Source organism: Apteryx mantelli, chromosome 2 (assembly GCF_036417845.1).
Source record: "Apteryx mantelli isolate bAptMan1 chromosome 2, bAptMan1.hap1, whole genome shotgun sequence".
In the NCBI taxonomy this organism is placed as follows: Eukaryota; Metazoa; Chordata; class Aves; order Apterygiformes; family Apterygidae; genus Apteryx; species Apteryx mantelli.
This window is the reverse complement of record NC_089979.1, coordinates 25,826,479-26,979,911: the sequence shown is the minus strand read 5'-3', so window position 1 is coordinate 26,979,911 and position 1,153,433 is coordinate 25,826,479. Positions and strand designations below refer to the sequence as shown.

The 1,153,433-nt window shown below is 39.6% G+C and overlaps 11 protein-coding genes and 1 long non-coding RNA gene across 19 annotated transcripts; 9 read left to right on the top strand and 3 right to left on the bottom strand.

The window, feature by feature from the left end:
* Positions 1 to 116,790: 116,790 nt before the first annotated feature.
* On the top strand, positions 116,791 to 124,037 carry ZNF706 (zinc finger protein 706). Its single transcript, XM_067290375.1, has 4 exons — positions 116,791 to 116,876; positions 119,952 to 120,088; positions 121,288 to 121,395; positions 122,028 to 124,037. The coding sequence occupies exons 2-3, from the start codon at positions 119,954 to 119,956 to the stop codon at positions 121,381 to 121,383; spliced, it is 231 nt and encodes a 76-aa protein (XP_067146476.1). The 5' UTR covers positions 116,791 to 116,876; positions 119,952 to 119,953; the 3' UTR covers positions 121,384 to 121,395; positions 122,028 to 124,037.
* Positions 124,038 to 209,339: 85,302 nt separating this feature from the next.
* Positions 209,340 to 237,176, top strand: YWHAZ (tyrosine 3-monooxygenase/tryptophan 5-monooxygenase activation protein zeta). Its single transcript, XM_067290374.1, has 6 exons — positions 209,340 to 209,420; positions 211,966 to 212,269; positions 228,418 to 228,541; positions 232,355 to 232,518; positions 232,611 to 232,706; positions 236,121 to 237,176. The coding sequence occupies exons 2-6, from the start codon at positions 211,976 to 211,978 to the stop codon at positions 236,178 to 236,180; spliced, it is 738 nt and encodes a 245-aa protein (XP_067146475.1). The 5' UTR covers positions 209,340 to 209,420; positions 211,966 to 211,975; the 3' UTR covers positions 236,181 to 237,176.
* A 37,836-nt stretch (positions 237,177 to 275,012) lies between these two features.
* PABPC1 (poly(A) binding protein cytoplasmic 1) lies at positions 275,013 to 292,187 on the top strand. Of its 2 annotated transcripts, none has more exons than XM_067290373.1 (15): positions 275,013 to 275,730; positions 280,901 to 281,094; positions 281,196 to 281,311; positions 283,116 to 283,246; positions 284,555 to 284,649; positions 286,228 to 286,365; positions 286,472 to 286,567; positions 287,054 to 287,326; positions 287,503 to 287,593; positions 287,788 to 287,898; positions 288,801 to 288,955; positions 289,408 to 289,492; positions 289,731 to 289,861; positions 290,176 to 290,271; positions 291,746 to 292,187. In XM_067290373.1, exons 1-14 carry the CDS (start codon positions 275,538 to 275,540, stop codon positions 290,266 to 290,268), a joined length of 1,902 nt encoding a protein of 633 aa, XP_067146474.1. In that variant the 5' UTR covers positions 275,013 to 275,537; the 3' UTR covers positions 290,269 to 290,271; positions 291,746 to 292,187. The 2 variants fall into 2 exon arrangements, with proteins under 2 accessions (XP_067146474.1, XP_067146473.1); XM_067290372.1 differs by having other exon boundaries at positions 283,116 to 283,255.
* A 9,701-nt stretch (positions 292,188 to 301,888) lies between these two features.
* SNX31 (sorting nexin 31) lies at positions 301,889 to 333,485 on the top strand. 2 transcript variants are annotated; one of them, XM_067290370.1, is made up of 14 exons: positions 301,889 to 302,041; positions 302,112 to 302,186; positions 308,674 to 308,788; positions 310,006 to 310,070; positions 318,666 to 318,776; positions 322,179 to 322,269; positions 324,005 to 324,092; positions 325,973 to 326,042; positions 326,589 to 326,681; positions 327,311 to 327,514; positions 327,988 to 328,083; positions 329,315 to 329,392; positions 330,422 to 330,481; positions 333,212 to 333,485. In XM_067290370.1, exons 1-14 carry the CDS (start codon positions 301,976 to 301,978, stop codon positions 333,305 to 333,307), a joined length of 1,308 nt encoding a protein of 435 aa, XP_067146471.1. In that variant the 5' UTR covers positions 301,889 to 301,975; the 3' UTR covers positions 333,308 to 333,485. The 2 variants fall into 2 exon arrangements, with proteins under 2 accessions (XP_067146471.1, XP_067146472.1); XM_067290371.1 differs by lacking the exon at positions 326,589 to 326,681.
* Positions 333,486 to 335,195: 1,710 nt separating this feature from the next.
* On the top strand, positions 335,196 to 357,104 carry ANKRD46 (ankyrin repeat domain 46). 2 transcript variants are annotated; one of them, XM_067290369.1, is made up of 4 exons: positions 335,196 to 335,271; positions 348,578 to 348,920; positions 350,230 to 350,388; positions 355,000 to 357,104. In XM_067290369.1, the coding sequence occupies exons 2-4, from the start codon at positions 348,610 to 348,612 to the stop codon at positions 355,214 to 355,216; spliced, it is 687 nt and encodes a 228-aa protein (XP_067146470.1). In that variant the 5' UTR covers positions 335,196 to 335,271; positions 348,578 to 348,609; the 3' UTR covers positions 355,217 to 357,104. The 2 variants fall into 2 exon arrangements, with proteins under 2 accessions (XP_067146470.1, XP_013797404.1); XM_013941950.2 differs by lacking the exon at positions 335,196 to 335,271 and adding an exon at positions 335,542 to 335,755.
* A 59,448-nt stretch (positions 357,105 to 416,552) lies between these two features.
* LOC136991254 (uncharacterized) lies at positions 416,553 to 424,512 on the bottom strand. 2 transcript variants are annotated; one of them, XR_010883277.1, is made up of 2 exons: positions 424,430 to 424,512; positions 416,553 to 417,676 (listed from the first exon to the last, which is right to left on the bottom strand). It is a non-coding gene; the product is annotated as an uncharacterized lncRNA (long non-coding RNA). The 2 variants fall into 2 exon arrangements; XR_010883276.1 differs by having other exon boundaries at positions 424,426 to 424,498.
* Positions 424,429 to 483,253, top strand: RNF19A (ring finger protein 19A, RBR E3 ubiquitin protein ligase). 4 transcript variants are annotated; one of them, XM_067290364.1, is made up of 13 exons: positions 424,431 to 424,511; positions 426,672 to 426,730; positions 426,833 to 426,987; positions 427,302 to 427,458; positions 461,426 to 462,182; positions 466,871 to 467,079; positions 470,080 to 470,224; positions 470,786 to 470,948; positions 475,265 to 475,379; positions 477,471 to 477,632; positions 478,812 to 479,025; positions 480,426 to 480,569; positions 481,000 to 483,253. In XM_067290364.1, the coding sequence occupies exons 5-13, from the start codon at positions 461,587 to 461,589 to the stop codon at positions 481,688 to 481,690; spliced, it is 2,439 nt and encodes an 812-aa protein (XP_067146465.1). In that variant the 5' UTR covers positions 424,431 to 424,511; positions 426,672 to 426,730; positions 426,833 to 426,987; positions 427,302 to 427,458; positions 461,426 to 461,586; the 3' UTR covers positions 481,691 to 483,253. The 4 variants fall into 4 exon arrangements, with proteins under 4 accessions (XP_067146467.1, XP_067146465.1, XP_067146468.1 ...); XM_067290366.1 differs by lacking the exons at positions 426,672 to 426,730; positions 426,833 to 426,987 and having other exon boundaries at positions 424,429 to 424,511; XM_067290367.1 differs by lacking the exons at positions 426,672 to 426,730; positions 426,833 to 426,987; positions 427,302 to 427,458 and having other exon boundaries at positions 424,444 to 424,511.
* A 12,491-nt stretch (positions 483,254 to 495,744) lies between these two features.
* SPAG1 (sperm associated antigen 1) lies at positions 495,745 to 538,483 on the bottom strand. The gene is made up of 18 exons (XM_013941968.2): positions 538,344 to 538,483; positions 537,581 to 537,740; positions 536,613 to 536,738; positions 532,167 to 532,234; positions 529,910 to 530,028; positions 529,229 to 529,334; positions 523,649 to 523,779; positions 522,871 to 522,977; positions 521,661 to 521,823; positions 516,697 to 517,122; positions 516,206 to 516,305; positions 513,148 to 513,300; positions 507,253 to 507,428; positions 504,155 to 504,296; positions 503,120 to 503,246; positions 499,537 to 499,704; positions 497,165 to 497,542; positions 495,745 to 497,014 (listed from the first exon to the last, which is right to left on the bottom strand). The coding sequence occupies exons 1-18, from the start codon at positions 538,481 to 538,483 to the stop codon at positions 496,883 to 496,885; spliced, it is 2,922 nt and encodes a 973-aa protein (XP_013797422.2). The 3' UTR covers positions 495,745 to 496,882.
* Positions 538,484 to 554,239: 15,756 nt separating this feature from the next.
* FBXO43 (F-box protein 43) lies at positions 554,240 to 558,171 on the top strand. Its single transcript, XM_013941908.2, has 4 exons — positions 554,240 to 555,711; positions 556,652 to 556,754; positions 557,643 to 557,831; positions 557,923 to 558,171. The coding sequence occupies exons 1-4, from the start codon at positions 554,240 to 554,242 to the stop codon at positions 558,169 to 558,171; spliced, it is 2,013 nt and encodes a 670-aa protein (XP_013797362.1).
* A 15,909-nt stretch (positions 558,172 to 574,080) lies between these two features.
* On the top strand, positions 574,081 to 633,311 carry RGS22 (regulator of G protein signaling 22). Its single transcript, XM_067290014.1, has 26 exons — positions 574,081 to 574,101; positions 574,589 to 574,651; positions 583,058 to 583,279; positions 587,073 to 587,158; positions 588,882 to 589,047; positions 589,398 to 589,569; positions 592,608 to 593,280; positions 593,748 to 593,909; positions 594,813 to 595,002; positions 596,620 to 596,759; positions 597,279 to 597,384; positions 599,283 to 599,408; positions 600,980 to 601,081; positions 607,706 to 607,900; positions 612,119 to 612,211; positions 612,729 to 612,895; positions 615,791 to 615,953; positions 616,580 to 616,738; positions 618,589 to 618,651; positions 620,631 to 620,792; positions 623,662 to 623,841; positions 625,386 to 625,547; positions 629,243 to 629,350; positions 631,020 to 631,122; positions 631,645 to 631,755; positions 633,245 to 633,311. Exons 1-26 carry the CDS (start codon positions 574,081 to 574,083, stop codon positions 633,262 to 633,264), a joined length of 3,915 nt encoding a protein of 1,304 aa, XP_067146115.1. The 3' UTR covers positions 633,265 to 633,311.
* A 13,672-nt stretch (positions 633,312 to 646,983) lies between these two features.
* On the top strand, positions 646,984 to 653,048 carry COX6C (cytochrome c oxidase subunit 6C). The gene is made up of 4 exons (XM_067292307.1): positions 646,984 to 647,167; positions 647,969 to 648,096; positions 650,012 to 650,150; positions 652,922 to 653,048. Exons 1-3 carry the CDS (start codon positions 646,999 to 647,001, stop codon positions 650,129 to 650,131), a joined length of 417 nt encoding a protein of 138 aa, XP_067148408.1. The 5' UTR covers positions 646,984 to 646,998; the 3' UTR covers positions 650,132 to 650,150; positions 652,922 to 653,048.
* Positions 653,049 to 655,737: 2,689 nt separating this feature from the next.
* Positions 655,738 to 1,145,053, bottom strand: VPS13B (vacuolar protein sorting 13 homolog B). The gene is made up of 62 exons (XM_067290363.1): positions 1,144,974 to 1,145,053; positions 1,144,108 to 1,144,285; positions 1,136,524 to 1,136,667; positions 1,093,933 to 1,094,056; positions 1,088,758 to 1,088,925; positions 1,086,628 to 1,086,809; positions 1,083,696 to 1,083,870; positions 1,071,273 to 1,071,544; positions 1,068,395 to 1,068,490; positions 1,067,921 to 1,068,043; positions 1,061,542 to 1,061,679; positions 1,060,054 to 1,060,141; positions 1,054,308 to 1,054,499; positions 1,053,499 to 1,053,668; positions 1,048,572 to 1,048,766; positions 1,046,804 to 1,046,928; positions 1,027,080 to 1,027,264; positions 975,247 to 975,381; positions 974,211 to 974,384; positions 916,294 to 916,403; positions 905,033 to 905,180; positions 893,456 to 893,583; positions 885,808 to 886,042; positions 877,382 to 877,602; positions 872,346 to 872,552; positions 858,137 to 858,308; positions 856,973 to 857,087; positions 854,775 to 854,916; positions 852,539 to 852,947; positions 846,667 to 846,778; positions 820,987 to 821,190; positions 812,144 to 812,270; positions 810,359 to 810,502; positions 776,233 to 776,932; positions 765,889 to 766,026; positions 754,233 to 754,640; positions 741,857 to 742,056; positions 738,797 to 739,004; positions 738,296 to 738,480; positions 718,902 to 719,098; positions 712,448 to 712,629; positions 710,289 to 710,638; positions 704,033 to 704,194; positions 694,276 to 694,431; positions 692,668 to 692,931; positions 692,419 to 692,502; positions 692,076 to 692,251; positions 691,405 to 691,575; positions 689,666 to 689,867; positions 688,436 to 688,624; positions 687,877 to 688,023; positions 686,504 to 686,787; positions 684,808 to 684,935; positions 683,998 to 684,197; positions 681,292 to 681,410; positions 679,237 to 680,060; positions 674,873 to 675,049; positions 673,787 to 673,957; positions 666,881 to 667,057; positions 664,235 to 664,337; positions 663,342 to 663,591; positions 655,738 to 658,131 (listed from the first exon to the last, which is right to left on the bottom strand). The coding sequence occupies exons 2-62, from the start codon at positions 1,144,252 to 1,144,254 to the stop codon at positions 657,886 to 657,888; spliced, it is 12,105 nt and encodes a 4,034-aa protein (XP_067146464.1). The 5' UTR covers positions 1,144,255 to 1,144,285; positions 1,144,974 to 1,145,053; the 3' UTR covers positions 655,738 to 657,885.
* Positions 1,145,054 to 1,153,433: the final 8,380 nt, after the last annotated feature.

Sequence of the window (1,153,433 nt, the reverse complement as noted above, 5' to 3'; positions counted from 1 at the left end):
ATGGGCTGGCCTACAGCCCATGTCTAGCTGTTGTCAGGATGTGTGGTAGCAGGAATAAAGCTAGGAGGGGCATGTCTACATACACCAAAATCACTCCATTATTTTAGCATGGAGATACACCTTAAAGATTGAGGATACTTGGGGCGTAAAAGGTGCAAATTCCCTTTCAAGGGATCAGTTAAGTTCCTAATGATTGCCAAATACTTTTCAGTTGTTTTATGTTAAACAGTGGTAGGTGGTTAGGTATCTTAACTTAACATACCTGAGAACATAACTTATAGGTGTGTAAGGATGAAGGTAAGAGCTAGATTTCCCCAACACTTGAGCATTTATTTCAAGACTAAACTTCAGATGACCTTTAGCTTTGCAAAATCTTTTTTCCCAAGCTGTTTAGTACAGATTTTCTTGTTTGTACCAGCCTTACATGATTTGCGGTCTTTGCTCTTAAGAGAAGAAATAGGTAAGATTTACAGATTGATACCAGTTACGGTGATTTGGCATCTGGTAAAATGATATTTTTGAGCTTATTTTAAGATGAAGGTTATGGAATTTTATAAAACTAGATATTATAAGAGTAGTGTAGAAATAAAGATGTCCAAAACTCTGGTGCTCAGTTGGTCTCATTTCAGTTACTGCAATACAACACAAGAAGGACAGCTACATTGTACAGTACTCACTTTACCATCCTAAAGTCAATAAATAATTGAATGGATGTGCTGGCATTTCAAGTCCTTCTTCAGATTTGAGATAATGAACTTTCAACAGCCACCACTTGGGGCTATAAAATCCCACAACAGGCACACGCTCACATGACTTGATACAATTTACAAATTAACTTACATATAATCTTAAATATACATTAATACATTCACAAACAATGGTGAAAGAAGGCAGCTCTGTGATTGGAGTTTGCTTTTTACTCAGGAAGAAGATTTCCTGAACCTCCTCCCACCTGTCCATCTCTTTCAGCCAATTTTGGTGCGCATGAGCCTTCTGCTGGATTTGCAAAGCTCATGCAGTCCTCAGTCTCTTTGCTAAATCTGCCACTGAACGCAGAGTACAGGGATGCAGCTGTACTGGTGGAATCCAAGTACAACCCATTGATTTAACATGAGGACCACAAACACCCAAAACAAGAACCCCATTCATCTAGGCATGAATCAAACCACAAGGTTTGATGCATCCCTCCTTCCTTGCCTATTAATAATTGCTAGTGCAAGACAAGGCCCCCAAATATGTTGACATGTGAAAACATCCTTAACATGAATGCATGGATGGACCCAGACACAATATAGCTGGGAAACTGTGCAGTTATCCTACCCTCCTCCATCACATGCTCAGCATAACATGCCATACCATTTGGTGCTAGCAGAGAAAAAATCCACTCCTTGTCCCCCAACTTTCATCTTGCCCAGGAAATCCACCCCGAAACACATAATAGACTGCTGAAAGTGCAAAGCCGAGCACCAAGCCCAGACATTTTCTGGGGTTTGATTGCTTGTTTAGACAATGCATTTGTTCTTTTAACAAACTTTAAAGAAAAAAATTGTAAAAATGGAAATGCTCCCTGCATGTCACCACAGACTTCTTCATCCCTGGGTGATGCATCAGTAGCATTGAAAAACAGGACTTCCCCCCTTCCGGTGCAGGCCAAGTGCTGAGTGGGAACACACGAAGCAACATGTGTTAGACAGCAGGAGAACGTGAGGATTCCCAGTTCGCAGGTTACAGCCCAGGCCTGAGCCTGCCTCATCTTAGCCTGCGAGACAGGAGCGCCAAGCATGGATACTCAGCGTTCTCTGTGGAAAACGCAGCTTGGCTAAAGACCTGGATTGTAGACCTGTCTTTTCACAGTGAACTGTGCAAACTCTTGGTTGATTAATCTTTAAACTGTTGCTCCAGGAGAGGAGATATGAGGCTTTGGTCCACGCTACTGTTACAAAGCACACATATGTATTAACACCAGTCAAATAATTGGAAAAGGCAGGACAGACTCCTGTTTTTTTGGCTCCCATACTAGCACATCAAGACTACAGGACACTTTTATCATACAGTTCTCTTTTGTTGGATGATACGAAGATGCTCAGATGATACAGGGCACCTGTCTCCAACGTGGAAATCCAAGGTGAAACAGAAATTTTAGAGTGAGATGATAGCCAAAGAGGCTACTTTTATATTACTGTGTAGACACGCACCATGTCACATTCTGGGTTTCTGATCCCTTAATTGTACAGATCTGAGACCTGGCTGAAGTATGCTGTGATTTAGTGTGCTATGGGAAGAAAACCTGCCCGCTTAGGTGTCCCTACAGTGCAAAATAACGGGCAGGGAATTTAAAAATGCCAGTATTTCACTTGGTACGACACCAGTAGAGTAACACTCTGCCACAACTAAGATTTGGGAAATGCTTCCTCTTCAGGTTTGACATCAGAGAGCAGAGTGTGACCATTTACAAATGAGTGGTTCAATAGCTCTAAAACCCTCTGTAACAGTTTAGTTTTCACTTACACAATTCTCTGTGCAGCTATACGGCTACTATAAAACACATTTAAAACAAATGTTCCTACTATTTGTCTTACAACTGATGTTGTACATATGAACTCACAGGCACAAATTAAACTACTATGACCATTTAAAAAGCAGCTAAAGGACAGATCCCATAGAAGCTGGGTAAGTTTAACAAAATTTAAATTCCAGATCTTCACTGTCTGTCTGTGCTCATCATACAAAGAGCCGTAAATCAAAGCTAGTCTTAATTCTCCCAGTGCTTGAAAGCATCTTGGATTAAAGATTCTAAGGTTAGCCCAAATCTACCTTCCGCATACTGCTTTGCCAAGGCATCAAATTAAAATATATATATATATATGTCTGTCTCACAGCAGGTTTTCATTTATTTAGTTTTTTAAAAAAAGAAAGTTTAGACTCCTCAGTATTTATTCCCAAACTTACAATTGAAAAGTCAGTAAAATCTTTGCTTCAGTTAGACAATAGTGTTCAGTTAAAACTACAAAAGAGCATAAATATTTAACAAACAGGAAAATAATGGCTCTTGTGTCTTGGTATTTTATCTTTCATAGCCCAGAATTCCATCTTCCCCAGGAGCATGAACAGGTCTCCAAAATGCACTTAGCCAAAGCCACACAAATGACGAGAGTAAAGTGAAATCAAAACATTTAGATCACCAAGAAACCAGAAGATAAGATGTCCTTTGGCCCAACCAGCAATCCATACCAGGGAAAAAACTCCCATTAAAGAAGTAATTTTGCCTACTAATGAATGCAGGTTTGGGACTCTTGCAATTTTGGGGCAATTATTCTTTTTGAGTGCAATGACAAATCTGAACAAGATCAGACATGTTAAATGATTAAAATATAATTTATTTTACCTTCACAAAACAGTCTGAGAGGAAGTAAATTATACTGAGAGCAGAAATATTGAATAGTAAAACAGACTAATTAGACAATTAGATACCTACTAGAAGTTTTATTTGTTTTTACTCAGAACCAAAATAATTTAAACATGTAATAATGATTAAAAAGATTAAAATAAATAGATGATTCATTAACCTTGACAAAAAAATATTAAGTATGTCAAAGTGGAGTTACAAAAAAGATTAAATACACACAGTAAATGACTAGTGAGGGTATCTCAGGCAATCAATTACTCATCTTGAGACAGACTTTTTATACCTATGATTTCAGAGACTGCTTTGTTTGACTTTTAATTAAAACTAATTTCTACCAGACAATCATTTTTATTAGCATACTGAGTATTCTGCCCTTTTTCACACTTTTACAAAGCAGAGAACAGTCTCAAAAAAGGCAGGTTTCAGCATATTTGTAAAACAAAAATAAAAACAAACAAAAAACAACACTGTGACATCTCCTCAGAAAATGAGATACTCTGGAGCTCACAACATATCTGCAAAGGCTGACAGCATTGATTGGCATTAGCAGACACTGCAGCAGCTGCAGATCAGGCCGCACCCCGTTCCGCTCAGAAGCGTGCTTGCAGCATGCATAGCACACACGGTTGTTTTAGCTGACTTGAAGCAGCTAGCAGGAGACTTTAAAGTTAAAAGCAGGTCATGACAAAGCTTCCTGAACTTGCTGCAGTTTAACCTGACCCTTCACCCCGCAGCCCTTGCTCATTCATTACTCCCATGAAAGTTAATGGAGATGTAACAGTTACTGCACTGATAGCAAAGATTGCTGTTCTTTTCAGAATAGGAAACCTTTTCCACAGTCAAAAGAAAAACACAAATTCAACAACTGAACAATCCTGGGGGGTCAAGATTTTCCACAACATTAAAAATGGCACAGGAATCCAAAAATATACTTTACAGAACAGCTAAAACACATAAATACAGAAGATGCCATTGTCTTCCACTGTTATGAAAATTAATAAATCTATGGATAGACGTAATCTTTAACATTAGGCTCATATTCTCCAGTTAGAGGTATGTCACAACATTTGACTTCTCCACAGTACACAACACACTTAATATAGTTTCATTAGTTAAATATTTCATAAGTAACAACTCTTTATGAAGTTGGTACAATTAAAGAAGAGCATGACAGTGTCCCAGGATGCTAGGACATCTGAACTAATTAGCCATTTTCTTTTAATTAGCTACTACTGTCCTAATCACTAATTAGAAACTAATGAAGATTTATCCCATGATGAATTCCTAGATCAGGATTTGAAAATGCTGGTGGGGGCAAGAGGTATGTGTATACACACACACACGAGCACACACAGGGCAGCTCTACTGGCTGCTTCATGATCACAGGAGAAAATATTATATTTAAGGAAACTATCAATGGTCTGCAGTGAATTAGCATTTCTGAAAAAGACAACAAATGTCAACTGATGTACTATCGTTTCCCCTTCACATGCCCCTGCCAAAACAAGAATGATGTCCCTACTGATCCTTCCACAGGGAAGAGGTTATGTGATCACTACAATCAAATAAGTGGCCTGGGAAAACGCCCTCCCTCCTCTTCTGCTTTGATCTTTGGCCTGCTCTCAGACTCCAACATTAGAGAGACATCAGTGTTACAGCCAGACGTGATCGTTTGATACCCTTAATTCCTCTCAGGTAAGTCTGTGGTAAGTTCTCTGAGGTACAGCACACTGACTTCCACCTCCCTTGTACAGAGATAGACGTTTTCTGGGGAATATCCAAGACAGCAAGTCTGACATTCAGAAAGTGCAAGCACTGAACATCACTAGTTCCTCTGTTTCTCCATCCATTCCTAGATGAGTAACACATTGGAAAATTCAGCTTAATGGATGCCCTAAACTGGACATTCAGCAGGGTTAAAAAAAAAAAAAAAAAAAGAACTGTGTAGTGTGTGGCCTAATTGTCACTGAACATCAGCTGATGGGGAACATATTTGGCCTTCAAAGAAAGAATTAAGTATAATTCACAAAATCACACTGTGAGTCATAAATACTTCTGTTGTTATACTATTGGATGCTTAATTTAAATATTATGGAAGCAGCAACTACATTTACATAGTGAGGGAGAAATATGAAACCAGGGCAAAATTACTCTGTGTAGAGTCCAAGAAAGACTTTAGTCACAGACACTACCAAGTAGCAAGCTGGATGTGAACATGTCTACACTGACAGAGGGGAGCAGGTCCGAACTTCTTCCCACCTCCAGACTTGCTCTCCACTCACTTATTTACTCATAAGCACATGCTCAGGTGTGGACCCAGGTTCCCCCCAAAACCTCCTTAATGTGGTCAGCCTGAGCATGTCCCAGCCCCATCTACCTGGTGTCCTGAGTAGCTCTTACACATCCCGGAGCTGTCTGGAGCCTCACTAGCCTGGCTGATGGTCAGGCATGTGGCTGGCCAGCTACCGTGAGAACCACAGGGATCAGCACGCTCAGGCCTGTTCCTGAGCCGGCTCTGCACGCAACTTCAGCCCCAGCCCACATGGGATTCACGGCCTTATGCAACACAGAGCAGAGGGGACACACACTTGTGGCATTTACCAGGCAGGTCACAAGCATTGCACAATTGCTGCTCCTCATTCACAGGAGTAGCAGCAGTCTCTAAAACACTGTTTAGTGCCGTAAGTACTGAAGCCATAAAGTACTGAGCTTTACTAATGCACTAGACCCATCAATCTGGAGTTCTACAAGCGATACATAAATTACTTCTATACGCTACAGCAAGAACAAAACTTTTCAGTTTATAAATGCCAAAGTTAACCCTGTAACCCTTACATCCTGCAAAGAGTGGGACTCCCTCCTCCCTGCCCTATGCCCCCGGCAACTATTGCATCCCCAAGGTCCTCTCATGATGGCTCTGGGAATTGGATGGTAACAGGAGCAGCTGCAGCCCCATCTGAACTACGGAGCTTTGAAACATTCATAAAAAAGCAAGGACATGTGTTTCTTTCTGCAGAACCTCTAGTTTAAGCAGTTCTGCCTCTAGCCATTGGCTTGCATCCCTTCTACTGCACTAGAACATTGCAGGATGGTATGATGAACCCAGACCGATGAAAAATACACACTGAAAATAACCTCCAAGGGGAGACCGGGCTATTCTCAGCCCAAAACTCCTCTGACCCAGTTCTCTAGCAGCACAAACAGCTCTATTGACACAACTTGGGGGGGGAGGAATGGAGGCAGGAACAAGTGGTCACAGCCTGCTGAAGTCAGTACTACACCTGAAAAATGCATGTGAAATCATGCCTTATCTCTTCTGACTGATAGCAGTTTGTGGAAGAAAGCAGGCAAGACTGATCTTAAGCAGAAGAGCTAAAGACAGGGAGATACGCACAGTATCTTAAGGATAATCTCCCCTTCCAAGCTCCTCAGTCAGAATTAGAATCAAATGACTTATTCTTTAGCATTTTCCCCTAAATGACCACCTTCCTCCCTTAAAGAGGAGGGTGCAGGTAGCACTCACAGAACCCACTGGCCCAGCTCTTCCTTCCTACAGAGGGACACTGCATCCTGGGCAGCACCACGGTGCACCAGGGCACACCACCACTCCAGAGCACAGGGCAAATCCCACTGTGAGATGAGCAGGGGAGATAGTTTTCCATGCTTTCTATACTCCACTGCTGCTACCTTCTCTGCTGATGTAGAGAATTTCCCTAGCACAAACCCCACAAAAACTTGTCCAATGACACTGACAAATTAACTGACCTCGAAATAATGAGCTTCCCTACCCAGTCTTGCCCGTAGGGGAGATTTGTTTTTAAGTAAAGGAAAGGCCATGTGGAGGAGAATAATGTACTAATCTCCAGATTAGGTTTTAATTGAATATAATTAGAACCCAAGAAAAAAAAAAAAAAAAAAACAACTTCCCAGGCAAACTCACTCCCAATCTGATTTCTCATTCCACCTGGTCATCTTTCCTGAAAACGAATGTATTTGTCTCTTCAGGTCTACGGAGGCCAAGGGATTTCTTCACTTTTGATTTCCTCTTCAAGCTTTAGGCTACCACCTATCAGTTTTCTAAGCACTTCTAACCAGAAACCACTGCATACCTGCAGTGGGCTGTTACTTTGGGGTATATGCTCTACAGGGCTCTATGTGCTCTTATGTTCTTCATAGCAGTAACATCAGCAGGGCTACACAGAGCAGGGAACAAAGAGCATTAATCCATTCCCGCCATACTGATACTATGGGAAAGGACAGATAGTTTAGTAACATCCTAGACCCGGGAGAGGAACACCGAAGCCCTAGTTTCCAGTCATGCACACAAGTCAGGCTTCCAACTGCACTGCTTTTCTGCTTCAGAGCTGACTGAGGTAGAGTTGCTCTTTCCCCCCCCCCCAGATTTCCCTCTCATTTCCACTAAGTGTGCTTGATGTGCTGCAGCCTAGTTTCTGACCCTTTAATGAAAGTACTGGCAACTATGCTTGGCCAGGAGAATAACTTAAGAGCCTCTTTCACCTTCTTACGGTTCTGCAACTGCCCATTGCTTTTGGACACACCTCTGCCCCTGAGCTCTTTTGCAGCTCGTCTGGCTCCCCACCTAACTCAATGACTGCTCTTTCAGCCGCTCCTCCCTGCCTCAGCAGTACCCCTCAGGGCTCTGTCCTTATTCCCCTCTTGCATTTAAATCCTTTACTGCTCTTATCTGGCCCCTTAAGGCATTAGTTCCCATTCCCACTCAGATGAGCTCCCAAGTTCCACTTTGTTCCCAACTCCTGCCATAATCAGTTTAATTTCACCTCAGTAACTGCCTTTGCACTATCCCACTGTCAGCTCGTGTTTGAAAAGGCCAGGACCAAAACTTATCTTTCTCCTCCGGACTGTCCCTTCTTTTCCCTATCAGGGCAGTCAAACCTCCTCTTTTCTTTTGTCAGATAATCTCTTTCTCTCACTCCTTGACAGGCGGGCTGTCACCAAGCCTTTCAGTCCCTCTCTCGGGCCAACACCTCCCGCATCGGCCGCCTCCTCTCCATCTCCTCTGCCTCAGAGCCAGAGCCGAAGCCGGAGCCGCAGCGGGAGCGCAACGCGAGCGGCCCGCGTGCGAGCAGCAGCGAGAGCTCGTTAGTGACCGCGGCGCCCACCCATGGCCAGAGGTTCAGTAAAGCAAAACAGCCGCCCCCCGCCCGCCCCGCACGGCGCCGCCGCCCGCGGGCCCTGCGCGCCCCTGGCCTCGCGCGCAGCCTGCGCAGCGGCGCCGCGCCGCGGCCGCAGGAGCAGCCGCCGCGCTGCGCACGCGCTGCGGCGGGAGGCACGCGGCAACGGAGGGAAAAAACAACAACAAAAAAACCCAGCGCACTGCCGTCTGCCATCAGCGCGGAGCTGCCTGAAGCTCAGGCATCCCGGAGCAGCACGATAGGAGCAAGCCGCGACCTGCGAGCCGCGCTGCGGCTCCCGGCGCCTCGCCTGCTCCGCCGCCCCCGCCCCGCGGCCGGGGCCGCGGCCCTCACGGCCGTGCCCGGCGGCGGAGCCCGCGCACCGCGACGAAGGCGGATCGCCCGCTTCGGCCCCGCACTTCCCCGCCGCCGCCAGGCCCCGGCCCCGGCCCGCCGCGGCCCGGCCTGGCCGCACATGCCCCGGGGGAGAAGGCCGCCCGCCGCCGCCGCCCCCCGCCGCGGAGCCCCCCGGCGCCAGGGCCGGGCGAGGCGGCGGCCCCCGGGCGGCCCCGCGCTCCCGCCGGCCGGGCCCGCGCTCGGGGCGGCAGCGGCGGGAAGGGACGGCGGGGCCTGTCGCCTCCATTCCCTCCTCCGCCGACATCAGCGCGGCGCGTGTTTGCGCTGCTCCAGTGCTTTTACTGGGGAAGTTACTTTTTAACCCCGGGATCGCGAGCGGGCGGGTTTCTAGCGAGCCGCGGGCCCGCCGAGGCATCCCGTCGGAAAAAAACAAGGCCACCGCCCGCAGGCAGCGCTGAGCGGGGCGGCCGCGGCTGGCAGGTGCCCGGGAGGCGCCGGGCTCGGCCCGCCCCAGCCCCGTCCTGCGGCGGCCCCTCCGCGGCGGGCCGGGCCGGGCCGGGCGCGGGGAGGGGAGGAAGATGGCCGTGTCTGATCCGATATAAAAGCTCTTTGTTGCGCCAGCACAAAAGCCAAGAAGCACTTTTCGTCCGGGGCCTTCGGCGAACGGAAGCCGCTCCTCTCTTGCAGGGCGAGAACTCCCCCCCCCCCCCAAAAAAAAAGAGTCCCTCGAAGTGAGGGGGAAACAAAAATCTCAACTAAAAGGGAAATTAGAAAGAAAAAAAAAAGCCCAAACCCCCACAACCAGATCAAAAGCGAGATGGGGGACGTTAAGCTGCAGCTTTGTCCTCGGGAGCTCTGGGAGTTGCTCTGCCTACTCGGTCTAGTGTCTTTTTATCAAGGGAGAAACATAATCCCAGCAGGTCCACATCCACCACCAGAGAGGGGAGAAAAAAAAACACAACAAACCAGTCGGGCCGATCAGCCCCAGAGCAGCAGGAGCAGCAGCATGTCTGTGATCACTTACTTGTCCGTCTCTTGTGACATGTTTGATCCAATGAACTCTCTCCCCTTTTCCTGGTGCCTCAGTCTCTCTGGTGAAACTGGACTTTCAAGTCTGTGCAGGTGAAGGTGTGTGTGAACGCCCGGGACGGCAGAACCAGAGCTACTGGTAATTCTGCTTTCCTTCCCCCCCTCTCCCGGCTCCCGCAGCCAGCCGCGAAGGTAGGACAGGTAGAGCCCCCTCCCCCTCGCATGTGGGGAGCGGCGGGGCTCGGGCGGCGCGGCGGGGCGCAGCGCGGCGCGGAGAGCGGCCGGGCCGGGCGCGCACAGGTAACTTTCCGAGCGGCGCCGGATTCTTTCACTAAAGGACCCGGGCCAGAGGGGCGAGCCGCGAGCTGATTGGGCGGCGCGCGCGCCCAGGTGAGCTGCCATTGGAAGAGGCGCGCACAGGTAAGGCCGCCGCCGAGCTCCAGGTAACGCATCTCGGAGCCGCGCCGCGCTGCGCCGCGCTGGGAGGCAGCCGCGGGGGCGAGCCCCGGCCTGGGCCGGCCCCGCCGGTCGCTTTCCCGTTAAGCAGTCACTTCCTCCCCCTGCCGCGGACGGAGCGGCCGCCGAGGGAAGAGCCGCCGTGGGCTGTGGGCAGGCCGCGGCGGCCGCCGTCTCGTGCGGCGGCGGTTGGCGGCCGGCGGTTGGCGGCCGCGCGGGGCCGAGGTCGAGGCTGAGAGAGGCCGCGCGGGACCCGCGTGGCGGCGGCGCGGAGGAGGCTGCTGCCGCCCGGCCCGCTCCCCGCGCGGAGGTCGGTTAAGGCAGACGGCGGGAAGAAATAGCCGCGGAGGCCGCGGGCAAAAGCCCCCGCGCCCCTTCCCTCGGCCGCGGCCCTGCGGCGGTGCGGGGCCCCGAGCGGGCAGCCCGGCCCGGCCGCTCCCGTGGTGTGTGCGGTCCCCGGGGAAGCGTCGGCCTTCGCAGGACGGTTTTGTGGTGGTGGAAGCTGGACTCTTTGGCGGGTTTGGGACTTTTTTTTTTTTTTTTTTTTGACCTTACCACCCAAGGTTGGGCCGGACCGGGTTTGACGTCGGTGAATGCCTCGGTGCAGAAGGCGGTTCGCGGCGGAGGGATGCAGTCGTGCCGGGAGATGTCAGCCGTGCTCGGAGCTGAGTGTGGGGGCGGGAGTCTGAGGGTCTGCCCCATCAGCAGCGGACAGCGAACAGGAAAACTGGAAAGCTGGAGCGAGGTGTTTGTTGAGCAGGGCTCTGTTACACAGAGGTGAAGCAGGTAAACGACGGGGACATTACATTGTCACACTTTAACCCTGTCACACTTTAACCTTGTCACACTTCAGCTCAATACACCCGGCTGTGTACTTTGCCTGAAGACCTAGGTGCTGTTATAAAGGACAGAATCAGGTTACGTGGGCAGCATCTACTGCAGCCTTTTTCTGATGGGGGGGAAAGAGGGTGTATCCCCCCAAGAAGAAGGAAGAGGGCTTAAGCCCCAAAATCAGGTCAGTTTGAGAAGAGGGAGTAGAAAGGTAGCAGAGAGACTTCCATCTGCGCTCACCCACCCATTCTCAGTCCCGCTTCCTCCTCCAGGGACAGGACCGGACCCCACTCATTCTTCCTGCCACCATATTCTTAACCCCCGTCCTCCCTGAGGCATCTTCCTATCCTAGGAATCGAACTTCATCACTGCTCATAATCTCTGCTTTATGAACAGTGCCATATACATAAAATGTAGATCATTATATGGGGTAGATCACTCTATCACTTTGTGATCTTTGTAAGAAAGTTAACTAGCTGAAAGAGGAAAAATACATCGAATTTTTAGTGTCCTAGGTGAAGGTACCTTCTATCTTTGGCTTCATCTGGTGGGGCAATGTAGTAGAAGGCATATTCAGAGAAAGATATATGACAATATTGTATTGCATTCTTGGGGCCCAGTTCTCATCTTTCACCTCCCGCAGTTGAAATCAAACTTGGCTCTATAAAGTCTTTGGTATTATGCTAGTATAAAAGTTAGCGTGGGATCACAATCAGGCACAAATACTTGTAACTGAGTCTCGGGCCGTATCTGTATTCATAGTAACTAAACAAATTAAGTCAATTCACTATAAATCAGTTTTAAGTCAGTCTAAGCATAACCCCAAGAAGATTTCCATCATTTTTAACTAAACAGAATTAGAAAAATATTTCAGCTAGATTACTGGAGCTTTGTTTGAACATAACATATTAGTTAGCCTTTCTTTTCCTCCATTCCACAATCAAAGGAAAGAAACATTATTATGCTGTCAGTCCTATCAAAAGTTGTTAATGCAGCCTGAACTTTGAGTAGCAAATACTGATACTGAAATTTTCAGTCTGTAGGCCATTATTCATAAAATGCTAGTATGAACTGTTTTATTGTTTTGTGTAATACATTTTGAGGAAGCCATAAGGCTTCATAAAACAATGAAGAGAAATAGAATAATTTATTTATTACAAATAATGCTGTCATTTTGAATGCAGAATTACTATGTAATCTTAAAACAAGTTGAGCCTCACAGGCACATTGGTACTGTGCTTTTTTTGGAGAAGTAATGGTAGAATGCTGTAACAGTTTAAGTTAATGAAACCCTCTTGTTAATTGCAGTAGTGCTAAGATTTCTTCCCAGATATGTGTGTTGTGCTGAAAGAGATTTTGAAACCCAAAAAAGTTACTTGTAATAGAACAGTAAATAGGATTAACCCCAATTTGAGTATCCTCTTTTTAAAATATTTTTAATTATGAGAAACATTTGGATGTGCTTTTTTGTTTTTACCATATGAAATATATAGGAAGGAGCAGAGGAGGATCACTGATGAGCACTTTTGAAAATGCCACCTTCCCCAAGGTAGAAATGCTGCTGATGTGTGATTTTTTTTACAGGAAAAAAGCCAACATTTGATGCCATCTGCAGTCCTGGATCAAACCCAGACTGTAACTCAAACTGAAGTGGAGTTTTTTGTTCTAGTATTGGGTCAAATACAAAACTGTCTTTAGCAGCCTGCTCTCAGGAGAGATTCTCTTAGAATGAAGTAGTCGGGAGACTGAATTACTGTTCAGCGTCAGAGAAAGTGTTCCAAGGTCAAAGTTAGGAATATAAGTGGAAGATGCAGTAATGAACTCTTCTGATTTGAAGTTGTTGGAGATGACAACTGTTACTTAGTTGGGACTTAATTTAGATGGAGAATATACCCTGAAAATTATTTAACTAGGTAGGTAGGTAGGCAGGCAGGCAGGCAAGGTGCTCATAGTTTTCCAAATAAACCTTTTGCTTCAGACTGCAGATTGAAATCAAATTAAAAGTTTTGGAATCACCTTTAGTTGAGCAGGTCAAACAAGCCCTACCTAATCCAACCTGATGCTCATTCTTCATGATCTACAAGATTATTATAAACTAATCTGTTAGTCCCTGAAAAATCAGCCAATGTTATTTCTGACCGGACCAGCCTTGCTTCTTGTAGAAAACAGGCTGTGTAGAGCGAAAAGAAAATGGTCATGTAATACACTATTGAAAATCTAGAACTTGTCTTTGGAGCTTACAGGAACAATTTGCATGTATTTTTCCAGTAAACTACTATTTTTCATACTGTGTTTGCTTGTTTGTTTCACAGTGGCTGCTGGTTTTCTGTGGCATTGCTGTTGTAAGGATTCAGTGTAGAATTCAACTGTCTAAATCTTTACCTCATATTTACATTATTTGCTCCATAGCAGCTAGTATCAATGTTGTTTGGACTTGCCAGCACTGGGCAAGGAAAATAGAGTGTGCAAATAAGGTTTAACTAGGCTTGCTAATTGCGATAAGTGCCTAAAATGACTTTCAGAAAACTATTAAAAGAAGTCTATGGGATAAAAGATGTTAGAGATATATTTATGTCAAAATAGTGTTGTAAAGCAGTTCACTGAGAGAGCAGATGTTTGAAAACAACTGTTCTCAGTAGGCAAGGATTACCACGTATTTTTATTTGTATATTTCTATCTCATTGATGGCTGTTGATACAACATGCACTCTCTTGCAGAAAGTTCAAAGACAACCGCCTACCTACTAATTTTGTGATAGGTAACATTTAATGTTAATCTTCCCCATAGACCTTCCTTTGTAGTAATCTTCTGTATCAAACTATATTTATTTGTTGAATTTGTGCAGACCTTCATCCTTTGCTGACTTAAATGAAGCTGTTGTGTACATTAGCATAAGCTTAACAGAGATTTTAGTGCAACCCTCCTAATACCCCAAGTGGATCCTTTTTATGCTCTAGTAACAAATTACAGCATTCACTTTTAACTGTAAGAAAGTAATTTTAAGTGATCAAAATCCTAATAACAGTTTACTTTTAATGTTTCACAATAAAACCATAAAAACGTTATTTGAATAAAAGATGTCATCATTAATAGCAACTACTTGTGGATTTCTGTCATGCTACCTGAAAACTGCAACTTGTGCTCCCCAGGCAGGTCTGCTGGGATCCCTTTAGTGACCTCAAGCTCTCAAATGCCTGCAAATCACATACGACAGTGGCAGTTCAGCAGTGTAGAGGATGATGGAATATCAAGCATTTCCTGGCCACTGGGCAGGGTGTGGAGCTTAGCATAGCACTTTCTATTTGATATGCTGATTTGCATTTCTTTTAGACTCATCAAAGCAGTATGGAAACATGTAAGAAAAAATGAGGCGCTTCATTTGTTTTCATTTTGTTCATTATGAATATAGAAATCGTGTTTCTGAAAGATGGCTGAGTATCCTCAGAAATATTATATGTATCTGCAACTCCAATCTTAGGCAGCAGCAGTGTGGCACACAGAATGCTGTCTCAGCCTGAAGGAGTCATATTTAGTGGTGAAACTAGCTCAGATCACCAAAATCTTTTCTGGAGTGAGACACTGAGACAGCTAAGAAGGTGGTTAAGTCTGACAATAGACTGGAATATTAGGTTAACACTTGATTAGCAGACATTAGACTACCAGTCTATTTCATAGCGATTACTCACAGTTTTGGAACCAGTTCAATAGAATTTAATATACAAGGATAACTTTTCTGTAGATGCTTTGATCTATGTGATAGCATTTTTTAGTGATTCACCCAAGCATTTGAAACATGGGGAAAATATAGTTAGGTCACCTAATGACTGTAATTCTGTTTTAGTGAAACTGTAGTATTGAAAAAGAATAAAAAAGCATCTCTGAAAGACAGTTTAATGTGATGTGGGATCAGGAACTCTGGAAATACCTAAAATTAAAATTCTGTGATGTCATTATGGGGCAGAGCTGGAGCACCTAAGCAATCTGACCTGTGAGAAGAAAGTTTCATGTCTGCTTTTCTGCAGCTTTGTCCAGCTTCCTGTGTTAATTTACAGAATCATTGCATCATCAAGAACAAATCTGCAAATTCATAGACACATTTTGAGTAATCCTAATTTGGGCTATTTTGGGATGAAGATAAAATGCTGTTAGTTGGTTTAGATTGTGAACAGTTCCTGGGAAGGTTCAGAAGAAAGTTGCTCTATAATACCTATCTATCCTTTTCTTCTTTAGTTACTGTAATATTCATAATTTGTTTTTTAATTGACAGTAGTAGTTTAAAACCAAGTCTTTTTATTTTTTCTTCCAAAAATTAAAGTTTTTATTTTTTATGTCACAGAATCCCCTCAGGTGTACACATGAGTCGACAGTTGTTCCTGGTGCTGCAGTGGGTGCCTGAGGGAGCTGGGCTGGCCTTCCCAAAGCTCAGTGGAGGCCCAGGACTAAGGGGCTGTGAGTGGGGAGTGGGAATGGCCCAGCCAAGGTTGGCCACTGAGACTGCTGCTCCCTGCTCATCTCCTTGCCTGTTTGACAGGCATCCCAGCTGCTTATCAGTCAGCTCCTGAACCATCGTGATTTACAGTGCATCATTTTAAAGGAATCTGAAATAGGTTTTCCACATGTTGATCATGTCCCTGAGAGCTTCAGATCTGCTTGCACAAGTTATAAGGCTGTTGAGAGTTTTAAAAAAAATCAGAAAAATCCATAGGTCTAAAATATTGCATTGAGATAATAAGCATTCCAAAACTAATGAAGAGTGTGTCTCTTTTTGCTCTGACAATTTGCCCTAAAATAGGTGCGAGTGTTCCAGCATGCAGAAGGTGAAGGATAGTGTATAAACAATTGCTTGTTTACTTTTCCCACACTCGGGAACCAGAGTAAATGCAGCCCAAAGAATCCCTAGAAACACTTTCCAGTCAGGGCAACAGGAACTGTGAAACAAAGCTTTGGACATTATCGTCCTGTTCACTTAAAATCAGTGCAATTATTTCTTAAAATGGATCAATACTGTAATCAAATAGGAAGGTACTTAAGGAATCACAGCAAATGGAAAAGGCTGCTTTCAGGATCTGTTGGGTAACAGGGGTGACGTTGATAGCCCCTGGGCTGTTGCTCAGTTATCCTTTCCGCTGCCCTCAGGAGCAAGCAAATGTTATTTTATTTGAAGGGCGTAAGATAAAGAGAATTGTCTGGTGGCACAAAAGGAACCAGTGTGGGAGCCAGGAGATCTCTGCTGTGCCTTGTTCTATTGAAAGGTCACCAGACCATGTGTCTCTGTGTTTCTGTCTAAGCTTTGTCAGCTCTGGTTTTACAGAGAGGTGTAGTGGTGTCACTTTCTGCTATTTGTTGTTGTTTTCTTTTGAGGTAGAGGAGCATTTTGGAAGAAAACACTCCAACTGATTTTCTTCCCCTGGATATGTAACATAAAGGTAGCACATAACCTTACTCCACCAGGCTTTCTGGGCAATGTAGGATCAGAGCTTGCTGGCATAACCTTGCCCTTTCTAATTGCCTGGGTTTGGTTCTTTAGTGCTCTGGAGTTTCAAAAACATTTAGTCTGTGACTAGGGGAAGACCCCAGTTCTAGATCCCCTGCAGCTGCTTCGTCAGCCTGTCCTATCTGATTCATCATCTCAATGATACAGTGTTTATACAATGCACACACCCTGCATGCACCTACAAGCCTGCTTTATCTCTACTCACACACAGACTCTGCCGTGAAAGTAGATTTAGCTATTCCTCTCCCACTGGAAAGACTTCCTGACACCCAGGGAGACATGGTAACTACTCTGCCTTGTTCCACCTCAGTGTCCTGGGACCGCTGGGCCCAGGAATCCGACTCATGATGCATCAGTTCAACAAACTGGCTCCAAGTTCCTTTGCATCTTGTTTTTCTTTTGCAGTATCAATGTTACCTCTGTGCATTATTACACTGCCTAATCCAGTACTGATTTTTTTCACTTTTTTTAATGCAGATTGGAATTACTGGGTATTGTCTGTTGTAGCTGTACTCCATGGCTGTGGCATACGCCACTTTATAACCCTACCTTTGCTTCTGAGTCCCTTGTTTAAGAAACATTCGTGTTTTCTCAATTCATTCAGGATGCTGAAACGTCTTACTGTGTCATGCCTTAGATGCTGTATGTAAATAGGAGTTGCACTGCAGTTTTGCTTCCTTCAGTACAGAAAACAAATGTCTCAGAATAAATATATTTATTACATCTATGTTCTTCCCTAAATTATTGGTTTCTTCTTTTTTTCTAGGTACCTGGAAATCTTAGCTTCTCCATAAGCAAGATGTAAGTATTCTGTATTGAAGAATTCTATACTGAAGGCTCCAGCCATAGCGATACTGTTTGTTTGTCTCTATTTGACTTGAAAACAGTACCTGGAGATGACTGTTTGTTTATATGGAGTGTTTGGGTGTGAGGGGCAAAGCAGGCAGATTTACATTTACATTTCTTTGCTGCTTTTTTCTCTAGCTCCCACACATAAGCAATAGCCCTGCAGGGAAGGGTGGGGTGAGATGTGTATGTTGTTCTTTATTTCACCATAAACTTTGCTCTGAGTACTAAGACTTCTCAGGAGAAGGCAAACTATGCTTTACCATCACTGGGGATATGCTCTGCATAGTTAATACCAAGGTTAAGATGCTTTGGAAGGAAGGCAAAAACATATACTTTGAAACATATACAGTGTCATTGCAGAGTGAACTAGGTGTGGGAGGACACATTCAAAGACTCAGGAAATCTGCCTAAGAGGGAGGCCAGACTGACATCCTTCAGTCTCCTAGCCTGAAGGCAAAGACATTATTCGACACCATGGTAAAGTTGCTGAAACTCACACAGCCCAGGTGCCAACTGCCGGAGACAGTTTCTGACCTGTGCAACTTTCAAAGTAGATACACAAGGCAGATGCTGGGAGGTAGGTGCAGTACCTCTCCATTTTATGTATGAGGTTTTCAAGCAACAGACTTCCAAAGGTTATGTGGGTAATCTGTGCAGAGCCAGGAATTTATTACCTCTTGCCCAAATCTCAGGCTGGTGCCAGAAGCAGACAGGTAGAGCCTGACTCCTGGAAAGTACTCCTGCATTCCCAGTGAAACCAGTGAGTTCCCCAGTTCATAGTATGTTTATCTTTAAACTGCACAGACAGGGATTACATGTTTTGACAAATTAGTGCCAGCATGTCGAGTGCTTTGCAGTTTCTGTTCCCTTGAAACACCATCATGCCTAACTGCTTGTTAAACCTGCCACCAAGCAGAATCTCTTAGCCTTTCTGTGGGCTCCTAGGCAATCCCTGGGAGAATGCAAGACATCTTTCTCAGTCTAGCCTTGCCCTTTTATGCTTAAATCACTAGCAAAAATGAAGGTAGAGTTTATAGGGGGAAAATAATTCAGGGTAAATTGCACTCACAAAATAGACAAACTGCATTTGAAATGTAGGATTTTAAACCCAAATGTCTTCATATTGTTTTATCAAAGTCAGTCAGTTTAGCAGCACAGGTTAAATGTAAGTGCTGCAGTGATAACTCTAAGATGACATTAGTGTTTAGACAGGACAACTGAGGATGCAGGATCATACTTGGCTTCTAGTTCAGGTCTTACCTTGGGCATAGTGGAGTCCATCCCCACGAGGATTTTATAACCCTTGGTAAAATCTTTCTAAGTTTATTTCTCTCCTGTACTAAGGGAACATGCTAGCACTGAGCCTGACACCACAATACAGTGGAGTAGGAAGTAATCTCTTAGTGGAGATTTCCCTGGTATCCCCAAGGTTGTAAAGATGAGCATGTAGCAACTTGGGTGAAAAACAGTGCACAAGAGAAAGGTGGAAGGTCCTCTCACCCCGGTTCTCCTGTGATCTCATTTGTAAGGTGAGCAGTGAGAATGTGTTGTATAACTGCATGCTTCAGCCATCCTTCTTATGGCAAAGTGGAGTAAAGCAGGGGTTTTTAGATTTCTAGCAGATAAAAGCATTGAAGTCACCACTGGTTGGCATAAGCCAGCAGAAGAGCATGTGGCTTCCAAAAGGGGTTTTCTTTCCTTATCCTGGGTCATGCATTTCTGCTGTCTTGTGTCACAGCAGCAGCCTTGATCATTCATCTACCTGAAAACTGATGTTTTTTTATAAGGTTAGTTTTTAGGCCATAAAGCTCCATTACCAAGCTGCAGGAATGCTGGAGCCAAGAAAAGGAAGGGGACAGAAATACACAGAGACAGTGGTGTAGGGAGGCCCACCTCTTTTGGCAGCAGCCTGGTTTTAGCTTGAGTTAAAGTAATTATAAAAGTGCACAAGTGGTAGTCTTTTCTGTTTGGGGTGAATAAAAGCCTTCCAGGTGATAAGCATGGGAAATTAATTACAGCCTTTGTATGGCAAGTTCTTCTGGAGTCACACACGTGGCCAGCTCACACAGTGTCTCTTGGCATTAGAGAAACATGGCATCACCAGCAGCTTTGGGAGCATCTGCTTCTTGAACGTTTGAGCCTCCACCACTCCAGAGTGGTGGTGAATTTCTGCAAGTGCAAGACAAACTCTCAGCATTAGCATCACTCTGTAGACCCAATGAAGCTATTTTAATAGTTTCACTGTTCATGGATGTGTATGTATGAACACAGCTATCTGATCAACTAGGTATTCTGTAAGTTGCAGGCAAAATGACCATCTTGTCTTTGAAAGGTATTATGTATGGAAGGTGCTGTGCCTAGTTCTTACAGACAGTACAATGCAGAATATTAATCATTTAAGTTGCCCTTTGCAGTGCATCTTTCTTGTTAGTTTTGGAAATGATTTTGCAGTTGGCTAGTGCTCAAATTGTGTTAGCCCCCAACAACCCAGGGGTTAGATTAGATGCTTTGACCCTCCAAACCAAGCCTAGCAAGATGACATGGAGAGGCAAAACATTCCTTGGGATCTGTGCTGTTCTCTTTGGGTTCCAGAGCTTCCATCAGGGCGGGGAGAGGGGAAGGGAGACCAAAGAGATCTGAAAATCTTCAGTGTAAACAAGGCCAATTAAACACACATCAATTACCTCAGTGTCAACAACTAATCAAAGTATAATGGGCAGAACCTTTGGAGCCGGAGGAGGGTGCTTTGAAGTGCCTAAGCAACCTTTGTTCAGAGATTGCTTATTAATGCAGAGAATTGCACCAGCAGCAGCTGTTGGCTCTGTTGAGTATAGCTTGGTGGCAATGACAATGGAGCTGTGTAGATTGGGAGTTGGAGGTCTGTGATATGATGAAATTCCAACAGCAATGGGGCAGTAGCCAGTGGCAACCTGGCTCTAGGCCTGCCTGTGTCAGCCAATACTTATGAATGATGGCAATGTGAAGAGAAGGCTTTTTGTTACGTATGTGTGTAGTCATTGGATTTGTATCCAGAAAACTGCCTGGCATACACGTTGCTGACTGGTCACGTTCACAGTAAGTCTGCAGCCTCTTTTGAGTTTAGGTCTCTCTAAGCCCCAGTGTAATTCTCTCCTTAGAGTTATACCACTTATTCAGAAGGCCTGATCTTGTGGCCAGTGGAGTCCGCTGAGGATCTTTCTAATTTTTTTGTGAGCTAAGATCAGGCCCTATAAGGCTGAGTTCAGTCTGTTGTCTGCAGGTAAATTCTGCTATCTACAAAATCCTGAGGGCTGCAGCAGCTTCCCCAGCCACAGTCTGCTATAGAAGAGGAATTGAACAGAAGGATTTTTTTGCACATTCTTCTCCCCATACCCCATGCTTGCTCCTGTTGTAATGTTCCTAAACATTTGCTGTATACAGCTCTGGTCCTGTCTGGGATTGACCTGTGCTGGTTTTGCCCTCCTACACTCAGTAGTGCTGCACAGAGGCTACTTCCTGTAGACCTGACATATCTATGCAATAACGGCAGTCATTTAAACCCTAGCTGCAAAAGTGGATGACAGTTTTGTAGCAGTACCTGCATGATTTCTGACATATCCTGAGAAAGAATACAAGTCATACCCAGGTTAACATAAATGTATCTCACTCTCAGCTGGGAGGAGGATTAAGTCAGTTTAGGCTGATGGCTGCCAAATAACAGACATGCAGATATTCTTAAGTGGGTTTAATTTATGTCATCCAGCCCTGACAATTGGAAGAAAAGATAAATATACACAAAGTTTTCAAAGCTTGAGGTGTTATGATGCTAATTGGAAAGTCACCAAAGAAATCCTTAATGATGTGTGGGAATCCTAGTGCATGGGATTAGTGGCTAATTAGTGGCTGAGAGCTAGAGTACACTTCTCCCAGCTATCTCACACTGAGAATACGCAGCTCGGCCCATGCAATCAACTCTTGCCCTTGATAGGTGCAGTAAAGCCACTATTGTGGGCAACAGACGTGTGATGATAGGAAGAGAGAGAAATAGTCTGCGCTGTAGCAGGCTCCCCAAACATGCACAGAAGCAATGCCAGAGATATGACTGTCTGGGTGACTTGCTGTGTCCTGAGCCACAGCAAACATACAGGCATTTGAGAACTGAGTTCTTTCTTTTTAACGAAGGCACAAATCTTGTTTTTGTGTTTTCTTGTTTTTTATCTGGCCTCTTCCATGCCATGTTTGCAGCAGATGACAGAACACACTCAGGAGGCCCTGAGCTTCAAACCCCATTTTAGATTCTGAAGTGCAATGCATACAGGCTACCACCCCCTTCCTTGCATCATGTTTAAGAATCGTCACATTTGAAAAATAGAGGTTTCATCTGTCTGTCAGTATCTCAGTATTTCCTTTGTAAGCTTTTCTCTGGCATCTGAATGAGGCATAAGAATCAGAGATTAGGAAAAAAATCTGAGAGCTTGGCCTTTAGGAAAAGTGAGACTTGGGATAAAAATTCAGGAGTTGTCATTGATGCATCAGTGATACTGCTGAACTAATCAGGGCTGTGTTTAATTAGGCACACGTCTATTTTTCTGAATTGTTTTGCACTCATTTGGAAGAATTCCTTGTATATTTTTCATTTAAGAAAGCTGTTCTGTAAGTCTTAAGAGTTGCATATTTTCTTCCTTTCCCCACATTTGCATTTCTAAATCTGAAGCAAGTGTAAACACAGCTTTAAGGTGGAACTGTTATGCACCAGCTTTGATTAGATTAACCCGTATTAAACCTTACAAAGGCATAGAGTAGCAACACCAGGCTGGTTCACTTCTGAACATTATAGCAGCTAAACAACTTTCTTCCCATGTTACCAGTTCTCTATTTGAGTAATTTTGCTCATCAGATGTGGGATAATGTAAGAAGCCCATGTTCACAGTCAGTGACCTAGGACTACTTGAGCTTGCAGTTGTAGAATCAGCTTTTCCAGCAATCAGTTAAGTGTCACTTCCAGTCCAGTTTCCTTAACCCTCCAGTCAACCTGCCCTCTTCTCTAGCTGCTGAAAATAGCTAGTGCATCCATGATCTCCCCAATAAGAGTTAATTACAAAGCAGGCATACTTCATGTAGCAGTAATGTCATTGTAACAGTGTGATATGGGGAGAGGTAAGGTTTGTAGGCAGTGCTTATTCAATCTTATTCAATCACTTACATAGCTGGGAAATGTAATGGACTTTCGGGCATTAAAGTTCTTCTACAAGTATGAAAGAGAAACCTCAAACTCCAAGGTAGTCTAGCCCCCTCAAAAATCCCATAGAGAGAAGAGACGTGACAGCCCTGTCCAGTCAACTGTGCTGTTGATAAGAGCAGTAACTTATCTTGAAGGCAGATCATTCTGACTAGCTCGCAGGGCAGCCCAGAGAACCCAAGTGGTCCAGGAATCTTAATAGCCTATATGGAGAAACAGATTCCTGAAACCTTGCTCATGGTTCAGTAAATGTTTGTCAAAACAGGAATGTTTCCATGAGAGATCCAGGAAAAATCAACATTTTCTGGCCCAGTTATTTCCAGCTGGTTCTAGGTGGGTTTTAGTAATACAACTATCAGTTTTCACGTGATGGTTTAAATGGACATCCTTTGCATTAGTAATCTTTTAAGATATCTTTTGTTTTATGCTAAACAAAATACCTGTGGGTACCATTACTGATGGCTTTGGGTGCTACTGGACAGTAACATAAGCAGCTAACAAGTGGAAGCTGGTCAATGCAGTGACTGACACAACATGGGGAATTAGGTGACAGTGCTACAGGCTGAAAGACACTCCATGCTGGAGCCTGGCAAGGAGTTAGGAGCAGATAAGACATCTGTTTAATAGCCCAAGTACACTGTGAGGAAAAAAGGAGGAAGAATCCCAAATCAAGTATATTCAGCTCAATGGAGCTTGTGAAGGAACCTCTCTTTGTTTGAACAGCTTTTGAGAGGACTCTCCAGCCTGGCAGACAGGTTCCCTCTGCTAAGGCGCTGTTTCCTATTCCAAGCCACAAGACAAAACATTTGCCCTTCCTGCTGGCAGAATCAGAAGACCTGCTCCTCCTTCCTTCCTGCCCCCTGCCATGTTCTAGGTATCTCCTGCTGCTAGACGGTGGGCAGCAGGGCCAACACTCACTCTGCTTTTACACTTTCTATCTTGAAGAACTCTAGGTTTGTCTTCATGTTCTTCGCTGTGTCCATTTAAAGTCAAGGCTCGATAATGGCTGTTGGCCTATGGGCTTCTCTTCTCTTGGGAGAATGACCTTGTCACAAGGGCATGTTAGCAGCTCCAAATATTCGGATAATGCAGGTGGGCACCAGCAGAGCTCGAGCAGTCCAGCCATCTCCCCAGCATGAGAAGGAGGCTCTGAGAAGGGGGGGAGCGGGCTGCTGCCCTGTGTTTGCAGTCCTTACAATGGAATAACTTCTGGATGCTCCATCAGATCAGCTCCTGCATCACTGAGAAGCTTTATAGGGTGCAGTGGGCTCTGTGTGTGTGAGGCGAGAAGGGAGTTGTGGGGGGCCCTGAACTGGAGGAGGGGAAGGCAGCAGAGAGCACAAGGGAGTGAAATGGGAAATGCAATCAGCTGCTGCTTCTGATGGCAGCAGGAGCAGGTAAGTGACTAAAGCTCTGCCAAAACATTCCCATTCCTTGCGGTTGTTTCAGCCTGTGTGTTTTCTTCATTTAGGAGGCCTCTGGTGACCACTGTTGGTCTCTAAGACCAGATTCTAACTCACAGCTCTGCAAGGAGGCCCGGACCAGTCCTGAACCCCTGCCAGCCATCCTGTGGAAGACAGGACTCCCTTCAGCAGAGGACATAGGATCAGCACACAAATCTCCAAATGTCTTTCCTTTGTCACCGAGGACCAGACAGTGAAAGAGATTCTCCCCTGGCACGAGGACGCTTCTTTTGCATTAGTTCCTCCCATAAAGAAACTCAAGCAGCTGCTCTTCCATCTATGGCTCGCATTTCTCAGCAGACTGAGATACAGGCGGGTCTGGTAAGGCCTGGCTGTCCCTTTGGAGAAAGTCATTTCTTTCATCCCTTTGCAGGACATCCGTTCTCTTGCAATGTTTTCTTTACAGTAAAGAGAAGAAAAAGACGGAAGGAACAATAAATAAGGGACTAAGAAGAGTTTATAATTCCTGTAGGAATCTGTGCATGCCACGCTGGATCTGCAGGAGCTCAAAGCTGTATTCAGCCCCATGAAATCTGATAGCTCAGCTGTAGATCCCAGGATCTCTCCTCATTTCTGAGCCAAAATCCCTCACCATTTAGAGAAAGTTGAAGTTGTGCAAGCAAATCTGATCTGATATCAGCTAAAAAACACTAAAAATCAGCTTAAAGCACTAGCCTGTTCCAAAGCAAAGTGCTAAATCTCAATCTGGAGCCTCTGTTAAGTTAAAAAAGTATATTTAAACCCTTTCTCAAATAAAGTAGAAAAGTCCTTTCCTTTTTCAAACGCGCTAACAACTGCAAAATAAAATTCACTTATATTCTAAGACCACATGTGGGAAATCTTTAGAAGTCTGGTTTAACTGGGGTAAAGCTGAGGTGAGATGCAGTCAAGCTTACCATTGAAGCTATCTGCAACCCTTGTGGAGAAAGATTACCATCTTGCTGGGGAGATCATGTTTCTGTTATTATCAATAACAATCTGGTTAATACCATTTGCTCTCCCCTCTTTGTTTGTTAGAACAGCTGGAGGACTTCACTCAGGGTGAAGCCATGATGAGACTGAGTATTGCTATTTAATCAGAAGTGTCATCAGACCATATCATGGATTGTAAGAACATAGGTATCATGGTCCTTGTCCCAAAGCAGTTATAGTCCAAGCCAGAGAGTTAGTAAGATGTGGAGTCATAGTAATGTAGGGACATCTGTGCTATTTTTAATGTTGTGATTTACAGCTGTATTTTTGACATAAACTCCATTTTCTATTTTAGTGCATTTTGATGTAGAAGCATATGAATTTTTACAGATGTTACAGTAAGAGCAGGCTTGCCTTTCTGTGTGCATTTATGTCTTTTCTTTGAAATTAGCCAGGAAGGAGCTTCACGAAGGAGCAATTTGGTCAGAGACGAATTCCCTTGCTGGCCTTTTCAGACAGTGCTAGTAGTCTTCACAGACTTGGCAAACAACAGTATCAGACTGCTGCCCATGCCTGTGTGCAGAGACCTTCCTGCTACCCACAAGCTGATCTTGTTACACTCTGCGGAGCAAGTCTGAACTGGATGAAATGAACAGGAAATGCCAGTTCCAGCCCTTCCAAATGGCTCTGGGCTGCTTTGTACACTAACTTTTTCAGCCTTGGGAGATTTTACATATTAATCCCTCACCATCAACAAGCTACTTTTGGATCAGTGTTGCACTGCAGGGATCTTTGGAAGCCACCTCACCAGCGTGATTTTGGAGACATTAGCTACACTGTGTTTACTGAGTTGCCTGTTCTGCTCTCCTGTTTTGGTAATCCTCTGCTCTCCTGCAGGTATTGACATGTACAGGAAAGCTTCGTCACAATAAACAATAGCCAAACACGCTACTTTTTTTCCGTCCATCAAAGATACCATCATACTTTTAAATTGGTCCTGGTGAAAATCATCGGCGGGGCTGCAAAAAGGTCAAAGGTTTGCTGGTTTAGGATTTCGTGGGAATATACGCTTGTTTGGACTTGGCCCAAGAGCTTAGTTTACCTGTTTGACAGGTAACAATTAGAGAGTAATAGCTTGGCGGGCTGGAATGCGGCTGCCGAGGGCCGCACGGCGCTGGGTTACCTGGTGGGCAGGTGTGGGTGCAGCGCCCAGATAGGTATGTGCATGCACAGCATTCCTGGGAATCAGCTTTCCCTTAAAGATGCAGCGATGACTGCAGGGCACAAAAGGGCTGGGCTTAGCCCAGGCTCGAAAACGGTAAGCTCTTTGCAAGGTAACTTCTTTGCAAGAAGTAAAGTAAATAGAAGAAGAGAAGACAAGCTGAAGGAAAGACTGTGAGAAGCAGCTATCCCTTTTCTTTCTTGTCTGGGGAGAGGGGAGTTTTTCCTCTTTCCCCGAGAATCTCAGGAATGGAGAATTCAGTGCAATTACAATGTTGTGGGAGCTGAGATAGAGTAGAGAAGATTTGAGGGGAAGCACGTGTGTGTCTAAAAGCTATGCTAATGGATGGTTGGCATGGCTCAGGAGGCTGCTGAAGGAAAGGTCTCTAAGGATTTCATTGTGGATTGCTCCCCAGCGGCAGCCCTGAAGTGGGTAACAAGCGCTGGCATAGTAGCAGATAAAAGAGCTGGTAAGCTCATTTGCATGGTGTAAATGTGAAATGCGGAAACCATATATCAATTGGTTTAGCAATGGTTAAACAGCTTATGTGCAGTTACCCTCAACTCTGCTACCAGCAAGAATCCAAGTGCTAATGAGTTGATCAATAAAACACTTCATCGGTGGCAAACAGCCCCATTTTCAACTCTTACCAGCAGTTTGGGAAGTTTCCTGCATCAGCCCCTCCAGACAGTCAAGTCCCTAGAGGGAAATCTGTGATATAAATTATATAGACAGGAACTTAGCAGGTGTTTTTAAAATGTTCAATATTTCTTCATCACAGCAGGCACCCCTTCTGTTCTAGCAACAGAAAGATTTGCTCATTCTTCTCATATTTTGTTCCCATTCATGAACAGGCTTTTGTGTTTGTGTATTTCCACTTACATGTTTCATACTTGACAATTGAACTATTGTGTTACTTTGAACAAGACACATCCTCTTTCCTGGTCTCTGTATTTTCACCTGTAGGGTTAGAATAGTGATCTCATCTTGTATTCTATGAGAGACACGGATGATAAGTACTGCTAGTTATATATACATATGTTATTATAGATATATATTTATTTATATCACACAGTAATTTATTTGAACCTTACTTCATGAAGGTTACAAAGTATTCTTCTACTGTTAACAAAAATAATGTCTTTATTATTTATAAACTGCTTCCCTGGCCAAAAGAACTTTATCCCTGGTCTACTAGTTGCTGTCATTTGAGTAAGAAGAAATCCAAGTATAATTAGAGACTGTTTCCCTTGATTTTAAAGGACTCAGCATCACTGAACCATTAAGCATTATTTGTACCCTGCTATGTAGTATGATCTTCATTAAGAGGTAGTCTCTTTGCTCAATAGTATATGGGCCAATAAATGGTCATTAAGCGTGGTTATTAGCTGACACAATAGCGAGGTTTGTATTTGTTCTCACAAACTCCTCAGGAACTACAGGCAAGTACTACAAAAGCACAGAGATATTTCTGTTTGCACATGCTGGACCAAAACAAAGCAAAAATACAACCCTCTCCAAAAGTGCTGTTGTCCTATGGCCATGATAGCGCCCACCGTTGACACTGGGTCCAGTGCAAGCCACAGAGACCCGGCAAGGGGAGTGTCCCACGTCACTCATTCACCAGCTGGCAGAGACATGCGAGCACGCAGCAGCCCCAGTCCTGCCACAGCGGCATCCCCGTTCTGCTCCTGGGCTCTGTGCTTTCCTCCTCATAAAACCAGTCCCCCTCAAGGAAAGCGGGGAGGAGGAGCAACCTGGAAAAAGGAATATGGGGTAAAAAGCCAGCCATGTAAACACATAGTACTGGTGTGTGTGAAGAACCTGTATCAAATGAATGGTGTGACTTGTCCAGGTAAGGATCTAACTATTTTCTTCATTATGCTGACTGGGTTGATGAGAGAAAGAGAACGAAAGAGAGAAATCAGTGACAAGCCCCTTCCCCCAGCCCACAGTCACAGCGTAAGAAGGCACAAGTATCTGTCATGGGTGGGAGCAGAGGCTCACTTGGTGCAGTACCACCTCTGGGAGCCCCTGCCCCAGGCTCTTTGGGACAAAGCGAGCAATGCTTTTGTGCTCTTCTGCTCTTCTCCTTCAAAACCTTTTTCCACCTATGTTGGAGGGACTTCCTAAGCTGGAGCTTTGATCCTTGTCTTTGAGCTTCAGACCTCTCAGTCAACATTTTCTTTTGTGAATTGATCTGATCACTGTTTGAACCCCCTTATGCTTTTGAACTCCTCCTCCTTTTGACATTATGTAGGCATGAGACCCACAGGTTATGAGGTACTTGAAATAGTATTTTGTTTGTTATAAACCAGGTGTGTGATTGTGGCATTTGGTGCCTATGGTACTGTGTGAAACAGAGAACAAACTGTTCTTTCTTTCTTTCTCCCATTCATTGTTTTATGGATCTTTCCATCCTGAAGGGTCCTGCTCATTTTGGTGTATCCTTCTGTGATTGCTGTTTCAACCTTGTGACGTTTCTGATTGCCTCCCTTTGGACATGGGACGACAGGAACTGTACACAGTGTTCAAGACATGGGGCACCCCAGTTTTGCACAGTGGCGTAACAGTGCTTTCTGGTTTGCTCTCCACTCTGTTCCTCACCATTTCTGATGGTCCTTTGACTCTGCCAAGCATGGGAGCAACACTTTCATCAGACTTTGCAGTCATGACAATGCTGCATAACAATGACACATAAGCACAAATGCGTCAAAATCAAACAAAAAACAACTTTTCTCCCTCCTGCATAGTTCTGCCTACCTTTAGATTTAGTCGCCCTATGTAGGCTTGATCACCATGCCATTTAAAGTGAGTGCAAAGAGTTCTCTTGATTTCAGCAAGAGACTGGGAATCCTGTTAGCATCTCTTGCTAATGTGAAGGGGAGCTGAATGGAAAAGCTGAGCCATGGTTAGTACTGAATGGTATGCTCTTCTGGTATTTGTGAATGGGAAATTTCATGCTTGTAGGCAGACCAGACTCATTATAGCAGAAGAGAAATGAAATGGAGCACCAGTGGCATCCCTGTGAGAGAGCTTTGCTTCACCTTCATTTTCTTAAATATTTTCTGTGAACACAAAGAATTCAGTCTTTCAGTCTGGTTACTGCTGCTTTCTGCTATATCGGCACTTTAGCCAGAACAGTTATAAACATTTAAGAGTGCAGTCAGTTAGAGGTGACTCAGGAACAAATGTGAAATGAAGAGGAATTTGGAAAGACTGGAAGAATCACCAGTGTAACAAATGCTTTTCACAGTGGATGCCTCAAGGGATGAAGCTACAGAGAGGATGGTTTCAGAGGCAACCTTCTGGCTTCAGCTATGCAGTTATGGAGGTTAAAAATGCCACTTGGAAGCACACACTGTTTTGGAGGGGCTTCATGCCATAATGGAATGAAGCTTACATTGAATGCCCCATGGCCTGTTAAAAGGCAAGAGGACTCCACCTGCTATTAAGGTTCTGCAAAAGGCTAGAAGTACTACAGGGTGAGTATGCAGACTCTGGAGAATATGGCAAAGGCTCTGTTGTTCACTGGTAACTACCAATAAAGGATCTAGTAGATAAAAAGTGGGTCATAAATGGCATGTGAAATAGTCTTTTTCCCTAGCAAAACATATTCTAGGAGAGCAAGGTAAAAGAAGGACCAGCTCAAAGGAATTCACCACCACAGATTATTCCCAGGCAGCGCCACGCTGCATAAGGAGGAGCAAAAAACACATGACCTTGTTCTCTGTTAAGTGTTTGTGAAGTTTTTGTCACCATAGTACTGAGTCACCAAATACATACAGGTCTCTCCTGTGATTCATAACTGAACCCAGAGTGACCTTTGCTGTTTGTCGCAGTTCTCTTCGCTCTACCCAGTGCGTAATAGCTGAATGGAGCACTGCTGGACGCTTACAGTCCTTTCCATCCTCCCAGCACATTGCAAACAAAGCACTATCCACAGCAGAACTTCATGAACTTTTCTGGGTAGGTGAAAGAGGAGATTGTTCTGTGGAATATGTTCTGGTATCACCTGCTGTTACCAGTTTAAGGATACACAAAACACTCCACATTGTAAGACCTTAAGTTCAGCTGCACATCACCAAACTTGACCTATTTGGGCAGAAGTTTTCTGGAATGATTATCCACTTCAGGCTTAGGTATTTGAAAAACTTCAGCCAGAATGGTTCTACTGTTTCTGACAGTAAGGCTAGAGAAAAATACAATATTTTATCCATCATAAAAATTGTTGATTTCATATTTATGAACAGCTCTACCATTCCCGTACTTCAGAGAAAGATGCTGGAGGTTAACACAGCATCAGGAGAGGCAGCAAGGGAGAAAATACCTGTTTCAGGAATCTGTTGAAAATCCCTGCAGATGTCACAATTCACATATGCTCAATAATAACATTCTTAATTTTAGCAGCTAAATATCGCTGGGCTTCCATCCACACCAAACACACACCAAACACCACAGCTCTGGGCTACAACTCACCCTGATGCATGGCCTGAGAGGAGGAAGCCTCTGCCTCTCCTGAGCTCTCCTCCTGGGCCAGGCACCCTGGAGGAAGAAGTTCCCTGTTTCAAAGAATTGCCCTGCAAGTGAGACTTTTTGGAGTTGGGGCAGAAGGAGTGGATGATGAGAAGGAGCATAGGAAAGGAAGACAGGGTCTGGAGGCCGGGAGGGTGGAATAGGAAGGCTGTGCCTGGGAACCAGAGTGTTGGGAAGACTGGATGGCATGGGTGAGACCGGAGAGTGGAGAGGGGACCTTGATGCACAGCAGTGACAACAGGGCAGGCTGAAAATGGACACAGAGGTATAGGGAGACTAGGACTGTTTGAACAAGAGACAGGAACTGAGAAGTAATAGAGCTACAGGGAAAAGTTGTGGGACTGACCTGAGGAGAGCAAGGGCTACTGAAGTCTGAGTGCTGCTGGAGGCCAGAGGACTCAGTTTGGACAAGACCAATGACCGTGGCCTCCTGCATCAGCCACTGCACCTGCTACCTTCTCCTGGTGCTGGATTGCCCAGAGGTCTCAAAGTTACTGAAGGGAAATACATTTCCAGGAATTGTGTCACTGCAAGAAACTCACTTCCCAGATGTAAGCATGCCATTTGTAATGGTAGAACTAGACATTTTGGGTGTGACAACAACTAATTTGTAGGGGTGCTGATCTAAAAAGCAGTGAGGACTTTCTGTTTAGGAGAGGAAGTAGCTAGCAGGTTGATAATGTCTGTGAAAGGGAATGATCAGACTGGAGTAAGGTTGTTGGTGAAGTATCACAGGGGTTGAAATCCTGAAATGGAGTTTTAATTTTTACATTAGTAATTCTGGTACACAAATTTTGAGCATGTTACTATGCAGGTAACTCAAAGGTAGGATGCATCATCAATACAGAAGATAACTGGAATATGATATGGAAAGACTTAGATACAAACTTGAGAACTGGAATAACAGAAGTGGGTGTATTAGTACTGTATTAGCACAAGATGTGTGAGCTCTTCAAATGGAGATGACAGAAGAGAAAAGAGGTCTGCTGTTTTTCCTCAATGACAGCATAGCAGTGAGCAAACCACTACAGTGCTGCCACGAAAAGGCATTTCCAGCCAAGAGAAAGAAGTGCTAAAGCCGTTGCAGAAGGAAGTGGTTAGAGCCCATGGAAATGCCCTGCCTGGTTCAGCCAAACTTGAGGGGAGCAGAGTTGGGCCCCTGTGATGACCAAGAGTTTGGAAAGTCTTTGTTAGGAGGGTAACTGAAACTTGTGCAGAAAGCAAAGGCTACAAGGAGGTACAAATATGTCAAGGAAGTAACTACCAGGAAGCAGTTAGAATGATTGAAATTAAAGGACAGTGTTGGCACAAGGACAATAGGTTTTAAAACGGTTTTAACATATTTAGGGAGGTAAAGAAAGGACGGTATTTAACCAGGTGAGAAGTGAGTTTCTAGAACAGATGGCCCAAGAGGACCAGTGGGAACAAGGGCCCAGGGAGTTTGGGGGTGCAGTTTGGTTGGGAGGCTGCCAGGATTGTCCACAACAACCCGAGCTCGGGCGTGGTGGGCCAGGTGAGCCCTCCAGACCACTTGCTTAAGCAACTTCTACTGTGGCATCTCCTGATTTTGAACTCTCAAGATCAGTGTTCTGTCAGGACATTTGGGGCGCATCATACTGGGTCTTCCGCAGCGTTAGCTATTTTATTGCAAAGAATAAGGTGGCTCACATATAGGCCTAATTATGTACTAGTAATGGTAGTAGAAAAAGACAAACAGAGAAAGGAAGCTATCTGTATTTAACAAAACTGATGTGCTACCACCAGTGGTTAGGTCCTGGCATACAGAACTTCTTGGCTCACACAAGACTGGTTGGGACAAAGCAAACAGTGCATTGTTTAACTACAGCCCAGCTAGTGACTGCAAGCCTTTGTGGAAAATAAACCACAGTCATCATATCCGAGTAGACTCTCTCCCTGCCAGGTATAACAAAATTTAAGAAAGATGAGAAGAAGCATCCATTGGATAATCACTGAACTTGCATAGTCTCTCCTTCAGGTGGGGGAAGATCAATATGAAGTAATAATGCCTTAATGGGAAATCTTTTGTGATGGAATAACTTGGAGCATAAAAAATTTGTTATTTCAAGTGACATACATAATTTGTTAAATCTTTTTGATTCTGTGAAACAGAGAGCAGTCATGAGTCCCCACACCCAAGCAAACACACAGACAGGTTCTTATGCAACTCCACCCCCTGTGGCTGCTTTTTGCCAACTTCCGCAATGACTTAATTTAAACAGAATCCCAGGACAGACGCGCACTCAAGAACACTTCAACGTAACCTCAGTCTGAGCTTCCTTTTAAAGTGACAGAGTCCTGGGTTTTCCTTAAAACAGTATGCGTGCTCATTAGCATCACACATTGTCAAAGGGAGGCTAATGAGACTCATCTTATTTTGATAGTTGTGTTGGTCAGGAGAATAGCTGTGCTGCTTCGGACTGCCTGTTGTTTTTTCTTTCTTTCTAAGAATAAAAGGAAGGCATCTGTGGATCAACACTGTCCCCTGTACTCCTTTCTTCCCTTCCCTCCCCACCACAAGCACTAAACACACTGTACACACAGATACAAACACAACCTTTGTGTTCCACAGGAGTAATATCCAGTGCAATGCAGCGCAAATAGATTGCTAATTGAGAATTATTATACCATTGTTAACCATAGTAATAATGCTTTCATAAATTTCCCTTATATCCATGAGCAGTGTACATAACTCTGTATGAGGTTTTAAGCCCAGATCACAAATATCACAGATTAATACCTGTACCTTCCAGATCATCAAAATGGAAAGACCAGTTGACAAATATTTCCAACCCTAGTAACTGCCCTTTCCTTTGCAATTCTAATACACTGTCTCCCTTCCAGGGTCTTCCAGGCTTCCTCACTGTGCTTCTGCAGTGACTGCCACGATGCTTCTTATTCAGTGAGTGCAGAAGTCCATGGGAGGCTTTCAGTAGTCATCAGCAAGGTTTAGGAGCCCTGCCTCAGGGACAGTGGAGAGACTGCTTTTGCCTGAGATCCGGGCCAGCCTGGAGCATGGTGAACGGGCGCCGGTTGGAAGGCACAGAGAGAGATGCCTCCTCTCTGTAGAAGACTTGGTTTGTTCTCAAAAAGGATTGGTAAAGTCATTTTCCTCCCTTTACCTCAGTTTTTGACTTTATAAAGAGAGGAGGATTATTATCATTTATTACATAAAAAGACATACAGGGAGGTTTAATACTGTGCTGTCTCCGAGAACAAATACCAGATGCTATGGAGTCTCAGAAGTATAAATTTTTCTAAAGAAAAGATTGTATCCTTGTCACAAAGGAAAAATAAATTGCATGTTTTTAAATAATGTCACCACTCCACTCTTGGAATATCATATTAAAATGCAACTTGTAATTATGTTGCAAATACTAAGCTGAAAGAGTCAAAAATATTAGAGCAATTCAACCTAAAAAGAAAGATGTAATGGTGGAGCTGATCCAAGAAATAGGAGTGTGAGTCTGGCCTATTCTTAGGCTACTGAAGTTGTGATCGCTAAAGAACCAGAGCACAACTAAGCTTGGGCTGTCAGTGAGAGAACTACATGACCCTGTCCAGAAATGTGTCTGCCGCTGTCCCATCCCACCCTATCCCAGCCATAACACTGGGAGAGGAGCAATAGAGCAGCCTGGCCTGAAGGAAGGTGGATTTTTTTGTAAACAATTAGTGGCATAACAGTGTCTCTCTCAGGAAGGAGGAGTGAACTTCTTAATGCTTTTCTGTCGAAGCCAACAAAATAATAATAAAAAAATCACCGAGTGCTTTGGGTAATATTCAGCACTTCTGTCAACACTATCCAAATTACCAGAGTACTTACCATAGGGGCAAACCTTGGGAAATCATGTCAAGTGTTTAGTAATCAGTGATCTCATAGTTTTTCTTATTTGAGCAGTATGGGATGAAAGCCTCCTATGAAGCCTCAGCAGACAGCTGACATGATCCAACCTGTTTCCCTTAATGGCTAAAATAAGTCATGGCAGACATTTAAATAAAATCTCCCTCCAAATGTACAATTATCTTTGGAACCACAGCAGGGGATGGGATAATTAGGTTGTCCCCATGGGCAGCCATCACAGGTAGGAGTGATATTTAAGATCCAATACATTCCTTTGGGTTTGGGGAACAATTTAGTTTGCTCTTGGAATATCTCATTGCACTCATTTAGAGGAGAACACTTGCCCAGGACATCTGATTTTGAAGAACAAATGATTTTGCACAGGTTAGCCCACCAAGGAGATGGCACTTAGAGAAGGAAAATCCACCTATGTTTCTTTACAGTGCTACAGAGCCTTGTTCTCCAAGTCCTTCTGAGCCTCCTTCTCTGTCACACGTCAAGCCCCAACATCTATGCGAAGATAGGGATTGCAAAGGAGAGTTATGTGAGTGGAGTTATTAAGAACTAAACCAGGAGCCTCTTATGTCACCAGGGACCCCACAAAACATGCAATACAGGATTATCAGGTTCAATCTCTACTCCAAAGCCAATAGGAACGTGATGCCCATCTGGTTAATGTCTCTGTAATCCACTCCTGCCTTTTCTCAGATGCTACTGAGTAAATCAAGCTTATAGGACCTGTGAACTGGAGAACATACTAACCCATTTTAACTTCATTACCCGTTAAAACTTTTTTTTTTCTTTTAATAAATACACTCTGTGAAAGGTTGAATGAAGCAGGAAGGGAGTTAAAAGGAAATTTGCCTTTCTCTCCCAAAGAACTATCCTGCTGATAACTAAAATAAGCTCAGAAAGTCACTTCCAGAATATTTAAATCTTTTTTTTTTTCCCCTAATCCACAGGCTGGAATTATTTTTAAAGAAATGTTTTTATTTCAGTGTAAATAATTTCCCATTAGCACAACTTTCCTTCATAATCTAGTGATTCAAAAATCCTTAATGAAATGTTGAATCTTTTCAGACAGATTTTGAAAATAATTTAGAACTAAATCTGTTTAACTCTTTTTTTTTTTTTGTCCCAGGAGTATAGCCAGAACACTGAGACACCCTGAAAGAAAGTTATAACTCTATGATTGTGTAAAAAAAAAAAAATCAATGTTATACTTCACACTTATTTACAAGTGCATAGAAGCAATTTAAAAGCTGTAAAATCTATCACTCACCTCATTTAATCTCACCCTGTGAAAAACATGCGTACTAGTCATTTCTTTTATTACCTGCAATGCAATGATTGAGTATTTTAGAGCTTGTTAAGTAGGTTGGGTCAGATCCTCAGATGGTGTAAATCAAACTTCTGTAGTTACTCCAGCACATCTGCGGTCACAGAGGGCTTTCTGGAGTCATTACGCAAGCTGTGCCGCCCCAGAGAGCTGTTACATCAGGTGCAACCTTCATTAGCTTCAGCAGCTCTAATCTCCTGCCACCAATATAGTGGCTCCCCTCTCCACAGCCACGGTGAGGACCTGGAGGTGCTGGAGAAAAGGCAGAGCTGTTCTGACCCCCCCTGTCAGCCGGCTGGGCTGACGTCTCGGCACTGTGCGGAGTCAGCCCCAGGCTTGTCTCTTGAAGCCTCCACTGGAACCTCTTAGTCCAATCTCATCCAATTTTCGTTCCCTTAACTGTTGTAGTGTTACCTTCATGGTCATGAAAATAGTATCTCTAAAGGGATTTAACCAACAGTGAAGAAATAAGCATTTTTAGGGGAACCTAAGGATGAGACTAATGGCTGGAGCCTGTTTCTTCCCACTGGGAAGGGGAGGAGGAGCTAGAGTTTCTGGCAGCAGGTTGTGTTAGCACAATGCTTTAAGATGACTAAATAGCTCAAGGTAAAAGGGTGGTGAAGATTTGATTTGATTTGCTGTCAACTAAGAAAATGTTCTTATCACAGACTTCTCCCACAGTCATGGAAAGAGCCTGTATCTGAGCTACCAGCAGTGCCCAATATTGCTCCCTCTGCATCCAGCTCCAAACTTCCACAAAATGGGAGTGTCGAAGGAGGTGACGCTTCAGCCACCCTGTCCTCTGGCTGAGCTGGACCGAGAGGCAGTTGGACACAACCTGCAGCTGGATCTTTGTCTCCTGAGAAGCAATGCAAGTCATAAAAGCTGCTTGTGGGGGTGTTATAAAAAGCACCTCAGCTATTTCTCACCACTTTCAAGGTTTCATTCTCTCATTATGGATAGCTCTACCAGTATCATCCTCACTCTTGAGGGGCCAGGCTTTTACCCATCAGTGTCATCAGTGCTCAGAGATGCATCTCAGTAGGTCCCAGGGTGAGCTTTCCCAGAGTTGCCACAAGGAGACTTGGATGCCTTGAAATGGGACTCGCCCCCCAGCACACTAATGGGGAGGTCACTTCATGCAGTCCAGAGAAAACATGGAGAAGGACCTGCCTTAAATCTGTCTCTCTGGGGAAGCTGGGTGCCTCCCTCTGCCCAACCTGAAACAGTGCCTCTGAATCTGCAGTTTACTACCTCCTTCCCAGGCATTCATAGCAGTTTTAAGCAATGTTCATAGGACACAGCTTTCGGAGTTACAGACACAACCTGCTACCGAGTGATGTTGAGGTAATTGGGAGGTGCCCCGCTTCCCACCCTGGCCTGCACATCCCCCTCAGGATACCCATTCTGCGGTGGCTTGGTGGCAGCTGTGTTTGCTAGTTCTGGTTGTGCTGTGGCCTGGGATCGGCTGCTCTGATGGGGTTAACGTCTACTGGAAACTTGCTCAGGCAAACAGCTGAGTCAGAGCTCTGCATCTTCTGGCTTCTTTCTGGAGAACGTTTCACCTACACTTCACAGCATGGCTCTGTCCTATGACCAGGGTACACTGCTATCTGCAACCATATTTTCCCTGTGCATACAACACTACTTTCATATGGTGGTGGCTGTTACTGAGACCCCACCTCATGCTGAGATTTTTGCTTTATCTGTCTCTGTTAATCTGCAAACCTTCAGTGACTCCAGCTTCAGCTTGCAGCAAGTTGAGCAGGCTTGTTCTCAGCTTTCTCTTGAACAACATCACAGGTGACAACTCTTGCTGTATGTGTGCCATTTAGCCATAAATCCAAATCAGAGTCTGACTCTGCATCTTCCTTCATGGATATCATCTCCCAAGTGTCTCTTTTCCCAGTAGCTGAGGGACAAATGGCATCAGCAGTTACATGTCTAAACTTTTGGTCATCATTCTTTGGCCAGTTATCAGACACTATACATCAAGTAACTGTACCTCATGACAGTGGATTCGGTACACATGGCCTCCTTTGAAGCTGCAGTATCCTTCAGTCATGCTATCTCAAAGAATGTGCGAATACATGAATGATGCTTGTGTAAATAACCATCTCGAACAACTAGATGTTTTCTTCAGCTGGCTCCCCAGATCTGCCTTTACCTTTGCTCCAGAAGCCTCATTTTCCCTTGTTTCCAGTATGAGCTCTGTCACTCGGTCTGCATTTTAGGTGCATGCTGCAAGCCTATTGCTTTCTTCAGTGCTGCTGGCATTTATCTCAGATTTTACAGTCCTGAAATGACTTCCATGTGTCCTTTTTTTCTTGCTTTCACACACTCCTGCCTGATTCTGATGGTACAGAGCATGATAGGCTTTTGTGTTTAATTTAGTTTGAAATGCACTGACATAACTCTGGCCTTTGCTCTCCATCCTATTGTCCAGGGCACAAGGGGCTTCTTCACCCACCAGTCTCTTCCAAGCTGTGCCTGATTTTCAAATAATGCATTAGTAGTTAGCAGTATCCTGGGAGGGCTGGAGTTTGTCTGCAAAGCTCCTTTTGGCAAGGAGACAGGGAGCTTACAATTGCTGCCAATTAACACAGTTCTCCCAGCAATAAAAAATATGTAACTTTTTTCACCTCTGGACTCTGAAGCAAGAAAGATGATTTTGGCTGCAGTGCGTTACATGAATTGGATGAGTGTCAGCTACTGAACTGCTGTGGGATATATACCCACCCCTTCTTCTGTTAACACAGTCTGATAGGCTATGGGACTGTGGCATGTTTTATGTCAAAATAATAATGGGTACTTGCATATACATATGTGCAAAGTCTGCCAGGATATTAAGACTTTAGACATATTTTAGGCATCTGGAAACAAGGTAAGATAAACTGCTTCTAGCGAGCAGAATGTGAGACCACTGTGGGTTCCTATAATGTCACAGGACAATAGAGCGATCTTTGGATGAAAGCTGGTGACAGACTGACAGACAGGCTATTGCTGCCTGTCCATCTCTCTGAGCATGACTGACATTCTGCACAACGCAGCAAAAAGTACAAAGCTCTTGCTCTGAGCCACTGGATGTGCTTTCCTAGGAAGCACCTCAGCAGCACACAGTTTGTCAAAGCTTCGCTGGTAAATATTTTTGCATTGCTTCATGCCCCAAATAATTGCTTAAACTCCCCTCCCTCCACCCCTCAAAGGCATTTTAACTTCTGCCCCATCCTGCTTGCCAATTTTCTTCAGGCCTCATTATGCAAAATGGAATTTCACATGCTGCAGCATGGTGCTCCCAAATGTCTTGTTCCATCTCTTCCCCCTTTGGGAGACTCGCTCCCATTTCCCAGCTCCCTGTTTGCAGCGGTATCACTCGGGCCATGCTGTGGTCCTGCCAGACCAGGCTTGCCCTGCCAGCAGCTCGGGGTGCGTGTGGGGTTGCAGAAATGCCATCAGACCGTCATGTTGCAGGGTCTTGCCTGCCCTGCCCAGCTGTCTGGTGGTTCTGACTTGCTCGTGTGCTAGGGAGAGCTAAAGCTATAGCCGAAATGGGGGCCAGGAAGGACATCCCTATCCCCAGTTGGATCAGCAGGGACCATCACTTTTCTTGTCTTCACCACCACTTCCAGCTGGGCATTTTCACCTACCACATGCTTTGCTACTACAAAATACGGGGACATGGTGGGCATCCTGCTCTCCTGTATCACCCTGTCTTCTTGTTTTTCCTTCTACTCTTTTACACCAAAGAGCATAATTTTGTCACAAGGTGTTGGGGGACAGACAGACATGAGACTGCTCTGTGTGGGGACAGAGAGCTCTCACCATATGGACAGGAGCTGTGCTGAGCCCCCTGTCCCCACGTCACAGAGCAGACCCAGGCTCATTTTATTCACTGGCAGTGACACAGGCTCCCAGCTCCCGAGCTGCTGCGCATGTGTCGGGAATGTGTCTGGGCGCAGTACCCCAGACTATCCTTCCCTTCCTGAATTCCCACAGGCCCCCGTCTGAGCCAGGACTCCCCTTTCCCACAGTAGCACCAACTAATTTGTAGGTTGCCTGATACTCCCAAATGTTGCCCGTTGTTCTTTGTTGCTGATAATCTTTGCCAAACTCTAACTGTTTTGAGCTGAAATTGTCCTCCTGGGTACTGCAGCCAATATTAATGAAAATGTTTAGCCATTTCCAGGAATGAGGAGGGACAAATGTAATAATGCTTTACCCTGGTTAAGAACGCACAATTTTAGCACCTTTCCCTTGAGAATTTCTCATGTTGTTTTTGCACCTCGGCATGAGATGTGTCAGAGAAGTGTCTTTTCCTCTTCCTGGGAAAATCTACCAAAACCCAGGCAGTTTATAAACCTTCTAACATGTAGTCCCCATGTACACAATGAGCTTGATTTCCTATGGGTTTGCATGTTGTTACTGACTGGTTTGGTTTCCAGGAATGAGTAAGTGCCAGCTGAAGGCTTTTTTGTGGCAGGAACATTTGGAAAACCACTAGCCACTTTTTCCACAGTTTGGGAATTTATTGTGTCTCTTTCCTCTCCCTACTGCCTTATTTTTGTAAATTCACTAATCTCTGTGGGGGACTTCTGTGCTAGTGGCAGGAGCATCATAGAAAGCCCCAAGGAAAAGGAATCCTGAGTTCAGAGCAGGGTTTGAATAGGGAGTTATAAATGAAGCAGGGGGCTACACACGTGGAGTAAATGACTTATAAAATGGCAGTATGGGGGATCCTCCACTCTTCCTTTGGGATCCCATGGAAGCGGATATGGATGCATCATTGAAAAGGGACTCCTAATGCATATAAATGCAAATAAGGAAATAAGGGAAATTAGAAAATAAGGAAAGGTATAAGGAATACATATAAGGATATATACAAAATAAGTAAAATAATCAAATAAAGAAAATTAATTTTTCTGCCATGATGATTACGGTAATCTCACGCATAGCAGAGAAGGCTCTGCTGCCTGCAGAGGCTGTCCTTCCAAACATGCTGTTTGTTGCTAGGTCATCCAGTCATGGTGCAAAAGAACATAGCTTTTACATCCTTAGTAGACACAAAGCCACAGAGGCCAACCAAGGCAGCCTCTGCAGCATGAAGTGACTACAGAGCATGCAAAAGATTCAGATTCATTTTGGTCATTGAGCTCCTCTAGGACTGATTGAAGGGAATAATCACGATTTGGCAGCCAAGGCAGAACACAGACAGTGGCATAACCTGCAGTCTGCAGCTACAAGAAGATATGACTTAGTCTTCGGCAGTTGCCTGCCTGCCCGTTGCAGCTGTGCCTGAAACCCTACAGGCCCAGCTCCAGATTCCCAGGTTTCTTTGTGCCAGAGAAATGAAAATGGCTGGCAAGAGCAAGGAGTAAAGCAGAGGCTGGCAAAACGTTTTCAAGGAGTTCTTGATTGCTTCAGACTCACAAGTGCTGTGCAGGCAAAGCTCAGCAAGCTTCGCATGTGCTAGCAAGAGACCTGGAAGGGGCCTCACCATGTCCATGTGCTCTTGTAGAGCACAGGAGGCTGCCAGTGGTGGAGCAATCCTCTCTGCGATGCTTTTCCTGCTTGAAATAATAACAGTTTTAGTGTGAAGGGGAAAGGGCCAGAAGCGCTGATGGAAAATGAAACATCTCACTTTTCCCCATAGCACATGGGGAGGCCAGGGTAGGTGGGGAGACAAAGGGGCAGGCGGAGGCAGAGCCCGTGCTTGGCGCTGAGGTGCAGGGCTGGACAGGTGCCACCAGCTCTTCCCAAGGGCAGGTGAGGCTGGGTAGGCAAGCCCAGGGAGCCGTGGCAGGGCACTTCTCGGGGCTGGACACTGCTGCTGAGCAAGGGAAAGTAATGTGAAGAATGAAGAAAAGGTGCGTATGAAGAAAAGGGGCATATGATGTCACCACAGCCAAGAGGAGTTTAAACCAGATGAAAGCGGAAGGCCTGGATGACACCAGACCATCGTCATCTGGTAGGTCTCCAAGCCCCAAGACCAGGAACACCAGGAAATCTTTATGCAAATCAAGAAATCTCATGAAAATGTTTCCATCCTCATTCTGTGAGAGTTGTTAAAAGGCCCTGGTACTGCCTGCCATAGCAATGACAAGTGTTCAAAGCTGACTGTGATGGGCTAAACCAGGAGCTGATCTGAACCCAGTCTATTGAGGAACAGGGCTTTAGGATTTACTCTCAGGCAACTTCTAATTGAAGAGAGTCTAGTAATCATCAGCAGATGAGATTTGAAATGTGGATAAAGCAACTGTTTAAGCAAGTCAACATTGCAAAAAAATACAGAATCCACACAAGAACATTATTTTTCTCAAGACTGAATCAAAGCTCCTCACTATACTGGTAATGTGCAACAGTGCTAGTTTTTTTCAGAAATGCAATTGTAGATGCTCATGCTCCAAATAGGGCATTGCTCATATGTAGCAAGGCACACAAGGATCAACTTTTAGTCTGAGCCAAGATTAATCATGGAGCAAGGTCTTTGTGCTTGGTTTGTGTTTAGCTATTGCTGACTTAATTCAGAGATACAAGAGCAGGAAACTTGTGAGCAGCCCTTTATGTATGAATATGCTTTCACATTTAGAAGGCAGTGGAGCAAAAACACACTTGAGTCATGGCTGAACACACTTGATGGGGGAGACACTGATGTATTTCACTATTTATAGATCAGCCTGGGTCATCTGAAAGAGCATAAACAGAAAAAAAAAGAAAGGAGCAAAGAGAAGGCATTTTCTTTCATAAGAATGTTAAAGAGTAATCAGAAAAAAATGAGAAGGGCCAAGAAAATATTAAACACTTACTTTGCATCTCTGGCTACAAGGGAACAGATAATTTCTTAAGCAAGATTCTGATTACTGGGAGCAGATGATGAGGAATTAGGAAACCAGGAGATAAGATCAGAAATAGTTAATAAAAAGCTTGGGATCCTTAAAACTGTTAAAAAAAGAAAGCCCATATGCAGAAATGCTGAAGGAAATGGAAAAGAAATTAGAGACGCTTTAGCAAGCCTTTTCAGAAGTTCAAGAGAAATCCCTTAGGACTGGAAAATGTAACAAAATGCAAGTGCTGGGGAAAAGCAGCCTGGAGGGAAATTAAAGCTACATCTAGTCAGTTTGAAATCTGTTGCTGGAAAGTCTTGAGGCTCTTTAAAAGATCAGTTTGGAGAAATACTTAGAAAAACATGGCCTACCCAGGCAATCTCACTAAGTTGCTTGAATTACTGAGATTGTCACTGGCAGAGCAGAGCAAAGTAGTATTACATATTTAGAATTTCTGAAACTATATCTGGCTTGACAATTATTTTTGAAAAGAGAAAATGAGAGAGATGATACCTGAGTAAAAAACAGATGTCCTATGCAAGAAGAGAAATATGCGCCACTTGTCCTTCCAGCTTCAATCCCTGGACAAATCACATGGCAAATCCAGGTGTTATCATGACAGTTTTGTAAAGCAGTTACAAGTTGTGTTAAAAATTACAAGGCTGCATATGACATTACAAAGACAAACATCCACATCCAACCCTATGTCACATGCACAAATATTAAGCTGTTGGATTTAGTCATACATGGAAAAAAGATCCATGGTCTTTGCCTGGAAGACAGCAGGGGTAACACAAAACCAGTAACAAAAGATTGCAAGAGTAATACAACTGTAATATCACAAAAAATACTGAAGGAATATGCTTGCATTGCTTTAATTAAGTAAATGTTAGTTATTAACTAATCAGAATAAATTTAGAAAATTCTGATAATAGAAACATAAACATAAAGACAAAGATAACATAGAAATGAAAACTTAGATTATAAAAATATTTGTAAAGAATTTTAATATTGGTTAAATATTTAACTGGGTGATATTATTTTGGCGTTTCTATCTAAGCTCCCTAACCAGGATCAGTTCTCAGGAAGTGACACAAAGTTAATGCATCCTTAATTTCTACTGGTTTATTTTCTATGCTTTGTGCAATAGTCTTTCTATTTAGTTTTAATTCTTTTAAAATGAAGTGCCACAGCTTATGTTCTTGATGCTACTATTGTGCGTTGTAACTTCTTCTGTCTGTGCTAACACTTCAGAAGTAGCTAACTGGAGAAAAAAAACTACTATCAATGTTACAATTACATCCATCTAATTAGTTAGTGGCATCTTACAGAACAGAAAGTATCTCTCTAGCTGTTTTATCAAGATAGGGGACAAGACCGGAGAAATGTCTCGCTACAAAGGAAAAATCATGCGGGTGGCCTCGGGAAGAAGGCGAGGCAGTGGGGCTGAGGTGGGGGGTGGCCCCGCGGCACAGAAGACACCAGCTGACATGAGGACAGGGGAGTGGGCAATGTGCCCCTTCAGCCCATGAGCACTGGTGCTGGGCAAAGCCCATGGAGGAGCTGTAGCGGGGCTCAGCCCTGATGCTGCCAGCTCAGGAGCTGCAGGGCAGCCGGAGGAGTCTGCAAGGGATTTCACTCTCCCGCTGCAGCAGAGGATGTCCAGAGATCTGTGCGAGGAAAGAGCTTGCATAAAAAAAAATTTAACAACCTAGAAACAGAAAAAACTCAAATGTAACTGGGGAAGTTTTCAAAACACAAGGGAGAAGAAGGAGACAGCAATAATAAATGTCTGAGTTTTAAAAATGGCCAGCCTGTGAATCAGCCCGCATGGGGCCAGGCAACACAAGCTACGGCGGCAGTTGGGAACGTGCAGGCAGTGAGCCGCCAGGCTGCCGGGAGCCCCAAGAGCGGCACATCACTGGAGGCTTGGAGGAGGTGGCCAATATGCTTTGCATGAGCGCAGAGACACTGCAACATGGGGCAGGAAATGAGAGCACTCATAAAATGCTCCACCTCAAGTCCTGAAGTCAGAGGTGAAAAATTACAGGCAGCTCTGATAACAGGAACAGTAACTGCAATGTTTAAGGAGCTGCATAGATTGCTTTTCAGTATGAGGAACTACTGTTAAGAATTGCATGCTAGTAAGTTGGCCAGCGAAGGGCTGAAGGAAAACATAATGACCACCCATACCAATTTCTATATGTGCATCATCTATGAGAGTGCTCAATATCCAGGAAGGATTTTGTTTCCAAGAGAAAACAAAAAAAAAAAATCAAAAAGCTAATTCTTCCAAATCATGCAATGTGTGCAGGGATAGAACTGGAAAACCCCTTAACAGCCTTGTTAGTGGCACAACATACCCAAGGATACAACATAGTAAGCAAAATACTTCAGCACTAGCATCCCCTTATATTCCTCTCTCTGGAAACTAAGTAAGCTTTGGAGCTCACTGGGGACTCATCTGCAACCATCTTTCACCACAGTGTCCAGGGGAAGACCAGGGTCACAGCTCCTGAGGCCATTATCAGACACGTATTGAGACAGTTCTTCATTTTCATGCCACTCCCTCATAGACTCTAATAGAAAGCAAAGAGCAAAAATCAAGAACGTCCACTTTGCTTGGTGCTTATCACGTGTGGAGTACTGAGGGAAGGCTTTATAGTGAAGACATAGCTATAAAAAGATTGAAACTGTAGTAGGTCCCGTTTTCTGTGTTATGGTGGTGCAAATCCAGGCAAGTCCCACATCTCCAGACAAGCACCAAGCAGAAATGGTCTCTGAGATGTGGCCAGTTCCCAGGCGTAATCCAGCTGTTTCCCTGAAGGGCCACACCAGAAGTGGCCAACACCGCTGCCAAACTGCTCTCCACAGGGCAAGAGTTACTTTAGCTGTCAGCATCAGGCAGGAATGCTTCCCACAAAGAGCCTGCACCATGCAGGAATCTGTCACGTCAGTCTTGGTGCTGTCACCATGAGAATCCACAGGAGCATTTTGTTGGTCACAGCAGGGTGTGGACTGGATTATCATACAAACTGTTTGGAAATCCTACTCACAGATTTGATGTCTGTGCAACTATCTCAGGTAAGCAGGTAATTTTCTTTACTGAAGTAGGTAAAAGCACTAGGCAGACGAAGTGATCACAGTAAAAAAGGTGCCTTATACCAGAATAGCTTATTTATCCTCTCATGTGAAAAGGTTGTGGCAGAATAATCAACTTTATACTGGTAATTACATCTATGAGATTTGTACTATTTTATCTGTATCATAACATACAGTTAAAAGGGAAGACTTTTCTGTGTGAGTCCATAATTATTTTCTATACACTGTGTAATTGAGAAAACTGCCTCCTGGTGCACAGACTTGCACGGCTTTCTGCTTCATTGGGTTTGGGTTTCTCAGCTAAACCCAGAGTGCATTGGGCTCTCTATTCTCTTAGGAAACACAGAGTTTATAAAATCTGAAGCCAAAGTGGAAGCTCCAAGTAAAATAATTTTATGAGAGAAAGCTGTTTGGGATCAGATCTGCTCGTCCCATTCGCATGAAAGACAGCCCCCGGACTCTTGACACAGTTCTTCAGGAAAGCCTTCCTAAACCCAATTGTGGGTCATTTCTGGTGAACTCTGGAGAAAACCCAGGCTCCATTGGAGGGTATTCTGCAGAAACCCCATCCTGCTGGGAAAAGCTAGGTGTAAGAAATCAGGGTCAGGCCAATAGATAACGATAAAGGGATGGTCCCTCAACTGCATTCATGTGTGTTCAGTTTTTTCATAAATTGAAATCCCCTAGATTTGGCAAAATAACAGAAGACTCATAGGGTGTATGTAGTTCCAGCATGGCCTGCCTCTGTTGGAAGAACTCATTGAAATAATTTCTAGAGGTCTGGCGCAGGGGCATTCTGAGGAGATAGATATTACACCTTTATTGCTTTCTACATAAAAAGGGAGTGATTAAAAACCCAGATAAGAACATGCTCCTGTATGGAGAAATACAAATGCTGATCCCAGTTTTGTAGTTCAGCCCCAAAGGGCATCTGGAAATGAATCTCTGAGAGAAACAAGTCAATGGTTTACGGAGATCTTCCACCTTCCAGCCTGCTGCCTGCAGCTGCCACAGTGCCTTGTTGGAGGGAGCAGCGGGCACTGCTCCCCTTGTCCCTCCTCTCTGGGTGATGGAAAGCCACTGGCACTCAGCAGCACCTCTGCGTCAGAGCAGCACCTCTGTGTCGGAGCACAACTGCTTGGCTGTGTCCCTGCTTGTGTGGGCAGCCACTGCCACCACACAGCCCACGGCACTCGGGCCATTTGGAAGTCCAGCTGCCAACATGGTAGAACCTTTGTGGTACTTAATTGCAATCGTAAAGCAAAGGATTTAGAAGGACTGAAGAAGCTGGTCACTGTGCAGGTGGCTCAGGACTGGCCATGCTAGCAGAGCCGGACAGCACCTCTGTATCTCTCTTCTGTCCCCGAAAAGCACAAGCTGCTCCTCAGGGTACCTCCTTTACCTCCCCATCCTGACTCCCAGCTCCTTCCCGCCAAGGCAGGGGAAGCACCGAGTCTGCCCCAAAAGTTGCTACAAGCAGGGCCAACAAACGGCATTGCAGTTCCCCTTTTCTCTCTGAGCTGACTGTGGTGCCCAGGAACCATTTCTTCTAGATCCTCTGCCAGTTGGGGCTTTACAGAGCAAAACCACAACCTTCAACTCCAAACACAGCAATTCTCACGCAAATCATGGGGCCTTTAACTTCAGAAGCAGCACAAGATATACGTGTTAATTTGTGGTTAAGGCCTATTTATCTGGAATGGCTCTGGAGGGTGGCTTGGTCTTTCCTGTAGCATAACAGTTAGAAATGCCAAAAGAAAAAGACATTAAAAGTTAATAAAAAAGTTTGAAACATGCTCATTAAAATACTTGGAAAACTTCACAGTTTGGCTTCATACTGTAGAGAGAATATGTGAGTACTTGACCGGGCTTGTCTGCCTCCCTAGCAGACTGTCTTGACTTAATGCTTTAAAAAAAATCACCTGGCACCTGATGCAGTGTTAAAAAGCCCCTACCATGTCAGATACTGCTGTAATTTTCCCTGGACATGCATCTGAAGCAAAGGAATGCATGTGCACAAGTCCCGAGCTCAAACAGGGGGAAATACTGACTGTTATACAGATCAGTGGTACAGATGGTATTTTATTTATTTTAACCCTGAGCCCTATGTTTCAGGGGCTGATAACTTCCACCCCACTCTGGTTTGTCTGACCTCCGGATAGACTGATACTGCAGCTATTGCTCCCAAGCAAGGCTCTTTGGATACCACAATATTGAGCAGCCTGGCCATATCTGGAGTCATTTCAAGGAAAATCCAGCCCTGTATTTGACCTCATTCTTCTATTTACTCACCACACTAATTAGGTCAGGTGGAGAGAAGGCCAACAAGACAGGTAAGATGGACTATTTGCATAGCTGCAAGCGGTTTCTATCTGATTGAGTGGAGTGGATTGAACCATAGGTGGATTGTGGGTCAAGAGGTTGTTTGAGTTTCACATTCATGGCTGCACTCTCCACAACCCATGTTTTTGTTATGCCGCTCCACAGCACTCTGCATTGGCTGTGAGGTCACGAACTAAGGCCTCAGTCTCAGGCAGCTTTGAGGATCAGGACCTAAGTGGTTATGCATCTGTGTAGCAGCAGCTGGAGAACAAACCCTACAGTGGTTTAGTGAAGGCTGCCGCTTTCCATCTCCAGCAATATGGTCTGCCTGAAAGCACGATCTTTAGTGGATTTAGAGTCTCTGATTTATCAGCAGCTGAAGCCTTCTCTGATCTAATATTTAGTTCTAGGGTAAAAATTAAAAGATTTGTGAAGTACCGGTGTGGGATTCTTGCCTAATCCTTGTCCCTCCCACCTCACACTTCCCCCAGGGTGCAGAGACTTTGGCTAATATTCCACTATTACTATCACATTTGAGATTATCCTGCAGAACATCATGTTTATCCTGCTTCATTCAAAGTGGAACAGTTACCTTGGGACCAGGATATGGTATTGCATTTTGCACATCTCACCAGTTGTTTGTAGCTGAAGAAGTATGTGCTAAGCAGTTCTTTGAAATGTATAAAACAGAAATACTTAATGAATATTTGTAATGAAGTGCTTCCTTATTATTTATTTCAACTTCATCTTTGGAGTTGTCCTCCCCAGCACAATCAGACAGTACTCCTGCCACCCTCCAGCACTTGTCCTGCAAGTTCCCTAGTGGTCTATCATCTTCTTTTCTCTACACGAGCTCCCAAACTCAGGTACAACATATGGAATCTTATGGCTGTTTTATGCTAGGGCTTTTTGTAACTGAGGAAGATTAGTTAGTACTTTTCTTTTTGCGTAGGCCATATTGTGGGTCTGTGATTACACAGCACTTCTTCAGCTCTGGATTGCTGTTCCCAGAAACGTTTCCTTCAGGGGCCTGTCATAGAAAACAGAGCTACACATTCCCTGTCCTGCAATATCCCAAAGTAGGGCTGTGAGAATCAAAATCTCTGTGCAAGAAGTACCTCTTTTTAGCATCCCTGGATGGGAATGACTGCTCTTAGGACAGTCCTAGGACAGTCTTAGAACAGTCCTCAGACCCTGGAAGCACAATAGCATCAGATACGACCTGCTCCCAAGGACTTTATAAGAAGGAGAGATCCCTGGCAAAACCAAGAGCAGCACACGCCTTCTCCAGATCCCTTTGCTCTGGTTCCTTCCCCTATGGATCATACTTCTTTTCGTGGAAGAGGGCAACATTATGGGAAGCTCCCTGGAAGAATTCTTGGTATGGAAGGGACATTGCTGAAGGGATGAAAAGGAGCCCACGCAGTGGAAGGTATGCACATGCTTTCCTTCTGCAATTCTTCTATTATCAGTAAAGAACAAAGAAATAGCAGATGTATATCTGATGTGTTTACATGAAAGCTGCAGTATTTACTGATGCTTTTAAGGCCATATTTTGCCTCAGTCAAGCTCTGAAAAAAAATGTAGAGAATATCTTGTAGTTAGTTAGCTAAACACATTTTTCCGCCTTTGGATTGGGTAAGACAGATACTCACAGTAAACTTTATCTGGGGGCCAGTTCAAGGAACTGGCAAGAGAGTCCAAAATCCACTAACTCAAGGTCACTCATCCACTCAAGGAGTTCAGGGTGGCTGAGCAGTGACCGTAAATCATTACATTTGACACTGACTTGGTGGCCTAAGTAAAATGTGTGCGAGTCTGCACACAGTTGCTATGGGAGGAGCATGGTACCACAACAGCTGCACTCAGAGGCAATAACTGGCTGATTCTATCAAGAGGTACAGACTCCATTTGATATGGAAAGGTAATTTTTCCTCTAATCACTGGGGGTTATAGTTGAAGCATGTATATACATAGGAGTGTGGTCAAATCTGTTGTCAAAGCCCATTTTGATGGAGCTACAAATCCAAGAAATCACAGTCTTGAAAATATAGTTAGGAGACACCCCAGGTACTCCTGCCATTACACAAAGTCCTACCGGGGGACATAACATTATGGCGGTTCCTCTTGGCATCCTAATAACTTTCTAGGAGCTATCTGGGCACCATCACTACAGTTTCCAAACATTTCCCAGAGCCCCAGTGAGACAGGAAATTTTACAAATAGGAAACTGAGTGACAGCAAAACTGAATTGCCTAAGGTTTCATTGGCAATCTATCATTCAAGACAAAAAAATAATTTTGGTCTCTTGAGTCAAAGTTTAATGTCATATGCATGGAAACACCCTTACTAGCATACCAGCTCCTAGACTTAGTAGTTCAAGCTACCCACTCACTTGTGGGGATGTCAAGAAATTACATGTATGGTCAAGTTCCTCCCACAGTCAACTCTGAAGGATATGGCCCTGGTTGCTGTGACAGGCAGAGTAGTAACTAAATGCACCATTCTGATCCAATACAGCAATTACTACACCACTTCAAGCCCTTGGGGAAAAATTAGGACAAAAAGCGGACAGTTCCTTCTAGTCCTTGAGAACAGGAAACCTAAAGTAATTTTGCACTGTTGTATCACCTGTTATGGCTCAAGACTGTCCACAACATAAAACTTATGATGTATCTTGAGCTAGAGCAAAGCTACTAATATAAAAACAGAAACCTCCTAGAGCAAATAAAATGAGTGCAGTGCATGGCCTAAGAAATATGTGAGAGAGACTGCTTGTAAATATTCTCTGCAGCCTGCATAGGAGTTGTATGGAGGCAGCCTGAAGACCTCCAGCAGCAAAGAAAGTAGATAAATGGGTGTTTATTAGGCTGAGCTTCTGGAGAGAAGAGCTTTAATATGTGGTGGAAGGAACTGGGCATTGAAGTTATCAAACTTTGCTGTGGTGAACTTAAATTATGAAGGCCTTAGATATGCACTGCTGCCCTGCACAGCCCCTGTCCCATGGGGAGGGTGTCAGGCAAAAGCATGTTTCTCGTCAGATCTCTTCTCTCTTCACCTGGCTTCTTTCTGTGCTTCTTCAGCTAAAATCTCAGAGAAAGGAGTCACAAATTTACTGTATGTAGCAAACTTCCTCTGGCTGGAAATGCCCTTCCCTGTTGAGACACTCCATAAAGTATTGGAAAAATAATTAAGCCATGTAAACAATAGTCTTGAGTTTTGCCCAGTCTGGGCAAATCCCAACCTTGGCCTGATAGCTGTTCTTACAAGGGCACAAACGAGTTTTGCTGCGTGAACGCACGTGCACACACCCAGATGCATGCATGATAAGCCGCACTGGTAGCACCTTCTCATTACAAAGGCTGCTCCACACTTCCCCTTAGAAGGGTCTCTTGCAGCCCTGCCAGAGTCTACCTCTTTGGGCTGAAATTTTTCTCTGCTGCCTCAGGCTGTTTCATTTGCTTTTTTATTTATTTGTGTTTTATATTTTCAGCCAAAAAAGTTCAAGGGTTACCAAGAATGACAGTAAGAGGGGGAAAGAAATGTTATTTCATCTTAATTTTTCCAAATTTTCATAAATGTGGACAGATTTTTTATGTTGTGACTTTTCTGCTTTCTTATTTCTCCTTCCCACCAATACTAAACTCTGGACACTCCAATGCTTTACCAAAGACAGAGAACATGTACTTTTCACTAGCTTTTATTTTATTTTTTTAATGGTTCATAGTTCCCTGTAACAATTTTTTTTTTTCCAAATGACACTAAAGCTAACACCTAGGATGAAACAGTTCAAATAAAAAGCCTTATATTTGACAAGGGATAACTAACCAAGAACAGAATTCATAAAGAGAAATTTCAGGCATTTCTAGACATTCCTCACAAAACAATTAGTGACCAATACAAGGCCCACCTGTCTTAGAAACAGGATTGAATAAATTTAAGCAAACAGTTTAAATCTACTGCACCAGTTTATTTTGTGGAGTTGTCAATTTTTGTAGGTTAAGCAGGTCTGAAAGTTAGTGAACATCGTCCATTAAATCTGAACCCGTCGCCCTGAGGCAAATGTCTTTGGTTACATTTCATCTTCATTTCTGCATGGCATGGTGAGGACCATCGCAGAGGAGTGGCTGGCTGGCAGCTTTACAGGCGGCTGGAGCAAAGCAGCTGGATTGTTCTCGTTTGTATGGAAGGGGCCGGGAAAATCAATGACCACAAGGATCTCTATTTTGTGTGGGCTAGAAATGGCCCATCACTCTAGTTATGCTGATACTGCGAAACCTGCCAAGCATGGGCGCAGCTATAAATAGGCTCCTTAATAAAATAATGGAGCACTTTTATGTTGCCAGTGTAATCATGTTTCACAAGAACCACATCTTTGACAGGTTCATTGGAAAGCTAGTCCTTACTAATACCTGCTAGGATATAGCCAAGTAAGCACACATACCTTCTCTTATTCTTAACTGTGCTCCATGATGCCAATTTCACAGCAAACCTTCCAGAGTGGGCAGCACTGGTAGGAATATAAAAAAATGGTATCCAGCACAACTCTTATCATCAAGTTTCTGGCCTTGAGCAGGCCTATGACTAACAAAAGTCTCCTGAGGAATAGAGCAGTGACTGCAGTCCACCTGCGTACTTGCAGAGGAACACAGTAGTCTACTTGCAGCTTGGGGTCTGCTAGCACGGTAGTCTACTTGCAGCCCAGGTCTGCCAGCAGTAGAATAACTTACTTCATGAAGCTCCTTCCCACTTCTGTCTGCCCCAGCTGGATCACTGCAGCTCTACTTTTCCAAAATGCAGTGCATTGACCTCAATTTGAGAAGGATCATCAGTCATGCCTAGTTTTACAATGCACAGAAGGATTTCCCCTGCCACAATAACCCCTCCTCCCCAGATCTTTGGACATTGATTTCCATTGCTCTTCTGGATCACACATTTGTCTCCAGGGTGGACTGGAACTACAGGCCGTCCTGGTGTCAGCATGGGCATTGCCAAGGAAGCACGAGAACATCCTCCTGGGCCACAGTGCACTAACACCCATGATTTAATTGCAACAATAACTTCACAGTGGTGTCTCCAGAAGGGGAAGTAGGATCATCCTTGAAACTATAACGTAGACATATTAAATAAGGAGTGTATCTACATTTGAACATAGACATGCCCTCCTCCCACCCCCATGCTCATTTTGGATGTCCATATATAAAAACATGTATGCACACAAAGACACTTGCACAGCACATGTACACTGTCCAAAATGGGACTTCAGAAGCACCAGTGTGAACATGTACAAGTACTGGTATGGAAAAATATGTATGTTCTTCCTTCCTCTTTCCTCAGTGCCAGTTTTACTGCTGGAATGGCATTCCAACATGTACAGGACCATTCTCACCCCCCGCACATCAACATGCTTGCATGCATATACATATCCAGGAGATGGCACTGGCTGAAGCCTGGATAGGATTTATGAATAAATGGCCATGTGACTCCTTCAGTGACAGTAAAGCAAGAGATGCATCATTTCCTCCTTGCAGTTGTGTCACTCCCAGGGACTTGTGTGCTTCACAGCAGGAAGGGAAGAATATTTCTCAAATTTACTAGAGGACAATTGAAAGCTGTGCTTGCTTGAAATCTCACAGCTTCAACATGTCCGATTGAAAAAAATAGCAACTCACAAAGAACTACAGGATGCAGGGCAGGAAGGGACCTCTGGCCTGAGTCCTGTCCTCGGTTATCACAGGTAAGCACATAGTACAAACTCTCACAAACAAATGAATTTCAATTTAAAACATGTTAGGTATGCTTTCCCCATGCTTCTAGCAGAAAGCAACCCTGTGGGGCTCCACACCTGCTAATCTGCAGTCTTCATGATCTGTGGCCAGCTTTGTCCTTTACCTTTGTCCTTACCTTACCTCTGTCTAGGCTGCTAAATGCCCAGATGCTTTGATGGGCAACAGTTGTATTCCCCTCTACTCTTCCTGCTAGCTGAAACAAACCAGATGCTTTTGAATCTCCTCTTGTAACACAGGCTTTTCCTTCCCCTGCTCATTTGCCTGGCCCATCTCTGCAGCTGTTCCACCTTGAATGAATCCTTTGTGAATGCAGGTGAACACCAGATGACCCTCAAAAGAGCCCTGTACCAGGGCGTTAAACCTGCCCTCTCTCTGCTGTTCAGTCTTAAATTTTATACACACTAGAGCTATGTTTCCCATATATTGGTGGCTCATAGTCATGCTGTGACTGACTAATGGAGCATGATCCAGCTTGTGTACCAGATCCAGCCCAGTACACACCCATTCAGCCAGTTGTCTTTTCCCCACAAGAGTCAGGAAATGGCTGTTTTGGTAGCAAACGGTGCTCCAGACCTGAACATCTTCCCCCTTACACCAGCTGGCTTATAGCCCACAGTGGCTGCTTCATCCCTGTGCATGGGAGAAGGAATTAGGAAAAGGCAATACCTTCTCACAGTGCCTGCCTAGAGCTTCTGCCTTGTCCTAGAGAGAGAAGGAGCATCCAACAGAAGCTGGAGCTCCTGCTATGTCCAGCTATTATGTCACAACCTATGTTGTGACTGTTATTATAACAGTGTTGTTCACCACACATGTATCGCCCTTTGCATGAACACATTTGCAAGAGGACAGGCTGCCCCAAGGTCATTCTTCTTCCCCATGATTGGACATGGTTGCTGAGATTGGACTGCCCAGGACTAATGCATGCACAGATCTTTTCCCCCTCCCAAGCTCCCATTTTCAGCTGAGAAACATCTAGCTTACAGCCAAACTTCCTGACAGAAGTTCTCAAATCAGGACCTATGTTCCAAATTATTACATTTCACCTCATTTCTCTTACTACCCGCCATTGCTCATTGCTCAAACCAGCACGTTCTTTATGGGTAGCGTCTCCCACGCACCACTACTGATAATGCCTCCCAACATTGTGTCATAAGCTAATATCATTGGCACGTTTCGACTTCTTGTGTCACAGCTGGGAATGAAACATTAAATAAAATCAATTCAAAGTCTAGTCCTGGAGGAATTCCACTAGTAACTGCTTCCGGCATATTCATTCTCATTCCATAATAACCTATTGTGATCTTCCTGTTTGTCAGTGCTTCCCTCACTTTAAAATCCATGTGTCTCATGTATCTTCTCCAGTGTAAGAAATAACTTCCTGGTGTTATTTTTAACTCCTTAATGCAAATTGGCATCTCCCTTGTCTGAAAAGGTCAGTTATAAGAGAAAGGCACCATGGTAATCTGGCATGATCCACCTTGAGCAAATTTATATTGTATTTCATCCCATTCTCAGTTATCTCCTGTCTCTTTCCTTCAGCATGTTTTCTATGTCCAGCTGATCAACATATGTCTCATGTGTGAGCAGGGTGGGGGAGAGAGTTGGTGCTTGTGCATGCTTGATTCCCCTCTGTGCTCTGCTCTATGATGTCTGTGATACTGCAGCTGCTGGAGTCCATGCAGTCACCCTAAAGCAGAAGGAAAAAACCAAGGGGTCAAATCATGAGCTCTCCCATGGAGCACGGACTGTGCTTCTGTCCTGATAGAACCTGTTGCCTCATGAAATTCGGAGCTCTAGGGGCTAAGTCAAATATCTTAGATGAAATGCTAGCAATTATTAAAAGACAATTAAAAGGATTATCTTTCCTCATACTCCATAAACCATTCAGTAGCTGGGCTAAGAGGTGGGCTAAGAGGAGTTTGTGAACTCCTAGATTTAAGAGCTCTAGATTAGGTGCACATTGGCCATCATCAAGAGAAGATATCACTGTAGATGAAGCATTGCTCTTCTCCACTAGGGCTATGGCTGTATCTTCATTATAACCTCCACAGCAGATCTCCATTGTGGAGACACACTGTTACTGGGGTGTGGATACAGTTTGCTTTCCACATACTGCATTTGGAGAGCATGAGAAACTTCTTGTGCAAGCTCCAGGCCAAGCAAGAGTGTGCCTGTATGGCATGAGTGCTGTGTTTGGTGAGCAAAGGGGCTCTGTATCAACTTGTTAATGCCTTAAACAAAGGATGTTGCCTATTGATTAGGTCATGTAGTCAGATGAACAACAGACATGGAGCTGGATTTAAGGTTCTGCAACTCGCTGGGGAGTGGCATGCTTGTGAACATGCACCTGGCAGATGTGCTGAGTGTTTAACCACTCTGCACAGCAGTACAGCCCCAGTGCAGCAAATAACACAGGCAGGCCCTCTTCACTCTGCCCCTCAGGCATGCAGGCATGTATTAGGCACAAGCAGAGCAGGGAACCGCCAAGACGGCAGGCGCCGGTGGTTGGCACACCACTAACTTCACCAGAGCTGGAGGAGCCTGGGGCTGGGTGTTTCAGTAGGGGGTGCCACCCAAACAGCCAAACCCTGCCTCCTACTGCACGCCCACAAGTGGGGAAGTGGTGTGGGGGATAGCAATCATCATTACCTGCATTTCCCCACTGCCCCAACAGTGCAGAGGAGAATCTAGCCTTACAGGTACACTCTCGGTCTGGTTTACTGGCCTAGCTCTGCTCTGGCCCCAAAATCTTGTCCTGCCTCCCAGCCAGTTCCCCCTTCCAGCAGCCCCAGGGGATTTTAGGAGACTGAGTAGAAGCTGCTGAAGGGAGGGAGAGGAGAGGTCTCAGGACTCAGTGTGGGAGGTCTTTTCTCCAGTGGACACAAGATCCACCAGTAGATGGTGTCTCATCTGCTTCAGGAATCTACCTTGATGCCCTGTATTGGCTACAGATTTTGGTGAGCTAAAGATTCAGTTTTTTAAACTAAACCTTCAGGGTCTGTTGCTCTGAACCTGACTTTGCCCCTCTGAAACGGTGAAGGAGGTAGGAAAACCCTCACAAGAACACAATGAGTTCCCCACCCCAAATCTCCACCACAATTCAGAAAGGTGCTGCCATACTACAAGAAGAAGAGGGCAGGCCAGCTGATGGAGCAAGAGGCTCTCAGAAAGAGTTTAATGGACTGAAGCGGGGAGGGTAAGAGAGCTAAGTGGCCAGCACAGTCTCCCAGCAATGGGAACAGAAAGGTGGAAGACTGAGAAAGCAGGACAAGGGAAAAGCCAGCCACTGTCTTGCCAAGCACGACCTACCCCAAGCTGCCTCACACTGCGCCCCGCAGAATGCAGCCACTCAGAGAAGTACTGGGGTGCAAAGCTCTGTGTGAAGATAGAGGAAGCACTGAGCACTACCTCAGACCTCTAGCCCTTTCTGCATGACACACTGCGCCAATCTCTGCTGGTTCAGAAATACCCAGCCCTCCCACCAGCTGCTGAGGCAGGAATTTGGAGAAAAGATGATGAGCCTGCTCTGAGGCACCTCCTGGCTGCTGGTGAAGCCAGGTCCCCTTCAGGGAATGGGCCCTCGGGAACAGCGCAACGGCATCCTCTCATCCAACATGTTTCACGTTTCTTAGTCTCAAGCCTTCTGCTCCGTGTGTGTTCCGTGGACTGCAGTGCCCTCCCCCAGGGGCATACTGTGGCACTCAAAATGCCTGGGAAGGGGAGTTTAAGAGTGATTAGCCTTTCAAAACTACCCCACACCTATTTATCTTGGTACTGTTTTCTAAATTGACAGGACTTGCCATTAGTGCAAATCCTTCCAACATTCACTTAACATCAACAATAACACAAACAAATAAAAAAACAGTTCTGACTTAATCTTTTTAGGACCTTGAATTTAACAACTGACTATCACAAATCACAGTAGAACCTTTGAGCACTTTTTATATTGGATAATCTATAAACCTTTTATTTAGACAAAGAAAACCTAAAACGTATTGAGAAGAGAATATTTTCATTCCTCGCTGTGAAATTAAAGTTCTGGCTCCCCCATGACAAAATGGAAAAGAAATATAAAAATGCTTTTGCCCAAATGCTGGTTTCTCTGTCTCACTTTGTTTAGCAGAGCTGATACATCACTCATGGTGTTCTCTTCAAATAATGTCAAACAATAATGAGGCAGAGCATGCAGATTTCAAATAAGTCAGGACAATAATACTAGGAGAGCTCTTGTATAATAAAACAATTGGCTCTGGGTTCCTTTAACATTTCTCTTCAAACAACCACACTGAAATCCATCTCAATTTACCAGCTTTTAAACGAAATGGCTGAACAAACAGTCCTGCAACTGTTGACATTTTGACTATGACTTTTAGAAAAAGAACAGAAAAATGCATTTATCTCTGTAAAGATTCATCTAAAACGTCTTGAGAGCTCCCTCACTTTATTTCAGTTTGTTCTAGTCCCTTAGCAATCATGACTTAGCCACTTCATACAAATTATGACTCCCAGGTTTTAGATTTTTTTGTAAGAAGATCTTGCCCCAATAGATACTGTGTACAGTAGCAAGGAACAGTCCCGTTTTTCTGAACATTCTCAATGGCTTGGCATTTCAGGGAAAAGGGGCTAGCTAAACAGCTAGTTAATAGGCTGTGAATGACCTGGCAAAGAGAAAGAACATGAGAATAAAGTTCTCATAAAAATCATATTTATATGTGTGAGCTTGGGTAGATTGAAAAAAAGGATGGAAAACAGTGTGGAGTGGCCAAAGCCCCCATCCAACTGCCTTCAGCTTTGCTTCTGCAAGCTGTCAAGCTTCATTCTCATATAGAAAAGCGTTACATGGCCAGATCTTAGCTTGGTACTTTTCAAGAAAGCTGGTGTCACATGATGGCCACCCAGAATGCCAGACTCCAACACACAGCCTTAATTTCAGTGATGATCCCCAGTCTATGTGGATCACAGCAATAGGAGTTTCTCCCAGTACAGTATTTGGTGGCAAGAACAAACTATGTCTTAATTTGAAAAGACTGAAAAATGGAATCAAGCATATGGAGGAAAAACCTTTGGAGAAGAAAAGATGACTGAGACTGGTCAGATCATTCTGGCCTGCTACCACTGTTTGAGTAAAGAACATGCTCTTTCCAGAAGATATCCTATCTTAAGTCCCTGAGGACTTAATTACATATTAAAATTTCAGAGACCAGATCCTCAGCTGGTAAAAATTGACAGAATTTTATTAATTGAGCCAGCCAGAGCAGGAGACAGTTGAAAACCTAATCCCTGGTGCTGTAAATTATTTCCAGGTTATTTCTTTTCTTACACTTCGCTGGATGAACGTGCATCCTTCTGTCTGACAGTCATTATGTAAGCCACAGAATGGTGGGTTTTCCCCTAGACATGTTTTTCCACCTGACCATCTGAAGAAAGAGTTGACAGGGGCTTCAGGAAATCAGCTAGCCCGTCTTCTATCCTGCAGCAGAATTAGCTGTACTTACAGTGTAGACTTGTTCCATATTGTCAGATCCCACAGCCTCTGGATATTCCCAGGAGGCTTCTTTTTCATGTCTGGGCAATTTTGGCCACAGAAAGCAGAGGGAATCTGCAAAAAGCTCCTCCTCGCCAAGATCCTGCCAGAACATCAGAGTAGGATTGGGCTGGGGAGTAGCAAGGAGGCCAAACTGCAAACCCAAGGACCCACTGATGGCATATTTTCAAATGTGCATGTGCAAGGGAAGCAAATAGGCTCTAGCTGCTGGCATCAGTGATGCTCTGGAAGCTTGGAAGAAGTGGAAGGTATCCTGTGCAGTGACCCAGGCAAAAGATTACTTGGATTCATCTGATATGCAATGATGGCCTAAGGACTCAACGGCCCTCTGAAGCTGTGAGCCCCTGTACCCTCTGCATGGGAGTTTAATAATCATTCTCCATTCCTGTGCATGCTGTAAATTGTTTGTTACTCCAACTATCACACATCTGTCTGTCAGCTCCCTCCAGACTACCTTGTCTTTAAATGTGGCAATATGTTCCTGATGGATTCATTCAGTGATTTATCAGGTACAAACTAGCCACAAGGATAAGACTGGGATTTATGAAAGATCATTTCTTCAAGCAAAACCTATGAAACTGAATTACTGAATGCAGAGAGTCCTCTGGGGAAAGTGTTTCTGTGCAGGAGAAAATAATTGCCATTTTTCATTCATTCTACTGACTTTTTTCACTTAGACTCAGCTACAGTTTGCACACCCATATCAACACAAAGACACCAAACCAAGTGTCCTGACCATCCTGCAGCACCCTTGCACTAACAAACCCACAGATGAAAAATAGAATCCAACATGCCAATTGCACTGAAGACAGAGAAACATAGACCAAAAAAGTTCTTCTCTCCATTAGAACCACTAATCATATGCTTATTAATTTACTCTAAATTCACCAAATCACCCTCCAGTAACTCTTAACCTAATCTAATCTTGCTTGCCTTTTAACACTCAGTTAAAAAGATAAATACCACAATAAGCATAATAAATGAACCACCTTGCAGCAGCACCAACACATAAACACATCCGCAAGCCTGAATGGGGAATAACACCTGACAGAAGTTCTCAAGTTGTGTTCTCAAGATGGTGTTGTGTGCCCTTCACCACAGTAAGTACTTAGTAGAGATATTTCAGTGGGATTGCTATCCTTGGGGATGCTTGGGGACTGTCTTCCTCCATCATGTAACATGGAGAGTGACTGTCTCAGCTGATGCTAATATGATAATTGCAGCCCCTTTATCCCTATTTCTCTTCATTCTAGTAAATTCAACTCTCTCCAGGCAATCCTTTCCCAGCAGAGGACGCATGAACTGTTCCTTCTTTTCTTTAGCCTTTCTGTGAAATGTCCAGAACACTATGGCTTAGTTTATCCTAGTGAACTAAACAGGTTCAGGGCTCAAGCCTGACCACTGATGTGTGATCATCCACACTGCAACACTGTTGACATGGTTTAAAATGTCATAGTTTTAGTATATGCCATGCAGCACTGCCCTAGGCAATGCCCAGAGATGGTTTAGAGTTTAGGAGTAGACAGCTTGAATGTGGCCATCCTATTTTGGGAGGTAAGAGAGCTTAGCTATATGGATGCATGCAAAGCTTAAAGCCCAGTCGCAATAAAACGTGCTAGCAGTGCCTTGGCAGTCCTCTCCATCGGGCAGGACCCCACCTGCTACAAACTGTCTTGGAAAAGAAACTTATGACACAAGCTGTGGATGTGACAAGAGGTTTAGATATGCTAAATCTGAACTGATTGCCTCCAGCTCAGAAGGCTGCTTTGGCAGCAGGGAAGAATCTCTTGGCTAGCAGGAAAGAGTAGGCTTTTATTAATGGGTGACAATGGTCTGGAAATGATGCAGACATCTGCATTCTCACTGTCTTCTGAAAAACAAACACTGCTAGTGAGGTGCAGCCTACTGCGCACTCAGGACCTGCATCTGGGTGTTTGTGTGAGCATGTACATGCTTGTGTGTGGAAGAAGAAGGCATATAAAGTCAGAAAACAACATAACCTCTCAAGACTCATTCATTAATTTATCCAGCAATTACATGAAGTCTAGAGCCTTAATTAAAATTAAATTAAACTAGCTCTAAACTGCTGACCCATCTCAGGAAAGAGAGCCAGCAGCTGCCTTCATGGGGTACTATCAGAGCAGACAAGGGTTTCCTATACTGCAAGGGGTCAGTTGGAAGGGATGTGGGCAGTTCATGGATGAGCACACCTTTAACTCTTAAGAGAGGTTTTCAAAGGCATAAAGGAGACCTGGATGTCTCCACCAAGTAGAGCCTTCTCCATTACAAACTATATACATCTCCGCCACAGCCATTCCTCTAGTCTCACATTAGCTGAAGACCTGGCCAGGACCACCAATATTTATTACTTATAAAGCAGTGTACTCCTCTCTTGGTGCTACAGAAAAAACAAATATTACCACAGTAGCCTATAAAAGCTTCAGGGCACCATCAGTGTAGCAGGATCCTGTTCCTGCTATGTGACATTAATGCAGCTAGAGGGGTCCTGACTCTGCACCATGGCACTCATGAGAAGACTGCACTGCAGTACAGGGGCCCTGGGGCCAGCCTGAGAATTCACTGCTCAGCATCCACCATAGGCTGTGCAACACCTAAAATGTGTGTGTGCCCAGGGCCACCACTGACCCACAGCATCAGAGTTCAGTGGGCAGGCTCCTGGTAGGGTCAGTGGCGGGAATGGGGCATCTCCACACGTGATGCAGTGCTCTCATGCTCTAAGCAAGGATTGCAAGGCACAGCCTGAGCTCCTGCTCCTCTCCTGTTCTTCAGCTGTCATCTTGATGTTCAGAGTTTTCTCTTAAAGGATGCACCTGGCTGAGCAGCGCTCCACTTTCCCCCAAAACAGCCAAGGAAGGAGGCAGAAGTGACCATCACCCCCTCTTACATGCTAATTCAGTGACTGGAGCACCTACCAACAAAATGGGAGACCACCTGTCAATTCCCCCTCCTTGGCATGACCATAATCCAGGTCTTCTTCCACCCACCTATATATATGTTCAAGTTTTCTCTCTTTCTGCTCCAGATCTGCCTTCTTCTCTGAGCCCAGCTCTCCTTCTGCTGCCCCCTGTCCTGGTGGTTAGAGAATATAAATGGAAATGAAAACTGTAGGTTTGAATGCCCTCAGGCTGAGGGGAGCGTTGGATCCAGGATCCATGGCTAAGCAAGAGTGCCAACCATCGTGCTAATTTCCAAGAGGCAAGCAGAAGTGTCACCGTTATGGGTCACATTCTTAAGATACTCTTAAGAGCTGCAGTGCTTTCTGTTGAACTCAGTGCTAACCGTATGGAAAAAAAATGTGCTGAAAGTTGGTGGATTTTAGGGTTCTTCATGCTAAAAGTCTAGATGGTGAGGGGAGTTTACATGTGCTTACTTTCTCAGCCCATTCCCTTAATTTCCTGCATGCCTAGGGAACTAGGGAATATAAGAAATATAGAACATTATGCTTAGGCTAGGCTGGAGAGGAGGTATTTCAGATTGCTTTCTGGGACTAAGGCACCTACATATCACTAAAATCCATTTTCAAGCACTCTGAATCTCACTGCAAGTTACTAGTAAAACAGATACCCAAGAGCTTTATGTCACAATAAGAAGTGGAAACTTAGCAATAAAATGTCTTGGTTTATTGGAATAGGAATTAGAAATGGAATTAAATGGAATTTCAAATGAACCCAAGCTAAATATGAGAAGATAAATATTGTAATTCTTGCAGTGTGCTTCAGATCGTGTATTTCATGCCTGGTTTTAAGCCTTGGAGCTTAGCTGTTAAAGAGGAAAGTAACCATTGCCCCAGGACAGCTCAGCAAATCCCTTTTTCAAAAAGTGGTTCATATAACAACATAATTTAGTCCTGGTATAATTTTGCTGCTTTCAGTCCCAAGAGTTTATTTTGCTTACTGCACATCTCCAGAATGGGGAAAGGCTCAGGAAACAGTATGAAAAAAAGCCTTTCCATGTGAAGGAACAGCACCTCTCCATGTCAAAGTCCAGGCATATCCAGGAGTTCTGTGGCATATTTGGTGTACTGTGGCTTAGGAAACTATCTTTCAAGGGAGCTCCCTAGATCAAGGCTCAAAACATACTATGACCTTGGGAAAAGCACTTAGTCTTTCTCTGGCTAGGTCTGTATCATAAATTAAACTCTGCCAGCGGATGTTCTGGGGCACTGCAATTCAATCCTCTATAAACTGTTGACATAATCCTTGGCATGAGCTTCACTGAAGCCAGCTGGCAGGGTCCCAAATAATTCCCAGCACAGTTCAGGAGTTAGCAGAATCCAGGGCCATTCCCAATAGACACATAGAAGGCAGCCACTCTGGAGGGAAACACAGTGAACATAGCCCATTCCATGCCAGTCAGCTTCTGTGCCCAACAGGGAGCTTGGGCATGTTTTGTTTACTAGAATAGACACAAGCAATGCACCTAAAATGGGGATAATTTCCTTCACAAAGCACTTTGTGATCCAAAGATGCAACTACTGTTATAATTCTTGCAGACACATAACTGGAATGCCTATAAGATCATTTGAAAGCACATGTAAGTATAGGTGTCTTTTCCATCTCAGAGTACCATATAGGGAACAGCTGCCAGAAAGCACATCCTATAGGAAGCTCATGCTCACACCTGCCAGTAATGGCTGACAGAAAAAGCAAACAAAAGGAAAGCAGCATGGTGGTTCATGGAGGCAAGTTTTCTAGTTTTCTCCTCTTTGTAGGCACATGAGAGAAGATGCTCATGCATTGCTCCCCCTCCACCACCCCATAAGGAAACATGGTGGCCCTCTCCTTCTCCAGAGATCCTTTGCTTTAGGTGATGTTCCCTACCCCACCAGAGAATCTTGCCATGACCATAGCAGCCAGGCTACCAGTACTCGTGCGATGGATGTTAGCCCCTTCAGCTGGGCTCAAAATACAAGTCATATTTCATCCATCATATTTGAACCCTCAGTGAAATGTAGTCACTTCCAGAATGGGATGCTGGAGCTTTGTAACAGCACATACTGATATTACTTAGCAGTCTCCATGGTCAAGGGATACTTTTTAGCCAAATGGACACAAAAATAACTGCAGACAGTGAGACTCTTCCGTTTGTTCTTCCTGAAGAAGCAGTCTCTTCCATCACTTTCCCATACTCCACCTGCCAAACAGAATACTCTTAATGACAATTTGTGCAGCTTTAAAAACACATACCCCTTCTAAAGAAAAATTCATACCACTTACTAATGTAGGATAATGTACTGTACAATATGATACTGACACATTCTGGGTCAACAAACAATCCTATTTTACTAGTGGGTTATTTCTGAGATTTTTGTTCATAGCAGCTTATACATAATTTCCTTTGGAGCTGTTAGCCCACACCTTCATGCAGACTCTATGTGCAGGTGCATTACAGCCCATAGCTAGAGCTGTTTTGTATGTAATATTTTCTGCATAAAAAACAATAGAAAATGGAAGTGGTGATAATTATTATGTCAGCCCTTCTTTTTTAAAATTTTGGAAGAAACCAGTCTCTGATGCAGGAAGAGATTCAGCTATGTTTTCACCCCCAAAGCAGTTGCCTAAGTGTTCATTCCTGCATATTAGCCTGTTTTACAGAAGGGAAGTGTTTGCAAGAGGCTTTCATCCTGGAACCATGCTCTCTGCATAGATGATCCTGTGGTTTTCACCATCCGCTGCTCTCCTTTCTCATCCCTGAATGAAGGAACAAAAATATACTTGCATATTTTCTAATAGAGGACCAACTTTCAGCCAAGCATTACTGCTGCAGAGAAGACACAATGGCTCAGCTTATAGAGAATTGATGGATTGGCTGTAGCAGAACTTACTCCATTATCACATCTCTCCCTCTCTTCTGATGACAGTATACAAGTAAATAATGACCCTAGAAGAGAGCAGTTTTGGTATTAGCTTTGTATTAAAAAAAAATCAGTATGCTTCATTGTTCTCAGTAATTATTAAATAGAGCATTAGCTACCAAGCTACATTTTTAAAGCATTCTTTAGGCCAAATGCAAGTCCTGCAAACTTGTCAGGCTCCTAAACCCTCCTCAGTATTCCCAAAACTGTGACTCTTTTACAGCTTTTACAGATAGCTGCATTTTTTAGGAAAGCAGGAATACTCTGAAATTTAGTTAAAACACACTTTGGTTACATCTACCTCAGATGTTCACAGGACTCCAGCACACTTTGGTCACATCTGCCTCAGATGTCCACAGGACTCCAGCCTCTTTCACCTCTCAAATGCAGTTGTTTTTGACTGTGATGGCACTTGAATCCACACCCCTGATTCAGCTCTTTCCACAGCCAAATCACTGTGCAGGTACATAAAACACACAGCCAATTGGCACTAGCTCACTTCTGCAGTGATCTGTCCTTCAGATTTCAAGGGAAGTAACTCCCACTTCACACTGTTCAGGTCCTCTTTTGTTCCCCTTCTTTAATCCTGCATCCAGCCATGGGCTCATCTGAGTCCTAAACCACTGTCAACAGCAATGATGCCACTTGGTAACATTCACAAGACATTCAGCACCTGCAGGCTGAAGCGATGAGTCAAGAAAAGCAATTATGGGAAAGTAATTTATGCACAGAGCAAGAAAAGCAAGTAGCAATATGTAAGAGTATACTGAATAATTTCAGAGGAAAGCCAGTGTGGTGAGGACAACTGGATCATTTAAACAGATGAGCAGAAGGGAGAGAATGTAAGTATATGGGCTAAAAACAACTCCATTTTTATTCTTAAAAAATCATGAGAAACAAAAATGCTTTTTTCAATTTTTTTTCATGAAAAAAGACACTTGGTCCATTCCAAGTCACACTATTTTCATGAAGCATGAACATTAAACTACATGTCTTGTTTTTAATGAACAAACTGTCTCAACTAGCTGTTGAAGCAGGCAGCCCTGGTGGGTGAGTTCAAGGCAGCTGGCCTGGCTGGCCCCGGGGGTTGCCACCTACGGGGTGCAGCTGCAGAGCGTCCCCTCAATTCACCAGGCCCAGCCAGGCCCCGCCTGACTTCCCACTACAGCCTGAGGAGGGCCAGACTGAGGCAGGGAACGAAAACTGCTTGCTGAAGGCAAGGTGGAAATCTGAACAGATCTCTTGACTTCTGGCTCCTTGTTGGATCCTCCAGCCTGCGCAGCCCCGGGGAATCGCAGGCAGATGGGCCGCAGGAGCACGACCCCCACGCCATGCCAAGGAGGCAGCCGAAGGCTCGTGCACTCCCCCCAGGCCCTCGGGGGCTCCCCCTCAGCCCAGACAAAGCCCATCCCTAGGATTTCTCCAAACTCTGCTCCAGGGAACCTGCACATAACTCAGCAGCCGCCTGTGAAGCACTCAGGCTTTAAAGGCCGCGTGTGGCGAAAGGGGCCGCGAGCGCTAGCTGGCCGCAGCCAGACCGCGGGGCTCGCAGCCAGCCCGGCCCGCCATGTTCGCCACAGCGGCCGCTCGCTCGCTCCCGAGCTACTCCCGGTTATTTTTAGCACCAGCGTCTCCCGACTGGCATGTGCGCAAGGAGTGCGCGAGCCGGTTTGCAGCACTGCGTATGCCTCCCCCCCTTCCCCCGAAGCACCCCCTTCTCGCCGAGCCGGCGGCAGCCGGATCGGGCCGTCGCGCGGCGTAAGGCCGCCATCTCGTGGCTGGCAGCGCGACACGTCGCCGCCGCTGCCGGGAAAATGGCCCCTGCAGACGCCCGGCTCCCGCTGACGGGAGCTCTTCTCACCCAAAATAACTCTTGGGAAGCGCCTGCTTAAAGCGAGCAGGGATTAATCAGGTACCAGGAAAAAAAAGAGGGTCTAGAACAAAGGAGAACGAGAAGACGCAATGGTAAAGGACAAAAAAAGTGCTTTGTTTGGTCACGGGTGCCAGGTGGTAAATAATAACGTGTTTCAGAGGTAGGGTTGTGCAGGCTGCCTGGTATTTGTCGTTCTCATGAGACAAAGAAATTGGCAGTTCCTCAGAAATTAGTATCTTCCTGGAAAATTTAGTAAGGGGCTTGAATTGAAAAAGGTGAGGGAAAATGCCAACAAAATAAAGGAAAATCTACAATTTGATGAGAAGAGGAAGGACTTTCTCCATCTCTGTTGGTTTCATAACTGCCAGATACATTCTTGTTTTATTTCAGAGCTTGCAAATAGAGTGTAGAGCAAGGGCTGCTCCACCCCAGTTTCCTGTAGAAAAATCTCTCCCAAACTTCATTTATTTGAAATTTCTCATACCACTTGTCTGCCTCAGACTGAACTTCATCTTGACGTTTTCCTAAAAGTAGTTCAGCCAGCACCAGAACTAGCTGATGGTGAAACACTTGTTCTTGTCTGTGTGAAAATCACATACAATCATTTTGTACAAGTTTGCACAATCGCACCAAGTTGTACAACCAGACCAGAGTGTCTCCATGCATTGAGGCGTGGCATTTGGCAAGGAGCCAGGGATGTAACCATAGCTCAGCCTATTAAAACATTAAAATCTGTATATTTTAATGTCAATTTTAATGTCAATTTAATGTCAATTTTAATGTCAATGAGAGCAGAGCCACATTGGCAACTTGAAGATGAATGCAGAGGACCACGGGGCTGTGGGTGGAAGTAACAGGGTGAGGAAAGAGGCATGGGATGGATGGCTCAGAGAGGTTTAGACTGAGAGCAGAGGTCCAGGGTTTGACAAAGCAACCTGTGGGATGAAACCTGCAACTCAGTCTGCATGGAGATGAAACTCCTTCCCAGAAGATCTGCAGCCACTTCTCTCCTGGACCTGGAGCATGACCGGAAGTCACCAAATAACTCCAGGTGATTCGTGTGCCTTACTTCCCTTTGCAGGGGTTCACAGAGAGGGTGGCAGCTCCCTGCCACCAGCTCAGGCAGCATTATCACTTACCCAGTCAGCTTGAGGAGAGAGGCAGGTATCATGCTGTGTATGTCCCAGTCCCACTCATGACATGTGCAGGCATAAATATGAGGCCATGTGGTAGATTTGTTTTCCATTTGCTTTTTTAAAGCTTGGGCAGTTAAACATACACAAACTTAATAAAGAATATTAAGAATATAAAGCTACATAAACTGTTCCAGAACATGGAGATTGACCCTGCAACCCTCATTCCCCCCATCATGCATGTGCATTAACATGTGTGTCACAAGCCTCTTGCCTCATTTGGCTGCAGAGGTTGGGTGGGATTTGTGTAATGGAGGAGGCTGCTGTCTCTGTGACCAAAGCTGCTGTCTCAGTGACGATAGCCTGCAGTGTTGGAAGCTGTGTGCTTTGCAAGGCCAAGAACTAGAGCAGGAAAGGCAATAGACTGGCTGCCGCTGACTTGCACAATTGACTTCTGTTCTGCCTTCACCACACAGCTGTGTCACCTACAGCAGAACATCTCGCAGGCAGCCTTCATTTTGACAGTTTCTAACTGGGGAGGGGCTTGGATTTTGCAGCCTGAGCTGTGTTCTGTTATGCTGCAATTCCAAGGGCAGAGACAAGCTGCCCAGGAGGGGTCAGCAGACCTATTAGCATTGCCATGCTTTAAATCATTCTGACATAGGAGGGTTTAGGTCTTGTCCTACATTGTCCAAAAGTCCCTTCTGCCCCTCTACCTTAGCCCCTGTGTGTCATGCTCCCTAGCATGAATAATTAGGGAGCCAATACCCCAAATTACAGACAACCTCTTGGAGAGTCAGCCAGGAGGTAGCAGTGCTCAGCCCCATGCAAAGCATCTGGTCCACCCTGGCAGGTTTACCTGTAGTGTGCCAGACTGTGGGTCCTGTACAGTCTGCCAGGGATTCATGTCTCCGTGGTACCCTCGGCATCACGATGACAGAAGCCTGGGGCATGTAAAGGTCAGCGCTATAGCAGGCCAAGTGAAACAGAAATAACAGGGCTGGAGAGCTGTACAGCTTAGTACTGTTCAGTGACTGAACTTCAGGAACTCAGTGTGCAGCCAGAGCACAGTCCTGCCTTTTGATAGTTGGGCATGACTCCTTCCTCCTTGGCTTGGGAAACTGGTATTCTCCATGTGTGTGAGCAGGACAAATAACTTTGCAGGCTGTAGGATGTCAGACGTTCACAAGCCTAAGGTATGCACTAAGAACCCCCTGTTTTCTGCTGTTAAATAAACCGTGCATCTCCAAAATAAAAAAGGTCACTGTAATTGATGTGAAACTGGCCTTTATTTTCAATTTGCAACATGCTCTGCACTGAGACCTCTGTGACTTGTACTCCAGGACATTTAATTTCTGTTGGGGGATCCAGCTTTCACCCACTGCAAGCACAGAGCAGTAAAGCCTTAAACGCAGGGATCAGTCTATCTCATGACTTTTCTCTCATGACAAGAAAGAAATCGGACACCTGCAAGGATTTTCCTTTTTCAGTAGTAAAGCCTGCTTCAGCCTGAGCTGCAGCTGCAGAGGAGCTTCCTTCCTCTGCGCTGTTGGCGACCACCACCTGCTGGGGGGCTCGGCTCAGTTCTGCCAGAGCTGCTGCTGCTGCAGCCACATGTCCTCGCCTGTGGCCCTTCTTTTTCAAGCTCACGGCATTTGCAGCCACATCACACAATTTCCGTATGACCGCACAGCAAGCAGTTCTCTGGTGCTAACAAATGCTCTGTTTGTAGCTGACAGCACACTGCTTTTCTTAGCCCGATCATGCACTGCCGTCTCTGGCAAGAAGCAGGAAGAGACTAGCTGTTACATTCAATCAGTTTTCCTTACCACTTCAAGCCATTAGTTCTGAGGACTTCTGACTAAATTTATGTTGAAGGAATCCTTCCCTTCCATTCCTTGTTGTATGCATTCAGGAGATTCATCCATTCATGCATTTTTTAAAAATGTTTCTGTGGTGGTTTTGGAATTCACAGGAGACGTATATGTATCAGACAGAATTGCTGTACCTCCAACAGGGAAACAACTGTCTGGAAGGTCAGGAAAGTGAGGGAATGCCAAGGCAATGAAAATGAGCTGCTCTTTGTCAGTGGAAATCTTACAGGTTTGGGAAGTGAATAAACTGTGTATTTCGGGGAACTGCTTTGTGTAGACAGATAAGAAAAAAATTTCAGTTTGTGTGGGGCTAGAGATGGACAAACTGAAAATGATAGCAAAGCTCTGGAAAACCTCTGGAGTGGGTCCTTTATATGGACCAGCAAGGTGGAGAGTGGACCCAGCAGATGGCGGAAACAGGTTTGGCTTCTGGAACTGATTATGCCATGAACACAGTTAGGAGATGCTCTTTCAGCCTGCAGGGACAGAGCTCAAGCCCTGAAACGCCAGTTCTTAGTGAGCTGCAGGTTTTCTTTTCTATACAGACATAAGGCACATGAAAACACGTTTGGGGATTCAAGAATGGATTAAGTTGTGAAGATAGCCCAAATATGCATCATGGGCCATGGAATGAAGAGCTTAATAATCCTATATCTAGAACAAACTGACAGCTGAGAAAATGCTGTCAGTTGACCAGTTCCCTTTCAAACAAATTCATATAATCATGTTACCATGGAGTCCTCATGACAAATCAGTTATAAACTGTGGCGAGAGCTCCTGAGAGTTGTCATCCTGTTGTCTGTTCAATAGCTCAAAAATCTTCTCCCTGGGAGCACCCAGGGCTGTAGCCTGAGACTGGCTAGAGCACAAGGCTTCCAGAAGAAACTGCTGCTCCAGGAGGTCTCACTAATCAGCTACCCTAGCAGAGTAAGGCTTTCTCCTTTACTTTGTTTTCAGTGAGATTCAGGAACACTCACGTGTCAGCCAAGGCTCACTGAAAGGAAGGCCAGGAACATTTTAACTGTCAATATGCACTGATTTTTGCACTGATTCTTTCCTGGACCCACAGGATATAATTTCTGGTCAGCTGCAACCTTTCCTGCATGCCAGCACCTGGCACACTTACTATTGCCTTTCTGCCTCTCTCTTTGAGACCCTTAGGTTACAATTTATAGAAAAATAAACAATTTCTCATTCTCCCTTTTACAAATAAATCAATAAATAACCAGAGCTCCAATGTTAGGCATTGCTGTGCAGTGCCCAGAAGGCTGACCTGGCAGTAGGGAGGATGCCTCAGTTTTCCACCTGCTGGACTCATTTCTCCTTCTGCTTCTGTTCTCACCTTTTGCTCTTCTGAATGTAAAATCTTTGGGGCAGGAGCTGACTCTTGTCTGTGTTTGTCCCATACCCATGGCAAAGGGATTCTGCTCCCCAGGTTTAATCTAAGGGGCTTCGGATCCATTAACATACTTGAATAACCCCATGCAAACTTTCAAGCCTAGCTGGGGTGAGAGGTGCCACATTACCAAGGAGCCTGCAGGCTATGTGATAGATAGTTTATTGGCCCAAAATGACAGGATGAGCCAGGCTGATCTGAGCCACAGCCTGCTGCTGTATTTCTAGGCTGGAGGTCCATGGCATTCATTCCAGACTTACTGATTTGCTGGTTTGGCAGGGTTTAGCTCTTATTGAGAAAATTTCAGCCCCAGTTGACAGACTAAAGCAAAATGAGGTTAAAGCAGGCCAGAAATTATAACTGAAAATAAATGTTGTCAACCCTGAAATAAATATTGATTTTAATCACTGTTTTTTAATAAAAGCAAAGTATTGAATTCTACTCCACTTTCCAACAGGACAGCTAGCAAGAATCAAAATGGCATGTAACTCGGACTAGAGATGAATGTGCATAGATAGGAGCCAGGTACTGAGCAATGTTCAGTTTATATCCCAGTATCATGGAAGCAAGTTTTCAGTTAGGGCCTCAGGGTACTGCTGTAATGTAAATCAGAGGCAATTACATTCCATTTGCACCATAAGTGGTAAGCCATGGAAGCAGTTCTTATATCACAGCCATAGCAATTGCTAAATGACAGACATCAGAGATCTTTTCTTCTCTCTCCAAATATGTGCTTTAATAATTTTGAAAAATTATAAAATTTGCATATGCATTTGTAAACGATGTATGTGACTAAGTTTCACAAAACAAGGCATTTCATCATACTGGCTAACGTTGTATTTACATTACAATATTACTAGAGCTGTAGGGTTGTGAAAGATTGACTTTACAAATACCCTGTCTTCATTCATGTCCTGTGAGGACATGCAAAAACATCTCCATTACCTAGTTTACAAACATGACAAATTAGTGTATAAGTATTTTCCATGGTTAAGTAATCTTATTATTCCATGAGCAGGAACCATGTGATCTTTCTTATATTAAAATACAAGCCTTTACATACCTATTTCACTTTTATGCCCAAAAGATGTTGACTCCATTGTAGAAACTAATATATTTTTAGCAAGCCTTTTCAAAAGCATCCTTGATTTCTGTTCATGACCCATTATTACAAAAAGCCTTTATATAAACAATAAGTATCTTAACAAGGACACTTGACATTGCAAGCTCCAGCAGGCTCGCCCATATATGCATGAGGTGGGCTCTTCTGGTAAGCTGCAGTGTGTTGCTTGCCAGTGTAAATCTCTACTACTCACTGTGACCACCCAAGTCCTGGTATTTTTTTAATCTGGGTGCTCTCAGGAATTCCCTCTTGCTGTTCAGTGCCTTGGGCCTTAATGAAGCATGCTTGACTGAGGAACAAACCCACAATGGCTGTAACCAGTGGTGTCACCCTGTAGCCTGCACACTGCTAACAAGAGGTCACCTATGACAGTGCATTTGGTCTTGTCACAGTCCCTTTTTATGTGTCTCCAACCCCCCCCCCCCCCCCCCCAAATAGAGCATGGCACATTAAGCAATCAGCTGAGCAAATTAGGCCCAGGAGTGCAAGAGAACATACGGCAGATAAAGACAGCAAGCTGCTGGGAAAGCTGCCTGTGTGACCTTACCCAGCACTTGGCCTTTTATGGCTGCCTTTGGCCCGTATTGCTCTCTCATGAGCACTGCTGCACATTGACTTGGGGGTCAGTGCTGCCACTGGAATACTGCTGCTGGAGCTAATGGACCCAGTTAGGAAACTCAGAGTTAACTTCAACATTTTGCAAAACAGCTAATGCATTTGTAGTCAAATACACTGGTAAGGACATCCAGCTAGTCTGGATATACAAGACTTCACAATACACACACTTTACACAGCCAAAGGTTAATAAAGCTAAGGTACAAATTTAGATTTGCATTAGTTCTTAGAATAGTTCATCAGCTGATGCAATTTTCCACCCAATTAGCAACAGATGATTTATCAAAGATCTGTTGCTTTATCTGACATAAAACCTACACTTGAGAAAAGGAGGAAGCCTTTACACCTTGTGAAGATACTAGACTTGGAACCTGATTTGGAAGCACTGCTATCTCATGGTTAATCAGCCTAGACAACAGATCAATACAAAGTGGAAGTGCAGAATGCCCTTTTCTAGCACAAACTCAGATTCAGCCAGAACACTTGCCCTAACAGTCTTTGCTGAGCTCCCTGAACGCTAGCTGTAAGAACACTCAGTGAGTACAGAACATGGAAATTGAGTGTGTGCATTTAAACTACTGTGTGCTTTTAGGAACCTCTTACAGTGCAATTAGTAGCTGGATAAGACCCTGTCTGACAATCCAGTACGTTTCCTTGGCACCAAACAGGCAATAATACCTGTGCAAAAGAGCAGGTAGGTAGTTCTGTTCAGTTCCAAGCAAGTAAAAAGCACTCTGCAAACACAGGATGCTATTAAAGCCAAAGGGAGTTTTGCTCCTGACTTTGACAGGCACAAAAGCAGACCCTTTACATGAAAGATTCACTCTATAGTGAAAAGAAAGAGACCTCCTCGCCCTCCTGCTGTCCCCTTTTGGTAAATCCACATCTGTGTGTGAGCCTCTGCCTCTTACCCTGCCACAAACTGAGGGCTTTAACTAAACAGGGTTTTACCTTTAGTCCCTGACATTAGTGCTTCCTTGGGTACTTCACTAGTAGCTTCCCTGGGGTTTAATGTGCTATCTTCAGCCTCAAGTCAGCAGGGCTCCTCAGTTCTCTCTTGAAGTCCAACAATATGAGAGAGTTGTATATATTTGTAAAATGTTATGGTGCTTTAGCTAAGTGAAAAAGTGGGCAGAAAAAAGTGGTCCTGTATGTAGCACTATCCCTGCCTGATCATGTTTCTCTTTTCAGAGGGAACCTTGCAGTAGCTTTTGTAAAGTCATGCAACCCCAAAGCTAAAGGAATACTTCCTTTCCCAGTGTTGCTAGACCAGAAGATGAGACTGGGATGGCTGGCTGGAAAAAAGATAGAGACACAAGGAATAACCACAGGTGAAGTGGGAGAGAAATTCAGGGCATTTAGTGTGTTCAGACTGAGGAAAAGAAATAAAATCATCTACACTGAGAGTTTTTAAGAACTGGCACATGAAACTACTGTTCCAGAATCAGGGATTTTTTAAATCTCTTGAGCTAGGAGTGCTCCCATCTGACAGCAGAACAGTAGGCACCATACCTATGCTTATTAAGAAGACAAAGATTATCTTGGCAGTCAGAGACTCATCAGTCTTTCTTCAGTCGTGGGCAATCTTTAGAACAAATTTTGAAGAAAAGAATAATTAAAACATGAAGGTAAGTAGAAAATTTTATAAGACAAAATGATTATGACAAGCTCAGCTGGTATCTCTTGTTTATTTTCCAGGCATACCTCATCTACCTGGACTCTTAACCTGACACACTAACTTGCTAAACGATGTTGATTTGACCACCTGCCTTGGACTGGATAAGATACCACTAGAACTGGACATACAAAGTGGATAAGGACCAGCACAGGTTAGCTTGGGGGAAGCATGGAGTGTGAAGGAAGTTTATATTGGAATTCCTCAAGGTCTTGGGCTTGATCCTGTTAAAGATTTTCATTTATTACCGTGGCACATGCTAATGAAGTTTGGAGGTATTGTCAGCATGAAAGAGGAATTGAATATGAAAGTACTGCCTGGCACTGATACTAGAGCAGTGGAAATAAGGTGGCATTTCCTAGGGTGGAGTACAATCCATGTAGTGATGGTGGGAGCCATTTGGATGTTAGATGTCAAAACCAAGCCAGTTATCAAGTCTTCTTTATCACTAATATGGGAAGGCAAGCATTCTGGAAGGCAGTTCATTCTTGCTACTTCAGACAACTATCTGGAGTGAATCACCTGTGGGAGGTGTCTCTCCCCTCCCACCGAAGAGGTAGCTGGGACACCTACTATTTAGACAGCTAAAGTTATGTGAGATTAGTCCTGACCTTAAGAAGAATGTCTGCTCCAAAAATGCAGCCCATAGCTCTGGGAGGACTGCAGAGGGGAAGGAAGAAGGGTACTAGCTGATCGTATCATGACTGTGATGGGCTGGTCATGAAAAAAGCAAATAGATACTGTATGTATCACAAAAAATCTTTCTAAAACAGAAAAGTATTGGTGTATACCCAGGCATGTATACCCAGAACTCTTGTTTGTGCAACTCAGGGGACCTGTGCTCAGGAAAGAGGAACTGAAACTGCACTAGGTGCAGAGAAAGCTACAAAAGTCATTGTGAGAATGGAGATTATATTTTATTGACAGCAGCTAAAAGAACTGGGCTTGTTTAGCCCTCACAAAATGAAGGTTGAGGGGGACTCTGTTTCCCTCTTAAATGTATCTGAGCAAAGGAAGAACTTTTTAAATTCTTAACATGATACTGGTAAAGAAACATAATCGCATTAAGAATACATTTGGACTCCAAATGTGAAGGTGCCTAATTATCATATCATTATCAGTGGGTATTGTCCAGCAAACATGTTTAAAATGTTTCTTGATAAATTTGTAATCCAAGGTTTTTCTGGTTCAGGATTTTTCTGAGTTAAACATCACAGTGAAGAGTCCTACAGAAACAAGATTTTTTCACTATTAATAAGACCCTCATAAAATCCTATCCTCTGCATTTCTGGTTCAAGCTTCAGTCCTGAATGCACTTCAGAATGTTCTCAATATCATCCTATCAAAGTAGTTTTAATTGTAAAGGTTGTTTTCTAATAATGGATCCAAAACTGCTAAACTGTCAGCCTTGCCTGAGAAATACTTACCAGTGGTTGGCTCCCAAGAACTCCTCTGTGCATAAGAGGCAGGATATCAGGGGAGTTATGGTGTCTGGACTACACAAATAGAAAGGTGACAGACATTAGAAATACTCTCTAGGGAATAAAGTGATATTTTTCTGTGACAACATAAATGTAAGGATAAACTTCAAATCAGTTTAGATTCTCCTTTACCCTAACAGCCTGGAGATGCTTTACAATTAAGCATGTGTTGAAAGCTGAATGAGTGAATGATGCTTCTTGACTGGTTGCAAACATGCCAACTTGTGGCTGTCATTAGAAATCAGCCCCACATCATTACAGTCTGGCTTTGGTGTGTAAGAGCTACTTCATATTGCGTTGGCATGTTTACAGCATTCTCAGATGGAAATTTGCAAGTGCAATTGAAGTGTAGGGAAGAACAGAAGCATATTAAAGATTTTGGATCTCAACTGCAACTGAGTCCTTTGCAGGAGCTTTTAAAGATCTTAATTTCAAAGGTAAAGTTACATATTTGAGCAAAGGTGGTACCTAAACTAATGTTTAGTTAAAATCAAACATATAAACAAATGACAGTTGTGAATTCAAAATGGTTGCCACAGATTGGGAAACCAGGATTTTGCTCTCCCAGCAATACAGGCCAGTATTGCCCTGCTTGTGTGGGGAAAGACAAGGATTTAAAAAGATAAAGAGGGTGGAGCCAGACTCTTCTCATGGTACCCAGGGACAGGACAAGAGGAAATGGGCACAAATTGAAATACAGGAAATTCCACTTAAACATAAGAAATAAGCATTTTACTGTGAAGGTGGTCAAACACTGGAACAGGTTGCACAGAGAGGTTGTGGAGTCTCCATGCTTGGAGACACTCAAAACCTGACTGGACACAACCCTGAGCAACCTGCTCTAGCTGACCCTGCTTTTAGCAGGGAATTGGAGATGCTCCCCAGGGGTCCTCAACCTCAGTTGTTCTATAATTCTGTGAAGGGTAATCAAAGTCCTAGATGAACCAGGTTTTGCTGCGGAGGCAGGTGAGACCAGTGTACATTTAACATGAATTACTTTCTATTGTTCAGTGACAGTATATTGCTACCCTCAGTCCTATAAAAAAGAAACAAAAGTCAAATGTCCAGGGAACAGAGCAAAGGAGTTATGTGGCTTCAGAAAGCTGAATCCTATCTGCATCTGCTGAGGGATTATCTACTGCCAGGCAGGGTGTCAGGTAGATACTCAAGCAGCGTTGTTCTCGCCACCCCCAACACATGGGCCAAAGCAACTGGTATGTGATAGGACTGTTCTGAACCAACTCTATATGTGCCAAGGGTAGTAACAGGGTTTTAGGAACAGCAGCCAGGTTCCTCCATCTTACTCAGTGATTACCTCTGAGCATAACTCATGTGGGTTGAAAATCTAGCAAATCCAGTGTTGGGGACTCTTCTTTCACTAAATTTTCTTTTGTTTCATCCCCTAAACTGCAGATTAACTTGCCTTTAAATGAGTGTGTTTACCTTCCAGGGTAGGAGTAGAGGCTCTTGCATCCTTCAGTTCCCATCCCTGCCCTTATAGTAAGCCTTTCACTGACTCGGGGAGCAGAAGAGTTAGGTCTTTAGGGGGAAATGCAATAGATTTTTTCTTGAATTCTGATAGAATTCTGGATTGTTTTGCTATAACTAAAAACTCTTATTTGAGGACCAGATTGCTCTGAAAGGAAGGGTGAGCTGCACAGGGCCCAAGAGAATGAATCAGACAGTCCACTGTTGTTGCCCCATCACGCTGGTCCCCAAGGACCATGGAGATGGGGGCATGTGTGTTTTGCCACCTGAGGGATGAAAGCCTGCAGGTCAGGTCACATGAGAGAGGCATCTAAATGCTACCTACATCACATTTATGGGTCTGACTATATGAGAAGGAGAGGATTTAACACAGTTGTGGAGCACAAAGCCATATAAAGGCTGGGTTCTCAGCTTTTAAGTATTGTCCTTAATGGGTTTGTCTTTAATCCCAGCTGCTTCTCTGGGTATATACTGGTGGGACAGGGACAGAGCTTGGCCTCTGAGCAGTAACAGAGGGCCAAAGTGGAGATCCCAGATACTTTTACATCCTCTCTGCTTCATCGTTTTCTCCACAGAAATATAAAAGAACGTTCTGCCTGTTACACTCTTGTATGACTGACAAGTTTCAGATACACTTCTTCCCCACCACACACAGCCCAGGCTCAGTTCTTACTCATGCAAGGAGGAGTGCCAGTGAAAAGCATTGTCTGTCATCTTGAGATTTTTCTTCGTATTGCGGATGACTTAATGAGTGCTATGATAGTGCAGGTTGCTCAGAATTGCTGTTGGGGGCATTATGAGAATGCAGTGAACTTTTGCAGCTTTCCTAGAAAGTAGGACAGGAGCAAAGAAGCAGCAGTATGCAGTTCTGCAAGGCAGTAAGAGGTGTGAGACTCCTGTGCGAGGGCTCTTCCTCACTTACTCATCTGAGAGCTGTACTCCCACTTTTCATTTGAAAATGAACCTCTACCCCCTCCTGCAACTGTAGTTGTCCCTTCCAGTGGTGGCATCACTTCTACACCTCTTTCTCTCACAAGCACGTGTGGGTGGTACTAAATTTGCACATGAAAATACTGGGACACAGTCAGCACTGATCTTTCATTCTAGTAGTGGTCACCATTGAATACACGTTATCATTTATACTGTCAAAATGTTTCCACCATAGGAAACATACAGATCAAGACTGCTGCCTAGGTGAGTTACTCCTCCTACAATATAGTAACTAACACCAGCCAGCAGAGCCACTGGTTGAGGCTGTCTGCTCTGTATTGCTAGCAGCCGCCTTGCTATTTGTTGCCTTTTAAACTCCTGTGAGAGACGCTTTCATTATACATGAAATGAATCCATCAAAAATGGTGAATGAGGAACATGGATCAAACTGCCAGATGGAAGAAAAAAACATACTTGCAGGACCCCTTGCTAGTGATACTGAACATGTCTTAGATGTATGTTGACTCAAAGGAGGAGCTGCTTTTCTACTGTCCTCCACACAAGTGTAGTGATAGTGACAACATATTCCTGCCCCCGCTGGGTGGTAGCTCTCTGAAACAGGAAAGGAAGCAGTAAAAAGATCTGGAAGTCTGAATTCTCCTGCAATTACTTACCCTTAGGTTAATTCAGTCCTTTACCTCTCTCTCAATTGTACTTTTTCCATTGCCTTCCTCAGGACAGGGACAAACACAGTCTGGTTTATAGCTGAATATGAGGCAGGCCATATGTAAGCACCCACTTGATAAGAAATCTCTTCTCAGAGCCTCCCCGTCTGGAGCTATTCAGAATTAAAGGTCTGAGTCTTCAATCCTGACAGCAGATGCGTCATTCGCAGGGAGGGCCTTGGTGTGAAGCACCAACCCTTGGAAAGGTCCTGAACGGGGCTTAGCCTTGATGCTTTGAATCCTGTTCAGAGAGAAGAAGCAGAGGTTCAGGGTGTCTCTGAAATTACCAACTCCTTCTTCTTAAAGGCCCTTTGCTCTTAGACAGAAGGGGGACACAAGGGAGCTGATAACAAAACTCAGCCCCTCACTCCTGCACAAACACGATGTGGCAGCAACACACCCAGCGAGGTTTAACAACAGCTTACCTGAAAAATGAGTCAACAGATCAGCATCTTGAGGAGTGAGTGGAAATTTCCCGTTCCCAGGACAACAGCACTAAGCAAGGCTGAAAACTAATGTTTTCTATTATTGCGGAAATGAAGCACTGAGGATGAAGTTGGGCTGATTTCAAAGTTGCAGGCAGAGCTGACTTAAATGGTAGTTTAATATCCTCCTCAGTTACTATTGTTGCCCCGGTGTTACTTCACTCTGGCAGGGATGTCCCAGCCAGTTCTTCTCAAGCCTGTCTGTCACCCTCAAAGATGAGCCTCCTTCAGATATATTCACTGCAAGAAGTGGCATCATATATAAAGAACAAGATCAGAGTTGCAATATCCAGAATTAAGAATATCCAAGAACTCAGTGGTAAATGGAAAGCTATTCCCCGCCACAAATGTTTCATGAGTGTTTATTTTCTTTAAACTAAAAAACACAGAGATGATGTTGAAGAAAAACCTGCTTGTTTCAGGCAGTGGAGGAATTATGCGACAACAATTAGCCTTTATGCATTAAGATTAATCCTTGAACAGAGAGATATGAGTCTCTTAATACTGCTTGCCTTTTCCATAGGAGGTTTTGTATTTATAAGTGACTGTTCCTGCTCACACAGAAAACTTCTCTTTCTTTAACTGCGTCCCTGGAGACTTCTGAACTTGTCATCAGCCTGATCTCCCAGCCAGAGGAATACTTCCCCACTGTGCAATGAAAATTTATCAGCTTGTCCTTCAGCATGTCTCAGCAACTCGGAGATTATTAACTCATCTTTCAAGTGATTAATACTCCTGGGTGTTTGAGAGGCATAACTCCGCTGGTACTTGTGAGGTGCTTGGAGTCCTGGGGAAAAAAGTCACAAAGGGAATACAAAGTGTCATGGTCTGGATTCGAGAGGCAAACTAACTCCACTCTTGCTTGAGTCCTGTGCGCACCACATTTGGGTCCCATTTTGGCTGGCATCTCTAGGCCCCACCACAACACAAGCAGTGAACAGCCCTTTTTAATCTCCTTCCTTTTTAAGAAAATCAAGATCTGCAGATTCTCGAGGGAGTACATCTGAGAAGAAGCCAATTCACTTAGCACTGCCTAATTATAGCCATGTTGACAGTCAGAGTTGTAACTCCTCTGCTAAGAGATTTTTAGTATTCATCAGCAGATTCCTCATTGGTGGCTGCAGAGTACCTGCCAGTCATGATAATTACTAATTTGTTTTAACTTGCCTTGGAAGCATCCTAGAATTTATGGTCATGCTGTGAGTTGACACAGGCCTTGTTATTCTAGCTTTGCCTTGCTATTACGGCAGGGGAATGGCATAAATGCAACATATATATAAAGTCATCATGGCCTGTCTGTAAGACAACTGATGCACTGAGAAAATGCATGACCGTAGTGCATATTTGTTTGTGCCATCTGAAGTGCAAGCAGAGATTTCAGCACCTTACTATTAAATCATTCCTGAGATTGCTCTTGTGGCTCTACCTGAGTGTTAAACACACACATTGGCTGGTACATGCATATAATCTTCCAGAAGAGCTGGTCTGTCTGTTCTTGCACACATGGCTGAGACAGCTAATAGGGCTGCAGCATTCAAAAAGGATCAGGCCAAGCGAAAAAGGAAAGGGAAGAGAAAGGATAAAGACTGTATTTCACAGTTAGCCAGGCATGGGTCCAGTGCTTTTGTCCCATAGCTCTCTTGTGTCCAAATTAATACCAGAGATTTGCTGTATGTGCGGGAAACTCACATCGCATGAGGCAGCTGGCAGCCCACTACCTGTTTCCGAGCCATGAGCACCAAGCTGTACGCTGCAGCACAACTGTTCATGTAGTCCCACATCTTTGCCCCCCTACAAGGCACGCTGTGGTGAGGCAGGGTCATAAGCGCTGGCTGAGCTTAGGCTACTTGCTCAGCTCTCAACCATTAATCGGCCCACCTAAAACAAGCTTCTGTGTCCACCCTAATCAGACAGGTTTGCTCAAAGTTCCTTCAACAGTGGTTTGAACTGACTTTGCACTGAAGTGGAGTAGGAGCACGCACACACAGCTTCTTACAGCTGAGACATTGTTTCTTACCACTTTCCTGCTGTTACTTTTTGCTTCTCAGTTTGTGTTTTTGCATAGATTGCTGCAATAGAGGATTCAACCAGTATTATGGGTTGTCTCTTCCCTTTTTGCCAAATGGATGCTGATCAGTGCTCATCAAGGAAGATTTCTCTCCTTGTCCTCACAGCTGACATTATCAGCCCCCCAAATCACAGAATCACAGAATGGTTGAGGTTGGAAGGAACCTCTGGAGATCATCTAGTCCAACCCCCCTGCTCAAGCAGGGTCACCTAGAGCACATTGCACAGGATTGCATCCAGGCGGGTTTTGAATATCTCCAGAGAAGGAAACTCTACAACCTCTCTGGGCAACCTGTTCCAGTGCTCTGTCACCCTCACAGGGAAGAAGTTTTTCCTCATGTTCAGATGGAACTGTCTGTGTTTCAGTTTGTGCCCGTTGCCTCGTGTCCTATCACTGGGCACCACTGAAAAGAGTCTGGCTCCATCCTTTTGACACACTCCCTTAAGATACTTGTACACGTTAATAAGATCTCCTCTCAGCCTTCTCTTCTCTAGGCTAAACAGGCCCAGCTCTCTCAGTCTTTCCTCATAAGAGAGATGCTCCAGTCCCCTAATCATCTTTGTAGCCCTTCGCTGGACTTGCTCCAGTAGTGCCACATCCCTCTTGTACTGGGGAGCCCAGCACTGGACGCAGCACTCCAGATGTGGCCTCACCAGGGCTGAGTAGAGGGGGAGGATCACCTCCCTCGACCTGCTGGCAACACTCTTCCTGATGCACCCCAGGATACCATTGGCCTTCTTGGCCACAAGGGCACATTGCTGCCTCATGCTTAACTTGGTGTCCACCAGCACTCCCAGGTCCTTCTCGGCAGAGCTGCTTTCCAGCAGGTTAACCCCCAACCTCTACTGTGCATGGGGTTATTCCTCCCCCGGTGCAGGACCCTGCACTTGCCTTTGTTGAACTTCATGAGGTTCCTCTCCGCCCACCTCTCCAGCCTGTCTAGGTCTCTCTGAATGGCAGCACAGCCTTCTGGTGTATCCACCACTCCTCCCAGTTTTGTATCGTCAGCAAACTTTCTGAGGGTGCACTCTGTCCCTTCATCCAGGTCATTGATGAAGAAGTTGAACAAGACTGGACCCAGTACTGACCCCTGGGGGACACCGCTAGCTATAGGCCTCCAACTACACTCTGTGCTGCTGATCACAACCCTCTGAGCTCTGCCATTCAGCCAGTTCTCAGTCCACCTCACTGTCCACTCATCCAGCCCACACTTCCTGAGCTTGTCTATGAGGATGTTATGGGAGACAGTGTCAAAAGCCTTGCTGAAGTCAAGGTAGACACCATCCACTGCTCTCCCCTCATCTACCCAGCCAGTCATTCCATCATAGAAGGCTATCAGATTGGTTAAGCATGATTTCCCCTTGGTGAAGCCATGCTGACTACTCCTGATCACCTTCTTATCCTTCACGTGCTTAGAGTTGGCCTCCAGGATGAGCTGCTCCATCACCTTTCCGGGGATGGAGGTGAGGCTGAGTGGCCTGTAGTTCCCTGGGTCCTCCTTCTTGCCCTTTTTGAAGACTGGGGTGACATTGGCTTTCTTCCAGTCTTCAGGCACCTCTCCTGTTCTTCATGACCTTTCAAAGATGATGGAGAGTGGCTTAGCAACAATGTCCGCCAGCTCCCTCAGCACTCGTGGGTGCATCCCATCGGGGCCTATGGATTTGTGGGTGTCAGGTTTGCTTAAATGATCTCTAACCCAATCCTCCTCAACCAAGGGAAAGTCTTCCTCTCTCCAGACTTTCTCTCTTGCCTCCAGGGTCTGGGGTTCCTGAGGGCTGGCCTGAGCAGTAAAGACTGAAGCAAAGAAGGCATTCAGTAACTCTGCCTTCTCTGTATACTTCGTCACCAGGGCACCCACCCCATTCAGCAAAGGGCCCACATTTTCCCTAGTCTTCCTCTTGCTACTGATGTATTTGAAGAAGCCCTTCTTGTTGTCCCTGACATCCCTTGCCAGATTTAATTCCAAACAGGCCTTAGCCTTCCTCATCACATCCCTGCATGCTCTGACAACATTCCTATATTCCTCTCAAGTGGCCTGTCCCCCTTTCCACTTTCTGTATACTTCCTTCTTCTGGTTGAGTTTTGCCAGGAGCTCCTTGCTCATCCATGCAGGTCTCCTGCCTCCTTTGCTTGACTTCCTACTCATAGGGATGCACCGCTCTTGAGCCTGGAGGAGGTGATGTTTGAATATTAACCAGCTCTCTTGAACGCCGCCCCTTCCTTCTAGGGCCCTAACCCATGGGATTCCTCCAAGTAGGTCCCTGAAGAGACCAAAGTTTGCTCTCCTGAAGTCCAGGGTTGCGATCCTACTTAGTGCCCTGCTGCCTCCTCGCAGGATCCTGAACTCCACCATCTCATGGTCACTGCAGCCAAGGCAGCCCCCGACCTTCACATCTTCAACCAGTCCTTCTTTGTTTGTTAGTACGAGGTCCAGCAGCACACCTCTCCTTGTTGGCTGCTCACCACCTGTGTCAAGAAGTTGTCACCAATGCTCTGCAGGAACCTCCAGGACTGTTTGAGCTTAGCTGTGTTGTCTTTCCAGCAGATATCAGGGTGGTTGAAGTCCCCCATGAGAACCAGGGCCTGGGATCATGAGGCTACTTCCAGTCGTCTGTAAAAGGCCTCATCAACTTCCTCTTCCTGATCAGGTGGCCTGTAGTAAAAACCCACCACAATGTCACCCACGCTAGCCTGCCCTTTAATCCTTACCCATAAGCTCTCGACTTGCTCTTCGTCCACCTCTAGGCAGAGCTCAATACATTCCAGTTGCTCTCTCACATAAAGAGCAACTTCACCACCTTGCTTTCCTGGCCTGTCTTTCCTAAAAAGCACGTAGCCATCCATGACAGCACTCCAGTCATGTGAGCTATCCCACCATGTCTCTGTAATGGCAATGAGATCATGGCCCTGTGACCGCACACAGATTTCTAGTTCTTCCTGTTTATTCCCCATGCTGCGTGCATTGGTGTACAGGCATTTCAGAGAGGTGATGGAGCATGCAGGTTTCCCAGGAAAGAGGATCCTCCATAGCCACATCCCATGCGCACTTCCCTGGCTGCATTCACCTGCTGGAGGCGTCCCGACTTGAGCTGTCTTTTGCCAACTACCCTGTCTCTATAACTCTCCCCTTCCCCCATCTTTCCTAGTTTAAAGCCCTCCTTACCAGGTTGGCCAACCTGTTGGCAAAGACCCGCGTGCCCCGCCTCGTGAGGTGGATCCCATCTCTCCCAAGCAGTTGTTGATCTTCAAACAGGGTCCCATGGTCGTAGAAACCAAAACCCTGTTGCCAACACCAGCGGCACAGCCAGTTATTAACTTGGGAAGTCCATCTCCTCCTCCTCTCATTCATCCCCCTCACTGGCAGGACTGAGGAGAAGATGACCTGGGCTCCCAGACCCTTGACCACCATCCCCAGAGCTCTGAAATCCTGCTTGATGGTCTCCAGTTTGCCCTTGGTGTCATTAGCGCCCACATGGAAGAGCAGCAGTGGGTAATAGTCTGAAGCGTGGAGAAGCTTTGGCAGTCTTTCCATGACATCTCTCACACGAGCCCCTGGCAGGCCACAAAGCTCTCTAGACAAGAGGTCAGGTGGGCAGATAGGTGCCTCCGTCCCCTGCAGCAGGGAGTCCCCCACAACAATCACCCGCTGCTTCTTCCGGGTGTTCCTGCAAGGCACAGGGTCTGTTGTCCCAGTTGCTTCCCTTGCAGCCATGCCCATCTCCTCCTCATCCTGGAGGGCACTAAACCTGTTCTTCAGCTGCAAGTCTTCGGGAGGAGTAGGAGCCTTTCTCCTCCCACGAGCAGTGATGAGTTTCCAGCCTTTTTCTACGATGTTATGATGTACTGTTTCACACGGCACAGAGCCCTCTGGCAACTCCACTGCTGTGGGGGGTTGGGACTCCCGAAGCTGCACAGTCTCCGAGAATACCCTGTCTATCTCTTGCTCCGCTTCTCGGATGCTGTGCAGCCTACTGACCTCCTCCCGTAACTCCCTTACCTGACGACACAGCTCGCCAACAGCAGCACACCTCCTGCAGGAGAGCTGGCTGCCAGCCCAGGCCTCCCGGAGAGGCCCCAAGCACTCCCTGCAGCCTGAGACCTGTAGAGCTGCATCTACTGTCAGAGGGTCGGTCTGGGTCGCAGCCTCTGACACAGCTGACGCAGCAACTCCAACAGCCACTGGGGAATGTGCTCTGCGGTGTGTCATGACCATACCTGAGGAAGCATACACTACAGGGATCAGAAACAAAGGTGCCTTTGTGCACCCTGCTGCGCAAACTGCTGCACAGACTGCTGCGTCTGTTCGCTGCCTCTGTTGGCCGCCCTCTCAAATGATGCTGACAGCCTTGCAGGAAGCACAGTCAATTCATGAGGTTCCGGTACCCCCATTACAGTGGGGCATGTCCACAACACAGCTTTATTGGAATACACTGGTGCCAATAAAGAGCACCCAGATCAGTTTAAACACAGGGCAAGAGTAACATGAAAACAATATGTTGTGCTCAAATAAAGGCCTAATGCCCTAATCACAAAGTCAGAAACAAAACAACACTGCCCGCCCACCCCCATAATGCAAGGTAAGCACAGACCGTGCTTGACCCTAGTCTGCATCCCATGACTCCTCCATGGCACGTCTCTGCCACGGAGCTCAACAAGCCCCCAGTGACCCCACTGATTCCTCTCTACCAGCACCCACAGGCCTGCCTGGGCCATCCCTTTTCTGTAGCAGTCCTCACAGATACTAGTCCTAAAGTCCGAAGTACTCTAGCCAATAAGAACTTCCAAGTTTTAAAGATTCGGTAACTGTGCTGTATTACAAATATGTTAATAATTATTTTGGATAAGTACCTAAGAGATAAGACTCTGCCGCATTGCCTTCAGGAGGAAGCTGCTCGGTCACACCGCTCTGGCTTTTGGCACTTGTTGTTTTAACTCATGGACCTGTCCAACAATCAGTTCTGCTACTAGTCCTTGAATCCAAATAATCTCCCTTCCATCAAATAGAAACTTTAATTTGATGAACAGACTGATGTAAAAAATGTGACTTTTCCCAAGGTGAAACACTCAGTGGCTATATTATTTATTGGTTTTCAATTTTTCCACAGGCAGACATTCCTTTTCTGTCAGGGAGGTTAAACAAGAAGATGTTTAAAAATTCATTTAAGTGCAAATGCAGTCCCTACTACTGTAGTAATTCTTTCTCTTAACCACACATAAAAAAGAGCAAGATGTAGTTATAGTGGAGGATAAATGATAGCTTGTCTGATGCTGGACTGACAGCTTGTAGCTACCCACTGTTGACTGGATGTTCAGCTAAATGGTCTCCAGCTCTTTCCTCCAGCTCACCTGCTATCCATCTGCTCTCCTAAATTGGGCTAAACTTTCCTTTAAGCATGGAGTACCTCTGCCTCATCCTGCAGCTTAGGTCACATTCAGTGCCGTGGACAGGATCTGACCTTGGTCTGCCTTTTCCCTCTGCTCCAGTGTTTGAAAGGTGGCTTAAAATACAGCCAAGGCCTCTTTGAGTCCTTGGCAAGGAGGCTGATGAGAGGTGCTCAGCTGGGGGGAGCCTTGCAGAGGCCTCTGCCGGCGGCATGGGGTGGGGAGGGGGGCCATCTCCTGCCAAGGCCCAGCAGCCTGCTCCGAGGCCTGGGCAGCCCTGACAGAGCCGTGGTCACTTCTTGCTCTCCTGCCAGTTTTGTTTTGGCATCTGGCATTTTTCCTAGAGCCCCAGCTTCTGCAGTCTCTGGACTGGTGGCGTTCACCAGGGCATTTTTAGTGCTCCTTGTCACAGAAAAGGGCTTCACAACGCAGCGCGAAGCTCCCCCAGCGGAACAGATGCCACCGTGCCATTGGTGGGGAGTCATTGCTCCCGTCACAAGCTGGTGGACAGCAGAAAGCACGTGCTCTTGGGTCTACACCAGGTGCCAGTTCCCCACGCTCCCAGGGCTGGTTTCTGCAGTGGCATAGGCAGCGGAAGGCAGTGGTGCTTGACGCCTGTGTCAAGGGAGTGGAAAAGGGAGGCTAATGGCCCTTGCCTTTCTTGTAAATTCATATTTCCTCTTAAAAGTCACAAGTTGGGAGGCAAATGAAAGAACTAAAAATATATTCCTGCTTTTAAAAATCTCAAGACTTCTAGGCTGTTCATTTTGGAAGTGTTGCCAGCTCTTCTCTCCCTCTGGGTGGGGAGCTGAAATGACTCTGGAGTTTGCATTCAGACACATTTCACCTAACTCCGAAGGATCTTGATAACTAAGTGCAGCTAATTCACGTGATTCTCTTCTCTTCTTCCAGATGGTGTCAATATACCAATGTAACTTAAATTTTTCCAAAGACTGGTTAAACAGTAATTCTAACAGATGCAAAGAAAAGCTGGTGGATTATGGCAAAGCAGAACAATTTACTGAGAAATTAGCTTATTTGATTGGAAATAGTACATGGTATGCCCAAGTGAATCCTTCAAAACTAGAAAAATGTGCATGAATAATGTAAATAAAAACAGCATTTTGTACTCATCTTTCTAGGAAAATCAGTCCTGACAGCTTGTTGGATTTGCCTTTTCTGGCTATTTGCGATGATAACTTAGAAACTGTTCCTGATTGACTGTTCAGTCAAATAAAAAGGAAGAATAAAACCAGTGTAGGCTCTTACATTTCTCTTACAAAAACTGACAGTGCCTGGTCCTAACGCACTGCATTACTCTGAAGCTATTCTTACCAAATCAAGCCGAGGCCCCTGTGCAGGCTGAGCTGCCTGAGCTCTGACTGCATGTGCCTTTCTTTGATTTATGCTGTGCAACAGAGAATCATTAACATGTGTTGAGGAAGTTTCGATTCCTTCATAACTGGGAGTAATCACTAACACAGGATAAGAAGAGTAAGTAAAAACTGCAGCCAAAGAGATAAAAATAGGCTGGCTGAAGCACTGTGGGGCTGGAAGACAGAGCCTGGGGCTGCAAGAGCAGGACCTCAGGGTGTTCTTTCTATGCCTCTCACACAGGCATTTATTGTCTCTGTAAAAAGTGGCATTTAACACCCCATGCCACAGGAAACGGGGCTCTGCACCAATAGAAGGATTTTTCCATGAGTTTCCAGGCCTTGCTAGCAAGGGCAGATCTAACAGCATTTGCTCTGTCACAGACAATAAATTCCTGTGTGGGAGGCATAGAAAGAGCACCTTGAGGTCCTGGTCTTGCAGCCCCAAGCTGCTGCTGCTGTCCCACGTACACTGTATTGCCTTGACCTCCCTTGAGAGGGGCCAGCACGGTGCCAGGCAGGGCAGATGAGCCCCAGTCTCACATCGGAGGAGCAACAAGCCCTCCTGGCTCCTGCCACATCGCAACCTGTGGGACAGGGCTGGTATTCACAGTCTGCAGGGCAGCACTTGGGCTCCTCTCTTTGTCAAAGCCCTTCTCAGACACGTGACATGAAGGGCCATTCCCATGTGTGCCCAGAGCCCACGGCCTGCTGAAACCCCATGGCACCGCTATGGCCCACACTGCACCCCAGGTCCACTGAAGCCAAGTGCTGCGAGCGGCTGTGTGGGGACTTCCCCAGACACAGGAGAAGCACCTGGCTCTGTGCACTGTCAGTGAAATGGGCCAGCGCAGGGCTGGGGCTGCCCACCCTGGTTAATGGGGCATGGAGGGTAATGGGCATGGCAGACACAAGGACTTCCAAATCTTTCTAGTTGTTTCCCACACTCATGACATGGGTGTGCAGTGAAGCAGATTGCCCTGCTATTTTTCCTCTCCTATGACCCTGGCTGCAGTGCAGAAGTGCAATGCCCATGATATACTCTTATTACCATAGTAACTCAGCCAGGAAGCTGATGGTTGCACAAGCAGATGCTGAAAGGGAAAGATTGCCTCGGGAAAGAAGCAGCTCTCCCTGCTACCTGGGTGCGTCATCCCTGTCCTCCCTGGATGCTGCCTTTGAAGGCAGTGGGATCCCTCTGGCATGTAGCGAGAGACAATTACAGCTTAGGTCCAAGTCTGTGCTTGCAAGGCATCCTTACAGGGCAATTTTCCCAAAAGATCCAACCATTTTATGTCTAAGGGAAAAACAACCCACCCCTTGTCAGAGGAGGCTACTGTTCAACAAGGCTCTGCACTGGTGGGGCCTCTGCACTCCTCCCATTCCCTCTGAAGCAGGGATCCTTGGTGCAGCTCGAGCTGTCTCACCTGCAGTAACATGGGCACATCTGCAACCACCTGAAATGGCAGCTGCTCAGCGCAAAGAGGAGGCAACCTTCACGTTTCAGCATGAGTGGGAGCAGCAGGACCCTCCACATGGGCTGCCCTTGGCCTCGCAGAGCTCAGTGTCCAGGAATGCAGAGTCTCTCTTGGTACTGAAACTCAGTAATCTCTGCTGTAGCTCTGATGCTGGGAGTGATACAGCCTTTGAATATACTGTGCTGATGAGGCAGCCTCTTGCCCCAGGGTACACTGTCTATCTGAAAACCCTGTAACAGCAACTAATACGTCATGCATTTACCTTCACAGTATCCCATGAAGTGTGAAATCAGTGTTACACCCACCAGACAGGCCAGCAAGATATCAGGGCCATTGAGGAGATCTGTGGCAGGGCATGAACTTGAAACTTGTGTCTCAGGTTAATATAGTATGGGCTCATAGGTGGTCTCAGGGTCACCTTTCTTTACCTAAAGCAATAAGATCAAGGTGAAATATTCTGTGTAAGAGTACACTTCTCTTCTTAGATTTCCTATTAGGCAGTAAGCTTTATAACAACATTAAAAATGCTGTTCCTGTAACATTCACTACTCCTGTTCAGGGGCCTAAACTTCTGCACTGTATCCAAGGGTACATCAGGATGCAGAGGAGCAGGACTAGACTATTTTGACAGCCCTGGACACCAGGACTCTGTAAAGGCCCCATTATGTAGTGGCACCAGGTGAATCCTTTGAGCTCTGTCTTTTCCCAGCAGCCCAGGAGACCTCCCTTGCATAATGCATGAAAAAACATGACTATCCCTGACATTGCACAGTGGTTGTAAGTAGCAAAGTCCTGCCACATGGTCCTGCCTTGCTGCATAAAAATGTTTCAGGAAGATTTTCATAACCTTTCTGCTCAGTGCTGTTAACAGCTACAAGGGCCACGGTCAATTACGTAAGGTTTCCACCTAAAATTTCTCCCTGACCTAGAAACCTGTGAAAGAGAAACCTTATCTGTGCAGCAAGCTTCTCTCAAATACTGAAACTACGTAGAAAACAACAATATATATATATATCGTGGAGGGGAACATAAAATGTAACTCATGTGGATGAGGCATATATGTGTGTGTGTGTGTGTGTGTGTGTGTGTGTGTGTGTGTGTGTGTGTATATGCTTATATGTGCATATAAATCCTGAGAAAACTCTCCCCTTCCACCCTGCTGTGGAAAGCAAGCCCTTGTCCTCCTGCTCCCCCAGGGCTAGGGACACCCCTGTCCCCATCTCACAGCTTCTCACCATCTGTGGCTAACAGTCCCAGGGCCCAGAAAGGCATCTGCCAATATTAACGTCCTGTTTGAGCAAAACAACCAAAATGCTCTACTGGGAGGCCAGAAGCAAACTTAAAAAACCCTGCTGTCCTGTCTATGGGTTTTCCCCCACTTTACCAGCAGAGAGCAACATCTAGCTCCGTTCTGCTCCTCCAGCAGTGGGGTTGTTGCCGGTGCTGCTGCTCTGGCCGTAAGCCAGGGCCGGCGCAGTCTCTACATGTGCCAGAACAGGCACTGGCTACGAGAAAGGGTAAGAGGGAAATTTTTTGCTTCCAGTGCTGGTTAATCACCAAAACCAGGGCCAGTCGGCCAACACACATTGCTGTTAGTAAGACATGGCAGAACTGTTGTGGGGTGGAGGCCTGTTCCAGGTTCCGTGCTTGAGGGCAACCCGCAAAACTTCCCCCAAAGTACAGACTATGCTTGCTCCTGGCAGGCGATTTACAGTCATGCTGTAAAGATATGCTTGGCCAGAGTAAAGACTGCCATTGCAATGCTGTCGTTGCAAAGAGATATTGCAGTGAATAAGGTGGAAAATAAAGGAGTAAGCTGAAAGAAATGTGGGCCTTTCATTTCCATTGTACCTGAGCTGAAGGAGGATATTTCTAATTAAAAGGGAAGTGAATAAATTAATGAGCTGCTCCCTCTGTTGTAGGAAAAAATAATAGTGTTGTCACAGATGTCTCCACATATCCCAGTGACAACCAGGAGGAACTATTAGCATTTGACCTTTCTTGTCTAATGTCTGTTTCTAGATAGCATACACAGCTGCCTATGTGCCGAAGCTTGACAGATCACCTACCATGCAAAACATACCAAAAGTAAAGCATTTTCAGGAGTATTTAAATCCCATGTTAACCAAACTCAATGAAATGAAGAAGGACACAAAACTTTTGACTGAGTGTACAGCTTGCTGAAATAAAGGGGAGACGAATTTTATCAATCTGGTCTGTGCTCAGATCAGAGATGCTTTTAACAAAGATTTCCGTTTATTTTACCTCCCTCCTCAATAGACACAAGCCTATAGTCTCTTGCCATTCTCCTGAACTCTGAACTCTTTTTTTACATACCCTAAATTTCAAATGCCATTGCATCTGCTATGCTGCAAAGAGGGTTTGTTTCATACAGGCACGCTCCAGAGCACCAAGATGATCTGGACCTGCACAGAAATAAATTTACACAATTTCTATCAAACATAAAACACCATCTCTTAGCGCTTATTGTTCACGGTTGAAACTCAGTGGTGAGCCACTGACCTACAGTGTTCAAGAGGTGATGGCAGGTGGGGGCAGACACTCGTAATGGCCATGGCTGGCTTTTATGGCAAAATCTGAGAGGAAAATAGCCATCACCTAAGTAAATGTGGCAGTGAAGAGCACTCTTGGCCTCTGGCAATACAGCCTCTGTGATGGGGGAATCTACCACCATTGCTAGGACATCCAGTATTTGATCCCCAGACAAAAACAGACAAGTGACTTTGAAAGTTAATGCCCTTTCTTACCGCTCTTTTCTTGAGAAGCTAATGGGAAAATACTTGGGGGAATGCCTTTATTTCTAAGGCTAAAATATAAATTGGAAAAGTTGCTTGCAAGCATTTGAGTTGCCAGAGATGGAGCCAGGCTGACCGATCAGCTTATGCCTCCAGTCCTGCTGGGGGTCAGGCCCTAAGGGGCGCTGAGCATGTCCAAACCATCAGTGCACCTGAGCCCTTCTCTTGTGCAGAAATCTCTTTACAACAGAATAAATTGAAAGGTGATACTTAAGTGCCAATTTCAAGCTTGCTTCTGAATTACTAATGGAAACGGAAAACAAGGTCAGAGACAATGCTATGGCTTTGTATGTGACAGACTGCACTTAAGGAAACAGACTGGAAAGAGTCCAGGGCAGAGAAAAGATGAAAAGGAGAAGAAGCGGAGATAAAAGTCAGTGGAGCGGCTGGAGTGTTGTGCTAACTCTGGGGGAGATTCTGCAGCTGATGACAAGATGACAGTGTGTACAGAGATTAGAAAGTAAAAAGTCAAACTGGAAAGCCAGATGAAAAGTCAGAAAAGGCAGGTATTGAAGTGTGTGTGATCATGGAGAAGAGGCTGGAGAGAGAAAGAAAGTGAGAACGGCAGAACAGAAAGATTTCCTGAAAGGAGAAGTTACATGTGTCATGTACACTGCCACCAGGCTCAACGAAAAGCCAAAGGAGTCACTGCCATTGCAGCCATCTCAGTGCAGCAGGTGCCTTGCAGGCTCTGTCACCAGCTGCAGCTCAGGGGAGCCACAATTATATGCAATGAAGTGGAATGAGATAGGTCAGCGCATTACAGCGTGGTGGTGCCTAAAAGGTTGTCTCTAAATCCATCTAGGAAATGGTCCTCTGATCTGCAATGAAAAGTGCACTCACATTCCTGCAAAGAAGAAAAAAAGAGCTGCAGGTTTACTATATGGCAGTAAAACATTTAATACTGGAGTAGCAGGGGAAAGTGTTTTCAGCCAGAAGCTGTGGTTTCCCAAAGTGCTGGGGTCAGTGATGGAGACAGATCCAAAGTGGGAGTCAGCCTCCAACCCCAGACCTTGTGCACTGGGAAGAGAGTGGCTCACGCTGGAGGCAACTTATGTCCATCTGCAGCCTTTGGCCTCACCACAACTGTAAAATCTTAAGTAAAGGAGACAGATGATAAGTTTCAGTACAGTTCCTGAGAGCCATGAACAGTGCATGTGGTGCCCCATGCATGACTCACAGATTCCTGAGAGTCCTGATGGTCTAGTTTTACTGCATTACAGGAGAGTCCTCATCACATTTGCAGGCTCTTGAAGGCAAAGAGGGAGCATACCTCACTGTGCAACTGGCCTTATGCAAGCACCATGAGTCCCTGATCCTGCCTACAGTTTCATTCATCAAACAAGGGATGTGCCCCACTTTGTGTGCCCACACTGCTCCTCCTTCTGTCTTCCACCATACACAAAACTGGAGTTGTCTTTACTTTTAGGGCAAGGGCTGCAATTTGGCCCAGTCTCAAAGCACTGGAAGAGCATGGGAAGAAGCAGGAGGAGAGAGGGGTCCTGGGAGCATTGCTGCTGCTGTAGGTGCCAATGAAGAGCACTGTTCTGATAAGAAAATGGAGGGATTCATGGCTTTTTTGCATAGAAGACACAAGGATGCTTCAAGGAACAAATCCTGCAGCTGGCAATCCTGGGGCTTCTCACACCAAACTGCAGGTGGCACAGCCAATGCTCCTGAGCTGCCTCTGGGTCTCCAGAGACTGCCAGCTCCTGGTCCACGGCCAGGCAGGCATACAATCCCAGCAACATTGCTGTCAGGGTAGGCTTCTTAGGAGTCATCTACTTCACAGGTGTGTGGGCTTTGAAATCTCCACATTGGTGTTTGCAGGCTGTTTTCTGGGTAGCAGAGAGCACTGAAGAGTTGTGCGTGTTTTGTCTTCAGCAAGGCAGTCTTACTTTCCTCTGGTGTGTAGAACTGGTATTTAAACACTTACCCCCTCTCTTAGCATATCTCTGGCATTAGCTCAATCAGTTGTCCCTCGCTCTCTGTTCCAGTCCAATATGAGAGGGAATCCAGCCCTCAACATTTTTCCTGGCACGGAAGTACAAAGATACAAGCCTCAGGCCTGCGCTCTGCTATCTACAAAGGGCCTGTTCCCATTAAAGCCAATAGCCAACTGCCCTGGGGCCACACTGTGAACTTCCTTATTCCCTTTCTATGTGCACCTTGTGCACACAGCAGGCTGGGCTCAAACTTCTCTTGCTTTGTCTGGGGATCAAATACTGGATGTCCTAGCAATGGTGGTAGATTCCCCCATCACAGAGGCTGTATTGCCAGAGGCCAAGAGTGCTCTTCACTGCCACATTTGCTTAGGTGATGGCTATTTTCCTCTCAGATTTTGCCATAAAAGCCAGCCATGGCCATTACGAGTGTCTGCCCCCACCTGCCATCACCTCTTGAACACTGTAGGTCAGTGGCTCACCACTGAGTTTCAACCGTGAACAATAAGCACTAAGAGCAAGAGAAATTTGAGCCCAGCCTGCTGTGTGCACAAGGTGTTTGAGAGTGAGGCACCCACATCCCAGGCTGTTCCTGCAGGCTCAGCAGCTGGGCAAGTGGTGACCGAGCAGCACGTGCAAAAGTAGAGCTGCTGCCAGGCAAGCCTGTGGCTGCCCTCACTCTCCCTTCCACAGGACACAGAAAGGCAGGGGCAAATCTGCAGTAACTGGCTGCTGCTAGCATGGTGTTATTGGACGCAACACCCACTGGCTGCTAATCAGGAGTCCAGGATGTCCAGGCTGTGGCTTCACCACCTCCAGGGAGAGTAAAGGAGACTGAAATGAGATTCAACCCTTAAGGCTGAGTGTGTTATAGTGGCCAAACCCAAACAGGACCCATACCCCAGCCTGCCAAAGCAAGCAAAATGATCAGTCACAGTGTATGGTTTAGATGCTCACGCTACAGCCTGTGCTCTTTCCATGAGGAGCCAAGACACCCCAGGTTCAGGTTTCCCCATCTCAGACTGCGAGCAGGATGCTGTTGCCTGCTCTCCTGGAGAAATCAAAAACTCCAAGAATACTGCATTACCTGCATACTGGCACCATTTACTGATGTACCAAAACTTCCCATATATATAAAAGAAGCACAAAGCCTTAAAAGTATGAACAACAGGAGCCTAACAGTATGTTCAAGCACCCTTGCGATCTAATAGCATATGAGCAATTGTTCCTAAGGCTCTAATAGCCAAGTCCCCAACATGAATAGAAATATGCTGAATTAGTTATATTTGCTTTGTTTCTAGTAGTTACGTGACAGTACCCACAAAGCAATCAAATAGCTTTTGCAAGCTGCTATTTAGTTGCTTCACCCCGGTAAAGACTAGTTATACTAGTCCTAGGAAGTTTACCTACATCCTTTCAGCTGTTATTATCATGCCAAACTGGAGACTGGGGCCAATCTCATGCTGGTTAGTTCTTGCCCTGTCTTGTTTCATTCAGCTGGCACTGTAGCTCTTTTTTCAAGGATTCACATTTCATTTGCATAAGAACATTAATAGAGTAATTTCACAAATAACCACCCAGCTTAACCCTACCATGCCCTTAGGAAAAGTTCTCTCCACTGTGAAGACATTCTGGCATTTCCCTTCTTTTCCACTGGCTCACAAAGGCATAAAAGAGAGAGAGAAAGATTCTTCTTGTACCACTTTCAGAAACAGTGGCTTTGACAATAAGAAAACACAGCCAGTGTTTGTTATCTGTCTTCTCCTAAATTTGTAAATCCTCTTTTCTAGACAGATCAAAGAAGAGTGAGACCAGAACAGGTAGAATCTCATTGCTAGCAAACCTCTGGGATGTGAATTCAGTGACCATGGTGTTTAGCACATATGGCTGAGGGCAGTGCCACATTCAGGGCCCTGTTTGCTGGGCTCTTTATACATTTCACATTAGGCAATAATTGGAATTTATAAAAAATTACCAAACCTGGAAGTGGAAAATCCCAAATCTCCGCAGTCCTACCAGTGGGATACAGAGCCAAGCTCTCCTGTGTTTCTTCTTTTTGATCCCTGTAATTTTTGCATTCTTGGCCACACTGTAGTGTGTTCCCCATTTCATCAGAGAAAGAGTAGAAAATGCTTCTTTCTCCTGGAAATAGTCTGTAACTTGTTGGTTTCTCCCAGGAGATGGGAGATGTGTGTTTGGACCCCTCTGGGTGAGCAGAGGGATCCAAACACAGAGAGGGGTACATTCTCCAGGTATACATTCCTTGCACCAGACACCACTCTCCAGCACTGAAGAGAAACCAGAGCCTGTTTCCTCTTATCCCATCCTTCCTGCCCGCTTTCTCTTTTACAATGAGCTGTGCAGAAAGATTGTGCTTTCTCAAAGTTAATGAGATATTTATTCTACATTTGATCTCTGTATTTAAAGCTTAATTATTGCCCTAGAAAGCTCCAGTCCTTGGAAACCAACACCTTTGTGTAAGGAGAAGATGGAGCCCTCAGCTATTTTACACTACATGAAAGGAGTGCCATGTCAGTTCAGGTTAGGAGGTAGCTCCATTTATTGTGAGCCAGTCAATCATATGTTTTCCTCAATTGTTCTCTATCCCCCACTCTCATCTTCCTCCTTCCTTCTTATTCCCTTTCAAGCCTCTCTCCTCCCTTGCTCCTTAACACACCTGTGAGGACACAGGGCTGGGATGCACGGTCTCTGGGCCTTGAGAGATCCTCCAACTCCATCAGGGAAAGATTTCCTTTCTGGGACAGCACTTCCCCATTTGGTTTACAGTTCCCCTCCAGAGATGCTCCCAAGCCATCTGCATGATGTGCTGTCCCTTTAGTGAGCACTGTCCATCCCCTGGGTCACTTGCCCATCTCTGCAGAGGCTGCCTTCCCTGGCACATAGCTATGGGCCTCAGGGGAAACAAAGGAAGCAGGCCCAGAAACCCCAAGAGAAGCAAAAAGGAGCACTGCAAGCACAGTGCAAACAGATACCTGCTCATTTAAGAGTCAGGAGTCCAAACATCCTGACCAGGATTAAAAGACGAGGTGTCCATACTCCGGAAGAGGGTTGGCAGGACCAGAGAAGAACCAACCTGCTGATGAAGCAGGGGGCTCAGCTGCTCCTGAGGGACTGTTAATGGTCACCCCATCTCTAGTGTCTGCTCCTAGACGCCCCCAGGAGCCAGCCTCATGCTCATCCTCATGCTCTCTTCCCTCTATCTGCACATGGAGAAGAGAAAGCGCAGTTCTCAAATATTGCAGTCAGCTCAAGTTTCAAGAAAATGCAACTTCTGGGTTTTTGTGCAACCCAAGACTGGCTGATCAATACCTAGAGCACTCTGCAGTGGGGCAGAAGGAGGACCAAACCCTGGCATCTGATCCCAGTCCTCTCCCCTCTTTGCTAAATACCTTAGTTGATGAATTGTGAGAGGCAGAAGAGGACCAAAAGTTAGCCCAGACCTTTCCCAAAGATGAAGACTACCTCTCTCCAGAGCACATACGCACCATTCTGCAGGAACTTCCAGATATGCCAACCTGGCTTAGCACGAGCTGGGATGTGGGGAAGGTTCGAGCCCAGCAGCTCCTCTGGCAGGAGCCAGCACCCCACACTGAGGCACAGTAATGAGAAGGCACCATCTTCTCTGGCACCTCCTGCCAGCCCAGGTAAGATGGGAGTGCCAAGACCCCACGCCATTGAGTGAAAGGTACATTTGAGCAAAGAGAGCAAGTAATACATCAGATCAAAAGATTTCTGCCAGGTGGGATACTAAGCAGCAAAGGCCAAACTTTCTGACTGTGTCAGCAGAGAACGTTATGCTGAATTGCACTAATTATCATCCTGAAGAGAAACAGCATCAGCAGGATCGAGCTCTCTCTGAATAAAGTCTCTCTGCAGGGACCTGCTTGAGCATCAGGCCTTGCTGCAGGGATTGCAGCAGCTTCCAGTTTTGGCTGCAGCTCATTGTGTTGGCCTTCTCCCACACTGAGGTCAGACGTGGTTGGCAGGCACCTTCTCCGTTGCTGAGTAGAGCGGTGGGGTCACTTGGGCTGAGAATCCCAAGACTTGTTGGGCAGGAAGTTGAATGTTCTTCTGGAAACGCTCTTCTTCTGGGCCATGTGATTTCACGAGGAGGCAGAGTAAATGGGTCACAGGGAGGTGTAAAGAGTGACTGTTCAAGTGTCAGCTCCACTGGGTTGTATTTTTGAGGTCAGGCTTATGTATGTTCTTTGAGCTTTATATAGTCATTTTTGTAAAGAGAAAAATATCCGTATGTCTAATGCATTTTAACATTTTAATAAATTTTTCATCAGAGAGTTTCTCTGAATAATTTAATAAGGTCAAACCAATGTTTTTAGCATGACCCATGAGTATATAAACATAAAATGGTGATGTAATAACCAAAACACTAGGACTCCATCAACAAGTCTCGTTCATGGGTCTTTCCAATGTACTCTGAAGTTAATGGAGTAGTTACAACTCATCAAACAAAAATAGATATTACTGTGGCCAAGACAAAACTTTCCTAAATGTAGCTGCAGGCCATAGCTACATTTGATTTAAGAGAGGTGAGTGATTTAAAAGAGGTGAGTGTCCATCCAAAGCCAATGCCACAATTACAGCTATTCAGAAGGAAAAAAATACTCAACTACTGCATATCAGTTTGAGATAACTTGGTGAAAGCATATCCAAAGAATATGCATGAGTCAATTTTGCAAAGCTTGATTTTTAACATTTATTTTAATATACCATAGCTGTTCTTCTAGTGGTCACTTAGCCCAAAACAATTCAAAATTTCCTGGTTTCCTAAAGAAGTAGTAAAGAAAACAGCAGCCAGCCCTCCCCCAGCATCACGAGAAGGGAAGAAAGCTATTGGGCTATCCATACTGACCTGTTTTCCTCCCAGTACAAGATTACTCACTACTGTACCTTTGTGTTCAGGCTAATCAGAAGAGCCTCAGGTTATGACACTCTATAGTTCCTGCTGAAAACTCCTCCACTGTTGGAAAAAAACTCTCTTTTTTAATGTTTATCTTAATTATCTTTTGCTGTACTATACTATTAGCACTATTTCCCTGAGCCATATCATTCTCAGCATCTATATCCTACAATAGCTGGTGTCAAATCCTACACATTTAATGCAAAGAGAAACAAAAAGCAGTAAAAACTGCTTTGAAGTCTGCTTTTAGTCTTATAACCTATGCACCTTCCCGTCTTCCATATTGCTCAAATGTAGCTCAGCTGAATTATGCTTAAGTATGAGGTTATGGCAGAGCTGTGCGGTCTGGTTACCTGTGAGCAGGTGCTCTTTTCTCTCTGCAAGGAATACTACCTGTGGCAAACTGTCTAATCCTGGGTCTCCTTTCCCATTCCTTTCTTCTGCCCACATATGACTACCGCCTTTTTCATAACGATATTTCATTCTGTCTTTCTTTCTTTTGAGAGCAGACAGTTATATGATATTAAAAGACAGCCCACAAGAGTAGAGGGTCTGATTACTAGTGAGCCAGCTGAGGAGGTTTAGGCCTGAACTTCCAGAGCTTAAGAGCACTGTGCAAAAGAAAGCTGTCATCTCATCCTCCAGCCATGCTTTTTTTATTTAGTTTGTATTTCTGCTTTGGGCTGAGAGGTAACATTTGCTTTTAAAAAAAGGAAAGAGAGCAAGCTTGGTTAACTCTTGAGCTTTGCCTGAGGCAGCTCAGTGGCAGCTTTCTGGGGGTGACGGGTCCAGTAGCTGCAAGCGTCTGGGTATGGAGCCTCTCACAGCTTTTGCTTGGTAGCCCAGAGTAAGGCAGTGATTTTTTTTTTTTTGTGAGCCTTGCATGTAATAAATTCAACTAAACTTCTAAAAAAACAAACAAACAACAATAAAAACAAAGCAGACTCTCAGATTATTAAACAGAAGATTATTCTGTTGCAATAACAAGGTTAAATCATTCAAAATGTAATCGCCACCCTGAAAGGTGCTTCTGCTTAACGACAATTCTGACACAAGGAGGAGAAACTCCTTTAGGAAGTGTCAGGACATGCCCAGCAGTGGCGATGTGTAACATTTCCTGTTATCATAGGATCTTCCATTAAATGTGATGGGAAAATAGCATAAGTCCTACTACAAAAGCATCCATGTTACATGTACTCTAGCTGCAGCCCACGAGGTGGCAGAAGGAAGTGGGTATCATGGTAGGCTGCACTGGAGCCTGTTCAGGCTGCATTTCTCTTTAAGCATTGATATTTTGATTTTAGAAAAGGAAGGCAAATGAAAAAACAACTGAAAAACAGAAGCATATTTAAATTTCATGTATAAACTTCCTGAGGAGAACAGGATAAGCTACCATGGGTTATTTATATACATTAAAAGCAATCAAGAGAAGTGCAGAACATAAACAGAATGTGTGAGCTCCTTTTTAGCACTACGTATTTCAAAGAGGTAAGTCAGATAACAGCAATGACCAGAAATTACTTTGTCTCCTCATAAAGCAGGGTCTCACAAGAAGATGCCCACAGATAACACTGCTTCATACAGATTGCCACTTTATCAGACCAGCTCCCTACCAAACCCTCCCATCCTGTGTGTCTGCTGGCCTACTCTAAATCTGGTGGGAATTAGTTAAAAAATGGAGGGTGTTCAGCTCTTCAGTCTATTAATAAATATCCTGAAGGAAAACAATACATTGATTTATTCAGAAATATTTAAAATCAGCCTTTTTTTGTCTCAGGACTTCATACAAGCTCCAGAGAAACCCCAGGTCCCAATGAAACTTCTGGGGAAATCCCACCACACAACTTACCCATACAGACAACATCTCTGAGCTTCCCTCTTTAGAGAAGACGTAGCGATAGCATTATAGAATGGCATCACCTATAGCCATACACTTTGGGTATTTGCTTCCTAGCAGAACTGTGCCCAAGCAGAAGGATACTATATATACCTTAAGCTTCTGGATGTCCTTTTGCTAGACACCCAGTGTGTCCTGCTTCTGCTGAAATCATCTGCTGAAGGAAAGACAGCTCATGCAAACACACAGCCTCATCCTACATGACAAAGGACTAAACTACCATTGCAAGATACAACTTTGCCCAGTTTGTTATCTCAGCAACATAGCTTTACTACTAGTTCCTTGGAAAACTACAGAAAATAGAAGAATAATCTTCTAAAACTCCCCCCCACCCCCCTTGGAGGGGACATGAGCTCAACTCTTACTAGACAGCAGAGAACCCATGCCAAAGACCCTCTGTGTGTCTGTTGTCTATACAACACTATGTGTGCCCCAAAGGGAAATTGCTGATTAGCACTCACACTGTTGAACCCAACTACAAAGCACAAAGTCTGAGGAAACCCAGTTTCATTCAGTCTGCCCCTCATTCTTTCATAAATTACTTCTTGGCTGGGGTCATGTGTTGTATTTCCCAGATAAAAGTGAGTGAGGTCAGCTTAAACTGTCTTTATAGTAGATCTTAATTAGGCTGCCTGTGGAATATGTCTTTCCTTACCACCATTGTTGTGACTAACTAGGCTTAGTAGCAATTCCCTGAGGAGTTTTGCTGGCCAGTCAGCAGGGCAGCAGCTCCCAGGCCACAGGGACAGGGCAGAAAGTGCCTGGGATGGCTCTTCCTCATCAGGGTCAGCTACCAGCAAAACACCATGCTTCACACCAGCTCTGGCGATGGGGCAATTAACCACACAGATTTAATGTTTGGGGACAAAGGGAAGTCTTTAAAGTCACTGCATTATTTCAATATCTAGGAGCAGAACCACCTACTTTTCTTCTCAGCTTTTAACCAGAGCAGTATTTGGAGTAAAGTCAACCATAATGAAGTAGCTCCTTGTCCCTCGTGCTGTGATGGAGCTGCCTGCAGTTTGGACTCTCTTGATTGAGGGCCATCGTGCATGGTGCACACCAGCTCACTCTGTGACAGGTGGTCCTGCTCACGCAGCTTCCAGAAAGCACTGGAGGAAAGGGGGCCCTTTTGCTATGAGGCTATTGCAATATTTCTGCTCTTTATTTGCTTCACTTAAATCTCCATAAGGCTACCCCCCTAGCAGACCTAAACAAACTCCTCAGGAACATGTGGTGCTTCTCACAGATCCAGTGCAAGCATCAAGCAACCACTGCTGGTAAATGTTCTCATTCTGACACTCTTGGGTACCATCCTGGTTTGTTCTGCCTTTCAAAACTATAAGGCTTTCCTATTGGGGCCTGCCTGGTGCTGTTTTATCACTACAGAACACAGCACATTTATAGCACCACTGCTTAATTAACAGCTGCTATCACTCGCTGATGACAGACATCTGCTCCAATACTCATTTGTTTCTCTTGTGCTGAAGTTCTGGGCTAATGCAGATAACCCCAGCAAAAAGGAAACTAGAAGTTCATTTGTACCTGAGAGTTTAGATTTAGTGCCAGTGCTCTCAGATATAAAAAAAAGTCTTACTCCAAAAACTTAAAAAACAGTTGAGCAGCAGAGCTAAGAAAGCCTGTTTTCCCCTGGATTTATAATTGGATTCTCTGGTGCCTAGCAAGACACAAACTCCCACCAAAATTTGTGTAGGTGGGATGCAATATGTCTTCTGCATAGATTCTCAAGTGCCTAAGAGAGTCGCAGTGCAGCTTCTGGGGCCCTGGGTGGATGCTTTGTTCATAGACAGCTGCCTCCTCTGGTTAACGATTCTCTCAGATTTTGACTGAAATCAGTCAATCAGCTCAAAGTCACTAGTGGGACAGACTGGATGGTTGTGTAAGCCTCCTTTCTTTTTGAAAATGCTCCAGAAAAATATATGGCCAGAGCAACTGTGTGCATGTAGCTAACTGAACTGAATAAGCCTACCAAGCCAATTTACCTCAGCCAGTCTAGTCCTGTCAACAAAATGTAACTATTAATATAGGAAACATGCCAATAAAGCCTAAGTAGCTCTGATAACATTGTGTATGAAACAGAAAGGTTAAGATAAAGTCAATGGAAAGAATTTAAAGCCTGGTGAGATCTGAGGCTGAAATGGAGCCCTGGCTTACCCTGAGAGCTCTGATCTCAGCCAGGTTGTTCCTATTCTGTTTCAAAAATACCCTTTGCACTCCTAAAGGTGTCCCCTGAGAGGAGAGATTGATGGTGACCAACCACAGGGTGCTACATTCCTCCTGAAAAGAAAGCCCTTAAAAATGCAGTCATCACCTTAATTGCTGCCTTTGTTGGCAACAGAAAAGAAATCAGAGCTACTTCTGAGTTAGTGAGATTACACAGGCTGGGCCAACCTACTAGAGAGGCAACACCAGCGGATGTTCTGCTAGAAATAAATTGGACTCTACAGCTTGAATAGATGCCAAGGAGCAAGTCTGATCTCCAAAACAGCAGCTAACAGACCATGAAGAGAAGTTGGCAGGAAAATCTAGCAATCAGCTGTCGAGAATTGTGACATGTTCTGTCAGTGAGGAGCTTGAGGCCTAGTACTGCATCCTCTTACGACATGCAAACTGCAAGTGAACAACTGCACCTCTTTTGAAATCACTTGTGTGCCTTCTGGAAAGTGTCAAACACAGGCAACAATATTCTTACCAGCAGAGGTGGGGTGGATTTCTCCCAGTATTTCTATATAGTATGTAAGACTGCATTAAACAGAGAGCAGAACCAGACATTAAGCCAAGTACAGCTGTTGTCTGAGTATTTGCAACCCACCTAATGCTAATGGAGCTCTGCATGTCAGTGCCAGTGAGGAATGCAACCCATAGTATTACATAGGATTATCTCTTTTTAGGAAGCTTTGCAAGCAAATCAAAGTTCAGAAATTCTTAGTCTCACCTTCCTTAGATATTCAGGAATAATGTTATTCACAGCTGACATTATCTGTCACGATACTACTTCTTTCCTTATTCAGACTAAGACTGGCTAAGGCTAGTTTGTGACATGTGTCATTTGATTGTTAGTAGACTCAAAGACAGTGCTTGAAAGGCAGCAGGGAAGACTTCACTAGAGACCAGCTATACTAGTGGGATCTGGGTTTAACTTCTCTAGATTCTGCTACATCTGCACTAGAGGCTTTTGTAACACATTGCAATGTGTTGGCTAACACTGGGCTTGTCCACCGTGGTCTCAACCCTTTCTTTGAAGAATATCAAATGTTTTTTATGGATATCACATACTTTTTGAGGATTACTGATATTGCATCAGATATCATTGCTGCGGTCTTCCTGTCACAGTATAATGGAACAGCTGTTTCACCCTCGGGGTCTGAATAACAGAATCTTGAGACCTTTTCTAAAAGCCACCTGACACTTTTGGTCTGAACGGTCATTACTAGACAGTGCCAGGGCAAGTAACCTTAACACTATAATCTGCTGTCCCTCTCATCAGAACCAATATAAGAGCTGCAGGCACTCCAGAGCACCCAGACTTTCTACTGTGTGATCAAGCTGTTTTTTTTCTCCTCCAGTAAATCCCACCTAGAACACTTCACTGTAAGATTAGATGAGACATAACATGCAAGTATGTTTGCTGGTTTAATATCCTCTCTCCCTCATGCTTTGTCCTAACTGCTAAAAGCAAATATTTTTGCAGTGAGAAAGCTGCTGGTTGAAGTGATCACAGTGGATTTGCCCAGGGCACGATGCTGATGTGTCAGGATCTTTATGTGTTGTACAGCACATCCCAGACCACAGCCCAGCATCCAGTGCTGCAGCTGAGATTTAAGAGTGTAGATGTCTCATCATAAGACAGCCGAGGGCAGTGGATCCAGAATCTGAAGTTGATGCACTCTAAAGGATCAGAAGAAACATAGGTGAGAATAGCGAGCTTGGTAACCAACTGTGGCCTTCTCTGATTCTTTAGCATTGTCATGTAATTCTCCCCAAAAGCCCTGAACAAATTCACAGAGAGTCAACCAAAGCCTTTTCTCTTGGCTGGGCTGCCCTTAGCACAAGGGTGGCTCCTTCCACCTCCTCCTATTTCCCAAGACAAACATTTCTACCTCCTTTACAGCCGGGTGTGGTAAAAAGCCACCTCCAGTGCTGAGCCAGCAAAGCTATACGTTCTTTCCCTTATCGTCACTGTTTGCCCAAGCACCTCGCCCTCTATAGTGCCTCTTCAAGCAAGGAGAGTGATGGGTCCTTGTACTGCATAAAGCACAAAGGTCATTTCCGGACCCAGCCAGAGGCCTAATTAATGTAGTTGAAGAGCTGCAGTGCCTGTAAGGAGAGTTAGTCAGGAAGGCTCTGTGCCAGTCCAGGACTAGGGAATCAGGGCTATGAGAAAAAATGGATTTGAGCTTCAGAGAAGTTACATCAGTCTGAGCCCTTCCATCAGTCTGTTTTACATGCACAGCCATATCTGGGTACTGCTAGAGGCTCCCAACTAAAAGATGGAGTCAAGATGTCCACAGTGGTTAGTAAACATCAGGTTCTGTCTTTTTCTTTATGGAAATTTTGCCTGAGTGGGCAAATGGGAAGGGGCATCCAAAGAAGGATCCTGGAGAAGTTCTCCAGGACTTCTGGGCATCCAATAAATAAGTCAGGACAATGGCTCTGAGAGGCCTGCTGGACATCAGCAAGACCTGGGCCAGATGGCCACACTGTGAGGAAGGTTGATTCTGCCGCACATGCACACCAAGCCCTGTGTGTCCAGGACACAGTCCAAGAAAGCCAAGAAAGAAATACAGGTGTCCTATTTATACAAGCCAAGGGAAAGCATGGGATCAAACTGTATGAAATCTCAAAAAGTAATTGTAAATGAGAAGCCATCCTCAATGCCAGCCTCTTTAGTAGTGTTGGTCCCACAAGAATCTGTTCTTAACAAAACACCATTCAATACTAGTTCAAGCTCTTTGGTTTATCAGAGAGGGGGTTAAAAATGGATCTGATCCTGATTTTAAGTATACATGGAAAAGATTTCTGACACCAAAGAGCTCTTTATGGTCAGAGAAGAATACAGAAGCAATGAGGCTAGGAGGTTATTTCCAATCTAAGTTCATCTTGCATAAGGGTGCACATTTTTAAATAGGGAGCATAAATCTGTCACCAAGCCCTCAGCAGTGTCCTGAAGAAGAAATCTCCTTTACCACAAATCTTGATTTAGACTCTGTCTGTTTTACAGGATACAATCTAGAGCAGTCAGAAAGGAAGGGTTTGACACAGGACTTGCCAGGTAAAAGGCCTGTGTTATGCAGGAAGCTTCTTTAAGCCATGGCTTTCCATCACGGGTGCTCTCTGCCCTGTACCAGAGAAGGCAGATGAAGTAATAAGCTGTAAATTCCTGCCTCCCAGCCTCCCGTGATCTCTGGCTTGCTGCTCCTAAAGCTGTAGTGTGCAAGGGCTCAGGCTGTGCTAGCAGGCTTTGGTCTGCGCCTTTGCAGTGCTAGAGTTATTTTTTACTGTGGATATTGGGACAATGCAGGTAAGTGTTAGAGAGCCTGAGACAGCTGGTTTTCGGAGAACGGTATACTGGACATGGAAGAGTAGTGAAGGCTTAGGTAAAGTACGGTAGGGGGTTACAATCTAGATTTAGGGATTGGGAGAGAGTGTGGCAGGCAGGTGTTGAAGCTGCATACCTGCCTGAGCATGGACAGGACCAGGTCCTTCTTTTCTAACCTGGTCTTTTGGCCCACGGCAGCCCTGTCAAAGTCAACAGTTCCCTACTGGGACTGATGTACAAGTCTCTGGTACCAGACAGTTCTTTTTCAGTTCATTATAATTTTTTAGCTAAGTTACAAGAGTACAACTTTTCAAATTAGCTTTACAGACCAAGAGTAAGATTAAAATGATTTTTTTTTAAATCAGGTAATTTAAATGAGATCTCTGATGTATTCTAGCCCAGTAAATATTAATGTGTAAAGTCTGTACCTAATGTTACCTCATAACCAGCTCTTGTTTCTTTTCAGCTCTAGGATTCTCCTTTAAGTGTTACTCTGTCTTTCCTGACTAGAGATGCGCGCTGAATGTTTTCACAGAAGCATAATTTATCCTCTTTGGTTTCCTTCTGCAGTTTCTATGCAAAAGCCAGATAGAAGGAATGTGAGGCTAAAGGACAGAGTAAAAAAGCAGCCTTTTGCCTGTGCTGCTCAGACATCTGCCATATAACAGGAAAGAGGATTTTCATTCCTCAATCCCATGGCAGACTGAGTATCTTAAGAGTAAACCTATGAGCATTTAGTGAGACATGACTGTGTCCTTTGTATATCCCTGTTAAGTAAGCTGCAGTAATTCTGACAAGCAGTGCTTACGTTCCACCTCACTGCCCTACAAGTAACGTCTTTTGTCTTCACATAGCTGCAGTCTTGGCATTGCTGGCTGCTTCCAGAAACGTGCTTTCTGTTCTGTTCCTGTATCCCACAGCGTGTTGCTCCGCCACTGCACTTCATGCACTCTGGGATCTTTTGCAGAATGCAATAGGATCCAGTGGACTGGTGCAAACTAAATCATTCCCCTGATTTCTCTTGCCAGGTCCCATTTATCCTTCAGTGTTTTTGAGCCAGACCTTACTATGTTCAAAGCACTGTCAGCAGCTGGCAGGAAACACTGGCAAGCAGAACAGTCCTCACAGCTCTCCTTGCAGCAGGCTCTTTGGATTCCTGCCTTTAAGACATGCGGTGACTTCAGAACCATGGTAATAGGGCATCTGAGAAGGAAAAAGTTGAAAGCCAGCAGATGTTTCTCACTGATCTCTTTCCGAAGCAGGAGATTGCTGGGGTTAAGCCAGCACTGCAGACCTGGGAAAATCAGCAGTGTGTGTGGCACTGTAGGATGTCCCAGGCTGCTTTCCTTCAACAGGGTACGTTCTGCAGCTGCAGAACCCATATCTGAGATGCCCTTCGGGGTGGAGGATGGTGTGGCTGTGGTGGTCCCCGCCACTCACTGCTACCAGGCAGTAGCGTAGCAGTTTAGAGCTAACAGCTACGCTATGGCAGTGCAGGTGGGCACTGCTAGCAGTAAGGCACTTCTCCCAAACACTGCTGGCCAAAAGGCCAAGCTTTACAGGAGAAGGTATTAATGGGTTTGTGCTTGGCGCTTGCTCTGGCACAGGGGAGAGAGCAAAATTAGTTCCTCATTTCAGCCTGTCCTGACCATTCTCCTACTCTGTTGTCTTTCAGAGACCTCAGTCCTTTCCCCTTATAACTGATTAGATCTAACTAAAACAACCCAATGCAATAGTTGCCCTGGACAGAGCAACTAATTCCCAGCTTTTCCTTCTTGCTCTTCATGGATTTCTACCACTTCCAACTCATGGCATTGTATTTATCATCTTGCCATTGCTTTTCTTAGCAGGAATAGAGCATTTCCTGGCTCTTCCTCTCCAGGGCAAACTTCAGTTAAGCTGTCATTCCCCAGTAGCTTGCCAGCTGGGTTAACTGCACTTCTCAGATACACGGCTCTCAGGAGAGGGCATTATTTTATTTCTTCCTGGCTTGTAGGCTCCAACGGACTACCCACTTCTGTGTGCTGACTCTTTGTTCTCATTCAGGGATGTCTCATTCCAGGACGTGACCTTGCCTTCTGCTTCCTTGTCCAGCAAAAAATTTCATGTGCTATCTGGATAGCAGAAAGAACTTTCCACTCTGCCCTTAGTGGTTTTAGAAAGGCAATGAAATCTGCAAGTGGATGACTGCGATGAAGAAGTTGGCTGTGGATAAGAAGTAACTGCCCCTTTTGTAAGGTACAGCAAGCAGCTATAATATTTTCTAGTACAAGGATGAAGCCTTGCAAATGGGCTGAAGAAGGAAGCAAGCCGAGCTGGCAGATGTTTTGAGGAACCTCAAGGAAGAGGCATCTTTTGGATGTGCAATCACTCAAAAACACAGATGGGGGGGGTTTATTGACCTCCTCCAGGATAGAGGCAAGTTGTAAACAATATCTGTGTGTTTTTGTGAGATTTTAATTACAATTGCTGCACACATTTTAATCTGCATGTGGCATGGTGCAAGGATTTTTTTCATGTTTCATACATATTTTTCCAATACTGGCTGTGGGGAGGGAAATCTTGGTATTCTGAATTAACTAAAAATCTACAGGTATATTTTCATGATAAAGCAGGACTTGAACATGTACGAGACTCAAAAGCATGAATGGAGGGCACACACAAAAAAGGAATGAATGCATCAGATTAATTTGGGTGCATTTAAAAATAGTGAGTGTATGTAATGCTGTGCAAAGCTAAAATCTATTTTTAAATGTTTTTATAAAAAGCCTCTATAAAAAAAACGGAAGCCTATGTTCTCAAGGTCTCCAGTTTGTCTATGTGGGTTGGTCAAAAAAGTTGTGACATGCTGAGAAAGGCATTTGCACCTTGTTGTTTTTAGCAAAAGTCACATCCAACAACAGGGATTTAAAAGAGGAGAGACTGCAAAATACTTACAGGTCACAAGGCAATCTTTGACCATGCTCTCCAGGAGGTGCCTATGCCTTGCCAACCACTGAGCAACTGAATCTGTGAGCTTGTAACTGACTCCCTCTCACTGTCATTCTTCATGAACCTTTTCCTCATGCCCTCTCTTTTTTTGTCTCTTACAGGATGTGGGCAGCTCCATGTCACATCCTCCCTTGAATGCTTTTTTCCCCCCTCCAATGGAAACTAAACCAGTGTTCACTCAGGCAGCTCTGTCCATGGTTGCTGCAAAGGGTCAGGAGCTATAGGAGGAAAAAAAGGAGAGAGAAAGGACAATTAATTGTAGCCTCTGTGCCAGCAAAACCAAAACAACACCTTATGACCAGCTTTGGGACACCTTTTCCCTGGGATTGTCAGATTTTAAGGTTTGGTAGCAAAAGGATTTTCACAGGCTGCCCTGTTGCACAGGATCCTGGGCGCAGGGTAAGAGTGAGGTAGGTGGAGATGACTGTGGTATCTACTTTTTGGCAAAGGTTAATGAATGCCTAGGCACCTGGCAGGCTGCCAACTCAACTAGGTGTGTGGAAGAAATGGGGATTGTCCAGATAGAAAGGAAGAAATCATGTCACTCTTACTAATGTGCCTCTGAAGTCTCCTGATGGGAGAGCGAGTACAGAGAGCAGCACAGGGAGGCTAGCAATACTGTGGGCATTGACCCAGGCGGTCCTTGTTCTGGAGGATGACATCCATGGCGTGTCCCCAGAACAAAGACTGTGTTCAGAAAGGCAGCAGGCAAACTAGGAAAAGATGCTGCAATGCTGCTTACTGGGGTGGTCCTTCAAAGCTAATAGGGAAGTGCAAGGGTACTGCAAGTCTGAGGAGTCCTGCCAAGAGAGCTGCATTGCTGTGCCAGCTTCATTCCAAAACAGAGCATGGTTTTGGCTTTCCTTCTCACTTTTGGTTGTTCTTTTTTTCTTCCTTCTTCTTTCACTTTTTAATGCTTGTGGATCAGCATACCATGCACTACAAAATACCTAGTTCTGCAGTAGCATGCAGAAAGATGCATACCTTGAAGTGCCTTAAAATATGTCTTTCTTAAGTATTTATGTATTGTGATTTGACATCATCTTATACCAGTGCAGAGCTAAGAATCTAGTGAACTTGTAAAGCAAATAAATGATTGTAGATCTCTCTCTTTTTTTATATTTGCCACAATAAAAACATTGTTCAAACCATCACCTTGTAAGCCCATAAGATGCCAACATTCAGGCTGTGGAAAAGTAGCACATAGCAATCAGAGACAATGGTGGGACAGGAGTTAATATTACATCAGAGAGGCATGAACTGGATGTATGAAAGCTGGAGCACTGGTTGTGAAAAACACATTTATAGGGAAAAGAATGGTATGTTAACACATGGAGGAGGGAGGAGGTAAAAAGTCCAGAAGGAAAAAAAGGGGAAATCAGCAAAATGCTATCCTGTTTGGCCCCTGAACTATGTCAGGTACTGTTGCATGATGGTTTATATCAAACAGTACTAAATACAGAGGATTTCAACCTGTTTAGGTTTCTGCTGGCAGTCATGTCAGTCCTGTCCCTGAGATCCAGAGGTACTGAATCTGATCTACCATTGCATCTGTTTCGAATATCCTTTCAAAGGATATTGGCTGTGAAGTCCAAGACTTACGACCTTAGACTGCAGAGCCAATCTCTTGCTGTTCTTGTCAACAATGATCTGGATCCAAAAAATCTAGTGAGAAGACCTCTATCACTTACAGGGCTACGGCACATCCCCTTCCCATCGCTTGTTCAGACATGCTGAGGAGTCATGGTGGGGCATAAAATATAATCATTCAATAGGCACGCATATGACATCAGCATGTGAACTCACCACAAGTGAATGACAAAGGGCAGCACTTGGCCACATGCCAGCATTTGGCTGGTGAGATGATGTTTGATTGACAAAACACTGGATCAATAGCAAGCACAGAAGTAAACAAGCAGGAAACAGATGTGGTCAGTAAACATGGCAGGGAATGTCAGTGGGAGGACTTGGCAGGTGAGCAAGAGTTGATTCAGCAGGGAGATGCAGCCACACCTATTTGGTGATGAGCAAACTCATCCTGCACCTCCGGACAATTGCTTCTGGATTTAATAACATACGTCAAAATGTCAGATGGTTCATAGCAATGAACTGTGCTGAGGACACCAGTCGCTTTAATGTGAGATAGTTCAAATTGACTTGCAGCAAAATTCAGTGCCAACAAGTCACTGGTAAGCAGAACAGGTATTTTGATCTAATGACAGAAATTGCACCTATGCGCCTGCCTAGGAAATGATGGAGAACTAGAATCAAAAGAAATGGGAAATAAGCATGAGAAAAACTAACAATCAAGACTGTTTAAAAAAACCTAACAAATTATCTCACCCTACATCATTCCTCCTTTACTTATTATCCTTATCTTGAAGTAAAACTGTAGTAATAGATTTAGAATTTCTTCTACTTCTACCATATATAACTTTTACCCTCATTTTGTGAATGATTCCAGTTCTTTTCATTTCATTCACTTTTTAACCTGTTCTTGCACCTTCCAGTAGTTTTTCCTTTGCTGCTTCCCTCCTGAGTAGCACCTGCATTTTCCTTTTTCTCATCATGTTGTTCACAACATTCATGCTTGGCCTTAAATTGGAACCTTAATTCTGATCAATTGTGATATCATGAGAAGATAATAATGCCTTTTTTATTTTTTACTTTGGACTATTCTTAGTGGGTCCACAAAAACTAAAATGCTTTAGTCATAACTGTATGGAGCTGTGATTTCTATATATATAATATCATTACAGATTTCAGTGAATTGTAACCATCAAAACATTTTTGGTAGGTTTGGTTTGGATGTGATGACAAGCTTCTTGCATTTGGTCTACCTTAATTACTGAGAGGTACTCTGATTTTTACTCTATTTTATTGAAGAATGTTAATATCAGTGGGACTTTTGAGTTGTTTTTAAATAAAAAACAACTAGAAATGCAGAAAAATGCTGCAATATATTTATAATAATTTGAAGATATGATGTTTCAATTTAAAGCTTGTTTTTATTTTTCATTTTAACTTTGTTACTTTCATTCATATTCTCTGACTTGCTTTACCTCATATAGGAGCAACACAAAGCAGATGGAGTACATGAGACAGATAAAATGCAATTACAACCAGTTTATTTTGTCAGTGCTATGCAAAACATCCAGTATGCAGACCAGCTTTGTCTCTCTACCTGTTCACCACATCATGTCTCTTTCTGCTAACCTGTCCCTGCGCATGGAAATATCCCCTTTGGTGTGACAGATAGGTTTCAGGCACCGAAAAAATTTTGAAAAATTATTTAAGAGTGAATGGTAAATTGCCCTTATTATCTTTATCCTTATTATAGAAATTCAACTGCAGGGGCCTGTATTGTTGTTTCACAATGGGTTCTATTTCCTAACAGTCTCTCTGGAAGTATCTGAACTGCAGAGCAATGATTTGGACAATATTGGGATCCATGCTGTGACCAGGGGCTACAGCACAAAGGGATAAAAGACAAAGCAGTCAGAGGGAAGGTCATGGTCCTCTGTCCTGCAAGGAGATACTTTGTTCTACTGAAAGCAGAAAAAGAAAATTCAGAGATGATCCAGGGCTCAACATGCCTTCAAGAGATCCGCTTTATCTGAAATTCTCTTCCAGCCAGGTGTGTGTGACAACAGGAGCCTAACAGAGCCATATTATAGGGACATAATCCGTGAAAGTGCAGTCTCCAGTACCATAACTAAGGTCAGCGCTCTTTTCCTTAATCAGCATCAGCCAGGAAAAAGGCTACTTTTTCATTTGACAATCTTCTCTCTGATCAAAGAGAAACTCATTCTGAAAGCCACCTGCTTCCAAGTGCAAAGCACAAAGTGCCCACCACCCCCACAGGCCCACAAGCATGTGCACATGCACTTTCAGTACTTTTTTATAGTTGTCTAGTTCCATAAAGTTCAGAATCTATTGATGAGATTATTTTAATGCAGTGTGGATAGCATTGCCCAGATATAATCATTTTCAGTATTGTCAGTTTAATGTGGAAGAGATCGTTGCAAACAGGAATGCTGGAAAAAAAATATAACTTTTTTATCACAGGCTTATGTTTCACTGTCTTAAGAGGTGTTGTCACATCTAGACCTACTTCCAGTAACTTAAGTGTCAGAAATCTGCTACACAGCTCCCCTACAACTGCTATTGTGCTAAGGGCTCAGCTGTAATTCAGAATGATGACCTGAAGCATTCACCATATTGCTTTGGAGATTTTTTGTTTTTCCTCTCACCAGAAAGGAACACTGCAGTCATCTAGCCTGACCCTTTATTAAATGGAAACCAACACCTAGTAATACCACTAGCAAGCATATTACTGTTGCTGTTTTGGCCCTGACACAGAACTGTTTCAGGACTCTAGGTTTATTTTAAAACCACAATTGCTCAAATTGTGGCAATCCTATGTTTGAGCAGAAGACACAGCTGCTGCCTCAGTTTCTCCTTTTTCTAACAGGTGTGCAATTTGAGGAGGCATAGACATTCGGCCTTCCTTTGTGATATATGAAGTTTTGAATACAAAATAAAGCACTGCCCTTCTCTATTAGGCCTGACTATATCTCTATTCATGCAAGCTAGTATCTTCCAAATCACTTACACTGTGAATACAGTCTGCAAACGACTTCCTCTGTGGTCCTTGCCTTACATGCCAAAACAAGATGTAGTGCGCTTTCAACTTCAAACAAATTCTGCTTCTCTCATCTCAAACAGTTTCCTTTTGCTTTCAATTCATTTAAGTTTTTTAGCCTCAGTGTGGGTCTTGTCCGTAAACTGTTATCTGAAGAGGATTTCATCCCCTCTGGGATTCCAGTCTGGCCTTGTCTCAAGCCCTGTTCCTACAGTCCCTCCCAAACCATTTTTCCGGAACCCACTGAGGAGGAACAGATCTTATTTTTAGGCTGCGTCTGTATTCTAAGCACAGAGGAATGTGACTGCGAGCAGAGCTTGCCGGGAAGAGAAGAAATGGTCTAAGGGTATGTGCATACTGCAGTCACAGAAGCGCTGCAGCACAGTGTTAGCGATAGCCCAGCAAATTTTAAATGGTATGAGAAGTAGCTCATTAGAAATCTATCTGCAGCATCGTGGGGTTCAACAGGCCTGATTTCTCCTCATTCTCACAAATAAACTGTCAAAGCTAGGCTATGCATTCCAGGTGTATCTTTGCTACAATGCAGTTATTTCTATGATTGCAGCATTGTCATAACTGCAACCCTTGGCTTTTTCTGAGCACCATAAAGCATAACCATAAGGCTTTATTTTAAAGGGACTTAGCCGATAATGAATATCAGCATGCATCTGTCTCAAAAGGGAGCATAATCTTTTCAGGGCTGAGGAAGAGTTGCTCGATTTAGAATTGCCTTTGTCAGCAGCATGGACAGGATGGTGACTCATAACCCCAGGCACCTGGATGCGTACAGCCGAAACCTTCAGCTCTCGGGGTGAGCACAACAGGAAGCATTCCGCTGTCTGCATCCACAGTCGGGAAAAGCCGGCGGCCCGCTGCAGCCCGCGCTTCGTGCAAATCCCGCGCAGCCGCCACCTACGCCGGCTCCTCAGACCCGCGTGCTGCCCGGGCCCTCTGAGAGCCGCTGCAGGGGCGGTTGCGCTCTGTGCCCACTGCTGCCCCGGAGCACCTCGCCCCGCCGGGGGGCCACGCCGAGGCTCGAGGCTCGCGGCGCCCGCGCCCGCGAGCCCTTCCCGCCCCGCCGCGCCGCCGTTAGGGTCATAACGGCCGCTGGCGCCCCCCCCGCCCCCCCGCGTTATGTAACAGGGAGGCGCCGCCATTGGCCGGCGGGGCCGGACGCGGCGCTGGCGGGGCCGGCTCGCGCCGGCACGCGGGGGCGGGGCGGAGCGTGCGCAGCGCCGGCGCTTCGTCCCCCCCTCCCCCCTCCTCTCGGGCAGGCGGCGGCGGTGGCGGCTGCTGCTGCTGCTGCTGCTGCTGCTGCTGCTGCTGCTGCTGCTGCTGCTGCTGCGGGGCCGCGCGGAGCCTTCCCCACCTGCTCGCCAGGGCCGCCGAGGCCGGACTCCGAGGCCGGGTGAGCGGCGGGGCGGCCCCTCACGGCGCAGAGCGGAGCGGCGCGGCGGGCGGGGAGGCCGCGCGGGCGAGGCGGCGGGCGGGCGGCCTGGCGGCGGGGGCTGCGGCGCGGCGGGGCAGGCCCGGCCCGGGCGGGGGGCGACCGGCAGCGCTCCGCTTCCGGCCCGCCGTGGGCGCCCCCGGGACCGGGGCTCCGCGGCTCGAGCCCGCTTCCCTCCCTCGGCCCCTTCGCGCGCGGCACGTGGCGGCTCTGGCCGGGCTGCGGCGGGCCCCTGCCGGCGAGGCCTGGCCCGAGGGCCCCGGCGCCCCGCGGCCCCGCAGGCCGCGGCCGAGCTGCGCCTTTGGGTGCCCCCCGCAGCGGTGCTGGAGGCGGCTCCTGCGGCTCGTCCTCTCGGCAGCCTGGTCGCCAGAGCTGGGCTGCTCCAGGCTGCTGTTTGTTTCGGGAAGTGACAGCGGAAGCAGCTGTTGGTGTCTAGTTTTAGGACTTGAAAGTATCTGCTGGGGTTCTGGGTACTTACAAGGAAATGAGCCTGTGTGAGGCATTAACATGCTGTAGGTCTAGTCACACTGCGCTGTAATGCATGTGCCGTTGCTATTATGATTCGACTGTAAGTTCTCATGTGTTGGTCTATTCTCGTGCGTTAGGTTTCCTGTGTGCTCACACACTTCTATTTCAAAACACCAGGCCAGTTTGCTGAACTCCTGGAGGGTGTGCCTGATAAAGAAAACGTTTATCTGTGTTGTGCAAATAAAATGCAGCTGTAGCCTTGTAGATGAATTCAGTTTTCTCTTCATAACAAACTTTGGGATAGTCTTTGTCAGTTTGTCAGTATACTCATAGTTCAAATGCTCTTAACTTTCCAGTATTTAGTGCTCTGTGTGTTTCAGTGGCATTAAGTGTATTTTGCAGTATTTAAACACTGCTGATGTTTTGGTCCCAGGCATCATATGAAAGTTGATATTTTTTAAGCGGATGTTTTTGTTCGTATTTCCTTGTTTATGCCTTAACTAAAACAGCAATTGCCCAATACATATGAGCTCAGTGTGACTGAGCTTTTGCAATGTATTAGTTAACAAGCTCTTATCAAGGGACTAAAATACGTAGTAATATGCAGCTGCTTTATTAAAATCTGTTTCTTGTTTGCTGTATCTGAATATATCTTTTCGACCAGGAGCTCTTTGACTCTTGGAGGATTGCTGTGATGCTAATAGAACTCAAATAAATCTACATTTCCTTCTAGTATATGTAAAGCTATTGCCAATAACTATTGTTTCTTTTTTTTAAATGAGAATGCAGCGTTCTTGTTAAGCCCTGCTCTACATAAACAGTGTGAGGCCCTGGCTGGGATGTTTCAGAGTAATAGTAGCATCCACTGAAACTGTTGACAGTGAAACACAAACTGGTATTTTTAATCTATTAACATTTGATGCTGTATCTCATGGAAACTGTTGAATGCTAGAAACTTCATGTATTTCTGTATGCTTAACATTGAAGACAAGAAAACTAATTCTATTACTAGCCATATTAAAGAATAATAGTTATAAAATTACTTGGACTGGTAAATTTTCGCCTAGAGAAATTGATAGGGGAAAGAGGAGGGAACATTCAAGATGTAGCATGATACCTCTACAGAGTTGCATGGTGTGGTTATATACAGTGAGAAAACTTGACTCTGGTCTGAGAGGTGCCTTTCAATCTGTGTGAGCTCTTTGGGGTCAGGACCATCTTCTTGTTTAAGCGTTGAGCACTGTGAAGCTATGTGTCTAGAAATTCTTGCAATAATACTGAGTTTCCAGGTGCAGTTGACATTTCATGAAAATTTCATTTTTATGGTGGTTCAGAGGACTTTTCATAGGTATTCACTGGAGCTCAGTCTTTGTCTAGATAGGCCATTCTCCTTGCAGTGGAAGACTGTTCTTGTGGGAACGACTACATGACAGACCTATTCATCTGTGCAGTATATTTTCATGAAATACCAAACTTGCTGCTAAACTACAAGTTTCATATAGGGACAATAACCAACAAACCAGCTTCCTGGCAACATTAGACTTTACTAGTCGTCCTGGAAACAATGAATAATAGCTGTCCTGTGCTTGCTTCTGGAATCTAGCATTTCCAGGAGAGCCGCACAACTGGATTATGTGTGGGATGTAAGGGACTGTAAGAAAGAGGATAGCTGAAAGTGGGCTGCTGGATTATGTAATCACATTTTGAAGTCTGCTGTGTTTGTGTTCCTGAATCCTGCCTGACATCTGCTCTGGGGGTGGGATGCAGGCTGGGTTGGATGTCCTAGTAGGCTGCATACAGGTGTCTCTGTAAAATACGTCAATTTGCTGTTCCCTGAAATGTGTAGTATCTCGTTTCTTTTTATGGTGGACCTTCTAATGGCAGGTGGCAACAGGGTCTGATTCCTTTATGCTTCTATTTTGTATGGACTAAGGGCTTCTGATGGAGGCAGTTTTACTCCTTTTTTCAAAAGAATAAATGTATGTAAAGTCAGCTGGAAATCACAGGATGGTCTCCTGTAAAAGCAGCCTTTAATAAAGAAAGCTGGCATGTTGTTCTTACTGTTCCTGATTCCAAAGCAAATCACAAGCCGGTACACCAAAAATGTTTTGATTTGTCTTTCTTGGAACGTGTTTTGGTTTCCAGAAATAAAGGTTGAGTCTTAAGTTTAAGCGCCGCCCCCCCCCCCCCAAAAAAAACAACAAAAAAACCCTAAAACTAAATTTTACTGTACCTGCAGAAACAGAGAATAAGTTTCTATTAACTGCAGAGGAAACAAATTGTTTTATTCATTGAAAACACCTTTCAAAGGTAGGCCTTGAAGCTTTGTAGAAGCAGAAACCTTAGAACGGATTAAATCACTCCAGTGAATGTTTTTAGCAAGATACTAAAACTGGAGGGTCTTCACAAAAAGAGCTTGAACAGATGTCTGTCGTATATGAATTATGGGAGTTGTAGGCCTTATAGAAAGAGCGCATGACTGCTTATGTTCATAGTTATGGCTTCTGAGTCAGCTAGCAGCAGTAGTTTCTCATATGCGTAGACTAAATGTCTTCTTTTTGTTTGTAGATATGGCTCGTGGACAGCAGAAGATTCAGTCGCAGCAGAAAAATGCCAAAAAACAAGCTGAGCAAAAAAAGAAACAAGGACATGATCAGAAGGCTGCAGCCAAGGCTGCCTTGATATATACCTGCACTGTCTGTAGGGTAAGAGGAACTGAAGGCAAACTATTATTGTAGGCAGGGCTTTCTTGCAGCTTATAGCAGAACTTGTTAGAAGATGATATAGTGGAAACTAAGTAAAATACTTCTAAGTGGCTGACTAACTTGTTGCTATAAGCATTTGTATCCATTATGTATCTCATATAAAGTTGTGACTTGTTGACAGATTACTTGGCTGTATTGATAACTTAGATATAAGAAAATCTGTGAGGACACGTGCAGATCTGTTTTGTACAGCTAGTTATCCTGCTTACTGAATTGCAAGGGTCTGCATGTGCTGTTGATGTGTCATATAAAGTTTAAAAGGTTTGAGATCACTTCCTGTACAACCCCAAATGAAAAGATGGTTCCTTTGTGCTGGAACTGGCCTGCCTTGGGATCACTGGTTATTGATGTTGATGAAGAGAGGAAAAGTGTTACTGCATGGTGCTAAAAGCTTTAATGTAGGTGTGGTATACAATGCCTTCTACTAGAATGGGTGACTTGACAAGAGAACAGAAATGTGAGCACTAATGAGACTATACTTTCCTTCTGGCTGATTTCCTGAATGTGCCAGTTTGGGAGCTGAAGGATAAACTTTCATTTTTCACCCAAATAGCCAGTCCTAGAATAGATTTGTCACTTTTAATGTTTTAATGAAGATTCCAAATTAAGGACTGCCCACTTAAGTACTCGTAACCAGCTCTTCTTTTTGTGAAATGGGCAGTTAATGCCTGCAAGTGTGTAGTGGCAATGGTTTTAGTTTGTGCCATGTAGAAAATCAGCCTGTGCTGCATAACTCTTGAGCCTTTTCATAAACAGAATAAATACCTTTCATAAAGATCTGATTGTGAAAAGGATAAACATTTATATTTTTGTGTTAAAAAGGAAAATGGTAAGGAGATAAGTTTCCCACCAAAGCAGCATGTTAAGTACATAAGAGCTGCAGGGAGGTTTCTATTAAGAATAATATTGTTGATGAACATGTCAAAAGTGTGATACTAATGCTTAAAAGTGACTCTGATTCAGAGGTTAAATATTCTTAATCTGCAGCTAAATTAATGGTACTTCTATCACTAGGGCAGTGTAACTGAGGAGATTTAATTTGCTTTACCAAGAAAAAAAAAACATAGTGGGAGAACAGTTTTTGTAATATCATTTAACTCTTATACCGTGCATAAAGTTAAATGTCTCTCTTTAATCAGACACAAATGCCGGACCCCAAGACCTTCAAACAGCACTTTGAAAGCAAGCATCCTAAGACTCCGCTTCCTCCAGAATTGGCTGATGTTCAGGCGTAAAGTTGTCTACAGGTCATTACATTAATTTCTAAATAATAGTCTGAGAAAGTTGTATTATAAATCAGTTTTTTCCCCCAACCAGCTGAGAGTTGGAACTTGCTTCTTTTTCTCTAATATGAAAACTGACTATAGTTTAAAGTTATACCCCTGAACTGTTACACATGAGAAGCAAGCTAATACTTATGTAAGTGAAAGGGCTGTGGTACTTCACTATGTAAGGATGCTGTTTTAAAGGGAGTGAATGTTATTTGAAGTGATTGTTCTTAGTTATAAGAATACATTATTTATTAGTTTTTGCTTTGAAACACTAGTTTTGCTTTGAACACAGTATTTGTAATAAATACAATCTGCCCATTGCTACAAAACATGTAACAGTTGTTTAGCATGTCCAATGATTGAGCCTTTTTTGTTCCTGAAGTTATGCAAGTGAAAGAAGATTTTTCTGCATCCAAGCATAAAATGTTACCTCTGTATTAACTCCTAGAAGAGATTTCCCAATAGCCGGTTGTTAGGCTGTGTCTGAAAAGGTAGTTATAATGAAAAAGGCTGAAATAAGGTAAAAAGTAGTATTACGGTATTTCATTCACTCAAAGTAAACATTGTCTAACAGTTCAGCTTAACTGAGTTATTCTTGTTTTTTATAGGTGAAGTCATGGCACCTATTGACTCTTCTACTGTCAGATCTTACATAACAAACCTGCAGCTGCTTTTCTAAAACTGTTGATCAGCAAAAATGAAGGGGCTACAGAAACATTCATATTTTTATGCTGTTCCCTCTTGGGCTTCATGCAAAGACAATTCTGTGTAAATGTACAGTTGTGCCCTATTTGGAAATCCTGAAAAATCAGTCCATACTTGTTATAAAAAATTTTTTACAATTGTAATTATATTGATGTTCATATTGTGTAAAATAACTCATTTAATAAAGTAGTACTTTGATTTTACAGTATCACAGATTAAATGCTTGTAGAAGTTCTGTTTCAACTTTCTGCATTATCTGCCTTATAAAATCCTAAAAAAGACAAAGTGGAATCTTCCCCATCCTGCCAAAACTGAGCAGTATCATTCCACTGAAAGTAATGTACATTACAGTAAATTAATCTCAAGTGAAGGGAGAAGCTGCTAAGATTTATTGTTCAGTGCGCTGCGTGCATGAACTCAGTCACTAGTGTTCAAGTTCTTGGCTCAAGAGGCAAAGTAAACTCCTTAGAAGCTGCATTAGAATCATGAGACTTCCTTCTACATGTTTTTGTTCTGCATATGAGAGTCTAGTACTACAAGCCATTTAGAACGGGATCCCTTTATTGCAAGGGAGCTTGTTCCTTGGAGTCGTGCACTGGAGAGACTCTTGTTAGACAAGTGATCCTTAATGGCTAAGGAAGCTGAAAGATGATAGAATTTAATGCTTTTGGGCATGGTGACTTGAGTAATGCTCACAAGTATTATATCAGGTTAAAGTAACTCTGCTCTTAGTTGTAAGATTGATTTGAAAGATTTTTAAAGATACTTGAGCAGTCAACCACACAAGCTCCCCTTCAGATGTATCTGGTTATTTCAGTAGCAGCTCTTCAAGAAATATGTAAAGTAGCCAGCTATTAATGCCCTTACCTCACAACCAGCTTAAAATAAGCCTATTGGAATAGAGCCAAAGTAACTAAAATCATATGGCTAGTTTTAGGAAATCAGATGTGATTAAAGTTTCATTGTCAGGAAAAAGCTGGATAATAGCACTCTGGCCAAGAGCATTTGAGAAGCTAAATGTAATTAACCTTAGTGTTCTGGGCACAGTTCTAATCCCAGATGTACAGCACAGAAGTAGTAGAAAACATCTGAATTGTGCTAAAAGGTCTCCCATCCTCTGCGTTTGGAGTGGGCTTGTTTAAGAACTTTAGTTTTAAAGTTACAGTAAGAAGCAATACTAGAATAGCGGTGGTTATTTATTTTGGTTACAATTGATGCAAAATAATTTTGGCAGTCCAAGTAACCCTTGCTTCATGGCAGGACTGTGTATATCTGACCTTCAAATGGCTTCCTGAAATCTAGGACCATAGTCTCAAAGACTCATTCACTTAAAAGAATGCACTTGGTATTTTATTATATAAAGTCAAAGCCTTTGTCCACTTGTTTGCTCTTTAATGAACTACTTCTGTGAGATTAGCTTCCTGTCCTCTTTACTATGACAGTTATCTCTGTAAATACTCACTTTGGCATAAAGTTTCTCTGTATTATAGTCACTCTGGGATAACCTGTATACCACTTAACTTTTATAGATAAAGTTGTTTTCCTCTGGGAGTAATCCACTACTGCACTTGTACACTTGACATCAGAATGTAACTCTTCATTTATTTTTTTATTTAATGTTATCAGTAAGTATATCCTGACAGACTGGCTCCCAGGAGACAAGAAATCTGCTCTCAACCTTTGTGCTGGATGGGGAGGGAGTACTTAAATGTTCCATTGCTGTAGTTTGTCTAAAAATATTCCCAGTGCCAATTGATTAAGGTATCTCTTGCACTTAACTGGTATTTGGTAATCTGATTTTACTTTGGAGAATGTTTGGGATGCATCCCTATAGTTCGATCCTAAGGTGAAGTATATGTTCCTTCCGTTCAGATTGTGTAGCATTAAATAAAAATATTTTGCTTCATAAACAATCTCTCTTAATGAGCACTTAAGAGCTGGAAAGCTGTATCACTTGTAGGATGGATGAATTATGTTAGAATTGTTATATTTTCAAAACTGTATGATGCTCAATTCAAAAATACCATATGAAATGATGTTTTTTATGTAGTAGAAGGCAAGGGTGATCCTCAGTTCAACAAGACCCCTAGTTGCAGTAGTTGTAATCTAAAACAGTAACAAATTAAACCTGAATTGCTATAAAGGCTTTATAAGTATAGTGGGAATGCTATACTAAATGGGGGAATTGTTATCATTTAGAATATTTGCAATACTCCTTGTACCTAAAAGTTCAGAGGAAGGTCTAGGAGTTCTCTATCATCTCTTCCTGATCTGAAGGATGGCACCCTGTTATCTGGCTAAAGACACAGTTGTGCATTGTAATGTGTCTGATTAAAGAGAATTAAAAAACTAAAATGTAAAATGTGATATTTCATGCCTGCTCTTAAAAACAAGTATTACTTCACTTCTAAAATGCATTTTCTAGCTATGGACAGTCCTGGAGCTTGAAGCTGTCTAGAAGGAAGAAAAATAGGCATGGAAAAATTCCCATGTTCTCTTGGGAAAGATTCAGCTTTGTACAGGGACAGCTTTTAGGTTAAGTATTCTGGTATTGTCAGTATGGTTGTCAGCTGTGATGGATACTTGTGGAGCACAATTTTAAAATGTGATTTTTGGACTTTCAAAAGCCTGTATCTCTTCTGGGGTTCTCTTTAAATATCATCTAAAAATAAGAGCAGGACCTACAAGCCTTTGAAAAAAAAATTCTCACCTTAGATCCCAGAAGAAGTTAGTATGTATAATCATGATTAGGTCATCTCAAGGACTACTGAATAATCAGTCAATAAGAACAGCTTTACAATTTGTCTTAATCCAGACTTACTGAGTAAAGTAAAAGTACAGAAACTTGCCTATATCTAAGAAATATTGTTTTCTTGCTATCAAAAAGCTGTGTGAAAAATATGAAATAGAAATGGAAGTTGGTTGCTGTGTAGCCTTAAGGAAATAGTTAGCTTTATACAGTGCTCTCAAGTAGTCCCTGGAGACTATCCCTTTTGGTTATTTGCTGTTAAGCTGAAAACACTTCAGCTCAACTAAAGGTAATGACCAGGGGCTGTTTGCAAACCACATAGTAATGAAAGAATTTGTAGCATTTTGGTTAACTATATAGAACTGTTTTCATGTCTTGATAAAGTGAACGAGTAGGATTTCTTTTATCATCAGACACTGATAGGATTGATGTCTACATTTGGTTTACCATTTTCACAAAAACAAGTTGGAGAGTATTAGGTTTTACTGAAACTGTGGTCTTTCTGAGATCTGACCAGTGAAGTTGATTAGTCATGCAGAGTTCACAAAGAAAGTAAAGGTCAGCTTGCATTTTTATCTACTCGGCTCCATTCTGCTGAGTATAATTCTTAGACCTTTAATTTACCTATTTAGAACCTTAAAGGTTTTGCCGTGGACTTTGAATTCACCTCCAAAACTCAACTTTGGACTTGTTTGGTTTATGATCTTCTATATTCCATAACATCATCAGAGAGGTTGCTCAAGTCCAGACAGTGGGAAGGTAATGTAAATGTAAAGAATGTAAAGATCTGTCTGTGGAATTTTGCTATCAGTACTTTGAGTATTTGGAAATACTTAATGTATTGGTGTTGTTTTATGGCTTTTGGCGTAGATAAGATACCCTAGAGATTTCCTGAGGGAGTTGCATTATTTGGGTAGCTTTCAGTAAAAGAATAGGTTGGATGTATGTTTTGAAACTCTTTGACATGGCTTTTAGCCCTGAGGTTTCTGGGAAGGGAGAAATTTGTATCCATCCCAACATTGTTATCCAGCATGGGTCTGTTCAGCTACACAGCTTTCCTCTGAAAATTACTGTCCATTTAATGTTTAAAGTTAAGTTCTATACAGTGCTTTGATGGTGCAGCAAACACATTTGTATGTTCTCTATACTTAGCTGTTACAAAGTCACAAACATTATGGAAGACATTGCTATATGCTGGAGATCTTTCAGAGAAAGAAAGGCTAAAGAAAATCTCAAGAAGTTATCTAGTCCATTGCCTTGCTCCAAAATCAGATCTGGCAAGACTGTGACAAGCATTTGTCCAACTTGTTTAACAGCTTCCCGTGAAAGGGATTGCATGACCCTGTAAGCAGTGTGTACCAGTGTTGAACTTTACAATTGGGAAGTTATCAAAGCAAAATTTTTATCCCTGCGAGTTAAGTCAGTTACTTATTGTTCTTACAGGCAAAAGACGTGATGAATAGTAGCCTTATGTGAACAGTGCTGTCTTGTCCTTTTGGTCTTCTCTTTTAAGTAAACACAGTTAATTCAATCAGTCTTCATAGATCGGGTCTTCTAATCCAGGATTTTTTGTGCTCCCCTCTGGGTCCGCTTCAGTTTGACTATGTTCTTAAATTGTATTGCCCAAAATGTGACCCAAAGTGCTGGCTGAGGCTAGTGCAGAGTAGATAAAGCTATTAACTTCTGGGGCTTACATATATTAGTTGCATTAATACATGCCAGAATTACATTTGCCTTTTTGCAACTGCATCACATTGACTTGCATTCAATTTGTGGCTTGCAAATGCTCCAGATCCATTTCTGTACTACTACTGTCCAGCCTGCTGATCTCCATTTTGTGTCTGTATTCATATTTAGTGTATGCATACCTGTCTTTAATGGATCTTGGACCAAATTTATCAAGATCAGTGTTCTGTTCTTGTCTACTAAACCATTTGCAACTCATGCAAGTATGGCATCATGGGCAAGTCTTGCAAATGTTCTCTTCTACTCTATAATCTGAGTTGTTAATGAACATACTGGATGGGATGGATCCCAGGCAAAGCCTTGCAGGACTCCACTTGAGTATCTTCTCAGTTTCCCAGTAAGCCTTTAGTAATTGCTTTTTGAGAGCATTTTTTACAATTGTCATTCTCCTTGTGATTGGTATGAATTGGAGCTCATTATTTCATCTGTGAGGTTTTCACATGGTTACCATGTCAAAAGCCTTTGCAGCAACAGTGAGATTTCTGCATCTGATGCTCCTGTAGCCACTAGGCCAGTTTACACAAAGAAAGAAATGAAGATTAGTGTGGTGTGGCATAGTTTGTTTCTGGCAAATCTATGTTGGCTGGCCTTTGTCAAGTTATTTTTTCACATGCATTAATAAATATGATTTTTTTAAATTATTCTAGCATTTTTCCAGGTTTAGGTTGAGTGACATAATCCCTTGTTTCTTTTTATATTCCTTGTGTTTTCCTTCTGTTCTCTTGGACTCTTTTCCAGGCTCTGTGAGTTCTCAGAGATGATCATTAATGGTCTGCACTAATCTAGCTAATTACTGGAGTATTTTAGGATAAATTAATCAGCTATTGCCAACTTGAATACCATCTAAGTCCTCTAAATACTTTTAATTTATTCTTTCCATTTCTTAACATGCTGCTATCCTCTTGTTGAATCAGTTATTAACTTCTTTTGTGGACTTAAGTCAAAAATACTTTTTTTTTTTTACACTTATTTGTAAATCTTATCTTTCATTTTCTTTCCTTCCCTGCCAAGTAATGGGCCTATACTTAACTTTATCTTTTTCTAGATGTTTATAGACCCTTTCCACCTGCCTCTGTTTCCCTGGCTGGTGTTTAACTGCAAATAAAGCTGTTACTGTGGCTTTTGAACCATCTAAAACCAAGTTATCTGGTTTTCTCTCAGAATCAACCCAAACTCTAACTAAAACATACTACAAAACTACTGAGGCCAAGTCTCTGAAAATATTTTTTTAGTGTTGCTTGGCCCTCTGCAGGGGAAGTGACGGGCAGACAACCTGTGTAAGATTAAGCTGAATTGGTGTTCAGCCACGGTTCCCAAGGCCTAGCCATGAAGCAGTGTGTAGACAAGGCTGCGCTCTTAACACAGCGCCCTTGAGTGAGGTCTGACAAACCAAAGCAGCAGAGCAATTTAGCTTTACATCTCTTTTTTTTGCACAGTTTGTTCAATGTGAAGCTATCAGAAGCTATATATACTTCATCCTGATAAATTCATGGTCCCAAACCTGTTAGAGCTGCAAACTTTCTCATTAAGGTTTGCACTGTGCTATGTATTTACTTACCCTCACATTGGCTATGGCTTAATTCCAGCATGAGTACAGCAGTGTGAGAAATATATTATAGACCAGGCTGACTTGTTAAATCTCTTGAATGTGCAATAGCTGCTTTACTGTATATAAAATTATATAACATTAATTAGAGCAAGCGTGATTGAGTTATTTTCACCAGACATCATTCTGAGCATTTCTTCCTCTGATTTTTCAAGACTGTTCCTAAACTTTAGCCGTTGCTATCTATCCTTCTTTTTCATATGGATGCTTACGCCATCCGGCCCATTCTGGGAGTATATTGTATCTGTGTTCTTTACTTTTTGTTTGTTGGTAATGGGGGCAATCAAGCCTTCTTTTGCGTCTTATATAGTGCTTAGCAAAATGAAAGTACACCTGGAAAACAAATGCATGTTTATTACACGGCATACTCAGCCCAACAGGATGGGCCTTAATCTTTAACTTTTTATTCCTGATGTGCCTTAAAGTTCCAGCAGCCATTACCTGCTAAGAATTTTAATTCTACTTTGGTGTACATGGTTAAATCTAGCTGTAAATGGTCACTGCATATTTTGCAATAAAAAGTTCACTTTGTTTTGAATTATTTGTGGATCTTTTGAAGGGTTTAAAAATGGGTATTTCTTTCCAATCAAAAGAATAACTGAAGAATGATGTCTTCTGAAAAAAAGTCTAAAATGATTGCAAATGTCTTGCTGATGTTTAAAATTCTTTATGGTTATTACAACTAACTGTTACAATAATGCATAACACAATGGCACTTTCTGTTATCAGGTGATACAATTCAGATTTCATATCATAGGACTATGAGAGCCAACTAAAATAATTTCCTGTGCAATGGAACTCCTTTTTCTCTCCATACAGGACTTGAGGGAAAAATTAATTTGCATTTTTTGACTAGACTTCATTTGATGAATTTATTTAGAAAGTAAATTTTGGTTGTTTCAGTGATTTTTAAAAATACTTAACTATTTTTAGATATATTTTGCAAAGAGATTCTGCTGTTTCTGTTAGCTCTTACCAAACTAATGCTAAAAGATGACAGTTTTCTTGAGGTCTAAGCAATACTATTTATTCAAGACCACATTAAGAAATACTACACAGCTGCTTTTTGCTGCTGCAGTAAATCATTCAAAGAATTTGCTATTAAATTCTTTTATGCATCTGAAAGAATGGGTCTCTGTTGGGATCGTAACTTTGCCACTAACTAATGAGGAAAACTTTCCAGCTCCTGGACTGCTTTCTAAATGGACAAAGCATGCCTATATTTTTCTCAAGTGAGAGTTTAATTCTACATAACTGAATTTGGTAGAAACTTAGTCTAGTAATTTCATAAACATTCATCTCCATGTGCAGCAGGCTGGTACCTTGAACATCTGTAAAATATATGAATCGGGTATGTTACTAGAATCATTTTAGCTGACCTCATTACCATAAGAAGACAATTATTGTGTGTATATGAGATACGCTAGTCTATCCTAGAATATATACACAGTGCTGTACCAAGTAGCACAGTGATGATAAGGCAGACTTCACAAACCATAATTCATAAAGTCATAAGATGTTTTTGGACTACAGCCACTGTCAGTCCTCAATTTCTTCTGGCCTACCCTGCCATTTTATCATAAGCCTTTCAATTGGAAATGCTGTGTGGGCAGTATGACTCTATGGACCTCACAGATGCTAGTGTCTCACAGAGAGAAATTTGGAAACCACTGCCTTAGACACTTCTGAAATTGTCTCTCTTTACTCGCTTATTCTGTGGCTCCAGGCATTTTCTCAGGACCCAAACATTTGTGTTGTCCCCCCCTCGCACCCCCCAGCTCCCCAGCTGGTGTAGGGGTAGGAGTGGAATCATATAACAGCAAATTTGTCCAGTGTGAAACTATTAACTGTTAATGCTGGTTTGGTTGCATGATCTATTTTTAGTTGGTGATGGCCTGACTTCACCTTTCATTAGCATGAAGAGACAGAAGCAACGAGACATTTGCAGATGTGCTTTCTGTGACTTGTACTCCTGAACACCAGCCTGCTTTTCTGTTGAAATGAGGCTTATGCAGTTATGCTGTCTAGTTATGTCTGGATGTCCCCAGACTCTAACTTTAAAACCCCTTGGATGACTACAGCCAAATTTGGCAGAAAGGGATGTATCTTAAGGGCAATTTTGTTCCTATAAGCTTTTTAAAAAGAGGCAGATGGGTAGCAGAAAGAGACTTTGTCCTTGCAAAGCAGGATTGAGAGCTGCAAAATAGCCTCACTCAGTGCTGGGCACTGGAGAGCCCCTCGGAAAGAACATCAGTAAATGCCCAAACTACAAGACAAACTTCCATCAGTGCTTGTATCTCTTCAGTTGGGAAGGAGAATTCAGATTCAAACACTCACCTGATAATGAGTGCCTACACCCAACACACGCAAGGGCAGAGCTCTTTGCCAGCTTTGGCTGCGGCTCTGTGGGCAGCTGAGTTGTTGCTGGGGCTTGCTGCCACGGGAAGAGGTAGGTTGCCCTTCTGCCCTCTTCCCTGCTACCAGCTGTGCAGCTCAGCATCAGCCTTGCCCCAGGTCAGGTATTTATTGGGCACTTTCATGAGCTAAGCCAACCCACTAGTCCAACATAAAATGATCTCTTTGCCGTGGCAGTGAGCTGGTGTGTTGCCTCGTCTTGTGAACTGCAGCCTTGGATGCCCCAAATCATGTACTGGTGCTAAAAATCCTGATGTTGTATTTTGAGCTGCTGGGGGACAACTGTTAAGCTCAGACTGCTTTCCAGGAAGTTTATATTTCTGCACAAGCTTTTCCTTGATAGTTGTCCTGCTTAAGGGAAGGAGGAGAGTGGGAGAGGTTAGATCCCAAGTAGAGACTGTAAGTACAAGTCACTCTGAGCAGTTGCTTACATGAAATGTTTGCTTTTAAACACTTGAGGCTGGTTCAGAGTTGATTGATTGTTAATGATGGTCAAGGTCCATTGAAAGGCAATAAAATAAAAGCATCTCTAAGAGACTATGCTTTATACAGCACCTGTGGCAGATACTTTGCAAGTACTGACGCACCATCCCTCTAACTAATGAGGTAATGGAATGACGAGGCATTTGAGTGATTTTCCCACCACCACCACTGCTTTTCATTCCTTGTTGTGGGTGTATCTTTCCCAGACCACCACATGGTGCATTCATACTTGTCCAGATACTCATCTCTCCAGTACTCTTGAACAGGCTTGTTTGGAATTGGTATCTCGGGAAGGAAAAATTGCAATGAGGGAAACTAACTAAACTAATGATGAGACTCCATTGTCAGCAGGGATGTTTATAAGCTGTTTCTGATGAGAATTTAACTCCAGCAGATCACATGCTGTACAGCTGGCAGGGCCAGAAAGAGAAAGGCCTTCCATTTTCAGTGAGCTACAAGGGAGGAAATGAAGAAGAAAGTTTAACGAAGCGACGGGAACACCAAAAAGAAGTACCAACAGAAAGAGCAAAGATCAGCCATGAACTCAACAGCCAAAAAGAGCATTTCTTCCCAGAATTTATTTACAAATGGCTCCAGGTCTCAAGCAGATAAAAGCTCTACCAAAACTTACTTTATTGCTAAAACTGATTACAACAAAATATTGAAATGTTATTCTAGCTGAAGGTTAGTTGTCCAACCTCTTGGAACAAAAAAAACTGTTAATGTCTCCCTGGGGAGTGAATGGAAGCTGATTATAATGAAACAGATGGTGTAGAATTTAACTTAAAATCGAGATTCTTCATTATTGAGACTGATCTATCTCAAGTCACTCTTCAAGCAAATTGGTGGATTAAGAGGTATGTGGAGACATGAAACAATCCCAGTGGTACCCTCTGTTAAATCTCTTGTTTACTGAATTTCATATCACATCACTTATTTTTATCTCTTGTTTTTGCTAAGCTATAATAAAATCCACATATTCTTAAGAATCTATCTCCATCTGTAGTTATTTGTATTGTTTATAAACAGTCCATCCTTTAATTTGGAAGTTATTCCCAAAACAGTATTATTTATATTAATTTTGTCTTCAAATAACTATCATTTTCCAGTCTCTCTAGTCCGCAGTAGACTCTTCCTCACCCCTATCTCCAACCAACTTTATAGGACAGTTGTTCAAGTCTTTCCTCTTCAAAAAGCTGATGCAGCTACTTTTTTTTCCCAATAACTTCCCAATCTACCTCTTTACTCAGCCTGTCTCTTTGACATTTCCACATGAATGTCTAGCCAAGAGCTGTAGCTCAGTAGAGCTACAAGAAAGCTTTTTGCCTTCTGCCCACAGCTCTTCCCCCACTTCCTCCTTTCTCCATTACTGCCACAATCCTGTCTTTCCCTTTGGGCTGAAGGTGGGTTCTTGGCTTGGTTAGAGTCTCCATCTAGATCCTTTTGTCCAAGTTACATGAGTCCTGCAGGGTCGTCTGCCTTCTTTAGCTAGCATTTTTGTCCAGGCCCTTGACATCTCATCTGTGCAACATCCTTTCCACTAGCATTTGCGTGCTGTCTGGCCCTGCCTGTAGCTTAGAGAATAGCTGTCCAGAGAGCTGCCCAAAAGATCATTTTCTTTATTTCTTGCTTTCCCATATTAGCCTCCTCTCTGAACTTTTCTCGTGGGGTCCCCAACTCTGCCTTGCCAAAAATATGCAGGTTATCAAGAATTTCAGACCCTTTCCTGGCTTTCATCCACCACACTTGCCATTTTTCGGTAAGCCATGGGAGCTTATTCCCACCACCGGTCTGTGACAGTAGTCTCTATTTGTCTTCAAGAGTCACATTTCCAAATAAGCACAGCTGTCCTTCACATGTGGGTTAGATGCTCTCTAAACCTTACTGCTTTCCTTCAGTTCCCTCCACAAAACCCTGGTTTGTCTGGATGCTTCCCACAAGTCAGTGACAGCTATCAGGTTGCTACTGCTGTTCTCTGGGTCACCCTGTCCTCATTATTTTCTCACACTCCCCCATCTGTCCGTATCCATTTGGCATCTTTGCAGCAGGCTCCATCCGCCCACTCTAGTCTTGAGCAGCACCAAGCACAGTTGGTCCTGCTCCGTGGCCAGTGCTCTTTGGCACCTCCCAAACACACACCTTTTGCAGTCACATAGTCCTTTTTCTCAGTTTACAGTGAGAAGTCTTTCCCGTACAGAACAGGTGCCTTGCTTTGACAGAAGTTGTCACATCTGCTAAATACTGAAATAACTCTCACTGCATCTCTATTTTCTTCACTGGATAAGCAGTTCATTAATAGCTGAGGGGCTCTCTTGCTCGCCTAAACTACTATACTTTAGGTCACTTCTCTGAATTAATCATTCGTTCCACAGGGTCCTTGCTTCTCAGACTATATCTTTTTTAATTAGGATTTGCTGCCTTGGCCCTTAGCATCTAAACTCAAGAAAAGACATCTTTTTATGACCATGTTTCCCTTTCCTGTGCTTCCTTCTCCTTTCCTGCCCTCAGTCACCCACAGGGCCTTACTTAGGGCCAGGGAATTGGAAAGTCAGAGACATAAAGGCAAGGCTTGGGACCAAACAGCAGAGAGCAGGAATGCATATCCATAGTCCCCCTCCAAGCCCATGCCCTCTGCTTCCTGCACAGTCTTTAGCAATGCTGGGACTAGTAGAGTTTTTTACTGCACCCTAAGAACAGCTAATAAAGGATCACCCCAGAGAGGCAGGCTCAGAAGCAGCCCTGACCTGCTCTCCCCATGCTTAAAATCACCGCTGTACCGAGCAGCATTGTCTCCAAAGTGAGAACCCATCAGCTATTTAAAAAGCATGAGCGTGTTTCAGCACTATGTATTTAACATAATTAGTTGTCAGGTCAAAGCTTACCACTTCACATGTTACCCTAGGCAAACTCTGAGTTGCTAACACCTTAAAGATGTGTTTTGCTGAATTTCTGGCACTTTCTGACCAGTCTATTTGTTTCTCCATCCTTCTTGGGCTTCATCTCATTTATTTTTCATTTAATACCCTTTTGTATGGAAAAGTCTTGTGACAGTCTTGCGTGAAAGGAAATTAATCCCCAACTCATCTTCCCTTGCCCTTGGCACAATGCAAAATGAGAACAGGCAATATAAAATCTGTACAAATGACCCAGCATAGCCAGTTCAAGCGCTGGCCAGATCAGGGGAGCAGGACTTGCTGGATCTGGCCCTAAGGTTTTTTCCATCAGAGCAAGAACCTCATCTCCATTTTGCAGATATTACCATTATTTTTTAGTGGTATTGGAACCATTTAATGTACTTTAGCTTTCTATAACTGTCATCGTAACAGGAAAGCGTTCCAAAGTATTGCTTGAATTTATGTTCTGCTGTATGCTTTATTTTCCAAAGCACAGGTACTTTTTGGGCACAAACAGCTTAAGCTGACTGAGGCTTTGTGTAATTGCAATTCATGTATTGTTTCACATAAGGCCACGAGTTGTTGAAATATATCCTAGGTGCTGATTCAACTTCAGCTGGATGCAGGATTAGCACAAAAATGCAAACTTCCTTTGCAGGTGGCATCTCTTCCTGCACATTCTCCCTTATCAAAAAATTAAAAGCCATTTGTAATCATGACTTATAAAATGTATTTTCAGTCTCAATATCTTGTCATTTCAGACAGAGCTACAGGGATAGTCCTTCAAGCAGATATCAGGGTATTCTTCTTCCATGCTGATTTAAATTAGCCAAGCAGTAACCAGTTCAGTAATTAAAACAACCACAAAAAGCAGAACAAAAAGTTTCCCATTTAAATCTGTGTTAAACCAACTCATCAGGGTGACGTGATTAAAATCGTTGGGCTGAATCTTCCTTGTGCTCTTCATGTAAGCGGTGCTTTTGAGAGCAAAGGGATGAGGGAGAACAGCATTTAGTCCTGTATTAATAATGTATATCCTTTGACTGACAGGGAATGGGCTGGCAGAACAAATGAAAGCACCCTGGGGTAAGAGGAAAAAAGCTTCAGCTTTATGCTACAAACTGCACAGGCATAAAAGTACCTTTTGTTCCACTATTAAACAAGGAGATTTGGGATATAATACTGTCTCCTTCTGCAGCCCTTCCATTTTCTACTCATGGCAAAGAGGATAAAACTATCCACAGCTGTAATTGTTCTGTCCAGCTCTCACATGCCTGGGAGAATTAATCATGATCTGCAAAATCTACTCCTCTTATTTCCAAAGAAGCATTCTTTATACTGTAAATATCTATTGACCTTTGAGTCAAAATGCACAAAAGACTCCTGTCCTTCATGTTGCAGAACTGTTTTTGAGACATTGACAATTTAACAAGTGGTATATATCGCTGTAGATGCTCAAAGCTTCTTTATTTTCACTTAGCTGTTTCTTCATTTAAAAAAATGTGTTTCTTCTAATTGTCATTTGGGAACGGAAATACTGATCCACATACACAAAAGCTATAACTATGTTTAAATGGACCTGACCCAAATGCTTGTTAGTTTATGTGAATGGACCCTACCCAGGCAGGACCTGGGAGGTGCCTCAAACCCTTGGTATGGGTGTTTGGGTGCCTGCGCTCAGGTGTACCCCTTGTGAGTCCCTCGTGGTCCCAGCACACACGGGGTCTAGGCAGTGTTCACTGTCGCTTCATTAGAGAAACACTCTAGGAGAGGTGATAACATTCATCTGTGCTTTATATCTTGGGGGTGGGGGGGTAATTTTCATTTGATCTGAATTTATACTATTTTATTTGGTTTGTGGGTTGTTGGTTTTTTTCACATGAAGAATTCTAGCCAGGCACATCTAGTCAACTCAGTAATGTGAAGGAAACAAAACAAATTCCAGGAACCAAATTACCTTGCATTTTGCAGTGTAATAACACTGTGAACTTCTACCATTCTTCCAACCATTTGATAGTGTTTGTTATAGTTAAAATGAATTCATAATGTTCTTGTCTAGCTTCTTCCAAGCAACTTTTTCCTATTTGTTATTGGGTTGTTTCTCTAGATGATTTTTGTAATCTTATTGTTGCTGGCATATTTCGTGTCTCCAGAGTAAAGCCAGAAACTCTTGTATTAGTGCAGAAGGTTGTCAGGGAGGTTGAGTCATCTTTTCATTTCCAATTGTAAAATTAAGGCTCACTAACAAATGAAAAGCTGCTAATGAGGGTAAGCATCTTTCCATTTCCTTGGTCTTGAGCACTTACTTTCTATTGTGATATAATTATTATAGTAAAACATATTAAATGAACCTTGTTTAAATTCTAAATCAAGCTCCTCACAGTAAGGAAATGTCAAAACTAAGGCAATGAGAGAGGAGGACTTCCCAAAGGTCATGTTGCCCCCTACCTCCATGGGACTTCATAGGCCCAAGGCAGGACACTTTCCCGATCCCAGGGCTCCCATTCTGCAGAAGGGGAGAGATCTGGTGCAAACCCAGGTCCTTTCCAAAGGAGGATACAAGATGTATTTGTCATGGAGGATGCCTCTTAACCTGTTACCGGTTTCCCTGTGCAGAACTTGCATAGTGGCCCAGAAGGTCTTGAGCAAGGCACAGTTCTGAACATGGAAAGAGGTTATGTATTGAGAAGTTGTACTGTATGGTGGTGGGAATGCCAACCCCTGCATAACACTGCCAGTGCATCCTAGGCCTCCTCTAAAGCAAGGAAAACCCTGAAGATTTTACAGCTGAAGAGCCTAAGTGTTTTGGTAACACAAATAGATTGTAGGACCCGCATGGACCTGCATTTATTGCCTGTGTTGCACCCAACTGTTATCATTTCTGGGGCATGTGCCTCAAGGCTGAGTCATGGGAGTGCTTGGAGACCATGTCACCAAGTCATGGAGGTTTCCACAGCCGGGCAAGCCCGAAGGCAGACCGAGCACCGTGAGTGAGGACAGGAACCTGTGCAGGGCAAGGGCTGGGACTACATACACAGACCCTGCAGGATGGTAATGGGGTTATTCAGGCAGACCAGTGCACTCCTGGGGAATCCACTAATGTAGTCTGACATCTTAAAATCCTGAGAGGTGACAGTGAGGTTCCAGCAGTAAGGTAGGCATTATTAGGTTGGTGAAAAAGTAATATCCAGGTGGTTTGGGGTGAATATATAATACTGTAAATTCTTCATAATATGTGAAGAACACTAAGAAACAAAGAATAAGTAATAATCTTGCACAGTAATTTCCTTTCTGCCATCTAAAAGCTTATTTCTTTAGCCACTGAAAAGCAAAGTGTCTAGCTTCTCTTCTGAGCTTTCTCTGCAAGCAAGAGAGAAAATGTTCTTCCAAAAGGCAATGCATCCCAACCCGAGGTAGGGCTCAAGGGTGGTGGGAAGAAATGTTTCCTCACAGTCCCACACAATCTTTAGTCTGAGATTTGAGGAGTCCGAGACTGGTCTGACAGGAGATTGGAAGTGACAGAGATAGGGTGAAGAGGGTGGAGAGGAGACAAAACAGAGGGGAGAATTGGGACAGTTTAGATGACTAAAAAGAAACAACTGATATAGAGGCAAGACCAGAGAAATGGAGGCAGATTGAATGAAGAGCTAGAGAAAATTAAGGAAAGAGACTGGCATGAGCAGGGCAGCCTGAAGGAACCAGGGCTTACCTCTGGAGAACAGGTAGAAAGAGATCTGTGCTGTTCTCCAGCAGCTTCCCTCCCAAGTACAAATGAGAGCCCTCTGTGGAAAATACCTACACTGAAGCGACCCACATACATAAACCTAAATTCAACCTCTGTTAATAGGTATTATGATACAGTTGCTAATCACAGCATCGCATGCATCTGTTTCCAACAACATGAGGCCCGGACATCCTTCCCATACTATCATGGCAAGAGAAGATGTGATTCCCCTGGGTGGAGGGACAAGCTCACAGCAGCATGGATCATGTCACTTGTTGAGTGTGTGACAGTTTTTTACTGTGGACACGAGTCCTCTAGAGTAAGGGTGGAGACAACCAAACTTTTTCATCTTTCCTCTTTTCTTCATTAGACCCTGGATTAAGTTTGAGCCCAAAGAGATCAGAGATGAAGGCGAGAATATTGAAAGGCCAATGGTAGGTGACTGCAAATCTCATGAGGAAGGAAGGTCTCATGGGATTTCTTGCATGGCTGATTCAAGATAGACTTTAATGTCAAGTCATTGCAAGCTTCATACATTATGTTTCTCCCAGAAATGCTACCAGGACTCTGTTGGTGTGAAGGCAGTCAGTCCTGGAAAATACTGCAGACATCTGAAATCTAATATTGACCCTGAAAGCACGTTGTCTGTTCAATGCCCCAGCGCGGCTGTCCGGGAGTGGGAAGGGTACCCAAAAGTTTTATTGTCCAAAAGCATGTCCAGGGAGAAGGAAGAGCACTCATGTCTGCAGACATGGAGTTCACACTCTGCATGTTGATAATTCCATTAATTGCCTTCTCCCATCCAGCTTTTTTTTCTTTTCCAAATAGCAGAATATCAGAACAAATATTGCTCTCAGACTGCAAACCTGTATGACAATTGCCAGCTCTTCTGAATGCGATGTCTATAAATGCACTGAAATAGTCTTTCATCCAGCAGCGCTGCCTGGAAGCATAGCAGGTTACGGCCCATTCGGCTCCGAGGGGCTGTAATGCCCTCCTCGCACGCAGCCACAGCAGGGATGTCTCACCACAGCCAAAGCACATCACTGCGGATGGCTGGGCAGGGTGGGAGCTGTTGCTTTGCATGATCATAGCTTGGACTCCTTTAAGAGGCTAATATTAATGATGATGCCTTTCTTGACATTTTCTTAATCAAAACTGCACCAGCTGGTGCTTCAGAAATGCTTGCGGGTGTCCATGAGGGGAAGAGTCGGGTCTTGGATCCTTCCTCATTATCCTTTCTGATAAAGCCCAAGTAACAGCTATTCTTTTTGATAAATCCCAGCAAGCCAAGAATCCTGGAGCCTGGTCAGGTTTTAATCCACTGATGATTTGAAATCTCAGCTATGGAAAGCACAGTGGGACCTTCTCCTGCAAATTCAAGTTTTGGGATCCCTTTGTCCTGGCACCTCTGGCTAGTCCCTGATTTCTTCTATGCCTGGAGAGCCAGGGCAAACGCCTCAGTGCTCAGGGCAAGGCATCCCCATGGGTGGCTCAGCCAGGTGGGCAAAGGGGGTCTGTGCCCTGCTCAGTGCCCCCACAGTGCCACAGGGCCAGGCAAGGACAAAGGCGGGGGGAGCTTTTTCCACTCTTTTTTCTCAGCTCGATTTCTGGGGCGCCCATTGTTCCAAGGAGGCTGCTGGGGCTCAGGTGTATTTTTGACCTATTTTTGAATGCTCTCATCTTGCCTTTTCCATGTGGCGGGCAGGTTATGATGGCAGGGATCTGCCTTCAGAGCAACTGTGAAATATCCCCTGATCCTACACTTTCCTCTCCGCTTTCTCACTAAAAGGCTTTTGTCAGCCTCTGCTGCACAGTGGATGCATTTAATGACACCCTCTTCTCAGATGTGGTATCGCAGGGCCGTAGTCGCTTGCTGGTCCTCACCTTGAAATGGATTAATGCGTGAAAACATAAAATCTCTGCAGACGCCAGTTCTTGTCACTGACAGGCTCAGGCACGGCACTCACAGCAGTCCCTCTGTTAACATGGGACTTGGCCAAACCATTTCTGTGCCCCAAAAGCAGCAGAGGAGGATCATGGTGCACACATCCACTGCTGGCTGCAGCTGGGGCCTTTCCCTCTTCTGGAAACTCCCAGAAATGAGGCTGCCTGGCTCCACGGGTGTCCAGGCCTTGAGCCCATGGTCACCAAGTCAGTCACAAAAGCTCCTGTTTATTTTAGCAATAGTTAATGCCTAATGCAGCCTTATGTCCAGAGTTAATTTAAACTAGTGGAGTTCCCCTGAAATGGAGGCCCATTTGCTGTTCCCCACTTTATCATTTAAAAATCAGAAAGATCATGACTAGAAAATCACAAGCTTCTCTTTCTACAGTCCTTTGGATAATTGACCACTAGTAATTTTCCTAGGATGGTGCGTATAAACCCTATTTTTTCCAGCACAGTGATATTGCTGATTTGTGATAAGCTCCTTGCATATTACTCCATGGCAGAAAAATCTGACTTGACCAATAGGCAGGACAAACTGTTTGCTGGGGTGTTTTAAAAATCACATTAGAAACTTCTAGAGAGTTGCAAGACACTTGAAAACTGTGAAGTTTTGTGTTTGTTTATCTGAATCTCTGAATTGGTTCATAATTCCCATGTTCCTCACCCCCTTGTCTTTGGCTCACCTCATCCCTCCGCTCTGTATAGCGGTCAGAGGACGGCGGATCCGTAAACGGGGCTCCTGGCCTTGTGTCCTGGTTTCTGGCACTGGGCAAGGTGCACAACCCAGATCAAAATACTCACGTGGGGACCAACGGTTGGTGCCTGCTTCCATATTTAGGGACATTGGGAGGCGCTGCCAGGCTTTCCGAGCCTGACGCGGAGGTGTGAGCAAGCAGCAGCGTTTCTAACCGTGTTTCCCTCAGCTCTGGACGTTTGGGCGCTGGAGCTGCCCCGGGGCACAGCGCTGTGGCTGCTCTGGGGCTGAGCCCGGCGAGCACTGGGGCACTGATTGGGGAGCTGCTGCTGGCAGCGCCGCGGGGCCGGCTGCAGGGTGGGATGCTGGAGCAGGAGGTTTGAGGTGGCTCGGGTCCTGGAGGGTGATTTCCAGGCTGGCCACGCGGGCCCCTGCCGCTCGCAGCCCCACGCTGGGCGAGAGCCACCCGCGCTCCCGCACGGGCCTCTGTGGGGGCACAACGGGGCCAGCCGCTCCTGCGAGGCAAGTATTTTTATATCACTCATCTAGGCCACTTTTCTAATTCAGGAAGGAGAGACTCGCATAAATGCCTCTTCTTAAAGCATGCTCCATCGCTTTTAAGAGTGGCCCTGCGAAATGGGAGGGGAAGCGAAACCCCCTTAGGATGCACACCCTTGCGCACAGGAGATGAAAACACGCTAAGGATACCCCTTCTTCCCCAGTTCCCTCCTCTGCCAAGAAAAGCCACAGTGCTACATTCCCTCTGGGCAAACTCGCCTTTTGGACCATAACCTGCTCAGATGCGGTTTCCTCTCTCTTCTCCTTCCCTCTGACAGGCTCCTGCAGGCAGGGAGCTCTCACTGAGCCAGCGCTGACTACTGCCCTGTCCCACAGTGCTGCAGGTGCCCAGGAAATCCCTTTTAATCAGAGCATGCCCAAATCCTCCCCTCACTTCCTTCTGAAAACCATCAAGGACCTCACCTATCTTGTAAAGCATTGAGCTCAACCCTTGGGGCAAACCAACCTTATAAGCTGACATGCTGCAAATGCAATTCTCCTTTAAACAGAGGCAGGACTTTCCCACAGGGCCATCCCCTCCTTATGCAATATTCCTCTGTCTTGGAGCCTGCCAAGGCCTGATTTTGCACGGCCACATTAAGGGATTTGCAAAATCAGTGCACGAACAGAACGTGCCCACTAATCACTGGGGCCACCGCTGCTCTGCATATCTGCATCCGTGGTGCACACTGTCATTTTGAAATAACACACAGCATTTTGGGCTGGTGCCCCATGGTATTGCCCACCTTTGGGCTGTATGGGTTGTGGGGCTTTTGCACCGTGTATTGTGAGTTGCCTACTGGAAGGCAATGGGATTCAGGGTGTCAACATCAAATATGGTATTCCCCTTGGTCCTTTCAGTTTTAAGGGGAAAACTCTGCTGGATGCTGTGCTTTGCACCATGATGAATAGGAACCTGCAAATATAGCTGAAGCTACATATACATTTCAGACATATATTTCAGAATCAAAGCAATAAGGAAGGGGAGGCTGAAACCATGCCTTTCTCCTTTGCCTTTAGGTCAAAGGGCTTTCACATGGAGTAGTGCCACTCTTGAGCCTGTGGAGCATGTCCTGCTGGAGCACTGGGGGGGCCGAGCAGTTGTGGCAGGGCCCCAAGATGCCGATCTTTCCTAGAGCACAGTGCAGGGCCCTCCCCACAGCTGTGGTGAAGAAACCTCTCCACGGGAGCTCCTCTCAGTGCAGAAGGAACAAAAACCCATTGAAATTCACCTTCCTTCAGAAATTCTGAGCCATGACTAACCTAGTGTGGTACTGGTGGAGCAGTAAACACTGCTATCAAAAGACCAACAAGAAATCAGCAATAGGGAAGTGTGAGGTGGAACATCATGACATTATGGGGCATGCCAGTATTTGCATGTTGTTGTCAAAGGAGATGAGTCCGAACCATCTCTGGAGGGTGACAGCATCAGTGTGTTAGGGAAGAGGGAGCAGAGAGCTGCTGAGGTGCAAAAGGTTAGAGCAACATGGCAGTGTATTGGCAGCATCCATGAAAGGTCAGCACATGCATCCCTGAATTGTCCTTAAATGCATCAGGTAATGTTTTGATACAGTACCTAGGAACATGTTAGGAGAACTTTCTGACTGTATGAATGGAAGAGATTGCCTCGGGAGGACATGGGGTTGCCAAAGTTGGAGATTTCAAGAACTAGTTGGATAAATGTGTCAGAACTGATAACAGCCAGAGCTGATGTTGCCTTGTGACAGTGTGATAGGCTATAAGGTATTTCCAAGATTCTTCCAGCCCTATTTTCTGTGGTTTCCATGAATCAGTCCTTCCTGAATTTGTCCCTTCCACAGTTTGGATCTCTGCCTACGGCTGAGGCTCATCCTCCTGCAACACCAGCTGCACACCTAGCAAAAATAGTCGTACTTCTCCTAGCAGAAGACTGCAGTAAGTCTCCATCCAGGTCTCTCCCACCACAGCTCCTTTGACTTACTGGGACTGGGGAGGTCTGTGCAGATCATCATCCTTGTGTGGGGGGAAGAACTGCACCATTCCCAGGCAAATTCTCCAATTGCCTTTTCCTGGGAGCTGCAGCCCTTTCTGATCACAAGGCCTAGCTGTGGTAAACCAGAAACATTCATAACAATTACCTTCTGGTCTCCTACTCTAACTGTAACCTTAATGCCTACAGGATAGATGAGCTGCAAGACATGCTTATGAAGAAGAAAAATTTTCACTTCAATAAAAAAAATAGGGAAAAGCCAATGTGAGTGCAAAGAGAAGATAAGAAGCAATCCAGGGGTTAGGAGACGAAGCTGGATGACATGAGGGCTCAGGAAATCAGTCTGCTGAGCTTCTCAGAGAAAAGAGATCTGAGACTGGAGTGGGGGCTTCCCAGTAGCGTAGAAAAAGCCTACACAGATTCCTATGGCTGGCGGCTGAAGGTAGACGAATTTATCCATGAAATAAGATGGAAACTGCTATGAAGAAGGGTAATTAAACCTGTACAGTTTCTCCAGTGCTGGATGGGATCTGCCATTGACTAGAGTCCTTGAGACATCATGTAATGTTTTAAAAATACACACTTGTGTGCAGGTTCTGGGACAGATGCAAAGGGCTGTGAATGCAGACGTTCAGACTAGATGTTCTTACTGCTTCTTTTGGGTCTCCTGGCATATGGAGCTGAACATCAGTGACACTGGTGCAGAGATGAATGGTCTGACCAACTGATGAAGTGCTGCTCAAGCAAATAATCTCAGGTAGCAGTGATGCATGAAGGCTTGTGGTTTATTAGTACCACCTTCCCTGTGCTGCAATGCTTTGGCATCAACTTGGGGCTGGCAGGTTGTGTCAGCTGGGAAAACAATTTGGGGGTTAATGAATCCAAATGAACTGCTTCGTTCTCACCTTTTCACTTCCAGGCAAAACCACTGGGATCAGCGTTCACGTTTTATAGCCCATATAAAGACTTACCCACAAATCTCCCTTCCTTGAAGGTTTGTGCCAGATTTGGCACAGCCACCCTGCAAGACAACCTCTCTCTGATTGTGAGCTGCTCTTGAGATATGACTGAGGGACCTGGAAACCCAATTCCCATTGCCTGTTTTTAGCAAGTGCCTTAGTTGCTTGGTGGCATGCAGCTGGGGGAGGCTGCTGGGGCATTGTGGCAAACAGAGGAGCAAGGCTAGCTGCACCCAGTCCTGTGGCGCAAGCAATGGAGGAGCTAGGACTCAGCACAAGTTTGAGCTCTTGCTTAATATTGATAACTGCTTCCTGAAAGGGGATCTGTCTTTGGTCTCTTAGAGCACAAAACTAGCATTCAGACTAAGGGAAATGTGCAGCACATCTTTTTCTGCTAAACATATTCCCAATGGGGGCAGCATCAGTTTAGTACACACTTCCTTAGTAAGTACCTGCATAACAAAATGTAGATTCGAGCAAAAGGGCAGAATCAGCTTGTCACAGTAATGGGCTTTGATTAGCACATGATGATAATGGTATTGGACTGCTGCCTAAGCAGATGATGAGATAGAGCATTTTTCACCTCTACAGCTAGGTTACAAGCTGTTACAGGCTCCGATCCAGACATTTCCCTCTGACAGCTGTGCACGTGGCTTATTTAGAGTGCAATGGGTCTAACATAAAAGCAATCCAGACAACTACAGAAAGACAGCAAAAGCCAGCGTTAGCAGAGAAGTGCCACCAGAGTTATGCCCACAAAAGCAGCTTCATTCTCTTTACATTCTGCACTCAGAAAAGCTAAAAACACCTCTTCACCGTGCATTCGACAGCCTGGGTGTCAATTCTGAAGGTTGCCAAGTTGATAACAGCAGCAAAACCCAAATAACCCACATTTGATAGAACTAGGCTTCCAATCCAAATACTGATGAGATGCTGCTGTTCTGATTCATGTGGTTTATTCCAGAGGCTCTCCTCTACCCTGGTATTTCTGCAGAGCAAATGCCTTCACTCTCCCTTCACTTTACATACCGTATCTAATCCTTATTTTTCTAACAAGATTATTTTCATGTTGTCAAGTGTCACTAGCTTAGGAGCTACTGTAAATCTATCCTGCCTTTTGTAGTACTTTCTACCCTCACTTACTGAAGGTGGTTTTATAGCATATCCAGAGTTTCAGTATTAAGGTTTATAAATATTTGTTTTGCCTTTAAGTTTGCATAATAGTAATTAGCTTAAAGCTGTATGAAGTGGCCCTCCCAGAGAGCAGAGAAAAATTGGCTTAGGCTATTGCAGCAGCCTTTTAGAAATAGCTCCTCAGAGCATCTCTGCCAACAAGGTGCAAGGGCAGAAAATAGGGAATCTTTCAGATCCACTTAGCTGTGAGCTTTTATAATTTTCCTTGCTGCCCAGGGCAATTTCTCTGAGGCAAAAGGTGCACCTTCCCTACAGGATAGTTGAGTTACATGCAGGCCATGTTGCTGGGATGATGTTACTTATGTGTCTCAGAAACCAAAAAGTTGAATTTTGTGACCCATATTCAATAACTGCCTTTACATAAAGGAAGGTAAGATTGGTCACACCAGTTCGACTACCTGGTTACATATTCTGTCTCCAGCAGAGACCATATGCCAATAAACATCTAGCAAGAACCTAAAAGGTATTTCCCTCTAATACTCTTCCAACTTCCAACCACTCAGAACTAAATGATGTGAATAAAACAAGCCACCGTTGGCTAACAAAGTAATTTTTCCTTGTGCAAATTTCCCCTGAGCTGAGCACTGTTGTTATTGTGAAAAAATAGAGCAAGATATTATTAACTCTCAAAGGAAGTAAACTAGAAAAACAAGCAGAAACAGAGCACCCTAATTAACTCCTTCTGTTGAAAGTGGGCCACTCACTTATGGCAGCAGCCTCTCCCCAACGTGGGTCCCAGCACATCTTTAGCAAGGGGCACCCAGCAAGGAGGGCCTGCACTCCTCCCTGGTGCTAGCAGGGAGTGGCTGGGCTGCCAGCTCCTGCCGGCGCTCGCAGGGCAGGAGGTTTTTCCTTAGGCCTTGCCAGCAGCAACCTGGAATCAGCATGCCACTAGCCTGGAATAAGATGCACTTGTTTTGAAAATCAAAATGCAGCACCGGGTATTGCAGAACAGCACAATACACACTCAAGCAGGGAAGAGTTGGTTTCTTCTTTGTATTTTCTTAGTAACACTCTCCCATGCTTATACCCTCTGCCCAGCACTGAGAACCTAGCAAGCTCCTTGAGAAACAGCTGTGTTAAGGGCAACTGCTGAAGCACAGCGTAGCCAAAGGAAAGGAAAGCAGCTGACTGACCTGTCTGCAAGTTCAGTCTCTCACAGAAGGGGAGCACATGCCCTTGCAGGCAGCTCTGCAGGAGTGAGCTGAGGGTTGCTTTTGACCAATTTAACATACATCAGATGGAGACAATCTCCACCCTTTGCACAAAATCCCTCCCCAGTCACTGGTGATTTTCCTCCCGGCAGTTGGTGGGGGAGATGCGGGAGCTCTGATCGTGCGTTAGCAGCTTCTGGGGTCTGCAGAGCAGCCGTCTAGCGGCACTCCTGCCTGGCTGCATACCATGCAGCAACAGTGCATTAATCTCATCACACTCATTTCCTCCAGAGGCTGGAACCGGCCACCGTGCTCGGAGGGGAGGACGTGCCCGGCAGCCCAGCCAGCGCAGGCATGGCCCCTGCTGTGGCCCCGGCTCGCTCCCAGGGGCAAAGGACACAGTTGGGGCTCTCACCATGAGGCTGCTGCACTCACACGGGGTATATGCCAGTGGCTCCTGATTCAGGTATTTGTGCACTTCAGAGGGGAGCACTTATTCCAAAACAGAGCTGAGTTAATCTGTCACAGGGACGTGTTTCCGGCACGCAGAGGAGAAATGCATGGCTGCCACGACGCGGCTGCGTGGCCGTGCATCGGGGACCCCCACGCAGCCTGGCTGCTGCTGGCTGGGCTGCACCGAGAGGGCAAACGCCAGCCCTGGCCCGCGGTGGGATTTCTCGTGGTGCATTTCACTAAGCAGAGTTTGTTACCAAGGTGACAAGCGAACGGCATGACAGCCATGCTGCAGCCCCAAAATGTGAGGGAGCGTAAGGACTGCTGCGCAGCGATCGCCCTCCGACCCGCGGGCAGCCCCACAAGGCCCGGCAGGGCCGCATGCCCTTGGCACTAACTAGCATTCGCTTATTAGCCCTGAATTTCCACTGCAGAGGCAGCCCTTGTTCTACCATCTCCCTAAATGTGGATGTTAAATGCCTGGAATGCACAAGTCCTGGGTTTTAGCCAGTCATAGGCTGTAGCGGCAGGGATGAGTGCTTAAAACCCCTTCATCGACCAAGGGTCAGACAATGTTGGGATTTTGTCAAGCGCTTGAATAATCCCTCCTTACAGCTGAGCAAGAGTAGGGGGATTTTAATGCAGTGATGGTCTGTGTTTCGTGCTGATGCTTCCCATGCTTGCAGCCCGCAGCGGCGGGTGGAGGCCAGCGGGCGCGTGAGGAAGGAGAGGCGGCTCACGATGCCTCCTCTCCTCCGAGGGGAGTGCTGAGCTGTGGCAGGCTCTGCAGCAGCTCCTTTGCTGCTGCAGTGAGGAGCTTCAAATGCCATTAACTAGCAGTAGCATTGTTCAAAAAGCACATTCTGGGGGCGTGTTACTAAAGATACAGGGTTTGACTGTAACACGCAAGGAGTTTCTGCTGTGTCCTGAGACACATCCAACACCCTGCAGCCCTCTGCCTGTTCCCTTTCCCCTCAAATAAAAAATGAACCATGGCTGAAACAAGGTCAGGGACTCTTAGCCTATCTTGTCTGAGTTTCCCTGGCTATTTCCAACAGAATTATATGTTCCTACAAGTATTTTCTATTCTTGTTTCAAATTTAGATTTAAAGAGACAGTATTGTTGGAAAACTTCACTCCCCAGCTCAGTTCAGAATTTGGAAATTGAAATGGGGTCCTGTTTTGTACAGGTCCATTAACAATTTCTTTGTTTGGATGCTGCGATACAAACATGCTGTGCACTTAGCTGATGAGTTGTTGCTTTATTTTGTGCTGGTCCTCAGAGATTAAAATTATTGGCACCTGCATTTATTCTTTCACCTGATAATGACAAAACATTTAGCACATTTTACACAGTCTGTATTCTGGGCTCAGCTTTAGCCTTCAATGACAAGCAGCCCTTCATGAAGAAGCAGCCACGTTTAAAGAGCCCAGAGCAATGCAATGCTGCAGTTCAAGACAGGAAGCACAGGAGAATGCTCTGCTGAGATGAAACAGCAAGAGAAACCTTAACAGGAAAAATAATTAAGCTATTGCACAGCTCCTTGTAATTACCCAAGTAAAATTTGGCCAGGATACTGGAGCTAACATGTCTACCCCTGCGAAAAGTGCCACAGGCTTTTTACTCTGATGGAAATTTTCCATCATGAGGAAAGCAAGTAAGTTCCACACAGGTATCACAAGGGAGTGTAAAAAAATGACATTAAAACCCGGCAGAAGGTAATTGAGCATGATGCCCTCGCTTTATGGTTTGTTGAGCCTTCCCAGGGAAGAAATGGTTCAAAAACTCACACAAGGGGCTTTAATTTTCTGCAGATTTTGGTGGATGGAGTCTGCAAACGCTCCCGGCTGTGTAGCGTGTGGGAGCACAGGCCCTGCAGGTCACACACAGGACTCTGTGGGGTGCAGAGAAGGAGGCACCTGAGAAGGGGGACCATGGGCTGAGGCACAGTGCTAAGAGGCACGAAACCACTGCTCTCCTTTTACATAGTATTTTGCGACTCATCCAGGGCTTAGCTATATGCACACAAACATTTAAATGGATTTGTGTTCACAGCTGCCAAATAAGCAGGGTACCATGCATAATAGGAGCAGATTCTACAAGAAATTCATCTCTTAGCTAGAGTACTGGAAAATCTTGTTCCTGAATGCTGTCCCAGGGGTTGCAAAGACGGCATTACTGGAGTAGCAGGGAGGTTGGCCGGAGTGGGTATGGGCTGGGGTTGCAGGTGCCCGGCGAGGGCCATCAGGGCCACAGGGACAGAGCCGTCGCCTTCCCTGCTGTGCCACACTGGCTGCTCAGCCACTCCGGGGACAAGAAGCTGATGGCAAAATAGGGGTGGGATGTTAAAACCCAGCAGAATGAGTGAGGGGGATTTTGGAGAAAATTTTCTCTCCTTCCTCTTGAATCAGGCTGCTGGGGCCTCACAGGGCAAAGCAGAAGCTGGAGTCTCTAACACAGTACCTGCAACATTCACCAGCCGCTCAGTCCCCGCTCCTGGTATCTCTTTCACCTTTAACCCAGGCCTGGGCAATATACAGCAGAGAGGCAGCACCTTGGGCGGGCGCTGCAGCAAGGGGCCCTTCTCCCCCCCAGGCCCGGCGAGAGGGGGCTGCTGTGGCCCTGCCAGAAGGGCATCCGTGCATGGGGGCATCCTCCCCCTTCCAAAAAATATAGCTGCTTCCCAAACAGTATATAAGCTAAGCCATCTTCTTGGGCTGAGACTGCAGCGTCCGTAACAGGGAAGCCATATATTTGTTTACTGCAAATGTCACCATAGAAACTCTTTCTCCAGGGCTGAAGATTTGAATTCTGCGTTGCAGCACAGAGTGTTTTCTCTACCTCAGCTACAATTCCATGAGCTTTATTGGTATTTTTCATGGTAGAATTGTTTGGCAGGAAATAATTCAAACTAATGTATCCCTTTGTGTTTTTGAAATTATGTGGAATTTAAAACGCTAAATTAACTAAATCATTTTAAACACACAAGCACTATAATTATGAAGGGAGGCAAAGTAGAAAAGTCTGCCTGTTCCAATGTTTTCAGGCTATAATTCTTGAAACCATTCAATAAAACAGAATGATCTAAGAAGTAGAGAAATTAAACCAACAAAGAGCTACTCCCAAACTCTAAAGCAGCACTGCAAATGCTCAGGATTTTTGAAGAACTGGGCTCATCCAAAGCTGGCAGTAAACAAAAAACATCGAAGGAAGGAGCACTTCTGCCCCCGCCTGCCCTCCCAGCCAGCAGGCAGATGCTCACCCCGGGAGGACTGCCCTGGCCCCCGGCAGCCCAGGGCTGCCGGCTGGGGGCTGCACCAAGGCCAAATGGCCGCTCTCCCTGCTGGTCCCGCCTGTGGCCAGGCAGTGGCTGCTGCAGGCCCTGGTGACCCCATCAGCATCGCCGCGGCCGCACCCAGCCTTGCTAACGTGCCAGGGCAAACCTGCCTTCTCCCCTACCCCATGCCATCATCCCTGTACCACAGCCCTGCCGCCCAGTCATCACATCGCTTCCCCTCTCTTCCTCAGAGTGGGGCTCACATGGTTTCAAAGAAAAAAAACTGTTTCAACAGGGAAATCTTTGCCAGGGCCTTTTGCTCGTGTTATGCTCACCTGCTCTTTGCAACAAGCACCATCCACTCCATTCAAACCGTGGCCGCACAGCCGCCTGTCTCTCCTGGGAACCAGCTCATGGCAGGTTTTGCAAGCTGCATCTCAGCCCCCAGCCATGCTCCCTTCCAGCAGCTGTGAGGATGAAGGCAGTTCTGTGCCACATAGCCCCGAGCTGCCGTGGAGACCAGCCTGGCCGCTGTGCTCCTGTCTATCAATCACCTCTGCCTGCTCCCTGTGGGATCAACCCTCCCCAGGACCTGCTGCCATCTGTCCTCCCACTCTAGGAGCCAGGCAGAGAGACCTGGAACTAAGTCCTGTGAGCCCTTCGTGTCTGGGGACCACTAGCCACAAAATGCCTCACTCCCTGTGACAAACTGAAGACTGCAGCAAAGACCAAAAGAGAAGGTGAGCATGAAAGACCCCCCCCCCCCATCCTATATCTCAGCAACTGATATGGTTAAACTCTCAGCTGGTCATAGGATGAACACGGTATCCCACACCAGCAGGAAGGCCCCAGCTGCTGAAGTCAGCATGATAAAAGGTCCTTGCCATCTCTTGGTCTCTGATTGACACAACCAACAGCTTAGCTACAAGGCAAGAGAAAATGTAAAAAGTGAAGGAAAACAACAAAGAGGGCACAGTTGAAAGAATGAGCAAAATAAATACCTAGCAAAGCAAAGCTAATGCCAGAACTGAGAAGTAGCTTATGGTCAAGGGGCTGCACTGAGAAAGGGAAGATGAAATGTACAAAAGTGTGAAATTGAGCAAGTAAAGCATGTCCTAGGAAGAAAAAAAATCACAGAAGATGTTAGCAATAGCAATGTCCCAATGAGATGAAAGAAGAATGCAAAAGCTTAGGGTGGGAGAGGGAGCCAGCCTAGATTCAAAATATTTAAGAAGAAGTATGGAGAAGATACAGCCCAGTTCTCCTTTGGAGTAACTACTTTAAAAGGAAAGGAAAATAATTATGGTCCCTGCACCATCACTTTCTCCTCCCAGTGTTACTGCCTTCAGCAGTGTTTGGCTGCTGCATGAGTCCAGGGCAGTGCTCCCAGCCTGAGCACCTGAGTCTCCCTGACACTGTGTCTCAGCACGGGAAATTCCTGTGCTGAGATGAAGGTGCACTGGGAGAGCCAAGCTGCCCACAGGACATTATAAGTTCTGGAGAGAGACAGATTTTCAGGAGCAAGCAGCAGAGCCAAGGAAGCACGAGTCCTTCACTCCCTCCTCTTGCCAGTAGTATCGCCTGGTACAGTACATGCTCCCTGGTTACCTGGCTGGGCAGCTGCCATGGTGCTGTGCCTCTTCATCCTCATCCTACTTCTATGGGCCTGCATCTGAGAAACTACTTTAATGCTTTAGGCCGTCATATTTCATTGTATGGAGAAAGAAAACAAGGGAGCTTGTAACACAATAGCCAATATTAGTACCACACTGTTATACCAGATTGTACTTCCATGAACAGCTTTAACACAGCTACCATGTGGCAGCCCTGAAATGACCCTTTAATTCTGCCTTCCTCTGTTTAATTACTTTTTTTTTAATCTCTGGATTGTGTCTGCTCTGAAGTCTTAATTTCCATCCTCTCCCCCTTTCAATCCTTCTTTGCCCGCCCCCTACCAACGCCTCCCCCAGTGCCATCTCTTGCTGAGCTGGAATTTCACTTTGCAGCAAGTACCTTCAAATCTCTCAGAGCAGCCAAAGCCGCCCAGTGGGAGAGGTCACAGAAACACAAGTGCACAGTTAAAAATAAAGCAATAAATAATAATAATAATTTTTGGCCTTGCTCCAGTGCTCACTGTAGGTCATGAGCTTGTCTTTGCTGCAGCCTGGAGCGGGAGCTGGTCCAGGACGCAGGTCCTTCCCTCCAAGCCAGCATCTCCAGATAAATCTGACTGTAATCCCATTATAGTGATAGCGCACAATAAAGAGAGCCAAGTACAAGCTTAGCTTTTACCTCTGAGGGTCAAATCCTGGTTGTAAGTCACCTGGCTGATCACTGGCAAGGCGTGCTGTGGGAGGGAGCCCACAAGGGCTCCACAAGGAGCTGCTGGAGTGACACCTCATGCCCATGCCAAGTTGCTCCCTCTTCCTCATGGCCACAGTACTGGGGGCATCACTGTCATGGCCTGGGCTCTGCCAGGCTGGGCCCGGTGTCCTGGCACCTCTCAAACTGAACTGACAAAGGCGGATTTGGCAGGACATACTGGTGATGGTGGAGGCATATGTGTGCAGGAGGGGTGAATCTCTTATTAGTCTAGCATTTAGCTGGGCCCCCAGGAAAGAGCGAGAGGCAGGAGAAGGTGGGGGCATGTGGCCAGCTACCCTTGTGTTTGCCATGTCCCCACACCTCAGCAGCTGGCAGCCTGGGGCATGGGAGGTGGATGTGGCAGGGTTTATTTTGGTTTCTTACAGTTCTGCTGTTTTCAGCTTTCACTCTGATCAATGTGGGTCAAAGGAGCAGAAAAGCCTGGCTGGGTTTCACTATCATCTGCTGTAGATTATTCACCACGAGCCTTTCCCAGGCTGTTCCCTGGGGCTATTTAAGGATCAGTCTCTGCACTGCCCAGGAGATGCTACACCTGGGCCCCTGCAGCTTTCCCAGGGGTCTGGCTAGTGCCGCCCATGGCAGATCTGCAGCAGGGGACAAGGGTCCCATCTTCATGGGTCACTTGGATGTTGACAGCATCTCACATACTTTGTATTGCAAATACATTTATTTGTGGGCCCAGCCTCCCTCTCATCAGGTACTAATGAGGTTTTTGTATATTGCTGCAGTGTCTTGTGTGGCAGATGGTGTTGGGTTAGATTTGGATTATTCCTGTTCTGCTGGTGTGTCTCTCAAATGTGCTAACTCATGTACTGCTTGGCTGTGCTTATTGCAGGAGCACCATCAAGGACCCTTTAAAAATAAACCTCTCTGAAAGCTTATTGGGAGCTGCAGCTTTGTCTAGAATTCAGAGCAATACCTTCTGGTAGTCCTGAAAATAATTAGTCAGCCCAACTGCTCCTTGACTGATGAGGCACTTGGTAAAAATATTGATTTTCATTTTTGCTTAAATTGAACAGGCTTTTACTGTATTTTGTAATTCCCTTGTTTGAAAATCAGTGTCATGGATGGGCTACCAACACTATGCCCAGCTATGGGGCTGGAGCAATCTGTGCGTGTCTGCTCCCTCTGCTGGCAAACAGTGCACAGCTAGGGCCCAAAATTGTAGGTCCTACAGAAATGCACCTAGGGTATGCTAAGGTATTTTTCTTTTTCTTATGTCTTTAAAAACAAAATAAAACACCTTTCTGTAGCATTCTTCTCTGAAATGTGGCTGAATGACCCTTCAACAAAATCTTTTGTTGGTCCCCCAATAGAAAACATTCAGGGTGCATGACAAAGTTGGCCTGGCCAAGGTGGCACTTCAACTGCTCCTTACACGGCTTCATGTCAAAATGATTTGGCACTTAAATCAGGCCTTGGAGAAAGCAGCATAAAGCATTCAGTGCAAGGCTGTAGTTGTGCAAGAGCGCTGCTCTGTAGAGTCCTGCCATAGGAGCACATTTCAGAGGGCAGGAGATTCCTGCGGCAGTGAGCGCAGGAACCAAGTTGCTGTCAAAAAATACAAGTGGAGGCATGCTCCAGGTCTTGGTAGGTTGTGTTGGAGGTTGAACTGCAAATGACAGGTCCTGCCAAACAGCTTGTAACAGCAGGGACAAGGACATCTGGTCCTATCCAAGCAGATATGTTCTGTGTATGCTGCAGAGATTTGATATCTGCAGCTAGGCATGAGCAGGCAAGATCTGTGAACTAATATGAACTAGATGTAAACTAGAATATTTAGTTGCCTTCTAGAAGACTAATCTGACTCTCAAACTGGAGTAACCAGAAACCAGTGCCTCTCATAAGACATTAAGAAAAGGGAGGAGGAAGTTCTTAAGAGAAAGGCTCTGTCCCATTAGGATTTTCCTGGGCACAGAGGGCACAGGAGATGGCACTTGTTTTCTGCTGCACTGACATCAGTTCAACCACGTGGACCATCTCAGTCCCTGCTGTTTGGTATGTATGTATTGTAAAACACCAAAAGTAGGCTCAGTGCACAGCAAAGCCCTGTGCTCTGAGGAAGACTGAAGACACCTGCGAGTTGAGGAACCCCTAGAAAACAGACATCCAGCTCATTTCAAAGCTATGCATAGACCATGAGCTGAGAAAACCACATGCCAGGCTAGTCCCAAGAGGAGAAAACTGCTCCACTTTCACAGGCAAGTGTGAGGAAACACCATCTCATACTCCCTCTACCTTTTCCTCTCCTAGAGTGGCTGAGTTTGTCATTCTACCCTTCACATTATAGGTGGGGTGTCTGTAACACATTATAGGTGGGGGTCTCTGTGTTGCAGTTTGTGATAGTTTGACAACACTGGGTCATGGCCGCCTTTCCTCTGGTTCTGTGTGCGGGTCTGCTGTTGGCCCTTGAGTCTCCTCTAAAGCTGGATGGCACATCAGCTCATCAGCTTCCCCCAGGAGCCAAGAGGAGAGGAAAAGCATTGCTCGCCTCCAATGCTCTTCATTACAAGTTGTCAGGGCCCTGCGGGCACCTATAGGCCTTACTGTTCCTGCCCACCTCCCCAGGCCTCCTCCACCCTGCCCAGGCCCAGGTCCCCATTTCAGCCCAGCCAAGGGCCATCAGTCCCTGCCCCACAATGCCGTAGTGGTGCCGGGTTCTAGTCCTGCCACAGCCCTGCCTCCTGGATGGCCCTCAGCCCTACGCTGTAGGATGTACGCTGTAGCTTGTCTCTAGTCCTGTCTCTGGCCCTGTCTCCTTTTGCTCTTGACTGGACTCCCTGGACGGACCTGGTTCACCACTTGCTGTGTTGGGGGCTGTTGATGGACCCCATTACCAGCCCGTCTCTGCCCGCTGCATTCAGCCCCTGCTGTACAGCGCCCCATCAGTGAGAGCACTGCACTGAGTTATCCTTGGCTCCCGGATCCCCGTTCCTTGGGGAGCAGCTGGCCCTCACTGCGCCCTGACACATATGTCATCTTGCAGGATGAAGGGGAACTGTAAACATAGCCAGCAAAACCTGCTGGGGGTGACAGCTCATGGCAGAAGTCATGGCAGCAGATGCCATGCTATCCCTCTCTTTCCAGTGTGATCCTCCCCACATCGCACATTAAATGAATGTTTGCTCTTTTCTCTGGTGATGGATTAGGATGGTTGATGGATTCATCAAATCCTTGTGTTAGATTCCCTTTTTTCTCTGGTTGCTGCTACTACTGACTTGAAGAAGGGATTAATCAGTCTTGTAGACCTCATCTAGCAATGTTGTCCCAGAGCTACTGCACATAGCAATTAATTAACTGATATTTGAATTGTAGTAACACTCATAGGCTTCACTCATGTAAGTAGTGTAAAAAACCAGTATTTTCCCAATCTAACAAACAATGAGGATATTTGAATTAAAAGCCCTATTTTGTCAGGATCTATTAAAACTATATGGATGGGAGCCACTTTGAATGGGTCCTTCTTTCTGTTCAGAGCACCTATTTTTCTTCCCCTGAGGCTATCCATTACTTTTTATTTTGCTTTCAGTTTGAATATTGATAGTTAAATATGAGATAGATTGAGAGCTCTGGATCCTGAAAAGGTGCTATGCAAACAGGCCCAACACAATGTAGAAGACACGAGTTTAGATCCTAAGGAGAACTAAGTGCCTCTGAAATGCTTTAAATGGGCTGTCCCTTGCCATCCTGTTTCCTGACAGTGCCCTGCAGTGATGATCTGTCTTGGATAAATACCAGCCTTGCTCTCCATGCTCTCAGTCCTGCATCTCTCTGCTGAGTTGACAGTGATGATGGCAGATTTTACATAGGTCCCTGGTAAGCAAGAGCATCAGTTCATTAAAATCCAAGCATCCAAACTCCCCACAAACCATTGTCACTCTGAGTTGCTACTGACTGTGCTAGATGTGAAGTGAGGGCCCAAGTATCAAAGGCCTCATGATCCCTACCAACCTCCTGAGCCTGCCTGTTCCCTTCCCTCCATCCACCACTCATCTGAAAGTTTTGTTTCAGCTCCTGCCACAGCAGCTCACAGTCATTTTAAGATAAGCATCTACTGTTATCATTTACTCGAGGCTGCTCACTCAGAGAGGAAGGACAAACTGTTTCTGCATCAAAAGACAGAGTTTGTTGCTTGGATTCTGTACCTTGAAAGGCAATTTTTCTTTTGTAAAAGAAACTAGAGAGTCATCTGAGACTGCTTGACTTTGATTGTATAAGTCACTGCCACTTTAAAAACAAGCAAACATGCCCATTTGAAAGGAAGCTTTTCCTAATGATAGTTAAAAAGCAGCCTGTAGTTGGAATAAAGCAAGGTATAGATGCTCCAGGGCTCTAGAAAGTCTCTGTGGTCACTATATTTGTATTATAATTGTTCCACCGAATTATTAGAAGTTTTGCAGGCTGAGTAGCAAGATCAGAGGCAATCTTGATTGTGTCTGGAGATGAACTTCAGACATACACCAAGCAAAATCTCCAAGGGAATTTTGCAGTAGGCACAGCAACAGCCTCTACCTTCTGCATGAAAGCCAGCCTATTTCCCCAAACACTTCCTTCTCCAGCAAAGTCCGCAGAAACCAGGTAGGCAAACGTCAAAATAGATCTGCACAGTGCCCTTTCTATACAATATAATATGCTTAGATGGAGTCCTAACATGCAAAGCTGTAAGTTACTATTGTAAAAAAGAATCTCCTGGCCTAAAGCATGCATTAGAACTTAATCAAAACAAAACCTGATTCACACAGTTGCATTAGCCAGCCTGTACAGATCACAAATTAAATATATCTGATTATACTGCAAGCTCCACAGGAAAAAGCCAGAGGGGCAATTCTCTTTACTCCTACACAGCCTAAGTCAGAAGGACCTGAACTAAAAGCAGCTGATTTGCTCTAGCATAAGTGAAAACAGCTTTGTATCACTCCATAGCTTGAGCATCAGACAATATTTAGATGCTCTGTTTTTTTCTATTAATGGGCAAAATGGAGGCAAGGAATCAGGTAGCTGTGGTGCAGTGCTGTTTGTGGTGGCTCTATGCCTCACTGTGCTTCCCTGGCCACCGCAGGAGCTCACGGGAGAGAGCTGCTTTCTTCAGCCGTCCAAGTCTCCTGATCAACAGTGCCCTGAGCAAGAGACTTAGTGCCTTGGCTCCCTCAGCTTCTACATACCACTACCTATGCCTATTTGTTCATCTTTTCATCCTTGCTTTTCCATTATCTCTCTCTCATGCTCTCCCAGTGGCATTCATTGATCATACCCAGGAAAGCTCTGCAGATGTTTCACATCAGGATGAACTTAAACTGAAGCACAGGTGTAACTCAGGTGTTGAGACTGAAGAGAAAATGGAATTGGGAAGGAAAATGAAAAAGACAGTAATAAGTACAGACAGCTGTTGTCATGATGAATCCCACATGCCTGTAATAAAATGGTATTAAGGTCATTGCCTGCTCATGCCTTTATTAGAAAGGTGGAGATAAAAGGAGGCTAAGCTTGAGGGGAGTCTGGAGAAGGTATGCTTTCTCTTCCTGACCAATCCAGGAAGACACACACAATTTCTGCTCATTCAAACAATGACAGATAACTTCATCCCAGCATCATTGTGGAAAACTGTATCTAACCCTATGCCAAGATGAGAATATTACAGTTTGTTACACAATCTCTGGCTACTGAGCTAGACACTCCAGGAATTAATCTTGCCAATGTCCTGGAAAGCCAGATTGTAGGAAACTCACACCCAATCTTGAGAGACATGCTTATAAATCCAGGCTTGGACTTACATATTTGGTTTCACTCTTTTCAGAACTCTTGCTGCAAGTAGATTACTTGTCCTTGTGACCGGCCACCATCCAGCAAGTCCTGGGGACTATGAATGGGGATACAGGGCCATTAAAGGTTGCTAATTACAGCTAGTGGTTAATGCCCTAGCCTCCAAGTTACTTGTTTTAAACAACTGCTGAGTGCAAAAATTACAGCTCTGGGCATTAAATAGCCAGGAAACCATAAACGTGTCCTGCTGGAACCAGCTATGTAATTTAGAAAAGGTGATTTTAAAACAGACCTTTCAAATCCAGAAGCCTTAAAGCTCTGTATGGTTCTAGGAGCAGGTTTTGAGTTATACCAGGCCACTCTGGGGGAGCCTGTGACCTTTTCAAGACCTTCCCCTTGTTCTTCAGGCTCATTTAAAGAAGAAACATATAAGAAAGCACCTTATGGTTGCAAAGATACCTTTAAAAACAGTGTGAACAAACACAGGGTTGCCCATGAGGCTAATACTAGCTCCTAGACAGGTGACCTGCCCAGCTCCCCCAACACTGATGAAGACTGTGTGCCTGGTTAATTATTTCACTGCACAATTAGCACGTAAGGAGGACAAGTGCTTTAACCCTGCTGTGAGTGACATGTTGTTTCTCTCCTACAGCTTGATAGCATTCGGGTCAATATGATCTAAGTGTTGCTGTTCAGGCCTGCTGTGGAGCTGGGGGACAGCAGTGAGGCCCTTGAGGTACCTGGATGGCACTGAGCAGGAGCCAGTGCCCCAAAGCGTGGCCTGGTGGCCACCCCACCACACAGAGCCGGGGCTGCCCTGCAGCACGACAGGAGTTGAGCTGCTGCACTGACTGGTGTCATGTTAGCAGCTGAGCTTCAGACTCTTGCTAGCAACTGTGAAGAATAAAAGCACTTCATTTTCCAGTGAAAGCTCAATTTGGTTGTGATATCTGAGGGAGCTGAGGCCTAGGAGCTGGTGTTACCTAATTGTGCCCCAATTCTTCCCTGTCCCGGGACGTGCTCAGCCCAGGTGAAGCTAGCAAGCCCATGCTAGGTTGCGCACTGAGAGCCTTGTGGGGAGTAGTATCCTGTTTTGATGCTTCAAGTGGGCAGAGCTCAGTCTGTTGACAGAGCTCCATGTAGCTTTACCATCCCTTCAAACATTGAAACTCATTCAAGAGCTCCACTTTAGTTTTCTAATTAAAAAAATAATAGTCTGTTTTTTTCATGAGGAATTACTATACCCAAGCCAAACAATGGAAGGCAGAGCAGGACTAGTCTAGCTGAGCTACGCCTTTTGTGAAGACTTCAGATGCATGGTTCCTTTTGGTATCTTTGGTTGTGGACAGTACACTGTGTGATGTTGTATACGTCTGTGGGGTCTTTATGAGCCTTTGAAATGTGTTCTCTTGCGCTTCTTCTTCCCTTCTCTCCTCACCTCTGCTCCTCCCCACTCCGGCCCACTGTCACCTTCTCCCCATGCTCTTCTACCCTGACCTGCTCTCAGTGCTTGCAATTGCTGCTGTATGCAGAGGTGCTGGCCCCGTCACACAGGGCTTTATGGAGCTAGAGCAGGCACAGTGCAGAGCTGCCCAAACCCACCTCCTGTGGGGTTCGTGCTGCCCCGGGTTTCCCTGAGGGTGCTCTGGTCAGAGGAGGCATGAAAATGCACACTCAGATGAGGTGCTGTTCCCCAGTGAGAGCTGCATTCCTCTTGCTATTTCTAATTCAGGTAGCAGGTAGATGCACTGCCCTCCACCCTGTCCCATCCCCTAAAAGCACTTAAGCCATAATTAAGGCACTCTTTTGTTGTTTTCACTGATTTTTGACCTCTTAAGGCTAGCAATGCTACACACGCATGCATATACATACATATATCTACCACCACCTTCTCTTTTTTACAATGTTATCCCATACATACAGCAAAGGACAACTGCATGGGACAGAAATCCAGCATCTTAAAGCTTGTTCTGGCCTAGCACAGCTTAAGTTTCCATTACTGTCTTCAACTAGGGAAGGAATTTGCAGAGCACAGAGCCCATCCTACAGCCAGTCTTATTGTATGGGCTTCAGGGACTCCAATGACCCGAATCAAACAAGGCTTAGTGAGGGCACTCTGAAAACTGTACTCTGACACAGACAGTATCCTCAAAAGATCTATGGGAACAAGTTCCTTTAAATTCAGTGCCCCCCTTGAAATTACTAAAAACTGTATTTTGAAATGCACTTGACAGGGTTGGCAGTAGTCCCCCGTTGAGCAGGAGCTTGGAGTAGATGACCCTCAGAGGTCCCTTCCAACCAGCTAGTCCCTTCCAACAATAGCACATGCTATGACTTTGGGAAATTATTGTGCAAAGACAGTCACAGAATCACAGAATCACAGAATGGCTGAGGTTGAAAGGGTTCTCTGGAGATCACCTGGTCTGAACCCCTGGGCTCAAGCAGGGTCACCTAGAACAGGTTGCCCAGGACCGTGCCCAGATGACTTTTGATTATCGCCAAGGGTGGAGGCTCCACAACCTCTCTGGACAACTTGTTCCAGTGTTCAACCACCCTCACAGTAAAGAAGTGGTTTTTTGTGTTCAAGTGGAATTTCCTGTATTTCAGTTTGTGCCCGTTGCCTCTCGTCCTGTCACTGGGCACCACTGAGAAGAGTCTGGCCCATTTCTTTTGGCACCCTGCCTTCAGCTATTTATACACATTGATCAGATCCTCCCTGAGCCTTCTCTTCTCCAGGCTGAACAGGCCCAGCTCTCTCAGCCTCTCCTCATATGAGAGATGCCTGAGTCCCTTAATCATCTTAGTAGCCCTGTGCTGGACTCATTCCAGTAAGTCTATGTCTTGGATTGTGTGCCATCCATGGGAATAAGTGCATGTTCTTAAGATTGCTTAAAAACAATCCCCATCAGCCCGAACCCTCAAATTTGATTCTTGAACTCAAGTTTCAATTAGGGGCCTAAATTCCAGGCAAGATAATCTGAGTACCTGAGGTGTTAGCCTAACTTGACAACTCTCCTGAGGTTAATTCAGTCCCTTAATTCTGTATCATTCCAATGTATTTTACCAGAGTGTTCACTGAAAGCTGCAAAACAGGAGGCTGAAGTTAGGGTTTATAAGGAAAAAAGGGACAGAGAAGCTTTATAATAACTGGTAGTGGCCATGCCGAAGATTTCAACAGTGTTGAAATTGACAAGAAGAGCTTTCTTGTTTGGCTTATTTAAAAAATTTAATTAAATGTCTTTCCTGTTAACCTGCAGGTCGTAGACACAGTAACTCAGTGCTTATTTTCTTAGTCTGTTCTTTTGTCTGTAACACTTTTGCAAAAGTAAGTGCTTCCAGACCTCTTTCTCCCTCTCTGCTCCTTAGTGACTCATCTAGGCAGGTATTTTCTAACCATCCTATGTAGCCTCCTAAGAGATTACGTTCTTTCCAGGTACTAGCTGAAAAGTGTACCTGCTTAGAATAGAGCATAAATGGTAAGGCAATATGTCAGTTTGGAATGAGTAATTCAGTTCTTTGCATAGCAGGGGTTGTTTTTGTTACAAGAAAAAAGGGGGGAAAGATCTTAAAGGCAGGATATCTTAAAAGCAAGCTATATGCTTCTCAGTTTAATATACTCTTCAGGTTCAGTTATAGGTAGCTCTTCGTCTTCAATGTTCTACAGCAATAAAACAATAAGTATCCTGAACTTGTGTCATTCTGCCTTCCCTTAACATCGTAGGAGTATTATTTTAAGGAGTAAGATTATTCTTGGGAAAAAAAATATTATAAAATTTGAAATGTCATTTCCACATGGCTAAGACTATGTTTCAGGTCCTTTCCTCGAAGGACCACACAAATGAAAAGTACAACTTCCTGTCTATATCATCATTTTTAAAGAGGATCTCAAGTGCTTTGTTTTATAGCATTCTGGTTCTGGTGTGAGCACTACGTGTCAGCACCAGTCACAGGACCAGACACATGGAGGATACTTGGGGACTTCTTTGAGTTTTGAAGTTTTTTTCTGCAGGACAGCTTAATAAAAAGTAGGCTGATCCCAATCATTTCATAGTACATGCTAACATAGAACAGGAAGGCCATGTCAGCCTCAAGCCCAGACCTGTTTGTCTCTGCTCAAGTAGATATAAAAAAGTAAATATAAAAATTATTGCTAAGCCATGATGTTTTCTTGCATGGGTAAATTCTGGTGGTAAACAACCACCAGTGCCAAGGGCCTGATCAGAGACTTGAGCTTACACTTCTGACTTATGACACATAAATCAAGATGAATTATGTGATGAAAGCACTTGCATTATTTGCCTGTCCATGCTGTGCTGTCTTGCACATTTTACCTATTTACTATGGGGAAAGATTACAAAGGTTCTGCAAGTACAGAAAATTGCACTAATCAGAGCAAAGAATTCATCCCTTACTTACTGCTAGAATTCAGAATGAAGGAGATTTCCTCCCAGTTTTTAAACTACTGTGTCTAAACCCTAAATTAAGACTATCCAAGGATGTTCTGTGTGGTAAGGGAAGGCTCTGCAAAAAGGGTAATCCTGCCTCATCTAACCATCTCAGTGGAGTTCAACACATGTTTCTTCTGGAGATGCTTGACAGCTGGATTCAGTCCCTCCAGTTGCGGCCTGTTTTAAATGCCAGGCATGTTCCCCACCCCATTTACCTCTCTAACAAATGTCACGCTTTCTGGGACAAGTTATTTCATCTCTCTGGATGGTAGTGATAGCAGGGAAGCCATGAAAAACTTGAACAAGGCTCTTACTTTCTTTAGAGCTCTAAAAAGAGAGAAGGTTTCCAGCTCCCAGACTAGCAGCTCTCTTGCTGAGATGAGATTTGGCACTTTCTCCTCCTCTGTCTTCTGAGGGGACACAGCCAAGGAGGAACCAGCTTGGTTCTGCTTGTGCATCAGAGAGGCATTCTCACACACACACACACACACACACACACACACACAAACACACAGAGGCACAGCTTCCCTTCCCCCGTTTCCTCCTGGTGTCGCCATATGTGGCAAACAGGCTGTAATACAGCTCCCAGTGCTAAGAGATCGGTGTTGATTATTCCCAAATGCTCAAAGGCAGGCTTGCTGCCCTGAGAGGATGTAGCAAAACTCCTGTTATCCTCTCCTGCCTGCCAGCTGCTCCAGGGATGGGGCTCATTTCCAGAGCACATGAAGCAACTCCACAGAGCACAAAATATGGGATATCCCCTCACAGCCCCCCTGCCTCAAGCTGACCCTTGCAGGGCTCAGGAATGGGAGGGAAGGAGCTGAAGTCTCTGCAGAGGGTAAGGGAAGATCATGGCACAGCTGCCACTGTGTTGCCAGGAACACAGCTCACGTCAGGGACTTTGTCAAAAGAACTGTCATCACAAACAGTGGCGAGGCAAAAGAAAGAAAGGAAAAGGGAAACACCATAAGGAATAGGAAAGGATGGAATGTGGAAGAGAAAGGAAGGAAGCAGAAAAGAAAATATAAATAAAGTGAACAGCTATTGCTACTGTAGCCAAAATAATGCAAGAATGTGGAGAGGGAAGAAGCAGCAAGAAAGACTGAAGCAATAAAGACAAAGTAAATCTATGAAACAATGCCAGAAGATAGGAAGGAGTCGGACTGACCTGCTCCCAGCACAGCTACGTTTCCGTGCTCTGAGACTTTCCTTGTGTTCCTGGATCTTGTCACAGAGCAGAGAACGAGCCAGAGGGAAATCATGACATTTGTTGGCTTCAGTTCCAAGGTCTCTGCTTTGTGCTTTTCACACCCTGTGTGAAATCGTGCAGCAGGGTGAAATCCAGGCAGCTGAAGACAAACATCTTTTGATGTTTGGGTTAAAAAAGAAAAAAGATAGAAGCTGAGAAATGCATGTACCCTGCAGAAGCACATAGCTGTGTTGGGAAGGCTTAGTGGAGACCGGTCAAAGGGGAGCTGAAGGAATGGCCCTACAGAAGGAGGTGTGTGGGGGTGGTGGTGGGAGAGAGTGAGCAGCCAGCCTGGCACAGGGGTTCACAGGGAAAGCTTCATGGGAAGGATCACAGAATCACAGAATGGCTGAGGTTGAAAGGGTTCTCTGGAGATCACCTGGTCTGAACCCCTGGGCTCAAGCAGGGTCACCTAGAACAGGTGCCCAGGACCGTGCCCAGATGACTTTTGAATATCGCCAAGGGTGGAGGCTCCACAACCTCTCTGGACAACTTGTTCCAGTGTTCAACCACCCTCACAGTAAAGAAGTGGTTTTTTGTGTTCAAGTGGAATTTCCTGTATTTCAGTTTGTGCCCGTTGCCTCTCGTCCTGTCACTGGGCACCACTGAGAAGAGTCTGGCCCATTTCTTTTGGCACCCCGCCTTCAGCTATTTATACACATTGATCAGATCCTCCCTGAGCCTTCTCTTCTCCAGGCTGAACAGGCCCAGCTCTCTCAGCCTCTCCTCATATGAGAGATGCCTGAGTTCCTTAATCATCTTAGTAGCCCTACGCTGGACTCATTCCAGTAGCTCCATGTCTCTCTTGTGCTGGGGAGCCCAGCACTGGACACAGTACTCCAGATGTGGCCTCACTAGGGCTGAGTAGAGGGGGAGGATCACCTCCCTTAACTTGCTGGCAATGTTATTCCTAATGCAGCACAGGATGCTGCAGAAGGCGCATGGGTTCTCTTGGCATGGCGAGGAGCATGCAGCTGAGGCAAGGAGACAAATGTACAGGGATCTCTGTTGTTTTAATTCATTTTCTTACTGCTCTGCTGCTTATGGCAAATAAATGCTTGTCAATTTTGAAAAAGCTGGGTTGCAATCATTTAATCAGCTGCTGTCACTGACTTTCACAGTGAGTGGACGTGTGGGTGCCAAACTCAGAGACACCTGTCAGGCTAATGAGGGCAGTCAGTTTGGGTGGGGACGGTGGCCTGGGGAACCCCTGGAAGACAGGTGAGAAAATGATTCATCCAGGGCAGGGAGAAGATAAAAAAAATCTCTCCCTGGAAAAGTGCAGCCCTGAGAGGCAAAATGGGACCTTGGGTTTGCTGTACCCTGATACGAACACACATAGTGACTGGTTAACATAAGAAAAAGGCCTGAGCGCTGTTTCTGCCCACATTCCCCTGAAGCTGCCTGACCAGTTGCAGCAGCAAAACTTTGTAGTACTCTCTCTGCAGCTTCTCATGACTTGGCCCTGCTGTTGGCTCTTCTCGACAGCCCAGCTCCTGCAGACAATCAAGGGCCCAGTCAGGGTCAGCATGGCCTCTATGTTTCTCCTAGCCAGGGCTCAGGCAGTTGTGTGAGGATTTAATGCCAAAAACATATTTTGCTTTCTGATTTGAAGAGCTGTGCTCCAGCTGGAGCCAAGACAGGATTTCTGGACACCCAGCGTGCAAGCATCTCATCACCATGGTTAGGTATCATGAATATGCTCACCAAGAGGAGAAGAAATGTTTGGAGATCTTCAAGACACTGCTAAAGACATGTGTTGACTCATTATCTATATTGTGCTGTACACTAAAGGAGGCCCCCTTCCAAAAACAATCAACCTTTGTTATAACTGTCTGTTCCCATCCATGTGGAGAAACCAATTATCTTCCATGGGACTGCATGCCTGAGCAAGCCTGAGGGCTACATGAATGCATTTTACCTAGAAATGGATAGTGGCATCATTTTTAATTCAGAAGGAGCTTGATGTCCGGGTGCAGGCAGGGCTGGCAGTTCAGTCAGGGCTGTAAGCAGGGTACTGAGGGTGACATGAGGCAGGCCGTGCCCTTGCTGGCAGGGCCTCATCCCACAAGCTCCATGCAAGCAGAGCAGGGCAGGGCTCAGGACTGTAGCCAGGGCCAGCCACAAGTCCAGGGCCAGCCAGGAAGTTAGTCTGCAGGTCAGGGTCTGGGTCTGGAGGTCTGGATCAGCAGGTACATGGCTGGGCACCAGCACGACTGTGATGTAGCTTGGGGGGGAAGGGTGGAGGCGGGCAAGTGCAAAAGCCTGAGTTGAAATGCACTCCTGAGCAAAGGGGATGCAGACTTCAGAAGGCATTTCATATCTTCATCTCAAATGGCTCTTCCTTCTTTACAGTTTCAAGGCCGGACAGCCACTTATCAAAGCTAGACCAGATCACTAGCAGCCAAACCCCCAGCAGGGGGAATATGCTCATGGTTCTGACACTTCAAGTCTAAACCTTCAATCACCAAATCCCGGTCATTTATCTCAGTAATCTCAAATGTGTTAGTGGCCTCCTAAGCATAGTGGCCAGCTTATCCAACACTCCCATCTAGCTCCTGGATGGCAATACATCCATTTTCTCTAAGTAGTTACTAACCTGTTCCTACCCTCTGCTGGCTGCCCCTGTCTTTCCCAAACCACGCTTGTGTGCATGGAGGTCTGGAAGCAGATTTTGTCTGTGAAGGTAATTGATTACTGTGAAGGCACTGATTACTTCAGCCTTTTCCATATCATCCATCACTGGTTGTTCCCCCCTTCAGCAAATAACTCACATTTTTTCTGAACTTCCCTTTGTTACTAGCATACTTCTTCTTACCCTTTACGTTCCTTGCTAGTTTTACCACCAGCGGAACTTTGGACTTCCTGATTTTGTTCCAGGATCCCCAAGCAATGCATTTATACTCTTTGTTTGCTGCCTGTCCTTGTTTACATATCTTCTTTGCTCTCTTTTTTGCAGTTTGGTTCTTTGAGAAGCTCCTTGCTTAGGCAAGCAAGCAGGCCTTCTCCTAAAATTCCTGGACCAACTGCCCAGCAGGATGGTTTGTTCCTCAGCTCTCAGTGTTTGCTTTAAAAATCTGCCAGCTCTCCTTGCGGCACCTTCCCAGGCAATTCTTCCTAGCAAAACCCTAAACAAACTAAAGTCTGTTCTCCTGAAGTGCTCCTGACTCTGCTGCTTGCCTTCACAGTCTTCCTCCAGAGTCTGAACTCAGTCATCTCAGGATGAAGAGGTAACCCCGTTGTCTCATCTGTGAGCTCACACACTATTAATGAAATTTCTTTCCTATTACCATTACTCATGGTGCTTAGATACAGATCTTCATTAATGTCCTGTATTTCAGTGAAAAGAGAAGAGGTACTTTTCTGTGCACTTACCAATACATGCACAGGTGGTTGTGTAATGATTTACATCATCAGTGTACCAAAAAAGCCCTTGTGTGACCTAAGCAAACAGAGATATAAAGCTAGCAAATACTACAAAATGTAAAAGGGGCTGGAGTGATAGGGCAAGAAAACAAATCATCACTATAAAGGGTTTGAATAAAGGTGAGTAGTACCTGATGGGGTCAGGGCATGGGGACAACAGGAACTCTGCTCACTCCAAAGTTTAAAGGCAAAATGAAGCCCCAGCATATTTTTGCTCACTTGATTTCTCTGCCCCAGGAGGAAGAAGCATTTACATTACAGTGTGGCCAATTTTGCACCTTTTGCACCTTTTCTCTTGCTACCCGGTTGTTACATCCAGTCTACAGGAACCTCACTCTGACAGTTCCTGCTATCACAGGGATCCTGCTGGTAGGCTGCTGAGGGCTATTCTGATTCAAAAGCCAGCCCGCGTGGTCTCCACTGCCTGTTTTTGAGTCAGCCTTGTTCCCCTCACCTCAGCCTTCTCCTTGCCAGGCAAAGGGAGTGGTGACTGTGTATACAACTGCAGTATCCTCCCATAGAGCTGCATCATCTTCACTGTCTTCCCTGCCAGGAATCACCATTGTTGTAACTGCTTCCACCTGCCTTTATATCAGGGGAAATCTGGGCCATAATTCACCCATTTTCTATTATGTAACTAGCTACACCCCGGAATGAGAAATAAGCTGGGTTTTACCCAGCCTCCTGCCCAAGAGCCTAGCCACAAACCACTCTACCAGGTCTCCAGGAAGAGAGCTTTTGGTGGTGTTCCACTCTAAGATGAAGCGCCTGTGCCTGGGTCACACGATACTGTTGTTAGAGACCCAGTTTGCATTAGACCCAACTCTGCAAGCCTTTGCAATCAATTGACCTAAATATCTAAGACAGATGAGTAAACCTGAGGAGCTGCAGCCTACAGCTGTTCTCCTTGGAGACTAGTAGGTAGGGTCAGCACATGTGGAAGTCACAAGACTTCTCTTTAAATGTCCACTTGCAGCATAAATGGAAAGAGAACATAAGTGACAAGAGGTGTCAGAAAGGCAGACAGCCTTCTGCCTCCTGGGCAAAAGGTCTCTGCTAGGAGGATAGCATTGCCTAGGGCAAGGTGAGGTGGCTTCTTGCTAGAAACCTTTCAAATGGCGGCAAGAAGGCTGGCCCCACTAATCTGCCAAGGCGGGGAGGTATGTGCCTGAGCACCAGGCATAGTCACATCCACTCTTCTTCTCATACTTGTTAGACTAGTGAGTGCTTGATTATTCTATGTAAAACAGGGGAGGAATTTTGGAGCACTGACACTCTCTCTGTTGAAAGAGCCTATAGCCCAGTGGGCAGGGGATTCTCATAGGAATTAGGGATTCAAACTTTCTCAGAAAGGGGCCTGCACCTTAGGGAAAAGGATTGGAAAGGCATCCCTTCTCTTCAAAAAGGCATGATGCCTTCTCTTTTCAAGGTTTTGGAAGAAAGGTTTAGCCACCTAACTTCAAGAAGGAGAAGGAGGTAAGGGCAGTGAATCCTGAACACAGGCTCATGTCTCTCTGCATGAGAGTCTGAAGTCCTGAAGATGGGCAGGATCCAAAACCTGGAGTTGTCATATGCATTTCCTACTGCCAACCTTTTGGGGGTCCCTGCTCAGCACACCCATTTGGAGGGATCCTGCTCTAATGAGCCTCCCTCTCTACATGCCTTGTGGTAGGAAGGTAGGAGCTCAGTGCATACGTTATGAAGTCCTCTAGGTGACAGAGTACACATTAGGTGTGGCTAATGTCAGAGCTGCATGGCCTAAGGTCCCTTGTGGGTCTGGCTCTGAGTATCACTGCAGCTTCCCAACTGGAGGCACTGCTGGAGTCAAAGAGCTGTTGATGCTGCATCTTTGCCCAGATGAGTAGAGCCTGTCTCCAGCAAGGCAAAGTAAATGCAACTCCACTGCAGCTTGCTTGTGGCAGCTCTCAATGCTCCCACACAACCCACAGTGTGTATGGCCCTGCAGAGGCAATTGCCCTGGTGCAGCTCTGCAGAAGTTGCTGTGCAGCTTGTGCCAGTGCAAAAGAAGCTGAGTAGGAAAAACAGAGGCTTGTAAAGAAGCACTGTGACTTTGGGATGTGGGTTTTCAGCTTATCCCCTGGTCTCCAGAATAGGAGCAGGATCTTCGTGGTATTATGTGCCTTTCCTCTGCCTCTCTGACAGTGGAATATGAGCCTCAGTACTTACCTGCCAATATTTGCTCACTGTGCTGGAGTTATATGAGCACATTCAGTGTATAGCTCTTGTGACACTTAGTTTTCCATACAGGACACCAAGCTCAGACCGGCTCAGATTAGTCAGCAAAGATCCCACATCCCTTTTTACAGTGTTCATTCAGCTGAGCCTGCACCTGCACCTTGAGGCTTTGAGTTTTGGTTCTGCTTTGCTGTCATGACTACTGGGAGCCCATTTGCTGTTCCTTCAGATGCAGCCTGCAAAAGCTAAAGTCTTTTTAGGCTAGCTGACCACCCAGGGACTGAAATTTCACCATTTTTACTGTATTAATCCTGGTGTCTGTACTGAATTTCAGCTGGCTGATCATCAGTCCTTCTAAAGTTCTACTTGCACAATTCACTTTCAGTCCTGAGCTAATCCACAGTACTGCTGAGTTGCAAGAAGAGACTTGTGCCTCTTGGCTCTTGGCTCACTTTCTGGAGATCTAGTTTTGCTTTCTGTCTTTGCTGCAGGCTTTCTGCACAACATTAAGCAAATGATCTTCAGTCAGGCTTTTCAAGGGCTCAGCATTCACCAGCAGAGCCTGGTCTTCAAGACATACAGGTCGCGTTAATGCACCATGATGGAGGTTCATTTTTTGGAAAGAGCTTGTCACCCAGAATGCTGACATCTTGGAGCAATCTGGCTCTCCACTCTGCCTAAATGGAAATTACACTCTTCCTGCCCTGAGCTTATCTTTCCTTATGCCTTGATTCTCCAACAGTGAAGCTCCCCTTCACTGGGTGTTTGTGAGGGAAAAACATGGGCTTCCAAGACATTCAGGCGTGTCAACTGATGCTAGGGAATATAGCATAGAATATGGGCACTGGAATCAGATGGTCTCTGTTGTTACACTGTTCGAAAGCTCCCTGGCACACTTAGGCTTGGAATAGCACTGTCCCAAAAAACTTTCCAGACATAGTTCAGGAATGACTACAGGCCAAGGATTTTTCCTAACAAGGTGTTCTGTTCTGGAGGCTGAGAGAGTTTAATGGCCAGGCTGTGGGTGACCTCAGTGCCTGAGGTTGATTCAAGGTGTGTTTGATGTACCAATATAAATGTCACCCCAGATGCTATAGCACAGCAGAACCAGAGAAAATAAAATGCATAATATATGCACTTTTATTTGAGGAGTTGATGTTTAATTTATTTAATTGATGAGTGCAGAAGTCATGTGGTTAATGCTATGCACAAACATGCACACATCACACTTGGAATATGAAATAGTACTCACTGAGTCAAAAATGCAACAAGTTTAGACTTTGTTGGTTTGAATGCTACTCTCAGGCTTTCCTGGGTGTAATTGTTATTTGTAAGTGTTCTCAAATACTTAGGAAAAAAACATTTTATGCTGTGGGTTGTCTGCAAATGTTCATTTTGACAAGTTGCTGTCTGTTACTGGTATTGGACTAGTCACACAGTGTATCTTCTGTTCCCTAACTGGATGACAAGCTTGTAAAACAGAAGAATAGCAAGTGACAGATATGAACATGATTTCTGGTTGTTTTTTATAGTTCCTGATTTCATGGGCACTGGAAGCCGTATGAGTATCATGAACAGGATATTAAGAATGAGGAGGTTATTAGAAAATATGCCAACAGTGGCTAAGCTTGTCAGAAAATGGAAGGCTTAATGATATATCAGGTAGCTTCCCTTCATATAATTAATATTCAATAGCTGAGATGTACAAGGAAAGGGTTATAAGAAATAATGGATAGGACTCTGCAAGGTTTGATATGTGAAGGACTTGTCTAAAAACTCCTCGCATATCAGAGAAAATGCATAAGTGGATTTTCTTGACAGATGTTTCACTCTTATTTAAACACAGGGAAGAAAAAGGTGAAACATCCTCAAAGCTCAAAACAGCAGCCTAAACAGCCCAGAGGCCAGTAATCTTCTCACCCTCTCAAGATGTTCTCCATACCATTCTGTTTCCAGTTTAATTAATTTAATGCAGTTTCAAGCTAGAACAATAATCATACAGAAGCATCTTGTTCTCAGGAACTTCTACCTAACACGCAGCTAGCAAGCACCTCGTGCTCAAATTAATTCTTGCCCAGAATTGCAGTAATTAACCATCTGATTACTGGATTACAATTCAGTGCAACTACAAGTCTAACAAACAAACATATGCCATCCATCAGCAAAACAAGTTATTCAAAATAAATATATGAGTGCAAATAGCTCAAAATTTTAACTGCATTGTTGTTCTATTCTGTAATAGAAATGATGTTAATAACATTAATATTTAGCTAAAAATATTATAATTTGTTTCAAAGGGAAACTGCAAAATGGGATATGTGGCTTTGGTAGCATTCTGCAGCCACCAGAGGAGCCAAGAAATTCAGCAGGCTGTTTAAAAGATGGTAGAATATTTCTCTGGAGCATCCTTTGCAGTTATTCTCCAAACTCAGTTCTTCCTTGCTCAGGACTTTATGTTCCAGCTGGCAGAATTCTGGAAAAAGATGTTGAAGGGGAAAGGTGACCTTCAAGTCAAGGTCCAAGTATGTCCGAGTTGAGACATGGGTGCTAAAGGAAAATGTTCATTTCAGTCCCCTCTTCTTTAAAGCTCCTTGAAAAGAAAATAAGCCTCCTAAAGAATGTGAGTTTTAAATAGATTACTTGAACAGAGAGAATGTTGATCTTTATGTCCTGAGCTTTATGTAATTGGTGCCTGGCCATCAGCACAAAGGGATGTGAATCTTTGGTAGGTATTGATTGGTCCAAGAGATAACACATTGGGCACAAGCCCTTATAAGCTTCCTTATGGCAGTAAGGAATTGGGCCTGACTTAGAGCATCAGAATAAGAAAGTTACTACCACAGTTGAGTAGCAATATCCATATTATCCACCCAGAATAAGAAGCATTCTTCCTATCATCCATGCAACCATGTTTCCCGGAACTTATACTTTATCCCTTTTGGTGGTTTGCGGGAAATAAAGGTGAGGAAAGAATACCCACAGGTGTCAAAAAGTTATTCAAATAAGTAAAGTTGTGACCATAGTGGTGAAGAGCTTTGAAGAACCTAAAATAAGCTAGCTAAAGGGCACCACAAAGCACAGGAAAAACAATGTAGATAAATGCAAGAAAGTACATGTTAGAAGGAAAAATCAGTGACTGTCACACATTGCATAATCCTAATGCAATGTAAAGACGCTTTGGCCTGATGCTAGCTTTAGGCAGATGCAAAATAGGCAGCACATGAACGAAAAGAGAAAATCTATGTATGGGCAGAGTGCTGCTCCAATATCATGTGTCTCCCCTGCCAGCCCCTAAACCAACCCCACTGAGTGAGACTGGAGACAAACCAAGTAAGCACTGCAGCCTCATCAACAAGACCACCCTCCCTTTACTGGCAGACAACAGCAGTTTAGAAAGGAATTATGAGGCCTCAGTAAAGAGTAGGTCTCTCTTGTAAATGCCTTCAGTTTGACAAATGCTTCCACAGCCAGCTCTCAAAGATGAACAGCAGCCTTCCAGAACAACAACCTTAGCAAAGTGAAGGGACTCAAATTTGTACATAACTTTTGAACAGAAGTCAAATGAAAAAACAGGTTCCCCAAGGAACTATTTCAGCCTCAGTAATATCATTAAATTTAAATCTCATTAATTGCTATGCTAACCACCCAGGTTTAAAGGCACAATGCCCCATCTGAGGGGCGGCAGTAACTGAGATACTGCAAGTGTCATGCCCTTTCTGCAAAGGACCTCAATTTTCAGTCTTGTTATCTGACAACCTAAAAAGCTTGACATTTAGAAGAGTTTCATTTAGCACATTAACTGGCTATGTTGGGATTTCTGGAGGTTAGGGAAACACGAAGCATTAATTGCTCTGAGTGTGGCAGAGTCCACCAGCCCCAGCACAAAGCCCAGGAAACCCACACACAGAAACAGGACATTGGTCGTGGGAGCCACTGAACACCTAGCTTGCATGGCAATCACCACCCTTCACCAACTATTTTGGCCCTGATATGTCAGAGATTGAGAGGCCTAAAAAATACAAACTTTACTTAAGGCAGTTCTTGACCTCATTCCAGCAACCAGTGTTACCTTTATCACCCCATGTACTCACCAGGGAAGGACAGAGATGTCATTCCTCCCCTGCCAGGGCCACAGATAAGTTGGAGTCAAACACCCATCAACTGAGGCAGAATTCACCTAACTCCAGTCACCGAAAAGCTAGGCGGCTGCTGTGTGTTGGCTGTCTCTGTCTTCTCTGCAATCAATGGAGAGAGGCACCTCTAACGGATGACTCACCACCTCCTAAGTGAGGTATCTAGAGTAGGTGGGATGATTCATCCTTGGGTGGTCCTCTCCACTGATGTTCAAGGGAGCCTAGATAATAGCTTAAATTAGATTCCTGGCATTCAGATGGCTAAAGGAGGTTAAATGATTTTCCCTCCTGCATGACAAAACATTACTTTCTTTGTTTTCTTGCATATACTTATGCCCTAGGATTTCTGGATGAATGCACAACCTTGTCTGGGACTTAATGCATTTAGTTAAGGCATTTCACATGCAGGAGGTCAAAACTATAAAATGGTTTTGACAATTTTAAACAATCTGTCCTCCAACTATATCACGTCTCATGCCCATTCTTTCATGTGATGGTAGTACCATAAAAGCCAACGTGAGAAAAGGGCCCAAATTTTAGCAGATGACCAGTGAAGGAAGCATTACTGTTTGTAATGTTCTAACCAGCAATACAGAACATTGTATCACTAAGGTGGTAAAACGTAAGTGACCTTATACACAGAACGTTTTGACATCCTGTTCTGTGTTTGCCATCTTCCGATGAATATACAGCATCATTAGCAGACATGTTGAGGAGTAGATTATCAGAAAGTCTGTGGTCCCATTTAAGAGCTGATAATGTAAAGACCAAAGCTGAATAAATTAGAATAGCTTAATAAGTAGCTATAGCTTAAGAATTTTGTTTTTCTCATGATATTAGAAACTAAGAAAAAATTCTTACTCTCGGTCAGATGTGAAGAGAGAAACATTAATTACCTGGAACCTGCACCAATTCCTCAGTATGCCTGGGCTCCTGTCAGGCAGCTGTCTCCTTTCTGCTTGGAGACTGACTAAACTGCCTGCACAGGACACAGACAACAAAAAGCAGGACTCAGAAATAGTATTAGGATTTCCATTGGGGGAAATTCAGAAATCTGCCAGTGGGCCATCTGTGATGCCACCTTTTTAGGCCACAAGGCCAGGATCCAAAAGCTTTGCTCTGCATCCAGATGTACTCTTGTTGACATCTTCCCTAAGGGGATAAATATCTTCCTGTCTGTCAGACTGTGGTTAAGTTAAATGCTTTAAAATCATGCCTCGTAATGAACACCACTGAGAGCATCAGATCTGTACAGCAGATGGCTGCAGAACATGAGTGTCCTCAGAAATACAGGGGATGGTCCTGAGGTGTGCTTCTACTCTGTCTTCAGCTGACTCTGAAAAGCCCAATGCATCACTTTAATGCTCAGGATGCTAAGCCTCCACCAGCATAACATCATACCAGAGCATAACATCATACCAGAGGTGCTGCCTTCTCAAGATTTAAAGTTTGGAAGCGTGATTTCACTTCTTATACATACAGTTGCTATTTTACACCTGTAAGGATACCTTTTGCACCTCTCATGACAAGCATATTTGTTGGCCCAACTTGAAATCACACCTTTCTGGGCCTCTCAGAAATCTAAAGGAGTGGATAAAATGTCTACCTTTGAGTAAAGAAACAAAATGAGCACTGTATTTCAAAACTAGTTAATAATGTTCATGGAAGGCTTGATTCCACCAGTGTTAGTCATGCTGAGTAGTTTCTTATTCCACAAGTAGCCTATTCATCTCAATTAGATTAGTCATAGCACAAGGAGAGCAGAATAGGACTCTGAATAAATTAAATTAATTTTCTGCTGTAAAAAGGGCTATTAATTAATATTTCTCCTGTTTCCTCAGCATTTGGCAAATATGTTTTAACTATGCATAAATATTACTCATTTTATACATTCTCTTCCCATAAAACATATCTTGATCGTTTGTCAAGTTCCACTTAGCTTTTTAATACAGTTTTTGTTTAAACATAATTCACTGCATAATCTAAATAGAAGTGTCAGCCCCAAAATGCCTAGCTTTACTATAATTCGGAATATTTGCAGTTAGGACCTCATTTTTAATGTACAGCATTAGGAAAATTGTATGACTGATCTAATGTTACTACTGACATTTAATATTATTTTATCTATGTAGGAAAGTACTTAGTTCTTTAATATTATCTTACCTATGTAGGGAAGTGCTCCTTTCTATGTTTACTCCTCATGGCTGAATGCAATGCAGTTTTGCAACTGGTAAATCAAAACTCCCGTCCACTCTTTCATGCTGCCTTGGTTCTACTTTGTAGGATAAGATGTCCTGTCCTGGTAAATACGATATTGGTAAAAATACTGCAGAGTATCAGTGTGCATGTATCTCTACATATGGGTAAGAAGGATATTGTGGAGAGTCTAAAGCATGTATATGGCATCAGAAGCAGAGGTGATAACTTTGCTCCGAAGCATAGCTGAAGGAAGTAGTTCTGCTTCTAGAAAGAGATGCTACAACTACACAAAGTCCGTCCATCAGAGGATGTAGCACTTCCCCTAAACTCAGGGCAGGGTGCACTGGGCTCCAAAAGCAGGGACCGGGGATTATTGCTGAGTTTAGACCTGATGGTCCCATGTGCAAGACAGGATTGCTAAGGGCTCAGCTTCAGTCATAACCAAGGGTGTAACCAGCTGAATGAAATGTTCAGTATAAACTTCCAGAGAGAAATGGAGGGACCTTCATCTACCACTGACAGGACCTGATGGGGATCAAAGAGGTCAGAGCATTCAGGTGAAGTTTTGGTTTCACAGCTGCAGTCTGACAGTGACATTCCTGAACCATTTCTAATAGACAGAACTCTTTCGTAATTAGGCACCTCGGAGAAGGGTAGGGGGCAGTGCTTGTTTGCCTGACCTGCTGGGTAAATGCCAGTACTTACTAGCAGTTAAACAGGTTTCCATCAGAAGCATCTTTAGCTGGCGAAAACAGCTCGCCAGCTCTGCTTAAAGGAGGCTTCCATGAGAGCCTCTGGAAACATCCAAACAACAAGTTTCATCTCCTGGCCCCTGTATCTGTAGTGTTTTTAGGTGGCATTTGATGAGGTCCAAGTCTGTGCTCATGTCTAAAAGCATGCCTTTAACACACCACAAGCAATCTATAAATGTTAGAGGAAAATCTGAAAAAGGGAGCAAGATCTGTATCTGTTTTCACTGGATGCCAAGACATTTCTCTTTTGACTTGAACTGATATCTGCCAGAAGTTTTACTCTTTTGTCTTACATAACTATACCAGCTTCTCTTCCCTGTATAACTACTCCCTGATGCACACAGAGTAGTTCCTGTGCAGCTGATTCCCATGAGACTAACTGAAAATTAAGATACTAGATCCAGAACCGCAAAGCAGACAGATATCTTACTTCTATTAATTTCTATAGGTGTTAGGTTGTATTATAAATCTGGGCCTTAGCCATTCTGAACAAAGAAGATGAGCCAAAAGAAAAGTTGTGTTATGAATGTGGAAGAGGTACATTTGTTTCATGATGCTGCACTGGATTATACAGATGACTTTAAGAAGGAGTAGCCAGCAACTGCTTTGGGAAACAACATTTGTCAGCATCCTTGAATGATGAAAATTTAAAATCCATGAGCACAGAAACTAAACAGATGATCAGACCCCTTTGTCCAGTCATCCAGAATATAGTATTAATTTGCTGCTCTAGCAAACCCTGAAATGTCATCCTTAATAGACAGGGACTGATTTGCTAGTTCAGTGTTATCTGACTCTGGGATTTATAGGGATAACAGCTATTTGCAAGATCAGATAGAATTAATACTTTATCCTATTATATCTCTTTTCTCTCTGAGCATCTCAAGACACTTTACAAATAGCAGTTATCTTTCACCAGTGCACAATTTTGTAAGTATGCTATCATTCCAGAAGGACCACTGTTGCTTTCCTTAGCAAATATAATCATAGGGAAAAAGCAAGAACATTTGTTTTAGAGCATCACTTGTAAAATAATAAAGAAATGGTGCACATAAGACACTATTTTTTCTTACCATAGAAAAGATCTTCCCGTAGGACCGGTAATAGCATACTACAGCAGCAATACTGGTTTCCATAATCTGAAAAGCTGAGTTTTCTAGTTGCTGACACTGAACAGCTGGTCTGATTTGTTTCACACATAACAAAGACAGTATAAATTAAGTTGCCATGTGAATCAAGAATGAATCCCACACACAAAAAGATATGCAATACCTTTTATTTAGCATTGTGCAGTAGATGTGTTCATAATACTGAAACCTACCATCCTGCAGTGAGGGAAAGATACATATTGTGCCACTTCTTTGAACAACAAAGACATTCTTTTAGGCTACGATTTTTAGAGCAGGTATACACATATGTGTGTGTGTGTGTCTCTGTTTGTTCGTATATATGTATTCTTAAAGAAGAGTTCTGCAGTGGGGCTGCATTTTTCTCCAAAATTTTAAGTCTTTTATCCTATTTGGCATTCACACAAGTGCAGTTACATTTGGGGGTTAGTGAACATCCAGTTTGCTGATAATACTCCAGGGAGCTGCATTTTATTGTATCAATGAAACCTCAACAGATATCTCACTTATCTGTCAACATGGAGGTGTAAGACTGAAGATTTCTATATTCTCATTTCACTTTTACAAGAATTGCCTTTAAAATACATTATTTCTAGCAGTGGTCAGATGGCATTTCTGAATGACCTAGTTCCATCCTGAGGGATGATTCCTAAAATCACTTAATTCAAAGGCCATAATCCTTACTTATTTAGAAGTTCAGTGTTGTGTTTATCTAGTCAGTCATTCTGTGCTGGCTCAGAAGTACTGTACATTGAAGAGAAAGCTCATTTCTGGCATATTTGATCAAATGAGACTTAGTGCCTGCTATGTGTGAAAAAATATCAAATACGCAGCTTCAAAGAGTCATTTCACCACTGTGTTCTTTTCCCATTTTTGCTTTAGAAATTGGCCTTGTCTGCCCTTCCTACTGCCAACAAAGGGAGTCTACTTGGATTCTCACCACAGTGTGACTGGTGATTCTCACCACAAATTCAGCCTTGTTGGACCACCAAATCCTTTCTTTTCTTTGAGCAAAAAACTCTCTGAATCCATAGGAAGGACAGGCCATTTTCCTCAGATGCTTTGAGCCTCATTTCCCCTTCTGGAATAGTGCCATTAAGTTTCCCTTTCTGACTTCTTGGAAGAGTTTTCCCAGTGTGCAAAGGCCCTACTGATGTACAGCCCTCAGCTAGGGATGTGCTGACAGCTTTACAACTTGGGAAACAACCCCCGTCTTGGCCACAGCCTTAACCTTCCACACAGGTGCCCCCTGGGCTCTGTGGGGTTGCAGGGAGATTTCAGGGGGTGAAAATACTCTCTAAATCCTGCTTATCTAGCAAGAAGGGATTTGCAGAGAAGGAGCCCTCTGTCCCTTCATCTTGCACAGACCGTCTGACTCACTGGACTCAGGATTCCCATCTGGATGTCTCTTTGAGATATGGGTCCAAGCCAAAGAGTTTGTCTATTCTTAGCTGAATCTGCTATAAAGATAGTTTTCCCCAGAAAAATCTACTTTCTTTCAGCCATCTCTGAGAACACCTGCCTCTAAGCAAACACAGCAGCCCTAGCAGTGTGAATCCTGTTCTCTGTTCGTTTTACTGAGGTGTTAGTATCAAAGACTGCTAGAGATTATATAAGTGCTAACATTGCTAAACAAAATGGTGAAAGAAATAAAAATAAACGGAAGTTAAATAATTTGAACCCTGTCACCATGCAGTGCCAGCTGCAGGAATGTGAACTGCACTTCAAGGCAGAAAAATGTTCTTACACCTCCAGTACTCCAGAAATAACACCACCTGCTTGTCCATTTTTCCAATCAGCATCTTTGCACTTTCTCCCCTGTTGCCTGAGGACATGGTGTATCCTACCTGATGTGATCCACAGAAGTATAACATTCTTCCCCTCCTCTGCACCACTGCTCTCCACCTTGCACATTCCTGCAGGAGATCGCACCTGGCAGCAAAGAAGCAGCAAAGAAGAAAGCCAGAGGGGGCAGTGTATATTAAAAAACTACACAGCTTCTTAAACTGTCTGGAACAACGTTGTGCAATAACTGGCTTGTGCACCCATGTGATCTTATCACTGCGAGCCAGGATTTTCAGAAGGAACTGAAAGGAGTGAAACACCCACTAGATTTTGCTTCAGCTCATCTGAAAAGCTCAGCTGTTTCCTTCACCCCCTTTTCCTTCATGTTTTACATTTGCTCATCATGGTATTTCTCCCTGGGAGCTCACAGGAGGCTAGGCTCATTGCCAGATTTGTTTATACACAGTCCCAGGATAGGCCTGGGTTGCTAGTCATAGTTTCCCTTGTATCCTGGTTTTCCCTGCAGTGTGGAGCTGAGGCAGCCCAGGTGATCTTCCAGCAAAAGGCTGGCCCAGCTGGGCAGGGTCAACCGAGTGCAGGCTGGGATCAGCCCTGCCTATAAATGGCTTTGCAGGCTGTCACCTCAGCAGAGACAGAGGGTGTGGGAAGGACTTTGAAAGATGGTGTTCTGCTGCTGCTTGGGACAGATGAGATGCAGAGATTGAAAAACCTGAAGAGAAAGAGGAAGGAAAAGACCTTCCTCACTAAATAGTTACGACAGAAAAATAATAGTCTGTAAAAATAGGGGAAAATCATAGCAAAATGCACCAGTCTGGTGGATGCTTCCTGCCCCAGCTTTATGGATATAGAACAGTCAGGTTCGTTGAGATTCTGGTCTCTCTCAGCTCCCTGTGACAAATGTCTGAGCCTTTTCTTTTCTCACAGATGTACCCTCCCACTTTCAGATGGCATCTCTGGTTGCAGCACCCTGTGTTGTCAACCATGATCACACTACAGGGCTGACTGTGTTTGCCACCTGCATGCCCTTCCTGTAGAAGCTATGATCAGTCAAGGATGCAGGGACAGCATCTCCAGAGCAAAGTGCCAGACTCCTCCCACAAACTGGAGAGAAATCAGCTATTTGAGGACCTGATTTCTCTTGTCCTCATGCAGATGTCTCAAGGAGATCAGGCAAAACACCTTTTAAGTACCTGATTCTCTCCTCTGACTATAACAGGAGCTCAGCTGACTAACTCAGAGAAGAGACATTGCAGGCACCTGAAGTCAGGTGAAATGAATCCCATTGCATCTTTAGAAATCAGGGCAATTTCACACAGGGGCTTGACATACAGTACTTATATGTGGAGACACTTAAGTGTGGAGACACTTACATATGTAACATCCTACCAAAGTGCATGAGAATGTATAATCCTTAAAACAATATAAACAATACCCTTAATCCTACAGTCAGATGATTGTAACACCACACTGTCTTTTACTACTTAAAACTGGGTAATACCACCAGACTTCTCTTAAATAGTCACCAAGATAATGTCCAGGACTAGACTGGGAACCCTCCAGACTGACCCCAGAGCTGCAGAGCCCCTCACTGTGAGACTGAGTGACAGTAGGCCTCATCTAGAAGTCATGCATTTGCCACATTCTTTTTCTTTTTAGTACAAACTGCCCTTGATTAGTCATCGACCTGGTTTAGAAGTTGCACTGCTACCACACAAGCTGTGAGTGGAGTAAGTATTTAAATATAATAGATTCTGCCATCATTTTAAAGCTGGCCTAGATCTAAGTCCACAGGGGGTTATAACTAATTTGACAGAAACTGTAGCTTCTAAATAGAACTATCTGAAACCTCTCCAGAGTTTGACTATGGGGTTCACTGTTCCAGCACCAAATCTTACCTGAGCTCCCTGACTGCTTCACAGACCTTTTGACAAACAAAGACTGATTTTGGGGGTGCAGAATTTCCCAAGGGGTATCCTTTCCCATGGGGAATATGAGGCAGATAATGGGAGGAGGGAATTATGGTTTCAATCCAAATCATTAGAAGACTGCATTTTTGCACAGTTTTGAGTCAAAACCAAATGCAGCTCCACAGTTTTGGCTGTGTTTTGCCTTGGGTTTTTTCCAGCTATCTTCAATAGTCACTGATCCAAAAGGTAGGAGTAAGTAAAGTCACCGTATGTTTTAAACTTTCTATACTGGAATGTTTTCTGTAGTATGCAAGTCCCATTTTTAATGTCATAAGCACTTCCCACCTGAGCTTTTCAGTTCTGTAGCTTAGACTGTATACCTCTGCAAACTCAGGATGAAATATATCTGCCTTTTGTCAGCAACCACAACACTGGCAAACAAATGGGTATGTGTATCTGCAGAGGGTTTGTTTGCATTAGATGGTACTACTTTTTTGCATTAGCTGGTACTACTGTAGCCTGCAGACCAAGAAATCACAGGTGCTGGTTCTGTATTAACATTGAATGAAACTTTGGCTGATGGTGGGTGGTATTTAGGTGCTACTGTATTAAAAGTGTCATTCTCTCAGATGGTACCATAGCTGAGATTCCTTTGCCCATCTCTGATGCCTGCTCAAGTGGAAGTCAGCCATTCCCTCAGGCTCTTTTTCAGATTTCATCTCTTTCAGATTTCATCTCCTCCCTCTCCAGACGAGGTTCTAATGGAAGTTTTGAGTGAGAGTGTTACAGCTGCTGTATTTGCCTCCAGAATCACTCTGCTACTTTAGTATTGTAGTATATATGCTATGAAACCATGATAAAAGGGACAGTAAAGCGAGTGTTAGTGGTACTGTATTCTAGGATCATTTTTATTAATTGCAGACAATAACACAACATGAATTCTGAATCTAGTGCTATACAACTGACCAAATATTCAAATACATGTAAGGCTCACCTGTAAAAATGTAATAAATACCAAGTGCAATTTATTTGCTCACTAACTTTCTTGCATCAAATGAAAGCAAACATTCCTAAAATGTTTATTTTATGCCTCCTCCACACCAGCACATTCAGTATTGCAATATTCTTAACGAACTCCACATTCCCCTTGATCTCAGTCATTTGAACTGTATTGTGCCCTTTCTCACCTGGAGCACAAAAATAATGTTCAAACCTCCAACTTGTAAAGAGAGTCTGTTTCCCCCAGGATTTGAGAGACGGAGGGATGCGGCTAGCTTTGCATGCAGACAGGGTTAATTTTTCCTTCTTCCTGCATTCTTTCACAGAACCATCCCAAGGGGAAGTGTCATATTACCTCATCTCTTATTTCTAGGTTTCAAAGTTAGACCTGGATTTGAATTTTCCTGGCATTAAAGAGGAGTCATATTCAGTGTTCTGGTTTGGATCCATCTTACAATGGTAGGTGGGAACATACATGAAGGGAGTTTGCTTATTCCAGTACCAGCTAATCTCTACTTATTTGGGGCAAAACCCGGTGCCTAGTCTCCCCCGCTTTTGTGTAGTTGTGGAAAATACTGGGGCAAATCACTGCTTTAAAGAGGAAATGGAGCATTCCATTCCCATGGGAGAATTCCTGATGACAGAAAGACAGTGTAGGTAGCACTGCAGCCTTGTCCTGGCTTGTCTACACATGAAAGGTATGCCAGAATAAGCTAGAGATTGAATGTACAGCAGGGTAGGCATTCCAGAATTGCTGCATGTGTTGGTGAGCTCTCAGCAGAAGCAATGGGCAGGGTGGCTGGTTGTTGATTCACTGGGACTGCCCTGTGTCTCTTTTCACTATGTAACACGGAAGGAGACAGGGAAGCATTCTGCGGACTTTGTATGCAGAATAATGCATGCAAAAGCAGAAGTAAACTATTTTAGAATAGTCAGAATAAAATAAATAATTGTTATTTTCCTGACTTCATAAAGCTGAAACAGTGCGAGGGCTCTAGTATTTCTTTTATCCACCTTTCATGTCCTTGGCTCAGACTAGGATGAGAGAGTGAGCAGAAGATGGGCATAAAGGCAGCTTCAAACTACTTTTTCCTTCCTAGTTCTCACACCAAACATAGCTCAGTCCTGCCCACGTCCCCTTTGGCTGCACCATGCCTTCTTCCAGCCCAGGGGCTGGGAAGCTCACATGTGCCCTTCACCCCCTGAAAGGCACACTGTCGCAGGATAGTTCAAAGGAGCAGCTCACTCCAGCAACCTCTGCTTCAATTTCCAGACAATCTAACAACAAACACTGCCTGACATAGCCAGATTTCTCCCAAGGACTTTGTGTTACCCCTAAGCATCAGGTGTATGAAGAAAGGCTATTCTCTATGGCTTTTTATTCAGGCTTCATATCTATTGTTTCCTTGAATAGCCTGGTCGTATACCTTTGGCTTCACTCTCTCTCCTCCATCTCCATCTCTCTCCGCTGTCTGCTGCAGGATAGAGGCAGGGCAGTTGATCCAATGTAAGCCCTATCTCGACGGCAGTGGCTCCCTGACTTCTTTCAGTGCCACATGTCTCTTTTGCAGTGGTGGGCATCAGATCTTTTTAGGAAATAGATTCTGGTTAGACTGTCTAGACTGTTAGACACTCATTAATACATCTAGTCTGATGATGATAACACCCAAGTGTAATGATCACACCCTTTATTAGACATTCATTTGCTTACTTGGGCTGAAATTCTTCTCTGTGTTAATGTCGTTGCTCTACTGCATTTTCGTGGAAGCGTCACATGGAAGTGACACCTGCTGGCATTATTTGGCATTATACTAACATAGGTGCAGAATGGGCCTTAGGTGCTGAAACATATGAGGGACAGAGGTGACAAGAATTACGGGTGGGTTTGTTACTGCCTCTGCGTGCTCCAGCCATGTTAACGTAAAGCAAGCCTCCTCACTGTAGGGTGACTGGTACTGTATTGGACAGACTGCTGGAGTGACGTGGATTTGCCACTGTCATTTCCTCTTTGAATGCTTTGGTTTTCCCCAGTTATGTTCTGCCTAGAATTTGCTAGAACATTCCACATACTTCTGTAGAAAGAGGGCAACACCAATAGCAACTAACGAGACAGATTAAAGGATGGGGAACGTACATCCCTCCAGCCTTTTAACTGATTTTCTCTGAGTGAATGATAGCAATCTGAAAACACTTGATTTTACTCTTGGTCCCATATATGTAATGAGTTCAGAAGGACAGGCCCTCACACACGTTTAAATGAGTGAGGCACAAGCTTTTATCTGCTCACCAAAGGCCTCTTACCCCCGAACGCCTTTCTCCTTTTTTTGCCGAGCCGTGTCGCTCTGACGGCACTGTCCTAAGATGGCGGCGGGGCCCTGCCCTCTCTCCCTCCCCCCCCCCAGCAAGGGGCCGCAGAAGCTTCCAGAAGGCGAGGAGAGCGCCATGGCGGCCGCACCGCCAGCTGCCCTGCCGGCCTGCTCCCGGCCACAGCTTTGCTACTTTTTGTAGGTAAAACCTGAAGTGAGAGGTCTCTTCGGTGCGAAAAGCAAAGGTTTTGTTCTGAATAAAATACTGCGATAAAACACTTTCGGAAAGGTGACTGTTGAAACTAAAGCAGCTCGGTGAATTCAGCATAGATGTACAAATGGCTCTGCTTGACTGAAATACGTTTTTAACCACCTCCCCCCCTCAAAAAAATTGGTGGTCAAACTTTTGCCAGTTGGCTGGAGCAGATAAACACTATGTCCCCCGAATTTAGAATTGGTCCCCTTGGATTTAATAGGATGAGCTGCCTCCTCTTCCTTTGAACATGATCAGAGACCAGTGAACATACATTGGTTAACAGTGGTTTTAACACTTTCTTTCTGCTGAGAAGACACACTCCTAGGCTATGTCTTTATTGTGAAAAAACTGCTTTAATATAGCTATAAAATCCAAGCTGAGACAGACTTTCCTACTGTTGTGCCACAGACAGACTGGTGAAGCAAGGCTCAGGTTCAATTTTTAGAGGGTCTTTGCAAAAAGCACTTAAACATGATTTTGAGCTTCCGTGGAGAAATCTGGGAAACTATATTATCTGTGCCTCATTGAGTAAAACATCTCCAACAGTTAGCAATAAAGTAAAAAAATGTATTTAAGCAGACGTAACATCTTTGGAGAGGGATGAAGGAAAATCTCATCAGTTTGGTAAATGGGAACAACAAACACTTCCCAGCACCTTTCACTCACTGTGCTGTCAGCGGTCCCAGTATGCTCCCCTCTAGCTGCGAGCGCTTTCTGCGGGAACCAGCTCCCCCTCTCTCCTCTCCCTGCTTCCCTAAGTATTTTTCCCCAGCTCAGAGGAATCCAGCCAGTGCAAACACTGATGTCTTGCTCCTGTTTTCTGCACTAAGGGTATTATTCTTTAGTCAAACACATCGATTCAATAGAGGTAAAGTTCAAAAACAGACATACACACAGCGCTCCGGTGAAGAGTTGCCAGCTGCCTTCTCCTCTTCTCCTCCTCCTCCAAGGAAGGAAGAAAGAAATTTAGCAGGGGCTTAGCTCTTCATTACCTGCTTGCTCTGACATTCATGAGAATCCCTGCAGGGTTTTTCTTGCTACCCTGGCAGAATGAACACCCACAAAAATTGGCAGGGAGATGACTTTTAACTCATTTTCAAAAACTGGCTCCATTTCAAGTAGACAGTGTCTCTCTGGTATCAAACCAGGAAGAATTTGGTTTTGTTTTCCTCTGAAAAATAGGAAAGGCAAGTAGCCATCCTACTGGTTACCTTGAATATGAATAGAGAAATATAATGTATTAAGAATCAAAAAGAAGAGAATTTCACCTGTCAAAGCCTGAGGATGAAGTCCCATGTTTGACTGATAACATCTTTTAGCTGAATGTCCTAAAATTTTAAAGTAGAGTTGGTTTTCTGCATAGTCTGCTCCTCTGCCACCACTCTAGAGGTATGGACACTATTGTCTACAGCAGGGAACAGTCAAATGTCAAATTCAGAGGTCAGTCATTATGTCAGGAGAGAGCTGTTATTGCCACACCAATCATTAGTGTGTAAAGTTACACACCAGAATGATATTTGTATGCTGAAAAAGTTGACTCTTGGTACAGTTACAGAATTTAAAAAAGTAATTTTGCTGGGATAGTGTCTTTAAATCAAGAAAAGCTAGACCAGCTGCCTCAGCAAAAAAGAAAAAGTCTTCTTTAGCCAATGTACCTTGAGTAACAATTTAATCTGTTAGCAGAACTATACAAGCAAATCTTTCTTAAAGTTGACAAGGCTTGAGATAGACTTGACAGACAACTGAAAGTTTAAGAGAAATGCAGAGGAGCAGTGGGAAAGAAAGGACTGCTGTAGAAGTATGCCTGTACAGTTAGTCAGCATAGGAAGGCACATGTATTCTGAAACACCGTTAATCTTACCAAACTTCAGTTTAAGTCAGTTTGTTGTCTGGGCACTACCAAGAAACACTATCACTAACAGGTGCGTTCTTGGAGTGGTTACTTCTAGGTTTGGTTTCCAACTCAGCTGATCTGAACTTCTCAGTGCAGTGAGGTTGTGATTGTCCTTAAGAAGTGGTATGTTTGAGAGATATCAAACAAGCTCTGCTTGATCCACGGGGGGAAAAGACAAACTCACTGTGCAGTTCCCATGCTGCACATAAGAAATTTGTTTTCTTTGTATGGCCCCTGTTGCAAGCTCAGCAGGCAAAGCACTATGAGGAACTAGTACCCAACAGAATTACATGACAGGTTTTTATCACTTACTGGAAGTCTTCCACGGCCTGGAGAAATAGTTGCAGTTTATTGCATCAATAAGAGTGCAATTTACATTGGGAACTAAGACTACAGTGTTGATTCCAGGAAATTATTGCCATCACTTGATGCCACTTGACTAGCTTGAAGGTGAACAGCAGTATCACTAACTTGTAGTCATTAGCAATAAATTATGAGCAGCTCATCCACCCTAATACCTCCTATGGCAGATGTGGAAACTATAGCTGTAATCTCCACCACCTACAAGAGCAGAAAGCAAGTCAACTCCTGAACATTGGCAACACTGGGATGGATGAAACTTTCATGATGCCATAAATATATGCTTTCTTACGCAGTGCAGGAGTTCAGTTACCTTCCACCACTTTGCCTTGATCAAGAGTTCTTATAGGCCAAGCACGAGATTTTTATTTACCTTAGAAACTTATGTGTTTTCCTTCCACCTATTCTTTTCAAACAAGACCAGGCGTTGTGGCAGACAGGTGAGAAATCTTGATGGATTTTGCTCCCTGGCTTACCTTGTGTTTCTCTGATGCTACTTCAGGTATCCTAGCTCCTAGTCAACACCGCTTGGCTCAGCTGCTCTTGAATGTGCTTGGGTCTAGAGGGTCCTACCACTGCATCTTGCTAATCTCTTCAGATTCAAGATGGACTGACCACAGCTTCTCACCATGCCTGGCCTGGACATGGTCTAGCAGTGAGAAGAGATTCATTCCATTTCATTCACCTGTAATGAAGAGTCTGACTTAAACTCCAAATCCACGTATTGCAGCCACTGCAAAAATTTCCCTTTTGATTTCTGTTGAGAATCTGTCTAAACTACAGAAGTTTTCCCAATAGCTATATACAAAAAGCCCCTGCTGGAGAAACATTTTATACTAGCAAATGGACACCTTTGCTGGTAACAGTTAAACCATCTTCATCAATTTAAGCTCTCTAATCAAAAAGACTCTTTTCCTGTATATGTTGTGTCTGCACTGGCTGTGGGTATCAGGGGAGGTGCTGGCAAATCTTTGTCAGCGAGAATATCATTTTTCCTACTCTTCAGTCAGAGGGGCTGTGCCAGGAAAACTTGGTATTGAATACCTGCCTAGCATGACTCCAGTCCACTTCCACTTCTCGCTGAGCAGGCTTGACAATGATGTGCAGTATCACCCCTCCTAACTTGCCAAGAGCTCCCCCCAGATCACTGTAGCTGCTAGGAAAACCAGCATCCCACAAATTAGACATCTATTTTAAAGAACAGTGTGCCTCACAGTAACAGACATGATAAATGCTATGAGTAATGACAGATCCATGTGTTATCAGCACTCTGTATCAGCCACCTACTGGCTCATCTCTTCTTTTGATAAAGGCTTTTCTCCCTTGGTAATGTATGAAATGTATACTTTTTATCTGAAGGTGGATCTCTCTGCAGAAGTAATAGGGAGCAGAAAGCAGAAGTTCTTGAATCCTAATTGCAGCTATGAAACAGAGTTGGTGTTGAACAAACAGCTGGAGCGTTTTGCCTCAGTTTCCCCACCTGTAATATGAATAATGTCTGTGTTGTAATCATGCTGCATGGAATAGTTAGTATTTGCAAGGAAAATGCTTTGGAGATGTCAAGCATCAGATAATCCCAGGAGATACCAGCATCATCGGTATATCAATGGTATCTACACAGTGAACAAAAGCAGGCACAGATGCTAGCATAATGTTATATATTTTGGTACAAAAATGAAATAAAAATCTTACCTTCTGTCCTCAGATTTCTTGTCAAAAATTCATTGCTTCACATGCTGAAGTAGTTAGAAATACAAAGCATATTTCTATCCTACTTTATTTTATTCTTTGAACAGAACTCTCCATAAAAAAGTGAAGAACCATGACTGAATCTTAATACAAAAAAAAGGACTTAAGTTACATTCTCCTGGGATCATCTGTAGCAAAGCGTAATAAGTTTCTCAATATCTGACCTAATTATATCTGTCCTTCTAAGTTTGTTTCCCATAAGAGCTAAATGTCTATGGTTAAAAATAACATTTGAAACTCCTCCAAGTTCCAACAGAACTTTTTCAGCCCTCAAATTTAATATCTATTTTTAATTTGTTTTAACTTTTTACCCAACTTTACAAGTTATGATTTTTAGAATGCCATTCTGCTCTATTATCCAGCTCCTAAAAATGTTTTGGTTAGATAAACACAAGAGCTGGAAAAGAGAAAACTTTATTACATGCGTTTATTTTATGTTGGAAAAATACCACAGCTATTGAAACAAGTGATACAGAGGCATGGGGAAGGAAGGATGGATCTGTGACTGAAAAGAAATTGGCTCTGTTAAAAATGTGTCTTCTGGATTATGCTGAGGTCTCTGACAGACAAGCATTGGGGATCCTGCGGTAGCTCTCTGTAACCTTGTCCCTACCTGAGCACCCATCTCTGCCAGTGGTCACTGTCCCAGAGCAAAAGGATCAAAGGCGACACAGGCCCATCCCCCTGTGACCCACTGAGTCCCATTTAAAGCTCCCCATATCAGTGCAAAAGCTGACAAACATGGGTTCATGCTAATATTGGAGTGGCAAAATTCTTTGGATATATTTCTTCCTGCTGTCCCTGCTTTTGGGGACATACACTTCTGGCACAGATCTATGGCTGGGAACACCTTGCAGGTGTGAGAAAATCCATTTCACATGACAGTCAGAGATCCCAGTAGTCTTCTAAAGCCTTTGTGCCTCAGTTGTAACACAGACACTTACCTTCCTGACCAGACACTGCCAGGCTGAAGTCCTACTGTTTGCCAAGGGCTTTGAAATCAAGCAAAGCATGTTCAGAAAGTACAAGCAATTACTATAACTGGTCATGCTCCATTCTTAGGGAGGTTGATAATAACTTTTATACAGTGCCCTTCATTGTGAAAGATCCCAGAAGAAAGGGAGCCTGCAGACACAGAGATCCAAACAAACAGGATTTTTGGATGGGATATTCAGCTCAACCCCTCTCTGTTAAGAGATCTTTTTAGTTAGTAAAGATGTGAAAGGAAGAATCTGGACATCAGACTGAATATTTGAATATCAAGCCTTGTCCATCTGTAAGAGTTCCTCATCCATCACTGTGCGCAGGCCATAAAGCCTCATCCCGAAGCTTTATAAATGGTACTGCCTGGTCACAAGTGCAGAGGCAGAGTGAGCTCCATTTTCATGGTTCAGTTCACTGGAGGGGAGCGCAAGCTGAACAACAAATGCAGTTTATAATTGCCCAGCCATTCTGCTTGGAGGGTCTGAGAGACTTAAATGTCACAGTATACAAATGGGAATTGTCGGGAGAAATAGAGCAATGCAAGGCTCAAAGTGATTTCAAAGACATCCAAGTCCAGTGTTTTTACTAGCTTGTAATACAAGTTTAAGGCTGCAGCAGATTGCCTGAATTCCCTCAGAAAGATCCAGTTTCCTCAGCGAAAGGCCTTGAGGACAAGGTAGCAGATCCTCAGTGGGTCCTATGGTGGAGACCTGGTTTTGTTAGATGGGAGGTGCTGCAGAGCCTCATGGTTTGGTGGTTATGGTATTCATGAAGGATATGCATATCCAAATGCCTGCCAGCTGGGATGGGTCTAGCACTCCAGCTTCACTGACTTTGCCTTAAACATAAGGCTATTCTGCTTGTGTAAAAACTGATTTCGAGTTCTGAGTCCTAATTTAGCAGGAGCATCTGACTTTCTCCCTAAGAGCCCACATGAAAGACCGTTTCATAGCTTCCCTGTGGTCTGCTTTGGGACGAGCTGGTGCGAGTCCCCACCATTGGATACAACCCTCTGTTGCAGGGAATTCAGGGCAGAGTCAGCTCAAGGCACCTCAGAAGAGCCGGTAACACCCAATATTGCCATCCTGAGGACAAGAGGCCAGGGCTGGGTTGCTCCTGCCACAGGAAAGAGGAAGGAAGGGAGGGCAGAGCTGTGACGGAAAACCAGGCTTGTTACCACTGCCTCTGCCCTCCTAGAGATAGGAAGGCAAAGACAGAAGTATTGTTGCAGGATGGGGCCCTCCATTTACCCCAACAGCAACTGCAGCCCCGGCTGTCTGCGCTGCCCCAGGGCCACTGCAGCAGCGAGGCTGATTTCCCAGGACTCTGAAACCCTGTGTCACTGTGACAGCCTTTTGTCCTACCCCTGTGGTGCCTGTGCCTCGCGCTTGTCCTGTGTGTCCGCAGCAGTCTAAGTTCCCCTTCAGAGCCCTGGGTCTGCATCTACAGCACATCAGTCCATGGCAAAACACCTACCTGCCCCTGCTGAAGTCTTGCTTGGTATCATGAAGCCATCTTCCTCCTCCCAGTGGCAGGACCCAATGCAGCCGGTGTTTTGCAAGGTATCTGGAGTTAAGGCCTGTCCTTCTCCACTGAAAGACACCTTCACTGGGTGGCTGTCGCTGGCAATGGGCAGAGCATCTCACACCTCATCTGGGGAACAACCGAACAACAGGGCAAAGGAGAAAAGAAAAAAAGGCAGAGAGAGAGGCTTTACTTACAGGGGATTCTCTCTGCCTTACTTTGGGACTGGAATATAGCAGCACTAATCACTTACAATGCAAGGGTGAATTTTCCATGTGGATTAAATACAATGTGATGCTGTTCTCCATTTTCTAGGTGATCTCCTCAGGATAAGGTCTTGAACTGAGTTTTCTTTTACCCATCCTTCTTTTTTTTCTTTTCTTTTTTTTTTTTTTTTTGAAGAGTAAGGTAGACGTTAAGGATCCTAGGCAGTTTTGAAAGGGTTTGAATAATCCAAAATTTGGAAAATTGTTCTTTTTTCACTATGACATTTTCTAATAAAGAGATGGTTTGCAAGCACTAGACATTCTGTGATGATATATCACAACACTGCCACAACCACTTTGGGAAACAGTAGATGGGAAAACTGTTGTTATGTAAAAGCTAGTGTAGATCTATCTTGAAATAAAAAGTCCCCAATTTTAACAATATTAGGCATCCCATACTGGGAAGAAAACTGAAGAGTTTTTTTTTTCCAGAAAATATTGACATTTCCAAAAGCAAGACATTCATATGTGTCATATGTGATTTACAGCAATAGGTGCAAACAAACGGTCACTTGCTCTTAAACTGTGAACAGGAATGTCAGAGACTCATTTCTAAATTGGGTACTTGCACCTGCATGTGTAATATTCCAAACATGGTAGGTTCCTCTGACTATTTCCCTGTCTGATTTTGGAAATCTGCTCCTTGCTAGATTGAACTCATTACTTGCTAAATTTCCATCTTAAATATAAGTTTGCCAGCAATATTCATCCTGGAGTTCTCTGCAGTTTTAGTTCAGATGTTACATTTTCAGATGTTATTTGTTTTAATTGTTCCAAAACATTTTTCTGCCCTCCCTTTCATTTCTATCTGATCTTCCAGTAAACCTTCCTAATCCTGATAGGCTGTTTTCATAGTTTCTTCAATAATCTCTTTGAAGAGACTGGACAGGCTAGACCATCCCTCAAGTGATGTAAAACATTTCCCTAATGTGGCCATTACATTTGCCAAGAAATTCCTGACTTAGTTTGAGTGTTTCCATACTGCATTCATGCATGTCAGCAACAGACACGGAGTAGGCTGTCTTCCCTGGAGATCGCTCATTCCCAGAGAGGCTATTTTGCACCTCCAGGTTGCTGTGGCTGCCTCTGCCGGTTCCGCTGTGCTCAAAGGGCTCCTCATCCCTCAACGGGAAATGCCCATCCCCAGCTACCACCTGCCAAAAGCCTGTCATGACAGATACTTTTCAGCATCCTTTGAAGCAATCAACTCAGATAGCCATACTTGATTTCTTTTTATAGCTAAATACTGTCCAGTTGCCTCTTTCTGAGGAATGACTTTTTTTTTTTCTTTTTCTGTGCCCAGAGTAAGTCTTGACCACCCAAGCAAGGCCAAAGCAAGGAAGCCTTAAGCATAGAGGCACAGAAATAGGATCCTCTCCCATGGCGGTTTTGGAGTTCCTGCTCTTCAGCTGTTAACACCCTTGTGTTGTCCTTGCACCGCTGCTGCTCCTCTGCTCCCCCCACCCCCGGCAGGAATCTCCACCCACGGGGCTCAGCCCCCTGCCTCCCTCCCACACCAGGCTGTGCACAGACTGGAGGGCTGGTGCCATTTCTTTGTGGCTGTGGGAATGTGAGGAGACACCAAAGGAGCGTGGCGCAGCACCCCTCTTGCTTGAGCTCCTGTCCTCCTCCCGGTGGCGAGCAGGAGGTGAGGGAAAAGAAAGAGCATTGATGGGGCCACCCGGGGCAGCAGCCAAGGCACAGCGAGGGGGCAAGGGCAGACCTGGGGCCTTGGGGCTCCGTTACGCTGTGTGCCGGGACAGCAGAGCCTGCCCACAATACCTCTTTGCAGTCTGCTGACCCCTGTGTAGAAGAACAGAGGTCCTCTTGTTTCTAGCTGCTGCAGGCTTTCTAAAGGGAATCAGGATTTGTTCTTCTATCTCTATTTATGAGAGCATTCAAATACAGAAGTTAAACCCAGGCTTATCCTCTCTTTTCTTTACATAAAAGCTCCCACTCAAAGCAGACATGTTCTGAAATCTATTATCCTCTATATTGTTCATAGTGGTTCTAATTTTTCCCACGTTGCTCAAAGCTCTATCCTCAGGTGACTGTTCTATGAGCTTTCATAGCTCAGTTTGACCTTTCAAATAAGATTTATCCATTAAAAAACAATTCCACTGCTTTTTGCAGCTATCATTTTGTCACATATGGATTTATTCAATAAATGCTTTTAATAGCAACATTTCTAGTTTTGTTTGTCAAGTGCTGCCAGGCTTTTACAAACCAAGGTTGGCACAGACACTGAATTGCCTCTCTGTACCCAGGAGAGTGTTCCCTGCTGGTCATGACCAAGGTCCTGCACACACAACTAAATGAAAGGAAATTAAAAATATGAGTATCTACATAATTCACAGCCAGTAAATGGTGGAGAATAACACGCTTCCAGCAACTTCCGGACCTCAGCAAAGCTTCTAATAAAAGTAGGGATATGCAATTTTGATTTGCAATTTCAAGATCTACCCAAAGACCTAGAAGCCCATGTTCAACACAAGTACCAGGGCAGAGAACTACAAAGGCCATCAGCAAGAGCAAATTCAGCCAGCCCCAAGGGCACTGGAAAATAACAGCTGACAGGACAGGAAAGAGAGGTCAAGATCTGTATGCCAAAAATGCTTGGTTCCTGGGTCAGCCTGAAAGATATGGCAATCAAGCAGCATTGCTCTTGTCTATCGGCCGCCTGCTGTGGAGCAATGGGTCTCTAGTGTTTGCATCCCGGTGTGTATGGCATCCATAAATGCAGGACTTCATAAGTGTCTCTGAATAACTGTAAAACAAAAAAGTTGCTGTAAAGGAGAGGGAGCCTCTTCTTTTCTTCTGTTTCCCCAATCCCGTACTTTTTCTGAGGCCTTCAGATGTCTACTGTTAAATCCTTGGCCCAAATTCTCCTCCCTGAAAGTGGTGCAGTACTAAGATTTGCCAAAACAATATCAAAAGAGAAAAGTTATATATTGCCTAATATTCATTTTTTAGCTTTTCCAAGAATTATAAACTCCTTTTGGTGCCTCTTTTGCTTTCTTTCAATGAATTGTTTAGGACATTCGGACATTAGGAGGATCTCTCTTTGCTCATTTTCCTCCATGCTTTCCATAGTCCCCATGTTCCCACAAGGACTTATTAATTAAATTCTCTCAATACACTGTTTTCTCTCTCTGACTATCTCTGTCTTCTGTGCTGCTGCTTGTGTACATTGCTGAGAGGAATCAGAGAGAGCAGAGAACCAAATAAAAAAATCCCTCCAGGAATATAGTGTTCGATTATACAGAGAAAACCCACAGTTTAGATTGCTCATCTTTATTTCCCAGAGGATACCTCAAATGTCTTTGTTCTTCAGCTTTTTTAAAAGATTTTCCTTTTCTGGTAAAATCATTTTACCAGTGAACTGCAAGCCAGGCTTTTGGTCACATTTACCTGCTCTTCCATTATCAGCTGTTACATACTGGTCTTTTCCACACTCTGCCTCTGACAAACAGATCCTGGGTGACCCCCTTAGCAGCACTCTCTCCCCATGGCTTTGTGCCTGGGGTCCAGGACCCTCCACAAACTTTGGATTTTCTGGAGAGAGCGTGGCTTCATACAAACCACACAACAGGTTTTCCTCATGAAGTGTCATAAATGCATTACTATTGATAACACTGATGATGAGATCCCTAGAGAGGCCAGGAAAGGAATGAAAGGGGGACCCAAAGCCTCCTCTCATCTCCTAACGTGCTGTACCTGCTTTATGGACAAAGAACAACTTCTACTCCCAGAGATGTCAGTCAAAGCCAGTTTCCTCAGTGCTAAAGTTACTATAAATAACCAACAGAATAACTCTTAAAAACATAAATGGTAAGTACAGTAGGAGATATAATTCACCAAGCATTTCAAGCTGTGAGTTCCCTGCCTCTTTGAAAGTCCATACATTTGTATTACTCATAAGCATCATGCATATGTTATATGTGCATGTATACATGTTTTGATATGTACAGTATTTTGCTCTTATCTAAAAATAAAACTGTAATAGGGAAGATGAAAATGCATCTACCCCCTTACACTTTATGCTAGGAACCTGGCATTACCTCTAGTTTGCTGTCTTCCCAGCTGGCTAGATATTGTATCATTTATGTTGGATGTCCTCCAAGATTACTGGCATCATCTGTATAGTTTTAAAACTCTAATCTTGCTAAATCTCTTTGTTTTGAAATTTGATTGTATCTGATCTTCATTATTTTAATTGCTTAATGTATGATAATTAAGGCTTAATTAGATCTAACAGATCCCAAGTCAGCCCAACATATTCACATCCATCTGAAAGCTGTGGGAAGCCTAAGACAAAAAGGGTTGATTCTATGCTGTTTTTTCAGTCCAGAGGCCAGGTATTATTTTTGTCACTGACTTATGTTTGACTGCAGGCAAGTCATTTATCTTTCTGTTTCTCCAAGGGATTCCAGCCTGCTGTGTGTATAGCCTCACTGGGTCTCAGTACAGGTTGACATCTTTACACACAAGTGTTATGAAAATAACAATAACAACCCACAGCCATCCAATATGCAGCTGCCTTCTAAATGGAACTGACTGTTGTTAATATAGAGTACATGAAGGAAGACCGTGACCACAGCCAGTCTCTAAATATGAATGTTGTCTCTGAATAAAACAAAACATAAAACATCCCTCCTCAACCCCTTCTTATCAAGTTCTGGCAAGATTTTGGTACTTCCTGGGTGACAGGCTCACAGCCTACACAGAGGGATACCTTCCACTTTGTGTGCACTGAGCTACGCCAGTCACGTCCTGAAAACACTGTTGCCGCAGCATGTGCAGGCCTGGTCTCTGCATCCCCAGCAGAATGTATCCCCCGAGACATGGCCAAGGCCAAAGGTACATCTCCAATTCTGCCTACATCCCGGTTTCAAGGAAGGATCTCTCTTTGCCTTGGGTTAATTGCCAGTCGCCTCTTCTGAAGATGGAGCTGAGAAAAGAGCTAGCAGCTCTCATGTTTTTCCTTCAAAGAGCAAATGAGATTGCCTTCCTTCTCTTCTCCATCACCTTAACCCAGCGCTTCAGTGGTTAGAACGTTCACCCAGGACATAGGAGACCCAGATACAATTCATTCTTCCATCTGAAAGAAGATAGACCCATTTCTACAGGGCACACTCTAGCTACCACAAGGGCTTCACAAGAGGACCTTCAGCTCCTGCTAAAATTTTGTCTCTTTGTCCAAAATATAAATGACAGAACATTGATCCTGAAAGAAATCACAGCTTGCCAGTCTACTGGCTAGGGCTATCACCTGAGAGTGAAGAAACCTGGTTCTCCTCCATGCCTCAAGGACTACTTCTGTATCTTATCCAGTGATTTTTCTGTGTGAGTAAAATAAATAAGTGCAGATTACCCTTCTGAGGAGTATCAAGGTTCTCCGGTACCCTCCTTGCAGCAGCAAGTGGTATGGTGAAAGACTGAGGCCACCATTTAGATAGCAAATCAAACCTTGACTTAATTCATCATAAAAACAAGATAGGAAGAAACAAACACATGCAGAAACCTGTCATTGTCATATCTACAAGAAAAGCATACATATTAATGCCCCTCAACCTGATAAAAGACTTTCCCTTCAGCATTAGAGGCAGCTGGCCAAATGTGTGAGGCTACTCACTTGACATTAATGAACATATGCTCAAAGGAAGACATAACAGGTGTGACAAAAAAAGCACATGCATTTGGTCCAGCAAAAATGTCCTGTGCACATGTAAAATGGATAGGTTACAGAACAAGCAGCTACTAATAACTGCACTTTTCACAAACACAGCTTTTTGTAGCAGGAATGGTTTTGTGGAATTGGCAGCCAGCCTTCTCTGAAAATGGTTCAAACAGACTAACTGAAGACCAAAGAAAAAACCCTAAGAAAACCAATTCCTTCCTTAGGAAAAAGCCAGTGAAAAAGAAGCAGATAAAGGATTTCTAGCAAACATGGAGATAGAATTCAGATTTTAAGGCCTTAGGAGCAAAAAAAAAAAAAAAAACTCCTTTATTTCTAAATCACTTTGAACATTTTCAGATCTGTAAAAATATTCAGCTAGAACTATTGTAATCAAAATAATAAACTGTATATGTTTGTAACCTAATTTGCAGATTCTTTGTACCCCCCAAATGTAACACAAGCTCATTTTTAGGCAGAAAAGCATTTTTATTTTTGTTGTCGATTTTTTCTCTGAAGAAAACACAGTTTTAAATGAAGTGCCGAAGTCACAAATTTGAGCTAGTTCACAGCTCTTAGAACCTAAAAAATAATTTGAGAGTTTGCAGCATTCATGCTAGTCTCACATCCAGCCTTTTCCGTTGAGCCAGTTCTGATCACTGAGCACAATTCAGCTGCTGCCTTGCTCTTTGTTATGCTTTCAACAAAGCTGCTGAGCATTTGTGACTCAGGTGGGCAGAGCACAGCACACCCCAGTAGCCATGACCACAGACGGGGAGAATCCCAGCGGGAGCTAGTGTTGCCAAGGGAGAATTTGTCAGAGCAAGAAGCTCCATGCAGAGCACTGGGGAAGGGAGGAGCAGGCCAAAATCACCAGCAATATGGTCTGTAGGAGGAAGAGCATGGTGGGAATTTTTTGGCTGGTGGCAAAGCACCAAGGCAGAGAAAAAGGGCGCTTCGGTGCTGCATGCCCTCTGAACATCCTTTAAGCTGTTTTGTCTCATTTACTTGGAGATACAATATATTGGAGATATAAATTGTTCTGTGAATGTGCCAGGAGCTGTGTGAGCGGGGTGGGGGGGAAGGACGTGCCCAGCAAAGTCCCAGATCCTCCTGGGAGTGGCACACTGCACATGTGCCACGAAAGGTTTCTCGTTTTACAGCAGAGGTACAGGTATGTCAGCTTAGCTTCTTCACAGAGAATCTGAAAGAAAAATCTTCCATGAGTTTGTGCTTAGCTGTTCTGAGGGGTGAGTCTGATATTTTAAATTGAGTGCCTGTGCACTAAGCACTTAAAAGTGTTTCAGCAAAAATGGAACACTTAACCAGGTCTCCCTCATCACCAGCTAGCTGTAGGAGATGGAGAAAATAAATATCTTGGACAGCTTGTTCAATGCTGAATAGCTGTAGTGTAGCATATACAACTCTGACTTGTTGATTTAAGTATCCTCCATGGAATTCAGTATATTTGGAAAATTTCTTCCTGCTTGAGCACCAACCATAGCCCTAGCTGGACACTTGAAAATCTTCACCTTGTTTTGTAATGTGCATACGACTCCCCCCCAGTCTGCCTCTCCTTTTCAATAGCTGCTGAATACCATACAATCTTCCAGTTCTTTAAGACCATCTATGAATTTATACAAGAGATTGCAATTGCAGCAGCGATTTCAACTGCTTCTTTTTCTTCAGCCAAATTCTGAAGCTCCTATGCCTCAGACTTCTTTTTTCCCCTCCTTCCTTTTTATTTTCACAGCAGGTGGAACATTTTCTACACTAGGTTTTGGGGCTTAGATTTTTTCCCCAAATCTTGTCTCTCCAACTATCATTGCACATTGGCAAAAAGTCCAGATTCTCTTTACCAAGTCTCTGCTTCTTGCTTCTGCATTCCTGGTGCAAATCATCTTCTCTGAACCTTGGTCTTGGCACACATCTGAATCCACAGCCTAGCAAGTCCTGTACATTGCTGTCTCCATACAGTTTCTTTGTATTTGCAGGCATGAACTGTAACCAGCTATGGTGACACTTTAAGTACAAGAAAAATGGCATTGTAAAAATCTGGAGCTGATCAGCAAATTTGTTTGTGAAATTTAGAGGAACTCATAGCATTCTGAAGTTAGTCTACTGCTATTATTGCTGCTTGCATACCACTTATCATTTCATAAAGATCATTTGATCACAGCCCAGTTGCACTCTAATTAGCCTAGCCAGAAGCCTGCCAAGTTTGAAAAAAATAAATGTTTAACTGAGAAGTGAGACATTAACTATTTGAGAGATCATAATATCCATAAACTTGTTAGTCTCCTTCACTAGTTTAACTTCCTTCTCACGTAAAAGTGATTTTCAAGTCAGGTAATAAAAAACATCTTAGAGAATCCAGAAGTTAGTAAAAGAAGAGTAGTTGCCCTGTGAGACCTTAGGCCTGGAGCTTTTTCTTCAAAAATCTTCCATCAAGGCTTAGGCTTTCAAAGCCTGCCCTAAATAAATGAAGAGAAAGATTGGTTTGGGAAGTCCAGACATGGCTTGCAAGGGACAGAGCTCCCACTCTTCCTTGGCCTTGGGTTTTCCATATGACCACAGGCAAATCATGCAGACATTTGCCCGAGAGCTTTGTCCCTACAGAACCTAATCCTGCAGGACTGGATGTAGATGTCAATTTGCTGCTGACCTTTATACGACTGTAAAACTGTAACCTGGCCACACTGCAAGCACTCCTACTAATTTTACACTTCCTGGGGCTTATCTATTATGCAGAAACAGAGAGGTTTCACAAGCTGGGAAGTTGTGCAGATGACCAGCTTTTATCACAGTACAGTAGTATGTACATATGTATGTATTCTTTTTTTTGACATCAGCCTAATGGTATCCTGTTTAGATAATTGACTACAGAAGATCTACAGAAGCTTTCCCGTCTGGATAAGCTATTCACCTTCAGGGAGAACCTGACAGCCAAAAGACAAAAAGGAGACAAGTAATTCTTCTTTTATTTTTTTCCTCCAGCTAAACTAATTTGTAAAATATACAACGTTCACATTGTTTTATTAAGCAATAAAGATCCTGCCGGACAGTCCTAAACCTCCATACCTTGTAAGAATATTCTAAAAACTTTGTGATGTTGGGTTGGTTTGAAATGTGTGCATAGATTAAAAAATCCATTTGCTTATAGTTAGCTTCTATTAAACTAGATTTACTAGTCCCACCACACACAATTGGATCTTTAAAATGTCAGGTAGCTAGGAGGGGGACATAATAAGAAGCCACAAATATCTGATGAGTATAAATACCAAAGCAAGAGATTCTCCAGTCAGGGTGGAAAAGGGTCTGTACCAATTAGTTTTGTTACAGCTATTGACATGAGCACATCTAACAGCCTGTCTGAACTTTTTGGATGAGGAAACAGCCATTTACTGGCTCCCAACAGAGTATATCTGAGACCTCATTACTAAATCGGACAAAACCCTTATGTTATTACATGAGTTGATACAGAACAAAGAGAGCAAGGGGACTGCAAAGATAGTAACAGACTCTGGAGATTCTGAGAGAAAAAGAGGTGCTCAGGGTGGGAAGGAAGAAGAGGCAGGACAAGAGAAATCAAGTTGTTCTGCAAGAAGTAAAACAAGTAAAGTGGTTTTTGATTGATTGCTTTCATGGACTTGTGGTCTTTGTCTCCTGAAATCTCATTTGCCATGATAACTACAGATTCTTTTCTGAAACCCACCCTCCATATAGGGCACACGCTATGCTCAGTCAAAATGTCTGAGCATACACTGGCTGGCTGGCTGCTCTCAACTGCTATATAAAGGCCAGCTTCCACCTGCCTTTTCCTCTGTGCAGGCATTTAATTATGCTCTTTGTCCTCTGTACAGCTGCAGTTTTTCACAAATCTTATTTATCTTGAGATTTCAGCTCGTCTTTCAAATTGGTTGAAATTGGGTTCCACAATTTTTAAGGGGAATTGCTGAATGTACAGAGAGATAAACAACACAATCTCATAAACTTCATTTCAAAGGAATCCAGGCTAAAAAAAATGCCAGGTTTTAATTTCTGCTCCTGTTCATGCCAAATGTTGTCTAACATTTCAGCAGCAATCTGTGGCCCTGAGAGCCTCTTTCAATATCCTATCAAGAATATAAAATAAATTGTGATAAATGTAGTCAGTATAAAATAAAATGAGATGAAATTGGTTGCTGGGATGCAAAACTGAAGTTGACAGGCAGTTGAGAGGAGACTTGCAAGAAAATGCTTATTTTGTGTATTTCTTTGGGGCTTAGCAGCCTGGAGCTGTCAAGATGGTTTTGCACATGCTCAGCAGCACAACAAGGGAACTAGTGAAATACCAGCGGAAAATGTAAGTTCCTACTGCATTAAGGAAACCTTGAAGAGGTGGGAACAATGTTGGAAATGCCTATTAATACTTTAAGTTGAATAAAGTTGTTTAAATATGCATTTAAGGGTCTACGTTTCCCTTGTAAAATTACATCCCAAATTTCTTTAGTAGCCTGTTGTGAAAAATTATACTAAAAACCTTGTGAAAATCTAAATAAATTAATTAGTTCTCCTTCACTCATACCTCTATTGAACTGTTCAGATGACTGTAAGAGATTAATGAGATGTACTTTTCTACTGCAGGAATTGTAGCTCCTTAGACCATCTCATATAATAATCTTTGAGGTGCTGTATCATTCCACTTTTAAGTATAACTTGAAATGATTAGTCAAATACACAACTCACTGGATTAATAATTCCTTGGATTACCTTTTAAAAATAAAGGCTCAGTACATTACTTATTGATCCCTTTAACAGCAAATGTTAGTTAAGAGTCTGCATATTTTATATAGCAGCTAAGCTATTTCATTTTTGAGGTCTTCCAGAAATCATCAGGCTGTACCCTATGGGACTGGTAACTTACATTCTTGCAAATTATGAGTTCACTTTAGCACTTCAAATGCCTTCAACTGATGGCTTCAACTCTAACAGCTATTATTTATTTCTAAAGAATGTAAATAAAATAAATAATTTATTGTTTAAAAAATAACAGACAAACTAACTCAGGATAAATGCATACAAGACAAGAAGGTATGAAATTAAGTGGCAGAAAAGATTTCAAACAAGACATTATGGAGCCTTTTTCCTGACAGTCAACATTAAAATAACATTAGTACGTTCAAATAAATTAAAAATAAGTCCAAAAATAAATCAAAGTAGATATAATAGAATGATGTTAGTCCCAAGTTTGCTTCAAGACATCCTGTCTCTTCTGGTAACACTTTTTAAGTATTATCTTGCTCACTCAAGAACAGTTACACATAAAGGAAATGAATACAAGCTAAAGAGAGTTCCAAGTTCCCAAATCCCAATGTCTATTGTTTGCAAAAAGAAAAGAACCCTTTTCATTTATAAGCCAAAAGAATTATTCAGGATTTAGTAATTCAGGGTGTAATTCAGTCCTGTATAGCAGACCAGGATAAGGCTGATGCACAGTTAATTTATCAATGCAGTATTAAATTCACTTGAACTCATACTTTCAGCCCTGGAGGTCCGAAGGTCTGGTCAGTGCTCTCAGGTGAGGGGGTGGCCGTCACACCTTCACACTTCCCAGGACAAAGCATGCCCATTTCAGCACCACCCATCTTGTTTTCTGTAGAGAGAAATGGAGAAGAAAATATATGTGATATGCTTTTTCAATATATCTTTGGAAGACACACAAATACCTCAGCGTTGGGCAATGGGTTGAAAATGAGAATATAATAAAATCATAATATATAAACATGCATATGCCACTTGCAGGCCTCTGTCTAGCCGAGTGTTTTCAAACACTTATGTTAAATCTCCTTTTTGCTGCTGATGGCTGGGGATATTTCATTTGATGTTTTCACGATTCTGATGACTGCAGCAGCATTCCTGAAATGCTCCTTAGCGGAATCTCGAAATAGTCTGATTAATCAAGCTTATTCAAGAGTGTTGAAATTTGTTCTTCCACGTAGCTTTTGAGTTTGCATTTAATATTGTAAAATCAACTCAGGTACAACACAGAAATAAACCGATTTTTCTATGGGAAACTAAATACACTCAGAGCAATACTAAGCTGCCTGTTTTCAAAATGAGCGCTTGGTTCTTCAAGAATTTGCACACTTTTACGCTTAATATATAGGTACTCAAATGTCACTGACACACTCAAACACTATAATAAGAGGAACCAAATGAGATCCATATATGGAACTACATTTTACACATAATAGTCTCATTGCTTAGGCCTCTTAAACCCTCCTCCTAGTTAACAGGTTACTGAAATTCATTGCAACCCTTCAAATACAGCCAGGTTCTGATGTTCTACCTCATTTCATACACTAAGTATCAGGAACAACATTTCTTTAAATTATATTAAGCTTTCAGTGACACCTGTGCAAACTTACTGTTTTTCCTATCTTTCTGGAACTTCTTCTGAACAAGGAAGAACACAATTTAGCTTTCTTTTTCAGAAATGTTAGTAGGGAGCAAAAAGCCACGCTAGTTTATTTTGATCATTTGGTGACAAGTTCTGTGAAAGAAGTTGACATTTTACATCACTTCTTTTTAGACTCAAAGAGCATGCTAACTTGCAATTTATCAGTTCTGTGTCATTTATTTGGTGAGTATTCTGATATACTTCTTGGATAGTAGCCCCTTTGGTGACTAAATATTTGCAAACATTTTAAATTATTTTCATGAAAATGACCTTTGCATTTTACTGACAGATAGCAGAATCTGAGGAATCATCCTTGGGGACACTTGCAGTTACACACTCCCTCCCTCCCTCTAATGCATATATTTAAACCAGCCCATATCCAAAATCATTTGAGGATTTTAATCCAAGGTACAGGATTACTTAAGCAGGACTTGCTGGTACTTTGATACTTCAGCTAAATGTGACATTTTTTATAAAACTAGACTATGGACAGACAGGGGAGGAGCTGAGAGCAGGCTCTAAGGAGAAGATCTTCGATGAAGCGGAGCATGTGAGTTCTAATTACTGTCCATGCAGTGATGGAAAATAGCAGCCATATCCACAATTTATATTTTTTACCACTGGCACCTGACACACAGTCAGAACCCATCTCATTTTTGACCACTGGGGGGGGGGGGGGAAGGAAAGAAAAGAAAAGAAAAATCTAAAACTCATCTAAAATTCATCCTTCCTGCACTAAAATATCTCAGTTTGTCCTGAAAAGAAAGTGTGACAGGTGACTCAAAAGCACAATTAGATTTAACAAAAGAGAGGAATGAAATATATACCTTCTCATCCACTCATTCTATGAGCAAACCTTAAAGTTGGACTTATAAATCAGAGGCTGTGGCCAAAGAAAGAAATGAAACTCACTAGGACATCTTCCTAAAAATTTTGATGAAAGGCAGTAACACTCCAAAGGTCTTGCTTTTGTCAGTTGGGAACTGAGCCCTTTGGAAGTTCAAAAAGACTGTCCTATATACAAAATAATCATGTAACCTGAGTATCAGCATGGAAAAGTATATAACAGATTAACAACAATTAGGATTTTGAGAAAGCAGCTTTCAGAAAAGTAGCTCCTGACAGCAGGACACAAGACAACAGAGCTGCTAGTTCTTCTTTTTTTTCCCCCCATAGGCTATAGATTTGCAGAATCATCTCCTGGTCTCCAGAGAAATGCACTTCGATGGGCTGCCTTTCCTCATTTTCCCCTTCTCAGGAAAAAAGTCAGTCAGTCAGAACATCTCTATTTTCTAACAGCAGCCTGGTTAGCCCAGAGAGAAAACAACACTGTGCTTTCCAGCTCCTGACAGGATTTACCGTCTTTTAAGACAGCTATTCCTACGGACTTCCTGGACTGCCTTCCCTGGCCTGTGGAAGGGTAACCCTCCCCAAAAAACCTGTTGTCCTCCTTTTGTGAGTGGATAACCCTTCCTCACTACCCACCCACTTTTAATTGGATATGGTTAGGCAGAGGGAGGAATAACTAAATACCTACGGGAGAAAAGATGAGAAAGAAGAAAGAACTAAATGCTGCATTAGGAGGGGGAATCAAAGATATCTGAGGTCATTTTCTTTTATTTCCTTCCACTTCTTCCTTGCACAGAAAAAGAAAATACAGTGAGAAGCAATGTACATAAATATACATATATATACTTTTATATGGAAATGTGTCTAGCTCTACAAATGAGTTTTTGCTTCTAGATGTTGACAAGTATGCCTGAGTCTGAGATAGTGAAAGTGCAAGTCATCGAACAAAAACCTGTGTGGAAAGCAGCAGAGAAAATGCATTTGAAGAAAAGGGAAACTACTTAAAGCATGTCTTTTCAAGAGACTAAATTCCCTGGTCAAAACTGCAATAAGCAAGACAAAACACAACATTCCTCACTGGGGAAAAAGTGCAGGAAATATAAGAATAGAAGACAGCAGGCGAGTATCTGTTCAAGAGACAGCATATGTAAAGGTGAGTAATGTTTAATTCCTTGGATCTGTTTCAAATGGCAGCGTTCATGAAATCCAGAGAAGTGGAAATGGTGTTTGGCAAAAATAGCCTACTTAAAGGAGAATGAGTGCAGCTTCTATTGACATATGGGGCTGTTAGCAAACAAAAACTCTGGTTAGTGGCAATTAAGGTTGTTGCAGGAGACATTCCATTCACTCCAAAACAGAAATAATGGAAAGAAGTGAACGGAAAGACTGATGTTTTTCTTCCACAAAACTATTAATACTGCCTACAGTATTATCAACAGCCTATTTCACACGGTTTTCACCTATATTTCCGGAGATATCAAAAAGCAATACATAGCTATGCTTCCTCTAACATATGCTCCAGTGTGAATTCTTTATGTACTTTTAAGAATTATTATTTTTCCTCTGTCAATTCATATTTCATCATGCTACCACAAAATATTCAAGCAGCGCTCAAAACGTATAGTCTATATTTGGGCTGATGCCATTTCAAAGAGACTTTTCTACAAAATAAAGGTTTAAAGCTTATGTTAAAAATGAACTCTGTAACGTAACTTCAAGCAAGTTGCAGCAAATGCTGTGCCATGATACCATCTGTGTTCAAGTACAGCTCTCATCCTATTGCTTCCTAAAGTGGAAAATAATGATAAAAAATAAAAACAGATAAGATGAAGAATTGTGTATTGGAATACATTATGAACTTGAGCCTTACGATGCCTGTTACAAAAATGAACTCCTCTTTATCTGCATAGCCATACAAAGTTATCATTGTGGAAATAGAAAGGTTGTATTTTTCACATTTAAATTAAGCAACAATGATTTTCTCACCCAACACAGCTAGTAAATTCTGGTGAGCTCTGCTCTACCTGATACTGCCCACTACTCTGAATACTTTGCTTTTTTCAGATCTCTTCACAAGTGTTCCAGAAATATTCCACAGGAAAATGACTGAAATTCTTTAAACCCTGGAGTAAATGGAAGGCACTAGAACTGAAGAGAAATCAAAAGAATATCCCACTGTTAAATCAATGTCTAAGATAACAGAAGTTTCTGGATAAAACTTATACAGAGAAAAATGTACATTATGACAAACCTCAACATACCTCTTAGGCCATGAAAAGGGTTATAACAGATCTATAAATGCTACAGGTAAAATGGCACCATAGAAAATGTAACTGTTCTTTGTATGATACAATTTTAGAGTAAATTTTTAAAGTCCCATTCTTACAAAGCCAACCTTGTCACAAGGAACTTAAAATAAAGCCTTTCTGATGTTTAGTCAAAGCACAGGGTAGTTCTTTTGAAGATTTAGAAAAAAAATCCCCATTTTTTGTGATCTGATCCCATTCTGAGGCCTACAGCCATTTAATCAGTTCAGGGAGAAAGAAAGGCAAGGAGCATGCCAAGAAGCTACCCGGGAGTGCATAGATGGAAACTACATAGAAAAAGACATGCAGGAAAGAATAGGAGGCACAACATGTAAGGCAGTAAGTTTACAGAACCTCTACACCATTTTCTCTCATACCATACCAACCTATTCCTGACCAGGAGTAGGTCACTTGTCAAGAATACAAATATATTCATAGCTTCCTCTTTCTTTTCCAGAAGCAAGTACCTCACTCTTCCTATGCTATTCCCACATACTGTCCAACCGACAGATTTTTATGACTCTGTCTACATAAATATATGTCCACCCTGTGCTTTGGCTATTTCTACATGAGTTGTTTTTAATGAATAGTCAAGCAAGTATTTGTGATCCAAGCATGAGTTGCTCAGAAAGCTACTGCTGACTGATTTCCAGTTAATGCTCCACAGCTGAGATACTGTAGCCAACCATGTAACCATGATTTAAGGGTTTATATCTTGCATTAAAAAGGAATAAGGTGGAGTGCTCACTAGAATCTCCTACAAATACAAGAGCTTCAAATAAGTCCATAAGAGGGAATCTCCCTCTCCCAGAGAAGATGTTCATATTCCATCACATTATCAGATGCAAGATAAATCTGTAAGAAAAAATATCCCCATCCCCTCCGGTGTAACTGACCATTTTCAAAGAACAGATGCTTTCTCCATCTTCCCCTGAAGACACATAAACCACAGATGATAAACCTCAGCATCCTGAAATTGTTCCCTAGCTCAGGCTACTGTTAACACACCAAATTTATGTTCAGGTATCTCAGTTGCTTCCAGTCAGACCCCAGTGTCAAACTGAAGTCTTATTTCTAACTCTGTGAGATGGCACTGATCTCAAAGTGCAGAAGAAAGCATACGAGAGCTTAGGACGCGGCACACTTCAGACAGAGAATCAAGCTGGGGCAGACTCTTCAGAAGAAGTGAATACAGACTTTTTCCACCTTTAGGAAACACTTTGAAACTCTCCTTTTAAGAGAGTATTTCCAGCAACAGCAATATTCATTATTTTAATACATTTCCTACTCCTTTCAGCACCTTCTCATCACCTTTTGCGTGACACTGGCCAAAATGCCTGTTTGTCTTCCCAAGGGAGAGGAGCGTTTGGCACCCATGGACCCCCGCCTGTTCCCACACCAGCATTGCCCAGTGCCCTGCCATGACTGCCGGGCTCCTCCCGGGAGCAAAGGGTGCCCTCCAGGCCCCTCTCCACCCCCTCCCCACTCCTGTTTCAGGATCTGGGTCCCCGCGGGCACCCAGCTCGGTTTGCTGCGCAGCACCAGCAGGCCGTCACAGAGCCCTGCACTCGCCACGAAACTCCCCATCCATTTCGTACCCACAAGCACTCCCTCCAATCCCGCCTCCATCAGAGCAGCCCTAAATCGCGACCCTGCAATGGAAAACGTGCCAGAAACTCAGAGAAAAGCGAGGGGGGGGGGTGCACTTTTTTTTTTTCAATTGGGAAATCTCAGACCCCGCAGCCAGGCGTGGAAAACACAAAGCCACGGCGACGGGGCAGTCCCCGCGCGTGGTTAACGAGCGGCCCCCACACGAGCCGCCTCAGCGGCGCCGCCTCCCCCGTTTCCACCCAGGCCCGGGACCGCTCCGCCGCCGCCCCCGCCTCCGTGGCCTGCGGGCAGAGCCGCCGCCGCCGCGGCGAGTCGCGGGGCCTCCCGCCGCGGGGCGGGCCGGCCTGGCTGGCCGGTCGGTGGGGGTGAGAGGCCCGGGCGAGCGGGCGGGAGGGAGGGAGGGAGGAGGGGCGGGGACGGCGCCGCGCCCCGGCCGGCCCGGCCCGGCCCTGCGGCAGCGCGGCGGCGAGGACGAGCCCCCTGACGGGCTCGCTCGGCCTCTGCAGTCGCAGGGAGGGAAGGAGGCGCGCGCCCGCGGGCGGGGCCGCCGGTGTCAGGCGTGTCCCCCCGGCTCGCGCGCCCCCGCGCGCCGCCGGCGCCCGCGGCGGTTGGCGAGGCCTCCGCCCTGTGGAGGGAGCGCCGGGGGAGGCGCAGGCTCGTGCTCGCGCCCTCGCCGTTGCCATGGCCCCGCTTGACGTCACGGGCGGTGCGCTGCCCGTGCGTTGCGGCGCGGTGATTGGCGGAGACCCCGTGTGTGGCGCTGGGAGAGAGGCTGCAGCGAAGCGAGCCGCGAGACAAGCACAGTCCGCGCCGTCCGCCCGCCCCGAGACACTCGCCGCGTCGCTCCCGCCGCGCACAGGTAACGGGGCCCGCGGCGCCGCGCGGCCCCGCCTCCCGGCCCCCGCGCCGGCTGGCGGCGCCGGGCCCCGGCCCCCCGGCGCCGAGGGAGCCGAGGTGGCTGGGGGACAGCGCGCAGCACCCCCGCCCGGCCTCGCCGGCGGCGGCAGGGCGGCTCCCGCCGGGGCTCCGCGGGGAAGGGGCGGGGGAGCGGAGCGAGGCGGCCGCAGCGCCTCCCCCGCGGGGCCGCGGCCCGGCCGCTGCGGGCCGCGCAGGTGAGGCCGCGGCTGCGCCTCCCCGGCTGGCCTCGCCCGCGAGGGATGGGGGGAGGGGGAGAGCCGCCGGGGGCGGCGGGCGGGGGAGGGGGCGGCAGGTGAGGGCCGCAGGGGCGGCGTCCTGCCCTCGGCGCGGCGGGCGGGGGCGACCCCGGGCCGCGCCCGCGCGGGGAGGGGGTGTAACGCGGGCGGGGGCGGGAGCCCGGCCCGCAGTGCGCGGGCGGCTGCCGCTGGGTGTGGTCTCCCGCCGGGAGCGCTGCCCGGGTGCGGAAGAGCCGCAGCGGCCGCCCCTCCATCGGGCTCGCTTCCCTTCCCTCCGCCCTGCCCGCCCCCCCCTCCCCCGCCTTCCTCCCCCCCTCCCCCATCGCGGCCGAGGGGGGCTCGCTCGCCGGGGCGTGCGAGGCGCGCGGCGCTGGCCGCAGCGCCGCGGGCGGTAACCGGGGCCCCCCCGGAGCGGGGGCCTCCTCCCCCGCCTCCCCGTCGTCCTCCTCTGCGCTGCCGGGGCGGCGGGGCCGGGCCAGCGGGCTTCCCCTCGGCCGGTCGCTGCCGGGGCGGGGACGCTGCATCCTCCTCCTCCTCCCCCGCCGCCCCCCGGCGCTGGGCGGAGGTGAGCGGGATTAACGCGCACTGAAGTGGGCTGGGCTCCGGCGGCAGTCCGCCATGACAAAGGCGGCAGCGAGGCGCTCGGTGTCTCCGCGGCGGGCGGATGCGGCGGGCGCGGGGAGGGGCGGGGCGGGGGCTGGCCCCGAGCGTGCCGCCGCGCTGGGGGCCGCCGCCGCCCGCAGCACCATTTTATGCTGTCATCCAGCGTGCCGAGCGCCGAGGGGCATCCGCCAGCCCTCGCCGCGCTCCGGAGCGGTCCTCTTCGTCCGTCGGAAGCAACGGCAGCCTGACTGCCCGGAAAGGATGCCGCCGTACCCGTCTGCAGGCTCTGGGTAGCCTGGCGGCCTGATAAACTGGTATTCAGACAAACGTTCAAACCGCATTTGCCCCGATTGCACTGGGTGGTGAAACAACTGTAGCCAAAACCTTTCTTTAAAATGGCTCCTTAACCCGCTATTTATAGTGTGGTCAGGACTTGAGCACATGTTAGCAAACACTGGGGAACAGCCACTGAGTTTCTGTGTGCCAGCACTGGAAGAAGCAGCCACTAAAACTTTCTCCTTTCAGGTGTCTAGGATGTTAAAACGTGCTTCATTTATCCTTAAATAGGAGATATTGCAGTTACTGCTTGTGGTAACTTTATGTGGAATGACCAAGGTTAAACTGCTGAATGTGTGAGGTTGGTAGTTGGAATGTGTAGAAATAATAAAGCATATATAACCAAAATTAGTTCTCACATTAATAATGAAACCCTAAAGGATGATGTATTTCAAAGCACATTGTGGGGGCCTGAAAAATGACCAAATCAAGATACTTGAAAAGTTGGGGGGTGAGGAAGGATTGTTCTGTCTTGATGTACAAAAAAAGATGTCAGTTATCTTGGTTTGGCAGAGCTTGGTTTAAAAAGTCCTGATATGATGCATGCTATAAAGTATCTCAGCCAGCTCACGCTATCTCAAATGCTGATGTTCAAGTAATATTTTAAACAGTGAAGTCTCCTTTTGTCTGTGAAAGCGTAGCCTCTCAGGCTGAGGAGTACTGCCTGGGTGAGAGGGTCTAGCTGATCCCGTTTTGGGAAAGGAAGCTAACATTGTTGAAGGGTGTATTCCTTGAAACTCCTTGAATATTTGTGGAGCTCTGACTTTGCAACATCCAGTGCGGGGTTTGATTTGCAGATCCTTATGGCCAGTCTTTCTGCACATAAAAGGTTCTGTTAAGGCACAGCATTGTCTGATACTGTTTGACTAGCCTGTATTTTGTCTGTTTCTATGAAAAACTTAGTGTTGGCTATTTTCCTTGTCAATCTTGTTATATTGATAATTAGATGCAGCTGATGCTGCATCTTGACTGTAGTCTTATGAGAAAACTGAGTGATGGCAAAGGACTGGAATTGTGCATATGCTTGAGATAGGAATGATCTGCTTTCAGTTCACATTTGGATGCTTATGTTTGTAAATATTTCAAATAATATTCCTTTAAAAGTTAACAGTTTCTTAGAAGGAAACAGTGACTTGAAGTTTTCAGTCCATGTATTTGAGCATTGAGTGCTTGTCTGCTTTGTATTCTAGAGTTTGATTGTACATCCTACAGTTTCAAACTTCTTGGAAAATGGTTGCTCTGCATATGACATTAAAACATCTTTGTCCTTGATAAATGTCTGAATAATACCTCCCTGTTTTTCCTCTTTAGAAAGATCAGCATGGATAAAAATGAGCTGGTGCAGAAGGCCAAACTGGCTGAGCAGGCTGAAAGATATGATGACATGGCAAGTTGCATGAAGTCTGTGACTGAGCAAGGAGCTGAGTTGTCCAACGAAGAGAGGAATCTTCTCTCTGTTGCTTATAAAAATGTTGTAGGAGCCCGTAGGTCATCTTGGAGAGTCGTCTCAAGTATTGAACAAAAGACGGAAGGCGCTGAGAAAAAACAGCAGATGGCTCGAGAATACAGAGAGAAAATTGAGACTGAGCTAAGAGACATCTGCAATGATGTGCTGGTGAGAAATAATGAAACTGTTGATCCTTTTTTACTTAAAGTTACAGCGTAAATGGTGCTAGCCCTCTCGGACTACTTCTAGTCTTTCAGTAAATGTGGTCTCTTATGCCATTTCTGAAGGACAAGATTTAACAAACGTCTGACTTTTCTTTCCCTAAAATACATAAAAATACATATTTTTTTTTTAAGCATAGTTAGTGCTAGTGTATTTAGAGATATGTTGAAACCTTACTGTATATAAAGGTAATAGTTATAAAAAAAATATAACATATCTATTTGTGACTGAACAAGATACAGGTTTGGGTTTGAGTCCCACCACCCTACCCCCTCTCCCAAAATGCACTGTTTATGTCCTAGATGGCTCTGATTTCTAGAATTTTAATATGCTCTACTAGTTGTAAGAGGTAGTTTTTACTCTACAGAAACTGTGCCCCTCCCTGGGTAAGATGATGTAATGTTAGTTATGACTCAGCCATGCAGAAAATTGTCTGCAGGAAGAGGCAGTAGAAATGCTATGATGCCCTCTTAAACTTACAATTTTTAGCACCAAACTATAAGGGGACCAGAGTTAGGCATTTTCAGAGGCTTATATATTTTCATTAGGAGACTGGCTGATAAAATCCAAACCTCTTCCAAATGCTTAGTCCAGATTGTCAGTTTTTTCAGTTGCATATGTCAGTCGTGCTTCAGTGAGCACATCGTTAGTGAATGTCCAGTCCTGCCACTAGTGTGGTAGATGTTACTGTCAGCAGTAGAATTTTACGCTGCAAAAATGTGAACTGCAAACTCTGCTGCTGTGTTGTCCCGTGTGTAACAAGGGATCAAGTCATACCTGGAAGTCAGAGAACGACATATGATATGTGGAAGGTGTTAAGTAGCTGAGTATGTGGTTGAAGCCCTGATGTCAAACTAAAATTAAGATCAGTGACTAACTAGTAAAAGCTTGACTTGCTGTGTAATATAACTAAATGAGCTTGATGGTGATGACGTCTAGAAGACTGATTCTCCAAAGGTGTGTAAAAGTTGACATTAATAGCCCTGAGTCTTGGCTTCCAGTTTAGGCTGGCTTCCATGGATATTGTAACACACCCAGTTTCATATGTTTTGTTATTTTGTGTAAGGATAACCTACAAGCTACCACTGTGAAAGTGGAAATACCAATGTAGAGGAAAGAACTGATTTACTAATTCTTAGGTTTTTAAGTGGTGGCTCAGCTATTTAGGCCATGGAAATAGGAATATAAACCTAAAGTTCTACTTTCATGTTATTTCTTTTTTTTTAATTGATGGAAAGTCTTACGGTGGGAACGGGGAGGGATACTTTCAGTTCTGTGTGATCTAAAGTTCTTGTAAAACTAAGTTTGGGTTTAAGAAATAATTTTAATTAAGCCCTTGGTTTTAGAAACCCTTTTGAGTAGAACTTAACAAAGTGTTTGCAATTAAATTTTTTTTCTGATGATGGAAACCAGACTGAGACAAAACTAGCTTGCTATTACTGTACATGCTAAAAACAAAAATGAAAACAACAGAAAATAGTTTTCAAGTCTGCTAGAGCAAGTGTGTACAAGGGGTGGGGAATCTTGTCTTGGGATTTATAATACAAAATGGGCTTGTATTTCCCTTTGCTGTGTTTAATGAGAAATATATAATTTATTCAAATAAATTATCATTGTTTTACATGCTGTTATTTTTAGGCAGCTAATGTCTTACTCATTTTTAGTGTTGCCAGTCCAGTTTTTCTTAATAGATTACCATTCAGCTGAAACAATGCCTTAGGCAGTGATTGATAATAATAAAACTACTTTTCTAGACTTGGGTTTAAAAAAAACACTCATAACTTTTCTGTTGTTTCTTTTGTGTTCAAGGGACAGGATTTAAGAATGCTTTCAAATGGCATGCCCCAATTTGACTTTGATAATTACATTGGGAAAAATATATATATTTAAAAACATATTCCTATTTCTTGGCTGGAGTGTCCTTTTCACATGCATTTTTTTTATGCACCTAGAAACTTGAATGACCATATTGCTTTACTTGAAATCTGCTTCCCTTTACCAGAGAAAAAGAATTGCAATAACATATTTAGTTGTTTCCTATGAACAGAATCTGGACAATGCTACATGCAGAGGTAGAATTTTTTTTTTGTCAGTAGATCTGATGTAATTTTTGTACAGTGTAGTCTCGTCTATAACTGTTAACAGAGATGAAAAATGATGCCTGCCAAATCTTGATGAAGTATGTCAGTAAGGGGATCTGAAGTGTTGACAAACATTCCAACTTTTAGTCCTGAGCCTTGTCAATTTCAGTACCAAGGCAACCTGGATACTTTGATATCTTTTATTAAGAGTGTGAATCTGTTTGAGCTGTTGTTGTGCCTTCAGTTGCCTGCTAGGCTCTTAAGTAATATTTAATACCCTGGAGCGTTACATCACAGCTGAGTGTGGAAGTGACTGGCGTCCCAACTTCTGTGTTGAAGGGAGGAAACCAGTTAAGAGAATGTGTTTGTGAGTAGCAGAATGTAGCCAAAGCTGGCTCCTCTGCAGCTTCTCGCTCTTTTCCCTCAATTCTTGAAATCAATTTACTAGTGTTTAGGAAGAAACATTCCTTGTAATCCAGTGGACACTGAGTATACTAAACTGTTTCTGGGTTCTGTTCCCCCCTCTTCCACTAATTTAAGGGGTGAATGAGAGCAGTTGCTGGACTTCTTTCTTGCTTCATAGCTATTAGGGACTTCGTGATTAAAAAATTCGGCAGTTATGTGGGCCAGGTCCAACCATTTAGTTTTTCTCTCTATACTAACCTTGCAGCAGTCAAAGCCAACATGTACATCCTTGCCCCTTCCTAAATCTTCCCCCACTTACACTTGTTTTGGAGCACCTACATTGCTCTCCAAACAGACAGACTTTTCTTCCTGCTTGCTGCAGCCTCTGAGTGCTACTGCAGAAAGAGGAGAGCCCCAGAACCTCTGATCCAGCACCAGGTCTATCACCAGGGCTGTCAGATATACACTAAGCCTGAGTATATGTCAGTGTAACAGACCTAATTTCTGGTACTGAAAAACTGCAAATAATTACAACACATCATGCATAATACAAGTTATTTGCAGTGTTAACAGTGAAGATTGAATTACCTAATTCATCAAGAAAAACATAGCAAAAAGTACAGTGCTATACTCGAGCATCCTAAATGTGCTTGAGTATTACAGAAAATTTCCAGCCTCAGAAACTTTATGTTGATACAGGAAATGAAGCCTTTTAAGTACTTTTCCTCATGTTATTGAGTGTGTGCTTCACGTCCTGTTTCACCTTCTACAGTAGAAGGAGTGTCTGCTTGAAATACCAGTAAAATGGTCCTTTTTTTGTTATTTCCATAATAAAGGATGATATTAATCTAACAGGTGTGGATTTTTCTTCGAATTGCTTTTTGCAGCTGATGAGAAACAGAACTATAATTAGTGGTTCACATTAAATCTGTAGTAATATGAATTTTTTGGCTCATGAGGACTCTGAAGTACAAAGAAGAAAGTATGGAGAGGTCTTTGAATAGCCAACATCTCATATTTCTTACTGCTTGCATATTAGAAGTTTTCAGGAGCTCTAAACAACTAGTGACTTTCAGGCAATCTCTGACACAAATTAAATACCAATGAAACATTTAAAATATGACTGGTGACCTTCAGTTTACTATGAACATAATTCTAGATAGTTACACTGTATTCTGTAGTCTAGCATGTGCAGCCATGGTCCCTTGTATTTCCTCTAAAATCTACCATATATGATTTTTTCCCATGTTCTTCTCCCATGCCCAATCTTCTGGGTGATCTGCCTTTCTGCCCTAAGTCTCCCATCAAAGTCATAGTTTGCCTTAAGTAAACCTCTTTGTTTGCAGTGCCCAAGCACTATCTTTTTCCCCCTTTTGAGCCTGTGATTTTTAGTTGTAACCCTTAATGTGTAGAGTGCTTCCTGAAACCTTGGCTCTAGTTAGCATTCTAGAGTTACTGTTGCATATAAGTGCTACACAGCATTTTTCCCACTCCCTCCCTGTCAGAAAAACTGAAGGATAATGGTGCTGTTCAGGACCCTCTCAATAAGATGAACTGTTTGCTTTCTTTGCCGGGTTGTTACTTCCTCCTAACTTGGTGCTCAAAAGCATAAAATGGTACTCCTTGTATACTTGTACTACTTAAATTACTTTGCACTTGTTATGGATGTTATACTTTTTTAGAAGTGGCAATTGTTGTGGAAAGAAAGTTAAATCTTAACTTGGTGACTTTAGGTTTGCAATTCTCTCGTGCATTTTTTTTTTTTAGAGATTGGGGTAAAGTTTAGTAACCTGTTATGGGGCTGTAGCTCTCTGGGGGGGGAGGGGAAAACATAATTCCATTCAAAATGCTTTTAAATGGCTTCTTATTCTTAAAGAATATACTGCAAGTTTATGCTTGTTGCCTTCACATTCTCAAATTACTTTGGGACTGTTTTCTAGTCACCGCAAACACCTGGTAGGTTACCAGGTTAATAACTATTAAGCCTGTTTCTGTGCCAGCTCGTAATGACAGGATTAAGAAATTTAGTCCTCCCTCTTACAGCAAGCCATGTGCTATTTAGCACTCTTGCAGACAGACATATACCTGCATTTTTATTTTTTAAAGCCAATCATTGTTTGATCCATAAAAATGTCCTCTTGCTGATGGTAGTCGCAAGCAGCTGAGTAGATTGCTTGTGAGCTCCAGTAACTCATTTCATACCACTTCGAAATATTTCCATAACATAAATATTAACAAAAAAAATGCAATGCTCTGATTGAAAATAGCTACATTTAGTTCTGTGGCTCCTTCAGAATTGCTTTTTTTTTTTTTTTTTTGTCTGCAGTTTGTTTCTGCTTTTGAGATTTGTCTTTTATTTGGTGATTTTGAAATACATAGGGGGAGGAATTTGTGTAAACTTCTATCTGCAGTACATGGCTCTTCAAAGGAGGATGGTTAACTTTTTGAAACCTGAGAGTTGGATGTCCAACATCTTTGTTATGAAAATCTCAGTCCCTAATTTTTAAGCTGTTTTCATCAAATAATGTAATTTGGAAGGGGGATCATTTAGTTTAACTCTGCTCAAAGCAGGTCCAGTGAGATCAGGTTGCTCAGTGCATTGTCCAGTCAAATTTTGAATAATTTGAAGGATGGGAATTCCACAGCCTCTCTGGACAGTCTGTACTAATATTTGACTAGCCTTATAGTAAAAGAAGAAAAAATTCTTATATGTGATCAGAACTTCCTGTGTTCCAGCTTTGCTGCTGCTTCTTGTCCTTTCACTGTAGACCTCCAAGGAGAGTCTGGTTCAGCCTTCTCTAGGTAGCTGTAGGCAGCAGTAAGATCTGTTTGATCTTCACTTCTCCAGGCTGAACAAACTAAGCTCTCAGCCTCTCCTTTTATGTCGTGTGCTCTAACCCCACAATCTTGCTGGTGACCTCCACCAGACTCATTTCAGTACATTCATGTCTGTCTTGCACTGTGGAGCCTGAACCTGGATATAGATCCTCAGATCTCATATCATGCTTTGTTAGAGCTCATATAAAAGATGGCAATGTGCTAGTGACATGCATGAAAATATGTCAGTACCTCTGATTCACAGATATTTCTGTGAATGTACTTCTATATATTGCAGAGCAAAATGTAGCCAGGGTTTACTAACTTCTCATGATGGTTATAATTTAAGCTTTTGATTAACTCTCCAAATCTAGCTTTCTCAATTAGGCTTTAGCTGGTATAAATTCTCAAATATATTGAAGGTAGGAGGCTGAGGCAATTTCATTAAACCTCCTGATTCAACTCTTTTAATCCTTTAATCACTTCCCTTGTTGTAACTACACCCCTTTGCAGTTTATCTTGCTGCAGTGGTGAACACTGCCTAGAGTAATTTCCTGTATTTACTAACAAATATAATGTACTGAAAGTGTTGAAAAGGTATTGAATCACAGAGAATTAAAACACTATTCATGGATCGGTTCAAATATGAGATGGCCTATTGGATATCAGTAAGGGAGAATTAATGTGTTGGTTTTTATTTATTCTACATTGTTAATTTAATTCTTTGTAAATGCATGAAACTTTAGCTCATGTTTGAAAGGGTTTTAGATTCCAGCATATATGATATAAATAATTTGCTGATAGTGGGACTTCATGAACAAAAGTGAGCCAGTAGTCATTAGTCTTAGCAAGAAATCCGTCCATAATGTTGATAGATGTTTTTAATGCACCCATTTATCACAGTATTGGCTAATGTGCTCTGCAGGAATGCAAACAGAAACATTTAAATAGAGTTGTTCGTGATACTTCTCATAGCTATGCGTGCACACACACATGCACACTTATTTATCCTCTTGTATTTGTTGGAAGTAGAACAAATCTTTATTATAACCAGTTGTCTGCTCTCTTAATTTCCCTTGACATTGATGCTTCACAGTTGGCTTTGAAAAATAAGAACTCTACATAGTGCTTGTACTGTTCAGAATCATCTGAGTAACAACTTGTTTTGTTTGAAAGCAACCTCTGATGTTCAAGAACCTTATGCGCTTGCAAGTGAGACTCAGTTTTAAGCAGCCAAATGAGCTGATCAGTTTAGTCACCTAACTGTGACGGATACTCTCCTTGTTCCTTGCTGTTGAAGAAGCAAGAGCTTCTGTGTAAACAGATGCTAAGCTATCTCTGTTTTTAGCTGGAAATTTCTGTCTTGTTACCATGAGCTTGACAGAAATGCACATTTCTGAAGCAGGTTCTCAGACTCTTGCTTGGTTTTTGCTATAGGCAGACACAGCAGCTTCTGGCTGTGAACCTGAAAAGGTGATGATCTGTTCAGTCCATAGTTAACTACCATTTTGAAAGTTTGTGAAAAAGCTTGTACTATTAAAGTTAATCCTTTGCTTCTGGCAAACAGCCAATACAGCAAGGAAAGAAATACGGCAACTGGAAGAACATTTTGAAAAGTGCGATTGTTTCTTAAACTTGTTTTCTATTGAAAGTCAGCTCTTGCATAGTTGCTTATATTTCTTGTAATCTGATAGTAGCAGTGCCTCTCTTTACGACAGGCAATGATAAGAGAGAGATGCTTCTGTTGAGATGCACTGTATATTCTTAAGGTTTTTGTTTTTGTTTTTTTTATCAGATTCAGTGTGGAATAAATGAGGTAGAAGCAGTTGTTTTTTTTTCTGGATGTTATTGACCTTTGAATATGATTACATAGCTAACAAAAAATATTTAACAACAGGAGTCCAAGTTCTTCAGTCTCTAAGTGATCAGATTCCCCAAGTGCAGAGTAGACTTACATTGCTAAAACGGCATTTTTCAGCAGGTTTCAGATCTTCTCAGAGTTCAAATTGCTAAGGATAAATGGTTCCTGCTTTTGTTTCTCATTGAGTAGAAATGCTATAGCATGTTTATAGGGGGTTTTAATATTATTTCTTCAGACATCAAAACTGTAGAACCTTAAGATAACTAGAACATGTCTTCTGGTTTAGAGTACAGCCACAATAAGCTTATTTAAAACTACCTGTCTAGCAGGAAATCCCATCCAACTGAATTAGTTTCAATTTTATATTATCACAAACTTCTCATAGATGTTCTGTTTCTTCACAAAATAATGATCTGTGGCATCTCGTACCATTTTATTTTGTCTCAAATCTCCAATGATCTGTTGTATTCAAGAAATACTCTATGAGGTGATGCTAACAAAATAGGTAAGTGTTGCACCTTGGCTTTGTTTTTCAGTGAAGTGGAGAAGATTGTGTTTTGTTTATTAACGCTTATAACACAGCAGAAGAAATACTAGAAAAATAATAAGGATTAAGTGGCTTATTGGCTGCTGTGTTCTGTATGAGTTTTCTCAGAGTTGGTTGCTAAACTTGAGAGATATTTTTTCCTGTGCATCAGAATTTGATTCCTTCACTGTCAAGTGTTGTTTAACATACTTTGGTGAAACCTGTAATAATTGGCATGAGTGACTTTAAAAGTCTTTTGAATAATCTCCAAGAGTATATCCTGATATGAAAAAAAAAATTTGCTTCACTTGCCCTAAATACTAATTGGAAAGCAGAGTGGGAGAAGGATCAAGCTAGTGAAGGGCATGATAGTCTAAACCAGGGCTCTTTATCTTTCCTTGAGGAGGGGAACAGCTGAAGAGGTTGATGTGCAAGGAAAGCTACATATATGCCTGTAAAAGTGTGCAATGGGAGATACTTCTTCCCATTGCCTCAATTTCCATCCTTTTTATGTAGGCCAAGAGCATGTCCATAAGTGCACTATTTTTTCCTTTTTTCCCTTCATTTGCGTATTAGTGCACACACGCACTTCTCATTGACTTAGTTCTGTCCCCCAGCGTATGTGTGAACATGAAGATGGTTTTTCTGCATGTCCTACTTCTTTTTCCCACGTCTTTTTCCTCTTGTCCATGTGTGGCACTGCTTTTGTTCCCCCGCTTAAAAAAAAAAAAAGTTACTGTTTATTCATTGTATTTTTTTGCATAAGCTAAAATTTCTTGCCATTCTTTGTCTGCAACACAGGATTCCCTTTTCTCCATTAGTCATTTAATTCTCTTTTCAGTCATCCCCTACTACTTACTCAGGCCTTGTTTGCTGCATTTTTCTACTAGATCTTTACCAGATTAGCAGCCTTGTGGACTGTAGTCCATCAACTGTACCCTTTTCCTAGACTTATAAATCCCAAGTGTTCCTATGCATGTCACACCTCCCACTGTTGCATGAACTATGCAATTAAATTCCTTCCTCCCTGCCCCCTGAAAGTCTGCTCTTCCCTTTGTCCCGAATTCTGAACTGCTTCCCTGCCTGGGCTGGTGACTCTTACCTCATCTGGGCCAGGCAGCCTTCTCTCCTTGTCCTTGTCAGACTGCTGCTGCTGCTGCCTGTTTGTGTGGGCAGCCAGTCTGATGGGAAGAAAGAATAACTGGTACTGAGAACAGGCAGCAGGTGGTTCTCTGGGCCTGTCTTCTGCCTCAGCAGCTGTTTTACCAGAGAGATCACTGGTGCCGCAGCAGCCACTAGTATTTCACAACTTTTGTGTACTGCTGTTGTAGCGAGGAAATAAGTAGGTAGAAATCTTTAGCTAGTTTTAAACAAGAGGCTTTGCTTTTGGCCAGAGTAGAAGGCAGACAGCAGAACACTCCTTTTTCCCCAAGATGGTGGGATGTCTCTGCGGTTGCAGAGCCCCAATATTGAGGTAAAACTGTAGTAATCAACTGCATCATAATACGCCTGTCCCAAAGAAGCTTGAGTTTGAGGAAGAGATTGTCTAAAAATATTCCCCTTAAAAATACAAATATTTGTTATTTTCTTCAAATGATTGAGGTAGACTGTAAAAAGAATATTTCTGTTGGCAACAAATGACTTAGTTAAACCCTTTGTAGTGTGTATGCAAATCTGTGCAGTGTACCTAATTGCATGCATCATTTCATAGTCTATTTAACTCTTCTAATCGTGTTGCCGAGGCAGAAAGACACACACATGGAAAATCAAACACCAGCTTTTTGTAGGAATGGTAGGTCTCTTGAACTTGTCCAGCGCAGTTGGCCTGCTTTGAATAACTTAGATGTCACCAACATTGTCTGTAAAGGAATAGTTTAACAGAGGTGTGCTACAGTTACCATGCTAGTTGGTTAGTTCCATTTGAAACTAAGTACATGTAGTTCTTCCTGCATTGTGTCACAAGATTAAGATCTCGATCTGGATCAAGATTTTGAATGTCTACACTTTACATCTGTAGTTATTAAAATACTCACGCTCAGCTGTGCTACTTGGTGGAAAATATTAAGTAGACATTGGGGGGGGGAATCTCAGAGTTTTGTACCTCATACTATGAATGAACAGTTGTTACCCTAGGAGCATTGGAATACAAGGAGTAGCTTGGTACTCTACTGGATTGTAATTGCTAGGTGTATCTTGATATATCTGAAAAGCTGTATCTTAAGATTTGATGGACTTTCACTGACTGTAGTGTTTCATATCTTGTTCTACCATAGTGCTTCAGATGGATGTCCTTGTTCTTAATATCCGTCCTGCCTGTCTTACTCACTTTTCCCTCCTCCCTCACTCTCCTTCTTCCTTTGTAAAGAGTAAAAAGCGTTTAGAGACCTGGATGGTGTAAAAGCACAATAAGGACTTTTGATTATGAATTGGTATTGAAATTATTCAAATGATCTGAAATTATCTGACAGTCTTCTGAAAGAAATGCAGACTTTAGTACTAGTGTTTTTATAAAGTAAAATCCAATAAGCAAAAATGAAACTTTTTTTTTTTAATGAAATTGGGAAACAAGTTCTATACAAAGGTAGCACTTCTCTGTGCACAGGTAGTCAAGTATCTGCAACTGCTTTGCCATAGTATGTTGTAAGTATTAAAAGTTTATTTTGATTTAAGGGGAGTCTGGACAAACATGTGGAATGTGGATGAGAAGCCTGAAGTTTACGAAATTCACAGAAAACACTCTGGTTCAGGAAGTCTGTAAGCATCAGGTGATGGAAGCTATAGGAAGCATGATATTTTGTTGCTTTCTTTTTGTAGTCTTCTAATGGCATCCTCTTTTGGGTGTTGTTGCAGGTGGGATAGTAGACAAAATAGACCTGTCAGCCAGTGCAGTCACTCTTGTGTTCTTGTGATGTCTTGAAGGAAGATAATGGAGCACTTCTTACATCATGAAAATATTAGGCCATTCTCAGTTAATGTGAAATGTCAAAGAAATAGGTTTTCAGGCTGAATTTAAAGAAGTGTTCTTTCATGTCTTCTACATCCTTGTGCTGTGTAACACAGATGGATGACAAGTGAAGTAAAATTCAGCAAATATTCCCATGTAGTTTATCTTCAAAACTAGAAATAATATCATAATTATATGTCAGATGGTTTTCAGTATTGTCTGAAAATAAAAGGCCTGCTCTGTTAGCTCTGAGCGGAACTGATATTGTTTAAATTAGGCAATACTTATCAATATACTCTTTTGGACTCTTGCTGTTCTTAAGTTTTTTTTTGGGGGGGGGGTGTGCAGGACCGAAACCTTTTTATCTCTTCAATATTTCTAGAGTTTTTACTCAACTAGGTATCTTATTTTTTGGTATTTAAAATAATGTTCCTTGTTCTAAATACTTTAACTAGATATTGCCTGCTCATTTACAACTGTGTGTATATAGAAACAGATGCTTGTATTTCTTATGATCTGTTTGTTGGGAGGAGAATATCTAAATTGAGCTGTTGATGCAGTCCTCAAGTGCATTAGTAATTATCTAAAATTTCCAGGCAGTAACATGTGCTGACACTGAGCCTTTAATCAGGGTAAATATGCATAGGACTAAATGGAACTGGGCAAAATGAGGCATTAATTTTAATGTGCTTGTGTAAATTTGGGGATGGTCACCTGGCCCACACAAGTCTTGTCAAAGTTGTATGCAAATGCTTTTATAGGAAGGGTAGTTTTAGGCCTCAAGTGTCAGGAAAAGACTATTCAAGTCTTTACGGGTTGGCTTCCTGTCTTCAACTGAAGTTCTGACCACAACCTGACAAACTGAAGTATGTATAACTTGCAGTAAGAAGCAGGATTTTTTTTTTTTTTAGTATTTTTTTTTACACTGAATTTTACATTTCTTTCATTCTCCAAACTGAATCTGATTTAACTTTTATCTTTAAGACTTTATCTTGCAAAGCTACAGGAACAAGTCCATAGGGCCTTTCATCAAAATAATAAGCTGTGTAGTGCTTACAAAACAATTCAAAATGCATTGTGCTTATGCTTAATGTTGCTAGCTGTTGACTGTGCGCTCTTTTGGCTTTTGAACAGCAAAAGAACAGGTCTAAAAGCAAGGACAAAGTGAATCTTCTCCTGTTCAGTGTTTAGTATAAGCCAGGATTGAAGTCCACTGGTAAAATAATAAAATTTTGTGCTGATGCAGTTGTTGCATCTTTGGAGACAAAGACTGTTTCTCTAGTGCAGACTTCCTGGGGGTGGAGGAATGTACCAAATTCATGACATTGCTTATGTATGGTATGTATGAGCATAGCTAACTAGCATCTCTTGAGTTTGGGTGTGCTGTCTCGCCCAGTCCAGAGTACCAGAAAGCTGTTGACTAAGAGTAATCACAGTTGCAGATGTGAAGTGTTGATGTCTGATCTCTTAATGGCTGGCATATTAATAAAAGTTGATATTCAAGTTTAATGCATGTATGGTTAAAAAAAAAGGGGGGGGTGTTAATAATAATTTTCCAGTGAAAATCTTTCCAGAAAGGCTGCATATGACTTTATGATGAAAGGTGTTAGAAGAACTTGTACAGTCTGGTACAGGTTTTGGCTGAAAAGTGCTCTAAAAAGCTGCTACTTCTCAATGTACTTGACTGCAATGCTTTGGTTTGTTTCATGGCAGTTGAAAAAATTTTGCCATCAAGCAAATTATAAGCTCTGAAAATTACAGCTAAGGAGTTGGGAGGGGAGAGGGGGGGTGTTTGGGGGGGCTCTGTTTTGTTTTTGTTTTAGCTCTTTCTACCAGATTCAAGCACTGTAACTAACTGCCCATGAAGTTACGGTCAGTGTGTATTAATATATGTCAGACATGGATGGGAATTTGGCATGGTAGCAGGAATGTCATGAATGGACATGAGAGCTTAGCTACATACCATGTAGCTTTAATATACTCTTGCTGAATGGCCTTTCTTCTGTTGTCAGGATGTTTTATGTATTGCAATGATGTGGTTCACCTAAAAGACTTCTTAATTAGTTTATTGGTCTAGTATTAGGCTAGTTGTTAGCTGAAGTGACCCATGTGGTGGTTAGTTCTATACTTGTAAGAACTGTCATATCAACTGGTAAGAGAGGGAGAAGGTGGATGTATATGGGTCGTATTATTGAAATAGTTCTTCTTACTATCTATGGGAGCTTTGTTTTAGATAAACAGAACACACAACAATGGATTTTAAAAATACTTTTTAGTACCTCCTTGTAGAGTATGTGGAAAAAGTGCATCCTCCAGAGAAGCTTTACAGTTACTTATTTTTAAAAAAAAGATGCTACTCTCCAGTGTTCTTCAGAAGTGGATGGGATTTAACCATCAAACAAAAAATTGTGGCTTATGCCTGTTTCAGTTTTATGTTGTCTTTTGTAGTTAGAATCTAAAAGGTCGGTCATTTTAATGGTTTCAGATCTGTATGACTTTCTGTAGCCACACCACCTACGTGCAGATTGCTGCTTTCACTGCAAGTCTCTAAGACAAATTAGTACCCTCAGAATCTAACTAAGCTAACTTCTGAGGAGTGTTTATAACTTCATGTTGGTAAAGGAAAGTGAATCCTGAAATAAAAAGACCAGTACTGACAGGAGAAACTGACTATATACAGTAATAGATACTATTAGATAAAAGATAACTGAAAGGAGATCTTTTCCCTATTTTATATGCTTTTAGATTTTAATCTGCTTTCACTTTTTTTTTGTTGTTATTGTTCTTAATGTTTAGTGGCCTGTAGTGTATTTGTCATAAATAAAATTCTCCCAAAGATATGTGGCCTACCAATCCTATGGGGTGTTCAGATAGAATAGGCTGCTTTCCTTCAGACATGAGCAAATTACCAGTGCAGTCCAGGACTCCAGGTGTCAGAGAATTTTTCCATAGGCTATATTTGGCTTGGGTTAGAAACCCTCCCCTCTGCCCCAATACAAGGTTTACCTACTGTCCAAGTTGCTACTGCCCTGCTAGAGTCTATCTAATTACGAAGATTTTTATTGTTATTAGACATTCTTAAAAGATGTCTGCTATTGCAAATCACCCATTCAATCTGTTGTTTGCAAACAACTCTACCTCAGTTGTGACTTAAGTGAAGTTTAGGTCTGAAAGTTTGGTTGGTGCTGTGCTAGTGAGTAAGGCTGTACTTTTCAGTCAAGCAACTTTCTGTACAGATAATGAATAATTTGTGTCTCTAGAATCACTGAAAATATTTTGGTCTGGTTAATTAACAGGGAGGGTACAGAGGGAGGGCTACTCCCCCTGGTGCTAGAAGGTTAGGTGCAGACCAACACTCCTGACTTAATTGCACTCCTGCAGGGAAAAACTAATGAGCAGCCTTTATTCTTAGTAGCTGGGAACCTTCAGTTGTCATTGAAGTCAGAGTTTCTTGGCAGTGATGGAAAATATCATAGCTGTGAATCTTGACGTTCTCTAATGATGAGAACAAAGCGTATAAGCAGTTAAGGAGAACAGAAGCACGTGGTCCATGTACCTTACAGGCTCCAGCTTTGTTCCAGCAGTACTGAGGCAGAGGCAGCACTGAGTCCTTCTCCTTGCATAGTATACGCCCTTCGAAAGGGTGCCCTGCACATGAGGCAGCTCGGCAGCCAGTTTGGCTGACTCCATAAAAATACTCTGCTGCTGAATTGCTTGTGCTATGCCTTTGCTAAAGGATTCTTTCTGCTCTCGTTCAGGCAGGAAGCACAGACGCAGTGTTCTAGATGTCGTCTTGCATAAATATAAAATGAAGCTGTATACCAACCCCTACAGTACTGAAAATAGTTAAAGATGACTGAATAAATATCTTCCATTGTGTTAAAACTATTTAAAGAAAATCCACTAGCAGTTTTAATCTCTTTGGAGCATAGGCATAGCAAAACCTTGTCTGACTTGTTTCTGTCAGCCCAATTTTGTTGCCCTATCTGTTGAGAGAGCAAAAAGAGAGAACTGCCATAATAGGCCACTTCATTTTGACAGGTTTCACACAAGTTTAAGTCATCTAGGTTAAATATTCATAATTTATGTAAATGAATTAGCAATACTTAAAATAAAAAAATTGTTTACTCTTCTTGCTCCTTCTGTCAATTACAAACATAATTTTCTGTAACTTTATGTAGGTTGCCTTATTTACCAGAGCTGGTGCCAAAGGTCACAAACTACCATATCCAGATTATGCCAGTCCCAAGAGTACATCATGTAAGATAACTCAGCTAATGTGCAGGTCACTATCTGGTACAAAAGTACTGTAAAACAGTCATAATTCTATGGTTTTGAACAGTATTTACTTGTCCATTTCTGCAAAGCAGAACTGAAATGTCAGTCATGTAATTTAAAATGAAAAAATCTGAAAATTGTGTTGAAACCTCTTTATAAAAAATTAATGTTTGCTACATAGCCTTAGCAAAGTATATGTAATAGCTTCTGTTTTCACTTTGAGTATTCAAGAGCACTTCTGCACATTTTTTGTCATTTCAATAAATGGCTTTTCTTTTGAAATCTGACTTTAAACACTCAATATCAAAAAGTTTGACAAGCTTGTGCTTTAATTGGGCTAAATGTGTTAGTGATTTCTTTTTTCTTTTCTTTTCTTTTTTCATCATAATAGAACTCTTGCTAAATTACATGACTGCCTCACCTGGGAACTTGCTGTATTAATTTAATATGCAGTTTGAAAAATCTAGAAAAACCTGGTCTTAACTGGCAGCCCACAGGCAGGATTTGGTGGGGTGACTCCAGGCAGCCACCTTTGCTTTGGAAAAGATAGGAGACACCTGTTAGGGCAGCACATGAAGTCAAATAGCTGATCCTCTTCAGTATTACATAGCTGTAGACTGTAAACTGTCCAGAGAGGCAAGAATCCAGGTTCACCTTGCAGTTCCTTACCTTTGGTGATGCCAGTATGGGGCTTCAGCTAATAAGCCTCATTAGCCGAGTTCCCATTTCCTGTGCACATAAGATATTGGGATTTCAGATTTGGGAGCTGATATTTTAAGTCTTTTTATTATTTTCTGTGGATGCAGACTTTCTTCTGTTATATACCCTCTGCACAGACTCTTCAGATTCACTTATTTTTGTCAGGGTACCACATGACAGCGTACAGAAACCCTTCCTTTGGTCCTTCAGTACTCATCAGCTGAATTAATACAGGCTTCCTTCCTGTCCTCCTCATGGAATCACAGCATGGAACATTTCTGCTTGTACCTAGAACTGTGATCCAGAACAAATTCTCCTTAGGTGGAAGTGCTATGTAAGATATTTAGGGAAAAAAAGGCAGGGGAACACAAAAACTAAAGCTTTCTTGACTTTGAAATAGGTTGAATCGATAGTTCAGTTATACTACAACAAACTGTGAAAGTGTGTTTGTTCAAAACACTATGTTCTTTGTTTCCATTTTAGTCTCTGTTGGAAAAGTTCTTGATCCCTAATGCTTCGCAAGCAGAAAGTAAAGTTTTCTATTTGAAAATGAAAGGAGACTACTACCGCTACTTGGCTGAGGTTGCTGCTGGAGATGACAAGAAAGGTATTGTATGTCAGCTTGTTGCTACGATTTGTCAAATTAGATTGCTTTTAGTGGGACAGTGACATGTCTTGAATTTTGGAATACTTCTGATCTGGATATAAATTTCTTTAGTAATAAGCTTTCCTTTTTCTACAGAAAAATCATAGGTCAGTGGCTTTCAAATTAATTACAAAAGTTTCCAAGTACCCTGCAGTTTGAAGCAAAGAACAGGTGTTTAGTCACAAGATTTTGAAGTCAACTCTGATGCATGCATGCATCTGCCTTATCACTGGAAGTACGGGTTTACGCATCTTCTCTCTGGCTGAGTATCATTTTTACCTCTTTATAGGGGCCAAAGTCTGTAGTTTTTTTGAAGTTTTTTCCTGCCAATTCTGCTGCATTTCTACAGCACACAAAACAATCTGCATAGATTTATTGAGCAAGGAGACTAGAATCCACCTGGAGAGGAAGACTAGTACCTTACTCCTAGGAAAATTGTCTTCCATAACTATGTCTGGTTTAATCTCCAAATGTTCTTTGTTGCCTAAAGTTTCTTAAGTCTTCATGTAAACCGCTTGTCCTAATTGGAGGTAAGTTGGCTTCACCTGAATTTTAGTAGAAAAGTTGAAATAAGATACTTAATATCTATGGATCAGTGATACAGGCTTTTCCTAATTATATATTAGGTGGCTTCACTGCTGTAGTTGGAGACACCTAAATCATGTGCTGACTTCTCCTTTTTTTAACCTATATTATATTTAGATACAGTTTGTTGTGAATGGTGCTAAACTGTTCTCTGGGGCCAGCTTAGAACTGGGAGCAGTGTAGCAACTTTAGCACAGAGGCCAGTCTAATAAATTCTGCCAGCCCTGAGCTGCTTTCTTGCAGACAAAGATTAGATAGCCTGCAGAAATATGGGATACTTGGGAAGGTGCAGACAGCATCTCTGAACATATGGACTTGAATCCCCCAGGAATTATTGGAGAGCCACTGAGCTGCACAGCTGATGTGTAATTTTGCTCTGTTGTAGAGCTTGTTAGATTCCATGTAGTGCTATATGAATGTGTGGCACACTGTGGTTTAATGCTGTTCTCAAGCTAGTAAGTTCTCCCAGTAGTATGAGATATAAAGATATCTATACGGCTTCATAGAAATCGGGTTGAGTTTGGTGAAGTCAGTATATAGCTGAAATGTCCTGTTGAACTTAGAATAATTTCAAGAGGCTAGGGGGATAGACGTGTCTGCTTTTGCTTCGTGGCACTTCCAGTTATACCCACATTACCTAGGGTAGCCCAGTTGCCTATTATGCTGGATAACAGAGAGTTGAATGAAGTTACTCAGACCTAGGGGAATAGGCTTGGTTTGATTCCTGACTGCTTACTGCATGCAAATTGACCCATTCTTGTTGACTGCAGAATTACACATGTAACCAGTACTTTAGAACTATTATTGTAAGACTAATTTTGGTAATCTCTAGTTCACAAACCTGGAAAGTACAATACCTGTTTGAGACTAAGCTGCAGGCTTTAAAATTAGACTGTACAGATATTATTTAAACTAGTTTTAAAATTAATTTTTATTCAGCCCAGTCTCTTGGCTGAGCATTTTTTCTGTGGGTTTTCACTTTCCAGGTGAAGAAGAAAATCTTTTGAAAACCTGTCTAGATCGTTGCTATGGCTCCTAAACTTAAAATTCCTTGCAAGTGTTTAATCTTGCAGGCTTTTCCTGCATACTATCTGTGACAGCTAACCTTGTAGTAGAGCACTTGATAATTGTGGTTTAGGAAATAGTAGCCCATTAGTTGGACAGCATTCTGTCAGCCTTTTCCAATAAATACCAGCAGCAGTGTGAAGCTCCCAACTCTAGGGTCTGGATTTTTATCTTCATAAAACAGATTGCTTATTGTATCAAACAGGTTTTCTTGTCTATTGCGGAGTAACCCTATACTGCTATTTTAGCCTGGAACTTTAGAATTGTATAACTCCTTAGAAAGAGTTTAAGGTAAAAATACTGCAAATTGCTTATACTGGATGACTTCAATATTAATAAATGCATCAAATTTTGCATCAGATGCACTAAATTCCCTGTATTAGTGCTCAGAGGGTAACTGGGTAACTATGTATTTTCTCAAATAAGGGGGAAAATGCTCAATTTTTTTAAATTAATTTGTTCTAGAAAAATAAATGATTAAAAATCAAATGCTGCTTATTTTTCATGCTGTTCATTTTAGCATTCATAAATGGCAGCATTTTCTAAGGTGTTTACGCTAGTGTTATGGAAGAGTAGAACACTTCTCACTCCTTCCAAAATCAACTTCCAGTAAAACCAGTCCTCCTCCACTGTAATGTATCAATTTCGGGCAACTTTCAAGCACTTTTTCTTTTCTTTTCAAGCACTCCATTATTACAATAGTGAGTGGTGTGAAGCCTGTAAGAAAATGAATTCAGACAACAAAGCAAGGTTTGAAGTCAGTTTGTAAATTGCACATAAGATGAAACAGGAATAGTGAAGAAAAAACAAAGTGCTGAATAGTTGCCGGGAAGTGAGTATCCTCCTCTTTCCTGCTGAAGAGGACAATATGATGCTATAATGTCTGTGCATGTTTAAAGGAGAACAAATAGCAGTTGCATAGGCATCCTGAATATCGGTATTCAGGTATTTTTCAGACTTTGAGTACTTCCCACTCAGCCACTGATGTATTTTTGAGTCCTTAGCCTAGAGATTTCTTTTTCCAGTATTTTTGAATGCATACAATTGGGCACTCTTGCAGAGGTGATGCTGGATACATTTTCATTCTGATCCAGAAATGTTGTGATTTGAATCCTTTTGCGTCTGAATTGAATGACTTCCTCCATCCCTCTTTCTTAGATGCTGTTAACAGTCTTTGAGAGTGCGGGAACAATGGTCCCTTTGTTCTCGGTGTCTAGCACTTTCTTACCTCCTGCAGTCGTCAGGGGCATAGTCTAACTTTCGAGTTGTGTTGGGCTATGATTTCTGACTTGTGCAAGCATAGTCTGCTCCTAAGTTCAAGTGTGTTCAGTGAGAGTGGAATCTGTTGTGCTCTTAGATCTTAGTATATGCTATATAGATGGATTTTTTTTCTGCCAGATGTTTTTAACTTACATAACTGAACAGATTAAGAGAACCACAAAAGACGAATTTCTGACAAAAAGACTAGTTGTTAATTCCTGGCCCTTACTTCAAAGCATATGAGTACTAGAACTTTTAAGTTAGGTAAAAACACTTTCCATAGCTGCGCTGGAAATGGAACCATGTTGGAAGCTTTTAAAACGTGTATATTTAATTCAGATTGAGGGATGCTGCGTATTACCTTTGCCAAGCTATTTGAATGCAAATTCATAAATGACAGCTACTGGAAGGATCAGGCATGTTTAACAGGCAAAGATCATCAGTGTTTTCTGTGGTTAACATGCAGATCTTGAATGCTTTGCAGCATTTAAAAACATTGAAATTGTGATACTGTATTAAACCTGTGTGTAGCTAAAACTTGAATTTTTTTACATTCTCATTTAAATGGTGGTTTTTATCTTAAATATTACAAAAGTGTTGCAAACACTTGATTGTAAATACAAGTAGTCACAGGGTAGCAGGGAGACATTCGAACCTATGATTTGATCAATGAGAAACTTCTTTTAGCCATTTAAAAGTTTAATTTAGTAAAATCTTTATAAAATAGTGACATGTTGATTCATGTGTGCATTCACTCTTGACATACTTCTGTCACGCCAACAGGAACACAGTCCCAATTGTATGTCTGAATACAATATCTGAATTACTTGTGGTTTTTGTGTGTGTTTGTTCTTTGCCCTAAAGGGATAGTGGAGCAATCACAACAGGCATATCAAGAAGCTTTTGAAATCAGTAAAAAGGAGATGCAGCCAACACATCCTATCAGATTAGGTCTGGCTCTAAACTTCTCCGTGTTTTATTATGAGATTCTCAATTCCCCGGAGAAAGCCTGTTCTCTTGCAAAAACGGTAAGTCTAAGGGTGGGAAAAAAATTCCATTTAAATTATTTGCATAACCTTTAGATGCATGGCCAATAAAGTTGTTTGTTTCTTAACTCTAGGCTTTTGATGAAGCGATTGCTGAGCTTGATACATTAAGTGAAGAGTCATACAAAGACAGCACGCTAATAATGCAGTTACTGAGAGACAACTTGACAGTGAGTATCATTAAACTCTGCGTATTGTTGATAGTGGGACTGGTCTTTATGGAACAGACAGTTGTCTTGTTCACTGTTAGCTGTTGAGCTGTGTCTGTTGTTTACTTACAGATGAATTTACAGTACACCGTATTTCTGAGCTGCATCTTTTTTCACACCTAACCTTTTGCCTTTACAGGCCAGTTAATATAAACATTTTTCTGACAGTAGCCAAATCCCCAAATTATTCAGTAATTCTTTTTTTATTCAAGGAATTTAACCTGTGTAGAAACAGGAAGTGAAATAATTTGAACTGTGACTAGCAAAGCTATTCTCTTCTAATATAACAGCAGTTGAGAATGCAGTCACATTTACCTCTTAAAGTTGTTCTGTCAGATTTCACATAGCTTGGTCTATTTGACTGCACGTGCAAGGAATGGACCCTATGAACATATCTAGCAAGTCCTTTTGGGGACCTGTTCAGTTGTTTGGACTTCTTTTCTTTTTTAATTTTGGTAAAACTGAAATTGGAATCAATGTTAGCCAGCATATTTCCGGGGCAGTTGCACAGCAGCTATCTTAATTCCTTTTTACTTGGACTCATAGCTATCCCCAGTGTAAGTTAAGGATCAAGATTGTGTCACTTTATCAGAGTAATCAAAATTGAATCTTGTGTGTGTGGTTTTTTAACCTACTTTGAACTTCAAAACTGGCGAAGATAAACATCTAAGGCAAATGACTATGTTCAGTTTGCTTGCATTTACTGCTTCATGTAATTAATGGTATAGTTCAGTCCTCAGTCTTCTGGGGGGAGGGAAAAGTGTAAGCAAGAATTGCAAAACAAGCAACACCTCTTTGGTCTGCATCTGTACTGCTGTGTTCACCTGTTCTATGCATCTGAGGTCAGGGAGCTCTAAAAGCAGTGCAGATGTTCTGTAACAGAACTAGAGGTAAGATTGTACAATTGTATAAGATCACTCAGCGTGGTAAGACCTCGAAATATAGTTAGTAGGCTATCCTGATAGGAGTTGCTGTATTTTCTGCTCTTGCTTATAACACTTTATTTGCCTGTTTCTTGGAATCATTTTTACTAGAATGGCTACTTAATGCTACTGCAAAAGCTACTTGTGATAGTTCGAGTTGTTGCTTACAAAACAATGGGAAGAGGATTTTCTCAACCTCTGTAATGGAGATATGGGATCAGCTTTTATGCTGTCAGTGTCTGTGTGTACTGTCCCCTTGAGTGAGATTGTTCAAGAGCTGACCTCTGAATGAGAGATGTATTGAAATAGATGGAGAGTAGAAGTTGACTTTCCTCTCTAGCTTCCCAGTAAAAATAATCTAAAGCTTGTCGTAGCAGCTGGAAAGCAAATTGCTCCATACAAGGGCAAAAGCCAGTGTGAGCTACCATAGTATATGAATTACTGTAGTTGACCTGGTAGTTAAAATGAGTTTTCCATTATAAAGGAGAAATCTATAGATAGTTGCAAGATTACATCTTCTTGAGTAGATGGATACATTTTGCCTTCAGTGTTTCATGTGAGCTGTGCCAGTCTTGCTCTTACATTGATCCCTGGTTTTCTACAAGTTCTCAGGGTAAAAAGTAACTTCTGATGTATGTGCTACTGACAAAGACTGCAAGGAATATTGTGAATTGAAAAAGGTCTGTTTTGCTACAGTTATGCAAGTCTATTACAACCTTTTTGAGGTGGGCATTTTGACAATGATTCCACATGTTGATCAGTTATGTGCAGTGGCAGTTTGCTCAGTTGGTGATTCTTCTTGCTTTCTTTCTGAATTTTGTATGGCTCAGGAGGAGTCTCTGATCATTCTCAATGGGAATTGAGGGCAGTTATACGTTCAGAGGAATGTTTAATAGATGAGGTCAAAATTTATTTCACCAGGATTGCTAGATATTCCTCCTTTTGTCTGTCTGTGTTGAGAAATTACTTTAAAAAAAAAAAGTTTGTTCCCATTTTCCTTCCCCTTAAGGGTTTTTCTCCAGCAGATTCTTTGAACTGTGTTCTCTATTGGTAATCCTCCTTTTAGAACAATAAGACTTTTTTTATTTACTGAATAAAAGTATGTACACATCTACAGATATTCTAGAGGTGAGAATATAGGACTGGAGCATTTTCTGTTGTCTTTCTACTAGCTCCTTTCACAAAATAAACTGTTCCTATAACTATTCCTTATAAATGCATGGAATAGCACTAAACTTCAGAATAAAGGATTTGAACTCAGTGAAGGTGCTAGAAACAAACTAGTATACTGTTGTTTCCAGTAAACTAACTTGTGGCTTAGTGTCTTCAGCAAAGAACATTTAGTGCAGATATTGTGTGTTCAGAGCCAGAACAAGGCTATAAATCTTGCACAAGTTACTGTGTTGTCCTGGAGAGGTAAAATGTTTCTGATACTGGATTTTTAGCATCTTGTGGGAGCTTATTGATGTAAGCTGTAGATAGACAAAGAATTAAAGTTCTTCTCAACTTTTACTACCTAAGACCACACAGCGTGAAGTATTCAGTTGGAGCTGCTCTCTCTCCAGAGAGAGCGAGCTACTACAAAACATACTGGACTGGTAGTATGGTAGTAGTTTGGAAGCAGCCAGTGTCAAGAAACACTCGCTTCACAAAAAAATTTTTTTGCTATGTTTGTTGCTCTGCAAGTGATGCTTAGTTGTATTTAATCTTGATATGATGTTTAATTTAATTAATGTAATGTTATGGAGCCAAAAGTTGAATTTTGTGCATACTCTGTTTTTAGGCTGACTTACCCCCCATCCCAAGTTTGGAACCACTGTGTATTCATTTTCCCCTGCAGCAACTCCTGAATCCATTGACTGGTCTCAAATTTAACCAAGGGATAGAGATTTTAGTGAAATGCTTGGGGAGTGTTGGGGGGGAAGTAGAGGAAACAGAACCTGTTAGTGCCTTTTCTGAAGAACAGCAAGCATTCACTCTAATGTTGGATGTTGAGAAAGACCTTTTACTGAAGATTTTCCTTTGGAACGATGCATAAAAGTTGTGGTCAAGAAGAAGGTGCAAATCCACAGGAAACCAAGTATTGTTAGTTCCTGATTCCCATGTATCTGTTTTGTAAGTCTGATTCTTGCATGCTTCTAATCATAATTTAGTAAGTCTTGTGGATATGAGACTCTGGTTTTGACTGTTCATGAACTTCCTCATTAAATGCAATGTGAAGTTGGGTCACCTAGAACTAGATTTCTGTTTTATCTTGTGCAGGAGTTATAGCCATTTACTTTTTCTGCTTTCCTGCAAAGAAAAATATATTAATGGTCATGGTTTTTTCATGACACTTAGTAAGATTTTTCATAAAATTATTAGAAAGCCTATTCCTTAAATGATTCATTATTAATTATAAGTTATAATATTAATATCTTAAATACTGTACTCTGTTTTCTTTCCCAAACAGTTGTGGACGTCGGATACCCAAGGAGATGAAGCTGAAGCAGGAGAAGGAGGGGAGAATTAACCAGCCTTCCAACTTCCATCTGCCTCATTCTGAAATTTACACAGTAGACCATTTGTCATCCATGCTGTCCCACAAATAGTTTTTGTTTACGATTTGACAGGTTTATGTTACTTCTATTTGGATTTCTATATTTCCCATGTGGTTTTGTTTAATATTAGGGGAATAGAGCCAGTTAACATTTGGGGAATTTATCTGTTTTCATCTGAGGTGGCCAATATAGGGTTGTGACATTTTTATACAAGTTTTACATGTTTGGCATAGTACTTTTGGTACATTGTGGCTTCCCACAAGGCCAGTGTTAAACAGCTTTCTATGTCAAGCAAAGACGACTGCTTGCATATTGGTCTGTCATGGTGGAGAAAAGGGATAATCAGTTGCAGCCACAGGTGTAGTTAGCATGAGTACTCAAGCTGGAGCACACATGGCTGTGAATAAACTGGTGTCCCATAGATACTGCATGTCAAGCAAACATGTGAAATCTGTGGAAAATACAATCAAGTGTACATCTTTGATTGCAGCTGAAGTGTTCCTTAAGACAGTTTGATAACCCAGTCAACTTTCTCTAGAGAAGGACAGAAACGGTTCACATTCCATTATTTGTAAAGTTACCTGCTGTTGCTTTCATTATTTTTGCTACACATTTTATTTGTATTTAAATGGTTTAAGCAACCTAAGAACAAATGTACAAGTAAAGATGCAGTAAAAATGAATTGCTTGATATCCATAATGACACTGTATATCGAGCACAGCAGTAAAACAAAAACCCATGTATTTAACTTTTTTAGTTTTTTTGCTTTTGTGATTTTTTTTTTTTTGATACTTGCCTAACATGCATGTGCTGTAAAAATAGTTAACAGGGAAATAACTTGAGATGATGGCTAGCTTTGTTTAATGTCTTACGAAATTTTCATGAACAATCCAAGCATAACTGTTCAGAACATGTGTATTAAGTTGATGTAAGTGGAATAAAAGTTTTATGAATGGACTTTTCAACTACCTTTGGTGTAGATTTCATGTGATCTGTCTTTCCACACTTTTAGAGTACTATTATACAGGATTTCAGTAGAGAAGTATTTTTATTAAGGAAAATCTTATTTGAATAGAACACACTTAGGCATTTAGTTAATTTCATGGAAGTCAAGACCGAATATTTCATATCCAATTTTAAGATTGCTCTAATAAATTAATTTACAATTTTTAGAGCTTTCTGACTGTCCAGCTAGTACTCTGGAGTTACCTTAACAAACACAGGGTCCCCAGACTTCAAGAACTTTATACGCGTTTTGCTGTAAGAGCTGACCTTTGCAATAGTTCTAGCCCTATGGAATCCCACGGCTTGCTGCAAGTCTTTGAGGCAGAACTGAGCAGGAGCCTCCATAGGATTCAGACACTACAGCTTGATCTGTGGAAAAGAGCCGCAAAGTAATGATGCTCCTCTTCCTTTCCTCAGGCCCAGTAAGGTCTGCACTGATGTCATTTACAGAATAAATAGCATTTTGGGTTATTTGGTTTGAAATGGAAATAACTGAAATAACTATAGGAAAGTAGAGATTACTTTTCAGACAGTATCTCATCTCTGCTAGGAACTGAGACTACCTTAAATGAATGAAAGTGATGGAACTGTATTGAAATCTCCCTGTTGTAAAATATTTATGCAGTGAACCTAAAGGGAACTTGGTTGGGTGGGGTTTTTTGTTTTGTTTTGTTTTTGTTTTTTTGATAGAACTGCACATGTAAGCACCATCTAAGTGTTTTCTAGCTTTAGATATATTTTATTTGGGTGGGAAGTTATCTTGGTGTCACCAGGTTAATCTCCATACCTGGAGGAATAAAATGAATCAAGTGAACTCTATTGCCTCGCACTTTTGAGCGGGCAAAGGACTTACGCAAATTACAGGTCCAGCTGTGTAGAAGTTCAATATAGGCTTTTTCTTTTATTTTGAAAAAGTGTCAAAATACATGATTGTTGCATCCAGAATCTGTTGCTCCATTTCTAGAAACACCTGAGCCCTCTTGTCCCAGAACTTAAGGATCAAGATTAGTAGAAAAGGTGGGCAGAATAATCTTAAACCTTAAAAAGATATTTAGGGACACTAGTAACCATTCCTAGAGCTGAAAGTTAATAATCTGCTATAATAGTTACAAAAATTATAATCTGATTAAGAGCAGGAAGGAGAGGAGAAAAGGGAGGGCAAAGGTTAATGAGGCTTTGTAGGGGGGAACTTAGTATATCACTCAATTACTACTCAAAAAACAATGATTTCTTTAAAACGTATAAAAGCACTTGGCAAAAGGAAGAAAGCAGTACTCAAATACATTTGCAAAACAATTAAAGGGCCACATTCCAGTCTGGAAGCAAGGCAAGTTGGCAGACCGTGACAAAAAAAAATTCCTTTGGGGATACTGAATCCACTTTTAGAAAGGAAAAAGCTATAGCAAATGTGTGGGTTCTGTTTCTTAGATTGTAATGAAGATGTTGCCTTCTTTCCTTACTGAAAACACTCTAATTATATGCTAATTAACTTCCAACTTGCATGGTAAGCTACTTTTACTCTAAAAATTTAAACCATACAAAATAACTAGACCTGAAATTGCTTTTATTTAAGTTTTTATCCAACTGTTTAAAAAAGTTTTGATTTAATTCAGAATGGATTAGATTAGATAGAATTCAGAATGAACTGTGTAAACTTACTCCATGTATCTGGAAAAATCTTAAGATGTTCCTGAAAATTAAAAAAGGACAGTCAAATGGGGTATAGTGTAAGAAATACTTAACTCTTGTACCTTTAATCAATAAATAGTAAGGTATCTTTACAAGGGGGGCTTGGGGTTTTTTTGTTTGTTTTTTAGAAAACCTTGTTTTATTTGAGAATCTAAGCTGGTCTCTTAACTATCAAGAAAGGTTCACTCCTGAATCTTGATTTTTCTCCCTTCCCCCCACAAGAGTGATCACATAATTTGATGATGAAAGTTAACGTTATTTCCTATGTGAATAATTAACCTGCTCGTATTAAAAGCATATATTCATATAGTCTTAGTCTTTATTCTAACATTGAAACCCTCCTAAAGTGAGACGGTATCACTTCATATACAGTGCATATCCTGTTCTGAAATACTTAAGTCCTCTGCTTTGTTCAGCAGAAAAATCTTAGAGAGGTTTTGAATTCTGTGAGCCTGTTGTGCAGTGTTAGCATTGCATGCGTTTGCAATACAAAAGGCTATTTTACAAAAATCATACAGTGCTTACAAACTATAGACTAGACAGCACAGGTTAAACTGGTGAAACAATGAAAGAGATCAGAGGTGTTTAAAATGAACCATCTGTTGTGCTGAAGACCGCCTGCAATCCACCCGCGGCGTTTTAGTCCTGAAGAGAAAGACTTCCAGGACGACGACACGGGCATGCAGAAGCTTTCTCTCAGGGGGGAAAAAAAAGGTGCAAGTTCAAGATACTGCAGAAGCAATCTCCGACAGTCCAATTAGTGCCTCTCTGTTGCTCATTATGCCTTTTGCTTCAGGTCCTTCTGGAAGGCAGGTAGCTAAATTAGCTGCTACTTGTTAAGATTTCTGCGTAGCTGGCGGTACATGATTGGATATGCTTCCTTATTTCCATAATTTGCATCTCAGCAAGATCCTGGCAAGCTGGTATTTCCAGATTCTGAATGGAGGGGGGAAGGACAGCCTTGTGGATGAGAAAATGCATTGAAAATAAAGATCCAGCTTCTATTCCCAGCTCTTTTTTTGGAAAGCAGGTAGGTAAAATCCTACCATATCCTAGGTAGGATTTTATGGTAAGTAGCTTTATTTTTTAAAAGGTGTAGTTAAAAGCTATTGGAAGATAGGGAATCCCTGCTTTTCTGAAAACGGCTACTCAGTAGCTTTTTTAAAGAGGGGAAATTGCTGCTACAGACATGGTGTGAGGTTAACAAGTGCCTCAAAGTTCCTGCAAGGAACCTGTTGAAAGTGAGAACTATTTTAAACAATAGCTGTAGCCTTTGAGGTGTATTTAAAGGCCTTGTATTAATCTTGTGGACATAATTGAGAATAATTTTTTCCCTACCCCACCCTTAGAAAAATTAATGTTACCTGTCAGCTGTATTAGCAGGAGCTGCTAGGTTTGATGAGTAAGACCCAAGCATGCTTTTCACTCTAGAGGTTATGAATTACAGGGTCAAGGTTGTTCGGTTAGTTTATTCTATCTTAATGTAACAAAATTGTTTGCCTTAAGGATTTGTTTCCTTTTCCTATCCTCTTATATCCTCTAGTCTGAAATAACAAAATCATTTTGAATCTGCCAAGTGCCAATTGCCATAAAAACTAGCTGCTATTTAAGAAATTTCAGAAATGTAACATGATATAAGCCAACTTCAATAGGAATCTAGAAAATGAAGTACATTTTGTGTTCTTTGCATTGTGCCCTGATGTTCCCAAACTTTGCTTTTGACAGATGAATGACAGGAAAGTGTTCCAAAGAGTTCCTATTCTGATTAATTCGGCTTTCAGCTAGAAGCATAAAAGCAGAAGCTGCTCTCTTAATTGGTTTGCAGTAATGTGGTCTCAGAGTGAGAGGTCCATCTCAGGTTAGTGTGATTGTATTCGAGTCAGCACTTTTGAGTTATCACTAGTTGTTTGAGTTGTGGTTTGAATTATATTCTACCCTCTCCTCAGCAAGGCTGACTTGGAGCTTCAGTAGATGCAGAACACAGCAGTTTGGGAGGGGTGGGTTTTTTTTAATGGGAGCTTTAAGCAGAGTGGGCTATAGGGGAGGTGACAACAGCAGGTGTAGATTCCTTTTGGAGAAGAGGGTGTGTTGGGGTATATTAGTCATCCCCTTAGCACTGACTGGGTCAGGATGACTCTTGGATCATGGGGCAAGGCTTAGCTATGCAGCCCTTATCTCTGCCATTTAGATCAGGGACACATCCACTCTCAAAGACTAGTTGCACGGAGATGCTCACTGAGGGGAGTGGTTCTAGCAGTTACATTTTGTCATGGGCTAATGAAGATTATCAGTGAAATATTTACAGGACAGAGCCAAGCCTATTCTGATAGGTATCAAATTGCTTATTTAAAACTAGAGAGAAAATGGCCATTTCAGATTCAGTTCCTGAGCAAAATATAGCAATAGTTACAGCTTGGAAAAAGAAGGTTCTCAAGTGCTTCATGGGTTCACTGAGCAAGCAGTACAACACTATTTGCCCTCTCTGGAACCCATGTTTTTGGAACATCCAAGGTTACTGCTGTGAGTAGGACAGCACTTTTTGGTAGAGCTATTCTGTAGAAAAAGAATTTTTAATGAAACTTTTTCTAATGCAGCTACTTAGATCAGTAGTTAAGCTCTACAGGCAAAACCTTCAGAAGTTTGAGCTTGTAGTGATTGAAAGTTAGCCTTTCGAGGAAGTTGAAACGTACTAGGTCCCCAAACTGAACCACTAGATGTGGATCTGGAACACTATAATTCATTACAGACCCATAACTTTGTGATTCACTAACTTCAGAGAAAAGGACAAAATGAGAAGATTCCAAGGACAGTACTTCAAATACGTCACGTCCTAAATTACATGTCTACGGCAAGAAGTTCTCCCACACTTATCTTTAAAAATGCTTGGAAAATAGTTGAAGAAAATAAATATTTTTAATGGTAGGCTACCTTTCTTTCTTTCTTTTTTTTTTTTTTTTGGGGGGGGGGGGGCGTGTTTGGTATGTTTTCTTTTATACCAGAGATGTGCTTCCCCAAAGCAACCAAACAGATTAGTTCTGTTGACCAACCATTTCTTGTCTGACAGGAAACCTTGATTTGGTGGAAGGTGTTTTCTCCCTTACTGCCTATATTTTCTCCATGTTCTTTCTTCTCCTTGCTCTTAATCCTGTTATATTGTTTAAACTGTGCTGTAGCTCTTTAAAAGCTAAAGCATTTCATCAGGAATCTACATATTTGTGGTGAGTAAAGTGATGTCTGTATACTGGAAGCATTCATTTACAATGCAAGCGTGGCTGTAGATTAGTGTCATCTATATAAAAATCATTGAATCAAGAACAGGAAAAGACGTCTTAAGATCTAGATTTGATGTACTTGCACTCCCATTCCAGCAGACTTCCAGAAAGACTGGCAAGTATAAATGGGCCCCTGGTGACTGTAGGGCAAACATAGCAGTTGTCAACATGTAAAATTGCAAAGCCAAGTCCGAAACTGCTGAGTGTTTGGGGATCCTTAAAGAGGAAAGAATCATTTAAATACAAATTGTTACCGTAGTAAAATGCCCTCATTCGTAGATGAATGTCAAATATAATTTGTTTGGGTTATTTCTTTACATCTCAAAAGTAATATTTAGGAATGTTCTGATCTGGATTGACATTTTCTGCTGGCTGTACAACCACACACACAGCAGAAAGGAAAGGAAAAACGATCCCCAACTTTGTACCACATAGTATGGCGCTTGTCCATTGCACTGAGCATTTTTAAGAGGCTCATTATAGTTTAACTTTCTGGGACACGGTAGTTAAGCTGTTTGTTATTAATACTAAGCCATTTAGTATCAGCATGTTTAATTCCAACTCCTGTTGCCAGAAGGAACTGGAGAACCATTCTAGGTCAGTAAGGTCACCTCTGGAATGCCAGTAAGTGGCATTTCATGAATGAGAATTGTTCTGGTCAAAAATACTGACGTACCATTGCCTCTCTTGGCTGCTCAACAGGTCCTGGGACTAACCAGAGGTAACAGGTTGTATGCTTCATAGAGAAAACACTAAACTTAAGCAAAACATCTGTATGCATATTTTGAGACCCAACAGCATTCCTGTACTGTTTCACAATTGGTAGTTGGTCTATTTCTGTTCAATGTAGAGAAAGCTTAACCCTTTAGTGCATAAAGACGAGATTTCACCTAAACTAGAAGACGTGAGGCATTTGAGAAAGATGACGTTTCATATATTAAAAAAAGTTTCATGAAAAAGTACTGTGGCTTTCTAGCTTCTCCAGTTTCAGCCACAAAGAGGTGATGGAATCTTACACAAAAGTGGAAAAATTATTCAGTTCCTGAAACGAAATGGTTACCTTTTGATTGTAGGAAAACAGAAATGTAAGTCTATTATCTAAAGCAGTGACCATTGGCAATAAATGGTTCCCTCCAAGATGAGGCAGGTTGATGAACAGTCTACAGTTCTACCACAGCTTGAACTTTAGTCCTGATCTGCCAAGGCATGCGGATGTTTTTACTTACTGCTGCTCATCAGGAGCATTAAAGAAAACTAACTTTTGCATAAAGAATTTTGCATACTATCCATTTTTTACCAAGCTATTTTGTCAGGCTTGAAATTAATTGTGTGCTGAATCCCAGACAAAATGAAAGGTTGAACCACTGAAGCTATAAAAACAGCTTACATCTAAAAGTTAGAGAAGATAAGATGTAGCATTATGTATTCTAGAAGATAGTTATTTTATAAAGAATGCAAGCACATACTTTGGTGAGGTGAGCAAAGAAAGGTCTAATAACAAGACTACAACAAAAGTTGGGAACTAAGGAACTAAGCAGACATGCTAAGAGAGATAGGGAAGTGAGGCAGCAAGAATCAGACCTCAAAGCACATAGTAGATTACACCACCCAACTTCTGAGCCAGCCATCCGAGCATTTCAGTAAGGACAATTACAATAGTGCATTCAATGAGACCTTTCCATTTTGTAGAACTGAGAAGTGTTTCACAAAATACTCACATCTGGACCTGCTAAATGAGAATTTTTATACAGAACATGACCTACAAATGGTTTGGACTTCTGCAAAATAGGATTACATTTCTAAATATAACCTTCAGAGATAAGCAGGGCTAGACTTTTATGTCTTTTTGCCTTTTTCTAATTAAAAAAAATTTATGTTAAACATATGTCAGGCCTATGTTACCTACAAAACTGATGAGATTTTGATTAAAATGTGGTTTTGGTTTTACTGCTTTCCCCATTAGAAATTCAGGTCCTAATTATAGTCATAGGGGAACTTGTGAAATGACAGCATCACCAGAGTGAAGATACTGCATGCTGCACAGGGAAAGGTTTTAAAGGGAGTGCTTAATTGCTTTTGATTTTTCTTAAATAAAAAAAAACTGCCCACGCCTTATGAGCACTGGGGCATATCTTTAAAAGCTCAACAATCTTTCATTTTCCATTATTGCAGGAGCTCAAAATTATTATCCTGAGGGGCTGGTCAGCAAAGGGAATTTTTGCTTCATGGATTATTATGGTGGTGTAATATGCACAGTTCTTTCCTGCTGCTGAATCTGTAATATAAACATGGCCCAAGATTTTGAATACACTTGGAAAGTAAAATCAAAATCAACCAGGCTTGACATCCCGAACTGCAGTGTTTACCTGCCAAGGACAATCTCCGGCCATCGTGACAGAGCTATTGGCGTGCCACCTCCCCAGCTGCAGCCTGGCTGGAGACCAGAGGCAACTTGCTGCCTTCCTAAAATCCTACTATTGTCAGGAGCAACTGCCAGATATACAAATTGCCTGAGGAAGCCCTTGGGGTTCCCAGATAGGTTAAGCAGTTTGGTAGAGAGGTGTGAAATTGGCAAGTAAAAAGTGGAAGGGTTGATGAACTTTCAAGGAGGGAAAAGGGTGTAGCTCTGATAGGTGGGATGCAATGGAAAGTCACTTTATGATGGGATAAACATATTGGTAATAACGGAAAAATTCTCTGAGGAAGTCCTTTGTTAATATTTTGGTAATACATCATTTTCCAAACTCAAGGAAATGCAAAGGATGGATCCAAGATGCCTTCCCCAGTCAAAATGGGCTTAATTAGGAATACTGACTGAAAGTAAAATGAAATGCTAAATGTATGGCTTTAGGAACATTTCATGGTGGCAGAACATGTACATGTGGAGGGGAAAGGTGGTTTTTAATGGTCACAATCATGAAGTTCATAATGAGTTTGCAGCCTCACCAGATGGTGCCTCATACCTCAAAGATCCAGTGATTCATGAGCCAGCTTCTTCTTTATCCCAATAATACCTGACTATCAATAACAAAGGGAAGTGGAACAAAAAAGTTGCTGTGCTGATTTCAGCCAAGAAACTTTCTTAAGAAGAAGCTTTACTCTGACTAAAAAAAAATTCTAGATTTTCAGTCTCCAAATTTCAAGATTTTTCTTTTTTTCTTTTTTTCCCTATCAGATGGATGAAACAAGATAACAACATACCAAATGTTTTTTTCATTTTCTTCTGGTAATAGTGTATGTGTGATGTCTCGTTGCAAAACAAAGAGAAATCCTTTTCTTCCCAAAAGAAGTTCAAGAGTTCAGTGTCTCTGTTCTGTGCTGCACCCGATTTTCAAGCTGTGCTGGTTTCCTGTCTCTGTGATCATGTTGACTGGGGAATATACGTTTAGCAACTGTTCAGCAACTGCTGAACATAGCAGTGATCGAAGGGATGCATCCCTATCTGTGATTAGCTTCTCTGAACAAACTGATTTCAAGGGACAAATCGTGGCGATCTCTTCTCAGCGGCCTGACACAATGGAAGTCATAGTCACTTTTACCAGCTAGTCAGTTAACGCATTATGGTCATTAAGACTTTGCAACAGGAAAATCCTGTCAGAGGCTGCAGATACGAATGACAAATGAACCAGTGAAATGAATAGCCACTTTTGAGCCTTCAGGAGCTCATGTCTTCATTGCTATCATCACTGTTGCAATATTGCAAAATAATTCCCAGGAAATTCAATTTGTTTGAACTTAGGAAGATGATGTGACCAACATCCTTATCTCCCTGTCACCTCCTTCATTTGAGAATGCAGTGTGACCAATAAGCCTCCAAGAAACCGGATGGGTTCATTGCAGATGTCCAGTACAGGCTGGTGATGACAAAGTGCATCCATCAAAAGCTAAAGGAACAGTCCAGCTCTTTCTTTGCAGCAATCACAGTTTGTCATAGGTGGTCTCTAGGTTTTGTGGTGTGGAAATAGGAAATTCCATTTTCTTGGAATGATAATGATGAAGCCTAAACTCTTCTCTCCCTAAAAGCTGTCCCTAAAGATCAAGGCTGAAACAGATTAGTGGAGGAATTCAAGGTAGCTGCCTACCTTTCTCCTGTTCCTATTTACTGGCTAAAGGATGGACTTCAGACTTCAGGGCTGCCAGGTTGGACTTAAATTCATATAAGAGATATTTATTATTCAAACAAGAAATTTTGAGATGAAATTTAAACCTTACAAAAATCACAAATATTTCTGAGGAAATGAGAGCTGAATTTGGAGCAGATTTCATATCACATGCAATATATAAAACTTACATCTCACTTTGCTAGCAAGGTTCTTGAGACAAATTAAAGAATCAGTTAGATGCCTTTCAAAAGGAAATAAGATTTCCAAGAGGAATGAGCCAGATGACCTTTTCTTAATTTTAGAAATGTCTGTTACTCTCTGATGCATTTTTCTTTTAACTGTTAACCCTACAGAATGAACTGCAATATTATTTTTGTGATATTATATTTTCTTTAATTATGTCTTTTCTTTCATGAGACATGTAGTAAGATTTCCCATTGTGTCGTAGACTTACACTCCTTATGCTAAAACCACATGCAGCTGAAGGTAAAACTCACAATTAGAAAAATCAGATTGAAAATTTGTCAGATACTATGAGGCAATTTCAGTGGCATATTACAGCAAGAAGTAAAATCTACCTTTGAAAAAATGAAAATTTTGTTTATTCCATTGATGGAAAAACAGAAATATTTTTGTAATTACTTAAGAGTTGGCTGCTGAAAGTATCTGACATCCATCTTTATCTAGCTGCATCCCTGATGGAGAGCCTGAGAAGGCTGCATAGAAGTCCAGCTCTTCTGTAGCTGAGGAGGGAGCCCTGAGCCAAAGGGTTTGTTGTTTTGCAGAACTGCCAGAAGATGCAGAATTATCTGAGAAAAGAGAGAGATCTCTTAGGAGACGTTTGTGCTGTTAATAACGGCAGCAAATGGGCCTTATAAATGGGCATATAAAACATGTCCTGGAGGAGTTTGTATGCTCAGTGAATCTGTAGCATTCCCCCACAGACTGGACTTGGTTCTGGAGTTCCTATCTCTGGCCGTAATTGCCTGGCACCTCCATCTGGCAAAGACAGCCTCAGTGGACAACTGGCCAGAGACCTATGTACTAAAACTTTGGCACCTACAACTAAGTACCATTGGCAATTCACACTGAAACTCCATTTTCCTTAGTAAATAATGAACTCAACCTCTCTTAGCAGAGAGAGGCAGTGTGTGCTCTCTGTCCAGACGTATCCGTACTCTTGATTTTTGCTGAACTCATAACGCAGCACCAATATCTGTCTCATGATGGCAAACATCTGGTGCCCTGGGCCACATAGGGGAGAAAGAGGCCAGACTCCCCCAATTCAAACACCGCATTCAGCCCAAAGGCGTGGTTTTGAGCATGAAGTCCCCAGACGGTATTCTTCAGCATCAAGCCACAGAATAGAAGAGGCCACGATGCCAAAACGTACAATGTCTTGAACTTGATAGTGTAGAGGAAGACAGTGAAGAGCAAGCAGTGCCTTCTCCATCAGCTGTCTACCACCAGGAACAGGCCTCCCAGCAGCCAAGACTGGCCATCTGAAAGTCCAGTGCCTAGTGCAGGGTCATAATCCCCTAAAACAGAAAAGAAAGAGGCCACTCTACAAGGTGATTAATACTCTCTGAGATGAATGCAGGATGGTCTGGATCTCCTGGAAAAGCTTCTCTCTCTCCATTGAAGCGACGACAAGCCTCCAACTGCGGTGTCTGAAGTCAGAGCAGCTGCCGCTCTGCACCCTGACTCAGGCCCACTTTTCAGCCCTGTCCTTTCCCCCCATATAAGAGCCCGACTGGGTACGTTTGAAGGTCGAGGCCCTGAGAGGAAAGCCAGCTCTGGCAGCACCACCAAGCCACCAGAAACAGCATCCTCCATGTGGCTGGGGGAGTCCGAGGGAGCAGGGAGCAGGGAGCCTCCTAATCCCGACATTTCTATAACTGGCTCCTTTGCTGCCACACAGCAGGGAAAGCAGCTCCTGTCAAAGCCACCCTCTAAGTTGCTCTTATTTCTGCACTTGTGTGGTCAGGGCAGGAGGCAGATGGAGTAGGTCGTCTCGGGGCATCCTTCATCCGTGCCTGCAGTGACCCCTGGGTGCACTGGCACTTGGGCCTGACAAAACTCCCTGGGTCAGGACCTGTCTCTAGATAAGAGTCCTGCCATGGGAAGAGATGGGTGTCGTTCTTCCAGGAGAATCCAAGTGAGGGACTCATATGTCTCCTGTTGCCCTGCATTCTTTACGTTGCTCTCTCCTCTGGCTCACACACACTTCCCCACCCTTTGCTACTGGGAAAGAGGCAGAAAGCACAGTTGGAGATGAGGGGACTTCTTGGACATAAACACCTCCCTCAGCCCTTGGCACAGGTGCAGCTGTATCCATCTTTTTACAAGCCCTCCTTGCAAAGAACCAGCAAAAACTATTTCTTGCCAAAACGATGATCTCTGAATAAACACAGGAGCTGTGTGGATAATAAACCCTTGATGCTGCAACCTGTCATACACGCAAAGGAGAGCACTAAAGTGAAATGGCATGCAGAATAAGTATTCAAGCAGAATGAGTATTTAAGAACACCGCAAATGGGAACTGGGCATGTTTTTCTTGTTAATTCGGAGCTGTCTGTAGCACAGCGATGCTCTCTGCATGCGGTGGGGCACACCGGGACACAGACCTCATCTTCATTGAAGTGAAGGAAAAGAGCCATATCCCCCAAACACACCCACCTATCAGATCAGGTCCCTCTATTTTTGGAAAGCTTGTCCTTCCTTGCTGCTCCAAGGCATCCTGATCCAGACCCAGCAAAGAGCTTGCTATGTTTGCAGTCAGCAGGGCTCTTTTTGTTGCCTTTCAGAGAAAATGGATCAGAGGCTCAACAAGGCAGTAAGCATGTTGCAATTAAAAAGCAAAAGCTCATACAATATGGTAAAACTTGTGGTTTACACTGGAAGGAAAGTTTTATAGTTCTGCTGCATTTCTTTCCAGAGATTACTGGGCCATCCTAAAAGCCTCTTCATGTGGTTTCACAATTAGAAAATTGATGCAGTTGAAGACTAATCTTTATTTTCAGCTGGATCGGGTCCCTGATCACAAGGCCACAGAAACACCAGTGTCAACACTGGGGAGGTGCTGGTAAAGAGCAGGGCTGCCCTTTGCAATGGCAGCTTGCTGTGAAACCACAGCCTTTGCTAGAGCTTGAGCCTGCAAACTTGCAACAGCTGCTGCAGTACTTGGCTTCTCCATCCTGTGGAGCAAAGGTGTGCTGGTCGTGGCTTTTCTGACCTAAACCGGGATGGTTCACCGCTGAGCCACTCCTGCATAAAACTGAAGTAATACAGTGTTGAATCCCACCCTGCATGTCCTCTATTTCTGTGTAAGGTATAATAAATAGTTGTAGAGCCTAAAAATGTTTATAATTTTTCTATACCTAAAAAGAAACTAGGTTAGACAGTAAAAAGCACATAGCTCAGACTTTTTTCTCTAAGGAAATGGGGAGGGTGAACTTTCTGTTTATAGACAATATGTGAGAAGTGATTTCATCTGAGAATTTGTCTTGTACTCGTGCCACATTGTTATTTGACACTAAACAACGTCTTATACTATGAGATTATGGTTTTAGTAGCATGCTGCTGCAACCATCGTGTGCTAAAGACATAAACCAAGAAAGGTTTGTAGGGAGATACCAATACATTTTATCAGACCAAGTTTAGACCATAAATGTTAGGCACAGCGTTTCTCAAGTGCATTTTCACTTGAGACTCTTTCCATCGACCATGGTCAATAAGCAGAGTGAATACATCAGTTTCTAGCAGTTATTGACTCCTGCCAGCTTAGTTAGAGGAGAAGCTGGGTGGGGAAAGGACGAGATTGGAGTTAATTTGGTTTTCATTGCCCTGCATTAATTCTTTTTGTTTTTTTCTTAAAACACTCACACACCACTCACCCAGCATGGAGCTGGACCCAGTGATTCTTCCAGAAATGGTGCAGGATCAGTCCCACTTGATCTAATTTCTCCTTAAAGCTCATGGTGTTGTTAGTGGCTGCCTGCAAATGGAGGTATCACCTGCTTATCAAGATTAACCATGGCAACAAGATAGAAGAAAGTAGTCTCTTGGGGTTCTTAATATTTCAGAATTCCTGGAGTACATGTACAGTAGATAAAAAAAAGCCTAGTTCATTATGCATTTGAGTAACTCCTTTGGTGAAGAACTTTGATTTCCCTAATCAAGAAGACTGGCAACAACTGCTGAACCAGTGTAATGCAGCGAGGTTGTGCCAGCTATGCGGGTCTGCATTAGGCATGTGGTCTAGTTCCTAGCAAGGAAGAGAGCTGGAGACCCAGATCCTCTGCCTCTGCTTGCCACCTGCTTATCCCTGACATTGGCCAAATGCTTCCTCCCTTTGAGCACAATCATGTGTAAAATTACAGCTATGGCTTGGGAGTGCATTTCCCCCACAAGAGATGTTTTCTAGACAGGCTAAGTGTTATTTAGTAACGTGGAAAATTTAGCAGTCCTTCTCACCTGAGATCCAAAGTCAGTGTGAGAAATTGCCTTTAAAAATACAGTGCTAGAGGGAAAGGTATGATATAGATAGCTTTTTCACTCTTTATAAACATGATCATATAGCATCTTCAGAAGTTGATGTCCTCATTGCAACTGCTTGGAAGAATAATATTGGACAACAAATCAAGACCACAAAATAACAAGTACTCTGACTTGCACATTGCCCTTCACAGGAGAAGTGGCTGTTCCACAAAAGTAAAATAAACCCAGTCACCCAGTTTACAAATACCAAGCAGGGCAAGCACGGACAGTAAACGTGGGTACCCCAGACAGCACCCAGGGTGCAGGCTATGCCCACAGCCACCGTTAGGGGCTGGTTTGTGAGCTCTGGTTAGGTTTATAATTCACTGTTGTTACTCTGTGCACTGCTGTTAGCCATACAGCTATGGCCTTTGACCACTCCTCCCTCTGAGTTTTTCTGAGGAGGGCCGGGCCTGAGTTTCTCAAAACGCAGCTTCATTCCCACTGCCCCAAGAAGGACCTGTGAGGTCATTGCTGCTGCTTTCGATGGACTTTGGAGCAGCCCTTGAAATATGAGGCTGGCAGACTGTGTTTCTTTGAAGCCTTCAGCCTCTCTTGATTTTAGGTAGCCTTACAACGTTTTACTGAATGCCAAACAGACGAGATAGACGAAGACCAGAATAAATCTCAGTATTTAAAAAAAGCTCATTAGAAACTTCACAACCCATATATCAAATAATTATCAAATAAAAAACAGTCAATTCAAGTGCCTGCAATGCTGAAATGCTATAACTTTCAGCAAGAACTGCTTTAAATAGCGCTTTCATGGCATGCACTTCCAGGGCACCATGAGAAACGAGTCATGCGTTTTCTGGTCTCCACCATTTGCTCTGGTTAAGGCGCAGGCCCACGGAGGTGGATGGGATGGCTGTGTCCCGTGTTGGCCTTGCCCCACGGCTCCCGTGCTGAGGGGCTGCATGGGGAGGCACTTGGGGCTGGCAGCCCCTGGACAAGGGTGCCCCAGGCCAGCCAGCTGCAGCCTTGGGGCGGGCTGGCCACGCAGAGAAAGGCGACCCACAGCTGATCCGCAGTTGTACAGTGATGCAGGCTGCGGGGGCCCCCGGGTCACCTCATCCTGCCCTTGCAGAGCCAGGCCAGTTGGGAAGGTGGATCCAGCACTGGCATTGGAGTGGGTTGCTCAGGACATTGCACAGCTGCACACTGAGTGTCTCCAAGGTTGCCAGCCCCCTTGGCAAGGGGAGACATCTCCCAGCTGGGATTTCTGTCGCACCGCCTCACGCCTGTGGCTCTTGGCCTTTGGCTGCACTCCAAGAGAAGGGGCTGCTCCGTCGTCCCTGCAGTCACTGATGAGGCAGCTGCAGACAGCAGCGAGGTCTCCGCTGCCCAGTCTTTGTGGGGCCGGCCAACCCCAGTGCTGCAGTAGAAGTCCCCGCGGCTCTGGCTCTCCACAGCTGCTTTTGCCAACGTGAGCTTCGAACGTCAGAGCAGCACCTCCATCGCCCCCTGGACGAGTGACCCAGCCCGCAACGCCAATAGGCAGCTGCTCCCGCACATGGGCAACAGGCCATGCCCTGAAACATTGGCGCGGAAGAGGCTTGTGCTGCTCGGAGCTGAGCTGACAGGTCTCGGTGGCTCTGGGCCAGGGGATGCAGCCTGTTGCAGCGCTGAATGTGAAAGCCCCTCTCTTTCCTGCTGCCAAAACCCAGCCTCTGCTCTCCGGGGCCTGGGGAGAATCCCGGGAGGCAGGAGATGGGGGTGCTGTGGGACCAACAGGGCCAGGGGACATCTGCATGGGGCCCTGGCGCAACGCAGTGCTACCCAAACTCAAGCATGCAGAGCCAAGAGCATCAGTAACCATAAAACAGCAGCACTTGTTTTCTCACTTGGAATTTTATGAAACTGGACAGTTCTGAGCCCAAAATGTTTTTCATATTGGAAATTAAATCCAAAGTGCCTTTTAGGTGTTAGTGATAAACCTTTTTAAAAAGATCGTGAGAACATTTGAATTTGTCTTGTGAAGGCGACTTAAAACTACACTGTTTGAGATGTATGAATAATTTTCACAAAGATTCAGACGAGCACCCAAGAGTTAATATGATTTAGATTTTTTTTTTTATAATTCTATGAAGGCTTTCAGATTCATCAAGTGCACTGCTTCTGTTCCTTTTATCCTGAAATCTGTACACCTATTAGTGCTTGCTGTATGTCATTTTGACAAAGTAAGTTTTCTGAGCCTTATCTGTATAAAAAGTCCAAATTATTATAAACATCTTTATTCACACAAAAAGCATTTTTATTTTGCAAGTATTTTTGTTTTTTTTCTTGCTTAGAACTCAGTGCTAAATTATAACTGTTGAGGGAGAATCTAGCCCTGCTGTTCAGTCTCACCACCTGCGGATGCTGAACTGCCAGTATTTCCATTTCTGCACAGTGATGTCAGGCCTACAGTCTATCACCTGTGAATTCATACAGGTTCAAAATGCCTGAATCCTCCAGACCAGGAGCTTTAGCCGCCACATTCTCATTAAGGAAGTCAGGAAGAGCCACGGCATCACATTTCTCTACATTGCTCTGCAACAGTTTGTCCTGCATCCTGCCCCACCTCAGATGCTGACGAACGGAGATAAGAGACGGTGGCCAACATCTCAGGCAGGGACCCGGGAAGGAGCACAGGAACAGGGCAGCCCCCAACCCTTACTGAGGTACAACTTGGCCTGGTGAAATGCCAAATCCAGTGTGCGTCCTGGCTGTCGCCTGACAACACACCATGGCAGAAGCACCAGGGCGAGGAGCTGCGCGAGCTGTGGGGTGATGCTGGCACCAGAACAAGGGATACAAATGGACCACGAGTGAGAAGACAACATCTCATCACTAGAGCACCGCAGTTTGGGGATAGATCCCTATTCAAAACTTGCAGAAATGGGAGAGGCAAAAAGTCCTGGCTATTTTTAAGAGGAAGCTTGCTCAAACTATGGCAAGAATGAGCTAATGTGGCTGCTTGGACCTTGTATGAGAGACGTGCCACAGCAGGCCAGGGCTCACTCTGCTGTGACACAGGCACATCTGCAGTGTGCATGCACCCTGGTGAAACTGTGGCAGCGTTTGGCCCAGTAATTTGATTCCTACATTTAACCAGGTGAGACAGTGGGACCTCAACAGCCGACAAAAGCTTAGATAAAGGTTCTCAGACTGTTTCTTCTTACTGTCCAAGCTTCAGTTCATTGAACCATTTGTACTTGGGGTCTCGAGTTGTCCTCATCCTTGTGGAACTTGCGGGTGGTCAGTGTAAGAGGATGGGCCAGTTCTTGTCCGGGATCCCACCAGCCCACGTAGCCCTGAGACAGCCTGATGGCTCCAGCAGGCATGCCAGCATGTCTGCAGCATCAGGAGCAATGTAATAACTGAGTAATCTTACAAGGTAATTACAGGGTTATTTTTGCTCTCTAAAATAAAGTGCTACCTCATAATTAAAAATAAAGAGAATGGCAATTCTAATTATCAGGCTTTAATTAGGTTGACAGGTGTGTACACGGTGCTGCAAGGACTATTCTTACTTCCTGCTCTCAGTCTCCACCCACACCTCCCCATGAACCCTAACCACCTTGCTCCTGCTGTGGCTGTGGCAAAAGATGGAGCAGTGTCTGCTCGAGCCTCCACTCCTCCGTTGTTCCAGCTGATGCTCCTCGGGAGCAGTGTGAGAAGGGTACCTTCCCCGTTTCCCAAGTGGAGGCACCAGGAGCTCCTGCACTTGAAAGCAAAGTGTGATTAAAACCTAGAGAGCTGCTGAGTGATCCCACCTGCTTTCTCTGACCAGGTTCGCATGCCACTGCCACCATTCGCCGTCCTGGGGCCCTCCGCAACGGGAACCTGACAAGTCTGAGTCACTTGCTCTCTCCGCCTTGTTTTCCAAAGGACAGATTGTGAAGCGATTTTGCTTTGTGCCTACTACACGTGTTATTGAAGGCCATGGTAAAGATGTGTACCTGGCCCTTGGAGTGGAAAGTAACGATTTTTCAAATTAACTCTTCAGCCCTATGAAAGCTCTGCCCCAAGAAAGACCAGTCTCACGCTGGACACTGTGCTTCGAGAATCAAGTCAACCACTGAGCCTGGCACTTATTACCTAGTGCTCAGATTATGGGGTATTTGGATGATAAGAGATGAAATCTTGCTCCCAGTGAAGCCAAAGACAAACTCTCCCACTGAATTCAGGGACAAGACTTTCATCTCTGAATAAACCTCACCAAATACCATGCAGGTCTGAGGAATAAGCCCTGGAAACAGCCCTCAAACTTTGACGCCTACTACAAACCAGTCTGAGGGCTGGTGTCTGACACTTGATCTTCAGACACCTTAGCAGCTCATACTTTGCAAATTTAACAGAAGAAGCATAAATTATACTGTGTTTCATCTGCTCACATACTAATGGAAGATAATCATAGCCTGGTATCTCTTCATGCTTAAAATATTGTAGCAAATACATTTCATTGTTCTTTCTGGTTTTCACCTAGCAGCCTTGCAACCTGGGGCTTCTGGGGAAGGGCTAAATAGGGCCCACATCAGAGACTGATTATGATTAGGCACCTACATACAGGCAGCTTCTGCTGCAGGTAGGAGGTCTTAAAAGTCTCTCTGAGTTCAAGAATGCCTGTAAGTGTTGCTCACATTAAAACTTTATTAAAGTAACCACAATATTGCGCTAAAATCTCCAGCCCTGGCACTAGAAAAAGAAAGCACCTCTGTGCTGCTGGTAAAAAAATGTTGAAGAAATATCAGGTTATTCCTTTTCAGCTCTTTTTTTCACCTCTAACACAAAGCAGCTTTGGTTTAGCATTTTGCAGTTATTGGACATTGCAGACCATCCTCTCCAAGCAGACACAGTCGGTCTGGCTCTAATCTCAGCTTCCCCAGGAAAAGGACAGGGCATAAGCCAACACTCCTCCTTGACACCTCTTCTTCCCTGGGGGCCAAGAGGTGTGAGAAATCTCTGCCGTCTCTTTTCAAGAGGAACAGAGATAAAGCCTTGAGGATTGCTACTAGCACCATGATGCTTAGAGGACTCAGCACCAAGCAGAGCAGATGATAGATTCATGGAAATACAGAATAATTTAGGTCAGTAGGGACCTCTGGAGGTCATCTGGTCATCTGCCCCCAGTTAAAGGAGGGACAACTTTAAAGTTAGACCAGGCTGCTCAGAGCTTTGTCCAGTCAAGTTTTGAATATCTCCTAGGATCAAGATGCCACCTCCCTGGGCAGCCTGTCCCAGTGCTTGACCAATCTCACTGTGAGCAATGTATCAAATCAGAACTTATCTTGCTGAAACTTGTGTTTGTTGCCTCTTCTCCTTTCTCTGTGTACCTCCGAGAAGAGCCTGGCTCCATCTTCTCCATATCGTCCCAAGAGGTAGTTGTAGGCAGCAGGAAGATATTGCCTCGGCCTTCTCCTCTCCAGGCTGAACGACAACAGCTCTCGCAGCCTCTCCTCATATGTCCTGTTCTCCAGCCCCATAATCATATTCATGGCCACCACTGGACTGGCTCCTGTCCATCTGTCTCTCTCTTGATCTGAAGGCTGCAACACTGGACAGAGTTTTCCAGACGCAGCTTCACGAATGCTGAAGCTATCTTGCATATATAAGATCCCACCATTACTTTAAGGACTCTTTTGCAAGCTTTAGCTCTTCCTTTCCCTTGCAAGGTAAGACTTTGCCCAAGCCTTGAAAGGTCCAAAAGACTGACACACTGGGAAAGACCCTGCACAGCGCCAATGCTAGCACCACCCTGAGCTCAGCAAACATAGGTAGGCCTTGAGTGAGGAGCAACTGTTATCACTATCAGGAATGAACAGAATAGCCCAAATAACTCCTGCCCCTGTGCAACCATCCTGCTATGCCTGAAGAGGTTTAACATATCCTGTATAGCTCTGTATCTTCTCTACTGCACTCCATCCCTCAGCGCACATACATATGCCCTCTATCCATATGTCCACCTCTGTAATCTACCTATCTATTTCTTCCTTCACAGTCTGACCCCAGAGGAGTCAGCATCAGCAGTAAAACCTGAAACAGGCCCCATGTCACGTTGGCAGTGTTTTTCAGCCCACCTGCTGTTGTGCTCGAGGCTCAGGGTGTGAAGGACTAATGTCAGTAAGCAATCACAATACAGGAGGAAGATAACAGACTTCAGAGCACACTGGGGAAGGCAGTAAAGAGGTGAAAATTGGACTCTCAGAGGCATCTCAGTTTGAGCAGCCAACAGATTTTCCCATATTCCTTTGTGAATCTATTTAGAAGTGTATGTTGATCCCTTTTACTGACACAGTTGGGTGCCTTCCATCAGTAAATGCAATCAATTTCAAATGAACAAATATACCAGAACTCCTTGTTGATTAAACCAGGATCCCCTGTCTTTATTCTATTATAAAGCCAGTCGGATGCCTCAGAACAAATAGGGCAATTCTGATTTCTGAAAACATGCTGAATATTTGTGGTCTGAGGAGCAGCCCATGGGTTTTACACTACAGCCAAGCAAACCCTGTGTCCACAGAGGAGTCCAGGAAAACAGCCCATGCTCTGGCCACCCCCTCTCTTGCCTTGTGAGGCCCCACTGCAGGCTCACACATCTGCATGCTCCCCAGCTGTACAAGGAGGGAAGAGCCTTGCTGGCCCATTGCCTTGTGAAGGTGAGTCTGAAGTTGCAGAGCGCAGTGGTGAGGAGCACGCTCGTCCCTTGCTCTGGCCCCAAGCCGGAGCTGCGACACCAGCCCCTCTGCTACAGGCACCAGCAGGGCCAGGGCTGGTGGCACAGCCAGTGCCTCTGGTGCCTGTTCACAATAACACGTTGAAAACAGCCCAACCCCTGTGCAGGGAGAGAGGACTGCCAGGCAGCACTCGCAGATAACCCAAGCAAACAGCCCTCTTCACCGGGGAGCCCAGTGTCCCCTTCCAGTTGGCTCATGTTTCCCTCACTCCTCTGATACCCTCCAGGGTTTCCTCTTCAGTCACAGGGCTTTAGAGCAGTGTGGGCTTCTGGTCTTCACCACAAACCCTCTGCTACAGCACTCCCAGCTCTGGAAAGCAGTGCAGCTTTTGGGAAAGCCGTGCCTTCCTGATGCTTCATCCCAGAGACAAAGGAGCTGGGCACAGGTGCTTGGGTGCAGACAACCCCCTGTCCCGGGCCGAGGGATGAGGCAGAGGGGAGGCACAGGGCCCAATGCGGCTCCCTCTTCTCCCCTTCTCTGCAGAGCAAGGTGGACGAGCGGCCCCTTCTTGCCCTCCCCTATTCCTCCCTGCAGCAACCGCACGATGCGGGGAGGGAAAGGGAGAGGCAGCCCCAACGCGGCGCCAGCCACAGCATGGTGAGGGAGGGCTTGGGACAGGTAACAGGACGTGAGGGACATGCAGACGGGATTTCTGTCGGGAGAGGGAAATTTGGAGGTGCGGGGGAAAGGGCAGAAACAGCGTTAGCGCAGGGCAGGGTGGGTTCAGGCTGAAGTTACTGCAGCGTGGCCCTAACGCGCTGCCTTCCCCTTCTGCAGCAGAGCTCCCCACAAACCCCATCAGCCCGGCACAGCAGGTGTCTCGCCATGCAGGGACCGCAGCACGCTGCTGCCCACGCCTGATCATGGGAGCCAAGGCAGCGCCTTCAAACTAACCTTCTAGTTTAGGAAAAGGTTCCCTCCCCTGAATGTATGCTGTTTTGACATAAAGCTTTCCTGGCAAAACAGTGTATGTAAACTATGCACATAAATAGCTCTGCCTGCTCACATGTCAGTGCTGGGTGTCAAACAGAGATACCCTGGGCTTGCCTGTGTGCTGGTTCCTCTGGTGCACTGTGCCAGTGGCGGCCCGAGACAGGGAACAGCCCGTGCACCCGGCAAGGGGCTGTGACAAACAAGAGTGCCGCACTCCGTTCCTCGCTGGAGCCAGCCCTTTGCAGCTGGTCAGGAGCAGCGGAGTCCCGGACGGGCGGCCTGGGAACGGTCCGTCGGCAGGCAGAGGCACTTGGGTCCTGCGGGGCTGCGTTTGCCACCGTGCTGCCACGGAGCGACGCTGGGATTGCTGAAAACCAGGAAACAGAGAATTAAAGCGATGACATGCCAACTTCGGAGAACCAGGAAGCGCCGAGATGAGGTGCACCGGAGGCAGCCCCACGCACTGGCCCCGGTGGGGCGCTCGTGCCGTGCCTGCCCCAAGGGCCCACCGCCTGCCCACCCAGACAGACCCCCCGGCTCGCATCCCACCACGTGGCTCTTCCCTCCTCTGCTCCACGGCCTCCTCTGGCCCTCCAAACCCCGTCCTCCTGCAAACGCAGCCCCCTGCCCGGCTCTGATGCTCTCGCAACATATTCGCTGCTCACAAGGAGCTGGAAATGTCTCTACCACTTGTGTCTGCGGCTGCGAATCAGGAGCACTTTGACTCGACACTCTCTGTCCCATGATTCAGGAAGCAGGATTATATTATCTGAGCCAGCTTTCATCATCTCCCTTCTAGTTAATCAGTGCTAATTGATTGATCAGAGTTCACCCGCTGCTAGGGAGAAGAGTGGTAGCGCAGCTCTGGCTAGACAGAGCACATATAAACTTATTTGCTTTCAGAAAGTCATTAGCAGCCTTTCTAAAATAGTGAGGCACGTTCCCCAGCATAACAAGAAATCAACATCTAACTGAGATAGAGAGCAGCACCATGCCTACAAATTACTCTTAGACTTGTGCCAAGAACAGGCCTTATTTTCACATATAATGCCAGAGCATCCCTCAGATTTGGTAGCCACACGCTGTCCTATGAAATGGTCCATGTCACACGAGTGCCTTGAAACCCTCTTCCCCGATCTTGCACCACACCGAGGCTTCTTGGTGCACCTGGATTTAGCATGTACTGTCCGAGACGGGTGGCAGCTTTTTCACTTGTCCTTCCCTTGGAGGGTGGGAGGGATCACATGCAGAGACCACGAGCACAAAAACGTGTATTTTTACCAGGGGCTGGAGGGAGGCTTCAGGAAACCCTTACTCGAAGGACCCCAGTATGAAGCACTGCCCATCGTCCTAGGAAGCACTCTTCCAGCTAGCCCCGGGAACCATGTGATGTTTCACCACCTTGCGCAATTGTAGGGCTCAGGGGAAAACTCAGTTTTCCAGTTGCAAGGAGCTGTGTCCAGATGCCACTGGCTCCGCGGCACAAAGCTGTGCTGAAGGCTCACCCATCCCCTCAGAGGCCCCGGCCTTGGTGGGGGCAAGAGGCAAGACAGACGGTGGTAACCAGGTACCTGGGCCCCAGGTTAAACCCGCTTGCTCTGGGGGAGCATCCCAAACCCTCCTGACACACTTGCCAGCAGCAGCCCCCGATGTTCACGAGGACCAGGACGTTCTTCACTCCAGGGCGGCAGTTTGCATTGCCTCAATGACAGGGGATTGGAGCAGCACCCGGCACCCTCCCGCTTTGTCTGTGAGTGGAGGGGGCGAGGGGGCAGAACCGAGAGCCAGGTGGGGGCCCCTGCAGCCCAGCAGCTTTGCTGCAGGTGTGTGCAGCAGCAGGGGAGCACTAGGCGCACAGCGGCGGGCCAGGGAGGATGGCGGAGGCACCCACCTGCCTGCCGGAGAAGGAAGTGATGGTTTTCATCAGGGGAAGAAGGGGAAATCCAGCAAGGTTACTGCTTTGTCAGTGCCTGAGTGTCTGAGAGGGCCACATGATCTTGGTAAAACGGGGCTCATGTCTGCTGGGAAAGTTAAAAATTGAACTGGGGTTAACTAGTCATTGGCCAGGAGCTAGTAGAGGCATTATGGGCTTGAACTTGATGGTTCACTAGCACCTTCACAGTTCGGGACCCTGCTGCTTTCGGAGGGGCAGAGCTCTGCCTTTGCTCTTGTGGCTTTGGCACCTCCAGCCTGCAGCAATGCAATAACAACTGGGCATGCAGCTGAGGGCCCTGAGAGGCAACCCCGTTTAGTGAGAAACACTGACTATCCACTCACCATGGACAGCTGCTCCACATAACACCCGAAGGGCCCAGGTGCTCCACTGACCGCAGAGGGAGCGCAGGGTGGCCCCGGCTCCTGCCCAAGATGCTCCAGTGAGGTGGGACAGCCCCAGCCTCCACATCTCCCAGAGGCACTCAGAAGTCAGGGTGCAGCAACCAGCTGCAGCATGGCGAAAGGACCATGCTCCGCTCACTAATGCAGGGCAGCACCTCCTGCCTCCAGCATCAGGGCAGTTTCCAGTTGCCTGCACAATGAATTTCTGCAGGAAGCACCGGCCTGCAGCATGCACCTCACCTCTGTGGCTCCTGGCCCTCCTGAACACAAGTCCAGAGCACAGTGCACATTGAAAATCCCCTCAACCTCCCAAAATAAAATGTTGCACTGCCCAGGCCATCTTGCTCCAGGAGAGGGTGAGACACTGAGGCACAGGGCACTGCCTCATGATGCCCCTGCAGCCCCTGCTGCCAGGCACCAGGGCAGCACAAGGTGCGAACGAACCTGGCTGGTAGGGGCAGACTGGTGCTTTATAATTTAATTATTCCCATCTGACTGGGAGCGATCTTAGACATCCATCCAAGGCACTGCATGATTTTGAGGTGAGACCATCCACAAGTGTCACAATTTTGTACATTTTAACATAGGTAGAAGAGCCCTCACCCCAAACCCCCAGGCCACAAAAAGGAGCAATCCAGTTCATTTTTTCACACAAAATAAGCCATTCTGTGGTCATCTGAATGGTACAAGATATCACACCACAAAAAAATGTTGAGAGAGAGAATTTTCTTAAGCTCCCTTTTAAAGTCACATATCCCAAAGCTGACTTTCTACTCCACGTTGTTTTGGGGTAACAAGCTGCCCACAGGAGAGGCACAAGCATATCCACATGGAGAATTCTGGTGGGAAGAAATAGGTTTGTACGGGCAGCTTGAATTCAGTCCCTCTGTCAAATAAATGTAGATTAGGCTCAGGCTAAAGTAGTAGCTGTGCAGATGAAATAAGAGAGGAATCTACATTGACACAACATGAGCTCCAGGGAAAGCTGAGCTCATCCTGGAATGTTCAGTCACGATTTAGAGAAGCAGAGACCAGCAGCAGATTTTGGACATGAATAAGAAGATGTTTCCAAAAGCATATGTGAATTTTGAGATCCTGGCTTCTGGTTCAAGCTCACCTGTAATTTATAATCCTGCTTTTCAAAAAAGAAGGCAGTATTTTCAGGCAGAGTGCTGAACTGGAACAGCTTCAAGCTCTACAACAGGCTTTGTATGAACCTGGGCAAGTTTCCTATGACCTTGTGTTTCAGAAGGGCTGCCCTCGCTCCATGTCTTCAGTGGGTGCCAACACTTCTGAATATATGTCGGTTCCCTGTTCACATCTCTGTTCTTAAGAGTTTGAATCTGAAACTTCAGTTAGGACACATAAATTGTGCAAGAGCATATTGCTATGGCAAAGCCCATAAAACTGCAGGGAGTGTTAATTGGCCTATAAAGCTCTTGAGCCAACCTTCTGTAAACTGTGTGATAGGGGCATAATTCTCCATTCAGCTCTCTGGAAAACTGCCCAGATTTCGCTCCCTTCTATAATTTTTACTGAATTCTAGAGAAATGTTTTGAATCCTTGCTTGTTTCTAGAGAAACTAACAACTAGATAGGACTATCTGGCTGGGATACCTAGGCTCTGTTGTACTGTGCGTCAAGCCCTCCAGCCTCAATACGATGTGCCAAGTATTAAGTAGGTGAAGAATTTCGCAGAAGTCAATATAAGGGATCTGCACCATCCAGATCAGGCCACAAGTAACCCATGAAGGAGGAGCCATCAAGTGGCTAATACTGTCATCACTGGAGCTGGTTGTTGAAAGTAAGGAAGTGGTGAGCCACAGTCCAGGTGATCAATTCCCAGTTCATACAGCTCTTGTCTATACAGGGGTTTTCACTGCAAACATTTTAGCTTGCTCCAATGTGTGTCTCACTCTTATTTATTGGAATTTGTGAGGCACTTCAGGAAAAAAAAAAAAAGGTCTTCCTATTAAAGCAAAGAAATGATGACAAAGCAAGAGATATTTGTGGCAGAAAATACAGTTTGCCTAGCAAAACAGCTATCCTATTATCTCATCAACATGGCACAGATAGGAGAAATTATAAATAGCAGCAGTGGTAATGCCTGGGAGTTGCAACTTGGCACTGCTGCTTCTGGCCACTTCTTTCTGGCTATAGTTCAAAGTGATGTAAAAGGGTAGGATAGTAGCAGTTAGATGGAAAATACCCATCAACTCACTGATCCCATGCTTCTGCAGGGGCAGGACTTGAGTCACGCACAAAGGGTGCAGCAGGATTTGAACTTAGTCAAAAGAGCAGTGGAGAACAAGGCTCTTTTGTCAGCACACAGATCTTCTTGGTGCAAACAGCTGAAAGACACAAGGGGAAGAGCTGGGAGATGGAGAAGGTAATTGTTTTTAATTGGTTATCCTGATATTTGAGACAACAGTGTATAAAACAGCCTTGGCTCCGATAATCCCAGTTCACAGTAGGAAGAAATTAGTACGATATGGGAATACCAATTAGTACAATAGTACTAGTCATTAGTACAATAGTACTAGTCATTAGTACAATATTGGAATAAAGAAAGGCGGAAGGAGAGGTCCCAGACTCTACGGGCTGGCTTGCACCCTGAAGTTGAACAGGGGGTATAATTTATTCATTTCTAACGGAATGATTTGATTAACAATGTAACCATATTTTTGGAGAATAGTGAAGGAAATAGCCTGTGTGCCATCCTGTTACTTGTACAGTTTTTAGGAGATGCTGTAGACATGTATGCAAGTGAGCATTTCATTGCATGAACCTTGAGATATGGGACAGACATGGACTCCCAGATCCAACCTGGAATTTCAGAGTGGTTGCGATGGGCTTCCATTTTCTTCTGGGTTTCAGACCAGCAGCCATCACTGAGGGCATGGGCAGTAGATCAAACCTAACCAATGGCTCAGCTGATGGACAGTAACTTGGGAGCTAAGGTAACGTGAAACATGTTACCTTGTTCAGGGTCAGGTCAAGCTCAGCTGATGGGTAGGAACTTGCTAACTTGATTGACAGCTTCAAATTTGTTGTCCCGATGCTAAGATCTATATTTAGCCAAGATCCCATTCCCTCTTCCATATCCAAGGACCCCACCCCCACCCCCCCACCTCCTATATGAAGGTTGTCTGCACAAGGCCTAAGGACCTCATCCCTGAGGTCACTTGCTGATTGAGTGAGAAGAGCTAAGCAAATCTCTTCCAGCCCACTAAAGGCTTGTCCGTACCAAGCTGTTGTATATCCCAGAAGGACACTAACAGTGTCACTCAGCCTGCAGCAAAGTCTGGGCATCTGAGCCCTGGCTAATCATCTGCACTCAAGAAAAGTAACTGGGCCAAAAATATAGAGCAGACCTTATTGCCAGTGTGTCCTTGCTGACAATTTAGTTGTGATACTTACTGGTGTTTAACACAGAAATCATCTTTGTGTGTTAATGTATGACACTCCACTAGGATGACTGGAATGATGAGACAGTGTGTGCTCCATCCCCTTGATGGGAGATGGGATATTCTGCATCAAATAGAAGATAGACATTGGCCTATCTGAGACCAGATCAGTCTGAGACCAATCTGCAGATTGCCCAGACCTCTCTGCTCCAATTTTATCTCCAGTGCTAACTTCCTGAGGAAGAAATCCTGCAGAAACCCCACCTCAATTTCACCACCTGCAAAATGTGGCTATCCACACTACCTACTGCCTAGAAATACCATGATGACAGCTAGGAAACATTTAAAAAACATACTGTGACTCAAAAACTCTGCCCCAGAGGCTGTTTCCCAGTGCAGGGCTGGGGCACGGGGGGCCAAGCCAGGCTCTGAGAGACAGAGTTTCACATTGTGCGGCCAAGTTCCAGCCACAAATCTCGGTGCCAACAGAGAGTTGGGCAGTGACGGAGAGGCTCTGAACAACCCAAGCAAACACTAGAGATCTGACAGGAAGCCGAGAGAGATACAATCCAATAATGAAATCACATTAAAAAAAAAAATGCAGCTCACAGAACAGGAAACTCTTGGGTGGGGCTTTTTTCTGGCCATCTTCCAAAGTGGAAAAGGAGGGTGAAGAGAAGCAATTTGCAGATGTCTGCAGCATGGGCAGCCCAAGGGGAGGGAAGGGAGGGTTGCAGAGAGCCCCGCTGTCACAAGCAGTGGTGGCAGTGAGTGGAGTGAGGGGTTTTACTCACAGATGCACTTTTCCCACCTAGCAAAACTCTCCCCGTGGCCCTTTGGCTGGTGTCAGAAGACTTTCTGCAGATTACCCAGAGGGGCTCAGAGATGGCCCAAAACTGCACCCTGCATCGTGCGCCTATACCCTGTTGCCTTAGCCAGGACTCCACCGTCTATCTCCAGGGCATCTCTCTTCCACGGTGGTTTGGTTCCCCCTTGGAGCAGCTGGGGAACCCCATGGGGAAGGAGTGCAGGGCACTTGACTGCTCTGACTTGCTCTGCTTACGGTAACTACAAACTATTTCCTTCAGGGAAGGGAGTTGCACAACCGGTTGTGTATTCCTACCGTCTGCGGTTTCTCACCGTATAACCCTACTTTCTGATAAACTAAATGATATGTGTCAGGGCCCTGTTTGCTCCCCAGCAGCTGCATTCTTAGGCAAATCCTGGCTATGAAATCGCTGGTTTTCATGGGGGCTCTGAGATAAAAACAAAGGTGCAAAGAGGATAGGCAAGAAAATCAGAGAAATGCTGAGATGGGTGACAGGCCTGGGTGATTAGACATCTGGTACAGCATGAAGATAAATCACTTTCCAAGATAAAGAAACACAGAAGAGAAAGCCTTTTATCAAGATGCTCTATTCCTAAATAACCACTGTCTGATTACAATGACGGAAGGCTTTATCTATCACAAAGAGGTGAAGGTGGGGCAAATACGAAGAATTATACAGCGAATAAGGACAGCCAAAGCTAACTAGCAGCAGCAGAACTTTCTGTGGATCAGTCTGTGTTAGGACACTCATGCCTTATTGGGGTTGGTCCTTCTGGAGCAAAATAAAGGATTGTTTTCACTCAGGAAAGTGAGAATCAAGACTGTCCAGAAGCCAGTTCTGTTCTTCTGTTCCACTTTCCCTTAGCCCAGGGGTAGTTGCAGGAGTAGAGGAATTCTCCTTAGTTTTTGTGGAGACTTTTGCAGTGATTTCGATCAAGATTTCAGGGCTCTGGGATTCCACTCTGGCAATATCCCAGCTGTGTCTCTGTGGAGAAATTGAGCTGTCTTAACTCTGAGCTGCCCCACTAATGATGGGAAAGGGGAGTTGCTTTTATGCAAAATAGCTAAACCAGTGATAACTTGGTTTTGAAAATAAGTAATTTGGCTGCAGTGGCACTGCTTGCAGGAGATGGGGCTGTCATTATTCTTCTTTTCATCCCAGGGAGACTATTCTGCTGTCACTCATGTGACAGGGCCATGCAGTACGGGGAATGTTGATCATGTGCTCCGCAGGCTGGGTGTGAGCTTCTCTGGACAGTGCTGCTGGAAAAGGCCAGGAGAAGTCAGAGCCCTCCTAGTCCTCTCTGGTAAGTCATGCTAGTAACAATGCCCTCAGGCTTTGTACTTCGCTAGCACAATATTGAAGATGATTTGGGATAATTGTGTTCACTGTTAATTGCAGATCCCTTGGGAATCTGCCAGCACACCACACCGATATCTGCTTATTCATGCCCACATAATGTGCACCACAGCCAGGCAAAGACCACAAAAACAGCAGCAGCACAGCTAGAAGGTGCAGCTGGATGGAACATCTGCTTGTTCTTATGGGGAAAAAAATACCGGGCACAACAAAACGAGTAGAAACGGGTCTATATCCATGTGTTAGCCAGATGCATGTGGCTATCAAGGCCCTGTTGTTTGCCATTGTATTTCTGCCTATCCAAATGAAAGTGCATGTTTCCAAGGACTCCTACATTCAAATCCTCTGAAGTACCTGAGCATTGCTGCTCTCAGCACTGAGGCATCTGACCTGGGAAAGATCTGCACACCTTGTAAGAGGCACAGACCTTGCTGAAAGCAGTGGAAGACGGAAGCAGTGAATTCCCACTGAGTAAATAAGATCTCCGCTAGCGTAGCTGTCTCCTGTGCCAGCTGGGTATTCCCTTTGGTGTTGCATTATCAGCTCAGTGTCCCATTTGGCAAAGATGCTGTGTTCCTCTGTATTTCTTAAAGGCAAGAGGCTTGTGTAATCCTGAGGCCTGTCTGCCTGTTTCTCGGCCAGTGTCCCCAGAACACCTCAATCAAGTTTAGCAAAGGGGTAGATGCCTCACATACACTGGAGTTCCTAAAAATTTAGTGAAAATTGGTGGCTGGACAGAGAGGAGCGATGACTTTGTCCAGAGAAAGGGAGGCAGAACTCACAGGGCAGGAGTCTGGTTTGGTGGCTGACAATGAGCCACTCAGCCCACGTCCCAGCCAGCCCACCAGCACACGGGTAGTGCTGGGGTAGCTGTGCCATGTCTTTGGCCCAGTGATAGCATCACTGGCAGTGAGATTTAGCCGGTTGGGCAGTTCAGGGGACTTTGGGAGCCCAATTTTATTAGTTCTGCTGCTCGGAACATTTCCTAATTCTTTCAAAGAGGGGCAGCTCACAGTGCCCAAAGGACAGTCCCTTTTAGAGTGTTCATATTATGTGACTTTGGATTGTTTTCACAATGACATTTTTAGTGTTTTTTCTTCTTTTTAATCTCATTTTCCCTCACTCGCTCTGGGTTTAACTGCATCTGTACTACTGCCATTAAGAATCACTGACCATTTAATGGTTAACTTTATTTTAAGCCACATTTTGTATGGCTTGTCCATAGGATTTTGCCCCATCCTAGAGGGCTGACAGCTAACTGATGCTGTTTCAGGGGTCTCTGTCACTTGTACAGATAAAACAACTATAGGTTTGGGGAGAAAGGCTGTATCTGAGTGCAACAGGGTCTGTGATGGAAGAGTTTGCCTCAGATGAGCTCAGGCTCAGGAAGACCTTAGACCATGCATACCAAGCAAAGGGAATGCCATAGCTGTTTTTAAAGCCCTTGTTTTGAGTTAAGGCTGTAGTGTTGGGCTAGACTTAATCCTCTTGCTCCCTTTCTCCTGGTCCTGTTTCAGATCCATTATACACAGCCTGGACTTCATGCTTTGCCCTTCCCTTCTCCTGCCAGCAGCCTCTCTGCTGGCTGCACCTGATGACAGCTGCTGGTCCAGGTCCCTTGTGACAGCGAGGAACAGAGCCCGCGCTGCACCATAAGCCCCCAGTCCTGGCCAAGGTCGGACTGCTGCTGACTCACTTGCCTAGGTCAAATCAGTGCCTGGCTGTCTTGTTACATTCACTAAACAGGTAAGCAATGGGAAAGAAACCCTCACCAAGCACTTACTGGAAGGCTCTCAAGCAAGTTGTAGGGACAAAACATGACCACAAGGGGTTGGTATTTCTCACTAAAAGGGCCATAAGCTCAGTGGGTGAATGCAAGATGGTCTATGGGACAGGAGATCCAGGCCCAGAGACTTCCTCATCATCCCAATTCATTAGTCACAATCCAAGCCTTTAAAAGCAAGAAACAGAGAGAAGGAATGTGAAGGGAACCCCAGAGCTATTATCACGGGCTAAAGTGGCCCCTAATGCTGAGGAAATGGCAGCCCAGCCAATACTCTATTAAGGATGTCAAGGTGCACATGTTGAGAGGTGGGTGAGCCTTGTTACAGAGCAGAAAAGCCTTGAAATATTCAGATGCTCTGAGCCACACAACAATAGCAGTGCATCTGAGCTCCCTTCCCCACTGTACTCTGCAGTTCTACGGGCAACGTCTGCCAAGGACTCCAAACAGCCAGTGCTTTAGCTCAGCTCCTCTTCAAGGACAACTGTGACCGAGGTGGTTCCAGTTCAACAAATACTTGAAAATAATAGTCTATTTGGTTCAGCTCCACAGCATCAAAGTAAGGCAGTGAGCCTTCATGTTTTCCTAGAAAGGATGGTGAATTTGTGTAGCATTATGTTGAGATGAATAGCTGATTTGTGATTCAACAGGTATTTTGTTATCTGCCCTTTGTGGCTGCCAGGTGACTGAATTGGTTTGACTCCTATACCAGGGGAAGCAGAGTCAGCAGGGAAAAAAAGCTGCAGAGGAAGCAAGGACACCTGACACACAGCACACAGTGGGGGTCAGAGGCCCACCACTCTTGGCCTGGGCCCTGTGGTTATCACTATGCATAGGAGGTTCTGGCTCCATTTCCAGGCCAGCTTCCTCCTCTCACAGATTTTGCTTTTTGGTAGACTTGTACAAAACCCAGGGAGAAAGGAGCTACTCTGGCAAGAGGTATGGAGGCAGTTTTGGGAGGCTCTGATTGGCTAAAGACCTCTCTTTGCAGGCCCGAGTTCAGCTCCCACTGCTGCCACATTATAAACATTAGACAAAGCACACTTCATTTTTTGCATCTTGCTTCCAAGGGCACTGATTTAGCCTGAGACCCACCATGTATTTTCCACACCATTTGGGCTCTGTCTTTTTGTCAGGATAAAGGGGACAGGCGCCAAAGAGGTTAGATGTTAAACCCTGCCTCCAGCACCTCTTCTGCTCTTTAGTTAAATCTCCCTTGTTCTGGAAGAGTGTCCTTTCTCCCTCCTCCAGCCAGTCGATATCTTCCTCCCATCAGATCACTTCTCAGTCCCAGGGCCTGTAATCTCTCTTGACACACCATCTCCCTCTTCAGTCCTTTTGCCAATACTTTATCCTTTCACCTATCACCTTCCACTCTACTCACATTTGGGCAAAACAGGTTGACCAAACAATTGGTGCTAATTACTCCTCTAGAACTGTGCCACAAAGGACATAGTTTCATAAGGGGCCATAAGGCTGATTAACATTTTATCAGCACTGGAACAGTCTTCCTTTGTCCCTGGGCCACGCAGCCATGCACCCTGCTGCTTATCTTGTGTCAGCTCTGACTCTGTGTGCAGATTTAAGCCATTGAAGCATTCGAAACTAATTAAAAAAAAAAAAAAAAGGAAGTGGTGAGGACCACATGGGCTGGAGAAGGGTAGAAAGCAGCGAGGACAATGGAAAAAAGGAGCAGGAAAGGGGAATGGTCCTCCCCTCGGTGGCAACAAGTTACTGATCTGTTCAGCTACCAGTGGAACCACAAATGGTCACTCAGTGCCCTCTAAAGGATGGCCCAGCAGGGCCTTGCTCCCTGTCTACTCTGAAAGCACCAGGTTTGGCCATATGTGTTCCCAGCTGTAAACCAAAAGCACAGTGGGAGCCACAAACACCACAAAATGCACCTTAACTTAACAGTTTTGATGCATAATGGGAGCACCGTTTATCCCTAAAGCTCTTACAGATAAGTCACCTAGGCAAGGAGAGGGTGGCAAACAGAACAGTCCCTTCTCACCAAGATACAGTAAAGTGGGAAAAGGTCCCGCTGTTCTGGCTGGCAGCTATTAACTGCCTGTAGGATCGCTTTGAATTGAGACAAAAACTCCACTATGATGCCAGTAGCAGAGGGGGGAAAAACAGGGTCCCAGCTTTGGCTGGGAGACCCATGTTGTGCTAAGGGCTAAGGCAAGCTGGCTGAGTCCCTCCAAAAACAGGAGCCAGGGTTTGATTATACAATAAATTGAGCTGTAATGTCCTAAAACTGGGTTAAAAGCCATGTGTGCCATGAAGCACTCACTGATGTAAACTCCTCATTGTGGATCAAATTTGTTCAAAAAATTGTGATGGCTTAACTTCATACTAGCAGTTTTTATGCTGGGTCTGTCATCATGTGTCCAGGCCAGGGTTTCACAGCCTGACACCATTCTGGCCGGTGTCATCAGATTCCTTCAAATGCAAGGCCTTTAGATCCTCTGTTTGCACTTCCTGGGCACTTGCTGTATGAAAGTCTTCTCCAGCCTCCTGCCTGACTCCCACAACAGGTGTTTGCCCAGGCCCTCCTGCAACTGATGCAACAGCTTCAAATCACCCCCAAAACAACAGGTGCAGCACAGAATTTGCTATGGCAATGGGAAAGGGGAGCGCGGCAAGCAGACCTGCACAGTCCTGAACAAGAAGCAGCATTGCAGAGCAGGCACAAAGCAAGGTGAGGAGGCACCTGCAATTTAGCTATGCCAGCACAGACTCAACAAGAGCTCATTCAAGTATGAGGAATCCTCATAATGAGGGCCTCATAGGAAGGCCTTAGCACCACCAGCCACCTCCTCAAACTGTGCATGAGCAGTACCTCCATGCCCCCTGCATGCCACCAGGTATCTTTACCATGCTAACACTGCTGCCAAAGACCCACTCCTAGTGCAGCAACACCAGGCTGCAGGAGGCACTGTGTGGTCACAAGCAGAAACACTAGTCCAGCAGGGCCACCTTGGCAGCTACCCTGCTTTTCTCTGCCCTCTCCCAAGTTCACACTGGCCTATAAGTCATATGCAAGTTCAGTTTTGTCTTGCCTTTTGTTTTTCCTCTTTGTACTTTGCATTTTGTTTTCAATCAGTCCTCTCACTTTTCTTTGGCTCACCGGGTGAATTGAGATAATTAGTTATGGGCTTGCAGGGCTGCACTAGAGAAGCTGCACTGACATTTCAGAGCCAGCAGCGGTTCGGCACTGGGTTAGAAGATGCCAGGCTAGAGATTCAAAGGCTGCAGGACCAGGATAAAAATGGTTGAATGGCCTGGACCGAGACCTGTGAGAGAAGTTTAGGGCAAAGCAGCATCCATGGAACAAGAAATACAGAAACATGTCATGCATAATGGACAGTCTCATAGCGAAAAACTATAAAAGACTTTACATAAAGAACTCAGCAAAGCATCGTTTGTGGCTTGGCCCTCCAGGTTCTCATGGCAAACGGGTGAACTGCAGCTGGTGCAGTGAAGGTCCATGGTTTTTCTCCAGCATCAACCTCTCATGCTACTACCATCAGCCCTGCAGCAAAGTGAAGCTACACACAAAGACCCACAGCACAAAAGGACTGGCACCTCATCATGCACACAGTGTGCATGTGGCAGAGCAATAGCAACATGTTCTGGAATAGCAAGCAGTAGACCCTGGCACAAAATCACTGTCACATAAACGTGCTAATTCAGCAGTGCCCATCTGAAACGTGATACCTACTTGTGCCAGAATCCACTCTAGTCTGACCCACTTCCTGTGCCAACACTGCAAGACCAGGATGGACAATTCCCAAAGCATATGAAGAACAAGTCTTTGTTAGGGGAAAAATAGTTTTAAAAAAAGAAAAAAATAATTTACACTTCCACTGGGGACAGAACAAGGACCTGCAACAACTGGAACTTAGGTCAGACATTAGGAAAATCTCTTCCAAGTTAAGGAGAGTAAAACACTGGAATAGATTGCCTCAGAGATTACTGAATTGCCATCGAGAATTTTTATTAACAGGTTTAAAAAAATTTCAGTCAGAGGTGGATACAGTGATCTCTCTTGGGGAAAGGCAGAATGGGCTAGGACACGTATTAAGCTTCCCCCAGTCTTACTTTTTTGATTCTGTATCTTTAACAGATTACAAACTGTCATAAAAATATGGTAATAAGTCTGTTCCCCCAAGGATATAACACTCACCAATTACTGTGTGGCACTTGGAGGACTCAGGAACAGCAGCAAAATACTCGAATGTCTTTGCCTTGAGTACTTGGTTCTTAAGGAGGAAATACTGTAGCCACTGGTGAAGGCATCAGGAGTTAGGAAGAAGGAGTTAAACAGTTCTGATTCTAGCTAGTAAAGGATAAGTGAAGCTAGAAACACTGATCAGTTTTTCCTGATACCCTGTTCTGGTGTTTTTTAAGTGAGGAAGGTGACATGCATCTGGTAGAGGAGGTCATAGGAACAGAACAGAGGATGTGGCTGAAAGGAGATGGCTGTAACGAGGCCAGGAATAGAGCAGCCTGAAGATGGCTGTCAGGGAAGGAAGAAGGGACAAGACAAGAACCAGCAGGACACAGAGCAGCTGAGCCTGTCCTGCAGGGCACTCAGTGACACCTGGGCATGAACTCCTCCTGCTTCCACTGTCTCTCTCCTCCAAACAGAGCCTTCTCAGCTTAGCTCCATGCCCAGTCCCAGATCCTGCTCTAGGACCTCTGTCTCTGTCCATCCAGCTTTCCAATCTTGAATTTGTCTCCCAACACTTAAGAGTTAAACAGTTCTCAAAGTCAGCGATGGGAGACAGTACATTCTTAAGGAGATATGAGTACTGCAGTATTGCTGACCAAACTCAGCACAGTACACCCCCATTCCTTCAGCTGCACTTTGCATTGGGAGAAATAAAAAACCCATCACACAAACCTGTTGCTTTGTTTGCTTCAGGCACATAATAAAGTAATTAACCATTACCTACCCTATGTCACGACTGCTTGAGAATGATACTTCTTTCCCTGTTCATTGCCAAAATGACTTATCCTTCACAAGCTCAGTAAACAGAAATACAGTTCTTCCTATGACTGGGGAATACACTTACTAAATAGCCCCTAAAATGGGAAGGCAAAACTGCCTTTGCCTGTGGCCCAAGAAGTTCCAAAAATGCACCTATGAGATCTTGAGATAGTCTTTCTTCCTAGGTTTTTTTTTCTTTTTGAAAAAATTACTCAGAATTTGGGAACGGCACTGCTCAAAACAAAAATATCTAGGACCGAAAAGCATATCTGAACTAAGTAGGCTGCCAAAAGCAAACAGCATTATCGACTAGGCACTTAGTTTAAAGAAACCGACACTCCCCTTTGAAAGGTACGTTTTTCCTTATCTCTTTGACACAGATCTTCAACCTTTCAGCTTTCATAATGCAGTTTTAGCATATGCCATTGCACTGCAGCTAAACAAAAAAGGAAAAACCTGAAGTGTGAAAGAGACCATGCAGCTTCTGATCTCAGCAACACACTATGTGTACCTAAAAATTAAAACTTTCTTTTCTAAATCAAGTATCAGCTATGTTATTTTTAACTTTTTTTTTTAATATCTTCAACATTAGCACTTTTTGGATACAATTTAAAAATGCTTTCTGTGGCTAATGACAAGGCTGGATTTGCATCATTTCCAACAGTTTAGAGTAATCCACTGTATATCAGAAAGTCCTACCTCCTATGCAACGGAGAGGAAATTTGTTGAAGTCTGAACACCTTTCAATAATTTCACTATTTACACTATAGCCTAGAATAAAAAAAAAAATTGCAATTACAAATCATAACACTGTTGGCACAAAGGAAAAGCTTGTATCTGCTTGGAGCCAGCAATTCTAACTCAACTTTAAGTTACAAAGGATCTTTTACGGCTATAGTCGCTATCAGGAAGCCGTCGGAAGGGCTAAGCGCCTTCGCTGAGGGGGTTACGTCCAACAGCAGCCGGTCCTGCGGCGCAGGGGCCGGGGCGAGAGCACCCAGGGCCGCAGGGAGGAGCAGAGCCCCCGCCCGTGGGGCAGCGGGAAAAGCTCCCGCCCCCCGAGGCGAGGCGAGGCGAGGCCCGGGCCGGCAGGGCCCCCTGCCGTTACGCCGCCGCCCGCCCCCAGCGCGAGACGCCACCGCCCCACGGCACGAGCCCCCAGCCCGGCCCCCACGCGCCAACACCGCGGCGCGTCACGCCGCGGAAGGCGGGGAAACGCGGAGCCCACGCAGCTCCCCTCCCCCCGCCCACCCTCGGCGGAAGCAGCCCCCCCGGCGCATGCGCCGCTGAGACGGCCGGGACCATCCCTTTCCGGCCGGCACGCGACCTTTCCTGCCCGCGCGTGCCGCTGCCGCTTGCCCCCCCCCTCCCCCGGCGGGGCGTGTGCCCCCGCCCTCCCCGCTCCGGCCTGCTTGCGCCTGCAGCGCGGCGCGCGCACCCTCCCCGCACGGCCTGCTCGAGACGCCGCCCGCCCCCCAGCCGTTATCCGTTCAGTGCGCACGCGCCCTTTGACCCGGCTGGCTCCCTGCTGCCCCAGCCCCGCCTTGCACATGTGCTCTCACGTAAGCGCATGCGCCTTTGCGCGGAGCCCCAACCGTCGCCGGTGACGTCTCAAGGCGCATGCGTTCTAGCGTGCGGCTGTTTCCCCGGCCCCTCCGGCGCATGCGCCATTCCTCACGTTCCCCCCAGCCGGGAGCCGGCGCCGCGCGTCTCTCCGCCTTCCCCTGTGGCGGCGCCTGCGCGCTGCGCGCTGTCGGTGCGTGGCGTGCAGTGCGGTGGGGGCGGGTGGGGGCGGGGCGGGTATATATAGTGCGCGGCCGGGGCGGCGGCCTCCCCCTTGTCCCCCGGCCGCCGTCGGTGCTGTGTGCGCAGTGCGTGTGCTCCGGACACCCGGACACGCCGGCCCGGCCCCGCCGCACCATTTATTACTAAAAATACTAAAAAAGCCAAAAAAAATCCAAAAATCCTAAAAAACCTACAAAAAAAATCCTTCCTTCTCCCTTTCCCGTCAACCTTCTGCAACCGGCCGGTTTGATATAAAATAACCCGGTGAAGCGAAGCCCCCGGACCCGGCGCAGCCGAGAGGAGACACTGAGCGAGCCCGACCCCCGCCGAGGCCAGCAACAGCCGAGACCTCCGCCAGGCCCCGGCACTGAGTGAGCCAGCCCCCCCCCGCCGCGCATCCGCTTCCCGGAGCCGTTAAGTTTCGAATCCGTCTCCGAAGTGCCCCCTCCCCCCTTCGGTGCCTCCACCGCCTCCCGCCGGCCCCTTCCCTCACGGAGCCCGGGGCCGCCGCGGCCTCCTCGCCTCGTCAGCGCCCCCCCTTGCCCTCCCGCGCCGGGAGACGGCGGCAGGATGAACCCCAGCGCCCCCAGCTACCCCATGGCCTCCCTCTACGTGGGGGACCTGCACCCCGACGTCACGGAGGCCATGCTCTACGAGAAGTTCAGCCCCGCTGGGCCCATCCTCTCCATCCGCGTCTGCAGGGACATGATCACCCGCCGGTCGCTCGGCTACGCCTATGTCAACTTCCAGCAGCCCGCCGACGGTGAGTGGCCCGCCGGGGCAGGGCCGCGGCGCGCGGGCTGGGCGAGGCCCGGGGCGAGCGGGCGGGCTGGGCCGGGGGCGACGCGGGGGCGAGGGGAGACTTGGGCCGCTGCCTGCAGAGGAGTCGTGTCCCTCCCCCACCCCCCGAGGGCTCCGCGCCCCCACCCCGGCGCGGCCGCGCGTCCATTTTCCCCAGCGCCCGGGCGCTTCGCCGCCCTGGCTCGGGTGGGGCGGGCCGCCCCGCGCCCTCCGGGGCCGGCGCGATGTTGCTGGGACACGGGCAAACTTGGCGCCGTGCTCGGGGAAGTTTGCGGCGGAGCCGCCGCTGGGTGACATGCGGCCTGGGGCTGTCTGCGCCTCGTGGCGGGGGGGAGGCGCTTCCTCGCTCCGCGGCCGGGAACCGAAAGCTCACGCGGAGCCCCTGCGACGGGAGAGGAAGGGCCTGGCGCCTCGCCGCAAGCGTGGGGCCTGGCGGGCTGCCCCGGCCGGCGGCTGCGGCGCGCACTGCCGCTCGGCAGCCCCCCGGGACGCTCCCGGGGTCGCCGGCACCGAGGAGGGTGTGTGCAGGCGGCTTTTCCGCAGGCTGGCACGTCCACGTGTGGCTAAATCAGGAATCTGAAGCGAAGATAGTTTGAAGAAAACATCATAGTCATTAGCACCTTTTAATAACTGCGCGGGAGCTGGGTGTGTATGCATGATTAAGAAGCACGAGAAGGAAGTGGGACGTACCAGGATCATTTGGTAGTTTCATAGACGGTCCAGTCAAAGCACAGACCAGAGCAGAATACGTTAAAATGCGTTTGTCAAATGTGGGGAGGGGATGAAATTACTTCAGCCTCCTCTCCTTGCTTTTTATGTAGTAAACTGATCCATTTGTCTTTGCAGTAAACTCTTTGACGTTGTGTTTGCAATGGTTTTTTTTATAAAATTCTTTACATGTGGTGTTGCTGCCACTCTAAAGTTATATCAGCAAGGGAACTTTCTATATAGTTCTGATCATCTGTTTGTGCTAAACTTTGGCAAGCCAGCTCATTCATTTGGAGGGCATTTTTATAAAAGGACCAAATGTGAAAAGTTTTAAGTTTTGCTGGAGTCTTTGATAAAGAGAAAAATAATTTGTCCAGCAAGAACATATAGTTAAGTAAGCAGCTTTCTACTATAATGGTTTCATTTTTCAGGAGCATGAAAGTGACAGATTTGAACTACAAACTTTTCAAGCAGTTGGATTAACTGGCTTTCAAAATTAGCTTTAGTATATGGTTATTATCAGATCAGACTTCTGGTGTACTGATGGTGCCTGTATGTATGTAGTAAAAGTTACTATCTCATCTTTAATAAGAAGGTATTTCACCTGTTATCAATTCTCTCACTTCAGAGAGCTTTTAATTTATTCAGCCATTGTTTAGAATGAGAGGATTTAAATGCTTATTTTAACATACTTTTGTCTACTTTCAATTGATTAAAAGCTTACAGGGCTCTCAAAAGAAAAATAAGAGGTTAGCACAGAACAGTTCAGTACTGTGGTATGATAACATCAAGGCAGAATTTGAAGGTGATTCAAGTGCTTCTCTCCCTTTAGTAATGACAGAAGTCTATAAGGCTTGACCTTATCTTTGTGGTTAGTTAAGCTACATATTCAATCCTACCTTTTGTGCCTCAGTTTTGCAATTTGCCAAAATGTTAGAACAACTATAGCTTTTTCACCTTATAAGTGCTTGGATTCAGGGGTTGGGAATATGCTTCCTGCAGATTTGGGGCAATAGCATTTTTATAAGCATTTTCAGACTGGGGATAGAAGATCTTATATTTTATTTTACACTTACTCCAATTTTTCTGCTAAAAGTATTTCTCACCCTTGTCAAACTTGCATCTGGCACCTATTTAGAAGCACTTGTTTAAAATAGCAACAAAGTAACTTAAATGACATTTTGTGATTAAATTTTTGCAACATTTTTAGAATTTTGTATTCTTGGAAAATACCTAAAAAGCATTTGCGCTTTTTTTGTAGATCATAATATCCATTTTATGAAAGCTTGAAATCAGAGCTGAGGATAAATGGTTATTCCTACAGTAACATGAGCTTCCAAACTACCAGCATTTTCTTGGCTTAGCCTAATTCTTACCTGCATCTCTCAGGCTGTGTTTATTAAACAGCTAGTAACAACTGGCTAGGGTTTTGAAAAGGTCTTTGAAGGTGTGTTTGACATTACCAGCTGTCTATAAAGTATGGATCTCAAAGCTCTTCCAAAATCTAATTAAACCTGATGACACACTTGTGAGGTATGCACACATTTTATAGTTGTGACTTTTCTGAATTTGAGTCATTGTCCAGACTAAAATCAAGGCAATCTTGTTTAATCACCAAACTAGAAATACTTGTGAGTAATCTGAAACTGCAAATTTTTCTTCAGAATTTTAGAGTACTTTTGTTTCCAAAGATTTATTATTTCACAGCTATTCCTATGCATGTTTAGTACAAATCTAGCATTAAGTGTTTATTCATTTTGAAGTTGCTAAAGTTGACTGTCCAGCTTGTTCAGACTAAAATTGGAACTGGTGACTCATTCAATAAAAGCTTGAGCAGAATCAGCAAAAGTATAGCATGGATAGGTGTGTCCATTTGGTAACAAGTTAACCACTGAATGGAATTGTCTCCTGCAAACTAATGCACAGCCTTTTATGGGAGAAAGTTGAAATATAGTGAAAGTAAGTCAATTTTAGTAGTTATGAATAGTGAATGGGTAGCTTATACCTAGTTTCAGATGAAAAGTATTCTAGTAATGTTTTAAAATACATTGTGGAGTGACAATGTGGTGTTGGTTAAGCAGAAATCTTTGTTTCTTCTACTTCCACTCCACAGAACAGATGAGAGCAGTTGAGACTTCCCATGCTATCCTTGTCTTTATGCAGAAATTGCATCAGCCTTAGATACATGCTCACTACTAATTCAGTGGTGATGTTTGTAAAGGCTAGTACAGACCCACTCTGAATCAGATGTTTGGGAAATGTGTCCCGGAACACACATTTTTCAGGCATGTTGGGATTATTCTAGAAGCAATTAGCATGAATTAGAAAAGCCTCTTTTGTAGTAAAAGCAAGCCCTATTACTACTTCTGGAAATAATGAACTGTTTATTACTGGCACTTTTGATGGTGCTGGCAGTGATGATTCTAATGACTTCCAGGGTAATACCAAAATTTTAGATGTTCCTACAGTAGCATGTCAGATATCCACAGTTCATTTTGTTTGGCCATCAGCTTTTTGATAATTTAAGGTCTTCCCATACTTTCCATTTCTCATTATCAGTAATGAAGGCTTCAGCTTTGTATCAGTTGTTTGCTTGCTACTGTCACGTAAATAGGGTAATAGTGTTAATAGAATGCCTTTTTCACTCATAGGTTGTTTTTTTTAAACAGGAAAATGACTGATAGGTGTATACCTAATTAACTTCTACAAATATCTTTCAAAGTATATTATCTTCATGTTCACTTGTAGTCTGAAAACACAGCAAGAAAGGAGATAATGTGATGTACCAGCTGGACAGATTCTAATAACAGATTTTCTTTAGCCATGATATCCAACAGCATAGCTAAAGATAAGAACAGAACTTAAAGAACAAAAACATACAATAAGTTTTTAGAGTGGGATTTGACAGTTGTGGTTGGTTTTAAGTTCTCTTCCTAAGAAAAGCAATTAACTGACATGTCTACTGGTTTTAAACTAATACTAAACTGAATTTTAGTTTGCCATTAATATGTTGCTACTATATCATTTAAATGATTGTAAATGTTCTTTTTGTTGTGACCAAACAGAAAACGCAATCATTCACTTGCAGTGTCAACTCTGCTCTATCCATTAAAAAAACCTTGTTACCTTTTAGATGTTTGCAGCAGGAAAATGCATTTTGAAATGTATTGCGGTGTTTAAGGACTCAGATTACAAAAAGCTATTCCACAGGAATGATATGGCTGTTGGATGAGAAAAATGTTCTGCCATGAATTACATTTTAGAATATTTAGTTTTTATTTTTTTTTAACTAAATTCAGTCTTGTTAACTGCTATATGCAGATTTCAGTAAAATGATTTAGCATCAATGGGTGTGACTTCACGTGTTTTGGGGGACTCTTCAATATTCTTGCAGTTATACCAGATATAAAAATGAAAAGGAGCTAGTATAGGAGATCATAAAATGTCTGTCATAATTTAGAGCCATTGCTATTTTTTGCTTAAATGACTTGTTGACTTAAAACATCACAGATGTCTTGTTGCTTTGAAGGGATATATCATGAAAACTGAAGATGCCTTGGCACTTCCATATCTAAATATACTGAGATCTTACATTCAGGCTTTGAAAAGTTGGTCACGGAGTTCTATTGGAAAAACTACTCCATTGGAGTAACAAAACCTGGTTTACGTTACTTCATTTTGCTCTTTTAATGCTTGCTCTTTCATTGATCTTATATGTATTTAATTGTGTGCTTTTAATATGTATTATTTCAGATTTTCAAAATTAAGTAAGTACTGGTTTTACTTTTTTACTTTCCTTGAACTTTCGCTCACCTGGAAGTCCATCATAGTTTTTTTCTTTTTTTTCGCCACTGAAGAATTGTGAGGAACAGCTGCATGAACCGGGCTTGTACTGCACCTAGCAAAGCAATTTTGTCAGTTTATGGGTATCTGTGGTTTAGGAGCTGTGCCTAGTATAGGCACAAGTTATACCCCTAAAAGCCTTTTTATTGATATAATATGCATCTACAGGGTGGGGGGAGGGGAGGGAGAGGTCAACTGCTTTTTACAAATGTTAAAAGCCTTTCCTCGTGTGGAATAGGTCATAGTTGCCATCATTTGATACATTGCTTCTCCTTTCATCATAATAGCTTTTCATAGTGAGTGGGCTTCCATCCTTTAGGCTACTGGGATGTCTGATACTTATCCAGCTGATTTGTGCACCTTCCTTTTTGTTAGTGTGGATTTTGTTGAAGAATTTTTGTTTGTTTTTACTTTCATAAACAGAGGGGCTTTTCTGTTGGAAGTTTGGTTTTGTATTTTGTTGGCAATACTGGACTTAAAATAGCTAAAATTTTATGAAGAATTGTTGTGCTTCAAATGCTATTTGTGTGCTTATTGAAATAACTCTAGTGTTTCGATTAATTTCATGATGTTTTTTCCAGCTGAACGAGCTTTGGATACCATGAACTTTGATGTCATTAAAGGCAAACCAGTGCGCATCATGTGGTCTCAGCGCGATCCGTCTCTACGCAAAAGTGGTGTAGGAAACATCTTCATCAAAAACTTGGACAAATCAATTGATAACAAAGCTTTGTATGACACATTTTCTGCTTTTGGAAACATTCTGTCTTGTAAGGTTAGTGGAAAATTATTAGCGTGTTTAATGGTTTAATGTGAAAAAATCTAATTAGACTGGAGCCATTTCATAGCTGTTACAACAGGGTTTTTCTTTAATAGGTGGTATGTGATGAAAATGGATCCAAGGGTTATGGATTTGTACATTTTGAGACACAAGAAGCTGCAGAAAGAGCTATTGAAAAAATGAATGGTATGCTGCTTAATGACCGCAAAGTGTAAGTACATAAATACATAGTTTGGGATCAACAGACTGAAATTCATTTTACAAACACATACTTAAAGCTTATCCAGAAAAGACAGATTGTTCTGAACATTTATAGTTTTAAAGAGGATTTAGAATTTTAGTACTAGGAATACTATAAAAATGTATTTTTTATCTATTCTAAAGTCAGAATAAATTCAAACAATGCTAATAACGGCCTGTAAGGAAAAAAAAAAAGGTGTATTAGTTATATCCTGCAAGTCAATGTTGCAATGAGAGTTTGGGGACTGTAACTCAGTAGAATTGCGGTCTTGGGGCCGTCCCTGGTCTTCTGATCTTACTGGTCTGAGATAAAATACAATCCATCAGGTGTTCTGAACAATATTTCCTTTGTAAGAGTTGTTCTGATAGGTACGGTAGTGACCCATTTTTTGGATGAAACTTAAAGCTGTAAAGCTACTGAATCTTGAATAGGGGTCTGATTACACTAAATGTTCTTTAATCAGTGTCTTAATAAACACATATTTAGGGAGTGGGAGTAAAAAAAACATAAATTGCAAGAAGTTTTATTTTAATGGTATAACTGTTCTGCACTCCAGAAAATAAAAGGCTTCTCAGCTATGCCTAAGGGATCATTATGGTATTTTGTACATTTGCAAAAGAATAGCTCTATTAATACATGCAAGAGTTTGGAAAAAGGATGACAGAAATCAGCATTAGCACTGCCATCACATATTAATTTTATATGTTGAGATGGATGGATCAAGCCATATCCAAGGAGAACATATCTTTTGAAACTTAAGCTTTCCTGCTTGATCTATGCTCAACTGGCATGACTGTGGATGTTCTCACTTGACTTTCATCTTTATACAACCTTTTTAAAGTAGTAAAAAGGTCAGCATATAATCATGATGTAAAAGCACAACATTTATGTAAATGTCTGATAAAACACATCATAAGCGTTAACTTTGCTTGAGGTCCTATTCAAACCAGGCATTTTAAAGTGGATTAAAGTACTTTGCTCACTATCAAAATTTGCTGAACACATCATATCATTCTTACCATTCTTGGCTACTATAAATCAGGTTAAGTCACAAAAATTTAAGAAAATGTTGAGTTTACTGCATACTTCTTTTAGATCTGCTAGAATTGGAACTGTAAAGTTGGACAGTCCAATAAAGTTAGTAAGCAAAAGTCTACTGCAGTCAGAAATCATAGTGTTATCCATGCAACTTCTGTTCTGGAGCAGGTCCTTGGATCGTAAATTGTTGTGTTCTGCTGCTATTCCTTCTCTGACAGTATGAACTGACCTTTAGTGTTTCTAGCCAATTCACAATGGTATTTGACTAAAGAGCAGGTTGAACTGTGTTGGGACAGGGGAGGGAAGAGGGAGGTAAATTAAATATCCCTTGCTCACCATTGGAGAATGGTAACAGTTTTAAGACGGCCAAGTTTTTAGTATGGCAGAGAGGCTATGCTGGTATCTGGAATTTCAGTATAGCCACTTTATTTAGGATTCTTCCCCATTGTGTAGCTCCTGATGTCAAAGAGGCTGTTTTACACTAACAAGAATGAACAATCTTGCCAATGGCTCAAAAGCATATTTATGCTAGTAATTGCAGTGAGCACACTGATTAAAAAATGATAGTGAAATTGTTTTTCTGATGGAGCTTTATCTTTACTATTTTATCTAAAGATTTTCATGCCTTTGACGATCAATGGGACTGATTAAGAATAACATATGATGTCAAAGGATTAAAATAAAACTTTACATTTTAACAGACTTGCTTTAATCTACACTGTTCTCCTGTAACTAGATTTGTTGGAAGGTTTAAATCCCGCAAGGAACGTGAGGCAGAGCTTGGAGCCAGAGCGAAAGAATTCACCAATGTTTACATCAAGAATTTTGGAGAAGACATGGATGATGAAAGACTTAAGGAACTCTTTGGCAAGTTTGGTAATGTCTTAAACTTTAAGTTTATATAAACATCAGTAAAGTTCAGATTACTTCTTATATCTGCACAGTGCTTTATATTATGAGGGATCAGGCAGCTGTGTGAAGGTGATACAGAAAACATGTACTGAAATGTTAGTACAAGATTCCAATTTCAAATTCAAAAATTTCAAAGTGTGGCAGTATCCACTGATGAATTTTAAATAGCCAAAATAGTACCTATAATCCACCCATCAGAATTGCTTCTGATAATCTGATAATAAGGCATCTATTTAAATAATCTTTTCAATAGAATTTGCAGATTTTTGAAGTTGCAGATGTTTTTTGTTTTAAGAAATATTTTTTGCTTTAAAACAGATCTATTTAATACAGATATTATTAATCCATTGCAAGATATGTGACAAATAAGTTTCCTGTTGCTTTTTCACTGTTTTGCAGCCTTATCTTTATTCAGGGTATCAGCTTTTATCATTCAATTGAATTTTCATTGTTGACTCCTTATGAAATTATAAGGAACTCTGTCCTCAGTTATGCAGGGGGGCAAAATTATGGTAGGCATATGCTCATGATATAGTAACATATATAATATGTCACTGTTGAAATAAGAAATGTCAAACTTCCTTAATCCAATTACAGATTCTCATACAGGCTTATAGGCCAAATCTATTGCATCTTCAGCCTCATGGCTTCTTTTATTTCTTGTATTTTTTTCCTCCATGCTTTTGCTGTTTTCCGCTGGGTATCATTTAGAGCAAAGATAGCCTTGTAGATGATGTATTCTGTAGCAACTCGAATGCCTATGCCCTAAGCAGCGTTCACAGGAAATTCCTTGTTCAGAAGCACTAGTGCAGTATCAGTGGATTGAATTGTGGTGAATTTAGCTGCTAGTATTTGTCTCAATTGAGTCTGTGAATTGCAATTTTTCAAAAGGTTCAGAGCTGCTAAGCCAGGGTTTTCACAGGGATAGATGGTGGTAAAGCACAACTATGAACTAAAGGCCTCCTGTCAGGTTTCAGTACCTGTTTCAAAGGATAGAAGTGCTAATACTTTTTAAATGTCAGTTTTTAATGAAAAAAAAAAAATACATTAAAGTGAAATTTCTGCACTGTTTTCATTGAAAATACAGTAGGAAAGAAATTTAGCATGGCAGATTTCAGCCCAAATGGCTAATGTTCAGCACTGTAGTGGGAAAATCAGCAATTTTGTATTAATGGGTGGTGTTTGCTAGACTATTACTGGTGCTGGAGTATGAAGAGAATACGCTCTGCATATGCAGCATAAGTATTGACATTCTCTTTTCAGGTCCTGCCTTAAGTGTGAAAGTTATGACCGATGAGAGTGGAAAATCCAAAGGCTTTGGCTTCGTTAGTTTTGAAAGACATGAAGATGCCCAGAAAGTAAGCTTTCGGACTTCATTTTAGGATGTTCGTAACTGCAACCTGAACAATAAGCTTCTTCTGAGTCATTTGGAATCTTGAAAATTCATTAAGGATTTTTAACTGATCAAGGATACTGGGGAAACAAATCTGTTGCTTAATTGACTTAGTGTACTTTCTGTCATTTAAAATGCTTTCTTATAAATGAGCAAATGTCAGTTGGTTTGAGAAGCCTCTTAAGTTAGGATACTCTGAGACAGCTTGAATTAGTGTAGAAATGAGGAATATTGAATAATTTAAGAACCTGTTGTAGTTGTGCTTAAAGGTCTCACAGAGGTCTGGACTTACTCATGCTGAGCAATATACATGCACAGTAAATTATGACATCTCTGCAAAACCCAGGTGAATAATTGAATGCAATTTGGTTGCACTAAGCATTTGTGCGAGTGCAAGGCAGGAAGAATTGTGTTTTCTAACTTCAACACTGCAAAGTCAGCAGGAAAGCTATTAGTTTTACAGAGTACATTTGGCACAGCTGTAAGAAAATAATCAGAGCCCTGTGATGCTGCTTTTAGTCTGAAGAGTAACTTTGGAGAAAGGGTCCTTTTAATTTGTATGTATGTCTGTAACATGCCAGTAAGCTGTATAACTTCATTCTTTGACGGTCGGTTTCTTTTATGCATCGGTTTACTGTGGCAGTAGGAATATAGAGTCAGGGGAAAAAAATCAGTACAAAAGAACAAATCAGCACAACAAATTAAGTTTGCTTTTCAAAAAGCATTTCTCTTATTTGTCAGTAGTGCAAGTATATGAGCAACAGATTGGAACAAATACTGTCTTACATCTAAAATATTTAGTCTTGCATATTTTCCTTGATGAGTTGCTTCTCTAACAGTAGTCAGGAACACACTTAGTGTTTAAATAATATGAGAGATTTCAACATTTCATGAAATATCTATTTTCTAATAACTTACTGTGGAGGTACAGAATAAAATGGTGACCTCTGTTTTTAAACTAATTTAATAAATCTGCCAAAGTTTTCACATCTAACTGAGCAGTTGTAACTCAAAACAGTGTAAAAGAAAAAGGTCATATTTTCCTACTGTAAGTGCTTTCCTAATAAAAGTTATAAAAAAGCCATATATGCAAGCTGTAACTTAAAACATAGTAAAGAAAATCTCCAATTTCAGATCTTTCTTTTAAAAACAGAAGTCAGGTGTGTGAATTAGAGCTTTTCAACTTAAGTTGCTTGCTTTTCTCTGCCTTTAGCAAGAAAAGTAAGGCTGCACAAATGGTTCCTGATTGTGACTTGATTTTTTTTTTTTCTTTTCCTTCCAACTTCCTATGAGAGAAGTTTTTTGTACTTCTTGTGACTTTTATTTAACCTGGACAGAAGCACATTCAGAGGGCAATTGCCATTTTGCATTAAGCAGGGAAGTTGTGGGGTGCTTTGTTTCAGCAATTACTATTTTAGATGTTGTGGTAGGCAGGTGTTCTTTTTAGAATGCTTATGTAACTTTGTATATTTGAAGTAGATTTTTTTGTTTCTAAAAAACACTGAAACACAAAGCACTGTTAACCTTTTGTTCCTTAATGTAGGCTGTAGATGAGATGAATGGAAAAGAGCTCAATGGGAAACAAATCTACGTTGGCCGGGCTCAGAAAAAGGTGGAAAGACAGACGGAGCTCAAGCGCAAGTTTGAACAAATGAAACAGGACAGGATCACCAGATACCAGGTTTGGTTTTAATTTGAGAGGACTAACTTTTATTTTATGATATTTTTAGATTCGTGTGGGACATTTGCTTTCAAAATAACTAGGTTTTTGGGTTTTTTTTTTTTAGGGTGTAAACCTTTACGTGAAAAACCTTGATGATGGAATTGATGATGAACGTCTTCGAAAAGAATTCTCCCCATTTGGTACAATCACTAGTGCAAAGGTAAAGTAAAATTTATGGATTGCATTTGTCCTTTCTCTGAAGATGAGCAGTGAACCTTCCCCAAGGAAGAGTGATTTATTTCTTTGACTAACAATGGTAAAATGCAGAGATGTGACCCAGTCGCCTACCGCTGCTACTGGTGTTATATATGCATGGACATCACAAATGTACAAAAATCAAGAAAGTAAAGTTAAGCACATCATATAATCATCCTGTCTTGAAATGAACAGAGAGTACTGACATCAATATAAGAAAATCACATCTTTTCAATGCAATGATTTGATCATTGTTCCTTCACTGAGATTTTCATCTGTATTCACTAAACAATTAACTTGTAATTACATGATTATATTCCTTTTTATAAATCAATTCAGTAAAACAAACTTGTGATCTCACTTGTAGTAAGCTGAAAAAAGGAACTCATGCAAGTTAAACAGGGATAGATATAACGTTCTCATGTTTTAAAACTGAATTTTGTACTGACAGGTCATGATGGAAGGTGGCCGCAGCAAAGGATTTGGGTTTGTATGCTTTTCTTCACCAGAAGAAGCTACCAAAGCCGTCACAGAGATGAATGGTAGAATCGTGGCTACTAAACCATTATATGTAGCTCTAGCCCAGCGTAAAGAGGAGCGCCAGGCTCATCTTACCAACCAGTATATGCAGAGAATGGCAAGTGTAAGAGCAGTACCCAATCCCGTAATCAACCCCTACCAACCAGCACCTCCTTCAGGTTACTTCATGGCAGCTATCCCACAGGTGCGTACAGAAATGAGTAACAATGTTTTGTACTATGTATACAATTTGTTTAGATTTAACAGTAAATATAAGGTGTATCCATAATTTCAGCATTCTGATTTCATAGCGGAAAGGTGATTGACTGTTTGACATGCCCTTTGCCATTAACAGTTACATACTGTTTTTACATTTGACAGACTCAGAACCGTGCTGCATACTACCCCACTAGTCAACTTGCTCAGCTCAGACCAAGTCCTCGCTGGACTGCTCAGGGTGCCAGACCTCATCGTAAGTCACTTTCTTTACCTTTTTCTAGTGCTTACTGTAAACTCTGTAGCATTTACCCTCAAACTTTTTAATACATTTTCACTGAATTACAGCATCAGTTTTCTCTGGGTCAGGTTAGATGGTATTACTACTGAACTCTTCTCACCATTCAGTGTTTCATGATATAACTTTATACTTTTTTTTTTCTAAACCAGCGTTCCAAAACATGCCTGGTGCTATCCGCCCAGCAGCACCCAGACCACCATTTAGTACCATGAGACCAGCTTCTTCACAAGTTCCACGAGTCATGTCAACACAACGTGTTGGTGAGTCTCAGGTTTCATTTCTACAAACCTTTTAAGTATAAAACTTAAAAAAAATAAAAAAAATAAAAAAAAAAAGCTAGTTCAGAATGATCTCTTAAAAACCTTTAGAAGTTTGAATGATCTCTTAAAAACCTTTAGAAGTTTAATATCATATGTGTTACTACTTCCCTCCTTTATTGGCTCTTACTAGATAGGTGAGCTAGCACTATCTTCTAATAGTTGCTCAAAATGTTGTCCCAGTGAAGACTGAAAATCACACTCCTGCTGTGGTCCCTCTCTTTAGCATGAACCATTTCTTTCTTAGCATGCATTTTAATAGTATTGTATGACAGCTCCTGCCATTTCTAAACTTCATTGTGGCAATTGTAATAATAGGCTGTGTGTAAAAATATTGAGATGGTATTACAATTTTAACTCTTAATATTTTGTCATAGAAAACAGTGAGCAAAATATCATATGTGCAGTGTTTGCACATAGCTGAATGAACCAGAATTCATTGTAATGGAGTCTTAATTCTTCCAGAACATATTAGGCAATAGTATTTTTAGCTAGCTACTTCCTGAAAATATCTTTTTTTAGCATGACTTACTGCTATAACAGGCTTAAGAAATCAAATTAAGTTACTACTCAGCCAAAAGTGAATATTTTCTTACAGATCTTTTTGTATCACAAGTAAGAAAAATGATTCATTAGTGAAGCGGCTGGAAAGTAACTCCTGGTAAACCTCTAGCTTTGAACCTTGAGATGTGACCAGTGGTCTGACAGTTGACAGTACTACTGTAAGATGAATCTATAATGCAATACCTAAATTAGGTGTTCAGTTTTGGCTGCTTTAACTTCTGTACAGTGTATGCTAAATAAAAATTGAATTATTCACATATGGAATTGTGTTATCTTTTCAGCTAATACATCAACACAAACAATGGGTCCACGTCCTGCCGCAGCAGCTACTGCAGCTACTCCTGCTGTACGCACAGTACCACAATACAAATATGCTGCAGGTGTTCGTAATCCTCAGCAACATCTTAATACACAGCCGCAGGTTGCTATGCAGCAGGTATGTAATTTTGGTTTTGGGCATGCTTTTACTGCGGGGGGTTGGAGGGGGGTGGTTCGCAGAGGAGAAGTGCGTGGGGTGGGGGAGCTTACAGTTAAGAGTTGTCTTTATTATTCTAGAATTCGGGATCCAGATTATGGCACCAGAGTTGCACTTGGGCCTTAAAATATGCTTCAGGTTCACCCAGAACAGGATATGATCCTATGTTACTTCATATTTTCCAGTTGCTTGATACCTCAGCCTGAATTCTCCTTGTATCCGCTCCTCAATGGAGTAGTTGATACTAATCTCCAGTATCACTCAGTCTTATTAAATGGACCTAGTTGAATTTCTTCCGTATTTCTGACGGTGTACACGTTGTTTATGCTGAGTTGTGGGACATTGGGTATTTGAAGCTGCATCTAATTATGGACAAGAACTTAACTTTAAAATGGTGTTAAATTAATTTGCAGCCTGCTGTCCATGTGCAAGGTCAGGAACCCTTGACCGCTTCCATGTTGGCTTCTGCCCCTCCACAAGAACAAAAGCAGATGTTAGGTATGTATGTGGCATCTTTCTTTATGCCCTGTAGCAGAGGCTAAATGTTTTTGGGCCTGTGTTTTAAAAAAGACTTGTAAGGGACTTTCAAAGCACTTTTGTATTAATCTTAAAATGTAGATTAAATGATTTTAGCCTTAGAACAAGGAGGTATTTGCTCCCTTTTCCCCTCAAATCTAGGCTGCATTTGTCAGATGAGATTTATCACTGTGGTTAACTCCCCCCCCCCCCCCCCCAGGTGAACGTCTATTTCCTCTTATTCAAAACATGCATCCTACTCTGGCGGGTAAGATCACTGGTATGTTGTTGGAGATTGACAACTCTGAACTCCTTCACATGCTCGAGTCTCCTGAGTCTCTTCGTTCGAAGGTGGGTGGATTTTTGCCTTACGCTAGATTCATAAGCAGTTAAATCTACATTGGCTTAACAAGTGTTTTTGCTGGCAGAGCGGAGTAGCAGCAATGCAGCAAAGTGGTCCAGGGCAAGAAGTTAGAATATCCTCTTTCAGTGGGTGGCAGTGACTTATGCTAGCATAAACTGGGGCTGTAACCATTATCCTTTTCTTTTTAATGATGCAGGTATTGTTTGTATGTGTAATTTAAACTGCTTCATTAACTTAAATATACAGAAATAATTAAACTTACCCTTTTTTTAATATTTATTTATTTATTTTTACTTATCAGGTTGATGAAGCTGTAGCCGTACTACAAGCCCACCAAGCTAAAGAGGCTGCTCAAAAGGCAGTTAATAATCCCACTGGGGTTCCAAGTGTTTAATAAGTAAGTTTTCTGGTTTTGTGTGGAATACAGTTTTATACATTGATTAGAGCAGTAGTCCTTAGTCTGTGGCCTATAAGCAGAATGCTTCATTGCACTCTATTGTTTGCAGCCACAAAAAGCAGCATTTATTGTCACAGTTGAGACAAGTTTTGTGCTCAGTACTGTTGTTCAGTTCTGTAGCTCATAAATGCAAGTCTTCAGGAAAAATAGAAGCTAAGACTTGAGGCTGTTAGTTGAGATCCTCAGAGGAATTTAAGATTCAAATTTTGTTGAATAAAAGGCACCATACATTTAAATGAAACTTTGAAAATACTGGCAGGAATATTTCTAGAATTTGGGATTAGCTTTTTTCCAGTTCTGGGCATGCTTGCAAAGATGAGCAGTTCTGTCAAACACCACCATTCATGCTGTTGTTCAAGAGGAACATTAGCAAATTTTGGAAGAGAACTAACCTTAGAATGATCTTTATTCCAGCCTTATTGTTCTCCAAATATGAAATAGCTTATTTACACTATAATTTATATAATTACTTACCAAAATCTGAAATTACACAGTAATTGACTAAACTATGTATAGTCTTGACTTTACATTTTTGTGAATTTAACTAATATTTTAACTGACATTTAAGTTATCTTGATTATCTTCTGAGGGGTTTATATCTTAATTTTACACCTCAGAAAGAAGCGAAAGGGTTGTATCTTCACAGTTTCAAAAGGGGAAAAAGTGTTGTAGGGTTTGGCGTAATACGGGAGTCTGTTCTCCATTCAGTCCAGTTACGTTTTGCCTGCATATAAACTTACTTTTCACATTAATGGTTATTAATTGAATAGGCCTGCTTTTCAAATTTAATCACTTAAAATTTTCTTTTTTCTTTGGCTTTTCATTTCTGCAACTCACCTTTTGCAGGCAGAATTTAAGTCATGTTTTCTTCACTTTTCTTTCACGCTCCCCCCCCTTTTTTTTTTCCACTAATGACTTTTTCACACTGGAGATAAACAAGTACTGAATAGTTGTTTGTCCTAAACAAAACTGCTCAGACTTTGAGAGCATAACTTTGTGTCCCATAATGTTTCCATAATTGCAGTATGAAAATACTTATATTAAGTGTTAGTGTAATAGTTTGATGGTTTTCTCAGTATGAGATTTGGTAGTCTGGCCTTAGAGTAGAGGTGACCTGCAATCAAATTAGTTATAGTAACAAATTATTGTGCTTAACCCTTGTCGAAGGCCACACTGTGCCGAGTACTGTATAGAGTTCTAGATTCAGTTGTCTTCCAAAGTAAACTTAAGATACCTTCCTTCTATATCTGTAAAAAGTGAGATACATCTGTAATGTACTGCCTGTAAAATTTTTGCATGGTATGATTTGTACCGTGAAAGGCCAAAATATTATTGAGCTTACAGTTAAAATAAGCATACCAGAAAACAGAACTGCTTTAATTTCAAAAACTAAAAACATTATTTTTGTTTACAGAAAGATCCGGGACTACAATCTAGAACTTCGCTTCACCGAAGAAAAAAAAAATCTAAACATGGAAAAACTATTAAATATTGAGAAAAACATTGCAAAATATAAAATAAATAAAAAAAGGAAAGGAAACTTTGAAGCTTATGTACAGAGCAATGCCAGGACTAGCAAAACAAATGTTAGTCCTAGATTACTTATTGATTTAAAATAAAAAAAAAAATAGTAAAATAAAAAATACAAATTAATGTTTTATAAACCCGGGGGAAAAGAATTTTCAACACAGTACAAAAATTTAAAGCATTCCTTTCTTTAATTTTGTAATTCTTTACTGTGGAAAAGCTCAGAATATCACCACTGTTTTAGTTGACAGTGAGAATTGATAGCTGAGCAAAGAAACGTAATTTGGATTATAAAATTCTTGCTTTAATAAAAATTCCTTAAACACTGACTTACTTGTGATGGTTTCTTTTGTACAGCGTCCTTCAAATAAGGTTGTTTTTCCAGAATACCAAGTTGGAATCTCACCCTATAGTTTGTTTTTGCAGTGTCTAGAGAAGATTAGCCTATACTGGGCCACCTGTTACCGATAATATAAATGTAGGCATTAAAACAAATGAAAAGACCAGCTATATCCACATCTGGGTTTTAAATCCCTAATAGCCTGTCTGATCTCCTGTCCCCATCTAATTATAAATAAACGTTTAAGTCCTATACCTTGGGATGATCAGTAAAAAATACTCTGTTATAAAAGGCCTGTGTTGTGCCTAGGGGTGGATGAAGAGCAAGTCAACAGCTTATGGGTAAGGATTAAAGGGCAGGCTAGCATGGGTGACACTGTGGTGGGTGTTTACCACAGGCCACCTGATCAGGAAGAGGAAGTTGATGAGGCCTTTTACAGACAACTGGAAGTAGCCTCATGATCCCAGGCCCTGGTTCTCATGGGGGACTTCAACCACCCCGATATCTGCTGGAAAGACAACACAGCTAGGCTCAAACAGTCCTGGAGGTTCCTGCAGAGCATTGGTGACAACTTCTTGACACAGGTGGTGGAGCAGCCAACAAGGAGAGGTGTGCTGCTGGACCTCGTACTAACAAACAAACAAGGACTGGTGGAAGATGTGAAGGTCGGGGGCAGCCTTGGCTGCAGGGACCATGAGATGGTGGAGTTCAGGATCCTGCGAGGAGGAGGCAGGGCACTAAGTAGGATCGCAACCCTGGATTTCAGGAGAGCAAACTTTGGTCTCTTCAGGGACCTACTTGGAGGAATCCCATGGGTTATGGCCCTAGAAGGAGGGGGGGGGGGGGGTCCAAGAGAGCTGGTTAATATTCAAACATCACTTCCTCCAGGCTCAAGAGCGGTGCATCCCTATGAGTAGGAAGTCAAGCAAAGGAGGTAGGAGACCTGCATGGATGAGCAAGGAGCTCCTGGCAAAACTCAACCAGAAGAAGGAAGTATACAGAAAGTGGAAAGGGGGACAGGCCACTTGAGAGGAATATAGGAATGTTGTCAGAGCATGCAGGGATGTGATGAGGAAGGCTAAGGCCTGTTTGGAATTAAATCTGGCAAGGGATGTCAGGGACAACAAGAAGGGCTTCTTCAAATACATCAGTAGCAAGAGGAAGACTAGGGAAAATGTGGGTCCTTTGCTGAATGGGGTGGGTGCCCTGGTGACGAAGTATACAGAGAAGGCAGAGTTACTGAATGCCTTCTTTGCTTCAGTCTTTACTGCTCAGGCCAGCCCTCAGGAACCCCAGACCCTGGAGGCAAGAGAGAAAGTCTGGAGAAAGGAAGCCTTTCCCTTGGTTGAGGAGGATTGGGTTAGAGATCATTTAAGCAAACTTGACACCCACAAATCCATGGGCCCTGATGGGATGCACCCATGAGTGCTGAGGGAGCTGGCGGACATTGTTGCTAAGCCACTCTCCGTCATCTTTGAAAGGTCATGAAGAACAGGAGAGGCGCCTGAAGACTGGAAGAAAGCCAATGTCACCCCAGTCTTCAAAAAGGGCAAGAAGGAGGACCCAGGGAACTACAGGCCACTCAGCCTCACCTCCATCCCTGGAAAAGTGATGGAGCAGCTCATCCTGGAGGCCATCTCTAAGCATGTGGAGGACAAGAAAGTGATCAGGAGTAGTCAGCATGGCTTCACCAAGGGGAAATCATGCCTAACCAATCTGATAGCCTTCTATGATGGAATGACTGGCTGGGTAGATGAGGGGAGAGCAGTGGATGGTGTCTACCTTGACTTCAGCAAGGCTTTTGACACTGTCTCCCATAACATCCTCATAGACAAGCTCAGGAAGTGTGGGCTGGATGAGTGGACAGTGAGGTGGACTGAGAACTGGCTGAATGGCAGAGCTCAGAGGGTTGTGATCAGCGGCGCAGAGTCTAGTTGGAGGCCTGTAGCTAGCGGTGTCCCCCAGGGGTCAGTACTGGGTCCAGTCTTGTTCAACTTCTTCATCAATGACCTGGATGAAGGGACAGAGCGCACCCTCAGAAAGTTTGCTGACAATACAAAACTGGGAGGAGTGGCGGATGCATCAGAGGGCTGTGCTGCCATTCAGAGAGACCTGGACAGGCTGGAGAGGTGGGCGGAGAGGAACCTCATGAAGTTCAACAAAGGCAAGTGCAGGGTCCTGCACCTAGGGAGGAATAACCCCATGCACCAGTACAGGTTGGGGGTTGACCTGCTGGAAAGCAGCTCTGCGGAGAAGGACCTGGGAGTGCTGGTGGACACCAAGTTAAGCATGAGGCAGCAATGTGCCCTTGTGGCCAAGAAGGCCAACGGTATCCTGGGGTGCATCAGGAAGAGTGGTGCCAGCAGGTCGAGGGAGGTGATCCTTGCCCTCTACTCAGCCCTGGTGAGGCCACATCTGGAGTACTGAGTCCAGTGCTGGGCTCCCCAGTACAAGAGGGATGTGGCACTACTGGAGCAAGTCCAGCGAAGGGCTACAAAGATGATTAGGGGACTGGAGCATCTCTCTTATGAGGAAAGACTGGGAGAGCTGGGCCTGTTTAGCCTAGAGAAGAGAAGGCTGAGAGGAGATCTTATCAATGTGTACAAGTATCTGAAGGGAGGGTGTCAAGAGGATGGGACCAGATTCTTTTCAGTGGTGCCCAGTGACAGGACACGAGGCAACGGGCACAAACTGAAACACAGACACTTCCATCTGAACATGAGGAAAAACTTTTTCACTGTGAGGGTGACAGAGCACTGGAACAGGTTGCCCAGAGAGGTTGTGGAGTCTCCTTCTCTGGAGATATTCAAAACGCGCCTGGACGCGATCCTGTGCAATGTGCTCTAGGTGACCCTGCTTGAGCAGGGGGGTTGGACTAGATGATCTCCAGAGGTCCCTTCCAACCTCAACCATTCTGTGTGATTCTGTGTGAACTGTGTAACTTACCAACATGCAAGATCCCATTTGACTGCCAGCACAAGGAGAACTTCCTCGTTGTCAGAGGGTTGCGGTGGAAGGAACAATCTCCGTATAGATGACTTACTGTTTCTTGGGAAGGCCAGTTAAGCCTGAACATGCAAATAGTAGTTGGGGCAGAGGCAGATCAGTATGGATACAGGTGAACGAGCAAGGATTCCATCATTTTGAGACACCTGAACATTCTCTATCATCTTCTTGTTGCTGAGTTACATAATTAACAATAAGGTTCACAGTGATTGTGAATATATGAACACAGGGCTTCCTACAGCAAAAACAGTGAGGCTTCAGGTGGTAAAGCATTAAAAATTGAATGCACATTAAGCGTTCAAGCTTAAGCATATTAAGGTCTTGCTTTTTAGATAGTAAAAAATGCTTTTGTTGACAGGACCGCTTAATCCTTTGAATTAGGTACTTCTGATGCTGTGTTCTCTAACATGAATAAACAGCTAGTGTTAGCTATTATTCTTCTGTTGATAAAGAGACCTATTGGTTTAACTTTGGCTTTTCTACACTTTGATGGTAAAGAAATCCTTGTCAAAGGCAACTTTGAAACAGCTCAGGTAGCTCTTTGGTAACTAAATTGTTGAGTTACTACTACAAAGGATGGTGCTTTAGGTGCTTAGGGTGCTTTAAATCAGCAGGTATGAAAACAGAGAAAGTCATCTGAGATTTAATACTGTTCCTGATTACATAATCTTCACTAAAAGATTTTTTTCAGTAACTTTCAGCAGTAATGTGTCACAAACCTCTGCATATAATGAGCTTATGCAAATCTTGCTACTTCTTTATCAAAATTGTGAATGGTGAAATCATAATTCTAGCAGTTTTACTGGCCAGAGGAATCTGCTTCCTCCTGCAAAAGGTTGCCTTCTTGATTCTTTCTTTATATCTGACTGTAATTAAAAAAAAAAGGCATGATTTTTGGATGGGTTTTGGTTTGGGTTTTTTTTTTTTTTTTTTTGCTTTTAAAATAAATAGTTCCTTAATGTAAATCAGGTCTAGTGTACAATAAAATAACATAGTCTTCACTTGAAGCTGATATGACTTTCAGGTCAGCTTGTGTGTTACACATCAAAAGGGCATCCAAGTGATTGTCAAAAGGCGGCAAAACCAAAAAGAGCCAACGCTGGCCCATGAGCTGTGGTTAACTTGTTATAGGACCATACTGAGGTGAAGAGCTTTAGTGGGATTAGAACAGTTACAGGTATAGCAAGGCTACCTAGAGAGACAGAATCTAACAGGAACTTTTGCTGCACTACAAACTTCTTTCACTGTGCAAGTTAACACAGATACATCGAGCTTGTTCATCTACAGATGGTTTATCCTAGAGCTGCCTTCTTGGCTTTTTTCCCCCTTCCTTTAAGGGAGCACTGCCTGCAGAATGAGGGGCATTTTCTACCCAGTTTAGCCCATAATTGGTTCTGCATAGGCTGTTTACACAAAACTGACAATGCAGGGGAGAAAGGAAGCAACAAGATGCAATTTTGCAAAAATTAATAAACTTGATAGACAAAGATTGGGGGGGCAAAGATCTATGAATCAGAGAGGGATTTCTACAGTATCAAGAGATAAGTGAGTTTTCTGGAAGGCTGTCTGAAATCTGTACTTATGGGGGGAGAAGACAAGGAAAAAATCAGATTCTCTGGATATATTATCTCAGTCATAAAACCCTGCAGTATCCTGAAGTCACCAAAAATCAGTTCAAGATCTGGCCTTATTCTCCCATCTTGCAATGATCTTCAGACCTGATTCTGTCTGTTAAGCAAATTTGAGAATAAGCATAGAGTTTGTCTGGCATAAAGAAATCTTGTATTTAAAAGCCCTCTCTGCTATAAAAGTGACAAGTTGAACCTGTACAATTCTTATGGTCAGTCCTGTCTGGATGGAGGCAGACTGGGTTAAAGTTTAAGTCTTGATTTCTCACTCTAGCTGAAGTGTATGCTTGCAATTAAGAATTTTGAAATTGGACAGTAAATCCTACCAAGGAGACAGTTCAAACAAGATACATATATGGATCAGATAAAATTATGACGCTTTCAACTTCTTATCTCATTGTCAATTATAAAAGCATTAAAGCTTTGGAGGCAGTTTTAAAGCCCTAAAAACCTTTGGTACCATAACAAAAATGTTGAAGAATTGGATGATATTTAAAGGTGGACCTAGAGGCCTTACTATGTGCAGGAGCTTAAGTGCCCTAGCAGGAAGCTAAGAGCCTACCTTACTTATGCTTCATTTCCCCAGGTACGAGGTAATGTGACTTCAGTGACTCTGACAGAATTAAATCAAACCGGTTTTTATATTTTGTGCAATGTTATTTAACCTGTTGCATATGGGGGAAACTGAAGAAGGAGGAAAACTGGAGCTCTCCAGTTTCATACATGATTTTGTTTTGTGGATGTGTCAGGCACTTATATCTGTACCAGCCTGAAATGCTAGGTAACTTCTGTGATAGAAGGAAATAGAGTGGGGCAATTCTGCTGATGCTATCACGAAAATCTACGGAAACAAAATCCTGGTTTTCTTTTTCTTCCCACTCTAGATTGAACAATAATTCTGCTCTGCATACCACAGATACCTATTTAATCAGTCTTCTATTTATATATACATATATAAAATAGATACAGTGAACTCTGTGTTAGTGCCTCTATTAATGTATATTCAGAACACTAGTATTAAAATTTTAACAATTCACTACACAGAAAAGGCAATTTACTCAATAAAAGTAGGGGTAGGGTATTTTTCCCTTGTGTTAATAGCCAGCCTAACTGGCAGTCACTTCCTTCTGCCACGCATTCCCTTACAGCATGTGTCAGAGCTTACCTTGATCCTCTAGAGCCCTGTAACTACTCAGACCTAAGCTGATTTTGCTGAATCCTCTGGTATTTCATTCCTTCAGTCCTTCTCCATCTTCCATTCTAACCACAGCAAATGCTTCAGAACTTAGCAGTAACCTGCTCCTGAAATGAAGGGTGGTTTGAATAAATGAGTGGTACCATATTCACCATCAGCTTTCCAAAGCAGAATGTGTTTTTTATGTGCAACCAAATAAAAGATTTGGTGCAGAGAACATTTGGATTGCGCATATTCTCTTTGCTCTTCTGCCAAAGTCCAGGAAATATGAATTTCACTGGGTGTTGGGGGAAGAGGTAGGTGGTGGAAATCAAGATGTTCCTGAGTCAGGTAGTATCATTACAAGTGCCTGTTTACACCAATCAGGTGTCTATCCTTCAATAAATAAATATCTTCATCATCTTCAGTCCTTCCATCTAAAAGCACTTTTTTTCTCAGGAGTCATCAACATAGTTAATGGACAACTGTAGTTGGAAAACAGCCACTCACCACTTCAGATTAGGATTCTTGGTAAAAAGATTTTCTGAATTCTGCATCTAATAGACAATGGTTCTGATTGGAATAACTTCAAGAAACAAGATTTGTATTTAATCCTGATTAAGTCCAGGACCTGTGGTGCAGAGGTCTGACATACTAAAGAGAGGCACAGTCTCATCCTTCTTGGCACCGCAATTCACTAGGCTTTTACTGGTGCATGTTTTAGGCATGCTACTTGGGATTAAGTAGGAAGCTCTATTTCTTTGATTAATCTTTCCATTGGAGTTGATCCCCTAACACTAGCAATGTTTTCTCTCCCTGCTGCAGCAACTTAAATCTTGATACTGCATGAGTGAGCTCTGAGAGCTCCCCAACTACGTGAATTCTCCAGAATGGGCCTTGCAAAGCAATTTAAGGTTAGAAATGCCACCTGTTACAGGCCTGGATTTACTGTAATCAGAGACTACTCCCAAAAAGGTCCCCATTTTCTCAAATTACTTTTTATGATGTAAGTGGACACTTTAATTCAAATTGTTTCAAATGTGTTCTGTCTCCGCTTCCCTTGCCTCCTTCCCACTTTCCTTTTAATCAAGTACTGCTTTCCTTGCAGTTAAAGGGAAATGCCAGATCTTATGTCCCATTATATCAATTAGTCAGCTGCCTTATCAGCATCGTGACAAATGATACAAAGAGCACCATCACACCTTTGCAGTGAAAAGCCACGGGAGGGCTACAAAGTCTGGCTGGGAAATGCTGCAAGTCTTCTCTTACAGAGGTCCAAACTCTTACAGAGTTTAGGTCAGCATGCAGACCTAAAGACGATCTGTAATGCCAGTGCTAGCAGAGAAGGTGAGTCCATATACAGATTCCCCCTATTTTCATGTGAAAAATTGAAACCTTGTGAAAATCCTTGTATACATTACTCTGAGGGGGTCATCATTTGCATTTGGGATCCTGTCTCTTCTGAGACACAACTCTATGTCTTTCACAGTGCCCCCCCCCTTTTTCAAGGGTTTCTTCTGTCCTTCAAGACAGAGGGAGCAGCACCCAAAAAACCAACACACAATTCTTCAGCAAGGCAGGCAGAGGTTTCAGCTTACCATTAGCCTCACTGCTATCAGGCAACTGCACACACTGCGAGTCAATGTAATACGACTACTTCTGTGAAGGAAAGCTTTTAGTCCCTCTTAACTTCTGTAGGACGCTATTAATAACAACGGATACAAGCTGTATCCAAATGAAAATGCAGCTGGCAGGGTTACAATTTCTTAGGATATGGCATTTGAAACAAATACTGTCATGTTTTTGGCTACGCTAAGACTGCAAGATGCATGTGTAGTTGGAGTACCCTCTGAAGTACCTGGGCAAAAAGGAAGGAATGTTTCCCAAAAATAAAATAATGTGACACATTTCATAGATTTCTCAGTTGCTGAATCAGAATCGAATGTAATCACTAAAAAATAAGGAAACAAGTTAGGCCAATATAATGGGCTTGTTGCTCATTATATAGTAAGAGCAGTATATCCACGCCAAATAGTCTATTTCCTACATAACCTGCTAAAGAAACTTCTCTAATCAAGTCACGTTACAGCTGACAATAGCTATCCTGAGATGCATACATTTTTATAGCTCTGAGCAGTCTTTAAAATGTTCCATACATTATCTGAGTTTTCAGAAAACAAAAATGATACCCTGGGCAGGCTAACTGGTTGAGTCACATTGTATTGATAGGGACCTTGGGTGACACATGGTCTAGGCCGAACTTGAAGTCAGCAGATGACATAAAACAGAGACTGCAGTACAAAACATGGGTCCCAAACATACTACACTGTCACACCTGTAAGTGGAAGGTTGGTTAATCCTGTCTCTTGCCACTGTTAGAGAGATCTGCAACTGAAAGTACCTAAGTTTTTGCTCTGGTGGTTTTCCAGAGGGGAACCAGATTCGGACAAATGAGAAGAGACCGCCAAGCTAGAATGACAGCAGAAGTTGAAAATTCCAGCCCATGGGCTGGAGCAAAGGTATTTTCCCTATCTGCATATACCTCACATTTTTCCATCAAACTCACCACATGGCTGCCCTGCATCTCAGGTTATAAACGGAGATGTGGATTTGCAAAGTGGCTTGGGATATGAATGAGGATGCATGCAAGGGGCTTGCCCAGGAGGGGAAGGATATCTCTTCCAGAGCTCCCCAGGGTGCAGATGCCTCATCTCCCCAGTACAACAGGGCAGCTGTGATATGTGGAGCTGCAAAGTGGCTCTGTAAGAGGGTGGTTTCATGAGTGCTTCAGAAGTTGTCAGGTTATATGGGGCTGCACAGAGGAAGGAGCAAAATAAATCAAGTGATCACACATGTTACACAATATTACTTTCTTTACTCTTCTCCATTTTCTCCAGATTTCCTGAAGTTAGTGCTGCTTCTTCAAAAACGTGTACAAACCTTGCTCCATTAGGAAAGGGTTTTCCTCAGGTCATATAACAAATCATGCCCTTCAAAAAAAAAAAAAAAAAAGATTTTTTTTTCCCCACTTACAAAGAGCCTCTTGGTGAGGCCAAATTACTGGATTTACATGAGGCACGAGTTTGCAGGAGACTCCAGCTGCACTGTTTTCATTCTGATTAACTCACTTCACGTCTCCAGAAGCACTGCTGGTGTAAGAGTACGAAAACTTCCACAGCGATTCACGCAAAAATGTCCAACTGTGGCAGCATCTTTTCCTCAGCAGTATCAGAGAGAAGCCGAAGAAAAGAAACAGAACAGTTAAGAAAAAGAGCGGGGGTAACTTGTCTTTATCCCAGTACAATTCCTTAATGTCTGGTAATCAACCACACACGCAGTTCGCCGGGCCGGCCCCACGCGCGGGATCGCCTCTGCCTCCTCTTCCATCGGCACCCCATCCTCGGAGACGCAGCGCCACCGCCGCCTGGGGGACGGGGCACCGTGCGGCCGCTTCCCTTCGCCCTCCACCCGCCCTGAGGCTGGGGCGGGCCCTGGCTCGGCACCACGGCGGCGGCCTCCCCTCCGCCCCGCAGCCCTGCCGCTGGCCGCGCCCGGCCGCCGCGCGGGCGGGGGGCGCAGCTGGGGCGGGCGGCCTTTCCCGCTGGGCGCTGCCGGCGCGTAGCAACCCTTAGCTTCGCCGCCATTTTACCCGCGGCGTAACCAGGGCTCCCGCCCCGCCCGCCAACCGCCGCCGCGCGGGGCCGCCTCGCCCCCCGCTTTGCTTCACAGCCTTTTCTGGAGGGTTTCAAATAAAAGCGGCCGCCGACAAGCCCAGCGGCGCCCCGCTCCGCCTCGTCCTGCCCCTGCGCCCTGGCCCGCCTCACCGCCCCGGCCCGGCCGGCGGCAGCAGAGCCGCCGGGCCCCGCCCCGCAGGCGGCGGCGCCGAGACCCGGGCGCTGCCACCTGCGCCGCCTCCCGCCGGCCCGGCCCGGCCCGATCCGATCCGATCCGGTGCGGTGCGGCTGCGCCATGAAGCTGCACTTCAGCATCGCCGCCGCCGAGGAGCTGCGGGAGAGGCGCGGGGGTCGCTACATGGTGGGCGCGGGCGGGGGGCGGCGGGGCCGGGGCTGGCTCGGCGCTGGCGCTGACGGCGGTGTGCTTGCAGCTGTACTCCGTGTGCCTGGAGGGCTTCCTGCTCGGCAAGGCGCGCTACAGCCAGCTGCGCCGCTGGGACGCGCAGGTGAGGCCGCGGCCCGCGCCGCCGGGCTCCGGGCACGGCGCTGCCTGGCGCTGGGCGCGAAGCCGTCGGTGACCGAGGGCGCGAGGCGCCGGGGCGGTGGGGGCCGCGCAGAGGCCTAGGCGGGAGTGCTGAGGAACAGCTCGTGCTGCTGTAGCTATTAGTAATAACGGTGCTTCTGTGCTGAGGTGTGTTTTAAACACAGAGACGAGCGAGGCCTGGTGTTCCCCAGGCAGTGGGTTGCTTGCTGAGCATCCTCCAGGCCAGCACAAATACAAGAAGCAAAGGGATGTTACAGAAAGGTACGGCACGCAGGCTGAGTTGGAAATGCTGGTCAAACAGCAAGAGCCCTAGGTGAGCACCTAGTGCCTGTCTTCATTGGTGTCTGTTTTACTGAGATCTTTAATCCCATACACTGGGGTTATAGAAGGTGCACAGTGGTCGGTTCAGGTGAATTGCACAACTAGTTGCGGATTTTCTTGGACTCAGCTTAGGAAAACCTGGGGTTAGTCTAGTGCTGAATCCCTTCCTCTTTGTGTATGCTGAATTGCATAAACACATACCTCTGGAGTGACCCTTTCCATGCAGGCACATACTATACAGCTACAAAGCAGCTGGAGAACAGGCTTGGAGTAATCCAATGTGAACAGTGGGCACCAGGGACTAAGACATGGTCCCAGCTAGCTGAATCTGTCTCTCTGCATCTCTCTTGTTTCTTGCCAGAGTTGCCTCTCCTTCTGCGCTCCATTCCTCCTCTGGTTTTATTAGGAAGATAAGAGCACAGGACATCGAGCTCCTTTGTGGAAGTGAGCTTACTGGCCATCAGTTTCTGCACAACTTCTGTGGCCTTTGCCAGTCCTTGGCTCCAGTGAAACCTCTCCCAGTTCTCCCATCAGTCTGGCTCCAAGCTGTTATGCCTGCTGAGCAGCCTTAATCTGCCGTGACAATCCTAATCTAGGGTCCTGTTCAGACATTTTTTTCTTGTGCCTGCCTTCGTGCTGTGCTCTCAGTTGCAGTGCTGGGATCATTCAAGACCTATTTTTCAGCCAGGTAGCTCCTAATGGGGATCAGTCCCTTGCACCCACCTCTGCTGTTGTAGTGGCCCAGCCGAAGAGGCAGTGGAGATGGGAAGTAGTCAACAGCAGGGCTGCTCCTGGAAGCAGTGCTTGCTGAGGTGTACTGTTGCCCCCCGGCTCTGCAATTCTTTTCCCTGTGGGAACTCTGACAGTAATATTTTGCTTTGGTTAATATGGAATTTTGGATAAGGCATCTAAACTAATAAGCCAGCTTACATATTTGCTTGCCTTTTGCTTAAGGCTTACTATTTCTTGTTCAGGAGATTCTAACTTCTTTAAGATTCCTCAGCAAAATCTTTCTTTGCATCCCCTGCAACTGGCAATTTGCCTCTTGATGGACTTTGCAACTCATTAGCTGACTTTTGTTTTTAATTCCTTCATTCCCACTGTTGGCAGCTGCTTTGCTTGGTCTTGAGGCTTAGAAGTACACCGCCAGTCTCTTAAGTGTCTTCCTGATATTTATATGAAGTTGCTTATCTATAATTATCATGTCCTGCTCTTCTTGTTTTACTTGAAATCCTCTGTTAAGCTAGAAAAATACACACAAAAATACAGGAAGTCTTAAACTCCAGTATACAATAACTTCACCTTCCTGACCAGATCACACACAGAATGATACTGTGATGGATGCAGGACATACATTAGAAATAAGCTTCCCTTGTGGACAGATTTTTGCATGGTTATTCTTGACAGTATTTCTTGAACGCTTCTCTGAAAGATGTCTCTGGCCTCTTGGATCTGATGCTGGACTAGATGTGCCCCTGATCTGCTCCAGTGTGGCAATTTCTAAAGTACTGCTATCCCACCTCTAGAAGTTCCTCTCTTAAATTGAAATACAGAATCAGAATATACAGTTTTTGCATATGGTGCTGTGCCTTACCCATCCCTTTTTTCTTGCTGTTCATTTTCCTGCTCCCCCAGTCTTTGTGCTGCGTGTGCTTCCAATGTTTAATGTTCCCAAAGTCTGTTTCTCACTGTCTCCAGGGCAGCTGTTCTCAACAAGGGCCCTATGAAGGGAGCAACTGTTCAGAAATTGGTAGTAGGTATCATAGTATAGTGGACCCTATGAGACTTCAGATATACTGTCAGGGAGGAGAGGAACGCTAGGTGAGTGGAAAGACACAGGTGTACTAATGCTGAGCAGTGTGTTTCCTAACCCTTACGTGCTTTATCTCCAAATCAGGTTCACAGCCTTAAGCTAGGTACCTAAGACCTTGTAAACAGGGTGTAGGGAGGTTTGAGCAACCAAGAACTATATCCTAAAAGAGGCCTTGCTTAGAAGGTAGCTAGCCAGTCAGAAATGCTGAGGAGAGCAATATATCTTCAGCTCTTCCCCTCTCAAGCAGATGGGCACTTGGCTGTGGATTGCCAGAAGGTGCCCGTCTTGGTCTGGGGATTCACTCCCTCCAACTTGCTATGAGAGCTGGGAATTTGTGTCAGCTGTAAGGGGTGCAGAGGTGCCTCTGCCTTCCCCCCATTTTAGCCCTTGCTTTAGGAATTGGAGCCACATTTTGTGAATTCCAGGTTTTGTTCCCTCCTCTGCCTGAACACTTAGGTATTAAACTTTAGCAGCAGCAAGGACAACTGGAGGACCAGTCCCCCTTTGCTCAGATGGACACCATATCTGTTAGGCAGTGTTCCTTATTGCACTTGCTGAACTAAGACTTTTGTAGCCGTTCCCTGCAAATAACCGTGGACAGCTTCAGCAGGAGCATTGATGGCTGGTGGATATGCATTTTAAGAATCTAAACTGTGGCCCAAGAGTTATCCAGCAGCACCTAGGCAGTACTCTGTGCTGTGTCTGTGTTCTCATCTGGCTCCAGCCCCGCTTTGGACTGTGTGCTGACAGTAGCACCCCAATAGAGCTGTGTGTCTCTATTCTGCTTACTGAGTAGTAAAGCTCTTCTGCTAGAATATACGAGTCACTGGGACTTCCTTCTTTGAAAAAGAAAGGTGAGGCTATAGGTTACTTGCATAGTGGTTTGTGCACTCAAAAAATTACTGGATTTCTTCAGGATTTAACACTTGTTAAAGATACAGGCTCTCCTTGTTTTCCAGCTTTGTGAAGTTGTGATTTTTTTGCATTTGGCTTTTCAGTTTGGCAACTGTTTAGCTGCTCATCCCATCATTGTGCCATGCATCACTCTAAACAAATTATTATAATAATAAACCTATATCCTGTTGTAGGACTGGGAAGAAAAGATTATTTCTTGCAAGTGTTGAAGTGTTCACTGGTTTATTTTAAGGCAGGGAGTAAATAGGGAGAGTCTTCTGTATGGCTAATAGTGAAATGTAACACCAGTGGATTCTGCTCATGATGCCAGCCTCTGAGTCAGTTAAGGGGAATCTGTGACTGGTATGAACAGCTGTTGGGGAAATAAATCTAAAAATCTGTTAATCACATACATGCAATGCAATTAATAAAAAGGATTTAAGTGTAGAAAATACTTTTTTAATTTCATTTAGCCAGACATGTACCAGGATAGTCTCATACTTTTGATTGTTTGGGCATTATCTACATACATTTTTTTTCAATTTAACATGACACTTGTTTAAGTATTTTTAATCTTAGAATGGTGCCTCCTCCTTTTTTTTTTTTTTCCTTTAATATTCAACTAACTGGAAAGGCAATGCCCAGAGCCCTGTCTGTTCTGTGTATAATCCATACATAACAGCTTTATAGTGTTGCTTTGTTTTTTCCCAGCTTAGTAGTTTTGACTCTGGTGCTCCATCTAACCTAGGTATCTACACCTGTGATGGAACATGGCCCTGGGTGAAAAAGCTTGTCTATACAGCACAGGCAGGACCTGACACCAGAAAACAAACCTGTGATATTAGCCTAGGTAGGAGATGATTAATTCTGGTTGACTACACTTTAAAACTGGTGAAGTTGCCTGTCAAGGAGAAGAATGTTTATTACAGAAAGATGAAAAAGTACCAACTACAGTATGTGTCTTTACTCCCCTATTTGGAGGGATTATTAGAGTTCAAAGAGTCAAAGTTTAGAGTTTAAAGCTGTCATATTTAGGGAAGCTGCTTTATCTGGGCCTCTAGCTCTTTTAGGAGGAAGTGTTGGAGGGAGACAGATCTTCCACCAGGCTGGAGCCTGCGCCTGGGCTCCCGGCTGCCGTGGTGGGCCCGTTGGGTGGGCCTGGCTCAGCCCCCGGTGCATTGCTCTGAGGGGAGCTGCCCCCGGGGTCTGCCAAGAGGCCACTTGGTCAGGTGTGCGGGGGGGGGGGGGGCAAAGGATCAGCATCACCCCCAGGGCAAGCCTGAAGCCCGAGAGAACTGGTGTGAGGCAGATTTGGGGTAGGGGGCCTGTCTCTTGTGGTTGTGGCAGGGCAGCACATACAAGCAGTCAGCGCCTGGTGCTGCCAGGCACGGCGTGCTTGGTTTGCATTTAAAATGTAACCTGGTCGGTTGGGTTTGTCAAGTTTTGAATACTTGGCTGTGTCCATTCAGCTAGTCTGAAATTTCATGCCAATGGCTGCTAGTCTGACAGGCTCGCAACGCTGTATGCAAATGCACACTTTAAAAACAGTTAATTTTATGGGCATTTTTCTGTAATTTGTTCAGATGTGAAAATGTGTGATAGGTTGGGAGAAACTTATTTTCTCTGTACCCTGAATCCTGATAAGAAACAGCTGCATTTCAAAAAAAATTTTCCAGGCCCTTGGTGCTGAGATGAATTTATTATTATTATTATTTTTTAAGTAGGCCAGATTCTCAGCTGGTGCAAACCAGTGATAACAGATGGTGCTGCTTTGTGCAGGTTAGGTACGGCCTGAACGCAGAGGGAGGAGAGGACTTCCTTGTTGTGACTGTGGCTCTGGCTTTCCAACTTCTGGCAAATTTTTTGCTTTCTCTCCCTAATTTGCCTGCCTGGAGAGCTGAGATAATGTTTTTCAGTCCCTGGGGCAACATCACATACATGAAAGATTTCAAGGATGAAAAGCACTCTATACTAGCTATTACTGTTAGCTTTACATAAAACCAAAGCATGTAGTGTTATCTAGCTCTTTGTGCAGCGTATCTCGGAGCAGTTCATGCATATCTAATAATCAACAACTCGGAAATAGCAGTGTGTTGCCAATGTAGAGAAAGTGGAGCTGTGAGAGGGTGCCTTGTTCCCGTTTCTTTCTGACAGGCAGGAAAAGGTATCGCTAATTCTTGCAATAGTAAACTTTTTATTCTATTTTTTTTTCTTCAAGCTTCAGCTGCTGGAATCATGTGGAAAACTTAAGAGGCTGGGGCTGGAGGAAAAATGTCATTTTTTACAGGATTTAGTGGCACTAATTGCTGAGTTGAATACTGGTGCTGTAAGTTTAATTAGTAGCAATGTCTCGGCATACTGTAGGAATCTCATTTTGCTACTCACATGCCAGATTGTTTAAATTTAGGCAAAGAAAGGTTTCCAGTTAAACTTACTGTGTTTTGTTATGTTTAGTAATGTGTATATTGGGAAGGTAAACATAACTCATTATTGTCTTGAGGTGATTTTCCTGAACAAAGTATTAAAAATCTGAAATAGTCTACTAGCCTACTGTATTGTGTCAAAATGAAGTCCAGCAGAGTTTAGCGTGGTCTGGCTTCCAAGTACAATAGCTAAATGGAAGCATGCTTCGTGCAAAACTTGCTGGCCCCATTAAACCACAGGTTGGAAAATGCAGTAACAGAGGCTTTTTACACTACTGTAAAAACTCTATTAGACCTGTCTTGTGTTATAGTAAGATAATGTAATTGTGGTTTTTGTCACCCTTCCAGGTCTCTTTTTATAAATGAGGTAAGGTTTGTACAGAGAGGCTATACTCTTATTAACTAGCTGATGCAGTCGGAGAAAAAAAAGTCAAGCTTTCAAATAGTTTGTGTGCCTGAAAGATTCTCTGGTTATTTTTCTTTTATCAGATCACCTAATATTATTAAGATATTACCTCTCACTAACAAAATAATAAAGCCTCTGAGGTAGCACAAATCAAGGGCAGAAGTTGCTGGCTCTCAAAAAGGGGTTTTTATCTCTGTGGGTATAGATCAAAGAAGCTCCTGTATGGACTGATTGGGAAGAGAAGACATCTGTAACCGCATAGAGTTTGTCTATGATGTGTCTTAGACCTAGCTAATAAGGTTAATAAAATGCTGTTTTTCTGACGAGGAGCAAAAGCTCAGAAGAAACATCTCAGTGGTAAGATTGTGAAACCAAGCAAAAGAGAGAGGCTGCTCACATGGGCTTGTCTTCTGGTGGCCCCCTGGGCAAAGGCAGTTGCTTTGCCTTCTCTGGGGGCCCTGGGGCCGGCAGGGAGGTGCCACAGGAGTATCTCTGTGCCCTCCACACATCTCACCTTCAAAATGAGAGAGAGCACCAAAAGCTATCTGGAAACCACTTAACTGATGTGAGCTTTCCTTTGGCTGTTTTGCAGCTGAGGCAGCTCTTCGGGAGCACTGTGCCTGCTTTCCCTCCAAAGTTTTACCTGGCAATGACCAAGTCGATGGCTGATGAGAGACGGTCTCAGCTGGAGCAGTACCTTCAGAACGGTAAGCAGACTCTGTTTTAACAACCTCATCAGCTTTCACACGCAGCAAACCTTTGAGGATGTGCCCACAATTGTGACTTTAGGGTGCTTTACCTTTTACACTAGGTTTGAGCAGGGGGGTACCCAGAGGGCTGGGGCTAAGTGTTGCAGCCCTGTCCTGTCCATTGATTTAACTGGCTCTAGAATGGCAGCGTATCATCTTTCTCCTCTTATTCCTGAGCTGCCTGCCCTTCTGCAGCTTTCACAAACCGTGAGGGTGCAGCTTCATATTAAACTCAAGCCAACTTGTCCTTCTGGTGGCAGCCCATAATCTGGTTGCTCTCTGCTCTGGGTCAGTGAACAGAGCTACCTGGCCCTGCTGTTTCCCTGTGTCAGTTCTGGCAATTGTCAGGCGTGAAAACTCGTGGCTGCAGGGGGGAAGGTGGGAAGCAAAAGAGAAGCCGGTGCTTGGACTGTTAGAAGCATAATGTGGAGCTGGGCTCTGAGGAAACCTCTTCCCTTCAAGGGCTTCCAGGCAGACTTGTGAGAACTATAACAAGATAAGAGTCTGCTCCAGAGATTTAATTTTCTTACAGTGTGGTGTGTTATAAAACAGACCTGCAGGGTCCCTAGAACATGTCTCAAGATTCATATAAGCTGGTTTTGGTTTCTTTTTGTTTTTGTTTTTTGTTTTTGTTTGGGTGGGTTTTTTGTTTTTGGTTTTGTTTTTTTTACTAACCAAAAAAGGTTGGTGGTGGGGAAGAGCTTCTGGAGGTTTTGTAGTCTCTGGCATCAGATACTTTGTGCCAAGACTTACAAAATAGAAACCCGAGGTTGGTTTTTAAACTCCTATTTAGCAGATGTATGTATGCTTATACTTTTTTTTTTTTTTTTTTTTAATGGGTATTCAGTAATTCCTTTTTGGAGTCACTGGCCATGAATGATCATGGAGCCCTGTGGCCGTTTACTTGAGAGTCTGACTGTGGCCTTCCTTTGCAACACTGAGAATCTTGCACTGAGAACAGCAACACTGTGTATCTTGCACTGTTCATAGCTTCACAGTGATTAAATGACAGTCTAGTAAAGATAACTGTGCAGAAACTAAAGGATGAGTAGAGTAGTGCTGACTGTTTAACCAACAGTCATATTGTACTTTTTTTTTAATATAGACACTGGCCATGTTTTTACCTTTTAGCTAAGTTTAATTTCCTCTATCTCCCTTTTCTTCTTGTTTTTCAGTTACTTTAGATTCAAATATTACCAACAGTGATGTCTTCATAGGTTTTTTCCGAAAGCTACAGCAGGTAAGTTTTGAATGTTTCAGCCAAATAATTTGTTGTATGAAAGCTGAATTTTTATCTCACCTCCTGAGTTCAAGGCTTTCTTTGCTATCTTCCTTCCTTGTGTTCTTATAGTACCGATCTTACTTGTAAAGTAGTGAATTCTGATGACTCTCTATGAAACCTAGGTGGTAATAATAGTATTACTATTGTTTTGTCCATGTGCTAACTTGTTTCTCACATGGAAAGAACTGTTTGCTTTGTTTTTATATCCTGTGGCATATCTGATGAATCTCTTACCTCTAAACAGTTCCCAGAAGAGTCTTTGTGAGAGCTCAATAGAAGGATTACACACATTCTTGGATTTTGCAACTGTAAATGCTTTTTGGTTGTGTCAGTACTTTGGACTGATAAGTGTATTGATGACTGCAGTGAAAATGTCAGCTTCTCTTATCTTGTAACTGTAGTGATGGGCACAAGCTGGCATGGATTTGGGTTGTTGCAACCTGGATGACTTTCAAAATCCATTTTAATGTGCTCCATGACTTGTGTGAGTTTTCTTTGGCAGGGGTGGGGAACTGGAATATCAGACTAGGAGGAGAGGGGAGGAGAATAATCACCAAATTTTACAAGCATTTATCTCTCTGCACTTACTGTAATCCTAACATTGTAGCAAACAGAAAACCAGAAAACAAAGCATGGCTCCCAAAGGACTTACAGGCGTGTTGACCTGGTTTTGCAGATGGATGTAAGCTCTGCCCATGCTACCTGGATGCAGACTGGCTTCAACCAGACACCCGCTGAGTCTGTTAGCACAGCATGGAGCTGAAAGTAGTGAGCGCTACTGAGAGCCAGGTTATTTAGCTTCAGCTCACTCCTGGGCTAATGCAGCTGCTAGACTTCCTTTTGGTCTGCAGCATGGATAGCTCTTGCTTGTGTCTGACTGCTCTGAAATGTGCTTATCTCCCTCTGCTGCTGTTATGGGTCTTTTGGGGATGATACTGTTCTGGAGCGGGTGGGTGGGATGTGACTCCAGCAGCCTTTTCAGGAAGGGGACACTGCTTTATTTTTCTGGGAAGCATCTGGCATGCTGCTAGTGCTGCTGTATCCTCACTTGCAGGGAGCTGTTCCAGAGAGCAGAGAAGTTCTGAGGGACCACGTCACAGTTTTTTGTCTTGATTCTTCTTCACTGCCTATGTGCAATTAAGGTGTATAAGGAGAGTTCTGGAAGGCTGTAGAAAATGGTGTGAAGAAAAATTCCTAACAAATTCTAGAAAGGTTTTCCAGACACACACACACACACACACACACACACACACTGTAAATAAAAAGTTACAATTTGCATATAGTCTCTTTAATTCTGACCTTAGTAAAGCACTCAAGTCAGTGAACAAAGAAGTCCTTTCTGACTAGGGATTTCTTTAGTGAGAAGCACTGTCTCTTCAGTTGGGATCCAATGCCTTTTGTGGCCCTTAAGATTGCTCACAGCAATTACCACTGAGTCTTAATCAGTCTTGATTAGACTGGCAACAAGTCTCTAAAGAAAGTTAAATGAATCAGGAATGCCTGTAGTTTTCCTTCAAACACTGCCATCTGTTTTCTTTCTGTCAAAGTTCTGGCAGGAAATAAGTCTTCACAATACACACTTGCAGTGTTTGAAAATGTCTTTTAGCATGAAAGTGTTGTGGATTTTTTTCAACATACCATCAGAAACAATGTCTTATATTCAGGTTTCATTCTTTACTACAGGCACTTTTGAAGGAGGGATTGTTTCTAAAGGTGACTCTTGATAAGTACATGGACAGTATGTACTTGATTTACAGTTATGTATATATGTGTATGCTTTTTAAAGCATGTGATGACTATGCTGCCAAAAGCAGCCAGTTATTTTGGAGAGTTCAAGATAGGCACTGAATTATACAGTAAGTGTTAGTGGAAGATTAGTACATTCTCAAGACATAAAACCAAATTTCTGTTCCACAGTAAAATGGATTTTCTTATACAATGTTTAAGTTCCTGCTTGGCAAAGACAGCAGTTCTCCAGCTTTTTTTGTTTATAATTTAACTTATAATGGTTGTGCTTACGTAAATTATTGCTTCATAATACAAATAGCAGTAGTGCTGTATGTGGTCTTTCATTATGGTAAAGAACAAACTCCTGAGATCAAATAATCTTGCAGAAGACAGGATTACATCCACTGTCATTAGCTGTGCGCAAGTGCCTTTAATTGGTGTAACTGACAGCTGAATAAATATTCATTTTGGCTGTTAAGGAATCTCACTTAACAAGCTGGCTTTGTTGTGCACATTCCAGTTCTTAATAGTATACTAAGTGACTTGTGAAATGTTTTATGGCAGAGTGACAAAACTTCTGTAACAGTTTTGAAAGATGTGATGTAGGTTCATATTTAAAGCACCCCTGTACAGTCCCTTCCTTCTCCATTGTTGAACGTATGGAATGGCATCACTTAAGTGTTTCATGCAATGTTCAGGAGTGAAACATAATTAGGGCAGGGTATTACTGCTACGTAGTGTTAAAACCAGGCATTCCCCTTAAACTTACTCTGTCCATGTTACACCACAAAAGGGATGATTAATAGATGATTCAAGAGCAAGCCATCACTAAAATGATGAAATAGTGTGCTCCCTTTTTGTCAATGAAGTGGACTAGCTTCAACCAGTCAGTCTTGGCTACCTGGGCCATGTTAGTGGGTGCTTGTACAGGCAACCTGCCAGCTGATGTGGGAGGAGTGCAGGGACAGATCTGCCTGCAAGTCAAACCTGGGCAGCTTTTATAATAGTGTTTCAGTTTTAATAGAATAAGATGATGAGAAATCCATAGGCGAATTAGACTGTTAGACTAGTTTTTGTTTAAATTCTACTGCTAATTTTTTTTCACCTTCACTTCTTTCTTTCTTTCTTGATGAGAAGAAGTAGAGCTGTCCTCTTGGATAGTCTGCTAATGCCTGCAGATGCTGCTTTTTCTCTGCGTGTCCTAAAAACAGCAGAATTTCAGCTTCTAGCTGGAGACTTGTGTATATATCATTGACTAAAATAGTAGGTACAAAGAAAAAAATCGACCTGAATTTAAGGCCGCCTTGGTTACTGTCCTATGTTTTGCTTTCAAATGGAGTTGCAAAGGGTGTGCTGAGACCAGGACCCTGGTGGGGGAGCACTGTGTGGGGACTATGGCCTTACTGCACCTGCCTGATGCCATGTTGAAGGTAACTCAGCCTTTATCTGCGCTCAGCATTGCACCAACCTGCTGTATCCCCTGTAATTGTATCTGACAGGGCAAGCTTTTCAAGTGGAGACAAGCCCACGGAGGCTAGCCCTGCTTTCTAGGCCCATGTTTTTGCTCAGCACCCCGTTTACCTGTTGCAGAGGTCGTTGCTGTTGGCTCCTTACAGCAGGCCTGCCCTGGCTGTTTCCCCAGCAACCTCATTTCATAGGAGGAGTTGTCAGGGAGCAGCAGGCCCCTGACACATAGGGAAGCAGTTTGGCACAATGGATGTCTTACTCAAAACAAGCATCATTGAAATATTTACCAACACTACTATGCAGCAGAGTTTAACAACCTGACCCATACCCCCTGCCCCTCCAAATTGTGTGTGGCCAGTCACCACACTGGAGAGATGGATGCAGTACATACATGCTATTCCAAGCCCATATGACAAATGGCTTAGTTTTTGTAAGAGGTCATTGGCAGGATGAGACTGTTGAAGTTGTTTTGTCTCCTGCCCTTTTCCATCAGGAGAAAGTGTGTGAGCTGGTGCATATATCCCTGTCAGTGTCATTTTGATGAAGTTCATCAATACCTTTGAATGTAACTTAAATTCACAGCCAGTCTCTGTGTACAGATATTGGGCATCCATAGAGTAATGTGGTGTATTTGGGATACAGCTGTGAGGGCAGTCAGTTGTGATACATTTATGAATAAAGCTATGAGAGATCTTACTCTGTGACAGCAGAATCTGGAGTGATCTGGAGGCTGGCCCTTCCGGTCTGTTGCTGATAAACAGCAGTCTTTGTTATGAGCAGAAGGATTCAGGTGTCACTGAAAGAACAGATAGAAAGTTTCTGAGTACTTGAGCAAATGGAGCCACGTGGTGCCTGGTGACACGAAACAGGATTCCTCTGTGGCCTTTATCAAAGGGCTGCCATGTAAGGCTGTTTTCCTTTCCAGGAGCAAATATGAGGCTCAGGAGTGAACACCATGGAAAGAGCTGTGGTGTGTATGTTATTGAGAGTATAGGTAAAGCGTAGCCCAGAAATCTGCAGATGTTACTGGGAATCAAAGCTATTCTGACCACTGGCTACACTGTCTCAGAACGGAGCCTGGAGCTCTGACCGTGCAGCCTGGGCTTCCCTGTGCACTTGCACAACTTACTTTTCAATCTCCCCATTTGTGTACACAGCAGAGGAATTCACACATGTAACATTCCTCTATACTTGCTAGCAGTAACTCACAAATGTTTGATGTGTATGTACACAGATGGCTGTTGGGCTGAGAGTCTCTGACTTCAGCATGGCTCTAAAAATGTTACTTCTTACCTAGCAAACCACCTTGGGATTCTTATTTATGAACTTCTATTTCAAAAGTACAGCTGGCCAGAAATCTGAATTTCATGTGGGAAGCTTCTGTACTTTCAAGCTTTTCTTTTGTGCTGGGGGAAGGCTTCTGGCATAGAAAGTCTGAAGAATTTTAATTCAAAGGTGTCTGTTCTATTTTTGTTTCAATGCTAAGATGCACTTCAGTCCCCTGACCTGCTGTTCTTTTCCAAGAAGTTGTAACTAAGAGCCTTCGTTCTTGCCCTTTCTCCTTTTATGGACCATGCTTCCTAGATGAGTAACACATCCCTTGAGATGTTGTGAAAGGTTGGATTAGTGTTGACTTCTTCTAAAACTAAATCATTTCATTTTCAGTTTCCTAATGGAAAACTGGAGAGAAAAAAAGTCTCTGTGTTATGTTTCCCTTTCCTGCCCCCCTGCCCCCCCCCCCGGGGTAATTACTTTTTTGCAAAAAGTGTTCTTTCCATCAAAACCAAAAAGTGAGAAAAATACTGACCAGCTCTGCTTAACAACTTATTATTCTGTATTCTTATATTAATAACTGAGCCATGCTTCCTGCTACTGGGGCAGGCAAGTGGGAAGGGGGCAGCAGTTCTAGAGGTTTCAAGAGATTTTACAGGTAATAGTGACAGTGTTAAGGGAAGATTTAAATAAGTAATCTGAAGGAATGCAAGGAAGTATATAATTCTAATTATGTGACACATTCCCTGGGTTTCAGGATCAAAAATGTAGGAAATGTAAAGAGTACTACTGGACATGTATAGTTGCCAAAACATAGTATTTTTAAAAATGTTGCTGCCTGGGCTTTGAGTAGATGAGGCAATGACTGTACTGCTTCTTTCAAAACTAAAATAGCAGCTTGGGAAAAGATACTGATACTTTCCAATTCAATGCTGCAAACTTCTTTCAAAAATATTGTGTCCATTTTGGAAATGGCTGTAATTGCCATATGTATTCACAAAAGGGATTGTCACTAACAATAAACACTCTTCCCCTTACATTTGGACTAAACTTACTCTGCATTGTCTTGCATTGTTTTAGGAACGTGTATTTAGTTGTCTGTCTTCACTTAGCGCCATCTTCTCCTGCCTTACGGACTGCTCTATTTCCTCCTTTTGTATACAAGCAATTTTTTAATGTCCCAAAGTACTTAGCTGATAAAGGTCTAAACACAAATATTTATAACACTGAATAATGGTGTTCCTGGTATGGAGTTTTTTAACCTTCTGTGGTAAAAGTATAACGAAGGAAGGGGGGGAAAAAAATCCCTTAACCTGACAGTGTAAGATAATTTTTTATTTTTGGTTTGCTGTGCCATAGCCATATTAAGAAGATATTTATTATCAGAAGTTAGAGATAAGAAAGTAGGGAATTTGTCCTCAAGACCATGAAATGAAGCTTTGCATGTAGTTCAGTAGAGGCAAATAAGTGAAATTAAAGCAGTTTTTAAATGGAGACCATGGAAACCACTAGCCAAAGTAGTAAACAGTGTGGTGCTTAATACAGTCATTCTAGCTGGGATTGAGTTTTCTTTTCTCTGATATGTCCTTTCTTGTAGATCCTCAAATTAATCAGCCTACTAATGCATTATGTGGTGTCCTGGCAGAACCCAAAACCAGCTTGGAAGTAGCTGAAAGTTTGGCTCATGCTTTTTCTCATGGACTGTGGAGCAGTGTTGTGGCAAAAGGGGCAGGGTGCAGTGAGGAGTGACTGCCTCTCTCCAAGGGACAGAAGGTTAAGGTGACATGAAGTGACATTAGCCACCCTTGTGCCTGTGACTCTGGGCACCACAGGGGATGAAGTGGCCTCTACCGAGTCCAAGAGAGTTGCGGGAGCAGCGGCGAGGATATCACAGAAGTAGATGCTTAAAGTCCTCTGTGTCCTTTGCCGGGGAGCGCTCAGAAGCAGGGTGAGAATAGCCTCAGACAGTTGTTGAGAGCAGCTGCGTCACTCAGCAGGTCCCTGCTCTGCCTGGCCCCAAACAGCATAAATTGCTCCTCTGCTACATGCCCCTGAAGGAAAGAGGTTGGCACTCCGTCATGCCAGCGTTGTTGTATTGACCTGTGTGCTCTTAACAGAGTTAGTAATAAGCTGCATGTCTCTCATTCTGATGTTCACATCACAAGCTTGTTTCACATACATTTTTATCACATGCAAAATGATGTTTCACACCTGAAATATGTGCACCAAAGGCATCTGAGGAAGTGTCTGCTCCTTCCCATTTGAGGAAAGGAGATGATTAGTCAGTTAAGCACAGGAGATGACCCCTGATATAAGAGATGTTTGTATCTCCACAGAAACAAAGCAATGCTTAGTTCTGGTCATTACTCTTAATTAAAAAATATCTCCTGGATAAGAAGGAAATTAGCTCTGGGATAAAGATTAAATCTGTGTGGATCCTCAGAAGGACTTCAGACAGGACATTTGCTAATGTAATCCCCTGAGAAGAGGTTCTCTCTAATCCATACAACCAGATGCGTAGGCATGCAGTTAGGTGAAAATACTGGGTGTCAGGAAAATCTGCAAAAAGTCTCTTTAAATAAGAAAGGCTGCAGTGTAAGCAGTTTTTTAACCTCAAGAGCTTTTTTTCTCATATGTCTTTTTGCAAGCTCTTGTCAATGTGTTCTTAATGTTTAGGTATTATAGAAGAAAATATATTTTATTTGCATCTGATTTGCCCTTGAAATCACTCTTAACTAAGCCAGGTTACCTGGATAATAAGGTTTTTTCTGACCCAAAAGTGTGGTGAATCTATGAACTGAGTTAGTTAACTGGAGTTGTACATCCTGGCCTGTTCTCCAGGGCACCCAAAGGAGCTAATGGAGCATGCAGCATAAATGCTAGCCCCTCCTGGCCCCCCCCCCCCCCACTCATGCTGGCATTGCAGCAGTGAGGAGAGGAGGCAGAGGCCCCCAGCTACCCAGGCATCCAAAGACCCTGCAGCAAGATACCAAGAATACTTGAAACCTAAGGGCTCCCAGGGAGTTTTCTATATTCTCCATCAGGCCAGCAAAGATGGATACAAGAAATTAAGATTTAATGTTGCACACAGCATGTGAGGTTACAGTGTTTCCCTCCACTTTGATTCTCAAGGGGATTACCTCTCCTTACTTAATAAAAATGCTAGAAGGACCATTGCCATCTTCTGATATGGGGCAGTCAGCAGGAAGAGGTTTCTGCCATCTCATCCAGCTGCATCCCTACGGGAATTCAAAAACTAGTATCCCTCCTCTAGCAACAAGAATATTGGCTTCTCATGCATAGCAAGATGTGGGGCTTTGAGTTTGAGCTAAGGAAAATCTTTTAGGGAAACATTCAGTTTTGATATAAAACCAGTGGAGAATACCCCATTTCTGTGTGCTGCTTCGCTGTTAGGCATGTGCGTCTTACTTCTAGTCTGACTCTGTCTCTCATGAGCTTGCAGCCAATGGATCTGGCTTCTGTACTTTTGTTTTCTAGATTGCAAAGCACCCCTTTATTATGCCTAGATGTAATAAAGCTCTCTGAAGTCTTATTGTGAAGCTTCTTTTCTCATGACCTAAATGCTGTTGGGTTTCTTTGCTGAACCTCCTCTCATTTTGCAGTATTTTTCTTGAAGCTTGGGTGCTAGCTCTGGATGATATTCCAGTAGCAGTTGTTCTGCTGTAAGTATTAAGATAACACAGCCTCATTGTTCTGTCTTGAGACTTCCCTATTTGTACATACAGGGATGCTTTTTTCTTTTTGGCAAAGCTGTGGCTTTGAATATTCATTCAGCTGTTTATCCACCCACCTCTTCTTGGAGTCACTGCATAGTAACTGTGTTGTTCCTACATATACTTAAACTAGATAGCTCATGCTCAGCTTAAAATCTAAGAGATCCTCCTCTAAGTCAGCAGTATCTTCAGTTGCTGTCCTGTATACCATTTTTGTCATCTGCAAGCTTTAACTGTAGTGGCTTTTAATTGTTTATTTTAGTGGGATAAATAGGGAAATGGAGCATCAGCACCTTCAGAAGGGCTCCAGAAATATGGGAAGCAATAAAAGTGTTCTTTTTCTACCTAACAGGATACGTTTAAGATCGAAACCCAGAGAGCTTCTTTGGATGTTTACTTTGCTGATGGCAGCAATATTAGACTTGATATCCAGACATCAGACACTGCAGAAAGAATATTAGAGGTAATGGTTCTAAACAGGAATTTGCTTGAAATTTTCCATTTGCAAGAAGTGGGCAAAAATGGAGATCATTTTAGTAAAGAAAGGGCAAAATTCTCTATTTGAAGGAAACACAAGAATATCCTCCCTGTTTCTTGAGAGTTTGGGGGGGGCATTGAGAGGATTGCTGATTTTGCAGATGAGTTTCTTTGTTTTTATGTTTGTTTGTAATTTTCTCTCTTCCTAATGTCATGCACTGTGTAATCCTATGGCTTTTTGGCTGTCTAGTTCAGGTTTTCTTCGTTTATGATAGAATCAGAAAATAAATTTTTTTTCCTTTTGGGGAAAACATTCTCAAAATAAACAAAACCCTTTGTTTCAGTGTAACTACTTGAATACTGTGAAATCTAGTGAAATTGCTTGAATGCTGTAGCCAAAAATGTTGACCTAGTCTTGGCTTAATGAGCTGATGCACTGTTGTTAAAACTCATTGTGCGACTGATATATCTTGTTTTTCTGCATGCTTCTCCTTTACCTGTTTTGTGTGCCCTGATGCTTACTGTGAAATCGTGGGACTTCCTTTGTAATACCAGCCCAGTTTGAGCACTGTGGCTCTGGGATGTCTGTAACTGCTGTTGTAGTACATGTAGTAAACAATTACTAGTTAAATTTTGAAACAACTAGCAACCAAATGTTATTTATGCAACTGGCTGGCTTGTGTTTTGAAACTTTAAGATCATCCTTTCCCCATCTCTGGGAAGGAGGAGCAGAGTGGCGCTGTGTGTGTGCGCGTACACAGCAAGGCTAAAGCCTCTTTCTTGGTTGCTCCTCTTTCCTAATCTTAACAGCAATAACAAGAAAGCACATACCTTCCATATTGGTACTCGTTGTCTTCCTGGGAGTCTGAAATTCCCACTTATCACACAGAAAGCTGTGTAGTATATTTGTGTTGTACCTTTGCAGTCTAAATTGGAGTTAGTTCTCAGCTGGCCCTAGGTACAAGCAAGCTGAATGGGTACTCACTCTCCTTCATCAAGCTATGTGTGTTAGTCCATCCACAGACCACACACTACCTGTCACAGTTACTATGGCTCGGATAACACAGGGTAACCTGCTGCTCTGTCAAGGTGGCTTTGTCTGCCATGGGGTTTTGCACCACCTGAGGCAATGCCGGGACCGGTTCTTCCAGGGGAAGGTAAGTCGCAGAGCTGGCCTTAGACCCTACAACAGAAGACTTGTGGAAGCTGAGGGCTGGTGTGATATGCTGAAGGAGAGAAGGGCTTGGGGGTGGCAGGGAGGTAGGAATTCTGATTTGGGGAGAGGGAAGTAAGTGCTACTAGGGCAGAAGAAGTAAGGAAAAGTTTTAGATGGGCTTGCCCAGGACCCTTGAAGGGAAGGATTTGCTAATAAACTTTGAAAAAATATTAATAATTTGGGCTCCACCTATTATTTTTTCTTGGTATGTGCATTGTCTAAGGCCAGCATTGGTTCTTGTAGTCTTAGTTCTGCAGTGGGTCAAGGTCATCTCCAAGCCACAGACTGGTATTGTGTGTTACTTTGTTTATAGCGTTCATAGATTTTTAAAGTTTACATGTACTTCAAAGAAACGGCTACAGATTTGAAATACTGCAGACACCATTTCTTCTCTAATAGTCTTAAAGATGAGTTAGGACTTTCAGTTACTTAGTTTTCCTCATTGCAAGTATGCTACTGCATTCACTATTCCTTTGCAGTGCAGGTAGACTTGGACTGTCATTTTCTAACATCCTGATGTTCAGGCCAATGTATGACAGGCTGTGCCTTGATCCAAGAAATAAAATAAGTCAAAATCTTACTGAATCTGATTTCTGTGCTTGACATTCCTGGGAAATGCCGTCTGGTGCACTTAGTATTATACTACTAACGTTTTAGTACCTATAACATTTTGAAGCTTGGTGGCTAATTAGAAAGTAATTTGCAGGGATTTCTTAGCACAGAGGCATACAGAAAGAAAGATGGTGATGTTAATAATTTCCTTTTTTGTCTTTGTGTTTGGACTTTAAAAACTTTCTTCACATTATACCTGGTGTTTGAACTGAGAGTGAGGCAAGTGATTTTTAAGCTCTGCTGCCCTCTCAGGTGACAGTCCTCATATTAACAAATATGAAGAAAACCTCACAGATGTTTCTTAATTTAAACTTGGAGCAATTCTTCTCAACCTATATTTAGCTCAATGTCTACTTTTTCCAGGCAAAAACATTTCTTTTTTTAAACCAGCTGAAACAGCTGGGGAAGAAAACCTCCCTGTGAACTTAGTTGTGTGGTCTGTGGAGATGAGTGAATTTACAGTGCTTTCACTATGACGCTGAGGTGGAAGTATTTTAGGGTTGGCACCTTATGGAAAGAGACTGAAAACCAGTACTTCCATTTCATGTTCAGAGAAAGGAGAGGCCATCTTCTGTGACCAAAGCATGACTCCTCGATCAAGTTGTGCAGCCTGCCAGATTAACTGACAGGGCTTTTCTTATGGTTGCCACACAGATTTCCTGAGCCAGCTCAGGAGTTTATGATCACTGCAGAATTTGAGAATGCTCTGATGCCACTGTGCTCTTTTAGGTTGTGGCTGCTTTAACTTACTCTGTTTCTGGTCCTGAAAATCAGAGTGTAAGACAGTTGCTGCAGTCTGATCCAGCTGTTCCATGCTCACCTCTGCCTGTTTTCTGTCCTCACTATCCTGTTGTGCAGCTGGTCCTACAGATCACTTCTGCATTTTCTGTTGATGCTATTTCTACCCTCTTTCAAAAAAAAAAAAAAAAAAAAAAAAAAAGTAAATGGGCCACAGGAAGCTTTAAAAAAAATGTCAAAATGTCAAGCTGGGTAAGATTTTCTTTCTTATGCACTGGCAATAATGAAAACTCAACAGAGCTCAAGTAGGCTCTTGACAGAAACCTTCACACAGAACAGTAGAATCCTACAAGCAAAACTGGAGCTTTCGGTAAAGGGGCAGGCCTCACACATTTGCTTGAAATGCAATAAGATTCTATCAGCTTGGAAGGCACACAAATATATATTTTTACAGAATTTGTATTATGCTAGTAAGCAATGTTATTAGCTCAGGGCACACAAGTGCTTACTGTACAACAGGATTTGAAGATTCAGTAAGATTGGGGGTTACATGTTAGATGCCTTGCATTGTAGTATACTTAAATGCATGGCAGAGTAGAAAACACTTTCTATTTTATTACATTTTTATGTTCCCTAGAAACTTATGAAACTCCTCACAAACTCAAATGCTGCAATATGGGAATGGTTATATTTGTTTTTAAATGGACAGTTAAGTAGGACATAAGGGAATGGTTTAAAAACAATTAAGTTGCATTAACAGGTATTGAACATGCCTCTTCCTTATTCATGCTAATGCATAGCTGACCTTCTCTGTTTTTAAAGGTTACATCATACAAGATGGGGCTATCAAGAGAATTAATAGGATATTTTAGCCTATTTTTTATTCAAGATCACAGTGATGGAGCTCTCTCTGGTAAGCTGTACAAGTGCTTAATTTAGCCCTCCCTTGGATTTTTGTAGGTTGTGGTGATTGAATCTGGGATCCCTGAACAGAGTATGCATGAGCCTGTTTCAGCTGAAAGACCAATTCTGTCTGATTAAATCCCCTCAAGTCATTGCCCTGTGTGGCTCAGCTGCTCTTTGGGCAAAAGTGGTGGGTGGGAGCAAGGTTGGGCAGTAGGTTGGTGTGGTGCAGGGGTGAGACTTTCACATGAGGATATTGTGTCTCTCTGTTTACAAGACATATAGCAACTTTTCCATATGGGAACTGTCGGGTGGATCTTCTGTGTAGGCATTTAATCAGATGGCTGTATCTATTAAAAAAGCTGGGTTTAATTCTACAAATCTCATGCTGGGTTTAACAATGGGGCAGGAAACTCTTTTGTTAAGTTTATAAACAATGTCTGTGGCTTGCTTTCCTTTATGTCCTGACATGTTTCCTTTCTTAACTGATAAACTTAGAAGTTTAACCACAATGATGGCACTGAGCAAGCTGTAAATGCAGAGTGCGAGTTTCTTTAGATTCACAAAATGTGAAGAGGCTTTTTTGCCCTCATTGGGTTACTGATGTTCTGTTTCCCGTATGGATAAGTGTGTGGATGAGGCTGGACCTAGGCCTGGGATTAAGATAGGCTGGGGCCAAATCTCTCTCCTACAGGGAAGTGAATACCAGCTTTGCCATTGATTTTAGTGAAGCTGGGCATCACAGCTTCTCCATGTGACCTTGACAAGTCATTTAGCTTTTTTCAGTCTCCTCGTTGGCATAAAGATGCTAATGGTCATCTTCTGAACCTTTTCCATATGAAGAGGCACTGAAGGTCCAGTAATAAATGCTAACTTTCTCAGTGGGGTAGAAACCTTACTGTTTGTGTTATTTTATTTGTAATTTCTCCCTCTCTCTCTCCCCCTCTCTGGCTATGAAAGGTACTGCTGAGTGCACAGGCTCCCTGGCTGTTATTATGTCTGGATGTAACATTTTATATGCCATTTTATGGCAGTCATAGATGAATTTCTCTTTGCCTTGTATTGCAATATAATCGGATACACAGGAGAATAGATTTTCAATTTATTACATTTCTACATAGTATCTTTGATACTCCTCACAAACACATCAAGTCAAAATGTAACCCGCAGTCCACTGCCAAGAAATAGCAAAGTGCTCACTTGCTTGAAATAAAGCACATGTTAGTGTTCTGCTGAATTGGGTTTTGGCTCAGAAATAAATATTTACAGGGTTGGGTCTTTAGACATATATATTTAAAAAAAACAAAACAAAACAAAAGTACCCAGGAGAGTAGTCACCTCTGAAGAGTCGCATGCTTTTCTTACTGCATATTAGTTGCAGTGTTCTTGTCTAGTGTTTTATTCAAGAAAGGTACCAATCTTGGAAGTTTGCATCCACACTTCTTTTTAAATGCAGAATCATCCATCCTGCTAAGCTGTTTTGAGAAGGATATTCTATAAGAGCATACTCTAAGGGAGTAGAGATATTCTGTAAACAAAAGAGCTACTTAAATTTAAACTTGCAGAGAAGTGAGGAAGATAACCTGTCACCTTACTTTACCCAAGAATTTATTTTTTGTGAAGTTTTTTCCTCTCCAAAAGCATGTTGCTGATCAGCACTCTAATACATCGCTAACTGAAATATGAGACTAGCTGGCCTGTTTCACTAGATTTTACCAAATATTTCATTTTTCTTCTTTTCCCAGTGGTGAAAAAAGTGGCAGAATTTGAACTTCCTTATGTGAGTCTTCAGAGCATGAAAGAGTTGCACTGTAAGCTTGGGATCAGAAAGTGGTGAGCAAGAAGCTTAGAGACTAGTAAGATGCCTGACAACTGCTATAAACGGTGTCAAAGAAAGAAGTCCCTTGAATAACTTCGATACAAAGCCTTCAACCTCAGCAACTTGACCATTGCTCTTTGAGGCCAGTTTGTTATTGGAATTGACTGATTTCTGTGGCACTGCATATTATTTAATTTTATTACTGTAGTATTTCTGAAGTGTTTTTCACTCCAGTGAGCTCTTTATTCTCTCTTTCAGAATCTCTAGAGAGGGGTTTTGTGCATGCTTGACTTTAATTTTTATATTTGCATAAGGTAGTGACCACAAATGGGAATATATATTTTAAAATACAGTTAAAATGATATAAAAGAAAACTTGGGGTTCTGAGTTACAAGCTCCAACTCAGTTTGGGCAGAGACAGTTTACTTTAAAGTTCTCATTTTTATATATTAATGCACAAAATACTTGAGGCTGTAGCTTGGGCATTTCTTTTGGCAAGTGAGCAGGCTTAAGCAGCAAAGCCTTGTTCCCCTTTCATTTGCCCCATCTCTGGCTCCTCCTCAGCCATGTTGATAGAACTCTGTGGCAGGCATGGTGAACTGGACTGGGGAGCTCATCTAGGCTAAAAATAACTTGCTGGCTCTTTTTTGGTGTGTTTGTTTGTTTTTTGCTGGCCTATTTTGGCCTATGTCAGTCCCGCAATCTCGTTAGTTGTGCAGCAAACAGTTGTGCTGGCTTGTGGGGGAGGACAAACCCTGGGGACTGGGAGTCTGGTGTCAAAGTCCCACTTGTCAAACGGTGCCCTGGGAGTGCAGTTATGCAGCATAGCTGAGCCAGTCTAATGGCTCCTTGGTGTGGCTGTGGTCCTAGTCTACTTTTGCCCCCAATGAAACAGATAAAAGTGAATAGGTTTCTGGATGCTTCTTGATTTGAATTGGCTGCATCTGATAAGTGCTGCGCAAGGACTGTGGTTGGAGAAGGGGAAGGGCAGAATTATGCCTTTTGGTGGCAAGCAAGGTTGCTTGGCTTGAAGCTGCAGATGCCTGTTGTTTGCTCATAACTTCTCTGGTTTAAATCATCTGGGCTAGAGCTTGGCTTAGAGCAAAGCTTTCTCAGTTTCCCTATATGTGCCTTTATAAACTGGAGAATATAGGAGCCTAATGACACCGTTGTTTGGTTCTACTGGGATAACCTGTGACAGAGTAATTGTTGGTGTAGAAACCCTTCAATCCACCACTGCTTCAAAGACACAAATGCAGGTAGAGAACGGCAGTCTGGGAGTTGTTCGTGTGCTGCAGGAGGAACATTGGCTGTGTGATGTGAGTAGTACAACCAGACCAACTATGGAGCCCACGCTGCCCTGTTCAGTGTCATGTAAACTCACCCAAGCTGCCTTACGTTAGATGGCTGTTGCAGCATGGCATTTGGATAACAGAATATTTAACCTCCTTTGCTGCTGTACTGATCTTGGTCCTGCTGCAGTTATACGGTAGTTGGTAGCAGAGCTAGCTGGCTCAAGGCTAGGTCTTGTACGTCAGCACTACAGCCGTGGCGGTAGGTGCCCTGATAGGCCTATCAACTTCTGCATACATAAGACCTGAATTGTTTGGGCAAAGAAAGAAAAAATGGAGGAATGTTATAGTTTTAAATTGTAATTGTTGGGTTTGGTACCACCAAAGTCAAAGTGGAGAGGTTAATATAACTTCAGTTTATTTCCATACAGCTACAATGTATAAAGAATGACTATAGTACACATTTCAAGGATAAAACTGTTTACTTTATCTAGTAATTATGGGGATATTTGAGTGGTGCTCCCATCATATTTGTCTGATGTGTTAAAGGGCCATATTTAGAAGTATATCTTCATATTTTATTACCTTTTTTCCCCTGGTAGGTATATGGATCCTTCTCTTGATACACTGCTGATGGATTGTAGAGCTTCAATAAATTTGCTATATATACAGGTAAAACTGAAAGATCTTCAGAATTTTAAAAGTTAACTTTCCTGTGTTAATTTCTTATTTTATACAAGCTCTTGAAATGTTTGGTGTAGATTATATTGGTATTAAACATGTTCATAAATGGTTTCTGATTCACACTGCCTTATTGCACTTTTCTAAATGATGGGTATGGCTACTGTTGAACACTTTGGGGGGGGGAGCATGGGCAAACTCATGTATTAGAGACACTAACTCCTCTTTGTTTTGTGCATGGGAATTGCACAAAAGGAGCATATTTAGACATCTGTCCACTTTCTTTTCATATCTCTGTAGGTACTCTTCAATGATGACAGCATTTGAATTCTAAACTGTAGGTGTGTTGGGTTGTGCTAGCTTTGGAAACTATTAATTCAGGAGGGAAGAACAAAGTAGAATGAACCTGTCCCAAAATCTAAGGTCTTCCTTGTTTTTTTTTTTAAAAAAAAACAAAACAAAACAGTTGGTGGAGTGTGAAAAAGCAAATAAATTTTTACTGACATTTTTTTTACTATTTTTAAAAATTCACTTAAGGCAATCCAGGAAATAGAGAGGAACTGGGTTAAACCAACAGAGAGGGAAATGCAGGAACTTGAATTTCTACAAAAGACTGCAGACAAAGTGAAGGTAAAATGGTATTTTAAAACAATACAAACAGATTGAGGAGTGAATTTTGAAGCAATGGCACCTGAGGCTGTTACTGTTTAAAAATAGAGCATGGTTTTGTAGACGGGGTGGGCCAGAAACCCAGGTCTCCCAGCTCCTGGTCAGATGCAACTATTGAGTTATCAGAGAGAAGAGGAGGCTCCTATCTCGCTAGCATTTTAAAACATCCCACAGAATGACTTGGATACCTAAGGCTAGCAAGAAGTTTGCCTGTGAATCCCAGTATTCGCTATTTGCCAAGCTCAGACACTAAGGTTTCACATTCAATTTAGGAAGTGAGGTGGGAATTCAGGCTGCTGGGACTTCTGTCCTCAGTATTTCCTTCTGGTTAGTTTTCTCTTCCCCTCTTCATGGCTCATATGCATCTGTCAGAAGATCCAGCTTGCCATATCCAGTGCAAAAAAATCAAGCTTCTAAATTGGGACTGGGAGCTTTATTCACCGAGTTGAGCACTAAGATTTTTGTTGTGGATCTGTGTTCTCCCAGAAGAAAGTGAAATCTGAAAGATTTGCTTTAATAACCCATTTTTCAAATCACTAGCCCTCACCTGTCTTTACTGTAATCATTTTAGTTCTGTCTTTCTGATGCAGTTCCTGAAGCTGGTTCGAGAACTGCAGTTCTATGGATATATACGACTTGATCCTTGCCTTTGTGACTACCCAGAAGCAGGTTGCTCAGCTGACATCTATGTGGGCAATAATGAAATTAACTGCTGCATAAAATTGCCTACTAACCAAACCAAAGAGGTCAGCTTTAAGATCAACAGGTTGAGATGTTGGCAGGTCACTTTTCTTGTAAGTACTTCACTGACTCTGTATCTGAATTTGTTTTTTCTGTATGAAAACTGAGGTTGTCAAGCAATGGCAGATCTTGGGGCGGGTTCTGTTTTAAATCTCTCCTATCCATGACTCCCCAGCCCCCCAATCCTATCTTGGAACAAATTCCCGTAGCCTTACTCTGCTGTGTTTGCTCCCTTCCCTGATGTTTTATGTCTTACTTTACCAGCCCCTCTCCCTTGGTGTTGAAGGTGGAGTTGGCAGAGCATTTTGTGTGGGAGCAAAAGAATTGCTTTAGCCAGTTTTATGCTTGCAAAGACTCCCCCTTCCTCCCTCCCACCTGCTCCCCCTCAGGAGAAGTATTCTGGTACAGATCTTCAACTGTTTTATTTATATGCTGTATAAAATGAACCTGACTGACTAATTCAGGTTTAAGGCTGAACACCTTAATGCTGTTCATGGCTGTTTCTTCTGTTCCTTGTGTTTTTCAGGGTGCTGAAAAGGATGGTGAAGAAGAGACTCTGGAGCTCAGATTTGAGTACAGAGATTCAGATAAATGGCAGTGGATAATTTTTTACACAAAACAGGTTCGTTCTTAATCATGTTAGAAAAAGATCAGAGTGAAATGTAATCCTATAACCATAGGGATTGGAATTTGTTCTTCAGAAGTGATTAGTCCATCTCTTGTATCAGAGTGTAGCTGCCGTGTTTACAGCAGGTCAGCCTAGAGACAGGGGAAAAGCATTTAAGTTTCTAGTATAAGAAGAAATTTCCCCCTTCCCCCCACCCTGGCAAAAGAAATGCTTAGTACTGAGCAGCAAGCTTGGCATGGAGCATGGAGGTGCCATTCAGTTACTGGGCTCAGTGAGTATCCCAAATCATTAATTGGTCAAACCTGCCTAAGGTCAAAGGCTTTTATCTTCCCCAAGAAAGCCTATTGTTCAAATATATGCTGTATAAACACAAGTTAATGGAGGATGTAAGTATGTGCCTTGATAACAAGTATTATCTTTACATATAAATAGTACTTAAATAGGCTTTTGATAGGGTGCCATTCCTCCCACTGTTTTCCAGCAGCTCTTTAAAGATAAAGGTATCCAGGAATTGAAGACAGCCATCTGTGGTTATGCTGCCTAGCAGATAATCTAGGCTCTGCAATATCCAAGGGAGCTCCAGCCTCAGTTTAGGTACTGAGCCTCTATTTAAAAAAAAAAAAAAAAAAAAAAAAAAGCCTGTTCCTCAAATTGCTTCTTTTGCCTCTGTCCCACACAACAGCAGACAGGATTTTCCAAGTAAAATCAAAAAGCTTAATTTTTCACACATGACTTCTGAATTCCAAGGTGATGATGCAGCTCACACAACTCTGTAGTAAGTGTTAGTTTCCTGCCACACTTAAGTTTTGTGAGAACATGAGCCATCCACATTCACACCATCAGTGAAAGCAGGAAGCTTTCTAGTTTCTTTGCTGTTGGGAAAACAGAAAACTAAAATTACTTCAGTATTAATTCTCCTATGAAATCTATTAGAGTTGTGCTAGATGTAGACTAGTGATTAGAAAACCATTGTCCCCCTTTCCTCAGAGGTGCAAGGAGGAGATAAAGGCTGGAAATGTGCTGCTGTGTAGAAGTAGCACGGGTTTGAGCTAGTTTGGTGGGACTGTAAGCACTTTAAGTGCAGAGTAAAATTAACTGAATTAGGAAAGTAATAGCTCAGTAGTTAGGGACTGTAATCTTCTGGTGGGGGAGGAATGGAAGAGTTCAGTATATCTTTTAATAGAAGAAATTGGAATGTTAGAATTGGAACATTTATCCTTTCTAGGCCTTTCTGCTGAGTAGCTGCTTGAAGAAAATCATATCAGAACAGATGATGAAGGCAAGCAAAGAAAGCCAAGAAATGGTGAGCATGTGTGTATGTAGGTGCCTGAATAGCTGTTTAAAGGAAACAAAACTTTTTTTTTTAATGTGCTTGGGAAAGTCCTATTGATGAAAAAGATCTTGCATGTTCCAACATTTCAGTACAGAATTACTTGACTAGGAAGTCTACCTTTGCTCAGTTTTATTGGAAATAGTATTTATTCTGAATGTTAAAGATGGTTTGTCATCATAATTTTAGTAATGTTTTCCATTCTCCCTCTTGGATTTTAATTCTTGCTGCATGTAAGACAAGACACTTATGGAATAATTTTTATGTTCTGCTATAGCCTGTTTGTATCCATATCTGGCTTTCTTTTTTTTCACCGCTTCACTTGCTTGCCCATCTGCTGCAGTGTTAGACCAATTTGATAGCTGTGACATTCCTACTGTGATACTCTCTGGTTTTAAATAGAGTTAATAAAAATGTGATTTGTAGCTAAATACTTCTGTTGTCTTTTGTGTAGGCCTTTAAGGATGAGAATATGTTTAGGTACTTGCTATTTAAAAAAAAAAAAAAAACAACCAAAAAACTAGTATTAATGTGCCTGTGACATCTAAAGACTCTGAATGGCTGTTATGTCAAAACCCCCTAAGAGGGGGAAGGAAAGGGTTTGCTTCTAGACCCATGCTCATTACAGTGAGCAGGAAGGCAATGAACATCTAATTTCATAGCTTTAAACTATAAGCAGTTAAAAATAGTTACATGGAAACAGACTGATTTGAATTTTGGAAAGATTCAGTCTTTTACCTCCTAAGTTTATTTGTAATGGAAGTACAATAAACCTTTAATTGTGAAGATTAATATTCAGTATTTAAGTATTCAGCTGTTGATACTACTGGGGTAACTTTGACTATGACCAGAATTGTAAAAGAAGGGCAAGTATGCCAGTTCATTTCCTATGCTGTTTCTAGTGGGTTTCATTGAACACTGATTCATCTGCCCAACATATTTTGTTCCAGTACTTGGGGGTGTGCCAAGCTTATTGCAAGTTAAATCTTTCAATCTGTTTAGGAAGTCAAGATGCCTGAATCTACAAAAAATAATAAGAAACCCAGCAGCCAACAGAAACAGGTTAGTAAGTGAGAAAAGCTCTCCAAAATGTGAATATATGGTGTTTGCTTATTAGTGCTGTTTAGCTCAATCTGTTTTTTCGAACAGGGAGACTCCTAATAAATTTAGTGGGCATTCCTTTGAGTAGGAAGTGGAGCTAAACTTGAATTTTGGAAGGAGAAAGAGAGCAGGAAACATGTCAGAATAAAATTATTATTTTGCTTTGGGTTTAGTGACAATTTGCTTTATTTTACTTCTTAAAAACATTTCTGAATTCAATTCTTGATGAAATTCACAAAGCCAAAATGTGTGCATAGATCATGTGTCTGTATATCCACATGCAGCTGTTGCTATAGTTTATGGACTTGTACTTGGATTCATGCTGGGATTGTTTGTGTTCATCTTTACCTTTATTTGGGAAATTGGTCATGTTACATACCTGTACATGTACATTCCTATCATGTAACAGATATAATGTCAAGTTGCAATGACTGTAATCAACATTCATAGGTAATGCTTCCTGAGTAGTCCAATGTTAAAAATGTTAATTTTCTAAGTCATTTGTTCAATGTGAGGTAATAAATAAATAAATGGAAAGAGAATAATATAAAACAAATTAAAATAAATTCTTCTGTCAGAGTGTATGATGGGCCACTGGAAACCATTTCTAAAAGAGAAACCTAAGATCTAATCTGAATTCAGGAAAAAAAAAATAGATATTGATACAGCTTTAGAAAGAACATTAAACAGCACAAAACCAATCACTAACTATTCTTTCACAAGCAGATAGCCTAGGTTGTGTGGTGGGATTTCTTGCTGCTTTGAGGTGCTCTGTACTCACCGCTCTTGGAGACTATATTCTAGGTTCTTCAGTATTTGCAAATAATTTGCAAATGATAATAAAGAAGATGGCATTTTCTGAATGGATTTGTTGTGCCTCTGAAGACTGAGTAAGGATGTGGTTCACTGGCATACAACTTTAGATGCTGGAGGTGAAGTAATGACTAAGTTGTATGGCACTGGGTTTGAGGCAATTCTTCTGATTTAAACATACTTTAAAATACTTTATTAGAAGCAAGATGCACTGTGAATGCTCCCTTAGAGTTTGTGAGGAAAGCAACTTTGGATAGGGCAACATACAACCCCTCAGCTAGTCAGCTGTGTCTTCCTGGAGCGATGTCCAGCTGTTGAGATCAAACTCAGTGAAAGAAAATTAGAGCTGGTAACTAGAATGTAATTGTTTATTAAAGAAAGTCAAGGTATGCTGCTGCTGTAAATGGTGATAGTATGGCATACTATGCCTGATATTATGCAGCAAGTTCAACAGTGGTTTATGTCTTCCTGCACAAAGCTGTTATTAGTTAACTAAAATAAAATCTTCATACTTAATAGAACTTCTAAACTTTCTGTGATCACAATATCCAGTTTAAGACTTCCCTTTCCTATTCTTCTTTGTTTCTTTGCAAGATGCTTGAAAAATGATGCAATAAAAGTGTATCTTTGCACATTCTCACTTAAAAAGGGGTTCAGTTGGGCCATTATAATTTGGCCATTACTATCCCCAAGAGTCTTACAGATCTTTCATCTGGCCTGAGTTGGCTGAAAGTTTATCTGACTGCTCTCCAAAGATTCTGGAAAAACTCTGCCAGATATTTTCTGCTGACTCATGAGAAGAAAAATTTAATCTTGGTTTTGTGATTCTGTAGCTGCATCCTCTGTTACTACTAGATCAGCATGATAGCCTGTAAATTCTTGTTTGAATAGATAATCCAGTGCAGCAATAAGATTTAGTAGGGAAATCAAGAACAATCTGCTGAATTGAGATAAAAATGACTTAACTAGTATGCAATATGCAGTCCATGTAGACGGTGAGACTATGCTATGGAATGTGCCTGCATCTAGGCAATTTTACTGTTTTGAGTCCTCTAGAAAAATTGAGAAAAGAGGTATGAAGTAACTAACATTAGGAAACAGGTATTAGGAAACTGAAACCAAATTTTGCCTAGCCTCTGTTAAAGTTATTGCAGTGTGATTGCCATAGCTTTACAATAGACCCTTTAGTAGAGTGCTTTAGGACATTTGTTCTATATAAATCTCAGGATATCATTCTGTAAGAGGCAGAATAAAAATTTGTGCCAAAAAGTCTCCTAGTACAACAGTAAACTGCTACAGATACATCCAATGTGAGGGTCTGGTTAGCCTGCTTACACCTTAAAAACCTGGTTTACATGGTGTTGGGATGTTTCAGATGGTACATGGTAGCCTTTAAGAAAGGTATAGTATTCTTAACTGAAAATTTAGTTCAGTGACAGCTTTTTGAGGAGGACAGAACATGATGCATCTATTTAGAATGACTGTATAAACTATTCATTTATGTAGGTGTCATTTATGCAGGTATTATCATACATCCTTAACCATATCCAACTTTAACTATGTACCAGGCCTTCTGAATTAGATGGACATGGTTAAAGTACCTGCACACATGTGCTTGTGGCCACTAGAATACCCCAGAACACTCTTAGCATGTTCTGAACTGCCTTTCAATCTGCACCACACTTGGTATATTGCAATTATCCTTAAGAGCAGAAACAACTGTCTACTCTAGCAACAAATTCTGTCCTTTCCCAAATGCTAACATAAAAAGATCATTCACTGCACCTAAACAATTATCATGTCAGATTTTCTAGCTTATGTTTATATTTAACTATTGAAATGCATATACTCTTTTAATTGTTTCTTGTTTCTCTGCAGGTAGTTCATTCCAGTTTTATATCAAGGAGAAGATTTTTGGTTCAGCCAAATGAAGAGGATTATGTATTTGAGAAAATAAGGGAAGAGGACCTGTGACAATTTAATTTAGATACTGTCTTTTGAGATTGTCTGAAAATCAGAAACCCTTTGAAATCTTGAATTATAAGAAAAGTATCTTCAGTGTAATTCCTTGCCTTTGCAATGGTCTTTATTTGTAGAACTTAACTCCAGTGAGCAATTCTTTGAGTTAGAATGTGCTATTAACCTGGAGACAGACATCTTGTATACATGCAGGCTTTTTCAGACGGAAAGTGTTGGGGCAGAAAGGGAAGGGTTAACTAGGAAAAAGTTTTTAAGGTATTAGAGGAAAAAAGTACTTTGCATTAAAACATCAGTATATACTGTTTCTCTGAGTATTCATGTAATTAATAAGTAGGCTCATAAAATGGCTGAGTAGGCTGTTGCCACCTCTGCAACTGTCTGGAAAAGGCATGCATTTTCTATGATCATACCCTTTGCCAGGACCTGTCATTCCTTTCCTTAAGCAGAACAGACTATTGCGGTGCTCTTATTGTGCTTTGAGCTGCCATCAGTGCTGATTCAAAAGCTGCAATGCTTTGGAGAATGGAGATTCCCTAGCACAGCAGTGGGGAGGAGGAATCAGTTAAATTATTTACTATGCATCAAAAGTTGAGTTGTCTTACGTGGATGACACTAGTGTTAAATGGGTACCTGATTTAGTTGGGGGAAGCTAGATCCAACATTAACCATGTCACTAAGTTGTTTGCTACTTGGAGTGCCTAAACCACAGTAGTCCATATCAGGCTTTGGGTTTTTTGATTCCTTTTACTGTGCTTGCTTTGAAAGGCAGAATCAGGTGAGAGAACAGGGAAGTGAAAATCAAAAATTGCCAAATTCTGGTGTATTGGGGAAGATCAAGTAACTTCAGCCCCAGTTTGTTGACATTTCTCCACTTACACATATTCAGAGAAACAGGGGGAGGAAAGGCCTCTCTAAACATAGAGGAAGTGCACTCCTGCCTGAATTTTTTTAGCTCGCTATTGTTGTGATGTAAATTGATGGGTAGCACACGTTAGTATTGGAAGTAAAGGCTCCCCGGAGAGGCACAGTTTTGATAACTTTCTTTAGCATTTCCTTTAGTTAACAAAAGAGTCAACTGTTAAAACTTTAGAAAACTATTTTTTTCTATAAATCAAGAAACCTGCTGCCTGGTCAATACAAAGGATTTTTTCTGCTAAACCTTTTGCCCCTGCTCCTATAGCTGTTGTCTTCCCTGTTTATCTCAGCTCAAAGGCCAGGCCTGTGCTTCCCAGGGTGGTTCACCCCTGGCAGAGTGTGTGCCTTGGGTGCTGACAGTGGATCACACGCATCCCTCGCCCCTCACGAAGGCCCTGTTACATAGAAGGTGCTGCCAGCGGCAGGAGTGGTGCCACTTCCCCATTCTTTGGTACATTCACCTGTGCCTAGCCTCTCTTCGCAGTGTATGATTTTCCCCGCTGACTGGAGGCCTTCAACACACCAATAGGGGGAAATGGTTTAAACTGGAAAAATAGGGCCGTAAGCACCGCCAGAGCTTCGTCAGGGGACGTAGAGGTGCCCGAGTGTCCCAGGGGGCCGCGCGTGGGCGGCGGCCCCGAGGGGAGCCGTGCCCGGCCGCACTCTTCCTCCTGCTCCTCCTCCTCCCGCTGCCCCGGCCGGCCTCCTCCCCGCGCTGACGGCGCCCTAGGCCCGGGCCGGCGCCGGCCCCGCGGCGTCTCCCCCCCGGCCCAGGCCCGCGCTTGCGGGAACATGGTGGCGTGGCCGCTCCGGAGTCACTCGGCGGGGCGGGGCGGGGCGGGGCGCTGCATCTGGGGCCGTGGCCGCGGGGCGGGCGGCCTCCGCCCGGCAGGGGGCGCGCGCGGCGTCTGAGCGCGCCCGCGTCGTTCCCGCCCCCGCCTTTCGCTGCCCGCCCCCGCCTTTCGCTGCCCGCCCCCGCCTTTCGCTGCCAGCCCCGCGCGCCCTCTCCGTGCCGAGCCGCTGCCGCCGCCACGGAGCGGCAGGTACCGCGGGGCGCCGGCCGGGGGGGGGGGCGCTGTCCGCCGGTCTGTCCGGGAGGAGGAGGCGTGCCGTCGGTCCGTCCGCCGGTCCGTGCGGGGGAGGGCGCTGCCCGCCGGTCTGTGCGGCGAGGCCGGGCGCTGCCGGGCACCGCCGCTGCGCGCCCTTGTCGTGTTCCCCCCTCCCCCCACGGTTGGGGGCGCGCGGGCCTGAGGGGGGGAGGGGAGCCGTAACGGCAGAAACCGCCGCCCGGGGCGCGCGCTGGAGCGCGGCGCCGTGTGGGGAACCGCAGGGCAAGGGCGGCCGCGGGCCCGGGAGCGGGGCTCGAGGCGGAGCGGCCGGAGGGGCCGCTGCGGGCAGCCTGCGGGCGGCGGCCGCCTGGCCCCGGGAAGCCGCGGAGCTGACACGCACCTCTACGGCAGCGGCGTGGCGGCTGGATAACCCCCGGGACGAAGGCTGGTGGCATGCAGCAAAACTAGTGCCGTTTGGGTGGGACTATTATTATTATTATTTCTTTTTTTAACGGGCTGTCAGGGTGGGGATGATATTTGGTGAGAGAGAGAATGGCAAATGGAGTACCCGCGCCAATCGAGGAACAGGAGGGAAATAGCGACCTGTGTAACTGCCTTCCTGAGGGGATGTTAATGTGTTAGCAAACCCTGGGGTGTGCTGGCTTTCGAAAAGATTTTTTGGGGAGGAAAAAAAGGAGATGTGAAAATAAAGGAAACTAAAAGGTAACGTATTTTTGCCAAAAGTGGTCTGCGTTAGTTAACCTCATGATTATCTTTGCTAGAATAATTACTATTTTTAAGGGAAATTAAGTAGTTTTCTTTTTTGCTAGATAGCAGTAAAGTTCTCAATTGGATGCTGCAGGGGAAATTGTTACTGTGCTGAAAAGGTAGGGCTCATTACCAGAATTGTAGAGTGGATGAGGAGGTAACTAGAGACAAATTATGGTGAGTAACATTGAGAAGAAAACCATCAAATCTGAGTATAAAGGGAGGTTATAAAATGAGTTCTTCGAAGGACCATCTTAGGACTAGTCTTATTACATATTTAATAAAGATCTTGGTGCAGAATTTAAAAGTTTACTATTTAAATTCAGTGATGATGCAGAGTTGGGAGAAAATGGCAATATAGAAGACATTTACAGTACTACACAAAGAATTGGATGATCTTGAGATCTAGGGAATGAAATGGGTAAAATGCAATAGTAATTAAGAGTAAACTTATGCTGTTGTAAACTAGAAAGCATCTATTCTACAGATGAAATTCTTACCAGTTTAAAGCAACACAGAAACAAAATATGTAGATATATTAGCTGGTTAAAAGATACATTATTGTGCAAAAGGTGAATGCAGACCTATGATGTTCCAGAAAAAGATGTTACTACTATCCTTGAGCAAAACTCTAGAATATTCCATACAATGTTAATCACTCTCAAATAAAAAGATGAACTTAAAGTGGAACAGAAAGAGGAGGGTTTGCGTAGTATGAGTAGGGAAGTGGAGAACCTATCTTGAAAAAAGTATTTGGCTTGCTCAGTTCTGCAGAATAAAGGCCTTTTTTGTTTTCAATTGAACCATCAAGGTAAACACCATGAAACAAATAAATTGAGCTGAAGACTGGAAGGCCAATGTTACCCCAGTCTTCAAAAAGGGCAAGAAGGAGGACCCAGGGAACTACAGGCCACTCAGCCTCACCTCCATCCCTGGAAAAGTGATGGAGCAGCTCATCCTGGAGGCCATCTCTAAGCATGTGGAGGACAAGAAAGTGATCAGGAGTAGTCGGCATGGCTTCACCAAGGGGAAATCATGCTTAACCAATCTGATAGCCTTCTATGATGGAATGACTGGCTGGGTAGATGAGGGGAGAGCAGTGGATGGTGTCTACCTTGACTTCAGCAAGGCTTTTGACACTGTCTCCCATAACATCCTCATAGACAAGCTCAGGAAGTGTGGGCTGGATGAGTGGACAGTGAGGTGGACTGAGAACTGGCTGAATGGCAGAGCTCAGAGGGTTGTGATCAGTGGCACAGAGTCTAGTTGGAGGCCTGTAGCTAGCGGTGTCCCCCAGGGGTCAGTACTGGGTCCAGTCTTGTTCAACTTCTTCATCAATGACCTGGATGAAGGGACAGAGTGCACCCTCAGAAAGTTTGCTGATGATACAAAACTGGGAGGAGTGGCCGATACACCGGAGGGCTGTGCTGCCATTCAGAGAGACCTGGACAGGCTGGAGAGGTGGGCGGAGAGGAACCTCATGAAGTTCAACAAAGGCAAGTGCAGGGTCCTGCACCTAGGGAGGAATAACCCCATGCACCAGTACAGGTTGGGGGTTGACCTGCTGGAAAGCAGCTCTGCGGAGAAGGACCTGGGAGTGCTGGTGGACACCAAGTTAAGCATGAGGCAGCAATGTGCCCTTGTGGCCAAGAAGGCCAACGGTATCCTGGGGTGCATCAGGAAGAGTGGTGCCAGCAGGTCGAGGGAGGTGATCCTTGCCCTCTACTCAGCCCTGGTGAGGCCACATCTGGAGTACTGAGTCCAGTGCTGGGCTCCCCAGTACAAGAGGGATGTGGCACTACTGGAGCAAGTCCAGCGAAGGGCTACAAAGATGATTAGGGGACTGGAACATCTCTCTCATGAGGAAAGACTGAGAGAGCTTGGCCTGTTTAGCTTGGAGAAGAGAAGGCTGAGAGGAGATCTTATCAACATGTACAAGTATCTGAAGGGAGGGTGTCAAGAGGATGGGACCAGACTCTTTTCAGTGGTGCCTAGTGACAGGACGCGAGGCAACGGGCACAAACTGAAACACAGACAATTCCACCTGAACATGAGGAAATACTTTTTCACTGTGAGGGTGACAGAACACTGGCACAGGTTGCCCAGAGAGGTTGTGGAGTCTCCTTCTCTGGAGATATTCAAAACGCGCCTGGATGCAATCCTGTGCAATGTGCTCTAGGTGACCCTGCTTGAGCAGGGGGGTTGGACTAGATGATCTCCAGAGGTCCCTTCCAACCTCTGTGATTCTGTGAGCTGAAGGACAGTGTTGATATATGAATAATTTAACATATATTTTGGGAGGAGTATCACATGAAAATTTCTAACCATCAGAGCACTGATGTTCAGAACAGCCTTCCCAAAGGTCAAGGAGGAGCAAGAAAACAAGAGATTTTTAGATGGACTGTGACTAGTTTAGCTTGCTGCAGTAGGGGACTAAGCTTAGTGTTATCTGTATCTCTTAGATCTGCTTTTGTTTTGTTTATAAAATAGTTATGAGACCAGTTAGTTCATTAGCAGAAACTTGTTAAATGTGTTTTTAGAAGAAAATTATTTATAGTACTATTTGCAGTCTGAATAACAGAATTGGTGACAATCAGAAGATGTCACTGGCTCTCTTTTTGAGTTGAAGAGAGGGTTTTGGAGAGTAAGCTGAAATGAGTCAAAAACTGAAGCATGGTGTTTGCCTCTGCTGTCCTGCTCTTTTCCAGAGGGATGTTAGTTTGTAGCTGTGGGAGGGGAAGTTCTGTTCTGATCCACACTTAAACTGCTGAGAGGAAACCTACCATTTTGGTATCCTTCATTTAGAGCTGCCTCACCAGCAAGAGCTAGAGATTCCAAATGGTGTCTTAAGTTGGCTGTAGTCCATATCCACCTACCCCAATTTATATTCTTGTGGAGTTAATTTCTGGGTGCACATGGCCTTGAAGTCCTTATCTGGAGCTGAGGATCTGAGATGCCTAATAATCCAAGGAGTGAACTACTAGTGGCTCTGTCTGGGGTTTAGGCATCTTGGAATTTTGAGAGCTGTTTTCTCTTTTCTTTTGATCAGGCGGTTGGTTGGTGGCCTCCTACATGATCTCAGTTGTTCACTGTATGCTCTAGTTTCAGATGGGACAGTTAATATGCACATAAAGTATTTTATAGGGTATTTGTTCATGCATATTTGGAATACATGATCAGCAATGCATGCAGCTTTCCACAGAGACCATTTATAATGTGCTGTTAATGTAGATGGCAGACTGATAGGTTTGCCTTGAGTGCACATGCCTGGTAAACCAAACTTCTCTCCTTGGTGTGTATTGAGATTCCTCTGTCACCTAAAGAAGAGTACAGATACTCAAATGTTTGGATTTGTTTTGGTTTGCTTTGCTATTTAAAAGTGATATTCTCTAAGTATGAGGAAAAAAGTTTTACTCTAATCTCATGCAGTACCTCATTGAAGCCATATCTATACTATAGAACTTAATCAATTGAAATTTTACTGATAGAGTCTTCAAATAGTGGCAGAGCGTATGTTACTAGAGTTTTTTCTGACAATGCTGTTCTGGAAAAGTAGTGTTGATAAATAAACTAAGTCCAAAATCTAAGTGGGAACAGAGCTGTATAAACACCCGTTTTGCTACTCAGCGAACTTCTCATATCCAAGTAACACAGCTACATCAGCAGAATTTTATAACATAGACCTAAATGAATAAATCTTTTACTCTACATTGACTGGGTTACATTTTCCAACATGCTTAAGCCCTCTTACACTGTCAGATCAGCATAATGGGTGGGGACAGAGAAGGGACAGCAGCACATTTCAGGGAAGGCTTCTGGTTTATGGTTTTCCTGTGGATAGTATACAGTATAATGCTTGTCTTTTTTCTTCACCCTGGCATAGTTTCTTTGCACAGAGGGAGAGGCATATGCCTGTCCTTGTTGTGCATTTAAGTATGTCAGGGACTGGTTCTGCTATGCCTGTGTGTGGATTCGTTTTTAGATGTTTGCTGTCTGTAAGGCTAGTCAGTTTTTACTAAGGTTTGCCAAGTAAGCTGCAGATGATCTGATGATCTGATTTATGATTTTATTTTTATATTTTTATACTTGGATCTTCAAAAAACATTTAAAAAGTTCTCTACCAGAGGCTTTTGATTTTGAAATCATCAGCTCAGCGTGCAGTGACAGCCAGAAAGCCAGGAAAATGTGTCTTCAGGGAGGGTATTGAAAAGACAGAGGCCATCATTTTGCTGCTCTGCCTTGATGCACCCACATGTGGAGTAGTGTGTGCTCTTCTGGTCTCTGCACCTGAAGAAGGATATAGCGGGTTAGAGAAGGGCAACAGAAAGGGTCAAGGGGACCAGCTTCCTTATGAGGAAAGGCTAGAAAGCTGGGATTGTTCAAGTGAGAGAGGGGAAGGCTGAGGTGGAGACATGGTCAATCAAGATTTATGAAATCTTGAAGGTGCTGCATAAGGTGAGACGTACTCACGCAGTGTTCCAGTACTACAGCAGGGGTCACTTGAGGGGGTCGCTGGTAGGAGGGTGGTTTCAAATGGCCCTAGGGAAGGACTTCTCTAGCCAGCAGGGGTGGCAGGGCAGTTGGCTCTGCAGCTTGGTGCCCCAAGCAGTTGTGGAGGCAGACAGTGTTGGCAGGTTCAGAAAGGGATCAGACAGACTCATGGGCAAGAAGCCTGTGAGGGGATGCTGACAGGACTGGGCAGGGAGGTACCTAGTGTAACAGCTGTGGATGCTGTGGAGCCAGAGGGGAATGGACTGCAGAAGGCAGCCAGGCTCATGCGCTCTCCCAGAGTAGCATCTCTGACTGCCAGTGCTGAAAGCACAGTACAGACAGATCATTGGTTTGACCCTGGGGGTGTAGGGTTTTTGGGGGGGGGGTTGGTTGGTTTTCTTTTTTTTTTTTTTTTTTTTTTTTTTGGAACTGATGATCAGCCTTTTCAGTGGAGGAATGTTAGTAGAGAAGTTCTGCAGGATTCTGTTCTGGATCCTGAACTGTTAGCATTTCTATAAGCAGCTTAGAAAAGTTGGTAAGTAGCAAGGTGTTAAAGTTTGCTGATGACACAGCTGTTTAAGGTAGTAAAGAAAAGGGCCAACTGAAAAATTGCAAACAACCCTGTAAGACAAAGTTACCATGCAATATAATGGCAGATGAAATTTTGTGTAGGTGCATGAAGTGATTCAGATAGGGTAAAAAGAAACCTAATTTCACATATAAAATCATGGGCTTCCACTAATGAGCAATGTTTTGTAATTACAATAGATGGTTCCATGAAAATGTAACCACAATGCTCATGAGTAGTCAAAGAGGTAAATCAAATAATAAAAATTATTAGGAGACAAATGGAGAACAAAACAGAGAATGTTGTCATGCCACTGTATTAGTCCAATGGTTCACCTCAAAATACTGGGTGCAGTTCTGTTCCCTTCCCTCCCCTTCCATCTCAGAAAGCATATAGTAAAAATGAGTGAGATTCAGAGAAGGACAACAAGAATGATCAAAGACATGAAACCACTTATGGTATAAGGAATGATCAAGAAAGCTAGGACTCTCTGCTCTGGAAAAGACTGAGGAGGATATGATAAAGGCCTGTAGAATCATGCGTGGCATGAAAAGACTGGGTGGAGGTCTCCCTTCCAATAAAAGAACTAGAGATCGTCAAATGAAGCTAGCAAGATCTTGATTCAATAAAATGAAAGCATGTGGTTCTTCATAAGTAATTGAATTTTCAGGTCTTACATCAGTAAGATTTGAATTTTCAGGTCTTGCATCGTTTCCTTTCTAGAAAAATAGAAAACACTACAAAAGCTAGAGAAAGTAATCTGAATGGGTCTGGGGTTATACATCACACTATTTACTTCAGTTGAGCAGTAATTTGTCAGGCCACATAGTGGCACTATTCTTCTATCTATAAACGATACTTACGCAGTTTGTCTGACGTACTTATTAATGATTTCTTGTTGCTCAGTTACAGTTTGTCGTCTTTTCCAGAAGACTGTTCCAAGGCCTGCAGCAAACTTAAACACTTCAGTAGGAATGGGGCTAATGCTCTTTAGTCTGCTTAAAAAAAAAACAAACTTCAGTGACCTTTAAGACTTTCTTGGCCAACATACATTAGCACCCTTCACATTCCCAGCAAAAACAAAGAAGGATTTGAATAAACGTTTCTGAAGACCTCAACAATTATGACGAAAATGTATGATTTAGTAGTTTTCTATAAAAGCAGATATAGTCAAACTAATAACAATGAATAGGGAACTATTGAAGTGAAATCCTTCAGGAGCTTGCTTCAGTCACTTTACTGATTTTACATGAGGTAGTTGTAGGAAATTAAAGTTATAGATAATCCAAAGAAACCTGTTTATAACTCCTATAAGTTACCTTTCTTCTTGAATGCTTATTTTGTAAAAGATAAAAAATGGGCAAGATTCAGAAATATTTAAATGTATATTTGATAAAGTGCACTGAAACAATTAATGCAACCGAATTACCTGTGAAGTGTAGTGAGCATAAAATATTTGTGAATCTGCTTGCCAATAAAATTCTGTTAAAATTAAGTCCTATATCAGGGCAAATTTGGCATTTACCCATTTACCCTAACTCCTTTCCTTTCCTTTCCTTTCCTTTCCTTTCCTTTCCTTTCCTTTCCTTTCCTTTCCTTTCCTTTCCTTTCCTTTCCTTTCCTTTCCTTTCCTTTCCTTTCCTTTCCTTTCCTTTCCTTTCCTTTCCTTTCCTTTCCTTTCCTTTCCTTTCCTTTCCTTTCCTTTCCTTTCCTTTCCTTTCCTTTCCTTTCCTTTCCTTTCCTTTCCTTTCCTTTCCTTTCCTTTCCTTTCCTTTCCTTTCCTTTCCTTTCCTTTCCTTATTCTGTGTACATATATACACAATGCATTTACTATATTATCTGGGGAAGGATTGGGCAACCCTGGACTGGCAACCCTGGAGATCTTGTTTTTTATCTTTAACGTTGACTTATTGTACAATGCTGTGCAAAGTGCTCTACTTTTCAGTGCCATTGTCTACTGATCTATAAAAGATCAATAATTGTAATTTTTTCATAAAGCATTTTACAGTCTGTAAGTGCAAAGTACTAGGTATATGTAGTGCACCAAAGTTTCTACTTACAGTATGGTCCTGACTTCAAGAGAATATACCTGTGTATCTTGCATGTCCATTTTTAATACTGCAGAAGGAAATGGGGATGATTGTAAGCAAATGGCATAAGTAGCGGTGTTTTTGCATTACCACCTACCCACATGTCCTTCTAGAGACATGAAAGGAGAGGTAGGTCATAAAAACCTGTTGTTATACCTTGCCCCCAAGGACTGTTGGAAAGGATAGCTAAGGTTAGGAAGAGAAAATGCTACAAAACTTTGCTATGTTTAAAACGTGTCATACTGTACCGAATCTGAGATGCTGCTTGTTATAGCCAATCCGTTATAACTGGAGCAGTGAATCTCTCTCTCAGTTGGAAGAAGTAGGTAAAGGTTTTTAGTAGAAGATAAAGAGCTCTCACTGGAAATAGATGTAGATAATGGTAGTCTTTCCCCCCCAAAAAATGACAATTGATCATATAATTTTCAGAATAAATACAACATTCAGTTAAAAGACTTCTCTAACTTTCATGTAAAGACAAATGTGCGTGAAAGCTTACCAAACAATTTCTCCCTCTATGTAGGAAGGGAAAGAGAGTATTTGTTGGGTATACATTTCAATGTTTGATCAGTGTTCAGAGGATACACAAGCAAGGCAATTATTTTTTCCTCTTATGATTAAATTACATTTTTTTCTTAATTTTCTCTTGTACATCCAAAGAGAGCTTATTCTTGCATAGTTTTTTTTAAGGGTACATCCCATCCAGTCAGGAAACCTTGCTTTCAGAGATCATGGCCTTACAGCTTAACCAAAATACTTAAGCTGAAATGTTTTTTCATTCATGTAAAAACTGTATAGGAAGAACTCTGTAAGCCATTGCCACTGAAGTACTCTGAAAGTGAGTTGCAGAAAAGAGAAGCTGTTTACTTTGAGGGAGTTGGCAAATGTAGATTTTATATCTAGAGCATGTTATGTGTTTGCTGTGGGTGGGAGGAAGCTGCTTTTTGTAGGTTTTGTTTTAGTGACCATTTCTTGTTAGTCATAATTTCTCTAGTGATAGTCTTACTGACATTTAAGATGTAGATGTCAGAAGTGTGTATTAATATTGAGAAGTCTCAACTACTGTGTGATCTAATATGGTTCCATTGTTTTGAACTGTTGCTTTAAAGTAGTGACAGTTACTTTAATTTTGAGGGGGATGAAGTGAATGCTCTTGGAAATATTGTAGTCTTGTGGAACTGATAAATCATGTAGCAGTGGTTGGGTGATTAATTACAACTTGTAAAGCTTAATATTATTGTGGTGAATATGAGAGAATCTGATCCCATGAGTGAATCTGTCTCATAAACAATTTAGCCGTGTATTTCTTTTTCTGGAGCTGTTTGGTAGCTGTTTAACATGCTGAGAAGTGCACAGAGGAAAGCATACATTTACTGTAAAATAAAACTGTCCAAAATCAGTGCAAGTTTAGGAATAGTTTAAGATTTGAAAGAACTTCGATTTAGCTCCATGATCTGAATTATTCAAGAAAGCTCCTACCTTCTGCTCCTGCTGTTTTCAGTGTGTTACATAACAGATGTATACTTGACATTGAGTTACAATTCTACACCCTACAACAATAGACAACAGACTTCTAATAAATAATTCTTATATAATCATTTAATAAAGCCTACCTTTTGAAAACAGAATATTCTGTCATATTTTCTCTTCCTGTACTAATTCACATGTATCATTGAAAAAGTGGCTTACAGCATAATTTCTAAAAATAATAATAAAAGCATACTGTGATCAGGCTATATCCATGTTGTATAAACTTAGGGAAAATGTATTCTAATACTATTTCTTTCTAATGGGAATTCTTCTTGCTTGGGAGGACATCTTTCAATTTGCTTTTTCCCAAAAGTAATTTCCTGTCACAGTGCCAAATTATTAAAACTTTGTTTCACAAAAATATAATTTAAAAAATGCATTTTCAGTAGATAGTGGCACATTTTTAGAAGCAGTCATTTATTGAATCAAATTAGAGCATTTATTTATTTTCAACTCCAGCACTAGTAATTTACAGGCATGTTCAGAATGCTCATTTTACAGTACTTTTTTGTCTTGGTACTAACTACTGCAAGTCCATTTGCTCTAGTTTGTGTCCCTGACATTAGTGCTTAATGGTAGCTATCCCAACTTTTAGTTAGATATAGAGGTGCTATGTGAATTACCTTTCAGAAACAGTTTAAAGGGAATGGCTAATACTTTGTATTTTTTTTCTTTTCTAATTCACTTAATAAATTGCCAATCATTACAGCAGTAACCTTTTTGACACATAATGTAGATACAAATGTAACCACATCTTGTTTATTTAAAAATATCTAATTAACTATTGTAATTTTTTCTGAGTTTTTGTTAGATAGGAAATTTTGCTAAACTGGATTAAATTTGAGGGAAGAACTATTTGGGGACAGGTGTTTTAATGACTATATATTTCACCCTTGTGTACAGCTCATGTCTGGCAGAGGTTAGATAGGCCATAGGTAAAATGGAATTGTGTTTGTAGAAAAGTCTTTTTAATTACAAAAATAAATCAAACCAGATGGTACAGTTTTTTTCTCTTTTTGTGAATGGGAAAATGTATTTGTTTAGTCCACAATCCTCAAGTATTGGCAAGAAGGATTCGTTTTGTTGTTTTTATTCTTTCTTACTGTGAAATACTAAGGTTTCACTTTAGTCTTCTACATGTCAGTGATCAGTTCTTAAGATTCTCATGATAGTAGATTCTGAATCACAAGTACTGTCAGTTATACTTTCTGATAACTGTTAATCTTTGTGCTCCCTCTCATGTGCAAGGAGGGGGCTTTTTTTGGTGTTAATGTTTCATTAGAATTGTATGTGAAGTGACAGAGAGTTTTATAAGGCTTTACCAGACATATATCTGGTATGAAAATATAAACATAAGCTTACATTTAACAGAGCATATCACTCTATTTTACAAATAGCATACTTAGTGTAGTATTCTGTTGGTGATTTATGTTAGGCCTTGTTTTTTTAAACAGGTTTAAGCACTCAAATATTATCTTATAAGTGAACTATGATCCTTTTATCAAGTACAAGTAGGATTTTGTGCTGTTGATATGCTTGATAGTTGGAGATTTTAAAATGATTTATGATCATACTTTAAGGAAGATTTAGTGCAAAATGTAAAGGTCATGGTCACATTCTACAGAAATTGGGCCTGCTATTTTCTAAGCAAAGATTGCACTAGCGGAGTTGAAGAAGCATTCTCATGTCATTTATGATCTGGGTGGGAAATGGGCAAGAAAATTGAAATTGATATCAACTGGGAATCCTAGCTTTGCAACAGCCAGGGCTTTGTAACATGTTCATTGGAAATACCAGTAAGTACATCATCCGTCCTTTCTATGTCTGGATATGAGAAAGCTGTTAGTGCCATAAATGGCACAAACCTTGCATGAAATGTTTTATGGCCCATCAGTGAACTGGGCTTCTACTATTAGAGGTGTTTGTGAAACAGGGTGCTTAAAACAGTGATGTACCATCACATGCAAAAAAAACATACTTGCAGCCTCACAAAATGGTCTCTGCTTAAAATCATTTGTTATACAGATACCAGGACTTGCAAGTTATTCCTGTCTCTTTTTCTTCCACGTCTAATAGAGAAAACTAATTGTGTGTCCTGTGCTGGCAAACTAGACAGTGTTGATACATACAGCAGAATTTGTCCAGATAGGAAGTACAAACTAGTGAAGCTTAAATGTAATTTATTAATCTGAACAGCCCAAAATGGTACACCTCTTAATCAGACCAGTGTGTAATCATTCTGAAATGACCTCTGTAGGTACTTTCATCTTTAATTTAAAACATGGAAGAAGAGCTATATTATATAAATGTTATAAACTCTCAAAAATAGGAGAGGTTTAAATTGAATTCTCTGGCTGCTGGCCGTGTTTCCGTTCCCCCAGCTGAATGAGTGTACTGGTGTGGAAGGATACCTTATATAGCTGACAAAATAAAAATGTGTGTATGGCAGTCTTATAAAAGCTTCAGTAGTTAACCAGAACACTGTTACATCACGAGCCTGAAACACTGAATCTTCAAGATCTATCAGTTCATCTCCATTCCCACTGGTAAAAACCTGATCATGTGAAAGATTCTGTTTCAAGTGAATTTCATTTCAGTTTCCATTCAAAGCTTATCTAATAAAATCACTTTTCCTTCCTGTCACTTGAACTGTCATGTCTGTGTTGAGATTTCTTCTATGGATTCTTACTGTTTAATATGATTTTTTTTTTTTTGCCTCCTCTCTAAAGGCAATGCAAAGCTTTTCTATCCAGTCTCCTAGGTGTTTTCATTTCTTCTTATCATCACCTTGTGCACATTTTATCAGCCTCTTGAATAGTCATTCTCTTTTTTTCCCGTATTGTTTTCAAGTCATCTTTCTGTGTCTCATAGGTACACAGTGTTATGAAATATCCCCTCATTATTTGAATCATATTTAAAATGTTCTTCCATAAAACTTAAATCATGTTTCATGAAGCATTCATTATCAAAATATGCATGGTGAAGCAAGTTTTATCTTCTCACAGGTCCTAATACAGAAAAGGATTTAATCCTTCATTTAATATTAAACCAGAGGAACTATATTTGTACTCCTCTGTACTGAGGTTCTAGTGGACAGGTTGAACCCACAATTGTCCTAGCTCCTCACTTGATTTTACTACTGTTCTCCTTGTACCTGTTACCAGTTTTTGCTTTCTGTTGAGCCATTTTACATAATACATTTGGCTTCCCCTGGTCCCTGTTTCTTTTCTTGTTTTTTTCAGAAGTTTGTGCATCTATGGTGCTATAAAAATAATGTACTGCAAAAAGTGTTGAAAAATGCATTTTTTGCAGACTAAAGGAGTTAATATTCATACTAATCAAGCATTCTCAGTAATTTATTATGTGCATCAAAGTTCAAATTAGAGATGGAGGAAATCCCACTGGAGTAGCTGTTAATACTTAGTAAGAATTGCAGCTAGTGTTACTGTATCTGTTAAGTGAATTGTCTATAGTCCCTGGTTTGTGAAAAGTGGTTCTTTTCCTCATTTCCTACAGTTCTGATAGAAAATGTTTTGCCCTTTTAAACCAAAACTACTCATTTGACTTCTTCCTAGCTGAAAGTTACTCAGCTGTCTTGTGGCATAGATATAAGGCAGTTTTCTGAAATAACAAGACTTTGCTGCCGTTTCGGGAGGTGTGAATAAGACTTAAGAGATCTTTATTATCAGAAGAGAATGCAGCACATGAAATTAGTTTGTAGGACAGGAAGATTTCAGAGTTTGTTTATAAGCTAGTTTACATTCTTGTTTGGGAATCTCAACAGTCTACAAAATATTTTCATTGTATTTATTTGCCTGGTTTCACCATCATTTCTTCCCACTTTTACTTGCAGGTTTGTAACCTACTCCAAAGAACATCAAAACAATGTCCTACGTTTTTGTAAACGACTCTTCACAGACAAATGTGCCGCTGCTGCAGGCTTGCATTGATGGAGATTTTAACTATTCTAAAAGACTGTTAGAGAGTGGTTTTGACCCAAATATTCGTGACAGTCGGGGCCGAACTGGCCTTCATCTTGCAGCAGCTAGAGGAAATGTAGACATCTGTCAGCTCTTGCATAAATTTGGTGCTGACCTACTAGCCACTGATTACCAAGGTAACACAGCCCTTCACCTGTGTGGGCATGTGGATACCATCCAGTTCCTTGTTTCTAATGGACTTAAAATTGACATTTGGTAAGTCACTTTCTTTTTTATTTACAGCACAGATTTTATAATATATTAGTGTTCTGTCTCCAGAGCATTGTATATACAAATTGGTTGCTGCTGAAATGCTGTATTTAGCACAGTTCAATTTTTTAAGATATCACTTAATAAAAAGACAAAATAAAAAGGCAGGAGAACAATAAAAGGCCACTCTTGCTGGTCATGTGCAGCAAACAAAGCAAATAAAAATAGCAGCTGCTGGTCTGGGCCACTATATCTAATCCTGCCTCCCTGATGACATTGCTATCCTAGTTTGTCCAGATATCCAGATGTGAGTGGTTAGCACCAAGGAAGAAAATCGCATTGACTAATTTAAAATATTTTTCTTTACCACATTTCTAATGTTTTAATTGTTGTACTGTGTAAGACAAAATACAGTACATGTGTGCATCTGTTTATACCCATACTCCTTTGGTGACAATGATTCCTTTCAGTGTTCTCCTCCTTCCTCGAAGTCTGTGACTCAGTCCTTCTTTTAATTATTGTATATTCTTTCCTTCTGGCTTCTAGCAGTTGTCAGATGTCAGTGCTCAGATGCAAGCTTTCAAGCTGTAAAATAACTAGCTGTTTCAATGCATCAACTACGTTATTTTGTTTGTTGACTTTTCTGCACATTGCCAGCAGGTGAAAAACACCAGTAGTAAGTTCAAAACCTTTGAGTCTTTCATCTGTCCCTTGTTCATGCTTTCAGCTCAGCAAAACTAGTTATTGGCAGACCGTATTCTTTATGGGGTTTTTGTTTGTTTGTTTGTTTGTTTGTTTTTAACTTACCTTGAACAACTTTTTGGTGAAAATCCCTGGTCTGAAGGCAGCCGGTACTATTCATTATTATTTTAATAGTAGCAGAGGGACCATCTGTATTTTATTTTGTTTTTGCCTGGTGTCCTCACACCCATGTGGAAAAAGGAGCTACGAGGAACCAGCTTGCACAATTACTTCTTAAAACAAACAATCTCAAACATTGCCATAAATTTGCTGTTTGTTTATTGTTATAATACCCAAAGATTCCAATTGGATTAACATGCTAAGAACTTTGATTTTGTTTAGAGAAAAAAATAGAGTTGTGTCATTTTAAAATGAAATATACTGATTTTTTTTTCCTGTAGTCAATTATGCTATGCCTTTAATAGGTAGGAATTGCCTGCTGTCTTACATGGCAGAAAATAGTTCCGAGGACTTCATAAATTCTATGCTGTATGTTATGCTGAGTTGTCTTGTTACAAAATTTCTATTTTAAGAGTTTCTTTTCTTCTCATGCCCTTTTGTCGGGATATTTTAGCAATCACCAAGGTGCAACACCGCTCGTTCTTGCAAAACGAAGAGGTGTAAATAAGGATGTGATTAGACTGCTGGAGTCTTTGGAGGAGCAGGAGGTGAAAGGATTTAATAGAGGAGCTCACTCTAAGCTGGAAACAATGCAAACTGCTGAAAGTGAAAGGTATTTACAAAACAGAAAGAATTAATAGGAGAAATAATGATGTATATGTAAAGTATGTCTTTACTAGTAAATGTTTATTGCTTTCAGATTTTTATGATTCGACTTGTTTGTTCCTCTCAAAACACATATCAAGTGGCCTGGTGCTATCAGGCCAAATCAAAATCAAATATTAGGATTTGGAAAAATTTCTTTAAACAGACCAAATGTAAGGAAAAAAAGAGCTTTTTTTACTGAGATTGTCATTTTGTGATGGAAGCAGTTTTAATAATTACTGACTTTTCCATTACAGTCTCCAAAAAACAGATACTCTACAACTTACCATGTAACCAAAGGAAAAATGGGGCAAAGTGCCAATATCAAAGACTAACCTAACATCCTTTTGATAAGATGGTGGATTGTCTGTACAAAGAATAGATAACAGGCTTTACTCAGTTTCAAATGGATGAAAAGTATTTGATATGGTGTCATACATGAAATTTCTGTTGGTAGTGGTCCTGGAAAAAATGGAAAATAAAATAAGAATTATATAGTGGCTAAAGAGCTATTGATGATTAGAGAATTGATAATTTCAGGAAAATTGCTGACAATTTCCAGGAAAGTATTGGACTGGAAGGAAGTTACTAATGAATTCCTGAAGATCTGATCCTAGCACTGTGCTTATCTAAAGTTCTCATAAATGATATTGGCACAGAAAGAAGTAACATGTTAATAATACTTAGAAGTGAGATATAGGCAACTCAGCGGAAATTTGGGGTGTCATAGACAAAAAAGTGGCTGACTAGGGAGAGGAAAATAGTGGTAATGAATCGTGATTCGATAAGCACAAAATGCAACTTTATCTACTTAAAGCAATATGCCATAAAATGGAAATTTCTCAGTGGAAAATGGTGGTGCAGGAGAAAAGGCTTGGTATATTATTCAATTACAGGAGGTAACACTACCATGAAAAAGTCAATGAAATCCTAGAATGTACAAGGTGAGATATTTTCACAACATATGGAAAACTGTTAGTGCCATTGTAAAAAGCAACGGTAACTCCTTGTATGTAATATATTATATAGTGCTGTTTACCCCCATTCAGAGAAGTTGCATTTGTCCTTTAATAAGGGTGGAGAAGGATTACTTGGGTGATCAAGGAACAAAGAATCTCCTTTGTGAAAAGAGGTGAATATAGCTGGTTTTAGCCTGGCAGAGTGAAGGTTGAGAGGTGTGTGCTTGCTGTCTAGAAACACTGTTTTTGAAGAACATAAAATAGATGTTTAGGACAAAAGAGTCTAGCACAAGAGCCAGAGGAAACAGATAAAATTTTTAACTGAAGATTGAGGGTGGTTTTCTACAGTGAGGTTCCAAGAGAGCTTTCTCATACGATTTGGATGAGGCAAGAAACCTTGCAAGTTTCAAAGGAGACTAATCCTCTTCCGGAAACCACTGAATTGCAAGTAAACATGACGAAGTGTGGGACTGAGATTTAATAGCACAAGGCATCCTTTCCAGGACTATTTTTCTAAAATATATATTGCAAACCAGGATATTACATTGTTTGAAGTACTTGTTCTCATACTGAATTTATCCAAACACTGAATATTTTTATATTTTCTAATAACGATGATGAACTATGACGGCTGGACCATTAGATCATGAAAGACAGGAAATCTTGTCACATAATTTTAGTCCAGTTTGTATCAAAATGTACACAGCTTTCACTGTAAATGATAATTAAACTGTCTAGATGAAATTGGTATCTAAAAATTGAAACCAACAATATTACAGAAATCATGCAAAATAAATACTCCCAGTGAGCAGACTGGAAGTTCTTTCTTACACATCAGGTAAACCCCCTAACTCCAACTCATCACAGAGACTGTTTTAAGCCCTGAAATATAAAGTTAGATATTAGTCTCCAAATTACGTTGGTATTAATTATTAGAACTTGTGTATATTATCTTTCTGAATCTTACTAAATCTTACTAAAAATTGCTTGTGACATAGAAATGCATTTAGGCTGTTTTTGTTTTAACGTATGGGACAAAAGCTTAGCCCCGTTTAAACGATGACTTTTGATTTGACAGTGTCCCTTTAAGGAACATAGCTTCCTTTCTGCTATTTGACCTTCATAAATGTTACATTGTTTGGTTTGTCAAGGAAGTTGGCAACTCTCCTTGGGGAGAGGTACAGACCTATGAACAGTGCACTCACTCCCCAGCTAGTTTGTGAACATGTATAAAATGTCTGAAATATATTATTTTTAAAATAACATATAATAGATGCTGACAGCAGCAAAAGCAAGTTTGCTGTTTGTTTTGTAAATAAATAATGTCTTTGTAACAGTTGGCTTTTCAGACCTCCACAGTTTCACTCCTCCCTCTTTGCATTTTTTTTCTGCGTTTTAGAGACACTTGGAGTGTCTTCTGCCCTCTTTATTTATTTTTTCCCCTCGCTTGTTCTCTTCCATTATGTATGAACCTATGGAAAGATAATGATTGTTCTTTCTGAACATGAACCATGAACTTCACTCTTGAACAACAGTTTTCTGCTTCATACTACATACAGTTGCTGCTGACCTGGGAAAAAAAGGCCAAAACTAGATTCCCAAGTCAAGTTTCTTCCCTCTTGCTTTGCACTTCTCCCAGTAAGGAGTGGCACTGTGCTGTCAGGCAAGACCCTCTCTATTTCAGCACAGATGATCTTTTTTTATCTACATAGCCCAACATGACCTGTGACTGCCCACAATGCACCCAAATGTGAACTTTCATGCTTTGCTAGAAAGAAAAAAGAAAATTTGTGCTATATGGCACAAACTCTTCTGTAATATGCATTGCTGCATTAGCATTTCTTCATAGTAAGAAAAATGTCTTGAATAACATTGCTTTTAATTTGGTTGTAGTATAAAATGTCAAAAATGTTTTCTGTGTACCCTTTCCTATTTAATGAGCAAGCATGTGATCTTTTCATTTAAATTGTATTGCACTTTTATTTAACCTCTCTGTGGTTATATATTAACTAACTAGTTAGTACTTAATGAGTGAGTAGTACTGTTCTACACCAATAGCTGTCTTGGGAAATCATAATAAGCAAGGAAGATGACTAACTCCTGCAGCTATGGGCAAGCTAAAATAGCTTTATAGCAAAGTAAGTATTTAAAAAGCAAAAAAAGGCAAGCTGTTTAGTAAGCAATTTCTGAAATTTTCTGCAGATGACACTGTGATACTTCAGTAAGCTATGGGAATTTAGTCTAATTATTCTTCAGTGGCTGTACTTCCTAAGATGAAAAAATACCAGATGAATGGTGTAACGTTTTTCTGCAAAGTTTTTCCACTGTATAATATTAGAAGAGAGATTCACAAATGAGACTTTTTTCTAATTACAATATTTTGTCAATTTATTATTATTACCAGGAACAATAGCATTTATACAGCTGGTTTTGACCAGGAAATTACTTTTCCCTGAAATGTCTTGTCTTATTACTGCTGTAAGAGATACCTAGAGAATATAGTAACTGAAAGCAATTAGAAGAGAGGAAAAAAATTGTTTTTGCTCTGCTTCTACATCGCTGTGTACATAGTCAGCTTCACCATTTCCTTTCCACGCTTGTCAGAGCCTGATCATGTAAACACTTTTATATGTAATTACACTCAAGTGAGAAGTAGTAGGACTACGCAGGTGACTAAAATTGTACGTAAGTGTTTATGAAATCCAGTGATGAGAAAATTTTCCTACTGTTTGTGATGTTTGTCATACATTAACAGAGAAACAGTTTCATATTATAAAGCAATTGTGAAACCAGCAAAATTGGGAGCCTGATATAAGAAGCCATGCAGTATTTGAAACAACTTAAATTTTTTTCTCAAGACGATTCATTGTCAAGATGACTCTGATGACATTCTAATTTCTTATTTGTCTCTCATTTAAAAGTGAGAGTTCCAGTCCCTAATTTGTAGTCTAGCAGTTTGAGGGCACCTGATGGATTGGTAGTAGAATGTTAAAACATCAGAGCAGTTGCTGAGTGCTGTGTGGCAGAGAACACAGCAATGCTAACTTATCTTCTAGATCAGAAAGTTTCAGAACTTCATTTTTGTCCAAATTTATTGTTTCCTCTGACATTTTTATATTGGAGAAGAGGCCTTGTAACAAAGAAGTGCAGGAGAGTAATGAAGATTACTACATAGTTCAGTATCTAAATTATATTGGTTATAGTTTCTGTTGTATGCAGCAGAGTTTACATTTAAATTATAATTTGCTGTTTGTTTTAGTAACAACAGCTGTGCCCCTTAACGTTTTGGCTTATGCTCCATTATATTTACGAAGCCTTTCTTAGGAATTGTGAGGACTGACTTTTGAAGGCTTTGAAGTTGCAAGCCTTCAAACTGTACAATCACACAGGTACAAATATCGCTCTCATCACACAAGTTAATAAATATCTTTTCAAGTAACTCAAGTTTAGAGTTGGGAGTCTTTTCTCGATCTTCTTTGACTTGATTTAGCAAAGGAAGTACTATAAATCTCCGAGTGGGTTTAGATTTTAATTTAGAATGTTTCAGTTGCTCTTAGTAGGATTACTGTCATACTTAAAGGTGCATTCTTTTGCTCTGATGTATTTTTAATCCTTCATAGTGCGATGGAAAGCCATTCCCTCCTTAATCCAAACCTACAGCAAGGTGAAGGAGTTCTTTCCAGTTTCCGCACGACATGGCAAGAGTTTGTGGAAGACCTGGGCTTCTGGAGGGTGCTGCTCCTGATTATTGTCATTGCTCTTCTGTCTCTTGGAATAGCATACTATGTTAGTGGGGTGCTTCCTTTTGTAGAAAATCAGCCTGAACTGGTGCACTGAAGCAAATGTGAAGAAGTGCACTGTGCTTTTCTGTGTTCTAATCTTATTTTGAGCTTCTTGGAATTATCTTCTTGGTGCAGACAGTGGCAGCTGTATATACTGTTTGCCTTTTAAACTTAATATTAACCCTTTTGAAAGAGGGATTAATTCATTTCAACTAAACCACTAAATTCTAAAGCATTCCTGAGCTACCTCTGACTTATATTGACTTCGAACAAGATGTGTAGATGCGCATCTCTATTGCTAAATTATTAGGATTAAAAAAGGCCTTGCATAATGAATATTAAATTCTTGAACATGAAAAATGTATCCTAATACAAGACCAAATTATTTTATTTTCCTTATGAAAAGAAGTAAATCTATTATAGCATTTTTTTCTGTTTCAGTTGAAAGAAAAATATTATTTTAAAAGTCCTTCTCAAGTTACCAGAATAATAGTATACCCTGATACACATACAGTAATAAGCTGTAACTGCATGGCTCTTTTAATTCCTTGCCATAGTTTCACATCTCTTAGTTTATAAAAGGAATGAGAAATATTTCAAACCTTACTGCATCTTTAATGTATAGATCACTCCTTCATTTATTAGGTTAATGTAGTGTTTCTTCCTCAAATGAATTTGATGTTTGTGTAATATCTGCCTGAAGCAAATTTTGTAAAACAAAGCTGTTTGTAGTGCTTTGGAAGCAAAGTTGTTTCAGCCTTAGGTTTTAAAATACGCCTCTTTGTTGAAATTTTACTAAGCAAACCTTTCTTTGTAAGGGTGGATAAAAAGCAATTTAGATGTTCTGCTCTGTATCTAACAATTCTGTAATGCCTTATCTTTGCGAAATATTATGTCATGAAGTGTAAGAGTGTTTTTCCTCCACAGGGACCAAACTGAACCATGTGATTGTATCATTTTCGCATTTGTGGAGAGGGCTCAATTGGATAGAATTCCTTTATAGAATTATTTTCCATTTCAGCTGTTTTCAGATGGCACTTACAGGCTTGTGAAGTATTTTCTGAGTATACAGAATACAAGTATTTAAAATGTTAATGTTTAGGAATATTGTATGACATGATATCCTGTCCCATTCTGTACTTCAGTTGTGAAATCTTTGGCTTATTTGTTAGCAATCTAAAGATATGAATCTGTCAAATACTTTTTTTATGAAGTCTACGAAGATATTATGTAATAAGTTGTAGGTTTTCAAAGAAAGCAGATTCTTTCCTTCCATGGTGGTTAGATATCTGACTCCCTTAATTGTCCTTGAAAATCCCAAACAAAATGAATTCTGCAAACCTAATAAATAGTTGTTTTGGTTTTTTTTACTTAATGACTCCTAAACTGTTGCTATATGAAATCAAACTTCTGTAAAATTATAAATTACAATAAGTAGTGGTAGAAGTAATTGCCCCTCTCTATTCTGCTACCATGTGTATATTTTTTTCCTGTTTATGGGTTTGAGTGAAGAGGATTGTTGCCTTTGTTTTAAGTGTATGACATGGGTTTTGTTGGCATGGGTTCCATTCTAAATTGCATCTGAATAATTCTTGACCTTATTTCTTTAGTTAGAGGCTAATGAAACAATAGTTTTCTAGCAGCTGCAATGCCATAAAAAGTGAAGACTCTTTTAAAAAAAAAAAAGAGAGAGAGAGAAAAGAGGAAAAAAAGCCTACTTCTCTTCTGGTTATTTCTGTTATTATACATCTGTTTATGAATAGAGAAATATAAGCTCATAGTATACCTAAACTACATTTACTTTTCCAGGTAAGTACATTTCTGTTAATAATACTCTGTATCTTAAATAATCAAGTTTTCCTTCAATATGTATTCTCTGCATAATTTGTAATTGTATTCTCAGTATGAGTGAATGCCAAAAATAAATAAATATAGAAAATATATTTTCTTTTTTTCTATTTTTTCTATTTTTTTTCTATTTTTTTCTATTACATTACTTCAGTGGTAATGGTACTTCCCCATTTTAGTGTTTTGGGGTTTTTTTTCTGTTTTGCATTGATAATGAACATTTCAGAGGCGGGGAGTTTCCATTCCTGAGAAATGGAAACCACGCTAACAGTCTATATAAGGTTTTAGAACACAGTTACTTTAGATTTGCCTGTTTTATTTTCAGTGTAATTTTTAGTTAGGTGCTTTCTCTCTGTTGTATAAGATATCACATTTTCAACCTGTGATCTAAAAGTCCTTCAAGATACAAGACTGCTGATGAGGGGTTACAAAAGATAATTAAAAAAGCAAACTTGAGTCTTAAATAGCCTTTCCTACTTTGCTATAGAGGGGTATGTACAAACACTTTTGGAACTGTACATTGAAAATGTTTGAAAAATCATGCGTTTGTTCTATATTAATATACATCATTTTTAACCCAAAGAAATCCAAATATTGTCTCAGCTCCACTGTGTAATGACTTTCTTGCTGAAATAAGGACATAGAGAAACATCTGACTAAAAGAGAAGTTTGTTTGTTATTGAAAAAGGACATCTGTGCCTTTCTGTATGTCCATAAATATTAAGAGCTCCCATCTCAAAGGTTGGTTCTTAAGGATGAATATACCTCCTGTATACTAGAATTCAAGGAATACCTCGTGTCTTTCTTACAGGGACATAAAGAGAATTTTAATCTGCTTTCTCTTGAAGCTGTTGTCATAGGGAGTTTCAGTATTTCAGTTATAGCATAGATCAGCTTGTGTTGTCTGTGTTTCAGTAAGATTTCTTTCTTTATGATTGCAGTAGTGTCTAAATACAGTCTAACTCCAGGGACTCCATTTCGCTAGGCACTCTTCAGATCCATGTACAATAGATTCTTGTCTCGAGCTGTTCTCAGACTAATGAGATAAAATGGAAGAGGGAAGTGAGAGAGAAAACACTCCTGGATAGATGGAATGATTTTTCCAGTGTCATAACACAATTTGCTGAACAAGAGAGTGTGAGATAGGCTGGGGTGTGAAAATGAAGCACGTAGGTGACTGCAGTGGCCGTCCCTGTGTTCACATTTATTCCATGGCAAGATCATACCTATCTTATCTCGTAGTAACTTGTTCATGTACCGTATCATTTTTATCTTCAAGGGCTTTGTTTTCATTCATGTTGGTATTCTGCTTTGTAGAAGGGGATGATCAGTTGTGTAACTATCTTGGGTAGGTATTGCTTTTGGTCACTGCAGTGTAGTGCATATTTCATTACTAGACATGGTCCGGCACTCTCACCTGTATCACCACGAAAAGCTCCTGTGAGAAAAGGAACATGGTTTCATTTTAAAGTATTGAAACAGAAGATCTAGGTTTGTTTCTGGGTCTGCAGCTACTCTGGAGTTTTTTTGTTTTTTGTTTTTTTCATGAGCCAGCTAATCTCTCTCTGGCTGTTTTTCATCTCTTAAATAAGTAAAAATAATCAACTCACCAGCGTATTGTAGATGAGCCAGCTAGCTAGGTAGCTCTTTTTCTGACCAAAAAGTGTTTGGTCATTAGAGAAATGTGAATTAAGTAATTTATTCAGCAATTCAATGGCATCATTTTAAAGTAGTACTAAAAAGTGTAGAGTATGAGTGAAAACCATCCTGCAAGCTCAAAAAATATGGATAATGTTGCCTCTTGTCATACTTGGAATCTTTCAAAAGTTTAGCATATATTTACAGTTAATATTCATTTTAACATTCACCTTGAAATTAAGCACAGTCAAGCATTGTGACTGCAATTGGATCTGCTTAGGTGCAATTGCCTTATGTTACCTAAAGCTGACTTTTAACAGAACTGCTCTCTTCCTCAGCTGACATAAAAGATAACTTGTTTCTGAAGCCACTTGTTTCTCAGGTTGATCCAGTTTTTGAAGCCAGCTCTTTGTTAAGTTATCCCTTGATTCATATTTGAATTGAATGATTAAAATAAGTCTTACATGATCCAAGAATTCTTATATGAGAATGCTTTGCCTTTCTTCTACGTTCTTTTCTTCTATTTCAAAATCCTTGTAGCTTGGTTACTTGGGATGCACTCTGTGAAATTTCCTAAGTGATCCAGAATGTTACAGAAATTACTGTTGCAAATTCTTACTACATTTCTCATCCCTGATTTTTTTGTACTGGCTTTCTAGAACAAGTCAGATGTCATTACACACTTTCATAACCTGCAGTTCTCTGTAAAATTGTTAAATGCTGAAATACTCTTGAATCATAAATGTCAAATCTGTATTAATATTATGAAATTCATTTCTGATGATGTTAGAAATAACCTTGTACCTCTACTTGCAGGTAATGCATCTGTTATCTTAAGTCTATTTAAGTACTTCAGCTGAATCTGTGTTTCCTGTCATCTTTTGTACTGATCTTATAAATGCTTCAAAGGAGGAGCACTTTTAAAATGCACAGTATTAGGAAACAAATGCAACTAATATGTAGTTCTTCACTATTTAGTGCTGGAAAACTAAATGTTCCCAGGGACAGGCTGCAAGAGAAATAAGAGATGAAAACTAGAAGTCTCAGACAGTGATCTGTTGTATACTGTGATGCTGAACCAGTGCTCTGATGTTGCAGCTGAAGCGGTTTGTGTGCAGAACTTTGAAAAATGTCTGTCTGCTGTAGGTATTTATAGTATGTAAATCCTTAACCACCCAATATCTTCTAATGACTGTGATGAGACAAAACTATTGCTCTTCATTACTGACAAGGGGAACTGGAAATCTGTGATGCCATAAGTAAGAAGTAACAAAATTAGGATTTCTTTTGCAATCCAAGTGTGAAGAAGTGGCTAGCATGGCTTCAAGTAGCACATTATTTAGGCTTGTGATTTTAAGCTACCTTCTCCTGGATAAGGAAAAAAGGAGATGTTTGGAAAAGAATTTGTGGTATGGAATTTGTGTCTGATTTGTGGTATGGTTTGCAGAAAAGAGGAGGGAAACAAATACAATGGCCCAGACAGTGGCATAGAAGGCTGAACAGTGAGATGCCTTTATGAATTACTGCTTGCAGGCCCATACCAGTGCTTGTAAAAAGTGCAAGGAGTGACCAGTAATAGTCTCCTAACATGAGGAGGATTTCACTGGCTTGTTTTAACGCCATTACATAGGGGTGACCATGCTTTCTTGGGCCCAGCCCTGCAACCTGAGCTGGCCCTTCGTGACTCTCGGTGTCCAGAACGCTACTATTTCAGACCACTGCATGTTTGAATGTGTGCCTACCCCAACAGCTGCTCATGTGGAAGTCTTACTGGTTCCTATTATACAAGAATCCTTGTGCACATGGATTATCAAAAGAAGTTTTTCCAAATGTGAACAGCTCTTTGTAAAACATTAAATATTTCTACTGTATTCAATTATGTTTATCTAAATAAGAGAAGGCAGGGATCCAGAAGAAGGATCAAGTATATGCAAAAATATCTCACTTTCTTTTGCCAAAGGAAAAAGAGCAGATAACATTCTCTTCAGTGCAGAGCAAGAAGAAAATCACAGTTAATTTGTTTTCAACTGCAGAATATGAATTCCTCATTGAGTCAACTTCCTTAGTATAAGTAATTTTTCAGATAACATTATAACCCCCTGGCAGGTAAGTTTTTGAGTAGAAAGGCTGACATACCCTTACAGGAGTGTGAAGTCAATAATGTTTAAAGATTGTATTGGCTTAATGAAGTGTGCATATTAAAGCAAAGCTGGCTAACAGAGATAGTTAATATCTGCTAGGATATAAGAATTGAAATGCTGTGTTCTTTTCCTTGTGTTATTCTTGTCTCATTGCGTATTTAATGTCTGGCATAGGGTTTTGTTTTTTTTTTTTTTTATGGATACCTTTTCAGACAAAAAATGAAATATGTAGGCATCCATAGATTTAAGCTGGCAAGTACAGTTTCTGTAGCGGGAATAAAGAATAATGGACTATCCTGCTAAAAACCACAGTGGCGTGTATGTGGGCTGCTCAATCCTGCCAGTTGTATTTCTTATAGAACTAGTGGTTTTCCCATTTATGGTATTGGTTTGAATCCTTGTGTCAGTAGATGGACACCAGTGTTTTAAATAGGGCTTGAACTGAAGACTGTTTTCACAATTATTAATTATAATAGAAGTGAAAGACTTATTCCTTATTTCAAAGTTCAAGGAAATTATTCTTTTATTTATTGTTTACAAGAATTATAGCCTGTGAATGTACACAGATAATGACCATGTGTGTGTCCTTACTCTGTGTACCCCTATGTCAAAAAGACATTTAGAGAATAGCAAGCAAGGCCTCCAGTGAGATCAGTTTGAAATAAAAGCCTAATTTAAGGAATTCTGTTTTTTGTCATTCCTCATCAGATCACTACTTAATCTACTGTCAGCTCTGTTTTTATCATTGCATTGACTTAGTGGCATATTTTCATGGTCTAAGTATAAACTTTTGGGAAGTGTAGATCACATCATATAGCTCTCAAAGGCGTGCTTCACCAACTGAGCTTCATTATTTTGACAATACATTAATTCTTCAGTTTCAAAATGTTAGTCTGTTCTCTCTGGGTTTTGGGGTTTTTTTAGAGTTACACAGTCTTATTTGCAAAGTGAGCAATGCATTTGTTAATAAGCTATCATTTGTTCAGTTAAGTACTCTCTCTTTTTTCTCACTTTTGTATGCAAAATGAAATACCAGTCAGGGGAACTGTCGGCCTTTGCTTTACTTGATCCTCCAAAATGCCTTTGCAGAAGGAGCAAATGGTTTGAGGATTAAAAGAAAATCTGGCAGTAGAGCTAGACACATGTCTATTCCCTATGTTTTCGTGCTTTCTGGGGCCCTGCGAATCACATATTGGTTATATGTCAGCATTTGGAGTCCCTCTGCCAAAAGGATATCTTTGTAGGAGCTCTTGACCTGTATGTTCTGAAATTCTTAGGTGTGGGGTTTTGAAAGCTCTTCCTCCAGGCAACAAGCTATGCTCTAATGGAGCAATTGGGAACAAATTCTGTCATTCTAAACTGCCCATCCTTTGCATGTATTTTTGAGCCTGGAAAACTAACTGCAAGTCAATTTTTAAGTTTTACCTGAAGTAAAGGTATGATTTCAGGGCGGCCTGAATCTATTGTCAGCCCCACCACAAACTCTGCCTTCTCCCCCCGCCCAGTCACCTGCTCCTTTGGTCCCTGTGGGCTTTCCTCCCTGCCTTTGCACTGGTGCTAGCGTGCATATGACCCCCGGGGACCTGATTCAGGGAGCTGTGCCAATTAGCCTGACCAGAAATCTGCTCTCACTCCCACTGCATTCTTCCTAATGCTTCCCCTCCCTGTTTCATCTCCTGCCCTCCACTCCATGACTCTTATCATGCTTGAGAATTACCCCCACTTTTTGTGTGTCAAGGGTTCTCTTCTTAAAACATATTTATTCCCCATAACTTCTTTCCATTTTGCCATCTCCATTACTTACAGCACACTCTCCCCCATCTTATTTGAACCATTGTTTTCTACAGGATATTTATCTGGTCTATTCTATGCTGAATGCTCTTTATGGAATGGAGGATTTCATATTTTGAAGAGTGGGTTATCAGCTGCCTCCACTTCACTAGTTCACTGCTAGCAGTAGTAGTAGTCTTGTTTTTAATTCACACTTTCCTATAATAAAGATACAAGAAGATAACTTTTTGAGCCTTGTTTTCAGTTCTACTTCCTTTCTCTAATGTTGTCTCCGATTCCTTTGGTGCCTTCACTAAATCAAACTAAGTCAGGTGTGGACTGCTTCAACTTTCAACGTAAAATGTCCAAATATTGAACTGTGGACAAACTGAGCTTGGCTCAGGTGAGTGCATGTGGGTGGTTTTAGTATCACTTCTGAGACTCTCTGGATAGTGGCACTGGATGTACCAAGTGGTACTGGATGTACAAAGAGACCAGTCTCTTTGTTCTGTGGAATAAGATATAGTAGCCAATGAATTTTTCTAGTTTACAGCAGCAGCACAGATCACAAGAACAGCATGCCCCAGGCTTACCACCCTTCTTTTGGTTATGGCTCCATATAGCCTTATGCTGGCCATATAGAGGTTGGTGAAATGGTCTCTGGAGTGGACATATACCATTGGAGCTATTCCCCTTGCACTGCAAGACTTTTGGGGACAGTCTGTAAAGGCAAAAACAGATGTTAGAGATGGGACCACTGTGGTTCCTTATTACTAGCCAGTGTCAATGAGCTGGTAGAACCAATTGTATTTTTACTGTGGTTTAGGAACATATCTAACTATCTTTTGCAGCAGTGCCCTGTCACTTCACAGTTGAGCCAAGGATGCACACCTGATGAAACAGCAGGGAGGAGCGGAAGCATTGTCAGTACTGTGTAGTCTGTCATCCCTGCGTGGCCAATTAGCAAGCAGTTTGGGGCCACAGATCGTATGTGAAAACCACTGGTGCACAAAGTGGAGCATGTTTTCTTTATGGAAAGTATTTTTTGTGAGTAACTTCCCCTGTGGGTTTTTTGGTTTAAGTTTTGGGGGGGGGGGGGGGAGTTTCTTTGTAGGTAAGGAAGGAATCTGAGGTGCAATGTGACTTTTCAGCACATGAAGGAAGAATGCTGAAAGTAATGGATCAAAAAGAGGAGAAGGATTCAGAGAGGGAGATCAGGAACTTCTTTAGAAACTGCAGATGTTTCTGAGAGGAAGGCTGGGCAGACTGACATGCTCCTTGCAGAAAAGGACAGTTTTGAGGGAAAATCTTTTCATTCTGAAGATACAGGTATCTAAATGTTATTTTACTGGAGCTCTTGAAATGAGCAAAACATTCCAAGTTTTGTAACAAGAAACATAAGTGGAATTAGAGTGTTTTCCTCTTGACTAAAATGGGTAAGATTTTTAATGTGACTTTTATTTCTAACATCATTTAAGATGTTTGTTTATACTGGGACTCAGAAGTTATGTTTCTGAAATGAAAATGCATAGCAGAAGTAGTTTCTGGTTCTGACTCTGCACTGAGTAAGTTTAGAATGTCAGGTTCTAAAAGAAGTATCAGAATATGTAATTTCCTCATCTGTTTCTTACATTAGGGTATTGGATCAGGAGCTCTTTCAGCTGCTTGACTTTAACCAAAGCCAAGTTCAAGAAGGGCCACTTAGTTCTTTTTCTCTACTTCCTTTTTTTTTGTTTGCTGTTTTTTTTTGGGGGGGGGGTTGTTTTTTTGTTTTTTGGGTTTTTTTGATGCTTAAATCTCAGTCTCTCAATGCACAAAAGATTGTTGCCAGTACTTACATTTGAATCTGCCATCAATAGGTTTTGATTTATCCCATGACATGAGTTACGTAAGCATAAATTAGATGCAGTCAGAAGAGGGTATGCGGAGCAGGCAGTTTGCAGTTTGATGTTCTTTATCCATTAATGTCTCTGCAAGTCCATTTGAGTATTCTGAGAACTATGTCAGGTTGGGTATCTCCCTTCTGATTACCTATGAAAGGAAATAAATTACCATTTATTCCCACTACAGAACAGGATTCCGCACAGTCTGGTTATAGTATTGTTGTCACATAATCAGCACTTTCTTTCACATTCAGTTTGTTTTATTTCTGACCTAAGGGGTCTTTGGAATTGCAGAGAGAGTTGTCTTTCCATTTAATTTTCTTAGTTTCTGTAAAATATTTCATCCTTAGGAGGAGAAAGTTAATATTTAAATTCTTAATTTGCCTGAAACAAGTTATTTTTTTATGTTACAGTACATACAAATAAGCCCAATGTTGAGGAGCAGCCTTATAAAATATACAGTAGTAGCACAGAACATGTTCCAGAGCTGGAATAACAGTATCATTGCTGGTTTCTTACAGTCTTATGGATGTCAAGATCTGTGTGAAAGAGAACATTTCTGGCTCCTCTGAACCTTAAAGCTACATTGGGATAAATCTCCATAAATGTCGTTTGAAATCTCAAGACATATATTAGATTTTCTTTGTACTGGAAATCTCATGACATAAGGCTGTTGTGTCTGACTTTCAGTCTTGTTAAAAACATGGTCAGAACTGTCTCCCTTGTTTTATTCTAATCTCCTGTTTCTGGCTAACACTGGCAAGGTGTAGAAACTTAAAAAGAAGGTGACTCAACTTTTTTGAAGGGCAGAAAACATTTATTTTTCAGAATTAATGCTTACTTTATCTGTATCTACTGTTCCTTTTGATTACTCTTGTCCATTAAGAGTTCACTGGAAATATGCATTCCACAGTGAGTCAGCATGGCCTGCTTGGATTGAGCAGAAGGCAGATTTGGGAGTTACAAATTCAAGCACTTACTTGCTGTGTGGTCTTAGAATACTTATTTAACCTCTGCTTCACTACCAGTAAAATCAGTATAACTTATCAGCCTCTGAGTGATGTCATGAATGTGCATGAAAGACTTTAAATACAGATGCTGATAGCTTGTAGGCTTTTTACTATCATTTATTCGAACTAATTGTGTTAATTTTATCCAATATATTGGATAAGCATAATCTAATGGCAGAGGAGTATATATTCCTTGAGATATCATCTATTAACCTCATTGTTGTTTCCTGTTATTCCCTTAGCACACTTAAATATACCTGAATTGCAGACAAAAGCTCTCATCTTGCATCATCACTCACCAGCTGAGACTCCTGCATCAGTGTGTGAAGTCCCACTGATTTCAGTGGCTGTGGGCAAGAGCAGTTGGTGTCCAGAGATGATTCAGATCCAGAATCTTGGCCAAGTACGGAAGACCTACCTGTTTTCAGCGAGACATAATGAAAATGGAAGAAGACTAAAATATAGAAGCTGAGCCAGGTGTCCAGCTTGGGCTTAGTGTAGGCAGAGTAGGAAGGATTGTGATCAAGGCACTTCCCTCTCTTTTCTCTGGTGGAGGCAGAGGTTCTCACATTTCCACATTGAGCAGGGAATCAGCTTTCATTCTGGAAATGAGTTTGGCAGCAACAAGATGTATGAGCTATGGAATCAGAGCTTTGGAAAGTCTCCTGTGACATTTCTCCATTCTTGGCACATTTAATGACAGCACTTGATGGCCAGGTCCTAAATCCAGCACCCAGTCTCAGAAGTCAGGCCAGACATTGCATATGTATGTGCAGGAAGCTAGGGGAGCGCTCTCCAGCCATGTCCTGGATTAGCTGTGGAGCTACTTTGCTCAGACTGCTCTAATTCCACAGTTAAAAAAACCTCCTCAGGGTGAAGATTAGTTTTAAAAAGGGGGCTTCTTTCTTTCCCCTAGCATGTCCATGTCTTATTCTACTCCCTGGACTGCCAGGTGAGGCACTCGCCCCCCACAGCCATGGAGGAGGCAGGTAGTGTGTTGTCACAGCAGGCAGGGGCTGGTGGCCTGACATGCCTCCTGGTATCTGGAAGGGAGAGAGGTCAAGAAACTTCGGGGGGGGGGGGGGGGAGTAAAAGCAATCAAGAAACAACTGAGGGGCGGGGGGAGGAGAGTAAAGTGAACTCAAGGTCCTGATGGCAGTTGGTACTTTATGAGGCTTCATTTTGGCTGGAAAATTTCTCACTGCTGTGGGACTCTGGGAACAAAATGCCAGTGTTCAGACTGCAGCACTATGGAAAAACTGCCCAGATATGATGCCTTGATTTTGGTGGGGCTCTTGGTGCAATATAGCTAGCATCAGTGACATAACTCCAGCATGGAAACAGCCAGGTTAAAGTATGTTCTCAAAAGTACAGGAGGTTCAAGTTTGTCAAGCTCGGAGCTCCTATATAAGTTTCATTGGTTTTGTTTTCTTTTGTGTTGTGCTTTGTAAAAAGCCCTCTACCACAGACTTTATTGCACTGGGCTGGGGAAAGGTAAAGTGTGAACAAACTGAACATCTCTCATTGGGTGTTGAGAGCTTATATTGGCCATGTTGACCACTAAGTGATACCATTTTTATAGACTGTTAATGATAATTCTTATTTTAGAAAAATTTTCTCTCTCTGCAATCAGATGAAGGGAGAGATTCATCTTCCTTTAGAGCAATTGTGTTCTTTGCATTCTCTTACTTGGCTACTCACTCATCTTTCATGAGGATAAACATGGAGTTTGTATGAGGGAATTTCCTAGGTGGAAACTCCCTATTCTTTGTGAGAACAGTGTGTGCAGTGTTAATTGTGTGCAACAGCCACTTCACTTTATCTTTTGGTCTAGTACCATTTTTATTAGCTTCACTGACTCTCTTGGGGGGGGGGGGGGAGAGGTGAGAAGAAGACTTAATGACCCCTTATTAGTTGTCCAGATTTCAACTTCACTTTCCTCACTGTAAATCCAGAGTAACTCTGCTGAAGCAGTGCTGTTACTGCAGCTTTCAGCTGTGGAATTGCCTGTTTGCATTGTCCTGGGCCCACTGTACATAGAGAGATCCAGTAGAGATTGGCAAAACTGTCTAATAAACAGTACCATCTCTTTCCAGCTGTATGAATTGCAGGCAACTCTCCAACAATTCACAGGCCAGGAAAATATTTCTGGATATGAGCTGCTCATCAGTTCCTCTGAGATATTTCTGTGCTTTAGCTGGGCAGCTAGCTAACTTAGAACAAGCAACTCATTCAGTGGATTTTGTCCTGGCAGTTCCCTGAATATAAATACCTAGTTATAATTTATGCTAGAAATACAAAAGGCCAGGAATCTTGAATGACAGTTACTCTGGGAACGGGAAGGAAGAGGTGGGTAGGCTGAGTTACACTGCTCAAATGCTGTCGCTTGCATGCAATGAGCATCCTTAAAACCCCATGAAAAGTTTAGAATCCCCATCTAAAGATAGGATTTACTGTCTTCTATTGCCAAAACTCTTCAAGGGTTTGTTACAATTTATAAACCAGCAAATTTCTTTGCAGTTACAGATCGTCAGCTCAGATGGGTTATGGTCAGTGTGTCTCCTCATCACAGTATTGCACAGTCCATGTTGAAGATAGCTCTTTTATTCTGCCAAAGCTGAGTATTGTGTGTGTGGGGGGGGGGGGGTTGTTGTTTTTTTGTTTTTTTTTTAAATAAACCGGCTCTAAGATCAGATGCTTGCCTGCTTTTGCAAGTCTAGATGATAGAGATGATGCTTCAGTTGAACTATATTCATTAACAGACTGAGGCATTCCACAAGCTCTTTCAGTTTTGGTCTGTTCAGCTCTGCAACATCAAAATAACTTTTGGAAGGGATGACTTTACAGCCAACTGATCTTGATCCTTTCCTAAACAATTTTAAGAAAAATTGCTATCACAGGTGCACTAGCCTGTTTTCTCAATTCTTACAAATGCAGGTATTAATGTGCTGGAACTCAACAGCACTGCTTGTGTTAGTAAAAATGGCTTGTATAAGTAAGAGATGCAAGGTAGTTCTTAATGTATGGAACTTGGTTACTCCCTATTTGGTTAAATGGTGAAGGTAGCTAAATGAAAAAAATCGATTAAAATGCTTAGACACTGGTTGCAACAGCTTTAGCTTTAAGCTCTGAACACATTTTTCTTTGTTATTGTAAGAAAAAAGTAACGTAGAATTGTAATGAGATAGTTTGAAGATGAAGCAAGTCCCAAAAGCAGGAGGAAAAAAAAAAAGCTATTTAGACTATTGGAAAGCAAGGTAAAGGTTACAAAGGTAAAGCCAGCCCTCCATAAGGAAGGGGACTGAGTTGGTTAGCCACCTCAGCAGAGTAGAAACCAAAAAATCTAAGTGAACTAGATGTATCTTTCTATGTTCAGGGTGATTTGCACCAAGTAAAAAGCAATGTGGTTCAGGCAAGGAAAAATGTTATGGGGAAACATTACTGGGAATAAGGAAGTCAAGGTCTTTTTAAAATAAAATGATAATTCAGTTGTGTGATTTCCTCACCCCATTGAATGCCGTCCTGCCATCATGAGTTTTCAGTGGCTTTGTCTCTACCTTCCATGATTATTGGCCATTTATATTACACTGAAGGCCTTTTTGAGAGAAAGAGATGTTATCCTGCAATGATTACTTCATGGCTATTAAAAAGGAAAGTCATAAATTCTATGCTGTTTTCTTAAATTACATGTCAGGTATCATTTGTCCCATGCTAACTATGAAGGACCAAGTCCAGCATAGACTCCCTAAGTCAAAAGCAGTATAGTTCAGAAATGCTGAAAAAATTGATGTGCATGAGTTTATCATCACAAAAGTCTGCCAGAGACCTTGTAAGTGCAGGATTCTTGAGAGGAAATGGCACATACTCTAGCTAATGGCAATGCAATTTCTATGCACTTACCTCAAATTCTTCTCTATCAGTGGATGTATGCAATATGCTTCTAGAGCTATGCAGCATAAATGTTGTGGGTCAAAGTCATTCTTTCTGAGCTTTTGGCTTGCAAAATACAGTAAAGAATCAGTAAAGATTCCAGCAGCCCCGGTGTAATCCATCTCCTGAACTGGTCTCAGGTAATGCGCTGTCAGCTCCAGCAATGGCATCTGCTGCATAGTTCCAAAACTACTTGAATAGCTGGACTCATCTGAAAACTTTCAGTTGTTGTTTCTCCTCATGTCTGAAAGCAAGGATGCTATTCAGTGAACATCACCATAGAAGTGACCTGATCATTGCTTATTTATGAGAAAGACTCTTGTTGACTTGAGGGGCATTGGATCCAGCCCATTAGTTATGAGTGGTGTTTAAAAACCTAACAGTACCCTATTCTTTGTGGCACTTATTTGAAACTTGACTCCCCCCGCCCCCCCTTTAAGAATTTCTGGTTTTCCCCCTTTTGGAGCAATACAGTTACTGTGGAAACCAAGATGTAACAGCATGAATGGAACTTTGTAACACTATGAGATGGACAGAGTGTGCATAAACAAGATTTTATGAGTGTTACAAGCAGTATTTATGTACGTAATTGTATTGTGTTCAAGGAAAAATACAGGGTAAGTACAGAAGGATGTAAACATGGATGTGAATGGAATGGACTAAACCACAAGCCTGGCTGGTGTATGCTGGGAGAGGATGCAGAAAAAAGAAAACAAAAGGACAAAGAAAAAAAGAAAATACAGTGTGGAAAATCAATGGCCAGTTCTGTCAAACTAAAATTAGGTAAATATGGAGTAAATTGCTTTCATGTTAATAGACTTGCTCCAGATTTAAATACCTGTGTAACTGAAAGCAGTACCTGGCCTTAAGCATTAATCTCATGCTTCTTTATGTTCTCCTTCTAGTTGTTTCCATGAGACAACCTCTTTCTGTCTTTATGATATTCTTTGTAAAATGGTGATCAGAAATGTTAATGTTCTTTAGCATACATAACTTAGCGTTCCCCAAATAAGAACAGGGCCACAAGCATCCTCTTCCTCCACGACATGCAAACCTTATTCAGACTTTCCACAAGTATTAATCACCACAGTACCCTAGAGCTGAGATTGCTGATGGCAAGGCTCACTAATAATAATGGGTGTATTCTATCTTCCATAAGTGCACCCAGGAAGTAAATTGTTTCTGGGGAGATGCTGACTGATATTACAGGAGTTTGAACAAGTCTGCAGGAGTCAACAAGGTGCTTTCTGTAGAAAGCAGCTTTTTGTGCTAAACAGGAAAACACGCACCATTTGAGCATACTTCAATATTCCTCATTCTCTTACAAACACACATACAGGCATACCTCAGAGATATTGCAGGTTCGGTTCCAGACCACTGCAATACAGCGAATATCACAATAAAGTGAGTCACATACATTTTTTGGTTTCCCAGCGCATATAAAAGTTATGTTTACACTATACTGTAGTCTATTAAGTGTGCAATAGCATTATGTCTAAAAAAAATGTACATACCTTAATTAAAAAATACTTTTTTGCTAAAAAATGCTAACCATCATCTGAGCCTTCAGCGAGTTGTAATCTTTTTGCTGATGGAGAGTCTTGCCTCAATATTGATGGCTGCTGACTGATCAGGGTGGTGGTTGCTGAAGGTCAGGGTGGCTGTGGCAATTTCTTAAAATAAGGCAGCAATGAAGTTTGCCGCATCGTTTGACTCTTCCTTTCACAAAGGATTTCTCTGTAGCAAGAGATGCTGTTTGACAGCATTTTACCCACAATAGAACTTCCTTCAAAATTGGAGTCAATCCTCTCAAATTCTGCCACTGCTTTATCAGCTAACTTTATGTAATATTCTAAATCCTTTGTTGTCATTTCAACAATGTTCCCAGCATCTTCACCAGGAGTAGATTCCATCTCAAGAAACCACTTTCTTTGCTCATCCATAAGAAACAACTCCTCATCCATTAAAGTTTTATCATGAGATTGCAGCAATTCAGTCACATCTTCAGGCTCCCCTTCTAATTCTAGTTCTCTTGCTATTTCCACCACAGCTGCAGTTACTTCCTTCACTGAAGTCTTGAACCCAAGTCATCCATGAGGGCTGGAATCAACTTCTACCGAACTCCTGTTAATGTTGATATTTTGACCTCCTCCCATGAATCATGAGTGTTCTTAATGGCACCTAGAATGGTGAATCCTTTCCAGAACGTTTTCAATTTACTTTGCCCAGATCCATCAGAGGAATCACTATCCATAGCAGCTCTAGCCTTACAAAATGTATTTCTTAAATAATAAGACTTGAAAGTCAAAATGACTCCTTGATCCATGGGCTGCAGAATGGATGTTGTGTTAGCAGGCATGAAAACAACATTAATCTTGTTGTACATCTCCATCAGAGCTCTTGGGTGACCAGGTGCATCGTCAATGAGCAGTAATATTTTGAAAGGAATCTTTTTTTCTGAGCAGTAGGTCTCAACAGTGGGTTTAAAATATTCAGTAAACCATGTTGTAAACAGATGTGCTGTCATCCAGGCTTTGCTGTTCCATTTATAGAGCACAGGCAGAGTAGACTGAGCATAATTCTCCAGGGCCCTAGGATTTTCAGCATGGTAAATGAGCACTGGCTTCAGCTTAAAGTCACCAACTGCATTAGCCCCTAACAAGAGAGTCAGCCTGTCCTTTGAAGCTTTGAAGCCAGGCATAGACTTCTCTCTAGCTATGAAAGTCCTAGATGGCATCTTCTTCCAATATAAGTCTGTTTTATCTACACTGAAAATCTGTTGTTTAGTGTAGCCACCTTCATCAGTTCTCTTAGCTAAATCTTCTGGATAACTTGCTGCAGCTTCTACATCAGCACTTGCTGCTTCACCTTGCACTTATGTTATGCAGACAGCTTCTTCCTTGAACTTCATGAACCAGCCTCTGCTAGCTTCAAACTTTTCTTCTGCAGCTTCCTCACCTCTCTCAGCCTTCATAGAATTGAAGAGAGTCAGGGCCTTGCTCTGGATTAGGCTTTGGCTTACAGGAATGTTATGGCTGGTTTGATCTTCTATCCAGACCACTAAAACTTTCTCCATGTCAGCAAGAAGGCTGTTTTGCTTTCTTATCATTCGTGTGTTCACTGGAGTAGCACTTTGAATTTCCTTCAAGAACTTTTCTTTGCCTTCACAATTTGTCTAACTGCTTGGCTCAAGAGGCCTCACTTTCAGCCTGTCTCAGCTTTCGACAGGCCTTCCTCACTAAGCTTCATCATTTCTAGCTTTTGATTTAAAGTGAGAGATGTGTGACTCTTCCCTTGAACACTTAAAGGCCATTGTAGGGTTGTTAACTGGCCTAATTTCAATATTGTTGTGTCTCAGGGAATAGGGAGGCCTGAGGAGAGGGAGAAAGATGGGGGAACGGCCAGTCGGTGGAGCAGTCAGAACACGCACAACATTTATCGATTAAGTTCACTGTCTTATATGGGCGTGGTTCATGGCACCCCAAAACAATTACAGTAGTAACATCAAAGATCACTGATCACAGATCACCATAACAGATATAATAATAATGAAAAAGTTTGAAATATTGTGAGAATTACCAAAATGTGACACAGAGACACGAAGTGAGCACATGCTGTTGGAAAAATGGCGCTGACAGTCTTGCTCAACGCAGGGTTGCCACAAACCTTCAATTTGTAAAAGATGCAATATCTGTGAAATGCAATAAAACAAGGTGCAATAAAACAAGGTATGCCTGTATACAGCAGTATTTCTTTATTGGACAATTGTCATTTCTACCCCAAAAGTTATTTCAGTCTGTTTCCTGTCTATGGTATTAATTTACAATCAACTTTGAAATTTCTTGTGAAACATGTAATTCATTTTTAATTTATGTTTTTAAAGTGTCACGTACAAAAGTGTTTGCATTAGCATTAAACAATACTCTTGCTCAAACCATCCAGCCTTTGAGTACACAGCTTGCTGTGATGGTGATCTTCACAGAGGAAAAACACAGTAAGTCATGACTTTCTTGGATCTCTTTGCTCCAATGTATTTTGCAAAGCCAATGAGAAAAGCAAGAAACTATTTTCCACCCTAAGATACACCCATTTGAACTTACAGCAAAGCCAAATTTTAAAAAGCTTTTATTCTATATGGGTTTTCATGACTAGTCACATCCTCATAGTCATTGTGTGTATTCTGGTAATGCATTAAACACTGTGCTAACATCTTTCCAGCGGGGTTTGTTCTCTCACTGTTGCCATGTGTTCGTGCTTTCCAGCTGAGATTTTCAACAAAAAAAAAGTATCAGGCTCTCTAGACTTTTTCTTGCTATTTTTGATCAAACTATAACTTATTTTAATATACCACTCTTCCTCATCCAGGTATCCAACCTCAGCCATTCTGTGATTCTGTGATCCAGAGCAACTTAGCAGATTACTCAGTAGCTCCAGCAGTTGTTATGTGGGAAGACAGAGACATCTTTTGCTCAAAATAGTTATTCTGTGAATTTGTTTGTTATTGTCTTTTCCTGCCTTCTAAGACCTTGAATAGTTCCCTAACTTGGCTGGAAAGCTGTCACTGAGTCTTCCCATTGCAGAAACACAATAGAAATTTCAGCTTGTGTGACCATCTCAGAAACAGCACCCGCTATGAACCTAGGATTCTGGGATGGTTCTTCTGACTGTAAGACTTGATCCTGGTGGGCAGTGATGGTGGTCAAGGTGCATCGACTTCACTGTATTTGACTCATTCTGCAAGGGAGCTTCTTTATACATATCTGTACTGACATACAGGGCTTTCCACTACCCAAACTTGCCCCAGACACCCACAGCTAGTCCTGTAGTGCAAAAGCCTCTTCTCTAAAAGCTGATGTTTTATCCTTGGAAAACAACAACTAATAGTGTCACTGAAGGCCCAATTTGCCCTTTTGGCAGAGTAAAGCTCCCCGAACCTTCTCAAAAAGTTTTCCTCAGTTTCTTTGTAAAAAGCTTTCCCTTTTCAAGTGCATTTTTTCCATTGCCTTGTCAAATTCAGTGTATGAGAGGGACCTTGTGTTAGTTAGGGATGGAGCATAGTTGTATAGTAAATTGATCATCTGTTCAAATTGAGTTCAGAGTTTCTCAGCAGTGTTAATGAAACTGATTAGGCAAGGATGGCCTGCCCTGGTATGAGAAGAGAAGGGACATACATAGGTAAAGATTGGGATGGTCCTGAAGTCAGACTTGCTGCTTCTGCCATTGCCAGTGCAATTGGAAGAGGGGGGAGTAGTGATTGCTGCAGCTGGGCCATCTTCATGAACCAGAGGTAGTGCAGAGAGTAAGAACAGGCATAAAACTACATAAGCAAATGGAAAGAAACCTGAATAACCACATAACTCACTACATCAGGCAGGGCACGTGTGGAAAATTAGTATGTTAAGAGTATTGGTCACTATAGTTGCAGTGTTTGAGTTTCGTTATGAACACACACGAACAGTTAGTTATTCCTGCAGCATCTATTAACCATGGAATTTCAAAGCATCTACTGAAAAGCTATTTAAAAGGCTTTGAGCCCTGAATCAACACTTCCCACTTGTTGGTATAAACATAAATAAAATTGTATAAACAATAACTCAGTTAATTTGCAAAGTGAGGCACTCAGAAAATGGAAATGTTACAAATATATTTCTGTCCAAGTTTATTGTGGCTTTTTTGCACAAGGCTGACAGCTATCAAAGCATCTTATAAACACCCACAAATCTTCACTATGCCTCTGTAAGGTGATATATGGACTGAATAAGTGGCAATAAAGTGGATGGACAGTTGGCTGGACTGCCTGACTCAGAGGGTTGTGGTCAGCAAAACAGAGTCCAACTGTGGTGGCAGCTTACTAGTGGTGCCCCTCCAGGATCAGTACTGGGGCCAACACTCTTTAATGCCTTTATCAACAACCTGAGCGATGGGATGGAGAGCACTCTCAGCAAATTTGTGGATCATACCGAATTGGGAAGAAGTGGTTGATATGCTGAAGGGCAGGGCTGCTATTCAGAGGTACCCTGACAGCTGGGAGAAATGGACTGACAGAAACTTCATGACATTCAACAATGGCAAATGGTAAGTCCTGTAAGTGGAATGGAATAACCCCATGTGTATAGTCTGGCCTACTGTCTAGAAAGCAGCTTTCCAAGAAGGGACTTGGGTGGACCACAAGCTGGATATGCATCAGCAATGTGCCCTTATGGCAAAGAAGGCCAGCTGTGTGCTGGGCAGTATTAGCAAGAGTACAGCCAGCAGGATGAGAGAAGTGATGATTCTTTATTCCACACTTGTGAAACCACAGCTGGAGTAATGTGTCCCAACTGGGGATCCCCAACTCAAGAAATTAATTGACAAACTGGAGTGAGTCCAGCAGAGGGTCACCAGGATGGTTAAGGGGCAGGAACACATGATGTATGAAGAGAAACTGTCTGAGCTGGTTTTGTTCAGCCTTAAGAAGGGAAGGCCAAGGGGAGATCATTATTGCTCTACAGCTAACTACTGTAAACCAGATTTTTTTCAGTGCACAGTGATAGGATGAAAGGGAAGGTGCACAAGTTGCATCAAGAGAAATTCAGCTTAGATGCTAGAAAGACATTTTCTGCCATGACAGTAGTTAAGCAGTGCAACAGGCTGTCCAGAGAACCTGTGTAATCTTCATCCTAGCAGACATTCGAAACTTGACTGGAAAAGGCCAGAGCCCTCTGATTTTAGTTGGATGCACTTTGAGTGGGAGGAAGGATGAGATGTCTTCCCAAGGTCCCTTCCAGCCTAAGTGACTCTCTGATTCTAAGGGGAAGGACTGTGAGTTCAGCCCCACTAAAAGCTATTCCTTCTGGTATGAAACCCACTGCTTGACTGGGATGTAAAATGCTTTTTATGCCATCCCATGAAAGTAGTTGAGATTTTGGAATTTTCTCATTCTTTTAGTGGGTCAACACCAAGGCCTTTCTAAGTTTTGTTTGATTTTTTTTTTTTCTAAAAGGGCATGAGAAGAGATTAGCTATTGATTAAAAAACTCTGCTAGGATTTATGTCCCTCTCTTTTCTGGGTTATATGAGCAAATTCACCTTAGTCCCTCATTTCCCAGATGAGTGCACCACAACTGCTCTCTTAGCTTTTATGAGGAGGATCTTGATCTCTTCTGCTGAAACACTTGCAATTTGTCTGAGGAACTCTTTCATCTTGGAAGAGTGCCTTGATCTTCAGGCCAGAGAGTTAGCCTCCCCTATATTCTCCCTTGCACAGCATATACTTAATTGGGAAGAGCAGTTCCAAAAAGGGGGCATAAGACATTTTTCCAGGGAAAACAATTCCATTAGAAATTTCTGACAAGGTCTACTTGGCCTCCACAGTGTAGAATGATGCAGCCGCTTTATAACAAAAAGTGAAGAAAAAAACTCACTCAAAGTGCAATTGATGAATTTGTGGAATTTAAGAAGGAAGTTGTGAAGACAGAGAACTAATTACTGAGGTTGGAAGGTGACCAGTATCTTGGGATTAATACACCTGAAATGTGAAATATGCCCAAGACAGATTACAATCATAAATGGTAGAGCTTTGCTTTTATGTCTCACACAGTAATGAGGCATTTGATCTGACCAGCGACTTCCTTCAAAAAAAAGCAAGAATGAAACTTTGGGCTTTCAGCTCATGGGATGATCAGGCATCTTTTAACTGTGATGCTTTAATGTGTGGCAAGAGGGACACTGGTAACTGTACAACTTTGGAGCAGACTGTGAGCAGAAAACAAGATTAAAATGCTTTCAGTGATAAGGATCCTGGCCCTCAACTTTGCATCATTCTGACAGTGCAAAAAGACATAAATCTGTCCTAAATATCACATTAAATCCTTGTTGGCTGATTCTTCACCATGCCTTTGCCAGAGATAGTTACAACTGGAAAATGCTGTGCTGTCATCTACATAATAGTACCTTGGACATTGTCCTCAGTCAGCCAAGTCTGAAGAGGTGAACATGGGCCAAAAAACTGGCCCATGTGATTCTTACTGCCTTTTTTTCAGTTGAATCCAGACTGAACGCAGCTGAAAGTTTGGCCTGATCTCTGAAAGTATGCTTGGCTAATGGTCTGTTTCTGCTCAGCATGGAGAAGATGTGGCAAGGTATGAGGAACCTTCAGGCTTTCATGTTCTGGGAGCTGGCCTGCTATGACTCCATGGCATTTATGGAGCTGCTTTAGTTTACTCCTGATCTGGTTCCAATATACAGTAGATGAAAAGGGGGGCTGTTCCAGCACAATCCTTTCTGATTTCTAGAATATACCAGCTGGGATGGGGCTAAGTTAGCCACTGTAATACTTCCACCAGCCCTCTTTGGTCTATTATGGAATTCTTTATGCTAGGGAAATTGTCTGGAAGAAATTCATGGCTCCTCTATTACATTGAGACTTGCAAAGGACCACAACAGAGAATCTGACCATTGCATTATGGCAAAATGGAATATACAATCAGAAAAGATTGACTCTGATCTTATGAGGCACTTATTTGTGGAACAATTTATAAAAGTCTTGATATCAAGACTTTGTATTCCTGAATCCCTAGCTATGAAAAGGTCAGATCCTTTGGTATAATGGCATTGCCCCTTGCACTGATTATTATTTAAAACCTCTTAGACTCTGTTATACTAGTCTTAATAGTGCAGTATTTTGGAGTGTTCAATAGTCCACCCCATCACTGAGAAGAGCTCTCCAGAGCTCCTGTGAAGCCATCTAATGTTGGCCTTAAAATCTTCTGCATAGTGCTTCTTCACAGTGAAGACTAGAGAAAAATCTTCAGGCCTCTCAATATTGCAAAGGTAATCTAGGCGTGACTTTGCAGGCAGCAGCTATTGTCTTGCTTCTTTTGGAGGCTATGCCCACTTCTCTCTTTTTAACCTTTTAGCTATCTTCCATTGCAGTGGTGAGCTCTTCAGGACAAATATTGCCTCTGTCTGGGTGAGCAGAGCCTACCACAGCAGGTTCCTGGCCTCTGGGCACTACAGCAATAGACTAACGCTCACTACCAGATATCTGTGACAAGTATCTGTGCCCTATGTGGGCACAGTCATACTGTCATACTGTGAATAATGGTGATAGTAAAATGAGAACCAGAAGGAAAAGATATTCTTATGCTGCAAGTAATTACAGGGCATTTAGGGAGCGCATGTGGAACAGCAAGAGCCACACTACCTTGCTCTGTGTTAGCTATCACTATTAGACTATGCTGACTTGAATGTTATGAAGACTTTTTATCCACTTCCCAGATTGCTCCGTGAATGCAGGAGAGGTTATGCTGAATGGATCTGATAGTCAAAAACATTGATTTATCAGCATAACAGCCAGCTGCAGAAAGACTGATGCCAGCTTGTGGACCTTTTCCATAGGACAGAACTGGCAAAGTGCCTTCTACAAAGTTTCTCAGGCTATAAACAGTAGAATAGAGATGACCAGTGCTAAAATGGCACTGGAAGGAGAAATAGACTGACTTGTAGCTGGTTGGCACATGAGGCCAAAGGAGGCTTAAAGCTGCCTCTTACTATAACATGCACGTGTGGGAATTTCCAAGCAACCTGAAAACACTTGTCTTCCCACAACCTTCTTGGGAATCTCAGAAAGCCTTTTGTTACAACACGTTTGCTGTCTTGATTCTGAATCTGTTCAAACACAAGTTCAAGACTCCAGAGCTGGAGGACAGTGGAAGACACTGAAGCCATGGTTCTGTGGCTCACCATGTATCTACCCCAAAACACAGTCCCAGCACAGTGGAGGCAGTGTGCATTGTGAAGGGACAGCCCAGGCTGGGGGGAACATGAGTTCTGTAAGCCTACACGACACCAGAGAAATGCATCTGGAAACACAGTGTGGTGCCCAGCCACCTCCAACTGAGGGAGTTAGAACCTTCCCAGAGGTCCTCACAAAACATCCTTCTGCTTGAGACTCCTGCCTGGATCCTTGTTTTGACCTTTGGATCTCACTTCCCTCTCTGTTTTTTTGTTTCCTGTCTGTAGCCATTTATACTGACCCTATCCTTCCTCAGCACATCCTTTCTTAGTGCTGAGGGGGAGACCATCATTGTTAGTTTGCTAACAAAGTTTTTCTCAGAAAAAGCTTTACCACATCCAGAGCCAGGAATCTCCAGAGAAAAACACAGCTTTCCTGAACTGGGCCACTGTGTTCAAATCAGGCAGGGAAGGTTTTTAAAGACCTTCAGCAAAGTCTGTCTGCTAAGCCCATAAACTCTCAGACCATGAGAAGGAGCTTTTAAAATGCTCTTCATGTACAGGAAAGCCTTTTGTCTTCACAAGTTCAATGCAGGCCCCAGTCCTGGCTGCATAGCCCCGGTTACAAGCGGGCTTCCATGCTTTGCCCCCTCTGCTCTCCACTGCTTGTTTAAAATGAAAGATCCTGGCAGAACGCAGTGACGTAATCATCTGGTTTTAGAGTTGCTCTTATCTAGTATTTATATTCTAAGTGTACAGTGAATGGTCTCAAAAGAAGTCTGTTCCAGATCTACTTGCCTTCATTGGTGACAGAAAATACAGCATCTGACACATTTAAATGGTTGACTAAATCAAAGAGGGTTTATTTGCTTAGTAACAATTTTCCATCCCCACAATATTTCTATTTCATCTTTCACTTTTAGTAAATCTTTAGGTTTAGAAAAAAATCATGCGTGAGTGACTATGCATGATTTGGGGGGAGAGGGGGAGTTTTTATTTGTTAAACTATGAGCCTTAATAAATATCTTTATCTCATTATAAGACCAGTATTTCTAATAAGCCTGTGGGTATGGACATAATAGATCCCATAACCACAGGTACATAACAGGAGTTTCTTATCGCTCAGAGCCAAAGCGACAGGGTCAGCCACCAAACTGCCAAGGTGTCTTACATTTAAACAGTCAACTATGTCACTGTGATAGTTGTCATCAGGGGCTTATTTTACACAGAATTCTTCTCTCATGCATCTAGTTTCATGGCTGTGTAACTGGTATCTTCACCAGATAAAAAATCAGAGGCAGTGAGGAACAAGTCGGAGTTTAAGATATTTGAGTTTCTTAATTGTGTTTCTAGATTATTGAGTATTCAGCATTGGCAGAGATGGCCTTATTAATAGTGTTTAACATTTGAAGATCCAGAATTTCTCATTTGCAAAATAACCCTATTATGTTCTTATACATTTTGTCTGTGTAAGTAATTATAACTATATAACAATTTGAGGTCCGGTTTGATGCAATATTCTTTATCTGGAAATCTTCTCAGGCTCTTTAAAATACTATTCATGAATGGGCTATAATGTTTTGACATAAAGTCTTGCTTTTGGAAGATGGATTGGAATGTGTTTATCTTTAAGTTTGTAATTTTTATTACTGTGCAAATCTCCCTAGAGGGACAAGCAGATTTAATCTTTTTAAGACGCCCTTTCAGATTTATAACCACCACAAGCTACATCCCATATGGGGACCCTTTGACAGTGTTTTGGAGCATTTATCTGCAAACTTACAAAAGCTCAAATATCTGGTCAGTTCCAATATAGGCAGCTCCTGCTGAAATGCTCCAGCATCCATCCAGTACAATTTGCTTCTCCTTCATTTGGATCAATAAAGGCAAATAAAGATAAATGTAACACATCAGACTCATTCAGAGTACTATTACTGCTTTCTAACAAACTGTTGGCCAAAAAGAAGAACCCTGCAGGCAGTTTCTGTTAAGAAGAAAAATTAACAATTATCAGTTCTTTAATACAGTCCCTTTCATTTACAAAGAATGTGCAAAAGTCTGTTTCTTTGAGTACAGAAGAAATCAAACAGGAGTGACAGCATCTTGGAGCTGGGAACAAAGACATTCTCTTTGCCAGTGCTGAGCCAAAAATCTGTGTTAGGGTGGGGGGATTTTTCCTGCTATGAAGACTTCTCTGTTTGTCTGCACTTACTTGCTATCTTTTTTCTCTGCTCTGTCTACGTGTCTTTCATAGCCACACAAATAGCTAATCACAGATAGCCAAAGAAACTCCCCTGCCTTTGTTCTGAGGTGAAAGCTTCATTGTTTAGTTACTTAGTGCCAAAAGGGATCCTAAGGCCTTCTGTAATCATGGGAAGTGGATATGTCCAGCCCCTAACGTTACTTATTGTTGTAATAGCTCTGATGGTCTAAGGACATAGACAAGGAAAGGACTGTAGGTCTAATTTTTCATTAGACCAACCCATGCAGTTGAAAACTATACCTAAATCTTTGAGCAAAGAAGGTTTTATAGATCTGAAACAGAAGCTGCAAATTTCATACTTAGTACAGCTTGGGAGCAATCACTCTGAGTTCAGTTTACTTTTAATAATCACTTTAACAGAATAAGGTGATGACATTTGATGTGAATCACAGGGGATGTGGCTTTGGGGGCACAGGTAGGTAATGAGCACTCATCGGCCTGAGAAGGATTAGCAGGTGGTAGTGTCACCGAAATCGGCCTTTGGTAACAGTAGGATGTGTGAAACATTGCACAATGACACTAAACAAATGTCTCTGCTGATCTGCTGATTTTTAGTAGCCAGTAGAGGTGAATAATAGTTCCTAGGCTTATTTTTGGTAGGTCTTTCTTGAGAACTGACAGGTAGAAATGGGGTAGTTGTGTGAAAAATGTTCTCTCACTGGAAGCTGGCTTAAAGTGTCTTGGAGAGGTCATTCTGGGGGGCAGTGGTCCTGGACTCTCTTCTCCAGAGAGTGTAACACATCACAGTTAGAATCTTCCAGACCAAATTCTGCAGTGGAGAAAATAGTTTAAAAAAATTCAAAATATAACCATGTGATTTTTCTAGTGATTTTTCTTTTCTTGTCTTATCTTGTCTGATAAAACTTGTCCAACAATCCCCAAGTCTTCCTAAATACCTTTTCTGACAGAGAAGAAAATCCACACTACTGATTCCCTTCAGGTTAGTTTAGCTATGACAGGGTGTGAGTGCGGTTATGTGTGGGTGTGGGCGTATGCGCATGTTTATCACAATCAGATAACACCAGAAAACTAATTACAACTTTAACTGATGATGCCATCTCTCTGTTGAAGAGAAGTTTTCACATGAATATGTCTTGCATTAGAGGTGAAATCAAATCCTCATCCTGCACTTGCTGTGTTTGGAGTGTTTCCAAAAACGCCTTTAAAAAAGGCATTCCAACTGGAGTATGTCATGGACTATTCTTGCTCCCAGCTCTGATGGGCTTGAAATGGGGAGCTGGAATGCAGACCTCCCAGTCACACACAGGAGTGGCTGCGTTCAGTGGGCTCACGTTACAGTCTAGTGAAAATAAGCACCAGGGCAGGGGCAATATCACATAAAGATGACAAACAGAAATGAGCAAATGTATGTGCTGTGTGTGGGGAGCTCAGCAAATCTACACTTCTACAAATCTACATTTAACACTAGACAGGGCTTAAGTCAGTGTAATGATTAGCTGGGATTTACACATATATACTTGTATTGAAAAGTTCATTTTATTTCTTAAAAAAGCAATATCCCCACAGCAGAGTGAACTAAAGAGTACGGTGAAAAGCAAGGAGAGAAAGAAGCATCCGAGTAAGATGAGAGTTTGATCAGAGAAAACTGCTCAAGGATGAGCATTAGATGCAGAATCCTCTTCATCCTCTGGTTAGCCCACTCTCCCTTAGAAGGGAACGACTCTGATGAGAGAGGAAAGAAGTGTAAATAAATATATTCTGAGCTGGGGATAATTTCATTTTTAGTTCTTTGTTTCCAAAGTTTGTTTTAAACAACCAGACATCCCCCTCCCCTCAAGCAAATACTTCCTACTTCCTTTGGTATCATATCAGATTGAACCTGGAATATCTTTTAGAGATCATGTTAAAATGGTTCTATTGTTGCCTGGTAACTGTAGTGAATATTAACTAAGTAGAACAGACTGTGATAATAAAAATGTTGACCTCTGTGGTTGCTGACAGAGCAATATTAAATGAATCTCACTGATATTTAATTTGCACCCTGAATTGTACCTATTTAGGGAGGGGAAAAGCAGCAAAGCTGATATTGATGAGAAATTCTGCATTTAAAAACACTCTTTATTAATGATTCAAAACATGCAGTTCCTAGGAACTGTAAACAAGTTCAGCATTCTGTACACTAATCCATAACCATTATCATATGTAGGGAACAAGAAATTACTCATGAACAGATGTTCCCTCTGCCAAACCCATTCATTTAATGCACATTTTGCATTCCATGTCCTAGTTAGCAACTTTCTGCGGCGGGCGGTTTACATGGGATGAAAGGTTGGAAAAGCAGGGATTAGTTTGCCTGCAAAGGATCAATGTCTTCAAGTTTGTTCTTGAGTCTTTTCCAACTTGCCCTGCACTGGAAGAGCTATTCATCTTGGACCTACTCTTACTACGCTGGAGGGCTGAGAATGCTGGACTGTATTTTCTGAAGGGAACTACCCTGATGAGAGAGGAAAGAAGTGTAAATAAATATATTCGGAGCTGGGGATAATTTCATTTTTAGTATTTTGTTTCCAAGGTTTCTTTCAAACAACCAGATGACTTCCTCCCCCCGCCCCACAGACACACAAATATTTCCTACTTCCTTTAGTATCATGTCAGATTGAACAGAATCACAGAATGGTTGAGGTTGGAAGGGACCTCTGGAGATCATCTAGTCCAACCCCCCTGCTCAAGCAGGGTCACCTAGAGCACATTGCACAGGATTTTGTCCAGATGACTTTTGAATATCTCCAAGAATGGAAACTCCACAACCTTTCTGGGCAGCCTGTTCCAGTGCTCAGTCACCCTAACTGTAAAAATGCTTTTCCTTATGTTCAGACAGAACTTTCGGTGTTTCAGTTTGTGCCCATTGCCTTTCGTAAAACCTGGAATGTCTTTTAGAGATCATGTTAAAATGGTTCTATCGTCTTTATGTTTCCAGACACAGTGAGGCACTGTGACATGCCAAACTTGTCCATTACCAGAGGGAGCTTCTTCATTGTGTTCTGTGCACTGAGCAGTACTGAAGCCTGGCTTTCTGGGAAAGCTTATGCCCAGAGAAGACAATCACCTTGCCACAAGTTATAGGTGAACTTTCAGGGAAAAATATGCCAAAAGCTAAGGGTGGAGGAAAAACTACTGCTCAAAACAGGAATAATGTCAAAGTTACTTCGCACTTCTCAGGGCCTAGTTCAGTCAATTTTGAGTATCTCCAACTATGGAGATGCTAGCACCTTTCTGGGCAACCTTTTCCAGTGCTTAACTATTCTTGTGAATTTTTTTTTCCTTTTGCCCAGGTGAAATTTCTCTTGTTGCAACTTGTGATCAGGTCTGCTGTTCTTTTGCTGTGCACCTCCAAAAGGTGTGTAACTGTCTTCTCTGTAACTCTTACTAGGTAGACGTTAGCTTTCTCTTCTCCAGGGTTAAACAAACCCAGTCATCTTAGCATCTCAGTGTACCTCATGTGCTCCAGCCCCTTGACCATCTTGGTGACCATCTGTTGGACTCTCTCCAATTTGTCAATGTCTTTCTTCTACTAGGAGCCCCAAACTGGATACAGTACTCCAAATGCAGCCTCATGAATACCAAATAGAGGGGGTCCTCACATGGATCCTTAGAAGGAAAGGGATTGTCATGAATTTAAAAGCCTCTCCAGGCTGGGCTGACTTCTCTGAGAGCTCCATCATTGCAATTAGCATGCTGCTAACCTTATCTGTTACCTGAATGCTTTCTGAACAAGCCAAGGAAAGAGTTTTCCTGTAATTTTGGGTAACATTGGTCTTAAATGTGTTAGGCAGAGCTTCATGAATTAGCATGGCTTTTCTGTTTATGTTCCCAGTGATGTTCATATTGCATTTTACTGTAATTGTTTGTTTATAAGTATCTCTGCAGAATAAATAGTATTTCTCTAGTTGTTTGGGCTAAATTTCAAACCTGATTGATTGTAATTTGGGAGGTGCAGAGGAGAGTCTAGACAGATGACTCCTGTAATTCCCCATTTCAGTACTAAACTGGGTTGAATTTCAGATACACTGTATTCACAGTATAATTTGGTGTTGGGCTGCACAGCAGATGAAGGTGTAGTTCGAGAAATTGCTTTAATCTAGGTTGGAATTCTCAATCTCTTTTGACTTGCAGACTCCTAAAAATTTTCCAGTGGAGTTACAGATCCCTTGGTATTGAGATGAAGCCTCTTGACAGTGGAATTCCTTTTCTTAAAGCAATGGATGACATTTGCAAGGCAACATTTCACCTCTTAGAAACAGTGTATCTCTAGACGGGTGAGGAATACAGGCTGAAGACTGCATATGCAACTTCTTTAGAAAACAAAACTGAAAACTTGCTGGAACTTAGCACTTTGGGCCTATGGGAGAGCCTGGTGACAAAATGGGCTAAAATTTGTACAATTTCTTCTTTATTGTACTTGTTACCCAATAAAGTGTGACTGTGCCTGCCTGTATTCCACCCATTTTCTTCCTGTGCTGTACAGGCACAGCCTTTGTGCAGCCCCTTAGGAGCTAGAAATCACAAGATCAGAAAATCATCTATGCTCTACCTTCTTTCCCTTGCCAGTGCCCCCTCTGGGTAACTTACTGGACAGTGTAGGAAGAGTTCATCTATTTTCTACCTGGCCTTGCACTGTAGAGGACCCTTCAATGACCGGCTCAGCATCTGCTGCAAGAGCCATTGAACAACCATAGGCAGCAACTATTGATGACGGTGTGAGTGTGCCGGTGTGACATGTGAGTGAAACCCTAGGGAAGGTTCACCCCTGCACCTGGTAAATAATAACCCCTTGCACCAGCACATGCTGGGGGCTGACTGGTTGGAAAGCAGCTTTGCAGAAAAGGACCTGGGGTCCTGGTGGACAAGTTAAACAAGAGCCAGCAATGCACCCTTGCAGCAAAGATGGGCAATGGCATCCTGGGTTGCATTAGGCAGAGTGTTGCCAGCAGGTTGAGGGAGGTGATCCTTTCCCTCTACTCAGCACTGGTGAGACACATCTGGAGTGCTGGGTCCAGTGCTGGGCTCCCCAGTATGAGAGACAGAAACATACTGGAGTGAGTCCAGTGAAGGGCCACAAAGATGATTAGGGGACTGAGGCATCTCTCATATGAGGAAAGGCTGAGAGAGCTGGGCCTGTTCAGCCTGGAGAAAGCTCAGGGGGGATCTGGTCAATATGTATAAATACCTGATGGGGGCAGTAAAGAAGACAGGGCCAGGCTCAGTGAGATCCAGTGACAGAACAAGAGGCAATGGGCATAACTGAAATACAGGAAAATCCATTTAAGCATAAAAAAAAAAAAACTTCTTTACTGTGAGGGTGGTTGAACACTGGAACAGGTTGCCCAGAGAAGTTGTGGAGTCTCCACCCGTGCACATATTCAAAACCTGACTGGACATAGTCAGAAGTAACTTGCTTTAGTTGACCCTGCTTTGAGTGGGGGGGCTGGACTAGACGATCTCCGGAAGTGCCTTCCAACCTCAGGCATTCTGTGGTTTTGTGATTCTGTGAACTGCTAAGTGAGAAGTTACAAATTTAATGCAGGTAGTAGGAAGAGGAAATTTCAATTACCCACATTTGGATCAATGCCTAATCCAGATGAGAAGCAGAGACACAATAAACGATTGATTCCTCAAACAACTGGTCATAGAACCCACAAAAAAAGACACTATGCTGGATTTGGTCTCACTGAACCTACTTCAAGAGGTGTTAATGGAAGAACAGTTCTGTGATAGTAACCACAGTACACTTAGATCAACGTTGTAAAGGGAGAGAACAACCCAAATAAATCCAGCCCATGGATATTCAATTTCAAGTAAGGTATATAAAAATGACACACACACACAAAAAAAGAGAACCTTAAAAGGAGCAGTCCAAAAAGCAAGAAGCTTACAGGCAGCCTAGATGCAGTTAAAAAATACCATATTAAAATCCCAGGTAAAAGTTGTGCCACAATTTGAAAAGAAAGCAATGTGGTCCAAAAAAGCCATTTCATGGCTCAATAGGAACATTAAGGATGCTATCATAGATAACAGGTTAATGTTTAAAAATGGGAAGCTTACCCAAATAGGGAGAACAGGAAAGCCCGTAAAACATGGCAAGTCAAACATATGCAGGAAATTTCAAGGGCTAAAGAGTGTGAGTTGAGCCATGCAAAGGCTGATACTAAAAAGCTCTTTGTATATCAAAAGCAGGATGCTAGCTAGCTTGATGACAAAAGTGGAAAAGGGCATTCAGGGATGACAAGGATACAACAAAAGGCTCAGTGAATTTTATGTATCAGTCTTTCCTGCTGAAGACATTAGGGAGAGTCCCACACCCAACATATTCTTGATAGCAGTCAGTCAGAGGAGCTAGACCATCCTGACATAAATTCACAGGGCATATCAAACCAGATAGATAAGCTGGAGATCAGTAGGTCAGCAGGACCAGACACCATTTACATGATAGTTCAACAATGTAGCTGCTCCCAACTACAGGGGATCTTGGGGAAATACAGACCAGTGAGTCTTACAGCCATAAGATGACATGCATAAACATGATGTTGATGGAAACAGTCCACATGACTTCTGTAAAGGGCAATCCTGCCTCACTAACCTTCTGGAATTCTATGCAGCTGGTAATAAGCACATGGATAAAGGGCACATAATTTATTTGGATTTTCAAAAAGCTTTTGACAAAGTTCCTCAACAAAGGCTATGAAGAGACTAAGTCACCACAGATTGGAGAAAAGGTCCCTTTGCGGTTTCAAAGCAGAAAGAAAGGTTAGGACTCAACAATTACCTTTGAGATGGAGAAAAGGCAGCATTAGGACCCCCAGGAACCAGTGTTGGGATTGGTTTTATACCACATCTTTATCAGCGGTGTGGAGGAGGGCAGTCTCAGTGCCCAGGTTTTCCGTCAATACCAGGCTTTTTTATCTAGTAAAATGCTGAACTGTAAGGAGGACTTAACAAAACCGAGGAAGGGGGCACCTGACCTCCAGTGTATACACATGTAAGGTGAGGTGTCTTAGGCACAGCAATATAAACCATGCTTACATGGTGCTGAACTAAGGACTAGCAGCTGCCACTTAAGAAAAGGCCATTGGAGTCATCATTGACAGTTGTCTGAAATCATCAGCTCAGCATGCAGTGACAGCCAGAAAGCCAGGAAAATGTGTCTTCAGGGAGGGTGTTGAAAAGACAGAGGCCATCATTTTGCTGCTCTGCCTTGATGCACCCACATGTGGAGTAGTGTGTGCTCTTCTGGTCTCTGCACCTGAAGAAGGATATAGCGGGTTAGAGAAGGGCAACAGAAAGGGTCAAGGGGACCAGCTTCCTTATGAGGAAAGGCTAGAAAGCTGGGATTGTTCAAGTGAGAGAGGGGAAGGCTGAGGTGGAGACATGGTCAATCAAGATTTATGAAATCTTGAAGGTGCTGCATAAGGTGAGACGTACTCACGCAGTGTTCCAGTACTACAGCAGGGGTCACTTGAGGGGGTCGCTGGTAGGAGGGTGGTTTCAAATGGCCCTAGGGAAGGACTTCTCTAGCCAGCAGGGGTGGCAGGGCAGTTGGCTCTGCAGCTTGGTGCCCCAAGCAGTTGTGGAGGCAGACAGTGTTGGCAGGTTCAGAAAGGGATCAGACAGACTCATGGGCAAGAAGCCTGTGAGGGGATGCTGACAGGACTGGGCAGGGAGGTACCTAGTGTAACAGCTGTGGATGCTGTGGAGCCAGAGGGGAATGGACTGCAGAAGGCAGCCAGGCTCATGCGCTCTCCCAGAGTAGCATCTCTGACTGCCAGTGCTGAAAGCAGAGTGCTGGGCTAGATGGCTCATTGGTCTGATTGAGGAGGGCATTTTAATGAACTTATCTTCCAAAGAATAAAGCTGGGTAGCAAATCTGGTCACCTGGCAGTAAGGGGGTAACCTGCTAAAATGAAAAGCAACTGTTTCTGGGAAACCAAAGGCTTTGTTTATGGTATTGGTAGTCCCCCACAGGAACTTATTGCCACAGGGATTGGGATTTTTCCTGTGATCTCATCACATCCCTCTGCCCAGGAGGCTCTGCAGATGGCCATGCAACATCCTGTGTTCTGCAGGAAGTCAAGTTTTTGCTCTATGCTGCTCCTGAGCCAAGGCCTGATCTAGCCCATGGGTGTGCCGCAGTGGTAGAGTCTTTTATTTGAGAAGTAGCAGAGGTCCTGGGATCAACAACAATGCTGAGGCATTTCCATCAGAGGCAGGCATTTGCTCCAGACTTCTCGTCAACTTATTTGAGTTTCTTTTGCTGTTATGTGGTTTACAGCTGTGTCCCAAAGGAAAAGAAATTATATGTGTGCCCTTTATGCTCTTTATGGTGTATTAAAAAAAAAAAGGGGAAAAAAAACCTTTGTTTTGCGTTTCTTTCCAAACATCACTTTTTGGTTGTCTTTGGATTTTTTTGCCTTGTTTTGTTTTACTGGTTAATGTCATCATTCGTCTTTCCTGTTTTTGCTGTAGGACTTCTTAGATGGTTCACAGATGTGCACTGGAAAATCTCTCACTGGAAATTAAAAGGTAGCATGCTGAATCTTGAACAAAAACAATGTTCATTTGTAACTTGAGTTAAGTTATTGCTAGCAAAAGCAGACAGAAAAGAGATTTTGCTAGATCTTGCTGCTTTGGTTTCCCTTTTCCCTGGAATTTTTAAAAACTGCCTCCTAATACTTGTACAAAGCTCAAAATAGTTTTTTTACAATAACATCACAGCTCATTTCGCAACTTTACCCAAAACAAGTCTTTCCTCACCCCATACTTTCTTCAGCCCTTTGCTAAACCCAGTGGAACTTTCTAATCAACAGAATCCATGTTTTTGCCTTCCCTTCATCTCTTTCCACTTAAAGCAGTTTGTTGCCCTGTTCAAGTTTCTATTTATGCTGTTTACAGCAAAGAGTCAGCTCTTTTCTGCCAGTTGATTTGCAGAGACAATTCCCTGGTCCTTTTTGTCAGCTGTTCTTCTCAGGATCCCCTTCATATCTATTTTTCCACACAAACTTGTACTTGGGCTTCTAAATATGACTTCCTCTCAACCTTCCAGATCTAAGCAGAAGAGTTTCTGCCAGACCTGCTCCAGATACTGAGCATCTTTGGAGATGCTGAACATTTTACCTTTCCTAACCTCATATCTTCCTGTTTCAAATAGGATATCTTCTTTTTAGTGGAAAGCCATAACTCTTTGGGCCAACACTGACAGCAGGACACAATCTGGCCGAGTAAAATAATGTTCCCATGTATTTCCACTTGTGTGTAGTATGCCCTATTTTATTCATAACATGTGTGGTAAAAAACACACAGCTGGACTGTGAACTATCCACTGGAGATTGTGGCAGACAACTCAATGCCTGTTGTCCCACTGAGTGTTAGAGAGTTAATCTGTTCCTGCAGAGAAACTGCATGATGATGCAACAGAGAAAGGTGGCTTAGTATCAAGCATATCAAGCATCTCTGGAAATTGTATTATGTTATTTTCATTAGTTTCCGATCTTGGTAAGCTGGGATTGACTGAATTCTCTGAGGGAGTTCAAAATGAGAACAGCTGAATCACAGTAGACTCACGGAGTGACTGAAGGCAACTGCAAGCAGAAATCTGTATGAGTCATCCCAAAGAAAGAGGCCAGAGAAAAGGGTGGATACTTTGTACTAAAGTACATAGCTCTTCTGGGAACCTGAACTCCTCAGGAGCTTTTGCTTTACTATTCTGGTGTAAATCAGAAGGGAATCTACTGATTTCTATGAAACTGCTCTAGATGTACATGGGTTTTACGGGGAACAAGAGGTACAGCCCAAGCTCGTACACCTATTTTGTTCTTAGGCCTGCCTGTTTTTCGCCCCTACTGCAAATCCGCATATGTGAGAAGGCATCACTCCAGAACAAAGAACCAGGGCTGAGCAGGGCCAAAACTGCTCCCAAAGAGAAATGATGGGACCAGGACCTCAGCTTCTTGCACTGTGTCATCCTGAAGATGTAAAGAGAAAGAGGTACTCTTCCTGGGTAGAGACCAGGAGCAGAGTGTCTCCTGCAATAGGGCCATGCCTAGCACTCACATGCTGCTTTGCACAGCCTTCCTTTCGCACCACTGTCCAACCAGCCTTGCCTTTCACCCTTCAACACCTCCCACACTTACCAGTACTGGCAGGAAAGAGAAGTAACCAGAGCTAGTCTACCTGACAGGAGATACCAGCAATGCCACTCAGGATGTTGGTCTGAATCCCACACAATCAGCAGTGTCCCAATGCCCTGACGCTCTGATAGCAACTATATGGCCTTTGTATGGCCTTTGTACTACTGGTTTCATCTAGTTCATAGTGAACGGGTGCCTGGTAAATACCACTACCACCAAACCTTTGCTTGAATTTCCCCAAGGGAACTGGCTGTCTTATCTTCTGCCTATCACATGGTTGTTTCTAGAAGGATGTGTGGTATGCCTGCCATCCTCAAACTAATAAATAGTTCCCAGGCCTTTCCTGTGCAAAACCTTTTCTGCACACTGCCGGTGCAGACAGACAGACAGTCTGCAAGCAGCTGTTCTGCCACTAACTCACCCTTGCTTCTCATCTCTGATGGAGATTGCTGCCCCTTCAATGCGTCATACCTGCTGGTGTGAGTGGTCCCAGATATCTTTCTGTCAAAATGAGCTGAGTGAGACCAAGTAGTTTAAATGATTTGCCAGTTTGATAATCTGGCTCCTTTTGACCAAAAGAGGTGAGGGATATCCCAAATGAATATGCCTGCCCATGGACCTGGAGGGTCAGGGAGGTAGAGTGGATGGCAGACTGGAGGCAGTAATTTCTTCTAATTGTCCATGGGGGTTTAGAAGAGAAGACCTGTTATAATTTTTAGGCAGGTTCCTGTATTGAGAATGAGCTGTGCCAACTGAGGATGTCCTTCCTCACCCCCAGCTGCTTGTCACCTCTAGGTTACTGCCCTAGCAGTCTGCCAGCACACGGAGCATGAGTGCTTCCAAGCTTGCTTCAGCCAGATCAGCTGGCCTAGCTCAAATCTGTCAGCCCTAGTGGAGAAGGGGGCACAGTAGGCATCCTGTCACACCAAGTCATTGTGCCTGGAAAGCACCATCTCTACTAGGGTCACTTTTCCACATAGCCTGGCTGTGGAAGGGTTGGAAAGGTGAGAAAGTAATTTAGGATGGGAGAGGTTGCTTCTCCATCCCATACCCCCTCCACTCTGCAGCCTTGCTGCTATGTTAGTAGGAGGTCAAGGCCATGATCTACCTCCTCTCCTAACCCCTTCTCAAGGCTTCATCCCTACCAGGGATGGAGGATGGCCATAGGCCATCTTCTCTTCTTGGTGGTCAGATCTATCCTTTTTATCAGTCCTGCGCTGATCCTTCCACCTTGGCCTGCCTACCTTTGTGCTCCTGCACATCCGGGTCTTCGTTCATGGGCTCCCTGCTGCGGAGCACTGGGCAGTATGTTTCAGGGACACTTTCACAGTGACTGAAATCTTCTGGCCCTATCTAACTGGAGGTCTGCCCCTGTTCAGGCATCATCCCCTTGTTTCTGAAAAGTGATGCACAGTGACATACGGTGCTTTGGTGGCTCAGTGCCTTAAAAAACACTGCTGCTGTGAAAATGAATGAGTGCACAGGACTTTTGGTAAACTGGGGGGATGGGCGGTTGCCTGCTTTAAATGTTTGATGTCCAGTGCAAATATATATGGTAAAATATATGCACCAACTATCTGCATCTAAGCATTGGTTTTACTTGCATGTTCCCACTAATATTCAATAGCAGAAAAATATCTTCTGGATGCTTTCCTTAATTCTAGATTCTCTGTATCTTGGTATGAAGTTCTAGTTTCTGATAATGAGATATTTTTCCTGTTCTTTAGGCTTTTTTAAACCACATTATTAGAAGTCTGTCATAAAATTTCTCCTCACAATCTTACAGTATGGATGCTTTTTGGGGTATTATGGCACACATTTTCCCAGACTAATCTGAAAATGTACCATGTGAACAAACAAAAATGTAATTACTCAGTTTTACACCTCCTATAGATGTAATGGTCCAATAGCTATATAAAAATACAAGGCTTGCACATACAAACATGATAAATTTAAACACAAAGGATATTCTCTGCAAAGAGAAACTATAGCTACAAATGAAGTAACATGTATGTATGTGTACATATATATACATATATTGTGCCTTCCTGTTCTGTAGTGTGGTATTGCTGACTTGGAAAAATAAAAAGTAATGCAAAATGATCAGAATTCCTTAAAAATTGCTTAAACAAGGCAAAGTACAATGAATTCTCTGTCTTCCAGTTTTTCATTCCTCAGGTTCTGCTCTAGGATATATTTTTAGGCTTAAAAAAAAAAAGATTGTTGAGATTCCTGTATAATCAAAGCTAGGCCTGAAGAGATACCATTTGTCATGAGACACACATGAAAACTGTGAAAGCTGGCAGCAATGACAAGAATAACATTTTTTTTCAGATAGGATAAGCACCATTTGTCACTTCATAGGCTTTAGGATTTGAAAATGGAATTAAATATTTCCTTCTTTCTCCTTCTCCAGCTGTAGATGATGTTTCTTCAGTTTCTGACATCACAAGTATTAGTAGACATCATTAAATGAAACTAAGAGCCTCCTCCCTTTCTCCTCTCCTCCCCTCCTTTATTCCCCAATTTTGACACTGTTTTCTTGAGCACTGATGTAGGAGATATCCAGGTGCTTTACTACTGATTGGCTCTATTGCTTTAGGCCCAAAATACAGTATAACAGGAAAAAAAAAAGGATATCAATATCCCAAAATGATAGCAGAGAAGTGTGTGGGAATACTTGAAGTTCTTAGTATTGACACTGGAGTAATTTAGTATTTGTTATGGCAGTACATTTCATGAAAGCAGGTCTAGGATCTGCGTGACAGATGTAAATTTGCAGCTGAACTAGATGTCTAAACATCATTTTGTTATGAAAGTTGCTCCCTGCACAGAAATGTCAATAAAGCTGCTAGCTATTCATTCCATATGTCTGCAAATGTAAGATAGATATGACCATGTCTGGGGGTGCATATGGGAATGCTTACTGCATAAAGAAACTCCACAGCAGAGCAGAGCAGAGGAAACCTAGAAAGAATCCCAACTAGGATTTCCAGATGTCTAAAATGCAATAGCCAGCTGCCATCATCCAGGAAAACTGTATGAGTGCTGGATATTTAATGTTTTTAAACACCTTTGAAAATCCTTCAGCCAAAAGAAGTATGCCACTAAATGAAAAATAACTTCAGGAGATTGGATAGACCACTGTTTTTTTTCAGCACAATTGTAAGGGGATCTTTAATCACCACAGGTAAATGGGATCCAGATAATGCCTCTTGCTGCTGAGATAGCAGAACAGGGTGTCCTCTAAGAGACATGGAGAGGAAAGTCTGCCAAGCAAACAGCCAGCAGCACTTCTTGGAGTGCTCAAGTCTTCCTGAAAACTCTCTCCCACTGTCATGTGTGAGCCTCCCAGCTATGGGGGGATCTCCAGGCTATCGAAGCTGCATGGTTTCTCACTTCACCTCCCCGAGTGACCATCAGAGCTCTGCTCAGTGGTGCACTATGCTCCTGCCTAGGCTTTGGGTGCTGACAAGTCATCAGCTCTCAAATTGATTTGTTTTTACTGATCTTGATTTTTTTTTCCCAAGCACTGCCCTCCAAAGCAATGAGAGGCAGCTTGGATGTGGATGGCCGGGTCAGAAGCCTCTTCCCTTTGCAAAGTTAAATAAAATGCAGATTCCCTTGCAGAGTCATCATGAGATACACAGGTCACTTCTGCCCACCCTGAGGTCCTCACAGTGGCAAAAGACAGGATCACGTTTGGTGAGGAAAGCACTGTTGGGCTGTTTCCACTCTACCCTTTATCAGGGAGACTGTCCTTTCTGGGTCTTGAGTCTGCCTGTGTTAACTTGCACGTGATACTCAGTGAAGAACTGCAGAACACGAATACTGACTATTCAGTAGTTACTAGAGGAAAGTTAACTTAAAAGAAAACACAGTTACAGCCCCTGAAAGACCAACATCTTGGAGCTACCACTAGGAATGAAACAACAACTTAGTGGGGGAGAGAAATAATATTCCATATACAAGAAGGTAACATGAAAAATTGTTAGAAAATGCAAAGTGAAATAACCCCAAAAGCCAAAGTAAATGCTGAACCATGTCAGTTTAACTTTGTGCATTACCATAGCCTTCCTCTACACCATCACATACTACTCCATCAAGACACCAATGCACAGAAATGGGCCATGAGTGAGGTAACTGCTGTAACCTAGATTTGCCCCGTAGTTCAAGGCCTGGTTCCCTGCCTCACAGAGAGCCCAAACCTTGTCCCCTGCTCTGACTGGAGAAGCAGTGTGCTGGGGCAATAACCTCTGCTTTGTCACCCAAATTCTGAGGAGAATGGCAACTGGCCAGAAGCAGGACAGGCCTTTCAGCCTTCTCTGTTCCCAAAATACCTTATTTATGACCTTAAAACATTCTTTATAATCTTAAAACAGCCTGGAAACTTGACATTTCCACTGTCTTTGATTCTCTGACACTTGCTCTGACTCCCTGCAGTTTCTAACCTAGGAAGGATGGAAGTTTCATTACAGTGCCTTCCACTTAAGCACATGCCTGCCTTCAGGTTGAGTCATCCCTGGTTAGTTGATTTGCAAAGCAAAGGCTTCCTAATGTGAGCTCATTGTTTTTCAGCCATGCTGCCTTACCGCATTGCCTGGGCCCTCCCCCCCCCCCCCCGTGGGCTGTGAAAAGAGCATTCATATGCATAATTTCATTCATGATGCACAAGCTCAGAAGCAGCAGGAAAGGCACGTGACCTGTGTGTCTCAAGTGTGCTAGAAACAGATCAGTGTGCGGCAGCAAGAGGCACAGGTACCTTTTTCACGGGGAGAAAAGGAGCACAGCAAGCTTTTTGATGCATTCTCAGTGACCAAGCAGCAACATCAACAAAGGCCACATCTGGAGTGCTGTGTCCAGTTCTGGGCTCCCCAGTACAAGAGGGATGTGGCACTACTGGAGCAAGTCCAGCAAAGGGCCACAAAGATGATTAGGGGACTGGAGCATCTTTCTTATGAGGAAAGGCTGAGAGAGCTGGGCCTGTTTAGCCTGGAGAAGAGAAGGCTGAGAGGAGATCCTATCAATGTGTACAAGTATCTGAAGGGAGGGTGTCGAGAGGATGGGACCAGACTCTTTTCAGTGGTGCCGAGCGACAGGACGCGAGGCAATGGGCACAAACTGAAACACAGACACTTCCATCTGAACATGAGGAAAAACTTTTTCACTGTGAGGGTGACAGAGCACTGGAACAGGTTGCCCAGAGAGGTTGTGGAGTCTCCTTCTCTGGAGATATTCAAAACGCGCCTGGATGCAATCCTGTGCAATGTGCTCTAGGTGACCCTGCTTGAGCAGGGGGGTTGGACTAGATGATCTCCAGAGGTCCCTTCCAACCTCAACCATTCTGTGATTCTGTGATTCTGTGACAGGAAAAGATTTTAAAATCTTGAACAGAAAAGTGTCCCAAACTGGCAATTTTGATAGCTTCAGAGATTTGCTTTGTATTGTGCTTGATTTGCATGTGACATAATTTGAAAATACGTCATATTGGATGAAATATGACGTATTTTCAAATTACGTCACATGCAAATAAAGAAAAAAAAATAAAATAAAGATCATCAAAATGTTCTGGAGAGGTAAACGGCTGTTTCATTTCACCAGTGCCAATATCCTGACTTTGATGAACTTTTGCCATTCTGCAGTAAAAGGAGGAAGATAACCATAGGCCTCAGATGGGGATGCTTTAGGCGGTGCTGTTCAGGGTACTTTTGAGTGAGGGAAGAGACAAAGAGAATGGAAAAATCCTACCCTTTAACCTGAAACCTTTTTGCTTACCCTCCTGCAGTGAAAAATCTTCACAGCCATTAACATTAACCACCTGCTGGCATTGCTGTGACCCTGTCCCAGGAAGTCCTCAGCTGTTTAACCAACAAAGTCTAGCAAAGCAGAAATTGAAATGAAGGACTAAGATGTTATCTTGTGACCATATTCAAATAAAGGTTCCTGGGAAGAGAATGCAAAAATCCTAAGTAGCTGCAAAGTGGATCTTCTCACCAAACTTAAAACACAGTACCACATAAAGCTCACCTCTGTGTATATTTGATCTTCATCTAGCACCAGCTCATGTATTATTTACATCCTTATTACTGGCAATGGAGATGGGCAGAAATAACAGTAGTATCTGTTATACCTGATGGGAGACCAAGCATTTTGCATAGCTCACCACTTGTTGCTGAGCACAGTCCTTTACTGGGAGAGAAGGCCGAGGAGGAGGAGGAGGTGGGAAAACATTTTAGCTTGGACAAACTGGAATCCTTTAGATATCAGACAAAAGGGGAAGAGGGGTTCTTTTGGACTGTGAGCAGGCACTCAATGGATGAGAGAAAGAAAGAAAACCTGCTCACTTTGCCTCTACTCAGTACAGCAAAAAAGGGAAAGAGCAGGTGAAGAGTGGAGAGGCACAAGTGGAAAGTCCTGCAGGATTAGCATGGCATGAAGCAACTGCATCCTCTCTGAGAGTGTGCTGTGTCTTCTGATTAATACATGATGTCCAATGATAAAAGTAAAGGGTCAGGCTAGTTTGTTGGCCACCGGCCAATGCAGGGAGCTGCTACCTGGCATGCAGACCTCTAATAGGAGCAGAGGGCCCAGGCCTGCCCAGAAAAGAGGCAGTGATGCACACCACACCCTGCAATGCTGAGGCAGTCTCTTGGGGCGAGTCATCCCAGGACTGCTGTCATGTAGCTCAGTTGTGGAGGTGGCTGGTGGCTTGTGCACAGATGCCGGCCTGCAAGGAAATGGATAGACACTACCAATTACCTTTCTGCAGAGCACCAGGCAGCTGGAGGTGACTGAAAACTTTCTCTCCCTCCCAGGTCAAGGACAGAGCTATAAAAAGCTTTGCTTTCTGTGTCTGAAATCCAGTGCAGCCTCTGCAATGCTATCCTGCAGGCAGATCCTGCCTGGAACAGACTATTTGTACTGTCTTTACTCAACAGCTCCAAAGTCATTACTGGCAGCAGGGAAGAGCTTCCCAGGCAGGCTGTCAGGCAAAATGGTGTGGGCTCTGCTGGCATCTCATGGCTATCATTGAAAGGATGTTCCAGGACCATGTTGAGCTGCAGACAGAAAAAAGCAGGAAACTAACATACAATGTCCCATACACCATCTGCTCCAAAACTTGAAATCTAAACACTAAACAGCAGCCCTTGAACAGGACTAGACCCAGGTCAGCTGAAGCCAAATTCTGCTTTTAAATAAACAGACCTTCGTGTAAATACTTCTCGGACACATGCGGTAGCACCATGCTGGATCATCACATACAAGATGTAATTAGCCTTTCTCCTCCTGTGAACCCCTACGTCAGAGGCAACTTTAGGATGAATCACGGATCAGTCCGTTCAGTTGTGTCTGATCCATGTGGGTCATGAAACAGGAGGGAGGCTACAGCACCACAGTGCAAAAGCACAATGTGCAGGCCTAGCTGCAGAGGAGGAACATGAGGAGTCAGTGGTGGGAGTCTAATGTAAGGTAAAGTTCTTACATCCTTGGAAGGCTTCAGGACTCAAGTATGCTACTAGCTGCAGTGATCCAAGACAGCCAAGACTTAAGGACAAGCAAAACCTTTGTGGATGAAGGTCACAGGAAGAAAAAGGGACCAGAGCTCCAAGAAAGCACCAGACCCATTTGGAGGATCTCTGAGCAGTGGCCCCAGGGGAGGCATACATGCCAATGTGCATAATTGCCAAGAATTTTTAAAAGAAAACCCACAGCACAGCATGACTCTTCTTGTTTTTCAGATCAAAGCAGCTTTGTGGTTTAGAAAATGTGTCATCAGAGGGAGGAAAAAAAAGTAATGGGAATCTTTTCCAAGAGAGCCTAACAGTAGGTGAGGTATAGCCAGCCTGCTATAGATGTGCCATATGAGATTTGTATAATCCTCACTTAGAGGCAGGTAAATTGCCAACAGGCTTGGAAAAAAAGGGCACAGTATGCCCCAGACCTAGAAGAAGTTCTTGTGCACAGGGTAGGTTTGTAAGCTGCAACATCTCTTGGATAGTTCAGCCTGCTCCCCTACTGCCAGGATGCCTGGACAATTACGCCTGATCACGCACCTTCTCTAATGTCTTTATGGTGATTTGGATGAATGCAAGGAGAGGCAGCTTCAGTTTTCCAGGAGTTTCCCTTCCAAGAAGGCCTTGCACAGAAGGGGCACAGGATATTCCTTACATTCCAGACCTCCTTCCCCAAGTTCTCCTGCTCAGGGGTGAGGGATGGATGCCCCTGGAAGACAATCCCACAATTGAGAACTTTATGTGACTCATCTGCTTTGCCCTGGCTCCATGATGGTGCCTGATACAAGTGGTAGGACAAGCCTGCTGCGACAAATACGCTCATTTGCACATTCCATCCCTCCAGTTGTTCATGGATACTTAATGAGACCCAGGAAGATGGACACGAGGCAAAGCAGCTCAGCCCAAGTCCGTAATTGCTTCCCATGCTGCAAATGAGAGCTACAGACATTAAGACTATTGTCCCAACAGGAAGTCAAGCAGGAGGAGAGACCTTACTGATTTAGGATTTTTAGTTTGGATCATCTCAGGATCCATCTGTCCTATGAGAATTACAGTTCGTGGGCTATATCCTGAAGGCCTTGCTCTGTACTCTTTCTGAAACTGAAAGACACTTGTGGGACAGCATGTAGAAACCTTACCTGACTAAATGCTTTGAGATCAGGCCTATCTTCCCTAAGCAGTTGTCTAGCACCATTAAAATATTCATTGCTTTACAAAGCACAAAGCAGAGAGAGATTCTATGTCCTGAGGAATTTACAGTCTATCAGGTATCAGTATGATGATGGGCAGTCTCATATTCTTGTGGTGGATTAGTCTCCAGTAACCTTTAGGTCTTTTACATTTTGCCATTTTTGGAAACCTAAAAATTCCCAGGGTTGTTGTGAATCCTTTTAGAAATCTCAGTTAGTAGACCACTTTATAGCTTATACAAACTTGATTTTCACTGTCACATTTTGGGGACCCCTTGGAGGGAGTCTGCTGCTCAGAGAGCTGCTTGCACTACAACTTGAGATGCACTGTTTTAGGCAAAGCTTCCTGTCCGCTGAACTTTGACATTCCCATTGGCCACATTTTTTCTCTTATTTTCTTCCTACGTATGAGAAGTCCTGAATGTGCCATAATTGCATGTTCACTGGACAGTCTTGACAGGGATGATGGTAGGGGAGCCTCAGAGAGGTTCATGCTCTGGAATTCTTGAAGTGAGGGCAGGCATTGACTGTGGATAAATTTTTAGATGCTATCAGCAGGCTAGAGATAGAGTTGGGAAAGAATAAGAATGCAATTTCTTACATTAAAATAGGCAAGTAAATATTAGAGAGTTTGCTATGTGTATTCTGGCAGTGCCTGGAGAACCCAGTGAAGGTAGGAGGTCCTGTGGCACTCAGCACTAGACAACCACCCAATAATAGGCTCCCCCATCATTTCTTAAAGAACACAGCAAGAGGTCATAAAGAAAGATGTCTCTTCTGTTCAGTATTTATCATTAGGGCTGAGGATTTTTCAAGGACTCCCCTACCAGCTGAGGTCAAATGAGAATACAAATCTCACTGATAAGGTTGTCAAAACATGCCAATTGGATGTCAGATATGATTAATGAGGAAGATAACAGTGATGTGAGAGGTCATGAGGAGGAGACTGATAAACTAGTTACAAAAATGGAGAATATCTTAAAGCAGAGCCAAGCCAGACAGAAGTTGTTTACACCGCACAGCAAAAGTCAAGTCCAGGTGCTGGTGCAGAAAACTTTGCTAGCAGCATACAGCTCACTGCAGGAGGGCCTGGAATACCTGCAGGAAAGCCACCCTTCTACAACATCCAGATGGTTTCAGGGTAACCTCCAGAGACACTAGTGGTTTCATTGCATGAAGCAGGTTCCCTGGATATTGATTTTCAGCCTGGACACCTATCTAGTTGAACTACCTATGAATGATGGGGGGAGGTATCCTTAAAGAGGTTAGTTCTTTAGAACCAAATGGTGTCCTGTTCTGCAGCAATCCAGGGCTATAGCAGGGAGATGAAATCCACACACACCATCTGCAGATTTACAAGGACAGCTAAAGGGCCACAGCTTCCCCATTTCTCATTAGCATCAGCTGCTGTGCCATACTTGTTCCAGGCCACCCAGGAATGGCCATCAGCTCCTATCATTCAGATTATGGTTGTTTCTGACCCCGCACATGTTTGCACAAGAAAAGGCTGGAGGCTGAGGTGGAGGAGAAAGGGAAAAGGCTGGGCACACTGTACTGCACTTCTCTATCAGAGTGAAAAGGTGAAGGGCAGGACAGGTTTTACCATGCCCTTTCAGCCATCCCAAAGCACCTATCAGCGTGACTGATAGGTCATATAGCAGGGGTGAACATTGCCCACGCCTGAGGAGAAAGCGAGACACACAGAGGAGCTCTTGTTTTCCTGGCCCGTAAGTTCTTGCCCGCGCTGCTTCTGAGACAGCACACACATGCTGCTTCAGGCACAAGACAAGTTACTTCACCCCAGTCTCAGCCTGATTTATTGCCTTGTTTTTGAGTTCACTATTGTGAAAGAGTCGCAGAGGACTGGAGAGGGCAGAACCTGGTAGCTCAGCCTGGGCCTGGGCTCCCTTGGGTACTGTGGCCACCAACAGGTACGCCCTGTGCCAGACACTCAGCGGGCAGGCTGGCAGCCTCAGCAGCCCTGGTCTGGACTCCCCTCCCAGCCGCGCTAATGCTCTCCTCCTCCCTAGCGCTCCTGGGTCCTGGGAGCTTTGCCCTCTCCATAGCTTTGGCTCAGATGAGGAACAAGCAGAAAAGAAAGCAAGTGCTTTGCCCCCATGTAAACTGTCAATGGAGCTGTACTGATGCACAACTCTGACACAAACACACAGAGGTGCAATTTCCACACAACTTTACTCCTCAAACTACAAACTGATGCTGGGAGTTTGGGTCATCGCAGGGGAGTAGGTTACTGGCCACCAACAGCAGAAATTTGGGTTCATCTTTTATGCCAACAAAGCCTCCATTTTAGTTTAAGCCTCTCTTCTCTCTTTCTGCCTTGCTACTCTAGACCAAGTGTGCTTTCACCTACTGAAGACTTAATGTGACTGAATCAGACGAAAACCCATTTTTCTTGCACTGTCACAAAGCCGCATTCTGGAGCAACTGCATGTGTGGAATTTTCCATGTGGCTGTGATAAGCAGCCTTGTGTAAAGAAAAATAAACAGTACGGCTTTTACATGGTACTGGAATTGCCCTTGATTATTTCCGCAACACCTGTATAGACCCTTAACCAAACTCTGGCTGCTGAAAGTGAAACAGAGCATTTGATGCTAACGAGACAACCAAATGCCAAGCGGAGCATTTAGAAAGCATTGACAAACAATATTGTAGTTGTTGGGATATTTAAAAGTTCTAGAACAGCTGTAGCCAGCTAAGGTACATAAAAGGGAAAAGCAGTTAATTCACTGTCCACACCACTGATTTAATGCACACAAACTGGAGAACCAGGTGCCTAAATGTCATACTCCTGGCTTGTTTTTCAACCCCAGATAACAGATTTCCAGTTCCTTTCCAGACATGGCAGAAAAAAAGTGTGCAATGATTAACTGCAGTGGCTGTGGAGTAAATGATCATAATAATTCTAGTATGAGGGCTTATTTCCTCTGTTCCATAGAAAAAATCAAATGCAGTGTCCTGTCTCTATTCAAGGGGAGGAAAAAGTCCAATTCCAAGTCAGTCTCTTGCCTCCTATTGTTTTCTTGAGTATATTTTAATTGTCAGTTTTATCATCTGAATTATTTTTAGTTGGTGATAAGCTACCTAAGTCCCTCTTACCTGAAATTAGAATTCCACAGATTCCTGGATCCAATCAGCAGGCGTTTTGCTGTTGCTTGGTAGGAGAACTAGCCATAGCGCAGACCCCGAACATCAGTGCCAATGTGTAGGTATCAGAATGGTGAAGATATGTACATAGGTAAGGCTGACTTCCCTCGAACACACCCCTACTTTAGCAAATGACACAGAAAAGACATATGTAGCAGTGGGCCCCATTTATGGGCTCAGTGGGGATGATATGTTTGCTGTATGAACCTAATGCCCCTAAATAAAGTGTCAGGCAGTGATACAGAGCCCTGAGCTAGAAACAAAGGACTAAAAGGGGCCCCAGGATCAGCGAGCCCAGCCCCTGACTGCCACAAGCATTGCGTCTTAATTCTGGTTATGGATTTTCAGCCAGGACGAGAGGGGACCTGCTCCCTTCCCCTCACACTCAGCCCCATGGTACAAGTAGCACAGTGGCCTGGGTGCTCAGCCCCTCTGTGTGCACGGGAGCTGAACTCCCACCTTGCACTCACTTACCAGAGCCCTTCTGAAACATGTCTGGGGTTTTTTTGTGTCTCTGAAAAGCCTTTGAATATCCTGGCACTTTGGTTCCCCAGCATTAAGCATTAAGCTAGGCAAGGGAAGAAGGCTGGAAACATCCTTGCTCTTGTGGCCGGGCCTGTTATACGGGCCTCCCCTCCATCCCCCTCCTGAAATCTTCAAGCACCACTTTCCTGCAGACACGTCTGCTACACATCCTTCACAACCCGCCCCTTGCCAAGGACTCCGTCCTCACTCATCTTCTCTCTGCCACACGCCTGAACCTCTCTGTCGCTCATTACTCTGGCTTTTCACGCTATCATCCTCCATACTCCTTTCTCAGCAATCTTCTGTTTTCAGAATTTCATCCTTCTAGTCACCTGATGAGCATTTGGCTTCCAGTGCCAGCTCCACAGCCCACAGATGACCCAAAAGAGACAAAAAGTGAGCAAGCCCTATGATGCCTACGCCTACGTCTCCCTCTCTTTGCATGTATTGTAATATTGAACTGAAGGGTACCAAAAAGGTGCAGGCATGGGGCACTGTCTGGAGAGAGCTTGTGTCATTTCTATAAATTACAAGGAGGAAAAACTTACAGGGTGATGGTGGATGGTTTCCAAAATCAGCTTCAGTGATCTTTTTCAGCTGGCACTGCACCTCAGGTAGTCCTTAAAGACTGGAGCTGACAGCACACAGCAGCCTGGGGATTGCTCTGTGCATGGGCAATTATTCAAAGGGCACAAGAATCCAGAGGGTCTTGCAATCATGCACAAAAGTTGGCATTTCCAGCTGAGTAGGGAACAGCTCTAACCATGTCTTGAAACAGAACCAAAGAGCCAAAATATTGGCCCAAAGGCTTGAAAGGAGACAAATTTCTTACAAACCCTGCTTTTTCTGCAATGCTAGCAAATCGTGCTTAAAAGATCCACCTACCTCTTCTTTAAGACAAAATCACCTGACCCATTCCATTTGTCAGGGAAGGTTTCCAAACCCAAAGCGAGTGCAAACAGATGGGACTATGCCAGAGTCTGTGAAAACCTTGAGGATCTTTAAGGGCAATGACAGGCCCACAGAAATACACTCGAGATTGACTTTGGAATGTAACGATGATAATTCCGACCTGAACACCGGTAATGGTGTCAAGGTGGATGATTTCACAAAATATCCAGACAACTCACTCACTACCCATCCCATAGTGACTCCTGCTAACTTCTCAAGGGCCAACAGCTTGGAATCTCCTTGCCTGGCTGCCAAAACTGTGAGGCCTCCACTGCAGCTTCCATTACGTAACTCAGCATTTTTGCATTAAAATTCTATAGTGCAATGAAAATGAAATATTTAAGAGAAGCATAAAATTAAATGTGATTTCAAACTAAGCCTCCCCAGGAATGTTGTACAAAGTGCATTATTCATTTTCATATTTAATTCATTCCAAAACTCCATTTGTGGATCTTCTGACATGTGCTGGCCTGAAGGAGCACAGAATTAAGGTTTTTTTACCACAGGATGTATGGTGACCCAAACCACAGCGTGGAAAGGGCTCAGAGAGCCATTTTATGCTTACTGGGAGTCTTCAACATAGCTATAGCCACATACACCATTACTCAGCATTTTGGGCCTGTTATCCAGGATTTAAGGGCTGTCTTGATATTCTCTGGCTTCATTTTTCAGAAGGGCTAAGCACCAAATTGAAGTTTTGGGGAGCTGGGCTTTGAAAGTATAAAGAATTATTTGGCGATGGATACTGTGAAAAATAAAGGTGTTTCTCAAACTGCATACCCCAAGTTTCTGAAATTTTTATCTTAACCTATCTGTAGCTCAGTTTGCCACCAGAGACAGACATTCCTCCCACCTCAGCAAGGATGTTGCGAACAGACATTCATGAGGCACTCCACGATGATCAAGATGCGCTCCAACAGTAATAAAGGCATGAGGAAACAACAATTTTTTCTCTGAAGCAGAGTTTGAATAGCATGCAGTGAATAGGAGGTAAATTCATATGTGGAACAGTCAGGGGAAAACCAGTCTTGCCTCACTGCTCTGTAGGTTAGTACTGCACATTTCATGTCCTGAACAAAGCAGTGATTATAGAAAAAGGAGAATATGTGATGAGGTATTATCAATATGCAAAGGAGACGACTGAATTAAAGCGGCACAGAACTCCCTAATCCTGGTGTTTCCTAACTTTGGCTGCTTGACTTTTCAGCCTTAGTTTTCTTTGAATACAGATAACTGGGTTATAAACTAATTTTAATATTACAGGAATACCCTCCCCTCAAGACAAGATGCAGCGGGTACAGATGCAGTGTCTGATCCACCAAACTTACAATCTAAGGAGACTAAAAAAATATATAAGGATGAAGGAGAAATAAAATAAGCTTATGCCCATATGGTTTGTGTGTATATATACACACAAGTGTGCGCGCGTGCACAAAATGCATTTTTATATATATATGTAAATATGTACTGATTGAAATGCTCAGGATTTAAAATATGTGTGTATACATAAAATATATACAGAATTATGTAAGTCTGAGTGTTTAAGTAAGCACTGCCCTTCCTCAGCTGCCTCTTAGCCTAGCAAACACACAGTGGCTGCTTTTCCTGTTGGTGTCAGAGCATCGGCAAGCTGTGAGAGGCAAATCAAAGGAAAAGGCATTCCAGATTTCTGCAGGGAGGTTCTCCATGCATAAGATGAAGTGTGGGACACTGCAAAAACACATGTGAAAGAAATGGGCACATTTTCTGAAAGCTTCTAGGAAATCAGGTTTCTAATTAGGTCTGGCTGAAAATGTTTTGAAGAAGCATTTAAACGGGAAATAATTTTTTAATTTCTTTTATTTACTTATCTTTTGTTGAAATTGTCTGTTTTGCTTATTTAATTTTGAAGGAGGCGGAGTAAAATGTGATTTTTTTTTTTAGTCCCCAAAATGATTTGTGTGTGCATTGCCTGAAAATTGAGACTCGCTGTATGAGTTTGAGCTAAATACCTAACTCTGATGATTTAGATTTCTTATCTATATAAGGTCATTTACTCTCATCTGCAAAGGGCAAAAGCAATAGTCAGTAGCTTGCAGATCTTTTTGAGTCATGAAACACTAAATGTTTTCCAGTAGAAATACAAATCCCTCTAGAGTGAAATGAAACCTAATCACAGGACTTTTCATTTTCTTACTCAGTGTTTAGCAAATCCCCTGGTCCCGGGTCAGAGGACAACAAGCTGAAAACCATTGCAGTTGTGTAATACCTATTACAAATAACTATGTATTTTCTTAGAAGGACTTTGAGCTCTATAAGGTCCATTCAAATGGCTCCTAGTGAGTAATATTTATTATATGTGTGTATACAAAGACATATGGCACTACTCTCACCCTTCAGGTCCTAGTAGAGGTGCTTTGTAAACAGCTGTGGGCTATTCCTGGGACACATGTATTTCCTTGTCAGTCTTGTATGCAGCAATCCTTGTTTCTGACTTGCAGTGTGATTTGTTTCTGGAATTTTATTGATTCATTTTTGAAGCAGACAATTACCTGTTTTAACCAGCCTTAACAAAAGAACAGCACAAAGGTTTACAAGTGCACCAAGCTACCCAGGAAGCCCTCAGAAACATTTGTCTGCTTTTGTGAAAGCCTGATTGCCCTGTGTACAGACCTGCAAAGCAAAGTGCCTGCAGTGGTGACTAATGGTGTAACCTCCCTTGAAGAAAAAGACTGCTTTTGTGTCATCTGCTGTACTTAGCAAACCTGACTTTCTTCATACTCACCAGTGTAAATATGGAATAATTTAACTGAAATCAGTGGTTATACCAGTGACAAACTGGGGTGTAGTAAGATTTGATTCAAGCCCACAGGGGTGAATATACAGTTGTTGACAAATGTACATACAAGCCAGTGCCTCGTCTTTCAAAAAGATTGGGGACCCTTGAAGGTATGTACTGTATCTTTACCAGATGAAGTCTGCCCTTTGAAACACCCCTTCTGATCCTATTAATTAGCATTTCTCTACATTTTAATAGCAGTGAGTGTGCCCACCCTTCCTTCAGGACTCCTTATGAAGGAGCATGTGGAAGAGGAATGACGTTGCAGTGGAAGGAAACCGATGGGGTGATGAACGGAGGGGATGGCTCCTTCCAGGAGTGGGGAGGAAGAAAGGGAAGGGACTGGCGAGGGGAGGCAAGCAGCCACAAGCTACCTGCCTCCGAGAGACTTTGCGAGTCCCTTGTTTTTGTCCAACCTTATTTCATAGACGTATTTGGTTGCTTTACATTTCACACAGACTTACAAGAACACACTTGCCAATCAATACTACAATGCATGGAAATGGTCTAGCTCTCAGTTTGCAGCTTTGTTTGCTGTTGCACAGATTGGTATTAATGTTGCTAAGGTGTCTGCACCATCTGTCAAATCCTAGCTGCATGGCACATACAATTCAGAGTCAGATCTTGAGCACCTTGCCTTAAATCTGAAGTTAAAAGCAATTTTTTTTCTGTATCTGATATAATCTACTTGAAAGACATGTACGCAACTCAGGAAATTTCTAATATTGTATACTCCTTGATAAAGGCACTTTCAAAAATACACCTGTGTGTTGCAGTGCTTGCTAGAGGCACACTGGTAAATGGGTACTATGTGTCCTTTCAGTTTGCATTATGATTGTAATGAATCAACAATAAAGCTAATAATGTACTCAGTTTAATCTAATACCACAGCACAATGGCTGCACCCAGTGCTTACAGCACAGGAATATACAAAAGTAATTAATTTTACACCACTGAAGCCAACTGCAGTTGAACCTCTCCAGGTAATGAAAGTTAGCTAAAGCAAGGGGTGAAAACCATCACTGGAGATTACACAGAGGCTGACTTTTAAACAGCTGTGCCAGACTCAGTTTCAGTTTAAAAACTAAGATCTATTGTATCCCAAGCAGCCCACAAAAAGGATACAACATCTACATATAAAACTGAACTATATGGAAGCATGTCTCAAACATGCACTGTTGCTTTCTAAGTCTTTTGTAGAGCAAGCTGTACATTTACCTTAGGAGCACACTCACTGTATTTGCAGTGTAAACATAGACAGTACAGGCCAAAAGCAATTACAGACCTGAAGCCAGCCTCTTCATTGGTATGTACTATTACAGTTCTTTGACAGAGTTGCACAGTCACGGGCCAGCTGAAGCTCTGATCCACTTGCTCCCTGAAACAGCAAGCTATGCGTTGTCTTTTAAATCAAATCAGAATGTTATATTCCAGCTTACTATACACTGAAATAGTATCCATAGACAGACAGCCCTCATCAGGTATCATATCCTATCCAAGTGGAAAAATTCAGTAGAACTCATTCCTCTGAGAGCAGAACCACATTTAATCCAAATTTATGCTTCTCTGTGGATCATCACAGTCTCAGACATTCGCAAAGGCATTTACTGCTGCCTCATTAGCAACAATGCTGCATTTGCTGCCTCTTTAGCTACTGTGGTGCTAACTACAGCATAAGAAGCAGGACAGGACAAGACAGGCAAGGTGAGCAAGGCAAGGAAAGGAAAGGACAGGGCTGCATGACTGGTTTGTGCTTCTGAAGCCATCAAGCTCAGTCGATTCAAATGTTTCCAGCTCAAACATTAGCACTGTGTTACCCATCTGCCTGGTGTTGGTTGGCAGCAGCAATGGCCAGGTTGAATCTAAGGGGTCTTCATGGAAACATCAGCTCAAGCTCCCACCCAGAACCTGAGGAAAACCATCTTTTTCTATCTGAATGCCCAGTGTGTCACATCTGTGAAGGAAAATCTAACAAATGGACTTGACCAAACAGGACTTTATTGGGAAGAACTGAACAGCAGAATAAGCTCCTCAAAGACAAGCAGTGGTCTCCCAGATGCAGGTGAATAAGGGTTTGCCTCTTGGTGGAGGTCTGTAAGGCCAGCTGGCCGCTAGCCCCACTGCGTAGCCTTGCATAGGCTGGGCTGAGCAGGGAGCCGCTGGCACACCAGCGGAGTGGAGAGGTCCTTCTGCAGGCACCTCCTCAGCCCCCTGCCAACTGCTCCGCTCTGACTGCAATTCGGCAGTGTGCAGGGAGAGCGGCATATCCCCGGCCTGGGAGGAAGGCCTGCTAAACAGTCTCTCGCTTGCTTTCCTTGCCTGTAATTTCTTTAACTCTAGATGAGAAGCTACAGCAGCAGATAGCATTACTGCTCACCTTACTCATGTGGGCTTGGTTTGCCCAGTGCTATCACAGCAAAAGCACACATTTCACATTAGGTCGCGACATGGCTACTCTTCTTCCTTAGGCTACCAGGAATACATCAAGCCAGAAGGTGGTGGGATGGAGCGGGGCATCAGGTCCTAGCGAGGTCAACAGTACCCGGGAACATTAATCACCTTACGGAGCTAGGCTCCTATCCCATGTTTAGGAGCAACTCTAAGGAAGCAACAGAGCTCAGTGGAAAAAGTAGTCACAAGACAGATAAAAACATTAGCAGAGATGGAAAAACACCAGGAAAAGACAGAGTACTGTAACCAACTGAAATAACACTGAATATTGGAAATTTGATATTAATCTAGGAGATAGCTTGTCAGAACTGAACAACAGGGCTTCAGCAGAATTCCCCCAGTTTTGCCATCTTTTGGTTAAAGCTTTAAAGCTAATCTAGTTTATTGTATTTATTTTAAGAACCTTGTCCAGCTGGGCCATGGATGAGTTTTAAAGAGGAAGTTCACTGTGTCGATGAACAGGGGAGTGAGTTTTGCCAAAACCACAATTCTGTTGGCAGTTTGTTGAGTTTTACAGCAATACTCATTTCGGATGGCTATTTTGAGCATTCTGCTGGAAATCTCTTATCACAGGGAGCATTTGTTTAAAGAAAGATTCTTACAGCCATTGAACACGGCTTTTTAATAGCGAAACTTTCTACAGAGTCACCATTTTGTCTCTAAACATGTCATAAACTCCTGTCAGCTACTTTCTTTCCTGTTTAGAGCTCTATAAAGATAACAACAATAATAATAGATCATAAACAATTATGAAAAGTCCTAGCGAACTGAGTCCTATCCAAAACAATAGCACTCGCTCTGACTACTGTCCCCGCTGTCCACAATTCCCTTCATCAGTTGACTGTTGTTAATGCCTCTTCTGTTCCTGTGCTCATTTTTTTGCCATTAGCCTGGCTTTCTTCAGCATCTCTTTAGCTTTGCATAGAAGAGATTAAAAAAAAGGGAGGGAAAGAAAAAAGACCCAACTGTTTGAGACAGTTTTTCTGGTTGGTGAGAATGTCTGTCTCTTCAGAGAGACCAATTAATGTTCTCATCATCTCTCTGGACCTAATCTAAATATGAATAAAATATCAAACCCATCCTAAAATTGTTCTTTGTTCTTCTTACCACACTGAAATTAACTTTTTGACATGGTGCCAGGCAGAACTTCAATACAAAATGTATGATTCCTCCCCCTTCTCCATTTGCATACCGAAATGCTGCTCCCTGTGTCACTGGGCACTGTTACTGTAATGCTGACACCCAGCCTTCCCCAAAAAATCCTGCCAGTCATGTTTAATAATGCAGAATTGTTTCAAAAGTATTTGGTTTTTTAGGTATCATCTGGATTATTACACATCATTTAAGAACAGACGTTTATTTTGATCTAACCACACCTTTTTATTGACTTAAGGAAAGGAGCTTGCAATACACATTGTACATGCTGTAGAAAGATGTATAAAATCTTGTACATGGGAACATTTGCAAGGTTCTTGCTCATTCCTGGCTAATTATGGTCATTTCCACATGTAATTACCCAAATTGCTCTTGCAATCAATGTAATTGTGCTAAGTTGTTTAAAAATCAGCCTCATTAGGTTTTGCCTGGTAAAACGTACTGTTTTTCAAAAACTAAAATTTGATCTTATGTTAGCTGCCGACAGGACTTTAAAAGTAAATAGATTTTCTTTGTCTTCATCCTCCCTTTCCTGTGTGCCTGTGTGTGTTCTTCTACCTTCATTGCAGCTTAACTGTAGTCAGAAGATTGCCCATTGCCTCTTGTAAGAAGCTATTATGTGTGTCTGTTGGTCATTGCATGGTTATCTTTCATTTTCAAAACTGTAAAGTCTCTAGCTTTTATGGTTTTGGAATTAAAAGAATGTTTTAAAATGCAAATTGAATATGGAGCGCCAAGGTGATGCTAGCCTGAACCTGCAGTGGGCTGGAAGAGCTGCGCTGGGAAATACGAAGAGTCACACAGCACCAGTGCTTGTGGGCTAGCCTCGTGGCTAGCTCATGGGCTTTTGGGGTGGCATCAGATGCTGCAGTGCGCTCAGCCACTCTGACCCCCGCCGCAGCGGCAGAGGTGGCTACGGCAGCTGGCCGGCAGCGCAGCAGCGCTGGGCTGCGCCAGGAACTGATAATCATCCAAAGTGTAGCAGTAAGCGCCGCACTGAGTGCGAACAGCCGCTGAGACATCTCCAACACCCTCCGTCTGAAGGATACTTTTTTGCATCATTTGCTTTTGCAATAAAAGCTATTTGCTTGTCAGTAGTAGACACTAGGTTATCTCCCTTCTCTGTTTTATTCTAACCAAATTAAATCATTTGTCATCCTAAGGACATACCAAGATTAGGATTTGTTCTAGAGAGGAGAGCACAAAACAGGAGAGAAAGAGAAAAAATTTCATTAAATGGGACCTTGCATGGGGCCCGGGCCGTGATTCGGCAGCTGCGGTGGCTGGCATGGGCATGCGGGGACTGGCGACAGGGACAGGCGACAGGCAGCCCGGCCGCCCCGCGCGGAGCTGGGACCAGCCCACGGCTTTCGGCCCAGAGCCTGGTCCCGCAGGTGCGAGGGCAGCGCTTGACCCAAGCGTGCTTCTGAAAACAAAAAGCAATCCTAAGCACAGCTATAAATGATTTTTCTCTTATCCGACAATCTGTTATTTTCCCTGCTTCCCTTTGATTGTAAAGGAGGTTATTCTAGAGTCATCTGTAACAGCTGCACTGAAAAATACCTCAGTCACGTGGTTTTCAGCAACCCAGACCAAAAAAACCAGTTCTTTAAATAAAGATACATGTATTCTTGTGACATTTCCATACAATTGCAATTTTCAAGGGAACCAAACACTCATTATTACACAGACTGTTCTTCAGAGGCCAAACCCAGGTCTTTACTCAGAGAAAATTCCCATTTGATTAGGCTTATTCATACAGCTTAGAGCTTTGTTTGAATTCTGTGTTGACTGAAAAAAAAAACTAGACTGGACAAGTAATTAGATTAAGAGTAAGACTCTGTTAAAAAGTCCTGCATTAGCAGAGAAATGGCCCTGCCTTGGGAGCTACATGCAGTTCCTACGGACCTAGATTTAGAGGAAAAGTGCTGTACAAATGTATTACAACTGCAGGGACCCTGAAGTGGTTAATCAAAGTAGGACTTAAAAGACAACTCAGCTGACCAGCTTTTTCACGTGGTAGATTACAGTTTAACGAAGAGCCTCTCTCGCAAACTCTGCCTCCCTTCAGAATTGTGGAGACCATTTTTTCTCCAGTTCACATCACATAATACCCCTGGGGCAGTCATATTCATTATTTCTGTGGAACACCATTTTTCCCCTGCCTTTATTAGACATTAGCAGCTGGAAAAGATGAGGAGCCAGTAGCATGTGATCAGCCAAGTCTATGGGGACCACCAGGCAGCTCTCCATATACCACAGTTGGAAATTTCTAGACAGATTGAAAAAAACCTGGTCTCACTCTCTGATATTGAGACACTATGTTTAGTTGTGCCAGGAAGGATATTTAGTAGAGTATTATGATTTAAAGGCTCACAGCCTGCAGTATTTCCAAAGCTGTACCAAAGTCTTGGCCTTTTGGATAAGATGTTAGTAAGCATGAATATTCATTTGAAAAACAAGAAGGGACAGGAAGAACCTGCAAAACACCAAGGGAAATAATCTCATTACATTTGTTGTCAGCCCTGTCAAGACTAGAAGGGACATAAGAGCCAGGGAAGCGACCCAAACTGCGGAAAACTGGAGGGGCATGGCAGTGTTCTGCTGTGGCTAACACCAGCTAAGTCATTTGGAATAGCTCCATGCTTTTCCCAAAGGTGGAAAGTAAATTCCATCAACACTCTCCTCCAAGCCTGTTTGTGCACATGAAAGAGGGAAAGGAAAGAGTCTTCCTTCCGCAGTTATTTTCAAACTGTCTTTCATTCACCTTGCTCTAGAGAAGGGCAGTAGGACTAGATGTATACCAAATGACTAGTTTTATTAACTGGTGTAAAAATAGCTCATTGATACATCCTAACATGAAGAGATCCGTAGGCAGTCCTCAGGTTTTACTAACTCCTGTTCAAAATGGCTTTTCGTGTTTCCCTGCCACACTGTTCCATATATGAATTATTGTGAATATTTCTTTGACAATTAATACAGAAATGCCTTCTATTCCATTAGTGCCCATTCTAATTTCTAGAAATATAATATTTCTAATATTAGGGATTACTCTTCCTGCAATTAAACTAGCTCAACAAATTTAATTGCTAAATTGTTTTAAGCTCAGCTAGATTTGCAACTTAGAACTTCTCTGTTTTCTTCAAAACAGGGCATACTTTAGTGAAGTTCCACTTGCCTTTAATTTCCCCTTTTCTATAGATAAAAATCTATTTTCTCTAGACATTTTGCTTACACTGATTTCTCAGCTGAATGCAGCAGTTTTTCATCTTCTCCAGAATTTGGTAAGACTTCTGAGATGGCCAGAACTGACAACATCATTGCTGCTGTGTTTTATATATGTAATGTGTGTGTGTGTATAAACAGAACAGTAATTCTTGCAATGAAAATATATATTCAAATTACAGGTTTACTGGCATCACTACTTCATACTGTGCTAAAATAATCTTTTGCAGTCTATATTCAGAGTTTCTATTTATGCATCCTATATTTTGCTTAGCAGTAAGGAAAAAAGAAAGCAGGCCATTATGGGCTGAATGCTATGGGGATGTTAACACATTCTTCTCTGGGCTCTTCCTAACCTATCAGTATTGAGGGTGGTTCTTTCTTTTAACAACATGTTTAGAATTATTTGTTTATGGCTTCTGTCCAGGGAGCATGTGCCTGGACTTGGAAATGTGATGAAGCACAAGAGCAGATGTTCCTGAGTAGTATTCTGTCCCCTATTTTTAAACCATTCACTCCCTTGAAGCCTTGGCTGTAACCAAAGGGATGGAAAACCTCTTACTGTTGGTTTATTTGTTGCTGAACAGTCATAGCACTTCTCTCCAAGGCTGGCTTTGAGCATCTCTACAGCTGAAAAAGCAGAGCCAGTGGGTCTGGGTGCCCATGGCAGCTGCATCCTACACATGCCAGCCCCTCATTCCCTACGTGAAGGAGACACAAATGGTCTTTGGGGGAGCCCTAACTCCTTGGTAAGCTTTATAGCTCAGCCTGGCTCCTTCGGGAAAAGTGACCCTGAAAAGGGTAATAATGACAGTTTGGTATGGTGCAAAGACTTTTGATCCTGTGCTTCCTCCCTCTGCTTATTGGAGCCCTCCTCTAGTCCTGACGTGTTAACCCCATATGGCGCACTCCCACTGCCTTTTACTTGGCTGTAGTGGCCCTTACACATCTCTGGTACTGCACAAACATTAAATCAAGGCTTCATATGCAATGAAGAGGAATAAAAGCTAACAAACTGGCTAGCTCACATCTTTGCACAGCAACAAATCCCTGCAAAGATCGCTCACCACTTTCCTCCAGCTATCTGTTGTGATCTGGCTAGCAAAATTGTCCAGCTGTTGAAAAATACATTTAAGATTAGAAATGGGATGAGAGTTTATTTGTAAATTAAACTATGTAAGCTATCATCACTGACTAATTACATCACTTTGCTTTCAAGTATGAATGTTTATTATACCAAATAATTCCACAAGAATTACTACCTAGATTTTTAGTAATGCTTTGGAGGAAGAAAGAAGGGAACATTTGAAATCTTTTCTGATATTTGACTATTCTGAGGGCAGAATGCATTTTACCTAACCTTAGATATAGTATATAGATGGTATAAGCTCATAACCTGTGCTTTCTCTGTACTGAAAGAACAAAGACAGACACAGCCAGAAGGTGATTCATACAACTTCTTCATAGACAACCAGTTGACACGAAGCTACAATATGCCATGGGAAAATGGCACACCTTGGGTATATGATAAAGTACTTATGTTAACCTGTGATTTCATTGTCAAAATATAAACTATGTTCAGTATCTCCAGTCTTCAGAACAGTGTGGTACATCCTTCCTATCCTAGTTCTAGGTGCTCAGGCTCCAGGTATTTTGTCTCACTGTGGTAAAAAAGAGAGTCTCCATGCATTCCTGTTACCAGATAATAAGAACTCAATTCCCAAGGTGGAAACTTCCTAGATTTTTTCTTTTTTTGTCAACAAAACTAAAATAAGCAAGCATCCTGCCATACCTTAGACAACTACCTTAAACTTACTTTGGGTGTTAGGGAGGTGTTTCACTGGTGCAGATTGTATTCTCATAAAATGCTAAGGATGTCATTGGATTTTAACATCTAGCAGCAAACAGATATAAATTTCAAACCAGAAAGTGATCACATCAGAGCAGTGGGGAATTGCAAGCAATGAGAAGATGCAGTCCCAAAAAATGTAAAATCCTGTAAGAAGAAGAAATAAAAAATACAGAAAACAAATGGGAGTTGGCAAAGAATCCAAAGAATGCATAAAAGTAAGTTTACTGTCATTTTGTCTTCCTGTTAGGCAATGATGTTGTTTTTTTCATGTAACCAAGCAATACAGTTGTCACGAGGCAGGTGGAGAATCAGAAACAGGAGTGTGTCATGAGATCTCTGCTGTCAAGCTGTAATTCAGCACTATGAAAAGGATTTAAATTGAGGGCATTGGAGTATCTGTCATTATGACTAACATAATTGCTCCAGTGAGGCCTGTCTCTAGCAATGGGCAATCTGAGACGCTTCAGAGGAATTGTTCTGCCATGAAGACTGCATGCACACGTGGAAGCGTAAATTGTATCATTTGCTCATTCTTTTCTTCACACCTGTAGTTATGTGAATTTCTTATCAATTATAAACTGCTCCAGTCTTTGGTAAACGTCAGCTAAGCATCTGGGTGTGAATTCTAGCCACTGATCACGCCAGATCCTACACTGCGGGGCCCAGATCTGACAGCTCCAGAAGTGGTAAGCCGGGGTGATCTGAAGCTTAAGACACTCACTCATGGCACTGCAGAAAAATCCTTGCATGGAGACCTGTGTTGCTAGTTCCTGTTACGAGGAATAATTTTGTATCGAAACCCATCATCCTGGCATTGTTTTAACTCAGTCAGCATTCCCAGCTGAAGTGAAGGACAGAACAATTAAGCAGCAATAGCAAGACTAGGAACTTAAGATCACAATGGACTTGCTTACTGTTAGCACCGAAACTGCAGCAGCATAGAGCATTTTCAGCTGGGGAGGCTGGTGAGCTCCTGTTCTTCACTGGGCTCTGTGGTTGCACAGGCAGCTGAACCCATTTAGACCTAGCCCAGATGCATCTACATACCCTGCATTACAGATAAAGCCCCTGACAACATCAGAGAGCCTGCTCACAGAGCGGTATGGCTGCCCTTTTGTTGCTTCAGATAGAAACCTGGACTATCTCAGTGGTCAACCTTTATCGAAATAAGACACCAAAAAAAAAAAAAAATGGAACAAGTTTCAGTGTCAAGTCCGAGCTCCAGTCCTTTAGGGATGAATGTGGTGCAGAAACACCTTCCAGCAAGTGATGAGTAGCACTGCAGTCTCCAGAGAGGACTCACTTCTGCAGATCTTGCGCCAGACTGCATCTGCAATGGGTATAAAAGGATTAGGAACAGGATCTGAAGGAGAAAATGATCTCCCAAAAGGCAGGTGAAACCCTAACCCTTCCTTCTAATCATCCAGACTTTATGACTCATTACTTTTGGGTGAGAGGAAACTTCTGTTTGCATTTCTTGGCCAGAATTGAGCACAGTAGGGGGGCAGAAGAGTGAAGTCTTAGGTGTCATGTGTTTAGCTGATCTAATGCAAAAATAGAAAGGAATCAAGGGGAAAGAAAGTCTATGAAGACAAGCCAACAACAACAAAAAAAAGGGGCAGGGGGAGCAATGCCAACACACACAGTACCTCCTACAGACCTTGTCTGTAGCAGGAGGCACAGTCCTCAGAGAAGCCAAATCCACTGATTCCTGTGTTGATTACTTAGGGACAGAAGGTAAATTTTGGTATGGAAAAAAAAAAAAGAGGCTAACTCAGGAAACTTAACTTTAGCAATTAACAACTGTGGCCTAAAGCATATGTTAAATATATTTTAAATTAATTCAATTTTCTTTTATGAGAAGGACAGACCATGTGGGCACACCGTCCAAGAGCTTTATCATCAGCCCATCTGTAGCACGGCAGAAGGGAGGCTGGATGGAAGGCCCACTCCTGGGGACTTTGTTGAAAACCAGGGAGAAGAAGACACCTAACAGCATTTTCCTCACTTTGCCATCAGTGCAAATACATATAAACTCCTCCATGTACAAAATGCATAGTATATTTTCTAGTCCCTGTTTTTGAGCATAATACAGAGACTGAACTGTTTGTGACTCTGCAGGACGTGGCTCAGAGGATTATCCCGTAGCTGATCCAGAAGGATGTCAGCATGAAAGCTGTTATGTATAAAGACCCACTGCCCATTCTCAACCATGCACAGCTGATCCTCTCCCGGATACTGTGGGCTGCAGCCAATCTGAGATATCCCCAGGAATGTTCTGCTCACTACATAGTTAAATAGCTAATAAATAGCAAAAAAAAACAGACCTTCTTGATAAGCCTGGTGGGATTCATTTCTTGCCTTTCATGGGTCCAGAACCTATGTGTTCTTTCACTGAGTAAAGGAGATGGTTCATCCCTGTGCAGGCCAAGAAACTGTGCTGTCAAAGACTTCAAGAATGCAGGGAGGAGATAGCAAGTACACAGAAGTACTTCAGTCTCCAACACAAATACTACCAGGTTTAAAAAAGCTATTTAAAAGGCCTGTATAGTCATGAAGTAAGTTGGTCTTTAGGCAAACTAAAAGAACAAAAGGACTCTCACAGTGCTCCCATGGTCTTCTGACCCTTCACAAGCCCTCTCAGTGTGCACACTGACTGATATGGACCTAGGAAGAGGAGGTCTGTGGGACATATTCCCACCATCTCTCTCCAGGCCTGGAGCTCCCAGGGGCTGCACATGAAGTCTCAAGCCACACACTTCATGGATCATCTGCCAGTTCAGCTTCCTTCCTTGCACATGAAGAAAGAGGGATTCCCAGCAAGGTTGGGTCTGCAGGTGATGGTAATACTCCTGGAGGTAGCTCTGCTGCCACTACTCTACCATGATGTTGTTGTCCTTCAGGTCCCCACTGAAACATGGCTCCTGAAGATACCTGCGCCTACAGGGTAGGCTTTGCAACCTTGTGTATGGACACAGAGGCTCAGCTCAACCTTTGCAGACTGTATCCTGGCAGCATTGCTTGGAGAAGTTCTCCAAAGCAAGTAGTACATGAGCTAAGTGACCAAGTATCCGGGAGAGGCATCAAGGGCCAGGTCTGAGCCCAAGAGACACATCTGCATGTTGCACATTTCTGTGAGCACCAGCTTAGACTGCAAGATGAAGGAAAGGGATGCACTATCAGCTTGAATAGAAAGGAGGAAGGGAAGCAGCTGATCTCTATCTGAGGTTTGAGGCATTACATTAATGGTCTTCCTTGATATTTCTCTTTCTCCGTAGCCTGGTCTGAACAGTGCTTGGGTTGAAAACCTTTGGCTGCTTCAGATACTACCCTGGCTTGTGGGAGGAAAGAGCATTTGAGACCAGCAGTTGTTTTCCAGTTATGTTACATCATGGCCAAAACCAGGCACGTCCCGGTGTGCTGCCCACAATCAGTCAAAGTTAGAGCTCTCTGCCCAAACTTTACCTACGTACCTTTCCTGGGGAATCTCAGGATATTTCAGTCACTGACCTCTCTCTATACAACAACTATCTCAAAAGGGGCTTGAAGTCCTGGGAACGACTAGAGAGACTGGTGGAGCTGTGCCCTCCTGACCATGGCACTTTGCTCTGCTACTAGCCTGCATCTGGAGTCAGCTTCATGCGAGGGATCAAGGGGTTCCCACCTCACTCTGGTGCAGTCTGCAAGGCCTGCTTCCTGCCAGGCTGGTGAAGGAGACTCCTGGGCAAGGGACAAATGCCACAATTCCTGCTTCGGGAGGGTCACGCTGAGAGTAATCACAGTAAAAAGCAAACTTGCCAGAGATGTTGTTGGCAGGAGAACAGGCACGGCCACAATCGCAATACTCGCGGTAAAGCCACCACCCTGGCAGTGACCTGTGTGTGCAGAGGAGAACAGCTGTGCATGTGTGCAGAATATTTAATTGTTTTAAACGGATTTTCTGTCTTGGGGCAGGAAAGTTCTGGGGCCTGTAGCTCTAGGTATCTTAAATTTTCCACCCTTGCTTTTTCTTTATTGACTACTGCAGAAACATGGTTTCATTTTTGAATACTGATTAAATCAAATGATGTAACTCTAAGATATCTGAGATGTTTGATATGGCTATGGAAGTCTTCATCGTTAATGTTTAATGACATGCTGAGAATTTGGAAGTTCTTGCTCTGCACATTGTTTCCTGATATCTTGCCACTTTTTAACTTGGATCATTGAGAGGGGTTGTATCTACCTCATCTAGTTCTATTTGACACTAATCCATCTTTCCAGGCTTTTAAAATGTGCTTGTCATCATGGTGCCCCAGTACTTAAATATCCTTTCATTTTAGCTTCAAGGTCATTTTGCCTTTTCATAAAATCCTAATCTGGATTTCTTCCACGGTATACATTTTTTAATCTACTGCACTCAATGCAATTGATGATGACAATTAGCTAATGGCAAATGATTTGGGGAAAAGGGAAGAAGGGGAAACAGAAACCTGAGAGAATTCAACACCTATTCTTGTTTCTGTGTAATTTGTATCTCAGCTTACTAATATGGAATATGTTTCTCAGTTATATACTGATATTTATTAGTATTGTCTATTTCTTCATGCATATACCTTACTGAAAGTATTTATGCCTGGTCTAAAGAGATGTTTTGCTATCAGTGGATATTATAGATATTTTAGTCCATCAAAGGCTTTTATCCTTTTTTTCCTCAGGTGCAAGTCAAAATGCATTTCCACATTACATTTTCTCAAATAGCAAAATTGATCTACATAGTTCTATGCCTTACCCTAGTCACCTGTTCCTGTGGCCACATCAATTTTCTGTTATGATTTTTGTGCTAATGCAGCTTTTTGTGGGGCAACACTGTAAGCTGGATTAGTAAAATGAGGGGTGTTAAAAGAAACTCTCCAGAAAAAAAAGTCTTTGGCAGGAGAGAGGAGCTGGAGAATGTAGGAAAGTGGTGAATCCTGAAACAAGTGGTGCTCTTCAGAACAAGGTGAGAGAAAGGTCAGTGACACAAATCAAAAGAGGTTGAGGATGTCTCTTTCCCCCTAAAAAATGAGGGACTGGAGACCAGGTGACAGCAGAGGCTGCAGGAACTATGGAATGGTTTTTAGAAATAGAGTTTGGTTTTGGCGATTTTAAGTTGATGGCTGAATATGCAAAAAAAGATTTCAGAGAGAGACTCAGATGTAGGATCAGAGAGATGGAAACATTTACCGATCAAATTTCACGCTCTTCCAACATAAATGTAGAGAAAAGAACATAAACACATAAAATTTGGGGCCAAGGGACTGGATTTCACAGTACCCTTTTATATGAGATAGCACTGTTTCATAAGAAAATACTGAAACTATACTGAGACCAGAAGTCCATGCAAGCATAGATTACGTGAAGGATAGTCTAAATCAAGAGAAGGTTATCCATGTCACATCCTTTCTCCATTCCCTGCCACTGGGAGAAAAAGCACTTTCACCTCTCACTCCTCCCTGCTTACCTCCTCTCTTCACACTGGTAAGATTTTTTGCCTTTCCATGCCTGACAGTGTTCTGTACACTTAGGCCTTTTTAGAACATACCAGATGTTTCATTCTGAGTGTAGTACTTTTGTATTCTGATAAACCACTTTGTACTTTTCTGCCAGCAGCTGAATTAAAAAAACAACTATCTAGACAGAGTGTTTCAATCCCAGATGTTCTCCAGAAAGCGTTGTGGAAAGGCAGGCTTGTTTGTTTTCATAAATCTTGTGTGCTTCATGAAATGCAGTGTGCATGATATATTTCCTCTCTATTAAAGTGTTTGGACAGCCCCTACTTTTTCTTAATACCTCTTTGTCATCTTGTTCTATAATAAAAAACATGCAAGCAAGCAAACATATCCTCCCTACAAATCACAACAAGCCTCTATGAGTTTTTGTGTACCGCTTGTGCAGAAAAGATTCTCTTTCCTCACTGTGCTTTCAGTGTTTTGCTAATTGACTATTTTGAATGCTTTTGTCAAAAGGCACCTACTTAGCTGCAGGCTCTCCGCTGCATGTCTCTCAGGGGAGTTGCTGGCTGGAGGTTTCTATTTTGTCCCTCATCAGATTCAAGGAGAAGCCATCTGACGCCACAGTGACTATCCAGAATTTTAAAACACCTGGACTCCGTGCCCCTCCTCTTCTCCAGCACTACCCAAGAGACTTCAGAATATTTTTACTGATTTGCTGAATTCCTCTGGGCAATTAGAAAACCAATACATTACAGCATTGCTTTGCTTTTGTTGTCGCTGTTTGTTTTATTGTAATTGGCAGTTGCACATTTAAGTTACTAAAAACGTCTGCTGTTCCCATTCTTGTCTAATTCTAGTCATTCTTTGTTCATCTATTTTATCATACGATAGGCATCCATTATCCTAATCTTCCTATTCCCCTCTTCCTTTTCTTTCCCTCATTCATCTCCACCCTTGCCTTTCCTTTCTCTCCCCTCATTTTACGAACTTCACTTCTCTATTTCTCTACACCAAATTTCATACATAAAAAAGTATGCAAGACTCCATCCTGCAAAGTTATGTATAATATTTTTCTGCATACCTTATCCAACTGAATACAATGGGACTACTTACACGCATTAAGTGACTTGCATACATAAGTGTTTGTAGTACTGGAGCCTAAGTAACTCACCTAGCTACTAGGTTTAACAAGCAAAGAAGGAACTGCCGTGATTTGTATACAACACACCAAAACTCCAGGGTAATCTTACTGCAGTTACCCTCATTTTCCACTTCCCCTCCCTCTTTGTTGTAATTGCCCACTCTGACATTTCAGATTAAGTATCTCACTATGGAAAGACTTACATCCACACTTAATTTTGTCCTGCAAATAGTCCTATAGACTTAAATGGAACTATGCACTTAAATAAAATTAAGTGAATGTGTAAGCCTTTACCACACTGAACATTGTAAATTCCACAGGACAAGCATGGTACATTTTATTCATTTAAAATATCTGCACATGTTAAATGCAGGTTGGGTAAGCAGTAATTATTTCCAGAGCAAGCTTTCAGGATTTCATACCAGCTTAATGGAAGCACTGCTATTCATCTGTAAGTAGCAGGATAAATTCCACTTCTGGAGAAATCAGAGATAACACTAGAAAGCAGGAGTAACTGACTTGAGAAAGAAAAAACAGGACAGGATTTAAACCAAGGTAATATTGATATATGCAAATAATTTTTTAGATAGAGTAGAAGACAGGGATTTGGAGTCAGCCCAGAAGTGGAAGTCAACAAAAGTGAGGACAGTGTGCGAGGGCACAGAGAGTTAAGGAGAAGATATGGTTGCAGACATAGGGAGTCCTGTTAATTTTGATTTTCGCAACTTATTTCACAGGACAGGCAAGCTACAGAGCGTAAAAAGAGGCAGGTGATTATTTTTGCTGTTGAATACTGGCGTCCGGGAAGCCAGAAAAGTTGACTACAGTTAAGCAAAGAGAGAGCAGGATCATGCAATGAGAGAAAAGGTGGGATTTTCCCCAGACAAATCCGGGAACAGGTTAGCTTTTAAATGGCGGGGGGGGGGGGCTGAAAAGAAGCAGCGTCTGTGCTTCGCAGCATGACACCGGCGCTTCCCCATCGCCGCGGGTGAATCAGCGTTCAGCTGCGCGGCCCCGCCGACCCGCAGCCGCCCGCTCCCCGCGCCCCAGCCCGGCCCCGGCGACGCGCGCCGCAGCTCGCGAAACCACCGCCCTCGGCGGCGCCGCGGGCCCCGCGCCCGCCCGCCCGCCAGCACCTCCCGCAGCCCCGCGAAATGGAGGCCGCCCCAGGCTCCCTCCGGCCGGCGGGAGGGGGGACGGCGGCAGGCGCCGACTGTTGCGCGGCGAGGCCGCCCCGCCCCGCCCCTTCTCAACGGCCGCGGGGCGGCGGCCAGGAGGGGGAGGGGCGGGCGGCGCCGTGCGCGTGAGCTCAGCGCGTCGCGGAAACCACCCGGCGGGCGCCGCCTTCCGCGCGCCCCGGCCCAGCCCGGCGCGGCCCCGCGCCGCCGCGCAGCTGGGCTCGGCTCGGCCCGCCCCGGCCCCGGCCGCGCCGCCCCCCCGCCCCTGGCGCTCGCTCGCTCTCACACACACTCGCAGAGCCGTTTCCTGCGTGGGGCCGGGGCCGGGCCCGGGCGGGCGGAGCGGGGCCGCTTCCTCCCGCCGACTCGCAGGTACCGGGGAGGGGCCCGCGGCGGGGAGCGGGCGCGGGGGGTCCCGCCGGCGGCATCCGGCGGGGGCCGGCAGCCGCCGCCCCGAGTGTGGCGGGGGGTGGAGCGGAGCCGCGCGGAGCGGAGCGGAGCCCGCGCGCCGGGGCCGCCTCTGGGCGGGGGCCCGAGCCCGGGCGGGAGCGGGCCCGGGCGGGTCCCGCGCCGCGGCCGGGACAGCGGCCGGGGCGTCGCGGGGGCCGGGGCGGCGGGAGGCGGCGGCCGCTGCTCCTCGCATTGCTGGCGGGTGAAGTCATCGTGTCCATTGTCTCCCCTCGGCCCCCTCGGGCGGGCGGGGGCCTGTCCCGCCGCGGCCCGTGGCGGCGGAGCGCGGCGCAGCGGGGCCCGGGCCGGCTCAGCCCCCGCCGCGGCGGGGCGGCCGCCGGGCTCGGTTTCGCTTCGCCTCGCGGCGTGTGCGCGGAGGTGCTGCCGCGGGGGGGGGACGGGGAGGTCCGCGCGCCGCCCCCGGGAGCAGCTCTCGCCCTCAGCCCGGCCTTAGCGACTCGGAGGCGGCCGGGAGCGCGGAGGGGTTTCAGGTGCCCGGGGAGATTCTCGCCGCTTCCCTCCAGCGTGTCTCAGCTGCGCGGGTGGCGGCGGGGCAGGCGGCGGCGTTTTCGCTGCGCGGGTCCCGCCGCGGAGCCGGGAGCTGCCCGCCCGCCCGGCGCGCGCGGGGCAGCGAGAAGAGGGGCAACAAGCACTTTTCACAACCAGCGCGCGTGTGAAGCGAAGGAGCTGAAGAGGTGGTCGGCGAAGGGGAGGTGGCCTTCTGCCTTCCCCCTCCCGCTCTGGGGCTCTGTCACAAAAAAAAAAATGGGGCTGTGCCAAGGGGACTGTGGTAAGATGCAGTTACTGCCAAGCAGAGAAATCAAAATTTGAAGCCTTCATGCCTTTGTGTGGACTCTTACTGCAAATGTGCCTGTGTTTCCCTGTGAGAAGCACAACAGATCTTGTTTCTGTTAAAATACTGTAGTTGTCATTGGTACTGATCGGCGCTTTATCTCAATTGTCATCAAGGACAGCATTATTTTGAAAAGGCAGAGAGCAGTTCAGGAAAGGGATCTTGCAGCATTTAATTCGGTCGATTATTCATAAATTTGTTTATTTTAAAATAACTATTTTCATCAATCTTAATTTCAACTTCTAGGTTAAAAAAAAATATCCTTTTTTGTCAGCCAGACAGTATTTCAGAATTTGATGAAATGCTTTGTACCGTGCCCATAGGAAAAGATTGTTTTCAGTTTCGTATTCAGATGGAACCGAAGTGGAGGTTCCCAATTGCCCGGTTACCAGAATTCACTTGCATGTATAAAAACAGTGGCCGTCTAGTATCATTTAACAACTGCCTGAAATTTTACCATTATTTAACTGTAAACACTTAAATGTTCATTCTTAAAACTGTTCACAAAAGCTGAGAAAACACTTCTTTAATTGAATGTGAATTAGGCCTTTTTGGACCAGGAAATGAAAATTTCACTTTCTTTTGCATAATGGCAATAATGCTACTCTTAAAAACAAGTTCAGTAAAAAGGCTTACATGAGACCTCTTTCCCATATGCATTTTTATTGAACTATGCCAGTTTCAATTTTGCTTTATAAAGTTCTTGTTGGATAAAATGTTTATTGGTCATCTCTTAAGTGAACTAAATTCTGAATTCTACCTGTTTTCTTCATGTTGTCAGCTATTTTTGAGGCTGAGGACATCAGATCATTAATTCTAAAGGAGGGAGTCAAAAATCTGTGTAGATGTAGTTTTCTTCTCTCACCCTCTCCAAAATCTACTAGCCAAATGGTAGGTTTCTTATCTAGAGCAGTCATCAGATTTCGATTAGTTATGCTAGCAAAGGTTCAGGAAGAAGGAAGATACTTGACAGATGTATTTGTTTACCTTCATAATGTGTACAAATCCTAATCTCTGTATTAGTAAATGAATCATTAAAACTCCCTTAGCCATGGTATTCCCAGATAACAGTAATGTGTGCATTAGGAAGACTTGCTTTATGTGATTATTATCAGTTTATGAAAGAACACAAATCCTTGAGTTCTTGTGGTAGCTGCATAAAGCCTTTTGTGATGGAAAATGTGCCTAAGCTTTCTTATTCATGAACAACATTTTGTTGCTACTCCCAGTGACAAGAACAAACTTCAGGAGCTGTAATGTTATCTGTCCCTCTAAATTTGTTCAATGGGTAGGTGATTTTTCCAGTCTTTTTTTTTTCTTTTCAGTTTGCTTGGGATTTTTTGCTCCTCACTAAAGTGTCCCTCACAAAGGTATTTTTTTTCCCTTTCAGGCAAACAAAGTAGGAGGCCTAAATCTTTTCACAGAACTTCTGAATCCTGTTTTGAAAGTGCTAAGAAGGGTCTTTGAACTCTGAAGTGCAACTACACTGTTCTGCACCGCTGTCCTCTGATGGCCTTTAGCCAAGGTCATGGTCTCTATTATGGGGTCAGTTTACTCTGGCCCACAGTTGAACATCCATAATTAGCTTTGTGATTTATTTTCTGAATTGTGTTTTAAACGCCACATACCAGCCTAGTAGAATAAATTTTAATATCTGACTAAAACAAGTTAATGGATACACGATTTAGTTGCCACTCTACTTGATCTGATGTCTGATTTATAGCTGAGCTGCAAGTCACTCTGATTCTTTCTCAGCATCAGCGAACACTCTTTGCAGTAGTAGTATAAATGTTCATGCTAACACTGGCTTATCCACGAGGAAGTTAATTTCAATTTTTCTCTTTTTGCATTTGTCTTAGCTCTAAGTTTCCGTTGTCCCTTCTCTGTTAACTGATGGAAGATGTGTAGCTGAATGAATCAGTGCGTATACACACTTCAAGATACTAAGAATGATGTTGGATATTATATTGCTAAATGCATCTGAATTGCACATGGAGGTAGATTTCCACCAAGAAGGTAAAAAGTTACTTTGAGCCTTTGAAATTTGGTTATTTTTAATAATGTTGGACTTGAATTTCAGCAATGTCTGTTTTCTTTTGCTGTAGCAAGACTATGGAAGAGGCTGTGTCTGTACCTAGAAAATAGTTAGTTGTTTTTTTTTAATAATGTTCCTAATTTTTGTCAAGAGGGGAATTCCTTCTATTTTTGATTCTCTGAACGAGAAATTTTGACTATGATTTAGTCTAATTATAGTTCATTTTTAATAATGTAGTTTTAAAATCTGTAATGAAATGATTTTTAAGGAAAAGTCAGAACCTTTTTGTGTTATATATAGATCAGAACTCAGATATGCTGTGCTCTAACTAGAAAAAAGTCCAAATAAACTAAAAATTTCCCCTCAATTCTTCCCTATGTTTTTTGCTGTTCAGAGTAGAATTTCAGTCTTCTTAAGTTTTCACTTAGAGGTTACTTCAAAAGGCACTTTGGCACTTTTATCTTCTTTTTAAAAATTTTGTGGTAAGTTATTATGCAAGATCTTTGATCGCTTGCTGATATTTAGGGATTCACAGATTTAGTCCAAAATTCTGTAAATTAACATTCACCTTAGCATCCCAGATTTTCTTGTAAGGATATTTTTTAGTTGATGAGATCAATGGAAGAGTCTTTGCTCATCTGAGTCATAAGAAGGTATAGTCTTTTTCAGTGGTCTCTAGTTGTTTCATGTGCATTTCTGGCAATTCTCAGGCACTGTAGCAACTTGATTTTGATTGCTGGTCCTTTCTTGGCAGGCTTTGCTCTTCTTTTCCTTTTCTTCTATTAGTGTAGCACACTCTCATGCTGGCTGAAGGATCCAAAATGAGGAATGGAAGATATCTATAGAGAACTGTAGATGTTTTATGTAACTAACGTATTACAAGCTTCAACTGCAAGTTTTTTTGTTGTGTGCATGGCCTATACCACTTAGGAATAGTCTTTGAGTTCTTGAAAGACATAATGTGGTAGAATATCAGAGGATCAGCTAGAATTCAGAGAAGCAAGAAGACCCCTACAGCCGAGCTGTAAGATGTCCTTTGTGATTTCACTGTTAAGTCTTTCCTCATTAAGGCAAGTGAGGAGGGCCTTGACTCATTCTTTTACTTGACTTTGATGGAAGTTGTGGCACACTTCTAAGAGAAGATTTGACCTCACCATTAGGTTTATCTATGGAATAAGAAGAAATAGGAGTGCTTCCATTACTTACTTTCGAAGGAAAGGCTACAGTAGGCTTTTCTACTCTTAAATATATCAACTGTAGATTCAACTCAGTCACCTGTTGGATGACTAGTAGTATCTTGCTGGGCAGGTAGCCAGAACACTGCAACTGTAATTGCCTTTTGCAAGATGAAAATAGCTTTAGAAGAGTGTTTTTTTTCTGAAGGGCGAGTTGCAACAGGTTCACTTTACATCTAGATATCACACCAGGCTAGAAAGCTGATATAAGAGTTGCTTTAACTTAAAGCAACTTAGCACAGAGATCTAATGAAATGAGCTTAATTAAAAATTGCATATACACAGGTGTTTCCTCAGGCATTAAAACTTCCTCTCTTCAGAGGCCAGCATATCCCCTAATGATGTCTTCAGCAAGATGTTTGAAGGGCACCTTGCAGAAATAAATGTTTGTAGCAATTCAGTTTGGTATAGTTACTTGCTTTTTTGCTTCCTAAGTAGAGCACAACTCTGTTAATGCAAGTATCCTGTTATTGTTCAGTACAATCTGTCATTGTGGGACTCTGTCAATTCTGTTCTGTTGCCATTTATAGTTGGGATAAATTACTGTTAAACACTTTTCCATAGGCCCTTTAGCTGCTCCCTTAAGGCAGATTAGAGCTCTTATTCCAAACTGGAGCCCCCGGCTGTGCCCTTCAATTGTTCTGTTTATTGCTTGAAGAGCAGCTTCAGCAAGAGACCTTACTCTGGAGAAACTGTTTGAAATAAGCATCTTGTTGCTTTGTTCTCACTGTGAGTCATTGATGCTACATAATCTCAATAAATAGGAGTATCGACTTTAAGTTTCTCAGCTAATGATCAGATAATTTCCATAAAACTAAATTGTCCAGCATGCTGGAAATGTAAGACAGTTCCTATACTATACTGCTTAGTGCACTGTGTGCGATTTCTGGTGGAACAAATTTACCATATATGTTTGCAGGAAATGGTTTGTAAGGAGTGCAAAGTGGTCCAGGACCTCAGAGGGATCTACTGAATGCTGCGGAATTCAGGTGGAAAGTCCTGGACTAAAGATTTTAGCTGAGTCATGGGGATTTCACAGTGATTTCACAGTGCTGTATGGGTAGCTTATTTGATATGTGAACACCACAGCACTATTGTTGCTGCACCTTGTTTATATGTATAATAACTTTAATTTATCTGTCTGCTCTTAGATTTTGCAGACAAATAAAATCTTTCTTAGCACCATAATGATTAATAATGGTTGCATTCTGAAGAATAAGAGTATTGGTGGTACCATGCCTAAATTTGTCATTCATGCAATTCCTTTGCTGAAAATTCATAGTGTACAGAACTTGAACTGGATAAGGGGAGGGATATTTTGGCAGATCTGCAATATCATCATTCAAAATTCATTCTCAGGAAGAAACATTTAAACCCTTTTTTAGGAAATGGAAGACTTTTACTCTGTCTAAATCAGATTGTTGAAGACTACTTTTTCTCCAAGTGATTTGTGTTTCTTAGGACCTGAGAAATTGGTTGCCATGTGCTCAACCCAGATTCAGTGTTGCAGCTCTTTGTATCAGAATCTAATTGTACCTTGACAGTGAATGTTTTACGGAAGCGGTAACTGAGTATCTGTAAGATAATTCTGTGTAATAAGTGAAGATACGGACTGAGGATGGTTGTTAAAATGTACTGTTTGGGTTCTCTCCTTCCTATCAAAATCCTTTGTGTAGGGAAGAGAGCTGTCCCTCAATCATATAATGGAAGAACATTTGACTGGGAATAGATAATGATTGTATTTATACCACGCAGTTGGCAAGGGAATTGAAGAATAAAGCCGACTAAGAAACTGAGCAATCTAATGTGCTGATTAATGTGGAAAAAAAGTGGCTGTGTGACACAGTCTGTTCAAAATTAAAAACTGTCTTTTGATCTATGTGTACTAGAAAAATAATTTTTATCACAAAGATTTCTTCACCATATGTCCCAGTGAAGGTGCTCTGACTTTGTATTCCTTTACCGTAAATCAAATATTAACAGAATATAGTCTTTAAACTTACTTATTTTTTGCAGAGTTGAAACCCTTGCTTCAGTTTCTGATGAAGAGTAGTCTCCTTCTCGGTTTCATTTTACCTGTAAAGCTATATCTAATACTTGCTTTTTGTTTGACTTCATATCTTTAAAAAAATAAAATAAAAAATAAAAGTCGGTCTTTCCTTTATATGACACTGCTAAATATGTCTTCATGGGAGACCAGGAGCTCTTTTACTCAGGGCCAGGGATGGGGATATCAAACTTCTAGGTCCTTTTTAAGCAAAGGGATCTGCAGCCTTCGTAGGCTGTGAAGGCAGGCTGTTGCCTGCCTGGCACATAAGGTTCCCCAGCCAACACAGGTTTAGCTGTGGGACAGCACAGAGAAGAGTGCAGCACTGCTGTGCTTGTTATTTTCCATAATTTCAAAATGCTTCTGTCTTAAACCATCTCCATTTGGGCTGAGGGATTTTTGTATCTAGTGATCAAATGTATTTCCTACCCAACTTGTTAATCTTTTTCCCTTTCTTTCTTCCCCTTACTGTTCCTATTTGCTGTTGGCTTTTTTTCCCCGTTATGTGGCAGCAAACTCTTGTTCAGACTTTGTCTGTGGTGGTGGCAGGTAGTTGCAGAAAAGTAGACTTTGCCTTCTGTGATCTGACACTGGGCAGAAATTCAGCCAGGGTAAGAATAGAAGAGAGCCTTGTAAGCTCAGCAGATGAATCCAGAGTCTTTCCACTATTAACAATTAAAGGATGATTCCAAGGTAAATTAGGTAATGGAGTAACAAACTAATGAAAAGAGAACAAAGGATGAAAAAGAAAAAGATCCTGCCTTGCAAGAATTTGGATTATTGGGATTACATGCTGCCTGCCTGTTTGGGAAAGGAACAACAAGCTCCCTTGTTTTCAGTATTAATTTAGTTAGTGGATAATGTGTGTGATGTGTCAGAGAAGTTTATCTTATGTTGTTGAACTGAGGATTTGCAAAGGAGGTGGTGTTTACTGGGGGAATTAGTTAAGAAACAGAAGCATCCTGTTTTGCCCTGCCCAGCAGTGTTGCAGCCTTTTCCCTAAAACAGAGTAAGCAGTGATAAAACAGTTTCTTCCCACCTCCTACACTTTGCCCTAATCAACATAATATCATGGCTGGATCTAGACCAAGAAGTGTCATTTGAATAAAATATGAAGACAGTGAAATAGTATTCTTGCCATTCTTTTTTTTTTTTCTCTCTCTGTTTTGTTTTGGAGATGTGATATGCTGCTGTGTCTTTTTAGGGCTGTATAGTTAATCCATATGTTTTTTTGTTAACTGAAAGGTCATATAATATTGCCTTTCTGTTTTAAGGGTAACATATGATTTCTAAGCCACAACTTCAACTTAAATCATCTCCCGCAAACTGTGAGGACCTTTGTACTGTATGCCTTTAAAGCCATTCTAGAGAAAATGGCATATGCACAATTAATGTGAAGCCACAATACGCAGCATTTATGGGACAGGTCCTCTTTGTTTTTGTTCATCTCTGGTAGTTAAAAGTAGATATAATAAAGGAACATGCATTTTGATACGGTGGTGTTCCTCCTGAAATGCCTGGGAATACACCTCTAAGAGTAGACAGAAGAATGGTTTCATTGTGCTAAAAATCATTCAGTGAGGGAGCCACTCAGAACTATGAAAGAAGGGAGCTTCTGGTTGGCAATATAGTAAACAAAATACAACATCTTATGGAAAGTGTCAATAGGGGATGCTTTTGTCTCTAACAAAGTGATGTAGGTATGAAGCTCTCTGTAAAGAGAAGTCCTTTTCAAGTTAGAACTACTCACAATTAAAGTTGAACCCTTCTGAAATGTACGCTTTGGTTGTATGGTACTACTGGAGACAAGGTTGTGACTGAATATGGGTGGTTTTGGAATATCCGGTGATGCAGACAAAACCTTGTTTTGGTGACTTGGTTTCCTTCAAAGATGGGGGATATCTGATTTACATTTGTTGTTGTATGACTCTCGAGTCAAACTAGTTAGTTGAAGTATGGCTTTGAGCAAGTATTGTCTAAAGTTAGAACTTTATATTTGCAGTGACTTTAACTTCTCTAATGTACACTCTGTAAAACTGTGGGTTTTGTAGGTGAAGAATGGCTCGGCTTTTAGTAGTGTGTAGAATGCAGGAATTCAGTCTTATTTTCTGGCATGAGAACAAGGAAAATGCCTTCAGGATGCTGGTAGCTTAATCTAACTTTGCTGTTGCTCAGATACCATGCTAATGAGTGCACTAGAAATAGGTGTGCATGGCTTCTGCAACAATTAGTTGACCTCTGTCTGCACTCTTCTTCTGAAGTGTTACTCATAACAATAACGTGAAATCAAGTCTGACATTGCATGCAGTTTATTGACGTTTAAGGCTTTCAGGTCAAATCCTCAAATGTTAGGAAATGTCAGAATTAAGGTTGAAGAAGCAACCATAGTTTGATTACCTTTTGTGCCTATATTAAAATACAGTCCTTAATACAACTGTAGTTCTTTTTTCTTCCTCAGAGAAGCTTTCTTCAGAACTGTTTTGCCCTTTCCATTGGGGAGTTGGTCTAGATTGGGCAGTAATAAAGCTTTATCTCTAGGACAATTGTTTCCTATACAAAAGTTCGGAGATGTAATGCAAATAAAGCAGAAGACTGAAAGGATTTTATTCTTGCTTGGTGAAGGCATCTAAATCCTGAGTGTATATACTGTATTCTATCCTTTTTCTGCTTTACGGTTGATATGTTATGTTTGGGAAGCTAACTAAAACTTTTCATAGGTTAACGTCAGTGGTATGTCTTGAGGTTTTTTGTGTATCCACTTGATACTGTAGGAACTGACTTACAAAAGCAGTGAGCAGGCACAACCAGGCCTGAAGTCAGTGGAAGCTTGTCTTTGAACATGTAATTTGCTGTATAACATAGTCAGAAAGAAATTAAGTTCTTATGTGTATCAGGTCAGGCACCTGAGTTTGATAAGTAGTTCCATCCTTAATCATATACTTTAATATCATATCTATTAATAGGCTTAATAAGCATTTTACTTCACTGTGATGAATACGGTATTTGACTGTTTTAGCAATATTACTCTAACACGATCAGTGTTCTACAAAGTTGTATGAGGAAATCAATTCCTGCTTTCAATGTAGAATTATATTCCGTAGTGTGCTCTTTTTTCTTTCTTTTTTAAGATAGACAAATGAGAGAAAAAACCCAAAATACTGAATAGTAACCTGGTAAGTGTGAATCTGGCAAGGATTCTGCAAGGGGAAAAGGGATAATGGCCATGCAATTAAGCTGTCATAGCATACTTCAGCTCTCATTTCCAAACTCCAGGTCTTAATTCTGTTTACTTGATGAAGTTATTTTAATGTAGTTTGGGTGCTGTTTCCTAGTTGTTAAAAATAATAATTGCAATCAAAACAGGTCTGGAACCTACTCACTAGGCAGACCTCTGCTATTTGAGCTAGTAGTATCTAATAATACTCTGTCATGCTTTATAAGGATCAGCCCTAGATAGTATGATCTATGTGCTTGCGCAAAGGGTTTTGCGGATATCTGCAGACTGTGGAGGACAAGGCCTAGAGAAATGCATGTTCTGACTGTCCAAGACTTTCATTGCCTCCCCCCACCCCCTGGCAATACACCTTTTACTTTCTGCCTACCTACACTACTTTATGCAATTCTTATCCCATTTAGTTGGTTATGATTTGTGTTAGGAAGATACTCCAGCCAATCTAAATTCTTAGCCTTTTGAGTTCCTGATTTGATCTCTGTCCGTCTTTCCTGCCATTCAGAGATGCTCCCTCTCCCAGCTTGCCCAGTTCTACTACTTCGTAGTGTCTCCTTACATTATTTTCACCCTGTGCTTGTTAGCTCATTTTCGTCTAGTGTTTGAGACCAGCCAGTCAGTTCTCCTGCTTCACTGGGATTTTCATGAGATTTGTTGTTTCTAGTACTTGTGCTACGGGTTTCCAGATTCTTTCCCTGAACAACTCCTGTCAGTCTCATCACTCTGTGATCCTCGTTGTTCTTGTATTTTTTTCTCTCTGGCGCTCTTTAGAGTCTCAGTTGAGTCATCCTAGCCCTGTTCAGTGCTAACTCTGTTTGCACTCCTGGCAGCCACCACTTCCACCGTTAAAATTGCAGCATGATTCAAGTTGAGAGGGATGTTTGGAGGGCATCTTGTCCAAGCCCCATGCTCAGAGCCAGGGCTAATGTTAGGTCAGGTTGCTCAGAACCTTGTCTATGCATGTTTGGACTATATCCACTCTTGTTTAATCTACTCTGTTTTTTTATTTCCTTCTTTTCCATGAGTTTAATCCTGTCCCCTCTGCATTAGGTCCAAATACCTTCTATAACGCTGTTACCCAGTAATGGGATGTTGGGAAGCATAAAACAGCTTCCTTTATTTTCTGGTACTTCAACTCAGCATATTGTGCACCTGAAAATGAAAGAAAGATCCTGTTCAATGCCAGACTGGATCACATTCAATAGATGTTTTAGCAGCTAAAATACATCCTGTAAGCTGGAAATTGTGCATCTTCTCTTCTGTTCCCCAAAACTTGTAAGCGTGACTGTGTTGACATTGTCACAACACTGACAAACTGTGCATCCTTGATGCAGTGGTCAGAATGAAATCCCAGTCTCAAAGCATGCTAGTGCGAAAGCTTTCCAGAGAAAGTATAGTCAGTTTTGGATTTATTTTCTATTCTAAGATACTCTTTTCCTTCAAGTGCTCTTTTTTGGAATTGGTTGAAGTGTTTTGGTTGAAATAATAAGAGATCTGAAGAAGATTCTTCATGTGTAACTTTTCAGCCCAGTTATGCTTGAGAAGATTCTAAACAGACTTGGAAATAGGATATTGTAATGGGAAGTGTCAGCCAATATTAATAATAGAGCTACCAATCTTACAACAAGAAATCATTATCTTTTACAATAAAAGATGTATTAAACTGTAAAAATGAGGTGAGTCACAATGCATTTAACTTCTTATTACTCTTTGGTTTCTGTTTTCAGCAGCATGGTTATATTTTTCCAAATTGACTTAATCTGACTGTCTGCTTACATTCCCTTCCCCCATAACAGCATCTGCTGTTTAACCATGAGATGCTATATCCATCCTTGCTTTAAGCCTGCTGCTGCCTTTTGTAGCACTGCTGTACTCCTCCATGTGCTGCTCATATATGTGGCTTGTAGAATGAGGCTTTTGGGGGGTTAGTCCTGCAGAATGGTGTAGCATGCTAGTTTGGGAGCTTAGCTGCTGTCGTAAGGGCCTCAGTGGTTTAAAATGCTAAATCTGTTAACTGGTCCTGTTCATTACCATCTTTCTCTTGGATTTTATCAACCTACAGCCATCAATATAATCAAATGAATACCCTTGCTTTCATTCACATCTGGAGATTTAGCTTCAATACACCTCATAGGAAGTTTAAACTAAATACCTGACTTTGTTCTGAAGGGGGCAAGGTGACCCTGTTATGAATTTCTGCTGTGGGGTGGGTAACCCACTGCTGAGACAGAGTGAACAACTCTCTCTATTTCTCTAATTCACACCTTTTAAGCTTTTAACTACTGCAATCTAACTTAAAATTTCGTTTCCATATAACTTTTAAACTGTCATGTGCCTAACTATTTCACCATTTAATTGTAACGATGTTGAGAATTTTCCCTATATATCTACAACTTAAAGTGACATCAACCTTTTCCTGGCACTATAACCATTTAATTTTCTATTTTGGGCCATAGAGCAGCACTTGCTAATTCTGTGGAATACCATATGGTAGCTTTCGTTTTGTGAATTAGTAAGACAAATATTACAGTATATGCTGTAGCAAGTAACTTAAATGTTTGAAAGATCCCATGTGCCAACAATCTAAGTTCCTTTTTAACAAAGTTAAATAGCTTTTAAGTGGAATTATACACCTGCTTCCTCTAATGTATTTGCGTAGCTATTTTCTTTGGAACTGTAGGAGGAAATAAATGGTTTCAAATAAACAGTGAAGCTCCTGACTTCAAAGAACTTCCTTCAGAAGTGAAATAACTTCGCTTTCCTTTTTGAAATGAATAAAAAATAATCATACCTTACCTTGTTACTTCTTTTTTCCTATGTGTATAAATCTACTGGAATTTTCATCTTGGATCTTTTATAAGAAAAGAATTACTAGTATAGGACATCTCAAATTAGTGTTGAAAATGCTTGGCTGGTTTTATTCTCATCTGTTGCATATCTTAAGTTATGATGATGTAAAAAGAAAAGGGTTCGTCCTTGGAGATGAACTCCCTTGTTGAGAAGAGGCAGTACAGCAAAATTTTTCTGCATTGATGCCGCAGAACAGTGTTTCTTCTTCTTCAATGACTCCTTCCTTACCTAGAGTATCCCAGAAATAAACTAGATATCATCTGCTCTCATGCTCTCCTTAACCAGGACAATACTCAAGTAATATGATTATAATGTAATAGTTTTTACTGGCAAAGGCTGCTTAATTAGGATGTCTGCAGATATTTGGTCTTGAAATAAGCTTATATATACACAAACAGATCAAATGTCCAAAAGTGTTAGACACACAGTTGTTTTCATTATTCTTGTAATAACTCAAGTACTGAACACTCCTGAAAATCTGTTGCTTTGTTCAGATTTCTTCAGCAGTTCAGTTCTTTTGCAAGTCTGATTTGTAAGGACTGCTTTTCCCCTACCCTCTTAAGATGCTGAATGTATGTACTTTTGCTTTGCTTGTAAGTGTATGTTTAGCATTTTCAAAAACTTGATGCCTTTTTTGCTCAGGCCTGTTATCAGAACTTTTTATTGAAGTATGCTCTTCTAATGCTGTATATAATATTAATAATTATTTATGCATATGCTGCTTACAGCTATCTTTTTGGAAATAATGCTGTTTCTACAGCTTCTTCCAGTTCACCTCTATTTCCCAGCAGATTATTGATAGGTTCAGAGAAACATTTTCCAAGTCTGTGATTAGTGAAATACTTAATTCTTATTGAAAAGCCAGACCTGGTGTGAATTAATATGAATACAAGGACTATATTTTATATGCAAAATGCTCTCTTTATCACAGTAATTGATCTGATTTCCTCTTACTTTTCATCATGGCCATAATATTAATATTAAATAATTTTAATTATAAATATTAATAAAAATAATGATTTTAATCACTAAAGTTGTTATAATAACATCAAATCATTAAATTATTGAAAAACATGCCTGTCACAGCTAGATAAGCATGTAGATAAGCATTTTATTAGAATAAATTTACTTTAATTCTTTTTTAAGGAAGCTTTTCTTCACGAACTTATTTAGGTTAGTATACTTGCATATTAATAAAGTACATTGCTTTCCATCCTATATTTGGTATTTTGTGAAGGCTTTTTTTTTTTAAGAAAAGAATATTTGTTAGAAAATTGAAATACTAATGTATCTTTCTTTTATATGGCCATAATATTTGAACTGCAAGGTTATATATTGTTTAACTTCTTAACAAACTTGCTATAGATTTGAGAGAGCTTGCATTCCTCTCAGAAATTGTATGCTAACATTCTTTTAAAAAGGCATAACTTTGAATTACTGGAGGATCAGACATTCAGGGCATCAGTTTAAAAACTTTACTCTTGCTGGCTGTGGTAGCAAACTGCAGTTTATAGCTAATTATATATTTAAAATAATGAGAAAAATGAGATTTGGAATAAAATTAATTCATTTCTGAGCTGACTTATGGTAATTGGTTTAACCCTGGAGACATGAGCTATACATGCTGGCTAGGTATCTAAGAAATCTTAGTAACTTGAAGAGTATCAGTATACTCCTGCTATATCCTATTTTTAGTTGTAGCCAATCTCTAATACCTGAGAGGAAGGTAAATTTCCCTTCCTCCTTTAAATTGGAAACAAAAAAAGTAATTAAAAACAAACAAACAAACAAACCCAAACTCTGAAATGCATTGGGCTAAGAAGGCACCTTCATTTCTGACCCCTGCAGGTGGCCAGTGAAAACTTTGCAGCTGGGGATTAAATCACTAAAACAAGTATCAGTTTCAGCTGAGAGACATCCAGCAAGCTCCAAGGGGATTTTATTGCAAGGTTAATAATGCTTCACAGAGAAGAAAAAAATATGGTGGTGTTTTGCTGTAGAACTTAGTGTTAAAAGGGAAGCTGTACCTGGTCAGGGGACAGTTGTGTAGGTTTTTTTTTTTTCCTCCCTGCAGACTATTTTTGATTATGAGGGGGAAAAAGTCTTCTGTGAAGTTCTCCTAAGAAATTGACCTTTACTTTGAACAATTTTAGTCCAGAGTTGAAATTCAAGTTGTTATTATGGTATCTAGCAGGGGGCTGTAGTCTGGCTCTCTTCTTCCTCTGTCTATGCAATTGGACAGCTGTCAGCATGTCCTGTGACATCCCGAGTTAAAAGACTTCAACTGTTGACTGTCATTTTAATTTTTTGTGGAAAGACATTTTCTTGAAGATTTGGCTTCTCTATTGCAATTTTTTCTACGCTTTTTTTTGTATGTGTGTGACTCCTTTTTAAGGGGAGGGGAAGCCGGCAGGAATGGTGCTCATGGATGATATGATTATGCATCGCGTGGAAAGTGACTTCAGAACTTGCTTAGTATTTGTTCTTGTCACCATTGTAACTTATTTCATGACATTCGTTGAAGGACCTTTTATTCATTCCTGAACATTCTGGTTAGCGGTTTTGGAAACATAAATGAATAGATGTATAGACATAAGCATTATTTCGGAAGAAGGAAGTATGAGAGAATATATTGAGGACAAGTATGGGGTGGGAGCATGAAAAAGGCAGTCAGAGGAATGGGGTTTAAAACATTTGTGAGAAAGAGAGGACCCAGCCATTACTTAGCTTTTTGAAGAGAGCAATAAACTGGGGCTACGTTCATGTGATAGTTGGGAACCAATTAAATTCTTCAGAAAGAGTTTGATTTACTTATAGGTTTAGGAAAAATGATGATAAATTGAAGTCAGGATAGGGGCATGAATAGAAATTACTCATTTTGTATATGAAAAAGTTAAAAGCCATGCTTTTCTCTTAAAAATGGTTAAAGAAGCATATCATAGGTGTAATACTTAGGTTATCAATTATGCTTGGTTTTCCCTCTTTTAATTTAAGGTCCTGAGAGCTCAACTGATGTCCAAGAATCTAGCTAATTTCTTTCCTTTCAATGCATTGCCAGTAATAAAAGTTCAGGAAAAATTATATCCTATTTTCCTGCTTTTGTAACCCTAGTTGTCTTAATTGTATTTTATACTGTGCAGGTATAGCTTTACAAATTAAATAGAATAGTTTACCAGAGGAGAATCAAAATCTACTTTATTCTCTTGGCAGGGTTGTCTCTGGCATTTGTAGCAATAATAGTAAAATTTTCTTTAAAAATAAAACTAAAAACTTGCTAATCTCCACATATAAGAAAATGCTAGTGTTTGTCAATTGTAGAAAAAAAGATCCTTTAGGATTTAGAACAGTGATAGAGAATGACAGTACTTGGTGGCTGTTGCCATTAGGCATCTATCATACGGAACTATAGTGTTCTTCAGCCATTGAGATTGCTTGCTGTTACTATACATATACAGAACATAGTGCCATTTGAGGAATTTTGTTCTGTTCCTTGTAGGTTTCTGTGTTATTTTTTATAACATTTATTGTTAAAGAATTAGGACATTACAAACAGTGAGTATGAACTTGCTGGATGTATTTCAAAACATAATATTATTAGTTTAGTTTCTGATACGTAAATAATTAAATAGATTGGAGTCTGGATGCTGCTTTATGATCAAATTAGTCAAGTTTACTCTCTTCATTTGATGGTGGAGAGAAACAACCTGAACATCATCTAGGCTTTTCATTGTGATAATTTATTCAAATAGGATATATTCAAAGTGTATGTGCAAAGTCTATTACAGCAGTAACTCCTTAAGTAGGTAGTTCTTAGTGTTTTAATTTGCATTGCAATGGCAAGATTTCATCCAAAAGAAAGCTGACCACAAAAATAAATGGAGGAAGTCTTAGTGGAATGCAAGTATAATATCGACAGCGTATCTGTGAAACGGAGGCCCAGAGCTGTTTTGCATAAAGCCTATTCTGTGGCAAAGCTGGAAAGAAAAAGAGAAAGAAAAAGAGGATTCACTCTGCTTTGGCACTGATGTTTATTTGGAAGCCCACATATCTCTTCCTACCTTGGCTAGTGTTCTGTAAGTCAGTACACTTATATAAGGGTCACTTATGTTTCATTTATTCAATTTCCACCTGAAAATGTCCTACATCAGAAGGACTGTGGAGGAGACCTGTGATCCACCATGGTAACAAAGAAAACCCTAATTTGTTTTCCTTTTCTGAGCAATCTGTTAGTTACACTGTTATCTATTAAAATTGTGATATGATAGGTCAATTTGTCTGTTGCAGTTTCTGTCACTTTAAAAAAAAATCTTATGTAAGACCAAAAAATTTCATGGTGTTTCTTTTCAAGGTTTATTATTTCAGTCTGATTCATTTCCTGTTTTTCTGCTAATGTACTGACAAAAGCAGAAACAAGTATCCTTCAACTGTTCTTTTGTAAATTGAGAAAATACGTAATTTATTGTATTGCAAGTGGCTGTGTGTAACTGAAAAGATTTATACAGTTCTTCCCTGTCTCAGGCATTGCTCGTGCATTTGCTTTCTGGAACAAATCCCTGGTGCATTTCCTTCCCCTGCCAACCCCATTGCTCCCCAGGTCTCAGCTCTTTACAGCTGGCAGTCCTGTTCAGATGGGAGAAGGATAAGGACAAGTTAAAACTGCTGTTCTCCTTGGATCATAATGTAAGAACCAGGTGATACTCAGTAAAATTTGTGGCAAATTACGTATTTTAAAGGGGTAAAATGCTTCAAACCATGCTTGATTACTGTTGAACCCATTGCCATAGAATTTCTTGAGGACTCACAGACAGAGTCTGTGTCTATCTTGACAGATATTTGAAATTTATATGGATAGCAATGTAGAAAGTTACAATAGAAATTAGTGGTGCATACTGGCAGGGAGATGAGCTTTCTAGATTTGAAAGTAGTCTGTCAGGAGTTCATGTTTAGGGGGTGGGCCCAGTGAGAGGTTGCTTGCATCCTTCATCCTCGCTATCGAGTCTTGAAGACAGGATCCTGGACCCCAGTGTAATTCGGTATAACGGTTCCTGTGTTCCTGTGAAGTTTGGGGGTAGTGAGGCATGTAGGTAATTAGTCAAATGACAGACTGTTTTCTTAGTGGTTACTGATATCTTGAAATGTGTTAGAATTGTAATATTTTGATACATATATTTTTATAAGGTTTATGATGCTTGAGTAAAATATGCATTTTGTTTTTAATACAGTATATATTAAAGGTGTGACAAAAGAGTATTTCTTACATAAAAGCTAAATTGCATTCCTTTCAAGAAAATGCCTAGAAAAGGTACACTTCCATCAGGACATTTTCAATGACGTTGTAGTCCATGCCATAGCTCACAAATTTATGGCTTCGAAGGCAGCTTGAAGTTTGCAGTTCCTTTTACAAAACATAATCAGTTGAAGCAATTGCTTAAATGGCTTTTTAAATAAATTTGGGGTTACATTATTCTAGTATTTAAACCCTTTTCAAACTACTCTTTCAGAAGTAGCTTGAGTAGTAGTATAGCAGGCTTGTTCATCTTTATTTCTCTGTTAAAGAAGATCACTTCAGAGAAGCAAAAGCAAGATGTCCTATTTTTAATTCTTTCTATAGTGAGCATTTCTTTGTGTATATTAGGTTATCTTAGATGCTTAACTATAGAAATCTTCATCTAAAAGTATCGACCTTTTTCTGTTATAGCTTATGAAGCTAGTACTGCAAATTTCATTAAATACTGTGGGATTATTTTTGTTTTCTTTTTCATCAAGATACTTGCCTTTTAGATACATGGTTCCTTTGAGGATGGGAAAGACATGTAATCTTGAATGACATTAAGCCCCCAGGCTACCATTAGAGACCATATCTTTTGCTTAGCAAAGAAAAACTTCAGGGCTCTTTCTTCAGTGATGTCAGTTATATGGAGGACATCATACTGTAAAATATGAAAAGGAAGAACATAATCATTTTCTGCTTGCAAAGTCTGGATATTTGAGAGACTATTGAGATATATATGAGGGAAGAAAGAACATGCTTTATTTCTGCTCCAGATGGCAGTGGGATTTATAAATGTCCATTAAAGATAGTCAGTGATGAGACACCGGACTGGTGTTTTAAGTATCTTAGAGCACAGGTGCATGAACGCCAGTTGTGAAGTTATTGTGGCTTAATACTTAGTGCTCATTAGCTCAGATATCGGAGGCTGACAGTTTCTGTGATCCCAGGCCACCCTGACTGTGAGATGAGACACGTTCTCTTCTGTCCGTAGTCTGCCGGTGTTACACTCTGACTGTGTGAGAGTTTGGCAAGTCACGTTATTTCTCTGCCTCAATCCCTATCTATAAAGTAAGAATGATGCTTCCTTAGTGCTTTGTTTTTAGAACGTAATAAATTATATAAGGAAAGACACTCTTATGTGTACGCCCACTGCATAATATAGTGGAAATGGTCTTGCTAGAGCTTTGTTTTGACTGGGGCTGTTATCATCAAGCGAGCAATAAAGAGTTCATATTGTTAGGAGAGTACGTCTATACATGTATGCAATATTTGGAACTGACAGTAAATCCTATGATTAAGTGTTTAATATTTTGCATTATAAAACCAGATTTTTAGGTTTTTGATTCAAACTTTAATTGGGCTGAAACATTTATATTGTGTTGTGCCTCAATCTGGATACTTAAAAGGTGTTTCTGAGAACATAGAGGAAAATGTTTCTTTTCTTTAAAAAAAAAAACAAACAAAACACTCCTTGCAGCTGCTCTGGTGAAGCAGTAATGCCAGTGTTTCAGAGCTGGGGTGGATGTCTGGGTTTTGGGGGTTTTTTTGCTTCTGCTTAAGCAGAAGCCTTGCTCCACCTTTATTTTGTCCCTGTGAAAATTTCTGAAGAATGACAAATTCTGGAAAATTTGTTCTGAGCATTTTATTTAGAGAGCAATTGGTGTGGTATTTAAATTCCTGAATATTTCACATGCAACCAGCCTGTTTCGGCCAGTGTAGAAATTGGTCAGATACTTAAGTTGCTTCTCCCAGCTTCCAGACATCAAGTCAGTGATGAGAGCCCCAAGTGAGGGGAAATTGCCTTCTCTGCTCTTGCTTCCTTGTCAGTTTGAGAGCCTTGAGGAGAAAGTGGGAACTGCCTAACTCCAGTTCACAGGAGGTACAGGAAAAGGTGATGAGTACAGGCAACAGAGGAGGGAGATGGAAAAGGGGTAAGAGTATGCCATGAGGAGGGGTAGGAAGAAAAGGTAGCATGCCAGGATGGAGGAAGTGAGGGTGATGAAAAGGCTGAAACTACTCAAACAGAAATTCTTCTTTTAGGTCAAATTTCACTATTTCTGATAGCTTCCCCCTGTTTCCCATTATTGGTACCATCCTGCTATATGAGTATTTTGTGTCCCTCAAACCTGAGGATCTGTAGAGGAAAATGAATAGAAGAAAAGAAGGGACTGTTCACAGGTGTTATCCTTAACCCCCTGCTAAGTATTGGCCAGCGTGGGGTGTCATGTGGGTTTGGTTCCTGGGTAATGAGGGATGGGAAGGCTAAGTGGAGCTAAGCCCTGGATAGCCCTCTAAGCCACTGCTCTCTGCTGTTGTGTGAGCGTGGATTTACTGCAGAGCTTCCTGTGCTGCTCCTCTCCGCTGTATTCCACGGCCCCTGGTGTGAGAAGCACTGCAGCAGGCTGTAGCTGCTTTGAGGGAAGGTGTTCTTCTAGGTTTGCTTTCCTCCTTAGAAATACATTGGCCAGTATTAATCAAATCTGATATGGGGATAGAAATCTCAAAAAGAAACTAAATCTAGCTAATGCTAGATTGGTCTTCCCATCCAGTGCCCACATGTTACTAAATCATATAAAATTTATATAAGAGAACGTATTCATGCCCTAAGCACAGAAAAAATTCTTGTTGACATTTGAAACATTATAGGTAACAGCTATGTTTTTTGGAGAGTATCAAGATAAAACTTCGGCTAGGCCACACTAGAATGAGGAGTCTGTGGTAGCCTCATCTGTACATCTGTAGTGTGTGGTGTTGGACAGGGCCCTCAGACTACTTAGTTGTTTTCCTATATGTCCATCTTAAGACATCCAGAAGTTGATTTGCAGATAGTTGTAGCTGTAAATGCTCAGCATAAGCTTTGAATGTACAGAATCCTATAAAGACATAAAACAGTCTTACAACTTCAGCAGCCTGCAGTGTCTTAATCCTATTTCAGGTGGCAGTTTTGGCCTAAATATCTGTTTTCCATTTTGTAAATTGGGAGAAATAATCTTCCACCGCAAAAATACTATGCAGATTTCACCCAAGTACTTTAAAGATTGGTTTGTTAATGCTTTTGAAGCCATAAGTCTGGTAAAAATGTCTTACGGACTTGGGTGATATTTGTGAATGCAGCTTTGTATGTTGTGAAATGGGAAATGTACAGTACATGAGGTATGGGACCTCATTTAATGGTAAGGAAATGAGAAATAGCCATGCATGTCATGAGGCCAGCTTCAGAAGAATCAGTATGTCTCTGCAGTCCTACAGGAAGTTCAGAAGCCAGATTGAGCCTTTAGGATACTTCTGTCTGACTCAATGCCCTTTTTCCTGGAAGATCTGGAAAATGGCTGCTAGAGCACTAACTAGCATCGAGACAGCACAGCTCTTTCATCTTCTCTTACCAGAGTTCATCTACCAGGTGTTGCACTTGCACCTTCTCCTTGTAGCAAGCAGTCATCTGCTTGGGTTAGGAAGCCCAGCTTAACCTATACATCTACTTACAGCAACACTGTTGGTCAATTTTCCGTTGCAGACACAGGAAAGGATACTTCCTGATGTCTCCAGAAGTGGTGGCAAGGGTCAGATATGCCTATCCAGCCTTCCTACTTGCTGAGATTGAACAAGGATTTGATTGTGTAGTTGATGCATTGTAGCACAACATGAATGGATGGAGAGGGGGGATGCTGAATTTGAGTTTTATGGGCAACTTGCATTCTGGCATCCTTAATTTTTGAGCACTCAGTTGTGCAGTGTTAAATATTCCTCTACTAGTCATTTCTGACACAAAATCTTTTCTGTTCCATTGAAAAGCCACAAATGTAGCTGAAGCTGCTCCAAACTCTAAGGGGAAAGTGTGGGCGTATCTAAACTATTCAAATTGTATCAAAACGTAAATTTAAAGGAGGTATGTTTTTAAATGCAACTGTTGTTATCTTCCTAGTATGGAACAATGTCAGCCTGACCAGCAGCAGTTTAAAAAGGCTTCAAGCAGCATACGCTTCAGTTGGAGTTGAAGCTTGCTAGTATTAATAGATAATGGTTAAGTCTGGTAATGTGAGACAAAACAATTTGGTTTTGGATGTAGTGTTGTGACATCAGTGTTGACTTGGCAGATCGTTATTCTAGTTTATTTGCATTTATTATTCATACTCTCTACCTATTTTGGTTTTAAAATACTTTTTGAATGTATCTTGGGCTTTTTTCATGCTTAAATTCCAGTGCACGGATCTCTCAATTACAAAACTTTCATAGCTACGACGTGATCTTTCTTTGGTAGATGATAATGACAGCTTTGTCCTTCTAAGGAGGATTCATTTATAATACTGGCTATAAGTTTGTAACAAAATACTTCTATAGTTGTATCCGATTTTAAAGAGTGAGGAATTGTGCGTGTCCCTTGAAAATACCTAATAGTTGAATGTTTTCAATCAGTGGACTAGCTTGAGGATGAGAAGTGCTAAACAATGAGATTGCAAATTACAAATTAAAAAGGTGAGAGAAATAAGGACAGGAAGGAGATTATCATGAATACCTTATTTTGCTAGTCGTGATCTTTTTTTAAATGACGGGAGCAGGCAAAGCACAGAAAAGACTTGAGGAAAAAGGAGGGAAAGAGCAGCCAAAAATAAGAGAACTTCAGAATTAATTTCTGAATAATTTTTCAGTTACACAGTTGTTTTTTTTTAAATACAGAGTTGAGTAATTTATTATAGTCCATAAATCCTCCTTACTGAAAACAGAGTTAATATAGCGGAAGCACGTAAAAATTGCAGTTTTTGCAAAGGAAAACTAATTTGCTGAAGTAGCTATTGTTTGAATCGAGACAGACTTGAAGCTTCTAAATAACTGTCAAATCATAAAAATTGGTACTTTAACAATTTGCCTAACTTAAAAGGGTCTGATTAAAATGTCTTAATTATAGACTACTAAAACTTTTTTGATATATTATATGCCTTATTTTTCAGGTGGTTATTAAACTTCAGAGTCACTGGAAAATAAAGTTAATTAACTCTTTCTTTGCACAGTGGAAACAGATGAGCAGCACAACTCTTACAAGGGACTTTTGTTCCTCAGTGACAACAATACGGGCCAGTGTTATTCCCCGTATTGGCACTGTTACACCATATGATTCATTTTTGTCTCATGCTAGTTGTAGCAAGGAAACCACATGCATGTTGCAGTATAACAAGGTTAGAGAAGTACATTTTGAATCAAGCATACAGAACAGTCATCAAGGCAAGGATATTTATTTGTTCTGTGGAAGTTTGTCCTGCGTTATAGAGCAGGGTCTGGAAAAACTCTCCCTTGCACAGACGTGCTTCAGCTTTGCAGTAGGAAGTTCTGTACTGCCTGAAGAAAGAAGCTGATGGTAATGTTTCTTTTCTGAAACTTTAGTTTTTTAGTTGGATTTTCTTTTTTTTAAACCCTGGCACCCCCCAAACACCCCACTATTCCCCTTCCTCCCCCCCCCCCCCCCCAAGACTCATTTGTTGAATTTGTTTCAAAAGCCAAGGGAAAGGCCTGGGTTGAGATCAGAGTTTAACAATCCATGTAGCTGAGGGGAAGGGCTCTTGCTGTGGTGGCTGGAGTTTGCTAAGAGTAACTGGCATCATGTCTGAGCATATTGTATTGATTGGATCTTGCTGGGAGATGGCAAAGGCAAATACAGGTTTGTCCAGATCACAGTCCCCTGAGTTGGAACAGGGTGTCTTAGTAAACTACAGATAGCTGCAGGTAATGCTTGATAGTGTCACCAGGTCATCTAGGAGCAGGCTTGGCTCTTAGAATATGAAACTTGAAGCTCTTCTGATTATTTGGGTTTGGTTTTCTTGGGATTTTTTGTTTGTTTGTTTGAATGTCAACATCAGCTTAGGTTTGTCTGTTTTTTTTCTGTCAGATGTTCATTTTTCTCCCAGGAGCTGATTTTTGTTCAAAAACCAAGTTGTGCTGACAGTAGCTGTGGAAGCTAAATGTCATTATCCTTTGAATGCTTGTGTGCAAGTTTGTAAAAAATCATGTTTTTAATCTGTTTCAGCCATTGCTGTCTCCTGTTGGGGTTCTTTTTCTCTGTTTTATGTGGCACTAGCTGTCAGATAAAAACTCTGACAGAAGTGGAAAAAGGAGCCTTTTATATGAATGGATGTGAGCAGTTAAGACTACTGTGTGAAGATGACTCACAAGATCTTGTTTAGTGAGGTGACTGTGAGTGTCCTTTCATGTACGTTTTGGAGTTTGAGGGTTTGCAATATCAGTTGTGAGGTTTATGAACCTTTCTTGATGGCTGTGTGTAGCTTGTTTAGGGTAAATATCTAACCTTTTGATTAAAAATTCAAAACATGACCAGTGTTGGATTGAGCAGAGGTGACCTGTGGTAGTTACAAAAAGGTGAGTGAATAGATGAGGCTTTTAAATTAATTTTTGAGCTCTTTTTAGTATAATTGTTTGTTCCCCAAATAGCCAGCATGAGGTATTCTGCCACTGTCGTGGACACAGTTTCAGCAGGCAGTTGAGAAATCCTGCAGTCTTAAGGAATCTGCAGTGCATACAAACTGTTAGCTTTGGCTCGTTTTCTACTGTCAGATAATTCAAATGACTGTTTCTTACTTGAGGCATCTGTTTTGTTTTTAAAGTTTGAAGAGAAGACAGATGCACTGCTGTCTGCCCTTGTTCCGTCTGGGTCAGGCTGTGAGGCCTGGAGGGACAAGGTGTGCTGGCCGCAGGCTCGGGCTGCAGCCCTGCTGGCCCTGGTGGCAGGCAGGGAGAAGATGACCCACAGCGCAGGTGCACCTCTCCCTGCCTGGCTCCCCAGTTGCTGCTTAGCTGCTCATTTTACCTGGCCTCCTAGCGCTTGCCTCTGCTGCTTCTTTCTCTTCCTGGCTCTGTCTGGTGTAGAAAATCTACCTGATGCCAGGAAGGTGAGCCAGTTGCATGGAGAGACCGTGTCTGACAAAGCAGCCGTCTCTGTCAGGAAAATTGAATTCAGCCTCCCCCCTTCCTGCTCTTCTGCATTTGCTTTGTGGCTCAGGAATGCAACCTCTGAGTTATGTTAAGGCTCCATTGGGCTGTGTAGCTACTTCCAAAGCATCTGCTGGCAGGAAAACTCTGACGTCAGCAAAGTTGGGGTGAGATTTTGCATTGTGCACATTCAGTCACCTCGTTCGTTATGGATAATGGCATATTGGAAATGAAGTAAAATACGAAGCAAAGAAAATCAGTCAGTGGTGTTTGTAGCCTAATACTCAGTCTATATCTTTATGGGTAGAAAATGTACTTGAAAAACTGTGTTGTCTCATCTGTTTATTATGAATGTTTGAGATTATATTGTAAATATTTGTACCTGATGCTTTCAGCTTGCAGGCTATTGCTTTTAGTTCTTTAAGCTGGGATCGCCATAACAGTTCTTTGCTGGAATTCAAAATGAATGTATTTTTCAGAAATATACTATATGTATTGAGCAAGGAATTTTTTCCAGTGTTGTTAATTAAGCAAAAAAAGGAGAAATCGATAATCGCCTACTGTAATTTGGCGTTCACAGTAAGTAACTTTCAGATAGAAAGCAAGCAAGCAGGGACTTAACAACACTCCGAATTTATGATCTACCAGAGAATGTGGTATTTTATTTTTAAGATAAACAGAGGATTGACTTTTGTTACTGCTCATTTAAAAAAAAATAAAAATCTTTGACTTGGAAATAAATATGAAAGCCTGTGTGTTAGAGCCAGTTTAAGATACTGGTTTCATCTAAGGCTTCTCTGGATGCAAACCATTCAGGAGAACTATATTTAAGGCCATCAGAGCAGAACTGTGGGTGTCACTGTGACAATTCAAAATCAAGCTGGAGGACTGCAGCTGATTTAAGAAATAAACAAGAAGCTTTTGTATGTTTTACAAATTACTCTGTTTTTTAAGGGAAAAAAGATGAGCGAGTTACTCTTGGCCTGTGGCAGTATTTCCTTCTGTACTAAGTTAGTTTAACAAATTTTATGTTTCTGTGATCTAGAAACCTTTTACATTTGACTTGTAAAAAGATAAGAGAATTGCTTTTACTTAGGTTTTCCTAAAAAGGGTATAGTTGAAAGCATATACCAGTGTTACTGTTTTAAAAAACACAAAGTATGGTTTTACCTTAGAAGCTGAAATAACATGGGTTGATTTGGAAATTATAATTAGAAAATGTTTAGCTGTTTTAACACTGAAGAAAATAAGCACAGTAGCTTTTCTAGGAATTGTATTTTGCTTGTTTCTTTTTTTTTTTTCTGTGCCTGTAATTGTTTCAAGTGGCTGATGCGTCACAGCCTAACCCACAAGGAGGCCTAATTAATGATGTTTCCTTAATTGTGTACAAAGAGCTGTTTAAGATGATGCGAGGCGGGGTAAGGCAACATCCAATAAAGTGTATTTAAAGAGACATATTAGGAGGAATATGTGAGTTTACGTATATATGGGCGTGCATGTGGAGTGGGAGGGTATCAGAGAAAACTGCTTTGTAACTCCCCCTCAAAAGCATGAAAGCAGGGGAGTTGTATTTTGAAAATACTCACTGTGTTATGGAGCCTGTCTACGGAGGTGTAACTTGCTAATTTAAAAATTATGGAGTAAATGTAATAGTGCAAATACAGCTTCTTGACCCACAGTTATTTTTCTCCTTTCCGGCAATTGCTCGGTGATTATGGCACTCAGCACTGCTCCAGACCTTTCATATCATTCCTAACAGTCAGAGGAAAATTATTCAAGGTCCTGTGACTTTTTCTGACTTTATATTCCACTATTAAATGCATTAAGCACAGAAGTAAACCTTTGAGTGTTGTTTTTAAATTTGGCATTTAGTGGGATAATACAGTTTTCTGATAACTGAGAATGTCACGGCATTGCCGAAGCTTCATTAGGTCCTGCATGATCCGGAGGGTTGGCTGGCACGCAGGTATGTGCCATGAAAATGTGTAATGTTTCTGCCTAATACACAGTGGGTTGCAGGGATCGCTCAAACCATCCTGCATTGTTTATTTGGATGTCCTTACTGAATCAGTAAGGACCAAGAAAGTTTCACAAGAATAAATCTTTAAAGCCATGAGAGTGTTTTTTGCACTGACTTTTCTAGCTACTTGGTATAGCGAACTTCTGCATGGAGAAAATCTGCTTAACCCCCAGTGTACATTACAGTTGTGCTGTATTGCTCGGTGAAAACTCTGGGGAAAAACTCACATCAACCTGGCTAAATCCAGCTGTATGCTGACACAGTGCATTTTCTGGCATAGTGTATGGTGTTGTTGTAGGTGGTATTACTGTGCTGGCAGAAAAACTCCTCATGTTGGCATGTATTGTATTTTCCAGCATAGTTAGAGGTACTTTTGATGACAAGGGTTCAGTTTTCTCTTGCTTTGTGCTTTTTAACTAGTGTACACGGTATTTATAACGCCAGGGAAGTTTGTCTGTAAAGGCTGTGAGAGCATCCCCCCTCTCTGCCCTCGCGGTGCTCGGTGGGCTACCTTTCCAGCCCCTGCGCTCCCTTCCTCCCCCCCCCCCCCAAAGTGCCAGTAAAAATGAACTTTTCACCCTAAAGTGTCAGTAAACAATGCTCTCCGTTTTACAGCCAGCCAGTTTTTCTCCTCTACCTTCCTTTTCTAGTGTTCTAATTTCTTTCTACATTAGGCTAGGCTAGGAGATAACTTTCTCAGTGCATTTGCCATTTCCTGACACCAACGGTTTTTCTGGAGGCAGCAAGTGTTTCCTGTCTGGAAGCTAGAGGCAGTGTTCCTGGCAGGGTGGATTATTTTTGTTTCCCTGGCTAGACCTTTCCCTGTCTTTGTTTTTGTCTCTTTTTCTTCCAGTTGTCTGTTTGTTCTTTTGTGATCTTCGTCTGTATTCAAAATTGCTCCAGTTTAACCAGAGCTGTCATTAAACACAAAACAGACTTAGTGATTTAAACTTATCCATGCAGGATTTTGCACTAACATTAGTATGTTGACAGAATAAATTGATAGGTCGGGCAGCAGTGGAATTAAGCATATTAAGTTAGGATTTGCACTGATTTCACTTGTGAGTGAACAGAAGTGGTTGGTTTTGCTTGCATAAGGCTGTACATGGACACTACGTCACGACGATTTCAGCGCTTATGGCATTAGCCATAGCAGGGTTTTGAAAACCCTGTTGTAGTTGCTTTCTGTATCATGGACCTGCTGCTGCTAGAATAGACTGGCTTGGATTATTCACTCAGTTGCCCAGGTTTTTCTGGAAGTTTTTTTCTGAGTTATGTTTTCCAAGACGATTGCTTTCTCCATAAAGAGACTCATCTCAAATACGACCTGTGCTCGGTGGCTGCTCGGGCCATGGGGGCTGAGACACACTGTCAGCTTGCAGTGCTCTAATCCCTTGCTCTGTGTGAGTTGTCGCAGTTACTTTCAGAAACTGTGCCCATGTTCTTACCCCATCCCAGTGTAAGATAACACAGCTTAACTTGTTCTCACTGAAAGGGTTCAAACCCTTTATTAACTTACTCTCTTTTAAAGTTAATTTTGAGTACCTTTTGAAGGTTTTATCCAAAGTGTCTCTGTGTATCCATTTGGTTAACAGAATGGATAAAATAGCACTACCAGAGGATTAAAAGGTGATACATGAATAGTATCCAGCACCTCTTACTCTGAGGCAAAGATATTTCAAGATTAGTGTACTCCCCCCCCCCCCCCCCCGAAAATAGAGGTTAGGCAGGCCAGAGAAAAATTCAGAGCTGAAAGACGTTGCCAGTCAGCTGATCTTGCCTCAGTGCGAGGGAGAAAATCTTAACAGGAGCCAGGAGCTGACATCTGCCACCTCTTCTGTGCCCCTCCCATACATAGCCATTGCTGTTTGATCAGGCATAATTACAGATATGCACGGGTAATAAATGCCATCCTATGTGCCCATTCTGGAAATTTGTGAAAGTCCTGGTTACTTTCATTTTGGAGAAGTTTTTCTCTAAGAATGATCTAAGCATTCAGAAGTGTTGTCGTATTTTCCACTTGCAGGATTGGTGACAGTGCAGGAAACAAAACTTTCCTAGCTCTTTTACATTGGCTGTACTTACAGATGGTTAGAATTTTTAAAAGCAGAATTTTCCTGTATACTCTTCTGGAGGTGGGAAAAGTTTGTTTGTTTGTTTTTTTAATCATCCCAGGCAGGTCAAACAAGAAGAGAGTTCTTTTAAATGATTCTTTGATACAGGCTAATTTTCTTTACGGCTGATGGTTCAGAAACAGTTAGTCCTTGGTTAAAATGACAGTATTAATACAGTTAGGCTAAAACAATGTTTTTTGTGCGTGGGCAGCTTTTGCAGTTTTAATCCCTTAGGATTGCTTCCACTTTCCAGATCACTAACTAGTCAGATGTTTTAGAACATTATTCAATATCTATGAATAAATCTCTCCACAGTATTCAGAAATGAAAGTACATACCCATCATTGCTTCAAGAGAATGCATTCTCATCACTTAAGCAAGAAAACATTGAGCTAGTGAGGTTGATAATGGTTAAAAGATTGAAATAATTGAAAGTCCCTGTGGTGTTTCGTTGGTGTTGTTGGTGTCCCCCTTGCCCAGATGCCCATGACTGGTTTGGTGTACACTTGCTTACAGTGATGCCCCACAGTGCAGAGGGGGAGCTTTTGGCCGAGCGAGGGAGTGCGTGGCTGTGCTAAGGCTCCTCTGCCCCATTGGGAGAGGGCAAACTGAGCCTGTTCGTCTTGGTTGCAGCAGATGTAGGCCTGCAGACTTGTAAATAGAAAGAAGTACCTCTCCACTGAGTTCTTAATTTGGTCAACCATTGCACTCCATATACCAGATTTAATGCTGCTGGTTCAGAAAATTAAAGTTTTGGGGGCTTTAAGGAATTCTTGCCTGTTTGCCATTTGCCAGCCTAAGTACAATGTGGGCCCTTGGGAGTATCAGTGGACCTTCATCTTACCGTGGCAGACCTTGCTTATAATCTACATCTGTGCTGGTGAAATCTTCTATTGAACATTTGAACTGTAGAGAAAAACTCTCTTCTAGCAGCTTTTTTTTTGGGGGGGGGGATTATGAAGAGTTGCTTTGGGGTTTAAAAGGATGGTGGAAGAAAAAAAAGAGGTGGCAAAAGAACTCCACGCTCCGTTAGTGGCAAGCATGGCCTCAAAGAGCAAGGGGAGCAGTTTTGCTGGAGCTGGCAAGCAGTCGGTCAAGACTTTCAGAATGAGTCGAGCAGCTTGCAAGACTTCCTTTCCTAACAGCAGCTGTCAGAGACACATGATACAGGATGTATTGCGCATCAATTTCTAAGGAAGAAGGGTTTTTTTGTTTGTTTTTTTTAATAAACTGTTGGAGATTTTTCTGGCTGCCAGGTTTGATTTGCCACGTGCTACATGCCGTTATGAATTTTGAAATAGAAGGCCATATGTCAGTGAACTTTCAGGGATTCTGCAGTGTTGCTGTCTGCGTGCTTCTGTCAGTCTCTTGATTCTGGTGGCTGGTCAGTCTGACTATCGCAGGCTGCGAGCCCAAGTGGTTCATTGTCTGTTTGCTTCATTGTCTTGCAAACAATATTGCTTTGTTCTGTGAGAATAGAATTTCCAGATAATTGACACAGAACTTTGTGAAAAAATAGTGCAATCAGAACAAGCTGTGACATAACAGTACAGCATTTAGATTTTCAAGAGATTGAAGTATCTGTTTCACAAATGCTTGTTTTTCTTAAAAATTCTTCTTCATGTGTGATAATATCTGTAAAAATCAAAATGTTATTTCATTAACATGATTTGGAATATTAAGTAATAATCTAGACAAAGTTGATTAGGGAGAATCATTATGTTTCATTCTGAAAGATGCTTTACAAATAAATAGCAACCTTGTTCTTGCTTTAGTGAACATCCCAGATGAAGAGTAGGTAACAGCTGAAAAGAAAGGTTACACGTGATGAGGGAGTTGTTACAACCTTTTGTCTACTTTTGATATCCAGTAATACGATACCCAGTAATATCCAATAACCCTTTCAATTCAGGGCTGATGGGTTTAGTCTGTTGTGCTTATGCCTATGCCAGCACAGAACTGATGTCCAAGATCTTGTCAGCACTTTCACGGGTGCAAACTCCAGTGTGATACTTGTTGGCAACTCAACTCCCAATCTTGTAAGCTTGCATAAGTTAAAGATGAAATTATTTCGCCAAAGCTGTTCTTCTGTTGTTTGATGTGTAAAGTTTGAGACTTGTCATGAGAGATTTCTGAAGGTTTTGAAAAACTCAGTTTGAAAAGACTTGCTAGTAATAGGAGTAGCTCTGATAACATTAGTACCCAAACAATTTTGTGTGTGTGAAGTGAGTCATTCACATATGTGGTTCTCAGAACACAGTAGGACATGGAGTAAAGGAATCTTCTTGCAAAAGTGTTTAAGGGATTGGAATAGCTTCTTGCTTAGATCAATTTTGTAAAAATTTTAACAACCTTACTGTTGCCCTCTTTTGAAAAAGAAAAACTGTGATGAGTAAAATTTACACCAGTATGTTTTAAAGTAGTTTTACAGAGCTCGGTTTGATTTAAATCCACTATTAAGTCCCCTTGACTTTGCATTTTTGTATCCTGGCATACTGTAACAAATCACTGTATGTGTTTGGTAAGGAAAAGTATCAGTAGGTCTGGGTACTTTTCTAAAGCTTGAGGAAATCTTCTGATATAAATTTGTTAACTTTCTTAATTAGAATATCTTTTCCAGTTTAATCCCAATTCCATCAACTCTTTATTTTCACCTTTTATTAGGAATCCAAGTTAGACCTCAACCCCCCTTTGCCCCCCCCCCCAACCTGAATGTAAAGATGCCTTTACAGTCTTGGAAACACTCAATGGCAGATATGCCATTATTCCTAATTTTAGTTTCTGAGGAAAAAAAATTGAAGAAAGTTCATTCTGTTATTTGTTGCAATTAAGCATTTCAGCTATGCTACATTATGTTACCATTAAAAATTTTTCTCCACTTAGTGCATATAATGGTTTTGTGAGAGTGTTGTTTCCATATAATTCAGTTTGTTTACTTCCAAGTTACAAAGTGTTTGTTCTGCATGTGCTGCATCATCTGTGATTAAACCAAACAGTAGCCCTAGCATGGTCTGATACCTATGTATTAATGAGGTTTTTGGTTTTTTTAAATGGGACATAATACCATAGAAGCATATAGCCATCTAAATTAAGCACTTTAACACTATTGCTCAGTCTGTTTTAACTCTCAGTGATGTCAGATTTTATTAGTTAAACTGAGGCCAACAAAAAAGGAATTGAGGATTTCTTTTTTAAAAAAGAGACACAGGCAGAAGGGTTGTTCCCCCACACCCCCAAATTTGAATCTGTTGTGGAATGAATTGACATTACAAATGTGTAATGGGACTTTTTTTGCTGTTTAAAAATCCTGTGTATTGGCATTTAAATTAATAGCTTCAGCTTTTGTGTATTTTTATGCATTTAATATTTTATTCCATTTTAATTTTGTGGTTCCTACACCATAAAATGATATACATAGTTTTAAAAATAAGATACCTTCTCTACCCAATCTGCTTTACATGAGTTTCTACTAATGTGGCTGGATCTGGTCAGAAATATGTTGAAAATCAAAAAGCAAATACTGTTCTCCAGCTGAATAAAAAGCATTAGATATTTCACATCTACGTGTATTATATTTGCATTAGACCTAATAAATTCAGGTGTGCACTTTCTTCTTCCCTGAGGAACTACACTGTGTTCCACAAGAATTACTGTTTTTGAATAGATACTCATTTGGGAGTAAACAAAAAGGTAAGCCATTCTGGAGGTGTTTCAGATACCAGTATGTTAAGAGCATCATAGATGAGAAGTTCCAAGGTTGCTGCGTGATCCCAGCAGGAATTGTGCACTGGAATAGGGAGGCAGGCTGTACTTCAGATGCGTTCATCTGTTGTCAGTGGATGAACTTTGAGCGCTGGGGGTTTTTTTTGTTACAGCTGTTTTTAAGCTGAGTGCATCTCAGAAAAGAGCTACGGAATATAGATGTTGGGCCTATTAGATGTTAAAGAGGGAAGCTGTTACCAGCTTTAATCAAGAAATAGCTTTCGTTATACCAACTCCAAGTTGGTGCTCGGTTAATTTACCAGGAGGAGCGAATGCCTAAAATGAAGGGTATTCACTTGCAGCAGGAAAAGTCAGAATTTGTCTTCTAAGTATCAATGACATGAGGGGAACGTTTAAGGGTTTTAGTGAGGATGTAGCTGCATCTGTCCATCATCCTTGGTGGGGGTTTTTCCTCTCCTTTCCTGTGCATGTACTTGCAAACCTGCCTTTATTTTGCAAAGGTGTGCCAAACTACTGTGCTGGTAGTCTTATAGCTCCTGTACGCTAGAGTGAATGCGTGGTGGAAGAGCAGGCAGCCTGTTGAGCTTGTGACGCTGATAGGTTTGGAGGACAACTAGGAACATGGGGAAGTTATTCTGTAAGTCAGATTTTATCACTCTCTCCTTCTTGCAAAATCAATATGGTTATACCCAGCTGTCCTAGAGCATATCTTAAAAGTTTTGAAGTTGATTAGATGAGTCATCCATAGGATATGTTATGGGGAGAGATATCAGATGTTTATCATCCCCAGTCATTTTCTGATTGAGAGTTTTGTCCTATACCATGTGTAAGGAATATTATTCCTCTCCTTTCCCTCCTCCTCTGTTATATGGTCAGCAATAGCATTTGCTTAAAGCAGCATGGTTGAAAAGAGTTACAAAAGGAAATTAATTGTATGTAAGTAGTGTTAGATTTCCCCAGCAAATAATTTAGGGGAGATTACTGAAGGAGCAGATAGCAGTTAAGCACTGAGATCTATGTGAATTATGCATATAAATAGCATTTGTGCTTTTGGAAATCTTCAAATTAGAAGGTGCTTTTGTGCTGTGGTCACTGGTGTTTTGTGGTAGTCTGTGGCATGAGGAGAATTCAAAGAACTGATGGAATTTTCTTCTGCGGTAGGGTTTTAGGCAGGGCAGGAAGCCAAAACCATGTCTCTTCTATAGTCTGTACGTGCTTTTGAGGAAACGTTGGGGATAGTTGTGAACTTACATTTTTAGGAGTCATTCTGCTGATTGGTGTTTTTTGGTTTGTTTCTGTCGTGCTTTTATCCCATCCCTGTTGTCCATGTTGGTTTCTTCTGTATCATTGACAAAGTCTGCGCTGGTCCATGTGAGTGGTGCAGCGCTTGAAATGAATGCTGCTTCTCAGAACCAGGTTATTCATGTTCATTATCATCACTGTGCATCTCAGCTCCTTCGAAGTCTTTTGATTTCACAGCTCTGCTTTTCACACAGGCAGTCTCCTTCATATTGACGCATTGTTACTGGAATAATACAGGCGTTGTGTTCTACTGCGGTACAAAATGAAATATTTTTCCTTTTTCTGTCAGCAAAAGCATGCAGATGCTGTGCTGGGTTGGGCAATATGAGAACTGGCCAATGCTCCATATTGTATTAGTAAGGCTTTTATCATTTTGTACAACTCCGATCTGCTACAAGATTTGTCTTCAATTTTCCTGTAATAAATCACCTACTGTATCTTTTCGCTTCAGTGAAGTCATCTCTTAATGTCTCTAAAATGACAATTCAAAATTACCGTATAAGGAAGAGTATGGCTTTTAAAACTAACTTTTAAAATCTACAGGAGAGTGATTGTTGATTGTCTTGAAATAACTGGCAGCTTCTCTGGTCAAAAAGCCTGACAAAAGTTTGACCATTTGCTTTGTAAGAGCAATCTGCTCTTTCTGCGAGAGCACTTATCAGACTGCAGCGCGCAGAGAGTGCTGGAGGCCTCACTGGTCGGTTGCTTTAGAGCATGGGAGAATCTTTGTTTTAAAAGTATAACTGGTTCATCACCAGAGTTTCTATTTCTTGATTTTGTACATCTGTTGAAGCTGGCAAAACGTTGTAATGTACGCGTTCTTTCCTCCCCAGAGAAAGGGAGGGGGAAGGCTTGTGCAGTCTTGGCTATGTCCTTGTGTTTACTTCCTACATTAAAAAAAAAAAAAAGAAAAGAAAGAAAAAGAAAAGTCTTGCCTGAAATGAATGCTTTGACTGTTGTTCGTCTCCTTCGTAGACTCTCCTGTTTTGAGCAGGATGGCACTTTCTACTGTGCTGGTAGTATCTGGGCAAGTATTAAGTGTTGGTAACTGTGTAGTTATAATAATGCTTTCGACGTTATTCCTGCAGTTCTAGACTTTCAAACTTAATTCACCTTCAGCTTTAGACTATAGGGTTTGTGTCTTTGTGGATGTTTTCAGCACTGCCCACCAACTGCAGATCATGTCCGTGACACAGCGTAATGCCAAGTTTCTCAGGAGAGGAACGCTTCATTTTGTCATCACTGCTGTCATTTTTTGGTTTCACCTTTTTTTGCTTTAGATAAGGGAATGTTTTAATTCCTTTAATGAGAAACAGCAGCTGTAAAACTACTAAAATTGTTTTGGAAACAGAAGCAGGTAAAGCATCCAAGATTCCTTTTGATTAGGTTTTAAGCTGAAAATGTATCCTTAATATAAAAGCAAGAAAGAATATTTTATGTTCTTGAAATATGCTTTATTTTAGACCTTGGGATTGAAATAAATTTTTTTGGATAGTGTTCCATAGTGGTAAGACTTTCCTTTACAAAAAAGAAAAAAGTAATAATAGTTTCACATTTGGAAAAAAAACAGATTAGGTGGTGGCTTTCTTTTTTTTTCTTCTTAAATAAAAAAGAAAACCTCTAGCAGCCCAAACATGAGACCTTTTTTAGCAAAACCAGGAGATAGTGGTGTGTTTTCTGTTTGAATTTCTTATACTTGATGAAGCTAATATTGTCATGGGATACCATTGTATGGGACAGTAGTATAAATCGAATAGCATCGACATGGCTGCCTGCCAGCTCGTGTACGCTCTGGAGCTGCGGGAGCCCGAGGAGGGCCAGTGGTTGGTGTGCAGCACATGGCACGCGGGCAAGTCGGGCAGCCCGCGAGCTATGTGCGCGTGCCCTCTGCGGAGCGGCATCCCCGCTCCCACCACCCGTCAGCCGTCCCCTGCAGCTTCCTCGTCCTGACCCAGCCACCTGGGTGACCGGCTCCCGGTGATGTAGAGAGGACACAGCTGTTGGCCAGCAGGTTGGTAGCTGGTACACAACTCATTTGGGCGCAGTTAAATGGAGGTATTCGGCTCAGTCAGTGCTTCTCCGTACCACAATGCTCAAGTTAGAAATTGTGGTTTTCTATCATTATCAGTGGGCCCTGTGCATTCTTCTGTTCCTGTTTTTTGACTTGTTTTTAATGCTCAGGTTTTAATATTACCATACTGGAGTGAAATCATGGAAACCCAGTAGACGCCTTTCTGGGAGGCAAGCTCAGAAATACTGAGGAAAAAACAGTGCCAGCAGTGGTTGCATGCAGCTGTGCAACGCTGATGTCTCCTAAGAAACACCTTGTCTTCCTTCCGTTACAAAAGCAGTTCACTAAGGGTTAGATGAATACTTCTTGAACAAATAAACTGCTAAGAAGTGGGAATGCTTGGCATGTTTGTGGGAAGCTGCTGTTTTTCATTGGAGGAGATCTGCTACTTCTGTGAGAGGGTAATGGGAAAGCACCTTTCTTTTTCCTTTGAGAAGAAACCAGTTAAGGGACAGGAGACATATCATCGCTGACTTACTGTACAAAGGGATTACTTGAACCTTGCTATGTGATAAGAATCTTGTTTTGGGCAGTTTTAATCAGTTTCATGAAAAATTCAGATGTCATCACCTTAACTCTAGAGTCTGCTCGGCTTGCAATATGGAAATCCAAGAGCAAAGCAGCATTGGCTGTTACTTATTCATTCTCCAGCTCTGTTTCCTGAAATGTTCAGACACTTTACATATTTATATGCAGCTGCTTACTTCTCTGTGAACCCTTCATATCTGAGAGTATCTTGAGCTATTTAGCCACAGTGATTTCTGCTGGTAATCTAAATAGATTTAAAAAATGCACAGAAATCTTGTGTTTCTGGTAATTACCTATATTGGCTCTGTACGTGACCTTATCAGATGTGTGGGAAACAGGTAGAGAAAACAGAAAAATTTTCAATGCTATAAGCCTGTTATACTGCACTTTGCAGAACTTGTACATTTACTTAGTTGTCATTTTGGATGATGGTAATTTCTACACGCACGCACCCCCCAGAGGGGCAGGGGAGTGAAGAGTCTGTTCTCGACTCTGCTTAATGCACAGTGTTCCTTGCCTCCAGGAACGTTTTGGGCTTGTTAAGATGAGAAAGAGGTAACAGAAAAAACTAGAAAAATGTGATTTCTAATCTACCTTTTCTTGTTCTTTCCCCCTATCTAGGGAGCTTCTGTGAAGAATTTGCTGAAAGCAGATGTGTGTGAATTTTTCTGCATGAAGACTCTCAAACTGGATTACTTAAGAATATGACTTAAGCATGTATCCTCTATTATTTTGATCCTTAAACATGATTAGGGTTGTGTGTGAAATTTAACCTGTTTCTGATGAGTGACCTAGACATGAGTTTACATCGGCAAATGGGCTCTGATCGTGACCTGCAGTCTTCAGCTTCCTCTGTGAGCTTGCCTTCAGTTAAAAAGGCACCAAAGAAGAGAAGAATTTCCTTGGGCTCTCTTTTTCGGAGAAAAAAAGACACGAAACGCAAGTCGAGGGATTTAAATGGAGGTGTCGATGGAATTGCAAGTATTGAAAGCATTCATTCAGAAATGTGTACAGACAAGAACTCTATTTTCTCCACGTGTACCTCTTCCGATAATGGAACAACCTCTAGCGGCAAACCAAGCGGAGACTTCATGGAGTGCCCCCTGTGCCTTTTGCGGCACTCTAAGGACAGGTTCCCAGAGATCATGACTTGTCACCATAGATCTTGTGTGGATTGCTTGCGTCAATATCTCCGGATAGAAATCTCTGAGAGCAGAGTTAATATTAGCTGTCCAGAATGCTCAGAACGATTTAATCCTCATGATATTCGTTTGATATTAAACGATGACGTCTTGATGGAAAAATATGAAGAGTTTATGCTTAGGCGATGGCTAGTTGCAGATCCTGATTGTAGGTGGTGCCCAGCTCCAGATTGCGGGTATGTTTTTTGGATTTTTTCTCTTTTTCTATTCAGTCTAGTAAGATGTAGAATTTATTGACCTAATATCAGTTGCTGAATCGTTTTGTCTGTATTTGCTTTATTCAAATATCTGATTTTTTTTTTGATGGAATTGATACAACTGCAACATGACAGTCATTTCATTATAATTGGATGCTTACATAGATGATATAGATTGGATGATTACCTAGAGTGGATGAACATAGATAAGGCAATACATGAAGCTATAAATATCTGTAGCATTGTGCTTTTTGAGAAGTTAATTGCTTTACTTCAATATTTTGCTATGTGTTTTACCAGTAGCTAAGAGAGGGAGAATTCCTTAAAGAACAAAATCCTTCCTCAAGCAGCATTTTTTTTTCTCTGTAGAGAGAATTTCAGTGATTTTGTGAAACTTGGCAGGTGGTTGCTATGTATCTGCTATGAAAAAAATCAGATATTGCACTTCCAAGGCAACAGTGCAAAGCTCAGACTAAAAAAATCTGAAAATCAGGTCAAATGCTAGTGGTACTATACTTTTAACTTAGTCCATTTGTTAAAGCATTTTTTTAACTATGAAATACGATTCAAGATTTTTTTGGAATAGAAAGCACTCTCCAGCTTCAGATAGAAGATATCTTGTGGCTGCCCCAGATACCACTTGTTGCCTGTAAACAGGGTTCTGATGTAAGATCATAATCAGCTAGTTTCTGCTGCTTATAAGAAATAGTAATGTTTTAACATTATTTTAATATTTAGATAGTTCTGCAACCATTCTGAATTCTGACAATACTACTGTGCTTTCAAATTTAAATGTTATATTAAAAAAAATCATATTTTTAATGAAATAGAATTTTGGTAATATAGGTCAAAAGCAGGGACTGGAGAAGTGATGGCTTCTTAGGTCTTCTAGGAAAACCATATTCCAAACTTGGAAGAGAGTACAGAACTGAATGTCAAAAAGTCAGCAAAATGGATGGCATTGGGCTGTGCTGTGGTTTGAGCAGAGGAGGAGGACTGACGAGAGAGAGGAATAGTTTGTGTGAAACTGGATGAGAACACAAGAGCTTGCTCATAATATTGTGATACTGCAAAAGAAAACATAATGGAAAGCAATGTTTGATAAGCAGAAAGATGCTTTGCTCTGAATTCTCCGAATTCTGGTGTTCTGAACAAACTGCAGTTTCTCTAGGTAAGAGGAAGTATGCAAGAACTTGGCTACGCCTTCTGTTGCACCATGTTCCTGTAATTCACAGGTAGTCTGCGCAGTGAAGTACTGGAAAAGACTCTCAAGTACAGTATTTATTTAATGGAGATTTTTCACCTTGCTTATTTTCTAGGCCTCAGTTTTCTCATCTGTTCCAAAAAAAAAAAAAGTGGAGAATATCATCCTAAATTTTTTAAGTGTTCAGAAACTGTTACAATAATTGCTGTAGGTAAAGCCATTATAAAATTATAAATTAGGTCTTCAGAGCAAAGTTCAAATTCTGTGCAATTATCTGTAGCTCATAGTAGTATATTAGTATAAAGCAAAATATTTTAATAATTGTTTTATAACTTCTTACCATCTGCTCTGTACTCTGACTGAGGATGGAGTCCTTTAAGAAAGCACAGTATAAACTGTGTCAGTGTTTTTGCGCAAGGGAAACAAAATAATACTGTATGGGCAACCTTAACTGTGTGCTTTCGATAGCATGACTTTTTCATAATGTTTTTTTCAGGAAACCACAAATAATGATTAAGAAGCATATATCTCTTTTTCATCTGTCTTCCACTCTATTGGGACAAAAATGGATTTGTAGAGCAATAAATAAGAGCAGAAAATCATTAGTCCTAGAAAAGGCAAAATTAGAAGGAAAAATCTTGAAATGTGTTTAAAAAACAAAACAAACAAAAAAAACCTAGTCCTGCAATTGCAGTGTACTGCTACTTCTCCTCTCTCAGTGGGGAACTGCTTACAACCTTCCTTTTCACAACAAGACAGTTTGGTTAGGCTGGGAGAAAAGCTGTTGCAATAGTCGTGCCCTGGGCCAAGTTGCACAAGAGCTGCGGGGTCTCCAGAGCTGAAGCAGGCTAATGCCAGGAGGGGTCCGTTTCACTGGGTCTTTCCGACCCTGGGCTCCTCCCTCCTCAGCTTTCTTGAAAACTAAAATGCATCCAAACCGTAACCGATGATCAAAATACCATAAAAGTAATATAGCCTTTGGTCCAGCTGCAAACTATTTGCTATGGCTTTGTAGGGCACACTTGCAAACAGTTGATCCTTCCTTGGGGAAGGAACGCAGGTGGGAAAACCTCTTGGGCTTCCTTCCAGATTAATTTTGGGGGGATTCTGTTTCACCGTGTAAGTTTTCAGATGTCATTTTGATAAGCCTGAATGAATTGGTATTCCAAACGTGCTCTGTCCTTTATTCTGGCTGAATAATTTAATATTTTTGCTCTGGAATTATACTGCTGACATTATTAGCAGAGAGCAGTGATTCCTAGACTTTCTTACCTGTGTCAACCAAAAAACTGACTGGCCAAAGAATACAATTTCTTCATTCCTCCTCTCTTCCCACCCATACATCCTTTCTCCAATGAATCACTCTTTGCCTCTGCTTTTTGTTTTATTTGTCATTACTTTGAATTTGGTTGTTTAGTCCCGTCTTTCAGCTTAACAAGAGTTTTTGGATTTCACGTCTTCTGTAAAATGGGCATTTCAGATTGTTGACTTTAAGCCTGTAATCTTGTACAGCTTGAACTACCATTTGCTCTGGCCGAAAAGGTAACTTTCTAAATGTATGCCAATAAATGTGTCCCAGCTGGGGAGTGCTTTCAAGGATGTGTCCGTGCTTTATTAGCAATGGGAGGAAGGCTATAAACTGCTGCATTGCTCTGTGGCCTGTGCTTAAGGCTTCTGTGCTGAACCAGTAGTGACTCATTGTGTGGCAGAAACATTGGGGTGAGAGTCCCTTTGTGTACGTACAGGAGTGGTTGTCTCCTCAGTGGTTTTAAGTGCGAAAATTGAGCTGATTAAATTGGCAACAACACAGTAGAGTTTAGCAGTTATTGAAACAAAATATATTCAGTTGGAAAGCATGAAATGTTTGAAAACAGACAAGCACACGTGTCATTCTTCAAGCTTTAATTTATAGATGGTGTAGCTACAAATAAAACTAGTATGTTTTTGCAGAACTTAGAGGGGGGAACCTCTAACATGCTGTTTTAAAACCTTAGTGAAAGTGGTATGACTTTTAACTTTACGGAGGTTCAGACCTATCTACTCTAAAATCTGAAAAATCAGCTATTTTCATAAATATTTGAGTGAGAAAATATATATGTATATATTAGTAATCATTACTGATATGGAATATTTCACCTGAATTGTGCACAACTACTGTAAAAGGGGTGGGGGGAAATAACAATTAACAACTTAATCTTGTAAAACAAAGTTACCTTCATTTAAGTAGCCTTAAACTTAAGCCCTGCTATATTTGTAGACCTGTTGAAGTCTGTTCGGGAGCACTATTCATATGAATAAAATTTTACACCTGCTTAGGTGTTCACAGCAGTTGACCTAGTATTGTCTTCTACTTAAAATATAGCTATTGCATAAAGTAATTGAAAAACTTACAACAGGTAAGAACTAAGATATATTTACAACTAGTATTACTATGAATTGTTATATGTGTTACCCATATTTTTCAAAGATATGCTTAAGTGAGCTCCCAAATAAATATATAGCCATTTTAGTGAGATTTCCAAAAGCAGTTCTGTGACTCGTGAGCACAAATCATGTGAACTTCAAAATGCAAACCTTGATGGAAGAATTAGTTTAAGCTCTAGTGATTCGTGGAAACCACAGTATCGCAGGATAGAATTGTTTGTTTATATAGCATTTGATTTAAAATAATGTAACTGTTTTGAAAGTCTCAATATTTTTTGAAGTTTTTTAGTCTACAGCATTATCACAGTGAAGGTGGTACCAAGACCCTGAATACTCTATTTCTGCATTTATAGTTTGGAACTTCTTGGGAAAACTGTTAAAAAACTGAAATTCTGCTACTGACTGGGAAACTAAAATGCTTATATGTAAAATACTCACTTCCTTGTTTTGATGCTTTAAAATGTAAAGAGCAAACAAATGTTTATTTAAAATACCAGCATGCATGGTAAGAGGTAGCCAGTAAAATACCAAAATATCATGCAGTGTCAAGTCAGATGCCTTTTCAGTAATCGATTATGTTACAGATGACTTAGCAGGGATTTTCCCAGCCTATAGAAAGTCTCAAGCTTAGATATGCCCCCAGTAACTGGGATGCTTTTGAAACTGGAACTTTTTTAAGTTGCATAAATACCTTTTGTTTTTAACCTCCCTCCCTTCTAAATTGCAGCTGCTTTGTGATCTTAAATGTTTCAGCACTGTGTTCAGCCTTAACTGTAGTATGCTGTAGTAGTGCATGAGGTTTTTAAGGCGGGGGAGAACGCTGTGTTGCATTGATTCATTTTAGTATTTTTGTGCAGTCTTAGTCCAGTGCGATGGTGATGTGGCTGTGGTAGGCAGCCTCAGCTGGCACATCAGCTCCTGACACTTGCTGCCTCCCTACCTGCTTCAGCTGCTCCTGCAGCTGCCTTGCCAGCTTTGGTCTATAGATAGAACGCTTTTCATTAACAAAACTCTCTTTTGCCCCTCTTGATCATTCAAGATATGCTGTGATTGCGTTTGGGTGTGCCAGCTGTCCCAAGCTTACATGCGGACGAGAAGGCTGTGGGACTGAGTTCTGCTACCACTGTAAGCAGATTTGGCATCCAAACCAGACCTGCGATGCTGCTCGCCAGGAGAGAGCTCAGAGTCTGCGCCTGAGAACAATTCGTTCTTCCTCTATTAGCTACAGCCAGGAATCTGGAGCAGCAGGTATTTATGATCAGGATACTGTGTCCGTAAAATATCGTACTAGTACCTTTGCACAATTAACTCTAAAAGGAAAGAACAGAACAGTAACATGGCTCCTTCTTCTTTGTGCTTCAGAAATACAAAATACACAATTTTAGATTTGAATTCAAGTTCTCAAGTTCAAGATTTGAATCTGTGGTTTTTGTTGGTAATATTTGAAATACATGGTAACCAGAGCACCTGGCTTCAATCTTAGAGGCTTGTCAGCATTTTAAATTCTTGCTCTGTAGCTGAGAAATGTGAAGTGTAAAGAACTTACTGCAGAGCATTTTGTGTTCAGCAGGCTGACTTCACTTGCGTGGTGGTATCACTTACACACTGGGAACATGTATTTTCCCCACTGTAGGTGAAATTTCATAAGGTTGCCAGTAACGAATGCTGTTGTAAATAAAACTAAAAACCCACTGATTTTTCACAGAATCACAGAATCGCTGAGGTTGGAAGGGACCTCTGGAGATCATCTAGTCCAACCCCCCTGCTCAAGCAGGGTCACCTAGAGCATGTTGCACAGGATTGCATCCAGGCGCGTTTTGAATATCTCCAGAGAAGGAGACTCCACCACCTCTCGGGGCAGCCTGTTCCAGTGCTCTGTCACCCTCACAGTGAAAAAGTTTTTCCTCATGTTCAGATGGAATTGTCTGTGTTTCAGTTTGTGCCCGTTGCCTTGCGTCCTGTCGCTCGGCACCACTGAAAAGAGTCTGGTCCCATCCTCTCGACACCCTCCCTTCAGATACTTGTACACATTGATAAGATCTCCTCTCAGCCTTCTCTTCTCTAGGCTAAACAGGCCCAGCTCTCTCAGCCTTTCCTCATAAGAGAGATGCTCCAATCCCCTAATCATCTTTGTAGCCCTTCGCTGGACTTGCTCCAGTAGTGCCACATCCCTCTTGTACTGGGGAGCCCAGAACTGGACGCAGTACTCCAGATGTGGCCTCACCAGTGCTGAGTAGAGGGGGAGGATCACCTCCCTCGACCTGCTGGCACCACTCTTCCTGATGCACCCCAGGATACCGTTGGCCTTCTTGGCCACAAGGGCACATTGCTGCCTCATGCTTAACTTGGTGTCCACCAGCACTCCCAGGTCCTTCTCTGCAGAGCTGCTTTCCAGCAGGTCAACCCCCAACCTGTACTGGTGCATGGGGTTATTCCTCCCCAGGTGCAGGACCCTGCACTTGCCTTTGTTGAACTTCATGAGGTTCCTCTCCGCCCACCTCTCCAGCCTGTCGAGGTCCCTCTGAATGGCAGCACAGCCCTCTGGTGTATCAGCCACTCCTCCCAGTTTTGTATCATCAGCAAACTTTTTTCACTTTCAAAAGAGACTGTTGGTCTGTTTCCAGCCTTGATATCCAACATCTGTGTTTGCTTGTTAGTTATTTATTCTTATGTGTAGGATGGTCCTTGTTCACAGGGAGCTACCTAAATAATTTGTTTTTCAATAAACTGCTATCTATCTTGGCTAGCAGAGATCAAACGAGTTCACCTTCTGAAAAACAAATTGCTTTGTAACAAAAAAGAAAAAAGAGGGTAGGTTATTCAGAGCAGCAATTTGCAGAGCAAGAGTCCAGTTTGCTATTGATAAGAATTGGCTTTGAGTTTCACCAAACTCTAATCTATTTAGCAGCTTTTGTCTCTCCTTGACCAAACTAGATAGATATTCAGGGGAAAGAGTCTCTCTTGCAACTTGAGTTCAATTAGAGTTCTTAGTTCTTTAATCCAGCTCTAGTATTGGGAGTCTCTAATTCGTTGCTTGTGGTGGCTCATTTTAACAAGGCACCTCATCTTACCTTAAAAGTTGGCGTCTTGTCCTAGTGTTTAAATACATTTTAAAATAAAATAAATCTTTAATACCACAACTCCCTTTCTTTCCCAGCATGAACAGCAGTATCCATGCCACATCCATACTGTTAAGTACCCTGTAAATCTCCCAGTTTAGTTATTGCCCTATAGGATGTGTGTCTGTTCTCGTCTGGGACTAGCTAGTGCGCCGCTTCAGTCACTCGCTGTCCCCGTGCACTGGAGTTTGCGGAGACTGTGGCAGAGGGACTCTTTCTGCCCATTCTGCCCCTCTTGACATTCCTTGTACCAGGTATGCCCCCTCTGTTCCCTTTGCCTTGCCTGGTAGCACAGAGGTGGAAAATGGGGACAAAGAGCGTGTTCAGCAAGAGGCTGTCGTCTGCACCAGGGGCTGCAGGTTACTTTTGCTGCTGTGAGTAAATAGTTTGTCCCGTAGTCCAAATGCTAACCAGTAATGTGAAGTCGCAAAGATCGCAACTGTGGTGGTGTCAGTATACAAGAATTCCAGTGTTGCTCAATGGCCCCTTGTTTGTTAATGACAGAGTTTGCTGCTTAACTGTGTTTTTCAATATTTGACTTAGGAGCAAGGGCTGGCTCCAGAATTTTCTTTTTACTGTAATAGTTTTTCCCAGGAAGTGAATGTTAAGTAAGGCTGTGAATAGAGATTGAGAGGAGGCTGGTGATACCAAGGAAATTTATTTAACGTAGAAGGGGAGATGCATGTAAGATAGGAAGAAGAAATAACACAGTGGGAACTGAATATTCAAGAACAAGATTCATAACAGCATGAAATGTAAAAGAGGATTATATTTAAAGAGACTGTGTTTTCAGTTCTGTATTAACATACATATTTAATGTCTGACTCTTTAATATATATTTCATTAGGCTTAGAAAATCCTTGAAGAGTGTGTGCATTGACTGTTCAGTTACTTGAATGTGATATAGTATGCCTTGTTTTGATTAGTTCTACTCAGTATGAAGTGCACAAATACAAATGGCTATCAAAGAACTCATTACCAAATCATGGTCTGTTAAAGCAAATTTATAGTAAAGCTTTTCCATCTTTCAGATAATGGTTCAATCAGTTTTCCCAAGTATCTGTCTATATTTTAATTAAATCTGCTTGCCTAAAGAACTGGTATGATCTCAATATTTGTTTTTAAACAGCTGATGACATAAAGCCATGCCCACGTTGTGCTGCTTATATAATAAAAATGAATGATGGAAGCTGCAATCATATGACTTGTGCTGTCTGTGGCTGTGAATTCTGTTGGCTATGTATGAAAGAGATCTCAGATTTACATTATTTAAGGTACGTTTAAGAAAAAAAGTTCAATGTGATTGATAATATTTCTCTAAAGTGTATAGAGGTAGATTTCTGGGTGCTATAAATCTGTTTTACTTCCTACTGGAGTAGAGAATCAAAGTTGAAGCATCTGTATCTGAGAATTAAGTTAGTTTTCCATGCAAATATTTAAATCAGTAAACTTATTTTTATTTCAATTTTTATTCCAAGTTTTTTGTGTCTGAAGTATGTACTTAGTACAACGAATGAAATGTTAGATGATGTCTTGATACTGATGTATTGTGTTCATACTAAGCAACACAGCAACTCTGATGATACCAAGTTACCTGTGAACCACAGACTGGCGTGTGGTAGCAAACAATATGCTCCTCAGTATGTTGCAAAATATGCTGGAAAGCTGAAAAAAATCTGAAGAAATGGTTATTGATGATTTGGTGTTTGTAACATATATATCTTGACCCTTTCCAGGAACTGTAGTTCTGTACTTAGTGAGCAGTTCAGTTCTGTGTGGTTGTGTAGATATCCTTGCAATTTCTTTACAATTTTCTTGCATCTTCTTACTATTAGCCCATCAGGTTGCACATTTTGGGGAAAGAAACCTTGGAGCCGTAAGAAGAAAATACTGTGGCAACTAGGGACACTTGTTGGAGCTCCCATAGGAATTGCGTTAATAGCCGGCATTGCTATTCCTGCTATGATTATTGGAATTCCTGTGTATGTGGGACGTAAGGTAAAATGTGCTGCAACTTCTAATGTACTTCAGGTTTTACCTTTTACGTTGTGGAACGTAATATTATGTGTGTTCAGTTGGCTGTCTTTACCAACCTTTTCCAAATAAAAGAAAGCAATTGTTTAGAAAACTTCTGTATGAGTTATGTACAGGAGAGGCAGTGTTTATCAGAATATAGCTTCTCTTTTCGTATAGGTGAAACAAAACTTTGAAAAACAGATTTGTGTTTTGCCTTGGAAGTCCTTGCATGCTTTTTCAAAATTGCTTTGTTTTTAGCCTCTGATTTCCCCTGTTTCCCTAGAACTAAACAATATCCAGGGGAGAGAGAAAGCAACAAGAAAATGCTTTCTATTTTTCTTAGCAGCAGATAGATACCAATAGTTTAGTATAAAATTCTACTCTCTTATAAAAAGGCATAGGTGTGCATGCATGCACACATTTCAGTGTTTATACTTGGCAGCTTATAAATCGCCTCTGGCCAATCTGCCATGTGGAGCACTGCTCAGCACAAGTAGCTAACAGCATCTATTGTTTGCGGGAATTGGCTAGAAATGGCCACCTTAACAAGAAGGTAGTTAATGTATTTCCTCTCAAAAAATACCTACTGGCTGCTAGTATAAAGTAGATGACAAATTGCAAGTTAGAATTACCTTTCTTTCTCCCCTTTTTTTCTTCCTTTCAACTTCTCCTATTTGTAATTCAGGATAAAATAGTAAATTATTCACATCATTTGGAAATGGGCTTTTTGAAATGTTGGCTTGGTTCAGCAGGTGCTAAATTCTGAGTTGCACGTGCTGGAAGGCTTACTCAGAGGATGTGTTTACTCCTGCTTTTACCAACGTAAATTCTCACAGTGACTGGTACAGGTTTGCACCTATAATTCTGCATCTTTGTGTTCTGGGAGATTCTTTCTTTCTTTCTGTCCCACATGAGCTGTTGCTGCTAGACAGGAAGTTTAGAGATTCAGATCTTCCAATCTATCCTTTTTCAGCCTTTTCTTTCAAACAAGTACTCCTACCTTCTGCTATGGTGGTTTTTGTGACTCTCCCCTTCTGTTTTCTTTTATTCCCATACAGTTATTGAATCCTTGTAGATAATAGGAGGAGAAAGGCAGCTGTTACCTGTTTCCAGTTACAATGACACATTCTGCTTTTCTTGTTAAACTCTTGGACAGGTCCCTGTCACTGAGCACCTTTCACATATTAATGATAAAGTCTCACAGTTAATCTGGGAGGCAACCTCAAGAGAACTTGAATTTCACCCCACTGCTTAATGGTCAGTTCTGTTACTCCTGTCAGATGTTTGAGCTTTTCTTCAGAACCTCTGGTGATGGAGATTTCACAGTCCCTCCAGGCCTCATTGCCCTAATGCATCTGATTTTACTGACGTTTAACATCTCTTCCTACACTAAATTCTTTTTGCCCTATCTGTAATTGATATCAAGAATCCTTTTGCTTTGCAACATCTTATTACATATTTGATCATTTCTCAGTCTACTTTCATTCTCATCTCTAAACAAATCCAATGCTTTCAGGTTTTCTTGGCAAACTGTACTTTTAGAGCTCTGATCGTCATGTCCATCTCTTCTGGATTTCTTTCCAGATGTTCATACCTCCTTTGTTTTTTGTGCAGTTTGAATGCAGCAATGAAGCTGAAGCACTACTACTTATTGTTGAGCTAGCTGAAAAAATACCTGTTCATTCTTCAAGCAGTGATCCTCTTCGTATGACTAGCAGTTGTCTCTTTCTCAACAACATGCTGTTTTGATTGTGTGTATTCTAAATCCTATACATTTTCCCACTGTACTAGTACATGGGCAATTGGTCTCTTCCCAAGTGAAGTTTTGCATTTGCTCCCATTGTGTTGCATCTAAGTCCTTTCAGGCCATTCTTTCAGTTTGTGAAGACTAGTGTGAATTTAGGCATTCTTGCAGCCCTGTTAAGGTTGGTATTATCCTAAAAACTTAACACACCTGTTCTCCTCCTTCCATCTACCAGGTGAATGAAAATGTTGAATACTCTTGGATCCACAGCAGACCTCTTGGGGAAAAGTGTAGGGGGAAGAGTTTCAACTTGGGGAGTGAAAAAAAGTTAATGACAACTCTGGTATTTTCTGTCAGCTTTGTATTAAGCTAATAGTAATCTTCTCTAAAACCATTTTTCAGTTCAGACCATTGTAGCCTGTTTGAGTGTCATACAAGAAAACGTCAATTTTATTGAAGTCAGTGTGACATTTGCTGCTCCCCCCCATCCTCAAGGCCAATTATCCTGTCTTAAAAGCAAACAAAATTGACATGATTTCTACTTGAGGTGCCTGATTTTCAGGAAATTGAAGTTCAGTTCATTGGTCTAATTCCCCAGATCCTTGTTTTGAACCTTTTTAAAAATCATCATTGCAGTTTAACCTTTTCCAGTTTTCTTGTGTGTGTTTTTTTTTCCCTCAGACAATTTACAACAAATAACGATTTTCAAAAATTACTGTTAGTGGCTCTGATATTGGGGCTGCTAAGGTATTTTCAGATCAACTCATTTAAGTATGCCCTGACCTGCTGTTCTCCTACAGATCTCACTATTTTGCCACCGGTATTAGCGCTGCCAGTCACCTAGCTCACAGTTAATCTTTAGCAAAGACTGAAGGGAGGAAAAAAAAATAGGGCTCCAGTTTCATCTGCTGGATGTCTTTATACTCTTTGTTAAATAGAAAATCTATCCATCTTGGTTTCCCTCTTACTAGCAATGTACTTGTAGAATAATTTCTTGGTAACTTTGATGTCCCTTGCTTTGTCTCCTTTATGTTAACCTTCCTGATTTTGTCCCGACACCCTCATGCTGTTCCTTTATACCCATTCATAGTAATCTGACCTACTTAGTTTTCTTAGTGTTGCTCCTTCTTGGATAAAGAAAGCTAAGTTGTCCTTTTACAACATTCTTTCTACTGCCTGGGAAGAATCTGTGCTTGTGCTTTTGATAGTTTCCTTGAGGAACTGCTAGTTATCCTTACTTTTTCCTTATATATATGTGTGTGTGTGTGTATATGCATATGTGTATGCTTCTTGTAATACCTTACCTATCAGTTTTCTACTGTTATCGAAATCTCTCCTTTTTTTCAGCCCAGTGTTTGTATTTGGTTATTCTCTGTTCTTTCTTTCCTTGGGATTCTGAATTCTGTTATTTCATGGTTATTCTTAGCTATGTGACCTTCTCACTTCATGTTCTCAATTAGTTTCTCCCTGTAACCACTCCATTACATAAGGGTGGCTGAACACTGGCACAGGTTTTCCAGAGAGGTGGTGGAGTCTCCATCCTTAGAGATATCCACAACCCGACTGGACAGTGTCCTGGGCAACCTGCTGTAGGTGACCCTGCTTGAGCAGGGGGGTTGGACCAGACAATCTCCAGAGGCCCCTTCCAACCCCACCTATTCTGTAATTCTGTGATTTTTTTTTTTTTTTAATGTTTAAAATAAATCTGGTAGCCTTTATAGATAAAATTGTTGGCTGTATTTACCCTTGTTTGGGTAAAGTTGTCCTTAGTAGTCAAATGCAGTGCTTCAAGTGATCCTGCTAACTGCCCTGTAAAACCTGATCTTCCTGGATTGGTAATTCCTACACATGCACGCTCATGTTCATTTTTCCCTTTTAATCAGTACCCACAGGTTTTCTGTAAGCAGGCTCCACATTCAGATGCTCTCTTTCTCTGTGTCTGCATAATGTACCTCAGAGCAAGTAGATGCATTCTTGTTACCTAAAGCAGTGTCTTCTCCCCCTTTTCCCCCCTTTTTGTCTTGTCTGAACAAGTGAAAAGCTGTGTATTCAAGAATGAAAACCACCCTACCAAGTCGCTAATTGAAATTATAGTTTAGAAAGCTCAACGTATAGTAAAGCTCTTCATTGTTCTGGGGGGTGGGGGGGATGATTGGGAAAAAGTGTGAGTTTGATCAGATGTGGCAATTCTTTAATACTGAAAATTGTCAACTTTTCCCAACTATGTAAGCTGGAGTAATGATTAAAAAAAAAAAAAAAAAAAAACACTACACATGGGTAATTTAGCTCTTAAGTTGGGGCTGGAAGTAAATGCTTAATTGCTGGATAGGAGGACTTCTAACTTTTAAGATTGTTGCCTAAAATTAAGAAAAGTATACATTTCCTTGTTCTTTCAGACAGGTTAAGGAATAAATTGTGATATAGAGTGTAGTCCCTCTAGAAGAGAGTAGGATACAGATTCTGAACTATCATATATCGTTTCTTCCATCCTTACAGCAATATATGAGTAATGAAAACATACCCTAAAAAAACCTTCTTCTTTTCTTCTCTCAAGATTCACAATCGATATGAAGGCAAAGACATTTCAAAGCACAAGCGAAACTTGGCAATAGCAGGTGGTGTAACCTTGTCTGTAATTGTTTCTCCAGTCGTAGCCGCGGTAACTGTAGGTAAGCAAATATTACTATTTTGTACATTGGTAGCACCTTGCAACCAGAGTTTTATAAGCATTCATGAATAAAGCACTTAGCTGAGCCAGGTAGTATAATTTCCTCTAACAGGTGAGGAAACCAAGGCATAGAAAAGACATGAAGTGTTTGAGGTTATGCATTTATTGAGGCAGAATAGAGTAAAACCTTTGGGAAATGCTGCATTGTAATGAAGAATTAGAAATAATTTTTATCTTAACTGCAAATTGAAGTTTACGCATTATCACATCTGTATTTTTAAACTGAAATATTTTAAAGTTTTATAAAAATGACTGCCTAAGAAAAAGCTGATGCCACAGAGTCTGTTCATACTTAAATGATTTCATGTCAAACTTTGCTCAGCATAGTAGAAAAACAGCATCCTTTACATTTAACATTATAGTAATTGATTCACTTTTTACGTTATGCTCTGGGAGTCTATTTGAATCGTCATATTCTTTCTCACTGGAATTGTTGAGGATAGCATTTGAGGAAAATGTGGCTCTATATTGCAAGATATTTCTTCTTACCACGTAGTTTCAAGATCACTGTAAACCAGTCCTGATTTTGAAAGGAGTGGTCTTGCTTGGCACTGCATTGCTTTTTGTTTGTGCCAGCACAAGCATCTTTACAGTTGTGCAGTAAGCTGCTGTAGATAACTTATTCACATTAAGACCCATCATATTTAGTTTTAAGCTGGATCAGTTCCCTGATTCGATTCATTGCACAATCACATATGGCCCCCTTGTGCCAGAAGTAATGCTCAGACAAGAATGAGTGGCCTTGGGAAGACTGGGCTGCCACTTCTAGCAAGTGCTGGTTTAAATTGGCCGTGAAGCTGTGGCTTTAAACTGTGTGTTAACCATGGTGGACCACTGTACTAACGCATATATGCTCAGATTTCTGTCTACATTGCATTGCATTGTTCTCATGTAGCTGTGGTGTCAGATCCTAGAAGCTGCTGAATGGGTAGTGGGACACAGTCGTCTCATGGATATATTCATAGATTTGCTCTAACTCATGATTCTTATTCCTGAGTAGAGATAAACCTTGGCTTTTAAGCGAAGGAGTTGTTTTTATTTTGTGGGTTTTTACTCTTGCACTTCTGCCAATAACACATGGTCTCCAGTCTCAGAGCATAATATGGCTTTCCAAAATAATGACCCTGAAAATATAAATTTCTTTCTTGAATTCTGAGGAATTTCTAGTAAAAGGGACTCTTTATAACTGGAACCCTTCATTTAGATTAGACTGGGGAGCCTTTGCATTGGGTCCACATCTGTCCTGGCTTTTTGGGAATGTGCCTGCTTGCCATTTTAAATCTGCCTTTTTTCCGTACGTTCCATGTACTTCCATCAGCAAAACTTTAAATGGCTTAATTCATATGCCAAAAGAGTAGCTTTCACAGTCCACTAGAAGTGGTGAAATAAATGCATGTGCATATCTATGTGCAGTTTAGCCCAGTGCCTTTCACTGTTTTTCCCTTACCTCTCCCCTTACTCCCTGGAATTGATTCCATTTTAAAAATTTTAATTATGAATGTTTTTCTTAAAAAAGAAAACAATGTAATACAATAAACATGAAAATACCATGGTAATAATCATGTTAAGTCCTGTTAATAACAAAACCCTGTCTCACTTCAGTGGATACAAGGTCAAGCCCCTTATTAAAGGTAGTAACATTTTTAGTTGAATGACATTTGAAATGGATCTGTGCTATTTCTGCTTCTCAGGTGGAACATTATTAACGGTCCCTGATGGGGCTTATATGAACCTTTTAAGTATCAAGTATTTTCATTTTGTTTGTAAAAGATGTTATAGACATACTAGAAGTATTAATTCATTCAGCATTATGCTTCTGTGCCTACCAATGCTGATGGAGGACCTTCTGCCTGCTGAAAGTACTTTCTTATTATTTCATCTTAGTGACTTACCAATATTTCATAATTTCTCTCCCTCTTGAATTTTTTTCAACTGTAAAATATTAAGTAGTTACGGTATATGGAATCACTTGTATAAAAGATTTTTAAAAAGCCCTTATATTGAATAAAAGGCTTTGTGCTTTCTTCTGTAGGTATTGGTGTTCCCATTATGCTGGCTTATGTGTATGGAGTTGTTCCAATTTCACTCTGCCGAAGTGGAGGTTGTGGAGTGTCAGCAGGCAACGGAAAGGGTGTCAGGATAGAATTCGACGATGAAAATGATATAAATGTTGGTGGAACAAATGCAGCTGTAGGTAAGTTCAGTGATTTATTTTCTATAAATCTGGGCTTTGTGCCAGATTTGATATGACCACCTGTACTTAGTGGTCATACACACCAGAGTACTTATTTTCAGAAGAGATACTGTACAGTTAGGGCTACCTCCATTCTTTGTTGAAAGACCCATTCTCAGCTGAGGGGAGCACTTCCCTGGGTTCATGCTGCACCATGGTGCAATACCAGTTCCTGCTCGCTTGGGCATCGAGCAAGGCAGTCCCAGGCCTATCGTGTACTGAATTCCGTGCAAGTTTTTCTCCTGCTCTCAACACAACACCAAGTGAAAGATAACAGCTTTCTTATTCTTAATATGAATTAAATGCAAATATGTGACTTTCGGGCAATAAAAAGCACAATCATATTGTCACCCCCTTTTACCAGCCAGTGCCTCTGGAGTAATTCTTTAGCGGAGAGAGTTTTTCTCTGAAGCGGACACACATTAGTTTCTTAGAATGCAGTCTTACAACTCGATCTGCATGACTGAAAGCTACCTGAGCATCCTACTTACATTTCCCTTCCTTTCCAACAGCCAGCAGGATCTCAAAAGTGCAGAAACACAGCACAGTGAATCCACAGCCAAATCTTACGTTAGACTAGTCAAGAGAACAAAAGGGTTTTATTTTCAATCTTTTTCTTTCCGGTCAGTTCTCAGAGTGCAGATTCAAAGTAGTGATGCATTCAAGCTGCTCTTAGCCATTTTAATCAAAGACAGACTTATGTAATGTCCTTTCCCTAGGTAAAAGTTGTAAGATAAAATTAACACTTTTTTGGGAATACTGGTCTGTGGAAGCTCTTAGCTTTCATCTTTTTATCCCTAATGGGGAAGCTAAATCCTTTTAGCTGCTGATCTGGTGCTTTTCTTTTTTAATTACACGACAGTACTCTTAATCATAGGATTGCTTTGTGTCCCTTGACTCCATGTTACCTGTCCTGTATGTGGTTAACTTTTCAGCAACTTAAATATGGGACATCAGGCATAACCGTTATAGCAACTCCAAGGAATGCACCATTTTTTGACCAAGTTATCTTTTCATCATAGTATGTTCTATAAATTGTTTTTCTCGGTGTTATTTCAGAAACAGTTTCCATGGTCACATTTTAGAAACTAGTGTGTTCTACTTCCATGAATGACAAGCCACCTTTATTTCTGTCTCTAGATACCACTTCAGTAGCAGAGGCACGTCATAACCCCAGTATAGGGGAAGGAAGCGTTGGAGGGCTGACTGGCAGCTTGAGTGCAAGTGGAAGCCACATGGATAGAATAGGAGCCATTCGAGACAACCTAAGTGAAACTGCTAGTACCATGGCACTGGCTGGGGCTAGTATAACAGGGAGTCTCTCAGGAAGTGCAATGGTTAACTGCTTTAACAGGTAAGAGACATGCTTACTACCATCAGAATCCAGCTCTAAATATAAGCAGAGGTGGTGTTAATAGTGTTTTGTTTTGTTTTGTTTTAATGTTTAAATGGGTTCTTGTTAAACTAACTGTCTCTGGGAGATAGAGCCAGTTCATCTGTGACAAGTTTATTGACTTCCAAAAGATCCTGCTGGAACACAATCCTCAAAGGAGACTGAATCTCTTTTTCAGGGTGAAAAGGGCCTGAGGTCTTATTCTCCCCCTTTGCAGGAGAGCAGCCTCTCCCCTGGAGTCAGAGGGAGGCACCTCATGTCTAATGCAGCGATGTTCTCAGACGGGAGTGCCTGTCCCTGCTCTCATCTCGCACTGAAGTTGAACTGCTGACTCGCCTAGCGTTGTCCGAGTACCAAATTGTGCCTTTGGGACACCTAGGTGGAGTGTGAATTCAAAATAGACGTAGGCAGGAGGGCAGGCAGCTTGGCATCTGCCTTGCTGAGGTGACAACTTTGTGTCACACATGTACCCATGCCTCCTGTGAATCAGGGCCCTTGTACCCTGAAAAGAAAGGGAGTGTTTGGAAAGAATTGTTAACATCCAGGGTTCAGGATGGAATTTGCTCCTTAAGAAAATAGGTAGTGTTTAGCACCTGATTTAAGAAATCCAGAATTCCAGGCTATATGGAATAACAAGGGCAGGACAACATCTAGAGTTTCCTTATGCTTGGGCTGATTCAGTCTGTGACTCTTGACTGAGGTACAGCTATCCTCCTCTTTAAAGAGCTGAGAGAGGGGAAAAAAAAAAATCTACAGTTCATTGTCAGAACATAGATAAACCAGGCATTTAGAAACAAAGTTTGAAATTGTATTTTAAATTAATTTCTGCTTTATCTGCTCAGCCCAAACTTCAGAGTGCTCAGGTTTCTATTATTCCTGTTGCAGTTGATACGTACTGAACAGTTCTATGCTTGTTATTTGATTAGTAATAATTGTGCAGCAGGAGAGACATGGGAACTATAAAGTCTTTAACTTGTGTATCCTTCTGATTGTGTTTTCCATTTTTACAGTACAGGACGTTATCTGTAGAAGAACTGTAGCTTAGCTTGGAAGTTTTTCTTGTAAATCTCAGGGAAGAGAGAATCTACAACTTCTTATTAACGTGCAACATTTTGCTTTGTTGGGAAGTTTGTTTATTGTTTTTGTTTTTCTCAATTAGAAAATAGACTTTTTTGACACTAGTAAGAGGAGGGCCTCTTTCAGTAGGGAAAATATGCCTATCTGTGGTGTAACTAATAAACTGTACTTAATATAGAAGGGTGGAGAAACTTTACAAGGTGACACTAATTTTTAACTAGGGTGCTTTAACTGTTATAGCAGTATATGCAACTTTTTTTTTTTTTTTTTTTAAACTTTCCAAGATTGGAAGTACAAGCAGATGTGCAGAAAGAACGATACAGTCTGAGTGGAGAATCTGGCACGGTTAGCTTGGGAACAGTTAGCGACAATGCCAGTACCAAAGCAATGGCAGGATCCATTCTGAACTCCTATATCCCTTTGGACAGGTAAGAGAAACGTGGTAAAAATAGAAAACTAATAAGCCTTGCTTGTTAAAGGATATTTTAAGCATGCCTCAGCTGTTCTACTTTAACACTTACCCTTTGAAACTACAAATTTTGTTTGTTCCAAACTGAATTACATATGACTGCTTTATTTGTCGGGCATATCAGTGATCAAGTAAGGATGTTTTTCCAAAGAGGAACACGATCATTGTACCTCAAAAGCAGTTGATCTTTCAGACTTTGTGTTTCTCTGGGATTTTTTTTTTTTTCTTTTTGGGGGGTTAAATACTTCCTTTAACTTTTTCTAAAACAAGCTACATCTCTAACTTTCTTCTGCTACGTATTTTGGAAAGCAGCAAGGGTTTGTTTGGCTGTATTGGTTGGCCTGTCTTAAAGATGGCTGCTTACACTCACAGATTCTTTCTTGTTCTAGGGAAGGCAACAGTATGGAAGTGCAAGTGGATATTGAATCAAAGCCAGCCAAATTCAGACATAACAGCGGAAGCAGTAGTGTCGATGACAGCAGTGCTGCAGGTCGTAATAATGCTGGTTGTTCATCGGTCTGCTTGCCAGAAAGCAAATCTAGTGCCACCAAGTGGTCCAAAGAAACAACAGCTGGGAAAAAATGCAAAGGTAAACTGAGAAAGAAAAGTAGCATGAAGATAAATGAGACAAGAGAGGACATGGATGCTCAGCTGTTGGAACAGCAAAGCACAAACTCTAGTGAATTTGACTCTCCCTCTCTTAGCGATAGTATTCCATCTGTAGCAGATTCTCACTCAAGTCATTTTTCTGAGTTTAGCTGCTCGGATATGGAAAGCATGAAAACTTCCTGTAGCCATGGTTCCAGTGATTATCATACTCGCTTTACCACAGTTAGTGTTCTCCCAGAGGTAGAAAACGATCGCTTGGAAAACTCTCCCCACCAGAGTGGAATTCCTGCGCTTGTTCCAACAGCTCCAAGCACTGATGTTCCACAGCTGAGCTATATTGCTGAAGAAAGCATTAATAACGGATCTTCAACAGATGTAGATTTAGGTATTGGTGAAACACTGAAGGAAACAAACAATAACCATTCACAACATGCTGTGGAATTAAGCACTGCAATTCAGACTGAAATTTAAGCCTCTAAGTGCTGCAAAAACATTTACCACTAAAGAACCCTCTCTGAAAGCTGGTTGAATTACATGCGACTACCGTAAGTTTCAGGTAACCAGCAGAAGCAAGGTTTTGATGCAACTGCATTTTATATGTACCTGTCTAATAAGGGAGAATATTTCATATGGATCTTACAGACCTATGTGAAGAGACATGAAGGCTTTAACAAGTGCATTACAACAGTACAAATAAGTCCGTGTTTTGTATTTTTGCCACAACTTTGCTTGAAAGCAAATACTTGGTGTATTTAGATAAAATTGGCTAATTTGTAATATGTTAAATGCTAAAATGAATAATATTTCCTGCACTGTTCACTTGACAAATATGAGGTTTGGGATAAATGGGTGTTAGCTGAGCAGTAGTAACTTAAAACGAAACCATTCTAGGGTGAACTCCAGTTAAGGGAAACAAAAGTTTTGCAGAGACCTATACCAACATACTTCAGCAATGAATGTTTGTAATGATCATTATGGTTCATGACTGGACATGTTGTATTTAGAGTGCATGTAGAATGAATCGCATATTCTCAGATGGATGTAGCCTGTGTCAGATGAGTTTATATGTGTGTACACTTTGAGCAAGGTTATGGCATTTTACATAATTTTGAAGTAGATGAAATTGGTACTTGGTATATGGTAGAAAGGAAACGTCACCTGTGAAGAACAGTGGGGTTACTTATTTATTCATGCAACCAACCATGCAGCAGATAAAACTACTATATATTGTATAAAAACTGTAAAGAATTCATTGATTTATAAACATTGTAGAAAATAAGTTGCAGTTACCTTTCATTGGGGGGGGAAAAACGGTGCCCATCAATTCTTGGTGCCTTTGGAAAAGACTGGGTTTTAAGTGCCTGGTCGTTTGAGGATTTTACTGTAACGTTCTCCAGAATGTCCTCTTTGGCCACCTTGGATCACAAAAGAAAATTCTAGTGAATAAAATGACTGTGGTAGATAAATGTATAATAATAATGAAGTATTAGCCTACCAAAGACTCACTCAGGCTTTAGTGGATGACTTTCATATGACATCTCTTTGCGAGACATGCATATCTTCAGTCCCAGAATCAAAGTGCAGTGCAAAGATTGCACAAATGCAAAGATGGGTTCCAAATATGCTGGCTTTTTTCTTTTTCTTGTTTATTTTGCATATGGAAGATGTACAGCTGAACACAAGCTGAAGATGGCCAAAGCGCCTGCATTGTTAACATTTTTTGCTAAGTAATTCACAAAAATGGAAAAAAAAATTGTGAATATCAGAATAACAGTTAACAATGTTCTGTCTTGTGTTTCTTGTAAGTATTGCCATTGTGGTGCTACTGGAAGTTTGGTTGGATAAAAAGAAAATGCCATGAGCTGCAGTCCTCTTCCATGACTTATCCTCACCAGTTTCATTAATATGCTTATAACACTAGTGCCAGTTACACTATTTGATAATGCTTGTCATAGTATTTGTATATTTGCAATTTAGTTTTGCTCAATAATATGCGTGTAAACTGCATATCTGAAATAAATGTCTAAATACTAACTTCTAGTTGTCCTTTGTTTAGTGTGCTTGATAGCCTTATAAAAAAAAAACTGTGCATGTCCCCGGAAGGCCCTTTTTTCTTTAAGGTGCTGACTACTGTCATGTCTTGCCTTCAGTTGTGCTTGTTTTCTTAGGTGCGCTTTGGAAGTTGAAAGCTTTGATTATTTGAAATACAGGTCCTAAAGCTAGTTGCATTTTTGTGTAAGATTTCAACATGATTTCTTTTCATCTTATACAGTAGCAATCTGAGCTGCCTCTACAGCAGGCAGGACAGTAAATGGTTTTCTGACAGCATGTAGCTCTGTATGTATATTATTCTATTTAAAAATTGCACCTAGTACAAGTGGATGACTATGGTCAGACTGCTGAGCTGAACTAGAACTCCACTTTCTCTGCCTGAAGCAACGCTGTTCCTGATTCACTTGATCTGTAAGGTATCTGTTCTGAAACGCTGCAAATTGACCAGTATTTCTGGGTAAACAACTGGTATTTTTTGCTTGGCTGAATGCGTGCTCATTAGGCTTGTTTTCTCACCTGCATTTTGACAGGCTCAGGAAGTAGGAAACAAACTAATTGGGATTCATTATAGAAGGAATACCTGGATCTGCCTCATTCCTAACCCATGCGTAAGCTGTATTTTGATCAGAGTGAATTTCAAGAAGATAACTGCTGTGCTGGGTCAATTCGAAAGCTACGGTTAGCAGAGGGTTCTTTCTCATATAGTTTCCAATGGTGGATGCTCAAGGAGACAATAAGAAATAGGATGAGTGAAGCACCCAGGGTACCCTAGAAATAACTGCAAGGCATAAAGGCAATTTTTGCCATGTCTTCTGGCAGTCTGAATTGGAAGCAAATGTAAATTTTATATTTCGTGGCTGGGTTAGAATGTTAACAGTTCCCTTCTTATGCTCTGTTCCTGACTGATTTTTTTTTTTCTTATCTGACAAAGTGTGAATGATTTTAAAATACATTGTTATTGAAGAGCAAATGTATTGAATTAGGATCAGTATTAACTTAAGCACTTGCTGTTCATCTCCTTAGAAAGTCAGTTTGTGAATTCCCTGGTGTAAAAAGCCTATATAGAAAACTCTCTATTATAGTCAGGAACTCCAGTATAAAAGCTTCACCAGTTCTGTAGGTGGAGGCTAGAGAATGAAGTTGGAATAAAGCTGTTGCCGACGTAGTGAGCCAGTCGTGCTTCTGTCAAGCTGATGAAGGTTGTTCAGGGCCTTGTATTTCCAAACCTCTGAGTAAGTTAATTTTTGTGCAGTCTCATATGACCACCTTCAACTTAAGCCAGAAATTACTTGTTCTTTGCCATAAGGAAAGTGAACCTCTACTTTGGCTTTTGTTTGTTTTCAGTTCAGTTTTGCATCAGATGTCTCATACAGTAGCTATAAAAGTATTTGCTGATGTCATCTCCAGCTTTGAAAATGTATGTTTTGGCTTTATCCAGTACACTTACGAAACGGCGAGAGCACATAGATTTGTAGCAATGCAGTCTGGTGCTTACAGCAGGGAATTGGGAGTTGGAAGACCTGTTTCATTCTTCTGCGAATTTAAACCCATCTCTTAATCTCTCAGTACCTCAGTTTTGCTGTGCAGGAAATTAAAAATACAGTTTACTCTTGTAAGTAAGCTTTTTCAAATCATAGTGTGATTTTTTTCAGTCACTCTGAAATCACCTTTGATAATTTTATATTATGTATTCAAAGGTAAGGAATAGTGTTTGGGGGAGGTTGTTTTTGTTTTTTTTAGCAGAAAGCTTGTTCTGCTAATTCATTGGTAACTACTTCTATTCATGGGTAATATTTGAGATGGGAGGCAGTCACATGCACTGTCAACTAGAAGCGATCATTATGAAATTTAATGCAGCTTTGAATTTTATTTCGAGTCTGTTTAAAAAAAAAAAAAAAGTAAAAGATACAACACTTCCACCAATACACTAATACAGAAGATGCCTCTATCTTATCTGTAGGATTGCTAGTATAAGAAAGAACTTGTTGGCATAAGTAAAGTTTTTCTTTTAGAGAAATAAACCACAGGAAATGTCAAGTTACCTGAAGTTTACACCTGGTGTCCTGGCATTACAGTTTATTTTTGGAAATTTTCCTTATGGTTTCTGGCCAATTTGACTAATTTATGTCAGATGACGAATCTCAGGAGGAAATTAGTTTTAGCATCTGCTATATCAGAATACTTGAGATAGTTCAGGAAAAATATTAGACTGATCAGGACTTTATCATTTGGTACTTGCAATTATAAAAATTACTAAATTATCTTGCCTTGGAAATACTTGAGCGTTGCTTGACTTATTTCCATAATGCTACTTCCAGACTTTTTTTTTCCAAAGAGTTTCAACTTTAAACAAATGAAAGCTGCCATAAAAACTTTTCTTTCCAATTTGCATATGCTTTTTTGTAGTAAAAGGTCTGGACTTGCACATTATTTCCTCTCATTGAATTGGTGTGGCAGAATCTTGCATGTATGAGCTGAGTAGTTTTTACTGATATGTAAATTTTTGTCACTGTGACTGTGCAGACACACTGCGCAGTGCGCACAGGTTTCCTCCCCTCCATTGCCCTGGCAGTTCCAGGGACTTAAAAGATGCCGAAGGACAGGAGATGGCTGGGAGGAGAACATGCATGGAAAGCTGAAGTCCAGCTACTTGGTAGATAACCTTCCATGTTTGCCCCCCAGATGAGCAGCAATGTTACATCGCTGCGAAAGACAAGAGCATTTTTGGATGCCTCTGCACTGATGGAGGGAGGATTGATCAAGGTGCAACTAAAGCTGATACCAGGTCTGGTGTAATCTAGCATGTGGGCAGAGTCTCTTGTACTCCAAAGAGGAAGATTTTGGCAACTATCAACCAGATTGTGTATAGGATTTTGTAGCTCCTTTCTAAGGAGATGCAGAGTTTTCATATAAGATTTTGAAAGCTGCCATAAAGAAACCACAGAGAAGGTGGAATAGCCTCTTTCCTCTCTGTGAGGGCATGAAACCATCTCATGAACATGCGATTCCAAAAGGTGCTGGGACAAATCCCAAGCAGGACGCATTGGTCCCTTCTCTGTTATGTGAGCTGGAATTCAGTGCGCAGAATCACAGAATCGCTGAGGTTGGAAGGGACCTCTGGAGATCTAGTCCAACCCCCCTGCTCAAGCAGGGTCACCTAGAGCACATTGCACAGGATTGCATCCAGGCGCGTTTTGAATATCTCCAGAGAAGGAGACTCCACCACCTCTCGGGGCAACCTGTTCCAGTGCTCTGTCACCCTCACAGTGAAAAAGTTTTTCCTCATGTTCAGATGGAATTGTCTGTGTTTCAGTTTGTGCCCGTTGCCTCGCGTCCTGTCGCTCAGCACCACTGAAAAGAGTCTGGTCCCATCCTCTCGACACCCTCCCTTCACATACTTGTACACATTGATAAGATCTCCTCTCAGCCTTCTCTTCTCTAGGCTAAACAGGCCCAGCTCTCTCAGCCTTTCCTCATAAGAGAGATGCTCCAGTCCCCTAATCATCTTTGTGGCCCTTCGCTGGACTTGCTCCAGTAGTGCCACATCCCTCTTGTACTGGGGAGCCCAGAACTGGATGCAGTACTCCAGATGTGGCCTCCCCAGGGCTGAGTAGAGGGGGAGGATCACCTCCCTTGACCTGCTGGCAACACTCTTCCTGATGCAGCCCAGGATACCGTTGGCCTTCTTGGCCACAAGGGCACATTGCTGCCTCATGCTTAACTTGGTGTCCACCAGCACTCCCAGGTCCTTCTCCGCAGAGCTGCTTTCCAGCAGGTCAACCCCCAACCTGTACTGGTGCATGGGGTTATTCCTCCCCAGGTGCAGGACCCTGCACTTGCCTTTGTTGAACTTCATGAGGTTCCTCCCCGCCCACCTCTCCAGGCTGTCGAGGTCCCTCTGAATGGCAGCACAGCCCTCTGGTGTATCAGCCACTCCTCCCAGTTTTGTATCATCAGCAAACTTGCTGAGGGTGCACTCTGTCCCTTCGTCCAGGTCATTGATGAAGAAGTTGAACAAGACTGGACCCAGTACTGACCCCTGGGGGACACCACTAGCTACAGGCCTCCAACTAGACTCTGCGCCGCTGATCACAACCCTCTGAGCTCTGCCATTCAGCCAGTTCTCAGTCCACCTCACTGTCCACTCATCCAGCCCACACTTCCTGAGCTTGTCTATGAGGATGTTATGGGAGAAGCATCCCTCCTTCAGGCTGTAGTTAGTATAAGGGGTCTTTGGCTAAAGGAACTAGATGGTGTGGGGCATCTCACCCCCTTGTCATCATGAAGGAAACCATTGAGCCATGCTGGAGGGAGCCTCTTGGAGTAGCTGACTCCAGACCTCTTCTTTCTCTCTGCTGAAACAGTTCTGCTTGACTAAAGACCAGGTCATTGCTAAAATTATAGAATAATGTAGCAATGTATCTGAAACAATTATATTGAAACACAGGTACTTTAAAGTACCCTTGAGTACTTGGGACAGTGATAGTCATTTTTGAGGTTGTCAGTTTTATAGAGCCAAAACCCAAACTGCTGAGATGTCCAGGGAATTCACAGTGTAAAAAAATATATATATATATAATATATATATTTTTTTTTCTCTGAGGAGGAGTCAAAATTTTTGCACATTTGGCTTTTTTTTTATAGAAGACAGCTATAGCTTTTCAGAAGGGGCTTCTGACTTTTGCAGTAACTTCTCTGGCTTGGTGGAGGGCTGCTGTCCGTGGCTCCCAGTTGGTCCTAGGACACAGCAGCTCTCATTGGCAAGAGGCACTGTAATCACTGCCACTGCCAACAAGCACGGGGCAGGTGCCCAGCGGAGAAGGGCCAGCCGCAGGCTCCCTGCGCTGCACCAATGTCTGCGCTGCTCCCACCCTCTGCTTCCACAGCCACTGCCCTTGTCTGCTTCAGTTCCCTCTTTCTTAGCAAAATCTGACCCATTTTCCCTTTGTGTCACTTCTTGGTCCCCCCAAGTGCAGTCTGCGTTGGGAGATGAGTGTCAGGAAGCTGCAGCTGGCCCCACTGCCGCTAGAGGCTGGCTGGGGATGGTGGCTGTGCCACGACCTGGAGAGCCGCAAAACCCTTCAAACGTGAGCTCTGCCCTACAGCTACTGCCGCAGCCCAGGGAGCAGCGAAGCACAGCATTCGGGATGCCTTCAGTCCCTGTTCCCGGCTCTGCAGTGAGGTTTCTGCGTGCCCTTGGCCAGCTTCATTTCTGCAATTGAAACCTGAGGTTTGCCTCTCATGAAGTGCCGAGAGCCACAACCGTCGCGCGGTTGCCTAGTGCTGAGCTGCTCTGGCAGCTCTCGCACCGGGCAGCGCTGGGTGATGGGGTGCCAGGACAACTATGGAGCTGCCAGCTCAGCTCTCACCACCCAACAGGAGTTTGGGTAAACCTGTCCTGCTGCTGTGTCCTATAGGGCAGCAGCATGGCTGGGAGCGAGTGTGGCAACTAAGTAATGCAGATGAATAGACCTGTAATCCACATGCCAAGCTCCTGAATAACGCTTCTGGTGCCATTGGAGACTCCCAGCTATCATAGTGGACTGGACTCTCTGCAGGAAATGTGGTGATGGTCAAGTGGGCCATGTGTGAAGAGCCCAAAGTCCACAGTCAGCTTTGGGCCAGTTTCTGCCTTGGTTGGTTTCAGTTCTTCCTTGCCGTTGTGGTTTTGCTGTTCTTCTTTTCCCCTTGAAAAATGGCAGTGTTATTTCACCATCTTGCCCCAGGGGCAGGAGCTGCTGCAAAAGGGGTCAGAAATGCTCAAGGCAGGCCCTAAAGGGACACCGGCTTGTTGTTACTGATCAGCTCTCCACAATGAGCCTTCCCAGACTTTGGGTCCTGCATGACTGAGCCCGTCCACAGGAACCCACCGCAGGGGCACATTTCTGGCCGGGCTCAGCCCTGCTCTCTGCTCTCCATCCCACCTTGCACCAAGCGACCCAGCCACAGCTCCCTGCTGTCATGTGAGTACAGCTGTGAGGTTTCCCACGCTGGAGCCCATATCCTCCGCATACGTGTGCCACCGCATCCTCAGTGCTTCATGGAGGGGTGGTGCTGCCAAGCCTGTGGCCTTTCTAGCCAAGCACCATTTTGGGTGCTGGTGCAGAGCCCAGCCACGGGTGCCCCAGGAGCACTTCTCTGAAGCTGGGACACTTAGAGGCACTGGCGCCAGCGCTCCCTCCTGCCAGGAGCAACCCCTCTGAGAGCTGGGGCGACCATCGGCCAGGCCTGCTGCCAGCCCAGATTCCTCCCTCCCCGCAGCCCTGCGTAACCGCGCGCAGAAAGCACAGTTTGACTCATCCCTTCTCACCGCCGGTGGTAATCGTGTCTGCTTGTGATCCCAAGGGGGCTGAGCCACATGGTGACAGAGGAGCACGGAGGTCGCGGTGGTGTGACGGCGATGCTGGTGCAACATGGCTCCTGAGAAGCTGGTGGAACAAACGCCCTGTGGGTTATTGCCGTCGTTGTTGTCCTTGTGCAAGTTGGACGCCTCGAGGGAGCCTTGCAGGCAGCCGCAGCCGTGAACAACCATCGCTCTGTGCTGGGCCAGACCTGCGGCAGGTCCCCTGCTGTTGCCGTGGTGCTCCTGCATGGCCATGCGCTGAGACCAACCCGTGTTCTCCCCACAACGTGCCAGCGATGACCGCGGCCCTGTTTTCTCTTTGTGTGGCCGCAGGAGACGCGCGCAGGCCATGGAGGAAAGGAGCGGCTGGGGGCTGCGGTGGCCGAGGGCAGAAACAGCCGCGACGCCGCACCCGGCTCCCGCCTCTGCGCCGGCCCTCAGCGAGGGCGGGATGGTGCTGCGGGACGAAGGGCCCGAGACGGCAGCAGGAGACCGGCATCCCTTTGCCAGCCTCAGGGCCGAAACATAAACGTGATCCGTGTTTTGCTTTACAGATCCCACCGTATCCCACCGGCACCAAACCCACCCTGGAAGGGGAGATCTACCGCAAACGTGGAAAGCTGCCCGTGCCTCGCTCACATGCCGGTCGGGAAGGGGCGGACGCTGCCGTTCCTCCCTGCCCCGGTGCCTCGGGGGCGCGCGGGCCGGGCCCGGGAGGCGGCTCTGCCCGGCGCAGCGTCCGCGGAGGTCGGCACGCAGGCGCCAGCCCCCCGTGGCGAGCAGCTTCGCACCCAGCCGCACGTGCTTTCACCTCGTGGCCGGGGCCGATGAGAAGCCAAACAAGGGCAACTACAGCTTTTTTTGAGACATTCAGTTTACTGCTTTTAGTTTACAGCAAGTTGCTTTTACAACCAAAAATAGATGATGGAGTCTGCTCAGAAATGTGAGTTTTGTCCTACAGATGATAGATTAACAGAGAACTTTTCACTAGGCCTGTTAAAGGGCTATTATTGCTTATTATCGTTAAAATAAGGACATTAACCTATGAATTTCACCACAGCCTAAATTACAACGGTTGTGTCTAGTCATCAGACTCATGCTAATGTGATTTATGTGGCAAAAGCTACTGTGTCTTTGCAGACCATTTGCTCACGCTGTTTTTGGATACCCCATCCTGCGCACTGGGTGCTCATCTGCCCGTAGCCCCCCTTGTGTTTTAGCTCAAAGCAGCAGCTGTTGCTGCATTTACTTGTGAGGGCAGCATTTAACGGGGCATCGGAAATCTTGCACAAGCTGCAAGTGAAAGGCTTTAGTGCCCTGCACTGCTGCACCTGGAGGCTGCATCACCCACTAAAATGTGCTATATCCCTAACAGCACGTGGGCTAGTCAGTGAGGTGGTAAGCACTGCTGCCCAGGGAAAGATCCCGTAAAGGAGTAACTCCTTACGGATAAGTGATTTTTAATATCCCTTCAGCCAGATACCTGGGTCTGAGCACTGAACAAGTGCCAGAGTGCTGTTCATGAAGCTGTTCCCCAGCCCCTGCCAGAAAGGAGCGGGGGAGGAAAAGCAACAGCCCCGACGGGGTTAGTCCACTGGTGGCCTTGGATGTGCTGTGAAACTATCTGCAAAAGAAGCCTAAGTCTTCGCTTCTTGCCCTGGGACGGCATGGTTACTCTCGGGGCAAGAGTCTGTGTACCCCTGCTTTGTGCGTATTAACAGCCACCTCCCTTCTGAGACTTGATATAATTACAAAATGCATTTATATCAGGTCACTTTTCTTCTTCTTCTTTTCTTTTTTTAATAATGACCCCTCTCACATCTAGCTTTTAAAAAAAAAAAAAACCTCTGCACATCCTATCTCAGCCCACTGCAGCATTCTTCTGAGAATTTTAGTCCTTCCAAGTCAATATAACTCAAGCCATAAATCTTGATTTACAAGTTGGGGGGGGGGGGGGAAGGTCTTGTTCCCTGCTGTTCAAAATATGTATTTTAGTTATTGAACAATTTAAATATCTCAGCTTGCGATCTTTGCACTGAAGCCGTGCAGAGAGCTATTTGCCACCAGAGTTCAGGGGGACAGTCCTATTCTTGGTTTTCCCAGTCTTGCTTTACAGGATAACATGGATGGAAGTTGGTAAGCCACTGCCTTCTCATCTCATTTTGTGTTTCCTGCCAGTGCAATGGCTTTTCTTGGAGCAGTTTGACCTGGCAACCTCAGGGGGGGGGGAAAGGAAGGGGAACGATAACTAATGCCAAGGGTAGAGCAGAGAAACTCAGATTTAAAAGCCAAGAGTGATTTAAAACAGGAAAAAAATAGACCAAGAGTGGATAGGGCAGGGGTTGCCAGGGGAAAGGATGATCTGACCCAGCAATGCAGAAGGCGGCAATTCAGCCACCCCGTGACGTCCGCTGCTGGCCACCTTGGCACTTGGTCTAAGTACAGCAGTGTTGGGAAGCCAGAATTGATTTTGGAGCCAGTCCAGCGGTGACGCCCCCCCCCCCCCCCCAAATTTCTTCCAGTGCACTAATGCTGCCCCATGAAAGGGGCAGGTTTTGAAGCCTGGTGGCCTTGCCCTGAGCTGTTCAGGCCAAATCAGCAGTATCATCTCTAAGTCTTTTAGTTTGCTTTTTGTAAGGTTTCTTTAGAAATGTGGTACCATCTCTCAGTCTCTCCCTCCAACACTTTCTGAAGTGAGGAGCCAACCTCAGTGAAAGCCAGAAGAAGCAGAGCCATCACCAGAATGACTGCAAGTGCTGCTAGCCCATTGGCGATGGGGTGTTACCGACCCACATCAAACTTTTTAAATTTTTTTGCTTAACTTCATGAAAGTTTTTTTTTTTTTAACAATTGTTGATAACTTTTTTAATTTGAAGAACTGTATATGTAGTTGTCTATTTGACATCATTCTTTAAGCTCTGAAAGCAGTGAATGTTTCAGTTTCTTCTTTATTCCCTTGTACTTAAGAAAAATGTATTTTCTTTAACTTTGGAAGCTAAAGGCAAAAGATCCTAGTTGAGACAGTTGTGGGGTTACAAAATAAATGGACTGACACAATTTTTATAGACACTACACCCGAAATGATACTAAAGAATAGCTGTAGTAAAGGTATAGTACCCAAAACTTTAGGGGCCTGCTACCCTCCATGCAGGGTGATCACCATTATGGCATCACTGTTCACTGGCTTCAGCTTCAGAGGGTCATTTGGGAGCGAGGTTCATCGTAAGTTGCTGGAGGAAAGTCTGGCATCACCAGGGGGTGATCTGAAACACCCAAGCTAGGGAAGAGGGCGGCTGGGCCCAGGCTTGTCCAAGAACGTGCGTCTCAGATGTGGGTGGCCTCAGCAGTGTAGGACTTCAAAACAGTGTCTTCCTCCCTTCAGTATCATGGACTGAAGTGAGCTTTTTCTATTTTGTTTAAAAAAAAAAAAAAAAAAAAAACAGCAGCTACTGGTAAGTGCCAAAGGCTGGGAATATTGTTTGACCTCCATGTTAAGTTATATTAGAGGAGTTAACTCCTGAAGAGGGGCCAGGTAGGTTGGTTGCTTAACTACTCAACCAACCAAAGATCGCTTACAATTGGCCTTAAACTGACGTGATAAGGTTCAGTCACAGGAAAAGTGAAAAACCGTTTGTTGCCGAACATTTAGCTGGGGCTGGGGTAAAGCTTTTGCGAGGGGCCTGGCCTCGTACTGCTGCTTTTGAGCAGATGGGCGCCAGGGCTCAGCCGTGCCCTTTGGAGGGGGCGGCTTCATGGCGCAGCACTGCTTAGGCAAACCGGGGCTGTTTGCTGTTTAATCTCTTGCTGAGTGTGTCTGAAACACGTGGACGCAAAGCTCCGGCTACGAGTGAGTGCTCCCTCCTGCCAGCTGGCTAACGGGTTTACTTGGAAACATGACCGACTGCAGCTCTTCATTTAGCCCTTATTAACGAGGTGCAATTTTAGCTTGCTGATCTGCTCAGCTCGTCATCACTTCTGTCTCAAACTGAGTTAGCCTCTGTCTCCTCTGCCTGTCAAGCTAGACTGTAGTAGTACAAAAGGTGTCTTCCCCTTTTTCTGCCGACTGCATCAAGGTTTCTAGTTTAATTACTAGGAATTGACTAAAGTTGTCCTAAAATTAATAGTGATGATGTGTATACCTATCTATGAATGCCATTTCTCTATTTCCTCATGGGCAAATGATCTCTCAGGAAGAAAACTTAATTTTGAAATCGCATCTTTTTAAGTCATAATAATAATTGGCCTGATTGATTGTCTTCTGTTTATTAAATAGTATTTTTATTGTGATTTACTGCTGCAAAGGGTCTGGTTTGTCTTCAGCGTCAAAATAAATCACACAATGAGATGCAAACTTTAGTAGTCAAGATTACTTTTCAGAAGATATCCAAAGAGCTTTTAATACTTGGGTTTAGTTTTCTTTTAGTGGCAGAGGGCAAGGTTTGACTAACTAACTTCATCAAGAACTTTTGTGATTTGGTGTCTTCTGAAACTGGCTCTTACTCAACAGCTTTCAAGTAATTAAGACTATTTTAAAATTGTACAACTGTTTTTATGCTGTCTTTATCCACCCCCCCCCAACTTTTTCCTAATCAATGTATTAACACCAGAACCCCAACTTAAAAGTTCTTTACCTTGTTCTAACAAACAGAGTTTTCCCCAGATAACAGCTAGACTTCCACCTTCTACTTAAATATGACACAGTGTATGATAACACTGTTAGCTAAATAGGATTTTTTTTTTTAACTTTAAGCCTTTTTGAACTTATGACTTTGTATAATACTGGTCTTTTGATGCTTCTGCTATTTCAAGGAGCTTGCTAAAGCAAATTGGTTTTTTGGCTGCAAAAGTGTGAGCAAGAGTTCTGAGTAACAGGTCTCAGGCTTGGAAGAGATGTAAAATTCTGGAGACTGGCTGAAACACAAATCAGTAATTAATTTCTATGTTAGTATGTGATAAATAGAAAATAAAAATTATTATTTGAAGTGCCATTCTGATAATGTGTCCAACTTTGGTACACACATGCATCTGAAATTCTCAGCAACATTCATGATGGAAACTGCTGGTCCCAGGCATTTTCCTGTCCTCTCCCTTCCTGCTGTGTAGGGGTGGAAGGGGCCCAGGGCCCAGCTTCCCTTCACTGTCCTCAGAGCCCGCGGGCGTACCTCTTTCTCCTACTGCCTGTATCACAACTGAAATCCTCCATACGAGCTATAGGGGTAGCTCAGTGTCAGCTGTTATGCCTACTGTTACAACAAGGTTGCTACATGAAAAGTGCAACTAATGACATCTGATTTCTTATTGTTTCTGTCCTTTGCCACGATTCCCTCCGGGACCTGTGCCCCGCTGCACTCAAACGCAGTTCCTTTCCCCTGTGCAGCCCCCCTGGAGCAGGAATCTAGCATTGCTCCTGTTGCCTCCCGGTGACAGTGATCCGCTGCCATATAGTGTATAGGGGCTGAGCTCCTCCTGCCTTCCCCTGTTCTGCAGATTTTCTTAACAATATAGGAATGTAACAGCATTATTCCTATTTCCAGCTGATAACTAAGCACTCTCCCTCTCCTCTAAACTAACATAAATGTTGAAATACACATTTAAAAAATTGGGAATTTTAATAATCTAAGATGTTGCTGTTAAGTACAACAGAAACGTTGCTCTTAAACACTGGAAGAAAACTTTGGCAGGACTTTGTGGGAGAAAGATTCTGACAACCAACATAGGAACTATAAATAACCTTTGAGGATATCAGGAGTATTGAGGATACTCAATAAAATACTCATTTTTTTCAGTGCAGTGGAAAAAAAATACTGAAAACATTAATATGAAAGTTAGTGAACATGAGTATCCTGCCACCATGACTGAAGAATGAAATGGCCTGGTGTTTTGTAGCATAAGTACAATTGGCCATACACAGATTAGACCAGCTACAGATCTCTCTTGAACATATAACAACCTCACAAAAAGATGACATTTTAGAACAAAAAGTATCAATTGCACAGATACTCCTTTAGGAATTAAAAGTCATATTCTTGGCACTTCTACTTCAAGACAAAATTTGTAATCCAGATATGTCAAAATTATAAGTCTAAAGAGTGTAGAGCTAGAAATGAGAATCAATGAATTGTTCTTTTCAAGAAATACCTTTATTTTGTATTAGTGTACACCTGAGAAAAGTTTTAATGAAAACAACATTCTGCAGTGCTAGTGAGTTTGATGTACTTTTTTCCCACAGGGGCAAAGAAGGCATTCAGGTTTTAAATACATTCTGAAAAATCAAAAAGCTTCATCTTGAAAACAGAACCTTTTCAGGATCAAATATAAAACATAAGTACTGCCTGAAATAAAGCAAAAATCACGTGGGATTCATGAAAAAAAAGACTGTATTTTTAACTCTGCTAATACATCTGTAAACAGAAATAGCTGCTGTTTTAAATAATCTGATTACAAAACTCAGAGTTAAATATTTTTATTGCTAATTGCAGCCACTTGTTCTCTTGTTCATTACTACCACTTCAAAAGCCATGCAAACCATCAATCCTTCTACACACACACAAAACCCCCAATTCTCTGTGCACTAAAAATTGCTCACTTGTTCATCATTTTAAAAAGTAACGATTTATTTAATAATTAATTATTTTCATTCAAAGTGTTCCATGACAAGCTAATCTTTGCTGCTAAGCTGTATTGCACCAAAAATATTTAAATCTGTTTTGTATAGACCAGGGATAGTGAAAAAAAAGACGCATGTAGTAGTTTAGCTGCAAAATCTTAATATGTTTTGTAAACTCATTTTAGCAAAGCTATTGCTAACTGACCTGTTTATCTGGAGGACACTTCTTTACCACTAGAACGTACAATCCACAAAAAGACATAACAAATGATGACTAAAAGTGTGTTATATATCGTACCATCAACGTATTTTGCACTTCTTGTGTGTGTGTGTGTGTATATATATATATATACAAACACAATTATATATAAAATACAAATATAATTAATGCAATCTAATTAAAATCAGTATGTTAAATAATATGAACTCTGTTACTGAACACAAAGATAAGCATTAAATTCTAGAAATTAAAAAATGTATACAACTACAAGAAAAAAAGAGCAGCAAGTTTTAAATGTGCATATGCCACCAAAACAAAATAGAATTCAAACAGTCCTGGTAAAGGCCCACTTCATCCTATTCACGTCTGCATAGTTCATTCATCCATCTTATTAACATCAACTATATGCATGCAATAAATAAATTTTAATTTAAGTTCTTCTTAAAGTTCATAAACCTTTTTAAGGTTTTCCAGATCTTCCAAAGAGTATTGATGATTTTGGTTTTCTGAAAGCAAGTCAAACAGTTGCTGAACCTGTTCTTTTTCATTTTTGCTAAGAAGTGCCAGCACTACCTGAAAAAAAAAAAAATATAATCAGCACAGGTGACAGAAAATTATAGCATTTGACAGAGATTCAAAGTCAGTGTATCTATTTTTTTTAAATGTGAAAAATTCCTCTAAGTTTCTGTTCAATATAAGCACACATCCAACCTGTATTTTTACCTTAAATCTTTCTGCTTTACTCAAGTAGAAAAGGTGCTGATAAACAAGGCCAGGATCTTTTCCAAGTACATAACATTCCAATGACTGGATAAAAATCAAAAAGATCTCTCCTTCAAGTTTGTTACTTAGCAGCATTGGCAATTTTGGGGGATCAATCATTGTTAAAAGACCTGCACAAGCGCATTTATCCTTACTGGCATTCACTGTATTTATAATCTGACCAAAGTCATAAGCATTAGTTGGTTCTGAAACAGACAGTTTTTCAGAGGTCTTCAAGGGCACACTCGTTTGAACAACTTCTTCAGAAACAGCATGATTAGTCACAGCATCTTCTGATGTAGCAGCCTGTCCCTCCTTCTGTTCATCAAATCCAGTCACCTTCACAAAGGAAACGGCAACAAACCATTAAAATGGACATACAGATAACCTGAAGCTTCATAAAACACATCCATATATCTGTTGAAAAGTCACTAAATTAAAGTTAGCACTTTCTTCTTCATAAAAGAAATGGACTTAAGTTCCTTTCTTACATAACCCACTCCCCCCCCCCCAAATGGTACCTCTATTATTCATCGTTAAAAGTTTTTAGTCAAAAGTGCTTATTTTCTATTTCTTTTCAGTGCCCAGCACTCCACTCTAGGAAGGGAATTGAAGGCTACCGGGAGGAAACTAAAGAGGACTGTATACATATATTAAAATGTGAAGTCAGAGAACAGAACTGAATTTTAGTCACAGGATACCAATGTTTCATTTCACTGCTGTGACTTCAGAATAGTACAGGCATGTCAGCTGCATCAGGTTATTTTTTGCAGTAGCATTGCCAAAGTGGAAAGTTCAGTACAGTCTAACTGCCTGAATACCCACCTAACATCTCCAGGGTTTGCAGCCTGTACTGAGTTTCACGCACCAATCACTAGAAAATTTACCATGGGTTTAACTACATTGGCTAAAATCCATTTCAAGCTATCAAGAGTTGTGGAATTAGTATAAACTGATTAAAACTCATTGAACAGGATCTCGCCAACTGATGCCAAGTTTTTGCAAAAGTCTGAAGACAGTGCATTGCATAGTACAGTGTTGTGCTAGGAGCCAGCTTAGGCATTTTTGCAAAATACTGCATTGGGCTTGCAGACCTTTTGTTCCGAGCCTGCTCTATTTTTTCAACAATCCTTAGAATCAAGGGAGATATTCTTGACTCTCCTATATATAATTACAGCTTGATTAAAATGGAGTAATAATGATAAATCAGAGTTTCTAATTAAACTACATATGTTTTTTTGCAATCCGTTTTCATGCAATTCCCCTGTCTTGCAGTAGATAAGACAGGGAAGGCTCTCTAAGGGAGCAGCTGTAATTATCATAGCAAGCATAAATGCTTCCTGCCTCACCTCTGGAAAAAATTACCACTGCCAGTAACGGAGTTAGCTGGTCCCTCAACAATGCAGTCACTTCCCAAACCTCCTCTGAACAGTCTCCAGATCCCTTTGTTTGCCACAACCCAGAGCTTAAGGAACACTATTCCAGGCTTAGGCTGGTTACATAAATCCTGAGAACTCATGCAACTGTGAAGCATTTCAGCAAAAGATGTTGTTTCTGTATTACTAACTGCAGTTGCCGTTATAAACCATTTTGAAATTACATTACCAGGTTACAGTATCATCTATAATATCGTACAGACTATGTATTTTATTACAAAACAGAAAAAGGAAAAATACATTCTTAAAGGATCAGCAAATTTAATCCAAAATATCAGTACAAAAATATCAGATGACTGAGAAAATCCTTTCATCACCTAATTCAAACTGAACTCTGCACAGTTAATATTTTGATCCAATATGTAACATTCCACCACGCATTCCTTTTACAAGATTCTACAGATATTTTACCCATACTCTTTATTCATACGGCAGGATTTCATTCCTCAGACCAGTAACTTCACTACTAGTACAAGAACATGCAGCATGTCTGCTGACAATGAACCTTCACCAGCATAGCCCCAGAGGCTTCCTGAATAGCACAGACTAAAAGCAAAACTGACATTTGACATTGCAGTATTTTATAAAACAGGTATTTTGAAGTCTAAGCAGTTTTTGATTACAAGGATAACCTCAATTTTAGTGCCATCTAAAAGTACTTTTTTCATTTCTGCTGTGGTTCTGAATGCACCTCAAAGCAGTACAAGCTTTACTACAGAATGTAGTGGAGACCAAACACATCATACACAAGAATCGTCCAATATGCTTTGAAAATAACATGAAAATAAAATACGACCAAAAAAGTGTAGAGCAAGAACTGCAAAACAAAAGCTTTAATGTTCTCTTTTCAAATGCATGGCTTCCATACTACATGCATTTAAAAATGAACAGATATACCTCTTGTATGGTTATTTTCTTCCTTTGCTTTTGTTGACTGCCAGCTACAGCACTGCTCTCAAGGTTAAGCAGTTGGGTTATCATCTGCTGTAGTTCCTTTTTTGCTTCAAGAACATTTGGATCTATTAGAAGTACTTTCTTGAGATCATCAACACTGGCTTGGTAATTCTGTGAGTAGAAGGGAAGATACGTTTTTTATAAACAACTAGAAAAATAAATTAGAACTGCCATACTGTTCTTTACAAGTAAGAAAAATAGAAATGCCTGGTTATTGGCATCAAATATGCAAAAATAATCACAAAACAGGTAGTGTAATTTCATCAAAGGAAAAAATGAAATTGAAGATGAGTTTAAATGAGTATTTTATGGCTAAATGTTTTCATATTAAGTATGTAGAGTGAAATAATTTATTCTCTGAAAGACACATCCGACTATCAGGTTATTGAAGATTGCTGCTTTTAAGCATAATTGCTTACAATGTAACATTCCTTCAAGATTAATATCATATGAATCTAACTACACTTTTCATGCTGACTTTGCCAATACAAGAGTTAAATTAAGCTTAAGTTAAAAATGTATCTAATCCTTCCTGGGCTTCACTTCAATAGACCATCTCTCACAGTTTGACATGGGAAATTATACTTGAGAAAACTGGGATTACATTATGAACTCTGAGATGTTAATAGACTATCAACAAGAGGATTAGACAGACAAGTACAGAGGTAGAGGGAAATCAGTATACAGTTCCTCAAGAATCAGTCTTGTGATTTGTCCAATGTTTTATTTCAGATTTTGACATTAAAAATTACGAATTTTCAGCCTAAATTTTCTGGAGAGATAAAGTTGATAGCAATATCAATTCTGAGAAAGACTGGAATATCATATAGAAAAAGTAAGATACCTTGAGGACTGGAAACAAAAATAGGGATGAACTAAAGCAGGAGACAGTAAAAGACCATGCACATCAGAACTAGAATTTCTTGAGTGAGAGACTTAACATTTCTTCTGTTCCCAAGCAGTATCACAAGATAACTGTAAAACATTAATTTTATCATAAAAAATTCTCTGATGTATCAGTTGAGGTATCTCCTCAGTATCTCAACTGTAATAAAAATAACTACTGTACAAGATACTCATACTCTCTCCCTATCTGAAATATTTTGTTCAATACTGGTCAACTGTATTCAAGGTGCAGAGACACCATAATTTCTAAGTGAACTGAAGTCTGCTATATCATGAAAGAAGAGTAAGAGAACTAGAATTATTTAGCCTCAGAAAATGAACGCAGAAATGGGGTAGATTGCTTTCATCAGCAAAGAACTACTTTTAAAGCTAAACTACTTGAACTACAAAGGTGAAGATTCACAACTACAGAGAAACAAGGTTCTGTAACAGACTTCTGACAGCAAGCATGAGGCTCGGCAAACAAACAACTCTCCTAAGTTTCAAACTGCAGCCTGCCAGATTTCTTAATGAAATCATGTAATGTGGTTGTACTCAAAGCAACAGACAGGACTATCAGCTGTAGGAGGTCCACTCTAGTCCCATGTCCTATATTACAGGCCTAATCCATCAAACAAGCAGGGTTTTTTCCTGATCTTCCCTTAACTACAACTCAGTAAATCTATAAACATCCTCATTTACTATATTAAATTCCACTTCAACTTTCATGAATAAGTATTTGCATATTTATAAACTAATAACACTTCCCAGCTTAGTTTTATCTTTGCCCAATTACATGTATTTAGCTCTTAAAATCTTTCATTAGGGTCATTTGTTAACCCCAGATCATTTTTATTGCTTTCTCTGGTTTTATCAATTACTTACATCCCTGGAAGTGGCAATACTGAAGGTATGAAACCTAACCAAAACAAAACATCTTGGGAATCCCCTGCTTCCAGTGTCCTGAGAGAATCCATGAACAGTGTATTTCAGGTTATATCTTCAATAAAACCCAAATAATTTTTTTTTCCTGAGATATTCAAAAAAGCAGTTATTCCTCTGTTTCTTGACATTCTTCTTCAGTGTGTAATTACGATTTTTTTGACTGCTAGAATCACTCTCTGGTTTTGCTGTTACTTATACTAACTTTTATTGACTCCAATAATATAAAGCTACAGATAATTAATACCAGCTGGCCTGATATAACTACAGAAAACAATCTTACACAAAATTAAAATTTTTCACCTTTCCCGACAATTAATCAGAACCAGCTTTAAAAATTTTTTAGCTACTGTAACAGACAGAGGAACAAATTTATCATCAAAAATTATCTTGTGCTTACTAAGACTTGCTTTTGGAATTGCGTGTAACACAGGATGAGAATAGGCTAGTGTAGTGCTAAGCACAAACAGGCTGTCCTCAAACAATTTTTAGGCTGACAGAGAACAAGGTAATTTTTTGTTACGCCATGAAACATAGGAGAGCTGTGATGTAAGTATTCATTTGAAGAAGGACACTGATGAAACGTGGTAGATGTTTAGAGTAATCTCCACTAGACTGAAGAACAACCTAGGAGAAAGCACTTAAGATGCTTATTTAAAGACACTTGTTGGAAAACCTAATGCAGAGTAGGTGAGAAAAGTTGCCATCATGAACCAAGTAAAGTGAGAAGTTGACCATTCAATATCAGGTAAGAGCTGACAGGTAGGGTAAGGATTGCTATGAAAGGCTTATAAAGAGTAGAAAGTAGCTAATATCGATCCAATGAAGAAGGGAAATGAACAGAGACAAAAGGAACAACATGGTTCAAGTGATGGAGCATGAGATTTGCAGTGACACTCAGGATGGATATGAGCAATACAAGACCGCACTATCAAGGTCAGATAAAAGGATACTGAAAAAACTGTGATGTAAGATGAGGACAGGACGGACAACAATTTTACTGTGCAGATGGAAAAGAAAGGTTGAGTCTCAGTGATTTCAGATAGAAAGAACCTGCATGACTTAGACATGGTTTGAATGTGAGACTTTGGCACAGATGGAAGATGAACACCAATTTAGCCTGAGTGGAAAGATAATGATGATGTCCCAGAGAGGGAGGAAGGAAGTTAGTGATAAAGGTTTGGCCTGTGTTTGGAAAAGGAGTGGGGAGAGGATGAAGAAAATTAAAGCTCTCTTTAATGTGACACACACTCAAGTGTGAACTGATTCCAAAAAACAGCTTGAGATTTTCGTTTGAACAGGTGAAGACAGACTTGGAGAAGATCAGTTTGTCAACAGCAAAGATACAGCGAACACCCTGACAGAAAAAAACAGACTGGGCTATCCGGAAGAAAATTAGAACTTTAGAAAAAAGCTGAAACTTGCTTAATCAAACTCCAGTCAAAACTCTCATTTATTCCAATATTCCTGAATCTTTTCAAATTATTGCAAGTCAATATTCAGATAATTTTTATGTTCCAAAAATACTTCTATCATGTTTTATATATGTCTAGTGCTTTACAAACATAAAGCAATAAATCATCCACGTTGCATACTTTGCTGGTATTTACCCATCCACTACAACTACCTGATTGCCTTTGAAGAGGATAAGCAAGTTTAGAAGTGCTTAAGAATACCTGCCATGTTCTTTTTTCTTTACCTGCAATCCTTTGTATGCTAGTGCTCTTCTGTAGAAAGCTTTAATATTAGAATCTTCTATCTGAAGAACATGATCACAATCCTGCTTAGCCTCTTCATATTTATACAGTTTCAAGTAACAGAGAGCTCTAACACAGAAAAACAAAATACACTGCAATATAAGTAAATTTAGAGTACTGTTGTGAGAGCAGTATCTGACTCATAAATGTAAATTACAATACTTCACACAATTCCACCACAATCAGATATTTTTAGAGTACATCAAAACCAGTAAGTATTAATGATATCATTGGATGGATTTAGAGAGAGCCAACTTCTGCAGTGTAAGTCAAAATTCAAGTATGACTCACCTACATGCTTGAAGTTAAGCAGATATGCATGTATTTCAAAAGCAGAGCCTATGTTAGCACAATACCAATAACACAGTAATGAAATACTGATTTTATACAGCCATTCTGGGGAAAAAAGTACTCTGAACTGAATAAGCAACATCGCTTTCTGCACTTTATTATTACTTGGAAGTGTCCTATTCAAGTACTAGCCTAAACAAATCCTTCTTAGTTTGTGAAAGCTGACAGGATTACAGCAGAAAGAATTATGCTACAGTATTAGGTCAACCTTTAAAAATAATGCTACTGTAGACTGTTCCTACTTTCGTATTCTCAAAATGTACCTTTTTCTCTGAAACACTACTTTTGATATTTGAGATACTGCTACTGCACATTAGCTTTTAATTAAAATTATACCGGCATTCTTGAAAAATGCTGCAAAATGCTATGCTAATTGTAACTCTTATTATAGACTGTTCTATCTTTATAAATATTTGAGGACATATTTCAGTAACATTAATATCTGTTCCTCTTGAAAAATAATGTGGTTTAAAGAAAAATCAATTACGCTGTTGGAAACTCTGATCAAATGGAAAAAATAATCTTTGTATAATAGTGACTGAAGTGATGCAAAATTCTTATTTGCAGTCAGAAAATATAACAAGTATTGTTATCTCACAAAATGGGGTTGGATTTCAGATCTTTACCTGTTAGTGTAGATAGTACATTCCTTGGTATTTAACTTCATGCACTCACTGTATTTATTTACAGCTTCTTCGTATTTACCCTTCTTTACAAAATCATTCCCTTCATTTTTTAGTGTCTTGAACGTCTCCTCATCTTTTTCACCTACATTACAAAAGAATCACAGTGTTATTTAAGCAGGTCAGTTCATTAAGGGTAGCTCAACAATCTGTGCAGACTAAGAACAAATGCCCGATATCTGGAGTATCTTTGATCAGTCAAGGCATTACAATTTCTGTTTCAGATCTTGCTACTGCTCTAAAGAAGGAATAAACTACCATATATACATTTGGCACAACATATACTTTCTGATGCACCAGGGTAACTATTTTGCTGAAATACTGGGAATACAACAGACAGGTCTACACTTCCAACGCTTCTCATTCACCCTTTCTGTGTGGTACAGAGGGACAACATATCTCTGCTGAGATACCGATTTTATCTACAATGGTGCAGATCTATCAATAGGATTAAAGGCCTTCTAAACTGTCACCATCACACTAGGAAGGCTGTAATTTAAACCAATATTCTTTCTGCAAGCAAATCATCCATCACAATTACTGCACTAAACTGACAATGGCAACCAAATCATCAATTGGGGTGAGTGATATATCAATAATATTCTGTTAATATCTTTTATAAGATGCATGTTTTGAGTGACCTGAAAACAACTAACTGTAAATATATACTTTCTGATTAATATTGTGTTCTTCCAAAATTATCATCTTTCCTCCTAAACTCTTCATCACTCATTGCATCTGGTTCTGAGTTAATTACAATTTTTAGCTATGTTTTCAATGGAAAACCAGTCCTGAAAGCAGTTTCATGTCCCTGTAGTAAGTAAACAATAATTAGTAACATAGATCAAAGTAAATCATAATGGAAAAATTGACTTTTTGTACTTTTCTAAAGAGTATGACACCCCTGTGAAGCTCCAGGTTTTAAAGACTGTATGTAAAAAGATCATTTTAACCAAAATTTAAACTCAATGAGCTCTTTTATAAAAATGTGGCACTGTTCTATGCCAGAAAACTATATGTAGACTTGGGAAAAAGTAAGTAATACTCTGAAATCAGAGCAGACTTAAACAGGAAACATAACTGAATTTTAACTCAAGTCGTAAGATACAAAAACCAACACATACAATAGTTGCAAAAAAGTGTCAGCCAGCCATAAGGTTTCAATAATGACCAAGTGGTGTTGCTGGCATGCTTCCAGCGGCAGCTATTACTGTAGGTCTCACTGATTTAGTACAGGTCCTAAAAGGCAACTACATACCTAAGAGTCAAACTTTGGTGAAGGTTTTCATGTAATATTTATAAAAACAAAACCTAAACAAAGCCCAATCTATTTGAAATAGTTGAGACATAAGTGTTTTGTATCAAAATATTACCGAACACACTTGACGGAGAAAACGATGGCTAATCTCATTAAGTTTCAGAACAGGTTAGACATCATCACTACTGTTCTGAGGAACCATTTACCTTTGTACTTTTCCCTACCATGATCTTCAAGTTCTCTCTCTTGGTAAAGTTACTAGAAGGTTATATAGATATAAGTTTAATCTTCACTACTTAAAAGGTTTAGATTAAACAGTTTGGTTATACATTGAAATAAATAACAAGTTATATTCCTCATTCACAGAAAAAGCTAGGGCTGCAAACACTACAACAAAAAGCACTGTTCAAGCTAAGCATTTATGTTCAATAGCAATGTTAATGCAAAATACCAACTTTCTACTTCATTCCAAAAATAAATGATAAACCCAATTATTGCCCCATCCTTAAGAGTGTTAAATCACTAAAGATATGTACTTACAACAACTTTAATGAAAATACTTAAGTCACTGGACATTTTAAAAAGTCGAGTAAAATTTTTATCAGCTGAGCTTAAATTATGCACCTATATCCCCCTCATATTCCTTAAATGAAAAATAATATTCTTCAGCATTACTGTATTTCAATATACATCATCATTCAGATCTTATATAAACCACACTATTGTGAGTTTCTAAAGTCACATCTTATGCCTGAGAGAAATGTTCAACTCTCACATAAAGGCATGTATTTGTAAGTTGTCTCTTTTTTTACATCAGGTACAGATAAATTTAAAGATGATCTTTCAGACAGCGTTAAAACCATTAAAACTGTAGTGTGCAAGAATGCAGACTGCTGCAGTAACGGATTATAGATACATAACCCTGTCACTGCTATACGTTTGGCTAGTAACTCAGCTAGGCATTGCTGCCCCCCCTCATGTTAAACAGGAGGAGCTTATCCTCCGCACTACTTTCCTTTGTATTAAAATAAACTCAAAGGTGAGCCAATTAACAGTAACATAAGAGTCAGAAATGATAGTTAGTTCCTTTGCAGGAAAAATGTTTAATGCCAATACAAATGGAATTAGAAGGGCTCCCTCACCTGAATTACTGGAGGGGAAAAATGGAAACTCCAATGAAGGGAAAAATTCAGGAGGAGGAGTGTCCTAAAGGAGCAAACCATTCAGTACTTATGTGTAAACAACTCCTGATTTAACATAGTTAAAAAGCAACTACTGACTATCTGCTGCCAGAGCTAGAACGCAGAGTGAAAAACGTTAGAAATGTTCTTCTGTAGCCCATTTCACTGAATACCAGCCATCTAGAATAGTGCCTATGCTTGCTATTCCCAAGAACTGAGTAATGCTCTCATGAACAATTAAATGATGGATACAGATTACACAGCTGATTTTACTGTTATAACTATAGTATGAGGTCAGGGAAACCGCTGATATTTGTAATAGGACTCAACATACTGCTGATAAATATTTCTGCTAATGTTATATAACTGCACAAATTGCATGCTACAAACTACATTATTAAAAAAATGTAGCTAACTGTGGCTCCATGAAGCCTATTAAACCTAATCATGTAAATGACCATCATCTAACTTAGCTTTTCACAAAGGTTTGTGATAAATATTATCTAAAGCAGTTTCTTTGACATCACTAACAAAAATTGTACTCTGTTTTTCAATTAACAATTCTTTTCTTGTGTCTATATGTTTGCATTAGCTATACACACCATTCATCTGCAATTGTTCTTCTCTATTGGTATTTGCAGTGCTTCTCGGCTTAGTCTCTGGAGTGAAGTTGCCTCCATCCCACCTGTGTAGCTGAGCAGAAACTGGGACAACTGGAATCAGTGGCAGCTTCTCCCTCCAACTAGGACCATCCTGATCTATTAAAGTTTTTGTTATTCTGAAAGAGAAAAGCTCCATGAACATGACTTTTCATATCTTTAATTCTTTAATGACTTACAGCTAAATTAAATAACGCATTGTCCTTTTTCTTTCCAAAAATGATTGAATAATTATCCTTAAGACTAATTTGAAAAGTCACAGCAGCCAACAGTATTGCCTTTATTTAATATTCTGATGTTTTCCCTTTTTAAATTAGAATATTTATGCTAGGATTTTATATTTATAAGACAAGCATGATCTGTAAAGTATTTAAGTCGATAACTGATTCTGCAACAGAGCTCTAAATGCTACCTAATACATGCTATAAAGAAACAGGGGAAAAAAAGGTGGTTTTTTTTTTTTACTCTTCTCAAACGTTCATAGGGGTTGTTTCTAAAAAGAGTAGAGTTTCAGTCATTAATTGTGGCACTTGAAGTTGCCAATGTCACATGAAACCTCTTACAACAATTTTTTTTAGATAACCAATGCAGGTTACAAAGTTAAATTGCATTTTACAGAACAGTCAAATTATTTCATCAATCATTCTTCATCCCCATATAAACAACGAGAAAAAAAAAACATATTTAAAACTGCTCAGAGTCTTTCTTAAACCCACAGATGATAGGTCAACTATTTCCATACACAACAGATTAAATCCAAAATCCATTATAGTGGAAGTTTCTCACTGCTGTGACATGTTTTGGAGCAAGGCCTAAACGAACATAATGAATTATATACAAGCTGTTTAGTTACATTTTTTGCAGCACGTTAAAAAAAAAACCAAAAACCAATAATGAGAACCAGTGACATAAAAGTCTTCTAATATCAAAAAGAACTTAAGTGCCAAGCTCAACTGGTGATAAATTTGCAATCTACTTTAACAAAGGAAAACTTTGAATTGAGTTGTAAAATAGGCTACATTGATACGTTATCTAATAAACCTGAAATTGGCATTTTAGGTGCAGTTCCATTTAGTGCAGTTGTGACGTAAAGAATGAGATAAAATGAGGGGAAATAATTCAGCCTAAATTTTCTTCCCTGGTTTTATTTTCTTTCAATATTTGAATAATGTCTACAAAAAGTCCCTCAATATAATATTATGGCTACAGAGTAAGAGCAATCAGGACCAAATTCTTTTCTCATTATCTACTTCAGGTCTGACAGAAGAACCAATACAAGAAGTTGCAACTGTTCTAATATATTTTGTTGTAAAACAGAAGTTACCAAAATGTTTTAAAGAATGATGCATGTTAAAAAGGCTCTTTGTGGAGCTGTAAAATAAATGATTATAGGAAGCTGTGTGAAACATACCTTTTCTTATATCTTAGAATTTAAAATAAGTTCTTTGCACTCAGAATATCTCATTTCATAGTATTACCTAGTTGTTCAATTTCTTTTCTAAATAAAGTTTTTTTGCATATCAGCTGCACATGCCCTTCCAGGGCTCTCCTCTACCTGGATCATTAATAAACAGTATTTTAAAAGATGCTACCACCAAAGAAGCTTGTGCAAGTTCTGTTTTACTCTAATTTTACTAAAATTTATTATTTTTTTAAATGATAGCCTGAATTTAATTGTTAAGAAATAAGGGGCACACCACCAAAAATCAAACAGCTCTAAGATTTACTGAATTTATTTTATTAGAAAACAAAACGGTACACTTTATATAAAAAAGTCAATTAATTCTGTTTAGGTATTTCTCACAGAAATTAACAGAATAATTCTAGTGTAAACCAAGGTCTTCTTTCCTTCCTGTCCAGCCCTTCTCTATTTATCAGAACGGGCACTCAAGGTTGCACAGAAAGCCTGGCCTAATTCATCAAAATCAACAAAAGAATCATATAGACTTTGATGATTGACTGATTTCTTGTAAGGTAACAATCTCTTCTTAGGACAGCCTTTTGCAAAAATGCTTCCCTGAGTGCCACGGTTAGTTTAAAAAAGCATAGGTATCTCACGGAAAAGCCAGGGCAAATACAGACATTCTCAGCCACCACCACCCTAACTTGATCCAACTCTCCCCTTGCAGTTTTGGCATTTATCACAGAGCCATAGTTCGTACAGTGCAACACTCAGACGGGGCTTGGTAACACCAGCTCCCAAGTTGTCTAACGCAATTTAGTAACTGACATTAAAGCAGTTGAGACAATGAGAATGAAAACTCAATTTAATAAATGGAAGCGCATAAACATATTGCCCATCATTAGAGTAGAACAATCACTCAAGAGAAGATTAAAATACACAAAACAAGAAAATAATTCATATTTACAAAGCTAGTAAAATGCCACTAATTAAAAACCTGCTTGAAAGGCATTTTCCTGTGATTTGGCCCACATCATTAAAAGAAACATCTGTCAATCACCTTCCATACAACAACTTATCTAGCAACGTATCTGTCAATCATCTCAGAAAACCAATAAAAGACGCAATTCAACATCTTCTAACCAACATGTAACCACCTCTCCATTAACTGTTTAATTTTGTTTTCAGTTGACTTTTCATAAAAATATGTACTTACATTCTTACTTATTTCCTTTTGGATATACAATGATCAGGTAAAGGCTTTATACTAAAACTTTTACTCCTCTTTTACATAAGAATTCTTAAGAATACTAGACTTAACTTCCCCTCTGATACTAAAATTTTTGGGAAGCCTGCTAAGTTAGGTGAGTATTTGCAAACAAGCCTTAACAAGATTCATCACAACCACCCCCAGATAAAAGTAGGAAGAGGAGTTTTTCTGACAGTTTTCTACAGCATCATGATCCAGTTTCCCTCAGGAACTTAAAAACACACTGATAAATCCTCCAATAAAAACAGGTTGCTAAGACCTATTATTCCTCTTATAGGTATTTTTAAAATACATTTTCAGGTTGTCCCTTTAAGTTAAAAGGCAGTACACTTAGAATAGCCCTCATATTTTCTTAGAATTCGTTTTTAAAAGATGCATTACTTTGGCAAAGAAAATCAGTATTTTGGTCAACAATTTCAGTTTGATTTACAAATGATAAAATATTAAAAATGAATTACATTAAAAGTTCAATTATGCAGGAGGTCTATGCTCTAGAAACTAAGAATTTGCAAGCAAAAATGAATTACCAGCAGAGGAGAAGAAGGAAGAAGCAGTTGAAATAAGGTGATGGGTTGCCAGGGAGGAAAGAGTAATGAGCAGTGAAGCTAAAAACATAAGGAAGGCCTAGAGAGGAGAAAAGGAAGAATGTTAAGGGAAAAAAAAGGAAGTAAGCTTATCACTAAGCAAGTTACAAGTCACTGTCAGGAGAAATACGAAAAAAATAGCAGTGGATAAAATAAGGCAAGAAGATCAAAAAAGTATAATCATTCACACAGACACCAGAATGGCAGTTATCTCACCAACCCAAGTGCTCTATCATCAATGCAGACACAGGAGATCAGAAACAACTTCTTGTGTGATCAAAAATAAGACTTCTTAGAGTGTCATGATCTCTTGTGGCCACCTCTGGCCAAATAACTAGAGTTTAAAGATATGATGGCCTTCTCAAGGAAGTATAAGGAATTATGTCAGTGCTCATGGCCTTCAGCTAAACCAGACATACTAGGTTCCATTGGTAAAAGCTGCATGAATGTGGGTTCTTGCTCAATGACTAATGTTTGTTCCACTTTCATATATTCCTTTTAAAAAAAAAAAAAAAAGAAAGAAAAGGAAGGGAAAATCCTGTCATTCATGCTCTTAAGTACTTACTATATCTTAATGAGAATATAAATATCATGTGTATACAATTTTACATTATTAATATTATATATAATTTATATATAATACATACTATATAATATATAGTATATTATTGTATTATAGTGTATTATAATATATATTATACATGTATATAAATATCTTATACAGAATATATTAATATAATTACAGAAACTGAGGCACCTCACTTGGCAGCAAGAATTAGGGTTGAAAGTATTAAAAAGGAAGCTAAAAATAACACTCAATTTTATCTTGCTTTTTACACCATTAAGCTTTGTAGCCAACCATTATATCAAGCTACTTCAGTGTCTTCACAACTGCTGCTTATTGAAGGATTCATGCTTGACATAAATCTTAAATTGCCACAATGAGTACGCTAGTATGAAAAGGAAACAGAAATGAAAGAAAAAAGGCATGGGTGTTAAAATATTACTTTAGATTGAATGAAATATAAGTTAGGAAAGAAAATAAGTTGAAGCCCCAGTAAAAAAGTCTTTAAAATACGACATCTTAGAAACAAATAGTGACCTAAAAATGTTGCAACGATGCATATAATTGCATTTCTGAGTAACTCCAGTAACAAATATGGCATATATGTGTGTGTGTGTGTATGAATGACTTTAATCTTACAAAAAGGTTACACTAAAATAAAGTACAACTATATTTTGAAGGCTGCAGTGGTCATCCATTTAACACTGTTATACCCTAAAGTGAATCTCAGGCTTCCATAAGATGTCTTGAGGCTAAAACAGTGTTAAATGGATGACCACTGCAATCTTCAAAAGTAACATTTGGTACAACACTACTGAGTAAGAGAAATTTCTGTCCAGATCACCCAAAATAATCTATTCAAGTCAGGATGATTTTTTTTTTTTAGTCCAATACATGAATACAGTCATTTGTATAAAATTAAGAGAAACATCATCAAAGATCCAGTGAAATGTTCACTTATTTTATTCTATCATGTAATGCAGTTATTTCTAACTGAAGTTAGTTGGAGAACTGCACAAGTATAAGGTGAATACTGGAAAGGAACAGAAATACTTGCTCTTATTTACAAGGTAAAAATATTGACCTAAAATATTGCCTAAAAGGCAAAACCTTTTTATAAAACTGGCATGCAGATGAAATTATGGGAACAGTATTAAGAAAATGGCAGAAAAATGAAACAACAGTAAGGCACAGACTTTTAAAAAGACATCATACACCAAAAATGTAAATTTTATATGCAGTCACTACTATACATGACATGTACGATCCCTTAATTCTAATGTACAGGGACAATGAATGGAGATGCTGGTGCAGAACTAATGGCATTCAGGTAATTTTAATCACAAAAAAAGAAGAGTGGCTAGACTGGATTAGGATGGGGACCCATATAGACCAGTTTCACATCTCAGAGCTTCCAGCAGTGGACACTTAGATATAGAGAAGAATGCAGTGATACTTCCCTTGGAATATTTCCCAGGTGTTAGCAATAAGGAACACATCCTACTTAAGATCTCTTTGCAGGTGGAAATGCAGAAAATTTATGAACATATTGATCTACACAGTGATTAGAAAACTACTGCCATCCCATGAACCAGGAAACCACAAGCTCCATTCTGCTACTGCCCTCATGCTAAACCCAAAGAAAGCCAAGAACAAAGACATGTATGGAAAAGAAAAAAATAACACAGCAGTAAAGGAGGGTTACAGCAAAAAACTGTACTTCCACAGTGGTTAAACATTTAAGACGGTCAAGCCTCTTTTTTCCAAACTGTTCCTCAATAGTAAAGGAAAAATGTTCCTTATTATGGTTCAATTTGTGACTTCATGGAATACTTTCAGTGTGGAAAGCTGTGAAGCTACAGGAAAGCTACTAAATAATAACAATCAGTCCTCTAGTTGTGATGACCCCGCCTCTGGAGGGACATACAAAGGAGGGAGTAAATAAAACAAACAAAATTGAATTCTATTTTTCTATTCAGAATCCCATATGAGCAGAAAATTTATAAAGTGTAGTTACCTATTAACACTATCATTTGCTGCTTGGATGCTGCTGTCTATTTGTAGAACTGTCTTATAATCGATGTATGCCTCTCTATACCGCTCCATAGACTCATATGCCATTGCTCGTCGTAGAAGAGGTTTAAGAGAAAACGGCTGAAGTTCCAGAGCTCTGCAGAAAACAAAAAGAAAATGCAGCATTGAAAAAGAATAATAATGTTAATAATAATACTGAAATTTTTATTACAGATACAGCTATACAAAACATCTGTGATTTCAGATGGGCCTTATAGTAACATAACCCAGGAAAACAGGGATTGAGTGGTTTATTACTTGCTCAGTACCCCAAATGATAGGCAGTTATAAAAGTGTTAGTGCTTTTATTACAACCTTCTCTACTCAAATTCATATCCTCCATCTGGAAAACTACTTTTTTCAAGAAAAGATTGACGTAATGACAGCTGTTTAAAGGGAAAAGCTATTTTTCTTCTTTGATCTATAGGGATCTTAAGTATATGGTGCTTTTACCTACATGATTTTCAGTTCTTCTTCCTTACATACAAGTATGCATATACAAAAATGCATTTAATAAAACATTAATATAGCCCTGCCTATTTTTGGCTTTTAGATTTTTGCCTGTCTTTTGGCTGCAGTTGTTTCCTCTTCTGATTGTGCACCTGGTCAACTGTGAGCTCAATCCCTGATACAGTGTAATCAGAACTCCTTCCAAATACCATAGGCTTTTCCAGTAATATGAAGCAATAGCCTACAACAGCATTATTTATTAAAGATTACCTTTTATTAATCAATGATTCTTGCTAATGGGACAAAAAGATTAACATTGCAATACTGAAACTGAGATGAGTCTAGGGGATTAGATTTCATAGAATCATAAAGAAATTGAGGCTGGGAGTTTCTAGTCCAACCTCTTGCTCAAAGCAGGGTCAGCTCTAGAGGTCTGACCAGGTTGCTCAGGGCTTTATCCAGTCAGGTCTTGAAAACCTCTGAGGAAGGAGACTGTGCAACCTCTCTGGGCAACCTGTTGCAATGCATGACTGTCCTCACAGGGAAAAGCTTTTTTCTAATACATGGTCAGAACCTCTCATGTTTCAGTTTATGTCTGTGGTGTCCTGTCCTCCTGGTAAGGAGATCCAGGATTTGTCTTCTTGATAACCTCCTCACAGATCCTGACAGGCTGCAGTTAGGTCCCTCCAAAGCCGTCTCTCTTCTAGGCTAAACAAGCCCTGTTTCCTCAGCCTCTCCTCACAAGGCAAGTGCTCCAGCCCCAACCATCTCAGCGATGCTCCACTGAACTCACTCTAGTCAATCAATATCTTTTTTATACTGGGGGGCCGAAAACTGACACAGTATTGTAGATGTTGTCTAATGAGTGCTGAGTACAGGGAGACAATCACTTCCTTCAAGTAAAAATACTTGACATTCTGCAACTTAGAAGAGAATTAACATAGGTTTCAGGTTCTTAACATCCAGAACGAAGTAAAAACCCAACCACAGATAAATTCAGGGGAAGAACACATGGCTTGAAGAATAAAATCAGTGGGAATGGAAAACCACATTTCTAGGTAAGCACTCAAACATAATACAGCCACAGAGCAAGCCACATCACAGCACTAAATACAAGAAAATAAGGTTACTGTGTAGGAGCCCTATTTCACTCTGTATAGCAAGAAAGAAAGGTACTCCAAGCCAGAGTCTTTAGAAGAAAAGAGACCCAACCGGGGTTTTGATACACTTCTAAGCCATAAACAGCTACAGCATAATAAAAGATAAATGTTCAAAATTTATATCAAGAATATAAGCAGTACAACACCATTTCTGGCTTTTAAGAAATCAAGTAACCCATTCTTAGAACACCCTACTTATGCTGTGCTGCTTTCAATAGATTTAGTTGACATTACCTAATTTGTATGCGTCTGCAATTTTGCAGTTCTGCTTCCCAGTTTCTAAATTCCTTCTACCTGTGTTGTGCTCACTAAGTATCATGGGTCCTTGTGTATCCAGAAAATATGCCCAACATTAAGGACGGTATCATAAAGTAATAAGAAAATGAGCTTCTAATTGGTAAGAAGAGAAAACCCTAAACCTTTGTATTACTCATTTCAATTATGTCTTACATATGAAAACCAATCTGAATAAAAAAAGTGATGGCTGTTAAGTATGCAATTTTGTTCTATCAGCCAGCTGTCTATGATCTTGCAACTACTTTAACAAAATATTGTTAACAAGTCAATGTTTTCAGGAAATTTTGCTAGCAGGTAGAATATATACAGTAAGTTAACCATTTAATCAATACAAAGTTACATATGTATTTTATATTTAAGTATTTTTATAGCTACATTGTGCTATGTTTTTATAGCTATGTTCCATTGTGCTACAAAAAAATTTGATTAATTAACAGGACTTCTAACTGTCTTGGGATTCTATTTTGCCCCTTACACCTCAGTATTACTAATCCTACCTAAGGAAATATAACAAAGGACATCTAGAAATACTGTAGTACTTTAGTGGAAGGCAGTGTTTGGAAGGTATTGAAGGTGTCTGACCTTCTCTCATTCCTGTGTCTTCAAAAGCCACAACAAACGGAAAGGATTTTAGCTCAATTCCTGAACAACTGCAATCACAGTTTGTAATTACGCTGAATGTATATAAGAAAAACACAGAACACACACATATTCACCATACGCATGCTTGAAAGCATTTTCCAACAGTGTTATAAGCCTTTGGGTTAACAAAGTTTTTACATATAAGTAAGTACAGAGCATTACTGAAATAAGCCTCCTTTTATATTAAAAATGTTAAGCCTTCTATGCATTTCTGTGTACACATCAAGACTAACAACTGCTTTCACACAGTAAGACAGCAAACTACAAGTTACTCCTTCCCTAGGTTCCATGCAATTGTTTATGTAACTGACAGACAAAGATACCTGTCATTTAGACAGGGAATCAGCCTTTATTAAAGATTGTTCTAAGCCAAACTGTAAGAACAAGATATCAATTAAAATGTTTAATCATCATCAGGAATGCCGTTGCCCTACATGGGAGGTTGCAATTTACCTGTTACAATCCTGAATACAGTCACTGCAGTTCCCTTCTTTGAGGTAACACGCTGCTCTGTTTGAGTATAAGATACTTATATCACCTGGACTTTGCTCTCCTAAAAGAATATACAATTACAATCAAAAACCATTACTAAAATTACATTCAAGAATTAAAGATTTGTATACTCTGAGTTGTGCTGCAGTGATGCAGTTTGCTGATGACGCAAAGCTGCAAGAAGCTTTTATTTATCATGTCACCTAGAATATATAATTATTCAAACACATAAATAAATGCAAACATCTCTGCCCCAAGAAAATAAAAAGATCGTTTCACTCATTTTCCTTTATTTTGTATTACATGCACTGTTCTCTACTGTCCATCACAAAGAATTTACTGCATTGTAGCTCATGCCAAAAATCGAGGGATATGCCAGGTTAGTTCATTTGTAGCTCCTTTAAGTAATCTAAACAACAATCCTAGATTTAGGGATAAGGTAACACACTCACCTAAACCCATGACATATTCAATTGCTGCTGAGTATCTGAGCACAGCTTCTCCAAACTGCCCACTCTTAAATAACTCATTTCCTTCACTTTTTAGCTTTGCTGCAGTAGGAGGAAGTAAAGAACTGCCACCATCAGCAGACAGAGACGCTGTTCCATGCGATCTGGAGATCTTCTCAGCTTCATGGCTTTCACTCTTTTGATCACTGTTTAAATAGCCATTAACTTCATCTTCATGGTCTGATAAAGGTTTTTGTGCTTTTTTCTCTGATGTGCCTTTTTTCATTCCGCTCTCAGTGTATTCATTCTGCTTCTGTGCCTCTCTGTCTTCTGACTTCATGCCACCTCCTTTGCTAGGAAACTTTTTCTGTGCGTTCCCCATTTCAGCCTTCTCAGTAGCTGCCTCTCCAATCACTGGCACACCAATTTCTACAAGGAAGTTAATCAGCAGAGTTAGAGCTTGCATCATCAGAAGAAACTATTGTCATTGGAAAAGAGGGGTGTATTTCCAAGGAACACACAATACTTAAGGAATCTTCATTTTATAAGGATTTATTTGCCTCAGAAAACACTTCCAAGAGCACAGAAAAATTCCTAGTCACTAGCAATCTGTAATTATTGCTGAGAATGTGTTACTGTGAGATCCCATTTCTCCTTGCTGAGCACTTTCTAATCCCCCGTTCTGTACTGTCAGAATGGTACAGAATTTACCTTGAAATTAACTCTTTAAATACTGAATATTAAAATACTGATACTTTGATTTTCCATGATCAAAATTCTTGCACACTAAAATTAGAGCACACAACTAACAAAAGAGTAACATTACACACTTTAGAGCCCTCCTCAAATATAACTTAGAGGAGGAGGCACAAGAGCTCATAAATCATTCTCAAAAAAGGTTTCATATAAACATAATGGCAAAAGGTCTTTTATAAAGTTTAAATAATTTAATTGTCACTACTGTTTATTATTAATTTGAGAAAAAATGCATACAATAACAGTATCAGATATGAACATAATTAAATTCCTTAGTTACCTGAACAGATTACCATTACAGTATTCAAATGAAGACTTCAACAGAAAACTACATTCAAGAGTACTGACTCCTGAAATTATCAGTCAGGCAAAAGCAACTCTGTAACAACCAGTTTTGTGGCTTGGTGCTATTAATCAAGATGCTGGGTTTTCATCTTCCCTTAATGAGAGGTACTCTGCCGTCAAACAGAATTTTTTTAATTCCTTCATATATTAGAGCAATGATTCCTATTGACTCAAACTAAAATTCTGAAGTTGATGGAAAATCAATGAACTCCAGGTTGTTCCCAAATTACAAAAAATATTTTTTAAATGCAAACATTTACTGAAATCAAACCAGACAGGATGGAAAAGTGTAAGATGTTTAAAAATAATTAGCGCCATATGCAGCCGAACTACTAGAGTCTCATTTCGCGTGGGTGCGTGCTTCAGAGTCCGATTCTCTAGCACTTAAGGGATGAACGCTCCAACAGGATTCTTCCTGCCTGTAGTCTCTCTCTTTGGAAATATCTGTTTTTTTAGTAAGTTTTTCCAGCTTTTTTCCACAGAGGGAATAAGGGTAGGATAAATATATTCTACCCCAAACCTATTTTAAGGAAACTTAAAGTAAGCTACTTATATTTGAGACTTCCATCCATCCCCCAGATTTGACAATGCCAAATATGCCAAAAGGTTCAAAGTCTATGAAGTACGAAGGAACATGATAAAAGGCTAGATGGACAGATGAGCAAAGACAGCAGTACTATAATAATCATTTCCTTAGGATACATGCTAGAATAGTTTTATTTTACATTCGCCCAAACAGAGACTACTCTATACACCTTCTAGTAAGAAAAAGGAAAAAAAAGTTTTAAATGTCTCAGAGAAAAAAGCAACTGGGCAAGTTTCTTGGACAAAATTCCACAGAGAAACACTCTGGGAGCGCATCCCAACTGCCAGAGACAAGGCAAAAGCAAGAAAAGCAGATACTTAATGTGAACTATCCTTTCCTCAATACACAAGAAAATTTCCGGAAGATGAAGTGTGCAGAACCAATTCTGGCATAGGCAGAAAAAAATTGTAAAATTTGGAGTCCCCTTGAAAATAAAGAATACGCATAATGATGTTGTTTAGTTGTCTGGTTATGCAACATCCCAAAACATTTCTGGATTGAGTAAACACCACACAAAATTGTGCATATGTATATAAAATCTCAAATCCAATTAGCACCGTCTTTCAGTTTCAGTGTTGATAACATAAACAATATTTCTGTATTGGTCTCAACAGAGAAATGTATTCATAAAAGCAGTAGTCCACACTTTGCCTTAAAAAGAAGAGATGCTAATAAACTTTTCTTAAAGAAAGAAATTGCCTAGATACATAGCAAATTCAAAAGAAAAGTTAAAAAGATACTGAAAAGTATGGATAGGATTTTGACTGAAATGACAACAAATATAAACTAGAAAGAATTTTAATTTATGTTGTTATTTTCAATGTCATTTTCAATGACAAGGAGCGTAATTTGGTGCTATCAAGCAGAAGAGAGACCGGAAAAAAAAACACAAAATAATTTTCTGAAGCCAACTGCTGTGGCATCAAATACATTTAATAACATATATAAAGCCAAGCTAGAAGTCAGAAGAAGGATTTAACACACAGGAAAAATAAATGCATTGAAGCTTCAATATAAAGTGTAAGTGCCAAACCAGCAATCGCAAAGTGCACAAAATAGCAGAACACATAGGAAATCAAAGAAAACAATCCTGACTTGAGAAAGAGGTCTCATCCAGAAGAAGAACTTCTCTTGACCTCTACAGCTTAATAAATAAACCACTCACAAAAATTCTAGGCAACATCTCTTCCAGCGGTAAAATAGCAAAATGTAGACTTGTCTGGTATGAGGTTTCTTGTATGTGCCTGAAGCGCATCTTTTTAAAGGAGATCTTCAGCAATAACAGGTTGAAAGAAAATCATTTTAAAGCTAACTTAGATTTTGTTTCAATGCACTCTTCTTTTTACAAATAAGTATTTGCTGCATTTCAGAATTCAGTTTACTGTATTTTTTTAATTGTTCTAACAGATTAAGAAAAAATCACACAAAATTCAGCAAATTTTAATGATTAAAAGGGGCTATGTAAAACATAATATTTAAGATCAAAGGAAACCATATTTCTCTTTTGAGATTATAACTTCTTATAAACATATCACAATGTCAGGTGCTTTTTCACATATGCACATGATTTTCAGTTTTTTAGTGACTGATTATTAGTATTTATATTTTCTAGGATGCAAGCATTTTTCAGTTTCTATTGCCCAAAAAGGATTTTAATTGCTTTTGCTTTCAGAGACATAGAAAATGAAGAGAGACCATGAAGATAGACCATTTGTTCAAAGTTAAGAAATCAACTTTTCAGTTGTTTCAGAGTTAAAGAAAGCATGAAATCTTTGTTTTTCTTTCCATCTATAAATTAAAAGATTAGTAAGAATGCATGAGGCTTACTGACTAGAACGTGAAGTAAATGTGACTATACATGACTAGAAAAAAAATGCTTAGTCTATTTGTTGCTATTACGTTCACAGAACATATCAGATTTATTCAATAATTGTACTGACTTTGTGTTTGTTTCCAGATGCACTTTAAAATACAGAGTAATCTAGGAAGATGTAAATAGCTTGCCCCCTAAATCTCAAAATACTTATTTATAACCCATGAACACATACATCATTGACATTAGCTGACAATCTTTCGTATGTTTAAAATCCTGACCCTTCATCAACTGAATGGGAGTCTGCCTGTGGACCTAAAAGGCACTTAGTCATCTGAATGCTCCCAGTGGAAAACAACCCCAAATTAACCAATATTTAAGGCTACGGATGTGGTCCATTCTTTCTTCCAGGGTTTTACCTGAGGAGACTTAGTGTATACATACTGATTTTGAAAAATATATTTTTCTTAAAGGCTTGTGCAAATAGTGCATTATTAAATCACACGCATACAGTCTGCTATTCATAATATAGGACAATTTAGAACTTTCAGTGGAAAATTGTGCTTATTGGAAAACCCACAGTGCATGAACTGATTTAAGTCCAAGACAAAGAACTACACAGGCCACGAAAAACACAAAAGCCCCAATTGTCACACCAAATTATCTTAAAGAACTAAAAGAAAGGAGAAAGGGTGGAAATCAACCCAAGGATGTCATCAATCCACTGCAAGTTGGGGCCCAGACACGTGGCTGGATCTAAAAGCAATCTGCTAGTGCAAGCCTCACCAGCCTCACTTCCTCCTGCAGTCAGGCATTCTGGTTATGCCAGCAGCTTCATCTCAGCAGTCTTGCAGTTACCAGACACAGGAGCTGCATTTCAACTGCTTGTAAGCTACATACAGCACAAGAACTACGTTTCCCTAAAATATATACTTTCAGTGCACAGAGATAAACTTTTAAGTTAAAAAATATGATTCTTTTTTTTTTGAAACAAAAATCAAATTAACTACCACTTGATCATTTTGACACCCTCTGATCCAATCACTAATAGAGGGAGGAAAAAATGCAGAAGGAAAATGTGATGGTAGAAAGCCAGGAGAGCTGTATGAGGGAAGCTAAGGAGCCCAAGATCTTCTCTAACACCAGAAGAAATAACTGCCTGGACCCACATCAAAGGATAGGTCTGAAATCATAGAGGACACAAGGAAGTAGGTGATTTTTAGGAGCATCTTTCATCTGCCTCTGCCTTCTACTCTTCTTCAATTCCAAAGGTATGTGTAATACAACTGGATTCTAAATTTCACACTCTGAGAAGATCTACTGTTAAGTACAGAATATAATTTTAGTCTTCAAACGGGAAAAATATTTTACAAGCAAATATGGATGAATTGTGTGATAAAGCTTGTAGTATCAAAGGCAACAATTTTTTCTCAAGTTAAAATTGAATAGAAAATTATATGACATTACTTTTATCTCCTCTGCTTCTTTCATATTCTTTTGTATTTTCCCCTCTTTCTTCATCACCTTCTGAATCCTCTATATCTTGAACTAGTATTTTTTTTCCTTTGCTTTTAGTCTCAGATACAGGCTTTAAATCTTCCAGTTTCTTTTCAATCTCTAACAGATTTTTCTGCAATACAGAAACAAATAGCAATAGCAGAAAACTTTTTTAAAGGTATATAAACAGTAATTTATAGCCAGAAAGTATATTCTGCTGAACAGTCCACATAACATCCTGATAAATAAACCAGGTAATTGTTACAAATATAAAAATAGAGAAAATATGTGACTTTTTCCAAGAGTCAGTAACAGAACTGAGATTAACACTCTATTTTTGTCTCTTAAAAACTCAATCAGAAACCTCTATTCTAACCTGTAGTGTGAGCAGAACATACATCCTGATTACCATTTCTACTTCATCTGTATTCACAAAGAGAAGATCATAGTATATCCTTCTCTAAATGAACTTATCTAAAAGTTAATTATAGTCACATATCCTAAAATCTTATCCATGCTCCAGACACCATTTACACAGCTGTGAAAGACCGGGCTACTAAGTCATTGCTTGCTTCTCTCTCTGGTCCCATAAATAATGCATTTCTGTCTCAGAAGGGTCCAGATTCATCAGAAGGTGTTAAAGGCACTTCATTGTAGCTTGGAGGTGGGAAATGAGTATTTATAATATCACGTAGAAGTGGGGACAGAACCCTAGTCTTCTCCTTTTGGGTTAACACTACTGCTACAGCATTCCCATATAAAAGGTTGGCACATTTTTTTTGAATGTTTCTTGTGATTTGTGTGTCAAGCTTCAGGTATACCTATCAGGATGGATCTTTTTAAGAGAAATTTCCAAATAACTTTGATCAGCCAAGAAAGTAACACTATGAGCACATGTTCAGCAGCAGAATTTTAGGCACCTAAATTACTTTAATAGAGAAAACTTAAGTGCATACAGGTTCTCAGGATTAAGTAGTGAAGAGAAGACTTGGCGAATCGCATTCAGGTACCTGATTTCCACTACAGGCATCTATGCGGCCTTGAGAAGTGGATCACTAGCACAGTAGATCACTTGTGTCCTCAGAACTCATGTTCAAATCAAACAATATAAAGTGTACGCACTTCATTCTACAACTCCATACAGCCTTTTTCTAGTTATATGCAAGTAATTTATTTTTACCTTAGCTATGGCATTTTCTGGTTCAACACATAATACTTTCATCAGATCCTCTATAGCTGTCTGGTAATTCTGCAGATGATTGTGTACAGTGGCACGGCGCATCAGAGCTACAAAGGAAGAAAGTGTATTATTTATATATACTTTTGAAGCATAAAGAAGATAACACCACACTATTTTTTGTATGTATATGAAGTATAAGTGTAAAATGATTTTTAAAAGTCTACATTTACCTCATAATGAGGTGCTACTAATTACTGTTCTCTTGATCTTTTTTAATAATTGTAATTTGACATGACACCTTCATTTGAGATAGTGATCATGAATTGTGAATGATCTCATATTTTTACAATTTCTCCCCTCCTCCTGTGCAAGTATGGTTAGCTATAGTCAAGCATTTACCTTCAGAAAGGATTAAATCAACACCTTTCACTGTTTTCATGTTGCTTTTAAGGTGACTAATACTTCATTGTGGATATTATGGAAACAATGCACTGCATGAATACAAGAGGGCTTGTAATCATCATATGAAAAGTAAGAATTAGTCCCATGCTACTACATTAGAATAGCCATTGCGGATCAACAGAATTGGCTGACTAAAACTGCCCTAACCCCCAAATTACTGTTAAAATTAGTCTGGGGAACTAATCTGTTTCCTTCTTCATACTTGGAACTGATCCAAAGCTCAGTGAAGTCAAATGACAACATGACTGGATGTTGTACCATTTTTTTTGCTAGAAATAATTAATATTAAGGAAGGCAAGTTTACATTTCACTTTACCTTTTATGTTGCCAGGTTCCATATCTAGCACCTTCTCACAATCCTGCAAAGCACTGTGCCAGTTCTGAAGTTTGATTTCTGCTTGAGCTTTGTTATTATATGCAGCCACAGTGGGCAATACTGATATACTCCTGAAAAAGACAGAGTACTGACCATGGTAGGCTCACATCTAGAAAACTTGAATGTAGAAACACTTCGCTATTAGAAGCTGAAAACAGTATTAGAACCATATTAACATTGATATTAATTAATGATCATGGTTAGAGATTCCTTCCTGCAGAAACAGAGGCACCCATCCACCAACAAGATTTACTGCCTTAGGAGGGCTTGCTGGGGCTTAGATATGAGATGCAGAGAAGCTGTCACGGCTCATCTGGCCTTAATTCTTGCTGTCCATGCATGTAGGTTCTAATGATACTGCCAAATGAAAACTCACGAGTAGCAAGAGCGGCTACAGAGGTCTGGAGAGCTGTATGGTGAAGAGTGTGAGGACCCAGGCTGGCTTCTCCTTGTCTTGCTTGTAAAATGGAAAGGCTTTGGTAGAAGTGGATGAATCCTCCAGGTCAATGCCTGGCTGCACAGCTGATATTGTAAGCAGAGCTTTGGCTTTTATGACAGCACCCTTTTTGAAGAATGAGGATGGCTGGGATCCATTTGACAAAGAGGGGCAAGAGCATCTTTGACAACACACTTGCTAACTTAGCAAGGACGGTAGTGAAAACCTAAAGAGAAGTGGGGCAATAAGGGTTTCCAGGAGATGGCATACTGGAAGAGACTCTCCACCTTGTCTGTGAAAGCAGCATGACTGGAGGACCAACTCAGGTGCTTGTACACAAATATACAAAGCATGGGGAAAAAAAAAAAGAACGTGTGTGCAGTTGTCAAGCTATGATCTCGCTGGGATTACAGAGACATAGTGGGATAGCTTGCCTCACTGGAGTGCTGTGATGGATGGATGGATACAAGCTCCTTAGAAAGAACAGGCTGGGAGGGTAAGGAGGACAAGTGGAGTTCTAGTCAAAGGAGTGACTGAAATGTGTGGAGGTTTGTCTTGGAACAGATGGCAAGCCCATCAAGAGCTGATGGACAAGACCAAGAGGACAGACCAATATGGTGACATCATCACAGTAAGTGGCTGCTTCAGAATGGCAAAGAAGAGCAAGCAGATGAAGTCTTCTTCAGACAAATGGAGGAAGCCTCGCAATTGCAGGCCTTGGATCTCATGGAACACCTGAACCACCCTGATAATTGCTGGAAGGGCAAACTGACAAGGCACAAGAAATCTAGGAGATTTCTGGAGCGTACTGAAGACAACTTCTTGACACATGTGATCAACAAGCTGACTAGGGAGATGCTCTACTGGACTTGCTACTCACAAACAAGAACTGGTTGGGAATATGAAAATCAATGGCAGCCTTGGCTGCCACGACCATGAGATGGTAGAGTGTAAGATCCTGGGAGAAGTGAGCAATATGAACACTAGAATTACAACCCTGTATTTCAGAAGACAGGATTTTGGCTTGTTCAGGAATCTGCTTGGCAGGATCGCAGGGAGACTGCCCTGAAGGGCAAAGGGGTCCAGGACAGCTGGTTGATCTTCAAAGACAGCATCTTCAAAGCACAAGAATGATCCTTTCCAAGGTGGAGGAGATTGAGCAAGTATGGCAGATGGGATGAAAAGAGAACTCTTGCTTGAGCTCAAACACAAAAGTGAAGTACACAGCAGATGGCAGTGGGATGGGCTACCCAGGAGGAATACAGAGGCACTGCCTATGCATTAGTAATGGAATTAAGAAAGCAAAAACTGGAGTTGAAATTAGCAAGTGATGTGAGGGGCAACAAGAAAAGTTTTTTTGAAGTAAATCAGCAGCAGAACAAAGATTAAGGAAACTTTGGGCTCACTGCTCAATGGGGCAAGGGACCTAGTGACAAAGTGCATGAAAAAGGCTGAGGTACTCAATGCATTCTTCGCCTCACTTTTTATTTATAATGTTTACCCTCAGGCCTTCCAGATCCCTGATCTACAGGCAGATCCTGTAGGAATGAAACAACATCCACAGTAGAAGATCAAGTTAGGGAACACTTAAGCAAGTAGTACATACACAAGTTCCCGATGGGGTGTTGAGGAAACAGGCCAATGTTACTGCAAGGCTGCTCAATATCATCTTCAAAAAGTCGTGGTGATTGGGAAAGGTTCCTGACGACTGGAAAAGGCAAATATCACACACATCTTCAAGAAGGCAAAGGAGGAGGACCTGGGGAACTACAGGCTGGTCAGCCTAACCTCAGTTCTCAGAAAGATTATGAAGCAAATCTTCCTGGATTCATGTTCAGGCACACAAAGGACAAGAAAGTGACTGGCAACAGCTAGCATGGATTTACCAAGGGCAAATCATGCCAGACCAACATGATAGCTTTCTATGATGACATGACTGGCTCATTAGAGGAAGGGAGAAGGGTGGATGTTCTTTATCTTGACCAAAGCAAAGCATTTGAGACAATATTCCACAGTATTCTTATAGCCAAATTGAGGAAAGATGGACTATAAGGTAGATAAAAATAGCTGGAGTGGTGGGCTCAAAGAATTGTAATCAATTGTACAAAGTTCAACTGCTAGCCAGTTACTAGTGGCCTCCCTCTGGGATCAATACTGGGGATAATAGCATGTAACATCTTTGTCATCTGGATATCAGATGGAACAGAGGGCACTCCTAGCAAGTTTGCGTGTGATACTAAGTTGGGGGAGCAGTCAATACACTGGAGGGCAGGGCGATATTCAGAGGGACTTAACAAGCCAAAGAAATGAGTTGACAGACTTCTCAGGAAATTTCATGAAGGTTAAGAGCAAAATCTTGCACCTGAGGCTGAGTAACTCCATGCAACAGTACAGGCTGGGTGTCAAACTAGCTAGAAAGCAGCTTTGCAGAAAGGACCTGGGGGTCTGGTGGACAACAAACTGCATATAAGTTAATAGTGTGCCCCTGAGGCAAAGAAGGCCAACCACCTACTGGGCTGTATTAGCAAGAGTGTAGCCAGGAGGTTGAGGGAAGTCATTCTTCCCTTCTCTTCAGCACTTGTGAGACCACATCTGGAGTACTGTGTCCAGTCTGGGGCTCCCCAGTACATGAAAGGCACAAACTGGAGTCAGTCCAGCACAGGCTCACCAGGACAGTTATGGGCTTGGAGCACATGCAGCACTGATGGGGAGAGGCTGAAATAATTAGGTTTGTTCAGCCAGAAGAGAAGGCTCAGAGGACGTCTTAGGCTGTTTTCAATTACCTAATGGGAAGGTACAGAGAAGATGGAGCCAGACTCTTCTCAGAAGTGCACACTGATAGGACAAAAGACATCAGACACAAGTTGCAACAAGGGATTTTCTGATTAGGTATTAGGAAGAAAATTTCACTGTAAGGGTAGTTAAACACTGCAACAGGCTACCCAGACAGGTTGTGAGCTCTCCACGCCTAGACATATTCAAAATTTAACTGAACAAAGCCCTGAGTTGGCCCTATTTTAAGAGGTGGTTTGCACAAAATATCCTCCAGAGATCTCATCCAACCTAAATTATTTTATGATTTTGTGGTAAAACTAAAATCACTAAGCAACGTGATTTCACATGTGTAAGAATAAGTAAGACCTATTTATTTTAAAATTATATCAACATAACAGAATTATATCAGAGCATGACCTGTGTAAAAGAAATTTTGAATCTCTTTAGAAATGAGAGAGAGATTTATGGTTTCCTTGTAAACTAAAAAGACTAAAATAGAATGTACTATCTATGTTCAGTTTACAATAGCAGAGCTCACTAGAGAACAAACAGAATGAGAACTGTACCCTGATTATTTTTATATTGGACTTTACTCTTTTCCCCTTTTTTAGCCATATACACATAATCCCTTCGGGCTACTATCAACTGCTCCAAAATATATATTTAAATATTTCTAAACTTAAAATAGGAATTTTCAGATGGTATTAGAAAAGTGCCCAGTTAGAACAGTATTAAGGAGCGATATCCAAATATTTCAGAAGAAGGTGTACAATACCTATGGTGGTGCAATTTGGAAAGACTTCTCCATTAGGGAAGTTTCTGCCCATCCTTAATAATTAATGGCTGATTTATGGCCAGAAAAGCAGGGATTTTTTTCTTACTTTATATTATGGATTTATACTATATTCACTTATATACATATATATGTATGCATATGAAATATAGCTGTGGATGTTTTTGATAGTTGCATGTTAAAAAAAACAAAAATGTTACAGCTGCAAGTCAAGAACAAGAAAATATATACATCAAATGTCTCAGTTTAGACAGCCTGTGCAACACAAATACAATACTTCTGTGCACATATATACATCAACAATCTCCAGTTAAGTTTTCAGAAACTACCTGTTCCACAAAACCTTGCATCCTTCAGCAACAATATGAACAGTGCTTCCTAAACATAAATCTATTCAATATGTAATTTATTCCTGTTACACACAATTTACTCCTATTCATTATTTTCTGCACTGACCATAGACACAATAACTTCTTCATAAATTTTTCTGAGGATGTCCCATTATAATAGTATAGCCCATGAGTTATCTTAACACTTCATTTCACAGAAGTGTCATATCATTGCCCTCAGTTTAGACACTAGTAATTAACAGGTCAAGATTCCCATGTGCTCTCAAATTCTAAGTGACCACTTTGACACATCTAAGGCTTTTTTTTTAAGTGCTTATTATTTTAAAGCACAGAGTTAAACACAGAATTGAGTTTCCATTAACCTCAGTTTTATGTGCGAGTGGTCAGCACTTTGTGTCTCAAGTTGGTAATCTGCAAATGAGAAACAAATGTTGGTTTCATATGAAAATCTGGGTTTGTACAAATGGCATTATATTTGAACACTGTAAAAAAGATAGAAAAAAATATAGTTCTTTAAGGTAGCATTCAAATACCTTAACTGGAACACTATTCTTTCTCCTCCTGTCATGCCTGATCCCATTCACCTTGAACTTTTCTACTTCTGAAACACATATTGCAGAGGTCCTAAAGCAGCAATGAACCTGTAAGAATCTTGTATTTTTTTTTAATCCAGTGTTAATATTCTTTTCTTCTGGACTACTGCTAATTACAAACAGTGTTATGATGAAGCTGCACAAAATGAATTTTATTTTTTCTAAACAGAAGTTTTTATTAAAATAATTTTACTTATTAATAACAGAGATAATTCTACTAATGCATTGATTTGTCAGTAAATCTGTCAGTAATTAATTTAATTTCTCACCATGCTGTGTATCCTTTTGTTTTTATCAACTTGCTGTAGATTCTCAATTGTTTTGAAAAATATGAATAACTTTGAGACCTGAAAATTCTGTCCCATTACTATCATCCAATTCTCTTCCTGATTAATAAAAATTAATATCAGGATGTAACAGTACTTTAAGTATTCTTCTGTCAGGTCTTTTGAAAATCATCTAATTGCCACTAGATATTACTTCGATAAGAAGCTGCCTTAATCAGATCGCTCTAAATGTAATGTTCACAGGTAACAGTCATTAAAATAAAGGAATGCAGTAGTATTTACTCACCGAGTGTAATATATCACTGCTTCCATATAATCCCCAATAGCAAAGGCTTCATTGCCCTTTTCCTTTTCATGAGTAGCAATAAAGATCTTTTCTTTCTTTGTCATGCCTAGAGAAAAATATTCATACATAACAACAGCTAACAACTTGCATAGGTGCTATCAAAACATTTTCAGCTAAAATACACTGAACGTCACCTTCTATATCATTTTTAAAAATTGTAAAGAACACAGCTTATTAAAACACAAGTTTGTGTTTTATTTTCTAGAAAAAAGCCTAAATTCTTATGATACACATATAATTTAGAATACAAGATGGAAGTGGGTTTTGAACCTATATTCAGTAATGATCAAAAAGCCTATATATTCCAGAGGTCCCTACTCAACTGTTGGTAGCAAACAGATCTTTGTTTATAATAGCAGAAATATGTTTTTTATCTTTACCTAGCTCTCTCAACCTATACACAATATAAATATTTCAACTGATCTTTAATAGCAAGACTAGATTTTTGTCAAAGATGGCTTCATTTTCAGTTGACATTGTAAGTATTTTATCACCTCTATGGACTCAAAATCAAAAATGACACTTTTTCCTTTGGAATGTGCTTCTTCAATTTGTGTGCACAATCTGCTACACAGTATTACAATTAAAGAAAAGAAAAATTGTATACTTCTAAATCATTACCTGTTGTATCTATTTTCTTCTCAATTACGGGTAAACTTGGTCTAGTAAAGAATCTTGCTTTGGAGTTACTTTCTTCACAGCCATCATCAATTTTAGAGCACTCCTTTTCCACATCAAATCTTAAATTAATAAAAATAACAAATACAAGAATGCTGCATTGCATGACTCCTCTGCTAAGAGAAAGGCATACTATATTTTCATTATAAATCAAAGGAGATCAGGGATAAAGGCCATCTGTGTTTGGTTATCCATGACTAGTTAGGAAAAAGATGTTAAGTCTTATTTCTTTTCTCTGTGTTGTTTTTTGTGCTTCTCCTATATACGTATACTCCTCTCTTCCTCCTCCCTTCTGGTTAAGAAAAAAAAAAACAACCCCCCCCCCCCCCCGAAAAAAAAACATTTTGATAAACTACATGCAATAGAAGACAGGTAAAATTTAAGAAACAACATCTTCAGGCTTAGTCCCAGCCCTATCAAACATCTGTATTAACTTTTGTCATAAATACCTAAGAAATGGTTTCAAAGTGATTACTACTGAAAATATGAGAGAGATTTCAAAAGAGCATCTCAGACACTTCCCAGCCTACTCTGAAGTATCTTTCAAAAAAGGTGTTTAGGATTTTTTTTTTTAAATAAATATTGTTGCCATAGTCCTAGAGAACAAATACAATAATAACCAGCTCCTATATGATCCAGAAACACTAAACTACTGTTCTATTTAGGACTTAATGAGAAATAGCCTTTGCTTTCCACAATAATCTTGACAATATGAATAATTCCCATCTGAAATAGGGACACAATTCTGAAAATTTACGCAATTCAAAATATTTTCAGATAAGAATAATTGTGTTCCATTTTGATTCTGATCTTTTGCAAGTTTATTTTTAGCTTTTTACTATAAATTAACCACATTTCAAAATAAATGTTTTTAAAATATGAAGTGAAACCTTTTTGGTTCAGAAATTTTCTAAACATGACTTGATGATTTTGAAATGATCATCAAAATGTTTTGAAAACAGGATATGCTTCAAACCTGACAAATTCCTTCAAACAACTTCTGTTTCAGTATACAAGTATTACCCCAAAGGCATACATTCTGTTGGAATATTCACAAACAACTTTAATGTTATCAGCATGCCAAAGCATTAAAAGATTGAGCACATACATAAAATTGTAAACAAAATACAGAAATAATAACTTTAAATGATACAGAGGAAAAAGAGATGAAAGAATAAACTATTGCAGAAGTTATTTTTGATAACAAATTTCACTGATCCTCATTGAAACAGAAAGGTCTCAATTTCTATAACACATATATCTGAAACTGATATGCACTAAAAACTGATATGCACAACTGTTTGCAAGAACAGTATCTTATGCAGAAAGGGCTTTTGCAGATTTGAGATACTGAAAGAGTTCCATCACTCAAACCCCACAGTCTCTGGATTTAGCTCCCCATCTGCAGCACTGGAAACCTGGGCATCATCGCTCTGATTCCACAGCATCATATTGCAGCTTCAAGGAGCTGAAGAGAAGCTGCTACTGTGCAAAACAGAGAAGTATGTGCATCCTCTATCCACAGCTCCACAAGCTGGGGGCACAAATCTGTTGTGAAATTGGGGAGAGTAATACGCTATCGTTACATGATGCAGAAAGTACCTTTGCATCAGTGCTCCACCCACCCTAGAAATAGCCAGGTATCGTCTGAAACCTGATTATATGTAACTGCATTTGAGCAAACTAATGCACCTGCCTCAAGCTTATTCTTTGAAGTTGGTGGCACTCAGTGCAAGAATAAGGATTCATCAGCTTTCTTTTTAAATTAGAATTGTGGCTTTAGATACACAGAAGATAAAATTTACAAACGTGTTAAATAAACTTAGAAATTCTTTCAAAAAGCTGGTAAAGTAAGCTATTTTTAGTTCCGTGTTTCTATGTACCTCCCTAGATTTTCTATCTTAGATGCAGAAAGAGAAAATGAGATCTGAAACAAGATTACTTTTTATTTTCAGCTTGAACAAAAGGTATAGACTAACTTGTTTTCAGCTGTTAGCACCACATTACATCATTTGCATTTTAACAGAACATTTATTATGAAAAACCTAAGTTTCATTGAAGTGCTATAATTCTGTGAAAATGTTGACCTTAGTATTAAGTTTCTGGAAAATATTTTAAAAAGCCTAATAATTGTGTTCTGTTATTACATAAGTAAATAAATAAGAGTTAAAAAAACTTAAATATAAAGGATTTAACATACTTGTCCCATTCACTGTAATCCCGTGGTATATTTTTCTTGTTCCTTTGTTTGTTTTGTAAATTTTTGTTCTGAAAGAGAAACAGCCAGTCTGTAAGACAATTTTTAAAAGAGGAAATTCACAGCCTATTTGTTCCTGCAGTACATATCACTTGTAACTAACACTGTTTATAACTAATCTCAACATAGTCTTGTAAACTTCATTCATCTTGCTTTAAAGAAAATCTTTTATGTATTTGACATTGTATTCTGAGGAAATCTTCAGTCTCGCACTTTCTCTCCACTGCCCTGTTATGTGTCGCAGAAGCGCTGGATAAAACTTTGGACAGGAGACAGCTCTTCCTAATCAGTACCTTGTGTTGCCATCTTCCAAACCAGCCCTTTCAGTATAGCAGAGAACTCTACTTACTCTTGGGAAATCCCAACCTTGTGATGAGATGTTTGACACAGAGATTGAACCACTAACCTCATTTTAGGCCTGCCATTCCCAAGAGAATGGAATACACAGGTTCTGACAGCCCCTGAAATCCTCTAAACAAACGTAACATAAAAGTTTGGGTTGACTTCAGAAGTTTCTGTACTTCCTTTGACTATTTCACACTCCTGTCAAGCTAATCCCCAAGATGATTTACACTCATTCTACATTCTAGACAAGCTTCATCATTAAGATTTGCCTTACCCAAAATTTATTCTTTGAACTTCCTGCAACAATCGGTCCCAGTAAATGATTTAACTGACTAGTATCTCATGTCCTATGCTAATGGAGCCTATTTCCATGGCTGGCACCTTTGGCATATTTTGTACCTCTGTCATGAGAGTGTGCTTTTGAAATGTCCCTCCCTGCTTGCTGACTCCGACAATACTTAACAGCAAGGTGTGGTTCCAAACAGGTACTCCCCAGTGGCATAGCCAGTTCGAAACACTGCCACCTGCTCCTTCCTGGCCTTCAGCCCTGCTCTTGCCCTGCAATCCATCACTCATGGAGTTAGACCAGTGTAATTGTTTGTGGGGTTGCAGATTGACACTCATCTGGGTTCAAACAAACAATCTGATACAGTTTACAGTGCAATCCCTAAATATTCATACCAGTGCAACTAAGCACGTGATAAAGTGGACCAAAGATACAAACCACAACCTCTTAAACTAGCTTTACAAGCAGTGACACTGTAACAAGGAAATACTTCTACAGACCAACTTACATAATGTAAATGTGACCCTCCGGTAGACGCTTCAGGCTATCTGTAACCTAACATTTATAATGTTAGGTTACATAAACTTTTGGAGTATATGACTTAGAACTACTCTTAATGTTCTTGATCCTTCAAGAAGCTAGACAAAATGACAAATACATTTAGGGATTAATGCATGTTTGGAGGTGGTGACTCCTAAACAGGGCTCCCTGGAACATGACTTATCATTATGTATGTATCCTGATGTATATTGTGAACTCACTCATTTAATAAATATCAAATCTCTTTTCGAAACAGCATTCTATAACTTAAATAGAAAGGCAGACAGTGACCACAAAAACGGTGAAACTCTCAGAAGAAAACTCATAAGGTATTTACATTACTGCAACTGTAGCATAGGGAGAGAACCGCCAGTTTGCCCTTTTGTGGAACAAGACAGAAGTGTGGACCCAAAAATGCACAAATCCTTAAAATTCCAGGTTTCATATTCTTGGGACCATAGTAACCAAGCTGCAGCTCCAGCAGAGTCAGGAATTTCTCAGTCACTAAGATTCCATCCCATCCAAGAGCCTTTCATGAAAAGTTTGTTTTCATCCTGTGTCAGCTTTTCTCTGGTACTTCGTATTACAAGCAAAGAACTAAAAAAACCTCTGCCCTTGTCATTTTTTTGCCAGAATTCAGCACGCACAGATCCCACAGACTTTGAAGGCCAGTGAACAATTCCATACTGACTTTTGGAAGTGAGTTTCTCTAAACCCATGCTTCAGTGCTGTCCTGGAAAGTGTGAGACAGCAAAACTAATACTTAAGCAGCATGGACAAACAGTCAAGCTGGCTCCCCAGTCCCCTTTTATTTTGAAGCATAGATGTAACCACAAAGTACTGGGCAGCTTGAAAGGAAAACAGCGATGTAAGACAGATAAACTTCCACATTGTCTAAAAGAGGGAAATTCCACATAAAATTCTCTCTTTATCTACTGATTTGTGGACAACCTTCCCCATAACTTTATGCCAATAAGAAGAAAGAACCAAACAGAGATATAAGCTATCGGCAGTAAATTGAAACTGTAGCTACATTTAGTAACAGCAAGAATATCTGGTTACAGACAAAACAGATGCCTTCATCTATCAAACTTGTACCCACTGGTATAATATACTGATTTAGGTAGGGTCACTAAGGGTTTTCAGGACTGACTTCACACAAGATAACTGGACTTTCTACGCATCAAGCCAACTAAATATACACAGTCTCCAATCAAATAACACACACATTAAATGGAAGGATTGTGTATTTTTTTTCTAACGGACAGGAGAAATTTATCATAGCAACTTTATTTTTGATATCATGTTATGAAATTATGTGATCCCAGTCTAAAAAAGAATTACAGTCCTAAATGATTAGCAAAACATGTTTAAAAACTATTAGATTACACACAGTTTATCAGCAAGGAAGAAAACAAATAGCAACTTAAGTGTATTAATCTAATTTTTTTGAGTTTTGATATTGCAGGTGATTTAGTGTATACTGTACAAAAAGCTTCCATTTACTCAGTAGTGATCTAGTAGTGGTATAATTGCACTGCTATAGGAAAAATGGAATTCTAAAACTCAATTTCAGGCCTCCCTTCCCTCTTTCAGATAAGATTAAAATTATTTCTGAGGCAGTCTGCTTGGACAAAAGGAAAGGAGGTTATATACAACAGATAATGCATAAAGCTATATCTAGGTTTCCTTGTTAGAAAAGTGATGTTATTACCTAAACCTCCTATGGAGAATAAAAATGATAAAAACGTGAACTGAAGACTGTTGCATGGTTTAAAGCAGGAGAGAAAAAAATCTGAATAATATTTTGCCTTTGAATGAAGATCACATCCTGTTCAGTAAAATTGTATATCCTAGACTTTAAGCCACTTTACACCAGTTTATGCTAATATTCAATTTCTGGATTCACTGAGCTTATATATTTTATTTACCATTTTCTGTTCTAAGAAACACTCATGTAGGACATAAACCAAGAGTAATCAAGTAACAGTGGCACTCTTCGTCTCAGCAAAATAAGATAGTCAAGAGGAACTTATACTGCAAAATGTGAACTAGGACATATTAATGAAAAAATTTAATCTCAATAATAAGCACTTATAAAGCATTATACTGGAATTCCCAGCCTCTTAGTATCCCAAATAATGGAGAGTGCAGAGTTATCCCAATATCTTGGTCTGGTGTCTAAATATTAGCTGACAGTAAGTAGTTCCCGACAACACAGAATTCAGGCATTTGCTAATACATAAGTATTCCAAGATGATTTGTTAAATTAACAATTAATAAAAAAGATCATGTGACTCACAAGGATCCTTTCATAACATTTTGAATTTTTATGTGTAACTACAAAAAGGAAAAATCTTTTAGTGAATTCATCACAACAATGTCCCAGAATTCCAAACAAAGAGTGGAGATCAGACTGAAGTCATCCATGATAACATCTGACAACTCAAAAAATCCCACTCCCACACCTACTCTTCTGTAAATGCCTCCTATAGCACTATATTTTTTGGGCAAGTAAGTAAATGAGAAAAAAAAATAAAAGAGGAAACTAATAGCTAGACGAAATTTAAATGTTTATACTGTAGTTCCGAAGATTCGTTAAATATGCTTTACAGCTAAATTCGGAGTTTGGGTGTTCTCTAAGAAGAGAAAGCAGGAATACCAAATCAAGGTATAAAATAAGGGGAGTCAAAGGTTACATTTACCCTAGTGCAGCCAAACATAAAGGGGGCTATAGAATGAAATAGTTGGCGCAGAGGATCCAAAATCCATATTGTATGTATTTTGGGGGATTCATTTTGGACTAGCTTTATTCTGGTCTCATGGAACAAATGCCTACTGGCAGCTAGAGAAATCTCCTAGTATAGTTTCATCCAAAAGGAGCCTAGATCATATGCTTTAAGACCACTCTGAAATGTGAATCAAAGCACATAAAAGGGCATTTAAGGAGGTTTGCTTCAGAAATGAATTCCTGATTAGAATTAAAACATTATTACAAGACACATGCTAATACTAAAGAGGCACTTTTGTCTGAGCATTCATCTCTTGCAAGGGAATTTACAGAGTTTTTTTGGTTTTGTTTTTTCTGGTTATCAAAATAAATCTCATAAGGAAAGGCTAAATGAGTGCAAATTTGTACAAATAAAAATTTCTGATTTTAGAAAAACCTATAAGTAACACACATTTGTAAAAATACAGCTTTAGAAAACTGAAGATACCTGATTAGCGGGAAGACAGCTGCTAGAACAACGAATGGGAGGCAAGTTATCTTGTCTTTCATGCAGTGTATCTGTTTTAAGAAATTGTGATTTATAATCATCTTCATTCATTTCTGTCACCCAGCTCTGAAAGGAAATAAATAACATACATGCACCTTAAAGTAGTAAAACAGATATTCTTCAGAGTCTGCAATGACCCTAACAACTATCCTCATAATGCACTGCTCTTAATGTGGAGAAAAAAAGATTAAGACCAGGCTTAAAAAAACCTTAAGCACAAGCTTAAGTTCCTGACTCTAAGCTAAAAGGGTTAATTCTTTCAATCTGTCTGCTGATTCAAGGAGTGATAAACTCAATAGTAGCTGTAACAGCATCTTCCTTTACTGGTACAACCATCATAGGTTTTTAGAGACAAGAAAGAGGAACCATTATAAAATATGAAAAGAAGCAGAGGTGCCTTTGCTCATTCACAAGAGCTTGGAGAATCTTCTTTAAGGGAGTGGAAATATATTTTCTCAAACAAAAATAACATAGTATGATTAGAACATGCTATAAACAGTTTCCTATAACTTATCTTAAAAATATAGAAAGAAACAAAAAGCATCTACTTATCTTCTCAAAGTATGCTGCTTCCCATATTGTGAAAAATGCATTTCCTAAAAGTAGTTTTAATTCATAAAAGCACAAAACAATTATAAAGTTATATATAAATAAGTTCTTTAAAGTTATAATGGAAATTAAAGATTCAGTGGCTTTATTTCAAAAGAAAGAAAAAAAAAGAAAAATCAGACTCCTCTGATCACTTCTTCTAGCAAATACATCTCAATATGTAAGACTGCTAACTAAAATGCTATACCACTAATCACATGCTGCTTATGCTTAAGAACCTGAACAATCATCCAAGATTGTTATGTCAGAGTAATTACAATCCCTATCACTAAAAACTATAAATCAGAATTATACCATACCATTAGTTCACCATTAATTGTTTCCCATTCTTCAGCTGTAAAATCAGAAGCTGTGGCTGCAGGCTTATCTTTTCTCAGAGCTCTGCTCCCTGGGTGCAAATGCTCAATACGCTTTTCACAAAATAATGTCAGGTCAGGATAACATCCCTCCTCACCAGACCTTTAAAATAAAGGCATGGAATTTAAAAGTTACAAAAAAAGAACTGAACTACACTGCATTCCCCACAAATCTCAATATTTCTAAGTATACCATGGTGACTGCAGAAGACTATTCTCCATAACTGAATTCAGCTACACCTAATTGCATTTTGGTGAGAAATTCATAGTGAGTTAACTTATAACCACTTTTTAAAGGATACACATATGCAGTTCAAAAACTATCATCACAGTGCTAACAAAAAAATGCTCTTGTTATTTGCAGCAGAAGTTAAATAAGCATGACGTCTGAAATTATCACAAACCTTCAGGCAAGATGGTTTCATGACAGAACCAAGATCCAGTGGCAGCATTTGAGAAGAAAATGGCATTGAATTACTTAAACCTGTTTGGTGGATTAAAACAGGACTTGGATTTCTAATGTTATCATTTGGACACTTTTAACGCAATTACTTCAACTTTGTATTTTAATTTCTAATTGTTAAATACGTAAATCACAAAGAGGTTCAAGACAAATAGAATATTTAGGCCGAAGTTCCTGTGAATGTTACAGAACAGGAATATAATTAATAACGAAGTTAAAAAAAACAAACAAAAAAAAGTTTACCTTAATACCCTGAGAATCTTTTCCAAGTGTTTAACATCTGTGCATTTTTCAATGAATTTGTAGTCCAGATGACCAATAGGTATTTGATATGTCTTAGTTGTTCCTTGATTGAACAAAGATGGCACTGAGTCATCAGCCATAACTAAATATTAAAAGAAAAATATAGTGATTCTTTTGGCACTCAATTATATTTTGAAGCAATGCTAATGTAAAGAGTAGTCCTGCCCATGCTTCTCAATAATATTTTCTTGTGCAAGCAGACCTATTGCCACAAAAGAGACATTTTCAAATTGAAGCCCAGATCTCACAGACTTCTCCTTTAGCAGAGCTCTACTGACAGACATACAGTATATGAGAGATGTGTTTTGGAAAAAGAATACATACAACTCTAATGTTTCTGCAAGGCAGAACTAGTCAGAAATACTGTTTAAAGAAAAATGTTCATATTTATACCTACATTCCCTATTGTTCCTTAAACACAATGTGATATCACTAAAAACTTCTGGAAGAAAATTGATTCCCACTTTTAGTTCTTAGATACAAAGATTTCATTTTCTGATAAAATCCAAAATGTCCTTCCCCATTTAATTGCAAAATATCCAATGATATCTCTCTGATCAAAACTCATAAACAGTACTTTGTCAGCATCTTCCTTTGACCTTGGAGGCATCTTCACTATGATTGACCATGTTTTTACTTAAATCTCATTTTTCTTTTGCTTCTCCGTCTTTCTACTTTAGTGATTCATTTACTGCATACATCCAACTGTGTCTTTCACATCTCTTCTGGATCAGCATACTCATTCTTCTCTTTGAAGACTCAAGGGAGCTTTTGTTCTCATGCTCTTTTTCCTGCATGCTCCTCTAAAAGGACAGTCTCCTAAGACGTAAATTCAATGACCTTGTTTATCTCAATGCTTTACCTTTTTACTTTAATTGTCTCCTTCTGTCAAAGTCAAAATGTCATCTCTGCGACACCTTCTTGATGATGCACCTTTGACCCATTCAGTCTCCTCAGGGTCTTCCTCATCCTTTGTTAACCATTGTGTACAAATGCCACTACCTTGTTTATAATTCAGAACAGTAAACTGGATTCTTTCAGGCTAACGGATCCAGGTTATGTCAACTCTTGCAGACTCCCATTGATCTGCTGGGAGAGGGACCGCCTACAGTTCAGTCAGCTTAAAACGATCATGGAACTGCAGCCCTAGCCTGCAATTCCACAGGCAGCTAAGCCAGTCTAATCAGTCACTGACATCGTTCAGGTAAGGCTTGCCCTCCTCTTTTCTCACTCCGGGCTTCACAGTCAAACTCCCACTAGCATTTACCAAATTATCCCATTTTGTTTTATTTTCCGTGTTAGTTGGCTGTCGTTTTAATTAGTTAAATCAGCTCACAAAGGAAATCAATGAACATGAAAACACGGCAAAATTAAAGAATCAGTATAAATTCTGCATTTTGATGTCAGAACACTGTTAGTCTGGCTCGTGGTTTCACAAAGCCATAACTTCAAGGTGAGCTTGGAGCCCAAGAATTTTATGGACAGCAACGCATAAGTAATAAGTCACTGCTGCTAACAGAAGCAAGCTTTTGCTTTCCTCTGCTCTGCACTGTTCCCAGGCATACAGTTCTGCTTCATCTTTTGCACAAGTTGCAGCATTCTCCAGACTGCTTTCCATGAGCGAGCTCTACCCAGAAAAGCTTTTGCTAGCATAGTTGTCTTTGATTGTGATGAATCGATTTGGCTTATGGAAGAGTCCAAAGGCACAGGACTCAGCAGAGGATTAACAGCTGGAGAGTAATACTTATTTTAAGCAAGCACAATGGGGATAAAGGAAAAGGAGCAGGATCTTTCATTTTTTTTCAGAGGCAAGATGTTAAACCAACCCGCTGTATCTTATAGATTGATAAACTTTGTCTTCTCTTCTGATTCTCAAAATCCAATGTTTGTCTTTCCTCACAAGCTATATTTTCTGGGTCTCTGATTATCTGAACTTATCTGGATCTTTTCCATAAGTCCACATCTTTGCTGAAGCAAGGTGTTCAAAGCAGACACTCCATCTCCCTTGGTACTTTTTACTTTGCTGTCTACATTTTTTTTCTACTTTCATTCCAAGCTCTAGAGAGCAAAAGTTGTTCCTTCTTTTTTTTTTTTTGGCTGTGTTATATAGCACTTGAAATGATCAGTTATTTTTAAACTAGTATCACAGGGGCAGCTAGTAAGTGATGACACCTAGGTATTGCTATAAATCTACTCAAAATAATTGTGTTCTAGTGGCTAGCATAATTACCCATATTAGATTTGCACAAATGATGTTTATAATACAGCATCATTTAGATAATAACTGGTCATAAGTAGGTATTGCATAAAGACAGGTTTCTGCCTCAACAGTTTAATACTTTAGTACAAAAAAGAAGTAATGTGCACGCAGAGACGGACTAATACAGGAAATAGACAATAACAAAAAACACGAATGGCATAAAACTGCAAAATTTTATCTGCTTCAGTATTTGCACGAATCTTGGGGACCGGGGCACAGCAAGGCCGCCCTCTGCGGAGCCGGAGCCGGAGCCGGAGCCGGGGCAGGCCTCGCTCCAGCGCGCACCGGGGCGCCCCGCCGTGACCGCCGGGCGCGCCCCCCTCCCCCGGCGCCGGAGCGCCGCGCCCCGCTCCGCGGCGGCTGCCGATACCCCTGCCCCCCACAGAGGCAGGGCAAGAGCTACCTTCAAGAAACGAGCCCAAAGCGCCCTCGCACCACAGCCGGCAGCCCCGGGGCCCCCTTCCCCGCAGCGGCGACGGCCGGCGCCTAGCGACTGTTGCTATGTACAACATGGCGGCCGGCGGCACGGCGCCCGCCTCGCCGCGCGCACCCCAAGCGACCGGCGCGGGGCTGCCGGGGCGAGCGGAGGGCTCCCCACCCCGGCCACCGCCTTGCGAGGCTCCCGCAGCGCCGAGGGGGGCCGCGCCGCGCCGAGGGGGGGGCCGCCGCAGCTCGGCACCCACCTGCCAGGGGCCGCGCGGCCGCCACGAGGCGGGCGCGTCCCACCCCCCTCGCCTCAGCCGGGGACGCGCCGCGCCCGGCTCCCGCTGGCTGCTGCGCATGCGCAGCTGGCGCCGTGGCGGAGGGACACGGCGCAGTGGCGAGCCGCGTCCGCGTCCTCCGCCGGGCCGGGCCAGGGCTGCGGCGCCGCCTCTCGGCGAAGAGGGCCATGACGCGCCGCCCTTCAGAGCGGCGGGAGGAGCCCGCGGAGCCGCCACGGCCGGTGCCCGAGCGTCGCCTACGTCCTTCCAGCAGTGTTTTATACAGCGTGAAAAAGCCTGTCCCCAACCTGCCCCACTTTATCGCCGTTACTGTTAGCTTTCATGGTTCTTCGCTAAAACGAATCGCTCTAGGACTTACTTTCCAAGGCGGGTCTGCTCCCCCTCCCCCCGGGCACAGCAGGTGCTCTCCCTACATTTACCTAAAAATGATGAGGTGAAAAGGGAAGGCAGTCACGCTGAACTGGTGCGGTACCCCAGACTGGCTTACTCCCCGCCTTTCACAGGACCTGCGCCTCCCTCTCTTTAATGAGCACTTCTTTAATTTCATCCTTCTAACCAGTCATACAGCTTTATAAATACAATAATTAGTTATTTCCTTCTGTTGTGCAAGCATACAAAGTGCAGGCTTAAGTAAGCCACTGCTAACCTTAAGTGAACATTTTCACGAGGCAGAGTTTCTTGTCAGTTTACTACCATACTTGTGTATTCGACTTCCAAGGAACAACTTGGATAAGAAATATGAAGATCTTAACAGAACAGCTCCAAAGCTAAATGCCTTATCCCCTAAAACAACTCCCTGTACCTAATCATTTCCGAGTCGTATGTCATTAGGCATTCCACAACCAGGCTATCTTGTTAGACTGATAAAAGTTAAACATGTATGACCTCAACATTAAGAGCACTCCCATCAAGATTTGGATTTGCAAGCATTTAAGGAGACTACATCTGCATCACACACATTCCAGCAGTGTCTTGCAATACACTTCAGTAATAAGAATAATTTATTATTACTTAACACACATTCCAAATAACCTAACAGATCCAAGGGGTCTTGGCTCTTCAATATAAAACAACCATCTTAAACCTTTTATTACAAAGGCCACACAGATTTTTCAGTAGAAAGACTGCTGTCTAAATAAGACTCCTGAGAATTCACCTGAAAAGCAAAGCAGGATGTTATTTTAGTTTGGGGCCACATCTAAATTACCTTTATATTACAGTCCCACTTCTTTCCTTAAGAACAACCAAGTCACAAAACACTTTGGCAATTTCTGTTCATACACTGTTTCCCAGTTTTTCTTTCCCTCCTCACCCCTTCTTTGGGGGGGATGATGATGATTCTTTAAAACTTCTTCCACGAATGGGTGCCTGAACCACTTGCTCTAAAGTCCTCTGAGACTTCCTCTTCTGAAATCTAGATACTTGTTTCAGACCTAACTTTGTTTAGCCTTTCTTTTATTTTCAGTGGAATTTACACAATCCAAGGTTATTTTAAGAATTCATTTAAGTCCAAAGAACATTTAACAGTTCAAAAATCAAAGTTTACATGAGAGTCATGAAAACAATGTTAAGTGTGACTTAAAAGCTAATACAATACCACTGAATTTAAGACTGCTATATACTCTGACAATAATTTAAGCCACAACTTTAGAAATGTATTACTGGAAGGTATAATAAACAAAATTTAGTATCACATTAAAGTGTAATATTTCAAAATCTTAAAACACAAATAAAATATGTATTTGTACACAAAAGGATTTACAGAGCAAAGTTAACTGAAATACTGTTATATAGAACTGCAGTAAGACAGCCTATCTTCAGCTCACATCACCGGGCATCAAAAACCACCACTGTAATAGTACAGGTTAAAGGAAAAAAAAAATTTTGAGATTGAAGAAAAGATCAAGGACATGAAAGGGGGGAGGGGAAGAGAGACTGCCTAAGTCTAAAATTAGAAGGAATCACACAAAAGCATTTCATAATTTCATTTTTAATTAACCCTACAACACTTTCATTTTGTTAAAAGGCCACATTTTAGCAACCATTTGCAATATAGCACCCAGAAAACTACCACGGCTTACTATATTTTACATTAAAATAAAAGGAAAAAAAAAAAGAGGGAAAGTATCTGGAAAGAAAACAAGGTCTCCAATTACATTGTCTAGATTTCCCTATAGTAATTTGCTCTATTGTATTGATTGTATGGCCTTGAAAAATTCTTATGTATTTGCCCCACTTTTCATTCTGTTTTCATTATACTCCTTGCCTCCAGCTACAGCTTCCAAAATGCATTCAAGTGCCTGTGTAAAAGGATACATCTTTTTGTCCTTTTCTTGTACATTATTCTGTACCCACATTCTCGGCATCTGATAGGATCTCTTGCCTTTATTTCATTTTCTGTATGACATTCTGATGTGATGGAAGAAGAGAAAGGGAACGGGGAAAAATAAAAAGCATTGTTAAAGCAATGATACCACTTCTAGAAATCATAACATTCAAATTCCTATTTATAGCCAAAAAATTTTTTATCATGCTAAGAGCTGAACAATTTTAAGATACTGTGCAAAGAACATGACTTACAAACTTTACTTCTATTAAGATCTGAGGATCTTGCTATAATCACCAAATCATTACTGCAAAGAATACATTTCACTCTTGATACCACCAGGGTGTCTACTAATGAAAACTTTAATCCCCCAAATTCCCACATTTATTTTCTTAAAAGAGAAAAAATATTTCATAGACATGTCTCTCAAAGTGAGTACTGAAAAACCCAAATCTTAACAGTGTTTTAGCCTGTCTATAGTTAGAGAAAGTTTGAATCCTGCACTTTAGTATTTCCAAAAAACCTCTCTCCAAAATTGACTAAATAAAGATTCACAGAAGTCTGCTTGTGATAATCTGCATCACAAGCAGACACTTAGGGAAAGTGTCCTCTGGGTGGGACCTCTACACAGCAGCAGACATTCTCTTGAATTACTTCTATGTCACTCTATCATCAGTGCACAAAGCTTAACAGATCATCTGGATCTACTATCCTACTATTGACATAATGATTATGCATTCTCTGTTATTAAAATACCAAACCTCCAAGAACAAGTAGAAAAATTCAGTAATGTCTTTTCTTTACCTCCACAGATGTAAATCATTGGCTGCTGCTTTGGAGGCTGAACGTCCTTCTGTGAATCCATGTTCTAAACAAAAAAGCAACACAAAAACAACCAGTTATTTTTATTATTTTTTCAAGACATATACAAGCATTTCAATATCTCCATCTAAAGCCAACAGAAGATGAGAGACTTCCTTAAAAGTAAATGCAAACAAATCCTACCTGTATTTGATACACAGGATATCAAATAATTCAGGTTGAAAGAGACCTCAGGAAGTCATCTGGTCCAACTTCCTGCCCAAAGCAGGGTCAGACCATGTTGCTCAGGGCTTTACCAGTCTGGTATGAAAACCTCCAAGGATGGAGGCTGCACAAGCTTTTCTATTATGGAGAATTTTAAACGTTAAAGCTCAACGAACAATATTTTCTTTCCTCCTACCTGCCAGTGGTAAGATCTTGAATTTTCCTGGAAATAAATCAGTGCTAGCTAAACTGCTCTGCCTTTTGATCAAAGGGATAGAAATCTGGGGAACAGACTGCAGGTAGTATAATAATAGATTTTTTTTTTCTTTTTTAAAGAAAAAGGGGGGGGGCACAAGAGAAGAAAGTCCATCTTCATCATCCTGAAATAACCGTACATGATTGCTAGAAATAACTGTACATGATTGCTAAACTGATCAAGAATTTGATTACTAAATAATACTCTACCTATTAATGCTCTATTGTAATGGTTTACAGTTCAAACTTATTTGGAGCCAAATATTTCTTTACAATATCAGACTGAACAGTTAGATCTATTCCACAAACATTTACAAAGTTTTAAATCATCCTGTTCTAAGCTGCTAATATGGTTGCAACCATAAATTTTATGGTTGTTACTGTAAGCACTCCAGAGATAATGAACACTTTTTTCCCCACCTACTGTAGTACTAGGCTAGAACGCAAGCATCTTGTCACTGATAATGCCATTTACTGCATTGCTGTTCTCCCTGACATACAGGGCAGGACTTCTCAACCATATGCAAGTGAATGGCCTTCAAATTTTGATAATGCTTTCTCATGAGTACGACCCTTGGATGCCTTTTGGCTTAATATTACACTAAGAACTATTTTCCTGATCTCCCAGTTTGTGCCAGTATAAATGCAACTATGAAAACCAGGGTCTTGTAAGCAGAAAGACAGGCTTGACAGAAAGAGTTAATCCTTTGTTTAAGCCTGATCATTAGGTGACAAACCACCTCATTAAAACACCCATATGCCACTCTGTTCAAAATAACTATTAAACTCTACAGCTTTGAAACCAGGTTTTGCTCAGCCATAATCATACTGTCTCTTGTTATCAGTACACTATGGCAAGATATAGAGAGGATCCCTTGACATTTTAGAACAGCAGCATTTTCTAAGACAGAGAACTAGATGAAGAGGATCAACTCACACACTTACAGATAAATAACTTGAGATGGTGCTGCCACTCATGCACCGAAGTAATATAGCTGCAAAAGGCAGCAATGACCTAGAGCCAAGTCTATTGCAGGGAAATGCCATGCTTTAGCTAGCCTTCATATGCCCAGCAGGTATCACTGCAGCCAAAACGGTAACCGCTCAAGTTACCCGCCACGGACACAGCCAGAAAGACTGAGGCACGCAGATACACTAGAGCACAAGCATTACAACTGCAACCCTAACTTACCCCAAAGACGTGGAGCTCCAGCCACCGGTGCGGAGAGGGCGGGCGCCACAATATCTGCAAGAGAGGCAAACCCGTCCTTTCACGTCCCTCTCAGGGCCCACGGAGGAGGGGAGCGGGCCGCCTCCCCGCACCCGACCGGGCCCTCGGCCCCAGGCGCCCGAGCCAGCCCCCAGCCCCGCGGCGGGACCTCCCCCAGCCGTCCCGCGGCGCTTATAAACGCGGAGGGAGCGCTGGAGGGGAGCCCGCGAGACCGAGCCGAGCCAGGCCTTTCCCTGCTCGCCTTCCGCCGCGAAGGAGGCCGCCAGCTCCGAGAGGAGGGAGCCGAAACCCCGGGCGCCCCAGCCCCGCTCGCCCGCACCAGCAGCACCACCGCCTCGCGGTCCCCGCCGACGCCGCCTGATGACGCCTCAGCGCTGCGCCGCGGCCGGAGCCGGCCCCGCCCCTTCCCGCCGGCCGGGCGCGCGGGGCGGAGCCGGCGCGGCGGCCGCTCCCTCCGCGGGGCGGGGATGTGTCCGCCTGCTGTGCGCGGAGCAAGCGCGCGCGGGACTCCGGCGTCGGGAACTGGGCAGCAGATAGCGGGAGCCGCGTACCCCGAAGCGAGGGGTCGGGCTGCTGCGTCAGCCCTGCGGGGGAGGCTCCCGCCGGGACGGCTCTGCAACCGCCGCCGCGCGAGGGCGAAAAAACCCTCCGACCCCCTCCGTCCTCCCCAAAAAACCTCCGACCCCCTCCCTCCCCCTCCAAAATAAACCTGAGGGAAGAGAAGGCTGCGATGGCCGGTGCGCGCCCCGGGTCACACACACACACACCCCTACCTCCCCTCGAGCCGTACAAAGCACTTGGCTATTACTAATTTTGAAAAGAGGGCGGAATATGCGTGTTTCTTTTTCTTTTTTTTTTTTTTTTTTGTATACGAGCTTTCATACGAATACTTACGACTGGTCCGCAAGAAGATAACAACTGCGTCTTTAGCTGAAATGAGAACCGTCTTACTCGGTATTTTTTTACTTGGCTGTACCTGACTTACTGTATATACTCTGAGAAAAAAATCGTGTGACTCTGGTCTGATCATATGGCTACAGAATTTTAAACCACCGAGGTGTTCTACATCAAGCCCCCCCTTTTTTTTTCTTTTCAGAAATGTTTTATCTAAGGCCAATAGGTAAAAAGCAAGTATTGATCTTTTTTTTTTTCTTGTGGTCTGTATCGTATATTCCATACCGAAACAAACTTGCAAGCTACAATACTTTATATTTCAACTATAGGATCATATTTTGAAAGAAGTTCGACGATTCTAGCATGCACTAAACTGAAGTAATATACATAAAATTTGAAATACCAGTTTTTCTCTTAGTCACTGGCTCAACATACCAGTAGTATAAATTCTGACTATTCCATAGCTATTTGGTAGAATTGTCGATCTTTGCTCAGTTCCTTAAGAATTACACTTCACCCTGAAAATTTTTTAACAAATATTGTGTTTTGTAAATATGCCAACTTAAATGCCTCATTTGACAGATACGTGCCCTAGTGTAAGGAATGCTCTTACTATTTCTGAATGCTGAACAAGAGTTGTTTCCTGAGTGAACAATCTAAGGCGTTGATGCGTATGAGGGTTTATTAATCATTGTTTATGGACATTGTTTTCACAAATCACATTCAAAACCTGACCTTTAGCTATTCTAAATTAAATTTGAGGAATAATAAATATTTACCATTTTCCCAATTTTGTTTTTAAGTTAAACATGTAATAAAAATAAAATAATTTTAGATGGCTCACCTGATTCTCCCTACTGGTTTGTATCAATGAGCTGTTTTCCTTCGATATAACTTTTTGAGTTATAAAACATGTACAAGAAAAACGGTATGTGAAAGGCAGAGCTATTATTCATATTGATTCTGAGTTTCCAATACTACCTGTGTCTTCTCCACCTTTTTGTGGCCGTGGGTGTGTGTGAAGAGTTTGAAGCAGAGGAAAAATAAACCTGAACCATACTTTTCTTTAGTCATGCGCACAAAGTAAATAAAATCCCGTAAGTAAACAAATAAAAACAACTGATATTCTTTCTCCAGGCTTGTTTTGTAATTTAAATGCATTTGTCAAAGCGATACTTTAAAACGGCTTATTAATTACACAGCCATGAAAAAGTCAGTTAAAGTTAATGCTGTGAAAATAAGGTCTCAAATATTAAGGAAGAAATCGCTTAGTTATTTGATTTTTGGCATCGTTTAACTGTTCTCTTGGACTTTTACAAGTTTCTCTTCACAAGGTCTTAAAACTTCGGTCACCTTCCCGGTTTTTGATAAAGCTTGCTTCCCTTGAATGGACCACTTTAGCAGTAAAAACCGATTTTGATGGGCTGATAAACACTAGCTCTAAAGATGCTCCTTTTGTTTGTTTAGAGGCAGTGTTTGCAGCCTTGTTTTTTGTGATGCCTTTTTTTTAACAGCACTTTCTTTCTGGTGTGATGCTTCTGTGTATTACATTAAATCCCATTAAAACTTATTACATTTATTGGACTTTTTTTGTTCCAAGTAACATGAGTCCTTCTGGAGTTGAATAACAGAGATAGAACTTTCACATTCTGTATACCACTTAAAGGAGCCAGCAAACTGTTAATTTTCAGAAAAGATTATTTCTTTTATTATTGCATATAACTATTTGAAAAAGGAGGACCTTCTGATTCTTGCAAAATAGATACTGATACAGTAAGCACTTGCGGTATTCAGGGATTAAACTTCTACAGGCTTCCATTCATTTCCCCTTCTAAAAAGGAAGGAGGAAATACACCTTCCTCTTTTTATCCTTAACGGTTTCCTTGTAGTCGCATAAAACAATATTCTTTATTGTAAAAAGGTCTCTATTATATTCTCTATTCCCTATTGTAAAAAGTCACCATTTTCCCCTCTTTAGATAGGTAACTTTTAAGTTCATATTTCCTCAGGCCCCATTTAGACTGTGAGGCTTTCCTGCCTCATTCACAACACAATGTTGCCTGATCAACTTGCTGCTTTGTTTTAAAAGGCTGGAGAAGTGGAGGGTGGCATAAAGGAAGGATGCAAATTCACCAAATCTCACTCACTGGAATTCTGACTTAACTTCCAAGTTACTTTAGAAAGTCTATCCTTTGCTGCTTTAGACATAGATATCACCCTCAGAGTCACACCCAACGATTTTAAATCTCGTGTTCAGATTTGACGTTGTTCTGGTGGAAGCATTAACAGGAGAAAAAAAATGGAAAAAATTAAAGATAATGCAAAGAATTAAAGATAATGCAAAGTAAATATTTTACCAACAAGGTTGTAAAGGAGAATAATGCCCAGTGGAATGCGACTACAAAGCTGATTAATTTATCTGGTCTTTCCTTTGTTCTTGTGTGGGAAATGCCCTCTTTCTCCATGGTGTAGCTGCTACAAGGCCTGACGGTTCCTTTGGGCTCTTGGCAAATCTCGCCTGTGTATTTTGAAGTCACCAGGTACTTGAGTGTAGCATCTTGTAAGCCTCACCTAGCCCAGGAAAAAAGGCACACAGATATTCTTTTTTTTTTTTAATTTATTTTTTTTTTTTTAATGCACATTAACTACAAACATGGCAAAACCTAGGCGATGTCACTGGGCGTGCTCCCACCTGACCGACAGCTAATATAAAGGAGCGGGCACCTTCCAAACCGCTCTTTAATTGTCCTCTTCCTGGGCCATCGGGTACAAATCCCTTAATTAACTTGAATTAATTGGCAATCCGATCACCCAAGTTTAAAGGCTTTGGGGTAGATCAGGGTTATCAGCCCCGTTGGTTAGCCGTGGTCGGCCGGTGGCTCTGAGGGCGCCCCCGGTCCGCGTCGGCAGAGGGGCCCGGCCAGCGGCGGGAAAGCCTCAGCGCCGGTGGGCGCCTGAGGGGCAGCAGAAAGGACTCCGGGGCAGAGGGAGGGAGGACGGACGGACACGGGGGCGCTTCTCAAGGTGCGGCGGTGCTGCGGGGCAGAAGTATAAAGTGTGAGGAGAAAGACGAGCGCCGTCCGTGCCCTCCCGCCCGCGGGCAGTGGCTCTCCTCAGCCCCCAGCCCGCCGCCGCCCGCGCTCCCGGGGGAGGGAGGCGGCGGGGAGGGGGAGGGAGAGCGAGGCCGTTGGTAAGAGCGGGTAGTTCAAACCCAAGCGAGGGAAAGCGGCAGCGGCGGCGGCACGCGAGCAGCCGCTGTGGGTGGAGGGAAGCGGCGCCTCACTAGGGCAACCGGAGCCAGGCGGCGAGCCGCGGAGGCGGCGGGGTCCCGGGTCCCCGGCCCGGCCAGCCGCGGGGTCTCGCCCTCCCCCCTCCTCAGGGAGCGCCGCCGGCCCGGCCCGGCCCGCCCGCGGTGTGGGGGTGCGTGGGGAGCGGCGGGGCTCGGGGCTTTGCCCGAGGAGGGCGTGAAGCTGCTTCTTGCCTTGTACCCCGCGTCCCGAGTGACCGAGAGACCCTCAGGTGTTGCTCCCTAGGTAGCCGTCAATTAGCTTCATCGCCGGGTAATTAGACCTTACAGTGAACGAATATATAGAGCAACTGACAACTCCTTGTTTCCGAGCTGCTATTAAATTGCTGCGTAGGTTGATGTTCTCTATATAGCTTTCTTCTCTTCCCACATCCTTTCTTTAGGATATCGATAGGGGCAAATAATACTTTGAATACAGCACCCTTGCACTGGAAGATCTCGAATTGCTTCACAAATTGGGGTAAGTGACCCCCATCTTACAGCTAGCCTGTAGCTGTGCCATACTCAGCATTAATGCCCTCGCAGGTGTCAGAGACTGCCCTGGTTTTGGATCTGGGAGCTCCGAGAGCGGAGTTCTCAGATAAAGTTAGTTTTACTGCAGCTGTGATAACTGTTTAAATAACAGAGAAAATATTCTTGTATCACAGCAGCTTGGTCTTCATCTGTTTTGTTAACATGGTGAACAGTGACAAACAAGGACAGGAAACAAATCTTTTCAGAGGTTAAAAACGATTGCTGCGCGTTACTTAGGAATGTAAATTAGTATAAGGAACAGGCTTAACTCCATCTTAGAGCCGATGTCTCTGTGCCATTTATATTGCCTTCTAGTAACCGACATTTTTTTTTCCGCCCCTCTCTAGGACACACTGTAAGAATACGCTTGTTACATATTATTCCTTGCCTAAATATCCTAACCCTGTGCTTAGTTTAGTTTGGTTCTCTGAATACGCTACAAATGTTTACAGAACACTTGATTCAGTAAACTGCCAGGAAATTTGCAGTTGACTTGTATATCAGCTTGAGAACCACAAAGTTAACAAGAAGGACAAGAGAAATGGATAGAACACAAGGATCTATGCTCAGCACATATGCGTTTTACTCCTTCCTTGGTAACTGACTTGCTGTGTGGTGACCAGTCTTCTCTTTGCACAGATGTTTCCTGACGTCTAAAACAAGGCTAACAGCACTTTCATAAATTAGTTCAAGATCTCCAGCTGAAAAAGGCTTGATATTATGTAACAGATCTGGTACATCAAACTCTTCTCCTGAGAAGAGAGAAAATACTTAGAAAACACTAAACAATTCTTAAAAGATTTAATTAGTCATCTCTTATGAGTAATACCTCATTTTACTTTGAGAGATGTTCAGCAGCTCTGTAAGGCTTTTCCTTCAGTAATGAATTTGTAAAATGAGACTTGGAGTTGAATTAATTCTTACCTAGTATAAGTAGTACTATTTAAAATAACTTTCCACCTCAGTTTTGCATACACATTATACTAGGATCTGTCTTAAAGAATTATCATGGACAGTGTTCACTCTGTCTCTGTATTGCAGTGCTTCCTTACAAATTTTTTGGAGTAGTGACCACAAAATCAATACAAGAAGCTCACAGGCTCCTCCTGCTGGACCTAGGTATACTTACAGCATATTTTAGGCTTTTGTTTAAGGCTTTTATTTACTGATACGGCTTTTCCTTCATTCTTGAATGAATTCCTTCCCTCTTTGTCATTCTGATCTCTCCTGCAGCTACAAAAACTTGTTTTTCTGTGATTTTTCTGCCTCTTGAAACACAATCTTAATAAAAACTTTTGTATTATAATTCTTTAAGATTTCCTCTACTCTCTTGTTCATAAGTTTAAATAACTTCTCCCATGGAATGGCTGAGAACAAAACTGCAGACATGAGTTTTCTTTCTGTTGTTTCCTCAATATGCTGCCTGAACACTAAGTTTGCAAACCTGCAAGCTTATGAACTTTTATTAAACGTGTGGGTAGTTTGATTTATGTCTAAGGAAGTTATTAATGGTTTTAAAGGTAAGTGTGGGTATGTGATTTTGTGGGATTGAGGATTTAAATAGCTATCTCTAAATAGCATTCAAAATTAAAATCTCTCCATCAATATTTTTGGTAGGAATATCTCTTGACAATATTTGTTAACTTACTGCAGTTCACCTAAATCCAGCATGGATAATATGAGACCTATTCTTTTTGTAGATTACACAAAGATAACATCCTGTTTTTAGTACTGGTCTCTTATAGCTCTTCCTCCTTTCACAAAAAGAAAGTTATGCTGAAGTGGTCTTCTCCTTATAGTGTGAATAATCAATTCCAGAGCTGCAGTATCAGCATGGTTCTATAGGCCTTTATGCCAGGTTCTCACAGTCTGTTCTTGTCCCGCTCCTCTGAACTTGTATGTGTTGCAGTCTCCTCATGGCACAGAAACACCTTCTGTATTACAATGATCATGTCGAGTGCCTTCAGCACCAGTCAAAAATGGTAATTAAATGACCCAAACTCATCAAATGATTGTTTGTTGTTCATTTGTTTTCTCCTTGCAGTTTGGGTTTCCAGCTGCTTGTGCCTTGCACCTGAGGGCTCAGCTAGGTCAGGATTGTTGGGATACTAGCAAAGTTTTGATCTTTGGTGTTTAAGTTGCCTATAAAAATTCCTATTTTTGTGTGGTCTGAAAGCTCAGTGACTGTTTCCAGGTTTATGTTCCAAACTACCAATGCTAGAGACCAATAACATAGACCACTGAAAAATGCTGATTCAAACTTCAAGGGTCTTAAACTTTAATATGAATTCCTATGGTTTCTGAGATACTGGTATTGTTCATAATGTCTCTTATACATCTGCCATATCTTGTGTATAAAAAGCAGTAACCTATTGCCATTCTCATTTGGGTGGAGAAACCCTTTGCACACTGAATGGCAAAAACAAATGTATTCTTACATCTGTTATTTAAATGGGTTCAACTTTTCAGGGGAAAAAAGACATAGTATGTCTAGAAGCTTCTGTACTTACTAAGTTTAAAAAGAACTTCCAAGTGAAGAACTGCACAAAATACTCTGTCACCACTGCATGAAATAAACTTTATTTCTATGTTCCTGGTGAGAGAATGTATAGTCAGTCCATTAGTTTCCTCAAAGTGTAAAGCCTTAGGGCACTCAGTTTATCAACAGAGCTGAGTAAAAGGAGATAGTTTTCTTACAAAATGACATTTCAGTGTTAAGGTAAGTAAAAATGGAGTGTTGGCTTTGTAAGTAGAAGTCAGGTCTTATTTCCTTCAAGGGACTGCAAGATCTGAAAAATAAGGAGACCTGCAGACTTGTGACTTCATGATTAGTCCCTTATTTAAATTTAAACAAAAGGCATTTGCTCCTCAACTAATTTATTACCAGAACTTCTGCTAGTTTTTGAACTGAACTGTTAGTGATTGGAGGAAGTAATAATAGTGCTAATAAATCCTGACTTTTTTTTTTAATTGGAATGAGCGGAACTCTGATTTCAGTGGGACTGAGACTTTAGTTGCTGTTGTTTATTTGAAGCTTGTATGTTCTAATTTATCTCATTTATGATATGCTATGCATTTTAATTGTTCATTCTAACCATCTTGATTATGATTTATCTTTGTGTTCATGCATAAGCACTGTTTTCGTTAAGACTAATGAAAATACTTTTGTTATGGTTATCACCTTGACAGACTTGCACAAAGCTTTTTCACTATTCTGCATGTCTTTTGGTGACCACTGTGATTGTTTGTTTCAGAAATAAAAATGGTATCTTCATTTACAGAGTCAAAGTGCCATGCAGAAGATGTCAGAGAGTCATTCAGTCACATTCAATATTCTTAAAAGAAATAGGTTAATGTCTCCAAACAACAATGCTAAATACTCCAATTTTAAAGACTCATGTTCCACTTCGGTATTTCTGGACAGCAGATGTAATGAGTCATTAAAAGGTCCTGATGCAGAACAGAAAGATGCACGGAGCACAGCAGGTCTGTCATTGCTACATGAGCATTCTGAGCATACTCATCCAAATTTACTCTTTCCTGTGTCATCATCTATTGAAAATGAAATGAATTCTATCTCCTTATCAGAAAGAAGAGAAGCAAACAGAAGTACAGATTTTTTTGAAACTCCTAAAGTGAGTAAAAAAGACTCATCACTGCGTAGGAGACTGCTTTTATCTAAGACTGCTCCAGCTGGCACCACTATAGGATGCTGTGAAAGACAAGACAGTTCTTCAGGAAGTAGCAGGAAAAAAGTATTCTCTTGTGTTTTGAGCTTTGAAGAAAGATTTTCACAAACTTCAGGCTCTCCAAGAGATAAAAGTTACAAACCTCTTGCAACTAGCACTTCAAAACCTGAAGAGTCTAGTCCTGATAGCCAAAAGAGGAGACTGTCCTTTTCACAGCAAAGGTCTTCTACACTAGATGAGTCCAAATGTAAGGATGCAACATTACCAGAACCGGAATGTTTATCTCCAATTCAGTGCAAGGACAATGTTAGTAATACTAATGAATTCAGTGAAGGTGTCCTTATGAGTGCTAGTGGTGGGTTGCTTAGGACTCCTACTCATAGTACGTTACCTGAGGCTAATGAGGGTAAGTCCCTGGCGTCTATCAACAGTCTTGTAGAGAACTTTAACTTTGAACTATGTGATATAAACACTCCCCCTGTTAAGCTGGCAAGTTACCCAGATCTTTCCACACCTGAGGATAGTGGATATAATTCACTTCATTTGGATAAATCGGGAGACTCATTGTCTGATCATGAGGGATCTTTCCAAGAGTTCATCCAAAAACATAAAGAAGCTTCCAAAAATCTGGATAGTAAAAGAAAGACAAGAAAACTTGAACGGGTTAGAAGGTTATCAACTCTTCGGGAACAGGGCTCACAGTCAGAGACAGAAGATCATCATGTCAGTCCTAATTCAGTGTATATTTTGACAGAAGAAAGAAACTTTGTCAGTGAAGACCTTGCATTGGTTTCAAAAGAAGAGACTAATAAAGACTTTGTTCTAAATCAAGGAGATCTCTCAAGAACTCCTGCTCTGCAAATAGTTCATGAAATTTGCTTGCAAAGCCAAAGACCTGACCAAAATCAAATCTCAGAGAATGTTGTCGGGAAAGAAATATTTGCATTAGAAGATGTTCTTGCTGGACTTATAGGCAAGAAAATGGGCCTTGAAAAATTAGACATCTTAACAGAATTAAAATACAGAAATTTGAAACATGTTCTTGCTATAGTGTTAGATGCTTTGACAGTGGAAAGTCTATGCAGGTAAGTACTATGCAGGTAAGCTCTATTATTGTTCAAAATATTGAAAATGTTTCTGCTAATGGATTGGAATAAGGTCTGGAATAGTGGGGGTTGTCAGTAGAATTTTTGTTGCTGGTTTAGGGGAAATCAAAGTTTGTCACCTGTGACCAGGTGGTTCTTTCTATGTAGTCCTAGAAACATATAGTATTTAAAACAAACAAACAACAAAAAAACCCAAACCAGCCCAGTGGGGATTACTAAACTTAAAACTAAATCACTGTACTTGTAAATTTTTAAATGTATTAAAAACTTATTTAAGCCTAGAAAGTCAGTTCTTCTCATTGCATGTTTCCTAACAATGCACAGTATTCAGAAAATATATTTTCTAGATTTTTCTTGCATATTTAATTTCATTAGATATTTATAAGCACAAAACCAAAATTGCTCAGTTACCTTTAAAAAAAACATTTTTTCATGGGCAATGTTCTGGATTCATTTAAAATCAATAGAAATTGTCACTCATTTCAAAGAAATCAAGAGTGCCATGTATGTTATTAGTTACAAAGGGAATGGGAGAATGGGTGGAAGTATAAGGGCCACAGGTGTTTTCAGAACACTTAGCACTTATCAAATTTGTTCCCAAAGCTGTATTTTTTTTTATAAATATAGTTTATGTAGAAAGAAGAAACTTGCTTATTTTTGTAACCTGAAGAAATGCTGTTATCTATATTGCAATTGTCCCCAGGAGTCTTATGTGTAATACTATGCAATGGTATGGAAGAATACATGAGATCTATGTTTTGTAACAGTACTGTAAACTCCTGTAGTATATAGCATCTGCAAAATGACCAAATTAGTATGTGTAATCCTACAAAAATCTTGAAGTTGCTTCACTATCATGACTTTAACACTTACAGCAAAAAATGTGAAAGTAGGTAACTTCTTTACTCATTTGTTCCAGCATTTGGAAAGTAAGCAAAAACTGGCGTGAAATTGTCATACAAGACAAAAGTGCAGATAGGAGGAGAAAGTCATACATGAAATACCTCAAAGAAGAAGTTGGGGTAAGGTTTCTCTCAAAGAAAATATTTTTCAAGTGGGGAAGAACATAGGCCAGATGAAAGAGTAAACATCTTGTAAAACTCAGAAAGCTGATAACGACAGTTCTAATGTAAGTATATAAAGAATTTTAACATTAGAATGTGACTACTTTTATTGCTTTTTAACTGGGCACAGTTTGAGTACAAGCCTTCTAACCATGTAATAATTTTTTTGAGCATTCTGTTGGATCAGTTCCTGAACTGATTCTGGCTTTGGATTTTAAACCCTGTTCTATGCTTTCACGTGCTATGCTTTTCCTCATTTTCCATTTCGCTTTAGCTTGCAGTCCAGTAGCACCCACACTTGACTATTTCCTGATTATTTTTAGGACTGTTTGTAGCTTAGCTTCTTCAACCTGTAGTTGTGAACATCAGGAAGTATGTAGATGTTTTTAAAGGGATACTTAGAAGAGCAAGCATATTATCAATAATAGAATAATTTTTAGGCAGTCCTCATAACTTAAGCCCTGTGCATCCACACACTTTAGTGTAACCTTATTTTAATGGTGACAAAACTTTTGTTTGTTCTTTCAATGCTTACTGTTAAGGCGTGTCCTACTTCAGAAACCTGATGACCAGCAGGGAGTAAAGAAGTGTTAAAAGATAGTTGGTTTGTTTACCCTGCTTATGGGACTATTCTTTTATGGTTCCCGTCTCTTGTCCACTTGCTTAATACAAACATTTGATGAGAAACATATGCACTATACATGGTTTCCTTTTATATCCTGTTGTTGCACAGGGGAAATTTTAGAAATAAGAAACAAATAACAGCTGCAAATTCCAAATTAAATAAAACTGTTTGCTTTCTTTTAACTTTTTTTTTTTCTTCATTATAATTGACATCTTTAACAGGGGTATTTCTTGAAAGCTGAAGATGCTGCCACAAGATTTAATCTTCTCAGCAGATCTGCTCTAAGGCCTGTTCAAGCTCAAGCCAAAACTCCTGTAATACAAACCCCACCTTCTTGCACTGAACTTCTAACACCCATGAGATGCAACTCAGTTCCCCAGTCAATTAGTAGACAGGAAGAATACATAAAAGTAAGCAGCTGAGAAACTCTTCATTCTCAGATTTTAGAAGAATTTGAGTTACAAGAATTAAGTGGCTTTTTCCTTCCTTCTCTTGCTACAGGTTGCCAAAACTCTGTTCACTGATGAGGCTTTAAAACCCTGTCCAAGATGTCAATATCCTGCGAAGTATCAATTGGTAAAGAAACGGGGACTGTGTAGCCGAGAGGCCTGTGCATTTGACTTCTGTATTTTATGCCTGCATTCTTTCCATGGGTCAAAAGATTGTAGTAGTTTATCTGCAAAACGGCAGAACAAAAAAGATGCTCCTCCAGGAAGTGCCCAAAGCAAGAGAAACTTAAAAAGACTCTAAATTTGTGAGAAATATAAGTCCTTACATTTCACTCATTTTCTCTTCCCCTAAATTCCTGATCTTGTTCCTATTCTTCCTAAATATACACACTTTGAAAGTCTCATTCAATGTTGTTTTGCTGGCTTATCAAGATGATGACTTCTCATGTATATATCTTAATCAATTTAGCATATTTTTATGTTTTTGAAAAAAGTGAACATTTTAAAAAATTGTCTTGTTTTACCTGTCATGTAGCTAGGCACTTACTAACATCTTAATTTTTCAATAAAGTACCTTAAATGTAGTCTTTGATATCTAGCTTACAGCATCTCACAGATGTTTAAATATGTGATTCTTGTCTTAATGACAAATTAAAGAAAATGAAGCTTTTTAAAAATCTTCTCTATGGGATTTTATTGCTTGCTTTAAGTTACAGCAAATGTTTTAAAAATATGTTACAGTGGGCCATTAAGTACATATGCAAAGGAAATGCTACTACCTATGTAAATGATGATACCACAAAAGCAATATATTAGTTGAGTCTGAATTTAGTATCAGAATAATTAATTTGACTTTTTCACTTAGCCCACATAATGCAAGTCAGCACAGGAGTAATTTCTAAATCAAGCTGATGTTCTATTGATGTTCTGTTGTGCCTTTTTTTTTTGTTTCCCCAGAAGATTTTTTTGTCTTTACTTAAAAGAAGATTCCATTACCTTTTTTTTTTTTTTTTTTTTTTTTTTGCTTTTGGGCTAAGTAGGCTGATCCTTTGCAGAAAAAAACTCAGTCTGTCTCTCAGACCCTGAATGTTTTTTTGTTTTTGTTTTAAACTCGTAGCAATTGTTAACATCTTGAAACACAGACAACAGAACTTGACACAGTACTTGCTATATAGGGATATAATGTTAGTTTACTACCCCAGTTGATATTTTTCTACTTGCACTTTCAATGAGTTAATTTGTTATGAGCATCTTGCAGCATGTTTGTAGTCAGCTGTTTTTTTCCTCCCACTGTTCCTCTTTTTTTTTTTGTCCTATGCTTGATATTCTTGATTTTGTGATTTACTGTGTGCGTTCCTAGATGAGACTTAGCACTGGACTGTGTTTAAAATAGAAACAATGTGGTAAGTAAGATGCCATAAAAGTGTTAGTGTTATGCGTTAGCTTCATCAGCCAACACGATATCATTAAAGAAGGGATCAATTCAAAACTTAATATATCTGCCGGATATGTTTATTGCATTAATTAAATTATCAATACTTTTTTTTATTCCATACTCATTTGTACTCTAAGTCTTTGCATTATTTTTGTCTAGGGTTAGACTGGTAGCTCTTAAACTGGAAGACTGAAAGAGGAGTTTATATGGAATATGCTCTGAGGGGATGGTTGAGGGGAAGTATTTAGGGGTAAGCTAGTGAATAGAGGTATGTGAATATATAGTTTTGGCTTAAGAAGAATGGCAAATCACTACAGAGAAAACGCTGTGGGGAAAACAGCAGAATTATTTAATATTTGCATTTCCCTAATATTTTGGAACATTCCAAGTATTCAAGGTCTATTTAAAAGCTAATTTAATGGTTTGGAGAACTATTGGATTGGTTCTTTCATCATTCTTAGGTATAAAGTAACTAATTGTACATTTTAGAGCTGTTTAATAGTTTCTGTTACAGGATAAGCTGATATCATGAAGAGAAAATTCCCAGGTAGAAAGGTATATTACCAACCATACACATTCAGGTTTTTGAGTAACTTTATAATAACCTCATATGGATCCCATTAGGGATACTAGCATTAGGGGATGCTAGTAGCTGCAACACAGAATAAGTACAGCATGTCATAGCACTAAGACTCCTATAGCCATCATTACATTATACCTTTGCTAAATACCAATGTTATGTCTCTAATATAAAGAAAAAAAGACAGAGCTTTAAATGCATCCTTGAAATTGGTGGGAGAACTACCACAGATGGTGAGATGATCTAGATCACAATTCTGATGTGCGGTACTGCAGTCTGGTCCAGAAAGACTTGTGGAGCAATTCATGTGTTGAAAACCTCAGCAAAAATTCAAGTATTTCTGAAACAAGTGCCCCTTTGAGAAGCCATATGGCAACTCAGTTGAAGTCTATTGTTGATAAACAACCTTGCACTTTGAGAAAAATTTCTGATGTTTAGTATGAGAGATATGTGTATTTATCTAAAGAGTTTGTTTTTGCTAAATCAGAATAATTCAGGGAGGATGTGGGTGAGGAATTGGTTTGGTGTGGGAGATGCTTGTTTTAAAAGGTAATATCTTTGACACCTATAATGTTCATCCAAAAGGAACTAGTTTGAGAGAAAAAATCATTTGAATCATATTTCACAATTTTAAACATTTTTTCCTATTTTGGGATGTTTGGGAACTTTTTTTATTCTAAATTCGTATCACAAAAAATCTTTCTTGTATCATATGTCTCTTATTCAGTTAGGTCTATCATGGACGTAACGCTATGCTCTGTTTGGTGAAAGGAGTTCTTTGCTGCCATCTACTGATGCACTGGAGGGGAAAAAATGAGTAAGTCAGATTGACTTTTATGGGTAATGACTCTCTCTGCAAAAATTATATATATATTTTTTTATATTTTTTTTGAATAAAAATTTCTTTAAGCCTTGACATCAGGGAGAAATGAAATAGCCATACATTGAGTGTATCGATAACGGATAACATATTTAATAGACTGCAAGCGCTGTTACAGTTATCTAATAGCCTCTAATGGTTTGGGTGAAGGGAATCAAAGATTTCAACATGTCCGATCACTCTATTGACAGAAACAAAAGTCTTCAGGCTAGGGTAGCTCGACTAGGTAGCTAGCCTGATAGCAGGGAGAAGAAAGACGCAAAAGTGGCCCTGAGATAGAAGCAGTATAATGGCAAAGGTCAAGAGTTTTCTCAAGTATTCTGCCTACGATTATTCTCAAGCTTTAAGATTTCTCCTAATAGTGACAACAGATTGTCACTATTAAGAGGAAAGGGAGGAGTGACTTGTCATTCACTCTGGAACATGAGGATAAAGAGGTCAAAATTAATAGTCAGGAAAATATTGCACTTATTTACTACTGACAGACTTATTTTTGCCATCTCCGATTCTGTTTTATGCTTTACTTCTTTCCCACTCAGACAGGCATGACTTATAGTGGGAGGAGCAATATTGTCTACAAAGGATGCCCAAGGAGTGTGTTTAGATTTCTGAAAGTAATTGCTTGAGCCAGGGCTGTGGGTTTAAATTCTAAAATGAATTCTTAGAAATAACCTTTGCCTGCTGACAGACCTTGCTGCAAGAATCGTATACTTTATAAATCTGTTCTTGTGAAGCAGCAGTCATAAACCTCAAATGGTTTGTGAGGGAAACTGAGATAACTTAAAATTCTCTGATTACTCTTGCCTTGGTGACAGGTATAGAAGAGCTTGGAGGGGTGGGCAAAGTTAAGTGTTTTAAATCATTTACAGCATGGAGAATGTTAGTATATCTGTTCTGTCACTAACCATCTAAAATGATAACAAATTCTGTTCCTTAAGTTTACTTAAGGAGCTCGCCCACAAGTGTCTCTTTTTGGGTCCCTCTTTTTTTGGGTCCCTCTTTTTTTGGGTCCCTCTTTTTTTGGGTCCCTCTTTTTTTGGGTCCCTCTTTTTTTGGGTCCCTCTTTTTTTGGGTCCCTCTTTTTTTGGGTCCCTCTTTTTTTGGGTCCCTCTTTTTTTTGTCCCAATTGTTTGCTATACACTAGTGCCCTTCAGACAGTTCAGGCCATTAAGGTTAATTTTGATACAAGAAGTAATTCCTTTTCTTAGGCACAGAAAGAAAGTACAGAAATGTCAAATCAGAAAGGAACTCCTGGTTCGTGGAGCCTAGTACCAAGCTCTTATAGCAGCTCATCAAGTTCTATCTTAAAACCGGGTAGAATTCCTGTCTCATTACCTTTGCATTGGAAATCTGTTCCAGATTGCTCCGCTAGTCAGAGAATTTTAAACTTAACTGGTCACCTTTTTTCAACATTGCTATTGAAGTAGTTCTCTTCCATACAACTGCTCCTTTAGACTTTTTTCCAGAATTATGATTGCGCAGTGTAAATATCCTCTCACCCTTTATTTCATTGATAGAACAAGCCAAACTTAATTTCATCTCTTAGATACAGCCTCTCTTACTTCTTAATGGCTCTCCACTGTTTCCATTTGAATGTATTCTTCTCTGAATCTATGCAGCCAGTATTCCAGGTAAAACCTCCTCAGGACCTTGAATAACATTAGTGCTTTCCTTTCTCTATTAGAAATACTTCAACTAATGCATTTTAAGATTAGCATTTGTCTCATACATGGCCTCTACATATCTGCAGTTTAATCACTAGGTGTAGTACTTTCACATGCTTGTCTCAAATTTTGAAAAGATAAGATCCCAATTTCTTCTATAAATTGCTTCTATAAACCTTCAGGCTCTTTTCTTTCCCCACTTCAGTTTTGTGGTGATTTAGTGTTTTCTGTGATTAAACTAGTCCTCCTCTGTTTGGCATCTTCACCAAACAACTGTTTTGTCAAATTCATTAATATAATGGTATATTGGCCTTGAGACTGTTTTTCAAGAACTCCAGCAGGACTTTTTTATTTTTAGCTCAACAGTTCAGTGTCCTTCTGTATTCAGTCTTATGCACAGCAGGTCATAGTTTTATAATATGGCCAAGCAAGTACAACTTGGGCCTGTTATTGAATGCACTAGTCCTGCTCTCAATTTTGTGTTCTTGAACCTACTCATTTGTTCAGGTACTGGCACTTGTCTGACCTCATCATAAACAAATTTGCTGACTTAATTTTCTGCTGCTTTAGTTCCCTAAACCGGATAACCATGAAGTCAGAGCAAACACTAGTATCAGCACAAGGGAAGCAGCAGGAATATGCAGCTGGGGTTGTGGAGCATTACTGTTTTCAGCAGTTGCTCGTAGCTGGATTGGCTTGGCGGTACTGTAAACCTGCACTGTTTCCCTGTTACAGGCATGTTAATAATAGCTTGCTTTTGTGTGAGGTTAAAAATAATCCATTAACAAATATCAAATGACTCAAACTGCAGTATGTTTTCTTTAATGGAGCCACTAGTTATAAAAGCATAGGATAAGCCATGGATGTAATAAATGCTTGTGTCCTCATCTGGGAAGGTTTAGAGGATAGAAACCAATGAAAACCTGAGTTTTGTTGGTAAATTCTTCAATGATTTTAGCTGACTGTGGGAGAAGAACTGGTGCAGAAATAAGTTTATCCAACTTTGTAACTATTTGTGCAGTCTTTCCTCTTTTTCTATCAAGCTACATCAAAATTCTATTTTTGAGTGCAAATTCTGTCATCAGTGAATCTTATAGGATTTTTGATGCAAAACATCTAGCAGATTGTGCTATCACATGCCAGATGCGCCCCCCTCCCCCCCCAATCTGCTTTCTAGGAGCTGTGTTTATTCTTATTTAAACAGAAACAAAGCTTGTTTCTACGTTCCGTGACTTCCTGAGCTCTGGTTAGTTGTATTAAAACTTTTTATAAAGAGTATTTCATTTTTTTCGCCTCTTAACTTTGGCAAGCCTCTATACAGTGCTAGAACCTGCCCAGACTCATAAGAAGCATTGATTGCAAGGCCTTATTGAGTTGGGTGCTAATGGATGAGTAATAAAGCAACCAACTATTCAACTTAAAATATGGATGGCACGGAGTTCTAAATGAACTCAAAGATTGGTGTTGAATGCTAGAAGCTTCATATAAAAATAGATCTCTACCTTAGAAAGCGGAGTTTGCATATTAACCCCTCCCCCCCACCACCTTTTTTCCCCTAAGTTCTAAAAGTAATTCTGGAAACAGTTGTGCAAGGGCTGCTAAACTGTTTTGTGTTAGTTCTGTAGGCACCTTCCAATTGCAACTAATGGGATGTGGAAAGTGTGCCTGTATTTCAGGTGCTCTTCTTCAGGTCTGTATTATGCATATCAGCTTATGAAAAATCCAATTCCATAAGCTGTTTAAGCTTAAATACTGTGTCATGAAGCAACTGAAGTGGTAGAGGTGTATGGTAATTGCGGGCAGAAGTGGGACAGCTACCTGGAAAGTAATAGTATCCTAGAAAACCATAATTAGACTTGCTTAAAAGTCATTGTTTGGAGCATCCAAGGTGCTTGTAGAATTGGACAACAGCTGTGCACGGGTTTTCCATTTTAACAAAAATGCTAATCATCATCCTAAAGTGCTTCAGTTGCGTAAATGGAAGCCTCCTAACTCATATTCACTTAGTACATATTAAAGTTCCTTAAGGACTGAAGTGTGTGTAACAGATTATTCAGAGCCTGAAGAATGTGTCTCCTAGAAATGCTTCACTTTGACAGGACTAATTAGCTCAACACCTAGCTTATTGCTGGATCCCAATGACCTATATATGAGGTTTTCCTCTGGGATGAATCCAGTGCATGTTCCTGGTGTATGTTCTAGTAGATTAGATGCCACAAGTTAAAAGCAAAGATGTTGCTATTGGTACTAGCACAAAGTTTGGTTGTGTTGAGAATAACCTCCTGTCTCTGGAAAAATTTTGCGCACAAAAAAAAGCACTCCCACAAAACATGGGAAATTCAGGTTCAATTTCCCTTCATTCTTTCCCTGGTCTGTGCTTTGTCATGGAGAACAAAAGCTATTATGTGATGCAGTTATTTCCCAGCCTTGCGGTTGAAGTTCTTTTTCTCAAGAAGTAACACAAGACTCTGGCCCGAACAAGGGCAGTAAGAATGAGCATGACTTTTGGGAAGGGCAAGATAAGGGTCCTTCTTTCTGCTCCAAGCAGAAATGCTCAGTAGCACATTGCTAAAATTCCTGTTCTGGATTCCTTTCCTTAAAGTTTAATCATCACAGAATAGTCTACGGAGAATGTCATGCAACAGGGAATGGAGAAAAAGGAAACAAATTATTGCCAGGAACTTCTTTGCTCAATTAGTTAACTTAAATGTGAGCATATCTTAAGGGTCAAACTGCTTTTTTTCCCTCACTGAAAAAAGACTTTGATTTCAAATGCAAACATTCTGCTGACACTTTATCACAAGGGGGCACCAAAGATTTTTCGTACAGAATAGAGCAACCATTTAATGCTTTAAGTTGTTTTTCTTCTTGCCTTAACCCTTACACACTAACTCAATGTTACAAATGTAAAATGTTTTGAATAGCTTAAAGCAAGGGTGGCCATAATTCCTGCCCCCAAGAGCTGCATACCAGAATCTTCAAATAGCCAAGAGAAGAGCGGCATCCTGGGAAGCAGTTCAGATGATATTACTTCTCCAGGCCTCCTTTGCAGGGTGAAGCTGTGCTGGGCACCCAGCCAGGTCCTACAGCAACCTAGCAAGTTTGGTCTGAACAGTCCCTGCTGGTTCGGTTCCTCTCTCAGCCATGGCTTTTGATTATCCAGGAGTCTTATGTCATCCTGGTGCTGGTCCTAGTAGCAAAACATAGTCCTTTCATGGAAGTATCACAGTTGAAATATCTGAGAATTGGTAGTGTTTCAAGACCTGCAGATTCTGAGCTTATTGCAAAAAAATTTGGTTCCCAAATACACAAAATGTATTTGGCAATACAATTCAATACACTTTTACCAAGTATGGGTAATCTACAAGTGCCGTCTCAATCTATCATAAAGTGATCACAAGAAAAATAACTTTTTATTATATGCATGTTGTCCATATTTAATTGATGTTCTGATGGTTTTAGTGAACAAGAGGGAGAGCATTTAAGTTTTTATTTTTAAACAAAATTGGGAAGGGGACTAAATATTCTCGTGTAAGAGACTTTAACAAAGATCAGAATGGTAACATTTTTTAGTTTTATTCTGTCAGATGAAGACTGGGGTGAGAATTTGGGAATTTAATGTGTTCTTTATTCTTTAGCTAGATATCTCTGGAGTACAGGAGAGGAAACTAGACTAGCTGGGAAACTACACTACTTCAAAAAATAAAAGGGTGTGATTTTTATATGCATTTCTTAAGCATTATTGAACACCTAAGTAGCCCCTTTTAGTTATTCTTATACCATTCTTCACAGCCACTGTGTTGTCACTGCTGTGTTCTGGAAGCTGATCTACATGACATAGCTTTTCCTTCCTCCTGAATTTTGTTCTTTTAGGTGGTGCAGCCTCCCAGTCTGCTTCATTATATAGGTACAAAAGCAACTATGGCAGTAGAACACAGGAAGGTGGGAGGTGCTGTAGCCATCAGTATGGCTGCGCATGTGAATCCACAGGCTGGATGTGTCAGTAATCTCCCATGTGGATAATTCACCTCTCAGCTAGGCATCTTGGGCTTGGGGACTGTTGTTGACATCCATTTGACTGTAACAGCAAAACCTGAAAGACAGGCATGCATTTAGTGCTTGTGGTTGGGTACATTATTGGTATATGTTATTCCTATCCACTGTGGCTTCTTCATATGCCTTTTCGCCCCTTGGTTGGCTAGAACACCTGTTGAGCCAAGATCAATGAACTTGCCCCGGCTTTGGGGAAAACTACAAGCAACATTAAAGTAAGTCACAAAACTTGCTGGTGCAACTAAGAGTAAGAAGCAGTGATGAACAGGTAAAGCTGAAACCTGTATTGCCAAAATGTTTGTATTATGAAACATGACTCCAGTTTATCTACATGAAACGGAGAAGGGAGAGTATTCTTCCAGTGATTATCCAAATAAACACCCGTGTACGGGTCAAGGCTCCCTTGACTCACCTTCCCTCTGACTGTCTCTTTCACTAATGAAAGGTTGCTAATGCCAACAGACAAAAGCTGTATTGCATCTCTTCCTTTACTAACACTTCCTATTTTATTTTTAAGCACTTTTTCTTTTTTTTCTAGATTATTTTCAGAAGTTTTTCCTTTCCTTTCAGAATCCTTTTCTGAGTGCTCATATTTCTTACAACTGCTTCTTCTGGTGTCTGCATTAATTTTATCTTACTGCGATCGAACAGTATTAAATTGTGCTATGTACTAGTACTGTAATATCCCATGCTCAGAGACCATATCACCGCAATAGGTGGCTTCTGCAGTTTTACTAACAAACGGAATAATTTAAAATATTTAAAGATCTCTCTAAGGATCAGTCCATACTTTCTTCACCAGTAATCCTCAGGATCTGACTCCCATTTTGGCAAACTGTTCTGCAGTCAATATTTAAGTAGGTCTCCTAGCACCTGTTTTCCAATTGAGATCACTGCTTTCTGATACCAAAAATAAAATGTATAGGGCAATCATCCAAAGAAAGAATAGTTCTTCACATTTAACTAGGAGCAGATTTTTTTTAAAGGTATTTCATATAGATGGACACTTCATATGATATCTGAGATACAGAATTTCTTTTGACATCTATGGGAATTAGGTTGTAGTTGCCTTTGGAAATCACTCTAGATGCCTTTCTGCCTTTTAAGCTCCTTATGTGCCTTTTAAAAAAAAAAATCTAGAATTTGCTACTTTTTGAATGAGTAATTAATTATAGGGATGTTCATGTTTTCACCATGATCATTGCCAGGAATCAAACACAGCTTAGCACCAAAAAGCACAAGCACGTGTTTAGATTTAATGAAGCACTGAAAGTTCTGTTGATGGTGGTGATAAACAAATGAAAAATGAAAATGGAAGGAATATGGAAAGAGAAAAATGTGAGAAGAGAATGAGCTACTTCAGCTCCACCAACTGGAGCTGGCAATTTAAACTGGCAATAGAAAATGGGGAGTGAAAGGTTGGGTTTCTCCAAACACACACAAGAAATATTCAATGTAAGTGTGTATTGGTAATTAAGATAAAGAGAAATGACAGCAACAACCCCTAATATATTGTTCATGAGAGAGTACAGTGCATACTTCCTGATGAGATTCATCCAAAATAAAATCTTTGAAGCACACCACAGAGAGAATAAAGACCTAAGAAATATATACCAAAATGTACCAGAGAACAGGAGGAGAGCAAAAGGAATTTTGTTTTCTTATTGACTTATTTCCTCATCTGATCCAAACTTCATTTGTATCTAAGCTGACTTGTAGCTTCCACTTCTTATTTTTAAACAGGTGCATTTGTCAAGTTTCTGTTGTTTGTTCTTCAAATATTATGAGTAACTAGGGAAGTTTAGGAAAATGCTATACACCAAAGATTATTTCTAAACCTAGGAGGAATGGGAGAAAAGCACTGGAACGCTCCTTTGAATATTAATTTACAAGACACTTAAAAGCATATTAAGTAATTTTGTTATGAGGCTAGCATGAATAAATATGATGCAGTGCAATTCTGCTACCTGTTCGGAAGATTTCACTTTATGTTTTACGGACCATCTTGTTATACATCTTTTGTGTGTGTATATGTGTATGCATATATATATATATACACACATATGTATGAAAGTTATGCCTATCTGAAATATTTCATAATCACAATAGAACATGTCCTGGTACATGGCACTAATGATGCATTCAAATGTATGCTGTTCAGTGTTAACCTATGCTTTGTTATGTCTTCTTGAATAGAAACTACATGGAGAGCTTCACTTACAAGTGATTAACCAATTTTTCATTAGAATTACATTGTCTATAGTTCACTTAACTTTGTGAGTCTGAAACTTTATATTTTGTTCTTTGCTTCTGTTAAATACGCTTTTAAGGAGTATCAAACTCTTGGTTGAAAAACGTTATCTTGGCTATGATGGTATTCAGCATATCTCTTAGGTCTTTGGAGATACTGTTCTCCCCTTAAATGGGGGGGGGGAAGCTAATCTGACAGCTAAGAATATTCTGCCAAGATAATTAGAGGTATTTCTGGTATTTGGTAATTGGGTGGGCACCCCCATGGTTGGGAATGCACATCTGGAACAAAGGGTACAAAATACCATATCTTTTTCAGCAAATAAACCTTTCTCCTGCCTCTCTGATAACTGATTTGCTGTTTGCTTGTTTTTTGACAGTCCTTAGTTCCTGGACTGTATGCTGTAATCCCTGAGCATGTGAATTTTTTGTTTTTACCTGATCCTGAACTCCACCAATGGCATGTATGAATTAAAATCATCCTTTTTTTCAAAGCTGAAGAATATGGGTGGAGATACTATATTGTCCTCTGCTGTATGAAAGGGGTTTAGTTTTCTGTATAGTTTTCTGGGAATGGAAAGCTCTTGGTTCATTCTGGGCACTTCTGGAGTACAGCTGATGGATTAGGCCTCCCAAAGGAGCCCTTTGTGTAACTTGCATATATGGTATCTTGTACAGCTTCTGATCTCAGTGGGATTTATGCCAAACTACTGAAATCAGTGCAGTTCTGGAAATATGCAGAAATAGAACCTTTGAGGGAACTTTCATGCTCAAAAAACCTGAAAGTGGCTAAATAATTTAAGCAGTTCTAGGATCAGATGCCCACTAAGTAGCAAGTTTTCAGATCCCAGTTATGGAACATCGAAAATCCACCAAAATCCTCTTAGGGGAGCCTGAATTCCTTCTTTGGACACAGCTTTAGCTAAATATGAGAAAGGTGATTTTCTTCTTTGTCCTAGGGTGCCTTCCCCAGCCAAGCGAGACACTAACATTCTGGGAGTAGGTTGTCTTCTGCTTCTCTTAGTATCCTTTCTCTGTCCACACAAGTTATTTGTAAACTTCTCCCTAACTGAAGGAAAGTGTAGCTGCCTTTGGGTTTCTGCTCAGTCAGGGCTCTGGCAGCAGCAGCGAGTGGAAGGAACCCCAGGGAATGGCGTCACCAGGGCTGTAGCCTGCGTTGCTGATGCCTCATAATGGAGCTGTTTATGCCTGCTAGGAAACAGCGCAGGTATCACCTTGACTTGGGCCATGCAAAGCTCCTCTCCTTTTCTTGACTGTAGTGGGAATTTTCCAGTGTAGCTAGGACTTGCTGTCTTTCTTGGGACCAAGCCTCACGGTCCACTCACAGATACAGAATTATTTGATGCATGATACAAATCCATTGCTCATTAGTCACTTGATCTGAGTTTTTTAAAGCAAAATCCTGCGTGGCTGAAAGGCTTAGCTACTTTGGAGGAAAGTACAACATTGTTTTGGGCTAAGAACTGCTTAGGCTGGTTAAGAGAAGAGTGTTTAATCTCCTTTCTTGCTGCTTATTTCACCTTAGCAAACATCCTCAAATTCCTAGGTCACAGATATCTCTTTTGTGATCATATTGTCAGTGTCTCTGATATGTGAGTCTGCTTCAGGGATCTTCACATCAGCAATAGAACAAGTATTTGTTTATGGCTCAGAAAAGCCCTGTTCGTCCCCTGTGTTGTTTGTAGTGCCATAGCAACCCACACTTGCTGTGAGCCACATGAGAGAGCCGGGCTGGGTTGTTTCAGACTGCGAGTGCAGAGCCAGGCCCAGGAATCCTGTAGCTTATATTTCTAGTCCTCAGTTGAGGATTTCGCCTTAGAGAATGAGGTTGTAAACTTACAGGGGTGGGTGGCAGGCCTCGTATGTGTGGATCCAGCATGCAGTCGAAGAGGCTTACCACCGGTGAGTAGTGCTCTCCAGACTGGGTAATGGACTGAACCTGTGTCAGAGGCTCTGACCCTCATAGGGGTTGTCTCAGGGCACAGAGACAGTGATGCAAAGGAGAAAGATGTTAAACTGTTAGGCTGAAACTTGCCTAGCAAAATTCATCAGGGTGAAGAGAGAACTTTACTCCCTTCAGAGGCATCCCAAAAAAGGAAATCTTTTTATGGAGTGAGATTTGGTTATTTGGGAACACCTCCAATTACATTTCATGGAGTTTTATCATGTGATTCACTGTATTTGCTGTTCATGGCTCCTGAAGTCTCATGCAAATCTGTATTTGCATTAAAAACAGCAAGCTTCTAGTCCTTCATTTTGCAAAGGAAAGCTGACAAGAAGTTAACTGATGCATATGTGAATGTACATGAAATAATCTAGTTAAATAATACTTTCATGATACTGAAACCATTCTTGTATTTTTTTGATCTTTTTATGCACAGATCAAAAATTATTGCATCCTAGAGTTTATTTTATCTCCTCAAACTATTTTTTTTCAGAATATCCAAGAAGGTTGTCATGCCTCATTACTTATTTTGTTTCTGTTCAATAATCATAGCTTAACAAGCTCAATTGTATTGCTTGAATAACATATGACATGTCATTTTTATGTTTCAGAGCCTCCATGTATAACAGAGGATGTGTTTGTAAGTATGCTTTATAAGGCTTGATCATTTATTTTGTCATGCAACTGTAGAGCAAAAAAGCAAAATAAGACATTGGAAGCTGTTGTTTCTCATTTCTTCCTGCTCTCTAAGTATAGAGTGACTGAGCAATTTGTTACAATATTCTCAGACAAATACTGCAGTTAGAAAAAAAAATGAAACAGGAAACTATGGAGACTAAGGACAGAAATGGAAAAAAAGTAAAACAGGATGAAGGAAGGAAAAAATCAACTAGAAGGTTCAACATTATAGGTTTAACAAGCTTCTCCTTACTTTACCTTCACTCATAACTCACAGTGGGATCTCCTTGAAGTTTGTCTTCTCATTTGAAAAGTAGATATGTGTACCTATTACCTCATATCAAATGACACTAAATCTTGCAGGTTAGGTATTCTTTGTCTCTTCCCCATTTTGGACACCTTTGTTGCTGCATGTTTTAAAGTATAAATGCATTGCCATTCCTTTTGGGGCCTCTATATGCTAACATATTGTAAATCATAAACAGAATCCACACTGAGTTCAGGTAGAGATAAACAATATATATAGTAGGTATTTAGCATATAGAAATATGTACATGAAAACATATTTATAGCATTTCTTAACTGCATATTTACATTGCATTAAACCTTGATTCTGCAGGCTGCTTATTGTGACTAGACATGTTGAACTCCAGGTGAATTTTGCTCATGGATATGAAGCTGTCAGACTTCCATGCAGGATCAGGGATTTATATTAACTTTAACTTAGATATTTAAAGACACAATTTATTGTGTAATTTTTAAGGGTGGAGCTGTATTTATCTTTTGGTGGATGTTGGAATGTAAAATGCAAACCTCTCAAAGCTGTCCCACTACTTACTACGCATGTTCAGTTTCTCCTTGGGTGTCTAAATCTATGTGTTTCTGTGCTGGTTCCCTGATGGCAGTCATACAGAGAAAGCTATCAAATATTACAGACAGAGTGTCATTAGAGTTGTTTCCACAAAATATCTAAGAAAGAGTTTTACCATATATTTTTGATAAAATGATTTATAAAATCCTTTCAATGTTTAAAGACTGATAGAAATCAGGCCCAGGATGTACCTATTTGTACATAAGTTGCATGAAGGCAAAACTGCCAACTACTAAGTCATGAAGACTGCAGTTTTTGACCTATTTTTAGTGCATTTTGACCTCCATTTGCAATTGTAAGACAGCTTTTTCCAGTCATAATTTGGACTGTGCAGCAGAAAAGAGAGTATGAGAAGAAATAAAACAAAATGTTCCTGCCACAAAAATCTAGGCTATAGTATTGTATATGAAACACTATAACCTATAATGTGCAAATATGAAAGTGTAACTATGCTTTTTAAAGTGAAAATAAGACTGACCACAAAAAAAAAAAGAATCCAAAGAAGTATTCTGTATACAGAAAAATGCAGTAAGTAGCAAAACTTGCATTAATAAGATCATTAATGTTTTACTGATTAATGATCCAGTGTGTTTATATTTCTTGCTGTTATATGGGACTAAAGAGAATTATATCCTTGGCAAATTAAAAACACGTTACTTGCATATTCTTAAACAGCTTATACTTCAGCCATTAATAAATGAATTGTTTTAAATAAGTCATTTGAACCAATAGAATATTTACACACTATATATATGGTATAGATGATCATATCTAACCATCTTCAGATTCATCTTTATCAGTTTCAAATCTAATTGTGTGTTACCCAGAACAAATGTAAAGCAGACGGTAGCTTGTTTCTAATTAATTTCTTTGTTAATTGCATTAACACTTGCTGATTTGAGATCTCTGGATCTGATTGATTGCCCAGTGATGTTAGTGGGAGAATTTTCTGTTGACATCAAAATGCTTTGGAGTAGATACTCCAGTAAATTCTCCTGTTTAAGCTGTACTCTAACATCTTTAGGTCTGTAGTGCTACAACCATGCTGGGCCATGGGCTTAATATCCAAATAAAGCATGAGCTTTGCAATGCAGAGAATGTCAGCTCTTTCTAGGAAAGAGCCTGAGCTAACTTGCCTGTCCTGTATCTTAGCAGTAACCACAAGTGCTGAGAAATAAATGTTGGCAGACTAAGGCTGGACAAACGCTGTCAGGGCTGGTTCTGGCCTGCCATACAGTAGCTCACAGTTTCTTCCTTATCTGAGTACAAGCTGGGTCTTAGTTTAAATTTTTTTAGATAGTGTGGAGAGCAGATCAAGATACTGCCTGCCTACAAGTGATACTACTTACACTGTGCATAACCCCTTTTTAAACATTATTCCTCACTTGCACATTTGAATCCTATGAACTTGAGAGAAAAAAAAAAAGATTTGTGTCGTAAGACCTTTGCAGATATCAGTAAATAGATTTGACTTAGGTACACTCTCCTTGTTTTGTAAGACAGAAATAGTAGAATATTCTGAAACTGAAACTATTAAAGCCATACAGAACTCTCCATCATGCTGATGACAGATTTCTAAAGGCCAATGAACTAACGTTCTACCTTCTGTTGAATGTGGAGGTTGGTATTGTGGGCAGTAGAAGTAAGATGGGTTTCCATATTTATTGATTTGTCAAGAGCAGAAAAATTCAATTTGTATTTTGCTCATAGTTTTTGAGTCTTGCATGTGGTATTTAAAATGTGGGGGTCATAAAGACACAAAAAACCTGCAAATGCAGTATTGACTTCTGATGAAGTCAGCAGGAAACCTCCCAGCTCCGTGAGACACCAAGTATGGCATATACCGCTTGCTTGGTGAGCTAAACTGTTGACTGGTGAACTCCCTTTTATTTCCGAAACATTCCCCCAAACACCCCCAAGCAGCAGTGTTGGAGCAGAAGCTCTGCTGAACTCTTATATGCCCCTCATTCCCAGATGGGAGAGAGAAAGTTATAATTTGGGGAATCTCTATACTATTTGCTTGTGCACATTTTTTCAAAAGTAAACATGCAGATTTACAGCATTTAGAAGCTGTTTGGTTTATGAAGGCTTTATCTCTACATTTCTTGGCAAAAGATCTGCCTTCATGTGTGTTTTTTACATTGGTAAGAACCTCAGTGCTGTGCAATGGCTAGAAAATAACAAAAGGCAATGGTTATATTCTCAAAAGTGAAAATATCTTTTTTGCAAAAGTTCACATGTCATACCTTATGGGAAAATCATTGTTTCAGGTGATAATGTATTCAAAACATGTTAGCACAGATTCGTATAAGCCTTGCCTTATGGTTTTGTGTCTCCATAGGAAGACTACTTGACCATAGATGATATGCTTGTAGACTACTTTAATGAATTTTTGAGTCTTCCGGTAAGTATCTTACAGAAATCTTTTCCAAAATACAAGAAACACCTCACTAGGACTAGTAGTAAGGTAATCCATTTTAGAATATTTTGTCTTTTGTCACTGGGAAGTTGTAATGGCTTTTACAATATTTCTGTATTTTAATGGTAGCAACTCTTACTCTTCAGTGTCATCATCAGTGTCTGGAAATATAATGCAGTACCTCGACTTCTGGGGTTAGATTTTCTTTTGCTTCATGTAAATTTACGTATTTAACCCATAGTACACCAAAATAATATGGATGGGAAATGAAAAAGACATGTGAATACTCAAATAAAATGTATAATGAGTCCACTTGTATTCCTGTACCACAACATGCTGATATAACAAATGTTGGTCCTTTAACATTCTTCTGGCAATGAATGCAGTGGTGAGTTAACATTTTAGCCCAGGAGCCAAAATACATTTTTCTTCATGTTTTCATGTGAAGGCCTCAAAGGTGGTAGTTCCTCTCCTTTTCCCCTCCCATCTGCACCTGGAAAGATGCAGCCTTACATTGTATCCTGTGTCCTGATCCACTTACAGCTAGATTGCCGTACCCAGTGCTCTATATATAGCCAGCTGCCCTGTATTTTGCTCCTTTTCCCTATTAAATACCCTGCCTCCCCACACCAGTATATGAGCCACATATGCTGTCCTGCTCCCTCAATGTGGCAACTTCACCCAACTTCTCACTACTGTAGGCCCTAACTATCCCTGTCCTCTTCATCCCCACACTTCGCACCCATATTGTGCTGCATGGTGGCACAGCCCCCTGTCTACAGCATCACTCACAGCTCCCATGGGGCCTCCCAGCTGATCTGCCCCTGAACTCCCTCACAGCCTCTCCTCCTCCAAATACGCCACAGCCAAGTATGCTGCACTGTGGGAACATATACGCTGTTTCATCACTTGCCTGGTAGGACTTACCACCAGCGTTGGGAAGGGGCAGAAATTAACTTTCATGACATAGGATATTTCTTGATGCACCTTGGATCTCAGACTGTGGTGTGGCTGCTATTGGAATAAATTCAGTTATGATTCAGGTTTACCACTTGGATCTAGACTTGGAAGTGTTCTCTAAACCACATCACAGATTTGTCTAAAAGTAAATATAATGGGAGTTATGCCTCAGAATGTGAGAATTGGTCCCCTATGCCAATTTTTGATCTTAAAAGAGGATATGGAAGTATTAGAAAAACTATATCAGAATGTGAATTTTGTGCACAGCAATGATACTGACTTCTCCCAGGAGCTCAGTCTTCATATACCCTCCCGTTCCTGCAAGGTTCCTAAGAGTAATTTTTACAGATGGGAGTGTTGTTTTGTGTTTTTCCCTCTTTCTTTCTCTCCCTCTCTCTCTCTCTCTTTTTTTTTTTTTATTGTAGCTGCTTTAGGATGCTTATCTAAATCCAAGCCCAACTACATAGTCTTTAAACCTGGCCATCCTTTTGAGAAAACAGGGCTGTTCTAGGAGGTAGCAAGTTTTACCTTCTATAAGTCAGATTGCTCTTAACACAGGAATACCATCCTCCACCCCTTCCCTCGTTTATTTGGAAAGTATGCTTCAAGTTTTTCCCAAATCATAGTGGATGGAGTGGGAAAGAAGTTTAACCTGCTTATTCTCAGTGTCTCCTTGGATATGCATAGATTTCAGGACATCTATTAGAGGCCAAAATTCTCCTTGGCCTCACAGGGCTCCTAGGCCCGGAGTCCTGGCTCAGTTCAGCAGCTCCAAAACGCAGCAATTGCCCAGGCACTTATGACTGCTCTCAAAGCCCGCGGAAAAGAGTTCACATGGACAGTCCTGAGTAAACACTGTTATATACTGGTAATCTTGGTTAATTTCTAAGATGGCACATGGTGTCTCTTTATATATTTATATATTTTAATGGAAACAGGCTATCTTCTATTGGATATTTTTTATTTGTAATGTTCTCATTATTGATTTTATTTTCTCTTTGATTTTTTTTTTTTTTTTGCTGAGGATTTATCCTTTCCAGAATTAAGTTCTATTAATACCTTGAGTTCTGTGGTTTGAATATTTTATATTCCCAATTTCCCTCCTCTTCTCAGAACACTTCTATTAAACACTGCATTGAAAATTCCATTGCTTTATTCTTGTTGTGCTTATATGCTGTTGCCTAGAAACAGTATTACCCAGGTGTGTTAGTAGTTAGGCAACAAGTTAAACTGAAAATATTGTGTGACTTGATACAAGTAATCAGTGGTAGCATATGCTTATTTTAAGAGACTGTCTCAGTATTGATTTATAATGCACCACTAGTGTATGGAAAATTATACCACTGGGGACTTTCTATAGCAGCAGAAAAAAAATTTACTTTGATTTACAATATAACTTTTAAGCTATCATGTTATTACAATAGCATTCAGTACAATCTGACATGAATATCTATATACTCCAAAGATGTACATACTCTAATGAAAGATAAATTGTTAGGAAAATATTTCTGAAAGATAAAATAATACCAAAACCAAACCAAACCCAAAACATTAGGACACTTGTTGCCGGTAGTACAGTGATTTGACAGTACCAGAAATCAATTACATGACATATAAGTTACACCTTCCTAAGTAACCAGTTTAAACACCTTCCTGATTAACTAATTTAAAATGAAAGGTTCAAGATAGAAACATTGGTATAGATACATTTCCATTTCTGGCTGGCCGGGGATCCCTAGAATTTGAATCTGTCTTCCATGTATTTAAAACCTTCATATGTTTATCCATGAAAATTCAGTCAGAAATCTCCTTTCAGCCCAGTGTCAGAGGCCTCAGTGAAATATTGCAGTGATGTCAACTTGTTTGTGCTGCACTCTACAAGCTACCTGCTATTTGTTCCACTCCATGCTGCTGTCCTAGCCTTCATTTTCAAACTACCAGTGGACTGGGTCCTCACTGAGACACGCTCTTCCTCTTTGCGACCTACTTGAAGAATCACACTAGGGTCAAAAGAGCTAACTGTACCCTGGCTGAAGTGCATTTGGGAGATGGCATTCTTGGTGGCAAGGCCCTGGCTGTGGGTTTCCCTTGCAGCAGAAAGCTGACCACAACGTTATCAACTGCAGATCTGAAGACCTACTTCTTTTGAAAGTCTTTCCCCTATAAAAGCTCTCAGCTCATAAAAAAAGGACAAGCAATTATTTTATTCCTTTTATTAAATTAAAATTAAACATACTCTCATTTCCTTGCTTAGGAGCACAAGGAGATGTATTAATAGTGCTCCATAGAAGGAAGAGGGAATACACTGTAGGTAGATTGCTTGTTATAATTTGCATGCTAGTAGGAACTGTGGTGGTGGGATTAGAATAAGCATCATGGTACATGGTCTAAGAGGAAGCATTTGGGCCGGTCTGCAGGTAAGGTACTGCAGGTACTTTTCACTTCAGCATGACTCTCCTGAGTAGTCTGTGTTCCAGGATTTGACCCAGGGTAATGATTCTGAAAAAGATTAAAGCATGAGATAAAAAATAAGGTTTGGGCCAACTGGCCTTTCTGAAAATGGAACGGGCCTGAAAGCCTGATGGCGTCAAGAGTAAAATCGGGTCTGAATGCTATGCTATGAATAGCAGATGACAGAAAGGGCTGAAAACGATTCAGCTGCATAGTTCAGACCCTTCTCTGTTTTGAATATGCCTGTGAATTATTCCTTTAGGCACTAACACATGCTCATTAGTTCCCTGTTGGTTTTCCAGGTGTGAGGGGAGAGATTACAGGTGCCATTACAATCTCCCCTCAAAAGGCTTTTGCATCAGTGAGGCCCTACGTGCATGTTATGTTCATAAAGCCTAATCCAGAGCTAAAAATTGCTTGATATTTTTGGCATTCAAGAAAGCAAAAGAAGCTATCCTGACTTATTTCCCTACTGATAGTGCATTTACTGTCGAAAAGCTCTTCTCTTCTAATCAAATTGTGGTGTTTGGTTGTGACTTGTGCCTTACGCATCAACAGAAGGGAAACCCTGGACACGCTGAAGTCGATGGGAGATTTGCCATTGACCTTGTGTAGTCTGAATTTCCCAGGCACTTCCTAGAGCTGCTGAAATTCTTTTCTGGTCTGGATTTTCACTGACATTTATTTATGATATACACATACCCGTCTTAAGGAAGTTTTGGCAAAGCTCCTGGATGAGGTCTCTATTCATTCCCGCCCTTTCAGGGCCTTAACCTAAGAGGCGGCCAAGCTGTGGTCATTCTGTTTCTCTTGGGATCAAACTACATTACTTGGGGTGGGATGTGGGGAGCATATTTACACATTTGTTAAGTATATCTGAAAACTGTTAAGGCAGAGAACAGTGAGATTTATATGTCTGATATCCTGGCAACATGGTGATGGATGCTGTTTTGGTTTCTGTTTTGGGAAGAATGAAAGAAATTTGCCTTCCCTTCAGTAAACTGTATTATTTTAGGTTTCGGAGTTATGTATTCTATTTATTCTTCAGCTGAAACCATATTCAATGTGTATTTGACAGCTAAAAAAATTCTTTGCTGTCAAAAATGTACACACAATTGTTATTTATTTAATATAATTGCTATACCACAGTGTTTGGTTGTGAAACAGTATGAAAATACCTTTTTATTTTTTGCTCCATGATTTTTCTGAAGCCGAGAGGCCTACGCTGAATTAAAAATTTAGAAATACATTGGTTGTATTGGGGTCAAGGGGAGAGTTGCCTGTGAGTGATACAGTTTGCAAAGTCTATGGATTTCCTATTTGTTGATATTCTCAAATCCTTGTTGATCCTATTTATTGTGCTAAATTGATAATGTATGAATCCCAAACTTCAAGGCCAAAGCCTTTGCCCTCCTGCCAAAACTGAATTTATTTTAACCTCTTGAGGTAAAATTTGGCTTTGGAATTTTTCTCTCTGTCTTTGAAGGATCAGAAATTGGCCCAGACTAGAGACTGAATGTAGGGAAGAATGCACTGATACTCCCAGTGTTTGGTTAGTGTATTTTACTTATATGTTAAAGTTAAAGCACTTGCCAAATTTGGGGTAAGAAAGGCATTTTCTGCTATATTAGATTGACAGGGATATTTTTTCTTCTTCCTTTGTAGCATAGGCTATTGTCCTCTCCTTAACACAACTGGGCATCTTCGCTGAAGAGATTCCTTGTTATTGTAATGACCTAAAATACTGGTGGTGCCATAAACCCCTCCCATGATCTTCTTGTGAAACATTATAGGATTTTATGGCACTTGGCTTCTGTGGGAAAGGTTTTAAATTTGCTACAGGGTATTGAGCAGTTTTTTTGTGGCTTGTAATGTGTGGGAATGGTTAGATTTGGTGTTCTGTTCCAAAGTTTTTTACATACTGAGAGGGAAATGGATTGACTGAGCCTCTCTGTCCTGTACTATAACCGTGAAAATGTTTTCTACAAGAAATGAAGATGGTTTGTTTTGGTGTTCCCATTTGATTTTTATCATAACATTATCATTTTCATTTTTGTTGTGGGGATGAGTGAAGAAGGTCAGGACATACCTCTTCTTTTATTGCGCCTATAAAAACATTCTGATTTATCATTCTAGTTTTCTTAAGCAAGCAAGTAAAATATGCTTCCCCAGAAAAGTTGTAACTGTTTTCAAATGCTTTCATATGAGACTTCATTGAAATGTTCTGTCTGGTAGGATTTGGGGTTTGTACAGAATCACAGATCACTCAGACTGGAAGGGATTTTGGAAGGTCTGTAGTCCAGCCTCCTGCTGAAAGCACGGTCAACACACAATTCAGCCCAAGCTGCTGATGGCTTTGTCTTGTTGGGTCTTGAAGACCTCCAGCAACAGAGATTCCACAATCTCTCTGGACAGTATGTTCCAATGCTGAATTATCCCCTCAGTGAAAAATTTTCCCTTATATCTATACCTCTCCATTTCAGTGCATGACCATTGTCTCTTGTCCTCCTGCCATGCACTGCTGTGAAGAGTCTGGCTCTACCTTTTCAGTAACCTCCTTGTAAGAACTGGCAGGCTGCTGTTAGCTCCCCACAAAGCTGTCTCTTCTTCAAGCTAAAGAAGCTCTGTTCCCTCTGTCTCTCCTCATGGGCAAGCCCTCCAGTCCCTGACCATCTCAGTGGTCCTCTGCTGAACTTGCTCAAGTTTACCAAGATCCTTCCTGTACTGGGGGCTCAAAACTGGATACAGTATTCCAGATGCAGTCTTACTAGTGTCCAGTAAAGGGGAATAATCACTTCCCTTGATCTACAAGCTACTTTCTGGCTGATGCAGGACAGTATGCATGTGTCTTGGTGTTCCTGGGGACAGGAAACTACACCTTGGATGAATGCAGCTGTTCTGGTAAAATATGTAGTATCCAACAGCTTAATCCTTTTATCTCATCAGTGTATGTTCTTTTGTTCTATTAGTAAATGTGTCCTATAAAAGATTTGTGGTCAGACACCCAAAATAGCAATACAATTTACATTTTAAAAGTTGTCATTGGCATCTGTTTCACTACATTAAAGTTGCCAGATGTTTTCTGTTCAGTTAATTAGAATATGTATTGAAAAACCCAGACCTAGAGTAAGTTACAAGGGATTGAGTAAAAGTAGATATGCGTGATAAATTAATGTTGTCTTTGGTTCGTTTTCAATTTGAATACCATGGAACTAAAATAATCTGGTCATGTCTAGTCAAGTAGCCCTAGATTATGGATTTTGCATGCTTTGTTTACTTTTTTCTGCAAGCAAGACCATTTAAAATCCAGAGAGACTGAAGCACCTTGTTTCTTATTGTATTTTCTTCTGTATCCTTTTGAAAAACATGAAAAATTAAATAATGAAAAATACATTTGGAGGTTATTAAGGTTGCACAGTTAGTCTCTTAAAAGCTGAGAGAAGCCCAAATTAGGTTTGAAAGTAAATGAAATGTACACATAATAAGTTGGGAGGAGATCTGAATGAAGTATAGAGAAATCTGCAGCACGTAAAAGCCTCTTTAAAATGCAGTTCAGTGTATCTAGAGAAAAGGCACTAAAATCTGCAAGGTACCCTGGACAGAATTAATGGCAAAAGGGGCACAAGGTGTCAGAGAACAAAAAACAACACATGATTTTCTAGTGAAATTAGGAAACTAAACAGACTAATGCAATTCAGTGCATGGCGCTGACCAATGACATCCTGATGTCCCAGGCACTAATTATATGCTTAAAATCCTCACATGCCATGTGCTTTGCCAGGCTGAGCCTCCACGTGAGACACTATGGGACAAATTTGTGAATGTTGCTGCCATGTGTTGCAGCCACATTGTTTGGTTCTGGGCATTGCTCTGCATGACATCGGTCAGCCAGGGGACTTCAAGCAGAAGCAACAAAATAGCTGACACTGCCATGATTACTTTGGACTTACATTGGTGTAAAATAGGGTCAAAATGGCCTATGATGTACTTCGATATATGTAGCATGTATTCAACATATGTAGTATGTATATGAAGTATATCTGTGTTTATATACATATCTAAACATATATATGCTTCTATATACATACCATAATATATGAAAAAATTCAAAACAATGAAAAATACAGTGTCTGATAAAGTAAAATGGTATTATTATTAAGTGCAGGGGAATGAAAATTTTACAAACACCAGGTGGGACCCTCTCTGAAATGAAGCCAAAAAGAGTTTTTTGGCACTGGGTCTGAATATGGCCAGGGTTTCACACTCCTCTTTTATTCATTTCTTTTTAAATACAACATGTCTTCAAGTTTGGTCTACCTCATGTATTATATAGTATCTGAATGAATTGGTGGTGTATAGTAAAACTTATAATAGGCCATGGCTTTTGGTAGGTGCTTGACCTGCAAGTAACAGTAAGAGGAAAAATCTTTCCTACCTATGCTGCAAGACCAAAATGACACATCCATTAAAATAAAGGAATGGGAATCTTCAGAATCATTCTTCTCAAACACATCTTACATTTAAAAAGTCTGCTTCATTATTAATGTTTTCAGGCCTTGATTGTTTGTGGTAGTGAATGGGGGAATAACTGCAGCTCTGAGATCCTGTAAGTAGTCTCCTGCAGAACAGTTACTGAAGTCACTGTGGGTTATGTATTCTAGGCATTTGCTGTATTGGATCTATTATTTGCATGTGAAAAAGAATGGTCTATGTTCTAGAGTGATTTAAATTCTTGGCAGTTAAGCGTAGCTGAGACGAATAAGAATGCGTTGGAAAGCTCTACAGTGAAGAGACTGCAGAACAAGAATACAGAAAAATCACTATTTTACTATTGAACACAAACTGCAGAATGGAGGAGAAAGAAGCCTTATGATACCAACTCAGATTCTGCAGGATGCTTCTATACTATAAGAAGTAACTTTCTTAAATGAAAGACTTCCCTTATTACAGTGTTATAAACTCTCTCAACTTCTTTTGTAGACTTTTGTCCAGCCAGTTAAGTTTAATTCTGATTTGGGGGTTTTTGAAGTAGTTAATGATGCCCCCCAACACCTGGAAAGCCAGCTGAAAAAAATTCTGCATGATCAGAAACCTCCAAACCCCATTTATGATGTTATAAGGAAAGCAAAGAATGATGAGCAGCTTTCCAAAAAGAGCAGCACTTCTCCAGCCTTCAATATTGATCCAAATTACAACACTATGGTAAGCATCTTATAGCCACTGAGTTTATATTTAGATCTTACTGTAGAGATACTGGCAGTAGTTATTGTTGTGTTTGGCTTGTTAGCTTGGGAAAAATGTTAATTTATGTTAGGAAAACATAATGATGGGCCAAATTATGCCCTGCAACGCACATGTGTCTACCAGACAAGTGAATGGAGTTACACATGTACATCCTGTAGCACAGTATTTTGAAGGTTCTATAGGGCAGGATTCAGTTGTGTGGTCTGAATGCTTTTTAATATTAAAAGAAAAAATATTATGACAACAGTTACTTTACTAGTGATCCCTGGAATGTGCAAATTGACTGAAACTAATGCATCTCAGTCTTTCCTTATTAATTAATTTCCTTGTGTGGCTATGAGCTCATCTGTGGTCTGGCAACACATAAGTCTCTCTTCCATTAATTCCCAAAGGGTTTACATGATTAGCATCAATTGAAATGGCCAGAAAAAATAACCTTTGGCAACAAGAAAGCTAAATTAATGAAGAGATGGGTTGGAATTTAGAAAAAAAATTATTTTTTCAGCTTTGTTCAGCCACTATCAATTTTGGTATTCTTGCCTGTTTACTCTCAGGGCTTTCTTCAGCACTGGACTACTCCTGGGAGTCTACCTTTAGACAATAGCTTTGGAAGAGAAAAACAAATTTCACTGGGATACTTTGTTTATTCCTCTTCTGCTTAATTTGCATTGGTGTGACTGATGTGAGTTCACTTCATTTCATTCAAGGCCAGTCTAAGGTCTTGCTACATTTTAAGAGGAGGCTGCTCTAAATTATGTCATAGCTGGAAAGCTAGTAGAAAATCAGGGAGTTATAACTGACTGTTGCCTTGCTCAGTATAAGCTTAATGATTTTCAGAAAAGAAAACACTGTGTTGAGAGAGGTCAAAGGGCAATGACATTTAGCAAATTGTTCGTAATGGGAGACAAACTATCTGCATATAAACTGGTAGACTAGGTACAGTACAAATGGTACAATAGGACAAGGTTCACACACATTTCTGCCATCTCAAGTGATTATTTTCTCAGAACACTTTGCTTGAGAGCACAAAAATGAAAAGGCTGTTCTTGATTTCTTATCTGTACTCAGGATTTAACTGAAGAAATGTTGTGTGCTTGTGCAAGAGTGGTTAAGATTGCTCTCTGGGATGACCTCACATCATTGCAACTGTGGACAGCCTTTCTTGATAAATTCAAAGCCACCACCTTGCCTTCATTATTTCTTACATCTGTCATGTGGATTGGAGCAAAGGGATCCTGCATTATTTTAGAATATATTTCCTTCTCTAGGGCATTTTCCAGAGATGGGAAGCATTATGGCCTTTGTAAGGAACACTACACCTCTATACACTTTCTTTTCCCTTTTGCAGGAAGGGAGATGTTTCTTCATATTTTTGCCTGTTTTATTGAACAGGTAATTGGGATGCCTCATCAACTTCAATTTGGCATCTCAAGGCTAAGCTAGAGCAAAATGGCCTACAAAACACCATGCCAAAAATCAGTACTGCAGTTACATAATGTGAAAGAAGGCAGCTTCACTCATTGTACCTCACTGTTAGTGAACAAGATGAAGAGATCACAGACCAATTGCATGAAGTAGTTCAGTTCAATCAAATGGGATTTGGTCTTTCAGGCTTGGAGTGATGTTGCCTCCTTTGCTTTGACTTTTTTTGTTTCACACTGACTGAAGAGATTGACAGTTGCTTTGAATATTACATTTCTACAGAAAATCAGCTTGAGTGGCCATCATTGGCACATTAGTGATGAAAATGAGCTGTGACCTGACAGTCTTAATATGCCTTCCAAGCTGAAGTGTGAATTTAAACATACCTACATACATGGGATGGTATTTTTCTCGGTGTTTTACTTCCCTTTCAGACCCTTACAAATTTACAAACAAGCAAAAGATCTCTGTGCCTGTGCATGCGCACTTGCAAATTATAGATATGGAAGCAAGTATCTTCTCATCAATAGTCAAAATCATCTCAGGGGGAAAATATATTAAGAAAAAAACTATGCAGGGTTGGGTAGGACCTGTCACTAGTATGGAAAGAAACTGGCTGGCATCCCACATCTTACTTCAGAGAAACCCCAGTTCAGCAAAGCACTTAGGTGTTTAACTTCACTTGATTGAAGTTAAACACATGCTTAAGCTTAAACACGTGCTAAAAGCTTTGCTGGATTGGGTCCCAGCAAGGCCTAAGGCTGACTGGGTAGGGAAGCTAACCAAGGTAACAAAACCCACCAGATTAAATTTAGCACTTCTTCTCTGGGGAAGAGGAAAGAGTGGAAGTTCTTTCCTGCTAATAGAATATATGATTTTGTGCACCAGCCATGTATAGACAGAGACATGTTATGAATCACTTAGATAAAAAACTGGGCTGTGAGTCAGTAAGTACATAAATATTAAATGCAGACTGATAGGCCAAAATAAAGAGACAATCATCTTCTGTATTTCCAAAAAGCCCATCAGTTACCAAAAGGAGGCACACACTCTGTGGTGGAAGTAATTAAGTCTCCATCTCCGCAAATTACACTGTATGAGTCACAGCCAATATAAGCTTTCCATATTTTGAAATATTTTCTTCTTTCTAAATGAAACCACCCACTTTCTAAGTAATTTAGATTTTTTAATCCCCTACAGATGACCTATGAAGCAGAAATTACCCTCGTCCCTAACGAAATATTAGATCATGGAAGGAAAATTTTAAATGTAATCTACATGAACTGATTGTTTGATACAGCAAGTAGCAAAAATATCAGTATTCCATCCTTGTCCAAACTTCACTTGTATTTGTGGAAAAGTGGAGTTACCACAGTATTTCAAACCATCAATTTTACCTTCACTAGAAGGAAAAATGTATCAAATAAATAGAACAGGTCATCTCCTTAGAATAAAAAATGCACTCTTAAAAAAAAAAAGTAGTGTGGTGTGTGTCAGACTATTTTCTAAGAGAACCAGCTGTGGTTCACTGTGGCCCATATTCAGAAATCATGCCCTCCGTGCAGGACCCTAGGCCTAGTTTTTCCGTTAGCTGGCTCTGTGTAGCTCACTGCTCAACACCTCCCTTTGCCCTCCAGATCACTCTGGAGGCACCCAGGCTGCTGCTTTGACCAGGCTCAGAGACTTAGACCAGCTGAAGGCTTCTGCTGTGGGCCTGATTCCACTCTCACTTAGGTTTCCATTAAAAGAGTTAGCGTGTGCAATGCAATTATGCAATGTTCCAGCATAAAACTGGAAAATGTGATAGCTAATTGGCTTTTTGTTTGTTTGATTTTGTTTTTAATATCCACAGTTATCCCATTCTGGGAGCATAAGCTAAGTTAAGGCTTCCTTGCTCCTCAAGCTACTGAGGAAAAATATAATAGTGCTTATTTATAAAACGTGATATAGTCAGAAAAATTAACATTTTCCTATTGCAGAAAATTTATGAGCATCTGGCATTCAATTTGCATTTAGAATTGTACAGTAAAGACATGATTCTTGCACGTGTTAGTTTTGAACAAAAATCACCCATGATTTGTTAACATAGTTATACACACATAGGTGAAATCAGATTCAGACCTTCTCAGCTGTTATAGGAAAGTAAATTAACCCAATTGTCCCAGCACGGCTGGAGCTAAACTAGATAACAAAGGTAATATTCATTGTTTATTTGTTTTTCTGAGACAGTGCTTCTATAGGAGAGGGATGGAGAGAATCAGTTACATGAAATACAGAAAATATAAGAAAATCAAGAATTATGCAAATCTTTGGCATTCCTTTTTAACAGCGTCTTCATCGAGAACAAGCAATTCAGTGGATTAAGAAAGAAAGACTTCCAGCATTTCTAGAAAGTGACTGTTACTTTGAATACAGGTATTGCAATCTTTTATGCTGTCTCTCAGTTTTAAACTTTTCAGTTTATCTCCTCTGCCTAATTCATCCTGCCAGTGACCTTAAGATATTTTCTCATGCCTCTTGTCCTGTTTAATTTTAGCATTTTAGTGACCTGGATAAATTAAAATCAGTGACTTTTTTCACTTTTCATTCTGTAATTTTCCTTGACCATGAATTACATACTATATTACAGCACTACAGAGTAAAAGTTGTGTTTTATCTATTTCTGAATCTCTGTTCCACAGAGGTACCATGGTGCTTGTGTCTCCCTAATCAATATGTAGACCATATAAGTGAAAGATATAAATCTATGACATCTAGAAGAGACAGTCAGTCTTTTTTATTCTAATTATTGTTTTGTATATTTAGGCCTACTGTCAGACTTCCTTTTGCAAGGTTCTCTGCCGAATGCCATGGCATAGTTGCATGATTTTCATTTTCACTGCAAGATGTTCGGGAGGTTTAGTCTGCTTTTTGGAAGGATTTGCCTCTACATCCCTTAAGGCTGTGTCTAGATACTGAAAATTGTAGTGTATCTTAGGAGTCCTAAAGTGCAAATAAGCCAGCAGTATGGTTCACAAAACTCAATGACAGACTAGCTATTGGGGCACTGAGTGCTGCATGAAAGATTTCAAAACATTTTTAAAGTTCAATATCCTGAATACTGCACTTAAGTTCAAGGAGAAAACTGTGCAAAGAAGAAGAAAACCATGAGAGAGTGCTCCATTTTCCCTTTTGTATCATCTGCTTTATGATACAGGTATCTGAGCCTCATGAAACGCTAACAAATTTGATCTGCTATAGCAAACTATTTTCTTAAACAAGAAAGAGTTACATAAAACTAACTTCAAGCTTGTGCTTAATTTCCATTGACATCAGTGTTTTAAGTTGCTTTCCTGGATGAGGATCAAGATAAGCTGAGATGATGAAAAGGGAACTTGTGTTTAAAGAACAGATAAAGCTATCCCAACCCTACAATGAAATCCCATTGCTCTCAAACAGTGGGGCTACAGCATAAGCTTCTTTTTCCCTTCACCTGTGCCTTGGTTATATACTACTCTCTACTTAACCTAGTTAATTCTGCCACCGTTCTTGAGCTCAGAGCATCCTCATTATTGCCATGTGGTTCTAACTATGCCTGATCTGGACTTTGCAAGGTTCACAGTAACACTTACAAGGTAGCACTGGAGTGAAGTTCTCATACAGCAGAACAGGATAGTGCCAGGTGTTTTGTTATCAGCAATCAGATTTTAAAAGTTCAATTAGTATGATCACTGCTATGGCACTGTTGCTGGAATATTGCTTGTATCAGGAGCAGGAAATGCAGTGTCTGGTACTGATACGGGGCTCTGCAAACTGGAAAATGGTTCCATTTTAGCAATCAAAATGTTCAAGGGTTTCTTGGCAGGGTTTGGAACTGCATGGATATATGCAAGATCATCCTGACAGAAACCAGTTTTGCTGGTAAAGCTTTATAATGCAAAGCAGGTCACCATCTGTAAACTTGGTGGACTGTGGAATGGCAGTGCTGGTGTTTACATATGTGACAGCAGGCGAGGGGTGAAATAATAAAGTTCCCTGCAGCAATTTATTTTTAGGGTGATTGTGTTTTTTATTGTCTATTTTAGGGATAAATCAATCAACTGCTTCTCTGACTAAAAGCTAAAATTAGCTACTTTCTTGTCTCAACATTTAATTTCAGACTAGCTAAATTGATATCACAGGTGGAATGGAGCAAGACTGGCATTAATTTCATTATAGACAGAAATTACTATCCCTGGATAATGAAGACAGACCCAAGTCCTCCTTTCCCTGAGGAGGATGCCACTTCGTCCACTATGAAGAAGTTCTATGTGTCACTTGGCAAGGTAAAATAAACATGTTTAGTGGGTATAACATTGAGCTAGATTGACGCATCGAATTAAATTATCATAACTGTCCTCACAACCTAATTGAACAACTGATTCTCTGAATATCCCTTCTTCTCAAAGCTCTCTGTACTACAGAAGAAGGTCATACTACAGCTTAAAAAGAAGGCACTGCTGTGTTACAAGTATGCTCAGCTACTGTCACGCAGCTCCTTTCACTGGGAACTATCATTGTAGAAATCTGTACAAACTGAGGATATAAAATGACTTCACCCAGTAAGACCTCTGGACTCAGAAACATTACAATAAATAGAGAAAATTAAATTATTCGATGACATTTCTTTTCATAGGCTATGCTTTCTCAGACAGAGGATTGGTTTACACTAGCAAAACAAAGTGAATCCATGAAAAATGCAGATTCGTTTACTCATCCTTTAGCTTCTCATCAAATTCAAGATGTTCAGTGTTTGCCTGGGCAGCATGAAAGAGATGATTTATTAAGTGAAAAATCTGGGCTTCTAGGTAAGTAATAGAGCATCAGCATAGTATTTATAGCACAAGTCTGGCCAGGTGGAAATAAAAGGCTTTCTAAGGAATTGCTGCTACATCTACTTACTACTTTTCTGAGTATCCCATAGCACTTCAGGACTCTGATGGGGAAAAAGATGGATTTGTTTCTTTCCGTAGCCACAATGTTAAATTAAACTTTGAACTCATAGCCAATAATTTTGTGACAGAAGCAGCCTGTTTTCGTATGGATTTGCATCTTATAGATGGTTTGCAAGTTTCAGTTCAAGTTTTTTCTCATTTGAGGTGCTTGTAAAGACTTTCTTGTTTGCATTTTTTGAGTATTTGATAATGTATGATTTGCACTGCAGCTATCTTAGGGTATCCATACTAAGCACTTAAAGGATCTGTCTGGCTCCCCTTGTTGTTTGTGACGCTCCTGTCTATCTGCCAACTGCAATTTAAATTGTTCAGCAGGTTCAAAATTACTGGAGGAGAACATATACATGCTTATATAGATGTACAAGATTGCATAGCCTAGCTTCTATTCTGTAGGCAGTAGCAAGATGAACAGAGAAGTCTCAACATGTGGGATGATGCTAGGAGCTGTATCTCTCCCCTTTCTCAGAGAAAGAAGCAGCCATTCCATTTTGAAAATTACATTGCTGGGACCTTGGAGTCCACAGGCTGAGTTGGAAACTGGAAGACGTGGCAACTCTTTTTGTTGCTCAAAAAAGCCTATCTTTTTCCCCAAACCCATCAAGATTACCTCTGGAAATACATTACTGATTCATGCATTAGTAAAGCTATTCTAGTTGCACTTGTTTTGTGACTCGTGAGTTTACTGTTAATTTTTGCAGTGCTTTGAGCAGAGAGGCCACAACTGGACAGTTATTGCAGAGCACCTTACTGCAGAGCAGCTCTGAATGCCATGAGTTGGGCATAGGCCTACGGAAAGCCTATTTGTCCTTTTCTTCCACTGTCCAGTAATCAAGTGTTTTGCCTCAATGAATGTTTTATATCCTCTCATTGCAAATTTTGTTTTATAACATAGACCTTTATTTTACATGTGCTTACTGCTCTTATTTATGGTATTTCAAGGGAAATCTAGCATTCTTTCAGTTAGAAAACTATTTTTAGGCACAGTGTTCACCTGACGTAGAGGTCAGGAAATGGAAGCAATAAAGGGCATCAACTAAGTTTCTCAGAGCCAGCCTGCAATTAGAAAGAGTTCAGTAGTTGAAGGGGAAGGTATTTGCTTGGATGATCCAGTGTGAATTCCTTGCTCTCTCCTGCAGTTGTATCAGGGTTATAAATTAATGTCTCTTGAGCAAAACTGTTAGCCACTTGGATGGTGATTGCACTAGAGCTGTGTATCTCTCTCCCTAATTCTCTTAGGTTCTGTGAAATCATTCTTCATGTTTCAGTTTCACAGAACGGTGTTGAGAAGCTATAATTTTTCTTTATCAAGGGATAATATTTGAAATAGTTTAAAAATAAGAAAGGATATTTTAAATTATATTGATTTTATATTAATCTATGTCAACATATTGTGCCATATGTGCTTCCACATGAAATTATGTAAGTGCAGAGCAGGGAATTTCTGTGCTGTGTTTCTATTTCAAGGTTCTGCCTATGACAGTGGCCAATGCTAGTTAGATATTGGTTTCTTCAGTGAGAGAAGCAAGGAACGACTAGTTGCCATTTATTGATTAGCTTACCATAAGGAATAACATAGGTTAATAACATTACAAATATGACTTTATTGGATCTGAGAACTTTAGCCCTTTTCTAGGACAGTCTGATGCACTCTCTGCATGTGCATCAGGTGGTTGTAGCATCCTCCTCACTCATAATGCAACTGAATCAGACCATGTGTTTATCTTAGGGATACAACAGAGTATGAAAGCATAAATATAAAGAAAATTCAGTTTATCCTGTAGTTTAAGCACTGAATTGATGTGAAGATATTGTAGAGCCACAATAGAATTATGGCTTTGTTTTCTCTTGCTTTCACTTAGATTCTGTTGCTGGTCAAAACACCCATAGTCCTTCTGCTCAGTTTTACAGGGCTGACCTGGACAGTGATAGCAGCACTAATCTAGGTAAGCTGTATGTACAAGGTCAAGGTCTTTTCTGCTAACACACACCAGAAGAACTTTATTTGCCAAAAGTTTGGCAGATGTAGAAAACATAGCTGAGGCAGTTAAAGTGGTAGGTTTCTTGTGCAGCAGAGTGGGATAGCAGGGCATGGTTAATAGCATCAAGTGCAGCTGCACTGAGCTGTGAGTCATAGAGAGAGGGTGGCTAAGGAGATGAAGAGGAGTGGGATAAAAGGAACAAAGTAGGAAAGCTGAGGGGAAAAAAAAGAGGGGCTGGTCACTGTTCTGAACTTGTTAGAAATGAAACATCTCTAAATGGAAAGGAACTATTTCTAGGTAACAGATGGGACTACAGGATTATTAAATGTGTCCGGAGTCCTTAACATAATATTTTGCTTTGTAGTCTTTCTATGTATGTCAAGATTTTATCCAACTGAGAGAGGCCTGTTTGATGTTCTAGTCTCCTCTGCAATAATCTGAGCTTTTATTTTCAACATAAATAGACAAAAAGCTATCACTTACTAGCTTCCCCATGCCTAAACAAAAAAACAATCCTGCTACAGACTATGACTTTGATCAAGCTATGCAAAAATGCTCAGGGAAGAAACCAGGCCTTACAGGACGACAAGGTAGTTTAACAAATGCTGTGGAGCTGGGATGCTCAGCTGAGTAAACATGGCAGTTTGCTAAAGAGGGAGTTGTTCCTGAACTCTGCTGCTCTGCTGGAATTCAATGGGGAATGAGTTTCCGAGTCCTGGGGCTGGGGTTACAGCTGGACAGCTACAGCAGAAGCACCTCTGCTCTTCCTGGTACTGCAGCATGACATGGTCTGATTGTTCTGCAGCAGCATGATATAAATACGTTGCATTTTTTTAACTTGAAAACTTTGATATGCAAGAGGACAGTTCTGAATCAAAAGGGTGTTCAATGATCTTTTCTGATTTAATGCAGAAGCAGGTTCCTTGTCTAAGGAATCTCACCAGCGGAGGTGCATTTCCCCTTCAAGGACAGCATCAGCAAAAGCCAGGAAGAGATCCAGAAAGGCTGAGGAGGATTCTTCTGTGGCCATTGCTGAACATCCTTCCCACACTCAGTTAAGGGTTTATCTAGACCAGAAATGGGAGAGTGCAGGAAAAGGAGAAAATGGGCAGGAAAGTGGAACTTTTCAAACCCTGGAAGAATTCATATCAGCTTATGTTCAATTTATACTGAAGGAAGCCATTTCAAACTTGACTGGCCAGCCAGCTGCCGAGAGTGAGAGTGATGTGGATTTCAATAAATGGCCTAAGGTGTTTATACACGAGTTAGCAAATAATGAAGTTTCTCTTGGTACTACAGAACCACTCTTTTCTCAAAGTTTTTCTTCATTTACTGTCTTGGACTCCAAGGGTGATGTACCAGAACATGATACTGAAGAAGTGAGCTTACGATTGAGTTCTGAAAGTGAAGGGGCAGATAGCAGGGCTGCCTGGTGCATTAGTCACAGAACTTATGACATTGGCAACAGACGTGAGTTTGAAAGATTCAAGAAATTCATTAAAGGAACACTTGGGGAGAGGTACTGGTGGCTCTGGATGGATATTGAACGACTAAAGGTTCTTAAGGACACTAGAAGGCAGCAAAGGTATTTCCCATTATTTAACACTTATTCCCATTATTTTAATACTTGTAACCTGGCTAGATTAATGCAGGTTTTGAGATTGTAGAATAAATAATGGCAATGAGTGAATAGAAGGGACATAGTTAAAGTAGTTATGGGTCTCCTGACAAGGTAAGTTAGAAAGTGATCTAGAAATCAGAACAGCAATAGAAACAAAAAAGAATAAAAGAACTTAAGGTCATAATTAGGGCATTCAAAATGACAAACTGCTTTAATGAACGGCTCTACTAAATTTAGATTGTCTATCCTAAGGTACTTAAGTATTTTATCTTACACAAGAGCTGGCTCTAATTTGTACAAAAAATATTTTGGCTTCTGCCATTTACAATAAAAAAAATGTTGCATGACAGAGGTTTAATCAGTAGGATGAACTGTGCTTATTTCTGTATAGCATCTGATATAGGCTTATGTGACTATTTTGTTGACTCAAGGCATCTTGATAAGATGAAAAAACTCTATCTGCTGAGCGGTGGAGATTATTGCCTCAGTTCGGAAGTCTTGCTCAGACTTGATCTACTACGTGGAGATCAGTGGAATATAAGGCATTTAAGACAGATTCAACCTGAAGTAGTGAAACCTTTGCTTCTCTACTGGTATGAATAAATGAAGATTAAATAAGATTCTATTCCTTAACACATTTCCCTTTCCTTTGATAAGCCCATTAGAAAGGTTTATTTCATCTCATTTATCCCACTGCAATTACAGGAAGCAATGTCAGCATAAATGCTAACAGATGTTGCCTCTGCATTTCTAGTTGAGACTAACCTACACTGCAACCTGCTGAGAAGCCAGATAAATCTGCCTTGCTGAGCTCCTTGCTATGCTACTACCAGTAGCAGCTGAGTAGCATACTGTTGCCTTGGATATCATTCTACTAAACGTCAGGCTGCAGTGTGGACATATCCCTCCAGGCAGAGAAGGTTAATTCAGTCCTAACTTATCCCCCATACAGCCCTTCTCAAGTTACTGAAGATGCTCTGAGTATATGTCTATGTGGAGTTTGACCTTGAGACTTTACTGTTCAGTGTTATACAAAATCCTTTTTACCTATTAAGCAAGGATACAAATTCTAACCTATTTCCAAAACATAAGCTAAATTTGTGGAGATCTTCTCCCCTCCCTGAGGGGTATCAACAAATTGCAGTCATGAACAAACACCTGCAACTGTGACCTTTGCTGTGGAGTCTCATGAGAATTGTGGTTTATGTCCTATGTTCCTTTTCTATTCTTGCGATAGGAAGGAGGTGGCATGTTCTACTGCACGCTCATATACAAGGCAACTATGTTACAATGCAGTATTTGCAACCTAAGATTTTTTAGGTGTAGCTTGTTTTTAGATTTGGAAGAGTGCAATGTCTTAATATATCTTTTACACCACCTCATTTTTAATTCTAGGTTCTTACAGCACCGTATCTTGATATAGTAAACATCATGATGAAAAAAATGCCAAGCTCAGTTTTGGGGAAATTCTATTTATTAGCATTTTTTTTCTCTAGGGGTCCCAGATTTTGTGTCACTCATTCAACAGCAATACAAACTGCCTGCACAAAACTGAAGCTTTGGCACACACAGCAGGAGAGACCAAGGGTGGACATCGATCCTTTTCCACAAATGGTATCATTGTTGCCGTTGAGACCTAAGTCTTGCCTGCCCAGGATAACACATTTCCCTCCTCATGTAAGTAGGGTCAGGTCACAACACTGAAAAACAAAGCATGGTCCCATCAAAAATTATGGTAAAACTCCTTGAATTCAGTGGGACAAGGTTGATTGTTATCAAGTCATGATTTAGTAAGAGAGACTTGTTTCTTGCAGATGATCATGTATAAAAAGGCAGCAAAATTTTACTATATTTTATGCAACAGCTCACTATAAACTGAGCCAAATTATATTCTCGTTTACATGCTCGGTATTTCATAAGTCCTTTAGATAGATATTTTAGGTAAACATGCTCAGAACTACATTAAAGATGTAGCACGGCAGATTCTGCCCTTCAATCAGCCTTGTCTTAGTCCAGAGTAATTCTTACAACTTCACTGCACTTCCCCTAAATCTCCCCTTATGTTTGTAAAAAGGACAGAGTTCTGCTCAGTTTCTATCACTACAGTAATTCAACCGGCTATATGTGATACTTGTTTTCTAGAGAGGGCCCGCATGTAGTTTGTAGGTGGCCAGTTCAGTTGTGACTCTGTTCTTCCTTGGAAGCCTGAATTTGAGAGTTGGCTGCAATGAAAGCTGCAGGTTTTCAGCAACATTGTTAAGCCTCAGGACAGAAGGTACTTGGAGAATGTGAATCCAGACTGTGGTTCCAGTGTCAGGAACTGGAGGGTCTGTGCCACAGGTCTGTTCAAACACATCTCTAATGTTTTGAATTGGATAGTTTTAGACTACAATTTTAATATATGTTTTAAAAAAGCTAATTAATGGAGATAATGGAGAGAAAACAGTGGGATAGATTTCCTGCTCAGAAGAAGCTGGGCCCAGGAGCCAGGTTCCTGCTGAGCTCAGCAGGAGTGGCAGCCAGAAGAAGCTACCTCTAACAGAGGCCAGTCCTGGCCCTACAAGGTGTGCTATGACCCAGTACTAGCTGCAGGTCAGGGAGACAGGATCCTGACTCTGCAGGGTTTTCAGGTTCTGCTGAGTTCAGCACTTGAAGGAAACTATGTTCTGGTACCCACGACTCTCACAGAATCAGCTGATCACCTGTTTCTGGCTGCTTTTTTGCTGCGAGAAAACTGGACTTCTGAACCTGAGCTGAGAATCTCAGCTCTACTGTGCTTGCAAGAGCTTTTAAAGCGCAGCAACTCAGGCTGAGTTTCTAAAGGCACTCTGGGTCCAATTGGCATCTCCAAAAAGTAGTAGCATGATTTTGTTCAAAATAAGTTAGGGATGATGTGGCAGAATGCTCCCTTTCCCTCTTACTCTGAGCAGTGACTGTATCTGTTTTACAGCCCCAGTTTATAGTGAGCTGCTTAAGGTGTTCTTAGTAAAGATTCACAAAACATTGCTCACATTTTCTTCACCTGACATCCTCTGTAATTCTGTACAAAGTGCACATAAAATATTTATACCTGTTTGAAATGTAATTTTTAAGCTATAGTGGTTATTAAGTTGTGCTGAACAACCATAGAAGATATTCAGAGAAGCTTTTTGAAATTTGCAATTTTACATATTGTTATTAAGAAGGAAAACAAATGGTCCTGAAAACCCTTTAATTATTTAGAGTAGTTAGTGAGAACATGTTAAAAGACACAAAGGTGGAAAAAAAATCTGAGTTGCCCTATTCTTCTGCTATGTCTTTTAGAAAAGTAGAGCTAGCTCACCAACAACTTTATTAAAACTAGCTACACCAGATTTCTCTTTGAAGAGATCATCAAGGTTATCAGCTACCCTGTCACCAAGTCAGAGCCCCCGAAGGAATGACGATTCTAGCAGTAGAAAGTGGTAGGTACAAAAGTTGCTTGTGCCTCTTTCTGTACCTCAAATATTTATGAAATGCTTTTGGATCCTACTGTTTTCATGAATGTGTTTCTTTAATACAATAACTTGCTTGCTGAAGAATAGTTATGATATAGGCTGTTTGCACGGGAAATTTCTTCCTGGCAGATTAGTTTGTCATTTGTTTATGTCACAACACAAAAGGATTTATTTCTCCAAATACAAGTGTTTTACCCTCTCTGGTATAATCATTGATAATCTCTACAAACATTTGTATTCTTTTAACCTTTTTCAAGCACTTGCCCTCAAAGATATGCTGTGTCAATGAGTTCCACATGGTCACATCAAAAAGCATTCCTCTAATTAGTTTTACATTTATTTTAAATTTGAGCTTCATTTATTTTTTCCTCTACTATTCACTATGTCGTTCTATCTGTCTCACACCCCTTCTTAGTTTTTATTTTATTAACAGTCCTCGTCTTTCATTAAGTAGGTATTGAACATCTTCTTTCTTTGCGGATCTAGGCCAAAATCAGTAAACAGTGGCATGATTCATTGTTTAGCTTTGGATGACACTGAAGACTCGAAATACCAGGGGGGTAGAAAATACACCTATGCTGAGTTGCTCCAAGTAAGTAGCACTTGAAGATTTTAGTTGTCTTGAATCATGGATTAAGACATTTTATTCTGTAGTATTAAAGGGAATGTATTGAAGTCAATGATTTGGGAAAATCGGTTTGATTATTTGAATGTCATTGCCTTGTGCAGAGGTATAATTAAAATGTCAGAAATTTCTGTGTGGTATCTGTCACCTATTTGATAGGAAATCATTGCATGTACAGAGGTTTGTTTTCACTAGAAAGTGTTGATCTTTTCCATGGTAACCATGTGCTCAGTGGTCTATTATGGAAAGTCACTGGATGAATGCTTCACTGGAATCATTGCCTAGGAAAGTATACTAGGCTTACAGTGTAACTAAGAACTGAATCTGGCCTAAAAAGTCATTAAAAGAGCAAAATTCATAAGAGGAAAGTGTTTCAGTTGTAAAATTCCTCTTTATTGCTTGCATACTTTATTCTTTGGTTTGTTGAATTATTGCCTGCTAAGCAAGCCCTCGATCCAGCAAACCTCAGGAGGGACAGGCTGCACAGAAGAGCCTTTTCTTAATAACTATTAAAAGGCTGACAAATAGAGCGTGTGAGATGTCAAGATCTGGGAATTTAAAATATATTGAAAACTTTTCATGTCTGTGGAATGTTCCTGAAATGGCCTGCTGTTTCAGAGATACTGATACCTGTGCCCTCACAGCTCAAAAAGCATACTATGAAATTTGGGCCTGCCTCTGCATACATGGAGTTTGTTGATCTGTTGAGCACATCATTGTTTTTCACAGCAAAATCATACTTTGTTTATTACTTCACTGAAATAATTTTCTTTTTTTTTTTGTTAATTTTAAGAGAAGAAAAGGCTATTATTGTAATTAGGGTACATTTATAGTTGGAAACTTAGATTAAAGAAATGTTCACAACATGAATTATTAGCTTTTATATGTCTTTATCATGTCTGGCTGATAGGAGGAAAATACTATTCACTTACACCTATAGAGCTGGACAGGAACCTACAACCAGGACCCTACAGTTTGCTATCCCGAATATGACGGAAAGGGGAGTGTAGGTTTCCATAGTTTAATGTCATACAGGGAAGTGGGGTCCTCTTACTCTGTATCAGAGGCCTGGCTTCCTCCTGCCCTTCTCCTTCACTCTCACAGTTTGGAAAGAAGCTGGTTGTCAGCCACCAAGCTCACCTGCTCTCACTTCTGCCGTCAGTGACAGTGGGCCAGCTAAAGCTTCTCTCTTGGGATCACCAGAAGATAATTTATTTGTTTGTAAACTCCTCTGGCTTCTCTGTGAATGTTGGCAAAATGGATGTATTCTTCCTCAAATGCTTCTAGTAGAGGGCACAGGACAGTAGAGGGCACAGATTTCCTGTCCCCTAACATGTTCATGATTTTGGTGCTGACGTCAGTGGTGTAACTCCAAGAGACATATCTTTTGCTCCAGGATAGCTAATTGTTCTGAGGCTTGATCAAAAAGTCACCTGTAAACTTCTGTTAGTTTAAAACACAGCAGCCTGAACTAAGGCAACTTTTGACAATAGGTTACAATGCTAAGGAATACAGCCTACTGTCATCGGGATTCCCCGGGTTCAGAGTTAAAGAGATAATGATGGAATTAAGACCAGGATTGTTTTCCTGTTTCAAGTATTGAGGAACCACCTAAGGGATACTGTAGTCATTTTGCTATTCTATATGCCTTTAGTCATCAGATTTATTCCACTGAAGAATATTTAGTGGGAAAATGGTATGGAGCGTTATGATCAACTGCATATGTAGTAGAAAATGGAGCCTGGTTTCCTGGGATGAAGATACTAATTGAACACACTGCATGGCCCTCCATTGCAATGTACTGACATTTGAAAATAATGAAAGCCTGTTATTCCTTGTTGTATAATTATATTTTATTTCTCCAGGGGAAAAGTGCTGCTGGCAGTGCTGTCCTAGGGGGATCAAGAATGGAAAGCATGCTGCAGTCTCTCTATTTGGAGAACAGAGCAGGCCACTACTTCACACACTTCTGCGAGAAGTCAGGGAATAAGGTATGAACATTTTCCTGCCCTGTGATAATTTAGTCCACAATTGACTGAATGCCAAGTTATAGAGGGCAGCCAGACTGAAAAAATAATTGGAGAAAGGAAGATTGATGACTGGATGAATTATTACTTGTGAGACTACAATCCCTCAACAACAATAAACTGTTCATGTGTATATTGAAACTAATGACAGGTCTTAACCAAACTGTCAGATCCTAACTGTCTCAAACCAATTGGAAATCTGATTGTACCATCAGGGATAAAAAAAGACTAATCATTCTTAGAAACTAGCCTTTAACTTGGCAGAAAAAATGAGGTCTTAACCCACAAAACATTTTTTAAAAAGATGGAAAATCTGCTATGCTATTACTCATGATAATCTACCTCCTTTTTACTTGCGGGGTTAGTGATGTCCAAAATCTCCAATGTTTTAAAAACGTTCTTCTGCTTCCACGAAGCTTCTTGGATTTCTGAGAAACATAACACTATTTCTTCTCTGCAGTCAGCAGAGTCATCCTTCATTGCTGGGTGTAAACCGAGGATTGGTTGGAACAAGTTATCAATCTGAGTCAGTGTTTAGCGGCTTTGCAGAAACATTGAGTCTTCAGGGGAGATTTCAATACAATAAAGATGGACATCTGTTCCACTGCTGGCACAACCCAGAATCCAGCAGCAGTAGCTAGAAATGCCTTTGGCTACCAGAAGGCAAGAGCCAATATTTCCAAAGCTGAATACCTTAAGCTAAAAATATTGAATGTGTATTAGATAGAAATCTAAATAAAAATAACTTATTTTTCATGGGAGATAAGCACCCACATGTCCTCTAGTATTTGCAAGTGCCAAACTCCTTTGAAAATTAGTTTCTTAAAGTGTTGTCTACACCTGTGGAAACTATTTCATTCATATGCTATGTCTGGCAGGCTGCAGTTTGTGGCACAAAGTTCCTCATGCTTATCTTTTTGGAACGCCCTCTTCTATTGTCCAGTAATGGGGTTTTCAGCATATTTATAAGATCCAAACCCCGTAAGTACATGATTAAAACAAGGGGCTTGGGGAAAGATCTAGGCCTCTTCTTCTCAAAGATCTTTTGATGTTTATTTGAAATTATGAAATGGGGCCAAGATTTTGTGCCTCAGAAATGCATGTAATAAAAATGTAATGATAGTCACAGTAACATATGTCAAGTACACAGTATTTAATTGTTTTGGTTATTGCTGTTCCACCAAGGCACAAATTCTGCATGTCCATTATCAGCATTTCTTCCTAAGTGCTGGCTTTATGCCACTGAAATGTGGTTACTCTTCAAATGTTAACAACAATGTTAACAATTTTAATGGCAAATTATGCTCAAAGGATACAATAAAAGATAGAGTATCACAGTGACGATGCCATTAAATATGTTGTCCTTCTGCCAGTATGCAACAGAAGATTAAATCCATCTAAAATTGAGCTTGATTTATGATGACCCCAAGGAGCTAAATAATTATTTGCATTGGTAACTCAACCTTTTATAAAGTCCTGATATTTGGGTAGCAGTAACTTATTTATTTATTTATTTATTTATTATTTATTTGTAGCTGTGGGAGAACAGTGTGTACTTTTGGTTTGACCTACAGGCTTATCATCAGCTTTTCTACCAAGAAACTCTTCATCCTTTTAAAATATGCAAGCAAGCTCAAGTAAGTTGTAAATAATGTGTTTTCCCTTCACAAATACATTTGTTCAGTGTAAGACTGAAAAGAAGACAGGAGGTGGAAAGGCTTCCAAATCTTGACAACCAACACCGAAGTAAATCTGGGTTGTGGACAATAAAAGAAGCTCTTTGGATTGTTACCATGGAATTTCTTGATTTAAATGTTAAACATGCATAGTTTGATTCCTAGGCTCTGTTGTCTGTTCCCAGTTTTATCTGTTATGTTCAGTTTACCTAGTCTCCCCTTTGCTACTCTGTGTTGAATTTGGAAACTGTCTGTTTAGCGTTAACATTAGTGATAGCATTTTTTATAAATCAGCTAATAGTACCGTACCTTTCTTTCCATCTCCTGTGTGGGTTAGAATTGCAAGTATTGCAGGCAGACCTCAGGTAGTGACCTTAGCCATGAAAATGGATCTTCCAGTTGTCAGTCCTGTTTTTCCTTTTCTGAATGTCAGGGTGTCATTATTCTCCTTACGCAATTTCTCCCCCCTACTTGATCTTTAGACCCTCATTTACTGTCAAGTGGAACTGATATTGCCTATAAATAAGTGCTCTTAACTGAGTATATGCACTTTAAATTTTGGTGCAGAATAAGAATAAACTGATTTACCACAGGCCATGAGTGCTGATAACTGTCGCTGACTGCAGACTAGTAGGATACTGCCAGGAGGAGGCTGCACAGTATGATATCATTAGAAGCATTCCAAGCAACTTTTAAAATCATTTTGTGAAACTTTGGTCTGTTTTTCCTCTCTAAACCTTCTGTAGGAGTATATTCTATCTGCATATTTGAATATATGTTGTAATAGAGCAAAGCTATTTCACGTGTCCTTGGAACAAATGTCTGTAAAGTGGTGCAGAATAGTCTTTTTGTAGGGCTGAGGTTATTCAACGTCTGGACTTCCTTGAATTTGTCGTCTTTTTCTGCTTGAAAGTTTTACTAGGGCAAATGACAAAATTTTGCATATTTGTCCAGAATTCCCACCTGACTCACTGTGCGTTGTATGGAAGCTCTAAACAGAGATTGAGGCAGAGATTCCTTCCTCTTTCCCTTCACACACTGGCTAACTTGAACTGCTGTCTTATTTATTTTTTCTCCCTCTAGCTCCACTTATGGCCTGAGGCTAAGGGCATAAGGCTTTTAAGGTTGTCCTCATTGTTCATCCCTAAAACTGCCTGTGCCTCCAGTATCTGCCCAGCATAAGTGTAAGGCCTATGTATGGCAAGGGGACCCAGTTCACATCAGGCATGTAATCTCACTGCCTCCCCTGCACTCCTCCAGCTCTGTCACATATGTTTTCTTAAGAAGCTGGATAAGCACATTGGACAACTTGGCCATCTTGTCCCTCTCCTTGGATCTTCAGAGCTGAGCCTCTGAGCTTGCTGCATGCTTAACTAGATAATCTTTTGGGAATCTTGATGGAGAATGTTATTCTGGGAAAAATCTGGATGTGTGATTTGTTTGTTTATTTTCCAAAGTCTTATAACATCCTTACAGCATAGTAGTTTTCAGACGATATGGGAAAAATACTAACAGTAAAAAAAATAGATGTTAATAACTAATTAGTGTTGCTACTCGTGCCCATTATCTATATTGACCCTTAGGGTTCACCTCCAGAAATAAACTCCCAAAAGGTGTTCTGCTCCAGAGACTGTATTGCACTCCATTAACTTGAAGATAAAGGAAAGTTGTAAGACACTGGCAAATTGTGACAACTCAGTCTCATTCCTGGGGCAAGAAATGGGAGATTCAATAGTAGCTTGGCTGAATCCCATTTTTCATTAGGAAAAGTTATGCTGACCTACATTTACTGCGGCATTAGTGAGGACAGCTAGCTTGCTTAATGCCTGGTGATCAAAGAGTTAGGGATATAGCAGTGGTACTCTGTGTAAAGCCAAAAACATGAGAAATTTATGTTGTTTTTTTTTAACCATATTTAAACTATGTCTTCATTTTCCTGTACTTTTTATTGTAGACTGAATCTTAGGCTTTGGTCCATGACAGTTTAAAATGATGTTTTTAAATTTGATTTCATTTACAACCAGCTTGCACTCTTTTTTGCAGCAGTTGCATGACCGAAAATTAAGGCCCTTGTCTTTTTTATTTTTCTTATCTTATTTCCAGTGCTGGCCTGGTGGTGACAGCAGAACATCATACAATCAGGGTTACCAGGCAATTGCAGAGGGCTACATACACATAGCCATTAAAGTAAATACATCAAAACGAAATATGTGAAACTGTTCCATTAGCATAACTAACAGCTGAAATGTAACATAACAAATCAACACATGTGCTGCAACATTTGGTATCATTCTCAAGTTTGCCTTTTAAGGCTGCACAAAATTTATTCTTGTTTTCGTTGGAACACAGTTAAGAGTCAAGCTGCATCCAATCTACAGGGTCTGCTTGTGGAAAAGATGCCTTCCCAAAATCTGTGCTCACCTCTGGCACAATAAGATAGTTATTGCAAATACTCCTAAGAGAATGTGGATCAGATTCTAATAGCACATCATCATATATATTCTACTATTTATTACAGAAAGAGACATCCAGGGTATTTTGTATGTGTTCTGCCTCTTTCCTGTTAGAAACAAACAAACCCTGATTGCTGTGTATCCGCTACTCAATATTTCATTTGTTAGGTATTTTTATCTCAGCTTTATGATAGAATAAGGAAATGCATTCTGAGGGGTATATTCATTCATACAGGGAAAAAAACTATAGTGAGAATGAAATCTGATGCATAAGAAAAATGACGGGTACCAGTAATCATCTAAGAATGTAGTGGTTATTCATTATAAAAATATGCACAGGAGTATAAAATAAATGGAGAAAGAAAAACAATAAAGAAACACATGTTGTATTTTGCAATGAAAAATAGTTACTTAGAGTTAGAAAATTTGATACATTTATGGGAAGTACAATATTTTAACACTAAAGCCAATTTAGATAAAGGGAGTTATCGTTACTGTGAACTTGTAGGGTCAGACACAAGATTTGTGTTAGTGGAAAGTCATGGAAGGGGTTAAGGTAGTTTAGCCTTTCCATTTAAGACTAGCCAGTGCACTGCACTCTTCATATCATACAATTCAGTCAAGCAGCTGCAGAACCCCTTCATTTAGATCAGAGCAAAGTCCAGGCCTGTGGGCAGCTATACAAAGCACTTATACTTAATTCTTTTTGTCATCTCTTGCTTCACCCTAGTCATTCTGAGATTGCTTACCAAAGTCATCTTATCGAGGGATGAATTCACACTAAAACCCAAGACCTGAACAACCCCCAATTTGGAAATTCAGAAACCAGGCCAAAATGTTAATCTGAATTTCCCAAGCATTTGGTGCCTTCGGATTTGCACCATCATAAGCAATTTCAAGATGCAAGCTCTGATCAAATTTCTCTGTCTGGGTTTTGGGTTGGATCTATCACTTATTCTAATACATTTATAGGAAAATAGCTGAAAAGGTAGGGTTTTTTTTTCTGTGTCCTACAAAAGGAACAAAGTATTGAATAAATGAAGTATTATGTGCATCATATGTATAAGATTTTTGTGAACTTTACAGCCTTTAAATTAATTTAATGTGATTTTTTTTTTCTTTTGATCCTTTAGGACATTGGCCAATATCAAAGTTTCACTATTACATTGAGATTCAGAAAACCACAAAACTTCCATAACATGGGAGTCAAAAAAAGACTATGAATATTCTTTTTAAAAGGATGTGTTCTTCCCTAAATCTTGCTTACTTATGCCCAGCGTTGAAGGCTGTGAACACATCCTCTTTTCCTCTTTTTTGGCATGTCTAGAATTCAGAGCCGTTGGTCTTCACACAGTCCTTGCATTCAACTCAGTGCAGATCTGCAGATGTGCCTGAACACGGGGAGGAGAGCTCCTTCTCCTCTCACCCAAAACATCTGCAAGTGATTCAGTCACTTTGCCACTCTGTGATGCTGTTTCTAGCATAGTGGGGGCATCAAATCCCATAGCAATGGACTCCGAAGAATTTAAGCAGAAAGATGGCATCATGCCAAATCCTTAGACAGTATCAATCTGCACCCTTCAAAGATGAAGAAGCCATCCTGAGTACAGCACTGAGGGATCTGGTCCTTTGAGTTTGGAAAAGTGCACTTCTACAGCTAATTAAACCACCTTTAAATTTCTACTTCACATGTGTGTTGCCAGCCCTAACTCTCCCTGTATTGCTTATGGGAAAAAATGTCTGTCTTTATTATTTGCTTTATTATGCTCTAGTTTTGCATCTGAAATGAAACACTACTGGAGGGCAGTCTGCAGGTAGAGAAGCTTGCAAAGGCAGACCCTAATATAGCAATAAATTATGACAGTGTCCATATGAGTAGATTGTTAACAGTTTTGGCCAAAGCCTCTTAATCTGGGTAATTTCTGATCCTGTAGACTGATAGTTTTTGTCAGCTGTAAAGAAGAGTAGAAAAATACATTCAAGTTAACCCATTTCATACAAAATCAAATGAGGGAAATAAGTTTTCCACCCAAGGAAGATGTGGAGCTTTAATTTTGATTTTATTCTTAAAATTATGTTAAAGACAACCAGTCATTTAAGTAACAAGGTTAAATGTATGTTAAAATACTGAGGATCTATTTTGCCCCCTATTCACCAATTTATAGATCCCTTGGTCGTTCTATGAGTCGTAACAGGTGGACCAGTGTTGCCCTAATGATGAATAAATTGGTTGACTCCTCCTTAAAAAGGCTATTTTTAGAGATACCACATCTTTATATTGTTGGACTGTTCCTTTCCAATTTGGCTATTTTATATGTTAAATGTTTTGGATCAGATTAAAAGACGATGTAACTGAAACTTTATTAGTTTTAGGGTTCTTCATAATAACTTGCAAGGTTTGACATCACTATGAATCTAATTAATTCTGTCTCTGCTAAATTTCAAATCATTCTGGGATTTTCTGAGAAGGGCATAAGTTAGGATAAATGTGGTCTTGTTCTTCAGCTAAAACTCTAATGTCCATGGCCTATTTCCTTGGCCTCACCCTTACACCCAGTGGCCTTTATTGGGCTAATATCATGTGGGCCATAATAGCCACAAACCGTTTTAATTTTCAGTGATTATATCGTTGTAGAAAGGAGGTGGAATCCAGCATAGACAGTAAATATACTAATCATCAAAAGTTCTACCAGGAGGATGTCAGCTGTCATAGGCCCATATTCCTCCGTGACGTGACATCAGGAGAGGGTAAAGGGTCTCTCTTAAATTGCTGAGGACTGAAACAACAGGGGTGTAGTTTGGTGCTGTTGCTGTTTGAAAGAAAGAGTCTAATAAATCAGAATATGATGTAAAGCAAATAGAAACATAATTATTTAATGTACTCAAACGTTCTCCCACTGTGCTAGAAATCTAGACACAACAGTATTTTATTATTGCTTGAAAACAAAGTAGATGTGCTGCTTTCTTCTCTCTTACTGCTTTGTTCATCTGCTAGTTAGAGAAGGATTTTAATCATCTTACTTCACTGTCAAAACTGTGATAGTAAGAAGGGAGGATGGGCTCATCAGCTAGTGCAAATCGGTGCCACCCCACAGAGAAATGCTGATTTACACTAACAATCTGATCCCCAAGACTGACTCTATCTTGAAAAGTAGTTGGAATTTGATGATGTAAGGAAGAAAAAGTATTTAAAACGATATGAATTTTATTATGGCAGTATCTCTTTTTCCTTGAATTCCTACCTGCAGTCAGAGTATAAGAAAGATATTCTTACAATTGTTCCTGAAATAAAGCGTTTTTTTTTCTGACTTTTCAATATTCTTTTTTATAACAATTTATGAAACATTGCAAAAAAGCAGAATTTGATTTAGGTGACTATTTGAAAAAAACTTCCTTCAAAATAAATTACAAAATAGCTCTAGGCTTCAAGCATGAGTTGCTAGTGAGAAGGGAACATTCTCCAGGTTCAGCTTTTCTCTGTTTTTACATGTTACAAAGCCTGTAATAAACCTGGCTTTGGTAAAGGTTTAGACCTCAGTTCTGCACTGGTATCTCCTCTTATGGATCCTGTACCATGCTGGAGTCCCACCAGTGTCCAAGGCCAGACAATCTCAGCACAGATTGAAATCTTCTTGTTTTTCATTAATTTTAACCTAAAATTACAAATTCCAATCTATTCTTAATTCAAACAGAAGAAGTAAGAATCATCTACAAGTTGGCCAAGCATGTATTTTGCAAAAGAACATTGCACTGTATTATATCTAAGTGTTATAGCAATAACAGTCTGTGAATCTATGAAGACCCACAGTCGCTGTAACTGTTGTGCTTATCTGAACGTAACTAGTGATCAGCCAAATACCTCCCTGCATGCAAGGATTACATTATGCACCATTTTGCAATCTAACCATTTTAACAAGTAGGAGTAAAAATGGCAGGGAGCTCAACTATGGCAATTACTGAATTTTGAACAAAATGATAACATAGGTAAAAACAAGGTAGGTGTGATTAGATGTATATCTAGAATATACAACAGGACCATGAGGGACAAATATATATCAAGTCTGTCCTTCAGTGGACTGTGACCATTAGAATGGATGATGGCTAAGAAACAGGTTTTTCTCTTTTATTATAGTTCCTTTATGCAAATTACATTGCCCCATCTGCCAGTATGGACATTGGACTTCGTCAGAATAAGAAATATGAGATTTATAAGAAGATTGACCCAGCTTTTGAGGATCTTTTTGACCCAGCAGAAGAACACATTCTCACTCTTCTGCTAGAACCATGGATGAAGATGGCAGAAGCAGACAAATGCACTTATGAAAAGGTAACTAACCTGGGTGACACTGTGAAGTATTCTTATGTCAGGTGAAGAAAATTGCAAAAGTTTTCCTATGCAGCCCCTGCTCAGTCCCACCTATGAGTCTGTTGCATTTTCAGTCAGGAAGAGAGAAATATTACAGGCTGTTTCACTCACTCACTCCCTTCTACGCTGATCCACAGACAGGCTGGCTTCATCCCGAGAGCAGAGCTCCCCTCCAAAAGGATAGTGCAGGTCTGTAAATTAGCGAGGAATGTATCTTGCTGTGGCAAAATTTCTCTTTGCACTCAGGGAGTGTCATGTTTCTGCAATCATTGATTAAAAATCATTTTCTTACCCTGGATAGCCCACGAGCCTTTTATGTTTTTAACTATAGGCAGAAAATAAGTAGTGTTTCTAGACTGTCAATAGGGTCATAGGGTCCATAGTTAACTGTATCAGGCATTTCTTGGTGTTCAGAATTAAAGTGCAGCTAGTGCTTAGCATAGGAGGAAATGAGATACTGTGATCTAGCTGTGTTTGCCCAAAACACTGTTTTTAGATAGCTGCCATGCTGTGAAAGGGCTGACTGTGCCCTGTGGGCTTCCTGAAGTAGGTGGGTCAGTGGCATACGTGGGTCTACATCCAGAGAGACTGCTGAAGGCTTGGACTGAGCAGGTGCATGCAGCTAGAGGGGAAGGCTGCAATTCTCACTTTGCTTTTCACAAATCAGAATAAGAAATAACTGAGGCAGTGGTGGGGGCTGTTGCTCTCTGCTGCTTGTAAACTTACAATCAGTTACCTACTGTAGGGCAAAATGCTACTTCCAGATCCTTAAAATCTCTCTTTCATATATGGAAGATTCTTGCAAAGGAGAACCAGGAGTTGGAGAGCAGGAAGTTATTTCTTGTTCCTCTTTTCTTCCACTGTGATCTAAGATTAAGCATCTCTGCTTGTACAGCCAATAGCATCATGTGCTTCTGGTACGTCTGTCAGTGTGTAGTGGGAACATACACTCATTACCACCAGTGAAGTATTTTGAGACCCTTTTGTGGAAGTTTTGTAACACAATGGATTGTTTTTGCTACTGCTGTAATATTGTCCGTATATGTATGGACAGAACAGAAATGTAAACTCAAAGATGAGAATGGACTTTTAGGCCTATTAGGTGGCAGCTGGTACTAGACATATAAGACTAGAATATAAGAGCAGGAAAAACATGCAGCAATATTGCCAGCTTCCAGCACTTTGCAGCTAAGGCAGTTCATGAAATAGAGGCTTTATCCACATTTTTGTGGTTTTTAATAGTCTTTGATGACCTTTTCCCCCCATTAATTTACATAATTTTTTTTGAGACATTTTATATTTACTGTAGCACTGTAGCACTGTAGCAATGAATTCCACGGCAGTTGGTGAAAAAATGCTTATTTAGGGTTTGCTTTCAAACTTCTCCTTGATAATTTCATCTGATGCCCCAATTTTATATGTTATAAACGGTGGAGCAGAGGAACAGCGAACATTTGTTACTAGTCATATTCTCAATGTCATTTCTGCTTTTACATGTTTCTGTTGTATCCCACTTCAATTAATTCTCTTTGAAACTGAAGAATTCTAGACCATTTAACCTCCCATTTGACAGAAGTTTTTCTTTACCTCTGTTATACTTATTCCCTCAATCTGTATCTATTGTGTTATATTCTTTTGATGTGATGCAAGCAGTACTCAAGATGCACCAAGGACTCTTCAGTGGCACAGTGATGTCTTCTGTTTTGCACTGTATTCCTTTCCTAATTGTTCCTACCAATCTAATTGCCATTTGACTCCTGGTGAGCTTTGAGTGGATGTGCAAAATAGAAGCTAATAGCTATCTGCAATGAATCCAAGATCTTCTTACTGAGTAAAACAGCTAATGTAAGGCCCTAATTTGGAGTCCATTTGAATTACTTAATGTTTATTGTAGTTGAATTTAGCTGGCCTTATCATGCAGACGCTAAGTATCCTGCAATCCTGCAGCTCTTCACAGTCAATTTAGTTTTTTGCTCTGTGGAATCATTTTGCAAACTTTGTGCTCTCCTCATTCACCTCCTTCTCCAGATAATTTCTGAAAGTGCTCAAAAAAACAACCCCAGCACAGACTCCTGTGAGACTCCAAAAGAAACCCCACCCCATTAGGAAAGCTATGTATTTATTTATGGTTTTTTTGGTCTTTTAATTAAATCACAAAAGATCTTCTGTATCATCCTGTGATAACTTAATTTCCTTATGAAACTTCAAAAGTTTGAACACTGTTAAAACTTTTCAGAATGAAATATGCTAATCCAAACACATTTGTGACATATTCTCTTCTGTTTTCGGTCTCTTTTCATCTGAGAAAGCCAGTTCAGCTACAATTGTTTATGACAGAATGCCATGTAATGGATTGACACTTTCATTAATATGAAATTTTATTTCCTTTTATCAGATTAATGTTACTGTAAACTATGCACCTTTTGTAAATATATATTTTCCACATATATTAGAATACTAGATTGTCTAATATCTGTTGCAAATGTTCATTGAGTCATGTCATCTGATCAACTGCTTCTGAACATTCTTTAAACACATCATTTTCACTACTTCTAGTGATGGAAGAACTCCCTGGAAGTAAGAATTTAAATCGTTAACTCTTGTTTTATGTTAAGTTAATGCATGTGTCAGGTTATATCTCCTTGAGTTAACCAAGGGATAATCTCCTATTACCCTTTTGGTTTAGATGATGCTTTGCAAGTGTTCAGTTACGTGCAGACTTCTCAGTGCCCTAATCACACAAACATCTTAATCAGAGCATGAAAAACAGAACGAAATCCTTTTGAATGCACAATATATTTGTTTGTGAAGAGTTATTTTACACAGACATAAGATGACCTGTTCTACGAGGCAGGAGTCTCTTCTCTGAGGCGCGGCGCAGGCTGATGCATTAGGCACACTTCTTCCAGACACAAAGAACAGGTCTGCTTTGTATTTTGTCCAGTCCCTGGCTCTGCTCTCCCGCTTTGTTCTCCCATACAGCAGGATATATTTGGCCCATAATGAAACAAGATATTTTATCAAGAATTAGGTGAGTGCAAAATTGTTTATTTGTGACAGAGTCAGTATGTATCTACATTTTTATCTTTAAGCAAAACATGAAAACAGGGGAGTTTTTTATTATTGACTCTCAGGCTGCTTCTATCTATTTTCTATTTAAAGTTTATGAAAAATGTTTTAAATTATTTTCCTATTTCCTTTTAAACTACACTTTCTTTTAAAGGAAAGAATACCCAAAAGCTCTGCATAACAGTGGAAGAGAGTTACACTGAGCCTGAAGGCATTCAGATAACACGGTGATTAGTGTGCTATTCATGTTTAGACAAAAGCATAATGAATATTAATCTAAAAACTCTCCTCTATTTTGCACATAAACTCTTGTGTAGTTTCTAATCTTTGTAATGGGATTGCTAATCAGTATGCTAATTGGCTCAATTTTGCTAAATATCCTAAACCCAGATTTGAAAGGGTTAGTCAGCTGAGAGGTTCACCAAACTATCCTTTATGCCTCTAATCAACTGTTTGCACATAACATGGAGAACTAATCAGGTTATATGCGTACTGCTCCTAATTAAGTTAAAAAATGCCATGAGTCCTTACCATGCACAATTTCTTATTCTAAGACATTAACTGGTACAAAACCGAAGGAGGGGACAGGACTGAGAACCTGAAAGCTTTCACTTTAATTGTTTAGATATTCTAGTAAGGTGTCTTCCTTGCCTCAAAGCCTATTTCTGAAAATATGTGGCGCCCTATCTTTGTGTCATTTCCCACTGAGAGGGATAGTTTCCAGACCGGGATTTTTGCCTCTCCATGGCACTGTGACACATAATTTGCCGATACAGGTAATCAGTTGAACCTGGCATGCTTTATCACATTATAATTTAGAATTTTTTATTATGAAGTTCATTCATTAAAGATACAGTTAGGCTATTCAGTGGTATTCTGTAGAACTCCACATGTGATTCTGCACAGATCTAAAATACAATTTTGTTCTACCAGAGCTTTTAATTGATTCGTTTGTCACACGGATGCGACTTCTAGTGTCTTCTAAACATCTGTCTCATTATTGGCAAATGTATTCTTTTTTATCCACTGTCATTGGCAAGTTGCCTGTCCAGTTCTCCATCTTTCTATAATGTGTACTGTGCAGATGACATAAGATATTATTTTTATTAGGTGGAGCTGGTGGAAGAAACTCGACAGCTGGACTCCGTGTACTTTAGAAAGCTCCAGGCTTTGCATCAAGAGAGTGTTTCCAAGAAGGATGAGGTAACATAAGTACCTATTAACAAAAACAAATTATTTTTCTATCAGAGAGGGTTAACACTTTGAGTATCAGCAATGAAAGACTGACTGCATGCCAGTTTGGAGAAGCGAGCAGTCTGATTTCTACTATTGAAAGCCACCATTATGTTAATTACAAATTTAGTTCTTCTGTCAGTTGCATCAATATCAGATCATTTTATGGTTGGAGTTGATGGGATAGTTTCCATTAAAGTCTGTGGAATGTATTTTCAGTCCTTAATCTTGAGTAAATTCCTTGATTTCAAGTAAATTACAGTTATGTATTGGTTTATTTGATTATGGAAACTGCACGGACTGATATGTTTAAAGCAAACATAAAAATAAAGCTGATAAAGAATGGGAGCATTAAGTCAATTTGTTTTCTCAGTGATCACAAAGCTGTTCTATGGAGACAGAAGCAGTCTAATGTAGGATTATGAGACTGAGCAAAATATACAGACAAAGAAATTAGTTACCCAACTGAAATAATTTCTTCCACCAGAGTGCTGCTGCTGACACTGGTCTGCCAACCTGCCCTGATGTTCTCCCAAAAGATCAGGACTTGTGCCAAGTTCCCCAAGAGTTGGCAGGTCCTAATCTGTGTGACCTGATCCACGACAAACTGAAGTTAGAACAGTTCCGGGTTTTTCTTGATGAGCGTTCTGCTGGGTATGTTTTTTCATTATTATTATTTTACTTGTTTCTTCGTTCAGAAGAAATCTTTGCTGGGAATTTGGGTTATCTGAATGTTCCTGGATTTTAGTCATTTTTTAATGCGTATCTATATTTATGAAATACACATGCACATTGTTGAGACAATGGAATCGTCTTAACTGCTTTTTGTAAAAAGTGTCCTGTTGTAAAATGGTTGTCGTACAGTTCAGCTTTCAATTTCTGCTTTGATTAGTGGCAAACACCTGAGAACAGCAACCGTCTTGTAATGAGTAAAAGTTTATCCTGTTAGTGCAATTTGAATTTAGTATATTTTAAAAATTAAAGCTGGATGTTACAAAAATGTACTAATAGAACACAGGCACGTTATTCTCACAGTGTGAGAGCAACCGCAGTTTTGTGTTTGCACTGAACAGAATTAAGTACCAGCTCACAGCATATACAGTTTATGCAGTGGTTTTGAAAAGCTGAGCCCTCTGTTTTAAAAACGAAAATTTAGATGGAAGTTCTAGTAGAAGTAAATGCAAATTTATAACTGCTTTTTTCCCTAGCCTCACACTAATCTCTACCCTGTTTTGGGAAAAGGCAAGTGTTACTTCATAAGTAACTGCTAGCAAGTCCTTTAATTGTTGCCTCCTTCCTTTAACTTGGGTTCCCCTGAGCTGATACTTTGCATATTGCTATTGCTTCTAGATGAACGCTACTATTGTTTCAGATTTGATGTTGGGCAGCTTTTTCAAAGGTGTCCAGAGACGGACATCTAGCAAAGGATCCTCTGGTCAAGTCTGCATGCTTACCACTTCTGCTTATCATCAGAGGCTCCCTTTGTAGTCAGGGAGAGAAATACATGCTTCAGGGCACAATTCTTCTAATTTTGACAGAACATCTAAAAATGGTTTGGATGAATCATACCTAAAAATGGATATTTCTCTTCATTGACTACAAAACAACTGTAGGGAATGAGCTTAGGTGGAAATTGCTGTGTTGCAGGTGCCTACGGTTAAGTGAGCTCAATGCCACTGCCAGTCTGAGTTAGCTGTTCAGACTTCCTCTCTAACTCAGGAACTGGTGGGAATTGCCAGAGACCAGGTCACCTGCTGAGATGGGGTCCAGGACGGATATGCTGAATATTCTCTGGGACTACTTTACTAATCACTGATCCATAATATTTGAAAAAGTCTCCGAAAAACAGCATTTTAGTGCTCAGTGCAGACATACTAAAGATGCCTAATGGTACTAAAAGCTGAAGGGATCCTAGAACTAATGCAGTACAGAAAATTTCAGCAACAAACAGAAAATGTTTCATTTGCCATTTTATCAAAATTTATGGCTCTGTTTGGCCAGTTACAAGATTCATGGAGGACAGACTGCTGAGTACCTGCACACAAGTTCTGTTAAGAAACTTAATCAAGTTCCATTAATTAATATTTTGTTAAATATATAGGATGTATTCACACACAATTGCAGGACAGTTAGTGTTACTCTGGCTTAGTGGATTACCATTTGTCAGTTTTGCCAGAATAACTGACTATGCATGTGTTCCTGGCTTATTGCATGTAAAAAGTAGAGTATGCCAGTATAAGTTACTATTGTAAGTGGTTTAAGCTAACAAACTTTAAGGTAATATATTTTACTTTTCAGGTAAGATGGACACATTTGGTCATTTAGCATGGTTAGATGACAAGGGAGGTGACTCTCTAAATCACAGTAACTTAGATTGCTTGCAACTGGGTGAACATTCTCACATTTTGACAAACTAGCAAATGAAACTTTTTTCCCTTTGAAATTTTCCAACTACTTCTGCTCAAGAATTTCAGTCTTAATAGAACTTAAGTCTGTAAGAGTTTCAAAAGACTTTTGAAAGGGGGACATCTGTTCTTAAATCAGTTAGATGCTTTTGAAAGTTTTGCTCATAGATTAATACTTCAAAAAAGCCAGTTGTTATTAACAGAATGGAAAGACGAAACAGACTTATCTGAATTTACTGTTTCATATTTTATGCTGCCAATAGAGTAAATATGCTCATTAAAATGGTCACAAAACTTCAAATGGTAAGATACTGTCAGAAAATAGTCATATAAATTAAACTGAAATTTATTCTGTTCTGTTCAATCATTCTGTCCTCCGGTTATAGAACAAAATCAATATATGTTCCATTAAAGCAAGCTCAGATTGATAATATACACTCAAATTATTATGAATAATGTATAGATCAAGAATTGCATATGGAGATTATTTATCATTTACTATGAATAATGAAATATGTAGTGGGATCAGTAATTTATGAAAAGGCAAACCACAAAAAGCCCTAGAAACAAAATTCACCATAAATTGTTTTTGTCTGCTTGCCTGTGGACTGACTCACAACCTCTATCACTTCACATGGGGTAGGAGAGGGAGATGGTTTCAGGGGCCGACATTCCCAGCTGTCATCCCCGCAACTTCCTCTGAAGTCCTTAAGCAGATGAGGCAGAGCAGGGGGGTGTTGACTCATCTTTTGGTGGCTCAAAGCCTGCAATATTGATTCAAATTCCCATCTGTTTCATTTTTCATTGATTCTGTGAGCTCTGCATTACAGCTCTGATTCACAGTCCCCGCTGGATTTAGCGGCAGTAAAGGGAGGAGGTTGCCCCTCCCAGGGGTACTCCAGGAGGGAGCCTGAGTGAGATCCCTAAGATATGTTTTGATCTGTTTGTTCAGCAAGTGCCATGGTCTTACCAGATGGTATGTTCTTATCTAGCAAAGAACAGCTGACATAAAATTTCAGCCTAGTCTGACTTGGTATTTAGGACTTGGACACTTTGGTGGCTTGTGGTTAAACTAATAACTCCCTAGAAGGCTGATGCAATTAATTCAGTATTGAAAAAACACTCTGTTTAAATTTGTTCATAGCACGGATCTCATGTGCTGGCTAGACATTGAACAGTTCAGAAGGATGCTCCACAAGGATAAAGAAAAAAGGGAGGAAAAATCTAAGGACATTAAAAACAAGTACCTCAACAAAAAGTACTTCTTTGGACCCAACAGTCCAGCTACCAGGGAACAACAAGAAGAGGTACCAGTGTACAAAACTGTTCATAAAGAACAATTACACTAATAGCTGCAACTGAGATAAGAGTCCATCATCAGCTTTACCCCCAACTCTTCCCCAAGCTATCTCCTCAAATCTTATCTATATTTTTGGCTAAAAGTCTAGTTCTGTTCTGGGGGATCCCTCCTTCCTGTTTATGCTCTTCCTCCCAGAAAGATGATCTCTTAAATCTGGATATGAGGCTGCAGCCAGAGCATGCACAGCCCAGCTCAGAAAAAGTGTAAAAAATGGCTTTAAGGCAGAGTAACCTATTCCAGCTTTCTTTTTTAGTATGTTAGTAACTAAGTCACAGATAGCAAGTCTGAGCTGTGGTACTCCAATATATCGTGATGCCTATGAAACCTATGATGCCTATGATACTCAGTCACATTGGGGTATTATTTGCTGGAGTCTGTATTCTATTATAGGTAGGGACAAATGTAATCTGTTCCCTTTTATGAAAAGTACATGTGAGCCTTGGGTAAGCATGCATTAAATGCTTTGCTTACAGTTAAGCTCATGCTTTGCTAAATCAAGTATGTAGAGAGATAAAGGACTTCTGGTACACACAAAAGTTTATGTCATGTGTTTATTGTATTTGGATTGCTTAGCTAATGCGTTCAGGTGGAGGATGGGGACAGATTCTTCATGATCAGGTTTCTCCAGCGATTCTGCTAGAAATTCAGAAGTACGTCCAGAAGAGATTAGAAAAACAATGGTTGCCCTTGTTCCTGGCAGATGAACAACATGGGGCGGATGAAAAAGCAAAGGTAATTTTTTTAACAACTGCAACACCTTCAGGCATTGTTTTTTGTTTGTCTAACAGTTTACTATCGGGATAAAACGGTTCAGAGGAAAAGCAGCCTGTAACTCGCATTGAGTTTAGATTGAAAGAGATGCTCTAGCATGTACAGGTTGAAGCATTTAGCTATATAACTATGTAAGCAGTTTCTCTGAGGACTTAGTATGGCTAACAGTATTATTGTTAGATGCTAAATCTGAAGAAGCTGATGTTTGCTCTGCTGCCAGCTAGCCTGCGGGGCAGAAAACTAACCTTTGCTGTACAAAGGGTGCACACTACAGTGTTGCACCCTCAAGATGCCATTCTGCCCCAAGTCATACACTTGCACATAGAAGAAATGCTGCTTTGTGTACAGGATTTGCCTAAGGGGACAAAAACACAAGCAAATGAGCAGGCTTCCCACACTGTATTACCTCTCTCTATTACACCATCCGTGTTCTCCCATTCAGAGGGGCAAAGCCTATAGAAATGACTCTAGGTCCCACAAAATTCTGCTGAGTGGGGAGATTAGCTGCTACAAGCCTGGTTTCCAATGGGTTACTTTAAAAAGTTGTCAGAAAACTGGGAATGAGAAGCCTTTCACTCCTGCCGGCTCATTAGAGCCAAAAGACTGGGGAATGGGCAGAGTTTACATCTGACTTTTTATGTGAGTGTCTCTGTAGCTGGGATCTCTGTGGGGAAATCATCCTGCTGGTGACAGTTGCAAAAAGATTTGTTTTTTTGGAATCCCACAAGAGCTCGGAAACGTGAATGTGACTGCAGAGGAAAACTTGACAATTCCACCAAGCAGACAGATATGCACACTACGACTCATAAAACTTGTTTTCTCTGATCACTTTAACAACAAGGGTGTTCAAAAAGTTGTCAGAATTGCATATGACCTGGATCTTTCCCATTCATTCAGAGCACTAAGCAATCTGAGAAGTGTAGTTTCTAGTAAGCCAAACTGCAGTTTTAATACATTATGTTAAAGCAAATTTTCCCAAGCCTCTGTTCTTTTTAGCTGAACTCTGCCATCCAGGCTTCCCTCCCTTATGAGCCCTGCCACAATACTATGCAACCAGGTTAAGCTGCTTCCATTTTTAGCTAATGCCTCCTCTTGCACCTGCTGCCCTGCATCTGCAGGGTGAGTAGGCCCTGCAGTTTGGAAAAATGCTGCATTAAAGTCTAATAAGCAGTTTACAGGAAATACATAATTTTAATGAGATTTTAGTCTTTTCCTAACTCCATTTAAGTCTCACTGCTTTCTTCTCTTTCTTACTGCAAATTCAGAGGATGAAAAGGTCCTTTGAAGAACGTATTTTAGAAGAAGTGAAACCAGATGACATTCTCCACTTGGCTTCATGTTTCACAGTGACCAAACACTCTGGGCATGCTATGTAGTCCTTATTCAGAAAATCTGCCCTTGATTTGAGGGGTATTTTGGCTACAAAGAAGCTGCAGGATCAAGTCTGTAGTTCTGATACAGCTGTCCAAAGGAACTAAAAGCATTTCGTATAAAAAACCCATTATAGCCTCAAATCTGTTCCCAACCTAAGCAGTCCTCAAAACAGTGTGGGTAAGGCAAACCAGTGAAAGAAAGCAGTTTGATTGCCATTACCTCTTGTCTTCTCTAACTCCCCAGACTTAATGACCAGATGCTCATTTTATAGCTTAACAGCAAGGGATGGCATTCAGTGTGGGGCCACAAGTTTCATGTATCAAGATGCGAATGAAGATGTATCAGCTATTCTACCACTGTGGTCTCAGTTATTAGGGGGCTGAGCATCAAATAAGAAGAGTTAGAAAACACCATGATAATCTTTTGTTCAACCATAGATAAGGGACATAGTTGAAGATCTCCTAATCCAGAAGAAGGAGAAGACAACTAGGATGTGGAAGGCAAGTGAAGTTTATTATGCCTCTTGTGTCTACAGTTTCATTCTTTCCTGTTTGTACCTTGCACATCCTTCGTGATTCCCCTGTTGACAATGTGAGGCCCAAATGTGACTCTGGGAAAAGCAGGTATGATTTTACTGGCTACAATGGACTGATTACTCACATTACTGATGAACTTAGCTCCCCACTGGGTGGCCATGATAAATTTCTCTCCTTTCCTGGCTGGAGAAGTCATGCCTGAAAAAAACATAAGTGTGGAGCACTTTTAACCCCTCTCAAACTGATATTGTACCTTTAATTCACATTTATCTGTATTTTGCATGCAGAGGACTTATTGGGACAAGCTGTTCATTCCAGCATCTGGTAGTTTATTTATTATTGCGAGTGGATTACGTGCAGACACAAAAGGGAATGTGAAGTATGCAGTGGAGTGGGCAGGTTTAATCATATCTTACAGTATCTGTTTCATTTACAATTGTATTTTAATCTTACAGCATTGAGATAATATCAATTTTAAACATCTTAAACCTCTGTAATAATACATTTCATCAGATGTTTGCCAGTTTTTTTCTCTTGAAGAGCAGTGAACTCTTTGTGATTGCCAACATACAAGTTGTGTACATTTATTCAGTTGAACTTTTATTGTCTGTTGAAATCAAACCGGAGACCCGGTCACCAATTATCCATGCAAACCATTAGCTCAAAAGGGATCCAAAGTGCATGTGGGTTCTGTTAACCGAGTTTTCTCTTCATCTGTTTGTCAGGAAGATGGTAATTTTCCATGTTTTGTTTTAGGGTTGTTGACCCATAAGATAAGCAGTGTTTGTAGATTGGTATAGGGGTGGGAGCAGTGCTCTGTGCTTCTCTTTATGAATGTGCCCAAAATGATTTTTCCTCAAAGTTGCCTAAATCTTGGTCACAGTGATCTTACTACTTTGGACAGAACACGTTTGATGATTTGGAGGAGGGCTGGGAAGATGCCATTTTATCATCTAAGCTGATCTTTATTTTAATGCAAAGGACCCTTTGGACAACCACCTCGCTCTCTCCGGCAAGGGCAGGGTCTCCTCACTTTCAGGCTCTGCGGGAGAAGACTACATGTAATTTACGCTTTTAAGAGAAGCTGTAGAAAGGCTTTTAGTTTAGAATCGGGTTAGATTTCCAAGACTGTCCAAAACAACTAAAAACGTTCCTGTCCCATGCTAACCATTGAACGGTGCTCCATCCTGAGAGTTTTATACCGATGTTACAAGATGGTTTTCATTCATCCATTTGATAGCAGAAGGGGATAGTCTGGCTGCGCCTCTGCGCAGGACTGTTTGTTCAGGAAGGCAAGCCTTTCTGAACTGCATTGCAAAAAAGCTGTCCCTGCACGAGCCATCTCCCTCTCCCACCCTTTCCTGGCTGCCCACTGCTCTGTGCTTTGCAGCACCAAAATGTCTCGTTGACTTTAAATTCTATTTTACTATTGGTAGCTCTCCTCCACAGAGAGGAGATTCTCCAGCTTCTGTTGGTGATCATGGCAACACATTTCAAAGCTCATTTTGTTAGCGCGATCCCTGTCAGAAGCATTTTACAACTTTTAGCTATGTGGTTTGTCTGTTCCTTTTTCTTTGTTGTTTGTTTGCACAAAACTCAAACTGTTCTCTAGAAAAGTAGCCTGTTGCCATAATCAATAACAATAGCTGTTTCCATACTTTATAGTATGTAGTCATATGGTCTAAATCATTGTCAGTCATTTCCTCTCCCATCATGTCTTCCAAAAAATGTTGCCCAAACCAAACTGGAAAAAAAAAAAAAAGAAAGAAAAGAAGGAAAGAAAGAAGTGAAACCTTGCCAAATTCTATTGTATCCATGTCATAAACTACTGAAAGTTAGGGTCAGTGCAAAGATAAGAATCACACAGTTTACACTAACTAATGCCTTTGTTATTGCTTTTTGAAACAAAGTTTATTTGGTGCATTTATTTCTTCTTTTGACAGCATGTGGACAATAAGTGGGTTTCTTCATCTAGGGAAATAATTGCTTTCCGCAAAGCGTTGTTGAATCCAGTGACAGCAAATCAGTTTCAACGCTTCGTGTCACTGAAAGGAGACCTACTGGCAAACGGAGTACTCTTTTGGCAGGAGGTACAGAAGTATAAGGTATGGTGGTAAAATGGAAGAAAAGGAACATCATTCAAATTGTAAGCAAATGCATCCATTACTGCAGATTAGGAGAATTTTAACTATAATATCTCTAAGCATTTTTTGTTCATCGTAAAACCTTCACTGTTTAACTGTTCTTTCTTCCATGAAAATCCTCACTTCTTCAAGGTTACTATTTTAAATGACTTGAATGTATTACCTCTGTATTTTTTCATGTTTCTTCTAACATTCTTCTGAGTCTCTAAACAGATACTGTTAACTAGTTAATGCCCAGATTTTGCTATACATCTGTTCAGAAGTTCAAAATGCAATGAGCACATTAAAATGTTCATTCTCTTTATAGTTTCGGACTGTTAAATAGAAGGATTATTGCTGAACTTGGTAATTCCTCTAAAATCAGAGACAACTTTTAAATGCAATCAAATGCACAAATGAAAAATAGTAGCTACCCAAAAAGTGTATAAATGCAGACACCAGCTCCCTTATTCAGTGCAGTCATGTTTGACTGCAGCAGAGGATGTGAAACATGATGGGCTGGGAGAGCCAGGAGCAAATGTCAGCACAGATTGCCCCTCCCCCAGATACTTGCCCCTGGGTGAAATTGCTACAACACGAGGTGACACACCACCAGAAACCTCAGGAGCATGCTTTTAAATCCCACTGTTGCCCCTAGCAGCACCCTGGGCTGGATGCAGGGGCACTGTGGCTCTTTCACTTGTTCCTCATTCCTTTTGCCTCTGCACTGCTGATGATCCAAAAGTGCTACGGGAAGGTAAGTAGAGCCTCTCCTGGGTTCCTGAACACAGCCCACGTGCACAAGGCAGCCACGCGGTTAGGGAGCATGGTAGGAGATTAGTTGGTGCTGCAACAGGACTTGGAGATCCTGCTGCGGACCTGTGGGTGTGTTGCAGTGTTTAGCTTTAGGCCTCTGACTTAGGGGTCTACGTCAGAAGCTGGCGCCCCTCTGCTTCCAGACTGCAGTCCTTCCTCAAGCGGTTTCTAACCCAAAGGGGAAGACTCATAGACTGCAGTACTCTCTGGAGATGCTGTTGTCTCGATCTTGAATACAGAAAGAGTAGTTTAGACTAGAAAGGCACTTGAAGTTACATGACATCAATCCTTCTTCAAATATCTGGTGCTGTTCCAGATTTGTGACTCTTTATTGCTACATCGTGGGGAAAATGGAAACTGTTTGCAAATCCATGTAGAGTGTAGTTCAGACTGTTTTCTTTGTGGAACTGCTCTCTGAAGAAAGCCTTCATTGTTTTATGTCCCACCCCCTCTCCTCCATTTATGTTAATTTTATTTGTCTTCTTATCAAGAAAAAGTACAATCTGACCATAATTCCACATGCACGTGATTCGTCATGGTTGGCAGTTGATGCTCTTTATAGAAGCAAAGGGCTGGAGTAGCCAGAGCGTTGTGGGTCAGGCTGAACTGGAGGAACACTGCCAAAGCTGTGGGCAGCACTTCTATTTTCTGAGCCCTATCATGCCATCTGTTTAGGCAGAAGTCCCTTTGGAAGTCAATGTCTGTATTGCTTTTCATAACCTATTGGGCTGGCAGCACATTTTGGGACAAATAAAAAATAAAAATAATTTTTTTCTCAAACAAATATGAGGAAATATAACTCTGTGGATCATTTCCATGTGTTTGTCTATGTTCACGTTTCATCCTTCTTCATAGCTAATGGCTTGTTTGTCTTCCCTCCTACTTCAGCTCACAGTCTTTTCTTGTGTATTAGATGAGCAAAGGAAGCCATAATATATTCTCAGGATATACTGAATATGTTTTTGTATTGCCTTACTTTCTTCGTTGTAACTGTTATCATTTTTTTCTCCCTTTACAAAACTAAAAAGTATTCATAATAAAACAAAACAGCTCTTTCACATACCACATTTCTGGTTAAAAGCCCTGTTTTTAATTTCTTTCTAGAGTAAATATCCAGCCTCCTCTACCAAAACTAAATGCTTATTCTTCATTTAGAGAGCTCTTTTCCTGTAATTTCTCTAGTGTTCATTGTGTCTCTAGTAGATATATGTGATAATATCCTAGTGTTACAAAAATTTCTTGATGTTTATGGATAGATGGAAAACATGTATTTTGAAGGGTTTGAAAGAAGTCCTTTGAATGATTTTTCTCTCCTGTCAAAATCCACTGGTAGCATCATAACAGTGTGAAAACACAGTAATCATAGGTTTTACAAGAACAATAGGATCGCGTTAAAAAGGATAGGAAATCCCCAGTGTTCCTTTGAGATCTCACCCTTGTAAGTTCAGGTTTGTTTTGAATTCCATCTACCCTGCACAGAATTATTTCAAACACTGAAGCTTTGGGAAACTAGAAGATCTCAGTGAATGGAAGACTGTACTGGTAGCTGAAATTATCCCTCTTGTGCCATCATTTGTGGTTATAATACCTTGTACCACCCTAAGTAATTCCCCTCTGTTCTTGGAGTTTGTAGAGCATCTTTGTCATTTTTAGTTACCATTGCTATGCTAGTCATAGCAGACTCATGAAAATCAGTGCATTTCACACCTGTAGGTGTGTTTCTCTTTTCAGAAATGCCTCCTATTTGCCAGTAGTGTGCTTAGATTGAATGAGGGATATGAACTGTATTGTTCCATCAGAATGCGCAGGCAGAGCTTAAAGTTGCTCTGTATCTGCATTTGCAAACCAGAAGTCCCACTAATGTTTTTTCTGTTGCTGTAACCATCCACATTTGCTATAAGAATTTGGTCCTATTGTGCTGAAGAAATCTGTTTTTATAATTTTTTATGACTATTATTCTTTGATCACTGGCCCCCTGTAAAGAGTCTTCTCTCTCTGTCTACACTGACTGAAACTGCTGTTTTTCACCTTTTAGGACTTGTGCCATTCTCATTGTGATAATGCCACAATCCAAAACAAGATCACAGCTATTATCAACTGCTTTATTAATTCCACTGTACCACCAGCTCTGCAGATTGACATCCCAATTGAACAAGCAGAGAAGATTTTGGAGCACAGGAAGGAACTAGGACCTTACATTTTTAGAGAGGCACAGGTAAAAAGGTGGAAGAATCTCTGTAACAGATTTGGCTAGAATTTGTGTGCCTGATTTTAGGAACAATCTTTGTTGCTTACATGAAAATTTTGACTCCCTACATAAGCCTGGGCAGAAAGTAGAACATTGTAGTCATCCATTTCAATACAGATTATATGGTGGAGATGACAGAGAAACTTCAGATATCAACTGCTCAATAAACTGAACAATCTCTGTCAGCTAGCTGATCCTGGAAAGGTATTATACAGCCCTGTTTTAGGAATTCTGGCAGTGGATGACCTTTTTTTCATTTTTTGAACTGCTTGTTCTTTACCACTTGGTTAACATCAGAGAAGTAATTTGTAGTTAGAGGATTCATTCATATAAATATAAAAAAATGTGTAGATGTCAGTAAAGGACAAAGGCAGCTTAGCTTACTGAATGTCTTTCCCTTCCCTATAACATAGGGTTTATGTTCAATGGCTATAGACAATTTTTTCTCCCTGATCTTTGTACTAAGCAGCCTTAATGACGATTTGTGAAACTTCACTACGGATTCCTGGTTACTATCTCTTATGACTTTTCTTCTAAAATCCATAAAGCTGATTCCTCTTCTTTTCCTATAAAATTGCCATCAACACCTTTAAAAATCAAATGTGAGTCCATAAAATATTTGGATTTCAAGAGATGAATGGTTCATCAGAGAGAAGGATTCATACGGATCCTAGGAGAAACAAGAAGGCTCATTTAGGAGTTAAGCCTGTGTAAAACACAGTGAATTCCAGAAATGCAGCACAAAACCAAAGGAAGAACTTGGCAAAAAAGTTGCAACTGGAATATGATAGTGACTCAGATGTCACTTTTGAGTAGGTTGCGCCAGAATCAGTGAGGTGCTGAGCACGCTTGACTCCCTTTGAAGCCAAGTTTCTCAATGAGAGTTAAACTTCTAAATAACTTGAAAAATGTGGGCCTTAGTACGTGCAGCAATAGAATGCACTGAGCCCCTCTGTTTGCTTTTTTAAAACTGTTTTTCTTATTCTAGTTCAAAAAAGACCCTGTGAGAGATTATATCATTTAAAAATTATCCAAGATTTGCTCATAGATCTGTAATGTGGTTTAAGAGCCTTTCCAGAGGCAAAAAAGTATTTCCTTTCTCTTAAGCAGGAAAAAAAAAGCTCTCCCTAATGAACAGAATATTTGAAATACTTGAGCAGAACAGTGGTGCAAAAGTAATTCTACTAGTGTATATTTTATCAAGAATACTTGTAAAAAATGATGGATGTTTTCATTAATGCAAACAATTGTTTAGGGAAATATAAAAAAAGAAAGTGCTTTTTAACTGTGTTTTAGGAAGATTTCTCACCAGTAATAAACACACTGATGAAAAGCATGTGCCGAGCAAAGCTGGGCTGAAATGTCAGGACACAGTACGTGGGAGGAACAGGGCTGTGTATTCAAAAAAAAAAAGTTATTTCATTCTCATGGTAAACTACATTTTATTTTACAGTAAATGTTTTCTGTTTTCCTAATGCAGTCGAGATAGACTTTCTTTTTTTTCTGCTCAGATGACTATTTTTGCTCTTCTGTTTAAATTTTGGCAAAATTTTTGTGAGTTTCGAAGCAATTTGGCCAGTGACAAAATTTTACCTGCCTTGGAGAGAAAAAAAGAAAAACAGGTGCAAAAGAAGAAAGGCAAAACAGCAGAGGTAAGGCTTACAGAGGTTCAGGTGAGAGCTGACAGACTGCATATACACTCTTTTATGAGCAAACATATAGGAATTCAAATATCCTTTTTCTCAGTCTGATTCAAAGCTACCGAAATCTTTTTGTTAGAACGCAAGCTTTACATATGATCCACTCCGAGGACAATTAGTTCCCAATCCTGCCAATGCATATACATATGTTTAACTTGAAGCAGATGAGTCAATGGCATACTCCTTTTATTAAGCAGAGGGGAAAATGTATTTTAGCTATCTTTTGTGCAAAGGGAAAAAGTGGAAAAGGGAGCTGAATTTAAAAAAAATCTATATATGCTACATGTGTACAATGCGTAAATGTAGATTTGCCTGCACTTTCAGTGTATACTGTCATTTTTCAGAATTTACAGTCCTCAGGGGCCGCTATTAAAAAAACAGAGAGTTCATATCTATCTTTCAGAAAGAGTCCTTGAAAAGTCTGCACATTATTTTTTAAAATACTTATGTGCTAATTGCTCTTTATACTCTTTGTCTTTTCTTGAATATTTCCCAGCTTTGACCATGAAATTGTTAAGAGTTCTCACAATGAGTTTCCAGACAGTTTCAGTGCATTAACAGAACTGTGACCTCTAGAGCGGAATGCTTGCTTGTAAAATTGTTTTTCTTGGAATTTTATTATTAAAATATAATGGATTTTTTTCTATTGATTATAGGCTTTGCAAAAGTTTATTTTTCACAAAATGTAATTGTTTGGCCAGCTTTGAGGAGAGAACATTCCTGTAAGGGCTGAGAAATTACTGGACTTGCAAACTATCATAAGTAGCATTAAAAGACCTTTACATATTTTAAATACCATGTATGCATGTGTTGAGATGTTACTGGTGATGAGAACCACATGAGTACCTGGATAGATAAAGACATATGCCTGTAAGAACATGTACACTTTGTTATCCTCTTTTTAGACACATGAAAACTGAGGATCAGTGAAGTGTTACTCAAGGCCACACAGCAATGTCAAGTGAAGTCTAAAATCCAAGAACTCATGCTCCTTTCTCCAAAGCACGTTGCCTCCATACAGAAATGTCTGGCAAGGCCATTGGCAATACTTATAGTGCAAGAATGCAATATTTCAAAGTAATGCACTTTTGTGTTTTCACAGACTTATTTTTTCCATCTGTTTGTTGCCTGTCTATAAGATTTCTGATTAGGATCAAGGAAATAAAATCTTGGCCAGGAGGGCAAAAGCCTAGCTTTTATGGGGAACAAATGGGAAAGGTGAATTACTCTTCTTAACTGGAAAATAGGGTAAGAAATTTTAGAAAGTGACAGGCAGAGAACGCAGCTCAGTAAACAGTTTACAGACTATTCTTTTCACAAAAAATTATCAGTAAACAAGTTACCTTTAAAATCTCTCAAAAGAATAGGAGGGACAGATAAGTCTTTGAAACCCTTTTTCCTTTCTTTATTTAAAGAGTTTCCCATTCCCTCCTCTCTTCTGTCCCTTCAGTGACTGCATAACTATTCAAACAAATTGATTCAGCACAACCGAGGAAAAAGTATCCATGACAGGGCAGTGCACAAAACTCCTAAAGCCACTCCTAAAGTCAGGTTTAGGATAGAAGTGTTTTCCATATCCTGCAACGTCTTGTTCCTGCTCCCCTGCACCCACCAGGCTCATGCAGAAGAAGAGGAAGCCTCTGGCAAGGGGTGGAAATGATATTATTTTTTCTTACTTTTTTTTTTCTCAAATCAGTTGCCTTTTGCTCTTCGTGTAAAACTAAACAACCATAGTCCTCAGGGAGGAATTTTACATTCTCTTCCCACAAACTTTTTGCTGGGGTGGCCCATCTAGCTGGGCTCTCCTCACTTTCTGAAGCGACTAGATAAGGCAGCTGGACCATGGTGTAGTGCAAAGGAAAACACGGGTAGACAAGGAGGTTGTCACTGGACAATGGTGCATGACTTCTCTTGGTATTAGCTGGCTATGGCAATATTTTGTGTGTGTGCCTACTTGGCACTTATGGAACAAATCCAGCTCCTTTATCTGACCTATTGAAGGTTTCCTGGTAGTGAGGGAGCACTGCAAGTGCTGTATAATGCTGAGACCTCTTCTAAGCACAGCCTCTGGAAGGCACGAATGAGTAGGTATGGGGTGAAGTAAGCTGGAATAGTCAATGCGATTGCTTCAATATTGAGCTAAAATAGTTGTTTTAAAGATGTTGCTTTGGGGAAGGTTGATTTGCTTTCTCCCTTTTCATATATTTGCCCTTGGTGTGGCACAGCTATATGGGTTCATCTTTGGGCTGTGCATTTGCTCCTCAGTTAATTGCTAGACACACATGACACATTCTTTTTTAAATATCATTAGTCAGTATTTGTAGTTGGTTGCATACAAAATTGCACTTTGCCTCCAAAGTTGATTTGGAAATTTTAGCTTTCAAGTGTACAAAATAGTATTAACTTAACTGCAAATCTGCACTTATTCTTTCCATGCTCTTATCAGAGGAAGGCTAAAGCCATATGCATTAGTTTTACTTTTCCATCTTTGCTCCATCGCTCTTTAAGCTTCTTAGTAGTAATCTTATTTGTCAGTAAGTGGTGTAACATCAAGAAATATGCCATTGCCATAACTTTGCCTAGTTTATTATGAGAAGATGTTATTAAAGGACTTATTTAATTCTCCATTCTCATTTTAAAATAGCAAATATAAACTATATTATATTAGTATATACAGTGTTTCTGTTTATGCGTTAGTCTCCCTAAGTTGAGTGTCTCATTGAAGTTAATAAGCCTACTTCTGGAGAGAAGATAAATACCATGCTGCCTAGGCAGGTCTGTGCCCCAAAGTCTCCATTACAGATGATGGATCCGTAGGACAGTGGGGAGGATGATGAAGGAAAAGGCTTGTTGGAAGCAAGGAATTAGGATATTCTGGTCCTTTTCCAGATCTTTCAGGGGCTTCCTGAGTGACTTTGGGAAGCCATATGACCTCTCCTTTTTTGTCTCATTTGCAACATGGAGCAGGCAAGTTATGTTACTTGTCTCATGGGGATGTTGTGGGGCTAATTAATCAATGTTCATAAAGAGTTTTGGGATCATCAGGCAGAATGTGCAAAAGCAAAGCCTTAATAAAACACTAAAAAAACATGAAAAAGGCAAATAGTTAATCTCTCAAGCATTTACCAAGGATTACAATGCCTTGCCCATCACTGTAAATGTTTTAAATGAGATTGCCTAAGTTTCTAATATATACATGGTAGTTCATTCACAGCTGCTGGACTTGAAGCTGGAATTAACCATGGGAAATCCTATGTCCCACATTTATACAGGAGACCAGATTAGAGGATTTATAATGGCCTCTCTGTCCTTACAATATGTTCTGTTGCAGGTTCACCCTCTCCCTTAGCTACAACTCACTCCTTTGGAGCAGGTCTGAAATTGGAAATGAAGATAGCTGGCAGGAGCCCAGGGGTCAGGAAACTTGATAAGGGCAAAGAAATGCTTTAAAAAGCAGTATCTTCTTCTATTTGTTAGTATGCCTGAAGTGATGAATTATGAACCTGGGCATTAGAAAGCTCTGTCCAAAGTATGTCCATAGTATAAAATGATACTGCTTATGACACTCACATTTCAAATGACAATTTTGTTTCCTCAGGCTTTACTTTTTACTTTAGCTCAGCAGTTATTGTTTACATTTAATTATGAGTTCTTACTATTATTGGCAGGGTAAAGGAGAGGGGAAAAAAGCTCTCAGTCTGTCAAGCAGTGTTTTCGGAGACAAATTTGGTGTGGAGGGAAGACGAGCATCATCTCCATATGGATACGTGCAGCAGGTGACTAATAAACATATTGCTACAGATATCACCATTCAAAAGAGATAAAATGGTTTTGGGAGAATGGGAAGGTAGGATTTGGCTTAGAATACTACTGCTACATGATTCTTCAATAACTGTTCATTCTTCTACCATTAACTTTGCTGTTTAGAAGCTTACCTGCCTTATCATATCTTAAATTTTTTTTGAAGATTTATGTTCTAGGAAGTATCAATATCTAATAATATCAAGCCCTTTAATTTAAGTGTGGAGGTTTAATTTAAAGATAAGTTGCAGGAAAAGAAGTTCAATCTGGAATAAGAAATTTTGTATGACTGGGGAAATTCTTGAAAGAATTTGGTTTAAGCTTGAGTCCTGTTGTGCTTATAGGTCAAACCTTGAAACTGAGCTCATTTAGTAAATCTAGGTATTTGAATATAAAATCAGACAGAAAGTAACTTAGTTGTCTAGTACTTCTTTGAGAACAACTCTCATGATGCATCAAACATGTAGTGGAGGGTAATAGTCATTTTATTAGAGAAACAAGAAGAACAGACTTGCCACCTTGGGAATATCAAATGATGATTCAGAGCTGAGTAGACACTGCTGTGATATAATGGGGAATCTGTGCAATCAAATAATCACAGCTGTAGCATGTGATGCAGGAGTAAATCCCACTCTGCTCAGTGCTTCAATTCCATAGAGCTCCTCCGTGGCATTACATTAGCGATGGCAGAATATAGAAATAGGCGGTCTGAAATTCACTCAAAATCTGAAGCCAAAGTGCAAATTACATAGTTAAGCTCATAGTCTTATCCCTTAAATGGACCTTTGTAATTTTTGCTTATATTTATGTCAAGAAAAAAGTAAGCTGGGTGATTCCCAGGCAAGTATATCAATACCATATGCCTAAATCTTCAAGAAGAGGCCAGATAACTGCAGAAAGACCAATAACCTCTTCTGGACCAGTTTCTTCTCCTGGCCCCTTGCTGCTCCAGGAAGATGCTACAAACTCTTCTTATTGCATCACAAAATGAAAAATTGGCCTCAAGCTTTTCATGTTGTAAGGAAAAAAAGGCCAAATAAAAGTACACTTCCCATAGTGATTTGAACCTGAAACATTGAACATTGAGCCTGAAACTGGGGATGTTGCAATGTAAAGAGCAACATTTGTTCCTTAGAAGAGGAGAGGGTGCCATCCCTAGACGATCCATCTCTAGTGGTAGCAGCATGCTGCTAGAGAGGTTAGGTGGAAAGAACTGTGATGTTAATGAGATATTTTGGATTTGAGATGAGGCACACTGAAGAGATATGGCAGAGAGATAACATGAATTAAAGTCCTCAACAGCACAAAAGGCTGAAATTTTGGAAGGGGAAAGGTCTACTGTGTGTAAGCTTTGAAGAAGAAAGGAGAGAGAATGTCACTTAGAATTAGGGATGGATGATAAAAGAATATAAGCGTCAGATCTGTCAGCTTAAACTTCATCTAATGGTGTTTTGAGATTTGCTTTTTTGTGACAGTATTATTTGTCCCATGATTACAGTATTGTCATGACAGAACACCTGTTTTCAATAACTGAGATTAGTCAGTAACTGGGATATAACATAAGCTTTCTGTCACACTATTAAAATGGACCATCAACTACCAGTGACATGGTCTGGAGGCTGATTTTTTTAATGGTTCTTGCAGGTTTCCTGGTCCTATTCCAAGTACATAGAAGCCTTGGAGCAGGAGAGAATACTCCTTAAAATGCAAGAAGATCTGGAGAAAAATTCATCATCACTCCTTACAGGTTATTAACCAAGTTTTGTAGTTTAGGAGGACAAGGTTATAGCTTAGGTGAAATTTTCTCAGGATAGGGGCTTTGGTTGTTTGCTCTCCTTTGGAGTGGCATATGTAAGCCACTGCCTCTCTTACCCTGTCAACAGGGAAGTTGCTTTCTGCACCAGAATGATGAGTGACAAGTTTTCTACAAAAGGAAAAGGGAAAGTTGCACTGGCTATACTGCACATGCCCTGTTGCAGAGGGGAGTAAGTCCATTTCTTCATTCCACACCTGTTTGGGTCACATATATTTCACCTCCCTGGATTCTAGTACTTTAGCAACTTATGTGTAACCAAACAAATTAAACTTTCACCAGTTTGTCAGTATGCTTTCATGGGATCTACCAGGAGCTGCCTCAAGCTTGTATCAGCTGTGAATATCCTCTTAGTGTCTTCCCCAAGGAGTTTATGACCTATTTGTTCCTTAAATAGTGCATGTGATATTAAACAGTTCGGTTTCCCACCATTTTAGTTTTTATTTCTATATGCAGGTTCCTCATCTGTGTCCTTGCTGAAGGCATGCAGCTCTGAAAAATTCATCCTTTCTCCAAGGAGTAGTACGATTTTGGAGAAACACTCAGATCTTCCCAGAGAAACAGAAAGTGAGTACCAGATTGCCAATAGTGTGCTTTGAAATTTGGATTCTTTAAAGCTAATTTTCCTGCTGTCAATGCTGATGCTCATTATTAGTAAATTGTACCATTCCAGATTTAACATTTAACTGAAGCTGTACAGCCTCACCATGAAGACAAGATTATTTTTTACTCCAGACATGGTTGTCTTTTAGCCAGATGGAAATCTGTTGCAAAATGGCAGTCTCTGAAATGTTGTAATCTAGTCTTTCCAGTTGAAATACTTTAACTAAGAGCATGAGGTGACTGGAGGAAGCTCAAACCCCATGGAGTTACTGGCAAAGGCCTGACACAGAACTAGGAATAGATCAGCTCTGCTGAAGCAGATTAAACATTAGAATGGGAAAAAGGAGTGGGACAGCAGAGAGTTCCATTAAAAGGAAAAAAAATTTGCTTCAAAGCTTGAATTCCTAGATGAGAGAGTTCCCTGGAGGTTTTGTTTTGTTTTGATTTTAAGTCTACCCTGAAATTACATGGACTTAAAAAAATTAATAGAACTTGGATTATTGCTCTTCTTTCCTCTCTGCTCCTCCTTCATCTTCTATTTCAGGACTTTAGCATTGCTATTTTAGTATCCTGCCCTCCCTACTGTTCCTAAAGTTCCCAGTGCCTGAATACTCTTCCTGTGGCAGCATTTTGTGTGTGACCAGGAGAAGGAGAAAATTGCATCAATTCTTGTTCTTTTATTTCCTCATATTCTCTTTCTGCCTTCTCATCACCTCCCCTAGATGCAGGTAAAACTCACACAGTTGCCTTGGACCTTATACACCTCTGCAGATGTTACTATATCTCATGCATTTATGCCTTTTTTGTACTGTAGCTCTTCTGCTCTATGACCCTGTGCTCCATATGCAGCTATGTCAGCATGCGGAGTCCTTGAGGGGGGGGTTTGATCTTGCCCTGTAAGCTGAGAAACCTCCAACCTGGCCCTTGCTCAAAGGGACCTCCCCAAGGTAGCTGCAGTCCTTGCTGCAGTCCAGCCCAGCAGTCTCTGACCCATCCCACTGTCTGAAACCTGAGAATAGGCTGTGGTACTGTCTAATGCCATGAGAAAGTAGTGATCTTGAGAGGTTTGGGAGCTGTGCGCTCTGCTCTCCCTCTAGTTTCAGTTACAGCCTGCTCTCAGACTCCACTGGAAATTTGCCTGCCCTACCCTTCCCTTACTATTAGCTCAAGTGTTCACACTGCCTTTGAATAGTTTGCTCTTCTTGCACCACTGTCCTCTGGTGGTTCTCCTCAACCTTGCTCTCTGCAGTCATCTCACCACTCTGCTGTTGATGCAAGATTTCTGCAAAAGATCACTGCTGCTCTTGAAGGGACTGCTCCTCTCCACTTTGTTCCACAGAAAGCCATGTTCCTCAGATGTTTTCTAACACTTTTTGATGCATTTGTAGGTGACCTGTTCTGACTATTTCAAGCAGTCATGACACAGTCAATGATATTCTGTTACCTTTTGCAGGCAGATTAAAATTTCCCTGAGGAACGGGATGCTGAGACACTCAGTGAAAGTGGCCAAGAGATAAAATAAGGTGTTGGTGAGGTTTGTACTTACGTTTCCAGCGAAGATAACAACTTGGAATGTTATTAAGAATGAGACATTAGTCAAAGGTAGAAAAGAAACATCTTTCAATGTGCTTAATATCAACATGACTGTGATACTGATTCTTGTGTTATTTATTTGTTTAATGGCACGCCTTGAGGCTCAAATCAGAGTTAGATTCCACTGAAGTATGCATGGTGCAAACAATTAGGTAGGCAGTCCTGGTTCTAAAGGTCTTATAATCAAACCCAGTTCTTTAGTGCCTGATCTAATGAATAAGTAAAACACTGCGCATTGAATTGACAGCTCTGAAGCAGTGTATCTTGGCACACTGGGATCTCAGTTCTGCAATTCATGCAACTTCTATTCATCAAAGATAACTCATGAGGTTTCTGAACTATCATAAAATCAAACCTTGTTGTGGTTTGGTCTAAATCCAGTCTGATTCCTGGTTTGAAGTACACCTTCTGCCTCATTTCTGAGTTTCAATCCCCAAGCAAGGCTTAAAATATACCAGGAACAGATCTGATTAATAACTTTTGCAAAATGTTATTCCTCCCAAGGCTATACTAACAGGAAGGCTGCAGGAGCTCCAAGCTCTTGGAGAGCTCTTCTCCCTTCTTTCTTGCTTCTTTTTACAACTTCAAGAGAGGCTGAGAAGTCACACTGATTGTATGAACTGGGGGAATCAGAGCAGTTGTAAGGTGCAGATTTGATGTTGGGACCAGGGCCACAGGATTATTTGGGAAGTTAAGGTGGGGCAAAGGCAGAATTAATTGCTAGGTAGGGGAGCAGATGATGACAGACCTCTCCACATTTTTCAGACCACTTTAATCACCAGTCCCCAGCCACTGAGTTGTTGGCTCCATTCTTCTGTACATGTGTGCAACGCATGTAAGGGAAAGGCAAATGAGTGTGTTCCAGCTTGCTGAGTTCCCTAGGGCTTATCCCAGTGCTAGGGATGGGATTATCTTCCTCTCTCCTCCCAACCTCCTGGATAAGGAGGAAGAGCCATGCAGCCCTCTGAGAATTGTCAGAGGTCCAGGTCCTTCACTTGGAGCTCTTAGGTATCAACCTGCTAAGGATCATTTGAGAGTGCTTTCCTCTTCAATGTGGACTACTTCAGTGTGCTAAGGACAACTAATAGTCTTTTTCTTTTTCACTCTTTAAGCCCAAGGACCTAGAATTGTATGGGACTTCCATTGGCAGCTTCTTCAGAGCAGCTGGCAGGGAAGGAACACACTTTTATAGATACAACTCACATATCCTCACAGAAGGAGCAAGGGAGATCATTGATTCAGCCCCTAATTTCCTCACAGTTTAGATATTATCTCCATTCCTTCAGTGTCTGAGTTGTTTGTCCATGTGATATAACTGAAAATGAATTCATCATTGCTTGAGACAGTCTTCTTGGGTAGAAGCCACAAGAAGGATGTAAAATGTAAAATCTCTGTCCCTGCTTTTCACATTTGGGTGATATCTGTTTTCCCAAATTTCACAGATGCACTGAACTTTAATGCTCAGTACATCTGAGGCGGGTGGAATGTAGCATCCTGTAGAGAGCAGAGCACATGTGGTACCATCTGGTCTATCACTCATTAGTGTGAAAGGCAAAGAAGAATTGTAAAATGCCACCAATGCAGTGATATATGTCAGTCTAAAAACCATGTGAAAGGCCCCTTCTACTGCCATGGTAAGTACAGTGCATGCAACCAAATGCTGGAGTGCGGCAATCAGTTTCTGATTTGTTGTATTCTTGCCTTCTTCGCATTCAAATAAAGTTAAATAACATGTAGACAATACTTATCTTACATCAGTAGCTTTTACTTGAGTCATACTTGGATTACTTATTAAATGAAAAATATTATCCAGATATTTGTCACAGATGATAAAACTCCTTGTGAATGTATTCCAGCCTTACAAAATCATTAATGAAAATTTACCAGCCCCCCGCTAACTACTCTCCTACCAAGATCCTATGATTAATACTGTACTTGTCTATCAAATTTGAAAACAACAGCAAAAAAAAAAAAAAAGCACCATGTACTTTGTGTACTTCAGTGAGTGAGTAGAATTTTGCAAACCTGGTCTATCCACTCTGAGTTCCATAAATCAGCAATAATCCTAATCTATTTTGCAGTTCTATCCCTGTATTAACTGAAATATATGCATTATGTATGTGTGTGTGTGTGTGTGTGTGTGTGTGTGTGTGTGTGTGTGTATACACATATACAATCATTTATAGGCCATTTCTTCAGTATGCAACTGAGAAGGATCATATCTATTAGTAATGCTAGAAAAATACGTGTCATATGGTTATGCCTATTTTATGTGTTAGTTTTAAAGAAAAATAGAGGGATAGCACAGAGACATGGACTCTTTCATATCTGGGTTACTGGACTCAACCTGATGCAGCGGCAGATAGCACACGACTGCTGTTTGGTGATACATCTGAAATGAAATAGTGGTTTTAGTCCAGTCCACAGGGATCAAGTAATGACTACTGCCAGTTCCGGCAGAAAGTCTGAGAACTGAACAGATATAGAGACTGAATATATTTGATTGTTCTATATCACTTCAGAAAGCTTGCATTGCTATTGCCTTTTTATCTTGTCCGTCAGACATATTCTCTCTTGGGTTGCTGCTCCACCACCTGTGTGAGTTCAGCAGTTTTAAAGGACTAGAAAAGTTGCCCTCAGCACCTCTAGCACCTCTCCCTTTAGATAAATAAAACTTCATTCCTTATTTAACTATGTATACTTTGGGTGTTTGTGAAGACTACAGCATTATTGCAGAACAACAGTTGTGTGTGGAGTTTGCTGCTACAGATAATAAAAACAGTTCTGTTTTTAGAAACAGAAATCTAGAAACTCTTCTGGCTGGATTCATGATTCATCTGCTTTACGGGTGGTCAAAACACAGAATCTAAATATATTCATACAGACTTACACTTTTTCTCTTTACTCCCAAGTAATGCAACATGTTGAAACTATTCTGGAATTTTTTTAAACCATCTTTTGGATTCATAAATATTTATACTTAGATACTATTACTGTGCATTTCACTTTTCTCTCACCAGACCTGGTATGTTTATTAAAACACTTTGTAATCTTTGCCTATCACACACAGCTTACCTTGAAGGGTTCAGTTCTGAAGTTATTCATTCAAATAATTTGTGATATCAACATGAGATGTGACTACGCATTTCAGGAAGGAGATTTATATATTTTGCTTTGACTTCTGGCCTGCTACTGCATGACACAAAACACCAGACTATGAGATCAATTCCTGAAATATGTAGTCTTGGATTATGTTATTAACATGCATTCTCACAATAGCTCTCTGGTGGTGATCACCACGCCATTTAAAAAGGAGCAAAAAGCTTTTTCTTTTGCATCCGTGAAAAGCTGCCATGCCATTGCCTCCACACTCCTCATGACCTTTTTTGCAGTGGCTGTTCCTTAGAAGACTATTAATGGGGAGTAGCCTTAGTCCTTGAGCTGTGGATTGGCTTGTCCCTTTGAAGGTGTGGAAATCTCATGCTTAATCAGCAGATATTGAGATCAGTGGCTGAGAGAGGTGCTTCGTGGACCCGGCAGGCAGCCAGGTTCAGCAGACCCTACTTTTGCTATTGGTTCTCTTATTGCATTACTAGGTGGCAAGGCCAGGCTGGGCTGTGCTGCACTTTCTGCATCTTCTACATGAGAAGAATCACTGTGACTTACTTTTCAAATGAGTTTGAATGCAAAGAAAGGAAGAACTACAAATTAATGAAGGCTACAGACAAAAGCATCTATGAACTAGGTATTGTCATTAATATGGGACCCTGCTTGGTCTCCTGCTGTTCAGAACACTGTTTAACGAAATGACGGGTGTCCCTTCATTGCTGCTTCTGCGCCTTCAGCCTTGTACAGTATTACAGACTTGAAATCAAGAACATTTTGTATCCTCTACCATTTGTGTACCTGTGAAATGGCTAGCTTCAATCCTGCCCAATACTATTGCTCTAGTCAAAACTATAGACTTCAGCAAGACTTTGTGTGTGTGTAAAAATGACTGAAAAGAGACTAAGTGCTTCAAAGTTCTGCCTCACCCTGCAAAAAACCAAAATCCTCACATTATTTATGTTTCTAATGTTAAATACCGGGCCAAACTGATCACTGTGCAGCTTCTTATGGCCAACGGAGTTGCAGTCATCCAGCTTGCATTTGACCTTTTTAAATTGTCCCATAATATATAACTGATGATTTTTGTTTCTGTCTTTTTATATAAATGTTCTTAGTCAGCCATTGTGAGTCATGTCTGACTACAGTTAAGATGGGGTTAATTACAGTCTCTTGCTTTTAAGCTTATGGAGCATTGCTGGTTTTAATACTTTCAATAGTTGCTGTAAAAATGTTAGGGAAAGTTAGGTTTGAACCAGTATTTTAGATCTGATCTCTACTCACAGTTCAAACCTATCCCTAATGGCCTGAATTTGAGCATTCCCAGGATTTGGGAGAGTTATAATTCATATCTAAGTTTCAAATTCCTTCATGCAAGATTGTTCAAATGTGCACTTTTGGAACAGGTCCACGTCTAATAGGCTGAATTGTAGTCCCCAAATCAAAAGCCACATGGCATTACTATACATTTTTTTATTTTTCCTTTATTATGTAGCCTTCAAACAATGTTCTGTCAGTCCAGCACACTGGATTAATACAAAACACCCAAATCAACACTTTCCAGCTACCTGCTAATGAACTCACAAATTTGACATACGTGATTTAATAAATCATTTCTGATTTAATAAAGCATTTACACGATGGCCACAATGGATACTTCACTGCTGAGTAATAATTTCTCAAAGTGCTAGAGCAGACTGGAATATGCAGGAGCCACTGAGCTGCCACAATACTTTAAGAGTATTCTCGGCATAAATGAGATCCTCCATCTATTTTTTAATAATCACTGTGTCAAACAAATTTATATCTCAAGTGCACACTGCATTTAGTTGGATTTTCCTCTATTTCTCTACTACTGAAAGAAAATATTTTATTTTCATGGTAACAGATTTGAAAGCGTTGACAACAGCATTGCTTATTCCACATGTTAATTATGTATTTGTTCAGACTGCTGATGAACTATGTTCACTTTTCATGTTAACTTTTCATTTCATGTCAAAGGAAAAGTGGAAACGTAGTAAGTGGATTTGTGCTTTTAATTTGAGATATTTCTTCTTCCTCTAAATCTTGTACATAATCCCTCTGTACCATATGCGTTTGAAATTCTTTTGCTGGCAAGAAGTTTAAAAAGAAAGTAATTCTCTCTTCTCAGAAAAGGACTCTTGAACAAAGAAAAGCAATTGTGCCATTAATGAGAAAGTTAAATGAAACAAATGACAAGACAAACAAGAAAAAAAACACAACATCACACTCAAGGAATGCACAAGCACACAATAGCTTATGCAATATTCCCCATCTGTCAAAGCCAATAAAGAGATTTCATTGGAAATATTTATTATAATAGTCTGTGATGCCTGTGACTCAGGAAATGCAATCAACTAGCTTTTAGCGTTTTTTTAGTACTTTTCACCTATAGGCAAGCAGATGAATTTCATCCCAGCTATGAGAGCTAGCTGAGCAGTATTGGTTTTGTAAAGCCAGACCCTCAACGGGTTTGAACACCACTCATTCCTCAAAAAGGTATACTGGACATTAAACTGGTCACACCTCTAGAGTAATTCACACCTTTACAGTTGTGTGTGTATGTATGTATATAGATCTGTATATAGAATCTATACTTCATAGATTTGCATGTGTGTGCATATATGCATAAAATTACTTTACTCAGTAATCTGTTTTAGGGTCAATGATGACATAGGGCTTAAGCTTGATGTATGTCATCTTTTCCTAATATGACTTTCCGAACATTTTTTTCTGTATAACTGTTTGAAAATGAAGATCTTCATGTTTTATTAAAGTGTTTGGTTTTGTACTCATTTGCATTTCAGAGGATAGAACCATTATGTTTGCTTGGCTGAGGAATATTGCTCTTTCTAGAGCTCTCAAGGCTGCTGGGAAGAGAAAATAAATGCCCTTGTAGGGAGGGTTTCTTTGACCTAGAAAGGATATGCAAGAAAAAATTAACTTTCCCTGTTTTTCAATTAATGGCAGGTGTTGGGCCATTCACCATGGACTATGATACGTGAGTTAATATTTTCAAGCTAATGAACTGAATGCTTGATCTGAAAATGGAGGGTGTATATCATTGTATTTGTTTATCCTCCGGTTATGATCTTCCAACTCAGAGATCAGCTTAACTCCTGGCTGCTCTATCCTGAAATTTGCTTAATATATTGAACTCATTGTCTTAATTCACATCTCCAGAGGTGCTCAGCAGTAGTAAGCCTTGAGAAAACTATCCAACGGACTAAAACAGTGATCTTTTCTTTCCTGAAACCAGGAAAGCAACACTGCTGTGTCACTGCAGCTCTACATGAGACTAAATTAAAAACAAAGCAAGGAAAATCAAAACACAGACATACATAGACTTAATTGGGCTTGCCAAGATAATGTAGTAGTATTAATCATAGATTGTATTTTGAGGTAATAGCTAAGCATTGGAATAAGTTGCCCAGAGAGCTTTAGAAATCCTTATCATCATCAGTTTTAAAAACAGATAACATATGCACATTTAACGACTAAATATTTTCAAACCCACATTGGGGAAGGGGAGTGAGTAGATAAACTCTTGAGGGACTTATTTTCTTTGAATCCATATTCAGGTTGTTCTGAATGTTAAAGCTTAGCCTCTGCTCGAAAAGCTTACTACAGTCAAGGGCTGTAACACTTCATTTGTTCTGCACCCGAAACTCCCACTGAAGCCAATTATTCAATCTAATTTAGCAAAGACCACAGCTTCTCTGGCTGTGCAATTGTTGGTAACCATCAACAAACTGATTCATCTACAATTGGGCCAAATGTTACAAAATCTGTTTCTGAGTTCTTGTTTGTACCCCCATCATAAGATTACACCAAAATTAAAGCATGCAGTACTTGAACTAACTTCAAAGGCTGAGCTTGCACTTCTAGCTAGTTCAGCCTTTTTATTGGTTCATGTTTTCCATTTGGCTTCGACATCCTGTTCTCTACTGATGCCCTTCTGGAGTTTCATTTACAAATATTATGTCCCTGGTTGGTGAGCCATGCTAATTAATACTGTGGTGGAGGCTATGGATTATAGCAACCTTGTGTCTCCTGCTTGGAAAAACGCTGCAATTTTTCCACCCATTTACATGTAACACCGTATTGAACATGGCCAAATCCGTCTTAAGAAAATGTACCCTCATTTAATCAAAATGTATTGAACCAAGGTTGTTTATGCTATTATCTATTGCCAATTTTGTTAGTAGTGAAGCTCAAATATTTCAATACAGTAGAAACTTGAGATTTACTATTTCCTAATTAGATTATATCAAACAAAACAGTAAAGTTAAAACAGGCCATTTTTAGAATTTTTTTAAAGTTTATGCCAATGAGAAGTTTGTTAAAAAACCACTAATAGAAGATTTTACTGTTCTCTGAAAGTCTTACACTTCTGATTGTGCCTAGCCTTTCAAACCTGGGACCACAACCTGACATGGATTTTAGCTACAGTGGGGATTTTGTAGTCAGCAACACACTGACTGCTGGGATTTCAAATGTTGCTGAAGTCATGATTATAAAGAAAATCTATTTTATAAAGGATACCTTCTGATATCAAATAAAAGCTATGGAGTCTTTAAAGAACATAGCAATCTTAAGTTGATGGATTCTTCCTACATGAGAATAAACAAAAACAATGCTATTTTTTAAGAAGAGGTAATCTCTTTTATTAGACCAGGTGATGTAACTGGAAACAACGGACATGCTTTCAGGCTCACAATTCGTTCATCAGGTCATAAACAGGTCAACAAATACATCATGTTTGGGGTACTTGTTATTTTGTTTCTGTTATTAATTGTGTTCATGAACTTGCCTTTCATAAATGGACAGAATTCAGTTGACATGACTGCGATAAGATGATACAAGGCACAAAACAAATCCTCAAGAGACCCCCCCTTCCTCCTCCTAGACTGTCATTTCAGAACCAGAAAGGAAAATTTGCCAACATCTTGTAACACTTGTCATGTCATCACCTCAACATGAATTAAAACAGACTAAAACAAGAGGTTTATAAACCTATGAGAAAAAGGTTTAAAAACTTGCTATTGGAAACAACTGCAAAACAATTCTGTGGCATGTAAACCTGGACCTAGGCCAGTCTTTTTGGACAGAATGAGCTCTGGCTTTGAAGGGCTTTGAAGGGCTAAATCTAATAAAGGACATAGATGCCTCTAGCTTAAATCCTACAACGGCAAGTTTTTTGGGTGTCACCCTTTCAGAATGCAGTGCAGCTCCCAGCAAGCCCCTTCCCCTTGGGGTGCAGCGCCCTGCGCGAGCGCAGGACTCAGCCGGCACGCTGTGCCGAGAGCTGCCTAAAAGGAGCAGCCTTGAAACTAACCCAAAGGAGGGCAAATTTTATGTCTTGTGGAGAGTAGGCACGAGCTGCTATCTGAGGGAGGCTTTCCCACTTCACAGCCACTGTTTTATGCCCACAGATAATTCTGGCTGCAGTCTTTTTGTCAGAATTAATTCCTTGAACAAAATGATAGCTCGATGAGCAGCGGCAGCTGGCCACTTTCTGCTTTCCTGGATGTCAGATGATCACTTGTCAGATCTAGTAAAAGGAAAAGCTAACAAAGGGTCTGGTCTAAAGCCTGTTAAGGCATTAAGAACACATTGTTTGATGGCTTTGGACCACTGAAATTTACCTGTGAATCTTCTGTTAGACTTACCGTAAAACATCCATGAAGAAGCAGGAGGGAACTGGTAAAACACCAAGTGCGTTTTACCACACACGGATTGCTGGGCAGCCCGTACAGACATCGTCTTCCGCATATTAAAGTTTTTGTACGATGGATGAGGTTTGGAACAAGAGAATTTTGCGGTGTGTGAGACTTGACCACCTTACAGCACCTGAACCAAATTGTGGCAGGAGCCCGAAAGGTTTGGCCTTTTGTCCTTGCATTACGATGATCCTTGCTTTCATTTTCAAAAGGAGGAATTTTGCCATTGTGTTGCTATTACTTTCTGGAGCTGAATCCAGGCTAATGATACTTGTGGCCTACATATGATGGGCTGTTATTTGCTGTGGTGGGTGTAGTGAATTATATGTAACAATTTCATATGTTGACAAGTTAAACTGCAGATTGGAGTATTTGTGAGGGTGGTTTAACTCTGAAGGTTGGTGTCTGGAAAAACAGGGATGAGGAATGAAAAGAATTACCCAGAAGAAGGCATCTCTCAGCAAATACAGAGTGAAGGTACAGTATAAAAACATTAACTTTGATGACTTTGTTCCCACTGCAGCCAAGCTACATAATGTTTAAAAATTTAAAAGACAAAAGAATTCTGACATCAGTAAAAGGGATTTGAGCAAGGAACAGGGATTGGAAGAAGGTGTCTTGCTGTGTGTGTTTTTGTGTTTTTCTAAGAAATCAGATTATAATGCGGAACCTTTCTGGCAATACATGATAAAGTTAGACTTGTCTAAGCTAAGCTTTTAGGCAAGAATGACACATAGACAGGGTGTTACTTGTTTTAAAATCCAGTTTATCTAAGCCATTTTTTCCTATTGTTAAAATAAGCAATGTATTTGCTTCAGACAGGCCCTGTGAACTTGGAGAATTTCAGAGTGAGAACAACTAACACAGAACCATCTTCAGTTCAGAAAAAATAAGAAAAAAAGAAGAAAAGAAATGTAGCACATGAATGCAGGCTCAGGTCTAAGCTGTGGGACCTGGTGTATTTTCTAGCTCTTGGGCCTGGGTTCACACCTTAGCCATGTCTTGACTGCAGGGTGGGATGAGAGAAAGGAGTGAGAAGCACAATTCCTAAATCCTCTGGGTGGCCCTGGAGGGAGACTAGGGTATGTGGGCAAGGAGGGAGTCATGGTGAGCTTCACCAGTTCTGCACGACGGAAGAGTGGAGGACCCAAACGGTGGGGACACTGCAGACAGCACCCGCCGTGCAGGTTAGGCTCTGCCACAGGGACCAGAAAGAGGACACAGGAACAGCAAGACATTTGCCAACTTAGGAAATAGCTGAGTCTCTTTTTTCAATAATATGACGGTACCAAACAAGGGACCACTCATGTAATTATATTACTATTTGACGTGTATAAAAATATCAGAATCTCTTTACAAATTGAACAAAGCTTAAGAAATTGTTTTTTCTGATTTTTTTTTTTTTTTTTTTTACTTCAGAAGCATTCATAAAATCAACAAAGGCTTGTGAAATCCCTGTCCACTCCATTTATTCTGATTTGAACTTTTGCTTTTTTTCTCCTTGGTTTATAATGCCCTTTTGGAAGTCTGAAAATATTTTTCTTCTCCCTATTAATTTTGTATTTTTCCATTTAGGAATCATTGATTCACCCTTATTTTTTGTACAGCTGGCATTCCAATTTTGTAAAACAACTTCTCGTGCCATAATATCTTTGTTTGTTCCACAGCACTATTGATTGATGTCAACACAGCTGTGGGAAAAGAGGATTTAATTAGTTAATTTTTGGCACAGAAATGGGAGGAGGAGCACAAATGTATGCGTTTTCATATGGGGCACATAGCTAGCAGCTAGCATTGTTTACTTTTTTTTCTTTTTGTGATAGAGAGGTAGATTTTAGATTAAACTGTTTAGAAAAGCAGCTGGCTCTGGAGATTGCTGATGTCCCATGTGACCTTTTTTTACAGTAGATTTTTGGTTCTAATTTGATCCAGATTATGATTATCTGACAGCCATTCCCATCTAAAGAGTTTGTGGCCTATGCAAAATCACTTGATTGTCACAGTCCTGTTCCCAGTGGGCTCCAGTCCACACCGCAGAAAGTACTATCCTAAGTATCGCAGCTGGCAGTCTTTGTGGAAAAGGCAAGGATTCAGCACCCTATCTTTCTCTAACTCAAGTCAGTGGTAAATTTTGTTTTAAATTTAATGGGAGCATAAGCAAAAAATGTTTTAGCTTTAATGCCTTCCTTTCTTCCTCAAAAGATGATCCATTTCTAGGACATCATGAAGAAGCTTCAACTGCTGCTGGTGCTACCACATTTTGGAGAGAAAAAGAGGACTGTAGACTCTAGTTTAGTAACTGTGGCACCTTTCAAGCAAATAGGCCTAACATTAATGTTCAAAAGACAGCTGGAACAGGTGCCAGAAACCTCAGGGACTGGGTGGCCATGGAAGGAAATGAATGCTGCTGTCCATGTGCTGTATGCCCCGGTGTTCACAGAAGGTTTTTCTGCTCAGATGCATTTGGATGCACTGGGCCATCTCAGGTGCAGAATGGCAGTCAGCCTCATAAACCCGCTCAGAAACAAGACTGGAAGGAAGCAACCCTGTGCACTGACTTAATGGCGCTGGTAATCTCTGCCCTCCTTTCACTGCTCCTCCTTCCGCCTATGTATCCTGTATCCTTTCTAATCCCTTATTTGCACAGTCCCAAACTACCCTTTATGCAGAACAATAAGCAGTTGGCTGTATGTTCCACAGAATGACGTCAAAGAATAATAACAATTAGCACTTCATTTAACATCTCAACTATAACATAAAGATGCCGAGCCCACAGTATCCTAGGCACATGGGGAAACTGGTAGCACAGACAATATTTAATGACTTGGCCAGCCATGAAGCAAGTTAGTGAAAAACAGAAATCAGATTTTTGTATATGCAGACCCAGGTCCATTCACCAAAGTATTCTTTCTTATGCGGACTGATGTTTACAGATAAATTGCTCAGACACAATTTATAACGATAGTAGCCATGAAAACTGCTATGATTTTATTCTAATTAAACTTACTCTCTTTTTCTGACACTGTAACATGAGGATTAATTCAGTGGAGCTTTTCAGATCCCCTAGACAACTCTCCCTGCTATTTCTTCTCTGTTTTCCACTCCCCAGGCCCCACCAGCCTCCCTCAGTAACAGCAGTACCATACTGGGCCCAGGCCCTTCCTTAGGCCCTCTCATTCAGGTTTTATTTAAATCTTGTCATTCTTTCTGTATGACATCACTAACATTTGGCTTTTGGTATTCATCCACACTGAAAAACCTGTTGGCCAGACATTCTTTGTTTTGGTCTCAATTATTGTAACAAACTTTTCTCCAGTTTGAAAAATGTTTTCCAAATTATATCTCTTCAAAATGCTGTTACAAAAACCATTCTCCCAGTTTGTTGCCTTAACTGTATGATTCCTCTGCAATTTTCTACTGATATCCTCCTCTTTTTTGATCTTATCAAACAAAAAGCTACTTTTCTTCAGTTTGAATGGCCTATCTCCCCTGTCTTTTGATGTCAAGATCCCCTGGCTTTGTCAAGGCAATACTAGGCTTGAATAAATGCCTCGCTGCACAGGATAGGCTTTAATTTTTCCAGGCAGGAATTTTCAGCAATTAGTGTAAGTCCCACAGAGACTGTCTAGGAATAAAAACAGTGACAATGCTGTATTTAGGTGGTGATTATGTGGAAACCATGGCCAAAGCACATAGGTACCTTATTTCCAAGAAAGGTACAAAAATTGATTACAGATCAGTGGCTAACGTATGCCTAGAAAGGATTAGAAATTGCTGCAAGGACCACAAAGATGATTAGGGGACTGGAGTAACTCTCATATGAAGTAGGCTGCAAGAGCTGGGACTGCTCAACCTGGAGAAGGCTTGGGGGGGATCTGCTCCATGTATACAGATACCTGATGGGAGACTGTCAAAGGATGGCACCAGACTCTTCTCAGTGGTGCCCAGTGACAGGACAAGAGGCAATGGGCACAAACTGAAACACAGGAAATTCCATCTGAACATAGGAAAACACTTCTTTACTGTGAGGGTGGTTGAGCCACTGGCACAGGTTGTCCAGAGAGGTTGCGGAGTCTCCATCCTTGGAGATATTCAAAACCCAGCTGCACATGGCTGAGAGCAACCTGCCCTAGTTGACCCTGCTTGAGCAGGGGGCTTGGACCAGATGATCTCCAGAGAGATCCGTTTCAACCCCAACTGTTCTGCAGTTCTGTGGTTTGTTTCTAGGCTTGACCAATCATTCTTAGCAAACCATGTAAGTAATACAATTTGATGTATTCTGGTTTTCTGGCCGTTCTGGTTTGCCTGGCACTCTGAAGATGCAGAAGTAGCACTAACGTGTGTGGGAAGCCTGGAGGGTGGCCACGTGCTGGTTAAGCAGTGGGGAAGCGAGGCCATGCCATCACAGGGGCTCTCTGCTCCCGCCCGGGCTGTGGCTCGGGGCAGCTCAGCCAGCTTCGCTGCGAGGGGCGCCCGCCGGCCCCTGCGCTGGCCTCAGCCCCGGCCTGGAGTCAACCGCGGCCCGAGCTCGCAGTGGGAAGACACGCAGTGTGCCGGTGCCCCGCCAAGGGGCTCGATGACCCCAGAGAGGCCGTGAGGGAAGGGCAGACATGGCCTTTGCCCCAGGGCAGGGACAGCGTGTCACAGCACGGTGTCCTTCAGAAGGGCGGCGTGCCCTCTGCTCCTGACCATCGCCCAGCAGCGATGGGGCCGGGCAGAAGCGGTGCGGGACAACGGATCCCCCTCTCCCCTCCATCCCCCCAACATGGATGCTGCGCAGGGCCGGGCCCGCCGCCCGCAGTGCGCGCAACAGCGGCGTTTGAGCCGAGCCGCTCGCCGTAGCGAGGAGGTCGTGTCCCGCGCATGCGCGGTAGCTGGGCCGCAGTGGGTGCCCGGCTCGCGGGTCGGAAGGACGGTGGTCGGTTCGCGCGGAGGTGAGCTCGCGCCCGCGCCCCCTCCGCGCGCCCCCCCCCCCCCAACTGCCGCCAACCGCCGCGCCGCCCTCAGCCGCGCTGCCGCCGCCGGCGCGGCAGGCCGTGACCTCTGCGCGTCCCTGAGGATGGCGGGGACGGGCCCTGCGACGGCTGCTCCTCTCGTGGAGGGCAGCCAGGGGCTGCGGCGCTTTCTGTGAGAGGGGCGGGGGGCGACCACTGTGGGGCTTGTCTCAGCTTGGTCCAGGCGCTGCGGTTCCTTCCCTCAGGTAATGGCGGCGGGCCCCGCGCCTGGCGGGGACGGAGAGCGGCTCGTTTGCAGTTACTCTTCTTAAATACAAGAGGAGAGTGGCGTGCGCGGCTGGGGGCAGCACCGAGTTCCTTGGGCCCAGCGGGGCCGCATCCCGGCTTTGCCCCTGCTCGGTGACCCTGTGAGTGCAGGAGGCCGCACCCTGCGGCAGGGGACCACTGCCCTGGGCCTGACATGGTAAACCCTGCAGGGAAGGATGGATTTAGTATGAACAGGGAAGGCCACTCTGGCTACTGTAACTATTGGATGTAAAGGATATAAAGCCTTACTTAGATTTCTGTCATGAACAGATTGTTCTTGAATGTTGTACATTAAATATTCTCATTGAAAAGTCAAATAGAGGGAAGTTCTGTTGCTTACTTTGTGAAGGTGCCGATTACACATTTCTCAAGGGCTCAGTCTTTCTAGAGTAGAGTTACGGAAAACTGGTTAAGTAGAGCTTGTTGTTCCCTTGTTTCCAAGTTATCTTCCCTTTTTTTTCTTTTGTTTTCTAGGAAATAGAATCACCATGTCATCTGCACTATTGCCTAAGCCACAAATGAGGCGCCTTCTGGCCAGACGGATGAAGTTTCATCTCTTTGGGGCATTTTTTGTATCTGTGGGATGTGCAGCTTTGTACAAGGTAAGAGTTTTACTTGTTGAACTATAAATTGGTTTCATTAGAGTACTAAAAATTCATTAATGTTGCTTTTTAAAGATTTGGTTGAGCTCTTCATCAGAAAGTTTTAGTAATATATTTTTCCAAAACATAAATCTTAATTTTCATTTGAAGAAGTGGTATGAATAAACTGATCTCATAAGCTGTGTGGCCTGTGCAACTCATGACAACATAACCTTGAGCCTCCTAATCCTAGATTACTCTTGATCATTCACACACAACTGATGCTTCTCTGATTAACTGTAGATAGCCTGTGACTCTAGAATCTAGCATACTGTGAGGGAGAGTTGTCAGAGTTATTTTATGTCTAGCTTGACTTCAGAAATCATCTACATAAGCACATGGGAGAATCTGCCCTTCACTCTGAAGATCTTGATGTGGGGAGGGCTAGTACGGTCCTTTTTTACTTTATTTTGAAGTAGTATGTGGAAATGAAGCATTATGTTTCAAAAAAACCAAAAACACACTTACAGATTGGAATTAGTTGTTCATGGTCCCTAAGAGTCTTTGATAAAGATAAGAGTGGTAGTTGTCCTTGAGTGCATTTACTAAATGCTTCTTGGATATCATTTTTATTGTAGGCAATTATAATGCATAAAGCAAGCAACACAGTTTGAATTACATGGAAGAGCTGGGTCTTGGTTTACCATTGAACTCATTCATGTACAGTTTGCAGCTTTTAAGTAATCAGGAAATTATTGATAAAGATAACTAGAAGTTTAGTAAGTTGACAGTGATGTTTTTGCAAGGAACAACCTGAAATTAACTTAAGTCCAACCAATGTCAATCAGAAACAATAAGCTTGCACAGCTAAAGCTGAGCTCCCACTTAACACATCTGTTAAGATGTAGGCAAGCTTGTTTGTGATCAGACTTGCAATATACTTTTTTTTTTCTTTTAAGTCTGATTTTTGGCAACAGCAAGGAGCCCTGAGTAAATGAGCTTTATGCTGTGATTTTATACTTTATTTGGCACCCTTACATGAATACATTATTAAGGCGGTGGACCATATTTAAAACAAATATCAGTACAGAGATCTCATGTTACATCATAACTATTGTTGGACAAACATACTTTTTTTTTTTTTTTTTTTTTTTTGCTAGTTGAGCATATTCCTTCCCACCCTGAGGGTGAAAATTCACAAGACAGCTAAGCTGATCTAATGGTTTAGTAGCTTCCCTCCCCAGTTGTTTGTTTCTTTCTGGTTCCCTCATTCATTCTCTCTTTTTTTTTTTTTGGTCATCCCACTGATTTAACTTAACCTGCCAAACTGTCAAAAAACTAACTCAGTAAAAAGTAAACAGTTTTCTGTCAGTTGAGCAAGTTAGACTAGCTCTGTTGTACTTCAGATGAATGAGTGCCCAGGGAGTCGGGACCATGTCTTTTGATGTCAGTGAGCTGTAAGATTGGCTTGGCAGTCTCCTAAAATTTTACCATGCTTCTGTAGTTGACCTACAATGTAGCTCAAATGTAATAAATTATTTTAGGAAACCCTTTTATCTAGAGTTTTAGTTCTGCAACTGCCCACAGGCATATTCAAGACTTTCCATAACTGCTTGTTTTATGAAAGCCATTATCAGGCTGGGCAGAGGACACTAAAGTATCAGTATAGTCTAAATGTTTCTGAATCTTAAAAGTGTAGCATGCTGTCTTGTAACTGGCTTTCATTTTTAGGTTTCATTTTAGACATTTGTTTTCCTGACCAACAGTCAAGTAGCCCAAATTTGAACAGGTACAAACTAGTATTTTACTAATTCTGTTTTTGAGCTAAAGGCTTTTTAGACTGATATTCACTGATATAAATCCTGGCATTACTAGACAAAAACTTCCTGCTTGTCTAGCTGTGGAAGCTTTAATTCTCTGTGTATTACACTTTCAGTTTGGTGTTGCTGAACCCAGAAAAAGAGCTTATGCAGAGTTCTATAAAAACTATGATCCCATGAAGGACTTTGAAGTCATGAGAGCAGCTGGTGTGTTTGAGTCTGCACAGCCCAAATGATGGTAACCTGCATTAACAGGTAATAAGCTACTCTACATTAGAGCAAAAGTAAGTTAATTTGTTTCAGTGAAACCTTGTGCCTCTATTTTGAGGCTCTTCCATTCCTGTCAAATAGAAAGGGGCTTTGAAGAAAAAGGATACAAATTGCACTCCTCAACAGAGACCTGGGGCTAATACGAAACATTAGGAAATATGGGAACTGGGGAAGGGGGGAGGGGGTAAGGTCAGAATGGGAAGCTCCTGAATACCTTTTGGGCAATTTAACTTATGTGATATAGCAAACCTCTGCACTGAATGATGCCAGGCCTTTCCCTCCTCATACAGCTGCATTCAGAACAATTCTGTCTACACATGGAGGGGAGTGGAAGCTCCATGTAAGACTTGCCTGACTTAGGATATTTATTATATTGATGCTGTAACATCTTTAATTGGATAGTATGTGGCTATCAAAATCTTCTACTGTCATGCTTGTGGTGGTTCGGTGAATGAGAAAGTGGAAAGGCTGTTTCTCTCTCATAGCATGGATTTTAATGTAAGAAACGGAGACAACTTCCACATACCCTTTTGCCCTCTGAAGTTGATAAGAGGGGAGAGATAACTAGCCATGAGGAAAAAAAATATATATATATGTGTGTGTGTGTGTGTATGTAGTTAAAATAACAATGGCATATGGCCTCTTGTGTGATAACAGATGTTCAGATTTTTCCCCTTACTGAATTAAGCCTGAATAGAACTTGTTCACAGTATTATTTTCCGAGCACTTAATACTGTGTTTTGTTCTAAGACTACCAATCTTTGTTCCCCCTTGCTTGCTAATGCCAGGAAAAAAAATCTTGATTTCAGCCTTGTCATAATTGTTAATAAGTATGCTCACTCAGCTGCACAAACTCATGATGTGACAGCTCAACAGAGAATTCCTCCCCCCTTCTCGATCCATGTTTCTTGCATTGAGTCCTCTGCTTCTCTTAAAGTGACTTCAAACTAATCTAGAATGATAGCTTTTTCATTCTTTTGGAATGTTTTTATGTTGTGATCATCGCGTGATAATCTGTGGCTCTAATTATCCTGGACAGCTGGATTTTCTCAGCCTGTTCAGTTAAGGCAGCAAGATGGAATAAAACATTTGTACTTAACAATATTAATAATAAGTTCTGTTGTGTGACAATCTTTGAATATCTGGTTTCTGCGTAGCGCTATTACATAAAATAAGCATAGCTTCAGCTCTTGTAGTAGATATAAAAAAGATGTCAGTCCCTTATTTTTTCTTAAGGAAAATTTTTCTGAATACAGTACAGAGAAATAATGAAATGATAAACCTACTTTTTTAAAATGTTGATATTTCTGCCTCTAGTTCAGTCCTATTGCTAATATATAGTCACTTTTAAACTTTTTTGGGCACTGGAATTGCATTCTTTAGCCAGGTGGCCTTTATCAGAGTATTTTGTCAACAAGGATGCATGTTAAAAATTTAATTGCAATCCTGAACAGGATTTTTCAGTGCAGATAGAGCTCTGTTCTCATTTGGGTTGTGCTCCTGTTTGCAGCTAAAAGAAATCAAGTTGCAGATTGTGCGCACCTTTTAACATTATTAAAAATTTCCTAAGCAGTTTTTCCATTCCTCAGTTATACCAGCTCAAAAGAAAATGCAAAGGACAAAATTTTTTATAGGTCATTTTGAATTGTTGGTGCTTCTTACACCTTATTTTATATAAATAAGAACTTTTTTCAGTCCTTCATAGTAGAAAGATTTTTTTTTTTTTTTCATGCCTGGCTAGAGCAGCACATGAATACTTAAGTACAAGAGAGAGAAGGCAATGCCAGTGTTTCCGGTGTTTAAAAAAAGACTGTGAAAAGGGCAAGTACACAAAATAGATGGAAGACATTTTATTTGACTCAGTAGCTTAAATGTTAGTTATGAAAGTTGGGCTGAAGTTAAATTTGATGCTTTTTTGATGGTAAAACGTAGAGTGTTCATGTATATTCTACATCTGTTCTGGTTTTATTGGAGTATATCTTATGTATGGCAGTAAATTCAGTGGTTTAGCTTTATTTAAATACTCTGTAATTCAGTACTTGCCCCAAAAATTGAGGAAAGAGTGGGCAGGGAAGAGCGCCTCTTTAGTTAAGGTGTTAGCTTGGAACTCAGTACTGAGTTTGTTCCTGCTTGGTGTGTAGAGAACTTGGTATCTGAATGTGATTTTACAATGTTTTAGCTATTCAGTACAGGCTTTGTGTGGTGGTACTGATAATGTACAATGCAAGCATAACAATTGGTGAGGAGTATCCAACCTCTACGATGTGTTCAGTAATGTACTAATGGGGGCAAGCTAAGAGTTTGGGGCTAACCACTTGCTTGACTTGTCATGGAGTACAGCTGGTCTTGGATTGTGTCCAATACGTGGAGAAGCAATTTGAATTTGGTTTTCTTCCTTCCTTGGTAGATTGCCTACACCACTTGTTTCCTCTCTGGCTCCTATCTGAAAGTTGCATTCCTTTCTCTTTCAGGCCCTTAATGCCTAGCAAGATTGATTCAGTTATCAGTGCGGCATGTATAGTGAATCTTAAGTGCTGTGCAGTATTGTTCCAGCTCTTGATTTGTTCCATGTTTCACTTCTGTTTGCCACATGAAGGGTGTGTGAATCTTAAACCATCAGGAAATAACAAGGGGAATTCCTCTAGACTAAACTGCATAAACATTTCCCTCTATTGCTTTGCATTCATACATACTAATGTGTTTATTTAAAGAGTAAGAAGTTTGACCAACTTAACTTTTTTTTTTTTATCTTGTAGATTTCCTTCAATCTAAGGAGACTTGATGGCCGAACCTTGCTTGTTCACTGAATTATAAAGTGTAATGCACTTCAGTGCATAACAAGCTCTAATATAACTCAATAAATAAAATACTTATGTCACTGGAGCTTAATTGTCTTCATTAATGTTGAAATGCTTAAATGTTTAGATGCTGGGAAGAGTAGTGGAAAGTCTTCATAAATTGGTTGAGACTACTAAGCCTGACTTTTTTCCCCCAAGAATAATTTGCATCTTTTTGTCCAAATTCCACATTTGATTGATAGCAAAGTATATTCTTTAGCGATTACAGCTAGGTTGAGTTTTCACTGCTAACAGGAATTTGCAAGAAGAAGGTAGCTGTTAACAGGAAGGGAGTGGCTGGATTTCTGGAAGGATCTTGGTTACCTCTCACTTCAGAAGGTGAAGTGACCTTGAGATGAAAGAACTTGGAGAGGAATTCTGGAAATATGCCAGAGAGCTGTCATATCTTTCTGCTGCCATCACTGTCTTGCTTTCCTCACAGCAGCAGTATGTTACAAGACTTAGAAACTACACAAATGCTGACTCTTATACAATGGGTAACTATAACAGGAAAATAACTTTAAACTGGAGGTACATACATACATGTACTTATGTACAAAGGGAAGGAGTATTAAAGCAGTGGAAAAGAGGAAACTTAGTTTAGGATATTGTGATAATGGAACTCTCTGCCACTCCTTGTAGGCACACATCTTTTTAGTATCTGGAACTATCCAGCTAAGCACAGTCTTGATCTAGGTTATATCCTGTGTAGTCCAAGAGCTGATGGTCTGTCATGTGCCTCATTACCAGACATTTGGAACATGATTTTTGCATTGCCTATAGCTGAGGTTCGAGATAGTGCTAGGACTGTGGCTCCTCAGGGCCGAATGTGGGCACTATAAGAGGAGCTAAATCTGATCATGTGAAAGAAGGGAAGGCTTTGTATGAAGAAGCATGACAAATTAAGCCATCTGTATTGTATTTGAAGGTCTTACGTTCAAATTCTGTTTGGCATAACTTGTATTATTTTAAATGGACCATTAACTTAACACTTAATAGGTATCAGTGAGCAACATTTGCACTAATGAAAGCTATTTAAGTAACATATTTGATCCAGAACACTAGTATGCAGGAACAAAGGATTTTCTCTAAACTTTCCATACACGCAGTGCTTCCTTTGACCAAAGAAATAGTTGACATTAGTGGTGCAGGGGAAACTATCTAGTAATCAAAATACTCCCTGCTCCTATAAATGTAAACCAAAGCTTAACAATAGCAAATGATAGCAATTTATCTTCCAAATGTACAGTATAAACATTGTATGCCATTAAGCACTGACTAACATTTTCTCAGGCATGTCTGCAGGTTGTAATAGCCTGGGATCTTTAGTCATACTGACAGCTTCAGAGGCAAAGAAACTTGCTACTGCCAGGTGTGCTGGCTAATAGAACTGGCTTCCCTCACAGCTCTAGCCCATATATTTTTCCCAGTTGCTTTGAGTTAATTTACTTTTAAATTCTAAGTCTTATAAATTGTTATAGCCAACAGCAGTTATAGTCTGTCTGTGCATTCTGGTTCTTACTGCTAGCGGTGACTTAAAGAAATGTGAGTCTTGTGCCTGAAGATAGCTTCTGATCATACAGCAGAGCACCAGATCGAAGGTGTCTTTGGCTAAATGCATTAAAGAAAAAAGTGAGGTCTTTCTTCCTTTTATGTTTGCACTTTGGAAGTCACTAGGTTATAACTGTTCCTTGTGTTATAATGATGCCAAGGTTTCACAATGGCTGCAAAGCAAATGCATCCTTTCAGCAGGCAATAAAAAACAGCCCATAGCTGAGTACTAAGAAAGATGAGCAGAGCTTTCTTACCTGTGAAGCAGGAAGGGAGGGCAAAGCTGGGGACCTAACAGTGAGTTTCATTAGCAAGAAGGCCTGACCTCACCAGCACCAGTCTTTCAATCCCTTTAATCCTTCCCCTGCCCCCAGCCTTTGCCAGAGAGAGCTCATCAGTTAATCGTGGTCTTGCCTATCATTGTATCTTCCAAACAATTGGGAGAGGGAAGGCACAGGAAAAGCCTATGTGCGTTACTCCTGAAGCAGCTGCTTGTTGCAGGGTCTGGCATGCTGTTTATAGGAGATGCAGCTCTGGAAAACATGTGCTTAAGTAAGTTCTGAGCCCATCCCCAACTGACCTCAAAGATTTTGCTATATTTATATATGAAATATATGAAAAGGAATTGTTTGACCTCAACTACTTTGGGAAAGGTCTTGCCTTGTATCAGCTTGGCTATGCCTTCAAATTTTTGGCTGGCTTGCTTTATTCTCGAGTGTTTGAGGAATGATTGATAGTTCTGGAAGCAAACTAAAAAGATATATTTGAAGTTGTGAGCTCTCCAGGGCTAAAGAGCGTTATGAGTGTAGGTATGTTTTAAGCATACACATTGGAGTGCTTTAGCAGCTAAGTATAGGCAGCTGCTCTCTGGACAACTTTGTTTTCATAGTTCACACAGCTCATATGTAGGAGAGGCTGATTTATATGCCGTCTCCACACATGTTTCCATACATGTGGTCAGAAGGGGGAGAAAGAACCTGCCTAATGCAGTAAAGATGCTAGCTTAATTCACTGAAGAAGAATGTAATTTAAGCAAGTGTTTATTCCAGGAGAAAATAATTCAGGAAAAACACTAATATAATCTTAAACAATGGCAGCAATCTACAGACTTTCGGAAATTAAACTGCTGCCTTCCATCATTTTTTACAGGTGTGTTTGCGTCCTCTTGGCTGGTTTGTGTACTATGTACACAATGAACAGGTTAGTCTAATTCAAATGGTGACTACAGTGCTGTTTTGATTCAGTTAGTCACAAAACCATAAAACTTTTCAGCACATGTTTTGGCAAGCTACTCATCAGTTTTTACTTCCAAAGCATTGTCATGATCTATTTGCATTTTCTGGTATATGACAAAGACCAGTCACCTACTGGAATCTAATGGGGGTCTACGTGAAGCTTGTATGTCTTTACTGTCATTGTTCTATGCAGTGACCTGCTCATTCACTTGTACTGAATGACCAAATAGCTTAAAAACCCAAGTAGGAATAATTAATTTTATTAATTATCTTTAAACAATCTCATTATATTACAATTTATGTACCATATGCAAAATTAGATGTATTAAACTATTTCCATAAAATATTCAGGAATGAAGAAAATATATATATGTACACATTTTTAAATAGTGTTACTTAAACAATGACTAAGTTATTAAATCACTGTATGAAATGTTGATAATGGATGAGTTCATTTCACATTCAAGAAAGGACAGTTCAGATCCCAGGCTTCTGCATTTTTCAGTACACAAGAGATACGGCTTTTAGATGCAGCTTTTAACAAAGCAGAACTTAAAAAAACCCCATTGCAATTACTACATTCTTATTTACCGTGGTCATGCCCGGTATGCATAGAAGATGATACTAACTAAAGTATAGTTATTTGCTCAACATGATGATCAGATTTTATTCCAGTTCTTAAAGACTCTCCAATTCTGGCCATGTTCAGGAATCCCCAAAGTTCGTGTCCACAAGTATGCAGAAAAGGGGAGAAAAGTTACCCACGGTTTAAAAACAAGCAAGCTTTTTTTTTTTTTTTTTTTTTTTAAATAAAGCTGCTGTAGCCACATTTGTTGTATAAAGCAATCTAACCATGCTGGGAGAGAGCACTTTCTTGCCCACTACAACCTGTAAAACATCTGAAAATAAGACAGACACGTAGAAAGCTCATTTGTCTTGAATGTGTTTAACATAGTATCTGAAGTGTATCATGATAGCATCATTAACTAGTAATGTAATCGGAGCCTGTAGGGTCATACTTTTGGATCAACTTGCAAAAATTCTCATTTTTGCTTAGCACAAATATATCTGAAAGGTCATGTTTCTAAATATCCCTGTTCTTATCACTTCAAAGATGAGAAGCATAAAATAAATTAGGGCTTAAGTGAGAAAATGTACTATAGTGGTGGGAGATAAGAAGGAAGGGACACCCAACAAGGCTTCCTTCAGCACCTGCACTTTTTGTTACAATGAGCTTATAGCTTTTTGGTAGATTTGAAGGAGACTAAGCACTGTTTCTTAAAGTTTATAAACTGCATGTTACTGGCTTCCAAATAACTACCAGACAATGCACAATGACATACATATGATGAAAGTCCTTCTGAAAATTTGATGGTGGATAAAATAAAGTTTCTGTATACAGACAGTTTTAAAAATAAATTCATGTCGTAGTTAGCGTTTTGTTCTCCAAACCACACAAAGGCACTAGTTTACATTAAGGACTAATGTCCTGCAAAACTTCAGTCAAATAAAGGAAGCTATTTTACGGTTAAAGTGGTGCTAAAACCCAGCTGTCACTAGTAACTTAAAACAGCCACACTGGGTTTTTCAGATTTAGTGGGGGGAAAATGTTTTGCCTCAGGACATACATGTTGGGGGGAGTGTGTGTGTGGGGGGGGAAGGGGGGCTCAAACTTGAGCTAGTTTTTACAGCTGAGTTATAAACCTGGTTTATAACAGAAACTGGCAGACCCTAAAATATGATATAGTATGTATTGATAGAAATTTTTGTGTGTGTCAAAAATGTGTCTGTACACTCAATTTTTCCTTATTCTCTGGTTTTCAGTTATTGAAAGGACAAAGGATTTTGATTCAGTTTATAGTCCAATACTTTCCCTTTTCACTTTATTTGTTTGCTAGGCTAGGCTAGTGCTTTCCTTCCAGCACTAATACCTTGGCTAGGGAGTCGGAATGTTAGAAAAGCTATTATTAGGTTTAATTTTGTTACTGTCTCCTGTCTCCTCAACAATGACGTGTATCTCTACTTGATGTAGATTGCTGCATAGGAAGTGTTACTTTCAAAATGGTAAGATACTACTATTCTCGCCAAAAATATTTATTAATTAAATCCCTTCCTCAAAGCTTTATTTTTTACCATTGTGAATTTACTAATGAATACTTGGGCAAAATTTGGATCAACTACATACTGATATGTTTTTGTTACAGTTGGAAGGTGTTCGGTAGCCACAGCTTGTGAGGCTGGTACAGAAGTGGTGCCAGGAGCGAGGTGATAGGATGTCTTTGTGACGTACTCCATGAGGCGGTTGTACTGTTGTTCTGATAGTCTCTCTCTAACTCCATCTGCCTGGAATCAGATAACACAAATGATTACTGAAATATTGACAGAAACCGAACTTCTTAATAGTAAAGACAGTAAGTTCAACATTACTTTCTATAGTTAAAATCTTTCCCCCTGGGATCTTACAGTATCCACATGGATGTTTTCATCAGCTAAGTTCTCCCATAGTTTTGTGATCTGTGGATTAGTCCTCTCCTTTGATATTTTGGATGCTTCCATGCTAAGAAGTTCTAACAACTCTGCCATAGAAAAGTTGAAGCAGTATCTTCTGAGAATTTCAGGGATGGACTCAAGAGTAATCTTTACAACAGATCAACTTGCAGACAGAAAAAACTTCTCAACTGCTTTTAGAAAAAGGCCAGTAGTTCCTGGCAGTGCTTATCAGGCAGCAGTCCTAATTAGCAAACCTTTTCTTCACAAAATACAATTAAAAATTGCAACAGCCCATAGCCATATCTGGGAAGTACTTAAGTCTTGAATGGGATTTGGAATAAGGGCTTGACTCTACATTCCAGTCGAATGTTCTAACTATGAGGGCATATATCCATCTGTCTCTCTCTGGTAACCAAAAAAAATGCACTTTGGGTCAGAGCATCAACAGAATTACTTCTTTTTTTTTTTAAAAAAAAACAAAAGGGTTTTACTAAAGACCGTTTGAGTACATAATTTATGAAAAAGAAACCGAGGCATCTACACAGCTGACTTTTCCATCACCATGAGTTGGAAGGACTTCTTTGAAGAAATCCCTATTTGTAGGCTGAAATATGTAGAGATGCAAGGCTCTGCTAAAAAGAGATGCAGGTAACCCACATCTGTTTGCTGGAAAAAAAGAACAGTAAAACCAATATTGCCAACAGAAAAGTGGCATCTACCATACGGATCCAACCAGGCAAAGTATTAGATGAAAAGCCACGGGCAAACCTGGCCCTGGAAGACCAATCTGCGGTGCCCTTCTTTTGAAGGAGGCATTGGAGATAAGTGGAACTAGCTTGAGAAGGGAAAGCATGCGAGCAAGCATCAAGCTAGTTGCATAAATTTAAAACAAAGTATTATTTCAGAAATACCACCTTGGATACTACAGAGGTATCATTAGCAAAGTCATTCAGAATAGAACTTATTTCCCCAAAATGCAAATGACAGAAAAGTAGAAACTATCCTAGGGTAGGTTTTGACGCTTCCTTATCTACTCTTGGAGAATTGCTGACCACTGTCATTTTTGCAGGGTTTATAATGTCTTCGTTGGATGCCATACATAAGATTCAAAGACTGTGCTATTTTCTGGCTGTCTTTAAGAAAGTACTACAGATGCCTCAATACATGTGATGATTTTCAGACAGGACCACTGGGTTCAATTTAACATCCAGGAATAACATCTTGTCACATCTCTGGACTCTAGGGCTCATTTTAAACAAACCCTTACCTATCTGAAGAAAGAATTAATAAGACAGATAGTGGCACACATCACATCCAAATCAAAATAGTCCCCTCTGGTCTTCTACTATGCCTTTGGAGATGGATTTGCTGCTCAACAAGTAGAATCACTCCTGTTTTCAATCATCACCACAAAAATGCTAGAGGAAGCAGGCACATGAACGAACTCAGGAGCTCAAAGTTTGATCCTATGCTTAGAAAGAGTGAAAAATGATGAAATGGGCAGAGGAAAGTGTGGTTTCCATGAATGACCTTAGAGGGAGTAAAAAAATCAGAAGGCAGACTGCTGCAGCGGACACATGGCTAACAGAAGAGAATGGTGTCTGAACCATGTCTTCAGCCTCGTGTCACAGAAATAAAGTATCATCTCAGCAGTCAGCCTGTTTTACCAGCTGAAAGGAGAGAAATATGTTAAAGTAGCACCTATGTAAACTAGATGGTAAGTTACGAGGCAAATCTTGCATGTGGGTGTCTCCACATTTTTTCCTGATTTCTTCTTCTAGGTAGGTAAGCCCAGGGGAAGCTGAGGTTATAGTTCTGACTCCACACTGACCATAAAGATCAAAGTTGTCAGAGGAGATGGAAATGGTGCTGGCACCATTGAGAACCCATTTCTCATTCAGCCTCAGGCCATATCCCACAGATGATAGATAGCAAAATTATTCAGCAGGAAATATTAACTGCACTTGGATGGTCTTCCAAAGTAACTGGGACTCTACTTGCTTCCAGATGACTTCATCTGTAACCGTTTGCTTCTCCAGCCAGTGTCAGTTTAGCTTATACTGTCAAGACAACAACAGAAACTTGGAATTGCTTTTATTCTACATTTTGCCCTAAATTGGACCTAACAATGTCACTGAGTGCTTTAACCCCCTAGTGTGAACAATTACTATGTTAATAGCCAAACCATGATATGAATCCAAACTTGGTCACGAGGAATCTTGAAGATAGATAGCTTGTCTTTTCATATTAACATTTTGGGGTTAAGAACTACAGAAGTTTTCTAGAATTCCACCCTCCTCCTTTTATGGCTTATAGAGAATAATTCTTCAGCAATTCTAATTAAACCCAAAGTATCTATCTATCATCTGGTGTATAATCTGGATGTGTACATAGCACTAAAGACCTGCTTTGTGCACACTCAATGAGGAGGAAATAAGTGTTCTCTGGGTTTTTTTACTGCTCTGAAAAAATCCAGAAGTCAAGCTCCAAAGATGATATATGCGCACTCTCATGAAATCCCTGTTACAGATCATCAGAAACAAACACTGGAGTATCTGAAATTCCAGGGCCCTTCAGCTTTTTGCTGTCTTCTTGATATCCCTAGCTATACCAAGAGCAGCTGGAAGAGCAGGTTTTTGGAGTTTGATGTGTGTCTGGAAGCAAGCAGTGTCTCAATTATCTCAAGATAATCTAAGTACAATTAATGCTTCCCTTTCAATAACAACGTTGTCAGTGCCAGAGTTTTCAAGAATTCATCCAGTCTACTTCTAGCCAGATGGATTAAGTTATATATTGTGAAGACGAACAAGCCATCAGGCAAACCTATTGCTGAAGGAGTCAAAGCATGCTCTGGTGATTACAGCTGTGGAATAACACATGTTTTTTTTTTCCTAATAGTTCCAAGAAACTGAGGAAAGGGAAGGGGAGAAACTGTTTTGGGCAGAGCTGAAACAAAACTTTTTGGCAATTATTTTTGGTGAAAAATAAGACAAAAAAAAGTGGATTTTATAATGTTGAAATGAAATGTTTCAATTTATTGTTATTATTTCTAGGATTTTTGACTAAATTAACCAGCAAAATAGATAAAATTTACATTTGGTAACATCATCTCTCTAAACTTATCATAATATTTTGGTTGACCTGACTGGGCATTTTTTAACAAAAAATTTTGGCCAGCTCCACTAGTGTCATCAGGTACAGAAGTGCTTGCACTTCAGCTGAGGACATCTCCAATGCAACAAGATGGCCTACCATTGGTATTTAAGAGTTATGTCTATTTAGGTGTAAGTCTGTAGCTCTGAAACCGCTAATCAGCAAGCCATAGCTTGCTGCTCCTAAGGCTACTTTCCCTAATCATGTTCGAAGAGTATTCACACAACCCCTTGTCGAAGAGTTGAGGGGCCCTGGCTCCCATCAGCACCCATGCTGTACAGAACAGCCCCAAGCACCACAGAACTGTCATCCTTTGCTGCAGAAAAGAAATTACTAAGTATGAAATTTCCCCATCCACTAAGAAAAAAATATATGGGAACATTAATTGCAAAAGAACATCATATGACTCTAGGTAATCACCAAATGCTTTTTGAAAGCTTTTGGAATCTCCTATTGTGTAGCTTCCTTAGCCCCCAAAATTAAAACTCTCTTATTCCTGTCTGCCTTACTTTCAACTGCTCTTCTTTAGAACATATTTCTTTTTAAACATTCATGCACACTCCAGCATCAATTTGTGCACTCTGAACGAATACTTATGCCAGGTCTGTTTTTCAGAGCATCAGTATCAGGTTTTGCTGCCTTGCCATCACTGACCCCACTCCATTCCTGGGCTATAGGCACACTTCACCCTTTTTACTCATGCCATACATTTTCACTGCATTCTCAAGAGCCTGTGTCAGCAAGGGAGCTTGTGCACTGAGGTTGAGTGGCTCAAGGCTTACGGCTGCTGGCACTGCTGTGCCACTGGAGCAGGGCTCCCATTTTTCTATCCAAAACTTCAGAAAGAAAGGTATGCATTGGTCCAGTACCTCCAAAGCTAGTCACATTTACTGTGTGTACTAGCACATGCATGTGGGAATGTGGACTCTGTGCACATGCTACGTAGGGTTGTGCTTGTGCACATACATACAGAGCCATTCATCTGGAAAGTCCTACATATTGATATATTCCCAGCTGCAGCAGCTGTGCGGACTCGAATCAGGCTTGCTGTCCCTCACCTTCCCTTCTCCCAGACAGGCCCCTCTCCTTTGTTTCCCTCTTGCAGCTACCACCTCCCTTTGGGCAAGCAGCCCTTTTCCCAGAGCAGCAGCCTGCTCCTCACCCCTTGGATAACCAGATAGATACAAACACAACAGGCACCACAGCTGCTATAGTGCAGTAAAAAAATCTGGGCTGGAGCTAAAGTTGGGGCTAGGACAGGCGGAGCGCAAAAAATGCCCCAGGAGGAATCAGTTATCTCCCTTTCCCCTCCAGGGCAGTAGCCCTGTAGTAGTAGTAGTAGTAAGTTAAAATCTTTAAGTTAAAGTTTTCATTTGCAAGAAATGGAAGATGTAAGGAGCTAAATACAGCTAGTAGCCAAATAAGACCACTGTGTTAAACGTGGCAAGATAAGAAATATACTGCAAGGAGCACACATTGGCATCACTGAATGGTTAAAAGAGAATTCACAGAATATTAAGAGGAACTGTTCTCACTGTGACTTTGCAGGCAAAGGCAAAGCACCTCCAGCATGCCAAGCAACGACCACCTCATACATGTGAAGTCGGTTGTGAGAACCTCTTCAGAACAGAGGTGGTCCTTACCAAGATCCCAGACTTCCTCTACTTTTTCCCTCAGGAAATTACTGGCACAGATTTTTAAATTCTATAATCAGTAACAGGATAGAAAGGAGGAGACACCTCCGTTTCATCCAAACAGTGACAGAGTCAACAGGGAGGTGTGGGGAAACAACGGGTCCCTCAGTTCGGGACTTACACCTCTGGCCTCCCGACCCAAAGGTGAGTAGCCCAGTTGTCAAAAACATCACCAGTGTAGCTTTATCATTGAAGCAAAATATCCTCAGCCTTTACCTCCAAATCACAAGGCACTCTTTGTTGTTTTAGCTGCACCTTCAGCAGGTTTTTTTGCTGTTCATCTTCCAGACAGTCGATTTCGGTGACGGGGAATGCCTGCTGCTGTGTATCTTCGCTGAGGCTGACCACAAAAAGCACCTCTGAGGTCAGCAGCAAGCAGCCTTCATGCTGCTGGCCTGATCCACTCACAATCATGACATCTAAGTCCATATGGACTTCTGGCCTTCCTAGAGATTGCAGCATTTTCCTGCATTACCAAAAAAAAAAAAACAAACAAACAAAAAAAAACCAGTGTTATGCATTGGATATTTAAGGACTTCTTTTGATCACTAAATGTTTTTACTTAAGGCTGTAGCTACCACCTACAAATATAAAATAAGCAGGTGAATATCCTTTAAACCTCCTTTACTGAAAGATGTAAGACTTTTTACAAGATTTACAAGATAAATGTGAAACTGTTATTTATCAAAACTCTTTAATCATTCACTGCAAAATTGGCCTAATAACCATACTAGGTCAGCTGATTTCCCATCCTAATAGAAAAATTACCGAGTAGTGGCTTACAAATTCAGTGCAAAAAATAAACCTATCTTCACTAACAGCTGTTTCTGGAGATGTGCAGTATTTTTCTTGGGCAATGATAAATAAGTAAGAACTCATTGAATGCCATTAAATAAAGATCAGCTCTGTAGTTCCAAAACTGGAAGCAGATCAGCAGCCCATCATTTGCAGATTGGGTTTCTATGCACTACCTTTGTGTTTAATGTTCCTAAACAAACTGCCATAACTCAGCCTTTCCTAGGGAAGCAGCCTATTAACTTGACCACGGGCCAGAACCTATTAATAAACAATGTGGATGTAAAAATGAGCAAGTGTCTAAATAATTTTACCAGACATATTTGACGTGGCTATTTGGAGCCTGCTCAACATGTTGATCATTTGGATGAGAGCGCTGCTTGGGAAGCTGAGAAAGTCCAGCTCCATGCAAAATACCTGTGGTAAGAGAATTTAAGTTTTTTACTAGTTGTTTTCTACAAAACAGTTACATGTTGCAGTGATGTCATCTGTTTAGAGCAGTTCATAAAATAGTGCAGATCCAAAATGATGTCACATCTTTGGAAGCTGTAGTCAAGATAATTCATTAAATATTACAATGCAAGAGTTGTGCACTTAACCCCAATGATCTTGCATTAGCAAGAAACAAAAAAACCCACTGAATGTTCTTAAAATCAGCCATACACTAGCAATTAAGAGAAAAATAATGCTCCTGAGGGCCATCATTTCAGAGCGGGATTGGGCACATCACTTACAATTTATGTACAAAAAATCAAGACCATTGTTAACTTTCTTGCTTAATATTAAAATACTTCCATATACGTGTCATGACCGGTACAAATTAGAAGGAAAGTTTGCCTAGATACTGTATTTAAATGTTCAGTTACTTAATCCAGCTGTTAAACACAGATCCATATACATTTATGAGATCTCCCGGGGCATCTGGTTTATTGTGAATTCTTCTTAGTGCCAGCACAGAATGGAGACTACAAGAAGCAGTTAAACAGGTTTCTAAATAGACTATCCAAAGCTGAAGATGATACAGTATGGGTGCTTTCAGATGGCTTGTAACCTTGTAAAAATAAGGTATGGTCACCAGAAAGAGAATCAATGGGTTGCAAAAAATTCACAAATAAAGTGGTTCTAAAAATTTTTACAAGATAGATAGAAATTAGGTTAAGTGGTAAGCACCAATGTTATAAGGTTTAATGCAAAGTTACTCTCTAAGCAAACAAAGAAAACTTATTTTGTCTAATTAAGCATTCAATTGAAGCAAAAGGCATTTTTCCATAAGGGTGTCAATAACTTAGATTCCTTTTCACACAATGGACAATAATTTAAACAAAACATCAGCACTGAAAAAAAACCCTTTAATTTTTAACACACATGTTGATGGTAATACTTAAAAGCAGCATCCCAGTTGTAACAGTTGGCTTACCGAGGTTCTCAGCATTATGTGAGTGAAAATGTCATTTACAGATGGAGAAAGAGAGAACATGTGTTTACTTCTGTGTGGTCCCCCACCCCTCGGTCCCCCCAAGAGGCACAATCCCACTTCCAATCCAGTTGTGGGTAAGAGTTACTCAAACTCTTATATGTTTTCCTCTCACGCACTGTCAGCTATTATTGATACAGTTTTTATGTTTTTTCCTGGCTAACTCTTTTTGTCACATGCTCTTGGAAAACATCATGTGTTGTATACCATATCTGCAAGGAAAAGTGTCCCTCTACTGTTACGGGTAAAGACTGCATTGGAATTAACTCTAGAAACTGTAATTCCACAGTCAACAAAAAGAACATGCAGACAGCCCATAACAGCCCACAAAAGACAGGCAGTTTCTGATTTTACAGATATGTGTTATACACCTATGGGATGCATAATTCAGAGGAGCAGCTATTATTTACACTCATACAAATGAGATAGAGTCAAGACAATTATTTTAAATCATCGCAGAGTGGACAGAGTTATCTAACAACCATATTATTAAATTAAACTATTCAAACACTTGCAGCAGGTATGTTATTAACTTTTTTCTGAAACAGGTTGCTTCAAGGAACGAGTTCTAAATGTCAGGGGAGGTGTGGAAACAATATTCTGAACTTAAGCTCTAGGAGAACTACTCTTATTCTAACCAATACGTCACAAAAAATAAATTATGATTAAAGACTTTAATCCTCAGGATTTGTTTGTTGTAATTAGTCAGGCAAAATTAATGACATATTTACAGTCCTTGTATCATCAGGTCTCCCTGCCCTTCTTCCCCCCTCTTTTTTTTTTTTAATATCCAGACCAGCAGCTTAGATTTCATGATACTGAAAGCAAATAAATTAGCATATTTTGATATTTTATCTTTTACAGTTCTTAGCGGTCCAGAAGCATTTACATTAATCTGAAAGGTTTGACCACTACTGCCACTAAGCGCTTAGTCTAGCTGGAAAACCCACCTATGACCACTAAAAAGTCACCCGTGCATCTAAAAGCAGGACACTCTTCTTGCAACTCTTCAGTTTAAAGCGGATGTTCCCACTACACATCTCACTTCTTTCTCCCAGTAACATAACTCCCTCTTTATTTAGAGATAACACAACTCTTTCCTTGCTGTAACAAAGCGATCTCAAAATAATGCTCTAATTGGGTATAGTGTTGCTCTATTATATTTATGTCAAAAACTCTTTTGCAGCACATATGTTTCTGTAACTAATCCTACTGTATTCCAAGAATTACTTCATGGTTTCTGCGTTCTGTGTCTCTGGTGCTGTACAAGACTGATTTGTAACACAAGAGAGAAGCATAACATGATTTTTAAGAAAAGGAACACAACATTTATAACTATTCAGCTGTAGCATTTCTAAATCTTTTTCTAAGTCACACAGCTACTGAGTCATGTAAGCTGACACAGCAGGTTGTATTTGAACAGTATTTTAAAGATCTGCTCATGCACATTTAAACGGAGATGTTGTTGGAAATCAGAGTAACTCACCATAACCTGTCTGGGAGACAAGTTCAGCCGCACCTCCAATTGGCTTCGTGAAGACTCCCATAATTCCCTTTCCCACTCCAGAGATAACACCTTTGGCTTTATGCCCTGCTGAAGCTTGGGCCTCAGATATTTTCTGAAAATTCTGCATCGGCTGATCTACAATACCAGCAATTGCACCTGAAAAAACAAGAGCCCCCAGTGATTAATGAAGATTAATATCCCGGAATAAGAGGAAATCTTACTACTGGAACTGAATGTTGTTTGGATTACAGACTGTACTCCACCCATTTTATACAGCTATTTACTGTACACACAGCCAATTAACTAAACAACTCCCTAGCTGAAGTTTAAGTTAAATCTCTACTTCCTTTTTATGCATTTTACTTTTTCAAAAATTCAGATCACTTAACTTGATAGTATGTTTGCATCCTTCAACTACTTTCACTAAATGCTTTTGCTGAGTTGCTATAATTTAGCTCATTCTGTGTAGCAATTCTGAAAATGTTGGGCTTGGAATAAAATCCATCAGTTTTAGGACACTTTAGCAGTTATGGAAATGAGATTTTCATGTAAGCCTGAGATTGAGTCCATGAGAATAAAAACTGCCTGTATTCAATAGATCATTTTTATATCCTCTTCCACTGCCAGAAATGTTCATAAGCTAATGCAACATTTGATATACTACTAAGATTAGCAGAATTAGACTTTGGGACTTTTTGTTACTTTTTTGTGAAAACGATCATATTTTACTTTAATGTGCATGGGTCAAACTTTTACAAGTGACACAGTGACCCTCCCAGCTTTTAGTATCAACAGAGAACTTCAACTTAAATCTTCCTAAATGTAAACAGGTATGTGAGGTGGTACATTTCTTTGATCTTGAGTTTACTCTAGCCACTTAACCACAGACATGTCTCTAGTTATTGTAATTTTGATAGATAAGCTATTTGGAAATTGCTAAGAGTACAATGATTGGACAAAGTGAGATCAGTTAGAAAATGGCCTGCCTGCTCTGAAGTTCTTTGCTCAGTGCAAAGCAAGTTTGCAGGCTCCTCAAATAGCTCTCAGTTTGCAGCTTCTGCTGCAAATATCAAGAAAAAGCAATTATTTAAGGAGTAGGAGCGAGTGTCACCTCTGTAACCAGGCATTTTTACTGCAACACAGACATCTTTGGAGATTCTGCTTTGTATGTGGAAGCAAATCCAGGCGTAATTCCACTGAGCCTGAAAATCACAGCAGAGGTATGTGGCCCCATATGTTTACCAGAGTGACGTACACTAGTCAGCTAGCCGCTAACTGGTTTTCAGATGGTTTGAGTTACTGTTTACCAGATAAATGGAGAAGTTGCTGACTTTCAACAACCAGAACTAATATTGTACTGCTACACTGCTATTCATTCCAAATAAAAGACGAGGATGAGAAGAAGCACACGTTTCCCCAGATCCTGTTTGCTAGGATATTACCTCTCAACAACTCATATAACTTGCGACCCCCATAAACATCTCTCCTCTTAGAGATACAGCTTCCGTCTTTTGTACATATATTATTTACCGATAAATGTACAGTATTTCCTCAGAAAATGGTGGTCTATTTTTAACGTGATACTCAGCTTTTACTGAGCTCACTCACTGAAGCTGAGTGCTCTGCTCAGTTTTTACTCTTTGTACCACAAAGGCTATGAAGCTTCCTTAATTCTATGCCATGGAAATGATACAATTTTCAATTCAACTGTTTCATTAGTACTTACCAGCTGCTCCTGCTGCTTGACTAAAATAATACCCCAACAAGGCATTATGCAATTGGGATTGTTCATCCAGTTTCTTTTGTACAGTTGTGATGCATTTGAAGGCATAAAACAATACTTGGTGTTCTGCTAAGTTACAGTATTACGTTACCCTGTGACCTCCTTCACCCTATCTACCGAGGTCATCCACAGCAACTGCACTTTCAGAACAGAAGTTATTGCCTTATTAAATGTAATCCACCTAAGTCCTAGCACTAGTAAATTATTTACTGCAATACACTTGAGCAATGTTATAAGGCAATAATAAATAAGAGCCTACTCCAAAGGACCTGTGGTATGCTCCAGGCACTTCTCAGCTGGAATTAGGCCCAGAGGACAAGGAAACAGAATGGAAACTGCTGCGACTGTGTTATATAAGATTATTTATATAGTACCCAAAATAATATAGAGCTCAATTAGCCAGTTGTTTAGCACTTCCACACTTTCTGTTATTCTGCCATTTTATGCATGCTTTGAACTTGTCTGTGAAGCCACAGCCCTTTCATTCTTCAAATCCTTCTGCAAACCCTGCCTTGGTACCTGCAAAAAATATGTCCAATGATCTTGCTTGCCCTCTCCATTCACCCTTTGTAGTCTCTTATCTCGAATTGTAACTCAGCAGCATAACTCATTCATGTGCTGTGGTCACGCCCACAAATCTCATAATAAGCTATAAACTTACTCCTTTAACTAAGCTTTAGCTTTCTCCATGCCTGTGGCTAGGTCCTGTGACCCCTGCATAGGGAAGCCAGCTCTTTGCAGCTCCTTTCCTGTATGCAGCATGTGTGGGCAAAGGTGGAAAAGGTTAAAGGCTGAACAACCTCAAAACCCAGCATCAGTGAGATAATGGTGATACACATGGGAGGTTCACCGCATCTCCTAGCACCAGAAACCAGGCAAAGAGGATGTCCTCTGGTATCCATGTGGCTCCTTGCTTTCCAACATAAAGTTAGTGGAAGAAGCACCACGCAGGACGGACTCACCACAGAAGGTCCCTCGCTGCATCAGGGCGAGTATCAGGCAGGCAGAGCAGGAGGTATGCCTAATGCTTCCTCCTGTCCTCCTCTCACCCTCACAGCCTGGAGACAGCTACAGTGTCCTACTGTTGTCCCAGTCTCTCTCCTCGATGCCCCCTGTCCGTTCTTTTTGTTTTTTTTTAAAAACAGTTCCCCAGTTTGTTCTCCCTCCTTACCGTAGGCTTTCAATTTTATATGCACGTCCACATATGTACACACACATTATGTATGTATAAAGAAAACCCCAATAAAATTAAACACCAAAGCAACAAAACAAAAACATATTCTTCTGTTACTGGACCAAAGAGGTTCCAGCAACACCATAACATCTGCTAAACATCAGCTGGGGTGCACTCCAGTTAATATATGTTGCTCAGTATTCATAAAAAAGATACTTTGATAACTACAAAATTCAGATAGTTCAGAATATGACACGGTATTACTTCAAGAAGAATTTGATTACCGCAGGCAACTGGTTTCTGCTCGGAAAGACAAGCAGTGTTTGGTGAACGGGGCAAAGGCTGTGCTTACAGAAGTTAGCAAGCTCAGCTCGCTTGTGGCAAACTCCTGCAGACCAAGAAATAATCGGAAAAAAATCCCCCCCCGTGCGAAAATGTCCATGCTTTGCCATGAAGCTGTAAGCTAACAAAACTGAAACCATTTTGTTTCCTTTTCTTTTTTCTGTTGTCCTGCTGGATTGCTGCAAGGCTTCTACGCTCTGAAAATATGGTTGGAAGGGAGTCACCACACAGCAAACATCTCATGAAAATATAGCTAAAATAAAAGACCACCTGTTATTTTAGAGTTAAGTGTGCATAAATAAATTTGTAGGATTAGTGTGTGCAACAGCGGGATGGTCAGGGTTAGTAAGACTGCCTCTTACTATCTTGTTTACAGAGAGCCAAATGTAAAGTGGCCCCGATTAAGTGATAGCTACAAAACAACAACAACAACAAGAATCCCTTAATAATATAAATCTGAGCTTCTGAAATCCAGGCTTTACAATGCCTAACATCCCAATTACACTGTCAGCCACTATTACCATCAATTCATTTCACTAAAGAGCAGCAAGGAGTAACTTGAGCGTAGAGCACTGCAGACGTCGTGAAAAGCTGCTTCTCTAACATTTGTCAGCTTTTCACTTATTCAGAAATGCTCAGTTTCCTAAAGGAAGCTACTTCGATTTGATATTTTTCACTAGGACCAGCAGTTGAAAATAAAGCCCATTGTTTCAATAGTCTCTTCTACGCTGTTATAAGTTATTATTTTAAGCTTGATCCTGTCATACAAAATGCAGAAGACGATAACTCCTTGGCAGAGAGTGCCTATCATCTAAATATTTTAAGTACAACTTCACTACATTTTTATCTAATTGCTTAAAAGAAAAACACACCTATCATAAGCTTTTGCTTCTTCTCACGTACTTACTAAAAAGACCCAGAAGTCTCCCCAAAATCAGAAAAGAAGAAAACAGCCAGCCAAAGATAACAATCAAATCAAACAACACCCTGACAGCGCCTGAGTCATTTAAAACTAGACAGGACAAAGCACTTAAGAATGTACCACAAGGAACAACTTGCACTGAGGAGGAGACAAGAGCACACGATTTTGGCCCTGATTCAGCAAAGCTCTTAAACACATGCTTAAGTGCTTTGCTGAATTGGGGCCACCATGAGCCCGATTTTCAGAAAAATCAGAAGTGAAACTATTTTTTCTATGTAGATACCACAATGTATCAGGGATTTGAGTACTCGTACATGCTTGTGCCTAGGCAAGACATCTGCATTTGCAGTTCTTTCAGCCACTTGCACAATTGGGACGGCTTTACAAACGTGACAGTACTTTGACTATCTATCTGTGCTATACAGCTCTTTACACTTTTCAATCCTACAATTATAGAATCATAGAAATTACGGCTTTGAAGGGTCACGCTATCTGCATTTTTGTACTCATCTGAACTCTTCTTGCTTATGAAGGAAAGTAACATAGCAGCTCCGTTTTGTTTCGTTATGTATGAAGAACCTGGAGGTATTTTTAGAGTAAGCATTTTCATGTTTACTTTAAATGTGCTGGTGAAAGAAAGCAGCACAGTGGTACCTCTCTTCAATGCCAACTGTTTTTTTGGGGATAAGCCACAATACTCATTAAACCAAATGGTCGGGAGAGAAACAGCTTTCTGACGTGATTGTAAAAATCGAAATGCAGGTCTATCCATAACTTAGGTCTCAACACAATTTTCATGAATGCCACTGTGTATAGAGAGAAAACATTCTTTTTAAAAATCAAGTTTAAATAAATATTTATGTGTGATACAACTTCACTGAAATATTTCTGATTCCTCGCTTAGTGGCAGGTCCTCTACGTGTCAGTTCCAGTTATACAGTAACCTTAGGTATTTATTTGGATGGTTAACTGTCTCTACCAGTACAAATAGAGGTATTTAGCAGTGAGGAATCTCTAAATAAAAACAGCAGGAGAAAGAACAAGATCCTTAATGCCTAGTTTGCAGAGGAGTTCTGTTTAAATGCTAATACAAGTTTTAATGTTTCTTCTAACATGAATTTCTTCGGAAATCAGGGACAGTGAATTCTAATTCTTGTTTTTCTAAACTCAGAAGCCGTCCCACAAACAACCAAAGCCTCATGTATAGGGACATAATAACACAACGGATTTGTGAAGGCATGTTGTAAGTTCCCGATTTTCCTGAACAGCAGAAACTCTGACTTGCTGCAGCCAAAGTTATGGAGTTTTGCTCTTTAGTTCAGGTTGCAGCAGCTGATGCTTTTAGCTCTGAAGGGCTCTGGTGCATTGGCCAAGGGGAGAGCCACGACGTTATCTTGCTGTCTTATTAGTAACTGAGCCAAGCTCTCCAAACCATTTCGCCAGCACACACGCACACCAGGCTGACACAATGCTTCTAAAAGGATAATCTTTCATCCAGCTACTCAACCTGACTGCCCTTAGCCCCATAAAACAAGAAGGAAAAATAAAACCTTCTCTGAACTGCCTTTGATTTGCAACCCCAGTAACAGTTTACTATTGGGATAGTAGCTACTAATATATGAAATTGCTCCTTTACGCACATTTCTCCCAGGACACTTGCTTGCCAGTTTACAGGCATTATCAAATGACAGTGCTTCACATCATCTAATGTTATTGCTTAAAATAATTTCCAGTAACTTAACCCAAACTTGTAACATTTTTACCACTTCCTCTTTGGGGCTTTCAGGGCTGCGGTTGCAAATTTAGGAGTTGTGTACACTACTGAAGATTAAGAAGGAGGACAAATCCTTTCAAGCTTCGTCTCTTCTAACCTTTTGCACTGGACTGCTTTTGGTCACTTTGATCTCTAAGGGATTCATACTCTTTAATACGTACTAAGGAACTCTGCCAAACAACACAACTCTGCATTCCTTTGCTGTGGGACAAATAGAAGCAACCTAGAAAATCCAGCTCCTTACTGCAAGACTTCTTTCAGAGATTTTCAGAGGGTTAGTTTTCAAATATTTAGGTACTATTTTGAAATGGCTAGAGTAATCTTCACCTCTAACCAAACCACTTTGCTGCTTGATGAATAAAATTGCCCTGAATCAGGTTGATCTAGGTATCTTTGTAAAATCAGAATTCCTCACCAAAGCTTATTTAACTTTTGCACTAAGTTCAAGTGGTTTTCAAAGACAACCAAGAAGCCCCGATATCTACAGTGCAGCAAAAACAATCAGTTTCAGAAGACATTCCTATAACTCATTGGAAAGTAAACATCAGCACGATGACGTCTTTGTGCTGACTTGGTTACAAGCCACCCTGCCCAATGCAGAATTATTCTTTTCTTCTGAGCTATACAACATGTACCACTGAAAACATTTCACAAAAACAAAAGAGTGCAATCTCGTTCTGTTTCTGCAATTATTTTATCAGCAAAAAAACCCTCTTCAAAAGTCACTATAAACCTGGATAAAAAGAAACAGTATCTCATATACATACTGTGTGGCTATTTCACAAGAAGAAACAAACGGATTTTGCAATTATAATTCACAAGCAGAAAAGGCTGATGAACAGATCATAAAACAGCATTATCACCCAACTAGATATTTAATGGTACATTACCTAGCAGGCTAATGCCTAAACGGGAGAGCCCCTGCCTGAGTCCTTCTCCCAGATTCTCTGGAAGCTGCCTTCTCCATTCTTCTTGCCTGTTGTAATGCTCCTCATCCAGTGACAGCCTATCCATATTCCGAGCAAGACTCGTTGCCAGATTGGTAATTGACGTCAGTGTACCTAAATACATGGAGATATACATTTGGGTCCGGATCAAAATGCTTTAATTTAAACCACAGAGATGTTCTATGCCTCACTGAAAAACTGTGCTTACGAGCAGAACAGCAAGTCAATTGAAAAGTTGCCCATGTGTAACATTCTCTACTATTTGTTAAGCATCACCACACTGTTTCTATGGTCCACGTCATGCCTTTTACATTAGCCTTCACCAGGTTTGCCTGGCCAAGCGGGAAAAACAACTCATCCGAACATCCTTCCCCAGCTCCCAAATTTCTGCAGCTCTAACCTAGATGTAATGGGGGTGATGGAAAGGTAAACAAATATTTACTGAATGAGCCCACAAGAAAGTCTCTTGAGTGAATCTAAATCACTAGCAAACAGCTGCGGCAGCTCTGCAGGCTCCCTTGCCTCTTGCTGGCCTCCTGGAGCCACACGATGGCACTGTTTAAACAGACTTCGCAGAACAAAAGCTGCTTGTGTTTTAAATCCAGATCTGCCCTTATGTCAAAACCTATCCACATACTTACAAAGTTATGACAACTGTATCTACTTTTTTAAAAGAAATAATAAATATGATGAGGCAACACAGTGTAGAATTTCTGATGGTTAACAGAAGTACTGAACACCTTTAATATTTCTGAAGTTATCACACGAAATACTGGCTGAACCAATCTTGGTTTCCCAATGGGAGGTTTAAAATTCTGAAGTTTCTGAAACATTCTCACACACTGTAGTTGAGCAGTTTATCTGTTTAATACATAAGACATTATATATGAGCTTTGTTACCCTCCCAGCATTTCACTGCAACCTAGCAAGCCAAACAAAGCTGCAAGCAATTTGTTTAAAACTTTAACACATCCTTTAACAACGCACGACAACAAAGCAGTAGTAGGAGTAACAAAGTGAAAGATCTACCTTTGGAAATGTGTTTTACAAATGATGTTGTTCCTCTGGAAACTCCACTGACAAACGCTCCTGGGCCTCTGGTCAGCCCTTCATAGGGGAGCCTAAAGAAATCCGCTATGCCATTCCCTATACTTCTCACCAGACTAGCTGGGCTTCCCAGAATTTCCAAAGATCCAACAACCCAGCCTGTGTGGAGAAAGAAGACAAATGTTACGGTTGCGAAAACTGCAGAAGCAGCAGTTGTGAGAAGGTTATTCCTTAATTCTCTTTTTCACACTAGAATTCATCACATTATGAACTTCCTTTGAGCAAAACACGGGAAATAACTCATCCACTATGAATTCAGAAATGGCAATCTTTCATACTTTGTAAATCAAAGAAATCCTTTTGGCGAACTCACAAATAGCTTTAGAATGACTTCCTTCCAGGAGCTTCCCGTATTTCTGCTAAAAGTGTGTTAGAGAGATGGATGCTAGATCCTAACAGCTAAGGAGAAACAGCACTGAAAGTTTAGATTGCTCCATCGGTTTTATATACTGTAAGACAATGTTGTGCTTTCACATCCTTATGTGATAGAATTGTGACAGCAGGTTTACACTGATACAACGTGCTGCTTTACAGGAGTGTGAAGGTCAATTGCTTGATGGAGTGTTAGGAAAGGGGATGCAGATTTTCGACAAGTGCTTAAGAGGTTATTTTAAATCCACCCCAACCCTTCTAAGCTGATCATTTTCTTTCAGAGTGTAGCGAAAACCAGACAAATGTCTTTTTCTCAGTGCAGTTGTGTAAACAGCAATGACATCTACATGCTGATTAGGTTACTCATAGGGGAGTATTCCTTATGCATATCCCAGGAGAGGTATCTGTGAATCTGGTTTCCTATATAAATGCAGGGTTGCCAGCAGCTTGCTGGATGGCCAAGTGCACAGCAATCTGTTGTAAGTCTTGCTGGAAAGCTGGTTGCAGGTCTTGCCTTTCTCAGGCTGGTTGGCAGCAAATTTATTAGGGAAATGGTGCTGCAAAACTGTTTTTTCAGCAGTCCAGAGAGAGTGATTCAGAAATGGCAATAAAGATTAAACGGGAACTGCTGGTTCTCTGAGCCTCGAGACTGTGAATTTCAACCAGCACTGTCAGAATGACACAAGGCATGACAGGGACAGAAGACCGAAAGACAGACTGATTTGCCTCCTGCTCCCCTGCTGAGGGCCCTTGATTTGCATTGCCCTCCTCATTCCCATCTCGTCACCACAAACTCCTGCTATCCAGATGTGTTTCTTGTTTTCTAGTAACCCCTCCCAGTCACTCCCGTGGAAGGCTGAATCATGAAACTGAACAGAAGAGAAAATGTTACTCATATGAAATGAATTAATCTCATACTATCATTCTAAGCTCCCGGAAAATCTATTATTCTTGTTGAATCTGTCCCACATTTCAGCCCTGGCAGGTTGAGAGCTACAGTACATGCAGAAGAAAAAGTGGGAATCACAGTGGACATGAGGGAGAAGTTGGGATGGAATATGAAAACAAAAAACAAGTACTACTGGCAACTCAAGGAGCAGAGCGGCAGCAAATGCCTCGGGCTGCAGTCACTGCCCTGGAGAGGTGTGTCCCACTGGCAACGCGCTCCTGCTGGGGACCCAGAGGAAGCCAGCGCTCCAGTCTGGGCCTGCTACTCCCTCACTGTAGTATTTTTAACAAATTATGCTTGCCACTGTGTGAAGTGATGAAAAGCTGGAGGGTCTGGGAGGCATGTACAGATGGAAAAGATGCTATTTCTGCTCTTTCTGATCAATAATGTTGCAATAATTACTTGCAACCTGCCACATTTTAATATTTTTTACTGCTCTTGGAGCTCCTGAAGCAGTTGCTTCTTTCTCCAAGACGCCACCGTCAAAGCAAGGGCCCTCGAGCTGAGGACCACTGGACGGCAGTGCCTGAGGAATCACCAGCCTCAGCGGAGGTGGCAGCCAGCCTGTGCGAGGGGCCGGAAAGGGCTGCACAGCACAGGGGTCAATGCGCTGCGGCTCTGCACCGCCTCCGCCAGGCGCCGCCAGGCTGGGCGCAGGGGACGCCAGCCCCGCTCACCTGCTCGGCCAGCCAGCCCTTTCAGGAGTGGAAGCAGGAGTAAGAGCAGCAAGGAAGCTGGTTAAGTACAGAGTCGTGGGGCGGCCTGGTATTGCAGGATGGCACGTCGCAGCGTGGCCGCGGCAGGTGAGCTGGCGAAGCTCTGGAAGCAGCACGTTCACCCTCAAAGAGCGCGTGGGAGGAGCAGGGAAGCTGCATCAAGGGCGACGCTTTTTGGCCAATGCTCGGAGCAAAACTAGCAGCTTCCCACTGAAGGCATGGACAGCCTGACCCGAGGAGGAAAGTGTGGGAGTAAGTCGGGAACAGGAAAATGATGAAACAGGAGTAATCCCTCAATTCACTAGCTCTGTGCTACATTTTACTTTGCCTAACTATAATATCATGTTAGAGTAACATTTCCCTAAGTATGCTTATCCACTAACAAGAAATAATTATGACTGTATTAGCAACGAGCCACTGTATTTTCTTTATAGGCAACTAGACGTGTTAGATCTGGCTAATACCAATAATACTTTTAAATAGAATTTTATAAACTTTTAAATAGAAACCAACTTAATTGGAAAAGGATGGGAGATTTCCATTGCAAGTTTGGCTAATGCAATGAGATGGCAGTGCTAATCAGCATACTGAGCAGAGCTCTCCAGCCCCATTCACTGCTCACCAGACAGGGATCTGGCCACTTCTCTGCAGCATGGGGGGAGGTCCCACACAAACCTGTTCAGGAGGTTTGGGGGCAAATCCTGCCCCTTTCCACAGTGCAGCAATGGTCTTGCACACAACTAGGGAGCAAAACGGCATTATAGCTTGCAGGGAGTGCAAGGCATAGATGTATAGGAACTTTCCTGGAAATAATGTTCCTTTACAGCAAACCTTAATATTTAAATCTGCTTGATTTCAGCTTTGTCATGAGCCCAGAGCAAGTGGTGGCCTGCGTACTGCTGCACTCTGCAAGAGTAGCACAGCAGGGAAAACCAGTATCAGGCTCAGGAGTCTAAAACTAGCATATGTGCCTCACCTGGGATGTTGCAGATGAAAAGCCAATATAACCCTAATTTCCTGCTGCAGTCTATCACCACTCATATCACCACTCCCATCCAGTTGTGGGGAGGTAAATTCACACTGTGGACCACAACTGGCCACAGTTTCACTCTTAATTAGGAAGAAACTGGATCTCTTTTTTTGTACTATGGGATTTGACTGTAAAATAAATCCAATCAAGTAGTAAAAAGAAAAAACCTGAAAATTTTGCAAGCAACTACATGTGAAAATAATGAATCAGCGTATAACATTATGGTGCACAACTGTATACACAGTTGCCATAACCAGCTATGCAAATCAGGTACATATACACAGTGAAAAAACAGATCAGGATCTGACTGTATTTATAAATACCTGAAACGCATGTGTACAATTCTCATAATTGTGCACAGAAATCAGGTCACAGCTATGCATACAGCACAAATGAAAACATCAGTATTTCAGAAAATCTGACCATCAGTACACAGGAAAATAAATCCAATGTTGCAATATGAAGTACATTACTTGCACGTGATCATGGAGGAGCTTTCTCCTCCCTCAGGTATGAATTCCTTTGCACACCAAGATACAATAGAGACCAAATTTTATTATTTATAAGTTAATATTTATGGAAAACAGAATGTACCTGCTAACCTAATAGACTAATTGCTCACTATTGATCCTATATGTGAAAAAGTGAGTAACAGCAAACTTCATAGGTCTTGGATCAAAGGACAACAAACATCTGGGTGCCAGTTTAGCATGAAGGCTCTATGAAGAAAGACAGATTCCTAATCATAAACTGCAGCCAAAAGGAGTTTTAACAACAAAACAACATTCAGGGCTATAATTTACTTCTGAATGCAAAGCAACATGCTGAATAATTTGATTAAACGTAGTTTTGGGGAGTTTATGTGAGGAATGTGGGTTGATTCTGACTAGTGCTATAATCTAAAATGACAAAAACTAAGCCAGCTAGAATCTATAGCTAGAAATTTTTATGCTTTGTTCAGGGTTTGGAAAAGTCTTCAGACGGCTGGTTAATGTTTACCACAACTTTACAAATCTTCACTGGCGTCTGCTCTGCCATTTTATTTCCCTTCTGTTATATGGCAGGACATGAAATGTGTCTCAGAATATCATATCATTATCAGAAAGTGTATGAGGAAAACAGAAATCGCATGGCTAATGTCTAGATTATTCTGCTTGAGAAACAATTACTAAATCCTGGTAGCTAATAAAAACGTTACATGTTAAGAAAAAGTACTGACCTGCTCTGAAAAGTGCCCCAGCAGCATAATGCATGGCCAAGGCATGGATGAGTTGTCTGGCAGTGGTGAAGATAGGTCCTCGCTCAAACACAGAGAAGGAGAGAGGGGTGTGATCTGAGGCTATATACAGTTTTAACGAAGCGTGAATACTGACAAGGAGATTAACAGGTTGTATTGTTAATTTTCTTAATTTCACTGGCTTGACTAAAGCTCTTGCATGTTCTTTCACTTGTTCAGGCAGTATCAGGGTAGTATCTGCAGTATTCATGGACTGACAAATGGCTTTGTTTTGCGGAAGATACGTATCAAACAAAGTCTTAATGTAGTAAACAAAGGTGTCTTCCACATACAGCCTAGCTGGTTTGAGCTCAAAGCTGAGGTCATTAATATGAAACACGAATTTCTCTTCCTCAGACAAAGCAATGCAGAGTTTTATAAAGCAGTTTTCCTTATAGTCTTCCAAATTCTTGTTAGACACAATGAGGTTGCTCACTCTAGACCACTGCATGGTCTCGTTTTTCTCTCCTTGGCAAAGCAGGACTGCAAAATGGAAATTGGATTTGTTGTACAACTGATTGTCCAGTTGCAAGTCCTCACAATACATTTGGAGACTATAAAATTGTGGGAGGCCTTCCACGGTGTCTCTCTGGAGCTCATGCGACAGGGGTCTCAGGTAGCTGGCCGCTGGGGCCATGTGGAGGAAAACGTTGTCTGCCGTGAGGTGCAGAAGTTCAGATGACACTTTGTGATTTGTGATATCATCAAACACAGCAAGACTTAACTGACTGATGAACATTTTCAATAAAAGGGTTTGCTCTTGGCTTCTAGAGAGGAGGGAAAAAAGATTGTTACTTTACCTATTCTGAGTTCACCTGGCATCTTGCTTTCTCAAAAAGTTATCAGTAGACATGTTCGCTATAATACATGGGAAACTCATTGTGCAAGTCCCATTAACAGTAATGGGAACTGGCAGGCTAAATCACCACAGCGAGTATGCACCACCCAGGAGGTCCTCCAAGAAAGGCAATATTGCAGATCTATGCCAGGTTTCTCTTTCTTTCTTATCAATCAACAAGATAGTTTGAACAGGAACTTCTCTATATACACAGTAATTCCCTGTTACATTTGCAACATAGCAGGATATTAAAGCAGACAAAAAATAAAATTTTCTGATAATTCGAGAGCAGCATCAGCTGTTTTAGTACTTTCTTGGAGCCACTACTGAAGGTTACTATTACAGATAATTCATTGCACATTATGGAAGCAAAATGCCCTCCAACTAAACCACCACTGCATTTTTATAATGATGGTATTGAGACAACCTCACCTCCAGTGTTAACTGCTCTGGGCCAAGTTTAACTAGCAACTGGGCTATTATGTACTGCTGATGACCAATTTCTCAGGGATTAATACTTAATTATAGCTCAAATAAAAACAGTACAACACACATTCCACTCTAATTGTAACACCACTGCTGGAGGCCAGACATTCTGTGAGATAAAAATAGGTAGTGTTATAATCACACTTGAATGGAGCTGAGCGCCAGGCTGTGGGGTGTTACAGACGTGGGGGAAGAGTCTTCTCAGGAAGAATGATGTAAAGATAATCAAGTACATAGCTAATTACTGAGTGTAAGACTATTTCTACAGCCCTTGCACATCAAGCTTCCCACCAATTTTCGTGGGAGCTTGTATGATTAAGGATGGCAGGATCCGCCTAAATACATTTTAAACTTATGAACACACTCAGAATTAATTAGGATGGAAAATACTTTTTTCAGTGAAGATTCAGGACTCCTTATTGTATCAAACATATAGTGTTTACCCTAAAGTGACGTGATCTTTGATGATAGACTTTTTTTCTTTTTTTCAAAAAAGATTTGTGATACACAAAACATAACATGTGGCCTAAACATATGCCACAGAACATGCAGCAGTATTAAACAAAACAAATGGTTAAGCCAAAGTTTGTAAGTCAGTTCACACTCAGAAAGCTGAATGGCTTTTCAGGACAATTTGGCAATGCTTTTAATGATCTTTTATGTGCTTTATGTACCTGTTGAGGTTGATCTCAATGGGTCCTGCTCTTCCTTCTGGGGCCAAGGTTATTATTACTGTTCCACACTGATGGGCAATGTCCACATAAACATAGCCAAAGCCAGTTAAGAACACAATCTAGTGGAGAAAGTAAGAAACAGATGGAATGCTACTGAAATTACTTTTTTTTAATCTGTTACAATTCAGAATAATCCTATTAACGTCTTCTGGTTGGGATCTTTTACTCAAATCATAATACTGCTTAGCAAAAGGAGAAACAGTTTTCAGTTCTTCAGAAAATATTAGCTCTAGTATTTTAAGTATTTCAGCTATAGAGCAAGATGAAATTTGCCCCTCATCCTTTAAGTATATAACTAAATACATTTTAATAAGAAAACTCTCCTCCAGGATTGGGCAAGATATGCTGGGGGAGAAGGTTATATGAGAAAAGAATAAATAGAAAATTTTAATTTCTGAGTTTGAACTAAGGAGAAAAAGACATTCCTGAACTATGCAAAATCTCACCTTCTCCTCTGCAAAAAAAAAAAAAGAAAAAGAAAAAGAAAAAAGGTTATATTGCTATGTCTTAGCTCAGAGGTGGTTAGATCAATGGCTGATAGCATGATAGAAAACATGACAGTAAAATTATTTTAAAAAAAAGTAATATTTTCGATTCATGAAGACTTGCTTTACAATTCAACATTGTCTGAACACCTTTTTGAGCCATCTAAAGCAGTTTTGTGAGAAAATCTTTGCAAGGCGCTTTTGAAAAGAAATGGCAAAAGTCTACTGGAAGGCGTAAAAAGCCTAATGAGTCAGGAAAATGGGAACTTGACAACAGGTTTGTATCTTGCTTACGGATGTGTAAACTTTCATTCTGGACAAATTGTTCTCAGGAATAAAAATTCTAGTTAAACAAAGGATATACTGGTTTTGGAGCTTAATTCTGCAAAAGTTCCATAGAATTTTTGTGTTTTTCTAGAGTTTAAGAGATTGGGGCCATTTTCAGGTTTGGAAAAATTGCAGCAATCCTTGTTAGCTTGAAGAAGACAGGACAAGCTGGTTTTGTTTCCTTCTAGTCTAACCATCAGCAGAATAGTTTACTAGCCTGTAATGACAGAAGCTATCATTTAAAAGAATGTAAACTAAAAGAATAATCAAAGATAATGGGCTAGCACAGGTGAAATAAACAGTTGTTTGTCTTGAAGAATCTTTCCTGCTGTTAACAAGTCACCAGAAGGAAAAGTGCTTGGGAATTTAGTAGGACCAGCCCTTAAACTAATTCTAGCTATGCTATTTATAAAAATATTGTACAAATAATTACAATTAGTTCAACAGATGATTGTGTTTTATTCTTCTGAGAATTACATATAACAGAATGCCTGATTCAGATATGTCAATTTTATTCCTCTGCTTACCTGAAAAGTATTCTCAATTCTGCGTTACAGAATTGGAGGAAAAAAAGGACATTTACTGAATTTTCACTATATCTCCATTATTCTGTAAATCCTCAAGGGTCTTAAAAATGGGTCCTTTTAATTCCAATGTCAGATGATTCTGATAATGGACAGTAGAGTTAAATACCGTAAGTTTCTTGCTAAGAGAATAAGAAGTACCTATTTGTGACTGGATAGGCACAAAACAAATGACTTAAGATCCCAGTTATTTCACAGTCTGAATTGAGCTGTACATGAAGTCAAAGCTAAAGTTATTAGCACTTTCATTATTTATTTCAAGTATTTATAGCTTTCTAAGAGAAAGACTGAGAAATCCTTGGGAAATTCTCTACATGTAAACCCTAGAACTTCAATAAAAAATGCTACAATTTTTATTTGGAGAGTTCTTCAAGTAGACAATGATCCCCAAATGTTGTCTTAGCATCTAATTTCTTCTAGGAGCCAGATACTTATAAAGAACCCTGGTCTGGCATAACATTAATGACTGAAATTTGAAACCTTGCATTGCTTGACTTGCTTGCTGAATGAAACTGAACTACTCGCTATATAACATAACACTCAATAATCAAGAGCATTTTGTGATTGGTCCCCAGGGAAAACATCTGAAACTAGTATTTCTTTCAAAGAGCCAAGCAGTTTATGTTGATTCCATGTAAACTAATGACTTCAAAGATGGAAAAAATTCCCATCAAAAAGAATTACTCCAGTCAAGGAAGTTTTCATTTACCTCAAAACAGGAGGAAAATAACAGAAGGAAAGAAATGGTTTTTTTTTGTTTGTTTGCTTGTTTCATTTTATAAAGACACACTTAGCTTCTGCAAAGACACAGAGGGAGAATGACAGTGATGATTCCTACAAGATGTAAAGATTAAAAAAAAAAAAGGGATAATGAAGTTACCAAATGGAAGGATTTTGTTGGATCTCTTTTGTGGGATTCTTTGCTTCCAGGGGCCAGAAATTTTCAAGACTAATTTTTCCAGGAAACTACTTGGCCTTGCCAGGTTGATCAAAAGGAGTGAAAAACTTCAACACTAGAAAGTGTGTATTTTTGATCTAACTTTTTCTAAAACCAGCCACTGAAGAAGATAATCAGTAATCTAAAACTTCAACAGAAAGGGGCTTAAGGAAGGGAGCTCCCAAGATGTTAAAAAAAACCCAAACCCAAATCAACAAAGAGAACATGCACATAGCAGAGGAGCAGCATACTGTGCAGATTCAGAAGACAGCCATTTATGCTGATAACTAAGAAATAGTTTATAATGATTTACTTGTGTTCCTTGATTATTTATGTCCACAAAATCACTCCATTCATTTACTAATTCATCGGATGATATCACTTTCAGAAGAATGCTGGGTAACAAATCCCTGGTTTTGCAATCTGGATAGCTGGAGACTTGATGGTAAAGTTCATGATGAACTGAACATTCAGCTGGAATCTTTCTACAATAAACTTCAAACTTCGGTGTATCTGAAATGTTATAAAATCCATAAGATTAGGGCTTTCTAAATATCTGTATTAAATCAAAACTCACCTATGCTTACCCAAACTAGTAAGTTTCTAAAATAGCCTGCCTGAAGTATCACTACTAATAAAAATATTATTTTTGTATTGGTTGAAATTTTATGTGTGGGTTTCTTCCTTTTCTTTTTTTCCCCTCATTAGGATTTATATAAACAAATTTCCACTGGTCATTATAATAAGGTACTGTGACTGGAATTTTTACAATATGTTTTGTGTTACATTTGCCAATTTGAGGAAATTTAAACGTTCCATGGGATTGAACTCATGTCAACAAAATTCCACTGTCTACTAGCTTCCTACAGCCAAGGCACCTGACTCCCTGACAGCTGGGATGATGGAGACACAAAAGCCTGAAGCCATCTAAGTTCATGCTTCTAACCTCACAGTTAGCTCCAATAGCTTCCAGCGTCCCTTGTTTTGAGACAGACCTTAAGGTGGATGTCAGGTTCTTGTTCTAACCAAAGCACATATTGAACTGAACTTCATAATGGACATACACAGTAAAACTATTTACACTACAACAGTACGTTGTTTCTAATTACTGCACACTACATACCTTTGAAGTTCTCCTTTACAAGTAATGAAACAGAGCACCTGTTGTGGATAATTATACGAGGACTAGGATCTTCTGTAAGTGTTAGGTAGGTCACACCAAGATGTTCTTGATAAGTCAGTGCTATAGCTCTGAAACAGAATAAGATATATTTGACTAAGTAATTTTTTGGATGAAATCCATATGTATTATTACACTGGACAACAAAAAACATTCAAAACCGACATCCGTAAGATTCTTTATGATCAGGCTCCAATTTTACAGATATTTATACACCTTAAGACAAGTACATAACTTCACTGAGAATTACATTTAAACAGAAGAGCACACGGAAATAGCAAGAAAAGCAACATTAGAGAAGAAATCACTTCGTAGAGACTACTCATGAGTTAAATTAAGCATGTGTGCTTGCAAGATGAGAGCCCTAGCCAGCACAGATTTATATTAAATTAAAAACATGAGATTGTAGGCCCAAATTTTCAACATAAATCTTTAAAATTTTCCAGAAGAATTTGCACGCATACTTCTCTGGTACACATGAAAGTTATTTTTAACAAATACATAAATCTGTAACTGACTACTCCCCTGGAATGATCCACAATGCTATCACTCTTTCAAATGTTAATGTTTTGGATCATCACTACACAAATTTTCAAAATGAAGATCAGTTAATTGTGTTCTACTCATTAGCCACTTAGATGTACAATGTCTTCATGCGTAAACAAAAAATTAATTTTTGCATGTGCAAATTTATTGGCTATTTCTAAAAATCTTCACCTAAAGATGATTTTTAAAATCCAAACAGTCTGCAAATTTGATTATGATTCTGAGATTCTTTACAGCTGTCTCAGAATTATAAGGAATCCTTTCCTTCTTCTTCCTATATTTGCTGCATTTGGGTATTGGAAATCTGCGTGGGAATCTTTACTATCCACAAAGATATCTCTTAGATTCTGCAGGGGAACTGTATGAGGGATTGAATGATCTGAAGTATTTCAGGCAAGAGAAAGACCATACGGCTGATAATTTATACTGATGAAGCTTCATTAATATCAGCAGACTGTTTCCTTGCTTATACCAGTAAAAGCATGAATAGATTCAGATATCAGGTCTGAGAATTAAAGTTGAGCATCTGACAAGTCATTGGACTTTTATTTTTAACTACCTGGATGCAATTGTTTGGAAGTGGAATGCACATTTGGATATTTCAAGCTTTAAAACTTGGAAATCCTTTCTTGTCATAGTCTCAAAATAGTTTCTCCCTTGTATTGCTTTTTCCTGTTTTTGTCATACTTGCCTTACTAAAATATATTTTTATTTTTTATAAACAAAAACTATATTTTTGTATTGTATTATTTAACACTGCCCTTGAACTCTTAAAGTGTTTGACACAAATTTAAAAAGACCATAATCTTGAATATAAACTTTTCATTCTCTTATTTTGCATGCATATATACATAGGAGCCCAAATACTATAAAAATCCTACAAGTTGTACACAATCATAACATTAAACCATTTATAATAAAAGCATCAAAACCATCAAAAGACAACAATTTTAAATTAAAATAAGACTTGCCTTTACATATGGGGGGCATGTGTTACTCTAGCTTTTGCATTAAACTCTTATGGTTTGTTACTAGCTGAGGCTTTAGAGCAGCAATCAAAATTCAGTATTCAAGACTGTTCAGCACACAGTACCTGGTACAGAATCCACTTTCATTACAAACCCCTATGGGTACTGCCACACTCTGTCGAGGAAACTCCGGTTTAATCACGGCTGGGAGGCTCCAGACCTCAGAACTGTCAGCACAGCCACCTGGACTGAAACTCAGCAGTATGTGCTTTTGAGTAGGAGACGCTCCTGAAGTTAGTGGACTGATGTCCGATGTGAGGTCCCAGCATGGAACAGAGCTCAGCGTTTCGTTGGGTGGTGCCCCGGCCAGACCGATGCTGAACACAGTACTGTCCGGTAAGTGGAAGTACTGGAAAGCAAAAAGATGATAATAGAAAAACATGCTGGGTCATAACAAGAAGTTTATTCATGTTTCCCTTTCACATGAACAATTTTAAGTAGCCAGTTAACCACAACTAACTGAAAGTTGCAATGAGTCTATATGCACCAAAAAATATTCGGCCAAATTCTGCCTTCAGTTACACGTATACAGTTAACTGAATACAGCTATCTATAGTCCTCTCCCAGTCGCAAGAAATGACTGCGCCAAAGGGAACAGTTACATCACTGTAAAATAACTGTGAGAAGAAAATCCATTTACAGATATAAAATGAATTTTAGCCTCAAAATTCTTCCAATTCCTCATAAATTCCTCATAAGACTGCCACAAAATGTGCAACGCACAAATGTAGACACTGATGTGAAGAAAACTAATACAGAAGTAAAACAATACAGAAATAGGGAACTTTAAAATTATGCTTATCTGCCAACTCTCCCAGCAACTTGGTCTCTGAGAATTCTTTCCACATATCTGATAATAAATATCATCTTCAATAAATATATATAAATGGACGATTAAAATATATTGACCATGCATATGTTTTGGTTACTGTAAGCTAGTCCTTGAGTATACTGTGCCCATTATTAGAAAACTGATATTCACGATTTGATGCAGTTCCCTGAAATACATAAATTTGGGGCACGTCTCTGTTCAGATAACTGTAATCTTCCCAAAAGGATAACAAAAACATTTCAGCCTGCCAGGCCAATATACCTCTTTTACATGCAAACTCAGTAAAAATTCTCAGAACAATTTCAACAGTTACTATGGATTATGCTGCTTATTTTACAGAACTGGTCTGAACAGATGGAGAATAGGCAGAACTAATCCTGCAGTGTGTAAGAATCTCCTGCTTTGCACACATTTCTGATCACAGTTAATTACTGGGGTTGAATTTGCCCAGGATTCTGTATTTTAAATTAAAATGATATAAAATAATTTAGCATTATTATGTCGAGTGATTTCTGTTGAAGTTCAACCATATGCAACTGAGACTTTACAAATCTAAATACTTATTACAGCCGATGACAAACACAAACAATATCCATAGCACATTACCTCTTCTCCTGAGTGGGGTTTGGAAACAGAAAGCTGTGGTCTATAATAGATTTGATATGATGTATCATTGATTATTGTTGTCTTATCTTCTATCTGTAGAATTTGTATACCTTGTTGAACCATAGAAGAAATGCAGAATTGACACAACTGTAAGATAATAATAATAATGATGACATCACACATAAAAACAGAAAAGGTATTGTAACATAGTGACAGAACTGCCATTTTCTTACCAGTGGAAATCCTGTCTATATTCATGCCCTTTCTAACTGGAGCCACGTCACGTACTCTGAAATTGCATCTGTCAATGTTTTCCAGACAAGCTTGAGAAGTCATTAATTTGTTCTTACAGGAAATTTTGTATTTTTTGGATGAACTGAGTGAATGTTTCTGATGATCTAATTCTTATAATAATTCTTGGTACATTGTGTATCTTCTTATTGTGTTTTGCATGTATTACTGTAATTTTGAAAGAGGTTGCATACACTTGATTGTTTTCATCTGCTGTATGATTTTTTTTAAGTGATAAAGCTATAAGTCAGGATAATTTCCTCCTTACCTTTTGATGACCTGGAAAAGCACCAAGTTTTATTTCAGCTTCAACAAAACCTTCTTCATCCAACGTCACCACTTCCCCATTGTCGGCATCCTTCCATTTTGGGGAGGTCACATTATGAACTAGTTTGATCGCCGCTGATTTGTGCACAGTATTAGTGTTTGTCCAGTATATTCCAACTTGAAAAGCTTCCTGTAAGTGAAAAATGACCAGTTATCACTTGTTGATAATTTTATACATTTCTACTGCAGTTAAATGTAGTTTCCAGTATGCAGCCAATCTTGCTTCCTGCCTTTCTACCTCTGATTCTTTCTTTATTGTGCAAGGGTGGAACCACAATGTGGATATGAAGCTGATCTTCATTGTGGGATCAGGACCATATGCTATACTGAGACATGTTAAAAGACAGATCTTTTGTTTATTAATAGCCACAAATGCAAAAAAAGCTGGCAAAATAAGCAGGAAGTATCAGATTGTCCAATTGGAATTGACAAGCTGCTGTGTTAAATAATATAATTATTTTAAAAATAAAGAATGTTGGGGTTGTAATAAAAGCATTTGGATGGCCAAGCCAGGGTATGTGAGAAATACATTAGACAAAACTCTAAATTCAAGAACCAGGCAAGCATCCTAAAGCACCCTCCCTACTTGTAATTCACCCTATCGTGTTATCAAACCCTTCTTGGTAGCATATGAGCTATGAAACACCTCAGCCTAAAAGACTCACAAAACAACATTCCTCGCAGGCTGTCACCTTTGTTACCAAGGTCAACACACTTCCTAAGTGACAAACGAATGCAGGATGCAGTCACGCACAACAGGGGCCCAAGTCCACATTTGGTCTTCATAGCAATTTACTTGGGCTGCTACATTGGGCTTGCATTACGGACTCACTGGCTGGACTGGGGGGAAGGAGACAGAGCCATCTGAAATCAGAAAGCATGCATGATCGGCTGCCTATTGTGTCGTACAGCTGATTTTTAACTACACATCTTTAAGTCACACTGTTCTGCAAACATTGCTGTTAAGTATGCTATTGCTATTCACTGTGTCAGCGTGCACAGGATTACTTGCTCAGTCAGTGGTGGCAAATGTCAACTGTTATTTCTACTCCTGATCGTATGGCTAATAGACACAGTGACTGGAAGGTGGGGATCACCTAGATTAATCATCATTCTTCAGAATTAGAATATTTAGCAAAACTGTGCTTATTAATTTGAATAGCAAAGTTACCTCAAAGTTGGGAGGTATAATTACTTTCCCAGTGGGTATTTGAAGAACTATCTTCTCTCCTTCGAACAGCCAGAGATCCCACTTGGACTGATTGATCAGCAAAGCCCAGGGCAGGAGTTCTATTAGCAGAGTTTTAACACATGGTTTCCACACTGACAGCTTTACCCGCATTGGGCTGTCCCATTGAGAGAGCTGTTCACTGCTGTTCAAAAACAAACAAACAAAACGATGGGGTAAAGAAATACTGAATTCAAGACTACAAATGATATGCCATCATTTAAACAAATCTGCAAAGCATTGTTTTTCTTCTTCAAGAAAAGAAATCTCCTCTTATCATTCTGGAACATACTGAGATGTTGTCAGACAGATCCTGCTGTATGTAAGCTATAAAGTCATATTTTAAACTGAGTAAGATCAACATGGAATTTGGTCAAGTAAAGAAATGCATTAATAACAGAATTTGCTCTGTCCTTCAGAACTAAACCCTTTTGACTTTTGTAATAAAATCACATTTGCCTATTTTTTACAACAACTCTTTCTCTCCTGTTTCTGTGCCGAAATAAACAGCTTTTATACCTGTAAAGAAAGTGCATTCACAAAAAAACTAGTTCCCTTTCTTTAATCCTTGGGCTGATGCAATCTTCTCACTGTTATCATGGGCAGCCCCTAGGCTAACCAAACTTTTCTTGCCCGAAACAGATTCTGCAGCTTACATACAGGATTCATGTAATTACTGAAAACATATTCAACTTTGATGAAATACAGTCTTCTTGAACTTGATTTCACAAAGTTAACTAAACAGACACTTATGCACAAAAAAGCTCTCAGTAACAAAGAAAATATTATAAATAGTATTTCTGGGGCTCTTTTTAGTGAATGGGGTTTGGATTTTGTTTTTTGACCTTCACAAGGCAAAAGCACAACAATAAAGTTTCAAAATTGATCAAAACTATAGCTACTTTGGAAAATACTGTTGCCTAAAATGCATTTGGAATAATCTAACAAAAAGTAAAATACATTAAGCTTGAGCTTCTAAGAAACTTGAACCATACAATGAAAAACAAAATGTAGAAACTCTCAAGAACTTTAGCCAATGTATATAGCTTTAACAGCTCACACACAACTGATTTTTTATCACTGAGATTACTTTTAATTAACAAGAAATCCAATTCAAGGTATGATATATATGCCAATGACCTGACTCTGCAAAGGATATAAGTTAACCTATTAATGTGAGTGCATGCAAGGTCTATTGATTAGGGAAAGTAGCTTAGATGCTAGAAGCTTAGTGTTTTTGCTTGGTAGGGTCAGGACCCAAACCACACCAGGTTACCGTACGTTCCAGTTTTGAAAGTTCATTAAAATCTTTTTATAGTAAAACCAGATATTTATCAGTTTCATGAGGATGAAGAAAATAACCTAGAAGTGGGTCAGATCAAAGATTCATCCAGCCCCATATTCTGACCTGATATTGGTCATTAACAGATATCTATGAAACTGGAGGAAAGCCAGAAGGCGTATAGTGATACTCCGCCAGTACATGCCCCCTACCTCCAGGAATTAGTGAATCAGGGACTTACTTAACAGTAAGTAATACCTTTGTGTTTAATGACTTGGATGGCAAAGTGTTAGTTAGCTTCCTACATGCTTTATTTCGACTAACAATCGTACATTTTAACAGACTTCTTTATTTGAAAAGTCAAGGCAATAACCATGGAGAGAGTTTAGTAAAGAATTACCTGTCCAAATCCTTCCTATTATATGGCCATGCAGGCTGCGGAGGACTCGCGGCCCCATAGAACTCGGACAGTATCTGGTTCGTGTTGCCACCTGGATGGGATTTAGTTGCTATCTGTTTAATAAGCGTGGTTGAGATAGGGACTGCACACTCTGATGGATCATCTTCTTCCCTGTCATTGTAAACAGATTCAATTGCTTACAGAACAGGAACACCCAAAGCAGCACTAATGTTTTTTAATGCAGCTTTCCAAGAGTACTCTGCAACTGGAACACTCTCAAGGTAACCAAGCATGAATCAAGTTACGGTGTCTAAAAAGTTACCAAGCATCATCTGACAAGAATTTATTAAGATACTGTAATAATCTTTGTGTTGGAGTCCCAAGAAACTGAAGCATATTCTCAAAAAAACAGTTCAAGAGACTTCAGAGATTTACTTTTCAAAATACAAAAATATGTACTGCTTAAGCAAACAAATACAACAACACTTAGGATACTTATACCAAGTTTAATATTTCCTGTCATATCATTTCAGGCCACATATGCTTGTTCTGTTGCATCTCCTCTGCATATGCAGTACTCTTGGAAATATTACACCAGAAATTAAAGTGCAAATACTTATTTCTTCCTTTCTATACACATGGGCCATTTTCAGGGGAAGTGGACATTATACCTGGCTTGAAATGTCAGGTGGTGCGTAAGATCAGGTTCTATATTTTGCAATGACTTCTCTTGTCCTTTCCCTGGAATCACTTGTGTTTCATTCAATCCTAGGCTTCTTTTCTCTAAATGTATGATAATTGGGTCTGGAAGATGGCTCCTTACAATGAAAAGAGGGCTGAAAACAATCTAGAAAAAGAAGAGAATGCACCAATTTAATGTTAATTTTATTCCAGTATTCCAACTGTTGAAACTAGCAATTAATAAATCTTTACAGCACATCATTCTGGCCTTAATTTATTACAAGACTTGTAAGGTGTAAGCATTTAGACTTCAGAGACAATAAATGTACTTACTATTCGTTGCTGCACTTGAGAGTTGGGCTCTAAAGTCAAAATTGTGCACCATACATAAGTAATTGAACTCTTTGAAGATGGTACCTGTATGCAGAGATGTCTAGCATTACACTAAGATTATTTCACAGTGATAATATTCCATATTCAGCATATCAGATAGAATTCTAAATGCAAAGTTTCCAGTTCTCACTAACATTTTTTTATGTATACTTTTTATGTTATACTTCAAAGATCTATTTCTAGTCATACCTGAATGACAGTGCTGTGTTCTGTATGTTTAGAAGCTAGACATACATCTTGTGACCAGTCTTCGTCCCCGGTAGCTTTCACACTCAGCTCCGTGAGCTCATTGTTTTCTAGGACATATGAAGGCAACTTCTGCTTGGCTGCAAGGCAGTTGATGTGTTCTTTAACAACTGGCTGTCCATCCTGACTAATGTAATGCTGAACCACCTTCAGTTCAATACTTTCTGAAAGGTAACTACAGACTGTCTGTCTTCCACAGATTAGGATCTAAAACACACAAAAATACACAACTCATACATAAACAATTGCAAAAAAAGGAAGGTCAAAACTGAACTTGAGGAAAAACCTGTACAAGAATAATTTCTCTTTTTTGGCATTTAGTTTTTGTTATGTTTTCCCAAGCACTGCTGAAGGCAGTCATTAGCGAAATGTTATTTTTATTGGCCAAATGTATGTGCAATTTCAGAGAAACCTAGTCAATAAGATGCTTCAAATATTGCTACGGTAATATATGGGTCTAAAGGAAACATGTAACATATCCACTTTCATTCCCAAGGAACCCAGCAATGTTGCCCATGGCTGGCACAGTTATGGTTTTGATTTTAAGAGTACTGTAATGCTCTGTAAATATTGTGTCCTCTCTGAGTTGATACAGTGGTGTACTTCAGAAAAAGGTTTCCATGGACACCTCACATTCCCATCACAACCCAGGGATCCAGTAGGCTTACTGTTTTAAAGCTTGCAATGCCATTAAATGGCTGTACCATATCTCTCTATTGAAGTGCACCTACCTAGAAAAGAGTTGTTGCTGTCTATAATACACGAATTATTTCTCATAGAACCTATATCTGACTTCTTCTAAGCTACAGTGAGGAACAGCGTTCCATGAATATCCCTATAACAACTGGTTTCATTTGCTTTTCACTAATGAGGGCACACACCATAACTACTACCTCTACAGCCAAGTCTCAATAGGGCTCGCAGTGAAGCCAGGAACTGCTTGTGCCTCATCAGCTCTATCACTATTGCACAGCACAGGGCACTGCCAGATCCATGAGCTGAACACGGTATGTCCACCGTGTACTCTGGCTTCTGCCACTGCAGGCAGAGCAACAGTAGTGTTATTACAGATATCTATGCAAAGGTATTATGTGAAAAGTTACTGCACAGCAGCCCGTTTTCAAACGTTAGTTTGATCATTACTTCTTTCCCTTCTCTTTCAACAGTACAAAGGCATGAATTACACCCAGAATAAAACACAAACAGTTTCTTTAAGAGAAAACCAACAATTCTGCTTCTCAAGAGCATAAAAACATGCCAGAAATTGTGTGACTCAGCAATGTCAGAATTTATAGGCCAGGATGTTTTATAAAACATGTAAAATATGTGGTGATAACTGAGCTTTTAAATGCTGAGATCCATCCCAAAGTGAATTCTAACAGAAGAGTTGCAAAAATGCCTCAAAATGTACCCATAAGCCTGTTACACTTGCTTTTTTTTGTGGGTCCCACTAGAAATGGAATAAGACAGTGACTTGCTATTCCTGAACAGAGAGCAGTTTAATTTACTCAGATTAAACTATTTTTTCCCCAGACTGGATCAAATACTTACTTGCTTTTGCACCCCACTGAGCTGCTGAACCTTGATGATGAGTGATGCCGTCCGGCCCTTGTACTGAATGGTTCGAATAAAGGTCCCTGTATTGTCTACACTGAATGGTTCAGACCACCGCCAGTTTCCCCAGCCTTCAATACAGATGTGTAACAGCTGGAAAGAAAACAATCATTACTTCAACACGACTGGGAAAAAAAAATCTTGCAGTAGGATAGGAATTCCCATGACAGAGAAATATTTTTGTTTTTAAAAGTCAGCAATGCTAAGCACATCAGTTCTCTGAATGATTCACTCATTCTGTGATTCTGTGATTTCAGATACAAACGGAAGAAGGAATAATACCGTAAGACGGCCTGCATCATGCATTTCTATAAATTACCTGCTTTAACAGTATACTCATGGATGGTAAAGATCCAGAGCACAACTGTTCAAAAAGAGGTTATGTAGACTAGAGAGCATAAAACAGGAAATAAGAGATTTTCTTTACTGCCCTTGAAATTGTTCTAGAAATCCACCCTCTTTATTGCCAGCAGGCAATACGGAGCACAGGTCCCGGCCATATTTTTGGCCTTCGGGATAAGACAGATAATTACAAATTCAGAAGAAAATTCAGAAGAAGGAAGCAAATCTGTTTGTGTATATATATCTGTACAGCTCACATATATATGAGTATTAAATGCATAAGAATTTAGTATATTGCTGAGATACTGGAAACATTTCATTTCTTCCACAAATGGGGTGGCAAGCTCAAGCTTGACTGCATAAGAAGAAATTTAACTGCGTAATTATACTCCCTGTGTGATTTATTCCGGAAAAGGAGTGGCTTTTTTCCAGTTTAACTTAAATCACTTCCAGAGCAATAGAGTCTTTCATCATTTGAAGAGTCTTTCATCCATTTACCCACCATACGCACTTACCTCTATCCCATGGAGATTCTTTAAGCCAGAAGTATTGAAAATTGGTACTGTTCCATGTAGGTCAATGAAGTTACATAAATTTACGCCAGCTGAAGATCTGGTTATTTAGCTCTATATAGATCTTTTGTGGCTGTGCAAACTTAAGAATGTGAGTTATATATAAGGGATCAAAGCAGTAAGCATTCTGGGTAAAATTTATTCTTCGCAGAGGGCCAGCACAGAACGTAAGCATCGCTTAAGTCCTTTAAAACAGTTATGTAAAGGCCTTGTGGGAATTCTCTGGTGAGGGTTGAATTTCACTCTGATTTTGGACATCTGTCATTAATTAATTTAAGTAATTGGGAACAGGATCAGGCCCAAAGTACAATTATTTACACTAGCAAAAAATGAAACTTGTAAATGTTATGTTCTCCCATGCTTTGTGTTTCCAAAAAGAGATAGCGCTGTCCACAGATCTGGCCACTTGGACTTGGAGAATGTCTGGATGTTGGGTTTTTTTAATAGTTTTAAGAAACAACCACAGCAACAACTTTCAAAGATATTACAACTCAGTAGCCTGTTTGCAATTTGTGGTATCTCCTCAGCACAAGTTACACACAGAACAAAAACATCCATTCAGTGGGTGGCATTTGAATTTGCAAGAGTGATGACTGTTGCATTCAGATACAAATTAGTTTTATGCTGGAAGCACAAAGGCTAGTATGTGCCAGTGTGTGCATGGGCATGTATTTGGACATGCACATGTGTGTGCATGTGTATGAGCATGTTTATATCCAAGAATATGCTGAGGAAAACTGTACAGTGGGCATGCAAACTCATAAACAACCTCATAGCTTTGATACATAAGTATTAGTTTCAGAAAAGGAAAAACAAAACAAAACAAAAAGTCCAACTGCAGTGGCTGGAATCCATTCAGTTTCTTACAGAGGCAGTTGGGAATAAATCTCATCACATATGAAAACTAAGAGAAACAAGAAAACTGTTTACTTTGGAGAGACTGGTAGCTGGAAATGACAGCCAAGTAATGAGAAAAGGTAGTAAGTGGTCAGTCTCAGCTAGATGGCACACAAAATGCAGTGCACTCCGAAGATAGATGCCGTATAAATGCCATAACTGATGATTAGCAACTGCATGTAGCTCCAACATTAGGATGTCTCTCACCCTGTATAAACAGCTTTGCTCGGGAGCTGAATGTTCCCAAGGAAAACGCTGTCAGCTTTCATTGAGCAGCCATTAGCTCACATATGCTGCCTTACTCATTTTCTTTGTAGCAGAAAAATGTGTGCACATTTAACTTCATGGTTCAGAAAGAAAAATTAAAAAAGAGCTAATACTAGCAATCCCTTATTTTCTAAACATACTGCTTGTGTACTGGTAAATGCTATATACAATAAGGAACAACATACATAAGTTATTTTAAATATATCTAATGTATTTGTATGAATGACATATTAATATGAGAATTGTGTACTGCATAAATTTACTTTTAAGCCAAAAAACTGCAGTTCAAGAAAACACAAAGGGACCTCAGCGTGAATCAGTTACTTGAATGTTTGTGAGACTGCTGAAAAACGTGACTAGGAATGATTAGCAAATGACACTAAGTGATACACAGATATATGGTAGGAAATAAAAATTGAAGTAATTTTAGAAAATTAAGTTATCAGGTATAAACATTATTTTAGCAGAAGACATCATAATAGATGGTATTACATATTCAATAAGACAGAGTCGTAATGTTATAAAACTGACCTAACACTACAGATTCAAAGTGATTGCTGCATAACCCCCTTTCACTTACCAAGTTTTAAGTAAATGCTAAATATTTATTAGAAATTCTGCTTAAAAATAGCGCTTAACAAATACAGTTAAGTATGCTACCTAGATCAGGAGAAAAGAGAAGTCTTTGCGAAGAGGTACAAAAATTATTAAATGGAGTTCAAAAGCATTCTAACCAATATAATCCAGTGATAACTGGCAATTTATAGTTTAGAGAAAATTTAAAACAGACTTTCTATTGTATATATTAAGAAATGCACTCATTTGTGTAACCATTTGATCTCAATGTTTTCTGTTAGGGGACATATCAATACATACTGCAGAGTTCTGTGTTTTGATTAAACTTTGCTGGTTTTTTGGATTTTTAATTCTAAGCCACTATGGATTTATGTTTTAAAAGGGAATGAAACTGCATACAAGGTGGCAGAATAAGATGAAGCTGTTTTCCTAGAGGAAAGGGTTAGGAAAAGCTGTACTCTTTATCACATCTCTTCTCAGAATGTTTCTATCCACTCTTCAGAATTTACGTAGGTTTTCAGCTAGAAGTATGGGTGAAGGATATGAGCTGAGTAAATAAAGCTAAGTGTCATATGACAAGGCATGAAGATGAAAATGGGGGACTAAAAATTAGCCTAAGAGTGGAGTCCAGAAAAAGCAGCATTTTCCAGCTGTATAAGTAATTTAAAGCTTTTGCCCTCAAAATGGTTAGTGACACAGATTTGATTTCTACATTGCTTGTAGATCCACCAAAGCTAACCTTGTTCCCCTGTAATTAACTTAAATTATATCTATTTTCTAGGTGAAACTAATAAATGCTTTTTAGGAAGAACAGGAGTTATTGTTGTCAGCTCTGAGAGGCTCAGAGGAATCAGGAGAGGACCTGGTTAACAGCATGGGAGCAGACAGTTATTCTGAGAGATATGGGCTAGTTAAATAAAAGCTGTGAACATGCAACAGCATGGAGGAAAATGGAGACCTGGAGATGGGAGCTGAATTCTCAGACTTGAAGCTAAAGTAACTTTTATTGAAAAATTAAATCACAGGATGATTGGGGTTTTTTTCGATTGTGTTTTTATGACACCTAGCATAATGTGGCCCTTGACCAGGATTAGGACTTATAATAATACAAATAGTATTCAGGAAAACAGTGAATAAAATGTTCATTCTGCATATTGGTAACTGCAGCAGTTACCAGAACAATTTGAATTTCCATTTGGCCTGATCTTCTTGTGGGACCTGGGAGAGCTGACCATTCCTAGGCCATAATCGCTTGCAAGACAAACCCCCAGCATGGAAGATGGGAGAAAACAATTTCCACCACCGCTGCCCTGGCCAGCAGAAACCAGGCCAGAGCTCTCCACCGAGGTCCCACTCAGCAGATCAGCGCTGACCCTTGGGGACTTCTGGAGGCACTGGGTGTCTCAACACAACCTGCAAAGCAGGCTTGAACCTAGCAGGAACAATCTAGCCCTAAACACTGTAGACTAGAAGAGTCTTTTGGTCAGCGAACAGTAACCAAATTATGAGGAATCATATGCCTCATGGATAATAACCCTTATCTGCCCAAAATATTATCTATAAAGTAAATTACATTTGGAATGCAGAACCCTAAAGAAAAGCAACAGCACATTTCTCACTACTTAGATAGTGTAAAGTAACATAGAACTTTTTTTTTGTCTGATGTTGTTCTGTAAATGACCTGGGGAGGATTATGTTAAGTACAAAAGGTTGCGCAGAGAATCTGCAACATCCCTAAACAATTAAATAGGAAACTATCCCAATAATGACTGATGTATAAGTCACAGTTGCTAAGTTTGAACCCACAGAGTACTGTACATCATCTTGCACTTTACCGAACATAACCCAATACCTGAAAGAATGGCAACTTGGAAATAAATAACAATGAATTATTATCCTGATGGAGATGCAACATAAATTAAAATTTGGCTTCAATTTTTTTTTCTTAGGAGAATGAAGAGGAGGTACTTAAAGCTATTTCCAAATCTACAGCTGCCTTTAAAAATACTATTTATAAAATTCTAGCAGAAACTGTGCTTGCAAGCCACACACTAAAATAAGGAAAACTTTAAATGGATTGTGGTGTTCAAGTGAAGGTATTGCTAACCTACTAACCATTACTAATAACTATTCAAGAGTTTACAAGCATACATTCAGAAGAATAGCAAAGCAAATAATGCAGATCTCTTCCCTCAAATTCTATGTAAGTAACAACTAAAGTGGCACAGAGCTATTTCAGGAATATTTACCTATTTTGATTAGAAATAAACGTATAGTGTTTATAATTGGTAACTTGGTTGTATTTTCATTGAAGTCATTGGCCACATCAAAATATGAACTGATTTTTACCCACTATGCCTGCTGCTTCTGAATTACAGACTGTGAACAGTGAAAGTGGGCTGTTGTTATAACCCTGGGAGTTGACTCTGGAGAAAGGTATGGGAGCTGCTACTAAAAATGCAGACATCCCTTCACAATATTATGCTTTGAATAGAAAGAAAAATCCAAGGTGTAGAGCCTGTATTCTTTTATTCTTCACAGGACTGTGCTGAAGTTTGAACATGGGGAAAATGACTGACCAGAACTAGTGTGTTACATAAGATTTTTGCTGTTTGTTTGCAAGTAAATAATCTCTGGAGAATATATTCACTGGAATCTCATATGAATAGCTGGTTTTTACATTTATTATGATCCCTAGTGGGACCCTCAGACTGCCTACTGTCTTGCAAGACAGAATTCCTTAACTCTGAGTAAATTTCTAGGAAGATCTGATCACTTCTAACTTCAGAGTTTCACCCTATGTATCATATGCTCCAGTTCTTCTCCTGAAAAACACAGCTGTCTTGGAGACAAACATGACTTTTGACATAACTGGGGCCCATCCCACAAAGCAACTTGAAGATCAAGATAAGGAGCGTAAATTGGATCCAACAAGCACAGGAGTGATGTAGCTTCTCTTCCTTTTTAATGATATCTAACAGACCTCTAACTTTTGCAAAATGAACTCACGAGGTCTGGCAACTTTTGCTAGAATTGCTTAAAGCTTCAAATATCATCAGTTTTGGACTTACCCCAACTCTGAAAAGGACTATATACTTGTGGGTGTCTTATCCCTAAGGAAGGTCAAAAACTCAAGAAATCTGAGGAAAATATCAGGGAAGAAACAGAGTAGAAGAAAGAATCAGACTTCAGACATGTTACTGAAATACTAGCTAAGCTACTGAGACTTGCAGGAATCAGAGTAAAAGTTAAAAGGGAAAGGTTAGGTTCCCCGAAATACAGAAGAACCAGACTGGGAGGGAGGGAGGGAGGGAGGGAAGGAGGGAAGGAAGGAAGGAAGGAAGGAAGGAAGAAGAGTTTTAACTTAAGCCCAAGAATTTGAGGGACACCATCAATAGTCGATACACTGAAATCCACGTGCTATAACTCTTTTCTTAAAATTAAAAATTTGAACAAATTTTAATTATACCTTATACTAACTTCATTAATATTATAAAAATAATTCTAAATGAAAACCAAACATTATCTAGCTATCTGCTACTACATAAAATAACATATTTTAGGCATATTTTTAATCTTGTTAAATAAATGCAAATGGTCAATCCTGCATTTCTCACTATTCTTAATTAGCAAAAGAAAAATGGAGAATTTTATTGATGTGAATGTAAAAGAAATACAATCCTTTTAAAACTATTTATTTTCATTTAACTGAACTGCCTTGCCATACTAAAAAAACATTTTGCAGAGGTTAAATAAAGTATTTCATGGCAACTGCTGCTTCTTAGTGCCTGTGTAACAAGAAACATGAGCCAGTCGAAGTTGTGCAAGTTGGTTTTCTTTCCCAGTAAGAGAATGTGGTATCTAAGACCTTGTCCTAACTCATTTTATTCCCAAGTGTAAGTCAAGTAAGTCAAGTATGAACTAATGCCTGGAGGGAAGTCCTTGACTCCAAAAGAATGGATTATTTCACATTTATCTTACAATCTGCTCTCAGAGTTCTTAAAATTCACTAACTTGGCAAGTCAAGAATTATCATGAGAAATGAAATAATTTCATAACTATGAAGTCATCTAGCATTCCATAAATATGACACTGGTAGGGCTTGTCCATGCTCGGGCATTATTCTGACCTTTGGATAATAAGCTGTTAGATAGTTTTGCATGGAAATAATTAGAAAAGTGCCATAGCATAATAGGTACAACCTGAAGTCTTAACTGAGTAGCTGTTTTCACTTCAAAGATTTGTATTAATCATTATAAAAATTTACACATGACAACATTTGCAATAATCTTTAAACAGACTTATTTTGCATGATCTACAATAACAAAATATTGTGCTGTTTAGACTGATGTTTAGAAGAAATGCCTTTCTGAAGCATGCTATATTTGCAGTGATTTGTATTTAACATTAACCAAATGAACAAAGCTTATACAGAGATGTCAAGATTCCCTGACCTTTGTAAAGAAAATTAGCTTCTATCTTGTAGTGTGTAGAAAGCCTATTCTTCCATACATTTTCAGTAAAATTACCTCAGCGTTCTTTTTTAGTCTCTAAACTTCCCGGCAAGAGGTGGCTGCTGAAAAATGTTAAAAGAGCAATCATACTATTGAAATTATTCCAAGGGCTGGGACAAGCTAGGCATAACCCCCTGCTAAAAGAGACTGCAGGACAGCAGTGTGGTTAAGGCAGGAGGAGGGAGCTGCTGGCTTCACCCTCTCCTGGGATACAAGAATCCAATATGACTCTCTCAAATGTTTATCAGCCTTATTCTTCAGTGAATCTGAATCTGATCAGAGTAAACTAGAATGGGGAAACCCTTTGACATCACCAGCTTCAGCTGAAGAATATCTGAAAAATGAGTCTGAAGTTCCTGCTGCTACCCACTCCCTAATGCGTGATACTGTTTTCTTGTGGACTTTTTCTCCTTTCATCCTGTACTTTTATTTTTCATTTGGCATGAAACTTAGATAGCAGCCATGAAAACTGAATCTTTTGCACAGTTCAAGTCTGAGACTAAAAGGACAAGCTAAGTCAACATCTTTGCCGTAAGTTCTCCAGGTGCTGGCTGGCTAACACGGGATGCTGTGCCGGTGGTCTTCAGCAGCTTGGCTGCAAGTGACAGAAAGTGTCAGTAAAAAGTTGCAACTTTAACTGTCCTTCTACTTTTCCCTTTTGGCTGAGATAATCCTCCTCTTTCCAGTTTGTGCCGTTAGCAGAACCACCTCGTTATCAGAACTACATCATTATCAGAAGTACATGGTTAGTAGAAGCCTCTAGAACGACTGTACAACTGTACAACTGTACAACTGTACAACTTCTACAACTGTAGAATTTTATATAAGTAACCATAAAAGGGATAAGAAAAACTATTAAGAAGAAAGCCTAACTCTGTTTTTTATTTACAATAAAATAAAATAAAAATTTTTATTTACAATTTTTATTTACAATTGTTTTAAGTATTTCTTTTCCTATGTGTTTATTAAAAGGTTAAAATGATGTTTAATGGTGACTGCTAGAAAAGGAAGACAGCTGACTGTGCAACATAGGCTCACATTTAGCTCTCTAATACAAGCCTTGTCCTTTCTGCCTTACATGACCGGAGGGAGTTACATCAGTCGCAATCAAAATACAAGCAAGTCCTGCCACCTGACAAACAGGGATCCCGTCACACGGTTGGACACGTGCCCATTGCAAAGAGCACAGTCCCCTGTTTGGGCTGCCCAGGTGTCACAGGCGTTTTGTTTGCATGAGAAAAATATGTCCAGTCACCTGACAAGGGATGTACAGTACTCCAATGTCCCTGGAAGTCCCCAAAGGTTCCCCTCTGGGCTCTTTCGTCAACAGCACACACCGTTTTTAACAACTCCTTTGTCGCTGGACTTGAGACAGCCCTTTACTACCCTACCGTCCTGCATCCCTTAGTGTAGGCCTTGACTTCAGTGTCAGTCATGACTGTTTACTCTGGCTGCAGATTACCACACTAATGTAAAATTCAGTAGTTTTGCATATCCACCGACTGACATATGAATGAAAAACGCAGCGAGTTTGTCATCTCTGCTTCCCAGTGAAACTTGAAACTTGTCAGCAGTGAATTTGGGCACAAACGCTGCTGTTTAGAATTGCCATCTGAACTTCACCTTCTTTTTGACATTCTATGGCTGGCATTTTCCAAGCCTCTAAAGGAATTAGGACTCCAACATCCACTACATTTCTCCTAGCTTCTGTAAAAATGTCAGTAACTCTTCAGCACAGGAGTGCTGTTCAGCAAGTAGTGTGGCACAGGCCTTAAGTCTCCTACTCAACAGAAGCTGGGTATATAGTAAAAAGAGAGAAGAAATGGCTTTACTATCTGACAAACACTTTTTTAAACTTAAATTCTTTTCCTGTCTTGAATCAAGATGAAAAGTCCATTTCTTACCATCAACAATAGGCAAACTCCCCCCCAAAAAGCCTGGTTTCATTAAAATATTTCATGTTGATAATTTTAAAATATTTTATTTCAGTACCAGTGTTTATCCTTAAAAAACCAGGAAACGGAAACTGCATTGTTTAAACTATGTAAATGGGATGTTTCTGACAATTTCAAACTTTTCTTATTCTGAGCTGGGAGATGTGTCCAGTTTGACTGTGTTCTGCAAACAATTTCAGCAAACGGATGCTTCTGGTAAAAACAATTCATTAAAAAAATTCCCAAAACCTCTTATGCACATCACAGAAAACAGACACTGATCACTTAGTTTTATAAACCTGGCAAGCGATCTAGGTTTTTTTTTTTTCAGAAGTTTCAGTTTCCGTGAATGCTCAGTTTTACAGAAAGCGGTTGTGCACATGCAGTCCTACCCTTGAGTAACTCCTAAACACTTCTGGGTCTTCTCATTCCTTGTTTACCTTTTCTTTTTGATGCAGCCACAGCATGTGGCCCCTGAAGGACCTGGAACATTGCAGGCAGTTGAGACCAAACAGAAAAATGAAGAATCAATGAAAAAAGCCACCAGCCAGCTTCAGCAACTGCTGCGCTGGAAGGGCTGTTTCTGACATACCTGTGGGGACTTGTGAGAGCGCCAGCTGTACTGGTGACTGTGGAGACTCGCCAGCAAAATGTTTTCATCAGTATCCACCTGGCCAAACCGCAGTGTCTCCTGTGTGTCATTACAGATCACAAAATGGCTGAAGACCAATTCCTCTGCCTCAGGGCATTGGTTCTGAAAGGAAAAGAGTATGCAAGCCTGTAAGTAACAGACTAATTGCAAGACATTTGGCAGCTGTCTGCCCAATGGTGACCGTTACAACACAGAAATGCTTCAAGATCTCCTGTCATTAGCTTCGGTTTCAAAGTATCCTACTCTCTGCAAAAGCACAAACTAGTGTTTGGGTTGAAAATGGATATCCTAAAAATGTATTTTGATTTCTGTTTGTGTAATGCAAACCTTAAACATTTAAAGCTAAAACAAAAATTAGATTTCCTAACTTATGTAAAAGACTACAGCAAGATTAATTTCAATGGGAAGTAGTGTGTCATATAGGGCAGGTGGGGCACTACAGTCCAAACAGATAGGAACGGAGTGGTTTCTCCAAGCTCAGCAACAGATCTCTCAGGCCACAGGCTGCCTGTCCTCTTCCCCAGCTGCTGCTTCTTGTTTGAAATATTGCAGTGGGTCAGCAGCAGAAGACTCTCTCTCCTGATACTGCAACATTAAAAAAAGAAAAGAAAAACAAAGGCAGGACCCATGGGGAGAGTATTTCCACAGATCCACAAGGCTAATTTGAAAATGTGTCATACAATTTAATAGTCCAATATGAAAAATTGAAAACTATCGCAGATTTTTGAAGTATTTCAGACTTTAAGACTTGCTTTCCTCTGCCTGCAGCCTCCATCCATCCCTCTCTACATTCTTCATCAGGCTGCTTGTCACTCTGTTGACACAATGAGACAATACAATAGTCACCAAAAATTACCAGAGCTACAGGTCTTTCTTCCATCCCTGAAGGCATAAACTATAATTCTCTATACAAGAGAGGTCACAGTGTGATCGACACTTCTGTATGGAGATCTCCTCTCAGATATTTTTGTCTTAGTCACTACTGGGCTGGCACCTTTGCCTTACAAGCTACTACCTAGCAACAATAACAATTGCTCCAAGAAAGTAACATTTAGATATTCTTCATGCAATTTAATGGGTATAACAGAAAGAATCCATCTTATTGCACTTTTTGTTACCTCCTTCTGACCCATATTTCCTTGCACACACATTTGACAATGCTTTATTGTTGGTCGGTTCCCTTCTCCCCACAATATAGCCCAGCTGCTCTTTTCTCATCCTTCCTTCTCATGACGTTTTCTCTCACTTATGGGACCTCCATGGTCTTTGAGAGCTGATTTTATTTCCCCTCCTTGTTCTCTCAGTGGACCTTTTAAACAGACATAATGAAGCTAGCACCTCCTTTGTCTATGATCATATGGGTCTCTAGTTCTTTGATAACAATGTGCCTGGAGGACTGCAGAAATTCAGAGATCAAGAAAGAGAGAGAGAAAAATATTTCCTGATAGATCCCTATGGATCCTTAGTTATCCATGAAAAACAGTTTGGTACATTGCTCCTAGCACATTACCGAGTGACACACATGGAACAGATTTTCTGAAAAGTGAAGCGTGCAAGGTCTGTCCAATTTAACATCCTTGAATGCATGTCCACTACTGTTATTAACTTCAGAAGAACCTAAGCTGCACATCTACAGCAGACTGTGATTCTTTTTGTGATCAAATTTCAAAATGGTTAGCTGTGAGCATCTGTGCATCAAATTATTCACTGCAGAAGTATATAAGCATGAGAATATTTACACTAATGTTTCTTTCAAAGTTCTCATGACTTCTTCTGCATCAGATCAGGTATCTTCTGTGAAACAACAGTCAGCACAGCATAATCAAAATCTCACTTTTTGAAGCAGTAAAACTCATCACAGAGCATATGTCTGTATCACATTCAGTAGCAGATCTGGGTATGCTAAGGGCTGACATTTATAGTGCCACTTCAGAGTGCAGAATTTATTTTGGCATTTTCTAGTGGTGGATCTATGACTTTTTACTGTCAAGCTGCCATACCCACATACCCATAAGTCTACCACAAATATATATATTTTCCTGTTACAGCTTTATAGAATGTTCTTTTTAAAAAGGAGGATTTACCATCCATAGAGCTCAACATGTTGTTACAGTCAAACCCAGAAAAAAACCCAGGGTATTTAAGAAAGCTTTTTTACGCCAATAGATTTTTCTTGTTGATTATGCATGGATAAAGACCAAAAGAACACCAGAAGATGATGAACTTCCTTTTTTTTAACATGACTGTTAATGTGGAATTAAGTTATCTTAGACTAGGTTCTTGCATTTTCTGAAGCGAAAAAGGAATCCAGCAATTTCAACTTTTCATCTTGAAGTTTTGGCATATGTAGGACTCCTAATTTGTACTGGAGGAATGTTTTCCCATCAGGGATTACTAATAGACTTACATATATCTTGGGGCTGAACACAGCCATCAGTCATTAGTCTTAATTGCTATATTTGCTATTGAATCCAATGCTTTTGGCAGAAACGTTTCTCAGAGTTGAGCGAAAGAGGCTTTTTAAGCTCAGTTTTATAACAGTTCCAAAGTTCTGACTGAGGAAACACATAAAACAATGTTTGCATAATAGGGAGTTGCTCCACGCTGCCAGGCTTAAGAGATAGCTACTGGTGCCTCAAGTCTTCATAGGAACAGCTGACTAGAGGAGCATCAGCAGAGCTTGTGGAAGCTTTAGGTCAGTATGACAGCAATGCGCTGCTTTTACAGGCAGGGGGTGAGGCAACTCTTAGCCTCCTTGTGGTAAATACAGGAGATTTTCTGCTGGCAGAGTATCTCCTGCGTCCCTGGGGAGGTGCAGCAGCTCCTTGCACCCATGAGAGGGACCTGGATCCCACCTTTGCTGCTGAAGTCTGACAGTTCTAGGTTGAGCAGAAGGGGACAAAAAATCTGCAAAAGGATGTGGTGAGGGAATCTTGATTGATGAAAGAGAGCATAAAGAAACCAGACAGAAGAAGAAGAAAAAAAAACAGAGCTGGGCCATTTGTGTGGCAGTGATGCTGAAGGAGGGCTGAATGATGACTACAGGAGCTGAAAACACCTAGGTCTGGATTAGGAAAAAAAAAAATCCTCTCCGAATTAAAATTGCAAGTCAAAAGAATCAGCAAAAGATCAACAGCCTGAATCAGATACCGATTAGGGTCAGTTCCTGGGGGACAACTTCCTGCCCCTCTTTAGATCATTTTTCAGCTGTTCTTTTCTCTCCAAGAGGCCTGGAAAGTGTCTCGTATTTATTGGGCTTTCAAACATTTTGTGAATTCTAGTCAGAGGGGGAAAAACATCGCACATAATACTAGTCACCAGGCTTTGCCTGTCTCAGGACTTTCTGCTCACGTCTCAGCTCACAGCTATTTCAAAGCATTTCTGGATCTGGAAGCACACAATAAAAGCACAGGCCTGTTTATGTGCACAAAGTTATTTTCTGTGTGCTTCACAGGCTACTGAGGAACCGTGCAAGGTTTTGCGCGTGCGCACACACACACACACACACACGCTCTTATGCACTGTCTCTCTCTCTCTAGTACTCATTAATACTTTCTGGACTGAAAGTCTTCAGCAATTTCTTATCTCCCGCTAAGATAAAAGAACTTTTTTCCCCCAATTGTTTAAATTTCACTGTAACAGTCTCACTGCACTATTCAGTCATTATCACAAGAAATTCAAATTGAAGCTCCAGGCAAGGTCTCTGCACCCTTTTCCTTTGTTCTTTGTGCTTATGGTAGAGAGAGAGGGAAGCTACTGTGAGAGATGTCATTTTGACTGAGCCCAACTCCTTAGGAAAACTTTTGTAACTCCTAATAGGAAGGTTAAGCACCACCCAGACTTTGAGGAAAAGAAGCTCTACTGATTTCCTCAGGTTTAGCACAGGAGCTTTTATAACTTCTGAGAGGTTTAGGAAAACATTTACAGTGAGAGAACACAAAGGCATAGCTTTTGCTCAGGAATACGCACTCGGTAGCATACTGGGGAGCTGCTTTCTCAGCTGCCCCTATGTCTATAGAAATCACAAAGCACTAATGCTTTAAAACAATTTGCAAAGGCTTAAATGCACAAATAAAGGAAAAACACACCAAAAATATCATTGTATGTTCACAGGAGACATGCATTTTCAGTCTCACTCGATACTCTGCATGTTATTATTAAATAATAAAACTAAATTAAATAATGATCTTGAACTTCCCTGCCCAGTTATTTGACTGTTGAAACCATTACTTTAGCTTTGCATTTAGATGTGCATTAGCTTGTTACTGCTTGGATTTAAACAGAGATTTCAGATTAGACAGGGAAATATGTCAAAAGGGGAAACTGTTTTTAAAAAGTGCTAATCCTCTCAGGTTTTCAGCATATGACTTTGAAGTCTAAAGCAGGCTGTTTGCCTAGTCTTTTTTAGGCTTTAATCTACTTTCAGAATGTTCATCATTACTTAAAAAAAAAATAAAAAATTGGTCCATATCTAGGAAACAAAGACGCTGACAGAGGCTTCTGTTAATCTTGAACTCTTGACCTAAAGGTCCAGGGCCAAATTGTTTGTCTGTCCACTGACTACGACATCACTTGTTTCAGATATTAATCCAGTAAAAAATATGTGGAGAATTCAAATAACTTTTCCTGCTTATTAAATTCATGTTTCTAGTTGGCAGCACTTATATTGTATTTTGTACAAACACCACACATCAAACAACGCTTATCACTGGGAAACTCATTCGCTCCCTGTGCAGCATTCCCCGAGCCTCCCTGGAGGTAAAGTCACATACAAAACATCTTGGTAACAATTAATTTAATAAGCCGTTTTGAACCCACTTGTGTGTTAACAGTTCCCTAATTTCAAAGCAGAGCAAGTTTTTAATCTAGAATACTCAGGGCTAGATACCCACCACATCAGAACATGATGGCAAGTACCCTTGACATGAGAGGAAACAAGAAAATTACAGCAACAATTACAGAAGTATATCCTCCTGTGGCTCATGTTAACATTGCCAAATCCATGTATAAATCAGTACCAACTATTCATAGAATGTACCTGTCAGCAATATACTATGCGACATATGGCTCTACTTAATCAAATATACAATTCCATTTTTTCAACTGAGAATATTCCTTCAAGGCACAGAGTAGTCAGTCAGTCATTCACACTGAGATGTGGTTTAAAACATTTAAATATTTATGCACCATATTTTATTTATATGTATAACTATGTCTGAGAGACCTTTTTCTTTTAATTTGAAGAGGAAACTGACCTTTCTGAAGGCCATTTTGCAGTAGTTGCCACACATGTCTTAGATGAGGGACTGGTACTAACTCAGAAATATTTTGGGCTTAACTAGCCTACCAAGGACTCTCTCATACTTTCTATGTTTGTTTTTTATTAAAAGCATTGTTCAAAATATGACAAAAAACAGAAATTGGAGTTACAAAGATTTTTGTTCACATTGATATTTGAGCCAGCTGTAAAGATTTAAATCACACTAGATCTTGTTTTATGAATGTCCTTTTGCAACAAGAAAACCATGGAATGCCCTTAAAAAAGATTTTTTTGATATAAAACAGATGTTTTATCCTTTTTTGGGGGCTTTGTTATTGTAGTGCCATGATAGGTAATTAATTCCCAGGCTCCACATAGGTCTTCAGGCAGATGAAGAGAATGATTTGATTTCAAGGCTATATTGGAGTAGGGGAATTACAGGCCTTTGAGGGGTCATTGCAGAAGTAAGGTTCTTTACGCTGGGACTGGCTTCAGCCATTAATGCTGCCTGTACAGAGTGTAATGTGAAACTAGTGTTGAACTTCACTAAGGATAGAAGTAGTAGCTGGAAACAATATGCTCTACTGCTTAGAAGGAGCTGTTCTTACATATCATGCATTGTTCACCTTTTTATAAATTAACAGAATATTGTGCATTTCAAGACCAAGATTCTGATTACTCCAATATAAATCCATGTCCTTTCACTGAAGCTCAAGCAGCACAGGGTGCATTTACCTTCATATACAGCATTCACCATCTCCTAATTTTCATTACTATCATGGAATTAATGTTTACTAGTAAAAAGACTTCTAGTATGAATTTCCTCTTTTACATCTCACAGTGGTTTTAATGAATTCAGTTGGTATCCAAATTTGCTATTAAATTAATCATTATAGTTACAAAATATACTTTTTTATCACTACTGTATTTGCATACCTGTTGCCAAGCTTGAACTGCTGTATTTAGAGAATGAATTGCATATTGGCCAAAGTTGATGAAAATGGGGTCCACCATTATTGTGCTGTCCAACAGTCTTCCTTCTGTACTCCTGGACATAGCAATCTGCCCCCAGATTTTGAAAGGCTTCACAACACTTTGCATAGTCACATTTCGGCACTCCAAAAGTTTCCAGTTGACTTGAGTTGAAAACTGTAGCTCCTGGAACATTGACTCATCGCTCCACTGACGAAGATATACATGAGGCTCATCGAAGGAAATGATCATGTATTCTAGTTCGGAGGGCATGCTTTTATCAGATATAAATGGCTGAAGAAACTTTGGTGGTGCTGAAAATGAAAAGAACAGACAAGACTAGACTAGAACATCAGTATTCCCAGATTGTGTGTTTTGACAAATTATGTTTTAACTGAAAGCTGCTCATACATATGATCAAAACATGTAAAATTCATAGAAGAGTTGACATTTCTGAAATCTGAAGTTAATATTGTACATACCATTTATTACATGTAAAATAGAACTGTAATTAATAGTAGCTGCAAACAAAAAGTAAATATAAATAAAAATCTTTTCATGGTAAGGAGAGCAGCCAGCCAAACTATTTTACCTACACTGCACACAATTCTTTTAGCCTGTCAACTACTTGAAGCAGAAACCATATTTTTGAGAGAATTTTTAGTACAGTACATGTACATGAAGCTCCACACATAGCACATTATGAATACAATAAAAACTAACAATATAACATTTGTTGAAATGTAATTGTGCAGTCTAACAGGCTCCACAATAAAAATTGTCTTTGCTGTGATTAGCAAAGTATTCAAGACCACAAACCCATTGAGAAGCGACATATTGCCCCCAAAATAATAGAAATTAAACAACATCCTGAAACTAATGCATGAGAAATACATCAACAGGATTTTAGCCTGTTCACTAACGTCTCAGTCCTGCAAAGTGCTGAGCACTGGTGCAGTAGAAACTGCAAAGACGTACACCACTTGTGCAACATAAAGCATGTGAGTATTTCCACTGATGTTATTATTTATGTTGCTGAGACCACTCACATGCTTAAAATTAGCATATGCTCAAGTGCTCTACAGATCTGGAATGAAACTGCTCATTACTTTCCAGGATCAAGCCCTATTATTCTACAAAAGCGTAATGGATACAGTAAGTTTTCTGTTCTCTTTGTGTATTACGTAACACGACAGAGCCCCAAAACTTAAGGTCTTCGGGTGCTGTAACAAGAACAGCAGCTGCAGCAGCATAAACTCAGTTGTTGCTGAACAGTGAAACAGCTGGGTTTGATTCTAATTTGATTTTTGCTTTTTCCAATATATGTAATTTTAAAGCTCTAGCATCTGGAATTGGAGTGTAATAGCTAGGAAGATTATGTGCTGATAGAGGTAGCTGATATAAAACTAATTATTTGTTAGATGTTCAGTGTCAATCTTGGTATGATTTGATAATGAATATATTATAATACTTGCACAAAAACAAAAACTACTCATGAAGAAAGCTGGTCCTGTAAATATTATCTAAGATATTCGCTTATCTTCCATGCAAAGCATTCCTGGCATTTGAAAATCAGACAATAATTTAAAGATCTCTTGGAATGTATTTGCCATTAATGCAATGACAGAGAGTACTGAACAAAAACAGATGTAGCTCCAGAAGTGATCGTAATTGGAATAACAGTTAAATCTGCAGTTCTCAGAGCTCTTCCAAGGAATTCTTACTAAGGGGGTTGCAAAATCTTCAAATATTTTAGTAGTACTGTTAATATGCTGGAAAATTTGAAAGATTGAACTCATTCGCTAGGATGGCTCAAAAATCAAGTGGCACCTGCTATCACTAATCAGACTAAGGAAACTGGACTGCTTCTACAGTTACCCATTCCTGAGGGAGGAAGGGGGCTGATCAGCCAGCCACCTTGCTTTTGGTATGTGCACTCTCAGTACACAGAACAGAAGTCATCAGTTTTACCCTGAAGTCTGTACCAGTGGTGGCTCTGGGTAATAACTTATTTCAGGAATGGCTGTTTCAATGAGGAAATGGGGACCACAGATAGCAAAATAACAATCTGGTAGTACAAATGAACCATGTGCTTTTATTATTCTACATAAAGCAGTACATACCTGCTCCTAGTTGATCAAGATGATGGCAGAGATGGACTTCCAAATAAGTAAACTGGACCAACATGCTAAGTGACGGCACAAACCAAGGAGTAAAACAGGAGTCGACCCTGGTACAGGCTGCTAATGCTGTAGGAGTTACAAGCTGATCGCATGCACTTTGTGAGCCAGATTCACTTTCTGAGCTGTGGAAGATAGATAATGAAGTAGTAGTTCAGCAGTTCCAGGATTTTACCACTTTACAGTAGGATGTGACCAGGTGCATGCTGGTTTTCTGACACAGCCAATGTCATCATTTTGTTTTACACTTAACCGTTTATGTTACTGTATGTATTTTTTCCCAAGCAGAACAGGGTAGGCAAGACTGCAATCCAACAATCCTTTTATCACAGTGCCCTTCTGGTTTACTAACTGAAACACCAGAACCAAAAAATCAAAGCTGGCTTAGAGAAAATGAAAAAAATAAATATCAGTTATATTTAACTATTGATACAGCTAAAGAAAGTCCATTACCATTATTAAAGCTATAAGATTGATCTGAAAGTTAATTTTGTCAAGAAAATGATGTTTTCATTTAAAGGAAACCTATTCACAACCATCCTATGCTTAAACCCTGTAAGCCTTCTTCCCTTTGTCCTTCTCATTCTACAGTCATCATTTAAGAAAAATCTCTGTAGTGTTATAAGCTCAGCCTGGAGTCTTTTACTAACACCTATTACAACATAGTAACTATACATTTAAAATGATTTTTTTCCTAGCAGCCTTCCTGACCCCATGAATATTTCCAAGCATTATCTTTCAGTCTCTTGAGAGAAACTAACACTACATCACAATTCTATAGGTTGCTAAGACACCACTGAAGTACAAATAAACTTTCCAAATTAAGCCAAATCTATCATTAGTGTTTCTCATTCTCACTCCTTAGCAATTTGGCACTAAAGAGTTTCAGTTTAAAAGCATAGGCTTGATTTAAGACCTGAAAAATAAGTCTATGCCCATAGTCAAATACTGCTTTTTTTTTCCAAAAGCAAAATTTAAATAAGAATTAAGTAAAGCCTACCTATCACTTTTTCAGAAAATTACTAATCTCTTTAATGAACGGCAAACAGATTTGGACTTATATTTTAAAGATATTTTAAATTCAAACACCAGTTTAAATTCAAACATTGCCTTTCAGATCAACATTTTATGCTTTTAAGATCAAATTTTTCATCCTTGCATTTTAAGTCTGCAAAATCATGCACAAATACAGGGTTGTTCAAAATGTACAGCTGCAAATGCGTGAAATTCCATGGATGGGTATACACATCAGTACTATTTTGTGTTGCAATAACTAGCTAGTATGATATTTATTTATGGCTTAAATCCCACTTTAAATTTGTAGACATAAATTAAATTACTTGTGTAGCAGTAAAACTCAACTAAAGATAAGCTAATTATCAAAACATCAGGACAGGATATAAAGCATGGAGTAGCTTGGTGAAGGATGAAAGAGATCCCTTGATCAGATTTCTTAGCTGCTTTTCTATATTTCTTCAACCTTGTCAAATTGCCTGATTACATTTCAAAAATGGTGTCATTGGTGTTTTGTGAACTGGCATCTTTGGAAATAAAATTATTCTTTGTGTTCACATGATAAAACATGTATGAGACTGGACTAGAGTCAGAAAATGGGATGCTTTTCTTGGCTCTGCCCCGGATGTTCCTTAGTTCCTTAGAACATAGCTCAGAGGCAAATTCCAGTAGGCACCAAAACTCAGCTGCTGATTTGGACCAGTAACTACTTTTGAATCTGTGAAACTGGTTAGTTCCCTCAGAATAACTTACAAAACTGTGACAATTTTAACTCTTTAGGTTTTGATTAGAAACAGAAGCGCAGAGACGTACACAATGAAAACAGAAAAAGGGAAGGGAGTGAAAGCAAAAGTTAACCAAACTACGAAGCATTAAAACCAAAAAATCACACTTTGATATTCTGAATTAGTTTTCAATTTGTAGCAACAGCTATAAGACTCATTGCACTAAAAAGGATGGACACTTATTTCTGAAACTTGAGCCTTATTTTGAAATTAATCATGTGAAGAGAAATACAATGGGGATCCTTTCATTGCTGTTTTCTGATTTGCACAGATTTTGCGGAGGTATTATTATTTTATCTGTGAGGGGGTCCGTTTGATTTCTTTCCCACATGGAAACCATACCTAGAATTACAGTCCCCATATTATTATGAAAATAACGATCAGCCATAATATAAAATATACCAACACTAAGAGTGATTTTGTAGCAGCATCCAAATTACTATAGTATCACATTTAAGAAAGAACTGTAATAAGAGATTGTAATATTGAGTGAACAATTTTTAAAGGGAACTGTAGTCCTTCCATCACTATCATGACCCTTAGAATTTAAATTAAATCCCATTTAAATTTTAATTCCATTTAAATATTCCTAATACTGTAACTACAACCAGATTTTCTGCCTAGGTAGACTTCAGATAGACCTTCAGCACCACTATTCTCTCCTTTTACCTTGTGTAGAGCACAAAAAGCAAATGCACAGTCCTTCATTATGTGCCATACACAACCAGAAAATAAAGCAGTGCTATCTGAAAGTTTAGGAAACATCCTGTTAAGTGTTGGTGAACAAAAGCTGGAGCATTAAGATCATAGAAGTAGATCTGATTGTGAAATCAAAATTTGTACATGAAATGATTATGATATCAAAAAAAACCATATTCTTTTGGCTGTTTGAGAGCTACAAATGCAGTGTGGACTGTGTGCAACTTTTCATCTGGGGAGAAAAGGAGCAGCTAGCACCTACTGCCCCGTGTTTGGCCCAATATGCTGAGGGAAGGGCAAAGTAAAACCAGAGGAAATTCTAAATACCAATAGAACTGGCTTAAATAGCACAATTTTTTTTTAATCCCATGAAGGACCAGAGTTTTTAAAATGGAAAATACCTACATTGTAAGTCATTATATATTACAAAATACGATAAATTCATATCATGCAAAGCAGTTCAGGCTAAATATGTGACAACTGGGAACAATGCCTTAACAGTGACCTGCATTATTCTTGTTATTCTAAGAGTGGAATATTTAAATCAAAACTGCCATTTGTGATGAAACCTCGACATGGGAAAATATCCATGGGGAAGAAGAATGAGACCACTTAACTCTTTTAATTTATGACTCAAATACTGGTCTGAATCCAAATCATTAGATGTCAAAATCCAGGACATTAACACTTTGAATAAGAGCTAAAACAATTAGCAAGAAAAATGATCATGTTTTCTCACTTTAATTTTTTAAAAGTAGCAATTTAATGCCTATTCAAATGTTTTTGTACTTGTTCTATGGTTTGCCAAATTGAAGATGTTTCTTTTAGGGCATTTTCTATAATTTTTTCACATTCTTATGTCAGTAATTATAAAAATACTGTTTACATAACACAAGAGATGCATGAATATATGTAATGTAATCCATTTAAACAAAAAGCGATAAGCCCTTCCCTACCAAACTGGGGAGAGATTTTAGTGTCTCACCAGCCAAACACAGCTCTAAATTAAATCCATTTTGATTACAATTTGCTAACCCTGCAGCATGAACATTTAACCTATAAAAATAATTTATTCTACTATCAAGTAATTTTCTTCTAATCCCCTACTTTAAGGTTTTCCATGGACAGTGAGTTTGCCATATATGATTCTTTCTGTAGCTACTATACTAAATCCTCAAAGGGATACTAAATTATTTCACTTAGGACTTCAAATTTGTTCATTCATTGAATAAACATTCATGAATGCCCATTCAAACCTTATTCATTCACTGAAAATGGTCTAAGATACTCTTCAAATAAATGATCTACACATAAATATTATGTCCTAAACCAGATAGCTCCATGATTTTTATAATTCTGATTACTTCCTGACCAATCTCAGAAAGAATTTGCATATCACAGGATTTGGATCATAACATCTTTGAATATTCCTATAGGCGTTGTGGTTGATATTGCTGTAGTCTGTCAGCTATTACTCAACATATCAGTTGGATGCACCCCCTCTCACACACCATGTTGTTTTCCTGGAATCAGTAATAAAGTACTTAAAAAACAAGGCATCAGCTCTCTAGTATTAATAATTAGCATATCATAGAGGTTACAACCCCCCCCTGCAGAATCTGAAGAAAAAAATATTACCACTGAGCACCAGCTGCTTGTACACGACAGCTGTCAGAATCTGACCCAAAAGGTAAGATCAAACAAAGAAAATAAACTTTAACAAGACTAAGAATTTTTATACTTCAATAGTGAATTAGAATTGCTAATCAATCACATCATACAGTTCCAACCTGTAAGTAACGTCAATTTGTCCTAAGTCCCCAGGAAAACCTAGCCAGCAACCTTTATGCAGTCTTCCCTTCTCATTCGGACCCCCAGACCTTTCAGCCCTGAAGTTCCGTGGTCTAACACCAGATGCTGGCTTGAAGCCCAGCTCTCTGGGGTTCTCACAGCTCTCAAAGACCTTATGTTAAACGCTCCTGCTTGAGGAACAAGCCTAGCGGTGGATGTTTACAGGGATGCAGGACACTCTCTCAAAAAAAGTTTGGGTTTTTTTGGTCAAGTAGGATACAGTACCCAGGGTGCTTGGGTACAACAAAATATCCATACTGAATGCAGTATGTTCATTTGATGGAAGACAGGGCTGCAGCTTCAGCAAAGCTTCCCTCAACTTCCCTCTTTCTTTTGTTTGTTGATTTTCAAATAAAGCTTCAGGAGCACGGCACGTGTTCTTTGCTGCTTTCTTTTCTTCCTGATAACTCTATTCAATGAGCTGCTAATATTTTGGTAATTCCTGTTCTTTCATTGCAGTTATAGACACACAAATCTGGAAGAAACAGTATGTCTGATTTCACTGCCATAGACACTGTGATTGTCCTCCTTGGAGTCTCCTAGTACCTCAGGGTCATTCAGATACTTTTTACCCTGTTAAATCTTGGCACCCAGATACCTCTGAGGACGTTCACCATTGGGCAGTAGGCCTGCAGCCTCCCAGCTGAAAACTCAGAATTTAGACTTTCTAGGCAGGCGTGTGGTTTGCTATAAAATGTTTCTGATGTTAATCACAGTCCAAACTGCTTCATTATATTTTAAAATTACTTGTATTTCATTTTAACCCTGGCCTTGTTCTTAATAATTACTACTCATTAGCCTGTGTATTACAACTCCCCGTATGAAACATTACATAAAGTGAACTCTATTTGAGCAGAAAACAATAAACATGATTACAGTGTCAAACGCCTTGATGAAAAAAAATCTACTACATTTCACTACTTCATTTTCAGTTCCCACCGAGTTCACATTTCTGTGGTGTTAAGCTGACCAGGAAGGTAATTTTGCCAAGGTCCCACATTCAGAGGAATTAACCTTGTCTAAAACACTTAACTTCTCAATGATGAAAATGCATTCTTTCACAATTAGCATCAAGAAATCATTTCCAACCTGATACTATTAACGGAAACCAGATGTTTAATTTTCTTCATTGATTTTGTTATCCATGGTCTTATTTCCTAATTTCTCTGAATTCTGTAGCTTCATGTACATATATGTGGATGCAACACATGCATTCAAACATGTTCATACACAGGCAAGAACAATCAGCAAATACCAATGATCCAGCAAGGTCATTCTGGGTTTTCCGCTGAAACTATAAAAGGTTAAGAAGGTCTTCAATGGCAATTCCACCATTTTTTTGTGGAGAGACTTTGTACTTATTTCTTCGAACTCTACATATTAACCAAAATCTAATCAGTGCAAATCTAGGGAATTTCTCTCAGCATACATCATTTATGGAGCTTCCAGCTGTAAACATAATGAAAAACTGATCCTCTGTTTTTAAAAACACAGATTAAAATTTTTTACTCTTAGCGTATTAAGCAAACTGTGTGAAAGATAATGTAATGCTCTTAAAGAAGTACTAGAATTTTGTTTAATAAATACATTTAAAATACACACTTGGCTTATTTTGGTCATTGCCTTGCACTGAAGGCAGAATAAAGCTGATGCATTGGGAGGGGTGCATGGAAGAAGAATGTTTACTATTAATTTATACAATAGGTTGTGCCTCAGCCTCCTTCTATTAATTAACCAACTTTACTGCCTTGCACAGGTATGAGGTTTCAGGCCATAGTCTAACTGGTTCCCTTCACCTTTCAGTAATCCCTGTGTTCAGAAAGTTTGATGAATATGATGCTGCCAGCCTCTGTATAAATCTAAGACAGAGCTCTTTTTGCCCACGTGCCATACACTTGTGTGAGGGTCAACTACAATCTGAACCTCATTTAAGACCAGCTACTCTTACCGTATATGAAAACAATATCTTATTTCCTAAGTCTCCTGAATAAGATCTCTCAAGAGTGTAACATTAGATTACTGTTTTTCTCTCCTCCTTTCAAAATTACCTTTGGTCGTCAGGCACGTTCTGACTGCTGTTCAGGACAATCCTCCAAAGATCTGAGGCTATGAGCTCTTTCTGATCACTCACAAGGCTGATACTGGGTAGCTGTAGTTCACAGACTTTGCTTTCTGATAGACTGAATTCCCGGAATGCAACAAATGATTTCTGAAGCTCATCCCAGTACTCCAAGCTGCAAGGAATCTGAGATAAAAAGGAGATGTCAGAATTACTTTATGTTTCCTCACAAATATAATGGGATTTACTGTATGCACTAAAAGTGCAGAACTAACTAACTAAACGAAATAAAAGTAAGTTGCCATATGGAAAATCAGAATTTCAATTGTACTCAGATTCTGTGCTGTCTCCACTTGAACGGTTTTTACAATTTCATTGCAGTATATCACTTCAAAGTTCCTCTCACTAGGTACAGAAATAGCTTTGTGTTCCATGGTACCCAGGAATACCAAAGACAATGCAGCTAATCATTATTTATACTATGCAGTCAAAAATCCCATCAGATGTCATTACAGCATGGTATCAAGTACATTTTAATCACCATAAAATATTTTTGTTTGAACTAGCACTTTTAATTTTATTACATAACAAAATATCCACTTATTAAATACCCACTTATTAATTCCCTTATTAAAATGATTAAAGATGCAGAGGAAAAATGACGATGGGCTTGTGGACGGCCAACACACACACAAAACTCTTGGGACAAATTACAAAGTACTTGTAATCACATGACCTCTTCTTTCATGGAATATGCTATCTGGACAATGTGTGGTTTAGAAAACCAAAACCAAATGAATACGTAGTAGCTGCAGTTTAATCACATGCCTAAAATTAAGTTTGTAAATAACCCACTTTGAATATGCCTGGACACATCACTGAAGTGGGGAGAATGTCATTATAGACATTTCTAAACGACATCATAGAAAAAAATTTCTAATAAAAACATAGATTTTAAAGGAGTATGTCTTATGCCTTCTCTTTTTAATAATAGCATGAAAGTGAATGAGAGTATGAAAATAAAATAAATGCAAACTCAGTAAGATATGAACATTTCATAATTAAGCATAGAAATCCACAGTTATGGCACTCATACATACTTGATAATTATTAAAAGTCAAGTTGACAGAAAACAAATAGTAAAAAATTCATATATATTCATGTGTATGTGCTATTCCTGTTTTTATGAGGGTGTATGTGTGTGTGTGTGTGTGTGTGTGTGTGTACGTGTGTATACACACACACACACACATAAATAACAAGGAAAAAAGTAGGAATGTGGTAGAGATGTAAGTAAATCTAGGTAGTTAAAAAAAAAAAGCTCCATGAATTTCTTCCTGTGTTACTCAGTAAGGACTATACTGCACATGGAGGCAAAGGAAGGCAGATTAATTATCAGGAATGAAGGTTAAGAAGTAAAATTCAAGGAGCTCAGTGGTTCAAGCTGGGGAGGGCAGAGGTACATAAATAATCTCCACCAAAGAACTGTGGAAGAACTAACATGTGGAACCTAAGAGCCTGAAACATGGATTTTTACTGCATCTGTCAAGTCAGAGTGATACCTGAAGACTGAAGAGAGCAACCACAGTGACTAATTATAAGGTCAGGAGGGAAAAAAAGGTATCTGATAACTGCAGGCAAAATACTCTGATGCCAGTAACATCTATAACGTAGAGGAGGACAGGAATATCAATCAGGAAGGCCTACACACTTTTGAAGGCTAGAGTCAGAGAAACTGGAATCCATTTAACACTGAAGAGTGCAAGTCATATTTGTAAAGACAGCAAGACATCTGGTTATAAGCTGCATATTCAGTTGAAAATGGTGAAGAAGGGAAACATGCCAGTGTCAACTAGAAAACTATGAGACAGGATGACAATGCCTGCAGAAAGCAAATGTGATCCTGAGAGACATCAGGTGAGATATTTCCGAAAGAGATGGACAAATACGGACTTGTGTAAGACACCAGTGGAGCCTGACCTGGCACGTGGCATGCATTTCTGATTCTTCATGTTAAAATGTATTAATTCACACTGAAATCAGTGCAGAGTTGAGAGGACTAAATGAAGCAAAATATGAGCTACGAAGAAATACGATCACTCTAACTAGACGCCTCAGGAGATAAACAGTTAAGGGATGAAGAGGGCTATCGAAACGGTGGGTCAAAGCTGAGTGGTTCTGTGAACAAAAATGTAAGGCTAGAAACCAGAAGAGAAAGAAAGGGAGGCTCTAAGGCAGCCTTCTCATGTGCAGCGGCTGGAGCCAGGAGAACAGTTTTTATGAAGAAGTTTCATTTGTTAGTAAGATGGAGACAGCAACTGGCATGGCCCCGGCTGGGAGGAGGCTGGGCTCGATGACCCAGAAACGTGCTTGGTTCTGTGCTCCTAACTCGACAGTGGTGCTCTGCAACAATAACGCTGTTCGGAAATAGTACGCAATTGTTTGTAGCCATATTTCAAGGTCACACTATATTTCTTCTTTTTGTTCTTAGTGTTACTATGGAGTTGGATTAAGACTGTTCTGGTAATTTAGCGCATATAGATCTTGTGAAAACTTCTCAGCATTGAATTCCTTTAGCTTTTAAAGTCTGTTGACAAACACTCAAAATTGCAATACCTCTGTAAGGTTCCTACCCTTCAGTTACTGAAATACACAGAGAAATGTCCCTGTGTTAATTATGGACATTTAAGCAGCAACTTCCATCATCTGCTGTCTTTCATGTTACACTGTGGAGTCATTCACACACACTTACTTCTTTTTCATGGTCCTCAGTCTCCAATGCTGATAAATCATGTGATTTTATTTAAAATACTGCAATATTTGGTATTTTTCTCAGAGCACTAGGTCTTGGAATTATATCATTGCATAATGATCTGTATCATTTCTAAAAAAAGCTGCAGCCTTTCACGGTTGCGCAAGTACTTCTGAAAATATGACATGCACTCAAACAGCAAAAGGGATTAAAAATGTATACATTACTGTATATTTCTAAATTTCAGTCTTTAAAATGTCCTTGAGATTTTTTAAGAGTCTGATCAATATTTTTGAATATTGTTTGGCATTGTGTTTCCCACTGCGTATCAACTTTTATCTTTTATATATCTTTAGCATTACTGTTATCATTTAGCATTATTTTTTCTTGTCAATGCTGTTGAGTAACACTGGTGCAATAGGTCTTTTAAAGCTATTATTTAGGATTCTTGTTTCTTTTAGATTATATCTCACAACAAAGCATTTTTTTTTCAACATGGAAGGAAAATAATGTCTCTGTACAGAGAATCTCACAAAATTGGACCAGAAAAGCAAGTAGTAGCCATTTTAAAAGCAGCTAAGCAAAATAATAAATTCTATTTCCACTAAGATTAATGAGGTGGAAGAACAAGTTAAAGAGCAAAATAATGGAATTTCACAAGCGCCACTATAGTATGGAACACTTACACGTATCCAGAAGGCTAGAGAAAAGTAACAGAGAGAGATTGAAAACAAAGATGAAAAATAAAGAGTGAATTTGGAAAAAATCCGAAACAGATTTCATATACGCTATTTAAAAAAGAAAATTAAAAAAATGCAGGTATTCAGTAGGTGGGTGATCCTGAGGAAAAGATACCAAAATTAGGTAAAAGTAAAACAATCAAAATTTACCAATTACCAAAGTAAAACAATCAAAACAATTACCACAGCACAGAGAATTAACAGCAACTCTTCAGGCTCTGGTAAAACCTAGCACAGTGCATTTGATTTTTTGGGACCCTGCATGATAATTTACTTCCTAAGTAAATTGTAAAGAATTTGGGATGGCACATGAATGACAACTGCATTCAGTTGTATGAGCATCCAGGAAGAACATACTATCTACCAATTAAAGCAGGCTGGTAAGCATGTTTAAAAGATTATTCCTATTTATTTTTGCTAAGGAAGATTTCCTTAACTGTGTTGAAATACATGAAGAAATGCCCCAGAGCAAGATACGGTATATTTCAAGACGTCATTTACACATTAGAACTAAAACGTCAAAAATGCAGTTTAGGTGATCACCTATACTAGCTAAAGGCCATGTGATTTGGGACTGTCCAAACTCTAAGCTTGCTGGTTTGAAGCTTGCAAAAGACCTACTTGATCTAGAATCTTTGATTCCTAAATATCTAGCTTTACTTGTTCTAGGGGTTTATTACTAATGTCTGATTTGAATAAATTTAAGGAAAGATGGTGGCTCTGGACAGTATCAGCTGCCAAAAATAATAGTTGTGAAACCCTGGAAAAAGGCTGTAACCCCCAAACTGAGTCATAGGCAGTGGGAATAAGTGAATTAGCTGCAAGAGAAAATTCCCCAGCTACAGCTATAGAATTAAGTATAGTTTTTTTTACCTTAAAATATTTGAATAAAACCTAAGCTATAATTCAAATAATTGTTACCTCTTAGAAAAGGTGACCACTAGTGCTGCCTCTATAAAACTAAAGACTCAAGCAGCACATCTAATCACAAACTTCTTTGCTAAACAACAAGCACACTTCTTCAATTGACACTTCTCCATTGCTTTGTCTTCTTTCCTAGCTCTCAAAAAGTTTTAATTGCAATGATTCTATTTATCCTTAAAATGCATTACTGTACACTCTATGTCACTTAACGTGCATAAAACTACTATTTAAATATGGGCTCAGACTTAACCAAGAACCTCCAAATTCAGTTTTGCAAGAAAACCACATACTATGGTACAAACTCTTAGATGAAGGATTATGGCAATAGGGAGCAAAACATCTGTCAAATTCTCTTTTCAGTAGCATTAACAACAGGCATCTGAAGCAGAAGCGTACAGAACTGTAGAAGAAGCTACATGGAATCAGCCTAAGCTCTAAGTACTTATAACAAAACCTGCTAATAAGATAAAGAAACTTTAAACAAAGAAGTTAAAATATCTGGAAGGGCCTCCTTTTTCTCTTTATTTCTGTAGACTATAGACATAGGAGGTCTGAAAACTGGGTGGCATTGCTCAGATTAAGAATAAAAATATTTATTAACAAATTCTGATAGGAAGAACCAAAGCAGTTGCCTCTGACTGAAAGTTCCAGTTCTGTCTCCTGCAAGTAGAGTACAGAAAAAAACAACTCTGCTGAACCCTTAGACTTTTATGAGTGTGGATGCCTATTTTCCATGAATCTCTCACATCACTCTAATTGTAAATTTAAGAAAAAATCTTCATATGTACTATACTTATATAGACATTACAGGAAATCACTTCTGTGAGCACATACTGACTCTACAAATAGAATCTGGCTCAATTTGAGCAGATCTGAAATCTAAACCATATACATCTCATAAAAAAACAAAACAAAAAACTTTCAAACCTGCATCCTTCAAGTCATTCCTTGAACATCTGTTAATCTATCAGCTTTATCTACCGTTATAGATATATATATGATATATATCTATCATAGATATATATGATATATATCATATCTATCATTATTAGTACTAATGAACTAGTACTAATAATGAACATAAAGTATTCCCATTAATGCACTACAATCATATATTGTCATACATTATCTGTACCAGAATCATTTAATTCCTATAAGGAAATTAGAGTTCAAGAATTGCTCCGGAATCTGTTAACACTATGTTACATATTAGTATTTTCATCCGTGTGCTGTACACCCTATTGACCATATGGATGTTCCTTATTGCCACTTAAAGTTATGTGTAATAACAAGATAGGATGGGAAAGAAATCATTGTTGATCTGCGTGTGCTTTTTAAAAGGCTTTTATGATCACAACATTTACATGCTTCTGGATTTTCCTGTGACCTGATGTTATCCTCCCAACTTCAGACTACTTTGTTAATTTGGACTTTGAAAGCTTTGAGTGCACACCACTAATAACTAGACATGTTTCTAATAGCTGAGAAGAGTACCAACACCAGTGGACTTCCATGTGCTGTCACCTTACCATAAATGATCCACTGCACATATTGTCATGATGCTAACAAGTCTCAGACATAAACATCATTGCCATTTAGGACAGAGATAATTAAAATGTCACAATTTCTTAACTTACCACATCTTTCCAGAGACACCTTTTCTACGTCTAGGAAAAAACTACAGTCATCTGAATACTTTTTCAAGGTTGTTGAATGAAGGCTATATACATGAAAAGTATTATTGCTTCATCACCTAAATACTAGAGTATATAGTTTTTTAGCTAAATGTACAAAGTGGATCTTTACATACATGCATGCAAAAATCTTAGGCTGAAAAACATATCTTGTCCAGCTGAGAAAGAGATAAGGATATTTACAGTTGGATTACAGAAGAATATGCTCACTGTTGCTTTCAGTGATGCTCCCTTTTTATTTATGTTTTGTTTTAGTTTTTGTGAGAAAAAAAAGGCTTTACAGAATAAATGTTCATTTCTTGAATCTCAGTCCCTCACATGGTGGGCGCTTCCTCTTGGAAATGAAGTTATTCTTGTTCCAGAAACAACTACTGTACAAGAAAATGCATACAGAAGACAGGAAGCATGTGTGTGTTTTATCTTCTCTGAGTAGGGCCACCTAAGTGAATGAGAGGCAGAATACAATACAAACTTGTACTTTGTGTCAGATGCCAACCCATGCTGAGATTTTAACTCAAGCTTCCTGAGCATGAATAAACTGATTGCTCCATAATAAAGCTATTCTGGTATTAGGATATTTTTCTGTTTTATGGCCAACTGTCTTAAAAATACAATTCTCCCTTTAGGTGAACAGAAGTAGCAGCAGTAGAAAATAAAAATCCTTATCTAGATTTTTATAAGGGGAAAATTCTTGGCAATAACAACCAAGAACTTTAGTTTTAAATTCAATTTTGAACTATGATTTGTATAAAAATAGGGAAAAAAATCTGCAGAAAACTGTATTATGCAGAAAATAAGCTCAAAAGAAAAATAATATTAAATGGACATAAAAACTTGCTTGTTTAAAATATGCCTGCTTACACTACACACGCAATCTAATCTGATCACTGGAACAACTTCACTAGTCACTTTGAACAACTGTAGAATGTGTCAACATGCACATGCCCATTTATCCTCTCAGGCAGTCGACACTGTGAAACCAGGCTACAGATCCAGTTGCCACTTGGATAACTTTTTTTTATCTCCTCAAGGACAAGACTGTATCACGTCACTGTGGAAAACAGCCTCTCCTGGCATAGCCACAGACCAGCAATTGTCACTTCTCATGAAGCTCCAAATAAAAAAATTGTGGTGATTTACAGCGAGGTAAAAGCTTAGCAAAGTATTATTATTATTATCGTTCAATACATTTTAGCGGCACGAAGTATTTGCTGCCTCTCCCTCCACCCCCCGCCCCACGGTCTCCTCTGTATCTTTGTTATGTTTTTTTAGTTACACTGACCCCATTTTGGCCTGTCATATACCCTTATATTTTGGGCAGCAAAAGTTATTCCACTGCAGCACACCCTTAATTTTCAAAGCGTAATAATAATCAGATACCACAACTGGAAAAGTTTTTAAAAATTATTCTATATTGTTTCTTCACAGAGTTTATTTTTCCTTGAACTTTGTTTAACAAATTTTGTCCTGAAGCTAAAACATTTCAATTTTAAATATTCACTTTAAAATTGAATATGGAATATCTACTTAATTTTTCTTTTTCATACACACACTGAGTTCTTTGTCTGAAAAAGGAAAATAAGTATTATTTTGTTTACTGAATAGTAACATATACCTCAGCTCTTTCATCTCTGTTTAACAAATTTATTTATGGTACCGTTACTCCTATTAGCATATTTATTTAATTTTGTTTAAACTTACATCTGCAGTACAGCTTATAAAATATTAAATATTGAATTATAATAAAGAGATGTGAAAGAAAACTCATGTCTTCTGAAAGAAATTGCTCTTTAAAAAATACATAACTGCCTTTTAGCTGACTTTGGAAAAAAGCTTCTATACATCTTCAACTAATAGAAGCTATAAAAAACCCTTTGTAATATTGGAACCAGTTGAGAAACCACAAGTATTCAAATGCAGGAAATCATGATTTTATAACATTTTAATGTGATCTACTCTTGGGAAACAAAGTTAACCAAGCCCTATTTCTGTACAGGAAATATTCCACTGTACAGTTGTAATACATTGCGGTGAGGGGTACAGCTGCAAATTTTTCACCTGTAATGCCCCACTGGTATTGTGGCTTACTGAATTGCATCAAGATTGCCTTCCTGTCCGGAAAGCCCTCTAAGTACAAACAAGACTCTAAGTCCAGGTTTTATTTTCCCTTGGTATCAGAATATGGTAATTTAAGAGCCCTGAGAAATGCTTTTTAACCTTTTAGAAGAAATATGTAGCATTCTTTTATTAGGAACTATGTTCTTTGCTTTTCTAAAACAACATGTGACCAACTTATCAATTTATCAAGCTAGCAGGTTCAGAACGAATGCAGGTGTGTATAGTAATGTAATCTGTCACAGATACTGACTTTTTCTCATTAAGGAAAAATTACTCTAAACACACTAACAGCTTTTGTTAAGAAAGCACAGAACAGTGGTATGCTCTAAGTGAGGAGGTTTCTGCAGAATTGTTTAAGCAAGAGAATGTATGCACTGTTAAGTGTCAAACCCATTTTTTCTAACAAATGTCATTCATCTTGACACTGAATCTATGTGAATCACTTGCTTTTCCCATTGCAAAAGCAACAGTATTTCACTTACTCTATTAGGGCCTTGGTTATTTTTATAATATAATATGGCAGGTTTTCCAAAACAGATTAATATAGATAGAATCTCTTAGACTACGGATTTATCTACTTATTGCAATATTCTCCATTCTCTTCTGATATAGGAAGAATATTCCACATTTTATTTAAGGCTTCTCATTTTCTTGGTTTCAGTATTTATGAACAACATAAGCACTATACTGTTGAAATTCGGTCACTTTTGTGACTGAGGGTAGCAGCCTGTTAACGCATCATGTACTGCATAATTTCTGGTATATAGGATATTTTGATCACATATTCTCACCAAAGTAAAGCCTGACTCCTACAGTAAGTGTCGCAAGATCAGTGTATAGCTGGAAGAACTTTGGTTTGCAAAGTTTCATAAATCAGAGTTACAAAATCTGAAAAGTACAGAACACAACAAGAGTGTAAATCTGTCATTAAGATAATCTGATGGTTTTGTCAGTCTTCTGGCACCCAGCAGAATTTTCACTAGCTCACTAACCCCAAAGGGTAAATTTCAGTGTGATGCACAGGCAAATTATGGACAACTTCCATTAACATTCCCAACAAGTTACGCTTAACTCCCTGCAGACTGCACAGAAACTGTAGTCCAAAGGATACAGTCTCATCTCAGTGCAATGAACACTAAGATCACACAGCAAAATAATTAAGATTATACACACAAAATAGAGTAACAAAATAGTAAAGTCTGAGATAATCCTTCTCTCAGGCTAGGAAGTTCACAGATAATGTTTAAAGCTGGAATTCCTAAAGAAAATGGGCTCTGTTTCAACATCTGCTTAAGACTCACTGTGTAACACTGCAACTTCTTTAGCCACTACTTCCCTCCTTGAAAGAAAATGAAGACAATACCTATCTTATCATTAATAGTCAGAGTCTTAACATTCAAAAACAGATGTGCAAAACTATGCCCACCATCACACAGCTTACTCACATGCAGATCATCTGAAGTGCAATTGGCTCAGGCTAAAAGCAAGTCTTCAGCCCTCTAAAATAGAATAGCTGTTTATATAAATAACCTGCATTCATTTTGCATGTCTGCAAACACTGGATTTACTGGCAGGAAAGTAATTGGATACATTAAGATAAAAGGCATTTGTTAAAGTACTAGTTTATGATCAAATATGCTCAATAATTATACTGTGTTGTTTCATTTTAAGATTGTTTCAACTCTTCACATAGCAGAAAGATCATAAAATCTATATCTAACAATACAACAATTTTGAATAACTTTAAAAGATAGAATTCGCAAGAAATGTAAGTTTTAAAACACAGAATCCCAGACAAAATACAAAATTGCCTTCTGGACAATTCACAGCAATTAGACAAATTATTTTACTGCACATTTAAAAAGTCTGATTATTTGAAAGCAATACTGAACTGTCTAACAGTAGACTCAAAAATATGCAAACCATCAGGTTTATCGATAAGCATGGTTGAACTTTACAACTTGCTTAGCTAATAACACCATGAACTTAAATTACTAACCTGTTATACACAAATTATTAGGATTTCCAAAATACTTGTTGCTTTGGAAATGTAAGAAATGAACCAAACATGAGTAAAATTTGTGGTTTCCCAAAAAGCTCTTTTCCCAGACTCTCAAATGCCCAGCTGAACGTTGTAGCCCCAACGGGGAACGAAAAGCAAAAAGGAAGCAGAGTCAGCCAAAAATGAGGTATTCTCTGTTAAAAGGAGAAATGAATGCCTTTGACGTTAATCATAATTCTTTTCCTGTTGACTGTCATGTCAAATCTTTCCTGGGGTAATGACTTACAGTAGGTCTAATGCCAATCATTCTTAAGCTCATGCTTCCTTCAGCCACTGTTTAAACAACCACAAGGTGTAAGAAAATGACTGTTTATTGGCTGACAGCGTTGAAAACATCAGACTCAAGACTGTAGTTTACAAATGTTTTATTTAAAGAGTGTAATCATGTAATGCAATGCAACAGACAATTTTTTGAATCCCCACCTTTTGAAGTTGTAAATATTTTATGTTCTCTTAAAGGAGATCTCACCATCTCAGCAAATACTTTGAGGGAATTTTGCCAGAGTGGGATTATTTACCTAGTCTTTCCCTTATTAAATCTCAGTTAAGCCCTTGCAACCTCAGACCCATACTCACTTCCCTAATTTTCTCCAGTAAACCTTGAGATCTGGTTAATTTAATCACCACTTCTCTAAACCAGGAATAAGTGCTCTATTTATTAGGTGGCTATTTAAAGAAGAGAGGCCAAAAAAGGAGACCTCGGCACGCATTCATCTTTTCATCAGCTCTTACAATACTGACTACGCTTGCATGCAACAGAAATGCTGGCAGGTACACAAGGGAAACATCCCCACCACAAAAACCTGTCAGTGTTATAGTCCAGCAGATATTTTATTCTAACTTCATATGGAGAAATGAACAAATGCCACAGATTATCTTCCTTTTGTCTTGTAAGTTTTAACAGCTTGTATCTCTCAGCAGATAACAACCCCGGAGAAAGAATTTTAAGTCTGTGTTGGTGATGCAGCTTAAATAAATTACAGAGCTCAGAATCTGGAGTATTACGACTTTATATAATCGCTTTGATTAGACAAGTCTGTTTTTCTCCACCAGTTAAATCCATGGCTGCTTGTATAAACACTATAGTGACAATGCATAGCTTTTTGTTTGAGGTATGGGGCAGTGCCAGTGATATCCTTCATTGGAGAGATAACTCTGCAATGAAATGGGAAACACTGAGCATCTCTAAAAACTTTGCTAGCTCCAGTGGGTCTCCCGCTGTACAGGAAGTCACCTGTCTGTCCTCTTCACCTGCTTGCTCCCAAAAAGCAGAATACCTCCTTGATGGCATACAAATTGCTTTCCTACTCTGGTGAGCCAAAACCCCCCAATCTTCGCCCCTCCCACCCCCAACCCAAAGCCATCAAACTTGTTCCTGGTAAAGATAAGTGATATAAAAATATGGCCTTGATGAAATCAGGAAAGTAAATTGTTCTTAAAAGGATCTGTGCATCAAGAACTCCTCTTCATCCTTCTGAGTGAATATAGGCTAATCTGAGGCAAAGGCAAAAACAAATCTGAGATTCTCAAGACTGCAGGAAAACACAGGAAGGCTTTGGGAAACCAGAAGTATCGTAGAAGTATAGTTTTAATCTCCTCAAAGCAAATATCTGCCAGCATTTTCTCTAGGCTTAAATGTAACTATGCCTAAATGTAGCTAAGTCCAGTATTTGTACAATTTGAATGCCACTATCAAACCAATAAAGCAAAAAAAATTTTTTTTGTAACTCCCTCCTTCAAACTGTAAAGATAAAAAAGAGGTGAAAAATGCTTATCCTTCCTCAACTGTTGCAACCTGACAGATTCAAGGAACTGTACAGTACAAGCATGGCTGAATTTAGCATTATAAGACAGCTCTGAAACACACATTACTACCCCTAATTATGGTGTGAAATGTATTCTTCTTTCTGCACTGGGACAGTGGCATTACCTGCATGACCATCAACTACTGCCTAGAACTGGGAATGGTTGCTCTTACTCCTTGCTCGCTTGCTAGAATAATGCTATATCTCCAAGGCAACCAGAAGAAACAGGGCTGAAAAAGCAGTGTTTCTACGAACATTTTAAAACGTACTCTGAAGCACAGTGATGGCCATCAAGCAAAGTTCTCAGTGGGCAGCCTGATTTTATGGGCAGATTCGCAGGAGACTCACCACCAGCAGCAGGTTCTAACTGTAACTGCTAAGACACAAGAGTGTTGCAGAGCAAATGAAAGATCTGCTGCCCTATAATTATGAGCTGGTTGCTTTATAGAACAGACTTGACAATTAAACTGAGAAACTGAGGCATACCTTAATTAAGCCTTCATGTGTGAATACTTACGGAGCCAAATCTATAAACATCTGCACAATTCCAGGGTCTTTTTACTACAGAAATTGCCTGCACAAGAGAGTGTGTCCTAAACATAAAATTAACTGTTTGGGAGCAAGAACAGCAGGCTTCATCTCCCTAATTTTGTGTCCATATTTTTTAAAGTACATAATAAAATAGGCTTTTAAAGGTACACATCCCTGTATCTTCAGCCCTGAGATCTTCCCTCACCATCAATCTACTAGACTAATTCAAAAGTTTCATTTGTTATAACTGAAAAGTCTCACAGAACATCCCTTTTGATGTACCAGTACTACTCTTCAACATTTTGAAGTAATGTCATTTCTGCTTCTCTCTCTTGCTCTTGCTTATTATCTTTTCAATTCATTCTGTGAAAATTTTCTGGGTTTGGACTCTTCCCTGCTTCTGAGACATGAATATGATTCTCACACCAACACTGTTCTTCCCTTTGTCCCTGCTGATTTGGGCAGTAATGAATTACCCTGACATAAATTGACATTGGATGGAATCAGCACTGGGACTAATTTCACTCTCATGTGAAATTTCACTCTCATGTGTGTTGTCCTAAGTGAAATGATCAGGAGGGTGGAATGTATTGTTTTCTTCTCCATATATTTTAAAAATAATCTCATCAGCAGTCAAGATTAAAAAGGTATGTCTTTACCAACATTTGAGTCTCCTGTTGCCTGAAAAGTCTCTTCTGTACATCCCCATTAAACAAGGGGTGCATTAGCAGTGGCTTAGAGCCAGTATTTATTATGCTATTTGTACAAGATACAGCCTATTTGCTGTTTATTCTTATGAGAACATAAAACTATCACTCTTGCATATACTCCTTCCTCCCAAAATCGTTTTTACTAAGATATTTAGCTGTATCTAGACTTTTCCAAACGCCAGTCAATAAATTCTCGCAATTTAGATAACAGGCAACCATTAGTAGTACTGAAACAGAAGCCGATATAAAAGTTAAGAGTTAGTAGTAATATAGATGTAAGAGTTTTATAGTTTTGATCAAGGAACTAGAAAGATGTTTGGAATAAAGGGCTATTCTACCTACAGAGCACACTTCTTTCTTGATGCAGAATCCAATATCAACTGTATTCAGTTAGCCATGCAAGGTTGCACCCCCCAAAATTAAGGACAATGGCAAATTGATTTTTACTTCACTTTATTCCAATTCATATTCTTGAAATATTTAATTTCCTCTTCTTACTTTGATATTTCAGATGTTAAGATGCCTGCTTCTAAAGTGCAATGAAATATTTATATTGAAAGTGTTGTAAAGTAGTTTTTCTAGAATACTTGCTCCCACATAAAGATAAAATGGATCTTAAGGTATTCTAGTGATTTCTGAAGACGTAAATCATCTCAAGTCATGCATAGAAAGTAGCTTAGCCGTAGTGACCTTGCAGTAGTGCTGACTTCTACCTCCTTTCCAGGAGGACTGAAAGGTCTGAGTAGATATGTTGTAACTCTCTGCATCCACCTTTAAACCAGCAGGAGAGCCCTTAGTCTTACTGATGCAAGGCTGATGATTTTAGTGGCTCAGCTGTGCTGAGTAAAAGAAAATACTTCCAGCACAAAGCCAAATGTGTTGATTAAAAAAAAGAAAAGAAAACAAAAGAAAACAAACTTAATAACTGTTAGTAAATGAAGCAATGGTTTACCTTCACTGAGAGTATATTTCCAGCTGGCAAGTGTTTTTAATGTGTTAAATGTTATTATAAAACAGGACTTTGCAAAGATATGGAACGTTAGCATTGAAATGATTGCCCAGCTTTTGATTCAAGAAACCTTATTTGCCCATCCAAGCTTTCTAAACTCTAGACTGCAATGTGATTTTATCCAACAGCCACATACTGCTACTACAAGATTATTAAGTAGTTCATAAGATGAAGAGATAGAAACAAGGTTCCTATGGAAAGATGATGTACAATGATGCCAGCGCTGCTGGATGCAGGAGGACAGGATGAGGGACTGAATTTGTATTTCTAAAATAATGCCATCATGTGTACTTTCATCATTAATAAGACACTTGGAAATATATATGTTGTTTAATATGCACCTTAATTACTATATAAACTTTAAAACTGTCACAAGAAGGTAGATTCAAAAAAGATCTTGGCAGTGATGCAGCTATACAGGGAGAAATAAGAAATGTAACAAAGATACCCTAAACCAAACAAGTCTTTGCTTCTCTCACACTCACAAAAGTCATTTTGGAAGAGAGAAATTTCCCCTCAAAATGATGTGTGACATCTCTTTATATTAATTTAGATATATTTTATTTTAGATATAATTTATTTTTATGAAATTACCAGCCACACAGTGATGTTTTCAGTTGTAATGATTTGCAAGCTAGTGAACTACAAAACTACCATGGTTCCTGGATTTAAATAATGTTTTTTTCTGGCACAGATCACATCTTCAACCTGAAATCATAGCAATTTTCTTACCACTATATTTTGATATTTAATTTGTAGGATGATTAAAGAGTTTCTTCTGTTCTCAATGCAGACTAAGAAGAAAAGTTTATGGAATTGTGTGGATAAATTAGGACCTACCCTGTCAAAGAACCACCAATTAAAGAGATTAAATTACATTTGTGCCTCATGTCTTCTGCTCACTAGGTCAAAAAGGGCTAGACATGGTGCCAGATAGCGGTTTTAGTACCTCAGGATAAGAAATACCTTATGTCACTGAACAGGAACTCCTTAACAAATTAAGAAGAGCTATCATGGAAGTCTAAAGATATTTCATCAAATACTAGTTATCTGAAAGAACGGTAAATCACGTAGAGCCACATAAGGTTTGTGGCATGTGAAAAAGGGACAATGAGGGATTAACAATTAAATAGAAAGCGGTTGTGATGCCAAGGGAAGAGGAAGGAGAACACATTCAAATCCTTTCAATCTCCCAGAAGAAATACACTCCTCATAAGGTTTCTTGTGAATGCAACTGGGATTCTCTCTCACTTCTTTCAAATAAAAAGATCAGACTTTTATTTGAAATCACTAAAGAAAATGCAATATGTAACAGCATGGCAGAAACATCAGTTCTTCCTTTTCCCTCCACAAATAAAACCAACAATGTTAGTATTGTAAAGAAAGTAAAATATAGAAACCTGACCAGTGAAACTGTTTACCCTTGCAACAACAGAAGTAAAAATACAAGAAGATAAGCTCTTGGGACAATCTGGAAATAGCAGTAAGGTAAAGTTTTACAGAAACAATATAGTTCATATCAGCTCTTATAATCTGAAGCTGTTAGCTTATCCTCTGGACACAGCAGATGATATGCAACTCTAATAACTAGCAAAATTCTCTTTACGGTGAAGCTTTTGCAAGTTCCAAGAATTTGAAGAATAGTTATAGAAACAAAAAGACTTCTAACATCTACTCATGATTAAAATGATATGCCAAAAGGAGTTTAGCAAAGATAGAAAGCTAGATGAAATGTCACAGCAATTTACTCGGGAACGAAAGAACATGAAACTGGCCAAAGTTTAAATCTGTTAAACACAAGAGAAATTACAGAAGTGTACCTTTGCCTTGATTTATGTGAAGTAAAGGATTAAGGAAGACTGATAACACAGCTGGTGACATTATGGATCCTCCTAGCATTTGAAGATATACATGATCTTTGGAAAGTTTTTAAAATCTATTTTTAATATACTTCAATATCATTATTACCTTTAAATTTAGTTCCTTTTTCAAAAAAGTTGAAGTCTTTGCCTTGCAGATGTTCCTCTACTGTTTCATGTCAAGAAGTAAATTAAAATAAAAGTGTTGTTTTGTCTTTTTTCTCTTTCATTTTGTGAGTTTTCCTCTTAGAAATGGCATTCTGTATTTCTATACTCAGTAAATACACAGCACAGTAAGAGACAGATGTACATCCATACTGGGAAAAAGTAGTGTCTGATCAAAGGCCTCCTGATATTTAAGTCAGCATCAAAAGTTTAAGATAAGTATTTGGTAAGTGTAGTTTAGCTAAAGAATTTGAAAATCGACTCTGCATTACTTCTTCCATCCAAATATCTATGCTGGACTAACCAAAAATGCATACCGTCCGTGTTTAAAATGGCTGCTTATCTACACTGTGCAGAGCTGCTCTGTGTACATGCTTTGCCATTTTTGGAACACATGTTAAATCACCACCTATGGCCAGGCAACAGCTACTGCCATAATTACCTGCTGCCAAAATGCGGATCCTTTTGTAAGCATTTGTGTGTTCCACGTGCCCAGCACCAGAGTTTCTGTATACACGTTAGTCAAGATTACAGATGTGACCTTATGCTCTAATTTGGCTGATATCTTTACTCTATTCCCTTGTAATTGAAAGCCTAAGCTATTAACTGAAGACTGCCAAAGAATTCATCACAAAATTGACAGATTTTAAAGCTTACAGGAAGAGAGTCTGCCATAGTAAAAATCACCAAGGAGGGAAATGATACAGGTATGCTTGACTACCAAGTCAAAGCAAGACTGATGGAAATGGTTCCCCATAATCAATGTATAAAATTAAATGCAATTCTGAATAGTTATTTGAAGATCTGTAAAAGTTTACTGGACCTGAGAACTGGCAGCTGAGCACTTGCTAGTTTCTGTCTTACTGCACCAGGCAGTCCCAGGGGAAATGAAAGAGGACTGTAAATACCCTCTTTTCTCTACACCACAGTATGGAAATACAAAGCAGCAGAACGTGCACGCTACTAGAAAAAATCCAGGTGCATATGCAGTAGAGTCCGTGTTGATGTCCACCTGAACAAGAACCTATGCCTGCTGCACAGGGACATATAAAAGCACATACATTATGCTCATGATGCCCATTATCTATAATTGGAGCTTAAAGTGCTTCTACCAAAAACTTGGTGTGCCCTGCTCTGAAAATAGTGTCATGAAAGCTGGAAAACTGCTGGTTTTCACAGAAACCTAATAGGTTCATCAAGAAAGCATACAATAACACAATTTTGATTCAGACTTCAGGCCAAAAGGAGCTGATTTTTTTCCATTTAATTTTAATTTTTATATAACTGAAAGGAGCTGACATTTGTTTGTCTAGAGGGCAAAGAAATTGGCAGGACATTTGCATGATCTCACTAACAGTATGTGTATTGTAATAACATTATACCATTTATCTGAGGAAGATTAACCTACTTATCCATAACACAAAGCATATTGGTGCATAATTAGATTTTTAAAAGCAATTTAAAAATATATAGCAATAATGAAATATAATTCAATATTGCTGAACAAGTAGGAAGAACTGAAAGATATTTTATTTAATTCCTTTAACTTGTAACACTATTCTGACTAACAAGCCGATTCAAATGAAAAAAAAAAAAGATTCAGTCTGCAATACAAAAAGAAAAACAAGACTATAAAACTTAAAATTGAACAAAAATTGAAACTGATATTCAAGGAACAAGTGAATTTATAAATATGAATTACACTAGACAGGAGAGGGTATAAGTACGTAATTGTGTATTTTGGAGAGCCAAAAGTTTGAATGTTAAAGATCAATGCAGTCATTAGGTATAGGTCTATTTTTGAGGCACATAACCATAAAGCTGCTGAACTCAGTCCTCCTTTGAAGGACTGTTCCATGCTCTCGAACAGTCAAACTGGGCTGCCCTCTTCTCAAAGCAAAAAAATGAGAGATGACCATGAGCAATGTGCCCTCGTAGCAAAGAAGGCCAACGGAACTCAGGGCTGCATTAGGTGGAGCTTTGCCAGCAGGTTGAGGGAGATGATCCTTCCCCTTTACTCAGCACTGGTGAGGCCCACCTGGAAGTGCTGGGTCCAGAGCTGGGCTCCCCAGTGCAAGAGAGACAAGGGCTGCAAAGATGATTAAGGGACTGGAGCATCTCTCATATGAGGAGAGGCTGCAAGAGCTGGGACTGCTCAACCTGAAGAAGAGAAGGCTTGGGGGAGATCTGCTGCATGTATACAGATACCTGATGGGAGACTGTCAAAGGATGGCACCAGACTCTTCTCAGTGGTGCCCAGTGACAGGACAAGAGGCAATGGGCACAAACTGAAACACAGGAAATTCCATCTGAACATAGGAAAACACTTCTTTACTGTGAGGGTGGTTGAGCCACTGGCACAGGTTGTCCAGAGAGGTTGCGGAGTCTCCATCCTTGGAGATATTCAAAACCCAGCTGCACATGGCTGAGAGCAACCTGCCCTAGTTGACCCTGCTTGAGCAGGGGGCTTGGACCAGATGATCTCCAGAGAGATCCCTTTCAACCCCAACTGTTCTGTGATTCTGTGAAAATAGGTCCTCTGTGCATTGTGGATCTTAATAGAAGCCCAGCCATCTACCATCACAGACAGAAGAGGATGGTAGGATTGGAGATTTTAGTTCATGGATTCCACTGAATCTCGGGAATTTCAGACCAGACCTTTGTTTACATGTTTCAGGTTCAAATTAAATGAGGTCTTTATTTAAAGACTGATGAGTGAAGTCACATGAACCAAGAATAAAAACTGTATATGCTTGTAAACCAGGACTGATAAAGTTTGCTATAGCTTATTAAGTCATGAAAAAACATTTACAGGTAAGTGGTTAAGATGTTTGCACAAGTAGTTTTAAACTAAAGATGTGCTCAAGCTGCAGAATTTACCTCCTACTGATTTTATAGAGCTCCTGACATTTGTTTTGTGCTCATTTTTAATAACCACAACTTTTAAAACATTCACTTTACAACATTTTAACATTTTATTTTGTTAATGAAAGTCAAAAACTCTCATTACCCACCTGAAGAACGTCTCCTAGGTCAGCAGTGCTAATATCCAGATCTTCAGTGGTATTAAAAGGAACAGGGTTGATTCTTACAAGAGTGAGCACTCTGGGTTCTGGATATCTCCATAACATCATTCCTGGACTATCCTCAGTTTCATTGTAAAACACAACTTCATAGGCACCAGGCAGTTTTTGTGCTTCTGTCAAATGAAAGAAAACTATAATCTGTTATATAATTTCTAAAAAGATACATGCTGGTTTATGAGACTAAAGTAGTTAAAAATAAACCCCTCAGGATCAAAAGGAGAGAAAATAAAAAAGCAATTTCCCTGACTTTTAAAAGATTACAGCTTAATGGAAAGAAATCAAAAAAGTATTTTTTTCATTCCAGCAGATGTCTTTTCAATTGCTTTTCCCCAAAAAGTAAAGAATTCATTGCAAGAGGCAACTAATGCTTAATAGGTTACTACTCTATTTATGCTATAATTAGCAAGAAAATAATAATATTCTTCTTACCTGCATCTTGTATATACTGGAACAGGCCTGTTCTCAGATCATCTGAGGTATGCTCAGTTTTGGGGGCTTGATTCCGCTCTCCAGAAGAACAAGTGGGATATGCACGTTCAGATATGAATGACTCTGCACTGCTGTTTTTGGTGAGGTACCCCTGCAGAAGCTTGTGGAGAAGAACTAAACAGTTCAAATGCTCCTGACCCCAAAAAACCTGAAAAAAAAGAGACAAAATAATTACCTACAAATATTTAAACATTTTTGAAGAAGAAAAAAAAAACCCAAACAAGAAGAACTGTATATTGCTTTTTGCCTGCTCTACTTATACCTAACTTGTGTGCAAATATCCTTAATGTGAAAACAAAGAATGAGAACAACAAAAAACCTTTACAAAACCATTTGGCAAATTTGTTCTTTTCATCATTCTAAGGAAAACATTAATTCTTACCACTTAGAGTTGCTACAGGTGCTGCCTGCAAGAGCACAGAACTAAAAAGTGATATGCAAAAACATACAGCTGAATACAGTATATAATGCTAGGGCCAGTCAAAGGTTTTGCAGTTTAAGATATGACAAAAGATCTTAAAGATACAAAGTTTAAATTGCTCAAAGAGCATGTTGCTCCAAAACGGGAATTTTGGACTGCACTAACACCTGAATAAGCAACACAGCTAAAAAGGATGACTAGAAAGACATACTGAAGATCATCTGAAGTCACAAATATTGAGTATACACAGAATATGAATTGGATGTATTGTAAGTTCTGAGAGCGCAACTTGAAGTTTAAAACAGAAATTTAGAAAAATATCTAAGGTAAACTGGCATTCAAAATCCAGAAGATTACACTTTATAGCAAAAGAAAAGGCAAGTTGACATTCTTTCCTTCCCGCTTTGACAAGCAGTGCTGCTTTTCTCAAACCAAACTCTTGTTTGAAAGAACCCCACGAAGGAGGACAAACTACAATGGCAGTGACACTGGCTGCCCTGCCACCACCTCTCAATTACTTTTGTTTCTCAGGTAGGAAGGTATGTGGTATAATCCCCTAGCACTTTCCACTAATCTGAACTCTGGGCATTTCAGTTCATCCTGTGGTTAGACCAGTAAAATAACAAGTATCCCCCGCCGCCCTCCATCTAGCATATAATCCTTTATTTTTCACATGCAGAAGTGGGCCCAGAAGTAACAGGAAAAACTAAGAAGGAACTTTAACTATCAATTAAAGAATTAAGAAACATGATTTAGAATCAGTGTGGGATGAAATCAAAATCACCAGATGGTGTCTTAAAAGTTCATGGTAGAGTAGGAGTGAACAAGCTCTGTCTGCACATAAAGAGTAAACTATCAATTTGCTTAGAAATTAAAAAAAAAAGGGGGGAAATAGTAATTTTCAGATATGAAAAAACGAGAAGAAACTTAAAAGGACTTTAGTGCAGCAGTCAAGAAAGAAGCTTTTCCTTCCTCTGCATCTATGTGTAAGTCCATGGAATAAACCGAAGCTCTCTGAAAATACAGCTACGGATGGTACTGAGCTCAAGGGAGCCTTACGCTGTTCTGCAATGGGAGATTATGGGAGAAGAATATAGGCAGCCAGCATCAAGAGCTGGAAGGCACCATAAGCAGCATTTGCTGTTTGCCCTAGCAAGGAGGCTTCCAGGCACGGTAGCAGGATTTATGCATAGTTCAGCCACGATAAAGCAAATAGCTTGGGGCTGCCCAGGTAATCGCCTTAACTGGACACGTCCAGAGTTTCCAGAGTAACTCTGAGCTCAGGCTCCCACAGCTGGTCTAGCACCACCTCTTGGAAGTGCAGCCTCAGGCAACGCCAGAGGCCTCCGGCCCCGACTGATGCCGGAGAGAGGAATGCTTTTTCCCCCCACTTTTATTTGTTTTATTATCAGGCAGTTGGAGGTCCAGAGCAGGGAACTCCCACTACATACATTCACAGATGAGGTGATACTCTCGTGTCAGCTCTCTAGGCTGTAATACAAATTAACAGTGGTAGAAGATGAGGTCATATTTGGAGTTGGCAAAATCATTAGCTGTAAATAAATATATTTGAAACAGAACTGCTAATATTTCTGTTAGCATTCTCAAAGCATCATACAGATTTGTTTCTGGTCCTTGTCTAAAAGACAATTTGGGGGGGAAAATTAACTAAAAATTTAATTATAATAATATCTGGATGTGGCTAGCCAAATACCTGTAGATAACAAGTGAGAAAGAAGCAGAGAAGCAAACTAACTTTATTTACTCATTAAAATATTTTAGTTTTTTTTGTATTATTCAACTAGCCCTGTTCCAAATGCTGTGGTTTGAAGAACTTCTGATGTCAGTTCTGGGAAAAGGTCTAATTACATGACTGAATGTCAAAATTTCCTTTTTGCATTTTATATGCTTGGTTTATCTATTTATTTTAAAACATTTGGTGTGTATAGATACTACAATAAAAATAATTAAAACAAGACACATATCTTAAAGCCCACTTAAGTTCCATGGAATCTATTTTTCATTTCAGGAACTCCCATGCTTCTTTGATGGGTTTCAAGTTATGGGCAGTCCAGTAAGGAGAGGATAGCATGGAAAACTGAGTATTAATTGCTACAAACAATAGTTAATAAGTACTCCCCCGAGAAATTTGTGCAAGTTGAAAAAGAAAGGATATATATTTCTTAGAACTACCCCTAGGCATTACACATCCATAGCTCATGGACAGTCAGAGAGAGAGAGACACACACACACAACCCACACACCACACACACATATATCAGAACAGGGCCCTAAATATTAAGTGTCAGTAATCTGATCCAGTACTTTTAAGGGAACACACACATACAGCTACAATACATGGCCTAAGCAGTATCCAAAAAACCACCATACACAATTTTTCAATCAACAGTTTTACATAAAAGAATAGATAATTATATTAAAAAAAAAAGAAAAAGAGCTTAATGAACTGTTTTAGGCTGCAAATCTTCACAATCTTTCATGGAGTTTTTTAGAAAAAACCCTCAATCATCCAAAGCCAATCCAGTTCAATAGCAGCACCACAAGCCCCTCATACAGACCTGCAGCAGTCCTCCTCTCAAATCAAGGTACATTTTTGGAATAGACTGCTCTGGGCCAGGATCACCGCTGTGCTTACACCACTTGGCTTCCACGTTAACAGAGCAGCAGAAAGGGCCGAGCAGAGATCTAGTTCTTTCTTTGAGACTAGTTTTAAGTAGGAAATCTTTTATGTCAAGGACAAAAGATGATCCATGAATCCCTAAAAAGAGAGAGAGACAATTTATCCTTGTGGTATTTTTTTTCTCCCAATATTTATGCGCCTACTTGCTGAATTCACTTTAGGAAGAGACTGTGAATCTGTGCCAGGAAGCAACCTGAGTACCCAGGCAGCCCCACGGACTAGCAAGGAACTGCTTGGGTGGACAACTGCTCTCCAGGAAGAGGGCCACAGTTTGGCCCCGAGACTTTGGCTTCTTTTTCAGCTCGCTCTTCTGACATGATTGAGTACCTTTAGACAGTGTTCCAGTTGCGGAGCAGGTATGCTTCGTGCACATTCCTTACAAAGAACTATTTGCCAAAACATTATGACTTTTACATGTGTGAGTATTTTAAGGTTTATGAGAAGAGACATTTTTCATTAAACTCTGAAATTTTTTCAAAAGAGTATATTAAGAATAAGAACAGCTGCTTCACTTGATTATATTTTAAACTGATAGGAAATAGCTATTTTGAACAATTCTCTCTGCTATTGTTCAGGTTACTTATTATAAAATATTGCTTTGCTAGACTTTGGAGTGCCTAGGAGAATAAGGGAAATGTTTGAATTCAAATAATTCAGAACAATTACTATAACTCAAAATACATAATGTGTTTACCTAAAAATCAGTTTAATCTAAACTTTTCACATCATAACCATTTGCAGTTTACATAGTTTTATAAAACCTAAAAAGATAATGGCAGGTTAGCTTTAAGACTGAACTTATGTATTCTCAATAAAGACAAACATTTTTAGGAAAGAAACACTATCTGGAAGTGTCATATCTCTTGTGAATTTAACTTACTGCAAACCACAATTTAATAAACCAAATCACACTTAGTATCTCCTTATTCATTTGTATATTAACTTGAAAAATACTGTATCTGAGCCTGGGATAACTTTTTTCTCTTCTGCCACCCATATTTGGAATCAGCATTCTGAATATTGAATGTCACCATACCTACTTTATAATGCCCATGGCTTATTTTTCTAATGAAACTGGATATTTACAAAAGACGAAAGATTAAAAAACACCTCAGGCTTACATACAGATGTTCCAGGGTATTGTTCCATTTTGACTTTTCATACCTTTGCTGGTAGAAATACCCCACTAAAATAGAACTCTGTTTTGAATACATTGCAGTAAAACTTCTCCTATGAATCTTTTTCAGAAGCCAGAAAAATATCTGTCTGCATCCTGGGAGTTATGATGATTTCATAACACCAGCAAATATTTTATGCAATGGAAGGAAATATATGGGAACATTTTTTTTAATTTTTTTTTGGAATACCCATCACCCACTAGGAAGGTGGTCCAACAGTCCCAGCAGCTATAATGTTGCCATTGGATTGTATTTAACTTGAGCAGGAATCACAAACAAGAATAATATTTCCCTTAAACAGTTTGGAGTTTAGTAAGGATGATTAAGTCCTCAAGTGACTCTTTGTGCCATGCCAATCAACAGGACTGCTGTGAACGGGGTTTCAGCTCTGGGTTATTTCGGCCGGCTTCTGAATCTCTGGGGCTGGTCTTCTTTGTAACTGTCTTATGCATAACCAGCAGAGGCAGAAACTGTTCAGCACTTTTTTGATGCTAAATTCCAGTGATAATCAAGAAAACAAACATCGACACACCATGACAATGTCTCCTTTTGTTCGCAGTTCAAACTTGATTCTGTAAAACTGTGGAATGAATCAGCATTACATACAGTCTTAACCAAGAAAAAGAGGGGTTTTTATGGGAAGAGTATACCCTGCTGGTCTTAGTTTAGTTATTTTAAGATGAACTACAATATTCGAAAACCAGATTTTTTTATGGTCTTCACTGAAAATTGATTTTGAACAGGAGAAGTTTTTGGTAACTACTGCACAATTCTGCCATATACAGAAATGGTCTATAGTTTCATTGGAATATGCACCAAGCTGCAGAAATAACAAAAGGGAAAAAAAGGATAGCAGAATGCAAGTGGTTTTATTTACTCATTTTCTTTCATTGGAATTACATGTGGAAGAATTATGTAGATACTGTTTCGAAGCCTTTTTCTGTTGTCATCTCATCTCCACAAAATACAAAGAAAACACAATATCCAATGGCTGAGCATTCAGCACATAATCCTGCTGGTTCAAAATCAGCAGTGCCTTTTTCAAACACTATATAAATAATGAGAAATGAAGACACAGTAAAGAAAAAAGAAGTGTGAGCAAATTTTAAACAAGTAAATTAAATATTACAAAACACCTCCATGGATTATGCCCTACAAACACCAAGTAAAGCTCAGGGACCCAACAAAAGTTTTATTTTCTTCTTACTGGGACACAGATTCTGCTCCTTCTAGACAAGAATGACACCCTCCTCCTTCTCAGCAGTTATATCTACATGCTTTCTTGGGGATGAAGCGAATCTTAGTATATAAACTAACATGCACTTAATGCAAAAAATGCAAAGAACATTCAGACAAGCTTGCACAAAGTGAAGTCTTGAGGGAGCTAGGAGAAAAGTGCTTAAAAACACAGGTAAGAATTGACAAGCAGGTACAAATCCTAAAAAACAGTAGTAAACAAAGAAATCTCTGGGCTTAAGGGCACCTTCTTTCAGGGGGGTATCAATACCATGGAAATCCTAAGAGAATGACATTAGGAAAGAAATAAGCTTAGATCCTAAGGGCAGGGAACGAAGAAATGTCAGCATACAATACGAGCTTATTTTAGAATTGCTAAATGCCATACTAAAATTCAAAGTATAAGCTCAGCTAGTGAAGTTGCTCTCCTATGACTAAAGCAGTCATCTTGGAAAGGTAAAGATGTAAACTAATTCTCCTCTGTTTTTTTTCTCCCATACACTATTTTCAGTCATTTCTTCCATGCATCTCTCACAAACATCTATTGTAGAATTCTGACTTCAGTTTAAACAGATTAAATCAAAGTCTCCATTTGAAGTGAACTTGGGATGGCACCACAAAGAAGTAATATATCTTCATAAACGATTGTTGTGATATGTAGAAGTCAACTTGTTCTGTTTGGATTATTGCTCATGAACACCAACACGCTTTTCAGTATGTGCAATAATTTACTTCTAGGAACAAATAGTTTCATGACTTTTAAAATACTCCTCCAAAGAGACTAATAAATATGAACCACTTGCTTTGGACATTGTTTAAAAAATGCTGCCAACCCTCCATCGTCAGGCTCCACCCAGACCCACAATAGCACTGCAGTATGCTGCCATGCTAACCGAGAAAAATACAATTCAAACGAGGCTTCTGTATGTCATTGTAAGGATTACCTTATGATGACATATGCTTTAAAGGAATATCCAAGTATTTTTATACAGCTGGAAATAATGTAGGAGTGTATGAAAAACTGCTAGCACTTGTTCAGTAATATCAAGAAATTAACTTGCATAGAAATTAAAGAGGGAGACCATTACAAGAGAATCGTGAATAGAAGAAAATTTCCTAACAGATGTTAGCTTTGACATTGTATCACCCTTAATTTTTTATCATTACTGACTTGATTTATGCTAACATAAACCTTATGAAGACATCTCACAGAATCTGAGCAGCCTAATACAAGGATGTTAGGGTTTACCAATAACAGGAGGCTCCATGATAGTTAAACTGCTCTTTGTGCACGTGTGCCTGAGTGTATTTGTGTGTGTGTATAGGAAAAAAAAAGAGCTGGCGCATTTTAATAAATGCAGCAAGTAAAATAAAATAAAAACAATCCTTGCTTTATAGTAACAATCACTTAGTATTTAAGCAAAACAGGTGTTAAGAGAGAGTTCTTTTATTCTTCCTGGTTCACAGACAAAGGGAGAGACAATGTTTTGACCCAAGTATGGACTTTTTGATTTCAAAAACATTTTAAAATATTGATATTTGAATCAATTCCAAATGAAGCAAGTGGAAATGTTGCAGAGTATTTTTTCTCTCCTCTTATGCCCTCTGTGCTCCTGCCTGTGCTTTGCTCTCCTTAGGTAGCTGCAAATCCTGGTTGTTTGACTGCATTGTCATCTAATACAATGCGGAACACTACTTTAGCTGGAAGATTTCTGTATGGGAACATGATTTAAAAAAACGGAAACAAATGCATCATCATAAATAAAACAAATCACACTGGACTACAGGCAGGTTATATTTTGAAAAGCTTCTTGAAAGCTTTGCTACCAGCCTCATCTCTAGGAAGCAAATAGTTTTCCTGAGTTTGGGGCAGCTCAGGAACGAGACTGCGTCCCAAAGCCCCCCTGGCTCTGCCTGGGCAAGATGCCTGGGAGCAACGTGGTCTGCACCCAAGGCAGCAGCTCGCGCACCGTGTTCCCACCCAAAGATGGCTGTGCACTCTCAAAGCAGCAGCCCAGGCTCGCCCATGTGCCCTTCATGGTGGGACGGCAAAGGGAAATCTGACTGTGGGAGCTTAATTAGCCAGCAGTTTTCCTTATTCACTTCCACTTTAATATCACACATTGGTGATAATCTGTGATATTTGATTCTGAGCATTCATTCTTCATATTTGCACCTTTGACATCTATTTTACAGTTGCCAAAGAAATGAAGACAGCTTTGAATATGTATACATGTTACTATATGTTACATTAGATATAATTATCTAAATGAAAATTTTCCTTCTTTAGAAAACTTCAGATACCTGCTGTCATAAGAGGTTATAATACAGTCACACTGCTTTCTTTATAGGTATCCTCAAAGAAGCAGCTTCTGAGAGAAAAGGGTAACAAAGCTTTGAATCACAGCTATTAAAACAATTATAGGGGAAATAGCGCAGTTGATTTAAAAGTCAGCCCATGTATTCAGGTCTGGTAACAGCAGTAGCAAACAATGGAGAGACACGTAATGAAGGACAATTCTCCAGGAGAGATGTAGTTACCAGCCCAGTGACTGCGCTGGGTTTCTCATTAAGGTCGAGTGGACTCTTGCGATAGCTCATTCCCCCCCCACAGAACAATATTTATACATTACCAATTAACAGTCCGTTGCTGAAAGAGAGTTTTTCAGCATTACATAGGGACACATGTGGGCTCTGTAAAAACATGAGATGTGTAACACACGGTAAACAGAAAGTAATGATCTTAAACAGGCCAAATCCTTGAATTCGTCACTAATAAATGTCCCCATGCATTCAGCAGTCCTGGCTGCTGGGAGCCTGTTTTCTTCAAATACTTCAAACACTAAAACCCAGGAACATTTATTATTTTAATCCATTACAGGCAGTGCTTGATTTAACTTTATTGGTTGTGGTGGTGGTAGTGGTTATAGTGGGGGTAAAGCTATGTTCTTTTACACATCATTTCAAAAGGGCTTAATTATATTTTATAGCTCAGGCCAGGAATCCTGCTTGTTTTGTGTCTAACAAGGTTCAAATGGAGTTCAGGTCAGTGATGAATCAGAAGAGAAGTCAAAGATGGTTATCTATTCGAAATGAGCTCATCTCCCTGAAAGGAAAGCTGGGCAGGTACATCGTGTTCACTACACTACTGAAGACCAAATATCTGAAAAATCTCAATTCACTTGTTGATTTGATAATTTTGGATGCTGCGATGCCTGACCACAGAGGGCATATTAAAGTTTAGATCTAAAGGGATTTTCCTTTTTGGTCAAGGCTGTATTAGGTATAGAATAATTAGGCATATTTGTAAAGCACTTACTGCACTGTCTTATTCTAATTAAGTAGAGAAAAATGTGTAATGGAAAGCAAAAAAATACAGTGTTCATTTCATATCACTGAGGCCAGCTTTCAATGCTGACATGACTATACTGACATGAGTAATACTTGGATCTTGTATCATAAAATGTTTTATATGAAGATATCAGTAATTTTTAGAAAAGTGACTAAACATTCTTACTTCAGTTTTACAGTTGGGCATGGAGGAGTTCTTAATTTTTAAGAAGAAATATCTATACATTTGTGCATCTTAATTTTAGGTGATTGGTTGAAAACAGTGGCCTATTTTCAGAAGATACTTGGTACCTGCAACTCTCACTGATTGGTACAGTTGTAGATATTTAGAAATACTAAAAAAAATCAGCAGATGAATGGTCACACAGTAAACAAAGCACCACAGAATAGTGGATGACTCTGAAAATGTAGCCCTGTATAATTGCCACGAGGTTGAATTAGAATTACAGCTTTGGTCCCGTTCCTCTGCTCTATGCTCGATTCAGTGGATTTCAGCTGCTCTAATAAACTAAACAGTCCATGAACTAGATGAGCTGCTTTAGCCTCTATAACCCAGTGAAATATGCTGGTGGAAGTCCAAATCTTGACAGATATACCCTGGCTATACAAATTGAATACAGAGATTTAGACAAAAATACCTCCCTGCACTCTTGGGATGCCTTTCCACAGGATTAGAGCCAATCCAGGTCCAGGCTCCTACGTTCCAATTTTCTCCTCCCTTTGACCCTTCCTCCCCCTGCCCTTCTTCCTATACTTTTCTGAATTCTCCTTTGTGCCAGCACTGCCACTAAAATGTACCTGTCCAGTGAGCCAGCCGAAAGAGATGATCTTGCCGAACACTTTTCTTTCCCATGGGATTAGTTTTCAGTCAGATCAGCTCCCTGACTCCGCTCACTGAACAGTTGCATGAGGAGCGGAGCTAGTCCAAGGCAGAGCGTGGAAATGTGTGCACACGGAAACCTAGCGTTCCTCTGGAATTGCACCTTCTGTTTGGGCAGGAAGCTGATCTCATCCTGTAAAAATTATTCCTGTCATATGGAAAGGGGAAACATATTGCCAGCATGTCAACAATTTAAACAGCTTAAGGAACTGGTCCTTAAGACAGGGTGATAATAACTGATCTCTGTGTTCTGTTCCTAACACTGCAAAATGCAGACTGAACCAGAGGAATTGCACAGAAAAGTATAAAATGTACAAACAAAAAATTCAGCTTTTACTGCTATCTGTATTTCCTGGTGAATGTAAATATTCTATAGAATGGACTACTGTGCAAATGACATACCAGCTACTATTGCTGCACAAAGCACTGGAACCCCTATAACAAAAGAAGTTCCAGTCTCAAAAAGCAGGCAATTACTTTCACTATCAAAGTAGAGAGACTACAAAAACAATAGTATTTGTTATTAATCAAATTTCATTTGAAGTCTAGTTTTTGAAGTTATTTCAACCGTAGATATGGTTCCATGGGCTTAGGATACACTTTCTTAAATCAACAAGCTACAGTGAATTTTCAAAAAAAAGTTTTTTTCTAAGTTGACATGCTAGTTCACCAGTAGCAATTGTGAACCCTGTTACAAAGTACCAGTAGGGAATCTGACCAGGATTAATAGCGGTACTCGGTCCTGGGATTAGGTGGTGTCTTGTTTCATGGATTTTAAGCCATCTGTTCTTCCCTCCTATGTTATACTTCTGCAGAACTATAAATGCACCTCCACCTCAGGGACTATAGAAAGGAATTAGAATTCTTCTGCTTTTCATTATCACAAGATTCAGTAACTCATTTCATTGTCAGGATAATCCCCTTTTACTCTTTCTTTGCGCTTGCAGGGTATGCCAAAATGACAAATAAAATCCCAGATGTTAGAGACCTGATGAGGTCTCCACCTTTTCTTGAATGTTGGGTTTAAGCTACTTGGGACATGGTGTCAAATCTGACAGGACCCTGATGCCCATACCCAATATTCATTAAGATTTGTTAGTGATTTGCATAGCTGTCTACAAGCTGCACTTCCACCTCAATTCTCAGTGGCCATTTAAACATTTAGTTTGTCCTCTGGCTTTTACTGACAAAGAATTAATTTCCTATTGTTCGAGTGTTGGAAAGAGTTTATAATTCTTTCTAAAGGTAACAAAGGTCTTCTGGGTGTTGTAAATGGCTTGTTACTGCTGCATATTATTTTAGGTAGTCATATCTAATTTAATGTTTTATTTCCCCATAGGCTAACTTGCATATCTGCAGCATCCAAAGACTATGACAACGCCTTAGCAGAGTTTTCTCGAGAGAGTCAGCTAACTCCAAATTGAAGTTTGGTCTCTGCTCTGCACCAATTAATAACCACATTTAATTTTTATTATTTCAATAAAGTATCTTAAGTACATAATTTCTTTTAAGGTTACTAAAAACACTTGTGATTTTCACAGGCTCAACTAGCGTTTACTTTTTTGCCTTATTTATATGCTAAAGTAATTACATAGGTATACAAGAACAAGGGCTGGGAAATTCTGTCTATGATCTTTGGAATATTTTATGTACGTAACTCCCTAACTTCAGACATTGAACAGCAAGACTTCCCTCCTGTGTCTACTCAGAACAAAATAAGGCTCCACTGAGAGGCTCCAGGTTTCTTGCTGACTTTCACTCTGGGGAGAGCGTAGTCCTCAACTTCTCTCATTTATCTGCTGTTTTGGCAGGTAGGTAGTGCTAATTTCAACACCAACCTAAACTAATTGCAAGTCGCATGTTTAGAATTGCATTCTGTTTCCTAGTATTTATTGCTAAAAATTATTCAGACCTTAATGGCATGAGACTGTTCTAGAGTGAGCTGCATTCCTTGAGTGTGATCCCGAGCAATTGCAAATCTTACTGCCTACATAAACCTCAAAAGGTCAAGCCACTTTTTAGAAGATGCCACAAACTTCAGCAGGCAAAACCCAGCGACCCACTTCTAACGACAGCTCTTGAACTCGGGGGCTTGGTCACCAGTACAAACAAGCTGCCAAAAAGTGAGCTACATGTTTGTTATTTGCATGTATTAATCCGGTACAAGTATTAACTTGTAACTCTAAACCAGAAAATATAAAATGGCTACAATTAATAATTGTATTTACCATCAGTCTGACTTCAACTCTTGCCCTTAAGGGTATCAGAAAAACTATACCTGTAGCCTCTTCTAGAGTAAAATTAATGATATCTTTTTTGGGAGAGAGATTTTTTTGTTTGTTTTTTTGCCAACACACTGCATCACATTCTGCAATAGTATTACATTACTAAAACCAAAATACTCAGGATTTTACCATAAGCACAGAGGAGAACATAAGTATTTTAGCAGAAATAGTAACCATGTTGTTATAAGTCACTGATGTATTAAAATGTGAAGGGTGTCCAAAAAATGAAGTCCCTTGAAACACTAAAGGTTTGGGGTTGGATAATAATGCATCAGGGTAAGTAGAAATGGAGTGTTTTAAGTTGATCCAACTGCAACATGAGTGATCAACACAATTTATTTTGTTAGAAGTGAAATGAATAATAATTCAACTAATTAGCCACTTTGTTTTTCAGAAGCTATGACTTTTTTTACTTTCATAAGAAATTAAGAAGAAAAATTAAAACAGAAGGCCTTTAGCTTCCGTGATTAAGCTGGGAAAGTCTAGAGGGAAAACTGGCAATTATTAAAAAAAAAAAAAAAAAAAAAAGGCTATATGGCAAGCTTCTTTCTTAATTTAAGCTAAAAAATCAAACCATTACACGAGGTCACGCACTTTTGTTTTCCCCCTATGAGGGAGGAAAAATACCGACAATACATTCTTGCGAGTGTTTTTTTTATATAATTCCTAGCAAATAGGATTCCTTACAAACCAACTTCATATCCTACATTGAAACTCATCTGGAAAAGGGGTTGTTTACACTGTTTATAAAACAGTGCCACATAAAATGTGTAAAAAACCATATTTCACTAAAAATAGCTTGCGTAAGTAAGGGATTAGAGTAGTTTCTACTGCTATAATTGTTCCTTTGTAGTTTTTTCCATGATGTTTTTGAACAGTGTTTTTAACTATGTTTATTAAAGTCAGCACATCAAAAAGGATCAAAGAGAAAGCTAGTGAGAACCAAAGAAACCCCAAGCGTATTGTGTTGTCTCACTGGGGAGTTATGCAGATTCAAGTAAACAAGTGCAAATTGTTGAGGTTTTAATGAAAATTTTCTACAATTATTGTATCTGAAGTCATTCTATATAATAACATCTGTACAGCAGATGGCCATACTGTACAAAAGGCAAGCAATGCTCCTTTTCCTTTCTCTGTTTTAACAGTACATCTGAGATGACTACTTTTGTCATTGTGCTTAGTTTGGTTCAGCAAATAATTCGTAAAATGCAGCTGCTGCAGATGGTCACAATAGTTATATGACTGTAAAATCAAAGACACAGTGAAGTATTCGCATATTAGTTTCATACTATAAAAAAATCTGACATTAACCCTGTTCAGCTCAAAAGGTATATCTATAAAACTTTTTTAAAAAAGAGTAATAGTGAAGAACTGACATATTTAAATATTCCTTGCTCCCAACAATCTGACTGGGACACAGCTACTATATATTTTTTAATTCAGTTAATTTGCATAATTTCTTTGCAATAAAAAAATAAATTTAGTTAGTAACTGTGACATTCTTTTTCTTTTAAGTATTTGTAACACAAGAATATAATACAAATTCCCTGCACAGAGTAATTTATCTTTCTTCCTAAAGTTCTATTTTCCACTTTGGTTTCTATCTATTAATAACTTAAAAAAACAAACAAACAATTTATTAAGAGGATTTCTGATACAGTTTCAATTGGTTTTGTGGATGCGTCTTTCATACTTCTTGAAACTTAAAATGATTTCTTGTACAGCCACACTAGCATTCAACACCTTGTGTGCATATGTTTTTGTTTTTATGAAGCAGAAAGATAGGCAACTTTAATTGGAGAAAATGTGAAAAGAGTCTGCTGATGTTTATTTATTGTCTGGTTACACAAGTTCTTTATATTAAATAACTAACTTCCATTCTGACTAGATTTGGCATCAGTATGGCTTTATTTAATAGTGCTTGCCAGCCTACAAACATACTGAAGATTCACATAGAGCTTGTGACATGAAAAATAAAGCTGTTTCCGCGCACTGCCAGAATTAGGAACTTTGCAGCAGAAGGCTTCTGCGGCTTCACATGCGTGGCAAGGTGAGTCCTCCTCCGGGGAGGATGAAAACTCCAGGGCAGCAGTCCACGCTGCTGCCTTTGCCAGACTGCTTTATCGTACGGTGCCGGAACAGGCTCTGCTTTGATATATTGAAGCTTGCTGTGGACACTGTAACGTACCATAGGAGGGATAATGTACGAATGGTAGAGGGGAAGTCAAGGAAAGAAAGGGGATTATAACACACAAAGAAAACGAGAACTATTTAAGGGATATTAAAAAGGCCCTTTACTCAGTTGCAGTTCTTTCTACGCTAAGATTGAGATACGACTGGAAAAGCGTGGGAATGGAGTCACTGTTCCTGTCTGTACTGCTATTTATTTATGGATAAATCAAGAGTTTCAGGCTCCAGCACTTTCATAGGCTTTCATGTCCTATGAACCTTAAATTTTTCATTTTTAGCTTTTAAAACAATAAAGCAGCACTGAGACTTGCTGGCCTGAGGAGACATATTTCTGATGAAAAAGAAATAAACCATCACCTAGCTTGGCCTAGAACTTGCACCTCTCAGCTATAGACCATTTTCTTTCTCTCTCAAACTAGTCTCCCAACCACCTAGGTCTGGCTCATCTCCAAATTATGCAAATGTACCATCTTATTAATTTTATTAAAATACTAGCCAAACTCTTTATGGAGTTATTCAAAATTTCTCCATCTTAAAGAAACCTATTTGGTGTTCTGCTAATTCTACCCAAGGTGTAAAATTTATCACATTTTTGCAGTAATGAAAGTAGTTGTTGAGAGTGGAACTCTCATTTCTCTGTGTGACTCTCAGCTGTGCAGAGGAAGCATGTTAAAATTGAACCCTTCATGGGCCTGGAGTAAAATAATGGTATGATAACTACACAGTAGCATATGTCCAGTCTCCAAACAATTTTCTTTTTTTATTTTTTAAAGAAATTTAGGGTCATAATGATAAAACATAGTTACTGAGTTACAAAATTTTGTCCTGTGAAGTATATGCTGCATTATCAGAATATAAGAATAGTCATTCTTGTAACCACTATTCCATCTAGAATTATGTCAGTACATTAGTAATTACAAGGTAGGGGATATTAACCACAAAAGTACGCACCCTTTGCTACTGCCTCACTGAAAGGGAAACTCGGCAATCGAGTCTATCATGGATTTGCTATTTTCTGCAGTGGATTTACTATCATAGCTAGAGGCGCTTCCCTAAATTCCCCACGCTTTAAAATGGTTAGTATACCTCTATTTGAACAAATCAGTAGCACTTCTAATTTTCAAAAGCTCTTACCTGCAGTTTTATGTCCACTTTTGATATTCAGGCTTCCACTGAGGTTTGATAAAGAGACTAGCAAACAAGGTTTACTTGGATGCGGGATGGTTTCCATAGAAACAACCATTTGAACAGTGTGAATGGAAATTTTCTGGAAGCAGGAAAGAGCTCTCCACAAGTTCTCTTGCACCGGAGTGTTCTGCGCACCACTAGCGTCTGCCGCAGGTAGCAAATCCCTTGTACTGGAGTGTTTGGTTGTTGAGGCGACATCCTGGTTTGCAATAATACCAGCTGAGTTAGCAGCCTCCTTGCTGGGTTCATAATCATTTGTGTTTACGATTTTCTTCAAAAACTGGTTTATTTGATCAAGTTTGACAAAACTGAGATTTGCCTTCAAAGGCTTTGATACATCCACATTTACATCAGCTGTAGGAAAGAAAGGGAGAGAAAAATATTAGCAGTTATACTGCAATCACTCATTTAATGGAAAAATATTAGCCATTTAGAGAAGATAATATTTCTATTATATGTTTCATTGAAGTGATTGAATCAATGGTAAAATATAACAAGGCAATGTTTTTATTAATAAGTCTGATTTAAAATCTTATGAAAAGCACTATAAGCAATCTTCATTATTTGCAATTTTAAGGGAGGAAAATGACACAATCTCAATCTTATTTCCTTCTTTCTTTCCAGGGATCGCCACGGCTTTCTGAAAGACATATGCTTGGTCTGAGTGTGTAGGAGGGTAAATGCACGAGTCCTTATGTATCACAACGAAAATATACTTCACATTCTCTTGAGTTTTACATACAGTAGAACTATTTGACTAAACTCCAATGCCAACAGCGAACATTTTCAACATGTTTAAATGAGTGAATAACATGTATATTCTTTTGTTTTTGACAAAGCTCAGATGTAGAATTTTTCAATGCATTTTCATGCTTAAATGTGAAAAAAGGAGCAAACAAAAACTGAGGTATGGTTAGATTTGTTTGTTTTCAGGGAGACTGAAATAACCTAATATTTTAAAAATTATGTTCTTCTCCCCTTTAGTAAATGATTTTGGTACTTCACAGACTTCTGAAAATCTCACAGAATTTTTAGAAATTTCAAATAGCATGAATGACATTGATAAAAGTGATATTTTTAGTAGTGGTGATGTGATTACCAAGATTATTTCACAGGGAAAATAGGATTTTATGATAGCTGAAACTTATTTCTGTGCTGCTATCTACCTCTCTGTCAGTACATTATGCTTCATTACAGGAATCCAGCTTAAACTTACAGTTTTTTAATTATTTCATTTCAAATTCAGTTTTCACTCAGTAATGGGCAGGAGGAAAAGCTTGCTGTTTTATTTCCCCCAACCAAGAACCGAACAAAATATGACTAAAATTCTGTGCATACATCCAAGCTGTGTTAAAGGTTCAAGGAAAAGAGCACTGCTCAGTTTCCAGTTTCACTATAAATACATACTGGAAACACGGCTTGTTGAAGGGTTTACACTGATTAACAAATATTTCATCAAAATTAGGGCCTAGTTTTAAGTTATCCAGGATCATTTTCTACTCTTAATGTTGATGCAAACCGATGAACTTGATTCTTCCACTCTTTAGGTTAATTGGAACTTTTTGCCACCATGCTAAGGGCTGCAGGAGCAGAGCCTTCAAGCTGCTCTTAAGCATAGGCTTATACTGACTTCAGAGAGTCTCAGGCACATGGTAAAGCACTTTTCTGACTCTCAAAAATATCTGGCGGTCTAAATTTCAGTTAGATGCTTAGGTACCTTAATAGATTAGTCTCTACATTTTAAACTAGTACTTTTTCTACAAAGATAAGAGAAACTTGTAAGGGCCATTTAGGATTTCTGTTACATCTGAATGAAAAAACAATGATAACCTTCTTAGAAAAGGGTCAGTAGTACTTCACCGGCTACAGCTAATAGAAATTTAAGATCGAAAAACTATTTCAATTATAACTTACAATTTTAATTAATAGTTTTTTAAAAACGCTTTTTCTTGTGTTAAAGCCTTCCTCGCTGAACTAAAGATTGTGGCAAACACTAGCTGACACCTGGGCCTAATAGAAAGACAAATATTAGAGCTAGAAAGCTGGACATAAGAAAAGGGCAAGATTTTGAGGCATCCAAAGCCACATATGACTAACTTGGAAGCTTTTTCAAAATATTTACATAGTTACTTTTTAATTAAAACCAAGGGGAAAAGAAAGGTCCGAATGCTTTTAAAAATCCCAATAGTAATCTCTCCACTGTTCTTGGCACTAAAAAATATCCAAAAACTTGCCTGTCTTTTTACATAAATCATTGGTCCTCTCCTCCCTTTCACTGGAGGAAAAGAGAGCTACAAAGAAAGTAGACTCATGTGACACTATTATATTCATTTACTTATGACACCCAATCCAAGAGAAAGCTATTCCAATTAAACATTTTAAAAAACAACAAGTGAGCAGCATTTTGAAAATGACCTGAGCTTGAAATCCAACTCACTCTAGGATTTGGGTTCCTGAACCACTGAGACACTTTTGAAAAATGTGCCTTATGGAATTAATTTTGAAGTGGCAATAAAGGACTAAAATAAAATAAATTTTAGTTTTGACAAATAATTAAGCATGTAGGTTAGTAAATATGAGGAAAGGCCCCTTATTGACTGGTGTGACAGCTTTTCCATGCCTAACTTGTTTGTCAAAGGTGTATTTTACTGTTACTGCTTTCCTATGGTAGAGCAGCCCAGATGAGAAGAAAATACCCAAACCCCTCCAAACAAAAACGCTTAGGTGTAAGTTGATAGGACAGGTGTCAAGATAAAGCCAGAGAGTAATTTGACTGAGAAAGACCTGAAGAGGAGATGAACACCGGAGCAATAGTTGTGCCTTGGGCTTTCTCAGGCCAGGGCAGAGAAGACTGCGGGGCCCCGGGGAAGCTCAGAGGGGACCTTGCTCAGCACCTGTCCTGTTGGGCCAGTCTCTAACCAGTGCCACTGGTCACCTGCTTTCACAAACATTGCTCTCATCCAAGAAAGCAATAAAAAAATTAACGCTAGACCCCAGAGCAATGCAAATGGCTTCCCCGTTTTTCGTTTGGAAACAGTGCACTTGAACAGTGTCACACAGCAAAAATGCTGTCATGAATGATAACTTGACAAAGCTTTGTATTAGGTTTTTATTATGCAGTGAATCAGCCTCGACAGAAAGCTGTGGTAGCCAGAAGCGTAATTGCAGAAAATGTAACATTGGAACTTCCACTGCAAATATTTTAACTATCTCATAATGACATAGGTTATTTTTACAACCGAGAAAAGAGTATGCAATGAGATTCTTTGGCATTTTAAGTAAAAAAATGTTAAAAAAATAAAAATCCAATTGAGCAATCAACATGTTTTTAGTCTTTGTCCTGTTTTACACTTTAAACTTAGCACTGTAAAAGAAACATTAACATTGCCTCTAAGAAAGACATATTTCAGTGATGGACAGAAACAGAGAAAACTGATGAAATATGAAGAGCTATTTATAGCAGCTGATGAAGATAGATGTTCAGCAGCTTCCCCAATCATTCAAAATGGGCAAAAAAGAGATATTACATGTAAAAAGGTCACCTAGATGCAGCTGGAATAAAACTCCCAGGGTGCAAAACCCAGGGCCACCAGTCTTTTTGGCTGATGCAGCATAGACTCTGGACACAACTGCTGCCCACAAGTAGGAAGACACAGGTTACCATCATTCAAACAACTCTTTGAATTGTCCAAAATTACATCAGAATTAGGACAGGGCAAAACGTGGTTTAAAGCCACCTTCAACTCCTCAACTGGATCCCTGTAAGTTCTCTGGTTTGCCTGCTAGTGGCTCACTACTACAGTGATACCCCAGTGCTTTACATTTAAGACATAAGAGCAATACCAAATTTTGTCAGGTGTATTTATTGCCAGCAAATAAATAGCAAATAAATTCCTGTAGTTGTAAACAGGTTAAGTGAATTATTTCTGGTTATGTTTCAATCAAACTGAACTAGATGACATCAAAGCAGTATTTTTTATTAGAATGTAGAATTTGAATTGTTCTGTCTATTTCTTCACTACATCTCTTTATATCACCAAGTAAATCCATGTCTGTCAATTACTAGTTTCTAATTACCCTTCACAACTTTCTGAACAGCTACTAGGAAACAGAATGATGAAATAACTATTGAGTTAAAAGGAGATTAGATAAATATAAATAAATTACACTTATTATATGCTCCCACCACACCAGGAGATGACTTAACAGTGAAAGGAAAAGAATCACATTGCAATAATGAAATCAGAGAGGGAATTCAGGTCCCAGAGGCGATTCTACGGAGTTTATGTTAATGTACACCTTGTGGGGGACTGAAAATCAACTGAAATAGTTTCCTGAAAACTGTTTCCAGCTATTTTCTCATTTAAAATGTTCCAACTTCACTTGACCCATTAGTCATCATATTACTTACATTTATTATGTATTTTGAAATCTATTACAAAAAAACCAATGAATTCAACATGGCCTGTTTGAACAAAATCATAACATCTATAAAAGAAAACCTATAAGCAGCACACTGAAATTCCTGTCCGAAAGAATTTCTTCTTTTGTCATTTTATTACTTACAACTTCAGATAAAAAATTTCAGTGTTATGAGTATTTTACCCTTGTTCTCTATAACATTCACATTTGTACTGTGAAGGTATAACTTTATTCTGTGAGTTTAGGATAATGGTATTATTCAAAGGTAATTTTTATTTGGTAAGCTGAGGATGAATAAACAACACAAAGGTAACAGAGCTCCTAGCAAGTTGCTTTAGGCCAATCCCAGCTCTTAATGAAGTCAGTGGGCTTATCCTAAGATATTCCATAACTGAATTTACACCAGATTATTATTTCTATGACTAATAAACTACTATAGTTTACCATAGTCTAAATCCTCTTAATCTGAAAAATCAGAAAGCAAACTTCAGGAAAATTATTTATAAGCTCTCCTAAGACCAGGATCTTTTCACAGACTATGAGAAAAGTTGAACTATGAGAGAAAAAATGTGGTATTTTCCAAGAATCTGTTGACTTCTCATATCCCTCAGTCTGCGACAGATCTTTCATTTCTCACAGCTAGTAAGAGAAAGGCCAGATCTTCCTCCTTCTGGTTGCACACAGGACTTGCTCCCCCCACTCCAGGAACTTTCCAGAGCACCTTGCAAGGCTGTAAAATATTAAGTTTTTTCTTAACAAAATAGTCATGCTATAAAAGAGACTAATATTTGCCTAGAACTCTTAGGAGGATTGAATTTCCCAGCCTGAAATAAACAGGAGAGGAGCAGACAACAGGCACGAAACATTTTACCAGCAGTCATATCCTTTCTCTGGGAGCCACCCTTCCAGATATAAGAAGTCTAGCAGAGGAAATCTGAGGAAGGTGAAGGTAATCTTGAGCCCTGATTCTGCTTTGAAGTCAGGGTGGCCCCTTAGTAACAAGGAAGAGGCTGAATTGCTAGAATTAAACTTCTTATAAAAAAAGAGGCACACACACATGTAAAGCAAAGATTAGTTATACTGTTCCCAATTGTCCCTGGTCAGTCATCAAAAGAGTGACAAATTAAAAGAAATTGAAAAGCAAAAAGAATCCAAATTAATTGTTTTTATCCTCTAATTCATCATTCCTGATTTGGATCAAGGGAAAAGAAGGCAGAAACTCGAGACAAGGCTGCAGAGGCCATCTGCAGTCCATCTTGTACTCTGCTTCTGTGAGACAGGCGCCAATTAGCTGGGAAGAAGCCAGTAGTCACCGCTCAGCATTTCTACCTACCTACTGCGTCCGGGCGCTGCAGCCCTACCCACAAAGCTCTCTAAGGCCGGTAAGGCCAACAGCAGCCCTGCAGGAGCCCCGCGGGGAGCTCCCGGCGGTAACCACTCATGCTTCCACAATGTGCTCCACCACTGCCATTACGCAAAGGGGCCATCAAGACATTAACAGGTTTTAGGTAGACACTGGCTAGGTTTGAGAACTCAGACAAGGCTCAGTGAGGTAATTACACTATTTTTTAAAAATGGTCACAACTGAACCAAAAGAAATTGTTGTAGGTCTAGAAGAACAATGGAACCATTAAATAAAGATAGTGGGTTACTACTATTTATAGGATGTTGACTGAAATGAAGCAACCGTGCAACTACCAAATACTTTCCAGAAGTGTCTCAAGGGTTATGTGGCTAGGCCAAAAACTACAGCGGGGCTCCTTCTGTATTTGGAGGCGTCACCATGAAAGGAAACCCTTACTGAAGAAATATTAACTGTCTCGTTAGAGAATTAGGAAAGCTGAAGCACAGCGAGATGAAATAAATTGTCCCATGTCATGAAGCAAGTATGTGGAAACAAAAAACCCCTCATAAATAGTAACTCTCCATTATCTGCTTAGCGGACAAACAGTACATCTTGATTAAGACATATATGAAAGGAAAAAGAAAAGTTTTACAAAATTGAGCAAATACTAGAAATAAGTTTTAAAAGAATGTCAATATAAGGCAAAAGATACCAAGAAAATACTTTCAAAATTTTCTATCTGGCTTAGGCACCCAGTTTCATTTTCAATACTTAGGCATCTAAGTATTCGTTTAAAACAAGTGGGATTTGGATTTCTAAATATTTCAGATACTGCTTTTAGAAAGATACTTTGATAATTTTACACATTATTACATTGAAACTGCAGACAGTAAATGCGTTACTAACAAAGCAATACCTACTGGCTGGTACACCTGTTTGGAATATTTCTGTTTGTCCTTTTAATCAAATAAATATCATTTCATGGCTACAGTGTCAGCGCTTTAAAAACTTGTTTGTAAAAGAGCAAAGGGAAAAAAAACTACTAGAAAGCTCAAAAGTTTTGCAAATGACCCAGAGTTAATTAGAAAAGTCTGCACCCTGGCTAGTTCCCCTTCTCACGTGTCAGCTCTCATTAAATCAAAAAATTCTCATTTCAAAGTTAACAAACACCATGGTTAACAAAACTGTTAAACTGGGATCAAGTGGGCACATTCCGGGGTTTATATATGATGTCATGCTAAGCAGCCTACAGCTGAACTTGTGAGTAGTATGAATGATTTTTCAATATATTAAGTATCTGATCTAATGCTAATTTTCTCTCTATAGGCTAACTGTGCTGGGAACAGGTGGCCCTGCTTTCAATTACAGAGGGCTAACATGCCAGTGTGAGGCCTGGATTAGTTCACCTTCTCACAGGGAATTTGCCTCGGTTGGGAATGGATTTATTATGGCTTCACACATGGAACGGAGCTCATGTCAGCTGAGGGCAGCGATACATCATATGATTCAAATTAACCTGCTGTGGACTGTTCCGCAGGGCTGATACTGTGTATTAAAATGACGACATTTTTAAAACAGCTTGAAAGAAACCAGGATTGCTGAAGTGCAATGGTTCCAATTTGTTCCAACTAATCTATCACCTGCTGGAGATATTATTCTAGTGGGTTTCTGGTAGCTGCTATTTTCCAGGTTTCTCCAAGCCACTGACCTTGCTAATGGATACAATTGTTGCCTTTGGTAATAAGAAAAAAACCCTGAAGTGAGAGCTATGGCGCAGCTTTGTTTCTTCTCATGTATAACTATAGATAGGGTGCAGTGCGTCTCACAACGTCCACGCAGCGCTAGGGAGAGACATGGCGGAAACAGAAAAACCCTGATTCTTATTTTATCATCCAACGGGAAATGGTATTTCTTAGTTTGTCTGGATAGTTTGTTCTACAGAAATTATTTCAAATGGCAAAATATCAAAGATCTTAGTTATTTCACACCTAACCTCTTTCCAAGAAAATGCTGGGAGAAGAGGATTTTGGCATAAAATGTTTATATTTTGCTTGTATAAGTATTTTAAGGCAATTTGTAAGCTGTACCTCATGAATTACTGAAATGTTTAGTATCACTTACATGCAGAAAGAATACGTCAAAAGACAGCTTTTAAAGTCAATAAAGCATGTTTTTAAAAAAAATCTAAAGAAAGAATTAGTAGGCAAAGATAACAAATTATAAAAAATATTACAAGATGGTCATATTTATTCTTCAGCTAATGAATAATATCTAATGCTGAAGCAATAAATAGTTCACTTATATGTATTTGAGAAGAATTAAATGTAGACTCCAGTAACAGATTGAATATAAAAGAGGATTGTGCATACTGATAGAGATGGAATTTAAAAAATTTTAAATAATTAGTTACTGTAGAAAGAGAAAGAATAGTCCTTTAATACATTGTAGGGTTAAAGTTGAGGTCTGTTCCCACAGGCCTGATGATGAATGCTTATTTCTCCTAGGATCCTATTACCTAAAATCTGGAAGAAATATCATTTTTCTTTAGTTGCCAAAAATGTACAAAATAATCAACCCATGTGGCAAGAAGTGCATTAATGTATCCTGTTATTCCCATTTAATTAGTGGTTTCCAAGTTTAGCTACTTGCTGTAGTTTTTTGATCTCCAAGTTAATATGGACTGACAACCTGGTTTCCTGTGTGGTGAAAGTATACAATTTTTCTGTGGAACAGTATCTACTTATCTGCTTTTACTGACAAACTATTTACAAGGAGCACAGTTTTTATCTAAGGCAGCAAACGCTGGGGACCATTTGCAGGTTTTTTCTTTTAACTGCTTGTATAATAGTTTGCATCATAAAACATAGGCATGTTTGACCCTAATATCTGAAATTTAACCTCAGCATGCCAACAAAATATTTCTGAAGAAAAATGATATTATGATTAAACCACTGAGCTTTGAATACTGAAATCCATACAGAAAACTGTATTCACTTAGCATCACAGCTGCTATATCCAGATTTTTGCCTGCATATGCACAACTTTTAAAAATGTCCAGAGAAGCAGATCAGCTGTACCCATCAGCTACCATCTATTAGTACGTATTGCAACCAATGTATATTAAAAATTTACCTATTGTAATTATAAAATTCACATACATAAATGAACACAAAAATATGCAGCATGTCCTTAGAAAATACGCAGACTAGTAGCACCGTTATTTGGCAAATGTACACAAGAAACCACTAGACCTTTGACTGAGGCATGCACATAAGCATAGGCACTCCAGCAGTGCATTTGTTTATTCCGTTTATGAATTGTGATGTCTCCCATCACAAATGTCATTTGTCTGGTGACCTTACAGGAGCTCTGAAGAGGTTTGCTGAAGTTCTTGTCCTTGATGAACAGCTGCAGGCTTAGTTTGGATCTGGTAATGTAGAAGCTACCTCACCCTGGAAGAAGCCTTGGTTAGAGGACCTTTTCCTCCCAGTAGTTAATAACTTTTTTCCAGTAGTCTGCTAATGAGTTGCCAAGCATCCATAACTTTCTTGCATGTGCTACTCTGATGCAATCACATGCTGAAAGTGTCTTTCATTCCTGATCCAATGAAATTTCCAATCCCCATGGAATGCATTTTGGTTAAAGTTAGTTTATTTGAAGAGGATCTCCTGTTGTAACACTGGAGATTAGAAAAATCTCCAAAGGAATTCAGCTCTGTTTTGTTCTATTACCCTGCTAAAACAATTTATTGAAATTCAAGGTAATTATCATTGAGTCATGTTCAACAGTCGTTCCAATTAGCAGGAAAGATGATAAAAAAGAATGCTTCTTAGCTCAGAAGAGATCTTGGAGGAAAGCTCTGAATTTATATATGCTTTAGGATAATAAGCGGCCTGAATTTATGATGTATTAATTTACTGCTTTTCAGTTCCCTGTTTAGCCAAATACTACGGAGGGGAGAGATTTAACACTGATTCAGGATCTGACTAAATCGTTGAGAATGGGGTAGAAACTCAGACCACTCATGTCAATATATACTTAGCGAGCCGACTTGCAAAGCCACCGACTTCCTTCTTTGCTAGTTTAGTTAGAAGACTGTCCTACTGACAGGAGACTGCCAAGGAAACAACTTCAGGTAAATAATTAAATATACTGGCTGGGCCAGGAAACTACAGTGAGAACCTTGAGAAATGGGGAATGGAGAGACAAGGCATTTGAGAATTTGAAAATCTGCCAGAGATGTGGAGAGAGAGGACTAGTTCACAAAAAAATAGGAAAAAAAAAGGAGGATAAAACAAAACCAACCTGGCAGCAGTGACCAAAAGATCATAGTGTCAAGAGAGAATACATTTCCCTTCTGGTTTTGGACTGGAGCCCAAAAATCTTTACTCTCAATATTCCTCTGCTTTCATCAAGTAAATATAAAGCCACTGATAATAGGTATCTTTTCCCCTCCTATGCTGGTCATGCTTAGAATGAAAATCCACTATTCCTATCAATCTGTTAGTTCAAATGTCAGTAGAACATGCAGTAGGTCTGAAGGTTCAAAATCCTATTAATGAAGCCAAATAGGGATCAACTTAACAAAAATTCTGCATTGTCAGGTGGTTTTAAAATCTTGTATTAAAAGAATGCTTTTAAGGCAGCACAGAAAACTGAAAAAAGGGCAATAATGAAGTTGTTCATGTACTTATTCTTTCCTCAAGAGTCCTGCCTGACTAAGTGGGAAAATGGATTTGCAAGTTACTTGACCATAGTCTTCACAGTCAGCTGGCAAGTTTTTATGTCTCATTCTCTGGTGGTTCAACTTGATATACTGGGGTCTGATATGCAGAATTGATCACGGCTCCATCCAAAGACAAAAGGAACTGTGCTTCCAGCATCTAAATTTCTACATTTTCTAAATACCTTGGAAAATGAAATTGTTTGTTTTAAATGGGTAACCAAAACCAGGAAAACCCAGTACTGAAGAGTTGCTCACAAAATGACAGATAACAGATCTTTCTGTGTGCTGAGTGAAGTAAGGCTATTCAAGAAAAAAAGAAGTAACACATTTCAATAAATAATTTTTTAATTTAATTTCTTAAATAAATAAGAACAAGAGGTGAATTATGATAGCACAGAAAAATATAAGTTTATTTTTTAACTTTTAATGTAACTTTATATTCTAAATTAGCAGTGTAGTTATAAATACATAATTCACAAAACAGAGAACATATAATGTACTTCTATTTGCAGGAGTTTGTGACTCCTCAGGAGTGAAACTTCAAGTCATTTATGTTATTCTGCATAAATGCTAATATACCACACCACTAATATTCTGTGTTAGTTAAACAAATATGGTACAAATATTTTTTCAATTTTACAGTATCAACATTTTAGATGATAGAAATTTGTAAGGCCAGGTACCCAGATTCCAACGAACCCAAGAGAAAAAGGCTCATAAAAATCTTCAGAAACAATTCAAAAGCAGCCTTGGCTGCCTTTGTTTTGCTAAACATAACTTTAATAACTTTTAAAGTCACAGTTGTTCTAGGGCTAGAAACAGGTAGTTTTCATTTTGTTGGAAATTTGCCAATCTCAAACTTCTAAAGGAATAAGATTTCTAGATTTATCCTAGAAAGAAAATAATTAAACAGGCCTTAAACCCATGTAGAGTAGGACTGACCATTCCTCCACTTTGACCTCAGTTCAGGGTAATTGCTGGAGGAAAATTCCACTTTCATCAGCAAGGAATACAACATTTTTCTGATAATCTAATGTATCAGTATGTCTATGTGTGCCTATCTAGTAATAAATTACATTAAAAAACGGAGATTAAAGTGCAATGCTTACCTGGTCCATTAAGGAAGTCTTTAATTTGCACTGTGATAAGAGGAGGTGGAATACCACTTTTAGCGTCTACCTCTCCTGCCACTGTCTGCAACCAAATCTTGCAATAATCTAGAGCTTCCGGTAGAGTCTTTCCAGGATCTACAGTTGATAAGGATCATATTCATTAATGACATTCCAGGAATGTGATATATAGCAAAATACTACATACAAAATTGATTGAGTAAACTAAAATGTTCAAAATATATACACAGTGGTTAGTATTCATCTGTTACACACAGCATTTGCGCCTACAGACAGACGTGCATGTGTATGCAATGCAGGCACACATATGCTGGCACACATATGCATACAGGCCATAGCAGTAATTACACACAATACAGAAAACCTGCAAAAAATAGCAAGTAAAATATGAGTAAAAAATAGCACCTGCCACAAGATGACTTTTAATGTCCCATAATTTTAGTGTTAATCATGATGACACTTTAAGAGTCCTTGCAAAAGAATCAGTGCTTAAAAATTGCTACTGTATTTTCACTGCCAAGTAGAGAAAGTAATAACAAAGACAAATTATGACCACTGTCAAGGATAGAGCATAGTGACAATGCAGTTATAGCATTCAGTTTGGGGTTTCACTCACATATCATGTTTAGCTTTTAAAAATCAGTACCTACACTTGTATACCATCTTGAATGGTATTCCTTTGATCAGTCCATAATATTATAAAAGTACATTAAAATTAATTTCCTCCAAGTGCTATGCATTTCTTCATTTTCTATATATCACAGATGGTAGAAACAGCACTGTATAAAGGCTTTTTAATCTTTAGCAACTCATGACCTTTATTGTAATAGTCCTGAATTCTGGCACTACACATCTTAAATTCTTAATGTTTGATTACTCTTTAGTACCAAGACTGCTACTTAAATGATAGACTGTCTGCCTCATCCTTAATGATTTAAGGAGATTTTCTTGATGAAATTTCAACTTTCCCATTTTCAGTCGATTAAAAATTGTTCTAATTGTTTTATTTAACTGAGATTTACTGATTGGATACCTTTCAAGAACAGTATTTATAAATCCACTATTATAGTCAACATATGGTAATGCGGCATCACAGTCATATGTGGACTGGGTATATAAAGTCAGCTTTGGAATTTGTATTTCTTGACCTTATCATGTGATTCATATAAAACTTGGCACATATGAACCTTTTTGTGATTTCAAAGAACCTACTGAAACCAATTGATCATGACTTTTAGATCTATATGGAAAAGATCAAAAGTTAGCACATTCTTCTGTTTTTATTTGATCAATTTTCAGGCAGTGACTTTACAGTAATATTTGTACTCCATGGCATATACATTACAGCCTTTCCTTCACTTTATTCCCACTATACATTTATAAAGTCAGCTCTCAACAGTTATTTAAGAGCTGTCAGTGCATACAACAGATTTGTATATTTTCCATGTGAATTTCTACATTTTTATGGTTCTTAGCCCTTTTCTTTAATTACACTAACCAGAATGGTATGGCACACTCCCTTTTCTATAGTTAATGCTTTACGGAATACCTTCTTTTCCTGGGTCAAGAGTTTGCCTAATATACCGAAAATAATAATAAAAAAATTCTTTACTACCAAAGTACATATTTTTTCAAAAATATAGTCTTGTAGTTGTTCTGAACACGAATGTTATCTTTGACTTGATTCCATACCACAATATCTTGCTTTGTGCTAGTAGCGCACAATAAATCATTAATATATCTACGTTTTTCAGAACATACAGTGAAAAATATTGTAAAAATTACAGAACATTGTGCAATGAATGTCACTGGATCAATTAATTGATCTCTAGGTTACTGTTCCTGACTGCAGCTGAAAAATGTTGCAACAGGCCATTACTTCGTCTCATTTCTGAAAGATATTGTGACATACTGCATATAGCAACCTAGATCAACCACTGTTTTTTTAAAAAACCAGTAAATTTAGCCAAATATTTCTGTTGCAGAATACATCAACTGGCTTTCCTATTCTCCTAAGGTGTGTTTATGTTATTAAATACCTAATAATTATTTCAGAGACCTAACTGTTTAAAGATGAAAATATCTGTGATGAAAAGAAGTTACATAGCAGAAAATCCTTTCATGACATAATACACTAGCTATACAAACACAACCCTCAGGGTGCTTAGAATTACAGCACGAAAGCAGAGAATCAAAAAAAATCAAAAAAAGGAATTGGGGAATTTCAGTCTGTCATGCGTCCAAAGAGCCCAGCATTGCCATCTCTCCATTATCTGGGGTACAGCATGAACAGTGGAAGATCCAGAACTTACAGATTAGTAACACAACACAAAGACACATCAGTGCTCAATATTAACCAACAAAATACATTACTTTTGACTCAGCATGTGCTCTATAGGTTTCAAGCTTTTTTTTTTTTTTTTTTAAGTTTAGGTGAAATTTTACCACCAAAACAAACGTGTTATTCTGAAATTGAGACAATTCTGGAAGCAGGATACTTGCATTCATACAATCTGGCATCCAAAGTAATAAACCTGAGGGGCCATAAAAAGGACTGCTTGAGCTTTCCACATCCATGGCATGGTTAATTTGGAACCTGGATAGCAGACTTAACTGTACATCCAAATATGCCAGATATGGATCAATAAATTAGTTTTTATATAATGAGAAGAAAGCTAGAAGAAATCCAGAGACTTCACAACTGACTGTTCTGGTGTGTATCTCAAAAACTTGAATGGAGTTTGACAGAGGAGCTACAAAATGTATCTGCATAGGACAAATTCATTTACATAAAAGGTAAAAAGAGTAAAATAACATATCCTGATTGAAATACTTTCTACAGCAGAAAACAGCATATGCATTTTCATAGGATTAAGGATCAGGAAAGGAATAAATCATGTTGGGTGCCACAGGGCATAAAAATTGCCATGGAAGCAATAGAATGAAAAAGCAAATTTAGGCTGGAAAGTAAGGAATTACTGATGGTGTGCTCTATTAGAAAAAGGACTCTTCTCCCTCAAGGAAATGATGGAAATGTTCAGAATGTTTAAAAATGCACTTGACAGAACACTATAAAATATACAATAGGGAACAATTATGCATCAGCAGGGAACTGGTCTGAACAATGTATTATAATAGGTCATTTCCATTTCCATTTTCTATGATTCTCCCAAAAATCAACACTTAAATTTGCAGTTATTTGTATAAAGAAAATGCTGGAGAAAACCCCAGGGATGCATATATAAGTAAAAGGAAAGGGTAGAATTACTCTTCAGCAAGCCAAAAGAGAGAAAAGCAAGGCTTGAAAAGTGAAGAGCGGTGAAGGGGGACAGAAATTCTATCCTCCACGCGATGTGAAAAACTTGTCTGTGGCAGCAAAAGCAAAACGGTGAGACAACTATCACAGATTGACAACCAGGACTGTATTTCAAAATTCGTAAGAGTGAGAAGCTGTGAGGTCTTGAATAACTTCCACGGTATTTCTCTTTTTTGCTAGAATGAAAGAAAAAAAACCCCTCTGGCTATTTTTGTATCCACCCAAACATCCAAACCCACTTTTAAGCTTAAGTTCCAAATCCCAGCTCCAAAGTTTCACAGTTTATAAAATACCTTCCTTAACTTGATTTGAATTTGGAAGCTTTTGCCTTCACTCAGTATCCCCTCATCTGCATGTTAACAGGGTACAGCAGAAAACCAACTTCTGAAAAGAAAGGGGACCAGGGGAAAGGAAAGGGAGGAGGCAGGAGAAATTTCAAATCTTGAAGATTTTTATTCTTCAAACTGCGGTTTTGTTGCAGGGCAAGGCTGAGGGCAGGACCAGCGAGAGGCCGGGCTTGGAGGCGCAGAGTCACGCAGGCGATGGGGCGGCAGGTTGGCCCGGGCAGCTGCAGCGTTACTGAAACCGAGTCTGCTCTGCAAGGCGCTTTTATTTCAATGGATGAGTCACCTTTTGGGCTGCAGTCAATTTTACAAGCCAGTATTACGCTGCAATCCTCTCTGCGTTTGAAACTCTACAGTGGAAGGCTTGGTCTTATTCTAAAAATGGTTTCCATTGGTATTCCAAGAACCCCACTGGAAAACAGTTCTGGTAGCGTAATCCCAAATGCTGTGTCAGGAAGACACAGATGAGCACTTGGAGAGGCCTGAGCCCTGCAGCCATCTAGGCCAACGCCTCGCTACCGGTGAGGCTGCGCCCTGTTGCAACCCAGGCACGCTGGTGTTCAGACAGTAAATGCACTCAGAGGGGAGCAGGTGACACTCCAGCAGAACTCCTGCAGTGGTTTGCGAGGAAATGGCCTTAAATCCTGGCTCTGCTTTGCAGGAAGCACAAGCTGACAGCGAGGCAGCGCAGCAGATTTCCTGCTGGATCCAGCTCGCAGCACTCTCCGAGCAGCCTGCGCTTTCCAACAGAGCAGAGGTTACATGTGCTCTTAGCTACTGCATCTGCTCTTCATGGACACCCTGCCACCAAAGGCGTGGGTGCTTAAAAAAAAAAAAGAAAAAAAAAGAAAAAAAAAAGAAAAAAAAAGAAAAAAAAAGAATAATTTTAGATGGTCTCACAATGGCTGAAATGTTTCATTGGAGGAAGTTGAAGAAATTCCATGCATAACAAATATTCAGGGGGAAATTTCTCCCTTTCAAAATGACCAAGCTGCACAATCTCCTCTTTAAAAATAAACAAACAAACAAATAGAAAAAATATTTTTCAAGAATGCCCAGAGCACCATGCTCAGGAAATGAGGCAATTTTGTATCTGGATTACATTACCTGAAACAAAGCAAATAAAGATTTAAAAAAATATTTATAAAAGCAGCTTATGAGATTACATTAAAAACAATTGCACCCACTTTTATTTAAGTGGAAATGGCCAATGATCTATTTGCAAAAACTAATGGCTAGCAGATGCCATTTTTGTTAAACACAGGATGAGCACTGAATGAAAAGATTGTTTTACAGTATCTCTTAGGCTGTTTATATAGAATCTTACAAGTCAGCTCAGCAAACAACTACTCTTTTAAATGACATTTACTAAGCAGTTAATATTTATTCCATTAATTTATTTACTTTGTTTTGAAGTTCCTATCCCTGGTGCTAAGTAACATAATTGCAATCAAGCTGTGCAGTTACAGAAATAATTTGAAACACAAATGAAGCAGTCTAGCACAACCATAATAAAATTCAGCTTACATTATAATATTCTAATAAGTTTCCTCCTCCTACAAACTGACTTGCCAGTGGACCTGGTTTGAAAGAAAGACTGAGGAAATTGAGAGCACAGCCACTAGTCTTTGGCTCCAAGACAGGCAAGTGTTCCCATACAGAGACACTGGCCTGCTGGAAGTGTGCTACTGCTAATTGCTAATTAACACACTGACAATATTTAACTCTCAAACAGTCCATTTCCTCCTATTTTCTTCTTAAGTTCTATTTCTTTCATCTTTCAGAAAGTAAGCAAGAAATAACATGGCTAGTGAACAGAGGAGCCAAGCGCTTCAGACGCAGAGTTTGGTGCTTTAGCCCCAACACAATACACTCTCTAGAAATGAGTGACAGCTTAATGAGCAAGATCCTGAACTTTATGTTCTATTAACTTGAAATCATCCAAAAATAAGAACCAAATCGTTATCCGAATTAAAATGTATGTAGCTTCATAACTGTATTAAAATCTTAATTACTGCACGTGTTGAAAGTAGTAAGCTATCATAAGGCAGTAAGCTTAGTTTTGTCACTAGCGCAGGATCAACTTTTTTTCTCCTTAGGATTCAGGCTGGTGCAGCTTTACAGGATAAATTCCCTATTTTATTAAAAGTTCATATAACAAAAACAAACTCTCAGCAAACTACCTGTTAGAAAAACCTTTAACTTCTGGAGTACAAGAAAGGGTTTCAAGGCAGCTGGAATACTATCTGTTACTATGGTACTTTAACAGTATGCATGATAAATATACACATGGAAATCTTCAGCTTATTCCACATTTTATCACAAAGATAATAGGGATGAAAGAAGTATTATTTCTATTTTTTTCAAAAAACATTCACAAAACATATATTGTGAGAATATTCATGAATTGTTTATAACACAATTTTATGAACTGTGTGATTAACCTCAACTCCAAATGTATGTGTTAAAAATCTGAAAATCACTGTGCAATTAATCATGGAAACCTTCCATTATCCTCTTCAGTTAAGACCACTTACTTATTTTGATACATTTCTACACAGTGATGTGTGTGTGTGTGTGTGTTATTACATATTTATCACATATGCAGAAGCATAACCCATGCAGTAAATTGTGGAACTACATGACAAATATTGTGTTTTTGAAAATCTCTGCTGTTTTCTGGACACAATATTTAGTTTCTTTCTTAGGAAAATACACAATTCTGAAATCATGAATAACTATTTGTTTATAAATTAATCTGCAAATGATGTATTTCTTTGTTGATTTTACAACTGAACAATATATTTCTCAAAAATACACTCATGTGAGGTGAACATGGAAAACAAAACTAGGTCTAAACTACTATTAGCTTTTCTTTACCCTAAAGTTTTCTTTGGAGCTATCTGACATCAAAAAATAAGACACTTTTAACTTCACAATAGAATCTTGTACTTTCAAGACTTGAAAGAATTGTTTTAAAACTGTAGTTTTCTTTTTCTTCCAGAAAAGCTCTAAGAGATTATAGCACTGTATTTCGTAACACCTGAGTCCACTGCAGTTGGACTAACAGTAGTCAAATCTTTAGTTTTACACAACATTCCAAACAATTTTTCCAAATGCTTTAAAACATTCCTAAAATATTCGTATGTAGCATATAGGGTGTGTATATATATAAAATGATGATTTGAAATGGCAGAGTTCTTATTAGCATATTCTGGGTCTAAGCTACATAGTTCATATAGAGCTTAACTCTACAAGCTTAACCATATTACTGTAAGTAATGAAAGCATCATGCATTTCTCTCTCGCTCCCAGACAAGGCTAAATTTTTCAGGTTGTGATGAAATTTGCCATGTTACAGCCCTGACCTCAAGAGCTGAAGCTGTGGTGTTGCCCATCTCCACCATATGGTATAACACACACAATGTTTTCATCAGGCCTGATTGCTCAGTTCCACTGTTTAAATGTTTTTCAAAAGTGAATATACTCCATAAGTTCTTACAACCTAGTTTAAATACATCTTATATGTCTGTTTACCTTGAGTACTTCTCCCACGCTACCTGAGATAACAGTGAGTTGCATATATACTCTATACAGATGCAAGAGCAGTCTCTTCTAGAGAGTCTAACAGGAAATATTCTGTTGCAATGTTCCCTGTAAATTAAACACCATTTCTGCCCCCTTCCCACTGTACAGTCCTTGATATACAGAGAAATATAGGACTTTAGTACAAAGCTATTGTAGAGAGGGAGAGAAGCTAACTTACTTCTTTAAATAAACTTTTTATCATTCTTCATTTGGATGATATATTTCTTTCAGATAAAACTGTCAGTGAACAGTCATAATATCATGCAAAATTGGCCTGACTGACCAAATTGACTACAGCAACTTAGCAAATGCAGGGCAAAGCTCCTGATGGTATATTATGTAATATATTGTTATATAAATACACACACACACACACACACATACATATATATATATATATAAAATATTACAGTTAGTGGCAGTTTTTCCTCCAATACATGTGGCAGAGATTAAAAATAGAAATTTCCAAAAGTAACATGTTACTACGGTGGTATGACAACATTAATCCTGAATGATGCAATTACAAGCACAGCAGGTTTTCCCAAACAAGAGGCAATAAAAACTTTATATTACCTATTTTTTTGTGTGAATTAGCATGCGACTTTAAGCGTGGACTAGTTTTATTAACTTTTTAAATATACTTATGATGGTACTTTTAGGCGCTAGAACTTTGGCACCTCAAATTTTTTTGAAAAGAGCCCTAAGCCTCAGGCACACAGCACAGGAGACCATCTGACAAATGTGACTGAGGTATTTATTACTGCCCACAAAGGCAGCAAGAGGGGGCCAGAAGTTCTGCCATCCCATAATGTGTGACTCCTGCCTCCACCCTGTTTTATGGGAAGGAAAGGCACATTTGCCTGCCATGGAGACAAAAAAAACAAAGAAAGAGGGAACACCCATGCGGGGCTAACCCTTGGTCCCCCTGCAAGACCTCTGCAGGTCTCACTGAACAACGGTGGGGAGCTAGGAGCTCTCAGGCCATGTGCTCCTACCATCTTCATCATTCAAACCTCTTGTCATGCTTCTGTGCTCTCGGATCCACTTTGAATTTGTAGGAAGATTTAATTACAGGTTGTGGCCAGAGCCTATTTTTCTAGAATAAAGCCCCTTGCACCCACAGATATTAGGATGCTGGAAGGATTAGGAAGTTAATTGTAGGAGCAGAACTGAGAATTTTGCCCAGTTTATTGGTAATGTGGTGGCAGCTTGCACAAGGACACACCTGAATTCCTCAGACATGAGATGGGAAGAAGTTCAACAGTATCTTTCCAAAACACTAACTTAATGAAGTTGTGACCCCTAACTTACAACTATTCCTATGTTTTCCTTCAAGCTTTTCTTTGTCCTTATCAGCGAGGGACAATACTCAATCAAATCAACAACAGTGGTTCAAAATGTGCCTGGGAGCATATTCTCAACCAGAGAATGCACTGGTAAGATTTAATATAGAGAGATGGAAAATAATCTTATTTTATAACCTGATAAAATATAAAACCTTTTATCCCATATATCCTGTGTTGTCTCAGATCATATGGTTACATGGAATTTATCACCTAGATAATAAAAATCATTCCTTTTTCTTATTATACTTCTGTCTACAACAAAACTAATGAACTATTGACACGATATTTATTTGTGAAGCTCTATTGATGCAATATTATTTATTGCTTAGAGTCACAAACTGTACACAGGCATATATTCATAATTACGTATTTCAAAAATGGCAGAAGTAAAAAGATTGTAAACTATCATGTTTGTTAATTGCTACAATGACCAATAAGAAATTAATCAAATTTATGAGGCAGCTATGTTTCTTCTGAGATGGGAGCACCAGTAGGGAAAGATGAAAATGGAAGAATGACAAAAAAGAAAAAAAAAGAAAAAAAAAAGGCAGAGAAGGAATCTTCTCCCCATTTTATGCATCTTAGCTTCAGCTGTCCACTCTTCCTCTTTCTGTTTAATCTCTCTTAAGAAGTTTCACTATAATTAAGACTTCCAAAAAAAGTTTAGATTCATTAAAAATAACATTTGTTAGTCTTTTGTATAAACACAGTATTTTAATACCAACAATCTCGCTCAGCAAAGATTCAGTATAGCTGGATAAAAGTATTCTTCTTTCCATAACTCATGTGTCGTAAGAAAGTCGGCAAGAGAAAAACTAGCGATGTTTTTCAGCTACAGCTCTCATTCAGTGAAGAACTTAACAGAACATACTTTTCTGGCTGCTTATTCAGCAGTTCTCTGCATCCTCATCTACACATTTTTCTAGTGACACCCTGCAGGATAACGATATATCTCATTAAAGTCTTACACCCAGTGCTGACAGGCAGACAAAAGAATTGCAACCCTTTGACTTCTCTCTTCAGCAGGGCAGGTAAGACAGAAAAAGAAATTTTCAGAATGATTTTTTTCCCCTTCAGCAGTTACTCCTTATTATAAACTTTATATATGAAATGCAAAAAAAACCCCAACAAAACAAACAAACAAACAAACAAAAAACCCTAACAATTGGACACATTCATTAAGAGAAGGAAATTCTTATAAAGCTCTACTATTCAGCTGAATGAAAGCTAAAAATACATGGCATCATTAGATGCCATGTGGAAGATCACTATAATTTTCTTACAGTTTATGATCAAAACACCAGGTGGTTTCACAATGTTTTTGCTGTAAATTTTATCAGTAGGCTAATATGAGAAAATACTGTAATTCTCAGTCATAAAAATGCTTTTTATGAAATCAGCTTGACTTACAAATTCTTACTTCCTCAGATAACATTGAAAAGTTAAAGTAATGCAACAATCCATATTGCAATCTCAGGCTGAGAAAGAAATATTGAGGAACAGGAAGAACTGCTTGCTAAAAGGGTAGATCTTAATTCATTTCAAACATTTTACACACTTAACTTGATTCAGCTGTAGTGTATAATCCTATAAATACATGTATTTACTGATTTATTTTTAAAGATGCCTGAGTAGTCTATCAGCTGTGTTCTCTTTCCCCACTCCAGGAACCTTGAGAAGTCCAATTATTTTGGCAGTTATTACCAGGAATGAACTTTAAACGATCTTACCTGTACACTTGTAGTCCGAGGCTACTCCTTTAAGCCCAGCATCAAACACGGATATTTCTACCTTTTGCTTCCGGTGGTGGCAGCTGAGGAGCACAGAAGGCTGTGAGATGACCAGGTAGAGAAAGGGCTGCAGCTCCACGTCGCCGGTGCCCCGGCGGCCAGGCTGCCGGACGATCGTTATGCCAAGGGCTTGCCGGGCGGACGACCTCGTGGAAGCATGCAGACTTTCCAGTGACAACAGACCTGGTTTTCTCCCAGCCAGGGGAGCGTTACTGTTCAAAAGATCATCTGCCGTGACAGAGGAAATGCCTGCCTGACTGGGCTTCTTGGTATCATGACTGCTCCCTGAAGCCACTTCTGGAAGGTTCAAGGAGCTTTTGCTTATTTTCTCGCCATCTTTCTGGTCTTGCAGGGATTTTGATTTAGGCAAAGCAGTACATGAGTACGTCATCAGGGAGATCCGACTTGCTGTGACAAAAATGTCAAAAGGGATGAAATTCAGATTCTTCACAATGGAAGACTGACGGGAAGGCCGGGCTATGCGGTGTTGGCTGGCACCACTGTGCTGCTCTATCTGAACTATTCTGATCTTAACACTGTCACTGCCAATTCCACTGTCCTGCACTCCACTATAACGTGAAGAAGTTTCAACCGTTCCTCCATCAGACACATCCATTTTTTTCTGCTCTTGCTTGGAAACCTGTGAAGAAAAATATTGTATTAACTTAAAATATCCATATCCCAACTGTTTCCATTTCAGTGGCAACAAACAATCACTATAAAAACATGATGTCAAAAAAGAGAATTATTAAAAAATCTGCCAAGTTAACTAACACAGTAATCACTCATGAAAAGACAGCAGGTGTCTGTTCCAATGAAATGATGACACACAACAGATGAAGTGCCAAAAGGACATGCGAAGGGAAAAAAAGGAATAATGATTTCTAGGCTTAAACAATTTTTTTTTAACTCATTCTTTATACTCTAAAGAATCTACAAGAAATTTATGGTTTAAAATACAATAATATCTCTTTTAAGTAATATATTTTAAATAAAAAGCCTAATCAGAATCATTTTCTAGTTTTGAGCATTGATGCTCAAAAAAAGTCCTCTTGGGCACTAAAATATTTTATGATGATTACACGAAATAGAATGCATTATTAATCTACTGCAAAATCATAAAAAGACTAAAGGGAAATTGTAAGCTGAAATGTATAAATATTATGTTGTAGAAAGAATATTTTTCTTAGAGTCATAGAAATGACAGCTGCGTTATATAAAACACTAAAGTTGAAGTAAAAGTCAGCAATATATAAAGACTGCCTCTGCGATGGGGTAAGAGCCCTTAGCTCACCAAGGCTATATGACCTTGGCTGTGACATTCACAGGGTTTTGCATGAGAAATCACTGCATATAGAAATATTTCAAAAAGAAAACTGATACCACATAACAAGCAGTAAAAAGAACTTTGCTCCTATCATAGGAAGGGCAACAATGATACAAAATGATGGTGCAAGGCTCAGTTCAGGGACAGCACAGAACCAAGTCAGAGACAGAGATATCCAAGACAAGCAGGTGCTTCAGGAAGGAAACGCTTCTAAATACAGCTCCTGAAATAAGCAGAAAGTCCACAAGAAGCTTGCGGACAAGGTGAGGAGCATGTCTGCTAAAATACTTAAAAAAAATGCATAAATACAATAACAATAAGGTAGCACCAAATCCCTTGATTTATAGGGAAGTCAGAGTCATGTATGCACCCTGCCTAGCTTCCACAGGGTAACTGGCACCACTGCCTGTGCTACCCAGTAGCCCTCCTTCTGCTCCACTTAGTACGTTGTCCTCCTCAGCCAGATCAGTGACTCCTCCAGCCTAGCGTGTGGTTTGCAGCAGCACCAGGAGGATACTCACAGAGAGAGAGAGAGCGCATGCCCTGGCTGCTTTCTGCAATCCATTCCCCTTGCACTCCCCAGCAGGCACCCATAGCCGTTGCATTTGGGATGTTAGTGGGAACATGCCTGTGTAGTCCTTTTAGCACCCATTTCTAGAGCTCTTGTTCATGACTTTATAAACCTTCATCATATCCCCCCTCAGGCTTCTCCTCTCCAGACTGGAGAGTCCCAGCCTTTTTAGTCTCTCCTCACAAGGCAACTGCTCCTGCATCTCTAATCATTTTAGTCTTACTTCTCTGTGCCTTCTGTAACTCAACTATGCCCTTTTTGGGTACTCTACACAGTATTCAAGAAGTGGCATCACTAGGGTTTTATATAGCAGCAAAATAATGCCTTGTGTCTTGTTCTCAATTTCCACCCTGATGCTGTCCAACATTTTGTTGCTTTTTTTGGCTGCTGCTGCACCTTTACTCAGTGATTTCATTTCTTCATCCTAGGATCTACTTTAATAATTTCCTTTTATCTTCATCCTAATGAATCTTTGAAAAGGCACATATAAACTAGTGCAAAACATACCTTAACTTCCATTTGAAAAAATAACGGTGAATTACAAGTACTTGAAAAATCTTTCAGAAATTCAGCTATAGGAATGAAGGGCAGTGAACTACTGGATTTCTTTCAACTTTGATCTTTATACAGTAATATACATATTGTAGAATTTGATTATTGGGGAGGTTAACTGGTTAATTCCCCCCCCCCTTTTTTTCTTAATCATTGAGGTTCCTTTATGTTGTACTTTCTAAAATAAAGGGAGAAACCCCTCCCCCCCCTTTTTTTTTAAAGAATGAACATACTAGGGAAAAGTATTACAGAGGAAATCCTAAAACAGAACCATTAACCAGCTGAGATTGTCTTTGAAAAGGTTTTTGCCAGCTCTGGTTACAATCTTTTCAGATTCACTCATGTACATATTTTTCAAATAACCAATAAAATTCCTTGTGGCTGATTTCTATGACAGACTCGTATCACTGACTTGTAAATGTGATACCACTTTTAAAGCAGCCTCTGTAAAAATAACTTAACTAGAGGCCGCTTTAATGAATTACTACATTGTGAGCCAAGAAATCCTGACTCCTCCTGATATCCTAGCAAATTTAGACTATTTACACCTCAGTCTCTTTGTCTGGTAAACTCTATAGTACTTTGCCCATATCATGCACTGATGATGCTGTCAAAATGCTAAGGGTGATTTTACTGCTTATGTATTCAGAGCAAGCAGAAGACAGAAAGCAGAGCAGTGAAAAAAATCTTGCCATATCATTTGATGGAAATGCTGCCTGAAACGAAGTAGAGGGCATATGCTGCTAAAACCAGCAGTTTTTAATTGCTCCATAGCCTTTAATTCAGTTCTATGAAAAATCTTTTTTAGAGAGCAGGGTACTGCAGTGGCTGGACTCTTACAGTAGCACGTGGCATTCTCTTGTTCTGCTGTAGGCAGCAGCAATTTCTACAGCTACTGGACACTTAGGGTGTGCCCGACCTGGCCACAGGGATCGAAAACAGTGTCCTTCACTGCACCATAATCTTCCAAAGAGAAAAGTACTGCATGTGTACAACTGAATAAAGGGGGAAAATACAGTACTTTTGGTTTGCAAATGCATCATCTCTTTTCAGACCTAGATAGATCTGAGTTAAAGCCTAATTCTTTTCTTCTGCCTCTTTTTATAATTAAATATTTATTAAATGTTCTGGTTTGTGTGAAGCACCTACAGGAAAGTGGGAAAGTAGCTCTGCTTCCAACCCCATTCAGACTTTAGTTTCTCTGCTAAGACTACTGAAAGGGTGATAATTGGTCCCAACTGTTGAGTTTCCTGTTATGTGGACATATTCAACTAACAGAAACATTACTGAGACCCCCAAATCAATTCACATAGGTCACTGCACAGCAGTCAGACGGTAATTTCTGCTCAGCACTAAGCAGCATGGAATATGAACCAGTGCCCAAAAGGTGAAAGGCACCATATCCAACTACATATTTCCATGCCACCCTGTTCCACACTGAAATTTTGCTTTACGTACTCTCTTACTATATATATTACAAAGGTTGGAGCAAATGCGTCATGATTTGCAAGACTTTTCTTTATAATATTACCGGGTACACAACAAAGGTGCAGAAATACCACTGAAACTTTTTGCCTCAATTTCAGCTCAGCAAGCCTCAAAGGTTCCAAGTAAGATTCACAGTCAACTTGAAAATATGCCTAATAATAAACTTGGACATCATTTAGGTATTCCTCTAATGGGATAAGGAGATGAGAGGGAATGGCTCTTAGGATAATAACTCTAAAAAGATTTTTTGTTTTATTACGGAATAAATGGGCCAATACTTTAAAGATGTCAAGAACAGCAATATCAGCTTGCTGTTAGCAAATGTAATGGTAACATTTATCATTGGGCTGTATTATATCAATTCTCTTACTCTTTACATAACCCATTTAAAATGAACAATAAAAGTTTTCTTTAATTAGCTACTGGTGTGCATTAACATGATCATGATTAAACCATAAAAACCAACTGTACATTACTCTGGTCCCCTATCCCATATGTTTTAAATTATTTTAGTTGAAAATGTACTTTGAGTCCCTTTTAAAAGTTCGACCTTCTGCTTTCAGAGAATTAAATGCATATTACTGTAGTGGAGAAGATAATGTTTCAGACCTCCAGGCATATATTAAACACACTGGCAGCACATTAGACAAAATGCTTTACTTATTAGATACTTCCTATTCTAAACAGTGTCATCAAAGGCTAAAAACAAAATCCATATAAAAGCTGCACAATGCTTCCACACAGAACCTGTGCCAAAATCCCTGTACTTTCCAACTAATGAGGAAAGGATGTGTACTCTTAACATATGAATGTAAGATTTTCCAAGCATTCACTTTAGGAAACAGGACTATTGATTCCACATGGCTTATGTTAAATGAAACTGTATTGGTAAAATAACCTTTAAGATATTTGGCATGATAACTGTAATTAAACAGTATTCAAAGGAATAAAACAAAAGGGAATTTGGTTCCACAATGGCTAATTAAAATAAAATGAAAAAACACAGCATGTCATCTATCAAGATAAATTGTTATTGTTTAAGAACTATTTAAATACTGTTAAAATATACTTTTAGATAAAATCTGAAAGCACTGGAAAAATATTTGTGGCTTAAAAATGGATAGTTTGGCGAAGAAAAAAGTATAGGACGCTGAAATTTTATGCTGAGATAATAGCTTTAAAGCTTTGAGCATAACCAGATGGTACTTAAATCAGAGGAATGCTACAGTTTCACTGTCAGAATGAGTTGCAATATGGAAAGGTTTTCAATTGCTAGAAAAAACATGTCAAGTTGATAGTTTACTTCTTAGATCACTTCAGTGCATTTTCTCAACCTTTCACAGTTATATATCCTATCAATACTAGACACCATAGAAAAGGTGTTGAAAGCTACACTAGTAGCTAGGGAACTGTGGCTAATTCTTTCTTTTCATGTGTTGAGATAGGTAACTTTCCTAGCTTAACCCCTCAAGTTCAATAAGGCATATGACATATATCTATCTAGTGAAAGGGCATGGAAATATCGTGTCTTGTAGAACACACACTAAGAAGTACTTCATAAAATCAGGGTAAATAAACTCAATCGCCTTTCAAAATTGGGCCAGTAGTCCCACCTATGGTCAGTGCAGTCTTAGCCAGGCAACTCTATTCATTTATTTTCCGTTTTTGAGAAAGGTATTTAGGTGGTAAAACTACCAAGGTAAACACTGAAACTAATAGTTAGGCCAATAATTAATACATTTTCTAAACCAAAAGAAGGTATTTTACAACAATTGGCAACATTTCTAGTTATGTTTTAACTTTCTTAATCCCTCAAGAGTTTTCAACAGTTACAAATGTAAGCATGTACAAAGTTTTGCTATAAATATTTCTATCAGTTTCAGTGTTATTTTCTTTTACTGGTACTTTTCTGCACTTTACAGACTAGTTCTCTACTTGGTAGAATCACTGTACGCAGCACAGTCTCTGCAAGTACAATCACGCAGGTCCAAAACATCTACCTCTGCATAATTTTCCCACTTTCTCATATTAATTATTGTTATATAATGGCACTATTGAAGTAAAATTTCCAACCTCCAACATAACTGTTCCTTAACTCTGATCAAAAACCTTCAGCCAATCATGAGATCATTCCTCACATTACAGAAATTATGGAAAGAACCACAAGTGTGAAACCATAGAATCAAAGTGCCAATTGCGTCTGGTACATCACTGTGATACGTGACCTGATTTTAATTCTCTTGCTAAAAAGCAGTAGTATTTTCATGGAAATAAAAATTTTGCCTAGCATACAAAGTTAGCTACAGAAAAAGAATAAGTTCTGGTTTTCTTGTATTGCCCTCCAACTGAAATTACAAAGAGAAACTTTGTGATTTCCTCCTGGCTTTCTAAGTATTCTAAGTATTTCATCTATTTCACCAAAGCACCTCCGAGAGTATAAAATTTATTTGACATCTGTCATTGTTTTCTCAAGATCTAATTTTCTTTTGTTAACCAAAGTTTACTACATTGCTCTATGGAACACCTCAATTAAAACAAATTTATTTTCCTTTGCATATGGATTATATGACTGATTATAATTCTGACAATTAAGGAAATTATTTTCTAAATTGACATACTAACCTCACCTGGAAAATATAAACACACACATAGAAGCATTTTAGACTAGCAAATGATGTCTTCCAGTCTAATTCATAAAGAAGTTTTTCTCAAGTTTTAAATTAAAACTTCAATCCTGTAATTTGATCTTGACAAAGACTCAAATGTACTTATATCAATCCAGCTGTAGAATGAGGATATGCATTATATGAATTGAAAGCTTCCTTCAAAAAGGGAACTATCAAATCAAATTAAAATGGGGCAATAAAAATATCACAAATGTTTGAAATAGTTTATTTCATATAAAAGTCAAATGTATTTTTTTATTAGGAAATTTTCTTTTTAATCAGAATTTGCTGCGAAACAAATGATGCTAATTTTATTAAGTGTAATCATGTATATGATTCACAGAAGTACAGAACTACTCCCAACAGGGATTCAATTGTAGTTTTCACAATACTGCAGCAATTATGTGAAAGAAGTGATGGCAAGAAGTAATACAAATTCAGCTTCTTTGTGCAACATTCTTCCAACACTTCAGTATTAGAGTAAGAGGCTACTTTCTGTTAAACACTGGTCCAAATATTCATAAATCAAAGCCGTGTTAAATATTCCAGTTGTAATATGGTTATATTTAAATGCTAAATTCTTTCTAACTCAGCAGAATTAGTTCTTGAATCTTAATACAGACAGTATGCTTGTTATGCTATACTATTAAAGGCCAATGAGGTCTTCTGTGTTCAATATTTTCACTTCTTTTTTTTAAAGAAACACTTTCTATTTAAAAAGACCAAGCAAAAAGCTGGCAGAGGTGTTTGTTCAACAGTAATTTTTCATTAAATTTTTTACTAAAAGTATTAGTTTTTCTGTGTTACTTTTTCATATTTAATTTCAGAATTTTTAAGTTCATATCTTTGCTTTTATATGAAAAACATCTGGATTAAAATAAATATACATATTTACTTTAGACAAAATGAGTGTTCATTTTTGCACATTTTTTTTGCTAAGGCCAAGAAACAAGCTTTCTCCTGTGCAGTTCTGTTTATGTATTTCAACTGAACATGCCCCCCAAAATGTATTTGAAATTTCAGCTCAACTTTGCATGATATTTTCTAACATTTCAGAGATATTATCTCAATTTTAAGAATTCAGTATAGGAACGCAGTTTTATTAGTCTCAGTTTTGGGTCACATTTCCATGCTGAGAAATGTACTGAACTAAAAGGTGTTTTAGTGTTGATTTGCTCTTATTGAAAACAACTTTATCACACCAAGCTATCTGCATCGTTCATGAGACTGCATTAACTCATATTCCCTGGTGTGTCCAAGTACGCTGGCTCACTGTAGTATTAAAAAGAGAAGGAAAGAATGTGGCAGCCTAATTTGGATTAGCTTAATCAGCCTCTGAACTGCATCCTGAATTTGTGCCCACTGAACTTGATTAAAAATAATTTAAAAAAGAATTGTGGCACTAGAGCAGGAACACAAGGTCAGGAACAGCCCGCTTCAGGAGCAGGGTATACACAGAGCTGCATCTTCAGCCTCTTTGGACTGATCAAGTCTCCTAACTGCATCAGTACCTCAGTGGTAGGGGGCTGGCTTTAAAATATCCATTACTCAAACTATGCTGAGCTTTGTGTGTCCAAGCAAAACTTTCGACCTTACTGGAAAACCAGTTGATGATTATTATGAAACACATCCTGCACCAGTCTACCATTTTCAAAGCTTCTAACTGTGGCGCAAAGATTTCATTAAAGCAGTCTAACTTTGGGCCGATGATGACATTAAAGACAGTAAGAGAGCCTAGATACAAAGAAAATTTCTTATCTTAACAGAAAACACTCTTGGCTTTTACCTGCTATTATGTGGCATTATTATGGCACATTATATTCAAGATGCAAAAAGATAGATTATTATTATTTAATATTGTTTATATATATGGTTTATACATAAAAATAGTGTTTTTCAAGTTTTGGGCCATGATGTTCCTATTGGTTCACTACGAAAAGTCTGCTTTTTTCCTACCTATTGAATCTCATTAAAATATTATCTTAAATAATATCAGAAGTATTATTTTTCAATCATGCAACTGCTGCAGCAGCCACACAGAAAACATGCCCTGCTGTAAATGGGAATGGACACAGCATGAAAACAGCCTGTCCATGGCCAATGCTCTCAAAATATTGTGAGATGCTGCCTTAAAGCTAGTGTTTCAAATAGCCTCCAATTCTTCAGCTATCTGGGCCCTGTAAGATACTTTTTTTTGCAGACTACTTTTAAACTGTTGGTTTTCATTTCTAGTGTTGGAGAAATAACCTTTCGAAAGCAAACTCAGGCTGGTTTATCTTCTGGAATCTCCAGACGGCCCAAACAAGAGATGTAACGGATCCATTCAACATGTGGTAAAATGTGACTTTTACAGCTGTCATTTGAAATGTTTGTATCCGTTAGTGTCCTGTTACAGAATAGTTTTGCAAAAGCAGTCTTTGAGGAAGTATATCCTAACATTTTCTGTTTGTCTCTAAAGCCTTCTTAAGATACCAAATCTTCAGGACACGCAGAGGTATGATGCAGCTATGAATGGTTTGCACTCACATCTTTAATCTACAGAGAAATAAAAGCTAAGCATAAAATTGATGAATGGAACAAAAAAACAAACAGAAGGGACCAATGTGCTGCTTGAATTATTAAACAAATAATAACTAGCTTTAAATATTTATAGTGATTATCATTATTATGTACAGAGCTATATATAATTATATATAAAATATATAGTATAAAAATTTATGGTTTTCTTTTTTAATTATTGTTTTAATTTTGAAGTACCTATGGGAAAATTCCTGGCCTGTCAGACTGTAGCACACGAGAACCTGGGAAACATGCTACTGACTTCAGGTTCAGCTTGTTCAGAATTTCAGGAAGCTTTGCTCAAACATCCAGGATGCACAACTTAGCCAAGCGAACTTTCTGACTTTTATTATTTTAGCAGCTGGGCCAAACTGATCCTTGGCATAAATCCATTTGCTGTGACAGCCTTCATCACAGACAAATCCTGACAAAGACTCAGTGAGGCATCCAGCACAGACTAGTGTATTGAGAAATTGCTTTATACAAAAACCAAGGATCCAATAAACAGAATGGGTAAAAAAAACAGATGTTCAATGTGTAATATACATTTATCTGGGAAAAATGGCTTTTTGCCAGATAGAATGAATTTTATGAAACAGTGGGAGATTTTCAAAAGCATGTAGAACAGTTAAGAGCCCGTCTCCTACTGAAGGATAATGAGAGTTTGGCAAATAACTTATTCTCTCTGCGTTTTCAAAGTCCAAAAAGCTGCAAAAGTGACAGATCCGTGTCAACAAAAGTTTGGAGATCAGATTGCACATTCTAGTGGGAAAGCAAAAAAGAAATACAAATGACTGCAAGAACACAGGCAAACTAGTGCAAACATACATACCTAATTAATAATATCTAATAATAATATCTAATAATAGGTTAATTGTCTCTATAGTTATGTAACTAAAAGATGCTTGACTTCCTAAAATATTGCTTTAACTCACTGTTCTTCAGACAAATGAGTTTCATGAAATATGTAGGGAAGATGCCTACTCATTAAAACTAACAGATTTTTAGTTTTATAAATTCTCTATTATACCAACCTTCCAAATAATATGAAATTGTTTTCACAGCTCATTTCTGAGAATACTAAGTGATGGATTACTCCTATGCTTTGATGAAGATAACTAAAATTAGTGGAAATATTTGTTTGCTGAGGAGGCTTTCAGTCTTGATTCACTTAATGAGTCACAGGTAATTGGGGGAGAAGGTACAGTGTCAGTGAAATGGAATGAGTTGGATATACTGGCTACAAACATGCACTGAGAAAAAAGTTGCGTATATGAAAGGGTTATTGAGCATTAACTAGCATGGCAGAAACACCAGAGTTATATACTAAGTATAAACAACTGACAAAATAATAGCTTTACAAAACCTCTCTAGGTAGATATTGACAGCCAATTATCTGCTAAAATAAGGTCAGGTAATTTGAAATGGCTACAAACCTGACTTTGATTCAGGAGAAGTTATTAGTATCACATGCATGACTCATATCAGTGTCTATCACAATTATAATCTATGATTTCACCACTGGATGTAGCAACCACTAACTAATTAAGAGTCAGGCTAGCTGTAAAAATGTACAAATAGAAATATTCCTTGCTTTTTAATCTTCTCCATACTTATCAGAAATGCTCGGCAATGCTAGAGCATGTCAGTGTGACAACTACCTTTACTACCTAAGTGGGAACACAAATCGTACTGGATTTTATCATTCTTATCTGAGCCACAGGACCTGTGCAAGTACTTTGTAGGTCTTCTCTGTCAAGGGGGCAAAGGAGGAGGCCTGCACACTATGCTGAAGATTCATTGCTCACTGTGCTAAAATGCAGTTCAATGTAATTTTACTATATAGGCTTTTGCAGTGAACGGTAGATTATATTGAATGTAATAGAAATAAATGAAATACAGTTAGGCTATTATCTTTGCAGTCTGATCTCTGCGTGTTCAGCAAGGAACAGTATTACATTCTTTGTCCCATAGTCACTTCCCTTTTGGTGCTTCAGCAAATGCCCAGTGCAATGGACCAACATTCACATGTTTCAGACAAGTAAAAACTATCATTGAGGCAAGTGAACTTTCCTGCAAGCAGAGCATAGCACAAAAATCAATGGATCAAATGGACTCAACAGCATTAACAAATCAGGTAAGTAATCACTGTCTTACAAGCGATAGCTCAAAAATACATTAACGCATTTTTTACAATAGTCCTTTGCTAGTATCAGAATTACTCACGTTCCTGCATCTCTTTCTTTGAATACTATAGAACAAATAATCAGTAGAATTTGCTGCTGATTTCACTCTGCAGGAAACAGGCAGCAGTATAATACTAATATTCCTTATCACATTTGTCACTTGACCTTATAAACTTTTTTCTCTAAAGTTCACAGAGTATATAAACTAGAATAAACATATTTTCAGAAAATCAGAATATATTTTAATCATGCAGTAGATGCAAATTAACAAAGCTACAATTTCTGGGCATATTTTCTGGATATGAATGAGTAATGAGTCCCAAATCCCTGTTGTGCTAAACATCTCAGAGCTTGCCAGCGTAATACCACAAATGAATGTTGCTGATCAGAGTGAGAACATTAGTAACACAGAATCATTGCCTCCTTTTTGGAAACCACATTTGCAATTTAAAGTTCAAACTATATTCTCCTATTTAAAATACCTGGTTTGAATGCAGCCATCTAGAAATTTCCATGACGTGACTTTGGATGCATTTTGTGCAGCATTGCAGGGGGATGAATGAAATTCTTAAAAGTAATTTAAAATAAAATTTAAAAATCTGCTTGCATTTTGAAGCATAAATTGTGCATTTCTATGAATTCTTGATTAACATACAGCTCTAAGCGTTTGTTCATGAGAGATTTTCTTTTTTTTTTTTGACTATGTGTGCGCACATGCATACGTCCTTTTGAGTAACCCTTGCGCTTTGGCTTCATATCTACAAATAGGATCCCTTCTCCTAAGACTTCTATTTTAGGGTGACCTTACTTCAGTCCCTCACCTCTTTTTGTGCTCTGTTGGAAAAAAAAAGATTTCTTCTTTGAAGAGTCTTACTTAGTAACAAAAAACATTCACAACCGTTTTCCCAATACAAGAATTGTAACTAGGTTTTGACTGGAATGAAAATGCTTGCTTATAAGAAATATCAAAAAAGTGAAGCGCACAGCCCTTCAAAAAGATACCTCTCTGCTGTTTTTGGCAAAAAAATCAAATGATGAGACAAAGCCGCCTAACAATGGAAACACAGTATGGTGATGACTCAAGATACTGGCAAGGACTTTATTTTGATAGTGTCCTTGAACTAACCAAAGATCACTTTTTTTTCAGGAAAACATCAGACAAATGGCAATGTGGGATTCCAAGTACCGGTAAAACTACCAGGAAAATGATGCAAGTATTATTCAGCTCTTCCAGCTCAGGGTTTTTACTGGCATTCTCAGGAAGTTACACTTCTGGCATTCTCTCTGACACTATCAAGCTACAAGCTTACTCTACATTTAAAACTTTATGAACAAAATAGCCCAATGGTAAAAATTATATAGATCACTATCTAATGTTATTAATATTTCAAAAGATCCAGCCATCCAAAAATTTTTAGGTATTGCATTAAAAGCAAGACTCCACAGAAACCAAAATAATATCCACATATACACGGACAAGCAAAAATCTATTTGCCTTCATTTGAACTACTTACAAGTCAATGAATCAAAGAAATCAAGACAACTTTGTTCAATAAAAATTTTAAAGCAAGAATCTAAGGAAAAACCTTACGTCTGCTTTGTCTGTGGAGAGAGGGAAACTCTTTTATGCTTTCCCAAGAAAGGGAAGAGTCTTGATTATAATTTCCTCAGTTGAAAATAAATCCCATTCCAGATTTACCAGAGCCAGAAACTCTCTTTCTACAGCAAAAACAGTATTTACATCTTTTCAAAATTAATTTTTCTTCAGCATGTGCCTTTAACTCAGATGTGAGTACTCTGTATGAGGTACAATTTCAGCATTGCTAGAATAGTATACATACACACACACACACAAATATATATACATATATATGTAACACCTACACTACGAATAAGATTCTACTGCTTTGCACACTATCATACTTTTCATATCTTCTCAACTGTAGGCACACTGTGCCAAATCCTAACCATGGTGTGTTTTAGTACAAGGGTTTGAAAAAGATGCAATACACTGGGACTCATGAGGTCAAGTTCTTTATCCAGCTCCCCTGATTTTCGTGACCTTGTTATTTGTGCTTAGATCCCCTGTTCGTCGGAAAGAAATAGTTATGTTTCCTAACAAGAAAAGGGGTCTTGTAAGGATCAGTTAATTCATGGATGTTGTGCTCAAATTGTAGAAAAACATGGGAAGAAATTCTCTTTCCTGCTTTGGGATTAGGGAGAAAAAAAGACAAGCTGAAATTTTGTCCTTGTTTCTGCTCTTTTCCCACTATCTACTCCCTTCTCAGTTACATGCACAAAAATCAAGAGAAGCAAGGGCTGCGACATGCAGGGTTTCTGCATATATTCTAATGCTACTGCTTGTGTAAGATAGTAATACATGAAGACATCAGGATTTTCCTCATTCTGAATACGTAAGAAGAAAAATACAAAGTAATATTTTTTATATCAGAGAGAAATGTTTTCCTTCAGAAATCAAAGATTAATTTCACCTTATCGTACAAAATGGCAAGCCACAGGCACCAAAAGGTTAAAAACATGAGGCCAACAATTTTTTTTTTTAACCTAAAGATATTTGGATTTCAAGTTTCTGAGAATTATGCTGTCTTGTAACAGAAGAACTCTCATGCAAGGTAAAGGACAGGTACCAAGCTAGGTAAGATTAATCTCTGGAACAACCTAAACTAAGAAAATGAATTTATACATGGTATAAATTTTTTCCATGAATTCTATGCCCTTGTCTGCCTCAAATTTGCACATATTTCACGCACATCTTCATGTTATTACATATTTGTATAAGATGAACAGTCCTTTCACATTTTCTGGCTTCAGGACCTTAACATGAATAGAAATAGGTAATATTTATTTCATCTTATAATTAAACAAACACCATCTTACAAAGGTGCTATAGAATACAGACTGTCATAAGATTCAGATAAGACTGATTCATCTACCACTCTTTTTTTTCCCACAAGGTCTAATGATTAAAAGGGTTTTGATCATAGACTGGAATTTTTTTAATTTATAATTTTTTAAAAAAACATATAAAAAACATTAAACTATGTGATGGCTATAATGAATCCTGCCCAGCATACAACTGTTCGTAAGAGTCAAGGGTACTATTACAATCTGGAGTCATATAAATTCATTTGAGAGGACACAATAAATATCATTAATTACATCCAGCTAAATAACTTGGACCTTCTGAACATCTTTGCATCCATTTGATCTCATATAAATGCAAGTCTATTCTCTCTTATGTTTAAATATGATACCAATAAAAAGAAAACGTATTCATGTGACTATTCTTGTCACTCTTTAAACAGTATGAAATGCTCTTGAATTTCTGCTAAAACAGGCAAATCAGTTTTTGAGAAAATACCCACATTTGTTTCCTGCCAAAATCTCTGGCCTGAGTTCAGGATGTAACATTTTATTAGGCAATCTGAGATGATGCAGCATTACCTGAATTTGAAAACAGCCTACAGCTGGACAGAAAAACGGAAAAAGTAGGAAGGTAGCAAATATGATTAATGGGAATATACTCTGAGAAATAATGGCATATTGCTCAAGAGGCAGGGCAGTACTAAAGCGAAATCCTGACCTGAAGAAAATCAGTGGGAGATTAAGCAGCATATTAATCCCCAGTTGACCAGCCAGTTCACACACAAGCCACACAAGTGGCCAAACAGCCTCTAGTGCCAACTATGGAATAATGGCTTTCCTCCAGTGGTAATACTTAATTTTGGCTTCTCACCATCCTTTTGCTGATTTTCACAAAACAGGTAAAACTTCACTTAATATTGAGGCTTCTATTCCGCTATCAAATTACATATTATTTGAGGAAAACCGACATACAGTATGATCATATTAGCTTTCTTTTCTTACGAAACGAGGTTAAAGTACATGATAAAAGACTGTATCTCATGAAGGAATGCCACAAAAAGTGAGGCTCTTTCTCACAAAGAGAACAGGAAAGTTCAAAATCTGGGACTATTCACTACTCACTGACAATCACTTCACTTAACTCCTTGCCTGCTTCATCTACCCTTTCTCCTTTTACTCCTCACCTTTCTCTTTAAGAAAAAAACATATTATTTCAGTTTAAAATCAAGAGAATACAGAATCCATATGTTTATAATTACTGTCAAGAATCAAATTTTTTGCACAGGCAAGCAGGTGATGTTCCATACAGAGAAGAAACTAACTTGCTGTCACAAGGTCATGTTGCTATAGAGTCAAACTCTACTGTCTACAAGCTTTAGATGACTCAAAGGAGAAGATTAGTAAAGATCAAAGAATTCAAGAGTCATCAGTCACATGTTGTGTGACTTAACACTCAAACTTTCGTCTCTTCATCAGACAATTAAGCAAATTATCACTATGACACATTTAATGTCCATAGTGTGAGAAAGTCCAAGCACATGTTCTCTCACATTTCTTCTTTTACTAGTGATTTTGAGCCACTGTGTTGTCTTTATCGATTTTGTCCTACCTACTTTTCAACAATCAACTATATTTGTGATTTATGGCAAAACTATAAGAATTTTCATCTGATAAGACACTCTCTGGTTTTCTAATCCTTTTTTGCAAAATTAACCAATATGAGTTTTGCCTAGTGTTCTATAGTTTAAAGAACGCAGAATTTCAGACCTGTTTCATAATAGTATCATTATCATGAATACTTCAGATTTTTTGGCTAGTACATTAAATGATCTGAAACTGCAAAGTTTTAAACTAACTTCACATACCATTTAGTTATCAAAAACATCTTTATTTTCATAAGAGAGCACAATAATATTAAAATTACTGATAATAAAAATAATAGGCACAAGTTATGTTCAAATATTGCTAAGCAGGCTATTTAATAAAGAAGTTGGACAGAACATTTATCTCTTTTAGACTACTTCACTAAGCGTAGTATGAGACAAAAGAAATGTAATCCATACCGCAGAGGCATGAAGGTCTGTTTCAGATAATCAAGTAATGTAGACTAAGAAAAAAAGCTGGACTGAGCCCAAACTCGCACTTAACATTCAGGTAAAAATTGTTCTAGCCCATGAGGCTCCATCTTAAAACACTTACAGAAATACCAAAAAAGAAAGAAAGAAAGAAAAAAAAAACAAGCTCCCCCACCCTGGGGGATTAATTACTATCAATGGGAACAATGACGATAATCAACAGTTTGTTTTTGTTTTGTTTCTTACTGTAAATGTTTTATTTGACAGATATAATGTATTTTTGCAGAAAATAACAACATTCTCTGTGAGGTACTTTTCCATCAGTTGTGTTCCAGTTTCCCAACTGTATCACAGTTTAAGAATTAGGAAGCCTTTAAAAGCTACTGATATGAAATTTTACAGTATTCTGAAGAAATACTTGTATTTTTCCTTTCATTAATAATGCAACTGTATTTTGAAGTTGAAGGAGGGTACTTCGGAGAGTCCATTCAGTGAAGATTTGGACATGTCTATTATTCACAGTTTTATTTACAGATTGTTTTGGGGGAAACCCCCCACCCCTAAACATGTCGGCTATATTTTATGTCAAACCTTGATAAGCATGAACAGCTTGCCACCTTAATTTAAGTAGTCACAAAAAACATTAAGAAAATGGGCTGAGAAACTAGTCCTGAATCATTCACAGTGTTTAAACTGTTATGGGAAACAGTTACTCATTTTTTTCACATAGTCTGTGTGCTTGTGGATATCAAAAACTGGCAGAAAAAAACGGTTTCTTCCTAGCAGAAAAGAAATATACTTTGAATCTAGAATTTCACGGTGGTTTTACTATATTATGAATTCTTAACTTTATAAGCTTAATTCCTATCTTATTTCATAATTTTATTGATCTTTCTGAATAATACCAGTTAAAATCCCTATTAAACAGATACTTCCCTGTAAAATAAAAATTTTCTTATCTTCGTATCTCAAATAGAGACCATAAAACCTGTTTTTGCTCATTTCAGTTTTATATTTACAGAACTGAGTCTATTATAAGTAAAAATTTCTTCAATACAGCCATTTTGGTTGCAAGAATCAATCTGGAACATTCAACATTCATTGTCTTCTAGTAATTATAAGACAGAAGCTAAAGATTACATATATTTAGAATAAAACAGATTTTCTTCCGTTTCCTGGTTCTTTATTTTCCTTTTTCACAACCTAAGAACACTACGCAGATTGATATGAAATATCATTCCTCCTTATCAAAACTTTGTGAGCTTTTAGATTATGGAAGTGATACTCCTCTGTTACAAATTCATGTGGGGGGTAGGTGCCATAACTTGGTTTTAGGGCAGATAAAGCAGATAAAGTGGCCTCACTATATAGGAATGGAAGCACAAGACATGTCTTACGCTAGTGACATAAATTAGAGCTACTTTGGAGATCTAGTTGAGGTTGTGGCGTGTGCTTAGGAGCTGCAACTTTATGCAATTTTCCTCAGCTGAGAAAACAGTTCTCTGGGAATATTCCATTATTCCCTAAGCCACAAAATAAACATAGCGAGATTCATCAAGCCTAAATTTAAGCTAACCCCTGTCAAGCTGCTTGAGAACTTCCATCAAGCTGTTTCAAATCTAAATAATCCACATTTTGTTACTTTTTCTTCATCTCATTTCTTAGGGCTGTTATCTTAAACTTTACACTTTGTAACCTAACTAGAAGTTTTATAATATTTCATGCTTTTACGGTTACCATCATGAAAAGAGAAAAAGCTACATTTGCTGAGTACCACCATTTTGAAAAAAATCACACAAAAATGCAGTCCACATGTCCCAGTGAATGAGATCTTTGCTAACAACTTTATTAATAAATTAAATATATTAACTAGCTGCAATAAATTCATGATTTTCTAGTTACTGTAGTGCTAACCCAAGAGAAAGCATCTCAGAGCCCAGTATATCAGTGATATGGGACTACACATTGAATGATCTTCCATTCCCTGAAGTGAACATAGAGCAAAACTGAGCAGATATGCAAGATCTGACCACTAATTGTGCAAACTATGGGAAAGAAAATTCTCTGAGAAGTTCTCATTTCAATACCTGCTGTTCCTGGGACATCATTGTTGCCATACACTAAGTTTGCTTTGCTTCTAGTCATTGAAAAATGTATTTCAAATGTATAATGAAAAGAATCTACAAACCCCTCAAGAAGGTATCTTCACACAACATTACCTTTTTTACGTGCCAACACACTTTTGAATATCAAGGCATACCTAGGTTTATCTGACCTATACAAAATACAGTAATGGAGACTGTTTTGGCTCTCTAGCACTGATTACCTTAGACTTCAGGAATCAAAAGGCAAAAGATAACAGCATCTTCAAAAGAAACTTGTAAATGAAGGTGCCAACTTCTCAAGAGTTTCAATATACTAAAAATACCTCCAATTACACAAGCTTTCCATAAGGATGCTAACCAGTCAACGGAACATCTGTGCAACATGTGCATCTGCCACTTCACTCTTTGGCTGTCTGTCTTCTTAAGTAGTATTATCTGGAACTTGTTTTACCAGTTTTCTGATTGTTATTATTTTCAAACAGAATACAAATGGAAAGCAAAGTTATATTTGTTTTCAACAAAAAATATTGTATCATTTGATTTCTTTTCTTTCTCCACAGAAGTAGTACATAGATAGACTTGACTGAAGTTTTATTAAACTTCACTCAAGAGAGCTTGGTCTGTTAACTACCACAGACAAGACTGAATGCTATAAACTCCATTAGCTATCATTCCTTCAAATTTTATGTGTGATGCAATTGTAATTGCACTTTTGCACATACCTCCTACTGATCACATTCTTTATCTTACTGTGGAGTTACAGCAACAACAAAAAGTTGACAAGAGCGCTGTAAATAGAAAGTTACTACAAGAGAACATAAGAACGGCCCTACTGGGTTAGACCAAAGGTCCTTCTTGACTCCCATTCTGTCTCTGACCGCAGCCATAAGTGGACGCTTAGGGAAAAAAGTATAAAGACTAAAGCAAGCATAGAGAAATACTTCATCAGAATACTCTTCCAGACTTCCTGAGCTCTAATGTGTTGAATCAGGACAGAATTTGATTCAAACAGGCTAGAAAGGAACAGGCTGCCATAGATGAGTTGTCTATGCCTTCTCCCTCTCGGAGACCTCTTAGTTAACGATTAAATTGCTGTAACTAGTGAGTGCTCTATTCACTCACTGAAATGTTTGCTAATTTTGTTTGGGTCTCTGATCAGACACAAGCTATATTTCACCCTGCCTTTCCCATTATCAGGTTGATTATAAGTAACATTCTACTTGTTATGAAATATCTAATCTTTACGTTAGTTGGGCTCCAAAAATAATTTTTGTGGCAAAAGATCAAACTGCCAAAGTTGAAATAACTTTTGCCTTCTTCCTAGTATTAGTATCATTATTCAGGAAGCTAGTGGGTTGCCTTTGCAATTTTTCAGAACTTGGAGATAGCCTTATGGAACGTGTCACATCTGCTGGTGGGGTTTACTCAAAGTGATTGTCCAAGAGCCAGCTCTAGAAGGAAAATATCATCTGCAGACTGATGAACAATGCTGAGGTCAATGGTTGGATAGCCTAGACAGAGCCAAATACCTAGAGGCAAGCTTTGGACTCCGGATTATAAAAGCAGAAGACATTAGGCAGCAGGTTATGCCTTGAATTTTTGGAAGAAAACAAAGATCTGCCTAAAGCAGGTTTCCGCTCAACACTGTTCTCAGGTGAATGACAGTTTGTATTCATCGGGTAGTGGCTCTGCAGGCAAATTGCGCTTAGAAAGGATCTCTCTCTAGATAGTTATGAATAAAAGCTCCAGCCACTTATTTCAGTCACAAGTCATTCTTTGCATGACAGTTTTATCAGTACATGGGAATCTAGCCTCCACCAGCTGAATTGTTAAGCACAGTTCTTCCACAACTTTAACAAGAAGATTTTTTCATGTTTCTTTTGGAAAGAAAGAATTTTTCAAGCATAAAATTTGTGCAGGATCTACTGCATTTTAATGGCTAACAACATAAAGTACAACAGCAGCAGTAAATTGAAGAATTTTATAAGCTTTGTTCATTGCTTGGGCTTAGATGGGAGAAATAATGGAATGCCAGAAAGGAGGAGAGGGGAGGTCTCAGAGATCCAAAACAGAGACAATTTTTTGGTTTCTACTTTAACTGTACTCACACATTTCAGTATTTGCAACAGCCAATTGCTGACTACTGCATTCATTGCTGCAGTTAGGAACTTCTGAATATGAAAAGAATGATGGATGGAAAGGAAGACAAATTTTACTTTGATTCTTTCAAGAAATAGCTTATGCTGTTTTTTTACTAGCTATGTGTCTGAATATCAAATTCTATCGGATAGGCATGAACTTGTAGCCTACTGAAGTGTGCATCTGGGCAAATAGAAATAAACAATCAGGCCTACGCAACCTGAGAAATAGGTATGTAGGAGATAGGGAGAGATACACTGGCAGAAGACAAAGAATGGGAGAAGGTTTTGGACCACATCCTCCACAAAAGACTTTAGATGTTTAACTTTCCTTGAAGTTTAAAAGTAAGCATCTTGTGTTAGCTAGCGTAACTCATTTCTCTCCTAGAGACTCAGGAGCCATAACAGAATCACAGAATCACAGAATCGCTGAGGTTGGAAGGGACCTCTGGAGATCATCTAGTCCAACCCCCCTGCTCAAGCAGGGTCACCTAGAGCACATTGCACAGGATTGCATCCAGGCGCGTTTTGAATATCTCCAGAGAAGGAGACTCCACAACCTCTCTGGGCAATCTCTTCCAGTGCTCAGTCACCCTCACAGTGAAAAAGGTTTTCCTCATGTTCAGATGGAATTGTCTGTGTTTCAGTTTGTGCCCGTTGCCTTGCGTCCTGTCGCTTGGCACCACTGAAAAGAGTCTGGTCCCATCCGCTCGACACCCTCCCTTCAGATACTTGTACACATTGATAAGATCTCCTCTCAGGCTTCTCTTCTCTAGGCTAAACAGGCCCAGCTCTCTCAGCCTTTCCTCATAAGAGAGATGCTCCAGTCCCCTCATCATCTTTGTAGCCCTTCGCTGGACTTGCTCCAGTAGTGCCACATCCCTCTTGTACTGGGGAGCCCAGAACTGGACGCAGTACTCCAGATGGGGCCTCACCAGGGCTGAGTAGAGGGGGAGAATCACCTCCCTCGACCTGCTGGCAACACTCTTCCTGATGCATCCTCATCCTGATAACCATCACAGGGATATCGCGAAGACAAAGTAAGCATTCAAAAATACATTTTAGGTTCTTCAGGGAAAATAATAAATAACTGTATTCATAACCATAATATTTTTTCCTTACCTTGAAGCTTATGGAGGAGTAATTTGTACAAAAAATAGTTTGTAATGACCTCAATGACCATACTTGATTGAGGATCAAAAGATCCACCAACTCACAGTAAGATATGTTATCCATGCATGTCTACCTGGACAGCAGCAGACCAAGATGAGTACTGGTTTGTATTTCATTACTTTTCAAAGAGGGGTTCTTGTATTTTCCACTTCTAAATGCTAGTAGAACAAACAGATGCTCTCTGGCCAAAAGTCTCTGGGTGGTAAGTGATGGACACCAGGAAAAGGATTTGCTGGACCAAGAAACAAGCTGCTTGAGAACTCACCTGTTCTATCGCTGATCAGCAATAAAACTAGTTATTATTTATATTTGAAATACTTTTATCAGAATATTAAAAATTCTTTTAAGAATGAGGAAATATAGCCCTTTTATTAATACTGCGCCTTTAATCTTAGGTGCATCACTGAACGACTACAATTCATTAACTACACTTCATTCTTATATTTATATTTCTTTTCTTAGCACTTCTGTTTCTGTTCTCCATGTGCAGGTATTATATCTTCTTCTTGTAAGAATTTGGCATATATTAATTCTAAAAAAGTGAATAATTATGAAAAGGCAGCAACATTCCTTGCCCCTCAGGTAATTTATCAAACACCACATATGTGTCCACACTTTAAAACTGTCAAGCAGATCAAAGCAATATTCTTTGTAATAACAGACGATACTTTATGAAGAAGTCAGTACAATAGGTCTACTGTACATCAAAGATGAATTTATAAAAGAGTATAAAGCTAGGGCTTATAATAAGAAAAAACACAGCACTGGAGACCTGGCATGAAACTCTTTACAGAATATTAAAAAGCTTTAAAAAAATTCTAATTTAAACATAAATCATCACTTCTTTATTATTTTTGTCTACACTAATCTTTACAACATTGCCCTATAAACCACCAAATAGAGTGCATTTGGAAATCACACCTTTAAAATTTAAACAAGGGGTTGCTATTTTGATGACTGTCTAAATTTATGTAACCAAAGCACAAAATGTAGAACCACAACCTATTTTATTTTTGAGGCGGGGAACAACTATTTAATCCTTCTATTTACCAAGAACTTCTACTGAAATCAAGTTTTCTAATGAAGATTAATGATGTTTATAGTTGCTAAACAATTCTTCGGATTTGACCTAGTCAAATATATGGAAAAGAGTAAAGTTTTTTTACAGCTTAAAATGTTGTTTTTTTCCAAAACACATTCTTCTCCTTCCGTACACATGGAAAAACATTTTTCCAATGAGAATCAAAGTCAGTATATATCCAGTGTTTTTCCTCTTTATTCTTCCAGCTTTAAAATATAGTTTTCTATTCCAAATATGGTTTCTAGACAAAAGGTAAGAGATAACACAGACTACTTATTTTCTGATACTTAGGCGTTATTAGCAATTACTCAATAGCTAAAGTCATACATTGTCATGCTTAGACAAGAAATAATATGCATGTTTTTAATGAGAGGAATTAACTATATGAATAAATTATGAATGACTATGGTGGATTCTCTATTACTGAATTAATATTATTTTTAGAAAAGTACACAATTTTCATTTAAATCTCTCTAAGACGAACTAATTGAAGTCTTATGGTCTGAGTTAATTCCAGTCACAATGATCTCCACTGTCATGTGGAGACATAATCCAAGATCCTATAAAACTCTGAGTTATCAAAAAAAGCTTATGATAGAAAGGCTAACACACTTGCAAGCATTGCCTCCATGGTGAGACAACTTTCCAAAGGACATCCTCTTTATTTGTCCAATCCAGTGTTAATGCCATTTCTTTCAGCCTTAATGCTTGTCTACTTTTCTCATTCAAGCTAAGCATATGGTTTACTTGCCTGAAACTGCACTGATTTACATATTCCCCTATCCATTTTCCAATTAATATTTTTAATTTCACCTTGGTGATTTATCTGTTTTCAAAGTTTGCTAAATCTCCTAATTCACTTATGTTTAAAAATTATGGTGGCTAGTTTTGCCTTAAATATTGATTAAAATTGAACAAATCCAGTATCAATACAAATCCATCAAAGCCCACTTGGTGTCTTCAACAGAACCCATTGGACAACAATGATTAGATAATCCCTTAATGAATGCGATTCAGACACACTGTGATGAATGAAACAGTATCATTCAATGAATTCATGCTTGGAAAAATTTGAGAGTGAGTGGATCAACTGAAATTACTGAATTAATTATTGATTAATTACTGAACAGGTCCATGCAATGATCTAATATTGTTATAACCTGCCATGCTAAACTTTTGAAAACAGACAGTTAAGAACAGCTCCTGGTACCTGGGAGATCTTAGTAGGCAAATCAGTAAGTTAAACAGAATTATAACAATCCTTAACCTTAGAAATAATTCTGCCTATAAAGTCATTAAAATACTTTGGAAATTCAACAATGTCAAAACTTCAACTCTTTTATTCACTAGCAGAGCTAATCAAATTACAACCAAATTTTGATTTTATCATGTTCAGAAGCACACTGACAGAATTCTATTTTTTAATGATCATGTTTTGACAAAAACTAGAAACCATCAGTATGTCTACTAGCCCTATTAAACAGTAGAATTCACTTTTAGAAGAAAAACATTTTCTGAGAAGTTGTGGCCTTACTAACTGAATATTTACAGTATACTGGATTAAGGTGTACCTGTGGATTTTAAGACTCACATACAGATTGTTCCCAGTTATGAACATATTTAAAGGAAAATTCAGGCATAATATAAAAGATATTATAATTCTTATTATTGAGAGAAGCTGGCAGCAAAGACCCTACTTTTATCTAAATTTTTACTCAGATAACTGTGACAGAGTTAGAGTTTTAGTTCTATCAAATCAACAATATTTAATGTACTTTGTAACCTTTCGTTAATTATACTTACAGCTTAAACTATTCAGATGCCTCTTTGCAAAAAGTAAATAATAACAATAATAAACTTCTGAATACTGTCAAATGAAAATGCGTTAAATTGTTATCTAGCTTTGTTGGATAATCCAGTGATAAGGAAGACCTAGGAGAGATCTTTCAAGGCAAAAGAGCAAAACTATAAATTCTGCTTTCAAGGCTACCTAGAAACCTATTCCAATAACAAAAGCAAACAAATGTAAAGATAATAAATGTTTTTAAATATTGGCCTAATTTCAATGTCAATATCCCCTTTCATACATTGCAAATACAGAGAGAAAATTGAGGAGGAATCGAAGAGATCCTCTCTAGCAGATGTCAAGTAGTACCAATTTTTTTTTATAAAGGGGAAAAAACTCATCTATGTTAGGAAAGTTTTGCTGGCTGTAATCAAAAATAATTTCTGGATGTGACCCATTGCTATATTTCCCTATTTCAGGAAGGGTCTAAAAAACAGGGCCTACGTTTTTTATGTTTCTTAGGTTATTGATATGAACACAGAGCAACTAGACACTACAAGAACTGAAATTTTCTGTTTGCACGCTCTTTAAGGGAAGAAAATGAATATTTTGGTGCTATTTTGCACCAGAGAGGATTTGTTTTGAGAAACATCATTAAAAAAGCAATATAAATTACTAGAGTATAATTTTCCTAGCCAGAACAATAATACAGCTAATTTCTCTTTCCATTTACTCTAAGTATGGATGCACTTCATCAAGAGTAAAATAATCCCTAGGTATTCTACACTAGTAGCTTCTAGCCACCTTTTCAAACACTGAAGGTTTTATATGATTACTATACAGATATCAATTATTAAGAATAGGCATACTGTAAATTACAGATATATAGGGTCTTTCACAAAAGTTTGTACAGTACTTAAAAACATATACAAAGCATGCTTTATATGTTATTTAGCACATATCATCAAGGATTAAAACACAGTCACTTTATACGCAGAGTGAAATCCAGGAAGAGAGCTTTAAAAGTATTTTGTGCTGAAAATATGTCCATTGTAACCCTGCTGATTCCTACTCATCTGCTGCATGTCAACAACGATACAGGAAAAAGGCAACCATTGCACTCTTACATTTCTCTTCAGAAAGAAACCATCACTGCTCACAGCCAGGCATGTAATGGTATTCTCAGAACTTCCTTAATAATAAGCTTTTCAAAGTAAAGCCAAATTTCAACAGTTGAATAACCTTCAGAGGGTATAGATATATATTTTACAGACAAAAATGATCAGAATCAGATCAAATAGCTTTAAGACCCATTAATTTTTAATGTGCCAGGCTCGACTACTTTAAGACAACATTGCTCTATTAGCAAAGCTCACTTGAAAATCATCTCCAAAAACTTAGGGCCTGACCCAGCATGGCTAAGCACTGTGTAACTCATCAATGCTTTCAGACTTACATTATAGATAATTAGATCCCCTGCTTATTTTGTTTTTAATTATTGCTGCTATTTATGGTATCCAGAGTGTGAAGTTGCAAAGAGGCACCAAATTACACCAAATTAGTATATTCTAGTATTCAGTGGACCACTATTTCCACATGCCATCAAAACATTTTTAATGTGTTAATTTGGAGACAAAAAATGGTTTCCAATCTTTGCACCCGGGTAACAGAACACGTTATACTCTTTAAAATAAATTTCACCCTATTTACTAAAACTCTGAAATATGAGACCAGTGACACATAAAAATATATGCATAAAGAAACTGCATAGTTATATCTATATCACTCTCTAATACTACGACATACGAGATGAAACTCAAGGAGATGTGCAAGATATACGATAATAAGCTGCACTCATGAGCTCTTCTGTGTTGGACTGAACACTAAGCAGACTGCAACCCAGCTTTACAGCCTCGTGCTGCCATGGGAGGCTGGGGGAAATACAGATTCCTTGTTTGTTTCACCACAATTACTTCTCTGACTCCAAAGGTCAAATGTTTATGTACACATCAGAACAGGTAGATGTTAACTCAGTGGATTTCCAGTCTTAATTACCAGACTGTTTAATAACCTATCCATAAGGATGATCCACTACAGTAACCACACAAAGCAATAAAATACAATTCTGAGGCATCTGTAGGCGCAAGTAATGCCTAGTACAATGGCAATTTTTCACTTCAAATTAAAATGTGTTCCAGCTCACTACAGTAAACACTCTTCCACTTTTATAGATTACAGTACATTTCATTACCATCTTAGTGGTTCATATTCATGCTTAGCCTAAGTAAAACTTTCCACCACAATACTCTTCCACTGTGCTTTATATGCCAGAAAAGAGTTTTGCTAAGTTTATCATAATCAAATATTCATTAATACTGTAACATACTACCTGAACTTTTACACTTAGTATTCTTATATATACTCATAGTCTCAGGCTAAAAGCAGAGACCCAAAAAACCCATTTACTATAAGCATGATATTTTAAAAAAGATAAATTACAAGTATTCCATTAGATTATTGCTGGATTTTGACTACTAGTGCATATAGTCAAATTTAATTATACAGCATGAGATTTTTTCAAATTAACTTAGGAAAAGAAATGCCTTTGCTTTTCAATGCACCGTGTGCTGCTAAATGAACCACGTACTCTTGGAGACACCTACGTTACTCTATAAAACATTATATATATATTAGCTGAACAATGGGGATGAACGTGCATTTATGTAAAATTTATATTAAAAAAATCACTTCTATTTTCAACGTGTGAGACACATGTGGAATATCCATGGAGCTAATGCAAAACATCAAAAGAAACATGTTTTCCTTCCAGTCATTGGTGTCAAGTAGGTCATATCTCTTTATGGTACTATACATCTGTTGGGCATGAATTAATTTCAGTGGCATAGGTTTTCTTAATAAGTGATGTGCCAAAATTTTGATATAATGTGGATAGCCACCTGCTTTCAATCTGCTTCAATCCAGTGCCCTGAAAAACTTCCTTCCATCTCCTTCCTAGGTATATCCTCATTTATACATGAAAAAAGGCAAATGAAACATTAATTGGACAGTAACAGTGAAAAATTCAACTGAGAATACAATGGACAATAACACTGAGGAATATTATCCTGTCAGTGAGTTGGCAAATTTTTTTTTTGAAAGGTGATAAGCTTGTCAGTAGTGACACAATAATAAGTGAAAGACTATAAAAAATCTGAAAATCCAGCAAGGAAACAAGAATGGCTATATCACTGCTAAGCAGATTAATATCAGAGGTGAGAGGGAAAAAGGAGGAATACCCATATTCTCAGTCGACTGATCTGAACTTTAAATGAAATTAAAAAATGTTGGGATTTATTTTAAGTCCTGCAACTGTTTATTCTGACCATTTTTGGACAGCAATTTAAGAAACAAAGATGGATGAAAAATCAGAATCACAAGTAAGCATGTCTCTGATTTCAAACCAACCCCGTTTTTCAATAGGTTTTCTCATCAGACTTGAAAGACTGTATATAAGGAGTATGTTGTAAGACTGTTGCTTTGGAAAACAAAGAAAAAAGTTTGTTTTGCAGACAAAAGATTCTGCTGTTGATAACCAGTGTGCTAGCTGAGAGCAAGTGCTCAATTCTGTATAAGTGTCCAGTCAGCTAAGTTGCCACAGGACAAGTAAGGTTCTCACCTCGATATACAACATTGATCGAAAAATAAGAAACCAAGAGTAAGAATTCATGGCCAATTTCATGGTTGGTGGTTATCAATGTACTCCCATAGGGATCTATGTTGGGCCCGACTGCATTCAACATATTCATAAAGAGAAAAAGGAATGAACAGCAAGGTGAGAAAGTTTGTCAAGTATATTAACTAATTCAGGGTAATAAATACAAGGCCAGCTGTGAAGAACTGAAGACCCTATAATGCTGAATAAAATGGCAGATTAAACACAAGGTAGGTAAATGTACACTGAAGCAAACAGGGAAAAAAACATATAAAAACAATAAAAAAAGTTGGCCTCCAACTTAACTATTGCCACCTAAAAACAAGTTCTTGTCTTTACTACACTGAGTCTTATGAAAGGGCCAGGTTAAAGATCAGTAGCAGACAAAAAAACCCCACAATTATTTTATTAAGAATTAAAGGAAAGGGAGACGGAACAAAAAGGAGAACATTGCTGTGATACCATATAAATCCACATGTGCCTGCATCTTCAATACTAGGTGCAGTTCTGGTCTGGACCATGCTCTTCTTCCTCCTTCTCAAAAAGGGACAGTGTAAAACTGGTAAAGATTCAGAAGAGTTTAACAAAAGTGACTAATGGCATGGAACAGTTTATAGAAACAATTCTAGTTAAACAAACTTGGATTCTTTAACCCAAATTCATGAGAAAAAAAAACACTGAAGACTATTAAACATATAGACATCACCACTGTCTCAGCAAGTTCCTGAGCTGCATATTACTGGGAGACTATTCTAGGGAAGCATAATTAATGCACTTGTTCTTATATGCTTTCCAAGGCATATGCTGTTCACTAATGTTCAAGACAATGTAGGGCTAAATGAACCTCAGTTCAACCCATTACAGCCATTGCTAGATCATGTGTCTCACATACCAATTACATTCATCTAGTCAGGTCAATCATATTTACCTAGGGATGAGCCTGAAAACTTTGTATCAGCTCCTTTCTAAACTGTGTGTGCTAGGTTCAAACAGTATTGATGAATTTGATGCAGGAAGCAATTGTAAAATTTTAGTGTACTTAGAAAAACAAAAAGATTAAGTTTGAGAATTACAATGGTCCTTTCTAGATTAAAAAAGAATAAAATCAGTGAATAATATGGCACAAAAGGAATAAGTATACTATTTCATCCAGAAGATGATCCAGAAGAAAAAAGCAACAAATCTTGCAAAAAAGCAAATCTGCCACTGAAACTATTAAGCACCAAAAAACCACTTCAGACCTGATTCTTCACCATACTTTTTAAGTTCAAAAAAAAATGCAGAATCTATAGAGCAAAAGGCATTCTGAGGAATTTTTCTTCCTGTGTAAGAAAGGGAACAAAATTTCAGAAAACACAAAACCACATTTATCCTTTTTGTTTTTACCTATTTTCTAGGACAGAACAAAGGTATGTAGTGAAGAGACTGGAGAACGGCACATGGATATCAAAGCTGTGGCAAGACTACTGAAAGTTAAGACACTTATGTACAGACTTGTGAAAGAAATAATAAGATTGTAGGAGACCAAGAAGAAAGAGTGGAGTCAGGAGAGTGGGAGAAGAAAAGAATGTTTTATGACTTAAGTTTTTTTCTTCCTGTGGGATACTGGGCAGAATACATGCATAGATCAAAGAGCACCCCCATCTCTGACTTCCTTAATGATGTGGTTCATCCCTGCCCCCTTAAAATATGTTTTTTATTTTGTTAAAAAGTATAAATATTTAACTTGCTTGAAAACACTGGTTTCAAAAAATAGACATGTGTTATTCTTTATATATGGTAGTTTTTAAAGTAGGCTTAATATGATGATTACTTGATATTCATGAATAACAAAACTAATTACTGTTGTTAAATCCACATGCCCCATGCAGCCTTAATATGCTGAAGCTCCCCTTTATCCATTAAAAAAAGATTGAAATGCTTAATAATTTTTAAGCTTCAGAGAATGGGAGTCACTAACTTTTGCTTTTTTAACTAAGTAGGGCTTATTCTTTGAACTCCAGGGCAGACGAATGGAATTTGCTGAACTCAGAATCACAGGAACTAGAAATTGGTAAGGACTGTTACAAGCAGTTACAGATTATAACATTAGAACTAAACCAACTAGACTAAAATCACTGCAGATAGTCCTATCCTGAAATGAAAAAACAATGAGACGACCCTAACGATGTTTAGCTTTTTGTTATGTCCCTTGGCAAAGCTTTTCATGCCAAAGAGGAGATCTTTTCCTTAACATTTAATCTTGAGTAATGTTTCCTTTCATTTAATTACATAACTCCTTCTATAGCTCTATAATTACTTCTACAACCCTAGATTATCCTGCTTCTGCCTTGACATTTACACTTCTCAAATATTTGTGGATTCACAGCTCCAAAACTTCTACCTTGTCATCTCTCAGCCAAGCTATATGCATTTGACTCTAATTTTTTTCATAATCAGTACCAAAATTCAGAATATTTCTGTTGTTTTTCCTTGAAATTTTGGTTAGCTTCAAAGGACTGCTTGCTGGAAGAGGTGTCATCAGCCCACACAGCTGGCAAATTTTTAGAGCTCACCTTGCTAAATAAAGAACCATCACAGAGGCCTCTAGAGAGAGTGCTAGAGAGAAGCAAAATAAGAGACAAGCTTTATGTATCTATAGTTGTTACTTAGACATTTACCAAAGGTGAATGAAGATTTACCAAAGGTAAATCAGGCCTGACCGACTTGATTGTCTTCTATGATGAGATGACTCGTTCTGTGGGAAGAGCACCAGATGTCATTTGCTTCGACCTAAGCAAAGTTTTTGACACAGTCTTCTATAGCATCCTTGTATCCAAACGGAAAGTATGAACTGAATGGGTGCACTACAGGGTGGGCGAAAAATACACTGGACCACCAAAATCAGAGAGTAATGGTCAACGGTCCAAAGTCTAGCTGACCTCTTGTTACAAGCGATATTCCTCAGGGTTTGATGCCATTTGATGTCTTCATTAATGGCCTTGCCAATGGGACAGAATGTCCCCAAAGAGAGTTCACAAGTGAGAGCAAATTGGGGGGAGCAGTTGACACACTGAGGGGTAGGGCTGCCATTCAGAGGGATATTGACAAAAGAGAGGAATGGATTGACAGAAACCTCATGAAGTTCAAAGGTAAGTGCAAACTCCTGCACCAGAGATGGAACAATCCCAAACAACAATAGAGGATGGAGACCAACTGCTAGAGAGCAGCTTTGAAGAAAAGAACCCAGGAGTCCTGGTGGACAAGTTCATCACGTGACAGCAGTGTGCCCCTGTGGTGATGAAAGTTAACCACTTTCTGGGCTGCATTAACAACAGTGTAACCAGTGGGTCAGAATATGAGATTATTCCCTTTAATTAGGTACTTCCAAGGCCACACCTAGCGTACTGTTTCTAGCTTTGAGCTTCCTAGAAAGAGACTGACAAACTTGAGTGAGCAGAGGACCATCAAGGGGGTTAGGGGGCTAAAGCACAGGATATATGAGGAGAGGGTGAGAGTGCTGAGTTTATTCAAATCTGGAGAAGAGAAGGCTAAGGATCGTGGTGGGGAATCAAATTGTAGTTTCCAGTTACCTAAAGCAGTACTATAGAGAAGATAAAGTCGGACTTTACTTGGAGATGCACAATGAAATGTTGAGAAGCAATGGTTAAAAGTTGGATTAAGCGAAATTCTGACTGGATATAAATAAAAAAAGTCATAGTGAGGGTAGTTAAGCATTGGAGAACTGCCCAGAGGGTCAGTGGAACCTCCATTCTCAGAGATATTAAAAATTCGGCTGGATGATGTCCTGAGAAGCCTGATCTAAGTTTGACATTAGTCTTGCTTTGAGAAGAAGAATGGACTAGATGACCTCCAGAGGTCTCTTCCAAACTAAATTATTTTATGATACTTGCAATGAAGTAATTAGCAAGGGTGACATATGTATAGCCATGTGCAGGCTCCAGACTTGATTAATTGAAATGAAAATAGCAGCATACAATCAGTGTATTACATTTCTTTCTGTTGGCTAAAGAAGCAACATGAGGATAATAATAAATGTGTATCTACTAGAGGGTGGGGTGGCTTCATATAAGCAGATCAGACTGCAGAACATCGGGAAAAAAAGAAAAAAGAGTAACAAAATAAAATACTGGATTTTATATTTTCAGTATAGTGAATCAAGATATAGCTTTACAACTAATTAAAAAGAAGGAAGACACCAATATAGAACAGAAATATTCCCATTACTCATTACCAAAGACCTCAGGAATGCAAGGGAGATATTAATGAAGAACAAATAGGTATCTCAGGATATAGTCAAAAAAAAGCTTTCTGAAAGAATTTATTAAATTGCTCTTAAGTCTGTATGGTCCACATTAGTGGTGCAGTACTTCTGCAAAGCCCCAGCTCAAAATTAAAATTCTGGGCATCCTTTCAACTCCTGTGATTCTATCCATTCCACTGACAATGGGAAAACAGTGCTCTGCAAATTATTTATTGAAGATATTTCCGCATATATTTATTTATAATGCTCATCCAATGTTTCCCTGTGTCTGCAAAGTGTCCAAGGAAGAGAAAGATACACTGCATTTCTTTACATCTTTCATGTTTCAACATGGTAATGAAACAATGCCCTTTCTCTCCCCCTGTTCTTGGGAAGGGATGAAGAAGAGGAGGATGGTGTGATGCCCAGATCAGCAGGATATGAACAAGCTCTAGGATTCTGACAGGGTGAGAAGGGAGGAACAGAAGTAGCCTTGGCTGCTCTAGAGCATTTCCCACCTCCACCCAGCCCCAATGCACGCTGAATCCATGTGCGGGCAGGCAAGGCAGAAGTTGTTTCTCCAGCTCTCACATAAGATAGATTTTTGGAAAGCTGCATCTCTCTTTTTAACTCTCTCCCTAACTCTTTTTATTATTTATCAAGATTTATCAATGAGTGCAGCAGCCATTCCAGTGGAACCTTGTCTCATGTTAATTTTAACTGTTTTTGACTAGATCCCCGGTTTAGAGGATAAGAAATATATACTTTTTGCTTAGGGCAAAACTCCCACTGTCTTTTCTCCCATATTTTTTGCATCAGCCTAGAAGATTAATAATTTAAACTTACAATTCTGTCACAATTAGTAGCTGGCTTTCCAGGTAAACTGATGTATCAACTCTCAGAAATAAACAAGAATGACAAATCCAAGAGATGATTGCTGAATGCTACAGGACTCCAGAAAAAAGGAGAAATTAATAGTTCAAAAGATGAAATACCTTATATGTGTACCATCATCACTCTTAATGAAGAAGTACAAGAGGATTCAGAGTGGACTGAATCCTAGTGATCTGACTGAAGACAGCCAATGTAAGTATTCATTACCAGGCACAGAGAACATTTTGTATTTCTTTGGTTTAAATGACATGTACAATATAGTGTATACACATGTAAACTCATGAGAAGATGACCAAGCTTCAATAAAAGTTGAAATTAAATACCAAAAAAATCCCCCAAACCTACTTCAAAATTGATGTCTTTCTTACCTTCATTATTTTCATCAGTTAATTTTCCTCATGCGTAAGGTGTTGCAGGATCACCTCAGCCTATTTACTGAATAATATTTTTACTAAAATAACATTCTTCCTATTGTTAGAACAACCTCAGAATCTGACCAAACACAGAATAATAATACATACATGTAACTTACTTATATCACTATCACTGTAGGTGATGCAAACACTGATCAGAGCTACAGTGTTTTAAAGGAAAACTAACTGCAAGCCAGGGAAAATAACCTACCTCAGCAGTGCTACTGGAAGGTTCCAGTCCAACCATATTGGCTTGTATTAGCTGTTGAAGAAGTTGTACTTGAGCCACACTGAGGAAGAAATCCAGATTTGTTGTTGCATTTACCTCCAAAGAATGACCACACACTAAAATCTCCTGTGGAGAAAATAAGGGAAAATACTAGATAGCAGCTACCAGGTAAATAATTTTCAGTCTTTGTATAACCATATTTTTATTTTCTGCTTTAGTCAGTGCTTCAAGATAGGTATAAAATGTTAACTATGGCTTTTTAGGAGACAGTGGTGTATCAGGCTTCTAAATGAGGATGTGGCTTATTCTTTGCTTTGCTTTCAACAGCGTGTGTAACCATTAAGACAAATTTTGTAAGTAAAGCATTTCATGTGTGAGGTCTTGTTTCTGTCTCTTGGTAGTATCAAATAGTGGACTGTCAGATTTTGTTTTTTTATTTTCTTGGCAATGAGTACAAATCTCTTTCCCTTCCAAAAAAGGATGCACTTTTTTGGAACATAAACTCTACTTGATTTATAATGAAATCATGTGCTGGAACTCACTGATAGCCAACCTAATTGATTTCTCTTTGCCTGTAAACCATTGTTAATACTTTGGTAGAGCTAGCTGGATAATCACTGTTTTATTGGTGTTATCTAGCAAAAGAAAAGCTCTTGACCACTGTTGGCAAGCAATAAAGAGATGAAAAACAGAACCAGTCCAGAAGGCTTGCTTAATAAATAGAAGTACTGCCCCTTCTCATGAAAACTATGTGTATAATGTTCAAGTTCTTGGTAATCTAAAGTAGGCGTCTCCTTTCATCAGTGAATGAACAGGGAATAGATAACAAGAAGAATTTAAGAAGTAGAAACATTTTAACTCTTGAACATTAGTATTAGTTCAGAGATTTTTTTACTGAATCATTTCCATGCATCCTAGCCACCCCTGAAGCTTTCTATTTATTTTTTACATTAAAAACTTTTCCATCTGCACTTGTGATGGCCCTTTATATAAAACAAAGTTGTCAAATTTTCTTTATATACTTCTTATCTACTATTTTCCAACAATGTGCACCTATTGCAGGAAGTATAAATATCCTTTTCATTCCTATCTCAGTTTTGCTCACTCAAGCAGGTAGCTGTTATGAGGAATAATTCCTGTGAGCTTACAAAAACTGAATGGCATATCCCCTGTATAACATGTTTTAAATTCCCACTTATGAAATAATGTCAAAAAGTGAGCCAGCCTTTTGTGTGTAACAAGCTTGACACACTAACCATTAACAAGCTGACCACAGACTGGTAAAAGTGATTGTTAAATATGGAATACCTTGAAGTACCCACAGTGCTGGTCGAGGAGTGGATGCTTTGTGGAAATCTGTGGGCTTGAAAATCTGGCTAAAAGAATGCAGCTCAACTTGCTTCTTATAGGTAGTATGTAGATCACATTTTCAGGTTTGTTTATGAGAAGCTTGTGAATACAATGTTTTGTAATGTCCTATTATAGCACCTCTTCTCAACACTTTTCCATCACAAAACCTTTAAAAATATTGCTGGAAACCATTAAAGGATACCCATTTTCTGGACTGCAGTCAGGCTTATCCACCTCCGGACAGGCTGCCTTTAATATCAAGTGCTACACGCAAATTTTCTCCGGCAGAGAAAGCACATTTCAGGTATTGATTAAGATTTTTTTTTTTTTGGATAGTTGATGATTTCTGTGTTTGAAAACATTATGATTATCCACATATTAAAAGTTCTGCTATTTCTCTTCACATTTTGTACTAACCTCTGGGTGCAAATTCTCTGGAGCATCAATTTTTGTGAAAATAATTGCAGGAGCTGCAGTTATTCGAACTGTGAAATCTGTTAAAATCGGAGTTAAAATTGCTCTCCTTTCCTGATGCCGCCTTATGCTAGAAAAAAAGAAGAAAATAGATAGGTTAAATCACATTATAAATTGTTCAGGGATCAAAACTTCCCACATTCTTCGATACATACAACACACAGCACAATAGGGCTTCAATACCAGTTTGGCTTCTTGGTTGCTACCTCAATAAAAATTAAATATCAGCATTATAAATCACATTAGTTCCAATCCTGAAGGCAGAATGCACCTTTATTTCATGCATAAAATAAATATTTGACTCTTCATGTTATACCCAGTCAGATAATTGCTGCAATTGGCTTTGTTTTTCTGTTGTTTAACTAAACTATACAAAATCATTTGAATAAAGATACTAGCTTTATAATCAGTATTTTTCAAACATGTTAGTGGATGCTCTTTATCTCATAAATAACTGTCGTATATAATGCTTGAATTTGCGCACTAAAACCCTGTGGGAAAAAAATTACAATTACTGCTCACAATAACATAATTAACACAGAATCAAAGACATGAAAAATTTAACTAGCTAATCCTACATAACTCTAGCAATCAGACATTAAATTTTTTACAACTGTTGTTCAAAGGTGTTAAAACTGCCCTAAAAATGGAGAGCTGTCAGCTTTCTTCCACTGCTTCCGTCAGTGTTTTCTTAGTTGGTACCTTTTCATCTAAATATCAACATTTGCTTGCCAAGAACATTTGTGCCATTAAACTTGATAATTACATTTGTTTTTCAGCTGTATGTGTGTTTTTTTTTTCTTTAACCAAATACTAAGCCTAGAGGAAAACCCTGTTATGTATGGACCACTAATAGCTTATGACAATACATTCCAACTAGCCAGGATCTTGTGGGTCAGGTCAAATAAACTATTGCCACAGAATCCCATCTGAGATCTTCTGATCAGGAAAAAAAAAAAAGTAATGAGATCAAGATGGTGCTCAGACCCCAAAAGAGGACACAGTTCAAATTTCTCAGAGATCCCTTCCTTCAAGAGAGATTTTCGATAATTGTATCTACCTATCATCGTCTATAGGTATGCTAAATTCCTGCATTACACCACAGACAACTCTAGAAACCATCAAAAAGTTATTGGTCCTAGGTAAGCTATAAGAAAGTATCAACTGTGAAACAATGAAAGTTAAAATTAGACACAAATTATGCAAAGACCTATCACAATATGAAAGACTGAACTACACTGCTAGGGAAAAAAACACATCTATGCAGAATTATTGAGATGTATCTACATGGCAGTTACGTATACATGTATTAGCTTTAATTTCACTATTTCCAGTAATAATGGCTCTGTAGATGTGAGCCAGACACAAAAGCTATGCAGTCAGACAATTAATCCTTGCCATCAGCTATGGCTATCCATGTCAATGTCATAAAACAATATGGTCAGATGCCTATCTATGCAGAAATCTCCTAATTGCATGCAGAATACGTGATTTAATCTCTTGATTAAGAACAGAGATAAACACACACATTCAGGTGTAGGTAACAGTTTTGAAATGGATTCAACTGAAAAGTACACAATATCATGTGTTGATGGTTTATAGGCCAAGAGTTAGGCAGAAAAGAAATTAAATAGATAACATAACGTTTCCTGACTATAACTCTGGCTTAGATGCACTTCTAGTAGGACCAAAATCCATAGATGAGAGTTTACTGCTGAGACTACTCTGGTACTGATGCCTCAAATCTTACTAACAATTAGCTAAAGCATCTTCAAAACATGTAGAAAGCATGGCAAATTATAAGGGAACAGATGTGGGTAGGCCTGAAGGCATTTAAGTTTATTTGGGACAATGTTAGCTTTATACAGAGGTTAACTAGCAGGTGCTACAGAGCACAGAGCTAGTATTTACTGAGCACAGGTGTAACAAACTTTTGCTTCAAATGACCTTCACAATCACTGCCAAGGAAGTTGTGTATGGTACTTAAGGGCAAATCAATCAGTGACTGGGAGAAAATAACCATCTGACAGAAAAAGCTCTAATATTTTGGCCAGCTGTAGCTCTGCAGGTCTGCAATAATGGTTTTTGAAACAAGATTAACCTAATCAGACACCAAAATTAGAAAGCAGATCAGCTATTGGTTAGCGTACTTCAACTGAGAAACTGGTCTTAGATTTTGCCCATTCTGCAAATGCTTCTCTCCCTGCCATCACCTTAATTTTAAATATAAACCAGATGGCTTCTTTCCAGATTCCTATTTCCTCTTTACAATAGGATGAGAAAGAAATGCCTTTGTTTTTGAGGAAAATGAAAGAGCTCAGTAGTAGAACAATTCTGTGAAAGAGCACACAGCTATATGTTAGATAACTTCCACTTGAAGGGACAAAAATCTTCTAGTAAGCCTTCTTTTAATATATGAAACAGAACTACAAAAACAAGTTATTTGATGAACAGAAAACTGACAACTGGGTCTTTGTTCAAATTATTTTTCAGCTCCTAAATATTCCCATTTCTTAATTTTCAAATATTATTTTAGAGGTATCCAGCACACTGCATTTTAAAGGATTTTTTGGTAATATAGATTGATTGCTTTTCCTTTTTCTTTTTTTAATCAATCATCCTTATGTGGTATACCTGTCCTACCCTACTTACTAGTTTCTACATTTCTAGTTGGTGAATGTGAAGTTCAGCCAAATCAAGTATTAGCAAAATAACTGTAAGTACAAACAGAAGGCAAACAGAGCACAGTAAATAATGAGGGTAGAGGATATGAGAAAGCGCACAAAAGGAACAAAGCAACAAATTCCACTTTGAATTATTAAATCTTCCACACTGCACCTAAGTGCACCGTTAACTTAACACAGGTGTACACCACATGAGCTTATGAAAAAACTTGATTGTGAAGAGTGTAATGATGGCTCTATGTCTGCAGCACATTCATTCCATGGTTCATTTATGCATCTGTTATATATTTGTCTTGAAAAAAAGAAAAAGTTAGTACTTCTAGAGATGTTAAAGCAGTTGATCATCTGCACTTAAAAGTAGAGCACACTCGAAAGACCATATGTTAACACAAAGCAACAAGGCAGCAAAACAGTTGTGATAAGGCTTGTAGGTGCCTTTTACTCAGTGCTGAATTTGGGCTATACCTGAATGATAACATGAACTCTGGTTACAGACCACTGAGCCACAGTGCTGGGTATTGTAAAAGCATAGGACAAAAATGTTTTCTGTCCTCAAAAAATACAGTTTACTATAGGAAAAAACAGACCAGCAGAGAGGGAAGTAAAAGGGAACAACTAACAGCACTGTAGGTAATGATAGCAGTACAGTGACAACCTGAAAGCTGTCTTACGAGTTTTTGTATTAAAGCATAATAGAAATGAAGTTTTTGGAAGACTTTGGAAGAAGACATTGCAATAACATTGTGAATATTCACAGGAAATGCCTTTAAAACATTTAGGATAACCTGGGAGTGAGCAAGAGAGTGCTTTTTTGAAAATTAAATGTGGCAGCCTGCTACCTGGCATGAAGAGGTTTGATGAACAGTGAGTGTAGGTGTTTCAAAGAAAATGAAAGACACATACAGGGAAATGGACAGACTTAGAAGCCTGGACGTACCTTTAAAGCAAAAGCATATCTAATGATTAATATGACAGAAAATGTTGCAGGGAGAAGAGAGAAAAACCCCCCCGAAGAACAGGATTTTGTAATCAAAGCAGCAACGTTTGATTACATCAAATCAAATCATCAGCATTTGATTACATCCACTCAGAAGCATTTTGAATTTATATGCGGAAAAAGACTGCCAAAGAGATGATGTTGCACTAATCAAGGAGGTGTGATAATGTGAGATTGGATAAGCCATGAAAATGCACACACAAGGCTATGCTGGTCTTCTTATGTGGAAAAAATAGTCCAAACAAACAAAAACTGTCCAGAAAGAGCTGAACATAACCTCGAAGTGAAACTTTGAAAATGTTTGCCTTAATCTTAATTATCAAGTTTTTATTATGATACCTTACTGAATCTGGAGTTTGAGTCTTGCTAGACTTAAATAAAATATAGGTCAGAAAGAAACTCATATAAACTCACTACGTGGATGACAACCAAGAGCTCACGTATGCCACATAACTCTAGTATCTACAGAGAGATGAATCCTCACTTGGAGTGCTGTGACTTGGTCACCACAAATCAGGTGTCAGCACAGACTACCCCATAATCCCATACTGCCTGTATGTGTGTGGCATGCAAAACCACGGACGTTATGTTAGCTAGCGTGGTAACCCAGCACATCTGAATGACTTCTCTCTAGTAAGCTTCCTCTGTGACTGTGTAAACCAATGAAGCCCTGAGCCACAGACGTACTGGGATATGTAACTACTAACGAAACCTGGGGAAATTACCTTCACTGTGCCTCAGTTCCCCCCCTCACAGTGGGCAGAACAGTTCACATCCTTTCACCTCACTGAGGTTTTGCAAACATACATCACAGGAGAGTGAAGTAGCATAAAACTAACTACCAAAATTAAAACAACAAACAAATGTACACCATCTGGCCATACAAAATGACTATCGTTAAACAATTATGCCTCAGTAAAATTAATTTTCATCTTATTAACAATGCTTTGCAACATTTCTTTGCTGTGGATTAATAAAGAAAATAACTTACTTCCAGTTTATTGGAGTAAGGCTTTGTACAGTATGAATACAGGCATCACTTAAGGTACCATAAATACAAAAACTGAAATACAGGACTGAATGCAAATGTATTTTATTTTATTCCAAAACATTCACAGGGTATGCCCCTATTTCCCTACACATGTATTCATATATATACAAGCTGTACTTCAACTGTTCAGAAAAGCATGAAAATTAAAACTGTTCAATGAAAAGTCTGCAGGAAACCTTTCAGAAGATCCTTGCAAAGCAAGAGTGGTATTTTGTTCAGTTTTGTACAACAGATCATTGGCTCCCTGACATACTCAATGAGAGTCGTGGAGAGCTGTTCCAGATGGTGGTACGCCACAGACAAAACTGTAATGCAGTATATTGCCACACTCAATTCATTACCACACAGAGAAGTAATGCTTTTAACCTCAATTAATTTTTTTTTTTTTTTTAAACAGAGTTTATTCAGGCTGCAGGAAGCAGAAGTTGCTGCTGGGAGCTGTAGCAGGATTGCACAGGGATGGGGGCGAGGCCTCAAGAGAGGATATATTTCTTTATTTCCTTCAGGGCTGTTGTTTTTTCCATTGAGAGGAGGGAAAGGGAGGAGGTGATCTGCAAGCTGAAAAAGCAGTTTTCAATCAAGAAAACTTCTTTTGGTTAAGTACTCCCAGTTCCCCACATGCTGTTTGGTAAAGGGTATAAATGTGGACAGGTTTCATTTGTACATAACCTTATTAGAACTGTCTGACTGTTTCCAGTTTTTATATATTACACCATTAGGGAGCTTTTTATAACTTCTACAGTGAAGAATAAACATTTCATAATGGGAAGAGTTATGATCCCTGATCCTCAGTACAGCACAGTATTTGGACAGTTATTTCTGAGAGAGGGCACCTACCCTACCTTAGTGCTCCAGCTCCCTCACCCCTCTTCGAGTGACCTCCAGCGGCGCAGGAGGTATTACACTAGCACTTCAGAATAGCCGCTAGTGAAGAACTTTGCCCTAAACAACTTGAAACGTTCAACATGGTTAGTCTCAAAGAAAGATTTCTTTCTTCCAAACTAAACTGTAAAAGTTAAAAAAAAAACAAAAAACATAACCATGAGACATTAAATACTAGAAATATTGAACTCCAGAAAAAGTGGTGGGAAAATTTGAAGGATTTACTTTTTGTGTAAACACTACAGCATTTAAATGATAAACTATGTCAAAAGCTCTCAAATGTTTATTTGTATTATATCCATAGATTTTATACTTAGAATGATTTGGTTTTGATTCAAAATTTTAAATCAAGAACAGATTTCAGCCCAGAAGACTAAATTACAATATAATCTATTTTAGAATTTTTATAATTATTTATTTCATAAAAAATATTTACAGTAACACTTTTAGAAATGGGAATGGAAAATGAAAGGCTGGTATCTTTGCCGAAGTCCTCTGTAAAGTAACTCTGTGTGAAATATACAGATATAGATTGGATTATAGGCTGCGTCACACACCAACTAAGCATTAAAAAAAACTCAGTAAAAGAGACAGAAATGGATCTGAAAAAAGAATCTTATAACCCAGTTAACCTAATAAACCATAACACTGGGTCTAAATGATAAGTAAAAACAAACAGAAGTATATTCAAACCAAACAATGAAACTAACCCTAAAATAACTCAATAAAAATCATTCAATATGTTCCAGGTTAAACATATCAATGAAACTTAAAGAATTAAAAAAGAAAACAGTATCACAAGTAGGTCAAAGAATAAAGCTTCACTGGTAGTTTCAGTAAATCTTAAGACAAATTTCACCCTGCAAACACTAGGCATCACGTGAAGCACCATGCAGCCGCCCTGTTGGTGCAGGCTGGAAGCGTTCCAGCGGATGGCAGACATCAGTGCAGGTTCTTCCAGTTCTCAGCACTCCACTTCCACAGGTCATTAAATAACCCACACACAGCAAAACTGACTGCCAACTAAAAAGCAAAAACGCAAATATCCTAAAAACAAACTGTAGTAAATGTATAAAAATTTAAGCCAAACTGACAAGAAAACACTTATACCAGCTTTCTCCTTAAACAAATTCTGTCTGGAATTAAAATACATTATTGCATATCACTAATGTATGACTAATGTGTGCATATCAGCCCTGATCTAAATTTAAAAGCAAGTAGGATATTCACTCAAAAGCAATTTCAAAACAAACACACTTATTAGTCAAATATATTCTAATAAAAATTTATACTGGAACGCTGCAGAAAAAAATAAGAATGTCCTAGTAGTTATACAACCCCCCCCCCAACCCTCAGATTTCTTGTAACAGCTGCTTCCCTTATCTTAATAGCTTTTCAGGAATCTCACCAAATTTCCTATCAAAATCTATAACCATAAAGCTCAGACCAAAGCCTGCTGACAACACTGATTCGAGTCACCAGCAGGAAGGGAAAGAAAAGACAGTTCCTCAGCGGCTGGTCTTCTAATGTTAGCTGAACTTGCAAACTGGCCAAAACTCCTTTGGAGATTAATGTCATCTTATCTTCCAAAAAGTGCCAGTGGCCCTACATTGTGCTGTGAGACAGAACTTCAAGGGCAGCTTGCCCAACATCTAGACCCATCTAGGTCACACACGTTTTTTTCAAGAGCAAGAAAAATCCTTCATGGACCTGTATTAGTAAAATAAATATATAAATAAATAAATAAATGTTAGATGACAGGAAAGAACCAGGGGATCTTAAAAATGAAGAGTAGATACTATCACTGGATTTAACTGAATTTTCACTTGTACTCCAGCCACTCCTTCCTGCTTTATCATTACTTGGTTAGATCGCCTGCTTTTCTTGTCCTTTATTTTTTCAATAATAAGATGGAATTTGTTCTTGATCACATCCTTTTCCTGCACACACTCCTCTGGAGTGAGCTTATTTGCTCCCCTGGTCATTCCTCAATTCATCACTTAAGCATTGCAGTCTGCATGCCATCCTCATGTAGCTTCTCTTGCTACAGCTTGCACTTTGAGGAAAATCTCTCAGATCCCTCAGGTCTCCCTTTTTTGAAAATTAAATCAGCAATAATCCAATTTTCGTCTTTCTTCTGGTTCCTCCTTTTTTTGTACATAATGTCTAGGAACCCTTCCCATTATTCAGCTAAGAATCTTTATCTTGGGACCCATACAGTTCCATATAAATTGGACAGTTTTTGCATAAGTTAAATATGAAGGACTTTTAAACTGAAAAAAAAAAAAAATGTAGGGGCAAATAGGCTTCCCCTAGCAGAACTGCTTCTAAAACCTCAAAATGAGCTTTGTAGGCTTGCTCTTGGGTATCAAACCTTATTCCCCATCAGTCTGAAAAGAGAACTCTTTGATTGCTATACAATTGATAAAAATTAAGTTTAAGTTTTAAAGCACCTGTATGAATTTTTAGAGTATAAAAAAGCATGTAAAACTGGAATCAAAATTTCTCAAATTAATGAAAATATTTATTACTGTTTTATAATTTAAAATTTTTAAATGTAAAATACAAAGCAAATGTATGTATGCTTTTTCTTTCAACCCTGTTTAACTGGAAGGGTTTTTGGTGTGTGTATATCTTACAGTATACAATAAGGAAGACAGTTGAAATGTATCATTTTAAAAATTCATCTGTTTTTAGTTAGAGAAGTGCAAAAAACTGTTCAGAACCAATAGAAAATGTTCTACTTTATCCTCCTCTAACTTAGAAATGTCTAAGCTGGTTTTATTCAAACTTTGTAAAAATACAAACAAAGGAAGTTAAAAACATAACAAAACAAAAGCAAACCAAACCAAACCAAAACCTCCCATTGCTTGTAGACTGACAAGCTGAATGCCAAGTCTCAGCCCTGGAGTTATTTTTATGGACATACAGCAAGCCACTCAGAAAAGAGTTTATAATGGAAACAGAGACACATAATAACTATACAGTAATTACAGTTTAACAACAATAGTAATAAGCATTTCAAATGTATAACCCAAAACTCTACTTTACAGAAATGTGCTTGCAATGTAAAAACAATACAGAAGTATTTGATTCAGATATTCTGCAAATGATATCTGCAGTGTTTGTGGTCCGCAGTTCTAGAAGAGAAGAGGTTAAAAAAAGTTCCTACCTACTGGCCATGTTCCATTCAAGTGCTGGATTTTGAGAATTTCTTTCACTCTCTGTCAACGCCCCTCCTTTTCCATTTTCCTTCTCTGGTTTCAACTGATTCCAATGAGCAGTACCAATGTTTATAGATTGAAGGTCTATTTGATATTGTCTGTCTTCAACCTCTGATCCCGGGTCTCGAAGTATTCCTAAATTCAGTGCTCTCCTGTCATGACAAAAAAAAAAAAGGCAATTCAGAACAAATTGTATTTCACAGTGCAGTCAGCTATGACACTGCACAGTGCAATGAGCAAGGAAAGTCAAATCTGACAGCCGATTTGCTTATTAAGCAAATTTTGCTACAGAGAAAATTGAAGTATCAATTTTGCCATTCCTGATTATATGCAAGTATTATTTTAGGTCCAGATGCCTTGTTCCTATGTATTTCAATGAGATAGGTGAACAGATATATTTCAAAATTTAGCCTGATCCACCCAAGTTGGTATGAGATCTATCTGCTGACTTCAGCGCACATTCAACCAGGTCCACGTGAGCAGCCTGATGGAGGTGGGGGAAGGCAAACAGACCTAACTCATGCATCTGCGGAATAGACAGAGGATGCCGGATTCAAGTCCTCAAAAGAACAGCTACATATCAGTATTATGAACAAGCTTAATGTGAGATAATTTTCAACTGTTCAAATTTAACTGAAATAATAAAAATTAACACTGCAAGATGATGGAAAAACAAGTAAACCTTTTTAACATGGAATTTTAGTACAGTGCTTTCCTATTAAAATTATTATGACTAGTGAGAAAAGCAGCTCTTTTGAGTGAATCACATCACGTGTGGATTCTGCCAAATTCTGCTGCATTATATTTTGCAGTATATTTCTATATTCAGCTGTGCTTGGAAAATAGTCACACCCAAGTTCAAAAAAACATTCAAGAGCTGCTGGATGATCGGAGGCTGCTAAGATCATTCAGAATGTGCCCAGCATCAGAGGAGTCTTATAATAGCATTTGCCTTCTGCTAATGAGCACTAGGAAATCTTCTAAGAAATGATCTTGTCCCTTCTACATTGGGAACAATGTAGTTTTATGTGCACTGCTCATTTGATAATATAATAAAAATGTGCAATGGAACTTACTACTGTTTTTTAAACAAACCAGAAAAGGAGGCAAGGGGATATTATTTAAAATTTTTGCTTTGCATCTGTGATCATGCAAAGTGTAGTGTGTTTCTCATGATTTTATACATCACTGAGTTAAACTTTAGCTTCTTACTGGCATCTGCCATACAACCTACTGTTAGGTTAGTGTCTTATATCACAGTCATTATCTGTATGTGAGTACTGTCTCCACAGAGAACTTAAAAATTGTGCAAAATATTTAAGCGTTGATGCTAACAGCCTAAAAGTAAATAAAGATTAAGGCAGCACATCCCAACCTGTGATGCATCCACTGCTAATGGTAGGCAAACTATTTCCAAGTGCAATCCCAATTCAAATGCATCACCCCACACATCCCTGAGGCTGGGCTCAGAGCTGAGAACTGCTGATGCTGTTGCCACAATCCCTGATGGAGCAGCTAACAGCTAAGGTCATTAATTAATCAATTAAACAACCATATCAACCCACAGAGTCATGCGAATGGCAGGAAAGTAAACAGTTTTGACCAAGTTCCTCGCTGTTGAGGCAGTGTGACGGCATTGTTCAGCAGCCCTATAACTTTCTTAAACGCTTAGCAGAAATGCAGTGAAAATCTGTTGTTAGTAGTGGTATTTCAAAATTAAATGTGGTTTCCTAAAACTCAGGATTGTTTGTCAACTTTCTGCATAGAGAGGTCTAACCATAACAACTGTGTCTTTTATTATTCTTTCTAGGCATTATTTTATCAATATGTATGCAGTATTTTTTTTTTTTTTGCTGTAGATTATTGTATGACCCAATGACACTTAGTAATCTACTTACTTGCTTTGTCTAATGCAAGTAGATATTGGAGTATCTATTTTGTGAAATATTATTCAAGCTAACGGACCAAATAACATATTTTATGAAATCTGCTTAAGTATATAAAATACAGAACATGATAATTTTTTCACCTGCTTCATGAAATCTTTTCTCCTCTGCTTCACAATAAAGCGTATTTTTCATTCCCTCTTTCATGAGCAGCTTGAGAACTTGCAGTAAGCTGCACCTAGCACTATATTCCTTAGGCTTGTTCTGCACAGCCATGTCCTGGTGCACTGATGCGCAAAATGTGTCTGTATATGTCATCCTGAAACTCCTCATTGGGGCAGCGGTTTTCTTCCTCTCACATAATGACTAAATTTACTTATTTAAATAAAAGTGAAATCACTCTTTGGCACACACGTTTCAGTGCAGCAAATACAGAGAGCTACTATTTAGACACAAGTAAGCTACATTAAGAAATGAGGTACTAGGTCAGCCAGTGTATTCCATTGATGCTGTAAGATTTGATCAGACCTCTGTTTTTTAATTTGATCCATTTCATTTTGTAAAATCTCAAAGACTGGATAACGTTTGTACCTCCTTTGGGCTATGAAAGCCTAACACTTTCATACTGATATAAAAATTGCACTTGCATACTGTTCCTACTATTAACAGTCTCCTGTACATTATACAAAACTTTTCTTCTGCTCATTTAGATGTAAATCTCTGAAATCCAACCAAACACATTATGTTTCTACAGATTACCTTTTAAAAAACACATATTTTATACAAATATTAAAAATACTAGAATTAATTATTAATGCCTGGTGACATTTTGATTAAACTGATTATTGCTTGCAGAAAGTAAATCTTGACAGTTTTATATACGGATTAAAATATAGCCTTTTTCCAAATAAATTATATACATACAGGCCTTTATATGAACATTCACTTGTGCTTTTCTGTATCAATTATTTTCACGAGTACACCCCAAATCTTATTAAGTATACTCCCTGGAAGGATGAGAATAAGTTAAAAAGGCAACAGAATTGGCCTAATCTTAAACATATATGCTATGTATGAACTCTGCAACCTTTTGCATTCTGCAAAAACCAACCCTTCTAGCAAATAAAATCTGGAAAAAGAGTAAGCCAAGATTCATGACTTCTCTACCCCTAGCATAAAAACTGTTTTACCAGCTGAAGGGTACTGTAGGAATTATGAATTTAATTGCTTCGTCCTTCTGAAAACAACTTCACTATCCCATTTGAACCTTTCAGCAGGTGGTGTAGACTGCAACAGTTGGTCAATAATCCGGTAAGATCATAAGCAACCAAAGAAGATCATAAGCATGTAACAGGAAACACTGCTTTAATGTTTTTCTTTTTAAATTGATTTAGTCTGGGTCAGGCTTTTTGTATGTTTATAGAAGAAACAGTTCATGTTGAACCAGTTACTACATGCTGATGAACAGGCATAATTTTGAGACCCACTGTAAAGAAGTTAAATCCATTCACTTATAGCTCATCTGAGACCTCCAAAAACCTAAACAAGCCAAGAAAATGGCATTTAAAGAAGACAGATTATGAACAATCCAGAAATACTTACGGTCTGTACACACAGTTAATTTTTGTCAGCACTTACTAGATCTCTGTGTGTGTAGATTTCCCCTTCCAAGTACAGAGATGACAACAAATCTGCCTATGTAAATCTCAATCATTAAAGGCTTTGTTCTGATGGTACAAGATTCTTCCTACTCTAATTCCACAGGAAACAGAGTAAGCTTGGATCAAAATATACCTTCTACAGAGGTAAAACTAGTGGCACCTTATTGGACTTGGATGCAGATGCTATGCAAGAGGACCACTTACTTCCTCTTCTGCTTAAGCATATATGGTCCAAGTCCAAATGAAAGCCCTGGATCTATGAATGAGAAGTGGCTGAACTAGTGTTGGAACCACAGGAATATTTATCACTGACTTCATGCTCCTTAATTGCCTTTTCCCCATTCAATTCAAGATAATTCCCTACCTTATTTCTCCCGATGAGGCAACAGAACATGTTATACCACATAGGGGAATTAGAAACAGTCAGCGAAGCATCCCACTTGGAGGGAGATGCTACAGATGTTAAGAAGGGCAGACAGAAAAATGTGGTAACCACAGAGAATCCACAATGACCATATTGGCCCTTCAGTATGCTGAACTTCTGTCAGTAAAACCCCAGGAAGGAATCAGCCTTCTGAAGGAAGGCAACTTTTTCTTTTTTTTCCATAGCTAGTAAATGCCATTGTCACAGGCTGGGAAGCTAATGGTTGAGCCACAAGGGGAGAAGCAGAACTTCCCCAACATCTCAACACTATGTAGTAGTATTCATGATCTTAGATCATGTATAAAAGAAATGCTGCAGCACAACAGTTCAGGGTGGAAGACTTGGATATGTTTAAGTTTGGAGACATTAAAACATATTTGTGAGAAAGAGCCAAATAAGAAGGAGAATTTAAGGAGAAAATAAAGGAGGGCACAGCAGTGAAGAGGAGGGAGAAGAGAGATGGGATAAGGGCACTAAAGCTGGAATTAAACAAAAGCAGCACATAGGAAAGTTCTACGATTGTGAGAAGGTAGGAGGAGAGACCTTTAGGTGGGAAGGTCCCGACAAATTTCTAAGTTCGTATATGACCCCAGGTACACATTCTGCCATACAGCATGAGCTCCATATCTTCTCCAAAAGGTAACCCTAGCTTTGCTTTTCTTTCCCACCCTCCCTGTCCATAGGGAGACTAATCTGTGGTTTAACATTGCTGGGATGCTGGAAGCAGGTGAGTGTGGTCAGTAGGGCAGGCTGTCACATGCTGCCAGCAGCAAACAGCACTTCTCCCCTATCTGCCTCTCTCCCAGGAACTATGCTGTGTGGCTTTGCTGGCACTGCTCCTCTCCCCTCTCCCGCTCAGCCTCAGAAAACCTCACCCACTGCCCCATCCCCATGCTTGCTGGCAGCACACTCTGCATTGGATACCATCAATTTTTTATCCAGCTCACCTTTTTAGCAAATGACTAGTTAGGTCCTACTAATATTCGTAATTCTTATCTGTATATATCTTATCTGTAATGATTAAATACAGAGTGTGTGTGTGGTAAAGCTTCTCTGTTAAATGCTTTACTGATTAGCAAGTGATAATATTTTGTTCATATGTCTAAACTCACCTCACTTTTCATTTTAATATTACATTTAATCTTTACATGCATCTATTTAACAATGAAAACTACATTCTCCCTTACTAGTTCTCAAGTGCTGCATTATGTACAGCTGGGTATATCAGCATTAATTACAGAAGTGGTGGGTGTCCGATAAGCCAAAATGGTTAAGGCACCTGGGTTCAGCTTCAGTTTTGCAGAAAACAAAACATCAGTGCTAGCTTTGCAAGCAAAATAAAAAAGATGATTGACTACTTCTAAGCACTTACTTAGTGTACAGATACATCACATTACTAAAGTTGAGGAAGAAGTTACTAATTGAATTCCATCTGAATACTTTATGTAGTCATCAAGAGTCGTATTTATAACTGTATAATGATTTGCAGTGTTTATAGCTTTTCTGAATAGGCATAAATTAACTTAGAGGTAGATTACTTGTGTAATTAGTATGTTGAAAATAAATGACAAGCAGTGACTGAAAAAATGCCACTGAAACATAAACAGAAATTTCACACGTGATTGTGCTATACAGTTTCAAACAATTGATAAATTTAAGCAAAAGTCCCCAAGCACAACCAAGTAACTTTCCTCTGTTTTAATCTAATGATCCTTAAATGCCTGACCTGTGCCTCTTGTGCTTTTTTTTTTGGTTCCTTTCACATTCTTTATACCTACAGACGGATATCATGGACAAGACACTAACTAGTTCAAGTATAAAATACTAAAGAAGAGGATAAGCCACCAAATGGTTGTAAATATCTTTAGATAACTCAGGGATAAGCACATTGCAGAAATTATGGAATTTGGTAATTTCAAATCTTCAGAAGAACTGATGATTTGATGATGGACTAGTGTATACGAAAACATTATTCAAAATGTGAATGTCAGAGTGTGTGGTAAAAAAGACAAAGGACACTTGGCTCTACAGAACCCAAGACCATCCAGAAAGGATCATCCAATAGAACAGGATTATGGCTTGGTTGAGTGTCACTGTGTGTGTTCTGGTCTCTGCAGTGTCAGAGCCTGGCATACATAGGGACTGGGGAGTGTACATGTTTATAAAATTCAGCTTTGAAAAGGAGGTTGATTTACTGCTATTTCATGATAATTTGAGCAGACACAAATACAGTGCAAAACCTACTACTAGGAATATATTGTTTCCCTGAAAACAGTGAACAACATTGTTAGGGAAGGTAGTCAACACCTTCAGCAAAGCTATCAAACTAGTCTACCTACAACTACTTCTCTTAAATATCTCCAAGCGAGGTGTAAAACAGTCACATTTGAAACAAATGTGCATGGGATAGCCTGGGCTCACGGAAATGAACTCACCCCCCTCTCAGCTGCCAGACTTCCCTAGCTGTGCAGCAGCAAATCTGTCTTCCACAGAAAATGATAATAATAGTAATAATAAAATTATCTAACATTTCCCCCCAAAACTTACCAAAATGTGCTATTTTTGGCTACTAATATTTTTCAGCACAGCCTTCTCTTGCCAAGCTGGAGTGGGCAAGTCTTCTCTTACATTTACTTTGTAAGCTTTTTCTTAAACATAGAAAAACACCCAGACAAAAATCTCGGTTCCTAAACAAACTGCTCAGAGATGAAAGCTTGTAAAATTCCAGACGATTACTTCTGGTTAACTAATTTGTGTCCTTTTCTTGACCAGTTCTATCAACCACGACCATTGAATCGTTATAGGTATTTGTTTTCATTCAATACCATTTTTAAAGGGATTGATTTGCATGGAGGTATCATAATGCAAGAGAAAAGAGGTCTTGTGTTGAACACGTAGAAGAAGGTGGCTGAGAATTGAATTCAGTGCTTTGTGTCCATTTCAGTGGCACGGGTGGCTGACACCTCCTGAAAGGAGCAGAACGTGCTGCTTTGGTTAAAGCAGAGGTGACAAACCCAACTGGACTGATGGACATTCAGCAAAGTGAATTCTGCCAGGTTTCTGTACTTGGTGCACAAGGAGGTCTGGGAGCAGGGACACTGCCCAGGCAGGTCTCTTGTGGCCTGCAGGACAGGAGAGTCCCCTCCCTGCAAGGCTAGAATATAGAAATGGAAAATACGAGAGGCAGATTTCATTCCAGCTCTCTCTGAAATTGCTTATTATGTGACTCTACACAATAAAATTAACCTCTTCATCCATCAGTGTACTTATAGATATTATGGGCATAATGCCAAAATGATGTTGTGAATATAATTAATTAATTTCATATAAAACATTTTGAGATCATCTGATACAGAGTGCTATCAGAATGCAAATAAATAAATATACATGCAGATATAAAAATGTTAACTACTTGCAATTTTTTTCAAGATACTTATCATTATGCAACTACTTAATTATTTCTATTTGGGAACCTAGTATGGCACCTATTTAGAGAAACAAATAGCAACTCCCCCGCCCATTAATTACAGTGGTGGTGCCAGGTGGGTGCCACAATAATTCCATTTGTTATCCATTTAGGAAGGTCAGATTTTAGTCAACTGGACCACACCAAGGTCAGAAGTGGTAGCAGTGCAATGATCATATAAAAGCCACTGAACACATGAAAGGAATTACAGTAGATCACACATCAAACATTTTGGCCTTGTGCTTCCTTCCTCTAGTCCTACGGGCAGGAAATGCTCTACATATCCTGTGAGGTGACCAGACATTTAAAAGCAGCCCCTGGTTCCAAAGGATCTGGTACAATGATTTCCTGCAAATAAGCTGAAGAACTTTTACACTGCAGTTGTCTTCTAGAGCCGTATCTGGAACAGAATGAATGATCCAGTGATGATAAGGTACAGTATGGTAAACTATAAAGTAATTTCAGCTTGTCAAAAAAGGCATAAAATGAAACAAAGCTGAACTTTGCAGTTGTGCATTTAGATGTCATCTGTTTTAATGACTTTTGTAACTTTATTGTTTAAATTCCTCAGCAAAAATAACAGCCTGAGCAAGTCTGAACTTTTAAAGATCAGTTTTTCATTTTTATACTGTTTAAAGTTTAGACAGTTTGAGGAATCTTGTTATATTTTTGAAGCATTCACCAAAATTCAGGGAGCATAGTATAAATATACATTTGACAGATTGTATAAATGATAAGTATGCATAATTCCAAAGGAAGGTCTGTATGATATTTTTGGATGCCAAATGTTTCTAGAAAAAGCAAGTGGAATAGAGTTTCTCTAAATAGAGTCAGTGAGGACAGAGCTTGAAGAGTTTAAGTAGGTGGAATGGAAGTTGAGGGGAGGAATTTTAGCAAAAAAGCCAAATTACTATGTAACCCAAACACTTTTATTCTTTTGTTTCATGGTAGAAATGATTTTACCTCAAAATTTAATGCTGTTTTGCAGTAAGAGGATCTCTAATTTTAGTTTTCTCAAATATTTCACATGCACTTGGTATACCACAAAGATAAGATAAATAATCTTGTGATTTTTGCCATTGCTTTCATCCTGTATTTTACTCTGTAACAGTTGATTGTTTAACTAGTTTAGTGGTACAATACCTCAGTCTTTTCAGGTGTTCTATAAATTCACCTGGAATTACTGAGGTTGAGTTTCACTGAACACAGTCCTCACATTTAATTGCATGGAATTTCTTTAAAAGGAAAAGTACAATCTGGTATAATGGTACAATGTAAAAGACACACTGTCCACAGTGTGTTTGATAAGCTGACATGGGGCAGGATTTCTTTTCACTGTTGTGTCAGTATATCAAACCCATACTTGGACATCAGTCAATTCTATAAAAAGTATTTACAGAACCTTGGGGAAAAAAAGCAAACACTGATTTTTTCCTTTATATTAAACAATATATATCTATACATATTTTCAGCATGTGTATATTGTAATAGATGATGTTTAAAGCACATACTGTACAACAAGAAACCAGTTTAAAGCACCAATATTTAACTGCCTAGCTTTCCAAGTCAAAACTCACATTTATCTTTGGCGCTGTTTAAATTAAACTTGAAGGATGCCGCTTATATTTTGGTATTCTTTTCGCTTTTGTACTCATAATGGGAAGCTGGAACAATTTTTAAAACACTGAATAGGACATTGTGAAATACATCATTAACAAAGTCTGAAATCAGGAACAGCCCAGCCTAATATTTGAAAGCCATGCTATGCTGACAGAGAGTTTTAAGAAGGACAAAAATATTTTATCTCCTTTAATAATTCTCTCCTACAGTCCTTGCAGTACTTTTTCCATTTAACTATCACTGGGAAACTATCCTCGTAGAACACCCAATCATAATAAATATGAAATATATTCTCTTTCCTGTTAAAACCAGTATTTTGTGTTCCTGAAAAAACAGTTAAATTACTGTTAAGAGTAGTTCCAAATTCAATATGAATCTATGCCTAAGAAGATATATCAAGGGAAGTTTACTTTTAAATATGTACTGGAAGGGGGGAAAAAAGGAAAGAATAAACATACAAAAAACTTCCTCAGACTCGGTGATTTTTAGCCTGTAAAAGGGAGAAATTATTCATAATCATATGGAAATAAGAGATATATTGAATAATGCACCTTTTATATTTCCCCAGAGATTTAAAGATTTATCTTATGCCTACAGAAATGAACTAAAAGATTATGATCCAACTAGAGAGGCAGTATAGTTTCCAGGTTCTGCTAATTAGGTTGTAGAAGAAACCCTTAGAGCCATCTATACAAATCTGATCATCCCACATGAATTACTGCCTGCAAAAACAAAGAACGGCACCTTTCATACCCATTACAAGTTCTATGACAGTAGTTAAACATTTACTTTTTTGTTTTAAGTCTGTAACAACATGATCAAAACATGCTACTTTTTTATTGAATATTCTCTTAAATCTCTTGAACTCACCCACAGCATGCCTTTAGATCTTATTAGGGATTTTGGAGTTTAGCAGAAATGTAGGAATCCACTTTATTTAAAATAACCTGGGACGGAGGAACTATCTGAAGATAGTGCAATATTAAGGTTCAGCCAGACCCAAGGCAACACACAGGTGATGGCTCTATAGCCAACGAGCCATTGTGTGTTGAAACTGGCTGCTCACAGGGTTCTGAATTGCTCTTATTTTTACATTCTGAAATGTGTAAGTTTTCATTAGATGATCCTGTTATTTAGATTTAGTATCATAAGTATGATTCAAGTTGCCTCAGGAAGTACTAAGACTGGGGCTGGATAAAAGGCCCATTTAATCATGAACATGGGGCAAGCTCAAGCTGTTGAAATGATCTTTTTGTAGCTAAATGTGGAAAACTAACAGATGTCAAGACAACTTTACAAAAGGAAGTAAAAATCACTTGAACACAGCACAAATGGAGCAAGTCACTGTTTGATTACTCAGTTGAGAAGCTAATAAATTTCCTGTTGAAAAGATAATTAGCCTACTTGAGAAATTCAGATTTGCTTAAATGTTGGTATATCTTGAGTTCAGAGAAGTCACAATGCAAAACCATCAGTGCCCTTAAAATAGCAAGGTTCTACCACTTTCAGTTTCCTGAGGGAATTACAGCTTTGAGTTCACATGCTCAAGAGCAGAAGCTCTTGCAACACAGACAGAAGCTGACAAACAGGTGAGGCCTCAGTTATTATCTGAAATGATTCTTCCACTTCAATTTCTAGTCCTTTCTAGCGGAAATTTAGTATCAACTGCATGTTAACAAGCATTTCCAGTTTGCCTGGTGGAAAGGCAGGCATGCTCATTTTAATTCTTAAAGGAACGTAGAGTCTGAAAGGCAATTGCTCAGATCAGTGTTTCTCCTCTCTTCTTTTCATAGAATATTAGGACTGGAATAACCTAGATGGTGTTAGCAAAATACAGACCAAGAAACAATTTACCTGATAAGTATTTTCTTTTCTTTGTTTTGAAAATTATTCTTGAGCATAAAGTACTGAATACTCTCAAACTCCCTTCTCTTGCGTTACTCCTTACTGGATTTTTATTGTTTTCTTATCAGCTGTTTCAGAACCAGAGAAAACATAATTCGAAAAACCTTCACCTTTCCTAAGATTTTTTTTTTTCTTCTCTTGATCATTCTGATCAATCCTCTCTTGATCAAACCACCTCCCCAGCCTCCATCTTGCAGTGTGTTGTGGCTTTGAGGGAAGACTGAAGCAGAGGAAAGAAGTGCTCCATTACAGCATATTTTGGAGATTATGATGTACCTTTTGAAGGTATATCAATTACTGGCCCTTTTAGGGACCTAAGCTAAACCTTTCAGGTATGTTATTACTAGTGACCTTATCTCCTCTTTACGAAGTTGTTTCTGCTCTTTCTTATAGCATGACTAACTGAATCATATCTAAAAGTCAAGCATATTCTCCTTGACTTACTACCACTAGACAATGTTTTCAAGAGTTAACAACTTTTGACAAGGGGTGTAAATTTCCATACAGAAATCCAGCAAGGTTTTCTACAAGGAACACGAGACTAAAGCCATTGAGAGATTTTTTGGCCATAACTGAAGAGGACTCTTTTTTTTTTAAGAATCTTTGATTGATTGAAACATTCAGATGTGGAAGAATGCAGCAATGCTTCAAGAGAGATGTACTTGAAAGCTCTGTTTACAAACTAAATTCTGATATACAGATTCTTGCTTTAAAATCTATAACAAAGCTATGAATATAAACCACACATTTTGAGTCCCATTCTTAGCGTCAACTGTAAAACCACTAATTCCTCCATGTTATTAAATATACTTACTGCAACTTAAATTTAGAAAGTTGAGATTAAAGTCACTGTAATTTTTGCTGCTTTTGTGATGAAAAGCAAAGTGATAGCTTTTGTTTTAAACGTATACTACTGCTAAATCTTAAATCATAATACCACTATGTTGAAGTTCTTGAAAGTAAACTTTTAAGTGTACACAGATACGCTACCTTAAAAGGGTAGTTACACGGGGTCTTTTTAACACATGTAGAATACGATTCAAAAGAAGAAAACTGAACAAATGAAATCTATCAGGAACCTGACCTGTAAACTCCTCTTTAGCCTGAAAGTATAAAATATATTAAAATACAAAGGAACCATACACAAAAGGTTAAGCACATGACAAAAGCAAGCAGAATCCAAATTCAGTAGGATTCTCATTCATTACACAGTGTGGTTGAGGTAGCTTTTGGCAGCAGGAGACAACATATTCTTAGAAACCTACATCCTGCCATAGGAAGCCACAGAAAAAGCCACTGCTTTTGTAAACGTTAACATTAAATATAAAGCCTTCACACTAAATCAGTTGAAGCCTACTATACAGCATGTACACAAAGCTTGCCAAAGATGTTTCTGAACAGAGGTTTTACGCAAGCTCCACTTACAGTGCAGTGCCAGGCAAGAGTAATCCTCATCTACTAGAACTATACATCTGTTTTCATGACATTGACCGTGAAGACTACAGATACCATTGTCAGGCAGTTCAACAGACTCAGTGAGGCATAAACGGAGGTGGTTATGAGGAAAATTCAGTGTTTTACTTCCCATCCGGAACTAAAAAAATGCAAGGAGCAAGAAAATACATACAAACACTGATACACACATACACACAAATTAATACATGGCTCACTACACTGTCCATTTGGGAAACTGCAAGTTCCATCATCTGTATTTATTTTGAGTCCAGTTTAGTAAATATATTTGCTTAAATTTTTAATAAGCTACAATGCACACAGAGTGCAATATGTAGCTTTTAAAAATTACTTTTAGAAAGCAACTTTTACAACACTTGCAATTACATAATACATCAGACATTTGTTTATTATGCCAAGAACATGGAAAATTAATTATTGCATATTGTCTGAAGAATAAAGTGTATAGAAAGAGAAAGTGAACAAGTACATAGCAGAGGACTGTGGTCCTTTGAATTTTTGTTGAATATACATATACATGCACACACCACCTTAAATTGGGAGACAGAAAAGTTTCAGCTTTTCTTTAAAACTGGATTTACTAATCTGCAGTTTTTGCCTGTTCCTTGAAAAATTATCACATACAAAAATCAAATAATACTATTCAGTAGTTAAAGAATTTTGTTCATCAGGAGGAGTTAAAATCTCCTCTGTTCCTATCCTGCAAGGACAGGATTCCTACATTCTACCTGCATCACCTCCACACTGTTTTTTTGCCACCAGAGAATCCAGACTATCATGCCAGAAAAATGGAATATCTGTGATTTACAATCATTGACACTGAAGTTAATGAGGACGCCTGATAGTATCTCTATTTTATCAGTCTCAACCTGTACTTGTGCTAGCCATTAACATACCAGTGTTAGCCATTGCCCTCTCACAGAAAGAAACAACCAGCAAAGGGCACAAAAAAGGCTTTTGAAAGTCTGAAGAATGCTACGTTTATCTTTGTGCGCTACATCTACTAAATCCCAGACAAGTATGAACTAGTCTTCAACACAAAGGGGTTGAATTTATATTTTTGAGAACAAAAACCTGAATAGCCTCTGAAATGCAACAAAAATATTGCATATTACTTTTTATCTGTATTCATCTGCAGCATAATCAGGTTAAATAGCAATAGAGGGAGACAGATTAGTGCACAGAGTAAGAGCTTAAATATCAGAAGAAATATTAAGAGCAAGACTTCTTACTTCAGGTGGTTGAGCACTCAGCTATCTTGGAAAAATAGTAAGAGCCAGGAATCTCACTCACTTCAATACACCTTGAGTTGTTCAGCATAAATGTAAAAAGGATTTAATTTTGCCACGATAGCTTGGAATAATATCCCATAGAGTAATATGTTCAAACATCTTCCCTGAACTAGTATAACACGCAATTACTCTGTATATTTCTGATCATCTTTTTTATTAAATAGTCAAAAAAAGAAGTAGGAATGCTCTAAAAATTTAAATGGGAAAGAAAGACTCTGGCAAATGGTTTTGCAAAAGAAAAACATCTATCCAAAAAGCAGTTTAAGAACTGTGGTATGAATTTGTCATAGATAAAACCCTGCGAGGAACATCAGAGAACCCACAAATATTTATGGAATGAACCACAATCTGTATACAGAAGTTAAGAAATGTCTCATTACAAATGGGATATGGTTTTCCCAGTAACAGAAGCACAGAACTCACATTATATTTAACCTGAGATCCTGTTATAATTAAAAATACTACAAAAAAAATCTGCTCTTTATATTACTGGAAAATACTTCTCAACAAACAAAGCATTTGTTGAAACCAAATCTGATGGAAATTATATTTACTCACAAACAGTTAAGAAGAAAATTGTAAGTTCTTAAAAGCTTTTCTGAATTATTTTAGAGTAAATTATTTACCACAGCCAAGATCTCTAGATGTTTGTTTTCACTATATGAGACAGAAAAGTAGCCTTGAAATGAGCATTCAATCACATATTTTAAGAATCAGTAATGGAAACCCAGGGAGAAACAGTAAAGAGTTTGTGGAAAGTAACTGAACTTTACTAAACTTAAGTAGCTGGTATAGGTGGACCACTCAAACTCTTGAAACTCATTAATTTCTAAGGGTCAATGAGCTATTTTCTCCCACATTAAAAAAAAAAAACATGAACAAAAAAAGGCTTCACAGTATTTTACAGTAACAGGCGAAGTACTAAAGCTACTTCTTTAGAGAAGAAGAAAGATTAAAGGAGGTAACTTGAAAGAAGAAAAAAATGTAAAAACTTCAATAATGTTACATTATAACATAAAACATACAACACAACTCACATTAAAAAAACCTCTAGTTTTCAGATTTCCTTTTATTTTTCAGTTTTATGGCTTATCTGCAAAATTTTTCATTGCATTCAAGTTGCTGAGCACCTAAACTGCGAAAGGCACCCTGGGATTTTTAAATGGTATTTAACGTCCTTTTTCTTTGTCTCTTGGCCTTTTGGGTTTACCTTTTTCAACTTCCAGCATGTTACAGGATGTTTAATAATGTTAATGTTGGAGCGGAGAATTTTATTGCAATTCTGAGTGCGCAGTGTCCGAGGCTGCCGTTGTTTCAAAGCCTGCGAGGGTGATGGCAGACGGAGCTGACCCGAGGCCAGGCTGCTGCACCCCCACGCTTTCGCCAGGGCCAGTACTGGCGTGACTAAGCAATAAATGGTTTCGGGGAACGACCCGGCTGGCAAATCGTTGCCCCGTGCCCCCAGAGAGGCTTGGGCTGCCTTAGCTCCCTCAGCCAGCTCGCTGCTCCGCAGGGACCACGAGGCCGGGCGCGAGGTTTGGCGAGGCCGCCCCTGCAAAGGGCCCGGGCCCCCGCGGCCGCCCCCACGCCTCCCGCTCAGCCGGCTCCTCAGACATCTCCCGCCCACCCTGTCGAGTCCAGAGCCAGGGCTGGGAAGAACCAACAGTTTGAAGGGTATTTCCAAATAGGAGGGAGGGCCGTGAGCAGAGGCAAGGGGAGGAAGCAGCTTCACACCCTGGCTTCAGAGAAGCAGGGGCGCTAGCTGAGGGGAAACAGAGAAACAGGACACCTGGGCGGGGAGCACTTAAAACATCAAAAAGGTGTGAAACAAAGAGAAGAAATGACTCTTGCTAGGGGGAGGAAGACAGGAACTGGAATAAATCTAAGGTCTCAATAAAAAAAATCATGCACATGTATTTATCATTAAAGATCAGGAAATACCAAGGCAGCAGTTGAAAATACTAGGCATTTTAGTATGCAAAGTGAAAAATGTAATATAATGGAAAGCTTAAACAGATTGAAGCCAATCATAATTCAAATAATTGTTTAATTTTATTTTGATTGGCTTCACTGTCATTGGCTCCATCATAGCAGAGCTACAGGTTTTTGGTCAAGATATGGAAAAAAATTTTGTTAAAAGTTATCAGACCAATATAAACAAAGCAAACCATAATCTCTCCCCCACTCAATTGCCATTAAAAATTATAAATTTCAAAACTGAAATTATATGAATTTTATGTGTCAAGCACCATATATACTACACTGCAAATACTAAATAATTGTGTTAAAAATAGTATTTGAGACAGAAATAAAAATCATAGGACTAAGGAAACTCTGTGTTCAGGCTACCCTAATAGCCTTAATTAGTCTGGGCCGTGCAGAACATATGGCAGGTAAGGTCACCCACAGCTGAGAAACCTTTTTATAGAACCAAGTGCAGCGTGCTGGCACAATACAGAACGCAACACCCTTGTGCAAGTTTTGCTTTACAACTACTATTTAAATCTGACCTTCAACTGTCAAATGAACGGTGGCACCCTGATTCAACAAGCGCAGAAATGGAGGCAATGCTGCAACAAATTAGGTAGAGTCTGATGCCGATGATTTCGTAGAGCTCCTCCCGTGAAGCGCTGCTTCTCCAGCGCCTCTCTCCCAGGTTACAGCTACACTGGGTGACCCCAGAATAGCATGATCTGAACAGACAGGTTAGTTTTAACTCAGCCTGAAATCCTACTTCCAATTTAGTTTTAAATTATGCTCAGGTTGTGCCAGTGGGAATGTGCGATACCCGAATGCTCAAACAATCCTAGCCACGGTGCAAGCTCAGAAGGTTTATAGCAGAGACTAAATGTGGTCGCACTAAACACTAAGGCTGAGCTCCTCCCTCTGCTGCAGCTCTGGCACCACTTCGCAAACGGGCTGGAGCAAGGCACACGGGCGAATACAGCTTTGTATGTGGAGCGTGACGCTTTTAGCATCACGTTTGCCTGAGGAAGCACCCGTGCCAGCTGGCCATAGCTAGCTGGTCCTGCCTGCGCTGGCACAGAAGGTCCCAGGAGCACACGGGCGCCTCCACAAGGTGTCCCCACCAGGAGCGCTGCCCCTCGCCTCGTCCCTGCAGCCCCCGAACACGCGGGCAAGCGCGCAGTGTCCTGCCGGCCAGACCTGAAGGCATCTGAGGCATCCATGGGCAGGACCTTTGACATCTCTGCCTGCCTCCGGAGCTGGACTTGCTGGCACAGATAAACGGTTCTCTGAGAACCTCCAGAAATTGGTTTCCTCCCTTTTTTCCTCCCCAACGCCTCCTCATGAAGGGCTGGGACACTGCTAGGGCGAAGGACACATGCAAATATTTCAGCCAAATTAGAAGCACCCGACCCAACTGAAAGCAATAGAGAACTTTGCAGATAAAAGATAAAAGTAATATCAAATTATTAAAACAAAAATAAAATAATTAAAAATCATTGAAAGGGCTTCTTGAGGTGGGAGGTTACTTAGCTTTTTATTCTTTAAATACAAGCATTGTTTGACAGTTACTAGAAGACTTTTTTTTTTTTTAAACAAATTTACAGGTTTCACCTTTGCTCGTTTGAATGAATGCGTTATTTCTGTGAAATCATTCTTTACTGACAATTATTTGACATTTTTTTCCTGACGTATTTAATACGGTATCCAAAAGAACTGCCCTGATTAACAAGAATTGCACAAAGAAATTCAAAAGTACCATAAAAGTCAGAAAAAAAAGTTCAATACTACTAAGAGAAAGAGAAAATATGAAGTTGATATGTGTACTGAACACATAGTGATTAACCTGATCAAATTAAAGAAAAAAGTAAAGTTGCAGAAATGCTTTTCTTCTTCTGAAATATATTTTATCATGGTAAATCACAGTATAAGGAAAATAAATGTATTTTAAATATATATATTTAAGAAAATTAGTCATATATTATTGCACATTCCAGTATAACTCTCAATTAAAAGATCTCAAGCGAAAGTAAGATTGATAGTTAAAGCTGAACATTTTTAGAGTTCAATTCCAAATATAAGTGTAGCTTTGAATAGCTTTAGGTATTAGATAGCTAAGAAGCTACATTTCTGAAATTAAATGGGCAGTTCCAGCTGTTAGTTTACAATTAGTTACCACTGAGGGTTTTAAATTAATAACTGCTGCAATAGCCTCAAACATGCCAATGTTAATTAGGAGCAGTGTTTCCATGTAATGCTATCCCTATATATGAACATTTTACTGGGGGAAAAATCTAGATAGACTTTTTGGCCTCGCTACTGGAGATAGAAGAAGAGACAAATGTTTGGCAGGACAATTCTTAACTTCCAAGAGCCATTCCAGAGAGAGGTTTGGGATGCTCACGGAAGAAAAAGATGACTTTCTTGAGGGCCTCATGCTAAAAAAAGCAAAGTTCAAGTACAGTAGCAAAGGATAACATTTATAATTTGATATTTAATATGAATATTTTGATTTAAAATCAATTTCAAAAATTAATAAAACTAAGGATTAGTAAACGCAAAAATGTAACACTCCATATCCAAATTAAATTTAGAGAAAAGCCTCATAAAAAGAAGTATCTTGAGAAATAAAATCATCCTGAATTGAAATTCTGCTATGAGTTAGGAAATAAATTACAGGAAAAAGTTTAAAACATTCAATTTTACTTTTTTCCCCCCCCCTTAACACAGGAAGATAAGAGCTGGCAATGCTGTTAGTGTAACCCTGTTTAATAGCTTCTATGGTATAAATGAAATACTTCTCCTTGAAATATCGAGCTTTTCTAAAAGTTATTTTTCTATAGAATGTTACCTCTGCAATTTTAAACATTTTGAAATTAAGAAACCTGCAGCAGAGTTTACGATTCAGTGTTATTTTTTTAAATCCCCTCTGGTATATATGCACATTTTATTAAGCTGTTCACGTTCCCATCAAAAAATGATGTATGCATATATTTTTTACTGATTATATTTTTTCTTTATTCAAAGAAAAATAAAGAAACTCAAGTTGACATCAGCTAATTATATGTTTGCCTACCAAATAAGCTTCAATTATGTATTCCAAAAAATAAAGTAAAAGGGAAAATAAGCTAAGAGTTTTATTAGAGCCTTTATAAAATAATCAACGCTTTAAAAGAAAATTGTTTGTAACAGGTGTGTATTCTGAGTAACATCTAGTTATTTGAATACTAAGCTTCTAAACAAAAGCAGAAGAATCTTTTAAGACTCTTAATTGGTTTGAAAAACAAAACATGAAAGATTAACGTTAACATTATTGCTCAAGCTATAGTTACAGAAAAACTACGCTTCTCATAATAATAATGAAAAGATATGATTCTATGATGTAAATATGGCCCACAGCAAAATAAAACCGAACAAAAAATATTCCTGAAGAGAAGATGTGGGTACTGTTGAAAAGTTTTGGAAAGCATTTGATTTTCCAAACCACATTTGAAAAAAAAAAAAAAAGATTTCCACCCAAATTTCTGACTGTGTTCACAGTTTTCGCATAAAACCTTTCCACCATCTTTCCCTCCTTTCATTCCAGCACTATCAGCAGAGACACACAAAAATTGCTTATAACTTTTTTTTTTTCTCCACTGAAAGAGTTTTGATAACCATTATGGGCATAACATGATTATTACAGGTATGTTTTAGATAAAGCTTCTTGAACTAAAGATGAATAGCAGATATTTTGTATAAGATATATGCAATTTTTTTTGTTATTTGTAAAGGTTTGAGCATTAAAAAAAGAGTAGAAAACAGGAAAGTACAAAAATGAAAAACAGAGTAGATGGGATATATTTACAATGAAAGATTTTAAGAAAAATTCTAAATAATTTACAGCTACCTTTTGATGGCTAACTCTTTACATGAAATTTTTTGGGGGGTTTAGAGAATTTCAATTATATTCACAAATTGAAAACAGGCTAAGGACAGCAGTTTACTTCAGTCTATGAAAGTCCTACACATGAAAATGACCATGGAACATTCAGACCTGGACTATTAAGCTTTGATGCATGGCATGAATGAAATCCTTGGATCTCAGAAATGATGAAGACAGAGAATGGACAAAAATTAGATTCTTTAATGGCCAAGCTGAGGAAAACTTATGGCTCTGTTCACCTAAATTTCCAGAACTTTATGGTTTAGTAATACTTATTCAGCAGTTATTTATTTCAGTCTATCTGTTCACAGATATTCCCTAAAATACTAGTAATTAATGTTTCATGTCAGAGTTTGCTAAAAACAACAATATTGGGGTCGATTCCATCTCTACTGCAGAAAAACATAGATCATGCACAGAAAAAAAGATGTAGATTTACTTGGCAACTATCTATAATAAATGAGCAGGCAATTTGCACAGTATTTGGTATAATGGGAGCCCTTATCCTGATACAGAACCAAAACTAAATGTCATCTCAACTTCATCTCTACATGTTTCATATTTAAGCAGAGTCATGGGTCTACTCCTCCTACTCTTCAGTCAGAGAAAAAGAACTGCTGAATCTTGTGACAGAGTTTTCTTTGCCATTTTCCTATTAACACTGTCCAGTTTTTCTGGTTGCTTAGAGCAACGGATGTTATTAGCTATTATAAAAACCCAACATGCATAGATTTTTTTTTAATATAGTCCTTTTTATGCCAGCTTTCAGCAGATAAAATATGTTCAAGGATTCAAATTAGTCTCAGCATAACTGCACTAAGCACTGCTCATATATATAGAAAAATACTAATTGCAAGCCCAAATAGGTTGCAATCTGAAAAGGTGACAAAAAGACAGAATGTGGGATAACTGGACAAAAAACTGGCTAAGAGGGCTACAGACACATTGGATTAGTTCCACTTCTTTAAAGTATCACAATTTATTGATGCTGATACTCTACATCAGGCATTTTTATTAAAGGAGAAAGAATTGAGGAAACAAAGGAGAGCATGTGCAGAAGCGCAAAGAAGGACCTGTGTCTTTGCAGAGGCAGCCCATCTTCAGGAGATGCTGCTCTGCTTGCTGCAGCTAACTCCATAAAGGATCTCTGGCCCTAGTGCCCTCAAAATTGCTTTATATCCATCAAGAGCCTGTTCTTTTGACAAGCGATTATCAAGCAGATCTAAATGATCTTCCAGGCTTCATGCCTGGACAAAGCCTTGAGCAACTTGATCTAAGTTACTTTGAATGATAGGCAGGACTAGATGAGCAGAGAAGTCCCCTCTAACCTAAATTATTCAATGATTCTATGCTTCGCTTTGACTTTTGGAAAAGGGTTGGAAAAAGAACCCACATAGCTGCTTTCAGCAGATTCCAAATAAAACCATATATGTAAGCTTTTAGAGAAGTGCCTCGAATTAAAATAACAGCTTGAATATGGTGTTGGGTCAGTGCTAATATGAAATCTTTAGTGATGTTCTCCAAAATGAACAAGCAGTGGTACAAGCACCACAACTGTTGAAAGTCTGTGTAGCTGGCATATAGTTAAATTCTTAATTTCATTATGCTACCACTGTAGCAGAAGCATATTGTTGGTATTAGGTACCAAAAAATCCATACGTGAGATGTTTTACGAGGCAAAATACTTCAATTGGAATTTTTATCTTACTAGACACCAAAGAATCCAAACAAGAGAGAGCCCAGGACTGAGAAACACACTCTCTGGTCTCCAATGAGATGTTTGTTTTTCCCATAGTTAAAGCAATTATAATATTTCCTTCCTGTGTGATTTCTCTGACATCAAATAACAAGCTGACTTTCACTCAGTAAGGGCATTAACAGGATTTCTCTATCAAGGCATTTTTCTTCACAGAAACTGCTAGAACTTCCTCTGTTCTGTTAAATGTGGTTGAAATTGGCCATTTCAAGTTACTGGCGAACATACACAGCACGATGACACAAGCTAAGGAACGAACACATCCTCTTGTTTTTCCGTGACCTGCTGAGTCATCTCCAAGCAGCAGCCTCTCAAGCCCCAATTCACTAGGATCAGATGGTTAAAACCAGAAAAATGCGGTCCTCTCCTTCACCACTAAGCAGGCCCTTCATTTACCCTGATCACCTGCCTCCTCCCTCCGCAGCTGTAACTGACTGCCCTTCTCCAGGCCGGGCAGCTGCCTCTTGTGCCTGCTCGCCCCAAATCCCCTTGATTCGCCTCCCTGGCCCCAGCCCCAGCCCCCAGGCCTCCTGACACCTACAACAGTTCAGCTCCACGGAACTGACAGGCCCTTGACAGGAACGTATGACTCCGATCCTGTTTGTTGAAGACACACACACGTTAGTGGGGGGTTAAGAATCAGAAATTCAGGAGAAATCACTAAGACAAATTCCTAGGATTTAGGAGCAAACAAATTAAAAAGCAGAAATTGTCTCTTACTGTGAGCAGCTAAAAAAATTGTAACAGTGTTTCTTTTAGGAGTCCTGTATTTTGTGCTATGGTACCTGCATCTTTGTTTACTGTGTGTATTTATGGGTTTTAAATAAATTAGACCATTTTGTACTGGAGGAAATAGTTATTTTTAGGCTAATTTTAATATGGTAAAAGAAAATGAAATTACTATGTCAGTAAATTTCTTTCCAACTTTCAATATTCACCTGAAAAAATATTTGCGCCCAAATTTTTGGGGCACATTATTTTTCTGACATTCCATTTTCAGTTTAGTTCTTTCTCCAAGTTAAGCAAGTAAGTTATTTTTTTCCTAAGGCATAGATGGAGACACTTCAGCTCACAGGCCAAAAGCAGTCTACAGTTTTATTTAATATGACCTGCAGCCACACCAGATCTACCTTTCAGGCACTAGCATTCTGTTAATGACAAATGAACACATTCAGTATTTTTCATAAATTTATGGGCCACCCTCAAAAGACATTTGGAAATTCTATTTAGCCATTAACCATGAAGAAATTTCTCAGCCTTTCCTAAAATAAGAGTTTCTAAATGGGAAGCAAAAATTCTTCTTTCTCATGAAACACTACCAAAGTGACATTAATTACATGTGGTTGTAGCTCAGACCTAAACAGAAGACTATTTAAACCAAAGTGACACCACAAATTAAGTTTGTATCCCCACTCCAGAAACACTGTAAAGACAGTGGTTCAGACAATGATTTATTTTCTTATATTCTATTAAAAGCAGCAGTAGTAAATTAGAGGAGAAAAGAGGTTGGAAAAAGACAGATGACGACATGTTGGGATTATTAGAATGCTGTAGCAGTTAATTCTTCAGTAATCAACAGGCTGCTGTAATTTTTTTTATTATTATTTTTTTTAAGTCTCTTAAGCTGGGTATTGTACTACTTATACCTCTCTTGATATGTACTAACAAATCATTCACCAAAATGCAAGGGTTACACATTGTGTGGGTTTGTTCATTTAACTACTTGATTTTTAAGCATTCCTTATTAGCACTAGAATTCTCCAGTTACACATTTTTACCATCTAGTTTCATCCATTGTGGCAGGTTAAAAATACTGCACAGGTATCAAATCTGGTATTTGGAGAACAGAATATTAATATCCGGCCCATGTGATAAGACTGTCCCACTGTTTGGGGTTTTGGGGTTGGGGTTTTTTTTGACTTGAATACAAATTGTGTGTCCTGCCCTAAAAATACAAAATCTTTGCATTATCTTACTTTCCAAAGAAAAACTGAAAAGCACTGAAATGAACTCCACTGCTCTAACAGCAGTGACTGTCACATAAGAAAATGAGCAGATATCTTCCACCATGCTTCTATAACTACAGGAAATTCTGGACCAAAGAATATGCAATTAGAAAATGCATATATTTCAACATCAAACTGGAATCTTACAACTTCATAGTAAAAAATATTAATTTATATTGCTAGAAAAAGTGTTGAGCCTTGCTTAAACAGATCAAAATAGCAACCCTCTTCCCAAAACTGAAAGACCACCCACCACCAACTTCAATATTGTCTCATAAAATTCTGCAAAGTAACTTGACACTCTGCCTCAATGTTTTTTAAAAACACTGAAGCTAGTATAATTGGATGATTAAAGGAACAAAGATAAGACCGAGTCATTTGACAGCTGCTGAGAAAGGTGAACAATGTTCACAGAAGCAGTTAGAGGAAAATACTGAAAATGGCAGACATTTCTGAGGAAAATCTTCATAGAAACACAGCACGATGTTGTGAAGCTGGTCACAGAGAAGCCAATAATTATCAGATGAGAGATGTCTGTGCCTCAATGCTTATGTCCACCTTACCCATTTGGCAACTGATTTCCAAAGGAGGACTGAAGCATATCATAACAGTATAAAACTGTGAAAACCTGACATACACAAATCTAGTCCAGAACTTTTATATATATAAAAAAACAAGACCACTAATGCAAAATGGCAGCAGAACCTTTAAGCAATCCAGTGGCTTTTGGTTTGGGAAGCACAAAATTTCAGCATTTAAGATGAAGCCACAGATGTGAAGATATCAGACTCAAAAATGTACACTGGCATTGCTTCATTGATTTTAATGGAAATCACATCACTTCCATTGCTGACTCACTGATTTGTAACATGTATACAAGGAACATTACACAGTTTCCCTTAGGTGATGGAAACATTACTGAAGCTAGAACTTGCAGATTTCACTTTAAGATAGGGGATTTTTTGGACAGATTTTTGGTTGCTGTGAGAAGAAGACTGGAACCTACATTTGGTTTTGTAACTCTCAAAGCAGAAACCAGATGGGAGCCTCCCCACAGACAGCGGGCAGAAGCAGAAGGAGCCAGTACAAATGTTGGGAAGATCTCTCTTATCTGTGGGCACATTGAGAATTGGTTCAAACCTTGCCACCCAAAGCAGTTGCTGTTGCCCAGCTGTAAGATTTCTTCCATGAAAGCTCCATAACATGACAACAGATACATGGCTCTTTTTTTTTTTAAAAAAAGGATAAACTACTGTTACTAAATATACAAGCAAATGCAATAATTTAAATATTTCCAAATGGAAATATGAATAAAAGACTCTCTTACAACTTCTAAGTGATCAGAAGAGAAACTGGAGATATTTCATGGTCTCCTTAAAATTCCTAGTCTTGACAAAAAGTAAAACTTTCTGTCATTTTCTAGGCAATAAATGTTTTACTGCTGAGAAAAGATTTTGATGTTTGTAATTTCTATTGAAGAGCACTACGAAGTACTTAAAAATATTGCCACATCTGAAAAACAGACCAACTGGAAGTATAAGACGCTTGTTCATCTGTATTTCTGTGACTTTTCTCACTTGGTATTATTTGCAACCATACTTTCATGTCTGGCAACAGTGCCAACTCTACTAAGGATCATATATTACTTTTATCATGTTGATTACATATGTTCACCAGTTTTGCTGCCTATATATGATTAGTGTGGTTTGCACATACTTAGTGACACAATCCAGAGCATGACATTTTCACAGAAAATGTGTTTACTGGGAAAGAGCTCCTTAGAAGTTTGCTTTCCTTTACAGCTTTGATCTGCATGACATCAAGAATCCTACAGTTTGAATATGTTTACCATTTATATTATTAAGATCTATCTCCTTTATACTATATGGCTACTGAGCGCTTTGGTAGTCACAAAAAATCCCTTTTCTCTTAGGTGAACTTGGTAATAGCTGAATAAAAGAAAGCCTCTTAAAATGTTCTCATCTGTGAGCTTTAGCTTCATAATGACTTGACATTTAAATTCTGTTATTCATCAGGACTTCACAGAAGAACTTGATTTGTCTAAATGGATTTGAAAGCCCACAAGTGAAGAAAATCAGAAAAACCTGGTTTTGAATATCAAAAGATTGTATGTGAAAAGTATTTTTACAGGCTGCACGTACCCCTGTTTTATTGATCAATTAACTTCTCCCAAAATGAATTTTTCTGAGACTGTATATAAAAAACCCCAACCCTCCCCCAACACTTACTGATAAATGTCTTTTCTGAGCACAGCTCTGCTAAGAGGGTTGTCAGCCTGGGGAGCCATAGAGACAGATCCAATCTTGAGAACCAAAGTGTCTTCTTTAATTGCTGGATTAGCTGTAGTGAGGAGAAGAGAAAACATGTGTTTGATTAAAAAGCAACTGCATATAGCAGAACCATAGAAAAACTGTTTCTTAAAAAAATCTAAGTAAGAATGTCTGCTACAATTCATTTCTGCTCAAGAGCAAAAACAAATGCAAAAAAATCCCATGAAATTAATAGCATTGTTGTGATATATAAAAGATAAAACCATTCTCATTTAACTTCACTACAGATTTTAATCACACAACTAAATCCTGGTCTGTGATTTCCTACCTTCTCTTATGCTTTTTTATTTCAATTTTTTTTTCCAAAATGATGTTGATCCCAAAGACTTGTATGTGATATGGCTGTTTCTCCAATAATTATCTACTGAAATATCTGCATGTTAAGCATTTTGAATCCTGCATTCTTTTTAACATGGGCCTAGGTCCTTTTAGATGGAAAAAAAAAATTGCAGAATACTATAATGTGACCATTACAGTAGCATTTGCTATGGGTTGCAACACAGAGAAAAGTTCAAACCTGAAGACTGAAGGAAGAGGGTCTGAAACCTGTCACATATATAAAATACAAAATATTTCGTATATTGGGAGAAAAAAAGATAGTAAATTCCACAGCAATAGCAAAATTATTCTACAAATAAAAAACCCTCTACTTTCCACTTTATCCTATTTACATTTCAGCCACATGTATAAATTCTTAGTTTTAAAAGCACTAATCATATTAGGTAGAAAACCAAAGTTCTGTCCAGAAAAAATAGCACTGTATTTCTTGTAGTAAACAAACTCTGTGAATTTTCCTTATAGGAAAAGACTGAGTCTACCGAGTCTCCTTTTCAGCAGCCACAGACATATTAACAAAGTATTTTGATAGGCCTCTGCTCAAAAGACCTTGGGATAATTAGGAAGCAGCTGAGAACATGTGCTGCAAGCTCACTCAGTACACCATCTGAAGTGAAACCGTTCCCTTCAGCCCCCATGCGATACATATCAAGAACAGCGCTGTGCTTTCCCATGCGCTCTCGCGTGCAAGGAAGTTCAGCAAGACACCTGTACAATGGATCCTGAAAACAAATGGGAGCAGCAAAAGAAGGTTTCAATATCTTACTGAATAGTGAACTGCTTGATGTGGAAAGAACTAGTGAGCTCACTATGAGCTTAAAAACTTGGCTTCTCCAGACCAGTTAAATTCTTGGTGAATCAGACACCACGCTCCGCAGTTATAATTAAAAAAAACAGAAGGTAAAAAAAAAAAAATAATAAAAGAAGAAAGTCACAGAATTCACAGAAATTCTAATAGGATATTTTGAAACAATTGTATGGAAATGGTAGAATAGCAGAATGGTGACACAAGTTATAACACAATAACTAGATGAGAATATAAGGCATTTGCTTAAAAGAACTTCATCTACTTAAAAAGCAGAAGCCAAATCCTTCCATCTCCAGAGCAGAGCAAAATCATATGCAGCTGGTTTGTTTGCCAGAACTAAGGCAGAAAAGTTAAGCTGACAACAAAATCCTACTTTTGAATAATCAGAAAGCATGTTTTGAATTTTTAAAATAAAAAATAAACATGGCACTGTACTAAGTATTAGATTTCCTGCCACTTGGCAAGTTGGATTTTTTTTCCCCTGATACTCACATAAGAAATAAGAAAAAGGAGTAAAGATATGAAACATAGTTCACATTCTAATTGTAACGTATTTAGGTGGCAAATGCCCTATTCTGAGTAGTGGTTGTTAATAAAATACATTTTAGGTTAAGAATTTTAATTTGTCTCTGACACTTAGGAAACCATAATAAACAGAGGTCCACTCCTCATGGTCTCTGCTACGTGAGCTTTGTAGGGGTAGTCTTCTCATGGGTGGGCATGGCTCTGTTGTGGGCAGTTTCATGCAGGTTAAGAAATTAAGTCTTAAGCTTAAAACAGAAAGAATTACAGGCATTAATATTTTCATACTTCAGTACTAGTTTCTAATGAGTGGTGATATGAGTCATGAGTGGGGATGATGAATACCTATCTCCATTCATTAATCCGTGCATTCTCCCATTAGTTTTTCACAATGTGTGTATACTGTAATAAACAGCCACAGTCATTTTCGTACAAATATTTAAACCTCTGAGGAAAAAAAAGCCTACATTACACAGTATAAATACAACCTAGGAAAAACCTACAGACCCAAGGGTAATCAAGCTCCTCACAATCTCATTTGGTTTTAACCAATCGTCTCAGTGGTCTTTTTGTTGAGCTAAACACATTGTGCTCTTTTAATCCTTCTCATAAGGCTTCTTTTCCAGTACTTGATTAATATTTGTGGCTCTTTCCAGAAACCTCTCTAGTTGTATCAATACCCATTTTTATAACATAAAGAAAACTGGATATGATACTCCATCATCTGCCATATGCAGAAGTACCACTACCTCCTTTATTTCTTTCCAGTATTTTCATATTTTACATCAAAAAAATATTAGCTCTTTTTGTCATGGCATCATACTTCCTATTGAGATGCTTCTCCACTGTGACCCTTAAACTGTTTTCATGCACTGCTTTCCAGAAAAGTCTCCAGTCCTGAAGATGTAGTCTGCATAGCCTTTTCCTTGATATATAACTTTACCTGTAGAATATCTTTAGTGTATCTTGTACACGCAGTGATGTAAACACAGTGACGCAGATGCATGGATATGCAGTCCTCAACATTACTTTCCTGCAGGAAATTCTTTACAACCTAAGTTGGTGTTAGCAGCAATGGTTTTATATTTACTTTCAGATTATTAAATGCAATTAATTTATAAGTACTCACGGGCAACTATTTTTTTTAGATTTCTAGTTAGCAATTTTAAATTCATTTAACTTTTCCACTGATATTATATGGGGATGTTTTTAAGTTAGAATGATATACATGATATACAACGTCAAGCTCCCTGCAAAACTCTAAGCATATGAAATCTTTGCAAAAATTTTTATTGACTAAGACCTGTAATTATGACACTGAATAGATATCAGATGTGTTTAACGAGACTAATTCTCCATAAAACCATATTGGATTATTGTGTAATAAATATCATGTAATTCTAACTGAATCCTGTAGTGGATTTTTCCTTTATGTTGTGCAAGGGACATGAATAAAGCTACCTGTCTTAATTTTACTTGAACATCCCACTTGTCATTTTTAATAGGAATACCTTCAGCTGTCTAAAACCTGCTATTCCAAGGTGTGCTAAAAACTAACCTCAGATGATCAAGATCCTTGAGTGCAAGTTATTCAGTCTGACTGATTTGAAACTGTTTAATAGTAAGCAAGGAGGATGGTAGAGTCCATATGTAATGACAGACTTCAAAGTAGAGAGTCATGCTCATATGACAAGAATATATCACTTTTACAAATGCAGGATATACGTTTATTGAGTATGCTGCCTTTTCTTTCTCACTATCAACAAATTTATCATGTCCTTGCTAGTGATTTCTGATATTTTGCTCCTAGTACATATTAAAAAAAAATTCCTATTGTCCTCAAACCAGCCAGATGTGGGTTTTCCCTGTCCTTAGCACTTCCTATCAGTTTTTTTTGCAATTTACAATTTTTTATTTATAGTAGCTGCTATGCAGCATTTCTTTTTCCAATTTGTTATATATTGCTTTTATATATTTGTCTTTATTTCATCACTAAATAAGTGTAAGCTGTTGGCCAGAGCTTGAAAAACCACTTGCTATATTAACAAATCAAACTTTGAGTTAAAGCATCATTTCTTCTACTCTGCTTTCTGTCTAGGATTGACTGTTGCCCTCAAAGTCTGCCACAAAAAGAAATGTTAATTTGGTACTGCTGCAAAAACCATGAAGCTAAAAGGTTTTAAAATGGCATGTGGGTGCATGCGTGTAAAATTCCCAATCAAAAAAAAAAATCACGACTTTGATTATTTCATGGTGTTTGTGTATCTCAGTTCATTGTGCAAATTTGGTTTTGGACTGCATTTGGACTGCAATAGTAGATTTGCCTTCTTTTTAAATTCTGTACATGAATCTAAATTATATGTGTTTTTTGGGGGGAGGATAGTTTTGGTAGCTAGCACAAGATAAAAGATATGAAAAGCAGACAACTGTGACTAAAAGACAAACTGAGGTTATTGCTTTTTTACTTACAATGCAGTGATCACATCTTGAAACACACAACTCTTACTGGATTAAAAAACTCTCTGAATCAATAGATGATGAATGAGGTCTTATGGGGAATGCAGGTTCCCTGCTAAACAAGTGTTCTGCCATAGCACAACAGTAACATGGGTCATACTCAATTCTTACTCATTATTGCCTCTACAATGTATGGGTCTTGAGGACAATAAACAGCAGAAGCAAGAGGAGGTTTATTTCACATTCATAAACACAGGAGAGATTGAGAAAATCTGGATAAAGAGAATGGTACTCATTTTGATGACATTTCAGAATTTTCCAGTGGAAGAGGTTAATTGGCTTTCTTATTAATTCAGTAAAGCTAATCCTTAGAATCATTCTTTAAAAGCATACACAATTTTTCTACCTATATTCATGCCTACCCATGGCAATTCTGTTCTTTGCATGCATCTTCAAAGGATGGATAGCAAAGCATCTAGCAATCCAGACAATGCATTTTTGTCTGATTTCATGTTAATGAAATGTATAGCTACAGAGCTACAAAAACATACTCTTTAAAGAGATTTCCTTGACAGCATGCCCCACAGCTCCGTTCCAACTAGAATCATAATTCTTCCTTACCAACACAGCCAGTCAAATTTTATCTCACTGTGTTTTCACCATTCCCATTTCGAAAACTTTAGAGGATGCTAGCAAAGAAGAAGTGATCCAAGTAAATTCTCACTATCTGCACTTCTTGCAAATAAGTTATGAGAAAAATTTAAAACTATACTCTTAGGATTAGATTCTGTGCTATTGTATATAATGGTAAAAAGCCCTATACCTATAGGACTTATGTAAACATATCATGATACCAATAAAATAAAAAATAAAAAAGTAAAAAAAAAATAATTTCTAACTCTAGAAGAATTGTAATGGTAATGGAAGTGATCACATTCCCTGTAGCTGTTACCAGCTGTACTTTTAGCCTCAGCAGTTGTTTATTTATGTATAAAGATTACAGTAGGATTTAAATATGTTTTATGCATGAAGGGAAAATATTTTTTAAAGTAAAAAAATGCATTATTCATAGATCTGTCTGAACAACTTCATCTAAGACTTACTACACAAATGCTAAAGTATATCTTTTGTTGGGCATCAGTCATAAGATACAGGTTGGGAGAGATGACTAAAATTAACTGAAATGTCTCCCTGCCTCACTGCTGCATGGTCTTCTCGGTGCCCATTACCACAGAATCTAGGACTCCCTTCTCGCACTCCATGGCTGCAGCAGGAGTCTGCTGAAGACTGAACTGGTATCAGCATAAAGAGAACCGACACAGGCATCACCACTGCCAAACCCACAGATTTAGCCTTAAATTCTCTTTCCACAGTTCTTGACCATTTGCTTTTATAATCACATTTTAAATACAAACTACGTAGGTAGTGGCAAAACAGAGATCAAATGAATATCTAAAAAACTTCTTCAACAATTCTGTATAGAACTAGTAAGAATTACAGATGTTTTCTACCTCTGCCCCATAAAAACCTGAAAGTCTGAGCAATACCACTAAGTATCAGTATCTTAAGGTTAGTGATTTAACTAGCTAAAGAATATTTGTCTACAACTGAACAACAAATTTCTATCTCTAACACAGAACACAGTACCTTCTGCGTTATGACGGTTTTCCTCATTTTGGGGAAAGAAGACTCTAATTACACCAGTGTTGATATAAATCAGAGGCAAATTGCGGGAGGTGAGAGTGTGAGTCCTCATAGGTTGGCCTGGTGATTTTCTTTTCTCCTTTTGACTTCTTGGCAACCTGGCTTGAAAAATGCTTGCAATTGCATTAAGCAAAGGAAAACAGAGAACCACATCAAATGCCTGAGCAGAGAGAAGGATCTCATGAAGAAAGTGAGGAGACCCATCAGTATGACCTTCCAACAGCTTATGGAACGTTCTCCGTTCATTTCTTGATATCAGTTTGTGCCGGACATTTTTTGTCACAGCCTTTGTATAAGTGAGAGAAAGAAATCCATGTTGCTGGTGTGAGCCATCTAAAAGTTTTGCAGTTGTCTGTTTCAAGGGAAAAAACAAAAATGAAACTGTTGAAGAAATAAAATCTCGTACACACATAACATCCATCAATTGCCATATTCTCTCTGATCAGAATGCTTAGGGTTCTATCTTTTCTAATACCTTTCCACTCTCTCTGAATACAAGAAAAAATATTTGATTTTTTTTAGTAGACAATTCATTCCACAATGTGTGCTCATTTTACCACCCTATGTCAGCTAAAACTATAAATATTTGAACAATCATTGTTTCTTTTTTGATCATTTACATTCTATGTCATTCATTTAGTATGCAGCCTGGTACATTAACATTATTCAAACCCCAAAAGCCAAAAAAGCCCATATATTTGGGAGAGTCTGAATTCACCAAATACTGTCTGATAACTTCTTGTACTCACAATTATATATTTTGATTTCTCCTTCACTTTAGACATTTTAGAAATAAATCTTATTCCCTTTCACTCTCCTTTCTGTAAGTGCAGTCACCACCTGAGGTGCTGAGGTAGGCATCTGGTGCTGAGATAACTTCACTCCACATAAATATGGGTGTAAAATACATCCCTATTTAACAAATTACTCTAAGAATTGAGCTCATTTTGCTCCCACCACCTCTGAATATTTAAAGAGTATACTTGTTTCACAGTTAGCAAGAAACATTTCCTAGATACAAATGATAGTTAGATGCTTAGCTCCCAAAAGATATACATTACAGTTCTCATTTTATCTTTGAAAGTCTTCTGGATATTTCAGTGTTATACCATTTGTGAGTGAAAAATGTAAAAAAGCAATACCTAGAAAGAACAGACTATTTTCATAGTTTAGGAAACATTTTAAAAAGAATATGTTATGATTGTTCAAACATTATCTTTAATCACTTAAGCACAAATAAAAAACATAGACACTTTGCAAACATGCTTCCTGCAGCATCTTCAAATTTGATTTAAAAGTAATTTAATATAATTTAAACTTCATTAATAGAAGAACTTCTCTTTCTTAAATAAATAGGATACAAAGTTTAAATGCTGAAAAAATTAAAGTTTTTATGATTAAGTGAATTAAAACAAATTAGTAAGTTAGATTTTCTGTTTATAAGAACTAAAGCAGCTAGAATAAGAGAGAGTATTGCCTAGTCAATATTCGGGATGAAAGTAAATCCAACCATACAGAACTTCCACTAACACAAAAAGATTCTACATAGACACTCTTATTTGTGAAGGGCCTAATGACATAATTTATAAAGTTTTCCAAGTAAAAAGGGCAATAAAAAAGAAAAGGAGTTAAATATCTCACACTGACATATTCTGAATCAGGAAGTAATGGTCCAAGAATTCAAAAGAAAGGCAAAAATATGAATTTGTTAATTGTTGCATTATCAAAATTATATAAAGTAATTGTAAAAGGTTTCATTAAGATCTAGCTCAGTAATACAAAATAATTAAATTCCTGAGTAGATATCAGAATTACATGAACAAAATGCAGTGTTCAGTACTAGCTTTTCCATATTTGTCTTCTGAACATTACTGCACATGCTCACTTTTAGTATGAATAAATCCCATTGACTTCAGTGGACTACTATTATGCATCAGGTTATGAACCACCAACCCTCCTTCCCATATCTAGTCAAAAAGAATTGACTATTAATAAAGTTATTATTAAAGGAAATGAGGGAAATAACACAACTAATACAATCAATATATGCAACCAAGACATTCAGTACAGACACAATTTAGATGACCAGAAACTAAAGATATTTGAGGGTTTTTTTTCTTACTCTAAATGGTATTTCTTAGTGGAAGTGCTGTAGCAAAAATTTAAAAAGGATTCTTACAGAAGGAAAGAAGCCAGAGATATTACTGAAAGGGTCCTGCTTGCTGATGGGTCGAACCAACAAGGTACGTCTGTTCAGCTTGTCAGTACAGGAAAGGAATACACCTCCATATTGCCCCAGAGACCAAGAATCTTCTCCGAGGCTTGAGGTAATGAATGAGGCATGGAAGAGGGGAAGAGAAAAGAAAACTAAAGAAATTGCCATAAGCAAAAAAATAATAATTACGTTCAATTTGCACAGTTATATGTAACTACATGATAAAGCCTGTGCCGTACCTTCAAAATGCCAAAATTCAATCAGATTAAGCCAAAAACTGGTGAAAAAATGAAATTTTGTAAAATTTTAATTTATGTGAAAGGACAACCCAGCAAGAGGTCAAGACGTGAAATTAAAAGTTTAATAGAATCTTCCATATGCAAAATAGACTTACCCCTGGATTTTCAGCAAATAACTTTATTAGAATGGAGAAGAATGATTACAAGAACTAAGAAACTGCGAAAGAAAAACTATACTCAAATACATTACAAAATCACAGGACTTACTTAGAAAAAGTGAGTTACGAAGAATCAAAATGTTGCTTTGTACTATAATTCTTGTAATCGTTCTTTCTAACATAACCAAGAATAAAGAAAAATATGTTGCTTAAGAAGAGTTATTCAGTTAAGCATCTTAGTTTACTAAAGAAATCTCACCAAAAGCTTTTCTTTGCATTGTAGAAATATTCCTTCAAAATGTCCTGACTGCCAGCCTCCCCCTGGCCTGGAAGACAGAACGTTCACCTCATCTGTTCTCTGCTGTTTGCTCTAGTCCACAGCAATTTAAACAGAGACAACTGCACTTTGAAGAGACTATGAAATGTAAATGCAAACAACAATTTTGCCAAGTGGAATAACTTTACATGTGTGCGTGTGTGTGTATAGGTATATACACAAACATATACATATACACACATATAAATACATGTGTATGTGTGTGCGGATACATATAGATGCATACATATATATGTATGTATGTATAAGTTTTAGCAAACGAAAGAACACTCTGAAGTTGAAAGCATTTTCAAGGGAGCATTGGGCTCCTGGGAGTGAAGCACCATCTCCGAAGTTTTGCACTGAATCTGTGGACGAAGCAGCTTAATAGCAACTAGCTATTGGGATTCCACTGCATTTTAAAGCATCATGATTTGATTTTAAAAAACTTAAAAAATAAGTTACAAAGTTCAATTGTCAAATAATATTTTCAAAGAATAACCGTATTTGTAAAACTGACAAAAGAAATTCAACTTTTTTGTTTTAGACTGTTAATTAGGAAAAGAGTCTCAGAACTGTTGGTAACTCAGAAAAGCTGATACTGAATCTCTTTCCTATTGCACATAGGGAACAGTAAGAAATGTTGAATAAAACCTTACAAGCACAGGCTCCTAAGTCAACATGATTTGAGCTCCTAAATATTTTAGCTGTTTTCAATGTCAATAACATTTTCTAAAACTTTTTTTTTTAATCTTTTTCTCTCTTTTTCTCAGCTATCATATTTTCTCTTAATTTCTGTCTCCCTTAAACAGAATCTGTTGAGCTGTAATGACAAACAATAATCCAGCGCTCTGTTTAACCAGCTAGACTTGCTAAGACGTAGGATGCTTAGTATGACTATCTACCTAGCCTAAATTGATGACATACTGGTAGAGTTTAATCACTGAGATTTTACTCATGCATTTCTGCGTAACACTTCACTGTGCCACACAGACACAGACAACCAGCTTAGTTCCCTGCATTACTGTGCTGCTAAGCCACAGCCAAAGAAATAGCTCTACTGTTAGACATTTCTTTTTAATATCTAAGAGTATGGCACCATAACTAATTAAACATTAGCCACTTGCTAGAGTTAAATGTATTATGAAACAGTATTTAAGGTAATTCCCATTCAAAATCTCAGCTAAATGCATGATTCTGTCTAACACACCAACAGAGCAATAATGCAAAAAAATGCTCTCTTAATATGAAATCCTTTCCATGTATTTCTTTGGAATCAGATTTAATTCTGAGAAACTGCAATTCCAATGTTTATTACCTAAAAATTTAATATCCATCCCATTTCACTTAAATTCAACAATTACTTTAAATTTAAGCTAAGAATTAAGGAAAAACTACTGCAGCCTTCTTCCAGCCTGGAATTAAAGCAGTAAAGCTCCTAGGAATTACCTGTTTCTGTAATGGTCAATATTGAAGCTTTCTATTTTACATTTGATTTTGGTATACACATCCTGCATATCCACGGAGGCACTGAGATCTTCTAATTCACTGACAACACAAACTTCTGTAATAGTCAAAGAAAATTAAAATTATAAGTTATTAATCTAACACCTGCAAGTTTGTACAATATCTGGCACACTACATTTTGTAAATGGGATGTAACAGGACGATGCTGTTTCTATTCAGTTTTTTTCACACAGCACACTTTGGTTCAACTGTCATAGACAGGAACTAGTAAAAAAGCTAGAATCCAAACCTTTTCATACAAGTGTGTATAATGTGAGACAATTATCTACGGGGTTTTTACTTTTGGTTTTTTGAGTAAAACTCCTATAAAGAATAAAAAGATATTTGCCAAGATAGTTACTCTAACACTCTTTAGTTACTCTAACACTTTAGATTTCTTTCTTTCATATAATTATTTTCATATCAAAGTTTCAAGTACATTTCTTTGCAAATTAGCTTTAACCATATTAGTTTCCTCATTTTTTTCACATTTCTACCATTAATGACAGCAGTTTCCTAATAAAAAAAAATTCAAAGTCCTTCATTATGTTTACAGAATCTTCTTTTTAAACAATTATTATCCAGATGATAATCAAACTTTATTCTCAAAGAAAAAAAGAGAAGCTAATTGTGTGCCACACATATTTCTGTTTTCAGTGTAGAAGTACTTTGAAACATATTACATTTCCCATGACTTTTAGAATTATACTATGATGATTACGTTAAACTTACTTTTGAAACTATCAACAGAAAACTACATACCTACAGATGGACATACACAAAACATGCTACTAAATCATACCAAAATCGAACATGATTGCTGTTAAGGTAAGAAATGCAGCCCTGTATTAAGTAAAACAAGAAATTTATTTCCAATTTAATATAATCATTATTCCACATGGAGGAGGAAGTGTTTGCCAAAGAACAACGCTGCATTCTGATTACATGCATTAGTCTAACTAGAGCTTGTTGTGGTAGGTTAAAACAGATCCAACCCAGATTTTTGTATTATACAGTGTTTAATATTATCAATAAATGCTCTGAATAGCCAATATTCTGCCTTAAAATAAGGTATGGAATTTAAAATGGAAAAATTATGCTGAGTACCTGTGCCATTATTTCTAGGATCAGGAGCAAACAATTTGATAGTAATTTTTGGCAACATCCACTGCATCCACAGGCTGACACGTCCACTTGAGACTCCAATATTACTTGTTGTTTGTTCCAATGTAACTGAGTCAGAGAATGGAGAATCATCACCACCCTGAAGAGAATCGCCCTAAGGAACAAAAGTAACAGCTGAGAGGACAGTCCTGCTTTTCACCACTACTCGTTTCTTCTGTCTAGACTGATGCAGACCCCCAAACTATATACATATAAATACAAACACTCCCATTGATAATACCTTTGGATCGAGCCATTCTTTAATGGTAGGAAAAAAAGAAAACAGAAAACATATTCTCCTTTTTGGGGTAAAGATAATGGACTTTGGCCAAGATAAAAAAGTTCCATCACTTAGTTTCACTTTGGTGCAATGAGCTTTCCTCACTAGCTCTTCTAATGAAACACTACTACCAGAGAAAAAAGCAGAACATTCTGAGGCGAAATGGGAAAGGGGATAAGGAGGTTTGTGCATATCTCAGCAATAGAGGAAGAAAGAGTTGTAGGAGGTGCCAAATGGGGAAGATCTCAGTATGGCCATATCACTTCCATAGTACACACATACTGTTTTTTTTCTTCTTCTTCTTCTTCTTAACTGTAACTGCTTGGGGAAACTGATTTCACAAAATAATAGCTTTGTGCAAGAATTGGGAGCATTTCAGTTGCAACTCTGTGAGTATTTCTGTTGTTTAAAAAAGTTGGTTCTGCCACTTGCACTATGCTCGTATACATGAACAACCTGTCGGCAGCTTGGATTTCTGTGCCATCCATAATCTCTGTTCCTTCCCTAAAACATTAAGGGCTCAAAGGTTAATGTTTTCAGAGAAAGAATGTGACAAACAAACACTATCCTGAAAATCCTGTTAGGAAAAGGGCTTATGAGAGCCCTGCAGACAAGCTCTGATAACTCTTGTTGTGGACAACTGAAAAATGTACCACCCACAGGACTTCACCCTGCTCCTCTGCCAGAACTTACTGCCTCTAGAGAGGAAAGATGCAAATTTAGCAGCTCCTCATGTCACACAGCCTATTAAACTGAATATGATGGACACTTAAGTTACTAATGTCAACCAGAAGCCACTAAAAACCCATCAGCATCTTTGCTTGCAACCCATCAAGTGTTGCAGGGTTTCCATCACTTTTCCAGCACAAAAGGCAAAGAAAAAGTTATTGCCAAATTGGCTAGAGATAGGCTTTGAGCCATTAAGACCAACTTGTTTCTAAGATTTACAGACCAAAAACCACCCAAAGTTTTAATTCTTAAAGAAGATTTGGAGGATTAGGAATGGTAAATTATGATGAACAAACATAAAAAATCATTTTAAAGTATTGCTAATTCTGAGATTTACCTAATGACTAATCATGATGATTTATAGAGAAGACACTCTGCAAACAGACCTACACAGCAGGCACGGTACAGTTTGAATAAACACCTATTCACCTGTCAGGAAAGCAACTGCAATCCACTCACTTCAGCTTCAGAAGTCCCAGAAAAACTTAGCTGTCAGTAGCAAAACTTAAAATCTGACATTACTTGACCCATTCTCCAGTCCAAAATTGGCAGTAGGGAAATTCTGCTAGCAATCTATTCTCTGGGAGGGTAGAACCTATCCCAAACCAAATGACATAGCTCATATGGAAGCATTTATGTTGATGAATCACATTTTCAATCAACTCAAGCCTACAGTTTAATTAAAGGATTTCTATCATGTATACACATGTTGTCTTATCACCATAGTAACTGTAAGATAAGGCAAAAAGGCAGGTAAAAAAATCTTACAAAAATTTTGCAAGCAGTCCATTATTGCTTTGGGCTATTTGATATCTAGAAAATGGAGCAGCTGGCATTGTACTTTTAGAATTTATTACATAATGAAGAATACTATTACGTTTCCCTCTTTATTTTTCAGAGAAGCACTGAAACATACCTTCCGCTTCAAGTTTTCAGCTTTATGTCACTCACATTAGCATTTACTGAAAAAATTTCTTTTTGTTCCAGCAAAACTTAGAAATATAGAGAAACAGTAAAGGTATTTTATTTTATTTATGTGCACTAACCTTCACCCTTGAAAAACTCAGTGGTACTTATTAAGATTGATAAGTAACCATCTATGTTGTCAAACATCTGACATACGCAACTTATCCCTCCAGTCATTCATTCTTCTGAGGCAGACATTGTGCAGCTGACATATGTTATAGGAAAATAATACCTAAAAGTGTGATTGTATTATTTAGAGCAGTTTAACAGACATAATATGAGATGCTGACCTGAAAATTATGATTCAGTTAACCCTCAAGTAACTATGGTGATGGTGTTTTGAATTAATCAAATGCATGAAACAGGTATAAGCACTATTGCTTACAGCTCTGAAGAGACTCCTTGTAGAGCCATAGGTGACTGTCATTTGAAAGATTATGTTAGACTGCAGAGAGCTGCAAAAAACTAGCTGCAATTAATATGAGGTTTTCTTAGTGGGGTATAGACACATTTCAATCTCCTTCTCTCACTTTTCCAAACAAATGAAAGGAAAAAAATCAGGCCATAGCCCAAGTAAGAGAAAACTTCTTACTAAGTATTCATGGAGGGAGCTGGCATACAGCACTGTAATGCTTATTCCATGGTAAAGTTACGCAATTCAGAAGGAAAAGAAATATCCTACCCTAACTCTCATCAATTAAGTTTTAAGAAAAATCAGTGGTAGTTCCAGAACATTGTATATAATTACAGATTTAAAAAATTGTATAAGTGTAAGTATCATCTTCACCGGATTTAAAAACGAACTTCAACACATGCTTTATGGACTGAGAATTTATATTTTGTTTTACGAAATGTCCTTCAAATGAAAATGGACTTTTCCTCTTCGAATGCCATTGTGAAAGGGAAAACTTAAAAAAGATGAATTAATTCTAACTTTACCATTGTTCAAGAATATTAATCACAGAATCCATCTAATCCATCTAATAGTGTCTTTTCACGAAGATTCTAAGTATCTAGTGTATAATTTAGGTATGTATAAAAGTATGAAAGATCTGTGTTGACTCAATTAAAGAAATATGTTAAAAAAAATCAAAGAAAAAAATACCCGGCACTTTCTTGAATCAAAGCTATTATTTCTAAAAATTATCAAGTTCACCTTTTTATATCTCTAGGATTAGAGTCTTGTGCTATTATTATTAATAATCAGTGGTTGGTAAATACAACAAATTAAAAATGACCTTTTTCACAAAAGAGTTCATCATGAAGAAAATATCCTCTATGAGAAGTATTTAAACAGTGTACTAAAAGCAAGTGCTGTTATAATTGGGAAGATTTCCTTAAATATTAGTCATAATGTGTCAAGGAGCCATGGATACGGAATTAGGTGACAATGTATGTCTGCACTGACAGACTGAAAAAAGATATTATTCATTAGATTAGTGAATGTCAAGTAGGGCCTGAGATCACAGAGCGTGAAAGAAAGACAATGGGGAGTTTCAACACAGTGGGAAAACAAGCAGCTCAGCTTCAAGGGAACTAAAAAAAATAGAGCAAGAAAACCATGTAATAGTGATAGTCCCATCTGTGAAAAGGTGATTGAATTGGAAGATAAAACTGAAAATGATACAGTCTGTGCTAGTGTCTTAAATACAAAATGGTAAAAAGGGTAATAAAATGGCATGTGTATTAGATATCCATTGCCCTGTGACAGCTTTTGTCTGTAATGTCTTATATTGTAAGCTATTCTAAGTAAATACTATTTTGTCTTCTAGAAGAGGTTTGATCTCTTATTAATTGTCTTTACGAGAGAGAAAGAGAGAGAGGGAGAGAGAGAATGCATAAACGAATGAACAAACCCAGAGCTGCGGGTACCAGAGACCTGCAGAAATAAACTGAAAAAAGAATGACACCTAAACCTTGGTCTGAATGGTGTTCAACAGCTTCTTGCTTTGTAAAAAGCGGTGCACGCACGCCAACAATTAAATGGGTGGCCCTTAAGGAGTCCACATAGGCAGCCATAGGTACAATTAGCCCAGAAACTAAGACAAGACAAACACTGCTGCATATGAGAAGAGCCATCAAAATGAAGGGAATGTATGGATAGATCAGAAGTAGCTGGATAGACTCAAAAGAGTATGAGCAAAAATCATAAGAATGAGAGAAAGAACGCTTGTTTGTGTATGCATTTATTTGCATGTGCAGTGGAAGGAAGAGCGAGCAGTCATGGAGGGAGTTAAGGAGAAAAAGCTGGGAAAGAAGATTATAAACGTGCTTACAGAAAACAAGTTACAGAAACCAGGAATGTGTGGATGGGTGCACGGGCCTATTTCCTGCTGTGTATTTAATATTTAATAATGAAGTCTATCACAGCAGGATGTCTAACTGGAGAAACCTCATATGGCCAATCTCACCTGCATGCACCCAACTCCAGCACAAGTGGGGCACGGTGGAGCTATGGCATCCAATAAGATTTAAAAAAAAAAGAAAAAAAGGAGTGGTAGAACCTGCTACATGACAGATTAGTCAGGGCAGAGGTTAACTCCTTTCTGCCAACCTCTAAGTGACCCACAGTCCCTGTTTGCTTCCTCAACAAACCTTTCTGCCTCTTGCCAAACCTTTCACAAACTGTCCCGAGACTCCTACCTCTGAACACCGCTTACCACCCATGCCTTTGCAAGACATTTCCTAACATCTTCACAAAGACCGCTACTCTCTTCAGCGCCTCCTACAAGGCAGTACCGATTCTGCAACATATAAGGCAGATATCTTCAGGCTTTTCAGCACTGTAGGCGAAACTCCATTTTGTTTCTCCAAAATGCCCACTCCTGTCTTTGGAATAAGAAACTGGAGAAGGAATGAAAGCTGGGCGAGAAGCCTGGGGAGTGTCAGACCTGGCACTCTCCCAGCAGCTGGATGCGTGGAGAGAGAGCAGCCTCTTCTCCAGCACTAACCACCACTTATTCCCTCTGAGTCCTTAGATTGCAGCCTCCAGTATTAGGACAGGAACATATGCCAAGCAGTATCCCAGCCATTTTGCCATCCTCTGCCTATCGCTATCCACCCTCTTCCAACAGTAGCCTGTGTCCCTAGCCATCTGCTTTGCTTACTTGTAAAGCCATAAAAAGCAGGAGCAAAGACATTTACTTCTACAGCCAGAATGAACATAGTACTACAAGAATCCCGTCTCCCTCTTTAATCAGACCTCCCAGATGCCTCATCCGATTTCACGACCGACAAGGGCATCAGCAACTTCCATTTGGAGCCCTTTGATCTCTGCCTTCTGCAAATCCCATCCTTGTCATTTCTTTCCCGCAACTCATCCAAATGGTTTTGACACCGTCTTCCAATAACTTCCCGCACCTCCATAATTAACCTCTGAATGATTCCCCTAAAAGATCCTGTTTCTACTGTGGAGTTTCATTGTGTCTGGAATGACTTTTCTCATCAAACCTCGAATGCTCGAGAAATGTTGGAGTCAGAGGTTCTTGGAACAGGGGGGATCCCTCAAGCACGGCAGCTCCGAGGAAGCAGCCAGCCAAGGACAAGCTGCCGTTGCTAAGATCCTGAGATGCATTTCACAGAATATCAAGAAATGGAGGCCACTTAAAGGTCAAGGAAAGGGAGAAACAATACTTATTTAAACCTGAAAATGTGTTTATTTTCAGTTCAAATCAAAGTTCAAGCCAATGTTGACATTCTGTAGATTGATTTGCTCCTCTCCATTCATTTTATAAAAAGAATTTTCCCTTCTGTTTTTAGAGCTGGAGCATTTCTGAAGTTCTTTTTGTACTGCTGGCATGCTTCATTTGCCAAACTGTAATTCACAAACTGTGCTGGAGGGAGGCGGGTGAGAGACGGTCTCCTCCCCCCCCACATACACACCCTCGCTCTCCCACTGGATGTGCTCCAAAATGCTTTTTGTATGAAAATCAATTTTGTTCTAAAATTTTGGCAGATCTCTACATTTCAGAATAGTTTAAAAAAGCAGAAAACAATAGCAAATTAAACTTAAAGGGTATATTTAACAGAAAATACATACTGTCACCATGGCAAGTTTTGCATTTTATAATTTGGATCTATATTTTCATAATTTAGTGGGTTCATATGTTTCATGCATTTTGTTAACTTTTTTTCCACAAAAGCTGTTTTTGTTTAGTGGTTTGAGGATATAGATAACTTTGTGCTGTAGAAAACTGAGGCAATCATTTTCCCACACTTTTCTTTAAGCTTATTTTTCTGAAAATATAAAATGACTATGCTTTTCAAAGAATCAGCCTGTTAATCATTTTGGCACAAGGTTACATGTAACAGCATTTGTGAGATCCTTGAAGAACTGCATTTATCTAGCATAAACCCAGAGACATATAAAAAGTGAAGTAACTCAGGAATGTGCAATCAAATTTAAAAGCAGCAAACACTGAATTTTAGGGAATGTGGCCCCTACCAACTTCCAAGTCTATTAAACCTATAAAGCTTACGAAAAAACAGAGTTACAGGTACAGACCCAGATGTATCATCAGAAACTGCTTCCTCTTTTTCTAAATACATAATGCTTTGGAAGAGGCAGTATATCTGATACGCAATAACCAAAAAATGCACAGGCGGAGAAGACAGACCAAGATGCTCGCAGTTTCCTCTACTGTTGCTGGAGCTCAGCTTGCTCTGGCATAAGTCCGGTTGTGTTTATGCTTAAACTTGTGTGATTTGCAGATCCTTCTCACACTTAATTCCTATAGTATGTGGGTTGGCTTTATTAAAATCTACAGAAATAGCGTTTTAAGATGCAGGACAAAACTTCATTTAACACGCAAGTAAGGCTTACAGACACATATTTCTGGAAGCAAAGAGAAACACAAGACTTGAATTTCCAGATGTCAGATGGACACTGGCAATATAAAACACCACCACAGAAAAATAAGCATCTTTATCTCTAAAGCAAGCACCATGATCAGAAATAAAGGAACTGTGAATATCTGGACAGAGCTGGCACAACACAGGAATGTTTTCGCCGCAGAGTAGTTTGGGTGTTGGATGCCTGGCCTGGCAATTGGTAGGATTTTGGTGCCTCTTCCATGACAGGGCCTGCAAGTCCTAGCCACAACCTCGCTCGATATGCGTAGCTGTGCTCCGCGATTTTATATGCGGGTTACTGGTATTGCGGATCCTGTGTTAAGCTGAGGCTTACAGAGACATCCTCAGCTGCGTGTAGCCACGCTAGCGGAAGGGGTTGTCCGCAAACATTCCCACCTGCTGGTCGCCAGGTCCCGGCCAGACATTGCTGGCTCCTCCTATCTCCTAGCTCAGCAGTTCAAATTGAACGCTCTCTAAATTGTTCCACCGACCTAACATATGTGAACAGCCGGACTGGCCCTGTCTCTGTGGCCGCAGCTGTACATGAGCTCCTCTGAAGGCTGAAATTGCCCTATGGCTGTCCTGTGGGAGGTGGGAAAGGAAGGGACTGCATTTCTTCTTAGCCTTCTGGTAGTGGTACGGTATCCAGAACCACTGAGCAGAGTCACAAGGAGTGAAAAAAATGATAATCTGCAGTAGCTGAAGTCATTTTTTTAAATAAGCTCAAAGCCTTAGAAAATTTTTGCACTGAATAACTACGAAACTGAAGTGAGAAGAGAGACTGTGCTCTTGTTTCTCATGCAGTTTCAATTTTCAGTCTGGATTTTCAGCACCCAGCGTGGTATTGTTAAATATGTTTATATATTAATTTTCTGCTCTGTTTCCAGATCTACAGAAAAATCAAGCCAGAGTCAGAAACACTGAACTATTTTCCCACAACTTCTCATGCCAAGTCCTAAAATATACAATTTAATTCTTTCACCAATTGTTGCAAATTGACCAATATACCAAGTTTATTTTTTTAGTAGAATTTATCTTTGTTCATCAGGAAGAACCAAACATACGAGGCCTTCATCCAAGGCCTGCCTAAAGCTCCGGGATGATCACAGTTTGGCCACACTACTGCTATGCCTTATCAAAATAACTTCTGCGTTCTTGCTCAATCACAGAGCTTCCCCAAGGACTAAACACTTCTACCACTGTTTGTACTTAAGTAAACAGTAACAAGTGGCCTGTTGTAGTCTGTACTACCTTTGCTCTTGCTGTTCCAAAGCCGGGGTGGTAAAAATGATTAACTGTTTCCAACCCCCCAGTACTTAAGCCTCTCACTCATGTTTCCCCAGCTGACTACCACCCAGACTGAAATTCAGGAAGCTAGGTAGCTTTATCTGCATATGACTGCGGTGCTCACTATCAACTTGTCAGCATGAAAAGAATTACACGCAGCTTAAAATATAAATCATCCGCAGATCATATAAACAAATTACTTCTTTTGCTTTTTAATACAAACAGTTCTGAGAATTTGCTTTCTTCCTATTCATTTATAGTAAGGCTGTCGCACTTGAAAGAAGCTTTAAAAATAATCATTTGTCTCCCACAGAACAGAATAGCACATTAACGGCAACATCTCTGAAGTTAAAAAAAAAAAAAAAAAAAGTGTACCTATTGCAGGGAGGTATTTTTTGTTTGACAGACTTTAAGATTTCAAATATAAAAACTGTAGAAACATATAAACTAAACACAAACTCTGATAAACAAAACACAAACAAGATTTCTCAAACTCTTGGGAAACCTCTCTAAGTCAAACCTGTAGAAATACATACTATTACTCTATATACTTCATTGTTGGTAGTCTGCAATGATGACTACAAAAATATATAGCTGCATGCTGAAATCGTGGCTGATGCATTCCATTTTTATATATTACGTCCTCCATTTCTTGCATTAAAAACATTAGTGTTACAACAGTCTAAAAATAAGTTACAATTTACAAATATAGGCTGGTATTTTTCAAATCAAACAAAATGGATCTAGCTTTGTTCCCACTGACTTCATTGTGAGTAGAGTTAGGCCAATATTAACTACCCTGAAATTTCTAAAGATCAAACTATGAACTATGAGTATGCAATACTAGCATTTTAGAGAGTGTAAAGAAATTAAGCATACCATATTTAAAAAAATGAAAATAAAAGTATTTTTCAATTTTTAGAAAAAGTATTTGCAGGTTCTTTGCAGATCTGCGAGTATCATGACAGCAATCAAGCAAACGTTTGTTGGTATTAGCTCTCCCGGCCACTGAGTGCCTGCTCTAAAACTGCCTCCTGTGCTTTTATTGCTCCCTTGATGGAATTCAGACACTGTGGGAAAGGAAGGGAGTAGTTCAGTTCAAACCAGGAGCAAAACCACAGACAGGGATAAAACAGACTTAAGGTAAAAGGTGAAATGCTGCTCCAAACATCTCAGCTGTCTTCCCAAAGCTGCCTCCACCTTCCCTTTCCCCTCTCCCATTTGCGGAAAGAATGCCTTTTGCAGTCATCCTCCCCTTCCACGCAGCTTCACTTCTTTTCAGTTGTTCAACTTTCCCAACGTCCCAGTTCCTACGATCTCAGTTTCTGTGAGGTATTAAAGATAACTTCTGCCTTCCCCTCCCCAAACACCACCCATCTCTCCCCATGACTCTCAGACTTCCTACATGAGCCTGAGGGGTGCTTGAAGAACACTATGATGTACGGAGCTGGTGGGCACTAGGTTCCTCTGAGCACCTACCTACCTCCTTTCCCACTTCTTGAAATTAAAATGATTTCTTCACAAGGTACTCTGAAAAATACTCAGCCCTCAACTGTACTTTGGCAGAAGGTAATACAATTTGGTTTCACAATACTAGCTTTGATTTCACCAGAGGGGCTCTTGCAAACAGAAACAGGCTCTCTAGATAAAAAGTCTTATGTCTAAGATAGATTGTTATATACAATGATCCATATTTGGATGAACTGTGGAGGACTAAATCTTCACACTAGACCCAGAAGAAAAACTTGGCCTTGCTGGCAAGAGTATAGTATAGCAGACTGACATCTGCAGCCCATTAGGCAATCTGACGGGTAGAACTAGCTGCTGTACTTCACAGGAGACAAACCAATAAAAAGTCTGTCTGCGTTTCTTGTCTACAAGGCCTGCTGACTTTCTTTGCCTACTTTTGGGGCGGGAGAGTAGCTGCACAGCATTTCCTCTCAGTATAGGTGCCTCTCAGATGCTCCCCTGCATCTATATGGGGAAACTGTGCATATTGAATATACTAAGGAAGTTACTTTTATTCAAATAGAGTCTGTATAGACTATGACTGAGGTTTCAGTAAAATAAAAGCGGTCCTAAGCGGCAGTTGGAGACAGCAGAAGGGATCAGATCCTCTCTCTCATCTTCAAATCCTACCCTCTACAGCTAAAGGAGAAGTAGGATTTTGTGATCACACAAACTATGGCAAAATTTTATTTTTTCTTTTGGTATGCTGATTGTAATTAAATCAGCAAGAGGAAACAGGAAACTAAGTGATTACTTATTCTCAGAGGACAAACAACTTTTACTGGTTAAAAAGAATGAGGGAGAACATTTCCTAGCTAACATTTCAATACATGTGTTTTTAAATTCTCAACAGTCCTTACCTTAAAGGACAGGTCAGCAACCATGTCATTGTAATGAAAACCTAGCTTGTACTTTGATACTAGGAAATATGTTGAATAAGTTCAGAGACAGCCACCAACTGCAGAAGAGAATGTGTTTTGGAGATACTGCCAACCATTATGTTACAAATTATTTAATTTATATTGTCTCAAATAGTTTACTAGAAATGTGAGAAGAAAATATGGTTCCTTTTACTATTTCTCACTGGTTGGCCAAGGGTGTTTTTCCTCTTCCCCTTCCCCACCCCCAAGAGTACTACAACCTCCTTTTTCAACACGGACCTCAGGACTGTGCACGGTCTCAGGAGCAATGTTCATAGCTGCTTCTCACATAACAATCTGCACAAGTTCATTCATTGTACAGCTTCAAAACAGTTTGAGATTTATTATTATTTTTTATTTATGACTATCACTGAGCCAAAGATTTAAAAGAAAATGTCAGATAAACTGATTGCTGCATTGATTTAAAATGGTGATAGACAGCTTAATATCATTTTCCCTATGGTTTATTATTAACCCGTTTGGAACAGCTTACTTTGTTTATATAAACAAGAACACATGAACTTGGTCATCCTCCTAGGTAATTCATCTCACTCCAACTGGTAGCTTGACATAGATTTAGTTTTAAGAGAGAAGGAATAACTTTTTTTTTCCCCTCAGCCTTTAAATACAAGAAAGCATTAGGTCAAGACATTCTTTGATGTTACACCCCATAACAGTCAAATCATTTAGATGAATCCCCCACGAGGTATCAGAGTTCTTTTGCTCCTTACAGTCTCACTAGCTTTCAAGAAACTACCAGACTGATATTCAAGGTAGGGTCCAAGAATAAACAAGGACTCTCAAATTCCCAGAAATGACAGCACCCACAAAAAAATACAGCATTTTTGTAGCTACCAGTCTTACAGGAATCCAAACTCTGACTTGACTTCCCATGACAAAGATTCTCTCCATATCTTTTTTCAACCATAGTACTTCAAAACCCTTCCCTTTCTTTTCTTTACTGTTAATTAAAACACTCACACACCCTACATATTGTTTAGAATTTGTCTCAATAGACATAATATGCCCACCTACTTAACAAGAAATGGAACCCAATTTTCCTAACTACTGAGCAAAAAATATTACCCTCCTACTTGAATAACTCTGTCAATCTCTTCCTGAAACAATATCAGATCTCACCTTCTAATTCTCAGTTTCAATTGCTAACGAAGAACTTCCTGCAGTCTCATGTATCTAGCCATGTGTATGTTCTCCCACCTCAGTGTTGCCATTACAGCAATGAAATCTGCCTCAGGATGCTCTGCCATTTATGCACTTGCATCTTCCCCATGCTGGCTCTTCCTCGCCTTCCTGCTCCAGACAAGGCAGAGCACCTTGGGCTGAGAGCACGCACTGAGATGTTGGACAGGTTCGATTCCTCGCTCTTCCAGTGAGATGAACTATGGCTTTTTGCAAGCACTTTTTCCTGTTTGTACCTTTTCTCCCCTTTCATACCTTAAATAACAATATTGCCAGAGCAGGGTCAATTTTTTTAAATTTGTACTATCTAGCAAAATGATACATTTCTTTGAAAGCAATTTTCAAATATCAGTTGTAAAGTGCTGTCAATTCTAAGTCCCCTATTGTGAAAAAAATCCAATATTAATGCCATGTGTTTTAATATATTAACTTTCTATTCTAACAAGATTGAAATGATGATCTTAGCTTCAGAGAGGAAAATGCTCAACACAAATTCTAGTATTGTCCTTTGTTGGCTAACTCACCAAACTTCGTTAGGTCTATATTGCCAAAATAATCTTGGTAACGTATGGATTAAAACAACTACTGAATCAGTTTCAAGTAAGGCTCTAAGTACAGCATGTACTCTAAATACTGCTGTCTATATAGAGGGTCAAAACCAAATTGATACTTATAAAGTTGGTGGTTTCTGATTTTAATAAGAAAGGAATTTGTTGCCAGTAGGTGAACAAAATACTAGTTTTGGGGCCATAATGTCTTCTTACTGTTATTGCTTATCTTCAATTTGGTACCCGTGACTAGATTTTTCACAACAGAGATCACACAAACATATAGAACCACACCAAAACCCAGGCAAGTCAAATAATTTAGAAATGAGTATTTTAGTGAAATGACTTAACAATTGAAACTATCTCAAACACCTTTTAATGATTGTCACTTCTGTGTGTGTGTGTGTGTGTGTGTGTGTGTGTGTGTGTGTGTGATGCACACAGAAAGTAAGCAATGGCAATCACCAATTCAGTCTCTCCAAAACCTAGAATTAATACAAACTACGCATAGGGTTAAAGCAATCCTGGCCAAACGCTGAACTATTTAATTGCAGCCAGAGTTGCCAGTGCTCCATATTTGCCTGTGTCCCAGACCTGATCTACAACATGCTCCCAAATCAACAGGCTTGTCTGGAGAATGAAAACGAGTCTCTTCGGAGCAATGTCCCCACATTCTCATTGCTTTATGTTAAGACTCAAGCATTGCATATATATGATATAGTACTGGTATAGCCTCATCTTATGCATTTACCGATCTCTCCTGGAGCACAAGGAAGGCCAACTAATTAATCTAACTAATTAATCTAACTAGGAAGGTTGACAGGGACACTAAGAAAATCACAAATATGACGCCTATCCCGTTGCACAGCCTCTTGTGGCCACAGATTCCACTACATCAGCCACCTGGTGCCACCTAGCTAATGACTCGGAGATGAAGTTCAACACTGCTTTCCTGCTGATAAAGAACCAGGCTCCTCTCAGCAGTATGGCAAAGAAGCAGAACACCTTTCCATGCCTCAAAATAGTATTTTACAGTTTTAGGCACATGTAGGGATTAAGATCAGTTACTAGTTTGCTCCAGTCAGTTACACAGTGCTGAAAATTATGGAAGCAGAAATAAAATACATAAAACCAAGTAGCCAATCTTTCTCATGTTGGAAGCTGCACACCGAAATCCACATGGGACTGAGTTACAAAAAATTCCTGAGACACTCGAGAGCTGGGAAAGGTGAAGGCCCAGAGCTACAGAAGTGGTTCAGAGATGGAGCATGACGACAGCAGGATGGAGCTGGGTGGGAGCATGCAACTGGGTGACCCCTGGCACCGGCCTCAGGACCTCCACTGTCCCCGTATCTCTCCCAGCTTGCCAATAGAGACTACACACACAGCAGCTCCAGACAGCACGGGCGTCCTACTGACTGGCTCCACATGACTGGCTGACCACCAAAGCTACTTTGGATGACTCACAAGCCACAAGCAGCACAAGTGCCACAGGCATTTCAAAACCACCAGTTACTACTCTTTCTTATAATTCTGGACTTGAAAACTGCCTTATACTTCTGGACTTGAAAACACTAGCTACAATTTTCTTACAGGAGTTATTATTAATTTGTTTCTAAGAGAAATGATCCAGACAAATAATAAACATAGGAGCACTACTGCAATCATTTTCTTTTTCTCCTTCCTCTCTTCCCCTCTTCCCCCAAATTGAGTAATACAATATCCGTCATCAGATGATCATGAGCAAAGATACTTTGTATAGGGACGCTACTACTCTTCCTTAATCCTTTTGATTCTTACTTGACTACACACCACATCTTGTAGGTCAGTATTCACATAACACATCTTTTAAGAAAGCCTACCTCTGTAGTGGTCCCAATGTCAGCAGATGGGCTGTATGTGCTGGTATCTGGTGGAGCTGTACCAACACTACTTTTAATTGGAGAGCTAGGAGGAACAGGTCCTGTCATGGGTTCAGTATGGACAGAAGATTGATAAAGAATTCCTTTCTTCTGAATTTTATTCCAAACTTTACTTGCAATCTCTGCCAGTTCATACAGAAGCTGCACCTAAAAGAAATGTTTTTTTTTTAAGATGAATTTTTCCATAATAAGGTAAAGGAAAATCATCAAAATCAAAGTCCTCCACTGAGACTTAAAATACAGCAGAACTGAGAGTCTCACATTGCAATTAAATTAATTAACAAGTTATGCTATAGTGATTTTGATCAGAAATCTGTGTTTCTCTCAACATATAGTATGTAGTTCATAAAAATATAACCAATAACCTGGTCTTGTAAAACTTTTACTAACACATTTTAACAGTAAAAAAAAAATCTAATTTCTGGTATATTTCATATGTACGGATACTACAGTTTCTATTAAAATCCCCAAAAAAGGAAAATATGTAAAAATAAACATTATAAAATATTAAGAACGTAAAAATTACTCATTTTCAATAGTAATAAAATAGTGATCCCATGCAGCATATGTAACTGTTCTATGTAGTAGAAAGAACATCCACTATCAAACTCAATAGTTTCCTGGGATATGTCATACCAATATTCAGAAAACATACTGTTTAACTTGCACATTGTTTGACTCAGTTCTAAGATATTTACACAAGCTTTTGTAAATAAGCATTAATCATGGAATTTGTATGACAACATATTGCCATATACTGTATAAAACAAGCTCAGGGAAAACTGCAAACAATATATAAGCAGATCCACAGCTGGATACCATACCCAACTTGCCATTATAAAAAATGGAAATTCTCATATTTATAAGAACTTTAAGCCTCAGGACACATCTACTCTCTGAAGCTGGCTTCTTATGTGGGCAGAACAGATGCAGAAAAACACTGCTGTCAATCTACATTTGATATAAAACAGTACTTGATTTTGTGCGTGAGAATGTGTGATGAAGTCTCAAAGAACATGCTACAGTCCTTTCTTAAGAGGTGAGGTGCTGGAATTTTATAAAAACCTTCTTAATTCATCTTGGATTTTCTTTTGAAGTTTCAAGGCTTACACTGAGCAGGTCATATACTCTTGACAGAATTTTTTCTTACAGGAGATAAACCTCTCTATTTTTTTGTCTTCATGCATGAAGTAATCGACAGACAAACATTACTGCTAGTTGTTTCACTTACAGCGAAAACTTACTTTAGTTACACTTTAAAAGGGTTTGCGTCTGTAGTGCAGTGGTAGTCTTTAAATTATTAATTACAAACTTCCAGGTTTTCCTGAGCTACTAATAACGTCCATCTGATTGATTGAGTAGTATAATATTAATTGGTGCTGATACTTTGCTGGCAAAACAATCTCTAGAAAATTAATAGGATACGGGCACATATCCAAATCATAGATGCTTGCAACCTCCCCTCCATCAAAATATTTATTGGTCAAGAGACTAAAGGCTAATTTAAGCTATGCTTGTTCTAAGGAAGCAAGGCTTCCAAAAAGCCTTCCATTTAATTATGCCATGGTGCATAAAGGCACAAAGTAACATGAATGAAGAAATGATGCAACTTCTGTGTTTACATGCATGCTCATACACAAGCTGAAGAGGTACAGTAATACCTTAATACTTAATAATCCCCTACTGAAGAATTTGGACCTAAATATGATAGCAACAGTTGCAGTCATTAAAGTTAATAATTATTTATGTTTTCAGGGTTTTTTTTGTAATTCCCCAGGCTAGAATCTTTGCAGCCACTCTGAAAGAGCTGCTATTTCAGATAGCAATATCCATCTCTCTGAACAATGCCAGAAACCAGACAGCCAATTAGTATTAACCTAATAGTCTACCCTGCTCCAAAATTAGAGACAAAACAACATGGAGAACGTTCACTAAGAAAAATTACACAACTAGAGGAAGATGATTTTCATGAAGACATGTTAAAGAGCAGAAAATACAAAAAAAAAAAAAAAAAAAAAAATCCAGCAAAACCTCCTAAAAGCATAAGTGAGACACATTTTTAGGTGTAAATAAACTTCAAATCTTTAAAGGGGAGCTGAAGCTGTATCTTTGTTTTTTTAATATATTTCATTGTATTTCAATGGTTATTAATCATTAAAATGGAAGGATTTCTATTTATCATGCTGGTTACATTTTTTCAGGTGAGTAGCCTTCCTGTTCTGAAAATCCATTCCTGATTATATCAGAAGAGCTAACATAAGTGCAAGGTCTCCTTTTTTAGAATTATTTTTGAGCATAACAGTAAATATATGATTATTATTTTTAGTACCCTTTATTCAAAAGAAAAAAAAAAGTGTAACAAAGTATGAACAACACTGCCACTATTTGTTACAAAAATTTTCCCTCTCTCTACACTGCTTCCACTTCCTCCCCAGCAAAACCACACATAACTCAGTAAGACCTCACTGCCCACTTGGCAAAATCTGTACTTTCCAGAAAAATAGTAAAATCAATATGTTACAGTATTTTGTTTTCAAAAAATAACATTAACACAAAATTGAGAACAATACAATAAAAGGTGAAATCCTGACAATTTTGCATGCTGAAAGTATCTATTGATTTTAGAGGGGTAGGACCATCAGAACATGTTTTCATATTAAATCATAAGAGTTATATAGTGAAATACTTCACCTTTGTTACCATTTAACAAATTCACTAAGTATCACCTAATTTAAAGCTGTCATCTATAGACAAAATACAGTCTGTCATTCTAAAAAATCAAATTTCATAGTTACTCTATTGTGAATTTATAAATATCAGATGCTGTTTATGTAACTGTGTTTTCCGTCTTCTGTTCTTGAACATCTGGTAAAAAAATAAAATAAATAAAAGGCTCTTTTACTTTTTTTCCTTTTGCTTGAGCAAAGTAGGGAAAAAGGACAACTCCAGAAGCTTGCTAACTTGAATAATTTGTCTTTATCTTTTTGGTCATTATAATACTTCAATAAGTGAATAAAATCACAGTATACACATAGAGAAAAAATTTGGTCTGATATTCCACTGCACAAATTCATTGTAACATTTGAATATAGTCAGCATTTTGATTCACATGGAGCTTACAATCTGAATTTTTTAGTGGAAATATTTTCTTACAATTTGCAAAACAAACTATTGGATCACAATTTGTCTGGAAAGCTCCAAAAAAGTATTTTAGTTACTGTACTGTTTTTCCTTTTAATTTTGCAACTCAAATTCAGAAAAAGTTTCCCTTTAAAAAAATAATTCCATTTTGCTTATAAACTAATACTATCAATGTATCACATGTATTAACCATGATTAATATTTTTGGACATTAAAAAAAAATCAGAGTTGATCAAACTAGTTGCTGGAATTTCACTGAACATGTACCAATCAAATGTAACAAACTATTTTCCTATATGAATATCTAGGAAATATTTTCTAATTCTGTGGGTAGCTGCAATATCAATATGAATTCTTTACAGTTCTAAGAAAATTAATATAGAATAAGGCAGGACTCCACAGGCTGTGAAATTATAACACATGAATCTATTGAAAATTATGGAAATACCACAAGGTTGCAAAGTGAAGCTTTCAAAAGTCTTGAAATGTAAAAAGTAAAATTGTCAGCAAAATCATAATTCTGCCATTTCCTGCTCACACATTGAATGACATGACAACAACCTTTTATATGTGCAAGCACCCCAGTAATGCAGATTTACAAGCCTGAGTAGACTTTGTTGAGGCTGCTCAATTTTAAATTTTAATTTGCCATGTCCAGTGTGTAATCTCACACTAGCCAACCCTCTTACTACAGAGTTTGAGCGCACTTACTAGAGAAGACAATGACATATAGAAAATGACTCAAAACTAACTTGGATGGAGGGCAGTGAATGGGCAGGACACACACATTGATATGATAAAATAAAGAAATAGTTTCACAGTTTAAAACACTTGTTTCATTCATAGAACATGGAATAAGGCAAGGGAAAAATAACACGCGACTGAGAAATATATCGTAATGAGTACACACAAGGGACAACATTAAACTTACAGCAGCCACCTTAGCTTTAGCATTCTCAGACTTAGGTCATAGGTCCGTAAATCTTTTATAAATGTGATGCATTGTTTATGAGATAAAAGATACAATATTTTGTGTTCTTCTCTTTTCTTTCTATTAAATGAAGAAATAAATAGTCCATTTTGTCCGTCACGTCCTCTGAAGAATCCTACATACGGCTAATGCTTTGGAGCAAACAGCATATGAATGCTGTGCCTTATTCAGACCTAAGCAGATCTGTAATTCCCGAGAACAAGAGTGCTGTTTCCAACACCACTGTTGCTCATATGTTGCAATTGTCATGAAAATATTATTTAAGTTACAGTAGACATTACTCAAAATTTTGCAAAGAAAACCTACGATGTAGGACTAAAGAAAACTTGATCCAACTCAGAAAAATGCAGGGTGCAGTCTTAGAAAATCTAGCAACCTTTTTGTCTTTTAATAAACACGTATGAGATGATAACTTTTATTTATATATATCAGTTTTTTTTCTTACAAAATTACCATTGTATGCCTGCAAAACATTTCATGTTTGAAGAAATGTTATTTCTGTGAGAATATGATAAAAAATTGCATTAAACCATTCCAATATAAGAATCCAGAGTAACAGCAGAACAGTACTATAGCATTTAACGGTACATCTGCAATTCATTTCATTCCATCAGCCAAAAGATGCATTTATACTGTAGCTATTACATTTTGAGAAGAGTTTAAATTACAAAACTTGAGAGAGCTTCAAAGCAAATCTTAATCTAAGCACCTTGATCTTGATGGCCCAGTTAAAAAAAAATTAAGATGTTTAATAGAAGAGAACCTCTTCAACAAAATGCAGAACAATTGTACTTAAATCAAGTTATTTTTAATTTCCTTTCATAAATCAATTAAATGTACCAACCTGTGGGTTCGAGCATTTTATTTCAAGGGACTCAAGGTCGACATGGAGGCAGACGACAAACGAGTGTCTGGATTCTGGCCCTGAAGCAAGCAGTTTCTGTGAAGTAACAGCTAAAGTAGAAGTACAGCCCATTGGTTCCACTAAATTTAGTGTCATCTGTTGTCCAAGAAGAGTATATATACTGAAATGATGCAGACTGATTGTCCAAGGAAAGGAATCACCTAATCATTAAAAAGAGGGAAAACAGTTAAATTCCATAATAAATACGAGGTCATAAGTTTTTTCAGAACTCAGTAAAGGCCTTATCCTAGACCCAAGGCACATGCCTTCAATGGCCATTAAATTATTCCCAAACTCTCAAAAATATCCTTCAACTATCAATTCCATTCTACACCTGGAAATCTAGAAAATAGCAATAATTTTTTTCGGTTTCTTAAAAATTGAAATCCTTTGGGAACTTTAACTTCACACTGTGAATAAATGTGTCCAACACAGCATTAAAAGAGCATATTTTTTACTTTATTTTATTTTCAGAAACTTTGAATTCAACATACGCTTGGCAAACATTTTTTACTGTCTTAGGTCCATTTAACCAAGAAATCTGAACTACCACCTTTCCTCAAACTGAGGAGTATCCTATCCTGAAACACTCCCCACTTATATCAGCATATGGGTGGCAGAGGCAGTTCCTTACAACAGACACTCTATAATTTATACATTTTTTCAGGTTTTAATACTAAAAGGAACAATTATCTTCCTTCTGAAAATTTACAGCTTGGACCTCAACAGAATAGTGCCTTGAGATAAAGCCGATCCCAAAGCACTGCTCAGGTAAGTGAGACCTTGACCACATCTGTCCAGGTTTGATTAGATTAATCCTGTAGGAGCAGGAAAACAAAGAAGCAATAGATGAACTTTTTAATGTAATTACTGCTGCCTTCACACTTTGGTAATACATTTGGGGTGGGAAACTAGGGGGTGGCAGAAACCATGGTGACAACTGCCAATTCGCCTTAGATATGGAGGAAATCCAAGAGACTTGCCCAGGGCTATATGACTACAGCAAGGCCATTGGTGGCTTATGTTGACAATCTAACACAGAAAGAAATGGGGAAAACAACAGCCCCTCGGAGGGCAGGGAGAGAAGGCAGAGCCGACACCTCCAAGCCGGTGGAGAAGGCTGAGCCCGAGGTGGAAGTGCTACATGTAGAGGCCAGGACCTGACACATCGAACAGTCAGAGCGGGTGTCCTGTTCGCCTGCGTCCATGGCGTTGGTCTACACTGAACTGGAGGAGCAGTGGCCTTCACTGGTGTTTGTGTGTGCGGTGTGTGCGGTGTGTGTGTGTGTGTGTGCGTGTGTGTGTGTGTGTGTAATAGGAATCTTAGCACAGAAATCAATATCCAGCCACTACAGCCATTCTGCTTAGTAAACACATTTTCTACCACGTGTCAGTGAGTGGTGTGGCTCTGTTCTTGCCACTGCCTCCCCTTAGTTCCCCTGTAACAGAATGGCAATGCATTTTGTAAAAACAAATTACTATAAACCTATGCTGAGTACTTCATTTCCTATATTTAGAAGAAAGCTACCCAGGAGTAGTGCCTGGAGGCCCGCCCTGGACCATCATCAAGGATAACCAGTGAGGCAATCAGCAGTGTCCAGCGGCATAACAAAACGGCTGCAACTTCAGTACAATCTTTTTTCTTTAGATTGTCAACAGATGGGGAAAAAATGGAAAAGTCACCAAAGCAGGATGAGCTAGACAGAATTATTTGGGTAAGTCTTCAAAAAGATAACAGAAACTCCTTCTAGTGAGAGAAAACCTTAGACAGCTCTGCCAGCCAGAGCTGAAAGGAACCAGCTGTATGACTGAGAAAGCAAACCATGTAAACTGAAGAACCCCACGTTTGGTAACTGTGTCCCAAAGAGGCAATTCAGGTCTGTAAGAGACTGAACCAAAACCCAAAGAACACTCAACAGAAGTGAGGAAAATGAGGCAGTGAAAGATATTTGGGCAATTCTCATTTCACACAAAACATACAAATAGTTTTCAAATGCTCTTTAGAAGTACAGCAGTGTAACAATTACGTAAGAAATTTTTCCCCAAAAGAAAGCCTTCATTATTCTGTTTATCAGATTTTCTGCCGAGGAAGTTGGGCCATTCTGTCCCATTCAGATGAAGGGAAGTCTGTGCCCAGCACGTGAACCGTGAGGCCCCAGAAGAGTGGCCTGGAACCAGCGCCATTTCAGAGGAACATGAAAGTGGCTGGATGCAGTCTAGATCCAAAGCTGGCAGGCTGATGAGCATCCAATAAGCCCAGCCAGGGCCAAAAGGTTCTTCGTCTTTGTACAGAGAACATGCATTTGGGAGGACGGAAAGAGAGAATTTCTCCCTCCTATACCAAAACTCAAAGATTATTTGGTATGAGATTTTATTTTTCACAACTTTGGTGCTGGAGTCATGGTAGTAGGAAAAGCTGCATGTTGAAATTCCAAAAGCGCAGGAGCCAGGTCTTGAGTAATGGACAGAAGATGGCAGAAAAGTACCCATGCACACTAGGATGGGCCCTAATAGTCTTAAAGAGCTATAAAGAACCTGAACTAGTGTGTTTAAAAAATATATGGCGAGTCCCAGTGTGTATTTGCTGCTTGGTGTGGCACACTGTCAACAGTGTGTCCTGTTAAGAAATTACATTGCTGAGAAATAGCACAAATTAACTGTTAACTGTGATTAACCGTTCAAAAGAAATTTTACAAAACTTTTAAAATTAAAATTAAAAGCTGGATCCAAACATCTTTTTATCATATTATTTTAGTAAAAGTTTTATTGTTTCTTCCACAGGTGGCGCCAGCAATAAGTGTATACAGACAGGAGTATATATCAGGCAAGTTTGTGTGTCTTATCCTAAGAAAGAACTGAAAAATTCTGTATTTATTTTGAAGCTATTACAAACTGGAGAACTCAGCTCAATCAAAGTAACTTGAAAATACTTTGGAAGTGTTTAAGATTAGATATTTAAAAAGCAGTTAGTAAACCAGATTTTTTCCATGTTCAGCCAGCCAAGAAATACAAAGTATTAATTGTAATAGATGGAAAAAATTCAAACACGAAGTCAACTCTAATGACATGTTTCTAATTACTACACATGATCTTTGCTTTTCTCTGTGATCACAGAAGTAAATTAACATTGGTTTTATTTCAGGGATTGGAAAGAATCTCCAGAGAGAATACTGAATGTTAGCTATACTATGCTGTATATATTATCTACCTTAAAAGTAAAACATACCCAATTTTCTCAATGTATAGAAATCACAGAGTGCTGAACAGTGTAGTAAATACATCACAAAATTACAACTATAAAATCCCCCTTACTGTCATCATCTACCTCTTTTTTTAGCTCCATGCACACTATGTGATCATTCAGATACTATACTGGAACTGTCCACCTTATAAATACTTGTTTTGGGGTTGTAATTCTGATTGCTTTACATAAAAAAAAAAAAAAAAAAAACTTACCTGCATTCATTTGCAGATTGGTTTTATGAAACTACTTAAATCAAAGTGTCTGAACATCAAAAGCAATACTGTTTAAAAAACATTTACTTCAAACCTCATTTATTAGTAGGTAGGAAGGAAAAACCAGCACCACACTTGGCAGACATTTTCTCAGCATGTCTAATGTTCTCATCCATGTATACTTTTGTTTTGTTATTTAATTTCTTTGCTTTTTTTAAGCTGAAATATAAGTAAAACTAACATTACCTTCAACAGAACCAGAACTCACCCAGATCTTTTATAGGCAAGAATATAAGAGATACACATGAAACAAGGTTACTGATTCTGATTAATTCCTGACTGACAGCTTTCATAAATCCTTATTTTTAATTCCTCCTCACTACTGATTTAAAAAAACTTGAAAATCTGTTAATTAAGGTATTTCAACTGTTTTTACAATTTCTTAAATTTATAAATGACATTTTCAGATCTTTGGCAGTTGACTGACTCAATCAACAGACAATTCTCAAAGAATAGGCATTTATCATGTATCCGATATTTGCTATAGTTCGGCAAGACTCCTTTTCTACAGAGAATTTATTTTTGCTATATGTATAATTAAAAGCTTTTGCTATGTACAAGCACTTTCTTTGGTAGTTACCTGAGGTACTGTAACATACTGATGATTTTCTTGATTTCTGTTTCTTAGCAAGAGGCAATGTTCATTTTAAGTCCTTCCACATTTATGAGACAAGATAGTGATAAATGTGTTTAGCTACTAATAATTTTGTTATACATTTGCTCTCACTTTTATATGACACTTCTCTCTGTTTTAAAAACCATAGTGCAAAAGTGGCAGTCATATAAATGTTGTACAAAATGTTGACAGTTGTACAAACTATGGATTTTGTTTGTTTAAAATTAGTAATGGCAGGAGAGAAATCATGAAAGTTTTTTCGCGCAAATGATCTGGGATCTATTCCCAGGTCTGCTAAATGTATCCTATGTAATCTTCAAAAAGCATCTTGATTACTTTGTCTTCATTGCCCTTTCTGCACCTACACTGCAGGGTCTTTACATGGAATTTCCACTTCCCTCACATTCTCATGTGATATGCAATATTTAAAAGAAAAAGATATTGTCATAATTACTTATTAGGTCAACGTTGTACTTCTTCCCAGCCATGCGACAGGGGAGCCATTACATGGCTGCACATGCTAGGTGCATCCAGTGTAAAGTACTGAGAGCTTTGACCACGTCCAGAGCTCGCTTTGGCAGATGAGATTTAGCTCTGCAGACCTCAGATGCAAGCACAGGCACAGATGCTTTGCTAGCTTGAGTGCGGCTATCTGGGAGCTCACAGGAGCTCAATATTAACAAGCTGTTTAAGCAGACTCTTCACTGCTATTCAGATACTGAAGAATATCACTAAAATGTGAGAACTAATTTTATAAAGTCATTACCCATAACAGATAACATATGTTAAGCTAAATATAATAATTACCATGTTTTACAGAAGGTGACATTGAATAAATACTGAAATAGCAGAATTTTTGAATGTCAAAGTTTCCTATTAAAAACTTGCCAATTGCCTTAATTTTCATTTTCAGTTACACAAATTATTTTTCATTTATTATACTGAAGTACTTTTTTTAAAATCTAACAAAAGATAATAACTTCTAAGAATGACTAACTTATCAATGCTCTGCTTTAACCATGAACTAAATCACTGCCTTTTTGGCAGTGATTTTTGCAGATCTGTTATATTTTAGTAGTTTATGGCCAATACATTTCATTACAATGAATTCAGTACTACAGCCCCTAATTTTCTATTTCCTCAAAATCACTTGACAATTTGTTAAGTTTAAACCTAAGCTACAAACATCTGTGAGATTAAATGATTTGTTGTATTTCACAAACAAAAGCTATCTATCAGGGGTTGCCCACCTATTTAAATATTTGGCATAAAGTGATCTTCATGATTGCCAGTATACTGTTACCCACATGAAAATGTGAATATGATATCTAGCAATTTCAGCAACAATTTTGAGATATTTTGAACATTTGATTCTCTAATGTATCTTACAGTGTCCAGTAAATATTCTAAAAATGACATTCTCATACAGGCGGCTTCACAAAAGTTAGCAGTACGCACCCAGCGAGGAACCATTTTATATGCACCAGTCAAAGATTAAAAGGAAGCAACTGACTGAAGCAAGGGAAGCAGAGCACCAAACAGTAACTAGTTTAAAAATATAAGTGGAACCCAGGAAGAGGTGCTAAATTAAATTGATTAAAAATGCAAAATTCTCAATAAAGGAAGAGTTTCTAACTATTTAATTTCTTCAGTGTGTTCTGCCTCATTGGTAATAACTGGATCTCGAATTTTCTCATATGATTGATCTGACCTATCAAGATAATACTTATGTAATTTAATACATTTTTATGAACTTATTTAGTGGTATTTGTTATTCAACAGAGGTTCAACAGAATACCTCATTCTTTACAAAGATAAACCTATTTCTGTTCACAAGCTACTTAGTATGATTGTGCTAAATTATGTTTCTGAATAGAAGTACTGTACTTAAAATGTTCTTTTAAGTTATTTCAGAAAAGGAATATAATAGCGCTCTCAAAACAAGTGGATATTGTATAAGCTATTTTCACAGTATGTTGACATCTTGAGGTCAATAAGTCTTTGTGAGAAGGCTGCAATATCCCCAAATGACAGTATGACTATGCTCCTTTTCTCTTCTCCTTTATTTTTTCAAGTAATAAGAAAAATATATGAGTGAAAATACAGCTTTCTTAAAAGTACGTACGTGTCCCTGTAAACAAGCCTTTTGCTCAGCTTTTTGTTTTTAATAAAAGAATTAATGATCAAAAAATATTTTTCAGGAAAAGCAAGCTTGGATAAACATCGTTTCACAGAGAAGGTAACATGTTTTAGGAATGATGCTATGTCCCTGAAGTCTTGTTCAAACACAGAATGCAAGTTAGAGACTCTCGCAATAAAAATGCATAAAAATTATTCACCTCTACATGGGAGGAAACAAGGAAGGTGACTTAAAAGCTTTGAAAAAACTTTCTTAATAGTCTGTTTAAGGGGGAGTTTTGGCATGAGAGAAGGCAATGGCTCCATAGAGAATCAAAAATAAGAAGATTGTGAGAACTTCTGTTTGGCATTATTCCCAGAGCACAAAGCTGCACACAAATAGATTCCTTACAATAGGTTTCATCCCAAACACAGCGATTCTTTTCTCTCACTAGGATCTTTCCTTCAAATCTGGATTTGACAAAATTCAAATGACTTTTACTTTCATAAATGGTTGAAGTTACCTCATCAGTTTAAAACAAACAAAAGACGACTTTGGTTAAATTATTTACCTTTTATCTATCACTATGATTGGCAAATTAGATCATTCCCACTAGAATTAATTATGGAAAAAACCTATACTTTTTTTTTTTTCATTTGCTGGTGTTCAGCACGCCTCTAATAAGACTTTCAGCATTAAAAACTATGATTTTGTTTCTGTTGCTGTGGCTTGAGGTAAAAGGCAGAAAGGCAGAGAACAGTCCAGTAAGTTGCAGAACAAAAGGAGGTAGAAAATGCTGTTATAAACCCATAAAAATTTAAGACGGCAGGAGCAGGAGTAGCTCTGAAAAATGCTTCTGACTCCATTTTTCAAAAACATTCTCTATAACTGGTTACATTTCAACAATGTATATGCATAAAACAGTTTTGCCAGAAAATGCTGTCACAAAAGCAGTGTAACATGTGCGTTTCTCTCTCTTCATCTTAGTACAAACATACAAAACAGCAACAAATCCTTCTGAATAATATTTTTCAAGGATATACTAGTGAACTAACTGTACACTGACATTTCCCTGAAATTTTAAACTTGGTTATGACGCTAGATCTCATGGATGGCATTAAAATAAATCCAAAGACCAGCACTCAAGACTGTTAGGAATATTTGCCTTACCTATTTTCAGTAAACATTTTTTTATATGAATATCAATAAAACAAGATTTTTACATCAGTATTCCTTCAAACTAGTGCTGCAAAAGCATTTCCCCAGCCTGTTACTTTGATCACTTCACACCTTCTAACAGCTCTATCTTTTTATCATCTTAAACATAAGCAGCTTGTTTCCACTTGCGAGGGCCTTTATCAGCTTACCCCCTCCTTTCAGATCATTTCTCAATCAGTAGCAGAATGCAAAAAGTTGACCCTTCCCTCAGATCAGTCCACAAATCAAACCTCTATTACCTTTTCAAATAAGGAGTAGCATACTTTTTCTCATCCTTGTCCTTGCATGAGACCCCCCCGTAATGTAAAATGTTCTCAATTTTTTCTTGAAATCTCTACAATAACCTTGATACAATGCCTACAAAAACCAAACAGAACACATGACTGTTGCTTATCATGATGACCAGTGAAGTCTCACTGTTTTCTTGTGATAGTCTGCTATAGGTATGAATTTCTTTTCTTGTCTTACATTTAATGTTACCTCCCAGACTTTTTTTTGCTGGCAAAGGTGGTGTGGGATGTTTCTCCCAAACTGCCTCCATTTGGTCATGCAGTTCACAACTCACTGGCCCTTCCTGTGGTGTCAGCCCAACTTGGCTACATAGTAACTTGAATGACAAAAACAATCAGGGCAAGAATTGTACTTCTGATTTTTCTGGGCTTCACCAAAGAAGGAAAACATATCACAGAACTACTGCTAGCTCTCTGATGATGAGTTTCACTTTGATCTCTTTGGGCAAAGATTGTCATTAGTATTCCTAGCCCTCAATAAGACATAATATACAGCTAAAAAAGCACCACAACATAAAATGTTAGCAAAATAAAACAAAAAAAAATTTTCCTGGCGGTTCTAAATGGAAATTAAAGAGTAAAGCTTTTTAAATTTATCATACTCTACCTTCTTCAAGAATGGGTCTCAGCACAACAAATGGGATTTCTTGCAATGGTTCCATATGTTTGTGTCCAGCACTCATAATCTTTATCTGGGGCAAGCAGACAACAAGCGTGCCAGGCATACTGGCCTGCCCATGGTACCAGCTTCGGACAGTCCCAGGAATGTCACTGGATACAATGGTGCTTGGGGAAGGCAGGCTGTCATTTGGAATGAATACACAACAAGATTGCACTTCAAGCTGTAAAACAAAGCCGAGGAACAGATTATCATTTCTTCTCAATGTGCTATATTCATGTTGGTACCAAATCTCAAATCACAAATCCACCACAGTTAATTTGAAATAGCCTTAGTTTTTATGCAAACTAAAAGGAAAGATGACACAAAACGTTAGAAAATATTTATATTCTGGTAAATTATGATTATGGGAGGGGAGGGAAGAAAAAGTGTCATTTTGGTCTGTAAATCTGATGAGAAAGGTGTTGCCATGTAAACTGAACATATATCTACCTTTCAACAACTTTTTACAGGAAACATGATTGAGCTGGAAAATGTTCTCACAAAAAAGGTGAGAAAATCCTCCTCTTTTTGCAGTTCATTAGCTTTTGTTAGCACTAGCTAAGGCTCTAGAGCTAACCGACATTTTATATGCTGTTACTTTCTATAAAGATTTATTTCAGGGAGAATTCTGTCTTTACATTGTAGTCAACAGTAACAAATATGTGCAAAAAGGTTAATCATCAATAATCTAAGAAGAATAAAAGTTTAAGTGGAAAACTGACTTTCATTAAAACAAATGGATAGATAGCATCCTCCTCCCAAACACACATAACAGAAAGAGAAATTAATAAAGTTCATGCAGTTTATGAAGTTTTGCCCTGTTTTCACTGCAAACCAGAAGTAGTACATGCAATTTCATATGAAATGTCACTTCTTTGTTCTTTATTTTCAAACTCTGCTGTTACCCTGGAACATTTCTGACAATTCTGCCATCTCCTTAGGGACTTCTAGCAAGGCTGAGTAAGCCCAAACCAAGAACTGAACTCATCATGACTTGTTAGTGCAGAGGCAGCGTAAGCTACAGCCTCTTAGTCTTCCTTGGCTCTTACAAGTAATATTCTGCACCTGGATATCAAATAGCCCTAACAGCCTGCACACTTGAATGCTTTGTTAAGCAAGTACAAACTATGATTCAGTTTATTTCTTCACAATAGTTTGGAACAGTCTAGTGTCCAAACTATTGGACACAAGATGTTATTTGTAGCTGTGATAAAAGAGCATTTGTTTGCTGTGAACTTATGTAACAGAGACTAACAATTTGATATCATTAAAGAAATCATAGCTTAAAACTGATAAGCAAGGTTTGTGCATGATACCCTCCCCTGAAGGCTAATAATTCCCCAAGACAGCAATAGAAATGTGTAATAGCACTGGAATTCCTCAGCATCATAAATGCTTTGCCAGCCTACTGAAGAGAACACAGATATTCATCTTTATTTCAGCATTTTGTGTCCTTTTGCTTAGACAAACTGACAGGAATTCATTGCAGAAAAATATAAGTAGAATTTTGCAAAAATAAATACATTGTTACATGAAGTCTGTGTTTGTTTCTAGTTTTAGAATTGTTTGAATTGTAAAATGAAGTTAATTACATCTTTGATAAGTAGTTTATTGATCCAAGGTTGCAGAGTGTACTTTATTTATACTGGATGAAAAGCAACAGAGTATTGTTACAGATGTAACACATTCTTTTTTTTTTTTTTTTTTTTTAACTGGTAAATTAGTCATTGTGTCAATTTGCAAAGATTTCTACGGTGACACATTAGATCATTTTCTGGTCTGTTAGCAATAGGTTGCAGGTCAAACCATTCTGGGATAATGATAAATAGATGGCAAAAGAAGCTATGATCAGTATAACTTTTGTTTTATCAATGCACTTACTGAGTAAAAAAATTTATAAAAATCATTCATTCTACATACATACATACCTCTATGAAGATTAACATCAAATGCTGTCTCGATATACAAACCATGTGGTGGTAATAATCCAAAAATTCCACCAATTCCGAGAGATACAATACGTTATCACATTACCAGCAGCGGGATCTACAGGAGATGTTTTACAAAGTACTCTTGAGAAGAGATCTCAATACTCAGTAGAGTTTTTATATTTAATTCACAGTACAGTATAGCTTCATAGAGTTCTTCAAAGCCTTTTCTTTCATTTGACTTTCCCATATCAAGTATATTGAAGTTGAATCACAATAGTTTCACTCCTGCAAATGCCTGAGGGGAATTTCTGTTTACATATATGGATATTTTGCCTTTCATTTTACAAATGATTGAATGGGAGTTGGTCCTTGAATTTTGATGGCGTTATTTACATGATAGCTTTGGGCTCTTCATACATAGTATTACATATCCACTTACAGATATGTTTGTGAATTTGTGTTTCATTTAAAGATTTATATGAATAAATGAAATCTGCAGAACATATAGCTGCAGGATTTCAAAGGCCAACAAAATGAACATATGTAAAAATTCCGCATTTCAGTGCAAAACATGCAATTATTGTAATTATATAGGAAATTGCCAACTTGGATGCACAAGGGCCTGATAAGCATATATTCAAGCATTTGAGTCACACCTGCTGAACCTCTCAAAGTGAGGTTCTGCTTACACACAACTATCAACTTCAACGGGATTTGTGGATATTTATCTGACAGAATCCAGAGATCTGTCTAAAAGCAAGTTCCAGGGAAGGAATGGAAGAGTGCACCTATAATGATGTAATTATATGTTGGACAAAAAGTGAGAATGTGTGCTACAGATTGCTTCTCCAATCGGAAAAGTCCTTTAAAATATATGTAATCCAAATATCTTAAAATTAAACTACATCAATAGCATATATTAAAACTATCATATAAATCTCTTTACACTTTTTAAATAACTGTTAAACTGTGTGTCTAAAATTGTGAATTTAATGTAAAATGTGACTGATTTATGTAACTGAACATAAATCTGCAGCAGTAAATCTTGCATTAATGTAAGGATCTGACAATCCAAGGGAAAGAAAATGAAGTAATCTGCCAGTAAGAAGTCCTCAAGCTGGGGGTCAGATCCTGTTCATGGAAACCATCTGGTTGGGACCCTCCAAGCCACACCAAACACAAATGATCTTTTAAAAAAATATCCTATTCATTAATGCTTTGCAGCTGCACTGAGTGTTACTTCATTTTTCCATGGCAACATCCTTTCTGTTTCAAGGATCTTATTTCAGTTTTGGTAGCAACGTGTTCTTTTGCCAATACTGAACACATTCATGTGTTAAAGAGAAGGAATTATTACAAATTCTTGAAACAGAATCACCCCCTATTTTCATTTCTATTATGTCAAGGCCTACACATGCTAAGTAACGTACACTAATGACAAACCAATGAAGTAAGCAGTATTTTCCCTTCTACTTTAAAAAAGTTAAGCAAAGCGTACTGCTCTGAGCTTTTACCAACTTATTGACCTGAAAAGGTGCAATGACTTTAAGATCTCAGCTGTCTTAAAAGGAAAGTATTAAGTTACTGGAACAAATGGAGTATTTTTTAAGGCATATTTTATAAAAAAGAGAATGTTGCTCTATAAAGACCACTGTGAAATACACACTGCATAACAACCAAGTCTTCATAAATGGGGGGAGAGGGCAGCGGGGGGGAGAGAGAGAGAGAGAGAGAGAGAGAGAGAGAGAAACGAAAAAAATGCCCCAGCTACTCTGCCCAGCCGTGGCAGAGAGGGACAGGCGCTACAGAGTCCTTACAGCCTGTCGTGACGGCGATACAATAAGGAGATTCACTTCCCTGACACACACTTTACAGTGATAATAAACCAGTTACAGGTGCTGAAGATCACCCACTAGTGAGGTGACACTCAGGTGAAGGCGTCTCCTGGGAAAAGGCCTCCATCCCCACTAACCATCATCCATCATAGTCTCTCTTGTCACATAGGCTCATGTGTTTCCGGGAGCTTCAGATACAGAATATAATCTTGCAATGATTCCCAGAGCAGCAAAGGTCACCCGGTACCCGTCTCCTGTAGGGGGTATGGTGTGGTCACTACCCTAAGACTGTACCTCAGTCCCCTACATCCAAATTAGCTCTATCCAATTAGATCACCTGCAGTTGAGCCTGGCGGGTGTTGCTTGTTAGAAATTAGGAAGACAGGCCAGAAATTCGTATTTCAAAATTAGACAAAAAGAAAAAAAAGATATAAATGGAAAGCAGTGCATATTAGTATGAGAATTAAAATGCTAGGTTACTTGCTCATACAAATGAGTGTAATAAAGACCAGATGCACTTTTTTTTTTTGATTGCTTAAAACAAAATCTTAGTACTTCAGGGTACTCCTATTTTTTCTAAGCAAGCTTGATTTTAAAAAGTATTTTTGTTTAGTTATGGAATACTTTAACTTTTGCCAGTTTGTGATAAGTAATCATCTTAAGAAATCATCCTATCTCATAACCGCTGAAGAGTACTGTTATCAGTCACAAAGTCTCCTCCTGACCTACTCAAAGAATAAGAACTAGTCAATCCCATCATTGTACTTCTGCACTTTCAATCAATGTTTCATTTTAACTCTAATTCTGTGCAAGTTATATGCTTCAAAGAAAATATTATTTTCAATAATTTCAGGAAACAGACTCACTCTTTTGGACTAATTTCAGGGAGACATAAAGGCATGTGGAATATCTGGCTACATTTTGTGTGTAATACACACTTATTCGGTTGGCATTCACTGCAACATTACTCATTAATTCATTTGCTTTTAATACAGATCCTTCATTATTCTCACTGGAATTCAACATTAACAACCAATTAAAAATAACTGTGTTTATACTGCTTCACAAATTTAGCAACTATTAGTATGAAGAACACATGAAAAGTGAGTATTACCCTCCTACACAGTCTAACTGCCAAGAAGACTTCAAGGCTGCATATAAAATCCTACAACAACTAAATAATAAAAACAACTTTTTATGTTAAGTATGAAAGTCTTTTCACTAAAATACTAATAGCTTAGCACAACTCCAATGCACAAAATCTTCATGCAATATTCTATCATGAGCAAGACAGGGCCAAGGCTAAGCAAGTACCAGCTTTGGCTCCAAAATAAACTTTCCAGTTACTTTGGTTCCAAACACATTTACTTACTCAAGCTTCCACTAAAAGAATAATCCTTTGATGATTTTAAGTTATGAAGTTCTGTTTTACCTGACGACAACTGCAGACTTTTCTGTTCTACAATCATGTTAATAAAAGATACAGAAACATGAAAATAGCTTTAGAAAAAAAGCTTACAGTCTAAGTGTTCCAGTATTTAACTAGAAAAAATATTCCAGCAATTTGACTTTTTCCTATCGACAGAAAATCTAATTATATGGTATGTTTTATTAAAGGTATAAATATATATACACTATACTTGAATTGAAAAGCAGAGTCATTACCCTCAACTTCTTATCATACGCACATTGCTTTGCACAAATTTCAGCTTTCCCATTTAGGTTGATACCGAAGGACAAAAGACCTATATATATACATTTTATGTGTTGAAAAATACATTTAAATAAAATAGGCACAGAGACTGCTAATAATAAAAAGAACAGCAAGCATATCTACAAATCCTTCATATCTCACTAAGAAGGGCTACTGCATCTTTGTTCAGAAACTCTTTCTTGGGAATTTCCTGTTCTATTTCCTTGGAGTGTCTTGCAACTTTTTACTGGTAACATGTAGTGCCTCTTCCTGGCAAGATATTGGCATACACTTCAAGTATGATCAAAGCACAAGGATGAAACACATCAGAAGTTTGTAAGCTGCCGTGTGATTTCATAGGGCCATTTAATTTCAACACAGATAAAAAGTAAAAATGTAATTTCATATTCATAATGCTGAAAATTGAAAGCATCTATGTTACAAAAAACTGTAAGAAGTAAATGAATCTAGAACTTCAAACACAAGAAAGGGTATCTAATATAAAAAAAATCTTCTACCACCAATAGATCTAATCCCCAGGTATATTAGGTTAGAGTATGGATATATCCACAAATTACTCTTTGAAAAAACATGAGTCTATCAGTGTAGTGAATTTTCATCTCCATCAAAAAATACCAGTTCAATCACAAACATTTTTTTTCCTATTTGAAAACATGCAAACTTCATTTTTAACTGCTCAGCATTTACTCATACTTCAAAACAAATTCACTTTCCACTTTCCTGGCAGTTGCTCACACGACAAAGCTTACTATGAAAAATGTATGAGTAGAAGAGACAGTATCTCAATCCCAGTTCTATCTTCCCCATTTATAAAGGATCCAGTTCTTCATCCTCCTCATTATTTCATTATTAATTTTCTTATGACACAAGCTGTATACCTAATTTAAATACTGAGCTTCATTGCACTACATACTATCCAGACACGTAACAACAATACATTGCTTCCTTCAATGAGCTTACAAATGATATCTCTTTACTCCCCTTATCTAGTTATTCTTATCATCAGTGGTCACAATACTAAGAAAAAGAGGAAAGCAAACAAAATACTCAGGAAACAACAACAGAAGATCTGACTGAAAGCTAAATGGTGTTAACAGCAAGCACCCCCTCAACTTCAGTGTGTTCTGGGATGAAGTAACAAACCTGAAGTCCTTGCTCAGGCAAAACTCAAATTTTTCAAGCCCTCTAATAGTCTGAAGCCAAAGTCTCGTCTGTATGAAAAAGGAGTAAAACAGAGACTGGTTTGGGGATGAGGCTGTGTATAAATAAATATATTTCCGGGTAGGAAGAATGAACAGGCATTCACTTTCTGCCAATAATAGTGAGGTTTTTTTTAAATTTTAACATGAAAACAGTTCTGCAACTATATGCTGGTGTACCAGTCTCATAGAATGTACTGTTCAAAAGCCACAATTTATAATAATGGTAAGTTAGGGTTATTTACAGGCAAGCACTCAATACATACATGGAAGCCCAAAGTCCTATTCTAGCATTTCTAAACTGTCTAGTATTTGATCATGCAATCTAAACACTGGATTTCTAAGATGGCCCTTTTGGTGTATGATATGTATGTATATATATTGCTACATGAAAACTCTGCTTCTACTGATCACAGATCACAATCAAGAGCAGTGTAGGATGAAACAGTTAGATCAATGAGTGGTCCTTAATAAAAAGGTAGACAGATAAGCAGAAGAGCCACTACTGTATAACATCATACTGTATCATATAGCCCAAGAAAGAATTTACACTTTCCTCAGATATTTTTAGAAAGGACAGTATTTTGCAATTTTAATTACAGATGAGCAGGAAGCTATGTTTATAATTCAAAAGAGTGCGACAAGCATTTTTTTCTTCACATAATTTTTTAAAGGATCATCCCCTTAGTAACAAAAAACTATTTTGACCACTAATATTTTAAAGTCAAAGTTTTCTTTGCTTAATTTACCAGCAACCTATATTTTAATTTTCATCCTCTACTATGTTGAAACTACTGAAATAAGACAATAAAACCAGGGAACTCCTTTAAAAACCCTCCATAAAAAGCACTGGGATGCATAAAAAGTATCATAAAGTTCGGAAAAACAGTTTTTCTCACTCTCTTTTCATCTTACCTGAAGTGTAAGGCGCTTAACTGCATTCCATACTATTCCAATAAATTCCTTCATTCTTTCTTCAGGACTTCTGCAGCTTTCAGATGAGTTCAGCATGGTTTTCACAGGGAGTGATAAAGGCCGAGATTCTAAGGCAAACAGCAAAATTCAGTTATACAAAGTATACCTAAGGTATATACTTACTGGTAGCAAAGAAAAAGCCTACTTATTTTAAATTCTAATGTAGTTCTTCTCTCACTGTATACCAGTGATAATACTATGAGCAGAAGCTTCAGTAGCTATTTACTAGTTTCTAACTTGGCAATACAACTGTACCAGTAAAACATGGTGAGAAATGCAAAGTTTCAAAAGCATTTTGAGAAATGCTTAAACTTTTTTAATGTAAACTGCTATGAAAATATTATGAGGAATGCTTAATCTAAGCAATTAAGTCAGTTTTCAAAGTGTGATAACCTATTTGGTGACGGAATAGCAATACAAGAGGTTTTCACATACATTGGTGCCAGGGTAATCTAAACAGGGTTTTAGTTTTGTAAACTTGTTGCAAGAAATGTGAGAGCGCTCATATTAAATTACAGCCTTTGATTTGTTTACTCTAAAAATTCACTTAACAAAAACTTTGAGTATGCATCCAAAAAAGGTCTAAAAATTAAATGATTTTCTTGAAAGAGAACGAATGGATCAAATAGCAATTGCAAATTCTTTAAAGAATGTATGAATCGTGCACAGTTCCCTCTGTCCTCTCTTACAGAATATCTTCCTTTTTAGGTTTTGGGATACCCACCAAATTATTGTCAGCATCTTTAGCATTTCCAGGTTTGGCCTACATATTGTCGAGCTGACAAAATTGCAGGAATACATTATGAAGTCTTCACAGCTTCACTTAAATTAAATTAAAATCAATCCCAAAGTTACAAGTTATGTTTCAGAATTATAAAGCCCAGAGAAATCTGGAGCATACAAACTACAGAAAAATTCTTAAAATAAAGTTATTATCAACTGAGCTCAGGTGAGTGAATTTCTATGCCCTTTTATATGCATCATTTGGTCTTCAGTCAGTTTTAGTCATCCAAGGAAACGTAGAGAAGAATTCAAAATGAAATATCTGAGAGGTGGATTTATGATATTTTTCCCTTCAAAGAAATAAAAGACCATGGTTGAATAATATTTTAGACAAAATCCTTTAACAAATGCTCTAATACTTTAAATGGCCTGAAAATAAAGGGAAGCATTAATTTTATTCAACTGAGGAGGAATTCAAAATATTCAAAGAGAAAGAGATGGTCAAAAGAGCAGGAAATAGAATTTTTAAGGGTGCAGTATAATTAGCCCTCTCAGATATTCCTGGCTCCAATTATGGATCTATTAAGATGATAGAGGATGAAAATGGGACCATGAGAACGTAGGAAGCACAACACTTCAGAACCGTTCTTTGTTAGCTGCGCTGGAGAAACAAACTAAATTTTTTGTCCATATGGAGAATCAGTGTGACATAGCTGTTTCGCAGTATTTTCTCATCTGGATGCTTTTATGCCATGCCATTCAATCCACGTACAAATGGATTATACTAACACAACGACAGTTAGTGAGGAAAAGTTGTTTTGCTTTAACTTCATACCCTACCTCAGTTCACACTAGCTTCTCTGTGTGGACAGGCCTTCTACTACACACATTACATGGGAAGAGTTAGAAACAGCCTGAGCATTAAGAAAGATTAAAACAAGAGAGTTAATGGCACCTACAGCTCAAAGGGTGGGTAACGGTAAGAACAATATATAAAGTCACCATGAGACTCTGGACATTTGCGAGAGGCAGGAACGCCAGTCTGAACAACTCAGCGGGTAACGGGGAGCTACCCATGCAGATGGGAGAATGCAGGATGAAAAGACAAATAAAAATGTAAAACTGTATTCTACAGCAGGGAATATCAGCATCCTACATCACTGAACAAGTGCATTCCTCAAGAGTGGGGTCTAAAAGAAGGTTTTGTTCCAGTCTCCCATGTTTTGTTGGCTGAGAAACACATGCTCTTAGCTGGCCAAAATTAGCTGGCCAAAACCCCACTTTTTTCAGCGCACATGCCACTCAAACCTGCAAAGCTGCTTCAAAGTCCAGGAATATCCATGACAGACAACAGCCTCATGTCATACCACACACTCAACCAAAAGACCAAAGAAAGAAAGAAAGAAAAATAGACAAGTAGCAAGAGTTGTTTTGGGGAAAAAGAAAAAAGAAGGTTAGAAATAACTCCTGAAAAAGAAAGCAGAAAGAAAACCTCTGCTTGTGGGGTCCCCCCCCTTTTCTGCCTAAAGGGATGGTGGGACAGACCAGCGTCACAATTCCCCATCAGGCAAGACCATCAGTAGATGACAGCTGCTAAGAGACTGCAGCAGTATGGTGTGGCTACCCTGCATGTTTGGCTAGTCCTCTGTAGTAGACACATAGACTGGATCAGCTCCATCTGTCTCAGTATGAAGGTTAATCTCCTAAAATAATTATGCTACTCAGCTACTACTGAACTGAAAATCTAGCAACATTTCCTGGCACTGTAATCAGCTTTGTGTTGAAGCCAGGAGCCAGTCAGCAATAGCTAGATAGAAAATACAATTTGTCTGAAACATTTACAAACTGAGGAGGAAAAAAAGAGGCTGCTTCAGCTTGTACCAAGTTGACTTTTCAGGAAAACTAACACACAGGAAAACAAAATGTTCCCACTCTCATCTTCTAGTCTATATTGTGTAACTGACATTTTGGTAAAAATACACATTGCATCTATTTCAAATCAATCAGTTATAGGTTGGCACACTTGAATTTCAGAACACGCACTGGTAATGAAAAGACTTTTTAAAAAGGACTGATCATACCTATATGGATTGAGCTACCAGAAGCAGCAGTTTTCATAATTTATTTCACAATTTATGGTTAAAGTACAGAGGCAGTTCCAAGTGGCAATCCTGCAAAATTAATCATAAAAGTCCTCTCTTTGTAGCAGATGCCAGTAAACAAGACTTATAGGCATAAATCCTAGACAGAGGTGTTTTTCTTATATAGCCTCTTTCTTTGTGGTTTTTAGCCTACTGGGAAATGGTTGCTCTAGGAATCTGATCCATAAGATACTTACAAGTTTTAAAAATGAAAAGATCTTTGAAAAAATGATGCTATTCCATGCTATTAATTAATATTCAGCGACCCAAGAAACACAAAATGGAAAAGAAATTCTTTAGAAGTGAGCTGATTTGTGGCAAAAGGACATTTCTCAAATAGATAAAAAGTGAAAAGACTGCTCAGAGATCTTCCGCTACTGAGCTGAGGATCACAAATAAATCTGTACTCACCACTAATTGCCTTGGCACATGCTTTTGGTTCCTCCTCCTCCCTTACAGCTGGTAACTGAACTAAAGGCAGGTAAAATACAATGCGACTATGTTATTCCTAATTGTATGTATGTGGTGTGAACCTATCAGGTCTCACTCTTCTGGCACGAGACTCCTTGTTTCTCACGGCCCTCTCATTAAGAGGACGGCAGCTTCTCTCTGGCTTGGGATTGAGGCTGCTGTAGAGCAACCTGATGGAAAAGGTTATCACACTGCAGGCAAACCCGCGCTCTCTGGGCTCCCCCAGCTCCTTCCTCCTGAAAGACCCTGTGCGCAGGCCACGGCCTGCGCAGCAGTCCGCACCGGGGTCGTCTCTGCACCAGCCCACAGCATGACCCTCCTCGAGATGCGTGTGTCACAAGCCGGCAGCACACGGGGTATGCCATGCTTCCACATCACAGCCCTGCCGGGGCTCTCCAGCACTCTTTAGCTAAGCTGAGAAAAATGCTCCTGCAAGCTAATCATAGGTACTAAGAGGGCATGACAGCAAAACACATGAACAGTAATAGTATTTAAAATAAAAAAGAAATCAAAGGAAAGCACACTGTTATTACTTGGCTATTTCTGGAAAAATTTTTCCGCTAGTAACATCAGAAAGAGTCTCTACAATGTCAAAGAACTCATTTCTTCATATACATTCTTTTTTTATGCATTAGATATGTCTTTTTATCAGAAATAAAAACAAAAATACCAACGTGTTTGCTACAAATGTAAGCCATTGAGGAATTGATTAAGAAGTCTCAGGGATTAGAAATGAGATTAAAAAGCAGTGAAGGAGAAAACTCAAACTTCAAACAACTCTGGAAAAAAGAGGAAAATCTAAATGGGCTACAGATTTTTTTGTAGAAGATTAATTGTTAAAAAAAAGCCTACTTAAAACTTACTTGCTTGCCCTTTTCCATAAGCCAGCAGTTTTAGGTTTCTACATATAATATTGGGCAAAAGCAAAATCTTACTGAGACTTGTTAAATAAAAATTTGTTTATTCTTAGGTTCATACCCCACTTCCCCTCATAGGTTTACATACTTTTTCTATTTACAAAGCAACAGAACAAAATATATATGTGTGTGTGTGTATGTGTGTATACACACATACAGATATATAAAGGCATTATAAATGATTCACATTTTCATATATAAGATGGCCAAAGAAACAAATTCTGTTCTCAATACAATGTATTTCTAGCTAGTCTACTTGTGATAATTTTGTTCCATGATTTAATTTTAGCACAGTGTATATATATATATATATATATATACACACACAAGAAATTGCAAAAACACAGGGGAATATCTTGCTGAAAACGCTTCCTATCTTAACTTACTAATTTTTCCTATAGTCATTATTTCAGAATAAAAGCTCATCCAAGAACTGGCTCACTGTAACCATTAGGTGAGGCTCACAGCTTTATTTACTTATATTTTCTGAAGTATTAGTATCAAGTGTCAGAACTGTTTCAGAAGTATCCACATTTTATTTTTGCATGATCACACAAGAAGCTACTCCCTATACTCCATTGCTGGATGACTGACATTTGATTTATTCATACAGCTGAGATTTATTTGAGGAAAAACTATGATGATCTGTATGTGAAAAAAGGTTGCTCTGCATTTTTCTTCATCAGGATGCTTCAGGAGAAAAGTTGTACTTAAATATCTTAACTACTCTAAAAAACACTAATAAGTCTATTTAAGCTTATAAAATAAAAATGCAATACATTTGCCAGCATACTGAATAGTCTTTGCATAAGTAATTTCTCTACTGAACTTTGAGCATTTTTGCATTCTACTTTACTAACAGCAAGGGTAATATATTACTTTTATCTGTCAAGATCATAACTGAGCCACACAATCCCTGACAACTAGTCAAAGCAAGTATTTTTATCCAGAGAAACGATAGCAGAGGTGTAGCAACTCAATTAGAAAGGTCATTCACTGAGTTAGCAGTAGAATAAGTATTAAAATACGGAAGCTTTTGACTTTTAACCCAATATGCCTTTCTCTAGAGTAAATGTATGTCAGTATATGAAGATAAATGTGATATTAACGTGGCTGTGCAAGCAGAAGGGATCTTTCTGTGTGAAAGTGGGGGGCGGCTAGGACATGGCTATGGTCAGCAGTTCCCCGCTTTACATCTTTAACACGACTGCTGCACTGTTTCTGGCAACAAATATCTATTTAGTTCTGGGGAACAAAAATAAAAGAAGGACTGAAGCTTTATTGTACACACTGATAGGAGCTTTTAACCTTATATCTCACTTGCTCTTAGAGGGGTATTCTCCATTATTCCTGATTCCAGTTCTAGGCAGCAGCTAACAGGACCCGTATTAAAAATTGTGCATAATGAAAAATTGCTGAATTGTGACTATATAAGTATTGGTGTTGTTTAACATACCCAGCAGTTTCTGAAGCTCTTAAGAAAAAGAACAAAACAACAATGAAAAAAACTACTAAGGTCAATCTAGAAATGAAAGAAAAATCAACTCCCTCAAAATAAACAAGAAAAATGGCTCAGAAAACATGTTTAGTTGTAATTATGGATGCTGCAGGTAGAAGCAAGAGGGAGAAAGGGAACTGATGCATCTTCATGCATCACTCATGCACTCCTCTAGTTTAGTGCTTATTTTCACAGGCAACACTGACCTACTATACTAGCAAGTATCAAAATGAGTTCTAGATGTGTTTGTATCTAGTCCATGCCTGAATTTATCTTAATATTGCTTACCATTCCAAAAAACTTATATTATGAAGTAAGAATTTCAGACTTTGTGTTTGCAAAAACTTTTCTGATAAATGCAGGAGCAATTCTGCCTGATTTTCAAAACATTTAAAAAAAACACTTGAAGTTCCTTAGTCTTTTGAATATAATCAAAACCTGTTCTTTCTCTGTCAACTTTGAGTTTCTCCATACTGAGAGCGTAGCTGATACATTACATTGGCTTTGTGTTCCTAACATTCTTAGACTCCACAGACCGAAATAAAAAAATGATGGTGTCATACGACAAAGTTCAAGCATTTTACTAGCTGAGAAAACTCACAGTAGCTGTTTCTCAAAATAGGTAACTTCTAGGCACCTAACTGTCCAGGCATTTAGAGATTGCTATAAACCATCTGAGTCCAGAGTCTTTGTTTTTAAATAATCCTTCCAAGAACTAAAATCCTTTTATAAAAATGAAAAAAATCATAGTACTTTTAGGCACCCTACGGTAAATGTGCCTCAGATTTAAATTCCTGTATTTTACTTTGCCTATTTAGAATCTATTTAATTTCATTCATCTTCCTAAACATAACAGTCATACATTTCATGGCAGGCATGAATAAACGATAATCATTCAGTTCATTGAGCAGAAAGAGAGATCTATTAATACAAATGCTTCAGATAATCCACTGCTTTCTCACAAGCCAGACTCTCCTCACACTTGCCAGTTCTCTGCATTCCAACAGTTCATTTTTAGCAGGAATCTAGTTCAACATTCTCACTATTTTAGAACAAAAACCCTCAGTAATTGCATCCAGTTTTACTAAGTCCTGCCGCACTATAGTGAGCAGAACGTTTATTAGCTTAAGATGAAACTTCAGTTAGTAACAGTAATAGAGAACCAGCTTGGCTGAATATGAATCTGCCTAGGAAATTTCAGAAAGCACAAGATGGTCCTGAACACCGACATCTATTACTCTACAGTGGAAGTAAGACAAAATTGTTGAATCATTTCTTCATTTTAATAATAGCTATCAAATGTAACATACGCTTACTATGTTGTAATGTATTAAGAATGGAATATCTGAAATAAATACTCTTAGACCACTGCAGTAAAGATTTGGCTGACGCCTCTTCCGGCTGAGGCCAGCTTCGCTGAACTTCTGCAACGAGCAGTTTCCTAAGGAAATAAGGCTTATGCAATCCTATGCTCTACGCATATGCATGCACTAATTTGCTCATCTAATTCCTTTTGACTTTACTGATCAATATAAATCAAATTTGATAGAATAGGTGTCTTGATGCTTCTACAAGTTCTGTGGAAAAAAGGCAAGCAGGCAATTTATACAGGAGAGAGAATATAAAGGCCATACTGGACTGTGCTTTCCACTTTCTGGCTATGACAACACCATCCATCTACTTGAGAAGCAAATCAATACTAAGCTAGGTGTAACTTAGCACTTACAAAACTTTAAATTGTTTTAATTATATGTCCTTAAGAACAATAGTTCCACAGAACAATATATCAAAACTTACTAGCTTCCTGTGTAGGTATGCTACATACACTGTACATACACTAAAATGATCATTTTGCCAGTATCCAGTCCGAAGAGCTATGCTTCCCTGCCTGTCTGTAAGTCTGCTCAACATTTTTCACTGAGGTAATATAGAGAACTCTTGAACTGCTGAGAATGGGAGCAGAAGAAGCGGGTGGCTGAAGGGACTGAGGTAAATACTTCCATTTTTTTAATCTTTTCTGTAATGCTTCCATGTAGGAAAGCAGAAAAGCTGAATAAAAGGGCCCTCAAAGAAGAGAAGACTGGATACTGAAGGGGGCCAAAGTCTTTAATAGGGTGATCTTTAGCAGAAGAAAGAGCCAGACCTCTTCCCTTCCTTATTGTTTTGTTTGTCCATGGCCACATTATGCAAAATTTAAACCATATACTCTCTTATCTTACTCTGGTTTTGAAGAGTCTGTGGTTAAGAAGATTTATAAATAACCACAGTTTGAAACTTAAGAGCAGAAACCTTGGATTTTCATTTATTTGCAGATAGATACCATATAAATAGCAGTTTTGCTCTTTTCCCATGCTTCATTTTTGGCACGGTCTCAGCAGCCATTAACTAACTAATAAACTGAACGAAAGATCAATGTTTTAAATCATTCGACAGCTGTGATTCCAAACTGCTTTCATTTAATACATGGGGCTGGTTTCTAGCCGTTCTCAAGGGAATGGCTCCTAAGATCACAGGGGAATTGAAAAGGGTAAATTCAAGATCATTACCTGAACAGTGTGATTTTAAGACACAATCTCTTTCAATCTGCAAAGACTCTGCATACATGCTTGCTATCAATGCAGGAATCTCAGCTTTCAGACAAGTGAAGGTATCCATAGCTAGCCTAGATGGTGAAGAGATACAAGGCTTACAGTTGTCACTGCCTATTTATCTAGCAGGCTTCTCTAGTGCTGGTCTGGTGCTTATTATAACAAAGCCCTAAACCTCTAATTAGTGTGATTTTTACTCCTAGTTTTAAAAAGGTGAGACAAAAAATGAAAGAAAACTCAGACACAAAGTTGGTGAAATTAAAAGGAAGGAAATAAAGTAAAAAATAGTGGTAGCAAGGGACCCAGAACTTTGAGCAATCATATTTCTTTACTGGATAATTTTTGTTTGATCATTACTGTAGGAAAGCTAATTCTCAAAGTGAAGAATAACAAAGGCTGAAGATCAAAACTGGCTACCAAGCTGGACAGGAATCAGACTGGGACACTAATTTTCAAAACTCAACACCAAAGCTACTTCGTAAACTATATACATACTTTTATAAGTTGGTAATTAGCACGCACTATTCTAGCACCTGTGCATACAAGTAGCTGTTAAGGATGAATGTATGTTTACACAGGTGCAATTCAGAATTCAAATCTGATAATCAGAATTCAAGATCTGAAAATCTGAGTCAGTTATAAAAAGTCATCCTTAGCATCAATTCTGAAAAACAAATTTTAAGATAGATTAAAAAATAGCATCTGAAAATTTACTGATGAATAACTGACAGTAATTCTTTATCACTGTTTCTTTGCTTTTACCTTTCATGGAAAAATGTTGCTTTGCCTCACCTCCTTTTTTTGTTGTTCTCATCGACTTTAATCACACCAATTTTTTCTTGTGCTCAAACACTCTTTTCTCCTGAAATCTCAAGCAACAGCTTTGCACTTGACTCTATATAAATTCCTCCTTCCCCTTCATAAAATAAACAAGGTAAGCATGAGGGAATACAATGAGAATATTCAAAGAGGTTATCATCTAGTATTCATAAAAATTTGCTTCCCTAACCATATCATTTATATCATTTTATATCGTGTTATATCATTTTATATCATGTTATATCATTTTATATCATGTTATATCATTTTTTTAGGTTCTGGATAAACACTGATTCTTGTGCTCAAAAAATTAAAAAAAAAAAACTAGTTATGTAATTAATGAAGGGGATGAGAAAATGGAAGATGTATATACCTTTATGTATTTCTATTAAAATGTAAAGTTTTATAATTAAAAGCTACATGTTTATTTTTTTAATCAGACATTTTGTCTCTTGTATATGCATATAAGAGAAAAATGACAACATTCTTAACAGGCAGATTTCTTAAGGGCATTGCAGTAGAAACAGTATTCAGGAAAGACTTAAAGGAAATGATAGTGGTGACTTCTTTTATCACTGCTAGTTCTCCTTAACTTCCTTTTATAAATTTCAGTTTGCAACCCCTATTTCCGGTCAATGACAAACATTGTGTATTTTCCTAAAATTTCCTTTAAAAATTTCATTTTTACTGTATTAAGTGTAAATGCATTCATTCATGTAATTGTTCCATTCTACATAAATTTTTAAGCAAGAGGTATTTAATCAAATGGCATTCACAGGCTTTACCTCAAAAGTTCACATTAATCAATCCCAGACATGTTGTGACATTATTTTAATCAACTGTGGCTTCACAATCAGTTAAAGAAAGAACTTTAACATTAATATAATGACCGAATATACCCCTGTATATTATTAGGTAACATGCTTAGGTAACTCCAAAAAGCAAATAACTCTCTTCTTCCCCTGAGTCAACAGAGAACTTTGCTAATTGAGATTTTCAAAGCTCCTCTATGATTAGGCTTTGTTCAGGCAAAAAAAAAAAAGGATGATGAATGCACCATTTATTCTTTAAAAATACAGTTTTTTCAAACCCTAAACAAAGAGTAGATTTTCTCCCTCTACTCCTTCCTTTATATTTGTCTCTGTGAAGAAACCATTTACAAAGCACACTTTCAACCCCATTTTTTACAGTGAAACGATGACAGTGTCTCTAGCGCGTTACACCTTTGTGCTTTGCTGATAGGGATGGGCATACTTAACCACACAAGGAAACCAATGTTTGCAAGCAAAATGTATTGTTTACGATGTCGGCAGAACAGAACTATAGAGGCTAAGTATAATTAATTAACAGAAGAATATACTTAATATAGTCATTTCATAACATTTCCAGATAAAATAAAGGATATTCATAAATGAAATAGGCTCATTTCAAAGACTTCTTTCTCTTATTTTATGACCAATGGTAACATCAGACCCCACATAACATTCAGCAAACTGATTTTCTGCCCCTATCCCTTTCTATCTCAAAATAGCAATTAAACTCTACCACTAGTGGATAAGATTCTAATCTCAATTTCAGCAGACAACATCTTGAAGTGCTTCATGACTATCTGGAAATAAACATCAATGCAAAGGAAAAGAGAATTTGTTCAGTGTATTTCAGAAGGATTACTAAAAGTCTCAGCTGGATAGTCACTTTTGCTGGATGATGTCCTACTATACTACTTGGAGACAGTACCATATGATTAAATAGCCTATAAAATCACAGAATGCCATATCATCTTGATTAGTAATAATAAAATTAAACTTTAGCACTCATAAGTGGCCAGAGAATACTCCTAAATTTAAGAATTGCAGAAACAGAAATGGCAAAAAATACATTTTCTGTGAGAAAGTGATTCTGAAAACCGTGAATGTTTACGCACAAATCATAGCTCTGAAGGACTTGCATACATGCCAGACTTTAAGCAATGTGAATAGTCTGACTGAGATGAAGGGCATTACTCACAGTGCCTAGGGTCTGACAAAATTCTGGACTAAACTACTAAACATCAAGACAAATCGTTGATGTTCTATTGAAAACACATCTCCTTTATCTAGTCTTACAAAACGTTATCTGAAATAATCCGGGCCCCAAATAGTATAAAAATAAAGCCGAGATGAAAATTAAACATATGTTTTAATTTTAAAAGTCTGATGATTTTTAATTAAAGAAATTGCATTTTCCCAAGAAAATATTTGCTTAAATCTGAAAGTTGTTCCATGGTATTTGCACAGCTGATGCTGTTCAACTGCACATGCATGTTATTGAGAGAGGCTAAAAAGGCAGGCTGGCTAGATTCAATTCAAAAGTGACCATACCTGTTACCGTTTTTGTTTTGACAGGGCTGCTGGCATACTCAGAGGCTTGATTCGATTGCTGCCTTGCCAAAGGTGCACTTCCAACTGATGCTTCATCCTCCTTTTTTCGGGTTACTGACATGCCAAGAGGAACAGCTCCTACAGACTGCTAGAAAAAGAAGTGTCTTGTGACAAACTCAAAACCCAAAAAACATACATATGAAAGAATTATCACATCATCATCAGAAGCATATCTTAAACTGCTTCTTTCCAAATTTCTAGAAGATAACTTGAAACTATGATTAGAGCACATACTTATGAAAACAAATTTTACAACTTCTTCACTAAACAGCTGAAACACTATATTCAGACTTGAAATTACAATTCTTTATTTTAGCTTCCGATAGTCTGAAGAAACTGCTTTAAAATTACAAAAAAGTGAAATGGAATTCATCAACTTAAAATACCATGCTTGTTCGCCAAGCAAAATGCATATGAATAAATCTGGATGATCATTAAATCAAAATCATAGTGTAGATGTTTAATGGAAAATGAAGAATGTTAGCCAGATAGGAAGATTCCAAGGTTTTGCAAAGAAATTTATTAATCTTAATTAATTCAACTTCAAAAAAAGTGTGTTATTCACACACTGTTACATTTGTGTCTCATTTTTGAAAGAATAAAAAAAATGCGTAGCCAGATTCTGACCATTTCTAAGTTTGTATTATATTTTTCTCCTTAGCATCTCAATAAAAATCATGGAAACTATTCAAAACATGACACTGTTTAACAAAAGTGAAAGCATTAAAAACTAGCCCGAAGGACTGCATCCTTATTTTAAAGACTAGAAAAACAGAGGAAAGTATTAATCCACATTAAGCAAAAACAATCAGCTGTGCAAGTCCACAAATGAACACAATCTATTGGTTTTGTTGACACTTTTTTATTAACACAAGTTAGAAAAGACACAATCATTAAAAAAATAGTTTGCTGCAGAGTCGGCTGTTGACTTTTTGCTGTAGCATTAGCTGAGGGTAAACTGTAGAGATATCCCAGTTGACAATAGCTGACAATATTTCTAGTGCTGATTTTGCACAGGGTTATCATTTAAAGCTGACAAAAGTTTTTCTGAAGATCAGACATTAGGATGACATGAATCTTAATAGATTTTTGTGTAATTTAATTTTGTTGGTATTGGAGCGAAAATGTACTCCATATAGCTGGGTAATGAGAAACCTCACACGTTGCATTAGGAATCTCTGTGGGAAACAAATTCGTGTGAGGTGGGCAATGTGCTTGTTAATTTGCTCCAATGGAAAACAGATCACTGAATCAAGCAGTGTGCAATATGTGCACACATACAAAACCCCAAAACAAACAAAAAAAAATCATTTAATTCATGATGAATGACTTCCAAACGCCTTTACCATTTTCCACTATAAAAATAAATTAAAATAAGACAGACAATCATCTATTTAATCCTATTCCAGTGAAATCAATCCACTTATATATACTACAATATGCAAAGTTAATGGGAAAAAATATATGCCAATAAGAAACAGAACTCTCATCTCTCCTCTTTGAATGTACAGTCACCAGCTTTGTCTCCAAAAGTCCTAAAAAGACATTCTGGTAGACAGTAACATGCCCCTTTAGTGTCCTCTAGCAATAATAATAGATAAAACCCATCAGCTTTGAACAGACAAGTTTTATGCCATAAAAATGCTTCCCATATGTACATAGAGAGAGACTGAAGTAAAGTTTTGTAAACTTTTGTCAGACATATTACGTCACTTATTTTCAAAATCTAGCAGTTTATCAGATACAACTTTTCACATGGCAAAGCCATCTGCAGCTTTCCCACTACAGCAACTGTTGACCCATTATTTGGAATTTTTAGACGTGACATTGCAAGAACATTGACCTGCCAAACTGAAGCAAGAGTTTCTGAAGAATGATTGGAGGCAATACAGGACAGTAAAAAAGATGATAGGGTGGAAAATATTGTCTGAAGAAACAGTACTTCTGAACCACTGAAGAAATGGATCAGCAACATATAATAGTAAGTTACACCATTAGTCATGCAGGGAAAAACATCAAGGCTATCACAGCCAGGCAAAGCTGGAAAAAATTATGACCAAATATTGAGTGCTTGAGTGCTGATCTGGACAATGAAACAGCTGTTTCATCTTTGCTCACGGAAATCAAGCCTGATGTTGCTGTTGATGACGCCCAGTACAATCTTGTCAGGTTTTTGGCAAAAGATTTCTGGTTACAAGAATGCAGAAGATGAAAGATCAATGCTGAACTGGATGGAAAAGGATCATCAAGATTTGGGTTTTAGCCACAAACTGATGAGGAAACTGTGGCTTGGGAAATAGCAGATGACAAGAGCACCACAGCTGTATGAGAAGATGAATCTGATGGGAAAAGAGACATTGCAGTCAAGCATTATCATAAGCATTTATCACAACAATCAAAAAAGCTAGAGATAAACAATATGCACTAAAGCTTAAAATACGTTCTTGGACTGAAAGCCTTATGGTCATTAATTGGTAGCGTTATAAAGAAGATAAACAAGGAACACTTAATGAAACACCTACAGAACTGCAGCAACTTTTGTAAGAGGTCGTTTTATACTGAGGAATACTGTAAAGAAAGGGAGGTTTCTCACAACAGTCAAAAAGATGCCTTTTACTGGAAAATATTAACCAGCTTACACAGGAATAATTAACAATATATGAATTACTATCAGATCTGCCATTAATAATTAAAGTGCAACCTTTCTAGGTGATAAAAATATGAACAATCATCACCCAAAGTGAGTGATGCCTAATAGTCACCTCACTGATAATAAATAAAGGCAAAAGAACATTTCAAGATAGGAAATCAAACTTTATTACTAAAGGAAAAAAATGAGGCACTAGTTTGCGAAATGTTGAATTCAATTCAGAAGCCTCAGCCCACACATGGGTTGCCATCTTTGAAATTAAGCCAAAACCAGCCATCTCTTACAATGGCCGTTGCATGCACATAGACTTATTTCTACATGTGCATTAGCCTCAACTGCAACCAGCAAGGAGGAAGTAGAATTAATGAAGTCATTGGAAAGGGAACAGATGGCAGCTCTGCTCAAGACACGATGTTTTGTTGACACATGAGATCACTGTCACACAACTACTTTATCTGCTGCTGAGAAGAGTATTTAGCTATGCTGCAAGACGCTCCAAGCTCTTCCCGAAGGAGCTGTAACAGGGGGAGAATATATCTTGTCCACCTTGAACCAGTTCTAATATGAATGAAATCACAACTACTGTTTGGCTACAGAATTACATTTTATTATTTTGTTTACTGAGATCAATAATAAAAGCACACACCTAATTTGCTTCAGAGAGCTCAAATGCAACTATCAGGCATGCCTAACCTCTGGGGTTCACAAAAGTACCTTTTTTGATACTGGAAGATGAATTTACTAATTCAGATGAAATCCTGTGACTACTTTGGGTAGCAATTTCAGCTAAACTCAGAAAAATGTCCTGCTGGTATAAAAGACAAGCCACTGATTAGCTGTAGTCTTTCCAGACTTATCTGATGAACTTACATCAGTCAACCCTCCCACATTTTCATCAGCTGATGAAAGCATTGTGTCAATAGTTTCAAGGGGCCTCTGAAAGTAGAATGTATTAGGTTTAAGTCCCCCCATGCAGGTCTAACTCCTTAAATAAGCAGTAATAACACTTCTACACCCTTCAGAATTTTAACTGAGTTCCTTTTGGTAGCAGGTGACAGATCTTGATAGGGACAAGCATAGTGCTTTTGGTCTGCAAGCAGTATCAGAAACCAACATGTGTTATAATCTCAGAAATCTCTGCACACCAAGAAGATAATTATGTCCACCTCAGCAACAAATTTGTTTTATCAAGACCATTCTGGCAATTTATCAAGGTAGACAACTGGAAAAGGTAGAAAAACTGGACCTACAGAAGGGCAACAGGGCTCTACCCTCAACAACCAACCTTGCTACAGCATGGAAGAATCTGAAGTTTGGTACTGCAGCTCACCCTTGTTTGTGTCATTCATTCATTATCAGCACTGCTTGGCTCTTAAAGCCTCAAAGATCTGCAGTATTCAGAGAGTCAGCCTGTGACAGGCTAAACTAGAGGAATTACTTTTTCTGCATGAGGCTACTGACCAAGTCATGGTGATAAAACAGTCCAGTCTCAGGCAAACATTGAAGAGAGACCTCTGGTGCAGACCTCTGAATGATGAATTGCCCAAAGTATAGGATCTAGGGTTGATAATAATCTCAGCTCACAGGGAACTTTACATAAAGGAAGCAGCAAGAGGGTTTTATAACATGGTAAAATTCCTATGATAATGGCAGAAAAAAAGAGAAGATAGTCAAAGAAAAAAGTTGAAAGAAATAACTGGATGAAATTGAATTGTTTATCTTATGATCAATTCTCTAATCTACCCACCCAGCTGATGAAGAACTCTTGTTTTTGAATGGTGATAGACAACTTTCCATAGTGTAGATGTTGATAAAAAAAGGGAGAAATTTGGATTCTGGAATCATCTAGATTGTATTACATTCTGATGCTTTAAAACCTGATGAATATAGAAGGGTAAAATGTCTCTTCCATAGTCATTCCTGGATACAACTAAGGATGTTCCCCCACGCAAGAGTTTTTCGGTTTATTCCATTATTGAAATACTCATTGAATTAGACAAAAACACATATGCATACAGAACAGCCATAGAAAATGACAGAAATATGCATCCATACACATTACTATACATAGACAAACATAAGGTGCAAGAACACATTTTTCTCAGTATTAGTCTTTTATGAAATAAATTAAAGGTGAAATAATTAATGTAAGCAAAATACTGACAGTCAGTGCAGGCTTTAGACTAATGTGCATTTGAGAAAAACAAGACTACATGCACTCATTTCTATTTTCACTGGAAGGAGTATCATATACCTGACTCTCTCAAATCAAAGCATACCTAATGCACTTTCTTGCCAAAGAAATCAACCTCTTTAAATATTTATCTGTGCAATGTTAAATGAGGGTTTTAATAAGAGAGTAAATATTTGACAAAAACACTACTGGTTTACAAAAACATAGAAAGCCTCATCCAACATTTTTTTCAAAAAATTTCAAAATAAATACTATATTACTGGAAACAAAGCCCTATATGTAGGTTTGTTTTGCTTTTTGATGAGAAGACAATGTTAACATGCAGGAAACAGTACAAGTGTAGGAAGTCACTCTTTATATAGTTTAAACCTCCTTGCATCTTTCCTAAATTGTGTTCAAATTAACCTTCCTTTCCATCCCCTAACATGAAAGAGCATGTCTATTCAGCAAGCCTTTCACCAAAAGCAACACAAAGGTTTTATGTAAGCATATATTACATATATTCTGAGTTAAAACCTGTTAAAAAGCGGTGAGGAAGCATCCGGTACATGTATTACACTAGCACATCTACGGCTGCTACATGTATAGCTTAGTTTTACAAAAACAATCCATACAAATCAAGTATAAAAATCAGCACCAATTTTGGCTGATACGTACAAGAATATTTCAAAGAAAAGTCAACTCTGAAATCTCTTTGCTGGTTTAAATTCTGTTTAAAATCTAGCACAGATTCATCAAATAGGGTATAGAAGATATCCTTTGAATTTGCTTCTCCTACTTCATGGAGAAGCAATTCGCTTCTCCTACCAGTTACTAAAAAAATGGTGGTTACAAAAGCATATTTCAGAAAAGTATAACAAATTCAAGGAACCAAAAAATGTGATTATTTTTAATACCCAAATAATGTAAAATATGTGATTTTTATGTGGAACAGATGGCAGGAGTACAATGTATTGTGGTACATGCTAATGTTCCTTCTGAGCAGTCACAAGGATTGTATGCAAAGCACAATAATTATGTTTTTGTCAGATTTCTTCTTGAGGCATTACTTCTTAAAACGTAGAGCTAAAGAGCAAAAAAACCACTATGGGGTATATTTTCAAAGCCAGTGGTGGGCTTTTGATGGGAATCACGCAGTCAAAAGATCATGAAATTTTTTCAAAGTTTACCCAAATGTGTCAAATATAACAATAATCTTAAGAAACACTGACATCCTTAAACCTCACTCTTTCCATTTCATAGGAGTTGTGCAGTATTACAGTACACCAATCATCAGTACATAAAATTCATCAGAGTGACTTTCTCCGGGATGTTTTTTGCCTGTTCTTTAGGTTTTGAAAGAAAGGAGAGCAAAAAAGAGAAGTATTTTTTTTAAGCTGAGAATCAACCCATTAACCATTAGCACTTCTACAGAGTGGATTACTGTGCAGATCCTACAACAACGAGTCACTCTTTTCAATATGTACATGAAGGTAGCAAGTTCTGGTTGTTTGTTTCTCTTTTAAACTAACAACTTGGCATACGTATCTTAAGAGGCATGATGTTGAGAAGGTGTGAATTAAACCATGTTTCTAAGATATCTCATGCTGACAAGTCAAAACCGGAGGATTTTGAAAATCAATTTTGAACTTTAAGTGACAGTACTGTTGTTTATATAGTTTATTCCTTGCTCTGCACCAAGACTTAAGTTATTTCAGCTATTACTGTGGAATAAATGAAAATAACTTAACAAAATCAATTCCAACAGTTGCTACCACTGTCACCTATAGCAGGTCTTGGGTCATTTCCTAGGGTTCTTGAGTCTTTACAGAGTGGTCTGCGAAGCTTTCTACTGTCGATTACAGCCCACTGTATATGCCGTACAGTGCACCAAACTGGAAAGGTAATCTGCCAATTGTGTAGAATATACAAGAATTTAAACCCATAAGAATTAATTTCCTTTGTCTTTTTCCAGGCTTAGCAGCATGTGATACTCGCTGCACTGAGCATCTGGAAAGATCATCAGCTGATGATGAGCTGAAAATACTCTCATGATAACAAATGTCTTTTCCTTGCATCATCCTGTCCCTGTTACCAATCAATTTTTCCCTTTCCTGATACTAAATGACTGCATTTTCTCTGCGTTTGTACATTATTCAGTGCTGTTAGATATGAAATTAATATTTAAAAGTTTTGAAAAACACATATGAAGACTATGCAATCTTACTAAACCTAACTTCCTGTGTTCACTTGAGCTTAGAAAAGAAAAGGAGCAGGAGGGAGACAGAGAGGAGCCCTCTAAAATATTTTGGTGCCTATGGGAATATGCACTGATTTCAAGCCAGCAAACCCATGAGCTTCTGTTCCAATTGGTAACTGTACACATATCTGTACACAACATTTATTATTGACCAAGACCTTGTACAACTTACTGTATTAAGTAACTGTATTTTACTGACTTCACACATGAGAAAACTAAGAGCCTGCTTCAAATTCTGTTCCAAGAGAGATTTTAATTCTGCTCCTGACTAATATACACGTGAGCAGCATCCACTATGCTGTACCACCTTTTAAAGAAACATGCTGCACGTTCTACCTTACAGCGTACAGACAGTAGCCCTCCCTAACAGAAACTTTCAGTAGGCACGTTTTCCTTTATTAATATTACTATGATAATTTATGAAAAATTAAAAAAATCAAAAGCTTGAAACAACATATTAAAAGAAGCACATCAAAAGCATGCAACAGTTTTGTGTTGGTACATGCTTTGTATGTATAAATTTGTTATTTCATTTTTGCCAAAATACATTTCATAAGAAGCACTACCCTTCAATATTAAAAATCCAGTAATGCCCATCAATATGGGATTACACTGCCCATGTTCAGCATCACCAGTTAGAGTAGGATGATGGACAAGTCCATCGATTTTACACAAAGCTTACAGTTCTGCAAAGAAACTTAGGAACAATATCATGAATTACTAGTAGCCATGGGAGAAACTCAAAAGCAGTAGGCAGATTTATTCAAACACTGACAGCCTCACAGACTTTTTGACAGCAGTGTTCTCATTGTTCCCGTTCTTCAAAAAGAACAATGGAAAACTTACAGATGAACGGTGAAATTTAGAATGGATATAGAAAAACATCCAATATTTACATCCACACCTACCCCAGAGCACTGACCATATAGTCACAACAGCAGTATTTTTAAAATACATAACAGCAGCCACACTTCAGCACACATAGTCACTTTATAACAAAAAGGTAATACACTGCAATGCCATTCATTGAAAGCATCTGGCTCCAAATAGTCCACTGTATTTCAAATACCATGCAAAAGCCTTAAAAAAAGACTGGTCCTATTTCCAAATTTGCCTTCATTTTTTTCATGTTAGTTTTAAGCAAATGTGAGCAAAAATGATGGATGTAACTTGCACACCCTGGAGAAACATAACTTACATAGAAGGGCTGCGCATTATTAAATGCATTTCCAAATTCTAACATTTTTTTTTTAAGACAAAAATTAAAACCAATCCCCTTCTCCTGCAAAGTTATGTTATATAATATCATTCCTGAAGATATAAAATTCCATCTCAGAACTGGTTAGAAATTTGCCTCCTAACAAGATCAGGAGGAGTAAAAAAACTGAACTGTAACCTTACGACTCAGAATTTGAAAATCTCTTACTTCTAGCCTAAATATATTAATGACCTGTTTATATTCATAGATTATTGTGCCAAACTTGCCTTTTCATTTAAATAGTTTCTTTCTCCTTTTGATGTTTACCTTTAATAAGACTTTAAAAATTCACTTGTATTACTAATCATGTTTTTCAGATGCCATCAAAGAACCTATCAAGATACACGACCCACTGTATTAGATACTACATACACGAGGTTAAAGAGTTTATAAAAGAACTGTACCACATGGCCACCCAGGAAAGGGAGGGGAGAAAGTGTAAAGAAGTAAGATCTACCCAAACTGAGTAATGGCCTCAACTAGTCTTCTAGTTCCACAGTTACTACCTTCTGGGGAAGCAAGGTGCCAAAAGGGTCAGGTTTAGCAAGAAGCTAACAATAATAATAGAAAAGGGGTAGTCCTCGCTGCGCTGATTTTATCCCTTATACAGCAGCCTCTTTCATTTCTTTTTTCTCTGTTCCACGTGAATAAAATCTCAGTGAGGTCAACAAGAATTACATTTCTTTGTGACTTTGTTGCATTAATCTTAAAGACGACACAGTATGGCACTATGGAAAAATCATCTAGCTCATGAAAATTTATGTGCTTTGTAAAAATATATTTCCTGTTTTGAGAGAGAAGGCAAATACAAAACTGCAATTAATCCTCTTTGTTAGTACTTGTTTACTTCTAGGCTATCCCTTTTCTGCTTACTAAGTTACTTAGGTTCTGATACTTTTCACTTTTCATGTTTCCAGACCAAACTATGCCATCACAGTTACATTACATAAAAGCGAGTGTTTCAGTAAAGATACATAGTAAATGTTGTAGTACGGCCAAATTGGCATTATAAACATCAGAATCCCAGAGCAACAGTCAAAAGGTAAACAAATCTGAGTAAGTTCTGGTATGAAAAGGCAGATGGGGACACAGGCAACTTCAGCTCTGCCCTGTAGTGACCCTGTATGCAATCAGAAGTTTATATAGTTGTAGCTGTGATCCCAGATAAATTAATAACTCAATTTCATTTACTGCTCTCATACCGTTTTTACTTGGTAGAATGGATACATGGAACCAAACATACCCAAATATTTTCTGACTACACATGTTTTCAGGTAAAAGTTGCAATTTTGACACTCAGAAAGAGATAGAAAAATATTTATCAAGTAGATCTTAAAATTTAAAAGATATTAACATTTAAGATCTTTGAATCATTCAATTAGGCTTTAAAGCGATTTAGTTTCCTTCCTCTTGCTGCAATTATAAGACTGACACTTACAGTAGAGGAAGGAAAAAGCTTTATCAAATCAGTAACACGTTTATGATAACACTTGCTTGAAAGCAGGATTTTTTGTAGTTGCTCCATTAAATGTTGAAAAATTATGAAGGTGGCACAGAAGCCCACGAACTGTGGACAAAGACGTTTCCTAATAGAATCACACTAAACTTTTCTAATCACACAGTAAAAAAAAAAAAAAAAAAAAAAAAAAAAGCAATCACAGGAGAAAAGGTTGAGAAACAGCTGATTAAAGAAATAAAAGCTACAGAAAGACTTTCATATGAAGAAGATTTGAAATGACCAGGCTCAATTAATTTCAGAAAAGACACATAATAGTATTGTAAATAATCTCTTTGCAAAAAAAGAGGTATGTCAGGAAATGTCTCCCTGCTCCAATTATGAAGCAAGAAGGAAGAAAAATTCGATACATTAAAGATAGTTCAAAGTTACTAAAATGATAAAATAGCAATTCACACATCAAACCTTTTAAGATGATGTCAGTGCAGAATGAGCATAATGAGACTGAAATGAATGTGTGACAATTAAATATATAATAAGGTAGTTCACATGTAAGAAACAAAAATGTCTGCTGATCATGTCAGCCTTTGTACTTCATGGGCCCAGTAAGAGACTTCCCTGATGCGCATAATATCCACTGATTACGAGACCAATGCCTAAAGTTTTTTCTATTGGCCCCTGCCTCGGACAGACCATCAGGCTACACATACCACTGTCTGATCCATTATGATCATTTTAAGGTTTAGAAAATTCTACCCGTTTGCCAAACAACAGTTAAAATACGTTTAAAATTCTTTCCAGGTCAGGAGCGTGGGGCATAAAAACTAAGGTCAAGGATACTTTAGAGAAAACCCTGTGCCACACAGACCCACAGCCTTAATTTTCTGCATCTTTTCCAAGCACTTTGTACACAAATATGTATTTTGACATTATATATAACACTGGTTCCAACATTCACTTGTATCAAGTTATGAACTGCATGGTTCATCTCCTTGTAAAAATTCATTTTCAATAAAAGCAGGAATTTTATAACTAATTATACAATTTTTTGATAGACAGCCCTAATAGGACTAACACCTGGTTTCCTATTCAGACTCATGAAGCTTAGGGACGTACAAGACTGGGTAGTTAAAGCTAGCAACATACTGATCCTAAACAGCGACTGTCAGAAAACATTCTCTACACTCTTTTAGCTAAACATTGTGAAATGAAAACTTTCAATGCGCAAAATTTGACATTTTAAACAAATCAAAATAAAAATCGGACTCAGATCAACACGTGTGTCGCAAACCACAATCAACAGGGGTGACAGAAAGCAGAAGTGTGGAATAACAACGTATTAGTGGCATACGCCTGTGAGAAAGCGTTCCCCCTCCCCACTCCTTCCCCTCCCAGCACACGCACCTGCTGAATGTGTCTGCTAGCTCGTTTCTGAGGCTGGTAGATAAGCCAAGTATACAGGACTGGATCAACATTAATGGCTAATCCTTGTACACTGGACAGAAGTACTGCACCTATATACCAGAAAAAGAAAATAAAATGTAAACCACCTTATGAAATATCTCCATATACATTCATTTTTGCTGCACACACATCTTTTTCTTTGGTGCAAGAAAGGCTGGATTTTTTTTTTTTGTATTGCACTTACATGTTTATTTATTTATATGAAATTCCTAGCAAGGGTAATAATTTCCATATAAACTTCAGTAACTTCATGAAAATGAGAAACTTGCCAGCACTGCCAATGATCAGAAGGCATACAATTAAATTTTGCTTGTTACAATTTTTTGCCAAGAAAAATGGTTGTTTTCACAAAACTTATGCCTGTAACCAAATACGCACAACACCTTTCCCTAGATTTTCAGCCAATGATAACATTATGCAAGAATTGAGTCAGATGACCCTTGATGCAGAGAAAAAAATAATATGACTTGACTCCCCCTGCCCCTTTTTAGGCTAGTGCTCTACCCAAAGGTCAATGCGATCATGGCTCCTTAGCAGACTAGTTAGGTAAAACAGGGTAAATTTTTTGAATTCTGCTAACGTTGGCAGTCTCAGAGCCGTGAGCTCTTAACATTTTATGCAAATTTTATAATATATCTTACTTCTTTCAATCTCTTATTTCTGAAGTCTTAGGATTACAAGATAAGGCTATTACTTCTTCATTTCTTATAAGTAAACTTAGTTTCCATATGCTTATGGAGAAAAACCTATACGGAAAACACAGTTGTCAGCTTTGTAAGAACTATGACAAGCCAAGAGGAAAAGTACTGTTCTTACAGTCTAGGAGTCTTCACATACTTAACGCCAAGCACACTGAAATCTAATTTATGAGGGACTATTTCCTTTAAATTTGCATTAAAAATCTGACCAAAAATTAATGTAGTGAGACTTTTGTTTTGATAGTATGGATAAGATATCTATTATTAGGTAGTTCAATATTTTTATTACAGTAGGAACTTAATTACAGAGCTGAAAAGCAAAAGGATGAATGCAATATAAAGATACAAACTATATTGCAAAAGTGATGGAAGCAGTAATGGGCAGTTGTCTTTTCATGCAAGACTTGTAATTTTACAATGAAAGAAATTCAAAAGAAGAACTTCTGCTTACTGGAAGGCCCTGCACAAAGTTCTAGAGAATTACAGCAGTTTCATAATTCAAAGAATCAAGAGTTAGTTCCCAAAGCAATATATACTATGATACTCACTTTGTAGTATGCAAGCTAAGTAGGCAGCAATCTGAATTTAATAGCGAATTTAAATAAACTCATAGCGCTTGTCACACAATTCAACACTTTCCAAAAAAACAGCGAAGACATGTCTCAAAACATACATCACAAAAAATGTAAACACTAAAAAAAATGACAAGTTATGAGTTTGGAAAAAAAAGAGAAAACCAGCTGAATTTAAATGGCAGAAGCACCACCAAACGGGCACCAGGCGAGCAAAGCCTGAAGGGTACAACGGGAGGAAGGCAGTCGAGAAGGATGCACAGATAGATCAGCAGCCCCACTCGGGTGTTGGGCTGGAACACATGCTGTGAGGAACCCCTGTACAGAGGACTAGTCCTTGTGATCTGATGGTTTTAAATGTCAGCAATAAACCTGAAAAATAAATCTGCAATTTAAGGCAAAGCCGATGTCGAGCATAAAGCAAAAGGGTAACGCGCCACAGTGTCGAACAGTGTTGAACATGTCTTGCAGCAGATCTGCAGGAGACCAGAAAATGGAAGCAGAAGGTAACAGAAGATTGATAAAGCATATGTTACGATCATCAGCTTTTACAAAATACTTGGCTGCCAAAGAAGGGAATCCTGCTTCTTTAAGAGATACTGTCTGTTGTCAGCAATGCTTAATGAAAGGTTTAATGTATATGTGATATGACAAGTGGGAGTCAGGGAGACCTCCCAAAGAGTGAGGAAGAAAGTCAGCCTACAGGCACAATCAACAACAAAAAATCCCACATTTACAACAGACTCTTGAAAAGAAAAAAAAAAACAGTGTTACTGTAGCACATGCAGTTAGTTACTCAATTTAGTTTCTTGCTTACTGCAAAAAAATTAGCTAAAATTAAGATGCTCAAAATACTTAAGCCATGCTTTGAACTGAAATGGAACTTTTTTAACTTCATTGCCATCACTACCAGGACCCCGTACAACTCTCAAGTAAGTAGAAGAGAGAGCAAAATTTTCCCGTTGCCTTGTGTCATTGATTAGTTGAGTCTGCAAAAAAGCTGCACTAGCAGTACAGGTCATCAGGTAAGTAATTACGCCGTTTGCCTTTCAATTTGGCTGCCGGTAATTCTGGCCTCCTACCAAGCAAGTCCTGAAATTTATTTGCTACCCAGGCACTATATTCACAGAACAATATAATTACCTATATAAAGTTTTCTGTGCAACTTCTGTCTTCAAAATAAATAAGCAAATAATCACAAGAAGATATTCTCAGTTTTATACCCCTCTCCTTGAAAACTTAAGTTTTCATGCCAAGAAACAAGAATCCCCCTGGTTTTCAAGGAAGGTCTCACTGGTGCGAGGACGAAGCTGTAAGTCGGCAGCAGACTCTTTATATGTTTAAGGAGAAAAAAAATTAATTGCCATTTTGTCTCTGTCAAGACACCGCATTTGGATTTCCTGGATTTCATTAGGACTGTGGTGAACTTTCCTTTCTCCCCTCCCCCTTTTCTCCTCTTAATTAAATTTACATTTCAGAAAAAAAACAGGCCCTTGTTCCATACCATACTGGGTTTCATTTTCACATCCCCCTGCTTGCCACAGTTATCTGCTGCGTCTTCCTAGCCAGTGACTGAGAAACACGGACCGAATCCAGCCCCCAGTAACCTTTCAGCGTGAGAGGACTCCCTCCCAGCCACGGCACCCTTGGCCAGCGGCCGCTTGGGCAGGCGGCTCCACTCCTGGCCGTGGCCGCCTGCCCGGCAGCGTGGCTCCAGGCAAGGAGGCACAGCTCGCTGGGGCCAGGGCTTTCCCAAGGAGCAACATCAGCCGCGATGACGGCGCTGGCCCCCTCCGAGGTCCCTCAGGGGACAACGGCGCTTGCCCCCTCCCGCCCCGGGGCAAGGACACCGACTCTGAGAGGCCGGGGAGGAGAGGGGCCAGGAGCTGCAGCTCAAGCCCAGACCTTCCCTTCAAAAGGGCGATGCAAGCGTGTAAGAAGTGGCACTAAGAGAGTATGGCAGACTTTCTGTGAGGGGGGTGAGCCAGGAGAGGACACCTGGGGGTAAGAGGAGGAGAGGTGAGGGGGGCAGAGGAGAGCGGTGGTGCCGAGGGAGGCTCGGTGAGACAAGGGGCTTTTGGAAGAAAGGCGGGTGAAGGCCAGAAGGCAGGCGGGCAGGATGGCGGAGGAGGAATGACTGCTGAACAACCACTTTGGGAAGAAAAGGGAGGAAAAGGGTGCCAACGTTTGGAGAAAAGAGCTCATTTTTGGAGGTGAAACAACCAACTATTAATGAAAGAGTAAACTTTGGACTAATGAAACACTCCCATCGTTTCAGGGAAAAGCATCTAGACAGCAGGGTTGACAGCAACAGTGCAATCATGACTTTAGTTACTGTAACACCCCAGCGTAACATATGTTGTGATGTACTAGGCGTTAACAAGCAGTCTTGATATTTATGAGCAGAAAACGAACTTTCTCTCTGCAACAAAGAAGGATCATCCCGACAGAACTCTTTCTCAACTCTGCTCTGCAAGCATCCAAACACGTCTATACAGCTATGTCTACTAAAAACTTTCAGGATAACATTTTAGATACTCCCCTATAAAATGAACTGAAAAATCCTTACATAAAACTACAGTAATACCCTTGAGTTACAGTTAACATACGGTTTCTATTGGGGAGGGATCACAAATATGAACAAATGGAATAACCTCCAATAAAAATTAATTCTGACAAGTTTTGCTTATTTTTAGTAACTAAGTAACTAAAGAAAACATTACACCAACTTGCTATATAAACTGCACCACAGCATTGACCTCATGACTCCTAGATGTAGCAGACCGTGTGAATGATAAGCAGGTGCTGATACAGGTCAAGTTAGCACCATGAATTTAGAATCCAGTAATTTTATAGGATAGGAGGAAGAAGAAATAATCTTCTTACTTATTAACATACAGTTTTTAAGGACAGTTCAAGTAAGGCATACTGTAAAAATGCAGCTCTATGTATTACACACAACTGAAGAGCTCTCTTGTACGAAAGCGTACAGGTAATTAGTTCTTTCTGCTAGTTTGATTTACAGCAGATGCACTGTAAATCACTAAATGTGGAAGTGTCTAACTCTGTTTAATTTTAGCCTGGGTGACAACTAAGGGGAAAAGAGTGCTCTGTGCTATTCTGCTTCCTGCCAAAACAGCTTGCTCATCCGCATTCCACCCAGGCTTCCCTAAAGAGCTGTCCCAGGGCACCACCACCATTTCCAGTTATGTCCCAAGCTGAAGAATGAGAGCTCAAGCAGGCATTAGAGATTGAAGTTACACAGTATGAAAATTAAACACACAAACGTTTTGTCAGCTTTTAATATCTATGACAAGCCAATGTGATTGTCTTGCAAAATAACTTATCTAAGGGAGAAAGTGTCCTGTATTTCATCTTGAATTGCTGAGCCAGACATGGAAAGCAGACATATCAATCTACATCAGAGTGATTGTGAAAAGTTATTATTATATTATACCAGCTACAATAAGTTAATAAATTTTGTCTAACTACTGAAATATAAGTCTATGTGTCTCCCTATTCCAGGTTGACTTGAATGATTACAGATGGCCTTTTTATGTAAACATTATCACAATTTTATCTCAGAGAAAAATCTCCAAGTCTACTCTACTTTCATGCAGTTTCACATTCATAATGTGCTTAAAAACCTCAGATCAATTAGGATAGTTGCTTAGACCAATATTAAAATATTTTATTAAAACAGAAGTAGTGAGCTAACATTCTCCCATCAACTAAAGCATTTTGGTCTGTAATATTAAACACAGTTCCTTCACAGAACAGTTATACTTTGCTCAAACATACACACACCATAATATTTTAATACTATTTCTTTTTTTAAATAATAGCTTTTGATCTTAGGAAACATTTAATGAGAATGTACTTAATACTGCTATCATGACCTTGTAACTCTCCTACTGAGGTTTATAGTTGAAAAACACAAAGCGCCTGAACAAAGGCAGTTGGCATCATTATTTTTATTTTAAAAATAGAGAAAGTGAAGCACAGAGGTGAAGTGATTAAATCACCCAGCCAGCAGGAGACCCAGGGACAGAATTCAGATTTTAAGGTAGCTGTAGCTGAGTATCTAGTGTAACTAGTAGCAAAAGTAAGTGTAAGGTTTTGACCTATATTAAAAATGAGAATAAATCACATTGGCCTGATTTCAACTGCATGTTCTGATAAGCCATTTTAAGGGTTAAAGAAAACAAACATATCTATAAATATATCTACCCAAATATGCACAAATTCTGAAAGAGGTGGAATGATAGCCAAAGATGCAACATAATGAGGCAAAACACAAAACTATTCAACACACTCATTAACACAAAGGGCTCTAAGTCATGGATCACTTCTCTAAAGTACAAGGAGCCACATCTCTGTAAACCAATCTTAAGCGAAGAATATCAAGTCAAGGTGTGGGAACAACCCTCAGTCACTTCATACAAGCTCTGTCCTTTGTTGTTAAGAAAGGAACGGAGTCCATTTAGTATTTTGTCTTCCTTACTGAGGAAAAATATTTTGACATGCTGAGATGCAAGTTTTCATCAGAAATGGATATTAAAGATTCATAATTAATACGATTGCTTCAAGTTTTTGAAAAAAATATCCTGAAAGGCTGCTTTGTTTTTCATAATTCATTTGAGCAAAACTTTAATTTCCTTTAGAGAATATGGTGATGTGGGTTCAGGGAAGCAGTTTAATAGGCAATAACAACCAGGAAAACCAAGAAATGTGTAGACAGCTGTAGTATACAGAAGTGTCAGCTTTATTTTGATGATTACTGAATTGTCTCTGTATTCCCAGGCTGAAATGCATACTTCCTCTCCCTTAAATTCTAGCTTTTAATGAGAGATCAGCTCAGAGAAGCATCATTTCCTCATGTCCATTTGAGAGTCCTGCATTAGCTATTTAACTATCACACTTACTATTCTGTTAAAATGAGGAGTATGAAGAGCTGTAAATGCAACTGACTGAAAAGACTGTGCAGATAGAAAGCAATGATAATTATAATGACTTCAAAACATATTGTGTGTAAGTGAATAAAATGACACCTGCAGTTTAGAAAATATCAAGTTTTTAGAACACTTGTTTTGTTCTATTCTTTAAAATAACGGGAAAAAATAGCATATCCAAGTTGCACAGAGAGTTCATTCCCACTCAGAAAGTGCGGGGTGGCCTGGGCTGAAGACTCCAAGAAGAGGCTGTTACTAGGGGCAGCATTACAAAAGCATTTGGACACCCAACAGCACTTACCTTTATAAACTGAAGTGGTTATTTCTATCTCCTGAAGTCAGTTTCCTTTGTTTCTTTTTTTTCCCCCCAAAGTCCCACTAGAAAGCTATCTGACCCTCGATGCTATAAATGTGCTTATAAATCTGACTGTAAGTCCTTAAATTGCGTTTATTACGAAACTTCATTGACACGATCAGCTCTGCTAGTACCATGATCTTTCACATAGGACAGATAGCTAGCTCTCAGACTACCAATAGCTCTGCCTCTGTATTCAGTAACACCACAAATGCACGTGTATGACAAAGATTACTTAGATCTCATTAACTTGAACATAGCTGACTAGGTTTTCAAAACGTTAGCAAAATTTTAGCTTGTTTATGACAAAAGAACTTAAATACCTGTTTTAAAGTCAATTCTGTTCTGTTTAATTTCCTGTATACAATCACACAACTTGCAGTTACTCAGTATCTTATGGATCAAGAGGAGACTGTACATTCCATTAAAAAAAAAAAAACGTTTGGCTCTCTGACGAGACCACAAGGCAACACTTTTAAATTTTTTCTTGTTCTATTTGGCTGAGGCCTTCTAGATACTTTTTTAAAGGCTATGGCTATTTTTCAGACTACAGGGATTTTCAGTCTTGCAAAATGCAGTAATTCTAAGGATTGGATTTCTGAGGAACTACTGAAAACAGACAACTTCTCAAGCAAACCAGAAATAAAATGTTTATATGGATAATTTTTGTTAAACAAGAATTTTCATAATTCCTATATTTAACCGACCGGGACTAGAAATGGCAGGAGTATGACAGAAAATCCCTTCCTTCATTTGATCTCAGGAGCCTTGCACTGCTTCTGGATTACATTCCACTCTACAAAAAAATATATGAACAAATTTAACTAAAAAAATAGTATGTGTTATTGATTAAACTTAATTTGGGCATAGTGATTCAGTACAGTGTTCAATACTGCTTTTCCAAAGCAACATTATACCACAGAAACCTGGAGTTCTCCGAAGGATTCAACAAGCATATGGACAAAGCAGTTTTAGTTGATGTAACTTACTTAAATTTTGTAGAGCTATTCAATAAGGTGTTTCATCAAAGGCTTTTAAAGAAACCATGTTACCTATAAGGGATAAGAAGGGAAGTTAAATGGGTAAATAATTTAAGATTGAACAGCTTATTTAAGAGAGAGGAAACAGTGGTAGGAAGACACGGTTAATTTTCACTATGGAAGAAGGTGGAGCCTTGCAGGGACCTGCACTGCTCAAGATGTTCAAGGAGATCAATGCAGTGACCAAATCTACTGATGATAATAAACTATCTAGAGTAACAAATATCAGGGCTGACTGAAGAACTGCTGAAGTATCTGACCTGAGTGCCTAATTGATAAAAATGGTAGATGAAATCCAATATAGATTAACATACTTTTTCTATTTGTATCACTATCATATTAATCTGATATATAAGATGATGACTGAGTTGCCTGTTATGACTCAGAAAACAGGACTTTTGATATTAAAATAGTTCTAGAAAAGTGTTAGCTGAATGTTCAGTAGTAATTAGGGAAGGACTAGACAACAAAAGAGAGAACATCATCTCTATAACTGTATAAATCCATTGTGGGCACAGACATTGAGAACACTGCATATAACTCTGGTGAGACAAAAGGGATACACTAGCTCAGTTTTAAGCATTCAAACTTGGAAACTTCTGTTTCACAATTCCATTCATTCAATATTTATGCTCCCTAACTCACACTACAGTCCACGCCAAAAGCATTATACATCCTCCAAATCCCAGAGCAAAGAGCACAGAAATAAAAATGCATACACACATGAATCGTGAACTTCACTTACTGGTTAAGTAATTTTCTTTTCCTCTTTTTTTAAAATGATTGCCTATTTAATATAGACAACTCCAAAGCAGGACTAAATCACCTGAATGTGGACCTCAGAGCCATGGGCAAACTGCAACCATAGAACCTCTTTTCCAAATGCAATAATACCTGCAGATTTTTGGGACGGCATAATTCTTGCTAAACAGGTATACATAGGTGTAAGTAATAAAAGTAGCTTCACTTTACATTCTACTTACACAGACATTCTTTGATGAAGACACTGAGGTCTCCAGAGACGTAATAAATGGGTTCTAAACACTGTAGGTACAGCTGCCTTAGCAATCCTGCAGCATAGTTTGATTAAAAAAAAAAAAAAATCCAAATTCTGCAAAATAACGTGCTGCACAGTTTGAGTTCCAGTTGAAGAGACCAAGAGCCATGGAGAAGCAAGCCATTCCAAAAAATGTATGACAAAGGAAAAAGACCTCTTTCAAATGAGGGAAGTAGTCCTTTGACAGGATGATTGCTGAGTAAAATCCTGGAGTTGCCTGTGGAGGACCTTTGCCCAGAAAACCCTACGTGCAACCAGGTATCCTCAACTGTTGTTGGTGAAATGATGGTTACCAGGAAGACTGCTTTTTTTGGAAAGATAAAGCCTCAAGCAGGCAATTTTACTGAATTAACTGACAGCAGAAGTCCCAAAGCCATCTAAAACAGGTTGGGATTGGAAATCATATAGAATCATTCCTAAACGCACCTGTAAAATCAGAGATATGGCAGGAAGACATCAAAAAATAAGCCCAAAGTTATCTTCCTTGCTAAAGCTCAGACTTTCTCTTCACATCAAAACAAAGAGATCATCATTGGGTAACTCTCAAGTCAAGAAAAACAGTCAGGAAGGAAAAGTTAGAATTATCAACATCTCATTCAGTTTAAAAAAGCAGGATCAGAGCTCACAGGAGATAGATCAACACTGCACTCTTCAATTCCATCCACCTCTCAGCAGAGAAGAGAGGACCTCATACCACTCCCTCTCTTGATACAGAAGATAATGATATCAGTCACGATCCAAAAATATTATCCCTAACTAAGCTATTGGAACGCCTGATAAATTCTCTGAACTTTTCTGAAATGAAAAGCAGCAAAGTTTTATTATTTTCAGAGTTTACAAACCCTGTAGGACCTCCATGACCTGTAGGACAGTTAATTGTGTGTCACAACATACACAAACACAATGATATCAGGACTGCACACTCCCTTGCTTTATGATTGGACTCAGGGAGTGTTCCCAAATCTTTTCTTTTATTGTGACACAACTTTATAGGAAGATTGTGAACTAATGATATAGCTAAAATGAACAATGCCTCAAAATATCTCCTTCTGAGTGATTTCCAATACATTCTTCACTTGTTACTTTTATAATAAGGTAACTAGCAAACATAGATGTTGACAAAAGACTATTATTTTGAACAAAATTATTATTTTTTCAGCCTTTTAAAAATAAAAACAGTAAATGCTCTAAAAACTGCCCAGAAGTTTCTTAATACAGTTTAGCTTCTGTATTTACAAACAGCTATCATCTGCCAAAGTGCTATTCTGCAATTTTTTACAGCACTGTTCCTCTGGGAATTGCAACAGGGCTCTTCCCCTATGGCAGCAGCATATGAAGGGAACTAATTTCATTCCTTCTTCAGCAGGGGAACATTTGTAGCATTGTGACTATCAACACCAACTGGTCTTGCACTTTAGGTTATAAAACTGAAATCTTTATACCAGTAGATGCTTCATCTACCCTCTCTTAAAAGTAATTTGAGTAATATACAGCTGTGACTTGTTTCCTCTTTTTTTTAACATTACAGTTCCTTAGAGGCAACAGCAAACACACAGAAGATTTCACATACTTTCTTAGGTGCTCAATAAAAAGAACGCACCCACACACACAGATCCATAGAGGTTGAGCAATAAGAAAATTGTTTCTGGAAAGCAAACAAATTTTACAGTAGAGACCTCACGTAAGGTTACACTTTTCTGTAGCAGAAATATAAGTAGAGGAAGAATGGAAAACTGTGTATATGTTCTAAATAGAAAATCCTAATTAGTTCATATATTCCTTTATATTCCTTTACATTACTAAGAAACCCTCATGCTCTTCAACAGCAATTCAAGAAAGCAATAAATAACACATTGCCAAACAATGAGGCATTTTCTATGCTTTGATTATTATTCTGCAACTCAGTTTATACACACAAGTGAAATTACAGTTTAGGTAAACTTAAAGATAATATCAATCAACTTAAAGTTAACTCCAATTTTGAATGAAAACCCATGAGTTCCTTATTTAAAGATAATTTGATTTTAAGCTTTGCAGTATCATTTTGATAGACTTACACCTGTCATACAGAACCAAAAAGTAAGCCTTCCTCAACTAATCAAATGTATACCTAAGAAAGGAAGGAGGGGAACAGAGTAGCAAAGGTGAACCTTCCTCTCATCTCCGCTTGTACAGAAGTGGTTGCACCGAGCCACAAAACAGGCATGGACTCTAACACACATCTCAAATGGGGCAATGACCCGATTCCCAGCTCCAGGAGGTGAAGCAGCTTCAGAAAGTACCGCAAATGTGCAGCCGTTTCAAGAGATTCTAAAATGAAGAATTAAAATAACTACAGTATATAACAGAGGAATTCCAAGATTTACAGCATACTGCTAACTGAAAAATTCCCCCACACAGCATAACACCAGGGAAAGTCAGCCTGTTCTTGTAAATAATGACATTGCCTAATATTCCAATTGCATTTGCGTTGCAGAAAATGATTACATTACACTTACCATTGCAGTCAGTTGTGTCAGAAACTTGAAATCAAGGGAACAAAAAAGCATGTCAGTGTGTGCAGCAGTTTATTGACTAGGCCAATTTGAATTGATACACTTTGCACTCTGGGCAGAAAAGTGCTCTAAATAGATTTGACGCATATTAGGACTGAACATATGAGCATATGGATCGCATGGTGCAATCTGAGTTCCTTGCCTGCAGTTTCTCTTGTTACTTCTCTAACTTTCCTCTGGGATGCTAGTAAATTCATTAAATTAAATAGCTTTTCTTTATATGGCCTTCTTGCAAATAAACACAAAATCTATAAACAAACAATAACTCTATTAATTGTAGATTCAATCATCTTTATATATTGCTCCTTTCCTGGTATCAATGGTCTCCCCTTCAGGAATAGCTTCATATTTACTGGTTACAAAGAATAACTGATATGACATCCCTGTAATTTTTTGTAACTTCCTATGTTAGTATTTATGATACTAAAAATGAAGAGTAATACAGATTCTACAGATAATGGTGATGGCACCACATGAACATTATGATTAGATTAAAGACGAATTTTAAGTGAGCAAGGGAAAGCCTATGACAGTTCTTTTATGGAGGTGAAACAATTTATGTTAAAAATGACAGAAAAAAAAAAGAATGCAACACAAAGCACCAACAAGAGTAGTACTGGAGGAGACTGTCAATCATTCTAACTTTATTATCAAGGGCAATTTTGAAAGTATTTTTAAAATTTGAAATAATCATCTAAATTACCAAGATCAAGTTCCCAGATAAATTTAACAGCAATTTGGAATTTTTGAAATAGCTTTTCCACTTAATAAAATGAATGTTATCACAATCACCAATAGATGAATAATGAAAACACGACTGTGTGTGTCATATAGAGGGCATAAAATTTAAGAATTAAATTAAAGTTGATGTTTAAATCTTTATGGCACAGTACAGTATAAATTTCATAAAGTATTATAAAAGTAGTTTACCAAAGTTGCTTTATTCTTCTGCCTCATATACAAAGATGAGAGCCTGCAATGAGGCAAGCCAAAAAAGTACTTGTTAGTCTTTCGCATCAGAAATTCATGATTCACATAAATCTACAAAAGGAGCCAAAATTTGTGCAATTCATTTCTACCTGCAGTGAACAGGGAGATGTTTGCTAGTTGTTTCAAAATTACTGCATCATTTGGTTGATTAAAAATTAAGTTAGAAATATTCCTCTCCAGACTTGTACATGTGAAAACTTTGAAGCTACAAATAAAGTCAGCAGTTAAGATAAATGATTCAAATGAGCTAGGCATGATGCATCCAAAACCTACAATTTTACTGAAACACCCCACAAACTAATCTCATTTTCTTCTAGACTGAAATATGTATTGTTTATAAAGATTTATAATCACTATCTTCTCACTCATTGGGATCTAATCCGGATCTTGTCTGGGATAGACTTGATAAATCTCATAATTAATACAGTATCAATATGTCTTAATTACAGGAAATATTCTGTATTAGATTAACTATGCTTTATATTAAAACATTAATCAAACTATTATGTAAACATTTTTTGACCTTTTCTATCACTGCTACACAACAATTGAAAGAAATACTTTTAAACAAAGTAAAACTTAATTGAATATTTCTATTTTTTTTTAATAATAAATCCAAAATATTCTTTAGTTCAGTCAGTGTTTTAAATCACTTTCTAGTTAAACTGATAGTAGGAAATCTATTTTCTGTTTTGGGCTTGACTGGTTGGCTATTATTTACACTAAAAAAACAAAGAAACAAAAAAAATCAATGCATAAACTTCTCCAAAACAAGCACTGGAAAATAACAGGTAAGTTGATTTATAAAACTGCATCCCTTAACTAGTAGTGCAGAGAGCTGCTGTCATACATTTAGGTCACAGTGGGAGTTTTAAAATATATTGCCTTAAAAAACTGACTTTTAAGTGAAACCAGCTTTCAATTTTTTACAGTGTCTTCTGAGAGAAATGTTGCAAATAAACAGAAACATGTAACCTTTCGTATTATTTTGGCAGTAAGCTGAACACTGTGGCTTTACAATTTTAAAAACCTCATTTAAGAATTTTAGCAAAAGACGTGTTAAATAAACTGTGTAAAACATCCGCCTGAGCATTATAAGAACACTGAGTTTATTTACAAAGTAAATATTCTTGCAGATGGTTTACAACATATCATGATGCCTGCAAAACACTAATTTCCTGAACAGATCTTTGGAGATGTGCTCCAGAAGAGCAGGATGTGCTCTTGCATCGCATTTTGCAGACCAACAAAAACGGTACCTGCGACAAGCTACTTTGATCAAGTTTTGCCGCCTGTGTTAATATACACTTCAGACTATTAAAATCACTTTTTATTTTAAAAGAAACTTCCAGTCACCTAAGCAAATCACCAGAGAAAGTTTTAAGCAATCAAATGGTAACAGGAATGTTTAATCATAACCATGCTTTGGATACTCGGCGGAATTTTAAATTTTCTGCCTGAGAACACAGCGCACGCAGAACTGCGGCACCTACAATTTAATCACAGTACTGACTGAACAAACTGCTCGCTCATCCGGACGTCGCAAAGCTCCGGGCCTGTGCCGGGACCGCAAGGCTTCCAGGCCTAAAAGCGAGAGGTGAACGTAACAACAGGCATCATATGCAATTTCTGCGGCTGCAAGAGGAAAACAGCCAGAGGGTTTTACTTGATCTTCTTTTTCTTGGTATTAAAGAAAGTAATTCTGACTAGCAGCGTCTTCCTCGGCTCATTAACCAAATTTTTATTTGGTGGAGTCGTCCTTTATTACGATTATAATACTAAGTGTAGAAACCAGATTTCTGGAATAAAATGCAGATGTTTATGAAGCTTTCTGACTCTTTATAGCTTTATGTTTTGTGATACTAAATGGATAGTTGGCTTTTTTTTAATATATATACTGGTGAGGACACTTTAAAACTCTTTTTAAAAAGTAACTAAGTATCAGCATTTTCAAGCGCACAGTTGTCATTCAAACAAACTCCATCTTTTATCACAGACCGAGTCATTTTAAAGTGTCATTAAATTGCAAGTTTAAGAGAAAACTGATCGATACATACTCTTAGCCAAGGCAGCAGTACCATACATGCATGTTCCAGTTACTTTGCTTACCACATCATTAACTTTACATGGAATAAGCTTTGTCTGTTTTGTTACTATTGAATAGCTGTTTTCTCCTGTTATATAAGCTTATATCAAGTTCAAAGATTATCAAAAATCACATAATTTTTCTGTAAATAATAATCAATGCTCAGCTATCTCCACACAAAGTCACAAGCTAGATGCTAAACACTGCCCATGAAGAACACGACAGGCTAGTTCTCAGTAAAACTCATGATGTAAAACTCAGATGAGTAAAACTCATCTGTTTTACTTAACTGCTTTCAGTCGAGCACAAGAACAGCTAATACAATGGCCTCAGAAGTCTGAAAATTCAGCTTCTTATCTTACAGACATGCATAAAGGAGACTTTTTGTCCAGAAAATCCAGAAATCCAGAAAAATTTCCAAAAAATTATTACAAGAATAGCAACGTACACCAAGTAAGCAAGCGCCTTATTGTAGCTGGTAGTTACGAGATCATTTTTACATTAGTTTGCATTTGTGAGATTTCAGATGACCTGACAGCATCCTAAATTACAAAGAACATAATATTCCTCTTTAAATGCAACTGCCCTTTGTACTCTTGTATATTCTTTGTAGCCCAGATGATTCTATGCTGAATTCTGCATTAAATTGATCATATTCCTATCACATCATTGCTTCACATATGATACGTCCGTTTACAACTTTTTCAGAAAACCACATAACTCAGAATATCTTCCTGCATAACAGCAAATTTTTACCGTAAGTTGCATTATGATTTCCCGTATTAAGAATTTCCAACGCATTTACAAAGGATTTTTATTTTGGAGTACATACTTGAACAGTTCTCGTTGTTTGTCAACACGTTCAGCTACATGAGAGCAGGATAACAGATTTAAATCAAACCTCCTCCTCTCAGTTAATCACATTCTTGTCATGGTGAAAAGAATACTCCTAATATGTGTGTGTCCATAATACACTGATATATAAGCACAGTTTATGCCCCAAAAACAACATTCCTTCATCATTTGGTTTGGAAACAACATCCTTCATCACTTCCATACCATATCTCAGAAACTTTGGAATCATCAGAAAGATACATAAATTAGCTGACAACAATGAGTAAAAAATGAGTTTCACTATACACATATTTGGGCTGAAAAAGAAATAAAAGTTTGCATCCAAATTAAACAAACTAGTATTATGGACATTTTTCTTAATCTTAGAATTACCAATAATTCTTGATGCAGGATTATCATGATTTCTGTAACAAAGGGGAAGCAGTACCTCAGCAAACCAAGACTAGTGGTAGGGCCTTTCCATCCATCTGAATACTATATTAGTTTAACATCTTAGGAGGAAAATCCCACATCATGGACAAGTCTGCTGCTCACAGAATGGAAATCCTAATAATTTCTCTATCTGAAAAGCACTCTTTCTTAAGAGCAACAAAGAGCATTAAAAAAAGTCATTATGAGGGCCTGATACTATATGCAATCCATATGCAAGGATGCGTCTTTTCTTTCTTAATTCAAGAATGAAGATTGCTAACTCGAACTGCCCCTGTAAATTCCTCTGTTCAAAGGAGAAAAAAGTCAGTTAGCAAATACATGTCTTCAAAATAAATCTGTAAAAATGCTTTACATTTTCATGTTGGTGTTAAAGTTAATTACAAACAAGTATCTTTCCTTGGCCACCTCCAAACATTTCTGTGAGGAATTGTTGTATCCAGCTTCTCCATTACCACTTTTGGTTAAACTGTGCACTTATTCATTTTCTTACTCTACAAGCTTTTGATGTTTAGTTTACTCTATAACTAAAGGTGAAATATTACCATAAAAGTATATTAAATCAAATACCATAGCAAAAGATAAAGATATGCAAGTAGATTTAATCCCAGATAAATAGTAATTTTTTTTTTGATTAAACTAGGCTCAGAATGAATTTTATGAAAACTTCCAATCAATAAGAAAAAGATTCCAAGTTGAAATGTACCTCCAAAAGCATCCATGGAAAGGAAACACTTGTGGAGTTCAAAATTTAACGTGAACATAAATGGTGAGTTTAACCCTACTTTGACTTTTACCTATGTGTCCTAGGTTGCATATTCGTAAGGTACATCCAGATCAGATTTTCTTTAAATATGATACAGAATAATATATCAAAGGTGCAAGCATTCTGCAGCAGAAGCATGGCATAAAGACAATATACCAGATAAATACAACCTATTTTAAACATCGATTTTTTGTAACTTAACAAATAGTAATTGTGGTTAAAAATTAAGGGGGGGGGGGAAGAGAGTTCTTAAACATGGAAGATTAGCATTTTTTACAAAGAACTTACTGTACGCTTCTTCACTAAACATGACTTCTTCACTTAAGCAAAATAAAGCAAATTAATGAATAGTAGATCTGTGGGTCTAATCTGAATTTTTGTAGTTGTGCACACATTTTATTTTCTCCAGCTGTTGTGGCCAAGTGAAGCAGTTACAGACATAGAAAAAATATGGTATTTTATAGACAAGCTTTTACAAATCACAACTGATCTGCAGCAGATTTTATGATCTGAAACATTATTATAAGGAGAGTACTATGGGTGTCATCTACACAATATTTACAATTAAAATATACCTTTTACCAATAAAAAGTTACAAATCAATTGTCATGTATTGCTCTATTGAAGAACCACCTTAGCAGTTTCCTCTTGATATCAGAAAAACACTAACATCAATTCCTCTAATAAATTCCATGCACAGAATTTTAACAAAAGAGACTCCAGTTTCTATAATATTTAGAAATGCTGACTTGCAGAAAATTATTTACAACTGAAGAGATAGCTTTCTACTAACACTGCTCCTGAAACATTATATATACCGTGCTTAGCCCCGCTCTCACAAGGCAATGCAGACGGACGCTTCCTGCCCTTGCAAAGCCTGCTGTCCTGAGAGACTACCACATTGAGGAAAGGGACAAAAATCCTTCGTGGAAAGAAAAATCACTGCTTGAGTGTAGCAGAAGTCAAATAATAAAGCTCAAATAGCATGTGAATCAGTATTACAGAAAAGTTTATTTCCCTACTGCCAAATTCAGCAACAACCTATGTTTCTATCTTTTAAGCAGTTTCAATTAGTGTAAAATGTTTATAAATGTTCTTAAAGCTGATAACTTAAACAGATAGGTCTTTTGTGAAAAAGTGTTTCCCCATCATTCCTTCGTTATGAGTGAAATTCAGCTGCGTATAAAAGAACAAGATGTACATTGGTGCAGTGTAAGATAAAATTAGATTAAAAAACATTAGGAGAAGGCATATTTTAGTTTTAGTTTAGTGGGATTTTAGATTTTTTAGTTTTAGTAGGATTTTATTTATTTACAGAAAACATGATTTTCCTATTAACCAATGGAAGCATTTGAATTGCCAGATGGATGCTCCTGTTTTTATTGATTATTGGGAAATTTTGGTCCTAAATGTTACCCTGTGACCATCCTGTGAATGTCATCCATGTCTTAGACACCTGAAGTAGAACTACATGAGTCAGGCTTCCATGGTGGGAGAGTGGGAGCTGCGGAAAATCAGGAAATATATCTTCTGCCATTTCTTTTGCACATCTCTTATGGATCAAAAAGAAACCAAGATATTTTCAGACAGTAAGTTCTGAAAAAAATCCAGCTTCCACTAGAGTCATTGACTATTTCCCAGGCATCAAGTAAGAGCGTAGCCCCCTGGAGAGACCCAGCAGCGCCCTCTGGTGACGAGGGTCGAATTTAGCTGTGCTATATGGGCCAATGACCCTGCAAAAACTCCAAAGAAGGATTTTGTCACCCGTGTTGGGGAACCAGCCACAGACACATGCATGACTCATTCTGTCACCTGATACCATCCTTCCATCTGTCTCATCTTCTTTTGGAATCCTCTTGTTACGCTATTCACAACATACCAAAAGTCCTTACTCTCATCTGTCTTTTTCCCTAGTTCTTCAAATGTTGCTCTTCGAGTAAATTTAATGTTTTCAATTTCTTCTCACCAACATACTCCATATTCTTACTGATATATTGTCCTGCACCTAGACTTTTGATTTTCTTTCTTCTTAACTAAGTTGAGTTTTGAGAACCTGCAATATAGTTTATTTTTGGAATGTACATGTACTTTTACAGTGTGACAAATAATTTACAGTAATCCAATTTCAAATTCAGTATTTTGGTAGTTAAAATGTTATGGTAACCATTATATATTAATCATATATAGCAAATAATTATCACCTATAAAGTTCCTACCAGGTCAGTATTATTTGTGTTTAAAATTTAAATAAAAATATTCAAGGAAGTAGATTTGCTGCCTTGCATAAATTTTGACACTGTAAGCCAAAACTGAAAATAGCCCTTCAAATATATTCTTCAAATGAATAGATTTACATGAAATATAAATTAAAATGAACATAAATTCAGAAACAGGGGATGTCAGCTAGGCTTTAAGGACATATCTTGTTCTTTTTTTTTCAGTAACACCTATGGTAACAGGACAAGAAGCTTCTACACATTCTGAAGTCGCACTTCACAGATTCACTGGAATGGTGTTGCAAAAGAGTAAGTTAACTCAAACCATGTGGATCTCATTTTTTTCTCCTAAGTAAAATAAGGCACAAGACAAGCAATGTGTCACTCATCTCCACTTCCACAGCTGTTCTTTCCCTCCATCCTATGTCAGCTAATTTTTCTCTGAAGTCATTTTACTGTTATCTCCAGTGCGAGTGGCTTTGTGTCTGCCCTGCAAGGGCACAGATGAGCAGCAGATTCATTAGCACTTAGCATTATTTCAGTTCTTCTCCAGAGACGCATCAGATTTAGTAATAAACATTCTTCTACCATAGTTTCTTTCCTAAAATACTGTGTCACTCCTGCTAGTCCACATTATATCTTAATTATCAACAGGTAGTTAGGGAAACGAGTAACACGTTGTGGAGCTACTGCTTCATTTTCCATAGCTCCAAAAAGGTTTCCACTCCTTGTCTGTTCATCTTGGTAAAAAGCAGCATACACTGCCAGGCACATGGGTTGCTATCTATGCCACTTTGCAGACTGTTTGGAAGAAAAATTGCTAAAAATTACATAGGGAATGAATATTTTTGCTGATAAAATGCATGTCTCTGATAGGCTTGCTGGTAGATATTCATGCACAGTCTTCTCTCCTTGTAACAGGAATACATTTGTAAATATTTTCTTCATTTGGGCTTTATTCATGCTATTTTGTGTTGGTTTAATTCCATTATTGTAAATGAATACCTCAATCTTGAGATATATCTGAAGAGTAAATATATGAGTTCCTGAATAGATAACTTACTGGTATTTACAAAGGTTATTATGGACATAAAAGTTACTGTTGTAAATGCCTACATGCCCTCCCATTCCTTCTCCTACAGATAATAAACAAACACTACTGCTAATTTTTCAAAATAAATTCACACTTTAGAGATGAGAAAATGCCTTTTCATTTGAAAACTGGGTTACCAAATTATACACAAGATGAGCAAAAAATAAAGGATCTTACACAAATGGAGAGAATGAAAGATTTCCTAGATATCAAACATGCAAAAGAATATTGCTGTACACAGCAAAAAATGCTATTTGGTAATGTTTTAATAGCATGAAAATGCGGAAAGAAACCATAAAGGGTACTTTCAGGAAAAAAAAAAAGTCTGAAACTGTTCCCGTCCCAACCAAATTATGGACTAAATTTAATAGTTGCAAATTCATTATCACTCTACGCAGAACAAATTTAGTGTTACAAATGGTAACCTATATCAGTGTGTTAAAACAAACTAGAGTTAAGCAAGCATATAGTATAAGTATAACACTGACTTTGTGCTTGTAAACATCCTTTCCACACAAAGCCCTTTGGGACATTCAAAGAATTTACTGAATGAGCTACTTGGAATAAATAAAGAACACTCAACTTGGCCTGTAACACTTTGACTGATTGATTAAAAAAAAGTTTTAACTGTTCCCCTAGTTGCATGGAAATGGCCATTTAAAAAATTGCTGCTGTGGCAATAGTAAATCTTAACTTTATTAATTCCTCATTTTTGGATTTCCCTGCACGGGGCTTGTTAAAAATAATCTTTCAATCCAAACAGTTTGGGACTGGAAAGGTAGTGCTGATATAGTGAACCACAGAAAGTACTGGAAAAAGGTAAGTTACATATTTTTACTGATTCACAGAAGCTAGTTAATACTGGCAGTAAAATAGCTTAATTGATACATATTTAAAAGAGAAAAGAGATTTCTTCCAGCTGATTAGCACGCTTAGCTTTAGCGAAAATCACCCTCAACTCTGTTATATGTACCAACTACATCGCTTTGTACAAAAGTTGTTAGAGATGGCTTGTCAAATTTTATTTAAATAAATCTTGAAATATATTTTAAAGGTTTGCATACTTTGCTACACTTGTGCTTACATAAAACTCATTCACAAAGAAAGTTTGCTTACATTCTTGAATCTCTAGCTAGCAGCAAGATGATTTTATAGAAAACTGTCAGTACAGGTGCGTTTGCAAATACTGCTAAATTACCACTGTTATAATTTATTTAAAGTATATTTCCTTTTCAGTTATCCATCTGAGAACATTAACTCATACATTACATACACTTCTTACGTTTATACAGACTTCTGTCCCTCATCTGATTACCAAGCAAATAAGAGCAAGTTGAAATCTAAGAGTTCAGAGTTGACAAAAAATTGATTTTTTTGAATCTGCTTCCTGTACAAAATGCCTCCCCTGCAGCCACTCTATGTTCTGAACATATCCATATGGGGGCAGTAATGTTAAAGAAAATAAAACTTACCCTACAGCAGTCATTTTAATTAATTTGTTTGCAGACCATTTTCTTATACACAAGGTTTGAAATACAGTAGCCAAAAAAAAAAAAATCAAAATTTGAAAGCTACTGCATGTCAAAACTCCTCTTATCCACAGGCTAATCATTTTTCACCACCTAGTGCCTAGCTCTATTTGTCAGTGCATTTGACTGTCCCTATCAATAATCTATCATTATTATTTGCATTGTACTTTATAAATCTGCAGCAATACCTATAATACCAGCACTGTCTGAAGCCAGGGAATGGGGGTGCAAAGCAGCAGACGGGAAGGAACAGGCCAGGATGGCTGGTTGTCCCCAGGGCCATCTGAAGAAGCATGAAGGTGCTGAAATGTAACTATTACAGATTGCCACCAGAGTAACATTTCTTCAAACTGGAAAATTTAATCTCAATTTAAATGATTTTTTTCAAAAATCAGCTGCTGGATTAACCTGTCTGTCCATTCGCAGCCTCAGCTTCTCCCATGAACCGAAGGCACCCTGAATCCCAGACCGCTCACAGCCTCGCGGCTGCATTTCCTTTCAGCTTTCGCACTGTGCCCCTGGGGCATGCTTCCCAGCACTAGCTGCACCGCTGCTGTCGCAGCCTCAGCTGCATCTCTGCAAGAACAGCCAGTTCTCCCACAACCCACAAAACTAGGTGATTAAGCCATCAGGTGCCACAAATTGCTCAATGACTTCCTGGATGAACTGTTAACCTGCGGGGAAGGAGTCATTTGCTGTCAGGTGAAAGGCTGTAGGAGCACAGCAACCTGCACTACCATTTATTACAAAGAAAAGACCAGAAGGATGAGCTATGGAAGCACAGATGTTTGTAACGCTTCAGAGAAAATCCCCAATAAAATTCAAAACTAAGTAAGCCCGCAAAACATGCAGCAACCATCGCCCTGATCCCTTCACTCATACTTACCATTATGTTCCCTGAAACAGCATTTGGAGTTTCCCAGCACATGCCACTCAAAAGCTGGAAAACCCACTAATTTAATACAAATTGCAAACCACTGCACCACAATAAATAAATAAATAAAAACTTACTTTCCTTAAGATTCAATGACAACTACTTAATAATTTATGGGGGGGAAAAAACATTCAAAATTGGAGCTAAATATATCAACAGAACTCCAAACCACTATTACAGCTGTGCTATTTGGAGGTGTAAATTATATAAAGGGCTCATGTTTTAAAATGAGGTAAAGCTTCATTTTCTCTCAATACCGTCAACTTTAGGTGGTAAAAGATCTTGAGTCTGCTCAATAAGAATCATATGAATGTCCTGAAAAGCAAAATATTCAAAAAATGACATCATTTAAAGTGCAAGGGGTACAGCATTTGCATCTAGTTTGAAATAATGCATGGAGGCCCCCTTGCCTCCAACTACATATATACATTTCAGGATTAAAACAAAGCCATCCCCATTATCCTTCAATGAAGATAACCCTATTTCTCTCTCATTCTGCACTTCCCAATGCCAACTTTTTTGTCACTTCACCTTGCAGTCTCCTCCATCCTCTCCTGAAGCTTGTCCAACAGGTATTCATCAAAATCCTCCAACTATTCATTCAATCATTCACAGATTTTGCTTTTATTTATTCTTCAAAATTATTAGTAAATACTCAGTTCATCTCAGGACTCAAAATCCCAAACACCACTAGAGTCTCACTACACCAGGAAATATGCAGACACCTTCCAGAAAGCAATACAGTACTTGATACAAATCTGAAACAATTTCATGCAATCTTTTCATTTCAACAAGAAGAGCTAAGCTCCCAGCAGCTTTGAAAAACAGAAAAATAATTTAATTCTCTATATATGAATATAGAAGTCAAAGTTAAGCATCCAGATATGAAAATAAGGAGACCTCTAATGAGGTCTCCAAAATAACATGAAATACCACAAATTATCACATCTAATTTGATCCCCATATAAAATAAACTTATATTTAGCCTATATTTGTTTAACCATCTTTTTTTGCTTATGAGCTGTCAGAACTTCTGTGATTTCTGTAAAAAAAGTGAAAAGGAGATTCAGTATAAAACTTCTTAATGTCTTCTTGTACTATACAAATAACTATGATCAATAAATGTTATCTAAAGACCGTGATGCATATCTATTGTGAGAGTTAAAAGAATGAAAGAGGATAATATAATGACAGAAGACTTTGAATATAATTTTAAATGAATGGCAACCATCTAGTCATCCTGAAGATGCTGTAGCCTGATGCCACTTCTGCAGGGACTGGTGGATCCCAAAGCTTGCCTTGCAATTTCCAAAGCCGCAGTGATGAGCTCTGTGACTTCAGAGGCAAGCGGGGAATGTATTATAACTGCATGGCAACCTCTCTTGGAGGAGAATGACAAGCTTGAAGTAGATTTCCGGGGAAAGGAAAGGGAAGCCTTATTATCTGTGTCTGATCATTAGCTCACGGAACAGACACTTTCCTATATAAAAGGGCAGAAAAGGGTCAAAGCCACAGAGCATGTCTAGTCATTATGTTGATAGCTATCGTGCCAGTCGACAGCTGGGGGAATTGCGGGGTGCATTACACAAGAAGTTGACTTTATGGCTGCAAAGATATCGGCTTTCTTCATAATTTGGAACTAACAGGGAGTTTCCTCTTAAGGCAGATGGATTTTCTCTGGCCATTTGAGCAGGATCTTGGTTGTTAATGCTAAGAACCTGTACAAAGAGCGAGAATGCTAACAACTGTCTTAATTGCACTTCTGACCGCAATACCCACAGAGATCTGGACCTGCAGCGCTACCGTAGCCGATAAAATTCCTTCCCCAGGCATTTGTTTGTCCTATTCAGTCTGGCCTTCTCAGATAAACATTTTGGATTTGGCACTAGCAGACTCTAATTTTGCTCATGCAAAGACGTGCTGAAAGGTTTTGTTTCTGAAAAGCAAACATGAAACATCCCTCGTGCACAAGCTCACACTGAAAGAAATAAACCATTTTTTATACTAATGCTTGTGTATATACGGTGTTCTCAGCAAAAACACACAGAGGCACTAACTTGCCCACCTTGAGATCTCTAAACCAAGATGCGATTGAGTTCTTCCCAAGTCACCGAGCAACGTGGCAACAGTTCCAAGTACAGTTCTTTGAGTTTCTGATGGTAACTAGTGTCTCACTAAAAAGAGAAGATAAAACCTTGGTGCACATACTTTTTAAACCATTGAAGTCTAGCTTCCCTGTCACAAGCAACCAGAACACATAATCCCATTACTTGGCTTTAACTACTCAACTGAACGGCTTGCTGTTACTCATTTACAAGACAGTGCATCCACAGTTTAAAAATAATTGTAAGCATGCTGCAAAAAACAAATAAACAAATCCTGGGCAGTCTAAAGGCTTTAAGTCAGGCTTTAATAAAATTTACTGCCCAAGTTGAGGGGAATATGGCATGATTTTTTACCTCTGGTTATTAAGAAACTTGTCAGATATTCCTATTTATTTCAAAAGACACAGCAGGGTCTTACTATCTCAAAGGACTAGGATCAAAATATCAGGTTTCTTTAATTTCAGTTAATTATCCAATCAGGGTACATACACATTTAAGCCAACCCACGACTGCTCTGCCACTGATAGGAGGATGTAACCAACCTACGTGCTCCTAACCAAGGCACCTGCAATACTGTGGAGTAATGCATGACCCTTTCACCAACTACTCGAAAGTGGGTTAGCTAAGCCCAACAACAAAACCAAGGGGTTAATATTGACATGTCTGTACAAAGAAATGCCCAATATAAAGTTAAAGACAGACAGAGAAGAGTATGTGTGTACACATATATACATGTATTTGGTCAAACTTTTTGTCTCACCTAGTAAAGACAGGAATATTATAAACTACTTCCTCATCATCCTCCTTTAAATCAGCCTAGTAACCACCTGGCTTTTATTATATATTTAAACAATTACATACATCCCAAAAGACGAAAATATTTGAAATTGTATCAAACTACTAGTTTAGATTGTATTACATTTAATCTGCAATGCAGTGCCTTTACAGGATGATGAAATGATGAAATCCATGATTCTTGTGGGATAATTACGTACCATAACATTTAAGTTTGCTTTTCTTTCTGGGCACCTCAGATTGCATTTTTGCAATCAGGGCAGCTAACACCTAGAGTCTCGAGCAGCTGAACAACACTGCTCCAGCCTCCTCAGATACCTGTATGGACAGGAAGCCTTCATCCCCTATGAACAGGACTATATATACACATACTATATATGCATATAGCTACATCCCCCATGCACAAACACTTGCTAGTATCAGAATTTAGTTTCTTTTACAGGTCTCACTGATCCTGTATTAAAAACCAAAGCCTTATCCATAATACGATGTTTGAAACGTGTACTATAGTTATATGTACCAGGCCTATTGGCACTCAGCAGAAAACACGGATAATTGCTGGGCTTTACTTTGGATGTGCCAGTAGTTACTTAAAAACGTATCAGAGGAAACACAAAAACATTCCTTCCCTCTTCGCTGACCTCTCCTCGCCTCACTGGCAGCACGACTGACTGGGTGACCTTGCAAGCCTTTTCCATCTCTTACTTCTGTGCTGACAGGCTCACAAAAGAAGAGTTTTTGAGGAGGAATTTCAATGCAGATGGGGAAGCGCAATGCAGAAGGACAGCATAAGAAGATTCAAGAAATGAACAAAAGACACTTGGGAGATTGGCCAGTTTTTGTCACTTCAAAGAAAACTGTTATGCCGTTTGAACATCACATCAGCAACTGATGAAACTGAAATGTTATAGCCTTACATATTTTCCATACTACAAAATACATCTTTTATATAAACATCATCATTTAGAAAGATAATGATTAGTTGCAATCTCATGAAACATTTCTTGACTGAAAGATGTGTATGGATTTACACATATATGTTAAGCTGGTAATTGTTGAGTTTTCTATCATCACAATCAATTAATTTTCAGAGCAATAAAATATAGCCATGGTTCTATTATTAATTCAGCAAAATAATAGATGACAAATGTGAAATCACTTTGCAGGTTGTAACAGTGCTTTCCACTAATACTGTTATAATTAAGAATCTGTCATCATTGCTACTTAAGACAAAGCAGTGCATGAGTTTACACTTTCAGCCATAAAAATTGAAGTTATTTTCCAGGAAATTAGTTGTGTTCAGCATCCCCATTCTTTTTCAACAAGAGTTTAAGATCTGTGTGGTCAGGGAAAGTAGCCTGTTGCATTCACGTAATCAAATTTTCTCTCTTTTTTTCTAATCTAATAAACAGTACCATATATATAGTTCTGCTAGTGTTGTCATTTTCCTAGTATTGCAAAACCAGTTAAAGTGGCATGTCCTACAGTATGCAAGCATAGTACAAATACTAATTTCACTAGTGGATTCACAAGCAAATAAATATATTTTTCAAAATATGGGTATTTCAATTCAGTAAAACATATCTCCTTATCACAGTAAAACTATTATTAGGGAATGTCACACAATTTTTAGAACATTCCCCTTTTCAATGTCTCTTTCTTCTCCACCATTTATGCATAAGATTCTCTCCACTACTGTCCTGTAAGAGTACAAATATTTTAAACAAACGATCATACAAAGTAACATATTAAAACCCTTGAGGAGACCTACCAAGACAACAATTTCTATGACTCTGCTTGGGAGTGTCTTTCCATTTTTAGCAAAGTATGACAAACTTCTCGCTCTACCCTGACAAAAACACAAACTCACTCACAAGACACTAATTTTAAGCACTTCCATAACCTTCCTAATGTTATCACTGTAGCTACTGCTTACACTTCTTGCCAGAGCAGAAGTCTATTACTTTCTCCTTAGCAGACCTCACAGAAGAGGAAACAAATAATCAGTAGACAAAAAAAGCACGATAAGAAAGGTGTTAACAATGGTATTTGCTGTCACCAAAGAGTTGTTCTACAGACAAATCTATAAATTAGCTGCATAATCTAATGAGACTATAGTGACAGCTCTAAAGCCTTAATGCCTGTTCTTTATCAGGCGAAGACAGATCTAGGTCTTTGACATTTTAATGAAGTAGAATTATTACTGATTTGGCTTATCAAACCAATAAGCCGGAAAGAAAGAGCCAACAGCTAGCTGATCTTTTTAGCACCAGCCACCTCTATAAAGACAGATAAAGGTTTCAAAGAATCCAGCTTTTTCTATTTACTTAAGTCTTCAATTATGGGATTGTGGCAGAAAAGTACTTTCCCTTTTAAAAGACATTTAGGCTCTCTCCAATAAATGCAAAGAGAAAAAGAACCTACAAATTGGTACATCAGGGCTTTGGTATAATTTGAATTCTCTATCAAATCTGAAGTATAGCAGAAGTCTCCCTGAATTCTGGCAAACTAAAAAACAATTGTTATAGTTCAGTGTTCAAAATTTTTTCCTTTTGCAGTGTATAAAAATGCAAAGGAAAGAAAATCAATTTTATGGTTTCTCACCTTCCACTAAAAAGAAGAAAAGCAGGTAACTGAGCAATTTTAATCCACAAATATTTTAAGATCAAATATTAATAGCAAAAAGACAGTTTTACTCTTGTGATAACATGGTCATAGTTGTTGTGATTCAGCACCAAATGACTTACAGAAATTCAAGCTTAAATAAAAAATTGGTGTAAAGAACCCAAATGCATTAAACACTTTTTAAATGTCCGTTACAATGTCAAACCTTCGTCACAACTTCATTCTAATTCTCCAAGCCTGAGAATTCAAATAACTAATTTTAAATATGTTTGCTTCATACATTTGAGAAGCAGTATAACTTCACTGTTTCTCCAAGTTTCTTACTAGCCCCCAACTTTTCTTTTTAAGACCTCTTAAAGTGCTTATTTTCTTTTTAAAAGGCATATGCAATACTCATGAGGTAAAAATACAGTGATCACTGGGCTTAAAGGAGCAGAGGGGGACAGAAGAGTAGAAAGAGGTGAAAGGAAAAGAGTGGCAACATCCCTTTCAGGAAGTTCCTTGCATTACAAGCAAATGAACGTGGCTTTTGTTGGGATAGCTCTCCAACCCTTACTGTCATTAGTAGACATCCTGTGTTCTCTTCTGGCCCCAAATCTTACCAGGTTCACGGCCTTCTCAGCAAACAAATTTAAGTTTTACTAGTGCTGGCATAAAACAACCCTGCTGAAAAGTTAAAAAGGATTAAAGAAAGACTCTTGGTATCAACAGCTGAAGAACCATCTTCAGTTTATTGGGAAATAACTCTTTTCTAAGCCTTGGGAACGCACACGTAGGGACTCATGGGTTCTGCCCAGGAGTCCTAGTGCTCAGAAGAGCACATGAACGGTGAGACTTCTCAAAGCTCCCTGAGATCTTGGTGAGGGCCAACTGTGAGCGCTGCTGCCAGCGGGGATTAGGAGCTCAAGGACCCGAAACTTGCTGGGCAGAATGGAGGTACCGTAATGCTTCTGAAGAATCCAGCTGTGGTTGGTTTTTGTTTTTTTTTTCAGTGAAACATCCATATGCTGCTTTTTCACAAATGATTCAGACCAATTATTAAGCTCCATGTGCAGGAAACTTTTTCTTCAAATCATTGAAGGTTTGGCAGAAAAGTGTTTTTTATTAGTAAATACCACACCTTCTCCAGCAGTGGACATTAGTCCACTTTTGGTTGACTTCTATTTTCAGGCTTCCACTCCCACAATAAATTCTATCATACAGTCTTAAAATAGACTACATAAACTTCAATTCTGGACAGTTCTTAAAAGTGGTATTAGCTGAAGCTTTACATATTTTACAAGTCAAAAACAATGTTTCTTCTTTCATCCCAGTGAAATTGGAATAAATACATAAATAAATAATCATCGCTTGTATCTTATTCATGTGGTATCTTATACTCTAAGGTTCTGTTTTGAAATGACAACAGTTTATAAACTGAAATAAGGCTTATCCTTTGGTAAAATATTTAAGGTATGCAATTTATATTGTTGTTATGTTTCATTATCCAAGGAATAAACAACTTAAACTTTTTAAAACATATAGGATTTTCTCTCTTTAAATTTTTCAGCTGCAATCATCATTCTCTGCTTTTCCTGAAGCAGCATATACAATAATTGTTCAAAAAGAGCTGGCAAAATAAATTATCAAAAACTTCATACCCTTTCTTAGTTGCTGCATAAGAGCAACTAAATACCATTCTATATTGAAAACTACATTAAAAGTAAGTTGTAAAGATAAACTGTGCTCTAGTAATAAAAAGATTCTAATTAAGCAGCAGATGTTGCAAATTAAGAGCTTCAACTGAAAAAGTGATGCACCTTTATATTGGAAGTCAAAAAAATAAGTTGTCCCCCACATCTCATAATCATGAAGTAAAAGTGAATACTTGATTAAAGACCTCAGCCCATATTTAAAGGATTGAGTATTTATGTTTATATTTAAGACATATTTACAAACATGAGTTTATGACACACTTAAGACCTAAAAATATCCTAAAAAAAAATAAAAGAGGGGACCCCAAAGAACTCCTTCTCTCTCTCTCTATTTTTTTCTCGTGATTCCAGACCTGATTGTATAATACTTGGAGCTGCCAGTATAGAGTTCTTAGTTTCTGAGAATATAATGCCTGTTACATCACAAAGTGTCAGCAAAAGTTCCCCAGCTAAGCTAAGTTCCCCATCGTCTTTTTTTCGGTGAAGGAAAACAAAGAAAGTAACCCAATTTGACTTAATGAGAATCTAGCCAGCACACTTCTATACTCTGAGAATTAACAGTGGACACATTCCTTCAAAGAATAACATGGTTTGTGACAGTTCCTCCAGCTGCTTCTCTCAAACTGCTGCCATCACCTCATTTTACCTGGCTTTCAGTCAGCTTGCTCTCACCCAAATTTCACAGCTTTATTAGGCATTGACAAAGACACTATCCAAAGTGGACACCTGCAGCTGAGTGTCATCACTACTATGCAATCACTACTCCACATGACAGTGTACAGCATACTTAACAGGTTGTTAAAATTTAAATATTTCAAGTCTGTATTTTAAGCTAAACTTTTAATGAAAAAAAAATTCACCATTTTTGACGTAATCTGTATTGCCAGAAACAAGCATGAGTGAATGAACTGAGGATATAAAATTTAGATATCTGATTGCAACTTACCGAGGGCACAGAATGCCTACAGGACTGGGGCCACCTGAAATCTGAGACTTTACTACATACCTTCCTTGTGTTTATTATGTCAAATCTCATGTCCAAGACAATTAGTTGGCATTAAGTTGCATATTATTTGCATTAAGGTTTTTCTTTATAAATTTTTGCTTTCAAAAATTCAATGGCAAGAGCAAGTACTGCAGAATTCTACAGCTTAAGAATTGGGGAAAAGAGCTCCAAGGAAGACTAGTAATGGCTCTGCTTCTGCTAAATTACCACGCGTGCTTTGATTGCTATAGAAATCATATCAGTGCCATGTATTAAATGGCAGCCAGCTGCAAGTCATGATCCATATGCTTAATTAATTCTACCAAAAAGCAGGCTGTAGAACTTCCCTGAATTAGCTTTTCCTTCATATATACAGCTGTGAACATATCTTCTGAAAAAGTCCACACATATTTTAATGTTTCTGATAATAGAGAATACTTCAACTGCCCTTCATAAATTGTTCTAATTATTACCTTCATTAAAAATACTCACCTCTTTCCTAGTTCAAATTGTGCTAGATTCATTATTCAACCTTGTCAGCTTTTGAAAAGTTTCAAAAGTCCTTTTCTTTATCAGTATTTATAGATTAGGAAGCTATTTCTCATCTTCCTTTTTAATAAATTTAATAAACCGTGCTCTACAGACACCTCATGCTTTAAAAGAGGCAAGTTACATGAGCCCACGTATATTACATCAACACTACAGCATGAAACATATTGTGCTACTGGATATTATAACAACATGTGGCTCATAGAAGCAATCATCTCTCATTCATTCCCATTTCCCTTATGCCCACCTTTATCGGCATTAATCGTACTCCAAGGCTTAAATATATTTCCCATTAATGAAGATCCTATGCTTATTCCATAATTTATCTAGAACCGATATCAGCCCACAAAGCTAGCACTACACAGGTTATTCTGCCTCTTTTTAACCCACCCCTCCACCTCCTCCCTCCCCTCCCCCCCAAAGGCCCAACACTCACATTCTTCTAGTCCGAGGAAATGGTTTTCTCAAAGCTTACTGAAAATTGATACTAATGATCTAGACAGATGCTCACTCCATTTTTTATGCATCTTAGATGAAAATGTGTAGTTGAAGATGAATGCCAGTAAATAGGCAATCTGAGGTTGTCCAGGTCTGTCCCTGGTCTGGAATATCAGGCAGCTAAGTCTATCTACTGTTTAAATGACCTAGTAAGCATTTTTCCCAACTTCTAGTTTACCACAATCCCACTGTTTAATGGTCACTGGTTTTCTCCTTGAATCCGAGCCAGTAATTATTCCCCAAAAAACCCATATCCTTTCTCTGTAATATCAGTCCTTATCATTCCATACCATGAAACCTTCTTCTAATGCCACTGCCTGGTTGCACTTCAGAAAGAAAGGAAAAAAAAACAAAAAAACAACTGTCTCAAGATAGAAAAGAACCTTCCCCCTCTCCCCCTACATAAGAAGTATCTGTTTTAAATCACAATTATTGATCCCTTCTCACCATCATGTATCAAATGATGTTTCAGGGAGAAACATTACAGTCAGCCACTGTGATGGGGTGGCACTGAACACTTGAATGGCGAGAGGCTGAAATCACCAAGCCATTAAAGAGGGGATCTGAGCAAAATCCTCAGACTAACAGTTACAGATGGGCTTCACTGTAATAGAAACAAACGCCCCTGCCTCACCTGACCTGATCCGGGATCCCAATCGAGAAACACTCCTCTTAGGCAGAAAAAGAAACAGCTCATCCACACATTTCTTCATTCCCTTCACACCAAATCCAAGAGCAGGTCATGCCTGAACAAGGTAGCTAATTAGCACTGGACTTGCATAAAAAATTTCACTTTTTGGATCCTTGGGAACTATGAAGGAAAGTATTGAATATATTTTCCCCAGAAAAGCAGTGACGAATTCCAGCATAAATTAGTTACCTCTAATGTATTTTTGAAGAGAAAATAAAGGCATTGCAAGAACAACCTTTTTCATCTTAAAGAAAATGTCATTACAGTACACTGCAACGCAACTAAAAAGAACACTGTTCATAAGAACATTTGAAAAGGAACAGTTTAAAAAACTGTGTTAAAACTTGGGGGGGGGGGGAACAGGGCTGCTCAACTTTGCCCCTTTCAGCAAGACCAAATTAGAAGAAGAAACGCATGTAGCTTAATTTTTAATTGCTTTCTTGCATTCATAACACCACTTAACTTCAAAGTCCATTTTCCAGCAAAGAGATTCAACTACTGGCTTTAAAAAAAAAAAAGAAAGAAAAAAGAAGAAAGTTGCCAGTGCTTTTCTCTCTGAGCACCTGTGTGTGAGGGGCAGCAGCAGCAGCAGCGCAGCGCTGCAGCAGCCGCCCGCTGCAGCCCCCACTCCATCCCGCACCCTGTTAACACTCCGCACCTAGCGCCCTTTGCTGCTCGTACAAGGCAGAACCACAGCACGGCAGGCGGACAAAGCCCTGCCGAGAAGCTTCCCCTTCCTGACACCGTTCGTGGGGACTGTTTACACAGACTTGCAACGAATTATTAGCAATAGCACGCTGGAGGAAAGTTAGAAAGGCCGGTGACAGGCTGCACGGCACATCTGGGTACCCACATGTTCGTCTGAACGCTTTCATCAGCGCTGATATTATTTCATCATACCGTTACTTGACATAAGGAATTAAAAACAAAATTAGTACGCTGCCCTCAATGTGTATACTACTTTATGTCAGGAATCTGTCATTGTTTTTACAACTTTTGGTCTTTTTTTACTCTGTTATAAGGTGGTAAGATGTGGGGACTTTATGACTCTTAGGACGTGTGGACTGGGGGTTTTGTGAACTATTCTGAATTAAACAATTATTACACTGGTAATTGCAATGAATTTGATGCTGCGGGTGATCCATGCCTATGTTCTTATATTCAGCAGACAAAAAATAATAAGAAAAAAGGCTCTGTTACTCTGGGCTCTGCTCCACTAGTATTTAACATAATTAAATGAAGAAAGAACTACCTGGGGAATTTAGTGTATGAATGCACAGTAACATACAGGCACTCTTTCCATTTCAATATTCAGCCATAAACATTGTACCCCATCAGTGCCTCAAAATCACACTCTAGTCAGAATTAAGATTATGTAAAATGAAAAAGGACAGTTGATTTATATCCTGCTTATGAATAACATCGTCTCGTTTTGTGTCAGTACTTCTGGAATTACCTTCCTTATTATTTATTTTTTTAATTTGCATCTCTTGTAGCATCTCGTCCTCATTATCCACTAAAGATGCAATAACCTCAGCAACATCTTGTTATGAAGATCAAAGCAAAAAAATTTGAAAAGTAAATAGATTTTCCTCCCTCCTCTTTATACCATCCACATCTTCTGACCTGCCATACCTATATCTTGCTGGTCTAGAAGTATCTGAAGCACTCACAGGGCTTTAATTAAGGTTCTTTTTCCTCAAAATATTTATCTTATTTTGCAAAGAAACAGGAGTCATTTGAATCCTTTAACAGGGCCACAGGAATGCTTGTATTCATTTTAGATTGAATAAAACTGACTGAATAAAAAATACAAACTACAGAGGATATACACCAATTTGTATCTACAAAATACATTTCACTACTCAAGTGGAATTCATCTTAGCTAGTGCTTTACCCAAGTTACAAAAAGGAAGAAATTAGATGCTGCCTTTATCTTAATAATGGGATGTTTTTTATTTTTAAGAAAGATGGTAAGAAAAATCAGAAAACAAGATGTCAACTAAAACCTGTAACAGAAAAGAATACTAAAGAAATAAAGCAATAAGTTTTAGTGAATTTTTGCATAATGTGCCAGTGTTTACTTTTAATTATTCTCACTAGCTATTTAACTAAGACCGTTACAGAAATGTAAGATTTCACTGAGACACAATGGAGGGATTCTGAGCCCCCCAAAAAATCTTTTTTTTTTTTTCCCCTCAGCTATAACAGCTTACAGAACCACAGAATAGTCGGGGTTGGAAAGGACCTTTAGAGATCAACCCCCCTGCTCAAGCATGGTCACCTAGGGCAGGTTGCTCTCAGCCATGTCCAGCCAGGTTTTGAATATCTCCAAGGATGGAGACTCTGCAACCTCTCTGGGCAACCTGTGCCAGGGTTCAACCACCTGCACAGTGAAGAAGAGTTTTCTAATATTCCAGTGCAGTTCCCTGTGTTTCATTTGTGCCTGTTTCCTCTTGTCCCATTGCTGGGCACCACTGAGAAGAGTCTGGCCCCATTTTCTGACACCCCCCCATCAGGTATTTTTACATGTGGGTCAGATCCTTTTTTAATATTATTAAATCATCATAATCACAATAACACTATTGCTACAAAAACATGTCTATAAAAATGTTGGTTTAATTATATGACTTACACTTTACCTAACAAATTTAAAAGAAAACAAACAGAATGGGAAACAATCTCAGAACGATGGTTGCCACAGGAAACACTTTAATCAAAGGAAATTTTCTAGCACTATCTATTTTTCATTATGGAAAATATTTTACAGAATCATTTATTTACATCACTTTACTTTGGATTTAAGTACAAAAACTGCTACTTTCAGTAATTTCAAAAGAATGGATTTACATTTTCAAAAGACTTTTTAAGCTTGCAGACTCAGCAATCCTAATATTGAATTAACTAGCTTCGTATTTCAACATTGCTCACAAACGGAAGTACAGTTAAAGCAGTTAAATCAAGAATTGCTTACTTATGAGTGCTTCCAATTTGTTTCACTCTGCAAAACCTAGAAGTGGCATCCATTAAATATTTCCCCTTCAAAATCTCATTTACTCAAGGCACTATACAAACCTGTAATAACTTGAGATTTCTACTCAAGAGCAACTCATTCTTTAAGTACTTAATTTACTTTTGTCCTAAAAAAAAGAAAAAAAAAGTTGTAAGGTTAAGGTTAAAAGTAAAGTAAGGAGAACTATATTCACAGGGACACTGCTTATACAGTGGGAACAACAAAGACCACCTCCAGTAGGCAGCCAACTGTTTTAAGAAATCATTGCAAAATATTTCCAAGATATGCAACACAACTTTGTTCGACCTTTAGGAAAAGGCCACCTCTTTCAGGCAACTGATTGTTGTGGGTCCCTTGGGTGGTCCAAGACCTGGGTGGTCCAGCGACTTTAGCTTGGACAGCTTAATTCAGTTTTTACTGTATTTAACTGTCTCACATCACATTTTATTCTTCTGGAGCAAGAATTCAAACTTGCTAAAGGAAGAAACAGACTCTTATTTATATCTCAGTTCCTGAATATTAACACAAGTCTTATGAGAAAACTGTATCACAACAAACAAACAAAAAGCTTTGACACTATTTTATTCCAAAGGGAGATAAAGAACCCTAAGGGCCCAAAAGAATCCTAAATACTTAATATGTTTGTGAAATAGTTTGAAATATTTAATGCTGTGGGTACTATCAATGTCCTCCTAACACTATTTCTAGTAGAACCACCTGACAAAGCTGTTGTGTGCATTACTAGTTTCCTAATAAACACAAACAGCGGAAGTAAGGGTCCCGGTGGGGCCATATGTGCCTCGTGCAATGCATGGCAGGCTCTTGGCATGGGCTGTATGCAGGAGGAGAGCACACCAGCACAGCTGAGGTCTCTTCCATAGTTGACTCCATTGCTTCTGGCTCCTGACTAATTTCTGCTTTGATTCCAGGTGTATATACCCAAGGTGCGACTTGATATGATGTGAAATTATTTAAATAATGATGATGTGACAAAGCTTTTCTTTTAAAACTGCTTCTTAAGAAATGGTAGTTTCCAGAAAGCAACAGCAACTCCGCAAATTACTGAATCCTAATATTTGACTAAGAAATGGGGAGTGACAGCATTGTGTCTGGGTGCAGTTCATCATACTATAGCTCCAGATTTTTGGGTTCTCCTTGGAATATACACATACCTGTCCAATGGCTTTTGCTGGGCCCTCCTGCATGCTCAGATTCTTTATTTTTGCCATCATACTAGTGCTATATTTTTTCTACATTCTCATTCATTATATATATTGGATATGAAAAAACAAAGATAGGTAAGCTGGTCTTAGTTATCAATATGTATATAACTTGGCAGTAGACAGCCAGACTGTTCCATACTCTAATATAAATATGCACAAAAAAGTCTGGGCAGAATAAAATTCATATAAGATTCCTGAAATGTTCATTTTGCAGACACAAGGCAGACATTGAAAGAGACCACAAATACAGACAGAAAGACAGATGCTCATGAAAGCAGGTGAAGAATTTTGCTCTAGATTTCTAAAAACTGTTTAGTTTTTCAAATCACAGCACAAAAAACAATCCGAATATTTGAAAAACAGTAGTTCTTCCTCCTTTATTATTAGTCAGGATCACAGAAGATTCACAGAGAGAGTCAGCAAACTTATTGGCAAATTGGAGCCTGGACATTCTAATGGGCAAACTACTAATATTAGCTTGTAAGCTATCTTTAGGAGGACCTATTAATAAGAAGTTTGTAATAAGTAATAAGCTTAATAAGTTTGATGTTTTTCCTCAGTTTCAAATTAAGATTCAATTTAATACCAAAAAGATGATTAAAATCTACTTCATGATTTGTTTATTGCCAGCAAATTATTAATACTTTAGATGTTCCATCTTGCCTTAAATGTAAATGGTCACTACATCCGCTGAGAAAGGAACATTTATTGTTAAATAGCTGTTTCTTAAGGACAACCTAGGGTTGGGGAATTGAAGATAACCACTACCCAAACCAGTGAACGCAGTCCTGCTTCTTTTTGAGGAATCAGTTTCAAGTTTATACATACGAAAAATTTTATAGCATATTTCACTTCAGCAGAGCTGTTTAATATCAAAATAATAATTTAATAACAGAATTCCTCCCCTTTGGCATTAATGCTGATAAAGCATGCACTGCCCAGCAGTTAACACGGCAGTGGGGTCAGGGCAGCAGGCACCCCCAGGAGAGGCCCCGACTTTCTGCCTTCTCCTAACACAAGACCAGGCATTCTTTGGCATTTGTGGGGGGGAAATAGCCCTAGAAAAAAGCTGGCATTTGTTTGTTTGAGTGTGTTCTAATGGCGTGACTAGGCAAAAGCAATCTTTATTGCGAAAAGTCAAGAAGCAGCAAACACAACAATCCCTCTCTGACCAAAGGACAAGCTCCAAACAGCTCATGTGTGAAATCTCACTGTGGGATAGAAGAAGCATAAGAATCAGCATGAAAAAACACCTTTACAAATACCTGTGCATTAAGCAATAAATACATTGTAAGACTTTCGGTTGTAGAATTCTGCAACATTGTTGATTTTCATACGGAAAATGTATGAGCAGCATATGTAAAATTGCTCAAATCATTTTGTCTGTTAAACAAACAAGCGAATGCCCAGAGAGAACAGAATAAAGTAACTGGTCTCATTACGATGCATGGTATTAACTTGCTCTGTCTTGCCAAGTCAGTAAGCAGGGTGAATTTAATGGCAATTAGCTGAGATCAAAGTTGAAATACCATGAACAAAGTAGGTAAAACTGACAATATCAAAGAAGGTAAGCATACCATGGGTGACTGAAAAAAAATTACTTAGATTTATTTAGAGTGTTTTGAACTGCTAATAGAAAAGGACAGATTCTTATACAATGTTTATTTTCAAAACAGTATTACTGATTAGGCAGATTTCTAGGAGACTGCTTTCACAGGTAAATTGACCAAAAAAACTGAGAGTGAAGTAAACTATTCTGTAATAGCTCCCAGTGTGGACACACTATTCTGAATGATATTTTCACAAGAAATTCAACTCTGAGTCAAAATCAAGCACTCTCCCTCCTACCTGACAAACAACAGGGAACAGTAATTTAGCAGCCATTCAAAGCAGTAGAAAAAGTCCACTCACTTCAGAAAAAGGCGAGTTCATGTTTTTTTAACATGCAGTAGACTTTAGGGACTGTTAGTAACAGGAAAAATATTCCTCTCATATTAAATCTATGCATCTTAATCAAGACTGACATAAAACAACTATCAATTTAAATTACACATGATTAACCTTTTGAAAAATGGCTTTTTTTTTTAAGTGCTTAAGAAGATCTCCACTTCCACGAAGTATTAGCAGGAATTAAATGCCTACCTTAAATATTAGATGCATTAAAAAAACTACAGCATGCTCACTAATACTTATCACATAACTACAGTCACTGTAAAATTCCATGGTTCAGGTAATACTTTTCAAGCACAAGTCTGAAAGTATTCTATGGTAATTCCCAGAATCTTTGGCACAGATGGTAACATATACATTACAGATGAGCTGATATACAGAGAAGCTGGTAATTAGCCAAGGCCACTAATTCAGTGGCAGTAACATGAACTAACACTAGAAAGATTTTTTCTGCTGTAATCACCCGTTCAACACAGGTAAAATAACAAACAAGGAAAGCAAGTTGCAATGCTGTTTGAACTAAACCCATCAAACCTGGACAAAAAGAAATGGTTCAGTATAATAAACAGCAATACATTTTTGACCTTAACCTGAAGGGTAAAGACCCTGCAGGTCTTGGGCAATTAGTCAGCGAGGTCAATATGAGATTCGCTTGAGCAAGGAGTAAGGTTCTCAGAAGATCAAAGATAACTAGTGTTACACTCTGCCCTAACCAGACCCAGATTCACACTTTCCATTACTTATTTACATTGATCTTATGACTATTTTTATAGATCCATCAGAGTAAGCGTGCTTTTACTCTTTATTAATATTTAATTAAGTTAATTAATTACAGCTTAACTGAAATATCCTACAGAAGACCCCACGCAGCTTTCAAAGTGTAGGCTGAATCCTAATCCTCTTTTTCTCTCTCTTTTTTTTTTTTTAACTAACACTGAGGATGAAGTCAATAAATTGTCAATTAATAACATACTTGCTTTGATGGCTCTTCAGTAATTTACTTTCATACCACTTCATAAATTTCTTAGGAAAACTTCTGGGATCTCTGATACAGTACCTCTGCCATGGGAAAATTTGGTTTAAATCTGCTCTGCTGCCAATAAACCAATAAGACTAACTGGCTGATAATCCTCCCACACTACACTGTTTAGGTATATGCACTCAACCAGCAAAAGTTTAATTTGTTCCGCTAATGGCACAGAAAACTACTCAGACTTATTCACCATATAAATCTGAACTTCAGCCTGATACTTTTTGTTATTGCCTAGGCAGAAAATTCAAGTTATTGAATGCTTTGTAATTCAAACTATTTTATCTCTTCTTTGATCTAAAGCATAACAATAATAACAGACACTATCAGTAACTAAATATTAAACTGCACTTTGTGGAAGAAGTATTAAAAAGCCTTAGAAAAGTCTCAATATTATTTGCATTGGCACACTGACATGCAAGCCATTTTACTGTTCTAACTAAATAAGTATAAAAGTATTCTTAAGCTAAGGAACTAAAACCAGTGATACCAGCTACCTTTTACATATTTCTAGCTGCCATACTTAGTAGCTTTTGTCTGGGATTTTTAGTGGGATGATGCATATCTTTACTAGATAGAACCTATTTAGTTGAAAAATAACTCAATTTACAAGTACACAATAAAATTTAGTAAAGAAGTAATACAAAGCTCAAAATACAAATTTTCTATACAGTTATTAGATTGATAGCATTGATAGTCATTTATATATTCTAAAACAACTATGTGTATGTATGACAATGTGGCATACAAGTTTCATTTTAAAATGTACAGACCAAGGCCAGGTGGAGTTATGTAAAAATTCCTGAAAGAACTATGAAAAAATACTATATATCATGTCATAACGTATTTTATTATTATTCCATCTCATGTAGAAAAACTACTGGAGAATGTTAGGAGACTTCAATTTACTACTACTTTATTTTATATCCTGCCGTGCATAAGGGGAGTTTGTCTGTGTTTCCCTAAAACATTACAACTACACTGTACAGGTACTGACAGGAATTAAAATTTGACAAAAAACTCCAAGTGTTCAGGCTGCATTCTTACTGTCTGCTAATGGGGTATGAAGAACCAAATGGAGATTTTCCAAAAGGATTGAGATATGTTTGAGGTATTTATATTAAAGAAACTGTCCTACCATTCCATTTGTAGTCCTCCGGGAAACAAGAGCATCTAGACTACTATAAGCGGTTAAAAAGATTTATATTTTCTCTCAACACATATTTATGGGGTAGGTCAAAAAATGTACTGTGACTTAGGACATAATTTTTTATTTTTTTCCCCCAAATTTCATCAGTACCTCAGAAATTTCATTCACAGATATAATAAGAACAGGTATCTTGTTCTCTCCTTATGCTATACCCATGCATGCACACATACAGGTAGAGCTAGCCATGGAAAACCGTGATAACTCTCTTGTAAAATGTAATCAAGTATTTCCATTTTTTTCAATTGTAATTAAGAAATCAACTCCGGCCATTCTGAATTCTCATTTCATTGTGCTATTCAAACAAAAGGAGGGTAGGAGGAGGACTCTCTCTTCTGGGAAAATAAGAAAGTCCACTACTGTATCTCCACAGCACTGGCAGGGCAGTGAGATGTGGCTCCCCACATAGTAGCCAAAAGAGTGAGAACATTTCCTGATCCTGCTCAGCCCAACTGCAGCAGAGACCCCCTTCCACCACATCCTGGCAGTGCACGGTCACCTCCAGACTCTGCCCTGAAGCAAAGCTCTTTCCTCATAGTCTACCTATATGGCCAGGGACACCCACACTGTGCTGTCCAGCTCTAGCCCCTGTTGAGTGGGACTGGCTGTGTTTGTAGGTAGCAGGCAGCAGAAGCCAAGCTGCTTGCCTTGATGTAAGAAGACCAGAAGGAGTGTTGCCCAGGGAGCTCAGAAAATGAAGAACATCAGCCGAAGAAAAAAAGCTGATGAAATGCCATGAACCCTTCCAAGCCCCTTGAGATGAAAAGATAGACAACTACTATAATTGCGTAGAAAAAGAAAAGGAGTAGCACTGCAAGGTAGGTTAGATTCGTATTTTTATTAGTCAAACAAAAAATATTTTTGTGTTACACTGGTTCTACTTCTCTGAGAAAGTAGCAGTAGGAAAGCTTCGCCGCTCCAGTGACATTGGGAATCACGGCTGTGGAAGCCGTGAACCCCAGAAGGGCCACCCACCAAGGCCAGATCAAGAGCTAGTGACTACGCAAAAAACAGTCCTCCACACCAGGTGCTATGCAACAGGCCAATAACCTCCCCTAGTAAGAACGTTAACATAAAAAAACACAAAGAGCTATCTGTATTAGACAGAAGCGGCAGAACTTTGCATGCCCCGTGTCTGAGAGCATGGCAAGAACTCAGATGTTGCTCCATTTCCTGGAAGCCAGGACCTAAATGCTGCTGGTTTTATTCCTGAATTATATTGGCTCCCAGTATAACAGCATTCACTTGCAAGCCATCCACTATGGGACCTCTTAGAGTACAAATGAAAAACATTTTATTCCCTTAACATTACCTCATGCTACTTTTGTATAAGTATCACTCTTAATCACTAATTTCTATGCTCTTAAAAAGAAGTTTTCTGGAGTCATGTGCTCAAGGATATTCACACCTCAGTACTAGAGAAATCATTTGTCAGAGCTAGCTGAGTTGTTGCCATTCAAGGAGAGGTGACACAAGCCATTGCTGCTAAATCCAAATAAAGCCAAGCTGCTGTCAAGGCTCCAAGGTTTAGTGCTGACAGTGGAGATAAATACTGCTAGGAGGGAATGCAACAGCAGCAGGTCCCTCCCTCTCTTTCCTCATCCCACTCCCCAGGCCAACAGCAGAGCCTAATTCCCTCTCACAGCCTTCAAAAATGGAAGGAAGAAGAGACCAACTTTTTTGCAGATGTTCTTGGCCTCCTCCAGAAAAAGATGGTAGGCCAAATGAAGTGTCCTGTGTCTGCATTCACCTGACTGGACAATAGCTAGATGAATATTTCAATAGAAAAGGTAAAGACTGCATACCCTTCTGGCTGCAATATTCCCCATCTATGCTAATTTAAATTTAATTAATTGCAGTGTTATGAGCATTACATGAACATGCAAACACACTTAGTAAATCAAATTTGCTGCAAAATCCAGTAAAAGGGGTAAATAAAGGAGATAGGAAGTGATTCTTGATACAACTTTTTCAGCACCTTTTTCCATTAGCTAAGCACAGAATCAGTATTATTCTTTGACTGTAAGGAAATTCAGAAGCATCATTTGGAACACTCATTATTTGGAAAGGGAAGCGTAGAGAGCGACCTTCTTCTAAAGTCAATGCCAGTTCTACTAATACACAATTATGAATGTTGTGTAAACTGAAAATGCCACAGAAAAATTATTAAATAAAAAAAATTGCTGTTTGAAATATTATGGCTTTAAGTATTCTTTCAGGGAAGTAGAATTTCTTTGCACAATTCCTCCAGTACCTTTGCCACTCCAAGCAGATAGCATATGGAAAAAAAAATTTCCTTCTCACTGTCCTAGCTCATTCAAGACAAGATATTGAGGTCTTTTAACAGGGTGCTGATGCTTCACCTGAAGAGTCTTCCTAATGAAACCAACAAGTACTCATTCAAAGGAACAAAAGCTTCTCCAGAATCTCTGCTGAGAAACTTGTCACAGGGACCATAGAAAGAAACTTCTCAAAAAGGCACTCCAAACATGCACCAGCAGGTAGGAGCAGGGGGTGGTCTGCACTGCATCTGTACCTGCCTCTGATATCAATAGTGAAGAGAATCTAAGAGCTACAACAGCATCCTTCTTTCAAATATCTCTCCATCACCCTCCTGGAGCAGCACACTAGAGCACCATTGTGGAGAAGAGCATTGCAGACCATTCCAAAAGCCTCCACTTTGCACAATAGTGTAAGATAAATACTGTCCTCTTGGCTATCCCTCTGCCCTTCTCTACTCCTGCTCCAGTACCTCTAACAGTGCTGCCTTGAATAAATACATAAGAATCACAGAATCACAGAATCACAGAATCACTGAGGTTGGAAGGGACCTCTGGAGATCATCTAGTCCAACCCCCCTGCTCAAGCAGGGTCACCTAGAGCACACTGCACAGGATTGCATCCAGGAGAGTTTTGAATATCTCCAGAGAAGGAGACTCCACAACCTCTCTGGGCAACCTGTTCCAGTGCTCTGTCACCCTCACAGTGAAAAAGTTTTTCCTCATGTTAAGATGGAAGTGTCTGTGTTTCAGTTTGTGCCCATTGCCTCGCGTCATGTCGCTCGGCACCACTGAAAAGAGTCTGGTCCCATCCTCTCGACACCCTCCCTTCAGATACTTGTACACGTTGATAAGATCTCCCCTCAGCCTTCTCTTCTCCAAGCTAAACAGGCCAAGCTCTCTCAGCCTTTCCTCATAAGAGAGATGCTCCAGTCCCCTAATCATCTTTGTGGCCCTTCGCTGGACTTGCTCCAGTAGTGCCACATCCCTCTTGTACTGGGGAGCCCAGAACTGGACGCAGTACTCCAGATGTGGCCTCACCAGGGCTGAGTAGAGGGGGAGAATCACCTCCCTCGACCTGCTGGCAACACTCTTCCTGATGCACCCCAGCATACCATTGGCCTTCTTGGCCACAAGGGCACATTGCTGCCTCATGCTTAACTTGGTGTCCACCAGCACTCCCAGGTCCTTCTCGGCAGAGCTGCTTTCCAGCAGGTCAACCCCCAACCTGTACTGGTGCATGGGGTTATTCCTCCCTAGGTGCAGGACCCTGCACTTCCCTTTGTTGAATTTCATGAGGTTCCTCTCTGCCCACCTCTCCAGCCTGTCCAAGTCTCTCTGAATGGCAGCACAGCCCTCTGGTGTATCAGCCACTCCTCCCAGTTTTGTATCGTCAGCAAACTTGCTGAGGGTGCACTCTGTCCCTTCATCCAGGTCATTGATGAAGAAGTTGAACAAGACTGGACCCAGTACTGACCCCTGGGTGACACCGCTAGCTACAGGCCTCCAACTAGACTCTGTGCCACTGATCACAACTCTCTGAGCTCTGCCATTCAGCCAGTTCTCAATCCACCTCACTGTCCACTCATCTAACCCACACTTCCTGAGCTTGTCTATGAGGATGCTATGGGAGACAGTGTCGAAAGCCTTGCTGAAGTCAAGGTAGACAACATCCACTGCTCTCCCCTCATCTACCCAGCCAGTCATTCCATCATAGAAGGCTAAGAAGATTTTAAACACCATATTTCTACCTTTATGCTGGATTACTCTTGCCTCTCAGCTTTCCTGTTAACAAGGAGAAAATCACAGTCTCTGAGTTTATGGCTTAATTTGCTGCTATCCTGTAGCAAACATCTGCTCCTTCCCTCACAATTTTGAGATAGTAATTTTCCAGAAGAAAAAACAAATTTGCATGACTCACATTAGAGACTCCCTGTTCCAGGAAATAGTCTGAAATAAAGACTCTTAATTCTTATTGTAAAAAAAACAAGTAGTAAATTATGTGACCAATTCCTGAACTGCCCCTAGTAAGCACTCTTCAAGCCTCATCAATTGCTGTAAGATGACTATTATCTTTGCTCAGAGGGTTGTGCTCAGCGGCGCAGAGTCTAGTTGGAGGCCTGTAGCTAGCGGTGTCCCCCAGGGGTCAGTACTGGGCCCAGTCTTGTTCAACTTCTTCATCAATGACCTGGATGAAGGGACAGAGCGCACCCTCAGAAAGTTTGCTGACGATACAAAACTGGGAGGAGTGGCCGATACACCAGAGGGCTGTGCTGCCATTCAGAGAGGCCTGGACAGGCTGGAGAGGTGGGCGGAGAGGAACCTCATGAAGTTCAACAAAGGCAAGTGCAGGGTCCTGCACCTAGGGAGGAATAACCCCATGCACCAGTACAGGTTGGGGGTTGACCTGCTGGAAAGCAGCTCTGCGGAGAAGGACCTGGGAGTGCTGGTGGACAACAAGTTAAGCATGAGGCAGCAATGTGCCGCTGTGGCCAAGAAGGCCAATGGTATGCTGGGGTGCATCAGGAAGAGTGGTGCCAGCAGGTCGAGGGAGGTGATCCTCCCCCTCTACTCAGCCCTGCTGAGGCCACATCTGGAGTACTGCGTCCAGTTCTGGGCTCCCCAGTACAAGAGGGATGTGGCACTACTGGAGCAAGTCCAGCGAAGGGCTACAAAGATGATGAGGGGACTGGAACATCTCTCTTATGAGGAAAGACTGAGAGAGCTGGGCCTGTTTAGCCTAGAGAAGAGAAGGCTGAGGGGAGATCTTATCAATGTGTACAAGTATCTGAAGGGAGGGTGTCGAGAGGATGGGACCAGACTCTTTTCAGTGGTGCCGAGCGACAGGACGCAAGGCAACGGGCACAAACTGAAACACAGACAATTCCATCTGAACATGGGGAAAAACTTTTTCACTGTGAGGGTGACTGAGCACTGGAACAGGTTGCCCAGAGAGGTTGTGGAGTCTCCTTCTCTGGAGATATTCAAAACCTGCCTGGATGCAATCCTGTGCAATGTGCTCTAGGTGACCCTGCTTGAGCAGGGGGGTTGGACTAGATGATCTCCAGAGGTCCCTTCCAACCTCAACTGTTCTGCGTGATTCTGTGATCTTTGTGAGCGTCCCTGGATAGATGCAAAATAGATCTTTTGTCTGTCTCCAAAAGGACACGCAAGGACCAAGTTCACACTGCCCCTCCAGACACTCCCACAGGCAGAAGCAGGCTCTCATGCTCTCATTCACCTGCTGTTGTGGCAGTGTGTGCAATTCCTGCAGATCTCCAGACATGCCATTAGAGGAAAATACCATTCATATTTTACATTAATACCAGCACAATAAATAAAAAAAAAGCAGTGAAAACATACTATAAAATTATCACTAACCGTATACAAGTGACTATGCTAGCTACTCTTTTTATATGACAAAAAAAAAAAAAAAAGGAGAAGTATGAAGAAAAAACAATGAGCAAAAGATAAGAGCTGGGACTCCAGTCTGAAAGAAGAGGGGCTGCTCTTACACCTGACTTAGGAAGTGTGAAGACACTCAAGACACAACAACTGGCACTTCATATCAAATATATCTTGTTCAAGTGTGATGGGATGCACACTCTTCAGTATTGTGCAAGCACTTAAAGAAAAATTGAACTTGTCCAGTTAATTTCCTATGTGTCTATCTTTCCAAAGGAAACATTGTATGAAGCTATGAAGACAAGGAACCTGGCTATGGAGATTCAGTGCAGTCACCTGCAAAAGACTGTGCAGGCTGCAGCATCCCAACCGTGCATGCATCGGTGTTCAATGCATGGATTTTAGCAGACATTATACTCTTACTTCCTTCTTGAGCACACAGGTAGCACTTTTTGAAATTGCTACTGATACATATGCTTTATTTTGATATTTTACAAATCTGTAGGATTACTTCTCCCCCATCACAAGCTTAAAAAAAAAACACAGAAATTTTCTTTAAAAAAATCTATGTACTACAACAAAACAAATACAGTTTTAAAATGAAAATGGAATAATCTTTGCATTAAAAGTGTGCAAAATGTAGATAAATATTCTGAAACTTGGATCCTAAGTGCTCAAATGTCTCTTGAGAATAGAAAATCTTGAACTGAGGATGCAATGATTAAAATAATACTAAGCTTGGTTAGCAATTTAATGATCACATCTCCCTTCAGACTAAAAATGTAGACAACAGCTAGTAGCTGACATCTCACTTCAACATTTTACAGCTGCTCTAAAGTAAAGGCTTTAGACATTTGAATGCATGCATGCAGCTTATTTTCCCAGGATTTCAAAGTCCACATCCAGGCTGCTGCTCAGCCATTATAAATGAGTAATTCAAGTAGGGCATGACTGCTTCTTGTATTAACTTGATAAAGATGTTTCACTCAAAGTGCATCAACAGTTGTGTGAAGTCATCCCTTTCACAGGCTTATACTTATTCTGTGTTATGTTACAAGTGAAGATATAAAAAAGTATTATTAGCTTTGAATTATTATAGAAGTCTTTACCCTAAATACAATTAGTATTATAAAATATATTATGTTGTTATTATTGCACTTGTTTTCACAACTCCAAAATAAAATCCAATATACCTTATTTCCTGGCTAATAAATTAAAAATAATTTCATCAAATTCATTGCAATTTGCATTAAGATTTTATTTCATTAGTTTAAACATGCAACTGCTTAGAGGACTGATATGTACTTTTTAAAAAACACATCTGCTTTCAGAAAATTCAGTTATACTGAAGATTGTATCATATTGGTCAAGTCTTTCAAAAGTTGATTTAAAAGCACAAAATTTAATATTCCAGATTAATTCTAAGCTCATCCTTTAACAAAGACTCTATTATCAAACATGTACAGAACAACTATTTTGCAACAATTTTAATGTTTGAAAAATATTAACCCAAGGTTTGGGTTATAGTTCTCTTGAATACTATAATGACATACTGATCATCCTTCCTTTTCTGTCATTTTACTTGTATTAATTTTCATTTCACAACCTAGAGAGAATATTTGGTCAATGCTAAATTCCCTTTTCTCTAATCACACAAGGGGCATTATACTAAACCTCAAAATTAGAGGGAGAAGAGAATTTATATTCTCCCTTCCTGAATTGATATCCATTGACTAGATAATGAACACAAACATGAGCACAGTTATGCTACACATCAGAAATACAGTGAGTATATAATTTATTCAAAGCTCAGTGAGAATAAGATGTCTAGCTGATTTAAAAGATGATTAGTTATGTCTCACTGGAGACTATGATTACTCTCTATGCTAAGGGGAAACTCAGGAGCAAAAAATAAGAATACTGTCCAGAGGTGATGATCCATCGCACACACTCCATAATCCTGCTCACTAATCTTGAGCCAGGCGCTGTTTAATGCTTCATTAGATTTGATTACAGCCTCTCTGCTATTTTTCCAGAGAATTGTTTCTATTTACAAAACATCCATTTTCTCCATTTTTGCAAACAAACAAACAAAAAACTACAATGGCCAATTCTAGTATTTTACTTTTCATTGTGTTAAAGCAGCATTTCTGCATTGCTTAAGTAGTTTTATTTCAGGAAAAAAAACTGTCAAAATACTTCAGAGGAAAATTTTTAATAAAACACAGAATTATAACTACATGGAAATTTAGCAGTTACTAGATATACAGTATTTGTGTTTATAGTTGCTGTACTGAGAATCTGTTATATACAGATATATATAGTTAAGTGCTCATATAATATATAAGCAGGCTGCAAGTAGGCTACATTTAGGTAATATATTAAATAGAACTGAAAAGTTACATGGCACACTATTTTCCTAGTAGAAGTTTTAAATATTTCTGCAACTTAAGACAACAAGCACTTATATGAGTATCTTGCAGATATTAGTTCTATTGCAGTGCTTTCAGAGGTAAGAAGAAAATGCAATCAGCTCGTACAGCACAGAAATGATTAAACGGTCTAAAGGCTAAAAGTGACTAATGCTTTCTGCAATACTAATTCCTATATGGTTTGCAGGTTTTTTTGATAAAAATACAGCTTGATTTCCAAAAGCTTCACAGAACATTAAGAAAAGTAACCTTATTTAACATTTCTGAAGCTGGACACCTTGGAGCTGTTCAAAACCATTCGCCATTTGGTCAAGTATAGCAATACATCTTAGCTTAGAGCTCATCGCTGAGATTACCTAGTTGAATTAAAATTACTGGTTAAATTAGAATCTGTTTTGTCTAATCTTGGCTGTGAACTGTTGCTTTTTACATAACACCATAACTATTCAGTTGCTTGTACAACTTTATTTTGTGACCACAAATGGCTATTTGTAGAATCATAGTAATGAACTTCTGGGGGAACTTCAGGACAGTAATGTTTGGGCAGGAGAGGAGTATGTGGTTGAACATTCTCTCTGTATATTTAAGGCTGCATCCCAAACCATACAAGTAAGACTGCTAGTACAGTTGTGTGTATTATAATCAAAATATTTGAGTCTTTGGAGTGGTCTGTAGGTTCTTTTGATCTACTACAGAGTTGAACCATGGAAATTGCTGAGAAAAAGCTTTATATATGCAAATATATATAAAATACACACACACACAGACATTTAGACCATAGTTCAATTTTATGCTAGTAGTAATGTGTGTCAGGCAGTAACCAGGGTTTCAGTTACATAGCTGAGCCCAAGGAGTAATCACAATTTCTGCATGTGCATTTCTGCACATTATTGAAAATAGTGGAGATACTGAAAGTTATGCTGTTTTTCATCAAATGCACTACAGTTCTGTCCAGCAACATGGTATTTAATCAATTGTTACTAAAATTTGAAAAACAAAAATTGCCATAGTCAAAACATATTTATATTTTACTACTAATATTCTATGGATTTTTAGTGATATCTATTTAACACTTCATTACAAAAAAAATACTCACAGTACATGAACCATTTACATCACAAAAGCGGTAGTGAGAGCAATATAATTCAATTACAAAAGCTGGAAACAGTTAAACATCATTTGAAAGTAAACAGTTACAGTCCCTTATGCCCATGTCTGGGAAGCGTCCAAATGGAAGTTAAAGATCCCATGGCATTTTTTCAAAATGAGTAGGAGCTATCCCAATGTGTTGGCCAACATATACTCTCTCAATTAAAAACAGATTTCAATGTCCAAAGCTATGTGTCAGCAATTGCTGAGAGCATATGCCTGTCAGGTTTCCAGAAATCTCTGTACTATCAGTAAATATCTAGTCACCCTGCTAAATAGTGCCTTTTCAGATGCCACAAGCAGAAAAGGTGCTCAAAACAAATGCATTTTCATAAATAGATGAAGCACAGAAGCATTATCCTAAAGTGTTATGGAAAGAGAGATACCATTTGAACGCCCATTTAGATTTTTTTCCCCCATACCAGAGGTGTTAAATATGACTTGGGTGGCCATAGGAAACCCTTTGACACCCAGCACACTTTGATTCTGCCAGACTGTGAAGTGAACAGAAATCCTATGAAACACACATGCATACACACAAAATAAAGGTAGCAGAAATAACCTGTCTGCCATTCTCCAACTATTACACATTTAATGAGTTAAAAGGTTAAAAAAAAAAAAGGCTTTTTAACATCTCCATTTTAAGTTAACGTTTTAAAGAAATTTCTAGGCTATTTTCTGGTTGAAGAGAAGATGGAGGGACTTCTTTAATGCACTTTAAAGCACGCATTCCCCTTATTACCCACAACTTAAAAGTTAAATCTTCATTTGCCAATGCTGAAGCACAAACCCCTATCCCAGGAGGTACAAGATCAGATACACTACCTATGGGCAGAAAGCTGTTATCCTGAGCCAAAAGAAGAGAGAAAGTCAAATGATGTGTTTCTAAAGAAAAGGAGTAGACAGAGAAGAGCACTTTTAATCAGGCTTTCCAGCTCCCATGCACAACAGATTTCCTAGTGCAATGTCTCAGGCTGCTGCTACTTGGAGTTGGGTCCACTTTTCAGTGTCCATATTTTGATATTACTTTGCCATATTGCCAAACCCTTATGTGATACTATCAAGAAAAGGAAGTCAGACAAAGGAAAAAGCTCTTCTTCGACTACAGATTTTACTCTGCCACCTTTGACAGCGCAGCTGAACAGTAAGTCATGTTTAAGAAAATACTTAAGAAAAAAAGAAAGATTCTGGGTGCTTAACTATGCAGGCTGGCTTCCTAACAACTGATAGGACAGAGCGTACTCTATCAGTTTTCCGGTCTCAATCTACAAAATTCAGAAACTTATTTAGTCACAGTTACAGACTTCTAGGACGTATATTGCCAAAGGATTTATGGCACACTGGCAAAAACAGAGTGCAACATAAGCAGAGAGATGAAAGAATAATACACCTCTCCCACCAACAAGACTTGCAGAAATACTTGACGGGAAGTTGAACAAGCTGCCTTATTCCAGCATTGCACAATTACCTTTCCATACCCAGAACTTACTGCCACCCGCTGGAGTTGTGTGATCCACTGGAAATCATACCCATCTAGGTAGCAGAGTATAAAATGTCCCTCCCTGATGTTAGGGGACACAGACATCAACGTTGCAATGGGAGCTGGTAGAGTAACAGACCGCACTGGAGTACAAGTATACCTCCCTCTTGGAACAAGTAATAGGTTTTGCATCTTTGTAAGACAGTAGATACAGAGGTGATTTAGGTCTGGAAAAATACTTTGTACCTACCCTCGCTGTAACGCAGAAATTATTTGGCTGTGGGAGTCATGGGGGAAGATGGAGGACAAACAAACTGGTAGATATGGTACAAAATTAAACTAATTTTAATAGAAGCTTTTACAGATAGGTTTTAACTAAAATTTAGATTTACCACAGGTAGCAACCTGCTCTTCCCCACTCCACCCTCCCATATCCTGAACCGCTCAGCACCACCATCTGCTGCCCCGACTTGAACTTGGGATAAAATTAAAATGTTCAGCGTGCTGTATCAGTTTCCATGGGTATAGACCTTTACACCACAAATAGCGTTGTGCCTTCAGTGAAGAAGCTGTGAAAGGAGAAACTGAACTGTAAGAGAGAAACCGGCCTCTTTTCTGCAAGTACCACATGACCATTAAAGAGAAGCCTTTATATATGAAGCACATCTTAGCTTAAGATGAGCACCTTCTTTAACTTCAGCTCTAAAAATCATATTAAGTGACAAAACAAAAGTCTTCCTTCACTGTTAAAAAAAAAGAAAAAAAAGGGGGGAAGTATAATGTCATTCTTCATCACCAAGGTGTCAGGCATTTTATTTACAATGACCAACTGATCCCAAAATTGTAAGAAATATTGAAATTGCAATACCACAAAATACTCCTGCCCACAAGTTTTGCAACCTGAAAACTTCTAAATTTAGCCTCTCTGTTCAGGCAGATTTTTAATCCAATTCTGAAAACCACAGGACATAACTAACAAAATTCTTGTGAAAATGCATAATTATTTCAATTTAAATTGACCTTATGCTAACATAACTAAATGCATACTGTGTTTTCAGTAACTTATACTATTAGCATTCAGATTTTTCCAAGGAAAAATATGAGAATAAGTTAGATTTTAAAAGTAATTAAGAGGCCATAAATGTGTGTTGCAAGAGCACAGTTCTCAAAAGACCAGAGTCCTGGCAACTATCATAATCCTTTTGAAATTGTTCATATTAAGATTAAAGATCACTTTGTTCCTCTATTCCCACAACTAGTTGGTATGGTAAAAAGATCAGTCCCCTAGTTTTATATGTAACATCTTTAACATTTGCTCTCCTCTCTGTGCATGTGATTAAATGTAACATTTTGAAATCCCAAAGTTCTGAGAAAAACATAAATCCTTGTCCACAGCTGCTGTTTGACTCTGGAAACACATGCATTTTCTTTTCAAGCATCTACCACCAAAAAATCCCAAAGGACTTGAACTGGAGAACACCTGCATCTCTTCATTTAGTTCCAATAACAGAGTCTAAACTTCAAAATTACAAAAATAGATGCTATGTTCAGCTGCAGTTACATTCTGCCCCTAATTCCCGTGAACAAAAATGCTAAGAGCATGAAATCATTCAGGCAAGCTCTGTCATCGGGAGGATAAGATTTTTTGCACCAGAAGCCCAGTGGGAAATTGATAGAAAACTGGCAACAATTACAGATAAAGTACATAGTGAAATCCTCAGGGAAAGAAAAGGAAATGTAATAAGATAGATGGTTATAATTTTTACACATTTATGCCCAAACCACAAATGCAAATTGTCTTTAATTACTACAATATATTAAGCATTTTTACTCATTCACTGTGTCAAATACTTCCAGAATACTTCAAAATAGTTTATGAATTCTCTTTTACAAGTATTTTTTATTTACTAGCACAAGCATTCACTTAAATTAGAACTAAAAACTTATAAAATGCCATTGTTCTAGCTTTAAAAGCCAGACTTTGCAATATTCCCAAACGGAGTGGTCAAAAATAATTTAAAAAGATGTCACTGAGTTGTATTTAACTGCTAGAAATGGGAGCAGAGGAGCATATATTGGTGTGTACACATATAAATAAACATATGTAAAATCTGTCACCTCATTTTGAATAAGTTCTACCAGGTAAAATCAGCTGTTACATAAGAGAAAAAAAATATAATGTTGTTGCTGGTACAAACTTTTCTAACTTTTTTTTTTGTATCCGAAGATACACTTTCCTCATTTTTCTAAAAATATTTTCACTTCACAAATACCTTATTTTTCTGTATTTGTAGGGGAAGAAAAGGAGAGATCTTATCGATACTTAGAAAATACAGAAGGTTGGGAAAAAATCAAAAAAATCCTTGGAAGCTTATTATCACTTACATTAGAAATTACTAAATTCTCCAAGGTTGAATACTTGCCCTTCATTCATCATGCAGCTCTCATACAAACTAGAGAAACCTGCTTTCACTCTCCCTTGCTCCACCGGGTGTACCAATTTACACCATACAGGAGCACGAATTTAATACAGGTATTTTTGTTTGCTCCTCTGCTTCCCTGTTGCATTGCTGAATATTTAAGTCGAGCTCAAAGCAAGCTGATTATTAATAGTGTTTTTGAGCTTGTTTCCTCTTGATTTATACACAGGAAAGCTCTCCCTAGCTGGGCTGTGCATGCACTGCAAATTATTCAATATGGCAAATCAAACAGAGCTTAATCAGCTCACCTCGTCTATTCAACAGCTGCTCGTAATTAAATCCTAACGCCCCCCTTCATTTTCCAGTCTCACTCTTTCTCTCAAAGGCCAGGTGAAGCAAACAAGGGCTGCAGCTTGCTCTGAGGGTTAATAAATCCAGGGTTCGTTCAGAGAAGCAGTAAGAGGACCTTCCCAAGCCCTGGGGTAGTGTAATAATCTCCTCCCTCTCATATATTTTTTGTGCTGCAGTTTACGTAAAGATTGGAGAGCACATCCACTGATTTTTACAATTACGCATAGACGCCCCCCATGGTAGATTTTCATATGCCAAATTAATGTACCCAGGACTAAAAGCACTAGCATGTGGACTTATGTTTAAGGATTAAATAAAATCATATTTATTTCCTGTACTCCCAAAGTCTTTCTCTGCCATAAGTTCATCAGTTTTCCACTATGCTAATGACACACTTAGCACACTAAACGTGAAAATGTCCTTGCTAAGTAACCATCAGTACATGTGCTTTTTATACGTTGCTCTTCTTGGAATAACATTTTATAAAGAACAAGATTTCTCTTGGCAGGTTACACTCAATGCGCTATGTTACTACTAGAATCATGAAGATTTCCTCTTCCTCTCAGTATCAACAAGTAAAACATCAACAAACGAAATGCTAGCATAGTAGGTACTACCTCCATCACTCAGACTGTAAATAAACCCTCAGCCTTTGCAGGGCCACTGCGGACAAGCGCACAGCAGTGCTGGCCCTCCCGAGTCCCATGGCTCAGGGGGAACAAGAAGCAACAGAAGGAGGTGGAGAAAAGGTCCCATAACATCTCCTCTCCAGTCAATACGCCCTGATTTACTCAAGAAATACCGATCACTGGCACAACCTCCTTGTTGGCGCCTTATGCCCAAAATACTGCTTTGATTTTAGACCCTGTTGTTTTCCATTCAGCTTCACAGGTGCACAATGTAACTAGTTACTTCTCCTTCACCAATTTTTATACAAGCAAAATTTTTTAAAAATCACTTCTAGAGGGCTTATGTTGTAGTCCAAGATTCTTCTACAAACTCTCTTAGGTCATGGTCTCTTCTTTAGCTAGAGTGCCCAGCAGTTTCCCTGCAATTACATCTCTTGGTTTGACGCGCAAGGAACATGGCGGCATTGGGTTCAGAACGGAGGTGGCTAACCTGCAGCTCCTGAGCTTTGCGTCGCTCCTGAGCAAACCCTTCTGCCGCGTGACTGCAGCTTCGCTGACATCGAGTCTGCTAAATTTTCTGACTCCCTGTGTGTGGGGAGAAGTAAGCTGAGTTCACCTGAGTGCCGGGTGACACCTGACCCAACCCCAGCGCAGTGGCACTGCTGTTCCCCCTTGGCTCTTGGAGAAATGGCCTGTGTGCTTCCAGAGCTTCAGCTATACGGATATTTTTATGTGTATCTTGCAGAGTCAGAGAGGTTGGCCAGGCCTGCCCTTACCTCTAGCAATTTGATAATACAGAACAAATTTAGATGTTGTTTTTCACCTTTCGTTGGATAGCTTTTTCTCCATTCTTTCTACACGCAGGCTGCACTATTCTCATTACGCTTCTCTGTATTCTGAATTTCTATTCCTGAACATCGTATCTACCATTACTAGGATAAGTGGCTCCAAATAGCTCAACTTCATACTGCAAAGTCATCTCCAGTAGTACAGCTTTTAACAACCCTTTAATTCCCGCGTGGTGTAAGTTGAATTTGCCGTTAAATTATCCAGCGTAGCTTTCCTAATTCCCAGAAGTGACTGCAACTGACAGCAAAAGCATTTTTATGCTCTCACATCACTTCATGTTTTCTCTCCATGTAGCTTTCATAGTCTTCACAAAAGGATATCCATATCTCCTGTATTGAAATGCCTCAGTTCCTCCAGCAAGCATTTGAGAAAGAAAGGCTTTAATTAACTCCCACTTCCTTTGTATGGATTCTGAGATCATTTAAGCATTCTTAACTTTTCATAGTTTAAATTTTTTAAAAGCTCATTTCCAGTACACTATTCTCCACATTTACAGGAACTAAGGCTTTAACATATCATTGAGCTTTTCCCTCTCATTTATAATCACTCGTAAGTGCCGCCTTACAGATCTAGAGCTCTAAGCATGCAGGTTCTCAATATATCATTCAGTATATAGAAGCAATACTACTACCTAGAGGCACTTGGGGAGGATTTTAAAATTTAAAATCCTAGCATTTCACACGTATCTCCATTCATCTACAAAATAGGTACCACAAACACTTTTCTACTATGACCCAGCATTCTGCTGCATCACTAGCCAGCCTCTCTAAGTCGCTGCATATAAGTTGGGTCTGCATTTGATTTACTGGTTTCTTATTTCTCTTAAACATCCTCTGTCACAAACCTATCAAATATGCACTACTATCTATTTGAACTATCCATAATAGTGATGAACTAAAATGTACATGATCACTGTAACCAGCAACAACAACAAAAATTCTCTGGTGTAGGTAGGTATGCACAGTTCCTTTAAAATTCAATCAATATTCTATGACAAAATCAGGAAGTTAAATTGAAAAGATCCCCTAGGAAAGGGCAGAAGATAAAATAATCAGTAATAATATTAATAAATGCTATTAATATTATGGACATTTAGAAGTTATTTAAGTGAGGCAACAGGTGCAACAGATAGATTTTCAATCTTTTTTTAAAGAATCTGAATAATTAGGAGAGACTGCTGAATCATGAACTGCTTTTAGCCAAGTTTTAGTGGCAGGAACTTAAGATAATTGTTATAAAAACACTGTCATAAACATTTCCAGTATGGTACTGCCTAAGAAACACACAAATGCAGTCACTGAAAAAATAACCTAACGACTGCTAGAGTGCAAAGCGCTTACTAATATTTACTTCATATAAATATAGGAAGGAAATACTGCTTACATATGCACATAAAAATTACAGAGATGATAACACATTTACTGTTACTTAACTGAAAACATTCAAAGACCATTAAACACGAAAGAAATTAGAGAGAAAAATCCTATTTTTCAGTTTATTTTTTTGTGTTTCATAATCCTGGGGGCAGTTAATTCTTTTGTTTCCCTTAGATTAGGTGTTCCTTGGTTTCTTTCTCCTACTTTTTGATTCCATCCTCAGCACAGCAACAGGAGAAACATTTTAAAAGATGAAAACATGATTCTTAAAGTGCAATATACTGACAACAAAACCTAGATCCATGTGCATTTCACAAACTATTGTAATTATTTTCAACTAGATAGTTTTCAAATTGACAATATTCCTTGAAACACAGTAATGTTTTGTTTAAAGGCCACAGACTCCATAAGAATGCCACGTAAGAGTATTTACGTCCCCAGTCAACAACATCCTTAAATTTATCCAAGCAATAACTTGTAATTAACTTGCTTCCCATTTAAAACTACCGCAAGGTAGATGAAGTCAAAAGCATGCTCCGAAGCATTTTAGAAATCATCTAATTTTTTTTGATAATGCAGATAAACCAATTCTTAATAAAATATGCTGCAAATTTATGTGAACCATTTTGAATCCAGCCTGTCAACTTCTGTATAAGAAGCACAACTCAGTAGACAGAAAAAAAGAAAAAGAATAAAAAGAACATTTTCAATATGGACCTTGCCAAAAAAAAAAAAAAAATGTTTACAAAAGATTCTGTATAACTTATTTAAAAGGCAACCAAAGTCAATGAGCATTCCTTATTAAAGAGGACATATATCAAAATGCTGCTTTTTGGTTTTGTGTCTCATAGTGAGCTAAAGTAAAGTTATAATGTGCGCAGTATGTGAAAAATACTTTGGCATTTGGCACATTTTATATCAAGCCTCTCTTTTGAAAACTATGTTGGATAGGAAAATGTAATATGATACCAGCTTAACAAGAGTTTTGCACTTACCAGAATTATGGCAGTAGTCCATATACTGTGGAATTTGGATTGTAAAGGCCACCAAATCTGGAGCTAAGAGAGATTCTGGCTTTCTACTCTCATTGAGCCATTTACTGCTGTGTAAGTCTCTGGTGTCAGAGGGGCCTTGAATTAAAGGAATCAGCTTCTCTTTTCCGCCATCACCTAAGATAAAAGTTAGACTTCTTAGACCTTTTACAGTAACAAGATAATTTTTCAGCATATAAACATTTTTCACTACTCCAAAGAGGACAGCTATTAAAATCATAAGCACAGAATTAAAAGAGGAAACAGAATGAGCAACCATTTATAAACTACTAAACAACTTCCTTAAAGCTATCTTGTAAATGTCTTTGCATCCAAGAGGATTTCAAATAAAGTAATCAATTCTAATTAAAAGAGTGTTTTCTATTCCAACTTTATAAAATAATAACTTTAAAAATCACCACAAACTCAATTTAGAGTTAAATATACTACATTTTTAATGTTCTTTGCACTAGCTGTGTTATACATAAAGATCATACACACTGATTGCAAAAGTTACTGTATACTTTTCCAACAAAATTCTAGTAAAGAAATTCAAAAACAATCTATCACAATGCCCTCAAAGACTTCACAAATGAAAAATGTACTTGCAGCCTTAATGGAAAATGAGACATTAAAAAATTAATAAGAATATATCAAAATCATACTGCAAATAAAGTAAAATGCAAATATCCTGTGTAATATGAAAATCCAGTTTTATTTTAGTCTATTCAGTGCTTTTAGATTAATTTTTGTCTCAGCAGCAAAACCAACAGTTTTATTTTTCACTCAGTGTCAAAATTGACTATACTGTGGCCAGACTGGATCATCCTGGCGCACTCAATAATAATAATAATAAAAAAAAACAAAACAGAACACAAAAAAACCTCTCTGATTCATAGGAACAATGAGTAAATTCTTGTTTCAGTAACTCTCCTTGTAAAAAGCAAGGCCAATTCTCCTATACAGGCAATAAAGTTTTACATGGTCCAGCTGCACATACCTGGGGCTTTGGCACAAATTTTTATTGATCCCATGGTCCCAGAGGCACATTTGACCAATGATGTGCTGCAGTACTTCAATTCAACGTTCTGGATTGAGCCCTCAAGAGTTGGCAGGGGATTCTTAGATTTCACACCTAATAAAAGAAAACTGCAAATGTACTAGCCTGTTGAATTTAAATATTTTTATATTCCTTCACCAAGGCATTTAAATTTAATTATACTTTAATTATCTACCTTAGATGTTCTTACAGCATTTTTGTTGTGATTCACAGTTTTTAACTGCAAGCAAGAGAACACTGTATACAGACTTTTTAATACAAACAGTTATGCATTAAGTAGGTATGGATAGTCACAGAAAAACACGTAAGGCCACTTAGAAACTGGAATAATAAATATGTATATATACACACACATCCATACACTTTTGTTTTGACTTTGTAAGTGCCACCTCAGCTATTCTCTTTCATGTTTTTATTATGACCCTTTCACTGCAAGAACTTAAAGTGACTAAGTGTTTTCAGCCTGCGCTTAGACAACAACGTTTTGCTCGGTAGCAACGTAAAAGCATTAAATACGTGCAGCTGAGCGGCACAGAACGCCAGCACACTTGCCATTTTTCTCTGGAAATCAGAGTTCAAGCCTTGCCTTAGGTCACACCTGGAAATAAGTTTTGGTGGTCTGTGCTCAGCCCCCATTTGCGCACACCAGAAAACCACCGTGCAGTTTGGAAGAAATCAGGGCTGCTGGCAGCCGCTTCTGAAGAGCTGCCCAGGCTGGCAGCGGCGGGGAGGTGCTGCCACCGCCGCCACCGCACTCAGATTTGTTGGCAGAGCTCGCCAGGGCAGCTCACAAACAGCCCTCTACCCCGGGCAGCGCGAGCCAGCCCTCTTCGTCTGTGCAGCGCTACCTATCAGAAAAAAAATGCATAAATTTACTCGCAAATTAAAAAGAAGTCGTTTCAACACCTGTAAGAAATATGAAAGGAAAAACTAACAGAAGTTACAGTTTTTAATGTTTTTTTTCCCCCTGTGCAAAAGCAACTTGGAATTTGCCTGTTAAAATTAGCAAGCACCTTGTTAATTATGCAAGCATTAGTATAATTATGGAACCATTTCCTTGCATATGCAACATCGACTCTGCCAAAGTCCATAATAACGCAAGGAAACTGTTACGGAATATCAGATAAAAAATTAAAAAACACTTTGGTATATATTTCAAGATAGATGGACACATTAAAGATATTTAATACATTCTTTAAAGACTGAATTCATTAGTTTTTTGTATCATCTCTCAAAGACATAATCAAAAGAATGACCCTTAATATATATTAATTAGTAAGGAAAACAGGGTATTTCTAAAAGTGACAGGAAACAGAAAATTCAGGATTAAATCTGATAATTGTGCTAAGTCCACTGTGCCTTCTAATTCTTTAACATTGAAATATATGTGGTAGGGCACAGAAAATCATTTGGTAACCAGACACCTTGCAGGATACCTGTACCATATATTTATTTAAGATTTATTTTAGAAAGGCATTAAAATAATTTTTGAATAAACAACACTTTCTAAGGCGGGAAGGGAAAACCAGCATACAACGGGACACGCAGCATTTAGTAAAATCGATTGCCGCAGGAAAGTAGGTTCCCACATTCTGTGCATACCTTCCTATCAAAATTTAACCTGTCTTCTGTATTTGAGGTCTGTCCATCCTTTTTCTAACATGAGGTTGAGGAAGGCCAAAAGAATGCTTGCTGCAATCCATTTGTGCATCTGGCACTACAACACTCAACTTATCTGTCTTAAAGACCAGCTACTACTTTTAGTCTGAAAAAAACCCACTCATGCCCAAACTTTCCTGGGGCAAGCCTCTTTTACAGCTGAAAATCCCCTTTGATCTACCATTTTGTATCAGAAACAATGTATGAATTTGTCAAAAGCAGAGAGGGTATCAGGAGGCATTTCCCAGTCTTGGCTCTATTTTTTGGTTCTTCCTATTATTACAGAGCCCCTAGTGTTGCAACCAACAAGTATTTGTTTTTTTCTTGCCTTCTGCCTATTCCAAAACCAAGATTACAAGATATTGTTAGTAGCAGCAGTAAGATTCCAGTCAAAGTAAAAAAATGGAATTCATAATTTGGCCCCAAATTTTTCAAGCCTTCTCCAAGCTAGTAGCTTCCTCTTACCTCTGTCCCTCTGCAATTCTTTTACACCTAAAAATGAATGGTGTGATGACTGATACATTTCTCTCACTTCACTTATTTGAAAACAAGGAGACAAGTTTCATGTGACTGTGCTACCTGTATTTGTCTCTGCTCACACCTATTCCCTCATCAAATAACTTCTGGACTCATTGTCCAATTCCAACAAGATATGGAAGCATCTCAAGGACATTTGTTTCCTATAATCTTCATGAAAATCTGGGTAAATAATAAGTATGCAAATTTATGAATACTTAGTACCACTACTAAAATAAATGTAGCATCTAAATTCAAAAGAAATTTAGCATATTTGTCTGGTTAGCTAACCAATCAGCCTCTGCATGATGGCCAGCAAAGCACAGCTCAGACCATTGTTTTTACCCAGTCACCACCTGGGGCTCCCACTGGGAAGCCAAGAATGCGGAGTGGCTTAGCCATGGAAAAACCCACAAACCCTCAATACATGCTCATGTGATCAACAACTATATTTTAATGCATATGACAAAGAAGTAAGTGATAGCAGCAGTAAGCTCTTTCTTTCTGGAACACCCATCAGAGGGATAGGATGAACACTCTCCTAGCGGTTTTCAACTATTTGAAAAGAAAAGAGAAAAGCATTGGGAAAACCATGGCACAATCACATCCAGTCCTTTCTACATTGCTTTGGCATCAAACAACATCATCCAGCACTCAGATTTAACACCTGACACCATAGCAGATGACAGCAATCAAGGAAGAGTTGCCAGAAGGAATTATTCTGGTCGACTTCCGCAGCTCTGGACTGAAGGCTACCCAGAAAACCCATTCATTAACTGTTAAAACCCTACACAAAGCATGTAGTACAGAATTTTTCAGGAATTCAAGATGTCCAACTAGATTTTCGTCACGAAGATAAGACTCCTCTTGTCAAGTTTGAAGTCTCTGCTTCAAAGCACAAAAAGTTCAGAAACTTTGGTGAACCATTTATAATGAATAGGTTTAATACAGCAAAAGAGTACATTTTCTTTAATCTCAGAAAATTTTTGGAAATGAAGAACCATACTCACAGAACTCACCAAATAGATAAACTGGACAGCAAAAGAGTACATTTTCTTTAATCTCAGAAAATTTTTGGAAATGAAGAACCATACTCACAGAACTCACCAAATAGATAAACTGTTCTGTAGAGGAGAAACAAGCCTCATTTCCTACCTCCGCGTTTGACTGTAGTTTCCATCCCTTCATACCTTCAATTCTTCCCAAATAACCTCCTTTGAGTTATGGATCTCTTCAATGGTTATAAACTCATAAAAATCAAAGCCTCAGCAGCTGTACACATAGCTGAAATATTCCTTAAACACATATTTCAGCAAAGAAATGTTTAAACAAGTGAGGATTGGGGGGGGGGGGTTGTTCTCCCCCAAATGTTTGAAAAGGTTTTGGAAGTAGGGTCTTCTCAAGCAATTGTTTGAACCAGAAGTTGTTAACACTCCTAGGTAAGAAATGTTCTCTGAACCCAAATACCAACTCAAATTTGGTGCACAGATAAAGGTTCCAAAATACTTTTTTTAAACTCAGGCATTGAGTCTGAATTCAAAGAGGAAGCAGTGGAACCAAATCTATTGTTGCAGACACCAACATTATCCAAATCCAACTTGTATACTGCATTTTTCTAGCATATCTTCTTCTAAGCAAGGAAAGAGGCTATTTTTGCTTTAGTTCTCAACACCACAAAAAAGCTGTATAGGTTGTGCGTTCAAACTACATGATACAAATTATATGTTATCATGACCTTCCAGCCAGAATAATCATATGCAGAGGTTACATTAGGTATCATCAAATACTGTATTATAAAGAAGAAAATTGAAATGTAATTTTTGATTAATAATCTTAGATAATATATTTTAAAGAAGATTATATATGGGGTATCTATTTTTCAAGAAAGATTTGGATCATTCAGTGAACTTCAACATCAGTAAGTGAAATCTGAGAGAAAACATTAAGTATTCAAAAGAGTCAAAAAAATCCCACTTCTGCAACTCAGGAGCCAGTGTTAATTTCAAGAGAATGATAAAATCTCTAAAGCAACTATCAAATTCTGAAGCAGCCTAACAATAAATCAACACAAAATTTATTTCCTGTGATTTTAAATCAGTCAGTTGGCACTTCCAAGGAAAATCAGAAGGTATCAGTTCAACTTCCTTAGAAACACTGCCACCTTTACCTGTGTCAACTGGTCCTCCTTTTGTTTTGTTTCCTTTCCTACTTCCCTTCCTATGTTTACCTCCTTTGGCAATCCTCCTGTCCATTTTTAGCCCTTGCAAGTCAAAAATACAAGTCTCTAACTCCTCTTTTCCTACACACATTATTCCTAGGTGATACCACCTACACTTAAGTCTTTGAAAACATTCACTACTACGTATCCACAAACCCCAGTGTGCAAGTAAAAAAATAGGCAGAAAACTGCCTTTTTCCACTACCAAACATCCTGGAAATTCATTGAATTTTAATCATCTTGACATATAATATCAACTTTAAGTTGTGAAAAATGTTTATACAGATATCTGAGGGGAAAAAATGAATTAAAATAATTTACAAACGTATGCTACTAATACTGCTAAGTTGTTTTTTTTCTATACAAAGCATTTAGCTGTCCTTCAAATAACGTATATCAGAGGAAAAACATGAGAAGTTTTCTTAATTAATATAATCTAACTTAATCTTATCTAATAATTTAATCTAAATGTTGCTAAATCTAAATCTAAGTGTAATTATGCAGCAAGCCATTTTTATTTCAAAACTTTTTGAAGGATATTTGTACTTAGAATTTTAGAGGCACATTACTTTCTTGAGCAGAGGGTTTAACATTTAAATATTTAATTATTAGCAGGGTGTTAAATTATACAGTGCCATATTTTGGTTGCATAAGACAACAAAGTAAGCAGAATTTTTGCTGTCCTTGCTCTTCTGGAATTACACTTTAAAATACAACACTGATTTACTTGAGTTTGTTACTCAGAGCAATCACTAGTCAAAAATGGAGAACAGGGCAACTATGTTTTCCACAACATCTCACATTTTCTTTTTTTTTTTTTTTTCATCAGCAACATGATAATCAAAGACTTTGTGGAAATAGAGAGACAGATATAGCTGTCTCCACCACATACAACTTTAGGCTGTTTACAGAAAAGGATGAAAATTTTCTAGTTGTGTGATTTTTGTACTAGAAACATGTTGTCCACCGCAAAACTATTTGCAAGAAAAATCAAGTATTTCCTTCTTCCCAACATGTAACAATGTTTATACCTGATGATCAAACAGGCTGTTTTAGCTGAACCAAACTATCGCACATTGAATATAACATACCACCCTTGGAGACCTAAAGGGCTGTTCTTTCCATACCGCAGAACTTGAAAATAGGCAGAAAGGTTTCCTCGGTTAAACTCGGCTGTGCCCTGACACACTAGCACACTTTAATCTCAACTCTAAGCGTAATGAGCTGTTCTGTCCCAGGAAGCAGCACAGGAAGCATTGTTGGGCCTTTAGAAGAGATTCTTACACTTTTTAGAGCAGGTACCCACAGCCTTCCCCTGCTCTTTTGGTAACAGCTTCTGCCTTCTGCACACACACACCCCGGCTGTGCGGCTTGCCTCAGACCCCTGCCTCCAACCAACACTGCAAGCATGTTGGTGGGAACCAAATTCCAAAAGACAGCTCACAACTGCATCTTTAGAGCTCAGGCCAGGATTTCTGTTGACAAACCTATTCATTCTGAGCAATAACTTCACTTAGGAGCTTTTTTTTAAAAAAAAAAAAATAATAATAATAATAATTAGTGATTTCACCAATGGCCTATATGTCTTTTACCAATCCATAAGTAATAAGGCAAATTTGCAATTATTAATGAAAAATCAGTAGAGGAAATCTGGACTGATCAATAGAAAAGACAGGAAACCAACAAAACACAAAGAAGTTTCTGATTCTTAGGACAAGAATCGGGACTATGTGTTGCCAAATCCCTGAAATATAGAAATAATTATTTAGAAAGATCATAAAAGGGAGAACAGCAAAATATGAAATAGGAAATGAATAAGGCATAACTAAAACTTTTAGAAGCAGCTCCACATGAATTCTTCCCATAGCTAGGGAATGGCCTCAGAAGGAAAAATTTCAATATTTAAAGCATTAAGTACCAATAAAATACGGTTTGATGAGATGATATAGTAAAAAATTGTCACATACATGTCATGGTTTTGAACTCAGTAAAAAAGAAATCAGTCCATGAGTAAAGGCAAGTAGCTATTAAGTAAACAAAGTAACATTTAGGCCTACCTCTTATTGGAATCAAGAGAAATTGTCCTATTATTTTCATATAAATATACATTTAAGTTTTACACGACCAACACACAAAAGCTAATATATAAACTGAAGCACAAGAGAAACCTGACTTCCTTCTTGGGAGATGCTCATTTGTGTTAAGTTCAATCCCTGCTGAAGCACAGCACTCACTGAGGACTTCAGCAAGGCTATACTGAATTTGGTTAGAGAGATGGCGTTTCTGAGGAACTTGAGACTGAAAACAAACTTTATTTGCTCCTGCCTGCAGTGTGGACATAGTAGAAGACACAGGAACCAGTTTCAGCTGGCCCTCAATGCTACTGGTCATGTTCAAAGCACTGGGGGAGCACGAGCATCCACGTTCTTCATTGTAGCAAGTCAGCAGTAGCATGGAAGCTCAAGCATCTCTAGAAGTTGCAAAGCACTTTTTGGGTCACTGTGATTCCACCCACACAACAGCAGAAGAGAAATCATTGTTTGTTTGTTTTTACTTGGAAAATGAGAGAGAAAGAGAAATGTTTTCTAAAATGTGGAAGTCAGATTATAAAAGCTTTCTCAGCTTTTTCTCTCATAAAACTACATCACAAGGAGTAAGTTCCCCAGACACCTTTACTGCGACCTACAGTTCCACCCTTTTAAATTTCTGTCACCATAATCTGAGGACTACATTTTGCAATCTTAACATATACACTCATGGAGAACTATTTTCTTTCTTCTTCAAAACACAGCAATTCAAGCAACTTACTTTAAGTAAGTGTCCAGGGTCATGCCTATTTTTTTCTAGACTCTACTTTACTTTGCATTATTATTGCTATTATCATAACTATTTATTTTCTCAAAATGGTCCCAAGCAATTTCCAGTATACGCACCAAGAAATACCTATTCCAAGAAATGATTATTTCATCACCACACACTCCTTTAGACTTAACAGGCCAACAACAACAGGAGACAAATGGTAAAATGACATGGACTCAAATGCCACCAGGTTGCAGATGAAAAACAGCTTTAGAAACTTCCACAGCAAAGTACGTGAAGCGAGATTCTTAAAAAGATAAAAACCAGATGATGGACAAGGGAAAGTGCTTACAGTTTGCACCCTTATTAACACATCCTTTGGTTGGAAGTATGCACTCACAGTTCACTGCTTCCATCTTGGCCATACCTGCCTCCCATCCCTTTCAAATACAGTAGTTTTGCTATATCTGAGAACAAGTTCAACAGCCCATGCAAAATGTCAACACGTAGAGAATACTAAAATGCATTTTCTCATGAATATATGCTAGTGTGATCACACAAAACCTGAACTCTACCCTGATTCTCCATTAAGACTAGTTCAAGTTAAATCCAGTATCAGGTCAAGTGTGCTACCTTCAAACGCACTACGCCTTGGTCCCAACACATCTTAGGCTCTGGAATAAAGCCTGAATTTTGTACCTCTGTTCTTTACTTACAGTGCACTTTTTTCCATAAAAGATAGCAGGCTTTCTAGGACGTCAGATGAAGGAACATAGCCCAAGAGGAACCAGAGCTCATCTCCAGTCTCATCACCTTCCATTTCAATTGTGGAACTCATTTCTCTACCAAAACTATTTAGATAAGCTATTTTGTAACCATGAAACTTATAAAGCCTGGTTTCCTATGAGTATGCATGCCTTTCTCCTTTAAAAGCCTCATTCAGCAGTGCAGATCCAACCCTCAAGCAAGTGCTATGTAACACACCTACTACACAAGAGACAGAAGATGCTCCATCTCACTGGGAGCTGCACACGTTGGGAGCCCTCAGGAACCTGCATGATGCCTGGTCACCCCCCTGCTGCCAAACAGAAGAGCTAAGGACTGAATTTACCCTTCCTCCTCACTGGAGGCGCTAATTTGGTTTCTCTCCTTGAGCCACTTTCCAGCTTTCTGAAACTGTGTTGGAAATTTTTGAAACTTCTCCCTCTCTTTCAAAGTGAACTTATATTTGGAAGTTTTGGAATAAAAACCGTGGAATAAAAATATTTACGTTAGAAGGACTGACCGAATGGGTATGTAAGCTTTATTTCCTTAAGAGAAAATGGATAAAACTAAACCGCTACAGTGAATGTATGATTTGCTTCTGAGGAGAGGGAGAAAAGTGAGCCATGTGTCAGCTAAAATGCTATTAGAAGGCACTTCAGATACTACAATGATCAGTCCTGTGTAAAAATCTGTTCAGAAAACTACAGAAGCAGAGCAAAACTATGGATAATTAATGGAAAAAAGATAATATGCACACACACTCAAGCTGAGATAATGGCACATAGGACAGAACAGTTATGGACCAATAAAAAAAGTCAACAAACCAAGGAGTCAAGAGGTTGGAAAGAGCAATCAATGCATCAAGAAGTAAAGATACTGCAAAGGTTTATAAAAATTCAGATGAACATAGGCAGGTGTGCTCAGTAATGGTATTATCAGAAATAATAAGGTGCTGATACCTAAGGTGTAATCATTAACAGTCTGATTGCTGGAGTTGCTGGGGGTAGGAGAGTGGGGAATGCAAGAGACCGCTGACATCTTACAGCTAGGAGATGAGGAAAGCTAGCAGTGAGGTGCTTACAGGGTGGATAAAGTAAAACATGATACAGATTACATGGGAGAAGACTGAACTATAGTACATCACTATTACCTCGAGCAACTTCCTCAGAGCTTTCCTTCTCAGATAGTGTTTGCTGTTTGAAAGGACAAAATTCCAAGATTTGAGATTACCCCTTCACACCCAGTTTTCCACACTTAGTAATGACAGGATTTCACATTCTTTAAAGATGAGTTTGTTGCTAACTAGAGTAGCATTCTTATTTGATCACAATCTTCTATATTGCACTGCATTTCTTTATGATAAAATATCACCCTGCTCCTCCCAACAATTTAAATATGAATGATTTAGGATACAAACTTAAAAACATAATGCTCTAAGTGTTTAGTAAAAATGTTTATGTTTTCTTCAAAATACTCAACACCACTACTGAGGACATAAAAAGAAACAGTACATTTAGTATCTGGAATGGCAGTTTCTTATACCACACGGATATTAACCTTTAATCCTTGAAATCATTAAAGAAATGTTTGTAGAAGTATTTTTAGCCTCTTTATCTGGTCAAAGTACTGGAAGTTAAGTCGTGTCTGTACAAACCAATCATTTCACCAGCAGTTTTATATTTCTTTAAAGCCTCATATAAAAAGCACCTGCTTAAAGTGAGTAATGGAGTTTTATATTCATTGCACTTAGGAACAGCGTATGTAACCTATTCCGTTTTCCTCCCTTGTGGAATATATTTCAGCTTATATTGCACAGCACATTACCGATGTGTATAAAGACTCTCTGATCAGCAATTTGGACGGCAGACAGCAACCTGCATGAGTACACTTTTTTTCCCCTCCTTAAATACAGTATCCACTTGATTCAGCAACACAAATTAAAACCATCCTTTAAAGATGATGATCTCACCTTCGCAGTGAATATATGAAGCACATATATGCTAACACCGTAACAATGTACAGTGTCAAGCTACAATGTAGGGAATACACCCTGCACAACCAACCAGCAACAGATACCTTGTCAGCATTAGAGAAAGGAAGCTAATACGTAATCTTCCCTGGCTGAAGACTAGAGAATCTCCATTAGTGTGATTAACTTATGAAAGTTTAAAAATCTTACTGTCTATTAAGTTAAAAAGAAAATATGTAGTTTAAACAATTCAAATGCAAGGAAAGTCCTGTAGTATAACATGCAAGTATAACATCCCATCTGATATGTTTCACTACAAGTAATATTCTATCAAAGCTTTAAATAACTTCTTACAGAAAAGGTTTCAAAGATGTTACATATATCAGGGATGCAATGTAATCTGTCAACAAAAAGCATTGTAAGAAGGTATATCCATACTACAACTTACTAAAGCACATGCTTGTGACATGTTTCTTTATGGTTGAGAAATTTAAGGAATTCATCAATTCAACTCCAAAAAAGGTTTTCCTGCAGAATTATTTAGTACTGTATCTTGATTAAAGTATAAACTTAAAATAACCTCACAATAGTATTCTTCAGTTATAAGAACATTACTACTGGATTCAAGTAGGTAATACAGGCATGACCATGCAATACAAAGCACATGCTGTATTTCAGTCAGCTGTCCTTTTATTTTGAAAAACAGGATTGAACTTTGACAGGATGACTTAAATAATGTGGCTGTAAAAACTTTTCTGTGATGAGCCAGAATCATATTATTGTACTTGTATACTCACTGTAATACATATTACTGCATTATGCATAGAAAAATACATTGGTTTCAATGCATTTTAAACAGCGTGCTTAGCAGACTGATTTATCCTCTACGCACAGGATCAGATCTTCACAAAACCAGGCACTACCTCAAACAGTTACTCTTTGCATCTTCTTCCATTCACAAATCTCTAAACTGGTACATTTTAAACAACATGGCAAACAAAATTGCCAGAACAATTTAAACCAAGCATAGTATTACCCATCAGTATTAGCACACATAAGTACTTACTTGCTAAACTAAACAGGAAGAAGGGCTATATTACATTAGCTTGACGAGTACCGCATGGAACCCGGCAGAAGAAGTTGTGAGGTCAAGGCAAGTTTATATAGCCCACGAGAAGTGGAAGGATTAGATATTCTAGATTCACAAATATGAAGAAATAATATCTGTGATTGGGGAAGCACATGTTTTCTAACTTACTCTAAATAGGATAGCACTCCAGTTAGCTTGCTTCTAACAAATTTTAAATCTTCTGATATGTTTAGTACAGTAAAACTTGATAAATTTACGCAATGCTATCACATAATATCTGAGGGAATGGAGCACTTCAAAGTTAAAATGAAATCCTGATAAATCTTCACATTGTCTTAGAATGAAATCCAGAGAATTTAGGTAGAATTTCTAACACAACAAAAGCAAGTACTAAAAATTCAAAATATAGGCAACAGACAAGTTTCCATTTTTTTCTTCTAATACGGAAAAAAAGCATTTTTTTAATATAGAACAATATTACTATGAACTTACTCTTTTTACAACATTGTTTTTACAACATTGTTTCTTTTGTCAATTAAATGCCCTTAAAATAATTTAAAATATGTACTGAACGTCCTCATAGGCATTATAGCTTGGCTTAGTTTGCAAAAAGGAGGCCTATATAAATGCCAGTCGTATCCTTTTCAACAGGATGTAAACTTATTTAGTGATCTGTTTTTCTCTTTCATCTTATCTCTAGTTTCTGTGTAGATTTATAATGCTCATTGTTTCCAATTTAACAAATCACCTAATGGCAGAAAGGAAAATATGTTAACCTTGGAATTATTTGCAGTTGTAGAAATCCCTTTTGTCTGGCTCATGCAAGGCCTGCAATCTGTTTTAAACACAGATTGTCTGTCTTTTGTCTGACAGCCACCAAGCTGCACAAATTACTTTCTGCCTGTTCACCTGTTTGCAGCTGTGTCTGTAAGCGAAGGATTCTGTAGCCTGACTTGAGCAACCAGGCCAGGATTGATGACATGTGCTGCTGATAAACTGAGCAATTTGCAGAAATTACCAGCTAAAGCTATTGAAAGACATCTGTGCGTGAGTCAAGAACTAGAAGCCTTCAATTGTGTGTTTGCAACCTGCAGCGGCGGCAGGCTGTTTGAAGTGATATCCTTCTATAAGAGAGCTGGCCCTGACACTACGTAACTCGACCATCTTTCCAACATATTTCCTCACCCAGCAACAGAATTCTGGTCTTTTGGTCTTAAATATGCTTCCTAAATAGAGGAAGTAGCAACAATTAAGACTTCCTATACTCATCTAGCAGAAGCGACTGCTTTTGAAGTGCTTCCGATTTTTGCTCGGCTTTGGTGCTCTGTGTCGTGTCTCAGCCTTCTTTGCTCCGTAGGCTGGTTGTCAGCAGTCGCAACATTAGCTCGGCCAATGCTTTGAGCTGCCTCTCACAGGCTTGCTTATTCTTACCTGTCAGCCAACAAGGCATGCTTCTGCAGCATTGCGGGGTGCTTCTCAGCTTTCCTTCCACCTGAAGTCCGTCATTACCTCTTCAGCTAGCTGATCGTTAATGCCTGAAATTTCTGCCTTAATACTTAATAATCCAGAAATTTAATTTCTGAACTTTGGGAATCTGGATAATGTTTGAACCACTGGGGGATATTCACAGACCTTAATTTTGAGCTCGGGAAGCCAAAGAATGATATGCTAGGCTCTGTGTGTGTGAGTGTTTATGTATATACACATATATGGTTGTGTATATATGACCTTTTTTGGTTTAAGCCAACTCCACCAGGCTGGTGAGCTGTGTGTGACAGCTAGTCACTTCTAAGCTGTACATCACATTTAGCAAAATAAACTCCCTGTTCCTTTGGGACACGTTCTGTGACGGTATACTTCAATGTAGCCCTCATTTTGTTTGTTTTTACACATATATGTCAAATGTGTTTCAGTATATGTTCTGACAGCATAGGCCAAAGTGGAATTCTATGCATCCTCAAATGTTTTAGTAGCCCAAGACGAACAACAAATTAAAAATAGCACTAAAATAATTTGATACAGTAATGAGAAAAATGTATTTCAGGGGAAAGTATGCTGAGGCTAAAAAGGTAATAGAGTGCTTAAGGAACTTCATAAGGACGTAATCAGAAGTACACACACTGACAAGTTTTATATCTCCACAAAAAACAAATCCTCTTTTTATCCATTTAAAAAGGATTAACTATAAATATACAGTGAACCATAAAACTGAACTGTTTACTTCACCTTGTCTTCACAGCTAATTTGTACTAGAAGTCAAGGTACTAAGTGCAATAAATAAGCAACTGGGACTTCTATTTGTACTACTTTTTAGTTTTAGCAAATGAAGTTAATGGTGCTCTCTTCATTTCCTAAGTATCTGAAGGAAAACATTACTTTTAGAATTATATTCCTCACCAACAAGGCCTACCAACAATGCTGACAATTTTCAAAATCCATATTATGTTTGATGAAAAAAATATCAGTCTGCTATAAATTAAACACATTTGAAAATAGGGAAGTAAAGCTTTCAAGTTAAGTAGCTATATAAATTGGGCTTTCACATTTCAGAACCCATAAACTGGATTCAACACAGAGCTGAACTGACCTTCTGGAAAAAAGGATATATAGTATAGTGTATATGCATACAATAAATCAAGTCCTTATTATTTGCACCTAATAACTATACATCACTAATAATAAAACCCTTAGGATATTCTGGTATAGCAGATATCTAAATAAATGCAGTATATTTTTATCTTTACTCCCTATGCATATTGTGCGTTCAAGCATTTTTAATGTCAGCTTTTATTTTAAAAGAGCTAAGTCGTGAGAACATTCTTATGTACCACTTCATAACTCTGACACCAAGTATGTATAAAAAGATTAGCCTTTATTTGGTATAAAATCAGTTGGCAGTTTTACATCTGTGCAATGCAACATAAATACCCCAGCTGGCATCTCAAGCTCACACACATATGGACTTCAAAACAGAAACTTCCTTATTTGCAGCACTGCCAGGGTAATTTTGTATACTCTGCATACTACGGCTATTTGTCAGGCCCCTGCAGGTGTGCACTGCACATAAACACACAGCTGTAGTCTAGCAAGCCAAGTGTTCCATCAAACACATAAAGGGAGACCTCAGCAGCTGGATTAGTCATCCCTGCAACAGGTCCAGGGAGAACAATATGGGTTAGTATTTTTGGAAAAGCATGGATGGTAAATTTATGATTATGCTGGCCTTACCAAATAACTGCTGGATTGTGTCATTTTTATGCAATGTCTACTTATTAAAGTTTTTGTTAGAATGGCTGGAACAGACTGAATATTTTTTAGTTTTTAATATAAACAATAAGGTAGTTTATGTATAAAATAGTTTATTAAGTGCAAAATGTTAAAAGGTTTTCATACTAGTGGTTGGTTTTTGACAGATGTTACAATTATTTGCATTGGCTTTAACAGACAAATCACTGGAATCAATTATAGTTAGTGTATCATAAAACTTCTTGCTAGTTATATATTATACTTTGTCACATTTATTATAACTACATAACATTTTTCTATCTCTATGTATTTAGCTCTAACTGCTTAGTTCACAGGTGAATTTCTAAAAACACTTGAAAAGAAGTGCAGAATAAACACTTTCACTGTAATCATCTTCCATGTGTATTTAAAGTTTAATGTTTTAATGTTAAAAAACAACAACAAAAATTATTCTTTTCTCAGAACGTGTGGAAGACATGCACATACATGGAATTTCATGGTGGTCATAGAAATGTAAAAAATATTTTAATGAACCAGAAAAGGCAGTAAGCATAATTTTATACAAGTTTCCTTTAAGAAACTTCGTATGTCAAAAGCAAGAATAAAATGAATCAATTAACAAAATGAATGAGACCTTTAAGCCAATTTTCCACACATTTATCCAAAATGGTCAGTGTATGATATATATTTTAGCATTAAAGAATTGCCTCAAAAAGATGAGAAAACATGAACTCTCTCAGGACAGATCCTAGATCCACATCTTCCTTTAAATTGTGATTTTGATTCACATGCGTGTTTGTTTGCTTGCTTCTCTTTGGTGTTTATTTAGAATCACAGAAATTTACCAGTTCTCAAGTTCACCAGAAGCCCTCTTTTCTGAAGATGAAATATATTTACACGCTCATTTTCATAAGAGCTTTTGCAGTTTTCATATGCTTGGAGGAAGAAGCCGATTCAGAACATGAGTAGGGTGGCCATTCACCTGCACCGAGAAAGCGTTACCACATTTTTCCTAGGGTGTATCACTCTTTGGCAGCACCCAAGAGCACTGGGAGAAGGAATCCATCCCATCTGCCGCTTCCTACACATTCAGAAAGCAACTGCATGATTTGAAGGAAGGGAGGGGTTTCTTAAAGGTCACTTTCTTAAACATGACGTAATGACATTTCAAGACCAGGTATCATCCACCAAGAATATCACTACCAATGGCTCAGTTGCACACATAAAGGTTATGGTATCCTTAGGGTATCATCAGATCTGCTCATCATAATTACTGAGAGTGAGGGAGCTAACAATCATGCAGTGATCTCCTTGTGTGTTGTAAAGGCAGCAGGTCTTCTAAGCCCAACAGCTTCCAATAGACACAGAAAAGGCACGCCTGGCACCAGAGACACAAAGGCATGATGAATACTCAGTATGAAAGCTACTGAAACATGTCATAACAAAATCGGATCAGAAACACTTTGAAACAAAAACGGTATTTAGACAATAGCGAAAACAGAACTGGCAGTGCTTCTTATTCCTTTTATGCAGACATCTATCCTTCAGAAACAAAACAGAAAAGCTATAATTTCAAGGAAACAACTTTTTTTTGCATTAGTCTGGGATCTACAGTCTACAAAGGAAAACACAGATAAAACTTTGATCCCGCAACTACTCTTTTCTGGCAAATTGGAGACAGAGTCCATAACAAAGATGCAAGAAGAAAAGAAATAGGCTGGAACAGACTGACAGTTTGAGGGCAAGTTATCAAGATTTAATGGCACATTACAGCTTTGATGAACAAGCTGCATTCAAAAGAAATAAGGATCGTTTATTATAAGGATCTATAGTCTTATAAGAGCTCCTGACAAATTAGTATGCCCTACTTCAGAAAAAAAACAACTAAAACCACCTTTCTTAAAAAATAAATAAAAATTATCACAATATGCTAGAGCAAAATAATACAACGCTCATGAAGGAAAACTATGTCTTTCCAAACTACTAGGACTCTTGGCAAAAATCTGAATTTTCAGAAAATCTTTAAGAAAGTATTTCTGAGAAGACTCCAGAGCTCTTAAAAGAGTCATCAGAGGTCCTCAGTATTAGTCAAAACTATGCTACAGAACATAAAAGAATGGAAATTATTTGTATTTTCAACTGTTAGCAGAAAAGTGTCTTCAGAACAACTATGTTTAGTGGGAACATTACATGAATGAAAAAATAGTGAGAACATGACAAGCCATTAAATACATTTTTAGAGGATAAAGAATTACTTCAGTTACTTAAGACAAAAGAAAACTTTGGGAAATTCAGAATGACATAGGTGAGAAAATGAATCTCACCTTCTCGAGTTTGCAGACTTGGATAGTAAGGGTAACAGTTTTTCTAAAGCAGAGTAAGCAGAGTTAGGATTAAAGAAAAAAAAGAGAGAGAGCTAGAACGCACAAGAGAGAGTGGAAGAGGGATGGAGGGAGATGAGGTGGTGTTTCCTGGGAGTAACAGCAATGCAATGGATTACACATAGACCACGGATCAGCCAGAAACTTGGTTTTGAGTCTTGGTTTTGGCAGGTATTTCCTGTGTGACCTCAAGCAAAACATCTAACTCCTAGGCATTAAAATCTCTATAGAAAAACAAGGTCTTACAAGGGGCATTTATTCATTGGAATAATTTTATTAATATTATACAAATGAATCTCTACACAATTAGCACAGACCTATTACAATGTAAATATTATATATGAAGATCTAAAAGAAATTTTCTATATGTACACAGAAAAAAAAGCTTAGAAGGGACTGCTCTTACGGGACAAACTTCTGGATTAAGAGAATGCCACAAATAAATGCCAAATGTCATGCATCGGACCACTTTGGTCAAGTTGTTCAGACACAGCCTTTGCAATAGCAAAGCTTCTATGTATCACTAAACAAAATGATGGACCCAATCACACACTAAGTTCTCTACTTTCTACTAAGAGTATCATCATATTTTTGTGCTACAAATGGGTAGTGGAAGGTGAGAATTTCACTTTCTCTCTCTCTTTTTTTATTTTTATTTGGTTCCCAGTATGAGACAAAAGATTAAGAAGGAGAGCCCTGAATGCTGGTCTAGTGGGGCCCCATCGAAGAGAAAGCAACCCTACAGAACCCAGCAGAACATCAGGACCTGCTTCCCTGGGCACACTAACCTTGGAGCTGCGCTTGACCTTGTGGTAAGCACGGATCTGGTTCTGGCCTGAGCTCTCCGAGACAACCCTTTCCAATTTAAAAAAATCCAGGCACATCATGACAAAAGCTTCCCTCAGACTCTTCCCATATCCTGTGGAACTGCATTTCAGTACAACTAAATAAAGCAGAAGACCCTCTTCTCTATCTAGAGAGCTCAGGGAAGTGGAAAACTTTTCTAGAAAAGATCATCTCCTGGGAGGAAAAGTGAACTTCAGTAACTTGTCAGCCCAAGCTGGCTGGGATTTTAAGCACAGTTATAGCCTGTATATCTTAATCAGCTCCTGCCCAAGACTCTTTCAAATCCCTCTGGAATAAATCAAGCCCAAGAACTTCTGAACTTCTGTTTGCTGCAGATAGCATACCGCTTTACTATCAAATTAATAAAAGTTCAAATGTGTGTGGCATGTAAAACCCCCAATTGAGAACGACACATGAATACTGATGAAACACAACTCTGTTGCATAGGAACCATTTCATGTCTTCAAAATTCTGATTCATTCACTGAGGACTAATACTGATAGACATTCTTGCAAAATGTAAAACCTGCAGATCTTGATAATTAAGTGAATCGTTTATGTCTTGTCTAACACAGGAAAATTACAAGTTATAGATGAAACAAATTAAGATGTTTTGCAGTTAAGTTAATCCATTGATACAAAGTATCAACAAAGACACTCCATGAACAATTGCTGGAAGGATGCACTAGTTGCCTAGATTAAAGCTGTAGTCTTAGCGGTGACTCTTAAGCTTCAGAACATACCACCACCAACATATTTAATGCTGTGTAAGAAACAAAAGACAATACTGTGCCTGTTCAAAGAGCTTTTCAGCTAACAAAGGGACAACCCCAAACCAAGGTGGGAGATGCAGAGACCTATTCCCTTTACACTATACAAGTGTAGAAGTAGCAAAAGTAAGATTTTGTAGTACAGAGGGAAGAACTGGAAAACATTGTACAATTTTGATCTTTATTCTAGTTAAATCTTATTCTGGTAAACATTACAATTAAAGAGTCATCCAACATCTTAAAAGACTTGAGAAATGCATATTGACCATATCTGTACAAAATAAAAAAAAGATAAAACCCAAATTGTTAAAGGACTCACTATATTGAGAACTACACTGTTGCCAAAATAGCTGAAGCAACATTATCAAACCGTAACCAATTCCAGACCCTTTGGGCATCACATAGACCATGCTTGCTTCTCTCTCCATCCTTACTCCCACACACACCCCTTTTTTTTTTTTCCAAATACAAGCTATTTTATAGGGTGATTGTAATATGATACTACAATCATGGCTGATTGCAGTTAGAAACAGACCCTTCTAATCCAGCTGCTCTCCACTCCAACAAATGCCATTTAAAAGCTACTTCATAAAAACATTATTGCTTCATACTTAAAAGACATTAAGCCAAGATTTTGGAAATTCCATTCACTTGATTATATCAGCAAGTGCACTATATGTTAGATTTATCATTAAAGCAAAATCCATGAGAACTGTTTTCCAGATTTTAGTTAATGCTCTTATGACACATTTGGCCAATGAAAATGGATGAAAAACAGTAGTGCTTTGAAGCAATAGCCAGTAAATGCCACTGTGGTTTACCAAGAGTGGGATGCACAACATATTAGACCACAGTTAATGAAATTAAACCACTTCTTATGTTTTTGAAATGTGTCCTGTGTTACTCATTTGGAAACTATACAACTGCTTCATCTTTGGGATTTTACTTTTTTCTGTAGTAAATTGTATCTCTTACATCTATGGGTAATTAAATCAGTAAGTGACTACCACTGTTTTGTATTTTATAATATTATTTAAGGCAAAATAATAAATAAACTGCATGTTCTTTTTTGTTTCCACATAAAAATGAAATTATAACTTTATGTTCCTTATTCAAAGATCTGGAGAAAAGATTAATGTAAAGAAAATAGGATAAAGTATATGTATACTATCTACTTATGTAAGATCTACATTGATAAGTAGTTTCCTTTCATTATATGCCTATGAAATGTGGATTTAATGTAATGCCTTCTTTACACAGTTTAACAGGAAAAAAAATCTGGCAAATATTTTGGTGCAGCAGATTTAAAGCTTTAACTATAGTTGTCTTGTACAATTTATTCAACAAAACAATACAGTGGCTTATTACCAAAATAAAATACTATTTGGCCTCCAATCCTCTGAAGTCTTGAAGAATCAAACAGATAATTAATTTTCAGAACACATTTACTTCTTTAGTATTTTTACTTATTTACATACTAATTATAAATCTAAGGTTAAAGCCTAGCTAAATTAAATCCTTAGAATGACGACTACAGATCTCCATTATATATTAATGCAGTGTATGTCCTCCTTATTTACATCAATGAATCTATGAAAACATTTATTTTTTCCTGGGGATTTAAAACAGATAGCTCACAGGCTAAAATTAATCGTTTTCCAGCAGTCCAGCCAGCTGTTGTCTTAAGAAAAGAACTCAATTCTCATAAGCCCTTCAAGTTTTCCAACTGAAATCATTCACAAACTGTATCTTAGGTAAGTAATCTGTAACTAATCAATGTTAACTGATAAACTTTTCTAATTATCATAATTAGTTAACAGTATAACTGCCAGATGGTCAATAGCTAAGGTCATTCTTAGGTAGTGTCACTGTAAGCTACCACCTTTGCCCAAGGGATTACCACGCCTACAATTCTACTAGTTACAGTCATCAGCAGAGTGAGAAGACATGCGAGAAACTAGTCATGAAGCAGCAGATCTCATCAACATCCTAAGACAAAAGGCAAACAGCAACGGTCCTTCTACTACCCAGATCAGAAGAGAAGACAATTTACACCATTTTTGTTAGCTACTGTTCTCTGTTTGTTACTTAAAAACATTTTATTAAATATTTGGAAAAATACTGATATAAAAATCAGAACTTTTCTTTAGTGGTGGAGGAATGGAGAAATGGGATCTTCCAATTAACAGGACAAAATATTTTCAAGCAAATCACTTTTCCCAGATAAAAACGTAAATGGAACATAAAAAAGTCAACAGTAGAGCTCTCAATGCAACTGCCAATATGGAGACTATAATTTCTGTATATATTAAAAAAGAAGTCTCCTAAAGCGAGATAATATGGGTTAATTATTATGCTTAAAAGAAAACTGTCCTTATTAGCAGAAGTGTTGAATAACATGGTCTTTAACACAAGTTACACTGCACACCAAAGTGGCATTGAAGCTCAGATCACAAATCCTCATTTCCATAATTCTTTTCACATGTCTAGAATGAATTAAATACAGTACCATCTTAAAAATGAGAAGCAGACATTCCTTTGGAAATTAATTCAACATTTAGCATGTCACACTCAGAAAAGATCGCCTTCTGTAATGCAGAAAAATTCCAAAATAATAAATAACTATAAGAATGTTTATTATTTCATTTGCCTTAATTTTGTCCTACAGACACAAGCCTACACTACAGCTATGGAAAGATGGCATGTACGGCTAGAAAACCGCCTTCTAAAGAGGTGAGCTCTAAGTCTTTCTCTGAAAACAAATATATACAGAAACTGAAAAATCAATACAGAACCTTCTTTACCATGCATTTCCATATACTTCACATCAACTACTGCTGACAGACTTTGATCTCAATAGTCTCTATCCACTTCCCCCAAAGAAACAAACACATACATCATAAAACAGATTCTTCCTTCCAGATTCTTTCCCCACAATCAAAAAAATAACCTATGCTTAATATATATATATAAAAATATATATATTTTATAAAATGTATTTATAATATATATAATCTCGAGTGCATATACACTACTGCTGCAGAGGTTGCTACGGTTCCATGTGAGAATGCTAATTAAGAATTGCTGTGAATATTGTCTCTCTTTATGCTGTCTTTTGAAGATGACAGAATTCTTCACTACAGTCTGTATTTGTGTTATGTATGCTCAAATTATTTCCTGTGTTAAGCTTAGCTCAAAGAGCAACGCGATCACTTATGGAACAAAATTAAAATCACAATATCTGTATCAGTGCTGCTCCTGCTCACCTGTAACTAATCTTTCTAGATGCAAGTCCATGGCTCTTCTTCCCACAGCAAACTGATCTCAAACACTAAATCTTTCATTGTGAAGAACCTCAGTATCTTTTCTGTTTAAACAGAATAAATTGTGAGAAGTCACTGAAGGATCAGCAGTACACAAGTAGAACAAGTGGAACTCTCCCTGAAGATCACACTATGAGGTATGTTAAATTACTTGCATTTTCTTTCAGGACACAGCATACTCAAAAGATTTGCGTATGTGAATGGGAATTTTGCAGTGATAAAAAAACCCTATTCAGCAAATGGGTGATAAACTATTATAAAGAAATTTTTCAAATTATCTCTGTGCTTTGAAGAACATGCATATGAAGAGGGAAGCAGCAAGGGAGAATTTGTCTTTAATTATAGGAATATGATAAATAAAATACTAATATATTCTAATGCCAAGCTTCTTTTACATCATAACAAATTAACTACTTCTTGTAATGGTTACAGCACATATGAAAGCCTAGTTCTCAAGACATCAGACAATCGCATTTAATACAGAAATTTCTTCAACACACTGATCAGAATGTATAATTAATAATTAGACATGTGCTTCAAATGAATTTCCAGAGGAAACAGTTAAATAATAACCTTTTCGCAGAGTACACAGAAGCAATCTGTAGACCAAAATGCCAACTGACATTTAAAAAACCCTAATTTTTAATAAGCTTCATCCCATCATGGAAACTATACCTTTGGTAATACATTCACAGGTGAAAAAGATATGGGTTGTTATCCTGACAACCCAAAGTAATTCATGGCAACAGGAGATAATACACAAAAGAATGAACATACAAAAGGCATAAATTATTTACAACAGGAAATCAAGGAAACAGAAGATGTTGAGATGACTTGTGAAAGTCAATTTACCCTATAAATAGTGGCTCAAATTAAAAAAAAAAATTAGAGAAAGATTTTTAACACTGGCGGTTAAAATAAACAAACATACTACCCCAATACTTAAGATTTAAATCCCTCTTAAAAAATTTGTCCATATTGATAGATACACATACATGCAACATGCAGAATCAAAGAAAACAAGCCAGAGATATAATTCCAAGTACAAGGAATGCATATTATTTATTTCCACTGCAAAATACGTTATCACTGCAGGGTCAGGCCAAAAATATTCAGATGTTTTAATAAGAAAGATTAAGAATAACCTTGCTCATGATCAAGTTTTATTTTTCTAGAAGACAGCTGTTAATGTTAAAAATGGAGGCTGCTGGCAGTTTTAGGAGCCTATTCATGTAGAGCTATTCTAAACACTTGCTCACAGATAATGCACTTGTTACATTTAAAAAGAAAAAAAGTGAACACAGGGGCTTTACAATTCATTAAGCTGCTTTTCAACTGCATATAAGGTGACAATTCTCAGTTATATTCCCTAAAGATTTATGTAAGTCTAAAATATTTCTGCTATATTGCATAAAACTATCAGTAATTTGAAAAACAAAGAAAGTAGTAATAAGTACCTTAGAGGAATGTCACCTAAGGAGATCTCAAGTGTGTTGCAGATCAGTTACCTTGCTAGTAAAAAGATAGTACACCTATACAAACGCCTGACATATTAAAGGGAAATATGAAGAAACTAAGATGAAAACAAAGGAAAACACTTATTCCTGTTGCACCCAATGCACCCACTGGTAGACTATTTAAATATTCAAGCAATTGAAGAAAAGGTTAGCCCTCCATAGGAAATAAAAATCCCATAGGAAATGAACGTGGAAATGAAACCAAGGGAAAAAGGTATTTGACTTCTCCACCCTAAGAATGGCCTACAGCAGTGTATTACTGCCACGTCCCTGGAGGCTGGCTGAGCTTCGACAGCAGCAGCATTGCACTGTAAGCATTGGGTCATCAGTGCATAGTGGGCTGATGAAGGGATGAGGTAATGTATTTACTTACTTTAGCAAGAAGCTGCGTAAAATACAGCCTGCTGTATAGAAAGCTTTTGTACAGCTATCAAATACTGCAAAAAACTGAAAACATTTATTTAATTAGAAGGAAATATAAGTGACTAAAAGACTTCAAGGAGATTGTATTTTACTCATTTATATAGAACACAGCAAAATCAAATACAAATAAGCAAAAAACTCCCCCCAAACCCAGTTCACAAACAGAATAAATTCTTTCCAATAATATGCATGAGAGAGACTTTTCCTTTTACTTCAGAATTATCTATAGGCCAGGTGTGGTAGCTCTTACAAAAAACTTTGCAACCAGTTTTATACTGTGCATGATATTAATGCTTAGGAAAGTTTTGGATACAAACTGTAGTTTGTTCTGTGCATAGATTACCCACCCAGGTTTATAGGACCTGCCAGGGTTGTGAAACCCTTTACAATAGCAAGACCCCTTTGCAAGCACAGTCTTCATCTGCACCTTCTTATAATGAAGAATTTCTTTTTCCTTGACTCCTATTTTAAATTTCTCCTCTTATGTCTCCAAATTAGATAAGGTGGCAACTTTTAAATTTCAGGGTTTTTTCACTCTTACACCATCCTGAAAAATTCATCATTTTTTCTTGGACTATCTGCAGAAATCCCACAATGGGAGACGGGCTAAGCAGTGACAACCTCCACTAGTATATAAAGGAAACTGAAGCTTTGTTTTACAGAAACAATTACTCTCTGCTTCAAAGCTGAGAGACTAAATCCTAACTTTGCACTGAACTACAGATACCTGCTTTGTAAATCTTCAGTGTGGAGATGCTACTAAAAGATATTTCAGCTGTTTTACCTCTCAGGTGTAATGCACAAAGTATTTTTGGCACAATTCTACAAATATGTTATAGAATAGTAGAATGCCCAGTTTAATCAATTTTGATGTCCTGCTGATTAAGGCAATGTGGACTTCAGCATTAATGGACAAGGCACAAATAACCCTGTGCAATTTATGTAAGCTCAATGTAAAGAATAAGTAGTAGGTATTAATAATTATTTTAAATACACAAAGAATGTAAACAATCCTAACCTGAGAGATTGTGGGGCTTTTAGAAAGTGAAAGAAGAAAAGCTGATGCATTCAGATAAAAACTTGAGATTGCTGCAGAGTGTGATATCAGGATCAGTTTATAAATTCATTTAACTCCTGATGGCTATCCCTCAGGGCAGTCCCATCATTCCCTCTGCCATGAATTTGCTCTAATGCTCATGTGAGCATTATAAGCTGGACAAATGGGCTAAACTGACTGAAAAATAACCCTGAGGAGGAGTAATTTCCAGCTGGATCTGCAAGCTGAACTAACTGCTCACATATCTGCCTGATCATTAGAAGGTGTGGGAAACCTGATGTTCAGGAGTGGAAGGAAAGGCAGGACCACCTTTTCACACAGTAGTATGATCTTACATCAGCTAAAACTAATAGGAAATCAGATTATTTTTAAGACAGTGCAGATGAGGTATTAAAATTCTTCTATCCATATGAAAACACTTGCAAAGTCTGGCACTGAAACTCTTTAATAACGTATACAAGAATAAACAGGTGCCAAAAGTTTCAGAAAGGCTACGTGTTTGTATGAACTAGGTTCAAGTTCAATGTGTTTATTCCTTGATTAGACTGAAACATAGTTTAAATAAATATATGGCTCAAACACGTTTGAATCATGTGGTACCAAGGGGAGGACATAAGGAGACAGACATGTAGGCAGGACTGACAAAGATGGTTTTGCAATTTCAGCCTTGCATCTCTGCAAAGATATTACCCAGAGAAAGGCTACCCGATCAGTGCTCAGAACATTTGGGGTTTGGATTTTGTTTGTTTTTTCTTTCATAAAATGAAGAAGAATGTGTATTTCTTCCCTGGGATCCTGGAAGAGTAAATTACAGACCAGATATGCTCAGAAGAAGCTCAGATGCTTTGCACACTCAACGGTGGCAACACAGGAGAAAAAAATGGACTGTCAAACATTCAGAGAGGAAGAAGAGAAGATGCAAGTTTAAGACGAGACAAGTCTCTAAAGAACGAGGGAAAGCAAAAGACAAGTTAAGGCAGCAAAGCTACAGGAACTGTACAGAAAGCCCCCTGACATAATTAGTAAGAAGAAGAAGAAAAAAAGAAAGCTAATAGGTTTAGTAATAGAGCTTTGAATAAAACTGTATGAACAAAATTTGAATATGCCCTTCAATTTGTCAGAACAAGTACAAAAAGCTAAAATAGTGCTGGTAATGTAAATCAATACCTATATATAGCTTGCGTGTAAGAAAAAGACAGATCATTTCTTCCTATAGCATATTCCAGCATGACCACTCTCAAGACAGGCAGCCACCTGTCCCAATGGTGAGTTACAAATGACAATAAAAAGTGAAATACTTATCACCTGCTGAAAACAATAATTTCCTATTAAAAGCCACTATACTGATAGAAGTTATGACTAATTTTCTTAGAATTTCATTGGGCATTGAGAAGGAAATAAGGGAGCAAAGTTTCTCATACTGGATTTTGCAAAAGAAATGATTATTATTGAACATATATTCATTATATATCATTTCAGACTAATATCCTAATTTCAGTTCACCCATTTTAAGGCAAAAATGTTTCCTTGTCAGAAGTAATTCTCATTCAAAAGAGCGAAGAATGTAAGAATGGCCATACTGAGTTAAACCAAAGGTCTACCTAGATCTCACCAGTAGCCCATGCTGGATTTCTGGGGAAGAGCAACGGACAGGGAAAGGCTGCATGACATTTCCTAGACTATGTTCCAAACTGTCAACAACATATGACTTCCTGAATCAGAAGGGTTGTCGTTTTAATAGTCCTTCCATCATTCTGTAAACTTACAGCAACTGTAGTGTCTTCTAACAGGGAGTTTTACAGCATAACTACATGCTGTGCGGAAGAGTCTATGATTTCCTGCTGGAAAACAGCTCTGCCGAGAAGGACCTGGGAGTGCTGGTGGACAACAAGTTAACCATGAGCCAGCAATGTACCCTTGTGGCCAAGAAGGCCAGTGGTATCCTGGGGTGCATCAGGAAGAGTGGTGCCAGCAGGTCGAGGGAGGTGATCCTCCCCCTCTCCTCAGCCCTGCTGAGGCCACAGCTGGATTACTGTGTCCAGTGCTGGGCTCTCCAGTACAAGAGGGATGTGGCACTACTGGAGCAAGTCCAGCGAAGGGCCACAAAGATGATGAGGGGACTGGAGCATCTCTCTTATGAGGAAAGGCTGAGAGAGCTGGGCCTCTTCAGCCTGGAGAAGAGAAGGCTGAGAGGGGATCTTATCAATGTGTACAAATATCTAAAGGAAGGGTGTCAAGAGGATGGGACCAGACTCTTTTCAGCGGTGCCCAGCGACAGGACAAGAGGCAACGGGCACAAACTGAAACACAGACAGTTCCATCTGAATATGAGGAAAAACTTCTTCACTGTGAGGGTGACAGAGCACTGGAACAGGTTGCCCAGAGAGGTTGTGGAGTCTCCTTCTCTGGAGATATTCAAAAGCCGCCTGGACACGATCCTGTGCAACGTGCTCTAGGTGATCCTTCTTGAGCAGAGGGGTTGGACTTAGACAATCTCCAGAGGTCCCTTCCAACCTCAGCCATTCTAAGATTGTGATTCTGTCTCCTTTTGCTTGCAGTCCTTTGAAGCCTGGTAACTACTAGGTTCATTTCATGACACCTAACTCGTATATTAGAAGAAGCACAGTTATTCCCTATCTTCTCCATGCCATTTATGATTTTATAGCTTTATCCATTCTCCCTCTCTTCCAGTCTGAAGAATGTTCCTAATTTATTTAGTCATTTCCCATACAGAAGCCATTCCCTACTTCTTTATCATCCTTATTGCCATCCTTTGTTAGATCTTGTATTGTTGAAGTATAAGAGATGCAGCAACCTAGTTCACATACAACATTACTATTTTGAACATACCACTTGAACATAAATGAAAGGTGTCCTTTATTTTTAATATCTCAATTTGCATGGGTTTAACCAGTGGTTTTATCAGAGGAAAAAAAGCAAAATGAGATGAAAGAATCCTTTGTTACCCAATTTTCTATCCCTTTGAAAGTACACAGGTGGCACAATCAGACCATTTTTCAAATCTCAGAAGACAGAGGAATGTATTTTTTAATCTTCTCAATAGAAAGCCTCTTTTTCCAATTTTCAAATGAGCTTTACACACTTTTTTTGTGCTCTCTCTAGCTTTTCAATTTTCTTTTTAAGCTACAAAAAGCATGACATGCATTGCTATCTTCAGCCTCATAAACACCATATATAAAATATATATTTCTTTATTCATATTTTTACTCACTGTTCTGTTATCAGAGACACAAGATTCTCATTAGTACTAATTGGCATAACATCACATTGGAAGTCCCTGTTGAGTCCTGGGCCCCGATGATTCCTGCACCTTGTCAGCATCCATGCTTCTGAAGAGTGAGTTTCTCTTTGTATTTCTTGTTCAAATATACATAATTTTGGATTTTATTTCAATGGATCCTAATAACCATGGAATTCAAATCATACTGTGCAATTGCCCTATTACGATCATTTATCATTCCTCATAAATTGTATATTATGTATTTTGTAATGAATAATGGTAAGGGGTTTTTTTCCAACAGTTTTGTGAAAGTGAATATTTCACCTTTGAAATGCCAAAATATGCTAAAAGTCCTGAAATAATAAAATACAAAAGTATATTTAGTGTGTTTTTAAATTCAGTATTCATAACATTATACAAATGTCACTAAACCATACAGATGTATAGGCAGTCCTGATTCAGGTAAATGACATATTAGCATGAACAATAATAAAAACTGCGTAAGGAGTAAGAAGCCTATTTAATGAAAAAACATAGAAATGTTTCCATATGTTTTATGAAGTATTCTTTACCCTCTAAATGAGCACATTCAGATTTATTCGCTGGCTTTGTTTCAGAGAAACCCCATCTGTACACTACATCGCTTACAGGCACATCTCAGTCATGCAATAGCTATGTCACAGCTCATATATCAAATAAAAATCACATTCAAGGCCACACAACCTTATATACCCAAAGTCTTCCATTCTATTTAAAGTAATCCTAAGAGAGCTCTTATTGCACCTCACTGCTGATGTCACATGACTTTTGTTGGGAAACAGAGTCCCACAACTTAAATATCAAACAGTTCTTAACACAGATGAGAATGATCTAAAGGACAACTCTATTGTACTTATAAATTCTGGAAGTCCTTTTTTTTTTTTTAACAAAGAAACAGGTGTGGAACTAAAAGTATAAAAATAGTAGTGCTGCACAACATTATGTTGTGCTGCAAAACGCAGGATAAAACACAGGCAACTCACAGTAGGCTTAAGGAATTCATCTGATGAATTCATATTCCACAGCTAACCAAGCTGGTTGTCCCTCACTAAGGACAGGGAAATCGAGTAAGAAGTTATTTTACCTTTCTGACATCAAAGGTTTCAGTGCTAGAACAATCTCAAGTTCAAACTCAACAGCGAGGTTAGCTAAAGAGTTAAAAGGCTTGTATCCACATTAACCACGTTTATGGTGGTCCATAAACCCAGCTTTCCTCTGGACAAGAAACTAGCTCTTGTAATAAGTAAACAGTATGAACAGCCATGTTGGAGATCTTTGAAAACACACAAATTCAACCCATCTCCTTCACTGACCACCTTAAGCAGGGAGAACACTGCTGAAACCATTTCTCTATTTATTTTTTTTTTCCTCCCATTATCAAGAAATAGCCTTTGACAAAGAAAAATTACGCAAAACAAAAAAACTCATGTAATCAGTTAAATCGAAATGCCTAACAATGAAAAATAATAATAATACATTACGTTTTTCAATTACGACTCACAACAGATAAACCAATTACCTTAATATGCAACAGAAAAAACAGAAGCCTCATATTAAGAAAATATACGCATAATAAGATACAAATTAAATGAAAACAATAGCAAACATAAAGCGTCAGCTGGCACCAAAAACTAACAAGGGTCAACTGTGTTAAATAGACACAGTCTGATCAAGAGGACAGTTCAGAAATCAGCTGGCTCCAGTTACAGAGCTGGGTGAAATGACATTTCAAACAGAAAATAATTCCTGAAGCATCAAGTTACACAGAATGAAGAGGACCAGAAGGAAACCCCGTGATCAACCAGCTGCAATTCTTATAAAATACAGGCCACAGGATTCCCCTGCTCTATTGAAACACCATGAATCTATCAAAAACAACCCCTGCAGTCAGTAAGTTGTTTCAAACATTAATTATTGTGAACATAAAAATATGTCTTCTAACTGGAATTTGTTTTGGCTACTGGAACTTGTTACACCTTCATTTGCTGGATCAAAGAGTTTCATTTTGAATACCTGATGCAGTTGCCTGACATTCCAGTAGATTAGCTGCTTACAAAACAACTCTTCCAGTCTTGCAAATAATTTCTGTTGAGAGTCTCACCTCTTACATGAACTAAAAAGATCAGTGGCCTTTTACAATGCCAAAATGATGACTTTAATAGCATTCTGAAGTCAAGCTGTTCTTCAAAGCTTTGTGTGGGACAACAAAACATACAGTGCAAATCTGATGTAGAATAATCAGAGACAATGCTTTTCTCATCATTAGGCTCTTTTAAAATACTTAGTTTATATGCTTAAAATCAGTGAGAGCAAAGATAAAAAACAGCAAAGACTGAAAAGATATTCCCCACTTGAACACAAAGACTTTGTCAAAAGGGTACATATATATTTATTATAGGTAAAAGTGAATCACAAAAATTATAAAATACTTTAACTCTTCTATTTAAATATCACTTTCGATGACTTAAGAGAAGAAAAAAGTATCTTGACGCTATGGCCACCAAATTCTGAGCTCCATCTGGTAAGCTGTGTCCAAACAGTGGCTTTGAAGCACCCATAAGGCTACTTTAGCTCTGAATTGTGATTTTAAGTGCAACTGCATTAAGAAAAAATTTATGTTTGACTAAAACAAAAAAGCTCTGTATTACCTTAATGAAATAGAACTTGGCTCCCAGGCACAGAGTAAAACTGAATTAGGTCTACAGAAATGAATGGCATGTCTTTTTGCAAAACTAGAAAAAACTATACTGACTCTGACTTGTTAATAATGCATTATTAATAAAAGAAATTTCACAACAACAATAAAGCAAAGTCAGAATGGGTGATAAAATTTTATGTTATTTATAGTTCAAGGCCCTACTTCACCTATTGTATCTTCACTACCATTTTGGGCAGTGATGACAAGTCATAGCACAGAAGAGAAAAGGAGGCAGTGGGCCTTGCAGAAGAGATGCTTGAAAGGCTTTTCCCCAAATTTCAGAAAGGTTAAAGAACAAATTGCAATTCTGACCTTTTTGATTCAGCATGATTAGCCCACTACATGAAGAAATCTGACACAACTACCACTTGATCATTCTTAAAAAAGGGCATCTCAGCTTGAGAAAAGCCAATATTCACACATGTAAGTCATCAGCCACCTCAAATCCATCTCTTACCCTTTCATCTACTACCACAATCAAATTCAAGATCTTATCTCCAAATGGAAGATGAGTCTACCACCGGTTGTAGCTCTGCTCACTGATACAGAGAATAATTACATATTAGAGATCTCCTTCTTTAGTACCCTCCGTATTATATGTTCTGCTTGCTATTGCACCATGCCATTCAATCTCCTCCTTGAATCGTTCAGGGTCTTTTCAATATTCTACCACCTCAAACAATTTCTCTTTTCTGCCATTCCCTGAAAAGTTTTCAAACTGACTTCTCCAGTATTTCTGTGATCTATCAAAAACTAATACTTTCAAAACACATGCAATACGGATTGGAGTTCCAAATAGATAATATTCAGGCATACATTCAGACTAGCATAATAAAGCTTCAAGTGTCCCAGTTCCATGAGGTACAAACCTATAAAATACTACAAAAGCATAGGAACAAAACGTTTTGCATATAACCGAACTTACAACATGCAAAGTGAGGGCATGAGATGCAGAATGACTGAGGTGATGACAATAGTTTGCTCCCATAATAGTCCCTTTTTGAGCTAGTTCTTTTCCGTACGTAGATAAAATTTTATATTTGCAAAAAAGTTTTTACAGTCTTTGTGCAAATTTACAGAAGGCAAGTTTTATGAATTAAAGAAGTAGTTGTTCTTATTGCTGAGTATGGTAGACGTACTATCTTGGTGATAAGCACAAATCTGCTGGCAAGCTGTGTTTCATTGATAACATATGGGATACTGCAACATATGAATGGATAGCAGAATAAAAGTGATCCCAGTGGGAAAGTAGCCTGGACACGAAGTACACATCAAAGCAAATTTTATAAAAAGCTCTCTTGAAAGACAGTCAAGTGCTTAGCACTTTGGTGATCACAGCCACCTAATCTAAGCCCAGTGGAGGGAATTCAGAGCTAACTGATGAAACTAGGAGCTAAGAGAGCTATAGCAAGATGCAATCATATGAGCTTTCAACAGAGTTGCAAATGCTGTTATGTCAGTGCCTCAAAGCCTTACTTTAAAGCTTCTAGTCAACCTAAAAAGAATAGGCATAAATATCTATAGATTCCTAATGTCTCTGAAGTGATCTAGTTTGCTGGCACAAATAATATATTTTTAGATGCACTTTCCTAAGACTATATCCAGAATAGTGCAGTTCACCCTTCTGAACTGTACTTTCTTAGTTTCCATCACAATTTCACACACTAGAAAAGCTGTTGAATGCACACGCAAATTATGTTCTTTAGAAGCTAAATATGACTCTAAAAGAATCTGAAAGGAAGACTTTAGTCAATCATTAACCTTTTAGTAATATAGATACCTAACTGGTGTTTTACACAGTTCTAAACTTGCCAGTTACGGACACTTACTGCCAGCAATGTACCAAGTACAAGGGAAAGACAACATGCCTTAACTATTTATAATAGCAAATATTCACTGTCAAGCACCCATACAAAAATTGTATTTAAATACTGGGAAGCATAAAACCGTACATCTGGTTTTAAAAAAGATCACCCTCTCTGTTCATCCTTGGTTTGTAACACAGCATGACAGAAAAAAACAGTTTCGTTTTGGTATATTTTGGGTAGCAGAAGGAAGAGAAGATTGTGCTCCCTTCTGGCTGGCAGGATTGCCACTTCTCTCCATTCTACTGGGTAAAAATGGACTCATCACTGAAAGCAAATCATAGCAATAGCCTTATGTGAAGTCCAAAGGTGTCTCTGAAAAACAACTATTTTATTCCTAACTCCAGTCATCCCTTGGATGTATGGAAGTTGGAAATCTGCTCTCCCAGCAAGCAAACGACTGAGCCAGGCTCTCCTAAGTTAACTCTTCCTTTCACTGACACCTACTGCAGATGCACATAAGACTGACTGAGCCCAGAGCAGTTCTCTGAGCTATTTGGTGTTTATATAATTCTGAAGTGAATATAAAGAAAAACTGTAAATCTCAGACTATCAAAAAAATTCATAGAAGTATCTTAAGATATAATATTAAATTAAAAATTATTAAGGTACTATTTGAATGACTAGTCATTTTCCATGGTGGTGACAAATCTGAAGGTGCTCAGAAGAGAGTGTAATTCTGTACCCCAAAATTTCATTTGGAGTTGGATTTCTGAGAGGACATGTTGATATGATATACATGGTAGAGGAGAGCAACTGGATTTAACATGTTCCTTCAATAGGCAAAAAATCAGAGAATGCAAACTCAGAAAGCCGAATGGGCCCAACTATCGAATAATGGGTACAATCATACCTGGAGTATTCTCTTTGCTATTTAAACTGAAACCAAAAGACATCAGACAGGTTCTGAGTACGGGTCACCGAGTTCATGCTAAATATGCTTGTGCACAGATACTGGAGATGGGATTTTTCAGGAAAGATCTTTGAGAAGATAGTAAAGAGATAAAGAGAAACATTCTGAGAGACAGATGGAGGTGAGAATCTCAAAGACTCCTTGGCTTCCTAAAAATTTTAGCTGGGACTACTCTTTAACTCAGCAGAGAAACTCTTCTTGGTCAGCTTGTAGTAAAGCATATGACTAGTTATTAATATTATTATTGCTACTTTCCTGCTAAAAAGATGTTTCCAACGATTCCAATTTTCTCCAATAACCATATCTATAACATCACAAGTCAGAGGTTACAAATAGGAAAGTTAAAAATACTAATACAAGAATAAAGTAGTTGGTATCAAAAGACTGCCGTAGGAAGTTGTGGTATGTCATGCAAGACAGGTAAGAGTAAGAGATCTAACATAAGAAGGGAACTCAAAGCATCTACAGAGGTGCAAGAATATGTCACTTGCTTCTGTAATCTTGGGATTCTTGCCTCTTCCTCTGAATTATTCAGTATTGACGTCTCTCAGAAAATAGATATAAGCAGACCAAAAATATTGTCCCAAAGGTAATAATTCATATGAAAAAGAACTAAATGCAGTTTGTTAACTGGGTCAGACCCTTAAGAGCAATGAAGCTTTTCTTCTTGCAGAAGCAGGTTAACAAAAACACATCAATGTCGTAAATCAGAGAACTTGACAAAATACCAGAAAAATTTAGAAAACCCTTCTCATCAGTACAGATTTAAAATGGTTTTGTAACACTAGCCAAGAGCTGCATTTCTTCTTCATTTCTATGCTACTTTCTACATAGCCACTCTTTTGTCCCACACTCCTCAATAAAACTGAGAGAAATCCAGTTATAAAATCCCACCAAGATCAGAAAGAAGTATCTTTAAAAAGAAAAATATTTGAAGCTACTATGCAAGAGACAATTTTTACTCAAATAAACAATACTTAATCCAACCTGTAGAAAAATGGCTCAAATTCCAAATGACTACTCTGTTTTTCAGTGTGACACTTTCAACAGGAACCCCCTCCTACAACATCCATCACCACCACTGCTAGAGAAGCTGCTTCTTTACTTCTTGGTTGGAGTAAGTGCCTTACCTAAGCCATTTTCTAGGACCAGAATTGAGGACAGGTGTGAAAAGAGCATAAGGCACAGAGGAAAAATCTAGTAATTCACTCCTGTTTTTAAAATAGCTCCACCAAATAGACCCAAAAAGGAATCGTAATCTGGCTGCTCCACTGCTGTACATAGTTCTGCACCATTTCACCCCACCTTCCTCTTTCCCAGACAGTCAAAGATTTTAAAAGATCACTGTTTGAGAAGCGACTGTTATGCAACATTATGTCTTTAGTTTAGTTAAAATATATTCACAACTGATCCAACTTTTCAATACAGCTTGTATTATTGTCGAATATTAGATATATGACTGTGCTTTTTATTTTAACTTTTCAACAGCAAGTGGCAAATTAACTTTGCTAGGATACAATTAACTCAAGAACAATCAAAGTTCACTGTGAAAAAGCTTGCTGTTACTTAGGAGAACCAGAAAAAAGGAAAACCGAAAGGGAAGAAAAAAAAAAAAGGCCAGAACAAAGATGCCCAATAAAGAAGAAAAAACATGTAGAATCACAGAATCGCTGAGGTTGGAAGGGACCTCTGGAGATCATCTAGTCCAACCCCCCTGCTCAAGCAGGGTCACCTAGAGCACATTGCACAGGATTGCATCCAGGCGCGTTTTGAATATCTCCAGAGAAGGAGACTCCACAACCTCTCTGGGCAACCTGTTCCAGTGCTCTGTCACCCTCACAGTGAAAAAGTTTTTCCTCATGTTCAGATGGAATTGTCTGTGTTTCAGTTTGTGCCCGTTGCCTCGCGTCCTGTCACTCGGCACCACTGAAAAGAGTCTGGTCCCATCCTCTCGACACCCTCCCTTCAGATACTTGTACACATTGATAAGATCTCCTCTCAGCCTTCTCTTCTCCAGGCTGAAGAGGCCCAGCTCTCTCAGCCTTTCCTCATAAGAGAGATGCTCCAGTCCCCTCATCATCTTTGTGGCCCTTCGCTGGACTTGCTCCAGTAGTGCCACATCCCTCTTGTACTGGGGAGCCCAGCACTGGACGCAGTACTCCAGATGTGGCCTCAGCAGGGCTGAGTAGAGGGGGAGAATCACCTCCCTCGACCTGCTGGCAACACTCTTCCTGATGCACCCCAGCATACCATTGGCCTTCTTGGCCACAGCGGCACATTGCTGCCTCATGCTTAACTTGTTGTCCACCAGCACTCCCAGGTCCTTCTCCGCAGAGCTGCTTTCCAGCACGTCAACCCCCAACCTGTACTGGTGCATGGGGTTATTCCTCCCAAGGTGCAGGACCCTGCACTTGCCTTTGTTGAATTTCATGAGGTTCCTCTCCGCCCACCTCTCCAGCCTGTCCAGGTCTCTCTGAATGGCAGCACAGCCCTCTGGTGTATCCGCCACTCCTCCCAGTTTTGTATCGTCAGCAAACTTTCTGAGGGTGCGCTCTGTCCCTTCATCCAGGTCATTGATGAAGAAGTTGAACAAGACTGGGCCCAGTACTGACCCCTGGGGGACACCGCTAGCTACAGGCCTCCAACTAGACTCTGTGCCACTGATCACAACCCTCTGAGCTCTGCCATTCAGCCAGTTCTCAATCCACCTCACTGTCCACTCATCTAGCCCACACTTCCTGAGCTTGTCTATGAGGATGCTATGGGAGACAGTGTCAAAAGCCTTGCTGAAGTCTAGGGAGACACCATCCACTGCTCTCCCCTCATCTACCCAGCCAGTCATTCCATCATAGAAGGCTATCAGATTGGTTAGGCATGATTTCCCCTTGGTGAAGCCATGCTGACTACTCCTGATCACCTTCTTTTCCTCCACATGCTTGGAGATGGCCTCCAGGATGAGCTGCTCCATCACCTTTCCAGGGATGGAGGTGAGGCTGACTGGCCTGTAGTTCCCTGGGTCCTCCTTCTTGCCCTTTTTGAAGACTGGGGTGACATTGGCTTTCTTCCAGTCCTCAGGCACCTCTCCTGTCCTCCATGCCCTTTCAAAGATGATGGAGAGTGGCTTAGCAATGACATCCGCCAGCTCCCTCAGCACTCGTGGGTGCATCCCATCAGGGCCTATGGATTTGTGGGTGTCAAGTTTGCTTAAATGATCTCTAACCCACTCCTCCTCCACCAAGGGAAAGTCTTCCTTTCTCCAGACTTTCTCTCTTGCCTCCAGGGTCTGGGGTTCCTGAGGGCTGGCCTGAGCAGTAAAGACTGAAGCAAAGAAGGCATTCAGTAACTCTGCCTTCTCTGTATCCTTCGTCACCAGGGCACCCACCCCATTCAGCAAAGGGCCCACATTTTCCCTAGTCTTCCTCTTGCTGCTGATGTATTTGAAGAAGCCCTTCTTGCTGTCCTTGACATGCCTTGCCAGATTTAATTCCAAACGGGCCTTAGCCTTCCTCGTTGCATCCCTGCATACTCTGACAACGTTCCTATATTCCTCCCAAGTGGCTCCTGCATCAGGCATAAAAATAGTAAAAGGAGGAAAAGACCAAGAATGAGATGTACAAAGAAAGCGAGGGTGTAAAGAGAGGAGTAATCAGCATAAGTAAGTTTAATACCTGGATTTGTCTATCATGTTACCCCCAAAACAAAGAAAATAAAGACAAAGCCAGAGAAAGAGAGAAAGAAAGAAAAGAGATGAAAAAGTAAAACACATATTTGATTTGATCTATATCCATACCAGCCTTATGATGTAATCTCAACAGAAAGGAACCAAGTTCAGGCTGGGGACAGGGCTTATTTAGAAGATCTCCAACTAAAACAAAGGTGTTTCTGGAAATAACTCTGAATACTTTCTCTGAGTCAATAGCAGCCTCAGTTCCAAAGTATGTTTTAAAGGATGTTAAGCAGATGCAGGGGCTCTTATTTTGCATAAGACAAAGCCCCCAAAACTGAGCACCTGTGGTTATACATATAACTCTGACATCTCCTGAGAACTCTTGCTTTTATTTAACATATCGCATACAGTGTGGCCAACTATCTTTATTCATTTAAAAAAAAAAAAAAAAGTACAGCAACAATTCAGAAAAGCAAGGAACACTTTCCTACAATAGTACAAAACTTCAAAGTACGATAAAAGCTGTTACATCTGCTGTGCCATATTTAATTTTGCTATTACCCTTTACCTCAGCTTTTCATTTCACACAAGCAGAAGGGACATTCACTGTTAAGTGACTCTGTAACAGAACACTTCCTTTTCTTCATTTATTCCTCAGTAATTCCTCTCAAAAAGCAAAATTAACACTACAAAATGTTAAATTTAAGATTGTCTTGTTTACTATAAATTCCTGAGAATCTAATGTTTCATAATTTTATCTGCCTTAGCATTACTACATTTTTATGCTACTATATATTTCTAACACTGGTAGAGTTTTTACCCCCCTCTCCCAAAAAACACCTTTTCACACACACAATACTAAACTAAATAATTCGTTGTCAAAGCACGGCTTTAATTTTGGCTTAATATTTTCCAGAAAAAATACTCTTTCTGTTCTACTCCTTTAAAGGGCTAGTGAACACTTCAGAGGAAAAAAAAGCACTCTAGTTCCTACTGCTTGCATTTACTTTATTTCCTTTACCTGGCAGCCATCAAAAATAGTTTATTACTGTCTCATTTATAGTAACATTTGCTGAAAAACTCTTTTGCTTATTAGAAGTAAGATACTTCTAATACTACAGAAGAAACCTCCTAGGATACAGAAGATGCTACTGATATATCTGTTATTTTACTATATCCTTTTCCTTATCATTACCTTACTACATGTACCTTGCATAAATTTTATCCTATGCCTACAAAATTGACAAGATATGCAGGAGAAAAAAAAACTATTCTTTACTGCAAGGGTCACATTAATCACTCCTCATAAAGTATGCATTTCAACTGCTTAACAACTCTCCCACAGGGTATCTTACCAAAGAAGAATATCATTTCCTTGAATATCCATGAGATTAAAAATTGGGATTTGGAACAATCATCTCTAGGTTTAAAATATTCACAATGTATATAGCTATTATAAAAGCCTGATTTAATACAATAACAAATCATTTGGGACTTTATGTTGGCAATTGCTTTCACAGTATGCAATACTGCAGTATATTATCGTTGAAAGCAAGGAAAAAAAAGCCCCACAAAACTGAAAGGAATTTTCAATGTCATTCACTAGAGTTTGTTACCTAAAAGTAATTTTAGAACATATTAGAATTTTAAAGAATATTAATACAGGAGGTGCTGTTATAATAGAAGTTTCAAGTAGCAGTACAATACCTGGCATCTGCTTACATGATTTCAATTTAGTGCAGCTTTTGCTTAGATCAGGAAGACACACATTACATAGACTCACCAAACTCAACATGAGCCTTTAATATTACGTGTATGTAAACAGAAAATATGGTTCTACCATATAAATATTTTTTAATAGTTTATAAAGGTGCCTACTCATAAATCTATATACTTCTGATTATCACACTGTTTCTAAATAAAAATTACTGCTACAGCAAACATATTCTTACTACAAGCCTCACAAACTCCTTTAATTCTGTACATACTATCTTTTCATTCCATTCACATCCCATAATAATCCATTCCTTTCAAAATATCCTTGCTGATATTTCTTGTATCATCAACATCAAAACTCTAATTAGCCTGCTGCTGTCCAAACAGCCTAATTTTCTCATTATGAATAACAAGGAAAAAGATATGCTGCAAAATGTTCTTATTTCTTTTAAAAGGTATACAGGTCATTTCAGGATCACAATTTATTTTTATTAAATTTACCTCTATATCACCAAAAAAAATCCCATGTTGTTATTCTAACAAAAGTTTTGTCCTGTACAGCATTACAAACTGAACAAAATATTTCAGTCAGACTGAATGAAATGCATAAAAGAAAGTGATCAAAATATAGTCTTTTCCATGACTTTTTTTTTTAATATGCATAAATCTTGGGATAGCTGGGTATGTTTTTTAAGAAAAAAAATTTTAGTGAGATTGTGATTTATGTAAGCGACAATCCATATGGGAAAACATGCCTAGAACATTCTCTCCTGGATCTGGGGAAGGGGAAAAGGCTTGAATTCCTAATTCAGTTGCCGATCTCCATGTTGCTTTTTTATGCCTACATTCTTGGCTCTTGCAGCTGACAGAAGTGGGAAGATACCCAGTCACTTTCAACCACATCCTTTTCTCAGCCACAGCAGTGCACTGCTGTCCACATAGGAATTTTAATACATTTATTTACCAAAATGGAGGAAAATTGGAACACGTGGATGTATTAGGGAGCGATGAATAGCATAGAGAGGGATTTCATACCAAACTGTAATTTAATGTTGTAATTTAATAGCTGACATATTATTTTAATGCATATACATGGAATTCACCTGAAGAGGACAGTGCCATTAAAAGAGGGCAGCCTATGGGTATGAAATTGAGGTATATACTATACCTCAATTTTACAATCTAAGGTAGGGATTTGCTATTAATTTGTTTACTGTCAAATTTGTTATATATATATATTTACTGCAACAGTGGCATTTTGAAACAGAGCTACAGAATGTGATGGCATTTAAGATTTTTAAGTAGCGGCTATTAAAGCCCAAGGAATGGCACTCAGGAACAAAACCCTATAACAAGCAGTTTTAGCAGCCCACGCAGCTTTGTGTACATTTTAAGATGAAAGGAGGTCTTATGAAAGCATAAACAGAAAACATTACAAACAATTGGTAGCCATAAATTATTTCTCATTTAATTTGGTTGTGCTATATCACCTGTATGTATTTTCATTTCCCTCCTAGAACATCTCACTATATAAGCTAACTAAAAATCCCACAAAGTAAGATTCTTTAATCTAAAGAGGAAAAGGAGAGAGACAGACATCCGAAATTTCCACAACCGTCAAACTACCACACAGTGAAGGGCTAGGCTGGCAGTGTTCAATGTCATACACTAATACATTTATGAAGCAGACAGCAGTGTGACTTGAGTTTGTGCACACTGATAGTTTTGAAGCTCAGGTTAAATCTAGCTGGCATGAGAATTAGAGCAGGAAACAACAAACTGATGAAACATGTATGTGAAGTCCAGTTCCACTGAAGATGTAAGCAGTTGAATTTTGTGGTTTCCTCACTTGAATGATTTTGATTTTCCTTTTATCCAGAGAAAAAAAACAATGTTTGCTAGCAAACCAAGAATAAAAGAAAATTGTGTATATTCCAGTCTCAGATCACACTTGGCTTTTGTACCACTTCAGCAAAGAACTCACATCACTATAAGATTGCTTAAATGGCAGTAATAAATACAAATAGAGATAAGTGAGGCATGTTGATTTGTTCTGTACTAACAGGAAAACAAAGTTTTTTCTAGCAGTTCCATTGCTGAGCTTTAGCACTAGCTAGGACTCTTCACTTTTGCTCTAACATTAAAAAAGATGAAAAATAGCAGGCTTGCATTTAACAGAGAAGATGGAGTTTTTAGTCAATGCTGGCACTTATTCTTATCTCAAAGTTGCTTTCCAATAATCCCATGCAGATGTTTAATAGCAGCTGAAGAAAGGAATTAGTTGTTTGGTACAACAGATAAATTCCCTATGAAGATCTTTGTCTCCCAAGAAAGGTGAAAAATGTTCCTCAACAAGAAGGATGTCAACAATTGGGTGCCCAGTATAAGAAAGGCATTGACAAACTTGAGCAAGTTCAGCAAAGAACCACCCAGATGGTAGGGGCTGGAGCACTTGTCCAGCGAGAAGATGCTAAGGAAAAGGGAAGGCTTTGGGGGACCCATTAACAACCTTCCAGTATGTCTGAGTAGGTCACAACAGAGATGGAGCTCGACTCGTCACAGTAACTTGGTCTGATCCCACAGCTGACCCTGCCTGGAGCAGAAGATTGGACTAGAGACCTCCTGAGGTCCCTTCCAACCTGAATTTTCCTATGATCCTATGATGTTTTGCCAAGGGCAAAGCAGGAGCTTGCTTTTGCTCTTCAGAAAAACAGTGGTCATTGTTGCAAATGGTGGCATGATTGGTGTTAATACCTCTGTTATAGGACCTTTTCATTAAAGCACAGGCATCAAAAAGCACCAAAAGGATGGCCTTCTCATTCATGATTATTCTTAGACCAGCAACCACCAATGGCTTCCTGGTTCACAGTAGCTTCGACACTGACTTCTCTGGGTCCTCTCCAGAAACGGAATCTTTCTTTCTGTTATCTCTGAAGCTTTCCTGTGTTTGTGTGCTCCAAGCTCCTAGAAATTTCCCAGTTCCTGTTGTGCAGCAGTTCATGACATGTTATATCCTTCCCAGTTGTCTTCTCATACCTTGTATTCCAGTAGCTTAGTCCCAGCATGCTCAATTGCTCTTAGAAAAGGAGCCATCTCACTCTCCCTCTAGTTTTCCCCTGAAGCAGTACACGGCAGCTAGAACAAGGCAAAAAGGCAGACTATGTCCCTGCTGCCCAAACACACCTCTCTTAATAGAGCACAAAACAACATAAAGCTAACAGCTGAACAAACAAAACAGGTGCTCTCAGTCACTGCTTCCATTGCTATTTGTGCAAATAAACTACAGACTTTAGGTAGTACTATTTACAGCTCTAGGCTTAGGTGTCTTGTTTTTGGTAGCCCACCAACATACCCGACAAGAGTTCGCTGTTAATTTCAACAAATATACATGCTGAACTGAGCTCCCCTGCAACTCTGAAACTTAATTTAGCTTAAGAAGTTTGTGTATGTGGAACAGCTTACTGCTAACACTGCTCCTCTTTTCTGTAGATAACCTAATCATTATTCCTTTCTCTTCCTATTGATTTTTTTTAATTATTCCTTTTCCTTTTGACTGCATTGTTGACCCTGTATATATGCTCACCACTGCAGACATTTAAAACATCTGAAAGTAGACTTATAATTACATTAAATTCTTTAGCATGATGTTATAGATCATAGTTAAGGTTGTACGAATGCCTCAAGTATGCATATCACCATTCTTTCATTAGAATGCTCTATTTTTCAATTTCAAAGTTCATTACTATATGCTACTTGCGCTGAAAAACTAAAAAGGTAGTTATAACTACAGGTTTACATGCATACTTCATATATTAGTTCCTCATTGCAGGCCATTACAGAATCTTTGCTTTAAGCAGAAGATTTATTAAGAAGATATTCAATGAGCTAGATACCACTGATTACACATTAAAGTGATAAAATGTCCCACCTAGCCCCTGGTCAATATGGCTAAGTCAGTTCATGACTTAAGAACATCCCTGAAAACATGTCTACAGTAAGAGAAAGGAAAGACTGTATACAATCATATTGAGCTCAAATAATTAAGAAAAAAATGTGCTTAGCTTGGTTGTCTATACTTTATATACATCTGAAATTAGAGAGCTGATAATCTACCGGACTTTCACAGAAATACACAATATATAAAAATAATGCTATTCACACATTGCACGCAGAAGCCTACATGAAGGATGAGAACACATGTGGGTACAATCACCCATGCAAGACAGTAAACTGTTTATACTGTGCAAGTTTCATACAGCTGCGTTCTGTCACTCCCAAGCAATTACTTAAGAGAATGCACTCTTACACTTTGATTTTAAACACAAAGTTTAAGTTGGAGTCCTCAGAATGGATGCTAAGCTTGGCCACGTTAGGAGGAACAAACGTTATGAGAGACCAAAAGCCAGTATATGTTGCAAGGAAGCGATCAGAACTCAACAACCTGCGTTACCACTAAATGTAAAAATGTTAGGGTTTTGCTGGGTTTTGGGGTTTGGGGTTTGGTGGGGGCAGGGGAATAGGAGGAAAAAAATAGTTTTAAAAACAGGGGTATTAGAAAAGCAAATCACTTATTTCAATCTTTTTCCTAAGTGGTTAGAGAACTATGCAGCAGCTCCAAAACCCTTTTTATATGTACACCTGGGAAGAACACTAAATCCTGTTACTTTCCTCAGCATTACCCTGATGTGGTTTAGACCAGATGTTTAAATGTTACAGTATGCACGTTTTCTTCTCTTCTTCCAAGGCAAAAGCAAAATAAGAGGAATATTTGACTTCACTCCACAAGAGACCTATTTAATAGTTTGGCGGTTATGTAAGTAAAGGTAGCTTGGCTAAGTCAATGTTGACGACATACAGAACGACATGATCCTAATGAGTTGGAAAATATTGGCTCTCATGAGATTCAACCAGATGCTACTGCGCTGAGAAAGCTACTGTATTATTGAATTTCATTTTTATGAGGTAAAATTTATTATTCAACCATTAAGGTATCCCACATGAAATCTTGCATAAAATAGTTTTACAGTTGCTTTCTGGAAAGTAGATTTTATTTTAACTTTAAGACATCATTTACATGAGGGATTCAAATGCCTATTTGATCACCTTCAGTAAAGAAGTGTACAGTCTGCAAGCAATTTTCCCCAAAATACCAGATTAATGGAACTGAACTGTCAACAAAATAATGAACTACCTGAACAGGACAAGGAAAAAGTAGTAGCAAGTTCCAGTTTTCCAGAGTAAACTAAAGCCATGTGTGACTGTGTATATGTTTTCTTGGCAGGCTGAAATGGTTAGAAACTAAGTGCTTCAGGTACCTACTAACAAATAATGAAAAAATACAGAGTATAATTACCCCATAAGATTAATTATGCTCAACTTTTAAAAGATCTTAATTGACAATATTCTAAAATTTAGGGTTTTTTATATACTTATTTTTGAAAAAAGTATAATAATAATCAACAGCAGCATATTTACTCACAAAAATGTAGAAAGCACGATGAATTTCAGATTCATGTTTCTTTCTACATGTATAGTGAATGAAATGCAAAATAGGGCTGCTTCACAAGCATGTGCAAGCATAAGAACTAACACACTATTTTGTATAATACTACTTGTGCTTATATACTGAAAGGATTATAACTTTTGGGGGGGAGGGGTGGAATCATGAAAGAATCTCCAGCTTGGTTTTGTTCTTTTTTTCTGTTTTAGATGTGATACAGTATCAAAAATAATTAATAATGTCTTTTCCTTGGTGCATGTAAAAGAGAAAAAAGTTGTTTACAGCTGTTTTACTTATCCATTTCTTAATTTGGTTTTTATCATTTTGTAGTCTTGTCCTCTTTTTTTAAATTTTCTATTTCGTTTGCTCTTGCGCTACTCTCATTTTAGCCAATATGAAACTTTCTAATACTCCTTAATGGTAAAGCCTATTCATTCAAGTAGTAAGTTTCATTTTTTTAATTTAAACTCAAATTTGTTAATTGTCTGGGCTTCTCAGGTGCCTAAAAATACCTGTGCACATTTGAAAAGAACCTAAGCAAATTTAGGCATTTAATACTACAGATTACAGAAGTACTAAGCTGTCACTGCAATGATGGGAGTTGGGGGCTTTCAAAAATCTCATTAAAGTTACCTACACCTTCAGGTTTCAGGTCAGTTATATTTAAAAATCTGCTCTTAGCAGAATTACATTATTTCAAGCTAATAAAGGGATAACATTTAAACACAAAAGAGCATTACAATAATTTGAAATGTAAAAACTATAATCCTTCTTGAAATACTCATATTTATCTGTCCTCCACAAGTCCTGTGCTCAGTCAGCTAGTCACAGTACTGTCCAGATCTTTTTTATCAGTAATTATAAGATAACAGACCTTATGAACATGTATGAGGAATACACATTTGTCCTCATCCTAAAATTCTGTAAGAAATTGAACACATGCGTAACTTGTCTTGAAGACTTCAAAACTTATTTTTTCAGCAGCCTCTTCTTTGAGGAAGTTAATCAAAAAAGAAACTAAACAATTATCTGATGAACACTGCAAGTCTAATAACCAGCAAACTATAAAATACTTTAGGAAAGTATTTTCTTCCTGGGGGAAAAGTGTTTCTGGAGAGAGGGGGGAGTGAGGAAGTTGGGGGAGATAAAATGTTAGTCATCTTCAAGCAATTTTCATTTCTTGGTTTTCCATGACTCTATTCATAACCTCAATTTGTACGGGAGTGAGCTTAAGGGTTTGTTCTGGATCTCCAGATCATCTTCAGTCTAAATGAATTTTGAAGCAAGTTTTGGAGCAGAAGAATAGTTCTGCTCCAGACAAAACCTTGCGACAGATTCCCAGATACTAGCTCTAATTTCTGTTTCTGTGTTTGTGGGCATGCATAATGCAGAGCTCCCTTTGTAAACTGCATCCAGAGAACATCTTTCAGCAGTTACCCAGCAGACGCTCCCTGAGAGGCCTCTGCAGCCTGAGCACCTCCCGCGCGTGGCACAGGCCAGCAGACACCTGTTCTTCCCCGTTGTGCTTTCCCCCTCCTGCGACTTGTGCATCTGTACTTCCATCTCCCAAACTACAAATGTTTTAACTTTTACTGTTTTTACTTTTACCACTCTTCAGCTTTAACTCTACCTGTTTCTCCTTGGAGAAAGTGCTTTCTCTTGCGCTGCATCTTTCTTCCCTTTTTAATAGCTGATCCTCTTCCCCCTTTTCTTTTTCTTTCCTTTCCATTTTTTTTTCTCCTTTTCCTAATTCATCTGTTCTTCTTTCCCTACAGCATATCTTAGCCCATATTGTAAGTACAAGTTCACAGAGATGCAATTTGAAAACTAGAGGAGTTGACTGTGCTGGAAAAAGCAAACAACTAGGGACCACAACTGCTGCTCCAAAGACCTATGCTGAGAGGCCACCATCACTTGTGGCATCACTTCGGAGTTCAAGTAATATCAAATCAGTACGTTATGGAGGTGCATCACTCACTACCAGACCAAAAAGCATCTGGCGCAAAGCCTCAATAGAGACGTAAGGAGCTCAGCAACAAGTGTTTCAGCCCAGTAACACTCGTCAGTCACCACACAAAAACTGGTAAGAGAGACACAGCCTGCATCACTCTTGACTGTGCATGTAAGCAAATGGCAACACGTTTCAGACTAGATCGCTGAGACTAGATTTGCTGGAAATCTCTGAATAATGATAGACCATTAAAAGTAGGAAGACAAGCTAAATGAGGCCTTTCTTTTCTGAAAATAATATCAAGTCTGGGTGGGTTTTATTTTTTTAACAGGGGAATAAGTATCTAGATAGAGACCTAGCTGTCTGTCTTAACCAGACAAAAAGAAGACAGCTTTGAGAAGTTTCAAACATAAAGGCAGAGGATAATTTGGGCGACAATACTCGTGAGACACAGAGTTTATTATTATAATGAAGAGGAAGAGGAGGTATAAAAGCAAAATAGAACCAATGAATTTCAAGAAAGAGATCCCCTGACAAACAGGGAAAAGTGAAGGTAAGGAGAGCTTGAATTTCTCGAAGTACACTACAATTATGTAGAAACAAAATCAGGAAAAGCCAAGACACAAAGTTAAGTTTAAATAGAAAGAGGTATAAAAGACAATAAAGTGTTATTTGTATAAAGTTGATCAAGAAAATAAAAAACAATTGATCTACAGCACCACAAGGACAGGAAAACATTAAATCTAGAGTATCTTGGTAACTAGCCAAATAACGTTTAAAATCACTAGTGGCTATAATACAAATCACAAAAACATTATTTGGATGGGACCTCTGGAGGTCATCTAGTCTAACCACTCCCTCAAAGCAGGTCCATCACTGACGCTATATAAGGTAAGCTATGGCTTTGTCTAGCTAAGTCTTGAAAACCTACAAAGACGGGGTAATAATTCACAGAATCACAGAATCACAGAATCGCTGAGGTTGGAAGGGACCTCTGGAGATCATCTAGTCCAACCCCCCTGCTCAAGCAGGGTCACCTAGAGCACATTGCACAGGATTGCATCCAGGCGCGTTTTGAATATCTCCAGAGAAGGAGACTCCACAACCTCTCTGGGCAACCTGTTCCAGTGCTCTGTCACCCTCACAGTGAAAAAGTACTTCCTCATGTTCAGATGGAACTTCCTGTGTTTCAGTTTGTGCCCGTTGCCTCGCGTCCTGTCGCTGGGCACCACTGAAAAGAGTCTGGTCCCATCCTCTTGACACTCTCCCTTTAGATATTTGTACACATTGATGAGATCCTTTTTCAGTCTTCTCTTCTCCAGGCTAAACAGGCCCAGCTCTCTCAGTCTTTCCTCATAAGAGAGATGTTCCAGTCCCCTCATCATCTTTGTAGCCCTTCTCTGGACTTGCTCCAGTAGTAGCCACATTCCTCTTGTACTGGGGAGCCCAGCACTGGACGCAGTACTCCAGCTGTGGCCTCAGCAGGGCTGAGTAGAGGGGGAGGATCACCTCCCTCGACCTGCTGGCACCACTGTTCCTGATGCAACCCAGGATACCATTGGCCTTCTTGGCCACAAGGGCACATTGCTCAGCATCTCTGGGCAGTCTTTTCTAGTGCCACACTAATGCTCAATCTGAACCTTACAAGCAACAATTTGTGGCGCTTACCCCTTGTTATATCATCTGGCATTATCAAGAAGAGCTTGGCTCCATCATCTTTGAAGCTGTCCTTCAAAGAGATCTGCAGGCTGCTGTTAAATCATCTCTTTGCTTCCTCTTCACCAGACCTAACCAAGTTCAGCTCCCTCAAATACCTCCAAAGTAAATATGCTCTTGGTCCCTGACCAGCTTGGCAACCATCCACTGGGCCCTCTCCAGTTTCTTATATCCCCTCTTGAATTTGAAGGCCCCAAACTATGTGCTGCATCCAGGTGAGGCCTCCCCCCAAAAGGGGATATAAGTAATCCTTAAGATGGATTTCAGATGACCACGAACAAGGCAAACATAAAACTCCCCTCCAAGAGGAGGACACAGGGAAACACAAATCAGTCAGCTCATTCAGCATCGATTTCCAGATTTAAAAAATTGGAAAAAATACCAAATCAGTGAAGGTTACAAAGATTATCATACACATAGAAATGAAGAGAAGAGGGATTGTGATGAGTAACTGGTGATTGCAGAAAGGTGGTGCCTAGTAAAATCATGCAACTACAATACAAATACAAAAATAGAAAAAAGTTGAAAATTCATCAACTGTTGCTTTACTTTGGAGAAAGTAAGCTGAATATTAATCAAAGAATAGCAGTGATTACAGATGTGCCTGGCTTAATATTTGTAAAATATCACGAAACTGAGAAGTTCCTTACTGGCTACATTATCCTCACAGTTACTTCACTGAAGAATAAAAGCCGAAATTTCAACTTCTCTGTGTTCCAGTAATTTTTTCAGGAGTTACACATGTACTTGTTGTTAAAGTATGTGGAATCTGAAACTGAGTACAAGGAGAATTTTCAGTAAAGCATGATACTGAATTTTACACAAAGGTACTCTAACCAAAGATACTAGTCTTACAAAATCAGCCAAGTCAAGAATTAGGGCTAAATGGCTAACTGCAATTATTTCATCAGCCTTGAACTCAAAGCTGCCTTCATCTAGTTAATAAGAACTAGAATTACAGAAGGATAAAATCTACCAGGTCAAGCACTAAGCCATGAACAAGAGAAGATCAAAACAAGTATAATATAATGTTCATTTACTTTATTGTAAGTACTTAAAATGTGTGTTCCAGATTTCTACTGCAAATACATTTGTTAGCAAGGCTGTATCACAATTCATTGATTTGAAGGACTGCAACATGTTCAATGATGGAACAGCTTACTTCAGAACTGTGCAAACTCTGGGACCATCTCGAATAACTATATTTTCACATTTACCTAAGGTACAGATTATAATTCTAATGCCTTAAGAAGTAGCAATACTTGAAAATAAAACCACAGTCTCAACCTTAGGTGACACACACAGAATCAAGCAAGGACTGAAGAGAATTGTTTTGCAGAAGGAAAAATGAAGTTCTTAAACAGCTACTCCAAGGGTTACATACATGAAAATGCAAGTTACTTTGTACTATCAGATCAGCAGAAATGTAGCTTTAGGAAAAGAGAATTGGAAAAGGAGAACAGGACTGAGAAAAACAGGACTGAAAGAGACCTCCAGTGGTAGTGTAATCTACCATTCTGCCTCAAGTCATAATTTATAATATATGAATTATTCTTGTAACCTATTCCCCAAAACTGGCAATGATAGAGATCCCAAAGGACCTCAGTTATTCTTGCTATGTATTTATTCATGATAGATAAACAATAGTGGACCTAAATTATTGCAGTCTGCACAAAGATACAGTGAAAAAAATATTATCTTCCTCTGAATGCACTTTATGCACTTGAAGACTGTGATCCCCCAATAAGCTGCTCAAAATCTATTAGTATTAGTCTATTAGTCTTTAGTAGTGAAAAGTTCCAACAATAAATCTTATTAGCTGATGGGAGGAAGAAAGTTGATGGGAAGGAGGGAGGGAGGTATGATTTCTAAAAGCAGAGACCATATTAGAAGAAGAATTCACTGTACATCTGTCATATATCTATGTGCTTCCACACACATTTAACTGGTGGCCACTCTGATGCAGATACTGGGCTAAACGGGTGACTGGGCTAGATGACACAATACTCAAGCTCCTACATTTTCAGAAAACCCCATATGGAATTAAAGGACATCAGTCTGTAATTGTAGCCTCCTGACTGCATCCCCAGGTCTCTGATTTGTTGCTGTTTGACTGCATGAAACAACACAGAAATTATACACTAACATTGCCCTTTTTTTTCTTTTTGACAAAACCTGTAAAACAAGAAAAAAGTTCAAACAAGTCTTGGATGGATGAGACAAAGTAAATCACTGGATGTTTATGTGCAGCAGTAAAGCTGAGCATTTGCACCAAAAAACTTGAAGAATTCTAGAGAACTCAAAGAACTAACATACTTTCTAGTCAGAAAATTACAAAATCCTTAAGGGCCTGATTCAGATGTTTTGGGCAATTCATCTATCTCACAATCAAGAATTAAGATTTTCTCACATACATTTCTCAGTTTTGGAGTTGCTTTCACAAAGGAATTTAAGTTAGAATCTTAACTTTAAAAAAGAAAAATGCTTAAGCACAATTCAGTATCAAATGTAGAAGCTATGAAACCTGGATAAAATCTTGACAGTATCAGAAACAATTCTAAAAAATCATAACATCATAAGGAAGAAACTGCTCCAATCCACAGCAAGAAGACCTGGCTATCGGATGTCTTCTGTTAAGATGCTATAAGCTCTAAAGCTCTTATTTGGGAACTTCTTCACAATTCTGAGAGTCTTTATTCTATTCAGTCTTGGAAAAATGAGGAATTCAGTGAACCAGTTAATGCTGATTCTAAATGAACCACTGTCCTGGAAGGTCAGACAGTCCAAGTCAGAAGGACGACTCCTCTAGAATGAAAGGCCTGGCAAACTTTTACTGCCTCACGTGCTTTACACCTTTTTTCCAGAGCTGCATAATACAATACTGTTAGTGACATCTTAATACAAGAGTCAGTCTCTGTTTCTGAAGAGAAACTCATGAGCTCTCTTTTTCACATCCTCCTAATTAAAACCCCACAATGATGAAATAGCTTTGTATACCACACAGGGAAAATAGAAGGGAAGCAAAACTGTTTTACTTCCCAACTTTAGCCAAAACAAACAAATTCATTCCAGAAAGGGAAGGAGAAGAAAGGGGGAAAAGAACCTGCCAGCATTCAATACACTGGAAAATACTCATTCTCACTAAAGCTACCATAATAGTGGATTTAGTAAACCTAACATGCCCTAACTTAGGTCACATGAGCTAATCAACACCCAGATTCAATAGAACTTTTAGGTATGCAGATGTTATAGATGGGTGATAACTTCATCATTTTATCAACAGTTTTGCTAAATAAATCCTTATTTTCTTCCTAAAAACCTAGGATGTTTGCAAAAGGACACCACATAGCCAATTTTATTATTTACATCATCACCTCTGAGACTTGCATATCTTCAGCAGTTTCCAAACAGTTAAGAAACACTTATTTACAAAACTGGATTAGAAACATCTGCAGCCCTTTAAAAAAAATTCCACCTCTGTATGCCACAAGATGTTCTTGATTAATAAAGCCCTTAATAATCCAGTATTTTTTATTTCATCCAACACCTTCACCTTTGAATGATCTTAAGTTACAACATTACACCATCTAAGGTAGCAAGGGTGGATGCTTCAAATGAGGGAAGTATGGAAAAATTATCCTGTATGGGAAAATTAAAGGCATCCAGAAATTGGTGCCAAGGAGTGAAGCTTGGTGGCTTAGCTTACATCCTGGATTTTAAGCATAAACTATAAATACCCATATGCACACAAAAACATTCTGTCTGTTAACTACTGCAAGTAAAAACCTGGATTTAAAGGATAGAGTTGTATGCACATTCACTAGCAGTGTTTTGTATCATAATAAAGACATTAATCTAACATATTTAACCAAAACAATCACATATTTACCTGAAGTTTGGAAAACCTCATTCAGCAAAGCTTCATTTACCACCACAGAACTGACATTTCCAGCAGGATGACACCAGCTCTGATAAATAGTTTGAAGCAGAAGGGTTTGAGCTCTAGTTGCTTGAACTGTCAAATTAGGAAGTTCAAATATGCATTCTGTTAGTGGAACATTTGCTCGCTTGGTCCTGTTAAAAATATTGAGAAAAACAAAACAAAAAAAAAATCATCATTTTGGTGCATACAACTAACAATTTAAAAACTTCAGTCATAGAATACCAGACTATAAGCAGTTAGCCTATAAAGACAGAGTTGCGTATCTGTTAAAAATTTCAGATTTTCAAAAAGAGTAACTCCTCATAAGAGCTTATCCTACTTACAATGAAATTCACCCTATATAGGACTTTTGCTACACGCTTAAATTTTGTATCTTCCTGTAAAATATGAGAAACGAACTTGTATCTTTATCTTAATATATCTTGGTTTTAAAATATTTATTTAAAAAAATTTCCAAGTGCTCCCACCAAAATAAAAGCTACTTATTAAATTGTGCAGTTACTGAAACACAGAATAAATCTGTTCAAAAACTGAATTTTCTGAAAATATTTTATTTATAGGGTTAGAGTGAATAACTAAACCAAATGTGATACATCGAGTGATCAAAACCCCCATAGAGCCAATATTTGTACAACTAAATTCAAACAAAAAGCCCACATTTCTATTCCATAGTTGGCTAACACAGAGCTCATTAAGTGATTTTAATTAGCTGCTAATGTTTTTTCAATGCTGTTTTTCCCTATCATCTTCTGGTGAGAAGGGGGAAAGGAAAAGGGCTTTCTCTTAGAAAAGAGATTCTTCTATGACAATGTAGTCCAGTAACAACAGCAAGATACTACCTCTAGTATAGTAATATCAATAAGTTACTTCTTCCTAATATATACACTATTGCCTGAAATTAAGCGATAGATTGAATTGTTACATTCAACAAAACTGCAAAGGCTCTTCAGTATTTTCAGTTTGCAGCCTTTTCCTATGGCATATTTTCAACACAATTTTCCTTGCCCTAATCACCTCCCACTCCATCACTGAGATGTACTTTTCATGCTATTTAGCATTATTTTCTCTAGCATCTCCAAAATATAATCACTGACACACTGATTAGCTCCTCTACATATGATCATTATAGGACAGCTCTTTACACAGCCTGGATGTACTTCTTCGTGCCCTTCACTATATATTAGCTTGAGTATCTTCACCTTCAAGAAAGTCCTTAAGATGCTAAGTGTTGAAAGCTGAAAAGATCTGCTAGGAGAAGAATGATTCTGCAATTGCACTTCCTTCATAGTTTTTCATTACCGTCCACTCTTCACTGGCAGTGAAGATAGTTTCAACATTCCTTACGCATCCACACTTATGCATCTATCTTTTAGTCCTCCACAATATTCTCAATACATCACATGAATATACATTTTAACACACCGTTTCAGAAAAACGTGTCAGAAGATTTCAAAAGGTGGGTTTCCTAAAGTTCAACTGGGAGGGGAGAGAGCAGGTAGAAGAACTTTTTCAGCAAAGTTCAGGACCAACACTGTTGCACAATTTTCTCCTCTAAAATAACACATTTGTGTTAACAAGTTCATGTAGAGAGCTCTCTGAAGACTTATGATAATAGCATACAATCTGACAGTGGAAAAAAATTTGCTTTACAAGTTTGACTATTCATGAAATACGTATTGTAACTACTGTACTGAACTATGCTAAATTTGAAACTTAAAAGTTTTGTGTAAAAATTCCCTCATGGGTAATAACAGTGTATGAAATAATTTTTTAAATGGTATGCAAATTTTAAGCTTATTGTACTTTAATAATCCCACAGGAAAAAAGTGCACTGTTCCTTTTCAGATAACTTTGGGGGAATGGGAAGTTGAAGAAAATAAATCCTTTTTTAGAGAAAAAAAATCAAAGCCATAAATGGAGGGGGGGCATGTATTTTACCATGTGTGCAGCAAATGTTGCTTAAAGGAAATTTTAACTAGACCTGGCTAGTGATGAAAGTGCATTTATAATTCAGAATTTATTATAACAGTTTTGAAATACAAATAATGCATTTAAAAGAACTTTAAAATACAGGTTTGCTACCAAACTGCACCTGTTAATACGGAAAATCCATCATTAATAAGGTACTGAGCTATATTTAACCAAGTTTTATGACCCAAGAGATATGTTCAAGCAATAAGTGAAAATACAAGTACAAATATTTTTTTTCAGTAAACCAAGTCAGATCTGTGTTTCAATACCATATCATTAAATTTGTGTTAAGCAACTGAATGTGACTTCATATCAAAACTCATCACCATATTAAAACAGTTACGACGCATAGTTGGAGTCTAAAACCACTACTTAAAGCCGCACTTTAAAACTGTAACAACAATAGAAATAATTATTTCTCAAATCTTTATGCTCAAGAGTTAAGATGCAGTTCTGAACATATGTCCATTTAACTGAACAGGTTAAAAAACTATCAATTTAAACACTCCTCTCCAGGGGAAAATAAATCCTAATGTAACCAGCGGGATAGGCTACTCATTAAAGCTAAACTTGGACAAATTCCAGAATAAATTTAAGAAAATATGAACAAGCAAGTCTTGCTGTGTAGCAGCATGGAGTGAAAATGAATCTGTCCTAATTAAATGATTTTTAAATATATTTTGGTTGTACCCAGTTTGCCGACAAACTGTAATACAGACTTGCTGAAATATTTGGATAAATCTGGCATACCATTAAAGAAAATAGTTTTCTGCACTGTTTTTGAATGAAAACATTGGTCCTTATTATACACCCATGCGTAGGCACCAATATAACCAGTCCCTGCAAGTTCACAGGCCTGCTATGAAATATTTTCAGTGTGTAGACTTTAGGAACAGCAACTCATTCTTTTAAAATCAACACCTCAGAGTGATTGAAAGAATATAGTGGTGAACAGCTGGCTCCAGAGGTTTATATAGAGTCCCCAACTGCAAAGCTGGAACCTGCAAAATGTTTCCAAAAATTTAATTTTTGTTATTACTCATATCCTGTACAGTAAAATACGATTAGTTCATTTTTTCCAAAATAACAAAACCAGTAACCTGCTACTAGAACCCAGAAACTGTGCCTTACAAGAACCTGAACGTAATTTAAATGCCTAAATAATTTCAGTCAGCATGTGTACACCTTTCCTCTTTAGCAAACACAAAATATATGCTGATTTTATATTTGACAGGAACATTAGTTTCATCTGCCCACACGCAATACTTTCGTACTTTTAGTTAATCTGAACCTTCATATCAAGTTAAAGAAAATGGAGGAACCAAGCACTTTATCTCCATTACAATTTTCATCCTTTTTCTTACCATCATTTAAGCAAATATTTTTGGGTAAGACAAAAAATGTCTGAATAGTTAATGACAAATATCAAACCTCAGAATGGAGCACAGGGAGAAGAAGAAAGGAAAAGGAAATTAGCCACTACAGTTTTGGAATTTTTTTATTTTAATGCAAGATTTAAGTCCCTACTACACAGAAGAAAAAGCAGTCATAGCACATGCTCATACACACTGACACCATTTCTTGCCTTAAGACAGCAACACACAGTTATTTGTGCTATAGAATCAAATTTGTTATTATTAACAAATAATAATTAAAGCCCAGTTTGGAAAATTTCTGTTCCAAAAACAACTTCAAGAATGATCTCTTTGAAACCCCTTCTGCAGAATTCACTAAAGGCCACCTGACATCTTATGGGATCTCTTACATAGGTGAATTTCAGCAATTGCAACTAAATTTTGCTCCTCATCTGCAGGAAATACCACTAATCATGCAATTCGCCTCAAGGGAGGAAACAATGAACTTTGAGATTCACCAGCTTTCTTTTTCAAGAATAAAGAAAATAAAGTTTAATTTCTCTTTCTGAAAAATTATTTCTGTTCAGAAGGGAACAGCACAATCATTCCAAACTGACTTCTGTATAGGATTTTTTTTGTTTGTTTAACATCAGTTCTGCTGAGACCAATACCTACCTCAGGAAAAAATCCAGTATTTATTTGAAATTGTCAGTGATGAAAAAGAACCTTGGTAGAGTGTTAATTCAGACATGGACTTTGGAAAAATACAGATTTACTTGAAACAATCGTGAAAACAAAACAAAGCAGGCAAACTGCAAGATTAAATATGCCTTAGAGAATTAATGGGGAATTTTAAAACTCTCAGTACACTGGGTGTTTTAATGGAACAATCAAATCCAAACCTACACAGCAAAACAGGAATAAATGCATTACTACAGGAACAAAAATAATTGCCAAAACCAAGCAAATATCCAAAAGGAAGAAATCCTGCAGAAAACTCCATTTCAAGCAAAGAATGCAAGAGTATGGTCATACATGTTAGGAACTTTATAACTTTGATTGTTTTTTAATCAATTAGCTTGTTTTGTTACATCTGGACATTAAAAAAGATCATCATTACAAGCGAGTAATATTGCTGGTCCTCGAAGCACAACGAAGTCAGAAGCAGTGGCCTCAGTAGGCTGGTTTTTGCAACTTTATCTTCTGTGAAACACCATGAGAAAATGTTGAAGGCTTCAAGAAAAAACAAAGACCTGGAATTTGAGGATGGGAAAGTCTTAATTTTCCTGGGCTTGAATCCAGCCACACTAAGCATAAGATGAGTCTTTCTACCCACTGTATTAAAAGCTTCTAAGAAAAAGTGAGAAGGCAGTCTACCCCCACAGTCATTGGCTAACTATGTGCCTCAAAATGCAACAAATTTGAACTAAAAAGACTTGTTGGTTTCAGCAAGTTGAGGGTTGGGTTTTCAATCTTATTTTTGAGTACATTATAAACAAAGGTGGCTGCTGAAGTAAGTCATGCAGGAACATGTTAAACCTGCAGCTGAATTAGAGAAACATATTTAGGAAGTTTAGATCAAATTAACCTCACTGGCTTTGACAAAGCTCAAAGGTACAGATCCTAAGGATCTGAACTCCCACCAAATTTCAAGTAGAGGTCAGTCAATAATTGCTATTTTTCCTTTGAAAAAATCTCCTTTTCTCGTCACTCATTAATGACTCATCATGAAAGAATCATTAAATTGAATATGAGCAATCTATGAAAGAATAAAAATGCCTCTGCTCTGAGGAGATTACCATATGAGCACTCAGCTCTGTTTATGTGCTTAATATATATATGGTTAGTTTTACATACATCATCAGCCCATTGAATCTGGTGCATAAAGTTGTATCTTTGAAGAACTGCATCTTCAGACTTCCCCAAGGTGCTGGGGGGTGGGAGGAATCAGAAAATAAGGGATAAGAACTCTCCTCTTGGAAATGTGATTTACGATAATTCAGGAAATTTTTGCTTACTTATACTTCACATATCTATTCTTTGTTTACTTCCACAGGAAAGTTTGTCAGTTTTTAATCGAGTCCAAGAATGTCTTATTGACATTTCTTGTAGGTATTAATGGGGAAAAGGGAAGGGATATGACATTTAGGTGCAAAGAGATCCAAATAATAGGACCATGAAAATTTTGGTACACAGAACTGTGATGAAAGATCAAAAGATAACATTAAAAAAAAAAAGGGGGCAGCTAGAAATCTGGAAAAAAAGCAAGGACACCCTATAGGCAACCACTGGCTTCATGAAGGTAGTGCAGAGGAAATCACACTAAAAGCAGAGCACTTTCATATCTACTATTTGTGTTGTGCCTTGTTTCTTTCCAGGAGAACTAGATTCTTGGAAAAGGAGCAATGCCAAAATAAATGCAATAATTACCAGGACCGTGCTGGTAAATGTTAAGACGGCAGTTGCCCTGAGGGGGGAAATCAGCTGGAACTTAGAGATGCTGTGACTGAACAACTGCAGATGACCAAGACTACCAAAACTACTAGAGGTAACCAGGTAAAAGTAAAAATTGCTACTGTCAGTAAAGCCACATGTATCCATAAACCTCCAAACAGCAAAGATCTGTGTTTATTAGGAGAGAAAACAAAGCAAGTGTTACGGTTTTTCTAGCTGTTGTAAATCCAGTAAATCCAATCTAAATTTGTATTACGGTTTAAGATACTACAGTGTAATCCAACCTCCGCAGCCACAGAAGTGGAACAGGGTTTGGGGAACCGTCTTTCAACAGAGCAGCCTACCTTACTATACAGACTAGTAGCCTCTCCCCTCCCTCTTCCTTCTCCTTCCCCCACCACACACTCCCAGAAGCAGCAGCAACAGCCATTAAATCAATCCTTTAAATCTGCCATACCGTGCCATTTGGTTGCCATTAGCAGGTAACGCAAGGAGCCAGGAGGGCTCAGAAATCTGCTGATGCTCAGTGCAGAAAACTGCAGTCAACTACAAGACACGACGCCACAGAACAAGACCAAGAAGGCTGCTGCCTTCATGGCTAGGAGATCCATGCTTAAACTGCTGTTATCAGGGAAACAAGAGTCATGACTGTGGCAACCCTGTGAGCAGCAACTGCTTCCATCATCCTTCCATGGCTTCAGAAGTAACAGCAGCAGCTCTGACAGAAACCAGTTCTTCCAACATGAGGAAAATTCACACAGTCAATTCAGCAGCTAGTAATATAGCCATGTGCAGGATATTTGTTTAATACTGAAATACTAGGAGCACAAATAAGACTTGTTTAATACAGGTTTCTAGCCAATATTATCCTTTAAAACCGCACTCATTCTTTTGTTGTTTAAGTTACTTAAGTTACTTAAATTACCATTCTTCTTCCCAGGAAAGATGCAGAATTTGGCAGCTCAAGTGCAAATTAGTTATTTTCTAGTATATTTATTTTAGAACGCATAGATATTTTCAATTCTTAGTCTACTCCATTCTACTAATGACTTCATTAACAAACCCTTTTCCTACTCCAAATTTGTAATGCAAATTTCATCTTTTTCTTTTCTTACAACTTTTTGGAAATTGATCAAACATGTTTGAGAATTACACATATATTATTTACAAGAAACACAGCCAAAAACACTCCCCAGCTCATGGGCCCTACCTATGGTAAGGGCCTTTCCATTTGCCAGAGCCAACACAGCTGATCAGGCGTGATCCTACCCTGTGGTAGGGAAACACCAAAAAACTTGATTCTAGAGCTCTATTTCAGGGGGAGTAAAAGTGATTATCCCACAACTCTGACCTTTCTCCAAAGGATGCATCTGTGAAGATCTCTCAAGAACGCAGATATTGAGAAAAGAGGATATGTTTCCTTCAAATCTGAAGACACTCCAGAAGTAAGGAAATTAGCAAGTCTTGCAAGCTACGAGCAGTAGCTTGTGAGAGTTAACAGAGATGGAGGAAAGGAAGGGGAAAGAAGGACTGAGAAGTAGTTTCTTTGTGGAGAACAAGGAAGAGGAACTGCTCTGAGCAGAAGCAGTGACGAGGACAGATCCACAGACTTCATTGTCCTGAGAAAGTGAAAAGCACAGTATCCTCCCAAGCCTTGCAGAAATGATAGGATAGAAAAATGACAGAAGACAATGATGACAAAGAGGAACACAAAGAAGCCCACAGAATTATCTTATTCTTTCAGGTTTCTAACAGTAAGAGGAAAAGAAAGAGGGAAAAAATGGGGGGATTAATGCACATGGCTTAAGGAACAAGGATGGAGAACAGGCACAAAGAAAACCAAATAAATAAGAGAGAAAGTATGCAAAGGAAAAGAAGCATCTTTAGAGTATTTCCAACAAAATGTTTGGAGGATGGGAAGAAGTATGTAAGGATGGAAGAAACACTCACAGTAACTGTGAAGAGAGAGGGCTGTATGACTGAATCCTCTTTGGAAGTGCTTGGAAACTGAAAGTGGGGATCAGGAAAAACAAAAAGTATATTTAGAGTGTGAAGACAACAGTTGTGGAATGAAATGCTGATAACGGGAACAGTAAGAAAATAAAATGCTCCAGTCTTACATCCACTGGCCCCTCAATACACACACTCCCTTTTCTTCCCTCCCTTCCAAATTTCTCACATATACCAGTTTTGAATGCATGATCTTGACTCATCTCCAAGTACTCCCACAAAAATTGGTTGAAACGGATAAAAATGTGACCAAATGTAGATAAATTTGCCTAACAATACTTTTTCTTCAAGGTTATTAACAATTGCAAAGTTGTTAGAAGAAGATGGACCACAACTCACTGACAGGAGCTCAATGCTCCAAACTCGTTTCCTCTCTAAAAAGTTCAAAGACCTCTTTTGGGTACTAACACAGAGTTTCAAATTCACTACTAAAGATTCAAGAGCTAAACAGAACCCCAACTCCAAGTAAACACTACAAACAGTTTTAAATTATAAATTTTGTCCAAAGAGTAAAGTTGGTTAGGACTTGTTTTTCCTTTTTTATGAATTTCTTCTATCAAATACTGTGGTATAAATTCATCTATACTGAAATAAAAGCAATCCTCAATTTAGCTTGTTTTGTTTCATACACTGATAAAATCTTTTGGTTGTAAAAGATGCATTTACAATGTGAGATAAATGGTTGTGTTTGAAAATTTGGCAAATTTTTTATAGTTTGACCAAAAAGTTCAGAGACATAAGAAGATGCATGTGCACATTAGTTAAAGCAAAAAGCTTTAAAATATTGCACCCAACAGAGATGCCACAAATCAAAAAGTACACAAGACTAAAAGAAACTTGAGGCCATATTTCTGTATTACTGAATTCCAATAAAACTAGAAAGAGCCACAAAAGCACCTAACTGCATTCTTCTTTGCCTGCAAGTATACCAAAAGTCACTTCTAATGGCCTTTAAGATGTAAGTCACAGCAATAAAAGGAAGTTGGATGAAGGGGGGAAGCGTGTTTTGTTTTTCACATTACCAAAAAAGCCTTTAATATACCGAAGGATGGATCAAGATCATCCACAACAGGGACACAGATGAACAAGATCTGCTTATATTCCATGTATATACCCTGCATAAACAGCAGAAAGAGTATGAAGGCTGTTAAAAATGATTATATTGTAGTCTCACTAATTAATAACCTCAAAATAATTTTAAAGTATATCAGAAGCTATTTAAAGCAAAGCATTAGCTTATTATATTAAGTGTGAATAAATGGATAATATTTCTTTTTAATTCAAAGACTGCAATTATTGTTAAATCTAAATCTATCATCTTAAACACTGACTCTGGAACTGACTTTATATCATTCTTTCTCAAAAACATTGTAAACTTCGTAGTAGATTCTATGGATATATTTTTTAAAGTGTTTAGTTTTGGTCTATTCACTGCGACAGTCTCATTAAGCCTATTTAACCACTGAAAAGTTCTAAAAGCCCTGGTGAGTCTCAAGACCACATATACATATACTGAATAATCACATACACATATACCGAAGAAAAGATAGTCAGTAGAATACAATGTCACTAAATAACATTCTCCTGCTGTAATATATGGACACAGCCAAATCCAAGACATATGGAGAATAAATGTTGGGGTATAACAAATATACCGATCTTCAAAGCAGAATACTAAGCCAGTGACAGCATTGTATAATAACAACTCCATTTCTGTTAGATCAAATTATTTCAGTATATTGGAATCTGTGAAGAACACACTGTAAGTGCACAGCAAGGTGCGGCTCTGAAAATTACCAGAAAAAGAGAAATCCTTTTGCCTTCAGCAGATCTATATCATAATTCTTCTTAACTGGTTACACATATAAACAGAAATTGAAGAACTGTCTTTCATTTTGAACTATGAAAAAAACCCAGCTTTTAAGTGAAGAAATATGAAGATAAGATCTGAGCTAACCAACTTTAAATCCCATTCTTTAGCCATTACAACATACCTGTCTAAATCCTAAATACACTTCTACTAAAAAAAAAAACCAAAAACCAAAAAAACTAAAATCCATCATTATGCATATATATGCACACTTCTTGGCTATCAAAGGAATATTCTAATCATGCTTAGCAAATACATTTCCTTATACAGTGCTTCTATTCAATTGTTCATTTAGGAATCTCCATACCCTTTAAAAATTATCAGAAAAGGAACAGTTGTCTCTTTACAGTCCTGCTTCACTCAGCAAGCAAATAAGCAAATACAAAAATAAAAGTGTCACTGAAAAGTCTCATGCTTAATTTTAAGCTGAGGGAAGAGTAAAGGAAGGAGGCAATATTTCAGTGGGCTGGTGGCACTTGACAGAAATTGATCATCATGTCTTGAGTGACATTTACAAAATTGGAAACAATGAATTTTTGTTAAAAAACAGTACCAGCAACAACTGCAAAAACAGGATTTAAAACTTCAAACTTATGATTATGAAGAAGTATCCTGCACCAAATTCATCTAAATATTTAAAAATATTCACTCATCCAACAGGAGAATTTATTCTAAGTGTCAATATATCTATAATTATGTTTTAAGCAGCAAGTTGGTTACAAATTAAAAAAAGAGAGAGTCTTAAAAGTTTTATAGAATTATCTAGAAGAGGCATTGGCTGCAGAAATACTCCTGGACCCCGTCTGTGATCCACATCACAAGCCCACCTTTGCCAATAACATCAACCTTTCCCTTTTCCTGATCTCAAGCAATGCATCACATTATTAGCATAAGCCTTTCAAAAGTAACCCTCTCAATGCCAGAACACACATGCCATTTATTTTTGTTCATTCGCCACCCATCCGAAACATTTTCAACTTTGAGAGTTATTGTGATTTAACATTTAAAATATGACAATAAGCTATCATCAGAAAACTGCAAAAAATTTCCATGTATTTTCATATTGAAATGTTAGAAACACATGAAAGTAATTTTAAATGAGAACTACTTAGCTACAGTAAGCTGAAATTTCTTTCTAAAAATCATGAAAAAAACAGCTGGAAACTACTCAAAGAAGATCCAAACATTAGCATGTGTTCAATATAGTTCAAAATAATACTTGTTCCTCAGTATATACAGCTAATAGGTACTTCAACCTATTTTAAAATGTGTTACTAAAGAAATAAAACAAAAATGAAGGCAAAACTATAAATGACTAGGATAAAAGTTTTTGAGGAAAAACGGTGAGGATGTTTCCTTGTACACAAACAATATTTCACTTGGCCTAAAACCAAAGACAGATCCTGATCTGTGAGAAGGCTTCTGCTCATAGAAAAGAAAAAGCATGGCTAGGTGTGTTAACAGGATTTGTCCAGGGAGTCACCCAGACTCCCACAAGCACGTGGAGATACAACCACTGCTGGAGATAGGACACTATGCTTCTCCCACCTAGAGAAGAAGCAAGAGCAAGTAAAGCTTCTAAGGAAATATTAATAGCTTAAGGGGTGAACATGCACATAAGCCTTTATATTTGGTTTATCTGTTGCTCTGAGTGCCCCACATGAAGAAAAATAAATCTTTTTTTTTTTTAATAAAATGTTTTTATTCCCCAGTTAGCTAATCACCATTTCTCACGGTTATCAAATTCTGCTGAGCCTGTCATGTTAACCTGCTTTCAAAAATAGGTTCATAACCCCAAGACCATACAGTTTCTGGTGCCTCACTCTGAGTGGAAATGAAGACTACCATCTGAGACTGAAGCTCTACAGAGTCAAAGAAGGATATGCTATGGCTTGTCCAGCAACATAGTATATGGTCCACAGTCATAATGAAGGTAATTGTGTAAAAAGAATCACAAAATCGGCACTTCTATATAACTTAGTCAATAAGCATTTAAACATAGCACTTCTGTGAGAGAGGACTATTTGGTACCCAAGAGAATAATTCAGAATTTCCTTTCAGAAACATAATGGTGTAGGGAATTATACAAAAAGTCCTAAAACACGAAAGACTGCAAATTCTGTAACTTGAAGAAAAAAAAATATCAACTACAAATTTGCAAAACGATACTTTCATTCCTATCAAATTCCCCTGATATTTTAATTTAAAAGTTGTGAAGAAAAAAGTAGAAGATAAAAGTGCAACTGCAACAGCATGGTAAAACTCCTTCAAAATTCACTGCCATGCCTAACATCTGAATGGGACGGGCTCGCAGGATGCCACCGCACGCGTGCTCCTAGCCCTCCAGGTCCAGGGGCGAGTTTCAAGCAGGCTACATCTATATTAGCCAGTGAAACAAGGCCAAGCACAGGTTTAGGTAACGGCCTGCGACTGTCCGTCCTGTTTAGCTGTTCCCTTGATCCCTGCTACAGCTTCAGGCCATGGTAGCTTGCGCTTTCTCAAGCAATGCCTAAGCAGTGCTGAAGGGATCAAGTGCACCAAAGGCTGTCCCCTGGCAGAAGTCTGGCTTTATTCAGTTATATTTTTTTTCCTTCAGGGAGTGAACAGGGAGCAAAGGGGAGCAACAGGTCGGCATGTGGGTATGAACTGAGCCACAACAGGCCATTTGGCCTCGGGGCCAGAGAATGGTTTCTACAGTGATTTATTTAGTAGGGTAAGTGTAACCTCAGAGACTATTTCTCTTCATGACTCACGGATACACTTGAAGAGGAGAAAAAAAATGAAGCCATCAGTTGCAGGTGAAATTCTGGAGAAGGGAGGGATGTTCTGTGTGAAGAATTCCCACCAGTGGAGCTTTCTGGCCGGAGTCTACATAGGTAAACTCATAAACTGAAGATATTGCTGAAAATCCTAGCATTATTACTATCTGTAGGAAACTTGTTAAGTAATACAAACAAAATTTCCAAATGCATCCATAAAGTATAAAAAGGAGTAAATATTAAGGATTCAAATTTACCTTAGCATTAATTCTGAATAATAGCACTTCAGCATTATGACAATAAGTTTTTCATCATTCTCACCAGTTTCAAGTAAAGCAAAAGGTGGCTTTAACCCTGAAAATCCTCTATATTCTGAACTACATATCATTTACTTGGTTTTTAGTAAAAATGCCAGCAAATACTGATGGCAACACAGTTACTAGAACCTGGCTAAAATTAAGGACCATCACTTTATAAGTAGTAAGGATAATGTATTCACCACATGCAATTATGCAATCACTCTCCCTGGACAGATATTAGTTAATAGGCTTAATTTATTTTCACTGAAGAACCTTGACAATTAACTAGTCTAAATAATTACACTAGAAACACTACACATGACCACCCCTTGCAGTCAGCTCTGCTGAATTTCCTTCTCATGGACAATACCGAAAAATCCAACTGCTTTCAATTTACATTGATTAAAAGTGCACTTTTAACAGATTCGCTGAATGCTGCCTGCCACATCTGCTGAGAAGCAGCAACATTAGATCTGGACTTGATTAAAAAAAAAAAAAATTAAACTAGAGGTTTCCAACTGAAGTTAATTTGTAGTCACAGTAATCAAGCTGCAAGTCAAATGAACAGACCCTCTGGACAGAGGGTCATTCCTGGTAAATGACAGCAGTTCCTTCCAGAAGATTGTAACTGCAATTGCCACGAAATGTTTGTGGTGAAGAAACCTTATATGCTAATGCCACTGCAGATTAGAAAACGTTCCACACAACTTCTTTAAGCATCTTCATCCTTAAGCACCTTGCACATAAGCATGGCCAACTTAGTTTTACCTACGCAACTTTTATAATGAAAGATACATTCAACTGTGTTATCAGCGAAAGATCATTCTCCTGTTAAAACCCAGCCTCAAATCACCCTCTACTACTGTTCACAACTGGCATACCTAAACCTCCAAACACACACAAAGGTGCACAGTAAATCAAATTTCTGAAAGTATCAAATTGATTGTTTGCAAGCCATATTGAAAACAGCTACAAGAAAAAAAAATCCTGATTTAAAATTACACTCTCTGACATGTCTTCTATGCTATGGCACAGAAGTACACAATGTTGAAGCAATCCAGAGTACTCCCTAGACTGTTTGTCCATTTTTGGGGCAATTCTACACAACCACCTCTTCAGAACCCACCAGAATGACTGTTTCCCTCTGTTCTTGCACAGCCCAAATCACTGGCATACTTGAATAGTCCAAGCAGGTTTTTACACATGCTAAGTCCAACTCACATGACACTGAACTGGCCAAAATTCTGTGCTGTCCCATACACTGATGGCATCTGTTCAGGCATGCAAGCTCAGATCTTTTCTGTTACTAAGGATAGCCTGAATTTTCATCTGGCAGTTATATCCAATTACTGACATAACTAATAGTCACAATTGAATGCTACAAAATGAGTTTCATGTGTTTTCAGCCTGTCTCTGCTTCTAACTCAGGAACTGAGCATACCCCTCAACTGCCCATATGAAACACAATCCACATCCAATCTAAATTGACATTACTCTTTATTTACTGTGACTAGTCAATAAAACAGGCTGCCAAAACCAAGACCCAAGTGTCAATTTATTGGAAAATTTGCTAGATTTATGATCTAATGTTCACAGTCTTTGGATATCTGCCTCTGTGTTTCTTGCCAGCAGGGTCCATTTGGCTCTTAATAGCACACAATTGCACTGAACTGCACGACAGCTACATCTCATGACTCTCAAGCTCACACATCTACTGTGCTTTCTAGTACTAAGTAGCATTACTCCACTGGACATGCCCTGTGAAGATGTTTCAGTCAAAATAGTAACAAAGACAGAAAGCTCACCTGATCTCCCATTAGATGTTTTTAATCCTCTCAGCAAAGGCCATGTCAGCAGGAGCTAATTTCCTTGCTGAAAAAACTCTACTATTCAGCAACTCATATCTTGCTCTATCATACTGCTTGTGGATCAGCATGAATTATTCTCACTCTGGTCAATTCATTGTGGTACCATTAAATGCACGAGGGGTTTTCACAATGACTCATAAGGCAGACATGAGCAAGTGCACATCATGACTCACACTGCAGAGTATAACGCCCTAACTGGATTGTACAAGTAGTCTAATGATGATGAATTCTGTCAATGGAAATACAGTTGTGTGGCATAGCACTGTATGGCTTTGATTAAGCTAGGGATGTTTGCATTGTAAGGGTTACATGATGGGAGAAAGCAGAAATAAAACTGTATAGAGATAGATACGCCTTTAAAACAACAAATGTTTTAGCAGAACAGAGTAACTAAACAGAGTAATAGCATAATAAAACTATGAGAATTCTAAAGGTGGTAATTCAGTATCAAATTTATAAACTAAAAAAGCTAAGCTAAATTCATTGCACAAAGCAACCATGGCTGGCAACTACATAGTGACAAAGTCAAAACAAAGGCTAGCAAGTCAGGTAAGAAAACAGAAAATGCTGATGTTCATGCTGCTGAGAAAGCATGTTTCTCAATATACTTGTAGTCAACAGGAGGTTATAGCCTAGCATGCCAATAAAATGTAAACCTAACAAATTCTAGAAACATACTGAATATTTACTTTTATAATTAAATTTGTGTTGAAATATTAATGACTATATTATATAAATGCCCTTAAGGCTTATAAAAACAAAGCCTACAGAAAATACACATGTATATTCCAAGTGAGGATCTCTGTATCTAGATTTCTGTAACGATCTTTCAGTGCTGTGAAGGCACATATTAATAAAATGACTATGTTAAGACTGCAGTCCTCACCTTTAACAAGCAAAACAAGCGATATTATATCCCTGGGCAGCTGAGGTGCCCACCATATAGTTCATACAACTTTCTCTGACAGGAGAGCAAATTTTAATCTTACAACTTTTGTCAGTAATGGCCAGCTCTTCAATAAAAGGTAAAGGAAAGAGAAGAAATGTCAACACAATCAAATCTACACTGCTCAATACTGTGGGTACAGCAGGTCATACTAGTTCCATCTCAGCACCAGCTTGGCCAAATCTAAACTGGCTCTGAATGTTCACAAAGCTCATAAACCCTCGATTCATATATTCAGTTTGCTTAGGAGCCCCCGTGTTCAAGATATAATTGACTTCTAACTTGGATACTTTGTCCAGCGTAACAGAGTTCACACATGCAAATCTTTCAGTATACCTAATATTAATTTTTTTTTAATTAAGCAAAACTCAAAAATAGCAGGCAACAATACAAAGAGGAGACTAGCTTTTTGGAATTTGTTGTCCTGATGGCTACAAAGAATAATATATTGCAGCTCTCTAAATAACAATAAGGATAATTTTCAAAAGTTTGAGCACAGTACACTGCCATGCTGTCCCATTATACAGTTATCTGGATGGAAAGATAATTTTATGGCAAAAGATACAGAATCTGATCTTCAGAAGAGGTAAGTTCAGTATCTGGACTCCACCACAGTACTTCCTATGCAACAGGCAGGAAATATTCATACTCAGTTTCTGAACTTCAATGCATTAAATGGAAATTTTAATCACAAAATCGTAGAATAATTTGAGTTGGATGAGATCTCAGGAGATCATCTAGCTCAGCTTACTGCTCAGCACTTATTTATCTTTCAAAACTGCAGTCTGCTACAATAGGAATTTTCTGTGATTTAGCATTAAGCCTCTCTGGAAGTTCAAATCTTCCTTATTCTCCTAAAAATTTGATTCCTTTTCCAGACACCTACCAGATCAATTAATGCAAAATGTGCCTGCGGTAACTTTGAGATCTCTACATTTTGGATGGAGTGGAATAAAATAAGTAAAAGATTTATGACATTTGGAAGTAACACCAAGTAGATAAGACCAGTCTCATGCTGGCAAGAACCTTCTTCCTCAGAAACTGTTCAGTTGTGATTGGCACACTGCCTATATGTAAGCTGAAATCTACTTCTTAAGACAGTGTTTGCAGAAAGTAGTTCAAAAGAAAGAATATTTGCAGAAATATATCCATTTCATCTCTCATCCTAAAGATTTTGTTGGTTGACAGCTAATTATCTAGATCTACTTGCAAGTTTCTGCTCCAGATTTTTCCTCTAATACAGTAACAATTCCTTTCAGGGTTTTTTTGGTATCAAGAATGTTCAATTAACTGCTATGCATTCACTAATAATTAAAGTGAAGGCCATGAAATCCTAGATACTAATTTACCCAGCAGCTCCACAACTTACTCATAAAATGATTCATTTACACACTGAAATTTAGGATGACCAGCTATTATGTGAGTTTGTACTGGCGCTTCCTTGCAGACAGCAAATAAGCAGCTATTGACGTAGTTTCAAAATGAGAAACACAGAGACTCATATCAAGGAAACAGACCCCTTGACAATGGACTAAGAGACTAAGGTGCTGAACAGAACTCAGGTAGAAACAGGATCACCTCATCCCCATTTACATCCTTATTCCATAAGTGTTCAGCGTCTCAAAGGCTGTCACAGGTGGAGACAGTAAGTAAGAACCTTCCCATGGACCTGACTCAAGAGGATGAAAGTCTAGAACACTTGTCACAGAAAGGGAACACAAAGATGATAGGGCAAGAAAAAAGAAAATCTATATTCTTTATGGTATGGAATCTATATTCTATAATGGTACTTTAGTATTCTTCAGAAGGGCAATACAGTGATACTTTATAAGCAATAATGTTATAACACTCAACTATCCTACACTCAATTATCTTATCTGTTGCAACAGAAATTGTAGCCAGAAGAAAAAAATAATCAGCTAATTCCTCTAAAGATTTCTGTTTGGCATTAAACATTCTTGTAATTCATTCCGGGCTTCTAACTATATTCTGCTAATTCTCAGTTGTTTTTAGACATCCTTCTGAAAGCTTTGAAAGCTGCTTTACAATTTGGCATGCAACACCACATAAAGTAGTTGTAAAATATTGACATTAACATTGTATTTTGCATCTTGCTATGCTTGACAAAACAAAATACAAGACTTTTTGACTTTAATACAAAAATAGATTAGGTCTACAACAATTTAAAAGTTTTCAAAGACTTAGTTAACTAGTGAGTTTGAGCAAATTTCTTTTATAAGAAAGTGTATTAACTAACATTACAACAGACCAATTTGGTAAATAAAATGAAACAGCACTTCTGCAATATTAATAGTTATTTGCTGGAATTTATTGGTCTGATGTTGCTCAAATTTTGTCTCTTAAAACATGCTACGAATGTTTATCAACTTTTTAAAAAGTAAATATTACCACAGTATTTAATACACAGTATACATTTTGAGATTATTATACTCAAACTAGAAAAGAAAGCTATTCTACTGATTTACGTCAGAAATCAAGCTGAGATTTCTCACTGCTAACTCAAAACATACTACCTAAGGGATTCCATAACAGTTCATAAAATGTCTTTGTTTTTAAAAGGTATGGTCTGTGGTATATATTTTCTACTAAGAAATAGAAGAACACATGTAGCATCACATGTGCGCACTTTAAGAAACTCTGGAATGTGAAATCTAAAAATTCAAATAAAGCAGGTGGTATAATTGGGGGGGGGGGAATGAATTTAAGTTTAATGACATTACCAGGTTATTCTACCCAACTAATTCTCACTCACTGCATGACTTCAGTGACATTCTCAGTCCTCACACTGATTTTGATTTAGTTCAAGTGCTATTTGATGCATTTCATCTGGAGTTTTATTCACTTCAGACTACACTTCATTTAACCAGACTGCTGCTGTACTCATTTGTTTTTCTACTTTATTACCCGCAAATTGGTGTTGCTTAGTTTAGATAAATTGTTGGAATACATTAACTTTATTTAATTATTTCACACTGTTAAACAAGCAAACTCTAGAAACATATAGTATCATATAAAAAAGTGAAAAAATTACCACTAATGTTCTTTTAAGACATACTAGACCACAATAAATATTTGTATTGCAGGATCTGCCAAAAAATGCTGATAGATGATTTGCCATTTTAAGACAGTACCATTTTATCCCCCTAGAACTACTGCTCATTTTTATTTTTCTGTGTTACTAGTCTAACATACTCTATTCTTCAGATGGGCAATGCATCATAACACAATGCATTAAAAAAGAGAGCACAAGAGAGAGAAAGAGCACACGAGAGAGACTGCTACACACAAGGATCACAAAGAATAACTTTATGTAAAATATACGGAAATGTGGGAAGAGGCTGTCAATCCTACCAGACTACTTGCTGATTATACGTTATCCAGAAAACATTTATTATTTTTTAGCAAAAGGCCATGACAGAACAGTAATTCATTTGAAGTGGTTACTATTTTTGTGAACTATTAATGGAAAATATGAGAAAATCAATTAAGCTGCTACCACCTGGTGGTGTGCTGATTATGTTAAAAAACCTCTTACGTTTAATACGGTATCATAACTCATAAGAGGAAAAAACATTATATTCTATATGTACCACTACAAACATAGTATTCTTTTTTTTTTTTTTAATATAAACCATTACACTTCCAAAACAAATCTCTTTGTCAGTCTAGGTATACAGCACAAAATGTATGAAGAGGAAATGTTTAACACATTAACCTGTTTGCCTATTATCTTACTATTTTAAGTACGATTCTTCATGAGGATTAGGCCTTGTTTCAAGTTTTTTTTTAATTGGTTGAGTTTGAAACAGAGAGAGCAGACCAGTTCAGTTCAACACATTAGCTCAAGGAAGCACGGAAACTGGTTCTCAGAAATTCAACAAATGTGTGCGTCATCTATTCTCTCAACCAAAAATCTGTCTAAAAAGCTGATTAACACCTACATCCTCATAAAGAGGTTTATTAATGATAACAGACTTAACAGTAAAATATATGATACAAGAGAAAAAGAGACTTAGGGATAGATAGGGCGCTTAGTATTTTCTAAACCAGTCGTTATAAAAGCAGAAGTAGTTATTGTGCATTTTACTTAAATACACTGCATATGCTTAACACTCACCAATATTTGGGAAACTTGACCAGTTTGCCATAAAAAGCAGTACTGAAAGAGGGAATAACTGGAGCAGGGAAGAAGTATAATCCTCTACTGTCCAAAGAGGTCAGTCCTGCTTGAAAACCAAATATCTGAAAAAAAGCAGTTGGTCAAAGTGTACACTAGCACATGATTCAATCATTTTCAAGTTATTTTTCAAGTATAATATACAAATCAACTCTTTTAAAATATATTCAATAAATATGAAATAAACTATGTATTACTTTTAGAGAATTTCCACCCCAAACCCATAAAAAACTAGAAAATCCTGCCAGTAATAAAATGGTGTTCCAATAAGAATATGTATATATTCTCTTCACTCAAAAAATAATTGTCTACTCTAAATAATTGTTGAAAACCAAATGCAAATTATAATTTATCCATTAAAATGGTTTTCTATATCCTTAACTCTGAAGATTACACATTGCCTTTCATATAAAATAAATAAAAATCACTTCTTGCAATTATAATAACATTTGCCTAAAAAGTGATATTTAAAGGGGAGCTTTCCTTTGAAGCTTTTTTTTTCTTAATAAAATGAGAAAATCTAAAGAAAAGGTCATCACAATTACTCTACAATTTTTCCCTTAGCAATATGGAAAATGAATGATCATAGAGTTGACTCTTTTTAACATGTTCTATCACCATTCACATAAGAACACAACACATGCCTATATTAAAACTAACAAATAAAATATCTGACCCAATAAAATTCAAAATTAAAATCCATGTTTTTAAAATGCTGATAGTTGTTAAAACCTTTGAGAATAGAAAAAGTCTCTCCCCAATTAAAAAACAGATGACCTGTGATATTGCTATCCCAATTGCTTTAAATGTGATAGGACATGAACACGTTATCCCTAAAACTGAGGGCTTGCCATGTAATTCTGGAACAATGTTTGTGTTTTACACAGATGGTAAGAATTTCATTGCTTAGATTTTTGTTATGATATGAGCAGACAAGTGAATGGAGGACTGGAAATTTTCACACAATTAATATAACTGGTATTAAATATTTATGTTTTAGTAGCACCCAAAAGCCTTTCAAATCATCTAAGCACACAGCTTATCCTAAAAGGTTGGAAGGCTTGGGTAAAACTCCTCTTAAAAGTTTACTTTATCATTCTACTGAAATCTTAACAGATGGCAACTGAACAGTCTCAAAATGATTTTTCAGTAGCATCTTAAACTCCCTCCAATCTAGTAATAGAAATTCCTTTCCTAATAGATTTTAAGTTGAGAACATTCAAAGGTTTTTCCTCCTAAGATGAAAATATCTGAAATTGTTTGGTAAGAATAATCTTTGATTGCATACTTCACTGTCATTGTTTTGCTCTGTCAATATTATTAAAATCAATGTTTTTTCCTCACAAAATCCTATCAAGTTTCTAAGCATAATTCATTGTAATCCATATATTCTATGAGAATTATTGTAAAAAAATGGGAAAGATTTCCTTCTAAATTATTTCAACTCAGTCTTGCCATGAAGATTTTGGAGTTTCAGTCCATGTTGTTTCCTCATGTGAAGTTCTCTGCTCATGTTGGAAAACATACAGCTCAAGTAAGAAGTACTGACCCAAAAATCATATTTATTCTATGAAATGTACTTAACTATATCCTTTCAGCTAACTTGAAAATGCTTGCAAAAAACCTAACTGTAAAAATTTAGAATTGTCTATGCTCATATGAACTTCTCAACATACTGCAGTGAGAAATAGGTTTCAAGATTTTTTACCTTTAGATAGCAGTGTGAATAACAGTAATGAAGCAGGTTATCAGACAGTTGGCTAAGGCTGCTGACCATTTGTACAAGTTGCTCAGCGTACATTGGCACAGAATGCTCCAGGTTAATTTTATCCACCAATATTCTGATGGAAGGTAAAGGCCGCAGAGGCTGGAAGCTCATAGCATTTAACAATCCACTTGAATTCTAAGGAAGAGGAAAAAAACACACACAATTATTATACTACAGATCTATTATCTGCCACATATACATGCGCACAAAAACAAAACTCCATGTAATGATCTGTTAACAGGTTACTGTGGCCATATACTCCTAATAATAATCCTGAAATATTTTGAAAATAATTTCTGTATGTATATTCTGTACATAATTTTAGAAATAAAAAACTTCTTTATAAAATTTTCATCTAGAATATGCAAGTCAAAATATTTAATTAGATATTTACTTACATTTTTGTCATGTAAAAGCACTACGAGCCACACACACTGATATAACTTTTACACTGTCATACACCATTATATATTTGTAATCATGCCAGACAACTCAGCTAAAAGAAGAAAATGCATTTACAAAAAATAAATATTGCAGTTTTATACATTCAACCAGATTTTTCGTAGTATTCATTAAAATGAAGTACCATGTCCAGTACAATAAAGACATGGACATACCGGAGCGAGTCTGGTGGAAGACCACCAAGGTGGTTAGAGGGACAGAGCACACAATCACTCCCGCAGGAGAGGCTGAGGCCAAGGGGGTTGTTCAGGTTGGAGAAGAGAAGGCCAAGAGGAGATCTTCCTGTTCAAGTATTGGGAGAGGCTCTCCAGAGCAGCAGTGGAATCCGCATCCTTGGAGATACTCAGCACTTGGTTGGATGCTATCCTGAGCAACCTGCTTGAACTGGGCTCGCTTTGAGCAGGAGGTTGGACTAGATGTATTCTAGAGATCCTTCCAACCCAAATTATTCTATGATTTTAAAACTTTTATTAAACATACACCAAAAAAAAATTTTTTTTTGATGTATGTACTACTTTAAATCTAAAAGTTAAAGTTATTAGTATTTTAAATATGCATGGCTTCACTCAAGAAACGTAAAGTGAAACTTCAGGTGAAAAATTAATACTAAAAAGGTAATTTGAATTTAACTTGTTTGCCTCAATCCCACAACAGATATAGGGCTGTCTACCTATTATATGGATGCCATCTGCCCAAGGAGAGAAAGACCACAGATTTCAGCTTTCAAAGAGACTACAGATATTGTCTCTACCCTGACTGCAAGGACAGGGAATGGATGTAACCCACCTTCCTCTACAACACTGAAACTATCTTCACTGAAAACTATACTTCTCAAAGCTGACATAATGTGGAGAAGTCCCATAGTTTAAGATACCAAGAGCAAGTAAAAAGTAACAACAAGCAGCACTTTTTGAATATGCAAAGGAGACAAAGATCTGGGAAATGCAGAAGGAAAGCAAACGGAGAATTCTCAGACCGGGAGAGGCAAGAGATGGGTCATACCTGAATATACCTCTTCCACCTGCATACTCAACTGAATTTTGATGAAATTCAGCCTAAGCTTATAAAGGCAAAGAACTCTTCTATCTGTAATTTCAAATACTTGACTATTGCTACAGAACATGACTTGCATGTTTATATTATTTTGTTAAACACAGATTCCAGTATAAAGAAACTTTTACGTCAGTGCAGAGAAACAGCTTTCATGATGCTGCAGAGTATGGTCACAGTACTGTGATATCTGGCCCCAGTGTACAAATTTGAAAAGAGCCCCCTTGGGCCAACATTTAGCTTAAGGCATGACTCAACTAAACCTGACAAGTTGCTGAACTAAACAGTAAAGTCGTTATGGTACATTCATCTGTAAAATTCAATCACCTCAACTTTAACATAGGAAAACAGATGACAAGCTAACACTGCTCTGAACATTGCTAGTTATTTTTTAATGTACATGTTCATACAGAATACACAGTAGTCTGCATCAAGGATTTGTAATGCACCAGTGCAAGTGTTTGTTATAGATTCCAGTAAGAAAGGTTCTCAGGCACTGTAAGGCATTGGTTAAAATAACTTTTACTAGAGATAACATGAGAAGGAAGAAGGGAATAGCAAAGATAATCTTACATCCCTTCAGATGCTGGAAACCTCTAGTTGTGCAGCATTGGACAAGTCTCTAGTCAGGGCATAGCACACTGCACAGATCCCATCTGTGATGATGTTCATCCAATGTTGCACAACTCAGAGTTTCCAGCCTCTGAAGAGATTCTGGGATGTAAGATTATGTATGCTGTTCCCTTTTTCCTTCTCATGTTATCTCCAGTAGCATGCATTTTAATCAATACCTTATGGAGTCTGAGAGCCTTTCTTACTGGGATCTACAACAAACACTTGCACTGGTGCAAAACACGATTTTACCACCTTGAGTTCAAAATGGCTAAATGACTGATCACAAGTATGCTGCATGCTGAACCAAAAACCTGCAATTTAAAAGTTCAAATGTTTTATGAACTTGGCTGTTTGGGGAGAAAGGGGATTATTGATGCAATTTTTCACACTCCATAGTCTTCATATGAGGCTTATTTCGTTCCAAAAACGTAAAAACAACAGTCTCAGGGCAGAAAGAAAAAGAACAACAATAATACATCTACGAACTTTTTAAATTGCCTACAATAGCTTTGATATTCACACTGATATTTCAAGTACAATCTATTGAGCACTTCCAAGCTGAGAGGGAGTAATGCTTCCCATTACAAATTTGGTAATGTCACATTTTCTAATAATAGAAGCTTCTGTATGTATCCTAATAGGTCAACAGACAACAGATCTGTCACCAGTTCACTGACGCCAGCGAGTTTATCTGTGAAAAGACAGGAAGTCTGAATTTAGGAAAAAGAGGTACACATTCCTCAAGCACGTTCACTAAATAAATGGTATGCACTTGAAATTTTATACAAGTTGCAGCCAAAAGGGCAAAAGACTAGTGATCTGAGTGAAGTATTAACATGTGCATGTTACCATGTGTATTTCAATTCTGCAGCGAGAATGATTATATGAGCCCTCTAAAAGAAAGGCCATTGATTAAGACACTCTGTACACTTTAATTTGTCCTCCTGCACATATACATACAATCTTAAATCACATAAACATGCAGTAAAGTACATTAACATATAAGAATATACAGCCCAAGTTAGGCAATATTCCCCTGAACAGTAGATATCTAGTATTTTCTCAAGATCTTTTATTATGTCGTCGTGCCTTCCATAATGTAAGGCTGCTCAAATCCTTCTGAAAACAAAAGTATTAATCTTTTCAAGTGGCTTTCACCTTTTTTTCCAAATGAATGCTTCACAAATACTGATCAGTTTATTTTCACAAGACCTACAGAGTTTCACCTCCATTTTACAGATAAGGGAAGCTACTGAAAAGAAAGTCTGATACAAAAAAAAAAGTCATTAATTCTGGAAGCCAGTTTGAATGCCAATTTTTGAACATTTAGCATAGTAAAATACTTCACATATAAAAGCAGAGCTCCCATTGCTTTAGGTGGAACTACAGGAACTGAGCACTTCTGCAGAATAGATCCCACCCAAAAAACCCCATGCCCTCAAATACAAGGAACATGTAATTAGTTGCCACTTGTGAAAAACACATTGGAAGTGTTATCAGACAAAAATAACTAGAATTGAACTCTGAATCAAGAATCCGTTTTTTCCCCTCTTCGTCCAGTTCCTTTCCTCATCCATAAAACATCTTCCAGCTTCTGCAACAGGAGGTAAACCTACTGTAAGTCTTCACAGCAAAACATTAATTCATCCCTACAGTATATTTATTTTGTGCACTGAGGAAGGAGTCCTGCAGGAATAAAATTAGTACGGGAACCTGTAGCTGAAGTTATACTAAACATACGTGAAAGACCAAACAAATTAAGGCTCTTTGGGAAATTTCAATTCTGGCTCTTCTTTCTGAGCTAGTCACTTTACAAAAACATAATCATGTCTTCATTTGGGAGGTTTGAGGGGGGGGGGGGTTGTTTTTTTTTTAAAATACATTTATGTGATCTTCTGTGTTATAAAAGCATGTTTTCTTTCTACCAAACTCCTTTCCAAAATTTTCCAGTCCCACAGATTCATCTCTCGTCTCCTCTGCATCCAAATCAGAAGTCCTCTTCATCTTCTCGCTGTCTTGAACCATATAGTTAGGAAGAGAGACCATTAACAAATCAGAGGAAAAACTGATTCCCTATTCAGTTTAAGTACCCAGATAAAAACATTGTACAATACACAGCAGTTAAAAGCTCAGTTACAGCTCAGTTATGCGTCCTGGCTGGAACTAGTACAAACATAACTAGCTGTTAGCATCTAAGAAGTATCTACTGAGCATGTGTATTCAAAGATTTCTGATTTGACCAAGTTTGGGAGGATCTGCATGGCAAAGTGACAACAGGTACTCCTCTGATCCAAAGGTTACCATAAAAAAAACTTCAAGTCCCAGCTACCTAGTCTGCTTGACTATTTAAACTCTTTTTTCCTCCAAATTTTATTTTCTTACCAGCAAGTGACACCTTCAGTTTTAAAAAGCCTGGCTAGTCACTGCACACACCACTGGTCTTAGGTATCTGAAAGGAAGGCTCACAGTCAGCAAATTCATTTTGAAGTTAGTAATGTGGTTGGCACATGGAATAGCATCCCAGGAAGAAAATTACACTATTTCATCCCAGGATAGGTATTGTTTCAATTTCCATTATTTCACATGAAGACTGTCAGGGATGAAAAGCACAGATGCAGCGAGCCCTATGTTAAGGTAATGCACGTTTGACATTACAACTTTATATATTTTAACCTTAATTATTTAAATTAAATAGCACATGTTTATGTAAAGAATTGAATAAATATCTGCATATACCTACCTTCTCACCCATGATGATGGGCAACAAGTGGTCCAGTAAATTGAATTCTGCCACAGGGATTGTAATTGTACACTTAACAGTAGTGAACGTTGTAAGTCGAGTGGGAATGTATTCTTCCAATGATGCTACTTCTTCTGAGTTTGGCATAGTTCTATTTCTATCTGTAACATCTAAAACAAATCAAGATTGCATAAGTATGACTAATATATATAAAATATTTCCTACAGTGGCTGTTTCATAAATGCTTTAGAGATTAGCAAAAACGGAAAGCATATTTTTTTTATCCCTCCATATTTAATAATTTTATTCCTTCCACACTGGTTCTACCTAAGGCTAAATGCAATCATAACTGGAGTATTTTCCTCACTTTGAAATCCACATTTTAGAAGTGAGAAATATATACAGCTCATTCTAAGTTTTATGCAAGAAACTGATCTTAACAGTTTTACCATAGCTTGTTTCCAATCATTCCCCCTTCCCCCCATATAACTATTATTTCAAACTAATCAATGCATACCAGCAGGGATTCTTCCTTCTCTAAGGCACCAAAGATAAGCTAGAAGTGTCAATAAAATAAATGTTCCCCTCGACAGGAGCCCTGAGATTGAAAAATCTGGCTTTCAAATCGTCTGAACTGGCACTGATGGAGATAACCCAAAGTTTTATCTTCATTTTAATGTTTTTTATTTGGACTCATAAAAACCCCAGACATATTTAAAGTTTGACTAGTTAGAGTTTAACTCCTTCAAGAGCACTGAATTTGGTCTGATTTAATTCTGTATATTTGTGTACATGCAGTAGTAGCAAACCTGGCTTAGTTCTCCTGTATGGCTCATATTCGTGTTCCAGAGCACAAACTATCATTTTCATTATCCGGTGTACTGCACTGCTATCCAGTCGAAGATTGAGGGGACCAACAATGAGGTTTTTCGTAGACATCTCCTGCACATTTCCAAAATCTTCACTCTTTACTGAAGAGGGGTCTTGCTGATTCCCAGAAACTAGAAGTTTTACAGATAACAACATGTTATATCAAACAACTGGATATAAAAGTTTAACCTTTGCAAACTACTTTTGCTTCAAATCCTGTAATCCTAGACTTATCATAAATATACAGAAGCTATACAAACACAAATTGAACACATAAATATCCGTAACTGGTTTAACAGATGTTTAAACAAGTACTGTTCCTGTATAATGCAGAGCAAACAGTAAGAATCTGCCTTTCCACCAAGCACCATACAAATTAACCAGTCATTGAGAAGTCCTTCCATTATCTTTCTATTTCTCAGTCCTGCGATGCTCTGAAGGTCTAAACAATCTCCTAACTTACGTGGGCAACTTTATCCCAGGTACCAATGACAACTGTACTATTCAAAATTTCTGCACTGTATTGCAAAGATATCCACCAAATAATCTTGCAGATTGAGGGTGCAGGAAAAGGTTTGCTGTGAAGAAACTTCATTTGAAAGAGATACAGGCCCTTGAAATTCTAGCTGCTGGTAAAGGCGCTAGAACGGAAATGGGAATCGCATTCACTCGTATTGTCATAAATCAGACTGACAACTGAAGGAGGTAAACCATTCCACTTACTGATGAGGTAGGGCATGGGTAGTGAGAATGCAGATTTCTTCAACCAATATGTTTCATACCATTTTTAGACATATGACTTCAGGGATTAAAAGGCTGTTAAGTCTCTGCATCCAGTCGAGCCTTTGTGCTCAGAAGGCCAACCAGTGTACCAATTAAAGTATAATGATCATTTTTGTGACAATAGATATTGGGCAATGAAGTAGATTAAAATCACTTATTCACAGTATATAGACCACTGGTCAGCTATTGAACAGTATGACTGCATTACTCTAAATTGACTTCATGGAAAAATTCTTCAGTTAAATTACACAGATGTCAGAAACAGGTTTTCTTGTTACATACAACTTGCAAAAAATATTTACTTTGCAAAGTTCCACTCAGATGTCTGATTTTTTTTTTAATGACTCATCACTTTGACAATGTCTTCATAGTTTTGATACAAGCACTGTACATTAATTGTCTTGCTAACCATTAAAAAAAAACAGTCTGACAAAAAAGCATCAAGACTGAATGGATTCTCAGACCATTTACCATACAAAAAGAAAAGAGAATTCTGAGACAAAATTGAATGATGATAATTTAGTCATTCACTGAATCTGGATAGAGCACACTCCTTAGATAGTACAGTACTCCATAATCCACCTGGTCAAAGCTGTGACAAACAGAAAATATGCTGTCATTACACTTAGTGTTTCACCTTGGTGTCTACTGTTCAATTCCAGGGTTGTCTCCTTGATATATTCTCCTTGGACTTTTATGATGAAGTCAGGCTGCAGAAGCTAAAGGCCATGTTAATGGTGGACTGATTTTTCCTGTTGCATCCTGCATACCATTAATAGCTTTCAAGTGATTGCCAAGCCATTAACCCTTTCTTAGCCAAAGTGGAATTTGTACACCTTCTCACAACACAAGGCGGATGCCGTTCCTCCCCTTCCTACCTACCTCCCGGGATGCAAATTTCCCTGCATAAATCTAACAGCCTCCTTACTTTCTATTACAGTAAGAAACAATGCACACTTGCAGAGAACTATTGCCCCAAAATGAGGGAAAATCTGATAACTCCAAATTCTAGTTATGTTCTCATGGATGTAATCTGTCTGTACTGATGTATTTAAAGGAAACGGCATGAACAGATCAGCAGTGGGAACCGGGCGGCTGCAGGCAGTTGACCCACGCACTTTTTCAAAGAGCTGGAGTGTCTGTCATATTCTGAGTAGCTGAGGTTTTGTGGTCAAGCCAGCCCGGCATGGCGTGCTTCACAGCTTCAAGGCAAATCTTACCTCTAAACCAAGTAGAAAAATGCATGTTTTCTTTCTGGTTGCCTGAGAGGAAACTAGTCTTTTTTCATGATCCATGGGAACACTCCCTTTTCCCTCTCTCTTTACTATACTCATTCAAAACAGTTTTTTTAATGGGGAGAAGGATGTTTTCTTCCCTCCTCTGTGAATCACTCTGTAAAATGTTTTTTCCTTCTAAGCGCTGGCGAGGGGAATGGTCGTGGTTTATTCTAATTTGAAATAGAGCTGTCCTTATACCCTGCAGGCCTCTGCAGGCCTCCAGACTCAGCAGCAGAATTGTCTTTGTCCCTCAGAGCCTAAGAAAAGCTGATAGCGAGAGCATTTATAGCCTCTGCTTCCCCTTGCTGGTCTGTTTACCATTTCTGAAAGAAAAAGGGGACAAAAAGATAACCTTATAAACCCTATTCAAATCTTCTCCACAAGATTCTTCACTTTTGAAGGCAAATGCCTCAAAGGCAACAAAAAACAAACCATGAAACTGTTAGTTAGAACCTTCTTATAAATCATGAAAAGGACTTTTTTAAAAAAGGCAGTATATAGCCTGCTGTCAGGTATGCTTTATTTAATATGCATTTAACATATATTTTTGTCAGCATTCCCTCCAATTCTATCCTGTATGGAGTTCAAATGAACACTGTCAAGAAGCATAAAAATAAAAAAAAGTAACCTCACATATAAAATATCAAAGCCAAAAGCCTTCAAAGTAATAATGGCCTATATTTTCAAAAAGGACAGAACAAACCCACTTGTGTGCACTTTATATATATGATTAATATATTGAAGTGACAGAATTTATCCACTTTCTGGAAAAATTATGTTTAATTATGCACATTTAAGTGCAAAAAGAATGTGAGTAGGAATTCTATAGGTTATGCAGAAGTAAGTGTTCACAGGTTGCTTTTTTGTTTGCAGATACATAAAGGAAAAATCAGGTTACTGATCACAGTCTTCAGCCCTCAGTAAACCATACGCCTAATTCTAACTGACAAAAACTTTAAGATGAGTGTACTGCATAATAAACACAAACAAAATACATAACTTCAAAATCACACTGTATTAAATCTGCAGGTCTCATAAATCTCCTCCAGGATCAGTGGAATTGATATGTTACAAAATGTTTCAGAGAAATTACTGTTTTGCATTCAAACAGATGGCATAAAATAGAAAAACAAAGTGGGAAGGGAAGGACAGGAAGAATTTCAAAATTAAACTACTGTGCATGACTCACTATCTTGTTTTTATTCAAAATACTAAAAGTGATTAGTGCACTTACCTAAGTGACAGGTGAAACTTCTGAGGTTAATACTATCCAGGAGGCACTTCTGGTTTAATCAGTAATTGTATGCGCCAGGAAAGGTTAAAGGGGCCAAGAAGGTGACAAACCAAAATTGCTTTGACAGATAAAAATCTTACAATCACAGTAACTGCCTCCTATAATTTAGGTTGTATTGGGGTTTTCAGGGGAAGGCGGTATGTGCTGGTTGTAACCAAAAATATAATTAATAATGTCAAAATGAGAATTAGTAAAATATTGACTTTTTACATAAATACTTTTCATAATAACACCACATATTTAAACTGCAGCAAGATTTATAAATATTTCAAGGTTTTGAAAACAATAAGTCTTGATTTTAAATTAAACAATTTATATACATTTGATTATGTTATATTTCTTAATTATATAGCTGACTTTCAGTCTCAACAGCCACCTTTAATTTAAATTAATTAGATGATTTATTCCTTTACGTATTCAGGTAGCTGGAATTAGAGGAGTAATACTGAAATGGAAGCACACAGCAAGGCTTGATAGGAAGCTGAGCATTTTGAGGTGTTTTCCTAGCGACCGATACAGCAAATAAAAGGCAAGAACCTGGGAAAACAAACTGAAAGAAATAGCAGAGAAGCTGAGGAGGGAAAAAGTACTATGAAAATACCAGCCCAGCTGTGAGCTAAGAGTGTTTTTGCTTGTGCACTTTCTGAAAAGGGTTAATTGCAGTCTTGTTCAATGCCTTGTATGTTCAGAAAAACAAGACAAGGAAGTCCACAAGATCAGTTTCTCCTCATAATCAAATAACCTGTGCATATTCAAACTTCAATAACAAAAATCAAAAAGGAGATAAAACATATCCCATATCCTCTACTTCTCTACATAAAAGTTGTGTGTGTAAAGGAACAGTTATTTCTTTATTAAGAACAGAAATAAACTGTAGTAAAAGCTTGACTTAAGGTCCATTTCTCAGTTAGCTTCAGATCAAACTCATGATACGGTACACAGACAGGAAAGCCTCAGGACTGGGAAAGAACTGTTAAATTACCTGGTCTATCCAACTATACCCAACTATCCAATGCAATGGCAGCGTGTGCATGTGCATACTATTTTATATATTTATATATAAAAATAATATATTTATAAGTATATACAAAAATATTGTTTGTGTGTATATATATGTATACATGCATGTATATATATATTTAATAAGCTTTACCATCCTCTAACCAAAATTAGTTTTACTTTCCTACTCCTTTTATATTTAATGTCTAACATATTCAGAAAAAAAAGAGCAAAAAAACCCCCACAAACAAACACTGACACTTCTCTTATACAGAAGGATAAAAATGAAAAAAAATAAAAAAGGCAAAAAACCCCCCACACAGATGAATCAGACTAAATAGCAAGGAGAGATAAATATGTTTGGTCACAAAATAGCTGAAAGTTGTCAAGAGACCTCTGCAGCAATAGCGTTCACAATACTAAATACACAAGTGGGGAAAAAATCATTACTTAGGCAACAAAAGCTATAGAATGGCAGCTGTAGATGACAAACTCTCAGAAAAAAAAACAACACAGTACTATTGATTATAAGAATATCAGTATAAATACAAATAAATCATTAAATTATACACACACACACACACACACACACACACACAACTTGTTCATGCATTAACTCCTTTGTCCTGGCTTCTGTGATGCTCACAGAAGCAAATCATATGTTTAGTGCATCAAATCCCCTGTAATCTCACAGATTTATAAAAGAATTGATGGGAATCTCAAAAATGTCTTAGAATCTGGCATATGCCTATGTGCACATGGTTTAGGCTAATACTTGCTCTCAAAATCCTCGAGATAGGTATATTCAAATTCAATTCTCCCTACCATCTTTTCTGCCACCATAAATGCCACCTTCACAAAAGCATATGTGTTAAGGCTATATATACACACTCAGCTGAGTAATTTTGAAGGTATAGCCTTCTCATCCTTGCCTTTTTTTTTTTTTATCTTCTACATCAAATAGAAGATCAACATACTCAATAATTTTTTCCAAAGTCAATAATAATAATAATAACAACAACAACAACGACTAAAATAAAAAGATGTCATTCTTAATGAAATTTGCACTGCTACAGGAGGATGATTTTCAGTTTAGCCACTGATTATAAGAGATATTATCCCAATTACTTAGGCAGAAAATAAGGCAGAACACCAACAATCAACAACAAATAAAACAAGTAACCTCAAATGTATCAATGCAGAAGAAACCATTTTAACTATGAACCTGAAGGCAAATCAAAGGTAAGGTAGAGGACAGATGGTCAAGGACCAGCTGGGCCTGAAAAGTCTTTGTTTCTATTATTTAACAGGGTAAACAAAGAAGAAAGGTACCTTTGCCACTGGTGCTTTCCATTGTGTACAAGTAATCCATGTAGAAAGCCCCAAATCTCTGCATTCCAGCTATCTCTGTGTACGTCTCCTACCAACAAAGCAAAGCAAACATAGAAAATGTTGTATAAGGAAAGAATCTTGAGATTACCAACCGATAGGCTCGTATGAGGGAGATATATTTTTGTTTGGATTTGTGCATCAACACATGGAAAGGCTTATCAAAACAAAGGACAGAGGTTATCCCAAAGAATTCACCTTTGCGATAGGTAATGTAACTTCTACTTGAGGCCACACAAAGGCACATCCATAATTCTGCTGGACACTCTGACCAATTCATCAATAACATCTAGTTAATTAGTACCTTTAATGGAGTAAATATTCTTCACTTGACCTCTTGCATCCAACAGAACTGCCTAATTAAATACACTCAAAACTGAAGCTCACTCTTTTTTTTTTTTTTAGAAAATTGTGTTTTTATCTTTGAACAGTAGGAAACTTAACACAACTTTATGCCATCAACCAATATACTCCATTATTTCCATTATTACACAGCAAGTTTGCTTCCCCTCACCCCAAAAAATAGCCAAGTCATAAAATCATAGAAGACAAGTAAAGGAAAGAGTAAAATTTAACTAAAACATAAAATTGGAAATGTCTGAATATGTATAAATGTTTGTGATTTCACTAACTAATTTCACTTTATTATGGAATCTTCAAGTTTATACCTCTCCATCAGTATTACTAAAAATGTGAAAACAGTGAAGTTTAAATTTGAAAGAAATTAGATTTATTCAAAACTGCACATGACTTACAAGCACAATAACACAGACCACAGAACAGTACCTATGAATACACCTGCAAGGGACCATCTTGCTCATCACACCCAGTCTTCAATAATTGCAGGCAATCAGGCAATAAAGTTTTGCTCCAGAATTGCCAACAAGATAGAATACTGGTGACTGAAAATGTGTTTATTATTCTAGATAGTCAGCCTCAGCAAAGGCAGAATTAGCAAGACTTCCCCTAAGTAGACAAATATAGTGTACAAAGACAATAAAATTTACATTTCCCCAGATCCAGTTTCCAAGAGAGCACTTCTCAGTTTGAAGTCTACTTACTAGCTGGGTTTAAAGAAGTATGTGCTCATAAGCTTGACCTTTGCTAGCATTCTGTTACAACTCTGTTTCTATTTGAAGGTGTTTTGTAGGTAGGGATTTTGGAAATCAAAGCATTAATTTAGTTTTCAAGGAAAGGAGGGTGGTTGTTTCATTGTCTTTTTCTGAGGTTTCTCTGGGGCTCATTTTTGTTTTGTTTTAAACGCAAACAGGTTTACCATCTTTTTAGCCAGCTACAAAGCAACATTTGGTTTAGCATCGCAAAGCAAGGAAAATCAGCCCTTTAATGAGCCAGCAGATCTAAAAAAAAAACTATAACAAAGCCATTAGAATCCATTAGAATCTTTTTGTAAGAAAAATTTAATTCTCTGACCTTATGATGAGCTGCATCCAATATAAATTCTGCACGAATACTATTATTTTCTGGACTTCTGTAGTCAAATAGTGAATTGGTAAGGTAAGTCATCCCTTTTGCACTCAAATTTTCTCCACAATTAAAGAAGTAGGCCTCCTTCATAAGGCAGAAAAAATTAAACAAAATAATAATTATAACAAGGTAAGGAAAAAGAAAGTCACATTAACAGAGCAGTTTCAGTTCTATCATAACACACTAATGACATAGTAGCTTCCCTCCAGAGAATATGAAAAAGGGCACCTCAACCCCAATCACAAGTTTCATCATAAATGTGGATAAAAGATCAAGATAAGACAATTAAAATCATTTTATTTAAATAAAGCTGAAGTTCCTCTTCACTCCCTCCCCATTTTCAAGTTAATAAAACCAGCCTCGGCTAACAAATTTTATTGTACAGCTCATGATACAGAACACCACTAGTTTTAAGTTAACAGGAAATAGCTTCCAATCATTGTTATTGTGAAATTTGCTTCATCCTTTTACCCACGCACTATCTTGTCACTACATACTTCTTTTCTCTGACTGACCAATGGCTTCCAAGTGCTTTATCTATCCTAGTCGTAACAAATAGTTATTTCAACGTATGACTTGTTTGCTGCCTTGTCACTCTTCCTTCTTGATCTACAGTTTTCATGCTTTTTTCCTCCATATTCCTAATTTTCCCCACTTTCTGAAATGAGCAAAAGTTTTCTACCAAGAGTTATTTCTTCAGAAAGGTAATTTATATCAAGATCAACTTTTCTCAGCCATCTATTCTCAACCACTAACAAAGCTGGAACCTGTATGAAAGGCCAGGAGCCACAACTGTAACAGTACAGAAGGAGAACAAGTGGGGCCGTGTCAACAACACTCATGTTCCTACCAAAGCAGATTTTCTTAAATTCACATCCTGGAGGATAGCAGAAAAACAAAAACAAACAAACAATGTTCCTGACCGATGGACCTACAGGAAGATTGTTCACCTACCCACCCCAATCCAAAAATCAAGCAGTTAACCTCAAGCAAGATACTCTGACCAGGCACCCAGTGGTTTGGCTACTTGTCAACATGGCTTTACGATGATGTGTCTTCTGCCCTCCTTGTCCTGCTTCCTTAATTACACCGCACAACAGGCTGAAGAGTAACAGGGGCCAGGGGTTGACTGACAGGGCCACGAGATTTGGAATGAATAGCAAGTGGAGGCAGAGAGAGAGAGAGAGGGAGGGAGACAGAAAGAGAGAGAAAGGGAGGGAGACAGAAAGAGAGAGAGAGAGGGAGGGAGAGAGAAAGAGAGAGAGGGAGGGAGAGAGAAAGAGAGAGAGAGAAAGAGAGAGGGAGGGAGGGAGGGAAACAGAAAGAGAGAGAGGGAGGGAGAGAGAGAGAGAGGGAGGGAGAGAGAAAGAGAGAGAGAGAGGGAGAGAGAAAGAGAGAGGGAGAGAGAACGAGAGAGAGAGAGGGAGGGAGGGAGGCAGAGAGGGAGGGAGGCAGAGGACCCCTTGATCTGGCACTGCCAATAAAGCAGGGGGGAGCTGTAAAAACATGCCTGAGGGAATTTAGTTCCACTACAACCACCAGCACACTTAAGTTACATCCCTCCAACATGGCCAATTTCCAAAGCTTCCCAGAGAAACAGAGGGGGAAAATGCCTCCCAAAAGCCAGGATATACATTGTAGCAAATCGTGAAAGAAAAGAAGGGTAATAATTCCTTCTTGATCACCACCAAAAGTCTGAAGCACAGTAACAGCACAATACAAATCTGGAAAAGCAGCTCAAGGCTCCTTTCAGAATCTTGTACATATATGCACACATCTATAGAAACATAGCACAATTTTAGAAGTTGCTCAGGGCTTTGCCCAGTGAGGTTCTCAGTATCTCCAACAACAGGAATTCCACAGACTCTAAGGGCAGCTTTTCTGTTCCTAGTGTTCCACCACCCTGGGTGTGAAAAATGTTTTCCTGATTTCTAATCAGAATTTCCCTTGCTGCAACCACACCATATATAACACAGACGATATCAAACCTAAGCATTTCCTAGCTCATTTCCTCAGCTGACTTCACCTCCAACAAGCTTACCAAGCTCCATCTTAAAGGAGTTGAGATTTGAAGCCCATTTGGAAGACTTCATTCCTCACATGATTTGAAACATTTTTATAACTTACGCATATAACTCAAAGCATATTCAACAAATAACCATTTAATCTTGCACGACTATTATCTTTAATAATGCGTAAATAGCCCTTCTTTCTTGGCAAATATCTCAATGTATTTTTAATGAATCATAACATCCTTAATCACTGTGGAAGCTCGAAGGTATCCTTCAAGCAAAATTCAAAGGATTCTTATTTAATCCTTATTCTTGCTCTTTAAATGCATGATTTTGCACTTGTATTATTAAATTTCACCCAATTACCATCTTGCCCTTCTTGCATCAAATAATCCAGTCCTCCTTGGTATTTCAAGTACCTCCTGCTCTCCAATTTCTTAACTATAAACTTCCTCTAACACCTATAATGAGCAAAGAGGATCATTCAAAAGACTTATCCCTGCAAAAACTGTTAATATAATTTCTCTATCCCATAAACATCCTCTTTTTAAAATACCTATAATACTTTTCCCATCAGCCAACTCCCTACCTTCCTTAAAATTACACTATTGATACCTGTTGTATATATAATCATAGAATAATTTGGGTTGGAAGGGATCTCCGGAGAACATCTAGTCCAACCTCCTGCTCAAAGCGAGCCCAGTTCAAGCAGGTTGCTCAGGACAGCGTCCAGTCAAGTACTGAGCATCTCCAAGGATGCAGATTCCACAGCCGCTCACTCTGGGCAGCCTCGCCCAATACTTGATCACCCCTCAGGGTGAAAAGGCTTCCCGTACATCTACTAGAAATCACCTGCATTTCAGTTGGTGTCCGTTGCCTCTCGTCCTCTCCCTGTGCACCTTTGAGTAGTGCCTGGCGCCATCTTCTCCATACCCTCCCAGGAGGCAGTGGTAGGCAGCAGGAAGATCTCCCCTTGGCCTTCTCTTCTCCAGGCTGAACAACCCCCATGGCTTCAGCCTCTCCTGTGGGAGCAATTGGGTGCTCTCGCCCCCTAACTACCTTGGTGGTCTTCCACCAGACTTGCTCCGGTATGTCCGTGTGTCTTGTGCTGGGGAGTAGCAGGCTGGACACAATACTCCACGCAAGGTCTCCCAAGGGCCAAGGAGAGGGGAAGCATCATGTCCCTCGACCTGCTGGCCTCCCCCTTGCTAATACAGCCCAGCACACAGGCGGCCTTCTTTGCTGCAAGGGCACCCTGCTAGCTTGCGTTCAACTTGCTGTCCATGGGGAGCCTTGGATCCTTTTTGCAGAGCTGCTTTCTGGCCGTGTGGCCCCCAGCCTGTCCTGTTGCATGGGGTAGCTCCATCTTGGGTGCAGGACTTGGCATTTGCTTTTGCTGGACTTCATGGAGTTCCTGTGAGCCCCGTGCTCCAGCCTGTCAAGGTCTCTGGCAACAGCAGCCCTGTCCTCTAGTGTATTGCCTGCTCTCCCCAGGCTGGCATCACCATAAACTTGTTCAATGTGCACTCTGTCATCCAGCTCTTTAATATGTATGTTAAACACCACTGGTCCTAAACATTTACTGAGCCCTGAAAGATGCCACTAGTAACCAGCCACAGGTTGGACTTTGTACCTCTGATCACAACGTTTTGAGGCTGCTGTGCAGCCACTTTCCCACCCACATTATCACACACCATCCAGTCTGTATCTTGCCAATTTAGGTGTAAGGTCTGTGTGATAGACGATATCAAAGGTCTTGCTATAAAGTCAAGGTACTATGAATATCAGGTTTAGTCTTGCCATAGGCAGCTAAGTGCCTGGCCAACTTCACGAGGTTCCCTTCAACCCATTTCTTTGGGGTGCAGTCCTGCTCTCCAGTGTATCGAACACTCTCCACAGCTTGTTATCATCCACAAACTTGCTGGGAGTGCACTCTGTCCCATCATTCAGGCTGTTAAATAAGTGGTATCAGTCCCAGTATTGCTCTCTTGAGGAACAACACTAGATATCAGCCACCAGTTGGACCTTGTACCACTGATCACAACCTTTTGAACGCAGCAGTCCAGCCGTTTTTCCACCCACCTTATTCAGTCTCACCAATTTGGCTGTAAGAATGCTGTGAGCAACCACATCAAAAGACCTTGTTAAAGTCAATGTATACAACATCATCTGTTCTCCCTTTGTCTAGACAGCCACTCATCTTGTTTCAGAAGGTGATCAGGTTAGCCAGGTCCACTTTGCCTTCGACATATCCATGCTGGCAGTTCCCAGCCTTCTTGTCCTCCATGGGCTTGGAAATGTCCTCCAGGAACATTTATTCCATAACTCTCCCAGGGACTGAGATGAGTCTGGCCAACCTTTAGCTGCCTAAATCCTTCTTCTTGAAAACAGGCACAACATTTGCCTCTTTCCAGTCATCAGGAACTTCTCCCGCTTGCCATGACCTCTCACAGATGATGGACCGTAGCCTTGCAATGACTTTTTCAACCAGCTTCCTCAGCACACTTAACTCCATCCCATCTGATTCTATGGACTTGTGTATGTGTAACTGGCTTGAGTGGTCCCTAACTTGATCTTTCCACTTCCACAGACACTGTCATTAGACTCAGGGACCTGGGAGGCATGAGGGCAGACATTACTAGAGAAAACAAAGATAAAAGAAGGCGCTGAGTATCTCAGGTACTCAGTTTTTACCATATCCTTGGTCACTAGGTACCATGCCTCACTAAGCAGTGGACCCCTATTTTCCTTAGACTTCCTTCTACTGTATACTTATCAAAACCCTTATTGCTGCCCTTTGCATCCCTCCTTAGTATCAGCTGAGCTTTGCTTTCCCTAACTGCATCCATGCACACTCAGGTCAAATTTCTACATTCCTCTCAAGTAGTCTGTCTCTACTGCCATCTTCTTTATGCTTCCTTTTTGTGCTCGAGTTCCCTGTTCATCCATGCTGATCTTCCGCCAGGCTTGCTTGTTTTCCGCACACCAGAATGAACCACTTGTGCTTTGAGGAGGCTGTCCTTGAAGTCCAACCAGCTCTCCCAAGTTCATTTGCCCTTTAGAGCAGTCTTCCACTGGATCCTGCCAAAATCTGCTGCCACAGTTGTGATTCTCCTACTCACCTAGCTTACTTCTCTCAAGATTTAAATTTCATAATTTCATGGTTGCTGCATGCAAGGCTGCTATCCACCCTCACTTGCCCAACCAGGTCTTGCTTGTCTGTAACAAGTCCAGTAAAGCATCTCCTATAGCTGACTCATCCTTGTCTCCCCAGCCTGTCTTTCTGGAAAAGCCTACACCCATTCTTTGCAACACTCCAATCATATAAGGCATCCCCCCATGCCCTTGTAATCGCAATGTAGCCATAGCTCTACATTTCTGTAAAGAAGTCCGAATCCTCCTGTTTGCTTCCCATGCTTCATGCATTTGAGATGGATGCATAGCCATGTTTTCACAAGGGAGGTACAAAAGCTTTTCCCATCATATCTATCATAGTATAGTATAAGATTATTTTTCAGAAAAGGAGATACTTTAATTAATCTGCAGTCACTTTACATATTCTTCTATGTTCTTAATTTTTCCCCTTAAAATACTTCACAGAGCACTAATATCAAGTTAACAGGTCTGCAGTTGTCTGCATTATTTGTTTTTAATTTAAACACATGTAATAACTGCTATTCTCCAATACTAAAGGGCACTATTCTATCAATATATTGCGATTTAAAATCCTTGCTATTGCATTTAGGATTTCATGAATCAATTCTTTAAGTATTTTAAGGATAGTTCATATGGACAATTGATTTTGTCTTACTAAGTAATTTAAGTTTTGTTTCTATTTAAAATATAGAAATTAATGTTGTCTTATTGCATTTCACTTCATACTGTTCTCATCGACCTTACTGAAAAAATGAGGCAAAAAAGCCATTCAATATTTGAGTTACACCTATATTACTCTTAGTGTATGGTGTCCCCACTTTTTTCCTTCTGGTCTTCTGTTGATTTAAATAGTTTATAAAGTTTTTAAACTGTGTTTTAATTTTCTATACAAGATCAGTGTATACAAATAGACATTACAATGGCAGGGAGTGTCAAAGAAAAAAATGCCTTATGCTTCATACCCTTTCACTCCTAGATATTTATCTTCTTTCCAACTGTAAGTAAAAGACATTGAGTCTTTTAATAATAATAGTGACATATCCAAAAAAATCACAATTGATAACAGCAGCTTTTCCAATTCTTGTAAATAAACATTTTAATAAAGCATATCAGTATTGCTGTATTCAACAATTCAACTGCTATTTCAGTATACTCACTTCATCACTCCTATTCATGTTCTCTTCAAAGTCCTTAATTCCCATAATTCCTTTAAGGCACATAGCTTGACAACCAACAAAACCTATTTGGCAATCAAAGAAAAGTTCACCTTTCATAAGGACCTAATGGGGAAGAAAAGTGATAGGTTGAAGAATTCTATTCCAGTAGAAATAGAAAAGATGAAAAAAGTAAACTGTTACATGTTTACTTTTATATATTTAGTACTTTAATAACAGACTAATCAAATAGGATATTTAGCAATAGTTTTTAGTGGTACAATGTTCTTTCACTGAAGTAATCTCTGTCTCCTATCTATGTGATTACTACACTAAACACATCAAATATAGCAACAATGAAATCATTTCAAAATATTTTATGGTTTAGTAACTATTTGTTTAACTATTTACTACAGTATTTACAATGAATTAAAGAAATATAGATAGATAGATAGATCCTTCTTAAGGAATAATTACCTCAACAGTGGTTCCTTCTTGTTCCCAGCACATAACTTCTTTGGATTTTACTTTCTGAGGGCTATAATAACTACTTTCAGCTTGCATTTCAGTGAGCTATGAAACAATATGATAAATACCTTATATAAGTCAATATTAGTATTAAACAGCTGTAATGTCATTAATATACAGAACTGATGAAGACATTAAACTATGGGCCAAAATTTATTAACAAGAAACAGGTGCAGTAAAACAGCTGCAAACAGCATTATCCATATTAGAACTTTACATATTCAGCTTCTAGATGAATATGTCTATTTAATCTCAAGCATGCCATAACAAAGTTTTAAATCCACTACAGTATTTTTAGTTTATCTAAAGAGAAGCTATGTGAAAAGATGCAACAGATATGCAGCTGCATTATTAACAGAGTATCAAATGAGCTTATAAATTGCTGTAAAAATCTATAAAAGTATTATTTATCCTGCCCAGCAAATATTTAAACACCAAAACAATATTAAGGATACATTATAAATTGCAATCACACTTATCTTTGTTTTCTTTTTTATCATGGCAATTGAGAGAAACATGCATTCATATTTCTTGTATGATTCTGATATAAAAATTTAAAGTGGTAAAACACATACACTGTGGCTAAAAAGCATATAACAGACTTAAAAAAAGAAGAACGAGGTACAAAATACTGAAATGTTCATGTTTTGAATTAAAGATGACTTAATTTTGTTTATGCTGAGTAGCTTAAATAATACAAATTCTAATTTTTATATAAAAAAATCCACAAGCTGTCATTATTATTTCCACGAATGGATACACATGGTGGTTGTTTCAAAGTAAAATTTTGTAATCCAAACATCCAAGAAAATTGGATTAAAAAAAAGAAAAAAAAGACACCGATCACCCTACAGCTGTGTGCAATTATTGTAGAGGAAAAGCAATTAATTGATTAAAAGAACTCAGACATTACAAGAATTATTTTCAGCATTATTAGAAAATGCTACATTTAATTTGGCATGATTTTTAAGCTGGAATGATATCAACTGTCCAGAATGCTAATGCAGAAACTTGACCTTATTTTTTAACCAAAATACGAACCACAAATTAATTCCATACATTCTTTGCATGCAAGCAGAACAATGAATTCTGTTTTTCTCAACTGTCACCATACTAGTCTCATACATCACTTCACATTCTAAATTTATTAAATGTAAGATGCTATGTTTTAAGTAGTTTTTATCACTGCCTAATATGAAAAGCACCAGCTTGCCAATGAAATATTAGGAAGGTCCAATAGAGCAAATTCCTTTCAAAAAAGTAGTTCTTATTATCTTAATAAGATTTTTCACATGAAGAAACAATGTAGAAAACTAATATTGTACAATGAAGCACAAAATAAAGAAGATGTTGAACCATAATAAATGACAATTTTGAGATGGTTGCATTTTTTAAATGAAGTGACATCCCAGAGACATAATTAAAGAACCTGAAGTATGCTAAAATTACATAAAATATTTATCATGTTTAATTGTCCAAGAATTAACACAGCTAAAATCATAGAAATACTAGCTTTTTTGTTAATCAAGTAGGGGAGGGTTTTTTGCATCACTTCTTTTTAGCCTGTTTTTTTTTAAACGAAGGCTGAAGCAGCCCAGCACACAAGAATGTGCCTGAACATTTGTTTACCCTTACATCTTCACATTTTGCCACCAGATTTGACAGCAAACTACCGTTCCAGGCTGTCCCTACAGATTCCCCAGTTCCCACAGAACGCCTGTGGCTCCCAAAGTCATTTGTGTTGGCCTTTCTGCCAGTTGCTGAGCGGCTAAATGCTCTGCTATGCTGCCACGGAAAAATAGCTCAGAGAAAGTAACTATCTAGCCACTCGAGACATCAGCTTTTACATAGGTGACAAGCCAAAGAGACAGAAAAGGCCCAGAGAGCAGCCGATGCTACTCTGTGTGCAATCAGGCTCATGTGCATTATAAGAGGGCAATGAAGGTATTACAGGTCATACACAAGACTCAAAGCCACAACAACAACAACAAAAGAAAAAAAAGAGAGAGAGAGAGAGAAAAAAAAACCTCAATTATTTCATTTAATATATTTTTAATTGTAAAACTCAGAGCAGCTTTCTATTATAGTAATGTACATAAAATTGCCTGCATAACGTATGGCGTGTGTTTAAAAGTACTTTGCCAAATCAGAACCTTAATTTTTATTAATTTGTCAGTACAACTCAATGTCTTATCCAAGTTCCTGTATTCTCTTCTGCAAACTCACAAAAGGAATAAGAAAAACCCAGCAACTGTTTTGAGATTTGATTAGAGAAAAATATTCAAATCTCTCGAGACATACATAGTTTACAGCTCAATATATATGTGGAATCTATTTTCTTTAACACAATTCTAAGCCATCAAATATAATTTCAACGTGATCAAGTTAAATTCACATTGCCCATATTGAGGTAAATAAATAGATTCCTCCAACATTCATCTACCAGCTGTACCAAGCTAAAGCACTTTTACAGAGAAATACATTTATATGAACATTAGATGGATAGAATATTGCAATAAATATTCACAGAAAGCCTTATTTTTTAAGTTTCTTTCCCCTCAAAATATATTCTTATTTAAGTAAACTAAGTGGTTTCCATTTAAGGTTAAAATGTTTGCACTCAATAAATTCTGCCTCAAATAGCAAAACAACTTCACATTATAATTAACAGTACTTTATGATGTGAAATGAACTTTCAACATTCACATTTTTTATTATTCATCAGCATAATACTCCCTGTCTGGAATCAATCACTAGACAAGCATTCATATAATCTTTACAGTCAACAAACCAATTAAATCCTATACAATGCAACAGAAGTATTTACCTTAAAAGTCACAGTTGCCTTCATACAATAAAACCCAATGGAAATAATAGGATCCTTAAGGGACTGAGATTTCTGCTGATGTAATGCTGTTCCATCATCATCGATTCCACTGGAATCATTCTCTTCATCATCATAACTCACAATAGCAGGAACAAAAGACCAGGCCCAAGAAACCCATCCTTGTTGCTGGTCATCATCTTGATGCAGATAAGGTTCTTGATTAATATACTGTGTAGGACATTGTATTACTGAGCTTGTTTCATCTTCTGCACCTTTTGAAACAAAAACCAAGTAAAATTTCAAATCAGCTACACTGGAAGATTCATTTATTATGGAATGAGAAGCTTACCTAGGACAAATGTTCACACATCATTCACTGATACTTATCTTACTAGTGATACAAGATATATTCAGAAACTTAACATTTCTACTTAAGCCACAAATATTTTTGTTTGCTTCTTTTACATTTTCCTCCAAAAAAATAAGGACCTTTATAATAATTTTAAGATGGTACATTTGCAGTGACACCAGAATTTGTCATCTATGCCTCATGCTTTCAGTCAGACTTAGCCTTCTTTCACTAAGGCCTTCTGAAGTTTCAAATGAAATCCTATTAAATGAGGATATATTACAACCTTGTAGTTTTCAATTTTAAAATGAAATAGAAAAAAATGCTTTGTTTTCAAAAGCCATAACAAGTAAACTGTAGACACAGCACAACTCCAAAACAATGAAGGTTGAAAACCTCCATTATTTAAAAGGCAGTTTTTCCAGCAGTTGAAGATACAGGTTTATCTACATTCTGCAGAAATCTGGTATGCCTCCTGTGAGTCAGTAAGCCAAATGTAGGTTTTCTGCCCTCCCCCCCAGATTAAAGATAACGTACAGAACAGTACAGGGATTCCTCCACAGATGCAAGACTCAGGATCCAAATGGGTAATACTGTGCATGTACAAACAGCACTACAATACTTTAGCCTATCTGGCTTCATCACCATTCATATGGGACTCCAAACAGGTAGCAGCTACTTCAGAGTGAGCCTATGACACAGTATTGCGCCTTTAGGGGAACAATACTGAACACAGTATTAAACAGAGAACAGAAATAAGTAAATAGAAATGAAATATGCCTATTTTTAACTTGGAGGACCCACCCTTTACAATTTTTTGAGTTTGTAGTCTTCACAGGAGAATGAGGATCAACAAGTACCCTATTTAGACTGTTGTCAGATGGGAGAAAGCAGAAGAAAAAAATGCTCATGCGAATTCTCTGCATGTGCTTGGGGGCCAGGACACCTCTTTTCACAAGGGCAGTGCAAGCTCCCTTCCTGCTCCCCTTTACAAGATGCTGTCAGAGAACAGATTTTAATCCAAATGTAAATCTCTGAAACATAGGAAATACAAAAGAAATGCACACAAAGCCTTGGAAATGGCCAGAAGGCAGAACTGTCTGATATAGAAGGAAAAAGAACTGATTAGCACAAGATTGCAGCTGGCAGCAAAGAAGTAGTGGTGGAAGGTCTGCCACTCTGGAAGTGCAGAACCTGGGTCATGCGTAACATTTGGTCTACATAATCATGAAACTGAGCCATCATTTAGTGTGCTGTTTGCTGAACTATGTGTACACACACGCACACCAGTAAAAGATACCAAATTATACTTTGTTTTATAATATTTATTAATATTTTAGAAGTTATTAAAATAAGACAGAAAAGCAGACAGACTAGAAATGATGATATCTATATACTGTGAAACAGAAGATGGAAAAAGAGAAAGAAGCACCTGTCTTCTACTGCTAACCTAAAATTATTGCAACCACTACACAATCAACAGTCAGACTCTGAAACAAAATGCAGATCAGCCTAGTAAGCAATGTGCAACATTCTCTAAACATGTCAAAGTATAAATATAATCTATATTCCTTTGTAACAAATAATGCAGGGCAAATAACGAAGGGGAATATGCATTTTGGAATCACCACGCCTCTTTGGTTTTAATCAACAACTGTATCAACTGCAATTATATATGATAACAACACTTAAACCAGTTGTAGTTAAGTCCTCAAAATAATAATTCCTTAAACAGAAAGAGCTTTGAAATACAATGATAAAAAACCCTTTGTTAACACACAGTGATGGCTGCGTAGTGGTAGCTTCCTCCTATCCCAAAATAAGAATTCAGTAAAACCAAAGTGTCAGGGAACTGAACTGAAGAGTTAAGGGCACACACCCCTACAACCTCAATTCTGCTTTTCTCAAGCAGGCCTTGAACACATGCACTCTCAGGCTGCCTCACGTTGTGATGCTGCATCACCATGTACCTATCTAGGAGGGCCTACAGAAAAGAGCACCAAAGTGAGAAAGTCCAGGATAAACCGAGAGGAAGGAGGAATAAACCAAACCAAACCAGGAAGAAACACAAGTATAAAATGAAGAATAAGAAGAAAACAGAAAATAAGGTCAAGGCTTGGAGCAGGGAGAGGCAATATAACAAAATGAGTACTATACTCAGATAATTTGAGCTTTTCTACGTTCCATCAGCCCTGCATAACTTTTTTATAAATATGTAAGTAAAGATGTAAACTCTTACACCAAGAGGAGAATATAAATCAATACAATCCTGTCCTTGAAATATCTACACTGATCTCACAACTCCAGTTACCTTACTGCATGAGCAGAATGAAATGTTTTACCCACTTTTTTTAATCCTTCTCAAAGCCAGCACTGAAATTCATAGGCCAATGATTCTTTCTTAGTTTTTCCCACGTTGTGCAAATTGTTTGAGCCAAACACCTCAAGTATGATTTGAATACCTGTAGTACTAAGGAAGGGAAAGCTCTCCAAATTCAAAACAAAAAAACAAACAAAAAATCCCACCCTCTCCTAATCTCCTAATGACTACCCTGCAGGAAAAAAAAAACCTGTGCTGAAAACCAGGAAAACTTGGGTTACAAATTTGTTTTTACTCATTGGTGCTCATATTTCTACATACTATGAGTCATATCAAAGGCTGATGCTTCATATTCTGATATTACGCAATAGTAAAATCTCAGCCTTGTGCTCTCTCCTTTAACCTTTTCTTCCCAGTAGTTCATACATTCATTAAGAAACTACACTAATCATGGCAAACAATCTATTAATGACCTAGCATATTCATATGTTACAATATTCTTTACAGTAGGACCAGGTAGAGGAACGTTTGATACTTATGCAAGGTATAGAAAGGAAGTAAAAGAAGCTTCCTACATTGTATCCGTTATATTTAAGCCCTACTTTCAAGAAAGTTTAAAGCTAGCACAAAAAAGCCAATTTTTACAGCAAATTTTACACTTTGCTAGAATGTGCTGCAAGTAAACCAAACTACATGAACCAGGGATCCTCTATTTATCTAAAAGGTAAGTAAAACCTTTTAGGGAGCAAGTATTTTTTGGCTAGTGCGACACTATCAGTTTTTGTCCCATTCCCAATTAGCAGTAATATCCAATAATGTCAACTTGATGGGGCTATTTCAGGAAAGCAGACTCCGACAACTCACCTTAAGCAAACCAGCACAGCAAGTGCTGACACTGACCTGAGCTAGCCAGAAACAAGAGATGGTTGTGATACACATTACCAAACTGAGAAACAACAGAAGGAGCAGGAAACAGTTCAATTGAAAGGGTTGATGTTTGTGTATCTTAAGATATATTCCAGGCACAGAAGTTCTACTGAACTACTGAAATGGAGTTTTGGACGACTGCTCTGCATTTGCTGTAAGGGATGGCCATACTCTGCAAGTCTTTTTCTGTCTTCATCTTGCAAAAAACAAAATTTGTCTTTTTTGCTTTTTTTGTTAATAAGGCTCTTAAGATATTATTTGTGATCTAAATTTTGACTATCTATTTACTTCTGCACTAAGAAATTACTATGTCCTATTATATATTGCACAGGAGTAATTTTTTTTTTTTTAACAAAAGATACTGAATTACCAAGAACAAAAATAAACTATAGGAAATCTTCCCCTCAATAAGAGATGTTTCAGGCATTGTCCCTTACATACGCACATCTGTTAAAGGAGGAAATTTTTAACACCACCTTTGCTAGCTGCCCATAGCCAAGATCACACTGGAACAACCTAGCTAGGTAGTCTAAGACAGTGATTTCGCTTAAGTAATAATTTTTATATGAATTACATAACTGTGTTATATGACTGAACCTCACTGCTTCCATGTCCAAAGGTAGTTTAATCCTAAGAAATTATATATATATATATATATATATATATATATATATATATATTTTAAGGGTTTGAGATACTTAAAGTATCTGACCAAGAGTGTGGAAACTGGTATCTCTAATCATAAGTCTGGAAGTAATCCAGTATCTTTTGTATTTATTTTTTTTCTGCCTGTGTTAATTTTCAGCTAGGTAAGGTCCCTGATCCAGCTCAGCCTGTGGCTACATAAGAACTACTGCTGGCACCAGGGGAAGAGGGAGAGAACGCATCATCATCCCTTCTGGCAACAGCATGATGCTTCATCTGCTTGAATCAACCATGAAACTACATGAATGAAACTCAGTAAGCACTTCAAAAATAAAGCTGTAAGTGTTTATTCCTGTATTGTTAAATAATGTAGATATTAGAACTCATTTCCTCATCCACATTTTACCTGCTTTAAGCTAAGGAAGCCACCAGAAATGCACAGCTAAAAAACGACATTATTATTTATTATGAATATGAAAACTATAGAAATTAATCACGTAGCAAACGAAAAAATTGCAAGGAACAACAGTCATCTGGCGGGTAACCACAATGTGGTGCTGACCTTGGGAATGCAATAGTCCTTAAATTTGTCCTTGCAAGAATGAACTGTCCTTGGGGAATCTCAAATGCAATAAAATTAAACACATACCCTTTCAGTGTAACACAACTGTTTTCTGTATGATTTTCCTTTGCATATATTTATTACGTAAGGAATGTATGGAAAATACCAATGTAAGGAAAAGACCAAGCTCAATGTTCATGGGAGTTTTCCCCTCAACATGTTTATAACAGCTGTTCAGTGGCTGTGTGGCCAAACTGAATTTTATTCAAAAGTAGATGTGGATTTTGGAGCTATACCACAGAAAGACAACAAATTGAGTGTCACAAAATAACTTATAATGTTTACTATGTCAGTAGCTCTAATTTTTGATGTTTAAATAGTTTTATCTCAAGAGCAAGTATTTAAAAAAAAAAAAGTGGCTCTTGATCTATTGCATGTGCCTTCATATATTAGCACAGCAATACTGATGCTGGAGCTTCATGCAGCTGGAAGTGATATCAGTGCCAGCAGAAACTAAAACCCTTTTGACCAAATTCCAGTCTGAAAGGTACTCCTCATCTACTTTTAAAAGCAAAGAACCAACCCTCCTTCCTCCCCAAAAACACTTTCTGACTGAAAACCTGATGCCATGATAATTGCAACATAAATACAATTTTATGACAGTCACACTCATTGGAAAGTACATTTATATATTTAAGGGATAACATTTTTACTTTGTACAAGACAACCCACTGCACTGATTCAGGTAGCTAGAAATCAGGACTGTAAAATAGTAAGATTTAAAGACTTATTATTATTCCTGAAACCAGAACATCATCTTCCTTAAACACAATCTCTGGATCCTACTAGACCAAAATAAGCCCTCTCACCTTTTAGACAAACATAAATCATGGGAAGAAATCAGAATTCCCTTTCAGTGCTGGGTTATACAGTCAGCTGAATATGCAATGTTACTACAGCACAGGAAAGCCTCAGGTTCGGTGCTACACAGAGCCCGCTCTTTCAAGGTACACACCTCCATCTATCGGACAGACTTCCCCAAGCACCTATGCCTAGTCTACCTGTCTTGTCTTACTGTAAACTGAAACTAGCTTGGGTGAGAACTAATGGACAAGGGAAGGTAACAGGCGGGAGAGAAAGAACCACCTTCCAAACTTACCAGAGAAATTCTGATTAAAGAATGCTGCCACAAATTATTGAAGTGCTGAAATAACACCAATAATTATTCTAAAGTGACCCCCACAATATTACTTGGGGGTGCCAAACAATTATTGAAAAATTCCAATTATTTAAGCAATATCACAAACTCAAAATCATAAGCAGATGCATAAGCATTAGTTAAGAGAGATACAAAGCAAGTGGTAATTATTTTAAAACACCTAAACCAGGGCAAGACGTAGAAAACAGTTCTGCTTTTAACGGCAAAGAAGACTAAATATGAAATTTCATAACACAAGGGCAAGAGTGTGCTGGCTTTAGGTACAAATCACAGAACACCTAAACTCAGAGTGATACTGAAGTGCAGATATCCAATAGGGAGAGGAAGGTGCCAGTTGCCTGACAATGTCAACCTGAAAAGCATTAACATTTTGTCTCCTGTATATAAGTTCAAGTAGACCACTTGGAAATACACTTTATTCACTGGAAGCACTCAAAAAATTGCTTGCATTCTGTATCTACATTAAACCATTAAAACCAACAGTAGAAAAAGAAGTCTATTTAAGCATTTATGTAATAAATAAAAACAAAAGATCAACCTGTGACTCATACCAATGCCTTTCAAAGATTTCATCAGAAGACTGTTTGGGGTTTCTACTTAAGGAGATTTATGTTTTTCAAGGCAAAAGAAAATGACATGACAACATAACACAGATCTTTAAAATGCATTCACAAAAATCTAATTCTCCACAAAAAGGTTCCTCAAACAGTAAAAATATTTAATGTAAACATAAGTTTGATCTCTCCAACTTTGGCACTTTACTGCTTTGGAAAATATTATCTTTACTCATTTTTTTCTGTGCTGCTCATTTAACTGATGTTAACAGATGTATGCAATTTTAAGTGCCTAAACATGTATTCTAAATTAAAGAAATTTGGCCATCTCCAGACAACGAACTTGATACCCATCCTCAGCATATGGGGTCTCGGGAAGCAGTTACAATGCATCATTATGGATGCCTACAAGAAAGTTATTCACTATCACGCTAGCTGTTGGACAGCTGCAGCGTGCATGGCCCTCAGCCCTGGTCTGCAGGTGCCTGCCTATGTGGCACCTTTCCTGCCCACTGGAATATGACTTGCAAGCACACCTAGCGTTCCTCAGCTTTCCTGGAAGGATATCCAAGCGTACAGGCAAGGAAGAAGCCCCAGTAACAAAGCCAGATGACTGGGGGAATACGAACTGCGGGGTTTACTGCACAAAGCGTTTATCCCACAAAAAAGACGAGAGAATGAAGAGCTGAAACAGCATTTTATATCTCACTTTTACAGTGATCATATGTATACCTCCATCTCTTTAATCGTCAAGAGAAGACAGACAAAAAAGTGCAATGGCAAGAAAAATAAACAGGAAAGTATAATTTGGCACACACCATTTCAGTCAAATGGGGGGAAAAAATGGATGTATCTAAATATCCTTGCATGTTTGTTGGACATGCTTTACAAGGCAAAAAATCTATACAGGTAGTAGCAACTGCTTTCTCTACTATTTGAGAATCTCTCTCCTCTATGTGAATTCTTTAACTAACACAGTGCACAGCTGTTTTTCCTCAGTCAAGTGTGGACAGATAAATCTATACCAGTTCTCCCGTTTTTATCCTACTACGATACTGCAGTGTCAACTCCTTCTCCAACAACTAATGCTCACGTAGAACTTCTTGCTATCACAAGTTATTTGCAGCTGGTTTTCTCAGTCAACTCAAAGCACATATTCAGCCCAAAGCTAGCAATATATTAAACCCATTTTCTCAATCTGCTTTTTTGTTCCCCAAAAATGTCCCCATGCTACTGTTCTTACTACTGAGTTTTCAATCAGGAGCAATTCAGCCCATTAAAATATTTGAGTTTTATAGGTTCTGTGCAATATTTTCTTCTGTTTAGCATTTTAAAAGTGTTAAGTACCCACATTCACAGACTACTTCTTTGTTTTGCATATAGCTTTTTGAGGGTAAAGATCACAACAGGGTCAGTGTGCTTTATGAATATTAATGAATTTCCTAATATTCCTATAGGATGGAAAGGTATCGCTATCATTGCCATTTTACACCTGGCAAACATGCTTCAGATGCTGCGGTCACATCTGCCACAGATTTCTTTTCATTAAAAAAGAAATTTCCATAACTCGGCACCTCAAGACAATCATTCAGAAGAGTCAGCATCAGGAACTGTTAAAGCCACTCTCAGAAACCCTCCCTATTTCACCAGCCCAGCTTCTCACATCTGTCCCAAGCTTCCTGCTCAGCAGTTCCTACCTAACATCTCTGTGCAGACTCCCATCCCAGCTATCTTTCCAACCACCCATCCTGCGCCCCTTCCTCAGCTATGTGTCTTCCCATTTCTACTTCACTCTTCATACTTCTTTGCCCAGCAAGTGCCGAAATCCTCTCCCCAGCAGTTTCTCCCAAGTTCAAGCTTTTTGTTGCTCAAACCTCTCACCTTTACTCTTTACTTTACCAGCTTTACTATTTCAGCCTTAGATCTTTAACCTCAGCAGTTCCACCCAGCTAAATTCCAGTTCTCCCCTGCATCCCACCTTCTTGCCCTCTTTCTTACCTAAATAGTTTTTATTTCTAGTTATATTGTTAGCCAATTATTTCCTCACAAACCAAAAGCCTAATCTGAAGTCCCAGCGCACAACAACTCTCACTTCTGGTCTCTGTCATACATTCTTGTCCAAATCTTTCTAGGTTTTGTATCTTTGTGCACTGAAATACATCAGTTTCCTTCTCCACCCTACCAGTACTGTCAGGTATCCAAGACCACAACGCAGACAGCCCTCAACTGCTCAGAAGCAGAAGGCCTGTTCAGCCTGGAGCATTGTCCAGGTTAAGTGAATATATTAAGTGAATTTACCTGCAAAACTAAAGCAAGTTTCTGCCTGCATTTCTGACCTGTGCTTTCAACTTATTTATCTGGAATGCTTTCAGCTTGACTGAATTTGGGGAAAATTTCCTCAGAGACAGCAAAAGATATGTTCAAGATACAGGCCATCCTTGCGGCCAGATTTCAAGGTCCTATTCTTACATTTGGATATATAAGAACTCTTTAAATAAACTGTTTTGGAATATTCTAAAATGTATTAAACTAGTCATAGCTGATTTTTAATTCTGCTTCAGACAGACAACTGACATGATAAAAATAGGTTACATCCAAAAGATTACGATTTAGTGATAACTGAACTAGATAAACTCTTAAAGCTGAAAGAGTTGAGACTGCTTACTAATAAATATTGGGTTAAATTATTTAATGGATCTTTATAATTCTTTTAGAGTTATAAAAATATCATCTGTAAAGTGGGTCTGTACATTACTAAGCTGTGAAGAATTCAGGTACATTTCCAGGGGAATTAGTCTTCGATTTCATAAAGCATTGCTCTTGGGGAAAAAAAAGTGGCTAATACAGCTCAGCAGATAATACATGTCATTTATAGCTGTACTCAATTAGATATTATTTTCTGAAAATAGTAGCACATGTGAAGTTTCCTCATAAAAGTTAAAATCTGTGGTTGGAGATTTGGATGACAAATGCGCTATGAGGTGCTAAGAAAGCGTTTTTTATTTCCCAGTTGCAGATACAATATGAAGTCAGAAGAAAAACAGTAAACACACACTGATGGTATGGCTAACCTGGATAATTTCTGTTTGGCACTCCTGCTTCACTGCATAAAATAAGTGGAAAAAATCATTAAGCACTGAAAAGTTATATTTATTTCTATGAATATGCATATACATATATGTATACAAGTGTGCCTGTCTGTATGCTTACATATATAAAAAAACTCTATACAGAAAACCAACAGGTATAGAGGAAAACAGTTGCTAATAGTTTTGGCCTGTGTGGGGCAAAATATTTTGCAGTAAAGATAGAAATGGACTTCTAGAAATGTATATACAGCTCTGGCTGGGCCACACAATGATTGCCATCTGTTTTGTGCTCCGAGGGAGATAGTTCTGTCAAAAATACATGATCGAATAATTAAGTACAATCACAATGTTTGAGCACAGTGTAGCTGAATTAAGATTGCATAGGAAATTAGATTTTCTTATTGATAGTTCTTGTCATTGCAACTTTAGTTTAATTTCCAACCCTTTTGACAAATACTGTGTACATCAGTGTGAAATTACAAGATATCACTTCTTTAGATGGCTATTCTTTGAAAAACTAGGAAGTCACACTCACACAGTCCTTCAAAAAAAGTAAGAGAGAGTAATGAACAGCGACAGCAATTTAACCTTTCTCAGGACAGGCATTATAAATGAGAGAAGAGACCTTGCCAAATGATTTTACTCATATTTGGGGGTAAGAATCTGAAGTTCCATTCCAGATCCCGAATCAGTAGGCAGAAGCTTTTCCTTTCAAACTCAATCTTCCCCAAACTATCTTCCCTTTTTCATCACCCCATCTCACTTACCCCCCATCAAGAGAAGACAAACAAAAACCCACCTACCTCTCCTACCCTGCTTCCATCTTCTTCCATACTTACTGATGTTCATCCCAGTTGTCTTCTCACTACCCAGATAATTTTTGTCTCCAATCCATAGTTCTTTTCATCCAAAATTCATTGCCTCACAGTCCTAACTGTTCTCATGATGATTCATAAGATTTCACTATCCTCTTTCACTCCTTTTCCTATATCCAAACTGTCCTACTCTCCTTCACAGCTCAAGGAAACCAGCTATGAAGTTCAAGTAACTCTAAACACATCGTAATTCTCTATGGCATGAAAGCTTGGCCAAATTTGGGTGAACTTTGATGGGAATGAAAGAAAGATATTCATGGTACAAAGACAACACTCTCTCTCAAAGAAAGGGTAATGGAACTCTTCAGAGAAAAGTTGTTATGCCTTTCTCCTGCCAATATTACTATTAAAACATTGTTTAGATGTTCAAGGAGTTTTTAAGATGCACATTAATGACTCTTCTGAAAACAGTATACTTTTTAAAGTTTTGAGAGAAAATTAAGTTAATGTTTTTAGAATATTAATTAAGTACTTCTAATCATATGTCTTGTGCAACAAACTCCACATTTCTTATACGGCAAGTAGTTACTAGTGCAGAAAGCTATTTGAGCTTTAGAGAAAACATAGTAGTACTATTTAGAGTCGTCTTATTTATTTGCCTGGTACTACATAGCAGCAGCATGACAGAGAATTTTTACATCTGGCATGAGAGTGAAATGATTGTCTGTGCCAACCTACACTAAAGGCTGTATTTTTGGCAAAAAAATTTCCACTGCTCTCATCTTTCCAAAAATGTATTATTTCTCTGAAACCAGAGAAGATATCAATACACCATCGGAAAAAAAACCCCCAAAACTTACAACTTTTTTATTTTAAGCCATTTAAATTAACATTATAGATTTCTTAAACAGAACAAAATGAATTAATTTAATATTTTACACTGAACATCTTAAACTGCTGTAATACTCTAAACGTAGCTTAAGACTGCCACATCACCTTCATATATAATTACAAGAATTTTCAATAAGTCACTATAGAATACTCCTGACCGTGTAGTAAATATCTCCTCCTTCTCCCCCAGGCCCAAATTCAATCTTGGAAAGATATGCCAAACTAATGTCTTGAGGAAACAGAATTAACAAGCACACCTCTAAATAAGTTCCTCATTTTGACAAGTAAATTAACTTCCCCTCCAAACATTCATATTTAAAAAAAAAAGAAGAAGAAATTGAGGACACAGTGCAAGGTTCACAGCTAGAAATGCATCACTGGCTGTAAGAGTACTTTTCACGCTCCTAGTAATAGTTGGGAAGTAGCAGCTAAAGCCATCACACAAATACAAAGAGAAATCACCCCTCACAAATGTGATGCTCTTCAAAGAATATGTCGAAATGACTGACCATGAAATATCACACAGAAGAGGAATACACGTTCTACCAAAATAGAGGAGAACAGACAACATAAAAGGATAGAGCTACTGAAAATGTAGTGTTTGTGCTAAACAACAAGGTACTACTTTACAAAAATTCTTTGCACTATTATTTCTATTCTCAGTAACAAGTTTCAAAGAAAGGAGAAAGACATCCATTCAAAACTGGCAGCAGTCACATTTGAACTAAATATTAAAAAAGTCAAGCATAGGTATCTTGTTGCACAACACAGTGATAAGCAAATCCAAGCTCCCCTGCTGTGTCACAACTCCTAGGATGGCCTTTTTAGATGTTTAACCTTAATTTAGTGAGGACCATCAGAACAGTTTTCAGAACATAACGCAAAAAAGATGTTAGAGTATTACATACTTACCTAGTGCAATGAACTGGCTCTATCAAATTACAGACTGCCGAGACACATTGCAATAGTTAGCCTTGGAAATTTATATTTGTAAAAAGCAAAGAAAATAAAGTTTTTAACATTTCTTTTTGACAAGCAAAAGCTGTATTTACCTGTGATGCTTCCCAAAATATCCTTAGTGTGGCAAATCAAATCTTCACTTTCCCCATCTTTGAAGTTGCCTATTTCTCCGTAATAAAGAGCAATCCCAAGCTGCATTATGCGTATAAACATAGGAAGCTGCTGATCAGAGATTGAAAGTTTCAGACTTTCAACTAATGTATGAATCTATAATACAAAAGAAAACAGAAGCAAACAATAAAGCATTGTCCTCGTTAAAGCAGCTTTTAAACCACACAATGCCATACTCATTAGGTATGGGAATTCTAATTTCTGAATACAAAAGCTGCTACAACTATGTGATGCAAGGGCTGCAAACAACGATCATTAAAACATATACTCTTTGGGTTGCTACCAAGAAACCTTCAGGTTGAAAAGTCAGACAAAAAAGTATTTTACCTTTTTTTTTTTTTTTTTTTTTTTTTACAATCATTGCTGGAGAAATCTTTAAAACAGTCACATAGTCATATAAGTACATCTGATTAATTTTTTATTTTCATTATGAAAAACTTCATAAAAGTCTCTGCATTCTAGGCTGTAAAAATTCCAAAGAAAGCCTAAACATACTGGTTTTTATATATAAATTCCTTCATTTTGATTCTTTCCCACTGCCCAGTTGTGAGAGGACAAGTAACAAGGCAGGGGGTGGGGGGAGCACAGTTCTAGAGTGGTTTAATATAAATTAAGTTACACTCCTGGACATCTTCCACGTGTAGTACTACCCGCACTCCCATCATGAAGATCTAGCCCTGCTTTTATACTGTCATTAGAACTCGTCTGCCCCGCAGTAAGGTGACTCAGCTCACTAAAACCAGCAGAACACTATTTATTCCTTTCTGTGCACCTAGTGATCTAGTTCAGTTCACTATGTTGACAGAAAAAGAACAGGAGTGATTTTAATTGGGCATCCTTACAAACATCTTCATTAATCAATATTAAATTTTTAAATATTCAAGACAAAAAAAAGTAGGTAACTAAACTAAGCACAACACAACCAAAATCAAAGAGTATACAGGAAGACAAGATAAAAGACATTTTTGAACAAACTGAAATGTATATTAAAAAAAAAAAAAAAACCACACACCACACAGCAGAGGCAATAAATGACCAGCAGCAAGGATAACTAGAAAAAGTTTCACACAAATTTAATTAAACTACTACTGCCTCAGTGCACTCTAGTATGTGGTTTATGATAGTCCAGTATCCATTAAAAACAACATATTTAATAATATTATAATAATAGTCTTTATTACAACAGCAGTACCATTTTACATAATATGGAAGATTGTCAATATTTCCATTATATAGTCTGTTGTCAGAGATTTTGAATTTAGCCATAAACTTTTGCTCTGTGTTAAAAATTGGCACACAGAACTTAAGCTATACACAAATTACTTTTCCAAAATTTACAGAACTACTTGGCAAATTTGAATTTAAAAAAATAATAATAATCTGGCTTTTTAACATGAAAATTTACTGTCTACATGCAGTAGTCATATTGTCACCATAGATCACAAAGACCTCAAGTGGTAAACTATAGACGGTTATATGATGATACCTCACTATCACTGGAGTTCACATAGACTTTAAAATGTTAAGATACATGGTCCTATGTCATTGAATATATAAATTCTTGTTTATAAAACTCAAAGTAAACTTCCAAAATTGTTATCAGTTACTCTAAAACCAAAAAAGAGAAAACAATTCTTTCTAATATGCGGAGTCTTTGCATACTTATTAATTTGAGATCATCACATGAAAGAATACTCCTTCTGTAAAAATTTAGTCCTGATCTGAAGCCTAATAAAACACACAAGGTACCAGATGTTTGTGTTCAAATATACAGCATTTTGCAAGAATGCTACTCTAGATAAGCATTTATATGGCCATCACCATATTCGAAAATCTCCAAATTTGCCCCAAACCTTCTGGCAAGCAATTAAAGTGCTTAATTAAATTATGTGCAACACATAGAGGAAATAGGGGCATTTAAAAAACTGGACATGATTACTAGTTAGCTCCCAATCTACTAAATTTACAACAACTTAAGACTTCCTGGATCATCTCATGAATCAGTCAAGTGCTGTTTCCTAAATGAAAGGGGGACACTTGTACAAGATGTTCCTGAGAAATGCTTAAGAAAAATTTATCTCAAAATTGACTGCTTTGCAGTACATTCACCTGAAGATTGAGTTTTACGAAAACATAGGAAAAGTCTGGTGTAAAGCCTTTATCTCAACTTGCATCAGTTCTCAATTAATTAGATGGACACTCTGTAAACACTAAGTGCTTACTTTTTTTGCCATTACTAGCACTAGATAAAGGGGTGGGGGGGAGGCACCACACCTCACATGTATGACTGGTCACAGCAGGAAAACTAGAGGAATAAAAGGTAGCTTAGTCTCTCCAACATTTTAGCATTTCAAAATATAAAGATGTCATTTAAAGCCAGATGTCTGTGTGTGATATTGGACCTCTGTCCATTAATAACCAGGCTTGTGTTGCTAATTCTTTTCGAGTGGTTCACTAAATAGCATCAAGACGTTTAAGTTTCCTGTGATTTATGAGAGTTTGGACTACATTTGTAACAATAAAGTAGTAAAAAATGCTTTGTATCTTATTACTGGCATCTTAAAACAAAGTATTTTTTCCTCAACAGATGTTTTGCAGACATATTTTTTACCTTACAACTATTATGTTTTCTTTTTTAAAACTTTATGAAAAACGGAAAAGATTAGAGATCATGATTTCCTTACTTGCACGCTATTACTAATAGTATCGCATGAATAAAATATGACCAAAAAAACCCTTTAGCAAGACAACATTGTTTTTTGATTTTACTGGAAATTTCAAAGTATATTTTGAAAAAAATTCAAAATGTTCACACATGAATAGTACCCCCAAAATCATATTTTGGATACCTACTTTAATAATAGATGGCATTTTGGAGTTTAGGTTATCATAAGTAAAATGCAGACGAGTCCTGAAGGAACATTTGTACAGCAAAGGTTCCTGATAAAATTCAATTTTACCACTAGCGTTTCTCTTATCAAGACATACGGTGCAGTCAGAAAAGTTGATCACCTTTCTCAGTACCAGGTCAGTGGCTTTAAAAAGAAAACAGGATATATACAGGTTATAAAATATATAACATATGAAAAAGTTATATGTACATGTTCTTAACTAGAAGAAAAAAAATATGACCGTGCAACTATTTTGTATTTAAATCAAAGAAGCACCGATTAAGATAAAGAGATTAATGTAACTAACATTTTGGCAAATATATCCCGTAAGTGATGTTACACTTATACCCTCTTATTTCTTATTCTCATTACAACATCAAAAAAAAAAAAAAAAAAAAAGACAGAGCATTAGTACAAAACATTTCCACAGGATAATGTAATCTTATTTGAGAGTTATTTACTTTGTAATGCTTAAATGCAAATTTATCTCAAAGAGTAACGGTAACTGAGCAAGAGAAGAAAGAACAGAAGGGAAAAAATAGATGTTCAAAATAATTCCATAAAAAACCCCTAAATGATAAACCTTTATGTCATTCAAAAGGCACGTTCAGTTTTCACTCAGAAGAGAAAAACAACACCGAGTGAAAAACAGCTGATTTTAGCTTCTAATAAGTTCGGCTATTAAGCCACAGTCAGAATTTGACTAGAAACAGAGATAAAGTGTGGGGAGGGAGAATATCACACAATAACAATTTTTTTTCTTTTTCTTAACAATGTGCATCGTCATGAATAAGTGAGAAAGGTCATGTTTTTGGTTGCTACCTACCCCACTTAGAAAGTAGATGTACTTTTCAGTGGAAGAGCAAGCAGAAGAGGCTCTCTTTTTTCACTAACCCTTTCATAAATTGCCCACGTCTCAACCACCCAATTGAAGGATCTGCTACAGAGATTAGAGCTACTCAAGTGAGAGAGTTTCCCATTCTAAAGTGCAACAGGGAAGATGAAGAGATGTATACCAGTCTCCAGATCCTGGCTGCAGAGGTTAGTATACATTAACCTATTTCTCCATAGTTTGTTCAAACTTTATGAATAACTAAGCACATGTCAAAGACTGTTGTCCAGCTGGATGCTTAAAAAGTGAGGACAAATTCATCATGCTTAATTCAAATTTTCGTCCTTGCACTGCACCTTAGATCTTTTTATAAAGTAGCAGTATTGCTTTATGTGCAAGGATAGGACTAATGAATATTACTCTCCAGAAAGAATCTTGCATATTTTCCAAGATTTTCTTTTGAATCTTCCAAAGCAAAGTAAGTTATTATATTGATCTTAATATGACATGATTTTGTAGTTTTGTCATAGTAATTTGTAATAATTTTAGCTAGAAAAAAGAAATGGGTCCAGTGCTTAGGAAATCATACTAAATGCCCTGTTCTACCACAGATCTCCTACGTGATCTTGATGTAGTCTTATTGTGACCAAATTCATCCTCTACCAAAAGTCAGTAAGAATTTCCAGTCTTCAAGAAGTTTTGTGAAGACTGGTAATCTGAAGACTGAGACGTTCAGATACTGAAGACCAAGACAAAAAATCAAACAGTTGCTATTTTTTATTCTGAAAATGTGATATGAAATAAGATATGCTTTATGATTGATATGCCACGCTCACTACAGTGCAGCGCATTTTACTACATCTCTAGCCAGCCTAAAGAACTTCAATATAATCACAAGTAACTGCAACAGAAAGCCTTAAGAAGCTACTGCTCTTTCACAAAAATACAAATGGATTGCTTAAGCACTTACAGCCGGGGGCAAAATAAAATGCAGTGACTGCAGGATGGCAAGTATGAGCAGAGGACTTCAAAACATGTTGTATAATCATTTGTGATCATAGAAGTATACCTTAAGAATCAATCTATATTATTGTAATTTGCTCTGCAAAATAAAGAACATGGAAAAACTGATAAAGAACTAAAATAGATGGTATCTATTTTACTTCCAACATAAAAAGCCATTTTTATTAGATTTCTAATTCTAGATGAATGTAAGATTGCCACCACTGTGACAGTGATAATCAAAAAATATCTGCTCACCAGAGATATCCATAAAAGCTCGATCCCAAAGCTCATCCACTGTATAGCATTCTGCAGACGTGATATTGACTGAGAGAACAATATCATCCTCCACATATTTCAATATGAGATTGTTGATCACAATGTTGACATTGTTTACAACACGCCTAATCAAACTCTGAACATAACCTATAAAATAAAAACAATTATTTGGAGTTATTATGAAGACATGTTACCAAACTCATTTACTATTAAAGTGACTACTTCAAAGTTATATTTTACTTTAACTCAGCAATAAACCAAATACCATTGCTTTTTATTTATCCAAAATCACAAGACTCAAAAATGCTTTAAAAAAAACACGCAGCGCAGTTAAGTCAATCAGCCTCCTGGAAATGCAGCAGAAAAATTGGAGAAGCAAAATTCTAAGTACTAAGAAACTAATGCAGCATAAAAAATTGTTTTATGATGGCAAAAATTACCCATCAAATTAATTTTAAGATACAAGACTACAGATTATTGAAGAGCAAGAAATCTATTGACAGTAACTTTTTAAATTCAAAGATGTTTAGATATAGGTTTGAAAAGATGAATGCCCAAGTTATCAGGATACTGTTCAAGTATGCATACATTATGCCTACTTCCCCTCTCAACTAGCTTTTAAAAAAAAATTTTTAAAGCATTAGTATTCCTAATATTCTTTCATTCCAACCTCTAGTAGATCCCCGTCATGCTCAACAAGGCCCCTGTGAGGTATAACAAAATCAGTTTCTGTCAACAATCAAAATAGTGAGCACCTGCACTGAACCCTGCCAGGAAGAAATCCATTTAAATTTGTTCAGACGTAATGTGATTGGAAAAACGATCTCGCCTGGATTCCCAGCAGGCAGTAAACACTCATATTTTAACAATATGGTAAAGAAATTAAATACTACCCATATTTGTGTCTTTTCTGTATACTGAACATAAATATGGGGCTAACTAATTTGTGCTGGAAAAGGAACAAGTCTTAAATTTCTGTGTTTTAAGAATTTATAACAACACTCACATATTCTATCTAAAAATACATCTACTACATATTATGAAGGTCTAGTTTGGTAACTATTCTGAAAAAATGCAATTAAAAATGGTATGGGTTTAAATCCACAGGTTTAGAGGGTAGTCCTCTGAAATATGCCTTAAGACTCATTTATAACAGGAATTTTAATTAAATTTTAAAAAATTTAAATTAATTTCAAAATGTTGCATGATCAGTAGGAAAAAAGTCAGGCTGCTTCTTCCATTCTACTCTGCTTTTTCTAGTTACCCATAGCTTTCACACTCAAATATCGCACTTCATCTTAGAGTATGTGGAGGATTTTACCATTAAATAAATTATTTTCTTCAATACCACAACTACACACTTTATATACCTGACTCACATCTACACCAAATGTTTTTCCTTTTTCCAGCATTCAAAACATTCAACAAGCTCTTATTTTATTAGATGCTAAAGGTGCTTTCAGATACCACTAGTAGAATATTTTGATTCTGATTAGGTATATTTGCATGTAAAATTAATATTCAATATCTTAATTGTACAAAATATATCACTTTTCTTATCATAACTCATCTTGCTTTATTTTATGCTATTTTTGAGCCCTCTGAGTAAGTCTAGCTCTAACAGAACAGAAATACCATTTTAACTTATCCTACCATCTTGATAGGCTTGTGATTGTATTAAAGCAAAACCTGGAAAAAGTTTTAGAGCTTTGTTTATATAAACAGGGAATCCAAAAACCCCAGGGAAAGTCCAAATTCTGAAAGTTTAGTACTGTTAGATTTCTAACCTAATCCGAGTATACGTTTTTGTCCGTCAATCTAATAAAAACTACTGAAAGATACATAGAGTAACTTTTAAGAATTTTGTCACTGACACATCTTAAAATAATAACATATATTTTTAGATTATATTAATTTATAAAATCTGATGTATTATTTCAAGTATTTAAGGGGCATGATTCTTATTTCTATTCCTTTAAGTATGAATAAAGAGCACAAGGGACCTTATTTCCTGACTAGAGTGATGTAAATTGGGCTGTCTGTAAATAGAAGTTGGCCCAAAGCATTTAGCTGTTTTTCTTAAGAGCAAGGCAGAAACATGCAGATTAGATAACCAACAACTATAAAATCATAACCAGTAATTTAGCTACGATCCTGGAGCAAGCTACTAATTTCATCAAGAAAATTGAAGCTGTCCCTCCACAGGTCCAAAAGATTTTTCATTACTTTGCTTTCAGGGGTCTTTCAAACTCAGTCCAATTTACATTTTCCTGCTGTGAACAACAAACATTACAAATCCAGTATCACAGCAGCAAAGACAAAAAGAAAAAAGCAAGTTGTATTGATAGCTTCCAGCATTATTCAGGAACAGAGTAACACAACAGACTAATCTAAAATCCAAAATATTAACTTTCAGCTGCATGTCTTTTTGCTAGAATACATAAAATGAGAAAGCAGAATTTTATCTCCCAAGTGAAATAGGGGTCAGGGATTTGATAAAAGCTTTGTCACCTTCTTCTGCCAAGACATTTCCAAACTTGTGGCGCAGCATATTGTTAGAAATACCATGCAAGCACCACCTCTCCAGTTAATTTTAGCTTCAAATATACTGTAATCAGATTCTTATGAATGAAGATCAGTCTCTCAAAAGAAGAATATGAATTTAAACTGTAATTTCCAGCATTCAACACAAAGCAAAGCAAAGCATCAGCCAGTTCACATGTAATTTAGAATAAAGGCTTTTGTTCTGTTTTAAATACAAGCAGAGGAAAACAGGTGGGGGTCGGTTCTTATTCCTGTAATTTTTAAGCATGACACTGAAAATCCTTGCCTTTAAAATTCAGATATTGTATACCAAAGCAACCAAAATCACCAGAAAGGGTGTAGGGGGAATCCTCTCCTGAGGTGCAACCCAGTATCTACGTGTATGATATTTTCAAATTCACCAGAGGCCCGTAGGCTGCGTTGTGCAGCAAGAAATACGAATGCTCTTTCGGCTCCAACAGCCAAACGGTACTGTAGCAATATAATTCACGGAGTGATCTAACTGATTCAAGAGAATTGATATCATCAGATTGGTGGCATCTCCCATAAGTGTAACAGTGCTAAATTATTATGCAAGCTAGAAGATTTTGAGCCGAGCTCTGCCTACCTCCATCTTCTATCTCTGAGAGCACAGCAGAGCTAAAGGACACTTAAATCTTTCGACAAATGACAACAACAATCTATTAGCTACATCTTCCAAAGACTAAAACAAATATAAGGACTCAACACTGTACTAAAATCCAAGATGTGCAAATTAAAGCTTACCAAGGCCATATCCTATAACACAGGGAATAAAATCCTCTTTTAAGGAGCTCTCTACTGCTTGTCTAGGCATTTTACCACATAGAACTTCTAAATTAAACAATGTTATTTAACATCAAAAATAAGCTGCACTTGGAGACCTCAGTCACATGAAAAGTGACTTGCAGTCCATCCAATAAGGTAAGCTTCCCATAAATACCCGCTGAACCATTAGGCTTTATCAAGGCTGATGCACTTGATGAAGGAATGGGATAGCAAAGGAGGAGGTGACAATACCCTACAGATTCACAGAAGCACAAACTACAGCTAGAGAATCTATCAGACTGTAACATAAAAACTGTCACCAGGTATCACCCAACTGAGCATAATTATCATTGAAGAAAACATCACATTCATGAATGAAGACTCGCAAACCCAACTTTCAATACCCATGCTGCATTTACACCTGTGAAAAAACATCTTTTGGAATGTCTAACTCCACAAGATGCCGACATTACAATAAGGAGGCCTCCAGCCTTTCAGTGTCTGAGACTGGATCTTTCCATGAAGAGTGCCCAGAAGGCACTCAAGGAAACAAATCTGAGAAACCAAAGTCCCAAAATTGTCACTGAGGGCAATATAATCCTCCGATTCTCTAGCCTTGATCTGCAGGCAGGCGAGGCCCAAGGAAGGAGCCCCCAGAGCACAGAAACTGCAGCGCTGCCCATGGCCGCACAGGGGGCAACACCAGACCGGCAGTTCCCACCCCAGGAAGGTTACTTGACCTTGGAGCCCTACAACAGCCTCCAGACTTGGTTCCACAAGGGCCCATTTCAAAACAACATAATAGTCTACAATACATAGTATTCCACATACCAGACTTAACTTGAATCAAAAAAGACCACTGAAGGTAAATATAAACTTGAGCTTTCTGTTAACAAAAAATAGAAGAAAAGACTAACAAAAGACTTTTGTGTCTTAAACCCATCTAAAGTTACATGTCCCAAGAAAACAAATTGTAATTCATTCCAGCACTCTCAAGTTTCATTTTTTTGCACAAAATGACACCTCATACATCAAATTTCTGTGCAAACTCAGAGACTAAAATAATTAGAAAAACACACTCTTTAAACCTAAATAGTTCTTCAGGTATTTTTGAACCATATAAATATCTCCAAGTTCAACCAAAACAAATGGTACATCAGGAAAAAAAAAAGTAAACATCTCTATCAGTAGATAGAGGACATAAGAACAAACAGAATTATTACTCCCATAGGAAGACAACCCTACCTTCCAAACAATACTAAGAACCTGAAAACAAAAGGGTAGCATGGAGAAAAAAAAATGAATTTGAACCTTAGAACAGTTGTGAGCAGTAGAAAGCATAGATTGATCTGAAACAGAAGCAGGACAGTAGAGGATAAAATCTAACATGCTGTTCCTCCAGCACAGCTCTCGCACTGATCTCCCTTGCTCTAGGAAAGAGACATGGATCAAGACTCAGGATATTGTTTCTTTTAAGACTCCTCTTGACAGAGATTAAAAAGGAAAAATTAGGTAAAAACAGTGGTTAAATGAAGTTTTTCTCAGCCCTACATAACAAATGGATTATGTAAACTTAAGGATGCAACAAAACGGAAGGAAGATGGAAGGATTAACTTCAAGTTTTACTACAATTTGGTTCTGTTTTATAATATTCAAGTATTCTACTGACCTTTATGTGACTTGCAGGTGGGCAGACCTTCTAAAACACGAAGCCATTTGATGGAGACATAAAAGACTAACTTAAAAATTCTGGCCACCCAAATAAAATTTAAGTATTTTCTATCATCACTCAAACACAATCCAGCTTTTAAAATTATAGTTTACCTGGAGGTAAGTCGGGGTCAGGAGGAGCAGATTGTTGAACTCGTCGTGGTTTCACTGCCGATTTCATGCTTTCTGTGGTACTGCGGTTTGTTGAACTGGAACCACAACTTTCGTGGTCTTCTTGCTAAAGGAAAAGAAAGCAACTAAGTCAACCAAACAAAGAAGAAAAAAAATATGCGGAGAAAACAACTCTGAGAATTAATCTTCTGTCAGTATTTTTCCTTCAGTACAATTCCGTACATCCATCTAACTATAGAAATGATTACAAATTTAGCTGGACAACACAAAAGTGATTTTTAATTATGATTAATACTCATATTAACTAAAAAATAAGATTCAGTTACTTACTGATTTCAATTGAACAAAGAGTAACTAGCTGCATTGCTGCTGAAACATTCCTTAAGACAAAGCAAAAGCCTCACGAACTACAAAAACAAGCATGAGAAACTGCTCACTTTTATCAGCTTACAGCCTGCTCATGAAACAATCTCAAACAGCTCCAAGATGTCGTGTCCATTCTAATACAGCTAACCAAAACCATCTCACAAGGCAAATATTTTCTCAGACTTCTAAAACAGCAAACATGGCCCCAGAAGAGAGAAATGAACTGAGGACAACTGCTCCTCTTGAGCTTTGATATGACTTAGTCACCTTTAGGAGTTTAGAAACAGGAAACATGGCTCATAACTACAGAATATGATAAAAAACTTCCAACACGAAATTCACACACACACAAAAAGCTTGATTAAGTGAATGTGAGTTTTAAATACCTCACTAGCATGCAGAGGTTCCCATTACATTCCAGAATGACAGTTTAATTACAACACTCCAGTGCTAGAAACCCAAGAAAAGGGACGCAAATATTCTTGAAAGTGTATTAGGAGAGTGGGTTGGGGAGGAAACAAATACTTCCTTTTTTGAGGAAAGCCAAAGTATCTCTTGAAAAGATGTGGCCTCTTACAGGTTTTTGTTTGCTTGTTATCTCTTCAGAAAAGCAGCAAATACTCTCTGGGTCATGGTGCTACTAAGATCACAGGAAGGGTTCAGAAAAAGAAGGGATCAGGGAACATATGTAAAGTATCTTAAAATTAAGCTGCAATATTCTTAAATCCTCTAAAAACCAGACACCTTAAAGTGTATTTTTATTTTGTACAGGATGCATCATGTGCTTCCTGGCATTTCTCGCTTCTTTTAATGCTCTCAGAAATTATGAAACACAATAGTAACTTCACATTACTTGCTTGTGTCTCTTTGAAACAAAATTAAACAAAAAAATTAAGTAACATGCAATGGCACACTTTAAACAAAAAACTACAACTTCAAAAACAATTCAAGAGATGGTTTCTTTCATTCCACCCCATATTTAGAAAAGCAGAATATGGAAGGAAATTCTCTGATAAAGGGGAAATAACATTTCAGAAAGAAAAGCAGAGATGAAGAGCAATATAAGGTTAGACCAAAAGAAAAATAAATATAAGACAGAACTTACATGGAAAAAACACAGAACACAGACCCCTTCATACATGAGAAGGGTAGAAGATAGCTTCTAGAAGAAGGTTATCATAAAAGATTTGAAGTTTTCCAGTCATGAATACGGAGTTGTAACAAGCTACGCTTCTTAGCAAGAACTGTGGTCAGGATCAGATCCTGGAAAATTCCGTTTTTTTAATTATGATTAGCTGGCTACTACAGTTATACAGGACCTTGCACTCACCAGCTGCAAGAAGAACGAAATGCGTGTTTAATACCAACCATGTGTGTTTTGTTATCTTGGACAACCTTCGACACTTTTCATTGAGGAGTGCGCGTCTCCTAAAGACTCTCCCAGAACTTCTAACTGCAGTACAATTTCATTACTAGGTCAGCACTGTCCTCTTCAGAGCATATCTCAGCAATAATGACAGCTTCAAGTTCATGCTGTAGTTTTAAACCCGGGCTTCCAGAAGACTCTTCATCAGCATAAATATTTTGTAATCAGAAAAGCTCACCTCTCCTTCACATCTTCAGCTTGCTGAGAAAAATTAGATCCCAGACTAAGTCAAAATTTTTGAAATAACTTTTAACCCACCCTTTTTGTTGGACACTAGTTCATATGCAGCATGAAAATATTTTTTCAGATGAGTCACCACACTGCTATTTCTGTTTTGACCTTGCAAAAACTGAGATGCCAGGGTGACCACACAGCTCAAATAGTGCAGTTCCTTCTTTACCGGGCTTACGTACAGACAGTACAGCCTGCTGTAGTAGGACTACTTACTGATTTGATCTGATACGATTACATTATGCTTGCTTCCTAATACTTATGTTGACTACGACAAAAAGAAAGTTATGGGGGAAAAAATAGTTGTTCTATTTTTAGTGTTAACTGTATCACTCCTGATTACATTCAAGAGTAACTATTTTTAGCTGTGCACTGACACAAGCATGTGTGATGACGTTTTCATAAGTTTATGCAAGTCTATCCAGCACATTCATTATACAGTATATTACTGATAATTAAAGATGAAATAAGACTGATTTAACTTTCTACCACTTCCAGAGAGTTAGGAACATACACTTTTTTTTTTTAAGGGGGGACCATTCTATCATGCTAATTTTAAAAGAAAAATCTTAAATCTTAGCATATAAATAAATTCAATATAATAAAACTTTTACATTTCTGAGCTTCAAGTCTGTTGTGATAGAAAATGGTTGCAACCACTTAGAGCACATTGGACCTAAAAATACTCAAAATAAAAATGTGCGTGTTCTAAGATGCTGCCAAACTGCAACACATAAAATTGTATCTCAGAAATATACCTATATGACTTAATCTACATGAAGTAATAGTGTATACCTATGTTTAAGAAGAATTCAACCTGACAAAACATTTGAAAAAGTTTATTTAATTTTGGATAAAATGCATTCATTTCCTTACACTACGCAATTATCAAAAAGGTCTAAACACATTTTGTATGAACATGAACACACACTGTATTTCAAAACAGCTATTGATATTTTATAAAACAAACGTTGTTTTTGTTAATTACCAGAAGATGATAGCAGTGGTCATGACCTTACAGGAACCACATTCCTATTTAGATTTATATCCAAAAGCTTTCTGTATCTGCACACTTCTGCTTAACATTAACTTTAAGAGCACACTTAATTTCTCAAACATGTGGCTGTCTCATAAGCCCAGGAGTAAAACTTGTTCATTAAAGAGATGTGAAAAAGTTCCAAGGGAACTGCCAAAACTAGCATAATTATGAAAATATTTAACACTGGAACCAACTGAAATCACATTCTGTCTATAGGCTGCAGTGATGTCATAACAAACCCCCCAGCCAAAACGCACTAAAACTACTGCGCTCTAATAAATCCAGCTCACACCAGATGACAAACATTTTAAAGCTAAAGTAAAAATTATATTGGAGATGGGAAGGGAGTTATATTCTAAAAGCGCTATTAACTAGAATTATAATACGATATTTGATAAAGTGCCCATTCATTTTAATATTAGTGAGAGTGATTACAAGTCACAACAGTAGCAAACTAAAAATATGCATGAGGCATCCTGAGGGCTGATTTTTAAAGAAAATAACACAGCAGGACTTTAAAAGAAAATGAAAAAAAAGAGAAAAAGAAAGAAAAAAAGCTGCACAATCAACCCTCTTTCTTTTTCCATTTTGGCAAATGTTCTAGATCAGGTACTCTGCTGAAATGTTTTTATAGAGCACTATGGTTACATCTACAATGATATTAGTCATAAATAACATGCTAATGACACCTAGGTTAATAAATTTAAATGCGAGTTCCTCAGTCAATTTTCTATTGAAATACACTATATATAACAGTTATTTCAAGGTCTAAGGCAAATTACTTTGGACTGAACACATATTAGATGAGGCTTATTACGATCTTTCCTAACAGATAAGGTTACCTCGTGATCAGTTTTCTGTATTTAAAATATGTAGTTTTTTTCCTCTTTAAAAAACACTCATTTTAAAATATGTAAAATCCATTTAATGGGCAAGACCTCCCAAATGTCTGATGAGAATACTTTATGGCAGAAGAAGGTTTTATCTTGGGGATCACTTGGGTATTTATGCAGATATTGACCTTCTGCTCATATGAAACCAAGTTAAGAAGATAAAAGAAAAACTGATTTCTTGAAAAAAAAAAGAGGAAAACATGTAAAAGCAATGACAGTTATGAATTACATTTTAAAAAATCCAACCTATTCTAAGAAACTTCTACACAGACTTTTACAGATCATTTCCCTGTCACTTTTCCTCTACAAAGTCTTTTTCTTTTTGGATCCTCTATTTATCATTTCTAAAACAATGAGCTTAATATCATTTAGAAGACAGTAACAGATATATATTTCTATTTATGTGATACATATCTTAAATTGCAACATGCAAAAAGAACACAAATGAGGAATCCCTTTCCTACTAGTGGACCAGCATTACATGGCTGAGCATGTTACTGCCTATTGCAAGACTACAGCTGACAGGCTGGAGCATGGGGCTCACAGGAACTCCATGAAGTCCAGCAAAAGCAAATGCCAAGTCCTGCACCCAAGATGGAGCTACCCCATGCAACAGGACAGGCTGGGGGCCACACGGCCAGAAAGCAGCTCTGCAAAAAGGATCCAAGGCTCCCCATGGACAGCAAGTTGAACGCAAGCTAGCAGGGTGCCCTTGCAGCAAAGAAGGCCGCCTGTGTGCTGGGCTGTATTAGCAAGGGGGAGGCCAGCAGGTCGAGGGACATGATGCTTCCCCTCTCCTTGGCCCTTGGGAGACCTTGCGTGGAGTATTGTGTCCAGCCTGCTACTCCCCAGCACAAGACACACGGACATACCGGAGCAAGTCTGGTGGAAGACCACCAAGGTAGTTAGGGGGCGAGAGCACCCAATTGCTCCCACAGGAGAGGCTGAAGCCATGGGGGTTGTTCAGCCTGGAGAAGAGAAGGCCAAGGGGAGATCTTCCTGCTGCCTACCACTGCCTCCTGGGAGGGTATGGAGAAGATGGCGCCAGGCACTACTCAAAGGTGCACAGGGAGAGGACGAGAGGCAACGGACACCAACTGAAATGCAGGTGATTTCTAGTAGATGTACGGGAAGCCTTTTCACCCTGAGGGGTGATCAAGTATTGGGCGAGGCTGCCCAGAGTGAGCGGCTGTGGAATCTGCATCCTTGGAGATGCTCAGTACTTGACTGGACGCTGTCCTGAGCAACCTGCTTGAACTGGGCTCGCTTTGAGCAGGAGGTTGGACTAGATGTTCTCCAGAGATCAGTCCAAACTACCTGATGATTCTCTTATTCCTTTTCATGCAAAAATGAAAGAAAATGTAACACAAGGTTTTAAAGAGATTATCTTAAGAAGATTATCCCATAAATTTAATTAGAATGCGATTTAAATAAGTCTGATTATGTTCCTCTGATATATAATTGTCAATATAGACTATCTCCATATGCAAATATGGAAATTCATTAATACCACACTTCTAAGTTTGCAGTATTTCCACTGACTAACACAGGTTAAGCATTACTTACAGATAAACCAGCAACTTTGACACAGCCTTGGTAATCTCATCCTTTGCAGGATAATTGCACAATACTTTATTAAGAGTTAATACCAAAAGCAAACTGAAATATGGAACTAGCAAATTAATTTTATTATTGCTTTAACAAACAGCAAAATAAACATGTAAAAACCCTGAAGTAGAGAAAATCAGTTTGAATTAATAACATCTGTAAATCTCTTGGAGTGACTGGGTTAATAGTTGAATGCACACTAAGTCTAAGAGAGCAGCTAACAGAGGCAGTGAACAGACGCAGCAGTTTGCGCAGCAGTTCGCGCAGAAGGGCGCAGGAAGGTACCTTCATTTCTGTTCCCTGTGGTGTACATTTCCTCAAGTATGGTTGTGACACGCCGCAGAGCGTGTTCCCCAGTGGCTGTTGGAGTTGCTGTGTCAGAGGCTGCGACCCAGACCGACCCTCTGACAGTAGATGCAGCTCTACAGGTCTCAGGCTGCAGGGAGTGCTTGGGGCCTCTCCGGGAGGCCTGGGCTGGCAGCCAGCTCTCCTGCAGGAGGTGTGCTGCTGTTGACGAGCTGTGTCGTCAGGTAAGGGAGTTACGGGAGGAGGTCAGTAGGCTGCGCAGCATCCGAGAAGCAGAGCAAGAGATAGACAGGATATTCTCGGAGACTGTGCAGCTTCGGGAGTCCCAACCCCCCACAGCAGTGGAGTTGCCGGAGGGCTCTGTGCCGTGTGAAATGGTACATCATAACATCGTAGAAGAAGGCTAGAAACTCATCACTGCTCGTGGGAGGAGAAAGGCTCCTACTCCTCCCGAAGACTTGCAACTGAAGAACAGGTTTAGTGCCCTCCAGGATGAGGAGGAGATGGGCATGGCTGCAAGGGAAGTACCTGGGACAACAGACCCTGTGCCCTGCCGGAACGCCCGGAAGAAGCGGCGGGTGATTGTTGTGGGGGACTCCCTGCTGCAGGGGACGGAGGCACCTATCTTCCCACCTGACCTCTTGTCTAGAGAGGTTTGTGGCCTGCCAGGGGCTCGTGTGAGAGATGTCATGGAAAGACTGCCAAGGCTTGTCCACGCTTCAGACTATTACCCACTGCTGCTCTTCCATGTGGGTGCCAATGACACCAAGGGCAAACTGGAGACCATCAAGCAGGATTTCAGAGCTCTGGGGATGGTGGTCAAGGGTCTGGGAGCCCAGGTCATCTTCTCCTCAGTCCTGCCAGTGAGGGGGATGGATGAGAGGAGGAAGAGACGGACTTTCCAAATTAACGACTGGCTGTGCCGCTGGTGTTGGCAACAGGGTTTTGGTTTCTACGACCATGGGACCCTGTTTGAAGATCGACAACTGATGGCAAGAGATGGGATCCACCTCACAAGGCGGGGCACGCGGGTCTTTGCCAACAGGTTGGCCAACCTGGTAAGGAGGGCTTTAAACTAGGAAAGATGGGGGAAGGGGAGAGATATAGTGCCAGGGTAGTTGGCAAAAGACAGCTCAAGTTGGGATGCCTCCAGCAGGTGAATGCAGCCAGGGAAATGCGCATGGGATGTGGCTATGGAGGATCCTCTTTTACCCCTCCTGGGAAACCTGCATGCTCGATCACCTCCCTGAAATGCCTGTACACCAATGCACGCAGCATGGGGAACAAACAGGAAGAACTAGAGATCTGTGTGCAGTCGCAGGGCAATGATCTCATTGCCATTACAGAGACATGGTGGGATAGCTTGCATGACTGGAGTGCTGTCATGGATGGCTACGTGCTTTTTAGGAAAGACAGGCCAGAAAAGCGAGGTGGTGGAGCTGCTCTTTATGTGAGAGAGCAACTGGAATGTATTGAGCTCTGCCTAGAGGTGGACGAAGAGCAAGTCGAGAGCTTATGGGTAAGGATTAAAAGGTAGGCTAGCATGGGTGACACTGTTGTGGGTGTTTACTACAGGCCACCTGATCAGGAAGAGGAAGTCGATGAGGCCTTCCACAGACAGCTGGAAGTAGCCTCACAGTCACAGGCCCTGGTTCTCATGGGGGACTTCATTATCCTGATATCTGCTGGAAAGACAGCACAGTTAGGCACAAACAGTCCAGGAGGTTCCTGCAGAGCATTGATGACAACTTCTTGACACAGGTGGTGGAGCAGCCAACAAGGAGAGGTGTGCTGCTGGACCTCGTACTAACAAACAAAGAAGAACTGGTGGAAGATGTGAAGGTTGGGGGCAGCCTTGGCTGCAGTGACCACGAGATGGTGGAGTTCAGGATCCTGCAAGGAGGCAGCAGGGCACTAAGTAGGATCGCAACCCTGGACTTCAGGAGAGCAAACTTTGGCCTCTTCAGGGACCTACTTGGAGGAATCCCATGGGTTAGGGCCCTAGAAGGAAGGGTGGATCCAAGAGAGCTGGTTAATATTCAAGGAACACTTCCTCCAAGCTCAAGAGCAGTGCATCCCTGTGAGTTAGAAGCCAAGCAAAGGGGGCAGGAGACCTGCATGGATGAGCAAGGAGCTCCTGGCAAAACTCAAACAGAAGAAGGAAGTATGCAGAAAGTGGAAAGGGGGGCAGGCCACTTGAGAGGAATATAGGAACGTTGTCAGAGTATGCAGGGATGCGACAAGGAAGGCTACGGCCCGTTTGGAATTAAATCTGGCAAGGGATGTCAGGGACAACAAGAAGGGCTTCTTCAAATACATCAGTGGCAAAAGGAAGACTAGGGAAAATGTGGGCCCTTTGCTGAATGGGGTGGGCGCCCTGGTGATGAAGGATACAGAGAAGGCAGAGTTACTGAAGGCTGCCTTTGCTTCAGTCTTTACTGCTCAGGCCAGCCCTCAGGAACCCCAGACCCTGGAGGCAAGAGAGAAAGTCTGGAGAAAGGAAGATGTTCCCTTGGTCGAGGAGGATTGGGTTAGAGATCATTTAGGCAAACTTGACATCCATGGGCCCCGATGGAATGCACTAACGGGTGCTGAGGGAGCTGGCAGATGTTATTGCTAGGCCACTCTCCATCATCTTTGAAAGGGCATGGAGATCAGGAGAGGTGCTTGAGGACTGGAAGAAAGCCAGCGTCACTCCAGTCTTCAAAAAAGGCAAGAAGGAGGACCCAGGGAACTACAGGCCAGTCAGCCTCACCCCCATCTCTGGAAAGGTGATGAAGCAGCTCATCCTGGAGGCCATCTCCAAGCATGTGGAGGAAAAGAAGGTGATCAGAAGTAGTCAGCATGGATTAATCAAGGGGAAATCATGCCTAACCAACCTGATAGCCTTCTATGATGGAATGACTGGCTGGGTAGATGAGGGGAGAGCAGTGGATGGTGTCTCCCTAGACTTCAGCAAGGCTTTTGACACTGTCTCCCATAACATCCTCATAGACAAGCTCAGGAAGTGTGGGCTAGATGAGTGGACAGTGAGGTGGATTGAGAACTGGCTGAATGGCAGAGCTCAGAGGGTTGTGATCAGCGGCGCAGAGTCTAGTTGGAGGCCTGTAGCTAGCGGTGTCCCCCAGGGGTCAGTACTGGGCCCAGTCTTGTTCAACTTCTTCATCAATGACCTGGATGAAGGGACAGAGCGCACCCTCAGAAAGTTTGCTGACGATACAAAACTGGGAGGAGTGGTGGATACACCAGAGGGCTGTGCTGCCATTCAGAGAGACCTCGACAGGCTGGAGAGGTGGGCGGAGAGGAACCTCATGAAGTTCAACAAAGGCAAGTGCAGGGTCCTGCACCTGGGGAGGAATAACCCCATGCACCAGTACAGGTTGGGGGTTAACCTGCTGGAAAGCAGCTCTGCCGAGAAGGACCTGGGAGTGCTGGTGGACAACAAGTTAAGCATGAGGCAGCAATGTGCCCTCGTGGCCAAGAAGGCCAATGGTATCCTGGGCTGCATCAGGAAGAGTGGTGCCAGCAGGTCGAGGGAGGTGATCCTCCCCCTCTCCTCAGCCCTGCTGAGGCCACAGCTGGATTACTGTGTCCAGTTCTGGGCTCCCCAGTACAAGAGGGATGTGGCACTACTGGAGCAAGTCCAGCGAAGGGCTACGAAGATGATTAGGGGACTGGAGCATCTCTCTTATGAGGAAAGACTGGGAGAGCTCGGCCTGTTTAGCCTAGAGAAGAGAAGACTGAGAGGAGATCTTATCAATGTGTACAAATATCTAAAGGAAGGGTGTCAAGAGGATGGAGCCAGACTCTTTTCAGTGGTGCCCAGCGACAGGACACGAGGCAACGGGCACAAACTGAAACACAGACAATTCCATCTGAACATAAGGAAATACTTTTTCACTGTGAGGATGACAGAGCACTGGAAGAGATTGCCCAGAGAGGTTGTGGAGTCTCCTTCTCTGGAGATATTCAAAACGCGCCTGGATGCAATCCTGTGCAACATGCTCTAGGTGACCCTGCTTGAGCAGGGGGGTTGGACTAGATGATCTCCAGAGGTCCCTTCCAACCTCAGCGATTCTGTGATTCTAAAACGAAATAGTTGCATTACATGACAGGACATGCATTTAAGTACTTTCAGTAATCATGACACTATAAAATACTGAAAGAATATTTATTTAGAAAGTAAAAGGACAAAAGAACTATTATTTAAATAGTGTTTCCACCTGTAAACTTACAAAAAAATGAGATTATATTGACTGATGATCAATACTGTACATATTAGCAGTACAAATAGTTGATTCAAATGAAGGGATATGCTGACATTTAAGTAGACAATGTTTAAATCCAATTTGATCACTATTTTGGAGTAATTATTAAGGAGTTCTGTATTATATACTGAAATGTATATGCATTATATACACATCTATGCTATCTGTAAGAAGTTATTCAAGTTGGTCCATTTTCTTTCACTGATGCAAAACCCAGCCTTAAATCTCTTCAAACAGGCAAAAACCTACCTCAGCGTACAGTAAGAATAACTTACTTTGGGCAGAGCTTTGTCTTTCTCTAAGACAAGAGAAGACTGTAGAAGAGATCTTCATTTTTTGTATTTAAATGTTTTTCAGTATCATTTCACATAGAAATGCAGCAAAATCAACTCTTTAAATTAAGTACCTCACTACTGAGGAGAAATACCAGGGAATTCTGGGTAGAAGCACATTCATTAGACCGGTTAAGAATAATGTAATAGGGCAAGCTGAAGCAATTAAGAAATGATTTAGCAAAGTGCTAGTCTGGGTTTACTCTCCTTGTTGCATCCGGTCTCAGCTTACGTTAGATTCAGATAATCAAGTAGTAACAGTGACCCACAAGGCTCACTTAGATTACCTATACTGGGTCAAGAGGTTAAATTTATCAGTCTCCTATCATAAGCTGTGTTTTGTTACTTCTATATTAGCCTAATGCAATGTGCTCTGAAGCAGAGGTACGAGTCAAATCTACACGAAAAATAGAGATAGGCTGGAAAGCTGCAACAGCAGCCCCAATTGAAAATGAAGCAGCTTGCAGGAAGCACGTTGCACTGATGCCGCAGAATCTGTGCTGTCTGCCTACTGATTTCTGGGAAATAACATCTCCCTGTGATGCTGCTACTGTTTTGATTACCTGATCATCAGAGATATTTGAGAGTAAAAGTCTTGCTTACAAGAAGGGGAGCTGTCCAAGTCTGAAAGACTATGGTGATAAGGCCATACAGCCAAAGATACATAAGACAAACAGCTCTCCATAAGTGCTCCTCAGTCTCCTCAGAAATACACCCAGTTTCTCAGCACCCAAGACAGAGTGACAAATAAACTGACTTGCAAGTCTTTTTGATGGAAGTGAGTTGTCCAAATATCTTCTTTCTGTTTTGAGAAGAAAGTTACATTATCATCTGTTAAATGACCATCTAGTAAAGTTCCTGATACATTTATTGTGCTTTAAAAAAAAAAAAAAAAAAAAAAAAAGAGGCCACCTACCATGTTGAAAGTACTATCTAATAGAAATAAGCATCTCAAAATGTCTTTTCCACAATTTCTCCTAGGATAAGCCTTTTAAAGATTTCACTCTTCCTCATGTTACAGGAAGTTTGCCCAGTGCTTTGGTTGGGGTGGGGGGTCTCATTCTGTAATATTACTCTGTGTTTGTTCAATACCTAGTCATGGATCAGGACTCTGCTGTGCTAGAGCGGAGTTTTCTTCCTCTACAAGGAAGAAAACAGCAAACAGTAAGAAATATTACAGTAGCAACTGGCAGCTCTACTCAAGATGTGGCATTCCTGTAGTGGGAGGTATGGCAGGAACAAAGGACAGTTCCTATACGTTTGTTCCACAAAGCTCCCAGTGCACACAACTCTAACTTGGTAGTTCTCAAACCAGGGTAGCCTGGAAGAAGTCACACAAAAGGAAGGGTCCAGCAAGACTGGTGCTCAGTGAGCTCTTCCACCAAAGCAAATGGATACAAAGCATCCTCCGTGTAGGACAGCTGTGGATGCATCTCTCTAAGCCATATAGAAGAGGTGGTTGCTCACCATCTTTGCCCTCTTGCCTGTTCATAGTCTCTATGTATAGACGTGAGAAGAAAGAGCGGCTAAAATGGTTTACTAACTGAAGGGTCAGGAGGAAGGACTGACAGAAAACACATAAAGGAGAACAGATTGCAAATACGAGAAGAAAAGAGACAAGAAGTGACCTGCATCATTTTTATTTTCTTCTGTGATTTGTGTTCAAAAACATTCAAACTTAATAAAATTAAGAGATACTAGAATTGTTCATGTTCTTTTCTTAATTACTAATATCTAAAATATATTTTCACTTGAAAATTAATTCTGAACAAAACAGAATACATTTAAAATACAACAGTTTATCTCCATATGTGAAAACTCTAGGACAGTTTGACTCTTCTGCTCTCATTCAGCTTATTCCACAGTTCAGGGTCTGCTACAGAATAACTTCACAATACAAAAAGCTCCAGCCACTGAGCTGATGAGCAGCAACTTAATAGACCCTTTTTTTCTGATATCACTGCATTTCTTCTGTGTACTGAAGTAACAGTACTTAAGCCAGTTTACACTTTTGATGTGATATTTTGCAAGACAATGGATATACTCCCATCTTTGTCACAAGTCCCTCACAATATTAAGAACAGCTGAGCACTTTCGACAACATTTATCAGATATGTTGTCCTGAACACTGCAGAAAAATAGAAAAACCATTGGGAGCATGGTTTGATCATGCCACTGATTTATTAAACAACATCTGGGAACTATTAGCAAAAACTTGGCCCCTTCAGCTTACTCTTCCTATTGTAATCTGTTCCACCTGCTAGAGGGCTAGCACTAGTCCGCCCGTCCCCACTCGTCCCTGCCCCCCCCCCCACACACACTATTTAAGCTGGCCCCAGACTCTTAGCTGAGATGTCACTTCCCTTCATGGTGGAAGATTAAGGGTGCTTGTTTCCCCACTGTAGTAGTGCACTGTAGCTGCAGCTCCATTTCCCACTTTTAGTGGGTACTTTTCCCTAACACACTTTCAATCTATTAGAAAGCCAGACCCCTTATGCAAGAATTCCCCCCACCAAGCACCTGCCAAGATGTAATAATAATTTTTATTACAACATAACCTTGCCACCTGGCTCCCCAAGAGGAAGGCATAATACTGTCCAGACCAAATTTTCTCCTAATCCCAAAAAGTACTGAGCAGCATACCTACAGCAGGGCCCCAGCAACAACCTTGCCAGTTCAGTGATCCCCAGCACTCAAGTTTCTAATATCATGACAAACCTCTGTCATATGACAGGAAAGGGCCCAAGGCACAACACTCTACCTGGAAAACATGCTAGTGAGCTCTCTCCATTGCTCAGCATCATGTTGGCTTTTGGCAGTTTTGCAGGGAGGAGCAGAGACAAAAGGGGTCAACTAAATGGGAACAGATTCTACATGCCAATGATGGGAGGAGGCACATCCTCATGAGGGTCTCCTCACCTGTCACTGATTTTCACACACTTAAGTACGTATCCTTTAAATTCTTCTAATTCTACTTCTCCATGAAAATTAGTTGAAACTGGTCAATAGATTCAAAAATTTAATGGAGCAGTCGGCAGAAGAAGAGAAGAATGAATGACACACAATATAATGGTGTATGTCTGGTTTCCTGAGGATAACAAGCTTAAAACCAGCACAACCAATATGTGGTGGGGTCATGGATTTTAGCCTAACAGTCCTTTCCTCCTGGCTTACTGTTTGAGATGGGTCCAAGCCAAATTTGAGTTTGTGGCCATTTTCCACAGAGCATGCACTAGGGAAATCCTTCCCCAGTTGGAAATGGGACTTTCGGGAACTTCTTCCAGTGCAGGGAGGTTCAAGCAGGAATGAGATTTCTCAGCCATGGGCAGAGCAACACTGAATCTAGAGTTTTCACTCCATTCTGCAAAGTCAAAAGCACTGGGAATCTCTTTAAATAAACAGTTACAACAGGAAGTTACAACCATTTACATTACACTGCTAAAAAAAAAAAAAATCTGTTTTTAAGAACTATGGACAGTCTTCACAAAAAGAATACTCGTGGCTTTTTAATGCCATATTAAGACAAAAAGTTACTTCCTAACTTGCTTCTCGAACATACCATACTTATTCCTATGCAGTATATTTTCTGCACATTCTATCCACATATGCATAATACTATGTTACTGTATGTAGTATTACAACTATATATTAATAATGTTAAAATAGCTTTAACAAATTAGAAAATGTTGGGTGAATATAATTGTATGTCAAATTTTAAAGACATTCACATGTCTGGCGAAGGCATCACTTATCCTAATTTTCATAGTTTTCTAACTTTTCAACTGTTCAAATTCTAAACACAGAAGCCAAGTTAGTGGTGGGTTCCAGTCTTCCCCAGTTAGTCAGACAGTTTCTGTAATTTCCATAAGAGGAGGAGGATAAAGTTATCAAAATCTTTGTAATTAATGTTTTAGTTGCACTACTGTATTTTGTAACAATTCAGTTTAAGTTTTGTATTTCATTTTTATTCTTTATTTTTTCCCCCTACATACCACGATGGGGAAGAAAAGAGTTTCACCAGAAGTAATTTATGAATTATGTCATACCTAAACACCTAACAAAATTAATGGACAAAACTAAAAAGCTAGCTGAATAGCTGTACAAACTTTCTGGTTAATAAATGCAAAGGAGTACACATAAGCACAACTCATCTAAAACATGTACATGAATAAGTTTTACTTATAATCAATCATTTCTTTTGCAAGTGTCAGTCTGTAATATGTACACCATTTCAAAGCACTTACTGTTATTTATAATGTACTGCTTTTTAAATAAAAAAGCAAGCTTTTGGAATATTAATGTAAAGATAAGTAACAACAATTTATCTTCTAAAATAGTCAGACATCTATTACATAAAACAACCAAAATGCTATATCTTAGAAAAACACAGATGTCAAAACCACATTATAGCATTTGTAAAGTTTAACAAGAGACCTCTGTAATTATAACATCACAAAATGTAATTTTTTATCACATAGTTTAAAATTCAGTGTGCTTCTTCTAAAGCAGTTGGTACTTTTTAAATCAGCACACAACATTTACTGTGGTTTCAAGTGACCGCCTCATACATGCCACTTTCTTCCTTATGTGAATTTTGACATGAATAAAAATTTCTTCAAAAGAATTTACTTTCCTTGGTACCAACTAATTAAAGTGTTTTTAACCAAAAATAAGAACAAAACCCCTTCCCCCAAATTTGTGACAATCATTCTGAAAATATTTTTTCTTTCATCCCTGGTCTAATTTGTAATGAAAGAATGAATTCAGATTTAATATGAGGGAGGAAAGTGAGCGTCAGCAAGAAATAAAGTTGAGTGCTCAAGGGAACAAAAAATACAAACATTCTGAAAGACGCAGGGAAAAAAGGGTTGTTACTGTTTGCGTTCAACTGTGCACTCCAGCCACACGTAAAAGGAAGAGATTAAAAATTGGACAGTGGAGTGGAGGTATGAGATGCAAAAGTAACTTGGGGAAAGGAAAGAAAAAAAATAGTGTAGGGAAAATGAAGAGTCTGGAAGCATCCTCTAATCTTACATAATGCCAAACACAGAAGCTCAGGGAGCATTAGTGTGCAAGAAAAGAATATATCTTATTTCAAATTAAAATGCAGAACAACATCCGTAATAAAAGTGTTGAATATTATAAGCCAAGCATATTTTTAAACCTAAAATAATAAAAAAGTTTCTCTTAAACTCATAATTTGTCAGGTTTAGATCTACTGGTTTTCATTAATAATTTTTTTTTAATTTAAGTCTTACAGAAAGTAATCACAGGTAACACACCATTAGGTCATATCAATTCATCCAGGTTTCCCTAACATATTTATCATGTTATATGGTATATATCTGTAGGGATGGTGGAGAGTTTCTTGAGCTTCTTCTGGACCTAACCTATACTACCGACAATACTATATTTAAATACAGCTGCATTCATACCAAAAGTAAGGAAAGTTTCACTTGACTGATGCTTTTTATCCATAGTCCTAAAGAGCAGTTGCAATAACAGATAATTCCATTAATCAGAAAGCAAATCCCTCTCTTTACAAGAAAGTTTTGATCAGCAAGATCTCCAGGCAGTTAGAGTTTCATTCTAATCCCGTACCCTTCGTGGAAACACATAGGCACACACACACTAACACTTAGGTAGCTTTTGTGCCAAATGATGAACAGCCTTGTATAGTTTTAAACTACCATATACTTTGCAAGCACTAGGATGAACAAATATAGTTTAAATAGAAAATGCAATTAAAAAGTTAATTTAAAATAAGATTGAAGAGTTGTACCTTCAATACAAGGGTTAAAAATAAGAGATGTAATAGAGACGGACAGCCTATGGGTTTTAGCAGTTCTCTGTAAAAAGTAAAGAAATAACAACATAGATTAAGAACAAAAAGCACCTACAGTATGAAGTCAAAACCTCATTCCAAATCATGATTCGGAGTATTTGAGAGTTAATTGTAAATATACTTCTATGGTTTTCATAAAACTCTAGGTGCCAAAAAATACTACTAGTCAAGACTGGCATCACCTAAACCAACTACAGATTTTTAAGTAACAAGTGTCAAAGCCAAACTTATCTACAAACTGAAGTCACTAATACTTCCAGATATACAGATACAGCTCACCAAAATGTCATTTCTGTCTAAAAATTAACATGTCACAGATAAGATTGCAAAAGTCAAGGATGCTTCCTTCCCTCTGCTCCTTTTTTGGTGCATAGATTATAATCATATTGTATGCACACTCTTCCATCATCTTCCATCTGCTCCTATGTGCAAATGTATTGTATTACAGTCTTTAATTACACACATCTTCCCAAGAAAGACAACATACTTAAGGAAGGTGTTTTAACAACGGCCCATCAGTTTAGCATTTAAAACAAACCACAGTGGATAGTACAAACTCAGAACGTAAACCCTAAAATCGCTAGATTAAAAAACAAAAAAACCACACACACACACACACACACACACACTCTCTGCAGCCTAGGATGATCCAACAGTTAGAAGCTGAATCCTAATACATGCTGCAGCAATGGTGGAGAGCAGCGCAGCGCAAGCTTGGTTTGCCACAGCACATATGCACAAGAAGCCTAACAACCTCCGATCCCATGCGTGCGCACGCACACGCACACACACACACACACAACCATGCCTTTTGATGCTGCTTCCACCTGCTCTTCTTCCTAGGCCAAGGATCAGCTTCAGGCTTTCTGCCGGCAGAGTACAGGAGAACGCGTTCTGGGTTTTAGGCACTGGCGGAATAGTTTGGAAGAAATGAAGAAAGGAGCTAAAGGGAAATACCCCTAGAAGCCAGAGTTACTAACTGCACTAGACTGCACAGCACAATCTCACAACCATTTTGGTACAGCTGCTGGAAAAGAGCAAGCCACACTTCATATGCATGATTTTAAATTATTCATTTATATAGAAACCATAGAAAGCTAGGCCTTAACAATATGATAATGAAGCAACATCATTAAAAATAGTAATGAAGCTAGATAACTGAGGTTATGGAAATATAATGTACATATGCAACAAATATTATTTATAAACACTAAAAATTATTTATATTATTATACAGTACAAGTATATCCATATATGTAAATACATATGTGAGTTTGAATAAGTATCTATAAACTACTGTTTCTTACAGTGTCAGATATATACCATAATGATCTAATTATTTAATGATTATTTTCACAAGCAGAAGGGTGCCATACCTATCTTCATGGACATAATTTATAATATACATTCTTCCCCTCTACGTTCAGCCTGCAAAATAATTTCAAACAAAAAAGCATAGATGGTCTGGATATACCACAACATTTTCACTCATAATCTGTGTTTCTGTACTCAGCTTTGAAAGACAGTGTATTAAAATGTATTATGTGCAAAGTAAGTGATGTTCATCTGTATGTTATTTACAAGTTAATATTATATTTTACTCGGAAGATATCCTTATTTTAATCAAAAGCTTTGTAGGTGGAGGAGAAGAAGTTTTGTCTGTTACTTTTGTATCCATAGCTTACATGCAACTATCTCTGCAAATTAAAGATTTTTGACTGGGTTTGTTTTTTTTCCCCAGGTGGGTTTACACTTGCATGGGAAACACTTCCGTGTCTCACCAAGTTTTAAAATGTACAGAAGTTAGAGTTCATTTAGTCCTAGAAAACAGCAGTGATAGAAATGTACAATGAAAACTTTTTTTTTTTTTTTTTTTTTAAGGATATGCTTGTTTTAGGAAATCAAGGAGGTGCTTAAAATTTTCCTTTAAAATACAAACCCATCCTCGCCACTATACTATTTTAGGTCAACCACCACCAAAAAAATATTACTTACACATATCTGGAAATATTACATTTTCTGTTACCACACCAAGGACTTCTTAAGCTCTCGACAGCACAAAAACTAAATCACTCAAAAACTAAAGACATGACATAAGACAGAAGACTCCACATACATTTCTCTTGTTTCAGCATGAAACACCTAAGAATTACTTATTTTCTGAGGTATGTTATAGCAAAGATTTATGATTTATGTCTAGTTAAAACTCCAGGACAATTTTCACTGTAGAAAATACATCTTTGATCCAAAGATTTGCACAATGTACAAACTTAACAGATAGGGTTTCTAGCTGCGATTTGTTTTAAAATAAAAGCTTTGTACTGTAATTAGGAGCTAAAGAGGAGTTAGCACATTGAGGCACAAGCTTTTCACTTTCAGAGAGCTTTTATTAACACCACTCCAATTAACATAAATCACTGATGAAATCTTATTTGTTATGTCTCCTTGACAGGAATCACTAAGGTGCATAGCATTGATTAGTTCAAGGGCCCGTCACATGGGGTTTGCACAGAGACATTTAGGGCCAACAGCCTCTCATTTTACACATTCCTAACTGCAGGAAAGTACTTCAAGGCTGCTGTAACTTGCACATGAAAGGCTGAGAGTTACCAAGTTGCAGAGCGCTAAACCTTCTTACTCTTCCCTTACCAACTCTAATTTATAGCTGCAGAAAGCTACAAAATACACAGTAATTCCTCAGCGGACACTTGGATTCTCTCTCAGGGGGCACAGGACCAAAGAAGATAGGAAGATATCTCAGAAGCACAGCAGCTGCATGTTGCAAGCTTCCGCAGCGAAATTAAATCTTCACAAAAATATTTTAACCAACTCTAACCTAAGCTTCAAGTCTTCAAAAGCACCAGAAATTGAGAATCTTGAAAAAGAAAACACACCCATGACAATGTTAAGCTGCTGACTGCTGTATCGGCGGCACAAAGGGCGGAAAGTGGCAGGAACAGAAGAGCAGGCACCGGAAAGCAGTGGCGGTTTTCAGTTGAATTGAACAACTAACACAACAGCTGCTTATCCTGTCTAAAAACTGGCCATACTCCACACAGGCCTGAGAAAACAAGCCTGCAGAAATGCATGGCACATAGAGCACATCCCAGCGAACTCGAGAACTGCCAACCTACCCAAAAGTGCTTTTCTGGTCACCTGCCCCCACTTTATTCTCTCCTTTACCACTTCTACACAAACATTACTCCAGGCTTAATATACCAGGGCAGTGTTGTACTCAAGTCCATCCACCCATATTCATGCCACAAAACCCAACACAGCTCATATTTTGCCAAATCCCTCTTAAAGAAGGAAGTACGCCAGCCACAGCACAGTGGTCCAGCTGAGTCCTTTCCCACACCTCTCATTGTCCAAATTCCTCAATATTGCCCAGATATGCTGTTCGAACCTTTGTAACAAGCTCTCGCTAATACTATGATGCACACAAAATCCTCTTTGTCTTCCTAACATGAGGGAGAAAGTACTCTCCATTTCTGCTTTCCACACAAGAGTCTCATACCGTTCCCCCAACACTGCTGAGCATTGGCTGGGCATGCACAGCTGTGACAACACCAACCATGATCAAGGTTTTTAAAAAAAAAAAGACACCCTCAAAAGTCTACCCAAGAAAAACTTTCAGGTAGCAGATGAATTTTTTGGATGCCATATGTTAGGCCAAGGAAAAAATCCAATCTATGGTAGCCCTAAAGATCAGAGGAAACTAGTTCAGTGTATACGCATTCTTATACAAAATCAGATTAGATGATCAAAAAGGTCCTTCTGGTCTTTAAAACCGATTAATCCAGGATGGCAGGAAGCATCTCCAGTATTTGTTTATTCCAGTACTGACTATTGATTGGTGCCAAAAAGGACAGAGCAATAGATGATCAGAAATGGAGGTGAGATAGTATGACAAAGATGACAAAAGGACAAGGAAACAAAAATGAAGTGGTAGAAGCAAAAATGGAAGTGCTCCTTAAAAACAGCATCTTTTAACACGCAAGAAATAACACTCACAAAAGCGTATGAGTCATAGCATGGCTGATCATCTGACTTAATCCAAGAAAAAAGTAGCAGATGCTGCCCTTAATATTCTCTTTCACAGACACCTATTTTGCTAAATTTCTATAGTAAAACTGAAGTGTGTGATTGTCTCTCTACAAGAATTTAAAAACACCAAAATTTACTAAATGGCTTATTATATACAAGCTCTGTACATTTACCAAAATAGTTTGGAAGGAGATGTGAAAACGGCTCTCTGAACAACCGCCAAACCAACTAGCATAAAAAAACTCCCACAAGCATCTCACGGCATACTTCAACAAGCTACAACATACCAAAACGAAGTACACACAAAGCAGTAAGTCTTAGTTCTAGCATTCTTAGACGCCAAAAACAAAGAATAAAAACAAGAAAACCCTCACATTTGACAGTAAATTTTAATTTGGCATCCAAGCACCATATTTTCCCTATTAACATACAGTTGTTTAGATAACTACCTTTTAAACCATCTGAATATCTGATGGCACAATGTTCAGAAACTAGATGCCAGTACGCACTTCAGATACATCCAGCTGTTCTTTATGTAAAACAGGGCTGCACAAGATAATATAGCAAGCCAAAGACATTGTGTTCAAGCACTTCAGATAAGCAATGAAAGGTGTTGTTAACTCCATGTATCTAGCAAGATTTGGCAAGATTTTCTTTTTTCCCTTTTGGAGAAAAGGGTTGTTTTTCAAGCAGGAAAAGCCTGAGTTTCAGAGTTACTTTGCCTCATGTTGCCATTTTAGGGAAGTTATAGACACCCTGCATCCCTAGGGGGAGGGATGGATGGGAGAGTGGAAAAGACTCGAGTCATTAAACCTTTTGCAGAAGAGCATGCAGGTGGATTTTTGTAGGTATATTACAAAATATTACCAAGACTTTATGACAGAAGCTTGTTATGAAATAGTCAGTAAAACATGTTCTTAAATAGTAGCATACAGTAAAACCAGTTGTAGCAAACCATGCGCTCCACAGAACTGTGCAGCTACCAGTGGCTCACGTGTTATTTTTTGCTGCAATGAAGCAGCAGCACTGCTGCACCCATGCTCACCCTCAGCAGCACCCCAAGCGCTACACTGTGCTGTGCGGCAATGGGAAGCCCAGGGCATGGCCTACAAACACAAAGTACTTAGCTCTGGGCCAAGAAATGTCATCGACATAGCAAACACTAACAGATTCAGTGGTCTACAGCTATCTTGCATCACTTGGGAACATAAGTTATCATGACCTTGGCACAAGGCAGAGGGGGAGACATTGTATACCCCCTTCCAACCAAATCACAATGTATATTATTGCTAATAAAACTTTCTGCATATCCTAAACTATATTTCATAGCAAAAAAGATCATGAAGAAGTGTTTGCATTTGACATTACTACTATAGTTTAAATGAATATTTAAAAGCATATTATGTATCACAGTTTCCCAATATGTTAGATGAAGTCTAAAGCCATGTTCACATGGAGGGGATCATTTTAATGAAGAAATTGGAAAAGCAATGACTCAATTAAGAAAATGGATCTTAAGAGGAGGAACAACATTGTAGTGATGAACACTTACTTTAATCTTGAATATTTAGCATTCTACTGAAAATATGTAAGTGGTTTTATATATGAAAAGCTTTGGACAAAACTGTGAAATACCTAAACATTTCATAGAATGAAAGGAAGAGTTTTAGAAATGAAGATTTCCAAAAGGACAATTAGAAAAATAGGATAACAGTAGCATTTCCAAGAGGGGAAAAAAATGTAAGTTTTTCCTAAAAGAAACCATTTTCCATCAAAAATTATAGCAAGGGAAAGTTCATAAACAGCTCTATTATAAACAGAAGTGTGATATAAAGATGAATATTGTTTGCATTTTTACTGTCAGAAATATCTTCATCAGAAAATTCTAAGCACCCTACCTTTGCTTAACGAGCCAAACAAAAATACTTTGAAATTCCTACAAAAAATTGTGTAAGTGTTCTTTGTTCTAAATTACGAGATTCATCCAAATATTCTATTAAAGGGATTAAGCTAATTGATGAAATCAGAACCTGAATTTTTTATTATATAAATTTAAGCTCAAAAACACAGCACTCTGTTTTTGTCAGAAAAGCACTTCCAAATACCATAAACATTTCATTGATGAAAACTACCTTTGCCCTCTAATTAGTCTCTCTTCTAAAATCCACCTTAGTTTAAATTGGGATTCTGTAAAAAAACAGATTTATGGAAACTGATACAGGATTACCATACAAACTTCTAAGGTCTGGCTTTCTGATGGTGAATATGTTTACACATTGCTTATCTTAAAATGTAACATCAACCCCTTTCAAAATTCAAGTCTTACACTCCTTTAATTAAACAAAACACATTATGTAATAATTCAATAAACCTACATTAATATTAAAAATGAAGTATCAGCTGAAACACTATATGCATGCAGGTGAGAAAGGTGGCTAGAGCAAGAAAGGGAAGTTAGGAAAAACAGAGCATAAGCTCAGGCAGCAGAAAATAGCTCAAGTGGAAAACTGTGTATGCTACAACATCTTAAACAGTAGCAAGCAACAAAAAAAGAGGTCATCTGAAGTCAACGATGAGTACAAAGCTGAAACATATGAGATCTCTCAGGTAGCAACCAAAGAATCACTCTGAAAATGTTAAAACCTACAAAACTGAAAAATACATGGATGGATCTGTATGTTAATATGCACCCCTGTCCTCCTCTCTACATCAACCTGTTCTCCCATTATTTCTAAAACAAGTTTTGAAACTGCAGCGAAGGTACATACAAAAAAACCCACACTGTGCAAGACTCATTTGTTGTTTAATTAGAATCATTAACAATTAATCAGTATAGCTGTAGCTAGTGGTGTCCCCCAGGGGTCAGTACTGGGTCCAGTCTTGTTCAACTTCTTCATCAATGACCTGGATGAAGGGACAGAGTGCACCCTCAGCAAGTTTGCTGACGATAAAAAACTGGGAGGAGTGGCCGATACACCAGAGGGCTGTGCTGCCATTCAGAGGGACCTCGACAGGCTGGAGAGGTGGGCGGAGAGGAACCTCATGAAGTTCAACAAAGGCAAGTGCAGGGTCCTGCACCTAGGGAGGAATAACCCCATGCACCAGTACAGGTTGGGGGTTGACCTGCTGGAAAGCAGCTCTGCCGAGAAGGACCTGGGAGTGCTGGTGGACAACAAGTTAAGCATGAGGCAGCAATGTGCCCTTGTGGCCAAGAAGGCCAATGGTATCCTGGGGTGCATCAGGAAGAGTGGTGCCAGCAGGTCGAGGGAGGTGATTCTCCCCCTCTACTCAGCCCTGCTGAGGCCACATCTGGAGTACTGCGTCCAGTTCTGGGCTCCCCAGTACAAGAGGGATGTGGCACTACTGGAGCAAGTCCAGCGAAGGGCTACAAAGATGATTAGGGGACTGGAGCATCTCTCTTATGAGGAAAGACTGAGCGAGCTGGGCCTCTTCAGCCTGGAGAAGAGAAGACTGAGAAAGGATCTTATCAATGTGTACAAATATCTAAAGGAAGGGTGTCAAGAGGATGGAGCCAGACCCTTTTCAGTGGTGCCGAGCGACAGGACACGAGGCAACGGGCACAAACTGAAACACAGACAGTTCCATCTGAACATGAGGAAAAACTTCTTGACTGTGAGGGTGACAGAGCACTGGAACAGGTTGCCCAGAGAGGTTGTGGAGTCTCCTTCTCTGGAGATATTCAAAACCTGCCTGGACACGGATCCTGTGCGACGTGCTCTAGGTGACCCTGCTTGAGCAGGGGGGTTGGACTAGATGATCTCCAGAGGTCCCTTCCAACCTCAACCATTCTGTGATTCTGTGACATACCTGGAATCAATAAGCATTATACATCAAAATTTGATTTTACATGCTTATGGTACCTTTCAGAAGCAAAACTGGACAAAGATTAAGTCCACATTTCTTTGTAAACAGGCTACACATTGTGTAGAGCCAGAGCTGCAGCAAAGGCAGAACGTATTTTTAGGAATACACTTTTGCTTTGTTTCTTGGACTGCAGAAAGAAAGGATAACCTTGCGTGAACAAAAACTGTATTACTTAGCCATCCATACAAGAAAACATGACAGAACACATGAACTTGTACTCAAGAAAAAGAAATACGGAAAACATTTAAATTTGTACAAGAAGCCATATCAAGCCAGCACAGGGGACAGGATCATACCACATTTAAAGCAAATTCAACGCAGTGTTCAATGCCAAAAAAATTCATCATGTACAATGGGAGTTTTTAAGCACTATTACATGCTGGATGTGTTCAGAAGGTTACTTCAAGAAATCAGTTAAGAAACCACTACATGTTTCCCTACAGCAGCGATAAACACTAAAAATAGCAGAATACTCCACTATAGTATGTCCTTGCCTTCTGCCTAAGTAAGATTATTACACATAAACCTTTTGCACAGATCTAAGAAACATGTTTCTTCAAATGAAAAAAAACAAGATCATGAAAGGCAAACATGCCACACATTAAAGATGCAAGTATCATCACAATTAAGGTTTTGAATCAGGTTAAGATATCTAAGAATAGTAAATATTCAGAAAATAGAAAATGTCGTATACTGGACACTAAATACGGGCAAAACCCTCAGGAACTTAAAGGAAAAAAAAATTTGAGGATGAGGCACAAGGAAGTGGGGGGTGAAAAGGATATTGTGTGTATGATGCTGCTCTCAGTCTGTCTTCAAGCAGAGCAGGACAGGACAAAGTTTAAAGCAGCAGGACACCACCAGTCATAAAAATCTCAATTGCACCAGAACACGCTTGTCCCATATTTCTTTTGGGGTGATATCTTGAAAGTAGGAGACCTCTTCAGAAGTGAGAGCAGAAATCCCCAAAATTTTATCTGTTTGTGGCCTCACATGAGACGTTAACTCCTGATTTGCCCAAAACATGAGTTCTTCTCTCCTCAAAAGAGCATGTCCCTTGTGGTACACTGTAGTCGAGAGGAGCACAGCCTATTGAGCACTTCAGCGAGAAAGAGGACAGCAATGCTTCCTAGGAAACCCAGCCAGGAACACGGTCCAGAATGGAGAAACAGACATCCAGGCTGCAGCTTGCACAAAACAGGGTAGCAGTTTAATTAGATACAACTTAATACTGAATGGTCCCAGAAAGGTGTCATCTGACAAGCTAGAAAATATTGTCCTGCATTGTTCCAAACTCAGTATCTTGCCTCATCTTTCAAGACAAAAGAAAAAAAATTGGAATTTCCCTAGAAAGAATAGATATTAATATTTTGCAGAAATTATGTTTTCATCAAAAATACCAACAGGAAAATAACTGAGCTGTGCATAGCATGCTCTTTTTTCAAATAAATTTGGATTATACACACACATTAGAAGTGAATCCTAGCTTTTCCAACCGCTATATGCGGAGTTCACTTGTTTTTCCTTTACTGAGGACAGAAGTGCTTAAACAATCAATATATGCCTAATAAACTACAATTTTATTAGCCACATTTATAAGTGTAATGCTCTCCTCTTTTCTCCTTTTATTACACATCTAAGAGTATCTTGACCTTTAACTAACAGTCCTGAGGAGGGAAAGTTAACTGCAGAATAAAATTTCAGATTTCAGATGAAAAGAATTGTTGTATATACTTAAGCAGATAAAAGGATGTCCATTGTTAAATCCATGTCACCCAATTTCTTTCAACTTTTATATGGATACATCCATAGTTCATTTTTGTACAAATCAAGCAAAGTAGAACATCCTTAAGAGAGCAGGAAATGAAGTTTTATTCATTGCACAAAATAAATCAAAAAAATGTAATGTCTGTTGATGACAATGAAACCACTAGCATATGCACCTGGGACTCTGACCTGTTCTGCCCACCAGATGCTCCCTCCTTGTGGAAGGCTGGTAAGAAGAATTAGAGAGTTCACTGTGGCTTAAACAAATTTTTCTCATGCTGTTAAGCATTTTTCTAAAGTTTTACTGCAAAATCCTAATGTTCATCGTGATTGTAAGCAAATATCTAGGATGATCAACCTATGGCCCACAGGCTTTACGCAGTGTGGCAGGACAATTCATCTAGCTTGTTCCCTCTGGCCTCCTCCCCTCAAAAGCTCAGCTGTGCACCAGATGACTGCACTGGTGGAGGCAGCCTGCTCTCAACCATCATTTTAACCAGGAGGCTTGTAGCCTTTCTCCCATCATATAATGAGCCCATATTTAAATGCATGCTGGGAAAAGGGCTGAAGGGCTTCCAGGGAAGATGGCCACTTCCCATTGCCAGTACAATGCATTTAACTCCAAGCCCTGTTACTGTCCACATATGAGGAACACATGGGAAAGAGGATAGTCAGGAACAGGCTAATGAGTTGTTTGGAGTTGGCAGCATGCTTCCGTCTGTCCCCTTCCCCAGGTCCTCGTCAGACCCCAGTGGGGGCAAGCTCCAGGACAGACAGCCTAAGCGCCTGGGATTTACTACAGATGCAGGAAGGCAGAGGCTTCCAGAAAGCATCAAACCTACAGTCCAGATGATCTTCATATACAGAGCGTCCCAGAGGCCATGATATATGACCCTCTCCTGCCACTGGGGGGGGTGGGGAGGCGGGGGGGGGGGGTGAAGAAAGAAAGAAAAAAGTGTAGCCCACCCATCCAAAGAACTCAAACACAACTGCTTCCCATAATACACTGTATAACAATTAATTATATTGATCACAAGACCACTCAGTTCAGAAATGTGTGGAAAACGTTGTGGTTCTTTGAAAAGTAGTCCCTAATTATCAGCACAATTATAAAATATCAGCACTAACTAGCTTTGGGCCTAACTAATCTTAAGCAATTACACATTACTACTACTGCAGCAGCTGTTAGCTATTTCAGGGAATCCTATGCTAACCTAAAATGCTGAGCAATGCTGACAGGCTAACAAAAAAAAAAAAAAAAAAAAAACACAACACACACACACACACACACACACACACACACACACACACACACTGAGAGCTTTGCTATCTAATGAAACCAAAATACATCTTCAGTTTTAACTGAAGATATTTGCAAACTGAAACAGCTCCAAACAATAAAGCCATTTACATGACAAATGTATTACCCAGAAGAGTGATTTGCGCATATACTACAGGGAAAGGGTAAAGGAGCTTTCCATTATTCATCCTCCAATTAGGTGCAAAGCATTAGAAGATATATTGAAAATGAGGGACAGCAGCTTAAAGTATTCAGGGTTCTTTAGACCTCGGCCCTTTGGCAGATGGCCCTCCTAGACATTAACTAGTCCAAAGGGAACCAGTGCTTGGGTAACAGAAAGGAAGCTCTCAGTAAATCAAGCTGATGGCCTCAGGGCATGGTCTCCTATCAAGTCAGAGACAGGCCCATGAAAATGAGCATGCTGGGGCGGGGGGGACACAAAAATAGATTAACATATTTCTTGATGGACTGATCAAGTTTTTTCTATTTTCTCCAGAGACAAAAAAAATAAATATTTAAAGTTAATGTTTATTTAACAGCTAGAGTTAAACTAAGATGACTAAGATGATCATGACATTGCTAACAGCATAATATAATTTCCACATGGCTCTATAGACCGCAAAAAGACAGTGATTTTTGTTTAGAAGTGCAGCCTTAAAACTGAACATTTGTCCACTCTACTGGAAAAATTGTGTTTATTATTGTAAGTGTTCAAAATAAAACACAATGTACATCGCTTGTGTGTCAAAGTTATTTAACAGGAACCACTGCTTAAGTGCAAGTATTCTAAGGTAAGTCACAGGCAGTAAGTGAATAAGGAGAAAATTTTCTGCTTAAGTTCAACAATCATAATATCTAATAAATTATAATTGAATCACACCCTTTTAGAAAGAATAGAACTCTTTCCAAAGGGAACAAGCTATAAATTGAGAGTGTACTTCATACTTGAAAGAATTAGGAGTATTTTTGTCTTTAAAAATTTTAAGATGCCTTTACCAAAGGAGGATAAGTTACAGGTTTTTTTCCACAAAATCTGTCATCATGCCCACTCCAAAATAGTAGGTTTTGCTATAATGAGGAGCTAAAATACATTCCAACAAATTTAACCGTGCTTTAATCTATCAACAAATGAGGAAAAACTACTTCCTCTCTAAAGAAATATTTCTAAATGCATTACCTCACCTCGTTCCCTGTTAAACCATACCAACCCAAACGTTTCCCCCAACTACATGAAACAAACCTGGATTATAGGGGCCTGATTTTGATGTCAACTGTATTGGAACAAATCTGGAATTACTCCAAAGTAAATCAACTAAGGTATTCCAGATCTATGCCAGGGAAAGCAGAATCAGAATCTGACCCTAGAATTCGAGGCAGTATGCCAAACATGATATATAAATCCCTTCACCCTCTACCTAAAGACAAAGACACTGATGACTGACATTTTATTTCCTTGCTGTAATCAAGAAAAAGACTAACTAAAATCAGTAAGGTTAGGAGGATCACTCAATATACAGAACTACATTACATTTTACTCCTGTATCTACAAGATAACAGTTGCTGTGTACTTCCTCAAGAGTAATGTACCACTTGCATTCCACATCTGGTTCACATTCAAGAAAACAGGTTTACTTATGCAAATACTAAAATGTAAGTTTCAACACCGATATCTACTTGCCCACCTACAGAATTAAGAAAAAAAAAAAAGAGAGAGAGAGGAAAAAAAAACAGCTTTTATTGGGTTTCTACTTTCAGTAATCAAGTTTATCAAACAGGTTAGTATTATGCTCTCTTTCTATAGTCCTGAAAAACAAAGCTCTGCTTCAAAATATGATTCTACAGCAATAGCATTGTGGCAATCCTTGGTTCTGTTCCTATGGACTCCTTTTCAAAATTCGGAAACACAGACCATGGCATCACCACCGACTACCAACTCCCCAAATTAACCACAATAAAAAAGAACCCAAACTCTCTTTTTCTAGCTCATGCTTCATCATGAATAGTAAAAACTGCTACTCAACTCAGGTTTCAAGCTTATACCAATTGCTTTCAAAACAAGGTTGTTCAAGGTAAGAATGAATGCATCTTGATCTTAAATCTGCAGTTCAGTTATGTCCATGATGTACGAGCTAGCTTCCACAAAATGAGGCAGAAAAGGGACTCCAAATGGGAGGAACGGGCCAGCTGGCTAACCCTAGCCACCCCACTCTGGTCTCTTACCTGCCCAGGACTATACCACAGTGCAGCTCCTCAAATGTATCAACTTTGGCTCATCCTCCCAGCTTTTTTGGTAATATAGTCTCCCAACACATAAAATTACAGACACTGGCTCTTCACTGCTATCAGTCCCTTATTAAAATGTGGAATAATAGTGAAATTATGACTTTGTAAAGCAACTGTTTACCTGTGTACTACATGAACTATTTACATTTCCTGTGCCAACCTTTCCTCCTAATCATCAAACAATAGTGAGAATAAAGCCAGTCAGATGGGAAACTGTCTTTAAAAATGTGTGTGTATGTGTATACATATATATAAAAATAAAGCTTCTTACACCAATGTAGTACAAGAGATAAGTAGGTCTCCTGCTTCCTCACTGTTCAGTAACATTGTTATTTTCCAAGCAAGGGAATCTAAAGCAAAAGAGCAGGAACATGGAACTATAGTTTCAAATGAGTACAAGAAGCAACATCAGCTCCCTGGACACCAAAAAAGATGCTATTCTTCCCCTTCATACAGAGAGCACTTTTGAACTACTTTACAGGCAACGTGGAAATAACAACAAAAATAGAAGAAAGGTATGGATAAGCGTCAAAGAAAAACATATGAGAAAGCTCAGTAAAGGGAATTGTATTGTAGGAGAGCATTTACATACAGAGATGAGCACAGAAACTAGATTACATGCCTCCAAAGAAAAGAGAAGCACCTGCTTTTGGTTAACATAAATAATACAGATTTTGTTAACATTGGCATTTGGCATGGGTTTGTAAGTTTTCATGCGCATGACTAATGAGAAATGTGTGTATTTGGGGTCAAGTGATTTTACTGGCTGTTGGCATACATCATTTGATTTTTTTTTTTTTTAATAGAACATAACTTGCCACTGGCAAGCTACAGTCAAATACTAGAATCAATTTGAGAGAATGCTATGGAAACAGAAATAAAAAAAAAGGGGGGGGGAGGGAGGGAGAGAGAGAGAGAGAGAGAGAGAGAGAGAGAAAGAAATGGGTAAAAATGTTACTTACACTGTATTTGCGAACAATACAACATTCCCAATAATTTGTGAGCTTCCACAACTTGGAAACACTAACATACTTCAGGCAGGATATATTCCCAACATGGCTTGCAGCTTCTAAGTCAACAAAACTCTACCCCTAACAAACTCCAGTTCTTCTCAGAGAAGTTTTACAAATTGATATCCAGCTACTGAGCTCTCATTTTCAGAAATGTTAGCCAGTATGCATAAATTTCTTGACATTTTGATTTTCAGCAAATGAAAATAATTATTTTTCCATGAACATTAATAATACTGAGAAAAAATGTATTAAACATATTGAAGACCATCTGTCTATTTAACTCTGAAGTCTGGTATTCTGAATTCTCCGTATACTATTTCTCAAGTCACCAACTCAGTTTTGAAAATGGAGCTGGTCTACTTCTTCACTATCTTCTCATTTCAACAGCAAAGTGCATTGACATGGCACTACAAGACACAGCCATTGAATCATGAATATCCTCTAGTCCCAGGAGAAAGCTCTTGAAAAGAAGCATTGGCTATAATTCAGAAGGGTCAGTCTAGTAGGATATATATATATATTTATTTATATAAAATACAACAATATATTGTCTAGTGGGAAGAGATTGATGACCTGAGGATGCATTTAGATAACACAGCTGAGCAGAGATGAGCCTGTCCAACACTTGGCCTCTTCTCTATATTCCCGCTTTGGCCCTCACCTGATCACAGAGCAACTAATTCAACACACTAACATCTCCCCCGCCCCTGCTTCCAAAAAAAAAAAAAAAACAAAAAAACCATGGACCTCACCACCTTTTTGGAACTGGTTCTGTTTTCTGCCAGCTTAGCAAATTGACCAATTCATCTCAGTCACACGAATGTCAGCATGTGAGAAGAGGCAGGCCAAGGCTGGAAGGAAGGGAATGAGCTCTATCATCTAAAACTGAAGGAAAGACGACTTGAATATCACAGTTTGGAAAGTATCCAGCAGAGAAGAGTTTGCCAGAGGTGGAACAGTATGTTTTTAGAAATGATATTATGGACAAGTATATGCTTAACTTTAAGCATGGATTTAAAGGAGTATTTCATTATGTGAGCCAAGTTCCACATTTTCTTGTAGTTATATGCCATATATTTATATATGCAAAAGAAACCAGGTCTTTATTTTGATTACTTTGGGAGCTTTCCCCTTGACTAATTTGAAAAAAAAAAAAAAAGGGGGGGGGGGGGAAGAAAGAAAAAAAGAAAAAACATACCTTATCAAATAGTGGGGGTGTTTTAAACACAACATTTAGTTTAAAATCACAGTGATATTTCAATGTTCAAATAAGGCTTTTTTTTTTTTTTTAAATAAGCCTAAAGTAGTATCTTGAAATACAAGAATCGATGCAAAATATTGACAACCTGAGAGGAACCAATGAGATATTATTTCATGACATTTTGTCAAAATTTTATATTACAGGACTAGGGAACACCGGCAGAGGAAAAAGGAGCCTAACATGAAAGGGTGAGGAGATTACAGGAAGAGAGGAATCAAGTTCTGTACACAAACATCAAAGCACAATTATTGCTAAACTAGACTTCTAAATAGGAAGAAGGAAGCTAACTAGGAAATCTGTGCTTGTGTTTTCAGTGTTTAAAAGACAACATAGAAATCCAAAAAAATCCAAGATAAGAGGAAAAATAAGAGAAAAAAAATGAAGAGGAGAAAGGGAAAAAGATTATTTTAAAAGTTTCTGCTCACAAGCTAGGAGTTTTAAAAACAAAAAAGTACAAATCAGAAGCACATGTAGCATTAAACAAAGGGAATTCTGACAAAATACAAGTTGATCCAGAAAATCACAAGCACCACATATATATCTATTTTAAAAGAAACCTATGAAATATGAATAACTGAGTAATCTGCTTTTAAGAAAAAAATATATATTCTCAGCATAGGAGAAAATTATAATACAATTAAACTACTAAGGCTGAAATATTATGATATAGTCAAGAAACTCAGTGCTGTGCAGGATTTCCCAGAAGATACATGTAGAAAACTACTCCAACATGTCCAAGACTAGGATTATCTCCTTCCAAAAGGTGGCATCCTGACAGGGTCTCACACACACACACACACACACACACACAGGAAAAAAAAAAAAGAGAGAGAAAGAAAGAAAGAATGAAAAGGAAAAAAGAGAGAGAGAAGGAGGGAGGAAGGGAGGGAGATTTCACTGCTAGTCTGGTGTTTCAGGACAAACAAATGAAATTCTTCATTTAAGCATGCAACCCTAATCTGATTAAACAATGTATTTAGAATTACCTGTAAAGCAATGGAAGCTAAAAGGAAAAAAAATCCCTCCTTCACATCCTTAAAGTGGCTTTCTTTAATCTCTTCTTACCTAACCTATTTCTTCCCTTGGCTTCCCCAGCCTTCCTGCACGTACCACTCCAAGCTGCAGCGCCCTTTCCTCTCGCTACTTTGGAAAGACAGATCTGCAACTGATGTTCTGGGTAAGACCAACTTAAAAGAGGGCTCCCTAAGCATTCCTTGCATTTACCTGACAACACCACCACAAAGCCTATATAATTTGTCAAGTGCCTACTTTTGTAAATGTGCTCAGGACTCTACAGCAAGTCAGCAAGTGCTCCAGAAGAACTCTTGAAAACATACATATCCTGCAACCATCCAGTTAATTCAATCTTTACCTCCTAAAGGAAGAAAATTGGAGCTGCAGTCTCTGCAGCTGCAGGGTTGCTCAACAGCCTGTAGAGAGGTCATATGTCAAATTAGGCACAGAACAAGCACCTCACAGTCCAATTTAGACCTTCCTACCTAGACAATGACATGCCAGACACTTTCATTTGAATGACTTGAAGTTAGACCTGAATCACAGATACACAAATATCTGGTAAGCAAACCCACTATTAGAATAGTTGTAGTATGGCCAAAGATAACATCACTCCTAGAACTCATTTAAGTTCATTTACACGAACTACACCCAATTACATCTCTTGCCTGAAAGGAAAATGAGCTGTACCCATATAATATAAGCTCTTATTTCAATACAAATCTAGAAACACGTTATTCTTCTTCAATCCTTAAGTGCCCTGGATAAGCAAATCTCCTTAGCTGGTGCGCGGAGACAGTTGGCCAAGCATATTTGCTGCATGCCCTTAACAAGATCCCTGCGTATCAGTGTGGCCTCTGCTGCTCGAGAATCACAAAGACCTTGTTTTAGCATGTTGATTTACAGCCACATAACTCCTCTTCATGCCCAGATGTTTCAAGAGCCAATAGCTTGATGTCTTACTTGCTGTTTGAATCCACCGACCCATCACCATCCCTGATTGCAATACTTCCAATTTCTAGAATTATACTAAAAACTCAGCCCAGATGCATGGAAATGGAAAGCCATCACCGAGAAGATAGCTGCAGGAGGTCACTTAACACAAACTTGATGGTTCAGAAGAGAAGCACAAAGGAAGAAAGTGTTTCTGAAGCTTGTGGTAGCATCAATAAAGCATGAGGGGGCAACACAGGAACAAAAAGAGTTCCTGAGAGAAGAAAAGGAGAAAGACTAGTTATCCAAAGAGGCAGAAAATTAGATTTGAAAGCAGCCAAAAGAAGGAATTCAGTCTGTCTGAGGACCTAGCAGAATGGGACCTTATTTCAAATGTACAAGCAAGGCTGTTAAAAGGTGAATTCAGTGGCAGCTGACTAATAAATGACAAATATAACTCCTGGGAATAACGTTCTTTCAGACAGAAAAATGACAATCCCAACCATCCAGACAATGGAGGACTGAACCTACTGAAACCAGCTGTCCACCAGAAAAGCCCTCAGCCACAGCTACTTTGACAGAGAGGCCAGCTGACAGCAGGATGCTGGTGATGCTGATGCTCGTCATCTGCATGCTGGCCTTCCTGCCCCTGTACCCCGAGCCCCGGGCTCCTGGCTGCCCACAAGGAGAACGGGCTCTCAGAGAGAGTTAGGAAGCAAGACTCAAACTTAGCTTTTGAAAAAAAATCTCAGGCTGCAAACCTGAGCAGTGACAGTTGATGTGGGAGCTAAAATGAAGTTAATATGCACCTATATGTATAAAGAATTTAAATGTTTATATATATAATCCATATTTATACATAAATACATTTCTGTTCTTATGGAATTTAAAGGACAACTAAATTGGGGTGGTTGGGAGGGAGGGTTGTTTAACACTTAAACAAAGTTTTCCTTTTTCTCATAGCCTGAGAGAGATTTCACTCTGGGAGAGAAATTCTGGACTGTCTGCACAATGAAGAAAATATTTGCTACTTAAACTATGAAAAAAAATGAAGAGTGATACAACCTGTCATTCTGGAAGCTAAGATTCTGCTTTCTTATTACATAATCTTTTTCCTGAATCCTTGGATAAAAGGAACACACAAATTTACTACAATCTCACAAAACCCTAAAAGGATGTGCTAAAAAAAAAAAAAAAAAAAAAAAAAAAAAAAAAAAAAAAAAACCAGTGCTTATGCTCACAATTAGATATTTCATGAGATGATTACCGTCACAGATATGTAAAAACCATGAAAAGCAAAGAAGTTGGCACTAAATGTGGGCTAAACATTCTGATCCTAGACAGAAAAGACTTCTGAAAAAAACTCAGCTGGTTTAGTAGGATTCACTGTACTTCTATTCCAAGACCATGCAACAGTTGGTGATCACACTAACCAAGAAAAGTGACAGAAGTGTGACAGACTATTGATTCTATTAAAAACTGACACCAGACAACTGTTCTTTGTAATTTCATTTAGCAGCTGGAACACATTACAGATGCTCCTGGAGTGCATCTTCCAGTTTAGCTTCATCCAAAAGGTTATCCAGCTCATGAATTCAAGACCACTCCATTATGCAAGTCAAAGCACAGAGAGTGTGGACAACCAGATTTCTTCCAAAGTGTAATCTTGATCTGAACTACAACACAAGAGGTAGACAGAGAAGGTCTTGCTCAGAAGACAACAAGGAAGCCAATAAAAGGCAGCACTTATTTACTGGATGCTATCACCCCTGCTGCTACAGGCATGGGGGGGGGGGGGAATGTAGCTATATACACAACTTCTGGCAGTTTCCTTATCTTGCAATGTGCACACCAAAGTAGAGCCGTATCCTTGCCTTGTGTTCTCTTCATTGCACTTGTAAATCACAATAAAAACCACCCATTCGAACACAGAACTGTTGAAAATATTGGTGTTTTACAATCTCCATATATTTTGTAGTAATGACCAGGCTGATTTTAGCAACTTTCCTCTTGAAATTAACTGCATTCAAAATCTTAGCTCTTTAGTAAGAATACAGCCCAAAATACATTACTGACTGCTTTTCTGTTTTCTCCATCTTGCTCTGTCATTCAGTGTTTGGCTGCTCAGAAAAGCATCCTCCTAGTTAGACCTTTCTGGCGTAAACAGAGTTGCAAGTATGCTTGAGATATTGGGACAGATTATCACCCTTTGTCACTACGACTAGTCTCAGGTGGTATGACACTGCCTATGAACATGTCACCCAGTACTGAATGAAGAGAAAGCAAGAGTACTTACTATTAGAAGTCTTCAGCAGAAACACCTCAAAGCAAGGCTCGCTCACCTAAACTAAGCTCTAGGATCAGGTCAGGAATTTATCGTTGCCTGTCAGCAGCACACACGTGCCCGCTACGCCTGTCCAGTCAACACTGGAAGATCTGCTAGGGCCAGGCACAAGCACAGAAGGAATCAAGTGGGACCACTCATACCTTTTATAGCAATCAGTTTCAAACATTGGAAATCACCATTATTTAGTCCTGAGAAGGGCGCTTTTTTTTTTTAAGTGATAAGTTGCATGAAAACCATCTAAATTGACTAACACCATAACAGGCGCTTAGGTAAGCAAGCAGACTATCCAGGTTGAGGCAACATGGTGTACAACAGCAGCAGAAGGACTTCTATAGTTAGAGTAAATAGAAATGTGCCCATGGCATCTTTAACAAATTCACTGCAAAGACAACAACTTCTTTTGCAAACAGAATTACTGCAACCTAAAACATCAGATACTTTGCTTTTAAAGAACAGCAAAGCTGTTCAGCATCTCTTCAGCTACTCTGAAGTGAAAACACTGCAAATAAAAGAGCACAAAGTCTCTGAACCAAATGCTGCAAGGACTTTTCTAACAGCTGTTTCAGCCTGCTTTTCCAGGACTGCTCCCTCTACTGAAAGAGTAAGTTTATTAAATGTTCTTGCAAGAGCCTGATTCCCTTTACAAAGGGGATAATATCCTTGAAGGAAGATCTGCTACCTGAAGCGTCCCATTTCATACCAAACCATTCCTAGAAGACATTATGAGAATTCTCCAGACTAGAATTCTAGACAGAAAATGGCATAAAGCCCAACCAAAGGCGCTGCCAGACCATCCTGAAGCTTTTGAAAAAAAGTTACTGCTAGTTAACTGACCACAACTTGCCCCACATATTAGGAGTTACTGTTTATGAAGTAGAGGTATCAGAGTGGCATATGATTCTTCATTTCAGCCATCCCAGCTCACAGACTAGCATTTTAGTTTAAGCTCAGCAAAGACAATATTCTTTGCACCACAGCAGCTAAGGTTTATCTTCATCTTTAGGTTTACAGAGACCTAAAAGATCCTCCATCCTAAAAGAATTTAAGTTTGGACCCTCTGAACTGGAAAGGTAATTTCAAAACCACTGACCTAGACAGTATGCTGAAGATGGGGAGGGGGACACAAGAGGCAAGATCAGAATGCTGAGAGGACACTGAAAAGGTTGAGAAAAAACAGTGTCATGCACATGAAGGGGGGGGGAGGGGAGATGTAAGGCTCCCATCCCCCTTCTTTTTAATCACTAGGTCTAGAAGGCATGCCTTCTCATTTTCAAAATAAACACAAAGTACCAGAAAAGAGCAGACTTACATTCAAATCTGCAACAGTCCCACCTAAATACTCCACAGGGGTATTTAAGAGTCCATAAGGACAGAGAACAAGAAGGAAAAAGGGTTTACAGGGTCTATCCACAATAAACCAAGAGAGGCCAAGAACTGCTCTTCAAGGCGATGAGTTCACCCTTATCTCATTCCATGTACCTGGCATTACAAATATGTCAGTTAGATGTGACAGATCTATGGAGTCTTAAACTGTACATATAATGTCAGCATTGAAGACTTCCCCCAGAAGTTGAAAAGTGTTTGCAGGTATGTTCTTAAAATTGACTCGGAAGTTTCATTAATTGCAGCCAAAATTTTCCACTGAGTTTGAGTATGAAGGCAGATGTTCAGACAAAAAGAAAAATTAAAAATTTTAGTTCTTATTTTAAAGGAAATCAATCATCAGAAAGGAAGAAATGAAATGGAACTAAAGACTTTTTTTGATCTAAATGGGTCATAAGTCTTACCTTGAACCCCAAAACCACAGACAACTGTGAGCTTTTTAGCTATAAGTTTAGATTTACACAAAGAAGTTTTTTTTAAAAAAATACAGAAACTTATTATTTATATATACTTATGTATACACACACACACGAACAGATAACATCCCCTTTGCTCTCGTACTGGTTTTACTAAGCTATTAAAACACAAATCAAAGTGGTTTGAAATGACACAGAATTTCATATTTGTCATTAACTTGAGATTATGAGTTCAAGCAACGTTAGCTGAAGACATAAGTAGTTAGAGAGCTGTCCTACATAAAGTAATCTACTCTTCTGCTTAAACTTTGCATATAAATGTAAGAACTCAAGATAAAGATCAGATTTACTGAAGTAAAAAGATACCACTATTAAAATGAAGAGGTACCAAAGAAAATGTTATATACACACACACTGACCTTTTACAGGAGAAAATGAAAAGCAGAAACATGGGACACTAAAAGAATTTCAGTTAATCCTCTGATTTCAAGTTTTACCATATTTTTGTTGTCATTGAGCAGCATATGCATACCCACAAACAGACAAACAACAAAAATCCACTGACTGTCCATACAGCCACATGCAATTGAATTACTACAGCTCAAGGAGAGAAGGGGAAAAATAGCAAACCATAGCTTAAGAATTGGAGCTAGCTTTATCATCTAAGCAAACATATTATATAACTACACCCTACACCCTCATCAAATACAAGGCTCCTGTCCTCACTTGCAAAATCATTCATAACCTCTTTGCACACCCTATCGACAGTCTCAATCATTTCATAATCAAGATCAATTCCAGCTTTCAGCATTCCTTGATGATGGTCTCTGCTGATTTTCAAATAAGAACACATGTGCTTCTGCTCTTTTGACCATCACGCTTGGGAGCTGTTCTCCACTGCTTTCACAAAGTTATTATATTCATTCAAAACCTTCTCTGTAATGCCTCAAAAAAGAAACAGTGGTTAATTGCCTATATGCTGATCCAAACAACTGTTTGGTTTCCCTGTGCCCCCACATGGGCCTGTGACAATCTTCTGATTCTGTAATTAATAATCCCTGGGGTATTGACAGTCTTCCTCTTTATATATATATTAACTATTCTTGCTGCACTGCATCCTGATTGAAGACAGGGACTCAAAAGTAAAGCAGTAATACAGATTAACAGATTTCTCCTTGAATCTCCTCATTTGTGTCCTTTCCAAGACTGAAAACCACGGAGTTCACAGTTGCACATAAGGAAGATTAATTTTGTGATTAGTTCTAATAATGCCTTTAAGGCAGAGAAAACAGATACTGGCCTGTCTTTCCCAACTTGCACAGACTGAATTTAAAGCCTCTGTTTTGGGAGCAGAGATATTGTGGGTATAGATGAGGGGAGAGAAATGAGGGTGGAAATTTAAATAGCTTTTCAATAAATAAATAAATAAATAAATAAAAATTAAAAAGAGGGGTAGGAAAAAAGTTAGTAGCCTGTTGCAGGGAGATGGCCTAGACATATAGAACAAGATGACGGGTCCAACAGGATTAAAAAAATAAAAATAAAAAAAGAGATTGAAAGTCTAAGGTGAGAAATCACATCAAAAGAAGTTTAGCAAGGAGACTTCAATTCTAGATAGAAATTCTAAGCTTTCGTGTACAGCAACATAAATAATTACAATAATATAATAATGGAACTCCACCCACCCTCTATCACAATACATGGCATTCATTAAGAACAATCTCATGGGAGGCAATTACCACAAGCAAATGAAATTACAAGTAAACATGGTCTGAAATTCACTTGAAGTCTTACACATTTCAATTAGACTTGTCAACATATTTCATGACTTTGATAACATTAGAAGTGATCATGCTTAAACCAACTGTAGATGACTGTGCAGTACAAGACTACATTCAGGAGCCATAAAACAAGCACAATTGCATTAAGCTGACAGACATCAAAATATAACGCAAAAGTAAGCCTCACACTGAATTTTTACTATAGTTACTAGCATTAGACAAATTTATAACCAAAAGAGTACATACATAACATATTCAATAAAACACCACTTTAATCACTGCAAAGTTCTGTTCCTGGTACAGTACAGTTTTATTTTCTTATAAAGTAGACATTTATTTAATACTTCCACCAGTTATGGAAGTGGTAGCACTATCTTGCAGAGAAGGAGAGAAACAAGAGTTGGAAAGCACAGAAGAGAGGGGAAAAACAACGACCTTCAAAATGCTCAAACTCCAAGGCTTGCTAAAAATAGCATTAATTCTATGCTGTGGATTTTGTATATTGCTGGGTAAACTGAGCACTTATGCAACATTCCTCCTTAGAAAAGGAGAATGTTAGCATAAAAGTAGAAGTTGAGCCATTACTGCCCATCTTACTGTCTACTCCAAACTTTTATCTCAATTGAGAAGGAGATGCTGCAATAGCATGAAAAACAACAACAAAACCAATCAAACTAACAATGAAACCAAACCAACAATGAAACAGCATCACTGGAGGTAAAGTACAGAAGCATTTCCAAAACTCTTCAAATAAACTCCCTCTCTCATTTATTTATCGTTCACAAAATTCAGTAGGGTCCCTTCAACAGTACCTTCAAACAGTGCTGTGTCCATTAAACCCCATACATCTCCAAAATAAACATTCCTTGAAATACCTCTCCCCTGCTTTCCATGGGCAGATATATCACACTAAGTTGAGACCAAAAACTGAACTTTTTGCTCAAGCAAAATTATACAAGAGCTCATCAGAAGCTTTGCCCAAGTGAAGGAAATGCAGGATTAAGCTCATTAACTTTTGAGAATTAAACTAAACTAAACTTTCTTGCTAATTACGGGTTTTGATGATATAGAGTTCTTGGCAGAACAGTTCCAACCAGAGCTAAACTCACTGAAAGCTTATTTTACTACCATTTTTCATAGAAATACTCTATTTGTTTCATTCAGGTTTTTCATTAACCAATTACACATTTTTATGATAAAAGGAATGGTCTTAGTTAATTGTACAGTCACACAGTAGATATTAAAACACAAGAATTTGACAAAACACTGCATTTTAATAAAAGATTTTCCAATAGTAAGTTAAGAAATAAAACTCAGCCTTCAACTTCTTAAAACTATATCCTCAGAAAACAGCAAAAAAGTGTTTTCATTTACATTCTTATTAGTCAAAGATAAATCCTACTATGGCACAGACCCAAATTTTGCTCTCCTGAATGTACATACCACTGAATAATTTGTCCAAATGTCAGTTGTAATTTTCAAAAATCCTTTCTTACCTCTGAGTCTTAAACATCTGTAACAAATACTTGCCTTGAGAATGCTTTACATTCATGACATTTGACCTTTTGCTGTATGCACCACAAAATTTAAGTTTCAAATACCATGCGAGCAGGAAATCTGATCATTTCAGCAGTAGCCATCTCCATGGTCTAACATCAAATATTAGTTCTGGGTTGCAGAGTCACGTGCTACAAAACTTCTTCTGCAGCTTCTATAATTAGTTGTAATTTGCTGCTTCTAAAACACATTTCTCATGGAACATCTGGCCTTGAAATCTCACCATAACATTAGAAAAGTATTAGGCATTTGGCTGTTAGTATGTGCACATGTGTATGTGCACATGCATGTATGCACATAGATTAAGAATATCCACAGAACACAAGCATATGCTTTGTGGGTGGTGTACCTAAGACTAGGGATTTCTACTTTAACAACAAAAGCCTTTTAACTCCAGAACTGTGAAAGAATCACAAGAAATATCAAACATAATGGAAAAGTGTTCCCCAGTGCTCTTGCTGGCAGATATCTAATTATTGATATTAAATGTTTACAGCTCATCAAGCATGCTATCAAAGATCTGCAGGCTTTGTATAAATTAAATGTTTCTTTTGTAGGATCCTTAACGTAACTGGACTCTACACTGAAATTAAAATATGAACAAGAATTTAAAAAACAAAACAAAAAAATCTCTCCCTATAAAACCACACTGACTAAAAAACAAGTTTCAATGTTAACATATCCAAGTACTTCTGACTGACAAAGTTAGAAGTATAGCAAGATTAAGCCACTGCGTATTTCAGTTTTGTTATGGAAGAAGGAAGTTTTTCTTGAGCCTGTGAAATGGCGTGAGAAATTACTAAAAACAACTAAACAAATGCCCTTAGAAACTCTTGCACATACCTCACACTCCAAAAAATTTAAAGCACTCCTCCAATAATAGCAACTCATCTTTTGAAAATACTCAATGCCCAGTGGGGCCGCACAAAACTTTCTCAAACAACCAGCACTGCTTCTTGGCTGGTAGAAGTTGGAAGCACTTAGGATGCTATATTGCTCTTGAAATCCATCTGTGTCTAGTCATAGGAAAATTCTGTCACAGAATGCTATTAACTGGCTTTTACACCTGCAAGAACACCATTATAGCAGAAAATGCATCAAGGAAAATATTAGCCACATGGGAAGAACAACATTTATTAGCCACTGAGACAGTAACAGGGACTACAACTTTGCATGTCAGATTCTTCTGATGGCTTAAACAGAAATGACTTTTATAAGCTATCATTCTTGTCAACCTTTCAGCATTAGAAATACATTTATCATGTTTCTTACCTGAGCTCCATCCTTTAATTTCAAGATGCACTCCATTGTATTGATAGTGATGACCACTGGTTCTGATCCTAATTTCGTCCATGGCACATGAATTCGAAGTTCATGAATATGACCACTTAAAAAAGTAAATGGTAGTTTCAGTTCCTTGGGGGGGGGGGAGAAAAAAAAGTGATGAATTAACTAATTAACTACTGAAACATATCAAAGATCAAGACGACACATCCATAACATAAAAAAAATAAAGTTCCAGCATAAAATACAAAAAGGTCCTTCTCCCTCCTCAAACCAGCAGCGTGTCATGGGGCTTAGCAACTGGCTTCGTAACTGCTTGCATGCACGTATTACAATTAGTCTGTTCAAAAGAAATATCTGGATTACCATGCCTATGATAATTAAAAAAAGGTTTAAAAGAACCTCTCTCACATGAAGCTACTGCAAAACATGTCATTATTGCAGAAATAAGTAGAAATGAACCAGCTGGAAATAAATACTTAAACTGACACACAACCTGCATTATTCTGAAGAGCATGTATTTGGAACATAACAGAGACATTTTATTCCAAAAATATTTTAGTACTTTTAGGTTGTAAGAGCTCAGTGCTCTTAAGATCGGCCACAAACAGAAATGAATGGTCTTCACAAGAGTATATGGAGCACTTAGAAAATAAAGAGTTTTAGAAAAAAAAAAAAATTTTTTTTAGATCCATGTTTATTTGCTCCCTTTGTTTTATGTAAGTATGGTTTGTACTCTTCTCTTCTAGTGTTAAAATAATGTTCGAGGTTAAGGGAACAAGTCATACAGAAGAGTAGTGGTAAAGACAGAAAGGCTAATCAAATCAAAATTACTGCATTAAGCAAAGATTTACTTGGTACATTTTGACTTAAGAATGAGAATTTCTGTACATGTTTTATATACAGTAAATCTGTTGAACATCATCATGTAAAATACTTTCCATTTTCAATACAACTTATAATATGAATTGAAAACAAAAATAACAATTGAAATGGTTGTGTTTTTAAAAAAAAAAAAAAAAAAATTAAGGTTACTAAGCCAGGCATTCTAAGTTAGGAATGTCAGAACTGCTACGTTAATTTGGACCCTTGGTTTATGTAGTTTATGATGTCCTTTTTAATAACATGATGTCATATTAATTCTTCTGCAGAACCCCCGCCTAATTCGATGATCAGGATAGAAGCACTCACTAGAGAAGGAGCTAGCCTGTTTTTCTTGTTGTCTTTCCATTCTCAATAATCAAGACATTGCCCTATTCACATCAAACCCCTCAGTAAATACAAAGTTACTAAATTCCTCATTGGCAAAATCAAGACTCTTACTCACAAAGGCCTAACCCAGATATCACACCATTTTCAAAACTGATGCCTAGCTCTAGCTGGTCAGTCCAGAACTCCTAACAAATGCCTAGGCACTCTACCCGGTCAACACAGAGTCCTTACTGCAGTGGGACAGCCCCAGTGAGTCAGCTGCTGCATGCAGTTAGTTAAGAGAGAACACAAGGTACAGGTTTATCTAAACTCTTTGGACCTCGGGCATGCAGCACTGGACAGCACACTAGATGCCTCCATCTGTGTGGGATCCAGAGCTCTAAGACATCCACAGCAGCCTCAGACTCTCCTGGGAAGCATGACCTTAAAGCTTATCAGAGAGGACAGCTACCTGTGGCTAGAGACCTGGTCTCAAGACTAGAAATATCAGATTTAAAATAATGAAAATAAGCATTTAATGTCAAATACAGCTACAACATTGGACAGTATGTCAGAATTTAATTCAGCACTCCCACTACTGAGTATTCTAATGATGAGGCTTCAATGACATTACATCTCCTTATCGTTCATCTGGTCTACTAGCCTGACATTTTTGGCTACACAGGCTTCCAGTTTTAATAGCAAGAAACGATGGCTGTCTTCACCTGAGGTCGCTTATAACTCAGTGTTTAGGTCTACCTCTTAGATGCTGGGAACTCTAGGTCTGTCAGATTGGAAAGATAAGTGAATCTAAGTTTCCCACATGCCAGGTGAAAGTTTTGGCCATTAGGTTTATACGGCTAAAACTACTAGTGGGTTTTGGTAAAGTTGGGGACTAAATTTGTGTTCAGAACTTCAGAATTTCCCTGGCAAGCTGACCAATGCAGGGACTTGAACACCTTTGCACCTCAGCTCAGTTTAGACACCTACAAGCTTTGACTAAGTACACATATGAATGAGTAGGAGTCAAATACAGAAGCCTGTGAAGCTCTCAAACCAAGTGGGCAAGTTGCTAGGGAATTTCAGATACAGACACCTAGAAGTGGATCCAGAGAGCCTGTTTTCCAGCACTGCTTGACCCTAGGGTTATCTCTACTCTATAGAAGTTCCACATGAAAAGCGAGGATATCTAGATTTTGCATTTAATACTTCACATATAGTATAAAGCCTACCTTTAGAATATTTCTGTGAAGCTCACTAACGTCATTATTCCCCTACATTCTTGAAACTATAATCAAGTCTTAGTTACATCATTTGAAAGCCTACTAAGAAATCTGATTTTTCAAAGTAGTTAGCATGTCATAAATTCAGAGTCCCAAATAATCACAACTGCAATTATAACAGATTAGCACCATAAGAAAGTCTCTAATTAGCAACCCAAAAGAAGGCAACTATTCATATGCAAGAATACCTTGCACCATGACAGTCATCAGCTGCCAAAGGGAGCAATTTTAAGGAATGTTCTCTCCACTCTCAGGCTGAAGCCACCTCAGCCATTCTACTAGTAGTACAGAAAAGTTCATCTAGCACCTAAGAGCTGAGAGTAGATGAAGTATTGATTGCTGATAAAACCTTCAGTGCAGTTACCCAAAGATAAAACTCTATTTTTTGCAAAGTAGAGCTTTCAGTTTGTAAGTTAGTTTTTTGGGTTTAATGAGCTTTCATGATTGAAATTAAACAAACAAACAAAACACCTCACACTCTCTAACATTAGGAAGACTCTTGGCTCCTACCTTGGCCATGCTTGCACAAAATTAGATGTAATTTCAAGCCTCCTTTCCATGAGATAACAGTTCAGATCTTCTCATAAAAACAGTTTGAAGAAATTGTTAATATGGTTTACAAAGTGTTTTTTTCTTCATCTCATTCATAGATATACTGAAGAATTTTAGCCAAAACCTTCCATCCTAAAAATTCAGCCTTAGGTGTACAATCAGCAAGAATAAAATTTTAATCCAGACAGTTTAAGATAAGCCACTGAAAACCAAGTACATGGCAGTTCAAATACAGATGTTGCTACACATCATATATAATATGATATAATATCATATAATGGTATTGTATAATAAATGACAAAATACCCTATATACAGCAGCTTTGCAGGGGGCCAAGAAAATAAGCGATCAAAAAAAATGCAATCTAAAAATACATTGCAGTCTGGAGACAAAGCTTTTGCACATCAAGACAGCAAGCTATTATTAGCAGAAATTGACAGTAATAGAAATGAACTCCTCAGATATGAAATTTTAATGCCAATCATCAATACTGCAATGTTGATTTAGATCCAGATTTGTTGTCACATGTGGAAGTTTCGAGTTTTCTTCAAAAAGCATTCTAGAATAGATGTGTTTTTCATTATTTGCTAGATGGATTTAATACATTCTCATTTTTGTCTAGCTACCTATAAAAACTGAACAAAATTAGGAAGGCTTTCAAAATGAGGTGATGCAGCCAAGCACACAGACACAGAACTCCTACATATTCAGAAAATTCAATTCTTTTGTTTCAAAGGAATTTCGATACAAATGTTTTCTGATGTCATCCTAATTGCACAAGCAAGTTTCCTTACAGCAATGAAAAGAAATCTTTGCTATGCTACTTTCGTAGTCAATATAAAACAAATGTGTGTGCCAAATTTAGTAACTTGTTTATAATATAAGATAATAAAGACCATTTTTATTCATTGCTCTTCCTCTCCCGTGGAATCTTTTCTCTTTTCATTAAGTATTAGATTAAATCCTGACTATAGTTTTTTTCCCATCTGTGATAGATTAGACTTTACATTTTTCAGAACACCATAAAAATCTTTCAAAAATTATGATATGGCATAAAACCATTAGAACGTATGGATAAATCTGGGTCTTAATTGCAGTTACTTTCTTGGATTGTCTGCATTAGCAACATCTGTAGTATACAAAAAGGTTCGATAGGGACCACACTAAGGAGCTAGTCTCCCTGCATTCTTGTTTTCACTTCTGTGGCTGTGCTGCCCAGGAAACAGAGTAAGGGAACATTACAGTAGAGAGTCTTTCAAGCACAGTAGTCCACAATACAATAAAACTCAGTCTTTAGATCAAATTGTCATTTGTCTGTTATCAAAGACCTCTTGGTTTTTCCCTTTGAGTTAGTAAAACAGCAACCATAAGGAGCTATGATGCTACGGATATATAAATAAATAGTAAAAAGAACTCAACATGCATCTTTCTTCTTTTGTACCACTGGGTCAACAGAAACATAACACACAAGCTAGCTGGAAGCTCAGAGCTAGTTTCTTTACCTCTGATACCACAGTAACCTTATATAAAAGTTGCCAAAAGTGTTTAAAATGTTTTCCCATAAAAATACTTAAATATAAAATTTAAAGTTTAAGTACAAAATACTTTCTTTGAAAGTAGTCTTTATACAAGGTATCAGTTATTTCACCTAGACAGAAAATTTTTTAGGAACACTTACTCTTCTAGTACTTAGATCATTCAGGATAGGAAAAAGAGGAGTATCAAAAATCTCTTCAGAGATCCTAATTGTATTGGATTCAATCTTAAACTAAAGATAATTGTTATAGAATTAACTGAATATTCAAAGAGTGACATAATTATGTCTGAAAGCTACACTGTAGCTAAAAGGTCAAATCTAAATGCAAACCACTATTCAGATTTCACTACAGAATTAGTATTGTCAAAAGAAAGGGGGGGGGAGTTATTGCAATAATATTCACTGAAGTTTAATGAAAATACATAAAATATATATAAAAGCATGTGAAATATTTTCAGGTACTGAAATGTTCTCTCTTTTGGTATGATAAATATTCTAAGTCAACATCTGATTTCAAAAGGTACTGTTTCTAACTTGGCATCAACAGAACAGACCTTCATACAGATTTTCAATATATCCCAAAAATAATTTAAAGCAAGTCTTCTAGAAGACAGACAACATTTGGTCCTCTGTTCCTATCTGTGCTTTGGATTTCAGGTTGATGGCCTGATAAGGGGAACTCCAACATCAGCTGAAGTGCAAGGAGTCAGGGGAGAAAACACAGATTTCTTCCCATCTCTGATAGAGGGTGCTTTGTCCAGGTAGTTTGTCAGCTGCGCTAATGTTCCCAAGCAGTCATGTGTAGTTCCACGGAAGGCTGGAATCCTCCAAAAAATATTCAAGGCTCCAGCTAGACTTTGGATACAAATGCACATGCCCTTGATAGCACTAAGTCATATAATTAAGGCTGCATTCATACCAGATAAAGAGCAGGGAGTCAGGCTGGGGTTAACAGCACAGGATAGAAAGGATTTTAGAAGTAAAGAAAATCACAGGGTAGGTGACTAACTTTGGATATTCTGGCTCCATAGAGGTAGAAAGCCTTAAAAAAAAAAAAAAAAAAAAAAAGTATACTGGTAACTTTTACAGATTTCAGCATTTTAAGTGAATTCCCTGTCAGCAGCAAAGGCTGTGGGATGTGATATTACCAAGTACAACATACCGAAAATGAGTTTGATTAGGCAGACATAAAGCAGTATCACTTCTGCAAGAGACACCCTAACGACATTCTGTGGGTCCAAGGCAAGATCCAAAGCATAGTAAGAGCCAAGTTCAGGCCACTATATTTCACATAAACACGCAGCCAAACAATATTAAAAAAAAAAAATTTTGAGCTAAACTTTGCATTCACTACATATTTCACATCCCCATTCAAGCCAATGGGAGTTGAACAAAGGTATATGAAGCAAGATTTGCTTCATGTAACAGGAGCTAAGACAGCAACAGATTGCACTGGATATCTATGCACCCAACTATTAGACAGGCAGGCAAAGAAGAGGCTGGGGGCAACCAAGCAGCAAACTGCAACTTTTGGAAAGGCAACTATGAGGATGATAAGGGCAAACTCTTAGTCGGGCCAGGCAGTTTAGCAAGTCTGATATATCCATCTCCAAGTCACCATTTGTTATCAGGGCAAACTCTCTCCCTGGAAGGGTACTACAGCACTGGAACAGTTTACCCAAAGAGGAGGTTTTCACAACCAAGGCTGGAGATTCCCAGACTCAAGCGGACAAAACCACAGCTGACCTGACCTAATGCTGGCAGCAGTCCTGCTTGGAGCAGGGGGTTAGACTAGATGACCTCCAGAACTCCCTTCCAATCAATACTTCTTTGATTCTAGGACATACACGTTAAAAAAAGTTTTTGAATATTCACATGAGGAATGCATCTAACTGTAGTCATCTACGTTAGCTATATAAATAAGCTGTACCAAGAAACTGAAGAACTAAAAGGCAGTTGCCTTGAAAGTAAATACAGAAGCCACCAAGTAGAAGAGGAGGAATAAGGTCTTTACAGAAACACAGAAAATAGACAGGGTCTCTTGAAAGACTGGCTACTATTCTAGAATTGGATCAGATATACTTAATTAGCCATAAACATTTCCTTCACATTTTTTTAAAGGTCACCTCCCGATAGAGGCTGTGCAGTCTCCAGAATCTACTCCAGTACCTCATCATCTGATCTAAAAAAAGACATGAGAAAAGTTTTTCCAAGTGTCCAGTGTAAACATCCCTGGGTGCAGTTTAATCCATTCTTTCTTGTCCAACCCATAGAAGGCATGTAGAACTGTTTTCTCATCTTGTTTTATCTAAAATTAACACAATCCTTGTCTTTTTCAGTCTTCTTTCATAGGCCATGTTGTCTAAATCTCCTATTACTTTTTGCTGCGTTTCTCTCAACCCTTTCTGTTGGACTACATCTGGATCCAGGACTCTAGTTAAGACTTGCTGCACCATGTGAAGTAGAGAACAGTTTTATCTGTCTCATGCACACAAGTTTTACAGAGCCTCTGAACTAATTCACAGAAACTAGCTGATAAAACTGTCCCTCAATTACTTTTATGTTTACTTTTATGTTATATACAACTGAAATGATAAAAACTGGAGTCATAAAATATTACATAGAACAAAAATCCATTTAGTGTGCATTATTTAAAAGAGGCCCTACTTTTGTTTGTTGTATTTTGAATTAGTTACTATAGGCAATTAATAAAATAAAACTGGGAAGGCAATTTAGTTAAATGTTTGTACTGTAAAACAATGCTCAATGAAAGAGGAAACTTGTCCATAAAAAAGCCTTTCTTTTCACACCCCATAACTTGCAGAATATGCAAATGGCATGGAATTAAAACAAAAATAACTAAATGAGAGAAAAAAAAAAAGGAGAGATCTACATAAGATGAAAGGCATCGAGTACTAAATGAATGTTTATCTGTGCAGACCAACGTAAGTTATTTAGTCAACTTCTTTTAAATCAAAGACACATAGCATAACTGTAAACATATCATACCTGTTCAAGTACGTCCAATTTTAATTCAAGTTTACTAAGAACAACATCTCCTCCCCAGAGTGACAACTGTAGATCTGAAGGCTTTAAGTTTTTTATGTAGCGATTCACATAACTCATCAAAATAGGAGTTACATAGGACTCCAGCATTCTGGAAGATTTCTGTATTGCGGGCAAGGCACTAGGGAAAAAAAAAAAAAAGAGAGGGAGAGAGAGAGAGAACACTGTGAGATATTACTTACAAATCTGTCAGCATAATTTTCAATAAAGCAACAGTCAGATTGTTTGACAATATAAAAAAAATGTATTTCAAATTCTGCTTTCTAAACAGAGTATGTGTATGGACATATATATATACCTACATATAAAGGCTACATCTATTTCAAGATGAAAACACATCCACTTACATTCATGAATTTCCAGTTTATATATATTAGAGTCAGTAACAGGCATGTTCACGATCAAAAAAAAAAAATCAGAAACAGAAGCAAGAGGACAAACAGCCTATCACGCTTTCACATAGAATTTAACTGAAGAATTATTACAGCTAGATCTTTACAAACCCTGCCATTTTTAACTAATATGGGCCATACTAAAACATCACCCGAGAAACATGCCACGGATCTTACATCCTGAATAACACACGTCTATCAAGAACGCCGTTCAGCTTGATGCCACCCTGGCTTCGAGGCAAATCGAAATACGCCAAAACCCAACGAGAACCTACGTTACCGTCTGACACCGCTCCCACCCGCCGCGAACCCCCCCGCGCCTCCCTTCCCCTCCAGCCCCCTGAGGAAGCCGCGCAGCCTCCCCGACACCGCGCCCGCGCCCCCTCCCCCCGCCGCGCGCCCCGCCCGCCCCCTCACCGCGGCGGCGGCGGCGGCGGCGCAGGAGGCCGGCGCGGGCAGCCCCTCCGCTCCGGTTCCGCCGCAGAGGCAGTTCCGGGTTCTGCGGCGCGTGTGCTCACCTCAAGCGTCCGCCGCCTCAGGCTCTCCGAGAGTGCCGGGCGGAACGGTTTGGCGGGAGCGCCAGGGCGGGGCCGGATGTTGAGCTTGAAGCCGGCCGAGCTCACGTGCTCTGCTAGGAGAGGGCGGACGGGAAGGGGTGGCCGAACGGCGGGGGGGCGGGGCTTGGGCTGCTGCGTGCGCGCGGGTGCTGTCACGGGGCGGGGCGGTGGCGGCCGTTAGGGAGGTGGGCGGGGCGCGGCGGCCTTTGGGGGGGCGGGGCGGGGCAGGGCAGCTGTGGGCGGTGGTGGGGGGGAGGCTGGGGACAGCGGGAGGGGCCCGGGGCAGCGACGGGGTGGCTGGGGAAAGGGACGTGGAAGCAGCAAAGCCTTCCCTGTCCAGCAGCCGTGTCTGCCATTTCCTCACACGCAGGGGGAGAACGAGGCCTTCCGCTGCCTGGATTTAACTTCCTGAAGTAAAAAAAAAACGAGGAAGGCTGCTTTGCTGGGGGCGGGGGGGGACTGACTTTAAACCACAATAAAATGAATCCCTAAGACGTGTTACTACTGTTGGCTATGTGGTTTTAGCCAAGCCCTGTTCTGAAGTTTGAGTCATTGCGTTGGTGAGTGACTGCAGCAAGTAAACATTGGGGATGAATCTCTGTGATGGCAAACCTGTTGTTTCCCATTTGTGTTAATAAAGAAACACGTTTAGCGTTTTCCTATTGAGTGAAGTACTGCTTAGCTTCACGGTTTTGAAGGTGAGAAGAAAGTTAATCGGAAATCTCTTTGACTTTCTGCGTGCCCAGAACCCTTCTCAATACATTAGTCATAGAGACAGAGCCCTCCCCAACAGCTCTTAAGAGTTTGATGTCTTGAGGGGTTGTTCCTGCAAGCAAGCAAATGCCTTGGACCTGCATTTTGAAGTGCATAAATTAATAGGTTCCTTGAGGTTTGGCATGTGGATGATCTGGAATAGAACATGGGCCTATGTGTTTTCAGAGTGAAGTGCAACAGGCAGTGCCTGTGGGCATTGCTTTGATATAGATAATGAATAATGTCTTACAAAGGCCTCTGAATTTAATTTTTTTTAAAGGTCTGTGATGTGCCTGTTAAGTTTTATGTTCCTCATGAAAACTTGAAATCCTGTGTGTAATCGAGCGACAGGACGCGAGGCAATGGGCACAAACTGAAACACAGACACTTCCATCTTAACATGAGGAAAAACTTTTTCACTGTGAGGGTGACAGAGCACTGGAACAGGCTGCCCAGAGAGGTGGTGGAGTCTCCTTCTCTGGAGATATTCAAAACGCGCCTGGATGCAATCCTGTGCAATGTGCTCTAGGTGACCCTGCTTGAGCAGGGGGGTTGGACTAGATGATCTCCAGAGGTCCCTTCCAACCTCAGCCATTCTGTGATTCTGTGATCTGTACAGTGTAGTTATATGGCTGAAAGCAATATATGGCGTGTGGAGTAGATTCATGTGAAGCAGGGCCTAAACAGTGAAATCCTGAGTATCACTCAAACTACAGTGGCAATATTGCATTTGAAAACTGGCAGGGCTAATCAAGGCCTTCAGGCTGCAGCTCATGATGAGTTAACTATCCATTCTGCCTCTGGTATACCCATGAGTTAATCAGGAATCTACCATGTTTTTAGATAAACCATCACCTCACTAGCTATGCCACATTCACTCATGATCAAAGCCCGTACATTTGTATTCACTTCACAAACAGTTGAAGCAGTTTGGACTGCTTTTATCCTTATGATGAGGGTCACCACTTCCACAGCTCATACTAAAACAGAGTGTTTGACTGTTCCTCAGCAGTTTAAATCCACCAACTGTGGGACGTTATCCTGTAGCTGAGAGACAGTAATCAGGTAAGGGACAGAAACATTTTAACAACATCGGTGATCACTAATTAAGGATGTACTTCTAACTTGCAATTTTTCTGGTGTTAAGTTTCTTGATGAGGTTCCTGTTCATCACCACTACACATATATATCCTTCTGCTAAAATTGTGGGAGTGGTGAGTTTTACTGATACAACTTTTGGGGAGTCTGCACTGCAAGCCAGCTCAGTGAAATAATCCATGTTAACAGAAGCAGTCTCATTTATAGCACAGCCTCCCTGTAGAGTTACATTGACACAACAGACGTATGTGCCAACAGATAAAGTATAATGTTGAAGCACACCCTAAACATGCATCAAAAGCCGTTGTATTCAACTTAAAAACATTCTTCCATTTCTTTGTCCATTATGTGATTACATTTGAATGACACATCCAATCAATGCTGGAGCGTTTTCTGAAAGTTTGGAATTGAAGAACAACGCCCTACTTATTTCGGAGAAAATCAGTAAACTGGAAGAAGAGTAGGGGAGACACGTAGTACTGCTGGCAGCTGCTTGGCAGACCTAACAGCTCTGAACAACTGTAATTTTCCTGGCAGTTATTAGCATTTCATTATAACTACCTCCATCTCAGTTCCAGTTCAAGTATGTTGACGCCCTGAATAATTTATTTCCCACAGAAGAAAAAAAATATGAAAAATAAGAGGAAAGGATCCTGTGGGAAGCAGTTTTTCTAACAAAGGAAATGAATGGCATGAAATGAAAGTAGCTGGAGAGAGTTACATGAAATCCTTGAAATACAAAGTGATGAGAGCATAGTATACCGGGATTTTGCGGGTAACAGGTAGACAGTGTGAGTAATGAACCTGGGCCTACTCAAGCAGCAAGGGCATGTCTACTGCAAATGCCAGTGTAGAGCAGATGCCTGAGCTAACTTGGTTTGTTCAATATCTCAGCAATTTAATGAAACATGTAGGGTAAGTATAAACAAAAAGTGCAGATCCACTGATATGCACATCTTGTTCTTTCATGTTGTCATTTTCTTGAGTAATTCTAAATACATTAAAAGCTAATAAAAATACATATATTTTAAGCTGAAGAGTGGGGAAATGGTACCCAAGGTTCTGTAACATTTGGCCACAAGTGAAAAGATACAGGACTTCAAGAAAGTTCTCAGAAAATTTATCTACCTGCGCATGATGGTATCTTGATAAAAGAGACTGTAAGTATGTGTCTAGCTTCAGTGTCATTGTTCGATTATGTACGATTTGCCATTTTCTGCAACGGAAGCAGGATCAAGGCCTGGAAGCACTAAACAGAGTTCAGAAAAAATGAGAAAAGATGAGGAAAGGTAGAGGATGATTAAGTGGCTATCCCATTCCCAGAGGATGCAGTCAAGGAGAAAAACAAGGAAACTGGACATTTAACTAGATAAAAAGTATTGTATAATCAAATTAGATCACTTCCAGTTTTTCTGTTCATAAACTTGAACCAATCTTGAAAAGATCCCTATACTGACGGTGCTTGAAAGTTGTTGTTTTTCTAATGTCAGGGCTTGGGTGTCTGACCTCCTCCTGTCCATCAGATGGCCTGGGCCAGGGGAGTGAGAAGTATTTGGAGGTATGGTCAGGCTGTTTGCAGAAAGTGAGAGAGTCTGAGGTAGCTCTCAAGGAAACTTGGGGGAAAACCTGCGAGGAACTCCCATTTTTTCACTGAGAAAAAAAAAGGTTTCTAATCCTCTAAACTTCTCTTTCACTATGTCCCTTAGCTAATATTAATAACTTTAACAGGTAAACTGAACTGGCAAACTGCTGTTTGTCTGTCCTGTCTGTCCTGGGGGATGTTTCTGCCTGTCCTTCTCAGATGCATCCAAGTACAATGGCACAGATGCAGGCAGTGGCTCGAGGAGCCGTTAGTCTGCCCATGCGGGAAAAGAGGTTGCTATTTTGTGATTTCTTCTTTATGTGGCCTACTGAGATGCCCCATAAATGGCATCAGATTGACAGCACAGAAAGAGTTGGTGACCCTAAATAAAGAATACTGAGATATTTTAGAATCACCTGTGAAAGAAAAAAAATGACTTGAGCTTCTTCCTCCTGTCCTGTTTTAGGTGCCAAAACTTGGACTAGATAATTTGAAGTTTATAATGTTTCTTAGCAGTCCCTTTTTCTGTTTTTACTATCATTAATATTAAATTTTGCCCTCCCCATTTTACTGGGAATTTCCTGAACTTCTGACTAAACTGACTAAAAAGTGTGTATGTTTAGGACAGACGAGGGACAGAATGCTCAGCACCTTGCAGACTGAGGCATGTTTATGAAAATGTGTGTATTAACCCTTCCCAGGGTTTCTGCTTGCTTTCTCTAGTGTTTTCTCTGTTAGTAGGAAGTTCACTCTAAATTAAAGGGGTAAACACCATCCTAGGAAGTTCCTTGTCAGAAGGGTGCACAATGGACTGACGACTTAACCACCTTAACTGAGAGTGAGCAGCACTGGTTCAGAAAGGAGCCTGGTTCAGGCAGCTAGGGATACTGAAGTATATGGACTTAACCACTGGTAACTGGTGTTCCAAAAAGTAGACTATATACCTAAATTCCATTTACATACATTCAGATTGCTTTTGGAATTAATAGGCCAACCATATAGAGGCTGTATTGTTTCTCCAGAATACCTGCAGTACTGAACTTTCATTTGCATACTGCAATGAATGAATGACATCATAGAATAGAGTGGGAATTTACAAGCAATGCTGTTTTGGTCTTCTAAGAGTTTGATTTCTAAATTAATCATAAAAGACATACATGCACATCTAAACAGGGAAGGTTAAAACTTGAAAGTGTTTTCAAAGTTTTTGTAGACTTGGGAACAAAGGAGAAGAATTATCCTTCTTTAAATAGTAAAATTTTAGGTTATATTGAGATATTTTACCTGTTCTGATATGCTTAAAGGGTTTATATATCCTTTGGGTATAAAAAGACGTCTTTTAATTTTATACCTAATTACAGAATACATCAAAAAAAAGTCAGCCAAGAAGATAGTATTTCTGGTTTCATACATGAAATGTATGTTTGACAATTTCAAAATATATTTGTAAAGAAACATGTAATTTATTACTGCCTCCAGGCATGAAGAGATTTATGCACTAAAGGTTTCACACAGGTTTTTGCCTGACTATTGCTGTACTGTTTGTGCAAAACATATGTACTTCTAATGACAATTTCTAGCATGCTTTCTTTTAAAATAATTCTGCTTTTCAAGAGTTAAATGATCACTGCTATAAATAGCAGAGAATAAATATATTTTCCTGCTATAGATTTATAAGTATACTGTAAACATAAGTATATACTAAATATAGATGTGTAATAAATATAAGTATATAAATATAAATATATCATGTTTATAAATGAATATTTATGAATATATTTGTAAATACTGTGCTGCTATTATAATTTTTCATGGTTTAAGAAATATTATATATTACCAAAATTTACTGACAGCTTCATTTTATATCATCATTTGTTGTTTTTGGAGAATGAAGATAAAAATGGCAAAATTCAGGAATGTTTTTGCTTGAATTACGCTGAAGTCCAATTGCCTTTATTATTTATTGGCAGAATGAGTGTTTTTGTAAAGCAGTGGCATTGTGATGCCCTGTGTTCAGCTTGTCCGGCAGCTGGAGCCAGGAGCATTTCTGCAGGAGCTGAAGTAGAAGCCCCCTTTTTAAATTTTCTTCTTAACATAAATGAAAATATACTTAGATTTGATTCGCATATAGTAGAGCTGATATTAATGAATATCAGACATGTTGAACAGCTACAAGAACTGCAAAACCAACAAAATGTGTGTCAGGGTGTGACGGTGTGCTCCTTTCCCCTCCACTGATGTGCTCTCTCCCCCTCAACCTGACCTCCCTGTAAACAGCACGTAGGCAGGGGCTAGCTGAGCATGCACCAACTAAGGCCCGTCTAGTATGCAAATATGACTATGAGTCAATCATCTCCCCCCCATAAATAGGGGGCAGCCCAGAGCCCCTTGAGCTCTCCTGCATGGCAGCGGGCTGCACTGCAGAACCTCCCCTTGAGCAGGGACGCCTCTCAAGGTGACTCCTTGAGGTTGAGATATTCCTTACCCACGACAGATCCTCAGTAAGTGATTAATAGCATGCTGAACTTTTGCGAACTTCACGAAACTTTGCTGAGTTATATCTCTGACTAATTGCGCACATAATCTCTTAGACATAAACCACTGACCAAGTCTGAGACCAGGACTGGATCCAGCCGCACCTAGGCTCCTCTCTGAAGGAGTTTAGAAAGCAAGGGGGTCCAGTCTGAACCTTGTGACTCAACGGGAGGGTTTCTTTCGCACACACTCCTTTAGATATGAACCGTTGACCAAGTCTGGGACTAGGACTGGATCCAGCCGTACCTAGGCTCCTCTCCAAAGGAGTTTAGAAAGCAAGGGGGTTCAGTCTGAACCTCATGACTCAACGGGAGGGTCTCCGTTGCACACGCATCTGACCCTGTCCTTCATGCAGTAAATAACTGAGTGAACCTTGCCAATCGAACCTCATTAAATTGTTCTTATTTACGATTGAACTTTGTTAAGTCACTGTCTTACTGCAATAAACGTAGTGCTGCTTCCCTCTTACGAGTGAAGTGCATCACTCCTTTCGTGACACAGGGCCAAAAAACACCCTTGCAATCTGATTGGCTGCCACAGCTCTGTGTGAATAAAATGTTTATTATTTCATCAGTGATCTCCTGGGTTTCTTGGACTTTATCAATAAGTAAACATGGGTCTCTACACTGAAATCAGACTACATAAGTTGAAATCAGACTATAAAAAATACGAAGAACTAAAGAGAGAATATGTAAAGTATATAATTAAGATACTTGGATCTTTTATATGAGGGAGGCTTTTGTCATTTCCAGACCTTTGGTAATTTTTGTAGCTGTTCATATTAGTATATAACTTGGGGGTCTTAGTTAGGCTTATTTTTTTCTCTCCAAAAATATATGGGCATTAGTGTGAGATGATTTTCTGACACGTTTTGTCATGCAGTTAAGTAGCTGTTTCTCACCTCTCCAAAAATGAATGGGTATAAAAGAGCTGCACGGATCCCACTTCCACAAGAATGGTGGCTGTCTGCAACCATTCCCTCTGCGCCTGGAAAACACAACCCAGAATGTGGGGAAAATATCTGTGCACGTGGTGAGAGCTCAGGAGGAAGTGTACAACAGCCTGAAAAGATGGGCAATGAGTGACCATACCCTGACAAGAGAAGGGAGAGTGCACTAAGGCTCAACTCTTTTCAGAGTAGGAAGCCTAATGGTTCAATTCAATTTAAAACTAAGATGAAGATAGAACAAGTGAATATAAAAAGAGGAAGTAGAGAAGACCTGGAAAAGGTGATTAGGACATACATACACCATCTAATGTTCAGTTTCAGACATTTTTATTTTGATATGAAGTTTTGAGACACTGGGAATTTGTTGTTTGTTTTAAGCACATGCTTCTCACTAACTATCTAGGTAGCTATCATCAATTATTTGCTTTCCAGTTTATTTTTCTTTTCTTTCAATCATTTTGTGCTCACATTCTGGATTCAATATTACTAACCGAACATTAATCTAGCTATGAAATGAAAGTCAGAAAAAGTGGAAACTTTTACTTTCAATCTTAAATTCAAGGAGTATGACAGTATTGCATATCTTGTGTTTTATTACAAGGACCTTGATAGTCCATAATTTTACTTAATCCACTCACTAGTAATTGGCATTGATTTCTAGCATGCCATATTCATTATGCACAAGAACTTCAGAATATGCTTTTTATATCACACAGCCACAATATAGTGAACAGTTTTTTATGTACAGATGAACATCAATCGTCAGTCCAGTGATGAAGGATGCTAATTATACAGCCCAACTTTTAGTTCACATCAACTTTCTCTAAAGCCATTTGAATTACATGGTATGTACCCATAATTTCCTCCATATAAATCAAAACCTGGAAGGATGGTAAGAATGTTGACTTACCTCTCTGACTATTAATAGTAGCTAAAATTTGATAGACTTTTATGAAGTATACAAGCATTTATGATATGAGTTAAGTGAGAGATTATTGTAATCTGTGAGATATTGCTGAGAATTTTATTAGCAATAGCTTTTTCTCTTTTCTGAATCATGCCCCATAATGGAAATTCTCAAGAACTAGGTGAGAATTAAAGAGGATATGATTAACAAAGACTATTAGTATTTGTGTTAGTATAGTTGTGATACAGACTGCAAAAGTAAAGTTTTCTGTCATTGGGACACTGGATTTCTGAGAGCTTGTTCAAGCTTTATGTAGATATGACATGCTTGTAAGAGGCTGTGAGATGGAAAGAATTCACTCTCAGAACTGAATTCTTGTTTTTTATTTTGAACAAATCATCTAGTTTGCAGTAATGGATCTCACACCTAAAACATCCAGATGTTTTGTCATCACCTTTACTGTGTTTCAGAAAAAAATCTACCATTTCTAGAAGTG

Excerpts from the sequence above, each read along its gene's own strand:
- ZNF706 (XM_067290375.1), top strand. The coding sequence starts at position 119,954 with ATGGCTCGTGGACAGCAGAAGATTCAGTCGCAGCAGAAAAATGCCAAA. Across the intron at positions 120,089-121,287 it reads ATACCTGCACTGTCTGTAGG|ACACAAATGCCGGACCCCAA; the intron begins GTAAGAGGAACT and ends CTCTTTAATCAG.
- YWHAZ (XM_067290374.1), top strand. The coding sequence starts at position 211,976 with ATGGATAAAAATGAGCTGGTGCAGAAGGCCAAACTGGCTGAGCAGGCT. Across the intron at positions 212,270-228,417 it reads ACATCTGCAATGATGTGCTG|TCTCTGTTGGAAAAGTTCTT; the intron begins GTGAGAAATAAT and ends TTTCCATTTTAG. Across the intron at positions 232,519-232,610 it reads CCTGTTCTCTTGCAAAAACG|GCTTTTGATGAAGCGATTGC; the intron begins GTAAGTCTAAGG and ends TCTTAACTCTAG.
- PABPC1 (XM_067290372.1), top strand. The coding sequence starts at position 275,538 with ATGAACCCCAGCGCCCCCAGCTACCCCATGGCCTCCCTCTACGTGGGG. Across the intron at positions 283,256-284,554 it reads GGAACTCTTTGGCAAGTTTG|GTCCTGCCTTAAGTGTGAAA; the intron begins GTAATGTCTTAA and ends TTCTCTTTTCAG. Across the intron at positions 289,862-290,175 it reads CTGAGTCTCTTCGTTCGAAG|GTTGATGAAGCTGTAGCCGT; the intron begins GTGGGTGGATTT and ends TTTACTTATCAG.
- SNX31 (XM_067290370.1), top strand. The coding sequence starts at position 301,976 with ATGAAGCTGCACTTCAGCATCGCCGCCGCCGAGGAGCTGCGGGAGAGG. Across the intron at positions 326,043-326,588 it reads TAAATTTGCTATATATACAG|GCAATCCAGGAAATAGAGAG; the intron begins GTAAAACTGAAA and ends AATTCACTTAAG. Across the intron at positions 326,682-327,310 it reads AGACTGCAGACAAAGTGAAG|TTCCTGAAGCTGGTTCGAGA; the intron begins GTAAAATGGTAT and ends TTTCTGATGCAG.
- ANKRD46 (XM_067290369.1), top strand. The coding sequence starts at position 348,610 with ATGTCCTACGTTTTTGTAAACGACTCTTCACAGACAAATGTGCCGCTG. Across the intron at positions 348,921-350,229 it reads GGACTTAAAATTGACATTTG|CAATCACCAAGGTGCAACAC; the intron begins GTAAGTCACTTT and ends GGGATATTTTAG. Across the intron at positions 350,389-354,999 it reads CAAACTGCTGAAAGTGAAAG|TGCGATGGAAAGCCATTCCC; the intron begins GTATTTACAAAA and ends AATCCTTCATAG.
- RNF19A (XM_067290366.1), top strand. The coding sequence starts at position 461,587 with ATGAGTGACCTAGACATGAGTTTACATCGGCAAATGGGCTCTGATCGT. Across the intron at positions 462,183-466,870 it reads TGCCCAGCTCCAGATTGCGG|ATATGCTGTGATTGCGTTTG; the intron begins GTATGTTTTTTG and ends TGATCATTCAAG. Across the intron at positions 475,380-477,470 it reads CGTAGCCGCGGTAACTGTAG|GTATTGGTGTTCCCATTATG; the intron begins GTAAGCAAATAT and ends TTTCTTCTGTAG.
- SPAG1 (XM_013941968.2), bottom strand. The coding sequence starts at position 538,483 with ATGGCTGATGACTCAGTGCCATCTTTGTTCAATCAAGGAACAACTAAG. Across the intron at positions 523,780-529,228 it reads GCAGTGATATATTACACTCG|GAGTATATCAGTATTGCCCA; the intron begins GTGAGTAAATAC and ends TGTCTTTTTCAG. Across the intron at positions 503,247-504,154 it reads TGTACTATCTACACTAACAG|AGCTCTCTGTTACTTGAAAC; the intron begins GTAAAGATCTGA and ends TTTCTGTGTTAG.
- FBXO43 (XM_013941908.2), top strand. The coding sequence starts at position 554,240 with ATGTCAGAGAGTCATTCAGTCACATTCAATATTCTTAAAAGAAATAGG. Across the intron at positions 555,712-556,651 it reads ACAGTGGAAAGTCTATGCAG|CATTTGGAAAGTAAGCAAAA; the intron begins GTAAGTACTATG and ends CATTTGTTCCAG. Across the intron at positions 557,832-557,922 it reads GACAGGAAGAATACATAAAA|GTTGCCAAAACTCTGTTCAC; the intron begins GTAAGCAGCTGA and ends CTCTTGCTACAG.
- RGS22 (XM_067290014.1), top strand. The coding sequence starts at position 574,081 with ATGGCATATACCGCTTGCTTG. Across the intron at positions 583,280-587,072 it reads ATCCAAATTACAACACTATG|CGTCTTCATCGAGAACAAGC; the intron begins GTAAGCATCTTA and ends CCTTTTTAACAG. Across the intron at positions 607,901-612,118 it reads ACAAATGCACTTATGAAAAG|GTGGAGCTGGTGGAAGAAAC; the intron begins GTAACTAACCTG and ends TATTTTTATTAG.
- COX6C (XM_067292307.1), top strand. The coding sequence starts at position 646,999 with ATGGATGCTGCGCAGGGCCGGGCCCGCCGCCCGCAGTGCGCGCAACAG. Across the intron at positions 647,168-647,968 it reads GGTGGTCGGTTCGCGCGGAG|GAAATAGAATCACCATGTCA; the intron begins GTGAGCTCGCGC and ends TTTGTTTTCTAG. Across the intron at positions 648,097-650,011 it reads GATGTGCAGCTTTGTACAAG|TTTGGTGTTGCTGAACCCAG; the intron begins GTAAGAGTTTTA and ends TTACACTTTCAG.
- VPS13B (XM_067290363.1), bottom strand. The coding sequence starts at position 1,144,254 with ATGCTGGAGTCCTATGTAACTCCTATTTTGATGAGTTATGTGAATCGC. Across the intron at positions 691,576-692,075 it reads CACCTGACATTTCAAGCCAG|GGAAGAAGATGATCCATCAG; the intron begins GTATAATGTCCA and ends TTACAATGACAG. Across the intron at positions 667,058-673,786 it reads TTTAGGCATTAGCCTGCTAG|GTGCAATTGCTGGTATTGTA; the intron begins GTAATGTACCAT and ends TTGTTTTTTCAG.